Here is an 866,732-nt window from a genome sequence, read left to right as displayed (position 1 = left end):
CGGCAATCCCAATATGACGCCATATTGGGGGGCTCGGATGATGTTAAAATCGATTTGTTCCAAATGGTTCCTCCCACATCTCATCGGAAGGACCCCCGTGTGCTGCCCGATGGGCCCCGTCACCAATCGCCTTCCGTCTACAGCATAGACGTCTTCGGGTACAGCTTTGGGAAGAAGCACTAGCCCTAGCCTGCATGCCTCGTTGTGGTCCATAAACATGCCAGTGGCCCCTGAATCCACCATGGCCACAACGGGTATCCACTGGTCATGCACTCCCACGTGCACCGTGAGAAACAGGTGTCGTTGTCCCTTAGTGACCGAGTTGGAAAGTGAAGGCATGGATGAGTGACTCCGAGATGCCCCTTCTTTGGTCTGGGAGTCCTCTAGTTTTCCGCCGGTACGTCCACCACGGCTGTTACCGACCGGTTGGCCCGATAACGTGACGTCTTCGGTTTGGCAGGGCATTCACGTACGTAGTGGCCTTTTTTGCCACAATATAGGCACAATCCTTGTTTACGGCGTGACTCTTTCTCCGTGGCTGTGAGGCTCGCTCGTATTGCGCCGATGTCCATGGGTTCTCCCTTGGATGCGGTGGAAGTTTCAGGACTTCCCACTGTCACATAGGATGGAAGGGAGTTTCCTTTTCTCCCATGATCCCCCTTTCTTTCACTTAGCCTATGTTCCAGCCGTAATACCAGGTTGATAAGGCCCTCACATGTCTTGGGTTGTGGGTCAATATGAGCCACGGCGTCCTTGAGCTCATCGCACAGCCCGTGATGGAAGAGCGCCGTCTGTTTAGCAACAGGCCACTTGGTTTCCGCAAACAGCCTTCGGAACGCGTTGAGATACTGCACCAGGTCGTTGGATCCCTGTCTCAACTCAAGCATTTCACGGTCCGCCGTGTACGAGTCAGCCCTTCTGTCGAAGACTTTCAGGAATTCCTCGCGAAAAGCACCCCAATCACATAAGATGGGGTCGTCCCTGCTCACCAGAGGTACGGCCCATTGTGCCGCGTTTCCAGCCAAATAGGATATAAGGAAAGCCACACGAGCCTGACTCGTGGGGAACGCCCTTGGTTTGCACAATAAATGTAGCGCCACTTGTGTGAGGAATACCTGCACTGTGTTAGGATCCCCACTGTACCTCTCTGGTGTTGCCAAGGGGACGGTTACCGGCATTTCCACTACTACCGCAGGGGTCTGGTTCGTGAGGGAGGTGCTGGGCGTGAGCGGGTCCAAGTGGATAGCATCCAGTCTGGCTTTTACATCGGCTGTTTCTTGCCTGGAGGCAGCCAATTCAATTTGCACGGTCGCTAAAGCAGCCAGCACATCATCAAGTGTTGCCATGTCTGTTATCGACCGGGAGACAGTTAGTGTTATTAAGGTCGGATATTTTGTAACGCCCTGAACGTCTCAGGATCGTTTCACAGACACGATAATGAGAACGCAACCACTTGTGAAGGTTTAGTTATTTTAATGAAGGCAAAAATAATACAAGGAATAAACAAAGGTTATAGTCACTGGAATCCTCCAGGCTAAGTACGTTACCAGCCCACAGCACGGATGGTCCTAACCGTCCTCTGCATATACGCCGATCCCGGCGTAAGCCAACAGAGGGCAGAAATGAAATGGCCGACAATGCCAATCGGTAGGCTGCGAGGGGCACGAAGAGTGTTGGGGAGAATCGAGGAGTCAGGGAAACACCCAGCCGGGGTCTCTACCTGAAGGGAGCAGCCGCTCAACCTCTTCCTCAGACTGCACCGGGACGCGGAGTCACCTCCTGGTGATGCGTCACCGATACCCCAATCACAAGCAAAGAAGACTGAACCGAGAGCAGCCGCTCGATCGATCCTGTGGACTTCCGAGTCTGTAACGCGGCAAACACCTCCTGGTGTGCGTTACAGCTGGCAGTCCCTGTATCTCTGGTCGGGCTGGGAGTTACGACTCCAACCAGCAAAAGCGCCACTGCGCTTTGACTCAGCCGAGTCAAAAGCAAGCTCAATGGTTATCCGGTAGAGCTTCCGGGTCCTTCACAGGTGACAATGGGGCAAGACACGGCCCAGGGAGTAACGACTCGACCTACCTCCGTTCTTGCCTTACTGGAGCACCACTCCAGAACACTGCTCTTCACTAAGCAGGTACGTCGGTGTAAACACAATATCCGACAGCGTTGTACCTCCCAGTTCCTCCCTTTATAGGGCGTGTTTTCCTTGAGTTATGTAACAGCTCTCCTGTTTACATAAGGGCGTGTTTTCCTTGAGTTATGTAACAGCTCTCCTGTTTACATAAGGGCGTGTTTTCCTTGAGTTATGTAACAGCTCTCCTGTTTACATAAGGGCGTGTTTTCCTTGAGTTATGTAACAGCTCTCCTGTTTACATAACCTCTCAACCGCTAAGCATCCTGGGAGATGTAGTCCGTTTTCGCTGGTTACCGTTTTCCTCCCCTCGCATGACAGGAATTCTTGACACCTACTCCCAACATTCCATCTAGCATCATTCTGTCAGCATTCCACTGGCACATCTTAAACCATACCAGACCACGATACTACAAGATGCTAGATAATTACCCACACATCTTTGATGTAGATGACTATTTGGTTTACTCTCTTGGTAAGGGTGAATGCAGTCATCTCAGCCAATGGTACATATCACAAATAGTGTCACCTTCAGTTACCATCAAACTTGTCAAATCCATGCCACCCCTTCTCCCATCCAAACCTCCTCTGATTCCAGAATCCTGCATGCCTCACTGTGCATCCCTTTTATTCCATCAGCACTTCAAAAATCCTGCCACCCAGACACCCTTTAGAAGGCCAACATTCTGTCGCTATATCATGGGGATCTATCAACAACTGACTATTTCCATGCTACCAAGGACTATGTCACTCACATACTCCCTCTCTCATTCCCTCCACACACTATAATAAAGGACTAATGGTGGAACTCAACCCACACCTCACTTGAAAATCATCCACCCCCTCTAACTAGTAAACTCCCCCACTATCTAACCTGCATCTCTCTACCGGCCCTCCACACACCACACCCTTTATGCCACTACTCTTCAGTAAAATCCTAGCCTTTCAATTGCCCACTGCTCTCTTAGACACATGATGCAATTCCACCAATCTCAACGAGCACCAAAGGTTTCTGTTACCAAATGAGCAGTGTCAGAGCTCTTTTCAGAGGGCCACAGTGCACGCAGGGGTTAGTGGGCCCAACCGTGGAGTTTGAGGCCTTTTACTCCTGATGTCCCGGGGCCCAACCTATTATGATCCTGATCAACTGGGTTAAGTTCCCCTACCGCACTAAAGTCTCAGGAATAGCGCGATACGAGCAGTACAAGACTCTCTCAGGGGCAGGTGGATGCAGGGGAGTAAACAGGGGCTCACAACTCAATATGGGAGCTGAAGCAACAATAAATTATTGTTCAGCCAAATACTGACTTTTATGAAGAAAGAGCAGGATATTATTTCTTCCGCTTTCAACACAAAGGAACTAAGCAACATTCACAAACAACTACACAATCCCCTTGAAGTCTCTAGTGTTTCATTGGGAGTTCCCTATCCCACTTCCTCCTTGCTCTAGCGATAGTGTTTATTCCCCATTCACTATTGGCAATATCCAGGGTTTGACCCACTTGTAGTCCGAGTCGCAAGAGTCTACTTTGACTATGTTCTAAAGTTAAAAGTGTTCCAGTGCTGACACGCTCTCTAGCAAGTAAATTCCCCCAGGGCCAACGGGCCCGAATTCAGCATTACAAGCACCTGCAGGCTCGGAGTGTCCGAGTTCCTGAGTGTACCCCTTCTGCGGTCATCAGAACAGCAGTGGCTAGACTAGGTGAGTTCACTGAATACAGGGCCCCTGCTCTACATGAGCGTCGACTTGATCGGCACGGCTGCCCCTTCTGGCAAACAGGGTTGCTGAGCCTCAGCTGCACACAGTCTCCAACGCGATTGGCACAGCGTTCAACAAAGTTCATGTGCAGCAGCTCCTCTTGGCATATGGGGTTGCCGATTCCTAGCTGCACACTTGCTCTGGCCCAATCTGAAAAGCTTTCAGCAAATTCCACTCTACAGGATTAACCCTGCGCCTTGCGCCTGCCAACGCTCTCCTCTTCCTCACAGGGCACAACGGTCTTGGCAAGCAGGCAGGCAATGTTGCTCCAGGCTCCAGGGCAGGTAGTCTTTGATTCCCAGGGTGATGTCGCCTCACCAAGCAGGCAGACTAGCATGCCTTGGTCTTCGCCCACTTCTGGTCACAGTCAGAAGTCTTGCGGATCTTCTCCTCCTCACACAGCCCGCCTGGCTGCTTGGCAGATGGCACTCTTTGGGGTCTTAAACTCAACTTTATATAGTCCATTTCTAAAATGTGATTCAGAGTTGAAGTATTTCAGGTTTCTTTTGAAGTTCCCACTCCATTGCCCTCTCTTCCTCCTGAAAGCCGTCTATCACAGCAGGAGCGACTCCAAAGCTGATAGTCCAACAACACAGGCCAAGGGAAATTAATAGAGTTCACACCTGGAAATCAGCTACAGTGATATGTGCATAAAAAGGTTAGCCCAGGGTCCTAGCCCTACTTTTTAGGTCTCACCTAGCGATTTAGCGCGTGCGCTGCTCGCCTTGTCGAGATCTATTCTCATCGGTTTTTCGGCCGAAGGGGGACAGGAGATGTGCACGCATAGACAGCAGATGTGCACGCGTACGGCTTGCAGCGTTACCCTCTTGGCTCGCTCCCTCCCTGTCTCCATCAGGATGTGTACGCGTGGACAGCAGATGTGCACGCGTATGGCTTGCAGCGTTACCCTCCTGCTCGCTCCCTCCCTGTCTCCATCAGGATTTGCACGCGTAGGGCTTGTTATAGACTCCGCCAGCCTGCACGTCCCGCTGGCGAAGGGCGGCATGCTGCCTTGCTCAAATTTAGGGCGAGTGGGTCGCACGCATCTCTTAACGGGGCGTACAGTAAACACGGAAACTATATGGGTCGGGTACAATAAATATGAAATTGGAGCAACACTGATCCCCACACCTCGACCGACAAGGTCGTCGCCCAGCCATTTTAAACAGACTCACCGCGTTTGTGTTTTCTCTCCCTCCCCCGAAGCCCTTGGTGCCCCACCCCCGCAGGTGTTGCAGGGAGGCATCCCCGATGAGAAAAAAATATATACCTATACAAGAGGTCGGGCTGTTAGGGCCGCTCTCGCTGCAGTTGCCTTGGAGACCACGGGCCCACTCGTGTCTCCGTTCAATTTTCTCGGCAATGATTGTTGCGGATCATAGTTGGAAGAATTCCTCGAAATAGTGAACACAAAGGAAGGACGTTTCCCTGCGAACTAGCAATCGAGAGGATGCCGCAAAGCTATTGCCGCAGCCATCTTAAAAACAGAATTACATGTTGTGTAAGATTGCCTCCCTGGGGGGAAACAAAATTGTCTTTTTCATTCAGAAATAAAAGGAAATATATAACCTACACAAAAAGCAGTACTAGGAGATTTCCTTTATTCTGCAGCTGGTGTAAGATCACCAAACATGACTAATCCAAGATGGTCCATTGAATACTGTTTTTGTTCAGGCCGTCAGCTTCACGCGTTCATGCCTTCTGTCAATGCCTTAACAAAACCCGGCCCCGGAAGTAAAAGGTGATTTCTCGATTCTTTCTCACTGCAGCTTTCTTTTTTTCACGTTTTAACCTAAGCGATACTGTTGGCTTCTGAATCGAGTTTCCTAGGGAGGTGTCTCCAATGTAGGTGCGGGGAGCACTATTCCTGTGGAATCAGTCGAGTGAGCTTCACAAATGGTACCAGCTCGCCCCGACTTATGTTTTGTGTTTTTTGTTCGAAGCCCACAGACAGCACAGCCTGGTTTGCAAAGATATCTTGGAGATATTATAGTTGTTTACCATTGGCTTTGTGGTTTGGAACACATTTGCTTGCTATCTATTTGCTGGCTTTTAAAAAAAAATTATAGAGTGTCCAGCATGTCTTTGTTCCTCCCATGGTTCTTGTATTCTCCCACGAGTGTTAGCTTTCTGTAAACAGGCCTTCACATTTTGTTCTTATCTTGTCACATCTGCTGTGCATTCAAAGACTGAGGTCAAATGTCAGGCGCTGTCCTCCAGGGAGCATGGTGTTTATTTTTGCTTCTCTGACTTCAAAGTGAGAAAACCAAGTCAGCAGAGCTGCTGTAGAGCCAGAGAACCGGGTCAGGAGAGGTGCTGTAGAGCCAGAGAACCGGGTCAGCAGAGCTGCTGTAGAGCCAAAGAACCAGGTCAGGAGAGGTGCTGTAGAGCCAGAGAACCGGGTCAGCAGAGCTGCTGTAGAGCCAGAGAACCAGGTCAGCAGAGCTGCTGTAGAGCCAAAGAACCATGTCAGGAGAGGTGCTGTAGAGCCAGAGAGCCAGGTCAGCAGAGGTGCTCTAGAGCCATAGAACCAGGTGAGCAGAGCTGCTTTAGAGCCAGAGAATCAGGTCAGCAGAACCGCTCTAGAGCCAGAGAACCAGGTCAGCAGAGCTGCTGTAGAGCCAGAGAACCAGAAGAATATTTGGGCAAATAATAACCTCGAAGTACTGATTCTGTGGTACTGATAAAGTAAGGGTAAAAGTGGAGGCCATGCAAGGTGACTGAAGTCAGGAAGGAATCGGCAGTTCTGAATAGCATTGTCATTCTCCAGGTAGGAATTCCCATGCAGGGCAACGCAAGTAGCTGGAATGAAACAAGCCTTTGCAATGCAATAGGTCTCTCATTTACGCAAGTTGAAGTCATTGGCATTGTAAATGACAATGTGTTTTATTTATGTTTTAAAAACCAAAACATAAATAAAAGGCATTGTCATTTACAATGCCAATAGCTCAAACTTGCGTAAATGCGAGACCTATTGCATTGCAAATGCTTGTCATGATTCTCTTATTATCCCCATCTCCTTCTTGAGATGTGCCCAGGCCCCTTCCTTGTGACCTGTCACTGAATCAAAGTGCACCTTTTGAAGTGTACGGGGGAAACCTCGCCCCCTCTCCAGTGTATGTCCCACCCACCTTACAGGAATGCAGCAATACACAAATCTGTCTGGGGGGATCTCAGAAGCAACATCATACATCTTTTGACTTTTACTTTCACTTACACATACACAAAGTCTCCCACATAAACACACTCTCACCCACAAGCATGCACACAACATACATTTAGAAGCCTTTTTTACTTACCTCAGCTGCCAGGGAGTGTCATATTGCAGCTAATCTTATTACGCTAATAGTCAATAATACTATATTATTACTATTGCTATTAGTGTATGTTAGAAGGCGTTCCCCGGGGAGGCTGCGGAATACGTTCCCAACCACCCGGAGGCCCACCTTCCCCAGAGTTTAGGCCGAGCAAGAGCGGGGAGGCCCTTCCTGGAAGGGTCTCGTGCCTAGGATCGCACACGCTGCACTTACTCTCTTCAGATAGAGGGACACCACACAGGAATTCTTTGCAAGACAATAGGCTTTATCGTTAGTTGTCAGGGATCTTTATGATCCGGAAGGCAGGTGCAGAATTAGTGCCACAAGCGGCAGCGATCTTGTGATAAGGGGTAGCGGGACAGTCTTTGAATCAGTGTCTCTGCGGAGTATCCGGAGCACAGCTCTCAATCCTCGAGCTGAGGGGATGTTACTTCTCTCGGCAATCTCGGCCGATTCCTTTGGAGGAGCGGGCCGCGAGTCACTCAGCAGGCACCGGAGGTTCGTAGTTCGGGGAGCCGCGACGGCGTCAGCAGGGCTCAGATGGTTCAGAGTTCGGGGAGCCGTGACAGCGTCAGCAGGGCTCAGATGGTTCAGAGTTCGGGGAGCCGCGACAGCGTCAGCAGGGCTCAGATGGATCAGAGTTCGGGGAGCCGCGACAGCATCAGCAGGGCTCAGATGGTTCAGAGTTCGGGGAGCCGCGACAGCGTGAGCAGGGCTCAGGTGTTTTCAGAGTTCTTCGGTTCGGGGAGCGATCGAGCCGCGACCAGGTCAGCAGGCTCTCGTCAGTCCAGGTCTTCTCTGCCTCCCGTCCCTTCAGCACCCCTTGTTATACTCCCCCTCCTCTTTGAAGTCCGGAGTCCTCGCCGAGAGGGGTCTTGGTGCCTGGGGGGCGGTGTGTCGGGATTTCCTGTCGCTCGGCCCTTTGATCTGTTCAGGTGGGTCCGGGAGGGACTCCAGACACCCAGCAGGTGAGGCGGCCGCTCACCGGGGGCCTGGTGGTCGATCGAAACCTCTCTTGGGGGAGAGACCAAAGGTGTGACAGGGTCAGCGCCTCTCGGTCTGGTTTGGGGGGTTTCGCTCTCCCTCGGCCGGGCATGCGTGTTGGGGATCTGGCCGGCCCTCGGAATGTTGGGCCACGGGGGCCAGAAGTCTGTGACATCGAGGTTCGGCGCGGTTGCAGGGTAGCTTGCTGGTCGGGAGGGCCCACGCCACGAGGCCGGTCTCACACGTGCCCCCCCCAGCTGAAAGGCGGGGAGAACTACCCATCCACTTGGGGGTTCTCCTCGCTGAAGCAGAAGAATCGGGACAGGCCGTCCGCGTTGGCGTGGTCCGTCCCGGGGCGATGTTCCACAGTGAAATCCATCCCTTGGAGGGAGATGGACCAGCGTAGCAGCTTGGGGTTTTCCCCTCGCATCTGCATCAACCACCGCAGGGGTCGATGATCTGTTTGTGCTTGGAAGTGTGTTCCGAACAGGTAGGGCCGTAGCTTTTTGAGGGCCCAGACTACTGCGAAGGTCTCTCTTTCAATTGTGCTCCACCTCTGTTCTCGGGGCAGCAACCTTCGGCTGATGAAGGCTATGGGCTGATCTATGCCTTTGTCGTCGTACTGTGAGAGGACTGCCCCAATGCCGTGTTCCGAGGCGTCCGTCTGGACCACAAACTCCTGGGCGTAGTCGGGGGCTTTAAGCACCGGAGCCGTACACATAGCGGCTTTTAGGGCGTCGAACGCTTTCTGGCAGGGGGGAGTCCATTGTACTTTCTTGGGGTGTCTTTTGGAGGTTAGCTCTGTGAGGGGGCCTGCGAAGCTGCCATAGTTCTTAATAAACCTCCGGTAGTAACCGGTGAGGCCCAGGAAGGCCCGGACTTCTGTTTGGGTCGTGGGGGGTTCCCAGGACAAGATGGCGTTGATCTTTGGCTGGAGGGGGCGACCCGTCCGCTTCCCACCTGGTGCCCCAGATAGGTTACGGAGTCGTGCCCAATTTGACATTTGCTGGCTTTGATGGTGAGGCCGGCCCGGCGCAGAGCCAGCAGGACTTGTCGGAGGTGCTGGAGGTGCTCGGTCCATTGGGAGCTGAAGACCGCTATATCGTCGAGGTATGCTGCGCTGAACCCCTCTAGTCCGGACAGGACCCTGTTCACCAGCCGCTGAAAGGTGGCCGGGGCATTCTTCATTCCAAACGGCATCACCCTAAAGCGGTAGTGCCCATCCGGGGTGGAGAAGGCGGAGCGCTCCTTGGCTCCCTCGGTGAGGGCAATCTGCCAGTATCCACAAGTTAGGTCGAAGGTGCTGAGGTAGCGAGCGGCCCCGAGGTGGTCAATGAGCTCGTCTGCGTGGGGGATAGGGTGGGCGTCCGCTCGGGTGACCGCATTGAGTCCTCGGTAGTCCACACAGAATCTCAGCTCGGGGGCGACACCAGGGGCAGCCGCTTTCGAGACCAGGACTACCGGGCTGGCCCTGGGGCTGTCGGAGGGTTCAATCACCCCGAGGGCCAGCATCTTCGCTACCTCGGTCTGGATGCAGGTTCGGACCCGATCAGGGACCCGGTAGGCCCGGTGTCTCACTGGCGGGCTGTCGCCGGTGTTCACGTTGTGGACACACCAGTTGGTGACCCCAGGGGTTAGGGAGAAGAGGTCCGCGAACTGCCTTAGTAGCAGGCGGCAGTCGTCGGACTGTTGGGCTGTGAGGGCGGTTGATAGTCTCACCCCCTCCACGGAACCATCGGTCTCTTTCGCCCTCAGGGGGTCTGGAAGGGGCTCGGTGTCTTCTTCGGCCCCATCGTCGGTGGCCAGGAGTAAACTCAACTCCGTCCTTACAAAGTGGGGTTTGAGGCGGTTCACGTGGAGAACCCGGTGGGGGTTCCGCGGGGACTGCACATCGACGAAATAGGTGACTTGGCTCTTCCGCTCAACCACCTTGAAGGGTCCAGTCCATTTATCTTGGAGAGCGCAGGGTTTCACCGGGGCCATGACCCAGACTTGACGGCCCGGCTGAAACTCGACCAGCGTAGCATTCTGGTCATACCAGCGCTTCATCTCTTCCTGGCTAGCCTCGAGGTTCGCCTCTGCGAGTTCTCGGAATTTCCGGGTCTGGTTGCGGAGTGCCAAGATGTATCGGAACACATCTGGAGGGGTCCCACGGGGAGTCGATTCCCAACCCTCCTTGACCAGGCTCAGGGGCCCCCGGACGGGGTGTCCATATAGCAGTTCGAATGGGCTGAACCCCAGGGATTTTTGTGGAACCTCCCGGTAGGCGAACAGGAGGCAGGGGAGGAGAACGTCCCATCTTCGGCATAGAGGTTCTTTGAGGCCCATGATCATTCCTTTCAGGGTCCTGTTAAAGCGCTCGACTAGGCCATTCCCTTGGGGGTGGTACGGGGTGGTGAACTTGTATGATACTCCGCACTGCTGCCAGAGGGACCTCATGTATCTGGAGATAAAGTTCGTACCCCGATCACTCACGACTTCGCGGGGGAACCCCACGCGGGAGAAGATCCCCATCAAGGCCCGGCCCATCACGGGGGCCGTCACGGTGCGGAGGGGGATGGCTTCGGGGTAGCGGGTGGCATGGTCCACGAGGACGAGGATGAACCGGTGGCCCTGGGCGGTCTTGGGGTCCAGTGGTCCCACGATGTCGATGCCTACCCGCTCAAAAGGAGTACTGACGATGGGGAAGGGTTGTAGCGGAGCCTTGCGCTTCCCCCCACTCTTTCCGCTGGCCTGGCACGTGAGGCAGGACTTGCAGTGGGCCTCCACATTCGCTCGCATCTTGGGCCAATAGAAGTGGGTGACGAGTCGCTGGTAGGTCTTATCTTGGCCCAAGTGTCCGGCCAGGGGTACATCATGCGCCAGGCCCAGGAGGAGACTTCGGAAGCGCCGGGGTACCACCAGTACTCGGGCCGATCCGAACTCGGCCGTCTTCTGTTCGCTGTACAGGAGGCCGTTTTCCCAGTATACCCAGTGGGTGCCGGTCCGGTCGCCTGCTGCTTGGGCCTCGGCCTGTTGTCGGGGTCCAATGAGGGAAGGGCAGGTGGATTGTTCTTGACAGAATTCTTCTCGGGAGGGGCCTCCTTCGCCGTGCCACTGGGCCACTTCCGGCAGGTCCCTGAGCTCGGTCAGGGGTTCGGGGTCGGAAGACACGGACCCCTCGTCGGGAACGGTCGCTTCGTCCGGAAGGGGGTCGTTAGCCTCGGGTGTCGCATCCGGGACCTCGGGGATGGTGGCGGTGCTCCGTGGCATGGCCTCCCCCCCTCGGAGGAAGGCACTCTGAGAGTCATTGAGCGCGTGGTGGCGCATACCCATTCGGGTAGGCCCATCATCTCGAGATGGGCTCTTCGTTCCACTTGTCCCCACGGGGAATTCTCAAGGTCGTTGCCCAGGAGGCAGTCCACGGGCTGGGAGGTACGGACCGCCACTTTTAACTTGCCAGTGACTCCCCCCCCCATTCGAAGGGAACTAGGGCCATCCGGCAGAGGCTCTCGGAATTGTCTGATGATATGACGGGACACAAGGCGCCGGGCAGGATTTGATCTTCGGAGACCAGGTGACAATGAACCGCCGTGACACTCGCCCCCGTGTCCCGGAGGCCCTCGACGCGGTGACCGTTGACCGTCACCTGCTGTCGGTACTTCTTCGTGTTGGCGGGTAGGGACGTTCCGGGGACTATCTCCCGGTCCCCCAGGGAGACCAAGGCCATGGCGGCTGGTTCCCATTCTTCGGAGTCTTCCATCTCTTCCCCCAGGGCTACGGATGCCATTTGTCGAGCCGGCGGGGTGGTTGTTGTGGTTCGCTGGTACATGGGACATTGAGGGTCGCTGGCGTAGTGTCCGGTTTGTTGGCAGCGGAAACATGTGATCCTCACTCGGGGCCCCGGCCTCCCCGGTGGCCCGGTGCTGGCCGGAGGTGGAGCTGGAAAGGGCGGAGGTTGTCCTCTGGGGGGGCTGAGCGGGGATCCCCCCGGGAGTTCCCTTGGCCGGCCTTGATTCCCTCCGCCCCTCTGGCGGGGGGGGGGGTCCCTGACTGTGGCGACCGTAGTCTCCCACGGGACCCCGGGAGACTCGGGTGTTTACCCACCGGTCAGCCTCGACGGCCAGTTTTCGTGGGTCTGTGAGTTTGCTGTCCAGGAGGTGCTGGCGCAGTTCTACAAAGCAATTAGCGGACAAGTGTTCCCATGCGATTAGGTCGAACAGCTCCTCAAAGGTGGAGACCTTGCTGCCCTTGATTCACCCGTCCAAGGCCCGGCTGTAAAAGTTCACGTATTCCACCCAGGTGGTACCGGGTATCTTCTTGCAGTCTCTAAACCGTTGTCGGTACATTTCAGGGGTGAGCCCATATCTGGCTACTAGGGCCTCTTTCATGTGACTGTAGGAGTTCATCACCGTGGAGGGCAGGTCCAGCAGGGCATCTCTCCCCTCGCTCAGGAACCTGCCCCACAGCCCAGCCCCCCAGTCTTTCTGCGGGACTCGGTGGGAGGTCATGGTGACTTCGTAGGCTTTGAACCATTGCTGGATGTCGTCGTTCTTGTAGTATTCCTTCACCACATCTTTGGGGATGTGGACCTTTGGTTCCACGGAGGAGGAGAGGGGTTGGGTTTCCGAGGGTCTGGCCTCCGTAGTCTTAGCCTTGAGCTCGATCTCTTTCAGGCTACGTTCGTGCTCTAGTTGGAGTTTTCTTTCTTCGTGTTCTCTTTGTCGTTTCTTTTCCTCAAGTTCTCCTTGCAGGCGTAACTGTTCTACCGCCAGCTTCTTTTCGGTCAGCTTTAGTTCTCCTTCGATTTTTAATTTTGCTAGTTCTAATTCATGGGTGCGACCTCTTTCTCGGTCTGCTAGTTCCTCTGGGGATAGGCCCCCCTCGGGGGCGCCGTTCCTCCCCGGGGTGCTTCGTGGTTCGTTAGGCGGCTCTCCTTCTGTTTGTGTCCGGGGAGTTCCCGCCTCGACCCAGGTTTTTAATGCTTCCTGGAAGTCCTCTTTCGTGCTTAGTCTGGTGGTAGCGATTCCAAGGTCTTTGCAAAATTGTTTCAGTTCTCGGTGCGTATAGGATTCCAACTGTTCCTCTCGGAATGTCGTGCTCGGGTTGGTGCCTGCGGCACCTAGGGAGGTTTCTCCTTCCATTTCTTCTTGGTAGTGCGTTAGCCGTCCACTGCACGATCTCTAGGTGTTGGCTCGGATCCCGTCGCCTGCCACCAAATGTTAGAATGCGTTCCCCGGGGAGGCTGCGGAATACGTTCCCGACCACCCGGAGGCCCACCTTCCCCAGAGTTTAGGCCGAGCAAGAGTGGGGAGGCCCTTCCTGGAAGGGTCTCGTGCCTAGGATCGCACACGCTCCACTTACTCTATTCAGATAGAGGGACACCACACAGGCTTTCTTTGCAAGACAATAGGCTTTATCGTTAGTTGTCAGGGATCTTTATGATCCGGAAGGCAGGTGCAGAATTAGTGCCACAAGTGGCAGCGATCTTGTGATGAGGGGTAAGGGGTAGCGGGACAGTCTTTGAATCAGTGTCTCTGCGGAGTATCCGGCGCACAGCTCTCAATCCTCGAGCTGAGGGGATGTTACTTCTCTCGGCAATCTCGGCCGATTCCCTTGGAGGAGCGGGCCGCGAGTCACTCAGCAGGCACCGGAGGTTCGTAGTTCGGGGAGCCGCGACGGCGTCAGCAGGGCTCAGATGGTTCAGAGTTCGGGGAGCCGTGACAGCGTCAGCAGGGCTCAGATGGTTCAGAGTTCGGGGAGCCGCAACAGCAGGGCTCAGATGGATCAGAGTTCGGGGAGCCGCGACAGCGTCAGCAGGGCTCAGATGGTTCAGAGTTCGGGGAGCCGCGACAGCGTCAGCAGGGCTCAGGTGTTTTCAGAGTTCTTCGGTTCGGGGAGCGATCGAGCCGCGACCAGGTCAGCAGGCTCTCGTCAGTCCAGGTCTTCTCTGCCTCCCGTCCCTTCAGCACCCCTTGTTATACTCCCCCTCCTCTTTGAAGTCCGGAGTCCTCGCCGAGAGTGGTCTTGGTGCCTGGGGGGCGGTGTGTCGGGATTTCCTGTCGCTCGGCCCTTTGATCTGTTCAGGTGGGTCCGGGAGGGACTCCAGACACCCAGCAGGCGAGGCGGCCGCTCACCGGGGGCCTGGTGGTCGATCGAAACCTCCCTTGGGGGAGAGACCAGAGGTGTGACAGGGTCGGCGCCTCTCGGTCTGGTTTGGGGGGTTTCGCTCTCCCTCGGCCGGGCATGCGTGTTGGGGATCTGGCCGGCCCTCAGAATGTTGGGCCACGGGGGCCGGAAGTCTGTGACATCGAGGTTCGGCACGGTTGCAGGGTAGCTTGCTGGTCGGGAGGGCCCACGCCACGAGGCCGGTCTCACAGTGTAATAAAAAAATTGACAGAAACCAAGGAAAGTGGAGCCCCGGGGCGGTTACTGCATTAGGGCTTTCTGCCTACGTCCCTCCAATGTTGTGCCCCATAAAATGTTTCCCTTACTCTTACCTACAAAGAGCTGGCTGTCTCATCTTTCAACCGTTCCGAGCATCATCGAAATGTACAGCCAAGCTTGTGGTTGGTAATCCTTCCCTTAGGGATTATCGTTTTATAGCCCTTGATTGTCGTTGGAAAGGCTCTGCAGGGGTGACGACATCACGTCGAGAAATCATTTCTCGCAGGCTGTGCACGCTCAAGCCCAGCATAATGTAGTCATCAGCTACGTTGCTCGTACAGTCTGAGACATCTATTTTGTAGCAGTCCATCTGCAATGTTTAATGGATGACAGACTGCATATTTTGACTGTGTTGTTGCAAAGCTGATTAAACAGGGCAATCAGAAACCTCCACTAAATGCTGCAGGACCAGACACTTTATGTAGGTATTTACAAAGATCTGTAATGGTACTTCATGCATCTTATGAAAATATGCCATTGTTCCTATTTCACAGTAATTGATGTCAGTGGCGCTTTGAGTGATCTAGATTTTACTGAGTGAAAGCTGTAAAAAGGCTTATTCTTTAGGTCTCGCCTACGAAGCGCGCATGCGCTGCATAGGAGAGAGACCTAATGCCATCGGCACAGCTTTGGGGGCAAAAACGTGCACGCGTTGCATTGCTTGCAATGGCAACGCTTGCACGTCTGGCGATTTCCTTGCGGGAGCGCGTGGCGCCATATGGTGGCAGGCTCCCGCAAGGGAATCTTGCAGGCCCCCTCCCCTGCGCGATTTCAAAAGTAAACAAGCATTGGCATAGCCATTAGGTCTCGCTTTTGGGACCTTATAAGTATGTTTACTTTTGCCATAATCGCGGCACGTAAAGCGCGGGTGCCGCGATTATGGCAAAAGTAAAGGAATAGATGTTTTTTTCTATTTCTTTACTTTTGCTATAATCGCGGCACCCGCGCTTTCCGTGCCGTGATTATACCAAAAGTAAATATACTTATAAGGTCCCAAAAGCGAGGCCTATTGGCTATGCCAATGCTTGTTATTACTATATTTTAAATTCCTAAATTTCTTGCCTTTTATGTGAGACATTGCAAAACTGTTCTGAAGTAGTGTAATCAAACAACGCCACCTTCTGGTCTGTTGTATATGATGTTTATTGTATTAGAATTTAATGAAACTAATGCATGTTTGACATCAGCGCTTCACCAAATTATGAAGCGAGGTAAAGTGGTTTTCCATTACATTTACATACCAAGGTGGGCAAACACAAGAAAAGTAGTCCTGAGTCTTTCTTTTTAGAGTTGGGGTATGCTTCATGTACTCATTGCATTTCAGTAAATTCTATGTGTGTTCTTTCAGCTCTCTATTTTCAAATTTCGCCAGCCTTCAATCAATGTACATAATGACGAGTTGTCCCTGGCACTGATTTTTCCAGCTCTAAGGTCAGAGGTTGCAAAGGCAGTGGCTGCAAAGGGCAAGACAGGGCTGGGCCTGCTTTAGCGCTGGTGGCGCCCGGTGGGACAATCATTTTTGGCCCCCCCACCCCCATGACCTTCTCCTCAGATTCTCTCACTACCACCGGGCAAAAGTGCCCCTCATCTCTCTTATCATAAGATATTGCTAAACACAGCGCCCCCCTCCGCAGGTCAGGGTCCACTGCCGCCGCACAAGTCGCACTGCCCAAGAGTCAGGGTATCACTTGCGACCCCTGAATGACCTCCATGTGTGACTTGAAGTGATACACTTGATCCCAGCTGACTTAATAAGCGTCATCTCAGCTGAATATATAAAACCATGAATTTTAGTTCAAGAAAAAGTTTCATGTGAATATAGTTGTAAAGCGAATAAAGAACTAGAATAAGTAGCCAACTATGAACAAATTATTTCCCATCTGAGCTTTTCCCCATTCCAAAGCCGTTTACATTTATTTTTCTGCAATTCAAATATATAGTTTAATTCAATTATAAAATACCGTCTAAATCAACATCCACTTTTAAAACATCAATTATGATTCATTTTCCCATTAAGTCGTGCGCCTGTGCATTTTCTTTTAAGCATATGTGTAATATTTCTTACAATCCTAATGCGAAAATGTGTCTTCCGGTGCCGAAAATCTCCTTTCTTGCTTAGGGGTGGGGCCCGCGCGTGTACAACGCCGTTCCGCCTCCTCCGAGTTTCAAGGAGGCTGCGAGTAAGTTAAATGCCACCGGCTCCCTTTCCGCACAAAAGAGGAGTCATGCTTTCTGTGACCTTTAAAGAGCTAATTACGACTGGAGAGGCAAATTGAGCAAAAGAGGCGAACTGAAAGCCATCTACGCAGAAGAGTTCAGAAACAGGTAAGCAACCATTGGATTTTTTGGAAGTAGAACTTGACTCAGAAAATGTGTTTTTTTTTGGTTTCGTGGAAGTCTGTTTAGTTGTTTGAGATATTATTTTTTAACAACAATGTCAGGTAGGATTAGCAATGGCTATTTCTATCGATCACATTTGATTTTTTTGATTGACTAATTGAAGGGGATCACATTTATTTTCCATCACATTGGAAATCGTGTTTTTGTACGGAATCGTGCTGTGAAAAGATTCCACGTATTATCCTAACATAAAGTCCCGTGGGACTCATTCAGACAGGGGGACCTCGTTTGTGTGTTTAAAGGAACCCACAACTTGCTTAATAACATGATTTAATTTCAATTTAACTTTTCAGATTTCTTTTTTTTTTTTTAAGAACAGCCCAGGGCAAACTTAGTTTCAGTCAAGAATGTATTAAGTCAATGCATATGCATTACAATGTGATATAAGTGAGCATAGTCCAGACGACGCACAGCTCAAATCGTGTATTTAGAACATATAATACAGAAGACACTGTACAATTTCCAATGGTTGTATCAATTAATCAAAGCGGATGAAGTAAGGGAAGTTCAAGCGAATTCACAGTCCTTTCCTGGTTATTGCCAGTGCCGAACTGTTAGAAGGTGGTTCTGACACTATGGGCCGCCCGGATTTTTCGCTTTTTGAGCACCTAATTGTTGAGCTTTTACTGTGGGGGAGCCTCATAAGTTGGGACTCACCCACAGTGAACTGAGGATGGAAGAGACATGCCAGGGAAAGTCAGTGTGTTTTATTGTGTTTTCACTTCCTTATTCCCCTATGGGAATGTGGAGCCAGGGGCTAGATTAACTTCAATTAGGCCTACAGATTCCAGACGCGCACTTAAGTCCAATGTAGCAAATGTGAAAAGAAGTATTCTGCAGAGTCCAAAGTCATATTTGTACTGCTTTTGGGTCATCCAGAACTGTCATATTTCTCTGAGCCAGCCATGACCAGACCCAGGCTGAGGGCTGACCTCAGCTGGAGGGATTGATAACCTTTCTTCCACAAGCTAGGGCCTACTCTTCACGAAGAGAAAATGGGTGGGGCTGCAGGCCAATCCATCAACTGCTGTCGCTGGGTGCCAGGCACCAGGCTGCACCAAGGAGGGAAGGAGTTGGGTTTCAGAGGCCATGTGGCCAGAGACACTGGACAACACCATTTTGAACAAACCCAGAGGCTGGACAAGGAGGGAGCAGGGGCAGGAAAGTGATGTGTCGCTGTTTGATAGGACCAACAGGGACTTCCTGCCAGCCCCCTACTCAACTTTTAAAAAGTGCTTGCACAGGAAGAGAAGCTCTCTCTGGGGTGTGGTCGGCTGAGGCTGAAGGTGCTGGAGCCTGGCGCAATGGGCAGTTGGAAGGAGAGACCTCCTGACTGCCTCCAGGACCCTAACAGCACCAGAAGAAGAGCCCAGGACCGGTGCGCAGGAGCAGTGGCCTCTGCGCAGGGAGAAGAGAGGCCCAGAACAAGAGCCAGGCGAAAGGCTGGCGCATGGAGCCAGTGAAGACCGTTCCCTGCAGAAGGCAGCCTCTTGAAGACCTGAAGGGTGAAGGAGAGTGCTCCCAGTGGGTGGGGGGCGCCACCAGGAGCGAGAAGACGCGAAAATGGAGGAGATCGGACCCCTGGGGGCTGAGATATTCCCCCAAGAAGATACACGACCTTTGACCTTTGCTGGGACCGACGACTAAGCACGTGGGGCTCCGCCGCCGGTCTTGAAACTGCCCCCGGGTCAGGTCCCGGGGGCTGCCCCCCAAGGAACGAAAGTCGGGGTGCGCCGTCACGCACCCCGTGAAGGTACCCCTAGGCAGGGGGCCAGGAGCCCACCCTGGCCCCCACCGATGCGGAGCGAGGGGCAGCGCCGTCGCGTCCCCCCGAAGATGTTCAGGGGCCCGGGACCCATCCCCAGGCCCCGAGTGTGGAGAAGGTGGGGGAAAGTGCCGTCGCACTCCCCCCGAAGAACCGCTCCCGGGAGGATGCTGAGTCGTGCTGGCTCCCGCGGCAGCACGCGAGGGTGCTGGCCGGGCGGGGAGCCAGCGGGGGCAGCCGGGGGTGGGCTCCCCAGGTTGCCCTCCATCACAGAAGCATGCGGGTTCCCGGGTGGGACCGGGACCCCGAACACGAAGAGAGAAGGCGCGAGGGGCCCGGGTGGGACCGGGCCCCAGAAACCAGAAGGAGCGGCCGGGGGTGGGCTCCCCAAGTCGCTAGCAGCACCTGGGGGTCCGGGTGGGACTGGGCCCCCCACCGAGGGAGGAAGATGCGGCGAAGCCGCCGGCACCACCAGCGCGGCTCTCCCCGGAACAGCGGGAGAGCCGCTCATCTATTATGCATAGAAAGGAGCTCGAAGCGCCCCATAATGCCTTGCAAGGCATGGGGAGAACATCGTTTTTGGCGCCTGGTGGCCCCCAGAGGAGGGGGTCACCCTCATGTGTGAAAGGAAGTGCATGGGGGCTGCAGGAGCACTGCAGCCTCCCCCAGCATAAAGGAGAACAGTCCCCCCATAAGTTTCATGGGGCATCTGAAAGAATAACCCCTCAAGGGTTCAGCCAGCATTTATCACCTTCTGGGCTGGAACTTATGTTCTACAGCTGAGAGTGTATTACAAAGTGCATCATGGAGTGAAGGGCTGAGTTGGGGATGTCTGGAGAAGGGCATTCCCTGGAGGTGAAGTGGTGTAACTGCACCGAAATGCATTTACTAATGGTTATTTCTTTCAGATGGACTGAAATTCATTTTTTTAATGTGATGTGCTGGTGTAAAGTGATGTCATAAGCCAAGTGGGGTTATGTTGCCAGACCGTCCTGCTAGGGTGTCTGGCTGTATATGCGTAATCCTGTGATGTCATATGTGAAGCCTTTAGGGGCTGTGATTGCAATGCCTTCAAATGATCAACCAAGGTGATGAGTACTGTCATTCTAAAGTGTAAGTAAACATGGATTCTTGCTGCGGCGCTAAGGTGAAGACCCCAGACTGCTAGCCCTTAAGATATAGAGGTGCAGACTTTATGGTCTTTAGGAGATGCTCAGTCAGGGTCATGTGTCATCAAGGCAGGTTTACCCCTTTTTAATGCTTGTTGAGGTAATGGGGTGGGTCTCCACTGGGATGGTGCCAGTGCGCAGGGCCCTCGCTCCAGGTTATGTTCAACTATCTGCATTGGGGGCAAGTTGATGTGCATACATGGGAGTGGTGGTACTAGACCCCACCCCCCCCCCTTTTGCAGGAGGGGTGGAGATGTTATGCAATGTCACAAAGTAATTCCAACAGCTTATGCATATTTGTAAATTGGTACATAGTATTCAGTAGTGTGTGTGTTTAATAAATGTACTCTTACTTTTATAAAGCAAAGTACAGACTGGACAATCAATTATTGATTGTTATTTTTGTGCACCTGCAAATGGCGATTACTAGCCCACACCACCTCCCTTGAGTAAGCCTCAGACTGCTCTGCAACGCTACCCTCTGAGAGTCAGGCGCTACAATTGGGTGTTTGGTTCCCAGTGAAGGACAAATGTAGTCATGTTATTTGTGCAGGCCTCACAGATGCTGCCTCTTTTTCCAACACAACCAAATAGGAGGGTTTGTCTGTTTCAACCCGTAATTATTGGAAGGGTCTTCACAGGACATAGTCATTCGACTACCACACCACCTTAGTAGGGAATGTAGGTTACATCATGTGTGAGTCTCCAAATAATGGCTCAACGAATCCATTAAATAAACATCGTGCGTCCATACTAAGCGTCCTCAATGTCTCAGCCTTCAGAATAATCTCAGCCTGTGATGTCTCCTAAAGTGCGGTACATGAGCGGGAGAATTCGCCGCTCATGCCTCACTACACAGCCTTTTTTATTCTACAAGATAGATTATAGAGCAATTGGGTAGTCACACTAAGAGTGCCTGCCCCATAGGAAGTAGGGCCACTGAATGTGGAAAACAGGAACAAATGAAATGGATCTGTTCGAGGAGGAGCCTAGCGCGCAACCAAGATGGCCACGTAGGTGCGAGGCTCCCGAGGACCTCCGCGACCTCCTACGTTTATCCTGTCTTCATCCTGCATCGGTTGAGGGGACTGTGTCGGTGAGCCTGAGCCGAGGTAGTACCCGTTTCCCGTTTTCGAATCGGACCTCGGGTGCCGGAGTGAGCACCGATTGAAGTTTGCGGCCTGCTTGGCTCCTGACCCCGGACTCGCGTTTGGGGGCGACCCGGTGGCAAAGTGAACAACAACGGCGGGCTGGGCCTGGCGAGTCGCGTACCCCGCACTTTCACTTTCACTTTCGCGCACCTTGCCGTCTCTGCAAGTGGGATCGCGGCGCTCTTTGTGTTGGGGTGGCCTCGCTGGGTGACCCAGCCTGCCTGCCTGCTGTGGCCCGCTCCGCCGTCCTGGGTTGACCCCCCGGAGCCCGTGGCCTTGATTGCTTGCCTTTTACTGCGTGGTTGGTGAGGGTGTGAGACCCGCGACGATGGCCACGAAACAGGATGGCGATCGGTTGAAGGCCAAGTCGACCCGGCGTGGCACCGCACATCAGGCCAACATCATGGACCGCTACACCCTCCCGAAGGGATCTCCCGGTGGACCGCACAAGTCCTCTGAGTGCCCCCCGGATGCCCCGGATTTGCCCACAGAGCTGACTCTGCAAGACGTCATGGGCGCCATTGCTGAGATGAAGGCCTCGGTGGGCCAGCGGTTTGACACCTTAGCCCATAAAATCGACGCGGTCCTAGTTGATGTCAACCTGGTGAGGGCTGATCTCTCCAAGACCAACGACCGGGTCGATTCTTTGGCCCACACCGCGTCGGGCCTCACGACTGAGGTGGCGGCCCTCCAAACGGAGGTGCACCAATTTCGTCAGGCGAGTGCGCTCATGGATCGGCGCCTGGAGGACTCCGAGAGTCGGGCCCGGAGGAATAACATCCGCATCATCGGAGTACCCGAGGGACGGGAGGAGGCGGATCTCTTTGTGGAGGACCTGATCACTACCCATCTCCAGCCTCGGGGACTGAGTAAATTCTTTGCCGTGGAGAGGGCTCATAGAGTTCCCGGGGGAAAGCCGAAGGTCGGAGCCCCTCCGCGGCCTCTCATTGCCCGTATTTTTAACTTTCGGGACAGAGACGCGATTCTGCAAGCCTCCAGACTGCAAGGGCCGATTAAGCTGGAGAACATGGAGGTGAACTTTTATCCTGACTTCACCCAAGCGGTCCAGAAGCAGAGACTGAGTTTCCTGGGCGTCAAGCGGCGGCTTCGGGACATGAACTTAAAATACGCCATGCTCTTCCCGGCCAGGCTGCGGATAGAGGTGGATGGTCGCACGCACTTTTTTGAGCGTCCTGAAGTGGCCGGGGACTGGCTGGACACTCTGTCTGGGGGTCGTGATCGGGATGGCGGGGGGGGGCGGCGGGAGGAGACGGCCCACTGGACCGGGACTGAGGTGTTGATACTGGGCCTCACTCTGGACGGATATGATGCCACTTTCGGCCAAGCTTAGGGTTTTTAGTTCTTCTGTATTCGTTTTTCCCTCCTTTGGAGGTGGTGCGGGGTCTAGAAGGGGTACTCTTTTCTCCTCTAGGGGGTCTAGCTAGTTTCATTATATAGGGGCGACAGGCACACTGCAAGTTGGGGGGGCTGTCTGGGCTCATGCAGGGGTGCAGGGAGGGGGGAGTTTTGTTGGGGCGGTTGGGTTGGGGTGGGGTGTTGTTCGTTTACACCACAAGGCAAAAGTATCGGTGTGCTATTTCTACAGTGCTCTCTGGGGGACGAGTGATTGCTTTCGTTTATGATGGGGGGTAGGGGACTGAGTCTTTTGTCCTGGAATGTTAATGGACTGGGGGACAGGATAAAACGAGGTGTGGTCCTGCAGTTCCTGAAACAAATTTCACCCGATATAGTTTTTCTGCAGGAGACACACCTCATTGGCAACTCCTTTTGTGCTATGAATCGACGGGGCTACCGCCTTGTGGCCCATTCGGGCTTCACGTCTGGTTCAAGGGGTGTGGGCATCATGGCCAAGAACTCGCTCCCGTTGGAAATTGATGAGGTGCTCCATGATGACAGGGGACGTTACACGGTTCTGGTGGGTAGAATGGAGGGCAGAGTGGTCGTTTTTGTGTCTGTCTATGTCCCGCCAGGGTTGCAGACGACCACCTTTGCGGATCTGGGACGCCTCCTCCTTGGCCTTCCGGAGGGGATTCTAGTGGTTGGGGGGGATTTTAACGCTGTGGTTTCCGGAACGGAGGATCGTCACCCCCCTAGGGATCTCCCCCGTGCCCAAGCGTGGTTGTCTGGCCTCTTGGATACCTTGGGGCTGGTGGATTGTTGGCGTTTGAAACATCCCACACAGCTAAAGTACACCTTTCATTCTGGAGCCCATGGTAGTCTCTCAAGGCTAGATTATGTCCTGGTGCCGGCGGCGCATGCGGGGAGGATAGGGGAGGTGCGCCATTTGGCGCGGGGTATTTCAGACCACTCCCCGCTCTTGTTGCACTTTGATATTCTCCCGAGGGGAGAGGGTAGGGTGGTCCCGATTAATCCTTGGTACCTGCGTGACCCCACCATTCGCGCAGAGTTGGTTAAATCCCTTAAGCGATACTTTGACGATAATGTGGGGTCTGTGTCATCGGCGGTCTCTCTGTGGGAGGCGTTCAAGACGGTACTCCGGGGGGAGGCCCTGTCCCTTATTTGCCATTCCCGGAGGCGCGAGCGGGAGGAGGTGACCCGTATTGAAACTGAGATAACCGAGTTGGAGGGTGATCTAGAATGTGGGGTGACGGATGACAAATTACATGTTCTCCGACTCAAGCAAGCGGCCTATAAGGCCCTCGTCACGGAGGCGGCCAGGGGCCTCAGTAGAGAGCAACAGGGGAGACTGTATGATGTGGGTGATAAGGCTGGTAAATTGATTGCGTGGCTGGACAAACAGGAGAGAGCGAGTCGAGTTGTCCCAACGATTGAGAAACAGGATGGTGTGTGTGTCACTGAACCGGAAGAAATTGTTGACTGCTTTGCAGAATATTCGGTCGCTTCCGGCAAGGCCATGGGTCCTAATGGTCTTCCCATCGAGTTGTACAAGCTGCGACCGGATACGCTGGCGCCGCATCTCCGTGCTATGTTCCTCGCGGCCCACTCGGCGGGTTCCCTCCCGCTAGACCAGCGTCTGGCTACTATTGTGGTCATTCATAAGGAGGGGAGGCCGCGGGACCGGGTCACATCCTATCGGCCTATCTCGCTGTTGAATGCGGAGCCCAAAATTCTCGGCAAGGTGTTGGCTACTCGGCTGGTTGGCGTGGTGTGCGACTTGATTCACCAGGATCAGTCCGGCTTAATCCCTCATCGCAACACTGCGCTTAACCTGCGGCGCTTGCATGGGGTGCTCGCACGTGTCCCGTTCATACGGGAGCCGGCCATTTTGGCGTCCTTGGACGCCACTATGGCGTTTGACACACTTGAGTGGCCATATATTTGGGCGACACTCGCGAAGTTTGGGTTTGGCCCAGGATTCATCGGTTGGGTAAAATTGTTGTACTCGGGACCGCTGGCACAGGTGGTTGTGAACGGTAGAGTGTCGGCTCCGTTCGAGCTGGGCAGGGGCACGCGGCAGGGCTGCCCGTTATCACCGCTCCTTTTCGCGCTTGCCTTGGAGCCCCTGGCGGAGTGGCTGCGGTGGCATCCTTCTATCCGTGGTCTCCGTTGGACCCCTGAGTATGAGGACCGCGTATCTCTATACGCTGATGATATTCTTCTGTACCTGGCTTCCCCACGTAAATCACTGATAGTACTGGTTGATGTATTGCGCTCATTTGGCCTCAACTCCGGCCTTGTCATCAACTGGGCTAAATCGTGTGTGTATGTTCTCTCTGGGGAGGATCCTATCCTTCCGCGGGGTTGTCCTATCCAGATCGCCCCGCGGGGATTTAGGTACCTGGGTGTCTTCATTACCCTGGACGCGGAGGCCCGATATAGTCAGAATTTGCTTCCCCCCCTCCAGCGCCTGAAGGAGGACGTCGCGCGTTGGAGGCGCTTGCCGCTCTCGCCGCTCGGCCGGGCGGCATTGTTTAAGATGATGTCGCTGCCACGTTTCCTGTACGCTTTACAGAACACAATGGACGTCGTCCCGGCGCGCTACTTTCGCGAGGTGGAGAGTCTGCAGCGCCGACTGTTTTGGGAGGGTAGACCGCGTATCGCCCTGGCGAAGCTGACGCTCCCGTGGTACGACGGGGGGGTCGCCTTCCCGGATATCAAGCGATATTATTGGGCCTCCCAGCTGGCTGCGATCACTCACGGCCTGTACGGGCCCGCTCTAAACCCTCCCTTTGAAATGGATAAGATGTTACTGCCGGGTGGTGATTATAATGGGGCGCTTTACTCTAGCTCGCTCGACGCACGTCTGACGGGCCCCACACGGGTCATGGTACGAGTGTGGCACGCGGCTAACGTGGCGATGGGGTGGAGGGACCGCTTGACCCGGGCGACGCCACTATACGCATCTGAGCGGCTGGGCTCCCTGTGGACCTCGAAGGGCTTTGAGAAGTGGGACATGATAGGCATCAGCAGGGTGGGCGATCTCTGGACAAGGGGGGGATTCAAGACGTTCGATGTGCTGCAGACAGAATTCCAGCTGCAGGACAGGGAGTATTTTCGATATCTGCAGATTCGTCATGCGTTGTGCTCCGTCTTTCCGGACGTCGCCTCCATCCCGGAGTACTCCCCGCTGGAAGATAGAGTGCTGGATGGGCATGTACCGGACGGCACGATTTTATTAATTTATAAAAAACTTATCAATGACCGTTCGGGACTGCTGACTAGCCTTCGTGAGGCATGGGTTGCCGATGGACTGGAGCTGGATGACGAGGACTGGGTGTCTGCGGTGGCCTCCCCGAAAGAGGTGGCCATACCGGCCCGCCTTCGCTTCGTCCAGCTCAAGATACTCCATAGGGTCTATGTTACGGGGCCGAGGCTGATGCGTATGGGCTATGCTGTGGACGGGTTGTGTAAGCGTGGGTGTGGCTCTTTGGGGACCTTTCTCCATATTTTGTGGGAATGCCCGGATGTGGCGCGATTCTGGCGTGGTGTGCATGAGGTTTTGCGGGTAGTTACGCGTGTGCCGCTGCTGCCCGAGGCGAGGAGATGTCTTCTGAATGTGTGGGAGCCAACCGACTACTCGGTGCCGCAGACGTGGTGGGTGACTCTGGGATATATGGTGGCCAAACGTGACATTGCTCAACTGTGGGGTTCCCAGAGGTCGCCGACTGTCTCGGCGTGGAAGGATAACATGGATTGGTGCATGTTTCGGGAAAAGGTGGTGTATGTTGCGAGAGGTAAGCCTGGGACATGGGTGAAGGTATGGGGCCCCTGGAACGCCTACCGTGGGGGAATCTGTACCCCGCCGTTATTGCCCGATCTGTCACCGGCCCCGTCTCCTTAGCCAGTTTGTCTTCCCGGTTCTGGGCAATGAGTCTACTTAGTCCCCGTCCTGACCTTTTCCCCCCCGCGATACTCCTATGGACTAGTGGGGTTCCCCTCCTCGGGGAGCACATGCTGCTGTTTCCGATTGTGGGTTGCCTTGTGGATTTGTTTTTTGTTGTTATTTATATTAAAAAGAAACCGTTATGTGGGGTCCGGATGGTGTGGCTGCCAACGCTTCTTCCAACTCCTGTGACTTTCCCTCTGCCGCAGCATGCGTGCTATTGTCTGTATCACATGCTCCTTCTGCTTGCTAGCGGCCGGCCTGAAGGTTGTAGGCCCATCTTTGTATATTTTTTGGATTCTGTAATAAACGGTTTAAAAAAAAATATATATTAAAAAAAAAAAAAATGGATCTGTTATTGTAAGATGTTGATTTTCATGAAAATTTGAATCACGTGTCCACCATTTTGTAGCTGAAATAAAATGACACCATTTTATAAAAATAAATGCAGTTTTCATTTTGTTTAAATCTTTTTATTGTCATTTGTAATTTTATAAATGTTGCATTACAACAACAGATCAACGACACCGTACACAAAGAGTAAACACATTAGCATGTTGACTGTTGTTGATACAACGGTGATAGTATGTGTTTAATGTGTCATGAAGGAGGGGTTAAAGGAGTCCATATCAGTAGGTCACCTGAATGTTGGAGGAACCGTGTAGATTGCCTGTGCGATATGTGGATCATTGATGATCTGTGTATGGTATAAGGCATCTCTGAACAGTGTGCGTAGGGTTCAACAAAATGAGGACAAAATAACTCAACAAAGGGGTGGTGATAACCGCCCGTGACCTACAGCTGCAAGGTACTAAATCAGGTGTTTATCTGCATGTAGTATGTGTTAAGCAACTATGTTATGCCTGGCTGAGTAGAGATTGAGGGACACTGCCATAGCGACAGCGATTTGTGGCCTTGGAGCTGCTTAGACTTCCATCTCTTCTTGTATGTCTTCAGTGGGTGCATCTAGCTCCTGTAGGTCATTCACAATTGTCCCCCAACCACTCGCTAGGGAAAGCTGGCGAAGTCCCAGCAGGTCTTCCCTTTGCAAGGCCACACCCTCCAGCCTGGCCCAGTTGAGCAATGAGCGGTTCCAGGCCAGTGCATGAGATGCCTTGGATCTCTTAGTGATCAGGAGTTTTGCTGTGACTAGGCCCGGGTCCAAGAATCGTGAGGTGAACCTGTCTTTCTTGCTCCTTTTGAAGAGGTGTAAAAATGTACACCTCCCATCGAAAAGGGATGTCGCGCTCTGTGCAGCAGGTTAAAGTGGTAGCTATGTCGGTCCAGTACTCTCCCAGGGCTGGGCAATGCCAAAGCATGTGCAGGTGGTCTGCATTGGGCAAACGGCATCTGGGGCAGTCTGAGTCAGTGCGGCGGAAATACTTATTTTTCTAGGCAGGGGTGAGGTATACTCGGTGCAGAATAAAGTATTGAATCTGCCAAAAGTTTTGGTTGCAAGGGAAACGTGTCGGGCCCTCCACCACTGCCATCCATTCCTTCTCTTAAAGGGCATGCCCCCGTTCGTCCTTCCATTGTTGTTTTAGGGGGGCGAGTGAGATCGCCGTATGCTGACGGAGGGACGATGCAAACCAGCGTATCAAATGGCCCCTTCCCCCATTATATGTAAGTACTGAATCAAATGGTTTGTGGGAGGCTCTGTTGTGAAGTTACCCCACCAAGATGAGAGTGGAGTTATGAGTGCGTAGTACAGTAGGAAATGTCCCGGGGGTAGACCCTCCTCTGAAATGAGTTCCGCATATCGGATTAAAGTGCCATCTCTAAAGAGGTCTCCACGAATGTCCAACGCTCCAGGGCACTGCCCCCGCTTGTCCTACGGTTTCAGGGAGCCTACCGCTGGGTGCCGCGAATGTCTGCTCACGCTGTCCATGCCTGAAATGTTGAAATTGCCAGCTAGATGCAGTGACGCTCAGGAAAATCGGGTATACGGTTTGGAGCGCGATCAAAACACGTCTGCCATCTTAGGTACTTGGCCACGCCCCTCAAGCAAAAGCAGTTTTCATTCGTAGGTAATCTGCTTTTCGCATGGTTCCTGTCCATTTTAGATCAAAGCTGCGCTGTCTGCTTTGTTACCGGCATCTTGAGGACAATTGGATATCTTTCCTGGGAATGCATTACACCCATCATTAACCATTGGCTTTGTGGTTTGTAACTCACATTTCTTTGCTTTCTATGTGCTGGCTGTTCTTGCTTTAGGTTGTCCAGCTTGAGTTCCACCCTTCCCTGCCCAAACCCTTACCGTATTCTTCCACCAGTACAGGCCTTTAAATCTTGTTCTCATTTGGTGTACATTCAAAGATAGAGGCCAAACGTCAGTCTCTCTCTCTCCCTGGGAGCTTTATGTTTATTTTTCTTTGTCTGATTTCAAAGCGAGAGGATGTTTGTGACAATCATCCTGGCTCTGGGGGAGTGCTTGAGAAAGGCTGTACATTGTTATTTTTCTAGCACACAACTAAATTTAAAAGCCTGTAAATGAACCTTGATGATATTTCAGAATTGGAAAATCCCAAATAAAGCACATTTTTGATAGTTCTGAAGTGTGATTAAACGAATCACAACAGTAGGTGATGGCAATGCCACACATTATCCTTGGTGTGCTGTATAGTTTTATCAGTGAAACTGTATGTCTGGAAATGTAATGGTGATTTATCAATTGAAGAGGTGTTGTCTGTAATGGAAGTGTGCTACCATACCATGCATATTTCACTGTACAACACTCCACTGCACTCTACTCTGCACCACTCCGCTTTACACTACTGCACTCTGCACCACCGCACTCCACTCTGCACTACTCCACTCTACACCACTCTACTCTATGCCAAAGCATTCCACATCACCCTACTCTACAGCACTGCACTCTAAAATGTAATCCACTCTCGTCTAGGCCACTCCACTCTACTAGGCACAACGCCACTTTAAGCCACTGCACTCTACCCATTATGCTACGCCACTGCACTCCGCCCTCCACCACTCCACTCTACGTCGCTTCACTCTGCTCTGAAACAATCTACTCTCCGCCACTGCACTCTACACTATGCACCACTGTAGTCTATGCCACTCTGCTCTACAACAAGGCATTCTATGACACTAAACTCTACTGCACTCTACTCTACTGCACTCTGCGCCACTAAATTCTACGTCACTATACTCTACTCCGCACCACTCTACTCTACACAACTGCACTCTATGCCACTCTACTCTGCACCACTGCACTCTGTGCCACTCTACTCTGCACCACTGCACTCTACCCCACTGCACTCAGTGCCACTCTACTCTGCACCACTGCACTCTACTATGCACCGTTAATCTATGTGAAGCTGAATTCTATGCCACTGCACTCTACACCACAACACTCTACGCCAATGTACTCTACACCAGTCCACTCCTATTCCACTCCACCCCACTGTTACCCCTATGCCATTGCACTCTACACTGCACCACTCTACTCTATGCCACTGCACTCTACTACTCACTACTCTGCACTACTGCATTCTTTCCCACTGCACTCTACGGAACATCACTCCACTCTGCACCACTTCACTCTGCAATACTCCACTCTATGCCACTGCACTATATGCCACTGGTCACTACAACACTATTCTGTGCAACACTGCACTCTACCCCACCCTACTCTGCACCGCTGCATTCTTTGCCACTGCACTCTACGCCACTCTACTCTGCATCACCCCACTCCATGCCATTCAATGCCGAAAAGTATTACTTAGGAACAACAGCCTGTCATGTCAGTATAGTACTCATGTATAGGATAAAAATGATGACCCAAACATTATGCACTCAAAAACCAATAGGAGCAGATTCTGCAATTTGTTTTGCTTGTTGTTGATTTTGGGTAAGCCAACTAACTACATGGTCTGTAAGTTTCAATAATATTCCCTTCAACTCTGTACCAAGATTCAAAAAAATATCAACGTTTTGTTCTAGGAGTTTCCGGAATGCTCCTTTCAAAATCAGGAAGATCTACAAATAATTCAGTGGCAAATTCTAGCAATTTCTGGAATTTTCCCCTTCAACATTACTGCAAAATTCAGGCAAAAATCTCTTCAGAACTATTTTAACACCGCAGTCTAGTACTTTATAGTATATGTGCAAGGACCCACCTTTTAAGTATGTAGAGTCTTGCCACCTCTGGAGTTTCTGTATTAGTAGGTACCGGCACATGGGAGGCACAGGGTGTGTACCTCGCACAGGGTCTGATGGCCACAAGAGTCCCTTAAAGCTCCAGTGAAGCCCTCAAGCCAAAGGACGATCAGTAACAAAGCCACGATGGTGCACAAAGCAGAATCTAGCTGGTGATGACCAACTGTAATGCAAGCCAGGCTCTGGTCTCAATACTAAATAGCATACATTTGCTGTGGCATTTTTATATGGGCACTGTCAGAACAACTTGGCCACCATGGCGCGAGTCCTGGGACATGTAGTTCCGAGTCCAAAATAACGCAAGAGTGCTGACTGTTGTCTAGCATGACACTGCAGAAGGAAACGTGTTCCATTGGTGGTCCCAAACATGCACCTGCCCACATATCAGCAGAGGGGAGACTGAATTCCTGGAAGAGGGCAATGACCTAACAGATACCAGCAAGTTCATGTGTGACCGGCAAGTTTGTGTGTGTTCATGTGAGACAGCTGCTTCTGACATACAAACTGGAAATGTCCTTCCTTCCTTGGTGCATTCTTCAAGATGAACTCAAATATCTGATCCAGAAATGCTCTGCAGCCATCAGTAGAGACCAGCAGGATGATTTTCGAGATTCCCAGTTTGAAATGTAGGCCCTTAGAACCCAACTTCAAGCTCTTGAGGAGCAACCGTCCTCTTTCCTCCGGAGGGAGGGGAGCTACGCGTTCTTGGTCCGACGACTGCAGGTTTCTTCCGCAGAATCTGATCCTTTCATGTTCACCAGAACCCCTAATTCCAAAGGAAGGGAAGGCAATTCTATCGATCAGTGGTGTATGCTACACAATCCTCAAGAAACAAAGCAGGGAGCTTACAGTTGACAATCCTCGCCTATCCATGGTATAGTATTTATTTTATCTTTGCAGTTTTATACCAATGCTGGCAAATCCAAAGAAAAAATGGCGTCAGAGCTCCTTATATTATATGTTAATGTACAATATGATTAGCAATAGCAGGAACAATGGCTACATTTTGGTAATTATGGTCAGATCAAAATGTGTGTAAAGAAACCAAGTTCTACAGCATGAATTAATAATCCTTTGCTTATATTGAAAATATTCATGATGACATAGATTGAGACAAGGAGTTGGTTGGAGAGCCAAAGGAAGCATGTTTACATCCTTGTCGCAGGTTGGAGGGCAAGCAGACTATAGGGCATATAGTTGGAGCGGTTATTGTTCCGGATGACCCTAGGTGTTTGAGCTAGAGGTGGTCTTTCAGCGAGTGTTTAAAGTGGTTGAATGAGTTGATCTTTAGGTCATATGAATCCTGGTGAGTGGCCAATCAGTTACAGTCTGTAACAATTACACATTACAAATTTGAAAACATACTGGCTACTCAAAGTTGCTGGTTGCAGAGCCTGTGCCAATAAAAAAAAAAAATGGTAAACAAAGTATACAAGTCGAAAAAAATGATTGAACATCCTGGGTTCAACTGACCATTTGTAAATGCTTTCCCTTGTGATTGGCTGGATCTTCAAAGTGGGGGATTTGAGTGTCATCTTTTTTTAAAAAAAAATCCTTACCAAAAATCTTCACACTAGAAGCCAATGGTGTAGCGGGTAAGCAGTTCATACATTATGGAATTATACAAGCACTGGAATCGTGTCTCATGCTTAGGTGATAATCATTCGGTGGTAGTGGGCGTATAGAGGCTGGAATCGGTGTATAATTGCCTTATAAACCAAGATATTAACAAGAGGCACACTTCCACTGGGATCACAGTCCTCAACCTGCAAAATTTTAATATGAATGCAGGGGTGTATGCAGGGGTGTATGCAGGGGTGTATGCAGGGGTGAATGCAGGGGTGTATGCAGGGGTGTATGCAGGGGTGTATGCCCAGCATAACATTTAAGTTTAGTAGCATTGAAGCATCTTCTGGTCTAGGAGGACCATGCAACATAATTATGCATGATTAGCGATATTGTCCAATACATACTAGACAGCATTATTGGTCATAACACACCTGAAGTGTAGGCGGCGGAATCTAAGAGTAGTCTACAGGAGAAGTGGCATTCGGTGGTGTCTATTGTCTTAAACAGGGTTTTAGTTGAGTGGAGGCGTGGGAAGTCAGATTCAGTGGATCTTGAAGGGATTGAGAGGGGCCACAGTGGTGGTCGATGTAATGAGTGGGGAGTGATATACTGTGCTGTCAATGTGGACTGGAAAGAGGGGGGTGTGCTGTTGTGTGGGGAGATGGCTTACGCTAATCAGTTGATGAGAGAAAATTAATCATTGCGTTTTTTTCGCTCGGTAGAAAGAACATCAGCAGAGGTTCATACAGTGTGGAGGTGGGAACGCAGCCAGTGATGTGAATCAGAGTAGAAAGGTTGAGGCAAGAGAAAGAAAAAAACATTTGGGTGTCAATAGCAGGGAAATAGGAGGAAGAGGTGGAGTATGAATGACAAAAGAAAAGGCAAACATGTCACTTTACCATATCCAGTAAAATCGGCCAAAGAGAAAAGAACAAGAGCTGTGTTTATCCAGCCAGAGAGAAACCAGGACAGGAAGAGAATAAATATGCCTAAATGAACCACAGAGCACAGCGGGATATCAAACAGCAGAGGAGAGATTAAGCATGGCGAGGGAAGAGGAGTGATGGATTTTATAAGCAGTGATAAACAAACCGGAGACATGGATGACGCTGTATCAGTGAAATGCATTTTCCAACCCCATTAATGACTTCAGGTGGATGCACGCGTTATTGGAGGAGACGGCTAGTCATATGAACAAGCCTTGCGAGTCTTAGAAACAGCTGTGAGGAGGAGCTGGATTTACCGGAAAGAAGAGCTCTGCTGAGGACTCTTAGTGCTGTTCGAGTTGTTACAGCCACCTGGGAGTAATGAAGACATGTGCCGTAGAGTTTGGATCAGTTAATGCATCTCCAAGGTGAGGCTGTGAATGGTTCAGACTTGAATTTTCACAGTGAGGGTGACAGACTTATCTAACCCTCTGTTAAACATATGTGTTTACCTGCTTACCTCTACCCAGCAGAAACATGCTAAGGAAGGGGTTTCTCGCTATTTCATCATCAGCCAAAAAATAAATAATACAATTGCATCTACAGCTTGAGTCATTAATTAAATTGGGATTTCGACTTGTGTCATTCGGTCTGTGATGTGTATGCCCTTAAAGGCTTTGCACAGTGCTACCAGGTAACATCAAGCCTTCCTTTAACCGTGCATGTCTATCACCTACCACTTACACAAAACTCAGTGATATGCAAGTTCTACTGATATTTTCCAATTCAGTGACAGACGGGCTCCCTACGGATCAGGAGTTCCATGCAATGATATTTCTTGTCTTAGCTGTGTGGTTTACAGAAGAAGTGTTCATTAAACTGTAAGAAGTTTCGTTTTTGATTTGGTGGTGAAGATTCTTCTCAAGCAACAACCACAATCCTTCCTTTGGGTGGACCTCAAAAGTCACTAAACTAATATGTGCTTAACTCTCTGTGGTAACTTGGCACAAAAGCAGTTAGGCTTAACTTAGAGGCAACGAGTTTATTATTTTTGCGGCACACAAACAGTGATAAAGTGAAAACGCATCACACACACAAAAAAAAACCAATTTCGAAAAATGGAGGGAAATGTAATTATTAAAAACAAATTAAATCCAATCAATAGAACCGGTGTTAAGAATTCCTAAAGTTTTAAGTGAAAAATAGACCCTAAAAGATAAAAGTGCCAACCACAAGAGTCAAGTCACGCAAGGCAGGGGCACAGTCAAAAGTTCTAGTCGTCTGAGATGGAGTGCCGTTTGGAGACACGAGGTGGATTTGTCCCAGTTTTGGCTCACCTTCAGACTTAGAAGAAATTTTGAGGAAAAGTTCCTGATAAGGTAAACGTTCCGCGGGGCGAGGCCGCTGGCTTTGTCCAAGGAGTAGGAGGCATCGTCATTGGGGAGCCACTTGACCAAGTCGTGGTGAAGATTTCTATGTTCAGACAGTCACCTTAAACCAGCTTTATTCGGTGCAATACATGTCACCATAAAAGCAAAACAATTATTATAAAAAGCATGCATACCACATCATTTACACAATTTAAAAAATACATTTGTAATGTCTATACAGCTCATAAAGTGCATATTTACAAGTACAGTGACCAGAGCGTACTATCCTGCAGAAATAATTTTTAACAAATAAAACTATGTGACAGCCCCCAAGAGTGCTGGTGTCATGTCTTTAAAAAATATAGTTAAAATGCCACACATATACCAATATAACAAGGTATTCCACATACAGATCAGTGCATTAAAATCTGAAACATTACAATACAGTGCCTTCAACCATTAGTTAATCCTGGTTGCCCTCTAGTATTTCTTATTTTCAGTGCAGCTTTCAGAAAACTTGTTATACATGCCAGGGTCAAAGGGTCTTCAGCCCTTTGTAAATATAATAGTGCGGCCCTGGCTTGTCTAAACTTGCCATTTTTTAAAATTCTTACTAAGTAATAACGCCTGGGAAAGGAATAAAAAGGGCATAACAATACAAAATGAAGGGAATCCTGCGGGGATTTACTATCGCAGCCGCAGGGTCCTTTCTGCTCAACCGTGGCGGTATAACCCGCGGGATCCGCCAACAAATGATGTATAAGGTTGAGCCTAAAACGAGTAAATAAAAACCTAATTTCTGCATTATGTATCAGACTGAGATATGGTTCCATGCCACCTACTGTTTTGGTGGTGCTGTGCGCACAAGCTAAAATCTTCCTACCCTCAGAATCAAATCTACAATCTGCGGCTTTCCTCAGGAGCAACCTCTTAATTCTATCCTTATCTTGGGGTATGATTGTGGTTGGATGCACATCCCTTTATCCCTACTGATGCAATCTCTAATAATTTGTCTACCCAGTTCTGCATCAGGATTGGACCAGATCCTCAGCCAAGCCATAACGGGCCTGGCCTTGATCAGGTCCTCGATGTATGGCCTCCCTAATTCGGCATGGGTGATGTAGGCTGGGGAGCTCTGGGGCGTTTTGAGTATTCTCCGCAGAAATTTATTTTCCTCAACTTGTATTTGCCGTGCCCCTGCGAAGCCCCAAACTTCTGCACCGTACATGACTTTCGAGCAGCAAATGGCGCCATAGAGGTGCATGACCTGCTCCGGTGACCACCGGCCCAGCCTACGGCCATAATTCATTATTGCTCCTGTAGATGAAATCAATTTTATACACCGTTCTTCGATTAAAAATTTAAAATTTAAAAGCCCATCAAATAAAAGACCCAGGTACGAAAAGGTTTTTACTTGTTCAAGTGTGTGTGTGCCTATACGATATGTGAATTTTTTACACGGTTTCGTACCGGCTATTAAGACATAGGACTTAGTTAAATTGGCTGCCAAGTCTAGAGTGTTCATAAAATCAACAAAGCCGTCTATTAAGCATTGTAGACCTCTTGGAGTGCGTGCCAGAAGGACCGCATCGTCTGCGTATAACAGCACTGGGATTGGGCGAGACCCTACCCTTGGGGTATCAGCGTTCAATTTACACAATGCCTGTTCCAGTTCGTTTATATACAGAGAGAATAAGAACGGGGCCAAAATGCAGCCCTGTCTTACTCCACTCGTGCAATTAAACGGTGCAGTTGTGTTTCCCGCCAGATTGAATCGTACTTTGGCGGAGGTGTTCCAATGGAGTGCTCTCATAATATTTACAAGACCCGGCTCTACTCCTAGTCTAATCAAAAGACTCCATAATTTTTCCCTGTTCACGCGGTCGAATGCGGCCGAGAGATCCATAAATCCCAGATATATTGATTGATCACTGGCTATAGTATATTTTGACACCAGTAGATAGAGATTCAGGCATTGATCCGTAGTTGATCTGCCAGTCCTGAAACCGTATTGTAAATCCGAAATAATATGGTGCTCCTCAGCCCAATCCAATAGGCGGTTTAGTACCACTCTGCCTAAGATTTTTGCGGTTACGTCGATTAAAGAGATTGGGCGATAACACTGCGGGTCGTCCTTTTTGCCTTTTTTAAATATAGGTACTATAGTAGCTGTTGACCAAGAACGTGGCATACCAGTGGCAACAGCTGCATTGATCACGCGTGTCAGTATTGGGACCCAAAATTCTGTGTTGGATAAAAAGAGGTCTGGTGGTATCCCATCAGGGCCTGGTGCCTTATTATGTGACAGTCCCAGGATGCCCGCTTTAGTTTCACCAGAAGTGAATTCAATCACTGTCCTCCACGGGCAAGTTTTCTCTTCAGCCTCCGGATATTCATCTAAAAAGTTATATAATTTTTTTAAATGATTAAACCAGCGCTCTGGGAGAATAGTTGTATCAATTGCTGGTGCTGCAGAATCCTGAAAGCATGGGCTATTTATGGTTCTCCAGAAAGTACTTAAATCCCTCCTCTCCGCGGCTTCCCTTAAAGTTTCCCAAGTTTGGGACTGTAAGGCAAGTCTCCTACATTTGATGGCCTTTTTATAGACAGTCCTACAATGTGCTATTTGTGGTTTGTCTCTGGGTCTCAGTTTCAAACTTTCCTTGAGATCTTTCTGTGCTCGTGAGCAATCTGCATTAAACCATCTTGGCGCATTATTTTGTTTCGGGGGCCGGGAGGTTTTTAATAGACTCTCTATGCGGGTGGCCATTGATTCAAAAGCTTTAGTCACGGCCAAACCTTCAGCCAGGGGATCAGAGCAAATTTCAAACTCTTTGCCCCCTTCCTTAATTAAGGTCTTGTAAAAGGCGTCTCCATCAATACGGGACCACTTTAAGCGCCTCCCCTGATCTGTAACCCTCTCAAGACTGCCTTCCGGTGTACTTCTTATTTCTTTGTTGGAAGACCAATTTTTAATCCATAGTACAAGTGGGTTATGGTCACTGAATATACTCCAGTCGACTGTGGCCTCTTTTATACATTCCCAAAATAAGTTAGAAACTAGTATAAAATCTATTGTGGAGCTACACCCCCTCCCTTTAAAGGTTGTTGGAGGACCGGAGCCTTCATCTACACTCACTAGGTCGAGTGTGTGTTTTAGTGAGTGAGTTTTCATCACTTTCTCTAGCTCCCTCCCCTCTTTCGTGTGTTCAAAGTGCAGACCTTTTATCAGGGTACATCCAGACCAACCCCCCGTGCAGTATTTTAGGTTTTGACACAACTGGCAGTTTAGGTCACCCGCCAGGATTATATAGGGGGCCACTGTGGACTTACTCTGCTCTATAACAGCAGTCAAGTGAGTCTGCAAGTCATGTAATATAGAACCTTCCTTGCTTGATGCTATGGCGTTATAAAAACTAACAAGGATAAAACTCATTTTATTTCTTTGAAACCTTAAACCGAGGAAGTAGTTAGATTTCCAGTTCAAGCTGGACCACACTCCTGCCAATTGCAAGTCCACATAGATAATTAATCCACCAGTAGGCCTACCTGGTGCTAGTTTTTGTGCGGGAACAGCAAAGCTACCATATCCTTCTAGCTGGAAAGGGTTATGGTCCACCACCCACGTTTCCTGGAGACAAATGACATGAAACCTGGTTACATATTCCCTCCATTCATTGTTGTCAAATTTGGAGGACAGGCCAGCTATATTCCAGGATACTAGACCAATGTCACCCAACCTTGGCTTTTCCATGGGAATAAAATTACTGGGAGGTGGTATATGTAGTCAGTCAACCCCCTCCAGTCCAGAAAGTGAAGCAAAACGGTTGGAAGTGGGGATATTGAAAGTGGGGCCTGCCATCAGCTGGGCACTCCGATTTGTTGAGCTCACATAATTTCCTATCTGTCAGGAATCCCCTCCCGCACATGGATTCCCTCCCACAATGCCACTTCCGTGAACCTGGTGCGCATGGAGGAGAGCGGACTACAACTCCCAGAATGCCCTCCGGCAACAATTGCCTTATGCCACTCAAGAATTCTGGTTACATAACACCAAGGGAAACGCCTAGTTTTCATGTTATGCAACTCAAGAGTTCTGGTTACATAACACCAAGGGTAACGCCTAGTTTTCATGTTATGCAACTCAAGAGTTCAGGTTGCATAACACCAAGGGGAACGCCTAGTTTTCATGTTATGCAACTCAAGAGTCATGGTTATACAACGCCGAGAGTACTACTTAAGGAGAAGATCACTGGGACTCGGCGTCGGATATTCTGATCTTTGCCGGAGTACCTGGTTGAGGTACACGGACCCGTTGGTGAGTTGAGCGGCGGAAGGAACATTCTAAGGAGCGGAGGAGAGGTGCTGGCGTGTGCTTCCTGCCCGTGTCCTGTCCCGTTCTGAGAGCCGTATTCAACGTCATTGGGCACAAGTCCCGTTGGTAGAGCCGAAGCTCCCAACGGCCTGACAATTTGGAGAAAACGAGGTTGGTGCGAGCCGAAGCTCCCAACCCTCGTTCCTTGGGTAAACACACGCTCAGAGCTAAGACGCTATCCCGGAGGTGTTTCCGCGTCTTAGCCATCGACACTCGTAGGAGAACTGGGATAGGTAGAGCGGCTGCTCCCCTCCATTCTCTGCGCCACCTTGGGTATCATCACTTAAACCCGGATACAAGAGACGCACACTAGGAGGTGTTCCCAGCGTCTTTGTGTTGTGGCAGTACTCTGGGGGATACTGGTAGAGCGGCTGTTCCCAGGTGGTAGAGAGCCCGGCCGGGTGACTCCCACGTGCCCCCCCGTAGATTCCACAACCTTGGAACTACCCTTCACAGCGGTCGAGTGGCATTGTCGGCCACTGCTTAGCACTGTGCCCTCCGTTGGAGCATACCGGGTCCGGTGTGCATGCGGAGGACGGTTAGACAAGCTGTGAATGGGTATCGTACTTTAACTGGTGATTCCAGTACCGGTATTCTTTGTTGTCTGTAGTTGTTTATCTGTTTATTAAATCATCCTTAAACCTCCATTTCTCTGGTCCGTCGTCTGTTTGTCCCAACCCCGAGAAAGCCAGGACGTTACATAATATCCGACCTCTTCCATAACTATCTCCTGGTTGGGTGAACGACATGGCCACGATTGAGGATGTGTTGGCCGTCTTAGCCGCGATGCAAATCGAGCTCACCGCTTCCAGACAGGAAACAGCAGACGTTAAGGCTAGAATGGACGCTCTGCAGAACGATCCGCTACAGGCGGGTGCCTCTCACACGGCCACGGCTCCTGCGGTTGTGGTAGAGATGCCCGTAGCCATTCCTTTGGCGACACCAGAGAGGTACAGCGGAGACCCCAACACAGTGCAGGTATTCCTCACTCAAGTAGCACTGCATCTGTCCTGCAAACCAAAGGCCTTTCCTACCAGCCAAGCCAGAGTGGCCTTTCTGATCTCGTATCTTGCTGGGAACGCGGCGCAATGGGCAGTCCCACTGGTGAGCAGGGACGACCCTATCCTATGTGATTGGGGAGCCTTCCGCGAGGAATTCTTGAAGGTGTTTGATCGAAGGGCGGACTCGTATACTGCCGACCGAGAGATGTTGGAGCTGAGGCAAGGCAACAATGATCTGGTGCAGTACCTTAATGCTTTTCGAAGGTTAGTGGCCAAAACCAAGTGGCCCATAGCCAAACAAACCGCGCTGTTTCACCAGGGCTTGAGCGAAGAGCTCAAAGATGTGGTAGCACAAATCGACCCCCAACCCAAGACATGTGAAGGCTTGATCAACCTGGTGCTACGGCTGGACCATAGATTGAACGAAAGAAAGGGCGATCACAAGAGGAAAGGGAAAGCGCTGCCATCGTATGTTTCGATAGGTGGCCCTGAGACCAACTCCTCCACCAGGACGGAACCCATGGACATAGGAGCTATAAGGGCGAGCCTTACAGCCACTGAAAAAGAATCACGCCGCAAGCAAGGCCTTTGCCTTTACTGCGGGAAAAAGGAGCACTATGTACGCGAGTGTCCAGCCAAGCCAAAAACCTCACGATACCGAGCGAACAAAACGGTGACAGCAGTGGTGGAAGCACCGGCGGAAAACTGAGGGACTCCGGGTCTAGGGAAGGGGCATCTTGGAGTCACACCCACATCCCTTCCATGTTGAGCCCGAATCAAAAAGGGCGAAGACATTTGTTTATTACCTTACACGTAGGAGTGCAGGACCAGTGGATACCTGTGGTAGCCATGATTGATTCAGGAGCCACGGGCATGTTCATGGACTACAATGAAGCACGGAGACTGGTTCTCACTCTCCTTCCCAAACAGATACCAGAGGAGGTGTATGCAGTGGATGGGAGAAGTCTGGTGACCGGACCTATCGGACAGCACACAGGAGAAATACCGGTGAGGTTCGGAAAACTGCATAACGAACGTATCGACTTTAGCATAATCAGAGCCCCGCAGTACGGGGTCATATTGGGTCTACCCTGGCTCCAAAAACATAACCCAACGGTGGATTGGCCTACGCATCACATTGAGATGACTTCCCCGTTTTGTGAACAATGGTGCGGCATGCGGCAGGACCCCCACGAAGGTGAGGTAGGTGAAGGTCACACGGTCGCCACGGCAGCAGAAAAGGACGTAAAGCTGCCCAGAGTGTATCACAGTTTCGGGGACGTCTTCGATGAAATCCAAGCGGAGGTGCTCCCTCCACATAGACCGTTCGACTGCCAAATCGACCTGGTTCCGGGGGCTAGCGTTCCCAGCGGCAGACTGTATGCGCTCACAGAACCCGAAAACGTACATCTACGGGGATATTTGGATAAGTTACTAGGGCTGGGGTTCATCAGGCCGTCGAAATCCCCTGCCGCATCGCCTCTCTTTTTCATTCCGAAAGCGAATGGCGAATTGAGGGCCTGCGTGGACTTTAGGGCCTTGAACGCGATAACCATAAAAAACCGGTACCCCCTGCCTCTCATAAGCGTTCTCCTGGAACAGGTAAAAAAGGCCCAAATATACACAAAGCTTGATCTCAAGGGGGCATACCATCTTGTGCGCATGAGGGACGGCGACGAATGGAAAACCGCCTTTAAGACCAGGTTCGGGCTCTTTGAGTACCTCGTCATGCCGTTCGGTCTATGCAATGCCCCTGCCGCCTTCCAATACTTCCTCAATGAGGTGTTCCGGGAGGTATTGGATATCTACGTGGTCGTTTACATAGACAACATACTCATCTACTCCAACTCAGAGGAAGAACACGTACAGCACGTATCCGCAGTTCTCAAAAAACTGGGGGAAAACATGCTATACTGCAAACTCAGCAAATGTGACTTCCACGTCACATCAGTGGAATTCCTTGGGGTGATGCTGAGCCCCAACGGACAGGAGATGGCGGAACGCAAGATCAGAGCGGTGGAGGAGTGGCCGGTGCCCCGAGGAGTAAAGGAAGTCCAGAGCTTCATAGGCTTCGCCAACTTTTATAGGCGTTTTATTGAGGGGTTTTCAGGCTTGGTTGCCCCGATCACGCAACTACTAAGGAAGTCTCAGGAGTTCGTGTGGGGACCGGAAGCACAAAAAGCATTTGTGGCCCTCAAGAAGGCCTTCAGCACCGCCCCGGTGCTAGCTCACTCGAATCCGGAATTACCCTATGTGGTAGAAACGGACGCCTCTGATGTGGCGCTGGGTGCCATTCTATCTCAGAGGAATGAGATGTCGGGTTTGCTCCATCCTGTGGCGTACATGTCTCGTAAATTGAACGACGCGGAACGCAATTACCATATTGCGGAGAAGGAACTACTCGCAATAAAGGACGCATTTGCTGAGTGGAGGCATTTGTTAATGGGGGCCAGACACGTGGTTACAGTGTATACGGACCACAGAAACCTCCAGTTTCTGACGGCGGCCCGGCATTTGTCTCCCCGTCAAATGAGGTGGATGATCTTTTTCTCCGGTTTCAATTTCCACATCACATACCGACCCGGTACGGAGAACAGGAAAGCGGACGCGCTTTCGAGGCAATCGAATGCCAGGGATCCGCAGCCGGTTGCCGAACATTCCATCATCCCTCCAGGAGTTGTGATAGGGGTGATTCAACCACAGACGTTCCTCAGGGGGGTCCATAAGGGGACCCATACCGTCATGTGGCGGAGGTGGCTTCACAGTCACAAGGAGTGGCAGATGAAGGACGGGATTCCGGTGAAAGGACGATGTATGTTGTTACCCACGCCTAGGCTTCGAAAACAGGCCTTCACCTGGTGCCACGTGTCTCCCTGTGCCGGCCATCTGGGTGTCGAAAAGACGGTAGCGAGCCTAGGACGGCAGTTCTGGTGGCCTGCCATGAGAACAGACGTCCGGAATTGGTGTTCATCATGTACCGTTTGCGCATCCATGAAATCGGACCACAGAAGATCACAAGGACTCCTCCAACCCCTTCCTACACCGACCAAACCCTGGGAAAACATATCCTTAGACTTCATTGTCGGGCTACCAAAGGATCAAGGAAAGACGGCCATACTGGTGGTGGTGGACTATCTCACGAAGATGGGGCACTTCCTCGCTTGCAAACAGGTACCTTCGGCAGGAGAGCTGGCGTCGCTGTTATTGAAGAATGTAGTGAGACTACATGGCCTACCCAACGTGATCGTGTCGGACAGGGGGTCTCAGTTCACGTCGCACTTCTGGAAAACTTGGTGTTCGGCGTTACATGTCAAGTCTGCCATGTCCACGAGTTATCACCCGCAGACGGACGGCCAGACGGAGCGCCTGAACCAGTCGCTCAAACAATATCTACGTTGTTTTGTAGAGCAAGGGAAGGATGAGTGGGTGGACCTACTTTGGATCGCGGAAATCGCGTACAACAACGCCACACATTGTTCCACCAAGGCCTCCCCTTTTTATAGTAACTACGGCCATCATCCCCGGTTCTTGCCGTTTCTGCACCCGGTCAGGGAAGACAGATTGCCGACAACAGCCAAGAGGGTGGCCCGCATCAAGGAGGCCTTGATGAGTTCTCGAGTTGCCCTGGAGGGGGCTAAGGCCACGTATAAAGCCTTTTCTGATAGGAGGAGAAGGCCTGGACCGGTCTACAAACCTGGAGATTACGTCTGGGTCTCTACTCGGCACATGAGATTCAAGAAAAGTAGCATGTTCCATCCCCGCTTCATGGGCCCATATAGGATCCTTCGATGCATCAGCCCGGTGAACGTGAAAGTGTGCCTGCCCCAGTCCCTGCGGATCCATCCCGTGTTCCACGTTTCTCTCTTGAAACCCGCGAACGCGGTGAGGCCTCGTACGCCGGTGTCGGTGACTGTGGATTCGGAGGTGGAGTATGAGGTGGCTGGTATCTTGGATTCCAAGTGGCGCAGGGACAAACTATGGTATCTGGTGGCATGGAAGGGGTACGGACCCGAAAGCAGTCATGGGAACCTGCGGCGTGGGTTCACGCTCCTCGTCTGGTATCGTCATTCCATCGTCGATATCCTTCCTGTGCTGGCGCTGATGGGAGGGGGATGTACTGTCAGGAATCCCCTCCCGCACATGGATTCCCTCCCACAATGCCACTTCCGTGAACCTGGTGCGCATGGAGGAGAGCGGACTACAACTCCCAGAATGCCCTCCGGCAACAATTGCCTTATGCCACTCAAGAGTTCTGGTTACATAACACCAAGGGAAACGCCTAGTTTTCATGTTATGCAACTCAAGAGTTCTGGTTACATAACACCAAGGGTAACGCCTAGTTTTCATGTTATGCAACTCAAGAGTTCAGGTTGCATAACACCAAGTTTATGTTTAGTTTTCATGTTATGCAACTCAAGAGTCATGGTTATACAACGCCGAGAGTACTACTTAAGGAGAAGATCACTGGGACTCGGCGTCGGATATTCTGATCTTTGCCGGAGTACCTGGTTGAGGTACACGGACCCGTTGGTGAGTTGAGCGGCGGAAGGAACATTCTAAGGAGCGGAGGAGAGGTGCTGGCGTGTGCTTCCTGCCCGTGTCCTGTCCCGTTCTGAGAGCCGTATTCAACGTCATTGGGCACAAGTCCCGTTGGTAGAGCCGAAGCTCCCAACGGCCTGACAATTTGGAGAAAACGAGGTTGGTGCGAGCCGAAGCTCCCAACCCTCGTTCCTTGGGTAAACACACGCTCAGAGCTAAGACGCTATCCCGGAGGTGTTTCCGCGTCTTAGCCATCGACACTCGTAGGAGAACTGGGATAGGTAGAGCGGCTGCTCCCCTCCATTCTCTGCGCCACCTTGGGTATCATCACTTAAACCCGGATACAAGAGACGCACACTAGGAGGTGTTCCCAGCGTCTTTGTGTTGTGGCAGTACTCTGGGGGATACTGGTAGAGCGGCTGTTCCCAGGTGGTAGAGAGCCCGGCCGGGTGACTCCCACGTGCCCCCCCGTAGATTCCACAACCTTGGAACTATCCTTCACAGCGGTCGAGTGGCATTGTCGGCCACTGCTTAGCACTGTGCCCTCCGTTGGAGCATACCGGGTCCGGTGTGCATGCGGAGGACGGTTAGACGAGCTGTGAATGGGTATCGTACTTTAACTGGTGATTCCAGTACCGGTATTCTTTGTTGTCTGTAGTTGTTTAACTGTTTATTAAATCATCCTTAAACCTCCATTTCTCTGGTCCGTCGTCTGTTTGTCCCAACCCCGCGAAAGCCAGGACGTTACACTATCAGAGATATTGGGTAAAAGTAACTTAAGTCGTGGGTGGATATACCACCCTCATAACCCTCTGATAGCCAGTCTCTAATATAGTTCACCACTCTATGATCTCTAAAATTGACAATTATAACATCCCCTTGTACATTTTTAGGTCTTTGTCCCACCCAGCTCAGCCTTCTCACATGAAGAATCTCTCAATCTAAGTTGGGGGGTAATGGCCTATTCACTCTTAACCAGTGCATTACTTTGTTCTTAAGAGTTTGGTACCCTTCAAATTTCTCACATTCTAGCTCTGGAACCCCAGTAAGTGCAATAACATATGGAGCTGCCTCTGGAGGGAGATCAATGTGTGCAGAAGAGCCCCTAGGATTTTTATCTACGTGGGCTCTCTCATCACATTTACTGGGTTCATGGTTCTGCTTGTTTGGGACTCCGCTACCCCTTAGCTTCTTTATATCTATGTACTCATTCTGTGAGGCAGTGCTATTCTTGTTAGAGGGAGAAAGCGTCTTAGCGCCTTTTACAGGGATTGTAATATTCATTGTTGATTCGGGTGTTGGGCCTGGAGGGTTCAAAGAGCACGTTTTCAATGATAGTTCCCTCAACAGATTTGTGTTAACTATGCCAGTATCTTGCAAAGACTCCAGCTGCTCTGTTATTCTCTTTACCCTTTCCGCCAGAGGAGATAATAGGGACTTAACTAGTTGTTCTATGTCCCTCATTAGATCTTTATATGGATGCACTGACGTATTACCTGAACCAGTATTACGTTCTGGTGAATCAATTATATTCACAGGACTTGTGGCAATATTTGAGGGTTTGGCGTGGCCTCCTTTTTGCTTATTTATGCCACGTTAGCCCAGGTCCTGGATCTTTTGTTTTAATTGTACTGTTCTTTTTAGTGAGATGTTTGTTTGCTGGGGTCGCTAACTGCTCCTCAAGGGAAAGTTCGATTTGTGAGCCTATGCTGTTATCTAGGGTGACTGGTCCCCTAGATCTTGGCTGTGATTCTGTAGTGTCTTGTAGTTGCGGGGGGATACCTATATCAGTGTTTAGTTCTAAGTCATCAGTATGTGTAATATGATGTGAGGGGGTAGTTGCTAGCTGGATAGCCCCCAGCGAGGAGCGTTTCCTCAATACCTCAGATGATAATCGACGTTCTGTGTGCACAATTTCTCGTTCAAGCAAAGAGGCAGCCCTTGTAATGAACTGATCTAGGGTGCCTCGAACGGATCCCCCCACCGACGATTTTCTTCTCGTACTAGGCCTGGTATTCATGATAAGCAATATACTAGTAAGCCTTTTTTAGCAGGCAACTCCAGTGCGGGTTAACAGATAGTAAACTTAATTGGCCCACAAATAAATTCAGTGTCCCACAGAGAGATAAGCCTAATTCTCCTCCTTTTGCTCTCACGACACAAATGCCTTAGATTCCTCTTATTGTACAAGAACCACAATTAGCAGGGCGTTAAGTCTCAACCTGCGTGGTGATTTCGAAGCGACACCACTCCACCCAGCTCCTGGCAAAGTTAGGTCCACAAACAGACAGTCTCAGGTAAAATTTACATCCACACAATGAGACGCCAGTACTTACTAATTGAAGTCCTGCCACAGATCTTAGCGGGTGTGCCCAGCCCAGCCTTATCCGGCCTTTGACGGGCAAGGACGGGCCCGCCCTTGGCCCGGGCTTCGCCCGGGCGCTGCCCGAGCGCGTCCCGCGCTGCGGTCTGCGTCCCGCCCTTATGAGGGATTCCCCTCAGCTGTCGGTGATGCGCTGAGAGCGCTAGGCCTTCTGGGGGGTGTAGTTCGTGTCTGCCAGCAGGCGGGTGCCGTTCCCCTCACGGCCCTTGAGTCTCTGCTACAGGCGAGGCAGGGAATAGATCAGGAATAGATCAGGAACACTGCGAAACAACCGTTCCCCTCACGGTAGGCAGAATGATCTTTTTAGCGCGTCCCGCGCTGCGGTCTGCGTCCCGCCCTTATGAGGGATTCCCCTCAGCTGTCGGTGATGCGCTGAGAGCGCTAGGCCTTCTGGGGGGTGTAGTTCGTGTCTGCCAGCAGGCGGGTGCCGTTCCCCTCACGGCCCTTGAGTCTCTGCTACAGGCGAGGCAGGGAATAGATCAGGAATAGATCAGGAACACTGCGAAACAACCGTTCCCCTCACGGTAGGCAGAATGATCTTTTTAGCGCGTCCCGCGCTGCGGTCTGCGTCCCGCCCTTATGAGGGATTCCCCTCAGCTGTCGGTGATGCGCTGAGAGCGCTAGGCCTTCTGGGGGGTGTAGTTCGTGTCTGCCAGCAGGCGGGTGCCGTTCCCCTCACGGCCCTTGAGTCTCTGCTACAGGCGAGGCAGGGAATAGATCAGGAATAGATCAGGAACATTGCGAAACAACCGTTCCCCTCACGGTAGGCAGAATGATCTTTTTAGCGCGTCCCGCGCTGCGGTCTGCGTCCCGCCCTTATGAGGGATTCCCCTCAGCTGTCGGTGATGCGCTGAGAGCGCTAGGCCTTCTGGGGGGTGTAGTTCGTGTCTGCCAGCAGGCGGGTGCCGTTCCCCTCACGGCCCTTGAGTCTCTGCTACAGGCGAGGCAGGGAATAGATCAGGAATAGATCAGGAACACTGCGAAACAACCGTTCCCCTCACGGTAGGCAGAATGATCTTTTTAGCGCGTCCCGCGCTGCGGTCTGCGTCCCGCCCTTATGAGGGATTCCCCTCAGCTGTCGGTGATGCGCTGAGAGCGCTAGGCCTTCTGGGGGGTGTAGTTCGTGTCTGCCAGCAGGCGGGTGCCGTTCCCCTCACGGCCCCTGAGTCTCTGCTACAGGCTAGGCAGGGAATAGATCAGGAACACTGCGAAACAACCGTTCCCCTCACGGTAGGCAGAATGATCTTTTTAGCGCGTCCCCGTCAGACAGTCTCTTTTATGGAAGTAAAAAATGTCCAATAGGACGAAGCTGCAAGATGTAGCCGACAATGACTCCACAAGGCCAGACACCCTTTCTGAGAGGACCTGCTAAATAGGATTTGGTGCTTCGGAGAACAAAATAGCAGGAGCTATGGAGAAGTCAGGCCAACCGGCGATGCACCTCAGGTGGATCGGCGAGCAGCTAAGGACCGATCTCCTGTTGATTCTCAGGCTACGTTTTGGTGAAAATTTTGTTTTTCAGTCCCAACTTTCAGGTTTTCTCTGGATAAGTGCCTTTAGCATCACTTCCAAGGCAGTGGCCAAGTGCAGGGCTTAAGGTTTCTGGAGCTTGTTATTTCTCTGTAGCTCAAATAGGAGAGCAGCCAACTAGCCCTTGGGGTCACCTTGATAGTCTGGGGATCAAGCAAAAAAGCAGGCCTCCAGCAGCAGGACAGCCCTTTGAGGGGACAAGGCAAGCTTTAAGCACCAGGGCAGTCCTGTGGTAGCAGCAGGTCAGTCCTCTGAGGTACAAAGCAGGTCTCAAACAGCAGAAAAGTCCTCTGAAGTACAAGGCAGTCCTTCTGTGGGTCCTCCGCAGGTCCAGCAGTATATTGTAGAGTTGCTTTGAGGGTCCAATATTTATACCTGGTGCTAGTTTTTGAAGTTCTGGAAATGTCCTTCCTTCCCCTGCCTAGGCTTCAAGTAGTCTAGGGTGACAATGGAGGGTGTCAAGTTTTTGTGAGTGTGCTGGAAGCAGCCCTTTGAAATGTATGTGCAGCAGAGAACAGCTCTGCTCCGTCCATCCTACAAACACCTAGTCCTCATCGGTCTCACTGTCTGGGAGGTATACACAAAGGCAAACTGCCAACTATTCACAGTCATGTGACTCAGATCACAGGCTGCAGGCACCAAATGGTTAGGACAAGAAAATATCAATTTTCTAAAGGTGGCATTTTAAGAATTGTGACTTAAAATCCTACTTTACCATTAAAGAGGATTTTAAATTACAATTATTTTAAGATAAAACAGAACATATCTATCTGTTCCCAATCTAAGGTTAGCACTTAATATATGTAATAAGGTAATCCAATGTTTTACTGTGGGAGTGACAGGCCTCACGGTAATGAAAAACGTATATGGGATTTTTTCACTACCAGGACATGTAAAACTTAAAAACACATGTCCTACCTTTTAAATAAAATGCACCCTGCACTATGGGATGTTTAGGGCCTATCTTATCGGTGACTTGTATTTACTAAAAAATGGGGTTTCGGCCTGGAAAAAGTTTATTTTGAAAGGTAAATTGACATTATAAAACTGCACACAGGCAGGACATTAGTTCAACCACCAATTCAAATTAACACCACATTCTTTAATTAGCTGCAGTAAAATAACCATATTACTGCTTATGATATTTGTTTCATAACTATCCGTATTTCTCATGAAACACAATAAAAACATCCTAAACCCTTAATTTCTTCGGAACAAATGCACACTGGTTAAAAATATCAATTTACATGAAAACAAATGAATTAGGAATCACTTAAAACATTAATTCATGACAATCCATTTTTCTCAAAGATTGTAAAATGTACCCCAAGCCTATAATCACATCTAAAAAGCAGATACTCACTAAAACATCGCAAGGAGGCGAGACTATGCACCATATTTTAAAAACAATGGTATTGAAAATTTCTGATGCCTGGATAACAGAAGATGACAATCAATTAATATGTGAATGATAGTAAATTTTCTTTGTAAAGTGCCTATACAATATACCTTAGTTCCTCTATTTTTTCCAGTCAAACAGGGATATAGCCTTAAAATGATTTAGGTCTATTCTAATTTTTTTAATTTCTAAACTAAGTAATGATCCGGCAGCTAAATAGAGATATGGATATAAATCTGTCCTACCCAAGGAAGATACTCTCATTTGGATTGATAGTTTCTGAGACAGATACTCCTTCTCTTTCCAATTAGTCAAAATGGAGGCAGCTTCCCGAAGTAACTTCTTTATGTGGGAAGGTCTCCCAGCTAGAAAAAACCTCTGCATATAAAATATGGTCTTTAAGTTTTTGTACATTTCTCTTGAGAGCCTAAGCCCATTTTAACTCACTCCATTGGGCTTCAATCCAACATACCTGAGCTATCCTTTTGGAGCTACCCAACTGAGTGAGATTTGTTTTTTAAAAAACAGGTTTTATAGGGTTACTTAACTGAGTGGCACAGTAAGTGCTGCAGGCCCACTAGTAGCATTTAATTTACAGGCCCTGGGTACATGAACTACCACTTTACTAGAAATGTACAAGTAAATTAAACATGCCAATTGAGTGTAAGGCAGTTCCATCATCTTTTAAGGAGTGAACACAGGCACTTTAGCACCGGTAAGCAGCAGTAAGGTGCACAGAGTCCTAAAGGCAACAAAAATGAATTTCAGCATACTGGAGGGGAGCACGGACGTCAGGGAGCATGGACGTCAATTCGCCAAAATGGTGGCAGAGACGTCATATGCCCCTTGACCTTTGCGGAATCATGTTTTTATGTCATGCATAGAATCCATTTCGTCCTGCTGAGTCCTGTAATATTCAGTGATGATAAGGCCTGCAGCTGCGGTCCGTGCAGGTAACAGCAGTGGGACCGGGTAAGGGGGTATTTCAAGGGACGATGCAGAGGGAATATGAATTCAATAATTAATTTCCCCTCTGCGTCAACCTTGGAAAGTCCCCCGTTACCCCGCCGCTGTTACCTGCACGGACCGTGCCTGAAGCCCTGTAGAATGTGCATAGCTTATATTTTGAACTTTTGTGAGCTGATGCACTCTACTGGAAGTAAGCTGGCATCGCAAGGCTTGTTCATGGACATCATCCTCACAGCACATGCTGCTAGATTAGCAACAGGCATTTGGCCACACCATATTTATAAGTGGCAAAGCTTATATGTCCGTGATTGAACAAGTATTACAAATATTTCAGACAGCATTTACCATTACTAGTGCATGGCTTAAGTGTGGAAGAAACCCTAATGTCCCAATCTGGACATGTGGGAAGGAAGTGAACACCACGGCCTTGTGGCATGCAGGTAGCACGCAATATTGGCTCCTTCTGATTGGCTCTTTACCTGATAATTGTGTAACCTGAACTGCCTGTAGCATGTACACGTGATGGATTCGTCCATAGCTGCTGAGAAACTCCCTTTTTCTTGTGACATATAATGAAACGCTTTTTGTGGTTTGGGGGCATAAAAGACTGAACTTCTGCAATTCGGACATTTGTTTTTTCCGTGCCATCTGTTCCCGCACATACGAATAAAGCTGCCTTTCAAATTCACCTGTCTGTGACTATTGTATTTATCTTCCACACCTTCACTTTCACACACACGCATATCCTAACACATGCACACCCTTTGCTTACACATACATATACATTCATGCATACACACACTCTCACATAAACACACTCAAACCTGCTAGCATGCACACAACATACATTTAAAAGCATTTTTTTTGTACTTACCTCAGTTGCCAGGGAGGGTCACGAGGCAGCTACATCTACTCTATTTGTTATTACATTAATAGCGAGTAAGATATTGTTCACTATTGGTATGGAAAAATAAATAGACAAAAAACAGGGACAGTTGAGTCCTAACGAATGTCCATTAAGACGAGGTGCCCCTGTGTTTCTGGCACTGACTTTTCCATCTCCATGGCGAGGGGTTGCAGAGGCAGTGCCAGTCTCAGGGGCAACACAGGGGTCGCATCTGGCAATCCCTGGTGACCCCTAAATGACGTCCATGGATCGGAGAAGGTAAAATGTAAAGGAAAGACCCCATCAAAGTCTGTCAGGTCTAACATAAACCAAACGTGGCTATGCCCAACTCCAATGTACAGAAGGTGCTGCTTCACGCAGTGACGCTACAGTCACGTTTGTGAATCCAGCATCAACAGACGCACGCCATAGGATGCTGTTCAATCTTAGGTGAAATGATCTTCCCTGACCAGTGGCTGAGGGGCAGAGCTGCCCCAGATTCACTGTTTGCAATCAAAGCCACGAGACTGCCCGGGCTGTTGTAAAGACGGCAGAGCAGTGGGAGCACCCTCTGACCGGCCGACTGACCCAGATGTGGATCTGCAGGCTATCTGCATCTGCATCTGCATGTGTTTAAAAGGCGCACTGCCCTGAGGGTGATACAAGAGGTTTACAGAGGTGTAAACAGAGGCCCACCGAGCGCCGTCTCTGGGTCTGTGTGGACCAAGGGAGTGTTCGGCAGCCTCGGTTTTACTGTAGAAGATCAGCTGTTCTGCAAGGTATGCAAATAAAAACAAGCAGTGCCTGCGCTTGGTACGCGTGAGGAACGAGACTGCACGTCACTTGAAGGCAGAAGTACTTTTCAATGTGTACTATCACAAGTAGCATAAAGATTCTTCGAAGGCTCTGGCAGTGTGTCTACAGCTTTGAGATAAAGCTGCAGTTTCTGCAACCCTTGTCGTCCGCCGTGGCGTTTACTTCCGGGCACCACCTGCGCGTCATCCAACCGTAGCGGCAATTCGTGTCAAGGAGCAGAATAGACTTCGAATATTTTGAAAAGAAACTTGTTGAACAATTAATTTGATGGAGAAAAGGCTGGAGGGTAGCAGATTGTGAGCGCCCACTGCACAAGCACACAGAAACACAAGGGTTCAAAGGTACATACGACGAATTCACAGTCAGCAAGTGCAGTGCAACGTCGCGCAATAATCAGTCCACGCAAGGTACTTTAGCGTAAAAGGCCATTTTATTAGGACAGGGTTGGACAATCATAACCAGAAACATAACACAAATCCCCAACAATCCCCAACAACAACATTTCCCACTATCCCATACTCTCCAAGACTCCAACTACTCCATCCCCACTTCACACCGCAACCTTCTCACTTCCATTCGCTTCCTCACTTCTCTTCCCAAAACTCCACCATCATCTCCATTCGTCGTACACTGGTCTGGCGCACCCCCACGTTTCCCCAGTATCCCCCTCCCCGGAAGGGTGAGTATGCCCGTCATGGACTCCTCCCCCCTCCCCAATCCGCCAACCAGGGAACCCCCAGAGGGCGGTTACCTGCCCCACTCCACACAAGTGCACCTTTCGCCCTCACCCCCTCAGACACCAAATCGACTCATTCCACAACCCACTAATCAGATCCCTCATCTCCATCATATAGTAGGCGTTTCCCATGTGTGAAAGGTGCACGCCATCAGCCCTAAAAAGCAAGGGCTCTTCGAGCCGCAGACCAGGATGCGCCAGCACCTTGATCCCACAGTCCTCACAAAAAAACCTCATCGCCCTATTCAATTTCCTGCGAGCGCGCTCCACCGCAGCGGGCTTCAACGCCCCCCTCCAAACCCTTCGGGGAATGAACTCTGTCCACACAATACAAGCGCCAGCCAGATTGCGTTTTATCGCTTCCAAGTCCCGCTGCATCAAATAAATCAACGACACCGCTGATTGCCGCACCAGATCATTCTCTCCCAGGTGTATAACAAGCAGATCCGGACATCCTTGCTGCGAGACTTTCTTCGTGAGCCAAGGCAAAAGTTCCCCCCAGCGCATCCCACTCCTACCCCACCAGAACACCTCATGACTGCTGCTTCTCAGGCCCAGGCTACGCCCGTACACCTGCCTGTCAGAAAACTTGGCAGCCCAATGCACAAATGAATGTCCCACTATCCAGGTAACCGTCTTGGCTCCAGGACCCCCAAAACAACCTACGAAGAAAAGAGGAGCGTTAGAAACGAGAACATTCGCACAAAACGCTCACACAGCCGCCGCGCACCCCTCCGCCCTACTTCCTAACGTACAGCTCGCAGCAGCGCGAACGCCATCTACGAATCTTCCTGATCTTATCCCAGGACCAACCCAGCCGTGCCGCCGCCGTCGCCGCGCCGATCCGAAAGGAATGAGTCCCATACCCCGCTGGGTCCCTACCTAAGCGCCGCAACGCCATGCGCAGCACCGCCAACAGTTGGTAAGCCGTGGCCCTTTTTCCAGAAGCATGACAGAAAATCTCCCCCACCAATCGGCCGCACTGCCCGCAAAAACTGCTCCACTCCCGCACCGGGCACACTCCCAACTCCCCTGACTCACTCAACCACACCCACGAGCCTCTTCCAGCCTGATCCGTCTTGGAACGCCCCAACCAAAGCCCCAGGCGCCCCCCATCCAAGCGAACATCCTCAAACCTCATCCCCATCCCCCCCTTACCCCCCAGCAACTCCGAAACCCGGAAAGCCCCAAAGAACATCCACGTCATACATAGGCGGAACAACGCCAACTCGTACAGATCGTAACACAGAGAACCCAACACCCCCAACACATCCACCAACAGTTCAAAAGTGATCGCCTCGCACAAAGGCGCTCCCCCCCGCCCTCCCCGCTCCCTGGACCAGCCCTTCAGCATCCTGCTCAGCAACTCACCCCTGGCTGGATCAAAACCCAGATAGATCTTCCCATAGAAAGAAATCCCCGCCAATTTACCTGCAATCGTCACTGACGACAATCCTCTATCCATGCAGTGCAACACATAACGCACGACACCTGCCTCACACTCTCGCTGAGACATCCGCCACTCACCCCGCGACCAACCCAAGAACACACCCAACTCCACCCATGCCATACGATACGTCCGCCGCGTGGACTCGGCAACAGACTGCTCCACCAGATTCACCACTCTCACTCCCCCCAGCTCCAGATACCCTCCGGCACCTTGGTCTTGGCAAAGTCCGCTCCGGGCGCCAACCTCCGGAAACGCTGCCACTGCGAACGAGACAATGCATCCGCGATGTCATTGCTAGCGCCCGGCACATGTTTCGCGCGAAACAGCACATTGAAGCGCGGGCACAGCAGCATGAAACTTCGCAGCAAGTGCAGCACCCGCAGGTCCCTCGCCCTCTGATGGTTCACCAAATCCACCACCGTCCGGTTGTCCACATGAAAGAGCACCGACCGGTTCCGGAATTCCTGTCCCCACACCTGCAGCGCCACCAACAGCGGAAAGAACTCCAAAAACGCAATGCTTCTGCCCTGTGTCAACCAGCGCGCCGGCCACTGCTCCGCACACCACCGGCCATCCCAAAACACACCAAAGCCGCGCGCCCCGGCCGCATCCGAAAAAATCTGCACCTGCCACACCATGTTCTCATCAGCAAAATCCAAGGAGACCCCATTGAAATCACTCAAGAACCCCTGCCACACTCGCAGATCCGCCCGGACACCCACCGAAATCTGCACCCTGTGATGAGGCAACACCGCCCCCGACATGGCCAGCCCCAGTCTCCTGCAAAACGTCCTGCCCGCCCGCACCACTCGGCACGCAAAGTTCAGCAAGCCCAACAAACGCTGGACGGACCTCAAATCGATCTTCCGTTGCAACACCACGCTGCTCAAACAGTCCTGTATCTCCGACACCTTCTGCTGGGGAAGGCGCGCCATCCACTCCACTGAATCCAACTCAATTCCCAGAAACGCCAGACAACAACTGGGCCCAGCCGTCTTCTCAGGCGCCAACGGCACCCCAAACTCCCCCGCCATCCTCTGAAAGTGGAGCAAAGCCGCCCCGCACTCCCCCGATCGACCACGGCCTACGAACAAGAAATCATCCAAATAGTGGGACACCAGCCGGTGCCCCGCCCTGTCAGTGAAGGCCCATTGCAAAAAGGAACTGAAAGTCTCAAACAGAGCGCAGGAGATCGCGCACCCCATGGGCAAAACCTTGTCCACAAAGATGGCCCCCCCAAACTGCATGCCCAACAACGAGAAATCCGCCGGGTGAATGGGCAGAAGGCGGAACGCCGACTTGATGTCACACTTGGCCAGCTCAGCCCCCCGCCCACACAATCTCACCAACTCAATCGCATCATCCACCGACGCATACAACACCCGAGAATCCTCCTACGCGATGAAATCATTCACCGACCGTCCCTCAGGCCATGACAAATGGTGAATCAAGCGAAACTCACCCGGCTCCTTTTTTGGAACCACCCCCAACGGGGATATGATGAGCGCAGGTAGCGGCCACGTGTCAAACGGGCCGGCCACTCGCCCTTCGAGCACCTCCTTGCGCAATTTTGCCTCCACCACCCCCGGCAACTCCTTCGCCGACCGCAAATTCTCCGCCCATCTGCACTCCCAAGGCCCCTGGTACCCCACTCGAAACCCCTCCGTGAATCCCCAGAACAGCCTCAATGCCGCCGCCCGATCCGGGTAGCGGGAGAGCCACGGACCCATGGCCTCCACACTAACTGGTGTAGGAGCCCTTTGGCCCAGTCTGCCCCCTGCCTTTTGTGACCCGCCACTGCTCGGACGGGGTGGCCAATGTGAAACATTGTGTGACCGGGTGCTTGCCCCCACACTTAGAACACTCATGTTTAAATCTGCAGGGGTGTCGGGTGTAGAACCCCTTGTTGAAATTCCAACAAGCCCCTGTGGTGGCTCCCCCACCCTTAGCAGGCTGTCCTGTTGCGCCTGCAGTGGCAGCCTGCCCGCCCGCTCCCCCCGCTCCCCCGGCTCCCCCTCCCGCCCCCCGAGGCGGGACGTGACTGAAAAGGCCGATAAGCCACCGGAAGGCCACTTGCCGTGTGGGTGGACGCAGAAGACTGCGTGGAGGCCATCCACTGCACCCACAGCTCCTGATCTACCTCTCCCCAGGGCTTGTCAGGGTTGACGCTGACCCGCGCCTGAAATTCCTCATCGTAACTGAGCCAGGCGAAACCCCCAAAGTGCATCTGCGCTTTCCTGATAATATCCATGAATTTAAATAACGCAATCGCCCTATCCTCATGCTTTTGCCAGTAAATACTGGCATAAATCAAGAAAGCCGACGTCCAATTTTCCATATTTACCGGCACACGTGGCCACCTCGTCAACTCCCACTCCTCCTCTTTAGACCCCTCTTTCGCCTGAATCTCCCGATGCAACAATTTAAAGACGTCCACATACTCGTGTTTTCAAATCCTGCCCCTCGTCTTTTCGGACAGATGGGACCCCAATGGCATCGCCAAACCCATATAAGGCAACTTCTTCTTATGTTTCTCTCCCCCCTCCTCTTTCCCCTCTTTCTCCCCCTCCTTATCCGTCTGAACGCCGGCCCCCACCATCCGCTTCTCATCCCCCTCCGGGGCCGCCGCCTTAGCCGGCACCTTCGGCTGCGCCGACTCTCCCACCGCCCTCACCAACCCGTCCCCCACCCCCACAGACCTGCAAGACTTCCGGCGCCCCCGCCCGGTCCCTTCATCCCACACCCCCCACCCCCCACCCCCCACCATGTGCTCTCACCTGTCAAAGTGCGTGGCACCTCCTGCGCCCGTCCGCCGGGACCCGGGATTGACACCCTCACCACTGGCGCCTTGCTGCAGCTGGCTTTGGCCTGGAAAACACCAAACTTCCGCGTTGCCTCCGGCCCCGTCACCTCACGCACTTCACCTTCCTCCAACTCCTCACTCTCCGACTCGTAATCCAGCTCTTCAACCACCACAGGCTCGCTGGTCTCCACCCGCACCTCACGCACTACACGCTTCACTCCTTTGCCTTTCTCTCCTTGAACAAATTCATACTCCGGCGCCGATGATGCGCGCTCCCTCGGTGGAGGGCAGGCCGCCGCGGACCCCCCTACTACTTCGTCCCGGCGTCTGGAGGCCGTCATGCGCCCCGCCGGCCCTCCCCGGCCTCTACCAGCAATCTGCGCTGGCTTGGATCCCCCCCCCCCTCGGGACCGGCATAGTCCGAGGGGGCCCCAGCGCCACCAGGTCTCTGCGACGGAAAGTCCGTCCCTGACTCATCCAGCCACACCCAGCGCCCGCGCCCCCGCCACCTGGTCCCCCGCCCGCTCCCCCTCCCTAGCCGCACACAACTCCTCCCAACGCCGCTCCGTCTCGATCAACCGCCGCTGTTCCCGGATACGCTCCTCCAGAGACATCTCCGCCCAACGATCATCCCACCGCCCCTCCCCCGTGGCCCGTGCCCCACGACCGCGGCCCGCACCCCCTGAGGGGGCAGGCGTCCCCCGCCCCGATCCCCGTCCCCCCACAGCCTTAGCCGGACCTTTACCCTTGCCCCCCCGCCCCCCACCTTTCCCCTTGCCCCCACCCACCGAGTCCAGAGCCTGGTCCCCCCACCCACCGCCCTCACCCCCCGCCGACTCACTCCCCGAAAGATACAGGGCGAAATCATCCCCCACCCTATCTTCTGCCTCCTCAACCAGGTCGCTATCCCAACTGTAATCCACCAAAAACGAGGCCCCCCCGCTGCCCCCAGCCCGGCCGCGCCCCCACAGCACCACCCGCGTCACTACGCGCCCCCCCACCCCGCCCCCCCCCTACAGGCACCTCCGCCGTCGTCCCCAAGGCCGGGAGGCTCAGACGCCTATCTCCGGGTTTCCCCACAGGCCCCGCCTTCCTTCCTCCCCCTCGCGCCCCCGCCGCGTGCTTCTTCGGAGGCGGTTCCTCCATGCAGGCCGCAACGGCCGCCGCCACCCCCGCGGACGCAGAACACGGTGTCCTCGACATCCCCACCCACGCCTGCTCTAAGACGCCCGGCCGCAGCAAATCAGCCCTCCCCGCGCGACCTAACAACTGAAGCGCTGCCCGAACCGCCGCATCGTCCGGCACCTGAGCGCCCCCCCCCCTCTCCCTCCCTCTATAACTGCTCGCGCTCCGCCGCACAACCGCCCCCGCCCTCACAGACCCGCAAAAACGCCACACACAGGCCGCCCACCGTCGCCAGACGAGGCCGCCACAGAAACGCTCCACACCAACAACCGCCGCTCACCGTTCGAAATTCCCGCCGATACCACGACCACCAATGCAAATTCCAACGAAGCTCGCCACAAAACCGACGATCCCCCGACTCCAACGATCCACTAGCTGACCCACCCTGAGGCGCTGGGGAAAGGAAGAGGAAGGACTCCCTCTTCCTCCCCCCTTTATCCCCTACCTGACGACCCCGCCCCTTATCCCACCCCTTCCTTCCCTGTCCTTTCCATTGCGCGAATTCCCCGGGGGAAGACTAGACCGCTGGTCTTACTTCCCCCGGGGGCCGCATTTTCATGCTGCGCTTGCTGAGCTGAGACCTACACAATTTTAAGTGAATCTACACGTCCCATAATGCAAAGCTGTGTTGGCTAAAAGGACAGGACTGGCTGGTGGTATCCTCAAGGCGAAACAAGGGTTTTCTTCATTCAATTCTGACTTTTTAGGCTGCCACACTTTCACTGGAACTCGCACCCAGGACAGAGGTGCATTGGTGAAAATGTAGGGTAGCTCTCGCGACATGAGTCCCACTCCTGCTGGCAGTCAAAACTGAGTTTGTCTCAACTTCCAAAAACACGACGTTACCGCTATGTTACGTCTAGTCTGTGCCTTGGCTCTGCTCTGTTAATGGGCGGGTGGCGGGAGAATGGAGAGAAAGCCGTGGATGACGTAGACCGAGAGTTCACAGGTGCGAACCAAACAATTGCGTCACGGGCGCTTTCTAGTCACGTGGCGTTAATTAGTGATAGGTCTGAAAAGGTTGGGTTGCAAATTTAGGAACAGTTTGTTGATCCTGGTTCACCATGTACTCTGAAAGATCCAGGTAATTCACTACGTGCGCGCGAAAAGAAACAGCGACAATGAATGCTGTCTAGTAACTTGTTGTCCAACTTTGTATGCGGTCCATCAAACAGCAGACATCCTTCCTTCGGTCCCAATTACGTCCTGTATCTTTTAACATGTCCAAGCAGTCCAAAATAATATTTTGTAGTTATTTCGGATTGCACTTTCTAAAAGAGGTAATTTAACGTGAGTTTTCCCCTACTATTTCGTCTATACACCTCTAACTTTATTGGATGTTTTAACGAATAACGAAACATATCATACATTTCCCAAGTTGTCTATTGAAAAGTTAATAATCTAGGTGGTTAAAACAAAATATTTTTAAAAAAGAAAATTGGTGACTGCTCATTCTAACACGAGGGTCTGTTGAGAACGCAGCGTTTGTTTGCGATGTCTGCATTTAGGTTTGTGTCTGCTTTGACGTTGAGAGTTATTTGTCCGAAACACTTGTTTAGGAATAAAGGTTATCTGGTGTGGCTTGTTTTATTCATGGCATCCATTATTGGGTTACTCTGTGGTGACCTCGTGCAAATAATTTGTTTGGTCGGGGTAAGAATTTGATACGTTCATGTTGTTCAGCATTTCCTGTTTTTCCGGCATAAAGTTATGTAAAATCAGAAGTAGTCTGGAAGTGGCGGTAGTTGTTTGCAGGCTCGGATTGGTAAAGCGGGCACTCGGGCAATGGGCCGGTGTTCGAGTTGCAGCTGCGGGTCGCTGTTTTGACCCGAGTGATGGCCGATTTGGGCTGCGTCTGTGCCGGTAAGATGCGGCCCAGCGCCCCCTCTTTGTTTTCATAATACTAAAACACTGAAGCAGCGCTTTGCGAAAAAGGAGCAATCTGCAAATATGGGCCACTTTTTTAGGGTGCCGGGCCAATTTTTTATCCCAATCCACCCCTGGTGCTTGGGACATTTTTTAACCCGTTTTCCTTTCAAATAACGTTTTTCATTCACAAGATCGATTTGAAACTATTTGTATACAGTTCAGCATATGTGCATTTCCATGGAGGTGGGCGAGCCGCTGGGAGCTCACGCCAGACATGAGCCTGAGGTCTGGCTCTAGTACAGCTCGCTGTCTCGTTGAAACCTCAAGCCTGTAACAACTGAGGCTTCTGCCGGCCTCTCTCGCGCTACCCTTGTGTACAAAAAGGTAGACACAAAGCATAAACACGTAGTAAAAGAAACGACCAATGGGTATTATTTAGTGGTTTATTTGCACACAGTGAATCCAGAAAACCTGGATTAATCACGATTTCCTTGCTTAAATGAATTGTGTGATTTTAGGCAAATTTTTGGTTTACCGATCTTCCTTTTTCTCGCGATCACACACGAAAGCACCTTCAAATGTGTGAGGTCAGAATACCAGTTGTTCAAAAACCCTTTGCGTTTGATTCAATAGACACAGACAATATCGCTCTATCTGTAAATTCGTGTTTAGAAACTACCACTTTTAAAAAGTACAGTGCTATAATGTGATGTATGAATGTCAGAGCATCCACGTGTTAAAGAAATGCACTTTTTTTACGTTTTGAATAGACGTTATCATATTTTATGCGATGTTTATTGTATGATTTCCATGGCAAACATTTTCAGGGCTAAATTCGTGCTGGAGACCCTTGGCTCGGCTCGCCCTGTTAATTGGTTGCAACACCCTCTTCTACTTTTGTGATTGTAGGGGCTGGTAAATTGTGCTTTCTGTCATAGGCATTTTTATTTCACCCAGACAGTTTTGACAAATGCTTTGTGACCAACGCTTTTTGCAGTGACCTAATAAGGGTACAATGGGGCCTAATTAAACCAAAGACAATGCTCCAGTTTGGTAGAAAAAGCCCATTCCAATTGAAGTGCTTGGGCCCTTCACATCTCTGGTCCCTGGTGACCCTGCACATGCTGCACTACGGATATCTATGCTCTAGCCATTGTTTTGTTGGGAGTGATAATTTAAATTGAGTTTATAAGCGTTAGGGTTCTCGTGTGATTTACTAATCTACGGGTGTTTTCGTAAACCACTTTCGACCGATCCTGTGGACTTAAAAACTGCTGGTTTGCACGTACTAGGAATTAATGCCGCATAATCTAAGTCACTGGAATTATGTGATTGTGTGGCTGCTGCGTTTTTCGCATAATTGGATATTTACCCCATTTCCACATAATCCACGATCTGGTGGATAGTCTGAAGATTTTAACAAAAAAGAAATAGTTTCTAGCCCAAGCGGTTCAAATGTTACTAAAGGCGCAGCAACATGTGTGCACAGACAAGAAAGTTCAGGGGAAGGGGCCTCACAACAGACCGCACAGGGCAGGCAGGAGGAGCAGTGATTTCATGAGTGATGTCACTGACTATGTCATGAGTGATGTAATATGTGACGTCATCAGCAGTGCATTGCGGGCGCGCGAGTTATAGTTAGCTGAACTAACTAGTACGGGGGAATTTCAATGGTTTTGTACAAGTGAAAAGTCCAGCTAACTATAACGCCCCTGAAACCTATGGTTTTTTCAGTGAATTGCTGAGGTTTTTTAAATGCTAATTCCTAACTATAACGTGCCTGAAACCTATGTTTTTTTCTGTGAATATATATATATATATATACGGACTGTGTACTTGCATACCGAATAATGACCCAATTATGAACGTCTAGTCACAGTACTCCTTTAAACTCCCACCCAAGACATCCCGCCCCCCAAACTGAACTAGTGAACCATTTGCCGCTACAGTGACAATACACACAGCTGATGCTCTCAGAACTGGTGATTGTCAGGTCTGAGATCCTCTGGGAAGGGTGCACAAGGAGGAGGGGCGGGGGGGGGAAGAGGAGGGGATGAAAAGAGGTCCAGAATGGGAGGAAGGCCGAAAAGGCCAGAGGGTACGGAGCAGGAGGGAAGGGAATGGGAGGCAGGAGGGTAGTGTGAGCATTGGCATCATACCCTTAGTAGTCAAACTTCTGTATCATTGTCATGCATCGCAATCTGTGATTCTTCCAGGTCATCCTCCCCGGCAGTCTTAAATAGTTCTACTAGGTGCGCCCAATCCAGAGAAATCGTCCTTGTCCGCAGTCCCCTGCATTCCTCGCGGTGTAAAGCCTCCCTCTCAGCAATGGCCCATCTGACCACCTCCTCACGCCAAGCGCCCGCACGGGGCGCTGAAGTAGACTTCCAGCTCTGCGTAATCATACGCTTAGGTAGCATCAAAGCCAAGCCTGCAAAGCGGCGTAGCAATTTCGCCTTCCTAGGAAGGGGGAAAAGTCCCAAGAGACAGGCCTCAACTGTGTCCCATGGTGTACGCTCTGTCAGCACCCCCCAAACCCTGGACAACCTCTGACCAAAACCCCAGCAGCACTGGACAATACCATATCATATGGAGAAAATCACTTTCAGGCGCCCCACATCGCGAACATGCCGAGGACGCAGAAGGAAACATCTTTCGTATCGTTGCCGGGGCAAGGTATGCATTATGTAATATAAATAATTGAATCATCTTTAGGCGACAATTACGAGAAACTCGCCGGGGGTGCTCTAACATTTGAGCCCATTCCCTGTCCTCCAGTTTCCGCCCCAGTATCAAGTCCTACTTCTGCCTAAGATGCAGTAACGGAATATGTGAATGTTCCCTCTACCCTCGATAGAGCCAGCGCACCAAGTGTCGGCCGTGCCCCATAATGTGTAGCGATTTTAGCAGTTGAAAAGTTGGGGGTTCTCTTTGATCTATGCTACGCACCAATAAGTCTGAATGAAGCGCATAACCGCAGCATGAGTGAGAAACAAGGTTTCCGGCACTGAATAAGTACGTGCAAACTCATCATGGGGCATCAAGTGGCAAAGAGATCTCCGACTGTCCCCACCCCCTCCCGCGTCCACCCCTGAATTTGATTCATCGAAATTATTCCACGCCTAGTATGTAGCCCACAGATCGGGATGTTTGGGGCGTACCGAAATGGCAACTTTGCCTGTCGTCTAGCCTGCTTCCAATAATGTAGTGCAACTTGCAGCAAATAAGGAGGATCACTGAGCTTTTGTACACCCAGGCATAACTGAGATTGAAGGGTTCCACGTCTCAAATAGTCCAGGGAGTACCCAATTTCAAATAAGTTCTTACCCGCTAACCAATATGCCATCCACTGTAATTGTCCCACTATACAATAAGTTTTAAAATCAGGCGCCCCCATGCCCCCTGCAGCACTAGGGAGTTGCAACTTAGTCAGCGCCAATCTACGTCTACCCGTCCCCCATATTAAGGAAGATAAGTGTGTCAAGTGTTTTAAAAATCCAGGCTGGGAGGACAACCGGCAAATTCACAAAATAGTAAAGGAGGCGGGGCAACATAACCATTTTCGACACCACCAAGCGGCCCGCCGTCGTAAAAGGCAATGTATTCCATAAGGCGATCTGAGAGCGCGGCGAATTAATGGGGCGCACTACATTACCATCTATGGTATCTGCATTGGATTTATATATATGAATTCCCAAATATTTAAAAGTGACAGGTTTAACTCTAAATTGCATCCGACCAAATTGCAAAAGGGGATATGGATAAGTATTATAGAAGGAGAAGGCGACCGATTTAGAGACGTTAAGACACCGGCCAGAAATTTCCCCCAAACTAGAAAATACAGCAGCTATCTTGCGCTTATCGGCATCTAAATCCCGGAAATACAACAGCATATCATCTGCGTATAATGATACAGCGTGTATCACCCCGTGCAAGGGGAGGCCACACGGGACCATGACCTGCCGCAGATATTGCGCACGAGGTTCGAGGGCTAATACGAAGAGCATCGGGGATAAGGGCCAACCTTGGCGCGTACCCCGGGAGATTGCATAAGAGGGGGAGATGGTCAAACCCGGTTTAGCGCGCGATGTAGAGCTAGTATACAACAATTTAATCCATGTACAATAAGATTGAGGGAAGCCAAATTTAGATAATACTGCCAGCATGTACGGACAGCTTAGGGTATCAAAGGCTTGACGCACGTCTAAAGATAAGCAACCGGCAAGCGGTGAAGTGTCGGACGCTGCGAGCATTAGGGCATGGAGCCGGCGGATATTCAAAGAGGTGCTGCATTGGGGTATGTATCCACATTAATCCGTATGGATCAACCGAGGAAGATGAGGGAGGAGCCGCAACGCCAAAATCTTACTAAGTATCTTGTATTCGGTGTTAAGAATAGAAAGCGGCATATAAGCGAGAAGGTCAGTTGGTGCCTTATCCAGTTTTAATAAGGATGTGACTATTGCCTCCCTAGCAGTGGGGGGCAGGACACAGTCTTCCAAGGAGGAAGTGTAAAGTTGCAACAGCCTAGGGATCAGCACAACAGCAAAAGTTATATAAAACACCACAGGTAGGCCGTCGGAGCCCGGTGTTTTGTTACGGGCCAATGTCTTTATCACCACCCAGGTCTCTGCACTTGTAATCGGAGCCACCAATTCCTTAGCGATCGAATCAGAAACTGTGGGAAGTTGGACCCTGGTCAAAAAGGAGAGTGTGGGAGCCGAGACATCCAAGCTTGGGGTGGTATATAATTGAGCATAATAGTCCCGAAACGCAGCATTGATCTCAGACTGGGAGGTTACTAACGTGGTATGGATTGTATTGATAGCTAAAATGGGAGTAGGACTCACCGTAGGTTGGATCAGTCTCACCAATAATGTACCTGCCCTATCTGCCTCGGAATGTGTGTGCAGCGTATAGGCACTAAAATCTATCACACGTAAGCGCTCTAGCAATTCAGCATACTTAATTCTAGCGGACTGTAGTGGCTCCACGCCATCGGCGCTCCTCTGAGCCGCTACTTCCAAAGCCTGCAAGTCCCCCCTCTAGGGCCGTTATGTCCCTGATCGTCTCCCTACGCAACCCCGCCAAAGTCCCCATGGCGACCCCCCCCGGACCGTCACTTTGAAGGCCTCCCACTCAATAGATCTGGACGAGGCAGTGCCCTCATTCTCCACAAAATATGTTTCAATAGCTGTTGACAATGCGGCCCGATACACCTGGTCCTCTAACTGCGGAGGTTGCATTCTCCAAGTCGGAATAGGAGCCGGAGGACGGCCCCAAGTCAACAATAACTCTATGGGATTATGGTCAGATATAGTCTTGCCCAGGTACTCCCAGTGTGTAATAGAAGAGGATAAATCCGGGGAGCAAAGAAAGTAATCCAAACGTGTGTGTAACTTGTGAGGGTAAGAGTAAAAGGAATATTCCCTCATGTTCGCATGCAAGGCCCTCCACACGTCCAATAGATCCCAGCCTTGTGCCCAACGTGTTAAGGCCACGGCCTGCGCCCTCACCGTAGTGTTAAATAAAGGGGGATGGGAACGATCCAGACATTGTCAAACACCGCATTCAAGTCTCCACCCAAGAGCCATGGGAAATGGGACCAGCCAGCAAGCGCTCGGGAGACCCGTGTTAAAAACGCCTCTTGATCTGTGTTCACAGCATAGAGGGACCCCAACACCACCTGCCTACCATCCTATGTGCCCAGCAGGAGGACAAACCGGCCCCGGTGGTCAATTTTGCTCTCAGTAAGGGAAAAGGGGATTCCCTCCCGCATACAGATGGCAGCCTCCCTAGAAAAGGCAGAGTATGCATTGGCATAGAATTGACCCCGCCATCGCCTGTGTAGTTTCATAGTTTCGGAGGGAACCAGATGCGTCTCTTGAAAGCATATTATGTGTGCTTTACAACGATGTAATTGCGTAGCTATTCTGTGCCGTTTAGCAATAGACCCCATACCCCGAACGTTCCGTGAGACCAAAGTATAAGAATTAACAGCAGGCATCACCAAAAATAATAGAAAATCCCCCTGGATCCCAACCCCACCCATTTCCCCCCCCCCCCCCCCACAACCCACAGACCTGCAGCATAGTTACAAAAAACTCAACAGTGTCCCAATACTGGGTCCAACGCCCAAACTTTGTTCGACCAAACCGTGAAAACAAGGGTAACATGCTTCACATTCAACAAATGTTAACGCCTACGGGGAAAAAGTCGCCAACACTATCAATAGTCACGCAAGAGCTACAATCAACATATGAAAGCGCCCAGAACGCGGTCCGGGCCAGGGAGACTCATTAAACCGTCCCCACCTGTCATACAGACGGACAAGTTTCATGGCATACTACCATTCGAGTAAATGAGCATATGTAATACAACAGTACTTCAGACTGGACAGAGAGACAACAAAAGACTGAGCGTGCCTTACGATGGCACATGTCAGAGAACTAAGAACCAGCGGAGGCTAGAGTCTCATTGCTAAGTTGTGTGGTCACCGAAGGAAACAGTGCAACGCTGCCATCAGAATCAGTATCTGTATCCAATCCTTCAGATGGGCTGGAGCTGATTGGCGTGCGAGTGGTGCGGAAGGTCGAGGCAGTATGGAGTGCCCTTCGCCTGCCCTCCATCACCTGTTGACGAATCAGGGGACTGGAGGCAGAACTTTGAGTAAGAAGCCCCTTCTTACGCCTCAGAGGGGGGTGCTGTGTCTTTGGCAGCGAGTAGTCCATTTGTCTCATTGGTTGGACATCGGGGAACGTCTTGTCGAGCCAGTCCCACGCACTGTCAGGAGTATCAAAAAACAGGGAGCGTTGATTGTAAAGGATTTTCAGTTTTGCCAGAAACAATAAGGCAAACGACAGACCCGCTGCCCAAGCTTGTGCCTTCACCTCCATAAAGGAAAATCGCCTGCGCTGCACTGCCAGGGTGTAATCCGGGAATATGGAAATCTTCGCGTTATCAATCTGCAGCGGACCATTGTCCCTCGCCGCCTACAGTAGATGATCCCGGTCCTAAAAATTCAAAATCCTGGCAAAGATGGGGCGTGGGTTAGCGCCTGGAATTGTTCGACGTGTAGGGACACGATGTGCCCGTTCGACTGTGAAATGAGCTGATAATCCGACCGGGGCCACGCTAGACTTTAACCAGTTTTCTATGTATTCCGTGGGTGTGGAACCTTCCGTTCCCTCTGGCAGGCCTACTATTCGGAGATTATTCCGATGGGCCTGGCCTTCCGTGTCATCAGCCCGGGCCTGGAGGGAGTCGATCTGTTGGCGCATATGGGTTAGTTGTTCCTCATGGGCTTGCACTTGAGGCACCACACTGTCCAACCTCTGCTCAGCTTTTTTAACCTTCTCAACAAGCTTCTGGTCATCTTTCAATAAGTTTAGATCCACTGAGATTATGCCCCGTTGCGCTTCCATCACAGAGCGAGAATCGCGGCTCTCCCGCAAGACCATGTCCAGTTTGTCCTCCGGAGCGTTAGTGCCTACATGGCCCTCCGTTTGATGAGAAAGGGCGGAGAAATGGCCCGAAGGTGGAGAGAGAGAACCCGCTCTCCCCGACCGTGTAGACGCCCTGGGCTTTCCCCTGCCCATGACCGGCGGTGTTGTGGAGCAATGCAGCAAACACTTGGCTACAGCAATTGAATCTCAGAGACTCTGGCACATCTGCAGCCAGGGAGGCAGTCGGAGAAGAGCCACGTCAGATAGCAAGTACCCACCACTTACTGGTGGCACAAGTCAGCTGCCCGGATGCCACACAACCAAGCACAGTAGCAATCTGGAGCACCCAGGTGGAACAAGGCAGCCGATACCCAGTGCAGCAGTGGGCTCCCCCAACTCAATGGGAAAGGATCGGCGGAAAGGGCTGTGATATAGCGTCCCGCGGCTCCAGGGGTGCAAGGCCCCAGTAGTCCAAGCAGTCCACCGTGCAGTCCGGCACTCCACCTGCGACCACAACAAGATGGGCCATGAGATGTAGCAGTGCACTCGCCTCAACGTGGCAGCAACCCCAGCACAGTGCCGACCAGCACAGGACCAGCCAGAAATCCACCACCGACACGTGGCACGAAAGGGCCCCCACAAGCAAGAGCAGGCCGCCCCACCCCAGCCAGCTAAGTGGAAGGCAGCAGGAGCACACCAAACAGACCCTGTATCCCTGGTCTAGCCAGTCCACCAAACAGCCCGGAGATCCCAAGGTGTCACTAGGTGCAGAGGGCGGCGCACATAGGCCCGTGTCCAATATCGGCGCTCACCTTGATGTTGCAGGGGAATCAGGGAGCACCAGTCCAGCTCCCCAGCCTTCTCACATTCCAATAAGGCAATGCGGGCACATTAGGGGACCCGCCAACGAGTCGTGGCGCGAAGTGGTCCCGCGTCTAATAGGGCCCCCGCTACGGCGGGTAGCTATTCACCAGCTGACCGGTGCGCCGCACTCACCCCCCGACGGCAGCAGCGATCCGGAGTGTACCATCAAACCCAGGCAGTGTGCAGGCAGAATCAAGCACCAGCAGTGAGGGTGCGGAGGCCCCGGGGACCAAAGTTGTCACCGCGGCCGGGATCGGGCGCTCATAGCCCAGCCAGCTCCCAGGGCAGTCCACGGCTTCAATTCCCCAGTAGGCCTCTGGAAAGGCCGGGAAGCGCCACCGTCCGTAAACCCACTCTGCAAGGGTCACAGGCTTCCGCTGTGCAGCGTCGAGGCAGCCCGACAGTGAAGACAGTTCAGCAGCGCTAAAAGTACCCTTAGACAGGTAGGGAATATCGGATAAGGAAATGGATTCAAGGCCCCGGCCCGGAGCTCATCGCTTTAACGACCACCATCTTGGGCTGCAGACCACGCCCCCCATTAAAACAATCAGTCATGACTTAAAAAAAAATAATATATTTTTATTAAACAAACAGAAAAGGAAACAAGAACAGTTCCAGTCAGATACACAACGTACATCATATTGACATGTAAAATACAGATTACATTCCGAAGCGGGGCACTGTCGTGAACAGATCAATAATGTTTGTACATCCTAAGCAGGTCAACTTCTCCCTCAAAAGCCACTGTATTACTTTATCGCTTCCCCCATCCGATGACGTTATTCTTAAGCTCTATATTTCCCCCAGGTGTTCCATATTTTTCGCACTTCTTAGGGCAGCCTCTGCTCTCATACATCACCCTCTCCGCAAGGCGACACCAGTCCATATCTGCCTTCCAGTCTGATAATTTGGGAGGTGTTCCTGCACCCCACAGCCATGCAATGTTGCGCTTAGCAACCCCAGCTAGCATCAGCCAGATGTTCGTGTATATTGGCCATCTATCCTCCCCTGTAACGCCCATCAAGAGCCAGCATACCTTTGGTTGTATGTGTATGCCCACTATCCCCGTCATCACACCGGCTACCCTTGTCCAGTATCGCTGTATCACCGGACATTCCTATAGAGTGTGGAAGAACGTGCTGGGTAAGCCACTCCCCGTATGTGTAGCTCTGAGTCTACACACCCAATTCTATGTAAAAGTGTGCAGGAGTAGTAAGTCCTGTGCAAAACTCGCAATTGGATTAATCGAAATTTGGCCCGTATTGCTATTTCTCTGGGGCTCTGCATTGCCTTCTGCCAGTCGCTGTCCTCCAACAGACCAATATCTAGTTCCCAGCTCGCCCAGAGCACCCCGAGAGGGTCAGGTAAGTTGTTCATTATTTTATTGTATGTAAGGGAGATTGTTTTGTCAGGGATTGGGTCTAATAGCAGTCGGTTTTCTAACGGGGCATATTCTGCTATAGTTTCCCCATCTTTGATGTGAACATCTAAGCGCATGCTTCAGTTGGATAAAGCTGTATTGTTCCGTCTCTACAAATTGATAGTCTTTGTGTAGCTCGCTGAATGTGAGCATTCGATCCCACGTCCATATGTTCCCTAGAGTGTCTTTGCCTATGCAGCTTCAGGAGCATGAGTCTTTTTAAAAAAAATATTTTGTTAAAGGACAATTTATAGTACTATAATCCCATTACAGGCCTACCTTGGCTTTCCAAAATTCTGGAGAAGGTAGTTACTTCACAGCTACAGGTCTTTTTGTAATGTGAGTTTGCAATCCTTTGCCAGGATTTGGACAGACAGTACCGGTAAATTTACTTGATTGCATGCTTGCTGCTGCAGAATAAGGCAACACGACTCTCCAGGTAGTTTTGTGCCGACTGTCCGCACTCAACATTGTGGATAAGACATCCCAATTTAAAGGTTTCTGTCAAAGGCCACTGTGTTGGAGGAGGCAGCAGGACAGTTGAAGTCCTTTCTCTGCCATCGTACACTCTTGTTTAGCCCATATTTGGTTACCGAAAATGAGGTGAAATGCCGCGTTCCCCATATTTCATTACCATCTCCCCTGCTATGTAACACTTACATTAAACTATTGTTTTCTGTTATGAGGGCTAGAGGGCTGAAGTTCAACCCTGAACTAATGATATTCAGATCTCTGTCAAGGGTCCTGATCAATATTTCCCTAGTCTAAAAAAGGATCGATGATATAGACCAGAGAATCAATCTCCTTAGGCGAAAAGTGAATGGTGCTGGAACTGAATTCCTCATATAGAACTATTTAGCTTTTTTGCCATTATGCTAAACCAGCGAGAAACCCGAGTTTGGCTTGGGATTTCAACCTCCTCTTCAAATCACACACAGTTAATGGTTTGGTTACCATTTTTCTGCCTCCGGCAACTAAATCCATTTGCCTTTCATAGAATGAACCCATTCACAAACTAGTTGTAGGATTCTGTTGTAATGTCAAACACCTTGATGCCTTTGGCATTCTGGGTTCGGGCTACCCATGGGCCAGATTAGGCAGCTCCAAATAGTCCAGAATGCCGCAACTAGGATGGTGCTCAAGTTTAAGTTCAACAGCATTCGAGAGGGCTGTCAACCCTACTTTGGCTGCCTCTATGTTGTATGTCATATCCTGCTGTTTCTCTGTTTATCTCGTGCTTGCATGCACGAGATCATGTTATTGTATAAACCCTTGGTTCATGGCACGATCACAGTGTTCTAGAATAGAGCATGTGATCGGTCCCATGAACCAAGAGGCGACAGTTGTTGGAGTGCTGCTGGAGCTGGAAGCTGTGTAACCAGCGGTGCTTCCTTTATTCTTACCTATGGATTAAATCTCGTTTTAAATCCTCTCTCGACTATTGGATTTACTCAACAAAACTGGCGACGACCTAAGGAAGCACTTTTATTCGAACCCTCGAGCTGGAATATTTTTCAAGAATTTCATCGTTTTTTTTTAAATACCTTCTTTCCAGTTAATTGACTATCTCGTTTGGATTTACATAGTTCCTGGCCACTTCGTGGGAATTGAGCGGATCGAGTGTTCATTTCTCGAGTTCATTTTCCTCTAATGCTGTATCCAGGTCTGAACGGATTTTGACGCGGAGCGGGGAAATACATTTAAAAAAAAGGTGGACGAGCTTTTCGTACTTTACAGAGTTGTGAAACCTACAATGTCAGCATCGTTAGTTAAGACATGCGGAACATTTGTAGCTAGCATCTGTGTATTTGTTATGTTTTAAAAACATAACCAACGCTCCACTCACCGAATTCACTCCAGAAGCTCCATCGTCGTTCTTCCGTCCAGAGTTCTTTTCTTCTTCCAGCGCTGACTACGTAACCACGGTGATGGCGTATGCGTCGTGAGTCACGTGCCACGCTACTCGTAGATCGGCAGAACTTCAACAGCCCACGGATTTCCTCTTTCTGACTGCCTGATTCATTATTGTTCGTTTATTTAAAAAAAAAAAGAATACACCATCATTAAGGAGACTGATTCACCCTTACGAAAGGATTACCATCGTACACTTTTCGAATTCAGTCTGTTCCAGTTTGGTTCGTATTTTGTGAAACAGAATTTTACATATGTTATTTTCTGTTTGATTTTCGTTTAACCATTTATGCCATCTAGTGGTTTAAAATGGTAATTTTTTTGTATGTAAGATTTCCTTCTTCTTTGCATTTCAAAGTCTTCAGGGTGATTCCTTCAATTTTCTTGTTCCCCTTAAATGATTTCCTTGACAATTTGAAGTGTGTTTTAGACATAAGAACGTTATCTGTTTTGCTTTTGTGCTTTTACAATTATTTATTCGGTACTTATAGCTTACACTTACTGTTTTTCTTTCTGTAAAATATTGACATGTGTGCACAAGGTTATACTCTTGCTCCTCCCCAACCTTATTGGTCAGCTGGTAGCTCTCCATGTATGCCTTGGGTAGAATGGAAAGCGTATTTCATAAACTATATTGATACGCTAGATTCCAATGGTAAAATGAAACCTCCAGAAAAAAAAGGCATTTTCTTGCATTCTTTGGGTCCTGAAGGACTCAAAGCGTTTAATCAATTACCCAGAGTGGAAAGCAGTGGTGATGGTAATGTCTTTGAAAAAGCTATTTCAGATTTTGATCGCTACTGTTCCCCTAAAGTTTGTGTTGGCATTTCAAGGTACAAATTCTTTCAAAGGAAACAGCTTACAGATGAATCTGTGGACAGTTACGTTTCCATTTTGAAAACTTTGTCTTTGGATTGTAAGTTTGGCGATTTACAAGAGGAATTCATTAGAGACCAGGTAGTAATGCATGCTAACAATGATACTATTCAAGAAAGGTTATGGGTCAATGGGGATTCGGATCTTGAGAATATTCTAGCCATCGTAAGAAAATCTGAAATGTCATGCAGAAGCGCAAAACAGGTCAAGGGGGAATCTAGCAATGCCAATAAAGATACTATCGCTAAAGTTAATGCTAAAACTCGCTTCAAAGAACAGGACGTTAAATCTAATAAAACCTCTAGTTCTTTTAAGAGTAAGAATGAGGAAAAAAAAGATAATTTGAGGTGTTATAGATGTGGAAGTAAGACCCATTTAGCTAATTTCAAACTTTGTCCAGCTATCAAGCAAAAATGTTCAAATTGTGGTTTAATTGGTCATTTTTCTAAAGCTTGCAACAAAAAGAAGGTTAACAACAAAGTAAAGTGTATTGATCAAACTGATGATAGTGAGGGCGAAGAACCTAGCTCTGATTACAGTGAGGTATGTTCTTACCTTCTCAATATTAAAGACTCTGATAATCCTATTCTGAATATTGACAACTCAGTCATCAGGAAAAAACCTTTGTGTGATATGGTCATTGGGGGTGTTGATACCAAGATGTATGCAGATTCAGGTTCCCCTTACTCCATAGTGAATGAGAATGTATGGAAATCGCAATTCGCGCCAAAACTAGGTAGCACGTTGGAGTTGACGGACATCAGTCCAGAGGGTTATTCAGGTGAAAGAATTGACATTCTAGGTTATAGAACGCTCATCTTCAGGTTCAAAAATAGGGAGTGCACCACCAAGTTATACGTGTCTAAAAAAGGACCTTCTGTCTTGAGCTGGTTCGATCAGGGCAGGCTAGATATTATTCTTAACCCCAATAGTTCTGAACCAGTCATGGTAATTGATGAGTCTAATGGCCTTAGTGCACTTTTATTACAAAAATTTCCCAGTGTTTTCAGCACGGATATTGGCAAATTAAATAATTTTAAACACGAGATCCGTTTAAAAAAAGATTCATGTCCAAGAATTCATAAAGCACGCAACATTCCTCTAGCAGTCCGTGAGGAAGTTAAAGTAGAGCTAGAATCTTTAGTGAGGGATGGCATTATTGAGCGAATTGAGTCTTCTGAGTGGGTTTCGCCCATCGTCGTTGCTAAACGTGCCAATGGGAAAATTAGGTTATGTATTGATTTACGCCATTTGAACAATAACATCATTATTGATCAGTTTCCTCTACCACGCATTTCTGAAATGCTGAGTAGCGTTGGGGGAGCAAAGTTTTTTTCTACAATTGACCTATCGGCAGCGTACCACCAAATTGAGTTAAATGAGAATAGCAAAGACTACACAGCTTTTATTACTCCTTTTGGATGTTTCAGGTACAACAGAATGCCTTTTGGTTTGGCGTCTGCCGCTGCCATTTTCCAACGTGTAATGCAGGATATTCTCAAAAATTGCAAAAATGCAATTTGTTTTCAAGATGACATTCTTGTTTTTGGTAGTACTTTCCAGTTGCATTTGTCAGCACTGGAGAATGTACTCAAAGTTCTGTCTGACCATGGTTTGACCATTAGATATTCCAAATGTAAATTTGGAGTGAAATCGGTGACTTACCTAGGTCATGAATTGTGTGAGGAAGGAGTCAAACCTAAAAATGATTTGGTTGAGGCTATTAGATCTGCTCCTCATCCCAAATCCAAGGATGATGTTAGATCTTTTTTAGGTCTTACCGAATTTTATTCAAAATATGTGCCAAATTTTTCTTGTCGTACATTTAACATAAGACAATTAATAAAAAACAAAAGCAAATTTCTGTGGTGTAAAGATTGCGAGACTGAATTTAATGATGTCAAGAAAGCCATTTGTACGGCTACTGCGCTTTCTGGTTTTGATCCTTCGCTCCTTAGTATTATCACTACAGACGCTAGTTCGAAGGGTTTAGGTGCGGTGCTGTCCCAGAAATCAAAAAATGGGAATGAACACATCATTGCGCATGCATCCAGGGCACTCACACCTGCTGAAGAGAAATATTCTACTATCGAAAGAGAAACTTTAGCGTGTGTCTGGGCGCTTGAACATTTCAGGGTGTTTGTGTGGGGCAAGGAGTGTTTACTGAGAAGTGACCATAAACCTTTAGTACGCCTCTTAACCACTGAAGGCATGTTGAAAGCTTCAGCACGCATAGCTCGGATGTCTATGCGTCTTCAGGATTTTATTTACACCATTGTGTATGTTCCTGGAAAAGATAATGTTACGGCTGACTTTCTATCAAGAATGCCTTTGCCTTTGAAAGAAAGCACATACAATGAGTGGGATGATTATCATATTGCTTTAGTGCATGATGAAGACCTTTCACCAATTGACCGAAAGGTTTGGTTTAAGGAAATTGAAAGTGATCCCATTTTTAAAAAAGTGGAGGGGTACATTTTATCAGGTTGGCCGAATAAAAAGAACATCGATTCCGACCTTAAAGGTTTTTGGGAGATCAAGGATGAACTTTCTTTAGTGGATGGCGTGTTAAAAAGAGGTGATCGCGCCATTCCTCCATGCAAGTTAAGACATAATATTGTTTCTCATGGTCACGAGGGTCATTGTGGCATTGTCCGGACCAACCAAAAGTGAAGAACAATTTTTGGTGGCCAGGCATGGATGTTTTTATTGAACGTATTATCAGGAATTGCATTATTTGTGCGAATGCTGACAAGACTTTGGTTACTCTCAAACCTAATTTAGGTGAACACAACATTCCGGATTTTCCGTGGCATACTATTGCCATGGATATTATGGGTCCTGTTGGTCCTTGCTCTAAATTTGTTCTTGCTACCATTGATGTTTTTTCTAAATGGCCTGTGGTCAAAATTGTAGATAAGGTAGACACTGATGCGGTTTTATTGTTTCTGGACAAAATTTTCACAGAGGAGGGGTTACCAGTACGGTTAATTACAGATAATGGTGTCCAATTTCTGTCTAATAAAGCTAAAGCGTATTTCAATAGAGTAGGCATAATTCATTGTACCACTTCTCTGTACAACCCTAGTGGTAATGGTGTCATTGAAAGGTTTAATAGGGTTCTCAAAAGTGCTATCCAAGTTACGGGAATTGGAAATGATAAATGGGAACTTCAAATTTTAAAAACTGTATGGATGTACAGAACCTCCATTAATGCTATGACGGGTTACTCCCCGTTTGAAATAATGAGGGGTAGACTTCCAAGAACCAAATGCAATCCTGATTGGTAAGCTCCGTCTACCATGTCTAATTTTGATTTTCAGATTGTAAAGGATAATCTCATCAAAAATCATGCTGTTAATAAAGAACGGTATGACAAGAAAAGAGGGTCTGTACATGATCCAATTGTTAATGTAGGGATGCTTGTTAAAGTAAAAAAACCCTGGAGGGTCAAAAAAGGTGAGAGCCAATTTATGGGTCCTTTTGAAATAAAGGAGGTACTTAAGAACTCTGTCAAACTTACTAATAATAAAGTTTGGAATTTGAGTAGAATTGCTGTTCTCAAAGGGGACAGAAGTATTTATTCCAATTCTGTGGATGAAACAAAGTCAGTTGACAATTTCGAAGATGAAGATCTTGTCAATTGTCCTATCAGCAATGCCGAATTTGTGAATGTTTCCAATGATGAGGAAAGTGATGCAGATTCTAGAAAACGACAGCGGAAAAAACCAGGGTGGATGGCTGATTTTGTTTCATTTATCAGAAACAGATTTGTGTATTAAATGTTTTAATTTTTGTTTATTTTACTTTAGGGGGGAAGATGTGTTGTATGTCATATCCTGCTGTTTCTCTGTTTATCTCGTGCTTGCATGCACGAGATCATGTTATTGTATAAACCCTTGGTTCATGGCACGATCACAGTGTTCTAGAATAGAGCATGTGATCGGTCCCATGAACCAAGAGGCGACAGTTGTTGGAGTGCTGCTGGAGCTGGAAGCTGTGTAACCAGCGGTGCTTCCTTTATTCTTACCTATGGATTAAATCTCGTTTTAAATCCTCTCTCGACTATTGGATTTACTCAACACTCTAGCTAAACGCATCACTTTTAAGCTTTCATGTTTAGTATATAGATGCTGGTTGTGCAGTGTTCCCTCATACTTGAGGCATAAAATTGCTCAGAATCATTAAATGAGGCCTTTGAGGTTCCAAGAACCAAGTTGTGATTTGAAGGGTTACTCCGCATCCTCCATTCTGGGGCCACAAATGGAAATTTCCATGCCTGAATTAAGGATAAACCCTCTTTACTAAGGTTCAGAAAAACTGGAAAACATTTCTGTTTACCAAATAATTTTGTAAGGATGGTCTTGATCAGTGTGGCCCCCATAAGTTAAATTTTGGATCCAGGCACCTAGGACCGTATTTTTTGGGGGGAATCAGCTTGGTAAAATAAATATTCATCCTAAACTGGGCCCTATATTTTTGGCTTCCATGTAGAAAGATTGGGGCCCCTGAATGTCCCGCTTCCATATGAATGCGTCACTTTGGTTTTAGAGATTTTAATTCCTGCTAACCTGCATTCCCTGTTTCGCCTGTGCTGTTTGCCCTCCTTTTTTCTGTCTTTCACCAGGCATTACTTGCAAGTTTAACCTTTTACAAAAAGAAAAAAGCAAATCATACTTGTGGGAATACATAACTGACAAAAGAAAATCAAGTGAAATAGGATTGTGCAGAATCCTAGGCACTGCAGGTAGGGTAGCAATGTCATAGTACAGGGTTAAAGCACTAGCAGCGAGATGTAAGTTCAATATATATAGCTTAACATGAGATCGATGTACATTTCCATGAGAGAATATTTTAAGATAATATTTGAAGGCAAATACTCATTTTTTTTCTTGTAACGTTGCAGTTCACTGGGGGGGGGTGTGGGAGCAAAATATAGGCATGAGCGCACTGTGTGAATTGTATTGCAAGAGGCTAATTTGTTAATGATTGACTAACATGATATAGGAGGGTAGAATGTATATTAAGTGTGGGGCCTCGTGGGGGTTTACTGTTAGCAAAATAGGAGTCAAGTGTTCCCCACAAGGGTCTTTGCAGGGGTTTCCATGGGGTGTGTTTCAGTGCGGTGTTGTCTACACCTCTCACAAGTGCGATCCAGTTCAACCATGACTTAAAAGAAGTGGAAGCAGTTTTATTCCAATTGGTATGTACGGAACTGCATGCAGTAGTTTGTGGAATGTCTAGAATTAACGCTTTATTGGGAGAACTTAGTTGACAGTCTAAAAACCGCATAATGATGGAGTGAAACTAGTGTTTCATCTGAAAGCCAAGTGGCGTCCAGAGAAATGTAAATATTCTGTCCTAAAATGCAGTAACAGTGGTGCAATGAAAGATCAGGTGTGGTAAGTCACCAATTTCTGTATTACAGTTCCAGCAAGTTTGGTTGTCTTTGAAGTGAATATTGTGGAAACGTGAGGGTGTCCAAAAATTCTTTGTAGGCGCCAAAATTTGGTCTGGGAACGGGCTGGTATCATTGTGTGGGAGAGGACTTGTTTGCATATCAGACTCCAGTTCTATTGGGAGATGGAATTATGTCACATCTCACTTATCCTGTATGACTAAGTTTAGTCATGTGGAGAGCAGTTGTAAGAGTATGTATAATCTTGAGACCTGGTGTCCAGATCTGTTGGTGATGCTAATCAGCCTAGGAAGGGAGGGGTCTTGGAAAGATGGTTTGGCTTTAGATATGCAGGATTTAAGTTTAAGGAAATCCTAGAATTCCATGTTTTCTAGATTGTATTGGTTCTGAAGATCTTTGAAAGTGAGTAGGTAGTTTTTTTAGGCTTATTTGCATCAAAAAGTGGAAGCCTTTTAGAGATTCATGAGTTACAACGGAGTGGGATATCATCAATCTTAAATTTTGTGTTATTGCAAAGAGAAATCAGGTTGGAGGACTTTATCTTGCAATCAAGGCATTTATCTAGTCTGAGTAAGGCCATTTTTTTGTCTTGAAATATTTGTATGGCTGGTCGGGAAGGCTTAATTTTGGTGGACAGTAGCATGATTGGGTGAGAGTGTTCCAGGATTGCTCGTTCAACTATGAGCCAGGCTTGCATGTAATCAAGTCGTAGAGATAACCACATGGAACCCTGTTTCGCAAGGAAAGCAGATTAATACCTTCAAAAAATTTGGCAAGTTTACCCCACCAATGCTTAGAGGGAGTCGAAGTTTCTTGATTGAGATCCTAGGGTGTTTAGTTTGCCAAATAAAATTGCATAGTAGTTTGTCTAGTTTGTGGTGGAAGTCATCTGTGAGATTGAGTTTGAGCATGCATATGAGATAATTTACAATAGATGTGACCATCATCTTTATTGTCTAAAAGTTTTCCCAGCTGGTAATGAATTTGGGGTTCCAGTTGTCCAAAAGATTATGTACTTTCTATAGTGTCTTTTTTTCGGTATGGTTTAAGGTGTCTATTGGGTCTGATTCAAAATCTATTCCTAAATATTGAAGGTAGCCAGTTTGCCATGCTAGTCCAGCGTCTTCTAGTAGGTCTTTAGAGCAGATGTATGTTAGGCCTTTGACTTAAGATTTATCTCTAGTGAGGCTGTAGCCAGCAACCAGAGCATAGTTATCTATAGTGCTAATCAGCGCTTTAATAGAGGGGTGTTTTTTTTTTTTCTGACACAATCAGGATATCGTCTGCGTATGCGCTACTTTTATAATGATATCATTGTAATTAACACCAGAGATTACATTGTTGTTCTGGATACTGTAGAGAAGTTGATCGAAGGCAAGCATGAACAGGGAGGGGGAGAGATGACACGCATTTCTCATTTCCTTCTCTAACTTAAAAGTTGAAGAAATAAGGCCTCCTGCTCTCACCCTAGCTCTGGGGTTAATGTAGAGGGCCATCCCATTTTGATAAAGTCTTCTCCAAGATTGAATTTTGTCAGGGCTTCTTTGAGGAAAATCCACAAGGCTTTATCAAATGCCTTTTCGGCATCCAACGTGATGGCCACAATTTTGGAGGATGTATTCTTGGCTTTTTCTAGTACCTGGCATAGCAATCAAGTGTTATTGTTGGACATGCGGCCTTTCATGAAGCCTACTTGTGATCCACTAAGTAGTTTAGGCAGAAGTAGTTCAAATCGTTTGGTTAAGATCTTGGCATATCTCTTAGCATCCAAATTAAATGGGGAAATAGGCCTGTAGATTTTTGCTAAGGTTCGGTGTTTGCATCCTTGGGAATAACTAATGTGATGGCGTCACTTGTCGGTCCGGTAACAGTCTCTGCAAAGTGTTGGAATAGGTTTACCGTTATAGGGATTAGTGAGGGTACAAATGTTTTATAAATTTAGCTGTAAAGCCATCAGGTCCTGGGGCTTTATGTGACTTGAGACATATATTTGCTATCTCTATTTCTTCTGTGCTAAGGGCAGAGTTGAGTCTCTGTTTATCTCCTTGGGATAGCTGTGGTAGGTTCAGTTTAACTAGGTAGGCTTTACAGGAAAAAGCAGAGAGTCCGCAATCGTCCTGGTATAATGACTCATAAACTCTTCGAACACGTCTAGAATCTTGTGAGTGTTCATTTGTATGCGGTTCAGTTTATCTTTTATTTAATTAAAATCATTTCGTTTTTGCTTGTGTTTCAGATAGGACATGAATATTTTCCCTGCTCTGTTCACCTCACCGAGTTACAGGCATTTGAATTTGCTGATCCAGTTCCCTGCCTTCTCAGCAATTTATTGTATTTATATTTTTCCTTCTTTAAGAGGGTGAGGGTTGTGGAGTCCAGGTTCGAGAGTTGAAGTGCTTTGAGTATCTTAATTTCAGCTACTAATGCACACATATTACTCTGTTCTTTGTTTGCTTTTGCCTGAATATCTATTCAGGTGTCCCTGGTTGTTGCTTTTAATGCATCCCTAAAGGTGGGTGCTGAGATATCAGGTGACTTATTTTCATTGATGTAATTAAGGATAGTTGATTCTATGCATGATCTGGATATATCGTCTTTTATCGATTGGTCAATAAAGCACCATAGTTTGTTTTTAGGTTTAGTATTAGTACCTGCAATTGTTTAGGATATGCATGAATGGTCGGATATTAGTTGAAGAAGAATGTCTGTTTTGGAAATAAGGTGGGTAAAGGCACTGATATGAGAAGATAGTCAATTCTCGAGTATGAGGATAATGCTGCCAATATAAGAAGATGGTCCATTCTCAAGTATGAGGAAGGGGAATATGAACAAAAGTTGTAATCTTTTGGTGTCAGGGTGTTGTAACCTACAACAATCCTTAAAGTTAAATCTAGTGCAGATATTAAGTAAGGCCTTGTGAGACTTTGGAGAGTGGAGGCAGGATTTCCATAGTCTGCCCAGAGTTTGGTCAAGGGGGAGATTGAAATCTCCACCCACTATCGTCCATTCATCTACAGGGATGTTTTTTAGGTTGTCGCTCAGGGATTTCCAAAAGTTGAGAACTTCAGCGTTTGGGCCATATAGGTTTAGGTGACTATAGTTTCCATTCTGACAAAGTTTTGTGATTGCTAGCCTATCCTTGTCATCAGTGGTGTGAGACATTAGACTGAGTTTGGATTTATTTGAGATTATCGTTATGACTCCGTTCTTCTTATTCACAGCAGGGCAACAGATGACTTTGCTTGTCCGTCTGTTGCTAAGGGAAGCAGCTTCTTTCTGGCCAATTGAGGTTTCTTGGAGTATAATCAGGTCAGCCTTATTTTAAACGGGTAGTTCTCCATTTCTGTACGCTTGACAGGGTGGCTGAGCCCCTTAATGGTCAGTGAGACTATTTTCAGACAATTTGCAGAGAATGGGTTTGCCATCTTGCGAGAGTAGATGATCTGTCAAATCTAGTGTATTGGGATTACCGTACTGTAGGGAGAAGGAAACAGTGTGTCCGTAATAAAGAATGGTATACTGTGGGGTATCCAAGATCTATAAAGATCCGGTGGATGTTAAAACGGGACATCAGGGGAGTGTTCTGGTGGGTAAGAGGACATGAGATGAGCTATAAGTCAATGTTCACACAATTCTTAGTGCAATGTGAAGAAATTAAAAACCAAATTCCACACATCAACCGACTGCTGCGAGATCAATGAGTAAGTAACAACTTGTGAGTTGATCAAGGTGAAAAACGTAAGTGATCTATGTATGAACAACGCTCTTAAATATGAACACAGGTTTAAGGCCATGTGGGTAAATGGATGGGTAGGTTTACAGCAATAATTCTTCCAACTAGCAGGAGGAATGAGTGGGCAAACTGCAACATTGCATATGCTTGATTTAAGGCATAATGGTGTGAAGTAACATCAGTGATATAGGTGCAAGGCTCAATATTTTAGTTAAGTAGTCGTAAACATGTACAGGTTACAACAGCAGTTACATATTATCTTAAATCCTAAGTATGTATTAGGAAGTAACAGTGGGAAACATTATCGGGTATGGGCAGACAGAGTTGGTAATTACTACCGTATCAGCCAATCGAATGGTTGCAAAAACAGACATGCTAAACTGATCTGGGATTATGATCAGGGAATCTGGTAAAAGTGTAGCAGAACCATTATTCGCTTAAGTACAAGATGTGTACTGGATCAATTGGAGAGTTAGTGATTACTTTTGTTAGAATTGGAAAATTGGGTTTCCATTTTATGGTCCTCTAGGAAAGTTGTAAGGTCTTTAGCATCAACGAAAATATGGTGCTTGCCATTGACGAGAACTCTGAATTTTGCTCATCCAGGGAATGAGAATTTGCAGATTAAGTTTTTTGATTCGGGGTCGAAGGGCCAGGAAACCTTTTCTTGTGTCAACTGTTGACTTTGAGTGGTCCTGCGAAATGTATATTTTGTGGGTCATTCTAGAGGATGCGATTATGCTTGCACATATAGTTGAGGATCAGCTCAGTGTGTTGAAAGCGGAGAGGTTTGCAGAGTGTGGAAATGAGCCTTTTTAGGGGCCCACTGGTGCAGGGGTTCACCCTTCTCTGTCCACGGGTCTTTAAAACAACAAAGAAGAGATTGGCACTGAAGCTTGAATTCAAAATAAAGTTTATTCACTCATGAGTGAGACCACTTCCATACAACACCCTCAAGTGTTCCAGGAGGTAGTGACTTGAATATACAGACCATGGGCCTTTTATACTGAGTTTTCTGCACTGGTCAGCATGTGGTTACAAATAGAAGGTACACGCCTGCACAAGAATAACTACCGACAAACATGGTCAAATGGGAAATCACTTAGTCAGCAAAGTGGGAGGGGGAGCAGGAGTGCTTATGGTAGCACTAAGAGATTGACAATTGGGTCTGAGCCCATGTGTTCTGGCAGCTACAAACTCTTTAGCATGCATATTGCTTTTAGCTGAGTCAGGAAGTTAACTAAAATAGACAACACAGGCAGGGAAAAAAGACGAGCAGCAGAGGATGGAAGAATTACATAGCTGACAAAATGGATGCCACAAACAAGATGGCTTCAGCCTTTGCTAATCGATTATCTGCGATTTCCACAGACGGCCCTTTTAGCATTAGCTGAAGACCTCGCTATGCATTAGAAAAAACATGAAAGTTATCACCTATATCTATTAACATCAGTTTTTTGTTATTTCTTGGTCAGTTACTAGTCGGGCATTTACATTCTGAACATTTCATTTAGCTGGTATGGGAGGTACAGGTAGAAGCACAAAGGGAACAAAGCATCGGGCCACATTGTATACATAAACAGCAGGAAAAAAAGGATTGCAACAAATATACATAGAGCTGACAATAGTGTTCAGCCCCATACAGTAAATATTGTCCATAGCCATCCAGTCAAAGTCCATGTTCCTGAATCCTGATGGATTTCAGTGGCTATTTTGTGCAGCTTGGAAATTGCCTCAAAAACGGAAGGGGCGTGGTAGGGATATAGACGCAGCAACTGCTCCCAATGAGGCAGCATGCTCCACCACGGTCCGCAAGGACCACGTCGAGGACCATCCTGTTTTGGAGCGCCACAACCCTCGCAATTTGTAGTTCTTCCGTGAGATTTCCAAGGGCCATAGCTGTCTGATTGGTTACAGCCTCTACAACACGTGTCAAGCGTCTGAACTTTCTGCTGTTAAAGGCCGCACCAACGAAGAAGAACAGTCCCAAATTAAAGTCAACATATTGCTGCAGTGCAGTATCAGTCTGATCCACCTTATAATTTATTGTTCTATTTGATCGGCTCTTAGAAATGTCATTGTACAGTTTATAGACTTTGTGGTAGGATGCAGGAGCCAAAAACAGGTGGTAGCAAAAAGGACACATAACAGATTCCAGACCACCCAATAGGTAGGTGGTAATACCCTTTACTCCCACAAATGAAATAGGTGATATATGATGACAAAAAACTGCTATTTATTCCAATAATGTCCAGTGTAAGAATACAGTTACTTTTTCCCACTGGGATGCTACCAATACTGCTTACACAAAGACCTGCTCGAGCTCTAGTAACAGCAATAACAGGAGGCCATTGCCTTTGACTGTCCGTGTGTTGGAGAAAACATAGCGTGTGGAGGCATTTCCTCTGTGATATTCCTCCATTTCCCATTTAGTTCCTATAGCTTGCGGATCTCCTTCCTCCTCAGGATAGCACACTTTATTTAGCTGAGTAATGAATCCTCCTACACCAGCATCAGTGATATTAGCAATTTGAGAAGCCCATAACAGTGCGAACCAGGCTCTGCAGGAGCCATTATGTGAAAATGGCAAGGGAATGAAAGGCGTTCCTCCCTTTTTCTGATGAGCTGGCATCATTTCACACACCCAACAGTTAGTGATGTTCATAGCATTGTGGGTGTGATGCAACATTTGATTGAACGTATTGTTGAGGTAGGACATCCTGTGCTGCTGCTCATGATAGGGAAGAGTGAAATAGTGATGCTCGATGGGGACAGGAGTATTCACAGTCAATAGGTTTCGAACAGGAGTTACTCCCTCTACAACCCATGTGATTGTAGCAATCAGAACAATAATTGAAGTGAGTCCAATAATGAACATACTCTTTCGATCACAGACTCTTGCGGCAGTCGATTTCTTCTCAGTAGGCATGTTCATCTCGATGTTGAACAACAAAACCGATAACACACTAAGGTCCTGGGCAGATGTTGGTTTTGTCACTGAGGTTGAGATGAGTAATTCCTACTAGAAGACCCCCTTTGCTACTCAGTCTTTCACTACCCAGGACAGTGACTCAATCAGTCTCTTTCAGTAACAAAGTGTCTCTTTTCCGGGGTCACAGCTGATATCGCGATGTACCAGGGATCGTGTGGTCCAGAAAGACTTACTCAGGTTCTTCAGGTGACGTGGCTTGTCCCATTTCTGTATCCAGGATGCCGCGATTATCCGCCAACACAGCTGGGCTCACTAGGTCATGCGGAACCCGCCGACAGTGGGTGGCATGGACCCAGTTCTTCCGGTTGGTTACTCGCACCGCAGTTCTGGTAGCCAAGAGCACCTGCTCAGGGCCGCGCTACCTTGGGGCTAGGGAGCTGGCTCTCTGGAAGGACTTCGTCACCACGTAGTCTCCAGGTCGTAGATCACGGCCCTCACCCTGCGACCTGTCTGGAAGCGTTTCCCGAACCTGTTGATAAATAGAAGCCAAACTGTCAGTCAACTGAGACAAATTGTCGTTCATCAATACACAAGGTAAATCATGTATAGGGCGTGGCTTAGGAATCCCCCAAATATTCATTGGCCTCCCGAAAACCACCTCATACGGTGTGAGGCCAGATCGTGTATGTGGTATCGATCTAATAGATAGCAATGCCAAGGGCAGTGCATCAGGCCATTTCAGAGATGTCGAAGCTTGTATTTTGGTCAACTTAAGTTTGAGGGTAGAATTGTATCGTTCCACTAGCCCTGTTAATTGTGGGTGAAAAGCATCATGGAACTTCTGCTTGATTCCCAATCCTTTCATGAGGTAATCAACAACTTGCCCAATGAAATGGGGTCCGTTGTCATTCCACAAAACTCGGCAAATCCCAAATCTTTTAGGAGCACCTTTGCTGTAGTAAGAGCTGTATTATCTTTCATAGCGTATGCCTCTATCCATTTACTGAAGGCACATACCACCACTAAGACATACTTTAGATTATGACAGCGTTCAAGCTGGATATAATCAATTTGTAGAACCTCAAAAGGTACAGTAGGTATGGCAAACCCTCCAGTTGGAGTTTGTGTTCCCTTTCCAGGATTGTACTGGAGACAAATCAGACGAGACTGGACTATCTTTTTAGCTGTGCCAGCAATATCTGGATGATCCCAAACTTGCATAAGTAGCTTTGCTATTGAGGATGCTCCAACATGCGCCAGCCCATGTGCCATGTGAATCATGGGATGTAAATAGGCTGTGGGCAATTTCCACTTGGTCATTTCTTTATTCCTCCAACAGCCCTCATCATCCAATGTTCCCTCCTTAGACCATTGGTCTAATTCTTCAGCAGAGGCAGATCGTTGCATGTCCAGCACCTCTTGCCTGGCATCATGCCAATGTTCAGCTTGTGACTTGACCACGTACATAGATGTAGTAGTTCGCTGCATTGCAGTCTCACGGGCTGTGTGATCCGCAAAGGCATTGCCTTGCCCTATTTTATCAGTCACTTTCTTATGTGCGCTACATTTAACAATCACTACTTTCTTAGGATATGTCAAGGCAGTAAGGAGATTATGTACTAATTCCCCATGCACTATTTGTGTTCCATGTGAAGTAAGAAAGCCTCTTTCCTTCCAGAGTTGCCCAAAATCGTGAGCCACTCCAAAAGCATATCGACTCTCAGTGTAGATGTTAACAAACTGATCTGTGCTAAGCTCACATGCTCTTGTTAGCGCTATCAACTCAGCTGCCTGAGCTGACTTCTATGGGATGTGAGCTGTTCAACTACTGTCTGAAGTGTTGTAATAGCATACGCAGCAGATGTCGTGCCATCGGGCAACTTCAAGCAGGACCCGTCAACCCACAATTCCCCATCAAAACTAGAAAGGGGCGTATCTTGTAGGTCAACACGACCCTTTGTTTGTTCTTCAGTAAGGGATATACAATCATGTGACTCTTGTGACTGTGACTGAGTAGCTGGAAATGGCAATAGTGTAGAAGGATTCAAAATCGAACATCTTTTCAGTGTGATATGAGGGGCCAAAAGTGTTAATTCATAGCTTGTCAAGTGAGCACTAGTCAAATGTTGTGTTTTTCGTTTGATTTAAAAGGGCATCAACTGAATGGGACACTAGCACAAGCAATCTATGTGACAAGACTATTCCCTCACTTTGACGTATGGACACAGCTGTCGCTGCCACCACTCGAAAACACCCAGCCAACGCACGAGCGACTGGATCAAGGACCGCTGAAAAATAGGCACAAGGACTCTGCTTATCACCGTGTATCTGGGTTAAAACCGAGAGAGCGCAACTGTCCCTCTCATGTACATAGAGTGTGAAGGCCTTAGTGTAGTCTGGTGTTCTTAATACTGGTGCAGAACAAAGAGCTTGACGTAACTGTTGGAAAGCATTCTGGCATTCAGTAGTCCATGGGAGAGGCATCGGAGTGTCTTTAGTCAAAAGGGCCAACAAGGGCTTAACAATGTAGGAAAAGCTAGGGATCCACTGCCTACAGAAAGAAGTAAGACCAATCAGTGCACGAACATCCTTCTGAGTACGGGCACAGGCGTGTCTAAAATAGCTTGAATGCGGTCTGGTGTGAGTGCACGTCCCTCCTTAGACAGGAGGTGACCTAAGTAGGTAACCTGCTGTCTACAATACTGCAATTTCTTCCGAGAGACTTTGTGATGATGAGATGCAAGAAATGATAGTAATAACAGTGTTTCTTCTTCACACTGTTCAGGGGCATCAGCAGCCAACAAGATGTCATCGACATATTGAATAAGAGCCATCCCTTTCGGTACAGGGAAAGAATCAAGCTGTCTTTTCAGTGCCTGGCCATAAATGCTAGGACTCTGTAAACCCTTGTGGAGCTCTACAAAATCTGAATGAGCGATTATTCAAAGTGAAGCCGAACAAATAAGAGCTGTCAGGATGAATAGGTATCGAGAAGAAAGCATTCTTCAAATCGATCACGCTGAAAGTAGTTGCAGTAGGAGGAACCATAGTAAGAAGTGTTGTGATGTCAGAGACTACTGGATATTGGGGCACTACTATCTTGTTGACCTCTCTCAAGTCAATAATAAATCTATAAACCTTAGTATCAGTCTTTTTTTTCAAAAAGGGAAGAATAGGGCTATTACCGATATTATAAGGAACTTCTTCCATAACCCCCACTCTGATCAAATCCTGAACAATATGTATCGATGCTTTTTCACCTTCTGGAGAGATTTTATATTTGGGCAATCGAGGCAACGAAGCACCTTCCTTCACTTGAATATGTACTGGTGGGATAACCATTTGACCCACATCGGTGTCTGATGTAGCCCACAAGGTACTAGGTAGTGATGCCAAAGCAATATCCTCTTTATTAATACAAGATCTCTCAACCATTGGATAGTTGTCGTTTAAAATAACACGCACACCTTCTGGGAAACAACGTTTTGTAGCACGAAAATGTTTAAGCATATCGATACCCACAATGTTATCCGGCGTGTTAGGGGAAAGCAGAAATGGACATGTTACAGTGAATTTATCAAGACTAAATGCAAGTGGTTGTGACAGTGGACTAAGGGAAGGTGTCCCATCGAATCCTATCGATGATATCGTTGTGCCAGACAGGGGAGCCCTAGGAACCAATTGTTTAGACAGAGCACTACGAGTAGCTCCTGTATCAACCAGAAAGCGATCAGTAGAACCCAAGACGTTTGCATCGAAATAGGGACCCCTCTGATCTACTGGTACCTCAACCGGTTCCTTACCCCATTCTAGGCATTCCTATGCATAATAAAAATCCTTAGGACCATCAGCCGAATAATCAGACATTTGGTATTGGTTTAGCTTATCAAAGGTATTAAAGGAATTAGGATTGTGTTCAACTGTCTCAATTCTGGTACAATTATCCATGCCTCCCCAATTTACTGTGTTCCCTGGGCTGCCTCGCATACTTCCTCTACCCCGCTGATACTGCTGACCTCGCAAATGGGGGCACTCGGAATGCCAATGTCCAATCTCTTTACAATACGCACACTGATCAGAAGCCAGAGTTGCTCGAGGGGGTACACCAGGGCGATACATCGCAAGTCCACCTCTACCACCGCCTCTAAATGATGAACCATAGACTTGAGCCAACATAACTTTCGTTTTTAAATCCTTAACCTTTTTATCCTCCTTGCCTTTTGCTTCCAATTCTTGACGCTCAAAATACTGGGCCATAGTCAAAAGGGAGACAGCGGAAGACATAGTCCATGAACTCTCGCTGGCCTTTAGGCGACTAGCTGTTTCTGGCAACATGTTGGCAACAAATCTGTCTACGAACAGATGCTTACCCGTTTCATCTGTCAACGACTGCCCACTAAAGTCATGGAATGTCTCTTCGAATCGTGTAAAGAAATCAGAAACTGACTCATCCGCTTTCTGCTTACAAGACGCTAATGTAGTCCAATCTATTTTCTTAGGGAGTATAGGAGTTTTCAACTTAGTTACAATGGCTTTGGAAAGATCTAATATCACCTGTTGCGGTTTCTGCGCAGGCTCTCTATCAGCATCTATTTCCTCTAAATGCACCCAAGTATCACCATAAGCTACATTATCATCTACCTTCCGAATTGATCTCCACATATCGGGGGGTAAAATAAGGCCCAAAAAAATGTCAATATTGGGCAACGTCATAGTGCAGGAGATAATAGCTCCTTCTACTTCTTCATAAAAAGCGGCTGGATTTTTGCGTGGATCAGGCAAAGCAGCTTTAAGAGCCATAACGTCTGCTCTACTCCAAGGGGTATAGACCCTATTATAAATAAAATATCCCTTCGCATTATATGTAGTTTTATCGTCACTTGTGCACGCTCCCTTTGGAGGAATATACACAAAGGCGCAGCTTCAAGCATCGGCTTCACAGTAACTACAGGATTACTAGTGTCTTTATCTGTCCCTGTAGCTTCTTCTTGTCGCGCTGGTATCTGAACTGTTTGCTCAGCTGTAGCTTTACCAACTGCTTTTTTCTCTCCTCGTAGACGGAATGTGTCAACTCGCAATTTAACCACTCGCCTAATTAGATCGGACACCTGTGAAAAAAGAAAGGTGCCATCACTTAACTGTTTATAATCAGAATTTATATCAGAGGGCTCTAGAGCACCAGAATGTTTTCTATAGCTGGTTATTACTTCACAAGTGAACGTCTCTAAAAAATATAACTGCTCTAAATCGGACCATTGCTAGAATGTCTGGCGTGGAGGCATCCCCATAAGCTGCTTTACGAGCAGCATCCCGAAGAGTGGCCTTATGTTCAGTAGTTAAAGTAGAGCGAGTTGGTTGCCCGACTTCCTTATCTTCATTTTCTTCATCAGAACCTTCATTCTCAGGGGCACTAGGGAATTTATATGGGGGCGGAGGTCTGTCTAACAAAATAGAATCATCTTGAGGTTTATTAAGTATGGGATAAGTGGGGTGCGACTAACAGGGTACTGGCTAGTTACCTCTAAATGACTCTCCCTATCTTCTTTCTCTTTTATTTCTTTCATTGCCTTATTTTTTAATTCCAAAGCTTTTTCATAAATCGATTTGCGCTGTTCTTTTTCTGCAATAGCTTCTTCTCTCCTCACTCTCTCATTCACTTCTTTCTCCCACACTCATACACAATCAAACATATCTTGTCGACTCTTTCTCTGAAACAGACACTGCTGAACATACTGAATCTTCTTAAAATCAAATGACCCATTTACTGGCCATCGTAGACCAGGATCCTTTTTCGAATATTTGATCCACAGTGTACTATACATTATGGAAGAAATAGACATATTTAATCTACATAAGGGGAGCTGGCTGACTACTTTCTAGATCCATATTGGTACCACCAAGACAGCAACACATTCTACGAAGTGTGCTAGGAGCAGGCATGCCAAAAATATAACATAATCAAATAGTATTTATCCCAAGTATATCAAAAGTAGAGACAAAAATCTCCTCATTACCTGCCTTTGTTTATTGCAACAAACAAACAAAACCAGAATCTTGGCCGAGCAAATCCAAAACAAGAGTGTTGCTCCAGCGACCTTACCAAACCAAAGTCTCCAACCTCCACCTGCCAAGCTGTGGGTCGAACTAATGGTCACTGCAAAACCTACGCCAAAGGAGATGTCAGTCGACACCGGCCACCACCTGGAGGGTCAGATCGGGAAAACCGGAAAAAAGGTCAGTCTGCAAAGACAAAGGGTCTCCTCGTGCAGGGTACCTCCTCAGTAGATTCCTGTCCTCCGTCAAGACCACTCCTTCAGACAGCGGCGTCTCCCATGAGCCCCACGAGTCGGACGCCAAACTGTGGAAATGAGCCTTTTTAGGGGCCCACCTGTGCAGGGTTTCACCCTTCTCTGTCCATGGGTCCTTAAAGCCACAAAGAAGAGATTGGCACTGAAGCTTGAATTCAAAATAAAGTTTATTCACTTTTATGAGTGAGACCACGTCCATACAACACCCTCAAGTGTTCCAGGAGGTAGTGACTTGGGGCCTTTTATACTGAGTTTTCTGCACTGGTAAGCATGCGGTTACAAATAGAAGATACAGGCCTACATAAGAATAACTACCGACAAACGTGGTCAAATGGGAAATCACTTAGTCAGTAAAGTGGGAGGGGGAACAGGAGTGCTTATGGTAGCACTAAGCGATTGACAGTTGAGTCTGAGACCACGTGTTCTGGCATCTACAAACTCTTTTGCATGCATATTGCTTATATCCTCTTGTGGAAATCGCAGATAATCTGTTAGCATAGGCTGAAGCCATCTTGTTTGTGGCATCCATTTTGTCAGCTATGTATTTCTTCCATCCTCTGCTGCTCGTCTTTTTTCCCTGCTTGTGCTATCTATTTTAGTTAACTTCCTTTGGCAAAGAATTTGCCGATGGTTGTGAGAGCCATTTTTCCTAGAAGGTGAATCATGAGTCAGCAGAGTCTTCTAATTTCTCCCCCCGGAATGCCAAATATTACCTCTCCAGTTTCTGTCCTCTAAGTCTGATACTTCTTAATGAAGGGATTTTGTAGATGATTAGAGCGTTCGGAGTTTGTTCTCTGTTTTGTATCCAAGATCTTCCACGTTGCTGATTTGTTGCTCTGCATCAGAGAGCTTGTTACTAATGTTGTTGATGTCTGCTCTTATATCAGGGAAAGGTGCCTACAAGGGATTCAATTTCTTGGATAGATTCAGAAATGAATTTTAATAGGCCCTAATAAGTAGCTTATTATGAATGTAATTCCTTATTTTAACATGAATCAATCTTGAAAAAAACTTTAACATAAAAGAACAATGCAAGACGTGTATACTAATTCAAGCACAAATGTATGTGAATAAAACTGTGTATCAGATAGGGTACATTATCCAATTCACATAAAACAAAAGTGACCGAGATTTAACAATTTTTTGCTATGTTTCTTATCTTATCTCACTGACACTTTTGTTATCACCCATTTCATATGTTACAAAAGCAAAGATATTGTCGTCTGGTACATTAAAAACAGTTCCTGAAATGAAAAGAATCGCAAAGAAAATGGGTGCAGTTGTCGACGTTTCGGTCTTTGGTGTGAAGACATCTGTAAGACCATCTTCAGGATGATTTAGTCATATGTGGACTGAAAACCCTTTAGAAAGACTGGGTAGGTGATTATATGTTCGAAACCGAGAGGCTGTACTAAGCAGTGTCTTGGTTTGAAGGAATTTCCAGTTTCTAAAGATACAAGATGGTAACTATTATTTATGCAAACACTCATTTGAGAATTCTCATTATTTATGGCAACCTCAATCGTCCAGTGAGGATTGCGATACAGCCAGCCAATATTTATTATAGAACGGCCTGGGTCCTGCTGGGTTAACGTTGTTAAGGTTTTTTCAAGATTGATTCACGATAAAAATAGGAATTGTTTTGAATTGCATTCAAAATAAGCTACTGATTAGGGCTTATTAAAATTAATTTCTGAATCTATCCAAGACATTATGAAAATGAATCCCTTGTAGGCACTTTTAACTGATATTGTACTATATTGCCCAAGCCTCCAAGGGTCTATTGGGTTTCCCATTTTTTCTGTTTAACAGAGGTCTGCTCTTATGGAACTCCATTGTAGCTGTATTGTGTCTGTGTTGCTCTTGGTTCATTTGATGATTGTGAACCTCAGCTAATTTTTTTAATCGTGCCCATAGCAGCATTGTCAGTTTTCCCTTCGATCGACGAGTCTAGAGTTGGAGGAATAGCCTTGGAGCACTTAAGAAATGTTTTAGGTTCTTTTTCTGCCATGGTCCAAGCAACAACAGTGTCACAAGTGGTGAAAAGTTTCCAATTTGTTCAGGTAGAGGCTTGAAGGCCAAGCAATGGGGCAGGAGAACAAGGGTGTGCAAAGGGGACCGACCATAGGCCAGATGTCCTGGTATCTTAGTGTCACCTTGGTATGTTTGAAATGGTGTAGTGAGATTGTACTGTCACTGTCTCATCTAGTGGTAGTAGTAAGATATCCTTTGGGGGCCCTGTGCAGCCGATTGACCTGCTAGAAATTAAACAGAGTTTGCGACGTGTGTACCCTTTGTCCAGTAGATATACAAGCTTAGGTAGTTTATTGAGGGTATGAGAGAATTGCTTTGGCAGTAGTGCTCCTCCAGCACATAGAACCCCCACAGCACACAGGGAGAGAGATGTTAAAAACAGGAGCTTAGGAGCCACGCTGGCAGATATTCAATCAGCGGGGTAATTCATGGAGTAAACTTAGTGGAGTCCAGTATGGTAATCGCTGTGGACTAGACCCTAACGCTGGTGTCAGGTAAGCGGAGGAAACACAGCCACCTGGATCATGCAGGGAGTAAACACAGTGGGGCAGGCTCAGTGGGAGCAAGCTTGGTGGTGTTCAGCTCAATTCTTGCTGTATTCTGGCCCCTTGGGCTGATGTCTGGTGAGCCAGGGGCGGCAGTCTCTTTGAGGTTGAATCGGGCTAAAATGTCGTTAGGCTACCACATTCCTTGACACCATCTTCGGGTCAGGCACAATGTATTTTAAGGAAACTAGTGCGGGAGACGGTGCTGTGACAAGGGTGGAAACAGTGTATACCTGATTTGGGCTCGCTGTGCCGTTGCAAGTTTTTTTTAAAATTTATTTTTTATATCTCTTTATTCAGTTTTTGCATAGAAGAAACAAACACAACAAATTCCCCCCAACTTGCGATGGCATGTGAGCAATCCTAGAGGAGCGGTCATTGCATAGAGCCTCCAGGAATAAGTAGCATTCCTTGAATGCCGCCGGGTCCGGAACGATAAAAGGGGCGGCAGCCGTTTTACGAGGCAACTAGGCCCCTCTCAGAAGATTGGAAGTGGCAGGGGACTCTCAAAAAATGCGATCTGTTGGAAACATGGAGCATCGCTGGAATCTAGCTTTCTTACCCTCTCATGTGGAGTCACCTGTGAGCATTTTAATGCCGTTCAAGTCACTGGAATCACTGTTTTCGGTCCACGCCACCGGATCATACTGCCATTCGCCTCGCTGTCCAAGCCTCGCCCCGTAGCATGATTCATAACCTTTGGTGCTTCCTCAGATATGTACAATTTGTATCGTTTATGCATTCTTGATTAAAAAAAACTAATCTGTAAGACCATGTTGATTCAATCCTGTAGAAATACAGCCTCTGTTTGTTATCGAGGACTTGTGGACTTTCATGGCATGGGGTCACAGTTCAAGGTGACCAGAGTACCTCCAAGCTCAGCACACACCACTGTTCCTCAGTGATGATTAGTAGCCAGGAAGTGATAGGTTTACCTCGAACAGAAGTAATCTTTCAAGGGTTAGGTTGGCAGTCTTCCACGGTCCTAACTCCCTCCATAGACTAACATAAAACACAGCACTTTGGAAAAGCCTGAAAGTCTAAGCTGCATTTAATGCAGAAATAGCCAATATCCAAGCAAACTGTCGTTTCAATGAACTAGACTTGAGCTTCCTCCCAAGCTCCAGTTGGAGCATCTAATAATAAAATCCATATATTTTTAGCACACTTTTATACAGTTTGTTCTCCATACAAGTCAATAGAATCATGAGGATTTGATTGAAAAAGTTATTTGAATGAAGCTAGCTAATGAGCAGATGGCAGAATCTTCTTACTTAAAGAATGTGGAAAGTCCTTTAAGACCAGATACTGAAATATAAACAAGGACTGACACTACTACCACTTACTACAACTGAGACTTCTTCAAAACTAGGCTAAGCTTACTAAATAGTGCAAAAAATGTGCAACACTGAGAAAAAAATGGCTTCAGGATTACAGAGTTGTATGAAACTTTGCAGACATGGTACAGATAAATTGCACTTCGGGTTAATATAAAACACAATTGCAAATCAGACATGAAATGTATTCAGTAGATGTTATGGCATAAATTAGTTTTGACGATTCTTAATAAAATACTTGCATTAAGGCACATAAATGATTTTGCTTTCTCGCCCCCCTCACCCCCTTTGTTTTTTTGCAGAGAGGCAAAAAGCCCTTACCAGTAATTACATTTAATATAAACGTATTATTTCGGCGTTTACATCGTCCTTATCACCACCTTAATGATTGAAACCAGTATCAAGCATATTCTTGTTGACGCAGCCTTTACTAGCACAAGTGTATAAGATGGTGCACATCATTAATGTTAAGCCACACAAAATGACCACAATTAGAATGACATGACTGCAATAACTATATGAAATCTATTCATCCCACAATTCCTGAATATCTCTGACAGCAAAGGCTAGATGCCACTTACGTTGAAAGTTTATTTGTTCTGAGTCTCATGTAGTTTCTTAACACTGTCCTTAATGTGGTCTTTTTGTCTTGCATACTACATCCCTGCTATAGGGCCGATTCCACTCTTTGATGCCAGGAGCTAATCTTTAGTAGTATGGCTTTCTGGGTAACCAGCAGTCTGAGTGCAGTTGCATTTGGTACTCCAGTATTTCAGCATTGTGTCCGGTTTTGCGAATAGCCTTTCCTACTCTACACATGAGAGATTATGGAACAGAATCTTTCTGTTTCAGAAGTTTCATGTCGACTGTCGTTTCTGGAGAGGGTGAACAGCAGAATATGTGGTGGACGGTACAACGTAATCGGATTAACAGACCCCAGTCTACTTTAGCAACAGCCATGAATAGCCTCTAGTTTCACAAATGAAATGAGCATGTCCTTGATGGGACAGTTTGTGAAACACCCATCAGTGTGGAGTCTGTATTCATACACAGGAGACTCAGGATGAAGGTTTCTGAAACCGTGTCCCATTCACTCTGACCCACAATGACACTTCAGGTGCTTGCTTTGCAGCGCTCGCGGACTCTGCCCCTCACATAGTAAGATAAGTAACGTTGGATCAGTATCTGCAAAGGGTATTCTTTTATTTTTGAAGTCCTTGGTGAGATTGAGAAAAGATGCTGGCACATTCTCCAGTCACTAGCAAGTACATAGGATAAACCTGGCACCTCTGCCACCACCTCAGAACATTTCTGGACCTGCGAAATCTTCATATGAATAAAATGACTACGCTGGAAGACTACTCACAGAAGAAGAGGACTCACTGAAGAGCGCAAAGGCTTCCGAACCCTGCTGGAAATCAAGTACTGACACCCCTCCCAAATGATCACGTGGTCAGTTTCCTCCGTGCTTACTTAGGAGACCCAAAAACCAGGACGCGTGATCCTAAGAGGACTCAGCTGACCACAGATGATTGGACCCTGCGGGAGTCCTAGCTGGAGAGACGTTTGTACTTGAAAAGTGCTCTCTGAGGACCTAAGGACCACAGGGCTGACGAGGAGACACCCTTCAGCATTTGGCAAAAATGATTAGGACCTACATTTTCAATCTCCGGAGGAATGGGACAAGATTTCGAGCCCTGCTCAGGGATGTCACACCCGAGTGGGCAAGAAACCCTGGTTAGTCCAACTCTGAGCTTTTTACTGCTCTAAAAAGCTTGTACAGGGATTGAGCATAGATTCGCCCTAAACTGTGTTTTGACCTAACCACAGTGGATTTATTAAGTTGGTAGGGGTACCCCCTCTCAAGTCAATCCCATTCCTGACACTCATTGTAAAGTGAAGCTGCTAAATGCCATCCATTCTTATTTTATATGTAATAAAGTAGAACATGCTTCTAAAAGAGCACATTGTTATGCCTTTAAAAAAATTATAATTGGTACAATTCTATCCAAAAAGGCACATGAAAGTAAACTAAACTGGAGAAAAAAATAGCTGACCGTATGGTAAATCCTAGCGCACAGGTTGTCATCGGTCATAATATCAATTATCGATCCTGACCAAGTTGGTGTTATAAAAAAAAAATAGATACTCTAATGAGAATACAAGACTGCTTTGCCATGATCTATCATCGTTAACTCAACCTCATCACCTCTATGCTTTTTGACATTTGGGGCCTGATAACAATGCTGCTCGGACTAGCGTCTGACTGGCACTGTGGCAGAAGCAGGACCGCTCGACTAGCAGTGGGCTGTTCCGCTGCCCGCAATACAATGCAACCGCCTTTACGGCGGTCGCAATTTGTATGCTTTGTATTGTGGCTTGTCCTGTGGGCTGCAGGACAAAATATACACATCTTACATATCCCTGCACCATACTGCCACATGGTGCAGGGATATATAGGGGACCACCATAGGTGCCCCCCAGGACCCAATGCGGAGACCCAGGGCGGAAGGGGGCCCTGCTAGGAACCCCCTAGTCACTTTCCGCCTGCTTTTTCATGGCAGGTTACCGGCCATGAAAAGGCCGGTGGAAAGGGGCATCCTAATCCAATTGTAGAGAATAGTAGTCCAACCGCCTCACTGACTGGATCCTTGCTCCTGTCGGATGAGCGGTCTTTCCCCCGCTAGACGTGATCCAACCACCTGCATCATAATGAGATGGTCGGATCAGATGGGCTGGGTGGCGGTGGGACCGACGGCCTGATGGTGGCAGTCCCACCACCTTCGTAATCAGGCCCTATATACTGAATAAACATTTGAAAAAGTAAATTGTGAATTTCTATACAAATCTGTGCAATGTTTTTCATTTAGTTACCATTCAAGCATGGTTAAAGCTTTATACGTTGAATACGGACCAAAATGTCTGTTAATGGGATAATTTCAAACGTTTTTAACCTTATTATAGGATCTAGAGAGTGCTGTCAGCTAGCCCCCTTTTTAGGTCTCGCTGAGACAGAGAAAGCTGTCTCTTTGAGACATTTTGTAAGTGGGCTTTCAAAAGTGCTACCCACATGGTTTTGCTGGCCTAGGGCTTGAGTGCACGATGGCGTGCACGTGCACAGCTGTTCCTCTGCTCCTTGCATTCCCCCCTCCCTTCTCACCCAGCCCTTTGATGCTCTGCTCGATTACTTTCACTTTCGCCGCTTTGACCCGTGCATTCCCCCCTCCCTTCTCACCCAGCCCTTTGATGCTCTGCTCGATTACTTTCACTTTCGCCGCTTTGATGTTTGATCGCAAACGCGATCACTTCCGCTTGGCATAGCCTGTACTTGTTCTCTTTGTCCTCACATATGCTCTTCCTTCTACGTTTTTCTCTCTGGTCTCACATGTGCTATTCCCTCTGTATTTTCACTCTGCCCTCACATGTGCTTTTCCCTCTCCATTTTTCTCTTTCCTCACACATGCTATTCCCTCTGTATTTGTCTCTCTTCCCTCACATGTACTCTTCCCTCTGCATTTTTTCTCTATGCTCTCACATGTGCTCTTCGCTCTGTATTTTTTTCGCTGCCCTCGCATGTGTTCTTCTCTCTATATTTTTCTCTCTGCTCTCACATGCTCTCTTCCCTCTGTTTTTATCTCCGGTCTAACATGCGCCCTACCCTCTGTATTTTTCGCTTTGCTCTCACATGAGCTCTTCCCTCTCTATTTTTCTCTCCTCCCTCACATGGACTCTTCCCTCTGTATTTTTCTCTCTGCCCTCACGTGCTTTTCCCTCTGTACTTTTCTCTCTGCCCTCACATACTCTTCCCTGTATGTTTTCCTCTTTGCCCTCAAGTGCACTCTTCCCTCTGATCACATGCATACACAACTATGCACACATACAAACACACACATACATTTACACACACATATGAACATATACAAACCACACATGCATAAACATATGCATATACATGCACACCAACACACCAACCCCACATACACATATAAACAAGCACGCACACCAACATACTCAAACACATATACATACACACAAACATGCATACACAGACATAGGTATACACACAAACATATGTGTACACATCCATGAAGACAAATGAACACAATGACACACCCATACTTGCACACCAACACACACATGCATACACAAACATATACACATACACACACACATGCATACACACACAGATGTATACATATAGACACACACACTATGCACACGCACGCATCTCCCGTACTGTCTCAGGAGAAGAGTCGGTGTCCGCTGTCTCCTAGAGGGAGATCTCGCATGAGACAGTAAGACTCAGAGACATGTGGCGGTGGGGAGAGACAGACATGCCTCCCTTTAATTGTGTTGTTGCAAGATGGTGACTATCTTCTGCCACTGGTGCATTCAGATAAGCGGCAGGAAGTTCGTCGGACACATGCACTGGTTTCAATTTCGAGAAAGTGGGGTGAACGTTTCACAGATCGGGAGTGTGTGTCAACACGTGTTTCTCCTTCACGGCAATGCCAATCAGTACGTTTTGTTTAACCGTGTGGTCATGAATCCTTTAATTGCATAAATGAGCGGGTATGGATGTAAACAAAAATGTAACACTAATACCACATTTTCTGTCACTCTTGTGAACAGGTTTGCTGTGAATGTATGAATGAGAATGGCGTTTTAGAATACGTTGCATGGAAAAGGGTCAACATGGTGCATACGTGTTTTTTGGTGTTTTTTTTAATTTATTTTTTATTGCATGGTTAACGTCATGATATACCGGATTTGGATGCTTCATTCCAGATCAGCTGTTTGGCCCGTGGTTATTTACGAGTTTGGAAAATACTTTTGTATTGTTTCGATTCTTTTTGTCTCTGCCCTATCTCTTGGCTGCGTCCTTACTCTCTCCCATCTTCTCTCTCCACCTCTTTGCTACATGTTCTCTCGTAATGTTTTCATTTTCCCCAACTCTCCTCTTTACTCTCTCTAATTCTTTTTTTGCTCCTTTTCTGTCTCTGTCCTTTCTCTCCTCTTTCTCACCCCACCTGTCCCTTCTCTAACCCCACTCCTCTTCCTCTGCCCGCCCCCCCATCCCTCTCTCTCGCAGTACTGCAGCATAGGCAGCACCAGGTCTCTGATGTCTTCTCAGTGTTGGCCCTGGGGGTGGAGGAGGTTAGTCAGCCCCCCAAGTGAATCCCATTATCAACAGATAGTGAACCTCTATTTACCAACAAGTACGGAGCGGTCTCGGGTGACGGCTGATGTGAACAGTGATCTGCTCTCGGCCCCGGCAGGACCTGTGGGGTGGGGGTGTTACCTTACACTAGGAGAGGAAGTAAAAGTGATATCCTCCCCTCCCCCCCACTCCACCACTGTCTCTCCTCACCCTCCACCTCTCTCTCTCCTCCACTTCTGATTCCCTTCCACCTCGGTCTCTCCTTACCCTCTACCTCGGTCTCTCCTTACCCTCCACCTCGGTCTCTCCTCACCCTCCGTCTCTCCTCACTCTCCACCTCGGTATCTCCTCATCCTCCACCTCGGTCTCTCCTCACCCTCCACCTCGGTCTCTCCTCACCCTCCACCTCGGTCTCTCCTCACCCTCCACCTCGGTCTCTCCTCACCCTCCACCTCGGTCTCTCCTCACCCTCCACCTCGGTCTCTCCTCACCCTCCACCTCGGTCTCTCCTCACCCTCCACCTCGGTCTCTCCTCACCCTCCACCTCGGTCTCTCCTCACCCTCCACCTCGGTCTCTCCTCACCCTCCACCTCGGTCTCTCCTCACCCTCCACCTCGGTCTCTCCTCACCCTCCACCTCACCCTCCACGTGTCTCTCCTCACCCTCCACGTGTCTCTCCTCACCCTCCACGTGTCTCTCCTCACCCTCCACGTGTCTCTCCTCACCCTCCACACGTGTCTCTCCTCACCCTCCACACGTGTCTCTCCTCACCCTCCACACGTGTCTCTCCTCACCCTCCACACGTGTCTCTCCTCACCCTCCACACGTGTCTCTCCTCACCCTCCACACGTGTCTCTCCTCACCCTCCACACGTGTCTCTCCTCACCCTCCACACGTCTCTCCTCACCCTCCACACGTGTCTCTCCTCACCCTCCACACGTGTCTCTCCTCACCCTCCACACGTGTCTCTCCTCACCCTCCACACGTGTCTCTCCTCACCCTCCACACGTGTCTCTCCTCACCCTCCACACGTCTCTCCTCACCCTCCACACGTCTCTCCTCACCCTCCACACGTCTCTCCTCACGTCTCTCTCCTCACCCTCCACACGTCTCTCCTCACCCTCCACGTGTCTCTCCTCACCCTCCACGTGTCTCTCCTCACCCTCCACGTGTCTCTCCTCACCCTCCACGTGTCTCTCCTCACCCTCCACGTGTCTCTCCTCACCCTCCACGTGTCTCTCCTCACCCTCCACGTGTCTCTCCTCACCCTCCACGTGTCTCTCCTCACCCTCCACGTCTCTCCTCACCCTCCACGTGTCTCTCCTCACCCTCCACGTGTCTCTCCTCACCCTCCACGTGTCTCTCCTCACCCTCCACGTGTCTCTCCTCACCCTCCACGTGTCTCTCCTCACCCTCCACGTGTCTCTCCTCACCCTCCACGTGTCTCTCCTCACCCTCCACGTGTCTCTCCTCACCCTCCACGTGTCTCTCCTCACCCTCCACGTGTCTCTCCTCACCCTCCACGTGTCTCTCCTCACCCTCCACGTGTCTCTCCTCACCCTCCACGTGTCTCTCCTCACCCTCCACGTGTCTCTCCTCACACCCTCCACATGTGTCTCCGCTCACCCTCCACATGTGTCTCCGCTCACCCTCCACGTGTCTCTCCTCACCCGTCTCTCCTCACCCTCCACACGTCTCTCCTCACCCTCCACACGTGTCTCTCCTCACCCTCCACACGTGTCTCTCCTCACCCTCCACACGTGTCTCTCCTCACCCTCCACGTCTCTCCTCACCCTCCACGTGTCTCTCCTGCACGCCTCACACTGCTGCACGCCTCACACGGCTGCATGCCGCTGCACGCCTCACACTGCTGCACACCACACACTGCCACACACTGCCGCACGCCTCACACTGCTGCACGCCTCACACTGCTGCACACCACACACTGCCACACACTGCCGCACGCCGCACACTGCTGCACGCCGCACACTGCTGCACACCGCACACTGCTGCACCCCACACACTGCTGCACCCCACACACTGCTGCACGACACACACTGCTGCACGACACACACTGCTGCACGACACACACTGCTGCACGACACACACTGCTGCACGACACACACTGCTGCACGACACACACTGCTGCACGACACACACTGCTGCACGACACACACTGCTGCACGACACACACTGCTACACGCCACACACTGCTGCACGGCACACACTGCTGCAACCGGCACACTGCTGCACGCCACACACTGCTGCACGCCGCTGCACGCCACAGTGCTGCATGCCTCACACTGCTACACGAAACACTGCTGCACGCCGCACACTGCTGCACGCCGCACACTGCTGCACGCCGCACACTGCTGCACGCCGCACACTGCTGCACTCCACACACTGCTTTTATGCGAGTTTATGCTACTGACATTGTAAATGACAATGCCTTTTATTTGTTTTAAAACCAAAACATAAATAAAAGGCATTGTAATTTTACAATGCCAATAGCTCAAACTCTTATAAATGCGAGACCTATTGCATTGCAAATGCTTGTTACTTTTGCTAGCTATCGGACCATTGAAATGGGTACTCACTAGTAATGGAGTAGTTATTCAAGATGCCATTTTGAAAATCCCTACTTATGCAAAAGATGTACTATATTTTAATAGCCCAATTGCTACTTTTGACAGCTATCCTTTCTGTTACACCGTGATGCACTTGCGTACCTGTATATGTTGTAAATGTAAACCAGTCTGAATGTTTCCTGCTTAATATTCAAAGTACCTTTGATAGTCTTTGGTGCAATACTACCCTCAAATCTGGGTATTTTTTTCTATTTGTATGATCAGCACAATTTAACTAAATTGTAATTCAATGGTCTTAAAAAAATAGGACTGAATTGAGACCTGGCCCTGACTTTTTAAAAATGTGTTGGGTCGATTTGAAGCAGTTGGGACATTAGTGTCTGCATTATGATGTCAGGCGGATGTTGCTGTCTTTGGACCGACCTCTGCTCGGCGGTCCTGACACCGCTATTGCAATGCAACCACACATGGTGCGGTCACATGCTCCCATTTTTCTATGGGAGCATGTGCTGTGGCCGTAAACCGGACGCAGCACAAGCTCCCATAGAGAAATGGGAGTTTTTGTTAATCCCTACCCAGCTTGGCAGGCACCACACCGTGCCTGTCACTCGGTGCAGGGATTGACACGGAGCCCCATATATGCCCCCCAGGACCCAATTCGGGTGCCGCTTTTGCAAGGGGTCCCTCGGGGCCCCCTAAGTCTCTTTCCGACATGAAAAGCCTGTGGGAAACCGGCATCGTAATCCTGACAGCGGAAACGTCATCCTTGAGGGATTAGGTGCCTGTTTCGAATAGCAGATGGGCTTCTTGAGCCTGTCTGAAGCCTGCCGGAATGACCTGGCGGTTTTACTTCCGACCGCCCTCATTGTAATACGGCGGTCAAAAGTGAAACTGAATAAGTTGGTCGGAAAGCCTCCAACCGACATAAAAATAGGGCCTAATGTCTTCAAATATGTTATATTGGTTATCTATGCTACTAGTATAAATTCCTTCTACATTTTATTTAAAATGTTTTATTACCAACTTTATTTGGAACAGTAAGTAGCCTAGAATCTCCGGCCTCCTGCATAAAGCATGTAATGAATAAGGTGATTTTTACAAAAGTCAATTTGCTTTTTTAAAATCAGCAAGGATCATTTTGATTCAAAACTATTGATCCTCCTAAATCCCCTAAATAGATGTTAGTTGAGGAAAGTCTAGAAAAAAGTACCCGTTGGCTACTATTTTATCTCGGTCTAATACTAAAATTGGTCTTTTTTTCAGCTACAAAAATATTAAATGTTATATAAATTTATTTTGCATAATCCACATATGAACTTACTAATGTTATGTTTTGGAAAAGTTGTTTAAATGTTTTTTTTCCTTTTTTTCCAAGTCTTCTGCAAAGCATAACAACATACTATCTTAACTACATAAGAAATTCAGTTCTTAAGTCCAAATACGAAATTAGAGCGCAACTCGCTTCTAAATAGTTTTTTATATATATATACTATCTACTGGCGGTCGCCAGTAGATAGTTATAGTTAGGACCGTGTTTCCATAGGAAATCCGCAACATTCTATTTGGAATAACTTTGGCGCCGGTTGACGAATCCTCGCAAAATTTTCAAAATAGGCGGGGCGCTCTGCTCCGCTCCTACCCCTGAAAGTCTCGGGGGGGGGGGGGGGGGGATTCGTCAAGCGGGGACTGAGAAAAAAGGGGGTTCCCAAAACGCGTTTTCCCCATGCAATTTTCCATAGGGACCTTTAGTCCAAGGTACAGCCCGAACGGCTGAACAGAATTACTTGAAATTTGGCAGAGAGGTAGTCCTCAGGTCAGGGATGTGCCTTTTGCAGGTCTGGTGTCAATCTGTTCAGTAGTTCCTGAGAAAATCTAAAGTAAAATCATATACATATGTGGGCGGAGCCTAACCACACATCTCATCCTGAGATCTGATTGGCTGTCAGCACTTCATCCAGGAAGTGTTGGCAGCCATCTTGGAACCAATATACATGATAGCACCTCATTAAAAAGCATTGCAGTTAATAGAAGGTTTTAAGACTTTAGTTACATTATAAATCATTTGTTGATGGTACCATACTCATTTTAGGAATTGTGGTATGTTCTAAGGTGATTTCACCATGTGAAAAAGCCGCCTGCTGGGATATCATGATTGAGAGAAAAATATTTTCTCATGCTTTTCCCACAGAGGTTTGGAAGGTGATCTATAAGCTAAACTGAGAGCTTATTTTCTGTAAATTCACATTATCTTTCTCAGTCATGTGAGAATGAAGTCTGACATTCTCAGTAAAACATGTACATCCAACAAGGGCAGAGACTGTCAATTGATTCCTTTGTGTTCTACTGCAGCTTCCCAGAGTGTCCAAAGAACAACTAGAGCGCTAACAGTCCTACTTATGATAAACGTATGGAACACCTGAAGCCATCTTGCTTGGATTAAAGTGGTAACTCTTAAAACATTTAATTTAAAAAGGAACACAATGAGGGGGTTCATTTTTCCTTAAAGTATGATTAGTGCTGCAGAAAGAAAAATTAGGGCACATTTTGAGTGACTTCTAAAATCCTCTTCTATTTCATAAAAAATTCTGACATGCAGACTGAAACATGCACTTTCAATACCAGCAGCAGTTTTCCCTGGTGAGCAGTAGCTTTACTACAGTGATCTAATGAGCAAAAAGAGTGCTAACATTCTGAATTTATGGCAAATGTGTGACACATCTGAATGCCTTCTTGATGGAATCAAAGTAAAAAACTGAAAGTATTTCCTACTGAGGAGACTGCAGTAAATGAGGAAATTAGGAAACTTCATAACAAATAAATCTCCCAAGATGGCCACCCGAGACAAGAGCCCAAATGTAGCCCAAATATCACCCAGATGTAGCCCAAGTATAGCCCAATGACAGAATGTCCCAGAGTGTTCTTAAAAACAACTAGAGCGCTTACTGTCTTCATTATGACAAAAGAAAGGCACACCTGAAGCCATCTTGATTGGAATAAACTGGTAACACTTAAAACAATTAATTTAAAAAGGAACACAATGAGGGGGTTCATTTTGCCATAGAAATTATGATTAGTTCTGAAGAAAGAAAAATTAGGGCACATTTTGAGTGACTTCTCAAATCCTCTTCTATTTCATTAAAAAATTCTGACATGCAGACTGAAACATGCACTTTTAATACCAGGAGCAGACTTCCATGGTGAACAGTAGTTTTACTACAGTGATCTAATGAGCAACTAGAGTGCTAACATTCAGAATTTATGGCAAATGTGTGACATATCTGAATACCTTCATGATGGAATCAAAGTACAAAACTGAAAGCATTTCCTACTGAGGAGACTGCAGTACATGAGGAAATTAGGAAACTTCATAACAAATAAATCTCCCAAGATGGCCACCGGAGACAAAGGAGCCCAAATGTAGCCCAAAATCACCCAGATGTAGCCCAAATATAGTCCAATGACAGAAGTGTGCAAAACACTTATTATTTTGTGTTTTTTCAGTGTTATATAGTGCAGACTTGTCAGGTATTGGAGTGCTTTACATGAGCATTGGTTACATCACACAAGAACAAATTCATTTTGGTTGTAGACATGGGGAGACTAAGTGATTTGACCAGAATCACAGAATGTCGAGCTGAAGCAGAAACTCCAACCTGGTTCCCCAGTTGCAAAGTCTGCAGTTCTGGAAGTAACACCACATCCTCTCCCCTAAGTGCAACATTTAATCAAGTGGTCAACTGGATAAAAAAACATAAAGGTAACAAATAATTTCAAAGTGCTTTGTCGCTATTTGAAAACTCAGAAAATATGTCCTTATTTTAGTCTTTTACAGCACTAACCATAATTTTGATGCCAATAAGACCCTCTCATATATGTAATTTCTAAAGGAAATGCTCTAGGTATTACAGTTTTGATTACATCAAGATGACATCAGGCGTTCCACACTTTTGTAATAAATATAGAATGTTAGCAATCTAGTTGTTCATTAGGATACTGTTGAGAGGCAGAGGCCAGGGGCACGGACTCTGAAAATTGAAGGCAGGTAGGAGGGTGCAAAGGCAACAATTTAGCCACACTGAGCAGGCAGGAAGGGCCGTGGCAGCACAACAGACTATGGAGGGCAGTGGAAAGGGGGGCAGGGGCAACAAACCAACAATACAGGACTTGCAAGAGAGGCTGTGGCAATGTAATAGACCATTGTGGGCAGAAGGAAGAGGCAATGGTAGTACAACCATACATGCCAACAGACCCGATTCAGCCAGGAAACGTCCAATGTTTTTAAGCTCAAATGGGCTTTATTTGATCTGTCTCCTGTCTACAATCTCCTCTTTTTCAATGTAACTCAAAGGGGAAAATCAATACCCCAGTTTTTTTTCAAAATCTCCCACTTACCAAGTTCAAAATGTTCGCAAGTATGGTACATTGGATCATGGAAGGAAATGGGGTAGGGACATGGACTTGGATAACAGAGGACAGGAGGGACATGGAGAGGTGCACCAAACTGACCCTGCAGGGCAGGCATCAGGGTTTGCAGAAGCACAATACACCACACCGGGCGTGCGGGACGGGAGTGCAGCACAACAATCCATAGAAAGCAAGAGGGAGGGGACAGGACCATGCACATGGACAACAGAGAACAGAGGGGCAAGAGGCAATGGTAGCTAGCTGACCATAATGGACAGACCGGAGAGAAAGCTGCAGCATAACAGACCATAAAGGGCAGGAGGGACGGATCAGGGGCATTACAATGGAACAGACAAGCCAGGAGGGAGGGAGTAGGGGTCTGCACATGTAAACAGAGGGCTGGGGGCAAGGGGGCAGGGCAGGAGCAGCAAGATAGCCATGGAGGTCAGGCAGGATGGGCACTAGAAGCAAGACACACCATGAAGAGCAACAGTGAGACTGTGATGGCATACACACAGACCATGGAGGGAAGGTAGGAGGGGTTCAGGGGCAGCTAACTGACCACACAGGGAAGGTGGGAGGGGCCATGGCAGCACAGAAGACCATGCATGGCAAGTGGGAGGGTTAGTGGCAGCACAATGGCTATGATGGGCAGGAAGGAGGGTGCAGGGGAATGCACAAAGGACGATGGAGGATAGAAGGGAGGGTCAGGACCTGTGCACAGACAAAGTTCAGGGGAAGGGGCCTCACAACAGACCGCACGGGGCAGGCAGGAGGAGCAGTTGCAGCACAACAGACCAGGGAGGGCAGAAGGGTGTGGCAGTACAATGGACCATGTAGGACATGAGGAAGAGGATAGGGGCATGGCATGTGGACAGGCAGGGTGGAGGTGGCAGGGACAGGTTACAGTCATCTGACAATGCTAGGTAGGTGGGAAGGGAGTGGCAGCTCAACAGAACACTCAGAGTAGATAGGAGTGGCAGGTCCATGGAACATGGTGGGCAAAAAGGATGGAGCAGGGGCATGCACAAAGACATCGGAGGGCAGGGGGAAGGAGAATAGGGGCAGCAAGCTAAGCACAGAGTTTAAGCAGGAGGTCAATGATGGGGCATAGAATTGGGCAATGGAGGGCAGGAGGAGTGGACTGGTACATCATACTAAATTGAGGGCAGTGGCAGCACATCAGACCATGCATGGCAGGAGGGAGGAGGCTAGTCCATGGATTCACACAACAGAGGATAGGGAGGAGGGGGATGAGGTAGCAAGCTAACTGTTCAGAGAAGGCGAGTATTAGGAACTTTATTGTTTTTAAAACGTGTGTCTGTGCGAACTACTTAAAATATGAACAAGTATGCAGCATAATCTCACTTTTATTCAGGAAGAAGAGAACGTTTGTGACTGTGACTCCGGGCTCACTTGGCAGAAAAAACCCCTGACCCTCCACCCCCTATCGCAAAATGTAATGCCCGTGAAAAGGGTAGGTGAACACAGTGTTATATAGAACATAGTCCTGAGAGCACAATTGAAAATGAAAACTAGATATAGTGTATGGTATAAACTATGCACCAAAAAGTGTGATATAAGATGAACCGGGCGTGAAATATAATATGCAATACATTGTGCGCAATGACCGATTCATTGGAGAGCGCGAGATAGCACTGGCACTAGCGCGTGCTATGCGATATGCGCCTTGGAGTGTAATATGCACAGGGCAGTGTTGTGTAACCTAACTAGGCTCTAAAGTTGTAATATAACATATGTGCTGGGGAGTGTAACGTTGCATATGCACTGTGACAAAGATATGGATCCCAGATTGTAATATGTATGGCATAGCACTGTACGTTATAACATAGGCATCGAGGAAGGCACGTTAGATGGGGCAATATAACCCGTGCGACAAGTGTGGCATGACATTCACGGGGTGGTGTTACAGTGCACATGGGCTAGAGAGTGTCATAGCATATGCACTAGCTAGTGGAATACAACACAGAGGTGTGTGGCACTCAGCAGGCAATGGTGGGTGTAACACAGCATTGGGCTCTGCCAGGAGCGCGCTGTGACTCTCAAGTGATGTTCGTCCCCTTTACAGAGAGTAAAATAAAAAGTATTACACATCCGGCAGTGGATGTGTGTTTTATTAACCGTGAGGGGGTTTCTTCCATAATTTTGGTCGAATTTTTGTCGAATCCCCTTTGAATGGCTTGGTGTGCATGTGTATTAAATGTGCCCGTCAATAGCTACCCATGTTTGTATAAATAAACGACAAGGGTGTCTACCGGGATTAGGCACGGTAGGCCATCAGACATGTCAGAGCTTCACTAGTGGTGTAAATACATTCCACGTGGATTCATTGTATGCATAGTCGCCTTTTAATGAATATCACGCAAATCGTCATGGTGATAGGTACATATGGTTTGTCCAGCATGTCCTAGGTGGGTCTATAAATATATATTTTTTAAAAATAATAAAAAACAGTGGCCGGCCCTGGGGATTGGGGTAAAAAATATATATAATTAGGAGACAGGCCCTGGGGGATGGGGTCATCAGGGCCAATAAATTAGAATAAGAAGGGGAACCACACAGCCCCCCTTCTTAAAAAATTAAAATAAATAAAAGACTGGCATCGTGCCGGAGGCCACGCCCCCTCCTTGCAGCACTCTGCAAACACGCCCCCTGGCGAGTTGTAAGTTGGGGAATTAATTCCTCTTCAATACTGAGGGTCCCTGAGGGCCAACTAGCCCAACAGGCATCTCCAGTATGCGCCAGGGAGCTGCGCTGCAGACAGGTGTTCTGAGGCCAAGCCCCTTTTTACACCTCTCTGCAACGCAGCTCTGTGGCGCTTACTGGAGGTACCTAGTGGTCTAGTTTGACCCTAGGGACCCTTAGGATTCAAGGGGACTTAATCTCTCAACTTAGAACAGCCACAGGGCGCGTTTACACAGTGGTGAAGGGAGGGGACGGGGCCTGAGGTGACGTGTGCAAACACGCACTATGGCACGTTTTAAATTGGGGATATAATTTTCCTTCAATACTGAGGGCCCCTGGGGGCTAACTAGCCCACCAAGTGTTTCCAGTAAGCACCACTGAGCTGCATTGCAGAGAGGTGGTCCAGGCCATGCCACTTTTTACACCTCTCTGCAACGCAGCTCTGTGGCACTTACTTGGAGGTACCTAGCGGGCTAGTTGGACCCTAGGGACCCTCAGGATTCAAATGAACTTAATCTCCCAACTATAAACGGACACAGGGCGTGTTTACACAGTGGTCAAGGGAGGGGACAGGGCCTGAGTTAACGTGTGCAAAAACGCCCTGTGGCCTGTTTTAAGAGGTAGTTTTAATCCCCCTGCCCTATTATATACTAGGGGCTTACAGAGGAGGTCATGCTAATCACAGGGGACCCCAACGCATAATGTTCCCTAGTGTATGTAGGTGTTTTCACTGTATTCTAAGCGTCTTTTAACATAGCACTGGCTCTAGGACTGGTTAGTCAGACTCAGTTACCACCAGTATCCGTCTGAAAAGTTAGGGTACAGGATGATTTTGCAACAAGGCTTCTTTCTGCTCTTCTGTTTGTTCTTTCTGCAGGTTATCCTTCTTCCTGCACTTTTCTTCGTCTTTGAGGACTTCTGTTGCTTCTTTCTGCACTTCTTTTTTTTCTTTCTGTGCATTTTTTCTTCTTTCTTCACATGACCTATCTCTGTAGGCATAGTTAGAAATTAGCATTTAAAAAACCTTTGAAATTCACAGAAAGAACCATAGGTTTCAGGCACGTTATAGTTAGGAATTAGCATTTAAAAAACCTCAGAAATTCACTGAAAAAACCATAGGTTTCAGGGGTGTTACAGTTAGCTGGACTTTTCACTTGTACAAAACCATTGAAATTCCCCCGTTATAGTTCGTTCAGCTAACTATAACTCGCGCGCCCGCAATGCACTGCTGATGACGTCACATATTACATCACTCATGACATGGTCAGTGACATCACTCATGATATCACTCATGACATCTCAAATGACATCACTGATGACATCATCCTTGTGATAGAGTGGCAGACCTCCTCTCACCCTAATATAACCTTTGATACACACATTCAAAAATAGAGACTAAACTTTTCAAAACAATGGACATACCAATACCAGTTACAACAACCTCTTCAGTAATTCTAAGATCCACATACACATCCACTCATTCACCAACAGTCCTATACAGTCACTCATACATGTACTCACTCATCATATGTACTCATACACTTATACATCCTGTTACACAATGCCACTCATCCATAGAGCTACTCACACACATAGTCACTCATGCTAATAAAGAATCAAACATAAATTTACTTGCATATACAGTTATACACACACCACCACATTTACTTCTACGGAAACTTACACATACTTAGTCTTTTAAACAATCACTTATAGAAACACATACTCATTCATACAGGAACTCTTTCAATCTCTCACTCTCACATATACTCACTTATATACACCAATAGTCACATATACTAGTTTAAAACATATGTAGTTACTCATAAAGACACTATTGAGACAGTCATTCACTCACTAACACACCCATACACACACTCATCCACCCATACAGTCCGGCACACATGCTGTCTTCAACACATACAAACTGTGAGTCACTCATTCCTGCACCTATGCACTACGTAATACCCCCCACCGAACCATGCAGACACTCAGACTGATACTCAAAAAACCAACTAATAACCTATATAGACACCCATGTAGCTACTCACCAACCCATGCAGCCACTTATACACAAAGTGAGAGACTGATACAGATATTTACATATTTAAACATTACTCACTAAGCCATGTATTCACTATGATACACTTAATCAGTCAGTTACACAATCAATTTTTCAAAAACAAATCATCCATTTAGACACTTATATACCCATTTATTCTTCCATCGACCTTGAGATATACATATATAAAACATATTTAATTTTCAGAAAAACACACATTCACTGGATGATGTCATCAGTGATGTCATTTGAGATGTCATCAGTGATGTCATGAGTGATGTCACTGACCATGTCATGAGTGATGTAATATGTGACGTCATCAGCAGTGCATTGCGGGCGCGCGAGTTATAGTTAGCTGAACTAAATATAACGGGGAATTTCAATGGTTTTGTACAAGTGAAAAGTCCAGCTAACTATAACACCCCTGAAACCTATGGTTTTTTCAGTGAATTTCTGAGGTTTTTTAAATGCTAATTCCGAACTATAACGTGCCTGAAACCTATGGTTTTTTCTGTGAAAATATATATATTCACAGAAAAAACATAGGTTTCAGGGGTGTTATAGTTAGCTAGCCATTTCACTCGTGCAAAACCATAGAAATTCCTCCGTTATAGTTAGTTCTGCTAACTATAACTCGCGCGCCCGCAATGCACTGCTGATGATGTCACATATTGCATCATTCATGACATGGTCAGTGACATCACTGATGACATCACTGATGACATCTCAAATGACATCACTGATGACATCATCCAGTGAATGTGGTTTAGTTTGAAATTTAAATATGTATTGTATACCAATCTGTATTGAAGATTGAGTGGATATATAACTGTCTGGATGGAGGATTTAGAAGCTGTCTGACTGTCTGTTTAAGTGAGTAATTAAGTGTCTCACTTAATACATGGATTAGTAACTAAACTATGTGAATGTGTGCAGCACTGTCTCTGTTGTTGTATAACATGCTGCATCAGTTGGTCACAAACTACATGAGTGTGTATATTAGTTATTGATTAGTTGGGTGAGTATTTGTATGGGACACTAAATTTGTGTGTGGTTGGATGCGGTGTGTGTAACTCTATGCATAGATGTGTGAATGGTTGATTGACTAGGTGTATGGGTTTAAGAGTGCATGTGGAAACAGTTGTTTGGGTGACTGATTGAATTTATTTGTGTGTTGGTGAGCGAATATATGTTTTAGCTGTATATCTTCAACAAAGTAAAAAAAATAAAAGGCATTCTATGTGAGAGTTGGGGTATATAAATAAGTATGTGTAAGAGTTAGTGATTGTGAGTAACTATATGAATGTGTATAATTGTAATGGTGATTTTTTAACATATTAACTATGAGTTACTATGTGTTTGAATAAATGAGGTGTTGTTGGATAATTTGTAAGTGAGTAAATGTAAGTGTGATTAATTTTTTTCATGAGTGAGTAGGATGACTGCATAACCGACTAAGATGACTGCTGATGTGTCAATATCTATATATGTGTATAAGTGCATTTGATAGTGTTCTATTAATTAGTGACTGCATGTATAAATGATTCTGTTGTTGAATGGGTAGTTGTGTGTGTGTGTGTGTGGGTGTAGACTTAGGAATCAGTGAGTGGGTATGTAGTAACTGGTATTGGTGTGTCAATGGTTTCAAATATGGTACTCTGTATTTTACAGTGAGTGATGAAAGGTTATACTAGTGTCTGATGAGGTGTATCAGATTTTCACATGGATGATGTCATCAGTGATGTCATTTGAGATGTCATCAGTGATGTCACTGACCATGTCATGAATGATGCAATATGTGACATCAGCAGCAGTGCATTGCGGGCGCGCGAGTTATAGTTAGCAGAACTAACTAAACCGGATGAATTTCTATGGTTTTGTAAGAGTGAAATGGCCAGCTAACTATAACACCCCTGAAACCTATGTTTTTTTCTGTGAATTTCTAAGGTTTTTTTAAATGCTAATTTCTAACTATAACTTCTCTGAAACCTATGGTTTTTTCAATGAATTTCAAAGCTTTTTTAAATGCTAATTTTTAAGTGTGATAGTAGTTATACCTATTTTTTTTGTACTGATTTTCTACAGTTTAACTGTTTATTTATAAATATTTCATTCATTAAATAACATCTATTCTGAAAATTGCAAAAAAAATTAAAAAATTCTAACTGAAATATTGATTATTTTCTTGTTTTCATTTTGTATTTTAATATATTTATATTTTCTTTAAAAAAAAAAATCCATTTTTTTTCGGAGTCGCGCACTCAAAGCGTACACATCACGGTGGGTGCACGCATTCCAGCCGCCATTTTAGAAAAGTCATGAAGGATCCGCGTACAGTGTGCGACGGCTGTGTGTTTTTCAGTTACATCATATACATTTAATATTACGTGATGTGTGCTATTAGTATGCGACCAGTCCATGACTTCTGCTCCCGCGCATTTACGACACATGCACATTATGGTACGAGATGCTTGCTCGGTTGTGGGTAATGTGTGACGTCCTATACGTGCTGGGGCACGCTGGGTGCGCGACTCCCGCCAAAAAAATGTATGTTCCAAAATGATATGTATGTGTTTTTAATATACATATTAGGGCAAGAGATTATCTAAGATAATCATAAAAATAATATATTTGTACTTACAATAAACTTATATTATTTTTAAATATATTTTCGCGGAGTTGGGTGTGTGCATTGTGAGTGCAGAGAACCAGGTCAGCAGAGCTGCTGTAGAGCCAGAGAAACAAGGCCAGCAGAGCCATTGTAGAGCCAGAGAACCAGGTCAGCAGAGCTGCTCTAGAGCCTAAGAACCAGGTCAGCAGAGCTGCTCTAGAGCCTAAGAACCAGGTCAGCAGAGCTGCTTTAGAGCCAGAGAACCAGGTCAGCAGAGCTGCTTTAGAGCCAGAGAACCAGGTCAGCAGAGCTGCTTTAGAGCCAGAGAACCAGGTCAGCAGAGCTGCTTTAGAGCCATTAGAACCAGAGAACCAGGTCAGCAGAGCTGCTTTAGAGCCATTAGAACCAAAGAACCAGGTCAGCAGAGCTGCTCTACAGACAGAGAACCAGGTCAGCAGAGCTGCTCTAGAGCCTAAGAACCAGGTCAGCAGCAGAGCTGCTCTAGAGCCAGAGAACCAGGTCAGCAGAGCTGCTTTAGAGCCATTAGAACCAGAGACCCAGGTCAGCAGAGCTGCTCTAGAGGCAGAGAACCAGGTCTGCAGAGCTGCTTTAGAGGGAGAGAACCACGTCACCAGAGCTGCTTTAGAGGGAGAGAGCCAGGTCAGCAGAGCTGCTTTGGAGCCAAGATACCAGGTCAGCAGAGCTGCTTTAGAGCCAGAGAACCAGGTCAGCAGAGCTGCTCTAGAGCCAGAGAAACCAGGTCAGCAGAGCTGCTCTAGAGCCAGAGAAACCAGGTCAGCAGAGCTGCTTTAGATGGAGAGAACCAGGTCAGCAGAGCTGCTTTAGATGGAGAGAACCAGGTCAGCAGAGCTGCTTTAGAGGGAGAGAGCCAGGTCAGCAGAGCTGCTTTGGAGCCAAGAGACCAGGTCAGCAGAGCTGCTCTAGAGCCAGAGAACCAGGTCAGGAGAGCTGCTTTAGAGGGAGAGAACCAGGTCAGCAGAGCTACTTTAGAGCCAGAGAACCAGGTCAGCAGAGCTGGTTTAGAGCCAGAGAACCAGGTCAGCAGAGCTGTTGTAGAGCCAGGGAACCAGGTCAGCAGAGCTGCTCTAGAGCCTAAGAACTAGGTCAGTAGAGCTGCTCTAGAGCCAGAGATCCAGGTCAGCAGAGCTGCTGTAGAGCCAGAGAAACCAGGTCAGCAGAGCTCGTTAGAGGGAGAGAACCAGGTCGCCAGAGCTGCTCTATAGGCAGAGAACCAGGTCAGCAGAGCTGCTCTATAGGCAGAGAACCAAGTCAGCAGGGCTGCTTTAGAGGGAGAGAACCAGGTCAGCAGAGCTGCTCTAGAGCCCGAGAACCAGGTCAGCAGAGCTGCTCTAGAACCAGAGAACCAGATCAGCAGAGCTGCTCTATAGCCAGAGAAACCAGGTCAGCAGAGCTGCTTTAGATGGAGAACCAGGTCAGCAGAGCTGCTTTAGAGGGAGAGAACCAGGTCACCAGAACTGCTTTGGAGCCAAGGGACCAGGTCAGCAGAGCTGCTCTAGAGGGAGAGAACCAGGTCAGCAGAACTGCTTTAGAGCCATAGAACAGGGTCAGCAGAGCTGCTTTAGGGCCAGAGAACCAGGTCAGCAGAGCTGCTCTGTAGCCTAAGAACTAGGTCAGCAGACCTGCTGTAGAGCCACAGAAACCAGGTCAGCAGAGCTGCTTTAGAGGGAGAGAACCAGGTCAGCAGAGCTGCTCTAGCTGACACTGACTGACTGACACTGACTGATTGACACTGACTGACACTGATGGACTGACACTGATGGACTGACTACTCTCTACTACTCACTCTCTACTACTCACTCTCTACTACTCACTCTCTACTACTCACTCTCTACTACTCACACTCTACTACTCACACTCTACTACTCACACTCTACTACTCACACTCTACTACTCACACTCTACTACTCACACTCTACTACTCACACTCTACTACTCACACTCTACTACTCACACTCTACTACTCACTCTCTACTACTCACTCTCTACTACTCACTCTCTACTACTCATTCTCTACTACTCTCTCCAATATTCACTCTCTCCTACTCACTCTCTGCTACTCACTCTCTGCTACTCACTCTCTGCTACTCACTCTCTGCTACTCACTCTCTGCTACTCACTCTCTGCTACTCACTCTCTGCTACTCACTCTCTGCTACTCACTCTCTGCTACTCACTCTCTGCTACTCACTACTGCTCTCTCTCTACTGCTCTCTCTCTACTGCTCTCTCTCTACTGCTCTCTCTCTACTGCTCTCTCTCTACTACTCTCTCTACTACTCTCTCTACTACTCTCTCTCTACTACTCTCTCTCTCTACTACTCTCTCTACTATTTTCTCTACTACTCTCTCTCTGCTACTCACTCTCTGCTACTCACTCTCTGCTACTCACTACTGCTCTCTCTCTACTGCTCTCTCTCTACTGCTCTCTCTCTACTGCTCTCTCTCTACTGCTCTCTCTCTACTACTCTCTCTACTACTCTCTCTACTACTCTCTCTCTACTACTCTCTCTCTCTACTACTCTCTCTACTATTTTCTCTACTACTCTCTCTCTGCTACTCACTCTCTGCTACTCACTCTCTGCTACTCACTCTCTGCTACTCACTCTCTGCTACTCACTACTGCTCTCTCTCTACTGCTCTCTCTCTACTGCTCTCTCTCTACTGCTCTCTCTCTACTACTCTCTCTACTACTCTCTCTACTACTCTCTCTACTACTCTCTCTACTACTCTCTCTACTACTCTCTCTACTACTCTCTCTACTACTCTCTCTCTACTACTCTCTCTCTACTACTCTCTCTCTACTACTCTCTCTCTACTACTCTCTCTCTACTACTCTCTCTCTACTACTCTCTCTCTACTACTCTCTCTACTATTTTCTCTACTACTCTCTCTCTGCTACTCACTCTCTGCTACTCACTCTCTGCTACTCACTCTCTGCTACTCACTCTCTGCTACTCACTCTCTGCTACTCACTCTCTGCTACTCACTCTCTGCTACTCACTCTCTGCTACTCACTCTCTGCTACTCACTACTGCTCTCTCTCTACTGCTCTCTCTCTACTGCTCTCTCTCTACTGCTCTCTCTCTACTACTCTCTCTACTACTCTCTCTCTACTACTCTCTCTCTACTACTCTCTCTACTATTTTCTCTACTACTCTCTCTCTGCTACTCACTCTCTGCTACTCACTCTCTGCTACTCACTCTCTGCTACTCACTACTGCTCTCTCTCTACTGCTCTCTCTCTACTGCTCTCTCTCTACTGCTCTCTCTCTACTACTCTCTCTACTACTCTCTCTACTACTCTCTCTACTACTCTCTCTCTACTACTCTCTCTCTACTACTCTCTCTACTATTTTCTCTACTACTCTCTCTCTGCTACTCACTCTCTGCTACTCACTCTCTGCTACTCACTCTCTGCTACTCTCTACTACTCACTCTCTACTACTCACTCTCTACTACTCACTCTCTACTACTCTCTCTCTACTACTCTCTCTACTACTCTCTCTACTACTCTCTCTCTACTACTCTCTCTCTACTACTCTCTCTCTACTACTCTCTCTCTACTACTTTCTCTGCTACTCACTCTCTGCTACTCACTCTCTGCTACTCACTCTCTGCTACTCACTCTCTGCTACTCACGCTCTGCTACTCACGCTCTGCTACTCACGCTCTGCTACTCACGCTCTGCTACTCACGCTCTGCTACTCACTCTCTGCTACTCTCTCTCTACTACTCTCTCTCTACTACTCTCTCTCCACCACTCTCTCTGCTACTCTCTCTCTACTACTCTCTCTACCACTCGGTCTCCACCACTCGGTCTCCACCACTCGGTCTCCACCACTCGGTCTCCACCACTCGGTCTCCACCACTCGGTCTCCACCACTCGGTCTCCACCACTCGGTCTCCACCACTCGGTCTCCACCACTCGGTCTCCACCACTCGGTCTCTAGCACTCTCTAGCACTCTCTAGCACTCTCTAGCACTCTCTACCACTCTCTACCACTCTCTACCACTCTCTACCACTCTCTACGCACACATATGCACATATATATGAATATGCATTTATATATATGTATGTATATATATATATATATACTTACATATTACCTACTGGCGGTCGCCAGTAGGTAGTTATAGTTAGGACCACGTTTCCATAGGAAATCCGCAACATTCTATTTCGAATAACTTTGGCGCCGGTCGACGAATCCTCGCGAATTTTTCAAAATAGGTGGGGCGCTACGCTACGCTCCGCTCCTACCCTGAAAGTCTCGGGGGGGATTCGTCAAGCGGGGGCTGAGATAAAAGGGGGGTCCCAAAACGCGTTTTTCCCATGCATTTTTCCATAGTACCTTTAGACAGGGCTACAGCCCGAACGGCTGAACAGAATTACTTGAAATTTGGCAGAGAGGTAGTCCTCAGGTCAAGGAAGTGCCTTTTGTAGGTTTGGTGTAAATCTGTTCAGTAGATTCTGAGAAAATAGCCTTTAAATCAATATATATATCTGAGCCAGCTTACGGTGCGCTTACGGTACGCTTACCGTACGCGTACGGTGGCGTGCGCGAGCGCGATTCTGATTGGCTCTTAGATCTTAGTAAACATTCGAATCGGCCGAAACCAGGAAGCGGCGGCCGCCATTTTCTCTCTCGCACTGAGAGTGATGATGAAAATACAAAGCACAAAAACATGTAAAGGGGCTGTTTAGACAGCTCCCACACACATAGCCATGTTGAGGGAGTCCCCAAAGATCCCCCAAGGCCAAAAACGGATTTTTTTTTTTTTCGCTAATTTCGCCGATTACGCTTTTGAGATAAACTATAATATTTAAAAAAAAAAAAAATTATCCACTCTGTCCACCCCGTGTGCAAATGGTGCCCGAAGGGCACCATTTGTGCATGGCTTATAAAAATTACGAAAAATTAAAATATTACCTTTCAAAACGAAGTGCATCATATGTCCTCCATGTGCGCGAAGCGCATCGTGCGTACATGGCCCATCTAGCGTAACGTGGGCACGCGGTGCACGTAGCGCACCGCGTGCCCACCGTGCGTGCACGGCACTAACTGCGTTAAGTGGGCGCGCACGCCACGAATGGCGTAAAGTAACTTAGCATTTAAAAAACCGTACAAATTCACTGAAAAAACCATAGGTTTCACACACGTTATAGTTAGGAATTAGCATTTAAAAAACCTTGCAAATTCACTGAAAAAACCATAGGTTTCACACATGTTATAGTTAGCGGAAATTTTACTGATAAAAAACCAATGAAATTCCCCCGTTCTAGTTAGTGCAGGCAACTATAACTCACGCGACCGCAATCTTCTGCTGATGACATATGTGTCTTTATGAAAAAAAAAATATTTGTAATATATGTATAGCTAAAAATTTATGGAAGAAGACATGGGCAAATAAGTGTCTAAATACAGTATTAGCATCAGCAGAGCATTGCGGTCGCGTGAGTTATAGTTGCCTGCACTAACTATAACGGGGGAATTTCATTGGTTTTTTTTATCAGTAAAATTTCCGCTAACTATAACATGTGTGAAACCTATGGTTTTTTAAGTGAATATAAACATATATATAATCTGCATATCTATATAAATACAAATATAAATGCATGCATACATATAAGTTTGAAAAACACTAATACAAGCAAAGCTAAAAAGCCACCTAATTACAAACAGAATTGCTTTAACTTAAACGAGGGCGAGACCTATTGCATTTTCAATGCTTGTTTACTTTGGTTCCATCAAGAAGGCATTCAGATGTGTCACACATTTGCCATAAATTCTGAATGGTTGCACTCTAGTGGCTCATTAGATCACTGTAATAAAGCTACTGCTCACCAGGGAAGTCTGCTGCTGGTATTCAAAGTGCATGTTTCAGTCTGCATGTCAGAATTTTTTAATGAAATAGAAGAGGATTTGAGAAGTCAAAATGTGCCCTAAGTTTTCTTTCTGCAGCACTAATCCTAATTTCTATGGCAAAATGAGCCCCCTTATTTTGTTCCTTTTTGAATTAAATGTTTTAAGAGTTACCACTTTATTCCAATCTAGATGGCTTCAGGTGTGCAATATGTTTGTCATAAGTAGGAGTGTTAGCGCTCTAGTTGTTCTTTGGAACACTCTGGGAAGCTGCAGTAGAACACAAAGGAATCAACTGACAGTCTCTGCCCTTGTTGGATGTACATGTTTTACTGAGAATGTTAGACTTCATTGTCACATGACTAAGAAAGATAATGTGAATTTACAGAAAATATGCTCTCCGTTTAGATTATAGCGCACCTTCCAAACCTCTGTGGGAAAAGCATGAGAAAATAGTTTTCTCTCAAACATGATTCATGATATCCTAGTAGAAGGCTTTTTCACATGGTAAAATCACCTTAGAACATACCACAATTCCTAAAATGAATATGGTACCATCAACAAATGATTTATAATGTAACTAAAGTCTTAAAACCTTTTATTAACTGCAATGCTTTTTTAATGAGGTTCTATCATGTATATTGGTCCCAAGATGGCTGCCAACACTTTTTGGATGAAGTGCTGACAGCCAATCAGATCTCACAATGAGAGGTGTGGTTAGGCTCCGCCCAGATATATATGTGATTTTACTTTTGATTTTCTCAGGAAATACTGAACTGATTTACACCATTTAAGCAAAAGGCATAACTCTGAACCAAGGTCAACCTTTCTGCCAAATTTGGCATAATTCCGTTAAGCAGCTCGGGCTGTAGCTGCGGCTAAAGGTCCTTTGGGGAATTGCATGGGGAAAAAACGTTTTGGGACCCCCCTTTTTTCTCGGCCCCCACTACATGAATCATCCCAAGACTTTCAGGATAGGAGCGGACCGGAGCTGGCCAAAAGTTTTGAAAATTTCGTGAAGATTCGTCAGTCGGCACCAAAGTTATTGGGAATAGAATGTTGCGGATTTCCTATGGAAAATAGGTCCTAACTATAACTACCTACTGGCGACCGCCAGTAGGTAATCTATATTTTCGCCCAGACTGGTTTGTTCTTCAGTTTAAACAACTCAAACAGGCTTGTTGCTTCTAAACTTTATAATGAAGCATCTCCCCAAATATTAAACATGTATGCTTTAATTGTGAAATTTGGAATAATAAATTGCATGTAAAGTTTTCTTTATAGCAAAGGAAACAAATATGACTTTTTAGCATTTCTGGGTGGTCACGTAGATCTGTCAGACAAATTTGTTTATTGTGTACAATTTCTGAGCTCCTCCTTGTAAACGTTTTAAGGCTTTATTAATTGAGTCTTCAATGTGCTGGCATTGTACAACTAAAGACGGATATTTGTAACAATGTTGGGATGGAAAAATCCTCTGCATGGTGAAGGACGTGTCCAACTGTACTGATGTCTGGATTCCTAATGCCGATTATTTATTATTATTTTTTTTTGTCAGTGACCAGCAAGGATAATGCATGGGCGCTGTGTCATAGGCCTCTCTCACAGATTTTGGTGTTTTTGGACCGGGAGGGGTGTCCAAAGTGCCACCTTCATAGTGGTGAAAGACCACTACTTCACCAGTTAAGCAGCACAAGCACAGTGGTGGCAGCATACTGTGTAGAGATCAGTAGAAGTAAATAGGTCCTTTCTAACCCATGTCACCCAAGTGAGGCCTACAGGCTCACTCATTTTTAAAGTTCTGCTGTGTGCTAAATGCACCCTTGGCCCACATCAGTTTGGTGTGAAGTGCTGCGCAGCACATAGATGGTGTATCTGCGCTTGTGTGATCTATGCCTATCAACTTACAGAAATATCTCAATCATGGAGCATCCCAGAATGGAACTAATGGGGCTTTAATCCCATGTAATTTGCATTCTGATGTAGGTAGCCGAAGGGCTTTGTGTAACCTCTCTGCTCCTCCCGTGGCTAAGGACCTTGTTCCTTTCTCGCTTGGCATGCTCCAAGATTGAAGATATTTCTGTAAGTTGATGGGCATATCCCCTTATGAATAACCTTTGGGGTCATTTATGAGATTCTCTTGGGGTGCACTCAAATTCAGATGCATGATTTTCAACACTTTTTCACTGTCGGTGTGTGTGTACTCTCTTTTTTATTTTTTTTTATTTTAAATTTTTATTCTATTTTGTAACTGAAAGCACATGATGACATACACAGCAGTGCGCCTACAACCCTGAGGCCGGCCGCATTCACTCTGAAAGGCACGTCCCTTCACAGCTTATCTCACATCCTGGAGGCCGGACATCGCTGTGTCCGACATTTGTAGCGCCGTACGTTATCCAAATAATACTTTGTTGTATGTCAAATCACATATATGTTTCCCATATGGGAATGCAAAGTTTTCTCTTTAATTCAAGAAAGAAACCAACACCCTCCCCTCACCTTTCAACTTTGAGGCGTCCGGCCATTCGTTGTCCTTAAAGCTATCCTCTTACACCCTGCACAGAGTTGTTAAATCCCGATTCAGAGGTAACTACACTCCATCTTCCCCATATAAGACTGGTGACTCTCGATCAGTGGCCATTATGTCCCCTCGTTTCCAGTCCCACTCACCTCCTGTACCCCTCCAACCTCTCTGTCTGGGAAGCCCGTCCATCCCCAAACACTGTCCCCCAATCTCCTCAGGGAGCCATCGTGTCAGGATCTGTCCTGTCATTTGTCCCCGTCCCTGTCCCCTCTCCACCCTCTCTAAGATAATCAGTGTATAGTCCCCAGAAGTTCTTTGGCCTGCTCCGCGGCGGGAGTAGTTCACTAAAATTCTCAGATTGCGTGCAGCAGTAGAGCACGTCGCGAGTCCATTGCGCCACTGTGGGTAATGGCCCCCGCATCCAGCACAGTGCTACTCTGCGCTTTGCTGTCAACAATCCCATATCCACCAGCTTGCGCACAGCCCTCTGAAGTTTTCTAGAATAGCCCAGCAGCGCCACTACTGGGTCTGGGGGCAGATCTAGCTCCACCACCGCTCCTATCTTCCGAAAGATGGCTTCCCAGAATTTGTAAACTCTAGGGCAATCCCATGCCAAGTGGATAAAATCTGCCGTTGGATAGCCGCATCTATCACAAGTCGACCCTTCCCGTAAGCCATACCTATGCAATCGTTCTGGCGTATAATAGACTCTATTTATATAATTGAAATGAATCAGTCTGTGTTTGCCATGCAGTGATATGCGACGCGTACCCGCACAGCAATATGCCCACATGGCATCATCTATTACAGTGTCCAGATCCCTCTGCCAGGCCAGCCTGGCCTTAGTGTACCGGTCTACTCTCTGTGACATTGCAATGTTGTTAGACTTGGGGGGGTCTCTGGTTGGCGCAAGGATGCCCTTGTGTCAAGCAGGGACCCTCTCCTCCAGGTCAGGGCGCAGGATAACCCCTTTGGAATGACCCTTGCTCACCCTCTAGGTGCGTGGCGTGAGCAGCCAAGGCTATTCTCCAGGCGTTAGTTAGCTAAGCATTTGTAACCATACACACAGTAAACACATCAATCCCCCCACAAATGGACACCAGGCTTGGATATGGAAAAATACGCTTCTTTATGGAAAAATATAGGTATATATATATATATCAGCAGACTTATCACAAGACCAATAACGTTTTCTCTATGCCACCAGACTGTAAAGCAGGCAAATGTTCTTTGTTGTAGCTTCAAATGGATATTCTTTAGTCTCTTAGAAATGTTACTTGGGGTTCCAGTTACTTTTTAGGTGATTTAGGCCAGTCCTAGCCCTTCGGTGCGCTTCGTCGCGCTTCCCTCTCTCCCCTGTCGAAAATCGTCCCGGACCCTACCGCGGCTCACGCATCGGGCGTGAGCACACCTGCGCCGCGTACGGCTCTTCCCAGCAGCTCGGAGGCAGGACGGGAGGCGAGACGGGCTTGCGGTGCAGTGGGGGCTACGGGGAGCAGGGCGCCTGTCAGAGGGTTCGAGGTCCCAGGGGTGGAGACTGAGGTATGCGCTCGCTCTCACTCACCCGGGAGGACTCTGGAGAAAGCACAGCCCTCTGGCACGATCGGCTCCTGATGACGGGGAAATAAGGCGTTGCGGGCCCCGAGCCCGATACTGGAACCTTGAGGAACTTAGCAAGTTCTTTGGGAGTCGGCACGGGTCAGTGCGACTCGGTGATTAGGGGGAGCACCTTTGGATCCTATGTCAGCGGGTGCATACGCTCAGGCAGGCGCGGCCCACGACCCTCAGCACGGCAGTGCGGGGGCTCCACAACGGGGGCGGCGCGGCCTGATCCTAGTCCGGGATAGCGAAGCGGGGTCACAGGGCACGGTCCGTGCAGCTGTTGACCCGGCGGGGATCACGATCGTCGGAGAGGAATTCCGGCGGGAGGGGCGATAGCGCTTCAGCGCGCTCCAGTAGCAGACGGTGGCAGAGGAGCAGGTAGCCTAGCCCGGGGGCAGAGAGCGACTCCGGTCGGAGCGAGGCTCTCACGGGAACAAAGGCAGGCAAGCTCCCGAGTGTCACGGCCCTAGGAGGGGGCGATGAGGGGCGCAGTCTTTCTCCAGCTGGATGCACACACGGCTCGAGTTTCAGGACGAGCAAAGGCACAAAGAACCCACTTGTCCTGGGGTTCACTTCAGGGGGCAAGCTCAGATCAAGCGCTTGGAGAATGTTTAAAGAACAAAGCAGCAAAGTCTTTTCCGCAAGTCTCTTCCTCTCCTTTCTCAGCAAGGCAAGCAGAAGGCCAGTCCTTCCAGCGTCGTCTTCTCCTAGTCGGGCAGAGGTTCTTTGTGGTAAAACAGGATTCTGATTCTCAAGGAGCAGGGCTCCTACTTTTATACCACATTTCTTTTGTTCTTCCAGGCCAGGGGGGCCTTTGCATAACTGCTCTCAGTCCTGAGCACTTTGTTGGGGGTACTCTGACTTCTGCTTTCAGTGTGAGGGGCAGGCACATCAGCTGCTCCACAGGAGGTGGAGCCAGCATTCAGGGGACAAGTACAGCCAGGAGCACTTTGTTGACAGTGCTTCGCCCTTCCTGGGCCAGGTGCAGGCTGAGTCATCAGTCGCTCCCCAGGGGGCGGAGCCAGCATTGTGGTGGTGGAGCATTGCCCTATTCAGAGTCCAAGGGGCACTCCCACCTCCCACCAAGGTGTCCTCCTGCCATTCACCACCTGTCATCCCCCAGCCCTGTCACTCACAAAGCCCAAACAGTCAGATACACACACCGCAGAGGCGGGCTGAAATGGTTAGGCAAGTAAATACTAACTTTCTAAAAGTAGTATTTACAAACCCAGGATATTAAAATAAACTTGACTACAAGAAGTATTTTATTATTCTGAGTTCAGGCATACTAAACATATCTCTCTACCATGTTCCCTGAGCCTGCTGGGATTATAGGGTGTAATAATTCAAGCAGCTCATCTGGCCTAATGAAAACAGGTAGCCTTGCAATAGTGAAAAACGAAAATGGCTGTAATTCACTATTAGGACATGCCACACACTCAGGGCTTGTCCTACCTTACGCCTACAATGCACCCTGCCCGTGGGCCTACCATAGGGGTGACTAACATGAGGCAAAGGGAAGGTTTGGAGGCTGGCAAGTGTGTGCACTTGCCCAGCCAGCATGACAGTACCAGACTGCACGCAGGTTCTGCAGTGGCAGACCCTAGACAAGGCCGCTTCTGTGGGTGGCGCAACCAGCGCTGCAGGCCCACTAGCAGCATTGGCATTCACAAGCCCTGGCACTCCTGGTGCACTTTACTGGGGACTGACAGTAAATCCAATAAACCAATCATGAATATCAATTCACATAATAAATTTTACCATAGGGAGAGCATATGCACCTTAGCACTGGACAGCAGTGGTAAGGTGCCCAGAGTCATAAAACAGCCAACACCAGGTCAGAAAAAATACAGGAGGAAGGCAAAAAGTTTAGGGATGACCCTGCAAAAAGGGCCAAGTCCAACAAATGTTATATAATTTGGATATTAACTTACGGGGAGATTTAGTTTTGATGAGGTACAATAATTCCATAACCTCAGGGGGTTCGGCCATGTCTTCCCCTAGGTGTTGCCTCAATGCCCCACTCACCCTGTAGAATTGAAAACGCTTCAGCAGAGTAGGAGCTTCCACCGCGGTCGCAACTTCATCCCATGTTTTAGCGACACCGTCTGAAAACAGTTCCCCCATCGTGTGTATTCCCAATGCTCGGAGGGCACGCACCACTCCCCGGTCTTTACAAGGGAACAGCCAGACCACCCAATCTAAGGCCCCCCCCCCCACCGTTTGCTGCAGTATGTTATTCCATGCATGCCTAGTTGAGTTGAGGGAGTCCAAAAACCCCATTCTTCGATCAACCAGCTCAAAGATGACTGCCGGAAGTGGGAGAGGATCGGCAAACAATCTCTAGTTTAAGATATGGAACTGATTCCGCACCGTGAATCCAACTATGCGCCTGAGCTCCCTGCGCCACCCTATAATACAACTCCAAATCAGGCGCACCCAGGCCTCCCATATGATAAGGCAATGTCAACACTCACCAGCTGACGCGCGCCTGCCTGCCCATGCCAGCCGTACCAAAGATTTAGTGAGCCTAGCAAAAAAGGCACGCGACAACACTATAGGGACATTAGTAAACAAAAATAGAAACCTAGGTAGCACCACCATCTTCATAATTGATATCCTACCAACCAGCGACAGAGGGAGCCCAATCCAAGTTTCTACATCATCTTCCAATTTATCCACCGCCCTCCCATAATTCTCTCTAAGAACTGTTTCAGAGTCCATATGTAACCTTATCCCAAGATATCTGACCGTGTCGTCTGACCACTGCAACGGGTATTCCATCTCAAATGGTGTGGTGGACGGGGTGAGCGGAAAAGCAATGGACTTGGACCAATTGACCTGGAGTCCGGAAAGCGCCCCAAAGTGCACCACCTCCGCAATACTGGAGACAGGTTATTCTCAGGGTCACGGACGTAGAGCAGGGTGTCATCTGTGTATGTGGAGACCACTATCTTGTAGGTAGGAAAACTCACTCCCCTAAAACTATGATATTCCCAGAGTGCACACACCAAAGGCTCAGCTATCAGGGCATATAGTATAGGCGATAAGGGGCATCCTTGACGTGTTCCTCTAGTGATAGGGATGGAGTTTGTGACCAGGTCACCCAGTCGTATCCTCGCAATGGGTGCATGGTATAGCACCCCAATCATTTGCAAAAAGACTGGACCGAGTCCCATTCTAGTCAAAATCTGTCTCATGAAAGACCATTCCACCGAGTCAAATGCCTTCTCTATGTCCAGAAAGACAGCAAGCGCCTTAGAATCCCGCCGGACATGTTGCATTGTGCCAAACACCGTACGCAATTTATAAGTGGGGTTTCTACCGGGTACAAACCCTGCCTGCTCCGGAGCGGCCAGCTCCGGGGTTAGCAGAGCCAGGCGCGTTGTCAAGACTTTCCCAAACATCTTAGTGTCCACGTTGATCAAGGAGAGTGGGCGGTAAGAGCTACATTCCTCCGGGGGCTTACCCAGTTTGGGGATAGCCACCAGAATAGCCTCACGCAGTGACTGTGGCATTTGGCCTGTTACACTCATATCATCAAACAACTCCGATATATATGGGAGCAAGAGGTCTATGAAGTTTTATAGAAAGTCACGGTGAGGCCATCCGAACCCGGGACACTGTTCGCCTTCATTCCAGCCAGTGCCTCTAAGATCTCATCTCTTTCTATAGGAAGGGCCAGGAATTCCCTATGCGAATTAGTTAGGAAGGGGAACTGAATGTGCTCCAAGTAGTTCAGTATTTCCATATCGGTCTGACGTGAGGCGTACAGAGTCGAATAATACAATTTGAAGCAATTAGCAATGTCCACCTCCTCCATAAATAACTCCCCACCTTCCGATCTAACCTTTGTGATGGAGGTTTTACCCTGCCGGGCCTTGAATATTAGCTAGCACTGCACCAGGCCTGTCGCCTTCACCATACACTTGTGCTGTGGCGTATTTCCCCAGATGTTGCACTTCATTATCTGCCGCCTCATGATATTCTTCTAACAGTTTTTTTTAGCTCTTCTGCAGTGTCCTCTTCCTTCCCTGACTGCTGCCTAACTTCCAATTTCCCCCAATTTGCGCTCCAGATTCGACAATCTCTTTCGGATGTCTCGAAGCACCCAGGAGTGTTTGGTAAGGGCAATCCCTCTGATATACACCTTAAACGCTTCCCAAACCGTTTGAAAACTGTCCACTGAACCAACATTGGTGTCAAAAAACATCACTATCACATCCGCCATCTCTTCCTTAAAGAGGGGATCCAGTAGAGAGTATGGGGGTTATCGCCATGTGAATGGAGGTATGGACTTCTTAGGAGTGGACAAATCTAACAATATAGGAGAATGATCCGATAGGGTACGCGGCTGAACCTGACACCTACGAACCTGTGACATAAGGGATGTTGACACTAGCCAGTAATCAATACGTGTGTGTAGGTTATAGTAAGCGGAGTAGTGCGTAAAACCCCCCTCCGTAGGGTTGAGCGTTCTCCACACATCCGCAAGTGCCATACTAATCATTGCCCTATCTAGCGGTTTAACCGCCGTTGCCGGCTTTCTGATCGGACCCCCTGATCTGTTGAGGCACGGGTTCCTAACCATATTGAAATCTCCTCCCCACTGAATATGAGGCGCCCCGCTGTCTCCGACTATGTTGGCTAACGTGGTGAAAAACTCCGGGCAGTCATAGTTGGGGCCGTAAACCTTAACCAATAGTAAGTCTAGACCCCTACCCTGGCAGTGTGAGATCACAAACCTACTGCCGCAATCAGCCTTCAACAGTTGTAGCTTGTAATCCGACCTGGGATTGACCCAAGTCATTCCCCCCCCTGGCGTGTGTTGTGAAACCAGCCGCCTTGACATTCCCCATCAAACCCCTAGTTCGCATCATGGGGCTCTGATTCGGGAGGTGCGTCTCCTGTAGGAGGGCAACGTCAATGTTGTGCCGCGTGAGGTAGTGTAGTACTTTACGTAGTTTCCAGTAATCATTCAGGCCTCTTACATTCCAGGTCACCGCTCCTATGGAGTCCACCAGTCTCTGGGATTTAGCCTCGCTAGTCATTACCGTCCTGTCTGTTACACATTATGTATCGTCCTGAGTCTTGCAGGTGACATATGCAGTGGGAAATTAGCGACAATTTGTCCAGCCAGACTAACCTCCGAATATAGAACTGTGACACACCCCTCCCTCCCCCCCCCACAGCAGACCACCCCCAACTCGGCCACGCTGCATCCCTTATAGGGACTTCCCACACCTCCCTCTACCCACCCCAAACAAATTAGACCAGAAGTGGTGTTTTGCACTCGTGGGCGGAGGTCGCTCCGTGCTCAACCTATATAGAAATTTCACTTTGGAGTTAGTCTCGACCTCCGAGCGCAGAATACAAGTCTAAGCTCCACAGCTAAGTCAGAAGCAAATACGTTGTATATCAGTGTGTGACCCGAAGCACCGTGTTGTGTGCCCTCTTAGGTTGCACGCTATGTCGAATGCATCCTGTGGCCTCACAAAGGCTGAAACTAGTCTGTCTGCCTACGCTCTTTTGGCCGCTACCCATATAATAGCTTGCCTACTGACCGGGAATCTGTATATCAATAAATTCCTGCTTCATAACCGCATTATACATCATACCTTCGTACTCCCATCTAACCCCCCACTCCCACGACCCCCAAGTAGATGGAAACATTCGACACATGCTTGCCGTCTAGCTAGACTCAGTCTTGTTCCTCCAGCGATCCCCCAGCGGCTTCTTCCCGTAACTGTCTCTCCAGACTCCGCTTCTGCTCTTTGTTCCAGTCTTTTAGCGCCTTCTGCAATGCCTTAGGGTCAATGAAGATATGGGACTTCCCCTGCCTATTCACTCTCAACTTGGCCGGATACAGCATCGCGTAGTCCAGTCCCAGCTCCCGCAGCTGCTTCTTTAGTGGGATAAACTGCCGACGAGCCTCCTGCACTCGGGCAGTAAAATCCGGGTAGAGGGAGATGTTCGACCCCCTCATATGGCAGCGTCTGCTTGTCCCTCGCCGCGTGTAGAGCCGCATCCCTATCCCGGTAGTTCAATAGTTTTGCTATAATTGGATGCGGTGGCACGCCCGGCGGAGGCCGGGGGCCCAAGGATCTGTGCGCTCTCTCCACCACAAACATGTTTTAGAACACTTCAGCCCCAAGTAGTTCGACCAGCAGTTTCTCCACGAAGCGCTCCATGTTCCCGGTTGGCGTCGTCTCCGGCAGGCCCGTGATCCGCAAGTTGCAGCGTCGTGAACTAGCCTCAAGGTCCTCAGTTTTATCCTGCAGCACCTGCATGATACGTCCCAGCTTTTTGTGATCCATATCCAGCTGTCGCTCGGACATGTCCAGTCTCTCCGCCTGCTTGTCTAGCCTCTCCCCCATCCGATCCATCCTGTAGGAGAGGGCTTCAATCTTTATGCCCAAGGAGGTGATGCCACTCTGCAATTCCTTCTCCATGGAGAGCAACAAACTACGGATATCCTGTCCTTCATCCATCGGGGGAGTTGTTCTGCTTACTTCCCCCTCAGACGGGTCCTGGGTTTTGGAGTGCTTCTGCTCAAACGTCAGTTTTGACTGGGTCCTATCCGACTTGCCCATCGTGTATACTGCAGCAACCAGGCAATTCACACAGCGATGCCGAATGCCCCCACCGGGGCTAGGTGATAAAAGTGTACGAGAAGACTCCTCACCTGAAACAGTCTTCCCAGGCCAACAATCCTATACCGCTGCTTGGTATGTAATTGCAACTTGGTCGACTGGACTCTTCATATGTAGTTTTGCCTATTACTGCCCGCCTCACGTCCAGACCTCGCACCTCTTCAACCCATGGCCCGTCTGGGACCAATTCCCAATGTGCGGTTGCGTATCTAGGCTAGTAGAGGTATGCCATATTGAGCTCCCCGTCACGTCGGCCACCTGCTCACCTCTCTGCTGGGACCCGGTGAATAGACCCCTCCGCAGCAAGGCACCACCTTGTCGCAGTGATAATCCGGCAGCAGCAATGCGGCACACCACGCCTCCACTTCAATCCGGCTCTGCTGTTTCCTTCTCGCTACCTCCTATAAAGGTCGCCTTATCTGAGTAACCACCTCCTGTACAAGGCTCCCGCCTGTACTCCGTCTGCGATATTCTTGTGCGGCACGTCTTCTCGCCGCGTCTGCTGCCTCATCTCTTTCCCGGTGCTGAGTAGTGCTCTGGGCCCCCTCACCAGTACACCTGCTATTCGCTGCCTTCGGTGCCCTCCTGCTATACCATGTCATTGTGTCCCAATCATTGTGGCAGAGGTGTAGGGAGGTACTGGAGCCACCGCTGCAATGTCTCTTACAGCACCACACCTTCAATATGGGTCGACCGCTCAGGCCCACCAGGCACCTGCTCCAATATTTATCGCCTCATCCCCACCTCACCGCCAGCACCTGCTTTCCTGGTGCCACTCACGCCGCTCCTACTGCGGGGCTACTCGTGGTGGCTGGCGATGATATTCCTCCTATTCTCAGGCAGCTCAGCGGCTCCGAGCACCGCCCCAGCCACCAAAAGACTATCGCGGCGCCGTCTAAATCTCTTTCACGTTACTTCAGCACTCCTGCTATGCTGCGTGGCAGCGCTCCTTCACGCTGAACCCGACCCCAGCCATCATACATGCGCCGGGTGGGTGGAGGGGGCGCCAGCGTGTTGATGCGCTCTCCACGCTGGCTGCGTATCCTAATGAGGGCGCCCAGCCCTCACGAAGGCAGCCCCCCGCTCTCTGGTACTCCTCGGCGGTGCCTCCGCCAGCGCCTGTGCCGCGCTCACTGCTCTGCTCTGGTACGGGCCAGCACCGGCAAAGGGACCCAGCGACCCCCGTCTGCCAAGCCGCACGCACGACGACGACGTCGCTCCACCTTAGCCTGTACAAGCGCTTGGGGATCATAGGCCTCTCGCACCTCCGTCTACCACAGCAGATCTCCCGGCTCTAACTGCGTCTACAGGCTCCGAATCACCAGCCGCAGGCAGCGTACCAATTCCGGTACTCGGGTCGCAACCACCGGTAAAGTCACATGCGCTGTGTGGCAGGATTATTGCAGGATAGGTGTTCTATGCTCCGGAGCTCGAGGCTCAAGCAGCCATTTTCGCCGTGAGCCAAGCTCTGCCCCCACGTGTGTACTCTTTCACGTCTGCTTTACTGCTTGACTCACCTGGAATTTCACTCAACTATTTGTCTACCCATTCCAGTGGTGTAATAATTATGTAAAATCTTTTACTTTTGAACACTGGTTGGACTCACTCCTGCAACCTTGATATTTGTGGAATTTTTTATATAGTCACTTGACAGTTGGTTCCACACAAGTGACCATTTTAGTTTGTATGTACCATAATGTGGTCCATTTTGTAAATTATGTACATATTTTAGTATACACTTTTTGTATAAGCACCCCGTCTTTTATTACGTCCTGAAGAGGCCGATAAGTGAAGTACCGAAACGCGTTGACACCGCACTATCGAAGTCTCTGGAAGGCCTGGAGTATTGAATGTATTAAATACACTGTGTGTTGCATTAAGATCTACTACTTTCTGCTCTGCAAATACACACAGACCCCAGAGACTATTGTGCAGGAATCGGATGCACAGCCTCATACAAGTAGGTGTATGGAAGATAGGAGTCTTCCTTATAGGGACCATATTTTGCGTTGTATTGAGTTTTATAACGTTTTGTATTATTTTGTTTTATTTCTGTATATAGTAAAATTTGTATGTTTGTACTATAATTAGCAACAACCCTATTTCAAACTGGATAAAATATGAATACTTGGAAAGATCTAATAAAAAAAGATCTCGCAATGTTCGAGCTGTGTCTATGATTAATTGATGTAATCAATAGAATTAATAATAGCTGTATCTTTCCCTACTTCTCAGTATTTTTCTGTTTTTCGCATAGCACTAGCCCTCGAGGTAGGGTTATTAGAGCTATCCCCATTTCCTTGTTAGATACTACACAGATTGAGTCATTGCTTGAGTGCAGGACAGAGTCTGCCACCCATGTATGCCAGAAGTAGTCCGCTGTGAATTGTGCCATGCTGCGCCAATCATGCTAAAGCCTGTGCGTAGTGCATAGACAGCGACCCCCGCATGCCAGGAGGGGCCGCCATGGAAAAGACTGCTGTGTGGTAAGAGCCGTAGCCTTGTGCAGTTGTGGGCACCCACCCTGTATGCCAGGAGGGGCCACCGTGAAGAATTTCACCATGCCTTTTGTTTGGCAGGAGCCCGTGTACTGTTAGTTGCGGTGACCCTGTATGCCAGAGAGGGGGTCACTTTGAGCACCAAGGACTGCTACTTGTTCTGCCCCTCTACACCCCTTCTCCCAAAGAACTTAGGATGCCATTGGAGCACCAGCGCACCTTCACCCAGGCGAGGGCCCCAAGGCAGTCTTCTTTGCAGCCAACTCCCCTCCACCCAGCCACCATGGGGAGACAAACTGAACACTTACCCCGCATGAGGAGCTACAGAGAGCCTCCGGTTGCTTTAGGAATGCAACAGTGAGTGAAAGACTTTGCACCCACTGGCCGCCTAGGCCACGTGTGGCCGGCTCACCTGAACTCCGCTGCAGCCACTGCAAGCACCTGCGGACGGGGTGCACTCAGGAACTCCGAATGCTTCTCGCCTACCACTGCGGGTCTGACTAGTTTTAGACATTTTGACCCCGGGAGAAGTCGATGCTAAATTAGTGCAGTAGCGCTTGGAACACTATTGACTTTAGAATCATACTGGACTCTAGAGAGACTGAACACATGGGGGCATACCCTGGATGTTACCAATAGTGAATGGCAAATAACCATGATCGCTAATGCGAGGAGTGAGTGGGAACTGCCAAAGAAACAATAGAGCCCCGACATTAGGACTGTTTGTGTAAGTCATAATTTTATTTTGTGCTGATGTGCAGTAAAAAGAAAATACCTCTTTTTTCAAAAACATTATTTGGCTGAGTAATGTTCTATCGCTGCTGCTGTGCGCAGATTGAATTATGTGCCTGTTTTCACTATCCTTCACCCCCTCTCTCCCCCCTATCCCCCCCACCCTCTGATGGACTGCTCTGACCATGACACCCTGAGAGTCAAGTCCATAAGGGTTGCTTGGCCCAGTTGCTCAGAATCCATAGAAAGTAGGCCCATGGGACATCGGGAATAGAAGGCCTCAACACCCACGGTTGGGCCCAGTAATCCCTGGTTCTGAAAAACATTATTTGTTTGATTTATACTCCTGTATTCAATTTTGATCTATTATTTGGGATACCATTGCAAATATCCTTACTACCTCTAAACCTATATCATATAATTTGCTTATTTGTAAATCTTATGTTTATTTATCGTTAGCCACTAGAGATAACAGTATGTGATTTCCTTATATCTTTGCTATCCAATCTGTTAATTCCAATTGGAAAAATTTTAATTTATTAATTCATACATGGTTGACTTGGATTATCTTTACTCGAAGAGGCACTGATTTATCTCTTGCTCGCATTTCCAGAATCTTGTAATTTTACCCATTGGTTAAGATTGTCTTAGTAGCTCACACTTTATTTAAGATTTTGTTTTTAAATATATATATATATATATATATCTATCTCTCTATCTATACACACTCCTATCAGTAGTTCAATTTATACATTATCTATAGCTTAAGCTATATTTTGCTATAGGGTTATGGTTCATGTATTTGTTCTGTGTAGTCTTGCATATTAGATATATACTAAAATAATTTGAACATTAATGTTTGGTTTTACAGTTGCATAATCTTATTGACGTCTTTGTTAAAATAGGCAATAAATTAAGAACCCTATTTATCTACATTGATAAACATCCAGAATGTATCTTGTATTGTCAAAATATAGTGCTAGGAGTCCAGTTTTTCGGCACCCTTTATTACATTCAGCCTCTAGAAGCTTTGAATAGATGGTAGGTTGCGTGCTAGAATCATTTTTTATTATTCAAGGGTGCTGTAGCAGACCTACATGTGAAAACGTTAGCATAGTATAGGTTTCTCCTACACTAAGTATTTACGTCATTGTCATTTTATTTCTACGCAGATGCCATGAGCCACATAACCATACTCCACTGGCTGCTTAACTGTATGGCGTTGTATTATGATAAACACCGCTTTCTGTTAATTGCTCGGAGTGTAGAATTATAATATCTGGTAGGTTTGCTAACATATTGATGCACATTAAAGTGCGACTAGTTAGATTGTTGCAACTGTAATTCATTTGTGCTTCTAATTATTGAGTTGCTGCAATGGCATTAATCATTAAATGTGAAAAATAAAAGCTTAGGGCAATATCGGTCATGGATGAGATTTAACATGCATTATAGTACTAAAGTGGTTTCCATGTTAGACTCTAGTTACCCTGTCTCTTTCATATGAAAAGTACTGGTTTGATAAAGTAGAAGGGGAACATTAATTTGCAAAAATCTATCCTCCTCCAAGCTCTAAAGTTAGAACTATGATCCCACGTTATTAAAGCAAACCTCTTCCATTCAACAATCTGCTGCTTATGTGGGACATTTTAAGGGCTCAGCCTGGTAACCTTCCACTCCCACACAGAAAACATCCAACTAAAATACTGGGGTTGACTGGTTGACACATTAAGCTTAATCACTGGGGTTGTGTGGTCTATTTAAAAACCCATTTGTCACAGCCAGCTTAAAATAGCACTCGATCAAAGGTCGACACAAGAAGTGAGCTGTGTACAGTTGAAGATTGCCCTACCGTAGGATGTTTGAGTTACTAGATTGAATTTCTCTTCCTAAGTATTGTGTAGATTGAGTGGACTTTGATCATTTAGTACTGATGCTTTTCTCTCTGAACCACTTAACTTTTTTGGACCCGTTTGGTAACTGACATCAGACTTCTCTTGAGTAATGTCTTTATTAGTTCTGTGGTAATTACTTAGATTGAGCCTATACTTCTCAATTGCTCCATGTGAGGAAATGCCCCTTTCTGCGTGGTCACCCCGATATTTTGGTGAAATTTATGTTTGGTTTGTAGACTCTGCACACCAGGACACTTCTGCCCAGTGCACAATGTATGTGCTCCGACCCCCAAAACCATGTAGACATTGGCTAATCCCTGACAGGCTTATTTAACTCCCCTGTATGGTGTAGAAAAAATGACAAGCATGGCGAGGACAGAGGAGGAGGAGCTTCGCGCGCATCCAAGATGGTCGCGTGAGCACAGGGCTCCCCGGACCCTTGCCGCTCCTCGCAACTTATCCTGACATAATCCTGGATTTGTGGACGGATTCTGGAAGATGAACCTTGGCTGAACTCATAACTCTTCTCAGAACGAAAATCGGACCGGGGAGACCTGAAATACAGCGTCCTGCATTTTGGAGGCCCACCTGGGAGCTGTGCCCGGTGCTTTGGTGAACCGTGGGGCCGGGGAGTAGTTGAACAACAACGGCATCGGCGCCTTGCCAATGACCGTGCCCCCACTTTCAGTTTCGCTTTTGCACTTCTGCCTGTCCTGATCGAGGAGCGGCTTTGCACGGCTGGTGGCGTCCTCCGGCCTTGGCACCGGACTGATTTCTTTCTTTCCCTCAACTCTCCCGAGCGGGCTCTCGGACAGTCTGTGTCTGATCTGCTGGTGCCCCTTTGCTATCAGTCCGGGCGGACCCCACCAGTGAGCATCGCCCAACATGGGGGGCAAGGGGGATCCCGAGAAACGGAAGACCAAGACATCCCTGCGTGGAGGACCGGTCCAGAGTAACATCATGGATCGCTATACTCAGGGTAAAGGGACCCCCGGGCCGGCGGGTGCCGTCATGGAGGACTCCAGTGGGGGCCCGTCCGTCCCCACGGAATTGTCGCTACAGGACGTTATGGGCGCCATCAACGGCATAAGGGAGACCATCGCCCAGCAGTACGAGGCTCTGGCCCGTAAAATTGACACTGTTGCCATTGATGTTACGTTAATCCGGGCGGATCTCTCCAAGACTAACGAGAGGGTTCAATCGCTGGACTTGAGGACATCCACTCTTGTCACGGATGTATCAGACCTCCAGGCAACTCTTGGCGATCTAAAGTCTGCTAACGACGCGATGTCCCGGCGGCTGGAGGATTCCGAAGGTCGGGCACGACGCAATAATATCCGTGTCATAGGTGTACCGGAGACTTCCAACAATCGTCCGGTGGACCTTATGGTCGAGGATCTCATCCTCAATCATCTTGCTCCTTCAGGCCTGAGCAAGTTCTTCGCCGTGGAGCGTGCCCATCGTGTCCCGGGCGGTAGGCCTCGACCAGGCGCTCCCCCGAGGCCTATCATTGCAAGACTTTTTCATTACAGAGACCGGGATGCGATCTTGCAGGCCTCGAGGGTGCACGGCCCAGTTAAATATGAGAATTCCTCCGTCAACCTCTTTCCGGACTTCACCCAACTCGTGCAGAAACAGAGGATGAACTTTCAGGGGGTGAAGCGCCGTCTTCGAGAACTGGACATTAAATACTCTATGCTGTTCCCTGCCCGGCTTCGTGTGGAATATGAAGATCGGACTCTCTTCTTTGAACGCCCCGACACAGTGAGTGACTGGTTGGATTCCCTGCCGGAACCGGGAGACCGAACTGGGCGTACTGGCGGTGCCGAGGGCGGTGGGCCTCTGCAGGAATGATTCTTGGTCCTCCACTTTGACATTTCCTTCTGTGCTCAGCCAGGTTCTACTTCACTTGTATATTTGGTCTATTAATGTTTCGTCTGGGTGCGGGCGGGGACGGGTCCCTTTCCTCCTCTAGGGTCTTTTTGTAACATGGGATTGTTAGGGCGACAGGCACACTGCAAGTTGGGGGGGCTGTATAGTCCGCATGGGTGCAGGGTGGGGGGGTGGCAATGGTGTGGGGGTGGGAGGGTGGCAGTGGTGGTTGGGTTGTGTGTTTTTTCTTTTCAAGGCGGTGTTATTGTTTTCTTTCAGTTTCAGGTGTCTGGCTGCGTGCCCGGGGACTCCAGCTTCTTGTGTTGGGATGGGGGGGGACGGGTTGAAACTGATGTCTTGGAACGTCAACGGATTGTGGGACCGTATCAAACGTGGGGTGGTGTTGCAATATTTGCGTCGATTGGCCCCTGATGTGGTATTTCTTCAAGAGACGCACTTGGTGGGAAATGTATGTCATGCTATGAACAGGGGTGGCTACCGACTGGTCGCACACTCTGGCTTCACCACTGGCTCCAGAGGGGTGGGCATCTTACTGCGCTCTTCCCTCCCGCTTGAGATTGACAAAGTTACTCTTGATGATAGAGGGCGCTATGCGTCTTTGACTGGGCGGTGGGAGGGGCAAACTCTTTCATTGGTTTCGGTCTATGTTCCCCCGGGCCTCCAGACCTCCACTTTCTCTGATGTGGGTCGTATGTTACTTGAACTTCCTGACAGTCTCCTGATTGTGGGTGGGGATTTTAATTCCGTGATTTCTGGCGAGTTAGATCGCTACCCTCCCAGGGCCCTCCCTGCCGCCCAGGCGTGGCTCAGCGGGTTCTTGGACACTTTCGGTCTGGTGGACTGCTGGAGGTTGATACATCCGACACAGAGTCAGTACACATTCCACTCCGGGGCCCACGGGAGTCTTTCCAGACTAGATTATTTTCTAATGCCCGCGGCCCAGACCACCCGGGTCCGGGAGGTTAAACACCTGGCCCGGGGCATTTCCGATCATTCCCCACTGTGGCTCCTCTTCGACACTGGGATGCGATCAGCCGGGCGGATCGCCCCCATTAACCCCTGGTACTTGCGTGACCCCAAGATTCGCACGGGTCTGATTAAGTCGCTTGATCAGTATTTTCTGGAGAATGAGGGGTCCGTCGTGTCCTCGGTGTCCCTGTGGGAGGCCTTCAAAACGGTCCTCCGGGGACACGCCCTATCCCTGATTGTGGAGGCCAAGAAAGCTAAGAGCGGGGAGGTGGTGGCATTGGAGGCCGAGATATCTGGGTTGGACGCTGCCTTGGAGACGGGTGTCACTCAGGACGGGCTTCATGCCCTCAACCTGAAGCAGTTCGAATAAAAGTCCCTTGTCACGGATGCTGCTCGGACAATGTATAGGGAACAGCAGGGTAGACTGTATGATGCTGGGGATAAGGCGGGTAAATTGATTGCTTGGCTTGATAAGAAAGAGAGAGTGAATCGAGTGGTCCCCATGCTTCAGACGTCGGAGGGAGTGAGTGTGACTGACCCTGGTGAGATTGTGGAGTGTTTTGCGGACTACTTCTGTGCTGTGTACTCCCCGGTGTCTACTAGAGATGAGGCTGACTCTCGTCACTTGTTGAAGGACATTGCTTTGCCCTGCTTGTCGGTGGAGGAGCGTGAGCTTATGGATGCCCCACTTTCGGTTGACGAGATTGCCACCGCGATTCGTTCCCTTCGCTCAGGCAAGGCTATGGGCCCCAACGGACTCCCGATTGAACTCTATAAACTGCAACCGGACAAACTTGCGCCATTTCTCCGTCGTATGTTCTCGGAGTCGCTTGAACTCGGCTCTCTCCCTGATGACCAATGCCTGGCCACTATAGTCGTGATTCCCAAGGACGGTAAGCCTCGAGACCGTTGCGCCTCGTATAGGCCTATTTCTCTGCTGAACGCAGAGCCGAAAATCCTTGCCAAGGTTCTTGCGAACCGCCTGCTTACTGTTGTTTGCGATCTGGTGCATCCGGACCAATCCGGTTTCATCCCGCACCGGAATACGGCCCTTAACTTGCGGCGCCTGCATGGCGTACTTGCGAGGGCGGAATATCTTTCAGAGCCGGCCATCTTGGTTTCCTTGGACGCCACGATGGCCTTTGATACGATAGAATGGCCGTATCTTTGGGCCGCCCTGGCAAAGTTTGGCTTCGGGGCGGGATTTATTAATTGGGTCAAACTTTTATACGCTGCCCCGCTGGCACAGGTGGTCGTTAATGGGAGGGTTTCCCGGCCCTTCGTTCTTGGGAGGGGCACTAGGCAGGGGTGTCCGTTGTCTCCCCTGCTCTTCGCGTTAGCTTTGGAGCCGCTCGCTGCTTGGCTCCGTTGGGAACCATCGATAAGAGGTATTCAGTGGGCCCCTGGCTTCGAGGATAGTGTTTCGTTGTATGCGGACGACATTCTCTTGTACCTTACCTCACCACGTAAGTCACTCAATGTGCTCTTTGACATCCTCACTTCCTTTGGCACGAACTCTGGTTTGATCATTAACTGGTCCAAATCTTGTGTCTATGCTATATCCGGTGGCTCTCCTCTCTTGCCTTCTCGTTTTCCCATTAAGGCGTCCAGCTCCGGCTTTACGTACCTGGGGGTGTACGTCTCATTGGATCCTGCTGTCCGCTACGAGCATAATCTCCTCTCTCCACTTCGGAGATTGAGGCTAGACGTGGCCCGTTGGCATAAGCTTCCCTTGTCTCCCCTCGGTCGTGCGGCACTTTTTACAATGATGTCTCTTCCCCGATTTCTTTACGCACTTCAGAACTCCTTTGATGTTATTCCGGCGGCCTACTTCCGGGAAGTGGAGAGCTTACAAAGGAGACTTGTTTGGGGCGGTCGTGCACGTATTGCTCTTGCAAAACCGACTCTCCCCTGGTGCGACGGGGGCATCGCGCTCCCGGACATCAGGAGGTACTATTGGGCTTCCCAGCTATCTGCTATCAACCATGCCACATACTCACCTGGTCCGAATCCGGCTTTCGAAATGGATAGATTTTTGTTGCCTGGCGGCAACTTTAACAGAGCGCTTTGCTCACGATCGGCTGGGAGGACCTTAACCGGTCCCACTAAGATTGCAGTACGCTTGTGGAAGGCCGCGAATGTGGCCATGGGCTGGAATGATCGCTTGACGGGCGCGACCCCCTTGTTCGCGTCTGAAAGATTGGGAAGCCTTTGGACGACGAAGGGATTCGAGCGTTGGGACCTTTGGGTGAAGGGTGCGGTTAAATCCTTCACTGCGCTGCAGAGTGAGTACGAATTGAGTGAGAGGGAGTTCTTTGGGTACGCTCAGGTTCGCCACGCTTTGCTCTCGGCCATCGGGGCGGGGACTGCAGTCCCTGTGTCTTCGCCACTCGAGGACCGTATACTCGACGGTCACTTGCCCGACAGTACTATTTCCCTCATCTATAAAAAACTGATAAACACTCGGGCGGATCTCCTCGTGCGTCTGCGGGAGGCGTGGATCGGGGATGGGGTGGAACTGGACGACGAGGACTGGCAGTCTGCGCTGTCCTCCCCTAAGGAGGTGGCCATACCCGCGCGTCTCCGTCTTGTCCAACTTAAAATTCTCCACCGTGTCTACGTGACGGGCCCTCGTTTAGTTCTGATGGGTTTCTCTGAAGACGGGCTCTGTAGACGCGGCTGTGGGCTCAGCGCCACTTTTCTCTATGTTCTCTGGGAGTGCCGTGAGGTTGCGGAGTTTTGGCGCCGGGTGCATGCTGTCATGGAGTGTGTCACTGAGGTCGCCCTGTTGCCTGAGGTGCGCCGATGTGTGCTGAACGTGTGGGAGCCTAACGATTATAATGCGGCTCAGACTCGGTGGGCGGCCCTTGGGAACATGGTTGCTAAGAGGGACATCGCACAGCTTTGGGGTTCCCGGCGGCCTCCCACTGTGTCAGTATGGAAGGAGAACATGGACTGGTGCATGTGCAGAGAGAAGACTGTGTATGTGGCCCGGGGTAAGCCGGGGGCATGGGGTAGAATTTGGGGCCAGTGGAACGCGTATCGTGGGAACATCTGCACACACCCCCTCGTGGATTCATCTGATGTTGCCTTGTCCCCCTGACCCTGGGGTTCCCGGACTATTGCATTTCACCTGTAGATGGTTGTGGCTCTCCCGTCGCCCCCACCTCCCCCTTGATCATCCTCATTGACCACCCGAGGGTGGAGTTGGTACTGTGTGGTCCCTTAGCCGTGGTTCGACGCCTCTTTCTCGATGGTTTCCGCCTTGTTTTTTGGTGTTATTTATTTTTCCTTTTCGTTTGTATTTCTAAAATTTATGTATCCGGATAACTTCTGAGGTGCACTCAGTACTTTGTCAATTCGGCTGAGCCCCAGGGGGCCCACTACTTCCTTGATGTTGTGGAACATGTATATATTAGCGGCCGGCCCTGGTGGTTGTAGGCCCATGTTTGTATTGATTTTTGTGTGCAATAAAGGTTTTTCAAAAAAAAAAAAAAAAAGCATGGCGAGGAAAGTTAAGTCGCCTGTGGACTGCATTGTCTTTTGTCCCATCCACAAAAGTGGCAGTAAAAACATGGCTTCAGGCCTACCCCATGTATCCTGACAGCAGCAGTTTGAACCCTTCTGCGCAGACGTGTCATAATCACCCTTTCGAGACGTAGGAACACTGATTTTTTTAAGTATTTAGTCACCCCTAAGTGCACATTCCTGCCCACAAGATGCGCTGCGTATTATTGAAGAGTGGCAAATGTGAAATTCGAAAAGGCATGTTCCCTCATTGTCTAAGTCAAAAAACAACATTGTCATTGGTCAGGCAGTAGCTGTCACGTAGGGAAAATCAAAGTATAGATTATACTCTTTATAACATACAAGCAACATACTCTATTGACAGGCTTATTTTTATATTTCATAAAAATAAATCCAGTGGTAAGGTCAGATTTTTATTAAACATATTGTAGATGAAACTTTTAGAAAGTTACCTTTACCCTGCCTGAAGCTGGTGAGGTTGATTGGCATTAAATCTCCAGCAACTACCCAGGCTGTGCTTGGCCTGATTGAGGTGTGATAGAGGTATGAAATATGATCCCAAAGCAGAGACAATTGCTTGAGTATGGAGAGGTGATTTTCTTCCCCTTGCAGGAAGACCAATTATGGTGCACCCAGGAGATTAATTCATTTGAAAGAGATCTGCGCGTTCACAAGTAAATATAAGTGGAGTTCTGAAGGAAGCGGCGTTTTGTCTCCTTAGTCAGGTTGGCAACAAATCAGTGGGAGGAAGGTTACCCCGTAACTGGTTTTGAGTGACTATGTAGTAGGTGACTGCCCATTACTTTGGCCATTCCTCTGGGTGGGCACACGAGTTCTGCATACGTAAAGAATGGAGTTTGGGATTAAGATTCACTGTGGGATTGTTTGTAGTAGGACAAACGTGAACTGCTGCTGAAGTTGGTTGGTTTGCCCTTAGGAACTCCTACCCCATTGGTTTGGGAAGAGCCAGGAGTCACCCTGCCACCCTAAAACACTTCCTCAGAAGACTTTCTCGACCTGTGGAAGAACAGCAACACTGCAACCCACGAGAAGACACAAAGAGCTGAACCGGCTCCCACTTGCACCCTGTACCTCCTAAGTGGCCACAGAGACACAAGCTGCAAGAGACCTTTACCCTGAAAGGCCTAGCTGGCCAGTGGCAACTTGACCTGAACTGGACCATGCTATTTGCCTCTGCATGACACCCTGCCAGTCTCCAAGTGCCTCACCTAAGGTTCTGGGGGTATTAGAAGTGTACTACTACTCTGGTTGGGTTGGCACCAGAAGAAGGGTTTTGGCAAACTTTTAAAACATTTCCTGCAGTGCTTCAGCAGGACCTGCCGGGATAAGAATCTGACTGGCAGTTCCACAGTGTTGGATTGAATTTCAGCTCATCCTGCACAGAGATATCAGGGCCTCAGGGGGAGCAGGTGTAACCATGACAGCCCCATTCTTCATTAGGACTTAAAAGAAATTCAGAGAAATCTTCAAAGCTCCAACGGGACCACAGCAGCAGCTAGAGTGTTAGTTGCGACCAGTACTGAGAGGATTTTTCCTCACAAACATACAGTCTCTTTCTGAAGTGGGGCTTTAATACATTTTTTACTTTTTGACTTCCAGACACAATTTGGGCAAGTTATTTCTCTAGGAACTTTTTCTACTTAAATCTAAAAAATATCTCCCGTTCTTTCTATTGGAGTTTTAGCCAACTTCTAAATGCTTTACACATTTTTGCTTAGTTAAGCCTGCCTGCTAGGAGCCATAGCTACCAGGGGCTTAGCTCCGGTTTAAATTGTTACTACCAGTTCCCTTTGAATGATTAAACGAGGAACATTGGGGTCCACTGTTACGGAAAATAGGAATGTTCCTGAATAATGAGACTTTGTATTATTGGGTAAACTGCATAAGCATAAAACAATGGTTTTTTTTGTTTCAATCAAATGAACTATTCAAAGCGAGGATAGATAGTCTGTCTTGGATGCATGTCCAAGCATGTCTTGGAACTACACACTCACACTGAAATATACAGTGATCTGCAAGTCACAAGTTTGAATCCTGAAAAGAATGCCTGAGCCTTCTACTTGTAAATGTGAGTAACATTAAATTTGGTCACAGGTACGCCTGTTACATCACCTAAAAGTGGTAGCCAAGTAGTATGAACGTGTATAAACGCAGTCAAGTATTGATTAAAATGGTCTGTGTGTAAAAAATGACTGTTGATTCTAGTTTTGGTCTGTATTTGTTGACTTTGTACAAATTTACTGTTACTCCATTCTTTGACCATACGTTTAGGCAGTCACTTAAACCGGTCTTAAATATTTGCATGAACCATAGCAAAAGGTTTCTGCCTTTGGGTAGTCAGAGATATATATGTAAATGTTCCCTCATTGTTACTTCCCTTTTCTCATGCTTATTAACCTTTGTTTGTGCTTTGTCTTTTGATTTGTTTTAGTATGCTTTTAAAACTACAACAAATGCTTAAGTTTTTTAAATTCAACTAAGGAACATGTAATAACACTACGCATACTATATTGTATCTGTAGATATATGATCTATTTTCTCTGTACTCGCTTAGTACTTGTATGTTGAGCCAAAATATATTTGACACCCAAGTCCAGAGCCTTCATTGCATGCCATGAAATTTGTTTCGATTTAGACATGCAACTGTAAATGTTGTGAGGATTAATTTTTTTTTCCCTTTACATCTTTAAGGGATGGGCAAAGAAGACCAGCTTTTTCATCAATACTCTATTCCTTGGTTGAAGTTGGTAAAGCTCAAGCGAGGAAAGATGATGTTTTTTTCACAAAGGTATTGCATTCACTTTTTCATCATTCTTGTTTAAATTGGTTACTGGTAGTGCAATGGAAGAGGGGTATGTGGGAGATTTTTCCTTTTTATTTTTAAGACCAAGAGGGATGGTAGCGCTAAGTATTCTTCAATCCTAACCTAGATTGAAATCCCTTTTAGTTCACACTCCAGCAAAAGTTAAAGTATGGTACAAAACATGGACTTGCCAAATTAATTTACCGAACCATGGCCCAGTCCCCAGCATCTTGTAGGCTCTGACAAATCGACTTTGGCTCCCCAAAGGCTCTCAGTTGGTCTCTAGCATTAAAAGAAAACATTTTCTTCGAGGGGTTATCTCATGTACTGCAAGACAAACATCTCGATCGTAGTGGATGGGCATCTAATATTTGAAGGATGCAATTTTAATCACACACTGGTTTAATGAGGGCTACTCCATCATTCTATTGCCAAGTTCAGACTTAAGAGCAAAGTTGGTGCTACAGTAACCCATGAAACTACAAGTTCACTTTCATGGTAAGACCTCTTAACTGTCTCGCTCAAATAGTAGCCTGAGAGAAGCTCACTGCAATATAAACTGCTTTGTGTTAATACATCTTCATTCATTTTAATACATAGGGAACACCAGTACATCTTGTAGTTGCACTCTTTCATCACCAGCTAGAAGTCTATAGGGCAGAGCCAACCTTTAACCCTCCCCCTCCATGTATCTCAGTTCAGGTTGGCATTGCTGTCTCTTTCGCCTCCCTCCAATGTAGCCCACCGTTCCTCTAACCTCTTAACAACATTCTCTCCCCTCTTATATTCACAATTTTAAGACCTTTCAGAAATACTGGAGGACCCATGACTGTCTTCTGATGAGTTCCTGCCCCCTCCCCCCAATCCAGTCTAAGAATCACATACGTAAGGTGTTAGGGGTGAAGAACTGCTTCGAAGTCCGAATCATTTATTATTGTCCTCCTGACTTAGTGAGTTTCTTCTTTTGCAACCCCCAGAGCTGGACAATGATATCCTTGGTCTTTCTTGAACCGTCTGTTGCTCTCTGCCTAATTCCCGTCTGCCTTATTGTTGCTTATCTTTGTATCTGGTTTCCTCTCTTTGGGTACTCCGTCAGGACTTTCCTCTTCTGGTTGTGAATCGTCTATTAAGAATTTTTGTCTTCCCTTCCGGTGATTTTTGCATGGTGCGATTCACACTACCACTAAAGGATCAAATGGAAAGGTGGCCCCATCTATACAGCACTGTGTGAGGTCACAGGAGTTCCATTACCTGTTGGAAGGTCTTTTACTTCTGCAGTTCATTGCCGATATTTCTTGTGTGAGCCTCAAAGCAAAATACTTTTTGTTTCCGTGCTGCATCCATGAACAATTCTTCTTCTGTAAGCAATTGTCTTTTGTCGGTATATTGGGGAGGGGGAGGTGGGGGTTGGCTCGAATGGTTGCTGTGATACAGTGCCTTTTGTCAGTGTATTGGGGAGGGGGAGGTGGGGGTTGGCTGGAATGGTTGCTGTGATACAGTGCCTTTTGTCAGTGTATTGGGGAGGGGGAGGTGGGGGTTGGTTGGAATGGTTGCTGTCATACAGTGAGTTCCACTTGAAGTGCCATGAGCAGTTTTTCTCCATATCTTTTCCTTCAGCCTCCCAAAGGGACGTCTTGTAACCTGATATTGTTGTGTCTTGAGCAGTGTTCTAAGAGGCACTGCAGCACAATATTTTGTTCCTTTAGGACAATCTGTCGCTGTCTTGTAGAATCCTTCAAATGCATTTCTTTATTGCAGCGGTTCTCAACCTTTTGACTTCACTGGGCCCCCAATGAATCTCTTCTGGGCGCAGGTGTTCCCAGCCTAAGTGATTTGTACAGTTTGAACCGATAAAGAGAAATGCACAAATCATGATTGATTTCAGAATTTCTTTTTTATTTTTTTAAATTTCAATCCATAGCAACATGAATAAATTCATAAACATTTTGTACCACATCTCATTACGGAGTTTATAGAGGGGAAAAAGCAATTCATAAAGCGGTTTAAAAATGAAAATAAAAAAAACACTAATACCTTTTCAATCTTTCATATGGGCAATCATGGGATGGATATGGAGATGGATATATATATATATATATATATATATATTCACTGAAAAAACCATAGGTTTCACACATGTTATAGTTAGCTGGACATTTTACTGATAAAAAACCAATGAAATTCCCCCGTTATAGTTACTGTAGGCAACTATAACTCACGCGACCGCAATCCTCTGCTGATGCTAATACTGTATTTAGACACTTATTTGCCCATGTCTTCTTCCATTAAATTTTAGCTATACATACATTACAAATATTTTTTTTTCATAAAGACACATATGTCATCAGCAGAGGATTACGGTCGCGTGAGTTATAGTTGCCTACAGTAACTATAACGGGGGAATTTCATTGGTTTTTTATCAGTAAAATGTCCAGCTAACTATAACATGTGTGAAACCTATGGTTTTTTCAGTGAATTTGTACGGTTTTTTAAATGCTAAGTTACTTTACGCCATTTGTGGCGTGCGCGCCCACTTAACGCAGTTCGTTCCATGCGCGCACGGTGCGCTTCGCGCACCGTGCGCGCACAGTGAGCACGCGGTGCCCACATTACGCTAGATGGGCCATGAACGCACGATGCGCTTCGCGCACCGTGCGCACATGGAGGACATATGATGAGCAAACTCTTAAATCTGCTTTTCAATTTTTTTTTTTTTTTTTTTTTTACCGTACGCTTACCGTAAGCTTACGGTACGCGTACCCCGTGATTTTTTTTAAAATCAATAAATGTTTTTTTTGTACTTTTCTGTCCTTCTTTGACCCCCTTACAAATGTTAGGGGGTCTGTAACTCTCCTCATTGCCCCCTTTCCTTGTTTTCTCTGTTTTTTTTCTGAGTGAAACACACAAAATGGCGGCCGCCGCTTCCTGGTTTCGGCCGATTCGAATGTTTACTAAGATCTATGGGCCAATCAGAATCTCCTTCGCGCACGCCATGTTTCTTCCGTACCCTTACCGTAAGCTTACCGTACGCGTACCCCGTGATTTTTTTTAAAAATCAATAAATGTTTGTTTTGTACTCTACAGTCCTTCTTTGACCCCCTCACAAATGTAAGGGGGTCTGTAACTCTCCTCATTGCCCCCTTTTCTTGTTTTCACTCTTTTTTTTTTCAGAGTGAAACACAGAAAATGGCGGCCGCCGCTTCCTGGTTTCGGCCGATTCGAATGTTTACTAAGATCTAAGAGCCAATCAGAATCGCGCTCGCGCACGCCACCGTATGCTTACCGTAAGCGTACGGTAAGCGTACCGTAAGCGGGCTCAGATATATATATTGATTTAAAGGCTATTTTCTCAGAATCTACTGAACAGATTTACACCAAACCTACAAAAGGCACTTCCTTGACCTAGGGACTACCTCTCTGCCAAATTTTGAGTAATTCTGTTCAGCCGTTCGGGCTGTAGCTCGTTCTAAAGGTCCTATGGAAAAATGCATGGGAAAAACGCGTTTTGGGACCCCCCTTTTATCTCAGCCCCCGCTTGACGGATCCCCCCGAGACTTTCAGGGTAGGAGCGGAGCGTAGCGCCCCACCTATTTTGAGAAATTCGCGAGGATTCGTCGACCGGCGCCAAAGTTATTCAAAATAGAATGTTGAGGTTTTCCTATGGAAACGTGGTCCTAACTATAACTACCTACTGGCGACCGCCAGTAGGTAATATATATATATATATCTATCTATCTATATATCAAGTTTGCGCCTTCTTACCCCTTTGACTGAGGAGAGGCTATACTCCAAATTGAACATACTATAGAACCTGGCCCTCCACATCTCAAAGGATGGTGCTTCCTGATGCAGCCCCATAGACGATATGCACAACCGAGCCCCCGCCGTGGCTATGAAAACTAAATAACAGAATTTAAACACAGGTAGGCCTTGCCGCAACTCTTCCCCAATTCCTAAGAGCATCATGGAGGTTGAAATCTTTATCCCGGCTCCTGTTATTTCTGACACAAACCTTTCAATATGTCCAAAAAGATGTATCAATTTTTCACATGAATAAAAAATGTGTACAATATCAGCGGTATCTGCTCCACAGCGAAAGCATTTCCTGTCATTAACTCCGCCCCACTTCAACATCTTTGCAGGGGTATGGTACAAATTGAACACTGTCTTAAAGTGCTGTGCTTTTAAATTGGCTGAAATCAAAATTTTCCCTGCTGTATCTCTCGATTGCTCCACAGACACACCCTGCTCTCCTAGACGATTTTCCCATTTGAAGTTTTGTCTATCAAGATCGTCCCTCCTAGTCTTTCACAGCACATTATACAGTACCCCTATTTTACCACAGTGCCTGATAGCTTCTACTAATTTATGTGGTTCGCTCATGATCTCACTTTTGCCCAAGAAATCACGAATTTGTAAGAACTTAAAATATTGATTCTTAGGCAGATGAAACTTATCCAACAATATTGAGAAGGAGGAGCACAGATCTCCTTCATCAGAAAAAGCCCCAATTTGCGTAAGGCCTTTAAGTCTCCAGTTATCGACCGTCTGATCCCTAAAAAACTTCAGGCAGTATTGGTGTTGTAGAGGTGGGCATATAATACGACAACCCTTCAATCTGGAGGCTTTTCCGTACTACCTTCCACACCTTAAAGGCCGTCACCATGATCTTAAAACAAGTTTTTATGTAGTAGCTGCCTTTTAAACAAACAGTTCTTAACTTCAGTCCCAAGACCATCTGGTATATAGATGGGGCCTCAGCAGTATTACCCACCTCTTCTCCTGTTAAAAGTATTCGCATGTTCTGTAATTTGCAGGCAATATAGTAGAATGTGAAATCTGGGACTGACCACCCTCCTTTCTCCCGAGGGAGTCCTAAAACGCATCGCTCTATGCGGTTTCCCCTGGGTCCATAAGAAACTAGCACACATTGACTGTAATTGTTGTAGCTGATCTTGAGAGAGTTCCAGTGGAACTGACGTAGTACAGAATCTTGGGCAAAATGTTCATTTTGAGAATATTACCTCTTCCAACCAGTGAGAGATGTAAGCATTCCCACCTCTCCAAAAGGTGGCTCCCATTAGCCATAATGGCCCCCAATTGACCTCAACCAATTCCTTTAGACACTCTCTAATCTGGATTCCTAAATATGTTGCTTCTTGAACTATTCTGGGATCGTTGTCCATAGTTTGATTCATGCAGATGCTCTGAGTTTTGACAGCATTCAATTTATAACCTGAGACGGAACCAAACATATATGCTAGATGTTCAATTTCTTGCATACCTGCAACAGGATCAGGTGTTGCGACCGCTATGTCATCAGCATATGCGAGAACACAAAAGTGATCTTGCCCTCCAATAATCCCAGAGCTTCTCCAACATATTTAAAAAAGGATTAATGTATTAGGCAAATAAAAGTGGAGAACAGGGACCTCCCTGCCTCGTCCCTCTGGAGATACGCACTGGGTCTGATTCGAGCCCCATTGTATATATCTTGGCCATGGGAGATAGATATAAAACCCAAATAGTTTTAATGAACCCAGGGTCAAACACCCATCTGCTGTAAAACACTCCCAATAGAAAATCCCACGTGATGCGATCAAAGCGCTTTTCGGCGTCTAAACAAAATCAGCCCAAAATCACTACCATGAACCTTTGCCATGTCCAAGAGGGTAATGGCCCTATTGATATGATTAACGGTCCCCCTGCTAGGTATGGACCCATGTTGTCTTTGAGAAACTAACGAGGAAATAACTTTGGCCAGTCGATTTGCTAAAATTGTAGCATATATTTTCCAATCGCAATTGACTAGGGATATTGGTCGATAAGACCTGAGGAGATCTGGTGTTTTAGCTTTCTTTTTAAATACAACTATATTCCCCTGATCCCAGGATCCCAGCACCAACCCACTTTGTGCTGCTTGAAATACAGCCAACATATCCAATTTTAGGTCTTGAAAGAAGATCTTCTAAACCTCCGAGGGAAGCCTATCGGGCCCAGCCGCCTTACCGCTAGTCGTTCTATTTATGGCCTCTCCTAATTCCTTGATAGTGATTGGTCTATCTAAGAACCCTGCCTCCTTCTGCCCCAGCAGCTCATAGACTAGATTTTGTAGCCCTATATCAATAGTCTGTCCCACTGCCGTTTTTTCTGCATATAGCTCTTCATAGAAGTTATGAAAGATTTTTAGGATCTCCTGGGGATTATGTACCAAGTTACCCTGTGTGTTTTTCATACCATCGATTCTTTGCGAAACTTCTTTTGAGCGAAGTCTTTGCGCTAGACCGCACCCCATGGCCTCACCGCATTCATAGCAGTCCTCCATCTATAGCTGGCATTTAATAGATTTATCCTTGCTCGACTGCCAGTTAACATTGACTTTACATCTGTCAACATTGGTTTGCAATTCCATGATATATCTACCTGTCAAGATCCCCTGGGCTCAATTTTCTTCAGCTGCTTTGAGATTCATATAGAATTCCTGAACTGCTAGCTTCCCCTTCCTCTGTTTATACAATCCATAGCTCAAGACTCCCTCAAACCGCCCCCCCTCTCAAAAAAAACCCAGCCTTTAGGGCGTCAGAGGCAAACCAACCTGAGGTAGAATTACGGTTGTTCTCGAAAAAGTCCTTAATCATCCCTTCATATGGTCAATAAACATAGTGTCCAGTAGGAGCTTCCTGTCGAATGTAAAAACTCTCGGAACCGTATGGCTACCTAGAGCAGGAATATCCATCACTACTGAACCATGGTCGGAGGTGATCCTAGAAAAGACTTGTATCTTGGCTCCTGTTAGTAATACTGGTGACACGAAAAAGTGATCAAGTCTCACTAGCTTTCTATGCGGATGGTAGTAGAATGTATATCCCAGGTCCAACTCCTGCAGTGTTGCCCATACATCGATCAAACCGTGATCAGTCAATGTAGTTTTGTGTGCCCGGTTGTAATTCCCTACCATCCAAATGTATATTAAAATCCTCGCAGAGTAAAAGTGGGGTAGGCCTTAATGCCAGTTCCACATTTAACCCCTCCAGGACTGAGCCCTCATCAAGTTAGACCCATATACCGTGCATGCCGTAAACTTAGCTGCCCCCGCAATGCATTCCAAAATAGCCCAGCGACCTCGTTTGTCCACTAACACTCGTCCTGATTGCTGGATTTCTTGTTTGGCTAATACTGGAACCCCTGAGTCATTATGGATTGTTGTGAACATGCCAAAACCGCATAGCCTAATTCCATTAGACTTTTCCGCTTACCCCAGGGTATGTGCGTTTCCTGTAACACACTAGGTTAGGATGAATCACCCACAGCTCTGCAGCTACGTTTTGTCTTATATTATTATTATTTAGCCTGCAAACATTCAGAGAGCAAATACGTAATCCTAATTTAACCATCTTATCACCTAATTAAATGTGGCTGCGTTCCCTCTATCAATACTCCTGTTGTGTAGTTCTTGCTCATTCGTCCTCATCACGCTTATCATGCTGTGGATTGCTTTTCCTTCTTTTTTACCCCCTCTCACACACCCTGCAAGCCCCCCCACTAACTCCCTCCACCCCCCCCCATCCAACCCCGACACCCCCCCAGCCCTGTAGTAAGGCGTTGGGTCTAGTGGTCCCTGCTAGGACAAGCTCCCCCCACCTGGTTGCTCCGGCCCACCTGCACACCACCCTGTGTTAAAACATTGAACACCAAACACCACAGCCTACATAATACACACAATCTAACTCCATGCAGATGATGTTTGTATAAAAAAAAGATAAACATAGGACATAAGACATAGAAAAATGCCCCCCACTGGCAAAAGAGAGAGGGTGGACAGAAGAAGGCTAAGAGCCCTTAAAGTCAAAAACACCTGGTAGTTAGAACAGATATGCATAACTAAGCATATCATACATTATCCTACAAAGTCAGCCGCCTGCCCTTGCCTCAGATAGATTGCAAATACTCCTTTGCTTGTACCTCAGAGGTAAAGAAAGGAGTATGCTCCTTATATAGCACCTTTAGCTTAGCTGGATTTAGCAAAAAGGCTTGCGCCCCTTTAGCTTGAAATGGTGCAATAAGCCGACGTAGATGCCAGCGCCTCTCTACAGTTTGATGGCAAAAATCTGACCTAACAAAAAACTCTGCCCCTTTCCCTGCCCTCTTTCTATCAGGGCGCGCCGGCTACGATACAGCTTCGTGGACCAAAAGGTTATTAAATGATATTAATATCGCTCTCGGTCTGGGTGCTGCTTGTCCTGGTCTTGCTCGAGGAGAGAACGGGAATCGGTGTGCTCTTTGGATCTCTCTCTGCCAGTCCCACTGTGTCAGTTCCAGAAAAGCTTCTGAGAATAGTTTGATGACATATTTTCTGGGATCCTGGCTTTCCCCACCCTCTGGAATTTGCAGGACTCTGAGGTTGTTCCTTCGGAGACGGTTTTCCAGATCAGTCAACTTCCATTGTGTATCATCCTTAAGTGACCACATGGCCTCCGTTGTCGCGTTCTGAGCTGCCAGTTGATACTCCAGGCACGAAATCAGAGTTCCGCTTCATTGAACCTTTTCGGTAAATTCGGAGCACGATTTTGCGATGCTTAAGACAGAATTCTGCAATTTACTACAAGCACTCTGTGTCTGCTGGCTCTCTGTGCATGTCTCTTCCCTGTGAGTCATAATAGTTTGGTATATCAGGGCTAGTGAGATCTCCTCAGGTCTGTCTGCTGTATTCTCTTTATTGGGCTCTAGGATGCACCCGCTGCCAGCGCCCATCTCTGCTGAGAAGGAGTAGTCCCATTGCAAAGTATCGCTGCCATCCACCAGCGTAACCCCTTCTCTCAAGTCCTTCCTCTTACGGATCGTCCGTGAGCTGGCTTCCGGGGTATCCCCACCCATGTCATTGGGGTGCATGCTACTTAGATCACTGTCACCACTGCCATGCGAGTGTCCCCTAACTTGAAACGTCAGGATTGACTCCAGCTCATCAATTGGAAGAGTCTGAATGATCTGACAGGCAGTAAACATTATCCCCAGAGTATATCTCCTTTGTTGTGGTCTGGGAACTGCCCTTACTCTTAGCACCTGAAATCTCTGGTTTTGTAGAGGCCATTCTCCCAGATCCAGATATTAACTTTAGCCCGTGCTAGGTACACCCAATGGCACGGTATCTTGGTGTTTATCCCCTTCTGCTCCTTCCAGCATCGGATTTGCACCCTCTAGAATTTGCATCATAATGTCAGCATCTGCTACATTCGACTTTTCAACAGCAAGGTCCCCCTCCACAGAGCCGTGTACCACAGCAAGATCTGGGGTTTTACCTCTCTACCATCTGTCAAATACCTTTAATCTGAGGGGTATATGATAAAGCGTTCTGTGCTTTTTTTTTTTTTTTCTTTTCCCACAGAAAACAGAGGGGGAATGATGCGCTTACTAATGCTTTCTTTTGGTGTGCCGTCCCACTTTTCTCCCAAAGCATATCCAGCGGTGCCATTGTTGCCTGCTGTAGACGATGTAACTGTGTTGACAGAGCTCTTGACGGGTCCGGCTCCAGCCCCTGCGATGTCAGTCAGGGGGCGAGACCTCCCTCTCCCAGCCTTGTGAAGCATCGTCGACTCAGCTCCGCCCTTTCCCCTCATGCTTCTGTCTGGCATCATGGCCGCAGTACACCACCAGCGCCGATTCCGCTACGCAGCCCGGCGAGCTGTTGTACCCTGATTATCAGCGCCGCAGCCCTAGTTCTGAGCATGCAGGACGGACCGTCCTTTGGATTCCAGTACGTTTTCACGCGCTTGCTCATATTTTAGGGGACTTTTTCTACCCCCTACTGCTTCACCCTTTGTGCAGGTGGGGAGACCGGGAGCGCCAGCCCGCACGTCCGACCCGGCGGATGCCATTTTGCCTGCTCATAATTTATTATTTTAGAAATAAAACTACATTTTAAAAATCTCCAACCTACCCATTAAAATAAAATTTAGATTTTGGTATATTTTTGCTTGAGAATTGCATTAAAAAGAAATCTTAATTTCTTTTTAATGTAATCCTCAAGCAAAAGTATACAAAAATCTTAATTTTAATGGGTAGGTTGGAGCTTTTTAAAATGTAGTTTTATTTCTAAAAGACAAAGTGGTATGCTGGACTTTTGGTTATCACTTTATCTGTTTTTAATCCTAATGCATGCAAATATTGTGGGTATACACCAGGGATTGAATTGAGGCCAGCAATCGCTTATACGAGATTCTTACTTGCACTGCACCCACGAATCCGACTATGTATGCCAACTTCATTTTTTGCCTCTAACTTCAAGCTCCTTAACATTTACAAAGCATTTTAAAATGTTCAATTTAAAATTTTACACTTTTTGGGTACATACTTTATGAATCCACTAATATTGAATTTTGTAAACATCAACCCTGAGGTGGTGTTGTGGACTCCCAGTATTTCGCAGACCACAAGTTCAGAACTGCCGTTTAAAAAAAAAATATATGCTATCCAAAACTATGTATTCTAATCCATAGATACCTACACACATGCAATATTTCGTATGAATTGCAGTAAATTCAGTTCTGAAATACTGCACACATTTCGTTAACTGATGGACCCTTCATCACAAGAATTACATTACATATATTAATCTGTAAAAAATAAATAAATTCCTACTCGAGTAATTTTGGTAAACACAAACTTATATAGAATTATGTAATCAACAGAAAACCTACTTGCTTTGTTGCATTTAAGTAACGCATAAAGTATCTGCGTTCAGTGCTTTTTAATTTAGTCTCATCACTTTTGTGTCCACAACGTGTTGAAAATGTGGCAGACTGCTAACCTCATGTATTCTTTGTGGTTAGATCACCAACCTCTTGTAATATGTGGCTTTCAGTTAGCTTGACCATCCTATAAGAATAAACTACAATCTTGTTTTTCGTTTAACCCACATGGGATTTTAGGGTTGAAAAAAATATATCTGGATGCTGACCCAATGGAACTTTCCCGCAGCTCAGTGCAATCCTCTCTTGTGGCTCTTGCTATGGAAGCTGATCTGCCGGAGCTTTCCTGCTTCATGGAAAAGTTTCTATTCCTGAAGATCACGATCAGGAGTTGACCAGTACCTCTTCAGTGATGTTAAAAGAGAAGTTCATCCCAACCAATGCATCACTGTATCTTCAGGAGGAGAGCATTTAGAGCATGTACAGGAAATCCTTTAGGGTAATCAAAGTTTTCTGGGCTTTTGGTCAAGCCTTCTCAAGGATCTTGGATTGCTTCCCAATCTGAAAAATATGAGCGACATTTAGAGTTTTGATATTCTCCTAAAACAGGATGTTTTAAGTCTGTTTTTATGACTGGTCTGTTTTTGGTCCTCTTCCTTATCGCTGACTGGCCAGCATGGTAACTAATTTCTGTAAAATAAAACAACCTACATGCCCTTGTTACAGTTTTCAAACGGTGTGAAATGTATGGCCCCTGTTACAATGTCAATTTATAATAAATGGCAGCCTGCTATCTCTTTAATAAAGGCAGTCCCTAATTTATTTATTACACGTGACTTGTGATGCACCTAGTCAACTGTAATAATGGAATGAAGGAGCTCCTCAACTGTAACAACATATTACAGTTACTTTATGATGGCACAGTGGCTGCTGTCAGAGTCAGCAGCCAAGGAGAAAGACAAGTCACAGAGCATAATTAAAGCTGCAATTTAAACAAGCATTATCAAAGCCAATAGGCCTCGCCTATGTAGCAGCTATTGGCTTTACCAATGTGTTTTTGAAATGTTGTACACCGTGTGGCTGCTGTTCAGCATGGCTCAAAGTTAGTGGCATAAAGGAGAGTGACATGGAGTAGATTGTTGTATTGTAGATTGGTGAAAAGTGGAGTAGAGTGGCGTAGAGTGGAGTTGAGTGAGAGGTGTGGCGTAACAGCCAGAGCGGCTGACTCTAACACGCGGGGCTCATGGTTCGATCCCCAGTACCGGCGGCAGCTCAGCATCATGTGACACTGGGCAATAGCTCACTTATCTCCCCAATGGCCCCAAGTGCCTTGAAACCCTTAAGGGGGTGAAATGTTGATGCTGTACAAATATGGATTATTGTAGAGTGGCAAAGTAGGGGGAAGTGTGTGGTGGGATGGAGTGCAGGGACATACAGTGGAGAGGAGTAGAGTGGAAGGGTGTACAGTGGAGAGGCATTGAGTGACGTAAAGTACTGTTGTGGAGTGGCATAAAGCTTAGAGTGGAGTATGCATGGTGTGCTGGTGCACTGCCATTATTGACAGCATACTTTCAATTGAAATGACCATTACATTTGCACATACAGTTTTACTGATAAAACTATTCAGCGCACTAACAAGAATGTGTGATAATGGCATCACCAAGTGTACTGATTTGTTAGGATCATATTAAAATATGTTTCCTCCTTACTTCAGAATTGCAAAAAAAGGGCTTTATTTGTGCTTTACAAATTCTGATATATTCTGATATATTTGCACAGTTCATTTACAGACATTTACATTTATTTTGTGTGCTAGAAAAAACCTTTTCTTTCCCAGTACCCAGTGAGATTGTCCGATAAATCCTCTAATTTTAAAGTCCGAGAAAGAAAAGTAAACACCAAGCTCCCTCGGAAGACAGAAACTGACATTTGAGCTCTGTCTTTGAACGCACAGCAAATGTGACAAGATAAGGGCAAGATTCAAGGGTATGTTTACATAAAATGAGCACTCGTGGAAGAATACAGTATACATGTGATGCTCCATGGGAGGGACAAAGACATACAGGACAGCCTAAAACAAATGAAGCCAGCAAATAAGAAAGCCAGATAATGTGAGTTACAAACCACAAAGTAATCCCAGGGAAGCGTTCAGAATGCCCACAAGAAGTCTTTTCACAGCCAGACAGCTGTGCTATCTGGTAGGCTTCACCCTAAAAATGTTTCTGACTTCAACATGGAGAGTGGAATTTCTTATGATTGAGACATCTGAGAATAATTTTCTTTCTGAAAGGAACTGCAAACCACACACACTATGACCAGAGTATCCAACACAGGCTTAGAAGGTCCCTATTTTTACCAGATTTTCATGATTTCCACATGAAATACATTTACATATCTTAAGTTTAAATAAAAATAATTTACATAGTTAGGGGTTATCCATTGATTCTTTTGGGAATTTGGCAGTCCTGGATCAATGATAGGCACCCAAGCACTAGGATAATCAAAAGGAAATACTGTCATTTTGTAAACTGCTTTATCAACACATAGTTTTCATGAGGTGGAAGTATAAATAGGCCCTGATTACGAGTGGTGATATTCCACGCATAATTGGGATATTGCTAGGTAGAGAATTTACATCATCAGTCAGTTACTCAGCAGCCTAGTACAGCCATTGTAAGTTTATTTCTTGAAATGTGTAATAATTGCTCGGATCCAAATTTACTGGGTGCTTTGCCAGGCAGGATACAATATTTTGGTGAAACAAACACAGACGTTTATTACCTTCTCTAAACCTTTGCAAAGCATCTGCAAGACTGCCAATGTTGCGTGATGGAGTGGGGTTAATGGTATGGTGAATTGCACACAATTGTGCCTGTCTGGGGGCAGCATCATTTGTTGCCCCAGAGTGCTGGTGGGGGGGACAGGGAGGTGGGCTAGAGCCGGGCAATGCTGCTGCCCACAGCAAGTCTTACAGGCTGGTTGTCTTGGGGAATATAATTATTGGGTACAGTGTGTTCTGACCATATAATTCTGTATGCAGACACACTTGTAATGGGGCTTGTGGTATTTCACCTGTCTTAGGATCTGTAATAGCAGGGTGTGAAAATTGTAGGCTCCTTTATCCTGGTTCTGAAAACTCCAGGCCTGATAATTGTAAGCCAAGTGGCACTGGGACCTCTCTCACTTTCTACAGATGTGCACCCGGTGAAACTGCTATGGGAGGGCAAGGGCTGAGGGCAGGAACATAACTCAGACCACTGTCTGACGAGACTGGAACTTCTCTTGCCAACTTTGGTGTGCTGGGATGGTTCCCGATTTCAGTTCTTGAAGGTTCTGGTCTGTACAAGGTAAGGCAACCCTTTCCGGACAGCATAACGCCAGAGGAGACTGTGCCTTCCAGAAGGAGTCCCAAAGAGGAAAATCCCTAAAGGGAAAAAACCTCTAACTGCAGACGGAGAGTCCAGGAAAGGAAAGGAGGCAAAAGGAGAAGGCCAGGGAAGAGGCCAGAATATATCAGCAAGAAGGAATCAGACCAGAAGACAGGAAGCTCCAGACAAGAGCAGAAGTCTCCAAAGGATTCCAAACAGGAACAGGAAGCACCAACAGGAAACTAAGATTCACCAGACAGGAGCAAAATGCACCAAAAGGAGCGAGGACAGACCAGCAAGAGCAAGGAGTGTTGCAACGCAGAGAAATAAAAGATTCAGCACCTTAGATACCCAGAACCAGGAAGTGATGCGACAGGAAGTGAACAACCACCATCTTGGATAGGGAAGTGGAAATGGAAAAGAATAGAGAAGTCACCATCTTAGAATGGTGTAAGAAAACCATTCCCAAGGAATGTTCGGAACAATGCTGAAGGATTATGGAATGAAGCCTGCAGGAAAATGGCTCATAAACACATGTTGACTGCTAAGGTTTGGAAACTTTATCTCCCAAGCTTGAGGAAAGCGCTGCACAAGAGACCGCAGCTCCAAAACCAGGAGCACAGATTCCAAAACCAGGAGCACAGATTCCTTGGTACATTGAAGGAAAAGCAACGGGTTGCTGCATTAATCCGTGGTGTGCCTGATAGATGGAGAGACGAGCTGCGTGCTGAACTGCGGCTCGCAGCTGATTGTGTGAGCGTTGCGAGACACACCGGCCACACCAAAACAGCAACAGCAGGCCGCCGCGTAGGACCATGGCGTGCCCAAGAGAAGGAGGGAGGGACCATGGACTGAACCTCAGCCCGCGGTGGTAAAGATAGATGCGTCGTGGGCCACGGTATGGCCCGTGATGTAACACTGTGTGGGACTTCCCTGAGTTTGAGGCAGCACCCAGCCACGTTCAGAGCCAGAAGCCAGAGATGATCAGAGAGGGGACCCACTCATCCCAACATCTGCATGGGGAGAGCAGACTACTCTTCCTTCAAGCAAGCCCCTGAAGTACAGCCCTGGGACAGTGGCAGAGCCTGGGGGTGTATTACCCCCTCCCCCTCGCCCAAAGCACATGGGCCTGGGGAGTAATCAACGCTCTTCCAGCTTACTTTGCATTGCCGGGGACACAGACCCTTGCCCCTGACAAGGCACTGACCTCCCCCCCCCCCCCCCCCCCCTGCTGACATTTTTAACCTCCCTGGACAGGCGGGGAAAATCAGAGGATTTGGCCCCGAAATCAGGGATAAATACACAGAAAAGAACCTGGTAAGCCCTTGTCCGTGTGGTTGTTCCACCCTCCAGAGACAAGTCTTGCAAATGCCAGTTTTTGATACTGGGATACCAGCCGGAAGTGAAGACTCCAGCGTCTCAGTATCCTCGCCCCAAAATCTGCGATAAGCCTCTCCAGACCCATAGTCTTACGCAGAGTTTGTTTTCTTCAAACACAATGCACAGTTCTAAGAATACACTCCATGCCAACATTATTTAAATGATGTTAAACTCATTTACATATTTCCAGCTTCGCAAAATGAATGTGTCTCTTGGCACCGGCCATCCTTTCTCATCTGTGAATCATTTCTGAAGCGAAGATGTTGCAGATTCAGAGTCCAAGAAAAGCATTTAACAAAGTAAGAGACAGTTCTCACAGTGGACCCCGAGCAGGATACCCCTTTGCAGCATCCTGTCTGTGTATAGAATTTAAAGACCACCTACAATCTGACGCAATTTAAGAGGATCATTCGAAACACTAAAAATACGGAAGTTTGTAGGAGTAGATGGTAATGGTTTATTTTGCGATGCCAGAGCCCCTCTGACATGCTGTGTTATTAACATTTGATTACACGCATTTGCAATGCAATAGGTCTCGTATTTACGCGAGTTTGAGCTAATGACATTGCAAATGACAGTGGCTTTTTATTTGTTTTCGTTTTTAAAACATAAATAAAAGGCATTGTCATTTGCAATGTCAATAGCTCAAATTCGCATAAATGCGAGACCTATTGCATTGCAAATATTTGTTCTCTCTTTTGCTGAGGGTCAAACAATGAGGATGTGGAAAATATGCGCCGTGGCCCCAAAGTGCCACTGGTGCCCGAGTGTTAGATCTGGGGGTCTCTAGTTGGCAGGGTAGGTACCACTGTCCAAGTAGGGACCCTTGCTTCTAGTCAGGGAAAGGGGGATACACTGTTAAGATAACCCCTGCTCACCCTCTAGGTAGCTTGGCCTGAGCAGTCTAGGCTATCAAAGGCAATGTGTAAAGTATTTGCACCAACACTCACAGTAACACAGTGAAAACACCACAGATTTACTCCACACCAGTTTTAGAAAAATAATGTATCTTTACTAAAAACTTCACAAGACCAAATACTACAGAAAAACCAACATACGATTAAAAGGTTACTTTAAAGATAGTTCAAGAGTTTGCAGAAAAGTACTCCAGGATGTAAAAGTCAGTGTCCTGCACAATGCGACTCTCAATGCACAAAATGCGACACTCTCGTGCCCAACAGTACCTGTAGTTGCGATAAGGTTTCCAAAAGCTATAACAAGGAAGATGGCAAAGGCGATGCGATACTCCTGAGATCCTGGGGAGGCTTTGCAGCAGCCCTGCTTCATGCAGCAGAGGTGGATGCGCCGGCTCCGATCTGTAAGGGGAGGATGCGATACCTTTGGCTTTTGTTGCGTAGGTTTCTTGGGGGGAAGCTTCACACACAGGTTCGATGCGACACTCTTCGATGTGGTGCGATGCGTGGCGCAGCGTTGCCTTCCGGCGCCGCAACTCTCGATGCGCCACGGAACGGGACTCTGCGTCGACGCACCCGATGACTGGAGACTTTTCACGCACCGGCAGTGGTGCGGCTCGCAAACTGGTTCTGCGACAACCCTCGCAAGGGCAGGAATCTTCACGCTTTGGGACGATGCTCGACGCACTCGGCGATGCGGGGACCCTGCGTGTTGCGATGGTGCCGTGATGAAATTTTGCTCGCACTCTCGTTCTTGCGAAACGCAATTGGATGATGCGTTGGGTACCAGTCACTCTTGTTCACGCTTCTGCTTCCCAGCTCCCAAACACAGCGAAACGACCTCCTCAGGCCCCAAGACTGGGCAAGCACTCCAAGGCAGGTCAGAACTCTCTCAGCAGAGTTCCAGGGGAGCTGGTGGTGAAGTCCTTTTGTTCCTGGGACTTCTTAACAGGGAGCCAGCTCTTCTCAGGCCCTTGGAGATCAGAATCAAAAGAAGGGGACACAGCAAAGTCCTTCCCCTCTCCTTGGCAGCAAAGCAAAACAGCAAGCAGGCAGTCTTTTCCTCTTCAGTCCTTTTCAGCTTTCTCCTTGGCAGAGGTTTCTTCTTAGTTCCAAAGTGATCTAAAGTTTAGGTGTCTGGGGTCCTCTTCTTATACCCCTCCAAGTCTTTGTCTCTCTTTGTTCCAGTGGGGGGATTCCCCTGCTCAAACCGGTTCCTGGGTGTGCTCTGCTCTGGAGCACCTGGTTCCTTTCAGAGTGAGGGGCAGGGTCGTTAGACGCTCAGCAGGAGGTGGAGCCTTCTTTGTTCCAGCAGAGGCAGAGTCCTCAGCCTGGCCAGCAGGGGGTGGAGCCAGCTTTGTGTTGGCAGAGGCAGCCCTATTCAAACCCAGGGACTACTCCTCCCACCCATCTAAAGCAGATCTCCCTATTCACCCTGCTGCTGACTCATCCAGGCTCCTGGAGCCACCCAGCCCATCACATGACACCAGTCAGCCAACCAGCACACAGGCACACAGGAAGGTTAAACAGGAGAATAGCTACTTTCTAAAAAGTGCTATTCCCACACAGTGAATTTAAAAACCATCTTGCTAAAAAGATGTATAATTAAATTCTGAACACAGAGATACCAAACTTGGATTTTCTATCTTGCCCTTATGGGAAGATAGGCATGTAAACAGCCTTCCCCATTCTATCCTATGGGCAAGATAGCCTCTCAGCAGTGAAAAACGGAAATGGCTGTAATTCACTACCAGGGCATGTTACACACCTCAGTACATGCCCTACCTTTCAGATACACTGCACCCAGCCCAGGGGGGTACCTAGGGCCACCATAGGGATGCCTGACATGTACAAAAAGGGAAGGATAAGGCCTGGTCAGTGGGTGCACTGGCCAGGTCGACATGGCAGTCCTGGACTGCACATAGGCACTGCAAGCAGGCCTAAGACATCATTTCAGCGCTACTCCTGTGGGTGGCACAATCAGTGCTGCAGCCCACTAGTAGCATTTGAATCACCAGCCCTGGCACACGCAGTGCACTTTACTAGGGGCTAACAGGTGAAACAAATATACCAATCATGGATAACCAATCAATATAACAATTTACCAAGGGAGTACTTGCACTTTGACACTGATCAGCAGTGGCAAAGTGCCCAAAGCATCTAAACCAGCAAAAACGAAATCCAGCATAGCATCAAAAATACAGGAGGTAGAGGCAAAAAGTCAGGGGTAACCACGCCAAAGATGCCAGGTCTAACACCGAGAGGGGTCGGGCAGAGAGCAGGGAGGAAAGGAAGCAGAAACCTATCAACAATGAGGCAAAGGTAAAAGAAGCATAGGGTGGTGGGAGAAGGACATGCGGTGAAATCAATACTAGCTGCATTGGTACTTGGCAGCGCCCGGGGCGGGCTCTGCAGAAAAGCTTTAGACCTCTGCACTGATTTGTTTATGCATAAATTAAGACCACATCTACAGTAGCTTATCAATAGTATACCCAAGATAAAAGGACCTTTTTGGTCCTGTGCGAGATTCTTTACTCTGCACCAGTGGCATGAGTTCACTGAAGAGTAATATTAACAGGAGTAGTATTAATGATGATTTCTTATTATATACAACGCTATTACAGTTACTAAGCGCTATAAATAATAGCTGCCGCCTCTGACCCAAGTTAAAGATACTCAATACCACATAGAACTCTAAAAGGTAAGTCCTTCACTGCAGCTAGCGTTTTTCTGGCAGCCTGCTAGCACACATCAACTTTGCTCAAGAAGGAGCACAGCATAGACTAAGTGCTCATTCATTTCTTGGCCTCTCGCTGACACTTAGCTGATCAACTCAACAGAGCGGGCTCGACTCTGGGATTGAGTCCGATGTTGACAAGAGAGCAGTGATTAACTCTAAATGAAATGATACTGCGTCCGCCGCAGATCTGTGAGCTCGCTTTCCTATGAAGGTTAATCAAAGACTTGTTACTTAAAGGCTGTCAGACAGGTCTGTTTATGATGAGGGAGTGCTAAGAGACTGTCGGTTTGCCTGGGGAGCGCTTCAGTCTCCTCGGTCGCAGTTACTGAAATTAACTGCTAAACGCCACTTACGATGACTGAAGTGCTGTGCACTAACTAGTCAGTAAGAGATGCTAAGGCTGATTATGGGGAGATGGGGAGCAGTGTTCATAAGTGATGAGAAAGGGGGTGCATATCTAATCAGGTAGTGGTGGAAGTCGCTGATAGAGTACAGTGTACATGAAATGAGTGTACAACTCCTGCTGATTTGCTATAGAGAGACTACTAACAAAAGCAAATTTTAGCAGAGGGCACAGTGTCCTACTAATATATAATAAATGCAAATCCATAAGTGGCTACATATGTTGTGGTCTTTGTGTCCAGTACCACACGAGCATTTGCGCGGGGGCCACCGTAGCACATTAATGAGCTAGTGCTCAGAAGGCATTGCAACGGTCATTAGCGGAAAAATAAATCAGATTAAAAGAAAAGAAAGTAAATGTTTCATCTGATCTATTAGTGTAGATGAAAAAAAATAGAAAAGCACATTTTTATTAAAAAAAGCTGGAGATGCTGGGGATTGAACCCGGGGCCTCATACATGAGAAGTATGCGCTCTACCACTGAGCTACATACCCAGATAGATGACTGTCCTTCTACTAAATCCTTGAAGACAGAGGGCATACATGCTTGTCAGTGTTTGACGTAGTATGTATCAAAAGCGAATTCTAACGTAAAATTTGTATGATAGTACCAACCGCTACATTTTTATGTTGTCTCACTGCATGTTCTCACAGTTTGTTTTTGACTGTATTTTTATGCACTGCCTCTCAATTTCCATATTTTTGGGGTTTCTATATTTTTATAGATTTTGGATTTTTTTAAGAGTATAGAAACTGAGTTGTCTAACATTATTGTGCTGGTGATTGAGAAACTGTGAAACCAGACTTGGTAGTGTCTTTCTATCCGACCAGCGATCGTTATTCAATTCTACTAATTTCTCTAGCCATTATCAGCTCCAATTCAGCTGTATGGATATCGGTTTCGGTCTATACATCTATGAATATTATTATCAATAATGCATTTAGTAATAATAATACATGGCTATGGGCTATGTAGACGGTCACCCAGAAATATACATAAATCATAATCCATTTTACGTAGCAAAAGAAGCGGAGATGCCGGGGAATCTAACGCGGGGCCTCATGCATGAACAGCATGCACTCTACCACTGAGCTACAGCCTCTCAGATAAATAGCTGCTGTACAGGAAGAAGATCATCTGTCTCACCCACATCTTCCGCTGTGAGTGGTGTGAAATATTGTAAGTGATCGTCATCGTGCCCTCGCATAGGCCCCTCACTGCCAACAGCATTTCCACCGCACTTTATCTCTTTTTTATTGTAACACAAACACGTATTTAGCAAAGAGCATGCAGTGTGTTGGGCCATTTTGGGAAACATAACAAAATATTTTAAATGTGAAGGCACTGTCCATCTCTTACCAATTTCAACGCCTCATCAGGGGTAGTAAGCGCAATATAAATGCAATTACAAATGCATCATTATAGTCTACCCCCACTCACACTTCGGTTTTCTACAAAAGCCAGACCTACTGAGTTTGTCAGTACTTGTTTCCGAATCTACACAGCAACGCGAGGTTGAGACCAACTTGTTGATGGCGGGCTAATTCCTCCACTCTCATTTACCATTCACTCCCACTCCCACTCTCATTTGAATGCGACTTCTGGGCATCTCATTGTAGGGTGTAAACACACAAGTGACCAGCTCTGCTCCTTCGTCCTGCAGCGCGCAGCCTGCTTTCAGTGCATCTGTCATGCTCAGGACCGAACAAACTAGCACTGAAAGCGCGCTGTGAATTTCCGCCAAGTTTATGTGCGTTGGAGGTGGGAAAGTTGAAGGGTCAGGATGCTGATAGTCATCAGCCGAACCACTGACTGAGATATATGTAATAAGGTCAGGTGACGGCCATGAATAGTCCTTTGGACTGCAAGGTGTTGTAATCCTCGGGCTCTCCCTATTCAAATGGAGAGGCGGACTTGGGGAGGGCCCTGATTGCCAGCAGTAATCTTGCTGCAGATCAAAGCTTATAAATTCTCCCTACTTCCACGGACAAAATAATTTCACAGTCATGCGCACATACACTCATCATACGCTGGTGGGGCCCATTACACCAACATCCATTCTATTACCCTATCCGTACTGAATATAAGGAGAACTCCTTTAATCAATCTGCACCTAATTTGAGGTCAATGCAACCAAAATTGAATTGTCTTGAGTCTTGATAAAACTGTTAAACACATCTGAGATCTCAATAACATGACAAAGAAATAACCACCCGACACTGTAATTCAAACAAGAATTATTTTATCTAAATTAATTCATATGGGAATCATTCAATTTGCAAGATCATTTTTCTCATATTTACCTATTCTGGCTAAATGTCGTTCTCTAGGTCAGGTCAGGTCTCTCAGCAAAGAATTAAAGTCTCTCAAGCTGTCATGTAGAGTCACCGTCCTCTCAGTCAGCATCGATCCTCTTGAGCATAAGTTCAGGAAGAAGTGCCCTAGACCCTCTCTAGTCTAGTAATATTTATACTAAAATTTACATACTAAAAGTTACAAACAAAGCTCTAAAACGTCTGTTGAGCAGGAAAGGATGTCAGCTTGCAACATTAGAAAAATCTCCGCTCTTGGATATCTCAAAATTCAAAACAAAGAAATAGGAAGTCCAAAACTAATTCGTAACATTCACGGATGCCCTTCTCCGGAATTGTATCACTCGCAGTGAAGCCACCACAAGTTTATCAAATGTTCATTTGTGACAACTGTTCTCCTCCAAGGATAACTGGCGGACATCCCAGAGTTGTCATCTTTTTCATAACTTTTAGTTCAGGCAGAGGCCGAGGTCACAATCAGCGAAGCCTCTCTTCATATTTCATCTACTCAAATGCAGGCTGTAGATGTCGGCCATTTTCTTAACAGGCCACAATGGACAACTTAATTAAAAAGAAACAAAAAACAACGTTACTACATTGTATTGATTATACAGTGTTAAATACATACACATAAGGGTATTAGTGGGAAATTATCTGGCCATTTGCAACATAAAAAGCATTAAAGCATTTTATTTTAAAGCGCAATCACATAACAAATATCACATAAGCCACACTTCTTTAATTAATTTGCTCGCCATCTTAGTTCACTTATTAATTAAGCCATGCAGTTGCGTTCCCACGTGTAATTCCTTCCATTAGTAAAGTTGGTTAATAAAACTCAACAAAACTTAGTACTTAATAATTAATCATTAGTAATTTTAATTATGACATACAAAAATATAAACTGGTGTTTGGGTTTAAATAGAAAACCCTGCTCCAGCAATCTCTCCTCCCCCCACACACACTACTCGTCTCCCCTGGCAGTCACTTCTATAGCTTTCTATTAACATGTGAATCCCGGCGCCCTGCTTAGAAAGACCGGGCCTGGCCTACTTAAAGAAGGTCTCAGAGTTTTCCAATCATTTGATTCTACATAACAGCTAAATAATGCCACTCTGCCGAGAAGAAAGGGCAATTGGCACGTGCTCTCAAGGGTGCTGCTGCTGCCGAAAGCCACATCGCTGACATAAGCCACATCGCTGACATTTCCAAATTCCAGAACAAATGTGCGCATGAACTTGTAAATATATGGAAATATCCCCACATTATGACACGCACCAGACTTTGTAAGAGAGCCTTGCTAGGAGCAGACCAGGCTTGAAAGTAGAATGCTGGGCTGGAGGAATGCCGCCGTTCTATTGCGAACACGGGGAGCGCGTCTTAAATAAATAAAACAAACGCGGCGTGAGAAACAGATGGCACACTGCAGTTAATTAAACCAAGTGCGAGTTGCGGACGAAAACTGTACTTGGGCGCTGCTGCTTTGGAACTACACGGAAGTAACTGGAGGATCAACAGCCAACAGAAAGCACGAACACAACACAATGCCTCAGTAAGCTAATCACAAGCAGAAAAACAAATTAGACAAAATTTCAGCCAACATACAGATTACTTTAGGTCTCGCTGAGACAGCGCATGCGCTGCCAAACACGAGACCTAAAAAGGAAAGTGGCTTTCCATTCTCCTGTTTTTCTAGATGAACAGTAATAAGCAGAAACAAGATATTTATGGCAGCATGTTTATTTTACCATGCTTCAGGTAACTAGAGGAAAAATAGAATCGTTCTGCGTGTTTCTGCTAATTCTGAGCAACAGTTTATTTTAATCTGACTTGTATTAAACTGATTCTAATATCTTTTTGCAACAAATATCGAATTGCTTTTGTGTTTGTTTAATTTTGCGTGGTAGAAAATAGAGAATTTTATTATTTTGCAAATGCAACCCAGCGTTGGTCATGTAAAGTAAACGTTACTTATAGATTAGTGTTTAGACATTAGCATGTCAAATAAACCAATGCACATCATGACATTAAAGAAGTGTGTGACTGATAGCTTATTCTGATTGTATTCTTCATGTTTACAAACATTCTATGTCTTTCACATGAAAGAGTGACACACCAAGGATATAAGTATTTTGTGGAAAGGGTGATTGTGTGGTCATGTATTATAAAGAATAAAGTACTCCCTGCCACACTTTATAAGGACATTGCAAGTCACCTCTGAGTTCAATGACCTTATAAAGGAACTCCTGCCTTTGGCCTTGTTCCTCCATATGGTTGCGGATCTCCATGATGATCTGCAAAATACTTAATGATGTACAGCAGGTTGTACTTTGTCACGTATATTTTAGTGATGTACAGACTCTGCTCCCACTCCACCCCCATTGCTAACCAACGTTAGTTGAAAATAATCACTTCGTTTTAGGATGTCCTTTTAGCAGAATGTAATACCATCCCAACTGTAGGTGAGCTTCGGATATCGGTAGAGAATACGAGTGTACAGTTTCTTCCGGGTCATTTGGGAGCCTTGATTCCTCCAATAAGTAGTATATAAAACACATTGCAGAAGCATGCATCCACTGGATAATAAAAAGTCACATAAAGAGAAACTGACCTTACCCGGCATCGACTGTTCTGTTGTGCCTCAGAATACTGTTTTATATTATTATTTTTGCTTAGGTAATGAAGAAGAATCGGTGGGAACCTGCAGATCAGTACAGAAGACCCCAGACTTCTCGACAGGAAGAACCCATCCTAGCCCCACCAACTGATGGCGGTCAAACATATTCAAGGGGTCAAGCAAAAAAGTATATTCAGTGGTTCAAGAACAACAGGTATTTTACTGCGGAGTATTAAAAGTGTTTTATACTTAGACTGTAGAACAATGTTGCTTAGACATAGTCATACCTCAGCCTTCAAGATGTCTCGACAGAGTGTTTTGTGGAATAGTAAAATATTGCTCTGCTGTGCTAGGAGGAGAGTTAAATCCCTGAGAGAGTGGTGCGGGTGTTTCCCCTCAAGTGACTTAAAGTTAGTAGAGCCAAGGTCGTTTCCCTTTTTAGCATCTATGGCTTTTCATCAACGGATGGTAATAGGGCATCATTCCCATAGAGAACTTATGCATTCCTGTGTATGCATGATGGTCTCTATTTTGTTAATGGAGCACTGTGTTTTGCACATTTAGGGCAGGTTTACAGTCACCACGGAAGACGGATGAACATAAACATCGCAGGTCTGGGCGTTCTTAGCTGTTATTCTGTTAAAGGCAGCTTGAGAATTTGCTAATTCTTTGGACCATAGTCTATATATGACATTCACATAAAAGTGTTAAAGTAGCACTACTTCAGCTAGTTTAAATATCCATAATATTGAATAACACGTCACACATTAATGTTTCTATTCATTGTTTTGATGATCGGTAATCCAGTGTATATCACTGCGTTCAAGAGGAGCCCAAAAGCAACCAAATAAAATACATAAGCCTCCAGCACTAAGGTCTGAAATTCCCTGAATGTCGCCATGGATGCATCTGTTTAAAGGATGGAAATGCTGACCATATAATTTCTTCTCAGGTCGGAGTTTATCAGTGGGAAAAAAGGGATCCATATTTACTCAGCACATGACCTTACAAATGGAAGGATTCGATTTCCTCTTACCCAAGATGAGCCTAAAACAATCGTCATCTGTATTGAAAATAAGGGTGATGAGGAGGTGACGTTCAGGCAGTACAAAGTTCTGCGAAGACTGCAGGTATTTGGCTTTGAAAATGAAAAGAAAGTGTCTGCGAGCAGCCCCCTCATTCTGGCACCAGGTATTCAGCTTTGATAAAAAATTGACAAAATGTATTATTTTTATAAAGCAGCTGAATAAAGGTACCTATGAGCAGTATGTAGTCATGTACCATAAGTCTGATTTGATCTTCCTGGGGTTACCATTTGTGTGTGTGTATATGTATGTGTATATATATATCTATATCGACAAAGAACCTGAGTCGAGGATACCACCCCAGGAAGACTCTCACTCCAAGATTCAAACTCCACCAGTGTTAATTCTGCTATGCGTTTCACCCACACAGGGTCTTCGTCACAGCCTGATCAAACCATAATGTGCCCAATCACCCCTTTAAAACAAGCTTACTAGATCAATAGACATAGAAAACATTTTAAAAAGTGCAAGCAGTCATCCAGCATTTCAGAAGTTTTCAGCTGTGGCACACATTATTTGTAATTCACATGAGCATCATATTGAGGATATAAAATAAAATTAAAATAAATATATATATTATCTACTGGCGGTCGCCAGTAGATAGTTATAGTTAGGTCCGTGTTTCCATAGAAAATCTCAGCATTCTATTTTGAATAACTTTGGCGCCGGTTGACGAATCCTCGCAAAATTTTCAAAACTAATGGGGCGCTCCGCTCAGCTCCTACCCTGAAAGTCTCGGAAGGATTCGTCAAGCGGGGGCCGAGAAAAAAGGGGGGTCCCAAAACGCGTTTTCCCCATGCATTTTCCCATAGGACCTTTAGTCGAAGGTACAGCCCGAACGGCTGAACAGAATTACTTCAAATTTGGCAAAGAGGTAGTCCTCAGGTCAGGGATGTGCCTTTTGCATATATGGAGTCAATCTGTTCAGTAGTTCCTGAGAAAATTGCAGTTAAAGTACATAAATATCTATAGGCGCGCATCGTGTGCGCACGGTGCGCGCACCTTAACGTGCGCGAGCGTAATTCTGATTGGTGGTTACATGTCAGTCAACGTTCGAATCGGTCGAATTCGGGAAATGTCGGCCGCCATTTTTTTTGTTTCGAGTGCGAGAGTGAAAAAGGAAGGTGGCGAACGTGAAAAGGGGGCAGGATAGAGAGTTCCTGACCCCCTAGCCTTTGTCAGGGGGTCCCTGAAGGACCCCAAAGGCAGAAAAAAAACATTTTAATTTTTTCTAAAAAAATCGCGGGGTGCGCGCACGGTGCGCACATGGTGAAAAACCATTAAAAAAAAAAAGATTTTAATACGTAGTTTATTGTAAAATAAATATATAAAAAATATAATAATAAATACATAACTTAGCATTTAAAAAACCGTACAAATTCACTGAAAAAACCATAGGTTTCACACACGTTATAGTTAGGAATTAGCATTTAAAAAACCTTGCAAATTCACTTAAAAAACCATAGGTTTCACACATGTTATAGTTAGGTGGACATATTACTCGTAAAAAACCAATGAAATTCCCCCGTTAGTTGAGATAACTATAACTCGCGCGACCGCCACTCTATCACAAGGATGATGTCATCAGTGATGTCATGAGTGATGTAATATGTGACGTCTTGAGCAGAGGATTGCGGGCGCGTGAGTTATAGTTATCTCAACTAACTATAACGGGGGAATTTCATTGGTTTTTTACGAGTGAAATGTCCACCCAACTATAACATGTGTGAAACCTATGGTTTTTTAAGTGACTATATATATATATATATATATATATATATATATATATATATATATATATATATATAACCTACTGGCGGTCGCCAGTAGGTAGTTATAGTTAGGACCCTGTTTCCATTGGAAAACAGCAACATTCTATTTTGAATAACTTTGGCGCCGGTCGACGAATCCTCGCGAAATTTTCAAAATAGGTGGGGCGCTACGCTCCGCTCCTACCCTGAAAGTCTCGGGGGGGGATTCGTCAAGCGGGGGCTGAGATAAAAGGGGGGTCCCAAAACGCGTTTTTCCCATGCATTTTTCCATAGGACCTTTAGCCACAGCTACAGCCCGAACGGCTGAACAGAGTTCCTTGAAATTTGGCAGAGAGGTAGTCTACAGGTCAAGGAAGTGCCTTTTGTAGGTCTGGTGTAAATCTGTTCAGTAGTTCCTGAGAAAATAGCATTTAAATCAATATATATATCTGTGGCAGCTTACGGTGCGCTTACGGTGCGCTTACCGTACGCGCACGCCGCCGTGCGCGAGCGCGATTCTGATTGGCTGTTAGATCTTAGTAAGCATTCGAATCGGTCGAAACCAGGAAGCGGCGGCCGCCATGTTCTCTCTCGCAGTCTGAGGGGGTGTAAAACAAAGGTGGATAACGTGAAAAGGGGGCAGGCTGGACAGTTCCTGACCCCCTAGCCTTTGTCAGGGGGTCTCAGAAGGACCCCCAAGGGCAAAAAATTAATTTAAATTTTTTTTTTAAAAATCGCCGAATGCGCGCAGCGTACGCGCACGGCGCAAACTGAGAAATTTCGCGAAATTCGCGGAATTACGCGTACCGTGCGCGCACGGTTAAAAAGTTTTTACAAAAAGGAAAGCTTAAAAAAAAAATAAAAAATTGTGAGGTAAGGTTGGCTCTTAAAAGAGCCGTTGGGTTCATAGAGGGATGGAGGAAAGAAAGAATGGGAATATTATGAGCGTCTACAAACGTGCTGGTCTATCTTATTGTTAATAAGGGGAACACTGGTCTCCCCAAAAACAATAAGACCAGAACACGTTATACACCTCATTACAACCCTCCCAAATCGAGGGTTGACGTCCAGAGGAGCAGAAGAAGGTGATGCTCCCACCTCAGAGGAAGGGCTCAGCTGAGCTGCCGATGATGTACTCTGCTGAGCTTCTGAGGCTGGGCTCTGGTGACTTACTGAAGAGTTTTCTCCAGTATGTCTAGCAAAGGTCCTGGGATGTCTATCCTGAAGGTGTCTCATCATAGAGTGATTTCCAAAGGAATATTTCTTCCTTGGATTCCCTCTAGATAAAACACGGTCACAAAGTGTGCAAGTGACCAGTGGAGCATTGACCTTTTTCTCCCCCTCTGGAAAAGTAAAATACTCCCATACAAAAGAAGTCTTCTGTTTCCTCCTTCTCTGGATGATGGTGGTGCTGCTAGCCTCACTCTCAGAAGAGGTCTGCTGTTCTGCCATTGTATCCCAAAGACAATTCAGCTCCTGCTCCTAGAGAATCACAAGCAGTAATGAGGGGAATGGGTGTGGTGTGGGAAGTTTCTGGAACTGAAAGTAGTTTCAACCAATGAATAGTGTTCTTTCAAGCAGTAATGAGGGGAATGGGTGTGGTGTGGGAAGTTTCTGGAACTGAAAGTAATTTCAACCAATGAAAAGTGTTCTTTGTGGATCACATGACCTACCGTGCGCGCTCCGTAAGCTCACGGTACGCGCTCGTAAACAAGTACGCATGCGCAAACGTGACGCTTACGGAGCGCTTACGGAGCGCGTACGTAAGATGCACTCGCGCATGCGCATTACACGCCCCTGCGTAACCACGACGTTGCTTCCGCGTGTACGCGTACGTCGCGCACGTATCACGTAGGCGCGCTGTACTTATGACGTGCTGAGCACGTAGCGTCAGCTTACGGTACGCGTATCCTATTACGTACGCGCACCGTACTTATGACGTACGGAGCGCGTACCGTCAGCTTACCGTACGCGCACGGAAAAAAATGCATAAAAAAAAAAAACCTTTCCATAATGCAGGATATAGTACATATATTATTTTATACATAGGTTTACAAAAAATGTCAAAAAAAAATTTGCATTTAAAAAACCGTACAAATTCACTGAAAAAACCATGGGTTTCACACACGTTATAGTTAGGAATTAGCATTTAAAAAACCTTGCAAATTCACTGAAAAAACCATAGGTTTCACACATGTTATAGTTAGCTGGAAATTTTACTGATAAAAAACCAATGAAATTCCCACGTTATAGTTAGTGCAGGCAACTATAACTCACGCGACCGCAATCGTCTGCTGATGCTAATACTGTATTTAGACACTTATTTGCCCATGTCTTCTTCCATAAATTTTTAGCTATACATATATTACAAATATTTTTTTTTCATAAAGACACATATGTCATCAGCAGAGGATTGCGGTCGCGTGAGTTATAGTTGCCTGCACTAACTATAACGGGGGAATTTCATTGGTTTTTTATCAGTAAAATTTCCAGCTAACTATAACATGTGTGAAACCTATGGTTTTTTCAGTGATATATATATATATTTCACTGTAAAAACCATAGGTTTCACACACGTTCTAGTTAGGAATTAGCATTTAAAAAACCTTGCAAATTCACTGAAAAAACCATAGGTTTCACACACGTTATAGTTAGCTGGACATTTCACTCGAAAAAAACCATTGAAATTCCCCCGTTATAGTTAGTTCAGCTAACTATAACTCGCGCGCCCGCAATCCACTGCTGATGACGTCACATATTACATCACTCATGACATGGTCAGTGACATCTCAAATGACATCACTGATGACATCACTGATGACATCATCCAGTGACTGTGTGTTTCTGTAAAATTTAAATATGTTTTATATATTTATAGTGAAAGGCCTGTGGAAGAATGAGTGGCTGTACAAGTGTGTGAATGGATGATTTTCTAAGTGCGTAATTGACTGGAAAAGCGAGTCATTAAATGTATCTTACTGCAGACTAGTGACTAAACTGTGTGAATGTCTTCATGTTTCTGTCTGTTGGTGTACAAGTGGCTGCATGGTTTTGTGAATAGCTATATGAGTGTCTATATGGATTATCGATTGGTTGTCTGAGTATCTGTATGGGTGCTTGAGTGTTTGTGTGGGTAGGCTGTGTGTGACTCTGTGCATAGATGTGTGAGTGGGTGATTCCATGGGTGCACGGTTTTAACAGTGCATCTGTGATGGACTGTATGGTTGAGTGAGTGTATGTATGGGTGTGTTAGGGATTGAATGTACATTTGTGACTAACTACATATGTGAAAGGCAGTATATATGTGTGTAAGAGTATATAAGTGGGTATATGTGAGAGTGTGTGATTGTGAGAGTGGCTGTATGGATGAGTGTGTGCTTGTATCAATGATTGTATAAGAGCGTAAGAATGTGGTACTATTTTTATGAGTAAGTGAACTTGTGTGTGTATAACTGCATAGGTGAGTAAATGGGAGTGTGATTAATTATTTGCATGACTGACTAGGTGTGACAGTACCTCTATGGATGATTGGTGGTGTGCGAGTGTCTATGCAGGTGCATAAATGCATATGATAGTCTTGTACGGAGTGACTGTCAGTATGAGTGACTATACATATGAATGAATGGAGGTGTATGTAAACCTAAGAGTTAATAAGTGGGTATGTAGTTATTGGTATTGGAGTATCTATGGTTTTGAGAATGGACGTCTGAAATTTTGAGTTTGTGTATCATCGGTTAAATTAGGGTGTGAGAAGATGCAGTAATTTATCACATTGATGATCTCATGAGTGATGTCATTTGAGATATCATCAGTGATGTCATCAGTGATGTCACTGACCATGTCATGAGTGATGTAATATGTGACGTCATCAGCAGTGGATTGCGGGCGCGCAAGTTATAGTTAGCTGAACTAACTATAACGGGGGAATTTCAATGGTTTTTTTCGAGTGAAATGTCCAGCTAACTATAACGTGTGTGAAACCTATGGTTTTTTCAGTGAATTTGCAAGGTTTTTTAAATGCTAATTCCTAACTATAACGTGTGTGAAACCTATGGTTTTTTCAGTGAATATATATATATATATATATATATATATATATATATATATATATATATATATTACCTACTGGCGGTCGCCAGTAGGTAGTTATAGTTAGGACCACGTTTCCATAGGAAATCCGCAACATTCTATTTTGAATAACTTTGGCGCCGGTGGACGAATCCTCGCGAATTTTTCAAAATAGGCGGGGCGCTACGCTCTGCTCCTTCCTTGAAAGTCTCGGGGGGATTCGTCAAGCGGGGGCTGAGAAAAAAGGGGGGTCCCAAAACGCGTTTTTCCCATGCATTTTTCCATAGGACCTTTAGACAGGGCTACAGCCCGAACGGCTGAACAGAATTACTTGAAATTTGGCAGAGAGGTAGTCCCTAGGTCAAGGAAGTGCCTTTTGTAGGTTTGGTGTAAATCTGTTCAGTAGAATCTGAGAAAATAGCCTTTTAATCAATATATATATCTGTGGCAGCTTACCGTGCGCTTACGGTGCGCTTACCGTACGCGTACGGTGGCGTGCGCGAGCGCGATTCTGATTGGCCCTTAGATCTTAGTAAACATTCGAATCGGTCGAAACCAGGAAGCGGCGGCCGCCATTTCGTGTTTTTCACTCAGGAAAAAAAAGAGTGATATCTTGAAAAGGGGGCAAGGTGGAGAGTTACAGACCCCCTAACATTTGTAAGGGGGTCAAAGGACAGAAAAGTTCAAAGAAAACATTTATTATTTATTTTTTTTTAAATCGCGGGGTACGCTTACGGTAAGCTTACCGTACGCGTACGGTAGAAAAAATAAATAAAAAGAGAAATAAAATTCAGATTTAAGTGTTTAGATATTAGGGGGCTCTAAAAAGAGCCGTTGTGTTTATGAAGTGATTTTTTAGTGGTACCTACAAGTAAGTACCGATGCAGAGTCTAAGGTTCAAGAGGAAGACTCTGTTCCCTTCATCATTGAAGTGTACACCATCTCCTCTATAAATGTCTTGCATGTCGTAACGCAAGTTGTTGTGGTAAATGGAACCCATACCATAGTCACGGAGGAAAGCAGAAACAGATTTGTTGACGTGCTTTCTTGCTTTGTCAATCTGCGGACAGAAATGATTGGACCAGTTCCATTTTTGCCTTTGGCATATGTTAGAAAACACAAAGGCAGTTTTAGGGAAAAGTGAAAACAGTTGTGCAAAGGTGTCCTTCATAAGCATTTCCAGACCTACCCCAGTCAAAGTGCCTAGGTCATTGCCACCACAGTGCACTATTATGAGGTCAGGGTGTTGGATTTGCATGAAGGATTTCACCAATGGCATCAATTGGTGCCACTTTAACCCTCTCTCACCAATCCATTTAATGTCTACATTTGGCAAAGCAAGGTCTCTCACCATACCTGTTTTCTCTGCATACTTTTCACTCCAGAAGACATAGCTGTGCCCTACAATCCACACTGTGAACATCTTCCAAGGAGATCTGGATGCACTCAGGAGGTGTAATTCAGTAGAATGGGAAAATGAAATGAAAGACAGTTTGGAAATGGAGGCATACATATTTTTTTCATAAAAAAAAGAACTGATTGGCTGTTTCATACCATTCTAGAATAAAAACTAGGCTGCATGTGTAAATTAATAGAAGCATGTTTTGTATTGGTACAGAAAAATGTGTTACCAAAGAACAGTACTTTGGATTTGCTGTTAGGTTTGAAAAGTCAAGCACTCTTGCTCTGTGGAATTGAAACATTGTTTGGCGAACTTCTGACCTAACTCCACACAGCAGTGTTCCATGAGCTGTTGCTATGGTAGCAGGCAGAAGTCAAGTTGGGGGAAGGGTACTAGGCAGAAGTCAAGTTGGGGGAAGGGTACTTTTGGAAAAGGGTTGGTTTTCAACCAATAGAAAGAGAATAGGAGAGAGGTGTAAAGAACAGAGATCCTGGCTCTGATAATCTGCTGTTTGAGTGCCACATTTCTTTCACAGCTAACTAATTTTAAAGGTGAGTTTAGAGTTTGAGAGGGGATGTATATGGTAAATTAAGAAATGAATAATAGAAATGGAATACCTTTTGTTGAAGTTGTGTTTATCATTTTCTGTTTTGGGAGAAATTTAAATGTGAGGAACATGTAAAATAATATGGACTATGTTTTCACGATAAATTAAGGTGTACTGGTATAAAAAAAGAATAGTTTAAGGGTTTGAGGTTGGACTCAGTAATGCAAATACATTCAGCATCACATTCCATGCCCTTGCTGGAATGTAGGCAGTCACCCAGGTTACACATGGTGGTGGTCTGAAAAAGCAGTTTGGACATGTGCAATTAAAAAAATCTGAAAAGTGGATTCATAATGTGTCAGTCTGTAAAAGTGATTATCACTTGTCAAAAAAAAGAGCAGTAAGTGTGCTTTCAAATTGGCAAAGAAATTTCGTTTTGTGACTAATGTGAAAACATGACTCTGTGTGCAAAGAGGAATTATAGGCAGAGATTTATTGCGTATTGCTCTGGTGATTTCACAGTTGCATTACATGGAAAGGGGGAGCCATTTTTTGGTGCAGAAGCAGACTCTTAGCACACACCCAGCTGCTTACCATGTTGAATCATGCACAGTATTTACAAGCGAGTGGGGTTTGAGGTTTCAGTCAGTAATGCAAATACATTCAGCATCACTAAGGCTGGTTGCCCTTGCTGGAATGTAGGCAGTCACCCAGGTTACACATGGTGGTGGTCTGAAAAAGCAGTTTGGACATGTGCTTTTAAAAAAATCTGAAAAGTGGATTCATAATGTGTCAGTCTGTAAAAGTGATTATCACTTGTCAAATAAAAGAGCAGTAAGTGTGCTTTCAAATTGGCAAAGAAATTTCGTTTTGTGACTAATGTGAAAATATGACTGTGTGCATACAGGAATTACAGGCAGAGATTTATTGTGTACTGCTCTGGTGATTTCATAGTTGCATTAGTAGTAAAAAGGGGGGAGTCATTTTTTGGTGCAGAAGCAGACTCTTAGCACACACCCAGCTGCTTTCCATGTGGAATCATGCACAGTATTTACAAGCGAGTGGGGTTTGAGGTTTCAGTCTGTAATGCAAATACATTCAGCATCACTAAGGCTGGTTGCCCTTGCTGGTATGTAGGCAGTCACCCAGGATACACATGGTGGTGGTCTGAAAAAGCAGTTTGGACATGTGCTGTTTTCAGAATCTGAAAAGTGGATTCATAATGTATTTTTCTTTTCCAGAGGGGGAGAAAAAGGTGAATGCTCAATTGGTCACTTGCATACTTTGTGGTCTGGTCCACTTTATCTCTAAAAGATTTTAAAAAATTAGTTATTAATTTCTCAAGGATCTTGAGATGTGGTAATTGATTTTTAGTGTTTAAAAAAAAAAAAAAAAAAAAATACCCTTACCATACGCGTACGGTAAAAAAAAATAAAAAAAAAGTTTCAAAGAAAAAATAAAAAAAAGTTGAGAGGTAAGGTTGGCTCTTATAAGAGCCGTTGGGTTCATACAGGGATGGAGGAAAGAAAGAATGGGAGTATTATGAGCGTCTACAAACATGCTGGTCTATCTTATTGTTAATAAGGGGAAGACTGATCTCCCCAAAAACAATAAGACCACCACATCTTGTACACCTCATTTCAACCCTCCCAAATTGAGGGTTGATGTCCACAGGAAAAGAAGGTGATGCTCCCACATCAGAGGAAGGGCTCAGCTGAGCTGCCGATGATGTACTCGGCTGAGCATCTGAGGCTGGGCTCTGGTGACTTACTGAAGGGTTTTCTTCAGCATGTTGAGCAAAGGTCCTTGGGTGTCTGTCCTGGAGGTGTCTCTTCATAGAGTGATTTCCAAAGGAGTATTTCCTCCTTGGATTTCCTCTTGATAAAACACGACCACAAAGTTTGCAAGTGACCAATGGAGCATTCACCTTTTTCTCCCCCTCTGGAAAAGTGAAATACTCCCATACAAAAGAAGTCTTTTGTTTCCTCCTTCTCTGGATCATGGTGGTGCTGCTGGCCTCACTCTCAGAAGAGGTCTGCTGTTCTGCCATTGTATCCCAATGTCAATCCAGCTCCTGCTCCTAGAGAATCACAAGCAGAAATGAGGGGAATGGGTGTGGTGTGGGAAGAATCTGGAACTGAAAGTAGTTTCAACCAATGAAAAGTGTTCTTTCAAGCAGTAATGAGGGGAATGGGTGTGGTGTGGGAAGTTTCTGGAAGTGAAAGTAATTTCAACCAATAAAAAGTGTTCTTTGTAAGTCACATGACCTGCCGTGCGCGCACGTGACGCTTACGGTGCGCTTACGCAGCGCGTATGTCACACTCGCGCATTACACGCCCCTGCGTAACCGCGACGTTGCTTCCGGGTGTACGCGTACGTCACGCACGTATTGCGTATCGCGCATGCGCATTACACGCCCCTGCGTAACCGCGACGTTGCTTCCGGGTGTACGCGTACGTCACGCACGTATTGCGTATCGCGCATGCGCATTACACGCCCCTGCGTACCCGCGACGTTGCTTCCGGGTGTACGCGTACGTCACTCACGTACGCGCACCGTACTTATGACGTACGAAGCGCGTACCGTCAGGTTACCGTACGCGCACGGAAAAAAATGCATAAATAAAAAAAAAAAAACCTTTCCATAATGCAGGATATAGTACATATATTATTTTATACAAAGGGTTACAAAAAATGACAAAAAAAAATTTGCATTTAAAAAACCGTACAAATTCACTGAAAAAAACATGGGTATCACACACGTTGTAGTTAGAAATTAGCATTTTAAAAACCTTGCAAATTCACTGAAAAAACCATGGGTTTCACACATGTTATAGTTAGGGATTAGCATTTAAAAAACCTTGCAAATTCACTGAAAAAACCATAGGTTTCACACACGTTATAGTTAGGAATTAGCATTTAAAAAACCTTAGAAATTCAATGAAAAAACCAAAGGTTTCACACATGTTATAGTTAGCTGGACATTTCACTCGTAAAAAACCAATGAAATTTCCCCGTTATAGTTAGTTCAGCTAACTATAACTCGCGCGCCCGCAATGCACTACTGATGACGTCACATATTACATCACTCATGACATGGTCACTGACATCACTCATGACATCACTGATGACATCTCAAATGACATCACTGATGACATCACTGATGACATCATCCTTGTGAAATAGTAGCAGACCTCTTCTTCCCCTAATATAACCTTTAATACACACATTTAAAAAAATGAAACTAAAATGTTCGAAATAATGAACATATCAATATCAGTTACAACAACCTATTCAGTAATTCTAAGAACCACATACACATCCACTCATTCACCAACAGTCCTATACAGTCACTCATACATGTAGTCACTCATCATATGTATTCATACACCTATACATCCTGTTACACAACGCCACTCATCCATAGAGTTACTCACACACAAAGTCACTCATGCTAATAAAGAATCAAACATCCATTTACTTGCATATACAGTTATACACACACCACCACACCTACTTCTACAGAAACTTACACATACTTAGTCTTTTAAACAATCACTTATAGAAACACATACTTCCTGCAAAGAAGCGCTGCTCCTGTGTTGTTGCTGTCTGGCCACTTCGCCACGCCTCGCGGCCCCCGCTTCGCGGGTGCCGCTCGTAGGCTTAGACTCTCTCTGGGGAACATCCTTTCTGCCTCCCTTCACGTGCTTTGAGCACCAACGCGCCCCTTGCAAGCTGTCATCTGGTCAACAGGGGTAGAGGCGGGACTGCGAGGACCAGCATTCCTAGCGGCGTGGATCGGCCGCAGCTGGTCCTCTTCCCGCCCCCTCCTCCTCCTCTTTAAAATCTGTGTGGAGTGAGTGAGCCTTGGGTCCCTTCCTGCAAAGAAGCGCTGCTCCTGTGTTGTTGCTGTCTGGCCACTTCGCCACGCCTCGCGGCCCCCGCTTCGCGGGAGCCGCTCGTAGGCTTAGACTCTCTCTGGGGAACATCCTTTCTGCCTCCCTTCACGTGCTTTGAGCACCAACGCGCCCCTTGCAAGCTGTCATCTGGTCAACAGGGGTAGAGGCGGGACTGCGAGGACCAGCATTCCTAGCGGCGTGGATCGGCCGCAGCTGGTCCTCTTCCCGCCCCCTCCTCCTCCTCTTTAAAATCTGTGTGGAGTGAGTGAGCCTTGGGACCCTTCCTGCAAAGAAGCGCTGCTCCTGTGTTGTTGCTGTCTGGCCACTTCGCCACGCCTCGCGGCCCCCGCTTCGCGGGAGCCGCTCGTAGGCTTAGACTCTCTCTGGGGAACATCCTTTCTGCCTCCCTTCACGTGCTTTGAGCACCAACGCGCCCCTTGCAAGCTGTCATCTGGTCAACAGGGGTAGAGGCGGGACTGCGAGGACCAGCATTCCTAGCGGCGTGGATCGGCCGCAGCTGGTCCTCTTCCCGCCCATTCCTCTTGTTTTTCCTTCATAGCTTGTGTGGACAACGCGCACGCGGGACGCGCGCGGGGCAGTGGCCGGGGCGAAGACCGGGCTAAGAGCGGGCCGTTTGAGGCCGTTCGAGGACGGCAGAGGACGGCCCAGGCCCACCCCCCTTATTGCTCCTAACCTGCTTGTTATTGTATCATCGTGCTGAGACAGGTTAGCTTAAACTGAAGCTCCCTAGTTAGTAAGTCGAATGACGACCCTGATCTCATCGTAAGCACCATGAGTACTAGGATGACACGTAGCAAAGCCTCCAAAGGTGGTTCACAAATCTGTGGCCCTATGGACGACTTCATCACCCGCACAAATATAGCCATCGATGAAGAAATATCTAAACTTCAAACCCGGGTATCCCTAGAATTGGTAGCTGCACGTAGGCTGTCCGAGGTAATTGCCCTCTCGAAAAAATCATCCCTAGGACATATAGCCTCTGCTGTCACTCCAGCACGCCCTGCCTGCCCAAATAGTATTACCACCCAGGTTGATTTACACCAGCCCCCGATTACTTCCACCCTCACTCCGCCCTTAGAACAATCACGCATTACAGAAGAGCTAAGTTTCGCTGCACCTTCTCACGCCCAGACCCCCACCCTTAATCCCCTTTCCCAAGCATTCCCAACTACTTCCCGTGTTAGTGGTGCACAACCCAAAAGAAAACGCCAATTACGCTCAGCCTACTCTCGTAAAAAGGCAAAGGTCGCAGTCTCCCACCAGCTCACAATGACCAACACTCAGGCACGTAATGCTTTACCTGAGGGTTCCTTGAGCACACAGTCAGTATGCCAAAGTATGGGAGAGGGTCCAGCCAACACCACCCCAGTAGACGAGGGGGCGCAGGTACAAGACCAGGGAAGGAATGATAAGGAATTTATAGATCAAGTCTGGGAAACATTAAAAAAACTTCTCTCACCACTCGACTTAAGATTGTCTAGGATAGAAAACAATCTACTCGAGATGAAGAGCATTATTGCTCTGGCCACTCTTGGCCTAAGAAGTCTCAAACCAGGGCGTGTCCTTATCTGACCCACTTTCGCCAGCCCCTGTTTTGCAAGCTGAGCAGCACCCCCCACCAGTACCTGTTGCTGTAAGGCCTGTTCCTAAGTCGAGAACTGCGGCTGTGGATCAAGTTTCCATAACCGCTAAACCTCAGGCAACCAAACCGCAGATTCCCACACGGAACTCTAAGCCTGGAAAAGTAAATCCAAACCTGGTAGCATCCGCCAGACCCCAGCCTGCCGAAACCCAGGGTCCTCGTCCAAAAGAAAATTTTAGAGGAGGCTATATAGACCTTCCACCAGAGGCCAATGACTATGTGGTCGTGTTGACAGGCGTCCCTGTGATTGGCACTGACCAACACGAAAACCACTGGTCATTGAAAAATAAAACTATGCACTGGCTTAACGTCAACAGACCGATTCCCAATGGCAAAAGAAGCCGAGTATTGATGGTCCGTAGAATACCCTGGGTGGGCCCAACCAAGAAATCTAAGCAAGGGGACTGTGTAGTTGTAACTTTTGAAGACCCACATACGGCGCACCATATCTGTTCCTGGCCAACTAGTGAAGATTCTTTAGTCATACCAAGGCCGCTATCCTATTTTTACCCCCCACGCCAATTGCATACCCAAGCGGATAACTGGTCCTTGGTGCAGCACCACCCATGGAACACCCATCCCATGAGGCAAAAGAATACTCTTTTACACTGGAATGGCCTTTCAACCTACAATAGATTTGGAGGCCTGGAGGAGGTCGATTGACTTTCTATGTTCCCAGCATGCCCACAACTAGAAAAAGCATTGTCTCCACATGTTATAGACAAAATTGGAAATCCAACCAACGGCCCTCCAACTAGCCAAGCCGGGCTTCTGACTCTCTTGCCCCGGGCCATGGAACCGATCAAAATGGCCATTTTAGATTGCAAAAGAGTGGAAACGAGGCCAGACAGCCCCTGTTCGATCCCCCCTCCTCCAGTACAATCTAATCCAATGGAGATCGACCTGCCTGAAAGAGTTGCCTCCCCAGGCGATTCTTCACTGAGGGTCTTAAGCTGGAATGTGGCTGGCCTTGCACGTAACTTTGACAACCCGGAATGGAACACCTTCCTGGCACCCTATGACATTTGCTTGCTACAGGAAACATGGTGCCAGGAACCTAGACATAGAGTGGGGTTTTCGACCTTCTATGTTCCGGCTGTATGTCACCAAGGTTCTAAAGGACGCCCATCCGGTGGTCTTCTCATCTGGATCAACATAGCACTAGACCTCAGTGTTTCTCAAAGGACCACCGAAACACCTGACCTTCAATGGCTAACAGTGCACTACAAAGGGGGAAGGAAACTAGAACTATTTAATCTCTACTTAAGGGGCAATAGGAATGGAGGATCTCTAAACTCTTTAGGCTTAAGTAACTACCTGTCTGCCTGTGACGCCGACTCTCTCGTCCTGCTGGCAGGCGATTTTAATTGCTGTTTTGAGCCTTTAGCCAAAGAAGATATTCTGGATACCAACGAGGAGGATAACAGGAGGGGCATCCCTATTTTGAACCTCGAACCGATCCCTAAATGGACACAAAAGGCGATCGATATAAATGCTCTTTGCATGGAGCATAATTTGAGAGCAACGAATGGGCGTTCTAAATCAGATCCCATGGGTGCCCATACATACAATAGGACGGGCCACTCATCCAGAATTGACTTTGTTATGCTCAACTATAACCTCTGGCCATATCATCAAGACATGGAGGTTATAGAGACCTGTGACAGCGACCACAACCCTCTCGCTTTAACCATTTCTGTCCCCTGGCAAACTGGGTCTCAAGAAGCTACTAATCAGTTATGGAAAGCTTCACATGAGATTCTTCCCTCAAACTGTGGCAGACGTCTTAAATGGGCAAGAGTCTCAGCGGATGAGGCTAGGATGTCACAAGCTGAAACCATCTTACTAGAGGCTGAATCTAGGCTTGATAGCACGAATAGCGATAGCAAGATGTTTTTATCGTTATTTACGGAGACTGTAACGGCACTAAGTGGGCTGGTCATCATTCCCAAACCCAGCTCCAGAACTGCTTCAAAGGGGGCCCTGGGAACAAGTGAAAAGTGGTTCACAGCCAAGTGTCGACTTGCTAAGGGTGATCTTGTTGCTGCAGTAAAAGGAAAAGACCAAGCTACCATCAGGTCTGCAAGGAAACTTTATAGGAAAACTGTGACTGAGGCCAAGCGGACATATGATTTCAACTTTTGGCGTGACCTAACGGAGGCGAGCACAAGGAAAGATGCTAAGGGGTTCTGGGACTTGCTAAGATCAAGAGACAAGCCCATTGATCAACAACTGACTTGTAATATCCCTGGTGTTGCCTGGTTTGCCCACTTTTCGAAATTGTATTCGGCTCAGACAGGGCCTCCGCAACCAGACCCGCTCCCAAGGCTCAGTTCCACAGATCTCCCACCAAATGAAGTCCTATTTACCACCTTGGAAGTAGAGAAGGCAATCAGGTGTATTGTTTCTAACAAAGCGGCAGGACCTGATGGGATTCCGGGCGACTTGATAAAAAATAATCCCCCATTTTGGAGCAGATTAATTGCTGTTCTTCTTAATGAGGTTATGTTGGGGGGGTCTTTCCCTGACTCTTGGAGGGGCGCTGAAGTAGTCCCCATTTTCAAGAAGGGTAGCAGGGAAGACCCAGCCAATTACCGCCCCATCAGTTTGCTGGATTCGACGCAAAAGGTAGCGGGGAAAGTGGTATTGGGCAGGATTCTGGAGTGGGTGGATGAAAATCAGATATTGTCTGATTTCCAAGCGGGTTTTAGATCAGGGACAGGCACCGTCGAGCAGACATTCCGCCTTTTAATGCTCTATTGGAAGGTAGTGGTGCTAGGAGGGGGCAGCTTATACTTAGTCTTCATAGACTTAAAAACAGCCTTCGACCTGGTTCCAAGAGCATTATTGTGGAAGGTCCTTGACGAGTTAGGTCTACCTCCCTATTTGTTGGCCTTGCTGATAAAATTCCATGAAAACAACTTTGCCCAAATCAGATGGGGTGCCCAGGGAGAAAAAACCCCGTGTATTCCAGTAGACAGGGGCGTCCGCCAGGGGTGTGTGCTTGCCCCCACTCTGTTTTCGCTTTACGTCAATGGAGTGGTGGAGCACCTTCTTCAACATCCTGCAGATGCACCATCCCTGGCTGGAAGGAAAATCCCGACGCTCCTGTTTGCGGACGACACCCTTCTGATTTCGAAATCACCTGCAGGCATACAGTCACTACTTTCCAGCTTCAAGGCCTTCTGTGACACCAAGGGACTGGCCATAAATATTGGCAAGACCAAATTTCTTGTCCTCAACCCCCCTAAGAAATCTGTTAAACCCCCCACTCTAGACTCTGTCACATTAGAACGGGTCAAAGAATTTGACTATCTAGGCATACGTCTTTGTGATAGTATGAGCTGGAAGGCCCATCACCAAAAAGTGTTTCTAACCCATAAGAGGGTTGTTGGTGCTTTACTTAAAGAGCAGCGTGCTTCCTTCATAAAACCTATTGGGGCACTTCTTGATATTTATAGGGGTAGGGTTGTGAGTGCAGCACTGTATGGCGCAGAACTTTGGGGTACCCAGAGAGTGGATACTTTGGCCCACCTAGAAAATAAATTTCACAAAGATCTGATGAGGCTACCCCAGAGCACCCCCACAATCCCCCTCTTGCTGGACGCAGGTACCCGTCCAATCTGCGAGCAAGCTAAATTACGCCCCTTACTACTATGGTCTAGAATTTGGAACGTCCCCGAACTTCACAGCTATGCAGACGCCCTAAAAGATGTACTGTCCTTACCTGGCTGGCATAAGATCGCCTGGCTCAGAGAGGTCAAGAGGGCATTATACAAGCTCGGTCTGGGAGCTGCGTGGGAAAATAAAACAGCACCTCCTAAACAAGAACTGAAGAAGGCTTACTGGTCTTGGGTGGATAACGAGAGACTTGGTAAATCAAATCACCCAAGATCTGTTGCCAACTTCTTGATGGTTAAAGATATCCCCTCCAGAGAACCATATTTGGACTTGATTCACAGTTCACATGATAGGGCATTATATTTTAAATTCAGGGTTGGGGTCTTACCTTTATGTCAGTTTACCTCTACCTGGAAACCACCACTGCAAACTGTACCCTATTGCCCATTCTGCGAGCTAAAAATCGAATCTGTCGCACACTTTCTATTTGAGTGTCGAGTCTATATGGCCCCTAGACGGAGGTGGTTGAAGCCTCTTTGTAGGAGCCTGGGAACTCGCTCACATCTGGAAGCTATAAGAATACTGCTCTCAGATACAAGACCCTTTTTTGCCATTTGTTTGGCTAAATTCCTAGGCTGGGCTTGGCGCATAAGATCTGCTAAACAACTGACGATACAGTAAAGTGTCCCTTTTTCATTTTTCATAAATTTTAAGATTATCCCGTGTAAATATGAAATGTTTTTAATGGTAATATGAATTGTAAATTGCTTTGTTTCGACCATTGTTTTTATGCTGCCATGTTTTGCTTTTATGATATGTTTCTATATCGAAATAAAGCTTTACTACTACTACTACTTACTACTTACATACTTATTCATACAGGAACTCTTTCAATCTCTTACTCTCACATATACTCAGTTATATACACCAAAAGACACATATAACAGTTAAAAACATATGTAGTTACTCATGGAGACACTATTGAGACAGTCTTTCACTCACTAACACACCTTTACACATACTCATCCACCCATATAGTCATGCACACATGCTGTCTTCAACACATACAGTGAGTCACTCATTCATGCACCTATGCACTACGTAATACCCCCCACCGAACCATGCAGACACTCAGACTGATACTCAAAAAACCAACTAATAACCTATATTGACTCCCATGTAGCTACTCACCAACCCATGCAGCCACTTATACACAAAGTGAGAGACTGATACAGATATTTACATATTAAACATTACTCACTAAGCCATGTATTCACTATGATACATTTTAACAATCAATACATTTTTCAAAAAAAATCATCCATTTAGACACTTATATACCCATTTAATCTTCCATCGAGCTTGAGATATACTTATATAAAACCTATTTAATTTTCAGAAAAACACACATTCACTGGATGATGTCATCAGTGATGTCATCAGTGATGTCATTTGAGATGTCATCAGTGATGTCATGAGTGATGTCAGTGACCATGTCATGAGTGATGTAATATGTGACGTCATCAGTAGTGCATTGCGGGCGCGCGAGTTATAGTTAGCTGAACTAACTATAACGGGGAAATTTCATTGGTTTTTTATGAGTGAAATGTCCAGCTAACTATAACATGTGTGAAACCTTTGGTTTTTTCATTGAATTTCTAAGGTTTTTTAAATGCTAATTCCTAACTATAACGTGTGTGAAACCTATGGTTTTTTCAGTGAATATATATATATATATATATATATATATATATAATTTTTTTTAATGTCTGTATTTTATCAAAGTTTTTTATATCTTGCACATTTATTGCGCATTTGCACATAGGATCAATTTGCACTTTTGCACAATTCGCACTTTAGTAAAATGTACATATTTGCACTATTTGCACTTTAAATTAAGAGGACCATATAATCTATACACATATAAAAATAAATAAAAAATAAGAAAACGAGAAATATTATTACACAAACATACAGTTTAAATAGTTAAATTACAATACGCACCGATCTAATGTCACGTTATACATTTTCACTGATTGGACAAATTTACAGTGACATCTATGACATGAGGTACTTGCAAACCGGATTTTATCCAGATGACAATGTGTTTGTTTGTTTTCTGACGAGTTGAATTGCAATGTATCATTGGACACAATATGTTTTTTAACTCGGTTCGTTTTGGTCCGGAGAAAATATGTAAATGGCTTATTCTCTCCACACGATCTAACTTGGGAATCATTTTGATGTCATGTGTTTGAATTTTCAAGTAAGCACAGTATTTAGACTGGGAATGTAACATATGACTCGAACAAGATGGATCGTCAACAATGTATTTAATGTATTTAATTATGTTGTTATAAGCACATTTACGTATACAATTAAGTATTTATTTTACAAACTCGTCACGTTGTTGTTATGCGCAAAGTACTGATTTTTTGATGTAATAGTATTTCTTTCATTTCTGTCCATCATGTGATGTGGGTGTTAGCATTTTTAAACGCCGTCATACGCAAAGTTTGTCTCATGTGATCAAGGCCGTTCGTCGGCCGAAACGCGTCATGACATAAGGGAGGTCTGACAACTGAATAAAATAACAGTATCTACCGACGAAGAGGAGTTCGTGCATTCTTTCTTTTCCTGGAGAAAACTGGTGAATGCTTTGTTTCCATATATATATATATATATATATATATATATATATATATATATATATATATATATATATATATATATATATATATTCACTGAAAAAACCATAGGTTTCACACATGTTATAGTTAGCTGGACATTTCACTCGTGAAAAACCATTGAAATTCCCCCGTTATAGTTAGTGCTGGCAACTATAACTCACGCGACCGCAATCCTCTGCTGATGACGTCAGATATTACATCACTGTATTTAGACACTTATTTACCCATGTCTTCTTCCATTAATTTTTAGCTATACATATATTACAAATATTTTTTTTTCAGAAAGACACATATGTCATCAGTGATGTAATATCTGACGTCATCAGCAGAGGATTGCGGTCGCGTGAGTTATAGTTGCCTGCACTAACTATAACGGGGGAATTTCAATGGTTTTTCACGAGTGAAATGTCCAGCTAACTATAACATGTGTGAAACCTATGGTTTTTTAAGTGAATTTGCAAGGTTTTTTAAATGCTAATTCCTAACTATAACGTGTGTGAAACCTATGGTTTTTTCAGTGAATTTGTACGTTTTTTTAAATGCTAAGTTATGTATTTTTTTTTTTTAAGGTTTTTCACCGTGCGCGCACCGTACGCGCCATGTTACGCAGTTCGCGGAATTTTTCCGTTTCTACCGTACGCGCACGCTACGCGCACTCCGCGATTTTTCGAAACAAAATTAAAAGAAATTTTGGCCCTTGGGGGTCCTTCTGGGACCCCCTGACAAAGGCTAGGGGGTCAGGAATTGTCCACCCTGCCCCCTTTTCACGTTCTCCACCTTTGTTTTTCACCCCCTCAGACTGCGAGAGACAAAATGGCGGCCAACACTTCCTGGTTTCGACCGATTCGAATGTTTACTAAGATCTAACAACCAATCAGAATCGCGCTCGCGCACGGCAGCGTGCGCGTACGGTAAGTTTTACCGTACGCGCACGGTGCGCGCTTATAGATATATATATGCTTTTAAATGCTATTTTCTCAGGAAATACTGAACAGATTTACACCAGACCTGCAAAAGACACAACCCTGACCTAAGGACTACCTCTCTGCCAAATTTAAAGTAATTCTGTTCAGCCGTTCGGGCTGTAGCTTGGACTAAAGGTCCTATGGAAAAATGCATGGGGAAAACGCGTTTTGGGACCCCCCCCTTTTTCTCAGCCCCCGCTTGACGAATCCCCCCGAGACTTTCAGGGAAGGAGCGGAGCACCCCATCTATTTTGAAAATTTCGCTAAGAGTCGTCAATCGGCGCCAAAGTTATTCCAAATAGAATGTTGCGGATTTCCTATGGAAACACGATCCTAACTACAACTATCTACTGGCGACTGCCAGTAGATTATTTATTTATATATATATATATATATATATATATATTTGTGTGTATATCTGTATTGTAAGATACCACCTCTCTGTACAGTGTACTACAAGGAAGTACACTATGAAGAGCGTGCTAGATATCCCCAGAGGAAGATGGAGGCAACAAGAAGATCATACTAACTCTTTTTGTGGTAGTGTGCGCGAGCAGTTAGGCTTATCAGAAGACATTGTTGAGCATTTGTTGTGCTCACAGAGGCAATAAATGAGAGCCACTCAAGAATAAACCTGAGACCAATTTTGTATAAAAATAACAAGTTTCTTTATATATGTTTTGAGACGCAAGTCATCAAATCGGGGATCTACTTTGTACAGTTTCAAAATTCTTAAATAAATACTGTGTAGACTCTAGTAGTTAGAATAAAAAGGCAATACAGTTCAAAGTATGCAGTACTCTCAGTATCTAGGAACACAACAGTTATTACCGTCAAATATTTACCATCGCGGCCAGCAGAGGAAGCCCAGTATGCGTATAACTTTAATGGAGTTCAGTAGACCGTAAACACAGTTACCGACGCGGTCGACGGCAGCAGGTCACTGTAGTTCTATAGAAACACCACCAGCCCAGTGGTCGTGGTTGAGTTTGCTGGGATGAAGGTGTAGTCTTCAATGATGGAGTACAGCTGACGCAGTTACCCTAGCAGTCGTTGGAAAGAGGACTTCGCCGAGGAGTTTCGGAGGACCACACTACCTTGGACGGTCGGAGGTTTCTTCACCGGCTGGGTGAAGGTCTTTGGAGCCCCAGGACCCTGGTACAACAGGAGTTGGAGTGTACTTGGAGCAGGAGTACCAGAAGTTGTGGGTGCTGGCTATCGGAATTCACTGGCTGGGTTTGGGCCGCTGATGGACTGCAGGGCAGTCCCTCACTGAGGAGATGCATTTGTGGCAAAGTTGCTGCTTCTGCCATCTGGGCCACTAGCAGGAGGGTAGGGGCTCGCAGGAGCTGGGCTGTTTCCAGCGTCGATCGATGTGCTGAGAGGATCCCGGGAGGTAATAGAGGCCTGCTGCAAAGGTTGTTTTACAGTGGTGAGTCGCGTTGACACAAGTGCCGGTCAATTTGCAGAAGGCTTGTGGGCTCTGGGGTTTTGTGGAGGCCTCACAGTTGTCAGGAAGGACAGCAGGTTGCAGAGGTAGATTCTTGAGCACTGGTGGGTGTTTGCGCCAGTTTTTTCTGCATCGGATCTCCATTCTTGAACCACAGCAGTCTTCTGTCATCTTCTTGTGTCGGTCGAATCTGAAGTCCGGTTTCTGGGGAGCCACCTAAATACTAGATTTTGAATCATTACAGGGGAGTGACCGGTAGGGACACAGAAAAATGTGCTTCATTTCCAGCAATTGAGGGGTGTAGTTGCCGTAGGGGGTGGGACACCCTTCTGTTCTCACTTAGGTTTTCCCGTCTGTTCTCCCGCCAAAAGTGGGTTTGAACTGGGGGTTGCCATCTGCTGCTAGCAGCAGAGGCTGGGGTCACATTACAAAGGCGGCAAGGTCTTTGAAGCTTCCCTCTTGAGCACTATGCTCATCCTGGGGTAAGAGGTGTGGCCCCTCCACCCAGGATAGGCTTTGTTTCTGGCTCCGAGAGCAGCGGCTCTCAACCTAGGGGTTTAGAATTATGTCTGGTGCCTAAAGCCAGTCAGAAACCACAACAGGGTTGATAGGTTTTCAGGGTGCAACTCCGAGGTGGCTCTTGAGTACAGGTTTAATAAATGCAACACTGGCATCAGTGTGGGTTTATTAGGAGGGGTTGTTTGGTACCAAACACTCCTGGGTTCAGTGAAGCCATCATGGTGCTGGGGAACTCGAGCTGTCGCGTTTCCAGCCCATGTACTCTATGGCTTCCCTGTCACTTATATAATATTAAGAATAGAATTAAATGTTGTAGGGCCATATTTGCTCATGCATATATGCCTACACCGATGATATAGTGCACCTTGCCTCAGGGATTGTATGGCCTGCTAGAGAGTTGACTTACTTATACCTTAGGTAGTTCTAATTTGACATGCTACACAGGCAGTGTGCCATGTCGACTTTGTCGATTTGTCTGCACCAAGGCATGCAGACTGCTGTGGCCTTTAACATGGCCCTGGTGAGGGGTCCCTAGGCCCTGGTGAGTGGTCCCTAGGCCCTGGTGAGTGGTCCCTTGGGGCCCCTCTTCAGTCCCCATGCCCTAGGTAGGTACTATTTACTAGTGACTTACAGGGGGGTCTGAAGTAGCCAATTGTGGTACAGTTTTTAGGCAAAGAACACTGGTACTTGAAACCTGGACAGCAGGGTCCCAGTACACTTCAAGCAAAGTTGCATCAAAAGCCAGGTAAAAGGTGTGTGGGGGGACTGCAACAGAAACCCACTTTCTCACATATATCATGAGTAAAACAGATCTTGAATTTATGCTGAGCTTCAAGTGCCTCTTGCCGCTTTTGAAGTGATATAAAAGTACATGTGTATTAACTCATCATTATAGGTCATTTCATGCTTCTCAAATGCAAAGAATACATGTATAATGCCGCAAGTGGCTCATAGTACAACTGATACTTGCCCTGTGTCGGCCTTAAAGTTCACCAAACTAAATAAATTGGATAAAGTATAGGCAAATTGAACAACATACTCTTAATGTGACACTGATAGAACCCGTGACGGGTGCATGTCCTGAATTTATACTAAGAAATTTATGCAGGCCAACCAGTTTAACACTCGTTATGGCAATAGAGGTAACTATCACTAGTCCATCTTGTCAGTCTTCATTAAAGATTTAATAAAAAGGGAAGCAAGAACATGTACAACCAAATGGTTAGACTGTACATCACATTGCCAGATCTCTTGTCCCCTCATATATGAAAAATCAAAATAGCAAACACTCTTTCAGACCGCATATTACTCGCATGTGATGTAAAAAAAAAAAAATATATCACACACAAACCATAACCTCCTCAACAGCACACTAGGAAAATGTGTTGCTACAGGAAATTTACAAGGTACTAAAAGTCTCCTAAAATAAAATAAGGTAGAGTGTTGCTTGACAAAGGAGATCTGGGAAAGGGAGAGCAGTCCTAAATGCATTCTGTTTCACTGGAGAGGGCAACATTATCCTAGCACAATTCTCATACAAATCAAAGTTCCAAAATTAGAAATTCTAAGCCAAATCAGACATCACGGTCACTCCAGGACTTCACAGGTCTGCAATGGAATAGACCATACTACCAGATCAGCTTATGTGAACATCCTCATTGAGATCTTCTGGGGACTTGCTCCCAAGCAGAAAAATATATTCAGTAATTCAAAAGTCTGAGCCTCTTCTCCCTGTCTCCTCCTCGTGCACTCTTCATGATCCTGTCAATTCCCAAAAATTATATCAAATATCAAGGACATACACCATAATCACTTCCACATGTGATGAGCTTATTGATGACGCATGTCTTGCCCATGTGTAGTTTGTACGTTTTTTGATTGCTGCTGCTCCCTTTACAGGCTTTGCACCAGCTGCATTTGTATAAACCTTGCTGTTCATGTAACCAACCTCCTGTACTGTCAGGTGTGTCTGTGTAGGTGTGTACTACAATATCCCGCAGTGATTTAGATTTGCGATATGTGACCAAAGGATGTGGAGGTGGCATTCTGTTCCCTCTAACAGGGATGGCTCTAACTGAATGCCAGTGCCTATTAAGCATCTTTTTGACAACAGTTGATTCCCTATTATAGGTAGTGATGAGTCTAACTATATGTGGGCCCTGCTCCTCTTTCTTTTAACAAGTAGGCTTTCCCTTGTCACTAGCGCTAGTGACGACTGAAGAAAGAAAAAGAGAAGAGTAGGACCCACATGTAATCAGACTCATCACTACGTGTAATAGTGAATCCACTGGTGTCAAAAAGACGCTTAGTGCAGTTTTTTTTAAATGGGGAAAGAATCTCACCCAGCTACTGTCATCCAACTTCTTTACTTGATTCCTCCACCAAAATCATGGGTAGTGTTGCTGACAAGATTGGAGTCCTGGGTAGAGGAAAATAATGCTCTTTTTGAGATTCAATACTGGAACCGTAGACCAATCTTTACATCCATATCTCTTAATCGGGAAAGATGTCAAAGCTGGAGAAGATCTATCCATTTGGTACTTGCGGACCTCATCTGTGCATTTGCCACCCTAAACTGCTCAAAACTGCGGTTGATCATGGAGACTACAGTAGAGGAAACTATTGGTTACCCTACTTCGATGCTTGCATTGGGGCAATGCCTGCAAGTGTTCACTATGAGTGAGATGGCAAATGTTCAGACCCAATTAAAGCAAATAGAAGTGTTCACCAGGAATGTGTATTGGACCTATTCTTGTTAACCATCTACAATAATGGGTAAGGGAGATGTTAGAAATGGGTCTCTAGTTGGCAGAGGTAGATACCTTTGTCCAAATAGGGGCCCTTGCTTCTAGTCAGAGTAAGGGGGATACACACTTTAGATAACCCCTGCTCACCCCCTTGGTAGCTTGGCACGAGCAGACAGGCTTATCCCAAAGGCAATGTGTAAAGTATTTGTACCAACACTAACAGTAATATAGTAAAAACACCACAAATGGACACCACACCAGTTTAGAAAAATAAAATATCTTTAAACTTAAAAAGAGTAAAACGACAAAAATCCAAAATACACAGATAAAAATATGACTTTCAAGATGTTTCAAGAACTAATGCCATAGAAACCTATGGATGCGTGACTTTTACACAAAGTACCTCTAGCTGCGTAAAAATTCACAAGGTCAAACAGCCGCAGAGTGCAGAGGCGTCAAACAAAGAGATGTCAGTTCCTGAGACCTTGGGGATGCAATGCAACAGTTCTGCTGCACGCAGGGGAAGTGATGCGTCGAATCCGGTCTGTAAGGGGAAGTGTTGTGTAGATTCCTCCAGACTGTTCTGTTCTGCAGGTGATGCGTCGGGAAAACTTTTCGCACAGGTGCAATGTATGGAAATCCGGGATGCGTTGGTAATCAATGCGGTGGCGGCGAGCGGTGCTGTTTCGGTTTTCTCCAACCGCAACCCCTCGATGCGTCTATTCTTGCAGGAGCGACGGACGCTGCGTTGGTTTTCATAGCAGCACAGCGATGCGTGGAAATTCTTCTCGCACCGTGGATAGCGTCAGAAAAACAGCCTCAAGAAGAGCAATGCGTCGTTTTTGTAGTTCCTAAAGTTCCTTCTCTCTTCCAGCTCCCAAACAGCAGCAACAACCTCCAGTGGTCCAGTACTGGCACAGGCACCCCCTGGCAGGTCAGAACTCACAGCAGCAGTGTTCAGTGGAACTCAGGGTGAAGTCTTTGTGTCCCTGAGACTTCAGAACTGGAGGCCAGCACACATAGGCCCTTTGAGATCTCCTTCAAGCAGGGAACACAGCAAAGTCCTTCTCCTTTCCTTGGCAGGAAACACAACTGCAGGCCAACCTCGCACAGCAAATGAGCAGTACTTCTCCTCATTCTCTCCAGCTCTTCTCCTTGGCAAAGGGTCCTCTTGTATTCCAGGGATGATCTAAAGTTCAGGGGTTTTAGATCTAATACTCATAACCTAAAATGTATTTGTTCTTTGTGCAGGGGGCTCTGATTCCAGTTCAAACCAGTTCTGCCTTCACTGGTGCAGCATGACCACAGGAGGTGGAGACAGCATTGTTCAAGGGAGACAGGCTCCATTCAGGTGCAAGGGAAATCTCCTCCCACTACTCTATATGCAGACAAGGTCTATTCAGCTCAGGGCTGAGTCATCCAGGAAGGGCCAGGCACACTTCAACCCCACCAGAGGCGGTCTACAGGGAATGCACATCCTCTGTCACACTGAAACCAGACAGTCAGTCCACAAACAGGCAGAGGCTCACAGGATGGTTGAACAAGTAAATGGCCACTTTCTAAAAGTGGTATTTTCAAACACACAATTTAAAAATCATCTTTACTAAAAGATGTGTTAGTAAATCCTGTGTTCAGGGATACTACACTCCATTTGTCTATCTTATCCCTATGGGAAGATATGCTTGTAAAATGTTACAAAGCATTCCTCATTCTGTCCTATGGGACAAGATAGCGCACCGCAGTGGCAGACCTGAGACTTGTTTTCAGGGCTGCTCATGTGGGTGGCACAATCAGCGCTACAAGCCCACTAGTAGCATTTGATTTACCAGCCTTGGCACACTAGGTGCACTTTACTAGGGACCTACTGGTAAAACAAATATGCCAATCGGGAAGAACTAATCACAATATCAATTTACACAGGGAGCACTTCCACTTTGATACTGATCAGCAGTGGCAAAGTGCCCAAATCATCTAAGCCTGCAAAAACGAAATCCAGCACAGCATCAAAAACATAGGAGGTAGGGGTAAAAGGTCAGGGAAAACCATGCCAAGGATGCCAGGTCTAACACGTGTCTCCTCCAGCTGAAAAGTGGGGAGAACTACCCACCCTCTTGGGAGTTCTCATCACTAAGTCGGAAGAATCTGGACAGATCATCAGTATTGGCGTGTTCTGTACCAGGGCGGTGTTCCACCGTAAAGTTCATTCCCTGCACTCCACCTCTGTTCCCTGGGAAGTAGCCTCCTACTGATGAAAGCTACAGGTCGGTCCAAGCCCTTGTTGTTTAATTGTGAGTACTGCTCCCACACCATGCTCTGAAGCATCTGTCTGTAGAACAATTCTTTGGAGAAGTCAGGTGCCTTAAGCCCGGGCGCCGTGCACTTGGCAGATTTCAGGGCATCAAAAGTAGTCTGGCAGGCATCAGTCCAGATCAACTTCCTGGGCTGCTTCCTTGAAGTCAGCTCTGTCAAGGGGGCACAAATGGTGCCATACCCCTTGACAAACCGTCTGTAGTACCCGGTGAGACCTGAAAAGGCTCTCGCCTCTGTCTGGGTCTTTGGAGGGGCTCCCAAGCCAGAATGGGGTCATTCTTCACTTGTAGGGGTGCCACCTGGCTGTTCCCTACCTGGTGTCCCAAGTACACCACAGATCCCTGCTCTATCTGGCACTTACTCGCCTTGATAGTGTGGCCTGCCCTTTGCAGAGCCTTCAACACTTCGCAGAAATTTGCAAATTTTCCTCCCAACTGAAGCTGAACACAGCAATGTCATCCAGGTAGGCGGCGCTGAATTCCTCCAGCCTGAACCGTACCTGGTTGACCAGTCTCTGGAAGGTGGCAGGGGCGTTCCTCAACCCAAAGGGCATAACCCGGAACTAGTTGCTACACCCATTCGAATAACATGGTCTGATCATTTCATCATCCCTATGGAGGTAGAAATTGCCCAACAGAAAGGTAGGACGACCAAGCCCGTGCCTCAAAAACGCAGAGATTGGAGGAAGTTCACGCAGGAAGATTTTAAATCCGCTCTTCTTAAAGATCCTGCTCCGTTTAATGATACTCTGCTGAAGGCATGGAATGACTATGAAACATGGATATCTAGAGCTTTAGACACTGTAGCACCTTGGACACTCAAGCCATCTGCCAGAAAAACCAAAACTGCCCCCTGGTTTTCCAAAGAACTTAAAGTAGTTAAAGTCAAATGTAAAAACTTAGAACGGGCCTGGAGGAAAAACTACACTCCGGAAGACATGTTGAATTATAAAAAAGAACTAAAAATATATCATAAAATCATAGGAGCAGCCAAAAGCGCTCATATTAAGGAACGCATTGAACTTGCAAAGAACCCCACTGAAGAGCTTTTTTCTATTTACAAAGAACTCACTGTTCCTTTTAGATTGGAGGCCCAAGACACTTACTCTAATAAGCTATGTGAGGATATTGCGGACTTTTTTGTGAAGAAAGTAGACGTAATACATGCCACATTTGTTGATAACATGCCGACTAAACTTCCGATGGTGAGAAATGACTATGCCACTAAACCCCATATGACATGTTTCAAAGTCCCTGAGAGGCAAGACCTGCTCACCATCATAAACGGCATTCAGTCCGGCTCCCCCTATGATGTGATTTCTCCTATTCGTTGTAAGGAAGTTCTAGAAGATATGATTGATCAGTTTCAACACCTGATCACCCTATCTTTTCAGGAGTGCTATGTGCCAGATGCATGGAAAACGGCACAAGTAATACCCCTGAAGAAAAAAGCTACCATACATATTTCCCAGCTACAAAATCTCCGCCCTATCGCCCTTCTCCCTTTTTGCGGGAAAGTGGTAGAGAAGGTAGTAAATATACAACTCATGAAATATGTTGAGGAGAATTTCCTTCTCCATTCAACACAATCAGGGTTCAGAGCGGGCCACTCTACTGAGTCGGCGGTTCTCTTCTCCACTGAATGTCTGAGACAACTAGCAGATGAGGGGCAGACGGCAGCGTTGGTTCTACTAGGCCTAAGTGCAGCCTTTGACACCGTGCTGCACTCAACGCTGCTGTCTCGCCTCTCAGATATGGGAGTTGAGGGATCCGCACTGGAATGGATAAAATCCTTTTTAGAAAACAGGAGCTTCCAGGTGCATTGACCCCCTTACAAATCCTCCCTTCGAAAACTCAGACAAGGAGTTCCTCAGGGCTCAAGTTTAAGTCCCACGTTATTCAATTTATATATGGAGCCTCTAGCGCATATTGTGGAAGCTTTTGGAGTGGATATGGTCACATACGCTGACGATACCCAACTTATTATTAAACTTACTCACAATCAGGCAGAGGATGCTACTAACTTTTCCAACTGCATGCTTTCTGTGGCAGGGTGGATGAACAACAACTGCTTGCGCCTTAATGGCAACAAAACGGAATTGCTTGTGGTTGGTAAATCCCCCTCCGACTGGTCGCAGGCCTGGTGGCCTACAGAATTAGGGGCAATTCCCCATCCAGCGGAGTCTGTCAGAAATCTAGGGATCATGGTGGACGCGGAGCTTTCCTTTAAGCACCAGATTAGTAAGATCACGGGAAAATGCTTTGGAATGCTCAAAACACTCCGAAAAATTCTCGATCTACTCCCTATCAGTGCCAGGAAAACTCTTATTCATGCCTTAGTCACGCCTCATTTAGACTATGGCAATGCTCTTCTCCTAGGCCTTAGCAAAAAAGGTATCCATCAACTGCAGTGCGTTCAAAATGCTGCTGCACGCCTGGTGTTAAACCTCCCACGGAGAGCATCAGGTAAAATGGCATTATTTGAACTTCATTGGCTCCCTATTGAGGAGCGAATTAGGTTTAAGGCTCTTTGTTTTGCCCATCGCATCGCCCAAGGAAAAGGCCCAGGCTATTTGCGTTATCTTCTTACCATCCATCGTCCCATCCGTAATTTAAGATCTGCCGGAGCGATGCTGTTCCAACTTCCTCGCGTTCGCAAGACCAGGATGGGAGGTAGTTCCTTTAGGCTTCTAGCCAGCAAACACTGGAACAAGCTTCCTCTTGATTTACGTATGGAGCCCTCCGAAACAAGATTTAGACAAAAAATGAAAACTCATCTCTTCCCACGTAAACAATAACTTTTGGATCCTCTGATTCAGGTGAGCCCCGGACATTGGCCTCCAGGGGAGTAGCGGCATCTTTTAGCGTGGGGACACACTGGATAAATGTAACCATGCGCTTTAGAAATGGTTTTATTATTATTATTAGTGCCCCTCTGGTGTTGAAAACGCTGACCTCTCTTTGGCCCAATCAGTTAGGACAATCAGCCAGTACCCAGATGTTAAATCAAATGTACTGCGGTAACGGGCAGCTCCTAACCAATAAACGAGCTCATCAGTTAAATCAATCAATCTGGGGTTTATATAGCGCACTACTCACCTGTGAGGGTCTTAAGGCGATGGGGGGGTGGGGGCCCGGATCAGTCGAAGATTCAGGTCTTGAGGTCCTTCCTGAATGTGTGCAGGGTTGGGGAGCATCTGATATTCACGGGGAGCTCCTTCCAGGTCTTGGCTGCGATGTGGGAGAAGGCTCTCCTGCCTGGCTGGTCTGTTCCTGTGGATCCGGGGGACCTCTGCCAGGAAGAGGTCGGCGGAGTGGAGGTTTCTCTTGGGTACGTGGAAGGATAGTCTCTCGTTGAGGTATTTTGGGTCCGATGTTGAGGGATTTTTAGGCGTGGGTGAGGAATTTGAAGTGACCCTCTTCTCGACAGGCAGCCAGTGGAGGTCTCGTAGGTGTTGGGTCATGTGTTCGTGGCATGGAGTCCCGAGGACGAGTCTGGCGGTGGCATTCTGCATGGTCTGGAGTCCGTGTAGGAGAGATCTGTTGATTCCAGCATATAGGGCGTTGCCGTAGTCCAGTGTGCTGGTTATGAGCACGTGGGTGATGGTCTTTCTGCAGTTGGGGGGGATCCATTTGAAGGTCTTGTGGAGGATGCGCAGGCAGTTGAAGCTAGTGGAGGTGACGGCGTTGACCTGCCGGTTCATGGAGAGGGAAGATTCGAGTATGATGCCGAGGTTGCATGCTTGGTCTGTAGGAGTGGGTGGGTTCCTGAGGGCAGAGGGCCAACAGGAGTTGTCCCAGGCGGAGTTGCAGGGTCTGTTTTCTCTGAGTTGAGCTTAAGGCAGCTGTCTTTCATCCAGGTTGCCACGTTCTTCATTCCCTCCTGGAAGCAGAGTCTGGTGTCTTCGGGATTCTTCGTGAGTGAGCGGATGAGCTGGGTGTCGTTGGCGTGGGATACGATGCTGAGCCCATGCTGTCTGACGATGGCGGCGAGGGGGGCCATATAGATGTTGAAGAGCGTGGGGCTGAGTGATGAGCCTTGGGGCACTCCGCAGTTGATGTCGGTGGGTTCGGAGAGGAATGGAGGGAGTCTGATCCTCTGGGTTCTGCTGGAGAGAAAGGATCAGATCCAGTCAAGGGCGGCTCATTGTATCCCTGTGTCGTTAAGTCTGGCTGCAAGGGTCTGATGAGAGACTGTGTCGAAGGCTGCAGAAAGGTCTAGAAGGATGAGGGACGCGGGGTGTTCCTGGTCGAGTAGCATATGGGTGTCGTCTGTGGCAGCGAGGAGAGTGATCTTGTGCTGTGGTTACTGTGGAATCTGGACTGGGAGGCATCTAGGATGGAGTTCTCTTCGATGAAGGTGGTCAGCTGAGCATTCACAAGTCTCTCGGTGACTTTGGCTGCGAAAGGGAGGAGAGAGATGGGCCGGTAGTTTTTCAGGTTCGTTGGGTCGGCCGTGGGCTTCTTGAGGACGGGTTTAACCTCCGCCCGCTTCCAGTCATCTGGGAAGATGCCAGACGTGCAGGAGGCATTGATGGTCCGTCCAAGTTCTGGTGCAATGGCTGTAGCGGCCCTGTGGAATATGCGGTGGGCAGGGGTCTGTGGGGGCTCCTGAAAGGGTTTTATGCATGGTCGTGGAGATGTGTTCGGTCGTGGGCATCCAGGTCGAGATCGTTGGCTGATCGGCCGCGATGGGGTGTGTGTGGGGGGGGGGGGGGGGTGATGTCCCACGTCGGTTCGCTGAAATTGTCATAGAGGTCCTTGATCTTATGGTGGAAGTATGAGCTGAGCTTGTCGCAGAGTTGTTGGGAAGGTGTGACGTCCGTGGCTTCGCTGGGTGGGTTTGTGAGCTGTTTTATGATGCTGAACAGTTCCTTGGCGTTGGTCGCGTTGGCCTGGATTATGAAGGTCCTTTTGGTGTCCTTATGCACTGGTGGTATTCCTTCAGGGCGCTCCTGTGGTTGTTCCGTGCTTCCATGGTTTTCTGGTTTCACCAGGTTTTCTCTAGGTGTCTGCATGAGCGTCTGGCTTCCTGTAGTTCTTTGGTGAACCAGACAGCCTTCAGCAGGCGTTGCTTGGCTGGGTGCCGGAGGGGTGCGAGAATGTCAGCGCAGTGGGTGATCCAGCGGTGGAGTTCTGTGGCTGCGGAGTTGGTGTCAGTCGTGGCGCTGGGGGGGTCTTGGCATAGGGTGGTGTTGAGGAGTTCCTCTGTGACCTTGCTCCAGTTTTTGTAGCTGTCGCGGTGCGGGCTTGGGTGCGGTGGTGGTCTTGAAGGTAAAATGGACACAGTGGTGGTCCGTCCAGGGCAGCTGGGTGGTGTGGCTGAACCGGATGTTTGTTCCTCCCGTGAAGATAGGGTCCAGAGTGTGTCCAGCTCTGTGTGGGTGGGTGTGTTGACCAGCTGCTTCAGTCCGTGGTTGGCGAGGCTGTTGAGGAGAGTGATGGAGTGGGGGTCGTTGCAGTTGTCGAGGTGGAAATTCAGGTCCCCGAGGAGGATGTAGTCCGTGGAGGTGATTGCGTGGGGTGCGTCTAGCTCGGCGATTGCGGACTGGGTGCGAGGGCCCGGTGGTCTGTAGATGAGGGTGCCGTGTAGCGTGGTCCTGGGGCTGGTCTGGAAGTCGAGGTGTTCTGTGTCAGAGTGGGGCACACATGCTGGATGTGGAGAGTCGGAGGGGGTCTTGTCTGCGCTGGCGAATCCTCCTCCTGGGTGGTGGGGGCAGTCTTTTCTCTGGACCTTGTAGCAGTCCGGGATGGCAGTGGTGATGTCGGGGCCGGAGGTGGCGTTGGCCCAGTTCTGGGGATGGGGTGCGTGTCAATCTTGGTGACCGCATTGAGCCCACAGTAGTCCACACAGAACCACAGTGGCACCGGGTGCAGCAGCTTTTGGCACTAAGACAACTGGGCTAGCCCAGGGGCTGATTGAGGGCTCCTTCACCCCTAGGGCCAACATCTTGGAAACTTCTTTCTTGATGCTGGCCCACACTTTGTCCGCTACCCGTTAAAATTTCTGCTTCACATGTAGACTGTCCCCAGTATCCACATCATGGACTCACCAACAGGAAGACAAACTGTCCCAGCACCTGGCGACAGTCCCTCTGCTGCTCTGGGGTACCCCATCCAATGACCCATCATGTTCCTTTGCTGACAGGAGGTCAGGAAGAGACTCGCTCTCCTCTTCCATTCCATCATCTATACAAGGATCATAGCTATTTCAGACCTCTCAAAGTGTGGCTTGAGGCAGTTTACATGCAGGACCCTCAAAGGGTTCCCAGGAGTCTGCAAGTCAACCAGATGGGTCACCTCACTCTTGCGCTCCACCACCTCATATGGACCAGTCCACTTATCTTGACGGTCCTCAGACAGTCAACATCACTCCCCATCTTCACGAGAAACCTCAAAACTTGGCTCTTCGACAGACCCCCTCCTTGATGGACTAGAACACTCACCTCACCTCCCCTCCCTTCCTCCCCAGCTCCTTGAGACCCTTACGGGTGAGTAGTCACGCTTAACAAACACATGATTGATTGATTGATCTAGGAGCGCACAAGGCTCCACTGGTGCCATCACCCACTCTTTCTGGCCTTGGTGAAATTCGACCTGAGTTTCATTCTGGTCATACCATCTTTTCATTTCTTCCTGGCTAGCTTACAGGTTTGCCTGAGTGAGTTTCCTTAAGCATTGAGTCTAGTTTCTGAAGGCCAGCACATAGCTGAACACATCTTGTGGGGTCTTACCAGGAGTTCTCTCCCAACCCTCCTTCACCAGACTCGGAGGTCCTCTCACAGGGTGACCATACAGTAGTTCAAAGGGACTGAACCATAAGGACTTCTCTGGTGCCTCCCTGTATGGAAACGGCAGACATGGCAAAAAGACTTCCTACTTCCGTCTCATGGGTTCTGCAAGACCCTTGATCATGCCCTTCAGGGTTCGGTTGAATCTCTCAACCAACCCATTCCCTTGAGGATGGTAAGGAGTGGTGTACTTGTATGCCACACACAGTCCTCCCACAAAGATGTCATGTACTTTGAAATGAAGGTTGTATCACGGTCAGAGAGCACCTCTCTGGGGAACCCCACACAGGAAAAGATCCCCATCAATGCACGGCCCACCATGGGGGCTGTGATTGTCCAGAGAGGGACAGCTTCTGGGTACCGGTTGGCATGATCCACCAAAACGAAGGTAAACTTGTTGCCTAAAGCTGTCTTGTGTTTCAGTGGCCCCACAATGTCAATGCCCCCGGGCTCAAAAGGGGTGCACACCACAGGAAAGGGTTGGAGGGGAGCCTTACACTTCACTCCACTCTTGCCACTTGCCTGGCAAGTTGGGCAAGAACTACAGTGTGTGCCAACGTGCCTTCTCATTTGGGGCTGGTAAAAGTGGGTGACAAGCCTCTGAAGGGTCTTGTCGCACCCCAAATCTCCTGTGAGAGGCACGTCATGAGCCAGACCCAGTAGGAAGGTCCTGAAGCACTCTGGTACCACCAGCACATGGGCTGCACCAGGCTCAGCGACCTTAGGCTCACCATACAAAAATCCATCTTCCCAGTAAATCGGATGTGATCCGGACTGATCACCTGTTGCCTGGTTTGCAGTCCATTGCCCCAAACCAATAAGAGTAGGGCACTCCATCTGTGTCATGCAGAACTCCTCCCTGGGGAACCCCCCTCCTGCTTCCAATGGGTCAGCTCTGGTAGGTCTCCCAGTTCGGCTATCTGCTCCCCTGTGGGTTCCAGCGCATCCCCCTCAGGGTTTGCCTCTTCCTGTACCGTGTTAACTTCTGGGGCTGGTTGCCCACGCCCCCAACCCCTCCTCTTCCTGGCAGGCACCTGGGACACTGTTTCAGGCTCCAGGTCCTCTTGATTACCCCTACTGGCTGCCATTGGCAAGTGGTCACACAGACACACTCAGGCAGACCCAACCTCTCCAAATGAGCCTGGCGTTCCACTTCCTTCCATGGGGAACTCTCCAGGTCATTTCCAAGCAGACAGTCTACAGGCATGGACTGACTAGCAATGACCTTCAAGGATCCTGAGACTTACCCCCCAAAGGGAACTAGCGCCATCTTACATAAGCGCTCAGAGTGGTCTTCTGCAACTACCGGGTGAAGTACATTGGGAATAACCTGCTCTTCAGACCCCTTTTGACACCTGACAGATGCCACACTGGCTCCTGTATCTCTCAGCGCCTCTACCCTCCTCACAATGATGGTCACCCACTGCCTGTATTTCTTAGTGGCAGATAGGATCCCTGGACCATCTCTCTGTCTCCTAATGAGACAAGGGTCATAACTGCTTGCTCACCGTCTTCACTATGAACCAATTCCTTCCCCAGTGCTACACTCACTTACCCCGGTGACGGTGCACTAGTGGGTGCTGGGCGTGTGTTGGGGCACTCAGGATCTCTTGCAATGTGGCCCACCTGATTACATGAATAACACCTTGGAGGGACCCCGGTTGTCGTGCCTGCCCTTAGGGGGTCAGGACACTTTAAGCTTGCGGTTCTGGGACTCCTTACCCTGGGAACTGTTTTGGGGCCCTTTAGAGAACTCGTTTTTGTTACCCTTGTCCCCCCCACTCTTCTGCTGGGGATTTATGAAAAAAGAGAACGGTCCAGAGATCCTGCGTCTGGATATGAATCCCTAGAGTTTTGGAGGAATTTTGCTCAAGGCTCTGGACCTTTTCTGACTCAAAAGGAACAAGTGAAGAGAGGGTTGTGAGCATGTGTTCCTCCTTTCCAGATGCATATATGCACACCTGTCAGTAGGTTAATTACTTTTTTGAAGGTAGCACAATACAAGTACGTTGGAGTGAAAGTAATTCTTTTTATTTTTCACTTAATTGAGTCCATTTCACTAATTTATCATTTTTTCATTGTGAGCATTATAAAGGACAGTGAGAGAGAACAGCTGACACGTGTTTTGCCCCGTGTGGCGAGTAAGGCCAGGGCTTTTTCAAGGCGATTTATATTCTTCTAATAGAAAAAGGTATCGGCGTCAATTTCATACATTTTCACGAATTGTAGCGCAACTTTGTTAAAAACATCCAAATTTGGAGAACGGTTTAATAAAGTATCACATCTCGGCACCGGGTAAATCTGCTACTCTTCTGCTGGGGACCCTGCTCACCCTTGGCTGGGTTACCCACAGTCCCCTTGTGGACCCTGGTGCTAGTCCAGCGGCCCGCCTCCTTAGCAAGCTCCCTGGGATCAGTTAGCTTACTATCCAATAGATGCTGGCGCAACTCTGGAACACCCAGACTACTCAAGTGCTCCCAACCACTTAAGTTGTACAACCCCTGGTAATCAGTTACCTTGCTGCCCTTCACCCAACCTTCCAGTGCACGGTTATACATGTTCACACATTCAACCCAAGTATGCAAATCAAGCTTCTTAAAGTTCATGAACTTCTCTCTGTAGTGCTCTGGGATGAGCTCATACCTGAGGTATAAAGCCTCCTTCATATGGGCAGAGTTCAAGGTACCCGCCTGCTCTAAAGGTGGTAGCGTGTTCCTCCCAGAGGCCTCCGTGTTTCCACAGTCCGCCCCCCAAATGCTTCTCAGGAACCTCATTCATTCTCAAGGCTATCTCATACACCGTAAACCATGCATAAATATCATCACCCCTCTGGTTATTCTGCACTAGGTCCTTGGGTATGTAAACCTTACGCCCTTGCACTGGCTGCGCGCTGTCACCATTGGAACTGGACTCCACTTGCTTGGCCTTAATGTTCAGTTCCCTCATGCTCAACTCATGAGCCAAAAGCAATTTATCGCACAATTCATGAAGGACATGGTAAGATTTGTATTTAGGGCCAAGTCATTTATTATGAAAAGTGGACCCAAAAGCATGAAGGTCCGGTCCCATTTTATAGGGGGAAGCTCCTGGCTGCAAAATTAAGTTTCCTGTATCTAGGAATAACATTTGGTACTAAATGAAGCTGCTCCATCTTTTTGACTCTGATGGTGATCAGAGTTTGCCATCGCTTTATGACGATGATGTTGACGATTTACTCACATTACTATTAACACAGTGTGTACAAGGATTTGCAGGAGGCCAGTGAGCTTGATAATTCTCAGGACACTGGGTCGATTTCCCCCCTTGGAACTCCAATGGAAGAGAACTCTGCTACACTCCGCTACACATAACTCAATGGTCTGACTTGACTATTGCTACTATTACTTGGGTATCAAACAGAGACTTCTTAATAAGCTCCAGATGCTGCAGAATTCAGCTTGCCGTCTGCTCAAGAAAACCCCAAATTCAAGTCTGTGTCTTCTGTACTTGTGGAGCTTCACAAGCTCCCGGTCAGAAAAAGGATTGCCTTGAAGGTGTTAGGCTTGGCACATAGTGTTTCATGGAGTCGGACCCCAGTATTTGAGAAGTAAATTCTGATGATACACTCCAAAAATACATAGATCACCTACAACTAGATCTGGGATTGTCTCAAAAATTAAGAAAGTGACCGGGGGTGGTTGTAGTTTTGTATACTCTACATGCATTTTATGGAATGCTCTGCCCTTTTCTCCTAAAAGTCAGGACAATTTTCTTTGCTTTCGCAAAGAATTAAAAACCTGACTTTTCATTACACCTATAGCTATGGCTACCCTTGTGGAATTAAAAAATCTGGTTTGAGGTGGAAGGACCAGATGCGAGATGCCTGCGGGCAATTCGCGCTTTATATTTTTTGTAATTAAATCAAATGTGTCATAGTGATTAGATGTGCAGGTGAGGCCCTGGACCTACAGCTACCTTCAGTTGAAGTCGAGACAAATGTCCTTACTGAGGTTTGATACCCTGGGTCAGCCTCATCTGAGCTGAATACTTCCATTTAACTAAGACCTGACTGGCACCCTGAGGGGCACTTAGGCTAAGCCTTGCTTTTATTAACCAGTGACCAGGCAAGTAGTCAGACGCAACTGACTGGCTCCTGGTGACCCAGAATTTCTGCAGTATCCTACTCATGATAGTTTGGTGGTTCAGGCCTTTACTTGCAAAGTTAATCTGAATAGGTTTCCTACAACTCCTGTAGACAGGAATTCAAAAAGAGCTGAGGCATTCAAGAAGTGAATGTTCTCTTCTGGCAGCTTGGCATTGAGGTCTGTTATTGCGGTCTCCATGTTACACCCTCATATGCGTGCCCTCTAGGACACTACCAGCGCGATCTTGCCAGTGGTCCCAGAGGCTTTTCAGGCCTCTTTGGCTCAAATCATTCAGGACAACAAGGATACCACCAACTATGTAATTCGTGCTGGCTGTGACACTACAGATTGCTTGGGGTGAGCGGGTAGTACTAGTGGTCCTTTGCCAATGTGCTTACTTTTTACAATTTATTTTTTATTTTAGAAATGTGACCGCATCTCTTGTAGATGTATTTTGATGGGTCTTGCCTATTTGGCTAGAAATCTCTCTGCCCTCAAATTCTGTAAGGAAAGCCAAGCTATGTCACGTTCCTTGGGCCTTTCCACCCCTGCCTACCAGTTTCCCCATCAATATTTTCTCCTTCTGAGATTAGTCTAGGTGACTGGTGTATAAACAGCCAGTCCCCACCACTCCCGCAGCAGCCATCCCAGTGCTTTTGTGACTGAGGACTGTGATCAAGCAGCCATTGCACAGGTCACCAGGGATAATGCTCATCTCAGTCTCCCCCCGCCCCCCCCACCCCTGTGGCATCAGCTTCCAGACTGCTTTAGTTTTCCCTTAGCAGTGCACAACCACATTCTAGGAGGCAGAATCAGAAGTTTTCTTCCAGGGTGGCAATCCATCACATCTGGCAGGTGTATCTTCTAAATAGTTTAGCAGGGTTAGGCCCTTCTGTTTCTCTCTGACCCACCACACCTTCCTTCCACATCAAAGCATTTCTCAGATGAGCACTTCTCAAACCTATGGGCAAAAGGGGCCATTGAAACAGTGCCAGCCTTTGAATAGGAGGCAGGTTGTTACTCCCGCTATATCTTCGTGCCAAAGGAGGACAGAGGCCTTAATCCTATTTTAAATATACAGCCTATTTTAGATCTTCACCATCTGAATGCTGTCCTGCTGAAGGACAAATTCAAAATGCTCACACGGGCCCAAGTTCTGCCTGCGCTGGATAATGGCAGCTGGATGAGAGCTTTTGACTTACAGAACTAACCCTATCATGTGCCCATCATGCATTTACCTGCAGTTCATGCTAGGCCAGAAGAATTTCAATTTGCTGTACTTCTCGTCAGCCTTGTCCGTGAGAAATCACTGAAGTGATGGCAGTGGTCTACTGCCCATCTTCAGATGGGGGAAGACCAGTTTTCCCCTTCTTCAATGACTGGCTTTTGAGGGTGGATTCACCACAGGCAGTCATGAACCCCTTCAGACGCTGGTGAACCTTTGGATCTGTTTAGGGTTCTCTAGCCCAAATCACATGTGACTCCTTCACATAATCTTCCTCTTATCACAGCTTTTTTGGCCACAGTCTTGTTCCGGTCCTTTCCTCCCTCACAATGAGTCCAAGGCATTCGGAATATGATCTGATGTTTCAGCCTTCGACCTATATCTCAGTGAGAGCAGCCTTGAGGCTTCTTCACCTGCTGGCTTTATGCATCCTATTTGTTCACTTTGCTAGTTGGTATATGCGTACTCTGCACTGGGATCGATCTGAAGTCTCAGTGGACCCAGCTCCAAGAAAACCTGTCGGGAATCACCCAGGTTTCAGAGGAGAATGCACAAGAGCTGCAATGGTGACTGCTTGACTGCCACCGGGCCAGTGGCAGAATCTTTTTCCTTCCCCCATCAAGAGCTGACTTTGGTGATGGATGCTTCCCTGCTGGACTGGAAAGGTCACCGTGGATAGGTTGGAGATCCACTGGAGAAGTAAAGATTCAGCAAGAAACTCTGCGACCAAGCTTCTCACAAATGCCTTGGAGCTGCGTGCCATCTGCCTGGTGTAAAAGGCCTTCCAGCCGTCCATCACATGAAGGTTGTTGCAGGCTCCCATGAACATCAAGCAAAAAGGAGGGTGGAGTGGGACATGGGTCCTTACCAAGAGGTGCTGCGCCTCTGGAGTTGGCAGGGGCGTTGGGGCATCTCCCTGATCATGAACCACCTGGTGGGATCTTTACGTACCAGGATGGAAGTGCTCAGTCAGCGATGCCTGGCTGATCATGAATGGTGGTTGCATCCAGAGGCGGCACAGGGCATCTTCCAACAGTGGAGCGAGCCCGGGCTGGATCTCTTTATTACTGCCAAGAACACGCAGTGTCAAAGTGTCAGAATTCTCTCTAGGAGACTCATTTAGGCTAGAGAGGAGCACAGAACTTGTGTGTGCCTTTCCGCACCTGCAGCTCCTTTCCCTTGTTCTGAAGATCAGGAACTATTAGACCCAAGCCATCCTTGTGACTTCAGATTAGGTTAGGAGAGTGTGGCATCTATAACTTCTGGGCATGAATAGCTGCTCCTACCATCAGGCTACTGCTTCAGGAGGATTCTCTGTCACAGCAGCAGGGCAAAGTTTTTCACTCGAACCTGCACAATCTACATCTTAATGTGTGAAGATTGAGCAGCTGCAGTTGACTGTATTCAATAAACCTGAGGTTGGAGATGTCCTCTTCGTGGGCAGGGGCCCCTCTACAAAATCTATTTATGCAGAGAGCTGGGACAAATTTGTGGCGTGGTCTGGAATCCAGAACCAAGACCCCGTACAAGCTAAACTGTCATATGTTTTGTTAAATTTATTTTTTGCAAAAACCAAAGGAAATGATGGCCGGAGTGTTGAACATTGCAAGCACTCACCCCCAGTCAACTGATCTGGGTTTAATCCATCCCCGTTCTTTAGCCCACTCTGCCACCCCAGTTCAGAAGGCTTGCTTGAATCCAGTGTCGAAGTGAGCAAGGCCATGTCTGAACTGGGGTGGCAGAGTGGGCTAAAAAACGGTGATGGATTAAACCCAGATCAGTTGACTGGGGGTGAGTGCTTGCAATGTTCAACACTCCGGCCATTTCCTTTGGTTTTTAATTTTATTTTTTGCCCAGCAAGGTTTTACAGGGGGCACCTTAAAAGGTTATTTGTTGGCTTTTTTGCATTTACAGGACCAGTCATTTATGGTTAAATCACCTGTTGTGATGTGGATTGTTAAAGATGACGCACACCTCCTCTCCTAAACCCTTTGTGATGCAACAGTTGGATCTTAATTTGGTCCTGATATTCCTCATGTGTACCCCCTTCGAACTGATCCCTACTTCTTGTTGCTCCTACTGAATCTTGGAACCCTTTTCACGATTGTGATTGCTTCAGCTTGTTGTGTGAGTAAGCTCCAAGCTGTCTCAACGCAGCCTCTGTACACAAACTTTTCCAGACAATCCTGTGCAAGGGACCCGGCAGCTGTATGCCTAAAGTTGGGACGCTTTTTGATGTTGGGCAGTCCATTACCCTCCCAAAGTTATTTGCCCCGCTTCATCCCTCGAAAGAAAAGGAGACACTCCATCAGCTGGACCCCAAAAGAGCTTCCGTTACATCCATTGCACCAAAGACTTGATAGCCGAGCAGCGTTTTGTGGGGTTGTTTGGGGCAAAGAGCAGTAAAGCTGGGCAGAAAAGGGCTTTTCAGAAAAGGACTTTGTGAAGGTACTGGGAATCAGTCTCTGGAGGGACTGAGGGTTCATTCCAAAAGGGATAAAGCTGCTACCACTGCATTGTCACATGAAGTATCTGTTCCTGACATCTGCCAGGCTATGACATGGGAATCCGTGCACACATTGATGAAGTGCCACTGTCTTGTTAGCCAGCTCTGAGTGAAAGGGTATTTTGTGTATTTGGTCCTGCAGTACTCTGGTCTGAGCTCACTTCACATACCCTCCACCTTGGGAAGGCACTGCTTTGGTATCTAGTCTAAAGGTGAGAAATATGCGGTTAGAAGTATGCAGCAGGTGAACACTCTGTAACACTCTGTCTGGAGGATACTGCAAAATACTCACTGTCCTCCCACCTCATTCTGTGAAATTATCTCTTTTTGCCATCTAATAAGGTCCCAAACTAGAGATCTGTACCCTAGTAACTCCAATTGTTTTGTGATCTGCACCTGAGGGTGCAGAAAGAGTCAAGCAAACGGACTTTGGTGCTACAGCCTGCTTTGTCACTTCCAGGGCAGAACAAAGTCAACAAAATCATTACCAAAGGTAAGTGACTTGTTTAACCCCTTCCTGACGCACCGGTGCTCATGTGTGTAGGTGTCCTTGCACATGGCACAGGGAATCCCTCTGGTGCAGGCACCAGAGGGATTCCCTTTACCCTCCAACAGCCTCGGGAGCTGGGGGAAGAGCTTCCCCAGCTCCCGAGGCTGCCTGCATGGTTTCCCTGAAATGACAATCAGCGTGCACTTTGCGCTGACTTCATTTCAGTGAAACTGAAAGTAAAATGAGCCAAGAGGATTATTGGTTAATTCAGGACTACCTGTACAATGTAATTGGACACAAGCTTTATGATGTTACAACTAAGATTGTTACTCATATTAAGGATTGATAGATATGCAGGTACAGGGGTTGGAAATGAGATGCGAGAGGTAGCACGTTGTGCAAACATACTCTTGTTTGAGCACACTGTAAATCTTGCCGGGGTACTGCATATCCTGTGTTAGGCACATTATGTAACGGGCAATTGTTTGCATCCATTGTCATGAAACTGGAGCTGGAACGATGTTTTGTTTTTGCATCTTGAAACTGATCAATAAAGTTGGGGGGGAAAAAAAAATGAGCCAAGAGGCTCATTTCAGTTCATCTTTCTACGTGCTTAGGGGGCTATCTCAGCCCTTTGAGCACGTAGAAAGTCAGGAGAGGTATCGTTTGAAAGGGGAGAACCTGGTGAGAGCCAGACAAGTCACTCCATCCTGGATTCCCCTGGGTGTCTAGTTTTCAACAATGTATAGGTTGTTTAGGTTTCCCTAGTTGCTGTCAGAGCTAGGGTTCAAAATCTACAGCTAGGCACTTTGCAAAAAAAGGGTCAGTTTTCACTGTGAAAATGTGGTGTCCACGTTGCGTTATGGGCCGTTTCCTGTCGCAGCCACTACACCTACCCACACAAGTGAGGTATCATTTTTATCTGGAGGCTTAGGGGAACAAAAAATTGTGGAGCAACTTTTATTAGCTATTGACTTTCAATGCATTTCTGCCCTCCAAATGTAAGACAATGTGTAAAAAAGAAATCACTTTGACAAATGACCTATAATTCACATGCTGGTATGGGTACCCTCAATTTCGGAGATGTGCAAATAGCTACTGTTTCTAAACTCTATATTTTGTTCTCATTTCAGAAACACATAGGTGACTTTCAGACCGATTTTTTTTTTTTTTTTTTTTTTTTTTTTTTCCTCCCCCCCCCCCCCCTCCCCCACCCCTGTTTATATTTTTCCAAATTAATTGCTATATACCCGGTACACAATAATAAACCATTGCAAGACGCTGCTCAGTTATTGGCTCTGGGTTCCTATATATCCCCACAACCAGAAGGGTCCATCGAATGTAACCGTATATTGTTTTCAAACATCTGTCATACTTGGTAGATGTTACAGGTGAAAACGTTGGCACAAATGGCTGTTTTTTAAACTCATTTTCCATTTTTTCTATTTTCAACTGTTCGTTCCTATACGAAAACCTTGAAGGATCTACACACATGACCCCTTGATGATTCAAAATGTTGTCTACTTATCAGAAATGTATAGCTTTCCAGGATCCATCATTGCTTTCATACCCATTATTAGGTCTCGCTTGGCGAGATTTAATGTTTTCTAGTATGGGGCTTGAACCCGCCCCTCTACTCCATTGTCTGGCTTCCTAAACTGAGGCCAGCCATTGGAGGAGAGGGGCGTCTGTCCATTTAAGCCTCGTCTTTTTCGGATTTGGGACGTGTTTTTTACTTTCTTTCCCTCCTCTGGAATGTAAACATTCCAGCCAATGGCAAGAGGAGAGAAAGAAAAACACGCCCCGAATCCGAAAACGACGCTGCGTTTCTCCGAGGCATTTCTGCTTGACTTCGGAGAAAGATGGTGGTGCTCGCTCCCTCTCCTCGGGCGTTTGGGTCACATCGGCTCAGATTTTCCAGTAAGGATTGCAGCATTTCCCGAAGTTTCCTGGCATGGGCACTGGCGGACCCCCTTAGCACTTGTGATTTGATTTTTTTTTTTTTACTTTTCCATGGAAGCCTGTGAGGCAATATCCAGCTGCCAAGGATGACCCAGTCCTGCCTGCGCCCCCCCCGCACCCACCACGGAGAGGGCCCTCGTCTGGTGCTCCCTGTGAATGCATCTGCAAGGGCCCCACACGGTAACCGCTGCAGCCGGTGGAGGTGGAATGGCACAGAGGGGGGCAGGCGATGGTGGGGGCTGGTGCAGTGTGTCTGTTGTGTGTTATCCTCCTGTGCTTTGGAACTGCTGTGTTTTGTAGCTTCCTCCATCATAGCCTGGTATTCCAGACAGGCTTCTTTTTCTCTGCTCCGGGGATTCCCGGGCAGCAGCAGCATGGAAAGGGGCCCATGCCTCCCCCAGCGTGAAACTCAGTTACGCACCACCGAAAAGGCTACAAATGCACGTAGTTTGGCGCGTAATGTGATTAAATGTGTCTTGCTGCGGTGAGCCCAGAAGCCAGTTCTCCAGGGCATGGCGACTTACGAGGAGTCCAAACAAGCACCTCGAGTGTTCACTTTTTGTGTTCTTATTTATTTATTTTTGGGAGGGCCTCCTTTGGAGCACTTCGGTTTACTTTTGGGAGCGCAGAGACAGCAGGGGGGGTGGGGGGGGGAGTTTGTGTCGCAGCTGATGAAAACTTTCCCCCAGCAGCACATTCTGTCTGGCACGCAGGGGCCGCTGCCAGATGTCACTCAGGTGGAGAGAGGCCCCGGCTGCTGCTCCTCCTTAGCCAGCAGCGGAATCCGGAGCCCGCGGCTATCCGCGGAGACGTCCTCCACGTCTGGATCCAGGGGCCACTTTGGAAAGATTCAGACGCCTCGGGCCACCGGGCACCAGCTTTGCCCGACTCCTCTCACCCCTCGCGGAGCAGCTGTTAGACACCCCATAAAAGGCCCGGACTCCCAGACACGTTTTATTTCTGAAACACCTCAAGACGTGTAGCTTTGTTGTGGGAGTCGGAAGGCAACAAGCCGCCTCGTTCCCAGGTCGAGCTCACACGCCCCTCCCTGTTGGAATTTAGGATGGCCTTTCTGTGCTAAAACAAAATGAATCTTACTTACCTTCTGTAATGTAACTAGTGCTCATGTAATGCGTTCCAGTGCGCTACATAGAACTGCAAAAAGAAAGAAAAAAACTCTTGGTTTTATTCCCAGCCTCAGTGGGCCACCCCTAACTTTTGCCTCTACCCTGGAAAAGGGACTATCAGCCAGTAAGGGCGGGGGGGGGGGGGGGATTAGGCTGCCGTGCACAAACGCGGCTGTCTAAACTCACGTGTAAAGGAAGTAGGCGGCAAACATGCACGTCTCCCACCTGCACGTGCATTGTAATCAAATGCTGCTGTGAAGTTCTAAGCAAGAGTGTAACCGGGTGCTGTTATCAGAGTTGTATTTGCAGGAAGGTCAGGCTATAATTCTTCACCTCCTACTATGCTATGCACCAGGACTAAATTGGTTAAGAGGTGGTCTCAAAACACCAGTACATACAGTGAATGTCTAACGCAGTGATGAGAAGTCATTATGGGACTGTTGGCTCAATTAATCTGTTTTCAGTGCAGAATCAAATTAAGCCGGGGACAGAGCTCCTACTGTAATCTACAACGCCAAAAAACACAGTGCTCTGAACTGTCAACTGCATTGTTTGTGCTGCGACGTTCTAACCAATCAGCTGTGCACCGCCGACCATGCACAGAAACCGCTCCTCTGCTAGGGTTATCGGAGTCCCGTGCTAAATGATATTTTGCTGTTTGGGCACTCCTTCTAATCGTGCTACACGGACATTAGTATCCATCTGGTGAGTTCATGATAGCGCCATAAGGCAGCTGCCTACAATGGCCCTAACTTAGCACCGGCCACGGCCAGCAATCACAAACCCTTCACCAGTGCTTTACCTCCCCGCACCAGCCCCCCCCCACCAACACACACCCTTTCGGACCTGTACATGTTTATTTAACTAGCTTGGCAAGCCTCAGTTGGATTACTGGCAGCTGGCGTGCCTTTTGGTTGTTAGTTGCTTGTTTACGAGAGGCAGAGGAGCGCCAGCAAGCGAAGAAAGCAGCCAAGCCTCGCCTGAAGTTACAGAACAATGAAACATTACCCTATAACTGATGCAGCTCATGTACACATACATTCGTATATATATTATTTGAAAGGTTGTTTCTGTAATATTAGGGACTCCACAGTGCGCCCACTCGTGGGCCATCGCTTGATCTAAACAGATCTTCAGAGCACATGCTCTGGGCGGGGGGGGGGGGGGTTTCTGGGGTCTGATGGTGCACAACAGACCAGACCATGCTCTCGTTGAGGGAGGAGGCTTTTCATGGGGTCTGAGGGTGCACAACAGACCAGAGCATGCCAAAAACATTGCCATTTACAATACCAACAACTTTAAACTTTGCAAATGCGAGACCTATTGCATTGCAAATGCTGTGTGTGTGTGTGTGTGGGAGGCTCTGTGTGTGTGGCTCTGTGTGGATGGCTTTTTTTGTAGGCGGCTCTATGCGTGGTGGCTCTCTGTGTGTGGGTAACTGTGTGTAGGTGGCTCTGTGGGTGGCTCTATTTGTGTGTGGGTTGCTCTATGTGAGTGGCTCTGTGTGTGTGGGTGGCTTTGTGTGTGTGGGTGGCTTTGTGTGTGTGGCTGGCTTTGTGTGTGTGGCTCTGTGTGTGGGTGCAAATGCAATAGGTCTCGCATTTGAGAGTGATTAAGCTATTGACATTGTAAATAACAATGGCGTTTCTTTAAATGATTTAAAAACAAAAACATAAACAAAAATAATGTCATGAGCAATGCCAATAGCTCTAACTTTAACAATGCCGAGACCATTGCATTGTAAATGCTTGTTACCATCAACTGGAAGGAGGTTGAAAGCACAAAAAATAGCAAAAATAGGGTATGTCCCAGAAAAAAGCCAAAACTGTGAAAGAACTCTCATAACAAACAGCCACCCTTTGGTGTTTTCCAAGGATATGCTCTGCGTCATTCCAAATACACGGCATGCAGATATATATGATGTTTTAGCCTACTAAATTAGCATGAGGTTTACAAATAGCAATATGGTCTACAATACCATCTGAACTCGCAAAATAATATTTGAAATGTTCTTATTGTTTTCATTAATGACAATCGTAACTGCAATCATGTTTTCCTGTGTTTTGCCATGCATTTTATCTGCACAAGATTAAGGCTTTTAAAATAAAGTTTTTAAAACTACAAGTCCCAATTACTTAGTGCAAAGTTTGTGTATTTTCTGCAAGACGAAATCCACCGTGTCCCTGAACCTGTTTAACGCAACAGCTCGTATGTAACCTGAAAACACTGCCTGCAAATAATAGCTAGGTGGGTTTTTGCTGTGCTGCGGTCCACTGGGCTGCTCGAACTCCGCACGTGCCCTGAACGGAGTCCTTGCACTGTGGGTCTGTGCATTCACGCTCTAGTTCTGAAGGAACTCTCCAGATACGTATCCATATCTGGCCCACACTTAAAGGCCTCTCTCTGACTTATTAATTAGTGCTTGTTGTGGCATCTGTGAGCATTTTTTGCATGGTTATGGCATCTAAAATCTCATAGTTCAACAACACGGTCTTTTTAAATTTCTCAAAGTGAGAATCTTGGTTTATAAGATTTGTGGCCCAGACCTTTTAAAGCTTCATGTCGAAGTCCATGCTTTATTAGAGAGGTTACAAGATTTGAAAGCGGGTATCGCTAAGGTATGCCCCTTTTTAACGTCGCTTGACTCAATTGAGCTATTCACACTGGCGTTTCAGTCGATTGGGCCATTCTCTTTTTAGGTCTCGCTGAGCCCAGCGCATGCGCTGGCTCGGAGAGACATTTTATAGTTGGGACTTTTCAGAGTGCTACCGCTGGCATAGAGCTACAGTGCACGAGGCGTGCACGCGCGCAAAGCAGCCATATGGCTTTCCTTCGCCGCCATGCGCTAGGCCAGCCAGCAGCACTAGCGCGTCATCGCGATCACTTTCGCTTTCACAGCGATAGTGATCGGGATGACCTTCGTGGCCAATGCTTGTTTTCATTCCCGCTAGGTGGCAGCAGTGTCAAGCTAATGGAAGTATCGTCCCTCTAATTTTACTCGGATTTCACCGTTGAGGTTGTTTGGTAATTCCGTATGCTGGGGCTGAAGTCGCCTTTGTAAAACAATGATCGCAGGTGTTTATCTCGGCTATTACAAACACAAGTCTAGCTTGATTAGCACCGGTACAAACTCCACCATAAATGGTAAATAGATGTGCACTTTTGCAATATGCGATCTCTCCTGGGTTTTACTGACATTTTTAAACGATTATCAATATGCTAAAGCCAAAATATTGTCATCTTCAACCCCGATAGTTCTTGTGGAGATTTTATGTGCTCCCTCTGTCCTTACAGCGAGACCTTAATCTGCCTCGCAAGAGCTTTGTGTTTCAAGTGGCAAGGTTGTGAGAAGCCCCATGTTTTACTTGCTCCTCTCTGGGGTGCATTTTAAGTATGTCTGTCGCAGTTAGTACTTTACTTGTTTATGATTGAAGACAGCAGCGGTTTCCTTCTTCTGTTGGTTTCCTTTGTGTGTGCTTGACACCTGTTGACTGATTGACTCCAGCGTCGAGAAAAAGACGTTTCCTAGATTTAAAAACTGCAGATGACGTTTTTGTATGTCTGAGTTTATAGCACCTATTTGCTTTAGTAGCCTGGTATTGTTACATGTCCTTATTAAGAAACTAGGGCATGGGGCATGTATGGACCGCGACAGTCAACAAAATAAAAGTATTTTACTGACAGGTGTTCTAATGTAGCTTTATAGATGTCAAGTGAGTTGCCTTAGAAACCAAGATGTACATAGTGCAGCTGACTTAAGAGTTAATAGAAATTTTACTCCAGCAACACGCTTTCCATTACTCGCCTGTTTACCCCCTTCTGTTCTACTTATTCCTGTCCTGGATATATGGCATTATGTTTTTTCAAGAGAGCAGTGGGTGGTGAGATTTTATTTGTAGTTTTATTTACTGACGCTGGGAGAAGGAATTTGTTAGACTGAAAAATGTCATCATTTTCTATCATTTTCGCTGAGAGTATGTTTAAAAGGCGATGCAGTAAGAACATGTAATGATTGCCACTACTACATCCTCTCGATCATTTATCAAAACCTGACTATTACAATGCCCTGTTCATGAATATCCAGAAAAGATTTCTGAAGAAGTTAGACTATTTAGAATGAGGCTGCCTGGCACCCCCAAATACAAATCAGTATCACAATCCCTAAAACAGCTGCACTGGCTACCCATCAGGAGGTCCATTGATTTCAAGGCACTATGTATTGCATTAAAGTACTTGTACAAAATTGACCCCAAATACCTTTAAAATTCCTTTCCTACACCCCAGCTAGGCCTCTGCGATCTGCATACTCACATAACCTAGTGTTTCCCAGGTTAAAAAAAAACTTCTTGGGGTGGAGGAGCTTTGTAGTCTACTGGCCTTCAGGAAAGCTTTAAAAGCCTAACTTTTTAACCAATAAAATCTGAACTTTTATTTACAAGCTCTTACTACGTAGTCTGCCTTTCTTCACTTGGCCAGCGCCTAGACACCTCGGGGTTGTAGATCGCTTTAAAATACCTTTTTTCACTTCATAGTTCTATGGTGAAGGTCAGAACTAAAGGATCGTGATTATTTTAATTGCATCTTTTTACAAGCATTCCATCCAGTAGGTTCCAGTGATTTAAATGCAAAGGATGTAGTCAATCATCGGCTGAGCTTTAGAAGAGTTGTAGAAAAAAAGTGATCACTGCTTCCAAGTGACTATATTCAGGGCTGATACCATGGCTTTCTCAAACAAGAAATTGTTCTGCCTTTGATATCTCTTATTGAAACCATGCAAACCAGGCGCCCCATTCTATTCTTACTCCATGATATCCTCCCCTTCACCACCCCATGTCCTCAGTTTCACATTCAGATCTTTATACATGAAAGTGCAGAGGCTGTGTTCCCAAGGTTGGGATTTACTGTTTCTAACTCCTGTGCTAGCTTCTCCTGGAATAACTCAACTGTTTCAGGGGGCACTTATAGATCATGAACGAGGACGTCCTGATCAATGTAGATTGTTAATCTGGCTTGCATAAACCTTTGTCTGCTTTCAGTATTATGCATCTCTGCATAGGCCACTTCTACTGTTTAGCTGTAGACCTCCACAGTTTATTCCTGAGTGGCTGGTTGAGATGTTTATGGTTAGGGTAACAAACCCCTCTGTATCCCATATCGAAATAGTTTAGTTTGCTTGCAAATCTGAGACTGTCAAGAATGATACTAGATCCATTATTAATATTATTAAACTAAAAGGAATGATCAAGATTTGGAAGTGTTCCCTCAGTGATTTGATGTTGTTGGCTCTAATAAGATGGGGACTCATTTTTTTTTAAAATCAGTATTCATTTACCTGTTGATGGTGGGGACTCTGAGCCAGTACTCAAGATCTTCCCTGGAAGAAAAGCGGATTTGTTAAATTGCGTTGATAATGTTTACTTGGGGCCATTTTGTGATGGGTTTCCTTCTGTTTTTTTGTCTTACACCTCTGTGATCCTCATATCATTACTGCTGTTGATTTTAGTTCCACCCCTTTTGGCCCTGAATCTCTGCTCTAATAAGGCAAGATAGAGCATTTGAGACATTGCCCAGGAATTCATGGCATGTTTTTGCAGAACTGATGATGCGCTATATTTTGATGAGATTTTTTTACTTCTGTATTGTGACTCTTCATTGGAGTCTAGTAAATGCTTTCCTTACACTTACACTGAGAAAGCATTTTAAGCATTGCAGCTTTATCACAGTAGTTTTAAGTATGACAATCTTGCTTGCCGAATGTGGATTTGAAAAGGGCTTCACATTCCACATATAACTTATCAATGAACTTAAGACAATCCTTTTTTGAAGTGCTGGTTAGTGTCCTACCCGTTCTGGATACTTGATATCTTTTTTTTTTTGTTCTTCAAAATTCTCAAGTCCTTTCTCCATACTATGCTTTCTCTGAGCTTCCTGTACAACCCCTCGTATGTTTTTCATGGGAGTTTATTTGGATTCCTGTGCTTAAGTTTTTGGGACTAATGATTTCAAGGCTCCCTGGAGCCCTAAAATGTTAAAGTCTGGTGTTCTCTTTGCTTATAATGGTTTCTCTTAGAGGTTTTACATAGGTTAGACAGACTCAGTTTTGAAATTCTTGATCACCTTTCCTGTGATGTCATTATGATGTGCTTAGTGAAGGCGGGCCTAACTGGGTCCCTGTAGCCAGCCCGCGCTCCATTGCGGCCGGCTTGAACTTGTGCCTTTTTCTCAGTCTGGCGCAACCAGACATCCACAGTTGGTGCTTTGTGCTTTTTGGCGCTATTTTGATCCAAACCTTTAACAGTGAATAGCTCCAGATCTTCTAATTGGATTTTTGCGGTTAATTTTGGGTTTGCTTGTGCTTGACCCTGACAAGAATTGTGTTAGCTGCCTGACCACAGCTCCCACCCCAGTCAACCAGTAGCCCAGTTTGTTGCAGATCTGAACACTGGTTTGAGTCTTCATACAGGTATAGACAAGGCCACTAGAATTACGCAATATTGTGGCTGTGGTGTTTTCTGCATAATTATGAATTTGACACATAATCCATCATCTGCTGCATAATTCGCAGATTATTACAAAAAAAATGTTCTAGCTCAATTGGGTCAAAAGTTATTAAAATGTGACAACACATGATGCTGCACATTGAGGGCCGTTTGCAAAGGTTCGACTGGTCTCCTTTCTGTTTCTGTATTTGTGTGTCAGATTAGCACTAATGACATGAAGCCTTTGCCTAGACAGTTTTAACTTGTAAAAATGACAACATAACAAAGTCTCAAAATGTGCCCCATATGCAGCATAATTCCCTTTTTTTGCTACATAATTCAGCTAACCCTGCCGCATAATTTGGTCCTTCCTTGCAGAATATTTCCATTGGCCCTGGATGTAGGTGTCGAAGTGCCACAAATAATTAGGATGTTTACATGCAAATTACAGTGTAAGTTTTATGAGTTGCCTATGTGCCTCTTTGCCACCTGTCCTTTTTAGGTCGAGCATTGAAGACCTCTTGTATATACTTATATATTAGTATATACTTATTTGTGTATGTACTTTGTGGGCTCTGGAGATCAGCCCTAGGTCTTCTGCTTCCGCTTAGGGACTTTTTTTTGTTCAACTGTCTCTATTTAACTGTCTTAATAAATTTGTGGGATCTGGAGATCATCCCTAGGACTTGTCTGATTCCGTTTAGGGACTTTTTTTTGTTCAATTGCCTGTATTTAACTGTCTTAATAAAAAAGGACCAGTAGAGGTCAGTAAAATGCCAGAATTGCTTTCTGCTGAGGGACTTTCTTTTTTAAATTTTTCTGGCAACTTCCTCTATTTAACTTTCTTGATAGAAAACGACCAGCAGAGGTCAGTAAAATACCAGAATCACTTTAGCATTCTCTGGATTCCAGTCCATAGAAATTGTCTTCCACGAGCACCCCTAGACAATAATATTTTTTTAAAATCTTGTATTTTCAGTGATATGACCACCGAAGGCCCTGATTTTATATTAAAAAAAGAGCTTTGGACTATACTGTTTCCCGCTGATTGGCAATATTTCTCACCATGTGTTGTCATCCCTTGTGTGTCATGCAGCTTGGTGCTTACTTTCCCTCCATGTTAAAGAACAGTAGATGTTTCAACATTCAGGCTAATGTGCTGCATAGCTAAATACGTATAAAGTCCCAAAGGCGAGACCTATTGCATTGCAAATGCTTGTTTAAAAAGCGTTCTGTATTCTGTTTCTGTTTTAACAATGCCGCATAGCATGCGGAACATAAGTGTTGAGTATGTGTACAGGATCACACTCTAGCGCATCTCTCCAACCTGTCCCGGAGATACAATGCCGCTTGTTACTTTTATGTTTAGTAATCGCTGGTCAACGACCCACCCATCCCCAACCTCCGCTGTTCCCAACCAGCATCTTATTGGTTCGTGCCACTTGGAAACCTCCACTATTAATTGTCATGTTAGGAGTATCTTCACGGAGTCCAGACCTTCGATTCATGGTCGGCTTTAGCACTCGCAGCGCCCTGTGCGACAATGTTTGTTGGTGGTTCTATTTAATAATAAGAATTGTTTTCTGCCCTAATAAACCCTTTTGGGAAGATTAGGATAATGAAAGACTATGCAAAAAAAAAAACATGTAGCTCTAACATGTACCTTGTTGTTTGCATACAGCTCTTTGATGACAGTTAATAGCTCTATGTTCTGTATTAGGATTTTGACTTATAAACTACAAGTAACAAAAAGAGCTCTTTCACAGAAGCAGTAACCCACTGACCTCTTTACATTATATGTACTTTGTGATCTGCATGGTACATGTTCTTAGCAACAGGCATTTTAACCCTCTGCGCTACCTTACGATAAATTAAAAATTTCACTAGACAAACCTCCGTTCTCTTTCCAGGATCATGATTAATCACCGGAGTTATCTTGACATTTTAATTGATGCCTGAAAATTGCTGGAGGCCAGGAACGCAGCAGCAGGTCCTTTTAAAAAAATGTGAATATACTTGCAAAAATGACGCCCCCACCCCAAGTCAGCTCCGGTGCGGTGGCACCGATCGTACCGCTCTAGAGCCGGCCCTGCTTCGATTATTACTTGGGACAACCGCTTACCTCTTTACTCGACCTCTCATGCCCCAAACAGTTCCCTCTCCAAGTATCCACATTCGTGGTCAAGAGGTTGCCCCAGCTTTGTGTGATCTTTCTGTGCTAACGTCAGGCCCATTGCTACAGTGTCTGTGTTTTGAGAAGTAGTCTTCGCAGCATCCGAAGACTCTTTTTAGGCGAGTCGAGACTTCTCTGGGTCTGGGGAAAAGTCGCCTGTTATGAATGTGTACAATTCCAGAATTCTTTAATGGCTTTGGAGCCCCATATGGTGTGGTAGAATGATCCATATCTCTTCTAGGCATTTTATGGAGAACGAATGATCACAATTTTTACTTAAATTATATTTCTAAGGTTGACTGTTTATTTTTATTCTATATATTTAACAATGTAAGCATTAAAATACCATTCTAGACAACCATACATTTATGGAAAATTAACATGTTGGTTACCTTCATTGATTACAGTGGCAAACAGTTTTTCTGCAAAAAGTTACATCAAACCTAGTATTATTTGCTGCTCTTTGGTCGTTTTGCAGGAGATACCTATGAGGTCCGAGTATATTGCCTGACAAAATACTGTGGCTATTTCCCCATCACTGTGGTGTTTGAGTTTTCATGCACAGGCTTTGGGAACTTTTGTATTGGTCGGTTTTTGTCAGCTGTGTCCAATGGCAGCCTTGCTGAAGAACTGGGCCCTACTGCTCCATATAAGCCCTACCAAGCGACCATCCAAAGGCCAATAACATATCTGGACGATGAAGGAGTTCCACCAGAGAAGTAAGCTTTTTGTCGCCATGTTTTCAAGAATGATGCAGATGATGGCTTAGATGATGTACAGATGGAGTTTATTATGGGTTCTGTGTGATATATACCTGCCAAACCAGATCACTGAGAAAATGTTTGATTTCACTCACTAAGAACACTCTTTCAGTTTTTTTCCAACGTAAAGTCTCTTTTGGGATGGTGAGGAGGGTAAAGCAGTTGGCCAGATAAATTAAAAACCAGCAGTACATCCACTGTTGGGGCGATTTGGAGGTAGTAACGAAGTGTGCAACACGGCCTTTCATTCAGGTAGCTAAGTGACCGATAATAGTGTTATTTACATGTTTATAAATGGAAAAATGTTGCAAAAGTATAATAACCATTTTGGTTGTGGTTGAGCATGGTGGTCCAGTTATTGGGGTCATTTAAAAAAGAATTCACAATGTAGCCTTTGGTCTCTGTAGACGGGTACATAAATGGGACGTGTTGGACAGTGCTCCTGTGGCCTGGGATTTTCATCCTTTCCCCGACTAAATCCTTTTTAGAGGAAAGAAATGTGACTTATGGTAATGTCTTGCAGATTTCTAGTTTCTACTGTAAAAACCTCAGGAATTAGTATGTACTCGACCAAATGGCCGATAAAGGCTCTGGTGACCAGAAAAATGTATGTAAAATATCAAACTGGAGTGGGTTTAGATAGTTCACTTTGATGACCAACACGAACTTGACCAACATTTTGGTACCAAAACGCTGTACAACCTAATAAACGGCATCAAATATACAAGGAGCAAAATATAGACTATACGGCATGACAAGATAATACAAAGAGACATAGAGAAAACACCAGCAATGAAATCAAATTGGCATGGATAATCACCTCAGATAGGAAGGAAACGGGCTTTGTGAACACTTGGACATCCCCAAAAATTCTAGGTTCTGCAGATTGTGTGTTGAGGGCCAAGGTGCCTGTGAATCAGAATACTGTACTCTTGACCTATTCCATGTGATACATTTTTGAATGAGAGACGTCTCTAACTCCCTTGATTGCTTAATGTTTTAGAATAGATGTGTGTGTGTTCGCCATGTATGGCCATGTGTACAGGTATACTATTATCCTGGGTACAGATGTACACTTTTATGGACCTAACCAGGTAAGCTGGCTGGGGCCAGGCTACTTTTTCAGAGCACTTTACATAGACTTTTTATCTTAATATGAGACCATAGGGATTCAATTCAACTGCTGTAGACAAGTCACTTATGGAAACAAATTGCAAAACGTTCACAGATAGAAATAGCAAGGGTCACCTGTGGTTCTATGGGCAGCAAATTCTCAAGCAATAGTCCCAGACTCCAGGTCACCTGTGTAAGGTTAACACATTCACGAAGGTTGAGAGCGAGACAGAAGTATGATAACTGAGGACAAGGCAATTATCGGCCACTTTCATTCGTTTCCATTTGTTTTGACTTATGCTGATAACTTGATGGTCTTTGTGTGATCTTAACAAAGACACTGATCAAGACCTGTGCCAACTGATGTAATCCATAATTATGTTGAGAAGCCTGGTTTGAAATCTGAGCAGGGTTTCCTATGGGTTTGTGGGCTATAAGTGTAATGTGTTGCAAGTTTTACTTCTAGGTTTTGAGAACATTAAAACCCTTAACTTTATTTTTTGTGGTGAAATTCAGGGTATGTGTGTGCACCTCATTAAAAGTATGACCATAATACATCTCCATGGCATGATGGAGCTATTATAAAAATACCCATGTGTTTTTACATGATCACTGTAAAATTTGAATGAAAAGATGAACAAAACAGGAGCATTGAAGGTGTTTGGATGGAGGCCATATCATGTGTCAATAGGGTATCCCAATGTGTTTTTACCAAATACAATCATTGAAATGTTATGTAGAAACCATCTGCAGATTCTGTCAAGGCTGACAATGCACTTGGATATTTGAATCATAACACAATTTCTTTGCCATTTGTCTTTACAGTTTCTTGGATTATGAACTTGAGCGGTCCATTTCTCTTGGTCAGTACAAGTATCCCATGAAGTTGAAGGACATTGTCCAAGAACTTATTCAGTTGGGATTAGACAGACCCAACCCTCGCAGTCCTGTTATGGAGGACACCAGGCAAGTTATGTAAGTAACTGTGACGTTCATCTGTAGTTTAAGTCCTGCGCTCATGATTTCTTATGGAACAAAGCTCTCCCAATGAAAGGATCAGAAAAGGTAAGGAAAAGCTGATACAACAGAATTACATGTTCGAGGCATATGAGCTGTAGATCATATGCTACGCACAGATCGCCATCTAGTGTTGGGTCCGGATGGTTGCACTTTGTTTTTTTTCCGAAGAAGTCTTTCCAGTCACAAGGTAGGTAGTGACTCCTTTCAGTGATAGTGCGCATGGGTATCGACTCCATTGTTAGATTGTGTTTTTCCGCCATCGGGTTCGGATGTTAGTCGATGCACTCCGGTTTGACATCGTACTTTCGGTTTCCCTTGGTGCGCAAGACATTCTACCTCAACTGTATTATTTCTGATCGCGTATTTCATTCTTCGCGTGTCATGTTTACTGTAAAAAAATAAACCTGTTTCGATCGGAGAGCTTGTGGTAGGCTGTCGGGCCTACCCGCGTCGGTTCGATTCGCAGTCGATGGAACAAACTCCATTTAAGTTCTGCCCTTGGTGCCACTCAAAATACCTGTGAACCGACTCACACAAAGTGTGTAACCTGTGCTTGTCTGCTGAGCACAGTGAACAGGACTGCGAAGCGTGCAAAGCTTTCCGCTCCAAGAAGACGCTTCAGGACCGTCGGGCTCGACGTCTCGACATGCAGAGCCAGCACACAGGCTCCATTCTGGATCTCTTTGGAACTGAATCGAAGGAAGAACCCGGCGATGCTATTGGGGCCGAGGAGGAACAGGAACCGATCTCAGTTTCAGAGTACGGCTCCGACCAGGATGAAGAAATCCCACATGGACAGCGTACTGTAAGTACAGATCCTCCCTCGCCCGAAATCCACCTCAACCCAAAAAGAAGGCTACGGACCAACCTGTGCCCATGGGTTCCGGTCGGCACCGAGACCACGCTTCCGACACCCTGCCTTCTGGCTCGGCACTGAAGCCTACAAAAAACCACACGCTAAATCTGACATCAAGCTGAAATCTTCGGGATCGAAATCGAAGTTCGGCTCTGACCCACAACACTCGGCACTGAAACATGCTTCGTTTCCAAAAACTCCAGCCCCTAAAACCCTCGGTGCCGAAACACGGCAGGCACCGAAATTACCAAAAAAACACTGTTTCGATGATCCGCTCAATAAACCCGGCCCTAAACAGAAAGTGCTGTACATTCAACCAAAAACTGGGCATATCACCACCACAGTGACTCTAAAAAGAGTAACTGAGGCTGAAGAGGAATTTCACACTCCTTTGAAGAAGGGAACTGTTGGAACTAACCCTTCCCCTCCTCCTATCCCATCTCCTCCTTCTCCACAGTCTATACCTGTGCCTACTTCGCCTCAGCATTCACCATATACACCTGACAACCAGGATGATGGGGATGATAATCAGCCAATACCTGCAGACCCATGGGACGACTATAACATTAACTCGCCCACAGGCAATGATCCTGACTTATATCCTACCAAACCGTCCCCACCAGCCGACAGTGTAGGTTGCATTGAATTGCTGGGTAGGGCTGCCAATTACCATGGGGTGCAACTCCACAAAGATTCCCTCGAAGAGGATTTTTTTTTCGATACCCTGAGCACTACTCAAAGGTCATCACACTCTACCAATGCTCAAGAGTAATATCAGACATGTGGATGATATCTTTAGTGATGCTGTCAGGGCACGTATCATTACCCCTAGGGTAGACAAAAAATATAAGTTAACACCATTGGACCAAGCGTACATTAGGGGACAATTACCATTGGACTCGCTAGTAGTGTCTAACGCACGCAAAAGGGCTAACTCTCAAACCACAGGAGATGCTCCACCCCTAGATAAGGAATCTAAGCTTCTTAATGCTTTGGGGAAAAGAGTCGCATCTCAAGCAGCAAACATCTGGAGCATATCCAACACACAACCGTTGCTAGCTAGATACGACTGTGCGCATTGGGACGAGATGGAACAATTTATCCAATATCTACCCCAAGAACATAAATCTAAAGCGGAAGACCTGAAAAGGGAGGTACAGCTTATTTTCAACCATCAAATCAGGTGCTCCCTTGAGCAGTAAATACCAGTGTCCTTTTAAGAAGGCACGCCTGCCTACGTATCTCTGGATTCAAATCTGAGGTTTAAACCTCTATCTTAAACACACCTTTTGATAAGGAACACCTTTTTGGTCCAGTGGTAGACTCTTCAGTGGAAAAGATTAAGAAAGACACTGAGGTGGCCAAATCCATAGGGGCGCTTCAGTTACCACAAGGCCGTGGTTCCTTTCGACGCTCTTTCTATCGAGCGGGGTCCAACAATTCTTCCTCAGAAAATACTTCCACCTACAAGGATAAAAACCAACGCTCTGGTTTTAAGAACTACTTCAGAGGGGGTTACAGAGGAAATAATGGTAAGGGAAGAGGTAGAGGTTCAAACACAAGCACCTCTTCCTCCAATACAAAACAGTGACTCACCTCTTCACCACCCCCCCTGACCATCTAACACCTGTCAGGGGAAGAAGGTCAAATTTCCTACCAGTTTGGCAGTCAATAACAGACAAGAGGGTTCTACAAATTATTTGTTCTGGTTACTGCCTGGAGTTTATCAACACTCCTCCAAACATTCCCCCAAAGTCACACAAACTCTCACCAGATCATCTACACCTCCTCAAACAAGAGGTACAGTCTCTACTTTTACAAGAGCTATAGAGCCCGTACCACTTCAACACCAAGGGTCAGGCGTGTACTCCTTTTACTTCCTAATACCAAAAAATGACGGGTCTCTCATACCAATCTTAGATCTCAGAGAACTCAATTTTTAGATACAGTCAGACCATTTTCACTTGGTAACACTTCAACAGGTACTACCTCTTTTTCAAAAAGTCGACTTCCTGTCCCCTCCAGATGTAAAGGACGCATACTTTCATATTCCAATCCACCCTGCTCATCGAAAACTTCTCAGGTTTGTGCTAGGAGGCCAACATATACTCCCATTCGGAGTCACCACTGCCCCCAGAGTCTTCACAAAATGCCTGGCAGTAGTAGCTGCTCATCTAAGGAGACCAAGCATCCATGTCTTCCCATACTTAAACGACTGGCTCATCAAAGCCAGCACGTACCAACAGTGTCTCAAATACACTTTCATAACAATCAAGTTACTACTGACTAATATCCACCACTCAAATTACTTTCATATTTCACCATACTAATTCACCACTAATACTTTATGGGTTTCCGGGAAACGTGCTACTTGCCAAAAAAAAGCGCTTCAACACCCCATCAGGGGTAACAAGCGCTATATAAATACAAACCTTTTTTCCTCCTCTATCCGGCTGCTAACGTTCCGAACCCAAATAACTGACTAACTTATCCACCACTTAGAATTACTTTCATATTTCACTATACTAATTCAACACTAATGCTCTATGGGTCCTGGAGTAGCGTGCTACTCGCCGAAAAAGCACTTCGATGCCTCGTCGGGGGTAGTAAGCACTATAAAAATGCAATTACAATACAATACATCGACAAGGGTTCACAGTCAATGTGCCAAAGTCACATCTTCAGCCAGCCAATATTCAGAACTATCTAGGAGCCATTTTAGATACTCAAAAAGCTCTGTCAAAAGGACGGCCCTTCATAGACCCGGTTCCACTGACAGTACTAACAGTGGACGCGTCTCTAACTGGCTGGGGTGCTCATCTACAGCAACACACAATACAAGGCCTGTGGAGTCACCAACAAAAGTTGCTCCACACCAACCATTTAGAGCTTATGGCCATATTTCTAGCCCTCCAGGCTTTTCTAACCCATCTAGTGGGCAAAGCTGTCCTGGTTCGTACAAACATGACAGCTATGTATTACATACCAAGACGGGGGGGGGGGGACACACTCCCTCCAACTGTTCCACCCTAGCCCCAGGAAATCTGGAGGTGGGCTGGTGATCACAAAATCTATCTCCTAGTAGAACACCACCCAGGAGTAGACAATCAGATGGCAGATCTGCTAAGTCGTCAGACACAGCAAATCCATGAATGGGAATTACACCCTCAAGTTCTCCTCCCATTCTTTCAAATGGGGGGCTTTCCAGACGTAGACCTGTTCGCCACGCACTTAAACGCAAAATGCTCAAACTTCGCGTCCAGGTATCCACATCCATTGTCCAAAGGCAAAGCACTATTCATGAACTGGTCAGGGATATTTGCTTACGCTTTTCTGCCTCTCCCACTCATTCCATGAGTGGTTCGGGATCTCAGACAAGCGTCCCTGACACTAATCCTAGTTGCTCCCACATGGGCATGTCAACCATGGTTCACAACCTCATTGGAACTCTCTGTAGTTCCTCATAAAAAAACTATGTCTTACACCCAATCTCCTCACTCAGAGCCATGGAGACATAAGACACCCAGAACCCAGTCAACTCAATCTGGCAATCTGGTACCTGAAGTCTTAGTGTTTGGCCATCTTAATCTACTGCCAGACTGTATGAATATTATCAAGGAAGCTAGACGTCCTACCACAAGAGCTTGCTATGCAGCAAAGTGGAAGCGGTTTGTAATTTACTGTAATAACAACCACATCAACCCGCTTGATGCTTCTGTCCAAAACATTATATGCTATTTGTTACATCTACAACAATCCAATTTAACATACACGTCAATACGTTTACACCTGGCTGCAATAGCTGCATACCTCTGGAATTGGCAACATCTATCTCTTTTTAGAGTGCCTGTTATCAAAGCATTTGTGGAGGGACTCCAGAGTAATTCCCCGAGACGTCCACCTGCTCCAGTATGAAATCTCAACATTGTTCTCCTCAGACTAATGGGTCCACCCTTTGAGCCATTGCACAAATGTGAACTGCAATTTCTCACATGGAAAACTGCTTTCCTTGTGGCTATCCCATCGCTCAGAAGGATGGGTGAGCTTCAGACATTAACTATAGCAGAACCGTTTTTACAAATGCACCAAAATAAAGTGGTTCTTAGGACTAATCATAAATTCCTTCCTAAAGTCATTTCTGCTTTTCACATCAATCCGATCGGTTGAGTTACCCGTGTTCTTCCCTCAACCAGATTCAGTGGCAGAACGTGTCCTACACACATTAGATGTAAAGAGAGCATTGCTGTATTACATGGAAAGGACAAAACCTTTCCGTAACACAAGTCAACTTTTTGTCGCTTTTGCTCCACCACACAAAGGCAATCCCATATCAAAATCAGGAATTGCAAGGTGGATAGTCAAATGCATTCAAATATGCTATGCAAAAGCAAAACCAACGCTAACAGTTCCCCCTAGAGCACACTCTACACACAAACTGGGGGCTTCTATGGCATTCTTAAGAAATATACCCATAGATGACGTATGCAAAGCTGCAACATGGTCTACCCCACACACATTCACCAAACACTATTGTGTGGATGTGTTAGCAAGACAACAAGCTTGAGAGGGCCAAGCAGTTTTACGTACACTATTTCAGACCACTGCAACAGACACAGGTTAGCCACCGCTTTGGGAGATAACTGCTTTAATCATATGCATGTTAGCAAACAAGTTCAGTTTGTTCCCCCAAACGTATGGTAATTGAAGAAATCAATATTTTGGCTGGGGAAATATTTATTGAACAATCGGCTGCTGGTTGTTGATCTGTGTTTTTCCAGCAACTTGCCATTTGGCAGTAAACAGGCCTTGTATATTAAATTTCCAAACTTTTCCATGTCCGTGATGGTTTCCAAGCTATATAAGCAGTGTAGAGCCTCTTTGGCCGATCGAGTGCCCTGGTGTACAAAAAGATTGGCCTCAGGAAGGGTAGACGGGGCATGCTGAAGTGCCGTGTAGCAAAGTAACATGTGAGCCAGTGATTTCCCTTTTGTAATTGCACAGCATGCAGCATGTGATGATTTCAATTATTTTCCAGGCTGGATTCAGTTCTCTAATTGGGAGTGGCACCAGCCTTGCCCATAATATTTGATTTAGAGCGCGTTTTCCCAAAACCTGTTTAAGAGGAGGTTTGTGTGGGGAAAAGTTAGTGGCGTACTCCAAGTAGAAAAATAACAGGAAAAAGAATGATGTTGAGAGAAGAGTTTAATCCATCTTCATAAGATAGGAGTCAGTTACATAATGCCAAAACCGCAATCCTTAACCGCCCCTACCGAGAATCACATAATTGAAAGCAAATACTCTGCGTGATCTCCACGAGCGAGGAAAAGAAGGCGCTCGTGGAAACCACACTCACATAGATGAAAACAAACACTCTGCGTGATCTCCACGAGCGTGGAAAGAGAAACGCTCGCGGAAACCACGCAAAGCATATGCAACACATCTTCCCCCTTTTATTTATTTATTTATTTATTTATTTATTTATAATTATTATTTTCCCCTTTAACAGGTATACTAATCTATAATATAATCTTTGAACCTTTCAGGACAATGATGTTCACGTTTCTTCCTGGAAGAGTCACTGTCCCAATTGGAGCAACCAGGATGCTGTTTAGGAGAGACATCATTGTGTACATCATCCAAACATGTATTTATGCTAAGATCCCTAGGTGAATGGGAAACCAGTTAGAGATATGTTGTTATTATATGTGTTAATATAAGAGAAGGGGTCTATATTACCCTGGAGTTTTACCTTTCACTATGCCATTCTGCTAGCAACCCTGTCATATATACAATTACAGAACGCAAGGAACTCCTTGCGTCTCCTACCAGGAACTGCAGCGCGCTAACCTATGAATCCGATAGGGTAAGTGCACACAGCACGTTCTTGTTATGTTTTAGAAGATTATTTGGAACCCAATGACACATTGTGGAGTGTTCACATCACCTGGCTTTAATGTGTGTTTTTATCACCACGCTTGGCGTGCACCGTCACTATAGTTGCACATTCTTGGCTTACGAGACGCACCTTATAAACGCAATATTCTGTGTTTAGCATTCTTTAATCACCTTGGTCTTCTTTCCCACAGGTAGACCGAGTTGCAGGTAATCTCCATAAGAATGCTGTTTATAAACTTGTCGTACAGCTCATATGTAGATAGAATACAATAGGTCCTGATGAATCGCCAGAGTAATTCTCAGACAGGGCGAGAAACATGTTGACCATAGATGAGGCAGTGTTGACAACCTAGCACATAATTCTAGGCATCCACACTCCACCTCACACAATTTTAATTAGGTAAGGAGGCCTCAGAATAAACTGATTGAGATGGCACTTCCCTACCTATTTTAACATTTTCATACTACACAAATATTTTTTCATCTACATCACAATAGAGCCCTCTACCCTCAATCACCTAACGGCTGTCCGGATAAAAAGATCTCCATAAGAGCGCTCCTTAAAAGAGCCCGTTGAGCATTGCACCAGCCGGCTCAACGTAGGAGCAGCCCGATGATGACGCTTCACATCCCGATGGGTGCGTGATTCACGACACCAAGACGGTTGTATGAGGGCTCCTATATCCGACTTAGTGCTACTCACATCGGTCACCTGTACACTTTTTGGTCCGTCTCATTAGCTTTAAGGAACAGCTTTGGTACCTTTCTTGTTTGTGCTGTTTAGGAGAGACATCATTGTGTACATCATCCAAACCTGTATTTATGCTAAGATCCCTAGGTGAATGGGAAACCCCTTTGAACAAAGAGATCCTGTTCAAATTCCAAACACTTCCTCCCTCTATTCTCACCGCGTTGTTGAACACTTCTATAATTCTTTTTGGATCTGACCAACATTGGGAACCTTTAGGAACATTTTCTTTTCTTCTCAGACGAACAAAGTCACCAATAACAATTTTTTGTTTGCTTACCGAACCTCTCTGCTTATCCATAACCTGTTTCATTTGTTTTTGTACTCATTGACCCTTTGTTTAACAACATCATAATCGATAGCAATCAACTTGTTGTCATCCAAACCTTTTTTTAACCACCACGGAACTAAGCTAGTACTAGGTTTTCGTCCCCTCAAAAGTTCAAATGGACTAGTTAAGGTAACTGAATTGGGAGATGTCCTATATGCTAGTAACATGGATTGTAACGCATTACCCCAATTAAGACCCCCCCCTTAGTGGATAGTTGGATCGCTTCCTTCACCACACGGTTAAAACGTTCTACTTGACCATTAGCCTCTGGATGGAACACAGATATTCTCCTATTCTCCTATGACTTGTACTACATTTTCCAAAAAATGACTCCATCTCCTTACTAATGAATTGAGGTCCATTATCCGTAACAATTTCTTGCGGGATTCCTTCTCTGCAAAAAATACTATCTAAAAACTCAATCACACTTTGTGAAGTGACCTCTTTGACCATCTTAACCTCAGGCCACTTTAAAAAAGAGTCAATTAAAACAATGCCAAAACATTTATCTTTGGGTAGGACATGAAATGGACCAATGATATCAAGCCCTAATTTCCTCCATGGACCAACAGGACAGTCAACAGGGTGAGATTCAACACGCAAAGGAACAGCTGATTTGTCACTACCCGAACATTTACTACACTTGCGTACAAAATGCTCGACAGAGGAATCTATTCCAGTCCACCAAAATGCCTCCCTAATCCGCCTTCTAGTAAATGAAACCCCAAGGTGTCCATGACCAATCTCCATGATGGTGTTTCTAAGGCCAAAAGGCGGAATTATTTTGTCCACTCTCATGACTAACCCATTTTCGATAGCTAATTCATCATGAATCTTTGAGAAACTCATCATGTCGCCAGATAACCTCCTTGATTCTGGCCAACCTTGCACAATATATTTTTTGACAGTATTTAATTCAACATCCTTTCCCATTTCAGCAATCCAGATATCCTCACACAGACTTGGTTTCCCACCATGTATTAAGTTCATATCATGTGTGGTGAAAGCGACTTCACAATCATCATCCTAATAGTTCTTGTCGCTAGCCATAGGTAACCTGGACATACAGTCAGCGTGCATATTCGCCTTCCCTTGAACATACTCAATACAAAAGCGAAAGGATTGTAATCTTGATGATAATCTGGCTAACCGCGCAGACATAGACCTACCTCCACCAGGGGACATTAAAAATACGAGTGGTTTATGATCGGTTTTGATAAGAAAATCAGTGCCCCACAAAAAACTTCTAAAGTGTTCTGCCCCCATACACAAGCAAGTAATTCTCTTTCGATAACCGAATAATTTTTCTCTGCATCTCTTAAAGCCCTAGAAGCGTAAGCTACAATCCATTCATTGCAATTATCTTTTTGTAGTAAGACACCTCCAAGGCCTAAATTGCTGGCATCTACCATAACTATACATTTTTTTCCAGGGACAAATGGTTTTAAACATGGTGCATTAACAATGAATCTCTTCAATTTTTCAAATGCTTCAGTCATGTCATTCGACCACATGAACTTGGCATTTTTCTCAAGCAAACACCTGAAAGGGTCAACTTTAGCAGAATAATTTGGAATAAACTTTGCATAAAATTCAGTTAACCCAAGAAACGCAACTAACTGTTCTTTCGAGGTAGGTAAGGGAGCGTTAATACTCTCAATGTGTTTTTGTTTTGGTTTAATTCCCTTCCCACTGATTGTGTGCCCTAAGTATTCCACTTCCCTTGCTTTTATTTTGCATTTATCCAAACGAAGGGTGAGGCCCTTCTCAGCCAAAGCCGCTATGACATTATATAAATTGCGGTCATGCTCCTCATCATTCTTTCCGTAAACCAGAATGTCATCCTGGAACGCAATGGCACCAGACAACCCTTCCAGAGTCTCTTTAATCAATCTCTGGAAAACTGATGCGGCACTGGCTAAGCCAAACGGCATGCGGCAATATCTGAAAAGACCCTCTGGTGTAATGAATGCTGTAAAATCTTTAGAGTTTTCAGAAAGAACTACTTGGTGGTACGCACTTGCTAAATCAATGCAGGAAAATACTTGCGCATCAGCTAAAGTGGAAACCATTTCATGCAAGTTGGGAAGAGGGTGTGCATCTACCCAAATGGCACGATTTAAACTGCGTAAGTCAACACACAGCCTAAGTTTCCCTAAGGATTTTACCGAAATAACTATGGGAGAAACCCACGGGGAGGACTCTATGGGTTCTATAATGCCTTCACTGCAAAGATTCTTTAGCATATCTTTCAATTTGTCCCTATATGACAGTGGAACATTTCTTACTTTGTGACGAATGGGGATGGAATTTTCGTGAAGTTTAATAACCTGCTCAAAGCCTTTATATTTCCCTAGTTTTCCACTGAAAACGCTTGGAAATTCTCTGATTAATTTATCAACTGAAATGGGCCCATAATGAGCATCGGATTCAACAGCAAAAACAGGACGATTGGCTCTGGGATCAAGTTTAATGCCCAATTCATGCTGGTGTGGCCACCCTAGAAGGGATTGCCCTGATTTTGCCACATAAATCTTGCTGAAGGTATGGCATCCAGAAAATTTTAGATCTGCGTAAAAATAACCTATTAGGTCAATCTTTTGCCTAGTGTAACCCCCAGGAGATACATCGGGATGAATACGATGTCTGTTTGGCCAACTCTCATAAAAAACGTTTGAGGAGATGATGGAATACCAAGCGCAAGAGTCTACCAAAATTCTCAAACTGATTCCGTGAACGGTGATGAAACAGGAAGGACATTTTGAAACTCCATCACTGCATACATTAATTACAGTATTGATTTCATTTTCATCATTATCTATAGGAAATGTTATCGTCATCTGAACACTGTATGTAATTTACCTTCCTAGGAGTAGTTTTACAACACTTACTAAAATGGCCCTTCTTATTACATTTAGAACAAACTCCATCGGTAGCAGGGCAACCCTTAAAGTTTACTAAATGGCTGTTGCTTCCACATCTAAAACAGAGTAAAGGTGGATTGCGTCTTTCAACTCTTGCGTTTGAATTCTTGTATTTGCTCTCACTTTTGATGGAGTTGTCAATCCTTTGATTACATTTTTTTTTTGTTTGTCAAGATCTTTGAGCTCTTTGTTGACACTAAAAACATCTCCTTTTTCATTGCCTCTAATTACTTTTACAAATTCCTCAGAATGTTCAATGGATTTGGCAATGTCAATAGCCGCATTTAATGATAGATCAGAAGTGGACCACAATCTTTCCTGAACTTTTTTGCTATTGGTACGCATTAGGATTTGGTCTCTCAGTACCTGTTCATATGAGATGCGTTCAAAATCACAAGACGCTGCAAGAGACCTGAGTGCTGAAACATAGTCTTCAATTGATTCATCAGGACGTTGTTTGCGTGAGTTAAAGATGAATCTTTCCATAACCACATTTTTTTTTTTCCAAAACGTAAATTGAGTTGTGAGGAAGCATACTGGTATACGTTAATTCTCCCAGGATTAACTAAAGCAGTTAAAGTTTTAATTTTCTTTCAGGTTCACAGTCGTCTCCTTCCAGGACCTCAACATATGCCAGAAAAACAGGTTCCCACACTTCCCATGGCATAGGAGGGTCACCTGATGACGTGAGGCAGGAAGGGGGTGGAACGATACCTGACATGTCACACAACAATAACGATGAGTAAACTTACACATTTTCAAAATGTGCTTAATGTGCATATGAATAAGGCAAAAGAGAGAAATAAAATAAAAAGAAATATGTGATAACACTTGCCAATCAATAATGTACCTCACAACGCGCAGTATGCGTATTGCTAAATCTTTCTTTCCTCTGTAATAAGATAAAGTGCTCCACCACACGCGATGATCGTGCGGAAACAGGTGTCTTATCCTACGATGAGATGTGAATGCTGCCTTGTATTCCAACCTCCGTGATGAAATGATACCATTAAGTAAGGAGACACGTTAATCTCCGTGACGAGGTACAACAAGTCAATACGGAAGCACGTAGGATGAAGATGCGGCGTAACGTGGTGAGGTAATAGCGTGCATGCGTGTTCAAAACTTACGGAAAACGCGAATGAGGGAGACCAGGTCCAAGAATTCTACATCAAAGTGGTGAGTGAACCGCAATGCGATTTCAAAACAAAACGCACAAAAGCGTTCTGAACTCACCTAGATGATCGAAGTGTAAAATCCTCTGCTATTTTCAATTCCCTCTCTCGGGTTGCAAACAACGGTCGTGCGCCCGAGATCCTCTCCCAATCCGTCAACTTCGCACTTATACAAATGCAATTCTCTTGTGGAATTAGCGCAGAGAACAATGATGAAATGTTGAATTACACTCCGTGGTGCAAAATATACATCCAAGTAAGCCTCAGCAGTAACAAGTAGGATATGATGAGTAGGTCTCTGGAGTCTTTCTTTTCTTCTAAAAAAAACCAACAATTTTTTATTTTTTTTTGTAATCCTTAAATATGCATGGGCAAATCCATGCCTGCTCGTCGCCAATGTGGAAAAAAGTTGGTGGCGTACTCAAAGTAGAAAAATAACAGGAAAAAGAATGATGTTGAGAGAAGAGTTTAATCCATCTTCATAAGATAGGAGTCCGTTACATAATGCCAAAACCGCAATCCTTAACCACCCCTACCGAGAATCACATAATTGAAAACAAATACTCTGCGTGATCTCCACTAGCGTGGAAAGAGAAACGCTCGCGGAAACCACGCAAAGCATATGCAACAGTTTGCATGACTAATTTGTGATGTTATTAGGAAATCCTGAAGGGCTCTTGCATTGGGGGGCGTGGCATAGCCAGCAATGAAGCCGGTCGTGTCGCTGTAGAGGTCCGCCATCGGCTCTGGCCGAAATACTCTTGTCGGCAACAGACTTAAGGGGGCTGCTGCCAGACGAGACTGCTCCTATGACCACCCTGATGCCTCGGTGACAAAAGCAAGTGGATGGCTACTGAGCAGCACAGTGTTTAAAACCCCCCTCCCCCCGGCCTATAGCCTCATCGAGCGCGCCTCGACGGCGCTGAATGCGGCAAGGCACGCGAGGCCGGGAGTTGGATCCACCCTCTAGGCCCTGCCGGATGCAACAGATCTGACCGGCCCTGCGTGCTGCCCATAATCGTCACTGACAGTATCCAGCGGAGAGGGCTGGTGGCTAACTTCATTGCCCGTAGAGCTGCAGGCAGAGAGAGACGTAGGCGCCGGCTGCAGGCCTCCATGCAAGGCAGGGGATCGGCCCCGTCTGCTGGGCCGAACTGAGCGGAGCTGGTGCACTGTGGAGACTGTGATCGGCTGCTGAATCCCTGGGCCCATCTGAAGGACTAGGCGGTGAGGACGTGGGGTTGGTGGCTGACCTGATCCCCCGCTGCGAGTTGGGTAGTGACACAGCGGCCGATGATTCGCCTGAGGCGCTTTGCGGGTGGAAGCAGGTGAGCGGCTGCCCCGGGCTGTAGAGGTGATTCCCCCTGCTTGCAACCTTCCTGGACACAATGTTCGGGGGCCGGGCATGGAAGTCTATGCGAGGCTGGGGATTGACTCCTCCCCCTAGGCCTCGACTGAAGCTGTGGCCCGTCTTGCCTTGCACACTGCCTGCAGCTGGTAACTGCCCACGACTGGTCCAGTTGACACAGAGGGGCAGGGTCCGATGAAGTACCCCTCCACACACAAGGCTGTTGGGTGTGAGATGGCGACACCTGATGTGAGATTTCAAGTATTGGGCCTGACTGGTAGGTACGAGACCGGAGGAGTGTGTCAACTGCAACCCACGGTTGAGGCCTCAAGATCACCGGTGGGTCCCTGTGGTGACAGCGAAGGGTGTCTATGTCCAAGAGCTGACCCGCCGCCCTGCCACAGAGTGAGATACAGCGCCGGGCCTGGTGACTCGCCCGAAACCGGTGACTGCCCCTCCCCCCCCCTAGTAATTGAGAGACCGAGACCATCCGTCCAGGCCGTGCTGTCCGGAATAAGGCTGAGATGAGGCATCTCTGCACACATAAGGGCAGTCTGCGCGCGGCTTGTTAGTGCTGGTGGATGCGACCTGGGGCACTGCATGACTCACTACTGCCCGAACGCTACTTACACAACAGGGGTTGGCTCTGCTGGGGTGGCTTGCCAGGTACAGTCTGTTAGGAATAGCAGGAACTGGGGGACACTACACAGCCATTTGAGGCCTGCCATAACGGCCGCACCTCGCTGATACACTTCTTGTCTTGGCGTGAATTGCCGCAACATGTGTTCATTCCCCCACTGTCTTAATCGGTTGGGGTGCTGCGTAATCAAGTATGGCTGTCCATAAGGGTCTGTTAAGCACTACACCCCTGGCTCTGTTGAGGCTGCGACACCGAATTCAGAGCCGGAAGGACCCAGCTGACACAACTCACGACGATTGTTGCTGTGCAGTGGAGGGTGGCTCTGGTAGACCCCTGCTGCCCAGCCCAGTTAATTTATTAACTCGATTACCACGGTTGGCGAGTGTGAACTTCAAAGCTTCCTTTAGAGGCGACTGACGCTCACTAACCGCCATTCCATGTCACGAGGGGGCCGAACGAAGGTTGGCACTGGGAGTGCGATGGCCTCTCACCCACAGACTCGGGCGCACGCAGACAAGATGGCAGGAGCGGAGACACAGGACCCCATGGCGCACAAGCTCGACGCGGTGTTGGCAGCTGTTGAGAAGCTGGGAGAGACAATGAATCAAATTCGCACCTCCTTAGAAGGCAAGATAGACAAGGTGGCATTAGATCTCACGTTATTACATGCAGACCATCGAAAACTCGCAGATCGCACAGCCGCCACAAAAGGGGATGCTGCAGAGGTTTCGCCACGAGTAGCCACGGCTGAAAAGAACATCCGTGACTTATTGAATCGGGTGGAATTCTTGGAAGACAGAGCTGAAGATGCCGAAGTTGGGCCCGCCGCAATAACGTGCGCGTCGTAGGTCTGCCAAAAGGAGTGGAGGGGAGAAATGAAGTGACGTATGCAGAGGACTGGATCCGATCGTTGGTTCCGGCCAAGGCCCCATCTCCACAATTTGTTGTTGAAAGAGCAGATAGGGTGCCTGCCAAACCTCCACCTCCAGGTTCGAACCCAAGGCCGTTTCTAATACGTTTATTGAACTACAGAGATCGGTATACCATTCTCCAAAAGACACGGAAACTGCAGGACCTTCAAGTTGACAATCATAAAGTCATGAACTACCCAGACTACATGTTCCAAGTCCAGAAGCAGAGACACTCCTATCTAGCGGTGAAAAGGCGCTTGTGACAATGTGATCTCAAATACTCTGTTGTTTCTGGCGAAGTTGAGTTGTTGCGAAATGGTAAGACCCACTTCTTCAATACCCCAGACAGCGCTGAAGAATAGTTAGAATCCTATAATTCAACCCCAATAGGACGGAGAGAGTCTCTTCCGGAGGCTGCACCGCGGCGGCGTAGGGGAAGAAGGAAATATCAATCTTCGGTGTCTCAAACCTTTGGCCCCACACCAGAGTTGATGTTGAGTGGTCAACTTGAAGCGGTGCAAGCCGTGGCAAGCATCAGCAGATCACTGGGAAGGGAATCCGATTCGGATTCTGATCGGCAAGGTCCGCAAAGTGATGAGGAACTCTCGGACAGTCTTCCTGGCTCCCAGGACTCCTGCGCGCTACCACATGTTACTCTGCAGACCTCCGATAATGTTGTTTGAACATTTGCCCGAACTGTATTCAATTCTCCCTCCACTTGTAGACGGAAAGCTGTGCGCCCTCGCCGGACATGCAAGTATAAAAGACTCTAAGTGCTGTTAATTTATTGTGTCGATTGTATTTAGTATATAAGAATTTTTTTTTACCTATGCCTCTGGTGACTTCAACACTTATTCGTATGCAGTAAGATAAACGAAAATTAATACGTTTATCCAAGCAATGATTTATGCTTTTTATTTATTTTATTTTTTAAATTAATATCTTTGATCACAAAAAGAACACATAATAAACTACACGAAATACCACATTGATATTTACACAATAAAAGTGAACAACGTGAAAAATGTGTTTTGACATACAATTATAAATAAACTCATAATAGTCAAACATTGAAACCATCAAATGCAATGTCACAAAAAACAATCATTATATAAACAATACGAAATGCAAAGTTGTCAAACAAATTGATAGATTGGACAACTAACACCCTTATATTTGGAATCAATCAAATCCCCTAAATATCAGGGACACAAGGGAGTATATTTGTGATATTTAACCAAGAAGTTAGATTCCTTTGTCTGCCTTGTAATATTTAACCAAGGAGTTGAATTCCTTTATCTGCCGACGCGTTTCGAGTGCCGGTTAAATCAATTGCCGCACTCTCATCAGGGCTGGATTAATCTTTCTCACGAACAGACTGATTGTGACAAAGGGAGGGATGAAAAAAAAAAAAGAATTTGAATCTTTATTAAAAAAAAAAAGGCGCTTCCCAAAGCCCTAATTGTTTTTCTATCTGTACAAGTTGGTGGTCACATACCTGCATTATGCCGGTTGCATGTAACCATCAGCAATGTATAACACACAGTGGTTGCCAAACTGATTTTCAATATTGCGGGGCCAAGACGATTTTTAAACCGCAGATCTTTAATTCTGCAAGAGACATGTTACACGCACATTCGCGGTGTCTGTTTAAATGAGTTTAAAACGTGACAACTAAGCACAAGTTATTTACTCACTCAAGAAGGGGGGCCAAAAACGTGGTCCCACAGAGGAAGTGTTGTAACAAATAACGATCCTTCACTCTCTTGTTCACTTTTATTGTGTAAATATCAATGTGGTATTTCGTGTAGTTTATTATGTGTTCTTTTTGTGATCAAAGATATTAATTTAAAAAATAAAATAAATAAAAGGCATAAATCATTGCTTGGATAAACGTATTAATTTTCGTTTATCTTACTTCATACGAATAAGTGTTGAAGTCACCAGAGGCATAGGTAAAAAATGTTTTCTTATATAGTATAACTAGCCCTACCTACCCTCTAATCCTTTGGGCTAAACCCCTCCTTTTTTGACGTTTGTATTTAGTAGTCATGCCGAAGTTGGGATTGTGCAGGGCTGGGTTTATAATCATTGCCATGTTTCTCTTTTCAAGCTTTTCAATGTATGGGAATTTCATATATAACAAACAGACAGCGGCCACAGTTCACAGGTGACTGGCCAGAGCCGGGTATAGCCACATTTGGCGGTCCCTTCCTTTTCTTTATTTAATTTTTAGATTGCTGTGCACAATAGTCTCCCCGGACATTAGTTGTGTGCCATTGCATTTTAAGTTTGGGCAATTGCCTGTTGCAGATTTGCTCTTATGGAATTTTTGATTGTGTGTTTTTGTTTATTATGCCATCTTTTATCAACAAGGGTATGAGTGGAGGGGCGTGGCTAACCGCCTAAAATGGCGGACGTGTCCTGGTGAGGCTCCGGATTCCCGGTGGTGGGGGGGGAGAAATTAATCTGAACCACCCAAAATGAACTCCCACCAGTCATACCTATCGGCATGTACCTGCGAGTGCCTCCGACTCAGCCTGTGGTGACAGCAGAGCCTGTAATTGCCGGCAATGCGGAAATACGGCTGTCTGCTGGTGGAGGCGGCCTGGTGCGGTGGTGCTGCCGAGACCAGGAGGTAGATTTCTACTCGAGCCTCACAGGACACAGCGCCCTGGGACCTGTGAAGCGGACTGAGCGCCCACGGACCTGGCGGCTGCATGACGCATTGAGAGCGTGGCTACACGGCGGGCGGCCCCCAGTCGACTCTGGATAGGAGCGGCACAGCACCGCGGCACAACGGGTGGTGGGTGCGGCGCTTGGGACTGGGCCTGCCTGGAATGTGAACCTGCCCCTTCACCGAGGTGCATTAATAATACCTCGCGTGCGGCCGACATCGGCCAGTGGCTGCGCGGGGGGGCACAGATTGAAAGACTGCCACATCACGTCAGTGCTTGAAAAGGGGCCCGCCCCCCCCGACTTTAGCCGGAAAAATCCCTATTCTGGCCAGTGGAAAAGACACCACCGCAGCGGCGGACCGTGGGGGATCTGCTTGCTCCTGACTCACGATGGTGCTTGTGCTGTGAGTATTGCCGCGGTCGCCCAGACTTCCTTGCCCCTACTGGGCCTGACTGAGCTTGGGGAGTGGCTCGGGGGTGCACTGGGCACAGGCTCGCTGATTGCCTTCCTCCTTCCGTATAAAGACAGTATGTGATTGTTATTAGGAGAGGAGTCGAATTAAGCCCGCCGACTGTGCATTACAACTCTGAGGCGAGTGGTGCCTATACTCAGGGAGGGCTGGATATGCTGAGTACCACCGGCCTGGCCCTTAGCAACTGACTGTGTTTGGTACACAAAGGAGTCTAATCACTACACACCACTTAGGGGTCTGACTTGGAGGTGTGGTGCTGGACATTGGGCTTGGTGCAGTCAACGTGTGGGCGGGATGGGGGAAACATCCCCCCCCCCCTCTCCCATTGTGTGTTAGAGATCAGCACCACTATCGGGCAGTACCGGTGTCCACCATGGGCAGGCTTAAGGGGCAGGTTCTGGATGGCTACTTGGTCGTGGGTGGCAACTCTAACCCACCTGGGACCTCTAGTAGGCCCCCATCGCCGGGAGCGGCGGAGAGCACTCCTGACAAGCTAGATCTAATCCTGAAGGGAATCCCCTTATCCCAGACAGCTCTCGAGCAGCAAATAGGGACCCTCACCTCTGGCCTTACGCTGCTTAAAGCTGATCATGGGAAGCTAGCTGGAACGGTTACAGAAGATGACCGAGCTCTGAAAGATTTGGAACCACAAATCGCGACACACACGACGCACTTGCAACAGTTGCAACAGTTGCAACAGGTCACCAGTCTTCAGGATCGCGTGGAGGGTGCAGAGGGCAGAAACGGACGCAATAACATACGCGTAATTGGCCTTCCGGAGCGCAGCGAAGGCTCCAGGGCGGCGGACTTCATGGAAACCTGGTTTATGGAACATGTGGCTCAAGACTGACTTTCACCGTACTTCTGTGTAGAGAGAGCCCATCGGATACCAACAGGGGCGCCAAAGGTGGGCGCACCCCCGAGACCACTGATTGTAAGAATTTTAAACTACAGGGATCGCGATGTTCTCCTACAAAGAGCCAGAGAAAAAGCACAGATCCGCTACGAGAATCACCGAATTTCATTGTACCCAGATTACACTATCCTAGTGCAACGGCAAAGATCCTCCTACCAAGCTGTAAAGAAAACACTACGGGCAGCACAACTCAAATAAACATTACTGTTTCCGGCCAGGCTTAAGGTTATTTATGACAGAAAAACCTATTTCTTTGACAGTCCGAGTGATGCCGAGGAATGGCTGGAAGTTATGAACCTCGAGCCGAGTCAGAGTGGTCAATCTGAATCGCAGCCCAGGAGCCACTAAGGATCGCAGAGACAGGAGCATCGCCGCACACTGTTGCAGACTCGGGGCGGAGGCATTACTGGCCCGACCCGAGAACAACAGCAGCTGGATAGGGTGGAGGCTCTGAATGCGGCCGGGTCATTCAGGGATGGCAGCCACAAGATCTCCACAGACTCTGACGACAGCACACTCCACTCGGACTCTGAGCACAGTATCACCCTGTTCCGCTCAGTTACACCTCAGACAGTAGATGATCTAGTTGATACTTGAAGCTATGCAACCTCTGTGAAATGATTGGCCTTGCATGAGGACACCAATGTATGAAGGGATTCCTAATTACTGCGATCGCCACTGACCTGTCGGTCTCAACTGTATTGTCTGGTATCACGATTGACCAATAGCAGTTAAAAGGCCTGTAATCGTAGGAATGTTACTTTTTACTGTATTCAAGTATGGCTATATCTAGCTATGTGATTTTATCCATCTCCCAGCAGTACTGCCTGATTTATAGAGGTTCACATGTACCCAGGTGGTGGTAGTCAAATGACACTTATATTGTGTACATACTTCCCCCCCCCCCCCCCAACCCCCCCTCCCGGGCTCCGTCGAGCCTCCAGGACCCCGCGTTCACACAAAGTGCAGTATGGACGGTGACAGCGCACCCCACAGAGCGTATGCACCATTATATGTAATTTGTATGTTGGAATTAGTTGTTGGGCCCAGCACAGTTTAGAAGCTGAGCCAAGTTTTGTTAGTTTTCAAGAAATGGGGTACTCCTGGTCTGCACCAATTCACAGACTCCATAATATATGGAGCTTCACCTACTATAGAGCCTTATGTCTAGAGGTCGCACCACCGTAGGCTCCTATAATATACTAACTTGGAATGTGCGGGGTCTAGGCGCAATACAGAAAAGGCACCGTGTACACGCATATCTCCTTAGGCGTAAGGCCCACATAGTCTTCCTCCAAGAGTCGCATCTCACCGACACCGAGGTCCAGAAAACACGCAAAAAATGGTGGGGTCATGTTTACTCCACTAACTATTCAGCGTTCGCTAGAGGGGCTACCATCTGGATTCGACACAGGGTCCCATTCACGGTACTAGATCGTCGCATGGACGACCAAGGGAGGTATATTCTACTGAAGGGCACACTGGATGGCGTAGATGTGGTTCTGGGAAGTATATATGCCCTGAACTTCGACCGGGAAAAATTCTATCAACGGTTGGGCACAGCATTAGTTGGATGGCATACCATTCCATGGATTTTGGGCGGGGACTGCAATGCAGTGCTAGATGTGGCCTTGGATAGGTCTCACCCACCATTACACGGCACTAGCGTAGGCAAATTAGCAGAGATGCTGAACATCTGGCTAGAGGGTTGTGCATTATCGGACTTTGGCGCTGTCTACACCCCACACATAAGGAATACTCCTTTTACTCACCAGTCCACCAACTCCACACACGGATAGACGGATTCCTCAGCTCCAAAGCCATAGCCACACAGGTCCACCAGTCCACTTATTTAGCTAACACCCTTTCGGATCACAACCCTCTCGAGATTACACTTGCCTGGGGTAGACTGTCGACCCCTGTGCCCACCTGGAGACTGGGACCACAGTTATTGGAGGAAACCCCGTTACGCACTACTATATCTGACACCATTGTGAATTATTTCTCAGAAAACTGGAACACAGCTTCCTCTCACCTGATTGAATGGGACGCACTTAAAGTGGTGGTGAGAGGGGCTGCAATTGGACAGATAGTGGGGGCTAGACAGGAAATACAACAGAAGTTAATGAGAGTAGAAGAGATGATGACCACCTTAGAGCAGGAAGCAGCGACGGACCCCGGTAAAAGGGACGCACTGCAGAGTGCTCGTATAGATCATGCTGAAACACTTGAAACATTGCGGGTCATAGACCACAGGGCTTTTATACAGCGGAAACATTTGGAAGCAGATAGAGCTGGGACATTATTAGCCCGAATAGTACAGGACAGACCGGAGCCGCACATTATTACGCATATTTACACACCATCCGGTACCTCAGCCCACACGCAACAAGAAATAAATGAAGCCTTTTGCACCTATCTCAGTAGTCTTTACGCAGCCCCAGCACATGACACCGGCACTTCTATTGATGATTTTCTGCAAGATCTAACACTCCCCTCCCTGACGGCAGACATACAAGAAGAACTGGCGGGCCCTATCACCCAACAAGAAATACGTATTGCAATTAAAGGTCTAAACTGAAATAAGGCACCTGGCCTAGACGGTTTGCCAATAGAATTTTATCAAACCTATTCAGACACCTGGTCCGCAAACTTGAAGAGGTATATAAGACCACTTTAGAGGCTGGTCATTTACCACACTCCACCATGCAGGCCCTGGTCACCTCCATACTCCAGCCAGGCCGTGATGGCACGGACATTACTAATTACAGACCCCTATCTCTCCTGGCATCCGAATATAACATTTTAAGTAAAGCTCTTGCGAACCGCATACAGCCCTATCTTCACACCCTCATACATGGTGACCAATGTGGATTCCTACCGAATCATAGAATGTCCCTTAATACTAGACGGCTCCACTATGTCATGACTGCTACCCCGACCGCCTATCCAGCTGCAGGTTGCATAGCGTTAGACCTACGACAGGCCTTTGACTCTATAACCTGGTACTACATGTTCACTACCCTACATCGTTTTGGCTTCCCGGATGACTATCTTAAATGGGTGTGCCTACTTTACACCTCCCCCACGGTGAGGGCTCGTACAGGACAGCATATTTCCCGGGAGTACACGATTCACAGGGGAACACGGCAGGGATGCCCTCTGTCCCCCCTGTTTGTACTCGCCCTGGAACCCCTGGTGATAGCTTTGAGGCAATCAGCCGAACAGCTGGGAATACCTATCGATGGCACGGCCCACCTTATTTCTATATATGCAGATGATATCCTTTTATATCTCCGTGATTTGGCTGCCGATGCTACGCCCCTCCCCACTATTCTCTTAGACTTTGGGAAGATATTGGGCCTTGTTATTAAATCAAGAAAATCACATGCCTTTTTCTTTCAGGAAGGGCCACACCCAGCTGAACTACAATTTGGTACTGACACTCTACCAGTAGCCCACAACACCTTCAAATACCTGGGAATCCAGGTATATAGATCACAGGCGGATATGCTGGAGGGTAACCTTTTGAAGGCCATAGTGGCCCTGCACTCCAGTGTGGCCTTTGGTCGTCTTTACCCCTCTCGGTGATGGAATGAATCACCATCTCCAAGATGATAGTACTCCCCCGGTTATTATATTATTTTGTTAACTTGCCCATAGTAGTTCCCCAATCCATATTCCGCACCTTGAACACGATCTTAGTGGAACTTATATGGGGGGCGGGTCGCCGGAGAGTAAGTCTTCAAAAACTTCAACTGGAAACCTGCAAGGGAGGACTGGGGATCCCGGACTTTAGGGCATATTATTATGCTTGTCAAATCCAATGGCTGTCTTGCTGGACTGCGGGGAGGAACCTACATGAAATCGAATTCACGTTGGGAGATATTGACTGGGGTAGGCTGCATTCCCTGATTCTGCTCAAAGCTAAAATTTCCCCAGAGGGACCCACGTTACTGAAGACCGTGCTACTATGCTGGAGGAAAGCGCTGCTGAATACCTCAGGAGTGACCCCATACGCTACAAATATGCCATTACTGGGTAGTCCCGTCCACGGGGGTAAGCTCACGAGGGCTAGACTATGCACCTGGGCAGAGGCAGGGGTGGAGGAGGTCGGTGCTTTTTTTGGTGATGGTAACCTCCTGGATCAAGACACCTTTGTGCAGGTTACTGGAGCGCCGGGCCATCAGTACCTACTACATGCAATCGTTTCACACTACATCAGGATCACTTGGGCACCACAGCGCAGGGAACCCCCACAACACGACCTGGTTCATTTACTGTATTATATGGGGGCAGGGGGCATCTTATCAATTGGTTGTATACCGGTATCAGGGCGCATCCTAGCATAACACTAATAACACTTAGGACGAAATGGAATGAGGACGCCGGTCTAGAACTTACTGATAAAGCATGGGCAAGTATGCTAGAACACCCCAAGAAGGTGTCCCGCAATGTTATATTGAAATTTATCCAAACAATGATACTACATAGGGACTATCTCACTCTGCAAAGGATACACTGGATGTTCCCAGAGGCCCAACACAGCTGCCCCCGCTGCAAAGGTGACGAGGCAGACTTTATTCATATGCTATGGTCCTGCCCGTGCATATTAGATTACTGGAATGGAGTTCGGCATTATCTGGGTGTGATCACTCAAATGACAATTCGAGACAATGCCCTAGAATGCCTTGTGGGGCTCCGAAGGCATAAAAAAACACAAAAGGTTCAACAGCGTTTCCTGGATCTTGCCCTTCTGTTGGCGGTTCGGGCCCTCACCATGAGATGGAAATACCCTAGATGCCCGACATTATCCAGCTGGCAAGAGGACATGACACAGTGGGGTGGCGCAGAGAGTGCGGTGCTGCGTAGGGAGGAGGCAAGGGGATAACGTAAACTGCCTATCTCGCTGGAATGAGACGTTATGTTGGAGGCCTTTAAATAACTAGATTTAACCCCTACACAACACACTTTAACACGATAAGCTACTTTCCTTTTTCTTGGAAATATAGATAGACCCGCGCAGACCCCAGACCACTTCTTAAGGGCCTCAGACAGGGAAAAGATACTTAGCACCACGGCGGTAATCTAGTGAATGGCCCTATGACTAAAGAATGGCAGACCAGGAAGGGGGGCGGGGAGGGAGTGGGGGATGGGACCAGTTTAGTTAGACAGAGTTAATTCATAAGTTAACATGCTTGGTTTTATTGATTTCGATATCAAGTTCTTTACCACAAATGTGAAAAATACCTGTAAGGCCGCATTATTGGTTGATCTGTATTATGTATAAGATGAGAACAAAAACAAAATGCCTTATGTGTTGTAAGTGATCCTACCTTTACGCTGAGTCGTGCGCTCTTGGATGATCAATATAAGCCTGCTGCTCCCCCCTCCTGACCTCTGCCGGGCGGAACCATTTGTACCCCTGACACATACTGGTCATGGCTCCCATTAGGATAGGCACATGGAACGTGCGAGGTATACATAGCCCAGCGCGCCGCTATCTTATATACTCCTACCTTAAACCTCTTCGCATATAAATAGCGCTTATTCAAGAGACGCATTTGGCTAAAGCAGAAATCACACGCCCCCATAGGCGCTGGAGAGGGCAATTATATGCAACAGGATATTCTACATATGCACGGGGGGGGTCCTAGTGTGGGTAAGACCAGGTACACCATTTCAAATGGTGGACACAATAATAAATGGGGAGGGCAGGTATGTTCTAGTTAAGGGGATACTAGACGGTAAGCCGATAGTATTGGCATCACTTTATGCACCCAATATTGAGCAGGTTGCCTTTTTAGATTAGATGTCGCAGAAACTGTCCACATGGCATGACACTCCTATGATCTTGGGTGGGGGATTATAATTGTGTACTGGATGTCTCTTTAGATTGATCCTACCCCCCCTTGACAGGCACCATCACATACACGGCAGCGAAAGCATTGGCGAATTCACGGATGTATGGCGGCACAGAAATCCGCTAGACAGGGTGTACTCCTAATACTCTGGGGCCCATCAACTACATGTACGCCTAGACCGCTTACATGTCAGATGGTCTCTTACCATGCATTTCAGACTCTTTGTACATGGGACGCACACACTCTGATCATAACCCTCATGTTTTGGAGTTCCAATGGGAGGTTGAACTGCCACCAATTCCGGTATGGCGCCTCCAACCGGATGTTCTCCTTGATGCGCCATTTCGGGACTCGCTGGCCTCCGCTGTAGCACAATACTTTGAAGACAATGAGTATATAGCAACTTCGGCACTGGTGGAATGGGACGCCCTTAAGGTGGTGATCAGAGGGCATTGCCTGGGGACGCAGGCCGGCATGTGTAGGCAACTAGAAAAAGACCTCACTAGTTTGGAACGGAGACTGGCCGTCAGTGAACAGACTGCCATAGATGGTGCTCTGGAACGGTTGGACCGTCACAGAGAGGAACATACGCGGTTTCTAGAACGGCTGCGTTGTCTCAATTACGCTGCACACTCGGCAATGACGCATCACAAGGGCGACAAAGCTGGCAGGCTACTCACATGGCTTATCCGCCAAAGCGAGTCATCAACACCGATGGCATCGGTGAAACTGGCTACAGGAGAAATCGCGTATACTCAACGGAGCATTCATAGTGCGTTTGTAACGCACTACCGATACCTGTATAGTTCGCGCGTGCGGGTTACATCTCTAGAGCTGTAAGCTTACCTGGAAGACACAGTTCTGCCAAAGCTCACACGCACTCAAAGTGATGAACTAAACGTTTCCCTTAACCCTGAGGAAAGCCGAGACCGCATTTTCTCATTGTCTAATGGGAAGTCGCCGGGACCGGATGGTCTGCTGGCCGAATTTTACAAGGCATATGCGCACATCTTGGTACCGCAATTGTTAAAGGTGTACGAGACGGCACTGGATGACTCCACCCTCCCTACTACTCAAAATGAAGCCCTGCTGGTATCGCTCCTCAAGCCTGATAAAAACCCGGAGCTTTTGGGCTCTTATCGGCCGCTTGCGCTCCTTAACACAGACTACAAGATATTTGCATCATTATTGGCCAGACGCCTCTTGCCATTAGTGAAAACATTGGTGCACCCCGACCAGAATGGCTTTGTCCCCGAGCGGTGCACTTCTCAATATACAGAGGTTCTTTAGAGGTCAACAATATGCAGCGCATAGCTGACTCCAAACAGGCTACCTGGTATTAGATTTAGAAAAAGCCTTCGACTCTTTAGAATGGCCCTACCTGGCAGCTGTGCTAGACAAATATGAATTAGGGGAACAATATTAGAATATGGTTCGTCTATTGTATCAGCGACCTACTGTCAGGGTCCGCACCGGAAATCTGGTCTCCGATTGCATTAGAGTGAGACGCGGGACGCGCCAAGGCTGCCCGCTGTCTCCGTTGTTGTTCTCCCTAGCTATGGAGCCCCTGGCGATGCTGCTCAGGAGAGATGGTGAGGATTGGGGTATACAGTTGGGGAATGGGCTACATGCCGTTTCCCTGTATGCAGACTATTTATTGTTATATCTTCGGGATGTTACAGCGATCCCGGCATCCATTGCGGATATACTTCAGACATTTGAGGAGAAATCGGGTCTCCGGGTCAATTGGGCCAAATCAGGGATCTATTCATTCAATGCTGACATAGAGGAGGATATAATTCTGAATGGATCGCTTCTTGCGTGGTATCCCACCACTTTCAAGTACCTTGGCATTTTTTTATATCGATCACCTGGCAATTTATTGGAGGGTAATCTGTTCCGGGCTATTTCAGCCCAGGTGCAATTTTGTAAAACACTTCCACTGAATGCACCGAGCCACATTGCCTTACTGAAAATGATTGTACTTCCCAAATTGCTCTATTATTTTTCAAATCTCCCTCTTTATGTCCAACCTAGGATCTTTCGGGAGCTGGAACGATTGTTTCGAGATTTAATATGGAATAAGGGCAGACCACGAGTTGCTTTATGAAAGATGTATGTTCCTATTGGCCAAGGTGGATGAGCAGTCCCCAATATGGAATTGTATTATCTGGCTGCCCAGCTCCAGTGGGTGACTAAATGGTTGGACGGTAGATATTTGGAGGATACCGCAACTATGCAGCAGTCCTGGACACACTCTCAACTTTACCATTTGTTCCACCCCATTGCTAAACCCCCACGGCCAGTACAATTATATTTAGGACTGACCCATAAATGCAAACAGTGCCTATATCTTACCCGCACGACACTCCCTTATGCCCCGATCTTGCCACTATTGGGGACGCCAAGAGGAAGGTTAGGCACATCAGAGACAGCATTGACAACCTGGCATGCAGCAGACTTGCACACTCTGGGCGATTTATATAGAGACGGTGCAATGTTATCATTTGAGGCGTTGGTCGAAGAGTCTGGGTTGCCAGCGGGCCAATTCCTTTTGCATACCTCCCATTTGAAGGCTCTGTCAACCGCCTGGGGAGATTTGGCAACCGAACCACCGACGCATCTGGTGTTGCAATATCTGCATGTGTTGGAGGCGGGATCGCACATAGTACACTGGCTAGTGGAGGCGTTGCTTGCACACACATTGAGGCCGATGCAGCACCTTCGCGTTGGATGGGAGACGGATATGGGCAGTCCCTGGACAGATGAGAACTGGGACGACCTATCAGCAGGAGCCAGGAACATACCGAGAAACTCTAGGTTTAAACTCATACAAACCTATATCATACAAAGGGCATACTTCTCACCGGACGTGATAAACAGATACTTTAACACTGCCGCCTCTGCATGTGCACGTTGTCAACAACTAGGCGCAGACCTGCTTCACATGCTGTGGGCTTGCACATCTCTTCAGCATTACTGGTGAGATGTAAAGACACCTCAGCTGCCAATGTCATGGGAAGCCTGCCTCCTAGGGCTCTATGCCAGATCTAAAAAAACACAAAGTCGCCCAGAGGTTTCACGATCTAGGCCTAATTACTGCAAAGCGACTCATAACCAAGAATTGGAAAAGCACGCATCCTCCAGTAACAACTAACTGGCAGTGCTCATTTCTAACATGGGCACAAGCGGAAAGTATGCCATTGCACTGAGAAGAGCGGGGCTCCGTAAATTCCCTATTGCGCAAGATTGGGACGCACTCCTCACTACATTGCGTGCCGCTACCACCATAACTGTAGATGACACGTTGGCCACTGATTCGTGAATACACCACACGACATGGGAAGGTACACACACCCAAGCTGCCTCACTAGACACGGGGGTCCCCTCTGCTAGTTGGTAATCACACCTAGCTGCACGCACCTCCCCATAGTATTGTGAGAAATGGATCCAACAATATCTCCTCGTACCCTGCCAAGAGAAAATGATTTCGTTAGTATTTTGTTGATGGCAAACTTTCTCCCCCCCTCTTTTTTAATTTTTTTTCTTTTTAATTGTATATAATGTAGGTCTCCGTTTGTTTTGTATAGTTTTAGATGATGAGATTTATTGGTAATTTTCAATGATCTCTTTTCGTAAATTGTCACTGGACGGAAACTCTATTCTTTTTCTGTAATGACGTGATGTTCGGTTCCGAAAAGCAGCATATGTATGTTCATGTTATATATGCATAAGCATATATCAGTATGTTCTTAGTCCAATGTGTCGGAAGCTAGATGTGGCTAGGAATGATTATAATTTCTAAACCAAGCTGTTGTAGAAATATGAGCGATGGCGCACTGGAATCCCAGAGTGCATACCTACCGAAGATGTAACCCATGTCATTAGCAAATGCAATGTTGTCACTAACAATAATTTGTAGAAATGCAGGAAATATTCCGCTGTTTTTGTACTGTATGCACTATATATACATTTGGAAATGTACATTAAATATGATGACAATTTTATGCAGCAAATACCAATAAAGAAATAAAAAATAAAAAAAATTAAGGGCCCTTGCATGGAGAGCTTTCTTAGCCTGAACACGAGTGGAGGTACAGTTTTTTTTTTAATTGCAGTTTTAATGACTGTGTAGTTAATGGCATTTTTATCCCAGCTCTCGAGGGGGAGTTGCAGGGTTTTCCTCACGACTAAGATTAACCACTTGTGTGTGCATGACTGAATGGTTTCATCAGGCGCCACTGTGCTCTTGTGCTGAGGGCAGAACTATTTTGTTCTCTGCACACAACCACCAAATCCCTCTGCTGTAAACAGCAGAGTGATTTCCTTCTCTTTTTTCTGCTTCAGGAGCAGGGGAAGATATTCTTCAATCTCCTGAGGCATTTTTTTTCCCAGTATAATGATGAAAGGCATGCATGGCGTGCCAACGTCAGTACACTGAAAGTGAAATAAGGTGATCGTCTTATTTCACCTTTACTGCCTACATGCTCATGGGGACTATCTAACCTCCCCGAGCACCTAGGCAAATGGAAGAGTTACCATTTGAAAGGTGAGAGTCTCCGCTTTCCAATGGTGCCTTTTCCTAGTGGATCCCTGCTTGGGGAGCACTGCAGCAGTGCGATCCCCAAACAGGGATCCACTCCATTAAGCACCAAGGAGGGGGGAGCGGCCCCTTGGGCAATGACTTTTTCCCCCACCCCCATATTTTAGGGCCAGATCAGTCTTTCTGCCCCCCCTGCCCACTCTGGGGCACATGGGGGCAATAGCCCCTGATCTCCTCCAGGGGACAGAAAGCCCACTAGGCCGCAGGGATTGTTTGTTTTGTAAACATAGGGGAAGGGATGCCCCAAATGGGCAAGCCAATGCCCCCCCAATAATACAAAAAGGACAAGCTTTCCCTCTTTCCCCCCCCCCCGGGGGGGGGCAGTTGGAGGTTATTACCCCAGATCTGCCCCCCCATGTGGTGCAGAAAGCCTATTAGACACCATGGATTTTATTTTTAAATAAGAGGGGTGGGGGCTGCCCAGAATGGGCATGCCAATGCCCCCACTCCCCCAGACATTAATAAGTCTTTGTGCCCCCAGGGGGGGCAAAAAGCCCTCTGGGAACCAGGTATCCAGGACCCACTAGACAGCATGGATTTTGTTTTTATATACGAGGGGTGGGCACTGGGCAGAATGGGTATGCCAATGCCCCCACCCCCTCAAAAAATAGGCAGTGTTTTTCTGCCCCCTAGGGGGCAGATATAGGACACAGCCCCTGGTCTGCCCCCACCGGGGGGGGCAAAGCCCACTAGACACCAGGGACTATTTTTACTTTGTGTAGGGGTGGGAATACCCAGAATGGGAATGCCGATACACCCCCCCACCGGAGAACAAAATGGCCAGTCTTTCTACCCCCTGACCCCCCTCCCCCCCAGGGGACCAGTGGTGGTTATTACACCCAAACTGCCCCAGGGTGGGGGCAGAAAGCCCTTTAGGCACCAGGAATATGTTTACGAGCATGTTAGTGAGCGGTCCCACAGTCAAGGGTCGCTCCCCATTTCTAACCCCCTTGGTGGCAGATCAGCAATATCTTTAGGCTCACCTGCCCCAACCGGGGCAGATAACCACTAGATACCAGGGAAATTTTGTGTGTGTATTCTAGTACGGCTGACTGTCTGCATGTACTGCCGTTTGGCTGGCAGTGTGTGTACTGGCATTTTGCTGGCAGTATGTGTGGACTACTGCTTGGCTGGCGGACTGTGTGGACTAGTGCTTTGTAGCGTAGCAGTGTGTGTGGACTTGCTCTTGCCTGGTGATGTGTGTGTGGACTGGTGTTTTACTGGCAGTGTGTGTGGATGGCGCTTGGCTGGCGGTGTGCGTGGACTGGCGCTTGGCTGGCGTTGTGCGTGGACTGGCATTTGGCTGGCAATGTGGGCTGTCACTTTGCTGGCGGTGTTGCTTGAATTGATCCTCCAGTGTTTTCTCAGCCAGAATCCACTGCAAACCTCAATTTTAGCCAAAATGTCAAATTTTCATCACAGGTTTGTGTGGGAAAGGTGAGGATCACTGCACCAACAAAAACATCCTCCCACCCAGCGTTCCTGTCGATCTCCTGATACAAATTATACCTCACTTGTGTGGGTGCCCAAAGCAAAGTCAGCCTATATATAGAAAGAACTGCCCTTCAATCAATCAATCACTGCATTTGTAAAGCGCGCTACATACCCGAGAGGGTCTCAAGGCGCTGGGGAGGGGGGGGGGGGGGTGCTACTGGTCGAAGAGCCAGGTCTTGAGTCAAGTCAAGTCAAGTCATAGAATTTATACAGCGCACTACATACCCAGAGGGTTTCAAGGCGCTTAGGAAGGGGAGGAGGATTACTTGTCAAATATCCACGTTTTAAGTTGCTTTCTGAATGCTAGGTGGTTCTGGGTAAGGCGAAGGTAAGCGGGGAGTGAGTTCCATGTTCTAGCAGCTAGGTAAGAAAAGGATCTGCCTCCCATGGTGGTCTTGTTGATGCGAGGTACAGTGGCGAGGGCTTGGCTGGAGGAACGTAGTTGGCGGGAGGGGGTGTAGAAGGACAGTCGTGAGTTGAGGCATTCTGGTCCGATGTCGTAGAGTGATTTGTGTGCGTGGGTAAGCAGTCGGAAAGTGATCCTCTTATTGACGGGTAGCCAGTGGAGGTCTTTAAGGTGACCAGAGATGTGTTCGTTGCGTGGGATGTCTAATATGAGCCTGGCTGAGGCGTTTTGGATTCGTTGGAGTTTCTTCTGGAGTTTTGCGGTAGCACCTGCGTAGAGGGTGTTTCCGTAGTCCAGTCGGCTCGTGACCAGAGCATGGGTGACTGTTTTCCTTGTTTCGGAGGGGATCCAGCGAAATGTTTTTCTGAGCATGCGAAGAATGTTGAAGCAGGAAGAGGATACGGCGCTGACTTGTCTGTTCATTGAGAGTGAAGAATCCAGGATGACGCCTAGGTTCCGTGCGTGGTCTGTCGGGATGGGTGCTTTTCCGAGGGCTTCCGGCCACCAGGAGTCGTCCCATGCAAAGGGGGATGTACCTAAGATGAGGACTTCTGTTTTGTCTGAGTTCAGTTTCAGACGGCTTTGTTTCATCCATTCGGCAACTTCTTTCATTCCTTCGTGTAGGTTGGTTTTGGCGGTGCTGGGGTCATTGGTGAGAGAAAGGATCAGTTGAGTGTCATCCGCGTAAGAGATGATGTTGAGGTTGTGTTGGCGTGCGATGGCCGCGAGGGGGCTCATGTATACGTTGAAGAGGGTGGGACTGAGTGAGGATCCTTGTGGTACGCCGCAGATGACTTCAGAGGCCTCGGACTTGAATGGTGGAAGGCGGACTCTCTGGGTTCTTCCGGTGAGGAACGAGGTGATCCATTCAAGTGCTTTTCCTTGGATTCCGATGTTATTGAGGCGTTGTAAAAGGGTGCTGTGGCAGACTGTGTCGAATGCTGCAGAGAGGTCAAGGAGGATGAGAGCGACTGTGTCCCCATTGTCCAGTAGAGTTCGAATGTCGTCTGTTGCTGCGATGAGGGCGGTCTCAGTGCTGTGTTTTGCTCGGAAGCCAGATTGTGAGGGGTCGAGGGATTTGTTGGCTTCGAGGAAGGCGGCGAGCTGGTTGTTGACAGCTTTCTCGATGACTTTGGCCGGGAATGGAAGAAGCGAGATGGGGCGGTAATTTTTGAGTTCGGTGGGGTCCGCTGTGGGTTTTTTCAGAAGGGCGGTGAGTTCAGCGTGTTTCCAGTCTTCCGGGAAGGTGGCGGAGTTGAAGGAGCAGTTGATGACGTCTCGGAGGTGCGGTGCTATGACGGAGTCTGCTTTGTTGAAGATGTGGTGAGGACATGGGTCTGTGGGTGATCCTGAGTGGATGGAGTTCATCAGGCGGATGGTGTCCTCAGTGGAGATTGGGTTCCAGTCGTTAAGGGTGTTCACGGGGGGAAGATGATCAGCAAATGGTAGGGTGGGTTGGTTTCCGGGTTGGTTGTCAAAGCTGTTGTGGATGTCAGCAATCTTGTTGTGGAAAAATGAGGCTAGGGAGTCGCAGAGGGTTTGAGAGGGGGTGATGTCGTTGGAGTTGGCCGAGGGATTGGAAAATTCCTTGACGATGTTGAAAAGTTCCTTGCTGTTGTGGGCGTTGTTGTCAAGTCGATCCTTGAATGCTGTTTTCTTGGCTTTTCGGATTAGTTGGTGGTGAGTGCGGGTGGCGTTTTTGAAGGCGTCCTTGGTGCTAGTGGTTGGGTCTTTTTTCCAGGCCTTTTCAAGGGAGCGGCAGAGTTTCTTGGACTTCTTGAGATCATCGTTGAACCATGAGGCCTTCTTGCTGCCAGGTTTGTTTTGACGTTTTTTCAGTGGTGCTAAGGTGTCAGCGGTGTTGGATAACCATAGGGTGAGGTTGGCGGCGGCTTCGTTAGCGTTAGAAGAGAGGGCTGGGGTGTTTCGAAGGAGCGATGCGGAGATTTGGTCCGTGGTGATTTTGTTCCAGTTTCTTTGCAGGGTAGGTTGGAGGTGGATGCTGGGTTTTGGTTTGTTGTAGGTGAAGTGAACGCAGCTGTGGTCAGTCCAGAGGAGATCCGTGGTGTGGCTGAAGGAGACATGATTGCTGGATGTGAAGATGGGGTCGAGTGTGTGACCTGCGATGTGGGTGGGGGAAGTGACTAGTTGTTTAAGTCCGAGGTTGGCGAAGTTGTCCACGAGGGTGGCGGTGTTGCGGTCATTGATCTTTTCAAGGTGAAAGTTGAGGTCTCCCAGAAGGATGTAGTCTTTGGAGGGGAGCGCGTGTGGGGTGATGAAGTCCGTGATGTCTTCACTGAATTTTGCGCGGGGTCCTGGTGGTCTGTAGAGGAGGGTGCCTCTGAGTGTGGTTTTGGGGTCGATGTGGATCTGGAAGTGAAGGTGTTCGGAGTTAGCGAGGTTGGTGTCAGAGCTGGTTGAGATGCGGATAGATTTCTTATGGACGATGGCGATTCCTCCTCCTGTGTGGCTGGTACGGTCTTTGCGAGTGATCTTATAGTCTTCAGGGATGGCAATGGTGATGTCTGGTGCGGAGGTAGCATTCATCCATGTTTCCGTAAGGAAGGCGATGTCCGGAGAAATGGTGTCTAGTAGATTCCATAGGTCAATGGCGTGCCTGTGGACCGATCGGGTGTTGAGAAGGATGCATTGTAGGTGGTTGGGGTCGGGAGTCTGTGGTGTGGTCGTAGCGGAGATGTTGTCGGTGCCGCTGAATTTGCAGGAGAAGCAGGAGAAAGGTCCATGGGTTTGTCCAGGGGCGGCTTGGACGCAGTTGGGGGCTCGACCGGGGTTAAGGGCTAGGAGGGTGGCGGCATCGTAGGTAATGCGGGGGGGCTGGGAGGGACGGGGGCCAGGGGGTCTGGCGCTGGGCGCGGTCCAGGCGCGGACGGGCGTAGACGGGCTTACCTTTGGCGCACCTTCGGCGCGGCTGGGGCGCGGTCGCTGCGTGTAAACGCTGCGCGCGGGAACTCCTGTCATATATGGATAGTGGAGGGGGAGGGGCGAGGGCGTCTCAGCTGGGAGGCGGGGCGGGCTGACGAGGACAACAACATAAACAAAATGGCAGCGGAGGGGAGGGCAGAGCACAGCGCCGGGGGTAAACTCGCTCTGAATATCAATAACAAGTCAAGGCAGTGGAGGCGATGCAAAGCGCTAGCAGCAACAGAGGCAGGCAACACGTGGGCGCGAGGCGAAGCGCTACAATATAAACAACAACAGTGCAGGCAACACACGAAGAAAGCAATTTGAAATGCAGGCAACAAACGATACCAGGTCTCTCAGGAGAGACTAGGGGAGCGACCTCTCAGTGCGCAGCAGCGAGGGGATCACGGCGCTTCCTGCTACGGGAGAGCTGTATAAGCTTAGTGGGAGGGCGTCTCAGCTGGGAGGCGGGGCGGGCTGACGAGGACAACAACATAAACAAAATGGCAGCGGAGGGGAGGGCAGAGCACAGCGCCGGGGGTAAACTCGCTCTGAATATCAATAACAAGTCAAGGCAGTGGAGGCGATGCAAAGCGCTAGCAGCAACAGAGGCAGGCAACACGTGGGCGCGAGGCGAAGCGCTACAATATAAACAACAACAGTGCAGGCAACACACGAAGAAAGCAATTTGAAATGCAGGCAACAAACGATACCAGGTCTCTCAGGAGAGACTAGGGGAGCGACGCAGGTCCTGGGTCTGTCGTAGGATGGTGGGGAGAGTGTTCCAGGTCTTGGCGGCGAGGTAGGAGAAGGATCTGCCGCCGGCTGTGGTTTTTCGGATGCGAGGGACTGTGGCGAGGGCGAGATTGGCTGAGCGGAGGCTTCGGGTGGGGTTGTGGAAGCTGAGTCGGTTGTTGAGGTAGTTGGGTCCGGTGTTGTACAGTGCTTTGTGTGCATGGATCAGGAGCTTGAAGGTGATCCTTTTGTTGACGGGGAGCCAGTGCAGGCCTCTCAGGTGAAGTGTGATGTGGCTGCGGCGGGGTACGTCGAGGATGAGTCGGGCCGAGGCGTTCTGGATGCGTTGGAGTCGTCTCAGGAGCTTGATTGTAGTTCCTGAGTAGAGGGCGTTCCCGTAGTCGAGTCTGTTGGTGATGAGGGCCTGGATAATGGTTTTTCTCGTGTCGAGGGGGATCCATTTGAAGATCCTGCGGAGCATACGGAGGGTGTTAAAGAAGGACGCGGAGACGGCATTGACTTGCCTGGTCATGGAGAGAGTGGAGTCGAGGATGACCCCCAGGTTGCGTGCGTGGTCCGTGGGTTCCGGGGCTGTGCCAAGTGACGTGGGCCACCAAGAGTCGTCCCAGGCTGATGGGGTGGGTCAGAGAATGAGGACCTCTGTCTTGTCTGAGTTCAGCTTCAGTCTGCTGTCCTTCATCCAGTCGGCTACGGCCTTCATTCCTCTGTGGAGGTTAGCTTTGGCGGTGTGGGGATCTTCGGTGAGGGATATGATCAGCTGGGTGTCGTCGGCGTAGGAGATGATGTTGAGGTTGTGTTGTCGTGCGACGTGGGCGAGGGGGGCCATGTAGATATTGAACAGCGTCGGGCTGAGGGAGGATCCCTCCGGGACGCCGCAGATGATCTCGGTGGTTTTGGAGCAGAAGGGTGGGAGGCGGACGCTCTGGGTTCTGCCGGAGAGGAAGGATGTGGTCCAGGCCAGGGCCTTCTCTTGGATACCGGCGTCATGGAGGCGTGCTGATAGGGTGCGGTGGCAGACCGTGTCAAAGGCTGCTGATAGGTCCAGGAGGATGAGGGCGGCTGTTTCTCCTTTGTCCATCAGGGTCTGGATGTCGTCCGTGGCGGCGATGAGGGCGGTCTCGGTGCTGTGGTTGCTGCGAAAACCGGATTGGGTGGGGTCCAGGATGTTGTCAACTTCGAGTTAGCGGGTCAGCTGTTTGTTGACAATCTTCTCGGTCAATTTTGCCGGGAAAGGGAGCAGGGAGATGGGCCGGAAGTTCTTGAGGTCCTTGGGGTCCGCCTTGGGCTTCTTCTGAAGGGCGTTGATCTCGGCGTGCTTCCAGCTTTCTGGGAAGGTTGCTGTCTCGAAGGAACAGTTGATTGTTTTCCGGAGGTGGGGCGCGATGGTTGCGCTGGCTTTGTTGAAGACATGGTGAGGGCAGGGGTCCGATGGGGATCCGGAGTGGATGGAGTTCATGGTTTTGATGGTGTCTTTGTCGCGGACGCTGGACCAGACGGTCATGCGACTGGTGCGAGTGGTAGTCGCAGGGGTGGTGGACTCGGTGGTGGGTGCGGGGGGGTCGGAGTTGAAGCTGTTGTGGATGCCGGTGATCTTGCGGTGGAAGAAGGTGGCCAGGGAGATGCACAGGACTTGAGATGGCGGGATGTCGTTGGTGTTGGAGCTGGGGTTGGAGAGTTCTTTCACGATGCTGAAGAGCCCTTATGGACACTCTTTGGTTCCCCCTCAGTTTTTCATTCTACATGTGTGTAAGCGGACTCTACTTTGAGCCCCCACAAAAGTAAGGTATCCTTTTTTATCAAGAAATAGTGGGGAACGCTGGGTAGTAGGAAATTTGTGCTGGTATGCTGAAACCACACAGAAATGTGTGGAAAATGTGTTTTTTTTTTCTCTTTGTTTTAAGCTAAATTTGAGGTTTGCAGGGGATTTTGGGTTAGAAAACGTCGGGGCATCCATGCACGGGACATCTCCCGGTCTAGTTTTAGAAATGACTGGGTTTGGTAGGTTTACCTAGGTGATTGCCACGCCTGAAAACAAAAAGCCAGGTGCCTCCCTATCTATCCCCAAATTACCTGTTTTCAAAGGAGGTTACTGCTTTTTAGTCTGGGTCTCGGCAGCCATGTAGGGAAACTTGCCATACCCGGACAGATTTTCTGGTAACCGAGCCGGATGAGAGCCACACAAGTCACCTCATACTGGATTCCCCTGGGTGTCTAGTTTAAAAAAAATATACAAGTTTGCTAGGTTTCCCTAGGTGCTAGCTGAACTAGGGTCCAAAATCCACAGCTAGGCACATAGCGAAAAAAGGGTCCTTGTTCACTAGAAAATGTGCTGTGTCCATGTTGCGTTTTGTGTTATTTCCTGCCATGGGCACTAGGCCTACCCACGCAAATGAGGCTCTGTTTTTATCGGGAGACGTAGAGGAACACAAAATAGTAGAACAAGTGTTAGGACCAATTGATTTTCTATGCATTTCTGCCTTCCAAATGTAAGACAATGTGTAAAAAAGAAGACATTTTGAAAGATGCCTTCTGATTCACATGCTATTATGGGTACCCACAAATTCAGATATGATGAAATAACCTCTGCTTCTAAACTCCATTTTTTGTTCACATTTCAGAAATATATATGTTTCCTTGATACCTACTTTACACTATTTTACCAAATGAATTACTGTATACCCAATGCACAATGAAAAACCATTGCATGGCACAGCTCAGTTATTGGCTCTGGGTACCTCAGGTTCTTGGTAAACCCACAAGTCCTATATATCCCGCAACCAGATAGGTCCTGTGGACGTAACAATATATTGCTTTCAAAAGACTGCTATATTTGGGAGAAGTTACAGGTGTAAATGAAGGCACAAATGGCGGATTATTTTAGCTCAATTTTATTTTATTTCAACTGTTGGTTTCTATAGAAAAACCTTGAAGGAGCTACACAAATGACCCATTGTTGAATGTAGAATGTTGTCTACTTTTCAGAAATGTATAGCTTTCCATGATTGGTTTTTACACCAATTTCTAACACTAACTGGAAGGAGGTTGAAAGCACAAAAAATAGGAAATATAGGCTATTTTCCAGTAAAATGCAAACCATTTGTTGATAACATTTTCAGGGGGAAAAACAGACACTTTCTTCTACAGCACGTTTTTCCCATAAATGACAGAATGTTGCTGTATTTTGGCTAATTTCTCACTCCCGCCAGGGGAATCCACAAACCTTGGATTTCTTTAGAATCCTCGGGATGTTGGACGAAAAGGACGCAAATTTAGCGTGGATAGCTTATGTGGACAAAAAGTTGAAGGGGCCCAAGCGTGAACTACCCCAAATAGCCACAAAAAAGGCTTAGCATAGGGGGAAAAGGCCTAGCAGCTAAAGGGTTAATGAACCAGGAATTATTTTCGTTTGTGAAGATTTTTTTTACAACTGCCTTCATAGTATTTTCATGTGCGACAGTAGTCTAGTAAAAGAATTTCGCTAGACCCGCCATACGTTAAAGTTTTTGATTAACAAGGGCGAATTCAAGTCTAATCAATGTGTTCCTTGTGTAAGAGGGAAGTTGTCACAGTTTCTTACAGTCCGTACAATGGAGCTTTTTAAGTTTGTCACCCAGCATGCCTGGGAATGCCTGCGGAGCGTAATTAACCGAGGGCATAAGTTTTACCCGAAGCATCCTCCTTTTAGCCATGGTCATTGGATTGTCGAGGGTTCCACCTCTCCAGTTTCTGCCAGAGTGTGTTCCGGACTACTCAGTTGAAAGCTGCAGAGTAGTCAAGCAGGCAAAAATGGGGAGAGTTGTGTGAGTTACAGCTTGATGGGCTTAGTACGAGGGGGCAACAATGTTGTGCACTGTTGATCCTCCCGCTCGAAACCCTGTTTGATTAAAGGGTAGAAGTCCCTCGGCAGAAGCCCAGTCAGCTAGCTCCTGCAATAGTATAGTGGCATAGGCTTTGCCTGCAATATCCAGCAGTGCTATATTAGGTGGTAATTTTTGGGATCGGTATTGTCACCCTTCTTGAAAATAGGCTGCAGTAGAGAACCCCTCCATGAGTCCAGAGCGTCTTCATGGAGTCTGCTTTCAATTCAGCATACAAAGGGGCGGCGCTGACAAAACACGGCGTCTTCTCGGGGCAGTCTGAGTTGGGACCGTATATGGCACAGATTGTAGCAGTGTGACCCGCTATCTGCAGCTGAACGATAGCCCATCTCCCCCTGCTGTCTGACAATGTACTCATTATAGTGGTGGCTAGGCTCCTTGATTTCAATATAGCAACCCCCCGAATAGAGACTGTCTGCGATGTACATACTAGTGTGTCATAGCCAAGCTGTCCCAGTCTTTGCATGCTAAATGGGTCTCAGTTAGACCTAATGGATGTGGTTTCAGGATAAGATGTTCCTCCCTGATTAAGTGCTGTTTGCGAGATTGGTTCAACCCATCGACATTCCAGCACATAAGTTTTAAATCAGACATTGGATAGTTTAAATTTCTCGGACTTCTGACGTCTTAGTTTTAGCATCTACACTTCTGTTAAATGGCTATTTAACCCCCACATCTGCCCTCCCCCTGCCCCACCCTCGTCACCCAGTGAAAAAACAAATATCCAACACGTGAACCCCCCCCATCCCAGAGGGACTCCCATCCCCAAGCCCCCTCCATTGCCTACTGAAAGGAATCATCCCACCCGAGCTGTCGGTGTATGTCCACCCAGCCCCCCATGGCACGGCAGCCCCACACCCTCCCATTCAGACAGAAGAAAAGAGCCTGGGCTGTTTGACACCCATTAATGGCCGTTCCCCCCCCTCCCCCGCCCCACTCCCTGCCCCTAATGGAGTTTATACGTTTTAAATCTGGAAAAGGGACGAAATAGAAAAAAGGGCGTGGAGGGCTGGAGAAGTGGAAGGGGGAGGATAAGAGAACGTAAGAGAGCAGCCAGGCACATTGTGCTCAATTTCTATCTTTCTGGATCTGTGCGCTTAACACGTCTCAACCTGCCATTTCGACAGAGCCTGTCTGGTCTCCTGTTCCATGCTGAAAAAATGTGAACATCAGTTTCTTATGATCTTCAAGCGTGCTGGCTCTTGTAAATAAACTTGCGAACACACCGATTCAAAGGGGTCGATTGACTGCTGCATCCTCCATCGTCAGTCCATTGTTGACTTGCACAGATCCGAGCGCACTAACATAGTAATAGTGTCCAATTTGACAGGAGTAGAGGGGCGCGCTATGGTATATATTGCTTGGCGTAGCAAGAAGTTGCCCAAGAATACCAAGACCGGACGTGGACGGGTTGAATTGCCATGATTTCCTTGTGGGATAGTAAAAGGTATACAGTGCGACCTTTGAACTTGTGAGTCTATGTCCCAGTCTGATAGTTCAGGAAATGCTTGTTGAAACAGATGAACAATATACGCCCGTGGATATGAGCCTTCTCTCCCCTCTGGTATGCCGAAGACTAGTAGGTTGTGCCACCGTTGACGGTTCTCAAGATCCTCCACCTTAGATTGTAGAAAAGCCACCTGGGTTTTGCATGCTTTAGCAATGCTTGCAGAATGAGTGTTAGCTTCTTCAACTACTGCCACATGTTCTTCTAGTTCAGTAATGTCTGTGGACAAAGAGGCAACCTTACTAGTAACTTCGGCAAGAGCTAGCTTGATATCTTGGCTGTCTACCTTTGCTTGAGTGTAGTGTTTCAGAGCCTCGGCCTTCTGAAGAGACAAAGCCTGCAGAGTTGTAGACAAGGAGGGTATGTCCTGCTTGGAAGGCTCAAAGTGACCAATTACAGGCCTTGTCATGTGTGTCAGTACTTGCTACTGGCGTTGCGGGGCAGATGTTGTCCTGGTCTCGGCCTGTTCATCGCCCCTGTCCCTTCAGAGCTACACTGTTGACTGAGGACCACTGGCGATGCCATACGGACCATACCAGAGATAGAAGATGGATGTAAGTCACTGCCCTCGGCAGCTGCAGCCCCCACCAATGCATTAGAGACAGTGCTGCCAGTGTTGGAGAGCCTTGAGACAATGGCTTTGACCTCTCCCTTTGATGCCACCCACTTTTGAAGAGGACTAAAGCCAGAGTCAGACTTCGTATCACTTGAGGCATGGTCTTTAAGTCGCCCCACAATAGTAGTAGGGAGAGGTTTAGCCCCACCATGACCTTTTCCGCTCTTGCCACCTTTGGCCCCTCTGACAGTTTTAGGACCTTTTCCCTGTAGGCACTTCACCTCCACAGCCACTGGCATACATGCAGCAGATAATTCAGTAACCTCGATTTCACCATCACCCCCAGCACCACCAGCCACTTTTGCTGGCTGTATCGATGCTCCCGGCAAGACACCGGTCCGCACATCCTGGAGGGCCTGATCGAGGTGAGCAAGCATAGAGCCATTCGGCAACACTAGCCTGCCATTGCAGCTGGATAAGGATGGTGGCGTTGAACTATCCTAGTCTGATGACGTGCAAACTTGGAGGTTGGGGTCCAAATTATGGAGTGTGCCAGTGTTAGTATTGTTATCGTCGTTATCATTAATGATGCGGAGGGTAAGACTGCTCCTGAGCTAATTGTATTGCAAAAGTAGTTTGAGCGCTTGGGACAGTGATCACCAGCTCTGAAAGTACCCAATGCAGGATGGCTCTCACTTTCGCCATCCCTGCCGCTCTCATCCGGGACTCCGGGAGCATTGGCTTCATCAGGCACTATTGTGAGGGGACCATTCCTCCGTGACACCAGAAACGTTGATGCTGAAGTGCCAGTCAGAGGATGGTCCTTTTCCTCCAGGCCATCCTGCACTGCTGCAATGAGGGCTTCAGCCTTCTCCAGCCAGGAATGGAGCTTGCTGATCCACAGGATCGGAGCAGCCCTGCCAGATGCAAGTAGCTGGAGAATTGGTCGCCCGAGCTGGTCTGCTTTGGTGTCCTGGCCCTCGTTCCTGCCTATACCAGTTTCTTCAGTAAGGGGACTGTTGCCTGATGCCTGAGTATCCGCTGTGCGTCCCTGCCCTTTGGGGGTTGTAGTGTGAGGGAGGGCCATTGCTGTGCAGGATACCACGGATGTCCACTCACCTTTACTGATGGTTGTCTAAGCTCAAGATACAGCTTCTGGAGCAGTTGCCGTGGTGTAGCGAAGGAGCTGCCCAGTATGGGACCAGGGCAAACGCAAGGAGATGATAGACGGAGTGCTGAAACTTTTCAAACACTCACCCAGAGTCACAGATCTGGGTTGAATCCATCATCATTCTTTAGCTCACTTTGCCACCCCAGTTCAGACATGGCCATATGCAAATCAGTCTTGACCCTGTGCCGCATGGGAACAGTCCAGCCCGAACTGCCAAGCCATGTCTTCCCTGGACCGGAAACCAGCGTCCTGGGACCGGTTTCTGGTTAACAGCCCTCTTCAGCCAGGCTAGCTTGAATCCAGTGGCAAAGTAAGCAAGGGACTCACGTCTGGGTATACCCTGCCAACTTAGGGCGAACAAAGCAAACAAGGACATGATGGACGAAGTGCTAAAACTTTTCAAAAACACACCCCCAGTCCGTATGGGACCAGAGCTATGCTGGGCTTGCATGTACCAGACTGTGCGTGACAGCTGAGCCAAGCCTTCACATCGATCGCTTGGTGCCTGCTATCGAGCTATCCGCTCTGCTGTGCTGTGAAGCTGCAAAGCCGTCCGTTTGAGCAGACCGGTAAATGGGTGAGAGGCTGGACTGCTGTCTGAGGGGCTTTAGAGTGCTCCTCCCCATGCTCTCATCGTGTCATCCCGTGCCAAGCCTTTGCCCTTAGGCGCGGGAGTAAGGGGAGCCTCGTAGCCGATGGGGAGGTCACTGAACAGCATCTACCATAGCGGTCTCACTCTGCCATCTTCCTTTCGTTTAGTCTTTTAATCCCAGAGGAATTATTTCTTTGGCAGCCTCAAACCTCCTATTGTTGTTCACAGTTACTGAATTGATCAAGGGAGTTTTCAGCTTGAGCTTGGAAAATATTGTTTGCATTGTAGTTTCTCCGTATTCGCATTTGGATGTTTTGGCTCATTCACCTTGCAGGGGAAGATATTTTGGGGAAGCCACGCCCACTCAAAATTGTACATGGCTAGACATCAACAAATTTGTGTTTTCACCTCTAGGCTCCAAGGAATACAATGGACAATTTAGGCTTCCCTCTCATGGTCTATCTGATGTCACTTCAAACTCCTCGGTATAAAACAACCCTGTTACTGACAGATATCCATCTCTAATTGCATGCGTTCATCACTTTGAAGATATTCACATACCTCTTCTGGATTGTGCTAATACTGGTCATTTAAACTGAGTCTTGAGGGAAAATTGAGAGCGATGTATGAAAAATTATACCAGACAATTGTTTTCTAGGTCTTGTGGTGAGGTTACATAGGCCATGTGCACAAACACATGCATTTTACATGTCCACATTTAAAGTTGGCATCTTTTTAAACAATGACTTTTAGCACAGATTTGCTTGCGCGCTGGTATGAGATGGTGTACTCAGAAAAGGTTTGCTTACAATTACTTTTCCTGGTAGGCACATTATTAGACCTTAAAGCATTCTGTTAAAGGACCCGGTACACTGCCCACACTGGCCTTGTTTGTTGTTGTCTGTTCGGTGACATCTGGGTGGGTAGAATCAACAATCAAAGGCAGACCCGAGCTCTGGCATGGTACGAATAGGGACAGTTTTCATTATGTAAACCGAACCAAACCTTTGTTTGGGAGAGTAGCATAGCATTGCTATAGATTGCCCTGGTCACCTCGTGCCTGAGCTCCAGCCCAGCTGACTCTTGACCCTACCCAGATAGGGATGGCAGACTGCTCTATGCCAGACTGGCTACCAAATGGCACACAGCATGCAGGTAAATGGGGAGTTAGACCACTCTAAGGTATTTGACAGAATTGCTCTCTAGGCTAGGCAATGCTAGGTAGGAGTACAATTATGTGTATTTAAATATTCGCTGCATTAACTAAAATGTTGTAGTATTCCTCTTCATTTCCATTCCCGTAGTGCTGGTTACTATTCTTTTTCGTTCTACTAATCATTGCAGCACACGCATTTTACACCGGAATCCAATTGCTTCAATGAATGTTTGAAATGCCAATATGGTTATTTCTTGTGTTTCCTTTAGGGCATGCCTGAGATTACAATGAAAGGGTCGATCTCTTTCCACTATTTCCTTGGGAGAATCAGGACAGTAATTTTCTGAGGTTGCAGACACCATCAAGTACCTTGAAAGGTTTAAGGGTCCAGATGGTGCACTGTGAGCTATCCATGAACTAGGTCATTCCGATGGTATGAGTAGACACAGTCCCCCCTAGTTTTTACGCTGGTGTTGCCCAAACGCACAGTCTAACTGAATTAGTGAGAACCATACGACAGTCTGATGTAGTGGGATGTGCAGGTTTTCAGGGGTTCAGGGCAGTCTCCACCATGCTATACTCCTTTGCACAGCTTGAGCTCAGCAGGGGCTTATCGCCCGGAGTTGTGAAGAATGGAAGAGAGACCAGTACCTCCTGTGGAATTTGTGCAGTTCTCAATCAGGATGTTGGATGCACAAGGAGTGCGGTCCTACTAACTGACGAAGGTTCCTCAAGAGAGCTGAACTACCTGGGGCCAATTGACTCGACATATAGTTGAAAAGGAAAACACATGTGAAATAACCTCACTGAAGAATGCATTAGAAGTCCAATTGCGTGGACAAAAGATCGAGGGAATAAACTGCATTTCTCTCAACCTGTGGGGAGGCACATTTTAGTCCGACAGTGCAGTACGCACTATACAAACCCACTACTTGAACCAAGTATGTGGTTCTATTACTAGGAGGGTACTAAGTATTTGGTTCCAGAGATTGTCTACTTTGTGTTTCAAACTGCAATTCCCATACTGGTCAGCCTGGTGGCTGTCAAATGAGGTGTGGAAATATGGATTTTTCTGGTCAGTTATGTCCCCTATCTTGGACCCCAACGGTTCTATGTGCATGTTACAAGTACATGTATGTTCCCTCCAGTTCCAGTTATGAAGACGCAAATACATGTGCGTCCACCGTTAACATGTCCTCTGTTGATCCGCCATGAATGGGCCGGATATTCCATTCCTAAGTACGAAAGGCCACCGCCTTTATATGGTTCACTTATGCCATTTTACAGTCCAGGCAAGTAGGCCCTGATTCTGTCATCAAGCTTTTCTTGCCTTCTGCCTCTGAAAGCTCCAGTCCGAGCCTGCATCTGTGACCATGAACTTTGCCTCATTCTCTGCGCGGCTCACGAAGCCTGACATCAGCTTGCTGCCTGCCAAGAACTGTATTTCACCTTCGAAATTATCTGCTCCGTTCCCTGCCCGATGCATTCCTGTCTAGTAGTTTAAGTAAACATTCTTCCAGCTACCGAGCAAAGGCTCGGCTTCTCTGTCTTTATGCAAGTAATTCATAGCCCTGTTACTATGGAAAATTCCTGCCCTCGCATCTAGTGAAGACACTTAGACGCTTGTGCACGCACACACAGTCAGTATAGAATAGATTTTGTCCAAGAGTCCTTCCTTTGTGGATAACATAGTTCTTTAAACATAGGATGTTAGATATGATTTGGGATTAGGTTGACTTGACCCCCCAGACTTCTTGTCTCCACATGTAGAGCTAAATGTCAAGTCCCCCTCACCCCCTAGTTGCACGTCAATCACATGTCATACTGCTGCGCGCGCATCTATGCCAAGTATAATCTTATGGATCCACCTATATATGACATCATAACCAATTATGTTCCTTTTTACTCCTCATTACACCCATTTTCGGTTACGCATGTGAATCGTCACCTTCCTTATCAATTGTTACGCCTCCCGCATCTATTTCATTGTAATGTATGTTCTATAAAAGTCATTTCTTGTCAATAATGTATGTACTTCACTTCCTGAACCTTCGTGGTGACGGAACTTGGAGCAACCGATTATAATCGTTCATTGGAATAAAGCCCATTCCGAACCTCTAATACCACGGATTCTGCCTCTTATTTACTGAGCTGTTTTATTATGTTTCCGTACCAAATTAAGTCCCGGTAATTAAATTATTTACCACAGAGGGCCCAATGCTTTAGAGGAAGAATGGCTTGCAAAGGCTGACTTTATGGACCTTATGGAAGCCTATGAAGTCTTATTACTTTTTTCTTTTTATTAGAAAGGTGAATATTATTGAAAAGTGGATTACTTCACTGGTATGGGCCACAGTTAAAAGTCTAGTATCTCTGAGATAGGATATTTGAGGTGGGTTGCACAGATTTGTTTAACAGTAATGGTTAAGTCCCCATGAAATGCAATGAGGGTTTAGAGGAACAGCCTGGTGCCATGCAAGAAAATTATAACAGCAGGCATGGAGTATGAAGGGTTGGAGAGGGGGGCATCAACATAGTAGATGGGAATTAAGGTAAGCTCCAGGACTCAAAAATGAGAAAAGGCTTCAGTAGCCAACTAGAGGTGTGGGAGGTGAGTTAGACACATCAGGGTACTTTTAGCAGAGGCCTGAGATGGACATAGTGCAGTTTCTAAAGTGGCAGTTGTCTTTAATACCATTTGAGTTATTTGGTGCTGCATGATCAGGCTCGGGGACTGGGACACACGTTTGAAAGTCTCTGTCGGACTCTGTGTCTCTGGGCAATATCACTCAAGTGGATAACAAAGTAGATGGTGGTTGGATGAAAAGCAGAATGGTATTACTTGTGCAATAGGCTGCATCAATGCACCTCTGCTGAGTTGATGCAGGATTTGGGAGCCTGGATGGCACATAAAGCAAGGGATAACCAAAGGGCTCTGGTTTCCTGACACCGAGTGGGGGTAGTCATGTTATGTTCTGCAGATTTGTGGAGTGTGCCTTCATCCATGAGGATATACTGCCGCTGAGCAGGTGAGAGTTTAGCCACACCGAGGGCCTAGTGGGACTAATCGAAAACCCAGGTCTTCAGCTTCTTGCGGAATTCAAGAAGTGAGGAGCAGGCTCTTCTGTCCAGCAGCAGATCGTTGCGCCATTTAGGAGCGATGTGGGAGAAGGCTTGACCGTCGGATCTAGTTTTCTTTATGCTTGTGATTTCTGCAACTAGAAGTCTGTATGAGCCGAGGTGTCTGTAAGGGTTGCGAAAGCTGATCCAATTGTTGAGGTATGCTGGGCCAGTGTTTTGTAGTGCCTTGAAAGTGTGGCTTAGGAGTTTTAATTGTGCTAGTTTGTGAATGGGAAGGAGCCAGTGGAGATCCTTCAGGTGTGGTGTGATGTGAGTGCGGCATGGGAGGTTGAGAGTGCTTCTGGATTCTAAATAGTCTGCAGCCTTCTGGGAATATTCTTGTTGATCCTGGCTTAGAAAATGTTCTTAGTCCAGTTTGCTTGTGACCAGGGCGTGCGTTTTCGGGTGCTGATTGGGAGCCATTAGAAAATCTTCTGCAGCATCTTCAGGATGTGGAAGCATGAGGCGGTGACTGCATTAACTAGGGCTGTCATGTTGAGTTTGTGATCGATGATGATCCTGAGGTTTTTGGTGTGGGTGGTTGGGATGTGTGTTCGTCCTATCTGTGTTAGTCACCAGCTGGAGTTCGACAGTGATCTACTCATCCTGAAAATCATGATTTTGGTCTCGTCGATGTTCAGTTTTAGACAGTTGGTCTTCATCCAGTGGGCAAATTCAGTCGTGCAGGCATTGAACTTGATCTGGGTACTGGGCATCTTGCCCGTGAAGGAGAGAATGAGTTATGTATCATCGGCGTAAGAGAGGACGTTGAGGTTGAGAGAGCAGATGATGCTGGCTACAGGATCATGTATCCGTTGAATAGAGTCTGGCTCATAGACGATTCTTGCGGAACTCCACAAATGAGGTTGAGGGAGTCTGAGGTGTACGGTGCCAGGCTGATTTACTGCATCCTTCTAGTCAGGAAGGAGCAGATCCTTTGAAGTGCTTGTCCTTGGATTCTGATGATGTAGGCTTTGGATGAGGGGTGGGAGACTGAGTCAAATCCTGCAGAGAGGTCCAGGAGGGATGAGGGCCCCTCATTCTCCTCTGTCCATAGTCATTCGGATGTCATCTGTGGAGGGGATGAGGGCAGTTTTGGTGCTGTGGTAGGGTCTGAAACCAGACAGAGTGGTGTTGAGGAGTTGGTGGTTGTTGTGGTATTAGATGAGGTTGTCTGTTTATGATTTTCTCTAAGACCTTGGCTGGGAACGGTAGCAAGGAGATCGGTCTAAAGTTGGTGAGTGTTGAGGGGTCTGCAGAGGGTTTCTTCAGCAATGAGAGGGCAGATGCCTGTTTCCAACCATCTGGGAAGGTGGCGGAAGAGATGGAAGCATTCAGAATGTGTGTGAGCATGGCTCTAATGGGTTGCAGTCCTCTGGAGTAGGCGTGGTGGAGGGAGGGGTCCGATGGGGTTCCAGAGTATCCACTCATGGTGAGACTTCATGGTGGGAGCGGTCTCTTATAGGATGATCATTGGCCATGTAGTTAGCAAGGTTTTTTGGATAAGGCCTGAGGGTGTTTGGTGAGGTCTGTCTGATTCGGCTACTGGCTGAAGTTGCTGCAAATGGGAGTGATTTTGCTGAAGAATTGAGGGAAGATTGTTGCAAAGGTCCTTCAAGTGGGTGATCAAGTTGGAGGCGTCTGATGGTGAAGTGATATCTTTCACAATGGCGAAGATTTCTTTGTCTCGTTTTGTGCTGGCATCAATGTAGTCTGCCAGAGCGGTGCATTTGGTGATCCGGAGCATTTGGTGGTAGAATTTTAGGGCGGAATTGAACGTACTCATGTCTGCATTGTGCTAGCTTATTCTCGATTTGCTGTCCGATAGTTACCAGAGGTGTTTCTTCAGTTTAAGTTGCTCCATATACTAAATAGCCTGGGGTCCGGATCTTGTATTGCTGTGTTTGAGGGCTGCCAGGGAGTCTGCGCAGGAGATGATGCAATTGTTGAAATTCTTGATGACTTTGGGGAGGCTGTTGATGAGTTTGGGTTGGTGGGTGTTGAGAACGGTGTCCCAGTCCTTTTCAGTGATGCTGTTCCAGTTTCAGCAAAGCTGGTCTGGTGGTGGTGCATGTGCGTTAGACCGGGACGGGGATGCTGAACTTCGTATGGGAGTGGTCTTTCCAACAGACTGGTGTGGGGTCGTCGACTCCGATGTTGTCGAAGTTGGTGAAAATAGGGTCTAGGAGGTGTCTGCCGACATACTTGTTGGGCTAGGCCCATGATTCCAGGGTCTTCAATCAGTGCTCTTGAGTTGGGGCAGGTGTTGTCTTCAAGGTGGAAGTTCAGGTCTCCGAATAAGATGCAATTGCTAGCATCAAGGGCGAATGGTGCAACAAAGTCCTTGATGGTGTCAGTGAAGTTAGTGCGTGGTCAGGGTGGCCTGTATATAAGTGTTGCTTAGAGTCCAGTTGGCTGTGACGTGGAGTTTGAACGACGTGTTCCATGTTGGAGAATATCATATCTGTGGATGTGGTATAGTTCATGGTGTTCTTGTGGATGATGGCTATTCCGCCTCCAGCCTTGAGAAGTATAACTTGCCTGGAAATTGTGCAGCTAGTGATGGCTGTTGATGTCATGTGCCTATGAAGGGATCCGCCAGGTTTCCGTGAGGAAATGTAGGTCAGAGACATTGCCGTGCAGCAGGTCCCAGATCTCTGTGGTATATGGTGAGTGACCAGGTGTTGAGGAGCATGCATGTGAGAGTGGAGTGTTGTGTGGATGATTGCAGGACTGTGTGAGAGTGAAGTGTTTGGTGCTGTTGATGTGGTGAGGGTTGGGTGTGGGTAGGGGAATGAAAAGTGCAGGAGGATGCTTCTTCAGTGTTGTGTGGTGTGGCAGCAGCGTGTGGAGCACTGATTGGGGTTGTGGGTGGGGAGGGTCGCAGTGTGGTAGCGGTGTGAGGGGGGGCAGGACCAGGATCCCTGGCGCGGTCCAGGCATGGACGGGTGCAGATGGGTATGCCTTTGGCACGCCTGATGAGCATGTCCACATTGTGGCAGCCTTGGTCCTGGGAGGGGATGGGATAGGATAGGAGAGATGTGGTCATGTGGAGAAACGTACAGCTCCAATCCCGAGGTCCTACCTCCCTGAGCTATTGCTTGGGTTTAGCCAGGCGTTGCAAACACAGCAACAGCTGAAAACTCTTTTAGTCTTCACTCCAGGTACACCAGCGAAAGAATAGAGACCTTTGGCAGCAATGTCCTCTTGTACCTTTCTCTACCAAGGGGTGGCTATTTGCAGAAACAGCCACCCTCCGGGAATTCCAGACCACGTGTATCCTCCAGTGAACAAGATTAGTGATGCCCTACCACCTAGCTCCAATGCGTTATGCTTGTATGCTGTGGGATAATGTATCCAAATCTCAATCCGCGTAATGCAGCCAATCTTGATCTCTATGCCTGATTCCTGGAGAGGCCTAGCAGGTCTAGTGAGATTCATAAAGCTTTGACCTCCCTTGATCTGGGTTTGATCTCCTCTGCAAACGATTGTGCGCTCATCTTCGCGGACTGAGATTGGTGCAGTATATATATATATATATAAAATACTTTATTTCGGTTCTTTTACAAACCATAAAAGTGCATATACAATTTAAAATGCATGTCACAAGAAAAAAGTAAACACATTTCAGGTAAAGTGCCAAGAGTAAATAACTATACTTTCTTCCCCAAAATAGAGTCATTACTAAAGATGAGGACATAGATAGTGCAAAATACACAGTGAATCATTACTGGTCCAGACAGTTCCTCAATTTGACAGTTAATTTTAAAAATTCCTTCATATGTAGGATACTGTCACTATGCAGGAGTTGTTAGTACATTAGTGCCGGTCTGATTTGTGTAAAATCAAGTTTTTTTAAAAGAGTTACCAAATGGCGCTTGCGTGGGAATTCATAAAACTTATATAAAAATATAAAATGCAGCATGTCCTGCGGAGACTTTCCATCGCAGCCGCAGGGTGCTGCCGCTTTATTAAAAATGTCTGTTTTTGGTCTGATCAACAGATGATGGAAGAGATTTAACCTGAACCTCGTCAGCAAAAATTTTTCATGGGAGGTCAGTGAGCCGGTCAGGTACGGTTCTATAGTTTCACAGGTTTTCAACATGGCAAATTTCCTCACACTTTGTTTCTGGAGCTCCACACCTTCCCTCCGGGTCCTCCTATCCATAAGGAAGGCCCGTTTAATGAGCTCCAAGTCCCCTTTTACAATTTTACTCTGGTATTCAAACAGTTCTGGACGGCCAAGCCTAGCAAAGTTGGATTTCAGATATTTTATCCAAGGGGTACACGTTACCTTATCCTGACCCAGAAAATCCCTCACAATCAAATGCGTTCGTGGTATATCCTGATTCAACCATAATTTAAGCCAACAGGTCAAGGGACGTAAAGAGAACATGTCACTTAAATACTGCGTCCCTAGCTCTTCATGTACGACAAGGTTAGACGTGCCTGCAGGGACACATAGAAGACGCTTCAAAAAAGAGTTATCAGCAATCTGCAGTTGCTCGCCACCAACACACCCCCAAATTTCACTGCCATAAATTGCAGTTGCCACTGACTTTGCATTATACAGTTTTAACATGGCACAAATGGGTTTTTCCCCCAATTTGGCAGCAAAATTAAAAATAGAAGCATTAACCCTCACAAATTCTCCTTTCTATTTTGAAAGGTGAGGGGCCCAATTAAGTTTGGTATCAAAGAGGACCCCAAGGTAAGAGAACGTTTTTGTTAAGGGGATTATAGCTTCATCGATTTTTTTTTTTTTTTTTTTTTTTTTTTTTTTTTTTTTGAAACCGTTTATTGCAGTTTATAGAAGTTACAGGTATGGGCCTACAACCACACGGCCGGCCGCTAGAGCATCAAAAGCATATTACATACATACAGCAAAAAGCTTTCTCAGCGGTGCACAGTAGGAAGACAGGAGTGATCAATGGTGCAGGCCTCACAGCTCCATGCCCACAGTACGGTTCCATTTTCTTAACGCAAAACAACGTAAACAAACCACAACCGCAAGGCAACCCTCGATCCAAAGTGACAACACGTGCTCCATAAGTGGGGGATCCAAACCAGCAGCAAAATTCTGAAGAGGGGGACGGGAGTAGATGAGGGACTGGGGGACCGCGCGCCCGCGGCCAAGGGAGGGGCGCCATCTAGGGAGACGGAGCCGGCGAGGCCGCCGGTAGCAGCGGCGGCTCACAAATACCCCCGCGGTAGGCGTTCCAGGGGCCCCAGAGTTTCATCCACGCCCCAGGCTTACCCCTCGCCACATACACCACCTTTTCACGAAACATACACCAATCCATATGCTCTTTCCAGGCCGACACCGCAGGGGGCCTCTGGGATCCCCACAATTGGGCAATATCACGCTTGGCTATCATGTATCCCAGAGTCACCCACCGTGCCTGCGGGACCGAGTAGTCATTTGGTTCCCAGACATTCAGCAAGCATCTCCTCGCTTCAGGCAGCAGCGCGACACGCGTAACCATTCGTAGAACCTCATGCACACCACGCCAGAATCGCTCCACCTTCGGGCACTCCCACAGTATATGCATGAAAGTCGCCAACGCACCACAGCCACGCTTACACATTCCATCACCGGCAAAACCCATACGTAAAAGCCTTGGCCCCGTCACGTAGACCCGGTGAAGGATCTTGAGCTGGACGAAACGAAGGCGAGCCGGGATGGCCACCTCTTTCGGAGAGGCCACCGCGGAGATCCAATCCTCGTCGTCCAGCTCCAGCCCGTCGGCAACCCAAGCCTCGCGGAGACTAGTCAGCAGACACGATCTATCGTTAATCAATTTTTTGTATATGAGGGAGATCGTGCTGTCCGGGACATGGCCATCTAGCACTCTGTCCTCCAGGGGGGAAGACTCCGGAATGGATGCAACATCCGGGAAGACGGAGCCCAGCGCATGGCGGACCTGTAGGTACCGAAAGTACTCACTGCCCTGCAGCTGAAACTCCGCCTGCAGCGTCTCAAAAGTTTTGAATCCCCCCCTCGTCCAGAGATCTCCCACCGTGCTGATTCCGATCGTGTCCCACTTCTCGAAGCCCTTCGACGTCCACAGGGAGCCCAACCTCTCAGATGCATACAGCGGAGACGCTCGGGTCAAACGGTCCTTCCACCCCATAGCTGCATTAGCCGCGTGCCAGACACGCACCATGACACGCGTCGGTCCCGTCAAACGGGAGTCGGGCGCGCCAGAGTAGAGCGCTCGATTATAATCGCCACCGGGCAGAAGCGTCCTGTCCATCTCAAATGCCGGGTTCAAGGCGGGCCCGTAAAGGCCATGATTAATTGCAGCTAGTTGGGAGGCCCAGTAATACCGTTTGATGTCCGGGAGGGCGACCCCTCCATCGTACCACGGGAGCGTCAATTTAGCCAGAGCAATACGCGGCCTCCCGTCCCAGAACAGGCGCCGCTGGAGGCCCTCCACCTCGCGAAAGTAGCGTGCCGGGACCAGGTCCATGGTATTCTGGAGGGCGTAGAGGAAGCGCGGCAGGGACATCATTTTAAATAAGGCCGCTCGGCCGACCGGCGAGAGCGGCAGACGCCGCCAGCGCACCACGTCCTCCCTCAGACGCTGGAGGGGGGGCAACAAGTTCTGCTCATAGCGGGCCTCCGGGTCAAGAGTGATATATATACCCAGGTACCGGAAACCCTGGGAGGCAATCTGGATCGGACAGTCCCGTGGCAAGACCGGGGCCTCCCCGGAAAGCACATAGACACAGGATTTCGCCCAGTTGATGACCAGGCCTGAGTTGCGACCGAAGGAGCGCAAAACATCAACCAGGACGATCAGTGACTTGCGCGGGGAGGCGAGATACAAAAGGATATCGTCAGCATAGAGGGACACGCGGTCCTCATGCTCGGGGGTCCAGCGGAGACCACGGATAGAAGGGTGCCACCGCAACCACTCCGCCAGGGGCTCCATGGCCAGGGCGAACAGGAGAGGCGACAGGGGACAACCCTGTCGCGTGCCCCGCCCCAGCGCGAATGGGGCAGATACTCGCCCATTCACCACCACCTGCGCCAACGGGCCCGAATATAGCAATTTGACCCAGCTGACGAAACCCGGGCCGAACCCAAACTTCGCCAGCATCGCCCAAATATATGGCCATTCGAGCGTATCAAACGCCATGGTGGCGTCCAAGGACGCCAGGATGGCCGGCTCCCGCACAAATGGGACACGCGCGAGCACCCCGTGTAAGCGCCGCAGATTAAGCGCCGTGTTGCGGTGTGGTATAAAGCCCGATTGGTCTTGGTGGACCAAATCGCCCACCACGCCAACCAACCGGTTGGCCAACACCTTGGCGAGGATTTTGGGCTCCGCGTTCAGAAGCGAAATCGGCCTATAGGATGTGACCCGCACACGGGGCTTCCCCTCCTTATGGATCACCACAATTGTAGCCAGACGCTGGTCCGGCGGGAGGGAGCCCTGCGAGTGGGCCGCAAGGAACATCGCGCGCAGGTGGGGCGCCAACACATCCGGGCGTAGCTTGTATAGCTCAATGGGAATACCATTGGGGCCCATGGCCTTGCCGGATGCAACCGAGCGAATAGCCGAGGCAATTTCGTCCGAGGTGGGCGGGGCATCCAGCGAATCCCTGTCCTCCACCGTAAGGGAGGGCAGTGCGATGTCCCGAAGCAAGGCATGGGAATCTTCCTCCGAGCAGGGAGAAACCGGGGAGTAGACTTCGCGGAAATAATCCGCGAAGCAGGAGACAATGGCTTCCGGCTCAGTGACGCACACACCATCCACGCTCTCAATCAGAGGCACCACGCGGCTCGCTCTTTCCCTCTTGTCCAACCACGCAATCAATTTGCCAGCCTTGTCACCCACATCATACAATCGCCCCTGCTGCTCTCTACTGAGGCCCCTGGCCGCCTCCGTGACGAGGGCCCGATAGGCCGCCTGCTTTAAGTGCAAAGCATGCAACTTGGCGTCTGTTACCCCGCTCCCCAGGTCACCCTCCAGTTCTGCAATCTCGGCCTCAACCCGGGTCACCTCCTCCCGCTCGCGCCGCCGGGCATTGGAAATAAAGGAGAGGGCCTCCCCTCTAAGAACCACCTTGAAAGCCTCCCACAGGGAGATGGCAGACGGGACCGACCCCACATTCTCATCGAAATAGCGCTGTAAGGATTTGATCAAGTCGGCACGAATGGTGGGGTCGCGCAAATACCATGCATTGATCGGGGCCACTCTGCCATCCCCCCTCGGGAAGCTTCATCGATTTTTAAATGTGAAAGTCCTCCTTGGTTGCTGACCTACTTGCATGACAAATGATTTGGAATTGTTAACCAAAAGATCTCTATCTGTCATGAACAATTTAAAAGCATCTAGGAGAGATTAAAGTCCCTTCTCAGTTCTCGAAATTAAAACCGCATCATCTGCGTACAGAAGTATAGGGATTCCCCGCTTACCGACTCTAGGACAGTCAGCCGGGACATTCTGTAGCACGCTATCTAGCTCATTAATATAAAAATTAAAAAGGAAGGGGGCCAAGATACATTCCTGACTAACGCCCTTTCTAATACTTAAGTTATTTGTTACACTCAGATCTTGGGAGTATCTCACGTTAGCTCTGGTGTTATGTAAATCAGCCAAAAAATCAACCACACCACTGTCTACCCCCTTCTCCCTCATGGACTGCCACAGCTTTCCCCTGTTTACACAGTCGAAAGCTGAGGACAAATCCATGAAGGCGAGATGGATGGTACCCCTTTGAACTACAGTGTACTTACTTAATATTAAAAAGAGGTTAAGGCATTGAGTTATTGTAGAGGGACCTCTACAAAATCCATACTGAGAAATGGACATGATGTTTTTTGCGTCTGCCCAGTCAGAGAGTCGCTGCAATAGAATTCTTCCTACAATTTTAACCATAGAGTCTATTAGTGAAATGGGTCTATAACAACGTGGACTACCTTTGCCCCCCTTCTTAAAAACCGGGACAATTGTAGAAACACCCCATGATTGCGGGCACCCATCTTTCACAGCAGCATTAAAATCAGACTCTAATATGGGTGCCCAAAAGTTAGGCTCGGACTTATACAAGTCCGGAGGGATCCCATCAGGCCCTGGTGCTTTACCAGCGGTTAGACCCACAATGCCCTCAATAACTTCACCTCTATTAAAGCTAATATTTTCACCACTGACAGAGAAGGCAGAGCTAAGAGACTCATCCATCAAGCAACAGTACAATTTCTTACAGTGTGCTTCCCAGTCCTCCTTAGGAATATGGCATTCTAAGCCGTCACCAAGCTCCTGGACCAAAAAAGGCTTCCTCATCACTGCCCAGAATCTAGTGCTACACTGCAGGGTAGAGGAATCAAGAATCTCACTCCATGCCTCTTCCCTAAGGAATTCCTTGTGTCGGGCGATAGAAGTTTTATATATCTTGCGACATAGCTGAACTTCTGCCTTTATCCTTGGTTTGGCTGCCAGTACTATTCTTAAATTTTTAGCAGCTTTTGAGCAATCATGATTAAACCATTTAGGTCCCTTGATCTCCAACTTCTTTGCTGGAGTTGACAGCAGCTTTGAAACCTTATCCGCTAAACTTTGGAAAGCATTAAGGACATTGTGTGGCTGTGCACCTTCTTGCGTACAAACCGTAATCTCATCTGCACAGGCGACTTTAATCTCTTTGTACAGCAAATCTGGGGTGATCTTGGACCATCTTAAACGACGTCTCCCATCTGTCGTACTCCCCCCTACCTAAAGAGAGATTCATTCCTTCTTTGTCTAACCACGGGCCCCTCAAGTGTACAGCGAGTGGGTTGTGATCACTGAACTCACTGACTTCAATAGTAAAGAAACCCACAAAGGACTGCATTGATGATGTTAATAATACATAATCAATAAAGGTTCCCCTCCCATGACCCTTAAAGGTCGGTATCTCAAAACGCATAGTAGGTTCAGTCAATGCCATTGTCGCCGTTAAGTCCAGATCATTAAGCATATCATTTAAGTGTTCCCCCTCAGTTATATGTTCAAAATGAAAATCCGCGGATCGTGGACAGTTCAGATCTGTGATACTTTTAAAGAGAGGGTCCCCGCAGGGATGAACATTAAAATCTCCCATAATCAGAAGATTATGGGCACAGTCCTTCATAGAACTACTGATGAAAACATTCAATGCTGCTATCTGGCTAGGAGCTGAGTAGAAATTAATAGCATTATAAAAATTAACCACACCGGCCATACAGTTTTCCCCCGTTAAAACTAGACCGATAATTCCAGTATTGCTTGTTGAGACTCTACGTACTTTACAGGATAATGCAACCGAGATGAATGTAACCAATCCCCCTTTGGGCCTGCCCCTAATAGTTGCTATTGCAGGGACATAATAAGCCTTGTACCCTTCGAGAAAATGGTTACAGTCAATAGACCAAGTCTCCTGCAAGCAGATGATTTGGTACTGCTTAATGTACCTAATCCAATTGCAATCCTCCATCTTAGTGCCCAGACCCGCAATGTTCCATGAGATTACATTATTCTGACTCATTTTTGCCCGGATTGTCTCTGCGCATCCCACTTCCTCCAATCTCCCATTATCCTGTCCCACAAATTCCTCACGTCAATCGCATGACTCTAGACCTGAGAGAGTATCAAATCTATTCTGCGTTACAATATTGAGCCCTTTCCCACACTGATTACCAACATTGTACAAATATGCTCCATTAGGGGTCGGTGGCTGAAGAGGAGTGAATGGTCGAAATGACCCAGAATTCAGTGTGTCTTTAATCAGATGGGTATAGAAGTAACCAAGTGGGCGTACACATATACTATTCACATTATAAACTAAGGATGCCGCTCTTAATAAAACTGTGGCAACATGTTGGATGCTTAAAATTAACAATAATACAGTCTCCATTTGTTGATTTTCTGGATGTTCCAATCCAGTTCACCCTCCTTGTTGACAATATTTGGTCAGCAACTGTGACTGGAAACCCACAGTTTTTATTCAACCATGATACTGTTCTATTTTTTAATGAATCATGGGGTTCCTCATGGGCCTGATGAGGATGACACTCAATGGGGGGGACATTTGTAAGAACAACCACATAAGGTGCGCAATCAGGAGGGAGGTTAGCTTAGCGGTTTTTCCTTGCATACCTGGGAGCTGGCGTTCCCTCAAGATCTACTGTGGCCTTTTTATTCTGAGTGGTTGGAGGGATAGACTCAAGTGGGGCTGGCTCAATTACAGATGTTGGTTGGATGGTTTGCTGTAAGTTTGCTCTACCAGCTCCCTGCCCCTCAGCAACTGATCTCTTGTCCACCACCTGAGATCTTCCTGCCGCTGCTGAGGCCAGGTGTGTTGCTAGCAGCCCACCCAATCTCTCAACTTCTAGTGCCACTGTATCTATTTTAGATATCAGGGGTTTCATCAGCTCTATGATTTTTGCCTCTATCTTTGCTTCTATGGAATGAGTTAAAAGGGCAAGTTGCTCCGTATTTGTTTAGATTTGTGCCAACCACACTTATACCTTCCTGTCGATCAGTTATAGTCACAGCGCTAATCGAGACAGAATGGCCTTTTTCAGCTCTTTTTTTGCTATTCTTCCCCCCACGTTTAGTTTGTGCCTTTCTGCATAGTCTCACTGGCCTAGGGGAGGGTGGTAGCTCTTCTTCTTCTTCTGCTGATTCGTTAATTATTTCAGGTAGGACATCATTTAAATCAGCATGGACCTGTGCTTCAGCCGTAATGGTGCCCCTATTGCCCCCCTCCAGGATATCAATTACAGCCTGGTCCATCGGTGGGAAAGGCACCTCTTCGTGTGGAACAGGATGATCTCCTCGACCTAATGAGGCCCTACGCTCATTATTAATTTGGATCACCTTTTTAACCAGGTAGTTGTCCATGGTTCCTAGCCCAGATACAGTTTTGTCGGTCTTGGACTTAGACATGGTCCACCTTGCCTATATGCCACAATACAACGCGAATAACCAAAATAGGTAAACGCAGGCACTTTACTCTAGTGACAAAATATAAGAGACTCACTTAGTTTATAAATTCTTTGAGACGGAGCCAAGGTCCATGGCCCAGCCCAGCCACCTCTGGCCTCTGAGGGCCACAGAGGGCCCGCCCTTTGCCCGGGCTTCGCCCGGTGTCCTGCTCGCGTCCCGCGACGCGGGGGCCGCACGGTTTAAATGCGCCACCTGGTGCTCTTCTGGTGTCACAGGGGCGCGCCGTCGCTTAGCCTACCGGTAAGTGTAGTCCCGGGGCAACGGCGTGAGTAGTTCGGGCACTGGTGACTCTTGGCGATGTCTGCCTTCACTTGTGCTGCCCCCGAGATACTGCCGCTGACCCGGACTCTCCCGCGTCCTGCAATGTCCAGGTAAAAGCACCCCCGCTCCTGCCGGGGGCCGCTCTGTTTAAATGTGCCACCTGGCGCTCTTCTGGTGTCACAGGGGCGCGCCGCCGCTTAGCCTACCGGTAAGTGTAGTCCCGGGGCAGCAGCGCGAGTAGTTCGGGCACTGGTGACTCTTGGCGATGTCGGCCTTCACTTGTGCTGCCCCCGAGATACTGCCGCTGACCCGGACTCTCCCGCGTCCTGCAATGTCCAGGTAAAAGCACCCCCACCACAGTGCATAGATCCTCCTTTGGAAATGAACAGACCCCTTTGCTCTGTTTCAGTTGGCAGGAGAAGGGGTGGGAAAGAATCACAAGTTGATGGTGAGAGCAGTAGCCTTTGTTCTTCTGGTCTGACCCAGTTAGGGGTATGATGCAGGGCCAGACTGGGGAACCAAAAGCAGCCCTGACAAAAATGCTCAAAACAACCCGCTCCCTTTGTCTCCTCAGACAATTTCTCATTCCATCCACTCATTATTTCTATCTCCTTTTTTCCCCTCTCCTCCTTCTCTGGTCGCTTTCTCTTTACCCTCCCCCTTCATGTCTCTCTCTTTTGAAGCCTCTGTATGCCTTCAGTAGATAACCTGGGGGAGTTGGGGAAAGTGACAAATGCACCCAGTGACTTTCAAAACCGGCCTCCAAGGGCTGCAGCCCACTGAGGAAAGGCCCGGTGGAGTAAAAAGCCTGTCTGCCCTAGTATGCCATTTTCACCTCGTGGTTAGTGGGTGCTAGAGAAACAAGCATTTGCAATGCATTTGGTCTCGCCTTTGGGACCTTATATGTATTTAGCTATGCAGCACGATGCTGAAACATCTACTATTCTTTAAGATGGAGGGAATGTAAGCACCAAACGGCGTGACACGCCAGGTATGCGAACACATGGAGAGAAATATTGCCTTTCAGCGGGAAATGGTATAGTCCAAAGCTCTGTCAGGGCCTTCGGTGGTCATATCACTGAAAATACAAGATTTGAAAAAAATATTATTGTCTACGGGTGCTCGTGGAAGATGATTTCTGTGGACTGGAATCTAGAGAATGCTAACGTGATTCTAGTATTTTACTAACCTCTGCTGGTCGTTTTCTATCAAGAAAGTTAAAAAGAGGCAGTTGCCAGAAAAATTAAAAAAAGAAAGTCCCTCAGCCAGACCCCCCCCAGGATATAGCGGCATGGATTAGCAAATTTAGCAGCCCAAATATGGAAATTTAGCGGCACAAATATGGAAATTTAGCGGCATTTTTGCGGCGCTTTATTTTACTCCTAATCATTCATTTTCAGCCTGAAGCCAATGGAGACTGTGTTAGCAGAGTATTCCACTTGTAATAGGCATGTTTAAAGTATCTGCCGCTCTACGGAAGCACAGCTCCAGTCCTAACCTTGTGGGCGTGTGCTGTATTTCTCCCTGGGATGTTCTAGTGCTCATGTATGCATCGTGTCGGGGCACCGCTGCCTCTGGACCCGAGAGGCAGTACACCTCTTCCTCAGGCACCCTCTTTTGCAAATGTTTTAACTAGTGCTATGGGGGCCCTCAACCATGAGATCAGTAATGTTGAGGAAAGCCTAGGTGTCACCAAACAGGTTTTGCTGGAAGATAAGCAGGCTCTACCAGCATCAGACGTCGCCGGCCCCAGTACTGAATCAAGCAACCCGAGTTGATTAAATACATCTGGGTCCTCCTGATGGAGGAGAGTTAATCCTTGTATTACACATGAACTTGTAACTATTAATTCAGATCCAGCTAATTCTGTGAAGCCTTTGACTGAATTTTCTCAGCTCACACCCAGGGAAAAGTAACAAAGGACTCTTTGCGTACTGTTCACCGTAAGGATAAAGTGCTTCCCAATCCACTTGGCAGTTCAGTGTATACCACTGCTGCTGTAGTGAATTTGGAGATTAGGTCAATTTCAGCATCACAAACTCTGTACATTCCCAGCACTCAAGAGACTATTTGACTAATTCACGGGTAAACTAAAAGCAATTGAGTGTGCCATTTTGACTTGCCCACCTCTGATCACCTACCCACGTCAATTTGAAGAATTGAGGGTGCCACTGATGCCCCCCAATCTTGTGGGACCATACAGCACCTTGATTCAGATAGCTGTATTTCCAAGGAAACTAATACTGTAACATTTGTCCCTCAAGCTAATTCTGCTAGTCTTCCTGTAATGTCTTTCTGACTCTGGATGTACAGACTGCACTGTCACTGTGGGCTGTTCCCATCTGAAATGGCTGCTGCAGATTTGGAACCATGTTAGGCAGCGATTACGTGTTATTAATTCATATATACAGAAAGAAGGGAGAGGCAATGCTATAATGACCAAAGAGTTCATCTCTGAGCATGTCATAAAAAGCAACATTAATTTCGAATATATCCTACCCCAAGATCCACAAGTACTTGCTAACACAAGCCTGCGCTGCAATGTAACGCAGCTCCGTGTTTACGCTTCCTGCTTCGAATGCTCGATGGCTTAATGGCTTTTGAATGAATCACAGCTCACAACCCCCTCCGCTGAGACTCGTCTGGCCGGCCCTCTTGAAAGTGGTGTAAAGGACTCAACCATATCACGGATGCCTTTTTGCAGACACATGCCATAAATAACCGTGGCAAATGCAAGCACCAATGATGTGCAAAACAAGAGTACGTGTCCGTGGGCATGCTGCACACCAGGCCTGTAGTAATCTAATGTTTGCATGCAAGCCTGGTGTGCTTGAAACCGGCTATTAAAAGATTCCTTCAATGTTGCATTCACCAGGGCAGCAATGGTTTTATTGTGCCAGTCAGCAAGAATAAGTGTATTTCGGACCTATCAATCCACTGAACGTGGAGTGTGCGTGCAAATGAAGGATTTTATGCCTGCTTCGGTGTGTGCGTACAACTGTGCAGAGACGCAACTAGAGCCAAATTGTTTTTGGGGGGGGGCGCTAATTCCTACACCAATAGGCAGAGTGGAGGTGCAGGGGGCTGTAAGAAGGGGTGAAAACAGAACAAAGCCTAGTTAACAAGAGAATGGTCTTTTAAAGACCTGTAAAGAATTCGGGTGCGGCTGCCTTAAGACGGTCGCCAGCCCGGAAAGCTGTCTCAGCCCGGACTGACACACGACGGGGGAGGGAAGGGGCTGAAGCCCTTTGAATCTGTCACTGTGGGTAAAATATACATACCTGCCCCCGCATCCATGTATCGACGGCTTTTCAATTTCCCTCTGGATTCACAAATCTACATCTTTAAGATGAAATTCGTATGGACCTTCAGCGTTTTGGCGCATTTTCTAATTTTCGCTGGCAGTTTTGTAAAAATCGCTTCATTTTTACAAAACTGCCAATTTCGCGTTTTTTTTGCAAATCGCAAAATCCTGGAGCGTCTGCTCAGCAGAAAGCAATTCTGGTATTTTACTGACCTCTGCTGGTTATTTTCTTTCAAGACAGTTAAATAGAGGCAGTTGAACAAAAAAGAAAGTCCCTAAGCGGAAGCAGAAAAGTCCTAGGGCTGATCTACAGAGCCCACAAAGAACATACACATATAAGTTATACTAAAGTATATATACTAAAGTATATACTGAAGTATATACAAGAGGTCTTGAATGCTCGACCTAAAAACTGGGCCATGTCTGTTTTGTTAGAAACTGTCGGGAAGTTTGAACAGTCTTTAAAACCTGGGAGTGTACGAGCAAAACCGGCACGTCTAGTCACCCCACTTCAAAATGCAAAACACATATCAAAATAGAAAACATAAAGAACATTTATTCATAAAAAAAACCTGTTACAGCACCTTAGGATAAATACAAAGTTGTTCGTCTATCAGCTAATTATTTAAACTGGTGGTTAAGTCCTCAGCAGTACATCAGTGACAAATCACCACTACGCATTCCCCATTTGGCATTTCTTTGTACAAAAATCCTAATGCGAAAATACTTGGATTATTTAGCATAATTTTTTTTAAAACACCGGATAAGCAATTGTTATACTGAGCTTCCTACCACACTCCTGCCATGGCGAAGCCTTATAATTAATGTTAATCAATAAAATGATTGTCAGCCAAGTCGGACTGGCTGGATTGGTACCTCAATAGCTCCTTAAACTACAAGTAATAATAAAAGGAACATTTATCATTTTCAGATTCTAAGATATGGGACCAATTTATACCCACAAAGTATCTGGTCAAGGAATACTATTTTAGTAGACCTACTTTTTCTCTTCAAATAGTTATTTACTACTCATATTGGTTACTAACCATCTTCCTAGCTAGTGTGCACTTGTTTAGGTGACTTGGCAAGAAACCCCTTCAAGAATTTTTACTTTCATATCCGATCAACATCACCTCAACGTTTCTTGTAAGGGAACTGAATTAATTTATCAGTGGTCAACAATGCACTCTGTTGGTAATCCGGCTGTCCTTCTAAAATAAATAAATACATCATCTAGACCGAAGACCTTCAGAAGACCTGGCTCTTCCAACAGTAGCAGCTTCCCTCTCCCCCCTAGCGCCTTGAGACCCTCGCGGGTTTGTAGTGCGCTTTACAAATGCCATGATTGATTGATCCATAGCTTTTTGCCCTCATTGGCGTCCTGAGAGCAGTACCTGCCGACTTTGCTAAATTTCAACATTTTAACTCCGTTTTAAAATATTTGCAGAATGTTTAACTTTCCTAAAAATATTCCAGGTGGTGAGTTGGATTATAAATAAGCCCTCCAAACTTGCACTTTCCCACAAATCTGCGGACTGCAAGTAGAATAGTAAACTTGGCTTTAGCACCTGAAAGATTCCAGGTTGATGGAATCCTGGATCGTAACTGACTACTGATGCTTCAGGGTGTTTATCTCCCCTTTTTGCACCCACCTTGTCCTAAGGTGTGAGACCTGAAGGCTCACTGCTCCGGGGAGAAACAGTGGTACTCCAGTACAACTCCATCTTAAACCATTCCAGCCCTATGCAATCTGCTTTGTGCTCAGCCTCAAAGGCGATGGTCTAGCCAGCGGCAACTGTTCCTGTTAACGCTGGACTCCACTCACATGCACACACTCAACATGTCAATCAGAGCAACCAATCAGGACGCCCTGACGCCGCTCAACCTATTATGTGACTGAAAGTGTCCTGTATGAGACACAGGACAAGATGTCAGCTGTGCACGCACCTTGACTGCAAGTCTAATATGCTAGGAATTGACACAACATTGCTGTTGTGAATTGTTTTGCTACTTTTCAGCGCAAAATATGTTCAGTGCAAAAAACCTCATGTCAATTTGCTGTTCTATACTGCTTGTTGCCAGCCTTACATTATTTTTACCCAACCTAACGGTATTGAAATTGTTAGCCTCATACGGACAAAGGTTGGGGAAGAGTGGGGTATGGAAAGGACACATAGGTGTAGTATACTGACTCGTCCACCTCAGATAAATGAAAGGATGAGGCAGAACGAAACATCACTTGCAAGTTCTCCACAGACCCACGTGGCAAGGTCCTCAGACCCACTGGCTATCTCACCAGTGAAATTTACAGGTGAATATGCACAATTCATTCATTTTGTATGTAACTATGTGGATTTATATAACGTCAAGGTTTCGCAAGCAATACAACGATGTACAAGTGAAGGCAAGAGTTGAAAACATTGTTTTTAAATGAATCTCCGGAGACGTTGTTCATCTTGTATAGCACGCAGCAAACTATGATCCAAAGATTTTTTCAAGAGTTTTATATAGCGCGAACTTGACCCGAAGATATCAGGTATCAGAGCGCTCATGAGCACCGGTTTTGTTACAGATGGACAGATTCATTTTTGTTGGGCACGGGGAGATTAAGCAATTTGCCCAGAATCACAGGATGTTGAGCGTCGTTGCCGAGACTCGAACCCGGTTCCCCAGCTTGAAGTCCACCGCTCTAGCCCAGGTAACGTTGCAAAATCTGGTTTAAAATGATTACACCACGTCAAAGCTGTGCAAATATACAAATCTTTGTATATTTTTCTAAAGGCAGCCTTCCGTTATACCAATTAAACATTTGCAACATGTTGAACTTAAGTCCGAAGGGATAAATAAATAATGCATTCAAACAGATGTCAGGTTTATTTTGGCCTTGTTTATGGATTCATGAATCAGTTTTTGAAGTTCTGTTGAGCACCGCTGAAAAACAGATCCCTCTCTAGCCATTTGCACCTTACACAGGTAAAGCAGGGACTAGAGACACAGAGAAAGAGGATATCCCACTGTTTTTTAAGACCAGGCTGCACACAAAAGAGACATATAAAAGAGTTTTGTTTCTAAAAATCAAACACAGATATAATGTTGTTGTGATTAATGCCCGTCTAAACACCGCGGTGTATGCATGTGTTAAGGTGTCACACTCCTGAAGGGGTGTGCGTGAAGCAGTCTTCTGCAGATCCGGAGTGTGCGTGCGCTCAGCCGTCGCACCCAGAAGAGGTATCCATGAAATCCTCGTCGGCAGACGCAGGGTGTGCATGCGTTCAGGCACGACACTCAAAGACTGTGCATGAAGACCTCTGCTGCAGGCATGGAGTATGCGCGCACAAAGAAGGGAACGGGCCGCATGTGGCAAATAAATAGACCACTTATAAAAAGCCAATTTGAGTATGGCGCCGACGCACCGATTAAAGATTATTTACGCTCTCTTTAATGCTCGGAAGCCGAAACATCTGCGGGCTACAATTAAAACCACGTATATATATTTAAAAACAGCCTTGCCGCCTCCTGTGCCTTCTTGCAATTCTGGAGTTTCCGGACTGACTCCTATATTCTGGCCTCATTTTTCACTGTCTTTCTTCACCTGTCGGAAGGAGGCGTCGGAGCCAGGAGAGCCGCGCGCAATGACTCTAATAAACCAGCGAGACGCAAGTGCAAACAGAGGCATTCCGGTATAGCCAATCCGCCTCCCACGTCACAGAAAGGACTTGATAAGCAAGCATTGAAAATGCAATAGGACTCGCATTTACGGGAGACCTATTGCATTAGAATCCGAAGTGCGGGTGGGAAGAAGGCAGGAACGGGAGCAGGGAGGGGGGCTGGTGTGGTCTGAAGTCACGGACTGTGGGAGGGGAGGGGGAACGCAGGGAAAGAAAAATGCTGTTGGAAGTAAAGGGGCTGATAGCCGCAAAAGGATACAAATGACGAATGAGGAGGGACTAACAAGCCTCAAACCAATCGGAAGGCAGCATTTAACACAAAAGCCAATGGGCAGAGAGTGGGCGGAGCTTCCACACTGCAGTATATACTGTATGCCTCGCAAAGCGATGGCAGCGCATTCGCGCTGCTACGCTAAGCGAGACCTAAAAAGTAAAGGATGAGGTCAGCCTATGATTTCACCAAGATGGGTAGACATTCTTTTTCATAATATTTCATCATTATTTTTGTTTGTTGCTTGCCATTTCATTATTGGCCCTTTGCTCAGTCACCATTTCATCTTTGGCGAGTACTTAGCATATCCTGATTCACTTTAATGTTGGTCTATTATGTCCAAATATTAAACGAAGCAGGATACAAATAATAAAATATGTATGATATTGCATTCAATTAAAAGTAAATATTTAAAGAAAACGATTTCAAAACTTAAATACAGAGGAATTCGGCAGGCCCTTATCCGCTACCCACACTAAGTTCATAGATAATTAAGAACCGTGAGTGGCATTCATTTATTTGAAAAGAGCAACAATAGAAAAAGCTAATTTGTATACAGTAACGGAATTAAAAGGAATATACTTAAGTGACATCGTTTCAAAGGCAATTAATTTGGGGAGAGCAAGGGACCTAAAACACAATATAAAACTACATTAAAATATTCTACAAATACACAAAATAATGGGTTGCATTTAGCAGAAAAGAGTAAGAAAGGGAACATTAGGTAACTTACAGTGGGGAAAAATAAAATGAAAGGTTAGTCATTAGTTTCCAGGAAATAGCAAGAACGAGGAGATGGGGATTAGAAAAAAGCACCACTGAGGTGGCTGGAGAGAAGAAAAAGCAGTGAAAGAGTTGGCGTGTGTCCGCTGAATGTCTTGGGCTGGTACGCGAGGAGATCCAATGATCTTCAAACGAGATTGGGTTTTGCCAGTAAGGAATGTTCCCAGAATGTGTGTGGTGCTCTTCTGTTATTGTATGGCACCATGTCTAGGCTCCATTAAATGCATCTCTGGAAATTCATCCTCAGTGGCCACGTTGTCTGGTGCCATTGTTTGGCCTGTGTTTATTTATGAAAATAATATATAGGACTACTTAGATCTGCCACAAGATGAATGGACTAATCCGTCTCTGAAAACGGACCCATTTTATGTCTTGCTTCGTGCAATAATTCAGTTGGATGCTCATGCGCAATGCGAAAGGTACAACCTGTAAAGGGAAGTTGATGTTTGTCCAAATCGGCTTGAAAACTGTGTAATCCTGTTTTGGTGTAAGGACCAGTGGGAGAAATTGAGAGAGGTAATGTAAAATTGGAGTTTATTCTAGCCAATGGCGACTTTTTCAGGGTTGCCATTGTAGGCTTCCATAAAAACATGTTGAAAGACATTTAGGCTGGGCATGGCTAGTGTAAAAATAGCAAAGGCATGCATGACTTACACATGCAAGGAAATTCTTGAAGTGAGGTTCACTTACTGTACTTTTGTTAATTTACTGACATTGTAGCAGATGCAAAGAAAATGTGCCCAGCTCCTGGAAATAAAGAGTTGCTACCTTTGCTAAGTATAAATGCATCTGTACCTTGGGGAGCAGAAATTCAGGAAATCATGAATGCGGTCATAGGAGTTTTGGTGTTGTAATAGGTCTGACATAAAGGGACTAGCCAGAACATTTAAATACCCCCATTTGAACCACATCTTCAATCACACTAATAAAGGTAAAGCAAGCAAACCCGGCCCTCCTTTGAAGAACTTGCTTTGCCCTTTCACCCTCCTCCATCCAATCATCCATTCATCATTTCACCCTTTTATCAATCCGTTCATCCATCAATATATACACCAATCCTTTCTTCCATCTGTCCATTCTTCATACTTCACTTTCACATCCACACCCTTCCGTCATTGTATTCCCCATTGGTATTATTGATCAGCAGATCTGCAGACAGAAGGCTCGAATGAATCATGTTTTAGTGGGACTCGCTTCACCAGCCCAACTGGCCCAGTGGGAGCCCCTGCTTAAGCTGCCTAAGCCTGGACCAGGAGAGGCGTTCTCTTGTGCACTTTATTTGAGCCATGCCATCAAAGACACTGTCCCATGAGTGCTGACCGCTTGACCCAATCTGCATTCCCCGCTGTGCTTCCAGGTCATTGCTTGCGGCAGATCTGCAGTTTTCAAATTACAAGGGCCGCTTCCAGCTCCTGCTGCAGCTGGAGGAGATCCAGATGGAGGTGGACATCAGAAGATATGATCAAACGGACATGAGCATGGTCCAGGATTCGAGCAGCAGAAGGCTTCTCATTTTGTCTGTAAGAATGTTTTTGCCTCTAGTGGGTGACGTTTTAAATATTCCCATCAGTTTGAATGTCACATTGGTATTGTCTTGAGGTCAAGCACATATTGAAGTCTTATTTTGTTGAATTCATATTCTGGGTATAGAAATAACCTACCTTGTTATGACGCGTCTCTGGAATAAATACGTTTGAAGCCTTTGGGATATCGAGTTCTAAGGGGAAGCCTCTGTTCAGGTGAAGGAAGGCATTAAGCCAGCCTTACTTGCAAGACTTGGTTATAATATGATGCCCCCTTTGCTCCATTTTATAGGTGTGTTTGAATTTCATGGGGGGAGAGGGTGGGAATGTTTACTTTGTACCATTTATTATATTTTAAGGTGGAACGCTTGCTGGTATTTACACAAACTAGCTGTGTGCCAAGAAAGGCAGGTGCACACAATTCTGTGTTTGTGCATCAGAGATAGTTGTGCAAACTCCGCTTTTAATCCTTCTGGCTCCATCAAAAGTAGTTCTGTTCATTTGGTGAATAGAGAGACCTATTTACCTAAGCGTGGGTCTATTTGTTTTTGTATACTTAATATACACGCCCACAACTACTACTATACAAGGAAAAGCCAAACATCCTTTGAGTATGTGAACATTGGCCATTGGTATTGCTGGAACAAATGCTGGTGCGGGTGTGCTGCTGGCACTGTCTTGGGCTCTTTGTTATGAGCTGTCAGATGCGCCTGCTGAGGTGCAGCAATCCTTGGGGAATAATCATTCGCAAGCAGCCAGCCATGGGCACCTAACCATTGATCATGGGCTCCTTATTGGCCATTTGTACATTGCAGTGGCTACAGTGTTTCGCAGTAAAGTGGTACTAAGTGTAATATTAGATATAGGATTTAGGTTCTGTTTTCTGTTCTTGATTCTAGCAAGAGTTGGGGAAGATGGATAGAAGCCATTTTAGCCCAGCTACATGTTTTTGCGTCTTTGCCTAATATTCCTCTTGTACCACAGGTTCCTGGTGTTGCTGAAAATAGACCGTCAGTGCTCCGAGGAGATCACCTCTTTGTAACCCCTGCCAACCACCTCGGAGGGCGAAATATCATCCGGTACAAAGGCTACGTGTACGCGGTGGAACTGGAACAAGTCAAGCTGGGGTTCTCCCAAAAGTGAGACTGCTGGTCCTCGTTTTCTCAAGCATGCCTCATTGTACTTTGTAGCGGGTTTGTCACTGAAGCCATGTCGGGTTTGAGGGGAGGGATGCGGGTAAACTGGCATGGTTCTACTTTCTGTCATAGTCGCTTCTTCTGATTGTCTTCAGCTGATTTTCTTTTTATTGCATGGCTATTACCCGTTTGCTTTGTTTGTGCTCCTCTGTAGTTTGTTGGTGTCCACCTACCTCTCGTCTATTGCAGCGTGCACCAAGTTGAGGAAATAAGTGCCCAAAGCATTTAACTGTTACATGACTGAATAAAAGCGCAAAAGCAAAACGTAAAGCCAGCTACTTGACGAAAATAAAGCCAGGAGCCATTCACTAGGACAGTGCTCCATCTCTACTCATAAAATACAGCACTTTTTGGATACCCTATAGCCCCATCGTTGACACATGCTTGCTCTTTCTTAAATTACATTCTGACAGATTGTTCAAAGGAAATCTGCCAGGCTAGACCCCTCGTAGAACAGTGTAGGGCTTTACTTGATCATCACTTCTCGTTAATACATTCTCCTTTCTGTTCATTATACGTCAGCTGAAGAACTGAAACCTTTCACTGTTCCCTTCTTCGAAGTAAAGACGCAAGATTTTAATGAAATGTCTCCTGGTTGGGCGTGGTGGCAAGTAAAAGATAATTTTTGACTAACGCCAAAGACTGGTTTGTCATGGCCATGCCCAGATCATTACTCTAACAAATCAACCATGGTTGATATGGGTGCACTTCAGTGGGTAGAGATGTGAAGGATTTAGATAAGGTAAATACTTATATCTTCACCGAAAGGTGAGCAAGGAAAGTCTTCCTTTTTGTTTATTTACCCTCACACACCCTAGGGGTGTCATGCTTCATCATCGGGTCACCCCAACGCCTAAAAGTCGGGGTGGGCTCAACCACAGTGTTGGGAGCTCTTGTTAGAAGTTTTTGACCTGGGGGGCTGAATAAGTTAAAATACCTCAGATAGATCCCCGGTATCCCTTTATTCTTGGGTCTATCTGGGTAACTAAAAAACAAATATTGGGTCTTATTGGGAGTCTTATGGTCCTAAGACCCTAGTGCCAACATGTTTCAGTCCTCTAGTGGCCGTAAAGGTCCTGGACTTTCTTCAGGGCAAGGTTGGGCCTCCCTAGGAGACAGGAAAGATGGGAGTTCCCTATCCTGTACGTGGTGTAAGGGCAGAGTAGCTGCTCCTTGTTTAAGTCATTGATTATTTATCAATAATGTGTTAAACTCCATCTGTGAAGAGAAGAACAAACAACGAAGAAAAACAGAACAAAAACAAAACAACATACATTTGTATGGTAATGTCATAGTATTTCTGTAATACTGTATCCCACATTGCGTGCTGTGGAAGTGATTAAAGAACCACACGTGCCAAATTGTGTCTATGACATAGTGGTTATCAATTTCTTCCAAACATGTGCCACTCACGTCCATATCTTCACATAAAACTATTACGTGATAGATGATTGGTGGGGTGGCAATTGCACTCAAAAGACTGACAATTTCCTGTCAGTAAGTCTATATATTCACTAGTAACACACTCCATGCCTCACACTCGCTCCACACTCATACCGTGTTTGTGAGAATAACGGTAATCTTAGTCATGTTCATATATCATTAACCCTCCTCATCAAGGTTTGTGCATTAAAATTCAACGAAAATTCCCTTACCCAATTCTTGAATGGTTTCTGTATCTCAGGGGACCGTAAAGCATCTAGGGGTAGCTCTATAGTCAAACCCTAAAGTTATGACCCCAGGAGGTTAAGGGAAATGTGGGTAAACAGGGTAAGTGGTTTTTACCAAAAGACGCGCATCTTAACCCACGTATTCCCCAAATGGAGGAACACGGAATGAAAACGATGGCAATGGATCTCAAAATGCCTATCCGTCACTTACTTCGTCAAGAGTCCTGCCCCGTGTGCACACCTACTTGGCTTCGGTTCCCGGCTTTTGCGATAGTAATACGAAGGAGCCGCGTTTTTGTACCTTCATGTTGTCAGAGGCACTGATTGGTAGGCGGCAGTCGGCGCGGTCAGAATGACGTTATGGCGCACATGACGTAAAAGGAATCATGGGAGTAATAGTTTCTCATGATATTAGTGAGACACAACGGAAAATAAGTGTATATCTTCCGACAATTTGTCATAGTCTCTTAAAGAACAGGACAAAGGTCAAAATAACGCGTAACACTCAAGCGTTAGATTCAATCTATTGTACTTTAAGAGTGAATTATCGGAGGCACAGTGTTTTTTTTATTTATTACGCTTCTCCGACAGATGACTACGTAATTTTAAACGCAACTGTTTATTTCATTACAACACTCACAGATTCAAACTTTTGAAAAATGAATCGGTACTAATGGTAATTAGTTGGCTCACACTATACGTGAACCTAAGTGGATGTATCGAACCGGGACTCTTGCTAGTATTATGTTCCAAGGATTGTGGGAATTGTAGTTACCCAATTTTTGAACTATTGGACTGTATGAGTAAGTTGTGGGAGGCACAGTGTGTTTTTATTATTATGCTTCTCCGACAGATGACAATCATATTTTGAGCACAACTGTTTATTTCATTGGAACACACGCAGGTTCGAAATTTTGAAAATGAGGCTATAATAGTGGTACTTAGTAGGTTCACACTGTAGGTGAACCTAAGTAGATATATCAACCGGGACTATTACTAATATTATGTTCCAAGGATAGTGGGAATTGTAATTACCCAATTTTTGAAAAACCTTTTGATACACCAAGTTCATTGATATTTATTATCACTCCTCACTTGTCCCATAGGGATAGCCCTTAGGGGGGTGTTGTAGCAACTGTTTGGGTCGTAGTTTTCAATGGCAGTTATTTTCCTCATATCGGGACTGACACGACGCCATAGGATATACGGTGGTCGTATTCATATTCCCTTCATACAGGACAGATGTTGAAGCCAAAAAAAGGGGTGTATTCTAGTACTGCTATTTTAGAGGTGAATCAACACTAGTATGGCCATCCTGTTTAAGGTGCCTAAGTTGGATCTATAATTTTAGGGGGCATCTTAACACACAGACATAGGGCCTAGTCGTAATTGGACCCATTATCTTCATCTATTTAGTTGGTTCCAAGGTATGCAGTCATTTAGGCCCCTTTCATAAGTTTTTAAACGGTGAACCCAACGTTGTTCACGCTCCAGAAGTTTGCGTTGAAGGTTATTTACATGTTTGATTTTTTCTATAATGGTCCACCTGATCTCTGTGTCCTTGTGTTTTTTTTCATTGTAGTGTGCAGTCAGTTTCGTTGCTGTTATTGCACGTCTTATTGTACTCCTGTGTTCACTGATGCGCACTTTTACTTTTCGACTTGTCATTCCAATATACATTAGGTCGCATCGGCACTTGATCATATAGACCACTGCTTCAGAGTTACAATTAGTATGTGATCTCTGTTCCCATGGAGAGTGTAATCCTAATTCTATTGTTTTGGTATGTTCAGTAAATGGACATGCTACACATGAGCCACATGGGTAGTGTCCAGTCACCTGAGGCGTTCTCCAAAGAGTTAGTTGATTGGTAGTTTTTGGTGTGTATGTGTCAGTATGTACCAGTACATCTCTCAGACTTGTGTTCTTTTTGAATGAGAACATAGGTTTCTCAAAAGATATTGTATTAGAGGTCAAAATGGACCACTTTTTGTTTTTATCTTCTTTAGATCATTGGAAGATGTATTATATGTTGTAACACATATCAATTGGTCAGAGTGTTTTTTTACATGTGTCTCCAACAGGGCCTCTCTTGGTGTATTACGGGCTCTCTTGTTTGCTCTATCTATGATCTTAATCGGGTACTTTTTTTGTTTGAGTTTGTTAGTGAGGATAGCTGCTTCCTTTTTGTATGTGTCAAGATCCGAACAGTTTCTACGAACCCTTAAAAACTGACCTACAGGTTGATTTTCCCTAAGCGAGCGTGGATGTGCGCTATCAAACCTAAGTAGGCTGTTCTTATCTGTAGATTTAGTAAACAGAGAGTTCTTAAGAGTACCTTCACTAGCTGTGAAGATTACATCTAGAAAGGATATTCTTTCTTTGTTCATTGTCATTGTGAAGTGGAGGTGGGGATTCAAACTGTTGATATGAGGAAAATAACTGCCATTGAAAACTACGACCCAAACAGTTGCTACAACACCCCCCTAAGGGCTATCCCTATGGGACAAGTGAGGAGTGATAATAAATATCAATGAACTTGGTGTATCAAAAGGTTTTTCAAAAATTGGGTAATTACAATTCCCACTATCCTTGGAACATAATATTAGTAATAGTCCCGGTTCGATACATCTACTTAGGTTCACCTACAGTGTGAACCTACTAAGTACCACTATTATAGCCTCATTTTCAAAATTTCGAACCTGCGTGTGTTCCAATGAAATAAACAGTTGTGCTCAAAATATGATTGTCATCTGTCGGAGAAGCATAATAATAAAAACACACTGTGCCTCCCACAACTTACTCATACAGTACAATAGTTCAAAAATTGGGTAACTACAATTCCCACAATCCTTGGAACATAATACTAGCAAGAGTCCCGGTTCGATACATCCACTTAGGTTCACGTATAGTGTGAGCCAACTAATTACCATTAGTACCGATTCATTTTTCAAAAGTTCGAATCTGTGAGTGTTGTAATGAAATAAACAGTTGCGTTTAAAATTACGTAGTCATCTGTCGGAGAAGCGTAATAAATAAAAAAAACACTGTGCCTCCGATAATTCACTCTTAAAGTACAATAGATTGAATCTAACGCTTGAGTGTTACGCGTTATTTTGACCTTTGTCCTGTTCTTTAAGAGACTATGACAAATTGTCGGAAGATATACACTTATTTTCCGTTGTGTCTCACTAATATCATGAGAAACTATTACTCCCATGATTCCTTTTACGTCATATGCGCCATAACGTCATTCTGACCGCGCCGACTGCCGCCTACCAATCAGTGCCTCTGACACCATGAAGGTACAAAAACGCGGCTCCTTCGTATTACTATCGCAAAAGCCGGGAACCGAAGCCAAGTAGGTGTGCACACGGGGCAGGACTCTTGACGAAGTAAGTGACGGATAGGCATTTTGAGATCCATTGCCATCGTTTTCATTCCGTGTTCCTCCATTTGGGGAATACGTGGGTTAAGATACGCGTCTTTTGGTAAAAACCACTTACCCTGTGTACCCACATTTCCCTTAACCTCCTGGGGTCATAACTTTAGGGTTTGACTATAGAGCTACCCCTAGATGCTTTACGGTCCCCTGAGATACAGAAACCATTCAAGAATTGGGTAAGGGAATTTTCGTTGAATTTTAATGCACAAACCTTGATGAGGAGGGTTAATGATATATGAACATGACTAAGATTACCGTTATTCTCACAAACACGGTATGAGTGTGGAGCGAGTGTGAGGCATGGAGTGTGTTACTAGTGAATACTTACTGACAGGAAATTTTGTCAGTCTTTTGAGTGCAATTGCCACCCCACCAATCATCTATCACGTAATAGTTTTATGTGAAGATATGGACGTGAGTGGCACATGTTTGGAAGAAATTGATAACCACTATGTCATAGACACAATTTGGCACGTGTGGTTCTTTAATCACTTCCACAGCACGCAATGTGGGATACAGTATTACAGAAATACTATGACATTACCATACAAATGTATGTTGTTTTGTTTTTGTTCTGTTTTTCTTCGTTGTTTGTTCTTCTCTTCACAGATGGAGTTTAACACATTATTGATAAATAATCAATGACTTAAACAAGGAGCAGCTACTCTGCCCTTACACCACGTACAGGATAGGGAACTCCCATCTTTCCTGTCTCCTAGGGAGGCCCAACCTTGCCCTGAAGAAAGTCCAGGACCTTTACGGCCACTAGAGGACTGAAACATGTTGGCACTAGGGTCTTAGGACCATAAGACTCCCAATAAGACCCAATATTTGTTTTTTAGTTACCCAGATAGACCCAAGAATAAAGGGATACCGGGGATCTATCTGAGGTATTTTAACTTATTCAGCCCCCCAGGTCAAAAACTTCTAACAAGAGCTCCCAACACTGTGGTTGAGCCCACCCCGACTTTTAGGCGTTGGGGTGACCCGATGATGAAGCATGACACCCCTAGGGTGTGTGAGGGTAAATAAACAAAAAGGAAGACTTTCCTTGCTCACCTTTCGGTGAAGATATAAGTATTTACCTTATCTAAATCCTTCACATCTCTACCCACTGAAGTGCACCCATATCAACCATGGTTGATTTGTTAGAGTAATTTAAGTGATTAATTGACTATAAATAGGAGGAGTTACTCTAACTCTGTAACCTCTCTACCCTTCCAGGTATTGAAAAAAAAGTTTTTTTCATCTAACCGTTAATGTGTACACGTGCCCAGATCATGCCTGCCAGCTACTAGAGCCTCATGACTTTGACAAACACTCAGGAGGTTTTGCACCTCTGAGCTATCTCTCAGGTTCCTCAATTCTGCACTTTGGCGTTGAATTCTCCAAAATGGCTTTTTTTCCTCTCTGAAACATTCCTGGTTCTGTTGATCTGTCTTTGTCATTGTTGGACTTGGCCCTTTTGGCAGGTTCACCCCGAAACTTTTCGCGTTCTCCTAGCCTTTTTCTGTAACCTGGTGTTGGTGATTTTAGGCCTTAGAGCACTTTAGCACTGGGGTCCAGTGTAAAGTGCGTGCGCTCTCTGTGTATGTGTGGTGAGTCGGGCCTGCCTTTCCATAGGAATGCATGGGGGATGTTAGAATCCGGGGTCTCTGGTTGGCGCAGGTATGCACTTGCGACAAGCAGGGACCCTTTCCTCTAAGTCAGGGCATAGGATTACCTCTTTAAAAATAACTCCTGCTCACCCTCTAGGTAACGTGGCGCGAGCAGTCAGGCTAGATTTCCAGAGGGCATTAGGTTAAGCGTTCAAGATATCTCACACGATAATCACCACCCCACCACACAAAGACACAAGGCTGGATTTATATCAAAATAAAGTTCTTTATATAAAAGATTTCTGTAGGCAGGTTGTCAAAATACAGCTCTCTTGTATAAATGTTCCAGTTACTTTCAAATGCTTTCAGGCAGTCCACAGTTCTCAAAATGGCAAAATTGTACTTAAAATAGCTTCCTTAGGGTGTCTGTGCGCTTCGTAGCGCCTTGCGTATGCTTCGTACAAGGTTTTGGACGTCACTTGCCGTTTCTCACGCTTCTCGCGTGAGCACGCGTACTCGGGACGTGAACCGTACGGACCGTACCTTCGTTGGTACGCGTCGTACACGTCCGGTACGCGTCTTGCCAAAGCTCACGCTTCCCGCGTGAGCGCCGTCAATGTATCTAATGCTGGACGAACCGTACCTTCGTTGGGACGCCTCGAACAGCTGATTTCGACCCTACAAAAGCTCACACTTCACGCATTAGTCGCGTAGCGGGTCTACAGCGCTAGTACGGCCCGAGCAGCAGACGGGTCATACTTTAGCGCGCTCGCACACAGTCCCTTATTTCTTGCCCAAAGATGATCACAGCAGCTTCAGGGGTCCCTGCAGGAGCGTCCCACGTCGCGTTGTCGTCCCTCTTTGGCAGTGGGCGGCGGTGCCTCGTGGGGTGCTCCAGGACGGTCTCGGCCACACGATCACAGGCAGGAGAAGGAGGGGCAACTCGGGGGCAATCTTCAGCGCGTCGCGCTGGCAGCTTCGCTCAGGGGGTAAACAGGGCATCACAGGTCCTTACAATGCTCTCCACTTCCAGGGGTCGCAGAGGCTCGGCGCTTGGAGCCTGGTCAGGTTCTTCTTAACTGCCCCCCGAGCCGTAGCTCGCAAAGTAGCTTGCTGTGCTCGGGCCAGGCAGGCCTTTACTGTGCTCACAGCAGCCCCGGTGGCAGAAGTCGCGGTGCTCAGAGAGAGGGGGACGCACAGGTTCTCTGGGGTCAGCGTTCAAGGATTGTCTCCAGCAGTTTCTCTTCTCCTTGGGGAAGGTAGCGCCCACTGTTCCTGGGGCGCAGGCCAGGGGGCAAGTTCACAAGCAAGCCCTTGGAGATTGTTTAAAAGCACAAGTTGAATCATAGTCTTTTCCTTTAGTCTTTTCCTCTCCTTCCAGCAGACAGGCACCCACTGCAGGCCAGTCTCTCAGGCAGAGAGACAGTATTCCTCCTTCAGCTTCTCCAGGTCCTTCTCCTTCAGGCAGAGGTTCGTCTTGGCGCAAACAGGATCTGATTTCTTAGGAGCAGGGCTCCTTCTTTTATAGCACAATTCTTTTGTTCTTTGTCGCCAGGGGGCCTGGGCCTGGCTCAGTCCAGTTCTGGAGCACTTTGTTGTGGTGACTCTTTCCTTTCAGCAGCAGGGCAGAGACATCAGCCGCTCCACAGGAGGCAGAGCCGGCATTGTGGTGACAGAGCACAGGTCTATTCAGAGTCAAAGGTGTACTCCTCCCACCCATCCTGGTGTAATTTCTCTACCCACCACCTGGCAGCCAGCCTGTCTCCTGGAATTCCCCAGCCCTGCTCCTTTCTGTTGCTAGGCAGAACACACACACACAGCAGAGGCGGACTGAAATGACCAGGTCAGTAAATACTAACTTTCTAAAAGTAGTATTTACAAACACAGGATATTAAAATAAACTTTACTAAAAGAAGTATTTTATTATTCTGAGTTCAGACATACTAAACTTGACTTTCTACCATGCTCTGAGTCCACTGGGATTACAGCGTGTAGTAATTCCAGCAGCCCATTCTGGCCTATGGAGAGCAGGTAGCCTTCAATAGTGAAAAACGAAAATGGCTGTAATTCACTATTAAGACATGCCACACACATCAGGGCATGTCCTACCTTATGCCTACAATGCACCCTGCCCTTGGGCCTACCAGAGGGGTGACTAATATGTAGTTAAGGGAAGGTTTAGGGACTGGCAAGTTGGTGCACTTGCGCAGTCAGCGCGACAGTACCAGACTGCACGCAGGTTCTGCAGTGGCAGACCCTAGACACATTTTACTAGGCCGCTTCTGTGGGTGGCACAACCAGTGCTGCAAGCCAACCAGCAGCAATAGTGTGCGCAGATTTATGGTGACTGGATGAGAAGTGCCACTTCTAGAAGTTGGCATTTCTGTGTACTGTGTGTCTCCCTGCATGATATGAATTGCATATCTGGCTTGTGATTGACAGGAGCTGAGAGGGCTGGGGAATTCCAGGAGCCAGGATGAGTCTGCCCGGTGGTGAATGGAAAGATCTGCATGTAGATGGGAGGGAGGAGTTGCACCTGGGACCTGAATAGGGCTGTGCCTTCCCTCCACAATGCTGGCTCCACCTCCTGTGGTGCGTCTGATGTCCATGGCCTGTCCTGTGAAAAGGAGAGGAGCTGAGCAAAACAAAGTGCTCCAAAAATCCCCTGTACCAGTTCTGACTGGTATCCCCCCAGCCCTGTGCTGTTACACAAAGGATTTAATAGTATAAATATAGGGGCTGTGACCCCATGTAAAGGTTCAGTGTTCCTGTTCTGTTCCTGACGGAGGGAGCTTGCTGCTGCTGGGGCCCAGGAGGGACCGCCATGGGGGCTGCCTCCCTGCTGGAGGGCCCTGTGTGCTGGCCCCTGGGCCCAGCTATGCCCCTTCCTCTCTAAGGACTTACTCTCTTTACTCCTGGACTTTTGCCTCATCTAGCGCCTGGGAGCGCTTTAGTTCCCTTTTGCTGAACCTCTGCCAGGAGCGTGGGCTGCGCAGCGCTGTGCTGCCGCCCCTTTTTCAAGGGAATCCCAGTGTGAGGGATTCCCCCAGTGATGCTGTTGGAGCGGGTGCCCACCCCGCGTTCTTGTTAATGGTGGCCGTGTTATGGCCGCACGCTGTAATTAATGGAAAGCGGGTGCCCACCCCGCTGTATATGCTGCAAATTGATTTTATCTAAAAGCGGGTGCCCACCCCACACTTTACAGAGTGAAGGATCACCGCCGCTGGCCTGGGCCAGAAGTCAGGCAGCATCATGCCTGTCGTGGAATTGCTGAGAAGAAGAGTGCGGCCGGTAGCTGTGCTGCGTGCTGGGGGAGGACGGGAGCCTACCCCGCTTCTACAAGTACTGGTGACGAGTCCCGGGTCCCAGGAGGGGGCCCGGGTGAAGAGAGGAATGCCGCTACCCCGGTATACTCCAGGCGGGACTCCCGGAGTGAAGAGGGAGTCCCGCGGGCCGCCGCAGAACAACCGGGAGAGGAGCAGAGTCCCCACCCAAAGTCCCGGTGAGTGCTCAATTGGCGAGCGGCCCCATCTGGCAGCAGGCCGCTCCACCGTTGAAGGAGCAGTTCAGTTCCTTTGTGGGGCATGTTTTGTTTTAGGAGCCAGCGCGCTCCAACTTGGGGCAAGTTATTTGCAAGCCCCGTAGGGGCCAGAGGGCACCGAGGTGCCGTGCCCGTATTCTTTGTTTCCTGCTGCCCCGATGGCTAGAGGGCAGCTGTCACGTGGGGCATAATTTGTTTCAGGGGCCAGTGGTTGCTCCAACAGGGCCATGTTTTACTTTTCAGAGCCTATGTGGCTCCAACGATTGCCCCCGGTATCTCAGAGCCAGATGGCTCCAACAAAGAGGACATAGCTGTTTACAGAGACCCGTGAGGCTCCAAGGCTTTGTATTTGCTTCAGAGCCCCATGTGGCTCCAACGAAGGGGGCACATTTGTTTTAAGGGCCATTGAGAGCCCAGCCTCATTTTGCTATTCCCAGCTGCCCAGCAAGTAGTGGGCAGCTGCAACGTTTAGGTCTTTCTTTTCTTCAGGGGCATGTTGGTAGTTCGGAGTGAGATGCACTCCTTTGCCCATCCTTCCACAGCTGTGCAGCACTTAGTGCCAACTGCAACGTTTAGGTTTGCGCAATTGCGCACCCCTGACTCCTGCTGCTAGGCAGCGCGCCCTGACATTCTGGACACAGGGCATTTGAGCCCCTTTGGGATGGCCAGTTGGCCAGGGGGATTGTTAGGTTTATAGGGCGCCAGGCCCTACAGTGATTTTGGGTGCTAGGAAATGTGATTCATGTAGAATGATTTACGCATCCTGTGTTCTACCTCTAAATGTGTTTTATGATTCTGAGGTTGTTTTGCATATCATGGTTTATGCTAGTGAGATTATGTTCCACTGTGTGAGTTATGCCCCTAATGTAGTTCTACTTAGGAGGTTATTGTCTAATGCATTTAGACTTGAGGGAATTGCATAATGTGTTTATGCTGGTGAGGTTGGCGCAGAATGTAATTTGCGCCTGATGTGATGCTGTGCATAATGTAGTTTGTTACAGGCCGATGCTAAGTACAGTGATTACCAGTAGTTACTGGTTGTGTTCTATGTTTATGATAAGTTCTACATTTACTAAGTTCACTTTGTGATGGTACTGACAGTGGTCCAGTTGGCCCTGTCAGGAGTAAATAATTCCCTTGTAGATATGACCTAGTGCCATATGGCACCATGTATATTATGTGTTTACTATTCTAATGTGTTTTGAGAATACAAAGGCTATTTTTGATATAACCTTGTGTGGAGTTCCTTTTGTAGTGTGCCTGGGATGTTGTTGCTGTGTGCCTGCGCAAATGCTTTACACATGGCCACCGGGATAAGCCTGACTGCTCGTGCCAAGCTACCGAGGGGGTGAGCAGGGGTTATCTTTGGCGTGTAACTCCCTTGCCCTGACTAGAGTGGTGGTCTCTGCCTGGATTTGGCGCAAGCCTTAGCCAACCAGAGATCCCATTTCTAACAGTCATCCTACTTGTCTTGGTTCGCAACCCATTGGAGTTTGTTGGTTATAAGATTTGGCTTACATTTTTAAGTGTAGTGAGGAGGCAAATCAATTTGACATGTTAAGCAACCAAAATATTAAAGCAAGCCATAAAACCCAGGTTAGTCACACTCAGAGCTTTTGGTGCCAAAACCAACGGATTCAGCAGGAGTTCAATAACTACATATCTAACTTTGTGGGGGCCCTCTCCGGCCACCGCCTTGGAACTTGCCCTACTGGAGGATTTTTGACCTTCATAAAAAATAGGTTTGAAGGTTAAAAAAATTAAACCAGGGCAATTCACTTGGTGTGTTCAACCTCTGCTCTATTGCAGAGGACCTGAAATTGCACCTCCACAGAGAACAGTGACTTTTGATTGGTGCTTTAGTTTTTCTTGGTGCTATTTGACCTAAACATTTAAAAATATACCTCTTTTTCCCCCGAACTAATTTTATATGCTCATGTTTTTACTCCATTTTTCCTCCATTTCTTAATCAGTTGGAGATATTGTGTTCTTTTCTTTAAAATGGTTGGTACTGCTTGAACTTACTGCATACTTGTCTTGCAATTGCCTACTACTTGTGCCATAATTTCCAGGGGTTGAGCAGAGATTCCCCCAGAACTGTGTTTTGACTTAATCAAAGGGTTTGATTTGGTATGGGTACCACCCTCCCAAATTAATAGCCCCATTTCTGACAATGATAATGCATACTTGGAGGCGCAGGGCACAGCGCAGAGGCAAGATGGCGTCATTGTGATTGGAGCGCGAACCGGCACAGGCTGACCTGAGAGCTCCACTCTCCTGTGTGTTGATGGCGGCATGGTTTGAAAACCGAACGAGCTCATGAACCCTCATGAATCTTCGTGAACCCCCAGTGAGCCTTTTGCGTCAAACTGACTAAATACTTAACAAGGATTAGCTGTTATGCATCCAGTCAGACAGCGGGCATTTACAGTGATTTCAGCGATTACAGCGATTACAGGGGGAGACAGCGTTGAGCGTTGGAACCTGTTCAAGCCTACGATAATCGCAATGTGAACCCAAGAGATGTGCTATCTATGGTTATCTAATATTTAATACTGAACATCGAACACCGGCGAGATCAGTGAGATCAGCGAAGGCACCGGAATGCAATCTCCTTCGAGTTACCGATAAAGATAGAGCTGTGTCTGTGGGGAAAAAAAAACCCCGGAGTCTAACCTGGCGGTTGTGACCTGTTTCGCAGCTCGTTCGTCGGATCTGTCCGTGGCAGGGACGGCTCTGGCGGTCATGTCAGCTTCTGCTACGTTCGGTCTTCGGTAATCCTACGGTGACCTGCGCTGCAACGCTAATCCCGCAGTGAGCGCTTCAAGTGATTGGTGGCTGATGCTGGTCGATGCGGTGTTTCGTCTTTCACTTTTCCTGCCTCCTAGGGCACACACTGTTTGTCGGGACAGTGCTGCTCGGCAAGAGGAGGTGGCAGAAATTCAGACGACCAGGTAATTTCTTTGAAGGTGAGAGTGAGGATAAAGGAGAGCAAGAGCAAGAGTGAGGAGCAACGCTTAGGACGGTAATTACTAACTCAAATACAAACCCACCTAGAAACATGGAGCAGGACCAGGAGCAGAGGGCTGACCCAGAGCAGAAAAACGACACCAATATTGATAATGATTTATTGGGGTGTCAAGGTGCCCCGGGTGACCAGCCTACTCAGCTTACTTAGGAGATTCACAGTGGTCATACCCGCCCAGAAACAAGAGGGCTGAAAGTCAAGATGGGGAGAGAAAAGGAGAAAGATAAGGAGAAGGAGAAAGAAAAGGATAAAGAAAGGGAAAAGGAGAAGGCCAAAATCAAAGTCACAACAAAATCGAAAGGCAAGGATAAAGATAAGGAAAAAGATAAGGACAAGGATATGGTCGGTGATGATGAAGAATGTAGAGATATAATTGATTTGATGGAGAAAAAATCGAAGCGGCTCCAAACAATAAAAAACCTAAAGATTGCTGCAAGAAGCAGCGGACAACCAGACACTACCCAACCTCGAATATCAAACATCTTTAACACTGTGGCCAAAATATCTTCCGGCCCTGTAGAGGGATGCAGCCAACCCGGACCTGATTTGAAATCTAGTAACACAACGCTAGGGGTACAGGGAGTTAACCCCCTAACTAGCGTGTGTACTGAGAGTCTGCCAGGTGTGGGAGAAGCGTTGAATACTGCACAAACGGAATCAAACGAAGCATACGAACCAAATGAACTGTATAAGACCACACCTGTACAAACAGGTGCGCAAGGAATAGAAATACCAACAACAGCGGTCATCACAACGTTAAAAAAACCGAGTATCGGCATAAGTCTCCGCTCTGACCGTTCCAACATTAAAGCCACTCAAGGCTTGGAAGACACCAGCTATCTTCAATGCCCTGCTCGGGACCAAGATCAGAACAAAGCCCACTCTGTGCTACAAGAACCCGATCCTGTCTCAAGTTCAGGTTCTGAAATTTATGAAACCGGCGCCTCAACCTCAAGTGAGCAACAGAAATTGGAACAGACAAGTTCCGAATCTATTATGTCAGACCCTGAATTATCAGAGCTCGATGCAAAGAAACAGAAAACCTCCTTAAGAGGTAGCTCTACAAAGAAGAAACAGGAAAGAAAAAGGGAAAGGCAAAAGAGACAAAATAGACTAATGTTTGAAGACACCACGGATCAAGGGAGTAACAACGAACAAACAAACTATAAACCCAGGAATATTTTACCACAAGAATCTGATGTAAACCTAAGTCCCATGGGGAAGGCTTTGAGGAAACCGAATATATCTAAAAACCTGCAAATTGAGATAGGTGACGATAATCAAGATCAATCAGAACTCTCCCTGTGCGATATCCTCAAATCAATTAAGAACTTTCATGAAGATGTCAAACATGATAATAAGAAAAACCACGTAGCTATCCAGAAGCTTCAAGGAGCAATACAAAAGGTGGGACAAACCTGTCTAGAGATTTCGGACAGAATGGCCTCTGTGGAAATACGCACGGAAAATTTGGAGAAAGATGTCTGTGATCTACAAACACTTGGGAAAGAACAGGATGGCATAATCAAAGACTTAATGGTGAAGGTTGAAGATCAAGAAAATAGAGCCAGACGAAACAACCTACGTTTTCTTGGGGTTCCTGAGAACGCTGAGGGAAATGATCCATGGGGTTTTATAATCACACTACTGAAAGAATCATTTCCACATCTACAAAAGTGGGACTTTAACAAGGAAATACATCGGGCCCATCGCTTTCCCTTGATACTCCCTAAGCGAACCAAGACATCAACACAATATCCCCGGGCGTTCCTTGTTAACTTTGGCAATTTTGTGCTACGTGAAACTATTTTTGATCTCGCACGACCTACAAAAAAAAGAGAATTTAAAGACTTTGCGTTCTTTTGCAGACCAGATTGGGCCCATGCTACTGTCGAAAGAAGGTGGAGGATGAGACAACTATTCACCCCGTTTGAACGCATTGGCGCCACTGTTTACTTACAGAATCCTGCACGGTTAAAGATGATCTTTAACGGCAATACAAGAAGCTTTACTAGTGAGATTCAAGCTGAAGCGTATTTAAGAGAAATCACAATCTCAGACAAAAACAAACCCAAAAAATAACCGTAATTCTCTAAAAATAACCTAATCTGAATTTAGTTAGATATAACAGGAATGTTAAAACAAGCAAGTCATAAATGGCAAAGAGGGAGGGGAGCACAAAAAAATAAAAAACACACAGGGATGTTAAGAAAATGGGAAATAAAGATATATGTCAGGTCAGCCGCCGCTTGCTGCCCTCTGACTGCAATGATGCCCACAACCTGGTTCAACCTGAATCAGGTAGCCTCTCTTAGGGGAATTGGGGGGTGGGGATGGGTGGCGGGGAAGGGGGCACTAGATTTTCTTTCTATATTTACACATTCAGTCTCAATTTGTTTTAAGGGGCTTGGGGGGGGGAAGTGAGATGGGGAGGGCTTACAGGCGTAACGATCAGGCTAGGAAAATTGGTATTCCTAAAGCTTCAAAATGAGTAAAATTAAAATTTTAACTATTCACATATGTGGCCTAAACGATCCAAATAAAAGACAGAGAACAGCTGTTGGTCTTAACTCAATTGGGGCAGACATTGTCTGCCTCCAGGAAACTCATGTTGAAAGGTCCCAAATTGTAGTCTTAAAAACTCTCGGATATAAGGTGATTACGGCAACAACTCAGAGCAATAAAACACGGGGAGTTGCAATTTTAGCTCGTAGCCGGGGTCTTCAATTCGGTAAATCAGCTGCAGATAAATCTGGTCAATGGGCAATCACCGAATGCCATTATGGTGTGGGGAAGAAATTAACTATCTGTTCGGTATACGGGTGTGTTGACGATGACCCAGGTCTTTTAGAATTTTTATCCAACGAACTGGTTCATTGGCCACTACCATTGATAGTATGTGGTGATTTTAACTTAAATCTTCCTTCAAACTGGGCACTGGGGCACAATAAACTTAAGTATCAAGGTCGAAACCCGAAAGTTTTCAGAGCCCTTGAAGAATTATGCAACACACATGGGTTATCCGACTGTTGGCAATTGAAGTGCCCAAACAATCCAGGATACACTTTTTTTTCAAACCCACATCTTAAGTTCGCAAGGCTGGACTATATATTTGCATCACACAATATAGCCACACATAGCTCCATAGATCGACTACCCAAGGTATTGTCCGACCATAACCCTCTAACCATATGTCTTGATACTGGTAAAATAGAATCTAAACACAATAGGTGGACGTTCGAAAGGGCTCTTCTGCTGAATGAAGAATATTGTAAGGTTCTAGAGAACTGGATCCCCGAATTTTTAGAAAATAACCTTGGCAGTGCACCGCTGGAAATTGTCTGGGATTCCCCTAAGGCGGGAATCAGAGGAGAAACCCTGAGATTCTCAATTAAAAACAATCAAGAGGAAAAATTTTAATTAAAAAACCTACAAAATGAATTAGCTAAAAAAGAGGAAGAGGTCATAATGGCAATCCGGGGAAATATCAATATTGAAGAGGCAATTAGAGACGTTGCCATTACAAAAAATCTAATTGTAGATGTGTTCTCAAATAAAGCAATCCGTAAAGCCACCCAAAATAAAGAAAAAATCTATGAGCTCGGGGAAAGTATCGGCCATCATCTTGCAATTCGAGCTAGACAGTAACATACGGATAGTACAATTAAAGACCCCATTAAAGGCCTCACCCAAGATCCCAAAGAAATTGGAGATTGTTTTAAAAGATATTATTCGGAACTTTATACAGAGACTTATAAAAAACAATCTCAAATTGATGACTATTTGGAGACGGTTATATGGACTCAGCTTTCCCAAACAGACAGATAGCTTGGCAGAGGCGCCGCAATGGATCGAAATATTACTATCAATTAACAGTCTTCCCTCGGGTAAAGCAAGTGGGCTTGATGGAATTCCCTCTGAATTTTATGCCAGATTCAGTAAACAGCTAAAAGAGATACTTATAATGTTGATGACCCAGGTCTTTAATGGTGGACAACCACCAGGATCTTGGGCACAAGCAAAAATAATTGTATTTCCTAAGAAAAACAAAGATCCAACCGAGTTAGGGGCTTATCGTCCAATCACCCTAATCAATAACGATTCCAAAATCTATTCCAAAATACTTGCCAGTCGGATCGCCCCACTCATACACAAAATTATATTGGTCAGGCAACAAGGATATGTTCCCGGCAGATCTACCATCGATCACATACAGAGAGTCATCACACTCTGACGTGACCGAGGTGGCAGGAGACCCTATGGCACTGATATTACTAGATGCCGAAAAAGCGTGCGATAGGGTCTCCTGGCAATACCTATGGACAGCCAGGTCAAAGAGTGGAATTGGGGAAAATTTCATCAAAGCAACCCGTATGATGAATCTTAACCCAGAAGCAGCAGTTGTGATAAATGGGGATATATCCGAAAACTTTAAAGTGACGAGAGGAACGAGGCAGGGTTGTCCCTGCTCCCCATTGCTTTTTGCTATCTTCATAGATCCTTTCATTCGGAGGCTAGAATCAAATCTAGCAATTATACCAGTGAGGACCCCTAATGGAGACACCAAAACATTAGCCTACAATGATATTGCCAACCATAACCAACCCTAGTGATGCTATAAGACTAATTGAAACAGAGGCTAATCATTTTGGTGAAGTTTCAGGCTATAAACTAAACCAACATAAAACTCAAATTGTCATTAATAATCAAATTAGCTGAGCTGATAAAAGGATTGTTGAAAATGCGACCTACCTAGGGGTAAATATCACTTCTAATCTTAACAATCTAGTCAGGTTAAATATGAATCCACTTTTGAAACAAACGGACTTATCACTGAAGAGATTACATAATTTACATTTAACAATTTTTGGCAGGAGCAATTTAATAAAAATTGTATTTTTTCCTAAATTCTTATATTTTTTTTTAGAAGCATTGGTTTAATTTTTGATCAACATATCTTTACAGAACTGGATCGTATCCTCTCTCGTTTTATCTGGGGGTACAGTAGATCGCGTAGAGCCATGAAGTTTATTAATTTACCCAAAGATAGAGGTGGACTTGCCCTACCCAATTCTAAAGCATACTGGTGGGCTAGTACACTTAATCATAGTAGAATGCTTCTAATTCCAAATCCCGCTTTAAATCCTGCAGGAAGGGTTCCAACCCCACAAGAACTTATTCTCGGGGCAGCAACGGGAGATCATCTCTGGCGCTTGACCTATGACTGTCATTTCAAAAAGGTCCGGTTTAAAACCCTTAAAGGAATCTATTACGTCTGGGGTAATGTACGCAAAATACTGGGGATTGGTAGATTTTCATACTACACAACTATCCACTGCAATCAAAATCTCCCCGCAATTTTTTCAGATTCATGTATGAAATGCTGGGTTATGTCAGGAATCACAAAACTTGGTGTATTTTTCAATCAAAATGGGTTTAATACATTTGAATCACTAAAGAATAAATTTGCACTAGAACATCGTGACTTTTACAAGTATTTGCAAGTAAGAGACTTTATGTTGAAAAAAGGGGGTGGTAACGTAGCTTTTCAGAAAATACAGATAATAGATATGATTATAAAGGATAATACAATTAAAATTGGTGAAATCTACAATAATTTAATTACTAATCTACCCGACGACCTTGACAAACACATTCAGATATGGCAGGATAAATTAGAAATTTCCGAAAACTCCATTCAAATTGCATTCAACCTCTTGCAATCAATCTTAATATCAACCAAATTACAAGCACAATTTTACAAGACCTTTTTTCAGTTATACTACACTCCTAAAAAGATAGCAAAATGGAGCAATGGCAAGGGGACAAGATGTTCAAGATGCGCACTTCCCGAAGTGGATTTAATACATATGTTTGCTACTTGCAAGGAACTTTATACCATTAGACGGGATATTTCTATTTTTCTTTCTAAAATCCTCAAAACTGATATTGTAATAACAGCAGAAATAGTTTTGGGGGTAGAAGGGGATTCTCGATCAACTCAAATAAGGGGATTAATATTTGTTGCAATGGCAATATTTAGAATTTGTTTAGCGTCGGCCTGGTTAGATCTACATCCACCTTCATTTCAACAATGGCGAGCACGCTTACCTGCAACTTATAGTTTTGAAATAGCCATGTACAGATGTAACGGCTTGAATAAGAAAAAGAAAGGCCTAGCTATCTGGGATCCACTGAGAGTATGGATAGAAGATATTGACTAACCCAAAAAAAAAAAGTAGTAATTGCTAATCTGTCTAAATTAAAAGTGGCTATGTCATAATTTTTTCTGTTAAATGTATATATATACAAATAAACTGTAATGCCTGTAAGCTGGTGGCTGTTGGGGGTGGGGGGGTCGGGTAATGCAAAATAAGCCAAAAACTCAATAAAGATTTGTTTAAAAAAAAAAAAAGATAATGCATACTTGTATGTACATTTCTAGGTGCACTCATTATTACATTTAATGCATAAAAATCTTTTTTATTGTGTAGCAATAAGTCAGTCTAGTTATTTGACGTAACATAAACTGGATTCATTTGAAATAGTTGAGGGTTGTGATTTAGACCAGTGTATGCAATAATTTCAGAAACGATGTGGGGGAATGCGGAAAATGTACAGTCTTGTATAGTTAACATTGTACACATGAAAGTTTTTAAAATTAGTTCAGAACAGCACTCCTCTCTTCATAAAACAATTTGTATATTTACAGAAGTTATATTCTTATTTTATAGTTTGGGTCTCTCCATTAACCCTCCCACTTATCTAATTTTTAGATTTATGTGATAGCTGCTTATTTGATTGCGTTAGCTATTCCTTTGTGCAGCTGCTACTATGTCCAGAGAGATGCCAACCCTGGATCGTTTCTGTGTGATATAAACCACCAAATATATAATAAAATAACAAAACGCATACCATACTGTGGACTGCAACAAGACCCCATAGTCTGCTTCCACTTGCACATTCCTCAATCCAGGAAGTACATCTATCAATCCTTCAAATGGCACGTGCCCAAATTGGTTAAGATCTCCAGCTACAAACACTGGCCATGAGAAAACAACCAAAACCCAGCTTCAAAAATGACTGCATTCACTCTGCTGATCATCCTGCTCAAACAAGACTGCTTTCTGTGACTGGATCTTAGGCTAGAATTCATACCGTTTAGGACTGGAAGGGGTATCCTGTAGAAGCAATAAAACCTATTTGTTTGTGAAGGTGGTAGTGAGGGGGAAACTAGAGAGTGCAGTCCAGAATGTGTGGTCTTCTCGTAAACGTCGGGAGTTTGATCATGCAGGCTGATCGTTTTAAATCTTTTTGTGTTTTGCAGCCTTTTAGGCACGTTTGTTGACCACTTGAAGTTCGATGTCACCTTCACCTTTAATCGTCTGCCTCTCAGAGTGCAGCATAGAGCAGTGGAGCTCGCGGCACAGAAGCACCTGAAAGATGTTCTCTTTCCCTCCGCGTCCTACGGGAAGTGCATCTTACCTCCTGGAACAAAACTGCGGTAAGGTCCGAATGGGAGAGGGCCAGCAGCTTTACGTTCGAGTTGTGGGGCTACAGCAAAACGAAATGGTGCTGAGTGCACTTTCAAGTGCGTTATATGTGGGTTACATGTTTTTACCTGGAGAGTGGTGCACTGAAAAACAAATGTTTGCGTTCTTCCATGGTATGGGGTCCAGTAGTTACATTTACTCTAAAGCAGTTGGTGGCAATTTAAGCATGCTTTCTCAGCTACAAATGGGCTGCAAATTAATTGAAGAAAGCCGTGCGATCACATCGTTTCTAGTTTATAAACTAGCAGGGTATAGTTTTATGAGCACTACTTTCTTGTAAGAAAGAGGTCACCAATCTGTTAACAGTGGGGATACACCCCTTATCACCTCTGCCTCGTGTGCTTTTGGATGGGAGATGTTGGAAACTTCTTGAAACCATTGGCATCTTTCAGTTCACCCTGTTTTCTTCTCTGATGTGTTAGAGGCCTGAGAGGGGAGGGCCTGTGGTAGTGTTTTCATTTTTATAATTGAGATTTCCACAATGAAATCCTCAGCAGCTTGCCTTTTTTTCTTGCGTTTGATTGCGTTTTAAGGCTAACCGCAAGAGTCATTGGGACGTTTTCACTGTCAGATCTATGAATTTGTTTCGTTCTTTCACAATTTATTCAGTTTGTTGCTTCTTAACAAGATTTGAGGGAATCCCTTACCGACCATTTAAAGTAGTCGACAGAAGGAGTGTAGCAGTGTGAGGTAAGTGTGACCCTATCTGTTGTGGATGCAGCTTCAATAGGCTGGAATACAAACTCCACTTTCTTAGCGAGGATGTAAAAAGCATCATCACTAACTTGAATGCGACCTCACTAGCCGTACTGGAGGTAAAAACGTATGCATTAGTGGCATTCACACACCTAAGAAGGTTACCCCCACACACTCTTACGATACCACACAACCGGCCATACCACTAGCTAAACAGGTATTTGTAATACAATAGGTCTCGCATTTACACAAGTTTAAGCTATTGGCATTGTAAATGATACTGCATTTTATTTATGTTTTAAAAACCAAAGCATAAATAAAAGGCATTGCCATTTACAATGCCAATAGCTCAATCACGTGCGCGTAAATGCGAGACCTATTGGTAGGCATCACGGACAACAGGAGGGAGGGCTGGGGGGGGGAGGGGAAGAAGGCACGGACAATGGGAGGGACGGCGGGGGATAAAGATGACACGGACAACACGGGAGGGAAGGGTTGTAAAGTAGGCACCAAAGCTCGTTGTTTCTGCAGTAAGAGAAATTGGATAAAGAAAATAGTGTAACAACCGAAGTAAACAGGCCAGTCGCCATGGGAGGTGACAAATGAAGAGGAGGCGGTACTAAGGAGGGACTACCTATCCCATTTATGAATCAGAAGCCAACATTTAGGACAGACAATGACACAAGCCAATGGCAAATAGGGGCGGAGAGTGGGCGGGGCTTCTACTCCCTACTCCACTACAGCATGCGCACTGGCTCAGGCTCAACCTAAAAACCGCACGTCCAACTAAATCTCTAAGGCGGACACTATATAGACCCATTACAATCCTAGCAAGATGCAGCTCAGACACTCACTTCACCAACCTACGAGATACCGATCATTTCAATCAGCAATGCACCAATATCATGCTGCAAGGTGTAGACGCCCAACCCCAATACCTTGATCTTGAAACTGCTTATCAAGGACCACAAGAACAATCACTAGAAGTCAGAGCCAACAATAAAGTGTTTGTTATTCAATTGCAGGTCAGTGGATAAATCTGGCACAGGCATTGCCAAATCGATCTGGTTTCATGAGATTGACATGATATTTCGAACCCAGACTTTGGTAAATCAGTCGTCCAATCCCTTGATGGATATCTTTGCACCTCCTAATTTTACCATCAAACAACTCGATCATACGCAACGACTGGTTGGTTGGATTGCAGTTATGTACTGAAACTCTCTGCACATTAAGCCATTCATGGTGGATAATTCATCTTCTTGCAAATACATGGGAGTTGAAATACACACAGAAGGCAGTTCAACTTCTCTACCAGCCGGCAGGGAACAACCTATTGTTCCTCGAACAACTAATGGAAACAACTGTGGTACACTCCCTACTACACTCAAACTCCATCTTTCTCAGAGGCTTCAGTCTCCACTGGAACAATGAGGAAGACATACAGGTCACTACTCTGAAAAACATACTTGGCAATCATAAACTGGTACAGGTGTGACGCACACCAAAGTGACTGTGCTTGATCTAATCATAATGAAGAGGTGCCATTACCACAGACTCCATCATCCCAACTGACTGGTCACTTAATCACCAAATCATATTCTATGTTGACACCCACACCAAAATGTCAAGAGATCAAACAAAAGCACTGTATGAGAGACACTAGAAACATGAGCTGAAATGACCTGACTTCCCTATCCTAGAGAAACCTTCCACCACTAAACAAACTAAGGAGCATACATGAGCTTACTGAGCACTACAAACCAATGTCAGATATATTAGAGGTGGTAGCTCTGGTTTGCCACAAAAGACACCAAACAAATTCTCCCATCCTTGGTTCAACAAAGAAGCAAGCAGTGGCAAAGTCAATAGGCCTTGCCTGTGTGAGAGCTATTGACATTGCCAACGTCATATAGCCATATTGTACAGCAGTGTGGCTGTTGTTCAGAATGGCTAAAGGTTAGTGACATGGTATAGAGGAGGGTGTAGTAGCGTGGAGTGGTGTGGAGTAGAATAGATTGGTGTGGAGTTGGGCGCAGCAGCCTTAACCCCGCATATGCCTTAACCCCGTATATGCCTTAACCACGCATATGCCTTAACCCCGCATATGCCTTAACCCCGTACATGCGTGGTTAAGGTAGTGTGCGGTCTAGATGCGCGGCTGGCCGGGCACAGGAAGAGGAAGGATTGGGAGAGGAGGCAGTCTGGTAAGTGGCGCTGGGTTTTGGGGGGTGGGGGTAGTTTCTGGGGGTGGGGTCTTTTTTAGGGCTCGGTGAGGTGGGGTCAGGGTTGTTTATAGGGCAGGGTTCCGGGCTTTAGGGCTCAGAGAAGGGGGTGGTTGGGGTAATTTTCTGGGGTGGGGTCAATATATAGGGCTCATGGTGGAGGAGCTGGGTTCGGGGTAGTTTTTACGATGTGGGAGTCAGCTTTTAGGGCTTGGGGCAGGGGGGAGGACAGTTTTCAGGGGTGGGGGCAGTTTAAGGGTTCGGCAGAGGGGCAGAGTCGGAAGTTATTAAGAAGGGGTGAGTTTTCGGGCTGATGGCGGCAGGAGGAAGGGACAGTATTTAGGGCTGGGGACATTTTTAGGGCTCAAGGGCAGGTCTGGGGTCGGGGTAGTTTTTAGTACATGGGGCTTGGTTTTAGGGCTCAGGGCAGGGGGGCTGGGGTATGATCTTTACAACTAATATCCCTTCACCAATCATGCATTTGCCTCGAAATTGCGTGGTAAAGGAATTCGTTAAGACGCAGTCTTTGTTGGGGCTGCTTGGTATAGGCACGTGTGGTTTAGCCATGCGCGCTTCTGTCATACAAGCGTGGAGTGGCATAGAGTAGAATGGCAAAGAGTTGGGTGGTTTGGAGTTGCGCTGTGTAGAGTGGAGGGGCAAAGAATAGAGTGGCGTAGAGTGGTACAGTTGTGGGTGTAAGTAATTAAATTGTCAAAAGAGACGGCTGATAGGTTGAAAGCAACAAAAAAATGAAGCCATATGTCTGTGTTAAAAGTAGGCAACATTGCATGGCCAAGAATAACACAGGAAAACTCTAAAGCCTTCTAACCTTCAAGGAGGAAATACTGAAAATTGAACAAACAGCCACATCGGATAACAATATACTCCACGATCAGTGAGAAATCACATTAGTGGACAAACCCTGAACCCACATTCAGCCCACTGAGACCTAGAATGAGGCCGCATGGAGCAAGTTCAAAACCATCACTGAAGATGAGATGAACAAGCATCTATAAACCAATATCTGATTTCTATCATTCAATCCCCCCCACAATCATAAGACATCATTCAATTTGTTTCCACTCAGGACGAAAATAGTAAATTCCTCATTAAATCAAGGAACCATACTAGAATGTTTGAAGATAGCGAAAGTGACACCTCTCCTAAAAAATGTCAGATACTACAGATCTAAATAATTTCCATCCAATGTCTAACAGCCCCTTCCTCGCAAAGCTGCTAAAGAAATGTATACTTAACCAGTTATGTCAACATATTAAACAGTACAGTCTACTAGACAAGTTCAAGTCTGGTTTCAGACCAGGTCACAGCACTGAATCGGCCATCGTAATCATCATGGATGCCACTTAACATGCTGGACCAGATTGACTCCTGCCATTCTCCTACTCTACCCATCTGTGGCATTCCACACAGTTGACCACAACTGCCTTCTAGAGTTACTTGAATGCAGAATGGGGCTATCTGGAAGCGTGCAAAAATGAAATCCCTTGAGATAACCCTGGATAAAAATCTCAACATGCGGGCGTACATCAGAGCATCCACACGTAGTGCATTTCTCCAACTTAACCTCAAGAAGGTGAAACTTTTAATCCCACCACAAGAGCTCAGGTTCGCGGTCCAATCCTTAGTTGTATCCAGACTGGAATATGGGTGTGCAACACTAAGAGGTTTACCGAGATCAAGCACAGCATCACTCAAGGGGTCTGTGAATGCCACAGTGAGACTAATAACTGATACTAGAGACGCTTTGAACATATTACACCTGCTGTAAAGTCTCTCAACAGGCTACTAGTCGAAGCAAGGATCCAGATGAAGATAGTGTGGCTGATGCATAAAGCCCTACACCATGATACACCGGAGTACCTTAAAAAACAAGCTCAAGATTTCAGGGGGTACTTAATCTCTACAAAGTGCCAACTCCCTCTTGCTGGAACCACAGATTCAGAAAAAAGAAAACCTAGGCCCACACTCCACTGGATCCACGCCAATAATATGGAGCTCTCTCCCGTCGGAGGATTGGTTGAATTCATCAACTAACTGTTTCAAGAAAGCGGTTAAAAGGATTTTTCTAGACAGATTCTTAACATAATGCAAGGTTCTAACCAACCTCAACTCCGAGACCCTTACAGCAGGGTCATTGTGCTCACATAAATGCACATGTACTTGGAACTACTGGCACCACACAAGAAGCCCTATCTTGAACCACAAACTCTCTTGTGATTATTATGGTTTGTGTATATGAGCTACTAGGTTATGTAACACATTGTGGGGGTTGCTTTGCTCAGCACTCAAACCTTTGGATCACGTTTTCACGTTATAAAACTATATAAATAAAATATATATATATATTTAAGACTCTTCTAGGAAGCTCACTAGTGTATCATACGGACCAACAGCATACTGACATCACACTGGACTTTACAAATGATTTGTCTGTTTTCTCTGTATAAATAACCTTAAAAAATGTTACCGTATTCAACATTGGGATGGCTGGTGATATTGGCTGGTCCAGGAATTTATTAAAAAAAAAAAAAACGTCTACAGCGCACAAACTCATTTTTTGGTTTATGGGAAAATCTCAAAACTTAGTGGCAGCTTCACCCTTGTGTTGCGATTAATGTTATTTCCAGTGAATCGGATCTTCAGTTTTGTCTCCTGCAAACTGGAGTGTGGAATTCTCACCCTGGATACTAATCTTGGATATAAATTTGGTTGGGTGTTAGCATGACCTGTGATGTCTATTGATTGATGGTTGGGATACCCGTGTCATTCCGCTTCAAATTTACTTTGCAAACCTGAATATATGATTGTGTTTATACAAGTTATGTTTTTAAAATATGCAGAGCTATAGCTTAACACTGGGCGACAGACAGCATGTATAAAAGGGACCCTTATGTTTGCATGTGAGGATCTAAGGCACGGACAGTGATTTGCTTCCGATTGCACTTTTTGATTGTTTGGGGAATGTAAGATTATTCGGTGTCCACATTAAAGAAAGTTAACCTCTAGTTCATGTTTACTTCTATTGATTGGTACTGCTAGCTAGTGGATCCCATTCAGGATATTACCTTTCCTGTCTCTGTTCTTAATTTATTTAGACTCTTCGATAGCAACCTGGAGAGTAACCAGGAACAGTTCAATGCTGTTCATCAGATAGTGACTGGATCCTCCAGGCCTGCTCCATACCTGATTTTTGGGCCACCTGGAACTGGGAAAACAGTAACCTTTGTTGAGTCAATCAAACAGGTAACTACAGTTCTTACATTCTCTTGCACTTTGTGTTCTTGCAGTTAAATTGTTAGTTTAGAAATGACTCGTCTTCTGAAGGATTGTCATCGTTGCTACGCATTTGCACTAGTGGTAAGAGACCTATTTGTGTTATTGCATCGGGATTTTAATGTTTGAAAGCTTTATTCAAGAAAACGTTAATACAGAGACATCAGCTGAGCTGAAGAAATAAGTAAATAATACAAAAAATAAATAACATTAACCAAGCTAATATCATATAAAAAGAAACGAGCAAAAGCATTTTATACATTTTGAGGGAAAATTGGAAAAAGGGGAGGAAAGGAAGGGAAGGGAAGAAAGGGGAAATACAATAACCTGTTATAAAAATATAAAATTATACGTTAAAGAGCGTTAAAGAGCAGGTGCTGCAGGCAGAACAACAATCAAAGTGCAACATAGCAAATCAAGTAGAACCATAAATAAATCCTGTATCGTTAAAATAGAAGAAGAAGGAGCAAATCCCTCAAGGTGGTTCAAATTTTCCGAAGCAATGATCGAGACATTCTTCGGGACTATCTGATCTAAATATGTGGTAAGAGGCACCCAGAAGAGATCCCTATTTTGTGTAGTAGTGCAGGAGGAGGCAAAGGCAGTATCAAGCCTGTGAAAGTGACATAACGAGTTCCACCAGTGACGGATGGAAAGCTTTGTGAGGGATTTCCAATTCGAGGAGATGTGTTGAAAGGCTAGAGCAAGCATGAGATCACAAGAGTGTATAGGAAGATCTAAAGAGTCAGATAAACTACCTAGAAAAAGAAGAGAAATTGAGTACTGAGAAGAGTGTGAAAATACGAGAAATGTAAAGCCAAACAGAATTCCAGAATTGAGAAACAGAGGGGCACAAGAATAAAAGATGAAAAAGGTTAGCATTAGGGGCAGAAGAAGTCCACCAGTTAGACTCAGAAGAGGAAGAAAAACGGGTTAGAGAGAGTGGAGAGAGATATAGTCTATGATATAGGTAGAATAAAGATTGAGTGAGAGAGGCAGAACGAGAAATTTTCAGAGATCTGGACCAAAACTTATCCCACAGGGCAACGGTCCAAGCGCAGCCCAAATCCGCCTCCCAGGAGAGTTCCAGTTTAGATTTAAGGCGATCTGGATTAGGAGATGAAAAGAATTTATAAATGAGAGAGGCCTTGGGAAGGGTTGAGAGAATTTTAAGAAGAGGAGCGTGGGAAACAGGGGAAGGAGAGGAAGGAAGAGCGTAAAAAATATCAAGAATAAGTGTCATCAGGATAACAAACTTTTGCAAAAAGGAACGAGGACAGTGAAAGGACATTTGAAAATGGGGAAAGGAGCAGGGAGACGCTCCGTCAAAAAACTGGTGCACCCATATGATACCCCGAGACCTCCAAGACTTCCAGAAGATGGGCCTATTTTTTATGAGGATGAGGGAGTTATACCAATCAGTGGAGTCCAAAAAAGATTCCCTAGTAATAGGAGTGTGATTGAAAAGAGGCCTTAAAAGAGAAGATGTATGTTTAAACAAAGGCAATAACGAGTGCGGAGCCTTGGCCGAGAAGCGTATGACCTCTCCAAACGAAAAGGGCAACAAAAATATTTGCTCGATGTGAAGCCAAAGAGGAGCGAGAGGAGAAGGAACTGCAGCAAGCCATCTAGATGCCTGACGAAAAGAAAAAGATTTATGGTAAAGACGAAAGTCTGGAAAATTGACACCCCCATTGGATTTCGATTTACGAAGCCGGACCAAAGAGATTCTAGATCTTTTTTTGTTCCAAAGAAAACTGGACAAACAAGAATCAATACGTTTAAAATAAATTGCAGGGATGTGAACGGGTAACATAGATAAAATGTAAATTAAAATGGGGGAAATCATCATCTTGATTGAGTCCAATCTCCCCCACCAGGAAAGAAAGAGGGGATTCCAGGAGGAAACTAATCGTTCAATGCGAGACAAGACCGACGACATGTTAAGGGCAATTGAAGAGGAGATAGAATTAGAAAACCAGACTCCTAAATATTTAATTTTGGAGCTATTCCAAGCAAAGCCAGTCGGGGAGAAGGCGAGAGGGGTGCAAAATTTTGTGAGGGGAAGAATTTCAGTTTTATCCGAATTAATTTTATAACCGGAAACCTGAGAGAAAGATTCGAACTCGGACAACAGAGGGGGAATGCAGGTGTCTGGGCTAGAAATGAAAAGAAGAATATCATCCGCGTATGCGGAGAGCTTCAATTGGTGATCACCATAAGGAAATCCCGAGATGGAATCATTGTTACGGATAGAGGACAGGAAGGGCTCGAGGGCTAGAACAAAGAGTAAGGGAGATAAGGGGCAACCCTGACGAACCCCCCGCTGAAGAGAAAAATATGAAGAAACTTGACCATTGACCAGAACCGAAGCTTTAGGAGATGAGTACAACAAAGAAATAAGAGAAATGAAACGGGGACCGAAACCATGCCAACGCAATGAAGCAAATAAGAAAGACCAGTCAACTCTATCAAAAGCTTTCTCTGCATCAACAGAAATAGCCGCTAAAGGAATAGAAAGAGATGAAACCTTATTTAGAACATTAAGGAAGAGGCGAGAATTATCCGAGGTCAGCCGACCTTTCACAAAGCCACATTGCTCCTTACCAATGAGATGGGGCATTAGGGGATCTATACGCAAAGCCAGTACTTTAGCAAATAGCTTATAATCTACATTTACTAAAGAAATCGGGCGATAGTTCTTACAGAATTTGGGGTCGCGACCTTCCTTAGGAATAAGACAAACGGTGGCTTCTTGAAATGTGCCTTCTGCTTTACCCGATAAGTAAAATGAATGAAAGAGAGATAGGAGCTTGGGAAGTAAAAGATCGGAAAAATGTAAATAAAATTCAACTGAAAAACCATCAGGACCTGGAGTTTTACCCTTGGTGAGAGTATTCAAAGCCACGGAAAGTTCATGTAGAGAGAGATCAATTTCCAGATCTGGAAAATTAAGATGAGAAGTCGACGGTTTAGGAAGTTTGTCCAAATAAGCTTGGACAAGAGAGGGGGGGGAGAAGACTCGGGTGTATAAAGAGTACGATAAAATAACTGAAACTGGTCAAGAATATCCTGAGCTTTATGGAGTAAAGTATTATCAGAAGAGTAAATAGAATCAATAAAGGAGCGTTCTTTGCGCGATTTAAGGTAATTAGCCAAAAGCTTCCCTGCTCTATTACGACCACCATAGTATCGGGCACTGCTACGAAGAAGCATCGACGAAGCATTGTCAGTAGTAGATTTATTAAAATCCAGCTTGGCACGAATAAGCTCCGGAGAGAAGGAGTTATTAGGGGAAGAATAGAACTTATGCTCCAAAGATTTAATATGGGCTAATATATTTTTCTGTTTCTGGAGAAAATGTTTCTTTTTCTTGGAAACAAAGTCTATAACAAATCCGCGAGCCGTGGCTTTGAAAGAGTCCCAGAGAAGATGGGGGGGAAATGTTAGAAACATCGTTTAACAGAAAGAATTCAGTAGCAAAGGAGCGAAAAGAAGAGGAGAAAAAAGGGTCTGAAAGAAGAGAATTGTTAAATCGCCAACGAGAAGACTTGGGATGCGGAGGAAGGAAGTCAAGATCTTGTCACAATAGGAGCATGGTCCGAGATAAGTATGGGTTCGATAGAAGAAGATAGCAGATTTTGCGACAAGGAGAAGGAAAGAAATATATAATCAATGCGAGAGAAAGATGAATGAGGAGGAGAAAAAAAGGAAAAGTCAAGGGTGTCAGGGTGTGAAAGTCTCCAAGAGTCAGTGAGACATGCTTGAGAAATAGTGTCTAGAAATTGTTTGTGGGGTATGAATCGAACCGATGACTTACGATCAAGAAAGGGATCTACAACCTGGTTACAGTCACCACCTAAAATGAAAAGATCATCTTTATATTGGGTACATTTGCTCGTGATTGAGGGCCAGAAAAGCAAATCAGGTTGTGTAGGGCCATAAACATTAAACACAGTCAGAGGAATAGAATTGATTGATAGCTTAGCTAATATCCATCTACCATCAGAGTCCGTTTCTTGCAGTAAAACTTTACAATTTAACTTTTTATGACACAGAATAACAACACCATTCTTCTTGTTGATAGAAGGAGAAAATAGGACCGTATCCACCCAACCACGCTTTAATTTGAGAGACTCCGCCTCCGAAAGGTGAGTCTCTTGTAAAAGAACTATATCAGGGTTATAAGAGGCAAGGTGGGAAAGAATTCTCTGACGCTTAACAGGATTAATGAAACCTTTAACATTCCAGGAGATTACTCTGAATTAAAACTCTGGATAACATTGGCAAAAACAATACCTACAGCAACAGATAAAAAATAAGAAAATTGCAAAAAGTAGAAGAAACTAGAAGCGAGAAAAGAAGGCTGGAGTAAAATAAGGGAAACAGAGAATAAAGAGTACAAAGCTGATGCAGGAAGAAGAAAAAGACAGGCTAATGATAGAAACAAAGGAAGATTGAGAGAAAATAAAAAGAGGAACCAAGGTAGTAGGAAAAGAGGGGGAGGATAAACAGAGAAAAATGCAAGGAATGACAGTACAAATCCAAAAAGGACGACTGAGAACAACATACCTGAAGGGAACGTGAAGAGGGTATCGGGACAATGGGAAGACGCAACAAGAATGACCTCCCGAACCAGGAGACCAATCCGGACCGCACCAGGACAGGATATGAAGATTATGAATCACAAAAAGGGAGAGGGGAGCACCATAACAGATCTGGGTAAGGAAACCAAAACACAAGAATAAGAAACGCCAATAAAGAAAGAGGCACAAAGAGAAATGCATAAAAAATGGAAATGTAATCATCCAACAGTTAAAGCAATAGTAATAGTGGGCTATAAAAGGGACGCTTAAAAGAAAGGGAACAAGCAAGTATTAATAACAGACCATGAGAAACATCATATAGAAACTGTCAAGAATGAATCAAAAAGGAGAGATCCAACGATATAATATAATAATGCTTGTGCAGTACTTTGATTTATCAGAAAAAAAAAAAAAAAAACCTGGGAGAAAAGGTAGAGGGAACACTCAGCCACAAGCAGAATTGGAAGTATCCATGCCAGCACTGGACTGGATATGAATAAAGTTTTTAAGCTCCGCAGGATCTTGAAAAGTCCAAGTTTTATTCTGATGAGTAACCTTGAAGGTGCAGGGGTGAAATAAACCATATCTGGCGCCTAGAGAGCGCAGAGGGGCACGAAGACTCAAATTCTTTCCTTCTTGCTGCTGTAGCATTGGAAACATCCTGAGTAAGAAAGACCCTCTGGCCCAACCAGGAAACTTGGCGCTTGGACCTAGCCGCAGAAAGGACTAGAAGCAGATCTGTGAATTTCAGAAAAAGAATGATGACTCCTCGAGGTTTAGTTGAAGTTGATAAGCGAGGACCAAGTCTGTGAGCCCTTTGGATGCTAAGAGAGGTGGTAGAAGGCATATCCAAAAGTTTCAGGAGGAAGGAGGAGAAAAACGTAACGGGGTCACCAGTTTCCAAAGATTCAGGTAGTCCATAAATGTGCAGGTTATTCCTCCTATTTCTATTTTCTAAATCCTCAGTATGTTGCTGGAGGGCAAGAACGGATTTTTCCAAAGAGGTGATACGTTGAGAGTGCACTTGGACCTCTGAGATCTGCTGCTCCACCAATGACACTCTGGTGTCCATCGTTGACCATCTCTCTTCAAAAAGCTGCATCTTATTGTTGGTTTCCTCAACGAACGGACGCAAAGCCCGTATCTCCTCCAGAATTAACTCCATGGAGATGGGAGAGGATGGCTGCTCCGGAGGAGGGGAGTCGTGTTTCAAGCATTTGGTTGAGGTAGTAGAAGAAGAGGATTTACTTGAAGTTGGCTGTGGCAAGGAGGGACGACCAGAGGCTGCTGCCGCCATTGGGTCTGTGGCAGAGGAAGAAGAACCAGCTGTTGAGGAGGAGGAAGACGGAGCTGCAGAAGAACTCTTTGAGGGCACAAAAACAAACTTTGGGTTGCGTAGCTTGCCCATAGATACCTTCCACACAGTTCCTCACAAGTATTGCGCCTCAGAGGAACGCACAGTAATGTGACGGACAACTTAATAGGCACGCAACAAGATCATACAGCGCCCCTCAGCGTCTCCTCAGCCACCACCGATGAAGAGCCAGAAAACTCCAAGCAACTAAGGCAATGAAACGTACAGCATCAAACAGCAGATCCCCATGAAGCGTCTGCACAATGTACACTGGGTGAAAGTATAAAAACTGCACAAAAGAGGGAGCGGACTCCTTGTGAAATTTATTTGCTGAGAGTTAAAAAGTTATAGGCATTGGCACAGCGTCCTCACCCGACTATAATGCGAGGAAACAAGTAGTAGAAGTTACCTCCTAGCAAGACACCATGTGAATAACCATCTTGGACCACCTCACAAAAGCCTTGAAGTTGATGGGGAATCATCAATAAATCGATGAGCAGCCCTGAGAGGATGTCAGATATGCGCGCACTTCATTGCGCTGGCATCGTTCATTATTCAAAATGGCGGCCGCTGTGTGACGCGAACAGAAACAGGATAAAAACGAAGCGTTTTAAAAGTGCTGAAACGCTCGTTTTGGTCTCACCAGGTGCCCCTGTTACTCCGACAAGCGGAACCGGCAGAAAACGCTTCAAGGAAGCGGGAACAACATCGGAAGGTAGAAAAGTCCCTCACGGCACGGCGGAGCCCCGGACTCAGGCGGCCATCTCAGGTGACGTCCAAGCCACGCCCCCATTGCATCAGGATTTTAATACACCACCAAACATAAGACATTTGCAAAATCATTTTTGGCCTATTGGCTTTGCCGGAACTGTGCAGCCTCAGCAAAACGTTTTTTGCCAATGCTATACCAAAAAAAAAAGCCATGACCTGGATACATCCATGCACCTCAGAATGCCGCTAGCTGCTACATCCTTCTCTAATCATGTGCCTTTGAAATGGCATGGGTGCCATTTTTTTCTTTTTATTGATTTGAAAATGCCACATAGAGCAGTAAAATAGAATAAAAACTGGTTTTTTTAACACTGGGCAGCCTGGAAGAAATGGGAGACACTAGACACACAAATTGAAAAAAAAATATTTAAAGGACAATGAGGGTTGAGGGAGCAACAAAGAGGGTGGGGGAAGCAGTAGGAGTAGACAGAAGAGAAATAAATGAACCTGAGGCTGAAGGAGGTAATAAAGAAATGTAAAAACAAATACAGGTTGGGGGGAAGAATTGGTTGGGTGGGGTCGAAGAGAGTGATGCAGAGCATGCCGAGGCAGGTATTGGGGTGGCCATGCAGGGACAGTCTTTGGGATGCTATCAAAGAAACATGCGCGCCCTCACATAGTACTTAAAAAGGAAAAAAGTAGCCTGCGTGTGTGCAGTGGAAGGGATAATAGTCATACAGTCAAAAGAATGGCAAAGAAACTGTGCTCCAGGGTACTGACAATCAAAACAAACATTGGGAAGGCCAGGAGTTCTTGCCTTTGGGACCTATTGGCTTTAGCAACGCCTTTCTAGTGATGGTGTACAGATTCAGCAAGATACTGTGCATTACATCACCAAAAGCAAAAAATAAAATATGCACTACTTTTATTTACTGATATGGATGAATCTGCACATATAATAAAAAATGAATGAAAAAGCTTTTTTGTTGCTTTTTGTTTTGTTTTTGAGGTGGATGAGTTGGCAGTCATTGTCTGTCCTAAAAGACAGTGGCTATTTGGGCAAATAGAGGAATGGATGGAGGGAAGCCACAGGGAGTGGCGGTAGAAGGGAAAAACAGTACACAAAAGAGCAAAATAGAGTGGGGGAGTGCTCTTGTGGAGTGCTCAAGTGAAAAGAAAAAGTAACTTCCTAATAGTGGGCAGTGGAAATACAGAAGCCAGCCTATCGGAGATTGTATACAGGCTGTAGGAAGGTGAAATCTGACTATATGGTTGCCCCCACTTTTTGTCGTGGTGTTTTGCTGGTTTATGACTTAGTTGGACTGGGACCCTGCTATTCAGGGCCCCAGTCTATCTGCTTTCTCTGTAAAATGGTTTGCATGTACATTAGGTACATATCTAATTGGATTCTGGAGTGCCTTATACGCCCCTAGTATATGGTATACTATGTACCTAGGGCATAGGTACCTCAGAGGCCTACCAGGGGCTGAAGCCTGTATTATGCCACCCCTGGGAAGCACTCCAAAATGGCACCACAGGTCTGCTACTGCAGCCTGGGTAAGGGTGTTCTTACACCCCTTACAGTGGTAGAGGCTACCTATATCACTACCATTACACACACATATAAAACCTATAAGTAACTCCTATGGCAGGCCTTAACAATCCTGAAGGCAGAGTGCTTGGTTTTTATGTGAGAGGGTGCCCCTGCATGAGCAGAGCCCCTCTGCAGCGTTCGGAGGAGCTCCTCTGATGCGGTTTGTGGTGCAGCCTGACCATATGCTCTTAAGTGCATTATATCCTCGCGGTAAATGCTAACTTTGGGATGGCGGTACAAAAGGGGGTGGTGATGGACGGAGCATCAGAACCAATCAAACACTCACACCCAGTCAACAGATCTGGGTTTGATCCATCACCGTTCTTTAGCCCACTCTGCCACCCCAGTTCAGACACAGCTATATGTAAATCAGTCTGACCCTGTGCCTCATGGGAACAGACCAGCCCGAAATGCCAAGCCATGCCTTCCCTGGACCGGAAACAAGCTTCCTAGGACCGGTTTCTGGCATTTCAGCCGTCTTCAGCCAGGCTTGCTTGAATCCAGTGGCAAAGTGAGCAAGGGACTCACGTCTGAGCATACCCTGCCAACTTATGGCGAACAAAGCGGTACAAATCGATTTTATCCACACTCAGTGTGGGAGGGTATGCTCAGACGTGAGTCCCTTGCTCATTGCACCATCAGGATTCAGGCAAGCCGGGCCGACGAAGGCTGTGATGCCAGAAACCGGTCCCCGGAAGCTTGTTTCCTTCCCAGTATAAGAATTGGCTTGGTAGTTTGGTTTGCCCTGTTCCCATCATGCACTGGGACAGGTACAGACTAATTTGCTTGTAGCCAGGTTCTGAGCTGGGATGGTGCAGTGAGCTAAAAAACGGTGGTGGATTAAAACCATGATCTCTTGACTTGGTAAGAGTATTCTGCATCATTCAGAAACTCTGTCCATCACCACCCCCTTTTTCCCAAATCGATTTTATCCACACTCAGTGTGGGAGGGTATGCTCAGACGTGAGTCCCTTGCTCATTGCACCATCAGGATTCAGGCAAGCCGGGCCGACGAAGGCTGTGATGCCAGAAACCGGTCCCCGGAAGCTTGTTTCCTTCCCAGTATAAGAATTGGCTTGGTAGTTTGGTTTGCCCTGTTCCCATCATGCACTGGGACAGGTACAGACTAATTTGCTTGTAGCCAGGTTCTGAGCTGGGATGGTGCAGTGAGCTAAAAAACGGTGGTGGATTAAAACCATGATCTCTTGACTTGGTAAGAGTATTCTGCATCATTCAGAAACTCTGTCCATCACCACCCCCTTTTTCCCAAATCAACTTTGGGATGGCTGCACGGAAACATGTCGTGTTTGGTGTCAAACGCTTTGGAATACTACCCCCGCCAGTTCTGGCGGCGGGGGTAGCATTCCACCCTTCTAGAGGGAGAGACATGTTCACACGGGTCTAACCCGTTAGGACTTTCCTGAGCCCTGGCATCACAAAATGGATGCCTCTGCCACAGACACGGGTCTGGCCTCCTGCTGCTGACCGAAACTCCGGCAGGGGAGGCCTGGACAATAGGTTTCCTGTTGAAGGGAGGTGTAACCACCTCCCCAGACAGGCAGAGGTGTATTGGGGCTGGGCGGGAGCACTCTCTGGTGCTTTGAAGTCCTGCACTGGGGCACACATGGTGTCCCTGTGCATAGTCCAGTTCAATCCGGTTGCAGGGGCTACCTGCCCCTGCTCTGGTGCGAAACTGGACAAAGGAAATGGGTGTAACCACCCCTCTTTCCAAACCCTCCCATAGGTGGGTCCCTAGATTATGTCCAACCCCCTAACTTAGTATAAGTATGGGAACCCAGTCCTTGTGACTTTAGATTACCCTGGACGAAACTCTGCAGCATATATCCTGGACCTTCGACTTTCTATCTCGACTAGAAGACGGAAGAAATCTCCCTTGGGGTCAAGGAGTGACTCCCCTGCTTGGCAGGCACCAAAGAAGCAACTGACCGGTCTGCAATTCTGAAGCTCCCGCCGGACGCCGAAGTCCCAGAGGTGGATTTCCAGACTTCCCCGAGGCTACCCTGAGTCCACAGCAAAGCTGAGGCCCGTGCCTATCGTGGGTGACGTGGAACCGTGACCCCTGAACACTGTGAACTTTTGCAGCAACACAATCTGAGGTTCTGTAATTCTCGAGTCTGACTCAATTTTGTTCTGTGCCACCATGTTGTGTTGCCCTCACGTAGGCCTGTGAAGGTAGCCTGTCGAATAAAGTGGCCTGGCCTTCTTAGTTCATGTATACATTAACTAGGTTTCTTTTTGACTCTGAAATGAACTGTAAGAAACTGACCTCTGCACCTGAAACTGACCCCGCAAAGCCAATTTCCCTGATCGATCTTTGTCTGAGATTGCCAATCAATGTTCAGGACAGCGTTAATTTTTAGTTTCCTTGAACATTCCTTATCTTGTTCAGCATCTGTTACCGTTTCTTTTTTTTATGTTTCTTCATTACATGGGTTATGCTTTCAATTATAGGTTTGTCCGGCTTGTGGAGATTGAATTTGGGACATTCCTAATAATTAACTTTTGGGTTGGGATACTGTAAATTGAGTTTTTGTTATGTGACACTTTGTTTGAAAATGTACCTTATTGGCTAGAATTTTGTGCAGTGGGTGTACATTTATAATGTGAATATTGGGTATAAAAGGAGACGTCTCGCCTTAGTAAAATGAGCAGTCTCCTGAGAATTTACACCGTGATGTATTTCTAGGATCACTGTTACTAGCTGCAGCTAATAAACTTGGTCTCTGATGCCATCCAGAAGTATTCCGTGTCTCTGTATACCAAGACAGGTGAACTCGAAGATTTTAGGCGTGCCCCTGACGCCGCTGGGTTAAACCCCGGTTCTTCAACTGGCGCCCAACGTGCGGCGACTTCAGCAGTACTGGTCCAAGCCCGAGGATTGTGAGGAGCCCCGTGAGGAAATTCTGGAGGATAGCCGCCACTTCATCGACCCCTGCATGTCTACGTGGACCGAAGGTTTTTTTTCTGCGAGGCTTCCCCTTTCCGACGGCTGCGAAGGACTGCTGCCCTGACTGTCGCCCTGTCTTGTCCCTCTTGTGATGATTTGTAAGGCGAGACGTTAGACGGTCTTCTGGTGGTGTGACAGACATTTTGGTTAAGTATAAGTGGGTCGCTCCCACGACTTTGTTTTGTTTCTTGGTTTTGATTCGGCCATTGTAATAGTCGAAGCCGGGGGGTTCGTATATTTGCGAGCGTATCATTTTTGATAACCCCTTGAAGTTTGAAGCAAGACTAGTGAGCTAAAAGATGCCTGGTTTTAACAAATTTAGGAAATGGTTTTGTTGTAGTTTTAATAGGGATTCCCGATTGGAGGACTCGTGTCCGATACCTCCGGTTGGAACTCCAACTTATGAGCTCTATTCAAAGCATGGTGTAGGTCCCATTACCTTTAATGAAGTATGGGTCCGTTATACAAGAAAAGATGGTGTTTTACGATGGCCCCAACATGGTAGTTTTGAATCAGATGTTTTAGATAACCTAGAAGTTGCGCTATTTAAGAAGAAAGCCCGGCCGGTGATGTTTGGCTCTTTCCGCCTTTGGCGTAAGGAAGCCAAACAGCGAGAAATTAAGCAAGCTAAGAAAGATAGGAAGGAAAGGAATATATCGGTAATGCAAGCTGCTAGGCAGTTTAAGGAAGATGAAGAAGATTGTGCGATTGAAGTGTCAGATAGACAACATTGCATGGCCATTGACAAATGTTACCCGGCTTTGCCATCTCCCCTTTCAAATGTGACTGTAGACCCTGAAAAGGATCCTTTGATGTCACATTTACTGAGATTACCACCTGTTGTTGTTCAGCCACCCGTTGCTTCACAGGTGGTTCTTCCTCCCCCGGCGCAGCCCCCTTCAGGGCCGCCAGCCTTGCCACCAGCATTGCCTCACTCCTTTGCCTTACACTCCTTTATCTTCGACTTCTCTTATTTCTGTCCCTACGTCTGTCACCTCAAAACACTTTGTCTCCTGTCCTCATGTCAACTTCTTCTCCTTCTGCTCGGCAACGAATGACTGAGACTGTCACTAGTCTTTTGTTTCCTTTCTTTGGGTCACTGAATATGACCCCTGTTTCTGAACGTAAGCAGAGACTTAGTCAGCTCCCTGGTCCTGAAGAGTGGGCAGTGTTAGATCTCCTTGCTCGTAGATGGGTTTCAAATACCTCCAAGTACAGCCCACAAGTGGTTATGGATATCTTCCTACAGTGGGAGGCACCAAAACAAAGGTATGTTTTTGATGTCATGTGTACCTTCCTTCGTCAGGAGTGGGAAGATAATGAGTTGGGTTCAATTCCACTGGAATTGCTTAATGTTCAGTCTGAATTTGCTAAAGGGACGATGTTGAGGAAGCGGTAGAGACACTACTCACTTTTAGGTCTAGACTTCCACCTCAGTCATTGTTCGAACCTGACCCTTCTATTAGCAGAAAAGTGAAGCAGTATCCTATGAGAGAGGTTACCCCTGTATGGAGAAAGGCAGTTGTGGCTGATGCCGCTCATGGTATTGCGGCTGCACCGGCTCATTTTCAGCGAGTGTGGGTGCATGTCCCTTGGAAGAGAGCTGAGGTCCTGTCTCTTAAGCAGACTTTGCCTGAACCCCATAAAAATCCTGCTGGTTATTATAAGGAGTTGTCTCAGACAGTTGATGCGTGTGTTATGAATTTAGCTGACATAGATATGTTGATGGGTAATGTAGTTCCTCAACCCTTGTGGGCGAAGATCCGTCACGAGGATCACGCGCCAGAGTTAGGAGATACGTGGGTTAATATTACTGCTGCAGATGGGCGGCAGGTAGGAGGTGCCAAACCTGAACCCTTAGTTGCAGAACTACCTGGTAGGATTATTAATTTAATGAAAACTATGATGCCTCCTCTGCGGGTGAATTGGGACAAGTTAGCAGCATGCAAACAAAAGAAAGACGAGAGTGTGTCTGATTTCTTCACTAGGTTTGAGGAAACATTCATTGATCATAGTGGTCAGGATATGAGTACAGAAGGTGGTCAGAGGTTGTTTGTAGATAAGTTTGTTTTTAATGTACTTCCTGAACTTTCTAATAAGTTAAAGGACTCTGAGAGTTCATGGGCTGTTTCTTCTTCGGCTCAGATATTGGCTACTGCACAGTACTATGAGAATAGAGATAAAGATTAGAAGGATAAAGTAGAGAAGAAGACTAGAGAATTAAAAACGAAAGTTCTTCTGCAGCAGGCTTATCCGCCTTGCTCTAATCAGCATCAGTTTCAGCAACCTTCCCAGTTTCAGCAACCCCCACAGTTTCAGAAACTGTTGCAGAAGCCTGAGTCTTTTGCTTCGCTACTCCCGCTAGGCCCTAATCAGTGTGCTTATTGTAAAGAAGAAGGTCTCTTCAAGAATAGTTGCCGATCTTGCTACAGCGTGCGAATGGTAAGTCTGGTCTGAGAGGTCGTGGAGGTTTCCAAAAAGTACCTAGGGGTAGGGGACGTGGTACGTTTCCCCAGAATGAACGTTCCTTTTCCCCTCAGAATTCTATGAATTATTTTGACCAACAGAATGTTCCGACCATCCAGTCCGCTCAGTACTACACTGATGATTATTATGTTGGAAGTGAGAGTGCTGGTTTTAATGATAGTTAGGACAGCCATGGACAAAGGGAGGGATTAGTGTCAGTTCCAGTAGACCAGAGAGGACCTTATGTTGAAGTGATTACATCAGGTGTGGCAGAACCTTTTCTTTTGGATACTGGTGCAGCAAAGAGTTCTATCATGCACTCTAAACTCCCCGGCGCACCTTTGTCTGACTTGACCAATGTTTCAGTTGGATTTTCTGGCGCCCCAGTTCGTAATCCGGTTTCTTGTCCTTTGCCCCTTTCTATTGGTCCCTGTGAATTGGAGGCTCCCCTTATTCTAACGACAGACTGTGGTGAGAATCTGTTGGGTTTGGACTTGTTGAGAAGATTGCATGCGACATTACATTGTTCTCCTTCGGGAGTACATCTTACGGTGGGTAAGAAAGTGATTTCCCCGATGTATCTGTCTAAGGATCGCCTTCCACTGGAACTGCGTTCTCTCCCTGATACACTTTGGGCTACAGGTCCCAATGATGTTGGTCTCTTGCAGATTCCACCCTACGTTGTTACCCTAAAGTTGAATGCTAAATTACCTCGCATTCCCCAGTACAAAATTTCCAGTGATGGCGAAAGAGCTCTTTTAGCGATTATCTATGATTTGGTTGAGAAAGGTGTGGTTGAAGAAACGAGAGGTAATGTGTGTAACAGTCCTGTTCTGCCTGTCCTTAAGCGTACTGACTCTTCTCAGCCACCTGTGTATTGGTTTGTGATCGACCTTCGAGAGGTCAATAAGATCGTTGTGCCACAGTTTCCTGTTGTCCCGGACATTACTGCTTTGACTATGATCCCTGCCTCAGCTGCTTGATTTTCTGTTATTGATCTGAAGAACGCTTTCTTCAGTTTTCCGATTGCTGAGGAAAGTAGGGATATTTTTGGCTTCTCTTTAGGAGGCCGCAGTTTCCGGTTTAAGCGCGCTCCTCAAGGTTATTGTGAGTCCCTCCATTTACAATCAGGTTTTGAAAACTCAGCTTGATACTCTTGCATTGCCTTCTGGTGTTACTCTTATCCAGTATGTTGATGATCTGTTGGTTGCTGCTGATGATGAAGAGATTTGTAAAGAAGTTACTCTTTCTTTGTTGCGACACCTGTCTGACCTTCATCATAAAGTGTCACCTTCGAAGTTGCAGTATTGCTGCCAAGAAGTGACCTACTTAGGTCATCTCTTGTCGAAGGAGGGAAGGCGATTGACCCCAGAGCGTATTCAAGCGATTGCCCAAATGACTGTGCCATGCACAGAGAGAGAGGTGCGTGCCTTCTTAGGTATCACCTCGTATTGTAGACAGTGGATTGCAAATTTTTCTTTGCTAGCGAAACCTTTGTTGGCACTTACTCTTAAGGACACCCCACACCCTCTTCCTTGGTCTGACGAATGTCAGAAGAGTTTTTCCGAGTTGCGTGATGCATTGTGTTCTGCTCCGGTGTTGGGTACCCCCGACTACAGTAAACCTTTTACACTTTATGTACACGAGAGAGAAGGTTGTGCATTGTCAGTGTTGACGCAACAATTTGGAGACAAGCAGCGCCCATGTGCGTATTTGTCAGCTACTTTAGATCCGGTAGCTAGGGCGTTGCCTAGTTGTCTAAGAGCTACAGCGGCAGTGGCTGTTTCTATCCGAAAGTCTGCTGGTTTGGTATTGGATAATACATTGATTGTGATGGTCCCACATGCAGTGGATACCCTATTGAATAGAACGAAGACTCAACATCTTACCAGTGCGTGTTTGTCAGGTTATGAGTTGATGCTTTTGGCTAGCCATGTGCACATCAAGCGGTGCAACACATTGAATCCAGCTACATTGTTGCCGATTTTTGTAGAGACAGATGCTCAGGAACAGCATGACTGTTTTCTCCGGACAGAGGAGGAAACGAAGGGTAGAGTTGATCTGAAAGATACTCCTCTTTCGAATCCTGATGGTACCCCATGGGTAGATGGTTCGTGCTTTAAGCTTCCGAATGGAGAGACGACTGCAGCATATGCTGTCACAACTTTGCACACGATTGTTGAAACAGCACGTATTGCACAGAATTCAGCGCAAGCAGCGGAGTTGATAGCATTGACTAGAGCGTGTGTGTTGTCAAAAGGAAAGAGTGAATGTTTATACTGATAGCCAATACGCATTTGGCGTGGCTCACAGTTTTGGTCGCTTGTGGAAAGAGAGAGGATTTCTTACTTCCCATGGTACGAAAATTCAGCATGGACAATTAGTGAGTGAACTTCTTGAATCACTTACTTTGCCGACCCAAATTGCGATAGTGAAGTGTAGTACGTATAAGAAGGTTACGGATGATGTGGGTCAAGGGAATGCATTTGCAGATGAAGTAGCGAGAGAACCGGCGAAAGATGTGACGAGTCGGATGTATGTTGCAGGTCCTGCCAGATGGGTTGTGGAAGGAGGAAAGTGTGAAGATGATTCAGGCAGAAGCTACTGAGAAAGAATTGAGTATGTGGAGAGAGAGTATGGGAATGTTGGATTCAACAGGCTGTTGGGTTGAGTTGTCAGAGCACCAGCGATGGTTGTTGCCGGATGCATATGTGCTTCCGGTGGTTACTATGGCTCATGGGTTGGCTCAAATTAGTTCAAAAGGGATATGTAAGTTGTTGGCTCCGGTATGGCAGAATGGTGGAATTCCTAAGTGTGCTGAGAATTTGGTTAAACACTGCATGATTTGCTTGATGCATAATCCTGGAAAGGGAACCCCAACTCCAGCGGGTCATTTTGCTCCTCCAACGTATCCGTTCGAGTATAAGGAGAGCCAGGAAAGTTCTGCAGGAGCGTCAGGAACCCGGAGAAAATGCCTCAGTCTTCCCCAACGGTCTTCCGACTCTATCAGGCTCTAGAGTATCGGATGACACGCCAGGGGAAAACAGGGAAACAAAACAAGGGAAGGTGGGCTTAAACTTCTGTAGCGTGACTGGCGTCTGGTCAGGAATAAGGGTGGCAACACCCCGCTGTAAAACAAAGATTGCGTTAATTTCTGCTTTCTCAGAACAACCCTCTTGAATAACTAGACTCTCGACTTCACCTACCACTATATGGTTACTTCTAATTGTGTAGAGGGGAGGCGTCAGTGGTTCAAACGTAACATCCTACACAATAGAGAGCACAGGGTTAGAAGGGAGTTGGCACTGTATACTAGAGCTTAACCTATAAATGTGTGCAGCTCACCCCCACTCGTTCTGTTGGAGGACTACCGGCACACCGGATTGTACTTCACCTTGAGTCCACTACGGATAATAGTGTAGTTGTTCACCTGAGACCTATAGTACAATCGTGATTCTGTTGTAAGGAGAGCCAGCACACTGATCCACGCAAGTGTCCCAAGGGAACCACAGGACACCTTCTTCATGGGATAGGTGAGGTAGCACCCACGCTAGTATGTAAAGCCAAACAGAAGTCCACCAGACTGGACACACACAGACAACGCTTGGCCGATGGAAAGGGCAGAGTCAGCCCCTGGTTGGAGCACCAAAAGTAGGGAAAGGGGGGAATAAGAAGATAAACAATGAAACCCTGTTGGGGCTGAAAATGCGGACACAGGCACTCCCTAGGATACAAGGAGTGAAGTGGCAATGCCCGGCCTGGCAGTGAAAAAAAGATCAGCGTGCTTGAGCCAGCGCCGAGGTGAGCGGCACACGCGGGGAAATGCAGCAGATGCTGAGAGATACCGGGAGGCCAGGAACAATGAAGAAAACCTCTCTCTCAGCAATAAGGGGAGAGAGGCAATATCCGACCCGCAGGCGAAGGTGGAGATGGCCGCGGGGCGGAACGCCGCATACGGTGGAGTCAGCGGCAACTACACGGCAAGTAGTCTTCCCTCACGGGATTGAAAGCGGAAACAGGAAACAGAACAACGGAAGTCAGGCACCAAGGATTAGGACGGAAGTGAAGCTCGAAGCAAGAACGCTAAGCGCGTTTGCATGAGTTGAGATTCCTTAAATACTGGAGCGTCTGAGGGCTTGGACCACAGGGCATGACAGCACACTCCCCCCCCCCCCCCCACAACGTCCCCCCAACCCTTTGGGCCTATCCGGATATCTCTGGTGGAAAAGACGAATTAACCGAGGAGCGTGCACGTCACAAGCCGGTTCCCACGTACGTTCTTCCACCCCATACCCTTTCCAATGCAGTAGGTATTGGAGAGAGTTCCCCACTATACGAGAGTCCACTATGGTCTCGACTTCGTACTCCTCGGTATCCTGAATGATAACAGGAGCGGGCCGTCTCGGGACTGGGGTACCCGGCTCAACAGGTTTCACCAACGAGACGTGGAAAACAGGGTGAATCCTGAAGGAAGCAGGCAATTCCAGTTTCAGGGCCACCGGGTTAATCACTGTCGGGACTCGGTAGGGTCCTATGAATTTGGGATTGAGCTTGCGTGAACCACTGAGAGTCAAATGTTTGGTGGAAAGCCACACCTTATCCCCTGGTTTATAGATGGGTTCTAATCTCCTATGCAGGTCCGCCCCCTCCTTGTACTTTACTTTGGCCATGTCGAGATTCTCCAAGGTCTCTTTGTGTAGGTTCAGCAATTTCTGCACTAGATGATCAGCGGCCGGGATAGGGCTATCTGGGGAAACCCCGGATGACAATAACTTGGGATGGAACCCAGAAGAACAAAAGAAAGGTGAGTGGTTGATGGAGGAATGGGGACTGTTGTTGTATGCTATCTCAGCTACCCACACCCACTCATCCCAGTCCAAGAGGGTAAGTAAGACCTGATTTCTGACGTACTGTTCGAAACATTGGTTAACTCTCTGTTTGCCCATCTGACTGAGGATGATGGCTAGAAGACAACCTGACGTCTATCTGAAGTAAGGAGCACAAACCCCTCCAAAACCGAGACACGAATTGGGCCCCCCTATCCAAAACCAAGACAGAAGGGAAACCATGAAGACGCACCACCTGATGCAAAAATACAGAGGCCAACTCAACAGCAGTGGGCAAGCCACCCAAAGGGACAAAGTGAGCGGTCTTCGTGAATAGATCTACTATAACTAATACGGTATTGTTCTTTTGCTTGGTAACAGGTAATTCCACTATGAAATCAAGTGATACTGTATGCCAGGGACCCGGTGGAGAAACCAATGGCAGGAGTAGGCCTACCGGATTTTGGTGGGAAACCTTGGTTTGAGCGCACACAGGACAGGTTTTTACATATGTTTCTATGTCTTTCGACATGTTAGGCCACCATAAACGATCACGTAGTGTCTTAGTTGTTTTCTTAATCCCTGGATGACCTGCCAAGGGATGTGAGTGATACCACTTCAACACTTGTTCTTGTAAGTCTCGTGTAGGCAATACCACTCCTCCTTGGATGCAAATATACCCGTCGTTGACAACAGTCTCGTGAGAGCCTACCACATCCCGCATCTTCACTGAAGATTGGGCTTGCCGAATCAGTTTACGAAACTCTTCTTCCGTGAGCACCCCACCTATGATGGCCTCTTGGGGAATGATGTTAGGTGACCCTACAGGTTCGTCTGAATGTATAAAACCCAAGCGGGATAAGGCATCAGCCTTGCCATTCCGTCTCCCTGGCCTGTATTGTATGGCGAAGTCATACTCCCCAAAGAATTGAGACCAGCGTAATTGTCTCATAGACAAGGCTTTGGCTGATTTCAGGTACTGAAGATTACGGTGGTCTGTGTATACAGTAGCCGGATAACGAGCGCCCAAGAGATACTGCCTCCACTCCTCAAAGGCCTTCTTTATTGCAAGGAGCTCCTTATCCCCCACTGCATAATTGTATTCTGCGGGGGTAAACTTGTGCGAGAAATAGGCCACAGGGTGACCGTGTCCTAAGACAGGATCCTTTTGACTAAGAACACCTCCCACTGCCACCTGAGAGGCGTCCACCTCCACCACGAAGGGCAAGGCGGGATCCGGATGTCGTAAGACAGGAGCTCTAGTGAAGGCCAGTCGCAGCTGTCGAAAGGAATCCTCGGCCTCCCTGGTCCAAGCAAAAAAAACACCCTTCCGCAACAGCGCCGTGAGGGGATTTGCCAATTCCGAAAAGTCCCGTATAAAACGTCTATAGAAATTTGCAAAGCCCAAGAAGCTGTGTAATTCCTTAACCGTGCAGGGCGCCGGCCATGAGAGAACCGCCTTGACTTTACCGGGGTCCATAGCTAGACCCCAAGGGGACACAACAAAACCCAAAAAAGGCACCTCTTGGGTGTGGAAGGTGCACTTCTCCAACTTACAATACAACTGATTATCGCGGAGGCGCTCCAACACCTTTCGCACGTGGAGTATGTGTTCTGACATGGAAGGCGAGAAAATCAAAAGATCGTCAATGTAGGCAATCACATAATCGTCAAGCATGTCCCTGAGCACCTCGTTTATAAAAAACTGAAATGCTGCAGGAGCATTACAAAGCCCAAAGGGCATCACGAGATATTCAAATAAACCATATTTGGTGCAAAATGCGGTCTTCCACTTGTCTCCTTCCTTGACACGCACCAGATGGTAGGCGCCACGCAGGTCCAGTTTCGTGAAGAAATGGGCACCACGTACTCTGTCAAGGAGGGAGGCGATAAGGGGCAGAGGGTACCGGTTCTTAATAGTAACAAGATTCAGTTTCCTGTAATCAATACAACAGCGAAGACCCCCTTCACGTTTGGGTATGAAAAATAACGAAGAAGAGGCAGGAGAGCGTGGGGGTTGAATGAACCCCTTTTCCAACATGGTGTCTAGGTATTCCCTTAGATAAGTCTTCTCCTTTTCAGTGAGTGAATACACCCTGCTGCATGGGATTCTGGCTCCTGTCTCAAGATCAATACGACAGTCGTATGCCCGATGTGGGGGAAGGACCTCTGCCTCTTTGGGGTCAAACACTGCTGTTAAATCCCGGTAGCAGGAGGGTAACTCAGGAATAGGTACTATCTCGTCCGACTCAACGTTGACCTGTGTACCTGCGATCACTGCTTCTTGTTCGGTAGCAGGGCGAAACGCCAGAGTGGATTCTTTCCAGTCGATTATAGGATTGTAGGTCTTCAACCACGGAATGCCTAATAGCACTGGGATTTGAGGAGAACAAATTAAATCGAACGCAATATCCTCATGATGGTTGGGGTCTATATGCAAGTGTAGCATGACCGTTTGATGGGTTACCAGTCCTGAAATAAGGGGACGACCGTCAATAGTGGTGACCTTGTTTGCTTCTCCTTTCCTTATACATGGTATCAAGTTTTCTCTAGCCCACTCGGAGTCCATGTAATTCCCAGAAGCACCGGAATCTATCATTATGGCCACCTGAAGACCGTGTTGTTCGAATGCTATGTGTGCTGATACGTAGAGATGTGTAGTGGGGGTTTTGTCAAAGTGAGCAGAGGAGACAGTACTTCCTGAACCACCCGGGATTCTTGCCTCACAGGACCCCGGGCTTTCTAGTTTCCCGACCTGTCTGACTGAAGTTGGTTTAATCGGACAAGACCTCAAGAAATGACCAGCTTTCCCACAATACAAACAAAGTCTGTTGGTTCGTCTTCTTTGCCTTTCTTCAGGTGTCAAGGGACCCCTCAATACCCCTATTTGCATGGGCTCGCTCTCTTCGCTGCCTTTGGGAGGTTCATTCTTCTTTTCCCTAGGGGACGTATAACAAGGTTCCAATTGACCTTTCTCCTGCTTTCTCTCTTGTAGCCGATGTTCTATTTTGACTACCAAATCAATGAGATCAACACAAGACTCGGGCAATTCCACTATTTGAGAGAGAGCATCCTTCAAATAATCACGTAGTCCTCTGTAGAAGAGGGTGCTACGCTTTTCTTCTGGCCAATTAGATTCTACCACTAATCTGCGAAATGTAGTAATGTATTGTACTAAGTCATGGTTGCCATGTTTTAGTGCCAACAACTCGGTATCAGCTGAGTGAGTGTACGTGTGTCTGTCAAATAATTTGCGGAACTCTCTTTTAAAGGCTGAATGACTGTGCAACAATGGGTCCTTTCTGTCGACCAAGGGAATGGCCCAATCTGCTGCGGGACCACTCAGATACGAAATCATAAAGGCAACCCGGGATTGATCAGAGGGAAAGCAATTGCTCTTACAAGAAAAGTGTAGCTGACATTGGCTAAGGAATGCTGCACACCGAGCAGCATCCCCTGAGAACCTCTCTGGAGGCGCTAAAGGGATGGAAGGAGGTGTAGTGACCTGTATAATAGGTTGTGTGACATCAGATCCCCCTCCTTGAGCTGCTCCAGCGTGATGACGTTGAAGGGCGTCTACTCTAGCTGCTAAGGCCTGGGTCTCCACCTGCAAGTTACCTATCATGCCGGCGAAGTCGGCTAGGGAGACTGCTCCCAAGTCCATGACGCTCGGGCAGAACACACCACTAGGGCTTAGCGTTCTGTAAGGAGAGCCAGGAAAGTTCTGCAGGAGCGTCAGGAACCCGGAGAAAATGCCTCAGTCGTCCCCAATGGTCTTCCGACTCTATCAGGCTCTAGAGTATCGGATGACACGCCAGGGGAAAACAGGGAAACAAAACAAGGGAAGGTGGGCTTAAACTTCTGTAGCGTGACTGGCGTCCGGAATAAGGGAGGCAACACCCCGCTGTAAAACAAAGATTGCGTTAATTTCTGCTTTCTCAGAACAACCCTCTTGAATAACTAGACTCTCGACTTCACCTACCACTATATGGTTACTTCTAATTGTGTAGAGGGGAGGTGTCAGTGGTTCAAACGTAACATCCTACACAATGGAGAGCACAGGGTTAGAAGGGAGTTGGCACTGTATACTAGAGCTTAACCTATTAATGTGTGCAGCTCACCCCCACTCGTTCTGTTGGAGGACTACCGGCACACCGGATTGTACTTCACCTTGAGTTCACTACGGATAATAGTGTAGTTGTTCACCTGAGACATATAGTACAATCGTGATTCTGTTGTAAGGAGAGCCAGCACAGTGATCCACGCAAGTATCCCAAGGAAACCACAGGACACCTTCTTCATGGGATAGGTGAGGTCACACCCACGCTAGTATGTAAAGCCAAACAGAAGTCCACCAGACTGGACACACAGTGGCCGATGGAAAGGGCAGAGTCAGCCCTTGGTTGGAGCACCAAAAGTAGGGAAAGGGGGAAATAAGAAGATAAACAATGAAACCCTGTTGGGGCTGAAATGCGGACTCAGGCACTCCCTAGGATACAAGGAGTGAAGTGCCGTGGCGCCAAGACGCCACGGCATTCGCGCGCTTTACAAATAACAATTCAGATCACATCAAATCAAATCAAATGCCCGGCCTGGCAGTGAAAAAAAGATCAGCGTGCTTGACCCAGCGCCGAGGTGAGCGGCACACGCGGGGAAATGCAGCAGGTGCTGAGAGATACGGGGAGGCCAGGAACAATGAAGAAAACCTCTCTCTCAGCAATAAGGGGAGATAGGCAATGTCCGACTCGCAGGCGAAGGTGGAGATGGCCGCGGGGCGGAATGCCGCGTATGGTGGAGTCAGCGGCAACTGCACGGCAAGTAGTCTTCCCTCACGGGATTGAAAGCGGAAACAGGAAACAGAACAACGGAAGTCAGGCACCAAGGATTAGGACGGAAGTGATGCTCAAAGCAAGAACGCTAAGCGCGTTTGCATGCGTCGAGGTTCCTTAAATACTGGAGCGTCTGAGGGCTTGGACCGCGGGGCATGACATCGAGGTGCTGCAGATAGACTCTATTCATATGGAAAGATGCAATAACTTGAAGTATGTCCTTGTGGTTGTTTGTGCCTTTTCCAGATGGATAGAGGCCTACCCCCTAAAGGATAATACTGCCTTGTCTACAGCCAAGGTTTTGCTCAAAGAATTCTTTCCCAGATATGGCTTGCCGAGGATGGTATGAAGTGATAATGGAAGTGAATTCGTGGGTCAGATTATGAAGAAAGTATGTGCGGGTCTGGGTATCAAACAGAAGTTTCACGCTGCGAATCACCCCCAGTCAGCAGGCCTGGTTGAGTGCTATAATGGCACTCTGAAGCTGAAGTTGGCCAAGGTACAAGCGAGCTCTGGTCTTACATTGCCCGATGCCTTACCATTGGCACTTTTGTCCACGAGAACGACAGTACATTCTCGCGTGGGACTTAGCCCATACGAGATTGTTTTTGGACGCCCGGCGAATGTCTGGGGTGTGCCGAGGCCTAAGAAGTACAGTGATATCGAGTACCCTATGTTGGTTGACTACTTACATGATTTGACTGCTAAATTGCGTGTTCTTCACCAACAGGTCCATGACACTTTGCCTTCAGTTTCTGTAGACGCAGGCCACACGATTCAACCTGGCGACTGAGTTCTAATCAAGAATTTCCAGAGGTCAAAGAACTTGGAACCAAGATGGACCGGTCCATACCAAGTCCTGTTATCAACGCGGACTGCTATTACGGTGTTCGGCAAGAAAAACTGGGTACATGGTACCCATTGTAAGAAGATACCTTTGCCCTTACCGTACGATAAGTGGGTCCGGGAAGGTGTTGCCGATTCCGAGAGTGAAAGGGTTCCGAGATTTGTACCTTTTAGCAATGCACATCTGGAATGGACTCAGTCAGAACGTGCGGATGATAAAGTCTTGCAAGAAGCTGTGCCGCCGTGTTTGAGACTTGATACTACGCACCCAGAGACACTCTTTCAGGATCAAACTGTACCTGGTAAAGAACGCTACAACTTAGGGTCTAAAAAGGACAAATAAAATTTGAATGTTTTTGTGAATTACACTCTTTCAGACAAGAGACTATTTTTCTTTTTCTTTTTCGAACCACCATCCGGGTTCAGCTGCAGGGTCGCGGTATAAGAACTTAAGGGGTGGCCCGCGTATTGACGAAAGGTCTGCGGTTCTAGGGACGTCTAAGATCCCTGGACGCACACTTGAGTGAAGAAGGAAAATTGCCGAGAGCAGCACGTTAGAGGATGGAGTCTGTTGTAACTGAAAGAGATGTTGAGAGAATAGATCTTAAGACAAGATTTTGTACATTGATACATAGCAAATGTTTTATAATATTGTGCTTTTTGATGTTTTTAAGTATCACATTAGCTTGTGTGGGTTGGACTGTCTATGCTACACAAAAGACATCTGCACCCACCTCCCAACCTATGCTTTCTTTCACTACTGTTCCTTTGCACCAGTTTTATACGTTGCCTGAACATGAACTGACAAGGAGATCAGAATTTGTCAACTCGTTTATACAGTTGTTGCATCAGCATCAGTTAGTTGTAAATACCACTAATTGTTGGGTTTGTGGTCTTATGCCTCATACGACAGATAAAGGTATGCCATATTTGGTTTTGCCTTTTTCTTTTAATGGGTCTGTGTGGGCTTTTCAGACCATGTTTATCTATGCAAATGAGGTACGCCCCTTACGTTCCCTTAAAGATAACTCGAGCAATAGTGCCTTAATAAGGGGAATAGTAGCTATGATCCGAGATATTGATGCATATAATGCTATCCCTAAGGATGAGGTGCAGGCTTACGTTGGTTGGAATGTGACTGGATATAGTACCAGTTTGACAGAGAAGGAGAGACGAAAAAGGTCTCCCCCTATTTGGATTGTGCCCCACCGAGGCCACTTTTGTTTTCAAGGTAATGGTCGGAATCCGAAAGCTCAGCTAGGTAAGAGTGTGTGTGCTCAAACCTATGTCTATTCATCTCGGACTTCTCCACCGTTTGTGCCAGCTAAAGGCACATATTTTGTTTGTCATGACAGAGCCTACACATGGTTGCCACCTGATTTTTCAGGAACGTGTTATGTGGCGTTTCTACTTCCCCCTACATACACTACTGCTTCAGACTATCATAGAACGAGATATGGTAGAGGTGTCTTCAATAAGGAAGATACCGCAGCACACGAAGTAGGAGATTTCTTCAAGGGCTTCTTGCCCTTTTGGGGTCCTATGATCAATAGTAGGCATATTCAACAGCTTGTCCGCGTTGTTGAAGCTACTATTAATGAGACCGCAGGTGCTCTTAGTAATGTTACAGCTGAGCTTCAAGCGGACCGCCTTATGACTTTGCAGAACCGTATGGCATTAGACATCATACTTGCAGATCGAGGAGGAGTATGTAAATTGATTGGATCCAGTTGCTGTGTTTGCATACCAGATAATGCCCCTACAGTGTACCAAGCCATCTCTAGGTTGTATAAAATCTCTGAGTCTATCCATGTAGACGAAGGAGACTGGTCATTGACGGGATGCTTTTGGGGACTGCTGTCCAAATGGGGATGGAAGATTTTGACATTTCTTGGGATGGTTTTAACCATCCTTTTCTCTTGTTGTCTTTGCATCGAGTGTGGTCCCGCTATTTGTAGTCTTTGTGCTACTATGTGTGTTCGGAGACCTGTTCCGAGAGAGGTAGAGAATAATAAGATGATGCTACAGCAACACCTTGATGACCTAATGAATATCGACATAGACCTAGATTCAGATTAACATGAGTCTTAGGTTATTGCCTACGTAATGGCAAAAGAAGGGTCTGAGGTTCTGTAATTCTCGAGTCTGACTCCATTTTGTTCTGTGCCACCATTTTGTGTTGCCCTCAGGTAGGCCTGTGAAGGTAGCCTGGCGAATAAAGTGGCCTGGCCTTCTTAGTTCATGTATACATTAACTAGGTTTCTTTTTGACTCAGAAATGAACTGTAAGAAACTGACCTCTGCACCTGAAACTGACCCCGCAAAGCCAATTTCCCTGATTGATCTTTGTCTGAGATTGCCAATCAATGTTCAGGACATCGTTAACTTTTAGTTTCCTTGCACATGCCTTATCTTGTTCAACATCTGTTACTGTTTCTTTTTTTTATGTTTCTTCATTACATGGGTTATGCTTTCAATTATAGGTTTGTCCGGCTTGTGGAGATTGAATTTGGGACATTCCTAATTATTAACTTTTGGGTTGGGATACTGTAAATTGAGTTTTTGTTATGTGACACTTTGTTTGAAAATGTACCTTATTGGCTAGAATTTTGTGCAGTGGGTGTACATTTATAATGTGAATATTGGGTATAAAAGGAGACGTCTCGCCTTAGTAAAATGAGCAGTCTCCTGAGAATTTACACCGTGATGTATTTCTAGGATCACTGTTACTAGCTGCAGCTTATAAACTTGGTCTCTGATGCCATCCAGAAGTATTCTGTGTCTCTGTATACCAAGACAGGTGAACTCGAAGATTTTAGGCTTGCCCCTGACGCCGCTGGGTTAAACCCCGGTTCTTCAAATCTTCCTGGTCCTCCTCGAAGTTGTGCTTTGGGCTCCGAGTAGCCCAAGCCTTGAGCACCTCCTGCACCGAAGATTACTGGCCTCCACTCCACAAGTGACCCGTGGGCCAGTTTCAAGTGCGACTGCTCGAGGCTCTTTCGCAATCGCTAGCCCGTTGGCTAGTAGGTCCCCACGAAGGCAACTCCTCTTCTACTTGGGCTTTCCTGGTTGCTCCAGACGTGCCCTGACTAACCCTCGCTGGGTGAATCCCTCAGACCATGCTGGTCTGCACCGCAGACCTTTCTCTGAATTCCAGTGACTAGCCGTTGCCAAGGCTTGTTGGGTCCAATCTGGTTGCCGATACCGCAGCACTCAACAGACTTCGTGGGACAGTTCGAATCCGGCTCGTGGACTTTGTCAACACCTCCTGGACCTCATGGCTGAAGAGTCAAGACACCCGTCAACTCACCTGAAGCATCCGACATCTGTGGGCATTGGTCCATCCTGCCCTCTGTCACTGGCTAGTGACCCAGACTCTGTCCCCTCTGCTTTCAGGTTCCTTCCATCCTAGATCCAGGCTTGGATCTCTTCGGACACTTCTCCTCTTCACGGCAGCAGCAGTTCTTTGCAGGCTTCCATTGCAATCAACGACGCGACACGACACCAAAAGACACCTATGCACCCGGCTTCCCTGGGTGTACTCCGGTGGGTGCTAGCCCTAGAACTTCTTAAGTCCAAAAGGGTTTGGTCTTGACTCGATTCTAAGTGTCCCTAATCTTTAAATTTCCAACCGTGACATTGCCCATAGAAGATAACGGGAACCCGCGGTTGTGTTTACACACTGCACACGGCCCCCGTGGGTCCCCTGTGTCACTACCTTGGGTGGTTCCTTGGGGTCCCAGCGATTCTAAAGGCTCTAGGCCTTGTGTCTAGTTCAGTCGTGGTTCTTATACCACTTTATTGGTATATGGTTTGGTACGCCCCTAGGGCCCAAACGTGTATTTGTGCTATTACTGTTGATTGCTAACCTGTAAATTAAGTACTTCGAACTCCAGTCTCATAAAGAGACTAGAGGGGTGTGTTTTAACCTAAATACATATATTTAAAATATATACCTGGTGTGGTTGTCCTTTCATTTCATCACTCAAGAGATTATAGACTGGTAAAACAAGCTGCTTTACATTCCTTCAAGACTTAGCCTGAAGGCTGCTCTCCATAGCTACCACTAGGATATCTTTCAATAAAGGTTTTCTTTAACCAATTCACCATAAGGGGTTGTTTGGACTGATACAAGGTGCCCACTAGAACTAGTGGACAGCATATATCAGGCCACCTTCTCACACAGGCTATGCTCCAGAGGGGGGCAAACACAAGATGTACAATCTAAGATAAGAAAAGCCTTTGAATAAAAAGAAGGCAACTGGGAAACCAAAGGAAAGCAATGGTCCGGCTGTAAGCCCCTGTACGTTCTTGGTAAGCCCACATTGTGTCTTTTACAAAAGACAGTTTGTGCTGTTAAGTAGGCTCAATATAGAGGAAGAAAAGTAATGAAATGAGAAGCAAGCAAATGAGTGACAATAAAGCTAGCTAATGATAAAATATGAGTTGGCTGTAAGCCCACTGTTTAGTGGTTTTGTATGATCCATAAGGTCTTTGTTGCTTGCCATGACTAAGAAATGCTTTGTATTGGTCCTCGACAACTTGTAAGGCAAAAGCAAGGTAATTATATTTGGAGTTTTTTTAAGATATATAGAGACTGGCTTGCAGGGAAATCATCCTTGTGCACAAATGTCGTTCACACCAAATGAAATTTTTTCGCACCTGGATTTTCTATGATAACATTACTAGCCCTGGGACAGCAGACATGTAAGACTGGGGAGACATGTGACGGGTCTACCATCTGGGGATGAAAAAACCTAATGGCATGATTTTGATTTTTCTTTTTAACCAATGCAATATGTTAGCATTACTATTTTTGAGGTCACTTATTTTTTTAGTTTAATCTCTTCTTACCATCATACGAGGCTTAGGAGCCTTGAAACTAGAGAATGCCAGATATGAGCCATCTCTACCCATTGGCACGAACTACTTTGTCAGTGTGCCAAACCGAGACAGAAAGGTAGTTGGGCAGTGTTGGAAAGTGGTTTATTGGTAGGGGCAAATGTAGGTCTGCCACTGGCAATAAGGCCACTAACACATAATAGGACCCAGCATAGGTCTTAGAAAATTATTCCTATGCTCAACCCTTGGTAACGTGGCTGCGAGCAGACAGTCTTAACTTCAAAGACAGGTGTGTAAAGCATTTAAAAACACCATTTCAGTAAATAATTGAGACACAACACACAATAAAAATCCAACACCAATTTATAAAAATAGGTAATATTTTTATCGTTTAAATTACACCAAAACTAAAAAAAATCCACTGTAGGGAACCAGAGATATGAATTTTTAAAGATTAGTCACTTTCTAGGGCTTAGAAACCAACAGTGCCCCTTTTAGTCATTTTGTTTTCTCTGACAGGGACACACCTTTAGAAACGGTTCTGGAGAATATCTCACCACTGTGTAGCCTTCTCCAGCAGGCTGGGTCCAGTTAGAACTCCTTCCTGAAGTTCTGCTTGCGGGTCCCAAAGTATTCAACACACAGTCCAAGGTTCTGGAATCTCCAACAGGGTCCTTGAAAGTGTGAAACTTCAATTCCGCAATCCACTTGAACAAAGCCCTTTCAAATCCACCGGTTCTCCAGGCTGGGGATTCTTTGTGGGGATGTCCAGGTGAGCTCTGTTAACCTGTAGCTTGCAGGGAGTCTACTTCTTAGTCCTTTTGTAGCAAGGTAATCCACAGGGCTGCAGTGTTCAGATGGTGCAGTTTTCAGAGGTCAGGCCTTAGAAGTCTTTGCACAGCAGAACTTCGCAGCAGGGCACGTCTTGCTTCAGTAATTTTCAAGCAGCAGATCTGGAGGGCTCTGCCCCTCTCAGATACTTATTCAAAATTCTCTGGGTCAAGCCACAGGTCACCTCTGACCAATGAAAGCAGGGTAACTCCTCATAGTGATGACCACATCCTGCAGAGTGTGGCATTTTGTTGTCCCAGAGTGCATCATTCTTCCAAATCCATGATTTTCCAGCAAGGAGGTAAGAGCTGGCTAAACACACCCCCTGGGATGGCTTATTTCCATGGACTCTTCCCCTACCATCTGCACATACCTTCCTTAAGCCTAGCCCTGACTCCTGGTCAAGAGTGTCAGAGTGAAACTGAAACCCAGGCCTCCCCTCTGCCTTTGAAGAGCATAGTTTACGACTCCACCTCCTGGCCTGGCATACCTATAGACCAGCACACTGCCCTCCCAGCAGAGTGGTTCTTTATCACCTCTTCAAAGCAGCCTGGCCCAATCCACTTAACTCTGACCAATCAGGGCAGACCACTGGAAGGCTGAATTTGGACTTACAAAGTCTTATATCTTCTTGCATGTACGCTTTAGGAGAAATTCAACAACATAATATTGTTGGATTTATTACTACCATTCTGGGAAGTCTTTGAATGGTCCGGCTAGTCCTCTCCTATCAATGTTTATTAATCATTAACTTCCTACCATGTTAACCTATGGGCCATGGGGTTTGCAATGGGGAAAATGACTTGGGCCAGTCTTCTAGCACCAGGGCTTATAAAAACATATTTTATAAGTATTTCCCTAATTTCTACAGGACCCCCACCCCCTGTGCAACTAGGGAAGACTTTAGGGATTCTGAATCTGTAGAAATATTGCAGATTCTCCTTTTACTGTGTTTCTAGTATCAAAGTCGAATTTGACCAGCAATGTACTGTTTCAAAGCAGTCCTGGCACCCAGTGCTGCTTTTAAACTGACCTCAGGCTTCAGCAGTGCACACATGCTACTGCAGAAAAAGCTGCTGGCCTCTAAACTGCCATACCCCAGGGTACTGGGGACTTCTAGGTAGGTTCAATCCCCTGCCCTATTAGATACTAGAGGCTTATGGGGTAGGTCATACCAATTACAGGGGTACCCCACCATACCATAGTGTACCCTAGTGTATGTTGGGTGTTTTAACTGTATTCTAATGTGTTCCTTTCAGCTTGGCATTGGCCCTGTGCCTGGTTAGGCAGAGCCCAGGGTGAGTCAGAGTCAGTTACCACCAGTTCCAGTGGGCAAAAAGTTGGGGGGTGCCCAGGGCACAGGATGACTTTGCAACAGGCAGCAACCTCCCCGCAAAACAATGATCAGTATCTGAGTGAGATGTGTTTCTGTTAATGATTAGTTCTGGGTGATATCAAAGGGCTGAGTAGTGGACTCTATGCCTGCATTTATAACAGAAAGGCACCTAGGAAGCAATAGATATATTTTAAATATTTATTTTAAAAACAAAATCCTGTCCTAGTGCACACAATGTGAATAGTAACTACAGAAAAAAAAACTGAATAGTGGCTGCAATGCTTATGAGCAAAATGAACAGCAAACAATATTGCAACATATTAGTTCATGCTTAAACCTTTGTTTATGTTGATATTTGCAGTCCTATTGCTAGCATAAAATGTCAAACACCTTTTGTTTATCCAGATTAGATACACATTTATGACCATCAGTTTGCCCATGTATCCAACAGTGTAAATAGTCACCTTAGGTTAGCCATAATATTCCTGCTTGTATAACGTCGTCCTGGCCTGAATTGGGCAGCTTCTGCATCAGTGGGGCCAAATGGGAAGCAGTTACCTTTTCAAGAAGCAAACACTGCTTAATATCTGTTGTCTTTACTATCTACAATCTTCAGGGTCCTCATCTGGTTTGTGCTTCAATACTATCAATGTGTCTTTCATTGTGTCTTAGATAGACCCTTCTACCTTTGGGGGAAGAGTACTTCCCGGGCTTAGGAGCCAGAAAATCAATGCGTAATGTAGAATTCAATATGCAAATAATAAATAGCCACTGTCTTACTGCTGGCCATTGATTTCAAAATGATTGTCGCATAACTTGTCATTTTTAAGTTATAATGCAGAACAAGACCTTTTTTCGGACTGAAATCAACACATAGCTGGTTCAAGTCACTATGTAGTGAAACAATTAAAGTACCCTGAAGCAGTAAAGCACAAGCAATTAAGATTTTAGAATTGACTTACCAGAAGATGCCAGCATAGAAGCTTTGCTCATCTCTCAGGGACCAACTTCCGCTTTCATACCAGTTGGGATTTCGTTTTACTCTGCTTATCTACCTACACCTAAATCATGTCAAGTTATCAGGTAAAACCATTCTGAAAATCATAAATGAGAATTATAACCCAGTGCTCTCAGAAGCTGGTCTTACAGGCATTCCGTAATGAAAATGCATTTCAATTTATTTATACTGCTGTTTTATGAAACACTGACCACAACAGAAGACATCTATAATTTTCTGTGCACGTATCGGGTAATCAACACTACCTCCTGAATCCTAAAACTGGGCCAGTGGATAGGAAGCCTGCCTGTTGTTGGAGCAAACTACAAAACCAAGGAAACCCTTCCAAACTTAACACGAGTGCCTCTGGATTCAAGTTTAAATGATCATGTTTAGTGTGCGAGCCTCCACCACAAGATTGCCATTGCTATTGGGGGGGCATTGTGAGGGGGCTGTGAAGTGATGGATCAACAGCCCCCCCCGTGCTCTACATCACTCTGTGGTTCAGCATCATTCTTTGAACAAGCAGCCATATCGCACCTTTCCCTCCAAGTCTCTTGTCCCACTCCTTCCGTCCTGTGGTGTGCGGTGTGAGCAAGGACTCCTGCTCTCACTCAGCTGATACTGAGTCCTTGCTGTTTTCCCATCCCCGAATAATTTGTCTGTTAGGTGGTTCTTACACTATGGGCCGCCTGGATTTTTCACTTTTTGAGCACCTAATTGTTGAGCTTTTACTGTAGGTGAGCCTCATAAGTTGGGACTTACCCACAGTGAACTCAGGATGTAAGAGGCTGCATGGGGATTTTACTGGTGTTCCCCTGGCTTGACCAGGCCACTGCGCAGCAGCTGGAGTAAGGGACACCGGGCTGGTTACATTCAGACACATGTGGACATGCGTGTGCACAGGTGTACGGGCGGCGAAGGGGAGATTCCTAGCGTGCGCAGTCCAGGAGCAGCTACAAAGTGAATGGTGTGGCAGGACTTATGCAGTATTGGGTGGTGACATGGAATAGGCTTTATACACGGGGGGAAAAAAACATGCCAGGGAAAGTCAGTGTGTCTTACTGTTTTTTTACTTCATTATTCCCCTATGGGAATGTGGAGCCATGGGCTAGATTAACTTCCATTAGGCCTACAGATTCCAGACACGCGCTTCAGTCCACGGTAGAGGATGTGAAAATAAGTATTCTGCAGAGTCCAAAGTCATATTTTTACTGCTTTTGGGTCATCCAGAACTGTCATATTTCTCTGAGCCAGCCATGACCAGACCCAGGCTGAGGGCTGACCTCAGCTGGATGGATCGATAACCTTTCTTCCACAAGCGAGGGCCTCCTCTCTATGAAGAGATGATGGGTGGGGCTACAGGCTCATCCATTAGCAGCGGTCACTGGGTGCCAGGCACCAGGCTGCACCAAGGAGGGAAGGCAGCGTGGGGGAAGAGGCTTCAGAGACATGTGGCCAGAGACCCTGGACAATGCCATTTTGAACAAGCCCAGAGGCTGGACAAGGAGGAGGGAGCAGGGGCAGGGACGTGAGGTGTCGCTGTTTGATAGGACCAACAGAGACTTCCTGCCAGCCCCCTACTCAACTTTTAAAAAGTGCTTGCACAGGAAGAGAAGCTCTCTGGGGTGTGGTCTGCTGAGGCTGAAAGTTCTGGAGCCTGGCGCAATGGGCAGTTGGAAGGAGAGGCCCCCTGACTGCCTCCAGGACCCTAACAGCACCAGAAGAAGAGCCCAGGACCGGTGCGCAGGAACAGTGGCCTCTGCGCAGGGAGAAGAGAGGCCAAGGAGGAGAGCCAGGCGAAAGGCTGGTGCAGGGAGCCAGTGAAGACAGCTCCCTGCTGAATCCACCCTCTCAGAGACCCCGAGGGCGGAGGAGAGTGTTCCCAGTGGCTGGGGCTGGTAAAGAGGAGCCTGAAGCGCCCCATAATGCCTTGCCAGGCATTTGGAAATCTGCCGTTTTGGTGCTTTGTGGCCCCGAGAGGAGAAGGGTCACCCTCACTTGTGAAAAGGTGCTGGGGGGAGCTGCTGGAGAAGCACAGACTCCCCCCCCCCCCCCCCCCTCCCCCTCCGTAGCACAAAGAAAAGTCCCACCCTCAGTGCCATGGGGACCTAAAGGAAACTACCCCTCAAGGGCTCAGCTAGCATTTAAACACCTTCTAGGCTAGAACTTTTGTTCTACAGCTGAGGGTGTGTGGAGAAGTGTATCATGAAGTGAAGGGCTGAGTTGGGATGTTTGGAGAAGTGCATCCCCTGGAGGTGAAGTGGTGTAATTGCACCGAAATGCATTTACTAGTGGTTATTTCTTTTTAGGTGGACTGACAGTCACATGTGTAAAGTGAAGTACCTGTGTAAGGTGATGTTAAGCTAAATGGAGTTATGTTGCTGGACCTTCCTGCTAGGGGGCCTGGCTGTATTTACATAATCCCATGCTTTTACCTGTGATTCCTTTTAAAGTGAAGAGGTGCACTGCAGGAGAAGTGTAGTTGCCAGGAGTACTTCTTTTGAAGGGACTGTAAGTCACATGTGTAAGGAGATGTCATAAGTCAAGTGGGGTTATGTTGCCAGACAGTCCTGCTAGGGTGTCTGGCTGTATATGCGCAATCCTGTGATTTCATCTGTGATGCCTTTAGGGGCTGTAATTGCAATGCATTCAAATGATCAACCAAGGTGATGAGTACTCTCATTCTAAAGTGTGCGTAAACATGGATTCTTGTTGCTGCGCTTAGGTGAAGACCCCAGACTGCTAGCCCTTCGGATATAGAGGTGCATACTTTGTCAGTAGGAGATGCTCAGTCAGGGTCATGTGTCACCAAGGCAGGTGTACCCCTTTTTAATGCTTGTTGAGGTAATGGGGTGGGTCGCCACTGGGATGGTGCCAGTGCGCAGGGCCCTCGCTCCAGGTTATGTTCAACCATCTGCATTGGGGGCAAGTTGATGTGCAGACATGGGAGTGGTGGTACTAGACCCCGCCCATCCTGCATGAGGGGTGGAGATGTTATGCAATGTCACAAAGTAATTCCAACAGCTTATGCATATTTGTAAATTGGTGAATAGTATAGAGTAGTGTGTGTGTTTAATAAATGTACTCTTACTTTTATAAAGCAAAGTACAGACTGGACAATCAATTATTGAGTGTTATTTTTGTGCACCTGCAAATGGCGATTACTAGCCCACACCACCTCCCTTGAGTAAGCCTCAGACTGCTCTGCAACGCTACCCTCTGAGAGTCAGGCGCTTCAATTGGGTGTTTGGTTCCCAGTGAAGGACAAATGTAGTCATGTTATTTGTGCAGGCCTCACAGATGCTGCCTCGTTTTCCAACACTGTCTTTCCGGTTATTTTTTTCCTTTCTAGCTTTTTATAAAGTTGCTTTCCTTGCTTGATTGTAAGTTTGATGGTATGGTCCACAGTTTTGTACATGAACTTGTGGTGTTCCAACTTGCCCTTTTTCATTTTATGGCATTAGTAGTTATATCACAGCTTTGGCATGTATTGTGAACTATGGTTTTGAGAATGTTAGTTAAACTTAGAATGGATTGTAGAGGCCGCCTGTAGCCCAGTGTTAGTTCAGCATTTGAAGGACTGCTCTAGTCTGGCAACTATTGGTGAACAACTTTTTCTTACAAACCTTGAGCTGACCGCAGCGCTAGGGTCGCCTTTGAGAGCAGTTACATGTGTGTGTGCTCGTATGTTGCCAAGCGAAGATACGAATGTGCACGATTGTGCATCCCTAAAGCATTACATCACGCCACAGTAAGGTCACATGATGTGAACCGCTGCGATGGCTAACTTGAATCGCTTAACAAACTATTTAACACACAAGGCTTACGGCTACGCAGTATAATATATCTGCAGTTTATATTAGCACTTGTTTACTTGGGGAAAATCGACTGTCTTTTTTCACCACTTCAACTGCCATGCATTGAGGAATTACCAAGTAAACAATGTGGCTCATATTTTCCGCAAACGTTACTTCACACTATCCCAAGTTCTGGATTTTCAACAAATTTCACTCACTTTGGATAAAATGTTGGATTATTAAACGAATACTGCAAAAAATACCCAATGTGTGCTTCTCAGATTTTACCACTAACACCAGCACAACCATGTCTGGCTACATCAGGAAACCCTCCACTAAAGCGTCAAGAGTGGAGGGAATCTTATGTGCATTACATTGACTCCTTAAAGGATGAGGAGTTGGCTCTAGAAAGAAAACAAATGTCTACTCTCCTTGGGACCCTAGGGTCTCAAAGTGTACAGTATTGAAAGGAAACCCAGGCCACCTGCTGAAGGGGACTTTTTTTCTAAATGCATTAGAATACTACTATGCACCATCCGTATGCATCGCCAATCACTAATGTATTTTCTTCTCAGAAAACAAAGGAGAACAGAGCCTAGAGATGTGTTGAAAACAAAGGAGAACAGAGCCTATAGATGTGTTGAAAACAAAGGAGAACAGAGCCTATAGATGTGTTGATAAAAAAGGAGAACAGAGCCTAGAGATGCGTTGAAAACAAAGGAGAACAGAGCCTAGAGATGCGTTGAAAACAAAGGAGAACAGAGCCTAGAGATGTGTTGAAAACAAAGGAGAACAGAGCCTAGAGATGTGTTGAAAACAAAGGAGAACAGAGCCTAGAGATGTGTTGAAAACAAAGGAGAACAGAGCCTAGAGATGTGTTGATAAAAAAGGAGAACAGAGCCTAGAGATGCGTTGAAAACAAAGGAGAACAGAGCCTAGAGATGTGTTGATAAAAAAGGTCACAGATCTGTAGATTTGGCCTGTTAAATGATGAGCTTCGAAGGGACCAAGTCATTATGCAGGTTACCAATAAATATATTCTGGGAAAGGTATGGACTCGTGGTGATGCCCCTCTAGCGGTTGTAATGGTGACGAAAGCTGAGATTTCAAAAAAATGTGCTAGAGCACCATTTAGAATTGTCAGGATTAGGCAAAACGTTACTGTGCATGATCAGGGGTAAACAAAGTAAACAGACCAACTCATTTAAAAGCAAACCGGGTTGGACGGATACTGGAAAAAGTGACATTAAGAGATGTTATAGGTGTGGCAAATTGGAGCATTTAGCTATTACCAACCATTGTCCAGCAATAAATCCAGGATGCCAAGCATGTGGAATTAAAGGATGCTTTCCAAAGATTTGTAGGACAAATAGTAGGGAAAAGAAGATGCATATATTCGGGGTGCCCTTTTTTAACATGGAATCTTGATTATGAAGACTGGTATTTAGTAGAGCTGCAGGTAACACCAGTTCTTCAAGGCTAGTGAGCAGTCTTAACAAAACATGCAGAAATAAATCAGTGTGTGAATGTAGATTGGGTTCAAAGGATTGGTTAAACACATGGCCTCCTGAACGTGCTTTTTAGCCCCGATGTCCAGTTGACTCAGATTCAAAGAGCTTAAACAGTTTTGAGTTGTTTTCTAAAGCTGCGTAGGTTGTCGTTCTGTCTAAGGGTTACTGTTATATCCTACTTAATTGAATAACATTGTAGTCCAGCCCTGCTGCCACTAGCTGCTCAGCCAGAGCGTGAGATGGTCATGGAATGTTGGTGTGCCTGTGATGCATGGAATGCCTGGGTGTCTGAGTGGAGGAGTGTTGGCAGTTGAAGATGTGCTGAGCAGCTAGGCAGGCTGCTCCTGGTGGGGCTGGTACCACACTAGGCTGGCTGGAGTAGAGACAGATGTAACCTGAACTGGAGACTGAATAAAGATGGCTTAAGAATACCTCCTGGCTCCAGGTGTCTTTCTACAGAGATCACAACAGTTACCGTTAAAGTATTCCTGAGTTTGAGGGCAAGAGGCAAAAGAACGCCCCTGCATCTGGCTCTTTCTACTCTGGGAATGAAAAGGAGACTCGGATTACATCATCGTGGCTTTCAGTTGGCACAATATGGGCTAATCCAGTGATGTAAGATGCATAGACCTACTTTGTGCCTCGCCTGGTGTGTTATGCAGAGTGCTTTAAAATAAATCCTCTTGTTTATTGGCAGCGAGCACCTGGGTGGCCAATTGAAATTTGGGAACGTTCAATAGTATTCGGGCAGCTGCGTTCTGTATAAGCTTAAAGTTTATTTGTGATAGAGAGCAGACTTCCCGGATAGGTTTCCCTTAGTCCAGGCTGAACAGTATTAAAGTTTGAGCCACTATTCTACGGACTGTAGCTGGTAGCCATGTATGCATCTTCCCAAGAGCTCTTAGGAGGCCAAAGCAGCTGGAGGCCAAGTTTACTGTCCAGTGTGACACCCCGACTCTTCACATTTTGCTTGGGGGACGGTCTGTCACCCAAGTAAGAAGGACAGCTTAGCTGCTCTCAAAGTGGTTGTTGCCGACCTCCAAAACCTAAGTTTTGTCACCATTTAACTTGAGAAAACTGGAAGCCATTAAGTTGGTGGCCTGTTTTAAACCGAAGTTTAATTTTTGTGAGATTGAACCCGTTTTGGCCATGATGGAGACTAAGATCTATGTTATCAGTGTAAGACATCATAGTGAAGCCTAAGGAGCAGATTGTTTGACGGTGGACGAAAGTACATATTGAAAAGTGTGGGGCTAATGCAAGAGCCCTGGGTCACCCCACAATTTAAGTGGTGGATCGCAGAAAGAAATGGCCCCGTTCTTGCTTCAACTTCTATCGTTTCGAACAGAAGAGAGTCATTATAATGCTCTACCTTTTATACCGATCTTTTCCAGTCTACACAGTAGTGTAGGAGACTGTGTTGAATGCTCCACTCAAGTCTAGCAGAATGGTCACAGCTAATCCACCTTGGTTGAGAACACTTTTAAGCTCCTCCGTGACAACCAGGAGCACTGTTTCAGTGCTACAACCTGGCCAACACGCTCTTTGACTAGGCTGTAGTATATTATTGGATTCCAGAAGTACAGAGAGATGGCTATTTATAGCCTTTTCCAGAATTTTACTGACTCCCGGGAGGAGGGAGATAGGCCAGTATTTTCGACCAGCTCAGGGTCCAAAGAAGGTTTCTTTAACAAGGTTCTGATGATAGCGTGTTTCCATGCATTTGGCATACTGAAGCTATCCAAGGATGAATTGTATAAGTCAGTTAGTGCTGAGAGAATGATGTCCCCAGCTTTTAGAAGGATTTTTAGGGGTACAGGGTCAAGTGGGGAGCCTGATTCAACCATTTTTGCTACAGTTAAAATGTCCTCCTTTCTTGTTGGCCCTAGTTTTGTAATCTGACGTCACTACAAGCACGTTTTAAATGAGCCTTGCTTTCCCAAAGAAATGATTGGCTAATAGCTCACCGCAGATCTCCGAGGGAGGAGCGCCTGCTTCTGAGGTGACAGGTTTTTAAAAAGGAATTAACAATAATATAAAGATACTTTGAGAATTTAGAGGAGTTATCAATCATTTCCAAAAAATCATCCATCCAGGCTTTCCGGATGGCATGTTGATTCTTTTCCTAGTTTTGTTTGTAGATAAGTTTACTGGTGTCATCATAGATTACCCTCCACCTGCTTTAATTCCATAATTCTGTAGAAATCTACTGGACGTTTGCCTGCGGCAAGGGGTTCTTGCTAGATCTTAGTGAGATTAATTTATCTTGGGAAACATATACCCATTCCTTGAATTCTGAATGTGATGAGGAGGCCTCTCCAGGTAGTTCAGGTACTGAATTGTGTAAGGCCATGCCCCACCTTATTGTATCCAGTACTGACCGCTCCCTGGTAATCCTTGATTGCAATGCTTTGGGGGCTTTATTTTATGTCATTGGAAAGGAGAAATGGATTGGAATATTAGTAAAATATGGATCAAGCAGATTACCTTTGTGTGCGGATGAGGAGACCATTTGAGAGATCTTTATTGCTGAGGGGTCCTATATGAAGTTTGCGGCTTGTGTGCATACTTATCGTCAAGGTGCATGTTTAAGTCACCTAACACCTTAGAGTTTGCGGTCTGCAAGCTAAGTTAGACTGAAACGCCCCACCCTGAAATCATGACGGAGAAGAATTTAGTAATCGGGTGATTCATATATCTTTTTATATCGCTGCTACCCCCCCAGGTTCAGCCCCCGTAGCCGATCTTATGTGCTCGATCACATCTTGTGATGGAATCTCCATGGGGCAGCGATACTGCAATGTCAGACAATCCTATTTTAGGCAGGTTTCTGTCCGAAATAAAACTTCTAGCTAGTTGTCTTCTAGAAAGATAAAGATTTCTAGTTTATTTTTTGGGAGGGACTTGCGGTTAATTAAGAGCATATGCCACAGATGCTCAGTTCTGCTCTGTAAGTTCTGATCACTCATATTTTGGTGTGTGGATGAGTCTGTTGTTGCATCTGATTCTACATGCCCCAGTTATTGTCTACAATCGAAGCACTTGCTGGGCTGGTTAATGAGGTTCATAGAGTGGTGGCAGGGCCCATCCACTGAGCAATGAAGGGGTTTCAGTGCATCCGAGGTGTACGCAATACTGCCTGTGATTAACCTGGCCGGGGTTCTATCCCCTAGCCCCTGCCAGACTTGGACGGACGCAGACAAGCGTGCCTTGGGTGCACCAGCAGCAAACCGGCTACGCGCATCTGTACCTCGGACCTCATTAGATAATGAGGCTGGAATGAAATACTAGACCGCCAACCAAGATGGCACCCACGAATGGTTTGAGGGCCTGCTGGCTCTTACCATGGCCAGTGAAATGAAAATATGCTACACAAAGTCCCCTGTAATATGCCCACAAGCACCGTCCTGTTTTAACATTAAATGTGTAACTATTGCAAATCAATTTTTAAAAACGGAGCACCTTCAAGTTTTGAGTATAATGTGCAAATACCGCAGGCCATAAAAAATACTCAAACACATCTGTGCAGAACAATTGGAATACCATGAGCCCACTGCTTCAAATCTTGAGAGTTTCTCATTAGGGGTCACGGTGGAAGATTACTGATTAGACATTTGCTGAGGTATCGGCTGCTCATGTTTTACAACTCAATGTAGCTCCAGACACCTTTACTGGTTATCCCATACTCATGGTGGGTTATAGGACAGTTAGCTTTGAGTTTAAAAACCGAAGTCAATAGGGAAAACAGCCGCAGAATCTGGTCTGTCATTCCCATGGTGGATCCATCCAAGAGCTCTCACTATAATTTCGGACCCGACTAGTCCTAAACAGGTGTTGGTCATAAGAACTAGTGAAGCAATGGGGCAAGAATATCTGATAACATTTATTTCCACAGGTATTTTCAGGGAAAGTTGGCACCTCAGAAGGCTTTTCAGGTAGGAATATATTTTTAAACAAAAATGGAAAACCGAAGTACATAAAGTAAGGAATATTCCTTGAACTGTAAGAGAAGTCCATTTGGAAACTGAAAAGCTATTGAAGGCTCCGATAATGGGGCATGTGGAGGCGTCGTGATGGGTGGCTTTCTTTATTGTAGACCTCAGACAATTCAATTATATTCTAGTAATTCAAAGATTTCCCCTACCTTCAATTAATTAAATACTATAACCAAGGGGATGCAATGGTTCTCTTACATGGGCCAATCATGTGGTCCGTTTACTCTCAGCCTGTAAGAGACTTAGCAATTTCATGACTCCCATGAGGTGGATGCCGTTTGGGTTGGTTCTGGCTGTCATAGTATTCCAAAAGTAGATTTTCTAGTTGTTTAGAGGATTTTTCGTCACCATGTACTTCTAGGGCGAAATTCTAGTCCTGGTAAGGGACAAGAAACAACACAATTGTGGCTTGGAGAAAGTATTAATTTCCAGAAATATGTCTTATCTGTAGATCTTTCCATGTGCAAGTTTGGAGTTTCAAATTTTAAATGATCTAAATCACAAAGTATGCAAAGAAGGGATTAAACCGAAAGATGAACTGATGCAGGCCATATGTAATGCAGCAGCACCTTCTACTAAAGAAAACTTGCGATCATTCTAAGCACTAGTGAAATTTATGCTAAGCCTGTACCTAATTTTCACAGAAAAAATATGATAAGAGACTGCTAAAAAAGTAAGGCTAAGTTTTTATGGGATACCAAATTGCAAGCAGATTTCAAAAGTAGGCAGTGCTTAATTTGTGAAAGAGTTCCAGTGCCCAATGCGCAGTGCGCAGAAGCCAAGGCCGCTAGTCTTTAATCTACTACCAGACACTTCCTACCCCTTCTTCCGGCCACTAGCACGATTCTGCACTTGCAGGTTTCTGCTTACTGGTTATGAGGGTTTTGTTGTCTTTTTCTTCCCCTCTTACACTCTGTAAATATCTGAAGCGCAAAAAATAAGTGCATGTCCCCACAAATAGGTGCTGGTGACCCCTACTGGCAACCACCGACTCAAAATGAGCTCTGCAATGAGGATATTAATTCAGCTAAAGCTTTGCAAGGTTTTGACCCAGCAAACGAATACATCATAACCACAGATGCAAGTAACAAAGGTATGTGTGCGGTGTTGTCGCATAGAGACTACAATTGGTAAAGAGTGAACTGTGGCATTTGCTTCTAGAGCATTGTCACCTGTGGAAGAACTTTACTCTATGGCAGAGTGCGAGGAAATGTTAGCCATTGTGTGAGGCCTTGAACTTTTTAGAAACTTTGTGGTTTGATGTTCTTATAAGATGTGATCACAACCTTCTGGTAAGACTGTTGTCCCCTGAAAGGTTAATTACTGCAACCCTGAAAATTCCCAGATTATACATACAATTGATGGATTATAATGACAGGATCCAGTATGTTCCTGGAATAAAAAACAGAGTGGTTAAGTTGCTTTCTGCTACCATTTAATGAAGTACCATAGACAGAATTAAGTGTAGCTTGAGAAGGAAAAGAATGCATGGATACCATACCAAAAGATGAGTAAAACTGAAGTGAAAGATGAAGTGCCTACTCATGTGGAATAATTTGTGATCGAAGGTAGGATGAAGAAACAATGATTGGCACGGTTTGTCACAAATTTTGTGAAGTGCGTGAGCAATTGTCTAGTTGTGTTCTAAATTTGAGAGGTGAAAGAGTGGTACCACCAAAAGAAATGTGGAAGATTGTAGAATTGTGACATTTAGGGAATGTAAAGCCCAAAAGGTGAGTAAAAAGATATATTTATTGCCGGGTGTGGATGTGGGGATTGAATATATTGTGAGAGAATGTTCTGAATATGGATGCGCAGACAAATCTCCATTATGTCAGACATAGCCTGGGAAACAGTTTGGGTAGCTATAACAGGTCCTGTGGTTGAGAATGGTGAAAATACCAGTCGTCTTGTGGCCATGTGTTATTTTTCGAAATGGCTGGAACTAGACCTTGTGGAGTGTGAATATGCTGTAGATATAGTGAAATTTCTGGATGAGGTTTTCCAAAAAGAAGCTGAGGAATTGAAATAATTTTGAGGTGTAATGGCATTGACCAAAAATGTATCTCTGTATATTAACGGGGAAGTGGAAAGATTTAGTTCCTTACTATGAGTACGGTGGTCCTAGGACAGCCATACTCCCAGTGGCAGTTCAACCACTGCCCGCCGTATTTAGAGTGTGGCAGTCGGACTGACACAGGATCCCGTGTCTGCCGGGATCCAGGATTCTGTGGCAGTGGCTCAGCGTTAAAGGGCAGGAATATGCTGGTGGTGCTGCTGTGGTACCGCCGAGCATTTTCCGATTTGCTTTACCACGGTCCATTTGATGACGGTGAGCCCACCATGAAAAGGGTAGCGGAGATGCAACTATGGTAGCCCTAATGGGGCCCCCTGCTGCTTCTGTGCCTAGGGGTGCATGCGGGGGAGGACATGTTGTGCCCCCCTGAAGATGCACCCCTGTTCCTGCACAGTGTGGCAGGTCTGCCACACCGTGCAGGAACATGATGCAGGCGCGGTCACCATGGTGGCCTGCTGTTAAGGCTCTCCTATCAGCCTGATGCAGCTGCTACTGTGAGACCACTGCACCATTGCCAGCCTTCGATTAAACTCATAATCCGGTGGGTGCACCACAGGCCTGGCGGTCCTCCTTCCAGCTCAGCTGTGGCGGTGCTGCAGGAGTACTGCCAAACCCGTAATAAGGCCCTTAATCAAATACGGGTGTTCTCCTCATGGCTATGGGTAAGAACAAAACGTAAATGGTTGAGCGCAAGAAGATGATTTGGATGTATTGCCCCACCTCCACCATTATAGTCCATCCAGCATCACGCAGTATAGGGATGCATTCAGCAAAGAGAGTTGAGGTTGAATGAAGGAGTCCAAACAAGCTTAACTGGTCGTTGGAGGTATTTAAACATGACATTGAGAATGCACAGAAGAATTACACATGATAAAGCCAGCAAAAGTGGTACAGTTGGAGGAAGGAGAGATGGTTTGTGCCCTAAAAAAACCGGGAAAGTACATTTTCCAGGCCCCTAAGAGTGCAGAAGCGCTGTCTGAATACAGCTAAATTAAGTGATAAAAGCGTTTGCACATGAACAGGGTGGCTAAGTGCATTGTAAGGGAGTAAGGTGTTGAAGAAGAAAAGAACCATTGTAATTGGTCGCATGAGTTGGATGTGGAATGTTACGTCACGATGGCAAATAAGGAGGAAGGATGGAATATTTTCGAGGATACAGTTAAAAATAACTGAGTAAAGTGAGATAATTCAGAGCAAATCAGGTCATATAATCTTAAACCCTTTTTATTGAGAAGACTTACTTGATTCTGTAAAAATAAATGATATTTGTTTTATTACCTTTTTGTAAATATATCTTTAATATAATTTTCTTTTTAGGTTATTAGTGATGGTCTAATTTGTATTTTATTTTTCATTTTATGGCATTCGTGTTAGTAGGTATATCACAGCTTTACAATATATTCTTATGAATAATGGTACTGAGATCATGGGCAGTTAAGTTGAGTGGATTGGAGAGGCTGCCTGGAGGAGCTGTATGGCGACTGTCCTGGACTAAAACGCTTACCTAAGGTGTCATCGATACCTTAACTTTCAGAGCTCTCGTGAGCTTGGGACTAATTGTCCTTCTACTGATTCAGGATGGGTGTGAAGTTGCAGCCCCGGTGCCCCTTCCTGGTGTGGTAGGATTACTGTCTCCACTCTGCTTTCTAGGTCACACTAAGTTTACCTAAGCATCCCTTGGTTGGTTCTGCCTTCTCACCACCTTGCTTTCAGCCTGTTCCCTGTCGCCATGGTTCATGCCAGAGACTGGCCACCCTGCAGGGCTCGATCAACGTGAACCGACTGACTGCTCTGACTCAGGGTCTGGAGTGTAGCTGAGTGGATGACGGGGTGGGTTCAACTGATGTTGTGGCTTCTGTTATCTGGGCCCTGCTTTTTGGAGAACTTGAGGGAAGTGACTCCTATTACACACTTTGTTTCCTTGTCTCAGTATGGTTGGGAAGTAAAAAGTCTTCAACTGTCTTCCCTAGATAGAAACTAATGCTCCTAATGGGGATCAGAAGGGTTTTAAACAATCTTTGCCTTCACATTAGAAAGACTTTTCACTAGCCAAAGTTTTGAAAACCATCACTCTTCTTCTGAATGAAAAAACTCTGTTTTAAAGATAATAGCCTGGTAAATTTCATATACTCAATAAAGATGTATTGATGCTCACTGTTTTGACTTTACAATTTCAATTAAGTGAAGCAGTATTCTCAACCTGCCATTCAGAAATCTCCCTTTAAGGTCGCCCCTCAAGCCTGACAACATTTTGCAACTTTGTATGTGCTACAGAACATATATTTGGCCAGTGTCGCCAGACTCTCTTCAATAAGTCCTGAATCCATTGGCAATCATATTGCAGAGAAGTTTGTCAAGGATCGAGAATGTTTTAGGAAAAATAAGCATTTCTGTGCGAAGACCACATAAAGCACTTCTAAGAGGTGACACAGAGAAAATATTTGACAATCTAACTTCACCTTTCCTTTTTGTGTGGGTCTTTATTGACCTATTCTGCGGTGTAGTACATGAACTAGGTGCAGAAGATGCAGAGCTGCCTGAGTTTGGTATGAGTATTTGGGAGTTGTTTTCAGTGTAACTATGTTCCATGCTTGTATGTCCTGTGGCACTTTTGGTAGCACTTTATCAGAAAATGGTACAATGCTGCAAAGCTAACTTTGTGAAGAGCTTCAATATCCTGTGCCTGCAGGAAATCTGGGCTGCCAGCCAATGATTTTACTTCTGGATTATTCTGCCTATATTGAAACTGACAAAAGACACAGACATCTGGGGGCTTAGCATTATTTTTATCAAATGGTTCTATCTTACTTTTTCCATTTACTTGGGACGAGTACAGCTGTGATATTTTTGCTTTGGGCCATAAACGACCGAGTGAATCAAAATCTTGATGTTGTTCATAAATTACACTTGGCATACACGGACACCTCACTGAATAGAATTGGTGTCTTTAAACAGCATATCATTTTTTTTTTACTTTGATGACCATCGTTTATCTGAGGAACTACTCAGTACTTCACCTTTCTAAATAAAGGAGATACTGGATTTGTAATTGCTTGGAATCCTTCACAGTTTTCTGGAAGCCCTAAATTGAAGACCTAGAACTGATTACCCAATTAAATGAGCACATCTCTGGCGCCTGCAAAGATTCTTTAGTGTCACTAAGATTATTCTGTTCTATAGAGAAAACTTCCAGTCATCAAAGGCTAGTAGAGAGTGATCGCTTTTCTCAAAGTTTTATATTAAATTCTGATAGCCAAACGTTATCGACCCAGGCACTACAGGTCGAAGTATCGACTGGTCTCAGAAGAAACGAAATAAGTGGTCTACCTCTATAAGTAATAATTTTGAAGCATGGAAACTCTCAGTCAAAACGAAATCAATGGTCTCTTCGCTTATCGAGGCAATAGATATACCATCTAATTTGATTTGGACATCATTAAGTAAAACCTTTTCTAGAAATTCAGTCCTCCCAAGAGAACCCAGAGATGTTTGTTGAGCAGTGATGAAATCTTAAGACATAATACCTGGTTCAGTAAAATCTTAAGGCAGGAGAAAAATGCCAGAAATGTCATGCAATCATGCTAAATTAATAATAGCTTTGAATTATAAAACTTTTTTAAAAACATCCAAACCGACATTTGGGCAGCTAAGTGGTAAGAGGCTAGAAGTTATCCCCAATCATAAAGCCGTTTTTATATAAAGTCTGGCAACTTTATATAAAAAAATTAGATTTCACTATAGATAAAGACGAACTGCATTATCATGCAGGTTACAAGAAAATATCAGTGTTTAAGTTGAAAGGTAAGAATGTGAGTGAGGTCATTATGAAGCTGCGCTTAGATAGAACGCTGGGCCCAAATGTGCTGCCTTATTTAAATTACATGTTTGAGGCATATGAGCTGCAGATCGCACACTTTGCATTAGATCGCCATCTGGTGTTGGGCTCGGATGCTTGCACCTTGTTGTTGTCTTGGAAGAAGGCTTTGTAGTCATGAGATAGGTGACTCCTCCCTTGGACGATAGTGCGCATGGGCATCGACTCCATCCTCATATTGTTTTTTTCCGCCATTGGGTTTGGATGCAACTTTTGCACACCAGTTCGAAACTTCATTTTAAACATTTTCGATACGCAAAACTTTTCTCTAACTCTTCGGAATTGGCTTCGAACGTCTAAATCTTCGACGCGCCAATCATCGATTCCAGTCAACGACGCGGGACGCTGGGCCGATCAACGCCGTAAAGGCCTATGGCTCATGGAAAGGATGCCGTTAAAAAAATGCCCCCAGTGTGGAGCGAAGTTCCCACACACTGACCATCACAAGGTCTGTAACCTGTGCCTCTCGCCAGAACACGACGAGTCCAACTGCCAAGCCTGCTCCTCTTTTTGATCGAAAAAGACTATCTGAGATCGTAGGGCCCGACGACACATCATGGCGCAGAGATCCACTCCGGAACCAGTGGACATCTTCGACGAAGGCCCAGATGTCCCAGAGGAAGATTCTGAAGACCTGGAAATCGTGTCAGAGGCAGAAGACTCAGACGACCCCATCACTCCTGGTCAACGAGTGGGTACAACTGCCCCAGCCCCATCACCTAAACAGAAGGCACTGGTCAAGACTTCGCCTGTTGGCCCCAGTCTTGACCGAAAACACACTTCAGAAGCCCCGGGCCCGGCTCCAAGGAAAAAAAAACAGCCTTCCGGTAGCTTGGGACCAAGCAAACCGCATGTAATAGTCCCACAGGCGCTTTCGGTACCAAAGCCAAAAGAACACTCTGCTCCAAAATCGGCTCTGAACGCTTCGATGCCAAAAGACAAACCGGCCCGAACACCCTGAGGCCGATAGACAAACCGGCTCCGGACACTTCCAAGCCTAAAGACCACCCTTCGGCTCCAAGACCAAAACCCTCGGAACTGAAAACCAAGCCAAAGGATTCTACCACACCTCCTAAGGCCAAGGAGCAGAAACCTCAGCTTCGCTCTGAACCGAACAAATCGGCGCCGAAACAGCCAAGAGAAATTTTTCATCCGGATCCTGTCGATCCCAAACAGAAAAAGATCTACATTCATCCCAAAACAGGACATGTCACAACTGTGCCATGCAAGAAGAGGAAGCTAGACACAGCACACACCCCACCAGTGCCTGTGAAGGACTGTGCCACTTCACCCATACCACCTTCTTCTCCTGTCCTTCCTTCTAATCCCATTTCTCCCCATAAACCTGTTACACCACCTCTGCCTGTAACCTCTCCACCACATACACCACCACCACACGATGATGAGGATGATGACTTAGGGGGAGACCCTAATGACCCGTTCACGGATCCACAGGACACACCACAAGACGATTAGGGTGATTACAATGACCCAATAGATCCATCAGACCTCCCAAGCCCCCAACCATACCCAACAAAACCATCTCCCCCAGACGACAACATTGGTTTTGGACAACTTATCAATAAGGCTGCTGTTTTTCACGGTGTGCACATGCACTCGGACACAACAGAGGAGGATTTTCTTCTAGATACCTTTGAAGAGTCCCATAAAACTGTACAAATCTTACCAATGATTAAAGGGATCATTAAACATGCCCCATACATATTCAAAGACCCTGTACAAGCCAGGATTCTTAATCCTAGAATCGATAAAAAATATAGACATGCTCCTGAAGACCCTGCGTACATCAAAGGACAGCTGCCTTTAGATTCACTAGTAGTTTCCAACGCTAGGAAACGTGCCAATTCACAAATATCCGGGGATGCACCACCCCCCGATAAAGAATCTAAATTGCTAGATGCATCTGGCAAAAGAGTAGATGCACAAGCGGCCAATCACAGGCGCATAGCCAACACTCAAGCACTGCTGGCTAGATATGATAGGGCCCACTATGACCAGCTGGAAACCCTATTACAGCATTTGCCTGACCAACACAAAACTCAGGCAAATGATCTAATACAAGAGGGCAAATGAATAACAAACGCCTCAATTAAATGTGCCCTTGATGCAGCAAACACTGCCTCTAGGTCCATCAATACTAGTGTACTGCTCAGACGACATGCCTGGCTACGCATTTCAGGCTTTAAGCAAGAGGTCCAGACAACCATTCTCAACCAGCCGTTCAATCAAGAACAACTTTTTGGACCAGCTGTGGACATTGCTCTTCAAAAAATGAAAAAGGATACACAGACTAAGTCCATGGGAGCATTGCAGTCTCCACACACACGTGGCTCCTTTTGGCACTCCTTTTATAGAGGAGCCTCCAAAAATGTTGTGTAGATACCTCATCTTCATTCAAAAATACCACTTAAACATACCCCAACAGAGGCTATTTTAGAGGAGGATACCGGGGGAATAACAACAAAGGGCGAAGCCGAGGTAACAATAGCACTCGCACCTCCCCTGCTAATAAAAACTGACTTCCCTTCACTCCCCCCAGACCATTCCACTCTGGTTGGAGAGAGACTCTCACAGTTCCTACCTGTCTGGAACTCCATCACAACAGACAAGTGGGTAAGACAGATTATCCAGTATGGTTACTGCCTGGAACTTACAGATAACCCCCAAACATACCACCCAAGCAGCGTCCAATGTCCACAGAACATCTTACACTTTTAAAACAAGAAGTTCTCTCACAGCTTCAGAGGCAAGCCATAGAGCCAGTCCCCTTACCACATCAGGGAACAGGGGTTTACTCGCTGTATTTCCTGATCCCCAAAAAGGACGGGACTCTTAAGGCCAATACTCGACCTTAGACCCCTCAATCTGTATATACACTCAGATCATTTTCACATGATCACTCTACAACAAGTGCTTCCACTGCTGCAACGAGGAGACTTTCTTGCCACACTAGATCTCAAGGACGCCTACTTCCACATTCCCATACATCCTGCTCACAGGAAGTATCTGAGGTTCATAGTGAATGGACAACACTATCAGTTCACAGTCCTTCCATTCGGAGTCACCGCCGCACCCAGAGTATTCACCAAATGCCTTGCAGTGGTAGCAGTACACTTAAGGAGACAACAAATCCTTGTCTTTCCATATCTGGACGATTGGCTGATAAAAGCCAAGTTATTCAACCAGTGTGCAACACACTCATCAAACCATCCAAACATTGGGGTTCACAGTCAACTACACCATGTCCCATCTCCAGCCCTCTCATGTACATCAATATCTAGGGGCCACAATAAACACTTCCACAGCTCTAGCATATTCCAGTCCAGCCAGGATAGCCAGTATACAAGCTCTTGTCACCAAATTTTAAACCCAACACTCTCTCCCAGCCAGAGTGTTCATGCAACTCATAGGCATGATGGCATCTTGCATATTTATTGTACCTTATGCAAGACTTCAAATGCGTCCCTTATAAGAATGTTTAGCACATCAGTGGAATCCGGCTCAAGGACTACTTGCACATCTGGTGTTGGTGAACAGCCGCACTCATCGCTCTCTGCAGTGGTGGAACACAACAAACTTATGCAAAGGGCGGCCGTTCCTCGAACCTGTTCCACAGATAGTACTTACAACAGACGCATCACTCACAGGATGGGGAGCCCATCTCCTCAATCACACAACCCAAGGCAAATGGCTCACTCAACAAAAAGTGCTCCATATCAATCATCTAGAACTACTAGCAATATTCCTAGCACTAAAATAATTCCAACAACATGTACAGAACAAGGCTGTTCTGATCCGGACGAACAACATGACAGCCATGTATTACATACAAAAACAAGGAGGCACACATTCTCTGCAGCTGTCCCAGCTTGCACAGAACATTTGGAGATGGGCCATCCCACAAAACATATACCTGCTTGCACAACACCTTCGAGGAGTTCACAGTCAGATTGCAGATCTGTTAAGTCGACAAACACAGCAGATTCACAAATGGGAGCTACATCCCCAAGTTCTTCTCCCATTTTTCCAGATTTAGGGCCAACCAGACATAGATCCGTTTGTCACGCTCAAGCGCAAAATGCCCAAAATTCGACTCCAGGTTTCCACACCCGTTGTCCAAGGGCAATACGATATGGATGAACTGGTCAGGCAGATTTGCCTACGCTTTTCCGCCACTCCCACTGATTCCCCTAGTGGTACGCAAGCTCTGACAACAGTCTCTCAAATTGATCCTGGTAGCTCCCACATGGGCACGCCAACCGTGGTTCACAACACTGCTAGAACTCTCTAGTTCCACACCAAAAACTACACCTCTCCCCATCACTGCTAACGCAGAACCATGGAGAGATAAGGCACCCCGATCCTGGTCAGCTGAATCTGGCAATCTGGCTCCTGAAGTCCTAGAATTCGTTTATCTTAACCTTCTACCAGACTGTATGAACATCATTAAAGAAGCCAGGCACCCTACCACTAGAGCTTGCTATGCGGCAAAATGGAACAGGTTTGTCATTTACTGCACTAAAAATATTGATCCACTGGATGCATCCATTCAGGACATCATTTGCTACTTACTACATTTGCAAAGATGTAATTTAGCATATTCAGCCATACATTTACATCTAGCAGCACATGCTGCTTATTTACAAAACAGACAACACTTGTCACTTTTCAGGGTCCCAGCAATTAAAGCCTTTATGGAGGGCCTTAAAAGAATCATTCCTCCCAGATTACCACCCTCTCCAGTGTGGAATCTAAACCTCGTATTTACTAGGCTCATGGAACCCCCCATTTGAACCTCTACATAAATGTGAACTTCAGTTCCTTACATGGAAAGTAGCTTTCCTTATTGCAATCATCACCTCTCTCAGAAGAGTAAGTGAGATCCAGGCTTTAACCATACAAGAACCTTTCTTACAAATACATCGTAACAAAGTGGTTCTCAGAACAAATCCAAAATTCCTTCCTAAAGTCATCTCGGCATTTCACCTTAACCAATCGGTGGAGTTAGCGTTATTTTTTCCAAACCCAGACTCCGTAGCAGAGAGAGCTCTTCACACACTAGACGTCAAAAGAGCACTACTTTATTACATTGACAGGACTAAATCCTTTCGGAAAACAGAACAATTGTTTGTAGCCTTCTCTCCACCTCATAAAGGTAACCCCATCTCCAAAGCTGGGATTGCAAGGTGGATTGTTAAATGTATCCAAATATGCTACCACAAGGCTAAACGCACGTTAACTATTCCCCCTAGAGCGCATTCCACACGCAAACTAGGGGCTTCCATGGCATTCTTAGACAACATACCCCTAGAAGACATTTGTAAGGCAGCAACATGGTCTATCACACACACACCTTCACTAAACACTATTGTGTTGACGTGCAGGCCCTGCAACAAGCTTCTGTAGGCCAAACTGTTCTTAACACTCTTTCAAACTACTGCAACTGATACAGGTGACCACCGCTAGGGGAGACACTGCTGTACAGTCTATACAAAGTGTGCAATCTGCTGCTCATATGCCTCGAACGGAAAATGCTACTTACCAGTATGCATCTGTTCTTGGCATGTAGAGCTGCAGATCCGCACACACCCACCCACCTCCCCGGGACCTGTATCTGTTCCAGTACTATCTTATTTGGAGATACACACATGGACATCTTTTTCTTTTCTACTAACTCCATCATTTCCTATCATGGCGAAAAACAATCTGAGGATGGAGTCCATGCCCATGCGCACTATATTCCAAGGGAGGAGTCACCTATCTACTACAAACTTCTTTCAAGACAACAACAAGGTGCAAGTATACGAGCTCAACACCAGATGGCGATCTAATGCAAAGTGTGCGGATCTGCAGCTCTACATGCCAAGAACAGATGCATACTGGTAAGTAGCATTTTCCTTCTTATTGGTCTAGATGGCTCAGTCGACTATTTGTTTCACTATTGCTATATTACTGGCTTCATGGAAGGGGTCACTGCTGCATCCTCTATGAAAAAAGGGTATTTTACAGATACTTCACATAAGAGAATTATGAGATCAATCAAAGTTGATGTGAAATATTAAGCGAACATCTTACGAGATGTAATAGAAATGTGTTGCACTACTTCCTGAATCTGCCCAATTAGCAAAAATCTGAAATAAGGCAGAATGAAAGAACTGCACTGCAAAATCTCATGGAAAACCACAAGGTGTCCCCGTTGCCAAATCCCAAACGTCAGCACTTGTAGTAACTAGGAAACGTTTCTGTAAGGAATCTCGTACATGAAGGAGACTTAATCTACAAGATGAAGACTAGTCAGTGCTGAATAAATCAATCCTAAACATTAGAGCTGGAAAAATCCTTCAAACAGGCAAAAACCCTTGATAGTTACCTGAAAAGTGCAGTATGGGCAGCAGCCATAAGGAACTCCAAACACGAGCCATCCAGCAGCTATACACTAAAGCCTGGGTGCAAATATAGATTATTTGCTCATGACATTATCCTCTAAGACCTATACAAAGAGGCCTGAAAGGAGACTGTATGTTTGTCTTGCAGTTCAACCTCTGTGTTGCGTATCTAGCTGTTGATTTGCCCAACCCGAGAGCTTTCAACAGGGATTGGTAAAAATCTAATTTCCAATTTTACACTATGATAGAACTATATAGGTCTGCAACATCATCATGATGCTCTTCTTGTGTACTAAAAAATTAACAAGATGTTAGAAATCATTACAAAAATAAATTTTTTGTGGGATAAGGAAGATCAAGAAAACGGGCAATGGTTTATGAACTAACAGCCAAAAGCAAGAGCACAAACCTCCAATTCCTCCAGGTGTGGTTTAACAAAAAACACAGCTATCTTGATCAGTTAGTGTAGGAGAGTAGGATCTGCACTTATGTTGCCCTCACTTTTTTTCTGATGTTAACACTGGTTTCTGGCTATAGTCTGGCTTGGTCCCTGCTAATCAGGGCCCCAGTCTCTCTGTTCTCTCTAAACGACTTGGAGTGCATATTAGATGCACTAGTGATTGGTTACTGTGGTGCCGTATGAGCCCCTAGTATATGGTACCTTAGGTACCAAGGGCATAGGTACTTCACAAGCCTACCATGGGCTGAAGCATGTATTATGCCACCCCTGGGAAGCAGACTAAATCTGACACCTCAGGCCTGCTACTGCAGCCTGGGTGAGGTAGTGTTAGCACTCCTCACAGAGGTATAGGTTCCTCTATCTCACCATACACACACATAAACCTATCAGTCACCCCTTTGGCAGGCCCTATCAATCCTGAGGGCAGGGTGCTTGGTTTACAATGTGAGGGGGTGCCTCTGCCTGAGCAGGGCCCCTCTGCAGCTGGCAGGGTCTATTCCCTGTGGCTGTTTGAGGATGTGGTTAAACCATATACTCTTAAGTGCATTATAACCTCCTGGTTAATGTTAACTTTGGAATGACTGCATCAAAACATGTCGTGTTTGGTGTCAAACATCTTCGAATCATACCCCCACACCAGTAACTGGTGTGGGAGTATGATCCCACCCTTCTAGAGGGGATGACATGTACCTACTGTGGTAACACGGTAGAAATCTGAAAGAGCCCTGGCATCACAAAATGGATGCCACCAGCACAGACACTGGGCTTCCCTCCTGCTGCTGACTGAAACTCGCAGTAGAGGTGGCCCAACAATAGGCATCCTGTCACAGGGAGGTGTCACCACCTTCCAGACAGGATTTAGTGTATTGGAGCTGGATGGGTGCACTCTTAGAGTGCTTTGAAGTCCTGCACTGGGGGAGCAGTAGGCTCCTCTGTGCATATGCCAGCTAAAAAGGGGCTACCAGCCCCTGCTCTGGCACGAAACTGGACAAAGGGAAGTGGGTGTAACCACCCACCCCCATGACCCTCCTAGAGGAGTGGTCATAGAGCTAGTCCCTCCCTTTCTTTTACTACAAGATAGGAACACCTTGCCATTGCAAGTTAGATAACGTGGACGACGCTTTACAAGAAGAATCCTGGCCCTTCGACGTTTCACTACCTTTGGAAGACAGAAGAATCTCCCTTGGAGTCAAGGAGTGACTCCCCTGCTTGGCAGGCACCTGAAATTCTAATCAACAGTCGCAAACTTTCCCGCCGGAGCCCGAAGTCCCTGCAGCCCCGGAAGTGGATTTCCTGACTTCTCGACGGCCATTGTGAGTCCCCAGCAGAGCTGAGGCGAGTGGACCCCACGAGTGACGAGGAACCACAATACCTGGGGACCGTGCACTATTGTTGAGTGCAACCCCTTCACGATGTTCTACGAACTTGTGCTTTGGACCATCTGTGGCCCAAGCCTCCAGCAGGTTTTGCAGCAAAAATCAGCGGCCTACCCCGTCCCGAGTCACCGTGGGCTCCTGTGAAGCATTTCCTCAAGAGGCGTCTTTGCGATCCCTTGCCTGTTGGCTTGTGGGTCCCCCGAAGACTTTATCAACTAAAAGGGCTCCCCTGGTTGCTCCAGGCCTGCCCTCACTCACCCTCGCTGGGTGAGTCCCTCAGACCTTGCTGGTCTGCACCATCGACTTTCTTCACACCACACGAGACTTGCTGTTGCCAAGGCTTGTTGGCTACAATCCGGTTGCCGACACCGCAGTCAGCTGCAGACGTCGTGGAACACTCCGAATCTAGCTGCTGGTCATCGTCGATCCCTCCTGGACCTCGTGAGCGAAGAGTCAAAACACCCTTGATCACCTGAAATCACCAGACATCCGTGGGCATCCATTTTCCTGGCCCCGGGTCACTGGCAAGTGACTCTGAACACTGTCCCTTCAATTTTCAGGTCTTCTACATCTTGAATCCAACCTTGGATTCCACCAGATACTTCTTCAGTCGCCGCCAGCAGCAAGTCTTCTTTGGTCTCCATAGAAAACAGCGACGCGACCCGACACCAAAAGACACCTATGCACCCGGCTTCCCTGGGTGAGGTAACTCGTGCACTCAAGTGCCCTAGTGTGTGTTGGCCCTCGAATTACTTACCTTGTAAGTGGCTTGCTTGTAGACTTCCTTGAAGTACCCTAAAACTTTAAAAATCAAACCGCGACTTGCTCCATTGTAATCAATAGGGAACCCGCGGCTGTGTTCTCACACTGCATGCGTCTCCCGTGGGTCTGTTACTTACCTGCTATCACTGCAGTCATGACGCCCCAGCGATTCTACAGGCCCTAGGCCTTGTCATTCTGCAAGTCGACTTTCCAAAACCTCTTTTTAGGTCTCGGCTAGCGAAGGCTGCGCTTGTGCAGTCTCGCTCGTGAGATTTAATGACTTGGAGAAGAGGGGCTTGAACCCGCCCCTCTTCTCCCCTCTTCTCCATTGGCTGGCCTCTTGTAAGCTGGCCAGCCATTGGAGAAGAGGTTTGTCTCTCCGAACAGGCCCCGTCCTTTTCGGATTCGGGGGCGTGTTTTTTTCTACTTTTCTCATTATCTCCTCCAGCCAATGGCAAGAGGAGAGAAAAGAAAAACACGCCCCTGAATCCGGAAACGCCGCTGCCTTTCTCCGAGGCATTTCTGCTTCGCCTCGGAGAAAGGCGGTGGTGTTCATGGCATCATCCCCTGCTCCTCGGTCTAAACACGGTCCCTCCAGGGGCCCTTCAGATGCCCTTGTTAATGCTTGTACACAGACACACCCGTAGCACGTTACTTTGAGAAAACAAAACCGAGACAATATTTTAACGCTGGGACCTGTGTTGGTTAATGAAGCCTCAGGTAAACCGCAACAATACAGTCTAGACTACGCAGTCCACTAAACAGCAAACTCTACGAAGCCAGCAAGTATGAAACGAAGACGTGCTTCTGTTTCTATTTTTTTAGGCACTATCTCTTTGATCTCCGCTTCCTCATTCTTCGCTCCCTCAGATTTCTGGTGTGTATCGGCGGCATCTCGTATAATTACCCCGAGCCCTACAAGGCCTCTGTGATTACGGGAGCTGTGCCCTGAAGACAGCCTGGAGCCAGGGGCGCTCCGGCGCGCTTCCCCTCCCGCCCGAACAATGGGCGGCATCTCGGCCCGTCAGCACCCGTCAGAGGAGATAATGATACAGCGCGCCGGCCCGGAGAAGCGTGCGCAGGCATGTCACTCAATGAGCCCAGGGTGAACCTGTAAGCGGACTCTGCGACCTGCAGCCAGATCGGCTGACCCAAATCCCCGTAAGATTGCTGTGGAGGAAGTAGGAAAGGAAAATTATAAGGGCAACGAAGAGCCCAGCAGGCTGCCTCCTGGGCAATAATACCCAGACAAAAACAGTGTGTACGTTTCATTACAGATCAGACGGTTTACCAAGTGCTCAGCCAGCATTAATGTACAGTAACATGAACAGGAGAAAGTAAGGGCAAGAGGGTGAAAAAAAAACAGTCAAGGAGGTGCAAGGCTAAAATAAACTATGTAAATGCTCAGTATAAATTCATTCATTCAAAATGCACCTTCAAAACGTTACAGCACTGTTTTAAATAAATTTAAAAAAATACTTTTCGAAATACTGGAGGAGAAACATGCATGTAAAGACGACGTTGAGGATGAGAATTGAGGATTACGCAGGGTATATGACGCGATAAGTTTAGACGGGCAGTTCTGTTTGTCTTGTCAGTTTCCCCGATGCCCCAGTGTACTTTGTTCTCCAGTCTTTATTTTTGCAGTTTTTTTTAACGCGAACTTGACTCCAAGGTACTGGAGCGCTTTTGCATCATCACAGTTACACTACACAAGGACACATTCATTTTTGTAGGCACGGGGCGATTAAGTGATTTTCCCAGAATCACAGAATGGTGGACCGACGCCGAGCCTCGAGCCTGGTTACCCAGTTTTAAGGTCGGCTGCTCTGGCCGTTACGCCAGTCTTATTCTTCTCAGAGCTCAGGTACTCTTAGTTTGTCCAAGTAGTATTTAAACACAAGCTCTGTTTTGTCTAATTAGGTATGCTGCTTCTGGCATTCAACGTTTGTTTGAACACATATTTTCTACAGTTACTCCCGTGCCATCCCTCAAATTCGCTCCCTCTGGTTCGTATCGTGCCTTCCACTTCTAGGATCACTCCTCCACTCTGTATTGCTTTCAGGATTCTACTATCTCAGCAGCAATGCTGGTGGCCAACAACGGAGTTGTTCACAAACCTAAAATATGTGATCACCTAAAATCACGGTGGAACACGGCCAGCGTCCGCGCGACAGTGTTTTGGTTCCTGTTTTCACCTCATTGTTTAAATTCTGCTTAGTTATCTTGCCCTATAGTACCATGTGGTCTATATAGTTTGCCCGTCTGTTTACGAAAAGCGGCGCACCAGCACCAAAAGGAATACATATAACTGCTTGTTTGCCACTTTTATTTAACTCTCTAAGCGCCGTCGCCGGAATAGTGTTTATTTTTTACTCATCTAATTTACTTCCTCCTCAGAGCCATTGTGTACCGACGTCTTCCAAGGCCTTTTTACAGTTGCGTGTGACGCACGCGTCCTTTCGAAGGTTTTGGGCTGAGGAAGACGGCGTTGCTACGAAAATTACCGTCTGCCCTACATACGCTAGTATCTCTGTAAATGTGGGAGGGGTTAACTTGAAGGAACTGAAAACCCCCATTACTCCCCAGGGCTGTAATGAAATGCTCAAAAAAGGAACCACATGAAAACATTTATTGTATAGAAAATGGAACCGAACGCGACGTGACTAGGACACTGCTTCTACCCCAGTTCACTCTTTGCCACCCCTCGGGGCTCGGTTCTGGTTATGCCCTGGTACCACTTTGGTACCGTAGACTCAGGACAGAGTTAAAACAACAAAAACAAGGACCCCCATCTCCTCTCCCTCCATAGGAACAGCATACCTCCTCTTTTCTTCAGAATTAAAGCAACCACATAATTCAGCCCCAGTTGTCAATAGCTTGAAATGAACCAGAATAGATAAAACCTATTGAAGCCTCAAGATTATTCACTTTGCGTCACCTATGGTACAATATATTCTGCAGATGGCTAAATTGGCTCAGTAGGTCAATGTGTCTTCTGCCCGCACTAACGTCTATGCCCTCTGCATACCACAGGCGTAAAACACCACAGCTTGTTTCTGGCTTTTGTTTTAGGCCATAAAACAAGGACCTTAGGAACAAACATAGGGTAATCCTAAAGTATGTTATTAAAGTTGGTGCAAAAACTAAAAGCTGTATGGCACGCACTGTATGAAGAAAATAGTATTCCTCTCAGGACATCTTAGCTGGGCGAGCTACACGGGTACAGTTAAACTTGCCTTGACTGCGGCCACCCAAATATAGACACCAAACTGGCTTGCTGTCTAACTACAGATTCCCTCACCCAGTACTCCAGGCCCACCAAGGTAATGAATCACCGACGCCTGTGAAATGCTGCCGGTATAGGGCATTAAGCACACAATGACCTTTCTTCACTGCCTCCCCAGCTCCCAACCACACACGGGTCACAACCGCTAGGGGAATAAGAAAAAATCCTCTAAAGCTCACATCTCGCCAAATCTTAACAAGTGATATCTGAAATGTGGCGTCATAATGCTTGGAAGTTAGGTTAGTGGTCAAATGCACACTTAGTATATGTGTCTGCAGTGGATGAAGTGGCTGTTCGTGTGTTCATCACATTGCAGTTCAACGATACACATCTTCCCGACTGTAGCAAGGTATTAACATCAGCACCACATCCAGGCGCACAGCAGCCTCAAATGCAGCAATAATTCACCTCGTATTATTTTTGGCGGAAAAAGAGAATTTACTGTAAAGTGTGGGTTGTAGTTGAAGGCAGTGTGAGTTTTTCTCAGTGGGACAGTATGGTGTTCAGTGGGGAAGACGATGTGGCACTATGGCCAGAGCTGCTGAATTTGGAACTGGGGAACCAGGTTCAGCCTTAATAACCAGTCCACCAGACGACTCTCCAGTGAGAGCACAATCCCATGCTAGACCTTAGAAGCCTTCGCAAGACCTTAGAAGCGCTGGTGTCTAAGCACCAGCAGGTGAACCCTAGCACTGGCAAGTCTGGGTTAACCTTCAAGGTTTGTCCACCACAATCCATACTGAAGTTCACCTCCAGTCTTGCTAGCAGGCCTATGAAGCAGCACAGCAAAGAACAACAGTGACTCTGTCACTGAGGTCACAGGACCCTTGAGAAGGGCCAGCTCTAGGGCAGTGCAACCAGTGTGACCGGGCGCTGACTTTGGGTGGAGACATTATGTTTGCAAGTAAATTAAGCTTTTAAAAGCGCTTGCTGCCTCCTTCCTGGCCTCCAGCAATTTTCAGCAACAATAAAAATGTCATGATGACTCGGGGGTTTAATGTTCTTCCTAGAGAGAGATCAGAGTTTTGTCTAGTGGAAGTTTTGACTCCTGGAAAGGTAGCACATAGGGTTAATGTGCCTGCAGCAAAGAACATGTACCATGCAGATCACAAAGTGCACATAATGTAAATAGGTCAGTGGGCTTCTGCATGTGTGTGTGTAGGTGGCTCTGTGGGTGGCTCTATTTGTGTGTGGGTTGGTCTATGTGAGTGGCTCTGTTTGTGTGGGTGGCTCTGTGTGTGTGGGTGGCTTTGTGTGTGTGGCTCTGTGTGTGGCTGCAAATGCAATAGGTCTCGCATTTGAGAGTGATTAAGCGATTGACATTGTAAATAACAATGCCGTTTCTTTGAATGTTTTAAAAACAAAAACATAAAAAAAATAATGTCATGAGCAATGCCAATAGCTCTAACTTTAACAATGCCGAGACCGTTGCATTGTAAATGCTTGTTTAGTATATGGTCTGGTACGCCCCTAGGGCCCCAGCCATATTTGTGCTTAACTTATTGTGAAACGTTGATATTTGAATGTGTTCCTGGCTTCTAATCTCATAAAGAGATTAGTAGAGTGTGTCTAGAAATAAATACATATATATTTGATATATATACCTGTGTTGTGTCCTTTCATTTGGTTATTCAAGAGATTATAAGGTAAAACAAGCTGCTTTACATTCCTCTGAGACTTAGCCTGAAGACTGCTCTCCACAGCTACCACTAGGATAGCTTTCTTTAACCCCTTCAGTGCCCGCCCCTTTCCCCGCCCTGTGCCGGCCGTTTCATTAGCGGGCGGGGTTTGTGACGAGCTGGTCTCGTCATGGGCACAGCGCAACCGCGGCCCATGACGAGACCAGCTCGTCACGGGCATTGAAGAGGTTAAAAGGTTGTCTTAAACCTATCTACCATAAGAGTCGAATTGGACTGGTGCAAGGTGGCCACTATAACTAGTGACCAGCATATGCCAGGCCAACTTCTCACAGTTAGTATCACTAAAAGCAGCCTTTGACAGTCTTGCACTCAATCCTCATCCAAAGACCCTGAGGCTGGAACTGTGGCCCTGCCCTTCACCGGGCCTGCTCATTCATTTCTGCATGTGCTCCAATGGTCAGCCTTGCCCCTTTCCAGTCTGACGCCACCAAGCTGATCTGTGGATTTAAACAAGATTCTTCCCTGAGCCGCCCTACCTCTTTATTGTCTACAAGACTCCACTTGCTTCCATTATTCAATCCCACGGACTCCACATCATCTCTTAAGCAGATAACACAACTTCTACTCCTCCTCTAGGAAGACATGCCTACCTCGCAATCAAACTTCGTAGCATGCATGTCTGACATAGCAAACTGCATGAAAAGAAGCTGCCTCAAGCTCAGTGATTGCAAATCAGAAGTGGTGCTTCCAAGCACACCTCTCTATGGACCCCTGCCCGGTGGCCCTATTCCTGTGGACCACCAGCTATCCCCACCAATGCTGCTAGGAACCTGGGTATCATAAATGGCAGTCACATCTGCATGGCCAGCCAAGTCAACATGATAGCAGTAGCATGCTTCCCTAAACTCAAAATGCTCAGAAAAATCCCTAAAAGGCTCCCACTTGATACTTTCAGGACAGTAACTCAGGCTCTCATCACCAACAGACTACACTACAGCAACGCCCTTTATGTTGGCCTCTCTGTCAAGCACTCCAACCGACCGAGTAGCTCAAAGCGTGGCTGCTAGACTCATTCTCAACCTTCCTTCATGAGCCCAAATCTCCAAACACCTTAAGGACCTCCACTGGCTCCCCATCAAGAAATGCACCACCATCAAACTACTCTCGTTCTTCTACAAGTTACTCCATAACATAGGCCCTGCCTAGTTCAACTACCACTTCAACTTCCACACCAAGCAACTCAAATTGGCTGGCCAGCTCCTCACACACATCTGACAAACTAAAATGGGAGAACGCACCTTCTTTCCCATCGCCCCCAAGACCTAGAACATGCTCCCCTTCAGAACAGCCAGCTTCTTACCCCCCAAACCCAACTTAAATTCAGAAGCAAGCTGAAAACCTGGCTTTTCAACTAGTCTACTCTTGTCTCAGGTCTTCCCTTCCAGGGCACGTATATACCCTCCTTAGTCACTAGCACGTGATACAAGTCGGTAGAACATAAGCAGCGATTAGAAACTTATTGTAGACTCCGTGGTATTGCAAACTATGATTTTAAATATCTATTTGATGCATGTTATAAATATGATCTATATTGACTTAGCAGTTAAGTTGTGCTTTTTCAATGGCTGTCCATTTCTTTTGATGTGTGGAGTAAAGTTTAAAGAATTATTTTAGTGTTGAAATTGAAAGTTGAACCACAGTCATTATATGCTCAATAAAATGGCTGAATTATCAAACAGCATTGTCATGCAACGTGACCAGTGCTGTGCAGCTTAAAAAGCATGTAAAATTTGAAAATGGTGTACTAGAATTCTGAACTTAAATTAGCATCCTTAGAGTAAGTGGTGTTCTCTTGTGGTAAGAGGTCTTTAATTTGGTCTTCACACATTACTGGAAATTGATGATTAATTTTCTTTCAGTATTGTGCTCTGTCATTTGCTTTATTTAGTTTTAATTCTCTGCATTATATTTAAAATTCTTTAAAAATCCCCTAGATTTGTATGGTATTTTGTAATGAGCAGTCTGTTCTGGATCTTTCATGGCCTCAACAAATATTCCATGTGTGCTGGATATTTCCACCAACCTTCCCAGTATACCAGTCCGGTCATCTTCAGCCCTAATGCAAGGAATATATCGGTTAAGGAAGCTGCCTGAATACAATAATGGGCAATGCCCATGTTTATGACTGTTTTGATTATCTGTGGAGTTCTCTGCCACACACCATGCCAGATCGGCATATCCTTGATATCTTCTTTGAAGCTTAACCGTGACCAAGCAACCAGTTTAGATATTTATTCTCAACCTGGCCTGCTCAGTGTTAGCACATTTATTATAAAGCACTATACACAAGTCCTGCGAAAGATGAATCCATGTGTCCATATTATTTTCAGAAGTGTGGAGTATGTAATCCTATGGCTGTCTTGGCTAAAGTGTTTTTCCGTTTTGGCTTTTGATCCCCATTGATCTTTTATCCAGGTTTTGGAACGCATTCCTACATCACATGTCCTTGCGTGTGCACCCTCTAACAGTGCAGCTGACCTGCTGTGTGAGCGCCTTTTGAAACACCGAGACAAGAGGGAATTGTACAGGATAAATGCGAGCAGCAGAGACTTCCGCCTTATCCCAGAGGTGATTAAGGTACGCATCAGAAAATAGTGTTCGAGGCATATGAGCTGCAGATTACACTCTGTGCATAGATCGCCATCTGGTGTTGGGCCCGAATGTCTGCACTTGTTTTTGTCTTGGAAAGTCTTTGGAAGTCACGAGGTATGTGACGCCTCCTTTGGATCATAGTGCGCATGGGCATCAGCTCCATCCTCAGATTGTTTTTTTCCGCCATCGGGCTCGGATGTGTTCTTGTGTTCCAGTTCGGAACTGTAAACGTTTTTTTTCGACGCGCAATCCTTCCCTTCTCGACGGTATTGTTTCGATCGCGTTTTCCAACCACACGCGACCCTTCAACTTCGAAGTCTTCGATTCCGGTCGTCGAAAAAAGGCCTTCGGGCCTACCTGGGCCTCATCTCCGGCTCATGGAAAGCGCACCATTTAAAAAGTGTCCTTGATGTGGGTCGAAGTTTCCCCACACCGACCTACATGAGTTGTGCAATCTCTGCCCCTCACCGGAGCACGAGGCTGGAGACTGTCCAGCTTGTGCCTCCTTCCGCTCCAAAAAGACCATCCGGGACCGACTAGCTCGAAGAACAATGGCACGCTCGTCATCTTCGATCCCCGATGACATCTTTCAAGAGGGCGTCTATGTTCCGGAGCAGGGTCGAGTCGAGGAAGCAATCATCAGCGCTTCCGAAGCAGACAATTCCGACGTCGAAGACATCACTCCAGCTCAATGGGCCGTGAGTACAGACATCGACCCCGACCCACCCCCCCCCTCGACACTGTCGAAAAAGGCTTCGGTACCCCCTCCACCTTCAGGCCCAGGTGCACGCTGAGACACTGCTTCCCATGCCCCGCCTTTGGGCCCGATAAAGAAGCCTACTAAGCCTTTAGGCGACTTGGGCTCTAGTCCGCCTACCCTCGGTACCGACAAGCCAACTCCGGCACCGAAGAAAAAGGCGTCTTTGACCTCATCCACGCCGACCGCTGCTCCCACATCGAAGCACTCGGCGTTGAAGCCTAGCACCAGTTCCTTGGCACCGACCACACCCTCGGAGCAGACTAAAAAACGCCCACCAAAAGGCTCCGATTCTTCCAAACCAAAGACCTCGGAACCAAAAAAACAGCAACCGGTTCCAAGTGATAAAGACACTTCAAAACTACATGGTTCCAAGCCTCGAACTGCTACCGAGTCGATGCCCAAAAAACTAACGGCACCAAAGCCCTCTACTCCGAAGGATCTGTCTTCCACAGATGAACTGTTTCATCCAGATCCTACCCAAAAGACTTTAATGAAGGATCCTAAGACTGGTCATTTAATGCTCAGCATCAAGAAAAGACCACTAGAAATGCCTGCGCCTGCACCGCCACCAAAGAAGAGAGACTTCTCTTCCTCCTCCTCCTCCTCCTCCTCCACCACATCACTCTCCCACACCATCACCAACCCCAGTAGATGATGATAACACCTCAGATAGTGCAGGGGGGGGTGCGGACTATCAACCCCTTGGGGTCCCTACCCCTACTGGCTCCCCTGACCCATGGGATGATTACAGTGTCCCAGATGTCCCTTACACCCCACAGGATGACATTTATCCCTCCAGGCCTACATAACTCTCCCCCCCCCCCCCACCCCCCCCTACAAGAGGACAATATCGGATTCAACCAGATCCTCCACAGAGCTGCCCAATACCATGGGGTGGCCCTGCATACAAACCCAGTAGAGGAGGATTTTCCTATGGACACCTTTGATACCACACAAAGGTCCACCTCAACACTACCCATGCTTAAAGGGGTCATTAAGCATGCATCAGATCTTTAAAGACCCCGTCAGGGCTCGTGTCATCAACACACGCATAGAAAAGAAATATAAAGCTGACCCAGTATACATTAAGGGCCCCGCACCACTAGATTCCCTAGTTGTCTCTAATGACCGAAAGAGAGCAAATTGCCAAACTTCAGGTGACGCACCACCACCATACAAGGAATCAAAACTCCTAGACGCCTCTGTTAAACGCACAGCATCACAGGCTGCAAATATTTGGCGCATTGCTAATACACAAGCGCTCCTAGCCAGGTATGACAGGGCACATTATGACTAACTTGAGTCCATAATGCAGCACCTCCCTGACGAATATAAAAACCGGGCCAATGAACTCATCCAGGAGGGTAAAACCATCATCAACACCTCCATCCGATGTGCCCTAGATGTAGCTGATACCGCCTCAAGGGCAATAAACACCAGTGTCCTTTTGCGCAGGCCTGCCTGGTTACGTATATCAGGTTTTAAACCCGAAGTACAGAATTCTATACTCAATCAGCCTTTTGATGAGCAACACCTATTTGATCCCAATGTAGACGTATCCCTTGAGAAAATGAAGAAGGATACAGACACCGCCAAATCTATGGGAGCCTTGCAATCGCAAGCTACCGGACGGTCCTTTCGTCGCTCATCATTCAGAAGCACACATCGAGGCTACTCCTCTGATAGCTCCTCCACCTCTTACAAAGCTCCCGCACAATCCACCTTTACCAGAGGTTACCAAAAGGGTGGTTACAGGGGGAATAAAAGCAAAGGCAGAGGCAAAAACAACTCCCGCTCTGCCTCTACACCTACCCCATGACTTCCCTCCACTTCCCCCCCGACCATTCCACTCCAGTCGGGGGAAGACTCCACCAATTTCTCCCTGCCTGGATAAACATCACTTCAGACAAATGGGTCCACCAAATCATTCAATCAGGCTACTGTCTCGAACTAACATCTACCCCCCAACCATACCACTCAAACACTGTCCAATGTCACAAGAACATTTGTTACTGTTAAAGCAGGAGGTAATCTCCCTCCTACAAAAAAGTGCAATAGAACCAGTTCCCCTGCACCAACAAAACACGGGAGTTTACTCTCTCTATTTTCTCATACCATAGAAGGACGGATCTCTAAGGCCTATTTTAGACCTCAGACCCCTAAACCTATACATACACTCAGACCACTTCAATATGGTCACACTCCAGCAGGACCTCCCTCTGCTTTCCCAGGGCGATTTCCTTGCTACTCTAGACCTCAAGGACGCCTATTTCCACATTCCCATTCACAGCGCTCACAGAAAATATCTAAGATCCGTAGTGGACGGTCAGCACGATCAATTCAAAGTACTCCCATTCGGAGTCACCACAGCACCAAGAGTGTTTACCAAGTGCCTAGCGGTGATGGCAGCACACCTAAGAAGACAACACATCCATGTCTTCCCATATCTGGACGACTGGCTCATAAAAGCCAGCTCATACAAGCAGTGTGTACGACACACTTACGCCACTATTCAACAACTTCACGACCTGGGGTTCACAATAAACAACGCCAAGTCCCAGCTGCAAACGTCCCACACGCAACAATACCTCGGTGCCACAATAGACACCTCAAGGGCGCTGGCCTATCCCAGTCCCGCCAGGATAACCAGCATACAAGCTCTTCTCACCAAATTCCAACCCCAACACTCTCTTCCAGCTCGAGTGTTCATGCAACTCATCGGGATAATGGCCCTTGCATATCCATAGTGCCTCATGCAAGACTCCAGATGCGTCCTCTCCAAGAGTGCTTAGCACGCCAATGGAACCAGGCTCAAGGTCTGCTAACAGATCTGGTGTTGGTAGACGGTCATACCCATCGCTCTCTGCAGTGGTGGAACACCAAGAACCTTTCCAAAGGGCGACCGTTCCTCGAGCCGGTTCCTCAAATAGTCATGACAGCGGACGCATCGCTCTCCGGCTGCGGAGCTCCCCTACTACATCACACCATGCAGGGCAGGTGGACACCTCAACAAAAGTTACTCCACATCAACCACCTGGAGTTATTAGCCATATTCCTAGCCTTAAAAGCATTTCGAAAACAAATATCGGGCAAGACTGTCTTAGTCCGCACCGACAACATGACAGCCATGTTTTATATCCAAAAACAAGGCGGGACACACTCTCTGCAGCTCCCAGCTCGCACAGAGCATATGGAGGTGGGCTATACCTCAGAACATTTTTCTCCTAGCCCAACATGTCCCAGGAGTCCAAAACACAATAGCCGATCTCTTGAGCCGTCCAACACAACAAATCCACGAGTGGGAACTTCATCCACAAGTTCATCAACCGTTTTTTCAGATGTGGGGGCAACCACAGATGGACCTCTTCGCCACCCAACAAAACGCCAAATGCCCAAACTTCGCCGCCAGGTATCCTCACCCATTGTCCAAAGGCAATGCGATATGGATGAATTGGTCAGGCAGATTTGCGTATGCTTTTCTGCCTCTCCTACACATTACACTGGTGGTGCACAAACTACAGCAACACTCTTTAACGCTCATCCTAGTTGCTCCAACTTGGGCCAGACAGCCATGGTACACCACACTGCTGGAACTCTCAGTAGTTCCGCACCAAAAACGACACCTCTCCACGCCTCTTAACCCAGAACCATGGAGAGATCCAACACCCTGACCCAACTCAGCTCAACCTAGCGGTCTGGCTCCTGAAGTCCTAGAATTCGGTTACCTTAACCTTCCTCCTGACTGTATGAACGTCATCAAAGAAGCTAGACGGCCTACCACTAGAGCATGCTATGCAGCCAAGTGGAAAAGGTTTGTCATATACTGCCATATCAATAACCCTAATCCCCTAGATGTGTCTATCCAACACATCATAGGCTACTTACTACACCTCCAAAGATGCAACCTAGCCTATACATCTATCAGACTGCATCTTGCTGCTATTGCAGCCTATCTACAAAATAGACAGCATCTCTCACTTTTCAGAGTACCTGCCATAAAAACCTTTATGGAAGGACTCAAAAGAATAATTCCCCTCAGAGTACCACCTTCCCCTGTGTGGAATTTAAAGATCGTTCTAACAAGACTAATGGAGCCTCCATTTGAACCTCTACGTAAATGTGAGCTACAATTCTTAACATGGAAAACTGCTTTCCTTGTAGCCATTACTTCTCTACGAAGAGTTAGTGAACTACGAGCACTAACCATTCAAGAACGCTTTCTGCAGATATATCTTAATAAAGTTGTTCTCCGCACTAATCCAAAATTCCTCCCTAAAGTCATTTCTCCCTTCCACCTCAATCAATCTGTAGAGCTGCCTGTGTTCTTCTCACAGCCACAAACAGTCGCAGAAAGAGCTCTTCACACCTTAGATGTCAAAAGAGCACTACTATACTACAGAGGGAGAGTAAAACCTTTTCGTAAGACCAAACAACTATTCGTGTCTTTCTCACTACCACACAAAGGCAACCCCATATCTCAATCTGGGATAGCTAGGTGGATTGTCAAATGCATACAGATTTGTTACCACAAAGCAAAACATACATTATCTGTTCCTCCTAAAGCCCACTCTACATGAAAGATAGGGGCTTCATTGGCATTTTTAGGGAACATTCCTTTAGGTGATATCTGCAGAGCAGCTACATGTTCTACACCGAACACATTCACAAAACACTATTGTGTTGATGTGCAAACTAAACAGGCTAGTGTGGGCCAGGCTGTACTCAAAACAAAATGTCAAACTACTGCAACAGATACTGGTGGTCGCCGCTAGGACGGGATACTGCTTTACAATCTATGCACAGTGTGTAATCTGCAGCTCATATGCCTCGAGCGGAATATGCTACTTACCAGTATGCATCTGTTCTTGGGATGTAGAGCTGCAAATCTACACACGCCCACCCGCCTCCCTGGCTACCTATCTCTGTTCCAGTATTATCTTACTTAGATACACCACACATGGGCATGTTTCCTGTTTTATTACTAAGCTCCATCATTTCCCTGCTGGCGAAAAACAATCTGAGGATGGAGCTGATGCCCATGCGCTCTATGATCCAAAGGAGGAGTCCAATACCTCGTGACTTCCAAAGACTTTCCAAGACAAAAACAAGTGCAGACACTCCGGGCCCAACACCAGATGGCTATCTATGCACAGTGTGTAGATCTGCAGCTCTACATGCCAAGAACAGATGCATACTGGTAAGGAGCATATTCCTTTTTTAATTCTCGGACACTTAAAGTGCTCTATTGTTTTCTTTGAAACTGTGTAGATCGGAAATCCACAACTAGCATGAGGAAGACAATTGTGCTAAAATGACTTTCCCCCCTTACAAAAGTACGCCAAGTTACACAGAAGAGTCACAGTGTAAAACTTAATCTCAGTGCCTGTATGTGAACCTCTGTACAGAATGGAGTGAGCAAATCTGTTTCAGATGGAAGTGGGTGGATATTTTTGCCTCTGTCGTATGCCAAACTGAATTGGTCTCTAGGTACTCTTAGTTTAGGGAGGTCAGGAAATTGATACAAAGGGAGATGCTACTTTATTTTTTTATTTTTAACGTTCCATAGTCTACTTTGTAGCCACGCTAGAGCTCTGTGTTTTTCCTTATGCCTGTAGATGGGATCCTCCTTGCCCTAAATTGTGTTTTGAAAATGACTTTTTTAAATGACTGGCCTTCCTGGAAATGTATGTATGTGGCTAGTGAAATGGAAGAAGTACTTGGTCTTGACAAGCCATGTTTGAACGTTACGTTTGATTTGAACATACACACATTAACTGCCTCCAGCCAACTATCCTGCACAAATCCCCATGTTGGACCTGGCATTCTTGGTGTGGTTTTTCTCCTGTTTTTTGCCTTCCATTCTCATGTTTTTGCTGCCCTTGGGACTCTGCTAACCAGTGTGAAAGTGCTTGAGCTATCTCCTTTTAACATGGTAAAGTTGGCTTACACCCAACTGGCATATTTAATTTACTTGTAAGTCCCTGGTAAAGTGGTACTACACAAGGGCATAGCTCCAGGTGGAGGTGTTGGGGTGTTATCACCTCACAAATAAATGTATTTTCTGAGAAGTAATTGTGTAAAGGTGCTTTCAGTCGGGTATGGTGAGGTGTCTGTCAAAATTCACCTGGAAGTTTTACATTCACACAGCCAAAAATGCACACACAATCTCTCCATCTAGTTAAAAAGTCCTTAAAAATGTTGGATATTTTACAGAACATTGTGTTTTCTCTCACATTGTATGCCTACCAATTGCATTCATCTCCCTTTCCTCTGCCTCTTGAGCTTCTCTCATGTATCCTGCTTGTCATATAATGTATTTCAATATTATATGCCAGCATGATTGTTGGAAAATCTGAAGCTCTCCCCCTCCACCCCATATCTCACTGACCAAGCTACGCCCCTGGTAGTACATGTACCCGGGTCCTGTAAATTAAATCCTACTAATAGGCCTGCATCACTTATTTTGGCACACACTTAAGTAGACCTTTAAATATGTCTCAGGGCTGCCACTGTAGCCTGTGTGCAGTTTTAAACTGCCATTTCAACCTGGCAAGGTAAACCTCTTGCCAGGCCAAAACCTTCCTTTTTAATACAGTGAAGTCACCCCTAAGATGAGCCCTAAATAGCCCATAGGGCTGGGTGCAGTGATTTAAAAAAAAGTTAGACATGTTGTGGTAAATATTCTTTTTCTACCGTGACTGAATTTCATACGGAATCTAAAGTAAAGTAAAATAGCTCAAAATAACAAGAGGCAGAATCCGTGGTATAAGAGATTTTCTGAATGGTCTTTATTCCAAAATGGCCGACTCGAGTGGCGGCCTTCAGGTTCCGTCACCACGAGGGTTCAGGAAGTGAAGTACAATACTTTATTGACAAGCAGTAACTTTTATAATACATACATCACAATGAAGTGAATACAGTAGGCGTAACAATTGATAAGGACATTGACGTTTGGTGTGCGTAGCCGAAAATGGGTGTAATAATGAGTAAAAAGGAACATGATTGGCTATGATGTAATACATAGGTGGATCTATAAGATAATACTTAACATAGATGCGCGCGCAGCAGCATGACGTGTGATTGACGTGCAACTAGGGGGTGAAGGGGACTTGACATTTAGCTCTACATGTGGAGACGAGAAGTCTGGGGGGTCAAGTCAACCTAATCCCAAATCATATCTAACATCCTATGTTTAGAGAACTATGTTATCCACAAGAAGAGACTCTCGGACAGAATCTATTCTATACTGACTGTGTGCGTGTACAAGCGTCTAAGTGTCTATATGAGATGCGAGGGGCAGAAAACTTTCCATGGAAACAGGGCTATGAATTACTTGCAGGAGGACGGAAAGGCCGAGTCCTTTTGCTTGAGAGCTAAAGGAAATGTTTACCTAAATCACTGGACAGGAATGCATCGGCTGAGGAGCAAAGTAGATAATTCGAAGGTGAAATACAGCTTCTTGGCAGGCAGTCAAAACTGGCCGGGGCAGGCACCGTTAGCTGCACAGGGAGTAGGACAAAGTTCATGGATACAGATGCGAGCTCAAGCTGAAGCTGTCAGAGACAGAGAGCAGGGAAGGCTTTGAGGACAGAATCGGGCCTACTTGCCTGAACTGTAAAAATAGAGTAACTTAGCCATATAAAGTCGGTGGCCTTTCATACTTAAGAATCGAATATCCAGCCCATTGATGGCGGATCTGACAGAGAACATGTTGACGGTGGACGCACATATGTTTGCGTTTTGGAAACTGGAACTGGAGAGAACATACATGTACTTGTGACATGCACATAGAACCGTTGGGGTCCAAGATAGGGGACATAACTGACCAGAAAAATCCATATTTCCACATTCCCTCCTTGTCCCCTTCTTGCCCTTCACGAGATATCAATCTTCATCAATCCATTGATCTGTTCATATAGCATCATTTGTTCTTCTTTCTTCTTCCGGGATCTTGAACGAGAACCTTGATATGGAATGCATGATGTGGCACACAGACCACAAATCGCTGGTCCACATTGCAGGCATAAACAACAACTGAAGAGCATAAGAAGGCCAATACCTAGGAAGGATAGAACTCTCCATCCCCAGGCTGATATCACACTCCAAAACCACCCGGACCACGTCCAAGTGCCTGGATTTTCGTGTATCTGGCTCACAATCTTATGAAGGCGTGTTATAGCTTTATATACAGATGGCGAATTTTCTGGTATGAATATGCAGCAGCTGGATCCGATGACCCTGCAAGCTCCGCCCCTATCGGCCAGGATGACGTCAAGGACAAGACGATTCTGGAGAACAACAATTCTCATCACTGATTGTTCCTCTGTCAGATTGCCTAGGGCGGCTATAGTCTCGTTTACTACAGCTTCGAGAGTCTTGGTTAGTCTGCGTATCAGCTTACTATTTGATATTGTACCTATATAGGGAAAGATACCTTTATTGAAATCTACATACTTGTCCCATGCCGTCTCAGTATAATCGACAACTGGGAGATCTCTTTGCTCTCTATTGTGTACTAAATGAACATTCCGATAATAATCAGGGGGAGCTAGGAAAACAGGTGGTAAAAGGAATGCTATGTAACAGGTACCATCCCAATCTAGAGGCAGACGCATATATGCCGTCTGACCACATATAAAGTAAGAATGGCGAGAAGCTCTAAATGACGATTTACCTTGATCACTATATTCTATTGTAGTAACGCATTGGCTATGGCCCATATGTATGGAACCAACTTTTCTTACACATAATTCACCCTTAACTGGAAATACTGACATAGTGGGCAGAATTAGTTCAACTTCGGATTTTACATTCAGAATCATAAGATTAGGTGTAAAATTACCTAATTTATACACTTCATTTTCTAGATCAGTTCCTGTTCTACTGGGGCGACCCTCCTTATTAGGATGACAGACTTTGAATAAAACTAGATTCAGATTTCCCCATATCCAATGTTGTTGATAAACTGCTGTGTCTGGGTCTATGGAATTTAGTAAACTAAACCATGCTCCACAGGAGCCATTGTGTGTGAACGGATGTGGAAAGAAAGGCAGAACTCCTTTGTTATTCTGATAGGGAGGGAGTCGGCCACACACCCAACAATTGGTGGCATTACTAGTCTGATGGGAATGATGTAACATGCTAATGAAGGTGTTATTGCGCAGCGCAAGTCTATAAGATAATTCATGTGGCGGTAGGTCACTAAAAGAATGTTCTGCAGCAACATTATAAACATGTCTAGAGATAGGATGATATATGTGCAAAATCACACTCGTAATAATTACTAAAACACTCAATAAAAACAAAATTAATAATGTCCTCATACAGTAGCTACGCAGTGATTTACAATACGCCTGTCGTTTCAACATTTCTCGGGTATTTTCTCTACTCAGGTCCAAGGGATACATGTCGGAGACAATTCAACCGCTTCACCTTGGAGAGGACTTAAACAATCAAATTGCTCGACTGTTTGGGCCTAAGCTTTAATTTATAGCACTGAGAGTCATTCTGTTCAACAAAAGGAAGTTTTGAATCAGTCTGTGAGGGAGTGCAGGGCACAGTGTCTATATCCGAGGATAGTCCATGAAATTTTTTAACGTGACTGGAATGTATCCATCCTTTGCGGCCCTCCACTTTCACGGCTGTTCTTGTGGTCAGCAGGACTAGCTTCGGTGTTTTCCACCTGGGCTCCAATTGGGTTTTCCGATCGAAATTCCTCACAAACACCAGATCCCCCGGAGCAACATCATGGGGTTTCACCTCAGTGTTGTCAGGAAAAGCTGCAGCTACCTGTGAACGACAAGATTGTAGTGCAGACATCAAGGAAGCCAAGTAATCTGTCAGCATATTACAATTAACATCAGTTATTTTACGTGGTATAGGCGTCCCCCACATATTTGGTGGTCTTCCGAAGATCACCTCATACGGGGATAGCCCTGTTCGAGAGTGTGCTACCATCCTTATGTAAAATAGTGCAACTGGTAATGCTACTATCCAGTCAACACCTTTCTCCTTACATATTTTAGACAATCTGATTTTCAAAATTTGGTTATGTCGTTCCACGAGACCTGCTGCCTCGGGGTGTCGGACACAGTGGAATTTCCACTGATATCCCAACAAGAGTGAGACATGTTTCATTAATTCGGATGAGAAAGGCTGGCCGTTATCTGAATATACAACACGTGGTAAACCGTACCGCGGGAAGAATTCTCGAACTAACTGTTTGGCAGTAGTCGGGGCCGTGTAATCTGATACTGGGTACGCCTCAGTCCATCGGGAGAGAGCGCAGACAACTACCAGAACATATTTGAATCCTCGACATCGTTCCATCTGGATATAATCCATTTGGAGCACTTCAAAAGGATGGTCAGGAGTCTGGAATCCACCCTGTTCTACGGGAACACTTTTTCCTGGGTTGAACTGACAACATATCATACAGGTACGGACTTTTTGTTTAGCTGCCGCTCGTAAATGTTTGTTGAACCAAATGTGTTGAATGCTATCTAGCATAGCTTTCTCTCCTAAATGCGCTGGGCTGTGAATTGTAGCTATAATGGCTTGGACCATAGAGTCAGGAAGAAACCATACAGATTTCTCCTTCGTCATCCATCCCTGATCTGTCTGGATCCCTCCTAGTTCAGTCCATTTCTTTAATTCTTCTGCAGTAGCATGTGTCTGTATGTCAATCACGTCAAGTGCGGGATCCTTAATTGTCATACACTGTGTTGGTGTCTGAACTATTGGCTTTGTCATGTCTAATGTGCGATTCTGAGCAGTCTGTTTAGCTGTTCTGTCAGCTAAATCATTGCCTTGAGAAATGATATCAGTAACCTTCGTGTGTGCTTTACATTTCATAATCGATATGGCAGTTGGTAGATGTATTGCGTCTAACAAGGCATGAATGAGGGTTCCGTGCTGAATGTGGGCACCATGGGAGGTTAAATAACCTCTCTCTCGCCACAGCACGCCGAAGTCGTGTACAACTCCGAATGCATAACGTGAATCAGTGTATATGTTGACTTTTTTATTCGTGGCTTGAATACAGGCTTGTGTTAGAGCAATAAGTTCTGCTGCTTGGGCTGACAAAGTATCTATACAATTTGTCTCAATAACTTCAGTGTCTGTTGTGACTGCATACGCGGCCACTAAGTCTCCTGTACTTGCTCTCATGCATGATCCGTCTACATACAACGTCAGGTCTGGATCTAACAATGGAACGTCTGTCAAGTCTTGTCTAGGTTTCGTCTTTATTTCAATAATTTCAACACAATTATGAGCTAGTGGGTCTGTTCCAATTACAGGTAATAGTGTAGCAGGATTCAATGTATTACACCGTCGGATCTCTATGTGTGGCTGAAACAATGTTAGTTCATAACCGGTAAGTCTTGCTATGGTCAAGTGTTGTGTCTGTGTTCGGTTCACAAGAACTTCTACTGCATGTGGTACTTGTACTGTCAATGGATGTCCTAACACTATGGCATCGCTTTGTCTGATTGCTAAAGCTGTTGCTGCCACTGATTTCAGGCACGCGGGCAAAGCCTGAGCTACGGGATCTAATGTACTGGAAAAATAAGCACATGGCTTGCGTGATCCTGCTTGATCCTGAGTGAGTACTGACAAAGCAGTACCTTCGCGTTCTGTAACGAAGAGTGTAAAATGTTTGCTATAACATGGTGTTGCTAAAACAGGTGCTTGGCATAAAGCTTCCTTTAGGCTTTCAAAAGCTTGTGTATGTTCCTGAGTCCAAGGGAGAACAGTCGATGTGGCTGCCTCCTGTGTGGTTAACTGAATGAGAGGTTTTGCTAGAAATGCGTACTGAGGGATCCACTGCCTACAATATGAAGTGAGGCCTATGAAAGCCCGCACCTCCTTTTGTGTCTGGGGTATTGACATGTTAGCAATTAACTGGATGCGATCTGGTGTAAGCTGCCTTCCCTCCTTGGACAGCGAGTGACCAAGATAAATAACTCGCTGGACACAGAATTGCAGCTTAGAAGGAGACACTTTGTGCCCCTTGTCGGCTAGAAAATGTAAAACTGTCAGAGAAGCCTTTTCACATTCAGGTTCGCTTCTCGCGGTGATCAGCAGATCATCGACATATTGAAACAGTGCAGTGTTGACTGGCATGTGGATACTGTCAAGTTCTCGTTTCAGTGCTTGGCTGTAGATGCTGGGGCTTTCTGTAAATCCTTGGGGAGCGCGTGAGAATTTAAAGCTGCGCCCATTTAAACTGAATCCGAACAAATATTGGCTTTCCGGATCTATTGGGACGCTGAAGAAGGCATTCTTGAGATCAATTACAGTAAAGAATGTTGCTTCGGAATCAATTGCTGTCAATAATGATGATATATCGGGAACCACAGGAAATTGTGGCACAATGCACTTGTTTAGTTCACGCAAATCAATAACCAATCGGTATACTGGCGGAGCAGTAGGGTCAGTTCGTTTAAGAATCGGAATTATCGGCGAATTACATACATTGGAGTCTGTTTCTACAACTACTCCTTGGGCAATTAGCTCATCAATGATTTTCAACAAAGCCACTACAGCATCTTGCGGTAACTTGTATTGTCGCATTCGTGGTAATACCACTCCTGCCTTGAGTGTAACTCGGTATGGTGTAATGTTCATGCAACCAACATCAGTAGGGCCTTGTGCCCATAGATGTGCTGGTAAAGTCTGTAGTCGGGGATCCATGTCTCTAGATACATAGTGACCTTTAAAATCACGTAAAAACAATCTTACTCCTTCCGGAGAACAACATATTATGGCTCCTAGGGCTTTCAGAGTTTTAATTCCTAACAGATTTTCTGGGCATGATTTAGTAAGCAATAAATCTGTGGTTCGTGTCAAAGGTCCTATCGTAAGTGGAAGAGGCTGTGATACTTCATTAACAATAGGTTTTCCTGAAAAACCAAGGGAAACATTTTGAGAGCCTGAGAGGGGTGCCCCTGGAACTTCACTACGTTTTATAGTTGTTCGACTTGCCCCTGTATCGAGTAAGAATTTTCTATCTTGACCTAATAATTCACTATGTACATAAGGTCCTTCTTGATCTACAGGAATCTCGATAAGCGGTAAGTCAACTTCCCTCTCTAGGCTGGTTCATGCGTAACGCTGATACTCAGGATATTCATACTGTGCAGTCTGATACATTTGTCGTGTTGTGGTTTGTGTGGCAGTAACAGGCAACGGTGGTGCAGCTGGCACAAACTGTATTGGCTGTTGTGCGGCTGGCATGGCCTGGGAATGCGGCATAGCTCCTTGTTCATTCTGATCTTGTCTATGTGGCCGTGATCTTTCTTGTGTTTTACCTATGGCGATATTATGTTTTAGAACTGGACAATCGTGTACGTAATGACCTGGCTTTTTGCAATAATTGCATGTTCCTTTTACCGGTCCTGCTGAATCGGACTGTGTCGTACCCTTTCTATGTCCTTCAGCCGGTACTGTCTGAGACACTAGCATTTTCATTTTTGTATCTTTCATACGTCTTTGTTCGTGTTCTTGTTCATCTCTAATTCTATTGTGATGATACTGTAACATTTGTAGCATTTGTGACGGAGTGTTACTTTGCCAGGTACTCTCGAATTTCAATATTCTATTCTTTACTGGAGGTAAAGCATTTTCTACTAATTTTGTCACAAATAAATGTGGATACGACTCACTACTTGTTTTTATACCACTATTTATTCCAAAACATTTTTCAAATCGGGCATAATAGTCACTTGTGTCTTCATCGTGCTTTTGTTTACAGGCCGTGATTGCACCCCAATCTTCCTTTTTCGTAGTTAATAAACGTGGCAGTACTTGTACTAGTAAACCTGGTAATGCTTTGACTTTATCCCCGAGCCCTGAACCTGCAGCTCGGGCCTTTTCTTCCGTTTCTAATGCTGTCCAATCTATCTTTTGGTCTCCCACTTCCCACTCTTTTTCTTTCAGTTTTTCATAAATGCCAGCAGGTAAGAGCACCTTTAATATCGTCATAATATCAGGATAGGTATACTCTCCCATCAGCAACATGTCCTTAATTTCTCGGTGGAAACCCGCTGGGTCTTTGTCATGACTTGGTACTACTTTCTTCATTTCTAACAATTCAATTTTTGATATGGGTGTGTATACAAATACACGGTGAAACTCATTGTCTTCGCCTTTTATTGGGTGCACTTCTCGTAAGGGATTTTGTCTATCCATATAATACGGCGTTCTTTCTCTGCGGGGCAGCGAGAAAGAATCCGGACTTACAAAAAGGACATACTGTTTACGTGACACTAATATTTCTTTAATTAACTTGTTACTAGAACCTCTCCATCTGTTCGTGAGTAGTTCCGTTAATATATCAGGTAAAGGACCAGGGTCAGCATGTTGGCTCTTATATAGTATAAGAAGCTGCTGAATCATATAGATTCCAGCTAAACGTTGTTCATCTGTACTAAGGTTAAAAAACGTGTGTGCTACGGTCTCATCACCGTATTTTTCAGGACTGTCAATCCAGTGAACGGCTGATCTGGCTAATTCTTGCTCATCCAGGGAATCGAGGAGATGGTAACCCCTTCGTCCTCGTAGTATTTTATCTGCGGCTTGGAACAAATGTTCAGGAGACTTTAAATTTATTACAGACGTCGGATACGTTCTGCTATTATTTGGACATTCTGAGTGTATGGGATCAGAAAAGTATCTAGTATTATCACAGGGTCTTCCTCTGCCTACGTATGCTATGGTTTCTGACTGTCTTGCGGAATTCCCTGATTCGGATACTTCATCTTGCTCGAACTCGTCTGTTTCCAATCTTTCTTCGTGAATACGTTCTATTTCTCTACGGATTTTTCGGCACATGGCTATTATACAGTTTTTCTTATCGTGTCTCCCTTCTGATATATTCTGGCTCCATCTTGTAAGAGTAAGCATTGTATTCGGGTCTACCCCCGGTCGGTCTTGATTTCTGATCACACAGTTTATGAGGAAACGTAACAGTTCCCCCTGTATCTCTACTTTCTGGAATTCCATAGCTCTGTTAATACATTCTGGGTCTCGCCCTGTTTGGACAAAATGATATATTTTATCTAGATGCGTAATCATTCCTGGTAACCTTGCTAAATACTCTGCAGCTCGTCTGATACGTAAGGATGCCAGGACCATTTCGTCCTCTTTACCGACCACCGGGTCATATCTACAATCTATAAGGAGTTCCTTAAGCGTACGTTCACTTACGAACTTGGGTGTACGTGAATGCGCTGATTCTTGAAAAACAAGTTTATTTATTCTAGGTGGCGTAAAAGTATTGCTTGCACCTCCCGTGGCTCCTTCAGGGGCGTCGGGTGTGAATGGATTCGTCGAACGTGATACAGCAACTATAGGTGTCGATACCACTGTAGAATCGATTGCGGGGGCAGATGCGGAAACAGATGTGCTTGCCGGAGCTCGTGTCGGGACTTGTTGTTGCACGGGGACAGATACCTGATCCTGACGTTGAACCCCTCCGCCAGACGGTCTATGTGGTGTGGGGTTAGCATACTCGGGAGCTGCGTCGTCTAGATATGAGGAAAGAAAAACATCTTCTGCGGTTCTGGGATGCCCTTTTGGATGTACCCTAATTGGAAATAATGGGGGTGGCAAGTCTTTTGGCATCTCTGGAACAGCCTTAGGTAGTCCTTCGGCTAGGAGGGGGTACATACCACTCATAAGAGCGTTTCTTTGTCTATCTACTTGTTCTGATTTCACTCGGATACCTTCCTCAATTAATATATTTTCTTGAACTTCCTTTGAACTCTCTTTACTCCTCCTTTTGTCTACGTGCTTTTTCTGTACGTCTATGAGATTCTTTACGCCATAATTCAACGGCGTCTTTCTGTGACTGTCTGACTTTTCTTTTCCATAACTCTTCTTCCACTTTCATGATGCACTCTGCATCCCAGGTTCCCGCTGCGGGCCACCTTTGACTTTCCGGCAATCCCTTGGTATAATCTACCCATAGATCAAGAAACAATATGGCATCTAAGCCATGCTTGTGATACATAAAATGCCCTGGGGTGTCCCTAGGAGGAATAGGAACTGCTTCTTCGAGCACCCCTTTTCTGGTAGTAATCTGTCTTAACTTCGAGAAGAGCGGCATTTCGACAACTGATCTGATACTTACTCTTGAATTCACTTAATACGGAAAACACAATAATGAACGGTGAACAATGAACAATCATTCATACCACAATATGCAAGACATTTGAACACTTTAAACATTAAACATTAAACATTTTAAAAATGACCGACGATGATGACAGTCTGCATAACTAATCACCAAGCTGAATTCTTGACAAAAACTGAATACTTCGGAATACTTGATATACTGCTAAACAGTACATATACACTGCTAAACAGTGCAGACCGGATTTGTGTACCCAAATCCGTCTTGACCGGCACAACCTATGTGCGCGTCAACACGCCTCCCCGGCGATGGTACTCACCGAGTAGCTCCTTGAAACGGAAGGCCTCAGAGAATGAACGGGACTCGATGACTGCGGACAGCGGACCTTTTGGACATCGGGATTTCGAAAACCTGGTGGGCCTCTGTATACCTCGGATCTTGCTCTCTCAGCTAGGCTCTGGTCGGGATACTTCGCACTTCTCACGGCCTCGTCTGGGTTGATCGCAGCCTCAGTCGCCCCCGCTTGACCGGAGGGAGCTTACAGGAAATCCTGCTGGTACGCGTTTATGGTCCGTCCAGCTGTGGCAGGAGACCGGGCCTGCAACGCACCGCCGGCGCGTGAGATGAGAAAGTGTCCCTGTTCGGGCGCCATTATGTGGTAAATATTCTTTTTCTACCGTGACTGAATTTCATACGGAATCTAAAGTAAAGTAAAATAGCTCAAAATAACAAGAGGCAGAATCCGTGGTATAAGAGATTTTCTGAATGGTCTTTATTCCAAAATGGCCGACTCGAGTGGCGGCCTTCAGGTTCCGTCACCACGAGGGTTCAGGAAGTGAAGTACAATACTTTATTGACAAGCAGTAACTTTTATAATACATACATCACAATGAAGTGAATACAGTAGGCGTAACAATTGATAAGGACATTGACGTTTGGTGTGCGTAGCCGAAAATGGGTGTAATAATGAGTAAAAAGGAACATGATTGGCTATGATGTAATACATAGGTGGATCTATAAGATAATACTTAACATAGATGCGCGCGCAGCAGCATGACGTGTGATTGACGTGCAACTAGGGGGTGAAGGGGACTTGACATTTAGCTCTACATGTGGAGACGAGAAGTCTGGGGGGTCAAGTCAACCTAATCCCAAATCATATCTAACATCCTATGTTTAGAGAACTATGTTATCCACAAGAAGAGACTCTCGGACAGAATCTATTCTATACTGACTGTGTGCGTGTACAAGCGTCTAAGTGTCTATATGAGATGCGAGGGGCAGAAAACTTTCCATGGAAACAGGGCTATGAATTACTTGCAGGAGGACGGAAAGGCCGAGTCCTTTTGCTTGAGAGCTAAAGGAAATGTTTACCTAAATCACTGGACAGGAATGCATCGGCTGAGGAGCAAAGTAGATAATTCGAAGGTGAAATACAGCTTCTTGGCAGGCAGTCAAAACTGGCCGGGGCAGGCACCGTTAGCTGCACAGGGAGTAGGACAAAGTTCATGGATACAGATGCGAGCTCAAGCTGAAGCTGTCAGAGACAGAGAGCAGGGAAGGCTTTGAGGACAGAATCGGGCCTACTTGCCTGAACTGTAAAAATAGAGTAACTTAGCCATATAAAGTCGGTGGCCTTTCATACTTAAGAATCGAATATCCAGCCCATTGATGGCGGATCTGACAGAGAACATGTTGACGGTGGACGCACATATGTTTGCGTTTTGGAAACTGGAACTGGAGAGAACATACATGTACTTGTGACATGCACATAGAACCGTTGGGGTCCAAGATAGGGGACATAACTGACCAGAAAAATCCATATTTCCACAATGTACTTATAAGTTTTACATGCCCTGGCAGTAAAATACTCCTAAATGATTCTTCCAATACCCTGTGGCCTACCTGTCCCATAGGATAACATTGGGTTAACTCATTACATTTAACACTTTAATACATAACTTTCAGTTGGGAGCAGATGGGAGTGTAGAGTTTGTCTATGGAATTGTAATTTAAAACCCTTTTTTATGGGAAATTAACATTGCGGCAAGATGGCGGCTGTCTAATCGCGGCTGTTGGGAGCCCTCCAGCTCGACCACCCCGTATCGTGTTTTCCAGTCCACCTACAGTATGCTCTGGGGAGAAGTGGTTGCTGCAGTAGGCTGCGCAAAACGCTTCGTGAGGATTGTAGGTGTCCTTTCGCTTCGGACGGTTCTCATTTCATGGATTCCGACCTGCACTGCTTGGCCGGTGCTGCTTTTTGTCACCGGAGCTGCCCTGACTGGGAGCAGCATTAATCAGGCTCCAGTTCAGGCAATGTCTCCAGTAAAAACCAAAAATCAGTGGCGAGGCAGGAGCGCTAGCCAAGAAGCCCATATTAAAAGCAGACCAGGGGTCCTCAGCGAAAAGACCCCCCACCAGGCGAAACAGAAGGCATCTGGCTGAAATTTTTCAAGAACCCCCCCCCTCGCACCAGTGTGAAGGATTTAGACAAAGTCTCTAATAAAAAAATTGCACAGATGCAAGACCAGCCGTCCCCCACAAGCTTAGCTCCACATTCGCAAGGCACTGGACCCAGCAGTCTACACCAAATGGAAGACGCTTTGCCCAGGATACAATCACCTTTGGCCTGTGAGGTGAGCCAAACCTTAATTTCTCCTAGTGGAGAGGGGCAGGTCTCAGAGTGCCTTGATGGTAAAGGGGAAATACCTGAGCAAAAGAATGATGACGAACTGGCAATGGCAGGCAATGAAACATCTCAATTAGCTGGTCCTAGTGCTATACAGGAGGGGCCAAAGGAAGAGACTGCTAACGATCGTGGAGAGGAGGTGGAAGCTGCGGATACGTTTTTCTCCCAATCGTTATCACAGACTGGTCTAACTCAGACAGCCAGGGTCAGTTATCGGATTCCAGTGAGTCCAACAAGGGGCAAGGGGAAACCCCAGCTGACGCTGGCACAGTTAAAAAGGGAAGGAATCTTTACAACAGAGGCAGTAAAAAGGAAAAGAAAACTTGAGGCCTTCTATGGGACTACTGTCTCCCCAGAATTAGAAGGAACACCCACCTAGCTGGAAGCAAGTCAGGTGAAGCCGAGCCTGCCTCCCTTGACTCCATATACCAAAGTATCATGGTGCATAAAGACGAAACGCACATTGAGAGTCGGAGGGTACAGACAGCGTGCAGGAAGATGCAAGGGGCAATCCAGAAGATATCAAAGACCAGCTCTGATTTTCTGGGGAGAAATGAGGAAGTAGAAAGCAGAGTTAATGCGTTGGAAAACGAAGCCTCAACCCATAAGGAGATGACCGTGTCACTGGAGAATCAAATGTCGGACACTCGCTGGAAATTGGAGGAATTCGAGAATCGGGTGAGACTCAATAACTTGAGCGTCCTTGGCATCCCAGAGGGGATTGAGGGGGGTGACGCTCTAAAGTTTATGGTCGATCTTTTAAAAGGAGCATTGCCTGAGCTGGGGAATTGGAACTGGGTGCAAGAGATACAACGTGCTCATAGATTTCAATTTAAACAGAGGAAATCCTCCGCATCAGCAGGGAATAAACCTCGAGCTATTTTGTTTTTTGTGGGGAATTTTCTTCTCCACCAGGCAATATATGATCTTGCCCGCCCAGATCGACAGTGATCCTTTAATGGTCAAACTTTTGTTGTAAGGCCCGATTATTGCCATACAACAGTAGAACGCCGCTGCCGAGTTCGTCAGCTAATACAGCCATTCCAGAATAAGGGAGCGCATGTGTTTCTACTGAATCCGGCCAAACAAAGTAATTTGGAGGGAAATCCCCCATTTTTTTTCATCAGAAATTCAGGCTAAGGAATTTTTACAATCCCTTGAGTAAACCCTTTTACATGGGGAAAAGAGATACATTTACTGTTTGGCAATTTCTGGAGAGGAGGCATCGGTGGGCTTTTTTTGACTTTGGGTGTTTTTTTCTGTTTTCCTAAATGGAGCGGGTACGAGGGAGGGCTCCCTTTTCATCACAGGACCTGGTTAGTCTAGCCGTTAGTGAAGAGAGGTGGGACACAAGGGGGGGGTGATAGTGGGGGGGCAGGGAAGGGAGGTTCAGGGGCAGGGGGATGGAGGGGGTTGGGGGGGAAGCAAAGGTTAAGACAATGTTTGATTGTTACATGTCATAATATGTACATATGCTTAAGGAAGACTGAAATAATTTGTATACATTTTCATAATTTAATGTTACTTTTGGAGAGTCAGGATCTGAGTCTTTTCACTATAAGGATAATGGGTAAAATCCGAATTTGTTCTTTAAATGTCTGTGGCCTTAATGATAGGGGTAAAAAGAGGTATACTGGCTAAATACCTATGATTTATGCAGATTGAAGTAGCTTGCCTGCAAGAAACTCATATACCTTGGAACAAGCGTGGGTGGCTACGAGACTTTGGGTTTAACATCTTAGCATGCTCTCGGTAGGGAACAACAACAATGGGGGTAACAATCCTTGCAAAATACAGCGTGGGTATCTGTAAGAGAGTTAAGGAAGATAAGATGGGACGGTGGGCTATAGTGGAATATGAACGAATAGCTGGCAGTGACCCTATTGCAGTATGTTCCATTTATGAATCTAATCTAGATGATCCTGACATATTACATTTCTTAAGAATAGAACTTGCCCTATGGCCACACCCCTTGATCCTCTGCGGTGATTTTATCATTCACTTGGCTAGTAACTTTAACACTGACTTGCCATATCAGGGCAGGAAAGTAAAAGTTTATAAAGCTCTGCAAAGTTTAGTAAGGGAACAAGGCCTGATAGACATCTGGTTTGAGCATAGGTCAATGGATCCAGGATTTACCTTCTACTCTGCTCCCCATAATAAGTTAGTCCAATTGGATTATTTTTTTTATCTCTGACCAATCAGTTAAAATAATTAAATTGGAAATCTACCCAAGAACAACGTCCGATCACAACACTTGGTAGTTGAAGTTCTTCTGTCTGGGCATACTAGGATTCAAAGGCCCTGAAATTTTGATAGAAAACTTTTGTGCAATCCACTTTACAAAGACCACATGACTAAATGGATTGTTGAATTCTTTAATATAAACAGAGATTAATCTGCCGATACTACAGTATGGGATACATTCAAGGCAGGGATCAGAGGCGAGATCTTAAGCTTCTCCATTTCCCGACAGAAAGCTCTGCAGAATCAAATGGGGAAATGGTTCAAACAGTTAGAAGTGGCGGAAATTGAGCGCACGAGAAGTGTTAGCAAAGGGCTTAATAAGGAGGAGTGCCAGCAGGAAATTTCAATTATCAAGGCTAAAATACATCAGCACTTTGGCTCAGAGGTAGCGGCTAAATATGTACAATATAGGGATGACCAGTATGAATTAGGGGAGAACACTGGCCGGATCTTAGCAAAACGCCTGCAGCAACGTGAGGTAGCGAGTAGAATGATCAAAATCAAAGATCAATCAGGACAGACTCAAGAATCCCCAACAGAAATATTAAATGTTTTTAAAGACTACTATGAACAATTATATACTGAGAGGGACGAACTTTAGTAGATGGAGAACCCGAGGCAGCCTTTCTTAAAGATCTAGAAACAAAGAGGGTTACAGATACACAAAATGAAACTCTTGCATCACCAATTACTTTGCAAGAATTAAAAACTTCTCTAAATTCTCTAGCCTTTGGTAAGACCACTGGCCCGATGGTATTCCCCTTGAGTTTTATAGGACATTCTTTAAATCTTGTCAGCAGGAGATTCTGCAGATATTCCGAAATGCTCAAGGGGGATATGCTCCGGATTCATGGCAAAAGACGGCTATAATAGTATTTAAAAAAATCTGATCTAATACCAGCATCATATCGGCCTATCTCACTCATAAACTGCGATAGCAAAATCTATTCTAAGAGACTTGCAACTAGATTAGGTAAGGTTATTACCCCTCTAGTATCGTCTCATCAGCATGGATTTATCCCTGGAAGGGATACAACAGATCATGTGCGCCGAGTTATAGCTCTATTAGATCGAGCGCAGGCCACGGAATCACCGCTGGGGTTAGCCCTGTTGGACGCCGAGAAAGCGTTCAACAGGGTTTCCTGGCGATATCTGTGGTATGCCTTACAATGGAAGGAATTCTGTGGAGAGTTTATTCAGGCGATAAGAACACTATATATCTCTCTCCAAAGGCTGCAATCCGTATATCAGGCCAAAACCCAAGGGACTTTAATATTGGCAGAGGGACAAGGCAGGGCTATCCATGCTCACCTCTGCTTTTTGCCCTCTATTTGGATCCTTTTTTTACAAAAATTGGAGCTGGACATTGCAGCTGGACATCAATATTAAGGCGGTTAAGATTGATGATATTCATTATAGGGCACTTGCGTATGCTGATGACATCGCGGTTCTTACAACAGATGTTATTTCGGCAATTGCAGAGGTAAAGCTACTGGCAGAACAGTTTGGAACCTTCTCAGGTTATAAATTAAATATCGAGAAAACGCAAATTTTATGTTCTGGACCTGTTCAAACGCTGGATCTCCCGGTTGTCCAGGAGGCAATTTACCTAGGGGTAAGAATTACAGCTACAATAGAAAAAATACCTGATATAAATATTACTCCACAATAATAGATAATAGGAGTAAAAAATTGGAGAAGTTAGATCATCTCCACCTCTTTGTGCAGTCACAGCAATGTCATCAAAATGTCGGTCCTCCCAAAGTCTTTATACATTTTTAGAACAGTTCCGCTACAATTCCCCTCATCTACCTTAGCAAACTAAGATTGATAGGATTTGTCAGAGATTCTTATTGGGGTACCGCACACCAAGGAGAGCGGCTAAATGGATGACCCTCCCAAAACAAGCAGGAGAGGATGGGCGTTTTCCTTTATTATTAGGCGGCAATTTTGCAACATATGGGCATTCTTTTAGTGGGGGATAAAGCACAAATTTCAGGGGAAGCCAGACCGACAATATATGAAATAGGACTCGGGCGGGAGTTAAAGGGTGCCTGGTCAAGATTCTTGAACCGAGTTATTATAAAAAACTAAATTTAAAATCTTAAGAGCTGCTTATGTGGTATGGAGACAAGTGCAACGGAAGCTAAAGATCCCAAAATTGATATATACTCCATTTTCTGTGCCGGGCTTACTCCCAACGTTTTTTCAGGATCAAATCACTTTCAGATGGAGGGAAAAAGGAATTAGTGACGTGGTGATCTATGCAGGGAAGGTCAGCTTATGTCATTCATGGATCTGCAGGAAAGGTTTGGGGTGGATAAAATGGATTTTTTTAAATTCCTACAGATGAGAAGCTTTCTAAGCAGTAACGAGAACAGGATAAAGGGAATATCAGAAAGCATTCCCTATGTGGAGTTATTGAGGAATAAGTCCAGGATAGGGAAGATCTATCAAAATGTAATTCAATCTGTCCCGGATGATTTGGAAGTGCAGAATAGGAATTGGGAAAATATGTTGGGGGAGGATTCAATAAATACTGCGAGGATTCCTTGAAGCTAGCAAATCAAGTGTTATTAACAGGGAGTCTTAGAAGTCAAGCCAACACTGTATGTCAGCTTTTGATCTATATTATTCTCCAGCAAAAGTAGCTAAATGGGCGAAAGGGCGAAGAGGAGGAACATTCAATAGATGTGATCTAGCTGCAGCTGATTCTTTACACATGTTCTTCATATGCCCAAAAATGTAAATTTTCGTGCAGGAACTAGAGATCTTTTTAACTAAGGTCTTAGATTTCCCGGTTTTAATCACTCCCATGTTATTCATTTTAGGGCTATTAGACAGCATAGAAGCGAATAAAAGAAATAGAGCAGAGATAGGGCTCCTGTTTATTGCTTTGGCTATTGCTCGCTCCAGTGGTGTAACGAAACTTGAGGGGGCCCCCCCTGCAGGATACTTGGAAGGGGCCCCTCCGGTTGACTTCTTCATGTAGGACTTCCACAGGGTACATGTCTTTGGGGGTAGGAAAAAGGTCTGCCTACTCCACTCTCCACAGGTCTGCTTCCGAGGTTGTCTGTGCTTCTTCTAGGGTTGTGGTCTGTGGGTTATGCCCTTCGAGTCTCTCTACATCATTTCCTCTCTATCACTCACTCTCTTCTGTTTGTATCTCCATCGCACAATATCCTGTCTCTCTCCTTCACTCATTCTCTCACTCACTCTCCTCTGTTTTCGTCTCAATCATATAATATTGTTGTTGTCTTTATTCATCACTCCCTCTCCCCCCTGCGTCTCAATAATATAATGTCCTCTTTGTCTCCCTCATCACTCATTCTCTATCACTCACTCTCCTCCCTGTGTGTCTCAATCACACAATAACCTGTCTCTCTCCCTCCTTCACTCTGTTGCTCTATCACTCACTCTCCTCCCTGCGTGTCTCCATCAGACCATCTCATCTGTGTGTATCTCCAACTCTTCCTCTCTATCACTCACTCGCTTCACTCACCTCCCTGTCTTCATCATATAATATCTACTTTGTATCTCTCATCACTCATTCTCTATCACTCACTCTCCTCCCTGTGTCTCCATCAGATTATCTTCAAGTCTCTCTCCATCTCTTCCTCTCTAACACTCACTCTCTGTGTGTCTCCATCACACAATATTGTCTCCTCCCTGCGTGTCTCCAGACATTCTCCTGTGTCTGTCTCCATCACTACCTCTCACTCACTCTCCTCCCTGTGTCTCCATCATATAATATCCTATTTGTCTTGCTCATCACTCATTCTCTATCACACTATCCTTTGTGTGTGTCTCCATCATATAATATTGACCTTATCTCTATTCACCACTCCCTCTCTTCACTCAGTCTCCACCCTGTGTCTCCATCCTATAATATCCTCTGTCTCCCTCATCACTCATTCTCGATCACTCTCTCCTCCCTGCGTGACCCCATCAGACAATCTCCTATGTCTGTCTCCATCACTTCCTCTCTATCACTCACTGTCTTCACTCTCTCTCCTCCCTGTATCTCCATCATATATTATCCTCTTTGTCTCTCTCATCGCTCACTCTTTATCACTCACTCTCCTCCCTGTGTGTCTCCATCAGATCATCTCCTTCAAGTCTCTCCATCACTTCCTTTTTATCACTCACTCACTCTCTTCCTGGTTTCTTTCTTTGTCGTTTCCTTCCCCTTTTATCTTTCTCTCGCACTCTTTCCTTCCGTTCTCGACCACACAAAGGTCTCTTCTCCATCACTTATGTCCACTCCTGTCCCCATCATTCTCTTTCTCTGTTGCTGCCTCTCTCTGTTCATCGCTCCCTCTAGTCCGTCTCCTCCACCCACCCTGTACTCACTCGTCTTTTTCTCGATCACTTCCTCTCACACTCCCTGTTTTTCCCCATCCATCCCTCTGCGTCTCTCTTTCTGAGTCCCTCACTTCTCCTTGTTCTCTCCCCTTCCCGATTCTTCAGTGCCATCGCTCCTGCAGTCTTATGTCATTCCCTCTATCTGTAGTCTTATTTCCCCATCTCTTTCTTCGTCCTGTACACTCTCTCATCAGTGCCATCTCTTCTATCGGTTTCTCCTTTATCCTCTCTCGGGTGTCGACCTTTATTTCTCTCTCTGTCCTTCTCTCTGTCCTTTCTACAACACTCTCTTCACTTTCTCTGCACATCTTTCCTAAGTATCTATTTTTATTCTCTCTCCCCCGATCTCCTTCTTCGGCGCCTCGTCAGGGGTAGTAAGCGCTATATAAATACTATTGCGGTGACTTCTGTAATGGGTGGCCGCTCCCTCTCTCTCTCTGCGTTGTGGTCTCCTCTCCACCTCTCTCTCCTCGCCTCTCTTTCCCTTCTCGTTCTACGTCAATCAACTCCTTCATGCTCTTCGGGTCCTCTCTTACTTGCCTTCTGTCCACTGATCACCCTCCCCAGTCTCTCTTTCACCATCACCTCCTCTCCCCACTCAGACTTTCCCATACTTTTCTCCCTCTCCAAGGCTTCACCCCCGATCTGTCTCTGCCTCTTGTCCTCTCCACCAGGGTAATTTCAGGACGTGTCTTCCTGCTCTACCCTCCTCACAGCCCCCTGCTCGAGCTCTCGGACGAGAGTACTGTGCTGAGGGGGCCCCCTGCAGCTCGGGCCCCCGCACCGCGGAGGATGCGTGGGGCCTGTGTTACGCCCCTGGCTCACTCTTGCATAACTTCACCATGGATTAATACAGATCCTCCTACATTTTCTAATTGGAGATCTAGGTTACTGGCTATCCACAACATAGAATCTGCAGTGTATCCATTAAAGGGTAAACAAAATTAGAGAGTTTGGGCAGAAATTATGGGCCCCAATCAGCAATTTGGTGAAGTAGCAAACTTGTAATTAGTAAGTTATTTATGGCACAGTCACTTTATCTATGATATACTATCAAAGGAAAGTTATCGGGTAATCCAAGCTGCTATGTGGATATTCTCACTGTATATTTATGCATGAATTTTGATATGTTTTTATTGTCTTTCCAAATATCTGAGAGGGTCTTCTTTTTATTATGTATGCAGGAAATGTCATGGCATGTAATAATAAGCGGTTTTTTTCTTGTGGCTAAATAAAAAAAAAATATTTTAAAAAAAAAAAAAAAAACCCTCTTTAATGGTAGGTGTGGATTTTAAGTCCCAATACTGAAAGTGTCACTTTCAGAAAGTTGGCCCTTGTCCTAACAGTTTGATGCCTGCAGCCTGCATCTTGTTCCAAATGACTAAATGTAGCTGGTAGTTGGTCTTTGTGTATTGCTCCCAGACAGTGAGACAAAGGGGAAATAGGTGTTGGTAGGATGGGTCCTCTCTAATTTGATGAAGGGGATGAGCTGTCACCTACCACACCTGCACATCACAAAGTCTCTGCCTCAGCACACACAAAGTGTTGAACTCAAGTCATTTGTGACTCCAGACAAGCTGGGGCCAGGGCAGGGCGTTAGGAAATTGCTAGCACCTCTGGGGTTGGAAACCTCCAGAACCTTCTCCTTCTTCAAAGTGAGCACCAGGTATAAATATTGGACCCTCTGTTCCAACTCTTCAATACGCCTCTGGACCTGTAGAAGACTCGGAAGGACTGCTGTGCTGCTCTGCAAGGAGGACTGCTGCTCTGCTGCCCGGCTGCCGGCGAAGGACTGGACCTGCATCTTGATCCTAGGGCCACCAGAGTAACTCCAATGGCTAGTTGTCTGGTCTCTTGCTCAGAGCCTTGGGGAAAGATACGGCTCCAACCACCTTGAGTCCGCCTCCTGGCCTCTGCCTGCTGCGACCCCTAAGTGGTGACTTCCCAGTCCTGGACCTTTGGAAGTGGGCCTCCTGGTGCTCTGCCCGCCCAACTGTGATTCTGTGGGCAGAACCAATGCAGCATGAACGCATCCCAGATTATGAACCTTGCATCACAGTACCCTAGGAACCAGGCCTGCGTATGCCTTTGCAGAGCAAGCACCTTATCAACAGATTCCTCGATGATAAAAGAACTCTGCATCGTGCCGTGTAGCTTCTTCAGAACTGCCCCTGCATGACGCATCCTCGACTCAGGATCTCGCAATGATCCACAAACCAGGATTTAAGGTACTTGGGCCCTGTAAGAAATTGGGTTAATGATTGAGGGGGCTGAAACCCATCTCAAGCAGCCACCCCAATCCTGGTCAGGGTCACAAGCAAACCCAAATTAACCTGTGTTAAACCTTCTGGTAGCTTGGCATTCAGGCTTACTTTAGAGGCAATGTGTGAAGTATTTATGCACCACTTCAAGCAGAAATAAAGTGAAAACACAACACGAGAAAAATCCCCCACAAAATTGGAAAAGTGTAGTAAGATCTAATAATAATAATACCAAGACAACAAAAATCCTAGCAATAGAACTGGAGATGTGCAATGTTTAAGATTTCAGTGAATATAGCTCCAAAAAGCAGAAAATGCCAACTATGGTTATCTTGTCATGGCGAATCAGGACAAAGTCTCAAATTCTGGGCCAACTGCTATGACGCGCACGCCTGCTACAGTGACCCTGCTGAACAAGAGTACCTAAATTCCGGTTTCAGAGAGCTGCAAGGACCCATGTCGTGGATGCATTGAGCAGGCGATGGGAGGTCCAGGCCAGAGATGCATCACATAGCTGCTGTTCAGGGAAGTTGCAAGGCTGCAATGTTAGATCTTGCTTCTGTTCAAGGAAGCCTTCAAAGCAGGGGCTTTCGATGTAAAGTCCTGTGTCGAGGTTGCATCATGTACAGACTGGTTTTGAGGAAGCTGGGGGACTTGTAATGTGGAGTCCTGCATCATCGTTGAGGCGGTCGTCTATGAGGGGCTTGCGATGTGAGGAGTCGTCGTGCAGCAGTAGTTCTTATGAGGCTGCAAGGGGGATGCAAAGTACTAGTGCCGGGGAAGTCCACACAGCAGAGACTATCAGTCGGTTCTACTCAGGGTTGCGCTGTGCAGCAGAGTAGATGTGTCCGTTCTGCTGCGTCCACAGATGGGCTGACCGAGCACCTTTTAGCTCATTTCCAAGGGTCTGGGTTGGGGGTGGCACACCGTGGCAGGCTAAGACTCACAGTTGCAGAGTCAAGGTGCTGTTTACTAGAAACTAGCCCTTGGAGTCACTCTGATGGTCCTGAGTACAGGTTGTAGGTTCCAGTCCTTCTCACCAAGGCAAGAGGGCAGCAGGTCAGTCTAGCAGTCCAACAAAGTGGCAGTCCTTTCAGCAGCACCTCAATCCTTCCTGTCAGTCTTCCACTGGTGCAGAAGTGTACTGAAGATTTGGTCTAAGGTCCAATAATTATACCTCTTGCCATCTTTGAAGTTGGAGAAACTTCTAGAGAATTCCCTTTTAGGTTCTCTGGTTTCTTGCCTCCACTGCTCGGGCTCAAGACTAACTACAGGGGGTATGCAATATTTTTAATAAATGTAATAAGGCAACCCCAATGTTATCCTATGGGAGAGGTGGCTCTTGCATTAGAGAAAAACTATTTAGGCGTTTTCACTATCTGGACATGTAAATATTAAAAGAACATGGCCTACTTTTTAAATACACTGCACCATACCCGGTGGGCTGTTTAGGGTCCACCCTAGGAGTGACTTGCATGTATTAACAAGCATTTGCAGTGCAATAGGTCTCGCATTTGCAAGAGTCTGAGCTATTGCCATTGTAAACGACAATGCCTTTTATTTATGTGTTTGGAAAAGCTGTATGCCCTGCATAAACACGCCCTTTGTACTTATAGTCCTTGCTTACGAAAAGGAAGGCTGACCGTAAAAGAGGCATACAACGACTGCAAGTACACAGTGCATGTTTACGCACCGCTTGCAGGTTTTTAAAATACAGAAATAAAAGGCATTGGTATTTACAATGCCAATTGCTCAAACTCTCGCAAATGCGAGACCTATTGCATAGCAAATGCTCGTTTTCTTACTGCGTAGTAGAACCACCCTTTGTGGAAAACAACAATCCTGACATGCCAGGTAGCCTTGCAGGCATTCACAGATGGACAAACCTACAATAGGTTTCCTATATTGAGGTTTTGGAATGTTCCGTTTTTTAAAAGCACAATAAAGATGGGGGGCTGTTGGTGGGGGTTGCTAGTTATAGATGACTGGCGAGCTTCCTTTACCAATGTATATCTAAATGTTCCCTCCACCGCCTCATATCTCAAACCGTTGGCTCATGCAGCTAACCTCCACCTCCCTGACTGAAGGACTCTGGCAGAGCCTTGTCCTGAGCAGACTAAGCATGGAATGGCTTTCTGAAACAGGCAAAGCAAGCACAAGATGATGACCCAAACAGGCGACCCAAACAGGCGACCCAACAGACAACCATAATCACATTTCAGACAAAGAACTTATTGGCAAACTTGTATTAAAGAGTGAGGACGAAGGAAGAGGGTATGGCCAGACGTTGCCTAAATATGAAGACAAAGGAGGTCCACAATAGTATTAAAAAAAAAAAAAAGGCCAAGGAGCGGTAACTCCCACCTTTAACTTGTGAGGGCCTGAGCCAGGTGAGGTGGCCTGTCTGCTTTGTTTCACTGTTCTACCGAGGTTTTAGGAACTGTAAAACTCCTATCAACAGCAGCGAGTGATGGATGATCTTTGGCCCAAAACGTAATCCCAAGTAGTAATTGTAGTAATTCATTATTAATATTTAGACCAGACTAAATATTGATAATGAATCATTACAATTACTATTTGGGATTATGCTTTGGTTTGCCCGCAGATGAGTGCAAACAGCCTTTTGTGTGAATATTAATCCAAAATGAGGGATGAATGCTATCCACTAAAAAACAAGTGTCTGTCCATCTCCTATTTCTCCTTGCTATTTTTCCAGATGTGGTCTGGAAGATATGCCTATAGATTCGACCGAGCATGCGCGAGTGTACATCTGTTTGGTGGCATGTCCCTAAATTAATCTCTGTGCATGTTTGAAACACAACAACCAATACCTACTCCCTATAAGCATACATAAATCCAGCCACAACAGACTGGATTGGATCTCAAACTCTAAAAGGCTCTTATTCAACTGTCATACTTTTAAATGTTCGCTCTTTACATAGGAATAAGTATCAGATCGCTGATCTGGTAGAAAGCCGCTCCCCTGATATAATCTTTCTAACCGAAACCTTGACCGACAATACATCGGGCCCAGGCTGGAACATCGCCTTACCCAGCGGTTATGTGGTCTCCTCTCAAGATAGGAGAGGCAAGAGGGGCGGGGGGATAGCGGTGGCTCATCAAGCACATTTAAACCTGCGAGTGGAAACATATCTTGATCTCCCAGCAGAAGCACTTTATTTTACTATATATTTGGGAAATGTTTTCAAACTGCAAGGCCTATTAATCTATCGACCGCCTGGGCCTAAATCCACTTTCCCCTCAAAGCTTATGAGCCATTTGGAATCCCGAATGGATCCTCACCCTTTTATCCTTCTGGGCGATTTCAACTACCACTTAGAACTTAGTAATCAACCAGAGGTAGCTTTACTACTGGATAATCTAACAGCCCTAGGCTTTAACCAAGTGGTCAAGGGTCCGACTCATACAATGGGTCACACCCAAGATGGTATTTTGACGAGCAATATGGATCTGGAAATTATTAACATTAAAGCTCTTCCTTGGTCCGACCACAGCGTAGTGGATTTTGCTATCAGAGCGGAAATAGTAGCAGCGTCCTCCCGCTCTAAAGCGCCGAAGGTAATAACTAGACTTTGGTCTCAGACGAAGGCCGATAATCTAATTACTGCGCTGGGTCAATCACGCCCCCTTCATAGTAGAGACAACTCCGAGGCAGCACTGCTCTTTGACAAATGGCTGGCGGATGCGGCTGATGAAGTAGTGCCTGTTAAACGGCTTGGTACAAGTAGGACTAAGCCATCTGCCCCCTGGTACAATAGGGAGCTTAAGGTCTTGAAGAGTACTTGTAGAAGGGCTGAGCGCCTTTGGAGAGTCGACTATAGTATTGACCGAAAGGCCAGATATAACCATACTCTATCAGCTTATAGAGAGGCAATTATATCAGCCAAAAGGACATTCTATGAGACTAAGATTAAGGATGCAGGGAATTCAGCCAAGGAGCTTTTTAAAACTATCACGGCCCTTTCCAAGCCCCTTTCGGATCACATTTATCGGCCAAACCTGGAAATGTGCCAGAAACTTGCCCGGTTTTTTCAAGACAAGGTGCAGGTAATATATAGGGATCTTCTTAATCTGCACCCTAGTCCAGATAGTCATAGCCAGCTATTGACAACTGGTGGGGAGGACAGTTCTGGCCTTAGCCCCTTCCCTCTCATTACAATAGAGGAAACTTGTAGATTGATTACTCTGACGAAATCAGGCTCAGCTAAAGATCCCTGCCCCCCCCCCCCCCCCCTTGTTATGCACCTTGCGCCAGACCTGATTGCTGGAGAGCTATGCGCTTTAATCAACCAGGTAATAGAGTCCGGCACCTACCCTAGAAGCTGGAGGAGTGCAATCATCAGACCGCTATTACAAAAAACCTCATTAGACCCTCTTACACTAAAGAACTATCGCCCAATCGCCGCTCTGCCTTTTGCAGCTAAAATTATGGAAAGGGAGCTAAATAGATCCCTGACAGAATATTTAACTGCCCACAACCGACTTGATTCGAGCCAACATGGTTTTCGGACACAGCATTCTACTGAGTCAGCCCTTCTGGTGGCAGCAGAGGAGATCCGCAATATTGTGGACAAGGGAGGTAAGGCAGTCCTAGTGATGCTAGATTTATCAGCAGCCTTCGACACCGTAAATCATACGGTGTTGACTCAGAGGCTTCAGGAGGTTGGCATTCGGGGGACGGCACTGTCCCTTCTCTCCTCTTTTCTGGAGGGGAGGGAGCAAAATTTACTTTGGGACGGGCTACAGTAGGACAGTTTTCAGCTGCCGTGTGGTGTTCCTCAGGGCTCAGCATTGTCACCCACGCTGTTCAACATCTATGTGACTCCCTTGGTGAAACTTATCAGGAAGCATGGGTTCCAGATAGTCTCCTACGCTGATGACTCTCAGCTCATAATTTCCGCGGCTAAACATTCTACTGACTTGACCCTTAAATTCCATAGCTGTCTGTCAGAAATTATGATTTGGATGCAGGAAAGCTTCCTGAAGATTAATACTGAGAAAACCGAGATTATTGAGTTTGGTCATGGAAGTCCCTTGTGGAACAGATCTTGGTGGCCGGCAAGGGCTGGGCAGTGTCCCTGCCCCGTGCCCAAAGTGAGAAATCTGAGCATGCTGTTTGACAATCAGCTGAATTTTTCAGCCCATGTCAACAGCCTTGCATCATCCTGCTCCTTCCTTATAAGGACGCTGCGTAAGATTTTTCCTATCATCAGCGCCGAAATGCGCAAAGCGGTGGTAGTGGGACTTGTCCTATCCAGACTAGACTACTGCAACGCTTTATTGCTAGGGATAAACAAGACACAGATAGGAAGGTTGCAGACTCTCCAAAACGCAGCGGCGAGGTTATTATTGGACGTCCCAAGAGATCAATCGATCTCAGAGGGAATCATTGCATTACACTGGCTTCCTGTCCATCTGCGTATAGATTTTAAAGCTATCTGCCTGGTACACAAAGCTGTCTTCGGATGTGGTGCTAGGGACGTTCAGAAGCTGTTTATTCCTTATACCGCCGGCCGTGTGCTAAGATCGAGCACTCAGTCTCATCAAGATTAATCGGATTAGGAAAGCTAGATGGGGCGGCAGAGCCTTTTCGGTTCGTGCCGCCGGACTCTGGAATAGGCTTCCCCACTCTTTAAAATCTATACATAACCATCAGACCTTCAGAAAAATGTTAAAGAGACAGCTCTTTCAAGAGGCTTGTATTTGAGGATTTCGTTTCCCCCTTTGTGTTGTATGAGCGCCAAGACGCTTCGGCATTCGCTGCGCTATATAAATACGTATCCCATCCTACCCTATACTGGCAAAATAAGGCGAAGCTCCACTCAAGCCTGTGGAAGAGCAACATTGTGACGAGACCGAAGTGAGTCCTGACTTGGTGCTTCCTGAACGCTTGCAGATGCGCAGTGGCCATTTCCTCAATGCTGGTGCTAAACCTTGAAGCTGTCCACATGGCCTGCTGCCAGTTCTGCTGCTGTAGAGTCTGTGTGCATTGCTCTCGCAGGTTGGTGCACCAGGAAATGGTGATGTGCATTTATTTTGCTACGAGATCCCAGCTTGCTGAAAGCACTGTAAATATGAAAATCATTGTTTTAATATTCTTTTACACACAGTATTAGATAGGTTGCCACAAAATGTGTGAAGAGATTTTTGGCCGGATGTACAAAGCCATTTAGCACTGTCGACCAAGGCACAAAACGCCCTACTTATCGGATGGAAAGCAACCAACAAGTATTGAAGCGAAAGTGCCAGTACGTCTTCCTGGAAACCTAGAGACGCTGGCCCCTCCAACAAGTTTGTTTTCTTTATGTGGACACCCCCAACTAGCCCAATCTTCAGCACCCATCACTCAACCTTTTTTTGCAGTTTTACAAAGCGCGAACTCGACCTGAAGTTATTGGAGCACTTTACATAAGCACCAATTATGTTACACAAGGATATGTTTTTTTGGTAGGCACCGGGAGATTAAATGATTTGCCCAGAATCACAGGGTTCCCCGGCTCCAGAGTCGGGAGCTCTGGCCTTTACGCCACTTTGCTGCTGTGATGAGAGAGCACACCTGTCCCCACACACGTGGCTTGCTGCTAGAAGTAGCGTCACTGGGCCACAATTACTGGTCATGCACATGAACAGTGGTTCCCTTACTTGGTTTTTGTCCCCAAGGGTTCACACCTAAAGTTACCAGAGTTTAAAAATGGAAATCTGGGACAACTTAAAGTCTCCTGACATCATTTACTTTTTTGTGTTAAATCAGGCGGTACAGCTTTGTGGCACAATGTCAACTGTGCTGAGTTTTAACACAACATTTAGGGTCTCCTTTTAAAATGACCACAATTGCGTGCACTAATTTCGTACTCAGTAAAATTACACATGGTAAATACTGGCTCAGTGTGTGAGGTATTTACCAGATGAGGTATAACTTCATCAGATTGAATTTGGCACCACTGAGTGTTAGATAATACAGTAATATTGTGAGATCTCCCCCCCCCCCCTCTCCTCCTCCCCCGCCTCAAGGACAAAAGCATGAATAACGCATTTTTACCATTGCCATGGTATTCTAGATTTACAAATTGCTCCATCCATCTCACTGAGACACTATATAGCAGACCTTGAATGAATAACCAAGTGCCTTCTGGGAGCTGTAGTCCCGATCCGCCTCAATTAATAAAACTGCACCGAAGTTCGACGTTACAATTATTTGTATATGGAAACCCCAAGGGCGGTCCAGGTAGCATTAAGTCAGCTGGTATTAGTCTGTTCATATTTGGTGATCGTGTGAGGGCATGTGTTTAAAGAATGTTCAACTAAGTCAGTTTTTCCTTTAGCTTGCATCAGAAGTGCAGAGGAGATTAATATTACAGGCCTTTGTTTCAATCGTTTAGAGGCATTAGCCCTGCTTTTCTCATGGCAGCCTCTTCACGTGGAGTGTCCCAACCCTGTATTCAGATAACATCAGGTATTTAGAGTAAAACAAGGAATCGTCTGAAAATGTGCAACTCGCATCTAAATACTTGCAAGATCTACGTGTGCCTTGTTCGTTATAGTATATTGCCGCAAAATGAAAGGAAATCATCTGGGACTCGCTGAAAAGCGGGAATAAGCGCTATATAAATCAAATTACAATTGCATTGAGTGACGGGGGTAGAGGGGCTCACAGACCTTGCGGGAGCTAACCTTGGATTATGGCAGGGCCTAGTTTACACCCCTGAATCCCATGGTTAAAGGGTTCGCTGCAGCCCTCAGCCTGCCATGGTAACGTCTGTGGCCAATTAACAGCTTCAATGTGAGAGACTGACTAGAAGTGGGGTGCACAAACAGAAGGCTCCGGGTTGCTGCCGGGGCTGGCAAGGACAGCATTTAGAAGGCAGCGCGTGTTTACCAGTGCAGGCAGAGTTAATTCAGGCATCTCCCTTAAAAACAGTCAAGAAAGGGTCAGTGAGAGAAGGTAGGAGGCGAAGATGGTGCATGAGGAACACCAGAGTATACATGTGAAAGGAAAAACAGAGAAGCAGCCGACAATAATGATGAAAGCGGGCGCAGCGCTAAACTATAAAGCGCAGCGCCCGTGCATATTTAAGGGCACCATGCTGATAGATAAAAAAAAAAAGAAAATAACAGGAAACCGGGTGCAGTGCTTGGCGCTGCTGTGATGAAATATCCCTAGCACAAAACAGACAAAATAGTCCCAAATGAAAGAGCTAAACACTTTACTCCGTAACAAAACTGTAGTTGGTTGGTGCTGCTTCCGATACATCGGAAGTGATGTATTGGAAGAGCCAACCAATACAGAGTCAAAAGAGAAGAGCAACGGAGGAATTAGCCAAAGGCAAGCGGCAGGCGGGATTACATGCCAGTATACTGCTTACTCTAGGTCTTGCAGACCGCGCATGTGCTGTCTAGGCTCGACCTAAAAAGGCAGGTATAGGCATGCAAAAGGTTGATTTGCCAGGTCGAAATGGCAGTTTAAAACTGCACACCCAGGCTGCAATGGCAGGCCTGAGAAAGGTTTGCAAGGCTACTTAAGTGGGCGGTGCAACAAGTGCTGCAGACCTACTATTAGAATTTAATCTACAGGCCCTGGGTAAATGTAGTACCACTTCACTAGGTAATTATAAGTAAAGTAAATAAGCCAATGATACCATGTTCTAAGGAGTGAGCACACACAATTTGGCATTGGTTAGAAGTGGCAAAGTTCATAGAGTTCTAAGGCCAAAAGAAACGAGATCAGAAAAATATGAAGGAGTGAGGCAAAATGTTTGGGGGAAGACCACCCTAAGGCTGATGGGTCTAACTGTCCATGTATCCGGCCCATGCCTCATTGCAGTCGACCTCAACTTGTGACTTTGTCCCAGTCTGTTGTGACCAGATAACCAAAGCTGGTGCTAGCCACTATTTTTACTTTAAACTTTGAGATTGCGTATCTCCGGTTCTACTTTTTGGATTTATGTTGTTTTGATCTCAATTTATTAACTTTTACTCTATTTTTCTAAATTGGTTTGGGATCATTCTTGCATTGTTTTCACTTTGAAACTGCTTGAAGTACTGCATAAATACTTTACACGTTGTCTCCGAGTTAGGCCTTACTGCTTTGGGGTTAAGGGTTAACCACAGTTAAATTTGGAGTTTGCTTGTGTTTTCACCCTGACGGACATTTTGGTTGCTGCTTGAGTACGGTTTCACCCCCCTCAACCAGTAACCCAATTTCTTAGAAGGAGCAAGTTTGGCCCACTGAACAAAGTAGTTTAAATCCTTGTTAGTGGATCATTGCAAGATACCGGGTCAAGGATGCGTCATGCAACTGTGGTTCTGAAGTAGCTACAGGGCTGCGATGCGGAGTCCTGTCTCATCACCAAGGAACCCAGTTTCTTACACCCCACAATACATTAGGTCAGTGGTCGCTCTTGGAGTACATATCCCATATATTTCACTAACTGTAGGCATTTGCTCGTGGGGTCTATTGCTTTATTTACCACTCTGTGATCTATAGCAGGTGCATGGTTGCTGATGGTCTCCCAGCTCGCTCCACTTAAATTAGTTTTAGTAGTAAAGACTTAAAGCAAACAGTATCCTGAAATTTACATTTGAAGAATAGACGGCATTCAAATGTATGCTTCAGAAAGCCATGTTGCATAGTCTGATCAGTAAACCTTAGATTTTGACATAATGTAAAAAAAGACAGGTTTGTGATTTAGCCTAGGACAGTTGTGTGCCACCTACATTAAACATAATGCCCATCCCACGTGCCAGCCTGCACCCCTGGCAGTGAGTGACACGTGGGCTAATACAGGCGTTGGTGGACATTCATAACTCAAGAGGCTCTGGGTTTTAAGTATTATGTCAATCCGCAAGATATGCCTCCTTTTAATGCTTTTTTAACTACCTGAAGTAATAAAAATATTTTAGGGAGTACACCATCATGGAGGATGTAAAATTGCAAAAAAGGGGGACTTGTGTTTTCATTCAATCAAAGGAAGAAAATACCCCTGTCTTAGGTAGAGCTACCACTTTGCAGAACAACATATTTTTCTTTCTGAACAAACTGAAATCAAGCACTTGCCTTAGAAGTTTGCACCCCTCACTTGGAAGTATAATAATCCTGTGCAAAATCTAACACTTTCAAATTGAATCTGAGTGGTGTTTGTTTATATTTCTATTGAATCTAGCCATGCTGCAATTGGGACGAAAATAAGCTGTGCCATGTGTTCCCTGGGAAGGAGAAGCTGGAGACCTACAGGGTTATCATTACAACCCTGGTGACAGCTGGAAGGTAAGGGTGCGCACTCAGCAATGTTTGTTTCTTGGTTTATACCTTGTCGCTTCTGTATTCTGATGCGGCGATGAAGCTGTGCCATGTGTTCCCTGGGAAGGAGAAGCTGGAGACCTACAGGGTTATCATTACAACCCTGGTGACAGCTGGAAGGTAAGGGTGTGCACTCAGCAATGTTTGTTTCTTGGTTTATACCTGGTCGCTTCTGTATTCTGATGCGGCGATGAAGCTGTGCCATGTGTTCCCTGGGAAGGAGAAGCTGGAGACCTACAGGGTTATCATTACAACCCTGGTGACAGCTGGAAGGTAAGGGTGTGCACTCAGCAATGTTTGTTTCTTGGTTTATACCTTGTCGCTTCTGTATTCTGATGCGGCGATGAAGCTGTGCCATGTGTTCCCTGGGAAGGAGAAGCTGGAGACCTACAGGGTTATCATTACAACCCTGGTGACAGCTGGAAGGTAAGGGTGTGCACTCAGCAATGTTTGTTTCTTGGTTTATACCTTGTCGCTTCTGTATTCTGATGCGGCGATGAAGCTGTGCCATGTGTTCCCTGGGAAGGAGAAGCTGGAGACCTACAGGGTTATCATTACAACCCTGGTGACAGCTGCAAGGTAAGGGTGTACACTCAGCAATGTTTGTTTCTTGGTTTATACCTTGTCGCTTCTGTATTCTGATGCGGCGATGAAGCTGTGCCATGTGTTCCCTGGGAAGGAGAAGCTGGAGACCTACAGGGTTATCATTACAACCCTGGTGACAGCTGGAAGGTAAGGGTGCGCACTCAGCAATGTTTGTTTCTTGCTTTATACCTGGTCGCTTCTGCATTCTGATGCGGTGATGAAGCTGTGCCATGTGTTCCCTGGGAAGGAGAAGCTGGAGACCTACAGGGTTATCATTACAACCCTGGTGACAGCTGGAAGGTAAGGGTGTGCACTCAGCAATGTTTGTTTCTTGGTTTATACCTTGTCGCTTCTGTATTCTGATGCGGCGATGAAGCTGTGCCATGTGTTCCCTGGGAAGGAGAAGCTGGAGACCTACAGGGTTATCATTACAACCCTGGTGACAGCTGGAAGGTAAGGGTGTGCACTCAGCAATGTTTGTTTCTTGGTTTATACCTTGTCGCTTCTGTATTCTGATGCGGCGATGAAGCTGTGCCATGTGTTCCCTGGGAAGGAGAAGCTGGAGACCTACAGGGTTATCATTACAACCCTGGTGACAGCTGGAAGGTAAGGGTGCGCACTCAGCAATGTTTGTTTCTTGGTTTATACCTTGTCGCTTCTGTATTCTGATGCGGCGATGAAGCTGTGCCATGTGTTCCCTGGGAAGGAGAAGCTGGAGACCTACAGGGTTATCATTACAACCCTGGTGACAGCTGGAAGGTAAGGGTGTGCACTCAGCAATGTTTGTTTCTTGGTTTATACCTTGTCGCTTCTGTATTCTGATGCGGCGATGAAGCTGTGCCATGTGTTTTCTGGGAAGGAGAAGCTGGAGACCTACAGGGTTATCATTACAACCCTGGTGACAGCTGGAAGGTAAGGGTGCGCACTCAGCAATGTTTGTTTCTTGGTTTATACCTGGTCGCTTCTGTATTCTGATGCGGCGATGAAGGTGTGCGCACACTGCATTCCGCAGACTGAAGTTAGGCGGCAGTCCTAGTAGGATAAGTCAAGCGCGTAGTATGGTTTTTTTGTTGTTGTTTTTTTTATAACTTTAAAGTTTTAGACAATGACATAATACTGGTGTGCAACCAATGCCAGCAAAAAGAATCATGTAGTACTAAATCATGGTGGTGCAGTTCCAGAAATTGGTCCAACCGCTGATTCGCCTCCCCACCCCCCCTTCCGCAAGCATTAGCCAAGTATAACAGACATTTAATCCCCCCCCCCCCCTTCCGTTTCTGCCTAGCTGCTCACTTCCTGTGCACTTTGGTGTTATTGTCTGATGGCAGTGGTTCTCAGTCATCGACTCCTTTGAAGGTGGGAAGCTAGGTCCACAATATTGAAGCCAAACAAGACTTTAACAAAAGAAAAAAAAAAAGAAAAATCTGTTTCTAGGCCAAACATGGACTACTGCAAAAAACACAAGATATATTGAAAAAAAGCTTTTAATTTAGATCCCAGGAAATCTTTTTAACCACTGATTGATGGTGTCCATGTCTTACTGAGACGGGCTAAGAAATGTGCGTGAGTAATGTGCAAAACGTGTTCATGTGCTATCCCCAATGTTTCTGTTCGTTGGGTTGTTTTGGGCAGAGAAAACGCAGCCTGCACTTGAGGGTCTGCGCGTGAGTTCTGAACTGCAAAACAAGAATGGACTGTGAGATCCTCGGATGTACTCGGAGAAATCACATCCTTGAGCCGTGATGGTTCTTCACAGCCCAAACCTAGGAACAGGAATGCACAGCTCTAGGTGTCCTTGCCTTGATCTTCTCAAGGCTTATAAGCAAACTCGTCTGTTCCGCGCGGCCGAGTGAAGGATCCTTGTGACTTGGGGGGGGTGGGTTGGGAAGTCTTAGGCGTTGCATTAAGGCCACAAGAAACATTTGACAGAATTGCACGTTATGAAAAAAGCCAAACCCACTTTTTGAATCTATTATGGTAACTTTCCTTTTTATATAGGACAATTTTCGAAGGGAGTAACTTCACTGCATTTGTTGCAGAGGAGAAATGAAAGGGGGCAGCGAAAATGGGGTCTGGATACGGTGTCTGGGACGTTAATGTCACTTACTCCATTTAATTACCTCTGCCTACTGACATTTGGGGTGATTAAATAGGAAATGCAAAATTAATGGAGGAAGCAAACAGAATATGTTGCAGAGAAGTAAAAAAACAAAGTGCGGTTTTAGGGGAAAAGTGTAGCATCAGGAAAGGATCTACTTAAAATAGAAAAGAGGAATTGGTTGGGCAAACGTTAGCATAATTTGGGTGTGCGGCAGTGAGAAAGGCAGAGAATAATAAAAGACAAAAAAAACGGAACATACAAGAATGAAAGCAGAATATTAATTTAAGGGACTAATCCACGGGGGAGAAGGGGGTTGTGCTCCTGAAAATTAAATCATTTACTCCATTTCCATCAGAATTTTTAAGAAAAACTGAAAAAATGAAACAAATCTCTGTTATAAATCACCAGTAATAAAGCTGATGGAACTGCCTGGGAATGCAGGCATTTGAGGTAGTCTCGCTAGATGCCGTTTTAGATTTCAGTTCTCAGGATACATGCAACAGAAACAATGATGGTTGGGCTTGCCAGCCTTTGATCAGAGGTAGCATGTCCTTTAGGAGTATTTCCAGAATTAAAAACTTTAACCAAGATTCTCTAACCTAAACAGATGGTTTTTTTGTATGTTTGACTGATGCAGGGGAGAGAATATAAAGAAACTCCTTTATTCTTTATTTGGCATTTTACACCTTACTGTGGCTGCTGCATATGCAGGAATTTATATTTTCTTACACCTTCTGCATTTCTGCCTTAGGTCTTTAGTTCATTAATATGGGTAGCTAAAGCCATGTTGATAATTGTCTTATTTGACTCTATTTTCCTTTTAGACTTGTTTCTGCAAACTTCCCTCATGGTCACTTTTCTCATGTATTCATTGATGAATCCGGGCATGCCGTGGAGCCTGAATGTGTCATTGCAATAGCAGGTATGGGTATTGTGTTTTGAAAACATTCGTTTTGCTTTTGGTATCTTTGTCTCACATCATTTGCTGATGTGCAACATTTCTACATCTTTAACTCCTAGCCTTGTCAATTGTGAAGTTTCCTCTCATTTTGGATGAGATGATGAGTCAGTGGTCTTAGAGCGCCACTGCGAGGAAGTAGCAGAAAATACTCTTCCTTGGTGTGCATATTTTATTCTGCACAAACCCTGAATGAGCCTTCTGGAAGGTCTTTACACTTTGAGAGGGTTTTGTCAACTCCGTGCACCTATAACAATATTCGCTTTGAAGAGGTTCACCCTATGGATGACCTTTTAACAGGGGAGTGACTATGTCAATGCAATAACCTTTTGCAGCGTCACATGAAGCGCCTCGAGACTTTGGTAATGCTTCTCAGTTTGGCAGTATTGATAATGGTCCAAGAGGAGCAGCCAGCATAAACCTTTAGTTCAACCGTTTCAGGAATAATGGATGCAATGGACACCCTGACCAACAAAGATGGAGGACAGCTGGTTCTAGCAGGTGACCCGAAGCAGCTAGGGCCAATCTTGAGGTCCCCTGTCGCCATCAAACATGGTTTAGGTGAGTCCAAAGGTGCTTGACGTATACATTTGGGTTTACAAGAAACCTTTGAACTGTAAAATTTTGGGGATTAAAATTTGGTAAAACTTAAAATGAAGATGAAGGGCCCATACAAATACAGCTTAATAGAGTGTATACTTAAAACCGTCTCTTTACTCCTGGATTCCTGTAGCTGAGATGGACAGACTCTTAAGTTGTGAGATAGTGTTGACATAGTGAAAGAATAATCGCTAAATGAGTGCCTTTGAAACTGCTGCCACCCTTGCTTAGGCCATTGATATTGTTCATTTGGCATCTTGGTGGCACTTGGTTTCGCATTCGAATTCCAATGCTACAAAACAATCTGATCTGTGGGTAAAAACAATGCATTTATTGAATGGGATTATAAATCCAGTTGCTCAGAGCAATTATGTAGGAGTATGGAAGTGAGACCAATTTTGGTGTAAAAGTGTGACCTATGTGGAGGTGAAAAAAGGTCATTCTCACTTGAGGGTGGTGAGACCTGTAAGTTCAGCATGAAACAAAAGAACATTGGTGAGGATTCCTGTTCACTGAGTTGAAACTATGAAGTACAAAATGTACTTGTACAAATCTTCACTCACCCTTCAAGCATTGTCACGAGTAGGGATAGAACCACATGGAGAATGACCTGAGGTGAAGCGTCAGTCTTGTGAGGATGACTAACACATGCCGCCAGCTGAGGATCAGGACCCTGTTCAATCACTGGTGCTCAGCTGAGCCTTTTACCCTTCAATGCAGTGAAAAGGAGGGCTCGCCTATATTCTTTTGTTTCATGCAGCGCTATGTGACGTCTATTTGCTTACCTACTAGGAACCTTCACTTAGCTTCTCCTTTTCTGATCCTTCATTGAACCTGTAAGAGGAAGGATCACTGAGGCAAGTCCCTGCAAGTTAAAGGATGTAATTGATGAAACGCCCTCCATCATAATTTGTTGACTATGAACACAGTAACTTGTATTTCAGGAAATTCCTGAAAACTGGAATATTTAGAGTAGATATTTCTTGAAAGCCTTTACAAAAGTGTGCCCTTTGTTAAGTGGGATATTTGCTTCTGATTCATGTGGAGTTTATGTTGCTGTCTGTAAATAGAGACCAGAATTGGAAGCAGGTAGGCCATTATGCGGAAGGTTGTACAGGAGGTTTGTCTTGATTATCCCCACACAGTGGCCTCTGATCTTGAATTGATGAGGCAGGGGTGCTTTAAGCATTCTGTTTTGACAACTTTGTGGGTATAAAATATTTTCTGAGGCTTTATCTTCTTGAACCTTTTGCTTGAAGTTGGGTTTTTTGTTTGAACTAAGTAGTGAAGTCCAGGCTTTATGGGTGTACAGTACTCTGCAGGGGATTACAAATGTTCTCCACCCACACTGTGTGTGAGATCATCATTCTGATTGTTCTTTTCAATTCTTCATCTACTGGATGTACGTCTTGTTTTGCATTAGATTGTCTAGAAGCCTGGACACCCCCATTGGCTCACAAGTCTTGCCACCACCTGGGCCTGATTAAAATAAATAAATATATATATAGGTGAATGTATGACGATACTACGCGATCATGTTGATCGCGGTATCTTACAACGCGGATTTTACAACGCAAGTCGTTTCAACGACTTGCGCTGGAGGGCACTGGATTTAGGGATAGTGCGATTTACTATTCCAACACCAGTCTACGTACAGTAGGGAAGGTATTGGATAGTAAATTGTACTATTCCTTAGCTTACAGCGCCCTCCAGTGCAAGTCATTGAAACGACTTGCGTTGTAAAGCCCGCGTTGTAAACCTACCGCGGTGAAATGCCCGCGTAGTAAAGGTAGTCTCCCATATATATGGTGTGTATATATGTACTACTAAGTGTTTAACTCAAACAAAACCTTAAATCTGTGCTACTAGATGCATTAAAATGGACTCTGCCACCACTTTTCACCCATAACTCAGACTTAATTGACTATGTTCTGTACAGAAGATCTAAAGCAACTTTAAGATGGTGCCATACTGCGAAAGACAGGAATGTAAGAGGAAGAGATTTACTACATATTTTGAAAGGGTTCCCAAGGTACTGCAACCATAAGGAAGTGTTGCAGCGTATTTATGAAAAGGCTAGCCATTTGTTCTAGTAAACGAATTAAGGTAAAGTCTTCTTCCTATTTGACTTTAATAGTAAGGTGAACTTCTTCTTTCCTCTCTTTCAGACATGTCCTTACTGGAAAGACTCATGACCCAGAACTCCCTTTATCAAAAGACTGACAGAGGTTTTAATTCAGTGTTTGTAACTAAGTTACTGAAAAACTACAGGTTGGTCTTTAGAAGATTGTATGCATTTAGTTTGTAAACCAAGGCGTGATGGTACACTAGCCACTTTACGTTATTTGCAATTATGTGTAGTATAGGCTCTTTCAAAAGAAGCCATACAAGTTTATTGAAACCTGATGGTGGGGCTTTTCAGGTTGTATTTCTTTGAAGAAATTGGTATTTATGCTGCAAGAGATTGAGCGTCAGGGAACAGTATGATTAACAATGGTTACATATGGCAAGCTAGCAAAATATGAAGTTGTACTAGATCAGACTTCTCCAATGAGTAGCTTGAGAGCTACTGATAACTCTCCAGCTACATACACGTTGCTCTCCTGTAAGCAGCCCACCCTATTAAATTAGAAGATGTTGTTTGGTTGAATTAATATATGTATACCAAAATCGAAATGTGTATATTTGAGAAGAAAATGTGTGTATTCTCATTATTGCCATGATATACGTAAATATATTTGAGTGATGAGCCATGCGGCGTAGGTCAGACTTACTCCTATTACCCTGGTGTATTCAAGCTGTGGCTTTTATGTATTGCCTCTGTAGAGACTTTCCAAATCGGCAAAGCCTGGTTTACTTTACTGCCTGCATCCCTGCACACTCTTGCTATCACTGCTGGTAATGTTGCGTAGGGTAGTCACGAACGTAATCTTGTTTCATGTAGTCACTATTACACCAGTACTATTTGTTAGCTTGGGATACATTTAAATGAAGATAAATGGCTCTGGTTACTGAAAAGGTTGGAGACCCCTGTACTATATCATTAGTCATATGTGTTAAATCACCAGGTGTTTTCAACCGTCTGCAAAGGTTGGAAGCAGCAACATACTGGGCTGTGTTTTACTGTCTATGTTCTCTTAAAAGATCGCCCTCTAGTCTATACCATCCATCTGGCCATTTTTCAGCTAGTGTGAGAGATCCATCTCTGTCCCACACCACTTTAAAGTTTGTGTTTCTAAGAATATCTTTTGTGTTTTTGTTGAGAGGGAGGTTTCTCCTTGTTTTTGTTTGAGGAGGCAATCCATGTTTCATTTGTGGCAGGCGGCTTCAATCCAGGAAGGGGTTCTGTATCATTTAAGTACATGCCTGAAAACTGCATAACATTTAAGTCTCCCTTTCCTATTCTTTGGTAATTATGTTTTAGATTGTGTGTTTAGATATAGTGAGTGTGCATCCAGGAGGTAGTTTCAAAGTGTCAGTTGGGTCTAATGATGAAAAGCGTAGGTAATCCAAGTACAATGGAAAGATTAAGATTAATTTGCAGAAGAACAGTGTGTCCCCATGGTTCTAAACTTCAGACAAATAGGTTCCAGGCCATGTTGTGATTCAAGGGTGCTAAAGCAAGATCCCTTGATTATAAAGCTATTGTGATGAATGGAATTACTTTAGATGGTAGATGCAGCAATAGGTTTTAGAAGATTTACTTTGTGGCTGCTGGTAGCACAGGAGTGCTCTGTAGAAGTGCCCAAACTCGGTTATGGGGGCTAGCAAACAGTTTTGAAGTCAATAGGTTATTTGCTCCTCAGGCAGCCTAATGTTTTCCTGGCTCAGATTCGCTCTCTTAAAGCCATAGATGAAGCCAGTTACAAAGATGTGGACCAACTTAAACTCGTTAAATGCTACAGCTGAGTGCCTGGTGTCGAAACGTTTACAGAAATTAAGCTTTAACTTGACAATTGAAACTACGAGCATTCTCATTTTAACATGATTAGGATGGGGTGGAACTTGAGCAATAAGATAAAGACCCAGAGAGGACATTCAAATTGTGACGCAAAGTAAGCAGGAAATATAACTTGCAGGTGGGGGGGGTGGGGTTGGTGTCTAGGACCACATTAATGGAGGTCAGTATTAAGGTGGTTTGGTCCCCCCCCCCCAGAAAAATAATTTTGGATTTAACATTTTGATTCATCCAACCCTAAATGTGTTAGTCCTTGGACCCTTTTGATGACCACCATCCTTCTCACGTCTAAGACCTATATGGGTGTTGTCAACGTACATATGTAAGCCAATCACTTAGCAACTGGAACCTGTGCTGGAGGGGTGAATATAGGCATTCAACATAAATTTTGATTGGGCAGAGCCCTGTGGCACCCAGAAGGAAATCTTGATGGTTGAGGACATGAAAGAATACAAATTTACTGGGTGGATGCAGTCAGGGAGTATGTGGGGCAAACCCCCTGAGGAGCTCTCCCCTCAAACCCTACCCAGCACTTTAAGTATCCAAGTAGCTTTGAGTGGACATCCAATTGCCACTGGCTAGATGGAGGCCGTTCATGTTAAGCTGGGCCACTTAATATTCTGAGCACCCATCCGGCAACTGGTACCTATCCGACCTGCTGGGGTCCCCCCTGGTGCTTGCCTTTTCCCCCCCGGGTACCTTATGGGGTCAAATCCAGGGCTCTACCCCCCACCCCTCCGTCTGTCAGTGCTGGGCCAACTGTTGTTCCCTTGCCTTCGGGCTGAGCTTGCCACCCGAGTAGCATCCACCGTGGCTGGAGCTGGGGATGCGGTTGACTTCAGCCCGGTAGGGGCGGAGTCCTGTGATCACCGCCGAGCGCCAACTAAGCTGTCTCAACCCCCTGAGGAGAAGAGAGCACCAGCTGGGGCAGTGGGGTACCTTGATGTGCTAGGGCCCCAGAGATCTGCAAAACACCACCTTCATGGCCTGGGAGGCTGGCGCTGATGAAGTAAAGAGAGCAACACAATACTACTGGCCAGACTCCATGTGGACAGTGCACCTTCAGCTGCATGTCCCATTGGACACACATTTGCCCAATTGGTACCAGAACCTACGCATAATGCCGGTCACACCCTTGACCTTCTTTTTACCATTTTGTCTGAAATCACTGTAAAATCCCCAGTTCAATTATTATGGACTGATCACTATCTTTTAAAATTTTCGATTCCAATCACTTTGATAAAAAACCATGATTCTACATTACGTAGCTCTTGGCGTAAAATCACCTTGCCTCTTTCTTTAGAGCATTTCCGCCCTGACCAAATTAGCTCTGACATGGGTGTAAACCAAGTATTACATATCCTAGACGAGGCAATCTTAGCCACACTAGATAAAATTGCTCCTCTTACACAGGTGAAGACCAAGATCAGAATCGCCCCCTGGTTCACAGATCAACTAAAAACTACAAAGTTCGTGTGTCGTACGGCGGAGCGAAAATGGCGCAAGAGCAAAAATTCGGCTGACCGCGATATATATAAAAAAAATACATCATGGCTATATGAATGAAAGAAAAGTGGCAAAGAAATCTTTTCTTATTGATAGGATTAATAAGGCTGAAAATTCCTCCAAGGAACTCTACCAAATCCTGAAGGAATTTACAACTCCCAGAAATCATCCATCAATACCTGACTCTCAACTCTGGGCTGACTCACTTTCCAATTTTTTAGAAGAAATTTTTTTAGCCATCCGTCTATCTTTTTCATCACAAAGCAATAATTTTCATCCAGATGACGAGCCTTGTACCTCCTTTGACCATCCTTGTATACTGAACGAATTTGCCAAATGTGACACTAAACAAGTCTCAAGTGCCATGCGAAAGATAAAATCCGTCTCTCCCACAGATTCTGTACCTCCTAAATTCTTTTCCATTATTGCTCCTGCTTTAATGGATAATATAACTGATCTATTCAACAAGTCAATTTTGGATGCAGTTTTCCCTTCGACCTGGAAGGTAGCCCGAGTGAGACCAATTTTGAAGAAACCTACGGCCGATTCCAAACTTCTTCCAAATTACCGTCCAATTTCTCTGCTCCCCTACCTAGGGAAAATGCTGGAATCCCTTATCAACCAACAGCTTGTTGACCATCTTGAGAGCTACAGTCTTCTGGACCCTTCACAGTCCGGTTTCAGGGCAGCACACAGTACTGAGACAGCTCTGGTCGAGGTTACTGATGACATCAGACGGGCATTAGATAAACATCAGTCAGTTATCCTTGTCCTCCTCGACCTGTCGTCTGCATTTGACACCATCTCCCACAGTATTTTAGAACAACGGCTTTGGGAGATTGGTGTCAGAGGTAACACCGTGAAATGGTTCAAAAGTTATCTATCAGGCCGTAAAACTATTGTTCAGATGGGCAAAAGCATTTCCTGCGCTAGATCTGTTATGATGGGAGTGCCTCAAGGCTCTATTTTGAGTCCTACACTCTTTAATCTGTACATGACTCCACTGGCCCTGGTGATCAGAAAATATGGATTTGATGTCATATCGTATGCTGACGACACACAAATCCTGATCACTCTGGGTCCAGATATTATTGAAACTAAGTCACGTTATAAAAATTGCATGTCCCACATTGATAGGTGGATGAGAAGTAACCATCTCCAATTGAACGGCACTAAGTCAGAGATTATGCTCTTTGGAAAAGCGCCCGAACATTGGTCACCCGATTGGTGGCCATCCGATCTGGGCACCTGCCCAACTCCCAAAGAGGTGGTCCGCAATCTTGGCTTTTACATGGACAATCAACTGTCCATGAAAAGCCAAAGAAATCACATTATCAGCACGTGTTTTGGAATAATGTGTACTATGCGTAAAGTTTTCAAATGGATTCCCACCTCCCTTGGCACAAAGGACCCCACATCTGCTGAGGAGTGCTATGGTTGGTGCTGTGGTGTGTCCCTTTGCACCACGGGAATGCAGAGTGCTACCTTCTCGGCCTGAATGGCCGAGGAAGGAGGGACAGAGGTTGATGCCACACAGCCGGCCCGCCACTTCCAACCACGCCCTGCGTGGACACTGCACCTTCAGCTGCATGCCTCATTGGACAGACCAGCTTGGAGCTGCTGAGGGTAGCGCAGATAGTTCTCACTCCCACCTTCCTTTTCAGCATCCCTCCTCCCACCCATCTGTGTGAAGCAACCCATGGACCGGTGGGATGCAAGGGGCCAGTTGGCCACTGTGATGGACCTAGGACAGTCTCCCCTTCCTTAAACTTAGAAGCACCTCTAGCCCTGAGATTGTGGCTTAAGGATATGACCCCCACATGGATGCCTTTTGATTCTGGCAGTGCAACCAGAGGAGCTGCTGCTGATTCCCTCCTCCCCAATTCTTCCCTTAGTCCTCCTTGGGTTGCACAGCCCTGTCCCCATGGTTAAGGGCAAGCATGCAGACAGTGGCCAGTGGGCAAAAAATGACAAGTTCACCACGCCCGGTGGGCCGACTTGTGGACCCTGGAAGGCAATGGAGCTTGGGCCCAACCAAGTCTCCCCAGAAATGATCCTTCAAGCAATCGAGACAATCCGGGCCGCACTGGAGGATTGAATTGGGGGAGTAATGGTGGTCGTATCCTTGCTGTGACAAGATCTGCGCATCCTTTCAGACCGCACCAACGAAGCCAAGGACTGTATTTCTTCAGCAGAGGACCAGCTCTGCTCTATCAAGGCCGACCACACTAAACTCAAATCAACAACAGAGCGGCTGCAACTGTGTGCAGAGGATGCCTAAGCCAGATCACGCCCAAACAACCTCTGACTGGTGGGGTTGACCAAGGGCCAGAAGGGCCCACATCCGGAGAAATTCCTGACTGACTTGTTTAGATCCTGGATGGCCCCTAAAGCCTTCTCTCCCTGCTTTATACTGCAACATGCCTATTGGGCCTTAGTATCCACGCCCCCACCTGGCACCCCTCCACGCCTTCTCAACTACGCAGACCGAGATTCTGTACTTTGTGAGGTTTGGGATAGAGGTTTTTTAGAGTGCCTTCAAAATCCTACTCTTTCTGGGCAATAAGGCCACGATTCAGCAGTAGGTCCTTCATAGAAGTCAATCAAAAGATGAGAGCCATGCAACTACAATATTCACTACTGTACTTTGAAAAACTGAAAGTCATGCACCTGAGGATATCACACTTTTTTTTTTTTAGACACCTGAGCGTGCATGTGAGTGGGTGGAGGAGCAGCATGACTTCCGAGGACAGCATGGAAGAACCCCCTTGGTTATTGTAGTGGCTCACCAGAGGAGCACCAGGAGGCCTCGGGCCGCTCCCAACCTGCGAGTAAAAGCCGCTGAATCATTATTCTTGTTGTTTACACTTATAAAGTGTACCTTTTAAAGGCATTCTGGTGCTTAGACAACCTTCCCAAAAACTAGATCAACCCCAGAAAAACATTTTCCAGTCTATCTTGAAGGTACATCCTTTAGTTCTATCTTCTAGTGCACAACTGGGTAATTGGGAAAGAGTCAGGTTTACAGATCCTTCTTAACTTGAATCAGGCTCTTAAAGGGAATGGCAGCTTGTTTCACAGCTGGGCAGCCCTCACTGAGAATGCTTGGCCTCCATATCTCTTTTTCCGATATTGCAGAATACATAATAGATTGGCTTAGGAGGAGTGCAGGTTCCTTGCTGGAATGTAGTATTTGAATTTTCTTTGTAGCAGCCTAGGTCCTGTTTCTTATATTGCCTTCTGCACAAACATTTAAATGTGATCCTCTCTTTCACTTGAAGCCAGTAGAGTTCCTTACTGGTGCCAGAAGAAGAGGCATGTCTAGGTTTTTCTAAGGCAAGTTTTTCTGCTGCTGCATGTATTCCATATAACCTGTGTATTAGGGAGCCTGGAGCTCCAAGTAGCAGCGCCTTACAATAATCATCTCTGCTTAGAACTGTGCTTTGCACCACTAGCTTCTTGCTGGCTGTGGCAGTAGTGACTGGAGTTTCCCAAGGTTTCGGTGTAGTCCAAAACATGTAGCTGCTGTCATATTGAAATGTCTACATAGAGAGCTTGTCATCAATATATACTCCCAAATTACACACTGACTTTGATGTTTCCAAGTTGCCTTTGCTTGTCAAAGGCCAGAAATTGTTTGGGAGTAAATGAGGGTTATTAGAGGGTGAACAACATAGACCTGCAGTTTTCTCACCATTGAATTTTAGCGAGTTGCTGTTCTCCACTCTTCCACCTCTCTTAGACAGTTATGGCATGCTTCTAGTAAAGTGTGCCTATCACTATCTAACGAAAGTATCAGCTGCACATCATAAGCATAGATCACAAAGCTAATGCCCTGTGATTGGATAATTGTCAACAGTGGGCATTTAAAAGATTGGTAGAGAAGGGTAGAGCCCTGAGGTACCCCGTGTTCTACTTTTAAAAATTCTGACTAGAAAGGGGGATTTAAGATCGCTTGTGTTGTATTTAAGAGATAGAATTCAATCCACTTTAATTGTGTACCGTCCTCGCCTATATCTTCTAATCTAGATAGAAGTATTTGATGAATGACCGTGTCAAACGAGGCGGACAAGTCAATCAAGATCAGGACCGCTGGTTGAACTCTGTCAACCATCATCTGGACCTTATCCAGGGGCGGCTTCTCCATGTGGGTGGAGGAGCGTCGCCCCACTGCTTTCTCGCAGTGCGAGAAGCAGTAACATAAAATGGTATAAATACCATTTTATGTTACTGCTTCTCGCACTGCGAGAAATCAGAAGGGTTGGTTGGGGGTGGGCAATCCTGCAACAGGCCAGGGGAGGAGTCGCTAGCCCAATTTTAGGGATTTGTGGCTTCTCCATAGGCGCCTGGCTAGGCGCGTCCCCACCAATCAAAACGCTGCCATTGCAGCGTCGTGATTGGCTTAGGGGAGGGGAGGGAGGCTGCCTGGTTCCTGCGAGGAGCAGAGAAGCAGAGATGATGTGGGACCGGATCGGGCCGGCTAAGTTAAGTTTTTTTTTTTAGTTTTTTTTTATAATTAAAATTAAACCTCCATACCTCCCCCCCCCACGTGATCCCCCTCTGCCCCTCTGACCCCCTCACACCTCCTCCGCGAGACATGCCGGCCACGACTGAGCTCATCCATAGCAAGTCCTAGTGTTGTCTACATGCTATGTGCAGGTCTAAAACTAGTCTGTTTTCTAAGAGGTTATGATCTAGATAGTTTGATGGTTTCATACTGAGATATCTTTCCAGGACTTTTACCATGTAGGTGAGTTGTGTCATGGTGCAGCGGGGAACCAGGATTCAAGACGGCACGCACATGCGCAGCAGAAGGATTCAGACGGCACGCGCATGCGCAGCAGAACTGAGCGAGTCAGCGTTCTAGCTGTCCGCTCGTCCGCACAACCCGGAAGTGCCTCACTCGCCTGGGAAGCGCTGCCGGTTGAGACCGCATTTAACCGCGGTATTCAACCAAAGCAGTGCTTCCAGTACAGAACCGGAGAGCGAGCCTTCCGCTTGCCGCCTGACCGCCGCTCCAGCCTTGACATCCAGAGACTAGGTTTTTGCCGACCCGCCTTGCGTCAACCTTGCTTGGCTGCCTTCCTGACTCCTGCCTTCCCAGCGCAGGAGCGCCTCAGCCCATATTCCCTTGGCCCTCGTCTTGACTCCTGCCGTCCCTTGCCTCTGCCTTTCCGGTGCAGGAGCACCTCTGCCCCCATAAACTCGTACAGCACCACGCCGCAAGTGCTCACTGCTGTACTAGGGGAACGCCACACCGGGGCGCCCAGAAGTCCCGTGACACGCACAGGGTAGCGTGTTCACGGCATCGTGTGCCCTCCATAGACCTCAAGAACGTCACTGCGACACACACAGGGAAGTGTGTTCGCAGTAGTACCCTGATTTCACCGCGCCGGAGCGCTTTACGCTGAGACATACTGCGACACGCACAGGGAAGCGTGAATCGCAGCACCTTTAATTTCACCGCGCCGGAGCGCTTTACGTGGAGACATACTGCAACACGCACAGGGAAGCGTGAATCGCAGCACCTTTAATTTCACCGCGCCGGAGCGCTTTATGTGGAGACATACTGCGATACGCACAGGGAAGCATGAATCGCAGCTGTTAGACCTGGCATCATTGGCATGAGTCTCTCCTCCATTTTTTTCTGTTTGCCTCCTCTGTTTAAGATGTTTTTACTGGATTATTGCTTTGGGCACTGTGCCACTGCTGATCAGTGCCACAGTGCCAGTGCTCCCTATGTTAAATTGTTACATTGATTGGTGTTACCATGATTGGCTTGGTTGACTTACTGTTCAGACCCTAGTCTAGTGCACTGCGTGTGCCAAGGGCGTGTAAGTTAACTGCTGCTGGTGGGCTTGCAGCACTGGTTGTGCCACCCACAGAAGCAGCGTGTAAAATGTGTCTCAGGCCTGCCACCGCAGCGCCTGCGTGCAGTCCCTGACTGCCATGTCGACTTGGTAAGGAAACCTACTTGCCAGTCTCTAAACCTTCACTTTGCCACATTTCAGACACCTCTATGGTAGGCCCTAGGGCAGGGTGCATTGTTGGTAAAAGGTAGGTCATGCCCTGATGTGTGTGGCATGACCTAATAGTGAATTACAGCCATTTTCGTTTTTCACTATTGAAGGGCTACCTGCCTCCAATAGGCCAGACTGGGCAGACTGATTATTAACTCCATTATAATCTATCTGACTCAGGGAGCATGGTAGCAAGTCGAGTTTAGTATCCCTGAACTCAGAATTTAATAACACACCCTTTAGGATGGATGGTTTTTAAATTCTATGTTTGAAAATAGCACTTTTAGAAAGTGGCTATTTTCTTGTCCAACTATCCACCGGTCTCTGCTGGTTTGGTGTGTGTGTCAGGGGCTGGGTGGCTCCAGAGGTCTGAATGAGTCAGTGTGGGGTGAATGAGGCATTTACACATAGAGTGAGGGAAGAGTAGCCTGCCCTGCCTGACACAATACTGGCTCCGCCTCCTGCTGGGCGGCTGAGGACTCTGCCCTGCTCAGTGAATAGGCCAGGTGCCTCTGCCTGGCAACACCCACAACAAACCTGAGATGGTGGGAATTTCCCTGTTTGGACAAAGGGAACAAAGGAGAAATGGGGTATAAGAGAAGGACCCCTGAACCCAGAACTCAGATCACTTCTGACAAGGAAACCTGTACCAAGGACAAGAAGCCTGCTGATCTAAGGACTTGCCTCCCCTTTCTGCCAGAGTGCTGTTTTGTTGTGGAGGAACCTGAAAGCTGCTTCTTTATTTTTGCCAAGGAACAAGGAGAGAGGAACTTGGTGTGTACTCTCTGAACACTTGCTAGGAAATCTCCAAGGGCTGGAAGAGTGCCAGTCTCCTGTTGAAGTCACAGGGCCAAAGGACTTCACCATCTGCTGAATTACTGGAAAGTGTTGTTTCCAGTACACAAGGGAAAATCTGCAGTCTTGACGCCGCCGCCGCCGCCGAATCCAGCTCGACATCGTGAGTAACGGCTCCAGTGTCCCGAGCCTTCGACGCCGGCCGCCGGGCCCGATCGACGCCAGCAGCAACGCCAGTGAGCAGTGGGTATCGGTCCCGGCTCCAAGTGACCCCGTCTCGACGCCGGTATCGACGCCAGTGAGGAGTGAGTATCGGCTCCACCTCCAAGCGACCCCGTCCCGACGCCGCTGCTGAGCGTATCGACTAGACGCCCTTCTCGACGCCGTGAGCGCTGCTCCGGCCCGACATCCCTCGACGCCGCTGCGGATTGACCCGACTCCGAGGCATGATCGACGCCGACCTCGACGCCGACATCTCGACGCCGTGGATCATCATTTTCTTCGTTTCTCAAGGTACTGTACTTGTGGGGTCTGTTGCAACTCCAGGCTCGACGTAGCGCTCCTCGCGGTCGACGCCGAACCTTGGGAATCTTGTAGACTCGACGTCGTGTGACTCCTGTGGGGGTTACATTGTTGCCAAAGAACTGTGCTCAGAAGAATACTTTGCTAAAAGAACTATTTGCCAAGAAGAAACCTTACTTGAACTAATATTTTTCCTTCCAAAGAGTATTTATTAAGACTGTGGTATATTTTTGTCGTTATTTGGTCTTGTGCTAAGCCTTATATAAAAATACTATTTTTATAATAACTTCGGAGTCGTGTCCATCTGTAGTGTATTCACTTTATTACTGTGTGTGGTCATAAATGCTTAACACACTGCCTCTGAGATAAGCCTGTCTGCTCTGCCAAGCTACCAAGGGGGTAGCAGGGGTTATCTGAGTGTGTAATCCCCTTTCCCTGACTAGAGTTGGTTGGTCCCTATTTGTCAGAAGTGTATACCTCTGCCAACTAGAGACTGCCGGTTCTAACAGCAGCACCTTTAATTTCACCGCGCCGGAGCGCTTTATGTTGTGACATTTTGTGACATTTCATTTCGTTCCTTGGAAGCACCTCCTCCTTGCACGTCCGCAACATACTCCTTGCTGGCAGAAGAAAAGCCTGGATCCACTTGCCTTTCAGGTGACTATGTTTTGAAACCTGGTGCTAGATGAATGCATAGCATGAGCAAGTAGGTTAGAAGCTGAACCCGTTTATTAATCCACGGGTCCTTTTCTCTTCTAGTTGGCGATCCTCCAACACACCCTCAGACAACTTAGCTCCTGCCATTTCCCCTGTCCTTGTCTCCTTCCCCTGGTTCCATCCTCAACTCGGTCAGTGTATCCACCTGCCGAGGTGTGGAGGGGAGCGGTGGAGGTTGTTCGTGTCGTCTCTGCGAGATAACCTCACGAGTATACCAGGTAAGCCTTGTGGGGCCTTGACAAGTTGCAATATTGACCAATAGTTACTAAGCACTGATGGGTATGCTGTAAGTTTTTCAATAGAGGGGTTATTAGTGCTTTCTTCCATGTGTGTGACCAGTCATGGCTTGCAATAGGGCTGACCAAACAGTCGGGGTACTCAGAGTGGTGCAAGCCACTCCTTCCCGAACCCACCAACCGCCCACCCCCAACCAGGCATACCCCTACCTTCTGTTTTGCGCAGCATGAAAATTCAATTTTATGTTTCTGCTTCTGGCACTGCAAGAAAACAGTGGGGCGGCGCTTCTCCGCCCAAATGGAGGAGCCGCCCTTGTGTGTAACTCTGCTTGTAGTTAAGGACTGATTACCTATTCCCATTTCTACTAAAAATATGCAATCTGACCATTTCTTCCAGATTCTGGGTGGCACTGGATTTAGTAGTGATCACGAAGAGATGGTCATAGCTAAAGTTCTAAAATCATTCTGATTCCATCCTGGTTCCATATTTTCTAATTTAGTGACACCTTGGTTTATCTCGTCTGTGGTGGTTCTGTCTATTGGAATCTGGCTCTCCTGGATGGGTCTGCATTTATCAGTGTATAAATAGGGATCCTCTGTAAACACACCCAATAGATGATTACTCTACATGGGCCAAAAGACTGACTTAAAATTGAAATGTTTTTATTACTTAATCATTATATTTTTTTAAATTCTGGCATGCAGAATATATTAATGTGTGAATCACAACAAAAGATATGACAAACAATTATCCACACATTCCCACAATCATACTACAGTACATCATCAAAGTGCAATAATTGTAATAGTCCAAAATTGATTTATGCTCCATTTAACATCATGATTATCATGATTAACAATGATTCTCATGGCGTGTCCAAGATGGCGATGTGAGCAGTCGAGTTTTGAGCTCGCTCCATCACGACCACCAACCATCCTGAGTTTGGCCGCCAAGGACCAGCCAAAGTCCTCCGAACCTGCTACGGGGCGCATCGTGGGCATCCCGCGACTTTGTCAAAAGCTATTTACAGCAATTTGGACCACGGGGAAGCTGTGCACTGAGTCGGAGACTTTAGCTCACGCTTGCTGCCCTTCCCCTACCAGACCCTCGCTAAAGGCGCACCTGCCCGCGGAGGCCTGATTCACCCCCGGCGGCCTCCCCCTCGACTGAGTACAACACCCGCGAGCCCCGCAGCTGAGGCAGGGGCTCATCAGGTCGGAGTGCAGCCAAATCGAGCCCCCCCTGTGTGACAGTCAACGCCGGGGGAGCACCGCTGCATCACGTTGGAGATGGGCCCGGCCACGGATGAAGGTAGGCCACCCGTGCTCCATTCCCCTTGAGCTTGCCTCAAGGCTTGCATCACCAAGGTCGGGCTGGGGCCCCATATTCCTCCGTGCGCCCCACCCCCTCCATATCCAAGGACCCATCAGGCTGCAACAGGGAGACCCGGGACTTATTCACTGGGGTATTGTGACCGGACGGAATGCTGCTTAGCCCAGCACCCTGCATATCACCCGTCGCCGAAGGAGCGCTACTGCACCATACTGGAACCGGGCCCGGCAAGAGAGACAGGTAGGCCGCCTGTGCTCTACATCCCGTGGGCATATCCCGAGCCTAAACTTTCCCCTCCCACCGCATGCACGTATTCATCAGTCAGCGCTACAGGGGCCTGAGACTCAGACCTCCTCACTAATATCGTGTACCCTGCAGGCGCAGCGAGGTTCACAAGACCTGCCATACCTGGGTGCTCTCTAGCCCTGCTTCATTTGGTTCCCCAAGATTCACGGTTAGGCCGCGCACCTACCTACTGCTTTGCCACTGGCGCCCCCTTGCTCATCGGAAAGTGGGGCCTGATAACTTTTTCCTCTTGCCCGGCCTCGCACCTGAGCAGGGGTGAAGATCGACTACCCCTTCTTGCTTGGGGGTGCCTCCAGTAGTGGGGCATGAGCATTGGCTCCAACACACCTCTACCCCTCCTCTCCCTGGAATCTACGGAGCACTACCACCATCAGGATGGGCAAGACAAAACTGGAGAAGCAGCAGCCACTGACCACTGATCCACAGGGCCCAATGTTTGTTGCCGTGGGGTCTGACCAGTCATCAATGACCCAAACCATGCCACAGGCTGATCTCTCGCACTGCCTCGATGAACTCATTGCGGCGGTGATGGACATAAAATCCACCGTGGTCCCAATCAAGACACTGCAAGAGGAGGTGAACTACCTCAGCGATCATGTCGAAGGTAGATCGTGCCGGAACAACGTGCGGCTGGTGGGCATGCCGGAACGCGTTGAGGGACAGAGCATGGAGCTATATGTGGAAACTTGGTGTTCGAGGCATATGAGCTGCAGAATTCACACTCTGTGCATAGATCGCCATCGGATGCTTTCACCTTGTTGTTGTCCTGGAAGAAGTCTTTTGTAGTCACGAGATAGGTGACTCCTCCCTTAGACGATAGTGCGCATGGGCATCGACTCCATCCTCAGATTGTTTTTTTCCACCATCGGGTTCGGATGTAACTTCAGCGCTCTGGTTCGGTGCCGTGTTATCCAAACCTTTTCGATGCGCAAAGCATATCAAACTAGACAGGTAATGTTTTCAATCAATTGCTTTTCGACGCGCTACTCAAATACTCGATTCCGGTCATCGACGTGGGCCCCTGGGCCTGTCGGTGCCATTCGGGCCTACGGCTAATGGAAAGGACTCCATTCAAAAAATGCCCCCAGTGTGGCGCTAAATTTCAACACAGCGACCAACACAAGGTCTGCAACCTCTGTCTCTCGCCCGAGGAGAAAAACTGCCAAGCCTGCGCCTCCTTCCGCTCCAAGAAGGCCATCCGTGATCGCCGGGCCCGACGACATGTTATGGCGCAACAAGCTGCACCGCTGCCAGAAGTCATCATCGATGAAGGCCCCGATGTTCCTGAGGCACAGGATTCTGAGGATCTGGACATCGTTTCTGGGGCAGACTACTCTGACTCCGATGACCTCATCACTCCGGGTCAACGAGTGAGTACAAGTGCCCCTGCCCGAGAAAAAGAAGGCACCGGTCAAAACTTCGCCCAGTCAAAGCTTCAGAAGCCCCGCCCTCAGGCTCGGCTCCGAAGACAAAAGAAAAGCCTTCCGGCAGCTCAGGACCGAGCAAGCCGCATATCAGTGTCTCCCAGACACCAACAGCACCGAAGCCGGGTGCTCATCCTACTCCTGCAAATCCCAAAAAGACATCTGCACCGAACACCCCTGCACCGAAGCAGCAAAAGGCCTCGGATCCGAAACATCAGGAACCGACTAAGATTCCCGACTCGTAGCCGTAGGATCCAAAAACCCCTGCAAAGGCTCCAGAGCAGAAAGCGGTTACCGAAGAGGAAGAACTTTTTGGGCCGGATCCCATTGATCCAAAACAGAATACTCTCAAAGTGGACCCCAAGATGGGACATATTGTCAATGTTCCACCCAGGAAGAGGAAATTAAACACCGCACACATCCCTCAAGTGCCTGTAAAGAAGAGACTGTGCCACTTCACCTTTAAGACCCTCTTCCTACTAAGTCTTTCTCTCCTCCAAAGTCACCCATACTTCCTCCATACTCACCACCACCACAGGATGATGATGATGATGATTTAGGGGGTGGGGGAAGGACTAATGACCCTTTCACTGACCCTGATGACGACACAGACATGCCACAGGATCCATATGATGACCCAGTAGGTCCTCCAGACCTTCCTGATCCCGATGCATACCCGACAAAGCCATTTCCCCCAGATGATAACATTGGCTTTAGTAAGCTCACTCATAGGGCTGCCCAGTACCATGGTGTTCAATCAATCAATCAATCAATCAATCAATAAATTTATAAAGCGCGCTACTCACCCGCAGGGTCTCAAGGCGCTGGGCGGGGGGGTCCGCTACTGCTCGAAGAGCCAGGTCTTGAGCTGTTTCCTGAAGGAGAGATGGTTCTGGGTCAGACGTAGGTGGGTGGGGAGGGAGTTCCATGTCTTCGCTGCCAGGTAGGAGAAGGATCTTCCTCCAGCAGTGGTCTTGTGGATGCTTGGGACAGTGGCGATGGCGAGGCTAGCGGAGCGGAGCTGGCGGGTGGGCGTGTAGAATGTGAGGCGGTTGTTGAGGTATGTGGGGCCCATGTCGTGGAGGGCCTTGCGTGCGTGGGTGAGGCGCCTGAACGTGATCCTCTTGCTGATGGGGAGCCAGTGCAGGTCTCTCAGCTGGGAAGAGATGTGGCTGAGGCGGGGGGTGTCCAGGATGAGTCGTGCAGAGGCGTTCTGTATGCGCTGATGTCTTTTCTGTAGTTTGGCTGTGGTTCCGGCGTAGAGGGTGTTGCCGTAGTCCAGTCGGCTGGTGACGAGGGCCTGGGTGACCGTCTTCTTGGTGTCGGCGGGGATCCACCGGAAGATCTTTCGGAGCATGCGCAGGGTGTTGAAGCAGGATGATGAGATGGCGTTGACTTGCTTGGTCATCGTGAGGGAGGAGTCCAGGATGAAGCCCAGGTTGCGTGCATAGTCCGTGGGCTTTGGAGCGGGACCCAGGGCGGGGGGCCACCAGGAGTCGTCCCAGGCGGAGGGGGATGTTCCCAGGATGAGGACTTCCGTCCTATCGGAGTTTAGTTTCAGCCGGCTGAGCTTCATCCACTCTGCGACGTCTTTCATTCCTTCCTGGAGGTTGGCTCTGGCGGTGGCGGGGTCTTTGGTGAGGGAGAGGATCAGCTGGGTGTCGTCGGCGTAGGAGATGATGTTAAGGCTGTGTTGGCGTGCGGTGGCTGCGAGGGGGCTCAGGTAGATGTTGAAGAGGGTGGGGCTGAGCGAGGATCCTTGTGGGATGCCGCAGGTGACTTCGGTGGCCGAGGATCGGAACGGGGGAAGACGGACTCTCTGGGTTCTCCCGGCGAGGAACGAGGTGATCCACTCTAAGGCTTTACCTCTGATTCCGATGTTGCTGAGGCGCTGTATCAGGGTGGGATGACATACGGTGTCGAAGGCTGCCGAGATGTCCAGGAGGATGAGGGCGGCTGTTTCCCCGTTGGCGAGCAGGGACCTGATGTCGTCGGTGGCTGCGATGAGGGCGGTCTCGGTGCTGTGGTTGGCTCGGAAGCCGGATTGCGAGGGGTCGAGAGATCCGTTAGTCTCGAGGAAGGCGGAGAGTTGCTTGTTGACGATCTTCTCGATGACTTTAGCCGGAAACGGGAGGAGCGAGATGGGTCGGAAGTTCTTGAGGTCCGTGGGGTCCGCGGTGGGTTTCTTAAGGAGGGCGCTGAGCTCGGCGTGTTTCCAGCTCTCTGGGAAGGTGGCGGATGCGAAGGAGTTGTTGTTGATGATGATGTCCCGGAGTTGGGGTGCGATGACGGAGTCGGCTTTGTTGAAGATGTGGTGTGGGCAGGGGTCAGTAGGGGAGCCGGAGTGGATGGTGTTCATCGTGCGGGTGGTATCTTCGGTGCTGACCGTCGTCCAGGTGCGGAGGGTGGGTGTTCAAATGCATTCGGATCCCACAGAGGAAGACTTCCTACTAGACACGTTTGCGCAGTCACAAAGGACACTGGAGGATAGCCAATGCACAGGCATTACTTGCCAGGTATGATACGGCTCATTACGACGAGCTTGAATCCCTAATGAAGCATTTGCCTGATCAATACAAAACCAAAGCCAATGCTTTGATTCAAGACGGCAAATTAATAACAAATGCATCAATTAAATGTGCCCTCGATGCGGCAGATACCGCATCTAGATCCGTCAACACTTGTGTGTTACTGAGAAGACATGCTTGGCTGCGCATTTCTGGTTTCAAACAGGAGGTACAAATGACTATCCTCAATCAGCCGTTCAATCAGGAACAGCTTTTTGGTCCAGCTGCAGATACAGAGTCTGCTAAATCCATGGGAGCATTACAGTCTCCATCCACACGAGGTTCCTTTTGATGCCCCTTCTTTAGAGAAGCATCCAAAAACATCAGTACAGACACGGGTGCTTCCTCATACAAAAACACCACACAAACATCCCCCAATAAGGGACATTTTGGAGGTGGGTACAGAGGAAATAACAAGGGTAGAGGCCGAGGTAACAACAACACTCGGGCCTCTCCCGCTAATAAACAGTGACTTCCCTCCACTCCCTCCAGACCATTCCACTCTGGTTGGAGAGAGACTCTCACAGTTCCTACCTGTCTGGAATTCCATCACTACAGACAAGTGGGTAAGACAAATTATCCAGTATGGTTACTGCCTGGAACTTACTGCAAATCCCCCCACCCTACCACCCAAACAACGTCCGATATCCACAGAACATCTGACACGCCTCGAACAGGAAGTTCTCTCACTGCTTCAAAAGCATGCTCCCTGTATTTCCTAATCCCCAAAAAGGAAGGTACTCTACGGCCAATACTGGACCTTAGACCTCTCAATCTCTACATACAATCAAATCATTATCACATGATCACTCATCAACAAGTCCTTCCACTGCTTCAACAAGGTGACTTCCTTGCCACACTAGATCTCAAGGACGGCTACTTCCATATTCCCATACACCCTGCTCACAGGAAATATTGGAGGTTCACAGTGGACGGCCAACACTATCAATTCAAAGTTCTGCCATTCGGGGTGACCACAGCACCCAGGGTATTCACAAAGTGCCTTGCGGTAATAGCGGCACACTTGCGAAGGCAGCAAATCAGTTGTATTTCCATACCTGGGCGACTGGCTGATAAAAGCTGAGTCACACAACCAATATGTTCGCCATACTTATCAAACCATTCAACTGCTACACAACTTGGGGTTTACAGTAAACTATACCAAGTCACACCTTCAGCCCTCCTACCTACATCAGTATCTAGGAGCCACAATAGACACTTCCAAAGCCCTAGCATACCCCAATCCAGCCAGGATAGCCAGTATGCAAACTCATCACCAAGTTTCAACCCCAACACTCTCTTCCGGGCGTAACACAGGCCACCGCAGCCCCTGCGGTGCGGTGGGGCCCCAAACTCCAGGGGGCCCCCCTCAGCACATTACTCTGGCCGGAGAGGTCTTGATTGAGCCTGGAGGGGGCCCCTTCACGTTCCTTGCAGGGAGACCCCCTCAATTTTCATTACGCCAGTGACTGTCTTCCAGCACGAGTGTTTATGCAGCTCATAGGGATGATGGCCTCTTGCATTTTCATTGTACCTCACGCAAGACTCCAGATGCCCCCTTTACAAGAATGCTTAGCACATCAGTGGAACCAGGCTCATGGTCAACTTACAGATCTGGTGTTGGTGGACAGCTGCACCTATCGCTCTCTGCAGTGATGGAACACAAAAAATCTTTCCAGAAGGCGGCCGTTCCTAGAGCCAGTTCCACAGATAGTGCCAGACGCATCACTCACCAGCTGGGGAGTCCATCTCCTAAACCACACAATTCAGGGCAGGTGGACCACCTAACAAAGAGTGCTCCACATCAATCAACTAGAACTACTGGCAATATTTCTAGCGTTAAAGTCATTCCGAACACATCTCCTCAACAAGATTGTCCTAGTCCGCACCGACAATATGACAGCCATGTATTACATACAAAAACAAGGAGGGACACACTCTTTGCAGTTGTCTCACCTAGCGCAAAGCATATGGAGATGGGCCATTCCACAAAACATCTATCTTCTGGCGGAACATCTGCCAGGAGTGAACAATCAGATTGCGGATCTGTTAAGTCGTCAAACTCCACAGATACACACATGGGAACTTCATCCGGAAGTTCTTCAATGTTTTTTCCAAATGTGGGGACAACCAGACATAGATCTGTTCCCCGCGAACACAAAATGCCCACCCTTCGCCGCCAGGTTCCCACACCCGTTGTCCAAGGGCAATGCAATATGGATCAACTGGTCAGGCAGATTTGCGGATGCTTTTCCGCCACTCCCGCTCATTCCGCTAGTAGTACGCAAGCTCAAACAGTCTCTCAAGATTAACCTGGTTGCTCCCACATGGGCACGGCAACCGTGGTTGACAACACTACTCGAGCTCTCAATAGTTCCACATAAAAAATTACAGCTCTCCCCAAAGCTGCTCACGCAGAACTATGGAGAGATAAGGCACCCAGATCCAGCACAACTGAATCTAGCGATCTGGCTCCTGAAGATGCAAGCTGGCATATTCATCTATAAGATTACATCTGGCTGCCCTTGTCGCCTACCTACAAAACTGACAACATTTGTCATTGTTTAGAGTACCTGCTATCAAAGCTTTTATGGAAGGCCTTAAAGAATAATTCGACCCAGACTGCCACCCTCTCCAGTGTGGAACCTAAACATTGTTCTTACTAGACTCATGGGTCCCCCATTTGAGCCTTTACACAAATGCAAATTACAATTCCTTACATGGAAAGTAGCTTTCCTTGTCTCAATCACCTCTCTCAGAAGAGTAAGTGAGATCCAGGCTTTAACCATACAAGAACCATTCTTACAAATACATCGTAACAAAGTGGTTCTTGCGACATCCAAAATTCCTTCCCAAAGTAATCTCTGCTTTCACCTTAATAAATAGTTACCAGTGTTTTTCCAAAACCCTGATTCCGTATCGGAAAGAGCTCTTCACACGCTCAACGTCAAAAGAGCCTTACTTTATTGCATAGACAGGACTAAAGCTTTTAGAAAGACAAAACAACTGTTTGCAGCTTTCTCTCAGCCTCATAAAGGCAACCCCATCTCCAAAGCTGGAATTGCCAGGTGGATAGTCAAATGCATTCAGATATGCTACCAAAAAGCAAAACGCACATTAACAAATCCCCCTAGAGCGCATTCAACACACAAATTAGGGGCTTTCATGGCATTCTTAGGGAACATTGCCCTAGAAGACATTTGTAAGGCAGCGACATGGTCTACCACACACACCTTCACCAAACACTATTGTGTAGATGTGCAGGCAAAGTGTTAGAAAACCCCGGGCAACCGGGGTTAGCAGTCACCCGGTTTTTCCCAGCACAAGGGGTAGCTTGGCTCGAGCGGTCGGGGGTCAGGCACCGTGTTAAGCGTACGTCACACCCTCACAATAACCATGCGTTCATCCGTTCCAAAAACGACTCTACACCGTAAAAATTTATGAAAATATATCTGTGTTTATCTTGTTTTCTCTTAGTTGCAGGTTAAATATATAATAACACACTTACAGTACACAAAGCTTCTTCTGTAGAAAGGGTAGGTCAAATAAATAAGCTCAGATCATAAATAATCAATGAATAAATAGATGTGCATAAAATACATAGGCAAATAAATACTGTGAGGGAATAAATACTGTGAGACAATAAATACTGTGAGACAATAAATACTGTGAGACAATAAATAGGATAATACAAAGAATACAATACTCTCAATAAATATAAGCCATCAATACACTTTCAAATCAGGTCACATTTGTGAGGTACTATGGGTTGATTTGGCCCAATCACAGCTTGTGGTTATGTGGATGGCCTGAGGGTGTCTCACCTAGCTTGGATAAGGCTGAGGCTAAAACTGAGGTAGATCAAGGGTAATCTAGGAATCTGGCTCTCCCAAACTACACAACCCCTCACACAGGTCACTGTATCAGTCTCAGTCCACCCCTGGCACTCCCAGGCTGGTCCTAACACCTCTCTAGCCCCTAGGATGGTCTCTTAGGGCTCCACAGGGCCTTAGGCGCCCTCTATTCCACTTACTGCCCTCTTTATGAACTTCCGACTCCGCCGGAGTCGTGTCGACTCCGTGAGGCGGTTCCGGTTCGATGTCGCTAGCCGGCCTCGGCTCGATGTCAGTTCTTGTCGACGCCGTGAGGCGGTTCCGGATCGTTGTCGGCGGACGGCCTCGGCTCGATGTCAGTTCCTGTCGACGCCGTGAGGTGGTTCCGGATCGATGTCGGCGGGCGGCCTCGGCTCGATGTCGCTGGGCAGCCTCGATTCGATGTCGGTCTCCGGCGTCACAGGGACTCGATCTCCCTACTTCCGGGTGTCTCCGGAGTGCAACCTCCACTCCCGACCTCCGGTGCTCTTCCCTTCAGGTTCCGGCGACTCCGGAGTGCGATCTCCACTCCCGACCTCCGGCACGATTCACCTCGGTCTCCGGCGACTCCGGAGGGCGGACTTCACTCCCCCGTTGACGCCGCACACTCGGCCTCGGGTGACTTCCTCCTCGACCTCTGGTGTCTCCACGACCTCCGTCGGCGCCCTCTCTCGACCTCTGGCGGCTCCGGGTACGACGTCTGCTTTCCAGTCAGCGCCGCTTCTTCACCTCCGGCCCCAGGTCTCTAGGCTTCTCGGCGTCGGACTCCAGGAAGATACCAATAGACAGGTCAGGAACTTGCTGTTCTTTACTTTCAAGGCCTGTTCCGGCTGTTCAGGTCCTTGAATTGGTTCTTCTTGACTTCATCCCACACAGGGCTCTAGGCTGGGCTCAGTCAGTAGGGACTAGTATCAAGGGTGGGTTTCTGAACCCCACTCCAGGCACAAGTTTCCACCCCTGCTGCCTCACTCCTTCCTCCTTCAGTGTTGTGCTGCTCTCCCTTCACCAGTCAGGTGCCAACTGCCTACTCCAACTGCCAGCTCTGAGCTGGCTTCCCAACATTCTAAACCTGCCTCACACTGTCACAGGGTTCTAGAATGTTCTGGAAGGTACTAGTAGGTTCCAGTGATGTCACAGGTGACAATGGGTGGCCACCATTTTGTGTTTCAGGCCCTCAGACAAAAGTTCCAGGGGTAGGGAAAATGGCTCCCTGACCCTGCATCAACACTAAAGTCTGGTGGTTCCCAAAAAGGAAAAATACTAACAGGGTTTGAGGCAAAAGTGGGACAAAATAAATAATGATGAGGAGGGACCACCCAAAGGGCTGACAGGTCTAACACAAAGCAACAAGCTTCTGTAGGCCAGGCTGTTCTTAAGACACTTTTTCAAACCACTGCAACTGATACAGGTGACCACCGCTAGGGAAGACACTGCTGTACAGTCTATGCACAGAGTGTGAATTCTGCAGCTCATATGTCTCGAACGGAAAATGCTACTTACCAGTATGCATCTGTTCTTGGCATGTAGAGCTGCAGAGATTCACACGCCCACCAACCTCCCTGGAACCTGTATCTGTTCCAATGTTATCTTACTTAGATACATTCACATGAACATCTTTTCTGTTTCTACAAACTGCATCATTTCCCATCATGGCGAAAAACAATCTGAGGATGGAGTCGATGCCCATGCGCACTATCTTCTAAGAGAGGAGTCGCCTATCTTGTGACTACAAAAGACTTCTTCCAGGACAACAACAAGGTGCAAGCATCCGATGGTGATCTATGCACAGTGTGATTCTCTGCCGCTCTACATGCCAAGAACAGATGCATACTGGTAAGTAGCATTTTCCTTTCAGACACCATACTTCAGGGCAAGCACTCTAAGTTCTTCTCCGTGGGGCGAGCACATAGTTCCGGGAGGCCCTCATCGACCAGACGCTCCTTCCAGGCCAGTAGTCGTACGCCTCTTCAACTACCGCAATAGGGACCACATCCTACAGGTCACAAGGCCCCGTGGGTAATTGAGAATGCGGAAGTGCACATATACCCGGACTACACATTAGTACAGCATCGCAGGGCATCCTTTATGGACGTTAAACGCTGCCTCCACGAGCATGAGATAAAATACGCACTACAATACTGGCCACTCTGCGCATACACAATAAAGGTAGCGCAATCTTCTGTCAGCCTCCTGAAGATGCCTGGAACTAGGTGGAACAGAATGGAGTGGCGACGTGGGGGCCTATGCCAACAATGGAAGAAAGTTACACACCGTGGACGCCACAGCTAGCTTTGCGGGCCATGCCCCACCAAGGCCCAAGCAGTGCAGGAAAGGGAACAAGCTCTCAAACACGCCGAACAGCACGGAGCTGCAACATCACCTCCCCATCTAGACTCGGAAACGCAGGCCTCTCCAGAACAGGAATACTCCTCATCGGACTCACAGCAACAATTGATGCTGGGCGACGGCCCCAGCATGAAGCCACAGACTTCCGATGAACTGGGTTAGCTACTTATGGCATTACGACTCACCGGAACTGTGTAAAACAAACAAATGTAATATTATACACAAGCAGATGGCGACTGCTGATTGCAAGTATGTCATTCCTGGAGCGGCTCTCTCATGAACATACTACTAGGGTGATCAGAAGACGGCGGCGAGACCGAGCGAGTATCCACACATCCCACACATGATAAGCAACTGTTACAGAGTTGTGCAAGTTACTGTTTTTCTTTGCTTCTTTAATTTACTATGTTTGCATGTAAGTGCATATGGCCTCTTGCAATTTGGCCTGGGGTGGTGGGATTGGTTTATAGTATACCACAAAATGTCAGTTAACAGTATATGCCTGCTTGCCTTGCTAAAATGCAGGATTGCCTTGTGTGGGTTATTGAGCTGTCTCCTGCATGTGGGGTATGCACATCGACCGTACTTAGCTCTTATCGATGTACATGCATGGGAATAATTACTTATTGTTGACTTGGAATGTGTGCTGTCTGGCTGGTTGTTTCAAGAGACACAAAGTGTACCAGTATTTACGTAGGTACAAGATTGCCATAGCTCTACTTCAGTAGACTCATTTAACGCAACAAACATTGCAGTTGCTTAGTAAAAGATGGAGGGGCACAGTAATGGGCATGACTTACTCAGGCTACACTAGGGGGTCCATGATCTGAGTGCACCAGGTATTCCAATACAGATAATGCACATGCGCTTTGACACTGGAGGCCGTTATGCGGTTCTGGAAGGCTCTCTAGATGGTCGCCAGCTGTCTGTGTTATCACTTTATGTGCCCAACTCAGGACAATCCGCATTCCACCAGACATTAAACCTGGCACTCCTCAGTGATCCATCGGCTTCCACTTACTGGGGGGGGGGGCACGACTTAACTCTTGAATGCTCCTGCCCTCCCCGGAGCACAGGCTGTTGGGCTTGCACACACAATGACCGCTTGGGCCATGCAGATGCGATTGCTTGATGGTTGGCGCGCAAAACATCCTGTCGATTGGGTATACTGACACTACTCCACTCCCCATGACCTGTACACGCGTATTGACACCATTTACTGTACGGAAACGGCGCTAACTCATGTAGCTCACGCTGAGTACTTAGCTCACACAATATCGGACCGTAGCCCCCTGCAGGTCCAATTGACTTGAGGTGCATCCAGACCCAGCGTAAAGACTTGGCAACTCCCTCTAGAAGCACTTTGTGACCCGGCTTTGAATGCCACCATCTCGCAGTCCATAACCACTTACTTCCAGACTAATGAAGGGGTGGCCACAAATGCTGGTATTGAATGGGACGCCCTGAAGGTCATCCTACAACGGGCAGGTCATACAGGCAGTGTACGGTACCCGCATGACACTAACTAGGGAAATCCAAGGGCTAGATGCCGACGTACTAAACCAGGAATGCACAGCCCCCACGGACCCGCACATACTACCAGTACTCTCCAAAACGAGATTGGCACATAAGGAAGCACTGGATACAAAATTCTGGGGAAATTGCTGCCCAATAGATTGCTGGAGGTTGTCCTCCTGTTGGTCCATACGGACCAAAACGGGTTTGTCCCGGGCGGGAGCACGGGACTGAACCTTCGTCCCCTGTTTAGAATCCTAGAGTGGGCCCAAACGGCTCCCGGGCAACACTGGATAGCAGCCCTAGACATAGAAATGGCCTTCGATACCCTGGGGTGGGATTACCTACATGTTGTGCTGGCTCGATTTTGGTATAGGTCCTAAGTTCCTTCTCTGGGTGAAAATGTTATACACCAACCCACGTGCCGAGCTGAAAACAGGCAGAGTTATCTCACCACCCTTTTATATTGAGCGCGGTACCAGGCAGGAAAGCCCACTCTCACCCATGCTGTTAGCTTTGGCCATGGAGACCCTGGCCTGTGCGCTCCGCAGCCATGTTATCGACTGGGGCATTAGAGTGCACACGCAGTTGCACATAGTGTCCCTCTACGCGGACGATGCCCTGATTTATCTATGCATCCAGGGCAAGGCGCTCTGAGGTCTAGTTGAACTCTTAAAAACCAATGCGCGGTTGTCTGGTCTGAAAGTTAATTGGGATAAATCCGTCTTATTCCTGATGTCACCTATCCAAGTTGAGTAAAGGCAGCGGCCCCATGCCCCACTTACCAGAGTGTATGACTCCTATAAATACTTGGGCGTCCAGGTCAACCACTCCCCCGTCTGATCTGATTGACTGCAATCTGGGGAAGGCGATCGCCAGTGCTAGGGCGAGTCTCCCGTTCTGGACTGCTCTCCCATTATCCCCTCTGGGCCGGATTGCCATATCCAAAATGCTGCTCCTCCCTAGGCTCCTATACTATTTTGCAGTTCTCCCCTACAGACCTCCTCAGAAATTGTTCCATGATCTACGCTCACTCTTAGTTTCTCTGATATGGGTCAACTCGAGGGTAGCACTCTCAAAGCTTCTTCTCCCTATATCTGAGGGAGGACTGGGGGCGCCCAATTATGAGTTATACTATGCTTCCGCCCAGCTCTAGTGGCCCATGCGCTGGCTTGCAAAGAAGAACCTAGCTGAACTAGACACCTGGGCAATATCGTGAACGGGAGCAGACCTGCTTGAATGGCTATCGGGTACTAGAACCCAGCTTAAGAGGACCTAGGGTTGTACTCTGCTATGGGCAGCCCGTAGTGCCTGGTCGCATTACGTGATATCCAAATGCTGCCCTATGATCATCAAATGAACACAGTACAAATTTACAGCGTTTCATTTGATATGGCGTTGTCAGGAGTCTGTGGTGGTATAGATTATGGTTAACCGGATATCACTGCTGTTAGAGAGGGACTTGCTAACTGGACGCCCGGGGACACAGGGCATTGTCTGTATCATGGGTTCTGTGTTGATCTGCGGTGTTTGAGTTGGGGTACTCCGCTTATTGTGCTTTTAGCGAGAAACGTAACTTCTTCATCTAGGGTAACTATAACTGTATGCGTGATACCGCATTATTATAGGGGCCGGTTGGCTGATTTGTCGGCTTTGATTTCAGCGTTGTGTGGACCTCGATGTGGAGGGGAAATGTCGTGGCAGAGTGTGCTGGTTGTTGTTTGTGTTTGGCATTGGGCCACGCTCTACTGTATGTCAATTTCTACAGGAGAGGTGCGCTGGGTCTCTCCGTGACGTATCCGTCCCGCGGGAGGCGGGGTGACTTGCGTCAGTGGTTCGCCTGCCCATCCTGCTTATAGGAGTGGAGTAGTGTCTCCCATTGCATGGATATGTGGTTTTTGCAAATGCCTTTAATTTATTCTGACCTTAGCGCCTCTTCCTCCAAGGCTCCCCACTTACTAAACCGCCCCCCCCCCATCTCCAGGCCGCCAACGGAGGTCCCTCCGGCCTTTGGTGACACTGTTGAGGGTTCAATACTAAATTAGCACCGCAAATCATGCCACGGTATATTGCATTCAGCTCTATTGTTTATTAAAAGGCAAGGAAGAGGGTGTGTGTATGTTTGCTTGTGGAAAGGGGACAGTGTGATGAGGGCTGCAGTCAATAGTAGAGAGCAAAAAAAACAGTTTGCAGACAAAATACGTATACAAGTTATATTGGTATCCATCTAAAGATGGCTATTTTACTTTAAATTAAGAGGAAACATTAAGTCACATACATCTTTGTCTAGAGGATTAAAGGTTGACGGCCATTAGCGTGCTGATAAGCAGGCACATTGAATGTCAATAGGAGCAGAAAAAAAACTGGAAGATACATTATGCCACTTATGTTATGTTATGTTATTGATATTTGTCGAGCGCGGCAATTACCCGGAGGTGTCCTGGCGGGAGAGCTAAGAAATAGATCACCGGGGTTATTCATTAAGGAACAACCAGGTCTTGAGTTCCTTTCTAAATGACAGAAGATCTGTCATGGTCCTGAGATAGAAAGGGAGGTCATTCCAAGCCTTAGCGGCCCCATAGATAAAACTCCTACCACCCCAGCGGGCTTTCCTAATGCGCGGGACATGGGCCAGATTAGCTTCTTTTGACCGCAGGCTTCTACCAGGCACATACCAGTGTAGTCGGTCCTTTAGGAATTCTGGGCCTAGGCCATGCAATGCCTTGAAAGTCATAGTCAGTGCCTTGAACCGAATTCGGCTTTTGACAGGAAGCCAGTGCAAGGCTTTTCTTCCCAAAGAGGCCGAAGAAAATCTTGAGGAGCCCATAAGTAGACGTACTGCAGCATTCTGCAGAATCTGTAGTTTACTCAGTGCTCTGTGTTGCACGTTTAAATAGTCCATTACAGTAATCCAGTCTAGCCAAAACCAGCCCCCTGACCACCATGTGTACTATCCTGGGGCAACAGAGGTAGCGCTTTCCTCAGCATCCTGATGGTGTACATAGTTTTGGAAGTCACCTCCTTAATGTGATACTCTAGCGTCAGTCTGTCGTCGAGTATTGTGCCGAGGTTTTTGGCTTTTACAACTGGAACCGGAAGCGTACCCATAGAATCAGGCCAGAAGGCCGGGGTCCAGAAATTGGAGGTGTTTCCGAACAGAATAACCTCAGTTTTGTCAGAGTTCAATTTGAGACAGTTCTTAGCCATCCAGCTCCCTACTGCTAGCATACACTCCCTTAGACGCCCTTCCGTATCAACCTCCCCCCCTGGAGTCAGAGATACCACGATTTGAGTATCATCTCTGTAGGAGGTGATGCCAAATCCATATGCGCTAATAATGGATGCCAGTGCGCTCACATAAATATTAAAAAGGGTGGGGCTGAGTGATGACCCCTGAGGGACACCACAAGGTGTGGAAAAAGGTTTAGACTGGAACTCCCCCAGAGTTACCACTTGTTTTCTATCTGTTAGAAAGGATCTGATAAGGTCCCATGCTTTACCACTGATACCACACATTTTTAAGTGATTAAGGAGTATTGAGTGGTGGACCGTATCAAATGCTGTGGACAGATCGAGCAGGATCAGTGCCGCCTTACCTCCCCGATCCACTGCCTCCCTAATCTCTTCCGTGGCTTTAACCAAAGCGGAATCCGTACTATGACCTGGCCTAAAGCCATATTGAGTAGGGTCAGGCGCCTGTGTATCAACCAAGAAGAGACTGAGTTGTCTGTTCAAGAATTTTTCGACCAGCTTGGCCGGTAGAGGAAGTCTGGCGATCGGGCGAAAGCTATTAGGATCATTGGTTGGAAGGTTTTTTTTTTTTTTTAGTAATGGTAAAATCGATGCTAGTTTCCACTGCCTTGGAAAGAGACCGGTTTCAAACATAAGATTAAATATACTTGTAAGCCTCTTTGCAATCAGACCCGAAGCCAGTTTAGCCACCCTGCTGGGGCAGGGTCAAAAGAGGAGCCTGAGTTAATTTCCATCAAGCCTTGTTGTGTATCCAGTGTAGAAACTGTCCGGAATTTGTCAAAGGTTGGGCCGGAAGCATGCTCTGACCTCGGGCCTTCCCTGCTCACGTCCATAATGCCAGTACTTCCCTCACTGAAAACCCCGAAAATAACTTCCACCTTGGCCAGAAAAAATTCGGCCAGGTCTTCACATAGTTGTTGGCTCGGTTGAACCGGCCCAGCATCGCCACCGTCTTGAACAGTTCTTTTGCTGCGTTTTTAGACTCTAAAATCTGAGCGGCAAAGTATCTTGTTTGGCTGACACAATTACTTGTTTATAGGTCTGCAAGCTGATTTTGTACGCTTTTCATCTTGGTTTCTTTATAATTGCTCCTCCAAGCGCGTTCAAGCTGCTTACAGTTGAGCTTTTGGGTCTTGAGCTCCTGCGAGTACCATGGGGCGGAGGGCTGTGCTCTCTTTGGCCGTAGTACTTTAATCGGGGCTAGTCTGTCGCAGGCCTGCTGCAGCCAGCCCGTATAATTTTGACAAGCGCTCTCCACTTCATCTGACATACAGGCTGCTGAGGAGGATAGCAGCTTATTAAGAGAAACTTCTTCCACCTTATTCCAGGCTCGGATTTTTATACTGTTCTTTCGACCAATGGTTTCCTTACCAGGATTGCCTAGTCGTATCTCAAACTGAACTGCAGCATGGTCGGACCAAGCCAGAGGGAGAAGGACCTGGAAATGAAGATTAGTTTGGTTAGAGAAAATCCCATCCAGGGTATGCCCTCCCCTGTGCGTAGGTCCTTCAACCCGCTGCCTGAGATCTACTGACAGCATTAAATCATGCAAAGCCATAGTGTCCCCATCTTCCCGTAATTCTAGGTGGAAGTTAAAATCTCCCAGGACTGTAAAGGCCCTGGAAAGCAGCCCCTCCTCCAATAACGTTCCAACGGAGGCCAGGAAGGAGTTCCGGATCCCAGGTGGCCTGTACACAAGACAGCCCTTAAAAGATTGGTGATGGGTTAACATGAGATTAAAAAATAGGGCTTCGCAGGTGTCCATGGGGATGGGCTGGAAGGATGCTTTGATGGAATAGTGATATATCACCGCCAAACCTCCGCCTTTCCTTAAAGGCCTATCCATAGTATAAGAAAAGGAAGTCCGGGGGGGTGGCCTTCACCATGTCTGGCCCTGCAGATGGATCGGTCCATGTTTCCGTTATGAAGGCAACCTTAACCTCCAGTTCCTCCATAAGTCTAGCACACTCAAGGCTATGCTTGACTAGAGACCTTGCATTTAACAAAATGCAAGCTAATGAGCGATCCTTCTTGATCTCGGCCTCTCCCCTCTTCCCTTCCTTAATGGAAATGGGGATGTTAAGAATCCTCGGAATACTGGAGGCACAGCCTGAACAGTAATCGGGGGGGAATTAAGGGCAGATCCTTCGGTACCAGGCAAGGGCAATTTAAGGTAGTCCCCTTTGAGGTTCTGCAAGGTTAGGGTGTCATATCTGAGGATTGGCTCAGTAATCGAGCCGAAATCGGCAGAGTCCCTGGCGCTAGGCGCTGACCTGGCACGGACGGGCGCAGACGGGCTTGCCTTCAGCGCGCCAACGGCGCGCGCGCTCGCGCCAGGTCGTCAATTTATACGCAGTCAGGGAGCCTATCCCGCATACCTGCGTACATCCAAAATGGCGGCCCAAAATCTAGAGCTCCGCCTCTATCCCAGACGTGCCCCCAGTTCGACTAAAATACTAAAACACAGGATAAAAGCAAGTAGCAGCAATATATCAGATAAAATGATTTGTGCAAAATAAGCAATGAAACGCTCACGAGTCACTCGATAATACTCCCGGCTCAGGCCTCAGGAGTTCTAGACTTACATAGCTCTTTGCTGCTCTGAAAGTAATCGCATCATATCCTATGCCCCAGACCTCCCCATTGAGACGCTACCAGGATCATACACCTACCTAAAGCATCAGGAACTGGTTGATTGGAAAGCAGGCTGGACTGACAGCATGGGGGGGATTTATTCATAGATTCTGCCTTGTGTGGTTTTGATACTCTGAGGGACAACTACGGGGTGGCTCCCGTAACATTCCTTCTCTACGCAACACTGACACAACAGGCAACACATATCTGGTGGGACATAAGCACGGTACCACCGACTTCTGAAGCCTTGCAGACACTACTGACCCACAGGTCGGGTAGGAAAGCCATCACGGCCATATATTATTTGTGAGAAGTTGGCCTGGCATATGCTGGTCACTAGTTATAGTGGCCACCTTGCACCAGTCCTATTCGACTCTTATGGTAGATAGGTTTAGACCACCTTTTAAAGAAAGCTATCCTAGTGGTAGCTGTGGAGAGCAGCCTTCAGGCTAAGTCTCAGAGGAATGTAAAGCAGCTTGTTTTACCTTATAATCTCTTGAATTACCAAACGAAAGGACACCACACAGGTATATATATCAAATATATATGTATTTATTTCTAGACACACTCTACTAATCTCTTTATGAGATTAGTAGCCAGGAACACATTCAAATATAAACGTTTCACAATAAGTTAAGCAAAAATATGGCTGGGGCCCTAGGGGCGTACCAGACCATATACTAAAAAAGAGGTTTATGAAAGTCGACTTGCAGACTGACCAGGGCTAGGGCCTGTAGAATCACTGGGGCTTCACGACTGCAGTGATAGCAGGTAAGTAACGGGAGACGCATGCAGTGTGAGAACACAGCCGCGGGTTCCCTATTGATTACAATGGAGCAAGTCGCGGTTTGATTTTTAAAGTTTTAGGGTACTTCGAGGAAGTCTACAAGCAAGCCACTTACAAGGTAAGTAATTCGAGGGCCAACACACACTAGGGCACCGGAGTGCACGAGTTACCTCACCCAGGGAAGCCGGGTGGATAGGTGTCTTTTGGTGTCGGGTCGCGTCGCTGTTTTCTATGGAGACCAAAGAAGACTTGCTGCTTGCGGCGACTGAAGAAGTGTCCAGTGGAATCAAAGACTGGATTCAAGATGTAGAAGACCTGAAAAATGAAGGGACAGTGTTCACAGTCACTTGCCAATGACCCGGGGCCAGGAAGATGGATGCCCACGGATGTCGGGTGATTTCAGGTGATCAAGGGTGTTTTGACTCTTCGCTCACGAGGTCCAGGAAGGATCGACGATGACCAGCAGCTGGATTCGGAGTGTTCCACGATGTCTGCAGCTGACTGCGGTGTCGGCAACCATATTGGAGCCAACAAGCCTTGGCAACAGCAAGTCTCATGTGGAGTGAAGAAAGTCGATGGTGCAGACCAGCAAGGTCTGAGGGACTCACCCAGGGAGAGTGAGTGAGGGCAGGCCTGGAGCAACCAGGGGAGCCCTTTGAGTCGATAAAGTCTTCGGGGGACCCACAAGCCAACGGGCAAAGGATCGCGAAGACGCCTCTTGAAGAAAATGCTTCACAGGAGCCCACAGTCACTCGGGACGGGGTAGGCCACTGATTTTTGCTGCAAAACCTGCTGGAGGCTTGGGCCACAAATGGTCCAAAGCACAAGTTCGTAGAATGTCGTGAAGGGGTTGCACTCGACAATAGTGCATGGTTCCCAGGTATTGCGGTTCCTCGTCACTCGTGGGGTCCACTCGCCTCAGCTCTGCTGGGTACTCACAATGGCCGTCGAGGTCAGGAAATCCACTTCCGGGGCTGCAGGGACTTCGGACTCCGGCGGGAGCGGGAAAGTTTGCGACAGTTGATTAGTGTTTCAGGTGCCTGCTAAGCAGGGGAGTCACTCCTTGACTCCAAGGGAGATTCTTCTGTCTTCCAAAGGTAGTGGAACGTCGATGGGGCCAGGATTCTTCTTGTAAAGCGTCGTCCAGGTTTTATCTAATTTGCAATGACGAGGTGTTCCTATCTTATAGTAAAAGAAAGGGAGGGACTAGCTCTATGACCACTCCTCTAGGAGGGTGAGGGGAGGGGGTGGTTACACCCACTTCCCTTTGTCCAGTTTCGCGCCAGAGCAGGGACAGGTAGCCCCTGAAACGGTTTGAGCTGGCATATGCACAGAGGAGCCTACTGCTCACCCAGTGCAGGACTTCAAAGCACTCTAGGAGTGCACCCACCCAGCTCCAATACACTAAATCCTGTCTGGAAGGTGGTGCCACCTCCCTGTGACATGATGCCTATTGTTGGGCCTCCTCCACTGCGAGTTTCAGTCAGCAGCAGGAGGGCAGCCCAGTGTCTGTGCTGGTGGCATCCATTTTGTGATTCCAGGGCTCTTTCAGATTTCTACCGTGTTACCACAGTAGGTACACGTCATCCCCTCTAGAAGGGTGGGATCATACTCCCACACCAGTTACTGGTGTGGGGGTATGATTCCAAGATGGTTGACACCAAACACAACATGTTTTGATGCAGTTATTCCAAAGTTTAGAAAAAAAACCACAGGAGTGTAACCCGTAGACCAAACTGAGATCAGGGTAATAACAATGTAATTGCAACAATATCTCAGCAGGAATTATTGAATTATTTGCAATCGTATGTACAAAACATTACAAACGCACAGAGAGAAAAAGAGGATGCAAATACTTTGATTAATGCGCCCATAGGCGTCATATATTTAGAGAAGATTAACGAAAGAGTCAACAAATTATAACAGCACTGTTTGGTCTAAATACCAAAACAACCCTAAGAAAAAAGTGTACAATGTGCTCGTGACATAAGTGTGACGGCGCAAGTGACAACGTGAAGAAAACCATAGCAAGGGGCGCAATACGGTATATACAGAGTATGTACAAATTAAAGGTTCCAAGCAACGATTTCAATTGTTCATCTGAAAGTTTTCAAAGAGTTTTTTTCTGAGGGAACCAAAAGATCAAAAGAGCGCCAAAAGGATTTGGAGCTGAAGGGCACAGGTCGACGACGTTTCGATCCTTAATTATTTAGGATCATCCTCAGGACCAGGGTCGCAATTTTCAGGGAGTGCTGTATAAAATAAAGGTCAATATCAGAGCGGAGGTCAACAGGACATTGAGAAGGTAAAGGAAACAGGGGAATCTCGACTCGCGCCTACCTGTGGCCCGGGGGAGGGGGACTCTGTCAAGGAGGGTTCGGGGTAGATAGACGAGAAAGTCACGATGTGTCCAGGTGAGACATCAGGATGGGACTCAAGTGAATTAAGAGTCTCTGGGGAACAAGAGGGTAAAATAAGCGGGGGAGGTGGGAAGAAGGGTAAAGGAGCAGGGGAAGAGGAGCAATGGTAACGCATTGTCAACTTACCGCTGGCAGGAGCGGAGCTGCGGAACCGGAGGGGGAGCGCACAAGGGCGCTTCAGTGTATTCTGTGAACGTGAATAGAGAAATCAAGGAATAAGGATCTAATCGAGTACCGAATGATCAGCAGGATACGGAAAAGGGAGTCGGGGGAGGGAGGGGGGTGTGTGGACTTACAGGTTAGCAGGTCAGGGGAGTCGTGGTCCAAATTTCCGAAGGTACATCAAGCCGCCACGGACGTGTGCGGAGCTCAACCGAAGCCTGTGAAGAGAAGCCGAGATCCCTTCTACATAAGGGAAATATCAGCGTCATGGTAACGGGCACAGATTGGACAGTGAAGAAGAGGGTGGGACGGTAACTACGGACGCGGGGATTGCAGCCAATGCGGGAGCAAAGGGGAGTAGTAGGAGAAGGTGATAGGGTCCTGAGCTGGTGACCCGGGCTGGTAACCAAGGACGCCTGGGGATCGTGTATTCAAGGGAAAGAGAAGAGTTCCGTGGCTGCCGAGGGAATCGGTCAGAGTGTGAATTGTATTAAGCTGACGAGCGAGGACTGGTCAAGTAGAGACAGTGAGAGATTGTGTCTATGGGGGGTTTGGAGGCACAATCAATTATAGTGCATCGATCGTTGTAATAGTCATGGTCATTGTACACAATGTAGGTACGAAACTGAATTTAAGGAGTGATACATACATTTCAAAGGGGATGTGCTTCACATGGAATCAGGGGAAAGGAAAACAGGGAAGGATAGTAGTCTTCTTGTTGAGGTGCCTGGTCAATGTTGTGTATCGGCGGTGAACCAATAAAAATCACATATGTAAAACAATGAATACCATACATTTCGAGAGGGTCTGCTTTATGTCAAAATAAAAGATCATCATGTTAAGGTTTCTGGTCAGGGAATGTTAAGCATGACCAATTCGGATATACAGGAAGGAGGGGGGGGGGGGGCGGTTTGCTGATGGGTGGAGCCACTGGATGATCATGGTGGAAGATAAATCGTGCTGTTCCACTCATCAATAGTGTTCAACCCTTGGTTCACAGAATTACAACGTGTAATCCATTTACATTCACATTTGTTCAAGAGTTGTTGTAGATTGCCACCTCTCGGTGGAAGCCGCGGTTGGTCAATAACCTGCCACTTAATGTCAAGTACATCATGGTTTTTCTCCAGATAGTGTGATACCAAAGGGGCTGTGATGACCTTGCAGTGTATCCTGCTTTTATGCTGGATAATCCTTTGCTTAACCATTTGAGTTGTCTGTCCGATGTAGAGAAGATGACACGGGCATTCAATGGCGTATATCACATTTTGTGACCGACAGTTGGTCAGCGTGTTTAAGGAGTGTGTTTGATTGTCAAATTTGAACTCCTTTGTGTTGATGGTGAGATCGCAAACACTGCATGACTGGCATTTGTAGTGACCTAGTAAGGGCGGTAGTCCCCATGTGGTGGTGATGGTATTAGAGTGAGCAGATTTGATGGGCCAGGTGATGGCATGAACCAAATGGTTAGATAGATTGTTGCCTCGTTTGAATGAGAAAAGAGGTGGCTCTTGGAAAGATTTATTGGTTCTCAGAATTGTCCAATTTTTTGAAATAATCTTTTTAACTTTGTTGCTGCTGGGGCTGAATTTAGAAACAAAGGGAATGCGGGAGTTTGTCTTTTTGGGCTGAGGTGTGAGACGAATGTCCCGATGGCAGTACCACGCTCTTTTACGAGCGCGTGAGGTCAATCTGCGAGGATAACCTCTGTCTATAAGTTTTTTAAGTAAGACATCGGATTCCCTGAAATAGTCCTTGCGCCAGCTACAATTTCTCCGGATGCGGAGGAATTGGCCATAGGGTAAGCCATCTTTGAGTCCACGTGGATGGTAGCTCGAATAATGTAATAGTGTGTTCCTTTCTGTCGGTTTGCGATAGAGCGATGTTCCAATTACTCCTTCTTCCGCATGTATGTTAAGATCTAGGAAAGGAAGGTCATTGTTTTTGTATTCAAAAGTGAACTTCAAGTGTGGTTGGGAGTTGTTCAGCCATTCCACAAAAGATGTTAACGTTTCGGCATCACCATTCTAAAATGGAAGGACATCATCTATATAACGTCGCCATAAGGAAATTTGAGGTCTGAATGGATTGTTTGAACGGAGTATGAGACATGTTTCAAGTTTGTGAACAAACAAGATGGCAAAGTTGGGGGCAAAACAAGCTCCCATTGAAACACCTTTGATCTGAAGGTAGAAATCAAAGTTAGCATTAACTAGGAGGTTATAATGCACTTAAGAGTATATGGTTTAACCGCATCCACAAACAGCCACAGGGAATAGACCCTGCTAGCTGCAGAGGGACCCTGCTCCTGGCAGAGGCACCCCCTCACATTGTAAACCAAGCACCCTGCCCTCAGGATTGATAGGCAGTGGCGTAGCTAGAGCTTGTGGCGCCCGGGGCTATCCCTCAGATTGCCGCCCCCCCCCCCGGGGGGGGGGGGGGAGGCGGGCATGCACTTCAAAGAGGTCCGAGAGACACGTAGTATAGCCGCTAATAGTTACCTTGATCATGCAAGTTACATGCACATACATGACACGGTCCAAGGCTACACAGTTGAAAACACCGGTGACTGGCAGTACAAAAGAGAACACACAGACTGCATGATCTATCTGGGGACTCAGAAAAACTGCATGTGACATCCATCAGAGAGCTGCGTGAACAATTACCTGGTAATCCCCTCAACACAATGCAAACGTGCACATTCATGACACTGTTCATGTAACCTTCATCTACAGCTGACATTAAATGACCATTCATCATGGTCCCCCCCCATTAAAGCAGTGGGGACCTGCACAAACGTGATGTGCTCTGTGGACCCAAAACCAACTTAATAGTGCCGAAGCCTGTGATTCTTTATCTTTCAAAAACAGCAAATTAATTATTCACAGGGAATGACTCACTGTGTGCCCTTAAAACTAAACGCAGCACAAAGGGGTCAGTCAGCTCCACCTTGCCAACACAGACCGGATACAAAGCCCACTCTGGTGGCCCAAAGGCAACAACCAGGGGTCGCTCCCTGTCATTACTTCCAAGCAGCAGCAACCAACTCCCTGGGAATGAAAAGACATGTGCTCTTGGTACCCAAAACCAGCTTGTAATAGTGCATCTCTTCTTCACAGCAGCCTCAGCACACACATGGTGCACAGCCTGCCTGGGGGCCCAAAGCTAAAATACAGGGAGGGGCGACACATTATGATCATAATCCTTAAACACAGTTGTGGGGGCCATGGGAACTTGTTCAACTCTATCCAAGACCCGGGACAAACTGTTCCGGCGCTGCGGCACTCCTTGAATATTCAGAAGAAACCAGAAAAATAGGACCAGTAAAACTCACTCTTTTCCAAATCTCTTTCTAAATATTATCACTTTCCATGTAATGTTCCTTTGATGGGAAGAGGAGGTTTCTGAGGTGGGAGTATCAGTCAAGTGATACTACTCAGGCTCCATCTGTTCGAGCCTTCATGGAGGATCCCTCTTCATTACTACCTCCACCTGACCACGGACTCTGCAACGCACTCCCTTACAGGCTCCCTCTGTGCGAGCCTTCAGGGAGAATCCCTCTTCATTACTACCTCCACCTGACCCCGGACTCGGCAACGCTCTCCCTTACAGGCTTGATTATCCACTACTCCTCTCTCCAGTGCACCTTATCTCACAGCTGACCTTGGGCCCCCAGCCCCATATCAGGCCCCATCGGGCTCCACTTTGCTTTTTCCCGGTAAAAACATTAGTAAAATCACCTTCAAACTTAAAACATTGAATATAGCAGTAAATATAATTAGCGTGCACTTTAAAGTATGTTCCACAGTAGCCCTTATGACCCGACTGCTAATTAAATAAACAAAAACAGAAAGGCCATAACAGGGCCGGCTTTAGCGCTGATGCGAAAGTCTTTTTTGGCGCCACACTAATAACCTCTTTTACCATAAATACCTATACTACCACCTTCCAACAGTGCCCCTCATCCCTCCATGGCCCCCCTAGTGATCTCCTCTTCAGATTCCCTCACTGCCTCACGCCACAAGTGCCCCTCTTCTCCCCATAGCCCCTCCCCCTCATGACCTCCTCCTTGGACTCCCTCACTGCCACCATCCACCAGTGCCCCTTATCTCTCTGTAGCCTCTCCCCCTCATGACCTCCTCCTTGGACTCCCTCACTACCACCCTCCACCAGTGCTCCTCATCTCACCCTAGCTCCCCCTCCACACCATGACCTCTTCCTCGGATTCCCTCACTGTCACCCAGGGCACAAGTCCTAAAAACAGAAGTGGGGGGACGCTGACGTCACAACAGCAAGTGATGTCACGAAAGGTGGCTTGCACCATCAGACTCATTGCCTCCCCTCGCTCACCCCTTAGATGCCATTGCATCAGAGAAGCCAGCGCGTGAGCAGCGTTCTGAATGAGCTCCGATCTCGCCCCAGAGAGGCCAAAGAGTAAATGTGTGGCTCCAGTAATCGAGCTCCCGTGAAAATAAGTGAGGGGACGCCATCCACCCGCCTGGTACCCCGACTCGAGCCCTGCAGTCACCCTCCACCAGTGCCTCTCATCGCTGCACAGCCCCTCCAACTACCTCCTCCTCAGATTACCTCACTGCCACCCTTCACCTGTGCCCCTCATCGCTCCGTAGCCCCTCTCTCAAATGCATTTGTTGTTTAGCGCTACTCATATCAGTGTAGTGTGTCTGCACTTTACACCACGAACACATTATACAGAGACAATGAATCATACAAGTATGTAAATCAGTCTACAGGGAATGTCACATAAGCCAATGAGGATTACAAGGTGTAGGAATCTGCTGCATACGTAGAAAGAGGACACAACAACCATAAATAAAGATATTTCTCCCCGTTGTGCCTCTGGTGGGGAGGCGTACAATTCTGATACATTCCCAGATTCACCAACATTAGTAGAACTGGGAATGTGTCAGAATCCATGGTTAAATGTGCTGGAACACCTACACTCCACCTGAGGCATGCCTCCCTGCTGCAGATTAACGCAAGGCAGCGATTGCGCTGCCTTGTGTTACTCTAGATTCCTCAAACCAAGGTGGCCTTGTGGGACTAGATAAATCTCATTTAGGTTTTGTGATGCCGTTTTGTGCCCTTGCGATGACGCAAAACCTTGATAAATATGCCCCTGTTTGTCTTTTCTTGTCTCTGCAAAGCGCTCACATTTCAATTCATCCACACCCTCTTTCATCTTGTTTCATTGCTACAGATACAATGATTTCGTTGTAATGTTAGCAAAATGGAATTAAACATGCCGAGGAGGGAAGCAAAAGTGTGATTTGTTATGAAAGGTCTCTAAAAACCTCCCCAATAAAAGATTATTCGCAGCAAAACACTCCAAGTGTTGCTTTATGTGTATGCTATTTCAACTGCACACACTCCTGCTTGCTGCAAAAACCTAATAGCATTACCGGTAGCCTTTGCTGGACTGTATTCAAAGTAGGTCCGTGTCATCCATACTGGTGGGCAGTATATTTTGAGAGGGTTTGGTCTGGGGAAACACAACCTTAGGATTTAAAAGAGTATTCCATGGGGGTCAGCTTTACTGATAAAAATGTATCTCTGCCCAAACATACTCATTTTAGCAACATTAGAATGATGAAAGACTGAGGAAGTTCTAACTATATCACAAAACAAATCTATACCATTCACGTTTGTATGCAGCTCTTTGGTGACAGACTCAGTTCATTGGTCACTGTCCTATGTTAGGATTGTAACTTCTGAACTGCAAGTAACACAAGGATCTCTGTGGCAAAGGCAGCAACCCACTGAACTTCCACACAAAATACAGTTCATCTGCATTTAAAAACTACTAACAGACAAATAATTGCTCTCAAGCGAATCATTAATCACCAGCGTTATTGGGGCATCTTTTATTGTCTTATTGTTGTCCTGCATCGGCCATGACAATGATAAAAACTTCAGTATCAACTATATGACTTGTTGCCCCCCTCTTTTCGCTCCATGAGATGGTATCCATTCTTTGTTCACAAGGAGTATAAAATAAACAGTACACCCCCCCCTCCCCCCCTGATAGAGAATGGAGATTCCCAGCCAAACAGGCATATAAGGATAAAGTGGTCAACTGTGTCTTTCATGTGAAATGTGATGCGAGACACAAGCTGCTCATCAAGATGCTGAAAGCGCCTAGAGGCAGCCATCCCATCTGAGGCAGGTGTTTGCAGGGTCGTCCTACAAAAACATATAATTACCTGACGCCTCCTTTTCTCATGGCCTTCAGCCGATCATGCATCCCGGCCGCTTTTCCAGTACCAGGTCAATGACAGCAGGTCTTTGTGACACTGCACACTGGCATCCTGGAAATAGTAATGTGGCTGGACACAGAGCTTTATACTAAACCTAGAACTGGCAGGAACCCCGCAGGAAAAATTCAGACATGACATGACGTACATCTGCAACCTCATTGACAGGGTTCGAGGTTCAGAGTGCATAGACCCAGGCACCACGTCATTGCCACGGTAAAGTTTGAACCCTTGCCTTGTTTACTCTGTAACACACAAAAGTATTTTAATACCAGGGCATGCTGAGCCAGGTAATCACTGCTTGAAAGAAGGACTATAGGGAACAACACATCCTACCCAAGAGTAGGCTCGAGCGAGATTTCAGTTATGGTCAATTTCACTTTATACACGGAATCCTTCACAATCCTTAAGGAAACCTTCTGAACTGCAAGTAACACAAGGATCTCTGTGGCAAAGGCAGCAACCCACTGAGCATCCACACAAAATACAGTTCATCTGCATGTAAAAACTACTGACAGACAAATAATTGCTCTCAAGCGAATCATTAATCACCAGCGTTATTGGGGCATATTTTATTGTCTTATTGTTGTCCTGCATCGGCCATGATAATGATTAAAAACTGTTTAAATGAAGCGCACACGAAGTACGTGTCCTGCTGGACCTGCGCATACTTTAAAAAAGAAAAGAAACACACTCTCTTACCTACTACTGCAGTCTGCACTAAAACGAATTATCCACGCAGCAGGCAGACTGCCCCAGGCCACAAGGTCCTCACGAGAGTGCGTAGTGGTGAAGCGCGTGACGCGTCACCGCTACATTCTCATCGCGAGGGCCGGGCAAAAATGTAGCCCAGGGCCGTCATTGGTAGCGCTGGCGCGCGCTCTCCAAGATTGATGGCCCTGGAGCAGGCTGTGATGGGCGGCGCCGCGGGCAGAGAGATTAACGGTCATCATGGTGGCGCACTCATAGCACTACAGGTTAGTGCGCGCTGCTTGCCCGGCCGCGGCGGACTTTATAATTTATTTAGTGACACTGTGTCCCTAAATAAATTAAAAGGCCGCCGCCGCCCTAAATATAGTGCCGCCTGGGGCGGTCCGCCCCCACCGCCCCCCCCTAGCTACGCGCCTGTTGATAGGGCCTGCCATAGGGGTGACTGATAGGTTTATATGTGTGTGTATGGTGAGATATAGGAACCTATACCTCTGTGAGGAGTGCCAACACTACCTCACCCAGGCTTCAGTAGCAGGCCTGAGGTGTCAGATTTAGACTGCTTCCCAGGGGTGGCATAATACATGCTTCAGCCCCTGGTAGGCCTGTGAAGTACCTCTGCCCTTTGTACCGAAGGTACCATATACTAGGGGCTCATAAGGTACCACAGTATCCAATCACTAGTGTATCTAATATGCACTCCAAGTCGTTTAGAGAGAACGGAGAGACTGGGGCCCTGATTAGCAGGGACCCAGCCTGACTATAGCCAGAAACCAGTGTATACATCAGAAAAAAAGTGGGGGCAACATAAGTGCAGATCCTACTCTCCTACATTATTCACTTAGAACAGACACAGCCCCCTCACTGTCCCCACTGCGTGAATACTGGACAGCGTCGCTCTCCACCGAAATCACAGATAAGCAGTGGCAACAATGCGTAGGAAACCCCAAGACAATCTCAATGAGCACTATACTTTTTATGCAGGGTTTAACTAGACCCATGCGTTTTTCAAGGAAAATGTCCTTGGGATAAAAACTGGCAGCCTGGTGGTATATCTAGTTAGGTTGATTGATGCGATTTACTTTCAGAGCAGCAAAGAGCTATGTAAGTGGCATAATGTATCTTCAAGTTTTTTTCTGCTCCTATTGAAATTCACTGTGCCTGCTTATCAGCACACTAATGGTTGGCAACCTTTAATCCTCTAGACAAAGATGTATGTGACTTAATGTTTCCTTTTAATTTAAATTAAAATAGCCATCTTTAGATGGATACCAGTATAACTTGTATACATATTTTGTCTGCAAACTCTTATTTTTTTGCGCTCAGTACTTGATACAGACAATGCCCCGTACCCACGGTACCTGATACAGACAATGCCCCGTGTCCTCGGGCGTCCAGTTAGCAAGTTCTTCTCCAACAGCAGTGATATCCAGTTAACCATAATCTATACCACCACAGACTGCTGACACAATGCTATATCAAATGAAACGCTGTAAATTTGTACTGTGTTCATTTAACGATCATATGCAATGTATTCTGCGTAATAATGAAATGCCAATAAAAATGAATATACAAAAAAAAAAAGATTCACCAAAGGCTGGCAGGCTTGCACAGGTAAAAATCAAAGGCAGCTAAATTGTTTTTCTTCTTACAGTGAAGATGATGTAAACTATGCCTTTAAAGAAATACTTCACCTTCTCTACTTTTTTGATAGAAAGGGCTTCTTTTTTAGGTTTTGGCAAATATAAACATAAAAGCCATGGTGAAATACATTGCAAGATCTACCCATCCATTGAGGGATAAATCAGCATACATTGGTTATACTTGCAAGCATGTCCAAACATTGACAACATTATTTTAGGCACTGCATTAACAGGAGGGTTTATCCAGGCAGTATATAGTAGCAATAGTGATATCCACATATAATCATATGGCATCTCCCACTCAGTCCCCAGTGACTACTCCACAGTAGCAAACTTTAAGGCCAACATTGTCTAGTGTATAAACAATTGTTTGTTCATTCACAAGTCAATTTTAAGATGCTGTCTCCAGTGGAGAAATTGAGCTACTTCATAATCTGCGCAACCATATGCATTTGCCATGCAAATATTGCATAACTATTTATTGCATTTTGGTGGGGCTCAATTGCCCCAAACTCCCAGAGACCGCCTTGGCCATAAACTCCGCTTGAGCCCCAGAACAGTGTTCTGCCTTTTTAATACAAAATCTTTTGGGTACTGTGGCATTGCGATAATGTACAGCAGTGCCAACCATTCCAGTCTCTCAAGCATGTATTGTCATCCACCTTCCTAAACAGTAATTGAATCTGTGTGTCGTAAACCATATAGAATTTTAGAATCCCTCTATGAGGCCAAGTTATGCATCTTCCCCATCCTTGTCATCTGAAGGCCCAGTTGATTTCCCATTTAGTTTACAAGCATACCAACCTTAAGTATCAAAAATGGAAAGTTCAGCGTGCACAAACTTGTTATTTGGGTGCTCAAGTGATCTTTGAGCCACCAGACGTTGTATAGTTTAGTAATCCCAATTAGTTCCCAATTCTAGAAACACTATAGGGTTTTGATGTTGTACTTGTCCAAAGGGAAGTCTCCTTAGACAACACCTTCCCAACTTGGCTGCAGCATACTTCAATGCATGCCCTTGAGGATCCCATGAGGCGGTTGGACAACCTACCCCAATTAAAGCATTATGATATCCTTTGCTGCCCAATATATGCATGTGTGCATATGGTATTTCTATAGCAGTACCCTAAGCGGAAGGCAGTGGAGGAAAGTACATGGTCAAAGACCAGCATAAAGTTACTGCTTAAGAGGAGAGAAAGCTGGAAGCCCATAGAGTTCCATTCCATCAGGATGGGGGTGATGTGATCTTATGACTTCAGGCCCTGAATAAAATGTGCTGCAGCATGCGGGGTGCCCCTAAATGGTGCCAGTGTGGCACATAGGAGGCCATGGAGTAGGGTATTATTACCATCCTGATGCAAGATTAGGACAGCTTAAAATGCAGTTCTGAAGTCCATTTCTGGAAGAAATGGTTTCTCTTTTTTTGTACAGGAGAGAGCTGGTACAAGGCCATCTTTGTTTTTTGGCTATTGAAGAACCAGGGCCTTATGGGCCTAGCAGCGCAGGGCACGCCTTAATCTCCTGAGTTCACCTGCTTTGTTGAACAGAGACACAGGACATTCTGTTGAGCGTAGAAGATCAGGTTTATTAGCTGCAGCTAAGTACAGTTGTCCCAGAAGTACACTCAGTATGTTCTTAGGAGACTGCCACTTTACTCCATGGCGCACAATCTTTTATAGCGCATAGATTCACCAACTCCCAATGCATACATGGTTATCCAATGAGAAGGATTTGAAAACAAGATATAACCAATGAGAAAAGTTTGGTAACAAGATATCAAGTAACCCAAATAAACCTCTCTTCCAACTGTTTTTGTCACCCCTCCCCACAAGTTAATCAGTGGTAGTGTCTACAACTCAACTTGCAGGTGGCAGGACATATTTGTATGCTTTGGAGGACAGTTGTGAAATGAGAGAGTACAAGTAGAGAATAGCGAAGGCCAGAAGATAAGATAAAGTCAGGAAAGAATGGTGTGAACCGACAGACAGTTGAGACAGGGTTTAGTCAAACCAGACGAGGATTAGTGGACTCAGCCAGTCCCTGACATCAGTCTCGTAAACAGAGGCAGAAGGTTATTTGACAAGTCGCAGTAAGATCAGCAGAAAAACTTCGTTCATTGTGCTGCCTGAGTGAGGGCAACACAAAATGGCGGTGGAACACAAAGAAATGGTGGATGAATACAAGCGAGATCGAAAATCGAATTTCCTCACTATGTGTTCCTTCGAGGTGAAGTTAGTGTCCATGGTGAATCCAAGTGACTTGGCATTTGATGAAAGTGGAGGTTCCCAGCAGTAAAAGTTCATGTTGTTGAGCCAGATTTGAATATTATCTTGTTTATTGTTCTTGGCAAATGACAGGAATTCTATCTTGGTTGGGTTGAGCTTCAGGTAGGTGCTTGATATCCAGGTCTGGAGGATGTGCACGCTGTTTGAGGCATTGCATGTCTGAAGCAGAGGAGGTTTTCGAGTAGAGTTGTGCATCATCGACATATTGCTGAATCTTGATGCTGTTATTGAATTCGAGTACCAAGCAGTTCAATGTATAGATTGATGTTTGACACAAGAGAGTATGGAGCCCTAGGAGACTCCGCAGGTGATGGGGATCTTTTGTGTTCTTGGTGTGCCTATGTTAACAAACTGGTATTGATTGGAAAGGTAGCAAACCAGCCAGTGAAGGGCATTGCATGTGAATCCCATTGAAGATCCAAGGATGCATATAAGGGTGGGTTGGTTGACTGTTTAAGGTAACGGAGAAGTTCATCAATGTTTGAGGGCAGGGGTTATCTTCAACTGTGGTCAAGAGGACATCGGCTATGGTTTTTGTTTTTTAGTGAAGGTTACTGTTGTGGTGAGCATGCCCACTCTTTCACTCCTTTAACATTGCAAGTTGGGACAACCGATAGTCTTTTTGCATAGTTGCATATCTATGCCCCAATCATGCACACTCCTACACAGTGTTTGGTCAACACCCGATAGAGTATGCCACCTACCGCAGAAAGGTATCATTTCTAAATGTTGAGTCTTTTGTGTAACAGAAAATGATTAGTGCCAGGCTTTAGGGCGTACAAATTGTTGGAAGAAAGATTAAATTAACTGATATTTAGGAGTTGGCGACCTTTTGCCGTAATCAGGTTAACAGTGCTGTTTTGTCTCATTAAGGTCCCATCCAGATATCCTCAAGATACCAAATGAGCTTTTTTATGATGGAGAACTTCAGGAGTGTGCAGATCAGATTCTGAGCCATTCGTACTGCAATTGGGAGCATCTACCAAAGCAGGTAAGCACTTGCTTCCACATGAGGTTGCATTCATGATGCGAGTGTGCTGTTTCATGATTGTGTCATGTCTCTAATATTTACAAGGCCAAGTTTGTTCAGTAGCAATGTTCTCGAGGGGTTTGTTTCGGGAGGTACAATCTGCATAAAAGCATTTTTCATTATTTTTTTACATTATTTTGTACGTGATCTTGCGGTAATCTGAAAGTATTCTTGTTCCTGACTACGTTTCGCTCTGCCATTTCATTTGTGGTTTCTTCAGACACTGAATTGTTAAGTGTAACTTGGCTGAATTCGTTAGTGAATGGGGCATTAAGGTTGTCAAAATTTCAAAGTATTGTGTGTTGCGGAACCTAACCTCGTACCAAGCCTCCGTACCATGTAAAGGCCACAATAGATTATTTTTTCAGTTTGGAAATATTTATACATCTGTCCAACTCTGAAGTCCATATCATTGAGTACTCAAAACTAAATTTGTTATTTTAACTAATAAAAAGCAACCTGCAAGGAGAAATGCTAGAGTGCATAGTAATCCAAGCTTCTGGTCTACCGATGCTGCTTTTGCCTTTTGCTGATTTAAATTTGTTGATTTCTTTATTTTTTACTCACTTTTTTTTTTATTATTGCACTTCACCTTTCTGTCCGTCTGTTCTCGAGCTGTGATCCTCTTTCTCGTGCCTACTCATGGCTACTCTTCTGCATCTGCTAGTGAAAGTTAATCCTCTCTTGCCTATAGTTTCTGGTATGTGATCCCATCCACACCCATCATATGAACAGCACCTCCCAAGGATCCTTTTTGTTCAGGGTCCATGTCTTTGTGCTGCTTACATCTCCGCTCACTGTTTCTCTGCTGCTTCTGTCCTTGGGATTCACTTCCTACTCGTTCTCTGCTTAAGACGTTTCTTGCCCTTCCTCCAGGCGCCTTTACGCTGTTGTGCTTCTGTCTGGTCTACAACTTCTTTGCTCCTTCGCACCTTCCGCCCTTGCATGCTGTCACCCTTCCAACCTTTGCAGCGACATTAAAGATGTCTGCATCCCTAGTCATTTTTGTCTAATCGTAGGAAATTTTTTTTTTATTTTATTTGATTTTAATGCAAGATAATTTTTTGTCTACTCCTTTCCTGTTGTATTCGACCAGTCTTATTAGAGGTGTTATATCGTCAAGATTCACTAATTCACATACTGCAAGCATAGTAGTAGGGGAATTGTTCTCCAGTAAATAATTGTGTATACTTGAATGCATTTTCCTTGAATGGAAGATTTTAAAGTTAGTCCGGTTTTCACTTTTAGGGATTTCCAATCATTTTTAATGGGGTACTAGGAGAAGACCAGCGTGAAGGCAACAGCCCTTCATTCTTCAATGTGACTGAGGTTGATGCTGTGGTATCTTACCTCAAGAAACTGCTGGTTGCCCAGGGAAAGAAGGGGACGCCCAAACTCTCTCCTAAGGAAATTGGCATTATTTCTCCTTATCGGAAACAGGTAAGGCGTTGGTATAATTGCAAACTATGATCTTGGTTCAACATTTGTGCCACGTTGTATAGTGCTTTATGTGGCATTAAAATCTAGAATGTTACACTGATTAATGGAGAGTATCATCTTTTGTAAGGTAGTGTTGCTCAAGCCAGTGTAATTCATTTTGTGAGAAGACATTTGCCAGCAATAAATAGAAGCCTGTTCATAATGCTGCCCCATTGTTCTGGTAAGGGAGATTGGCCTCTAGAGAACACACTGTTTTAGTCTCACTTTCTCTTAACCCGCTGCATTGGGATAGGGTTGGATATAAGTTAATTTCTATAGGAATACTCCAACCCAAGATACTTGTCTTTAGATGTTTTCCAGCATTGGAGAGAGAGAACATTTTTAGATAAGCCGCTGTAATCCGTATCATTTGTTGCTTATTGTGTTTAATTCTGCATCTGAAAATGTCTTTCTTAAATGATTCATGCAGCAGCACAGTCTGCCATCATGACTGATCTAATAAGCTACATTTGTGTAGTCTTAACCTATTTGCACTGTTGAATCTTTCCAGGTTGAAAAGATCAGGAAAGCCATAACTAAGTTGGATCCAGTGCTCAAAGGCATGAATGATATCAAGGATTTGAAGGTAAACCGTAGCTTGTTGTTTACATGGTAAATCATCTAGTATATGTTAACATATTTCATATCATTCGACCAGAGGGTGGATGCAGACTTGGCGTTCATCACTGAGGTCACTTGATAAAACCTGCACTTTTGCTGTATTCAAGTGATAAATAACAAATTTCACCTAATTTATTGGTGTTCAGTTACCCAACGTAGCCAGAATGGAAGGATAAATTGGCAAATTGTGACATTCAGAGCAAAGCAGTTCTCAGCAGTGGTTGCTTTACTTTACACAATCCAGAATTCTAGATAGGATTTTATACAAAAGCAGGTCAACGAGGAGATACAGCCTTGCTGTTGGAGAGATTCACGAATATTCCTACATATCATCCATCTTTAAAAGCATGCAACTGAAATCCTATGTGCTTCATTTTACACTTGCATGAGCAATTAGAGTTGTATGGTGCTTCTGAAATTCTCAGTAAAATAGCTTTCTCTGTCTTACAATTTATGAGATATTTACAGTGGAAATGGTACAATACATCTTTTTACAGGGCTATTTTGTACTTTTTGTTTCAGAATACCTTCTTTGGTCCTTTATACCAAGGTTTGATTTCCATCTACTGTCACTGTTTGACTATATGTCAAACATTGTTAAATTAAATAAGTTCTGTACACTGTTGACATGTCTCCTTCTGGCTACCTCCCAGTGCATGGTTACTACTGGTGCTGTCTTGCTATGGTTACAGTTGTCTCCATGATCAAATGTAAATAGAAACTGATGTATTTCAGTTTCTTGCTGTGATTCCTCTTGATGTTACATGGACGGTGTGTGTGTGGTGTGTGTGAGTGGCAGGGTTTGTGTGTGACAGTAGTGCATGTTACATGCAGGACAGGCCTGATTGCATGTCAACATGGTTGTGCTTAATATTACAGAATACATATAACCGGAATAGAGCCTTTAAAGGACAACAATTTGAAAGGTAATGCTAACCGATACATGCATGTTTTCAGTGTAGAAACTCCACATGTTCTGACACCATTCAAATGATTATGGCAGAGAAGGGAACTTTCCAGTGTTGCAGCGTGAATCTTTTCTGGATCCACTATGCTGTGCATTATTTCGCCATCTAGTGGTTGAGTCCGGAATTGTAGTCTTTTTTTTTTTTTTTTGTGACTGATGGGTGTAGACATACCACTATTTGGTGGCCTTCAGTGACATCAACGTGCTTCCTCCGGAAGCCCCCTTTGGTCGCCATCTTCAGATTCTTTTTTTCTGCCGTTGGGTCTGGATCGATATGGAAGGAGCTCCAGAAGTTTGGAGAGAAGAATCTACGAAAAATAACAAAAACAGCAAGAAAATAACTTTATCAACATACTGGCCTTCGAGTCAGTGAACCGGGACACAGCAAAGAGAAAAAAGACCAAAGCTTCGACGTCCTACGGAGAATGTGCATACTGGGGGCTCCCTGTGCACGGTAATGGACAAGACACCATTCTGCGACAATAGTCACCACAAGTACACACTGAAGGATCAGCATCCGGTCTGTAACCTTTACCTGCCGCTGGACCACTGAAGCGAAGATTGCGACGCATGCTCAGCATTCACCCCGAAGACTTTAAGGGTGAGAGAGAGGCACAGAAAAGCAAATTACAACATGCAGGGTCAAGGACCACTTGCGTCGCTTCGAGACTTGGTCCTCTCCAGTGAAGAAGAGGACAACGTCGCCGAAGGGCCTGGCGGCGAAGAGGACGCGCACGTCCCAGTCGTCGGTCGAAAAGAAAACTCCAAAGGAGGTAAGAGAAGCATCGACCCCCAAATAGTCAGCCGATCCACGAAAGAGTGACTCCAAGTCCTCGAAGGGAGCCTTGGCGTTGAAACATTTGATGACTGCAAGTGCGTCCAAGGACAAACAGTCTGTCGGTTCCTTTGACAAGGACTCCCAGACACGAAGACCCTAGAAAAAACAGTTGTCGGAAGAGCAGTCACAAAAAGGACTATTCAACATCGAAAAAAGAAAGGGTTAAACAAGCTTCAACGTAGACAAGCTACAAAAGAAAGGCAGAAAATCTCGACGCCGAAACGCATGCGTCTGAGTTGTAAAAGAAAAAAAAAAAAGGCTTGAAGCCGAAATGGCGAGTATCTTGCAACGCAAGAAGGATTTCGACGAGAAAATGAAACAATTCAAAATTCCGCAGAAAATTTCGACCGAAGGTGAAAGACGTCCAAGAACTAGATCTTCTGACGACGCCAGAACCGGTCGAGGAAGAAGAGTACTACTTCAAAGCCAAAGTAGAGGAAGAGGACCGAACATATCACGGTTCGGCGACCTCGGAGGCGCAAGACATGCAGTGGCAAGATCTTGACGCCGAATCACCAGAAGAAGGGTTGGACTCATACCCCTTGAGGCCCTGACCACCAGATGACATTGGGATGTACAATCGGGTGATAAAGAAGGCTGCAGACACTTATGGAGTGCAGTTAGAGGAGGAAAAACCTCAATACTGTTTTCTCCTAGAGTCCTTGCTGCCTACACAAACAAGGACTCAATTCCTTCCCATGCTACCTAGTGTGCTGGACCAGGGTAAGGAAGCCTGTAAAGAACCGGCTGTAACACCAAGGGGTGAGAGAAAATACAAACATTCCTCAAAGGATCCTATGTATATCGGCGGTTCAGTGCCAGCTGATTCTATGATAACCTCCACAGCTAGGAAGAGAGCTAATATACCCACTAATGTGGGGCCACCACCAGACGACAGAAAGGAAAAGGATGGATCTCTTGGGGAGAAAGGTGGAACGAAGTGCGGCAATTTAGTGGCATATCGCAAATTCAAATGCATTAATCAATAGACATGCATATCAAAACTGGGAGGAAGTAGTGACCTACTAAAACATCTGCCAGACCAATTCCAAAGAAGGGCAAGCCACTTAGTGGAAGAAGGGAAGAACATGGCGAACACATGTTTAAAATCAGCCCTAGATGCAGAAGAAACATCTAGCAGACAGATGATCATAGGGGTAACTGAGAGAAGGCACGCCTGGCTAAGAATTTCAGGTTTCAAACCAGAGTTACAAAATAACATATTAAACACCGCGTTCAATGGTGAAAAACTATTCGGAACAGCTGTGGACGAGAAATTAAATCAATTAAAGAAAGAGAATGAGACTGCAAGGTCCATGGGGGCACTATAATCCAGAGGCATGCATAGGGGAGCACCATTACGGAGACCAGCAGGCAGAGGTAACCACCAGTCTGTAGCCTTACACCAAACATTTCAACAAGATTATCAAGGAGGAAGCCAGGGCCAGCAGCAGGGCCAACAACAACAACAAAGTTGGCAATACCAACACTGAAGACAATCCTTTCAAGGGTGCCCTCGGGCAAGAGACTAACAACAAAGAGGGGGACAGCAACCCACCTTCAAGTGACTTCCCTGCAAGAATTACGCACACTCAAATAAAATCTCAGAGGGTGCAACAACAGACAAACATAACAAAAGAACGTGTCCCAAAAATCAAACAATCCCTCCAACATATAACATCAGTGGGAGGCAGAATAAGAAACTTTTTCCAGGAGATCAACAAAACACACTACCAATTTACGGTGCTAGCATTTGGACTGAAATCAGCATCAAGAGTCTTCACAAAATGCCTAGCAGCAGTAGCGGCCCACCTAAGAAGGCAAGGGATTCATGTTTACCCATACCTAGATGACTTGTTAGTAAGAGCAAGCTTGTACAATCTTTGCAAAGAACACATACAGAAAGTCATAGAGACATTGCTCAACACTGTTTCTCAATACACTGGGAAGCAATCGTCAATAGAACTAGAACAAGTAAAAATATTCTTAGGGGCAGAAATCAACACAATACTAGGAAAGGTATTTCCAAGCACAAAGAGAACATTAGCGATACTGAAGGAGACAAATCTATACCACAAGGGGCAAGCTCTGACAGTAAAGACAGTGGGCATACTGCTAGGGATGATTACTTCATGCATTCATCTAGTCCCAAACATTCGACTACACATGAGACCATTCCAGGAATGGATTCAACAGCAATGGTCACAAGCAACAGGGAGTTGGGAGGATCTAGTGGTTGTCACGCAAACAGTTCATCAAGAGATGAACAGAAAGAACATAGCACAGTGGAGACTTCTCACACAACCAACTCCAACCGTGACCATCACAACAGAGGCTTCCCAGCTAGGGTGGGGATCGCACATGAACAACCTAAGAGTAAGGGGATGGTGGACACAACAGGATGCAATAAAACACATCAACTTCCTGAAGTTAAAGTCCGTGTTCCTAGCCTTAAAGGCCTTTCAGAAAGAGCTTTACGGGAAGAGGGTGTTAATCCAAATGGACAATACAACTACCATGTTTTACATCAACAAAAAAGGAAGAACACAATAACACTATCAACCTTAGCCCAAGAACTATGGCGATGGGCAATCCCAAGGAAAATAGACTTGCTGGCAATGCATCTTCCAGGGAAGGAACATGTAGAAGCAGACAGGCTGAGCAGGCAAGCATCAGCATCCCACAAATGGGAAATTAATCCATTTGAAATCCTAAAGATATTCAAAAAATGGGGAACTCCGCAAATCGACCTATTTGCAACACCCCACAATGCCAGCACTTCGCTTCCAGGCAACCGTGCAAACTGTCCCTAGGGAATGCGCTATGGATAGACTGGTCAGGGACATTTGCTTACCCTTTTACCCCGATACCACTGCGACACAGGGTACTCAAAGAATGCAGGATCAGCCACATGACATTAATACTCTTAGCTCCTCAGTGGGCCGGTGAAACCTGGTTCTCCTAGATAATGGAGAGGACTCAAGGGGCAATGCATAAGTTCCCCAACAGAAAGGACCTCTTAACAATGCAGAACCGGAAGGGTGCTACACCCAGAACCAGAGAGCCTAAGCCTAGCAGCATGGCTCCTGAGGACTTAGAATTTGCTCACCTCAGACTACCAGAGACCACAATGGCAGTACTCCGAGAAGCGAGAGAACCTACAACAAGGAAGTGCTACACAGCTACACAGCCAGATTCTCTCAATGGTGCCTTAAAGAAACTTTCAAGAAGGATCACAAGAGAATCAACAGTACTAAAATACTTAACATATTTACTACAGAATAAACTGAGCTACACATCTATAAGGGTACACTAAGCAGCAATCGTAGCGTACACAAGGGGAGAAACAGGGAAGAGTTTTATTCACATCCCAGGTGGTCAAAAGATTCCTAGAAGAAGTCAATAGAATAGCACCTCCAAGAAAGATGCCACCACCTGCATGAAATCTCAATGTAGTACTAGCTCAAATGATAAAGGCACCATTCGAACCAATCCACAAAGCAACGCAACAAATTCTCACACTAAAACCAGCGTTTTTAATTGCAATTACATCACTACGTAGAGTAAGTGCATTGCAAGCTCTAACACTGCAAGAGCCCTACTTCCAAATACATAATGACCGAATCGTCATGAGAGCTGATCCACAATTTATGCCAAAGGTGGTATCCAAGCAATACAAATACCAAGTTTTTTCCAAAAACAAAAGACACAATCAGAAAGGGCATTACACGCCCTGGACACCAGAAGAGCAGTCATGTACTAAATAGAAAGAACCAAAGAATACAGGAAAACAAAACAATTCTTTGTATCATTCACCAACAGTTTTCTTGGAAGACCAATCACAAAGAATACCATTGCAAGATGGATTACACAAGCCATACAGTTGTGCCACAACCAGGCAGGTCAGACATTACAAGGAGCACTGCACGCTCACTCAACAAGGAAGAAAGGAGCAACAGTAGCTTTTTTTTAGCAAATACGCCTATTCAAGAAATTGGGCAAGCAGCAACATGGTCTACAGTGCACACCTTCACAAAGCACTACTGCATGGATATTCAAAAGAAAAAAGAAGCACAAGTAGGACAAAAGGTCTTACAACGTATTTTCACAAACCAACACTCAGCTTGCACCCAACCACCACAAGACTAGAAAACCGCTACAAAGTCTATGCACAGCATAGTGAATCCAGAAAAGATTCATGCTGCAAAACGTATAGTTTCTTACCTGTCGGTGTAGTTTTGCAGCTTGAAGAATTTTTCGGATTCACAAGCGAACCCACCCTCCTCCGCCAGAAAGATGAGACAAGAGGAAGAAATAAATAAAACAAGAACGAACATTAAAAAAAAAAAAGAATCCGAAGATGGCGACCGAAGGTGGGAGCTTCCGGAGGAAGCACAGAAGGACACTAAATGGTGGTATGTTGACGCCCACCGGCCACGAAAAAAAAAAACCACGAAAACAGAGACCCTACAATTCCAGACCCAGCCACTAGATGCACAGCATAGTAAATCCAGAAAATTCTTCAAGCTGCAAAACTGCACCGACAGGTAAGAAACTATACGTTCTCTGCTCGCATAGTAATGGTAGCTGCAAGAGAAGATGACCTGTGTGCGTGCCAGGAGCTTGCTGCTTTCCTTGCTGCCATGGACCTGTGTGCTTGCCAGGAGCTCGCCGCTTTCCTTGCTGCCCTGGACCTGTGTGTGCGCGCCAGGAGCTCGCTGCTTTCCTTGCTGCCATGGACCTGTGTGCTTGCCAGGAGCTCGCTGCTTTCCTTGCTGCCCTGGACCTGTGTGCGCGCGCCAGGAGCTCGCTGCTTTCCAGGCTGCCCTGGACCTGTGTGCTTGCCAGGAGCTTGCTGCTTTCCTTGCTGCCATGGACCTGTGTGCTTGCCAGGAGCTCGCTGCTTTCCTTGCTGCCATGGACCTGTGTGCTTGCCAGGAGCTCGCCGCTTTCCTTGCTGCCCTGGACCTATGTGCGCGCGCCAGGAGCTCGCTGCTTTCCAGGCTGCCCTGGACCTGTGTGCTTGCCAGGAGCTCGCTGCTTTCCTTGCTGCCATGGACCTGTGTGCTTGCCAGGAGCTCGCTGCTTTCCTTGCTGCCATGGACCTGTGTGCGTGCCAGGAGCTCGCTGCTTTCCCTGCTGCCATGGACCTGTGTGCGTGCCAGGAGCTTGCTGCTTTCCAGGCTGCCCTGGACCTGTGTGCGTGCCAGGAGCTCGGTGCTTTCCAGGCTGCCCTGGACCTGTGTGCTTGCCAGGAGCTTGCTGCTTTCCTTGCTGCCCTGGACCTGTGTGCGCGCGCCAGGAGCTCGCTGCTTTCCAGGCTGCCCTGGACCTGTGTGCGCGCCAGGAGCTCGGTGCTTTCCAGGCTGCCCTGGACCTGTGTGCTTGCCAGGAGCTCGCTGCTTTCCTTGCTGCCATGGACCTGTGTGTGCGCCAGGAGCTTGCTGCTTTCCTTGCTGCCATGGACCTGTGTGTGCGCCAGGATCTTGCTGCTTTCCTTGCTGCCCTGGACCTGTGTGCGTGCCAGGAGCTTGCTGGTTTCCAGGCTGCCCTGGACCTGTGTGCTTGCCAGGAGCTCGCTGCTTTCCTTGCTGCCATGGACCTGTGTGCTTGCCAGGAGCTCGCTGCTTTCCTTGCTGCGCTGGACCTGTGTGCGCGCCAGGAGCTTGCTGCTTTCCAGGCTGCCCTGGACCTGTGTGCGCGCCAGGAGCTCGGTGCTTTCCAGGCTGCCCTGGACCTGTCTGCTTGCCAGGAGCTCGCTGCCCTGGACCTGTGTGCGCGCCAGGAGCTTGCTGCTTTCCTTGCTGCCATGGACCTGTGTGCGTGCCAGGAGCTTGCTGCTTTCCTTGCTGCCATGGACCTGTGTGCTTGCCAGGAGCTCGCTGCTTTCCTTGCTGCCCTGGACCTGTGTGCGCGCGCCAGGAGCTCGCTGCTTTCCAGGCTGCCCTGGACCTGTGTGCTTGCCAGGAGCTCGCTGCTTTCCAGGCTGCCCTGGACCTGTGTGCTTGCCAGGAGCTCGCTGCTTTCCAGGCTGCCCTGGACCTGTGTGCTTGCCAGGAGCTCGCTGCTTTCCAGGCTGCCCTGGACCTGTGTGCTTGCCAGGAGCTCGCTGCTTTCCTTGCTGCCATGGACCTGTGTGCGCCAGGAGCTCGCTGCTTTCCTTGCTGCCATGGACCTGTGTGCGTGCCAGGAGCTTGCTGCTTTCCTTGCTGCCATGGACCTGTGTGCTTGCCAGGAGCTCGCTGCTTTCCTTGCTGCCCTGGACCTGTGTGCGCGCGCCAGGAGCTCGCTGCTTTCCAGGCTGCCCTGGACCTGTGTGCTTGCCAGGAGCTCGCTGCTTTCCAGGCTGCCCTGGACCTGTGTGCGCGCCAGGAGCTCGCTGCTTTCCAGGCTGCCCTGGACCTGTGTGCTTGCCAGGAGCTCGCTGCTTTCCTTGCTGCCATGGACCTGTGTGCGTGCCAGGAGCTTGCTGCTTTCCAGGCTGCCCTGGACCTGTGTGCTTGCCAGGAGCTCGCTGCTTTCCTTGCTGCCCTGGACCTGTGTGCGCGCCAGGAGCTTGCTGCTTTCCAGGCTGCCCTGGACCTGTGTGCTTGCCAGGAGCTCGCTGCTTACCTTGCTGCCCTGGACCTGTGTGCTTGCCAGGAGCTCGCTGCTTTCCTTGCTGCCCTGGACCTGTGTGCGCGCCAGGAGCTCACTGCTTTCCTTGCTGCCCTGGACCTGTGTGCGTGCCAGGAGCTCGCTGCTTTCCTTGCTGCCCTGGACCTGTGTGCGCGCCAGGAGCTCACTGCTTTCCTTGCTGCCCTGGACCTGTGTGCGCGCCAGGAGCTCGCTGCTTTCCAGGCTGCCCTGGACCTGTGTGCTTGCCAGGAGCTCGCTGCTTTCCTTGCTGCTCTGGACATGTGTGCGCGCCAGGAGCTTGCTGCTTTCCAGGCTGCCCTGGACCTGTGTGCGCGCCAGGAGCTCGCTGCTTTCCAGGCTGCCCTGGACCTGTGTGCTTGCCAGGAGCTCGCTGCTTTCCTTGCTGCCATGGACCTGTGTGCGTGCCAGGAGCTCGCTGCTTTCCTTGCTGCCATGGACCTGTGTGCGCGCCAAGAGCTCGCTGCTTTCCTTGCTGCCCTGGACCTGTGTGCGCGCGCCAGGAGCTCGCTGCTTTCCAGGCTGCCCTGGACCTGTGTGCGTGCCAGGAGCTTGCTGCTTTCCAGGCTGCCCTGGACCTGTGTGCTTGCCAGGAGCTCGCTGCTTTCCTTGCTGCCCTGGACCTGTGTGCGCGCCAGGAGCTCACTGCTTTCCTTGCTGCCCTGGACCTGTGTGCGCGCCAGGAGCTTGCTGCTTTCCAGGCTGCCCTGGACCTGTGTGCTTGCCAGGAGCTCACTGCTTTCCTTGCTGCCATGGACCTGTGTGCGCGCCAGGAGCTTGCTGCTTTCCAGGCTGCCCTGGACCTGTGTGCTTGCCAGGAGCTCGCTGCTTTCCTTGCTGCCATGGACCTGTGTGCGCGCCAGGAGCTCGCTGCTTTCCAGGCTGCCCTGGACCTGTGTGCGCGCCAGGAGCTCGCTGCTTTCCATGTTGAAGCTGAGCCTGAGTGAATCTTGCTCTGTTGATGCCCATGGGGGAGGGGGTGTGCATGTGTGTGCGTACGGATGTATGGCTTACGCTCAGGCTGTGCCTGTTTCGAGAGAATTTTGCAGTTGGTGATCATGAGTGGAGGGGTGGGGTGACATATGGGAGCGTAAGAGTGTGTGTGTTCGTGCGTGTGTGAAAGGAAGAATGTTTTGGCTTTCACTGCCCCTGTCCATCATATATTTTTGTGTATTACAGGTAGGTCAGGTAAAATCATAATTTCAATAAAAGTCAAAAAGACTCAAGGTTTTTTAGCGATTTCCTTCAATACAGAGCAGTATTTAAAGATAGAGGGCACATGCCAGTGACCCACAGCTACATGCATCCCACCCCCTAGTGCCAGACCCGGATCTAGAGGGTGGGCAAGGTGGGCCAGGTCCACCCAAGGAATACCCTGGTCCACCCAAGGCCATTCAGAACTGAAAAACAAGTGTTTTTCACCCTAATGTTGGGGGTCTCCCTTCTTGTTTTTTCAACCATTAACACCATTGACATAGGCTAATGTCAGGCCTGAGAAGAGATGTCAAGTCAGCAGAGTTTATTAGCTGCTATGATGCACAAATGACCAGCAGGGATATCTTGAAAACTGAATTCTGATTCTGGGCTTATTGCATCATATGTTTAAACTTCAATGCTTTGCAAATAAAAAAACTGCCTCCGTTTTTTTAAAGCATGACAAGCTGTAAAGGGGCTCTGCATGGCAGCAGACACAACTCTGCTGCTGCACGTGACCAAGAAGGAGCATGCTGCAGTTTTAAAGGTCCGCAGCTTAAAGATGTGACAAGCAGCCTCCCTTCCCCAAAGCCAGAAGCGCATCAAAGAAAGCAAAGTATGAGGCTCTTTGGTTACTTATTGTGTTAAAAATGTCAGATGCGGACAGATGCCAATACCTAATATACAAGATCGATTAAATGCGTTGTTGTTTTTTTGGTCTGCACCCACTCACCTTCATGGCTTACCCATGCTTCTTTATGGCCCTCCAACGAAAGAATGCCCGGGCCGGGCCTGCCAGCAGCTCGGCTACAGGACCGGATAACATTTTTATACAGCGGAATCCGTGCTCTTATTTTGAGATCAAAAGCTGCCGCTGTTGGGGTAACTGCTCCCCTATAGCAGGACTACGTAAAATAAGCTGTTCCACATCCGTGAGTGCAACGCTGCAGTATTGAAAGTGAAAATGCTCAGTGCATCAATTACTTGCTGGTTAAGATCTGTGGGCAACTTGCAAATAAGGGGCTAACCTTTACCCTTTGGCTTTGTGAAATTGACAAATTACGTGCACTTGAGTTAACAGTATTAAAACACTTGCTTAAGCCCCCCGAATTGCAAATCTGTTGGGGTGAGTCTTGTATAAATGTGATTCTGTTTTATAAGAGACTGGAATGTGGTATTTGACTCCCGCAACCTTGAAGCCTGGAGTTCTATCGGGCATCACCAATTAAACTGTCATTCTTGGCAAACACGTTCTCTAATACCTGAGCGAGGGCCCTAAGCTTCCAATACTGGGTGTGCTAAGAAACCTTGTAACGTCAGTGAGAGGAGCTATATGCAAAAAAAACAGCGAGTATACGTAATATAAATCGCCTAAAGTGGAACGGTGAGGAGTGAATGGTGTGCGTAGCAAAACAGATGAACGCTTAGTGGCAACCCAGGCCCCCTGACAGACTATGAATGTGATGTAAAAATATATGTAAAAGACGGGAAAATCAAAACGGAGAGCCGCAATAACCACTCGCATTGATGGAAGGGGTTAACTTTATTTTTGTTGGTTTCTCTGCCACCTTGGAGCTTTTTAAGGATCGGTCGTCAGGGTGTACTGCATAGTCATCTTTCATTTAATGTCAACGCCTCGCCATGGGTAGTAAGCGATATATCGATGAAATTACCATTGTAAGCACCATACACAACTACTCTACAATAAGAAAAAGAATAGTTATACAATGGTGACACCTGGCGGGTAACGCAGGGCTCTGCAGCCACTGCGTCGCAGGCTCCCCATCCCTTCTGTAGCATGTCACCATATTCTGTTGGGGTGGGAGAGGGTGGGGGGAAATCTTTTTGCATTACTCGCTGTATTGCTCTAACAATACAACACTAACAATTGAAGGTCCTTCACAACGAGTCGCCATTTAAAACTGAGCATTAAAGATAGGAAACTCCTGATTTGATACCGGGCGAAATAAAATCGTATGACAGGGACCTTTTATAAAGTATGCACGACAAATGGAATTATGTTTCAAAAAAATTGTACTATTCTTACTCAGTTCAGCAATTCTCATATTCAGGGTGGGCGAATAAACTTGAGTCAGCCGTGACGGCATGTCCCTCAACTCAGACATACCCTTTATACGCCACGCATTATTACTATCACCATGTCCGTGTCATAGTCATTCGGTCACGAGTTTTAGTCCAGTGCCCACCCCTTAGAAACAGGAATAGAAGAAAACACCATGCACAGAAAGATGAAAAAAACAAGCATTTGAAATTGAATAGGTTTCTAATTTACACAAGACCTAAAGCATTGCAAATGGTTGGCAACTTGGCATCACCAACTACGGGAGAGATGGCGAGCGGAGGGATAGAAGGCACGGACATCGGGAGGGAGGGCGGGGGAAGGAGGAGAAGGCACTGACAACGGGAGGGCAGGTGGGGTAGAGAAGGCACAGACAACGGGAAGGAGGGCGGGGGGGGGAAAGAAGGCATGGACAACAGGAGGGAGGGTGAAGGGGCGCAGAAGGCACCACAACACTGCCTGCAGTAGGAGAACCTCATTAAAGGAAATAGTGCTGTGAGACTAAAGATGTACCGTGTAACAACCGAAGTAAAGGAGCCTGTTGCCATGGGAGGTGACCAATGAAGAGGAGGTGGTACCAAGGAGGGATTAACAAGCCTGTTGACAAATCAGAAGCCAGCATTTAGGACAGACAATGACACAAGCAAATGGCAAATATGGGTGGAGAGTGGGCAGGGCTTCTATTCGCTACTTCACCACAACAAGTTTTGCAGATCAACGCATGCGCGCTGGCTGTAGGCTCGACCTAAAAAAGACTTGGGCAAGTACACATCCTTGGCATGCTCCTTGTTAAATTAATGGAAGCCAGGAGATCCTGGTGAAGGAGTCTAAGGAAAGAGACCAAGCCCTCATTAAAGCCCAGGGACACGCGGGTAGCCGATAATTTGAATCTGTTAATGAACTCAAATGAGCTCAATAGGTCCATAAATGCAGGATAAATAGGGGCACCCTTTGCAGTTTTGTATTTAGCCACAATAAGATGTAGATTGAGGCACTGTTCAATCGTCCCAAGGCCCTCCTGAAACCGTATTGTCATTGAGAGGGGACATTGTTCTCTTTTGCCCAAGAAAGGAGATGATCCAGGATTACTCTACCAATTATCTTAGTTGTAGAATCGAGCAACGTGATCGGGTGGTAACACCTGGGATCATGGGCATTACCCCTTCTAAAAATAGGAACAATAATAGACGTACACCAGGATCGTGGAGCCCGCACCCGACAGACAGAATTAAAAACACTAGTTCGCACAGGAGACCAGAACCCAGGGTCTTCTTTAAACAAATCAAGAGGGACTCCGTCTGGGCCTGGAGCCTTCTTGCATGGACTGTTGTGAATATCTTTGGCAACTTCGTCAACACAAAAAGAAAGGCTACCAAAAAATGTCGCACTGTTGCTCATCGTATAACACATCGTCATTAGTAGAATAAATGGCAGAAAAATAATCTATCACGGCATCGGCAGTAACATGAGCAGTAGCGTTATCTGAGGATAAGTGGTCAGCCAAGGGATAAGGCAGCTCACACCACCTTCCAGAATACCGGAGGATCTTTTTCCTGGCAAGAAACAATAGCCTCCCATTTATCATCCTTAACGGCTGCCTTCCTCTTTACGGATGTCATTCTATCAACATTCTTTGGACAAACTGGGAAGCAGCCTCTTAGTACCCTTAGTTTGGATACAAGCAGCAATCCTTTTCTTTGTGCTTGTCCTATCCTGATGATGACCTGTTAAAGTTTGGAAGGTTGAAACGCAGTCGACATTCATATGGCTGAAAAAGGCTATTTATTTTGCAATGATATTATATTAATATTTTGGACTTTATCTATATTCATGCGCAATATTAAATTACTTGTTTATTTTCACTGCTCTTTTGTTCTTGTCTCATTTTGTACCGTCCACTTGATTCTCATGAGCACTGTGTGTTCACTTTATACATTGAGCACTTTCTTCACCCATATTTGATGCTGCTTCTAACTATGTACAAGTTCTATTGAATACATTTTGATTCTAGATTTTGTTTGGCTATATCTTATTTTTTCTTTCTTCCTTTGTGTTTTAATTAAGTTGTACATACAGTACATGCTTTACAGTATTGTAAAAATAACTAGATTAGATCTTCTAAAAACTGATGCCATTTGGAATATTGTTGCTTGATACAAACTTTCTAAAAGTGGCATTTTCAAAGTTGTAATTTAAAATCGAACTTTGCCACAGGAGGATTTTTCTTTACAATTCCAAAGACACCAAATATGACCTGATTACCTGTTTCATTTGAAAGTTACATCTTATGAAATATATTGAGGTAACTCTAATGTCCTGCTATGGGAGGGATAGGCTTTGCAGTAGTGAAAAACCAATGTAAGTTTTTTGCTACCAGGACATGTAAAAGTTAAATGTACATGTCCAACGTCTTAAATACACTGCATCCTGCCCTCTGGGCTGTCTAGGGCCTATCTTAGAGGTGACTTGTATATATTTTTAAAAAATGTTTGGGCGTGGCAAAATATTTATTTTGCGAGGTCGAAATTGCAACTTAAAACTGCACACACAGGTTACAATGGCAGATCTGAGACATGTAAGTAAGTAAAATGGGAGGGTTGAAGGCAAAATGTTAGGGGAAAACCACGCCAATGGTGCAAAGTCTAACATCATCTGTGTGCTGTTCTTATGCCTTGTTGCAACACTGCTCACATGAGGAGAACACTGTTCATCTGAAACACCTTTCTAAAGTCTTTAGAAAAGACCGGCTGATTAACAGAGTGCAGTAATTCTTTTATAGGACATTTGGTTTGCATACGCTAAGAGGAGCTAAACACTTAAAATGCAGACAAACCATGTAAGTTTGTTTCTGATTGCTTCACTTAATGTTATATAATGTTACATAAAGAAGCCGAAATCTTGGAATCTCTCCCTAAATGGTCAAATTTTTTGCTTTGCAACCAACAGTTCACGCTCACACTGCCCTGACTTCGAAATCTGTTCTTTGCCAGTTAAATCTCCTAAGCAAAGTAAAATGACTCCTGGTAGCAGAGGACAAATGTATCCATCTCGAATTGAAGGAGGCAACAACATTCTTGCCAGCCTTCCCTGGTATTCTAGCACTTGCCAAGTCCATAATTAGTTGTTAGAGCCAAGAAATTAGCCTACATTCCACCAATCTTTTACACCTAATGGATCAGATTTCATTCAAGATAGGATCCATCACACTCTGTACTTCATCCCAAACATCACTTCATCCATTCCCGTATTTGGGGGGGCATTGCTCTGACTTTGATACGAGTAGAATTTCTGCCTTATCTTGGTTAAGTTTTAGGTGGTTGCGAGTTAGCCAGTGTTGGACTTCTTTGAGAGTGGCGTTTTGTCTGTGCATGTAGTCTAGTGACGAGATTTCCAAATAGAGCTGTGTGTCATTTGTGTATAGGTGAAAGGGTATGTTTGCTTGGTTGAGAATGATGGTGAGGGGCTCCATGTAGATACTGAATAGTGTAGGCGAGAGGACAGAGCCTTGGGCGACACCCTGGGTGATTTGCATTGTGTCAGAGGTCGGATTGCTTGTTTTTATTTGTTGGGAGCAGCTTTGTAGAAAAGATGTGAACCAGCTAAGGAGCACCCCTTCCGCTCCAATCCCCTTTTGGAGGAAATCCAAGAGTAGCTTGTGATTGACCATGTCGAAGGCCATCGATAGATCTAGGAGTATGTCGGAGCAGACAGCATCAGTCTGCGTCCAGGGATTTTTGCAGGTCATCCACTATGTTCAGAATGGCTGTTTCTGTGCTGCAGCCCTTTCTGAAGCCTGACTGATGAGGGTCTAGGAGTTTGTAATAGTTGAAGTGTTGGTTTAGTTGTGATACGACACATCTTTCTAGGGCTTTGGCTAGGAAGGGAAGGTTAGAGACTGCTCTGAAGTTGTTGTCATTCAGGTCAGCTCCCGGTTTTTTAAGGAGTTGCTGACTTGGCCAAGTTTTAGACGGTGTGGCATCTCTCCAGTCATCAGGGAGCTGTTCATGATCCTAGTGTAGAGTTGTTGATAAAAATGTACAAATGCTTTGTTTTCCCTCTTCATCTTTCCTAATGTCCCCTTGCTGTTGTGGATTTCTATTCATCTCTTTTTAAAAAGTCTTAACTAGTCCTTTTTTCTTTTTTTCAGGTTGGGTCAGTGGAAGAGTATCAAGGTCAAGAACGGAGGGTGATCATTATATCCACAGTGCGGAGCTGCACAGACTATGTCAAGCTCGATGCAGATTTTAATCTAGGATTTCTGAAAAACCTCAAAGTAAGTCTGGCTCTCATGGTTGTGCAGTGGAGGACTTGTATTCAGCTGTGTTTTCTCAAAGGAAAAGTAGAGTAAAGAACATTTTTTAAAAGGCATTCATGCTACTTCTCAATCACAAAGTTGTTAGCTTATTTTAAAATTCTGCTAAGGACGTGGCTGCAAATGCTTTATAAGGAGTGGGAGGTAGTGTATTTGAGGATTAGACAGGAAAAAAAATCTAAAGTAACTAATGTTGGAGGGAAATTTTACTAGAACTGGTGGAATAAGTGACCCGCATTGTCAAAGCCAATATGTCCTCCCTTTGAAAGGCATTGGCTAACCGTGTGCCCTTACCAATGTTTGTTATCCGTGCTGAACAGCATTGGCAAAAACAAAGTAAAAAAAGCTAGCTCTGGCATAATAACCTTTGTGCACACATGCATCATGTACTCTTCAGAATGCCTATCTTTGGGCAGTAAACTAAAAAGTGTGCAGCTGTGAAAGGGCATTGTAGAGAGAGGAGCCGCCTAGTAGTATACTTCATCTGCTGGTCCTCCAGGAAAATAAATGTTGTGCAGGGGAGCGACCAGAGCTGGAATGAGATGAGCAATTTAGAAGAGAGTGCCCAGCAATGCAAGGCAGAGAGGCGCAACAGAGGAGATTGGGGGGCCGTGGTGGGCTGTGGTGTGTTGTAGGGCAAGATAGAATTTTTTTTCAAAATGTGGAGTAGGACAGGGAGAGTATGGGGAGGCAAAAGACGAGTTGGGGGAGCAACATGGAGCTCATTGTGGCCCTGACATGTGAGGAGAAAGTAGCAAATGGAAAAGAGCACAAACAAAACTTGTAGTCCCATGGAGTGCTGAAAGACAAATGTAGCTCCCTTAATGTAAGCAGGGGAAGCATACAATGTATCCAATTAGGAACACTGTACCATAGATATTCTTCAAGGGAGAGACAGACACCAGAAGCAAACAAATGGGATTGACAAAGCCAACCATTCACGAGCAATGGGCTGACCCATGGTCTGCTATACGTTTTGCTACTGGACACAATAGGTCTAAATGTGTCTGTAGGCAAGACCTAAAAAAATAGCAAATTGGGAGAAAACATCCAACAATTGTTCTTCGAAAAAAAACTGTGGGTGGTCATTAACAGTGTGGGATTAGGGAAAATAGAGCAAGGGAGCGTAATAAGCAGGCATGAGATGGATTGCAGAACAGTGATGGCTACAACATTGGTGTCTGAAAGTGGGATGGAGCGGCACTTTTATGTAGTTAAAAATGAGGTTAAGGCAGCATGTCTGACTTGGAGTGGTGTGGTATATGGTACTGTTGGGGGATCATGGTGTTGGTCATTGTACAGTTCATACTGGTGTCCATGCTAATCAGTAACTGCCATTTATGTATAGCTAAATATTTAGCTGATCTCTTTTGTGTTTAATTGTGTGATCTTGAAACATTTGTGAATAATGCTGGTAAGGCACAAGGTGACTCAAACTGGTTTAGTAATGATGTGGCACAAGACATTCCATCTGGCTTTCATTTCAATGAGTGCAGCTATGACCTGCCCATTGGGCTGACTGTTTGCTAAAGGTTTCTGCTGCAGATTTTCTATTTTCCTTTTTTCAAAAAACAAATAAGTCCAGCGTTGGAATGGCTTATTTGGAAGTTCTGATTATGGCACTACCTTGGTTTGGTTTGTGATGGTGGTGGATGAAGGCGCGTTTTTTGAAGTTATCAAATGAATACATAGCGAGATGAGGACCACTGGCAGAACTACTGCCGAAGCACTGCACGCCACTATTCTGAGGTGTGGATGCAATGTACTCAACACTTATTTAAAAAAAAGCTGCTACAAACAATGCCAGAAGGAATGAAAAAAGTTAATGTACGAGGACATCTGTGTTTGCTCATTTTACTAGATTTCCTAGGAGAGACTAGGCCTTGCATCTTAAATAAGTTGCAGCTTTTTGCAGTACTATCCCCATTCCTAATTTTCCATTCATGGAAAGTTGTCTAATGCAGAAATAAAATCTGGAGTTCAGTGGTATTAATGGTAAGTCTTTGGAAAGTTGCATTGCATGGCCCTGCAAGGTACTCGAATGGAGAAAAGATGTTCACACTACGCAGTAAATTGCAATGAGCCCCAGTTTGTTTCTGTTCCAAGCTTTACCCAGCAAGCGAAGTTGACCAGAGGTCTAGAAGTTGAAATAGATACACGCTGGAACAGCTGAGGAACAACATTTTGGTAATCTCATGGTTCAGTTTCTGACCAAAGTTTGCTGAGATGATGATGAATCCCAGAATGGCTTGCTGGTGTTGGCTTATTGGATTAGGTGGTCTGAGCTTCGTTCAGTGATGGTGTCCGCCGGTCTGTTACCACCAAACCGACCAGACCTAGACCATGAGTTTTAAGGAACGTATGATATTGCAAAAAACGCACTAGATTCTTGTTAAGGGTGAAATACGTGCAGACAGGAAGAGTGGTTCTAGAGCTGCTATTTGTGGAAAATAGTCTATTTCACCAATCAAGAACCTAATGGCTTGGTCTTTTTGTATCCTTCTCTTTCTGCAGAGGTTTAACGTCGCAATAACCAGAGCAAAGGCCCTCTTGATAGTGGTGGGAAATCCCATTATACTCGACAAGGATCCCAACTGGTCCAGGTAAATACCAATAATCATTTTTTCCAACTTCTTAATGTGTGGATAATCTACACCTTTTCATTTAAGTGTGTGTCAACAATAGCAATAGGGTTTGCCCTGGCAGCATTAGCAGACTAACCTCAAACCCTTGACCTCAGGTAAGTCTTACTTACTGTACTTGACACAGTGATTTTTCGTGACCTTTTATGATCACTCCATCTTTAACAAACATACCTGCTGCTTCATCAGTGCCTTTATCCCAAACTCTCTCAGAAATATGTATGCGTATATGGCAAAACACTGCGTAGCCTGAAGAATTCAGGGTGTGTGCTTGAAGCGCAATTGGAAGGCAATAGTGTGGTGCTTGAGTGTTTAGTATATTGGATTGTTCCCCCTACAACACTGGCCACCTTCGCATTTCATTCACACCTGTGTGTAACTTTCCACATTTTAATTATATCTGTACATTTACATGGAACTATTACAATTTGAAAGGAAATCTTTAGGGTGTGTTTCAATGTGTTTTCTGGCCAAGTCTAATCTAGGACTCAGTTAGGCCTCGAATTCATTTTTGTAAACCAGGCTGCTGACTTTAAACATTGTGTGTTTTATTTATTTTGCTATTGACACCGAACACACCAAGATATGCACTGTTTGTTTTGAATGACATGTTCTCAAAGAACTCTCTGGAGGAAGTTTTTGCTACTTTTCAAATCTCTTCCTGCTAGCAGACTATATTGCATTCAATCACCCCTCCCAAATGACAGCCCCCCCCCCCCATGACAGTCTGTTATAATTGGCGATCAATAGTCATTGAGTGTGATAGTGTTGACATGGTAGGTTTATATGACTGTTTTGTGATTTTCTGCAAAAATAATATTTTTGCTCCCCCCATGCTGACGTAGCAGTTTCTGTAATTTTCTATCTTGAAATTGAGCATATAAACCCTTGGATTTGGAGGTGAGATGTACGGCTTGCAGTTTTGACTAGGGATGCCGTCCCTTTTGCTATTGATTTGCTGCACATATAAACCTAGTCTTATTTTCCTGATTTTGCTCATTATTGCAGAGTCCTGTGACGGATTGCCTTCATCGCAATGCTTTTCATTGTACTTTGGTTGATTTAATGAGACTACTACTACTGCATTCGTATTTCTTCAGTATTCTGTTTTGTACTGACATTTTAACAAATTTACATGTTTTTCTTAACTTGTGATCACTAACTCCCTTTATGGGGAGAAGTCTCGCAGACCTGTGGTGGGGCTGTGTCGATGGTGTGCGGTGTGGCGTGGACCTGATAGCCTGCCTTCCCTCGCTGTGCCCGTTCTGTTGAGCCCGGAAAACTACATTTCCCTACTGCCCTAGCGGCGGACCCGGAAGCTGCCGGACGAACTTTCGCGCCTGGAGGCGCTTAAATTTCATCAGCGCCCCTGTCAGAGTGGGAGAAGTCTCGCAGACCTGTGGTGGGGCTGTGTCGATGGTGTGCGGTGTGGCGTGGACCTGATAGCCTGCCTTCCCTCGCTGTGCCCGTTCTGTTGAGCCCGGAAAACTACATTTCCCTACTGCCCTAGCGGCAGACCCGGAAGCTGCCGGACGATCTTTCGCGCCTGGAGGCGCTTAAATTTCATCAGCGCCCCCGCATCGCGGGACCGCGCGCGGGTCGGCGCCGGGAGAAGCCCGGGACAAGCCCGGGACAAGGGTGGGACAAGGGTGGGACAAGGGTGGGACAGTCTGTGACAGTCTGTGACAGTCTGTGACAGTCTGTGACAGTCTGTGACAGTCTGTGACAGTCTGTGACAGTCTGTGACAGTCTGTGACAGTCTGTGACAGTCTGTGACAGTCTGTGACAGTCTGTGACAGTCTGTGACAGTCTGTGACAGTCCGGGACTGGTCCGGGCTGGGCTGAGCGATACCTTTTGTATTGTATATTGGAAGATCAGGACTGAGAAGTTACCTCCTCCGGTACACTGTTCCCCTGTTACACTGTCAAGTAGTGTTATTAGGCCTCTGCATATTTCACCGCTGTCGATAACTATTACCTTTTCCCACCGTCACAATGCCTATTGGTCTAAGGGACTTATCTATATCGGGGACAGGCCCTCTCGACAATTATTTAGTGAAAAAGGTTACTAAAATAAATAGCGACCGAAGGGCCTCTCTGGGTATGGATAGCCCCCAAGTTAGTCCCCAAGTCGGTACTTCTGATCCCTTAACATCTGTAGTGAGTCCGTTGGTAATTGATACTTGCGAGTCACCCTCCACAGTTGCTGCTACAGTTACAGCTGAGGCTCACATGGATTCTTCTGATCTAGATTTATATATAGCGAGTGAAGTTACTGACGAGGTCACCCCCGACGCTAGACCCGTTAGGAACTGTAGAAAGCAGCCAAGTAAAAGGGGGGGTGGGGGGGGGCATATAAAGAAAAATAAAAGGGCTGCAAATACGGAACAAGTACAGGCCGATCTAGATGCGGCCTTAAATGCTCGTATCGGCAAGAATGCTGTACACAGCCCATTACACTCTGATCAATTTTCACAATTACTTACCTCCGTAGAGGTTTTACTTGAAGCTAAACTAGAACAACTTATGCAACCTTTAGTCCGGAAACTTGACATGGTCGCAGATGAGGTTAAGAGGCTAGGTGGTTTGCTAACAAAACACTTAAACTGGGTAGACAGTAACAAAAAGAAGGGGCAGTGTGTACCTGGGCAAGAGTGCGTAGCTAGAGTAGAACAACAACAGCTACCTTCTCAGCTCTCTAATACTAATGCTTTAGCCATACCAACCCCCCAGTGTCCACTGTATCCTCAAGTATAGTTACTCCAGTAGTAAATGAGTCGGTCCCGGCTTATAAAGGCGGGGTGGAAATGAAAAGTAGATCTATAAATTTACCCCCGGCATGCTCCCCTTACGTTGTGGTCTTAACTAACGTACCGCCACAGGACAGTCACTCAGTCTTATTGCATAAGGAATCTCATGATTCCCTTAAGCACAAAACTGTCTCTTGGTTACATAGGAAGTGTGGGTTCCCATTTAATCTTGCTGATGATATTTTAAGCACGAGAAGAGTGAATTGGATTGGGTCTTCCAAAAAATCCTGCACAGGTGAATGTGTTATAGTTAATTTTAGACACACACAACATGTGGCTACGGTTTTATTGAGGGCCGCCTCCCTGGTACAAGATGTTAATAGTATCCAGGCGCGTCCCCTTAGTTTCTTTTATAATCACCACCCCCCTCGAGAACTCCTCTACCCCACAAACTTGAGAAATCACATACCAGTGACGGCACCCATGTTGTTCGCCCATCAGGGGGTAGGAGCTGATAATCAGTCTGTGTATGGGTCTAATATCCCCACGAGCAATCGTTTTGAGGTATTCTCTTTACTGGATATGTGCGATTGACAAGAGGTTAGCAACCGAGTGGGGGACGAGTCGTCACCCGATCAGGTTCCCCAGGAAGAAAACCAAATGCCCGCGCCCCCCGTAGGTATTAACCCTAGTCATTTGACTGAGGGTAACCGTAAGGGGGAAATAGTTAAAATGTTAACGTGGAATGTTGCGGGCCTACGCTCTAAGAGAGACAATACTTCTTGGTTAAGCTTCTTGAAAGATTATGATATTTTGGCATTTCAAGAGACCTGGGAGATTGCTTGTGATTTCTGGTTGGACGGTTTTACGTCCTATTTTGTTCCAGCACTAAAACCGGTATCTGGGAGGGCAATAGGGGGACTATTAGTTTTGCTCTCGGTGAAACTAAAAGGGTCAGTTAGCAGGATAACTTGTTCTTGTAATAATTTTCTTATCCTGGAATTTAAATTTACCGACAACACGAAATTATTATTAGTAAACTGTTATAACTCTCAGTATGGGGATTCGCCGAATGCTTATTTGCTATGGCTGGCGGATTTTTTAAATACTTATTCTTTGAAGCAAACCACTTTTTGCCATTATATTTTGCTAGGCGATTTTAATGTGCATTTATGTAGTCAAAATTGTTGTTTAACTGACATTGATGGGCCAGATTTGACATCCCCGCAACACTTTGAACATTCAAGTAAGGGGGAAGCACTGGAAAAACTTTTATCTGAAAATCAGCTGTATGATCCAGGCTTCTACGATCAAAGATCACGGGTTCCCACATTTATTGGTAGGGATAGTAATACAATAATTGACTACATATTTCTTTCTCCTGGTCTTTTAAAATATGTACTTTCTTATAATGCTATACAATCAATTTTTAGTGATCATAACCCAGTGGCAATCGAACTGTTAGATGGCCTCTCCTTTTTAAATATCTCAACCTCCCAAATGGTGGACCACGAAGTTAAGGCAAAGGATCAAGGGAGGAGGCTAAACTGGAGTAAGGTAATTCCAGAGGAATTTTTCAAATCCATTAGGCTAGAGGCGGCCTCGGATTTGGAAATCTGTGGAGATAATCACTTCACAGGGAATCAAGTAATAACCTCGTTTGAAGCTATCTGCTCCAAAGTGGCAAAAGACTTAACTAGAAAAAGTAGACCACCTACTAAGAGCTTAGCCATTGGTTGGTTTGACCACAATTGTATTGAATCTTATAATAGTCTCAAAAAAGCGCTTCAGGCTTGCCCGAGGAATAAAACCTTGGTGTCGCAGTTAAGAAGCGATTACAAAAAAGCGCTGCTGGTCCAGAAAAAAGAAATTAAACACAATGCTTGGGCCGAACTTATGGACAAAGCAACTCTAAAAGACAGCGCGAAATGTTGGTCCATCATTAATACTCCCCTTTTTTCCAATGTTAAAAATAGTGTGCTGGAATCCAATATGGCAGAGGAGGACTGGCTGTGCCATTTTAAAAATATTTATGGCAGTGATCTTGACTTAGAAACCTTTGTTGGACAACCTTTGGAACCCTCCTCCACTTCAGTTAGGTTTAGTATAGGAGAGGTTACCAAAGCTATTGAAGACTCTGCAGGAAAGAAGGCTCCTGGACCTGACGGAGTTCCTACCGATTTGTACAAGGCCAACTCATTGTTTTGGGCCAACATATTGACAAATGTATTTAACAACTCGGTTAGTGTGGGTTTCCCTAAATCTTGGTCTCGTTCCATTATAATACCGGTGTTCAAGAAAGGTCAAAGGGCTGATCCTAGATGCTATAGGCCCATATCCCTGTTAGATTCCTCCATAAAAATCTTGGGGAAGGTTATACTTGCCAGGATAACGGGGTGGCCCACTGATAATAACATTCTATCAGATGCCCAATACGGCTTTAGAGCCGGGCGGAGCACGGAGGATCAATGTTTGAAATTCCTTTTAATAACAGCAAAATACACTAGGGCGGCTGGGGGTTCCATTTATCTGGGTTTTATGGATTTGTCCACAGCCTTTGACCTGGTAAATAGGGCAAGGCTGTGGACAATGCTCCTGGAGATGGGACTTGACCGCTCCCTTGTGTATTTTCTTGCAGAGCTCCTTAAAGACCTGAATGCCTCGATAAGGATGACGACAGAGTGGAAGTGCACGTCTAGTTTTAAGTCTAGCAGAGGGGTTCGGCAGGGATGCATACTAGCACCCATGTTGTTCACCTTATACATAAATGCCTTGGAGCAAAATCTGTTGGCAGTAACGCAGGACATTCCGCGGATGGGAGGTACCCCGATTCCGGTCCTCCTATACGCGGATGCTGCTGTCCTGCTGGCCAGAACCCCCTTGGCCCTGCAGAGATTGCTGGATTCGTTTGGGGACTTCATGCATAGTCTGGACCTGGTGGTTAACAACGGCAAATCACATGTTATGTCGTTGGGACAAGCAAAAAACAATGTAAAGCCATTTTTCTGTGGGGGAGTCGAAGTCTCAAGAGTGAAGGTATTCACTTACTTGGGAGTAGTTCTTGATGACAAACGTTCTTGGACCCCCCCAACTCTCAATAAAAGCAAATTCTGCGAGAAACTCCTCTGCGGCAGTACTCGGTTTTGCAAAAAGGCTGGGAGGAAAGCCTATAGAGGCAATATTAACAATTTACAAAGCTAAAACTATTTCTATTGTAAGGTATGGGGCATCAATCTGGGGTTATATTAAACATGACGTGATTCAAACGGAGGAAAATAAATTTCTGCGTTCTCTCCTCGGCCTTCCCCATTCAACTGCTTCTTATTCAGTCCATTTGGAACTTGGGATTGGTTACATAGCAGACACGATTAAATTAGCTCCCTTGCTGCTATGGATTAAAATATGGTTAAACCCGAACCTTACTTTAAATCACAAAATCCTAAAGGACTGTATTCGACTTGACAACAGGAATAAAATCCAGTGGCTGTCTAACATAGAGTCGTTATCTACATACATTGGGAGACCTGATATTTTCTCTAACCCAGAAAGTTTATGTAAGGCAGATCTTGAGTGGGTTAAATCTAATTTCATGAAATTAAGGGAGGCCGAGCGTGAGGGAGATGAACTTCGCAAACCCTCTGTCAGGGCTCACGTCCTGGTATCCCAGTCCCCAGGGCTGTCATTATACCTTACAATAGTTTCCAACCCTTTCCATAGATGGTTGTTGACCAAATTGCGGTTCAACCAATTACATATGGTTTTATGGGATGTGGAGGGCTGGAATAGACTAGAAGATGTTGCCCCTTGTAAGTGTGATGACTTTTCTCCACAAGACACTATGCACTTTATGTTCTTCTGTCCTTTTTTTAAACCAGCCAGGAAAAGGTTTATCACTCCTCTGTTAAAAAGCATGAATTTTACACAGTGTAAGCCAGCCATATTGTTTTTTATACTTGCTTGAGTGTCCATTAACTATGTTTAGTGTTGCTAGTTTTTTAGTAGCAGCTGTTAGAGAAAGGAGGGTTAGACTAAAATTATTATAAGACGTTGATTCCTTCTATCACTTGGAAATTGATTCTGTATTAGCTACTTAAGTTGCTTATGATCAATCATGGAATTTTAATTGGAATATTTTTACCTGTATATTTATTATTATTAAGATTTTAAATATTATATTTGTATAGCATACTTTTATGATTTTAATTAATCGAATAAAGTGGTTTTGACTGACTGACTGACAACTCCCTTTATGGGGCAAGTCCTTTCTTACTGACTGTATTTTTAAATGCCATATTGAATCTCGTCTCCATGATCATATTGTCTCGAGATTAACACCACCCCCTCCCTGCAGTCTGGCTGCCTCGGTCATGTTGATCTAAGACAATGGCGCACTCACACCTGCCACCTTCATTTGTGGTGTTTCTGCATTGGTATTGCACAATTTAGCACTCTGAGCCTGGGTGATCTTTAAGGAACTAGGAACAACGGGCACTAGGCTGCTTGCGGGCTTGAAAGCCATGCGCAAGGTTTAAGGTATGTAGGCTTTCTGGTAAAATATGGATAGATCAAGAGCTTTTTGTTTGCTCGGTTTCAAAGTTGCATATTATTGTTATACCTGGATGATTAAACTGGGCAGTTTAATTTTACCCTCCCCCTCTGCTTTACTTTATTTCAAATTCTTGGAAGTTCACTCTTTTCTAGCCGGCCCTCACTCACTCACCCATATATACTTGTGGATCGATTATTCTCCCAGTTGTAATTTTTCCCACCCCTCTTTGTGTACTTTTTAATCTAGGATTGGTCAGGTTTATACTCCAGTTTAGAGCTGCCCATTCATTTCTAAACCAAGATTGGTGAAGCTAGGGGTCTTCAAACATCTACTGGGGTTTTAAACCAATTCATTTACATATCGAAGTTACCTCACAGTGCGCACACCTTCTTCAGCTTGGCACTTTTTTCGGTGCTACCGGAGAAGAATACCCGACCCATCTCAAAATGGATTCTGAATTATTCTCAGTTAAAAGTGAAATTTTACAATTCTACCACACTGAAATGCGCAACTTTGCTCTATTCCTCTTCATGCCTCTGTCACATAAAGAAAACCATGATCAATATCCTATGCAGTGAACTTAAACAGTACATTTGCATCCAAATTTAGCAATTTAAACCAGCGATAAAATCACGGGCCTTGAATTGAATGTAGGTTTTATTGTGCTAACTTCTGCCATGTTGAACCACTATGTAAACTACCAACGCAGCTCCGGTCATTTGTAATACATTGACACAATGTGCGCTCTGTTTTAAAAACGAGAGAGTGCACACAAAGCACTCCCTTAAAAACTCGAGAATGATACTAAGAATTCTTAATCTCTTCTCTACTCCTGTTTAACAAAACAAACTTTGCCAGCACAATCAGGATTCTAAATATAACTCTTTCAGTCAGTAAAATCCTGTTTATCTAGAAACGTCTATTCTCAACATTCTTCTACGTGGGAATGCACAGCTCACTAACGACATTTAGGAGGCAGGAAAAAGCGCTGTGCTTACGAGCGTTAAGCTAGTTGGCAGCGTGCGTGGGACCAATGTGCATCATTTATATAAGGACAGAGAGACACCCCAAGGTTCATGAAAAGGAACTGGCCAGGTTCTGTTTGGGACAGTGACGGTAGGAATGTCTGCTACACCCATGGGTAAACTTTACATTCTTGGGTCTCGCCTAGCGTTGCAGCACACATGCGCTGCTCACTCTGCGAGGCATATTGCAGCAGGGTATGTTTTAGAAGTAGAGTGGAAGCCCCGACCATATTTTTCATTGGCTGGCGTCATCGTCCATGGTAAACGCTGGCTTCCGATTGAAAATGAGGCTTCTTAGTCCCTCCTTGTTACCGCCCGTCTCCTTTTGGGACTGCCCATCAGGACTGGATCTTTTACTTGCGGCATTATACTGTGTCCTTCATTTAGTCTGTAAGCACTATTTATTTTTTTATTCTGCTTTGGTGCGCGCCCAGATTTATGGTTTGTTATCTCAGCTGTGCCTCTCCCCGGGTCAGCTGATTCCCTGCCACTGAGCTGTGTGTGCAGAGTTTAGTTCACGAGGACTGGTTCAATGGACAAACTTCCGTGAGGGCGTAGTTTATGGACCGTGGCACATAAATGGAACTGGAGGGGTGTTTCACGTCATGCAGTATTGCACGTGAAGAAAACGAACTGTGGGTCTTTTGCGCTGCCGGTTTCTTTATGATTTACATTTCAGCTTCCCAATGCAACACCAAAAGTTGTCTTATCCATGTTCCTATCGGTTGTCACCCTAAAAGACGTGAGAATGGTTTTGTCCAAACTAAGCAGGTCAACTTGGAACTCAGCCCCATCTCTCATCTGTGAAAACAATAACACGGCAATTGCTCAGTCACGGCACGCGTGAGACAGTTTTCATCACAGAACACACGAGACACAGGCCCCGCTCGAGAGACTCGTCGCTAGACAGTGCGCGAGGCCGTCTGCTCCCCCCCGCAAGGCATCACTCGGTGCTGCACGAGGCCCCACTCTCCTCCCTCGTGTGCCCCACAGGGAAGCATGAAACACTTCTGAGCCATAGAGAGGTGCAGGGAGACTGCGAGAGCCCCCGCGAGGTCCCTGGCACGGCGCAGGCACCGCCGGCCCCTCCCCTTGCCGGATCCCACCATGGACTAGTGGGTGACGGTGGAGCGGGAGCTGGAGAAGGTGCTGCACAAGTTTTCGGGCCACGGACAGCACAGCTAGCGGAGCCTGGAGGAGCTCATCGACTACACGAGCGGTCTGTGAGATCTGCCTGTGCGCCACCGCGTCCCTCACACCTTTTATCCATCCCTATACCCCTTCCCAGAACATAGAGCACTGAAAGTCCGGAGGCCTTAAGGCCCAAGACTCCAGCGCAGGGTTTTTGCTGCTAAGAACCTCCAGTCTTTAGGCATGCGATGTTTTGTGCCTTACAATCATTAATCGTATGCCTAAACCAGTGCTTCAAATTGGCTGGTACTGTCCGGTACCAAGTACCTGCACTTTTTTAATTTGAAAGGGAGAATACCTGCACTTTACAGCACTACTGCAGTATATCTAATGGTAGAGTATCGGCACTTCACTTAATAGTGAGTACCTGCACTTCTGTATTTCCCTTGAAAGCACTAGCCAAAACGTAAGTGAGACAGGAGTACATAAGTCGATGAGACATCCAAGTTTTAAGATTCGACCTAAGATTGTTTCTAAAGCTGTTGGCCTGCCGAGTTCTAGTGATATTAAGCCCATTTGAAGCTCCGGACTCAAAAACAGAATCTTTTGACTAAGGTTAAAACTGTGAAACTAAAGTCCCATAAAAAGAAGAGGCCATCGTCTGTTATTTAAAAGTCGACCGCGAGTTCTGTGACTGCATGGTCTAAGACCCGCAATATCTTGTCCTGACAAGCCTGAAATTTATAGTAATAAATCATATGGTTAACTCTAAGACCTGACAACCACGGATCACCAAAGCTTTTTAGGCAAATGTGCTTTCAAGCTATTAGATCCTTGTCCCTTTAGACGCATTGGGCTTCTGAGAAATGAAATACTTGCACTTTGATACTTAAGATCATTTAAGCCGACATACCAGCCAGACGACCAAACTATGTTGAGTGAGGTCTTTGAGAGTCTGGACCATTTAAGCCCCAAAATGCCCTAGGAAAGTGTGTGACTTGCGCTATAAATCAATACACTTTGAGAGACCCTGTGGTCATCAAGTTAGTCTGATCCGATTAATCTAAAGCCAAGAGCCTCAAGGACAGAAACATTGGTATACTTGGTATACACCTTAACGCTCGTTTCGCTCTAGCCATCAGGAGCTTGCATAATTCCCAAAATCAACAGAACCCGTCGTGGTGGTCGGGCATTTGCATATCTGGGACCCAAGTTTTGAAACAGTCTGCAAATCACTTACAGCTTTCGGCGAATTGCTCAAAACATGGATGTTAACACGTCTTTAACAATCATGCTTGGCTTTTGGAAATGCTGGTTGTTTTTTTAGGTAGCCATGCTCTCTACAAGTCAGTTAAATAAATAGACTATATGTGCTTCAGGAAACTACTAAAAACCTAAACTATCCTTTGACTAAGACTTGATGGCGTCATGAGCACGATATCGGATAGTAGTCATGCCTTGTAGACGTAGACTCCTTCTAGTCCCTAATTTTGAACTTGTGGACTAGTCCTGATGGCACGTACAGTGCTGTATGAAACTAAATAAATGAAATGTATAGCACTGAGACTACTCAGCCTTCATATCATATGGTTTTCATCTTAAATGCCATTCAACTCCTATCCTGTAAAACTAGCAATCCATTGGTGGATCTTTTGCTTTTAAGCTCTGATACACTAGAAGTTGAATTGTTGGGCTGCGATAGCATTTAGATTTCTAAACGCATAGCCTCAAACTCTAATAATAATAATAATGAAGCCATTAGTCCCTAAAACTGTGTAATTTAAGCCATGTTTTCTTTAAGCATTGATGTGCAAAACTACTATGCTGATAACTCAAATGTTCATTCATTGCTTATATTGAGCTAGAGAATCACATTTGTAGCCTCAGCTCCCAAAAAAACTCTATAGTAATAGTTTTAGCATTCCTAAGGAACATATTTTTAATGCGTAGCACACACGTCTTGACATTTGTATCACTTTGACTTAATCTCACTCTGAGACATCAGCTGTACTAACACCCTACAGGTTTAATGACACCCTCCAGCCCCCTACACCCGGGTCTGTCCTACAGCCCCACTTACCATGCCAGCATCTTGCCATCGACACTCACCTCAGTTCTCACCTGCAGCGCCCCCCGCTGTTTCGGAGCGGAGGGTCAGTATGTACCTGCCAAAGTGCGATTATGTCTGGCCTGAAGCCCCGCCCTGCGGTTGCAGGGCCGAGACCAGTCCTGACTTGAAGCACCTCCTTCAATTCCAGAGCCCGCGCACACTGTGTGCACTCATCTCAGTCACTGCATCTCAGCCACACCTTGCAGCAGCCCCTGTTAGTTCAGCACTGCATCCACACGCAGCCCTTCCGGTGTGCTTCAATCCTGTGTTGGGTACCTGCCAGCTTGCAGTTGTAAAAGACCAATGCATAAGAACAACTTTCTGCAATTCGCATTTGCTTTCGTGTCACCGGGCATGCAGAAAAAAACCTTACAATGCACAGCGCTCTACCCTTCGAAAGAAAGTGCAGTGTGCCATCCAGAATGCTGTAATAAAAGTAAAGCAAACATGTGAACAGGTTCTGCGCTTCATATTTCAATTTCTTTCCGCCAATCAGCATGCAGTGATAACAGAACAATGCCTAGGTATATACGTCTGCAATGTAGGTCTGTGATGTTGGTATACTAGTCGACCTGCAGTAACCGGGCAATGCGCGCCGTTCTGCTCTTCACACGTCCCCTTGTACCGGTCACTATGCAGTAATCTGGGTAGACTGCACACACGATATACCCACGTTTTGCATGCCACATGTTCGTTTTGTGTATCAGTCAGCATGCAGACACGGCAAAAGGGATGTGGCCTAGTGGTAAGCGCTGCTGACTTTGAAGCGGGACAACATCCTGGCTTCTGCTCAAAGTCGTGTGATTCTGGGCAAATCACTTAATCTCCCTGTGCCCAAAAAAGTTTGAAAATGTGTATGTTTTGTCTCGGTATGTCAGTTTCTGTTAAGCGCTCTAATGTCCTTAGGCCGAGTGTGAGCTATAAAACTATACCAAACAAGCATTTGTAATGCAATAGGTCTCGCATTCATGCGAGTGTAAGCTATTGGCATTGTAAATGACAATGCCTTTTTATTTATGTTTTAAAAACGAAAACAAAAATGCAAGGCTTTATTTCAATGTCAATAGCTCAAACTCGCGTAAATGCGAGACCTATTGCATTGCAAATGCTTGTTCTTTGTGCCTTTGATGAATTTTTCAAGAATGGAAGTGACACTCTCAAACTTCACTTTCTTGTGTTCTATCTTTTGAATTTGCCACACTTTCATGGATGGCTTTCTAAATCAATTAAAATGGCATTTCGTTTTCTCACATTGTGGGCCTCATTTTAAAGTTTTTATTTTTTTTTATTTTTGCATTTAATAGGTCATACATTACAATAAAAACAGGTTTTGCTTCCAAAGGGTGGTTCATAGCAAATACAACCATTACAAGATGCACCAACTTGAAGCATGGACTTGTGAGCCTACTAAAAGAAAAAGTAATGCAAACTATTTTCTAACTAAATGGAGCCATAGAGGAGTCGTTCAGTGGACATAGCACCACAGTCCGATCACACCCAGAGTACATTTACAACAACAGGAAGGTTAAGCAGGTTTGTTACATACGTCAGTATCACATTTATCAAATAACAGTAACATTTACCCCAAGGTGTTCTTCGCGCGGGGCGTAGCGTCTATGGTCGAGAGGGACTTCCCAGCAAGATATGTTTGGTATAATCCCGAGAAGTTCTTAGGACGACTGTGGGGGGGGGAAGCAACTTACTGTACAGTTCCGTCTGCGTATTACAATACAGCATATCCCGTGACCATTCCTGTATTGTGGGAGGCGGGCCGCGCGACCAGTGCATGGCTAATCTGCGTTTTGCTGTTAACACCCCCATTTCAATCAAGCGTCTGATACGCTTTTTTATCTTCTTAGTATAGCCTAGCAAAGCAACTAATGGATCTGGGAGCATAGGGACCTCTGTAATGTCACTTAGTGTTTGGAATACCTTTTCCCAGAACTTGGTGATTATCAGACATTGCCAAGCTATGTGCATGAAATCCGCCGGGCACTTCTTGCATCTCTCACATTCGACAGTCTCCCGCAACCCATAGCAAAATAGCCTTTCTGGGGTATAGTAAACTCTTTGTAAATATTTGAAATGGATTAGTCAGTGACGGCCGTTTAGAGACACCCGTCGAGTTGCCTCACCACTAATTTTCCAAATATCATCATCTATATTCATGCCCAAGTCCCTTTGCCACTCCAGCCTAGATTTTGTGTAGGAGTTTGTACGATATGCCTAAATAACACTATAGAAACTGGATACTAGTTTAGCAGGGGTTTCCGCTTTTAGTATGAGAGTAAATGGGGTCACCTCCGGGGGCTCCGCCATGTTGTCTCCTAGTATCTCGTGTAGAGCTTGTCTCACCCTATGGTATTGGAACTGCACTAATGGGGTGACCACTATGCCTTCCGGAGCTGCATACTCCCACGTTCGAACTTTCCCTTCCAGGAAGCGGTCTCCCACCTCCTTGATGCTCAAAGTCTGCAGTGCCTTGAGCACTGTGTGATCCCTGCATATAGGGAGCCAGGCACACCGTTCCTGTGGAGCCAATGGAGAATATAGCACATAACAGTCTTGTCTCTTGACCAAGTCATGTCACGCATGTACCGTGGAATTGATGGAATCAAGATTTCCTGTATGACGATCTGGGGACCGAAATAGACTGGAAGGGAGGTCCAGTGGAGTGACCCCCACCTTTTCGATATGCAGATGCGGCGGTTCTAGAGTCTGATGTATCCAATGAAAGGCATGTGTGCTCTTTGCTACCCTTAATACAGATCCAAGTCAGGTGCTCCCAACCCCCCCAGATAGCAAGGTATAGTGAGGACATCCCATTGCACCCTTGGCTGCTTTCCAACCCACACAAGTTTAGTCAGTGTAGAGGTGATGGTTTTAAGGAAATAAGCTGGTAAGACCATAGGAATGTTTAAAAACAAGAAAAAAAACCGCAGTAATACCACCATTTTCATCAGCGATATCCGCCCGAACAGCGAGATAGGCAGAGATACCCACTGCTCAACGTCTTCCTCTAGTTTGGTAACTGCCCTCCCATAGTTTTCCCTAAAAACTATCTCCGGGTCTGTATGAATTTGTATTCTCAAATAGCGGACTGGCTCAGTAGTTCAGGTCAATGGGAACTCTAGTTCAAAAGGTGTAGTGGAAGGGGTCAATGAGAAAATTATGGATTTAGTCCAGTTAATTCTTAAGCCCGATAACATGCCAAACCGAACAACCTCCCTCAGCACCGGGGACAGATTGACCTCCGGGTCCCTGATGTAGAGCAACGTATCATCAGCATAGAATGATACAATTAAGTTGTATTTAGGGAAGCGTATCCCGCGGAATCCATGATATTCTCCCAGGGCGCATGCAAGGGGTTCTGCAACTATGGCATATAGGAAGGGCGACAGTGGGCAGCCCCGTCTAGTGCCCCTTGAAATTCTTACTGGGGCAGTGACCATATCTCCAATGCGTATTCTTGCAGTAGGCGAATTGTATAATACAGCGACTAAGTTCAAGAAAACTCCACCCACACCCATCCTTTTCAGGACTGCTCTTAAAACAGCCATTCTATAGAGTCAAATGCTTTTTCAGCGTCCAGGAATATCACGGTGGCCTTTACATCAGGGTTAACATGTTGAAGAGTACCAAAGAATGTGCGCAGGTTGTATGAGAGTTTGCGACCCGGGACAAATCCCGCCTGTTCTGTACTGGCCAGACTTGGGACTAGAGGAGCAAGACGATATGCCAATATTTTGGCATAGATTTTAGTGTCCACATTCAATAGTGACAATGGGCGGTAAGAAGAGCACTCCTCTGGTGATTTACCGGGCTCGAGAATGGTAACTATCATAGCCTCCCTCATTGTTGGAGGCAGTTCCCCCAGACTCGTACAGCTCCTTGAAAAGCGTAGCCAAGTGCGGAATGAGAAGATCTGCAAATTCTTTATAAAAGGCCACCAGCAGGCCGTCCTGTCCCGGTGCACTGCCAGATCTCATATGTCGTAATGCCTCTTGTATTTCCCAGACTTCAAGCGGACGCATCAGGTACTCGCGGTGTTCATTAGTGAGCCAGGGTAATTTCATGTGCTCCAAATAATCCCGGATCGCGCTGTCCTCTGCCAGGGGGCGGGAGGGATATAGGAAGTCAAAGTACTGCTTAAATTGGTTGGCAATGCCTTCAACTAACATCTCACTCTCATCTGATCGTATAGCTGTTATGGACGACGCCTCTCTTCTGTTCCTTAGTAGTGCCGCAAGGGTGGCACCCGGTCGCTCCCCCTCACCATAGCTTTTCGCAACTGTGTATTTCCCCATATGCTGAACTTCATTATCTGCGGTCTCATGATATTCCGCAAGTGTTTTTTGCAATTTATCGTCTCCCTCTTCTACCCCACCGCGACCCATAGCGGTTTCCAGCTCAGCAAGTCGTTCCTTTAGCTGCTCTAACCTATTCCTGATTGTACGGAGCACCCCAGAGTATTTAGATATAACTACCCCTCTAATATAGACTTTAAATATTCCCAGACCGTGGAAAAGTGTCACTGAGTCTATATTCGTAAAGAAGTCCTCAGTCATCTCAGCCCTGAATGCCATGTCTAATAGTTAATATGGGGTAACCTCCAGGTAAACTGGGCAGGTCGTCCCTGCAGGCTGCGCAGAACCAAGAGCACAGGGGAGTGTTCCAAAAGGGTCCGAGGGTGGATTTTATAGTCCCTGATTTCAGAGTACACTTTGCGCGACAAAAGCCAGAATTCTATTCTCGTATGAAGTCTGTGTGGAGCAGAGTAGTGTGTGTACCCCCCTTGCTCCGGGAATCTCGCCCTCCAAACATCTACCATGTCTAATCGTAATGTTGTGTCTGTGATAAATTTTGCTGAGGCAGACGTGCGACGCTCAGGACCCCAGAACGCTCTAGAGTTGGGTCGAGTACACAATTAAAATCCCCTCCCACTAATAGTGGAAGCGCTGCGTCTACACTGGGAGAAGCAAATAGGGACCTGTAAAAGAGGGGGTTGTCGTAATTTGGATCATACACATTAATAACCCGTATATCTAACCCCTTTACCCTACACCTGGAAAAAGTGTACCTCCCTTCACCATCCGTCACCTCTGGGACAATTTTGAATCCTGATTTCGGGTTTACCCATGTGAGGACCCCTCTGGCGTGAGAAGTAAAACCCGAGGCATGAAACGAACCCTGCAGTGCTTTTTGTGTTAACAGTGCGCTGTCCGTAGGCAAATGAGTTTTTGGAGTAAGTCAACTGCGTGTCCTTTAAGGTACGCAATCACATTCCGCACCTTGCGATAATTAAGGCCTCGGATATCCCATGTTAAGAATCTGCTTAGTAGACCTTCTTGCTGTGTCATTGTTAAGGATTACAGGTAGCTGTTGTTAACAATGTGTGTACCTCTATGTCAACCTCCAACAAATGTGGCAAATGTCTAGAAAGTATGTCATGGTCCCATCTCAGCAATGACTCCAACAAAGAGTACCCCTTAATCACCTCCCCACCCACGTTGCATCAACCCCAACTGGACACAATCGGTGAACCCTCCCTCCCCCCAAATTCAAATAAGTGGCCTAGTGCAATCAAGTGGTTCACACACAGGGGCGGATGTTGCCACTCCACCCTCTCACCACTGGAATCCGCCAGTAGTGATTATCCGCCATTCCAATACTATTATGGCAGATTACCTGCCTAGTGTCAACACATTGTATAATCTCTCAGACCATCCAGGGTCGGAGGCCCTATCTGCCTGAAGCCTATTACACATTCTACATTCGGTGGCTGCAGTATCTAGGACCTGTCTATCTTAAAGAGTAGTGCTGCAGTTATCCCCTAATTTCAGGGTGGTAAAGGAAAGGGGCTTCCTAAATTAATTGACACACTCTCTCCGTGGGAGATCTCGTAGTCTGGCTCCGCTGGCCCCACACTCCCTCAACTAAAGTCCCTGTGTAACTATACTAGGGTAGTCCCAAATACAATACATCTCTGCTTGGGTGTAGAGACAGTGATACTGCTTATCTAGGAAACTGCCAACTCTACAACCATACACCTAGGACGCACTGAAGACTCTCCTAAACTGCTAATTAAGTACCATCGTGACCCAAGCAGTTTTAGTATACCGGTAAATTCGCCGCACTCCCTCCTTCCCGCAGCTGTCATTCCCGCTGTAAGCAATACTTGCGGTGCAGTTCTAATCATTTTCATCCATAATGCCTCCCTCAGCTCCCTGCGACAGTTCCAATGTAGGTGCTCGTTGTTGCTCCTTGGTGTAGTCCTTGAGCGCTTTCTGTAGGGGCTTGAGATCCGTGAAGATCTTCGATACACCCTTCATAGTGACTCGCCGACGCACTGAGTAGAGCATTGCATAATCCAGTTCCTGAGCACGTCTTTAGTGGGGCAAACTGTCTCCAGTCTTCCTGAACTTTGGCCATGAAGTCAGGGTATAGCGATAGTGTAGAGCCCTCATACAGCAAAGACCCCAAGTCTCTGGCCTTCCTCAGGGCCGCATCCATATCCCTTTAATTTAAAAACTTTGCAATAAACGGGGGAGGTGGAACGCCTGGGGGAGGGCGCGGGCCCAATGAGCGGTGCAAGCGTTCAATTACAAAAATGGCGGAGAAAGTGCTCCCGGCCCAGAAGTGAGACTAGCAGGGTTTCAATGAACAGTTCCATGCTTACGGTAGAAGTTGTTTCGGGTAGTGCCGTAAGGTGTATGTTGCTCCTTCGAGACCTGGCTTCGAGGTCTTCTGCTTTATCTTGTAGCTGCATGAGCATCTTGCCCATCTGCCTTCATGTGGGCCTCCTCAACCTCAGTGATACACCTTTCCACCATATCAAGCCTTTCGGTGTGCTTATATAGGTGTTCAGACATTCTGTCAACGAGCTAGACTAGCGAGTCTATCTTGCGATCTATTGAGTTGAGGCTGGACTGAATTGTAGCCAGGATGTGCTGAAATGCTGCAGGGGACTCTTCGCTCATATCAATCGGTTCTACAATGTGTGGAGCGTCCCCTGTCTCTCTGGTCCTAGTTTTGCGCTGCTCAAATGGGAGTTTGGATTCCCCAAACGTCGCTAGTTTGCGTCCCAATGGAGGCACTGTAGAGATCTACCTTCACATGTTTGCAGCGCAGCTTAAGGAGCAAATCCGAGTTTTTCTAGGAGCACCCCCTTGGTCCCTCCAGCGCCGATAGTCGTGCGAGAGAGGGAGAGGGAGCGGGAGGATATAAAACAGTCCCAGGTCCACTCCACAATAGGTCCCCAGTGTCTATCAGGTTAGGATTGTAGCTGTGGGTTTACCACGTTGTGCCTCTGGGGATTCCCAATGCTCAGTGCTTTTGCGCCGAGGATAAAGCCCTTGGGCCACCCCTGACGCTCTTTCACCACCACTGCCAGTGCCAGGTCGGTCTAGTGATGCACCGTGATTCAGGTGCCCCCCAACTGCTCACAATCTCACTATCTAATCTTCAAATTACCGGCAGCTATATGGCCTGACCAGGCGTCTGGATCACGGCCTAGTACTGCACCGCTACTAGTGCCCCGCGCCCAACAGGCTCATGACTCATGGAGCTCTGGCAGGGCCTGGACGTGATTCAATCTCTATTGCCAGAGGCAGTCTCGTGTGGGGCCGTTCAAGGACAGTTCCAGGCCTCCTGCGACTCACTGTCCCAGTTAGGGGTGCTTCAAGTCGTCTTTAGTAAGGTTCGCCCCAGTGCGATCCCAGTCGCCGCTCCCCGCAGTAGTTCACTAGGCCGGGACCTCTGCTCCCGGCCTTCTGGCACTTTTGCGTCCCAACGCAGGCCCTCCAGGCCTCAGCGCAGAGCAAGAGGGATCTGTGGGGGCTGGTAGACTGCGCACGTTCTCCGATTGCAGGCGATGTGCAGCCAAGGTATAGGTGCTCTCAGCGGGTCAGGTGCTCCTTAACGGGTCGGGTCGCTCCTCGGGGGGGGGGGGGGATCGTCTCGTACCACAGCGGGGCTCAGGGCCACACTTAACTCGTGTCACCTTCCGGCACTCGTAGCTCCGCAGTTACACCACAGACCCGCCTCAAACTCGGTCGATTCAGCACCAGTTGGCTTCCGACACACAGAACGTCCTCGTTAGCCCTCGTTAAACCGAAAAGAACTGCCAGAATAGTGATAATAGTGAAGATTGTCTCATATCGTAGCGGAGCTCAACTAGCTCCAGGCCATCTTGTCGCGCCGGCAAGCTCCACCTAAAGTTACCTAAATCTGTGTTTGACACAAGACCAAAACCCCACATCTGGTAAGGGCTTGAAAGTCTCTCTTGGGTAATTCGGGCCCGTACAGTCAGCCACCAGCTACTCAATGTAATGGTGCCTATGTAACAGGGCATAATGACCAAACAGGTCAGGCACTAGGACCGGCCTGAGTGGGGACCAGGGCGGGCGGAAAGGGAGGAGCGGAGGGCTAGGAACGGCAGTTAGCCGTTAGCCCGGGGACGAGGAAGGAACTAATAAAGGAGCTGAGCAGTCAGAACCCTGTGTCCGTGTCTCTTCTTTCTACGGGGACTCGACAACTGGCGACGAAGGGCTTCGAGCTTGCGCGACGACAGAAGTGCCTACCGGGAGTCCACCCAGGCGGCAACAAATCCGGAGCTCGCCCCTCGTGTGGAGGCTAGAGCGTGAAGTCCAAAGAGCCAACCGGGAGTCCACCCCGGAGGCGACTGGCCCGGAGCTGCTCGCCCTGCGTGTGGGGCTGGGAGCGCGATGACAGAGGTGCCCACCGGGAGTCCACCCCGGCGGCAACAAATCCGGAGCTCGCTTCGCCTTTGGAGGCTAGAGCGTGACGTCCAAAGAGCATACCGGGAGCCCACCCCAGCGGCAATGGTGAAAAGTGCCCAAGAAAGAAGAAAATAACCTCACCTGGCGTGGTAGCGGTGCCCAAAGGCGGAGCCCCGGTGAGTGAAATCAAGCGCTGATGATCGCGGTGTCTCCGGTAATTCAAAAGACAAAATCTCGTTGCACACGAGATTCTTGCGGCAACCATTTTGAGGTCAGGTGCGAGATTTGCCCAATCCCCCTGTCAGGGACTATCGGCGGCCATCTTTAAGTCAGGCAGATGTGCCAAACAGCAAACAAACATTGGTAAATGAAACGGAAGTAACAAACAAGCATTGGTAAATACAATAGAAGCAACAAACCAGCATTGGTAAATGCAACAGAAGTAACGAATAAGCATTGGCAAAGGAACCAGAAGTAGCAAACAAGCATTGGCAAGTGCAACAGAAGTAACAAACAAGCACTGGCGAGCGTAACGGAGAGCAAACAAAGTCTGTAAAAGCAATCAACAACAACAGTTGAACAATGCCCGACCCAGCTCCCACAAGCATGTTTGGAGCCTCATTCCTGCGCCGCCCCGAGCCCCTCATTCTTGAATCTGGTGGGGGCATGGGTCCGCGATGGCAAGAATGGATAGAAGATTTTGAGGACTTCATGAAAGCGTCCAAGGTGACGGACCTTGAAGAACAACTGTTTGCTCTCAAGAACCTGATTGGCAAGGAAGTTGGACGAATCATAAAAGAACTGCCTGCTGAGTCCTCTGGTGCCTATGACAAAGTCTACGAAGCACTAAATTGCAAGTTCCTACACAAAAGGAACGTTGACTACGAGCGGTACACATTCAATCTGGCCGCGCAAGAGAAAGGTGAGCAAATGGGGGTGTTCGTCACACGTCTGAGACGACTGGCGAGATACTGTGATTTTGACAAGTTTTCAACTGAAGACGCCCTTCGGCTGAGAGTCATAGAAGGTTGCCTCTCGAACCACTGAGACGCAAATTGCTCAAGAGAAGCTACTCGCTGGAAGAGATTGAAGAGATGACGAGAGCAGATGAACAAGCCGATGAACATGCAAAGAAAATAGAAGCAGGGAAAGGTGAGAGATGGGAACAAGCATTCAGGATGCAGTCTCAGCAAATGCATGGAAGATCCCCACCACAGGTGAGCTCCTCCAGATCCAAGAAACATCCCCACCAGTCAAGCAAAGGACACAAAGGCAGAACCCACACCAGGGAACGATCAGACAGACAACTCAAATGTTACAGATGCGGCTACGACTTCCCACATGCCGACGCATACCCAGCACTAGGACAACAATGCCGGAAGTGTGGTAAAGACAACCACTTTGAAAGCATGTGCGGGGCGGTAACCAAAGGAGATCAAAAGGGAAGGTACCGGCAACATCAGCCTTCAAGCAGTCGTCACCATGTCAGAGCAGTCCAGGATAGACGAGACTCATCCACTGGGTCGTCCCAATCCAGCTGCCACTCTTGCAGGACATCTCAATCTCGACGGTCGTCATCAAGAGAATCACGATCCACATCACCCATCTATCAAGAGAGAAAGGAATATATTTATTGTGTAGCCGACCCTGATCGGCTGAAAGAATACCCGCGATTGGAATCAGAATTGGTGCTCACCCCACCAAGTTCATGCTAGACAGTGGAGCATCACTAAACTACCTGCCCGTAACGGAATACCAACTAATGAAATCACCTCCCAAGCTGGATAACGCACATGTACGAGTATACACGTGGATGTCCAAAAAGCCACTGACGTGTCTTGAAAAATTTGCAACCGAACTGTTGTACCAAGATCGCTCAATATCAGCCTACATCCATGTCATCGAGGGGCCTGAGGCCGACTGCCTCCTGAGCCTGGCCACCGCAGAACTACTGAAACTGGTTGACATCCTATACCGAGTGGCTGACAAATCAGTTATCATCCAAAAGTTCCCCAAGCTCTTTCAAGGCCAAAAATGAAGGACTGCCAAATAAGACTGCACATAAATGAACAAATCACACCGGTAGCACAGCATCACCGGAAGATCCCGTTTCACCTGCAAGAAGCCGTGGAGAAGGAGCTCCAAGATCTACTGGAAGCAGATATCATAGAAAGAACAGATGGACCAACCCCATGGGTCTTCCCGGTGGTGGTAGTCCTGAAGAAAGGGGAAACCAGCCGAGTCCGCCTATGTGTGGACATGAGGGCACCCAACATGGCGATAGAGAGAGAGAGACATCCAGGCCCTCACATCAGTGACATGATCACTTCACTCAACGGAGCCAAGATATTTTCAAAACTAGATCTCAACAAAGGATACCACCAGCTAGAATTGCATGAAAGGTCAAGATATATCACGACATTCTCGACACACCTCGGGCTATTCAGATATAAAAGACTAAGTTTCGGAGTGTCATCAGCAGCGGAAATATTCCAAGAGGCAATCAGGAGAACAATACATCACATTCCACGTGTCCTAAACTACAGCGATAACATCCTCGTATATGGAGCAACGACTAAAGAACACGACAAAGCACTAGATCAGGTCTGTCATGCACTCATGGAAGCCAACCTCACACTCAACCAAGACAAGTGTGAATTTCACAAACCAACACTGAAATTTTTCAGCCACATATTCTCTGGAAGTGGCATGAAACCAGACCCAGAAAAGGTAGCAGCGCTAAACGACACACCAAGCCCAGATGACGTGGGCGATGTACGATCATTCCTAGGTATGGCCAGCTACTGTTCCAGATATATACCTGACTACGCCACGTTAAGTTACCCTCTGAGGATGCTCACCAAGCAAGGACAACCTTTTCAGTGGTCCACCCAATGTGAAGGGGCGTTCAGAGAGATCAAAAGAACTGTTGAGTCGGCCAAAAATTTAGCTTACTTCAATCCCAAAAAAAAAAACGAGATAACAGTGGACGCCAGCCCCGTAGGACTAGGAGCCATCCTAGCACAATATGAGAGAGAAGAAGATCAGCGACACATAGTAGCATACGCCAGCAGAAGTCTAACAGACACGGAGAGAGCGTATTCACAGCCAGAAAAAGAAAGCCTGGCCGTTGTCTGGGCGTGTGAACACTTCCACATCTTCATCTTTGGGAAACACTTTACACTAGTGACTGACCATCACGCCTTGATCACAATTTTTGGAAACCCACGAGCAAAAATGCCACCAAGAATAGAGCGATGGGGCCTCCGGCTCCAGGAATACACCTACACCATCATTCACAAGCCAGGAAAAGCTGCAAACCCCGCAGACTACATGTCCCGACACCCCATCAGATCCAGCAAATCAGAACAATCAATTGCGGACGAATACATTCACTTCGTAGTAGACCAAGCGAGACCTCCGGCTGTTCCAATGGAAGCCATTTGTGAAGCGACGCAGACAGATGCCACCCTGCAAGAGGTGAAACGTCTGATTCAAACCAACAGCTGGAGACACACGCAAAGCAGTGAACAAAACGACCAAGAAATGGCAGCATTCAAACATGTCCACGACGAACTGTCAATAGCAGCAAATGGCCTCGTCCTACGAGACACCAGAATAGTGATCCCACGACAACTCAGACAAGGGGCCATCAATTTAGCACATGAAGGGCACCGGGGCATAGTAGCCACAAAAAGAGCACTCCGTGAAAGAGTCTGGTTTCCAACACTAGACCTGATGGTAGAGACAACCCTGAAAGACTGCCCGCAGTGTCAACTGGTGAGCCGTCCGGATCCTCCTGCACCACTACAAATGTCTCCACTACCGGAGGGTGTCTGGCAACACATTGCCATTGATTTCTTTGGGCCAATAAAATCGGGCTAATATGTCCTGGTCATCATGGACGAGTACTCCAGATTCCCCATCGCACAACTGTGCTCATCCACAAAAGCATCGAGTACCATACCGATACTAGAGGAGGTCTTTGCCGCATGGGGCATTCCCCTAGTGGTGAAGTCAGATAACGGGCCTCCATTCAATAGCCATGACTTTGCTGATTTTGCTCAACACCTCAACTTCAATCACAGCAAGATCACACCATTATGGCCTCAGGCCAACGGAATGGTTGAACGCTTCATGTCCACGATCAAGAAAGCCATTCAGCAAGCAGAACTCACCGGAAAGAGCCTTCAGATGGCACACAACGAGGTACTGCGAGCGTACCGAAACACGCCTCATTCCACCACAGGCAAATGTCCTGCCACTCTCATGCTGGGAAACCCAGTGCGCACCAGACTACCAATGATGACTATGGCAGCGAACGAACAGTATCCCGACTCTGACCATGAGGAGATGGCAGCCAGAGACAAGATAAAGAAAGAAAAGATGGACTATGCTGATGAACGACGACGTGCTACGTCCCCTCAAATACAAGAAGGAGACTGGGTGCTTGCACGACAAGAGCAGCCCCGGAAGACTGATAGCAAGTACCATGAGGTTCAGCTGAAGGTGATACAACAAAAAGGAACTATGATCACTGCATAGACCGACGGAAGAAGACTTACCAGGAACGTGACGCACTTTAAAAAGTGCGGACCCAACGTTAAGGAAATACTGACTGAACTGAAAATGGAGAAGAGAGAACCAGAGACACTGCCCCACCGCAGTCAGGCATTGATGGAAACGGCCGACGAGAACGAGCGTGACCATGCTGAACTCCAGTCACGCCCCAGAAGGGTCATCACAAAACCGTCTCGCCTTATTGAGGAACTTTAAAAAAAAAAAAGGGACAGTTGCTGTGTTTATATTTTGCTTTCATTTACAGAGGGGGGAGATGTAATGGTGCCGATGTAACAGGGCATAATGACCAAACAGGTCAGGCACTAGGACCGGCCTGAGTGGGGACCAGGGAGGGTGGAAAGGGAGGAGCGGAGGGCTAGGAACGGCAGTTAGCCGTTAGCCCGGGGACGAGGAAGGAACTAATAAAGGAGCTGAGCAGTAAGAACCCTGTGTCCGTGTCTCTTCTTTCTACGGGGACTCGACACTCAAGGCTTCCTTTTTTGGTTTTTCTGTCGCAACTGCAATCCAGTGTAGCTCCTGGTTTCGCACTCGTCTCCAATCTCCAAATGTCGAACTCCTTGACTAACACTTAAAAACTCCAGTGGTACCGGACCCTATTTCGTCTGGTGGCCTAATAGACAGTAGCGGCTGGTGTTGTCGAAGAGTGGTGAGCCATTTGGTGGGGGAAGGGGTCACTGGACAACAAATGACAAAATCATTTTTGAAAAAATTGACTTACCTGCAGCCGACCGCGGAGGAGCCACTGCTGCATATAGAACTATCCCCAACCTGCCCTCCAGGCTCAATGCTGTATTGAAATCTGGATTTATTCAGCTACGAGTGGCAGTGTTGGTATAGAAATCTTTCTACACACTATGCCACTTGCTCAGTTCCAGCCTGGCCTGAAAACCTTTTGGCAACATTGGGGAATGTCTCCCCTGCCCTTGGCTCCCATTGGAGTATCCTCTCTCGAGGCTGAGAATCTCAAGCCTGTTTATCTAAAGGAGAAGATGGCTCGTGCAAGAAACCATAGCCACTGCGTACTGCAAATAAATTGAGGGGCTTCATCATTTATTAAAACCAAAGAGGCCTGTGTCTTTCTGTTGAATTTCTGTTCCTTAAATGTCACATCATTATGGTACTAGAAAAGGAATGTTCCAGTCCACCTCCTCTGTGTAGAAAACTGTATAACACAAAGAAGGACTTGCAAACCTATGGAAACTGACCTCAAAGGCCTAGTTCCTCCCGGCTCCGGTTTATTTGAAGCTGAGAAAATATTTAAGGAAAGGTTCTCTCACTGTTGGTGTCCTAATGTACAAGCAGGGCTTATGTTTAACGTTTTTCATCCGAGCACACTACATTTGCTTAGCTATAAGGCATATATATGGGTTTACATGCCATCCAGGAATCTGTTTTAAATAAGCCACTGGGCCTGTAAGAAAAACATTTGTCACACTTTCCTGGACCTTTGCTTGGCACTTGCTGAACTACCCGTAGTTCAACATATTGCTCAATGATCTTGAAAGTCGCTACAAGATGTTCATACTCTGGATCCTTATGTATTAAGGCAAAGCTCAGATGGACTGTGACCTTCGACTACTAGCTGTAAATGAAATTGTTGAACTGACAATCCTCTATTAAGGCACTTGATGTAGTTAAACATATTGCAAGCTGGAGGATTTGGAGAGGATGGGGCCTAACTGCTAGGGAGGTCGACCTTGAAGCTGGGGAACCAGGTTCAAGTCTCGGCAGGGACGCTCAACATCCTGGGATTCTAGGCAAAGCACCTAATCTTCCTGTGCCTAACAAAATATATATATATAGATATATATATATGAATGTGTCTGAATTTTTGCAACTGGTGCTCATGTAATTTACTCTGATACCTTTGGGTCCAGTCCGCGCTCTATAAAACAAAATGTAAAAAAAGAAATTGGAGTGTACTCTCCAAAGCTGACAAAGCTTGAAAAACTCTCTATGAACTGTCCAGTTTACCTGGGATGTGCATATCAAATATGCATCTCACTTTGACCCCCCCCCCCCCCCCCCCCTCTAGCAACAGTAATCTATAGGGAAAACATTGTAGGTGGAATTTGGCATGATAGCAAATGAAATAGTTGGGAAAGTAAAAGTGGTGTAGCATCAAATTTGTTAGCATTTGGTTTAAGCCACTCTTTCCACGACCTGCCACCATATGCACCATAACAGATGTGTGGGTCTTTGGCAAATTAGTGGAACCCAAGACTGGTTTCATGGACAGTTCATGAGGAACCTTCAATGGATATTAAAAAGAGAAAGGTACAACGGGGAGCCCTGTTGAACTCTAAATTTGATGGCGACTAGGGAAGAGTTGCAGTTCTTCAGTGTAACACTAAACAATCTTCTAGTATAGATCTAAACTACCTCAAGGGTGCCTTTGAAGTATTGATCTCTCACACACATACTGTAACTGGAAGGCATTGCGTGCAGTACCACAGACATGAGTGGCTGCTGTCAAGGAGTTTGGACTTTGACCCTCAAAAGCGTTTCAGAATAATATGGGGTTTAGGCTCAATAACTGAGGAACTAAACCTGTGATTTGTCCAGTAAAATAATACATTTACAGCCAGTGTGGCACACAGAAATACCACTTCACTTGCAAGCAAGCCAAAGCCTAGGAGTTGTTCTAGACCTAGGCTAATGTAGCCTGGTCCACTTCCAAAAAGTCCTCGACTGTGTTAATGTCATGTTACATGACAAAAGTTGGTTAACTACCTTTGAAAACAAAGTGATACTTCATTGTAGATTATATGTTCTTCACAGCCCTCAAGTCTCAAGGTAGATTTAATCAGGAAGACAGTTTTAGAAATAGCAGTATATAGAGAACAGACACCAAGCATCCGACTCTGAAGGCAGAGCATTTGGGTCTTTCGAAGCTTTTAACTCCCTGTGATTGAGGATGTAATAAGGCTGTGAAACATAGTGCTTCTCGAGTTGTGGTGGAGCATACAATAAAGAGACTTATTCAATGCTTGATTAAAATTCAGCCATTGCTAATTACTCCTGCAGCATCCCTGTCTGTTATTTTGCACACCATGCCACCTCAGTTTGGGCCCAGTGTGGGAGAAGAACCCCAGTAATCTCTTGAACCTCAATATCATGTGAACATCTCATGAGTCAAATGAGTTATGTTAGTAATAAATTAATCAATCACTTCTAATCCAGTATGTAAGTAAAACACCTCTGTGTCTTATTTACATTGCAAACGTTGCCCTCTTTCACCAAAAAGATTATCCAAGGTTAGACTGTTCTGCATGACCATTGCTTTAATTGTTTTAATGTACTAATCTAAAGACCCTTCTGTAGCTACAGCAAGTCTGTATACTACTGTAACTAATATTCACATCATTCTTGGCTGCACCCATTGTAGGAGTAATTGCTCTTAAAATATTTAAAATCTCTCTCCAGAACTTCGTTTTACTCTCCACATTCTATGTTCTTCATCCACCTCCTCTATATGATGCATTCTAGGAAAAACTAAAGCTAAAAAACATGAACCCACCTAATTTCCCAGCACGTTAAAATAAACAGTCTTTCCACAAACATAGAAGTTTCCTCTCATAACAGGTTCTCCTCCAGACAAAAGACCTCCTGTAGGAGAGTAGGATCTGCACTTATGTTGCCCTCACTTTTTTTCTGATATATACACTGGTTTCTGGCTATAGTCTGGCTGGGTCCCTGCTAATCAGGGCCCCAGTCTCTGTTCTCTCTAAACGACTTGGAGTGCATATTAGATGCACTAGTGATTGGTTACTGTGGTACCTTATGAGCCCCTAGTATACGGTTCCTTAGGTACCAAGGGCATAGGTACTTCACAGGCCTACCAGGGGCTGAAGCATGTATTAAGCCACCCCTGGGAAGCAGACTAAATCCGACACCTCAGGCCTGCTACTGCAGCCTGGGTGAGGTAGTGTTAGCACTCCTCACAGAGGTATAGGTTCCTATATCTCATCATACACACACACATAAACCTATCAGTCACCCCTATGGCAGGCCATATCAATCCTGATGGCAGGGTGCTTGGTTTACAATGTGAGGGGGTGCCTCTGCCTGAGCAGGGCCCCTCTGCAGCTGGCAGGGTCTATTCCCTGTGGCTGTTTGTGGATGCGGTTAAACCATATACTCTTAAGTGCATTATAACCTCCCGGTTAATGCTAACTTTGGAATGACTGCATCAAAACATGTCGTGTTTGGTGTCAAACATCTTGGAATCATACCCCCACACCAGTAACTGGTGAGGGAGTATGATCCCACCCTTCTAGAGGGGATGACATGTACCTACTGTGGTAACACGGTAGAAATCTGAAAGAGCCCTGGCATCACAAAATGGATGCCACCAGCACAGACACCGGGCTGCCCTCCTGCTGCTGACCGAAACTCACAGTGGAGGAAGCCCAACAATAGGCATCCTGTCACAGGGAGGTGTCACCACCTTCCAGTCAGGATTTAGTGTATTGGAGCTGGGTGGGTGCACTCTTAGAGTGCTTTGAAGTCCTGCACTGGGGGAGCAGTAGGCTCCTCTGTGCATTTGCCAGCTCAAACCGGTTCAGGGGCTACCAGCCCCTGCTCTGGCGCAAAACTGGACAAAGGGAAGTTGGTGTAACCACCCACCCCCCTGGCCCTCTTAGAGGAGTGGTCATAGAGCTAGTCCCTCCCTTTCTTTTACTATAAGATAGGTACACCTTGCCATTACAAGTTAGATAACCCTGAATGACGCTTTACAAGAAGAATCCTGGCCCTTTGACGTTCCACTACCTTTGGAAGATGGAAGAATCTCCCTTGGAGTCAAGCACTGACTCCCCTGCTTGGCAGGCACCAAAACTTGAAACAACGGTTGCCAACTTTCCCGCTCCCGCCGGAGTCCGAAGTCCCTGCAACCCCAGAAGCAGATTTCCTGACCCCTCATCAGCCATTTTGAGTCCCCAGCGAAGCTGTGGTGTCTGGACCCCACGAGTGACGAGGAACTGCAATACCTGGGAACCGTGCACTATTGTCGAGTGCAACCCCTTCACGACGTTCAACGAACTTGTGCTTTGGAACATTTGTGGCCCAAGCCTCCAGTAGGTTTTGCAGCGAAAATCGGAGGCCTACCCCGTCCTGAGTGACCGTGTGCTCCTGTGAAGCATTTCCTCAAGAGGCGTCTTTGCGATCTCTTGCCCGTTGGCTTGTGGGTCCCCTGAAGACTTTCTTATCGACTAAAAGAGCTCCCCTGGTTGCTCCAGGCCTGCCCTCACTTACCCTCGCTGGGTGAGTCCCTCAGACCTTGCTGGTCTGCACCATCGACTTTCTTCACTCCACACAAGACTTGCTGTTGCCAAGGCTTGTTGGCTCCAATGCGGTTACCAACACCGCAGTCAGCTGCAGACATTATGGGACACTCCGAATCCAGCTGCTGGTTATCGTCGATCTCTCCTGGACCTCGTGAGGGAAGAGTCAAAACACCATCGACGACCTGAAATCACCCGTCATCCGTGGGCATCCATCTTCCTGGCCCCGAGTCACTGGCAAGTGACTGTGAACACTGTCCCTTCAATTTTCAGGTCTTCTACATCTTGAATCCAGGCTTGGATTCCACCGGACACTTCTTCAGTCGCCACAAGCAGCAAGTCTTCTTTGGTCTCCATAGAAAACAGCGACGCGACCCGACACCAAAAGGCACCTATGCACCCGGCTTCCCTGGGTGAGGTAACTCGTGCACTCCGGTGCCCTAGTGAGTGTTGGCCCTCGAATTACTTACCTTGTAAGTGGCTTGCTTGTAGACTTCCTCGAAGTACCCTAAAACTTTAAAAATCAAACCGCGACTTGCTCCATTGTAATCAATAGGGAACCCGCGGCTGTGTTCTCACACTGCAGGCGTCTCCCGTGGGTCTGTTACTTACCTGCTATCACTGCAGTCGTGAAGCCCCAGCGATTCTACAGGCCCTAGGCCTTGTCATTCTGCAAGTCGACTTACATAAACCTCTTTTTTAGTATATGGTCTGGTACGCCCCTAGGGCCCCAGCCATATTTTTGCTTAATTTATTGTGAAACGTTGATATTTGAATGTGTTCCTGGCTTCTAATCTCATAAAGAGATTAGTAGAGTGTGTCTAGAAATAAATACATATATATTTGATATATATACCTGTGTGGTGTCCTTTCATTTGGTAATTCAAGAGATTATAAGGTAAAACAAGCTGCTTTACATTCCTCTGAGACTTAGCCTGAAGGCTGCTCTCCACAGCTACCACTAGGATAGCTTTCTTTAAAAGGTTGTCTTAAACCTATCTACCATAAGAGTCGAATTGGACTGGTGCAAGGTGGCCACTATAACTAGTGACCAGCATATGGCTGGCCAACTTCTCACACCTCCACATCTAAGATTTTTCACACATACAAATTCCACTTTCTCTTCTTCCCTAGGGTTACGCCTTTCCATACACATCTCCTTTTTCTTTCCTGATCCACCTCCAACATAGGATGTAAGCCTGAGCATCTAAATTCCTTTATTTCTTCCAAGCAATCTTCTTCCCTTCTAGATTTCTCACTATTACTCCTTTCTCACTATATTCTCTGATATAGTCATTCTCTTTATTACCCAATGGACACAAATAGTCTCTATTTAAATTAGTATTTTCTGTTTTGTGCAATCACACTCAAATACTAACTATATTTACCCCTTCCGTTATTCTAATCAGTAAATAAGTTCTCTAAAGACATGTTGAAATCAGTCTGTCAACGAGAAATACATTCTTTATTAAAAATTGGTATGAAATATTACAAGAAAATGAGTATGAAATCTCTAATTATATGTATGTCGAACCCTCCCTAGCTGATGTGGGACGGTAAGTACATATGTAGCACTTGCTCATTTTCATGGTCTGCATACCCCCTAATCATTTTAGAATACATATTAGCCTTAAAACCACTAATAAATGCTCTTCATGTATTGGGATCATTTGTTTCAACTCTTTATGATTAGTTTTAACTTCAACATTTCTAAATATATATATATATATATATATATATATATATATATATATATATATATATATATATATATAACAAACTGGGGGTGCGCAGCTTCAAGATGTCCACTGAATCAATGAAAGTAGGAAAATAACTTCTTTATTCAAAACATTTTCTCATAAAAAGCCGATTGGTGAGGAGGGCGGACAGTCACTTTCGTTCTCAATAGAGGAACCCCTTCCCTTTTGACCTATCAACCTGTGTGGTCGTGGTGCAATTCACTTTGTCACAAGAGGATTTATTCAAAATGAATCCCTGTACGGCTGGATCCCCTCCCCTTTTTGCAACCAGAATTGGATTTGAAGTCGTTGACGGGCATATTTAGCCTACATTCAGTCGCTGATTTGTCGTGGCGGAGGCTTTCCACCACTAACAGACCTCGTCTTCACATATACCTGATGGACGTTGCTTCTTTTCCATCCAGGTTCAGACAGGAGCTTACTGTTCACTGGAAAGGGTCACCGATTTCAACAGCTGCATACTTTACCTATGGTTGCGGATATATCTGCACTACAAGTGTACTCAGATTTGTGACACTTTTTGCTTGCCCTGAAGAAGTTCCCGCTATGGGGATGAAACACGTTGGCTGGATTGTGTAAAAATCAATTCACTTTTTATGAGAATTTTTTTTGAATAAAGAAGTTATTTTCCTACTTTTATTGATTCAGTGAACTTCTTGAAGCTGCGCACCCCCAATTTGTTATATGACTATTTGATCTGGAGCACAGTGACGCCACTAAACTGCTGGCATAGGGGTAGTTTGAACCTGGTGGTACCTAATTGGGACAGAACCAATCTGCCATTCATGAAATAACCATATTCTGGGCTGTTTCAGATGATGATGCAGATACATCACAGTTATAGATACACTTACTGAGAACTCAACAGATCTATTCAGATAACCCCCGTCCACTCTTTTTGTGTTATATATCTAAATCTGTATTTGGTCCTGATGAAGGTGGTATAACTTCCCACCGAAATGTGCGTAGACCATTTCCAGACATTTGGGAATCCTACCAGAGACACAGATAAAAGAAGAGTTGATGAGATGGATAATGAAATTATCAAGTGTCTTTGTAGAAGTCAAACCCATACAGGATCCCACATATGCTTTGTATTCTATTGTCACTTTTGTGTTGTATGTATGTATGATAGTATGGTTGAACAGGTTGATGGGTAAGAATGTAGGTATGATGGTTGTTTGTGGGGTTATTTATGATTTTGTGATTTGTACTTCAAATGTGCATAATTTATATGAATTTGTAATATGTATGTTTTTATATGATGATTTGATGACATTATGAGCACAAAAAAAGAGAACAAAAATATACATAAAAGAGAAAAAATACATCTTTAATAAACAAAATAATGTATCAAATAAGCACATGTGATAAGATTTTGTATATGGGGAACATGTCTTGCGTATGAGCTTTTGGCGAATATTGTAATTAGATAGGTCAGTATAGAGGTTTTTCTTTCAATTTTGTGTTACTGGCTGTCTGTCGTACATGATTTGTCTAAGAAAATCTAGCTTTTTAATATTTAAGGTGCCTTCCAGTGGAAATTGTAAAACCTCATTATGTGCTGTATATATATTCCACTCAGAGATCCAGATGCATGTGTAGTACCCGACCTCCACCAAAATGTCATATGCTGCCATTGCTTCGCTCTGCAATTTCTGACTCTCTTTAGATATATCGCCTTGTGATTTAGGTTTTGGAAATACACCACCAATGTTTCACACTAAATAAACAAAAAACAAACTCAAAACGACAATAAATCACTGTAAACAAACTTAGCGGACAACAGCAAATAACAGCTCAGCTCTGTCAAAGGTCCACCTATCGCAACCTGACTCTATCAGCAACCAACCAATTAGAATGTGGCTTTGTGATTGTCTCACCAGTACCAGAGTGGCTCCCTGGCTGAACAACTAGTCACAGCATGACTTCTTTTTGAATATTAAAAGAATTATGCAATACTTTAAACAATTTAAAAATCAATTAATCGTTTGTTTACCCTACAAAGGAATAAAAGTAATTATTTTAAGTAAAAGAACTCGATCACCAACCATAGAAGTTCAAATACGAACAATAGGAAACAACCAACTGAAGTTCTCACCATGCAAACCCTGACCAGCAGAAATATGCCTCTGAGTCTATATTCCTCCCCTGTGCACCCACGGTTAGCGCATTAATTCAAAATACATTTTCAATCCTTAAAAGAAAAAAAACTAAATTGTTCGTTCACAAACCCTATTGATGTGCAATCGGTGCATCGCTCTACACACTATGGTACAGACAAATCAATATCTCAGTCTTGAATTTTTGACTAATCCGACAACCAACTCCAATCTTCAAATCGGTTTACAAATGTGAATAATATTGTAATCAGTCCAAAGTTGAGCCCAAGATCATCATCACATATCCAAATAGTTCAACACAGAAATCCATAATCACAACTCATACTTCAAAATACATTCAGAAACCTAGTTTGTCCCTATTTATATTTACACTCAAAATGTGTTCAGCAACACACAGCCAACACAGCTAGTCACTTCCCAGGACGGTCCGACACCCGAAAACTAGCATATTTCCAAAATGTATTTTCTTATTTGATCTGTGGATTAAAGGCACACAACTTCAAAAATCTTTCAGGGGACCCCTTAAAGAGGAGCTGCTCTTAAGATAACCATCCTCTGCTAGCACATTTGTGAGAGTTGAACCCCAATAATCTCCTGAACCCCAATATCATGTTAACCCCTAAATTTACCTTGCGCTGTGCAGAGATGTGAATCTTTTCCATGATCTAACAGTAAGAGACTACCCTCCCCATCGATGACACAAATTTAGCAGAGTACAGTCAAATTAGAAACTGGGACCACTCAAGAACTGAGTTTGAGATCAAAATTAAGTTTTAAAAGATTTCATGCAAAATTGTTAATACATACATTACAGAGAAAATTCATAATTTACCATGAAGACTCGGATAGAGAAAACAATTATAAATTATAGTAGAATCCCTAGTTAGGCAATTAAATCCCCCTAAACTCATAGAGTCCTGACTGTATCCTAAGTGATAAAAGGCTCAAAATAAGCGGAAACTGCAAATTCAGCATGGTATCATCATGGTTGCATCACATTGGCAAATCAAAAACAACTTTGTAATTGTAAGATTTTTAGCACTAACTAATTTCTTCAGGTAAGAGAAATTGTCTGCCTGTGTCCTTAGCAATAGCACTCTGGAGATGTAAAACATAATATGAAAGATTTTTAAAACAATAGCTCATAGGCTTATGATGTTCTGCATGCTAATTTTAAGCAGCAATCCTTGAAAAAGTTTCATTCACAATACATGCTTTCTAATACCACAGCTTTTTTACTTCATCTATGTTTCCACTGACACTGTGAGGAGCTAATACTCACAGCGGATCACTGATGGGAAGCGGGGAAGGATCAGGTGGAGGATTAGGGGAACTCCTGAAACTGCATCCATTTAAAATTAATGGATGGTGTTGCACACAAAAAGGTAAAAGACACACAATTGATGGACGGAATACAGAACAAATCAAAACATTCACCCCCAGTCAAGAGACCTGGGTTTATTCCATCATTCTTTTGCTCACCATGCTACCCCAGTTTAGAGCTGGCTATATGCAAATCAGTCTTGACCCTGTGCCTCATGGGAACAGTCCAGCCCGAACGGCCAAGTCAGGTCCTGCCTGGACCGGAAACAAGCATCCTAGGACCGGTTACGGGGTTTCACCCCTCTTCAGCCAGGATAGCTTGATTCCAGTGGCACAGTGAGCCCAGGACCCACGTCTGGGCATACCTGGCGCACTTGGGACGAGAAAGCAAAAGACATACAATTGATGGACGGAATGCAGAACAAATCAAAACATTCAACCCCAGTCAAGAGATGTGGTTTAAATCCATCATTATTTTGCTCACCATGCCACCCCAGATTAGACCTGGCCATATGCAATGAGTCTGGACCCTGCGCCTCATGGGAACAGTCCAGCCCGAACTGCCAAGCCAGGTCCTCCCTGGACCGGAAGCAAGCATCCTAGGACCGGGTTCGGGGTTTCACCCATCTTCTGCGGAAATGTGCCTAAAAGTGGTCACTCTCTTGTCCACGGGTCCAGAGACCAACAACATGGAGATTGGCACTGGATTTGGAATAAATAACAAGTTTATTACTCACTCATAAGTGGGACCACATCCACACAGCACTCAAGTGCTGCAGGAGGTAGTACACTAAATGCACAAACCATGTCCCTTTTATACCAGTTTTCTGCAATGTAAGCATGTGAACAGAAATAGGAAAAACAAGTTTTAGAAATAGTTATCAGCAAACAAGGGCAGATGAACTACGTGGTCAGCAAAGTGGGAGGGGGAGCAGGAATTCTTATGGCAGCAGTAAATGGTCGACAGTTAACATCTGAGACCAGGTGCACTGGCAGCTACAAACCCTCAGCACGTACATTGCTTTAGCTGAGTCAGGAAGTCAACTAAAATAGATAACACAAGCAGAGTTAAAAGACGAGCTGCAGAGGATGGGAGAATTATGAAGGAAACTAAATGGACACCACAGCCAAAATGGCTGTCACTTACGCTAAGTAAAATATTACACATTTCCACAGATGACCCTTTTAGCATAAGCTAAGACATTTTCTTATGCTTTTAAAGGGGTACAATAAACATCATGTAAATCAATTATCATAGCGCTGAATTCTCGGTCTATTGCTAAACCGGCATTTACATTTTGGACTTTCCTTTTAGATGGTAGACAAGTAGTACAAGTGGAAATACAGAGGGAACAAAGCATTGCCCCGCATTGGATACAGAAGAGAATTGCAATAATTATGAACAAGGCCAATAATATTTTCAAACCCCACACAGAAAATACGCTCCAGAACCATCCAGCCCAAGTCCATGTTCCTGAGTCTTGATGCATCTCAGTAGCTATTTTGTGTAGTTTGGAGATGACGCCTATACAGAAGGTGATTTGTCCGGTATGAAGACACAACAGCTGGATCTGATGATACAGCATGCTTCAACTCGATCAGCCAGAATAGCATCTAGAACAAGTCTATTCTGCAAAGCAACCATACGGATCAATGCTTGTTCTTCTGTCATGCTCCCTAAGGCCGCAGTTGTCTGATTGATCACTGCTTCCATTGTACGGGTGAGGCGACGGACCAGCTTACTGTTCTGTACTGGGCCAACAAAGAAGACGAATCCTCTATTAAAGTCTATATTGTTCCCATGTGGTCTCTGTCTGTTCGACTACAGAGACATCGATTGCACGTTTTCCCTTACCACCAGCATGGTGATCGAACAATTGCAACTCTTGATGGTAGGTTGGGGGAGCCAAAAACACAGGTGGTATGAGGAAGGCTATGTAACAGCTACCAGACCAGCCTGAAGGTCGGAAGTTGTATGCCTTAATTCCACAAACAAAATAAAAGTGTGACGTGATGCAAGCAGGCTGCTTCGGCCTCTCGTAGACATCTGCAACACTATAGTACAGTTACTGTGGCCCTCTGCCACATCGCCTGTACTTTGTTGCCATGACCACTGGCCGCCTTTGTGTACAGAGAAAACAAGGGGTCCATTTCCTTTAGCCGACCTTGAATTTGGATACACATAGTTTGTTGCTGCACTTCCTTTACTATATTCTTTTATTTCTAAAGCAGTACCTTTTGCTTGTGTGTCCCCATCTTTGTTGGGGTAACAGACTTTGTTCATTAGAGGCATATAGAAGTTTGAACCAAGCTGGGCAAGAGCCATTGTGAGAGAAAGGAGGCTGTGACAACGGGATTACTTTTATGTTGTGATGAGGAAGAATCTTGCCACAAACCCAACAGTTAGTAGCATTGCTTAGCTGGTGTTTCTGATGCAACATTTGAAGAAATGACTTGTTTCTCAGATTTTGCTGGTATCCCTGTTCATGTTGCAGCAAATCAAAATGATGGTGCTCTTTTGCAGCAAGTGATGTAACAGTGATGTTAGGTAAGGAGGCTCCAGGCATTACTTCCTTCACTACCCACATTACAGTGGCGATGATGGCAGCAGTCAAAGTCAGACCAAAGATGCAGATTGTACACCCGTTGCACGTTGTCGCAGCGATCTCCTTCTTCTTAGGCGAGGTCATTTTCATCCGCAAACAACAAAATAGGTGATGCCCTAAGGTCCTGGGCAGGCTTTGGTTTCTTCACTAACGTTGAGACAAGTAGTCACAAAAAGGCATACCCCCCCTTTGCAGTCAGTCTTTAACCACCCAGGACAGTGGCTCAAACAGTCTCTTTTTGCGATGAAATGTCTTTCTTCCTGGATCGAAGCAGATATCTAGATGTACCAGGGATCATGTGGTCCGGGAAGACTTCCTCAGGTCTTTTAGGTGACACAGCTCGTCCTCTCTCGGTGACCAAAATGTCGCAATGATCTGTCAGCACAGCAGGGCTCACAAAGGGAGAGCTTCCCGCACCTGCTGATAAATAGAAGACAAGCTGTCAGTTAACTGGGACAGATAGTCACTCATCAACATGTCTGGGGTACCTAATACTGGTGCATAACAAAGGGCGTGGCGTAACTGTTTTAAGGTGCTCTGGCACTCATTAGTCCATGGTAGGGGCATCGGAGTGTCTTTAATCAAAAGGGCCCACAAAGTTTTAATAATGTGCGAAAAACTGCCTACAAAAAGAAGTGAGGCCAATCAGTGCACGAACATCCTTCTGAGTGCGGGGTACAGGAGTGTCTAGAATGGTTTGAATACGGTCTGGTGTGAGTGCACGTCGCTCCTTAGACAGGAGGTGATCTAAATAGGTAACCTGCTGTCTACAATATTGCAATTTCTTTCGTGAGACTTTGTGATGATGGGAGGCAAGAAATAACAATATCAGTGCTCCTTCTTCACACTAGGTAAGGACGCCAGAGCTGCATCCTCATTGATAAGACAGGCTCTCTCAACCATTGGATAATTGTTATTTAAAATAACACGCACACCTTCCGGAGAACAACGTTTTGTAGCACGAAAATATTTAAGCATATCGATACCCACAATGTTGTCCGGCGTGTTAGGGGAAAGCAAAAATGGACATGCTGCAGTGAATTTGTCAAGTCCGAATTCAAGTGGCTGTGAAAACGGGCTAGGTGTAGGTGTCCCATTGAATCCTATCGATGTTATCATTGTGCCGGACAGGGGAGCCCTAGGAACCAATTTTTTAGACAGAGCACTACGGGTAGCCCCTGTATTAACCAGAAACCGATCAGTAGATCCCAAGACGTTTGCATCAACATAAGCACCCATTTGATCTACTGGCCCCTCAACCGGTTCCTTACCCCATCCTAGGCATCCCGATGCATAATCGGAATCTGCAAGGGCATCAGCAGAATAATCAGACATTTGATATTGATTTCGTCTATCAAAAGTATTAGAGTAATTTGGTCCTTGTTCAACTGCTTCAAATCTGGGGCAAGCTCCTGTACCTCCCCTGCTTCCTGAATTCCCTGGGTGTCCTCTCATACTTCCCTTTCCCCGCTGGTACTGCTGACCTCGCAGAAGAGGGCCCTCAGAACACCAATGCCCAGTCTCTTTACAATAAGCACACTGATCAGGGGACAAATTTGCTCAAGGGAGAGGGGGCACCCCAGGTGGATACATTGCACGTCCGCCTCTTCCACCTCCCCTAAATGGTGGACCATATACTTGAGCCAACATAACTTTTGTCTTTAATTCCTTAACCTTCTTATCCTCCCTGCCTGTCGCTTCCTGTTCCTGTCGTTCATAATATTGGGCCATAGTCAAAAGGGAAACTGGGGAAGATGTAGTCCAAGAACTCTTGCTGGCCTTTAAGCGACTAGCTATTACCGGGCAACATACTGGCGACAAATTTGTCAACAAACAAATGCTTACCCGTATCATCGGCCAATGACTGACCACTAAAATCATGGTGGACTTCCTTTAAGTTGAATGTTAAAAAAGCTCACCTGGACCATTACCACCAAGAATCCCCAGCCTACAGTACTACCAGTGGAGTTTTAAGGGTTTGTCCAAGTGGATTGTGAGAATTGAAGTGCCAAACTTCCAGGACCATCTTTGTGCTTCCAGATCCTTGGACTACGTTTTGGGAACTATGGGACTCTCAAAGAAACTTTAGAAAGATGTTCCAGAAGTTTGAAAACGTTTGGAGCAACTTTGAAAAAAAGCTCCATAAGTGGACCAACTTTACCTGGCCAGCCAAGCCGTCGACCCTCAATCGCAAGCCGGCCTGCCCACGAGGTTCGTCCTGCTGAAAAGCTCCGTAGGTCCGACTTCCAGAGTTTGAGCAGGAGTTGGTAGAAACCTAAGCTGGCAAACTGTCACTGAATCCGGCCTGGTAAAGAGCATCGAGGGACCCCAGGACAAAAAGCTCAGTGAAAATGTATAAATCTGAACGTAGAAAGGTGACCAGGACCAACCGCAAGAGTCAAGCCACCCACCTTCAACTGTGAGCTGGCCTGGATCTCTGGTTTGTCCGGCTGGAAGGCTCCGTAGGTCTGACTTCCATAAGTTTGGCCGGGAGCTCATTGCAAGGCAAGCCAGCGGGCGAACCCTCACCGAATCCGCACTGGCTGAGAGCTTCGAGGGACCCCAAGGAGAAAAGCTTCAGAAAAGTTTCTAAGTCAGAAGGTTAAAACTTTGACTGAGGCCTACCGCGAGGGCTAGCCGTGCAGGGCTCCATCGCGGTTGGCCTGAAACTTTGACCTTGTCTCGGTCCAGCACGACTAGATGTCCCAATCGGCGCTATATGTTTCTATATGCTATACAGTTCGAAATCTTTAAAAATTCCTATCTCCATTTCCCTACATTGTATTTTGTCATGTTTGGTGTCATTTTGAAGACTACAATATTACCTATTTTTATAAATTGGTTTTGGATTTTTATTGTGTGTTGTCTTAATTGTTTACTGAATTGGTGTTTTTAAATGCTTTACATTCCTGTCTTTGAAGTTCAGCCTCCCTGCTCGCAGTCAAGCTACCAAGGGTTGAACATGGGAATCATTTTCTGAGACCTATTTTGAGCCCTTTATTGTTTCAGTGGCATTAATAATTCACTTTCTAATAGCGGTTCTACAGCGGATGGTGCATTGCACCGTCCCCTGTAGGACCGCTAAAGTCGTAATAAGGCCCTTAATCTTTAAACACAACTACTATATCACCCCGATGAACACCATGCAGCATGGAAATGGTCTTTGAGAGACATAGATCTTTGATTCTTCAAGTAACATTCAAATTGACTAGGTCTTTTGTTGATGATGATCAGACTTTTTATGAAATCACTGAGTATAAAACGTTGGTGCTCTAACATGTTTGCTTACAGACTACATAAGTCAAAACCTACATATTGGTATGAAAGCTTAACATGAAGCGTGGTTTTTATTGTTGATTATAGGCAATGCATATATTCTACTTGCAGTTGAGCAAAACAGAGCTTTTCTGGTGTATGATGGCTCTCATAAGTGTGGTTGTATTATGTAGACAGTTTTTTTGCATGTTCCTGGCAGCGATCAGAGTACTGTAAATGAGTGGACTTCCCTTGTGTAGCAATGCCTGGAACTTGTGTTGGTTGTATCACATATTTTGAATCTTTTCTTCAACAGATTTCTTAAGTACTGTAGCGATAAAGGAGGTTACACTGGGTTCCCATACCAGGAAGATGACATGGCAGAGGATGATCTTGCAGAACGATTGAGTGCTCTCAATTTAAATACAGAGCCACCAGGTAAAACCTAGTACGTTGTAACATAGTAAACATGCCATCATGTTATTTAATACTGAAGTATTGACTCTTGGTTAACTAACCTCGTTACCTGCCCAGTATCAATAGAGGAGAATTTCACATTGAATTTAAATGGGAGCTGTTTCCATTTTCGGTGTGTACCTAAACTAATAGAGAGTAACCCTTCAAACGAACAAAGGGAACTGGGTTCAAATAACCGGAAAAAAAACTATTGTCCCTCATGTGCTTATTCATTCAATATTGTGGAACACCCATATAGTTCTTCTATTATCACATTCATGCATACATACTCAATATGCATAAAACCTGTTTTTTGCAAAAGATGTCTCCTCCTTTATTAAAAAATGTTCCTTTTATATTCATGTAACGCTGAATCACAATAATTGATATGTTCGAGGCATATGAGCTGCAGATTACACACTTGTGCATAGATCACCATCTGGTGTTGGGCCCGGATGTTTGCAGTTTGTTTTTCCTCTTGGAAAGTCTTTGGAAGTCATGAGGTCGGTGACTCCTCCTTTGGATCGTATTGCGCATGGGCTTCGGCTCCATCCTCATATTGTTTTTTTCCGCCATCGGGCTCGGATGTAATCTTCGCGCTCCGGTTCCGAACAGCTTCCAGTTCGACGATCGACGCGCAATCCACACCCCAAACCGCGGTATTGTTTCGATCGCGATCTCCCCCACTCGACGCGCCTTCTCATCGGCACAGACCTTCGGTTCCGGTCGTCAACGGCGGCCTTCGGACCTCTCCAAGCTCCGGTTCTGGCTAATGGAAAGGACTCCATTTAAAAAGTGCCCTCGATGTGGGTCCAAATTTCCCCACACCGATCTCCACGAGGTATGCAACCTCTGCCTCTCCCCTGAACACGAGGCTCGAGACTGTCTGACGTGTAAGTCCTTCCGGTCCAAAAAGACTATTCGGGACCGAAGAGCCAGAAGAACTATGGCGCACTCCTCGACGACGATTCCGGACGTCATCTTCGGAGAAGGCAGCGACGCTCCAGAGCATTACACCGACGAGGGCCTCGTCAGCGCTTCCGAAGCCGACGACTCAGATGTGGAGGACATCACCCCGGCCAGAGGGTCGTGAGTACTGATCCCCCTCCCCCCCCCCCCACACCCCTGCCGGCACCGAAAAAGGCTCCGGTCACACCTTCGCCTCCGGGCCTAGGCAAGACCAAGGACACTGCTTCCAACACTGCACCTTCGGGCCCGGTAAAGAAGCCAAGCAAGCCTTCCGGCGGCACGGGCTCGAGCCAGCCTATCGTCGGTGCCGATAACACGCTTCGGCACCGAAAAAGAAGCCGACTTCCATATCGACACCGAGCCCCGCACCGAAGCACCCGGGGTCGAAACCCAGCTCTTCGGCACCGACACCACCTTCGGTGCCGACCAAAGCACACAAGGCCACCGGCACCGACACTTCGAGGCCGAAACCCATCTCGGCGCCGACCAAGCGTCCGGATGTTCCCAAACCGGTTTCCAAACAACAAACCGGCACAGAAAAGCCTAAAAAGCTAACGGCCCTGACGCCTCCGGCACCGACGGACCGACCAGCCTCACCGGACTTATTTACACCGGATCCCTTGCAAAAAACACTCACCAAGGATCCAAAAACTGGACATTTGACACTCTCTACCAAAAAGAGACATTTGGAGAAGCATGCTCCACCTCCAAAGAGGAAGGACTCTGCTACCTCTCCGTTCAGAATACCTTCCCCACCTCTTCCACCTCCTCCACCTTCCCCACCTCCGCCTTCTCCACCCCAACCTCATCGTTCTCCCACCCCTTCTCCACACGATGATGATCATGGGGACCCATATGATAACATAGGGGGATGTGCCCCAGGACCTACCCACAGGGGACCCCACCCCTACAGGATCCCCAGACCCATGGGACGATTACAATATCCCGGATATCCCTAACGTCCCACAAGATGATCTTTACCCCTCCAGACCATCTCCACCGGAAGACTCATTGGGGTTCCACCATCTACTGCAAAGGCCGGCACACTATCACGGGGTAGACTTGCATACCGACCCTGTGGAGGAAGATTTCCTCCTCGACACATTCAGCACCACACATAGGTCTACCTCCATATTACATATGCTCAAAGGAGTGGTAAAGCATGCGCCAGAAGTTTTTAAGGACCCAGTTAGGGCCAGGGTCATTAACCGGCGCATCGAGAAAAAATACAAAGCTGCCCCCACAAATCCCTCCTACATCAGAGGGCAAGCGGCACTAGATTCTCTAGTGGTATCCACTGCCCGTAAACGGGCAAATTCCCAGCGTCAGGCGAAGCACCACCACCTGACAAAGAGTCAAAACTACTGGACGCATCAAGGAAGCTTACTGCGTCACAAGCAGCCAATATGTGGCGTATCGCCAATACTCAAGCGCTATTGGCCAGATATGGCAGGGCACATTATGACGAGTAAGAAAGCATATTGCACCACCTCCCTGAAAAATATAAAGCTAGGGCCAACGAACTAATTCAAGAGGGTAAGACTATTACTAACACCTCTATACGTTGTGCCCTAGATGCAGCAGACCGCTTCCAGGGCCATCAATACCAGCGTCCTCCTCCGTCGCCATGCTTGGCCAAGAATATCAGGTACAAGCCTCCATCCTTAACCATCCCTTTGACCAGGAACATCTATTTGGCCCAAAAGTGGATGTGGCCCTAGAAACAATGAAGAAGGATACGGATACGGTGAAATCCATGGGAGCCTTACAGTCACACCCTCCTAGACGCTCCTTTCGCCGCTCTTCCTTTCGAAGTACATCTAGAGGCTACTCCTCAGACACTGTGTTCACTTCATACAAATCCCCTACTCAGTCCACCTTCACAAGGGGTTATCAAAGAGGCGGCTATAGGGGTAACAATAATAAAGGCAGAGGCAAAACAAACAACGCCCGCTCTGCCACACCGCCTACACAATGACTCCCCCCCCCCGCTCCCCCCCAGACCATTCAACTCCGGTCAGGGGCAGACTCCAACATTTCCTTCCTGTCTGGGCTACCATCACCTCAGACAAATGGGTAACACAGATAATTTGGTCAGGCTACTGCCTAGAACTAATATCTACCCCCCCAAACATTCCACCCAGGCAGCACCCAATGTTACAAGAACATCTAAGCAGGAGGTAATCTCCCTCCTACAGAAACAGGCAATAGAACCCGTTCCTACCAACCAACAAAATATGGGAGTCTACTCCCTATATTTCCTCATACCAAAAAGGGACGAGACTCTGCGACCCATCCTAGATCTCCGGCCCCTAAACACATACATATACTCAGACCATTTTCATATGGTGACGCTTCAGCAGGTACTTCCGCTCCTCTCCCAAAACAACTTTTTGACCACTTTAGACCTAAAAGACGCTTATTTCCACATTCCAGTGCACAAAGCTCACCGGAAGTACCTCAGATTTGTAGTGGACGGACAACACTACCAATTCAAAGTGCTCCCGTTCGGAGTCACAACAGCGCCAAGGGTATTCTCCAAGTGCCTAGCAGTGGTGGCAGCACATTTGCGAAGACAGCACATCCACGTCTTCCCATACTTAGACGACTGGCTGATAAAAGCCAGGTCATACAATCAGTGTGTACAACACACGTCCACCACCATTCAACTACTCCACCAAGTGGGCTTCACAGTAAACCACCAGAAGTCCCATCTACAACCATCCCACATAAAACAATACCTCGGTGCCACCATAGACACCTCAAGAGCGCTAGCCTACCCCAATCCTGCCAGGATTGCAAGCATTCAAGCTCTACGCACAAAATTCATAGCACAACACTCCCTTCCAGCTCGAGTGTTTATGCAACTAATAGGGATGATGGCCTCTTGCATCTTCATAGTACCTCACGCAAGACTCCAGATGCGTCCTCTCCAAGAGTGCTTAGGGCACCAATGGAACCAGGCCCAGGGTCAATTAACAGATCTGGTGTTGGTAGACGGTCGCACCCATCGCTCTCTGCAGTGGTGGAACACCACAAACATTTCCAAAGGTCGACCGTTCCTGGACCCGGTTCCTCAAATAGTACTGACAACGGACGCATCGCTCTCCGGCTGGGGAGCTCATCTACTACATCTCACCACACAGGGCAAGTGGACACCTCAACAAAAGTTACTCCATATCAACCATCTGGAGTTACTAGCAATCTTCTTAGCCCTAAAATCTTTTCAAACCCAAATTTCAAGCAAGGCAGTCCTGATCCGCACATACAACATGACAGCCATGTATTCTATTCAAAAACAAGGCGGCACACACACTCCACAGCTCTCTCAACTAGCACAGAGCATATGGAGATGGGCAATACCCCAGAAAATCTTTCTCCTAGCTCAGCATGTCCCAGGAGTCCAAAACACAGTGGCAGATCTGCTCAGCAGGCAGACACAACAAATCCACGAGTGGGAGCTTCACCCGCAAGTTCTTCACCCGTACTTTCAAATGTCGTGGCATCCACAGATAGACCTCTTCGCCACCCACGAAGACGCCAAATGCCCTAGCTTCGCCGCCAGATACCCACACCCATTGTCCAAAGGAAATGCGATATAGATGAACTGGTCAGGCAGATTTGCGTACGCTTTTCTGCCTCTCCCACTCATTCCACTAGTGGTGCGCAAACTACAACAACACTCCCTCACACTAATCTTAGTAGCTCCAACGTGGTCCAGACAACCATGGTATACCACACTGCTGGAACTATCTGTAGTACCGCACCAAAAACTACACCTCTCTCCACACCTCTTAACCCAGAACCATGGAGAAATCAAACACCCGGACCCAGCGCAGCTCAACCTTGCGATCTGGCTTCTGAAATCCTAGAATTCGGGTACCTAAATCTTCCCCCTGACTGTATGAACATCATCAGAGAAGCTAGAAGACCTACCACTAGAGCGTGCTACGCCGCCAAGTGGAAACGTTTTGTTGTTTATTGCCATAACACCATCAATCCACTGGACGTGTCCATTCAACACATCATAGGCTACTTACTCCACCTACAAAGGTGCAATCTAGCCTATACGTCCATTCGACTACACCTCGCAGCTATTGCAGCTTACCTACAAAACAGGCAACATCTATCACTCTTTAGAGTACCTGCCATTAAAGCCTTCATGGAAGGCCTTAAAAGAATAATTCCCCCCAGAGTATCACCCTCACCTGTGTGGAACTTAAATATCGTTCTCACAAGGCTAATGGGGCCTCCCTTCGAACCTCTGCACAAATGCGAACTACAATTCCTAACATGGAAAACCGCTTTTCTTGTAGCCATCACTTCCCTTAGAAGGGTCAGTGAGATACAAGCACTTACCATTCAAGAACCTTTTCTCCAAATGCACCACAACAAGGTTGTTCTCCGTACCAACCCAAAATTCCTCCCTAAAGTCATTTCTCCTTTTCATCTAAACCAAACAGTAGAACTACCAGTATTTTTCCCGCAACCACAGACCGTTGCAGAAAGGGCTCTTCACACACTGGATGTCAAACGAGCATTACTCTACTACATTCAAAGAACACAACCTTTCCGTAAGACCAAACAACTGTTTGTTTGTTTCTCTCCGCCACACAAAGGCAACCCCATCTCAAAATCAGGGATAGCTAGGTGGATTGTAAAATGCATTCAAATCTGCTACCATAAAGCAAAGCGAACGCTATCCATTCCCCCTAAAGCCCATTCTACACGAAAAATAGGGGCTTCCATGGCATTCTTAGGGAACATCCCATTAGATGATATCTGCAAAGCAGCTACATGGTCAACACCGCACACTTTCACCAAACACTATTGTGTAGATGTGCAAACTAAGCAACAAGCTAGTGTGGGCCTGGCAGTACTCCAAAACATTATTTCCAACCACTGCAACAGATACGGGTGGTCGCCACTAACGGTGGGTACTGCTATATAATCTATGTACAAGTGTGTAATCTGCAGCTCATATGCCTCAAACGGAATATGCTACTTACCAGTATGCATCTGTTCTTGGCATGTAGAGCTGCAGATCTACACACGCCCACCCGCCTCCCCGGCTACCCTTATCTGTCCCAGTTTATCTTATTTAGATAGCACACACATGGGCATCTTTACTGTTATTACTACGCTCCATCTTTCCCTGGTGGCGAAAACCAATCTGAGGATGGAGCCGAAGCCCATGCGCAATACGATCCAAAGGAGGAGTCACCTACCTCGTGACTTCCAAAGACTTTCCAAGAGGAAAAACAAACTGCAAACATCTGGGCCCAACACCAGATGGCGATCTATGCACAAGTGTGAAGATCTGCAGCTCTACATGCCAAGAACAGATGCATACTGGTAAGTAGCATATTCCTTATATACAGAACCACAGACTCCATATCAATATTTCATAAAAAATGTTAATCGATCAATCTTGTACTGAGATGTAAATCAAAAACTTAAGGTATCCTTTGTCATTCCTCCTACTTGTTGATGAAAAATCAGAATATTCCTACACTGATTTTTTTTTTTTTAAACAGTAATCAAACCAATGCTCATACAAATATAGTAAAGCAAAGTGCTTTTACTATATTTGCATGAGCATTGGTTTGATTGACTGTTTTTTTTTTAATTGCTTGTATGAGATTTTGATAATATGTGAAATGTTTATTTAGAGTTATCCATGTGCAGAGATTCACAGATAAAAATCATTGTACGAATATTGTTTAAAAATCACAAGTGTAAATAGGAGGAACATTTTTTTTGCCCAAAAGATATTTGAATCCGTTTAATGTATGTCAGATAAAGAAAAAGCTGTAGTTTGAAATGTGTACAAACATGCAGAGATATTCTTTCTAGTAATAACTGCGTGCATGCAAAAAATATATACTGCTACAAATATTTCTTTTCTGAAGATCAGTGTTCATTTCAGAAAAACCTATCAGAAGCGGAAAATACCAGTGCTCGTTTTTTTAGGTTTCGCCTGCACAGCTCTTGGGTTGTGCTTGTGAAATCCATTATTTTAATATATCTTTAAAGGGACTTTTGGTCTGTATGCTTGTCTGATTACTTTCCTCCGTTTCTAATGGTTGTAGCCTGTTCTCCCTTCTGTTTCTCTCATTAGTGTCCTGTGGCCTAGTTACTCATTTCCAACCTTGTTGGTGGTTTGAACTTAATTTCTTTTTGTTAAAGCTGCACACTGTTTACTTTTTAGACACTTAATATTACTATATCTGACTCCTAAACAGGCAGTCAGAGATACATTGCAGTTAAAAGGGGCTTCATTTAAATGCTTTAGCCAGTGCATGGGCACTGTGGCCAAAATCTCTAGGGACCCCACTAAACACAGATTATTCTAAATGTTACTACCAAATTGGCAGTGAAATGTGCAGTTACTTTGCAGGTATTAGGGCCATGATTTCAATGGTGCAACAGGTGCAGTTACATCTGGGACCAAAGCTCTAGGAACTCCTCTAAACACCAAATATTGCTATATTTTACTACTGAACAGGCAGTCATAAATGCAATTATCTTGCAGTTAAAAGGGGCATGATTTTAATGGTGCAGTAGGTACAGTGGCACCATGGTCAAAAGTTCTAGAGACCACACTAAACACAGATTATTACTAAATGTTACCACTAAACAGGCAGTCATAAGTGCAGTTATCTAGCAGGCATTACGGTCATGATTTGAATTGTGCATCAGGTGCTGTGGCACTGGGACCAAAAGCTCTAGGCACCCCGATAAACACTGATTATTGCTATATTTTACAACTGAACAGGCAGTCACAATTGGTAATCTTGCAGGCTCTAGGGGTCATGATTTAAATAGTGCAGCAGGTGCAGTGGCACTGGGGCCAAAAGTCGTCAGAACTCCTGTGATCACCAAATATTGCTGTATTTAACTAAGCAGGCAGTCACGTGCAGTTAGCTTGCAGGCAGTAGGGGTCATGATTTGAATGGTGCAGCAGGTGCAATTACACTGGGCCCCAAAGCTCTATTCCCGAAATTTTACTACTAAATGGTCAGCCACAAGTGGAGTTACATTGCAGGCAATAGGGTAATGTTTTGAATGGTGCAGCAGGTGTAGTGGCACCAGCCCTAGAAACTGTCAGAACTTCACTAAACACAGAATATTGCTATATTTTACTACTAAACAGGCCGTCACAAATGCAGTTATCTTGCAGGCACTATGGCCATGATTTAAATGGCTCAGCAGGTGGAGTGGCACCAGGACCACATGTTGTCCCCTGGCTGCACGCATTCAAAACATGCTTGTTTAACTCTGTTTCAGTTGGTGGAACTTTTAACACATTTTCACATTCTTTGTAATATTGTTCCACTATCAAAATTGCATTTTTTTTTCTCTGTCATGTTTGTTGTTGGCACATTATGTAGCATAAGCCCGAATTAAGTGATTGCAGTGCTTAACATGAGCACCCTCTGTGGTGCTCTGAAGGGATGTTTTAACTGCCTTTATCTGTTGGGAAAGTTCTGTATAACATTAGAGCGCCAGACAACTGCAGCAGAGTCTTGGATTGTAAGCATTGTCATCTGCCTGTAAAAGTATTCCTCGAGTTGGGGGGGCGGCGCTTGCTCGTGATCAAGATGACCACTTGAGCTGCGAGCTCCGATACACCGTGGAACTACCATTCAATTATCCGACTACTACACACATTAAATTGAGCCTCAAAGCGCGTCCCGGTTACCGGAAGAGATCCGGAAAGTACAGTGCCGATCCCAGTCCTGGTGCGATCGTTCATTGCGGAGCTGCTGAAGACTGCATGTGACGGCCTAGCCGGGCCGAGATCCCCGGCCTCTGGTGGTGCGGCGCGGTGACCCGCACTCCGGTGCTTGGGAGTGCAACGCTTCTGGACCTGATTTGAGGTGACGGCGCTGGTGACAAACCCCCGCCCCGAGGCGTGTGGAGCAGTTCTCGGACCGAGAATTTACCTGGAGAGCAGGGCCTCCCTCTGTGGCGGAAGAGCGCCGTAGCAGCACAAATACAGGGCGCTCGCTGAGCTGCAACAAAGTAGCGGAGACCAGGTGAGAAGACTGGCGAAATAACGGCCGCCCGGTGTTGCATGTCTGGGCGCCTGGTGCCTTACCGTAACCGGAGTCAACTGAGTGGGACAGAATTAGATTCCCGGCTACCCCGCGGGGCTGCGACTTAATAACTTGAAGCGACCTGCTCCGCCATTACGATCCTGAGCGTTGGGGCTACCTCTGTGCGGCCGCATCACCAGCGAGCGCTTAGGCCAGTGAGTGGCACATCTCGAGTGGGTGCTCCCCGCAGTCGAGGGGGTGACACCCAGAAGGGTTGGCCTGCGTCTGTGCGGCGAGGGATCGTCACGCATCCACCTCGGGCAGTCCCTAAAGCCTGGAAAGCTGGGGCGGGCCTCCCCCCGGCGCTGCCTGCCCGGTCCCGCGCTGTAGTGGCGGGTGAACGCCGCCTCGCTGGGGTTATCTGCTAGGAGCACAGCTATGGGTTGCTGCCAGATGGTTTCCCCCCCACCCCCATGGTTCACTAGTAGGATCGGCCACACGGAGACAACCAGGTACCCACCTTACCACTGGAGTCGAAGGGTGGTGAGGGTGCTGAGGAGGTGTTGGCGCTTGACTGTGGGGGCCGGTGGTTCGACGTTGAGGAGTCCGCATCCTTATACACGCTTGTGCCGAGATTGCCCCACGGAGCAGGCCTGATGAAACGACGCGGGCTTGAGACATAACTCACAGGTGCGAGGATATATCCGGTCTGCTGAGTAATACCACGGCAACCTTATAGAGTCCTGAGGAGGCTATATCTGGACACGCGGACCACTATAACTGTGCCTCAAGCCTGACTTGCGCCCTGCAGCTTGCGTAGCGGTGCTTGGAAACAACTAGAATGGGAAGAACAGACAGGTCTCAGCCGAAGCTCTTGTTCCATCAAAAGCCATCGAAGTCTCATGACACCACCACTGAAGACGAGGCCAGCATGCATGGACACTCTGCAGAGGAGACACACCAGGACATTCGGGGCATGCTGATCGCAATGGAGAAGAGTTTGCAGAGTGGTATCACCTCGTTGGGCACTAAGATGGATGCCCTGTCCTATAGAATGGATCGCATGGTGGAAAGAGTAGATGAGCACGTTGAGCGTCTCGATGTGTCCGAGCGCAGGATTACTGAGATGGAATGGTCGCAAACCACCCTGGACGCCGAGCATAAGCAACTAGGCAGAGGGAGGAGGGTCCTGCAAGATAAAACAGAGGATTTAGAAGCGCGCTCACCACGCTGTAATCTCAGAATCACAGGACTTCCGAAAAATACCCCCACAGGCAACATGGAACTATTCATAGAAAAACTCCTCATATCTCTACTAGTTGACGATGTCTTCTCATCCATGTTTGTGGTGGAAAGGGCACATTGGTCCCTGGGTCCGCGCCCGCCTCTGGGGACTCACGCCAGAGTACCGCCTGCAGACAATGAGTATCATGCTAGGACTGGGCTGGGTATCGGGATTGTTGTGATTCGTGTCCTGTAATTCAGAGATGCAGACCGTAACAAGTAGTTGGGCAGTTGGGGGCATAGGAGAGAAGTTTGGGAACTAGTATAGGTGGTAACATGTTGTCACTGCGGTGTCCCCCCTCTCCACGAGGGCTATTGGGGGGGTGGAGGGCCACCCACATGATCTAGTTGGGCGTCTGCATTTGAGGATCCCTTATGGGGAATCTTGGACTGATTTAGCATATCCTAGCCCCTACCTGCTTGTTGGGTGCCCAGGCATATACGATATGGACCCCCTGCCATTTGAGGACTCGGTGGTTCATCCAGACATGTAGTTGTACACTATGGTTTAGACGGTGTGTGGGGCGAGGCTCTACATGGGCTTGGCAGTTTTTTCCTATAAGCTAGCGAGCAACATCCGCCCATGCATGAATCACACCAGGGGAAAGTTTAGTCACGTAAACTAGTTGGGGGGAGGTGGGCAGCATGCCATTGGGGTAACTGCATTGAGTTTGTTGTGTGGTGGAATGGGTTGTTTGGGGAGTGTTGGGGGTGCTTTCCATCAGGCCACAGTTGGGGGGGACCTGATGTGGGTGGGGGGAGGGACGTTTTTGAGACTCAGACTATGGGATATTCAATCATGGTTGTTCACATGTGATATGTTCTTGGAATGTGATACTTCACATTGCGACATGGCAACACACACTGACAACATGACGCACTCTCCTGTAGGTAATAGGGCTACCGGGACGGATACTATTAGAACATTAACATGGAATGTTAGGGAGCTTAACGATCACAGAAAGGTTTGTAAAGTCCTTTAGTTTCTGACACGACATGTGAAAGACATCGCATTACTACAGGAGACCCATGTCCCACCCAACTTAACTATGTTACGTAGCAGAGGGTTACATGGCAACATACACAATGCAGGATTCACCACACACGCACGTGGAGTCCTCACTTGGGTCAATCCAAAATCCTCGCTCACGCTTATCCCTGTGTTTTTTTATACTAATGTGGGCTCTGTAGAGGATTACCAAGTGGTCTGGGAGACCTTTAAGGTCTACATTAGAGGGTTCACGATATCAAAGCACTCTGGTGTACTTCGCTCCCTGCGTAAACGGCTGTCTGACCTTGAAGGGAAAATCAGCACGTTAGAGAGGTGACTATTGATAGATTCAAGGGACTCCGTCAAGATGGAACTTTCGGAACTGCTGGAGTCATACCACACAACAGCGGATGACGAAATTAAGCATATGGGCAAATACGCCACAGCTCGCAGGTACAGTGAGAGCAAAAGACCGGGGTCTGTCCTGGCCCAATTGATTAGGGAAAAAAAGGGATAAGATAATAGTGGCTGAGGTTAGATCTGCGGAAGGAGAGCTCTTAACGGAGGTCTCTGATGTGGCGGACAGATTCCACCAATATTATACTGACTTGTATTCCACACGTAGTGCGAATTCAGATGATGAGATACTAGACTACTTATCACACATACGACTTCCGTGGCTTACCAACATGCACAGGGAGTTCCTCATGAGACCAATAGAACGTGACGAAATCCTACTGGCTCTTTCTGGTATGCGAGCGGGTAGTGCTCCTGGGTCTGATGGGCTTACAGTCTCTTTCTACAGGGCTTTTCTCGACCAACTATTGCCGCAGCTGACCACCCTGTTCGACGATGTGTGTCACGGGCACAATGCCACCCTCAATGACCCAGGCGGTTATAGTTGCGTTACTCAAACCTGGCAAACCTCCGGAGGAATGTGCCTCTTACCGCCCGCTGTCATTGCTAAATGTTGACACGAAAATCTTCGCCAAAATTTTAGCAAATCGACTGGTCCCCTTGGTCCCGCTGTTGGTCGCGCCAGAGCAAGCCGGATTCGTCCCAGGCAGGAACTTGACATACAACCTGCACATGGTTTTAGGGGCATTACAGCACACTAGGCCGGAAACGTCAGCAATAGCAGTCTTTCTTTTTTTTTTTTGTGAAATATTTTTATTTGCATTTTCAACCAAACAACCAACGTGTTACAGATGGTCACTCTCGCACCCAAATACCCTCCCCCTCCCCCGCCCGCCTCCCATAGCATCTTGTCCATAACATAAACCCACCAAAGAATCAGCTCTGGAGCCGGTGACCTATTTGGGAGTCTACTCCCCTCTCCGCCTGTCCTCCCCCATAGTCTATTACACACGTCCCATAGCACTCCGTGTTCGACCGCAGTAAGTTTCGAAGAGGCCCACCCTTCGCTATTCAGGGTCCAAACCCCCATCCAGACCATGATACTTCATGATACTTCCTCCATTTCCCCCGTACCTTATGGAACTTCTGGGGGCACCCTCTCGCTGTATATGTAACCCTTTCTGCCGCCATGTAGAGGTCCATTCCCCGTCTCCATTCATCCAGCTGTGGGGGAAGCGCTGCCCCCATGCACAAGCCACATCCCCTTTCACCACCACTAATGCTAATAATGCAAAGATAAGTTGTCAGCAGTCTTTCTTGATATAGAGAAGGCATTCGACTCTGTTGAATGGCCCTTCATGACGCAGGTTTGGACTAGGATGGGTGTCAGCCCTACCTTTTTACAATTGCTAGGCACGCTTTATAACCTATGACCAGGATTAAGATAGGAAATATAGTCACCGAGCCCATACGTATCACGAGAGGCACACAACAAGGTTGTCCCTTATCTCCGTTGCTATATGCACTGGTAGCGGAGCCGCTTGCGTCCGCGCTCCGAGAGTACCATCAGCACCCGAGGTCTTAACTATCCAGACTATAACATTATACTTTTTACCTACGCAGATGACACCCTTCTGTATGTTAGAAACCTGGCTACAGTCTTGCGAGATGTGGTCCGTTTAGGCGCTTTGTCTGGTCTCCAAGTAAATTGGCCCAAATCCATTATCTTCCCGCTTACTACTAACACCCCCCCCGCATAGTCCCAGAGTACCCTCTGCATTGTACTACAGAGGCGGTGAGGTACTTGGGCGTTAGAGTACACACAGATCCTGACATATTGTTCAGAGAGAACTACGGTGTTACTTATAGTAAGCTTGAAGATGATGTTGAACGGTGGATAAAACTTCCACTATCCCTACTGGGAAGGATATCCATAATTAAAATGGTGGTGCTGCCGTGCCTTCTGTTTCTGTTTACTAATATCCCAATGGTCCTACCAAGGGTTTTCTAGTCGCTTCACTACGTTAATGCTTAAGCTAGCTTGGGCGGGTAAGCAGCCGCGGGTTAATTGGCAGATATTAGTTTTACCGTACCATTTGGGTGGACTGGGTGCACCGGACTTTGAGTTATACTACAGGGCCGCACAGAGTGCTCATGCATACTATTGGATGCACGGCTCTCCGGACATCCCCTACCTCTGTATAGAGAGGGGAAGTAGCTTCACCACTTCCACTGTCCGCATTACTGTTTAAGGATGTGGACAGACTGACAGGAATATTAGACTCTATCAACTCCACGGCGCATGCTTGGCATCACCTTCTACAACGACAAGCATGCGTAATACTATATTTGCCGCAGACCCCATTAGATTGGTGCATATGGCTCACGCCCTATTTATTTATTTATTTGTAAAGCGCCAGAATCGACCCCCCGAAGGGATATCTCTGTGCTCGGACGGGCAGCGTGTAGAGAACTGTCTGCAAAGATAAAGGGGTTTTATTGGCATTCAACTCCCTGGGCTTAAAGACGGTGGGCAATTTATTTATAGATGGAACAGCGAAAGCTTGGGAAGATATTCCCCCCACTGAGACGGTACCCACTCTACTGACTAGGTTCCAATTTCATAGAGTGCGCAGGGCGTTGAGGACGGTTTTAGGAGACGACTACTTGGAACCACCGGAATTGTTGGCCTTAACGCAAATTATACGTGCTAAATCCCCAAAACGTATAGTGTCCACGATTTACAACACGTCAATGGCATATAGAGCTAATCACTACACTAAAGCGCGTCTGGCTTGGCAGTGCGATCTTAACATAGATATAACAGATGAAATGTGGGCCTACTGCTGTACCAGCACCAAACGTATTACACTTAATGGGGGACATAGGCATGTCCACTTCAAATACCTTAACCGGTTATATTACACCCCTGAGAGGCTACATCGGTATGGCCTCCGGGAAGACCCAAGATGCGACCGTTGTAAAGCACAGCCGGTGGACTTCCTTCACTTGGCCAGGACATGCCCGGGAATCTCTGCCTTTTGGGGGGAGGTCTTTAAAGAGCTAGGGTAAATCACCAAGCTACCTTTGGTACCGGACCCAGGGTTGGCCCTCCTAGGATACTCTAGGCCTATTGCGAAGGGGGTCAGACGTTTGGTGGATATGGGTCTACTGATGGCCAGGCGTAGGGCCACCCTTAACTGGTTCCGTGGCCCAGTACCAACGAACACACAATGGTCCCGTGATATGACACACAAACCGAACTCTACAGTGATTTACTCCCTCCGCGTAACAGACCCAAAAATTTCTGGGAGTTGTACAAAACGTACTCATGGGTAGCATCCACTGACGAGGCCACGACACAGGACTGAACACAGTATCAGGGGACCGTGCTACTTACCCAAGCCAGAGTCCCAGATGCCTTTGATGTAACCCACACTACAGCTTACCGGGGCGATGAGTTGCAACTGTTGGCGTGGTGTTGGAGGGAGAGTTGTGTTAGCCAAAGCTGGTATCTGACTAGAAGTATGTGTGGTTAGCCGATTTTCACAGGAACGTACGAATTATACGCTGTCAACTTTATTCTTGGATTTGTATGCTTCACGAACGCACCATATACTCCAGTTCTTCTGAGTCTCGCTTTTGATTGTATTATAAAAAAACAATAAAATAATAATATAAAAAAAGTCAAAAAAGTATTCCTCGAGTTTTGTGATTGCTGCCTGTTCCTTCTACTGGACGGTAAGGGAGGCTGTGAATTTGAAAACTCCAGCTGCTGGGCATTGTTGTCGCACTGTTTCAAAGCTTATCTTTGTGAGCAAGTGTGTTTGGTGACTGTATGGGATTTGTGCTGCTGTTCTTTTTATCGGAAGGTATCTATTTTGGAATATTTTTACATTTTAAAAAAAAAAAAAAAAAAAAGTTTGTTTCTTCTTTGGTGTGAGTTCACCTTTTTAACACCGAGTGTATAGCTTACTAGGCAGGTATGTGGTAAGACTGACTTTTTATATTGTCCCAGCACCACAAACATGTTGTATTGTTTGCCGTATTTTCCAATGGCCATATGAATAAAGAACGTGATAATTGGGCGATACTCTGTCAACTGAAGCAGGAGTAATTTCCTAAAAGTGAGAATTTTTTCCGTGGATGTATTTGCATTCTTTCAAAATGTGGTATTTTAGCATAATAATTGATAAAAAGGGTTTGAGTTGTTCTAAGAAATGTAAACAACCTCCTGTATTTTCATTTTTATATAACATAAGGACACCAACTGCAAAGTGCAGTAATCTAGTAGGCATTAGGGTATAGTGCAGCAGATGCAGTGACACAGGGACAAATGCCTTGGGGAAAAAAACAGTATTTGTTACAATATCCAAACTTTATAGTTTATTGCACAGTGTGAAAATGTTAGTGTACGGTTCAAATAAAGAAAAAATGTGAACCCTAAGTAAAACAATATCTGAAAGAGACACGTTAGTGATAGATTCCTTACCTTAGAATATCCCCAGGTATCAGACTGGATCCGGATTTCGTAGCAGCACCCCTGCACGTCAGTAGGTGGTGTTGTGCGGCTCCGTGTCCGTCACTGGTGTCGTATGCGCCGATGACGTCACGGAGCCTACTTAGGCGCCACCCATGCGCGCTGACGTCAGTTCTTTTTTTCCCCGCCAGCAAGCGAAGATCCGGTTAGAGCACGTACCTTAGTCACTTTTTGACTACACTTTAGAGACTTTTGTCTCCCTTTTTCTCCTTGGTGCACGCAGGGATGCCTAGATTTAAGTCTTGTGTGGCCTGCCGTCGCAATATGTCGGTGGCGTCCCCCGCGATTTTTGCCTCTACTGCCTGGAGAGCGACCACCACTCCCGGTCCTGCCGGGACTGTCGGGCCATGGCCCCGAAGGCCTTGAGGGGGCGGCGCCGGAAGCTGCTGGAGGTCTGGCACTCGTCCCAATGCCGTTCCAGGTCCAGGGACCATTCCCGGGAACGCTCGCGGGGCCGCAGTCGTCTCTCCTCGGGCTCCAAGTCTTCGCCCTTGGATTCCATTAAGCGATGACATAAAAAGAAGTCGAAGAAGCATGTTCGCTCTCCGACGTCCCTCTGTCGGTCCTCGGATGTGGACAAGGGGGACAGGGGTTCTGACCCTGTGGCTCCTTTGAAGCCTGGGAGTAGCACGGCCTACCCGCCTTACCCGGGTCCGTCGGCGACTCCTGAACCGGTGCAAGAATTTCTTGCCACCATGGACTGCCTTTTTAGGCCTCTGGCTCCCCGCGGTCCCATGTCCAGATCCTGTTGGGCCGTTGGCACCGCCGGTGGATCCAGCTTTGGTGCCACAGGATCCTGGGCCGTTGGCTCCAACCCCGGCACCACGAGGTCCAGCGCTGCCGGCTCCGGCCACAGCGCCACCCTCGGCTCCGGCGCCGCAGTGGGTGCCGTTTGTACGGCCCTTGCCCCGGTTCCAGGACCATTTCGTTCCTACCTGGGATCGCATCCCATGGGATGCAGCGCCGGCTCAGCCCCGGCCGGCGCCGTTCACAGCGCCGTATGTTCCTTCTCCGGCTCCAGCTCTGCCGCCGCGGTCTGTTCCCCATGGGTGGATGACTTGGAGGACGCCGGCGACCTCGATGTCTTTTCTGACCCGGGGTTTGCCTCTCCCGCCTACCATGGAGGAGGGCGCCTCCTACACGATGGTGCTCCGTCGGGAAGCTGAGGTCCTCAACCTCGATCTTCCTACGGTGGTCCTCAAGACTAATCATCTCACTGAGGTGCTCCAGATGGTCCACTTAGTCGGAGCCCCTGCTTCCCTTTAATGACGCCATCACTGACGTCTTGTTGGGCACTTGGTCGAGACCGGCCACAGGGGACCCTGTGGATAAGAATGTCGCCAGGCGGCACTGCCCAGCACCTGGTGACCCCGCGTTTCTGACCACTCATCCTACGCCTGAGAGCCTGGTCATCCAAGCCTCGACGTCGCAGAGTGCCTTTCCCACGGCTCCGCCGGATAAAGACTCGTAAGAAGCTGGAACAGTTCGGAAAGCGTTTGTTCTCTTCGGCCAGCTTGGGGCTGCGGTTGGTGAACACCGCCTGCTTATTGGGCCACTATTCCCACGCGGTGTGGGATATGGTTGCTCAGGTGTTGCCTCAGTGTCCTGAGGAGGCCCACGCTGTGCTGTCCCAAGCAGTTGCAGAGGGTAAGGATGCGGCTAAGTTCGCCATTAGGTGTGTTATGGACACCGCTGACTCACTGGGCAGGGGGATTTCTACGACTGTGGTGCTTCGTCGCCACGCCTGGCTGAGATCCACCGGGTTCTCGCCTGATGTCCAGAGCTCACTCATGGACATGCCCTTTGATGGCACTCGCCTGTTTGGTGATAAGGCCGACAGTGCACTGGAGTGTTTTAAGGACTCGCGCGGCCCCGGCCAAGTCCTTGGGTCTTTCCGCAAAAAGCCCGTCAACTCCTGGGTTTCGTTCCTTTCGTGGCCACGGCAGAGGCACCCAGGCGCGTTCCTTCAGCAAGTCTGTGCAGAACCAGCCTCAGCGCAGCCGCGGACGTGGCTTCCGCAGGGGCGGGTCTGGGAATCAGCGTGGGGGTCAGTCAACCTCCGCCCCGCTGCTTCTACCTCCAAACCTTCCTAATCCGAGCTTTGTGGAGCACCCCACGCCAGTGGATGGCAGGATCCACCACCACCTCACCCACTGGCACAATATCACATCTGACAAGTGGGTGTTGCAGATCATCCGCAGAGGTTACTCTTCGCTTTCATTCCTCACCTCCAGCCATGCCACCTCGGTGCCACCGCATGTCGGGGGCTCACTTGGTACTTCTCCAGCAGGAAGTCACAGCCCTCTTGGCCAAGGGGGCCATCGAGTGCGTTCCTGGGCCGGAAGTAGGGAGTGGTTGTTATTCCCACTACTTTTTGGTCCCCAAGAAGGACAAAGGGGGCCTGCACCCCATCTTGGACCTCCGGAACGTCAATCGCTTCCTCCGGAAAGAGAAGTTCAAAATGCTGACTCTGGAGACTGGATGGTAGTGTTGGACTTGCAGGACGCATAATTTCACATCCCCGTCCTGCCGGCCCACCGGCGTTACCTGCGGTTCACGGTAGGCCAGGAGCATTTTCAGTTTGCCATACTCCCCTTCGGCCTTACCAGTGCCCCTCGGGTGTTCACGAAGGTGATGGCGGTGGTTGCAGCTCATCTGCGCAGGTCGGGGGTGTCAGTCTTCCCTTACCTCAACGACTGGTTGTTGAAGGCGGGCTCGCCCCAGGCAGTCGTCAACCACCTTCGGACTACGGCCGATCTGTATATAGCATTTGCTGTAGTTCTCCATCAACATGCCAAAGTCGCACTTTAGTCCCTCTCAGAAGCTCCCCTTCATCGGAGCGGTTCTGGATTCAACGCCGTTTCGGGTTTTTCCTCCCGAGCAGCGAGTCCAGGATATTAAGGCTATGATTCCGAACTTTCAGCCTCTGTCCCGGGTTTCAGTCAGGATGACCCTCCGGCTCCTGGGCCCGATGGCCTCCTGCATCCTGCTAGTGCACCATGCCAGATGGCATATGCGGGCTCTGCAGTGGGACCTGAAGTTCCAGTGGGCGCAGCATCAGGGCAACCTGTCCAATCATGTCCAGATCTCGGAGGGCACTGCACGACAATTGCAGTGGTGGCTCACGAATCACGATTGGGTCAGTGGCAGATCCCTCTCCCTTCCCCAACCGGAGCACACAGTGGTGACTGATGCGTCCCTCCTGGGATGGGGAGGCCACTTGGGAGAGGCGGAGATCAGAGGACTCTGGTCTCCGGCGGAGTCCCGGCTCCATATCAAACTTTTTGGAGCTTCGGGCGATCCGGCTTGCACTGAAAGCATTCCTTCCCTCTGTCCGGGGAAGTGTGGTGCAGGTGTTCACGGACAACACCACCGCCATGTGGTATTGCAACAAACGGAGCGGGGTGGGGTCCTGGATCCTATGTCAGGAGGCTCTGTGTCTCTGGACATGGCTGGAACATCAAGGCATTAACTTGGTGGTTCAACACCTGACAGGTTCTCTGAACGCCAGGGCGGACGAACTCAGCCGCCGCTGCTTGATGGATCACGAATGGCGTCTGCACTCGAATGTGGTGCAAGGTCTCTTTCAGCAGTGGGGAGAGCCTTGGTTAGATCTAGTCGCTACCGAAGAGAAAGCGCAATGTCATCAGTTCTGCGCGTTGGAATTTCCCCCGCTCCGACTGCCTCTTCAGGAGGATCATCTGTCGCAGCATCAGGGGACGGTCCTCCACCCGAATCTGTCCAGCCTCCACCTCCATGCGTGGAGATTGAGTGGCGACAGTTGACAGCTTTTGATCTTCCTCCCGAAGTCTGTGATGTCATTCTGTCAGCCAGGCGTCCCTCCACTAAAATGGTATACGCCTGCAGATGGAACAAGTTTGTGGCATGGTGCACAGCTAAGACTGTGGGTCCCCTTTCTGCCCCTCTTTCCGAAGTCCTTCTGTTCCTCTCTTTGGCCCAGCAGGGCTCTGCTCTGGGCACTATCAAAGGCTATCTTTCGGCCATCTCCGCCTTTTTGCGGCTTCCTGATCAGCCTTCTCTTTTTAAGTCCCCGGTTGTTAACCGTTTCCTGAAAGGCATTACGCACACGTTTCCTCCCGTACTGTTTATAATGCCTCAATGGGACTTAAACCTTATCTTGACATATCTGATGTGTGCTCCCTTCGAGCCCCTTCATAGCTGTCCTTTGCGTCTTCTCACTCTCAAGACGGCTTTCCTGGTAGCTATCACCTCTGCCAGAAGAGTGAGTGAGCTCCAGGCTCTTTCTTCTAAACCTCCTTTCCTTTCTGTTCATCCGGACAAGGTGGTTTTACGGACCTGTCCTTCTTTCTTGCCAAAGGTTGTCACGCCCTTCCACATCGGGCAGACCATCACTTGGCCTACCTTCTTTCCGCATCCTTCTAAAGAGGAAGAGAGGCTCCACCGTCTGGACCCAAAACGTGCGCTCTCGTTCTACCTGACGCGCACGTAACAGTTCCGGGTGGATGACCAGCTCTTTGTTGGCTACGTGGGCGCAAAAAGAGGTCGGGCTGTGCACAACGGACCATCTCTCGGTGGGTCGTTCTCTGCATCAAGGCCTGTTACTCGTTGGCCGTGAAGAAGCCTCCTGTGGGGCTGCGTGCCCATTCTACCGGGGCAACGGCAGCCACTACTGCCTTGGGACGCGGCGTCCCCTTGCAGGACATTTGTCAGGCAGTTACGTGGGCCTCGCACACGTTTACCAAGCATTACTGCCTTGACACTATGGTCCGGAGAGACTGCTTCTTTGGCCGTTCTGTTCTTCGTGACTTTCTGGTGTAATCTGTTCGCAGACCCACCACCAGGGTTGGTATTGCTGGGGTATCTATTCTAAGGTAAGGAATCTATCACTAACGTGTCTCTTTCAGATGCACAAGTTACTACTAGTAAGAGACATTAGTTAGTGATAGATTCCTTACCGCCCGCCCATCCTCCCCGTTCTGCGAACTGATTTCTAGGGTTAAGGTCATCCCTTTCAGGGCCCTAGTTTCATGGCACCAGTGGTCAGTTTCTTGCATGGCTCTGCGTTCCTGGCGCGGAAAGTCTTGTACAGAACTGACATTGGCGCACATGGGCGGCGCCTAAGTAGTCTCCGTGACGTCACCTCGGCGCATATGACGCCAGTGACGGACGCTGAGCCGCACAACGCCACTTATTGATGCGGAGGGGTACTGCTACGAAAAGACTTTACGGATCCAGTCTAACGCCTGGGGATATTCTAAGGTAAGGAATATATCACTAACTAATGTCTCTTACAGATATATCGTTACACAAGTAGTAACTTGTGCGACAATACAAGTACCAATATTTACTGGAGGCTCAATATTTATCAGAGTTTGTTAATGTTTAAGTTTTTTCGCAATAATATAATAAAATGTGCAGTGCATAATAAAACAAACTTTGCAAGAGAAATCTGTAATAAAAAAAATACAGAATTTCCCATCTCAATAAAATAATCTCACTTTCAGTGTGTTTCTTTCACTTATGTGAACGTTTTAACTGTCATTTTCATTTGTTTATCCTAACAATGGACAATAACTAAACATCACCTTTTCATCTGGTTTTTGTAATCTTATTTTTGGGATTTGCAAAAATAGCTCTTACGCAGTACTTGTATTTTTTTTTTAATCCACCCTCTTACTATTCTCCCCATAGCTGCACCATTTTCAACCCTAGAGGTACCTGTTTTTATCTTGGTCCTCCACCATTTACCTAATCTCCCCACTTTATTATAGTACTAGTAACAGCACAATATATTGACTTTTTGTAACCAAGTCATAACATTTTAACGTAATTCTGTTACTTATATTGTACAGCTACTCAGCAAGCTACAAATTACAACAAAAAAATCACATAGGTGAAACCTAATGCATTTACTAATGCTTGTTTTTTTTTGTAGTAGGTCTGCTCTTTGACCTGCCATTCAGCTTGGTTGCTGGCTCTGATAGTAGGTTTCATGACCTCACAAATCAACTGTAAACTCATTACAGTTGAGCAGCTATTTCATTTCATTATTAAAGGTGACTGAAGATGTCCCAACTTGGAGATTGACTTTAAACCAAGGATTGCAGGCTCCCATATATTCTATTGTCATACATACTATATTTTGTCTGAGTTGATAATACGGTAGATTTACCTAGGGGACAATTAACATTTTATTTACTCTTTCAAGTGAGCTTTTTCTTTGACATTCACAAAAGGGATTTGCTGCACATTAAGGCTGTAAGCTGTGGGTCGCACAAGTATGACTGTAGGGTGGCAAATGCAGTCTCTATTTCTGACCACTCGTAAACCAGTTAATGTTGCCATTAACTGTATAAATACTAAAAGCAATACACTTAGAACAGCCAAGCACTTGACTTGAGCTCCCCCTCAAGCGCTAGTACTTGCACACTCCAGAAAAACCAAATATCATTAGTTGATGAAAATGGCCTTTAAATGTACTCACGTTCTCCTCTCACCTTTGTTTTCGGAATGTCACTTTGAATCGTTTTTAAGTTCAATTATCCATTTGTGTTGAGAAAAAATACTTTAAAGTATTCTTGTCAGGTTTCTTTATTTAATATCAATATTTTTCCATGATCATCCATTTGAATCCGTTTTCCCTTCCATTTTCATCATTTTTTTTTTTGCTCTCTGACTGTTTTTTAGGTCTCGCCTAGGCAGCGCTTGCGCTGTCTCGTTGAGACATGCAGTATACACTATAGTGTATATAAGCTCCGCCCACTCTCCACTAATCTCCACCCATCATTGTCATTGGCTGGTGTCTTAAATAGTGGCTTCTGATTGGTTGTAGGTTTGTTAGTCCCTCCTTATGATGGACATGTCTTCATTTGTGTCCTTCCACGGCTATTGGCCCCTTTACTGCACAGACTACTTTCTTCCGATGCCTTCTCACAACCCCATTGCCAATGCTTGTTTAGTTTCTCCCTACAATGCTTGTTTTATTTGTTTCTCCACACTCTGAGATCTCTGTTTAATTATTTAGGAATAACACAGCCCAAGTCTCGCTTTAATTATTTATTATTTGTATTTTATGATTAATACAGCCCACACTGAGGACCTTGTTTTAATTATTTATAATTAATACACCCCAAGCCAGGATTGAACTCTGTCTCTCCAGCTTCAAAGTCGGCAGCCTTATATGCTGCGCCACCGCTCCTCCCTTAAAGGGATTTATCTTTGTTTTCATTGCGTGTATTTCACAGTGCCCCGGGGGCACAAGCAGGAACCTAATAGAGTGCTTCTCTGTCACAATGCACTTTTTGGTCCCCCCGGGGCACAAGCAGGCATCCACTTCAGCATGCCTAAGCAAGCGTGTGAGGAGTGGATGCGTGCGTGCGTGTGTGTGCGTGCACACGCGAGGCTGTATGAGTGGAGAGATGGCGAATTTCGCGACCTCATCTCTGGCTGCGTCACTGAGTGCTGCAGCGCTAAATTGTTACAATTGCGGTCTCACTCAGCCGCCTGCCAGTATTAATTAATTATTTACCGGGCCGCCCGTGGCGCCGTGCGCCAGGCTGTCTGAGTCAGTCAGTGACTGACACAGCCCACACTCTGCCGATAAAACATAGGAGGTGCAGGGGCCTGCCCTTTAAATCCGGATGTGACCTCACGTGGTCCTGCACTGCAGGAAGTGAGGTCGCCAGAGAGTGACATTAAAAAATATATCTTATTGGAGTAACAGAGACGGCGGGCGGGATTTTTGTTTTTCCTTGATGCACTGCTTGGGACACTGAGCAGGTCAACAAGGAAAAACAAAGCTCCCGCCCGCCGTCGATAGGATGTAATTAGCGCAAGTCAGCCTTTGTGACAGTGCTTCTGGTGGTGATCTAGTTCAGGAGGTCGGCATGCCTGACTTGCACCAGGCAGAGGATGTTTTTTTTAAAGTTCTGTCGGGCCTCCAGGAAGACATTGTGTGGCCCAGACAGGGCTCCGAATCAGATCAGCTCATCACAGTGAGTCATCCCTCGACAGTAATACCACACGTCATATTAGTCTACATGCTTCTGTACATGTGTTTTTTCCTATGCTGTTCTTTCATGCGCAATTGTTATAACAACATGTATTTAGGCAGAATCAGAGGACAATCTCTACAGGCCAAATGTGCGAGGTAGTGACCAGCAGGTAGATGAGGACCCAGGAGGAACTCCCTGTCAAGCCATAAAAACATGGATTTTGAACTATGCTCTGTTTTAATAAATGACAAATCTGCATTTATGTAGATTTGCAAATACTCTTGCTCCAAATGACGTGTTTTAATAAATACATTTACTTTTCACCGGCACTGCAGATATGTATAGAAGGCCGCTACAGAGATATGGACCCATAATCCGTATTGCACTGTTTCTGAGTTTGGAGGCAGACAGAATCTGTTAGGGTATGTTAGGCCAATATGGGGCCTAACCACAGTCTGCCTGTCAAAAGTTGGACACACAATAATATACATCCTTGTTGTGCTTCTTATTCCATATTTGACGCCTTGGACTGGGAAATAGGGGGCTGATAACACATCAAAAAAGCACATATACGCTTAGGGCTCTAAGGGGCTTATTTACAAGCCCCTTGCGTCGCCTGTACGTCACGGTTTCCCACATTAAAAGTGACCTACAGGCGGCGCAAGGGGCTTGTAAATAAGCCCCTAAGTATGTGCGTGCTCATTACAGCTCGTGTTTGGGCGAAGAGGTGAATGTGTGCCCAATATTACATTACCGATTGTGATCGAGGCCTCTAAGGCAATGTGTTTGTGTATCGAGAGTCATTATTGTAAAATGTATGCATTTAATTATTGTCCTCAACAGTTTGCCTGTAAAAATGCTTACATTCTGAATATCTCCCACCGTATTTTATGTAATTGCAATTTTTTTTAAAAATCAAAAGCAAATATTAGTTCAACAATTGTCTTTTTTTTTGCAGTAGACATATTGATCTGGTAAAGAACCGCAATAAAAAACGCTGGATCACAACAAAATACAAAGAGCATGTCAATCAAATCAGTTTTTTTTCAATGGACATTCTAAATACATGCAGCTACATGACTTATAATTGTGAAATAATATGGAGGATTGCCCACATAAAAATCAATCCGGCAACAGTGTATATTCTGTATTTTATGGTTTTTCGAAAATGTTATGTCATATTTCCTAGGGGGAAGCACTATGAGCAAAATGAAATGTTCATTATGAAGTTAAATTAACCTCAGTTTGCGATTTGCATTATTAATGAAGCAGAATTATGATACTGTTAGTCTGCACGCGTCCACATTTCCATTCCCATTTTCTCTAATAATCAGATATTTAAAAAGCAGTTGAGAAAAAGAGATGGCATTTATTTAATTGTATATTACAGATAATGCCTTTTCGCTAAATGATAAAAATAAGCGCCCATGATGTTAAAGGCCAAACGCTTTCTGATCAAATGTATGCCTAATTACATCAAATGTCACAGCATTATTTATTTAGCACTCTTTGCAAAGGTTACTTCAGAAGAAATCAAACACTGACATCGAGTATGCTCTATTTACCAATTAGCTTTTGCTAGCCAGTCACTGGAGCCACTCCTCTGTGCTGCAAACACTGCAATCAAATTCTAGCACCTTTATCTTGCGGGACCACAAGGGGGGCAATGGGGGCGCTACAGAGCCTGCGCACCACTCTTTGGGCCTGATAGCCAGTGCAGCCAGTCTTCGTTGACAGCAAAGAACATAACATAACAGCCAGGGCCGGCTTTAGGGCGGTGCGACTGGTGAGACCGCACCGGGTGCTGGCTTCCTGGGGGCGCTGTGCTTGAAAGTTTATAAAGCTTTTGAAGCACCTGCTGCAGCGTTTCTTTCCCCCAGCAATTACCAGGCCTCACATAAAAGTCAAGATAACTCCTGTGATTAATTATCTTCCTGGAGAGAGATCAGTGTTTTGTATAGTTGAGGTTTTGACTTCGGTGAAGTTAGTGCAGAGGGTTAATGTGCCTGCTGCAAAGAACGTGTACCAAGTAGATTACAGAGTGGGTCTGATGTAAACAGATCAGCAGATTACTGCTTTCAAAAGAGACATCCTTTTGTTACTTGCGATTTATAACTTAAAGTCCTAATATAGAATAGTGAGCTATTAACTTTCATCCCAGAACTGCATACACACTGCAAAGTATACATTATTAGAACATTGATTAATGTTGCAAAAAGGGTTAATTTGGCTAGAAATCGATTCTTATTATTAAAGAAAACGCCCAACTATGCTGTTTCTTTTTCGACTCTGCGTTTGTGCTTCTCCACACCAAGCACTCTTAAACTATACTGCCTACCAGTATGGATGACATGGGACTCCTACACTTTCAGTTCTTTGGCTTATGTAACATTTCCTATACACTGATTTACACACGTATGATTGATTGTCTCTGTGCAATGTGTGTGTGATGCAAAGTGCTCGGACACCCTACCCTGTTATGAGTGGCGCTATATAACTAATTCAATGCAGCTTGAGAGAGTGTGGTTATGGTGACTTGGTCACTGTTAAAGGGTGCTAGTGAGAGAATCCGTGGTGCAGGTGGTCATTGGGGGGGGGGCGCCAACAAACATTGTCGCACAGGGCACCACCAGCACTAAAGCCAGCCCTGATAACAGCAGTAACATAACAGAAGAATAGGCAGCCGGCACGAATGCGCATCCGCGCATAACTTCCCGAGACAGATCAGCGCATGTACAACCCCCACACTGTATAACTAATCCTGCCGTGAAATTTAACGCATGCGCACCACCCATAAACAACAATTCTCCCTCTAGTGTCTTAATCTTGTTTTTAATGCACTTCCACCGCTCGCTGCATCCAACCATTTATCTGTTGCTCTGCTCCGTTTTCAGAAGCAGAGCCATGAACCGGGGACAAACTCCTTGATAAAACACACTTTACTATGTAAGAATTGAAAGCCTGCCCTGTGCGCTTGAATTTTCGGATATATCCCAAACACATTTGCGCCCGCCTCCGGCCAGACATGCTATGGCCATCACGAGTAGGTTATTGTGCACTTCCATGCGCCTTCTGCTTAATCCTCCGTCTGCTCTTCCACTGGGGTTGCAGCTAGGAGCCTGCGGTGTCCGTGATGTTAGCGTGTACCCCAGCAAACGCAGGTAAGTGCCGATGGGAACAGAAATTAGGATGTAGCACATGCTCAGTTAAAGCCGGCAAACAATAGCACTGCTTTGTGAGCCCGTAAAATCTACCCATCTCTGCTGCCTGAGATAGTGAGATTTGTGGTGCCGTTTTGTAATGTGGTAAAGAGCACCTGCCCCTGGCACTCCTGGTCTGGATCCGAACCTGTAATGTGCAGGATGCACACACAGCTCCTGACAGCAAGTGTTTAACACACTGAGCTACCTTATCCACTTGCATCATGGCGGCTTCATTTCATGACATGTTGCTCCGTCTTAGCATTTGCCTCTGCACTCCTACCAAGCTTGTGCCCTCTTATTCACAATAGGGCCCCTCCTATGCCCCCCTCACAGATTGGTTTCCATCTCCTCACGTTCTCCTGCCTCTTTTAGAGTATTGGACCCCGCCAGCCCGGTGGTATCGCTGCTGGCCTTTAGCTGCAAACAATGTGCTGTATGGTAAATGCTTATAAGGCCTCAAAGGCGAGACAGATTGCATTGCAAATGTTTGTTTTCATTGGCACGTAGTGAGGCCTTGTAGAACAATTTGACGCTTTAGTATAATACAGACTGGTCACCCGACCTCTGTGCTTAATTTCTAGAAAAGTGCCAGGGCCCTTATCAGGAAGCCACTGCAGGGTGTAGCACCCATTGCCCAGCCGGTATGAGTGCCACTACTAGCCATTGCACTCCTGCAAGTCTAGCAATTAAGACTATTCCAAGCCACCCAAAGCTATAAGAATGTCGTGGAATAGTTTGAATTGTCATATGTAATGTATGACGAATTATTACGCACAGTTATGTTTATCTCAAGATTAGACGGAAAGAGCCACCAAGTGGTAGACTATCATTAGTGCCGGTGTTGAGAATTAAGCGCTGGTGCCGAACACCCTTAAACCATTGGCTCAAATTAAGCACTTCCTGACGTAGGTGCAACACCCCTTCCTTTCAGGAGCTGACTGAGCTGAGGCTAAATGCTACTAGTTGTAAGCTCAGAAAAGAAAAAAATTATTTAAATTTGTGCTCGCAGCCACACATCGTCCAACATTAAAACTAATTTCTCAGTATGCTCATTTGTAGCTGTCCAGATGGTCCTAGGGCAGTTGGAGTTTGTGGGACCCAGAGACAAAAACTAGTTGATGGCCCTGACCCACAGTCCTGGTTTCAGTCCTGGCTACCCAGCTTGACCAAACTGGGTGACCCTATTAAACCACTTTTCCCTCACTGCCTTATTTTACTCAATCTCTTTTGCGTGCAGAAGAAAACCAACTTTTTGCTTGAATCGTTAATACATTTGTTAGGGCAGAAGGGGTGTGGTTCATTAATTATAAGTACATGCTACTCAGCGTAGTGATTTAATTAATGTGCTAAAGTGAAACCATACAAAATACTTAAATTCAGGGAGTCAGCGATAGTAGCAAAGCAGAAGTGGAGAAAATTGCTAGTCTGCCCCCAACCTTCTGACAGTGGTGGTCAGTCTCCTGGCCAAACACCAGGCCTGTTCAGTAGCACACCTGAAAAAGATTTCCACTTTCTTACATTAATTAATTTAATAAAGTACACCTAGGACTCCTCTTAGGCTAACCATGGGGTGGTTGCAAAAGGTAGGAAATAAACTATTCCTGAGAAAATGAATTCAGAATATCATCTGATAAGACAACCCATCCTATCATCTGGGTGAAAGTCTCACAGAGTACGACAACCTCCAGCAATTTTCACTTTCTGTGACAAGAAAACCGGAACCAGCCACTACCTTCTATTATGAAATTCGATGCACTGGACTGCGTGAAGTGGTCACATGATCTGCATTGAACTAAAGCGCTAAACGAGCAAGTTTCTTACCTTCAGTAACGCATTTTCTGGTGGATACAGTAACTGGCTATGGATTCCTCGCCTTTACTCCATGCACAGTATTCCACTGAAAGTTTTCTCCTTAGCTCTCCCATGTCGAAGTCACAATGGAACGACTCCGCGTGACATCATTGGAGCCATAAGAAGACCTCGTTGGCGTGCTGACGTCAGTTTTATCCATTTTTTCCGTGCCTTCAAGATGAACGGGCAAACCGACAACATTTTCACAAGTATACATAGTACACAAAACAGAACTAAAACTGGAAATTCTAAATCATAGGTATTTCCTTATGTCAAGTATCACATTATTTCAACAATAAAATACATGAAATGCATACCAATAATTTTTTGGTGTAAACAGGCAGACAACGGGGAGGCGGGTGGGTCAGTGAGGAATCCACATGCGGATCCTTTATCTGCCTTTTGAAATGACTCCCCCAAACAGTCCTGCTCCTATCGGAGGGTGCTTGCCTACCTATACCAAAAAAATCTTGCAGCACTGAACATGCAAAATGGCCATCCCTCCTTACCTCCGAGTCCAAGGAATAGTGTTTCACAAAAGTTTGGAGTGAGGTCCAAGTTGCCACCTTGCAGATGTCTACAACAGGGACACCTCTAACCAAAGACGAAGAAGACGACTTAGCTCTGGTAGAATGAGCTTGAATACCTTCAGGAGGCTCCTTCTTGGCCAGGGCGAAGTAGATTTTGATACAGAGTATAATCCACCTGGACAGCGTTTTTTTGTAGACAGCCTTGCCGGTCATCTTGAACACATATCCGATGAAGAGTTGGTCGTCCAACATGAAGTCCTTAGTCCTATCCAGGTAGAAGCTGACTGCCCTCTTAGGGTCTAGGCGGTGAAGTCTCTCCTCCCGCTTAGAAGGGTGAGGGGAAGGATAGAAAGTAGACAAAGGCATGGATTGCTCTACGTGGAAAGGAGTGATCATCTTCGGCAGGGAAGCAGCTCTGGTCCTAAGAACCATCTTATCCGCATGGAATGAAGTAAATGGAGGCTTGGAACTAAGAGCTTGCAACTCACTCGCCCTCCTAGCAGAAGTGATTGCAACCAGAAATATTGTCTTAAACTCCAAGAACCTTAAGGGACAACTATGTAAAGGTTCAAAGGGGGAACCCATCTTGAAAGAGAACTAAATTTAAATCCCACTGAGGCATGATCAAGGGAGTGGGAGGAAACCTATCAGTGAGACCATTAATAAATATCATAACTATGGGAGATTTGAACGACGAGGGTTGATCTGGTAAACAGAGAAAAGCCAACAAGGCTGACAAGTAGCCTTGAACGGTATCTACTGCACAACCCTATTGAGCAAGAAAAAGAGCACTCAGAATATCAGACAAATGGGCCTGCAAAAGATCAATAGATCTCTTTCCACACCACTTAACAAACCTGGCCTACCTACCAGAATAGACAGATTTGGTGGAGTGTCTCCTGGCCGATAAAATAACATCCGCCACATCCAGTGGGAAAGAGAAAGAACTCAGTTTGCCCCGTTGAATCTCCAGGCATGAAGGTGCAGGCTCTGGAGGAGGGATTGTAGAACCTGCCCCTGCGATTGCAAGAGGAGGTCTGCCCTGAGAGGGAGACTGAGCAGAGGGTGCAATGAGAGGTAAAGAAGGTCTGTGTACCATACCTTTCTTGGCTAGTCCGGGGCGATCAATATGACTTGGGCCCGGATTTGGCGAACCTTCCTCTGAACTCCAGGAATCAAGGGTATGGGAGGAAATGCGTAAAGAAGATGTTTGCCCCAATCTAACAAACTCGTCCCGTAGTGCCCCTGGAACAGATACTGGAGACGGCAGAATGACATGCAGTGCGTGTTCTAGTCAGTGGCAAATAGGTCCAACCGAAAAGAAGAAAAACGCATCCTGAAAATATGATGGACCACCTCTAGATGGACACGCCACTTGTGATCGGCCGAGTACTGCCGACAGAGACTGTCCGCACGCACATTCAGCTCTTCGGCCAGATGATTTGCAATAATGCAACCCTGATAGTTCTGAGCCTTGGACCAAAGTCGCAGAACCTCTGCAGAGACGATACGAGCCTACTCTTCCCTGCTTGTTGTTGTCTGTCAGAACCTGAACCGACTGACCGCGAAAAGAGGGAAGAAAGGCCTTGAGAGCCAAACGTATTGCCTGCATTTCCAGAAGACTGATGTTAAACAATCTTTCCTCTGGAGACCAAGGCCTTTGACCTCCAGATCCCCAGTTGAGCTCCCCACCCCAGAGTGGAGGCAGCCATTATCCCTGTGGTCACCGGAGAGGGAGGTTGAAATGGCTTCCCTTAAGACAGGTTGCCTGAAACACTCCACCATAACAGATCCACTGCAGTGTATCGATCCTGACCACCTCTTTGAGATCTCTGTTGAAACCACTGCCTACGGAGGCACCACTGGAGGGCCTCATGTGCCGGCATGCAGGGTTGACCAACAGCATGCAGGAAGTGAACAGACTGAGCAGGCGCAAGACCTTCAGGACCTTAACAACCGCTCCATTCTGAAAAAGTGGAATCATAGCCTGGATGTTTTGAATCCTCTGCAGAGGTGGAAAGGCACGGCTCACAGTAGTGTCCAGTACTGCCCCTATGAACAGGTTGCGCTCAGGGGGCTCCAGGTGAGATTTGGGTACATTTATCCAAACAGCCGTGTTTCTTGCAAATGATGCAGCACCATCTCTGGTGACTTTGCGTTTAGCAGCCAGTCGTCCAAATAGGGCAAACAGGAACGCCCAATCTTTTGAAATGTGCTGCTACGGTTGACATCAGCTTTGTGAAGACCCGAGGTGCGGAAGTAAGACCGAACATAAGGACCGCAAAGTGGTAATTTTGAGACCCCACCGTAAAACAGAGATGCTTCCGATGCGACTTAAGGGTGGGAATGTGAAAATACGCATCCTGCAAATCGATCGACACCATACAATCTTCCTGCTGCAATGCCAGAAGAACCTGAGCCGGGGTCAACATCTTGCACTTATCCTGCTTGAGGTAAAAATTGAAGACCCTGAGGTCTAGGATCAGCCTCAAGCGACTGTCCTTTTTAGGAATCAGGAAGTACTGACCCCTTTTCTGATATGGAACCACCTTTATCACACCTTTTTGTAGTAAAGATAGAACCTCCGACAGGAGAATCAGGAGGTGCTCTTCTGTTACCCTGATGGGGGTGGGGGGAGAAAGGAGGGAGGGAATTCCTGGAAGGGTGGGGCGTACCCATTTTCTACATGGTTCAACATCCCAGAAATCTGAAATAACAGACCTCCAATTCTGTAGAAAATGGGAATCCAGTCCTCCCAATGAACAAGCGTGCTCTAGGATGGAGGAGCTAGAGCTGCTTCCCTGCAGTACCAGTTGGAGGGGCAGAAGAGGAGGACGAGGAGACTTGCTGTTGTGCTGAACCTTGCAGACCTGTACTGTACCCCCTGCATGACCTGTAAAGGGAGTTCGTCTGCTGCTGCTGTTGTGGCTGCTGTTTGTCTCGAAATGATAAAGTCCTGCCAAAACCACGAAACCTGCGGTAACCGAAGCCAATGGGCTGTGACTGGAGACCCAATGATCTTACCGTGGCTCTGCTGTCTTCGAAGCGCTGCAGCGGCGAGTCGGCCTTGCCTCCAAATAGACAAGAACCGTCAAAAGGCAAGTCCAATAGGGTTGCTTGGATGACCGGTGAGAATCCAGACCCACGCAGCTAAGCGTACCTCCTGGTTGAAACAGAGTGACCTATTACCCTGGCCACAGAGTCCACAGTGTCCAGATCTGATTGTATGACCTGGCGGGCTGCAGATTGAGTATCAGAAAGTAACTCCGAAAAATGGCCCTGAACATCTTCAGGAAGCTTCGGGAGCACTTCCATCACCTAAACCATCAGAGCATGGATATAGGGGCCCAACAGGCATGTCACATTTATCAACTTCAGAGCCATACTACCCAAAGTGAATACTTTCTTTGTGGATTGCTCCACAAGTTTGGATTTTTTCTATCTGCAGGTGTAGACTGGAATGGCCCAGCTGACTGCCTAGAGGAGCACAATAACAGTAGGTAATGGTAAATCCAGCGGATCAGCTGCCTTCCTAATGACAGAGTGATACAAAGTCGACTCTTGTGTTGGATGACCTTTTGGTGAGTAGAGCTTCCATTCAGGAGATGTATCCAGGCCACTAGCCTTCTGCAGGCCCTCAAATTCTTGATCAGAGTCAACAATCTCACCCTCCTCAGCCTCCTCATGCTGTTTTTTATACTACTACTCTTCTATCAACCTTTGCGCTTCCCTTCTAGACCTCATTCTTGGGGCTGCCAGATGCAGTGCCGGTGACTTTAGGATCGGCGTCGAAGGGAGGTCCACCGGGATAGTAGACTGCGTCGGACAAGGTCGCGCCGGACTGGAGCCACACAGCGTCGGAGAAGATCCGTCCATTGCCTCTCTCCCCTCGAGACTGCACGGGCATCCAGAACCTCGTGTTGAAAGAGGCCAACTCCCCAGAGCCATTGGCATAAAAGGCATGAGAGGTGCCTGAGGAAAGTGAGGTGGCGAGCCTCCCAGGGAGTATGCCAGCGGGCCCATAAGGCCAACTGGTGCGCCAGCAGGGTTAGCCGCTCTGACAAACAAGCCAAAGATCGCATTGAGGTAATGAGATGGATCCGTACCGGGAGTTGGGAAGGCAGGATACCCTGGATACGGTACTGCGCGTTCTGAGCCAGCTCAAGGAGGCAGCACAATCTACTCCGGTTGTGGTGCCGGAGACCCTGGAGCCGGGAATGGAGTAGCCGGCAGAAAAGGCATCATTTCTCTCTGCACTGGTGAAGTCACCACTCTCTGAGCCGAAGACAGTGCTGGAGTCACCTCAGGAGAAGGAGAGACTTCATCCTTGCAATGATGTTGGGGAGCAGGAGACACTGACTTCAGTGTCCATCCTTTGACGAATGACATCGAGAACCATGGCATTGCTTCTTTTTATGCTTCCTCGACGACTTCGAGGTATGCGGAGTCAGTGACTTGGTCCCGGACCTCGACCTCCTTCGACCTCTTTTCTGCTTTTTTGCCTTAGCCATAAACAGCTTGGCCTTGCTCTCCTTTAAAGCCTTGGGGTTCATGCGCGTGCATGACTAACACTCACCGACGGTGTGGTCGGACAAGAGACAGCACAAACAATCTTCATGGGGGTCAGTAATCGACATCTGACCCCCACGTTCCCTGCATGTCTTGAATCCAGACTTCCTCTGGGTAGCCATGGTCGCTGCTACAAAGACCCGAAGACTTGCAACAAAGAAACTCTCAGAAATGAAAAGCCCTGAAAAACAAATGTTACGCATTAATGGCGCGGAAAAAAAGTAACTGACGTCAGCACGCCGACGAGGTCTTCTTATGGCTCTGATGACATCACGCGGAGTAGCATGTGGAGCCGTTCCATTACGACTTCCTCATGGACGTGGGAGAGCTAAGGAGAAATGTTTCTGTGGAATGCAGCGCATGGGTTAATTCAAAAGGTGAGGAATCTACAGGCAGATGTATCCATCAGAATGTAGAATATTCATACAGTCGCTCGACCACAATGAAAAACGAGGATATTGTGTTGAATGTATAGGAGCCCTTCTCCCTTAGAGCGAGATCCACCAGTGGGAGGAGATAATACCCAATCCCATTCACCATTGCTTAACATTGGTGGATGACCAAGTAACATTTATTAGCACTGAAATAGCCTGTAAATTAGTCTTTTCCCATTGTGTCGTTGCCTTTGGTATATACCCATAATTGCTGTGCGGGCAGTTACCGTTCAGTATTCTCCAGCTAGGGCAATAACACTTAATTGTGAGATTAGCTCCTGTGTGCCTTAATGGCCCGCTCGTTCACTAACTATATCCATCTTATCAACAATCAGGTTTCCTGCAGAGATTTATATGCATTCATATCAACAAGCTGGGTATCAGTATGGAAAAAGTGTTCTCAAAGAAAGCTTTGCGATATTCCATATTGTTGTAAAGGTGACTTTTTAAAAAGAAATTCCACCATAACAAGCTGTGGGCTAGACTAGTTGATGTAAAACCAGCTTTTGGGTAGTTCGAATAGCTACCCAGAGCCTTGCTTGCGGTCGCCATTCGGTAGTTATTAGGTCTGCTTTTCCATAGAAAGAGTGTTTTTTTAGGTTGGTAATAACTTTGGCCTTGTTTGACAAATCTTCACAGAACTTTCCAAAAATAAGTCCCCCTGGGTCACCTGCCCTGGATGCAATACTCAAGCTAGTGTTCCCTACCCCCCACGTGACCAGGAAGACCTGTGCTCCGGCATTTATACCCTACGCGCTGCGCAACCGGTGTGGACGTTTTGCTCGTCCTCCTGGATTAATTCCCGTATCCTGTCTGATTTATGCTTTTGACACGCACGCCGCTACCCAGCATCCCGACCGACTTAGCAGATTGCTATTTCCAGCCTCTACAATTCGGGCAGCAATTACTTAACGCCCAGGTAAGAATTCATAATTCCCGACCCGATCGGACCTCGTCCATGGCCACTTCCCCTTTCCTTAATTCTAATTCGTGCTTCGCATGTCCCCCCTCTTTTCATCCCTTAGGGTCTGTTTCATCTGCCGAGCCAATTTGGATCCAGCAAGGTGTTCCCCGTACGCTTTCAACAGGTACTGTTTGTCATGCCCCAATCCCGTTTTTTCCCACTTCGCCTTTTCCTACTTAGGCCTTGCGACCTATAATCCATGACCCTGTGTACTCTTCCTTCCCCCAGCGACCCTTCAAGCTGTTTTCCCTCGCCAAAATATCCAACCTTGATTGAATCAACCTTGCGCCACCAGGTAAATTCTAATTGACTCACCTGGTGCCATTCCTTTCTATACATGTATCTGGGGCCTTTTCATTCTTATCCTTATTTACCTTTCTCTTCTCACACAGCACTATATAAGAAATTAGTAACCATCGTCCTGATGATGACCACAATTTAAATTGGTCGAAACGCCGTCAAATTCACAGCATCATTTGTGGCCTCTGCGGGGTCATTCGAGGTTAACTTAAAATTGTATTTATATTTATCCAAACTGTACTTGTTGACCCCGAATACCTCTATTTTTTACTGTTTCCCGCCATTCCACGCTGTTTTTACCACTTGTGTCACTGCGCCGTTCACTCTCACAAGCCCGTTCAGTGCACATTTTGTTGTTATGGTTACTCCAATCCAATTGTAATGTAGTGCTGTATAACTACCTGCAAATAACAACCCTTATTTTCTATTTCTTGGTCTTCCCTCCTCCCTTTGTGCCCCCTCCTCAAGTGATTAACGCACTTTGTGTAACGGTCTTTATTAATGATTACTGGTTGAGACATTGTTGTTTTTGATACATAACTTACCCGGTCTCAACTGGGTGAAAGGGTTTACTCCTGTATTCTGTTCCTTATGACCTCACATATGACATCACTCATGACAAGGATATAAACTCAAGTTTTAGCTTCCAATTTCAAATTCCTTATTTACTAAACCTTTAGAAATCTTCAGTTTTACACTTTGCTTGTTCTTGTGTATGTACTTTATTGATCTGGTATTTCATTTTTGATGGGCTCTCACCCCGCCACAACAAGGTGTTGTGGACTCCTAGGGGTCCGTGGACCGCTGATTAAGAACCGCAAACCTAGAACATACTTTGTGTTGTTGACCTGGAGGTTTTTTGATAATGGGTCTTTTAAATGCATAAAAGGCGAACTAATCTTTACAAAGTCGTTATTTTGTACCATTTTTATTTGGTTTAAAATGTGTTTTCAAAAATATTCAAACACGTAAAATATCTACATTACCATTTAGACAATAGCTTAGCTGGTGAGCAGTGCAGATGTAAACTCAATAGTATTGTGTAATTTCAAACATTTAGAAGGGTTGTCCACATAAAAAGCAAGCATATTACATGCGTAATTACTTCCACATATTCGCTATGTCATCTGATCTGTTAAAGGTATCTTCGGTTGCAAAATGTATATGGGAAACGCCTTTTTACTCTTATTGTCCATGTCCTTTATAGGGGCGTCTAGCGGAGAGAGCGTTGTCCAGCAGCAAGAGGAACCAGAATGGAGGAATGACCTTTGATGCCCTTGACATGCCTCCTACAGACACATGAATGGGACCGGCCTCTGTCATGTGTTCGTCAGTTGCCTCTTCCTTCATCCATCAAAGCTCCATACATGGTCCACCTCTCCACTAACCTGTGCAGATGGACTTTACTAAAGGTTTACATGGAAATGGCCTAAATACATGCAGGATCTGACGCTAGACGTTCTCTTCTACCTCCATACGTGTTTGTCCCGAAGTTGTCTGTCTTTTATTCATGTTCATTGTCTTCCCACGTGCTCTTTCTTGGTGTGAAATCGCAAAATGGTACTTTGTTGTAGCAAACCGCATCCAGAATCATTTTAATCGTTTACCAGTCAGATAAACTCGCACAATCCTATAAGTGCCTTGTAAAAACGAGAAAGAAAAATGGAATCTATGCAGCTAATTACGAAACACTAAAGACAGTCAACAGTGGTTTTCACATCCTGTTTCAGTACTTGGCCTGCAGTCACTTGATTAAACTAGCAGCATCTGAACATTCGGACTCTGGTTCTTCAGTCCTTCGGCTGCTCCTTTGTTATGCCCCATTGCAGCGATGCTTCTGAAGAGGCAATGAAGGTTTGAGTGCAGGTTTCAGGACATGGCCCCTTTTGCAGCAGCCCAACTTACTCTGATCTCGAGTTCTCGGGTGCCAAGACCCTGATCACAGACAGCCCCGAGTGTCTCAAACAAGGGGCCTACATTCACATGATCGAAGCATGTGGGTGGCGCTCTCTTGCAATCACAATGACATTACTGCTCTGCACCTTTAACTGCAGAGCTCTCCGTTATGACAAGCTATTGGGAATTGAAACCTACCTGAGGGAGCAGGAAGGGACTATTGGAGTTTGGCACCATGGATGTCTTGGAAGAAACGATTTCCTATTTTCGGTGGAGAAGTGTTTGAGATTTGCTTGACTTCCTTTTCATTTTGGGTGCAAATCTTACAGAACACCTCCACCTTGTACCGCGGCGTGCCCCTCTCCTGCCTCCATGTTTAGAATGTTCTTTCTTTTGCCACAGTCATTCATACTCACAAGTACACACACTTTGTAGGTGTCCTTAATGGAGCCAATATTCATGAATATGGGTCTGTGTTGACTAACTTGGATATAGTGCACCGATAGCATTCTGCGTTTGTACTGCAGCGATTGTTGGCCAGGTGCCAGAGTCCTGGTTACAAGCACCAGATATGAGCCAACAATCGCAGGCTTCAAGTAGAGTGCGCCAGCGGGTACAGCAGCTCCCGCGGGTCCAGCGACATGATCATTCCTTCTGAGTATTGGGGATCCCAATCTCAATTGTAAATGGTCCATACTATTCAGAACCGATCCGTTGTGGGGGTTCAGACATTATCCAATGATGCCACACTTGGTGCTTATGCTCCGAAGATTCAGGGGTATGAAGTTTATCCATCATGGTGTGTGTATAGCGAAGCCTCTAGAAACATGCTGTAGTATAAAGAATTGCAGACATCCAAGTGCCCTCGAGAGGCCACGGGGGGCTGAACAATGTAATCTACTTGTCTGGCTTTTGGGACCAGCTGACGGCCCCAGCGGAGTATGTATAGGGGACTGCGTCCATAAGGTGCCTGATTAGTACTTCAATCATTCCAAAAAGTGTTATCTTTCCTCTAAATGCAGGTCTCTTTCCTACTGTTTTTCCAGTGTAGAGAGGGCAGTCCTGTTTTTTACTAAATGTTCTCATCTGGTAATTGTTGCATGTATTGGATTGTAGTGCCCTACATTCTGAACCCTCGTGCCTTTTTAGCTCTTGTTGCACACTAGTACATTTAAAACTAACATTTATGTGCAAACCGTGTTGGTGCGTCAAATCCCCATCCTGGAAAACAATATGCACTTGGACAGAAATCCCAAATTCTGCTGGGATTTTCCTGGCCCAATGCCACATAAGCTCTTGAAATAACAAGTCAAACCCTTTCACACAAATAGCAGTCAAAGTTTTTTTGTCTTCAAAATGGTCCACAAAGCATCAAAGGAGCGGAAACCATTCACCCTCTTCTGATAGTTTTACTGGACCCTATGAACATCCATGAATGGAGAGAACACTTCTTGTACACGTACCACAATTTGTGGATTCGCTAAACCTAGTGCTTGAAATTATTTGTAAATAATTGTAGTCTTTTATTTGGAGGAGGTGAGAGTTAATTTGAAGCAAATAAAATACAGCTATTTAGGAACTAAGCGTATTCTTAAAATATCAAGTTGACGTTTGGGGCCAGTATGGTTGCATTACTATAAATTATTTAAAGCTGATATTTTTGTGATAATTCGATCTCACTTAACACTGGACACTTATTTTAATGGCTATTATTCCACTAGTCATGTAGAGGCGATTTATATACATGGCATAAAGTATCCCCGGCCGTATAAATAAGGATATTGTAAGCCACCCAGGAGTGGCACTCACAAGAAGCACCACTCTGCTTAAGGGGGTACTGATGCAGTTACTTAATTGCTGGACATGCAAAGTTTAGGGAGTTAAAAAATCACATGTATCCAAAACACCGACTATCATTCCCTTGGTGCACAATGGGGTGTTTCTATAGAAACATCAGATTTTTGTTTTTGTTTAAGCAATTTGTGTCAACGCTTAAACAAAGACCCCACTAATGAAAGAAATCTAAAATGATCCATCTTTTCGGCTATCTAGGAGGTAAGAATCGAAATCCTTCTAGAGTCTTCGGGCTTGTCAACATGGGTAAAAGTTCAGTCTGTTGCTGCCACTGACACTGGGAGCCATGGCTGCTAGATTCTGCTGCCTTTTCAGAACCACACGTGTTGGCAAGGAGCCCCTCGGTGGCAGCGGAGGTGACTCGCAGGCCGCCCCGATGATGCCAGGCAGCTCTTCCTGGGGTCCATCAGCAAGGTCATCTCCGGCTCCGAGTATTCTGTGATGAGTACAGTCAGACTGGACAAGTTCGGAATAAAACTGTAAAGTCCAGTCTGCACTTCAGAGGTGACCAGGGTCGTTTCTAGGTGTTTTGCCGCCGTCGGCGAGAATTGAAAAATGCCGCCCCCTCCTGTGTGTGATTAGTGTCGGCATGAGGATGTTCTATGATCGGTTCTGTGAGATTGGCATGACAATTACGCTGAAAAGTCCAATAAAAATGCATTTATTTATAACATTTACTGCACCCACATATATCTATATATATATTATTTAAAGTGCCCTATTTTAATTACCTGGAAATAAAGACCTATTTTTCTTCGAAATGCCAGTTAGGACTGAATATTGAGACTTCATTATTTGCTGTGTCATGCGCTATATGAGTTTCTAGCCCCTTCCACCATCTAAAGTAAGCCTTGATTACTCGACTTCTCTTTGTCACATTCCCTAAAGAGCCAAGTAACCAGACCAATTAACTTGATTGTCCAATTCGAATGCAGTGGTTATGGAGGCCCCGGGAAGCCAATGGTAGCAGATGGCACCCCGAGATCTTGAGACACAAAGCCACTGAACCATAAGGAAAAGCCTGCCATCTGTCTGAACATGTCATCTATGTTATGCTTGTCTCTCTCTTATTTATTGCTCAGCAGCCTTAATAAACAAGCATTTGCAATGCATTAGGCCTCGCAATTGCGAGATTTTGAGCTATTGGCTTTGTAAATGACAATACCTTTTATTTATGTGTTTAAAAAACCTGCAATGATAAAAGGCAATGCCATTTATAATATAAGTAGGTCAAAGTTCCTAAAATGCGAGACCCATTGCATTGCAAATGCTTGTTAAGGATTATAAATGTGATGGGTGGTTTGCCCTGTGGGAGGGGCTGATCGGTGTAAAAAAAGAAAATATAAATAAATATATATATCTATATCTATCTATCTATCTATATATATATATATATATATATATATATATATATATATATATAAAACCAACACTTGTTCCCTGAAGAAAAGCACGACACACTCCGGAATCCTTTGAGGGCTTTATTTTCGATCAAATATCGCAGTGCTGGCAGTCCATGAGATACAGGCATATCACAGTGCTGGCAGTCCATGAAACAATGGCATACGCGTTTCAGCGGTAAGTCACCTTCATCAGTGCCGGTTTCACAAAGTCCATCGGGAGTCAGCACACAGTACAGCTGCTGTAAATACCGTTCCTGTTTAAATGTTCTTCATGCCCCTCCTCCACATCATGTGCACTTGCAACGCGCTGACACTCCCACAGGCAGTAGCATGCTGGTACCTGAAGTCCGGGTGGGCGGCTGAAAAGTTTCAGAAGCGCTCCAAACATATTGTGATGCTCCCAAATTAATGAGCACGGGCCACACACCAGCTCGAGTGCCCACGGGGGTGTAAAACGAAGTCCTCAACGATTCCTTCCTCAGGCACACCATGTTGCCTCCTCTCTCCCCATTGCAGCCCATATAGCCAAAGGGCAATATATCTGCTGGGGGGGCGCCTTGTTTTGCCACCACTGCAAGTATACCACAATGCTGGTCTCCCAAGGCGCTCCAAACCGAAAGGGTGTGCCGTTATATATACACACACACACAGACGTGCTAGACTTAGTTCATCTATCTATCTATCTATCTATCTATCTATCTATCTATCTATCTATCTATCTATCTATCTATCTATCTATCTATCTATCTATCTATCTATCTATCTATCTATCTATCTATCTATCTATCTATCTATCTATCTATCTATCTATCTATCTATCTATCTATCTATCTCTCTATCTCTCTATCTCTCTATCTCTCTATCTCTCTATCTCTCTATCTCTCTATCTCTCTATCTCTCTCTATCTCTCTCTATCTCTCTCTATCTCTCTCTATCTCTCTCTATCTCTCTCTATCTCTCTCTATCTCTCTCTATCTCTCTCTATCTCTCTCTATCTCTCTCTATCTCTCTCTATCTCTCTCTATCTCTCTCTATCTCTCTCTATCTATCTAATTGTCTTTCTATATATGAAACGTTCTGTAAAATTTAGTTTTGACTAAAAGCACAAGTCAGGCAGCCGTATGGATGTGAAATCATTTCATATATGTGTATGTGAACTCCCACAAGCTCAAACGCCTGAGCTAAAAACATAGTCACCCTACAGCCAGACCCCAGCATTGCAAGTCACCAGCCATTAAACAAACATGGCCTGTACTGCGTGGGTGAAAGGCATGGCCCTCAGTGGCCCTGAGTCGCGCCCGCTAGCCCGGGACATAGCAGGCCACATGCAATTGCTCTGTTCTCTCCCTGGACAGCTGATTGTGGAATGCCTGGAAAAGATAACCTTTGGAGGCATTGGGGATTTTTTTTAAATCATTGTAATGACTAAATTCTGGCTTGTACATTTTAGCAAGCAATTTTGCACTAGAGGGTTTATGACTGCCCCTTTTAAGTTTGCCTCAATAAATTGATATTTTGCTTCTAGTGTGATATTACTATGTCCTGTTTAACCCGTTTTAACTATAGTGTGACTTCCGTGTTTAAGAAATTATTATGTTAATTAAGGAGGCTATCTTAATAAGTAAGTAAGTAAAAGAAGTAATTGTTTTACCGAACTAGTGAATAATTGCTTTATTGGCACGATTTTGCCGATGGTCGTGCATCGAGTTTGATCGTGGCAATGGTTTTAATTAATTGTGCTCAATAACATTTACTTTACTGAAGGGCTTGGGGGAGGACCTGCATGTTATCTGCCTAGGAGAGTCTAGGGGGAGAGACTACACAGGAAACATCAGGCATTTGCAATGCAATAGGTCTTGCAATTGAAAAATGTTCAGCTATTGGCACTGTAAATGACAATGCCTTTTTATGTTTAAAAACCTGCTATAATAAAAGGCATTGTCAGTTACAATATCAATAGGTCATTGTTTCTAAAATGCGAGACGTATTGCATTGCATGTGCTTGTTTAACATGGGTCTTGGGTTTACAAACTCCTCACACTTCGCAGTCAAAGAAAGAACAGTAAAGTGAACTATGTGACAATCTCCCAGCAGGACAGAGTGTGAAAGGAACGGCTGCGGGATGGTATTTTTTCTATAAAACACAGCAGACTGTAAAGACCTGCAAATGAACTGTACACATTCAGCAGTTTGGAAAGCAACAATGAAGCACACATTTTGTTGGTAATTCTGAAGTGTGATTGAAACAAATAAGAGGATTTAAACAAATAAAGTCACTTTTTCTTGGTGATACACAAATGATAAATATTCACTGAAACCCAGTTTCCATACATATCATTTGCGTGCAATTTAGTTTTATCATTAAAACTGCATGTCTGCAAATTTAGTGCCAATTTCAATGCAAAATATGCTATCTGTAAATGACAGCGTCATGTCCATTGAAACTAGGCGGATCGTGAATATTTGTCATGTAAAAGAGTGGGTGGATATTCTAAAACCTTTTGAAAGCACTGGTCTAGAGCACAATCGCTGCTAGGGAATCCAGCCCCCCACACGTGCAGCATCCTCTCAGCCTGCACTGCTCTACCGGGAACTGGGAAGAGAAGCAGAACTATTCTGGCCTCACCGCCATCTTCTGTGGGCTCCCAACAGCAGGCACGGAGCAGACACACAGGCTCAGGAAAGTACATGCAAGTACAGGGCATAAACAAAGTGGTCACCACAGGCGCCTAAAAAAACGACTGGCAGCTAACAGACTGATAGGAGGGGTAAGAAGAAAATAGAGAGCCATGCATAAACCGGTGGCACGTCCTATATAGCAGCACTAGCTTGAGGCCACATCCCCTTTCTCTGGCCCAAGTCCAGCACTAGGCCTGGGAGCAATGTGCTATCATTCGGTTAGGGTACAGTGGGGAATGTGTTGCATGCAGACACAAACAGCGCTGCTGTGGTCAGGGGTGGTTTTAGCGTGGGGAGTTGGGTGTTATACCCCCTAATACATTTCTTTTCTTGTAAATGGTTGGGTACAAGTGCTTTCAGTCTTGTATGGTGAGGTGTAAGTCGGATTTCACCACAACTTTTCCCATATGCAAAAACGCACACACACTCCCTTTGTCTGTTGTCAAAGTCTTTAAATTGCGGGTAAGTTTACAAAATACTGTGTTTTCCCTCACTTAGTACCCTTACCAATCTATATTCCTCGCCCTTTCCACTGCCCCTTAAGCCTCCTCATGCGCCCTGCCCCCGTAAAAAGTACTTTTATGTTATATCCCAGCGTGAGTGTTGGAAAATCTGAAGCTCATTCTCCCCTCCCCCCATCCCCAATCTTAATGACCTGGTTGTGGCTGACTAAGCATCGGGAGTGGTTGGGGCGAGGGTCTTCGGTGAGGAGAAATCAAGCGCCTTTTTTAGGTCTCACCTTGCTATCGTGTAAGCGATCGCAAAGCGTGACTATTGTAAGCGGGTTTTAAAAGTGCTCCCAAAAAGCGGATTGCATGGCTAGCACGCGCACAATCACGTGCATCGTGCCGCCATGCAATCTGCTTTTTGGGAGCACTTCAAAGGGTCCGCTCCCCTGCCTGGAATGCGCTCCCCCGCCAAGCGCGCTCGCCACGCTCCGCCGGGCTTGTCTTCAATTTGGTGTGTGGGAGACGTGTTATTAAAAGCTCACTGGAAACAGCCGCTTGATGTTGCGTGCTAGTTAGCTGTGCTTTCAGTTTCATGGCGAACGTGCGCCTTTGTTTACATATGGCTAACCGTATTTACTTTATTTATTTTCTTGTTCTTAGTTGTTTTTAAGATGAGGCTTTTATATTTCACTGAACCTGCGCATTTCCCTGCAGTAGTTGTTGATGACATGTCTCAGATAGACGATGACTTGACGGTTATGTGCCTGTTTAATTAGCTCTTCCATTGTGTTTGCGGTCCTTGCGCATTCCAGTTACTGACACTGGCGCTAAATCTTTTGCTGAGCACTCATCTTTGTCGCGCAACAGCTGGTGGCAGCAATTAAAGGCCTCTTAATTATGAGGCATCACGTTTTGTTGTTTCTCTTTTCTCAACACACGCCGCTGGCCCGCACCCTGGGTGTCGTCTCCCTCCGAGTGAATGGCAGGGACGGCTGCCACAGCCCCTTCCCTTCTCATCCCGTTTGTTGGTGGTTGTTTCTTTTTTTGTCATCTTTCCCTTGCAAGTCAGACAGAAAAGAAAATCACTGGAGCAGTCAAACTACAAAGAGGGAACAGACTGGCGCTGTCATCTTCACATCGAAGAGTCGCTCGGCGAGGCTGACGTACTGAGAGGAAAAGCACCACCAGGGAGGCGGGATTCACTCCTGTTTACGGCAAACAAACAACACCCTCGCGCTCAGGCAAACCAAGCAAAGAGCGCCACCCATCTGGACGGGTGTCACTAAGTGTGGTCAGTCCTTCCTGGCTAGACATGGCTCCTAGATGACTGTCTAACCATGGGCGACATGTTTGATCCTCGACTTTTTGTTCAACAATCCATCTCATGTTGGGAGTCATTATCTTTAAGCTAGGACCAGCAGGACTGCTTATTTTAAAGACAAGCTCACCATCTCTGGTGGCTCTCGGCACAGGCACAGCAGCCGTGACACCATCAGACTGCAGATAAAGACGTGCAAAATAAACAAGCATTGGCATAGCCAATACGTCTCGCCTTTGGGACCTTATAAGTGTTTAGCCATGCAACAGTTGCATAACTAAACACTTATAGGGTCCCAAAAGCGAGACCTATTGGCTATGCCAATGCCTGTTGCAAGTTTGACAGCGGGTGACTAGATAGGAGCTGCCCACGCCTTGTGTAAATAAGGATAAGAAAGTGGGTGAGATGGTAATGTTTAATCCTTGAGGCCATGCAATCAAAAGCTACCTCTTGCCGTCTCAGATCTGAAAAAAACATTGGCAAAGTCAATAGGTCAGAGAATAACAAGTTAACAAATGCGTGTTTGCAGAGTGGAAAGATACTAGACAGGGAGCCAATAGGAGCAAACAGAGAAGGTGGTACTGTCAAAACCTAGACCTAAAAATGAAGAAAAGAATATACTGCTACGTTCAGCCTTCAAAGGCATTGGTGTTGCTAAGCTACAAATGGCACTACGTCTATTTGTCGCTCTACTTTAAAATCTATATGTGGCCCAGTGATTTTCTGGACTATAAAACGCCCTGGTAAGCACAAGCATATTTCTGACGGTCCTAGTGCGCTTGAAAAATAAATGAGAAACACGTAATAATTGTGCAGTGGTGCAAATGATATCTGGGGAAATTGGAAATATAACAAATTCAGGTTTAACGCTGTATTATTTTTATCTTTATTAAACATATATTGCATAAAAGTTCGCAAAACCTCGAATGAACTTGTGCGGAAAAACGTGAGTCATCGGATAAGCCTCATTCCGCTGTTCAGCTCTGACTGTTCTTCAACAGAACATAAGAAGGGACTGTGGTGGGAGTTTGTTATTGTTTGTTTATGATTTTTTACACGGTTTGGAGATTCTTAGGTCTACCCTTTGCGCCAAGGAATCGGGCACTGGGGTCATGAGAATAACTTCAAATGCCCCCCGGAAGAAATGTTTAGAAAAACACACAGCTTACAAACTTACCTTCAGCAATGACAGAATTTGCCGTTTCCCACAAGAAGTTTTTTGTAAATAAGTAACCCGCCTTGCTTGCGATTTACAGTACAGTACGTGTCTATTTTTCACACACAGAAATAGTTTTGCAAATGTGGTGACCGGACCCACTTTGCTAGTGTTTATTTTATAGTATGTGTATATTTTTCTCACAGAGAGATGTTTCAGTTTACGAGGTGACCCGCCTTCCTCTAGTTTTACGTTTCAGAGAATACATATGTTTGTCGACATAGAAAATGGTGCATACATTTCTGCAAAGATGTATTAATAACGCAGACAATCCAGATAGACGTGTACACAGCAGACAACCAGGTACATTGACAGACTTACACCGCACACTTCGAGATATGCGCGCATAAATATCGACACGCAAATATAACTTTCACGAGTAAACACACGCATATGGAGACAAACCGATCACAAATGCACACCAGAGTCCACAGTGTCATAAATACAGAGCACTGTCACACGTTCAGATTTACACCCACAGCCTAGTGCTTCTATCAGCAAGTGTTTTTCGAGTGTTTCTGTAAGTAAGTTTGGTAAGCACAAGGGGGTGTAAATTGCAAACCCACTAAGCAGTAAGTGAAAGAGCACCTGTTCTACGAGCAACGCTGCCCTTAGAGTGAAGAGCGTTCATATGAACGCACAACCGATCTTACCGCTATTAGTTTTTACGAGGGTGGGTTTGGCCCTTAGCCCCCCGGTGACCTGCGGGCACAGTGCTGTCATCGCCCGGGGCAGCGGGTGTGGGGGCGGGAAGGAGGCACCTAGGAGATTCTGCCTGGGTGTCTGCTCAGGTCCTGCGCGTGCGCCTCCGTTTTAGAGTGTGGATGTTGTGAGGGCTGGAAGGGAGGGGCCCCAGAAGAGAGACTCTGGATGCGAGGCTCTGCAAGTTTGGTGCTAAGAGAAAAACAAGCATTGGCCACGCACGTCATCGCGATCGCTGTGAAAGCGAAAGTGATCGCGATGACGCAGAAAGGTGTTCATGAGTGCTGCTGGTTGGCCTAACGCATGGCGGCTGCACGCTTGCACGCTCACGTGAACGCAAGCGCTAGGCCAGCCAGCAGCACTTAAAAAATCTCACATACAAAATGTCTCTCCGAGTCAGCGCATGCGCTGGGCTCAGCGAGACCTAAAACACCAACAAAAGACTACAAATCCCATGAGTCTTTTGACAGTTCACAACAACCATAGAGGCAGTCCCATATAAACAACATCAAGGAACAGCACTTCCTCTTTCTTCGTTGCTCAGCAGCCAGATAAGTGTTTTTCCTTGATCTTGTTTGTGTGTGTGGACTTTGTTCCCTTATGTACTCATTGAGGGCATGATTGTGCTCATTGAGAGTTGTTTGTACTTTATTTACTTCGAGGTCGGCGCTAACCTTTCTCTCGGCGAATGCCTCGTCAGCTGCGGTAGAACCCTATTGCTGGTGGGGGGGGGGGGGACTTCCAGAGAGGTCGATACTGCGCTGTTTGTGTTCGCGGGTCCTTACTTGCTTCTGCCTTCCCGGTGTGCGATAATGCGTTGAGCACCTCGTTCATGCTCTGACCGGACTGCTATTCAGACCGCGGTGGGGGATTTTCCCCTGCGGCGCGCTCCCTTCTCCTCACATCGCAGACGCAGTGCACCGTCAGACCCGATAGAGGGCGCGTTGCGCATGCATGCGTACGAGGAGGGCGGGGGCATTCCTCCACATATTTGGCATTCCTTGGCTTCTTTCGGCTCTTCTGACAGCTTCCGTCGAGCGGGCTGTCAGTTTCTTCATGCTCAGGGTGAAATCAGACGGACAGCGCTCGTATCTTTTGTTTAGTGGCTCCAGCATTGCGGTGCTTCCGCGGAGCAGCAAATGACTGCCTTGGTTGAGCAACAAGCCAATCGCCTCCTGGGCCTGTGCTGATGCAGTTCTAAGGCACCTACTTATATTTTGGTCAACACACTCTAGGTTTTTTCCTACTCCTCTTATAATGGCGGGTGAGTTCATCTCTTGGGAACCCGAAGAGGAGGATAATACACTTCTCCCCATTCACTTGGGGTTGATGGATGCAATAGATGCATCCAGGGCCATATCTAGGTGTTTTGCCGCTCTAGGCGAGAATTGAAAAATGCCGGCCTCTCCATTTTACTACCATCACTCTCTTCCCCCTGCCATCCAGGCTAGAGAGGCACACCCTCTACTGCCGAACCCTTCTATGTTACTCTCATTTACTATCAGGAAACACAACAGTCAGTCTTGCAAACAACCTCAACGAAAGGCCCAGACCAGACCGTTACAGTAGCCATACACTCACAGATTTATGTACATGGATGCCCAATAGAGCCTTGTCTTTAAATACCACCAAGGCATCAAGTGCACCTCATTTTCAAAACCATAAACAACAAAAATGGTAACTTGCATTGCCCACTCACCCAGTACCTGTCCTCAGTACCCCTCAGTGAACACAGACATCGGGGCTCACTTGGTCGTACCTGTCCTCAGTACCCATCAGTGAACACAGTCTTCTGTGCTCACTCGGCCAGTACCTGTCCTCAATACCCCTCAGTGAACACAGTTTTCAATGCTCACTCGGCCAGTACCTGTCCTCAATACCCCTCAGTGAACACAGTTTTCAATGCTCACTCGGCCAGTACCTGTCCTCAATACCCCTCAGTGAACACAGTTTTCAATGCTCACTCGGCCAGTACCTGTCCTCAATACCCCTCAGTGAACACAGTTTTCAATGCTCACTCGGTCAGTGCTTGTCTTCAGCATCCCTCAGTGAACACAGTTGTCATTGCTCACTGTCAGTACCTTTCTTCAGTACCCCTCAGTGAACACCGTTTTCAATGCTCACTCTGCCAGTACCTGTCCTCAATACCCCTCAGTGAACACAGTTTTCAATGCTCACTCGGCCAGTACCTGTCCTCAATACCCCTCAGTGAACACAGTTTTCAATGCTCACTCTGCCAGTGCTTGTCTTCAGCATCCCTCAGTGAACACAGTTGTCATTGCTCACAGTCAGTACCTTTCTTCAGTACCCCTCAGTGAACACAGTTGTCAATGCTCCCTCTGTAGGTACCTGTCTTCAGTACCCCTCAGTGAACACAGTCTTCAATGCTCACTCGGTCACTACCTGCTCTCAGTACCCCAGAGTGAACACAGTCATCAATGCTCCCTCGGTAGGTACCTGTCTTCAGTACCCATCAATGAACACAGTTTTCAATGCTCACTCGGCCAGTACCTGTCCTCAATACCCCTCAGTGAACACAGTTTTCAATGCTCACTCGGCCAGTACCTGTCCTCAATACCCCTCAGTGAACACAGTTTTCAATGCTCACTCTGTCAGTGCTTGTCTTCAGCATCCCTCAGTGAACACAGTTGTCATTGCTCACAGTCAGTACCTTTCTTCAGTACCCCTCAGTGAACACAGTTGTCAATGCTCCCTCTGTAGGTACCTGTCTTCAGTACCCATCAATGAACACAGTCTTCATGCTCACTCGGTCACAACCTGCCCTCAGTACCCCTTAGTGAACACATTCTTCAGGGCTCACTCGTTCAGTACCTGCCCTCCGTACTCCACAGTGAACACAGTCTTCAGGGACACTTGGCCAGTACCTGTCCTCTGTACCCCTCACTCAACACAGTCTTCAATGCTCAATTGGTCCGTATCAGTCCTGAGATACCCTCGGTGAGTACCAATTCTCAGTGCCAGTCCTTAATACCCCTCCCTATTGTGCCAGCCCTCAGAGCTCCTCGCTCAATGCCAGTCTCAGTTCCACTCAGTGCCAGACCTCAAAGACCTTCACAAATACTAGTCCTCGGAGCCCCTTTCCCCTCCCCTCATTAATAGCAGTCTTCCGTACTTCTTGTTCAGGGTCAGTCCTCTTTAAGCGCCAGTCCTCAGTACTGCTCACTCAGTACCAGTCCGCAGTGGCCCTGCGTGAGTACCAGTCCTCAGTGCCCTTCGCTCAGTGCCAGTCCGCATAATCCCTCTCCAGTGACAGTCCTCAGTGCCCCTCTGTTAGTAGCAGTCCTCGGCACCAGTCTTCGATACACCTCGCTCAGTACCAGTCCCCAGTGTCCCTCTGTGAGTACCAATCCTCAAGACAGTCTGTGAGTATCAATGCTCGGTGCCAGTCCTCATACCCTTCACTATCATTTAATCAATGCCAGTCCTCAGTGCCTCTCCGTGGGTAGCACCACTCCGCACCTCTCGCTCAGTGACAGTCCTCAGTGCCCCTCTGTGAGTACCAATCCACAGGACAGTCTGTGAGTACCAATCCTCGGTGCCAGTCCTTAGTGCCCTTCACTATCATTCAATCAGTGCCAGTCCTCAGTGCCTCTCCGTGGATAGCACCCTACAGCATCTCTCGCTCAGTGACAATCCTCAGTAGTATCCTTGCTCTCGTGTCACTGATGCACCTTCCCTCTTGCATGGATCATTGAACTCTCTGTCCTCGTGCCCTTCTCATCCCACATGCCGATGCCGGCACTCCCATCTTCACCCGACAGCTCTTGCTTCTCCCATGGCGCCTACCTCTTACCCTGGACGGCTCCCTGCTTCCTCCTTCTACCTTTCACTTCTTCTCCTATGCTCCCTTCTTATCCCCACAACCTCGGTGTTCGGCGCCTCTCTACCAGGAAGCCTCCTTCCGGATCCCCTCTCTCCTCTGCAGGGCTCTCTGCACCAGTCACTGCCCCTCGTGCACGGCTCCCTCTGACTCTCCCCCCCGTGCGACTCTCCTCTCGCGGGTCTTTCTCTTCACCCCTTGTGCCTCCTTCTGCACATTTCCTTCAGCTCTTCTCATGACTCAGTTTGCAGTTGTTCCTGTGCACCTCTCCCCTCTCTCTTCCTTTGGTCCTCCTCTGCACCTCTAGTCTCTGAACTCCCCAGTCTTATCACCTCCTCTCCCGGTTCCTCTCTCCTCATTAAACTCTGCAGTGAGTTGTTGCAGGACCGGGACGAGCGGTCTGGTGGGGATCAACAAAGTGCAGCACTGATCTGCAGGACAGAAAAAAATCATACAGAGCACACAGGACACGACGTAGGAAGCCTTCATGCAGAAAAATCTACAGGCCAGTCAAAAACGCATAAAGAGGAAAGACAGCACCATAGCCTGTCCCTGGGGATATAAACGGTGAAAACGAGAGCTGTTCGCTGCAGCTCACCCACTTCTTCATGGAAACATTACAGACCAGACACTTCCAGGAAATCTATCCACACGTTGACCGCACCTGGTGGCTGGTCTCTCAACCCCTTATTTGTGTTCCTTCTTACAGAGCGTTAGTCCTTCTGGTGCAGTGAAAGGACGCTTCTCTAGGTCAGGCGTGGAATCAACTGCATTGGTGAGTCAGTCGTGGTGCGCATATACACCCTAAGCCCTTAAGACTGGATGGAAATTCATAGTTTTGAGGGTTCTGGCGAAGCAACAGCTTCTTCTTTTTAATTTAGGAAGAGGAGGGGTTATTTTTGTTCAAAAGTCGGCGTATTTGAGTACATATCCACTTTGCAGTTGGATTACCGAAATACATTTTGTTTAGATGCAAAATGTGCGTGTTTGTGAGATGTCTTGTATCACCAGTACTTTTTTCGAGTTTATCAATTGAGCGTGCTAAAGCACACTTCCTCTACTGACGCATTAGGTAGTGGTAGTCAGCAGCGTGCATGCAGGGCTGTCTCTACCATTCCCCGCTTTTGCCGCCCTAGCCATTTTGCCTCCCTAGGCGGCCGCCTATTCTTGCCTAATGGTAGAAACGGCCCTGGAGGTGACGGTGCTCGCAGCAGAGGCTCTGTTAGAAGGTGGTTCTGACACTATGGGCCGCCCGGATTTTTCGCTTTTTGAGCACCTAATTGTTGAGCTTCTACTGTGGGGGAGCCTCATAAGTTGGGACTCACCCACAGTGAACTCAGGATGTAAGAGACTGCATGGGGATTTTACTGGTGTTCCCCTGGCCTGACCAGGCCACTGCGCAGCAGCTGGAGTAAGGGACACCAGGCTGGTTACATGAAGACACATGTGTACACGCGTGTGCACACGTTTACGTGCTGCGCAGGAGAGATTCCTAGCGTGCGCAGTCCAGGAGCAGCTACAAAGTGAATGGTGTGGCAGGACTTATGCAGTATTGGGTGGTGACATGGAATAGGCTTTATACCCTGGAAAGAAACATGCCAGGGAAAGTCAGTGTGTTTTCACTTCATTATTCCCCTATGGGAATGTGGGGTCCATGGCTAGATTAACTTCCATTAGGCCTAAAGATTCCAGACACTCACTTAAGTCCAATGTAGCAAATGTGAAAATAAGTATTCTGCAGAGTCCAAAGTCATATTTGACCTGCTTTTCGGTCATCCAGAACTGTCATATTTCTCTGAACCAGCCAGGACCAGACCCAGGCTGAGGGCTGACACAGCTGGATGGATTGATAACCTTTCTTCCACAAGCTAGGGCCTCCTCTCCACGAAGAGAAGATGGGAGGGGCTACAGGCTCATCAATTAGCAGCTGTCACTGGGTGCCAGGCACCAGGCTGCACCAAGGATGGAAGGCAGCGTGGGCGAAAGGGGCTTCAGAGACATGTGGCCAGAAACCCTGGACGACGCCATTTTGAACAAGCTCAGAGGCTGGACAAGAAGGAGGGAGCAGGGGCAGGGACGTGATGTGTCGCTGTTTGATAGGACCAACAGAGACTTCCTGCCAGCCCCCTACTCAACTTTTAAAAAGTGCTTGCACAGGAAGAGAAGGTCTCTCTGGGGTGTGGTCTGCTGAGGCTGAAGGTGCTGGAAACTGGCACAATGGGCAGTTGGAAGGAGAGACCCCCTGACTGCCCCCAGGACTCTAACAGCACCAGAAGAAGAGTTCAGGACCGGTGCGCAGGAGCAGTGTCCTCTGCGCAGGGAGAAGAGAGGCCCAGAAGAAGAGCTAGGCGAAAGGCTGCGCAGTGAGCCAGTGAAGACCGTTCCCTGCAGAAGGCACCCTCTTGGAGACCCGGAGGGCGAAGGAGAGTGCTCCCAGTGGCTGGGGGGCGCCACCAGGAGCAAGAGGACGTGAAAATGGAGGAGATCGGACCCCTGGGGGCTGAGATATGCCCCCCAGAAGGTACACGACCTTTGACGGGACCGACGACGAAGCACGTGGGGCCCCGCCGCCGGTCTGGAAACTGCCCCCAGGGTGGGTCAGGTCCCGGGGGCTGCCCCCCAAGGAAGGAAAGTCAGGGTGCACCGTCGCGCTGAGGTTCTGTGAATTTTGACTCCATTTTGTATTTCAGCGCCATTTTGTGTTGCCTTCACGTAGGCTCACAAAGGTATCTTGGCGAACGGAATGTCCTTGTCCTTTCGACCTGTGTATACATTAACTAGGTCCTTCTCCGGCAGTGAAATTAATTTTAGGAAACCAATCTCGCCAATTGATCCTTGTCTGAACTCGTTAATCCATGTTTGACCTATTGGTTAACCTCAAGTATTCTTTTTCTGCTTTATCTTGTTCATCAGCCTTCACTGTTCCTTTCTTACACTATTTTCATTACACGGATACTATTCCCAATTATGAAGTTTGTCATGCTTCTGGAGATTGAATTTGGGACTCACCTATTGATTAACTTTTGGGTTTGGGCTGCTGTAAATTGCATTTTTGCTATATGATACTTGTTTTTAAACGTTTGCTATTGGCTAGAATTTGGTGCAGTAGGCGTATCCCTCTTAATGTGAATATTGTGTATAAAAGATGGGGACCCACGGAGTAAAGTGGGCAGTCTCCTGAGAACCTACTTCTGTGTACTTCTAGGACCACTGTGCGAGCTGCAGCTCATAAATTTGGTCTTTGACGCCATCCAGAAGTGTTCCGTGTCTCTGTATAACAAGGCAGGTGAACTCGGAGATTTCAGGCGTACCCCGACGCCGCCAGGCCTAAGAGTCCGGTTCTTCAACTGGTGCCCAACGTGGAGCCACATCAGCGGTACCGGTCCAGCCCGAAGATTGCGAGGAGCCCTGCGAGGAAATTCTGGAGGAGGGCCCCCACATCATCGACCCCTGCATGTCGAGGTGGACCGAAGGTTTTTGCTGCACGGCTTCCCCTTTCCGACGGCTGCTGATGACTGCTACCCTGACTGTCGCCCTGCCTTGGTCCCTTTGGTGACGATTTGTAAAGCGAGACGTAAGACGGACTTCTGGTTGGCGTGCGAAGACATTTTGGTTAAGTATAAGTGGGTCGCTCCCACGTTTTGTTTGTTTCTTGGGTTTTGATTCGGCCATTGCAATTGTCAAAGCCGAGGGGTACGTATATTTGCGATTGAAGTCATTTGAATACCCCCTCGAAGTTTGTAATGAGACCAGTGAGTTACGATGCCTGGCCTCAGTAAGTTTAGGAAATGGTGCTGTTTTTGTTGTGATAGGGATTCCCGATTGGAGGATTCGTGTCCGATACCTCCGGTTGGAACTCCGACTTATGAGCTCTACTCAAAGCATGGCGTGGGTCCCATTACCTTTAATGAAGTATGGGTTCGCTACACGAAGAAAGATGGTGTTCTACAGTGGCCACAAAATGGTAGTTTTGAATCAGATATTTTAGACAACCTAGAGGTAGCATTGTTTAAAAAGAAAGCCCAGCCGGCTATGTTTGACTCCTTTCGCCTTTGGCGCAAGGAGGCTAAACAGAGAGAAATTAAACAGACAAAGAAAGATAGAAGGGAAAAAGGGATGACTGTTTTACAAGCTGCTCGACAGTTTAAAGATGATGAAACTGATCGTTCAATTGAGGTGTCTGACAGACAACATCGCATGGCAATTGACAAATGTTATCCAGCATTGCCACCTCCCCCTTCGAATGCTGATGTTGACCCCGAAAAGGATCCCTTAATTTCGCATTTGTTAAGATTGCCTCCACCTTATGTTCATGGTGCTACTGCACCTCCGTTATTCCCTGTTGTTCCACTCGTTGTTCCACCCCCTGTTGCTCCACCCCCTGTTTTCCAGCCACCCGTTGTTCCACAGATGGTTCCTGCTCCCCCACTACAGCCCCTTCCAGGGCCATCAGTCTTGCCTCAGACTCCTTTGCCTCCAACTCCTTCCTCTCTGACTTCTCTTATCTCTGCTCCTTTCCCCTCTGTTTCACAGAATACTTTATCTCCTGTTCTTATGTTAACCTCCCCTTCTGTTCGTAAACGAATGGTTGATACTGTCTCTAGTCTTTTTTCTCCTTTCCTTGGGTCACTGAATCTGACCCCTGTTCTTCCTCGTAAACAAACACGTAGTCGGCTTCCAAGTCCCGAAGAACGGGAAGTGTTAGATCTTCTCGCTCGTAGGTGGATTTCGAATGCCTCCAAGTATAGTTTACAAGATATTCTGGATACTTTCCTACAGTGGGAGGCGCCCAAACAAAGGTATGTTTTTGATGTCATGTGTGCCTTCCTTCGTCAGGAATGGGTGGACATGGAGTTGGGTCCAGTTCCGTTGGGTTTACTTGATGTTCAGCAGGAGTTTGCTAAAGGGACAATTGTGGGTCCCGGTGTTGGGGAAGCTGTAGAGACGCTTCTCACTTTTAGGTCTAAGTTAGCTTTTCAGTCTTTGTCTGAACCTGACCCTTCTGTTAGAAGAAGAGTGAAGCATTATCCGATGAGAGAGGTTCCTCCGGTATGGAGAGAGGAAGTTGCAGCTGGTGCCGGTGGTAATCCACCAGCTATACCTGCGCATTTCCAGCGAGTGTGGGTACATGTGCCTTGGAAAAGATTTGAGATTTTGGCTCTTAAGCAGACCTTGCCTGATCCTCGTAAAAACCCTGCTGGCTATTATAAGGAGTTGTCTCAGACTGTTGATGCATGTATTATGAATCTGGCTGATATAGATATGCTGATGGGAAATGTGGTTCCTCAGCCATTGTGGGCTAAAATTCGTAATGAGAATCATGCAGCGGAGTTAGGAGATACGTGGGCTAATATTGTTGCTACGGATGGTCGGCAGATAGGAGGATCTAAACCTGAACCTTTAATAGCAGAACTCCCTAATAGGGTTATTGCTTTAATGAAAACGATGATGCCTCCTTTGCGAGTTAATTGGGATAAGCTAGCGGCTTGCAAGCAGAAGAAGGACGAGAGTGTGTCTGATTTCTTTACTAGGTTCGAGGAGACCTTCATCGATCATAGTGGCCAGGATATGAGTACAGAAGGTGGCCAACGCTTGTTTGTGGATAAATTTGTGTTTAATTTGCTTCCCGAACTTTCTAATAAGCTGAAGGACTCTGAGAGTTCATGGGCTATTTCTTCCTCAGCCCAGATTTTGGCTACTGCCCAATATTACGAAAACAGAGATAAGGAAGAAAAGGATAAAGTAGAGAAGAAGACTAGGGAATTGAAGACGAAAGTTCTTTTGCAGCAGGCTTACCCGCTGCGCCCTAATCAGCGTCAGTTTTCACAACCCCCACAGTTTCAGAAGCTGTTGCAGAAGCCTGAGCCTTTTGTTCAGCGACCGCCACTGGGTCCGAATCAATGTGCATATTGTAGAGAGGAAGGTCAGTTCGTACAGCGTACGAGTGAAATGCCTGGTTTACGTGGACGTGGTGGTTTTCAGCAAGCGCCTAGGGGTAGGGGACGTGGTACGTTTTCCCAGAATGAGCGTTCTTTTCCCCCTCAAAATGCAGTGAATTATTTTGATCAGCAAAATGTGCCGTCTACTCAGTATTATAGTGATGATTATTATGTTGAGAATGCAGGTTTTAGTACTAGTTAGGACAGCCTTGGACAAAGCGAGGGAGTAGTACCAGTTCCAGTAGACCAAAATGGGCCTTATGTTGAAGTGACTACACTAATTGTTACAGAACCTTTTCTTTTGGATACTGGTGCAGCGAAGAGTTCTATTATTCACTCTAAACTCCCTGGCGCACCTTTGTCTGGCTTAACGAATGTTTCTGTAGGATTTTCTGGTGCCCCAGTTCGTAACCCAGTTTCTTGTCCTTTGCCCATTTCAATTGGCCCTTGTGATTTGGAAGCTCCGCTCATTTTGACAACTGGCTGTGGTGAAAACTTGTTGGGTCTGGATTTGTTGAAGAGATTGCATGCAACATTGTATTGTTCTCCTTCGGGTGTACATCTAACGCTGGGTAAGAGATTGATTTCTCCAGTGTATTTGTCTAGAGACCAGCTCCCACCTGCATTATGTTCTCTTCCTGAAACGCTTTGGGCTACAGGCCCCAATGATGTTGGTCTCTTACAGATTCCATCTTATGTTGTTACTCTCAAGCCGAATGCTAAGTTACCCCGCATTCCCCAGTGCAAGATCTCCAGTGATGGTGAACAAGCTCTTTTTGAGATAATCTATGATTTGGTTCCGAAAGGTGTAATTGAAGAGACGAGAGGTAATGTGTGTAACAGTCCTGTTTTGCCTGTTCTTAAACATACTGATTCTTCCCAGTCACCTGTTTATCGGTTTGTGATTGACCTTCGAGAGGTCAACAAGATTGTTGTGCCCCAGTTTCCTGTTGTTCCGGACATCACTGCCCTATTGACTATGATTCCTGCCTCGGCTGCTTGGTTTTCCGTTATCGACCAGAAGAATGCCTTTTTCAGCATTCCTATTGCTGAAGAGAGTAGGGATATTTTTGGCTTCTCTTTAGGAGGCCGAAGCTTTCGGTTTAAACGAGCTCCTCAAGGTTATTGTGAAAGTCCTTCCATCTATAGTCAGGCTTTGAAAACGCAGCTTGATACCTTTCCTTTGCCTCCTGGTGCTACTCTTATCCAGTATGTTGATGATCTTTTGGTTGCTGCTGACTCTGAGGACATTTGTAAAGAAGTTACTCTTTCTTTGTTACGCCATTTGTCTGACCTTCATCACAAGGTTTCACCTTCTAAGTTGCAGTATTGCCGCCAAGAAGTGACCTACTTAGGTCATCTCTTGTCGAAGGAGGGAAGACGATTGACCCCAGAACGTATTCAAGCAATTGCTCAAATGTCTGTACCACGTACACAAAGAGAGGTACGTGCATTTTTAGGCATTACATTGTATTGGAGACAGTGGATCCCAAATTTTTCTCTGTTAGCGAAACCTCTGTTGGCACTTACTCTTAAGGATACACCACACCCTCTTCCCTGGACAGAAGAGTGTCAGAAGAGTTTTATGCATTTACGAACTGCACTGTGTTCTGCTCCTGTGTTAGGTACTCCTGACTATAGTAAGCCTTTTACACTCTATGTGCATGAGAGAGAAGGTTGTGCGTTGTCAGTGTTGGCACAACAATTTGGGGACAAGCAGCGCCCATGTGCGTATTTTTCGGCTACTTTAGACCCAGTAGCTAGGGCATTGCCTAGTTGTTTGAAAGCTACGGCAGCAGCAGCTGTTTCCATTCGGCAATCTGCTGGATTAGTATTGGATAACACTCTGATTGTGATGGTGCCACATGCAGTGGATACCCTTCTGAATAGGACGAAAACTCAGCACCTTACGAGTGCACGTTTGTCAGGTTATTTGTTGACGCTCTTGGCTAGTCATGTGCATATTAAGAGATGCAACACTCTGAACCCGGCTACATTGTTGCCGATTCCTGTAGAGAAAGATGCTCAGGAACAACACAATTGATCTGAAAGAAACACGTTAGTTAGATTCCTCACCTTAGAATATCCCCAGGCGTCAGACTGGATCCGGAAGATTTTTCGTCAGCAATACCCCTTGCGCGTCGCTAGGCGTCGTCTGCGGCTCCACGTCCATCGTCGGCGTCGTGCGCCGGGATGACGTCGTCGGAGTACTTAGACGCCACCCTCGCGCGCTGACGTCAGTTCTTCTTTTTTCCGCGCCAGTAAGCGCAGATCCGGGAGAGCTACCCCTTTAGTCAATTTTTTACTAACTTTTTGATCCTTTTTGATCCTGTCAATCGACACCGGTGCCGGTAGGATGCCTGGGTTTAACGCCTGTACGGACTGTAACCGATTGATGTCGGTTACGGACCATCACCGCCAGTGCCTGTACTGCTTGGGCCTCGACCACGACGCGGAGTCGTGCTCGGACTGTAAGGCCCTGACCTCGAAGGCTAGACGGGAGCGGTCCCGTAAGCTTCTCGAGATTCGCCACTCGGCTCCGCGCGCCTCTCGATCCCGGTCCAGGAGGAGGTCCAAGGATCGGTCGCGGAGCCGCAGCCGACGTCACCATCGGTCGTCGGGATCCAAGTCTTCGGGTAAGTCGAAGCATTCCAAGAAGTCCACAAGGCGACATCGCTCTTCGGACTCCCCTCGCCGGTCGCGCGACTCAGCCGAGGGTCAGGGTGGTTCCACCCCCGCGGCTCCGGCGGAGCCGCAGGCGCCGCGCCTGTCCCCATACCCTCCGGTCCCTGGGACTAACGCGACGCCGGCGGAAGTCAGTGCTTTCCTCTCGGCCATGAGGAACCTGGCTCCGCCGTCGGCGCCCGCTGGTGCGCCTTCGGGCCCCGCGGACCCGACTGGGCTGCCTTGCCTGCCGGTGGCTCCGGCCCGTTGACGGCTCCGGCCTCGACGCCGCAAGCGCCCGAGGGACCCGTTCTCGAGTCCCCGTCGACGCCGGTCGACCTCGTCACGCCTCCTCCGCCGGCGTCGACACCGGTACCACCCCCGACGTCGACTCCGCTCGACGTCGAGCCCCGGTTCAGTCCCACTCCGGGCCCGGCGCCGGTCCGGCGTCGATGGACGCCGAGATCGACGCCGCTAGAGACACATTATGTCTACCGCCCGGCTCCGTTACTTTCTCCTCTATACCAGGAGTCGGATGATGGGGACAACTGGGAGGGATCTGAGGATCCTATGGCCGTTCAGGCTCAACTGTCCCAGGACTGGGCAGATGAACTGGGGGAGGCCAGTGGCCTGCATACCTCTCCAGACACTGGATTTGTCTCTCCTCCGACTGTGGCTTCGGAGGAGGGCGCTGCTTTCTCTGTGGTGCTGCGCAAGGCGGCCGCAGCCCTTGGGCTCGAGCTGCCTGCCGTGGCTGTGAGGACTAACGTCCTTACTGAGGTGCTTCAGTCTGCAGCAAGCTCCACTGAGCCTCTGCTGCAATTCAATGAGGCCCTCATTGACGTTCTGCAGGGCACCTGGTCCAAGTCCTCCACAGTTCCTCCTGTGGACCGGAACGTCGCCAGGCGCCACCGCCCTGCTCCGGGCGACCCCAGTTTCCTGTCCCAACACCCTACCCCTGAGAGCCTGGTTATCCAGGCCTCCACCTCCCAATCCTCTTTCCCGACCGCCCCGCCGGACCGGGATTCCAAGAGACTAGAACAGTTTGGCAAGAAGCTGTTCTCTTCCCTTAGTTTGGGCCTGCGGTCTTTGAACACCGCTTGTCTCTTGGACCGTTATTCCCACTCTCTGTGGGATGCGGTGGAGGACGCGCTGCCCCTGTGTCCGGAGGAGGTCCGGACACGACTTACCCAGGCTCTGGCCGATGGGAGGGATGCCGCGCGACATGTTGTGGGCTTGACACCACGGACTCGCTGGGTAGGGCCATTTCTACCACAGTGGCGCTTAGACGTCACGCCTGGCTGCGGTCCACGTCATTTTCGGGCGATGTCCAGAGCACCCTCATGGACATGCCGTTTGATGGCACTCGCCTGTTTGGCGAGAAAGCGGACAGTGCGCTGAACCGCTTTAAGGACTCCCGGGCTACGGCCAAGTCCTTGGGCCTCTCGGCCCCGCGGTCGCAATCTTCCGCTTTTCGCCCCTTTCGTGGCCAAGGAAGGGGTGCCTCCTCACGTGCGCCTAGCCACCAGCCGCAGAACCAACCTGCGCGCGGTCGCGGACGTGGTTTCCGCCGAGGCGGCTCTGGAGGTCGACGAGGTCAGCCCACATCCACCCCGGCAGCATCCGCCTCAAAGCCTTCCTAGTCCGAGCTTTCAGGCCCATTCCACGCCAGTGGGCGGCAGAGTTAGCCATCACCTGCTCCACTGGCGGTCCATCACATCGGACAGGTGGGTGCTGCAAATCGTCCGAAGGGGCTACTCCCTCCCCTTCGAGACGACCCCTCCAGCCATGCCACCGCAGCACCACCGTGTCTCGGGGGATCATTTGAATCTTCTCCACGAGGAAGTTTCGGCCCTCTTGGCCAAGGGTGCCGTCGAGCGCGTTCCGAGTCAAGAAGTGGGTCGTGGTTGTTATTCCCACTACTTTCTGGTTCCCAAGAAGGGCAAAGGGGGCCTACGCCCTATCTTGGACCTTCGGAACGTCAATGCCTTCCTCCGGAAGGAAAGGTTCAAGATGTTGACTTTGGCTCAGGTTCTAGCTGCCCTAGACCCCGGAGACTGGATGGTAGCGTCGGACTTGCAGGACGCATATTTCCACATCCCCGTCCTGCCGGCCCACCGGCGCTACCTGCGGTTCACGGTGGGCCAAGAGCACTTTCAGTTTACCGTGCTCCCCTTCGGCCTCACCAGTGCCCCTCTGGTGTTCACGAAAGTGATGGCGGTGGTCGCAGCTCATCTGCGCAGATCAGGGGTTCCAGTCTTCCCCTATCTCGACGACTGGTTGTTGAAGGCGGGCTCGCCCCAGGCAGTCGTCTCCCACTTTCAGACTACGGCGGATCTCCTGCATTTGCTGGGGTTTTCCATCAACGTGCCGAAGTCACACCTGAGGCCCTCTCAGAAGCTCCTTTTCATCGGAGCAGTTCTCGATTCGGCGCAGTTCCGGGTCTATCCACCGGAACAGCGGGTCCGGGATATACAGGCCCTGATTCCCATCTTTCGGCCTCTATCCTGGGTTTCGGTCAGGCTAGTGTTGCGGCTTCTGGGGCTGATGGCCTCCTGCATCCTACTAGTGCATCACGCCAGGCGGCGCATGCGGGCTCTGCAGTGGGACCTGAAGTTTCAGTGGGCCCAGCATCACGGCAACCTGTCCGACCATGTCTTGATCTCGGAGAGCACTGCACAGCAGTTGCAGTGGTGGCTCACGGATTGCGATTGGGTCATGGGCAGAAGCCTCTCCCTTCCCCAATCGGAGCATGTCGTAGTGACGGATGCGTCCCTCCTGGGATGGGGTGGCCATATGGGAGAGGCGGAGATCAGAGGCCTCTGGTCTCCGGCAGAGTCTCGTCTCCACATCAACCTGTTGGAGTTGAGAGCGATCCGGCTTGCACTGAAAGCCTTCCTTCCCTCTGTCAGGGGCAGTGTCGTGCAGGTGTTCACGGACAACACCACCGCCATGTGGTATTGCAACAAACAGGGCGGGGTGGGGTCGTGGACCCTTTGTCAGGAGGCTCTGCGCCTCTGGACGTGGCTGGAACACCAGGGCGTCACCCTAGTGGTTCAACATCTGGCGGGCTCTCTGAACGCCAGAGCAGACGAACTCAGCCGCCGGTGCATGATGGATCACGAATGGCGTCTGAACTCCGAGGTGGCGCAAGGTCTCTTTCAGCAGTGGGGAGAGCCTTGGTTAGATCTATTCGCCACCGACGAGAACGCGCAATGTCAGCAGTTCTGCGTGTTGGAATTTCCAAGGCGGCACTCGCTCGGCGACGCTTTTCGTCGCGAGTGGAGTTGCGGTCTGTTGTATGCCTTTCCGCCTATACCGCTTCTGCCCAGAGTGCTGAAGAAGATCAGGCACGACCGGGCCCAAGTCATCTTGGTGGCTCCGGATTGGGCACGAAGGTACTGGTATCCCGAGCTACTCAGTGTGTTGACCGATCCTCCGATACGTCTGCCCCTTCGGGAGGATCTTCTGTCGCAGCAGCAGGGGACGGTCCTCCACCCGAACCTGTCCAGCCTCCACCTCCATGCGTGGAGATTGAGCGGCGGCAGTTGATGCCATTTGACTTGCCTCCTGAAGTCTGTGATATCATTCTGGCAGCCAGGCGTCCCTCCACAAAGACGGTATACGCCTGCCGGTGGAACAAATTTGTGGCATGGTGCACAGCAAAGGCTGTGGATCCCCTTTCCGCCCCTCTTTCTGAGGTTCTCCTCTTTCTTCTTTCTTTGGCCCGGCAGGGCTCTGCCCTGGGCACCCTGAAAGGTTATCTTGCTGCCATCTCTGCCTTCTTACGGCTTCCTGATCAGCCTTCTCTTTTCAAGTCCCCTGTAGTTACACGCTTTCTAAAAGGCATTACTCACACGTTCCCTCCTGTCCCTTTTGTAATGCCTCAGTGGGACTTGAATCTTGTCTTGACATTCCTGATGTGCGCTCCCTTCGAGCCTCTTCACAATTGTCCTCTTCGTCTTCTGACTCTTAAGACTGCTTTTCTGGTAGCCATCACCTCGGCTAGACGGGTGAGTGAGCTCCAGGCTTTATCTTCAAAGCCTCCTTTTCTGTCTGTTCATCCGGACAAGGTTGTCCTTCGGCCTCGTCCCTCCTTTCTTCCGAAAGTGGTGACTCCATTTCATCTTGGGCAGTCTGTCACCTTGCCCACCTTCTTTCCGCCTCCGCATCCTTCCAAAGAGGAAGAGAGGCTCCACCGTCTGGACCCAAAACGTGCGCTCTCCTTTTATTTGGACCGCACTAAGCAGTTCCGGGTGGACGACCAACTTTTCGTTGGATACGTGTGTGCTAAGAAGGGGAAAGCTGTGCACAAACGGACCATCTCTCGGTGGGTCGTTTTGTGCATCAAAATTTGTTACTCTTTGGCGAAAAAGGACCCTCCTGTTGGGCTGCGCGCCCATTCTACTCGGGCCACAGCGGCTACTACTGCTTTGGGACGGGGTGTCCCTTTGCAGGACATCTGTCAGGCGGCGACGTGGGCTTCGCTACACACGTTTGCCAGGCATTATTGCCTTGACAGCCAAGTCCGGAGGGATGGCTTCTTTGGCCGTTCTGTCCTCCAGGACTTTCTGGTGTGATCTTGGTTCGCAGACCCACCACCGGGGATGGTATTGCTTGGGTATCTATTCTAAGGTGAGGAATCTAACTAACGTGTTTCTTTCAGATGAACAAGTTACTTACCTTCGGTAACGATGTATCTGTAAGAAACATTAGTTAGTTAGATTCCTCACCGACCCACCCATCCTCCCCGTTCTGCGAACTGACATCTAGGGTTAAGGTTGTCCTTTCAGGCCCCTAGATTTTATTTTTGGCACCAGTGTCGGTCTTTGCATGGCTCTGCGTTCCTGGCGCGGAAGGCTATGTACAAGAACTGACGTCAGCACGCGAGGGCGGCGTCTAAGTACTCCGACGACGTCATCCCGGCGCACGACGCCGACGACGGACGCGGAGCCGCAGACGACGCCTAGCGACGCGCAAGGGGTATTGCTGACGAAAAATCTTCCGGATCCAGTCTGACGCCTGGGGATATTCTAAGGTGAGGAATCTAACTAACTAATGTTTCTTACAGATACATCGTTACCGAAGGTAAGTAACTTGTTCTTTTCTCCGGACAGAGGAGGAAACAAAAGGCAGAATTGATTTGAAAGATACTCCACTTTCGCATCCCGATGGTACCCTATGGGTGGATGGCTCTTGTTTTAAGCTTCCGAATGGTGAGACGACTGCGGCATATGCTGTTACCACCTTGTGTACGATAGTGGAGACCGCACGTATTGGACAAAATTCAGCGCAGGCGGCTGAATTAGTGGCCTTGACGAGAGCGTGTGTGTTGTCAAAAGGAAAGAGAGTGAATGTTTATACGGACAGCCAATGCGCGTTTGGCGTGGCTCACAGTTTTGGACGATTGTGGAGAGAGAGAGGATTTCTTACCTCCCATGGTACTAAAATACAGCATGGTCAGTTGGTGAGTGAGCTTATGGAATCGCTCACTTTACCTACCCAAATAGCGATAGTGAAGTGTAGCGCCCATAAGAAGATTACGGATGATGTGGGTCGAGGGAATGCGTTTGCCGACCAGGTAGCGAAAGAGACAGCGAGAGATGTTGCGAGTCGCATATATGTTGCAGGCCCTGCTAGATGGATCGGAGAAGGAAAAATGTGTGAGGATACGATAGAAAGCTTGAAAATGATTCAGGCAGAAGCTACTGAGAAGGAATTGAGTATGTGGAGAGAGAGTACGGGAATGTTAGATTCGACAGGCTGTTGGATAGAGTTGTCAGAACATCAACGATGGTTGTTGCCAGATGCGTATGTGCTTCCGGTGGTTACTATGGCGCATGGTCCAGCTCACATTAGTGCAAAGGGAATTTGTAAGCTTTTGGCTCCTGTGTGGCAGAATGGAGGGATTCCCAAATATGCAGAGAATCTGGTTAAACATTGTATAGTTTGCTTAATGCATAATCCGGGAAAGGGAACACCAACTCCGGCAGGTCATTTTGCTCCTCCAACGTATCCGTTTGAGGTGCTGCAAATAGACTACATTCATATGGAACGATGTAACAACCTGAAGTATGTCCTTGTGGTTGTCTGTGCCTTTTCCAGATGGATAGAGGCCTACCCCCTAAAGGATAATACTGCTTTGTCTACAGCCAAGGTTTTGCTCAAAGACTACTTCCCGAGGTATGGATTGCCTCGAATTGTCTGGAGTGACAATGGAAGTGAATTTGTAGGCCACATAATGCAGAAAGTGTGTGCAGGTCTGGGTATCAGACAAAAGTTTCATGCTGCGAACCACCCTCAGTCAGCAGGTCTAGTTGAGTGTTATAATGACACTCTGAAACTGAAGCTTGCGAAGATTCAGGCCAGCTCTGGTCTTGCTTGGCCTGACGCCTTACCTTTGGCACTTCTGTCTACGAGAACGACTGTCCATTCTCGTGTGGGACTTAGCCCATATGAGATAGTTTTTGGGCACCCGGCTAATGTCTGGGGAGTTCCTAGACCTAAGAAGTACAGCGATATAGAATACCCAATGTTGATTGATTACTTACATGATTTGACTGCTAAATTGCGTGTTCTTCACCAACAGGTCCACGATGCTCTACCTTCGGCTTCTACAGATCCGGGTCACACCATTCAACCCCGGCGATTTTGTTTTGATCCGAAATTTTCAGAGGTCGAAGAATTTGGAGCCTCGCTGGTCCAAACCGTGTCAAGTTCTGTTGACAACACGTACGGCACTGAAGGTCTTTGGGAAAAAACACTGGATCCATGGTGTGCATTGTAAAAAGGTACCTTTGCCTTTACCTTATGACCAGTGGGTCCGTGAAGGCATTGGTGATTCGGAAGGTGAGAAAGTTCCCCGATTCGTATCTTTTAGCAGTGCGCACCTGGATTGGACTCGATCTGATAGAGACGATGATGAAGTTCTGCATGAAGCTGTACCACTGCATTTGAGATTAGACATGAGTCACCCAGAGACACTTTTTCAGGACCAGACTGTTTCAAATAAAGTCCGCTACAATTTGAGGTCCAGAGCAATAATTGAATGAACCTTTTTTTCGAAATTGCACTTTTCCTTCTAAGAGACTATTTTTCTTTTTTTCCTTTTTCGAACTATCATCCGGTTCAGTTGTGTGTTCCGTGGTAGAGTCTTGGGTGTGACATGAGTAGTGGCAATAGGTCTGCAGGCTAGTGTGTCATAGGACGCTAGATATCACACCTAAGTGAAGAAGGAAGATTGCCACGGGCACCCCCTTTAGAGGATGGAGTCTACAATTGTTGAGAAGAGTGCTAAGAAAGCGGATTTGAAGAAGAAATTTTGGAAATTATTGCATAACAGATGTTTCATAATATTGTGTGTTTTAATGTTTTCAAGTATCATATTAGCTTGTGTGGGTTGGATTGTTTATGCCATACAACAGATACCTGCACCTACCTTCCAACATATGCTTTCTTTTACTACTGTTTCCCTGCATCAATTTTATACACTACCCGAACATGAACAGACAAGGAGAGCAGAGTTTGTCAACAACTCGTTTATACAGTTGTTGCACCAGCACCAGTTAGTAGTTAACACAACTAATTGTTGGGTTTGTGGTCTCATGCCTCATACGACAGACAAAGGAATGCCATATTTTGTTTTGCCTTTTTCTTTTAATGGGTCCGTTTGGGCTTATCAGACCATGTTCATTTATGCGAATGAGGTCCAACCCCAGCGTTCTCCTAAGGCAAATCCGAGTAATGATGCCCTGATAAGAGGAATAGTGGCCATGATCAGAGACATTGATGCCTATAATAATATACCTGCAGATGAGATGCGAGCCTACGTTGGTTGGAACATGACTGGATACGTTGCTAGCCTGACGGAAAAGGAGAGACGAAAAAGATCTCCTCCTATTTGGATAGTACCTTATCGAGGCCATTTGTGTTTACAGGGTAATGGTCAGAACCCGAAAGCTCAGTTAGGCAAGAGTGTGTGTGCCCAAACCTATGTTTATTCATCTCGAACTTCCCCATTGTTTGTGCCAGCTAAGGGCACATATTTTGTTTGTCATGACAGAGCCTATACCTGGTTGCCACCTGATTTTTCAGGAACCTGTTATGTAGCTTTTCTGCTTCCCCCTACATACACTACTTCTTCAGACTACCACAGAACTAGATACAGTAGAGGTGTCCTCGATCAGGAAGATACCGTAGCACAAGAAGCAGGAGACTTTCTCAAAGGTTTCCTTCCGTTTTGGGGTCCTATGGTCAATAGCAGACATATAAGACGACTTGCCCGCGTTGTTGAAGCTACTATTGATGAGGCGGCAGGAGCTCTTAGTAATATTACGGCTGAGCTTCAAGCGGACCGCCTTATGACTTTGCAGAACCGGATTGTGCTAGATATCATACTTGCAGACCGTGGTGGAGTGTGCAAATTGATTGGATCTAGTTGCTGTATTTACATACCTGATAATTCCCCTACAGTATACCAAGCCATATCTAAGTTGCACCTGATTTCTGAGTCTATCCACCAGGACAAAGGAGAATGGTCTTTGATGGGATGGTTTTGGGGACTACTGTCCACGTGGGGATGGAAGATTGTAAGGTTCCTTGGTATGATCTTAGCTATTATTTTCTCTTGTTGTCTTTGTGTGCAATGTGGTCCCGCCATTTGTGGTCTATGTGCCACTTTGTGCGTTCGGACACCTGTTCCCCAAGAAGCGGAGAATATAAAAATGATGTTACAGCAACACCTTGATGACCTCATGAATATCGATGCAGACTTAGACTCAGACTAACATGAGTTTAGGTTATTGCCTACGTGAAGGCAAAAGGAGGGTCTGAGGTTCTGTGAATTTTGACTCCATTTTGTATTTCAGCGCCATTTTGTGTTGCCTTCACGTAGGCTCACAAAGGTATCTTGGCGAACGGAATGTCCTTGTCCTTTTGACCTGTGTATACATTAACTAGGTCCTTCTCCGGCAGTGAAATTAGTTTTAGGAAACCAATCTCCCCAATTGATCCTTGTCTGAACTCGTTAATCCATATTTGACCTATTGGTTAACCTCAAGTATTCTTTTTCTGCTTTATCTTGTTCATCAGCCTTCACTGTTCCTTTCTTACACTATTTTCATTACACGGATACTATTCCCAATTATGAAGTTTGTCATGCTTCTGGAGATTGAATTTGGGACTCACCTATTGATTAACTTTTGGGTTTGGGCTGCTGTAAATTGCATTTTTGTTATATGATACTTGTTTTTAAACGTTTGCTATTGGCTAGAATTTGGTGCAGTAGGCGTAGCCCTCTTAATGTGAATATTGTGTATAAAAGATGGGGACCCACGGAGTAAAGTGGGCAGTCTCCTGAGAACCTACTTCTGTGTACTTCTAGGACCACTGTGCGAGCTGCAGCTAATAAATTTGGTCTTTGACGTCATCCAGAAGTGTTCCGTGTCTCTGTATAACAAGGCAGGTGAACTCGGAGATTTCAGGCGTGCCCTGACGCCGCCAGGCCTAAGAGCCCGGTTCTTCAGCGCACCCCATGAAGGTACCCCCGCGGGGTGCCAGGAGCCCACCCTGGCCCCCGCCGAAAAAGGAGGATGGGGAGCGCCATCGCGCTCCCCGTGAAGGTGGCCCTAGGCAGGGGGCCAGGAGCCCACCCTGGCCCCCACCGATGCGGACGGCCGTCGCGCCCCCCGAAGATGTTCGGGGGCCCGGGACCCCATCCCCCTAGTGTGGAGAAGGTGGGGGGAAGTGCTGTCGCACTCCCCCCGAAGAACCGCTCCATGGAGGAGGCTGCGTGTCTGCCCGCTGGAGCGGGCAGACGAGAAGAGTTGTGCCGGCTCCCGCGGCAGCACGCGAGGGTGCTGGCCGGGCGGGGAGCCGGCGGGGGCAGACGGGGGTGGGTTCCCCGGGCTGCCCTCCATCACGGAGGCAGGCGGGGGACCCGGGTGGGACCGGGACCCTGAACAGGAAGGCGGAAGGTGCGAGGGGCCCGGATGGGACCGGGCCCCTGAAACGGGAAGGAGCGGCCGGGGGTGGGCTCCCCGAGCCGCCGAACATCACCTGGGGGTCCGGGTGGGACCGGGCCCCCCACCGGAGGGAGAAGAAGCGGCGAAGCCGCCAGCACCACCAGCGCGGCTCTCCCCGGCACAGCGGGAGAGCCGCTCATCTATTATGCATATGAAGGAGCTCGAAGCGCCCCATAATGCCTTGCAAGGAATGGGGAGAACATCGTTTTTGGCGCCTGGTGGCCCCCAGAGGAGGGGGTCACCCTCATGTGTGGAAAGAAGCGCAGGGGGGCTGCCGGAGCACCGCAGCCCCCCCCAGCATAAAGGAGAACAGTCCCCCCATAAGTTTCATGGGGCATCTGAAAGAATAACCCCTCAAGGGCTCAGCCAGCATTTATCACCTTCTGGGCTGGAACTTATGTGCTACAGCTGAGGGTGTACTACGAAGTGCATCATGGAGTGAAGGGCTGAGTTGGGGATGTCTGGAGAAGGGCATTCCATGGAGGTGAAGTGGTGTAACTGCAGCGAAATGCATTTACTAATGGTTATTTCTTTCAGAGGGACTGAAATTCATTTGTTTAATGTGATGTGCTGGTGTAAGGTGATGTCATAAACCAAGTGGGGTTATGTTGCCAGACAGTCCTGCTAGGGTGTCTGGCTGTATATGTGTAATCCTGTGATTTCATATGTGAAGCCTTTAGGGGCTGTAATTGCAATGCATTCAAATGATCAACTAAGGTGATGAGTACTGTCATTCTAAAGTATGCGCAAACATGGATTCTTGCTGCTGCGCTTAGGTGAAGACCCCAGACTGCTAGCCCTTAAGATATAGAGCTGCCTACTTCATGGTCAGTAGGAGATGCTCAGTCAGGGTCATGTGTCACCAAGGCAGGTTTACCCCTTTTTAATGCTTGTTGAGGTAATGGGGTGGGTCGCCACTGGGATGGTGCCAGTGCGCAGGGCCCTTGCTCCAGGTTATGTTCAACTAACTGCATTGGGGGCAAGTTGATGTGCATACATGGGAGTGGTGGTATTAGACCCCACCCCCCCTGCGGGAGGGGTGGAGATGTTATGCACTGTCACAAAGTAATTCCAACAGCTTATGTATATTTGTAAATTGGTGCATAGTATTGAGTAGTGTGTGTGTTTAATAAATATACTCTTACTTTTATAAAGCAAAGTACAGACTGGACAATCAATTATTGAGTGTTATTTCTGCGCACCTGCAAATGGCGATTACTAGCCCACACCACCTCCCTTGAGTAAGCCTCAGACTGCTCTGCAACGCTACCCTCTGAGAGTCAGGCGCTACAATTGGGTGTTTGTTTCCCAGTGAAGGACAAATGTAGTCATGTTATTTGTGCAGGCCTCACAGATGCTGCCTCGTTTTCCAACAGGCTCCAAATGTTGCAAACAAGGGGGTGGTACAGTGACATCCTCACTGTCTGGTACAAACAGAGAGGTAGCTCTAAAAGCAGGAACATGCGCAGTATGAGTTTCCCACCCAAAACAGATGCCCGCTGCTGCACTGGGCAGAAACTTTACTGAAAACTTTTGAAATTCCAAATGTATTCATATATTTAAACAGTTTCCTTTTTCGCGAACATGGCCGAAGACTTTGGACCACTTTACAGGAAACGAGAGTTGGCTACAGAATTTACAGCAAATAAATAAGTGAAAACCATGCAGAAAAGCAGTGCTCTAAAAATGTGGTCGGACATATGCACAGTCCGGTGTAGGAAGTTTTGTTGGGGGAAGCCAGGGAGAATAAGTGAAGCGGAAACCGCACTGGGCACTAAGACGATGAGAGGGCAGAAAGGAAAACAACATGCTGAAAAGCAGCGCTCTTAAAATGCGGTCGGGGAAATCCATAGCTATGGTGCCTGCAACAGCATGTACGAAACAAGCGAAAATGAAAGAACGGTAACCTGACCCACGAGGAATGCAGTTGCACCCTGAGCACCGCTGCTCGCTCCTGGGAGCAAAACGCAGTGGGAGTGACATATTGGAAAGGAGAAAGGAGGTGGGACATGCACCCGCCTTTGGCCATTTGCGTGCTTTCATTATTGAAAGATGCACGCAAAGGCCAATCCAATGTGTGGGAGGAGTCAGACCCACACGGAGAAGTTTTGAGTGCTCACAACAAGCCTTCCATAGAGCAGCACATGCGCTCTGTGCTAGGCTCGACCTAAAAAACAGGGCTGGTTTGAATATTTTTCAATTTCGCCTACCAGATAGCACAACTCTATGTAGGCATAAAGATCTATTGTCAGCTTACAATGAGCTTAGAGCCCATCCATTACTCATCATTGGATGACTTTATTGTCACTCATTTGTTTGCTTCTTATTTGCGTACTTCTCCCCTCTATACTGTGCTGGTGTGCTCTCTCTCTCTTTTGTATTCTTCTTTCTCACCTCCCTCCATGATGCACTTGCCCATATGTGCTTCTTCCCTCCTCCCAGTGTTTGCTTTCCTGGCCTTATGCTTCTCCTCTCAACTTCAGTTCATTCTCTCTCTCTCTTGCCTGTTTGCCTTTCTCCCCTGTTCCACATTTCTGTATCCGAGTTACTGCCATCCTCGTGCCTTCTCTTTTGCTTCCCCCAACCCACACCCATGTTGTTTCCCAGGCACTCTTGTTGCACCTCTGCCTCTGTGATTCTATAACCACCAACCTCCATATTCCACTTCCACTCACCCTGTTGTTTTCACCAAACCACGCAATTTTTTTTCTTTTTATATTTCAGGAGAATTTTATTTAGCAGATTTTTTGTATACAAATGAATAGAGAGAAAGGAGCAATCAGAGAATACAAGCGTCCAGTTTAAAATATACAGATCAAATGCATAGAGTCCTGGAGGATTGATCGGGTCCTGAGGGTCTAGATTTACAAAGCAAAATCCAGGAAACAGATGCTAATTAAGAGAAAAACAGCAAATGGAGATTCAAATAAACCCAAAGAGCTGTGTTATGGCGTGAAAATAAGAGATAGAAGTAAAGTAAATTGAGTAAGATGAGATGAAAGGGGGGAAGAGGGGGCACTAGAAGGCATAGAGACCAAACATATAAAGAATTGTGTAAAATCCAAGGAGATCTTAGCGGGTTTATGAGCAGGCGTATTCCAGATCATGTGCTCCATTCCGTTTAAGGGTTCATCCTAGGGTTTTGAGAGGTGGTGTTAATAAATTTAAAAGATCTCTCATAATTCTACCCATGTGATAGAGGAAAGTTTTATGAGAGTATAGTGGTTGGACAAAAGAGGATCACTGTGATTTTAGGGTGGTGAAATAGTTGTCGAGGGAGTTCCAGATAGATGTGTTGCGTTTAATCCATGGAGAATTTTGTAATGAGATATTATCTGCACCTCTCAGAAAGGCGATCCAGTTTAGCCAAGTCCGGAAGGAGGTGGCGGCTGTGTTTTTCCAATTCGTTAGAATAGATTTGTAGGTGGCCATGAGAAGGATATCAATTAGTAGGCTGTCATTGTGGGATCTGATGTTTGGGTCTAAAAATACCTTGAGTAGTGTTAAGAAAGGTTGTTCCAGAGGGACCGCATAAATAGAGTGAATAAAGCTGAACAATGAGTCCCAGAATGGGCCGACCGCTCTACAGTAAAAGAGAAGGTGAGGGAGATCCCCCATAGGGTCATTGCAGTTACAGCAACCTGGATTCTCTTTGAGATTTTTGTGCAGGCGTGCCGGGGTTCCGAAGGCCCTGTGTAATAACTATAATTTTGTCTGTGCAAGGGAGGGAGATATTTTATATGAGACCACTGATCTCCAAATCTGATGCCAAGATTGTGGCATATTCGTGCTGTTAGGATCCCATTTAATTTGCATTTTAGAGGCTGTGGTGGAAGACTTCGGTTATAAAAGATGGTAGAACTTGGAGGCCTGGTGGCCAGATTAATTAAAAGATATGATGATCTTGATGTGGGAAGGGTCGTTGTTATAGGGCTTTAGTTTAGATACAGCAACCTTAAGTTTCAGAAAATCATAGAAATCTATGTTTTGCAGGTTGACGCGCTTTTACATTTCTCTAAAGGATAGCGGTTTTGGGAAGTTTCTAGGTCTTTCAGTAAGTGAATGCCCTTAGAAGCCCAGTGAGACCAGCAGGCTGGGGAGCCATGGATTCTAATTTTGGAGTTGTTTCAAATGGAAGTCATATTCGAGCTACAGATCGGAAGTTCTAGGATTTTATCTATCTTCAAGTCAGCCCTTTTTATGTTGTAGAGGATGTATTTACCCGAGGACGGGGTGTCGGGGTTACTGGATAGGAAAGAGATCGGGTGGAATTCGCCTAGGATCTCTTTTTCTACCACTAACCACATGGGAGTATAGTCCGGAGATTGAGTGAACCAAAGTGAGCCCTGTCTGGCCAAGAAGACGGTTTGGTAGTTCTTGACGTCTGCAAGATTAACACCGCCAAGATGAACAGGGAGGTGTAATTTTTTTAACAAGATTCTAGGTTTTTTGTTTTGCCAAAGGAATTTATTTAACAGTTTGTCAATCTTTTGTATACATTTTTCAGATATAGTCAAAGGAAGCATGTTTGTAAGATAGTTGACTATGGGGGTGATCATCATCTTGATGGTCTCAACTCGGCCCCACCATGTCAGGAATTTAGGGTTCCATCCCTCACAAAGAGATTCTACCTTTCTTAAATTAAGTGTCTCATTATGTTTCAGGGATTCCAATATATCGGAGTTGAATTCCAAACCCAAATATTTTGCAAATTTCGGTTGCCAGGTGTGCCCAGTGTTAGTGAAAAGGGCCCTAGAGCAGAGACTATTCGGAGCAAGGATTTCGGATTTATCATTATTACGTTTGTAGTTAAAGACTTGGGCATATTCTTCAATGGTTTGGAGGAGAGTGGGGATAGATTGTGTGGCCAATTCAGAAATTATTAGGATGTCGTCAGCGTAAGCCGTGACTTTCACATTGAGGTTGTTGAAGGCGATACCATGAATGAGGGGATTGGATCTCATTTTGTGTAGTAATGGCTCAAAGCTTAGGATAAATAATGAGGGGGATAGAGGGCAGCCTTGCCTCGTTCCTCTTTGTGGGTTAAATGCAGAGGAAAGTAAACCCCCCGGACCTGACTTTAGTTGATGGACCACTCTATAGATCCATGATCACTTTAGTGAAGGTATCTCCTAAATTACATTTCTTAAGCGATTCATTGAGAAAAGTCCAAGAGACCCTGTCGAATGCTTTTTCAGCATCAAAGGTAACCGCTACTGTTTCAGAGGGGGGCCAACTTAGCTTTTTCAATAATAAGACAGAGTTATAATTGGAGAGTCTATGTTTCATGAAGCCCACTTGTGAATTCCCAATCAGACGAGGAAGAAGAGGTTCCAGTCTCTGACAGAGAATTTTAGCGTAAATCTTTGCATCCAGATTAATTAGGGAGATTGGTCTGTAATTTTTGACTTGAGTCGTGTCTTTCCCTTCTTTGGGGATTACAATGATAGTGGCTTCACTGGTGGTGCCGGATATGGTACCAGAGTCTGCAAAATATTGAAAAAGGGACAAGAGAGTTGGTTTAAGTACATGGGCAAAGGTTTTAAAAAAATTGGCTGTGAAGCCATCTGGGCCGGGTGCTTTGTTAATTTTTAGCGCTTGAATTGCTAGGTCTACCTACTCCAGAGGAAAAGGGGAGCTTAGGCAAGCTTTTTCTTGGTCTGTGAGGACGGAAGCGTGATGTCCGTAAGATAATCTGCACAGGCGGAAGCGTTTATCGCGGAGTCGTTTGTGTAAAGAGACTGGTAAAAATCTTTTAGTATTTCTAATATTTTCTGGGTACTGGTATGTGTGATGTTAGATTTATCTGTGAGGAAATCAATTCCCTTGTAGTTTTGTTTATGTTTTAGGTAGGAGGACAGAATTTTCCCAGCTCTGTTTGCATCACACAGACCTAAGCTTTTTTATTTGTTGACCCAAATGCCCGCTCTCTCACTTAGGATTCTATTGAGCTTGTATTTCTTGTTAGTGAGTTTAGAGAGGGTTTGCGGATCCAAGTTAGATTTGTGTGCAGTCTCCAAAGATTTAATGTATTGTTTCATGGATAGGAGATCTTTGTTATGTTCTTTGCTAATCTTAGATTGTATATTAATAAGGGTGCCCCTTACCGTGGTATCAGAGCAGATATTGTCTTCCAGGTAGTTTAAGATGGTTTTCTCGATCCTCTCTTTTGAGGCAGTGTCTCTGATTGATTCATCATTGAATCTGCAGCTCTTACTCAGGGTATCAGCGTTGGTACCAGTAAGGGAGAGAGTTATCGCTGAGTGATCCGATACTAACCTCGTTAGTATATCTGTTTGATCGATTAGGTGTATATGAGGTTTAATATTATTAGGTAGTCAATTCTGGAGTAGGATTTATGGGGGCTGAAAAGAAGGTGTAGTCTCTAGTATCCTGGTGCTGGAGCCTCCAGGAGTCGTTTAAGTTAAATCTTTCGCATAGTTTGTGTAGTGACCTGTGTGCCCCAGAGGGGTTAATTTTGGATCCGGATTGTCTATCTAGTGTTATATCCATGGGGAGGTTAAAATCGCCTCCTAAGATAATGAGGTCATTGCTGGGGATTTTACTTAGGGGTAAGGATAATGAATCCCAGAATTCTGGGTTGTCCGTATTTGGGCCATATATATTAAGGACATGGTATAGTCTTGCGTGTTTTTTCGTGGTCCCCAAAATTCATCACCTGGTGGGGCAGAATAGAAACGATTAAAATGATGATCACCCCGCTGATTAACTACCTCACCAGCATGCTACCACTTCTCTTGACAGACGACTTCCACCGCAAATTAGACTTCCTTATAACCAAGTTTTTATGGCGAGAGAAGAAAGCTAGGATCAGTATTAAAAAACTTAGACTAAACAAAACACTAGGAGGGGTAAACTTAGCAGACTTTAGAATATACCAGCTGACCTTCCTGGCAAAGCAGGGCTCATATTGGATTTCTCCACCTATCGGATACACCCCAGTGTGGCTAGAGGTGGAGAGGGCCATCCTCAATAACCTAAACCCGTTGGCACTCTTAACAACGGACAAACTATACTCTCACATGTCCAGGTCTATCTTTAGGAACACAAAAATAGCCCTACTAAAAGTAGATAAGAGCCTAGAGAATAGCATCAAAGGCTCAAGGACAGAGTCACTCTGGGCCAATAGGAAGATACTGTACAAGGGCAAAAGCCTAACTTTCAACACATGGATCCAAAAAGGCATACATTGTCCCTGGCAACTAGAGAACACATCATACCCAGTAACCTTCTCAGACCTTAAAACTAAATTTAACTTAGAAGATATCAAATTTTATAACTTCCTAAAAATCAGAGCGGCACTCTCAAAAACCAAACTGTCCAGTGCCCAAAAACCACTAAACTTAACGATAAGACTATAGCTTACTGGGAGCAACAATCACCAGACCTACCTAATACACAGCTATGGGCAACAATATGGGGATCAGTATCACAGAACAAGATCTCCCCGGTCCTCTCACAGACGAAATACTGGCTACTACACAAGGCTTTCTGGACCCCAGCCCGACTGTTTTCACTAGGTCTCAAGGTGGACGCAAAATGCTGGAACTGCAACCAGCATAACGGGGACCTCGCCCACCTTATCTTCCAGTTTGGAAGAACATTTTTGCTTTCTTAAAGGACCTGTTTGGGTGTGAGGCAGCCAAAGACTTCTCAGCATTACATAGGGCATTTACGAACGCAAACCTGAACTCCGACTCTGACAAAGACCTACTTGACCTACTAATCACGTCGTCAGTTAAAATGGTTCTAGCAAACTGGAAGGATACAAGCAAAACGTCCTTCAAGGGCTGGTTGAATTGGATTATACACCGAAGAGGGGCGGACAACATCTCACTTCACAACTCCCCCTGGAAACCTTCGTCAAGGAGGATGTGAGACTCTTTGGACAAATTTCTGGTTGATTATGACCCTCCCTGACCTCCTTGGCCTTTTGGGTCCACAGAATGTCAATAGCAGGTCCCCCCCGGGTTGTATTTGTGTAATAACAGGTTCACCCAGGTTGCCGGCATTTTGGGTACCGCATGCAGACCTACCAAGCTGTAACTGCACTCTTGCCAACTAATCCTCAGTATATCAGAACTGATCAATACAGCCAGACTACTCGTCGCTGTTGCAAAGTCATCCTGTGCCCTGGGCACCCCCCAACTTTTAGCTGACTGGAACTGGTGGTACCTGACTCTGACTGACCCTGGGCTCTGCCTAACCAGGCCCAGGGCCAGTGCCAAGCTGAAAGAAACACATTAGATGTATATAATATGGCAGGGGATTGAAACTACCTAGAGGTCCCCAGTATCCTGGGGCATGGCAGTTTAGAGGCCAGCAGCTTTTCTGCACTTGCATGTGTGCTCTGCTGAAGCCTGGGGTCAGTTTTAAACCAGCCCTGGCGGCCAGGACTGCTTTTAAAAAGTAAAGAGCTGCTCAAATTCGACTTTGATGCTAGAAAACCTGGTTAAGGAGGATCTGCAATATTTCTGCAGATTCAGAACCCCTAAAGTCTCCCTTAGTTGCACAGGGGGTGGGGGTCCTGTATTTTAGGGAAATACTTATAAAATATGTTTTTATAAGCCCTGGTGCTAGAAAACTGACCCAAGTCATTTACCCCATTGCAAACCCCATGGCCCATAGGTTAACATCGTAGGAAGTTATTGATTAATAAATATTGAGAGGAGAGAACTAGCCGGACCATTCAAAGACTTCCCAGAAGGGTAGTAGTAAATCCAACAATATTATATTGTTGAATGTGTCCTAAAGTGTACATACAAGAAGTTATAAGACTTTCTTGTTTGTAAGTCCAAATTCAGCATTCCAGTGGTCTGCCCTGATTGGTCAGAGTTAAGTGGATTAGCCAGGCTGCTTTGAAGAGGTGATAAAGGGCCACTCTGCTGGGAGGGCAGTGTGCTGGTCTATAGGTATGCCAGGCCAGGAGGTGGAGTCGTAAACTATGCTCTTCAAAGGCAGAGGGGAGGCCTGGGTTTCAGTTTCTCTCTGACACTCTTGACCGGGAGTCAGGGCTAGGCTTAAGGAAGGTATGTGCAGATGGCAAGGGAAGAGTCCATGGAAATAGGCCATCCCAGGGGGTGTGTTTAGCCAGCTCTTACCTCCTTGCTGGAAAATCAGCCATTATGGATTTGGAAGAATGATGCACTCTGGGACCACAAAATGCCACACTCTGCAGGATGTGGTCATCACTATGAGGAGTTACCCTGCTTTCATTGGTCAGAGGTGACCTGTGACTTGACCCAGAAAATTTTGAATAAGTATCTGAGAGGGGCAGAGCCCTCCAGATGTGCTGCTTGAAACTTACTGAAGCAAGACGTGCCCTGCTGTGAAGTTCTGCTGTGCAAAGACTTCTAAGGCCTGACCTCTGAAAACTGCACCATCTGAAAACTGCAGCCCTGTGGATTACCTTGCTACAAAAGGACTAAGAAGTCGACTTCCTGCAAGCTACAGGTTAACAGAGCTCACCTGGACATCCCCACAAAGAATCCCCAGCCTGGAGTACCAGTGGATTTGAAAGGGTTTTGTTCAAGTGGACTGCGGAATTGAAGTTTCACACTTTCAAGGGCCCTCTTGGAGATTCCAGAACCTTGGACTGTGTGTTGGATAATTTGGGACCCGCAAGCAGAACTTCAGGAAGGAGTTCTAACTGGACCCAGCCTGCTGGAGAAGGCTGCACAGTGGTGAGATATTCTCCAGAACCGTTTCTAAAGGTGTGTCCCTGTCAGAGAAAACAAAATGACTAAAAGGAGCACTGTTGGTTTCTAAGCACTAGAAAGTGACTAATCTTTAAAAATTCATATCTCTGGTTCCCTACAGTGGATTTTTTTCGTTTTGGTGTCATTTAAAAGATAAATTGGTGTTGGATTTTTATTTTGTGTTGTGTCTTAATTATTTACTGAAATGGTGTTTTTAAATGCTTTACATACCTGTCTTTGAAGTTAAGCCTGTCTGATCGCAGCCACGTTACCAAGGGTTGAGCATAGGAATAATTTTCTAAGACCTATGCTGGGTCCTGTTATGTGTTAGTGGCCTTATTGCCAGTGGCAGGCCGACATTTGCCCCTACCAATAACCCACTTTCCAACAGTCGCGCTCTCTTTTCTGCTTCTATCTCTGTCCTTCTCTTTTCTCTAACCACTCTTCTCCACAGTATACAGGGAGTGATCTTCTTGACAACCAGAAATGCTTTTCCCTTATGGTTCATTATAAATGTATAACCTTGCCTTCTAACAACTCAAGATAGTTATGATAACCCTGTTACTGTCTCTTTGTATGCTCTATATAAAATCAATAAAGAATTTTGAAGAAAAAAAAAAAAGAAAGGACCCATATTCCGCTCTTGTCAGCCAAATATGAATCAATGGAGAAACCTGCATTCTTGGAGATTAAGGTGGCAACCTTGCCTTTCTTGCCTTACCTGGGCGAGCTAGCAATGTCAGCGATCCGGCTCTTGCCAAAGTTCCTACGCCCATCTTGAGACATCATTCTTTCCTGTAACAGGATAACATCCTGCTTTAGCTTGAAAAGGTAATTTTCTATTTTTTTCCGTTTGATCGGGTGGTTAAGGCCCTTCACGTTTAGAGATATAATCTTTAAGATACTATCCAATGGAGAGTTATTCATGTGTTAGTGGAGGAATATGGTTAATCAAGATAACCAAGTGTGAGGCTAGCCTGTGGATTGAATTAAGAGAGAGCCCCTGGGAAACATTGGAGAAAAGATGTGAGAGAGGTATATAGGGCCTAAACCCAGCTGCAATGAGAGCGATCGATACCGAGTGAGGTAAATGATTTATTTCGCGAGTGACCCTGGAGTGTGAATAAACACCTGTGGTGGCGGCATACCTACTGTGGGAAGAGAATAGAATAAAAAAGGAGGAACTGAAAATGAGAAAAAAAACAAGAGAAAAAAAGAAGCCCCAATCTTCCAATCCCTTTCATCCCCCAACCCGCCACCCCACCCACCCCATAAACCCTCGCACCCAACCCGATCCTAGTAGTAGAGGGAGATGACAGCGGGTGAGAACCGCCATCATTGGCAACAACAAGTTGCAAGTGAATAAGAATAACAATTACATGTAAACTTGCTAACGGTTAATGATAACAAGTCATATAACCTATTTAAGGCTAGTACATAGGTGGATCAGTAGCCAGGTGACTGCTAAAATAGCAGCATTAACACCTCACCTTAAGGGGATCACTAGTACAGCAACTACTTAAGTATAGGGAGGGAGCCTAGTGGGTTACCTGCTTATGTGGTCATGTGTTCATGTTGTGTGATGTGGTCATGTGTTCAAGTGGGAGTTATGTGATATCATGGTGTGGTCTGAAATGATGTGTTCTGATGTGATGTGGTGACATATGATGTATTGGTCAATTGATATTCAGAACCACAAAGGAGTGGTGAAATGATAATATGTGACGTGTTAAGGCATTTTGTATGATTAAGGTAAAGTGAGGTTATGTCAAATATTAATAGAGGTAACAAAGAGAATATCAGAATAAAGAGCTGCGTCTGAGGATCTCTTTGGAGCTCTGACATCCTAAGGCTTCTGTAAAACAGAAAATACAACAATAACATCTTGCAGTCATACAGTAGTACACGTTCTCCGAAATCTAAATGAGAGCACATTAGATGCCGGCTATGGAATTAGAAAAGGATATATATCGAATAGCTCTATAGTGACATAGGTTTTTCTTTTTAATTACCAATTCAACTAGGATCGATAAACAAAAAGGAAAAAAAGGTGCTTGTGTCATTTTGTAGGTGTGTGTATGCTTGGTGCATGCACCTACAAAATGGCGCAGCAGGACACATCATAAGCTTTTTTTCTCTTTCAGCCATGCTGCACAGCATTGGGGATACTATACAGCATGGCTAAAAGCCATGGGCAAAGCCAAAACTTCTCAAAGACAAGACCTATTGACTTTGTCAGGGCTTATTCCCAGGGCTTCCTTTAATAATTGGCTTTTTCAAAACTGACCAATAAACCCATAAGCGAGAGAAGCAGCATCAGTGGACCAAGGGGAACTCTTCTGAGGATGCCGACAAGTATACAGCGCAGTAGAATGTGACGAGCATTTGCAATGCAATCGGTCTAGCATTTGTGAAAGTTAGACCTATTGGCGTTATAAAAGACAATGTTTTAAAAAAAAAAACAATTGTTCGTACGTATTTAACACTGCTGGTCAGTAACCTGATCAATGAAAGTAATTTTATAGAAGACGCATATAGGTGTGCTCTGATGACCTTCTTGCACTGATAAGCACTTTCCCTGACCACTTCTACATACTTCCCATGCGCCTCAATAGCCGGCGGCGCAGTGCTGCACTTACTATTTTAAGGCAATGAAGTTATAGTCCTTAGTTCGGCAAACGTTTAATTTACATGCACATAAGCTACACCACTAGAAAAAAAAATAGCTCAGTGAGTTGAATGCATCGGGTTGCCGTCCTTGGTTCGGCAACAGTTTTATTTACTGACAGCTATGTCAGTTCTGGTGGGTACTGCGCATTTCTATGTATAGTAAGTAATATACAGCCGTAACTCACCCGTGCCCGACCACCACACACTTGATGGCCTGCATGGGAGCTGTAGGGGGCTCCTCTCTAGAGGACTGCACTGACACTGGTGCTCGAGCGGGTTAGCAGCCCTCCTTATCCGGCCTCTGTGCGGGCCCTACGAGAGACAGATCGCAGCTCGAAGCAGCCAACACCCTAAACCAGGACTACGCTTCAGGGAAGCAATAAGTGCCTAGCAGGTGCACACCCGGCCGCCCCTCTCGGCGCATGCGCGTACTCACTACAGCACCATGAAAATAAAAAAGGGACAAAACTCTACACCAGGGGTCTTCAAACTGTGGGGCGCGCATTCCCAGTCACACTTCTGCCCAGGCCCATGGAACTACAAGGGCTTCAGCACCCCTCCTTCCGTCGTGTGTCTCAGCCCGGGCTGCTGCAGCTGTGGGTTCGGCTGGGCAGTGTCTGGAGTCTTATCTCTGACACACCCGAGTTTTTGACAGGTCGTTAAAGACCATTTGCATATTTTCATGCCTTTGTAAACTGCTTACCAAGGCTTAGTTTTTTTTCTGGTTCCAGTACCCCCTGGACTCCCACTCTGCCTATTCCTTACATTTAAACAGTTCTAGGAAACTCAGCTGTGAATAATACTCCAGGAAGTTAAGAATGTCACAGTTCAACAACAAATGAAATTAGCCAAGAACAAAAAATCGTTTAACGCCCTAGCGCTCAGAAGTGACAGAAGGGTGGAATAGCGCTGTACAAATAAGTGAATAAATGTTCATACAGACTTCAAGTTTCATGAGCAAATCACGGAGGGATTGCACAAACTTTCCTTTATCTGAGGTCATTAAAGAGAGGGCCATTTTAGCAGGGATCGTGTGCAGTAACACTTATTTTACATGGTGTTTATTGATGATTGCTTGTCTGAAAACAGCACATAAGCAAGTTGTCCCTTAATGAAACAATTTATCTGTGTATTTGTAAAGCACCAATATCCCACCTTTCATCTAATTCTCAGGGCTTCATATATCTTAAAAGGTTTTTTTCTGTACACAAAGTGTTTTCCACTTTGGCCAATTTCTATTATAAGAATAATGTATCTTATAAAAACATTATATACAAGTCCCATTGCATCTCGGCACTCCAACTCGTGAGAATTTGGTCCTGTGGATGTGCTGAAGTTGTACAAATTTTAAAGCACTGAGTATGTAGGCTTAGGGAACCGTTTTTTGACCTGCGGCATAGGCAGAGCCAAGAATCCAGGCTTTTTGCCCACTCCTGCTCTGGGACCAAAACTTGTTGTGCTGCCTGGACCAGAGCTGGAGTTTGATGAATATGCAGATTTAGATGTAGATTCTTGGTGGAGCGAAGCAAAGGAGGATGCAAGTTCCGTAACTACGCGGCCTGCACCAAAACAGTGAGACAGACAATTCATGCCTTCCTGAATTAGGGAACAATAAGCAGAGTGGCACAGGCCGAGAGGAGCATACCGGTCTGACCCGTATGCTCCGTGAGGAGAGATGAGAGGATGAGACAGGACGCCAAAGGAGTGAGAGAATTCGATTGAAGAGGTCAGGTATGAGGAAAAATGTGAAGTGCCGAAGGGAAGTGCGGACACGCAAGAAGTGAGTGTGAGCAAAAGGTGAGGGCTACTGTTAAACCGTGAGAGAAGGTAGCTGAGAGATGATCTGTGACCTTAAAAGATAATTTGATGCGACATGGATGAGGGACAGCAGTGATAGGGGAAGAGAGGGAGTACTGGGGTGGGTGCTGAGCAGTGATTAATTTGTAATAAAACATGTGCCAGGGCCCTCACCAGTAGGTCACTGTAACTTTAACCACCCACCCATTGCCTGGCCTGCGCGGCCAATGACAATACCTATGCAACTTGTACAAGTGTGACTATTCAGACAATTTCAAGCCCCCAAAGCTATAAGAATGGCATGGGTGTCAGGAGTTTATCGTTTTTAATGTGTATTGAATTAATAAACAGCTGTTCTGCTCGTCTCTAAATTACACAGACAGAGCCACCATGTGGAAGTCTGTCATAGTGCCAGTGCGCACAGTTAGGTGCCAGTGCGGAGCACCGGAAACCACCTGCTCAAATTAGGCACTGGTGCTGAGGTAACAGGGGAGAGGGACGTTGGTTCAAAAAGGTGTGGAAGAACAAAGGGGAGATGTGAAAGATGAATGGGGGACTGGAGAGTTGTAAGATACAAATAGACACAAATTTGAATGGAGAGACTTGAGGTGAATGAGAAGTGCTGACGGGCACGAGAGGTGATGGGGCCAGAGAGGCGCTGAGAAAAATGCGGGAGTCTGTTAGAGATGAGGACAGTGAAAATACAGAATGGCAAGGGGTGATTAAAGGTAAAGTGAGAGGTTGCATGGGGAGAGTTCATAAGTTGTAAAAAGGGGTGAAAGAAAATGGCCTGCAAAGTGAGAGAGGGATCCAGGGTTGGGAGACGAGAGAAGAGAGGGATGAAAGGGAGGGGGTGAGAGGAAACCAGCATGGGTAAACTGCTTAACTCTGCACAAGACCGCCAGGATTTTAAGGGACCCCTGCTGCTCATGGCCAGGGCCAGGTGAGCTTCTAATGTGGCAGCACGTACTCCTGCGGAGTGGAAGGCCCTTCACAAATGTTGACTAGACATCTTTCTGATGTTAATTGCTGTGTTTTGGTTATAAACTGGTACTGATGTGGTGAAAACTTTTCTCAGTGTTACTGTGTGTAAAAAAATTCAAAATAATGAAGTAATGCTATCCCAAAATACGCGGAATAACATATTATTTACATTTTCTTCCCACACAATTTAGTCAAACCTGTCGCGTAATTTGGTCCTCATCTGCCTCATAATTCCAGTAGCCCTGCCTACAGGTTTAGACATTTTTGTCAGGAGGGGGTCCTCACACCTGAAAATGTTGACAGGGGGGTCTCGGCATCCAAAAGTTTGAAGACCTCTGCTCTACACTCTGATATTCAGGCCATCATTCGCCTAGCGTGAGCGTGACGGTCATCACTGGGTGATACTTTTTTGCTATTTATGAACAATTGATCTCACCAACAAACAAATAAAAGATACGTTTCTTCGTGAACTAAATTGAACAGAAGGGCAACCACTCTTCAAAATAATAAGTCTACTAATAAATAATGTGTAGCATCTATTTTATAATATTTAAAACATGCTCTTTTTACTATAGAGTTCCTTATGTGTCATACAAATGTGGCCTTCGCAAGCAGGAAAACTATTGCCATCAAAGAAACTCGCTTGTGGTGGACCTGCATGATGGTGGAATTTTCTTTTAATAAGTTGTAACAAGGGATTCCTCATGCTCTACATGAAATGCGGCTACCGACGCAATAAAGCATGGTGAGAGTCATGCTGATTATCATAATAATGTACTTGTTGGGAAATGTCAACACGCAGTCCGTGAAGTGGGCGCCGTGCTGATAAACAAGCCAGAGACCGACCGAAAACAAAAGTGCACACGAAGGAACGTAAATTAAAAAAAGAGTAAGACCACATGTAGCAGGAGGGTCCGAAACACCAAAAGGCACTTATGAAGGGCACGAACAGGAACAAATGGAAAAGCTGAGAGGTGCTTCAAGCCACAGTCTGGATTACAAAAGATCACACAAATGATGGACGGAAGGCAGAACAAATCAAAATATTCACCCCCAGTCAAGAGATCTGGGTTAAATCCATTGTTCTTTTGCTCACCATGCCACCCCAGTTTAGACCCAGCCATATGCAAATCAGTCTTGACCCTGTGCCTCATGGGAACAGTCCAGCCCGAACTGCCGAGTCAGGTCCTCCCGGGACTGGAAACAAGAAGTTTGATCTGTGTCTGGGGGTGAATGTTTGATTAATTCAGCATTCAGTCGATCATTTGTTCTTTTTTCATTTGTCGCCCTAAGTGGGAAGGCTATGCCCAGACGTGGGTCCCATGCTCGCTAAGCCACCAGATTCAAGCTAGCCTGGCTGATGAGGGGGTGTTACCCCAAAACGGGACCCAGTGTTTGATTAATTCAGCATTCCGACCATCATTTGTTCTTTTCGCACAGTCTAGATAACAGCATGCTTCGCAGAGCAGCATATACGCTACCTAGACTCGACCTAAAAAGGTTTCAAGGCACATGAGACGCCCACTTACTAAACACCATGATTCAAAGCCAAGTAGAGAAATTACTGAAGATATAACAATTTAAGGTTGCTTTACATTTGAGTAAAGATGTTTCTCTCTGGGCTGTATATTACAGCATCATAATAAAAACTATTAGCTGATATAAATATCATGTTCAAACTATTATTTAAAAAAATATATACAATGATATTTAGGATACTATATTTATGTCAAAGGATAGTCTTGGATAAACACTCTGGTACCATACCTTCCAGCTGTGTTACATGTGGATAAAAGGGTCTCTAGCAACTTTGTATTTGGGTAGACTTCTACCAGTATTAAAGAAAGATAAAGATAGTTCTAGTTATTATAGTTATGTAAGAAGACAGATCAGTCCGAATTAAAATTGGATAAAGATGGTACAAACTGAATGAAATGTGGGCTAAACAGGTATCTGACAGAATTAAATTTGGGTAGATTTGCAGCAGCATTAAATTTGGATAAAGAGAGTTCTAGCTGCATTATATAGCTGTGAAGAAAGATTTGTCTAAGTTAAATGTGGGTAAAGATGGTCGCAAGAATGGGCCTGCCTGAAAGCACATTTCTGCAGTAGAAAGAGGCCCTTAAAGCCAGGGACCAATGTTCTTTCATTGCTGAGCATGTGTCTATGCACCCTGCCTTCTGCTCCAACTGTGCTGTACAGTCTAGAACCCCAAAATCAGCTCTGTTTTAGGATTATAGATGCAGGGATTTGTCATAATCCAGCCTCAAATTCAACAAAGATGTTATGGAGCAGGAATAATGCAGATCAAACTCCTAGTAAATGTGAAGCAGAAAACAATATGTTTGGTTGTGTAATATACTTTGACTCACCATCAGCATCAGGGAGATGTTTTGAGCAAGCCAAGGGCTCCTCTCAGGTCAGCATTCTCTAGTTTCATCCATCAGCATTACACACTGGAAAAGGTTTAGGGGCTTGTAGAAGAAACTGAGCCTTGGTTTTCTGCAGCCTGTTCTCGTTTATGCAGCAGTTTTCATCAGGTGATTCGGGGTGGAAGTTTTCTAGTTTCTGAATCGCCAAATACCTTGTCTGGCTCGACAGAAAAATATTGGACTAGAACTTGTGAACTGTCAAACATGTTCATTTATCATGGGCTGATTCCAGCTTGTAAATTTCTTGGAGTTTTACCTGCCACCGAGCCTTCCATCCTTCACTAGCCGAGCCCCTCCTGTCGGCTCACTTTTCTAAGGGTTGTATTTCTTTTTATAAATGTTTTTCTAATGTCCAGTTTATCAATTTGAAAACTCCATCACGTTTGTAAATTGAGTTTGAATTATGTTTATCATGTTTGTAAACTCAGTTTGAGTTCATTTTCCTTAACGAATAATTATCATGCTTGTGAGGGAAGCCTACGCCTGTGCTGTCTACAACCATGGGAGGCGAGTCCTGCCTGTGCCTTGAATGTGTAAAAATCTGCATGAACTGGAGGTAATTCCAGCTTTCTCTGGGTGTGGGGTTCAGAACTGAAGGCTAAATTATTTACTCATCTAAAGCCATAGATAAAAGCCAACATCCTCATTGTAGGTGGCCGAGCAAAGTTTGAAGTTGTGGAGCACAGAAGTTTCAGTGAGATGGTGAGACTATGGCAGACAAAGATGCGAAATCAAGGCAGTCACAGCGCATGGCAAGATGCTGAGGGAGTGAAACAAGGGAACAAGAAGCTATGGCAATGTCAAAGATTGAGAGGGTAGAAGACAATATTGGAGAGGAAAATGGGTGTGACTCAAACGCAACATGATGAATACCCCTGCGCCCAGCTCATCTTGGACTACATAATGTACACAAATCTACTTGTTTCCCATGCTTTTTCAGCTTGAATTTCAGTCCTGTTGTATTAATTGTCTGTTGATTTTTTTACTTTACTCTGTATATCCATGTTACTGTTGTATTGTGATTCATATCATTATGTATGTCTTACAATCATTTGTCTGTATTTGAAATAATTTGCTGATGTGAGAAGCTGGGGTCGCAATTTCAGCATTTTCAGACTAGAAGCTCTTCATAAAATCCAGTGGCATTTTTCGAGCATGAGACATCCCAACATTTGGAAACTTCTGACCATAGTTAGAGAAACTCTTGGCAAGGAACACTGGACCTGAGCGAAAGTCATTTCAAATCTTCCAACAGTGAGTCTCCAACTTGAATGAGAGAGAAAGAGGAAAGGAAAACTACAGAAGGAAAATAAAAACAGGAGCCACAGTGAGGTAAGGTCTGAAACCCTTGGACTGTCTGAGCTGCTGTGCTAGGAAAGCTGACCAAGGCCAGGAACAAACAACAGAACAAGACTCTTTCCAGCAGCACCTCATTAAACAAGGGTCTTGGAAGCAGGCGTGGAACAAGCTGACCACACGAAAAACATGGGAGGCGCAAACTAGATGGCATCTTACCTGCGGGCTGTAGCTGGTCACGCAAGGAACTAAGGGGGTGAAGAACAAACGGGATAACTAATAAAATAGATTCTGATCTGTGGGTAAGAGCAAGCTGGTCATGCATGGAAATGGTGAGCAGCCAAAATATCGAAACTAAAATATCTACCTACACTAATATCGAGTTTTAAATTTCGAAGGGACAGAATATCGATGTCAATAATATCTATGGACAGAATATCGATCCTAAGGTAATTATTTTAATATCGATGTTAGTAATATCGAAGTTAGTAATATCGACATCAAATATATCGATTTTACTAATATTGATGTTACTAATATCGATATTTATATTATTGTTATGTATTTTATTATGTATTTAATATGTATGTGTTATATGTTTTTAGTTAAGTGTTCTACTGGTTTTAACATATATGTATACAATTTTTATATGTTAACAATGTTTTTTTAAGTCAATTTTGTGTTTTAGTACCGTAGCGGGTTGTGGGTTTATAGGGGAATAGGGTGGGAAGTAATTTAATTATATGGAATTAATTATACATTTTTAGGAATTATAAATTGATTTTAATAAATTTTGGCGTTTAAGTTCTGTAGCGGGTTGTGGGTTTATAGGGGAATAGGGTGGGAAGTAATTTAATTGTAATTAATTAATAATTTATTTTCATTTATTGGTATTGATAATTATATTATTGTTAATTAAGTATTAATTGGTAATTAATTTTTATTAATTGGCAATTAGTTTTAATTAGTTGATTAATTGATAATTATGTTAAGTATATTATTTTATTAGTGGAATGTGTTGTGCGTTTATAGGGGAATAGTGTTGGAAGTAATTGAAATCTAATTACGTAATTATTAAATTAGTTGTTGGGTATTGATAATTAATTAATTGGACGATAATTATTAATTGGTAAATATTTTAAATTATAATATTTTGGTTATGAAAAATAATTAATTGTTGATTAATCATTAATTGTGAATTAAATATAATTATATATTATGCATTGATATTTCTAATAAATATATTAATAAGTAATTATTAATTGGTAATTAATGTGTAATATTTATTTTTTTGGCGTATGAAAAATATTTAATAGTTCAATATTTTTTAATTGGTAATTAATGTTTCATAATTATTATTTTGCGGTATATATTTTTTTAAATGGTTAAATATATTTTAATTGGTATTTACTTTTTAATAATTCATGTGTTTTTGGTTATGAAAAATATTTTATCGTTTAATATTTATTATTTGGTAATTAATATTTATTAATTATTATTTATTGGTATTTATTATTAATGTATTGTTAATTATTCTTTGGTAGTTATGTTTGTAATAATTATTTATTGGTATTCGTAAATAATTTTGAGTTATTTAATAATTAAATCACTAATTATTTTAAATAATGATTTTATTTATAACTATGTTATTTTTAACTTCTACGCTATCCAACACTTTCCCTACTGTTGCACCCTCTGGAGTTGGAATAGTAAATTTTATCCCTACGCTATCCAACACTTTCCGTACTGTTGCATTCTCTGGAGTTGGAATAGTAATTTTTACCCCTACGCTATCCAACACTTTCCCTACTGTTGCACTCTCTGGAGTGGGAATAGTAATTTTTACCCCTACGCTATCCAACACTTTCCCTACTGTTGCATTCTGTGGAGTTGGAATAGTAATTTTTACCCCTACACTATCCAACACTTTCCCTACTGTTGCACTCTCTGGAGTGGGAATAGTAATTTTTACCCCTACACTATCCAACACTTTCCCTACTGTTGCACTCTCTGGAGTTGGAATAGTAATTTTTACCCCTACGCTATCCAACGCTTTCCCTACTGCTGCACTCTCTGGAGTTGGAAGAGTAATTTTTACCCCTACGCTTTCCAACACTTTCCCTACTGTTGCACTCTCTGGAGTTGGAATAGTAATTTTTACCCTTACGCTATCCAACACTTTCCCTACTGTTGCACTCTCTGGAGTTGGAATAGTAATTTGTACCCCTACGCTATCCAACACTTTCCCTACTGTTGCACTCTCTGGAGTGGGAATAGTCATTTTTACCCCTACGCTATCCAACACTTTCCCTACTGTTGCACTCTTTGCAGTTGGAATAGTCATTTTTACCCCTACGCTATCCAACACTTTCCTTACTGTTGCACTCCCTGCAGTGGGTATAGTAATTTATACCTGTACGTTATCCAACACTTTCCCTATTGTTACACTCCCTGGAGTGGAAATAGTAATTTTTAGCTCTACGCTATCCAACATTTTCTTTACTGTTTTTTTTTGGAGCTGGAGTAGTGGTTTTATTGTCGGTGCTATTTAATATTTTTTGTATTATTTTAGCTAATGTAATATATAATTAATTTTAACAATATTCAAATAAAATGTAATTTTTTAAATGTGTTATATATAATTATTTAATTTGTATTCATGTTATTGTTTTATGTGTATGATGTATTTGTAATTTATAATAATTTTTAACAAGTTATAAGTTATTAAAACAATTATTAAAATGTATTATTAAGTATATATATTATATGTATATGTTTAATGTTTTATTACATTATATATATTAATTATTAATTTTAAACATTATAGCATATATTTAATTATGTTTATTTTGTTTATAAGTATTATTTGGTTTATTTTACATTTTTTTTTTTACTAAAAAATACTCTATATTTTTAATAACGATATTTTTGACATTCTATATTTTATTTTCGATATTTTGTACTTACCATGTTGTAGATAGGATCTCGATATTCTTGTCATCGATATTTTTGTGTCGATATTTTTGTAGGTCGATTTTCTGTCCGTCGATATTCTGTCAGACATTCCATGGAAATAGGGGGTTGAAGAACAAGCAGGAGAATAACAAAATAAGGTCTGACCTGAGGACCCAAACATGTCACAGGATGAACAAGAGGGAGTCTGACCTGAAGAGACAGGTTTAGCACAGAATGAAAAAATGTATCACACTAATTGAACAAAGGGGTAAAAACAAAACAGTTGCTGAGCAGCAGGCACAAGCCTATTAAACGAAGAACATGGGGGTAGAGAAGTAAAGGGCTTCTGACCTGAAGGTATAAGCTAATCACACAGACAATAAGGGTGAGAAGAGCAAGGCATGAACCGAGGGTAGTACATGCATATCACATGAAGATTACCAGAGTGAGGAACAAATGCGCATGTTCCAGATGGTTCAAGCTGAGAAACATGAAGAACGGGGAGATGAAGTACAGAAGGGCATTGGACTAAAGCGACACGCTGACCACATGCAGAGGGTATAGAACACGAGGGTCTCTGACTAAAGAAACAAACTAACCGCACGAAGAACAAAGGAGTGAAGAACAAGAGATTGGCATATGTGAGTTTGTGAAGAATAAGACGACATCAGACCTAAGTACACAAACTGACAACACAGAGAATGAGAGGTTATAAAACAAAAGGCTGTCTGACTTCAGATGACACAGAACAAGAAGGTAGCAGACGTGAAAGGATAAGCTGGCCCACAAAGTGAAAGAGTGTCTGTGATTCAAGCAGAAATCTGATCACGCAATGAATTAAGTAATGCACAGTTTGAAGGAAAAAACTGACCACATGAATACTGTATATTTGGCAAGAGGCAACAGGCTGACCACAAGCAGAACAAAATGGTTTCTGATCAAACTGAACAAACTATCCCAACTTGACCAACCAAATACAGAAAAAAGACCAGATGACAAGCCATGCCTGTCTATGCACCCACGTTCTGGAACAAATGGCCAACCACAGATCAGAATCTCACCTTCGGAAATTAGCTGCAAATGTGTCTCTTCAAGATGCACCTTCTGGACGTCTATCAAGCAAAAAGTCAAAAAGAAGCTAATGTTGCATCAAAGACCCTTGAACCCTAAATAAAATCAGAGGCTTGACCCCTTGTTCCATCCTTAACTCATCAACAGCCTTCACACAGCCCAACTTCATCCTTTCACTGTCCGAAGAGCCCTCCCTCACCAAAGCCAACTTCACTAGATGCACGATGAACGTCATGGACTGGATGAAGAACAACTGTCCCAAACTCAACCCAGACAAGACAGAAGTTCTCATCTTCGGGAATTACACATCGTCATGGAACGGAGCATGGTGGCCCAGGGGACTCAGCCCACCCCCCACCCCAACAGACCATGCTCACAACCTCGGCATCATCCTGGATAGCAAGCTATCCATGAAAAAACAAGTCAACGCAGTCTCATCCGCCTCCTTCCACACCATTTGCATGCTGCTCAAGATCCTCAGGTGGCTCTCAGTCAACACCAGAAGGACCATCATGCAGGCCCTTATCACCAGCAGACTGGACTATGGAAACGCACTCTATCTAGGAATCCCTGGACGCCTCCTGAAGAGACTCCAGACAATACAAAACTCAGCGGCAAGACTCATACTCGACCCCATCAGAAGGAACCACATCACACCCCATCTCAAGAAACTGCACTGGCTCCCGATTCAGAAGAGATGCCAGTTCAAACTGCTGTCTCACTCTTACAAGGCCTTGTACAACGAAGGACCAGCATACATCAACAAAGGCCTGACCTTCCACCAACTGACCAGACACCTTCGATCCGCTTCCCTCTCCTTCGCAGACACCCCACAATCCGCCGAACCAACAGCGGAGGATGCTCCTTGCACCTGCCAGCCGAAACATGGAACAACCTCCCTTTGCACCTCAGGAACACACTGTTACTCCAGCAATTCAGGAAAGAACTAAAGGCCTGGATGCTTTTTTATTTGCTTTCCAACAACATTGAATCGGTACACATTATACATCTTAACCATATTAGCATTTCCCACACCTGGTTCCGGTAACTTTACATCCACATATAAGGTGAGCGAGGAGTGTTGCAATTCACTGTCCCTGTGCAGAGCCAGGCCAATTACAAGATAGATCGCTAACGAAAAGACATGTCCTGACATAATGAACGACATAGATCTGGCGTCAGTACATCTGCTAATTGGAATGAGGAGGAGACATCACCTCTGCTGTCAACTGGGCCATCAAAGTTTGCCGTTCTCTCCATAGCTCTACCGTAGGAAGACCTGGATGTTTGAATGATCATACCACCCTGCAGGAGCAGCATCTCCAGTGCCTCAAGAACCCCACGGGTGATTTGCCACGCTTTATAAATGTTTGATTGATTGACTGATTGATTGGACAGTCTTCACTTTACAATATAATACCAGGTAAGAAAAAAGGGTCTGAGGGAAGTTTACAGACCTGCGCGGATCAATCCCCTAACCATACATCTATAACAACATAGAATCCGCGGGTCCAAAAGGAGAGGATATATACAGACGAGTGTGAAGTTGTACTGTTTACTCGTCTGTATAAATACTCTCCTTTAGGACCCGGAGTCTTCACTTTACTCCAAGCGGCTAAAGGAAGGGAAGGAGTGAAACATTCAAAAAGTAAACTGGAATTACTGCCAAACTAGACTGTCTGCTCGCTATGTGGTGCCAAGACTGTGCAAGTCGACTTTCGTACACATGTCGTTTTATGCTCTACTTCCTCTGTGTGGGGTATGCCAAGAACTGACAAAACACTGAACTGTCTTACCTGGAATGTTCGGGGGCTCAACGATCACAGGAAGGCCCGGTTGGTGCATGCTTATTTGGTGCGGCACTGTGTGGATGTCTGCCTGCTACAGGTAACTCATTTGAATGCCACTCCTGCCCCTAGGCTGCGTCACACCAGATGGGGACACGTTTATTCTGCTATCTATTCGAACTATGCCTGGGGGGTGGCAATCCTGCTTCGCCGAGGATTGGACTGGAGGCAGGGGTCTGTGCAGTGTGACCCGGACGGCAGATATGTTCTAGTACATGGACAGGTGTGTGGTATCGCGGTGGTGTTTCTAGCTGTGTACGGGCCCAATGTTGACTCTCCTGGGTTCTTCCACAGATTTGGGGGCAGGTGAAGGCCACTGGCTGCGACACCATTATCTGGGGGGGGGGGGGGGGGGAGATTTTAATGCTGTGCTTGATGACAGAGCAGACAGGCAGGGGGTGGCTCGCACGCTGAATCCGATGGCGAGCTCCGCGCTGCGCAAAATTGTGATGGATGGTGCGCTGGTGGATGTGTGGCGCGGTCGTCATGGGGACCTCCGGGAGGGCACCTGCATATCAGCCCATGGGGGTGCGTGGTCCCGCTTGGACTTCTGGCTGGTGTCGCGAGACGTCGCATTGTGGACATCGCAGGTAGAGCACATGCCCCGCTCGCTATCTGATCATGCGCCTTGCATGCTGAGGCTGCGGCTGCCGGGCGACCCTCCCCCGGCGTTCTCGTGGAGGCTCCCGCCCCACGCGCTACTCGATGATGCCTTCAAGGAGGAGATAAGGTCGGATATCACCGACTATTTCGATCGAAATGTGGGTTCTGTGGACTCGGTGGCGACTCTCTGGAAGGCATTTAAGGTCGTCATCAGGGGCCAGTGCATAGCCCGGCAGGCAGGGGTGCTGAGGGCGATACGGGGCACCTAAGCCACACTGGAGGGTGATATCAAGGGACTCGAACGCACATTCTTTGAGGGCGGAGGCGCGGAGGTGGCTGGGCTGCTGAAGGCTAAATTACTGGCCTATGACGAGGAGGCGATGCAGGAAGTTAAATTCCTAGGGAAATATGCGGAGGCTCGGCGCTACGGCGAGGGCGGAAGGCTGGGGAAGGTACTGGCGAACATGACAAGGCCGCCGCGGCCTGCTACATATATCCACAAACTGCAAACGTCAGCGGGTGAACTGCTTCACACTAGGGGGGAGATAGTGGGTGCCTTCTCCGAGTTCTACTCCCGGTTATATACTAACACCCAGGATGCGTGCCCGGAGGGACTCACGCCCTTCCTGGATTCCATTGCGCTAGCATGGTTTAACAACAACCATAGGGAATATATGGATCTTCCGATAGACGCAGGGGATGTAGCGCTGGTCATCCGGAGCCTGCCTCCTGATAAGGCGCCGGGACCTGATGGCCTCACGACGGCCTTCTATAAGGCATATGCAGAGGAACTGTCGCCCAAGTTGTTGGCGGTATACGAGGAGGCTTTAGAAACGGGAATTCTGCCTCCCACCATGCGCGAGGCACTGATTATCACGTTACTAAAACCGGATAAGCCCGCAGATGACCTCAACTCGTATCGGCCCCTCTCTTTGATAAATGTGGATGTGAAGATCCTCGCCAAGATTCTCGCGAACCGGGTGCAGCCGATGCTGCCGTTGATTGCCCTTCCAGATCAATCGGGGTTTATACCGGAGAGAGCGACCTCGCACAATTTGCGCACCATATTTGCGGTGCTGCATTATTTACACCCTGAGATCAAGGCCGTGGTGGTGTTTTTGGATGCCACGAAGGCCACCCTTGAATGGCCCTATCTGTTCCAAGTATTGGAAAGGATGGGGTTCAGTGCGTTATTGCTCCGGAAAATTCGATTGCTCTACACTCTGCCTACTGCACGGGTGCGGGTGAATGGCCTAGTGTCTGACCCGTTCAACATCTCGCGAGGCACTAGACAGGGGTGCCCCCTCTCCCCGCTGCTGTTCGCCATAGCTATGGAGCCGCTTGCGGCCAGAATTAGGCAGCATCACACGGCGAGGGGTATCGGTTTTAGCTCCAGAAGCCTTCTGGTCTCCCTTTATGCGGACGACGTGACCCTTTATCTTACCAATCCCGCGGACAACATTGATCCCATTTTGCGGGAGTTCGTCCGCTTTGAGGGTCTCGCTGGCATTTCCATAAATTGGGCCAAGTCGGTGCTCTTTCCCCTCACGGACAGCACCACGGAAGTGTGCTCCGAGTACCCCCTGCGCTGAGAGGCCGGAGAGGTCAAATATTTGGGAATTTGGATTAGCCGCGACACTCAGGAGATCTGGAATCTCAACTTTGGTAGGGCAATGATGTGGCTACGCGCAAAAGTGAAGCTTTGGGCTTCCTTACCCCTGACGCTGACTGGGCGGATTGCGCTGGCAAAAATGATAGTGCTGCCCAAGTTCCTCTACCTGTTTGCCAATATACCTGTGCCACTCACGTCGCATTTCTTTGCCTTCTTGCGCTCCTGCTTGGTGGAGTTGGTCTGGGCGGGCGGGCAGGCCAGGGTGGCGTGGGACACGTTGCCGTTGCGCGGGGAGGTCTGGGTGCCCCGGATATGAAGCTGTATGCTCTCTGTACTCAGGCACAATTCCTGCACTTCTGGTCTCACCCTACCCCCTTTCAGCCTCATGTGGCGGTGGAGAGAGCAGTGGTGGCGCCCCTTCCACTGGGGGTGGCAATTTGCGCCAAGGCCTGGGGCGGACGTCGATACAGCGGGGCTGTTGCAGTGGGTGTGGGAGCGGCTACGCCGGAGGGCACAGGTTCCGTTATTATATGCCCCCTCGCTCCCTTTGATGCATAACCCGTTGCTGCCTTGTGTGGCGGATGGGATAGCCGGACACCTTGTTGAGAAGCTGCGGCTTTGTACACTGGCTGACCTATTCCCCGATGGCAAGTTCATGCCGCCCCCGTCACCCGGGGATGGGGGTGCAGTGCCATTCTCCGAATTATTCCTGTACCATCGGCTACGGGAGGCATGCCGGGCGCTGTCAAGGGAGTTCCCTATCGCGCCGCCTGTCTTTTCAGCCTTGGAGGCGGTGGTGGGCTCCCCGTCCCCCCGTAAATTGGTTACTCGCATCTATCGCCATATGCAGAGCGTGGACCAGGTGGAGGTGCCCACGGCCTTGTTGCTTTGGAATGGTGAGCTCCACCCTGAGATTACGGAGGAGCAGTGGGAATTCTGCTGCGGGCAACTTACCGAGCTATCGCCGAACTATAATCTACGGCTAATACATTTTAAGTTTCTACATCGCTTCTATAGAACCCCCGTCAGCCTCAAACGGATGGGCCTTAGGGAGGCGGATGACTGTTGGTGGTGTGGATCGGCCGCGGCCTCCTTTCTACATATAGCGTGGTCCTGCCCCAAACTTGACAGCTATTGGTCTCAGGTTTTTGTGTTGGTAAACCAGATTGTGGGCCTAGCGGTTGTCCCTTCCCCTCTAGTCGGGCTGCTGGGCTATGTCAGAGACACTCCACCACCGTCGCGTAAGTTGCATGCACTGCTTCTGCTGTTTGCCAAGAGGCAGGTGGCCATCCATTGGGGTCGGAGGAGGGTGCCCACAGTGAAGGGTTGGCTGGCGGCTGTCACGTATGGTTGCACGCAGCTGGCGACGTTCTGGGAGCTGATGCCAGTCGCATCCCGGCCCAGGGACATTTGGGACCCGTTTGTGTGCTGGGCCCGGGAGCATCAGCGCAGGGACTCAGAGGCTGGTGGCCTGAGTGAGTGATACGAGTGTGGTGGGGGAGATGGGAGGGCGGCGGGTGGGCGGGTCGTTTCCTTTTCCTCACTGTGGCCGCGGCGGTGCCGCTGGCGGCACTCGCTTGGCCTCGTTGGCAATTTGTACTCCCTTGCAGGGTTGCTCCGCTTCATTGCCGCAGCCGTATCCGGCGGGCTCGTGGGCCCCTGGACGGGGTCTACTGTTCTGTGGTCCCTATCACTGTACTGCTGAGACGACGATTGCAATATTTCATCTACTGTCTGGTACCGATTGGCGAGCTGTATGCTTCCCACCAATGATGCTTACTGGCAGGGTTGTTGTTTGTTTGTTTGGCGCTGCAGAATGCTTCATCAGTCTCCTCTAAACAGTGTACGGCAATGATCCGCGCTATTGGCGCGTCAATATGTCTACAAGCTGCCTGCCTCCGGGTTGTTGGCTGAATAGCTGTGTACACTTTGCTTGCGCAATAAAGGTTTTTGAAAATAAAAAAAAGTAAACTGGGATGTAAGAACTGTTTTTTGCTTTCTGATTTTACACTTGCCTTGATAAGGCCCAAGACCAGGGGTAGTGAGGACTGTGCCTGTGGTAGCAGAGGGCAAGCAATGCATTGCAAATGCTCCTCCTCTTGACACCTAATTGGAATCCATGGTGCACCTATCTCCTGTGCATAATGAAAATTCATAGAGCCTTCTGCTCACAACAATGAACTATACAGACAGCACCCAAACCTCCCACTCTATATCTGCTTTTTGTACTCATCTTGTATCATTCCCTACCCAAACTATTACATTCAGAGCACCACAGCATTCTAGCTAGATTTGCACTATATGTTGCAAAACATGTGTAGGAGGGTGGAATCTGACTATATGGTTGCCCCCACTTTTTGCCTGGTGTTTTACTGGTTTATGACTTAGTCGGACTCGGATCCTGCTATTCAGGGCCCCAGTCTATCTGCTTTCTCTGTAAAATTGTTTCCATGTACATTAGGTACATTTCTAATTGGATTCTGGAGTGCCTTATAAGCCCCTAGTATATGGTATACTATGTGCCTAGGGCATAGGTACCTCGGAGGCCTACCAGGGGCTGAAGCATGTATTATGCCACCCCTGGGAAGCACTCCAAAATGACACCACAGGTCTGCTACTGCAGCCTGGGTAAGGTGGTGCTTGCACCCCTTACTGTAGTATAGGCTACCTATATCACTACCATTGCACACACATATAAAACCTATAAGTCACTCCTATGGCAGGCCTTAACAACCCTGAAGGCAGAGTGCTTGGTTTCTATGTGAGAGGGTGCCCCTGCATGAGCAGAGCCCCTCTGCAGCATTCGGAGTATCTCCTCTGATGCTGTTTGTGGTGCAGCCTGACCATGTACTCTTATGTGCATTATAACCTCGCGGTAAATGCTAACTTTTGGACTGGCTGCACGGAAACATGTCGTGTTTGATGTCAAACGCTTTGGAATACTACCCCGCCGCCAGTTCTGGCGGCGAGGGTAGCATTCCACCCTAATAGAGAGAAATGTTCACACCACTGAATCCTGGATCTTCGACAATCTACATTGAACTAGATAAGTAAAGAATCTCCCTTGGAGTAAAGGAGTTACTCTCCTGCAAGGCATGCACCAAAGACAGATCTGACCGGTTTGCAGCTCCGAAGCTCCCGCCAGACTCCAAAGAATTTTGCAACACAGGAGGTGGGTTTCCGTGGTCTTAGAGGTCGAACAGTGCCCACAGCAAGTCTGAGGCCCGTATCCCTTGTGGCGACCGTGCAAACCGAACCCCTGGACACCACGTCACTTTGCAGAAGCATCAGCTTTCCAACAACTCCTGCAGCTAAGCTTTGGATTACTTATAGCCCTGACCCCGAGCAGCATTTGCACTGAAGATTGCCCGCCTACACTCCACGAGTGTTCCGTGAGCTGGCCCTTTGTGTTTTCTCTCGAGGTCCCTTTGCGATCCCTAGTCTGTCGACTGGTGGGTCCCTGTGAAGGCAACTTTACCTCTAATTAGGCTTACCTGATTGCTCCAGACGTGTCCTGACTCTCCATTGCTTGGGGAGTCCCCAGGACCTTGTTGGTCCGCACCAAAGCATCTTTTCTCTTCCTGCGTGGGTGCTGTTGCCAAGGCTTGTTGTGTTCAATACGAGGACCGACACCCCAGCACTCGACATCCTTTGTGGGACAGCTCAAATCCAGCTTCTGGTTGTCGTCGACGCCTCCTGGTCCTCGTGGCTGCAGAGTAAAGCTTTGCCTCTTCGCACTTGAATCACCCAACATCGGTGGGCTTTCGTCTACCGTGCCCCTGGTCACTGGCAAGTGACCCAGACTCTGTACCCTCTGCTTTCAGGTTCTTCTGATCTTTGATCCAGGCTTGGATCACACCGAACACTTTTCTCCTTCCCAGCAGCAACACTTTGCAGTAGAACGCCATTGAAATCAACGACGATCCCCGACACCATTTGACACCTATATATAACTTGTGTGGATCTCCTTTCATTTAGTAATTCAAGAGTTTATAATCTGGTAAACCAAGCTGGTTTACACTCCTTCAAGACTTAGCCTGAAGGCTGCTCTCCATAGCTACCACTAGGATAGCTTTCAATAAAGGTTGTCTTTAAACCTATCATCAATAAGGGTTGTTTGGACTGTTACAAGGTGCCCACTATAACTAGTGGACAGCATATACCAGGCCAACTTCTCATAATCTGTATGGTACATGTTCTTTGCAGCAGGCACATTAACCCTCTGAGCTACCTTTCCATGAATCAGAACTTCCACTAGACAAAATGTTTTCTCTCTAGGAAGAACATTAAACACCAGAGTCATCATGACATTTTTATTGTTGCCGAAAATTGCTGGAGGCCAGGAAGGAGGCAGCAAGCACTTTTAAAACCTTAATATACTTGCAAACATAATGCCTCCACCCAAAGTCAGCACCCGGTGCGGTCACACCGATTGCACTGCCCTAGAGCTGGCCCTTCTCAAGTGTCCTGTGACCTCAGTGACAGAGTCACTGTCGCTCTAGGGTATGCTGCTTCATAGGCCTATCTGCAAGACTGAAGGTGAACTTCAATATGGATTGTGGTGGACAAACCTTGAAGGTTAACCCACACTTGCCACTGCTAGGGTCCACCTGCTGGTGCTAAGACACCAGGGCTTCTAAGGTCTTGCGCAGCTTTCTAAGGTCTAGCATGGGATTGTGATCTCTCAGGAGAGTGGTCTAGTGGACTATTATTAAGGCTGAACCTGGTTCCCCAGTTACAAATTCAGTAGCTCTGGCCATAGTGCCACATCCTCTCCCCCACTGAACACCATACTGCCCCACTGAGAAAAACTCACACTGCCTTCAACTACAACCCAATTGCTGCCGGCTATAAACACCTGGATGCGGCTCAATTTAAATGACGCAGAGCAATATGCAGCCTACAAAAAAAAAGTGACAACATTGTGGAAAAACCAAACACTCATAGGGAATGCAAAATTTAGCAAACCATGTGAATTGTAAGCAGGAACAACATGGTTACCTTAATGCGTTTACACTCACTATTCAGAAATCAATGAGTGCTCTTGCCTGAAAAGTTAAGGACATGACTACAGGGCCCTGAATGGACCCATTTCAATGCCCATTGCTTATATCCTTACAAAACGTAAGCAGTATGGTAAAAAGACCACATCCCTGTACGCAGAGCCGCAGTACATATTTTGTTTTCCAATCCACACTTTGCAGTACCTCCAGGATTGGTGCACTAGTTGCAAGCCCAGGGAAAACAAAGACAAGAAAACAAAAATAGCGCTTCACTGGCAAACTCTGTAAAAGTGCCGCTAATGTGTTTCGGTGTGAATAAAATCAATCTGGTCAGTTTGCTATCAGCAGGCGCGCAACACCAATTGGACTCAAAGGGCTTGAGACAGCTTCCGGGGCACACACACAGCCGCACCGAGCACTTCACAGGTCTTTTAAAGACCATTTGCATGTTAATGAGGCCTTGCTGTTGTTTCACCCCTCCGAAGAGCCCCTGCAGCTCCACTCTGCCTATTGCTTAAAGATTAAGCCCCCCCCCCGAAAACAAATTTGCCCCCCCCCCCCGAAATTTGGCTCTAGTAGCGCCTCTGGCTACCAGTCTGTCTTACTTTACTTAGTTATTTTTCCTATTTTTAACCTTTTATTCCAGATGCTGCACTTTGGAATTAAAATACGACATTTCCAGCAAAAATTATTTTCTTTTTTGGATCCATTTCACAGGGGAGGAAATAAAATAAAGGAGAGGAAAGAGTGTAAAAACCCCGCCTTGAATTCTCGGTTTCCTGTAAGAGACGAACTGCTAGACAGAAAGAGAGGGAAGAGGGAAAGAGTTGGGGGGAGGGAGGAAGGCAGCTGAAGCGGCAGAGCAGAAGCGGACACTGTATTTTTCTTCTCTGGGTAAGAAGGAAAAGACAGAGTCCTGTTACTTCTCTGCCGCCCGTCCTCGAACGCCAGGAACGCCGAGCTTTATAGGCAATGGTGAATTCTTGCGTCCTGGGACGCATTTTCAAAATAGAAAATAGGGGAAATGAAGAAGTAGGGGCACACCGTGCCCTGCCGTTCCCCCCCACTTCGACCACTGGGTAGTGGTGAGCGAGCCAACAAATTAACAGGGAGAGCCCCAGAGCCGAGTTAAGGCTCTGGCTTGGCTCTTAGAGCCCATGCACGAGCCGAGCCCTGAAAATGTTTCTTATATATAACACACAACAAATATTATTTAAAATATGGTACAGTCTCTTCAAAGTTCAAAAAAGTGTATTTCTTTAACATACGGAAGCTTTGACAATAATATGTCACTATATAGCGCTGCAGTGAGAAGTACTTATTAAAAGTGATATCTTTGAAACAAGAGTCATTCCTGCCTCTGACAGACTATTGTCTCATGGACCCTTTATGTGGCCAAAATTATTATAGAGCAACATTAGTCTATTAAATCAAACACAACAGATTTTTATATAGTTGGTTTTCTGATTCATATATTTGAACATGCTATAATGCACAAATATGAAGAAAAATTAGTTTTGGTGAAGTAAAATATTTGCCAAAGATCACACAATTTAAGTGGGGAAGCTGCAATTTATCCAGCTTTTATGTTTTCACTTTGTACAAATCAGCCTCTTCTTTTTATGTTAATGTTTTGTTTTCACCTCTTTGTACAGTTTTCTGCAGTTTTTATTTAGTGTTAACTCAAGGGTCTCCAACCTTTTCTGTAGTGAGAGCTACTTCTGCTCAAGGAAAGTCCTCACGAGCTACTAGCATATTTTATTACTGTAAAATAGTGACCAGATATGGCACAACCTAAGCAGGATTATCAGTAGTGACCACCCCAGCAATACAGGAGAGGTTGCCACATGATACACCAGGATAAATGTTATCAGTATTAAATGTCTCTACCTGACTAATGAAATAACAGCCAAAGCATCACATGACCTCCAGCGCGAAGGACATAACCACAGCAGTACATCTCCCCAACTCCGCTTGAATTATCATCAAACTATCAACTCTCCGGCATTGCCACCATCGTCAGAGATGGCTGCAATGTGGCTGGTCACGCTCTTAAGACATCAATGATGGCTTCAAAATGCCAAACTAGACCACAAATGCCCACACTAGTCCTGGATGAACATTCCTATGCCATTCCCACTATTATGACACAGTTGTGCCAGAAATGAACCAGTTATGATTGGGGGGGCGGGCGAGAGGAAAATTATACTTCTGCTTGTCCTTGACACCAGGAAAAGCTTTCAGGGAGCGACACTGTTTATTATGTAAGGGAGACACAATGTCACACACACAGACACACATAAATGTGCACATATGCGTACACCCACCCAGATGGGACTCTTAATTGTCTCAACTCTTAGTCCATACCCTGTTCTCCTCTGCTCTTTGACTGATCATGCACCCAAATAACACATTAGTTACACCCTTGCTCCTGTAGTCCGACATTTCAGTGGGTCAGCACGGGTTACCGCTCAGGCTACTGCTGGCACTCTTCTTTCATGGCCCATTCTTCACACACACTATGCGACTGATAGAGCAGGGCCTACAACATATCCAGTCTCCTTGGGACTCCGCTAGATTGAGATTGGAGAAAGATGGTGATGTTGCAGACCCAATAGGCTGGCTTAGTGTGTATTTGATTGTCATGATTTGATTTGACAGATGCTTACTCTACTGCGCACTTGCTGTTGCTAGCGCTGCTGCTGGCGCTTTGCTTTTTAAAAATCCCGTTTTTTGTCTATTTGTTTTAATTTACCTTGCTGCACTTCTCCCTTGTTTTTAGCTGGGTCTTGCCCCCTCCTCATTCCGCACATAATTGGCTCCCTCACTGCCGTTTTGGCGGGCCTGGATCTCGGGGGTGGTTCACTGTGGGTGCTATTTTGGGTAGGGCTGTAATTGCAACTTTGGGCGCCATCTTGGAGCGTCCTCGCGCTCGCGCTGGGATTGGTGAGCCTACTTAAGGCGGACTCAGTTCTGAGCCGGCCTTGACAGATGCTTACTCTACTGCGCACTTGCTGTTGCTAGCGCTGCTGCTGGCGCTTTGCTTTTTAAAAATCCTGTTTTTTGTCTATTTGTTTTAATTTACCTTGCTGCACTTCTCCCTTGTTTTTAGCTGGGTCTTGCCCCCTCCTCATTCCGCACATAATTGGCTCCCTCACTGCCGTTTTGGCGGGCCTGGATCTCGGGGGTGGTTCACTGTGGGTGCCATTTTGGGTAGGGCTGTAATTGCAACTTTGGGCGCCATCTTGGAGCGTCCTCGCGCTCGCGCTGGGATTGGTGAGCCTACTTAAGGCGGACTCAGTTCTGAGCCGGCCTTGACAGATGCTTACTCTACTGCGCACTTGCTGTTGCTAGCGCTGCTGCTGGCGCTTTGCTTTTTAAAAATCCCGTTTTTTGTCTATTTGTTTTAATTTACCTTGCTGCACTTCTCCCTTGTTTTTAGCTGGGTCTTGCCCCCTCCTCATTCCGCACATAATTGGCTCCCTCACTGCCGTTTTGGCGGGCCTGGATCTCGGGGGTGGTTCACTGTGGGTGCCATTTTGGGTAGGGCTGTAATTGCAACTTTGGGCGCCATCTTGGAGCGTCCTCGCGCTCGCGCTGGGATTGGTGAGCCTACTTAAGGCGGACTCAGTTCTGAGCCGGCCTTGACAGATGCTTACTCTACTGCGCACTTGCTGTTGCTAGCGCTGCTGCTGGCGCTTTGCTTTTTAAAAATCCCGTTTTTTGTCTATTTGTTTTAATTTACCTTGCTGCACTTCTCCCTTGTTTTTAGCTGGGTCTTGCCCCCTCCTCATTCCGCACATAATTGGCTCCCTCACTGCCGTTTTGGCGGGCCTGGATCTCGGGGGTGGTTCACTGTGGGTGCCATTTTGGGTAGGGCTGTAATTGCAACTTTGGGCGCCATCTTGGAGCGTCCTCGCGCTCGCGCTGGGATTGGTGAGCCTACTTAAAGCTCCCCTCTCCCGCGCAGCGGGACGCGCAGGTGTGGACGCCGTCGCTTAGCCGGAGTCGTGCCAGAGTCCTGCCCGTCTGCGCTCGTCCGCGTCGAGGCAGCGCAAGGCTGGGCAGGCTCGGTTTCTCGTCGTGGTGTTGTATCGCCGATTCCGGTAGGTATGGTGTTTTACACACGGTCCGAGCTGCTGTCCATAAGGCGATTGTCCAGAGGAAGTGCCTGCAAGCCTGTGGACCCTCTAGTCGGCCCTTATAGCTGTGCCTGCAAAGGCTGGTCTCTTAAGAGCCCTACTAAAATCCGTTCCCTGGAAGATGCTATTCCTGTCACGCGACCGTGTGTTGCATCTCGAGATCTTCGTATTTGGTGCTTAAACATTAGGTCGCTGGTAAAACATCACCTGTCCATTTATGATCTGCTAGAGAAAGAGGACCCCGATGTCTTTCTAATGACAGAAACCTGGCTGCAGGATTCGGATTCTGCCATATTGAATCTTGCATTCCCTCAGAACTATACCGTCTTCACTTCCAATAGAACCACAAGAGGAGGTGGTATTGCCATGGCAGTCAAATCCTGTTTTCCAGCTGATTGGAAACCGTCGGGGCTACCTGCATGTGAAAGTGCTATTTTTAAAGTTGCTTTTTCCCACCAATTCACTTTCAGTGGTATGCTTATTTATCGTCCTCCGGGCAATGATTCTGTCTTCAGGTCCGCACTGGCCGATATGATCGGTCCTATAGCACTTGATTGTGCCAATTTCAACATCGTGGGGGACCTTAACATCCATTTTGATAATGGGTCATCCACTACGGTGAGCACTCTGCTGGCGAACCTCGAAGCTCTTCAACTCACTCAGCTCGTCACCCTTCCAACCCTCTCAGGGGGCCATATTTTGGACCCCTTTTTTTCCACACTTGAGGGGGTAAGGTTGTCAGATCCGAAGCTGATGGGGTGGACTGATCATCTGCTTATAGAAGCCTTTTGTCCGGTTCACGATAAGCCTTTTAAAGCTGTTGACAGACCTATTCTAAAAAGGCCTTGGCATAAGCTTAGGCTTGAGGAGTTTTATAGCATACTGGAACAGAAACCTCTGAGCATCTTTTTTAATGTGGAACAAGGTTACCAACAGTTCTGCGCCTGGATCACCGATGCCTTGGACTCTCTCATACCTTTACGGTGGTCGAAAGGCCGGACAAAAACACCTAGTCCTTGGTATAATGACTCACTCACAGAACTAAAAAAAGCCTGCCGAAAAACAGAGAGGGAATGGAGAAGATCCTACAGCCCTGCTCTGAAAACTCGGTATTTTACTGAGCTGAAGCTCTATCATAGAGCTATTTGCAGAACACGAGCCGCATTTTACGCTCAAGAATTTGCCACCAGCCCTAACCCTTCAAAACTGATTTTTAAGATACTGAAGGATCTTATGAAAAACAGATCCACCTCAGAGGTGATTTGCACAGATTCCCACTGTGATAAGCTGGCCTCCTTTTTTGTGGAGAAAGTGGAAACAATCTACCAAAGCTTTGACACACTCCACCAGAACCGAGAGGTTACTGTCCCCGATACGTTGGGATATGAGACTCTTGCAATGCTACCTGAACTGACTACTGAGACCTTTGATAGGCTTAGCCTCAGGGTCAAGTCAGGTTCTCCCTCGGACCCGTTAAAGCCAGCCTTAATTAACACACTTTCCCCACTCTGCCGTGACCCCATATTGAATCTTATCAATATGTCATTGTCCAGCGGAATGGTACCCACGGCTTGGAAACAGGCAGTGGTTACTCCTATACTAAAAAAAGCCAACTCTGACCCCCGGCTGCCAGAGAATTATCGACCCATATCCCTGCTGCCTTGGATTGCCAAAGTAACAGAAGCCCATGTCAACTCTGTTCTGTCTGAGCATCTGGCTCGCAACCAGATATTGGATTCCAGTCAGAACGGCTTCCGGTCGGGACACAGTACCGAGACGGCATTACTTTACATCACGGAACATCTACGCCAGGTTCTGGATTCAGGTCGCACTGCAGCGCTTTTACTATTAGATCTAAGCGCTGCCTTCGATACTGTGTCCCACCATATACTGATCCAACGCTTACAGGAGGCGGGAGTGACTGATCTCGCTCTCCAGTGGTTTCGGTCTTTTCTATCAGATCGTTCTTTTAAAGTGGCCATACCACCTGGCCAATCTGCCACTTATCCCCTGGAGCTGGGGGTACCACAGGGATCCTCGTTGAGCCCTACTATGTTCAACCTCTATGTGAAACCGTTGGCTGGTGTCGTTAAACAGTGGGGTCTTACGATGGCCTCATATGCGGACGACACACAGCTAGCGGTGACACTTAGTGGAGACCCTGAGGTGGAGGCCCCCAAATTTCGAGCGGGTTTGTTGGCAGTAGCAAGCTGGCTTCGCACCAACTGCCTTCAGTTAAATGCCACCAAAACAGAGGTGTTGGTATTAGGGAAGCATGCTGAGCTATGGGGTAACCAGTGGTGGCCATCAGAGTTGGGGGTCACTCCCATTCCAGCTTCTGGAGTGAGAAATTTAGGCATCTGGTTGGACTCTGCGCTCACCTTCAAGGACCACACTAAGAAGGTGGCTGCCACGTGCTATGGCATTCTGCGGGGAATAAGGCCGGTCTTAAAGTATTTTGATCCCCCCACCAGACAGCTTGTGGTCCAGGCCTCTATACTATCTCGGCTGGACTACGGCAGTTCACTGCTGTTAGGGGTGAATCAAGAGGAGGCCTCTAGGCTCCAAAGGGTGCAAAATGCCGCGGCTCGGGCCATTGTGGGCCTCCCTAGACATTGCTCAGTGTCTGGTACCATCGCGGCCTTACATTGGCTCCCGGTCAGACAGCGAATTCAGTTCAAAGCGCTATGCCTGACCTTTAAAATTTTGAAATCTTCTTCGCCCCCGGCACTTGCTAACCTACTCACGCCCTATGTTCCTTTGAGATCCTTGAGATCGGAGAGGCTTCACCTGGCGGTCTGTCCGCGCTTTAAATTGAGTAGAATGGGTGGCCGCTCCTTTAGGGTGCTCGCGGCAGGTTTGTGGAACTCGCTCCCGGTACACATCCGAGCTCTTGAAGACCTGCTCGCCTTCAGGCAGGCGATTAAAACTTTACTGTTTCCCGTGTCTGGTTAATTTCCTTTTCTTTTATTGTGTGTTATGTTGTAGCATCTGTCACAGCGCCAGGACGCCCCTTTGCTGGGGCAGCTGTGCGCTATAAAAATATAAATAACATAACATAACATAACATGAGGTGTGTCATTGGTTTGCCTGGCTGTCTAAGTGTCTTGAGATTAGCAGTATTGCCTTCTTTAATCTGCACAGACTCTGAATGAAATGCATGGCTATAACTCTGAGAGCTGCTTTGAGGGTGCTAGTGATCTACCAGTAGTTCCAGAGCCACTCGTTGGAGACGCCTAGAGGTATTGAAGGGCCCTTACATAAAAACCAGTTACATTATACTAGGTCACATTAATTTATTTTAGGCACTGGAGATTTACCCAATATCACAGGATGCTGAGCCGAAACTCGAACCTAGCTTGTTCAGTTCCATAATTGGAAGTTTTCACGTTAATGCCACATCTTGGGTAGATTGAGGGTGGCAGGCATAAGGTCTATGAAAGCTCGGCTCATTAAGAGCTCGAAGTTCCAAGAGCACCTCAAGCTGAGCTACAGTCAAACTTCAGGCACAAGCCAACCCCATTTTAAGCATTCAGAGGGTCCCCCATCTCTAACTGGGGGAGTGGGAACAGAGGTTTCCTTGCCAATGAAGCAGCAGGTTCATGAATACCAGGGCCAAGGCCTGTGAATAGCTTTTTGCACCTCGGTTATGGTCTGTGTGGGGGTTCTGAGAGTGTTTCTGTAATTTAGCTTGCGTAAGATGCATGCAGTATTATACTGTAGGATGGGGCATGCATTATACTATTCAGATAGTTGCAGTGCATGCCTCATTGGATGAGCAGCCACCGGGGCAAGGGAATCATAAATGTCCCCCCAAGAATTAATGTGGAATTGAAATGTCTAATAGAGTAAGGGCCTGATTCACAAAGGTAACGGTACACTTTTGTGTAAGTTTACAAAAAATGTTATATTCACAAACTACAAGTTTATTTTTACTAACTGTAATCTTCTATCTCAGGAGATGCTGCAGTAGGGGTGGAGAGCTCTGCACATAAAAAGATAGGACAGGCCTAACTTTTTATGTTCAGAGTATCTGCCATGAGTGTGGAGTCTTCAGAGTCGTAAAATTGCTGTTCGTAAAAATAAACTTGTAGTTTATGAATAGCAAAAAATAGTAAACTTATACAAAAGTTTAAGTTTACTTTTGAATCGGGCGTTAAGCATGTTGTTTGTTTACTGCCAGATGCTGAGGTGAAGTAAATAACAGTGTTATCTCAAGTAAGATATTGTGTTGGGCTGAATTTGTTCTCACCAGGTATGGCAGAGTTACAAATGTGAGCATTTCTTATTCTGATATCTCGTTACAGTACATTGCACATTCTCAGGTTATAGTCAACCCCACTGGAATTACGCAATTTTATGGCTGTGGTGTTTTCCGCAAAATTATGTGTTTGCCGCATTTTACGTATAATCTATCATCTTCTGAATAATCTGCAGATTTTTTTAAAAAATCATAGCTCGAAGGGATCAAAAGATACTAAAAAAAATGCTGCAGTACATGTTTTAGTACAGTTGAAGACCCTTTGCAAAAGTTGACTGTTCACCTTTCAAATGCTTATTGCTATACTTGTGGTAAGGTGCACCCCCGGACCAGACAGTGTTAATAACTGTAAAAATAACAAAATAATGAAGTAATACTACCACAAAATGTCACCGCATTCCAACACATAATTTGCCATTTCTTGCTGCATAATTTGGTCCCCTCCTACCACATAAATCCAGTGGCCATGGTGATACTCTTTATATAACCACACCTCCACGAACTGGGACTGATCATAAGTTAGTTTCATAAAGGGCAAATTTGGGTTATGAAATGTGGGATGATAGACACACGGTGGCATTAATGTTAATTATCTAGACTTACCTCAGAACTAAATAACCCTAGCAAGAACCTTCAGCTTATCCTTGACTGCATACTCAACATAACAGTCCAAGTCAATGGCATCTGTGCCTTATGCTTCCACGTACTGGAGATGCTGAGGAAAACTTTCAAATGGCTCCCAGTAAACAAGAGGAAAATCATCATCCCCACTCTTGCCACCAGCAACCTAGACTACAAGAACACCCTCAACGCTGGGATTAAGAAGCATCTCATCAGGAGGCCACAGAACATCCAGAACTCGACAGCCACAATAACTCCCAACCTCCCACGACACTTACACATCTCACCTCACCTCAAGGAACTACACTGGCTATCCATACCCCAACGAGCCCATTTCAAACTCCTCCACCAAACTTTTAAGGCACTCTAGCCCAGCAACCTTCCATACACCTCGGCTCAGTAAGAATCCTACTTGCTCACAACCCATGCATATGGAAAACCAATCTGGCGGTGGAGCCTTCTCCGACATCGCTCCTAAAGCATGAAGCGACAGGCTGTCACACATCCAAGCCTCCTCTTTTTTTCTTTAATTCCACAAGAAGCTGAAGGTCTGGCTTTTCGAGTAACCACGTCAGGCCCTAGGCTTGTCTAATTTTACACCTGCTCAGCGCCAGGATACCCTCCTGGGTCAGAATGTGTTTTACAAACCAATATAACATGATGGCCCGAGAGAGGCAACTGCACTTTATGGAGCGTTCAGTTCAAACTGCTGCAAAACCCAACCGTGGCTGGAGTATTCTGCTAGTCTGGATGATTGCTTTGTTTCCCATGCTGTGAGTCTGCTTGCCTCTGTGCCCACATCCATATATTGGAAGGATAAAGAGGCAATATGAATCCCTTGTTTGTGTGGGGTCACAACCTATGCAAATGAGGAAATGTCCTTTCAATATAGCACTGGCTTTACATGTGAGCAAGCTCTTCACTATTACAGAAGGGGCGGCACAAGCATCTGTGTCCCCTTCTGTAACCAGGGCACCTGTTTGACTGCAGTCAATGGTTTTACACTTCTCAGGCATGAAAATTACTCTTAGTTGTTAAGAACACTGCTTTCCTTTTTCCAAATGTGTTGCTTTTTTAAAAACTGTTTCATTAATGGAAGTACACCACACAAGAATGACATGAAAATAAACAGTTCCAAAGTTCACAATATGCACAGAAATAGGTGAAAGCGAGAGTCCTATGCACACGTAATATTAACTCAATGAAAGTTCATCCAGTAATTTGAGTGCAAATGTCAATGAAAGTCCAAATGAATCCGATTCTTGTCTTTAATTCAAACAAAAAACAAAGAGCATCCAGCCAACGCGTGTTTCGTCTTATCGGGAAATATCCCTCGGCTTCTTCAGGGCTGGGAAGGATTCAATAATCATTGTATAATCACGTTGCATCACATTGCTGTAGCATTGTTAAATTACTCACATCTAATAAAAGATCAAAGTATCACCTTAATGTGGAAACCCTAAACTCATTGTAAATTAAAATGTGACAATTTACTCGCTCCTCAGAGCGTGTGAATATGAAAAAAGGGAATTATCTCTCTCCAATCTATACATGAAAGTGATGTGATAGGTGCCAGTCCAGCGTCGCTTGAACAACCGTATAGCCCGCAGCAGAAGAAATCACAAAATGTACATTAAACACGATGGAAGGCAGTATGTAGGTACAGTAGAAACTACATGTATTATCTAGCTATGGGAGCACAATCAAGCCTCAAAAAGAGTGGTACCTGTACTTCTTTGCCAAGTCTTTTCAACGATCTATAACACAAAAATGATAGAAAGTGCCAAAGTAAGGGGAAACTGTATTATTGGAAAAGGGCCAGGAAAATTAGTGGTAGATCGAATGTCATGAGTTAATGACGGATCCTCACCCCTCCGTCGGTTATATTTACAGCCCGGCTGGCCAATAAATGAGAGTATTCTCAGAGTTCTCACAAGCGCTCATGTAGTGTTCTCCAATATTAAAACTTAAATGATTAATAAGGTATTTTAATATCCAACCAACTGCTGCATTACTGGGTTACAACATAAGCTGATTGCAAACAACAACTCTTACCTATATTAGGATATGAGTCACAGGACCGATATGAGATGTGCGGGAAAAGATTCCATTCCACACGTGGTAATTAGTAGAGACCTGCAAAGTGTATTGTACCCCATTAGAGTCCGAGAAACAGCCTGCTAATGTCATTGCATGTGTAGTTCACAAAAACAAACCCAAAGGGAATGGGTCTTACCTTGAGGAGTGCGCTACAGGGATATGTGTGCATCGGTCGAGTGCTCTGCTCCGGTTCAGGACAGATGCACGACCCGAAAGTGCTGTTTTATACCAAAAGACAAGCTCAGAACGACTAGAGCGTAAACTGCCAAGTTGGCATATTCAATCATGAAAACTTTATAATGCGTTTTGTTCCTGTCTCTTGAAGATGTGTTTATGCTAGTAACTTGAAACCAATAATGAGAAAAGATATTTTATGCTGGAGGGAAATAAAATCTAGGACCAGCGTGATTCAAAAGGATAATTCGTCCAATGTCGGATCGTGTGGCGAAATGACCCGGTGCTGAATATTACAAAGTGTTTACAGGCCGTACTTGTTGGCACAAGAAAAAGTTACAAAGTTGGGAAGTGATTCGAGCCAAGTTGGATTTGGTGATTATATTTTTGCTTATCGTTCTAGAGCTCCTAAGGTGTATGTGACTAGTCATTGTAACACGCAAGTATAGTGTACACTCATATGAGATGCGCGCTTATAGTTTTCGGATGTGTATCACAGGGTCGTCATTCATTCTGTCAGAGACCTAGAGTGATCATGTCAGAGGCAACTAAGTCTTAATGAACCCCAGTGTGGTGTGGTATATCCAGCATTGTAACTAAGGTTTAAATGTCAAGGTCATTATTACCCTAAGAAAAGGACATTAGATTACGAACCTGATTGTAAGTTAGGTTTTACAGGCAATGCCAATCGTTGTGACGAGCTTCAGTGTAAGTACCTGTTGCAAAGTCATCCTGTGCCCTAGGCACCCCCTGACATTTTGCTAACTGATACTGGTGGTAACTGACTCTGACTGACCCTGACTGACCCTGGGCTCTGCTTAACCAGGCCCAGGGCCAGTGCTATGCTGGAAGAAACACATTAGAATACAGTTAAAACACCTACATACACTAGGGTACACAATGGTATGGTGGGGTACCCCTGTGATTGGCATGATAGCCGCTAGTATATAATAGGGCAGGGGGAATGAAACTACCTAGAAGTCCTTAGTACCCAATGGCATGGCAGTTTAGAGGCCAGAAACTCTTCTTGCACTTGCATGTGTGCACTGCTGAAGCCTGAGGTCAGTTTAAAAACAGCCCTGGGTGCCAGGACTGCTTCTAAAAAGTAAATTGTGCCCAAACTCGACTTGGTGTTTGGGGCACTTACAAATGGATAATGTAGTACACTCTTTGTATTTCTAGTAGTGGTGGAATGTGATCTAGTGGATGTTCTATGTTGTAATATGATTCTGAGTTCTCTTCCAAGGCAGTTGCGTGTTGCTCCTGTCGTGGAGAGTCCGCTCTTGTGCTTCCTCTGAACTTGGAATAAACCCTATACATTAAGAACCAGCATTTGGACCATTCATTTACAACAATTCTTGGCGACGATTTCTGCTTTACCTTAACCCACGCTGGTCACCCAAGCTATTTTGGTTCGACTTATTTTGGTGAGCTATTTTGGTTTCACATCACAAGAGCGGAAGCCCTCTCCACTCCTCCACGTCCCGTTCGCGTTTACGTGAGGCCAGCCTTCATCAGCCAAGGGCGGCGCTGGCAAGAGCTCGTAACCTAGCCCATTTATACTGGATTATCTCAAATGATTGGACTGTTCGCTTATAGCGAGTAAGGGATGTGCGAGGCTATGTCGTGCTATGAAGGAGCAAACTGTTGAACCAGCGCGTTATGAAAAGACAGCAACTCACTTCTCTTCGGCGTATCTGAAGCGATCTCTGGCCGTGGCAGTTATTCCGTGAGGAGCTCTGTTGCCTGCGATCTCTCGTCCTATTCTGGTGACATCATTGAATGTTCACTGGTAACAGCGGTGCCTCGCAAGTACTGCATTCGATGTTCTTCCCTGTCCCCGTTTCGTCAGACGTCTAAGCGTCATCCACGTCTTCACGCACACGTTTTCTGCGCCATTTTGGAGGTTACTATGGCAACTACCTGCAACTACTTCCTGCAACTGTGCGTTACCTCACCATCGTAACAACGATTTCTGGAGATTACTGGAGTTTACGAACTACGTGGATTCTTGTTGTGGATCTTGGTGCTTGTGGTCAGCACGCATACAGCGATTCACACGCTTTCCGATTTCACGTTGACTCAAGGTACTTTTGTGCATGCTGCACACGCCAGACATTGTTTTTTTTTCAAGTGCATTTTCGGTGATACGCACGCCTCTTTGGGTTCGCTAATTTGAATACTCTTTTTTTTTTTTGCTTAATTTTTTTGGTTTTTTTCATATTCTTTTCGACATCATAAAAGGGGGGACAGTGAGGAAAAGAGGAAAACACCTTTTAGTTTTAGGAGTGTTGGGCAAACGATTGTTTTGTTTTGGGCTAGTGCATTTCAAGTGTGTTTTAAAGTACAGTCATGTCCAATGAAAATCATTCCGTGGTACTCCCTCCAAGTTTCTTACCTCTTCCTGGCCAACCTAGCATCTCATAGGTTGATTGGTTTCCCATGTTTGAAAATTATTTAGATGCTTTAGATGCACAAGAGTTTTCGCGAAAAGAAAGAAAGCTTTACTGTTAGGCTCATTGGGCAAGGAGGGTCAACGCGTTTTTCGCTACCTACCTCAAGCTTTACAAGCCAATGGTCAACTCCTCCCAGATGAGTACAAAGAGGCTATTTGCAGGTTAGAAGTAAGGTATGCCAAGGAAGAGAACTTAGTTATTAACAGGTATAGGTTTTACACTAAGGGTCAAAAGATAGGTGAGTCAATTGATGACTTCGTAGCAAGGTTAAGAGAAATGTCTGTCAAGTGTAGGTTTGGCAACATGACTGATGAGCTAATAAGAGACCAACTTATTGTCCAGTGTAATAACATAAAAATTCAAGAACGTCTGTGAGCAGCGAAAAATCCTAATTTACAGTCTGCTATAGATTTAGCTAAGATTGTCGAAGAGTCAGAGGGCTGCATGAAAGAATTAGAGAAGAAGAGTTCTTCTAGTGAAGTAAATGAAATTTCTGGTCAAGAAGTTTTAGAACAAACTGGTGTTTATTCAGAGTATAATGAGGTGGCTGCTGTTAAGAACAAGAAAATGTCGAAGAAAATTCTTCCAACTAAGGCTGTCAGTACACAAAAACCGTCTTTTGCCCGTACATGTAACAGGTGTGGTAGTACAGTCCATTCCTCGGACTCTAAATTTTGTTTTGCTGCCAAACAGGAATGTTTGAAATGTGGTCGCATGGGCCACTATGCCAGAGTCTGCCGTAGCAAATCTCGTTCTTCTATTACAACTGTGGTAGAGAATTCGGATGTGTTTGAGGAAGAGGGTGATAAGATTTTGATGATTGAGTGTGACTCTAATGTTAAATTGGATGAGAAGCGCAAAGTCAGGCCAAAGGCGCTTTTCGTTATTGATGACAAAGAAGTGCATTTGATGGTGGATACCGGCTCAAAATATACCATCATTCCAAATGAACTTTTCCAGAACAATTGGGGCATGCGAGGTCTTTTGCCCAAACATATCTCCCCGGGGGGTTACCAGGGTGAGACTATTGACATCTTGGGATATTTTACAGCTCACATTACTTTCTCCCATAGGAACATCCAGGGTAAGGTATATGTATCTAGAGCAGGTCCGGCAATATTAGGTTGGGTCCACCAGTACGATCTTGGGAGAATTGTTAATCCTCGTGCTTCTCCACAAGTCATGATCATTGAGGATAATGGCTTAGACAAAATCTTGGCTAATGCTGACGTTGTGTTTAGGGAGAGTTTAGGCCAACTCAAGGGGTACTCTCATCGCATTGTTTTAAAAAAGCATTCTGTGCCTGTACAGCACAAAGTCAGGCGTATCCCGATAGTAGTTAGGCAAGAGGTGAAAAAAATGATTGATGATATGCTTCTCTCACGGGTCATTGAACCGGTGGAAGCTTCACCGTGGATTTCCCCCATAGTCGTCACTAAGAAATCGAATGGCAAGCTCCGGTTCTGTGTGGACTTGAGGTCTTTGAATGATTGTGTGGTTGCCGACACTTTTCCGCTCCCTAATATCACTGAATTGGTCACCACTCTACAAGGTGCTAAGTTCTTCTCCAAGTTGGACCTTAGGAGTGCCTACCACCAGATCAATCTACACAAAGATTCTAAGCACATGACGGCGTTTATCACGCCATTTGGCACTTTTCAGTTTACTCGTCTTCCCTTTGGGTTGAATTCAGCGGCTAGTGTTTTCCAGAGAATGGTGACTGATATTTTTGATGGAGTAGGTAATCCGGTCTATTTCCAAGATGATATTTTGTTTTTTGGCCAGTCTGTTGAACAACATAACACTACACTTAAAGTAGTTCTTGATAGACTTGCATCTGCTGGTCTAACCTTGCGTAAGGATAAATGTAAGTTTTTTTCTGAACAGATCGATTATTTGGGGTACACCATCAGTGCCAAGGGAGTACAACCAAAGAAAGATTTGTGTCGTGCAATCCATTCTGCTCCCCAACCCAAGGATAAAGATCAATTACGTTCCTTTATGGGACTCATTGAGTACTATTCAAAATTTGTGAAGAATTTTTCTGATAAAACCCACAGTATGAGGGCCCTTTTAAAGAAGGGTACGAGTTTTGTCTGGTCTGCTCAATTACAAGAATCTTTTGACGCTATTAAAAAGGAGATTTGGGGCGTGGCCTGAGCAAGATGGCCGATCGGACCTAATCCGAGTCGGCTCCCGCAACACCCCGGGCTTACCCCAGCTACAGGGCTGTTCCTGGGTCCCTGGGCGGGACAAACGCTCTCTGTATGCGTAGGCGAGCTGATGGGCAACGGTAATCCGGGCCGAATCCCGCTAGGAGGCTGCCGGAGCGCCTGAGACCCGCGTCGGCAGCGGCGCCTCCGTTGAACAAGATGGCGGCTCCCATAGAGCGATCGGCGCTCCGCGCCAGGCGCGACTGACGGGCTGGCGCGCCCGGGCTGAGGACGAGTGCGGCTGCGGCTCCCTGGGTGCCTTCGTGGAGGCACGGGCCCGGAGGGGGAGAGGAGCGGACCCCCGAGGCTGCGGTCTACGCGGAGATTCGGACCCGCGATCGTGCAACCCTCGATATAACGGCCGCATTGAGCAGGGAGCGGAGCGTGAGCGCCAGAGGCACGGTGAGGAGCGGGAGGAGAACTGCCCAGGGGGCCCCAAGAGTGTGCGCGAGCCTGGAATGAGCGAGAGGAGGGGTGGCAGGTGAGCCGCCCTCCGTGTCCCAGCTACCCTGAGGCGCTAGTGGGGGGCCGTCCCCTCGTGGTTGCACTGGGGGCCCTCGGCTGCACCGCATCTGCAACGCGCCTCCCCCTCGGGGGATGGCAGAGAGAGCCTTTGCAAGGGGACATGCTAACAATGGACGGGGGGGCCGGAAGAGGCTCCGCATCGCACTAACACCGACTGGCGGGTCCCTGGAGCTCCAACAGAGACCGTGGTGAGAGGGGCCGGGAGCGACGGAGGAGTGCTGTCGGAGCGGGCTGAGGCCCCGGGTGCCGCTCCGGGGGGCCCTGCACGTGCGAACCGCGGGCGGAGCTGGTCAGGGGCGGCCATATGCCTGCTAAGAAGAATCAGGCAAAACGCAACGCCTCCGTCACAGCTTTCTTCGGTCCAGCGGATAGGGGGCCATCGGGGACCCCGGCAGAAGCGCCGGGCACGATGGCGTTCACTAAGGAGCACCTCCTGGCCTCACTACGGGACTTCAAAGCGGAGCTGCGGGAGGAGATAGGCCAGGATGTCCAGCGCTTGATTGACCAGCTGCGCTCGGACCTGCGCGACCAGCTATCCGGCCTCAGGCAAGACGTCGACGCGGTGGGCACGCGAGTGGTGGAGTTGGAGGCCCGCCATCAGGATTTGGACAGCAGGACCACGGATCACTCGCGCCGGATTCAAGCCCTCCAAGATCAATTGACGCTAACGCAGCTCAAGGCGGAAGACCTGGAGAATCGCGCTTGCCGCGATAACATCCGCGTGCGCCACCTGGAAGAGCAGGCGGAGGGTCCAGACCTAGAGGCATTCCTGGAGGGCCTCTTCGCTGAGGTGGTGAAGCCGCAGACCCTCAAGATCAAGCTTGACCGGGCACACAGGGTGGGCTTCTTGGCGCCGGGAGATAAGCGGAGGCCGAGAGACATACTGGCTAAATTTCACTCCTACAAAATCAAGGAGGCTGTCCTAGCGGCGGCCCGAGCGTCTGCGGAGGTGTCGTTCCAGGGATTTACATGTGCGCTGTACCAAGACCTATCCCCGGCGACGTTGGCGAGGCGCCAGTCCTTTCGGCCTCTGACTACCAAATTGAGAGCGGAGCACATTAGGTAGCGTTGGACTTTCCCCTTTGGCCTCTCATTTGAGTACCAGAACAAGCAACGAACTGTGACAGACTTGGCGGCCGGCAGGGCCATTCTGGGACTTTCCCCATCAGAAGGAGAGCAGGAAGAGGGGGGGACTTCAACATCTGACGGAGCCAGGGCGAGGGCCGGAGAGTGGGCCACGGTGGGGCGGGCACCGCCCAGGTGACTCTGCGGGTGCCGCCATCTGGAGAATGCTTTAACAAGCGGAGGGGGTCGTGAACTCCTGCGGCCTCGCCTGCTCACTGCTTCATCAAGTCAGGTGGCCATTACGGGAGCGGGAGTATCGCTGGACACTGGACTACCGGTATGGGCCTGTCGGGGGACCTGGGAACAACAGTTGAGGATGCTTTCCTCATTTCTTTTCTATGCATAGAGATATATTTGCTGCCGGGGTGGGGGTGGGCGGGTTGCCATGACCCTCCGAGTATTTCACACTTGGATTTTGTGTAGAGTTGGGGTATCTTGGTTATTTTTCTTCCTTTTTTTTCTTTCCCTTTCTTCTTTTTCTTCCTTTCTTCTCTTGACATGGTGGGCGGGGGGGTTTTCCGGGGGGGGGGGGGGGGGTGGAGGAGCGGTGGGGCACACTCTGGGCTTGACTGCTGACGGATACTCTCATTCACCTACACGATGGCTTTATCCATAGGCTCCTGGAATGTTCAAGGGCTTAATTACCCCCAGAAGCGACAGAGGGTGATGAAGTACATATCGGACCACCACCTAGACATAGTTGCACTACAGGAAACACATCTGCGTAGAGGGGAGGACACCAGGCTGAGGCATAGGTCATACCCACTCATGTACAGATCTTCCGCCACCACCAAACAAAGGGGGGTAACATTGCTGTTTCATGAAGTTCCAACCATTGGAGGTATGCTCGGATAAGACTGGGAGATGGGTAATGGTGAAGGGGGTTCTGAGAGGACAGACCTGCACTTTCATTTCCCTCTATGCGCCCAATACGGGTCAGGCGGGATTCCTGTCCACTTTTTGCTCGAAATTGGAACAGTTTGCGGAGGGCTCGGTGGTCCTGATGGGGGACTTTAATCTGGTTTGGCAAACAGCGTTGGATAGCTCGCACTTCCAGAGGGCGTAGTCGGGTGCTTTCTCCACGGCTTCTAGACAACGCTTCTCCGATCTGGGCCTTTGCGACGCATGGCGCACCCTTCATCCCTCCACGAAGGATTACACCCATTTCTCGCATGTCCATCAGTCGTATTCGCGGTTGGACTATATTTTTATTAACCGCTCTCTGTCGGGGGCTCTACGAGATGCTCGGATTCTCCCGCTCTCCATTTCTGACCATAGTATGGTCACGATCACACTGCACTGGACAGGCTCCCAGGATCGGCCGCGGAAGTGGTACTTCCCTGCCTCCCTCACTAGGGACATAGTGCTGCGCGCATCCTTGAGGGAGGCTATCGACGACTACTTTACCCTCAACGGCGCGGATGAGACCTTGGAGCTGATCCGGTGGGACGCATTTAAGGCAGTGCTCAGGGGTAAGTGCATCGCACTCAACTCCGCGCTCAACCGGCAGAGAGCAGCGGAACGGGAACGCCTGGAGGTAGAGCTGGGAGCGGGGGAGCAGGCCCATAAGGCCAAGCCTTCTCGCCTCACCTTGCGGCCTCTTACGGCTCTGAGGGGCAAACTGAAGTCTATCTACGCCAACAGGGCTGAGCTTACTCTCTTGCGTCTCCGTCACACCTCGTATACGCAGGGGAACAAGATCGGGAGACACCTGGCCCGACAACTCCGAGTTAAAAGGGATAGGGAATATATTGAGGGGATACGAGATCCCACGGATGTGGTGATTCGCTCCGACGCGGGGAAGGCGGACTGCTTCCACTCCTTCTATAACAAGTTATACTCGTCGGATTCCTTGGACAGCCCAGCGCAAGAAGATTATTTGCAGGGGTTACAGCTTCCCCAGGTTGCCGCTGCCGCCAATGCAGACCTCTGCGCCCCCATCTCGCTGGAGGAAGTCACCAGGGCCATCATGGCGCTTAAATTAAATAAAGCCCCTGGTCTCGATGGCCTTACAGCCCTCTTTTACCGCACCTTCGCGCCGGATCTGGCTCCACGCCTGCAAGCTCTTTTTAACGCCGTCATCGTCCAGTGGGTGGTCTCTCCGTCCATGGCGGAGGCGGTTATTACGGTCCTCCCAAAGCCGGGGAAATCCAGGGACCACTGTTCCTCTTATCGCCCAATTGCGTTTCTAAACCTGGACGCTAAACTGTATTCCTCTATCCTGGCCGCTAGGCTCGATCCTCTTATGACAGCGCTGATACATCCCGACCAATCAGGTTTCATTCCAGGGAGGCAAATGCATGATAACACACGACGTATTGTACATCTCATAGAAAAAGCCTCTAGGAGACACTTGCCGGCCATCCTGGTTGGTTTGGATGCCGAGAAGGCGTTCGAGCGGGTGGACTGGGGCTTTCTCCACCATGCGCCGGATGGGCTTTGCGGACGCCTTTATCGCTATGATTCAGGCCAACTACCGGATCCCAACATCGCGTGTCCAGGTCAATGGGACATGTTCAGCTCCGTTCCCCCTCTATAGGGGCACCAGGCAGGGTTGCCCTCTATCCCCCCTCCTGTTTGCCTTGAGCATTGAGCCCCTGGCGATGGCCATTCGACACAACACGCAGATAACGGGGATTCCATTCGTGGGAGAGGACCATAAGATCTCCCTATTTGCAGATGACGTACTCCTCTCCCTCACGCACCCCTCCGCGCCGCTCCCGTCTCTCCACGCAGAACTGCGTCGTTATGAACAGATGGCGGGGTTCAAGATTAACCAGGACAAGTCGTACATCCTTAATCTTACGCTTCAGGGCGATGATCTCTCGCGCATCCAGCAGATCACGCCTTTCCGTTGGGCGACTACATCGCTCCAGTATCTGGGAGTTCAGCTCACCCCTTCGTAGACGACCTATATAAGGCCAACTTCCCCCCCCTGCTTACGCACATTAAGGCCGACCTAGCGCGCTAGAAGCCATTGTTTATCTCTTGGATGGGGCGTATCCATTTGCTTAAAATGACAATATTGCCGAAACTGCTCCATCTGTTTCAAGCCCTCCCCATTGATGTCCCCCTCTCTTTTTTCTCGACTATGCGCTCCCTCTGCTCTCGCTACATCTGGCAGGGGGGGAAGAGCCCACCTGTCATTTTCCATGCTGCGGAGGCCTCGCTCTGCGGGCGGGGCGGGCCTCCCCGACTTCCACCTCTACTATAAGGCGGCTCAACTGCGCGTATTGATAGAATGGTCGAAGAGAGAATCGGATAAACATTGGCTACATATGGACAGGTCGGTGGCGGGTCGGACTATATGGGATATAGCGTGGCGCCCGAAACGCGAGAGACCGGACAACGCGTACATCAGCACGCCCACCAGAACGACGTTGCGGGTTTGGGACACCTTGGCGACGGACGAGCGGTGGACCACTTTCCCTTCCCCCCACACCCCTATTCATGGGTTGGCTGCCTTCCCACCGGCGTTCACTAGGGGACCTTTCGCAGCATGGGAGGAGGGGGGTTGTTTAATGATGGGGCATCTCTTTAGGGGGTCACGGTTGATGACTTTTTCCGAATGCAGGACTGACTTTAGCCTTCCGCAAACTGAACACTTTAGATACCTCCAGCTCAAGCACTGGCTTCAATCACAGGAGGTCCAGGCAGCAATCCACAGGCCCCAGACACCATTTGAAAGATTTGTACGCACTACCACCACCATGAGGGGGGCCATCTCATTTCTCTATGGGCACCTTTTGGCCACTGTGGTCTCCCCATCCCCGCGATTTAAGGCTAAATGGGAAGAGGTGCTACCTAGACCAATTGAGGAACGGGTGTGGGAGGCTCTGTGGTCGGACATATCTAAGCACAAGCATTCGATTGAATTGCGTGAGGTCCACATGAAGGTAATGGTGGATTGGTACCTATATCCAGCTAAATTGCGGCGTATTTTCCCTGGTACCTCTGACCGCTGCTGGAGGGGTTGTGGGTTGCTGGGGGACTTTCAGCACATCTGGTGGACCTGCCCTACAATCCGCCCCTTCTGGGAGGAGATCCTGGCGCAAATTAAATCTATGTTGGGCTACCCGATCCCCACCTCCATGGCGACAACACTGTTGGGCCTCCGAGATCCCTCTCTGCGCTACCAAACCAGAGCAGATAAGGCCGTGATGTGGTTATGCCTGGGGGCGGCGAAGGTGGCTATCGTGGCCAATTGGAAGAAGCAGGCGGCTCCCATGGCCTCGATGTGGCATGCCCGCCTCTGGAGGCTCTTGAGCCTGGAAAGAATGGCGGACATCTTCAGGGATGACTATGCCGCCTTTGAACTTAAATGGGGCCCCCTGGTGAATTTCCTTTCTAGCGGTTTGCCGGCGGCGGTATGTCCGCCCCAGCTTAGGGGCCTGCAGCTGTTTCAGCTGTAGGCGGACGCAGCGGCTGTGGGTGGCACCCCCTGAGGGTGTGGTTCGCTGTTGCAGGGTCCCTGGGGGAGCCTTTGGCCTGTGCCCGCTCTGGATGGACCTCGCCCCTCCCTTGCCCCGGCACCGGACCTTTGGGCCCTCTACCGGAGCCCTGCCAATCTCTTTCTCTACTCCCTCTCTTTCTCTTCCTTCTTTTCTCTTATATTTTGTGGGGTGGGGCGGGCGGGGCGGGAGGGATTGTGGGGAGTTGGGGGGGGGGTTATAAACTGGTTTTGCAGCTCCATGACACAGTGTCAGATAGTGGTTTGGCCTGAGCCTTTTTGAGTACTTGCCGGCGTAGGACTGTTAGAACCCGATTGACGCCCACTGGGGGTCTCCGGGGTATAATTCCCGGGCTTGCATCCTCTCCCTATGTTAGCTACTCTGTACCCCTCCATTAGCGTGAGTTTTTATGGGGGAGGCTCGCCTCTTCTGGGTTTGTTTAGGGTCGGTACTCTGATGTTGTATCCACTATTGCTTGCCGGTCCACTCGGCTACGAGACACATGTCCTGGGCTGTAATGTTTGTTATGCCTTTTTTTTTAAGCTAATAAAAACAATTTTGACAATAAAAAAAAGGAGATTTGTAGTGCGAAAGTTCTTACTCCTTTTGATATAAAAAAAAAATCGGTGGTAACTGTGGATGCTAGTGCTACGGGTTTAGGAGCTGTCCTTTCTCAGATATCTGGCCAATTTGAGAATACTATTGCCTTTGCCTCCAGAACATTGACTGAGGCTGAAAATAATTATTCTGTCATTGAAAGGGAGGCTCTAGCTGCCTCCTGGGCGGTGGAGCACTTTAGAACGTATCTCTGGGGTATGAAATTTGTCTTAAGAACAGACCATAAGCCTCTGATTAAGATTCTTTCTCCGGGTGGCACAGGTAAAGGGTCGGCTAGGCTAGTCAGACTTGCTTCCAAGCTTCAAGAGTTTCAGTACTCTGTTCAGTATATTCAAGGTTGGAAGAATATTCAAGCAGACTGTCTCTCACGTTTGTCCTTGGATTGGCACACAGTGGAAGATAAATCTCTCTCTGATCCTAGGGAGGACATTGCTGTAGCCTCTGTGGAAGATGCGGTGTTCGTCGGTGAAGGTGTTTTTCAAGCGAGTGATTGGGAGCGAGAAATGATTTCTGATGTTACGTTACAAGAAGTTCTCAAATTAACTACTTTGGGTTCTAGAAGGGAGAGTGCGGTCTCTATTTCTGGGTGCCCTTTTCTTAAAGTTTTGTATGATCTCTCTCTTATCAACAACAATCTTAACATAAAAGGGGAAAAGTTCGTACCTCCTCTTGGTTTGAGAGGTAAGCTTCTAGCTTTAGCACACAAAGGCCATTTAGGTCAAACTCTTACCCAACGTCGTTTGAAAGATCATTTTTGGTGGCCAGGTATGGACTCACAGGTGGTAGAATGGGTGGAGAACTGCTCAGCCTGTCGGGATGGTGAGAAGAGGCTTAAGGTTGGTCCTAGTTCATCTCAAGGGCATTTACAAAATCCAGGTTTACCTTGGCACACTATTTGCCTAGATTTCATTGGTCCCATGGGTGAATTACATGAGAGGGATAGGTTTGCTATTGTTGTAGTTGACATTTTCTCTAAATGGTTGGTAGTTGAATTTACCAATACTATCACCACTGAGAGCACGATTAAGTTCTTGGGGAATTTGTTTAAGGATGAGGGTCTTCCCTCTATTGTTATCACCGACAATGGCACTCAACTCACCTCCTTGGAGATGCAGTCTTTTCTCAAAGGTTGCGGTGTTTCTCATCACCGTACTTCTCTTTATAACCCAACAGGGTTGTGAAAGGTATCATACAGATGGCTTCTTCTGGTGGTTGCGTTGTAAGAAAGATGGTCAACGAGATGTTGTGGGCTTATCGTACTACCTCCTCGGCTGATGGGCAGCCTTCGCCTTTCCATCTCATGGGAGGGCGAGCCCCTGGCTCAAAATTAATTCCTGCTTGGATGAAGCGTGTGGTGTCGGTTCAGGGTTCTTCTTCAACACCTTCTTCTTCTCTTCTTCGCCCTTTTAACGTTGGCGATTTGGTCAAAGTTAAGACGGGAAGGGTAGTTAAAGGTTTGCCCAAATTCAAGGGACCTTTTACGGTCAAGAAGGTTCTTGACCATTGCGTTATACTCAATAATGGTGAGTGTTGTAATTTCAGACGTGTTGCGTTATATAAAAGAGGGGTGCCTGATTCTTGTTTGAGTGGGTCAATAAACAATAGTGGGTATCTATTGGCTCCATCACCACCAGTGTCTAACTCTTTGATTTCTTCATCTCAAGCGGTAGGTGGGGGGGGGGGGTGATTCATGCACATCTGTTAGCCCTGCTACTCCAAATGTTTCTGCGTTACCAATGTCTTTGGTTTCTAATCACACTCCTAGATTTAGGAGAACACCAGCTTATTTGCAGGATTTTATATGTTGATTTTGTTTTCTTTTTGTTTTGTTTTGCATTTGTTTATTAGAAAGAAAGAAGATGTGTAGTACACTCTTTGTATTTCTAGTAGTGGTGGAATGTGATCTAATGGATGTTCTATGTTGTAATATGATTCTGAGTTCTCTTCCACGGCAGTTGCTTGTTGCTCCTGTTGTGGAGAGTCCGCTCTTGTGCTTCCTCTGAACTTGGAATAAACCCTATACATTAAGAACCAGCATTTGGACCATTCATTTACAACAGATAAGCTACAATGTTTTGACATATTAGGGACACCCAGGGTCTCCCCTAGGTATCCGGGGGGGGGGGGGGGGTCAGATATGTATAAGGAACACCCTTATAAAATGGGTTTTTATATGCCTGGGTAAAGTGAAATTTCACATTTCACTCCCCACATTGTGGTAAAGTGCTGCACAAATTCAACTTTGATGCTAGGAGCATTGTGAAGGGAGGATCTACAATATTTCTACAGATTCAGAACCCCTAAAATCTCCCCTAGTTGCACATGGGGTGGAGTTCCTGTAGATATAAGGCTAGTACTTATAAAATATATTTTTGTAAGTCCTGGTGCTGGAAAAATGGCCCAAGTCATTTTTCCCATTGCAAATGCCCTGGTACATAGGCTAATATGGTAGGGAAATATTGATTAATAACTCTTGATAGGAGAGGGCTAGAAATGCCATTCAAAGACTTCCCAGAGTGGGATTATTAAATCCAGCAATATCATATTGTTGAATTTCTCCTAAAGTGTACATACAAGAAGTTATAAGACTTTCTTGTTTGTAAGTCCAAATTCAGCCTTCCAGTGGTCTGCCCTGATTGGTCAGAGTTAAGTGGATTACCCAGGCTGCCTTGTAAAGGTGCTAAAGAGCCCCTGGGGTTGACCAGCTCTGCTGGGAGGGCGGTGTGCTGCTCCATAGGAATGCCAGGCCAGGGGAAGGAGTTGTAAACCATAGTCTTCAAAGAGGAGAGCAGAGACCAGTGTCATTTACGGCTCTGAACTTACCACCTCAGGCAGATGGTAGGATTAAAGAAGGTATGAGCAGATGCAGGGGGAGAGTCTAAGTAAATTAGCCTCCCTAGGGGTGTGTTTAGCCAGCTCTTACCTCCTTGCTGGAAAATAAGCCATTATGGATTTGGAAGATTTGATGCACTCTGGAACAAATAATGCTACACTCTACAGGATGTGGTCATATCTTTGAGGAGTTAGCCTGCTCCCATTGGGCAGAAGTGACCTCCTGCAGGACCCAGAGAACTTGGAATAAGTATCTGAGAGGGGTAGAGCCTCTCAGATCTGCTGCTTTAAACAGAAGAGAATCAGAAGGGTCTTTCTGCGCTGAAGATTTTGAAGTGCATTTCCAAAGGCCAGGACTCTGAGTTTGCGCCTTTTTGCACAATTGGAAACTACAGCCCTGTGGATCAAACCTGCTTCAAAAGGACTAAACAGTGGACTTCCTGCAAGCTACAGGTTAACAGAGATCACCGGGACATCCCCACAAGGAATTTCCAGCCTAGAGTACAGTGGATTTGTAAGGGTTTTGTTCCAAGTGGATTGTGGAATTGAAGTTTCACACTTTCACGGACCCTCTTGGAGATTCCAGAACCTTGGACTGTGTGTTGAATACTTTTGGACCTGCAAGCAGAACTTCAGGAAGGAGTTCTAACTGCACCATGCCTGCTGAAGAAGGCCGCACAACACAGTGGTGAGAAATTCTCCAGAACAATTTCTAAAGGTGTGTCCCTGTCAGAGAAAACAAAATGACTAAAAGGGGCACTGTTGGTTTCAAAGCACTAGAAACTGACTAATCTTTAAAAAAAACTCATATCTCTGGTTCCCTACAGTTGATTCTTTTCGTTTTGGTGTCATTTAAAAGATACAAATATTACCTATTTTTATAAATTGGTGTTGGATTTTTATTTTGTTTTGTGTCTTAATTATTTACTGAATTGGTGTTTTTGAATGCTTTACATACCCGTCTTTGAGTTAAGCCTGCCTGCTCGCAGCCACGTTACCAAGGGTTGAGCATGGGAATAATATTCTAAGACCTATGCTGGGTCCTATCATGTGTTAGTGCCTTATTGCCAGTGGCAGACCGACATTTGCCCCTACCAATAACCCACCTTCCAACATTTGGTGCTCAGCGGCGTGGATGAGGACTTGTGTTAGGTACACCTTTCAGTAAAGTGAATTAAGATTATAAAAATCCTCTAAATTGCCTTAGAACAAATCATTTGAGTTTGATTTTTGGAATTTGGACTAAACTGTTTTTAATCCATTGTTTTGATTTTTCCAAATTGTTCTAAGTCTGTTGTGCCTATTGCCAAAAATAGGGAACCATGGAGCTGGAACACAAAAAGATGATGGACGGAATGTTGAACATTGTCAAACATTCACCCCAGTCACAGATCTGGGTTTAATCCATTGTTTTTTGCTCACCACGCCACCCCCGTTCAGACATAGCCATATGCAAATCAGTCTTGACCCTGTGCCTTATGGGAACAGTCCAGACCGAACTGCCAAGCCATGTCTTTCTTGGACAGGAACCAAGCATCCTAGGACCAGTTTCGGGCTTTCAGCCCTCATCAGCCAGGATAGCTTGACTCCAGGGGCGTAGTGAGCACGGGACCCACATCTGGGCATACCCTTCCCACTTAGGGTGAAAATGCAACACAAAAAGATGATGGACGGAATGTTGAACATTGTCAAACATTCACCCCCAGTCACAGATCTGTGTTTAATCCATCGTTATTTTGCTCACCACGCCACCCCAGTTCAGACATAGCCATATGCAAATCAGTCTTGACCCTGTGCCTCATGGGAACAGTACAGACCGAACTGCCAGGCCATGTCTTCCCTGGACAGGAACCAAGCATCCTAGGACCGGTTATGAGGCTATCAGAAACACTGGGGCTAGTGTAACTATGGTCCTGGATGAGCTGGTTCCTCCAGGGAGGTTGCTACCTGGTGAGTTTCACCAGGTGACTTATGCAGACAGCACTACCAAACTCCATCCTATGGCTGTGGTGGATTTGGAATGTGGAGGTGTGACAGGCCCTATGAAGGTAGCTGTGTCAAAGGTTCTCCCAGTCCAGTGTTTACTGGGCAATGATCTTGAAGCCTCTGTGTGGTCAGAGGTGGAGAGAGGACTTCATATGAAAATATTGGAGCTCCCTGAGTGGGTATGTGCTGTGACTAGGTCACAGACTAGCCAGAAGAGAAGGGCTGGACACTTGGGCCCTGGAACAAAGGGCCAAGCATCCAAGGACAAGGGCACTGGGTCTGGTGAGCCAGCCCAGCAAACTCCAGAGGTGCAGGAAGAATCTAACCCTGATGGGGAGGATCTGGCCTCTGAGGGAGGGACTCCATTCCTGCCAGAGCTGTCAGATTTGGCAGAACTGAAAAGAGCAGGTGGACCCTCCATAGAGGAGTTCATTAAGGGTCAGCGTGACTGTTCCACCCTTGAGAGCTTGAGGCAGATTGCTTCTAAGCAAGAGGAGGGGGATGACAATGGGTTTCACAAACTCTGCTGGGAAGATGGACTGCTTTATACTGACGCCAGAAACCTCAAGGAGGGGGCCATCAGGAGGAAGTTGGTGATGCCCCAGAAGTACAGAGAGTTCATCCTGACTTTGGGTCATGATATCCCCTTGGCAGGACATTTGGGACAGACAAAGACATGGAACCGGTTGGTGAACCATTTCTACTGGCCACATATGTCTGAAAAGGTCAAGGAGTTTTTCAGCTCCTGTGTCACCTGTCAGGTCACTGGCAAGGCAGGGGGCAAGACAAAGGCTCCCCTAATACCACTGCCAGTGGTTGGGGTTCCTTTTCAAAGGGTGGGGATGGACATTGTTGGTCCCCTGGACCCACCTACAGCATCAGGGAATAGGTATATCTTAGTGGTAGTTGACCATGCCACTAGATACCCTGAAGCCATACCTCTTAGAACCATTGATGCTTCTGCGGCAGCTAGAGCACTGCTTGGTGTGTTCACCAGAGTGGGTTTTTCAAAAGAGGTGGTGTCAGATAGGGGCACAAACCTCCTGTCCAGTTATCTGACTGCTATGTGGGATGAGTGTGATGTTAACTACAGGTTCACCAACCCCTATCACCCACAAGCAAATGGTCTTGTTGAGAGATTCAATAAAACCCTGAATGGCATGATAAATGGGTTGTCAGAGAAACTCGGGAGGAGATGGGATGTTCTCCTCCCTTGCTTACTGTTTGCCTACAGGGATGTGCCACAGAAAGGGGTTGGTTTCAGTCTCTTTGAGTTGTTGTTAGGACACCCTGTGAGGGGGGCCATTGAGCCTGCCAAGAGGGTCTTTAGAGAAGCCTCTTAAAGAAGCTAAGGACAAGGTGCTTGATTATGTGCTAGGCCTGAGATCTAGAATGGCAGAGTACATGTACAAGGCAAACAGGAAACTGGAGGCCAGCCAGGAGCTCATGAAGCACTGGTATGATCAACAGGCTACTATGCCTGAGTATACTCCAGGACAATTGGTGTGGGTGTTAGAGCCTGTGGCTCTCAGGGCCCTCCATGACAAGTGGAGTGGGCCCTATCCAATCTTAGAAAAGAAGGGTGAGGTTACCTATTTGGTTGACCTTGGCACCCCCAGGAACCCTCATAGGGTCCTGCATGTGAATAGATTGAAACCCCAGCATGACAGGGCAGACATGACCATGTTACTGGTCACTGATGAGGGTGTGGAGGAGGAAACTGAGCCTGTGGCCGCCCTGCTCTCCACTAATGTGCAAGATGAGTCAGTAGAGGGAGTTGTGCTCTCTCCCAAGTTGACAGACCAGCAGCACAGAGACTATAAGCAAGTGCTGGAGCAGTTTACTGGCCTGTTCTCTTTGACCCCAGGCATCACTGAGTAGTGTGTGCACCACATTGACACTGGTGACAGCCTACCTGTCAAAAATAAACTGTACAGGTTGTCTGACCATGTCGGAGCCAGCATTAAAACTGAGGTTGCTGAGATGCTGGAACGGGGGGTAATTGAACCATCTGAGAGTCCATGGGCCAGTCTAGTGCTGCTGGTACCCAAACCTAATCCTCGGGGGGGGGGGGCCAAGGAGTTAAGGTTCTGTGTGGAGTGCAGAGGATTGAATGCAGACACAAAGACTGACGCTCACCCTATACCTAGAGCTGATGAGCTTATTGAGAGGTTAGGGGCTGCTAAGTAACTGAGTACATTTGATTTGACTTCAGGTTAGATTGCCCTCACTGATGGAGCAAAGGAGAGGTCAGCATTCTCCACACCAGAGGGACATTATCAGTTCAAGGTAATGCCCTTTGGCTTAAAGAATGCACCTGCCACCTTCCAGAGGTTGGTGAACTGGGTCTTGTCTGGGCTGGAACCGTTCAGTGCAGCTTACCTGGATGATATAGCTGTATACAGTTCTACCTGGGGGGATCACTTAAGCCACCTAAGGGAAGTGCTTCAGGCCATGCAGCAGGCAGGCCTGACTATTAAGGCAAGCAAGTGCTAAATAGGGCAGAGTTCTGTGGTGTACCTGGGCCACCTGGTAGGTGGGGGCAATGTACAGCCTATCCAAGCGAAAATCCAAACTATTTTGGATTGGACAGCTCCTGTTACCCAAACTCAGGTCAGGGCATTCCTTGGACTGACAGGGTACTATAGAAGGTTTGTTCAAAATTATGGGACCATTGTGGGGCCCCTTACAGAACTCACTTCTAAAAAGAGACCCAAGAAGGTCATTTGGACCCCAGATTGTCAGAAGGCTTTTGACACTCTGAAAGCTGCCATGTGTTCAGCACCAGTGCTACTGGCCCCTGACTGCACAAAATAATTTGTGGTTCAGACAGATGCTTCAGAGCAAGGGATTGGGACAGTGTTGTCACAGCTAAATGAGGGAGGCCTTGATCAGCCAGTTGCCTTTATTAGCAGGAGGCTTCTTCCCAGAGAGCAGAGGTGAAGTGCCATTGAGAGAGAGGCTTTTTCTGTGGTGTGGTCCATGAAAAAGCTGAGACCATATTAGCTTGGGACTCACTTTCGTGTTCAAACTGACCACAGGGGGCTATGTTGCAAAGTCATCCTGTGCCCTGGGCACCCCCTGACTTTTTGCTGACTGATACTGGTGGTAACTGACTCTGACTGACCCTGGGCTCTGCTTAACCAGGCCCAGGGCCTGTGCTATGCTGAAAGAAACACATTAGAATACAGTTAAAACACCTACATACACTAGGGTACACAATGGTATGGTGGGGTACCCCTGTGATTGGTATGACCTACCCTATAAGCCCCTAGTATATAATATGGCCGAGGGATTGAATCTACCTAGAAGTCCTTAGTACCCTAGGGCATGGCAGTTTAGAGGCGAGCAGCTCTTTTTGCACTTGCATGTGTGCACTGCTGAAGCCTGAGGTCAGTTTACAAACAGCCCTGGGTGCCAGGACTGCTTTTAAGAAGTAAATTGTGCCCAAACCCGGCTTTGGTGTTTGGGGGACTTAAAAATGGATAACCTACAATGTTTTGGCATATTGGGGGCCCCCAGGGCCTCCCCAAGGTATCCCAGGGATGGGGGATCAGATACGTATAAGGTACACCCTTATAAAATGAGTTTTTATATGCCTGGGTAAAGTGAAATTTCACATTTCACTCCCCAAATTGTGGTAAAATGCTGCTCAAATTCGACTTTGATGCTAGGAGCACTGTGGAGGGAGGATCTGCAATATTTCTACAGATTCAGAACCCCTAAAGTCTCCCCTATTGCACATGGGGTGGGGTTCCTGTAGATATAAGTTAAGTACTTATAACATATGTTTTTGTAAGTCCTGGTGCTGGAAAAATGGCCCAAGTCATTTTTCACATTGCAAATCCCCTGGCACATAGGTTAACATGGTAGGACGATGTTGATTCATAATTCTTGATAGGAGAGGGCTAGAAAAGCCATTCAAAGACTTCCCAGAGTGGGATTATTAAATCCAGCAATATCATATTGTTGAATTTCTCCTAAAGTGTACATACAAGAAGTTATAAGACTTTCTTGTTTGTAAGTCCAAATTCAGCCTTCCAGTGGTCTGCCCTGATTGGTCAGAGTTAAGTGGATTACCCAGGCTGCCTTGTAAAGGTGATAAAGAGCCCCTGGGGTTGACCAGCTCTGCTGGGAGGGCAGTGTGCTGCTCCATAGGAATGCCAGGCCATTGGGAGGAGTTGTAAACCATAGTCTTCAAAGAGGAGAGCAGAGGCCAGTGTCATTTACGGCTCTGAACTTACCACCTCAGGCAGATGTAGGATTAAGGAAAGTATGAGCAGATGCAGGGGGGAGAGTCTAAGTAAATTAGCCTCCCTCGGGGTGTGTTTAGCCAGCTCTTACCTCCTTGCTGGAAAATCAGCCATTATGGATTTGGAAGATTTGATGCACTCTGGGACAAAATAATGCCACACTCTACAGGATGTGGTCATATCTTTGAGGAGTTATCCTGCTCCCATTGGGCAGAAGTGACGTCCTGCATGACCCAGAGAACTTGGAATACGTATCTGAGAGGTGCAGAGCCTCTTAGATCTGCTGCTTGAAACTGAAAAGAATAAGAAGGGTCTGTCTACGCTGAAGATTTTGAAGTGCATTTCCAAAGGCCAGGACTCTGAGTTTGTGCCTTTTTGCACCATTGGAAACTACAGCCCTGTGGATCAGACCTGCTTCAAAAGGACCAAAGAGTGGACTCCCTGCAAGCTACAGGTTAACAGAGCTCACCTGGACATCCCCACAAAGAATTCCCAGCCTGGAGTACCAGTGGATTTGTAAGGGTTTTGTTCATGTGGATTGCGGAATTGAAGTTTCACACTTTCAAGGACCCTCTTGGAGATTCCAGAACCTTGGATTGTGTGTTGGATACTTTGGGACCCGCAAGCAGAACTTCAGGAAGGAGTTCTAACTGGACCCCGCCTGCTGGAGAAGGCGGCACAACACAGTGGTGAGAAATTCTTCAGAACAATTTTAAAGTTGTGTCCCTGTCAGAGAAAACGAAATGACTAAAAGGGGCACTGTTGGTTTCTAAGCACTAGAAAGTGTCTAATCTTTAAAAACTCATATCTCTGATTCCCTAAAGTGGATTTTTTTCATTTTGGCGTCATGTAAAAGATAACAATATTACATATTTTTATAAATTGGTGTTGGATTTTTATTTTGTGTTGTGTCTTAATTATTTACTGAATTGGTGTTTTTGAATGCTTTACATACCTGTCTTTGAAGTTAAGCCTGCCTGCTCGCAGCCACGTTACCCAGGGTTGAGCATGGGAATAATATTCTAAGACCTATGCTGGGTCCTATTATGTGTTAGTGGCCTTATTGCCAGTGACAGACCTACATTTGCCCCTACCAATAATCCACTTTCTAACAGTACCCCAGCCATATAATACCATATGGAAGACATGAGTTTCTAAGTTTGAAAAGGGGTGTGTTTTTGACAATTAGGTTATTATGATAAGCAAGGAGACACCTTCTGCTTTGTAAAGTACGTAGGCAATATTCGAAATAGAACGACAAAACAATTGGGTGACATGTCCTGGGTAATTCAAAACGTTAACACTTTGGCAAAATATAAAAATAGATGGTGCTTAACAGTGACAGTGATTACGTAACAGTAACGTTTGCTGGTATTGGCAACTTTTGATCAAACCTGTGATAATATGAAGGCTGAAAATATAGAGTAGGATTTTGTTGTCCTGATTCTTAATCCCCCAAGAAATACTGCATCGCATGGTCACTGCTGAGGCTGTGTTCGACGGTGCGGAGGCGCATGATCCAGAATGCCTCCGTGTGTCTGAGTTCTCTGTTGCCACCACGTGGGCTGGGTTCCACGATATCAATGCCACAGAAAGTAAAGCGTTTGTGTTGTCCTTGAGAAGGACAGACGGCGGCATGGAGTGCCATTGGGTATCTAGCGTCTTGTTAGTGTAGGGCCCTGGCATGTTCCCCAATCCTATCTCCAAGGGGTCTGATGGTTCTACCTACATATTGGCCCTGGCACGCGCATACAATGACGTATGCTACATATCTTGTGTTACAGTTGATAATATATCTTATGTTATATGTTCAGTAAATTCTTTGGTGTTGTGTTTGGCCCATCTGCAAACACCACAGGAACTACATTTATAAAAACCTATGGACCGAGGTGTGAATCATGTGGAGTCACCACGAGTCCGTGGGATCGAGGGGCTAAGTCGATTTCTGAGTGTCCTGCCCCGTCTGTAGGTGATTTGAGGATGAGAAGCAATATGATTAATTTTCAGTGAATTATCTGCTGTCAGGATCCTCTGGTGCTTGGCCAGGCTTTTCTTTAGGATGAAGCTGGTCTCATTGGAATCAGTTATCAATCTCTCTGGTTGATTGCGTTGTGGTTTCCGAACCTTGTCCTTTAGAGAGTCATCCCTTGACTTGACATTTAAACCTTAGTTACAATGCCAGATATCCCACACCACACTGGGGTTCATTGAGACTTAGTTGCCTCTGACATGATCACTCTAGGTCTCTGACAGAATGAATGACGACCCTGTGATACACATCTGAAAACTATAAGCGCGCATCTCATATGAGTGTACACTATACTTGCGTGTTACAATGACTAGTCACATACACCTTAGGAGCTCTAGAACGACGAGCAAAAATATAATCACCAAAACCAACTTGGCTCGAATCACCTCCCTACTTTGTAACTTTTTCTTGGGCCGACAAGTACGGCCTGTAAACACTTTGTAATATTCAGCACCAGGTCATTTCATCACACGATCCGACATTGGACGAATTATCCTTTTGAATCACGCTGGTCCTAGATTTTATTTCCCTCGGACATAAAATATCTTTTCTCATTATTGGTTTCAAGTTACTAGCATAAACACATCTTCAAGAGACAGGAACAAAACGCATTATAAAGTTTTCATGATTGAATATGCCAACTTGGCAGTTTACGCTCTAGTCGTTCTGAGCTTGTCTTTTGGTATAAAACAGCACTTTCGGGTCGTGCATCTGTCCTCAACCGGAGCAGAGCACTCGACCAATGCACACATATCCCTATAGCGCACTCCTCAAGGTAAGACCCATTCCCTTTGGGTTTGTTTTTGTGAACTACACATGCAATGACATTAGCAGGCTGTTTCTCGGACTCTAATGGGGTACAATACACTTTGCAGGTCTCTACTAATTACCACGTGTGGAATGGAATCTTTTCCCGCACATCTCATATCGGTCCGTGACTCATATCCTAATATAGGTAAGAGTTGTTGTTTGCAATCAGCTTATGTTGTAACCCAGTAATGCAGCAGTTGGTTGGATATTAAAATACCTTATTAATCACTTGTTTTAATATTGTAGAACACTACATGAGCGCTTGTGAGAACTCTGAGAATACTCTCATTTATTGGCCAGCCGGGCCGTAAATATAACCGATGGAGGGGTGAGGATCCGTCACTAACTCATGACATTCTATCTACCACTAATTTTCCTGGCCCTTTTCCAATAATACAGTTTCCCCGTACTTTGGCACTTTCTATCATTTGTGTGTTATAGATCGTGGAAAAGACTTGGCAAAGAAGTACAGGTACCACTCTTTTTGAGGCTTGATTGTGCTCCCATAGCTAGATAATACATGTAGTTTCTACTGTACCTACATACTGCCTTCCATCGTGTTTAATGTACATTTTGTGATTTCTTCTGCTGCAGGCTATACGGTTGTTCAAGCGACGCTGGACTGGCACCTATCACATCACTTTCATGTATAGATTGGAGAGAGAGAATTCCCTTTTTTCATATTCACACGCTCTGAGGAGCGAGTAAATTGTCACATTTTAATTTACAATGAGTTTAGGGTTTCCACATTAAGGTGATACTTTGATCTTTTATTAGATGTGAGTAATTTAACAATGCTACAGCAATGTGATGCAACGTGATTATACAATGATTATTGAATCCTTCCCAGCCCTGAAGAAGTCGAGGGATATTTCCCGATAAGACGAAACACGCGTTGGCTGGATGCTCTTTGCTTTCTGTTTGAATTAAAGACAAGAATCGGATTCATTTGGACTTTCATTGACATTTGCACTCAAATTACTGGATGAACTTTCATTGAGTTAATATGACGTGTGCATAGGACTTTCGCTTTCAGTTTTGTGCAGGATTCTTCCTCCATACATTTGGGGGTTTGAGGGTGTTTCCCCCACCTACTGCACCGCACCAATAAGGAGATGAACACACTACACGCATAATCAGCTAGGCACCACCACTTCCTTTACCCTTTACACCGTCCAGCGAAGTAATCTGCAAAGAAATAGGTGTTGGACATATTCCAAGGAGTAAGTAGTCAGTCTTCCGAGTGCATACTGTGAAGGCTTAGGTGTGGGAACAGGGACCTCCTTAACCTTGAGCTATTAGCATCTGCTTGGACTCCAGGTGGTTCCGTTGAAGCTTTGCCTGCCGGTCATTATAAGGGCGGGGCTTTTGAGTATAGGCATCAGCTCTTACTCTCAATGAACTGTACTGTGGGCCTGTTTGGAAGAAGATATGATGTAATCTTGGGCTTGTAGGCTTCCTCCAGAATTGACAAATATTGGGCCCACATTGGCCCACCCAAACATACCTGTGGCTCATCCAGAGGAAAATTCCTGGAACCGGGCCTGGTTACAAGCCTCAGTGTGTGTTGCCCACCATGCCACCAGTGTAGAATGTCACACTAGGCCGCGCAGGAGACCGCTGGCCGATGAGAGAACACGCACAAACACTCCGTTCCTGGTGTGGGAGTGGCCCCTAGAGCAGTGGCATAACACAAAATTATGGCCCCCCTGCAGAATCAGACGAGGGGGTCACTAGGTATCCCATATCTCTCCAATATCCATTAGCCTTGGGCTGAATGGGGGCCCCATGAAGTGGTTGGGGTCCGCTGAAGAGTTGTGGGACCCCCTGATCTGCGGGAGCTGCAGGGGCTGTAGGGGCTTGAGTTACGCCCCTGGCCTTGAGCCGTCCACCTCCTGTTTATTTCCTCCCTCAGGCCAGGCCGGGCCACAGGTCCGTGTGATGCAGTAGCCAGTGGCGCAGGGCCAGGTGGTACACTACAGTTTCCAGGGCTTGTTCTGAGATCCATAATACCGTAAGGTGTTATCCTACTGCACACATGGTGGTGAAAGGTCTTATGTGAGCCATGTACAGACTGGGGAGGGCGAAGAGTCGTCATTGCATGTAAGCCATGCACAGAGGAGGCTGGAGGGTTTTAAACATGTTAGCCATGTTCAGAGGAAGGTAAAGGGTCTTATCTGCATTTGTTGTGTGCAGAGGAGGGCAAAGGGTCTTGTGCACAGATTAGTTTTATGCAGAAGAGGAAGAAAGCTTTACTAATGTAGTATAATGTTGTCTGTTAATCTCTTTACGTGTCGTTCCTGCACGGCCCTCTCTCTCGCCGAGCCCTGCAGAAGGGAATGTTATTAGTGTTCCGCTGTGTGGAACACATCTTGAGAACTTTGGCTGGCAGATAAAACACTCTTTGTCCTGCCAGGCCCCTCTCCCCTCTCTCCCTCTCCCCGTCTTCCCTCCCTCCATCCCAGATGGAATCTCCGGAGGCAGTGCAGGCAGTGAGCTCAGCATACTGGCAGTGCAGAGACTGAGCGCTGAGCTGGACTCAGGAGGAGAGGGAGAGAGACAGCGCCCTGGGAAGAGAGTGCCCCTCAGGTAAGAGACCTCATTCGGACATTACTAACCTTCGAGCAAAGTTCCAGGGCCCACGAGGTGCGAGACAGCGCCCTGCCAATATTATGCATGCAGGTGAGAGTCAGCACCCTGAGGGAACCGCAGCCTCTAGACTAAAGACAGCATCCTGCCAAAAGCGATTATAGCTGGCGTGTGGGAGAGAGAACCCTCTGCTAAGAGAAAGACAGCACCACGTGGAAAGAGCAAGTAAGAGCGAGCATTCAGACAGAGCGCCTCTGGATAAAACACAGCACCCTGAGGATAGCGCTATTCCAGACGAGAGACCGCAGCCTTATGGTAGAGAGCATGGAAGGCGAGAGACAGCACCCTGAGGATAGAGCTATTCCAGACGAGAGACCGCAGCCTTAAGGTAGAGAGCATGGAAGGCGAGAGACAGCACCCTGAGGATAGAGCTGTTCCAGAAGAGAGACCGCAGCCTTAGGGTAGAGAGCAAGGAAGTCGAGAGACAGCATCCTGAGGATAGAGCTGTTCCAGATGAGAGACCGCAGCCTTATGGTAGAGAGCATGGAAGGCGAGAGACAGCACCCTGAGGATAGAGCTGTTTCACAACAGAGATCGCAGCCTTAGGGTAGAGAGCAAGGAAGTCGAGAGACAGCACCCAGAGGATAGAGCTGTTCCAGAGGAGAGACCGCAGCCTTATGGTAGAGAGCATAGAAGGCGAGAGACAGCACCCTGAGGATAGAGCTGTTTCAGAACAGAGACCGCAGCCTTAGGGTAGAGAGCAAGGAAGTCGAGAGACAGCACCCGGAGGATAGAGCTGTTCCAGAGGAGAGACCGCAGCCTTATGGTGGAGAGCATAGAAGGCGAGAGACAGCGCCCTGAGGATAGAGCTGTTCCAGAAGAGAGACCACAGCCTTAGGGTAAAGAGCAAGGAAGGCGAGAGACAGCATCCTGAGGATAGAGCTGTTCCAGACGAGAGACCGCAGCCTTATGGTAGAGAGCATGGAAGGCGAGAGACAGCACCCTGAGGATAGAGCTGTCCCAGAAGAGAGACCGCAGCCTTAGGGTAGAGAGCAAGGAAGTCGAGAGACAGCATCCTGAGGATAGAGCTGTTCCAGACGAGAGACCGCAGCCTTATGGTAGAGTGCATGGAAGGCGAGAGACAGCACCCTGAGGATAGAGCTGTTCCAGAGGAGAGACCGCAGCCATATGGTAGAGAGCATAGAAGGCGAGAGACAGCACCCTGAGGATAGAGCTGTTCCAGAAGAGAGACCGCAGCCTTAGAGTAGAGAGCAAGGAAGTCGAGAGACAGCATCCTGAGGATAGAGCTGTTCCAGAGGAGAGACCGTGCAGCCTTATGGTAGAGAGCATGGAAGGCGAGAGACAGCACCCTGAGGATAGAGCTGTTTCAGAACAGAGACCGCAGCCTTAGGGTAGAGAGCAAGGAAGTCGAGAGACAGCACCCAGAGGATAGAGCTGTTCCAGCGGAGAGACTGCAGCCTTATGGTAGAGAGCATAGAAGGCGAGAGACAGCACCCTGAGGATAGAGCTGTTTCAGAACAGAGACCGCAGCCTTAGGGTAGAGAGCAAGGACGTCGAGAGACAGCACCCGGAGGATAGAGCTGTTCCAGAGGAGAGACCGCAGCCTTATGGTAGAGAGCATAGAAGGCAAGAGACAGCACCCTGAGGATAGAGCTGTTCCAGAAGAGAGACCGCAGCCTTAGGGTAAAGAGCAAGGAAGGCGAGAGACAGCACCCTGAGGACAGAACACTTCAAACTCCCCACCTTGTTGTGACCTGCCTCTCTCTCGGCTAGCGCTAGGGCGCCTTCGGGTAGCCATGCGCTCCACAAATATCCATAACGTAACATAACACTTCCAAGTAAGAAACAACACAATGAGAGTGGAGTGCCTGCACTATATGTGAGAGACAGCACCCCGAGGATAAAGGATATTCAGATAAGAGACACGACCCTGAGGAGAGAGTGCAAGGTAAAAGTCAGGCAGCACCCGAAGTGCTCTAACACTTCCAGGTAAGAGCACCTTGAGGGTGTAGCGTAGGGTAGGTGAGAGACCGCACCATATAGACAGGTAAGAGACATCACCCTGAGGATAGAGTGCAGGATAGTTCAGACAAGAACCTTGAGGAAAGAACATTTCCAGGTAAGAGGCCGCACCCTGGAGGTAAAGTGCCCCAGAGGTTAAATAATGGATTCTGAGGGGAGAGCACTCCCAGGTAAGAGACAGCACCCCAAGCACAGAGTGCCCCATGATAAGAGACAGCGCCCTGGGACGAAACGCACCTATGCGTCAGACAGGTCCCGGGGAGATTCTAGGAGTGCTCAGTGGATACAAGGTTCCAAGTTGAGAGACTGCACCCGGTGGGTAGAGTGCTTCCAAAAGCCCCTGTAGGTGGAGCGCTTCTATGTGAGAACGTCGGGTGGATCGAGAGCTTTAAGGAAAGACACAGCACCCGGTCGATAGAGTCGGAGCTCTAAGAAACAACGCCCGGTCGATGCAGAGCTCTGATTAAGAGTAGAGACAACGCCCGGTCGAGGCAGAGCTCTGATTAAGAGTAGAGACAACGCCCGGTCGATGCAGAGCTCTGGTACAGCACCCGGTCGATAGAGAACTCTGATTAAGAGACAACGGCAGGTAGACTGAGGGTTCCAAGGTGATAGCGCCCGGGTGATGAAGAGTGTTCCATACGCACCAGGTGGATAGTTTTACGGTAGGAGATAGAATCAGGAGGAGGTACTACTCCCAGGCAAGGGACAACACCTGGTCGATAGAGTGTTCCCAGGTAAGAGACTGTACCTCGGTGGATGGAAAGCGTTAAGGTAAGGCGCTGCACCGTTAGAGCTCAGTCAGGGCGCAGGTGCCACCCCGCCCGGTGGGTAAGGAGCCCCCCTGCATCACACGTGATGGGGCGAGGTGCAGGAGGTGAAGGTGCTGCGGTCCGTGGATGTGAGCACGAGGCGCTCTAGTAAACATTGGGGGAAACCAGCGCTTCTGCAGGAGATGGTTTCAGCGAGAGATTGAAACATTGGACTCTTCTGTGTAAGTGCCCAACGCCCGTTTGCACTACTCTGATCACATCTTCAGTACATTGTTTTCATTGCGTTTTCTTCTCTATTCCTATTTCCTATCTTCTAATTTGACCTCTCCTCGCTTAGCGTGTGTTCATCTCTTGTTCTTCCTCTGGTTTCCTCACTGCCTGGCCCTCGTTCGCTTACTGCCGTGTATCATATATGCTGCAAGCGGTGACGTGACTGCGCTGTGATCACACACCTGTCTCGGCCACGACGTCAGCTACTCGCCCTTTCTCTCCCTTCACGTACTGTCCATACCCTCCCAAACCTAAAGTTTTTAGGTTTGCTAAACACATCTTGGGGACATTTAGAAAGCTGCCATAGGAATGATTCCGCCCGTTGTTCACCACTGGCTTTGTGGTTCGTAAATCACATTTTCTGGCTTTCTATTTGCTAGCATTATTTGCTCTAGGCTGTCCAACTTGAGTTTGCCCCTCCCCTTGCCCAAACCTTGCTTACTGAACTTTTCCACAAACTTGCTTTCTGTAAACAGGCCTTTAAATCGTGTTCTTATCTTGTCACATTTGCGGTGTGCATTCAAAAACTTGAATGTCAAGCTCTCTCTACAGAGGGACCTTGGTGTTTACTTGTGTTTCTCTGTCTTCAAAGTGAGAACATTTATGTGACAATCCTGCTGAGTATCCATGTAAGAGGAGAGGGTGCAGGTTTTTTTGTTTCTAGCAAACACACAAAAACAAAAAAATTTACTGTGATAAGGCTTCAGAATATATCAGAATTAATACAAGTGAATGATTTTTTTAAATTCTGAATTGTGGTGGAAACAAATATTTGAATGGGATCAAAACACATCAATGCACTGTATGATGACATTTGCACACATTATTGTTTTTGTACAGTAAAACCATATTTCAGTCCAAATGTAATGGTCATTTCAATTGAAAATGTGTTGTCTGTAATGTCAGTGTGGTACCACACCATGCATGATCCACACTACCCCACTCCACTCTATTCTATTTCCTTTCACTCTATGCCACACCGCTCCATTCTACGACACAACACTCTACCTATGACAACCCACTCCACTCTACGCCCCTCCACACCAATGTACCCCAATCCACCCCACTCCATGTACCTCAATCCACTCCACAGAGTCTACCCCACTCCATTCTACTTCGCTCCACTCCACTCTACCCCTGTCCAATTTACCCCACTCCATTTCAATTTAACCCATTCCACTCCAAACTCCACTTCAAGCTATCCAACTCATCTCCACTTTAATCTATCCCACTCCCCTCAAATCTACCCCACTCCACCACAATCTAACCCACTCCAATCTGCCCCATTCAAGTCTACCACAATCTACCTCACTCCTCTCCAATCTACCACACTCCAATCTGCTCAATCTACTTCAGTCCACTCCACTCTAATCTTTCTCATTCCACCATACCACACTCCACTCCAAAAATCTACCCTACTCCATTTCACTCCAATCTACCCCACTCCACTCTAACCCATTTCCCACTTCACCCCTACCCACCCTAACCCCAATCCACCGCACCTCACTCCAATCTACCCTACTCCAATGTACCCCTCCCCAATCTACCCTGTCCCAATCTACCTCACTACTACTGACTCCACTCCGCTCCAATCTACACCACTCCAAACAACCCCACTCCAATCATCCCTCTTCAATGCACCCCACTCAAATCTGCCTCACTCCATTCCAATTTACCCTTTTCTAATCCACCCAATCTACCTCACTCCAATCCCCTAATATACCCCACTACAATGTACTCCAATCTATTTCACTCCACTCTAATCACAACTCCACTCCAAACTATCCAACTCCACTCCACCCTACTCCACTCCAACCTATCCCAATCCACTCTACCCCTATCTAACCCACTACAATCTACCCCAGTCCACTCTACCCCAATCTACTACACTCTATCCAATCTACCCCACTCCACTTTACTCCAGTCTATCACATGCTACCCAACTCTACCCCACTCCATCACAATCTAACCCACTCCACCCCAATCCATCACACTCCAATCTCTCCTACCACACTCCACCTCAAATCTACACCATCCAATCAGCCCTATTCAAATCTGACCCACTAAAATCTACTCCATTCCAATCTACTCCACTCCACTCCAATCTATCCCATCCTATCCTAATCTACCCCACTCAAGTCTACCCCACTCCACCCCACTCCATCCCAATCTACCCCATACCACTCTATTGAATCCACTCCAATGTACCCCAATCCACCCCACTCCAATGTACCCCAATTCAATCCACCCCACCCCACTCTGTTTTACTCCACTCCAATCCACTACAATCGACCCCGGTACAATGTACCCCACTCCATTCCAATTTACCCCACTTCACTCCAAAGTCCACTGCAATCTATCCAACTCCTCTCCACTCTAGTCTACCCCACTCCACTCAAATCTACCCCACTTCACCACAATCTACCCCACTCCAATCTACCACAACCTGCCCCACTCAAATCTACCTCAATCTACCCCATGCCACTCCAATCTACCACAATCTGCCCCACTCAAATCTACCACAATTTACCCCATGCCACCCCAATCTACCACACTCCAATCCACCCAATCTGCCCCACTCCACTTTAATCTACTCCACTATACCACACTCCACTCTGCCCAAATATACCCCAGTCCATTTCACCCCAATCTACCCCACTCCACTCAAATCAACCTCATTCCACTCCAATCTAACCAATTTTACCCGTAACTATCCCACCCCAAACCTCCCCACCCCACTCCAATCTACTCCACCCCGCTCCACCCCTATCTACCCAACTCCAGTCTACCCCTCCCCAATCTACCTCATCCCAATCTATTCCAATACAATTGACCCCACTCCACTCCAATCTAACGCACTTCAAATTACTCCACTCCAATCCTCCCTTTCAATCTACCTCACTCCATCCCAATTTAGCCTATTCTAATCCACACAATCTACCACACTCCAATCTGCCCAATCTACTTCAGTCCACCCCACTCTAATCTTTCTCATTCCACTACACCACACTCCACTCCAAAAATATACCCTACTCCATTTCACTCCAATCTACCCCACACCACTCAAATCTAACCCCATTCCACTCCAATCTAACCCACTTCACCCAATCTACCCTACTCCAATGTACCCCTCCCCAATCTACCCTATCCCAATCTAATGCAATCCGATTGACCCCACTCCACTGCAATCTAACGCACATCAAACTACTTCACTCCAATCATCCCTCTTCAATGTAGTCCACTCAAATCTACCTCACTCCATCCCAATCTAGCATATTTTAATCCACTCAATCTACCTCATTCCTCTCACCCCAATCAACCCCACTACACTTTACTCCAATATGTCTCACTCCACTCCAAACTCAAGTCCACTCCAAACTATCTAACGCCACTCCACCCCACTCCAATCTACCCCACTCCAATCTACCACAATCTGCCCTATTCAAATCTACCTCAATCTACCCCACTCCTCTCCAAACTCCCACACTCTAATCTGCCCAATCTACTTCGCTCCACTCCACTCTAATCTTTCCCACTCTACTATACCACAATCCACTCCAACATCTACCCTACTCAATTTCACTCCAATCTACCGCACTCCACTCAACTCTACCCCATTCCACTCCACTCTAACCCACTTTACCCCTACCCATCCCACCCCAATCCACTGTACCCCACTCCAATCTACCCCACTCCACCCCAATCTACTCTTCTCCAATCTACCCCTCCCCAATATACCCCATCCCAATATACCTCACTCCTACTGACCACACTCCACTCCAATCTACCGCACTCCAAACAACCCAACTCCAATCATCCCTCTTCAATGTACCCCACTCAAATTTGTCTCACTCCATTCCAATTTACCATATTTTAATCCACCCAATCTACCTCACCCCACTCCCCCAATCTACCACCTACACTGTACTCCAACCTATTTCACTCCACTCTAATCACAACTCCACTCCAAATTATCTAACTCCACTCCACCCTACTCCACGCCAACCTACCTCAATCCACTCTACACCTATCTAACCCATTCTAATCTACCCAATCTTCCCCACTCCACTCTACCCCAATCTACCACACTCTATTCCACTCTATCCAATCTACCCCACTCCACTTTACTCCAGTCTATCACATGCTACCCAATTCTATCCCACTCCAGCACAATCTAACCCACTCCACCCCAATCCATCACACTCCAATCTCTCCTACCACACTCCACCTCAAAGCCACCCTACTCAAATCCACACCATCCAATCAGCCCCATACCAATCTGCCCCACTCTAATCTACTCCATTCCAATCTACTCCACTCCATTCCAATCTACCCCATCCTACCCTAATCTACCCCACTCCAGCCTACCCCACTCTACCCCACTCCATCCCAATCTACCCCATACCACTCTATTGAATCCACTCCAATGTACCCTAATCCACCCCACTCCAATGTACCCCAATCCAATCCACCCCACTCTGTTCTACTCCACTCCAAACGACCCCTGTCCAATATACCCCACTACATTCCAATTTACCCCACTTCACTCTAAAGTCCACCACAATCTATCCCACTCCTCTCCACTGTAGTCTACCCACTCCACTAAAATCTACCCCACTCCACCACAATCTACTCCACTCTACCACAATCTGCCCTACTCAAATCTACCACAATCTACCCCACTCTACTCCAATCTACCACACTCCAATCCGCCCAATCTTCCCCACTCCACTTTAATCTACTCCACTATACCACACTCCACTCTGCCCAAATATACCCCAGTCTGTTTCACTCCAATCTACCCCACTCCACTCAAATTGACCCCATTCCACTCCAATCTAACCCATTTCACCCCTATCTACCCCACCCCAATCCTCCCCACCCCACTCCAATCAACTCCACCCTGCTCCACCCCATCTACCCAACTCCAGTCCACACCTCCCCAATCTACCCCATCCAAATCTATTCCACTTCAATTGACCCCACTCCACTCCAATCTAACACACTCCAAACTACTCCACTCTAATCATTCCTCTCAATCTACCTCACTCCATCCCAATTTAACCTAATCTAATCAACACAATCTACCTCATTCCACTCACCCCAATCCACTTGACTCCATCTCACTCCAATCTATCCTACCACGCTCCACCCCAAACCACCCTATTCCAAACTATCCCATCCAATCAGCCGCACTCCAATCTATCTCACGCTAATCTACCCCAATCTACTCCACTCCAATCTACCCCACCCTATCCTAATCTACCCCATTCCAGTCTACCTCACCCCATCCAAATCTACCCCACACCACCCTATCCAACTCCACTCCAATCTACGCCACTCTAATATACCCCACTCCACTTTGAAATACCCCACTCCAAACAAACCCACTCCTATCTATCTCACTCCAATCTGCACCACTCCACTTCAATCCACTCCACTTTAAACTACCCTACCTGAATCCACATGATCTTTCTCACTTCATTCTACTCCTCTCCCATCTACCCAACTCCACTCCAATCTACCTTGTTCTAATCTACCCCACTCCACTCTTGTCTTCCCCAATCCACTTCACTCTATTCTTACACAATCTACCCAACTCCACTCCAATCTACCCCAATATATCCCACTCCACTCTACCAAGATTTACCACACTCCAGCCTTCCCCACCCCACTCCAATCTGCTCATTTTTACCCCAGTCTACCCCAATTCAATCTATCCCACTCCCCCACTCCAATCTACCTCAATCTTCTCCACTCTAGTCGACTCAACTTCACTCCAATCTATCTCACTCTAACCCAATCTATCCCACTCCAAACTACCCCACCCTATACCACTCTACCCCACTACACTCTAATCTACCTCACTCACCCAATCTACCCCAAATCCATTCCATTCTTCCCAACTATAATCCGCCCAAACTACCCCACTCCACTGCACTTTTTCCAACTCCATTCCTGTCTACACTACCACACTCCACTCTAATCTGCCCCAATCCACCCCACTCCACTTCAATCTACCTCAATTTATCGAACTCCACTGTACCCCAATCTACCGCAATCTACCCTACTACTATCTACCCCAATCTACTCCCCATCAATCTACCCAACTCCACCCCAATCTACCCCAATTCAATCTACCCAACACCAATCTACCACACTAATCTAACCAACTCCCCCACTCCAATCTACCCTATCTAGCCCATTCCACCCCACTTCAATCTACCCCAATCAGCACCCATTACACTCTAGGCCAATCTACCCTACTCCACTCTACCCTAATCTACCCCATTCCACTGTACTCCAATTTACCCCTCTCCAATCTACCATACTCCACTCTATGCCACAAATTTTTAGCCATGCTGAACAGCAGTCACACTGGTTTACATAATGGTTAAAACACATTGCCATAACCAATAGCTCTTGAGTAGGTGGGACCTATTAGCTTTGCCAGTGCTTGTTTCTCTCTCTGTTTCCCTGTTATGTCTCCCTTCTTTTTCTGGGCTGGTCTTCTGCCTTCATTGTCTCTCCTTTTCCTTCGTTATCTCTCACATCCTGTTATTTTCTTTCCCCAATCCTCAATTCTTCCCACATCTCAGCTCTTCCCTCTCTTTCTACCCCCTCTGTATCTCATATTCGCCCTTACATCATTGTATTATTTTATGTCAGTCCTCACCTTTATTGTCTTCTTTCACTTTCTCTGTATCTCCTTCCGGTCTCCTCACATCTTGATGTTCTTGATCTCTCTCTCTCTTAAGTGCCCTCTTTGTTCTCCTCCGCCCTTTCTAATATCTCTTGTCTCCTTTACTATGCTTCTATCTCCCTCTACTTTATTTTTATATCATGGGTACTTACTACATTTTCCCAGGGGCCAAAAAGTTCAGCCTGTGATGTGACAGAGGATCGCATTGATGCCAACGGGGTGGCAGTCAGGCAGGTGGGATTTGGGGGGATTGGCGGTAAAGTGGTGTAGGGTAAGGAAAGCATATACATCTAGTGGCTGAACTGAACAATGTGAAACCAGAAAACCTGAGATTAGTCCCGGCTTCACCACTTTACCAAATTGTGTGATCCTAGGAAATTATTTTATATCGTCTTCTATCCTTTTTCTTTATTATCTCATATTTGGGACCCTCAAAATACACGTCTTCAGGTTGTTCGCTGTACAAAACCTTCTCCTGTGTTTAATTTAATACACTATAATGTTGTTCATGTATAATAGCAACCCCGGACACCAAACAACTGACTTGCCTGTTTAGTTCACTATTGGCATTGTTGCCAGGATGGGGGGAAAAATGACAATTCCTCAATTAACATATAGAGAGAATCAGGATTTTATTAAAGACAACGGATGCTAACATTATGTAATAATCCTTTTATTGCTGCCCACATGCAGCCCTTTAAAGAACATGTTACATCATAAATTAAGCATTCCATAAGAACATAGCACATTATATAACATTGTGGTAACTAAGCATCATCCTCTTAGAGCTGCGACGAAAATATGGAATCTGTTTATTTGATGTCCTCCTCTCTAATTGCATTTGATAAGGAGGAGATTTTCACAGAGACAAAGTGTCTGGAAAGAATGGAAAGAAATCAGGAAACAAAAGTGGATGCATTCGACTAATCTGCTGCTTTTACAATATCAGGGTGCCGATTCCGATCCAATAAAAATTTTCCCCATACGACTCGTAATCGTATTTTTTTCCGTACGAATCGTACAAGGACCGTCCATTCGGTGAAGTACGATTCGTATGTGAAAAATACATACGAATCGTATCTGGAAAATTCCCCGACACGTCCTCGTATCGGGAAAAGTCCCCGACACGTCCCCGGACATTTTTATGTACAGTTCGTAAAAAATAAGTCCGAGCGCGCAAGTACGATCCGTCCCGTCCGTCCGAATGTACAACCGTATGGAAAAAGCCCCGTACAGAGCGAACGCTATACCACTCATGTACACGTTTAAACATGTGCCCGAATACGAGTCTCACAGCCCCCCATGCCCCCGCATATGTTAGCACCGTACCCCCGTATGTCAGCACCGTACCCCTTATGTCCGGACTGTACCCCAGCCCCCTACGTGTACGTGCCATACCCCAGCCCCGTCCCACAGCCCCGTGCCTGTACACACCGTACCCCAGGCCCGTACACCAGCCTCGTGCCTGTATGCACCGTACCCCAACACCGTACCCCAGCCCCGTGCCTGTACGCACCGTACCCCAGGCCCGTACACCAGCCCCATGGCTGTACGCACCGTACCCCAACACCGTACCTCCGCCCCGTGCCTGTACGCACCGTACCCCAGGCCCGTACACCAGCCCCATGCCTGTACACACCATACTCCAGGGCTGTACCCCAGCCCCGTGCCTCTACGCACCGTACCCCAACACCGTACACCAGCCCCGTGCCTGTATGCACCGTACCCCAGGCCTGTACCCCAGCCACGTGCCTGTACGCACCGTATCCCAACACCGTACACCAGCCCCGTGCCTGTACGCACCGTACCCCAGGCCCGTACCCCAGCCACGTGCCTGTATGCACCGTATCCCAATACCGTACACCAGCCCCGTGCCTGTACGCACCGTACCCCAGGCCCGTACCCCAGCCCCGTGCCTGTACGCACCGTACCCCAGGCCCGTACATCAGCCCCGTGCCTGTACACACTGTACCCCAGGCCCGTACCCCAGCCCCGTGCCTCTACGCACCGTACCCCAACACCGTATACCAGCACCATGCCTGTACGCACCATACACCAACACCATACACCAGCCACGTTCCTGTACGCACCGTACCCCAACACCGTACCACAGCACCTTCAACCAGCATCGCGCATGTACGCACCTTACCTACGCGAAAAAGACTCGTACCGAACCCGGACACTGTAAAACAGCACAAGGAGGCTCAATTCGACTTGCACAACAACACGTCTACATGACAAAATACAGCTAAATGACTGACCTTGCACATCCAAACAGGCAAACAGAGGCCCAACCCCACAACCACCTCTCATAACACACCCACCAAAAATTCAAACACAGCCACACCCAAAAATGGACCAATAAAAAGGGCCCACACACACAAATCATGAGCCTTTGCAACAGACCCACTGCTGCCAGACCCCACAGACAAACAACTGCACCTTACCAACACCTTAACTACACCTCAACTTACACACCTTCACACAACCTCCTTCACAAACACCCCCTCTCCACATTCACCCACACACCGTCACATTCACACCCACACACCCACAACCATCTACACCCACACCCCACACCATGCCCACAGACAAGAATCCAAAGTTCACAAGGGAGGAGCTAGACATCCTTGTCAACAAAATCATCAGAGTCGAGCCACAGCTCTTTGGAACATTGGTCAGACAGACCAGCATAGCTGCAAAATCAGCCATGTGGCAGAGGATCGTCGATCGGTTGAATGCTGTTGCACCCATCAGAAGGACCAGGCATGAATGCCAAGCCAGGTGGTACGATCTGCGGAGGTCAGTCCGGCGCAAAATGAGTGACGAATATGCCCAGAGTAACATCACTGGAGGTGGGCTGCCCCGCAGACTGGTACACTACCATCCCTGGGAGGAGAAGGTGATGCGCACGCTGCCGCCGGTGGGAGTACAGAGTCGAAGGAGTCGCAGAGCCTGGTGAGTACACAAACCACTGAGCTAACATGGGGGAAACGGCATCCACACCCCAACTACAACAAATGCACGCAACTACCCCCAAGCCCTCACCGGACACAACCACACTAAAAAACCACGCAACTGCCACTAACGTCTAAATGCCCCATTCACAAAGCAAGGCCATGCCATGTCCCAGGCTACACAAAACACAAAACAAAGACTGGCTGTCTGCAATGCTTGGCGGGTGGTGCTCACAAAACACATTGTGCAACTCAGAAGCAGACACCAATGCCCTCAGCCCATATGGCCTAGGTACATACCCATGCACCATGCTCAATGCACAGGGACTGGCCAAGTACTGAAAAGGTAGCTGACACTTGGCTCTGCTGTAGCCAGCACAAGGCCCCTCCTGTGACCACTGTACACCCAAACACCAACTCCACAAGGTCAGATACCTAGCACAGGAACTCACACTCACTGTCATGCCAGCATGCACCATGAGGGGACAGACACATCACCTGGGAGACCCAATGCCAACTCACACTACACCCAACAGCAGGCCCGGCCACACCCCCCCCTTACACAAGCACACACCCCCGGGGCAGCCAACGGATTTACCTACTCTCACAATGGACATGTGACACAACAAGAACAATCCATAGCCAAATAAGCATCCTAGGCAAAATTCCACTGGTCAAACACTCAGGAGAAAATATCAATCTGTCCCACGCAACATACCCATCCCCAAGTGTCCATTGAGAGGAATGCCAGGCACATCCAACTACCTTGAGGAACTGTGCCAACTTGAATATGTATGAAACATGGATGTCACATGAAACAGCATTTACATTGTCTCTCTCTCACACACAGGGCAACGTCATGGATCTCCCCCAACACTGGGGGGGAACAATCACAGTCCCAGGCTCGGCGTGAAGATGATCCCACCGGCAGCGTCGACTCTCACCACTCCGTGGATGACCCCAGCCAACCTGGCCCCTCTGGTGCCCAAGCCCCTGCAGCACCTGCTTCAGGTACATCTGGGCCAACCATCACCCCCATTCCTGCCACATCCCTGGAAACACCCAGGAGCCCTGATCGCACTAAACAACACAGCCAGTCTGACCAGGAGGGACAAGGTCTCCGGGCACCCAGGAGGAGGCAGCCAACCCTGCAAATGCCATCCCTCAGGGGTCCCGTAGACCCGATGTGCCCACAACGGCAGGCCCGGCTCGTGTGGTCAGGGGTGGTGGGAGTGGAGGCAGGCGGAGGCGAGAACCTGAGCAGCCAGCTGAGGGAACCGGTATGTCACACATAAGCCACATACTGGACGCATACCGGCGTGACACCAGGGGCATCAGCCAGGTAGTGGAAAACCTCACAGACATCAAGGGGACCCTCGATGAGATGAAGAACATGCAGGCCGAGCAACATGCCAGTCAACAGCAACACCAAGGACGGATGGAGGCAAGACTGGCTGAGCTCCTGGAGGTGCAAACGGACATGAGCCGTTCACTCCGTCAGATCGCCGACAACATGGGCAACCCTCTCTGTGCCACCAGGCGATGAACAACACCAGCCACAGGGAGGGAGGAGGAGGAGGATTGCTCCGATGAAGCATCACAAGCATTGTCAAGGCCTGCATCTGAGGGTCCCCCAGGGAAGGTGGGTCGTCCACGGAAAAGACCGTGAGAGGCAGCGTACCATCCACATCTCCCAGGTCACCTGGCCTGGCACCTGGACCTCTGGCGCAACAGCAGCACCTCATCCAATGACATTCTCTGCCACATGGACTTGCTGGTCACAGTCTGACCAATGATGACCAACACTGTGGTCTGGACTCTGATGACTTCCAATGACAAGGATCCCATCTCCCCCTGTGAACTTTGGATTCTATGGACACTGTATAGCACCAACTTGTCCCCACTAAACACGCCCCCCACTGACAATAAATCTTAAACTCTCTACCTATATGTTGCAGTTATTTAGCATGTGTCCACAACCTACATGTAGGGAAATGTCAAACTATGCCTGAGTGTTTAACTAACTCCAGCCATCCATACCCTGGGAGCTGAGTCTGGTACAGGACACACCTGGGTCACAATGTATCATCCTAAACAGACATGGAGCACAATACTCACCCGTGATGGCCCCATGCTGCTGAGGGGGGGATTCAAATGCTGTGCGGACAGACAAATTGGGAAGAGGAACAATTAATGCATAGAGGACATGGCTCATGTGGATGTTGCCAGGGAGGGAGTAGCAGGTACGTCTTGGCAGGTGTGCAAAACATGTCCTGCATGCTGTAGTATGGTGGATGTGAAGAATGGTGGCCAGGGCAAGGTTGGATGCAGGGAGATGGCCCAACGGGGTCTCGGCTGATAGACGTACAAGGTTGGTTTGGGGTCTGGGGTTGGGGCCTGCCTCATGAGTGTTTGCGGGGAGTGTGAAGGTCATCCGGCAGCACCCAGTGATCCATTGCAGCTATCTCTGGTGGACGGTGATGTGGCTGGGGCACAGGATGTTGAAGCAGAGGTGTGCAGATGCCCCCTGGATGTGGACAAGTTTCCTGTGAATTTGGATGTACTTGCTCCGTATAGGGAAGGGCAGTATTTGACACGGATGTTGTTGTGGACCTGGGGGATGGCCTGTCTGTCCGTGGAGTGGATCTATCTGTGGATCATGTGCATAATGCCGAGTGAGTTTCGGCCTGAGGTACAGATGCTTGAGATTAGCATGGCAAATGTGAGCCAGCAATACATGATGCACACCATCTTGTGTGCGTGGCCACTGTGTGCTTGTGCAGGTGTCTTGCGTGTGGGACACAACCAGTTGACCCAGCTGTAAGGGGACAATCCTCAGATTATTACCTCAGTCCTGTACCATTCCAGCCTCAGCTTGCTGCTGTACAGCCATTCATCAATGGATGACATGCATTCTTGAATATTGGAACTGGCAATGTTGGCGTCTTTGGTGAGGGTGAGTAGCACTTGGCTGTCAATGGCATACGAGCTGATGAGGAGTTGCTGTGCGCATGCCATGGGGGATAGGGTAGTCCTGGACACAGGTAGATTGACACGCTCAGAGATGATACTTGGGCCATGTGCCATATGATGACACCATACTACATGCTGAAGGCTTGACTCCCACTCCCATGTACTTGCTGTGGTAGAGCGCCGGTGGGGAGTAGGTGGGACATGACCTGGTTGGTGTGACAGGGCCTGGCATGCGTGGCAGTGCTGTGTAGGCAGTTGGAGTGGCACACTCATCATGCAAAGCTGCTGTGTGTGTACTTAGGGTATGCCTGAGAGCATGCGGCAGATTTGCGGATGGACATTGCTTGGAGTGTGGCTGCAACATCAGACTGTAGTGTGATGTGGGTCATGCAAGGACATGAAGGTCACGCAATGTGCACGTTGCATGCGCTGACGGTCCATCCTTTGGCACCGTGTGACCGCAACAGTGGCACAGACAAGATGATGACAGGCCAAATGAATGGGTGGAGGGAGGAAGGGAGGATCATCTTGGAGGCATGTGTGTTGCCGAATCCGGATACTTTCTGTGCCCTTGCTGCTGGGGCTGCATCAGCATGCGGCATGTCCTTGAAAATATGCCACAAGTTGCACCAAAACACAAAGATGTCAGAAAGGACAACTGCAACAGGCGTATGTACATGAAGGAGTGTGTGCTTTTCCATGGCACACACAGACACAATGGATGCACAATAACCTAAGATGACTGACACAGGACCATGAAATCGAAGGCCGAGATGTGCACAGGAGACACACCCTCAGCAGGCGTTGATTGCCCCTTGTGGGGACCGACAAGCCCAAATACATACACAAACATGGACTTCATGCACAATAGACAATTGAATCCATGAGTAACTGCATGCATGTTGCAAAACTACACATAGACTCATATTCCCAATCTTTGACAACTATGCCAGAGATGCCGCATGCAAAGTGGCAAGAGACCTGCATTGAGTGAGATGAGGCACCTTGGAGGGTGAGGAACACCTTTATTACATAGGCTCACACCACGGGACTTGCATCAATCTGAACAGACTCACAGATCTTTTGCCTGAACATGTGGGAGCTAAACTGGGCACCCGCTTCACAACACAGAGGCTGTAAATCCATTGAACTGGCACACAAGTGAAGTGTGTGAGCCAAACACCCCCTGCTGCACACAGAGAGGCTGCAATTCCCCATTGAGCCTGTCATGGGGATGTCCCACACTTTGTCCACCTGTAGCATCCTGTATGTTGCCAGGGTAGTTTTACACACATTGATGCCTTCATCAGAATCCACAGTCCCATTACAGATGACTGTCACGAAGTGTGACTATCAAGTCATGTGAGTCATGCTACATGTCATGTGCCCCATGGTGAGTCGACATGTATGCATAGTGACCCTACATGCATAGGAGCAGGGCACACACATTACAAACACCTACCACACCCAAAAGGGCTTGTAGCAATCCTCACACAAAATGACTACTCACCATGTCCGTGCATGGAACGCTGATTCAGCACACGTTGCAATACCCATGAGCAATAGCAGGAGGACAACCATGACACAAGCAGACAGCATGCACAAGTACCTGGGGAAGACAGACACACAAGAAGTCAGCCAAAACATTCTCATCCGCATGCATGGTCATTTACCCTACAGGAATAAGTGTGTCACCATGCTACTTGAAAATTGAGTGTCTCAGCTACAATGCGTTGAATGACATCATCACCCGAGGGACACATCTGAACACACCTCTAAGGCACTTAGCAGACAGTCAGCTGGACACACACATAGCAACACATGCCACACAAGGCTCCAAGCGTGCACACTCAGACACAGGGACTCACCATTATGAGAAGAAGTTGCGGATGAGCTGACTTCGGATGTCCTTCTCCTCCTCCTCGTCACTTGCCTCGTGACCAAGCCCTTCATCCTCCACGGGTGGATGTTCCTGCTCATCCGGATCCAGGATGAGTGGCACAGCTTTCTCCACTGCCATGTTGTGCAGCATGCAGCACACGAGGAAGATTTTGCAGACCTTCACCGGTGCATATGGGAGAGACCGCCTGTCTTGTGAAGGCAGCGAAATCGGCTCTTCAGGAGTCCAAACATTCTCTCAATCACTCGCCTGGTCTGCCCATAACGGTGATCTGCAGCAGTTCTGGGGTTGCGGAGAGGCGTCATCAGCCATGGCATGTTGGGATAGCCAGAGTCCCCTACATGGAAACATCATGTGAAGAAGTGGGTCAGGAGATGACGTAGGATACAAAGATAGCACTAAACACAGGACAAACAGAGGATACCCACCAACAAGACATGCTCGTTCGTTGTGCAGCCGCTGCATCATTTCTGGCACCCTGCTACGCCTCATGATGTAGGCATCGTGTGCTGACCCTGGAAAACGTGCACAGACATGGGAATAAGCATGTTAGCAAGACACACCACAAGGGCATTAATAGAGTGATAATGTTTACGGTTGCGAAAGGCTACCTCCTGTGCCTGTGGTGTACAAAAGCCACATGTGTCCCATCAATGGCCCCAATGACATGGGGCATCCCTCCCAGGGCATAGAACTCACCCTTGACACCTGTCAACAGCTCACGAGTCGGGAAATGGATGAATTCATCCATGTGCTGCAACATGGCTTCTAAAACATCATGCAGGACACGGCTGAACATGGTTTGTGACATGCCACCAACATCAGCTATGGTGAATTGAAACGTACCCGTGGCAAAAAAATGTAGGGCTGCCATCACCTTCATCTTGGGGGTCAGCGCAGTAGGATACCTGTGTCGCGGTTGGAGGTGTGGTTCCAGCCTCGCGGTTAAGTTCTTAATCAACTGTTGCGAGAAGCGGTAGCATCTGATGCAGTCACGTTCCCTCATGGCACCCAAATCTGGCATTGGTCTGGGTAGGGGCGGTGCCCTGCATTAAATCAGAAGGAATGATGAAGGGTGAGTACATGATGACATCTAGGTCAATGAACTGAGCACTTGCTACGCTGCTACTACACATCAGCTAAATTCAGAGTATGGTCTGTGCAATACCTCCCAGACACATCTGCTATCCAGGTGATACCCCTACGAAGACACAGCTACACCCATTGATTGTCAAATTCTACATTACATGCCCTGGAACTAGCTATGTGCCAGTGTAAGTGAACAGCCAGACACATCACAGGAGTAACATACATCCACATATCTGCATTCCAAGGATGACATCTCATACAGACAGCTGGCGGCCAGCTAGACGCACAGGTCACATGTCATCATTAATGTACAGATCACACACATTACAATGAAGGGGTACACGTGAGTAATGGAAACACAGACATGGAGACATCGCAGATATGTCCTCATTTAAAACAACCATCATGTTCGGAGCATCCAGACACACGTTACGTGTGATGCCACATGTGGCATGTTGTGCGTATATGTGCGACATGCACATATACACACAGACACATGTTGGATGCAGAAACAGCAGATGCAGTTGACGGACCAGCAACAGCAAGCTCATGGGAACACATGACACACATGACATAGTCACATCGGGGCATGCTGGCAGTTAGATGTCAGGTGGTAGTGTCACAGTCCCTGGCACCATAGGACAGTTGTGGGTGTTGTTGACTGTGCCATTCCAGTGATGCAGTGCTTGACATGTTTGTACTACATGCACACATGTGCAAAGTGGGAAGGAGAAGTGTGTACATAGTGCCCCATCACACATGACATTGGGACACAGGTCCTCACACATCTATTGTGATAACACATGATGAGACATGTGAGATATCATATCACTGCCTGACACGCATTGTCCCTGCACATGAAGGACTGCACTGACAATCACTTGATGTACAGCCTTGTGCGAGTCTGAGACCTCCATTTTTGTGAGCACCTACTATCCCCATTGTAAGCTGTGAAACGCACCGGACACACGCTCTGAGGGCTTGTGTGCGGTTGTGTCACTATATTGGGGACAGTCGTAAGAATACGCGTGTGTGTACGGACGGTACACACACGCGTACACACTCATCGGACACACACGCAGGCGCGGTGCGTCCATTGTGGCATGGAGGCGTTGCCCCCCCGCCCCTGCCGGCGCATACAGCTCCCTCGGCGTCTATAAACGCCGAGGGTGAACTGACAATGCATGTCAGTCAGCATGAGGTCGGACCGTGGGCGGTCCGGCGTCATGTTGACTGACATGCATTGTCAGACAAGCCAGGGTAAGCCAGCACAAGTGCGCATGAGTGGGCATGGTAAACTCACATTTGGCCGTGCCCAGTCATGCGTACTTGTGTTTTTACTGCCTTGTGCATGCCCATTATGAGCCCCTCGGTCTCCTAATGTGCAGGGGTTGGGCGAAGCGTAAGCATTGCCCTCAGCCAATCCTGGGGCTGCAGCAGCGCCATGATTGGCTGAGGGGTTGCCACTCCAGTGTGCTGATGACGGTGTTCCTGTTTGAAGGCGACAGAGACACCAACGCGGACCAGGAGCAGAGGCGGTTGGCTCATGTAAGTTTGTGTCATATTTATAATCTTATTCTCCCTCGGACCACCACAACGCGCAAACTGCTTTTGTTTTTACATGATATAAGCTATGGCCATTAGGTCTCAGTAGGCGCTATTGATGTTCAATCAATTGTGTGATGTGCTCTGTTGTCGTAAGTCACAGCTTGAGTCCAGATCTCCCGCTGCTGCCAGCTGCCTCCCCCCTCCTTTATTCCCCCTCTTCCCTCTCTGTCTCGCTCCTCCTCATTTAGTAGAGACTTTCGTGTATTTGCTTCCTTGTGAAATGATATACACTTGCTGGAAAGGTACTCTTTTGCTGAAATATTCAAATTTGACAAGGGCAGACTCAGGGTAGAGAGAAATGAAACATTCGACAAATGAAAAACAAATAACTAACTGAAACAAGGTGACCATATTGATTTATTCGCACCTAAACACATTTGTGCCACATTAGTGTTTGCCTGTGAAGCCCTACTTTTGTCGCCTCCTCGCTCTTTGCACAACCATGTTTTCCCTGGGCCGGAAAGCACACTATTCCCGGAGGTACTGAAATGCCTGCTTGTTGGGTCCGTGCATTGGGTTACAAAATGCATACTGCGGCTCTGTATACACAAACGTGGTCTTTTGAAACCATTCAGCTTACGTTTTGTAATCATAAAAGCTATGGGCATTAGGTCAGCTCAGTTACTCTCACACATTCCTTTCTGCACCCTCGTTCCCTTATGTCACTGTTTTCTTCTCGTTGTATTCCCTGGTTAACGGACTTTTCTCTCTTGCTCTGGGGGTGAAGGCCGATGATGAGAAATACACACCATGCCGGACGCCGGACCTTAACACAGTGGCAGCGCTAAGTGCCCACCACCTGCAATCAACGGTACATATTTGGCACTATAGTAGAGTCTACAGATACTTCATCCGATTATTGTTGGAGATGTACGTTCCGTACACGCACGCGTACAGGCTGGTCGTACACGTACGTGTACTACCGTAGTGTAGGTACGTGTACGACCAGTGTGTACGCGTGCGTGTACGATCAGTATGTACGCATGTGTGTAGGGTTCGTACACACGCACGCGTACACACTGATCGTACACACACACGTACACACTGATCGTACATGCACACATACACACTGGTCGTACACGTACGTGTACTACCGTAGTACAGGTATGTGTACGACCAGTGTGTATGCGTGCATGTACGATCAGTGTGTACGCATGTGTGTAGGGTCTGTACACACGCACGTGTACACACTGATCTTACACACACGCGTACACACTGATCGTACACACACGCGTACACACTGATCGTACACGCACGCGTACACACTGGTCGTACACGTACGTGTACTACCGTAGTACAGGTACGTGTACGACCAGTGTGTACGTGTGCGTGTACGATCAGTGTGTACGTGTGTGTGTAGGGTCCGTACACATGCACGCGTACACACTGATCGTACACACACGCGTACACAATGATTGTACACGCACACGTACACACTGGTCGTACACGTACGTGTACTACCGTAGTACAGGTATGTGTACGACCAGTGTGTACGCGTGTGCGTGTACGATCAGTGTGTACGCGTGTGTGTAGGGTCCGTACACACGCACGCATACACACTGATCGTACACACACGCGTACACAATGATCGTTCACGCACGCGTGCACACTGGTCGTACACATACCTGTACTACGGTAGTACACGTACGTGTACGACCAGTGCATACACGTACGCGTGTGCAACTGGTGCCGTAGGGGTACGTGTAAAACGCACCATACCTGTGTGTTTAACTTAAAATTACATAGGGGACACATGGGGGACAAGTATTCGGGCCTAAATGCATGCTTGTTGTCATGGATACCGAGGTCCCAGTTCAAATTTTTCCATCAGGTGGCCTGCAAGAGTCGGTTGGCCACTATATACAATGTTGCAAAGTGGTTGTTGACTTGACATGATGCTCTGATTTTCAAACCATCAAAACTCCCTCACTGGTGCATGTTTAAAGCGATTGGTGGAAACGTAGGATGCAAATGTGCCTGACCAATCACTTGTTACTCCTGTAAATGAAACTGCACAGCAAGGCAGATATAAGTTAGGCAGGACCCATGAGAGGGTACTTGCCTGCACAACCTTTTATTACACACCACTGCTGCTGTTTGTGCTTCCCCTGGAACCATGTCAAGGTCTGTGGAGAGGGCCCAGCCCTTCACCCATGATGAGAATGAGGCGCTGCTGGACGTCATCCTCCCACAGTACCCCAGCCTGTATGGGAGACCGGGGAGCAGGTGAGTGCTGACTCCACTACCTTTGACTGTGGCCCTTGTTTGTGACTGTCACTCCTGGCATTGTGTCCCGGTGTGACAGACATGCAATGTTGTTTAGAGGGGGTCCCCGGGGTGTGATTGACTTATGTCTCTCATGCAGAGCATGATGTAGCTCATGTGTGCACTCATCACTTGCATTGTGCATACTCTTACATTCACTGCGTAGTGCATTGCACATTCTGCAACTTTCATCCTTTTTGCAATTTAATTTCTATGTGCCTGAGTTGATTCAGTGGTCCCCCCGTTGTGTTAGGTGACTGTACCCACAGATGTGTGTGAGTTGAGTGGAGCTGTGTTGACACAGTCCAAATGATGTGTACGCCCCCTGGACATTGATGTGTGTGAATGTTCCTTGTCATGTGTGTGAGTGTGTATGTGGAGTGTTGCACCACAGCTGCATGGAGGAGGCAACAGCTCTAACCATCTGATGTGAGAAGTAAGCCGTGCTGTGCGTCTGACTTGCTGAGCTAGCACCACACCTGTGACACCCCACAGGCAAGTGGCACATGTGCAGAGTGAGGTTTGTAGTCGCTGTTGCCTATGGCAGGTGATTGTTCTGTGCCTGTGTGTGTCTGTGTACTCTGCTGAGGATACGTCAGTGGCCAGGGGCATGTGACTGCTTTGAGGTGCTGTCCATCAGCCTGGTGTTGCTTGGGATGACCAGTGTGTGCCATGATCAGGGAGTGTGTCGCACCCCTCATGCCACCTGTGTACTTTCAATGCCATGTAGTGCATTGGGGCTTCCACAGAGGCTAATCTCCCTATTACAAAGGTGCTATTGGTTGGCACAATCCTATGCCCTGTTCAACATAGCAAAGATGTTAAAATGTGTGTCTCTGTGACATGTAGCAGGTGTAGTGATGTTGTCTCACTTTGTCATCCTCACAGGTAACCGCCTACGCCAAGGGGGAGATATGGAAGCAGGCCGTCAGGGCCGTGAGATCGGTGGAGGGTTGCAGTCGGCGCCTGCCACATGTGCGGAAACGCTGGCAGGATATCCGGTGCTGGACCAGGAGGATCGCCCGGGTCCTGCTGAAGGACTCACCTCCACGCAAGCACGGCGGGGGCTGACGCCTGACCCACCAGATGAAGCGTGTCCTGGCGGTGGTCTTCCCTGAAATGGATAGGCGGTTACAGGAGAAACAGCAGCAAGGAGGGGGTAGGTACATGTGTGTTTGTTGTGTGTCCCAAGATCTTGGTAGTGCTCAGATACACTGGCAGGGTTCATAAGTGCAGGGCATATCCTGTTGCTCAAAGTCAACCGGTGCTGTTCTTCCTCCCTTTCCCCTCCTTGACATGTTTTCCCTGGTCTGTGTGCAATCACTCTTGCACATGGTCATCTATTCTGCCAGGTAATCCAAGTGCACACAGCTTTCTGCATCATGTGTGGGGGTGGTCTGTGACATGTGTTGGTACCTTGCCTGTGCCCTGTCCTGTTCAGTCAGATGGGGGTCCATGTATCTTTGCACTGATGATGAGTCTCAACCTAGGAGTGTGAGGTTTCAAATGCACAGACTTGCACCATGCATGAACGATGTTGTGGCCTCAGACATGATGTGCATGGTTGGGAGATATGTATAGTGCCGGGAGGGTTGCTCATGTACAGTCAGATCATTCCAGGGCCATGGAGCAGTGTGCCCACTACAGTCCCCTTAGACACCCTTGCCTCATAATCATGTGTCTCATCCAACACTGTGCCCATTTTCTGTGTGTTCAGCATAGTTTGGCCTCTGTGGCATTGTTCAATGGCATCATTAGTATTCATGTAATATGTACTACATGTGTCCACTGTACAGGCCGAGCCCATTTTGATTGTGCATCCTCACACTGGCCAGTGCCTGTGTGTATATTCAAAATGATCTGTTGATGGTTCTTTCTCACAAATATGTGTTGCAAGCCTCACGAGGTGTGGTGGAGTACTTTTGGGAATTATTGCTGCACATTTGTGTTAACCCTGATTAAGAGTTGTCACTTCTTGAACTGTCTCAATCACATTGTCTCAGGTTTGTGGGGGTTGTTCAGCCAAGGACTACATGTCCAGACCTTATGTCTCCTTGCAAGCTCTGACCTGTGTGTGATAATTGACAGGACAGCCACTCAACGTGTAGGGACACAGTCATGTTGTGCAGGGTTCAATGGTTGTGCCTTGCAGCATGTTTCAAGAGTTAAAATACATGTTTCCTGCTCATCCATATTTGGCACCTGTGTGTGATCGAGATGCTACGTAGTTTTTTCTGTGTGTGCTGACATCTGTGTGGACATTCTTTGTTCACATGAGGGTGTCTCCTCAGTGCAGGTGCTCCTTATTCCAACACAAATGCAGGCCCATTCTCTCATGCATTGTCCTGTATTTGGACATGTGTGGCACTCCACATGACAGGCAGTGGGTCAGATGTGTTTCCAAATGTGTCATCATGTTACGGATGTCCATGTGACAGGTGGCATGATTCAATTTGTTACTCAAGAAGTGTGGTACCTTGCCACTCACTACACCTGTCAACATCTCCCAATTGTAGCAAGCCTTTACTTTTCAGTTTTGTTGTGCAGGACAATGATGTGCCTGCATGACAGATGTCTCCCAGGGAAGTGCACAAGACACCACCACGACACTTGCCGGGGACACACTGGCACTTTTAACTGAAAGGCACATTTGGATTGACACTTGTTTAGCGATTATGCATAGACATGTTGCCACAGTGTTGTTGCATTTGGGTAATTCCTTGGTTGTTGCTGATTACTACTTACGAGTGTCAAGCCATCCAGACCACCGTTGTGCCATGTATATGTACTTACTGATACCCCATCTCTTCTTAACAGCGGCTTTTGTGATTTAGGCTGGCAGCTCATACAACGACTGTGGAAATGTCGTTTAGTGTGCACCTCCTTTTGTGACTTCTGTTATACAGACACATGTGTGTTCTGGTCAGAAAGTGTCACATTCACACTTTCTAAACATGTAGATTTTGACAATTATTGTGATTCACAATGGATCCCAATGTATTCTTTTTGTTGTTTCTAATGTACTCACAGGTCTCTGAGGGTGGGGACACCTTCAGCATTGGTGTCTGTTATTTTCCCTTGTGGGAACCAATACTGTTTAGTTCACAGTGAATAAGAGGTGGCATGCCTTCATAGTCTTGCTGTGCTCAACAGTTCCCAGACACTGGCATCTCAGTATAATTCGATATCAAGTTATTTGCTGTTGTGTCCTAATTGTCATTGTTACCGAGTAGCATGGTGGGTCAACCAACTGGGGAGTGCAGGCCTTACATATGTGCAGAGTATTTTCGATGTTACTCATGATGCATTTCCTGATGTGCACTGTGACCTATTTAGTTTGGACTCATGTGTCAGATGTATACAAGTGACTGATTATTTTCTGTTTCTTCACCTTGCCCACAGCATCATCGGAGGACAACGAGGGAGACACATGCACGGAGCCGGAGGAGGGATCCAGCACCGGTGCCACCACTTCTGGGGAATCTGCGGAAGCAAGTGGCACGGAGGGCGAGGGGAGTCAGGCGGAGGACCTGTCCACTACCAACGACGAATACGACGCTGACGGGTCCGAGGCTGAACTCCCTGAGGGGGCGGAGGCTGCTACAACAGCTGGCAGCAGCACTACATCTGTCACCGCCCCCTCCATTCCCATTCCCGCCCTCCCAGTTGCTGGGGTCCCTTCTGGCCATGCAGGCAGACACCGTGTCTCCTTCGTTCCAGGCACCGCTCCCCCTGCCCCTGTCCCCCCTGCTGCCCTCACTGCAGAGTCTGTGGACTTTCAGGTTGGCCAGACATCGATGCTGAATGTCCTCCATGGCCACACCAGACTGCTGACACAGATGGTGTCGTACATGGAGGGCATGTCATCAGCGATGTCTGACCAACGGATGTTGCTGAGGTCCATGGACTCTTCACTGACGGCAGCAGTGAGTGTCATGCAGCGCTTCTTCACCCCCCTACCCCTGCACCATCCACCCTTCCCACGCCTGTCCCAAGCACACCCAGACATTCCAAGGCAAGCACCACACCAGACACAGGCAGCACACCAACACACAAGGGCAAACGCACACCCCCTCGCACGCACACTCAGGGGGAGAAAGGCACACCCACTGGGTCTAGGACACACAACCATACACGCAGCCACAGTCCGAGTCCGCATGCCTCACCACCCAGTACCTCCCATTGCACTCCCCTCGGCTCCCCTGCCCCACAAGCTGAGAAGGAGAGCTACTTGGCTGTGCTGGGCCTCAGCCCCACTGGATCACCATCCCGCAAACGGGCAAGGCACTCCACGGGTAGGGGAGTTGAGTCTCCCACCCTGTCCACCCCCTCCCCCAGTGGCGCTGCACCCCATCCCTCCGACCCCCCCCCTCCTTGGTGCCTGTGGTATCTTTGGGTGCAGGGGAGACACTGGACGACCTGGCAGTGGTGTGCAGCGCCGTGCTAGAATCCACCTTTGGCGCTGCCCCACCCCCCTGTGGTGGAGTCGTCCGTCCCTGCACCCACCCCACCTACCCTTCCCCCTCCTGTTCCTGCGGTGCCTGGTCCTTCCCCACATGATGCCCCCCCACCAGTCGAGACACCTGATAGTTCTGATGTGCAGGCAAGCTAGGGGAGACATGTGCCCCAGTGTCCCCCCAAAGGACTTCTCGTATGGACTGGCCATGTGCCTTTGTACATAGTGTCCTTTTCTATTTTTTGTTATTCGTGCTGAATAAAGCATTTTCTTTTCACTTTCAACAAGATTGCATTTGAGGTATTGATGTGGGTGCTGATGCTCCAGGAGTTGGGGTTGTGTTAATGTGTTCTGTTTCAGGGTAATGTTGTGGTCTGCTGCTCATGGGGTGGATCATGGTATCTGCCTGCCATCACAAGGTCTCCTCTAAAAATCTTTGGTCATATGTGCTAATTGTGTTTTGAGACATTGTCCCAAGGAGTGTTCCTTCCTCTGTGCCACCTGACATCTTCCATGCACGGAGTTGCCCAATTGTTGTGCTGACCTGTGTCTACATTTCCTCTGTTGGTGACGGATCCCTTCCACTATGGCCATGCCTGCTCATCAATGTCTCCGGCTGCATCGTCTGTGCCATCCTTGCTAGTCACTGTACCTGTGTATTGAGTATGTTGCAATGCCTTGATGTCGAAATTGACACTTTTCCGTACACTGCATGTGTGTAATCCCAGCCTAGCACACATATGTTACTTGTTCTGTTGGGTATTTGGGCACCTGACTCACATTTATGGTCATTGTATCTGTGGGAACTCCGCCCTATTCCAGCCATGAGAGACACCATCTTGGTGGCTGTCCCAGCACCTGTACATCCCTATCAGTCCGGGGATGTGCGTGACAGTGTGTGTTCCCTTAGGCTTTCTTGTTTTCTTGGGCATAGACATGACTATACAGTCTTGTGGCATGGTCTGTGTGTGTGTATTGTGCTGCATCAGCCAGGGGTGGGTATGCAGGTGTCATTTGTACGCACACCCACATGTGGTGTGTCATGCAGTGGGCGAAAAACATCCATCCTCATGGGAGTGGGACACTGCTGTCTGTGATGTGTTGTTATGGCACTATCAACATAGTCCATTTTCAGGGATGCGTACATACACCCATGAAGTTGTGGCCATCTGATTAGGATGCACACACCCCTCACATGTCTGTATCCACTGCTGGGAGTCCTGGGCACACACCCGTCACTTGTCTCTGTCCACTGCTGGTATTCCTCTGCACCCACAACCATATCTATGTCCACTGCTGGTAGTCATATGCACCCACCCCTCATATGGCTGGACACTTGTGGGAGTCCTCTGCAACCACCCCCATGTCTCTGTCCACTGCTGGTATTCCTCTGCACCCACCACTCATATGTCAGGCCACTGCTGGGAGTCCTGGGCACCCACCCCCATATCTCTGTCCACTGCTGGGAGTCCTGTGCACATATCCATCACGTGTCTCTGTCCACTGCTGGGAGTCCTCTGCACCCAGCCCTCATATGTCTGGACACTGCTGGGAGTCCTCTGCACCCAGCCCTCATATGTCTGGACACTGCTGGGAGTCCTCTGCACCCACCACTCATATGTCAGGCCACTGCTGGGAGTCCTGGGCACCCACACCCATGTCTCTGTCCACTGCTGATCGGAATCGGCACCACTACAATAGTGGTACGGGCCGTACACACGCTCTGAGTGCGTGGGTACGGGCCGTACCAACATTGTAGTGGTGATGGGTACGCGTGGTACGGCCCATACACCCGCATTCATAGCGTGGGTACGGTCCGTCCCACCATTGTAGTGGTGACGAAGGGGTACGCGCGGTACGGGCCGTACCCATGCTCTGGGGGGCGTGTGTACGGCTTGTAACACCATTGTAGTGGTGATGTAGGGGTGCGCGCCGTACCAACACCCTCAGAGCGTGGGTACGGCCCGTACCACCATTGTAGTGGTGATGTAGGGGTACATGCCGTACCCACGCCCTCAGAGCGTGGGTACAGCCCGTACCACGCGTACCCCTACATCACCACTACAATGGTGGTACGGGCCGTACCCACGCCCTGAGGGCGTGGGTACGGCGCGTACCCCTACATCACCACTACAATGGTGGTACGGGCCGTACCTACGCCCTCAGAGCGGGGGTACGGCCCATACCTCCATTATAGTGGTGACGTAGGGGTACGTGTGGTACGGGCCGTACCTACGCTCTGAGGGCGTGGGTATGGCCCGTATCACCATTGTAGTGGTAATGTAGGGGTACGCGCCGTACCCACGCCCTCAGAGCGTGGGTACGGCCCGTACCACCATTGTAGTGGTGACGTAGGAGTCCGCGTGTTACGGGCCGTACCCACGCTCTGAGGGTGTGGGTAGGGTCCGTACCAAGCGTACCCGAACGTCACCACTACAATGGTGGTACGGGCCGTACCCACGCTCTGAGGGCATGGGTACGGACCGTACCAACATTGTAGTGGTGACGGGTACGCATGCGCGGGTATTAGTGGACATGCCCCCCGAAGTGACCAGACCCTGGAGGTCAGGTATGTACAGTATATGGTATATTTTTAATTATGTAGAGGTTATGTTTCCTGCCCCTCGCACCCCCTATGCCCCTGGGTGTTGTTCTGACCTTCTGCGGCGTGCGCGGCGGTTTCGGTGCACCAGGTCGTAGGCTATGAAGGCCAGGATGACACGTAGAATGGGTTCCATGGCTGTCCGTCGCGTCCCGCTGCTCCTTGTTCGCGTCGTCTTCAGTTTCGCGAGAGTTTTTGGCTGCCGTAAAAATGTATCCGTGCGGAGTGACGTAGGCACGAATCGTACTTGCTGGTCCGTAGAACGCTGCCTGACTCCGTCCGGACCTCACGTACAAGATGTCCCGGATCGGAATTGTGGGTATGTTTTCCACGCTCGTAAATGTTTACGAATCGTACGGAAATGGGATATCGGGATGAATCGTACTTGCTGGTTTGTAATGTGGATTTCCCGGGTACGAGTCGTATGGAGAAAACGCTCCGAACGACGATTCGTACCCGGGTTTTCCATGATCGGAATCGACACCCAGGTAGGGAACCTCCGCCCCTAAACACTTAATTGGCCATTGTACCACGGGATGAGTGTGCGCCAAACTTGGATAAATCTATTCCTGCTTCTAGCATGACTGTTCTTACCCATCTCGAAACTGTAGCTGAAGTGACTGCCTTAAAAGGTTTACGAAGGATATTAGTCATTGATTTTCACCATTTAGTCTAACATCAACCATTTTTTGTACATAAACTTTCATGCAGCTTACAACACACAGTTTTGGGCAATCAGTAAAGTAAGGATAAAAAATATTTTCAGACATAGTTTTGGTTCTTTTCTATGTTTCAAAAAGTACTCCATCTGGGGAATAGTATCTGTTACAGATCTCTAACGCCTTAACATCTGACACTCCTCTAAAGGATATTAGACAAAGTATTGTTGCTAATTTATGGATAGTTGTTTTCTGGAAAGATGTGGGTTATCAGGCCAATAGACGAATAGGTCAAAAATATTCCATAGTGAGTCATATTTGGCCTTGGTAGGACGTCTAAGTCTTATTTCCTTCATTACTCCACGTATTAAAGGGTCGGTACCAATAAAATAATCGTTTATTAGTAAGTGGCCTGCTGAAATCCCTGATCTGTAACAGTTAACTGTTCTATAACATAAACCCAATTTAAATAAATCTGCTAGGTAGCTTGCTACATTCACTAAAGGGTCGTCCACGTGATCCAGATCCCATTCCAGGCACCAACTACACCTTTTCCTTCACACACCTGTGTATCCTCTCCTTGTTTCTGGTGCCCATGATTCATCCAGTAGGTTTGTAGCCTCTCCTGAAAGGCCAGAGTATCTTTTGGATCCCCTGAAATCCTCCAAGCAAGAAGGTTCATGTTTCCCTATAGAAGAAGAGGATGTACCTCCCTCTCTTGTCTCGCTGGACAAGGTCTAAACTCCCTGGGATAAAACGTGGGACCTCCAGTGTCAATTCCATCACATCTGGAAACCATATTTGAGTATTCCAAAATGGTGTAATTAAGACGATGCTGCATTGCTCCGTTTGAACTTTCAGTAAAACCCTCTGAATCAGTGCAAAGGGAGGGAACACATAGCAGTTCTTTGTTCCACGATTGGACCAGAGCGTCTACTACTGCGTCTTGGGAATCTGGTCTACAACTGTAATACAGATCTATTTGAAACATTAACCTGCTGGCAAACAGGACCACAAAAGAGCATGGTGTGCAGGTCAAACGTCAGAAAGACCGCCTGGTCGGACCACTGCCTAATTAGTTTTAGGGTACCCAGCACTTGGACTGACTGCCGGACTCTCCAGAGTAGGGCTGAAAATAATGTTATAGCACTGCACAGGATTTCACCATCAGCTCTGGAGGAAGCTCTTGAATCTTCTGTCCCCTCGTTATCAGGTAACCCTGATGGGGAAACACTACAACTGGAATCCTGGATAAGGCAGAACACACATGAATTAGCCCCTCTGATGATATGCACTTCCAAGAAGGCCAGGCCCTCAGCCCCCTGGTTCAATGATCTTCTTTGAACTAGCAAAAGCGTATGTAAACGCTTGGAAAAGAAATGGCGGAAAAACTATAATCTTGAGGATAAATTGGAATATAAGGCTGCATTGAAATCTTACTATACTAATGTCAAGGGTGCCAAAAAGAGCTATCTGGATAACAAAACCGAGACTTCCAACAAAAAGGTAAAGGACATTTTTAATATTGTGAAATTGTTCACAGCCCCTAAGGCTGCCATTAAGGAGCTCCCGCATTCCGCAGACTGGACAAACCATCTGGCAACGTTCTTCCATTAGAAGATCGTGACTATTCAGAAATCTTTTTCAGGGGGGCCTCTAGATGAGCACTCACATTTGCGAGTTCCTGCTAGGGAAACCCCCGCTTTATTACAGATACCTTTTCTGCAGCCTGAGATATCTCTATATATTTTGAAGGGTATCAAGTCTGGCATGCCCGTAGACTCATGTCCAGTGAAATTGCTGGCCTCGGTCATAAACCCAGAGGTCAATAAGGTTCTGAATTCTTGTCTCTCAATGGGCCATATGCCTTCCGTTTGGAAGCATGCAAACATTCTTCTGCTCCTGAGGAAACCATCAGCTGACTCGAATGTGCTTGCTAATTACAGGCTCATATCTCTTCTACTGTCTCTCTCTAAGGTGTTGGAGAAATATATGACTAGAGTCATTTCTGACTATGCAGAAAATAATAATCTTCTGCACATCAGTCAATCTGGCTTCACGGCTAATTTTAGCACTGAAACGGCTCTGTTGGAGGTGACTGAACACATCAAAGAAAAGCTTGATCAAGGCGGCAGAGCTATCCTTATTTTATTGGACCTGTCAGAGGCCTTCGATAAGGTCACAAATGATAGGCTCCTGGATAGGGTTAGAGAGCTTGGAATAGGCGGATCTGCGCTGGAATGGTAGTCTTCCTTTCTTGAGGACAGAAGCCAGGAAATTTGGACTCCTCCTTTTGCTTCCTCCATTCCCAGCTTGAAATTGGAGGTCCCTCAGGGATCGGCTTTGATCCCCACTCTTTTTAATCTATATATGTCACCCCTCGTATCCCTGGCAGAAGCTTGGGGGGGGGCTAAAATAATATCATATGCCTATGATAAGATCGGATCGTGCCTCACTATGGTGTTCAATTGGCTTAGGGGGAAAATCATCATATTGGCACTCCATGCGCATAAGAATGGAGACGCTGGTGGCCTGAGGAGATATCGATGCCTCTCTCAGCTCAAACCATGTTAAAAAATCTGTGCATCTATATTGACAGTGCTCCCTCGATAAGATCTCTGGTGCAATCTGTAGTGGGCATCTGCTTTGGCCTTCTACGTATGTTGAGAAAATGTCTTCCACTTCTCTCATTGGACACCAGGAAAACCATGGTCCAGGCACTGGTTACTTCCAGGATGGACTTTGTCAATATTTTGTACTTAGGCCTTCCTGAATATCTCCTCCAGGGCCTTCAGTTGTGGACAGACTGGTTCTTATGCTCAAGACAAGAACTCGCATGTCCCCGCCCATGAAGGCATTGCACTGGCTCCCTATGAGTAAAAGGATCAAATTCAAGGCCCTGGTACTGTTCTTCAAAGCCCTTCATGGAATGGGCGCTGGATATTTCAGGATAAGAGTTAGCCACTACTTGCCAGCCAGAACTCTTAGGTCATCCTCCATGGAACTGGCCTGCGTCCCCAGAATATGTCTAGCCTAGCCCGGTCAGGGGGAAGATCCTTCAAGCTCCTGGGAGGTCAAGCTTGCAACAGACTCCCAGCTACTCTCAGCTCTACGGCTGACCTGGCGGTTTTTAAGAAACTTCTTAAATCCTGTTTTTTTCCATGGCTTGGTATGTTAGACGGAGACTGTTAGCTCCGGGACACTCTTGCTGAGTAGCCGTGCGCTCTACAAATGTGCATCATTCATTCATTCAACAGGTCTACCTGCAAAGGACCCCAGAGGCACTGAACCTTCTTGAAGACCATTGGATTCAGTTTCCAATTGCTTGAATCTCTTAGAAACCTCGAGTTCCAATCTGCTCTTGTGTTTTGATGGCCAGGGATCAACTCTGCCTTCAGTACCATTTTTTGATTTCAACAGAAATACCAATTTTTTTTGGCAAGGTCTGCAAGTATTTTTGACCTTGCGCCTCCTACGCGGTTGATGTAGGAGACAGTTGTAAAATTGTTTAGGTTGATAAGAATGACACTGTTTTTCAGTACGGATTTGAAGCTCATTAAAGCATTCAAACTTGCCATAATTCCTAAGCAATTTAAGTGGAGTGGGAGTTCCTCTTGGGACCATTTCCACCATGATTCTATTCCTCCCAATTTGCACCCCAATCCAGTTTGCTTGCATCTGACTCAACAGTGTGATACGGGGTGTTCCCAAATATTGCTTTTCCATTCCAGCTGTCTAAATTGTTCCGCCACCATAGGAGGTCCTCTTGAGCTTCCAGTGATAGGGGAATTCTCTCTGAGTACCATAGGCCCCTTTTTAACCCCGAAGATTTTAAGTCTCTGTAAGGATCTGTAGTGAAGTGGAACTGTGGAAACTGCTTGAATGGAAAAGGATAGAAGTCCAACTACTCTTGCTAGTTTGCGTAAGCTCACTACATTTTTTGATAACACATAAGTTACCTCCTTCTTTATTTTGGACAATTTCTTTAGTGGAAGTTGTAGCTGGGCCGTAATGGTGCCTACGTGGAACCCTAGGAATTCTAGATTTTGTGTTGGGGTTATTACGAATTTCTCTATGTTGATAATAAATCCTAATCCTTCCAAAAGATCCCCTCACCATTTCATGTGTCTTAGTAATTCTTCTTGACTTTGAGGCATCAGTAGTATATTGTCTAGATAGAGTACTAGCCATACTCCTCTGCTCCTCAGAGAGGTGACCACTGGCGTCACAATGTTGGTGAAACACCATGGTGCTGTGGAGAGGCCGAAGGGAAGACAACAAAATTGGTAAGTTATTCCTTTCCAAATAAACCTTAAGTTTTTTTGAGAGTCCCTGTCCATAAGGATTGTGAAATAATCGTTGTTGAGATCCAATTTCACAAGCTACTCTTTCTCTTGTAGGTTGTCTCTTAGAAGGGGGATACCTTCCATTTTGAAATGTCTGTATACTAGACAAATATTTAGTTCTCTCAAATTTATTACAGGGCACAAACCTCTGTCTTTTTTCTTTACCAGGAATATCATGCTCACGAGTCCTTGCCTGTGTATGTCACTTTGCATATAGCCCCTTTTAATAGCATTTGATTCACTTCTGTATCTACCAGAGTTCATTGTTCCTGGTCTAGGTTAAGTTCTCTGGGTTGGTGTATCTGGTAAGGTGTCATATTGAAATCTATTTTGAATTCCTTTATGGTATCTAGTACCCAACAGTCATTTATTATTAATGACCTATGTTGGGTGAAAAGCCGTATCCTTCTCTCTATCTTTCGATGGGAAGAAACAATGGGATGTAACACTCTTACCTTGTTATCCCTGGCCTTGGAATCTGCCTCTACCATCACTCTGTGTGCGGGTGCTGCGGCCTCTTTGCGGAGAGGAGGGCCGGGGAAATAACTAAATACAAACAACAAACCTCCCCCTATTAAATTCTTAATAGGTAATATATCTAAAAGTAATTAAAAACATCATTGTCCCACTGAAAATATTTTCATTTTGATTTATTTTATGAAAAAAATAATGTTGAGACAAAATTATTAAATTTGATATACATTCAGTTTAGACAATTCCAAGCGTTTCTGCATATAAATATCACCTGAGCAACCCCTTCAAGAAAAAATATATACTGAGTACAAAAAATCACAAACTCAAGATACACATACACACAACATACATACCAACAATACATAAATAGAAAAGAAAGAAAGGCAAAACTGCATCAAATAGACAATAATCACAAAAATCACAATTGAGATCTATTAACAAACTTAGGACTACAGATAGCAAATAGGAACCTTCTATTTCAAATGATTAACAAACAAAGCGCCAACGCGTGTTTCGGAGTGGACCTAAAGTCCAACAGTTCCTTCGTCAGGGCGCAGAAGGTAGAGATCATCAGGTGGTCAAAAGTCCCATCCAAGGTTTCTTTTTATTTGTGTATATACATGTAGCGAAGTGAGGGGGCTCCTTAATAACACAGTATATAGCCATATATAATTTTTTGAAAAGACAGGTCAAAGTAAGTCAGCAGTTAGAGAAGGATCAAATCAGACATAGAGTGTCGAGAAGCGTGGGCCCCTATGATTCTATGGGTCATCAGCATGAACCAATATCCGAGAATATGATCTTAAAGTGATAGTCCTCGACTTGAAATATAGGGGTGCCTTCATAAGAGTATACTATTTAGGCGTGCCGAACAAAGTCCACATTTGATTCGTAGTCATACGTTATGGGGACATCTTGGACCCAATACAAAATGGAGGCTGATAAGTCTTGATAGCATCCGACACGCAAGATCCCAACGTCCGTCAAGGCATCCATGAAGTATCTCCTGTAACCACGCTGACTTTGTTTGTGGAATGGCTGACAGCCAGTTCCATCCTGTCAGCCCTTCCAAACATTATACCCCCGAACATGCGTCTTATGTTTGATTGGGCTTTACTAAAGGCTGAGAAGGTGGAATCATACTTTCCTAATATTTTGGTAAAGTTTTCCCCGAAGAGTAAGCCATTCGAGTTACCCTGGATATCTTTATTTGCAAGGTCTCCCAATTTGGTGTTTATGCTCATTAGTATAGCTCTTCTTCTTTCAGAGGTTAGCCCTGTGTTGGCATTACCAAGAATGCAAAGGGCATGTTGGCTCCATCCCCGGAGTAATTCTACATCCACAGGAGTGCCCTGAAGGGAGACTTCTTCCGCTAAGTCTAGGATTCTAGCCATTGGTCCTAGACTACCTAGTAGTTTATCTTGGCACTGTTTGAGGCAGCGCTCAAGCACTTTTCTAGGATCTCTTCCTGTTTTAAAATAGGAAAGTCAGTAGTTCGGGGTTTAGGTTTGGTATCATCCCGATTTATTGCCTAAAAAGGGTCTAGGGCATTCTGCCCTCATTAGTATTCGTGTGTCCTTTTCAAAGGGTTTCCGGTTCCAGAATTTAATTAATTTTGCTATGTGGTCCAAGGGTCACCAAACAGATCCCCAAGGGTGTGTGATGCAGGTGGGGTTAAACATCGCCACTCCCGCTGGGTCTTTGATAATTTTAGAATTGCTGGGTTGATATAAATGCTCATTAAGGAGGTCATTATCAAGAGGATCAAATAGATACTCGTCAGCCTCATCATCAATATTTACTGGGAATAAGTATTCATCATCATTGTCAGTTGGTAAACTGAGGTCTTTGTGCCATGAAGGTCTCTTGGTCTTCTTGTGCCACGAGGGACACCTGTACTTATTGCGCCAATATGGTCGCTCTTTCTCATTATGCCGCTAGGGGCACCCAGTTCACCTGTAGCGCACAGGCTACCTAGGGATAGTTCCCAGTCATTTGTAGCGCACAAGCTACCATGAGGTTCAAAGTGTTTGGTCTTTTTTAAGGCCTTACCTCCTTTCTTTCGTAAAGGGTTTACGTCCTCAGAGAGGTCAACTGAGTCTTTCTCAGTAACATGATATCTTTTTATTTGTTAACAGCTGCCTCCAGTGCCTCTTTTAAGGGGGACTTGAGGTGTTTCTCAAAGAAACTCATTAGCATATTTTCAGTAAGGGGTAGGTCTTCATTATCTTGTATTTCATTCTCTGACATCTTTGAGGTCAGATCCCTTTCTTAATTCTTTAAAAAATCTTATATTTAATTCTATACCCTTTTAGTTAATACATAATCTTTTTTATTTTTTTTGGTTAGGCAGTATCTGGCAATATGTCTACCCGTCTGAGTTGCCTCAGCTTCTGCCCTCGCCCAAGATGCCATCATCGTAGCACAGTTTAACTCCCAGAAATCGCATGCCGATCTCTTGCAAGATCAGTAAAACACAGAAAATAAGTGCACTCTCCCAATGGTCTAGGAAAAGCTCACATGCCTGCTAATTTTGCTTTGTAACCGAGGTTTCCCCCTTATCCCCGCACCAAGTCGAGCCCCCCCTATAAAGGGGACCCCAACCCTATGGAAGGGCAACACTCATCCGGTGGTGCAGCACTTAGGGGGGTAATGAAAGAGTGAGAAATGGACGGCAGGTGTAGTGAAGGTAACTGGGGGATGTATGGATATTGGAGGTCTTGTACTGTGCCGTGCCTTCCTAAAACTAACATTAGATTCACGATATCGAAACAAGGAGCTCTGCCCCTGGAACTAATTTGAGACCTGGGCAGGAAGGCACGCGACCCGCCCCAATCTCTATAACCCACATCGGCCCAGCTGTGCCCCAAAGACCTCACAGATTCCGCACGTGCAGTGCTTAACCTGTACAAAACCATCTGCCAGGCCTGCATCCGACAGCCACTTCTGTTGCACCACACATCGCTCCTGCCGTGCTGTCCAAACATATTAACATCGCAACTACTGACCCTGGCACTGTGCAACTATCTGCCAGGACTGCAGTCGGGCAGCCCCTTCAGTTTGCCCCACACATTGCTCCTGCTGTGTTGCCACTCCTGGTAACCTCACAACTCCTACCCTGACAATAGTCCAATTGTGACAATACAGACTCTTCCAGGCTTCAACGGCTAAAAGAATGGCAGGGGCAGCGCGCACTAGTAATTTCAATGTGATTGAATTACTCAATGCCTGTTGTAGTAAACTTAGACAGCCAGCGCCAACTGGTGGCAGACTGTCACCAGCTCCAGAGGTGATCAATAACTGACGGGGGCGCGCACCAGGAACCCCCGCTCACATTTAGCTCCGGTGGACTGGATCCGGAGGATTAGCATTGGTAGGTCATTGGGCACTTACGGGTTCAAAATTGTAAAGGGGGTATCCCTGTGCTTATATTGGCAGGGGTGAGCGTGATTGAGTCCCTCCCCCTGCAGTAACATAATCAATTGTATATCCTGAGGTGATCTGTGGATGAGTGGTCCATGGTATACGAAATACAACACGGCATACATAGTTCCAGAGACCCGACTTTGAGAAACCGCCTCCCGGGTGAATTGACGCAAGCAGTGCCAGGTACGACCGCCTCTCAATTAAAATTAACTGACGACACAACGACATGCCCATCATGTGACAAATGCAAAGCTGATGGATTGCCCGTGGAGCAGGGGTCTCTTGGTGGTATACCGGTGTTACCCACTAGGCCTCCATCGGCACTGCATCATGGTCATTAACAAATGTGCTTTTCTGTTCAAATTCCGTGCATGCCAGTGCACGGGGATGTGGAGCCGCAACTGGGGTGTGGACCCGGTAAAACTCAACACAACCAGCAGCCCGAATGGGGGCCAACTCACCCACGTGCTCCCCGCATGCCTCTGCCCGGCACCCTAGCATTGTCCGCCCCACCTACCAGACAAGCAACAGCGCCATGGCATGACAGGGGAGCACGAGGCCCGCACAAGACTGTGAGGTGGGTAAGTCCCAAAGCAGTGGATTAATCCTGCCGTAAACCCTGACCGCAACCAGGTACGATAGCAGGTAGGACAAAACAGGGGGGGATAAACTTGTCTGGAAATAGTGACGCCAGGGATTACCTGCTGCTCCATCACCTGCAGGCACCCATCCGACTGCCCCACCGGTACCCGCGGCTCCCTCACCACAGACAGGACCCCCTCCATTCAGATCAGAAGAAGAAAAGCCAAGAGCCCGGTAGGATTCTGATTCACTGGCTATTTTTGGTGCACCAGAGAACACAACACACTTTATTTAGACGAACCTTGTGCCTGGGAAACCTAGCTGTTCTTTGGCTGAGGGGGCGTGCTAGAGCATTCGCAAATCTGCCCGACCACAGTTTCGCCCTCCAGAAGCCCCGGTGCTGAGATCCTCTGCCCACCCCCTAGAACACCAAAGGGAAAGTAATCCGGCCCGCCGTATAGTGTCAAGTCTTGTCCCCCACGTGAGGATCTCGGTGCTATGGGGTTCTGCTGCGGAATTCCTCTGCCTAGTCCTATTGGATGAACATCCAGGTCTTCAAGTCCTTCCTGAACTGTTGGAGAGACAGAGCTACCCTAGGTGTAGGGGGTTCCTGATCCTAACCGCCAGGTGGGAGAAGCAGCAGCTTCCATAGTTCTCACGACGGATGCACTGGGTGCTGCTAAAGAGAGGGAACTGGAACAGAGTTTCCTGGTTTGGTAGGTAGAAGTTCACTCGTTTGCTGAGGTACGCCGGACCTCCGTTGTGTAGTGCCTTGTAAGTGAGCAGCTTCAACTGACATCTCTTCACGACTGGTAGCCAATGGAGTTTCTTGAGATGTGGGATGATGTGTGTCTGGTAATGCCAGTGTTGATAAGTGACAAAACTTCTTCATAACGCACCATAACAAAGCTTGTGAAAGGTCAGATGTGCCCAGCGACACACTGTTCTGATATGGGATTAGGAAATGCTAGAGCAGAGAAATGTCAGACTATAAGAGATGGTAGGAGGGACTGAGGGCAGTAGAGGTCCAAGACTCCCCATGGGAAGGGAATTATAAGGTACAAAGGGAACTGTTTGCTGTGAAAACACCATTAAAAGTAGCAGCATGTATTTGGGTTGTTTTAGTTGTCATATTTCTGTCACCATGTTCAACAGATTTTTTTAGTTCAGCTGGGGAGTATAACACTGGTTTGGACCATGTCTAACAAGCCTCTTCTGCACTTTTTGTGTTCCAGCTGCTGGGGACCTGGACCATGAAGTCCTTTTTTATTCTGTTGCTCCCTCTGATCCTGCTACTGTTGTCTGAGGTTGATGGGCAACGCAGACCAAAGCCAACGAAGGCCAAGCCACCCAAGCTACCCAAGAAGCCCACCCGACCTCCTCCGGAACCAGTGGAGCCGACGGACCTGCCTCCACCGCTTCCTTTTGGTCCACCATCAGTTTTCCCAGACTGCCCACGGGAATGCTTTTGCCCACCAGATTTCCCATCAGCACTTTACTGTGACAGCCGAAACCTGAGAAAGGTCCCAATCATCCCAGCCCGCACCCGGTACCTTTATTTGCAGAACAACTTCATTGATGACCTGCAGGAAGAATCCTTCAGGAATGCAACTGGGATCAAATGGATCAACCTCGACAACAACCGCATTAAGAAGGTGGGCAAGGGCATCCTAGAGAAGATGGACAACCTCACCTTCTTGTACATGGAGAGGAATCAGCTGAAGGAACTGCCTGCCTTCCTACCTGCCCACTTGGAACAGTTGAGGTTGAGCAGGAACCAAATTTCCAAAATTCCTGCCGGTGTATTCAATAAGTTGGAGCACCTGCTGCTTTTGGACCTTCACCACAACAAGCTGAGCGATGGGATCTTTAATAAGAACACATTCAGGGGCTTAAAGAACCTCATGCAGCTGAACCTTGCCCATAACATCCTCCGAAAGATGCCATCAGGTGTCCCCAACAGCATCCACCAGCTGTTTCTGGACAGGAATAATATTGAGGAAATACCTGATGACTACTTTAAAGACTTCCCTAACCTGGCCTTCATCAGATTAAACTACAACCAATTGTCTGACAAAGGCACGCCCAAGAACATTTTCAACGTCTCGAATTTGTTGGTTCTGCAGTTGTCCCATAACAGACTGACCACTGTGCCGCGGATCAGCCCCACACTGGAGCACTTGTACTTGAATGACAATGTCATTGAAAGTGAGTATTAAGCTTTTCAAAGAGGATGGTAATGGTGGGCCTTTTAATCTTGGTATAAGAATGCATGCTGCCCAAAGTCTATGAGGTTCCTTTGTTAGGCCTTCGAGTCCTCTCTGATCAAAAGCTAGTTTTCACTTATGACACAGATTCCCTTGGCAATCATTGGTTGACACTGTTCTAGTTTTTTATATATCCTCGGAGTCAGGGAGCTCAATTTTTAAGTGAAACGAGCTCTTTGTTTTTTTTTGTTGCAGCAGATTATTATTATCCATACACAAACTCATTCTGCCTCTTCACTGGTGTATATGTCAGCTCTATCTCACAGACCACATTCAATCAATGAATCATAATTTGTAGAGCGTAGCTACTCACCCATGAGGGTCTCATGGCGATGTGGATGGGGGGCTGAAGGTCTGTCTGGGCACTGAGGTTAGTTGAAGAGCCAGTCTTGAGATCCTTCCTGAATTGCATCAGCAATTGCCTGAGGTGGAGATACAGGGCGTACTAGGTCTTGGCTGTTATCTGGTTAAAGGATCTTTCCCCAGTCCTGGTCTAGCAGATCCGTGGGACGGTGGCAAAAGCCTGTTGGGTGGAGCAGAGGTGTCTGGTGGGTACGTGGTGTGAGAGGTGGTGGTTCAGTTATGCTGGTCGGGCATTATGGAGTGCTTATAGGTGTGTGTGAGGAACTTGAAGGTGACTCTTTTGTTGACTGGGAGCCAGTAGAGTTCTTGCAGGTGAACGGTAATGTGGCCACGGCGAGGGATGTTGAGAACCAGCCTGGATGCACCGTTTTGAATGTTCTGTAGTTTCCTGAGATGTTTCTGGGAGACGCCTGCGTAGACTACTTTGCCGTAGTTGTGTCTGCTGCTGATGAGCGTGAGGGCGACCGTCTGTCTGGACCCAGTGGGGATACATCTGAAGGTCTTTCAAAGCAGGTGGAAAATGTGGAAGCATGATGAGGAGATGGTGTCTATCTATCGGTTCATAGTGAGAGAGCAGTCCTGTATGATGCAGAGGTTTTGTGCATGGTCTGTGGGTGTGGGGAGGTGTTCCTAGCGCGGCGGGCCACCAAGAGTCATCGTGTGGAGGTGGTGGACCTCAGGATGACGACTTCAGTCTTTTCTGAGTTGAGCTTGAGGCAACTGTCTCTCATCTAGGTAGCTGCTGCTTTTATCCTGGTGCGGGTGTTGTTTCTGATGATTGTGGCGCTGGTTGGTGAGGATCACCTGGGTGTCATTGGTGTAGGAGACGATGCTGGGTCTGTGGTTCCTGACGATGGCTGCGAGTGGGGCCATGTAGTCGTTGAAGAGGGTGGGGCTCAGGTAGGTGCCCTGGGGGACTTCACAGCCGACCTTCATGGGTTCTGAGAGGAACGGTGGTAGTCTGACTCACTGTTCTACCGTTGAGGCTGGAGCAGATGCAGTCCAGGGCTTTGTCATGGATGTCGGCGTTGTGGAGTCTCATGCTTGGGGTGTGGTGGGAAACAGTGTTGAAGGTGGCTGAGAGGTCCAAGCGGATGAGGGCTGCTGTTTCGCCCCGGTCGAAGAGGGAGCGGATGTCATCGGTGGCGGTGAGGAGGGCGGTATATGTGCTGTGGTTGCTTCGAAAGCCGGATTGGGAGATGTCAAGGACATGGTTGGCCTTCTCAATGACCTTGGCTAGGAAGGGGAGCAGGGAGATGGGTCTGAAGTTCTTGAGGTCCATCGGGTCGGCGGATGTCTTCTTCAGCAGGGGGTTGATCTCATTGTGTTTCCAGTCATCCAGGAAGGTGGCAATCTCGATGGACCAGTTGATGGTGCAGTGTAGCTTGGGGGCGATGGAGATTGAGGCTCAGTGGAAGATGTGGAGCGGGCAGGGGCCCATGGAGGGTTCCAGAGTGGATGCCCTTCATGGTCTTCAGAGTGTCATTCGTGGTGAGCGATGTCCAGTTGAGCAGAATCTTTTGGGGGGTGGCATTGTTGGGTGCGGTGGTGGCGGGAGTGATGAGAGGGTTCTGCTTGATCTTGTCGCGGAAGTAGGTGCCGAGTTTGTTGAAGAGGGCATTGAAGGGTGGGTCTTCTGTTGCCTTGCTGTTGGGCGAAGAGTTCTTTGCTGTTGTGTGCATTGGTAATGATTCTGTCTTGAAGGGCCGTTTTCTTTGTAGTTTTGAGGAGGAGGTCGGGTGCGGTGACGGCGGCTTTGAAGGCTGCGTGGGCTTCCAGGGTTCTGTTGTTCCTTCATCTTTTCTCGAGCTGTCTACAGGTACGCCTGGACTCATGGAGGAGGTGAGTGACCTAGCTGGCTTTCTTGGAGTGTTGCTTGCTGGGTGCTTTCTTGAGGGGCGCCAGAGTGGCAGAGTGGCAGAGAAGACGGGGTCGAGCATATGTCCTGCTGAGTGTGTGGGAGAGATGACTAGCTGCTTGAGTCCTACATTTGTGAGGTTCTCCGGGAGGAATTTGGTGTTCTTGTCATTGGGGTTGTCCAGGTGAAAGTTGAGGTCGCTGAGTAGGATTAAATTGGTGGATGTGAGAGTCTGTGGTGCGATGAAGTCGATTATGGTGTCGGTGAAGGGCAGGCGGGGGCCAGGACGTCTGTAGACGAGGGTGGTGTTGGGGTTGGTCTGGACGTGAAAGTGGAGATGTTCCATGGTTGTCGTTGGGTCATCTGAGTGGGTGGTCAGGGTGAGGGTGTTTTTGTGGATGGTGGCGATGCCTCCTCCTGGTTGGTTTGTGCGGTCCTTGCGGGTGATCTTGTAGCCATAGGTGATGGCAGTGGCGATATCTATGGCTGGGCTGGGGTTCATCCAGGTTTCTATAAGGAAGGCTTTGTTGGGCGAGACAGAGTAGAAGAGTCCCAGATTTCTGTGGCATGTATGTGGATGGAGCGCATGTTGAGGAGGATGCTGCTCAGCTGGTCAGGTATGCAGTGGGTCGGCCGGGTGGCGGGAGGAGCTTGAGTGCGGAGGTGGGTGAGGGTGCAGCTGCAGTTTCGGCAGGAGAAAGGTGGCAGGCAGTGTTGTGTCCGGTGTTAAGTGCGTGGTGGTGGTGTCTCCTCTCCTTAATTACTTGCCACTGTTACCAAAATGGCTGCATCTCAAATGCAGGATGTTTTGGAGTTGTTAAACTGCCTTGACAATTATCATGCATGGATATTATTTAAGAGTAGCAGGAGGCAGAAATTGCTACCCCTAGTTGTTCTGTGGGGCCTCTGGCGCTGTACTTCCTACTGCTGGTCTCAAAGGGCTTAAACATATCTGCCTGAACAGTAAGTAAGCAGGCTCTTAAAGGCATGCTTATTTTCAATACCATTCACTCCTTAACCTTTCCACAGTTTCTCAAGAGCAGATGGATGAGTTGGGGTCTAATAGTGTGACAAGGGGACTAGCTTGTGACATCTTAGAAAGTAGAAGACAGTATGACGCCATTTTCACTGCCCCTGGAATTTTGGTGCAATGGCATCAGTGTTTTCAGATTGGGTTTAGTCCACACTCAGGGGACAGAATCTGTTCTCCCATTGATCATGCTATATGGTAAGTCTGTCTACCACGGAGATGTCTCAGCATGGGCTCTTTTGGACCCATCAGCTTTTTTGACACAGTCAGAGGTCGATACGGGTGCTCCTAGTCTATCCAGGATACAGCTCTCTCTGCACAAGCACCATCAGGGGGTGTTCTCACACTTTTCACCTCCTTATTTCTAACCACTGAGAATCTCCACAGGGATGTTTAACTTGTACTTTGATCTGGTTGCGAAGCTCTTCCACCCTTGGACTGTCACCTGTACAGGTTCTCAAACTCTTGTCTGTCTTAGGAGATGAGTCGAAAGACTGAAGATAATCCTTTTCATGAGAGCACAGTGGCAGCTCTAAACTGGACGCGCTGCAGTTGCCTCAATTTGATGACAAAGTGACAGAGATAATGGGGAATACAGATCTTTGGGATCCTGTGGATTGTCCTGTAAGCAGCCGTGAGCCTGAGTCAGTTTAACTGGTAAAGACTCTGGGTTGTAAACTACACAGAGATTGACAGGGTCACTTCTGAATCTTTTTTCCAAATTCAGGTCCTCCCCAGGATTATTCTCTGTAGAGCCATGAAAGACCTGCCAACACACGCGCCCATACATGAACTTTCCTCCCGATCGCACCAGCACCGGATCGGGAGCGGTGTAGACCCTGCCGGACGTTGGTGCTTCCCGCTGGACCTGTCTCTCTTGGTGAGCTCGGTAGGAAATGTACAGAAGGCAAGAATAAAGCATTTCTGCTACAGAGTGACAGACAAAGCGCTCTGTTTTAAGGTTTACTCAATTAATTAAAGTACAGACATGCAGAGGCTGTGCCATGAATGTGAGATCAATAAGCATTTAATTCATAGGAATGACAGCAATACTCAGGAGCGTTCCGACTCCAGCATAGATTCGACTTCAAAGGATTGGGGAGAGGGACTCTCTTAGCATGAAGAAATCACACCCTTTTATGGGCTTTAGACAAAAGCTTCACACATTTACTACATTAGCACATGCTTCACCTGCTCACAATGAATAGAAATAAAGCAAAGAGCAGCCGCTGCAACAGAATACATTCAAAGGTTTCCTCCCTGTTCTAATACGTGGAGTTCTAGTGTTCACAGCATCTGCTTTCAGTGCATGAAATGTGACATAATATGCTGTTCAGCCTGGGCGGTGGCTCTGTCTGTCGGCCTTTGAAGATGTGTGGAGCTTAATTCACGAAGTATTCAAAGTTCAGAAGCCCAAAAGGAAATATGTCTGTGCCCCCCCCCTTTCTTTTCTGAATTCACAGGTTCTATGTCTCAGGACAGGTTGTTGATATATCGCGCGCGTGGCCAATCAAGCCTCGTCCCTGAAGCGCTCCGTCTTTCTAAGGCATCTCTTTACGCTTCCTGGCACAGAACCACCAAGCGAGACCTGCAGCTTCTTCTTCCTCAGACGGGGGCTATGGGGGGGCTTTTATGTGTTTTGCTTCAATTTGTAACAGTTTGCAGGTTCCATTGCGACCTACATGGAACTTCTTGAAGTTCTACAAACCCCAGCTGAATTTACAGGGAGTCCACTTGTCTGTCCTCTAGAGGTTTACGGCCTTTGTCCCAAACCAGGGATTTGACATCACCACCTGACACTTGATCAGTCCTTTCGCATTCCATGCTCAGATCACAGATTGAAGAAGAAGACGGCATCTGAGAGAATGAGATGGGATTGTTGTCCCATCACCCGTTCCACATGGTTGGTACAAACATTCAACTTCTCTTGAATGTTCTCAACATTGAATGCATCCTTAATGAGCAGGACAGCATTGCAACCCTTGTAGACACATTTTCAGTCTCTACCCCATGAAAATGTTTCTAAGGAACTTACAGGGTGTGTGGGTTTTCCGTGGTCTGTCCCTCAGAAAGTTTGTAGAGATCTGGACTTCCAACTGGTCTCTCTTTCGGTCACAGAAAAGGTGATACTTTATAAACACTTCCGGGGTGAACCACGCACACGTCTACAAGGCTTGTGTGATGGCACCTCCAGAGACGGTGAGGACGAAGATTTAGGGGGCCTGCAGAGACAGGTTTAGGGGACCCTGCGGGGACAGTTCCAGCGTAAGCCAGAGGAGGCAGATGCAGCTGGAATAGCCATTGCCTGTGTTTCCTTGGCGACCCTAAAGACACAAAGCCAGGGGCAGATGGAGGAGAGGCAACTCTCAAAGACGGAGGCAGGGTGAGTTTGAGGGGGACACAGCCGGGATCAGTTGGTGGGGGCAGAGGAAAGTGAAGTATCCAGGGCCAGGAGTGACCTGTGGACAGGACTCCAGCATTGCAGACAGGCGACACATGGATGGAAGTGGACCGGGTATAGAGATTCGGGGGCGGTCTGAGGAGCCACAGGTGGCCTGGGGAGACTGTGCCAGGAGCAGCCAGTGGAAACACTGAAGAGATGGCCTCAGGAAGGTCTCTCAGCCTCACCGACCACGGGACGTGGCAGCAGCCAATGCGAGATTACAAGATTATTTTTGTCTATGTTCATTCAAAGAGGAGGTGCAGTCTGACAAGAGATGTGCAGCTGGGCAGGAGACATACAACCAGACACACAGCTAGACAGGGATGTTCAGCTGGACAGGAGACATACAACCAGACGCAAGACACACAGCTAGACAGGGATGTGCAGCTGCACAGCAGACATACAACCAGACGTGAGACACACAGCTAAATAGGGATGTGCAGGTGGACAGGAGACATACAAACAGACGCGAGACACACAGCTAGACAGGGATGTGCAGCTGGACAGGAGATATACAATGAGACACACAGCCAGACAGGGATGTGCAGGTGGACAGGAGACATACAACCAGACAAGGGATGTGCAGGTGGACAGGAGACATACAACCAGACGTGAGACACACAGACAGACAGGGATGTGCAGGTGGATAGGAGATGTACAACCAGAGAAGGGATGTGCAGGTGGACAGGAGACATACAATCAGACGCGAGACACACAGCCAGACAGGGATGTGCAGGTGGATGGGAGACATACAACCAGATGCAAGACACACTACCAGACAGGGATGTGCAGGTGGATAGGAGATATACAACCAGACGCGAGACACACAGCCAGACAGGGATGTGCAGCTGGACAGGAGACATGCCACCAGACCAGGGATGTTCAGATAAACTGGACCCGTACAGTCAGACAGGAGAACTGTAGCCAGGCAATGGACACACCGCGGGATGAGATGTTGACGCTGGAGGCGCGGAAGGCTGTCCGCGGTGATGAGTGAGGGAGATCTTTGATGGCACTCTTCAAATTAAACTATCTCTGGTTCATGGTGCAGTGAGGGCGTGTGTGCTATGCAGGTTGCTGTAGCCAACTCCAATGGGAGCGATGCCGCATGAACCAGATCCACCCAGCGATGCAATGACGGGCGCTGTTAGATCTGGGGGTCTCTAGTTGGCAGAGGTATCCACCTTAGACCAAATAGGGACCCTTGCTTCTAGTCAGGGTACAGGGACACACACGGTAGATAACCCCTGCTCACCCTCTAGGTAGCTTGGCTCGAGCAGACAGGCTTATCCCCAAGGCAATGTGTAAGGTATTTGCACGTAGACACCACAATGATCCCCCCTCCGCACACCACAAACTTAGACCACACAGGTGAGTTATATCAAAAATAATATATCTTTATCTAGTTCCCGCAGTTGAAATCAAGCATCACAGGTTTACACAATATTCGCTTTCTTGGTTGGTCGGGATCGTGAGATGATAGTCTCTAGTTTCTTGAGTGATTCGATACTCACTGAGAATGAATCAGTTTGTAGGCTCTCGATGTTTAGGCAGCTACGTTGCTCCGGCGGTGTTGCTGCACTCGTTGTACAAGCGCTCCTCGGGCTGTTCGGTGCAAGGATTCCACAACTCCCTCGACGAGCCCCCAGTGACGATGTCGACGTCACCGGAGTCAGCCACTCACAGCGCGGCTTCGTAGAGCAGGGAAATAAGACTCTCGATCTGCTTCAGGCCTCCAGGTCGCGGCAAGGCACGTGCCGATGAGCACGTCGATCTTCTTGATGCGGCAACCGGTGTCAGGCCCGGATCGGTGTGGTACTCTCCAGCAAGACAGAGAGCAGCCAGCCCACCTCACAGGCAGATGTTGAGAAGCTTGGTAGAACAGTCCACGGTCCCTGCGGCACACAGCAGCGCAGGTGGGACACAGCAGAGTCTTGAGTTCTTGGCAACCTTTCTATCCCTGGGTTGCGAAACAGGAGGCCAGCTCTTCTCAGGCCCTTGGAGATTCAGTTGAAGACACAGCACACAGCAAAGTCTTGTTTGGTCAAGTGGATAGGGTCAGCACACAGCAAGACCCCTTCTCCTCCTCAGCTTCAGTTGTACAGCAGAACAGGTCAGCCTTTAAAGCACACAGCACGGCAATCTTCCTTTAGTTCTTCAGCGGTCCGTCTTTCAGCAGAGGTTCCTCTCGATGGTCGAATCTAAAAATCTGTTGTCAGGGGTCGTGTACTTATACCCCTAGAAGTCTTTGAAGTCTTTGTGCAAGCGGGTCCTGAGCCCGGTCTGATCCAGTTCTGGGTGTTGCTGGAGCACTTTGTTTTCCTGGCCTCTACATTCTTTTCAGAGTGAGGGGCAGAGTCGTCAGCCGCCCAGCAGGAGGTGGAGCCAGCAGAGTGGCAGGCAGGCACAGCCCTATTCAATCCCAGGTGCTATCTCCTCCCTCCACTCTCCTTGCAAATGTCGCCATTCAGCAGAGGGCTGACTCAGCCAACCTCCCGGGGGATCCCTAGCCCCTGTCACTCTCAAACCAGACAGTCAATCCACAAGCGCGCCCAGGCACACAGAAAGGTCAGACAAGAGAACAGCTACTCTCTAAAAAGTACTATTCTCCAACTCAGGATTTAAAAACAACCTCTCCTAAAAGATGTGTTATTAAATGCTGAGCTCAGGGATATCAAACACTCATGTCTTATCTTGTTCCTATGGGAAGATAGGCGGATAGCCATTGGCACCCGCCTCCCCCATGTTAGCCTACGGAACAAGATAACCTTGCAGTAGTGAACACACAAAATGGCCGGTGTTCACTACCAGAACATGTTACCTGCACTAGTACATGCTCTACCTTCTACATACACTGCACCCTGCCCAGGGGGGTACCTTGGGCCTTCCATAGGGATGACTGACGTGTACGAAAAGGGAAGGGTTAGGCCCGGCCAGTGTGGACACTGGCCAGGAGGACATGGCAGTCCGGGGACTGCAGGCAGGCCTGCGGCGGCAGGCCTGAGACACTGTATTAGGGCTACACAGGTGGGTGGCGCAATCAGCGCTGCAGACCCACTAGTAGCATCTGTCATCACCAGCCCTGGCACACACAGTGCACTTTACTAGGGACTTCATGGTGATACAGATATGCCAATCAGGTATATCCAATCAATATGATATTTTACACAGGGAGCACTTACACTCTGGCACTGGTTAGCAGTGGCAGAGTGTCCAAAGCATCTAAACCAGCAAAAACGAAATCCAGCACAGCATCAAAATCCAGGTAGCAGAGGCAAAAGATAGGGGAAAAACCCACGCCAAGGATGTCAGGTCTAACAGGCGCCTAGTAGAGTTGGCTCTGACGGCTCGCATAAGACCACGGAAATCAAAAGTCGATTTTATGAACACGGAGCCGGCTGTGGTCCCGCCGGAGTAGCTTTCATGGTAACCCTGAATAATACAATATGAAGCTTTCTCCAGACCTGCACACAGTGTAGGTCCCAGGGGATCTCTGGGCTCAGCTTATTCTAGCAAAGACCTCGCACGGTTAGCTGTACCCTGGGGCAGGTGGAGGGCTGCAGGAATGTACTGGGAAAAACCATGAGCCACTTCCACTCTTGGGCCCTGCCCACGTGGTGGTGTCTGTGGTGCACCCTCAAAACAGTCTATCCTGAGCTGAGGAGCAAGGTCTGAACACCGCACCTCCCCTGCACCTCAATGTCCAGCTCCTTTCATTATTGGGTGTGTATAGCGCAGGACCAGACTGAGTGGGGGACAGAGCATCTTACATGGAAATATTTTCGTCCTAGCACAAAAGTCAAAGCACCGTCCAGCGGTGTAAATTAAGCACCTTGAATACTATTTAGAACGAAGAACGTTTGCATTTTTTGCATTTTTTTACAAATAAAGTGTTTCAGAAAAAATGATAATATAAGATAATAGCCTATAGCATAAGCTTAATATAAACAGTTACATAGGTTTAATGTAATGCAGACAGACAGACTGAATACGCTTTATTCGATTTAAGACATATTAAACAATAAAAGCACAATGCACTTAAAACTTAAATTACATCAGAACAACTTAAATAAAAGAAGCAAGAATCACAAGCGATTTAGAGGAAAGAGGGGCCATCCATTGACTTCCTATATCTAACCGCCCCTTTCAAATATTTAGCTATGTGATCAGTCACAGGTCCATCTTTTAAAAGTTGCAACTTTAAAAAAGCAGGTTGGCATTGTCTCAAGCCATACACTATTAAAATAGGTAAAATCCATATTTTCCTATGCAGAGTATAAAACTTACAAAAAAACATAACATGAATTGTGGACTGTACAGACGTATTATCACCGGGGCATAAGCATAAGGAACGAGACCAGTCGTTGATATTTGGAAAAATGACCCTAATGTGAAGATTTCCTAGGAGTAAACGGGTCAATAGCAACCACTCATAAATTCCTAAGGTGTTTATCAGATAGGGCTGCGTTCCTGATTGGGTCAAAACCAATTGATTTTCTCTAACTGAAGGCTTCATTATATTTGTGGACAATCTAGTATTCTCCATATGATCAATGCGTAACAACTTTAATTCATTCCTGGTGACATGATTCAAACTGTCAGGATTAACAAATCATTTACGAATTTCTTAACATATGTGATCCAGGGAATACGGTCTACCCCATGAAGAGACAGACAGTCGTTAATCACGTCCCGATTTAAGGTAGTTGAAATGCCTGTTCAAACCTTATGCCATAATAGGATAGGCTGCATTTTAATCAAGTCGGACAAGTATGGCAGCCCCAACTCAGCATGACAGATAAACATAGCAGTGCTACTCTGTACCGCTAAAAGGTATCTTAGGAATCTATTTTCTACCAACTGTAAAGACGCAAAATTGCAATAGCCCCAGATGCCAGCTCCATACATGGCAATAGGTATGCATTTGGCTTTATAGATTGTTAATAGATCAGCACTTGGACGCTTTCCTACCTTTCCAGAAAAATTTATCAATGCACCTATGGCTTTGCAAAATATCAATTTTCTGGAGTCAGAAGCTTTTGCCCATAGGCCCCTTCTTTCGATTACAACGCCCAAGTAAGAAAAGTGATTAGTGAAGCCGAGTTTCCTATTATCAATATAGAAATCGCGGCACTTAACATTGGACTTACAACATTTCATTGTGAATGTTTTATTAATGTTTACTTTAAGATCAAGATCTAACATATAGGCAGGAAAGCTAGAGACAACTTTCTGTAGGCCAAGGGGGGTACGGGCCAAGAGGACATCGTCATCCGCATACAGCAATGCTCCAATTGGCCGATTACCAATACCTGGTAGGTCCTGGCATTAACTTCTCAAAGTTGCTCCCAACCTGTTAATATAGAGTGTAAACAGAAGGGGGGGGCTCACACACACCCCTGCCGCACCCCCGTCTTAACATGGAAACTGTGGCTGAGTTTGCCACTTCTCCCGTATCGAACCTGGGCCCTAGCGACTAAGTAAGACTGCTTTAAAAAATTTAGAATCGGCAAATCCATCCCCATGGTCTCTAATATACACCATAGCTTCTGGTGATTGACGCAATCAAAAGCTGAGCTCAGATCGACAAAACACAAATATAAACTCCCCCTTTTGGCTTATATATATTTTCTCATCAGGAGATTCAAGTTCAGGCTCTGTTCAACAGTACCCAGTCCTTGACGAAATCCATACTGTAATTCTGAAATTATATCGTTTTCCTCCACCCAAAGCTGCAATCGATTTAAGACAACACGCCCGGCCACCTTTACAAGAGAATCCAAGTTGCTGTAAATCCCTGGGTACAGCAAGCTCTTAGGACCATAGTTAATAGTGGGCCCGAAGCGCAGGGCAAGATTTAAATAGATCTACGGGTATACAATCCGGGCCCAGGGCTTTGCCTCCCTTACTCACATCTATAGCTAAAATCACCTCATTAACATTGAAGTCAATATCAATTGGCAGATAGCTTGGGAGGTTTAGTCTCAGGACCCCTTCATTTTGGGGCTCTACCAGATTGCAATAGAGACTAGAGAAATGAGTCACCCATTGATCCTCCCCCAGTGTGATTTCAATACTAGGTAATTTCCTAGAGGCAAGAAATGGTGCATTCACCGCCTTCCAAAAGCCTTTCGTATCTTTCAGTTCTGAGGCTTGCTTAAGATTTTGCCATAATTCCGATCTTATGGCAATTTTACATTCTTTAAGGGATACCTTATATGCTACTCTTGCCATTTTTATTGCTCCTGCGTCTCTCATGGGCTTATGCAAGGCGGTTAGCAAGGCTGCATGTGCTTTTGAGCATTTGGAGTCGAACCAACCGTTCTTACTATCTGCCCGGTCTTTGCCTTGATAATAATTTGTTTTGTATGAACGGGGATACATTTCTAAAAGAACTAAGAACATCAGACTTGCTGGCAGTTTCATTGAGACAAACCAAGCAGTCATCTTTACAGCTACTTAAAAGTGACTTACATAGTTGTAACGAGTCAAAGCCCACCCACTTAAATGTATAACAATTCAGTCTGTTGATAACGATGTCTTCCGCAGGTTGCATAGTCCAGCGGTGTAAATAAAGCACCTTTAATACTATTTAAAACGAAGAACATTTGCATTTTTTGTTTTTTTTACAAATGAAGTGTTTCAGAAAAAATGATAATATAAGATAATATCCTATAGCATAAGCTTAATATAAACAGTTACATTGGTTTAATGTAATGCACAAATATTCTCACATAAAGTGCTTGTTTACAAAGTTACAGCAAAGAAAACAAGCATTGGAATGTTAAAGAACATTCACAAAAATATTGCTTTGTGTATACAAAAGATGGATGAGATTACAAAAAATGAAATGTGTGACAACGAAGTGTATTCTTCACATGTAAATAGTTCCTCGTACATTGTAATAGGGTGGAAGGATAAATCCATACAGCCAATAGAAAGAGGTTGAGGGTCAAATACTTGTGTAGGTTATTCCAAAAAGTCACTGACAATGTATTAACCCAATGGCTGAATTCTCCCGAGCTAAAAAACAAAACAAAAGCCAGTCGCTGAAGGAGGGTGAACCAAAGCCCCTTACAGTAGGCATACTTATGTTTGCCAGCATTACACGCCAAACCCAAAAATCACAGGTGTAAGAAAGTGGCTCCGTATATACTGTTCCCAAATAGGTACAGGGTGTACAGAGTCCACAGTCCCCAGAGGTTTGGCAGAGGCTAAGTTAGATATAACCTTACTCTCTAAATTGGTAGCTTGGTCGAGCAGTAAGGCAGTATCAGAGGACAGTGTAAAGCATTTGTTGTACACACTCAGTCAGCAAATGGTCTCACACACTCAAGAACTGAACTCTAGGCCAATGGTTTGTATATAAAAATATATGCTTGTTTTATTTTAGAACCAACAATAGATATCAAAATACACTTTCTCAGAATGAGATGCTTTAAATAAATACTTTTCATTAGGCAATAGACTTTTGAATGCAATGTTACAGTTGTTGCAATAGGCAACACAATTTCAAACACAATTATACATTGAGCTCAATGGGAATTTCTAGTTAAATGCAATAGATTACTTTTTGGATTACTTTTCTTACCACAGGACTGGATCCTAGATTCAGTCCTGGGACAGTTCCTGTAAACAGTTGAGTAATGGTTACTTTTTCTAACTCAGTGTTGGATCCTGGACCCAGCACTGGGGCATCTCCAGTAAACAGTTGAAAGAATGTGATTTTGTTATACAGGCGATTTTTAACGAATATTTGTAAGTTTGCAAGATCGACAGAAGAAATTATGGTGAAAACCAGGCAATGTTATCCTATGGCAGGAAAATCAAGTTTAGGTAAGTACGGTTGTAATTACTTTTCAGGGTCAGTGCTGGGCACCAAGATCCAGCACTGGGATCTCTCCTGATAACAGGTGAGTACATTTGTTTTCGTAATTCAGATGATTTTAGATGAATATTTAAAAGTTTCAAAACTCGACACTTAGAAGAATTTCCAAGTGAAACCAGTCAATGTTACCCTAAGGAAGAAAAGTTAGTTATCGGCTTTTGGGTAAGTACTCGACTGGCAGAGTTAAGGTTCTGGGCGTAGACTCAGGGGTCTCCCAGGGTCAGGTAAGTACAGCTGTTACACCCTCAGCGGCACAGGGGCAGCCGGGTGCAGAGTGACTTAGGCCCAATGTTATCCTATGGGGGGCAGGGGGCCTGTGGTTGGTGGCTGCTGGCTAGCAGGCCACATGGCTGTGGGAGCTGGGCTCCTGGTCACTTGCTCAGGGCAAATGGGGAAGTAGATTAGAGTACAAGTTGCACTGCCAGGGGCACTCGGGCGGCTGGGTGCAGGGTGCTTTTGAGCCGTCAGGCGCTCAATGGATTGCAATGGGGAAGCTCAAGAACGAACAAAGGCTGCAGGCTCGGGGACGAAGATTCTTCAGGTGCGACCACCACTTCGAGAGGTAAGTTCGGTAGTTGGAGGATAGGCAGGCACCCAGGAGTTGGGCACAGGGAGCCGCAGGGCGCCGGGTGCAGGGGTGCCTTTTGGTGTCGGGAAATCTTAACCTCTGCTGGTCACGGTTGGAGGGGTCCCTGGTTCCGAGGCGGCAGGCGTCGTCAGGAGCGTCGAGGTGGGTCCTTGGGTGCTGGATTCGGGGTCACAGTCGCCGGGGGGACGTCTTCATGGTCTTTGTCCACTCTGGCACAGGCCAGGCTTGGCGGGTGCAAAGTGTGCAGGGTTCGCGGTTCCTGGCTGATACCAGGGGTCAGTTACTTGCTTTGAGCAGTACCACTGCTCGTGGGAGTCCCAGGTAGTCAGAGTCACAAGACAGTCAGGTCCTCCGGGGTTTTTGAGGTTGCTGACCACTGGAGATGCCGGGGTTTAGCAGGAGCAGGTTCGACGGTCGACAGGCCAGTAGGGCTGGGGCCAAAGCAGTTGGTGTCTTCCTCTTGTTAGCAGCTGCACGGCAGGTCTTCTTGTTCCTTGTTCGTCTTTCTTGTTTCGGAATCTGGATCTGAGGAAGGAAGGTTCAGGCTTCCCCTAAATACTAAATTTAGAGGTGTTACAGGTAGGTAAAGGGCAGGGACCAACGGGTCCCCTCCTGGGGTGGGTACACCCCCTATCCTGCCACTCTCCTGTGGGAGGGGGGCAGTAGCCTAGTCCTGATTGGGCAGGGTTTCCCATCTTCAATATGGCGAGAGCCCAGAGATGTGCTTCACCTCGCCTCCCCCACCTGAGGGGTGTGGTTGGCAGAGGCTTGCACACCCCCTTTCCTTCCTTGGGGTTTCCAGCCAGTCTTCCTGCCAGAGTGGGGGTCAGAACCGGTAGGGGCCAGTTGCTGAGTACAGCAAGTGGCCTGGAGAAGCTCACAAAAGGCGGCATGCCTTTGAAGTTTCCCCTGCCCAACCTGGGGGAGGAGACCTAGCACCTCGCACAGTATGTGCATTGTTGCAGGCCCAGGAGAGCAGATGGCTCTCTACCCAGGGTCCAGCAACAAGTCTGCTGGGTGGAATCCTAGGCAGCCCCTCAGACAAGACGTGGATTGTAGGTTAGGTTCAGGGGGCATCTCTAAAATGCCCTCTGTCATGCATTGTACATTAAATCCCACACTGGCATCAGTGCGGGTTTAATGTGCTGAGAAGTTTGATACCAAACTTCTCAGTCTTCAGTGTTGCCATCATGGTGCTGTGGAGTTCGTGTTGACGATCTCCCAGCACCATATACTCTTAAATGGCAGCACTGCACTTACAGTGCCCAGGAATGGACCTGGGTACTGTAGGGGCACAGGGCTCATGCACCTGTACCCACACCACTGGCATAGGGCAACCAGCTAGAGGGGTGGCTGATGTATGCCAGGGCAGTGTGTGTTGTGGGCATGGCACACAGGGATGTGTACCATGTCGACTCTCTGTTTTGTTCTGCACCCAGGTACTCAGCCTGCAAGGGCAGTGTGTGTGTGTCAGGGTACATGGCCTCTAAGGCTGGCACAATAAGTGCTGCAGCCCTTAGGGGCCTTCTCTGGTCACAAGGCTCTGGATACCTAGTGTACCATTTACCAGTGGTTGACATGTGGCCAGAGATGCCAATTGGGTTTAGGCTTTAACACAGTTTTAGGGAAGGAACATAGGCCCTGGGTACCAGATAGGCAGGAGCCCAGGGCACACCCAGTCAAAGTACATCAGCAATTCAGCAAAAAGTGGGGGCATACCATACAAGAAAGATGGCACTTTCTCACACAACACCCCCCCCCCAAACGAAAGGTGATGAGACTAACCTTGCCCTATGGAGTCTTCATTGTGTAAGTGGAAGAACCTGGAAAGTCCATATGCGTTGGCATGGGCAGTCCCTGGTCTGTGTTCCACTTCAAAGTCCATTCCTTGTACGGAGATAGACCACCTCAGTAGTTTTGGATTTTCCCCTTTCATCTACATTAGCCATCTGAGAGGTCTGTGGTCAGTTTGAACTAGGAAGTGAGTACCAAACAAGTATGGCCTCAACTTCTTCAGGGACTAAACCACAGCAAAGGCCTCCCTCTCAATGGCACTCCAACGCTGCTCTCTGGGGAGTAGCCTCCTGCTTATAAAAGCAACAGGTTGGTCTTGGCCTTCATCATTGGTCTGGGATAGGACCGCTCCTATCCCTAGATCAGAGGCATCCTTCTCCCAACACGCCGCCAAGGCCTGGAACACCCTCCCCCTCAACCTACGACAAACCAAACACCTTCTAACCTTCAGGAGATGACTCAAGACCTGGCTGTTCAGCCAGTAGCGACACCACCCCCCTACTCCCCACCCTCAGCGCCTTGAAAACCTTGTGGGTATGTAGTCCGCTTTACAAATTATTTGATTGATTGATTGATTGATTGATTGATTGATTGATTGATCAGTCTGCACTATGAACTGCTTGGCATAATCTGGAGCTTTTAGAATTGGTGCTGAGCACAGTGCTTCTTTCAGGGTGTCAAAAGCCTTTTGGCAAATAACTGTCCAGTTAACCGTCTTGGGCATCTTCTTGGAGGTGAGTTCTGCGAGGGGAGTCACAATGGACCCATATCCCTTCACAAACCTCCTGTAGTACCCAGTCAAGCCAAGGAATGCCCTGACTTGGGTCTGGGTTGTTGGAGCTACCCAATCCAGGATGGCCTGGATCTTGGGTTGTAAGGGTTGCACCTGGCCTCCACCAACAAGGTGGCCCAAGTACACCACAGTGCCCTGCCCTATTTGGCATTTGGATGCCTTGATAGTGAGGCCTGCATTTTGCAGAGCCTCTAAAGCCTTCCCAAGGTGGATCAGGTGATCCTGCCAGGTGGAGCTTAAGACAGCAATATCATCAAGATAAGCTGCACTAAAGGACTCAAACCCAGCCAGGACATGGTTCACCAACCTGGAAGGTGGCAGGCTCTTTATTTAACCCAAAAGGCATCACCGTGAACTGAGAATGCCCATCAGGTGTGGAGAATGCTGTTTTCTCTTTTGCTCCTGGGGCCATGCCAATCTGCCCGTACCCTGCAGTTAAGTCAAATGTACTGAGAAATTTTGCTGCTCCAAATTTATCTATCAATTAATCTGCTCTTGGAATAAGGTGAGCATCTGTCTTGGTGACAGAGTCTGCCCTCTATAGTCCTCTATAGTCCACACAGAACCTCATCTCTCTCTTTCCACCCTGTGGATGAGGTTTGGGGACCAGAAACACTGGGCTAGCCCAGTGGCTCTCAGAGGGTTCAATAACCCCTAACTCCAGCATCTTGCTGACTTCAACTTTGATGTTTTCCTTGACTTGGTCTGACTGACGATAGATTTTGTTTTTGACAGGTGCACTGTCACCAGTGTCCACATCATGGGTACACCTGTTTGTCAGACCGAAGGTCAAGGAAAAGAGCTAGCATACTGCTGCAAGACCTGCTTGCAGTCAGTCTGCTGTTGGGCAGAGAGGGTGTCTGAAAAGACTACACCATCTACTGACCCATCTTGTGGGCTGTAGGAGACGAGATCAGTGAGAGGTTCACTCTGCTTCCTGCTCCTCATCAGTCACTATCAGCATGGTGATGTCAGCCCTATCATTGTAGAGTTTAAGGCGGTTCACATGGATAACCCTTTTGGGTTTCCTGCTAGTGCCCAGGTCAACTAAGTAGGTGACCTCACTATTCTTTTCTAGGATAGGGTAAGGGCCACTCTATCTATATTAGAGTGCCCTTGGTGCCACTGGCTCCAAAACCCACACCTGTTGCCCAGGTTGAAATTCAACCAGTGCAGCTTCTTGGTCATACCAGTGCTCCTGACTGGCCTCAAGATTCTTGGATGCCTTTTCCATGTACTCAGCCATTCTGGACCTTAGGCCAAGCACATAGTCCACTATGTCTTGTTTGGGCTCTTGGAGAGGCCTCTCCCAGCCCTCTTTTACAAGACAAAGTGGTCCCCTCACAGGATGACCAAACAGAAGTTCAAAGGGTGAGAAACCTACTCCCTTCTGTGGCACTTCCCTGTAAGCGAAAAGCAGACATGGCAACAGGACATCCCATCTCCTTTTAAGTTTTTCAGGGAGCCCCATGATCATGCCTTTCAATGTCTTGTTGAATCTCTCAACAAGGCCATTGGTTTGTGGATGGTAGAGTGTAGTAAACTTGTACTGCACTCCACACTCCTTCCACATGTGTTTCAGGTAAGCAGACATGAAGTTGGAACCTCTGTCTGAAACCACCTCCTTAGGAAACCCTATCCTGGTGAAGACACCCAGGAGGGCCTTGGCTACTGCTGGAACTGTAGTAGTCCTAAGTGGAATTGCTTCAGGGTACCTAGTAGCACGATCCACTACTACTAGAATGAATTTGTTCCCTGAGGCTGTGGGAGGTTCAAGTGGACCCACAATGTCCACACCTACCCTTTCAAAGGGCACCCCCACCACTGGCAGTGGGATTAGGGGGGCCTTTGGGTGGCCACCTGTCTTGCCACTGGCTTGACAGGTAACACAGGAGCTGACAAACTCCTTCACCTTTTGGTGCATCTGGGGCCAGTAAAAGTGACTAACTAGCCTTTCCCAAGTTTTGGTTTGCCCCAGATGTCCAGCTAGGGGGATGTCATGAGCCAAAGTTAGGAGGAACTCCCTGTACTTCTGTGGCGCTACCATCCTCCTGGTGGTTCCAGGGGTGGGGTTTCTTGCCTCAGCATACAGTAATCCCTCTTCCCAATAAGCTCTGTGGGTACCACTGACATCTCCCTTTGCTTCTGAAACAGCTTGCTGCCTCAGGCTTTCAAGAGTGGGACAGTCTTGCTGACCCTGGCACAGCCCTTCCCTAGTGGGTCCCCCTGGGCCCAAGAGTTCAGCCTGGTAAGGGTCTAACTCCATGGGCTCAGTTCCCTCTGGGGTGTCCAAGTCCTCTCCCTGTGGAGAGGGGTCCTGAGTGGTTTGTTGTACAGAAGCTGGTCCCCGAGTCTTCGTGCCTTTTCTCTTGGTTGGTTGGGCCATACTTTCAGGCTCCAAACCTACTTTTTCACCCTTCCTCTAGCTCTGTGCTCTGGTTTGCACACACACCAATTCAGGGATACCCAGCATGGCTGCATGGGTTTTCAACTCAACTTCAGCCCAGGCTGAGGTTTCCAGTTAATTTCCTAGCAGACATGCAGCTGGTAACTTTTGAGAGACCACTACCTGTTTCAGGCCAGTAACCCCCCCACCCCCCCCCCAGCCTAATGTCACCATAGCCATTGGATGATTAGTGGTAACACTGTCAGCATTGGTAACTGGGTAGGTTTTCCCAATCAAGTATTGTTCAGGGGAAACCAGTGTGTCTCTCACCATAGTGACACTGGCACCTGTATCTGTAGGTGAGTAGGATCTGCTTCATATGGGTACCCCCACTTTTTTGCTGGTGTTTCACTGTTTTTCGACCTTAGTCTGGCTGTGGCCCTGCTAATCAGGACCCCAGCCTAGCTGCTCCCTCTCTAAAATGGTTTTCATGTACATTAGGTACATTTCTAATTGGATTCGTGAGTGCCTTATAAGCCCCTAGTATATGGTATACTATGTACCTAGGGCATAGGTACCTCAGAGGCCTACCAGGGGCTGAAGCATGTATTATGTCACCCCTGGGAAGCACTCCAAAATGACACCACAGGTCTGCTACTGCAGCCTGGATACGGTGGTGCCTGCACCTCTTACTGTGGTATAGGCTACCTATATCACTACCATTGCACACACATAAAACCTATAAGTCACTCCTATTGCAGGCCTTAACAATTCTGAAGGCAGAGTGCTTGGTTTTATGTGAGAGGGTGCCCCTGCACGAGCAGAGCCCCTCTGCAGCATTCAGAGTACCTCCTCTGATGATGTTTGTGGTGCAGCCTGACCATCTACTCTTAAGTGCATTATAACCTCGCGGTAAATGCTAACTTTGGACTGGCTGCACGGAAACATGTCGTGTTTGGTGTCAAACACTTTGGAATACTACCACCCCGCCAGTTCTGGCAGCGGGGGTAGCATTCCACCCTTCTAGAGGGAGAGACATGTTCACACTGGTCTACCCAGTAAAGACTTTCTAAAGCCCTGGCATCACAAAATCGATGCCAGTGCCACAGACAGGGGTCTGGCCACCTACTGCTGACCGAAACTCCGGCAGGGGAGGCCTGGACAATATGTGTATTGGGCGGGAGCACTCTCTGGCGCTTTGAAGTCCTGCACTGGGGGCACACTTGGTGTCCCTGTGCATAGTCCAGTTCAAACCAGTTGCAGGGGCTGCCTTCCCCTGCACTGGCGCGAAACTGGACAAAGGAAATAGGTGTAACCACCCCTCTTTCCAAACCCTCCCATAGGTGGGTCCCTAGAGTATGTCCAACCCCCAAACTTTGGATAAGTATGGGAACCCAGTCCTTGAGACTTTAGATTACCCCGGACGAAACTCTGCAACATATGTCCTGGACCTTCGACGTTCTATTTCAACTAGAAGACTGAAGAAATCTCCCTTGGGCCAAGGAGTGACTCCTCTGCTTGGCAGGCACCAAAGAAGCAACTCTCTGGTCTGCAATTCTGAAGGTCACGCTGGACGCTAAAGTCTCTGCATCCCCAGATATGGATTTCTGGACTTCCTAGAGGCTACCCTGAGTCCACAGCAAAGCTAAGGCCCATGGCTATCGTGGGTGACGTGGAACTGTGACCCCCTGGACACCGTGTTCTTTCACTGATCTATCATCTTCCTGGTCTTCCTCGAAGTTGTGCTTTGGGCTCCAAGTAGCCCCAGCCTTGAGCACCTCCTGCAGTGAAGATCTCTGGCCTCTACTCCACGAGCGGCCCGTGGGCCGGTTTCAAGTGCGACCGCTCAAGGCTCCTTCACGATCGCTAGCCCGTTGGCTAGTGGGTCCCCACGAAGGCGACTCCTCTTCTGATTGGGCTTTCCTGGTTGCTCCAGATGTGCCCCGACTTACCCTCGCTGGGTGAGTCCCCCGGACCTTGTTGGTCTGCACCGACGTCCTTTTTCTATTTCCAAGTGACTTGCCGTTGCCAAGGTTTGTTGGGTCCATCCTGGTCGCCGACACCACAGCACTCAACAGACTTCGTGGGTCAGCTCGAATCCAGCTGCTGGTTGTCGTCGACGCCTCCTGGACCTCGTGGCTGAAGAGTCAAGACACCCGTCAACTCACCTGAAGCACCTGACATCTGTGGGCATTGGACTATCGTGCCCCTGGTCACTGGTAAGTGACCCAGACTCTGTCCACTCTGCTTTCAGGTCCCTTCCATCCTAGATCCAGGCTTGGATCTCTCCGGACACTTCTCCTCTTCACAGCAGCAGCACTTCTTTGCCAGCTTCCATTGAAAACAGCGACGCGACCCGACACCAAAAAACACCTATGGGTGAGGTAATTCGAGTACTCCGGTGCTCCCGTGGGTGTTGGCCCTAGACACCTCTAAGTCCAAAAGTGTTCGCTCGTATTCATCCTCTAAGTATTCTTAAACTCTTAATTTCCAAACACGACTTTCCCCATAGAAGTTAACGGCGATTTGCGGCTGTGTTCTCACACTGCACGCGTCCTCCGTGGGTCCCCTGTGTCACTACTTTGGGTGGTTCCTTGTGCTCCAAGCACTTCTACAGGCTCTAGGCCTTGTGTCTAGTTCAGTCGTGGTTCTTATACCACTTTATTGGTATATGGTTTGGTACGCCCCTAGGGCCCAAACGTGTATTTGTGCTTTTACTGTTGAATACTGACTTGTAACTTAAGTACTTTGAACTCTAGCCTCATAAAGAGGCTAGAGGGGTGTGTTTTATCTTAAATACATATATTTTAAATATATACCTGGTGTGGTTGTCCTTTCATTTGGTCATTCAAGAGATTATAGACTGGTAAAACAAGCTGCTTTACATTCCTTCAAGACTTAGCCTGAAGGCTGCTCTCCATAGCTACCACTAGGATATCTTTCACAAAAGGTTGTCTTTAACCTATCACCAAAGGGGCTGGTTGGACTGATACAAGGTGCCCACTATAACTAGTGGACAGCATATATCAAGCCAACTTCTCACATTGGTGGCAGCGGTGGGATTCCAGCTTGCTATTGTTTTACCAGATAATCGCAATTGAATTAATCAACTGAAAACCACTAAAGGTACCTTAGGTACATATAATATCAAGTTTAGTATACAGTAAGTTCTACTGAAATGTGTGTCAAGGGCTTAACACACTGTGGTGTTTTGCTGAATCTAGAATCTGGAACACCGTGTGTGTGCCAGATTCTAGAGGAGACGGTTAGACCCAGGTTTACCGATAAGGCTGATTTCTATGAAGCTCAATATTAATAAAGCTTCCTACTTCAAATAAGGCGTGCTGTGAGACATCATTATTGCATTGGCGACGATTGGAGAACAAGCGGAAATAAAAGAAAAGTAAACCTGGAGTCCTGCAAGCTGCAGATCAAGTGACCGTCATCGTTTGAAGTGAGTGAGCCGGTATCGAGTCAGATGCAAGAGCGGGATAGCAGAAGGCATTTGACGAAAATCCGATGTTTACAAGACCTTCGGTGAGACGCATAGTCATTTTTAACTAATTGGCTCGATTTCATGACTGTAGTGAATCACTGCGCAAGCACGCGTTATGGCGTGATGATGTCATGAAGTTGGCGGCCATACTTTGGGATATCTGCACGCAACGTGACGGCCATTTTAAGTGCATATCACGAGTTTAATGTTATGTGTACATCGCTGATGTGCACAGCAACTGTATTTGGGCTACTATTTTGAGAAAAATACGAGCGTAACGCTACGTGTACATCGCTGATGTGCACAGCAACTGCATTTGGGTTAAAATTTTGTGCAGAACACAGTTAGTGCGCACAATTTCAACATGTGTTGTCATTAGTGATAGTGACACATATACACATAAAAAAAAAATAATAAAAAAAAATATAGTAGCATAAACGAAGCACCAGTGAATACTTGGCTACATTAAATTCATTATTATACATGGAGGGTTTTAATGCTCCCACTCCATTTTTACCATCTCCTGGTGAACCGGTGTTGGAATGGAAACGCTGGAAAGAAGGTTTTGAGGCATATATTGAAGCCATAGGTGGTGAAGCCTATACTGATAAAAGGAAACTGGCCATATTAAAACATTGTTTGGGTGCAGAGGGAAGATATGTTTTAAGCCATCTTCCACCGTGTTCTAATCGGATTTCATCATCAGAAGAGGATGTTGATGTATATGAAGAAGCTATTACGAAATTGGATAAACGTTACATAAAAAAAGTCAATGAAGTGGTGTCACGTCATAAATTTCTCAGCAGAGGTCAACTAGTAAATGAATCCATAGACACATTTGTAAATGATTTAAGAATTTTGGCATCCAAATGTAACTATTCTTCATTTCATGATCAAATGCTGCGTGATCAAATGGTGCATAAAGTTGCAAATGTAAAATTTCAAGAAAAATTACTTGCTGCTGAAGACTTGACTTTGGATAAGGCTATGGATATTGCTCATCGTTTCGAAGATATGGAGTTGGGTTTAAAAGAGCTTGCTGAGCAAAAAGCATCACAAATCAATGCGGTCAAGGTTTCGAATGCTGCAGAATCGACATCTAGCAAAGATAAATTTAAAACTCAAGTTATGCAAGAAAAAAAAGAATATATATGTTTTAAATGTGGTATTCCAGGTCATTTGGCTAACGACAAAAGGTGTCCTGCTATTGGCCAAGTGTGCAGATATTGTAAACTAAAAGGTCATTATACTAGGATGTGCAGAAACAAAAATAAGATAAGAAATAAAAGTATTGAACAAAAGATGCAAAAGGATGAGCATATAAAAGAAGTTGATGATGTCATCAACGAGGATGAATTTATGTTAGCGGTTTATGAAATTAATAGCAATTTGAAAGATGCTCCATTATGCACTGTGACCATTGGTGACAAAAATGTGAGGGTAATGGCTGACTCTGGTGCCAGACACACACTTATAGTGGATGAATGGCTTAAACAATTTCCTGATGTGTGTTTATTCCGGATATCAAATTGGTTGGTTATGGTAGGAAACCCATTGATGTAATTGGTTATTTTACATCTACTCTTACATTCAAAGGTAAAACCATTACTTCAAAAATTTATGTTGCCAAAGAAGGTTCATGTCTTTTGGGGTGGCCTCAACAAAGAGATCTGATGATCACTTTGGACCCTAATCATCCGGATCAGGTTCGAGGTTATTCGGATTTGATTGGTCAGATCGACATTGATCCTGCGTCTGAGTGGGAGAAAAGATTTCCTAGTGTATTTTCAACAACAAACTTGGGTCTTTAAAAAAATTTTGTGCACAAAATAATGTTAAAACATGATGCTATACCAAAGGTTCATAAAGTTAGGAATGTTCCGTTACATTTGAGAGAGGCGGTTAAGGTGGAGCTTAAAAGGCTCTGTGACTTGGATATCATAGAGGAAATAGAATCATCTTTGTGGTTAAGTCCGGTTGTAGTCGTGCACAAACCTAACGGGAAAGTCAGATTATGTGTGGACTTGAGGGATCTAAATGACAGTGTGTGGGTGGATAGACATCCGTTACCAAATATAGGTGAGATGTTCACCAAATTGAAGGGTGCAGCGATATTCTCTACTCTTGATTTGTCTAATGCTTATCATCAGATTGCTTTACACGAGGAAAGTAAACATCTTACGTCCTTCATTACATCTGAAGGTGCGTTTAGGTATAAGAGAATGCCTTTCGGACTAATTTCTGCATCCTCTGTATTTCAAAGATTGATGCATAAGTTATTGAAAGACCTTGATAATGTGCTGTATTTTCAAGACGATATTTTAATTTTTGCTGCCAATCCCACTGAACATACGAATATCTTACATCAAGTTTTGTGCATTCTCCAAGATAATGGGTTAACTTTGACTAAAGATAAATGTAAATTTGGTGTAAAGTCAGTTGATTATTTAGGGCACTCAATTGACAAACATGGAGTGTCGCCCAAGCAAAATTTTATCAGGGCTATTGAACAAGCTCCTGATCCACAAAACAAAGATCAGTTAAGATCCTTTTTAGGGTTAGCTGAATACTATGCTAAATTTATACCTTTGTTTGCTGACAAAACTGTGGATATGAGAAATTTATTTAAAAAAAATGTTTTTTTTGTATGGGATGACAATTGTAAAAATGAATTTAAGCTGTTAAAAAAGGATATTTCATCTGCGCCTGCTCTAGCCACGTTCAACACTGCGTATGATTCAATAATTGTTTCCGATGCTAGCAATGTTGGGTTGGGTGCAGTGTTGATGCAAAATCAGAATGGTCATTTAGTCAACATTGGTTTTGCATCAAGACCATTGAAGGGTGCAGAATGCAAGTATTCAACATTGGAAAAAGAAACTCTTGCTTGTTGGTGGGGGATAGAATATTTTCGGAAGTATGTGTATGGTACTACATTTAAGGTCAGATCTGATCATCGTCCGTTGGTAGATCTCTTTACAACAAAAGGTTGTGGTAGAGCCACTTCAAGGATCGCCAGATGGCAATATAAATTACAAGATTTTCATTTTCATGTGGAATATATTCCAGGTGTGAGAAGTATTCTGGCAGATTGCCTGTCAAGGTTGCCAGTTGTGGACGACAATGTTGTAGAAGAAGATAGTGATCTGGAGAAGGTGATTTCCATTTGTGAGGTGTCTAATGGTTGTATTCAAGAGAAGGAATGGAAATTTGCTTGTGAGAAGGATGTCATACTTGGGGAAGTGATTAAGTACGTCAAATCTATGTGGCCAAAGAAGGCTGAGGTGTCGGAATTGGTGCGTCCATTTTGGCAAGTTTCTCATGAGTTGTCTCTTAAGGAGGATATTTTAATGAGGGGTCTACAGCTAGTGGTCCCGGTTGAGTTACAACAAACAATTTTAGACATGGCTCATGAAGGTCATCCGGGCATGACAAGCATGAAACGCAGAATTAGGAGTGAATTTTGGTGGCCAGCCATGGACAAAGCTATTGACCGCAAGGTCAGGGATTGTGTAGAATGTGGTGTAAGTGATAAATCACAAAAAGGTTTTACATATGATCATCTACCGGTGTCTAGACCATCTAGAGTTTGGCAGTGTGTTTCTTTGGATATTGCTGGTCCTATTTGTCTTGGTCAGAAACCGGTGTATGCAATTGTACTCATTGATCAATTATCTCAATGGCCAGAAATTAAAATTGTGCCTCATGTGACTTCTAGTGTGGTTATTAAATTTTTGAATGAGGTATTTGAAAGGGAGAGTTTTCCTGAATCCCTGGTGACGGATAATGGGGTACAGTTGATTTCAATTGAAATGAAAAGTTTTCTAGAAAGACATGGAATTAGTCACAAACGTGCTTCTGTATATTATCCTCAAAGTAATGGGATTGTGGAGAGGTGGATTAAAGTTTTTAAGGAAGGGTTACAATTGGCAATTTCTAATGGGAAAAATTGTAGTCAAGCTATTAGCGAAGTCTTGTGGAGTTACAGGAATACCCCTAGGAGCACTGGGGATATGTCGCCTTTTGAGAAGATGAGGGGGAGGAAGTGTATATCTAACTTGAGTCAAGGGTGGATGAGAGATATAGGTACCTGCAAGGATGACAGGGATGTGTTGGATAAAAGTGGTTTGAATAAAGATGTTATTTCTCCAGTTAGAGTCAATGATTGGGTTCGTGTGAAGAAAGGGAGGTTGGTTAAAGCTGGTGAATCGCGTTATTCTCATCCATTAAGAGTAGTTCGGGTTGGTCGTCAGGTGGTTGAATTATCTGATGGAAATGTTTGGAGTTTATCCAAAGTGATTAAAGTACCACAATTCTTGTGGCCTGATAAAGAGGCATCTCGATCAGATGATATAGTGTTACCCAAAATGTCTAACAATAAAACTAATTGGAGAAGGTTTGTTTCTCCAAAAGTCAGTAGTTTGGTTAAGGACCATGTGCACAGGTCACGACAAATGCCTGTTAGGTATAAAGATTATTATGTAACTAAGTGATAATTATTTTTTATTTGAATGTGTTAATTGATGTATGTTATTTTGGTGTAATGTAAATAATGATCAATTTGTTTGTATAAAGGTTATGTAGTAGTGTTCATGTATTTAAAAATGTTTTTGTTTTAATTTTGTTTTGTATTTCTAAAGGAGGGAAATGTGTGGGGTTTTGCTGAATCTAGAATCTGGAACACCGTGTGTGTGCCAGATTCTAGAGGAGACGGTTAGACCCAGGTTTACCGATAAGGCTGATTTCTATGAAGCTCAATATTAATAAAGCTTCCTACTTCAAATAAGGCGTGCTCTGAGACATCATTATTGCACACACCCTTTCTACAACTCAAGAGAGTTTAGTAGGCCACACTAGTGTGGGTAGTGCAATACACCACACCACACTAGTAATGCCTAATCAGCCAGGAACCAGTGGGTCCCTGCCAGAAGCTAGTGGGCTTCTCCCCTATAAATATGAGGATCTCACCTTTGCTCAGCTTAGGGCCTTATGTTCCATTAGGAAGCTGTAAGACAGGCAAAAGCCCAAACATCCAGCATCTTTTACAGATACTCAGGCTGGATGATCTCTCAGGGCCTAGTGGGCCTGAAGGGGTAGGCAGAGTGGGTGGGGCAGCAGTTGAGGGTGGATCTGGGGGTGGAACTCCCCCTGGCCCAAACTCTGCTGCTGACCAGACTGATGACAATGATCAGGATCTGGTGAACACAGCTCAACTGAATGAGGATGAGCACAATGCTCCCCTCTTTGTCCCTCCAGGAAGAGTTGAAAGTAGGGTTAGAAGAAATAAATCTCTCTCAAGGGAGTCTGTCCAGTCTACCTCATCTGTAGGGACCTCTGTTTCTTCTCACAGAGGGAGGGAAACCTCCCAGGACAGGAGAGAGAGACTACTGAAGTATGAGCAAGATAAGTTTAACCTCAGAAAGCAGCAGATGGCCCTAGATAGGGAAGCCCTAGAGCTCTACAGAGCCAGCAAAAAGGAGGGACTAGAGTCCCTTGGTGGCAGCAATTTCTCTAGAGATAGGGAGAGGTCTTATGACCATAGAAACCTAAGTAAGATTGTCCCTCCCTACCAGAGTGGGGATGACATCCACTAATAGATAACTGCCTTGGAGAGGGCCTGTAAAGCACAGAGGGTCCCCCAAGGGCAGTGGGCAGCAATCTTATGGCTCTCCTTTGCAGACAAAGGTAGAGATCTGCTCCTCACTGTAATAGAAGAGGATGCTGATGATTACCAGGTCTTGAAAAGTGCACTGATAGATGGGTTTGGCCTAACCACTGAACAATACAGGTTAAAGTTCAGGGATACCCAAAAGACACCAAATCAAGACTGGGTGGACTTTGTTGACTGTGCTGCTAAGGCTCTGGAAGGTTGCATATTGGGCAGTAAAGTCTGTGACTTCATAGGATTGTACAATTTGATAATGAGGGAGCAGATTCTAAATAACTGTCAAAATCAGCTGTTGCACCAGTACCTGGTAGACTCTGATCTGACCTCTCCCCAAGAATTGGGAAAGAAGGCAGACAAATGGGTCAGAACCAGGGTGAGGCAGAAGGTACAGAACCAAGGTGGTGACCCAAAGAAGCAAGATTCTAAGAACTCTGACAAGGGTGGGGAGAAGGGTAAAGACCAGAAGTCTTCACAAGGTCCCCAAAAATCTTCTTCAGGTGGGGATTCACAGTCCCACAAAGGGAAAGGCCAAACAAAACCATGGTGCAAAGTCTGTACGCAAAAGACACACTGGACCAGTGATTGCACCAAGTCCAAAGAGAATGCTTCAGCCCCCTCCAATGCCCCTAAGGCACCTGCTCCTCCTAGTGCAGTTACAATTGGTGGTGGGAATACACAAGCCAAGGGTTGACCCTGGGCACTTAGTTGGGTTCTGGCCTAGTCAGAGAAACCACTCAGGCTGTTCTTGTCTGTGGTGGGGGCATGGATATGACCCCCTCTTTGAGTCCCAGTAACTTGGGCAAGTACAGACAACAGCCTTTAATCAATGGAGTACAGGCTTTGGCATTCAGGGACACAGGAGCAAGTTTCACTATAGTGACAAAAGATCTTGTGGACCCTGGGCAGATTATACTTGGTGAAATGTACCAAGTGACCAATGCTAGCAATGTCAGAACAGACCATTCTCTGGCAGTTGTTTACTTCTCCTGGGGAGGGGTAACTGGCCTTAAGAAGGTTGTGGTGAGTGCAGACCTAGCAGTCGAATGCTTGCTTGACAATGATCTAGAGACTTCAGCTTGGGCAGAAGTAGAGCTCAGGACTCATGCAGAAATGCTCGGCATCCCTGCAGATGTGTTTGCTGTGATCAGGTCACAGGTCACAGGCCAAAATGTCTGAAACTGAACAGGCCTTGGATTCTGGAATAACGGACCAAGTGCCATCCAAGAGGAGGAGCAGAAGGGTTAAGGCAGAGCCTTCCCCCCTGACTCAGAAGGAGGATCAGTCTCTTGAGGGAGATGATCACAGTCCTGAAGAAGGAACTGTCCCAGAGGAGCTTGAGCCTGATCAGGTTGAGTTCTTGGGGACAGGGGGACCTTCTAGGGCAGATCTGAGCCAGGAGCAGCAGAGCTGCCCCTCTCTTGAACCCCACAGACAGCAAGCTGTTGCTGAGGCTGCTGGGAGTGCTAGTGGTACCCTTAAGGTGTATTGGGATGATGGACTTCTGTGCTCAGAGTGTAGAGACCCCAAGCCTGGTGCCACAAGGAGGTTGGTTATACCTCTGAAGTTCAGGGGCTTCCTATTGACCTTAGTCCATGATATCCCTTTAGCAAGTCACCTGGGCCAGAACAAGACTTGGGACAGACTTGTCCCTCACTTTCACTGGCCCCACATGTCTGAAGGCAGAAAGGAGTTTTGTCGCTCCTGTGTAACCTTCCAAGCCAGTGGCAAAGCAGGTGGCACTACAAAGGCCCCCCTTATATCACTACCAGTGGTGGGGGTGCCCTTTGAAAGGATAGGGATTGACATTGTTGGTCCCATGGATCCCCAAACAGCATCTGGGAACAGATTTATCCTGGTAGTAGTGGATCATGCTACCAGGTACCCAGAAACTATTCCCCTTAGGACCACTACAGCACCTGTGGTGACAAGAGCCCTGTTGGGAGTTTTCTCAAGAGTGGGTTTTCCTAAGGAGGTGGTATCAGACAGAGGTTCCAACTTCATGTCTGGTTACTTAAGGGCAATGTGGAAGGAGTGTGGAGTGACTTACAAATCAACCACACCCTATCACCCACAATGGAATGGTTTGGTTGAAAGGTTCACCAAAGAATTAAAGGGCATGATTAAAGGGCTCCCAGAAAAGCTTAGGCGAAGATGGGACATTCTCTTGCCCTGCCTTTTGTTTGCATACAGGGAGGTGCCACAAAAGGGGGTTGGCTACAGCCCCTTTGAACTTTTGTTTGGTCACCCTGTCAGGGGTCCATTGTGTTTGGTGAAGGAAGGATGGGAGTTGCCTCTCAAGCCCCAAAGCAAGACATAGTGGACTATGTACTTGGTCTCCGCTCCAGGATGGCTGAGTATATGAAAAAGGTAACTAAAAACCTTGAGGCTAGCCAGGAACTGCAAAAAGCCTGGCATGATCAAAAGGCTGTACTGACTGTCTACCAGCCAGGACAGAAAGTGTGGGTGTTGGTGCCTGTAGCCCCAGCAGCTCTCCGAGACAAATGGAGTGGACCCCACACTATTGTTGAACAGAAGGGAGAGGTTACCTACTTAGTAGACCTAGGAACTCCCAGGGTTCTCCATGTCAACAGGCTAAAGCCATATGTAGACAGGGCTGACATGGGTTTGCTCAAGGCTACTGATGAGGGACAGGAGGAAGAGAGTGACCCACTCCCTGACCTCCTCTCACAGAACCCTGATGATGGGTCAGTTGATGGTGTGGCCTTGGCAGGCAGCCTCACTGCCCAGCAGCAAACTGATTGCAGACAGGTGCTCAATCAGTCCGGAAACATGTTCTCTCTGACTCTAAGTCAGACTACCTGGTGCACTCATGAAGTGGACACTGGGGACAGTCTGCCTATTAAAAATAAGATTTATAGGCAATCTGACCATGTCAGGGACAGTATCAGGACAGAAGTCCAGAAAATGTTGGATTTGGGAGTTATTGACCCCTCAGATAGCCCTTGGGCTAGTCCAGTGGTCCTTGTGCCAAAACCTCACACCAGTGGTGGGAAAAGAGAGATGAGGTTTTGTGTCGACTACAGGGGTCTCAATGCAGTCACTAGGACTGATGCTCATCCAATTCCAAGGGCAGATGAGCTTATAGATACTTTGGCCTCAGGCAAGTACCTTAGCACATTTGACTTGACAGGTGGCTACTGGCAGATCAGACTAGCTGATGATGCAAAGCCAAAAACAACATTTTTGACCCCAAGTGGGCACTACCAATTTGTGGTGATGCCCTTTGGTTTGAAGAATGCACCTGCCACTTTCCAAAGGTTGGTGAATACAGTTCTCACAGGCCTGGAAGCCTACAGTGCAGCTTATCTAGATGATATTGCTGTCTTTAGCGCAACCTGGGAGGATCATCTAAGGAATGTTTTGGAGGCCCTGCAAAAAGGCCTCACTATCAAGGCCACCAAGTGCCAGATAGGGCAAAGTCAGGTTGTGTACCTGGGCCACCTTGTAGGTGGGGGCCAGGTTCAACCACTGCAGAGCACAATTCAGACCATCATGGACTGGGTTGCTCCAACCACCCAGACTCAGGTGAGAGCCTTCTTAGGCCTGACTGGGTACTATAGGAGATTTGTCAAGGGGTATGGATTACTAGTGACACCCCTGAATGACTTAACTTCTAAGAAAATGCCTAAAAAGGTTCAGTGGACAGCTAGCTGTCATAAGGCATTTGATGATCTGAAGCAGGCCATGTGCACTGCTCCCATTCTACAGAGTCCTGATTACTCCAAGAAGTTCATTGTGCAAACAGATGCATCTGAATTGGGGGTAGGGGCTATACTGTCACAATTGAATGGTGAAGGCCAGGATCAGGCAGTACCTTTCATAAGCAAAAGGCTGACCCCTAGAGAGAAACGTTGGTCAGCCATTGAGAGGGAGGCCTTTGCTGTGGTTTGGGCTCTGAAGAAGTTGAGGCCATACTTGTTTGGTACTCACTTCCTTGTTCAGACATACCATAAGCCCCTCTTATGGCTAAAACAAATGAAGGGTGAAAACCCCAAACTGCTTAGGTGGTCCATTTCCCTACCGGGGATGGACTTTACAGTGCAAAATAGACCTGGGAGTAACCATGCCAATGCAGATGGACTCTCTAGGTATTTCCACTTAGAACATGAAGACTCAACTGGTCAAAGTTAGTTTAATGTCCCTGCGTTTGGGGGGAGTTGTGTAGGAGAGTAGGATCTGCTTCACATTGGTACCCCCACTTTTTATTATTATTATTATTATGTAATTTTGTAAAGCGCATGGTTACGCGCCCCGGCGTGTCCCCGCGCTGAGTGAGAAGTATGAAGTGGCCAGAACAGGGAGGTTACATTAGTACTGAGCGAAAGAGGTGTGTTTTTAGAGCTCTGTGGAACTTGGCCTCAGAAGGTTCGAGGCGCAGCTCCATCGGAAGCATATTCCAGCTCTTGGCTGCAACAAGCCTGAAAGATCTGCCCCCCATTCGAGCTTTATGAATTTTGGGGACGACTACCAGTCCGGTGCCAGAGGATCTGAGCATCCGCTCCGGTCTGTAGGGGGTGATGAGGCTGTGTAGGGGAACGGGCGCCCTGCCCCCGATAATGCGGTGACACATGTATAGTGCTTTGAAGGTAATCCTTTCTCTGATCGGAAGCCAGTGTAGGGACTTCAAAGCAGCTTTAGAGGACGTTCTCCTAGGAAGCCTCAGCACCAGCCGGGCTGTGGCATTTTGAAGTACCTGGAGACGATTGAGGCTTCTAGCTGTTATTCCCAGATAGAGGAGGTTAGAGTAATCGAGTCTAGATGTGACCAAGGCATGCACCAGAGTCTGCCTGGCACTAACAGGAAGTAGGTCCTGGATCTTCCTTAGACTCTTGAGTATACCGAAGCACATTCCGACAACCCGATTAATCTGGGGATCAAATGACAGGTCGGAGTCAAACATCACCCCAAGATTTTTGGCCTGTTGACAAGGCACTGGAGTGGAGCCCAGGCATGCTGGCCACCATGCCGAGGACCACACATTCGGACCACCTCCCACCACGAGCACTTCAGTTTTGGACCCATTCAGCTTCAGGCAGTTGTTAGACATCCAGGATGCAAGCTCCTGCATGCAAGCACTGAAGCTGGATGCCGCAACATCAGGTGCCCATGACAGCGTGATGACCAGCTGTGTGTCATCGGCATATGACACTAGTTGGATGCCATGACTTTCCACAATGGTGGCTACAGGGGAAGCATATAGGTTAAACAGGGTGGGGCTCAGGGCGGAGCCCTGGGGAACCCCTTGATCAAGATTGAACACACAAGAGTAGTGTTCTCCCTGTCTGACCTGAAAACCCCTATCGGTCAGGAAAGATTGGATCCACTTCAGCGCTGACCCAGTGACTCCACCTTTGTTAAGACACTGTAGCAAGGTGAAATGTGCTACAGTCCTACTTGATGTGCTACTTGACCTAAGCTGCACTTAGGTCAAGTAGAATGAGGGCCATAGTATGCCCCTCATCTACCCCTTGCCTGATGGTCTCAGTGGCCATGAGCAGCGCAGACTCCGTGGAGTGGCGTGCACGAAAGCCAAACTGAGTTGGATGGAGCAGGTTGGCTTTCTCCACAAATGCCATAAGTTGAAGATTTGCCACCTTTTCTGCTACTTTGGCCAGGTAGGGGAGGAGTGAGATAGGACGGAGATTGTCCAGCCTGTCCCAGCTAAGATTCGTTTTTAGGTCTCGCCTGGCGAACGCAGCGCGAAGCGCTGCTATCGCCAGCGAGATCTATTGTTGCTGACTTGCCTCGGAAGTGGGACAGGAGATAGGCACGCGCAGGCTTTGGCGGATTTGAGTTGGTGTACGCGCACGTACACCAACTCGCACGTGTGCACATCTCCAGTCCCCCTTCCGTCCACGCAAGCCAGCTGCATGCAGTAACTGCGCCACCAAACACAACCAGCCAGTGCACGCGTACTAGATCACTGAACAACAAACACACACACCAGCCCCCACGTTACAACTGAGCCCCACTCACCGGGCTCTTTTGTGGCTGCTACAGGCTCCGTCTCAGGACTCCCCTAGTCTAATCTCCTCCGCCTCACATGACCTGGAACACGCGGGGCTTCCCTCACTCATGGGAGCCCCGCACTTGCATCGGCGGCCTCTGCTGCCACTTCTTACCCAGGGCTTCTCATTACTTCTTCCGCCACCGCGGGGCTCTCCCTCAGGCATGGGAGCCCCGCGTCACCACTTCTCCTCTCGGACAGCCACTCCGTGCGCGCGGGCTTCCCGCGGAAGGCGGAAGTCCCGCCCCACGACAGGCATGACGCTGCCTGACTTCCGGTTTTCGCGCCGAATCGGGCCGGCGGCGGTGATACCTTCACTCCAGATTCAGCCAGCAGGGTTGGAGCACTGGCGCAGAGAAAGCTTGGCACCCGTCGCTGCGTACAGATGCTAGGCAGAGGCTAGAGCCTATGCTGGGGTAGAGATCGCTGTGGCAGACTGTCGGAGCCTGATACTTTGTTTATGGTATCGGCATCATGAGGATGTGAGGCCGGACTCTCTGTGCCATGTGCATTCAGCGTGAAACTGACAACACCGAGAAGCGGGCCCAGCTTCACTTGGATCCCGTGTTTGGCAGGCAGCAGTAGTATTACTCTTCTCCTCTGTCCCCACACCCGATAAGACAAGGTGCCGCCACGGCACAGCTGCCTGTGTGTGCTTCTCTGTAGGAGGCACTATGGGTGCTGCTGTGCAGGCTGTTTTGGTGGCACAAGTTAGCAGGAAGAGCAGAAACCTATGGCACTCCCTTTGCTCCCGACCCTCTAGCACTCATGGACATGTGTGTGTGCAATGGAGTTGGAGTCTTGTCTAAGCGCAGTGCAGGCTTAAAAGGGCCAGCCTGACCTGCCGCACCGCCATTCAGTCTTAGGAGTTGAAATGCTGCGGAGTTCATCAGAGGGTTCAATGCGATAAATGAGCTACTGCCATATGACGTAGGAGACAGCCAGTGTGAAACTGGCTGGATAATTAGTGTTGGATTATTGGCAAATCAATTAAAACATTATTTTTCATGTTTCGGCGCGCACAGCAGGCAGAGAGAGTGTGGGGCTGGTATCCTGTTGTCCACGCTGTGCCTCATTGGTTCTGCACTCTCTGTATGCTACCAGCCATTAAAAGGGTTTTCAGCGCCCATGACTGATACCAGGCAGCATGCTTTTTAATTTTCCAAAAATCCTGCCGGAAAACAACATGCGGAGGGTTTCCAAACCTTTGAAACTGCTGCCAACCATAGCGAGAATCCTTAGGAGAGGGGACTTGCCTCGGACTCTCCATCCCGACGACCCAAGAAACGTGGCATCTGAAGATGTGTAAACAAAGCTTGGCCGAAGCGCTCATCTTGGAGACCCCAAGGCACTTGTGAAATGGGAACAGGCAGGTTAGTCACGCTGTGCACTGTGTTTATTTGATATTAGCAGCATGGGCCTAACTGTATTAGGTTAACACAAATGTAATGGCATGGATGTGTAAGACGTGCTCAATTAATATTTCCTTACCTTTACATTTTTGGGCACATTTTTAGACTGTCCATGGCATATTGTATTCTACTAAAAATAGATTGAAAGGGAATGCCTGCTTGTACAACATTTTCTTCTTCTGCAGCTATGGTTCTATCTCAAACATTTCATTTGGTCTTTGCAATGGAGCATTGGAAACATTTTGAAAAATTGTACATGCAGCCATGTATTTGCTTGCAGAAACAGGAAAGTGTCACTTATACTCGTTGAATGTTACTCATAATTATACTGAAATTATATAAATGTCACACGTAGCAATCTGAAACTTTGGGAGCTATGTTGCATACACATGGTAGCAGGTGCAGCGTTACCCCTCCAGAGCTTTCTTTAAATCTAAACAAGCATTACGTGTGCATGTGTATTTACATGGTGGGGTAATGTACTGTAGCTGCTCCGCTGTGACGGTGAGCTATAACTCAGTATTCATTTAAAAATCTATGTTTTGTTGGAAAACAGTGACCAGCACTTTCTGGGTTCCAAACAAGCATTTGCAATGCAATAGGTCTTGCATTCGCGAGAATTAGAGCTATTGGCATTGTAATGACAATACCTTTTATTTATGTGTTCAGAAAAGCTGCAAGCTGTGCATAAACACGCACTTATAGTCCCTGCTTACGAAAAGAAAGACTGGCAGTAAAAGAGGTGTAGTAACTGCCAGCGTTGCTTTTCGTAAGCAATGACCACAAAGTGCCTGTTGACGCACCACTTGCAGATTTTTTAAATATATAATTAAAAGGCATTGATATTTACAATGCCAATAGCACAAACTCTTGTAAATGCGAGACCTATTGCATTGCAAATGCTTGTTTTTTTAAGTGGGAGTACTACAGCCTGCTTCCAACTTTTGGGTACGGTGCTGGATCTGAAGGAAAGATCCAGAACATCCCTAATATAGGGTTCAAGGATCTCGATACTCTCTCCAAGAAGTTTCGGTGATGCCAGATCACGGGGGGATCCTGACTTAATGGAGCGGCATATCTGCTGGAGCCCGTCAGGGGATGGGGTGAAAAAGTTGTCCAGGCTATTAACATCCACATCCACCAACATACTCTCACTGAACTCTGTTCCCTTTTTCTTTCCTCCTGAAAAAGTGGAGTAGATGGTGGCCACTTTATCAGAAAAGAAAGCGGCAATGCGGTTACAGGATTCCTCTGAGACCGAGGACGGGTCAACAGATGAGCCACAGAGAGAGATTTCCTTATAAATTTTGAATAGCTCCTTGGTAGAGTTTTTAGCTTCTCCTATCCTACCTGAAAAGTAAGTTGTTTTGGCACGCCTGATCAAGCTATGATATTCTCTGCGTTTGTCTATATACCTCTGTTTTGCTTGATCGAGGTAAGCCACCCTCCACTGTCTTTCTAGTTGTTTGCATTCCGCTTTAGCTAGGCGAAGTTCATCGCTGTACCAGGGGGCGGAACTCTGGGGTCTACTACAGGGATTTTTATGACAGAGAGGGGCTATGTCATCTAAAGCATAATTAATGCGGCCGTCTAGTCTATCCGATGCAGTATCAGCATCCTCACCTCCTGGTCTGCCGCCTTTAGTCAGAGCAGTATCGAACTTGGCTTTGGAAAAAACAGTCCATTTACGGCTCATATATTTAGAGTTGGTACGCTTTTGGATATTGCTAGCAGGGATATTTATTATAAAAGGCACTAAGAAGTGGTCGGACCAAGGGACTGGGACGGGGGCCTTAACTTCAATGTCTTCCCAGTTGACAAAGATAGGGTCCAATAAGTGGCCCTTTTGGTGGGTCGGGCCTTAGATCTGATGTGTAATTGGAGGGAATGTAGTTGCTGACAGAAGTCAGTGGCTCCTTTGTCCTGTTGGTCATCCAAATGGATGTTAAGGTCACCTAAGAGCATAAACTTGTCCCTACGCAAAGCGGCTTCCGTTATACCTTCGGTTAGGCTGGTAGTAAAGTGGGTAAAAGGACCAGGAGCGCGATAGACCAAGAAGCCCTTCACCGTGTTACCAGCGTTAACCTTAATGAAAAAGGCTCCTGTCTCACTGTCAGCGATAGCGAGAGGTTCAAGTTGACAACATAGTAGCTGCTTAGATATTATAGCTATCCCACCACCTCTGCCCACAGTTCTGTCCAGTTGTACCATGGTATAGCCAGCTGGGAGAGAAGCAACTATATCCGGTTCTGAGTTGGAGTCAAGCCAAGTCTCAGTAAGGAATAGGAGGTCGAGTTTCATATCTGTGAGCAGATCGTATATATCAAGATTATGCTTCCGCATAGATCTGGTATTAAGTAGTCCGCATGTAAGCCTAATGTTCTCAGCCTTAAGCGTAGATCTATTGTGCCAGTTATACTGACACTCTTTACAGTTGTTAGTGTCTTCTGCATTAAGACTATGGAGACAGGCTTTAGCAAATGCAGGACAGAGGGTTGTTGCGCGCTCCAGCATATTACTGACCTATTTCGGCCAGGGGTCGTGGCCCCTGTCCCTGGCCGGCCGCGGACGGGCGCAGACGGGCTTGCCTTAGGTGTGCCTTCGGCGCGCCGTCGGCGCGCCCGCTGCGCGGTCGAGTGGTCATTACCAAATATAGAAGGGTAGAGGAAGTGACGCAGCAAGGTGCTGGTGTTTCACTGTTTTACGACCTTAGTCTGGCTGTGGCCCTGCTAATCAGGACCCCAGCCTAGCTAGTCCCTCTCTAAAATGGTTTCCATGTACATTAGGCACATTTCTAATTGGATTCTGGAGTGCCTTATAAGCCCCTAGTACATGGTATACTATGTACCTAGGGCATAGGTACCTCAGAGGCATACCAGGGGCTGAAGCATGTATTATGCCACCCCTGGGAAGCACTCCAAAATTACACCACAGGTCTGCTACTGCAGCCTGGGTAAGGTGGTGCCTGCACCCCTTACTGTGATATAGGCTACCTATATCACTACCATTGCACACACATAAAACCTATAAGTCACTCCTATGGCAGGCCTTAACAATTCTGAAGGCAGAGTGCTTGGTTTTTATGTGAGAAGGTGCCCCTGCATGAGCAGAGCCCCTCTGCAGTGTTCGGAGTACCTCCTCTGATGCTGTTTGTGGTGCAGCCTGACCATATACTCTTAAGTGCATTATAACCTTGCGGTAAATGCTAACTTTGGACTGGCTGCACGGAAACATGTTGTGTTTGGTGTCAAACACTTTGGAATACTACCCCCCTGCCAGTTCTGGCGGCGGGGGTAGCATTCCACTCTTCTAGAGGGAGAGACATGTTCACACTGGTCTACCCAGTAAAGACTTTCTAAAGCCCTGGCATCACAAAATGGATGCCACTGCCACAGACACGGGTCTGGCCTCCTGCAGCTGACCGAAACTCCAGCAGGGGAGGCCTGGACAATAGGTTTCCTGTCCCAGGGAGGTGTAACCACCTCCCCAGACAGGCAGATGTGTATTGGGGCTGGGCGGGAACTCTCTGGTGCTTTGAAGTCCTGCACTGGGGGCACACTTGGTGTCCCTGTGCATAGTCCAGTTCAAACCGGTTGCAGGGGCTACCTGCCCCTGCTCTGGCATGAAAGTGGACAAAGGAAATAGGTGTAACCACCCCTCTTTCCAAACCCTCCCATAGGTGGATCCCTAGAGTATGTCCAACCCCCAAACTTTGCATAAGAATGGGAACCCAGTCCTTGAGACTTTAGATTACCCTGGACGAAACTCTGCAACATATATCCTGGACCTTCAACGTTCTATTTCAACTAGAAGACTGAAGAAATCTCCCTTGGGGTCAAGGTGTGACTCCCCTGCTTGGCAGGTACCAAACAAGCAGCTGTCCGGTCTGCAATTCTGAAGCTCCCGCCAGACGCCAAAGTCTCTGCATCCCCAGATGTGGATTTCCAGACTTTCCCGAGGCTACCCTGAGTCCAGTCAGTGGCTATCGTGGGTGACGTGGAACCGTGACCCCTGGACACCGTGATCTTTTGCTGATCCATCATCTTCCTGGTCTTCCTCGAAGTTGTGCTTTGGGCTCCGAGTAGCCCCAGCCTTGAGCACCTCCTGCACCGAAGATCTCTGACCTCCACTCCACGAGTGACCCGTGGGCTGGTTTCAAGTGCGACCGCTCGAGGCTCCTTCGTGATCGCTAGCCCGTTGGCTAGTGGGTCCCCACGAAGGCGACTCCTCTTCTGATTGGGCTTTCCTGGTTGCTCCAGACGTGCCCCGACTTACCCTCGCTGGGTGAGTCCCCCAGACCTTGCTGGTCTGCACCGCAGTCCTTTCTCTGATTTCCTGTGACTTGCCGTTGCCAAGGCTTGTTGGGTCCAATCTGGTCGCCGACACCGCAGCACTCGACAGACTTCATGGGACAGCTCGAATCCAGCTCCTTGTCATCGTCGACGCCTCCTGGACCTCGTGGCTGAAGAGTCAAGACACCCGTCAACTCACCTGAAGCACCCGACATCTGTGGGCATTGGACTATCGTGCCCCTGGTCACTGGTAAGTGACCCAGACCCTGTCCCCTCTGCTTTCAGGTTCCTTCCATCCTAGATCTAGGCTTGGATCTCCCCGGACACTTCTCCTCTTCACGCAGCAGCACTTCTTTGCCAGCTTCCATTGAAAACAGCGACGCAACCCGACAAAAGACACCTATGCACCCGGCTTCCTTGGGTGAGGTAACTCGAGTACTCCGGTGCTCCTGTGGGTGTTGGCCCTAGACACCTCTAAGTCCAAAAGGGTTTGCTCGTAGTCATCCTCTAAGTGTCCTTAAACTCTTAATTTCCAACCGTGACTTTCCCCATAGAAGTTAACGGCTATTCGCGCCTGTGTTCTCACACTGCACGCGTCCCCCGTGGGTCCCCTGTGTCTCTACCCTGTGTGGTTCCTTGTGGTCCAAGCACTTCTACAGGCTCTAGGCCTTGTGTCTAGTTCAGTCGAGGTTCCTATACCACTTTATTCGTATATGGTTTGGTATGCCCCTAGGGCCCAAACGTGTATTTGTGCTTTTACTGTTGAACTCTGACTTGTAACTTAAATACTTCGAACTTTAGCCTCATAAAGAGACTCGAGGGGTGTGTTTTATCTTAAATACATATATTTTAAATATATACCTGGTGTGGTTGTCCTTTCATTTGGTCATTCAAGAGATTATAGACTGGTAAAACAAGCTGCTTTACATTCCTTCAAGACTTAGCCTGAAGGCTGCTCTCCATAGCTACCACTAGGATAGCTTTCATAAAAGGTTGTCTTTAACCTATCACCATAAGGGGTTGTTTGGACTGATACAAGGAGCCCACTATAACTAGTGGACAGCATATATCAGGCCAACTTCTCACAGTATCCCTCAGAGCTTCTATCCTAGTTCCATTCACCCAGGGGTATTGCAAATAATTCTTTAAGTTGAGTGGCCTCATAGCTACAGTGGCAAACTCAACTTCCCCTTCTGAAATTAGAACTGCTTCAGTGTGCATTCTGATTTGCTCTGGGGACACTGTTGATCCCATCTGTAGATTTGCCACCCTAGGTGTAGCTGTACTGGGTGCCTTAGGGGCCTTGTTGTGGTGGCAAGATTTATCTACAGTTAAGTGTCCCAACTTCTTACAGTTGTTACACCGGGCCTTTGAGGGATCATAGTTCTTCCCCCTATATGTTTGAGGCACATAGGGAGTAGTTTGGGACCCACCTCTCTGAACAGGTTTTTGGGGCCCTTTAGAAGACTCAGACTTTTTCTCTTGGGGATTCTCACCATCTTTCCCCTGGGGAGGGTTTGTAACCACCTTCTTCTGGTCACCCCCAGTGGCTGTCCTTGTCACCCTAGTCTTGACCCAGTGGTCTGCCTTCTTTCCCAATTCTTGGAGAGAAATTAGACCTAGGTCTACCAAATGCTGATGCAACTTTTCATTTGTGCAATTACTTAAGATATGTTCCTTCATAAACAAATTGTAAAGTCCAGTAAAATCATGCACATTATGTCCAGTTAACCAACCATCCAGTGTCTTTACTGAGTAGTCTACAAAGTCAATCACGGACTGGGTCTGGGTTTTGTGAGCCCCCTGAATCTAATTCTATATTCCTCAGTGGTGAGCCCAAATCCCTCAATCAGAGTCTTCTTCATGAGGTCATAGGACCCTGCATCTGGCCCAGAGAAGGTCAGAAGCCTGTCTCTGCAGTTACCAGAGAACAGTTCCCACAGGAGTGCCCCCCAGAGAGGTTTCTTTACTCTTCTCATTTCACAAGCCCTCTCAAAGGCTGTGAACCACTTGGTGATGTCATCACCTTCCTCAAATTTAGGGACAATCCCTTTGGGGATTTTAGGACCAGAAGTTTCCTCCCTATCCTTAGTTTTAGTATTGCTGCCACCATTGATGGGTGCTAAATACATCTCCTTTCTTTCTTTCTCTAGAGCCAGGAGCCTGGACTCTAGATCCCATCTTTTGGCCAGCTTCACTTGAGGGTCCCCCAGTGAGTTCCCTGGTACCTGGTCCACAAAAGTGGTCTCAAGGTTCCCAGAGGTTGATTCTTGGAGTCAAGGGTATGGTAGCCCTTTCCTCCCTAGGGATTGCTGGAGGGGGGTCATTATCCTCCTCCTCGTCCTCCCTGTCCTCATCTGACTGGTCATCACCATGTTCAGATGGGTGGTCCTTAGCATTCTCAGCCAAGAGCTCCTGGAGCCCTAGTTTGGTTGGATGCAGGCCCATTGGTAAATTTTTAAGTTTGCATAGGGACCTCAATTCCTTGAAAGACAAATGTAAGTAAGGTGTGAGGTCGAGCTCAGAGTAAGTTAGGCCCAATGTTATCCTATTGGAGGCAGGGGCCTGTGGTTGGTGGCTGCTGGCTAGAAGGCCACGCGGCTGTGGGAGCTTGACTCGATAAGGGCAAATGGGGAAGTAGATTAGAGAAGAAGTTGCTCTGCCAGGGGCACTCGGGAGGCTGGATGCAGGGTGCTTTTGAGCGCTCAATGGATTGCAATGGAGAAGCCCAAGAACGAACAAAGGCTGCAAGCTCGGGAACCACGATTCTTCAGGTGCGACCACCACTTCGAGAGGTAAGTTGGGTAGTTGGAGGATAGGTAGGTACCCCGGGATTGGGCACAGGGAGCCGCAGGGCGCCGGGTGCCGGGGTGCCTTTTGGTGTCGGGAAATCTTACCCGCTGCTGGTCGTGGATGGAGGGGTCCCTGGTTCTGAGGCTGCAGGCGTCATCAGAAGCATCGAGGTGGGACCTTGGGTGCTGGATTCGGGGTCACAGTCACCGGGGGGACGTCCTTGTGATCTTTTTCCACTCCGGCACAGGCCAGGCTTGGCGGGTGCAGAGTGTGCAGGGTTCGCGGTTCCTGGCTGATGCCAGGAGTCAGTTACTTGCTTTGAGCAGTACCACTGCTCGTGGGAGTCCCAGGTAGTCAGAGTCACAAGGCAGTCAGGTCCTCCGGGGTTTTTGAGGTTGCTGACCACAGGAGATGCCGGGGTTTAGCAGGAGCAGGTTCGAGAGTCGACAGGCCGGTAGGGCTGGGGCCAAAGCAGTTGGTGTCTTCCTATTGTTAGCAGCTGCACGGCAGGTCTTCTTGTTCCTTGTTCTTCTTTCTTGTTTCGGAATCTGGATCCGAGGAAGGAAGGTTCAGGGTGCCCCTTAATACTAAATTTAGGGGCGTTACAGGTAGGTAAAGGGCAGGGACCAATGGGTCCCCTCCCTGGGGTGGGTAAACCCCCTATCCTGCCACTCTCCTGTGGGAGGGGGGCTGTAGCCTAGTCCTGATTGGGCAGGGCTTCCCATCTTAAAGATGGCGAGAGCCCGGAGATCTGCCTCACCTCTCCTCCCCCACCTGAGAGGTGGGGTTGGCAGAGGCTGGCCCACCCCCTTTCCTTCCTTGGTGTTTCCAGCCAGTCTTCCCGCCAGAGTGGGAGTCAGAACCGGTAGGGACCAGTTGCGGAGTACAACAAGTGGACTGGAGAAGCTCCCAAAAGGCAGCATGCCTTTGAAGCTTCCCCTGCCCATTCTGGGGGAGGAAACCTAGCACTTCGCCCAGGATGTGCATTGTTGCAGGCCCAGGAGAGCGGATGGCTCTCTACCCAGGGGTCCAGCAACATGTCTGCTGGGTGGCAGCCTAGGCAGCCCCTCAGACAAGACATGGATTGTAGGTTAGGTTCAGAGAGCATCTCTAAGATGCCCTCTGTCGTGCATTGTACATTAAATACCACACTGGCATCAGTGCAGGTTTAATGTGCTGAGACATTTGATACCAAACTTCTCAGTCTTCAGTGTTGCCATCATGGTGCTGTGGTGTTCGTGTTGACGATCTCCCAGCACCATATACTCTTAAATGGCAGCACTGAACTTACAGTGCCCAGAAATGGACTTGGGTACTGTAGGGGCACAGGGCTACTGCACCTGTACCCACACCACTGGCATAGGGAACCCAGCTAGAGGGGTGGCTGATGTATGCCAGGGCAGTGTGTGTTGTGGGCATGGCACACAGGGATGTGTGAATCCAATTGGAATGTGGAAACGTACGCACTCCTAGGTGTGTATATGTCATTAAATTTGATCGTGGTTCATCAGGATATTGGGTGCAGAGTTGGTAACCCTTCTGAGCGCAAGGTTGATTATAATACTGAAATGTGCGTTATTTCCCTTGGGAGTAACTTCCCCAACTTTGCACTCCTTGGGTATGCTTCAAATACATTTTATACAATTGTTTTCAATAAAGTTTCATACAAATGTTTTCAATAGTTTCTTCGTTTTATTTCATGTGATTAATCTTTTTTACTTGATTTTAAATAGTTTCATACTATTGCATTCATAGTGTAACGTTAAATTCCGCCCAATGCATTTCGGGCTGAGCCCTTCTTCAGGAGTCTTATATTCTGAAAGTACAAGAAAAATAAAGTTTTGCACAAAGAGCAATACTCTGAAAAGACAATTCACAATTGCTGTTTAAACATGTATCAGAGAGCATCAAAAAACATCAAAAAGTACATGAACAGATGTCCGTCTTAAATTGATCGACCTGACATTGAATGCTAAACATATCTTACGCTTTGGTACGTTTAACTATAAAACATGATACTTCAAACGGTTAAATAACGCACATTTCAGTACCAAGCTGTATGTTCCCAAGAGAGCGTTAAGATCTGCCTCATCCGCATCCCTATGCATTCAACGAGTGAGAACAGTCACTTGGGGAGACAGATGTTTCTTGGTAGCTGCCTCGAGGCTCTGGAACTCCTTGCCCCATCACATAAAAAACAGCTCTTCACTGCTGCTCTTCAGAAAGCAAGTGAAGACTTGGTTATTCACTCAATAATGCACAGGAAGTGCCTCTCTGTCTGCCCAGCGCCGAGACACCATTCGTGGTATTTGTTCGCGCTCTAAAAGTTTAGAAAATAAATAAAATAAAATAAACATTTCAGTACCAGGGATGTGTGCCATGTCGACTCTCTTTTTTGTTCTGCACCCAGACACTCAGCCTGCAAGGGCAGTGTGTGTGTGTCAGGGTATAGGGCCTCTAAGGGTGGCACAATAAGTGCTGCAGCCCTTAGGGGCCTTCGCTGGTCACAAGGCCCTGGGTACCTAGTGTACCATTTACCAGGGGCTGACATGTGGCCAGAGATGCCAATTGGGTTTAGGCTTCAACACAGTTTTAGGGAAGGAACATAGGCTCTGGGTACCTGATTGGCAGGAGCCCAGGGCACACTCAGTCAAAGTACATCAGCAATTCAGCAAAAAGTGGGGGCATACCATGCAAGAAAGAGGGCACTTTCTCACAACAGGCGCTTAAACTACAAGCTTTCAGGTGTTTGAAAAAGTAATGCAATATAATTGTCCCACATCCTAGGAGCATTTCCTAAAGCTTGTCTTAGAGTTTTTCCTTTTTAAATCCGTGTGTTTCAACACAATCAATCATGGTGCAGAACAATTGCTGCTACTACTCATAATTGTGACAGACCAATACCTTCGTATGCCAATACAGATATAGGTCTCGAGGAAGGCAAGGCTAGGCAGCTGGTTGGAATGCAACCAGGTGTGGTGCAGGGAGGTGAGATGCCGCTAAATTGCACATCCAAGTATCAAGGGCTTCTGGAGTGAAATGTTATTAGTCACTGGAATCTGGAATTAAGCCGGAGAAGGGAGCCAAATTAGGTGGCAGGTCTGACTAAATTACGCAATACAAAATGGCAAATTATGCAGCGTAATGCACCACATTTTGTGATAATATTATGTCATTATTTTGTAATTTTTACGTTTATTAACACTGTCTGGGCATTGGTTGCACCTCATTAGTAGCAGTTTAACATTAAAATGTAGCCATAAGCAACAGACAGGTGACAGTCAACCTTTGCAAAGGGCCTTCCACTGCACGAAAATAGGGGTTGCTGTGTTTTCAGTAGCTTGTTAACCGTCTCAGCTAGAAACAACATTTTTTTTTTTTTTTAAACTTTGTTTATTGAAAGTTTTATGTCATGACAATACATACATACAAAATCAAAAGGACATCCATAAGCAGGGTCAGGTGACAGTGCAAGTCTCATATCGCATTAACGTCAGATCCATTGTAGTCGCAGGGAACAATTGAGCAATCGTGTACCATAGAGTAAGTTTTGACAACCTGTATACAGAGCACACATTATAAACACCTGGCAGGGGCGTAAGGGTCCCTTCAAGCAGAGGCAAGCCATGCGCTACCCAACCCCCGCAGTGCGCCCTCGGTCAAACGGGCTCGTATAACATACACTCACAGACAGTACTCGCACCCTGGAGCATCTTGATGGAAAGGCCCTGAGGGGCCGCCAGAGCCGCAACCCACCTCCCACATGTCCACAGTAGCACACAGCCTCCACTATGTGGGATTTCCATCAGTGAGGGTAGGGTCCGGGCCAGCATCGGTCAGGGAAGGGGCGTCTGTTGTCAGAGCCTCCGGATACTGCAATAAGTAATTTTGTAATGGTCCCCAGATATCGGCGGGGCGGGACCGGTCAGGGAGCAGTTCGGAGTATGTCAGTACTTGCTCCTGGCAGTACACCAGGTCCCTGAGCCATTCCTTAAATTTCGGAGCCCGTCCCCGTCCCCACCGACAAGCTACGCGTCGCTTCGCCAGCAGTAACGCCGTCGTAACGAATTTGCGACTCGCCCGTGGGATAGGCTTGGTGTATCCCAGTAGCGCCTGTATGGGGTCCGGTGCGAAGGGCAGCTCTATCATTTGTGAAATGGCGGAGCACACCTGCGTCCAGTAGTTCTGGATAGTGGGGCATATCCAGGACAGATGCAGGAAGTCTGCCTGGGGGGCATGGCATCTCTCACAGTTGTCCGAGTCCTGGAGCTGAAATCTGTATTTGGTGGCCGGGGTGCAGTAGAGACGGTTCAGGAATTTAAAATGTATAATGCGGTGTGTACTGCTCGCCGAGATCTGTGCCGTCTGCAAACAGCAGTAGGTCCACCTGTCATCCCCGAGGTCCAGCCCCAGCTCTCGCTCCCATTCCCCACGTGCCCGGGATACGTCAGGTGTAGCATCAGAGCGGACTGCATGATATAGTATCGAAACTAAATGAGAGGGCGAAGTGGCCTGAAGGACCCCGTGCAAGGGAGCCATGGTGTCAGGCTCAGACGGGAAATCTGGCAAGATGGTCTTCATGCCGTGCCGCAGTCTAAGGTAGGTGAAAAGCTCCAGGGGGGTTGGCGTGTGACCATCAAAGAAGCTACCCTGGTCACGAAAGGTCCCGTCCGAAAACAGATCTCCCCATCTATGGAAGCCCAGCTTGCGGAGCAAATCCTGAAACAGTTTCTCTTGGAGAAGAGGAAGCTGTGAGTGATAAGAAAGCGGGAGAAGAGGGGAGTACAGGAGCGGACTTCCCACTCGCTTCGACAGTTCCAGCCAAGCCCTCACCGTGCCCTGCAGAGCGTTATAGTTGGCAGTGGAGTACGGGAGCACACTGTGCAGTAGGCCAGACAGGGGCAGGGGCGCCGCTAGCCAGTCCTCCGCTGCGAGCTGGGGCATAAAAGCGATCGGGTGGAACCAGTAGTAAGCATAGTGCGCTTGAGCGCAGAGATAGTACAGTTCCAGGTCCGGTATATCGAATCCGCCGCACGAGTATGGAGAAGTCATCATAGCCCACCTCAAGCGGGGCCTCTTCCCACCCCATACCAAACGTATCAATTCAGATCTCAAACGAGTAAAAAAGTGCCTGCTCGGGGGAAAAGGAATATTCATGAACAAGTATAAGAGCCGAGGAAGCACCACCATCTTAATCAGGGCTGCTCGTCCAGCCATCGACAGGGGGAGCGCAATCCAGCGGTCGACACAAGAGGAGATGTGCAGCAACGTCGTGCCGTAGTTCATCCGCATAAGCTCCTCCCTGTCTCGGGAGATCCTAATGCCTAGGTACTTGACATCGGACTCACTCCATTCTATGGGGTAGTCGAGCGGGAAGGTCTGGGAACCATCAGTAAGATGGAAAATCTGAGACTTCGACCAATTGATTTGTACTCCCGACATTTCCCCATATCTCAAGAATTCCCGGAGGAGAGGGTTCAAGTTATTTTGTGGGTCCCGCACGTACAGAGTGATATCGTCTGCATACATCGACAGCAATATCTGTCTCTGCTCACAGAACAGCGCGCGGTCTTGATGGTGCTGTCGGAGTCGCGAGGCTAGAGGCTCGAGCGCCAGTGCGAATAAGAGTGGGGAGAGTGGACACCCCTGTCTGGTCCCTCGTGCAATTCCGAAGGGTGCGGACACCCTGCCATTGACCAGGACCCTGGCGCACGGACCTCCATAGAGAATAGCTATCCAGCCCAGGAACACCAGGGGGAAACCCATGTGAGTCAGTGCAGCCACCAGATAATCCCATTCCAAGGAATCAAACGCTTTCGTAGCATCCAAGAATACCGCCACCATCTGTAGGCTGGGATCCACATTCTGCAAGGTCGCAAACAGTGTACGCAAGTTATGCGACGTCGCCCTTCCGGGTATGAAGCCCGATTGATCCGGGAGCACCAGTCCCGCCATGAGGAGCGACAAGCGATTAGCCAGGGTCTTAGCAAGGATCTTTGCATCGCAGTTAAGGAGGGACAGGGGCCGATACGAGTCTGGGGACGTCGCCGGCTTGCCCGGCTTCAAGAGGGAGGTAATCAGTGCCTCTCTCATGGAGGGGGGGAGCTTCCCCAGGGTGTGAGCCTCGTCAAACACCTCTTTCAAAATCGGGGCAAGGATATCAATGTAGGACTTGTAGAACTCTATCGGGAGGCCATCAAGGCCCGGGGCCTTCCCCGAGGCCATCTGCATTATGGCCTCCCGAATTTCGTCAACCCCCAGAGGAGCCATGAGGAACCGGCGCTGTCTATCAGAAAGCCATCCTAGTGTGATGTCCTCAAAATATCTGTCCAGTTCCGGCTTGTGCGCATGGGTAGAGGAGTACAATGCAGTGTAGTGGGCAACAAACGTTTGCAATATAGACTGGGTGTCCCTGTGGAGCGCCCCCGAAGATCCATGGATCTCCAGTACGTGGTTGTTGAAACGGGGCGGTCGTATCGCCCATGCTAGGAATTTACCCGGCCGTTCTCCCTCACCGTACCTACGCGCTTGGAAGTGTTTCCCCCTAAACCGAACCTCCCTGTCCGCGGTGGCTTTATAGTCAGACAGGAGATCACGGAACTTGGCTTGCGCCTCCGCATCAGTGGGAAACCCAGGGGCGGTCTCCAAGGCCCGGAGAGCGATCTCCAGTTTGCTAAGGCTCTTACGGAGGTCCCTGAGGACTCCCACCCCCTTCGAAATGCACAGTCCCCTGATGGTAGCCTTAAAGGCCTCCCAGACTACAGCGACACTATCCACCGTCCCACCATTGCGCTGAAAGAAACTCTCGGTTTCCTGTGCAATCTCCGAGCGAAAGACCTCATCCAACAGGGCAGTAGGTTGCAATCTCCAGGACATCGGAGAGCCAGCAAGATCAACCAGCTCCATACCCATCAGTACCGGGGCATGGTCGGAATACGTGCGTGCCAGGTGTTCCACCCTACAGACCGTGGGAGCAAGGCCTGGGGAGATCAAGAAATAATCCAATCTTGCCCATGTGGCGTGTGCGGCCGACCAGTGCGTGCCCTCCATTGTCGCCGGGTGCCTAGAGCGCCATGCATCCAACAGATGGCGCTCAGTAAGAAGGTCATGAACATATGCCTGTGAGCGAGAGTAGTGTTGAGGGCTGGGGTTTGCCCTGTCCCTCATGGGATCAATAGCAACATTGAAGTCTCCTCCCCAAATCAGGTGAGTGGAGCCTATGTCCAGGATCTCCCCCCAGAGCGCCCGAAGGCACTGCGGATCATCCGAGTTGGGGCCATAATAACACGCCAGTGTGAGCGTGTCCATACCAATGCGACCCCAGATAATACAATACCTGCCCTCCCTATCAGTCAGTTCACCCAGGCACACAAAGGGGGTGTGTTTCTTAATAAGAATTGCGACTCCCCGAGAGTAGGTGGAATAAGAGGAGAAGGAACGGTGCATGGCCCACCTAGATGCAAACAGTGACGGCCTGGACGGGTCCAGGTGCGTCTCCTGTAGGAAGGCCACATTAATGTGATGTCTATCTAGGTACGCCAGGATCTGTCTACGCTTTCTGGGGTCCCCCAACCCCCGCACATTCCAGGTCAGAAAATTAAGCTGCCCAGTAAAGTCCCTGCGTGTCTGTGGATCACCCATAAGGATGAACAGTGCTCAGAATCAGTAAGCCAATGTCACCACCGCCCCTAAAAGGATGCAGAAGAAATAATGCAAACACTTCAACACTCCAATTAACACTAACAAACCGCAAAGAAAAGTTCCCACCCCCCCCTCCGCCCTCCACCCACAGCAGCATCCCAATCATGCCATCTGGACAGTCCCCATCCTCCCCACCCCAAAACCAACCCTTTCTATGGCCAACACCATTAGGGATTAACATTTAAACAGGAAAACAATGGGGTAATACCCTTCGGAGGTCAGTCTAGGTGGATACACCGTGTCTCCACGATCCACAGGACTGCGCCCGGCCAGGGACCGAGCCCATTCCAGGGACAGGGAGTGCCCAGCGAGGTGATATGTCCTGAGAGTCAGGTGCGCGGTAAAAGGAGGTAGGGCCCCGGTGACATCCCCCCACCCACAGCGCAGCCAGGTCTTTAAGTCCCCATATCATGGTCCGTGGCAGCATACATCTGCATCAGCTTACCAACTGTCAATCATCCGCCACAGAAGCATCAGGTCAACGATCCTGCGTTGTCACTCCGCGGCCGGCGAGGCCGGGCCATCCATATCTCGCCTCTTGACCCGCTTCAAAAATTCCTCAGCTTGCTGGGGTTTAGTGCAGAAAATTTGCTTCCCCTGGTGGGTGATGCGTAGTCGAGCAGGGTAGAGCAACGCATAGTCAATTTGAGCAGCTCGCAATTTTTGTTTAACCTGGATGAATTTTTTCCGCTCCTCCTGGACCACTGGAGTGAAGTCTGGGAATATAGTAAAGGTAACGCCGTCATACGAGAGGGACTTCTTCTCCCTCGCCACTCGGAGCGCCGCATCCCGGTCCCGGAAATTTAACAAACGGGCGATGATAGGGCGGGGGGGGGCCCCCGGCGGTGGCCTCGGAGCCAGCGATCTGTGCGCCCTTTCAACAATGAACTGCTGGGAGAGGGAGTCAGTCCCCACCACCGCGCGCAGTAGGCCCTCCACATAGTCCTCCATCTTGCCTGTGTGGGTCGACTCCGGTATGCCAAGTAGGCGAACATTGTTCCTCCTGCTGCGCGCCTCTAATTCCTCATTCTTGGCCGCTATCACGAGAAGGACTTTGTCCATGCGCGCTACGGTGTCCGATAGTTGTGTCGTGCGGTCTTCGGTATCTGAGACACGCCGCTCCGTTTCTGAGATTCGCTCTCCATGACTGTCCACCTTGTGCACTATTGAGTCCATACGGGACTGCATGGAGTCCATTTTGTCCACTATGGTCGCCAGGCTCTGCCGCATATCCAGCAGGATGGATTTGACGTCGTCGCCCGCCTGGGCGTCCACTGGTGCCGGGCCCCCCGCGCCGGCCTCCGGCTGGGACCGGGTGGTCTTTTTCGACTCGAAGGTGAGGCGAGGTTGGCGGCTGTCCGGTTTCCCCATGCCGACACCGACGGACAGACCCCAGTAAAGGTAAGGATATAGTCGGGATGGCCGGGTCACGAGGGAACCAAGGGGGGAACGTAGCTCCGCAGAGGCAGAAGCGCCCCAGCTATCCGGGCTCACGCGCCCCGTGATCTCCTCACGAGCACCTGTCAACCCCCTCCAACGGGGGTGAGACCACGCGGCAGGGACGGGTCCAGTGCCCAGTGCTGCGCTCGATCACCCGGGGCCACAACTCCCTCCGACAGTAGGCAGCAGGATCTCCTTCACTCCGGGCCACCAATCGTCTCGAGCCAGACAGGGGGGGGCAGAGGGGCCCGAACCGGGACCCCCAGGTACTCACTCGTAGCAGCCTTAGCTCCCCAAAGGAATCCAGGTCGATGAGGGAAGCAGGATCCAGCTCCTCCAGGCCAATGGCGAGCTCTGCAGGTTCGCTGTTGCCTCGGCGCGCTCCCAGACGTAGGCCTCCCGGTTTGGAACGCCGAGCCGGTCTTAGGCTCCCGCCTCCAGCGAAGCCGGTCTCACCGGGCCCCAAACTCTCTCATCCAGCGGGGGAGCAGAGGGGCCACAGCGGGGGTGGATGGGTCCCCACAGCGCCCAGGCAGGCTGTGCAGCGCCGCGCTTCCGCAGCGCCCAGGAACGGCCGGGGGGGGTGATCGCCGTGGTCGCCGCGGTCGTCTGCAGCACTCCCCGTCAAGGCATGCGCCCTCCACCAGCTCCCAGCGCAACCGCCGCCGCGGTAGAAGGGTCAGGCCAGGGCGAAGGCAGCAGAAGGTCCTCCGCAGCCGTAGTGCAGTGAGGCCCTCTGACCGCGTGTGCAGCACCGCCCTCGCGTGGCGGCCGTCCCCCAGTCACTGTACCAGGCGATAGCGCACGCCAGCCGGCGCGGTCAGCAGCAGCTCTTCAGTCCGGTCTCGCCGCGGTACTCAGGGCAAGGCAAAGCCCCGGCAGCGGCAGCGGAGTGCGGGACTCCACCAGGGCTCGTTTTGGCAGCGATTCGCCACTCTCAGGCAGGATTTTTAACAGGATTTTGCCGCTGGGCTGCGGGAGCTTCACCCACAGGCAGCCATTCCGCTGTGCGCCACCTAGCGCCCCCCCTAGAAACAACATTTATTTTGTTAAAATTTGCAGATTAGGCAGCAGGTGATGGATTATGTGGCAAACATAGCAAGTTCATATTTATGCTTAAAACGCTGTGGCTGCACAATCGCATAATTCTAGTGGTTCTGGTTTCTATCCCCATAACTGAAAAAATCATTGCATATGAATATTTAGCTATTTTTAAGGCACAAATAGATATAGTGTCAAAAGGAAACGCTAAATTCTCTAAAATGCTGTCATATTCTAACATTATTTTCTAGAGCTGAGAAAAATCGCATTATTCCTGTGAATATCAGATACCAACCGATGGGAAGCCTAGACAGTCCGTGTCTGATTTTCTTCTCATATCAAATACTCTTGGTTGTGAAATGCCTGACAGTCCCTTTGAATAATCACAGGTTGAGGGAGTTGTAGCTGTGCCCAATGAAAGCTAATTTTTACAGGGTTGAAGAAGCCATTATGGTTGCTTGATGGGAATTTACAGGTGGTCACCTTAAAGTTCTAGGTTTTCATCCTGACCATGACTAATCACTATCCCGGAGGGAGGGCTCGATGGATCCCTACTCAGGATGGCTTCGTGCTACCAGTATTGTCTGGCATATTTGTGAACAGGATTGACTTGAAGAAGTTGCCTGTTTTGGATGGGGGGGGGGGGGGTAGTACTACTGCCCCTTTAATGTTGATTTGAGCAGTCAGGAAACTGTTAAACGTCCACACTCTTGGCTTTAAGAGAACTATGAACATTGATAAGATAGGCCTTCAAGACAGTATGGTGTCTCCCTCTGCTGAAAAGTTCCCTCAACTCCTACTGTTAACTGTACCTTTCCTGGGCACAGTGTGTAATCCTCTGCTTTCCTTTCCAGAGGTCAACGGCACAGAGATCTGCCCTGCTACGGTGTCCTTCGAGGTCTTCTCCTCTGAGCCAGAGAAGATCCCCCGGTTGCGGTACCTGCGACTAGACGGGAACCAGCTCAAGCCCCCTATCCCTCTGGACCTCATGCTGTGCTTCCGGCTCCTGCAGTCTGTCATCACCTAAACCCTGTGACCCTGGCCTGATTCGAGGCGGGATGCAGAGACTCCTCAATGCTCTCGAGTCACACTTATGCTCGAAATCTCCTGCCGGCGAGGTTTCACGCATTCAAACGTCAGCTCCTGCTCAAGGCATCGATGAAGGAAAGGGACTTTATCAGCAGTTGGCACATAGAGGGTGGCATGTCTCACAGCACGACCACCAAGGCAAACTTCCAATGATTCCGCCTCTTACTGTGACAAGCGCATGCTGATGTTCACTTGTAACTGTGCACACTCAAGCTGATGATGTACATTCACACCAGTCTGCACTCAGGATGCAACCGACCTTGATGCATACTGGTAATGATGCACACACACACACGAATGCATGCTTTGATGTAGCCCACACGGAAGCGCACATGTAATGACCTCCACACCCGCTTGTAGAGAGGCACATCCACTCTAATGGGCCATCCGGATGCAAGCCACAGTGATGCATGCAGGAATGATGCACGCGCTCACTGATCTGCACTTGTAATGATGCACACTCCCTCTGATCTGCACTTGTAATGATGCACACTTCCACCAATGCACACTTGTAATGGTGCACTTGTAATCACACTTAAGCACAACCTCCCACTGATGCACACTGGCAAAGATCCACCGTCGCACTGATGCACCCTCCAATCAATGCACATTTGACGAGGCACACATGCATTGGTTTACATTCAGAGTCCATACTATGGCCAGTGCACACAGTGCTGATGTGTATGCACATCTGTGAACGGACACAATAACAGTTGTCTGCAAGTATTCATACATACATTCGGCTATAAGCACATTTTGCACATGCCTCACCTCAGTATGTACATGACTGCATGCACAATGCTCTGGTACAGAAATACAAGCGGTCACATGTAGATACTGTCTCTTAATCAGAAATGCACAATGCACAAAACGTGCAGTGATATGCGTGTATGTACATACATGTACGTTGTTAGGCTGGTGCACACCACACATTTACACATGGACACATGGACGCTTTTGTCAGGGATGTGTAATGCTGGTCCCAAAAGTTCCAAACTGTGCCTGATGTTCAAAGCATCCTTGTAAAATAATGTGAATACAGCGACGCACAACTGAGCTAAGTTACACAGCCATTAGTTATCTGAAAGTGTGGCGCGGATCAGGGCGTTCAAGACCTAAAATGGACACTGTGTCACACACATATGTCTGCATGCAAGCACTCACATTGACCGACCTACAAGCAGGACCACACAAGGCAACATAGGGTTCCTAATGCACAGAAAGGCACATTCACAAATCTGCTCCATGGGTACTCCTTAGCTGGTAGATTAACGCACAAACACATATAGTGATCTGTATACATTCAGGGAAGTATGTTTCAACTCGCAATAATGTACTTTTGACACTTAGACGAGTCTCGCGCTTCACTTACATGTTAACATTATCTGATTCACACCTTCCTAAATCGAGGTAAGGGCACAAAACACTATTCTTAAACACAGATCCATGCCATGCTTACGACATGTGCATTGCCACTGAAACACATTACGCTCCACACACAACTGCACATTGTCATACATTTCAAACCGCTCTGCCCCTGAATGGAGCCATGTTTATCTTTATAGACGTATCATGTGCTCATGTGTGCACCTGCACACAGACATTCACGTGTGTATTTTTACACCCATTCACATACTAACCAAAAGACACATTCCAACAAGCATATGTGTACTTTCACTAACATATCAATTTGGAGGTGCACAATTCCTCACACAACCCCACGTGTCACCCTGTACAATGCCACAGTGGTGCCTTTGAAGGCCAAGGAGGTGCATGCCAATCCCTCCCAAGTGACTTGCCCATTGTGGGCACTTTGAGACCCTGACGGACGCCTGGGGCGGCCTCCCACTTGCAGAGCCAGCGCCCCCGGCTGGAGGGCATGATTTACACAGACTATTGGTTGTCCAGCCTGGATCTCTAGGGGGTGGGGAGAGGGAGGTCCCTGAAGTCTTCTGAGGTGCTGGTCACTAGAGATGGATGTGGCACCTGGAGGGATGGGGGGGTTAGGATATTACCTACACTGCAGTTTTTACTTGGGTCATAGGGGGAGCTCGCTGTACCATGCAGTATTACTGACAGTTCCTTTACTTGAACTGCCTGCCATGTGTTTGTATGCAGCCTCTCGCTTCATTCTTCACTCTACCTGACTAACTCATTGCACCTCTCCTGGAGAAGGACCAGCCTCCTGGGGTATGGAGGAGCCCCTGTCTGTCTGGTGCCTGACATCTTCCTCTGTCTCACTCAGTATCTCTTCAGCTGTCATGTGTTTTAATCACCTGCACTCTTCGCATGGTGGCCCTGTGCAGGGAGCGCAGGTAGGGGGCCCCGGAAGAGGGGGTCCGGGCGGGGCAGAGCTCAGGAAGGTGTTTTAATAAAACGTCCAGAAAAGGCGTTAGATGACCAGTAACATGGTAACAGAAAAACGACGTTTACTTTTTGAGTGCTCATCACTTGGATACTTTGTTTTAGAATCTGGGTCTCTGGAGGGACCCCTTTCAACAAGAAAAACACGTTGCGCGTCCGTAAGAGAGTTCGGCCACAAAGCAGGATCCCTCCAATCACATAAATCATATTCAGAACACGGGTCTGTAACATGGTCTTGCTCTTTGGCTTCCTTTTCAATACCAGCATCATCCGTCTGTAAACTCTGAACCTCCTTCAGAATGCCAGATGTTGATGGACCGATGAATGATGTTTCAGTTTCTCTGTCTGAGGGTCTTTTGTAATAATCCTCATCCTGAGTTGGTAATTGCTGCATGTTTGTATCAATTTCAGAGTCACCTCGTTCATTTTCATTGGTCTGCTCATGAGTATCATTCTGCTCATGGATATCATCATTGTTTTGTTCTTCTTTATGGTCGTCAGCGCCTGTTTTACCGAGTGCATCAGCAGTACTCTGGCCAGAGGATTCTCCATCTTTAGGTTTACCTTGGGTGATAAAGTTCAGGATTGCTCCTTCCTGTGACACTACGAAAGCCTGCTGAGCCACCTTTCTCTTTCGTTTCGAATAACCAGATTTGTGTACTCGAATTCTCTTCATTTTGCTTGCAATGCAGCGGGCGAGGCTAGCAGTGGGTAGGGAAAAAAAGAAGACAATCAGCAGTGGCGGCTGCTGAAAGATTTTGATGTGTCATTTTTATTTTCTTGCAAAAACAACAGTTGATGGACAGAATGCAGAACAATGTCATACATTCACCCCAGTACAGAGATCTGGGCCTAAATCCATCGTATTTTTGCTCACCACACCACCCCAGTTCAGACATGGCCATATGCAAATCAGCCTTGACCCTGTGCCTCATGGGAACAGTCCAGCCCAAACTGCCAAGCCATGTCTTCCCTGGACTACACAATGAAGGACCAGCATACCTTAATGAACTGGTGAATTTCCACCAACCTACCAGGAAAATATGTTCCAGAACCATCTCCCTAGCAGCCACCCAATGCAGCCGCTGATAAAACAGTGGAGGCCGCTACTTCTCCCACATGGCAGTGAAGACCTGAAAACCCTCCCCCTGCACCTCAGAGCCTCACCATCGCTCCAGCAGTTCAGGAAGGACCACAAGACCTCGCTGTTCAACCAACAAGCAGCATGATCCAGCAGCATGAATCCCACACCGCCTCGAGACCCTTATGTGTGAAGCAGCTGAGCTTTACAAACCCTGACTGATTGATAGTAATTACCCTTCCCACTACATGTATGACACATTATGAGGACTAGCCACATATGGAAGGTTTATTTGAAGAGTGTTATAAAACTATAGGGTAGATCATGTGACTTGGCATACAAGGTCTGTTTTCTCAGTCCACTGAGAACAGTAGAGCCTGGAGAATAGTTCATGATCTATTTGGAAAGTGACCTTAGCAGGAAGAGAGTAAGCTACCTTGAAATCATGGCACACAGAGACCTGTCTCAGTACGTCACTAACTGATCCTGAAGACAGCCTACAGGTAACCAAAGACTCGTCCACTTTACCACATTGTCAAAAGACAAAATACAATATATTTAATTAAGGTTTCTTGTATAGTGCCATATTCCAGCAACCAGTTCTGCTTGCTTTCAGAGCACCTATTAAACAAGGATTAATTACAGTGAGTTCTAAGGCTATGAAAAGGCACTAGAGGTTCACTGAAGCAAAATTAATGTGCAAGGAACATCCAGTCAGGAGACAACTTTCAAGCAGACGTACGAATCACTAGCACAGCGTACCAACGACCCCATGGGCCGTGGCATAAGCAAGGAAAATGGCCCCTTTGGCTGCTGCTCAGGAAGTAAAATATAGCAATTATCAGGGTTCAATGGGCCCCTGAGGGTTTTGGGTCTCAGTACCACTGTACTTGCTGAACCAATGGTAACTATGCCCCTAGTATGGACAGAGAAGGCTGCTTCACCAATTGCAAACTGAGGACTAGTTAAACTAGTTTTCTCTGCTAGTCACATGACAAGCACTGGAATGTAATTAAAGAAATGATCAAGAAGCCAGTCTCCTACCAAGGTCTCTGCAAAAGGGCATTAGATTGAGTTAACATGGGTAGGCACTGCCATCCTATTCCAGGCGTCCATCCATAGGTGCTTGCATTTCATGTCTGCCTCAACACCATATCAACAGACATAACCAAATGCCAAGTACATTCGAACACTCGATGTTTTAAGCGATTAGTGCAGGCAGATCCACTCATTAGATCACAAGTATCAGCTTCATACTCTGTTTTCATGATTGTTGATAAGTAATTGTAATCATTTTAATGAATCCTTAACATTACGTCTAACACCTCGTACCCTGCTCTCCTCTTCCCCCCAATACGACCGTGCCTCCCAAGTTACACCTCCAAAAGTCACCATGCCTCCCCTCAGCCACAAGTAAACACCGCCCCTGCACTCCTGACTCACTCTTCCCTCTACATACAGCGCCGATCTGTACCACTCCCTACCCCTGGCGCACGGTGACCACCTCTCCGACCTGCGCCCTCTCAGAGATGAATCGTGAGAGAGAGGCTCTCTCTCACGATTCATCATGCCCTCCCTTCCCATGACCACCAGAATACCCCCAGCTCGCCACCTCACATGGCTTACCTCCACCCAGACCCAAAGCACACACCATCTACAATAACATCCTCACCCAACCTTCCCCACGCCCCCGGCTCCTCACCCCCACGGGCTGTGATACATTCCTACGCATGATCTGCCCTCCTCCTCAGGGCTCCCCACACCCTCGTCCAATGGCTCACCTTCCCTCGGGTTCACTCTGCAGTGGCACACGCTGACCTCCTCACTCCCCCTCCCCATGCCCGGACCCTCGGGCTGCTCACCTCGCAGCTGGCACCAAAGGTTGCACACTGGCATGCTATCTCTGCAAGGCGGCCTTTCTTGCCCAGGGTCTCTAGGCGCGCCGGTGCATGGCCTCGGCCAGTCTCGGTGCTGCTCGCTGCACGCCGGGCACAGGTGCTGCCACCCCTCCTGCCGCCAGTGATGCATGGTGCTTCTGTAACCCCTTCGCTGCAGGACTCGCGGGCACTGCGCATGCGCGCGCATGCGAGCCTCCGGAGGTGCCAGATCTGGACTATTAAAACAAGCTCGATTCTCCTGGAAAAAAAGTTCTAATCAAGCACAAGACCTACCAGAAGAGCCCGAAACAAGGCCGACCCCACACAAAGACGAGACTGGGTTAGAAAGGAAAAGAGTATAAGAACAACCATTCAGCGTGCATCACATTGGATTTAGCACGCCTCAGTCGTTCATGCGCCAAATCCCTGCCAGGGGCCGCCACGAATATGTATTGTATCTGATTACTCGTGGTGGCCCCTGGGGTTTGGTGGCCCTGTGCAGGTGCACAGCTTGCACATGCCTAAGGCCGCCCCTGGCATCTGTAAGGCTTCCTTGGTATTCTAAGTCTATCTCTTGCTAGATGCTAGATAGGTCTTCCCCTCTGCACCTTCCTTGTGTTCCAGATCTCGCTTCCATTGCATGCAGGTACTTCTTGCTCAGTTTTTGAAGCATGGCTCTGGCAGGACAGGCACACCAATAAAGAGCCAGGTTGCATGCACATGTACTTCATAACTAGGCAGAAGGCCCAAAATGTGACTAGTGATGCCTCTGGCTGTGTATCTGGTCGACCTGCCTCTAGAGTCATGATAGCAGAAAAACAACTTCCTGGGTCACGGTGGCAGGAAAACAGCTTCCAGGGTCATGGCACCAGGAAAATACCTGTATGTTTTCAGAACTGACTCAAATGGAGTTAATCCTGAAACTCGGTACCCATGGCTTTCTCGTTGTTACTCCCTCTATCCTCCAGAATTATTTTCTATTACTATTTAGCTCTGTGTTGAACTCTGTATTTTAGGTGTGTTTTTCTGCTGTGCAGTAGTCGTATGCCTTGTCTTTGTTCTAAGTCCTTCTTCTTCTGTGCTTTGAGTCTTTGCCTCTCCCCATTTGCATGTTTGGTTCTCCCCTTTCGAGTTGTAAGTTTCTTTTTCTCTCACAGATTTAGGCTCCTTTGTTTCGCTAGTAGGGCCCCCACGCCTCTCTGTACTCTGTCAGGGTTCCATCAAGTCCATCTGTGCTCAAGATCTCTGTGCCTCTATGTATTTTCCCATTTTCGAGACCTCCCTGCACTTTGTACAACTCGCTTCCTCTCTCATGCACTATGCCTTCTCATTTCCAAGTTCATCTCTCTGCCCGTCTTTGTTTATTCTCTCGCTTCTTGATCTCCTCCCCTCCCCCGACCTCTCACAGTTAGCCTATGGCTATAGTAATTCTCCTTCTTCAGGTATCTTCTTTCACAAGCACTTCCCTCTTGTCCCTTCACCCTCAATCCTACAAACCCCCTCCAGCCATTACCACAGACAAACGCTCTGTCTGTACTGGTCCATCTTTTCCCACACCGTGGAAATTGCTGCATTTATTCATTAATCTACTGCAGTCTACATCTAGCCCCTATGGCTATTAATACAAACGCAGCGTCCTACAGTGCAGACTAAACCCGATTGTGTCAGCCCTATGGACCCCTGAGCCCAGATTTACATGGAAGCTGTGCAACCCCGGGCGGGCAGCAAGTAAAGTTACTGAAGTGCGCTGCGTGAACTGAGAGAGCGGAACAGCGCCACGCCTATTAAGATGCGGCTCGGTTCTGCTCTCTGCCTGCACTGGTGCACTTTTGACTGTCATGAGCTTATGCAGACACCCATGCACCAAGGTCAAGGTCGCTGGAATCAGGTGCCAGGAAAAAGTCAAATGATGCAACGGCGTTAACTAAATTATGCTGCAAGAAAAGGCAAATGATGCGGCATAATGCGTCACATTTTGTGATTGTATTACTTCATTGATTTCTTATTTTTACACTTGTTAGCATTGTCTGGGCATAGGTTGCATCTCTTTAGAACTGGTTTAACACCCAAATATACCAATAAGCAACAGAAAGGTGACCAGTCAACCTTTGCAAAGGGCGTTCCTCTGAGCGGCAACATGAGTTGCTGCATTTTTAGTAACTTTTTGTTAAAATCTACAGATTATGCAGCAGATGAAGGAGTATGTAGCAAATGTGTCAAATCCATAATTTAACGAAAAATGCCGCAGCAGAACAATTGCGTAATTCCAGTCGCCCTGGCTGTAGTGTCGCCGTGAATGAATTTACGACACCAACACAATTATGTGGTGAGGAGCTTTATTTGCATACGTCTTACTCATTTCTTTTCCTGCACCGAACTGCTCCCCTGACTCCTCCTGTTCCCACTCCCATTCTCCTCCCACCTCTAGACCTCCCGTGCTGGTCCTAGCGCCCAGCACGTCTTAAAATATTACATCTCCCCCCTTCTTAAACAACTTGAAAATACCTCAGAAGTGTCCGTGCATATAGATTAACCAATAAACTAAAACAGCATAGTTACAGTTCTTCAATCAGGCGAACAGGTGAATTTGCTGCGGCCGTAGAACTGCCTCCTGAGTCGCCTGCTCCCCTTCATCAGGAGATGGGGACGGCCGATGATCACTTACTAACTCAGGTGCGGCCCCTTTTGACGCACTGCTGGGTGAGGTCAACGCTTCTCTGACATTGGGCGTGCATTTCTGAAAGTGCGTCACATTCCTTGTGATCCTCTTGTCCTCTGACGTGGCTGTGATCATGGTCCCTTTTTGATTTGTCACCAGCAGGGGGCATGCACGATATCGACAGTCTGCTTTTCTCTGTTGTTCTTGCCGCACTAGTACCCAGTCTCCCTCCTGGATAGATGGCTGTGCAGCTTTTCTCCGTCTGTCTGCATATTCCTTCATCTTCTCCTTCTTCAGTCTGTCTCTTGTGGCTTATTTTTCGTGATCAGAGTCTTGATGAATACCACTAGCTACATCTTCCCAAGCCGGTATTCTTGTGCGCACTGTGCGACCCAGCATTAAAGTTGCAGGGCATCTCTCTGTGGTAGTATCTGGTGGGGTTTGATAGGCTTGTAATACCTCATTTAAAGCCACTTGCACATCACACTTTGAAAGTTCTGCTTGCTGGATGTTTTTTTTTTTAGAGTGGCCATGATTCTTTCTACCATCCCATTGGCCTGCGGCCACAAGGGGGTAATCTTCCAGTGTCTGAAATTCAAGTGGTTGGCAAATGCGGCAAATTCTTGCCCATTGAATGGTTGGCCATTATCTGTTTTTACTATCTTCGGTATGCCCCATGCTGCGAAAACCTCATCCAGTACAGGTATAGTGGTGGCAGCTTTGGTTGACGCAATTGGGAAACGTGAGTATTCGTCCATGATGACCAGAATATACTTGCCAGATTGCAATGGGCCAAAGAAGTCTACTGCAACATGATGCCAGACACCATCTGGCAATTCCGACATTTGTAGAGGCGCAGGGGGATCTTCTCGACTTACTAGCTGACATTGCAGGCAGTCTTTCAGTGTAAGTTCTACCATCTGATCAAGAATAGAGAACCAGACTCGCACCCGCAGCGCCCTCTTCGTAGCTACGATACCTCTGTGCCCTTCATGTGCTAAGTTAATGACTCCTTGGCGCAGCTGTTTTGGAATGATGATCCGTTTGTCTCTTAGTAAAAGACCATCCGAGGTGATGGACAGTTCATCCTTGACATGTCTAAAAGAGGACAGTTCATGACTGTCAATTTGTTAACTCTGTCCGGATTCCTATAGATGCCTCCAGCTGTTTGTCTGGACGCAATGTTTTACATTTTGTTGGGTGACATCTTTATTGGTGGCTTCAAGGATGGCCTCCAACAGGACTGCTGGTGGTTTGGCTTGATCCCAATACAAAATGGATATATTCCTCCGCTAACGATGGATTGGATTTGGACGTTGCCTTAAGATGTCTCGACATGTAGTCAGCTGGATTTGCAGCTTTTCCTGGTTTGTGGATGATGGTGTAAGTATACTCTTGAAGGCGAATGCCCCAATGCTCTATTCTGGGTGGCATTTTGGCTCAGGGATTTCCAAAGATGGTTATCAGAGCCTGGTGGTCCGTGATAAGCGTGATGTGTTTTCCGTAGATAAAAATGTGAAAATGTTCACAGGCCCAGACTACCGCCAAGCTTTTCTTTTCGGGCTGAGAATACGCTCTCTCTGTGTCTGTGAGACTCCGACTGGCATATGCTACAATGTATCGTTGATCACCCTCCTTGTCATATTGAGCTAATAAAGCTCCAAGTCCCACGGGACTCGCATCCACGGTGATTTCAGTTTTTCGTCGAGGATTGAAATCCGCACGGTTGTTGGCAGATTCAACAGAAGCTTTAATCGTGTGGAAAGCTTGATTACATCTCGTGGTCCAGTGGAAGGGGTGGCCCTGTTTGGTCAGCTTTCTCAGAGGGTAACTGATAGTGGCATAATCCTTGATATAGCGTGCACAATAGCTTGCCATGCCTAAAAACGAACGCACATCCGCAGCGTCTCGCGGCCTGGGGGTATCGTTAAAAGCTGCGATCTTTTCAGGATCAGGTCTCATACCTGATAAGATATGTCCAAAGAACTTTAGTGTGGATTTGTGAAATTCAAATTTGTCTTTATTTAATGTGAGGTTGGCATCCAACAGAGCATGACAGACTCGGTCCAGCACTGTATCGTGTTCTTACATTGTTGCTCCATAGACGAGAATGTCATTACTGTAGTATAGGGTGTTGGGAATGTGATGGATTACTTTCCTGATGGCCTCTTGAAAAATCTCAGTGGCAGATGAAACCCCAAAACTGAGTCTTTTGTATCTGAATAAGCCTTGGTGAGTCGAGAATGTGGTAATATATCTCGATTTTTCGTTGAGTTCCAGCTGGTGATAGCCCTTGTTGAGGTCTAGTTTGGAGAATATTTGCACACCATTGAGTGACGCAATCATGTCACTGATGTGAGGTCCTGGGTGTCTCTCTCTTTCAATGGCGGTGTTGGGTGCTCTCATATCCACACAGAGACGCACTTTGTCAGGCGAGCCCTTTTTTGGTACTATAACCACTGGAGAGACCCAAGGGGTGGGTCCTGATGTTCTCTCAATGATGTCAGGCCGGAGAAGATCCTGCAGTTCCTCCTCTACAGACTGTTGAAGATGAAATGGAATTTTCCTGTGATGTTGTGCTATGGGGGGTCACACATTCATTTATATGCAATCAAACTTGACAATAAGCCATCTTTCCGATTCCGGTGAATAATTTTGGAAACTTGTGAACTATGTCAGGTTTGTTATCAACTTTGTACAATATTTCCACTAGTCAAAACCGTTCCGTCGTGGGCAAGCTGAGAAGACAATCTGCTTCAGGGCCATCAATGACATGAATACGGGCTGGAATAGTCCTGTCCTTGTATGTGAGATTAGTCTGAAATTGTCCTAGACAAGGAAGAGGTTCCTTTGACATCCATGTGTATACCGGCACGGCAGCTTTATGCAGGTGTGGTTGCGGATTCATTTTATTGTATTAAGCAACGGAAATATAGTTGAGAGATGCCCCACTGTCCAAAACAAACTTGGCCATGTGTGTGTCCATTTGAAGATGTAGTCGCGGATATTTCTTCAGCCTGTCAGGATCCGCGACCATGCAGACATATTCATCACTGTCTTGCGATATTGGTGATAGCAACCTTGACTCACGAGATTGTGATCGACGTGATTTGTATGTGCCATGAGAATGATGGCTGGACTTTGAAGAGCCAGTGGAAGAATCTCTGCGGTCCCACACTGCTTTGGCACGATGCGAGTGTTGGATTGTCTGGATTGTCTGTAACTGTCTCTGTGGGTGTCTTTGCGAGGTGCTCCGCAGACGTTCTCAAAGTGCTTGTCCCTGCCACACTTCCTGCATTTTTGGCCTAGTGCAGGGCAAGTTTCCCTGTGAGGGAAGTCTTATCCACAGCGATAGCATTTAAGTTGGCACTCCTGTCGTTTATCAGATCGACTGGTACTGCGACGATGACGACCTGTATAGTGAGACTGAACTTTGGGTCTGGATGATCGTTGCTTTGCAGGGGAAGACCTAGTGGTGTTGCGAGATTGGAGCCGGAATGCCTGTTATCATTTTTCGCCTCTTCCAGCTTCCATTCGCTTAGCATGTTCTTCTGCTTGATCATGTACTCGCGTCATTTCTTCAATCTCATCCAGAGAGTAACTTTTCTTTAATAGACGTCTGCGTAATGACTCAGACTGGCATCCTTCTATGATTCACAGGCAAAGGGCTTCTTCCGTCGTGAAAGAGTCAAAGTCACAGTAGCGGGCCAAGCGTCTAAGTCTCGTGATGAATGTACCCATGGGCTCATCTTTTTCTTCAGATGCCAGATTGAATGTGTATCTTTCATAATCAATGTTCTGTTTGTGAAGACATTTTCTGTTTAGTGAGTCACGCATGTTTGCATAAGACGAAGCAGCATCAGCCGGAAGTTCCTTTATAATCTGACCAACATCTTTCCCGTTGAGATTGCGCAGTGCAATCAGTTGCTGATCCTCCTCAGTCACATGGGAACCTTTCATGAAGTCTTCAAAGTCTTCTAGCCATTCCTGCCAGTGAAGGCCCATGCCTCCCCCCGAAATAAGGACTAGGGGTTCCAGCGGGCATAAAAAAGGGCCTCCAAGCATGCCAAGTCTGTGGCCTCCAATTTGCGATGTGGACGTAGGGGACTCCAGCCTGGCGCTGGCGTTAGCAGAGGTATGAAGCTGTCATGACGTTGGGGACCTAGACATGATAGATTGAACTGCAAAATACAGGTGAGCAATGGATTGGTATCGAAGAGTTTAGACACAGGAAGTCTCACAGAGCCTGTCACCTGGCGCAGATGCAGTAGCGTTGACACTATCAGTAGGCAAGGTACGGTGCGGGCTCAGCAGCAGGGAGCCTAGGGAATGTCGCAGTCCCACCAGCCACGCGACGTATGGTTACTACCACGAGCAGTAATAGAGATCAAGATTGTGCAACAGAAGAGAAAAACGTGTGGTCCACTCCTCACGCTGATATCAGTCTGTAATGGTGCGAAAACACATATGGAAACCCATTTGCTACTGGTTTGAGGTGATTTCCAGCACTTGCCAGACCTCAACATGGCCGTCGGCAATTCTCGCAGGGGATTGGATGAGGCGCCTGACCTCAAGATGGCCGCCGATGAAATCTCGCTCCTTGCGAGAGTATAGTCCAAAAGCAGGTGGTGTTAGCAGCGAGGAAAACAGGCAAGCACCGGTACCTTCGGGCGAGACGAATGCAATTCCCGGGTCAAGGACGAGACCCTACACGCCCTCGAGGACACTTTCAGACAACAGCAGCACGGGCACTCACAGCCCGGATCCTGCGCGACTGGGGTGGGCTCCCGGGTCGCGATGAGACGAGTGGACGGCAAAAGGCACACACGACTGGGGTGGGCTCCCGGGTCACGGTAAAGAGAGTGCACGGCAGGGGTACAAACGACTGGGGTGGGCTCCCAGGTCGCGGCACAGCCCCACAGCTCCGAGGCAGCGGAGCGGACAGCAGACACAGCAGGGGCACAACGCGACCGGAGAAAGCTCCCGGTGCACGACACAGCACAGCAGCTCCGAGGCAGCGGAGCGCTCGACGGGACACAGGTAAGACAGCCAAGGTCCACAACCACCTTCGTCGCCAGTTGTAGTGTCGCCGTGAATGAATGTACGACACCGACACATTTATGTGGTGAGGAGCTTTGTTTGCATACGTCTTACTCCTTTCTTTCCCTGCACTGAACTACTCCCCTGACTCCTCCTGTTCTGCCTCCCATTCTCCTCCCACCTCTAGAACTCCTGTGCTGGTCCTAGCACCCAGCACGTCTTACAATATTACACTGGCCATAGGGCAAGGGTGTCTGCATAGTGGAAAGCATAGGCTTTGTGCTGGAAGGGTCCTTTCAAGTACAAAACTAGGCTTTTAGGTATTTCACACTTTATGTGTGCTGTACAATGCAGCCCACATGCAAAGTGGGAAAAACAAGGAGAAATGAAAACATTTCTCCTCGTTACATCTGCCTTGAAGAGGCGCAAGATTTTGGTATAAATCCCTGTCTGTAATTCTTCGTAGATAGAGATTTACGTCAAACCCATGGGTGTTTCATGGGCACGCCCAAGCACCACCCATGAAACAACCCTTGGTACAAAGTGGCACAAGGGAACGCATTGATATACCCTTGGTGTAGAGCAGTGTTCGGTAAACCTAAGCTTGAGCTTGCTGCACCTTTGCTGAAGAGCAGGACCCAGCTACACCCAACACTTAAGCTTGTTCAGCCATGATGTAGGTCAGGGCCTAGCTACTTCAATTCTTGTGCTGCCACACCCTTGGTGATGAGCAGGGCCCAGCTACACCCAACACTTCTGCTTACTACATCCTTGTTAAAGAACTGAGCCCTGCTAGACCCAACCCTATGCATGCTGCACACTTGGTGAAGAGCACGCCCCTGGTAAAACCTATGCTGGTGCTTGCTGCAGCCGTGGTGCTGTGCAGAGTCCAGGTACATGCAACGCTATGCTCACTGCACCCTTGGTGTAAAGTTGGACCTGGCTAAACCCATGCTGCAGCTTGCATCACCCTTCGAGCCGGCTGCTCTCTACTGTTTCACTAGCACATGGCCCTGCTGCCTCCACATCTGCTGCACCTGCTCTTCCTGTGACTGGCCTTTGAGCACCTTAGTGCTTTACCCATTGGATTCTGAATGTAAGTAATCAGTCCAGCACTACATTTCAACTTCTACACCATGGTCCAGGGCCCAGATTTACGAATGCTTGGCACCACGTTTGCATCACTTTAGTCGCGCAAAGTGTGAGGGTTAAATCTACTATCCAACACAAGTCAGGATTTTGGTTGGCTAGTTTACCAAAGTAACGTAAAGTTGTGCAATGCACTGCTTGCGTTACTTTGCACCAAGGGGAGGTCTCATGAGGGGCACCTGGGTGTTGCAATGCAGCCACCCATAGTAAATCTTTGACGCAAGGCAACACTGCACCAAAGTTGCTGCACTGTCTGGCGTCAAAGGGAGAGACAAAAAATGTGTCATATCTAGTAATATATGGTGCATTTTTTCTCTCTCCAGCTCTGGGGCACTTTTAACAGCCATGTACCAACGCACACATCCATGCACCATGGGGTAAGAGTGCGTGTGTTCTATGAAGCATAGGTTTGGTACTGGAAGGGGTCCCTTCCAGTACAAAAACTAAGCTTTAAGGTTTTTCCCACTTTGTAGGTATGTTGTACAATGCTCTAAATCACAATAAGTACTCCTTGGATGCGTGGATGATGACCCCGTCTCTTCTATAACAGACCCTGATACAGTACTAATGGGAAGTCCTAAGATGAAGAGACCCACTAAGGAGTGGGGAAGGAAACCATTCCTTTTGTTATAATTACCCTCACACACCCTAGTGGACTCATGCTTCATCATCAGGTCACCCTGATGCCCAAAAGTCAGGGTGGGCTCGACCGTATTTCAGGGATAATGTGACCAGGGGGAATTAAAGATTAAAAAACCGCAAGCAAATCCTCGTATCCCTTTATTTTTATTTTTGCATCTACTAGGGTTATAAAAATTTGTAAAAAGGGGGGGTAAAATAGAAGTATTTATGGTCCTATGACCATAAAGCCAATATATTTCAGTCCTGCAAGGACCTTAAAGGTCCAGGACTTTCTTCAGGGCAACCACTAGGGAGAGTGAGGGTAATTAAAACAAAAGGAATTGTTTCTTTCCCCACTCCTTAGTGGGTCTCTTCATCTTAGGACTTCCCATTAGTACCGTATCAGGGTATATTATAGAAGAGACGTGGTCATCAGCCACCCATCCACGGAGTACTTATTGTGATTTAGTGGTTTGCATACGGGAGGGTGTACTCCCTCGTGAGATTTTCCTTGTTTGCCACAGTTGTGTTAAGGTACAATGCAGCACAAATGCGAAATTGGAAAAACAAGGAGAAATTAAAAATTTCTCCTCGTTACGCCTGCCTGGAGGAAGTGTACATTTTGATGCAAATCCCTGTCTAACACTGTCTGTAGATAGACATTTGCATCACAAACATGGGTGGTTTCATGGGAACACCAATGCACCACTCATTGAACGCCCACCTGACACAAAGTAACACAAAGCAGCATATAGAGCAATTTTATGGCAAGGCACGGAGGCCAATATTATGCATGTTTCTTTAATTGCAACTCACAGCAGCAACACCAAACAATGTAAAGAATTTAGAACATTCATTTAACATTCCAAAGTCCATATAATCCTGTGACAGCCAGCCATATTCCTTCTTTGTTGCTGCTCACAGATAAGATAAGGTCGCTCTCATTTTGGTCTTCATTTATATTGTTGGGGATAATTTTAATCTACTTTGTGATTGTAGTGATTTACATACTGTGATTTTTTCTTGCCTTGTTTTAATGATTCATTTCTTGTTTTGTCTGACAAATCTTGATTTTGGGGCATATGTATCAAAAACCGAATTTGCGATTCTCAAATAGCGATTTTTTGAGAATCGCTATTTGAGAATTGCAAAACGGGATGTATTTAAAAATTCGCAAATATTTTGCGATTTCTTAATATTCCTTAATTGCGATTAGCAAATTGCGAAATCGCAATTAAGGAATACCTTCCCATTCATTCCTATGGGCCAGGAGACCCATAAGAATGAATGGGAAGTATTTCTCAAATTGCGAATCGCAATTTGCTAATCGCAAATTGAGAATAATTTCAAAGGTGCAAGGGTGTCATGATGACACCCTGATGCACCCCTGAAATGAGCATGTGTGCGCATATGGTGCACATACATGCCCTAAGGGTATGTATGTGCGCCACGTGGCACTTTGAAAAATGCCAAAAAGTGCATTTTTCAAAGAAATCGCAAATTACCACCAACTAGAAGTTGGTGGTAATTTGCGATTTCTTAAGGATAAATCGTACAACTTGGGTGCGTGTTACATAGCATTTAAGGAATCGCAATTTGCGATTTCTTAAATGCTTACGCAAAATTAAGAAATCGTAAAATTAGCGATTCCTTAATTATGCGATGCGAAAATGGCTCATACATACCGTTTTGCGATTTTGTATTCGCAAACGCTGTTTTTTTGCGATTCGCAGCGTTTGCGAATACAAAATCGTTTGATACATATGCCCCTTAATGTTTTAAATGAATCTTTGCGGCTGAATAATTCGTAATTTCCTTTTAGGGTGCTGGCTTTTATTATTGTTCAATCTCGGTACCTCCCTTGTTCTTCTTTTAGTGTTATTAAGGAACTCGTTTAATGTATTTCACAGACGAGCGCGAGGGAGACTGTTTGCTCGACTCGCGCTCGCGCTTCCTTTCTTCGTTTCACCGTTGCGCACCCAATGCGGAAGATCTTAAAAAACGGAGCAAGAGCTTCCGTTTGAAAGTTTAGTGAACAATGAATATTTTGAATGCCGAGAGCGTGCCGAGGACACAGATTCATCCACTTTTTAGGCTTTCAGTGCCTCGCGCATGGCCATAATCACGCAGTGACCGCATGAATCACCCATCGAATCATTTAGTTATTTATTTATTTACAGCGCGTGTTTCAAATCGTAACAGTGTAAATGATTCATGCCTCAATACCACAACTAAAACTGCTTTCTTACGTTTTAAAATAAGAGTATATACAATATCAAACAGGCAGAATGATTTACCTCATCACCTCCTTCACTTTGGAAAGATTTTGATCCTCATAGGCTACCGTACTTGCATCACATGATGCAGCAGCCATTTTGGATTGGTCTTTTCTACTTTTAATCTATTACTTTGTGGCAGCCATCTTTTGGACAAGCAAAAGTGGCAGAACCCAATTGTTTATTCCTTGTCAGACAAGGATCAGTCTAACTGTCAGCTTGGCTTCACCTGAGAACACTGTGAGGAAAACGACTCAATTTATTCTTACTGACCTTTTTTTGCGCAAATGTATATTTTAAGTGGGATTCTATTTATTTGGGTTTTGATTTTAACTATTATAGGGAATTTCATTTTAGTTTTAAAGATGGAAAATAACAATGATAAACATGATGCCCTGGATTTAAAAGTTAAGGGTTGTGTAGATCAGGCTATGTCTGCTCTAGCTTTACAACTTGACAAAAAACTAGATGAATGTGTAAATAAATTGGAGGACAGGTTTGCCAAAAGTATTCCTAATGAGGAACAATTTTGGTCTGTGGAGGAAATTTGCGAAGAACCTCATGCAAGTGGTTCGGGCAGGAAAGTGCCCCATAAAAGAAAACATATGTCCTCAAAAAAGGATAATTTAAACGAGGCTGCCTTTAACTTGACAGGCATTAAGGGTAAAGCTCAAAGAGGCTATAAAAGGCCAGTATGACTGAGGCTATAAATGCCAAAAAGGGTGATCACAGGGCGATCGTTGTGACGAATCTTCGAGTAGCGGGGATATTATCATCTCATGTTCTTCAGATTTTGGATCCTCAGATGAGGATGACCCCCTTACACAAAGGTTAAGAAAGATATAGACACAAATTCTCAAGGTCAAGTTATCGATCCATTTGGTGAGCTCATGTTTGACCCCAATACAATCCAACACCCACTCTCACCACAATGGGTGCCGGCTAAACATGTGGCTCAATACATAGAGTATTGGATTCGCAAAGAAATGCCTAAAGAGGTCAGGACACGTTTGAGATCAGAGTGTCCTAGACCATCACTAGCCAACAAGGTCGCGTTCACACCCGAATTAGACCCTAAGATACTCACCTTTTTAAATAAAATGGGTAGAGATCCAAGAAGGGTCCTTGATAAGGGTTTAAAAGGGTGCCAAGACCGGCTCCTTGATGTCTTTGGCCCCTTGACTAAATTTTTTGATATCTGCGAGGAGGCATATACTCAACAGGGCATAATTAATGTAGAGGACTTACGTCAAAGGGTGCAAAGGGCAATCTGCTTATTGGGAAATGCTAATGCTTCCCTCTGTATCGAAAGGAGAAAGAGTCTTCTAATGAAAATAGACCCAAAAATGGCAGACCTTGCTGGAAAAGAGTCTGGACATTCAGCAAATGGCTTACTCTTTGGTGAAGAGTTTGTAAAAGAAATGGCAAAATACGCAGGAGCCTTTAACTCTATCCAAAAGGTTCAGAAGGATATTAGGAGAGTTTTTGGCACGGATCTGGTATTTCGAGAGGCTCCTTCCCAAGAGGTGGCTTTAGGGGTGGAAGTTACCAATCAAGCTCAAATTTCCCAGGATTTTTTCCTCAGAGACAGAGAGGAAGTAGAGGTCGCTTTAGAGGTGAAAGAAGATCAAGATACCAAGGTATGTTTTCAAAACAACCATTTATCTTCCCTTGTAAAGGTGGGTGGAAGACTTGCTCTGTTCTTGGACAGATGGAAAGAAATTACCTCGGACCCTTGGGTATTACAAACGGTGTCAGGTTATCAAATAGATTTTGTCGCCAAACCGATTAAGGTACGGAGACTTCCTCTTCTAAGATTCGCAAAAGAACAAGAAGAATTGGTATGTCAGGAGGTATTAGAATTGGAAAACAAAGGTGCCATAGAAAAGGCGGAGAATTCATGTGTTGGGTTTGTAAGCAATCTCTTTTTGGTAGAGAAAAAAGACAAAACAATGAGGCCTGTAATAAACCTGAAGGATGTGAACGAATGGGTAGAATACAACCATTTCAAAATGGAAGGTATTCACATGCTGAGAGATGTATTAAGGAAAGGAGATTGGTTGACCCGCCTGGATCTGAAAGATGCTTATCTGACTATTCCTGTTTGTGTACATCAAAGAGATTTCTTGAAATTCCTTTGGAAAGGGACCATGTGGAGGTTCAAGAGCCTTCCCTTTGGCTTGACTTCTGCCCCTTGGTGCTTCACCAAAGTGATGCGACACATAGCTGCTTGGTTATGGTCAAGGGGAATAAGACTAATAATTTACCTGGACGACATTCTCATAATGTCAGTAGACAAGGTTCAAGCTCAGGAACACACGGCTCTTGCAGTCAGGGTTATAGAAGATCTGGGTTTTATAGGAAATATAAAGAAATCTTGTCTAGTACCCAGTCAGGAGACTGTATTTCTTGTTTTTCAGATCTCGACCTTGGATTGTGTCTTGAAATTACCGATGGAAAAAGTCAGGAAGATTCGCAGAGAGGTGCGAAGATTACTAGAATGTGTTTGGGTTCCACTGAGACAGGTTGCGAGGGTTATAAGACCTCTTACGGCCTCTATTCAGGCGATCTTCCCAGCTCCCCTTCACTACCGTGCTCTACAGAGAATGAGAACCTTATACCTGAACAGGGGAGTGAGCTATTCTCACAAAATACTATTAGACTCAGAGTCCAAAGAGGAACTAACTTGGTGGTTAGAGAATCTTGTGGCTTGGAACGGCAAGGCAATCTTTGGACCGAGCCCCGATATGTTCATAGAATCAGACGCGAGCCTTTTGGGATGGGGAGAGAGCTGCGGATCTTTGACAACCGGGGGGAAATGGACAGGGAAAGAGAGCCAAATGCATATCAATTATCTGGAGCTGCTGGCAGGCTCATTTGCAGTAAAGAGTTTTGCAAAGGACAAAGTGAAATGTTGCATTCTTTTAAAGATGGACAACATTTCAGCAGTAAGATATGTGAACAAACTAGGAGGCCCTCGTTCGAAGGCTTTAGCAGATCTGGCAAAAGAATTTTGGCATTTCTGCCTAAGCAAAAACATCATGGTCTTAGCTCAGTACTTGCCGGGGAAAAACAATTCCATTGCGGATTGGAATTCTCGGCAACTAAAGGACTTCCGTGATTGGAGACTAAAGAGTCAAGTATTCTTATCATTGAATCAAAAGTGGGGTCCCTTCAAGATCGATCTTTTTGCCAATCGAATCAATGCACAGGTTCAGAGGTTCTACAGTTGGAGACCAGATCCAGCTGCGGAGGCAGTGGAAGCTCTCTCCCAAGTTTGGAGCGAGTCTCCTTGTTATGCTTTTCCCCCTTTTGCTCTCATTCAGAGAGTCCTATTAAAAGTAAAAAAAATAGCCCCCTTTTGGACGTCTCAAGTCTGGTACCCAGATGTTATGGAGATGTTGATTGCAGACCCAGTACTTCTGCCGAATGTTCCGGATCTGCTAACCAACGCTGTAGGAGATTTTCACGACTTAGTTCTTCAGGGACATTTAAACCTAATGGCTTGGTTGATTTCGGGAGAGCTTGGCAAATGTCAGGCTTATCTCCGGAAGCTTCAAAACTCATTAAAGAATCATGGGCCCCAGGGACCTCTAAGGCATACAGGTTGGCATGCGGGAGATGGATTCATTGGTGTTCTTCGAGGAATTTGGATCCAGTATCGGCTCCTTTAGTTGAAGTTGGTAACTATTTGTCAGAGATCTTCCTTAAAGGAAAATCTTATAGTACCGTTAATATTGGTAGGTCAGCAATTTCGGCTGGTCATGATCTGGTAGATAGCTTTCCTATCGGTCAGCACAATGTAGTTAGGAGACTCTTAAGAAGCGTAAGAATCAAAGCCCCTCCTGGGGCAAAGTATTCATCTCTTTGGGACGTTGACATCGTATTGAAGGAATTGACAAGTTGGTACGAAAATGAATTTTTAAGTCTCAGAGATCTTTCCTTGAAACTGGTTATGTTACTGTGTTTAGTTTCCTTCAGGAGAGTTTCAGACGTGAAAGCTTTAGAGATCACTGAACATCGTTTTGTTCCTGAAGGGGTTTATTTCTCTATTTCTAAAAGAACCAAGACTATGTCTCGATCAATTTTCTATCCGAGTTTTGATGATTGTATAAAGCTGTGTGTTGTGAGATGTATACGTGAGTATGAAAGAAGGACTGAATCCCTCAGAAATGTTTCGGAAACACAACCAATCATTTCCTTCAAGTTTCCACATAAAGCTGTATCTACCCCTACCTTGTCTCGTTGGGTCAAAGAGGTCATGAATAGGGCGGGGATCGATTTTAAATAAATTTGACGCTCATTCTGCTAGAGGGGCAATGGCCTCTAAGGCCTTCATCTTGGGTGGTGGTTTATCAGCCATTTTAGCAGCGGCAGACTGGTCTTCTGACTCTGTTTTTAAGAAGTTTTATTTTAAGACTGTGGATTGTCCAGTAAGGAATATTATGGCAAGGCTTTAAACATGCATAATATTGGCCTCCGTGCCTTGCCATAAAATTCAGATTTTCCACAGCTTGGGTGGGTAGAAAATCGTGATTTTATTAAAGACACGGAGGCTGATATTATCCCTCCCTGTGTTTTTTTCTCTCCCATTGATATAATTTTTGTTCTTGAATTTCAGGTGGTGATGTGAAGAAGTAATCTACGGATGAGATTCTTTTCGTTCTCTGGACTTCTTCTCTTACGTTATAAAGATTTGGATATCGAGTAAATCTTTTGACTTGTTCGCAGCTTAAAGAAGGAATATGGCTGGCTGTCACAGGATTATATGGACTTTGGAATGTTAAACAAATGTTCTAAATTCTTTACATTGTTTGGTGTTTCTGCTGTGAGTTGCAATTAAAGAAACATGCGTAATATCAGTCTCCGTGTCTTTAATAAAATCATGATTTTCTACCCACCCAAGCTGTGGAAAATCTGAATTTTGCTTTACTTTGGAATACTATCCAACGCAAATCATAATTTCGTTAGATAGTAAATCCCACCCCAACACTGTGCTTGGTATGCATCACAAAAGTGGTGCACACCCGGCGCAAAGCATTAGGAAATCTGGGCCGATGTTTTATGGATTTAGTCAATATTTTTGGGGATGTTTTGCCAAGCAGGAGAAGTCGCTGTTCACCTCTCTACATTTGTGATCTTTCTGAAAAGTGCTTTTGTTCTGTGTACTCTCCCGGCTGCATATATATTGAATGTATCCAGGTCAGTTATCTATACATAGGTATGCAATATATGTTATTAGAGCAGATCTTAATTTCCTATTGACTCAGCTGTGTTGGTCTTGACAATAAAATGTTAAAAGGTCTTTTGTGATTAAGGGATCATGATTACAAACCAGCAATATGCATAATCAACCCCACTGTTCTTTTCACTGACAAAACCACTGCCCTCTTCACAAAAAACAGCGCTGTCTCCAGAGCCCAAAAGATAACTGTATCCTGAGCAGGGAAGACTGCTGTCTCCCGACCTGCGACCTGACAACTGCGCTACCAACTGAATTGACAAGATCACTGCTGGCGGTATATCCGAAAAGGATGTGGGAATTATCAATGTGGCAAAGTATTGTAGTTTAAATATCAATGACCAAGATGTTGAGAAGGTAGTTATATATAGGTAAGAATAGATTTACTATACTGAGCTTTGCTTCTCCGTAGCGTGAGGATAGCTTGTGGATTTCGTAGTAGTCCATGCAATGCCCAAAAGTAGGGGGGGGGCGTCGGGGATTTCTTCAACTTGCCTAAATATGGCTTCATCCTGCGAGAGGGGCCGCACAGCTTCAACCAACGAATAAAGTGCGTGCTCAGGTGCTGCAAGGGAAGGGTTCCCGTTAAGGGGTTCCTACCGCCCTTCTGTGCACCAATCCTCGAAACACTATCACTTCTAGGCTCTACTAGTTATCGCAGTCATCCACTGACTCAATAGACCAAAATACTAGGGATAGCAGAAGTGACATTACACAGTTTTTGAGCCACGATGATGTAACAAGGTTTATTTGTTGCACCCTTTTCCCAACAACCTCCTATTGGCTATGAGGGGCTAACCTCCTAGGACTCCAAAAACACCTAGGGAGTTGAGAATACGGAAAGTAAAATGGATCTCATAGATCCCTGTTAAGAGTTAGGTTTTGACGCTCCCTGGTGGCAGATGTACCAAAGGGAGAGCCAGGGTCGTAGCAATTAATGGATGTTACTGCATGGACACCCCTCATTGGCATAGATACACCTTGCTAGAAGTAAGTGGGAGGTGGTCAAAATGACTCAATGCTCACTGCTGTTTGAGACATGATATAAAGGCTGGATTACCAAAGGCTCCCGGTAGTAAACTCATCCCTGGTAGGGAAATTGAGGAATTGTGACCATCACCATAACCTGACGGACCAGATCAGCAGATGTGGTGCCAGATCAAAGGTTTACGCCAGTGGGACCAGCTGCACTCTGCAATGTAACCAAATTGCTTCCCCTGACTCTAAATAGAGAGCTTGGGGCACCAGCAACTCATGGCTGTGCTCCCTGTTTGCCAAACTTTAAATAACTTCCCCAGTCTTGCAGAGAAAGATTAACAGCTAGGTCCAGGTTCAAGTTGGCTACTGAAATACTTGTAAAGAACTACTTTATCTAAAGTGGAAACCTCTATAGCATGGCAAGTCTACATCCAGGAGCAGGCATCTGAAGCTGTTCTGGTGAAGTTCCCTGGATGTCTGCAGGTTGACGGGTGCAGACAACAGGGTAGGACAATGCCAGAAATGCATGCAGTCTACAAGGTGAGGAAATGTCCTCCTAAGAAAGAATATTCCCACTGTCCTGTTTTCAGTGCCAGCAGCATACATGATGTCCTAGGATCATAATCTAAGAAGGGACAATAACCAATTATTTTCAGGACCCTCCCCTTCCAGAGGAGGGAGTCTTGTATGTGTCTGTCCCCAAAACATTTGAATCTCTCAAGATGGGGAGAGAATCTATTTCGGATGGCTAATCTCAAGCATCTGGCCAGCTGCTATGATGTCACCTTGATGAAAAGGTACTGCATGAAGCAAATATTTTATGTGTTCCTTGCTCAAGGGCCAGTAGCTTGTCATCAATGCAGGGCATTTATGGCCTATTAGCTTTAAGGCAGGAATGGGGCTCACTGCATGATTCTGACCTCGTAGAAACAGGATCATCGTCTTTGCCAATCGATTCCATTGCAGTAGTCAATCCAAGAACTTAACACCGCAGAACAAAGTTAATCCTTGCAGCAGATGCAGCAGATGCAGCAAATGTAGGATTCTTCAGAGGATGTGCAGGCAGTTAAAGGAATTTTGTTGATGCTGACCTGTGGAATCAGTGATATGTTTGCATTCATGTTGACTCCCAAGTGCTAGCCATTTGGAGAGTGAGACAACGAAGAGCCCAAAGAAGGTAGCCAGTCAAATAGTTATAAAACTAAAAGCAGTACTTCAGTCGTTAAGAAGTTTAGGCTTAACCAAGTTCTGATCCGTCCAATTATGGACATGTGTTTAGCAGTCCCTCATTTTCCAGTCAGTCCTAGATCTATTAGATTATTTGATGTGAATCTGAGTATCATCTGTATACATTACCAGCCAATGTTGAAGCTCAGAAAGACTCTAGCCAAGGAAATGACCTGGTTGATGCGGATGTTTGTTGTGCAGTTCTATTGGTTGGTTAAGATGCCAGATGTACATGGTGAGAGCAACTGAACAAGGAGGTGACCCGCTAAAGGACTGCTTCTCAAACATTGTCCCTCTAACATCGCATTAAGATGAGCAAGGATTTTTTAGTACTTTGTAGTTATTGGAGTTTAATGCCTCTGGAAGACTACGAAGAAGGACAATGTGCAAGCCTCACCCTAACCACAGTGAAGTCATCAGCAATTCTATGTCAGGACCGGAGGCTCCGATTATGCTTCTCATTTCTCTGCTTTTTATTACTCAGCAGCCAATCAAAACACTTATGTATAAAAAACTACAAATCCCATGACTCATCAGCGCTCCTGACAACCATAGAGTATAACATATAAATGTCCCAACTGAGGCAACTACTTCCTCTTTCTTTGCTGCTCCGCAGCCAGTTAGGTGCCTCTTACTTTACCTTTTTACATTGTGTAGTGTGCGGTCGTTCTGTGCTTTGATTCATTGCTGGATCGTATGCTAGTGTATATTTGCTCATACCTGTGTTTTTTGCTTAGCGCAATCGTGTGTCCGCTGTGGGGAGCATTTGTCAGCTCCTTCTGTAGGGGAAGCGCGGCGGCCAAATCCAGTTTTGCCTCGCGCTCTTGTTCGCGAGGCCTCCCGCGCCGGGCGCGACGTGCCTTTTGCAGTTTTTCCTGTGGATAGGGAGTGAGGGGGCGAGGACTGCGCGTCGCTCGACCGCGCAGTCCTCTTTTGGTTTTCACGGGCAGCAGCTCCCGCGCATGCGCGGCAGCCATTTTAGGTCAATTTCCCCACAAAGTCCAGAGCGATCAGTTTCTGAGCGGGAACGACCCAAATTTCAAAGTGTTTTCGCCCGTTTCAGCCCCCACCTACGCCAGCTGTTTAGCGAAGGCAGTTGGCTGTACAATCTGTGCATAGGCATTGCCTAGAGAGGCTTTTGGCAAGCCCCTCCCTCCACTTATATCACAAAAGGTTTAGTAGATCTTGGCTTGCCTGGGGTAGTGCCTCTCCCCCTGACTGTCCAACACTGGAAGTTGGTTTGAGGATTTATCCTCCACTGTTCGCTTAACCAATAGCGTAGCTACTTGACTGGGCTCTATCATGGTGGACTATATGTACAAGGAAGATTATTATTATGAATCTGAACCTGCTGGTTCTTTAGAGCAGGACCTTGCAGAAGCATTAGATGCTGGGGTCCAGAAGTCAGTCAATTCAGCTTTGGTAAGGGCTATCGCCCCATTGAAGAGACACCTTAATAAATACGCATTGCAGCAGGCATGGATTCCCGCCAAGCCCAACCCTCCTAAGCCTAGCGCTGCAGAAGTTGTTAACCCACATAATGAGGATTTTGCAAAGTTGGCCGATTCTTTGGCAAAGGATCAAGCTTCATCCACTCAGGATGATCCCTCGGAATCTCTCTACGGAGATCCTGATGATGCATCCTCCGATCAGCAGTCGGATGACCAGGAGACGGCTGAGCCGGCCAAGAAAAAGAGGAAGGAGCACCATTTGGAGACCCCCGTCCAACCTAAGGTACTTACTTTTGAGCCGGCTGATTTTATCCATCCCAATTCGACGGCGTGGCTCCCGTCGCCAGAGGTGGCAGACTATGTACAGTCACACCTCCGTCGGCCTTACGATAAGAACGTCGGGGCCCGACTACGCTCTGAATGTCCTAGGTCGGATTTGGCGGGGAAGGTGGCGGATACCCCCAAGGTGGACCCCACCATGTCACGTACTTGAAGAAGTATGCAAAGGACTCGAAAAAAGGCATTGACCGCGCCTGGCGGTCATGCCAGGATAAGCTTCTCGACTTGTCGGGCCCCACCACAAAAATTTTAGAGTTAGGATACAAGGCCAAGGAATCCAGAGCACCCATCGATCCCGATGAACTGATTGGCTGGGCACAGCGTCTCGTATGCCAGCTGGGAAATGCTAATTGGGCCATGTCTAGCGAAAGGGGGCGGTCCATTCTGTTTAAATTAGACCCCAAGCTAGCAGAATTTTCCACATCAGAGGCAGGGCCCATCGCGGAAGGCCTCCTCTTTGGTCAGCCGTTCCTAAAGGAATGCACAAAGTTTGTGGCGACCTTCAGTGGCCTGGATAAGGCACAAGAGTCCTTGAAACTGGCTTTCCGCCTGGTTTTCACTCGGGCCGGGCGATATAGAGGGCGGTCGTTCAGCCGAGGAAATCAAGGCGCCCCAAGGGGCCAGTTCCATCAACAGCGTGGAGGCCATCAGGACTTCAATTACTCCAACTCTTCCAATTCCTCCTTCTACCCCACCAGACGAGCTCGGAATAGGTTCCGCAGGGGCAGATACAACAGCAACCAGGCCACCCAGCACGACACCGGGAATTCAGGTGACACTGGTTTTATGTTCAGAGGTAATTTTGGGAGGACGCATTTAATCTTTTCTTCCAGTTTGGCGCACGATTTCGCAAGATGCCAGGGTTTTGGAGACCATTCAGGGCTACAAGCTAGAGATGTACAACAGCCCCAGTCAGGGCTCCTTACACCCTCCAATATATTTTTCCCAACACGACCAGAATTTTATCACAGACGAGATCAATTCTCTAGTGCGGAAAGGAACCATCGCCCCGTCACGTCTCCACCCGAGGGGTTTTGTCAGCAATGTGTTTCAGGTAGAGAAAAACTGGATTGTTTATCGCCACTTCAAGATGGAGGCCATCCATCTGTTGCGCGATCTTTTACGAGAAGGGGATTGGATGGTGTGTCTAGATCTCAAAGATGCCTACCTCTCCATTTCTATTTCCGCCCCGCATCGTCGCTTCCTCCAATTCATCTGGCAAGGCATGTGTTACGAGTACAAAGTTCTCCCTTTCGGGTTTACTTCTGCACCATGGTGCTTCACAAAGCTGCTTCGCCCGGTTGTAGAATCCTTGAGAGCACGCGGGGTAAGGTTAATCGTCAATTTAGACGACATCATTCTCATGGCAAGTTGTCCCCGAGTAGTAGTCACTCATCTGGAATGGTCTATCTCTCTCCTTCAGAGTCTGGGCTTTGTAGTGAACCCTCAGAAAGCTATTTTGTCTCCCATGCAGTCCATAGAATTTCTGAGGTTTCAGATAGATTCACGGAGCTGCCAGCTACTGCTGCCCTCTCAAAAGATCAGAACGATCAAAAAGGAATTGCGAATCGTATTGAGCAAACATGTGGTCTCCTTGCGGTCAGTGGCGCGGATTGTAGGACTGTTAGCCTCCTCGATACAAGCCATTTTTCCAGGCCCTCTTCATTATCGGGCACTCCAGCGTTTAAAGATCCAACATCTCCGCAAAGGCCTCGGATATACAGAGAAGATCCCTCTTTCCGAAGAGGCGAGGTGGGAGATGCTGTGGTGGCTTGAACACATGGAGTCATGGAACGGCAGAGCCATATTCCGATCAACCCCGAGATCATGATAGAATTGGATGCCAGCCGCTGGGGCTGGGGAGCGCATTGCGGCTCAATATCCACTGGGGGACGGTGGTCCCAACAGGAACTCTCCTTGCACATAAACTGATTGGAACTGCTGGCAGGCTCTTTCGCGATCCGCAGTCTCTCACCCCACAAGACAGATTGTTGCATTCTTTTGTGAATGGACAATGTCTCAGCGGTCCGCTATGTCAACAAACTGGGGTGAACGAAATCGAGAGATAGCCAAGGATTTTTGGCATTATTGCCTACTCCACAGGATTTCAGTAGTGGCAGAGTACCTCCCGGGTCGAAGCAACGAGGTAACCGATTGGCACTCTCACTACCTTCAAGACTTCAGCGACTGGAGAATCCATCCTCGAGTCTTCCGGGCTCTGAATCTCCTATGGGGTCCGTGTCATTTGGACCTTTTTGCCTCCTGTCTCAACAGGCAGTTACCGGCGTTTTACAGTTGGCGTCCAGATCCGGAGGCGTTAGCCTCAGATGCGTTTCTCCAGACATGGCCCCAGACTCTGAATTATGCTTTCCCTCCATTCTCGATGATTCCCAGATTCTTGGCCCAAACCAGGCGCCAACAAGCGGAGATAATACTCATCACCCCGCTATGAAGGGCTCAGGCTTGGTTCCCGACCCTTCTGAAAATGTCTTGTGCTGTACCTCCTCTCCTTCCTCAGAAATGGAATCTATTGCTAGATCCTCAGAAGGCTCCTCATCCCTTGATAGAGTTGGGACAGCTTCCGCTGGTGGCTTGGCGAGTTTCAGGGATCGCTGGGAAATCCCAGGACTTTCGAGTGAAGCTCACAAGTTCATTAATGAGGCATGGTCATCCAACACTCATAAACGATATTCATCTGTTTGGAGCAGATGGTGTAGCTAGTGTTCTCAACAGAACACAGATCCCGATACAGCATCTGTCTCCATGGTAGTGAACTTCTTGGCCTCCCTGGCGTCCTCTGGGCTAGCGTACCAGACCGTGAACAATTTTTGGTCCACCATATCGGCAGGCCACGTTCCAATAGATGGCAAATCAATTGGAGAACATCCCTTAGTTTGTAAACTGCTTCGGGGTATTAGGATGGTGAAACCTCCGTGCCCCAGATACTCAGTCCTTTGGGACATATCCGTGGTCCTACGGTTTATGGAATCATGGCCGGCCAACAGATACCTATCTCGAAAACAGCTTTCAGCGAAATTAGCCATGCTGTTATGTCTGGTTTCCAGCAAAAGGGTTTCAGATATCCGCGCCCTTGATCTCGCGGGCCATCGGTTCACTCCTGAAGGGGTAACTTTTCTTATCTCCAGACGAACTAAAGGACATTCCACCTCGGTTTCTTATCCGGCGTTCCCGGATAATTATAAACTATGTGTAGTCCAATGCTTGAAAGCGTACAAGGTAAGTACGGCTGAATTCAGGTCTGATATGAGGGGTCAATTGTTCATTGCTTTGCAAAAGCCTTTTCGACCAGTGACACCCGCCACCTTATCTAGATGGGTGCGGGGGCTCATGGAAGAAGCGGGCATTGATGTCTCAAAATTTGGCGCACATTCGGTCCGAGGGGCGATGGCATCCAAATCTTTTTCTATGGGTGTAAGTTTTGCTGATATAATGAGTGCAGCTGATTGGTCTGCTGAATCTACATTCAAGACATTTTACTATAAGCCTATATTGGATGTGGCGTCTGTAGTGGTGGCTCAGCTTTGAACAAGCATAATCGGAGCCTCCGGTCCTGACATAGAATTAAACATTTGCGAACATACGTGACAAGAATTTTCTATTCTATTAAGGACAACGGAGGAGAGGATTATCCCACCCAAGGATACAATACTGTTGTTCTGTATTATGCTGAACTAATATGCCTTTAGAGTGGTTCCATTGTATAAGTTTTCTCTTCCCTCCCTTGTTGTATAATGTCATAACTATGTTTTCCGTGGACTTTTACCTCGTATTACGAAGATTTATTTCTGTTTCAGGGTCAGATGGCAAGTGAAACGTACAACTCTTCTACCTTGATTCAGTCAAAAGGTTATTCCTTCTCGAGTTATGTAGCGCTTGTTCACCGAGTGCTGGAAGTTTATGGAATCATCTTCACGTTCTGCGGATTGAAGTTCATTCGTCCAGGGTCGGGGCCGTGAAGGACTCTAACATCGGGGACATCGTTTCAAGATAGTGTTTGGACAAGGTTCATTTTAAATATGCTGTGATCAAACAAAGAAAGAGGAAGTAGTTGCCTCAGTTCGCACATTTATATGTTATAATCTATGGTTGTCATGAGCGCTGATGACTCATGGGATTTGTAGTTTTTTACACATAAGTGTTTTTATTGGCTGCTGAGTAATAAAAACAGAGAAATAAGAAGCATAATCCTCGCCTCCATTGTCCATAATAGAATTGAAAATTCTTGTCACGCATATTCGCAAATTTTGAATTGTTCTTTGATGTGCAACTAAGCAATAACCTTGCTTCACTTTGGATATAACAAAGCTGAATGACACTAAGAAGGTAGTTCTGCTCCTTGTGAGCAGAGGGGGGTTTACCACTGCCTCGTAAGTTTGAAAGTGACCTGTCATTGTCCGGTTGAGCATATATTGAGTCCACTTTGGAGGAGGAGGCACATAGTGCAGTCAGGTGGATGTTTTGATGCCTCCAATGCCTTCCACTGGTAGTCTCTGGTGTTTTAAGAGGCAAGAGCCCACGCTGGGTCCTTCCTTGGCCAGAATGGAGTCAAGAGACACCACCACAATAACACCACCCTATCCAAGTGCTCTATTTTCCAATAGGATGTCACAGCCAGCAATGAGAAGATCTTGAATAACGGGTGCCAACAAGTCAATGTGGCACCTTTCTGTTACAGTGCTGAGATGAGGGATCAGCATTGGTTTTGTGGATGTTCAGGGCCTCATAATTGCTGACCTAATGAGTGCTACTCCCCTGAAGATTGCAAGCCACTGGAAGCACCCTAGGCAGGTTTAGTGGAAGAGGAATAGTGATGAGCATCAGCTGTTCTCCTTGAGGGTGTGCTAGGAGTGTTGGTTGAGAAGAAGCCTCTGGTTGGTGTGGTATGTCTCTGGTCTTTTATGGTTTACAGTGTATTGGTGTGGCTGGTAAGGCATTCGCTTATTTGTGAGGAGGTAGAGGGTAGATTGGTAGAAGTTAAGTGGTTCAGTAGAACAGGCCATTGAGTCTGTGAAAGGGGTGAAGGGATGTAGGGAAGAAATTGAGGCTGGGCTACATTGGGCACTTGGGATCAGTTATGGCGTCCTTGCTAGGGGCAGTATGACTTCCTCTTCGAGAAAGGGGGAAATCTGTTTCCCAGCAGCTGTTGAAGTTTGGTTTTTGGGTGTTGGCAAGCTTGAGCAATGCTGTTGAGGTGGTACAAGGATTGGTCAAAGGCCTTGAGGTTGCTTTTTGAACCTGGTGCTAAGTCCTTAATGTTGTTGTGTAGATTTAAAGTCAGACTAGGAAATTCAACTAGCACAGTAAGGCCAGTTTAATAGGTAAAATAGAAAGGGTTGATGTAGAGTTGTCCTTGGCAGGGCACCAGATACTGGTCAGCTTTGGTCATTACCGTATTATGGGTGAGGCTGTCATTTTTAAATTCTTCCTCCTCCTTTTGGTATTTATAACTGTGTGGAGGCAATATTGAAGAAGGACTTACCTATTTGATTGATGCTCTGTCCTGGGACGGAGTGCGGCCGTACTTTGTGTATAGCGACCGGTGCAAACTACAAGGACTGTTCAGATGAAACCCTTCAGATTATAGCATGGACAAGCGCCAGCTGAAACCTTTTTGTAAAACTTTTGTAATTTCACTGGTAAACATAACTTTCAGCCTGTTTAACAATGTTTTATTGACTTTTAAATGTTTCTTTCTTCCTCACTCTTGTCAATTTCTAGAGTGGTGCATAACTACGACTTGAGCTTTTTGTGTACCTGGCTTCTCTGCAGCTCAGTTTGTTCAATCATGCTAGTTACATCGACAAGCTCCTACCCCTCTGACTGATCACGGCGGCTACACCTGTGCACACCTGACCTACCTGAGCTCCTACTATTCCTGGCACCAAGAAAGAACCTATTCCCTCTGAACCAACGTGACCCACAGCCCAGTGGGCTTACAATGTCCCTAATCCCTCCACTAGCAAGACCTCGGCCCACTCTAAATAGAGCCCTATTCGCCTGCACCAAGATTCCTAGCCCTGTACACCATTAATGCCCCCACAGCTGTCCGTAAGATGCTCACTACAGTTGCTACATCAGTGAAGGCCCTAGACACCTACATCAATATTTGCCAACAATGTCGCCACTTCCTTCACCAGGATGAGCCTTACAACACCTCCCTGAACCAATCCATTGCTTATTACACGGTAACAAGGTTCTGAATCCCTTGCACCGATACTACTCTGTCTGCCTTTCTCGTCGCATCACATGGGGAGTGTCAAGGAATCTTGGAGACAATAAGGGTAAAGACAGCAAAAGGATTCCATGGACACACAGCAAGTAATAGCTGGAAAATCAGGTCAGTCGCATGGACAAAGACTCATACCTACAAGAAGGTCAGAACTAGGGCTGACGAGTGTGCAGAATTGTAACTCAGGGCACATGAGGACAGATTATTGGATTGATATTGATGGACATGAACGACAGACATGATCTAGCACTGACGGTCAGTTTCCCAGAGGGTCCGAATGCTAAAGGCGCATCCGACCGAGGTGCATTATAGAACCCCTCATCCAATCAAATAGGATAAGAGACAGAATACCAAGTGGGAGATCCAAATTATTGATAGACATTAGTAGCTACAAGAAAATGTCTATTGTGAAACATTTATAGCAACCATCATACACATGGCTGCCTCATTTAGAGAACTAAAAGCAAGCCCAATACCCATCGGAGAGCTTCAGAACCACAGCTAACACTCTAACTTACCTAAAAGATTTATGATTTACACTACACTATATAACAATCCTTTGAAACACAAAACTAAATGGTCTTTCTGTGAAGCACAGACAATAAGGCTCAGAAGCAGAGCCGGAATAGCCTCTCTGTGTTTTCGAGCTGTGCGGTCTGCAGTTCATGCATTAACTCGTAGGTTTTCCAAGCTGATGTCAATTATACACTGCAGGCAAAACATTTTCCGAGAAAACAAATGCCTGTTCTGTGCCTCCACAACATTAAACCCGAGAACAAGTTACAGCTGTAGATGTGCTTTCCAAAGCAAAACACCTGAAATCTGTCCCAAGTCAGTGGAAACAGCTCATTCAGCGTTTCCTCTTTTTCTTTGTATTTTTTACTATTAGGCCTGCATGTACAATGGTAAAAGCAAAACTGAACCACTGGAGAAGGAATATCCAAGATAGGTAAACTACTCACACCTAACATGGGATATATTTATTCAGATCTTTTCATAATTCCCATCTCCTAAACACTCGTCGGGTGAAAATTGGAGACATAGTATAATATGTATGGAAACAGAGACATCGTTTAATATGAAGTTTACTAATAACAAATGATTATGTTTGAAAATCAAAAAATTCTATTGGGTGTACTTACTGAGGGCCCTATTATGATGTCACTCGGACAAGTGTCTGACCGACACCGTAGTGGGATGGAACCACCTGAATATTAGTCAGCAGTTCCACCTGCAGTATTAGGATGCAACCACACTATGGGCGGTCGGAAACATCAATGTTTCTATTGGAGCTTTGCAGCGGCCAGAGAAGGGCTGCAGCACAAGCTGCAATGGAAAAATTGATGTTTTCAAACATCCCTGCACTGTGTGGTAAGCACCGAATGTCTGACGGTGCAGGGATGTTTAGGGGGGTGCCCCCCAGGCCCTATAACGGAGGGCCAGGAGGAAGGGGCCCTGCTAGGGGCCCCCAAAGTCACTTTCCACCTGCCTTTTCGTGGCAGGCGGTCCACCATGAAAGGGCAGGTGGAAAGCGACATTATAATCCCGACAGTGGAGCCGAGGCTGGCTCCGCTCCCACTTTGGGATTACAATTACGCACGTCAGAAGCAGAGTGGAATTCCCTCGCAGGTTTTTCTCCAACCGCCAGTATCATAATACAGCGGTCAGATGGAAACCTATGTTGTCAAGCGAAACGCCTCCAGCGAGATGTCAGATGGCTTTCCACCCGACATCATAATGAGGGTCAAAGTGATTTACTAATAATACTAATAGGGTACGTGCAGACACAGGAAATCAGAATTTAAGTTGTAAATATCACAAGAAAGCAGTAACCAGGAAAGCTTCTACAATGTCCATAAAGTCAATAAATATTATGATCTATTTTTGATGAAACTATTATACAACAAGTATTAGCAAAGCCATTAGTTCTTGCCTTTTGGACTTATTGGCTAGGCCAGGGTAGACTTCTGATGCTGTGTAGCCTCTGCAAAAAAAATTAAGAAAAAAAGGCATGATGGGGTGATCACTGATGCTGCTTGTGCCATTCTGTAGATGTGCGCATCACGTCATGTGAGCACTGACAGAATGACACAGGTGCCATTTTTAGGTCTCGCCTGAGCCAGCGCATGCGCTGCTCTATGAGACATTTAGTAGTGTGCTGTTAAAAGTGCTACCACAGGCTTCTGTTGGCCTAGCGCTTGCGGTCACGCGCGCAGCGCCAGCTTTCAAAGCCCGATCGGGCAGCATCTGGCTTTCCTCTTGCTTGCTCTCTCAACGCTCCTCGGCCCTTCCCCCGCCGCGGCTCGCGTTAATTATAAACATATGTGCAAACGTGCTGCTTTCACATTCGCTCACGCTTGCACCACGTTTGAAGACGGGCTTGTTACCATAGTAGCTATGCCATGGAGTCTACAATTGTTGTGACACACTTCCTCCCCTGCATAAGTTTTGCATCTACACAAAATACACGGGTGTACCCAAAACACACGTCAGTGACAGGCACGCCAGATATCGAGATGCGTCGTTCGCTCATAATTCCTGCTCAGAGTCAAAGAATTGTAAAACGGTTCGTCCTTCTTGCGGGAAGCCCTACCACAAGGAAACTGTGAGTTTGCGAAAATCATGTGATTCGGTTTCCTTTTTGCAAACGGCCTATAGATACGCGGTCACACAAACAGACTTCGCAATTGTAATCTCGACGCATTCCGGCAAATGGAATTCGCTGCATTGGTCGTTTTAAATGCATCAACGTGACAAACCTCGAGAAAGTTGCCTTATTATTAAGAAACAATCCGATCGGTTGTAGAATGAGTGGAAAAAATACGTTGGTGCGGGTTTCTCAGGTTACAGAGTCTCTCGCTCTCAGTTAGCCAGATGCGTTATTGCGCTCAGAGATAAGCAGCCCTTTGAACAATAAACCTTTGTTTCCTGATAATCTTTGTATATCATGTTGTCATGAGTGGTCGGGCTCAGGGCTGATGGCTACAGAAGGTGCAGCTCGGAAAGCCGCTTCTGCTTTTGTGTGTCCCACCATTGAGGCTGGAACCAAGCGGGCCTGGTGTGAAAGGTACTCTTTATCGCGCAACTACACAATCCTTGACAACCTAGCCTTATCTCTTGTGACAAGCACCTTGTAGTAATGGTCAGAGAAAAATAACTGTAAGATCTGCTGCATCCTGGTAGCAGAGGGGTCGGGAAATGTAATGGCTGCTGTAGGGTCGAAGGTCTCTTGGTGCAGCATCACCTGACACCAGCTCCTCCTTTTAACATTCTTTAGGCCTGGTATATGTTCTGATGTGAGAAACCCATGTCACGAATCTCTTGCCCAGCGCTCAATGTGACTGTGGAGTGCTGCTCTATAGAATGCTAGGCTCTATTGGGGTATGATAGAAGTATTTTGTGAATGAGCTTAAATGTATTACATTATTATTATTACTTTAATTGAGCCCTTCACTAGCCACAAACCACCTGAACCGAGACTCTGGCCAGGAAGTAAGACCAGAGTGCTGTTAAGCCACCCATGTCACGCACACCACAGCTATGACGTCATACAAACTGCAGATGTGCATCATACAAATAAGAGAAGATAATTTAAAGTATCACTGCATGTAAACGTCTCAAGTGACTCACAGCGTTGGACACAGGGAGAGCCCTGTGTTAATACGTATTCCTTAACTCTAGCATAGGTTGCTCTAATCGTGAAATCTAACTGGATGAAAAGCAATCTGAAAGTCGGAGAAAAAAGTAGGCTGCCATGGTTACAGGCATTACTCAGCACTGGGCTAGGCAGAAGTCACTGGTGCCCCGTGCATCTAGTTCCTTGCCTTATGTCTGAGTTGGAACAGTCTCAAGTAAGTTACCGAAAGATCACTGCTATCACCAGCATAAAAAGTACCTTACATTGGTATCGTGATACTGGAAAAAAACCGAAAACAACAGCACACAAAGGGGAAGAACATACAGGATTGGAAAACAGGAGCCAAACAGACATGAAAAACCTGCCAGCACCCGTTTCTTCTTCAGCAACGAGCTGTATGAGGAACAAGCATTTACAATGCAACGGTCTCGGCATTGTTAAAGTTAGAGCTATTGGCATTGCTCATGATATTATTTTTGTTTATGTTTTTGTTTTTAAAACATTTAAAGAAACGGCATTGTTATTTACACTTTTCTCATCAGTACTTTTCTCTATATGATCACCCGCCATGCACCTGTAGATACAAAACATAAACTCATTGTAACCTTTAAAATTGGATCATTAAAAACAAGCAGAGGTACAATGTAATTACCAATCAAAGATGAATGTGCATCTCCTAATCAATATTGAAGCTCCAGAGTTCCTTGGAATCTAATCTCTGAATATACTGAGATTCCAATCGCTGCTGGCCCTCCTTTCTATATCCACCTCTTATTTTCTCAGAAACTCTCAATTGCAGTGTAACTTAAAAGGCTTGCAGTCCCCTGATGTTCCTTTGCAAAATGGCTCGCTACTGGGTACATAGCATCCGAATTTTTGATAGCCTGCAAATGCTGTAGTATCCGCTTTTGCACCCGTTTTATGGTACTCCACTAAGTAAACTAATTTTATTCTCTCACTGTAGGAAAGCCTGTGTGCACCTTCCTATTGCATCCAGTGGGATGCAGGATCCCCTCAGGTTCTACCCTGGCCTGGGGAGTTAGAGAGGTATCTGGTGAAGGTCTCCTGGAACTGTTGACTACATCTAAATCTGTCAAGAGTGCCAGAAATATTCTCATTTCAGGTGTCACATTGTGAACTCGTCCGTGTTATGGGAACTTTTACTCTCGCCTTTCATACCCCAAACAAGATGAACGTATTCACGGAAATGATTACATAATAGAAACAAATGGTAACGCTGTGTGATCTGCATTTACTGGAACAAAACCACAAGTGACATGGCGTGAAATAGTCTCACGATAATATGTGAATCTCTGAGACCGCGCAATCACTTGAGAAGCACGTTACTGTTCCTTAACGCAGCAATCGTTATATTTTATGCACAGTATCGTGCGTTATGTTGAACTTGGGGGTAAGACAGCAAAGCAGCTGCGTCTCGAGCAAAACAAAACGTCCGATGTGCAACATGTATTTAGCTTTCTACTTATTTATTGTGACTCACTTTTTCGACGGCTTTTCTTCAAAATGTTACATGGAGTGACCTCGAATTCACTGCCACCGCCTGGCACACAATTTGTTAGGTTTCCTTTCTCCAGGTTAACGAAGCGTGGCACAGACGTAAGCAGTGAGCCGCGCAACCAAAGCATCTTATAACCAGCACCTCAAACGAGGAACATAGGACTAAGATTTAAGGACACAAACCTCCCATTAAAATGTAGTGGCGGCACTGAAGCATTTCCTGTAACCAATCTGTAAAGACAACGAAACTATGATGGAATGACACTTAAAAAAAACACAGAAGTGTATTCAAACAATAACAGAACGGCTACACAAGCCAACAACAAAGGTGTGTACAGAACAAATAGCGGTTTCTTTTAACTTAGTGGAGGATAAACCTTGATAACGTGCACGAGTGAACCTCGAGGAGCAAAGACAAGTTAGGGCTTTCTCGGTTACATCATGCAGTGGGCTAGTACAGCCAAGAAAGTGAGCCAAACTTGATCTAACGTTAATGCCGGTGATCTCGCTCCTCCCAGGAAAATCGCTTAAAAAAAATCTCAATTGGATAGGAAAGTTAGTTGAGCACACAGCATCACAGCTCGCCACACGCAGTTTTCAGAAGCGCCTGCGGTCCTTGACAAAGGTGATAATAATAAGCTGTCTATTTTTTCAGAAATAATTTTGGAGCGGCTAGCAGCAATCGCCTGCCTAACTATACAGAAAAATAGCTCATCGTGGTGTAAGTGCGCAAGCGATATGGTTTAAAGCACAGTATGCCCATAAAAACCAGGATATTTAATAAGGGAGGAAAGTACCCGTCATTTATTAAAGTTATCCATGTCACTTTTTTTTTTAAATCAGTTTTACCTTCAATGCTGGCGACTAGCGCCTTTCGTAGTTTATTATGTGTGTGCAACTTAGACAATAATTTAAGAAAAGTTACTTGCCTGACTGTAGTTATTTTAACACTTATTGAAACGTATGTAGAATTCTATGTCAGGACCGGAGGCTCCGATTATGCTTCTCATTTCTTTACTGAAATTTGCTCAGCAGCCAATCATATTACAATATAAGAAAAAACTACAATACCCATGAACCCAATGGGTATGACGAAATAACCATAGAGTATGCACATATAAATAGTCAGCAAGAGAATACCACATCCTCTTTCTTTGCTGCTCCGCAGCCAGTTAAGTGCATTTTGCTTTCTCTTTTCATACTCTAATCTGTTTTTTACTTATGGCAATGGTATTATTATATCTGCTTTGTATGTATTGCTAGCGCTGTGCGCGTTCCTTTTGAATTCATTTTCGCGAGTGTTGCTTATTTTGTATTGCCTGCGTATACGCGTTGCAGGGAGCATGTGTCTGCCTCCCCGGTTCGGGCGCTGTGCGCCCGCGCCTCATTATTCGTGGAGAGGGAGAAAACGGGGCTGAAAGGCTACGCGCGTGTCGCGTAGTTCTTTCTTTAATTACATTCAGGCGGTCGTTACCGCGCATGCGCGGCGGCCATTTTTCCTGTTGATAAACATCGTTTTCTCTTCAGGAATGCAGCGCGAGAGCAGCGCTTCTTTGCTCATATGCCCACAGCCTGTTTTTATGCCCCTGTTGACGTCCTGCTGTTTTCAGACACAGTTGGGGCTGGATAATTTTGCATAGGCTCTGCCTAGAGTGGCTTATTATTATTATTATGCTTGGCAAGCCCTCCTTCCACATTTAAATATTTTACATAATTTCAGGTCATTAAACCTGTTGTTTGGTCTTGCCTACGGGGTTCTGCCGCTCCCCCTTTATTGTGCTTTGGCATAAGTGATTCTTTGTTGATATCCTTCCTCTTGTGGGCTTTATTTACACCAGGCACTGCCATGGCTGAATATTTTGAGGAGGATGATTACTATTATTATGATGATGAGGAAGCCTCTGGCTCTATGGAGCAGGATTTGGTAGAGGCTCTTGACATGGGTGTTCAAACGTCCGTGAATAAGGCGCTGGTTCGCGCTATTACACCATTGAAACGTCATTTGTCCCAATATGCAGTGCAGCAGAGTTGGCTACCTCACTCTAAGTCTTCTAAATCTTCTAAATCTTCAAAATCTTCACAGTCCTCCAGGTCTGCTAAATCTTCCAAACTATCCAATCCACATAAATCTGATTTTGTTAAACTGGCCAAGGCCCTTTCTTCTGAACATTCCTATGGCCAGCCTCCCATTGAGCCTTCGTCCCCTCCAAATCGTCAGACAGACGATGACAGTACTTCTACTTCTTCCTCCTCAGATCATGGGGTCGCTTCTCCTCCTCCTCGTAAGAAGGCCCGGAAGGAACATTTTGTTGATGCGCCATCGCATCCCCAGGTTCTAACTTTTGATCCTTCCGACATCATGCACCCTAATTCATCCTCTTGGCTCCCGTCTCAGGAGGTGGCGGAGTACGTCCAGGCACACATTCGTCAACCTTTTGACAAAGATGTGCGTACCCGTCTCCGTTCTGAATGTCCACGGCTTGATTTAGCAGACAAATTAGCAGACACTCCGGAGGTGGATCCAACTATGGTGACATATCTTAAGAAATATGCCAAGGACCCAAAAAGAGGCATTGATAGAGCTTGGCGCTCTTGTCAAGATAAGTTATTGGACTTATTGGGACCTCTCACCAAAATTTTGGATTTAGGTTATCAGGCCAAAGAGTCTTCCTCCGCCATTGACCCTGACGACCTCATTGGTTGGGCTGAAAGAGCTGTTTGTCACTTGGGAAATGCCAATTGTGCCATGTCTTCTGAACGCAGACGTTCCATTTTATTAAAATTGGACCCAAAATTGGCTGAGCTTTCCTCCTCTGAATCCGGTCCTTTGGCGCAGGGTTTATTGTTTGGGCATCCTTTTCTCAAGGAACTCACAAAATTTGTCGCCACTTTCAGTGGTCTGGACAAGGCTCAGGCTTCTATTAGACGGGCTTTTCGCCCGGTTTTTGGGAGGGCCGGACGATATAGGGGACGATCGTTCGGCCGCGGCTTTAACCAATCTAACCAGCGTGGTTTCCAGTCCCACCGTGGTGGAGGTCAGCACCCCAACGCCGCCACCAACAAGCCTTCCTTCTACCCCTCCCGTAGAGGTCGATACCAATTCCGCAAAGGACGTGCCGGCGGTCATCAAGGAGGACATCACGATTCCTCAGCTTCAGGTGAGCTTGATCTCTGTTACAGAAGTCATGTTGGGGGGCAGGATTCAGTTTTCCTTCCCAATTGGCTCTTGATCTCCAACGATGCATGGGTGTTGGAGACTGTCAAAGGTTTCAGAATAGAGTTTTTCAGTTGCCCAAGTCAACCTTTCCCTCCTTCTCCCTTGATGTTTTCTCTTCACGATCAGGCGATTATTTCCGCAGAAATAGACTCCCTCCTGAGGAAAGGGGCTATTGTCCGGTCTTTTCCTCACCCTCAGGGTTTTTCAAGCAACGTCTTTCTGGTTCAGAAAAAAGGAGGCGGTTCCAGGTTAGTTCTCAACCTGAAAGAGTTCAACGGCTGGATTGTCTATCGCCACTTCAAGATGGAGGGCATCCATCTTTTGAGGGATCTTCTTCAGGAAGGGGACTGGATGGTCCGCCTCGATCTGAAGGATGCGTATTTGTCGATTCCCATTTACGGACCTCATCGCCGGTTTCATCAATTCCAGTGGCAGGGTGTCTGGTACGAGTTCAAGGTTCTCCCGTTCGGCCTCTCGTCAGCACCCTGGTGCTTCACGAAACTTCTGAGGCCTGTGGTGGAGTCACTGCGAGCTCGGGGAGTTCGTCTGATAATTTATCTGGACGACATTCTTATCATGGCTCACTGTCCCCGTCTGTTAATGCTCCATTTGCAATGGTCAATAGATCTCTTACAGTCTCTCGGATTTCTAGTGAATCCTCAGAAATCTGTTTTTCACCCCTCGCAGTCGATAGAATTTCTGGGTTTCCTGATCAATTCTCTCTCTTGCCAACTGCTATTGCCCCTTCAGAAGATCAGGACAATCAAACGGGAGTTGAGATTGATTTTACACAAACAGCTTGTGTCGTTGAGATCTATAGCTCGGATTGTCAGTCTGTTAGCTTCATCAATTCAGGCCATCTTCCCGGGTCCTCTCCATTATCGGGCGCTCCAGCGACTCAAAATCCGCCATCTCCAGAAAGGCCTCAAGTATTCGGATCAGATTCCTCTGTCAGAGGAAGCGAGGTGGGAGATGTTGTGGTGGTTGGAACATATGGAGTCCTGGAATGGCCGAGCCCTGTTCGGAGTGTCCCCGGAGGTGGTGATAGAATCCGACGCCAGTCAGTGGGGTTGGGGAGCCCGTTGCGGTCCAATGTCCACGGGAGGCCGGTGGTCTTCGGAGGAATTATCTCTCCATATCAATTGTCTGGAACTTCTGGCGGGGTCCTTTGCGATCCGTTGTCTATCTCCTCACATGACGAATTGTTGCATTCTCCTACGCATGGACAATGTCTCAGCGGTCCGTTATGTCAACAAGCTAGGGGGGACACGTTCCAAGATTCTAGCAGAGATAGCCAAAGATTTTTGGCACTTTTGTCTTCAGAGAAACATCACGGTGATTGCAGAGTACCTGCCGGGTCACAGCAATCTGGTGGCAGACTGGAATTCTCGTCATCTTCGAGATTTCAGCGACTGGAGACTTCACCCTCGGGTGTTCAGATAACTGTCTCGTGTGTGGGGCCCCTGCCAGATCGATCTTTTTGCCTCTCGCCTCAACACTCAACTTCCTCAGTTTTTCAGTTGGCGTCCGGATCCGGAGGCTCTTGCCACGCATGCATTTCTACAGACATGGCCGTCTCACCTGTGTTACGCCTTTCCCCCGTTTGTCATGATCTCCAGGGTTCTGGCACGCATGAAATTTTATCAGACGGAGTTGATTCTGATCACCCCTCTCTGGAGGGCTCAGGCTTGGTTCCCGGTTCTTCTGCAGATGTCTTGTGCAGTGCCATTTCTGCTTCCCCAGCTGTGGAATCTGTTATTGGATCCCCTCGGCAATCCTCATCCTCTAATAGAGTCGGGTCAACTCTTTCTAGTGGCATGGCGGGTTTCGGAGATCGCTGGCAAGTCTCAGGCCTTTCGGGAGACGCTTCCAGATTTATCAACGAAGCTTGGTCTCCCAACACACACAAACGTTATGCAGCCGCATGGAAACGTTGGTGTGATTGGTGCGCTCAACGGGAAGTGGATCCCTCTAATACAGATGTCACTTTGATTGTGAATTTTTTAGCTTCCCTTGCTTCCTCAGGCCTTGCATATCGGACTGTCAACAATTTCCGTTCGGCCATCTCGGCGGGGCATATTCCTATTAATAGTAAACCTGCAGGTGAACATCCTTTGATTTCCAAGTTACTCAGAGGTATCAGATTGGTAAAACCTCCTTGTCCTAAGTATGTTGCATTGTGGGATGTGTCTATTGTCTTACGTTTTTTGGAGGCTTGGCCTTCCAACGATTCTTTATCCCGCAAACAATTATCAGCTAAGTTAACTATGCTTTTATGTCTAGTCTCTTGCAAACGTGTGTCTGATGTTCGCTCGCTAGACCTTGCAGGTTGTACTTTTTCTCCTGAAGGGGTTACTTTTTCCATTTCCAGACGTACTAAGTGTAATACTGCCTCAGTCACTTACCCAAGTTTTCCCAATAATCCAAAACTCTGTGTAGTGCAATGTATTAAGGATTATGAGGTAAGTACTGCTCGTTTTCGTCAAGATTTACATGGTCAATTGTTGATTGCGTTGCAAAAACCCTTTCGCCCTGTGACCCCGGCTACTTTAGCCAGATGGGTCAGATGGCTCATGGGTGAAGCTGGTATTGATGTTACTACTTTTGGTGCACACTAAACTCGTGGAGCTATGGCTTCCAAGGCCTTTTCTATGGGTGTGACCTTAATAGATATTATGAAAGCAGCTGATTGGTCAACGGATTCTATGTTTAAGACTTTTTATTATAAACCTATTCTGAATATTGCTTCTGTTGTGGTGGCTCAGCTTTGAACAAGCATAATCGGAGCCTCCGGTCCTGACATAGAATTAAAAATTTGCGAACATACGTGACAAGAATTTTCAATTCTATTAAGGACACGGAGGCGAGGATTATCCCACCCATTTTTTCTGTTATATATTTTGCATATGATAAATTTTCAACTATATATTTCTGGTATACTGTTATGATGTATTTGGATACAATCCTTGTTTTTTCTCTTCCCTCCCTACGGATTCTATGCTTTCTTTTCACTTCGGAATGGTATATTACCACTTTATATCTTTTTTCAGGTTCTGATCCGAAGTGAGCTGCGCTTCTTCTTTACCTTGGATTATTTTTTCTGGACGTCTGCTGGTTCCTGTTTTGGGGGATGTTGTTTCACGCATCAAATCAGCTGTTTCTATCCTGTTGGTCTTCAGTTGAAGTGTTCGAGCTACGATTTTATCTTCCACGCCTTTTTTCCAGTTATTGCACTTTTTTCTTCTTCTGACTGTTGCTAATTTCCAAAGAAAGAGGATGTGGTATTCTCTTGCTGACTATTTATATGTGCATACTCTATGGTTATTTCGTCATACCCATTGGGTTCATGGGTATTGTAGTTTTTTCTTATATTGTAATATGATTGGCTGCTGAGCAAATTTCAGTAAAGAAATGAGAAGCATAATCCTCGCCTCCGTGTCCTTAATAGAATTGAAAACTCTTGTCACGTATGTTCGCAAATTTTTAATTGTACATTTACATAAGTTGTAATTGTTGGATTCACTTTTTAACCCACATAAAAATATTATATTTAGTGTGAACGGTAACTTAGTCAGGTAGATGGGCAGTGCTGATCCCGAGCGCCAGCATCAAGCACGAATACCATTGTCAATAGTCATTTTCTTACTTCCCTATACGACAATATCATTCGCAGTTAGTCATGTTCCCACCTAATGCAATGCACAAGGCAACCGCCAAGTAGGTTATATCCACTGTAACTGGACACAACCCTGTCCCCTGCTCAGCTCCAGGGTTAGAACACACAGTCAGCCCTTGTCAGATGGGCAGACAACCATAACCTCATTCCCAAAGTGAATTACATTACAACATACTTGACAATTAAGAATACAGCCATCCTCACAAAAGTAAGAACCTAATAAATTCACCTTCCGGTTGAGAGCACAACAACCCTTCCTCGAGAGAACCATACCTACGATGCCATTGTAGAGATAAGCTCGGGAGAAACACAACAGCATCTCTTTCCTGTCTGGGAGCTCAATGCTCCCTCCAGCTGTATGCTGCGCACAAGATACAGTTTTCTTAAGGTAGCACGAAAATCTGCTTTGGAATTAACACAATACTCCACCACACACTTCATTTTCATGCACATACATTCGGTTCCCTCCGCGGTATGGAAGCTCATCGCATAAACACCGGGGACCATTAAATATTATGAAACATTAGACATCAATCCCAGTCGAACTTAAACCATGGTGCGTTCACTGTTGGTAGAACACGCATCGTGTAACAGTTAAAATATCTCACCTGCTTCTTTTCTGAACTTTTTCCCTGCTAAAAGTTGTTGACTTTCACGTTGCTGGCTCAACCTCGCATGTGTAATGACAGGGCAGGACGGGGGCGGGGAAGGGACAAGACGGGGAAGGGACAAGACAGGGAAGGGTCACAGCATGTTACACATGCCTCGGAGATCAGCGCTCAGGCTCAAGCTACGCGCAGTGCTTCGCTTGAACCAGTTCTGAGCAGCGCAAGACCCCCATTGTCCTGAACAGCCACATGGCTGCCGCAGCAATTGGACCTACGCAACAGACTTGAGTTACAGCGAAACACGGGAACGAACACGCGGATTTAAAAGATTAGCGCGCGCACCTCTGCCGCACCGATTGCAAGTACACCAGGCGGGAGTACATTGAAATGGAAAAAGGACGTGCCAAATGTTTGACGTCACACTCACGGCCATTTTAGATCGCACAGTTTACAGATGAACACATTCATTTTTGTCGGGCACGGGGAGATTACGCGATCTGCCCAAAATCCCAGGATGCTGAGCGCCGTTACCCAGGCTCGAACCTGGCTCCCCAGCGTGGAAGTCCACCGCTCTATCCGCAACGCTACCTCCTTACACCTCAGGCGGCCAGTATTCTCTCGTAGCCCGCTACCGCTGCCTGCACCCAGAGTGTGGCGTGGAACCAAATGACATTGTGACATTCCCAGCCCCCAAACAACAAAGTGGCAAAACCGTAGTAGGACATGAGCAGAGGCTCCCGTAGATCCACCCCTAGATCTAACCTTTTCAGGGCTGCGAAACAGAGGGAGCCAGACAGTACAAGTCAGCCATGGCTGGGCAGCACCTCCCCGCAGAGGCTTGGGGGAGGGGGGGGGGGGGGCCGACTCACCCCTCACTTGGTGGGAGACTAATGCCAGTGCTCCCGCCCATGACCATGCCGCACACCCGGTCACAGGCACTGTGACCCATACGGCCCCCAGGCGGACCGAAACCATCGGTCCAGGGGCCAGTCTGTGACGGGGCGACTCGCCTCGCGATAAAACAAACACCGGCTGAATAATTTACGCTCCTGGAGCAACCGTATAGACAAATCTCGTCACACATGCATGCTGCAGGGGCACAAGGACCCCTGCCACAGTCTCTGAGCCACGGCTTCCTGTAAGCCCGACACAACAGCCCGCCACACGTGAGCGCAGGGAACACACACCACCCGCCTGCAGCGACCCCTTCACCGCTCCAGGCCGCGCCGCTTACGCTGTTACCCAATGCCGAGCCGGCCCAGGCATGCCCCAAACCGACCGGGCAGAACTATAAGCCCAAATGGCGCCGCACAATCACCACGCCTAGGAGCTGCATCTCCTGGCCCGTGCTGCTCACTGTGTCCTCAAACAATTATCACTGGGTTAAACAACACTTTTCCAGCCAAGAGTGCCCCCAAAACGCTCGGAGCAGGACAATTTGTAAAAATAGCGCTACCGAAGCACAGCCGCTCCGAACCTCCCACATCGCTGTCTACCACCGGAATTGAGATGGCCGCAGGATGCCCCGGACTCACCATCGAGAAATCCCTGACAAACGGCGCAACGCGCCCCAGCGAAATCCAACACCATGGACACTCGTGACCAGCGTGACTGTGTTCCTGGACGTTTTATCAGAGGCCAGTTTACAACTGGACTTTTTCAAAGCGATTCCAATTCGGGAGGGAACACGGCAAATACCTAGGGCTTTCCTTTTATTTTCTTTATAACATCCCAAGAATGAAACAAGCACACCACTGCTTTTCTCCGAGGTGAAGCAGAAATGCCTCGGAGAAAGGCAGCGGCGTTTTTCGGATTCGGGGGCGTGTTCCTGCTGTTCTAAAAAGGGCGTGGCTAAAAAGTGGAAAGAACAGCACGGAACACGCCCCCGAATCTGAAAAAGACGGAGCCTATTTGGTGGGACGGCTCTCTCCTCCAATGGCTGGCCTCCGTTTAGGAAGCCAGCCAATGGAGGAGAGGCAAAAAGAGAGGCGGGCTAAATAGCCACTCTAAGCATCATAAGATCTCCGGACTTCCGGTTCTGCCTTCGGCAGACCGGACGGTCCCTCGACCTAAAAAGGGTCTCCTTGGCCACAAGTCAGGGGCACTCGCACCAGAGGCCAGGTACTGATGCTTGGAACAGCCGCTCAACATCCTGTTATTCTGGGAAATCACTTCATCTCCTCGTGCCTTCCACAAATGAATATGTCCTTATGTAATGTAACTGGTGCTCATGTAAAGTGCTCCAATACCTTCGAGTCGAGTTCGCGCTATATAAAACTACAAAAAAATGAAATTATTCGAGGCATTCCCAAATAGAATAAGTAAACGAATACATGCAGAACCACCAAGAGAAAACCTGGATGAAATACTCGAAGGCACAGAAGCACCTTTAAATGTAAAGTTTGCCTGTAACGCAATTGGAATTCTGCAGCCAATCACAGACCAGAAACTTTTTTTATCTCATGGGGCTGCATATATGCGAGTACATTAATGGATACTTGCTATTTGGCTGGAGCCAACAAAGGCTGTTTATTGACTGGTTCTCTGGATTGTCGGGAGGCGAGGAAGGCTCTTTCTGATTGTCCTCCAGTGCCTCATTGTCTGCGATTGTTAAACCAGGACACAGCAAATGCTTCTTGTTTTCTGCTATGCTATCTCATCTCCACTCGGAGAGAAGATGCTGCCTTTGATCAATCTCAGATTGTTGGCTTTTCAATGGTGGACACAAGCACTGCCCTCCCCTCCCCAACACTTCAGAGCTGCTAGATGCACAGAGCTGTCTCTTCCCAGCGCTATCTAGGCTCCAACAAATGACCTGGCACAGAAGTATAAAGGACCACTGTACATGTTCATGTATCATTGCCACTGCAGCTCTAGAATCTGGATCTGGAGAAGATCTGGACTATTTCCTGTCAACTTTAGCCTTTTTGATCTACCAACAATGCTTTGGTTGGTCAGTGCCATGGAGCTGGTGCAGAGAATTCTGTAAGTCTTCCCGAAGAGACCTCCTGAAAGGCATGCTCTTCCAAGAAGAGATCTCAGACATCTTAAAGAATCTACCCTGGGAAAGCATATTTACACGGACACTTAAACCACTCCAAGTCCTGGAGCTGGGATATTTGCATTCCCAGAAATGAGTCTGCAATTAGTGTCTGTTCCTTCTGAGTAGTTTCTAAGTATGTGGTGAGATAAGAGAACACAAGCATTGGCACAGCCAATAGGTCTTGCATTTGGGACCGTATAAGGGTTTAGCCATGCAACAGCTGATGTTGTTGCACCAAGGATATTGTGCTGCATAACTAAATACTTATAAGGTCCCAAAAGCAAGACCTATTGGCTATGCCAATGCTTGTTCTTTTTACGTTTAGCGATCCAAGATACCAGATGCAACTTGGATCAGTAAATACCAATTTTTTTTTTCAGCACAATAGCACTACATAAAAATAGTAAAGGGGCGTTGTGTGAAGGGCAGTTGAGGAGTTGGCGGGGAGAGCAGGAGAGGGGAGGAGAGGAAAAGCAGCATAGAGGTAGAGAGCAACACAGGGTTTAGGAGGAGAAGAACACAATGGAGAAAAGAACATGGAGCATGGGGGTAGGGGGTAGGGGAGTATAGCAGAGAGAAGCACACAAGTGGGCGATAGAAAGCATCATATGTGGAATAGGAAAAAAAAGGGCCAGTGGAGAAGCACACAAGGGAGAGAGCAGAATGATGCGCAGGGGCCAGGGGAGCATAGGGGAGAACACAGGAGATTGAGTGAGCAGCACACTAGGGAACAGCAACACAGGGCATTGGGGCGGGTATATGGTGGGAGGAAAAGCACACAAGTAAGAGAACTTCAAAACACATGCACTCTGATAGAGTGATTAGCCAAAAAAAAGTAGTCCCCTAAAACTGAGCACTGGAAGGATACAATTCAGCCAGTCAAAAAGATGGTAAAGAAGTAATGCTCCAGGGGAGGGACAAATTCAAGAAGATGAATGCAAACCATTGAATGAGAAGCAAGCAAATGAGTGTGACAATAATGGCAAGTGACGGGCATGAGTTGCGTAATAGGCGAGACATAAAAACCTACCTGACTTTCGTTGGTGCAGTTTCCCACAATGCACTCTGCTTTCTCTCTACGCCATAATCACGAGAGGCCCTGTGAGATAAATGACATGCCAGAGATACTCTCTGAATATATTATGAAATGCCTGATTTTAATGGAAGTTCTATTTGTTCTGGATCAAGTGTAAATTCGGAGTGGATATGATGGTGGAGCACATGGCTTCAGCTGACTCTCTTCCAGATTAATCACTTACTCTAGAGAAGCACACCGGGTTTTCAGATAGTGAAAATTTCAGAAGTTTAGTGGTGAGCATCCCCACCCCCCACAATTTCTAATACTCGTCTGAAATTCAAATGAATATGCGGGGATGAGGGCCTACGGGTGCCAAAGATCTTTATCAGTAATGTATGTTTGGTGAAAGATCGAGTCTGGCGTTTGCCTGTCACGTAGACCATGGTAATTTCAGGTTAAATATCAATAGTCACTGGCGATGGAGTGAAGGAACAGCTTAGCATTATCTCTAGTATCCCAGCCCTCTGCCTATACAAATGTGCATTCAGTTCCTCTGCCTATACAAATGTGCATTCAGTTCCTCTGCCTATACATATGTGCATTCAGTTCCTCTGCCTATACAAATGTGCATTCCATTCCTTGGCCTATACAAATGTGCATTCAATCAATACAAACTTTATTCGGCATTTACTAACGCCATAAAAAGTACAGAATAAAAAACATCATATATTTACAATCTTCCTTCTCATATGTTAGGCCAGTTAATCTTTTTACATCCTAAATTACTTAAGCACACTCCCCTATTTTTGCCCACTTATATCTTAGGGCAGCCTTACTCTTGCCTGGTAAATCTCTAATAAGGGCATCCATATGATAAACAATGATATGTAGGTCTTCCTTAATCCTAACTAATTGTACCCTCAGCCAATCGCTCTTGTTTCTCTTAACTTAAAAGCACATCTTAAAAAACGTATTATACAGAATAGAACCCTGGGGTCTTTAGTCATTTGTAAATAAAGAAGGGCCACCTTTGCATGTTTAAATTTGTTCTCCTTCAACAGGTCAATTAAAAAATGGCGCTTTGGCAATGAATAAAATGGGCACAGTAATACAAAATGAAGGGCATCCTGCGGAGATCGTTGATCGCAGCCGCAGGGGCCCTTTGGCTCAGAAACTTTATTAAAACCCGCCGGTACGGCTAATAAGTAATGTAAAAAATTGAACCTAAAACGTGTTAATAAAAATCTGTCATGAGGGTTATATATGAGGGACAAATATGGTTCTATTCCATCAGTGGTCCTCACCAGCCCATATGCTTTCACTGACTTTTTCCTCCAATCCATATCTTCTCTTCCGGTGACTTTGTGCATAAAAAATCCCTTTTTTACTATCTCCTTATCTTTCCCCGTTATTCTGCCTGGGTTGGAGAAAAGATCTTCGAGGCCTATTGCTTTAAAGGTGGCTCTCAAATATTTTAGCCAAGGGATATTCATCCCCCTGTCCCTTTCTAGGCAGTCTTTAATTATCCGTCTGGAGAGTTCCGCTTCCGGATTAATCCAAATTTTTAGCCAGGCTAAAAGTGGTCTGACCTGTACCTTGTCCTCTATACATGCTCGCACCCAGTTCTTCATGAATGATGCTTGCGGGAACACATTGTGGTAGCTTGAGCAAGCATCTCATAAATTTATTCTCCTGCAACTGCAGCTTCTCTACCCCCGCGAATCCCCACAATTCTGCTCAATATGTCGCTTTAGTGAAGCAGATAGAGTTATATAACTTCGTCATTTGTTCTGGGGCCCAGCGTCCAATCCTTCTGGCACAATTCATGATTGCCCCTACGCTGGCCGCGAGCTTATTGCCCCTTTCTTCTGTCAGTTCTTTAAAATTTAGGTGCCCATCGAATAGAATGCCTAAATACGAGAAGGTCGCGGCCTTCTCTATTTTATGGGCGCCTATTCTATAATTGTAGCGTTTGTGGACCCTCCTGCCTGCTTCTAGTACGTAAGATTTCGCTAGATTGGCACTTAGATCCAGGTTGCTCATAAAATTGACAAACCCATTGATCAGTTTTTGTAAGCCCAAAGGCGTGCGTGCCAATAAGACCGCATCATCTGCGTAAAGCAGGACACGAATTGGTCTAGTCCCTACTCTTGATGAGTCTATTTTTAAATCCAATAGAGCTTTTTCCAGACCATTTATATATACGGAAAACAAAAATGGGGCCAAAATACACCCCTGCCGTACGCCACTGGTACAAGCAAAGGGTTCTGTACATCCCCCCTCTGTGTTGTACCTTACTTTGGCCAAGGTGTTCCAGTGGAGTGCTTTCATGATCTCTATTAGTTCTTGATCTGCCCCTAGTGCACTTAATAGATTCCATAGCTTCTCCCTGTTAACACAGTCAAAAGCGGCTGTAAGATCCATAAAGGCACGATAAACCGCCTCAGTACTAGCAATGGTATATTTTGTCACCAACAAGTACAAATTTAAACATTGGTCTGTGGTGGATCTACTTGACCTAAATCCATACTGAACGTCCGTAATGACGCTCTTCTCCTCTGCCCAAATTGTCAACCGATTTAAAATAAAACGCCCTAAAATTTTAGCGGTGACATCAATTAGTGAAATTGGGCGATAGGTTGCGGGCTATCCCGATTGTCTTTTTTAAAAATAGGCACTATTGTGGTGCCCATAGATCAACGTTACTTAAAAAGAGGTCTGGGGGTATCCCATCCGGGCCCGGTGCTTTATTCCTGGTAAGTCCACAGATTCCTACTCTTATCTCTTCTAGAGTAAATTCAGCTTTAGCTGCCCTCGTTGGTCTCCCTTCGTCTAACTGGGGATTTATTATATCATACCGATGCTCATTAGTAACCCGATTATACAGCCCACTGAAGTGTTCCACCCACTGCTCTGCGAGCATATTAGAAGAGATCCGATCCCCAGATCCCTCATTAAAACAGGGATTATTTATTATTTTCCAAAAACTAGACGAGTCTTTTTTCTCCGAGGCCTCTCTAAGATCCTCCCAAGTTTGGTTGCGTAGAGCAGACTTCCTGTGTTTAACTGCCTGCTTATAATTAAGTCTGCATTGTGCAATCCTTTGTTTATCTCTAGGGGTCACTTTTAGGGCATTTCTCAGTTTCTTTTGTGCCAGGGAACATGCCTTATCAAACCATTTAGGATCGTTATTTGGCCTGCCCTGTCCTTTAGATATTAATAGGCCGTCAATTAAACGGCCCAATCCTTCAAAAAGTTGTACCAGTTTTTTGCCATTTACTGCTAAATCTAGGCGATCGTCCATTAACTGTTTGCCCCCTATTATGAGTGATCTGTAGAACTCCTCGCTATCTATGCAAGTCCATTTTAAGCGTCTACCCTGATCAGTGGCCGTCTCTACAATTGTCTCCCTTCCCTTTTTCTTAATTTTAGATAAGTTTGAGTCTTCCAAAATCAGTGTTAAGGGGTTATGATCACTAAAACCACTGATTTCAATAGAGAAATCTCTTATTCTTGGCTTCAATTGTTTTGACACCACAATAAAATCAATAAACGAGGAGCACCCTCTTCCTTTAAATGTTGGCGGTATCAATTTGTTTAGTCTTAACTCTAATAGATCTATGGTGTGCTCTAAATTGAGTGTATTTATCACCCGAGCTAACACCTTACCTTCGGGGGTATGTTCAAGATGTGGGCCCTCCTCATAATTGCAGGTGGTCCAATCCTCCTTGATCGGCAATAGATTAGGGCATAAGTGACAATTAAAGTCCCCCACAATTAGAAACATGGGTGCAAGGGGCCCTAATGTCTTCTCATTCAGATCATTTAGCCTTCCTTCAAGTTCCCTTGCACATTGACCACCCACATTATAAAAGTTAGCTAGAATGATATGGAGTCCCCTCATTCTTAGACTTAAGCCGAACATGTTTTCAGTACCCCATTTCAAGTCTGTCCAGGTTCCCACAATGGTTAAATCTACAAATATTAAAAGCCCGCCCCTTGCTCTCCCTGATGTAGATTTGCTCGCTGGGGTCCCGAATTGTTTATACCCTTCTAAATGAAAATGTAAGTATTCTGTCTCCCACATTTCCTGGATGCAAATGATATTAAAATTTTTGATGTATGCTATCCATTCCTGGTTTGTGAATTTGGTCACTAGCCCTGCCACATTCCAAGATACCATATTCAATGTTCTTCCTGCACTAACAACCTCCCCTCCACGGACATCTTCCAGGTTTATGTGAGATATCTTCTCTTGAACTGTTTCATTTACTCCCACCTTCCTAACCAGGACATTTTCCACCTCATTTACTGTTACATTTTTTAGAGCCCCCCTTTTGGCTAATTCTTGTCTCTGCCTGGTTTTTATGTCGCAGGGTCAATCTATTTCGCTAAGGCGCCTACCCCACTGGGGTCTTGCTTGTCTGCTGTACTGATTCATGCCCCCCCCCCACTCACCTCTCCCTAATGTCTGCTGTGTACAAAACCTACCCTCTCCTTCTTGCTGCGTAGACTCCCATGTTCGCCCAAATTCTCGCCCGCTCCCTCTTATTCTTCCTATCTGGCCACTACATTCCTCCGCAAGCCGCAGATTTGAGCGAGTGCCTCCAAAATATGCAGACCTATAGAAGTAACCCAACTCGTGAACCTGGATTTGTGTCTCCTGATGTGACCATGTTCCCCTACAAATGTGATCTACTACTCTAGGATCGCTAAAGTTGATGACAATACAGTCCACCCCTTTTTTTTTTTTTCCCCCTCCTATCCAGTCCACTCTCCTTACATGAAGGATTTTGCATCTTAGCCCTCTGGGTAATGGTTTGTGGATATTTAACCAGTGGATTACCTTGTTTTTCAGCTGGTCATAAGCTTTGATTTCATCACTCTCCCATGGTGGGACCCCAGTGAGAACCACCACATACGGGGTACATTCCGGTGGTAAATTTAAAATTGAATGCAATTCCAGATCAGTACCTCTGCCCCCCCCCTTTCATTAGCACTTATGGCTCCTCCCCCAGCTAGTGGGAACTTCCCGCTCGTCCCATTCCCCCCCCCACGGAAACCACTGGACATTCCTGTGGTATTGGGGGCACCGTAGAAATTGTGCTTGTTGGGGTAATAATAACTGGAATAGGGCGAGCCAACAGTTCCTTCCCCGCCTCTCTCCCACCCGCACTAGGCAAACCTCCACACACTATTTTATTTTCTGTCCCCCCTGTTAAATGGTAACGGCAGTTTCAGTCGATAACCCTTCAAGTATTGCCCGGCGGTAATCGCCTCTCATACCATTCGATAATTTACCAATGAAAGAGGCAGGCGCCGGAGACTGGAAGGCAGGAAACAAACTTTTTATTCCGTCGGAGCAGAACACATCAGATCAGACAGCAAGGTATCGTCACGAGGTGCTCTAACTGCATCTCTGAGACCTGGTCTCTTATACACACGTTTATGACTTTATTGCAGGTTTATCATACATGGCACATTCTTGAGATCGCTTGGAACATGAAAGAACATCCTCGGAATCCCCACTTCGAGCTCGTTCCCACACATATCTACAGTGGAAGTCCCCACCCCATCCACAGTAGGAGATGGCTATCACACAGCTGGACATTCCGCCAATTCCCGGGGGTGGGTGCGACCGGCCGGGTCTCAGGGGGTAGGGGCTTTGATCTACTGTAATCCCTTTGATGTGGGGTGTTTCCCTTACAGTAGGGGTAATAAACTGCATCCGTAGGGCTAGGTGATGGCCTGGGATCGGTTCGGACAATGGGGCGCAGAGGAAGGGGGTTATCAAAGAGATGCATGACCATGTATGGGATGTCGGTCAGGCGTGGAATGTGGTTCTATGGCAGGGTCGCGCAGAAGGAGAGGGTTTATGGCCCGTGTATGAGAGAGCGGGGGTGGCCAGCGCGCGGGGGATGCTTGCAGCGCCAGGGGGACGCGCTGGCGATCGATAATGAGCGGGGGGGAGAGAGTGGGGTGCCTAAAATGGCTGCCGTGTGCTCGCTGTGCGTGGCGCTGGGGAGAGGCAAGATGGCGCAGATAATGTTCAGTTTGCAAGCTAAATTTCCACAGTCCTCCCTTTTAACATATCTCGCCAGCTTGCCTGGCCGACGTTTACCTTCGTTAACCTTCAGCTATAATATCGTTAATGTTTTTCGTACATTCCTTAAAGATACAGAGTTTTTAGGGCAGGCAGGAGTAATCTGACACATTTGTACATAGTTACATACAGGTGATAAAGTAGGCGAGGAGGTAGTACATACAAAGTTACATCAGCTGCGCCGCATGTCAGGCCCAGGGGTAGGAAGAGGGGAGCTTGTTTGAGCACAAATAGGATACTGTAAAGCAAAAAAATGTTTCTGGCAAAGCAAGGGATATTTCGTACATTACATAAGGCCCAGACTTCGTGTGGATCAAAAAGATAGTCAGTATAGTCGTGTGCATGGCTGGTGTTGTATGAATGTCATTATACAAAGTTAGATTTTCTAAACTTCTCAGTGTGCAGTCGGAAGTGACTGATGCAACATCATGAAAACTCGATAGGAAGATAGTTAATATAAAAAGGTGGTTGGGAGAGGATTTTTCAACTTTAACATGGGTTCTTCTTTCCAGTGTCCTATTACGAAGAGCCATCACTGGTAAGCTCTTATTGTTGTTGTTAGACCTGGCATCATTGGCATGAGTCTCTCCCCCATTTTTTTTCTGTTTGCCTCCTCTGTTTACGATGTTTTTGCTGGATTATTGCTTTGGGCACTGTGCCACTGCTGATCAGTGCCACAGTGCAAGTGCTCCCTATGTTAAATTGTTACATTGATTGGTGTTACCATGATTGGCTTGGTTGACTTACTGTTCAGACCCTAGTCTAGTGCACTGCGTGTGCCAAGGGCGTGTAAGTTAACTGCTGCTGGTGGGCTTGCAGCACTGGTTGTGCCACCCACAGAAGCAGCGTGTAAAATGTGTCTCAGGCCTGCCACCGCGGCGCCTGCGTGCAGTCCCTGACTGCCATGTCGACTTGGTAAGGAAACCTACTTACCCGTCTCTAAACCTTCACTTTGCCACATTTCAGACACCTCTATGGTAGGCCCTAGGGCAGGGTGCATTGTTGGTAATTGGTAGGTCATGCCCTGATGTGTGTGGCATGACCTAATAGTGAATTACAGCCATTTTCGTTTTTCACTATTGAAGGGCTACCTGCCTCCAATAGGCCAGACTGGGCAGACTGATTATTAACTCCATTATAATCTATCTGACTCAGGGAGAATGGTAGCAAGTCGAGTTTAGTATCCCTGAGCTCAGAATTTAATAACACACCCTTTAGGATGGATGGTTTTTAAATTCTATGTTTGAAAATAGCACTTTTAGAAAGTGGCTATTTTCTTGTCCAACTATCTACCGGTCTCTGCTGGTTTGGTGTGTGTGTCAGGGGCTGGGTGGCTCCAGAGGTCTGAGTGAGTCAGTGTGGGGTGAATGGGGCGTTTACACGTAGAGTGAGGGAAGAGTAGCCTGCCCTGCCTGACACAATACTGGCTCCGCCTCCTGCTGGGCGACTGATAGCCCTGCTCCTGCCAGTGACAATACTGGCTCCGCCTCCTGCTGGGCGGCTGAGGACTCTGCCCTGCTCAGTGAATAGGCCAGGTGCCTCTGCCTGGCAACACCCACAACAAACCTGAGATGGTGGGAATCGCCCTGCTTGGACAAAGGGAACAAAGGGAAAAAGGGGTATAAGAGAAGGACCCCTGAACCAAGAACTCAGATCACTTCTGACAAGGAAACCTGTACCAAGGACAAGAAGCCTGCTGATCTAAGGACTTGCCTCCCCTTTCTGCCAGAGTGCTGTTTTGCTGCGGAGGAACCTGAAAGCTGCTTCTTTATTTTTGCCAAGGAACAAGGAGAGAGGAACTTGGTGTGTACTCTCTGAACACTTGCTAGGAAATCTCCAAGGGCTGGAAGAGTGCCAGTCTCCTGCTGAAGTCACAGGGCCAAAGGACTTCACCATTTGCTAAATTGCTGGAAAGTGTTGTTTCCAGCACACAAGGGAAAATCTGCAGTCTCGACGCCAGCAGCAACGCCAGTGAGCAGTGGGTATCGGCCCCGGCTCCAAGTGACCCCGTCTCGACGCCGGTATCGACGCCAGTGAGGAGTGAGTATCGGCTCTACCTCCAAGCGACCCCGTCCCGACACCGCTGCTGATCGCATCGACTCGACGCCCTTCTCGACGCCGTGAGCGCTGCTCCGGCCCGACATCCCTCGACGCCGCTGCGGATTGACCCGACTCCGAGGCACGACCTCGACGCCGACATCTCGACGCCGTGGATCCTCGTTTTCGTCGTTTCTCAAGGTACTGTACTTGTGGGGTCTGTTGCGACTCCAGGCTCGACGTAGCGCTCCTCGCGGTCGACGCCGAACCTTGGGAATCTTGTAGACTCGACGTCGTGTGACTCCTGTGGGGGTTACATTGTTGCCAAAGAACTGTGCTCAGAAGAATACTTTGCTAAAGAACTATTTGCCAAGAAGAAACCTTACTTGAACTATTATTTTTCCTTCCAAAGAGTACTTATTAAGACTGTGGTATATTTTTGTCGTTATTTGGTCTTGTGCTAAGCCTTATATAAAAATACTATTTTTATAATAACTTCTGTGTCGTGTCCATCTGTAGTGTATTCACTTTATTACTGTATGTGGTCCTAAATGCTTAACACACTGCCTCTGAGATAAGCCTGTCTGCTCTGCCAAGCTACCAAGGGGGTAGCAGGGGTTATCTGAGTGTGTAATCCCCTTTCCCTGACTAGAGTTGGTTGGTCCCTATTTGTCAGAAGTGTATACCTCTGCCAACTAGAGACCGCCGGTTCTAACATTGGTGGTCAGCGGTGAGGATTTGAACTTTGCATTTATGACTCATGTGCAGTGATTAGTGTACGCTACATAGTGAAAGCAGACCATAACGCGGCCACAGTCTGTTTGGTAGGATATTCTATTTTTGTTCTCCGCTTTCCTGGAGCTTATTTTTTTAAACCCTGCCAGTTTTGACCATGGAGAATGCCGGAGCTGCTACACCTGTGGAGAATGTTGTGGGGGAATTTGATAAGGAGAAGATAGATTCCTACACGCTAAAAGATCTAAAAGGATTTTGCAAGCAGTTTAAAGTTCCTACCACAGGTGTCTCAAAGAAAGAGGGCTTCCTCAAAGCGCTGAAGGCCTGGTTAGAGGCCAGGAATCCCTCTGATCCGGTGGTGGTACCGGAAGAGGAAGAAGAAGAGGAAGAGGAAGAGCCCACAGGTGGGCCAGTGTCATCTCCAGGCAGTAGTGCGTCCTCTAGGAGCCTTTCCCCCGAAGAATTAGAAGACAGGGAGAAGGAGAGGGAATACAAGTTGGAAATGGCAAAACTTAAATTAGGAGGGCAGTTGGAATTAGAGAATGCAAGAAGCAAGAGAGAAGCTGAAATGGAGAGCAAAAGATTAGATTTTGAGAGAGAGAAATTAGCGTTTGAACGTGAGAAGATGGTGAGGGAGATGGAGCTTAAAACTAAGAGTTTAGAGTTGAATCCCTCTGGTGGCAGCACTCCATCTGTGCCTGCAGAAAGTAGGTTTTATTTTCCTAAAGATGTGATCAAAGATTACAGTAAGAATGAAGATATTAGCCAATGGTTTAAAGCGTATGAGTTAGCATTGTTGGCCCACCGGGTCCCTGAGAAGGATTGGGGAACGGGGTTGTGGAGCCGCTTTACAAACGAGGGGAGAGATACCTTGTTGAGCCTTCCTGCTGAGGATAGGATGTCTTATACTCATATGAAAGATGCTTTAATGCTGAGATATGGCTTAACTCCAGAAAAGTACAGACAAACCTTTAGAGAATGTAAGAAGTTGCCTGGTACTACGTGGGTTGAATATGTGTCTTTTTTCTGCAGAACCATGGATGGTTGGATAAAGGGTAGCAAGGTTGATAGTTATGATGCTCTTTATGATTTGTTTGCTTGGGAGCACTTGTCTAATAACTGTTTTCCAGAGCTACGCCAGCACCTTGTTGATAGCAAGCTATCTAACCCTAGAAAACTTGCTGAGGAGGCGGACCGCTGGGTCAGTACCAGGGTCCACAAGGGTCCAGTGGGAGACTCAGCCAAGGGTGGGCAGGGTCCCCAGCAGAAGAGTGGGGGGGACAGGGGTAAACAGAGGGAGTTTCAGAAAGGGCCCCAAAGTAGTCCCCAAGGGAACCAAGGGAAGGGTTCCCAGCCTCCCCCTGTAAAGAAGCCAGAGGCCCCGACAGGTAAACCTGTTCACAGGGGCCCCATGACCTGCTATGCCTGTAAGCAGGTGGGACACCGTTATTATGATCCCCAGTGTCCCATGAAGGATTCGAATGCACCGCCGCGTGCACCCCCTCGTCAGGTAGCGAGTGTAGCCCTGGGAGGGGAGGAGATGGGTGCCCCCGGTGGGTGGGGTCCCGCAGAAATGTCCCTGGTCTCTTTAGGAGACGTGGAAATGGTCCCTCCAACCCCTCTGCCTAGTAACACTAAGAAATATAGGCAGTGGGTGACCATTAATGGCCATAGGGTGGAAGCTCTCAGAGACACCGGAGCGAGTGTGACAGCTGTCAAGTGTCACTTGGTGTCCAGAGAGCAGGTGGTCCCTCATGCATTCTACCCCGTTGTAGCTGCTGACAACTCACAGAGTCAGTGTGAGGTAGCTCAAGTTCCCTTTGAGTGGGGGGGGAGTCTCAGGTACTCTTCAGGTTGCTGTGAGGCCCGCCATGCCTGTTGATTGTCTCTTGGGCAATGATTTGGAGGACTCCCCTTGGGCTAAGGTGGAGAGAAAAGCGCATCTGGAAATGTTGGGTCTGCCTGAGTGGGTGTGTGCGACCACCCGGTCCATGTCAGTTAGTAAGGGTGTTGATGGGGGCCCGGAGCCTGAAAGTATGGCCCAGGTCCCAACCATGAAGAGAAGAGGCAGGGGGCGCGGGAAACCGTCCCCCATCGTTCCCGCGGTCCAGGAGGGAGCAGACCCTGAGGGGGATGCCCTGGAACCGACAGGAGAACAAGTGGCCGAACTGGGAGACCTGCCCGAGCTGACCCATTGGCAGCAGGATGGTGGTCCCTCCAGGGAGGAATTTTGTGCTGAACAGAAAGTGTGCCCTTCTCTTGTGGGTATGAGGCAGCAGGCCTCAGCCCAAACGACAGGTGATCAGTCAGGATCACATTGGGTCTACTGGGAGAACGACCTCCTGTATAGCGAGCCTAAGGCTGCTGAACCTGGGTCAGCCCGTGTGCTGGTGGTACCCCAGCGCTTCAGAGCCTTCCTACTGGGGTTGGCTCATGACGTTCCGTTAGCTGGACATCTGGGGCAGGACAAGACCTATGACAGGCTTGTCACCCATTTTTATTGGCCCCAGATGAGAAAGGATTCAGATATCCATTGTAGGACCTGTCAGACTTGCCAGGCAAGTGGGAAAAGTGGGCGGAAGCAGAAGGCTCCCCTCCAACCTTTTCCTGTCGTCAGTACCCCCTTTGAGCGAGTGGGAATTGACATTGTGGGGCCACTGGACCCCAAGACAGCCATGGGCAACAGGTTTATCCTGGTCTTGGTGGACCATGCCACCCGGTACCCGGAAGCCATCCCTCTCCGCACAGTGACGGCCCCCGTGGTGGGACGGGCACTGATGGGTGTTTTCTCCCGCATGGGGTTCCCCAGAGAGGTGGTGTCAGACCGGGGCACCAACTTCATTTCGAATTATATGAAGTCTCTGTGGAAGGAGTGTGGGGTAACCTACAAGTTTACCACTCCTTACCACCCTCAAGGTAATGGGCTGGTTGAGAGATTCAACCGGACCCTAAAAGGCATGATCATGGGTCTTGAAGAACCAATGAGGCGTAAATGGGACGTCCTCTTGCCATGCCTGCTGTTTGCTTACCGTGAGGTGCCACAAAAGTCTCTAGGGTTCAGCCCCTTTGAGCTTTTGTATGGTCACCCGGTAAGAGGACCTTTGAGTCTGGTCAAAGAAGGCTGGGAGCAATCTCCCAGGAAACCTCCCCAGGATGTATATAGTTACATGCTGGCCTTTAGGAACCAGACTCGGCGCTTCAGAGATCTTGCTCAGGCAAATCTGGAGGCCAGCCAGGAAGAGATGAAGCGGTGGTACGATCAGAATGCCACTCTGGTTGAGCTTCAACCTGGTCAGAAAGTTTGGGTCATGGCCCCTGTGGAACCTTGTGCGCTCAAGGACAGGTGGACTGGACCATTTGAGGTTGTGGAGAAAAAGAGCGATGTCACCTACTTGGTGGACTTGAAATCTCCCAGGAACCCCTTAAGGGTCCTGCATGTCAACCGGTTAAAGCCCCACTTAGAAAGGTCCGAAGTGGGCATGCTCCTTGCCACAGATGCTGGGATGGAGGAGGAGAGTGAGCCTCTTCCTGACCTCCTGTGTGCAAAAGAAAAAGATGGGTCAGTGGATGGTGTTGTCCTCTCTGACACACTGACCCCCGAGCAGCAGCAAGATTGTCGCCATCTGTTGGTACAATTCCCTGATCTGTTCTCCTTAATCCCTGGTGTCACTCAGTGGTGTGTCCATGATGTGGACACTGGGGACCGCACTCCTGTGAGGCACAAGGCCTACAGGGTGACTGAAAAGGTCAGAGCATATATCAAGGAGGAGGTCTCCAAGATGTTTGCCTTAGGGGTGGTTGAGTCCTCTAGCAGTCCTTGGGCCAGCCCAGTGGTCTTGGTCCCAAAGGCTGCAGCGCCTGGTGCTTCACCAGAACTTCGGTTCTGTGTGGATTACCGAGGACTCAATTCGGTCACCAAGACTGACGCGCACCCCATCCCCAGAGCTGATGAGCTCATCGATCGGTTGGGGGCTGCCCGGTACCTTAGTACGTTTGATCTAACGTCTGGGTACTGGCAGATCGCCTTGACTGATGGGGCAAAAGAGAGGTCTGCATTCTCCACACCAGATGGGCACTACCAGTTCCGTGTGATGCCCTTTGGGATGAAGAATGCCCCTGCCACATTCCAGAGGTTGGTTAACCAGGTATTGGCCGGGCTGGAAGATTTCAGCGCCGCCTACCTGGACGATATAGCAGTGTTCAGCGCCAGCTGGGAGGAACACTTGCGCCACCTCCAGGAAGTGTTGTTGGCCCTGCGCAGAGCAGGCCTCACAATCAAGGCTAGTAAGTGCCAGATTGGGCAGGGTTCAGTGGTGTACTTGGGGCACCAAGTAGGGAGCGGCAAGGTGGCCCCCCTGCAACCCAAGATAGATACCATCCTGGCTTGGGAACCGCCCAAAACCCAGACTCAGGTGAGAGCCTTCTTGGGTCTCACGGGTTACTACAGGAGGTTTGTCAAGGGGTATGGCAACATTGTGCACCCCTTGACCTCGCTGACTTCCCGGAAGCAGCCGAGACTTGTGATCTGGACTGACGCCTGTCAGAAGGCCTTTGACACCCTGAAAACTGCAATGTGTACAGCACCGGTCCTCCAGGCACCCGACTTTTCAAAAGAATTCATTGTCCAGACAGACGCTTCAGAGCATGGTGTGGGGGCTGTTCTAGCACAGATGAATGAGGAGGGCCGAGACTTACCTGTAGCCTTCATCAGCCGGAGGTTACTTCCCAGGGAACAAAGGTGGAGTGCGATAGAGCGTGAGGCATTTGCTGTGGTCTGGGCGCTGAAGAAGCTAAGACCCTACCTGTTTGGGACTCACTTCCGGGTTCAGACAGACCACAGGCCCCTCAGATGGTTAATGCAGATGAGGGGTGAGAACCCAAAGCTGTTGAGGTGGTCCATTTCCCTACAGGGGATGGACTTTACGGTGGAACACCGCCCTGCTACAGATCACGCCAATGCTGATGGTCTGTCCAGATTTTTCCGCCTTAGTGATGAGGACTCCCTGGGTGAAGGGTAGTTCTCCCCACATTTCAGCTGGAGGGGACACGTGTTAGACCTGGCATCATTGGCATGAGTCTCTCCCCCATTTTTTTTCTGTTTGCCTCCTCTGTTTACGATGTTTTTGCTGGATTATTGCTTTGGGCACTGTGCCACTGCTGATCAGTGCCACAGTGCAAGTGCTCCCTATGTTAAATTGTTACATTGATTGGTGTTACCATGATTGGCTTGGTTGACTTACTGTTCAGACCCTAGTCTAGTGCACTGCGTGTGCCAAGGGCGTGTAAGTTAACTGCTCCTGGTGGGCTTGCAGCACTGGTTGTGCCACCCACAGAAGCAGCGTGTAAAATGTGTCTCAGGCCTGCCACCGCGGCGCCTGCGTGCAGTCCCTGACTGCCATGTCGACTTGGTAAGGAAACCTACTTACCCGTCTCTAAACCTTCACTTTGCCACATTTCAGACACCTCTATGGTAGGCCCTAGGGCAGGGTGCATTGTTGGTAATTGGTAGGTTATGCCCTGATGTGTGTGGCATGACCTAATAGTGAATTACAGCCATTTTCGTTTTTCACTATTGAAGGGCTACCTGCCTCCAATAGGCCAGACTGGGCAGACTGATTATTAACTCCATTATAATCTATCTGACTCAGGGAGAATGGTAGCAAGTCTAGTTTAGTATCCCTGAGCTCAGAATTTAATAACACACCCTTTAGGATGGATGGTTTTTAAATTCTATGTTTGAAAATAGCACTTTTAGAAAGTGGCTATTTTCTTGTCCAACTATCTACCGGTCTCTGCTGGTTTGGTGTGTGTGTCAGGGGCTGGGTGGCTCCAGAGGTCTGAGTGAGTCAGTGTGGGGTGAATGGGGCGTTTACACGTAGAGTGAGGGAAGAGTAGCCTGCCCTGCCTGACACAATACTGGCTCCGCCTCCTGCTGGGCGACTGATAGCCCTGCTCCTGCCAGTGACAATACTGGCTCCGCCTCCTGCTGGGCGGCTGAGGACTCTGCCCTGCTCAGTGAATAGGCCAGGTGCCTCTGCCTGGCAACACCCACAACAAACCTGAGATGGTGGGAATCGCCCTGCTTGGACAAAGGGAACAAAGGGAAAAAGGGGTATAAGAGAAGGACCCCTGAACCAAGAACTCAGATCACTTCTGACAAGGAAACCTGTACCAAGGACAAGAAGCCTGCTGATCTAAGGACTTGCCTCCCCTTTCTGCCAGAGTGCTGTTTTGCTGCGGAGGAACCTGAAAGCTGCTTCTTTATTTTTGCCAAGGAACAAGGAGAGAGGAACTTGGTGTGTACTCTCTGAACACTTGCTAGGAAATCTCCAAGGGCTGGAAGAGTGCCAGTCTCCTGCTGAAGTCACAGGGCCAAAGGACTTCACCATTTGCTAAATTGCTGGAAAGTGTTGTTTCCAGCACACAAGGGAAAATCTGCAGTCTCGACGCCAGCAGCAACGCCAGTGAGCAGTGGGTATCGGCCCCGGCTCCAAGTGACCCCGTCTCGACGCCGGTATCGACGCCAGTGAGGAGTGAGTATCGGCTCTACCTCCAAGCGACCCCGTCCCGACACCGCTGCTGATCGCATCGACTCGACGCCCTTCTCGACGCCGTGAGCGCTGCTCCGGCCCGACATCCCTCGACGCCGCTGCGGATTGACCCGACTCCGAGGCACGACCTCGACGCCGACATCTCGACGCCGTGGATCCTCGTTTTCGTCGTTTCTCAAGGTACTGTACTTGTGGGGTCTGTTGCGACTCCAGGCTCGACGTAGCGCTCCTCGCGGTCGACTCCGAACCTTGGGAATCTTGTAGACTCGACGTCGTGTGACTCCTGTGGGGGTTACATTGTTGCCAAAGAACTGTGCTCAGAAGAATACTTTGCTAAAGAACTATTTGCCAAGAAGAAACCTTACTTGAACTATTATTTTTCCTTCCAAAGAGTACTTATTAAGACTGTGGTATATTTTTGTCGTTATTTGGTCTTGTGCTAAGCCTTATATAAAAATACTATTTTTATAATAACTTCTGTGTCGTGTCCATCTGTAGTGTATTCACTTTATTACTGTATGTGGTCATAAATGCTTAACACACTGCCTCTGAGATAAGCCTGTCTGCTCTGCCAAGCTACCAAGGGGGTAGCAGGGGTTATCTGAGTGTGTAATCCCCTTTCCCTGACTAGAGTTGGTTGGTCCCTATTTGTCAGAAGTGTATACCTCTGCCAACTAGAGACCGCCGGTTCTAACAGTTGTTCTTCTTTCGTTGGCACTGTTGAGCACCGGCGGTGGAGCTAAGGTCCAGCTCAAATCCAATTTCTCACGTGGCAGGGTGTGATCATTCGCTGTTCTCCGATCACAGTCCTGTTCCTTAACACAGTTCATCATAGATACTTTGAGACAGGGTACCTGCTTTTCGTTCTTCTGTAGTTAAGTCAAATTCATAATCCATATAATAGAGAGAGAGAGAGAGAGAGAAGGGTGTGACGTGCTTCGGGATGCCGAGGGAAGAGGGGGTGGAGTGGGATCGGATCAAAATGCGGACCAAGGAGAGCAGAATCTTCCAGTACTGGGCCCATCAATCGGGCCCGACGGGTTGAGACTTCAGGCACGATGGTCAGTGAGCAGGGGGCCTTGATATAGCCCTTCGTTCTATCGCTTATCATCCTGATAATGGTGCCTCGTCTCACGCCCTTTTTGCTTCGATGCTTCCCCCTTGGTCGATGCCATAGATGTTCCATGGTCCGCAGCCAGGCTGTGCGTCACGTCCGACCCCTCTCCTCCGATGGCCGCAGGTTATCTTCGAATGGGTACAAGAAACAAAAATCTTAGAGAGTTGGCAGGGAAGACATTTACATACTTCATCCTCTCTCCCAACCACCGAGTAGTTGCGGAAATGCTTGTATCGGTTGCTGTATGAATGGTGTCTATTAACTCTGATGTTAGTGTGCGTGCTACTAATCTATTAATCATTGCTGTGGTGCAGGTTTCTGTGGGTGTCCCTGTCCATTGTCTGGCCTTCTAGGTGTCGATTCCTGCGCCCTATAATCGTTGCAGGAAGCCTGACATCGGTCAACCTTCTGGTCTAGTAAAAAATTCGAACCGGCTTCTCCGGTAGAGACTCGTTCATCTTAACACAAGTTTTGTTAATACACATTTTCCTCCGAGGACTGCTAAGTTTAAAAAAAAGTGCGAGGTGCTACTGTCACGTGTTCACGAGTATCCATTTCGGGGAGGAACATAAGCTAAGCATTATTTTTGCTGGAGACAATAGGTAACCCTTTATCAGTTTAGGCGATGTATTATTAGAGAATAAGTTGTAGAGAATGTGGTGGGGAGTGTCACCTTCCCACTGGAACAAGTGCGCTCTTTAAACAATGAAACACTACGGTTTCTTCTCACAGTTCGACAAATTTATTAAAGCAAAGAGATTTGATCAATGAATTTTGTTTCAAATCCTCGTTGAACACTTCAACATCGTGTCCATAATCCACTTCTTATAGAACAAGCATAGTATTCAAAATGATATATCCACCCAATGCATTTCGGGTCACATAACTGACCCTTCTTCAGGGGTCTAAAATGAAATGAAAGAGGGACCATTAAGTTCACAACACTCAATAAGCTTTCAATAAGCTTGAATTGCCAATAAACATGCAAGTGTGATACAAGCTCAAAAATCATCAAAGAAAGAATGCTAAACAGATACATAAATCGCATAATGTGTGAAAATACAGTTCATGCACATTTTTAGTTGAAGTGAATGGGAGACAATACCAAAAATTGCTGTAACGGAATCGAAAAGGCATGACAATGTTAGGCAGTACAAGATAGCGTGTGGGGGAAACCATCTTGGATAACAGATAGCAAGCAGCGTAAAAATGAGCGCGAGGAAATGCATAATGTAAACTGTGAAAGATAAATAGATATCGTGCGCTTATAACCCTAAAGTTACACTTACTGTGGACCGGCGGGTCTCGATTGCCGTAGAGATACTGTGGTCAAAGTTGAATTTCGCGCTAGCGTTTCTTACGAAGAATATAATAAGTCTAATAGTTTCGTGAAATCATGATCACCTGATGTGGGAGGAGGAACGTAATCATGACGTGTGGATGAAGGGCCAATGAAAGTATATCCTATGTGAACGTGAATGTCACATGATCGCGAGGGGATGAGCTGCGGGAAATGTCGCCGTAGTGGATTAAATAAAGAGTGAAAAAAATGTGTTGAGAGAATGAAGGATAGGAAAAAAATAGGAAAAAATGAGAAAGTTAAATTGTGCATGCTGTGGTGCAAAGTCAAGGCAAAAAACAAATCATTATGCTGACAACAGGTTAAATTAAAATGTGCAGGCCAGAATCTTCCTCATTACCAATGCCATATTATAAAAAACATGATAGTTCTATGCGATCATTCATCCCATACGGATGGGAACTATTCAGTTTTTTGATCCAAAAATATTCTGCTCGCAGTCTTTGTTTATGTGGATCCAGGTCTCGGCGTTGTGTGATCGTTTCAATGATGGTGAAGCGAAGTTGGGAAATTTGATGTTTGGCCTCAATCCAGTGGTTAGCTACAGAAGACTTCAAATTCATGAGTCGGATGTTACTCTTATGTTCTGTGATACGGATTTTAATTTTTCTTTCTGTTTGACCCACATATATTTTGCCACATGGGCATTTGATGATGTAAATACAATTGGCCGTGTCACAAGTACTGGTGTGATTGAGAGTTATAGGGTAACCTTTGGTTGGATGATTGAGTTTATTCCCGACGATGACATTACTGCAGTGTGTACAGTTATGGCACTGTAACATCCCATGCCATTTCTTCATGATTTTTTGTGGAGAATTCAATATTTCTTTCAAGTTTTTGGATCTTTGAAATGCGAAGGTAACACTCTCTTGGTAAAGATCTTTCAGATCAGGTTCCAATTGTATCATCCGCCAGTGCTTGTTAATTACTTTTTTGATCTTGGATGACTCAGTTGAGTATTTCAGAACACATACAGTTTTGTTCTTAGGATTGGTCGTTTTTTCTTTTAGTAAATCATCCCGTGCAAGTTTTGACACTTTGTCTAGAGAAGTCTTTAATACATTCTCAGGGTAGCCTCTTTGGCGATACTTCTCAGTTTGTTCATCAAGAGTTCGCTGTAAGTCTTCTTGTTTTGATGAGATGCGTTTCATTCTGATATATTGAGACGTTGGTAGATGTTTCTTCAGAGCCTCAGGATGAAAACTTTGGAATAACAGACAAGAATTTTTATCAGTTTGTTTAGTGTGGACTTGAGTGATGATTTGATTCTGATCGAATTTCACTTTCACATCTAGAAAAGCAATGGATTTCTCTTCAATAGTATGAGTGAATTTTATGCGGTCATTATAAGTGTTTAAAGTGTCGATGTTATTTTCCAGTTCTTGGCGAGAACCTTTCCATATTACGAATAGATCATCAATGTATCTTTTGTACATCACAATTCCCTTTGTCCATATAGGATTCTCAAGGATATGGTCCATCTCAAATTTGTTCATAAAAACATTAGCGTATGAAGGAGCTCCTCCGAATCCCATGGATGTACCACTAGCTTGGTTGTAAAACTTTCCTTGCCACTCAAAGTAACTGTGGTATAATGCGAATTGCATAAGTTCCATGATGAGTATTTTTTGTGACTCCTCCAGGTCGCTTTTCAGTAGGGTCCATTCAAGTGCTTCGAACCCCTCGTTATGGGGGATCGATGTATATAACGCTGTTACATCAATAGTGCACAGCGTGCAAGTCTCATCCGTTTTAAGTTCAATCGATTTCAATAAGTTCAGAAATGCAGTTGTATCTATGATGTATGTTACGGTTTGTTGAACAATGGGTTGTAAAAATTTATCCACGAATTGTCCGATAGGTTCAGAAATCGACCCACAGGCCGAGACGATGGGTCTGAATGGAGGGTTGGTAATATTTTTGTGAATTTTTGGCAGCATGTATAGCTGCGGTCTTCTGGGAAATTTAGTAACGAAAAACTGTTTGGTTTTATCATCAATCCAATTTCATTTCAAATGCGTGTTCAATGATCTTGTGTAGAATTTCTTGATATGCATGAGTCGGGTCAGAATCCAAAGGAAGATAGATATCTTGGTTTAAAACGTGATCATTCACACACTTTACATAGAATTCAGTATCCATCACAATGAGAGCTCCACCTTTGTCTGCTTTTTGAAAGGTGAGTTGTTTGTTGTGGCTTAAATTTTTCAAAGTGTGCCATTCTTTCACTGATAAGTTCATCTTCTTTGGTTTAATGAACGGAATTTCATGGACATCAGCTAGCACTGATCTTTCGAAGGCTTCAATGGTCTTATGTGAAAATGGCGCGCAAAAGGTGCTCTTCGGTGTCAGATGCCCCACAATGCTTACCTCTGCCTGTGGAGCAAGTCCGCAGAGACGACAGGAGCGCCCACCCCTGTACCAACCTGACCCGTGTGGACAGTAGAACCCAGCAAGGATGAGATGGACACAGGGAAGGGAGCCAGAATGAAAGCAGGGGGTTGAGGTGAAGGGTGTCTCGGAACCAACTGAAAGACAAAGAGACCCAGATCAGTGAAGGACCCAACTCCCCGTTGCAAGATACGCCAAACACACACAGAAAAGCCCTGTTCCTCAACCTAGAACTCACCAGTGGCTGCAACTAATGAACCCTGAATACAGCTTCAAGGAAGGTTCAGTTGTGACGAGATGGCAGCGTTAGGCTCTCAAGAACTAAAGGAATAGCGCTCCTGCGCGTCAGTTCCACGTGTCTGGGTGTAACAAAATACTGGCATCCCTGGAAAGCAAATTAGTGGAAACCCAAGGTGGACTAACAAGTACAAAATAACCCTAAGCGCTCCTGCGCTGATCTAACAAAATCATCAAAAGGCGCTCTTGCGCGGTCAAAACCAATAACTCTAAGCGCTCCTGCGCGGATCTAACAAAATCATCAAAGGCGCTCTTGCGCGGTCAAAATCAATACCTCTAAGCGCTCCTGCGCGGATCTAACAAAATCATCAAAGGCGCTCTTGCGCGGTCAAAATCTATACTCTAAGCGCTCCTGCGCGGATCTACTTCTGATCACCCATAACGCAGCCGCGATACGGTGACTCCAGCAGAAATGAACGAAAGTACCTTTTTGTTTTCCCAGAGGGATTACGAAGACCACAGCGGGGCTCCAGTCCGGAAGGCACAGCCCGCTTCCAAGGTCTTCCGTGCAGCAGAAACAGCGTCTCGTGTCGTTCAGCACATCTAGCGAAATCCGAAGCACAGAGCCGGCGGGAAACGCGGTGTTTAAGCGTTTCCCCCGGAAGTGCTTCCGTGAACTGCTTTGTTTGTCTAAAGACTAGACCGTGACTCATCTCCAGCCGGAAGTGAGTCTCTCGGCCGTTTCTGTGTGTGGTAGCGGGAAAGCGGAGGAGCGGGGAAAACGGCAGGCGCCGTGAACATGACATTCGGTTTGAAAACTTTATCCCAAGTTTCCTCGCAATGAGGTTTTTGTATGTCCTTAAAGAAGAATTTGAGTTTCAACGATCTGAAAAATTTAAAGAGCGCAATCTCAGTTTCGGCCAAGTTCGAGTGATAAGTCGGGACAAAGGTAGTACCTTTGCTTAGTAAGTTGATTTCGGATTTGGTAAGAGTCTTAGATGAAATATTAACTATGAGGTCACTTTCGACAGTTGGCTCCTGGTCCTTACCGCTATGTTTTGGTCGGTTTCTTTTGCCCCTTCTTGTTGCTCTGTTGCGCTCGGTGGAGAGTTTGCTGCCGGACTGATATCTAAAAAAGCCGATTGTTGAGTAGTGCTTGTAGATGGTTTAGAGGTAGGTATGGTGGTCTTGCTTATAGGGCCTCTTGATGCGGAAATGTCCGAATCAGATACAACGCTTTCTTGAGATGAAGATGACGGTGCCTTTTGTGACTGTTGTTGTGGTTGCCATTTTCTTTGGTTATAAACTTCTGCCCAAGAGTATACTTCTTCCAATTTGTAATCCAATGTGTCTCTTCGATATTTACGGACTTTTCTCTCATTGACTTCTTTGGCGTATTTTTCTAGTTTTAAATTGATATCTTCCAAGGTTTTTGTGAGGTCTGGATTTTTGTTGATTTCAGTTTGTAAAGTTTTTATTTCTTCTTCCAACTCAATCAGTACTTTGGATAGTTCTTCCACAATCAGTAAGATTAAATCAAGTGAACACTTGTTTAAAATCTGGTACCATTTTTCTACGAATTTTTTGCTGTTTTTACATAACATTGGCTTGAGGGCAATTCGAAGGCCCCTAGGAATACGTTTGTTTTTATGGTAATGAATCAATGTGGTGGCATGCATCCTTTGGTTGATTTCTTTTTTGCTCATATATTCAAATTGTCTCAATAACTGTGCTGTAGTTGTTTTATGTGTGGTGAAATTTCTGGTCTCCTGAATCAGATCATAAATTTCCAAAGCGGCTTCTGGCGTGAAGCCCAGGGTTTCAGCCTTGTTGGTTGTGAGAGACGCTATATCATCAAGTTGCATGATTGCTTTACGGTGCAAACGGGGATGAGGAGGACTGACGTGTCAAATGCAAAGTCAATATATCCCTGTGCACACAATATAGACAATGTTTCAAACATTCATTTCGGCGCCCCTTGTGACACACGGAGTCCGACCGTGGCGAGAAATTGTAGAGAATGTGGTGGGGAGTGTCACCTTCCCACTGGGACCAGGAGCCAACTGTCGAAAGTGACCTCATAGTTAATATTTCATCTAAGACTCTTACCAAATCCGAAATCAACTTACTAAGCAAAGGTACTACCTTTGTCCCGACTTATCACTCGAACTTGGCCGAAACTGAGATTGCGCTCTTTAAATTTTTCAGATCGTTGAAACTCAAATTCTTCTTTAAGGACATACAAAAACCTCATTGCGAGGAAACTTGGGATAAAGTTTTCAAACCGAAGAGCACCTTTTGCGCGCCATTTTCACATAAGACCATTGAAGCCTTCGAAAGATCAGTGCTAGCTGATGTCCATGAAATTCCGTTCATTAAACCAAAGAAGATGAACTTATCAGTGAAAGAATGGCACACTTTGAAAAATTTAAGCCACAACAAACAACTCACCTTTCAAAAAGCAGACAAAGGTGGAGCTCTCATTGTGATGGATACTGAATTCTATGTAAAGTGTGTGAATGATCACGTTTTAAACCAAGATATCTATCTTCCTTTGGATTCTGACCCGACTCATGCATATCAAGAAATTCTACACAAGATCATTGAACACGCATTTGAAATGAACTGGATTGATGATAAAACCAAACAGTTTTTCGTTACTAAATTTCCCAGAAGACCGCAGCTATACATGCTGCCAAAAATTCACAAAAATATTACCAACCCTCCATTCAGACCCATCGTCTCGGCCTGTGGGTCGATTTCTGAACCTATCGGACAATTCGTGGATAAATTTTTACAACCCATTGTTCAACAAACCGTAACATACATCAAAGATACAACTGCATTTCTGAACTTATTGAAATCGATTGAACTTAAAACGGATGAGACTTACACGCTGTGCACTATTGATGTAACAGCGTTATATACATCGATCCCCCATAACGAGGGGTTGGAAGCACTTGAATGGACCCTACTGAAAAGCGACCTGGAGGAGTCACAAAAAATACTCATCATGGAACTTATGCAATTCGCATTATACCACAGTTACTTTGAGTGGCAAGGAAAGTTTTACAACCAAGCTAGTGGTACATCCATGGGATTCGGAGGAGCTCCTTCGTACGCTAATATTTTTATGAACAAATTTGAGATGGACCATATCCTTGAGAATCCTATATGGACAAAGGGAATTGTGATGTACAAAAGATACATTGATGATCTATTCGTAATATGGAAAGGTTCTCGCCAAGAACTGGAAAATAACATCGACACTTTAAACACTTATAATGACCGCATAAAATTCACTCATACTATTGAAGAGAAATCCATTGCTTTTCTAGATGTGAAAGTGAAATTCGATCAGAATCAAATCATCACTCAAGTCCACACTAAACAAACTGATAAAAATTCTTGTCTGTTATTCCAAAGTTTTCATCCTGAGGCTCTGAAGAAACATCTACCAACGTCTCAATATATCAGAATGAAACGCATCTCATCAAAACAAGAAGACTTACAGCGAACTCTTGATGAACAAACTGAGAAGTATCGCCAAAGAGGCTACCCTGAGAATGTATTAAAGACTTCTCTAGACAAAGTGTCAAAACTTGCACGGGATGATTTACTAAAAGAAAAAACGACCAATCCTAAGAACAAAACTGTATGTGTTCTGAAATACTCAACTGAGTCATCCAAGATCAAAAAAGTAATTAACAAGCACTGGCGGATGATACAATTGGAACCTGATCTGAAAGATCTTGACCAAGAGAGTGTTACCTTCGCATTTCAAAGATCCAAAAACTTGAAAGAAATATTGAATTCTCCACAAAAAATCATGAAGAAATGGCATGGGATGTTACAGTGCCATAACTGTACACACTGCAGTAATGTCATCGTCGGGAATAAACTCAATCATCCAACCAAAGGTTACCCTATAACTCTCAATCACACCAGTACTTGTGACACGGCCAATTGTATTTACATCATCAAATGCCCATGTGGCAAAATATATGTGGGTCAAACAGAAAGAAAAATTAAAATCCGTATCACAGAACATAAGAGTAACATCCGACTCATGAATTTGAAGTCTTCTGTAGCTAACCACTGGATTGAGGCCAAACATCAAATTTCCCAACTTCGCTTCACCATCATTGAAACGATCACACAACGCCGAGACCTGGATCCACATAAACAAAGACTGCGAGCAGAATATTTTTGGATCAAAAAACTGAATAGTTCCCATCCGTATGGGATGAATGATCGCATAGAACTATCATGTTTTTTATAATATGGCATTGGTAATGAGGAAGATTCTGGCCTGCACATTTTAATTTAACCTGTTGTCAGCATAATGATTTGTTTTTTGCCTTGACTTTGCACCACAGCATGCACAATTTAACTTTCTCATTTTTTCCTATTTTTTTCCTATCCTTCATTCTCTCAACACATTTTTTTCACTCTTTATTTAATCCACTACGGCGACATTTCCCGCAGCTCATCCCCTCGCGATCATGTGACATTCACGTTCACATAGGATATACTTTCATTGGCCCTTCATCCACACGTCATGATTACGTTCCTCCTCCCACATCAGGTGATCATGATTTCACGAAACTATTAGACCTATTATATTCTTCGTAAGAAACGCTAGCGCGAAATTCAACTTTGACCACAGTATCTCTACGGCAATCGAGACCCGCCGGTCCACAGTAAGTGTAACTTTAGGGTTATAAGCGCACGATATCTATTTATCTTTCACAGTTTACATTATGCATTTCCTCGCGCTCATTTTTACGCTGCTTGCTTTCTGTTATCCAAGATGGTTTCCCCCACACGCTATCTTGTACTGCCTAACATTGTCATGCCTTTTCGATTCTGTTACAGCAATTTTTGGTATTGTCTCCCATTCACTTCAACTAAAAATGTGCATGAACTGTATTTTCACACATTATGCGATTTATGTATCTGTTTAGCATTCTTTCTTTGATGATTTTTGAGCTTGTATCACACTTGCATGTTTATTGGCAATTCAAGCTTATTGAAAGCTTATTGAGTGTTGTGAACTTAATGGTCCCTCTTTCATTTCATTTGAGACCCCTGAAGAAGGGTCAGTTATGTGACCCGAAATGCATTGGGTGGATATATCATTTTGAATACTATGCTTGTTCTATAAGAAGTGGATTATGGACACGATGTTGAAGTGTTCAACGAGGATTTGAAACAAAATTCATTGATCAAATCTCTTTGCTTTAATAAATTTGTCGAACTGTGAGAAGAAACCGTAGTGTTTCATTGTTTAAAGAGCGCACTTGTTCCAGTGGGAAGGTGACACTCCCCACCACATTCTCTACAATTTCTCGCCACGGTCGGACTCCGTGTGTCACAAGGGGCGCCGAAATAAATGTTTGAAACATTGTCTATATTGTGTGCACAGGGATATATTGACTTTGTTATTAGAGAATAAGGTCATCAGCTGTTTCGTTCGAAATACTCTGAGGCGGCTAGTATAGGGCTGGGGTTATTTTGGGAGAACGGGGTGCTTTAGACATTCTATTTCGGGGTAATTGGGCGGGGGCAATTCTGGGCGGTGGAGGTGTTGTTGTTAAAGCTCTAAAGACAAAACCAATGACATATAGTCCCCGTGATGAGGGCCAGATTGGGAGACATCAGTCGTCTTACCTGTCCTTTCTTTTTCAGCCAATTAAGCTCAACATTTGCAGAAAGGAGAGGTAGTAACGTGGTAAAGTATGGTCGTTTTGTTTCTGTCAATTTGTTCGAACACCACCGTGTTTTAGGCCAATTATACACTTACCGAAGAGGTATGTGTCATTAATTTATTTCAAAAAGAAAGAGGGCAAGAAAGCCTTTAGAGAGGGGGGAGAGAGAGAGAGTGAGAGAAAGAGAGAGAGAGAGAGAGAGAGAGAGAGAGAGAGAGAGAGAGAGAGAGAGAGAGAGAGAGAGAGAGAGAGAGAGAGGGAGAGAGTGAGAGAGAGAGAGAGAGAGGGAGAGAGTGAGAGTGAGACGTGTGCATCAAGTAGGCTATTTGGCATATGTACGACACAAAACGAGAGAGAGAGAGACATGGGTACGATAATAGGCCACTTGGTGCGCACACAACATGGAGTAGCATGGGTCGGTTCTATGTAAGAAAACACAAGCGGGAAAAAGACATAAATTCGGTGATCACGTACACACAAATACCGGATAGGGTGTGACAGTACATGCATCAAGCGCAGAAACTTAAGACGGAGACTCAGGGCTACGCTGAGTATGGGGACCTCTCCTTTCCTGTCCTCTTTCCTAAGCATGCTGCGTATTTTGTAGTTTATCTTGGGGGGGGTGTTGGACCTTTTACTCTCCTCCCTTTGATCGATGGACGAGCACTTCAATCATACGGTGACGCTCTCTTCAAGTGACCCAAGCATGAAATGCATACACAGTCATACCGTATAATCGTAGCACACACGCACAATCATATCATACAGTTTTTCATGTTCCCAATGGCGGTCTGCACTTTACGCACTATCCCACAACGTTTGTCTATGTTTTTCCTGATATCGAACACGGTGCGGTCCATGTCCACTCCATTCTTCAGTCGGAACTTCGTCGTGACCTATAGAGGGGAGAAAAGAGGGGAGGGGATGTGCAGTTTTCAAAGTACCTTAGCGCGCGTAGACACGAAAAAGTTCTACTTACCACGTACCAGGCTAGCCGCAGGAGTGGGTAATACCACAGACCTATTATTCTTTTTGTCCGAGACAAAGATGCTCTATTTCATTCATCTCCTAAATTCGGGTTCCCTGGTCGTGCATGCCTTTCTCAATCGGTCGTGTATTATGGTGCAAGATACCATACCTTGCGTTCGGCCTACACCTTAAGCTATGGTTGACCATCGATTTGACAACTCTTGGAAAAGGACAGGTGTGATGGGTACAAATTCCGTTAATCAAAAAGATTCAGGCAAATGGGGTCTGCATTATCTGTATTCTTTTGCTTGGGAGTAACAATCATTTATTCAAAAGAAAAACCTTTGCCAACTTAGGTGATTTGTCATGACATTGATTCCGTAATTCCTTTTAAGAAGCCCTTTATTTAAAACAATGTCAGTATACAAATACGGGCCTACAACCGCTATAGGCCGGCCACGGCGTGAGAGGCGTCGAGTATCATGAGCAACACTATTTTAGCATAAAATCGGTTGCCCCCCCCCCCCGACCATCATGTGTGGAAGCATCGCATACATATCTCTTTTTAACACAAAATGCCACGTGACTGGAACGCCACAAGGAGTTGTAGGCCTCTCCTACATCGGCGCCATTTTGGGGCGAGGTCGGGCCAGTGTACAGTCTAAGTCTTTCCATGAATTAGCTGTTGGACCAGAATTCCTTTCGGTAGTTCGAGAACTTTCGTTAGCGTCAGCTTGCGTCAGCTTGGCGTCAGCATGGAGTCACCGCGATTTTGTAGCAATGCCGTGGTCCGTTCTTGGGGCGGGGCAGCAGGCGGGTTCTTCCGCCAACGTCTTGAATCAGTCTTTCTCACTGCACCAAGCGGAGGCAAGGTGGCTGCTGCCCGGGGCAAAGAACAATGGCGGCGGTTTGTCCTTACCGGAAGTCCGCGGGAGTCGAGTGTCAATGACTCCCACAAACCCTGCAAAGCTGAGGGGGCGTTTTGTCAAGGGTGGGGCCCACGCCCAAGCAGACAAGCTTTCGAGTCCAGAATCGCCTCACGGAGGGCTAGGCCTGGATCCGAAGAACCGACCGCCGAAGTCCAAAGGCAGCAGCAGTAGCAGCTCTTCGGTACAGCCACCGGGTGGGCCCAGTAGCAGCGACAGCAGAAGTTCGGATGGTATCGCCACCGGGGTGATTCCAGTAGCAGCAACAACAGCAGTTTGGATGGTATCGCCACCGGGGTGGGTCCCCGATTACTTGGCTGCGGGGGCCCACTCCTCGCGTCTTGCGCTAGTGGCGATCCTGGTGAACCCGTGCTTGGGTGGCCGTCCGGCGGTCGAGCGCAGGGGGCGCCAACTTGGCTGGCCGGTGAAAAGAGACGGTTGGGGTGCCCTCATCTGCTGGCGAGCCTCCACCTGGGGAGGTGGGGGAGGCCTGTCGGCGGCGCTTCCCCCGGCCAGGACACCCTCCGTTATTGAAGAAAGAAGAAGAGAATGGGAAGATTCGCCCAGCATGGCAGACCCCGCCTTGGCGCTGCCAGAGCTTCGGCGCTTCGTGCAGCCTCCGGCCTATTCGCATAGTCGTCCGCCACTGATGTCAATGGATTTTTGCATGGCTTTTATAGCCCAAAACCGACTAAAAGGACCGCCCAAAACAGGCCAATGTTGCAACTTCGAGGAAGGAGAGGCGAGGACGGTGTCACGTGGACGTGGATGCTTTGGGATGCAGGTCGCAGCAGACTCATGTAAATAGTTGTTTAAAACGTGTTTTAACCTGTTTACCCTGTTGGTGTGTTTGTTATACCTATAAGTTATTAAAATGTTATAACTATACTACTTCGTTGGAGTGTTTGTACATATTTGCAATCTGGCGACGAGCACAAGGATGTTACTGCGTAATCGGAAAAATAACATAGCCCAATTGTGCGCGATCTAGCCCTAGTTCGGTGACGTCGATGGTGGGTATCAGCAGGCTTCCGTTTGTGCAGGATTTGGTCATGCTTATTGGGCGGGGTGGGTAGTAGGGCAGACATGTTTAGGTAGCGAGAGCGATGGAGTCGGGCTACCTCGTGGCCGTCTCGACCGTGAGCTTGGCTCCTTCCCTTAGTTCCATATATCCCACAAAGGGCTATTTCCTAGCGTTACTTTAGTTTTGTAGGGTCAAAAAGGATCCCACCAGTGTCTTTACTATTTTGTCGATTCCTGTTCGTTCATCCTTCGTTAGTCGATTCATTCTGGTGGAATCTTTCTTTCTCATCTCAGGGTCATCCAACGTTACTGCCGACGAGGCCCCTGTACTGCTTTCGCTCGTGTTTAGGGATTGTTTGTGTTGCACTATCGATTGGGAGGGTGCGTATGGAGGGTGCATGTAAATGATCGGGGGACCTAATAGTAATTCGTCATTCGTTCGTTGCTTAGAGGACAACTCAGGGTAGAGCATAGAGGGGGTCCTAACAGCGTACTGGCCTGATGTTTCGGGCTCCTGTCTTAGTTTAGTTTCCCTTCTCTCCTTTATTTCTTCTTCTAACTTTCTAGCGGCAAGGTGAGCTGCCTTTCGTAATTCCTTTTCTGCTTTTACTTCTTCCCTCTTTTTCCGTTGCGTTGCTTCTTTGCGCCACATGCCGATACTGTCGAGCATAGTAAGCGTCGTTTTATTACTACGCAGAGCTATTTCTAGCATTTCTATCTTATGGTCGTCGAAGGATCCCATCAGTGGCCACTGACTCTCGGGGTCCTTCCTTGTATATTTATGCCATAGCTTGCTATAAGCTACGGCGCCTAGTCCATATTTAGTGAACATGTCCTTATTAGGGGTGCCTTCCAGTGGGGCCGGATAGTCCACCTCTAATAAGCGGTCCGGGCAGAACCAACTACCAATCAGTGGGGAGAAGATAGGCATGACGGGTTTCAACGGGGACAAAAGTCAGCACTACCTATCTTTTCACTGCTTGCAAAGACTAGACAGAATATCTCTATTCCTCGTTATTTGTAAGCAGAGAATACCTCCAAAGAACCAATATCGAACAACTAGTGTTCGGACAATCAATCAATCAATCAATCAATGGGGAGATAAAGATAGGCACGACGGGTTACAACGGGGACAAAAGTCTGCGTTACCTACCCTTCACTATTTGCAAAGACTAGACAGAATATTTCTATTCTACGTTATTTGCAAACAGAGAATATCTCAAAGAGCACTATTCTTCAAAACAATCAATGTTCGGACAATCAATCAGTGGGGAGATAAAGATAGGCACGACGGGTTTCAACGGGGACAAAAGTCTGCGTTACCTACCCTTCACTATCTGCAAAGGGAGAGAGAGAGAGTATTTCTACTCCTCCCCGTTTGTAGACAGCGAATATCTCAAAGAGAACAATCAATGAGCAATACTAGTATTTCAAAACTTCAAACAATCAATCAATTATTTCGCAATTTGTCGTGTATCACGACCTTACCCGGACCGCGTGGACAGTTTCTCGTCTTCCGCCTCCAGCGCCCGATCGTCCTCTACTCTCCGTATTTGCCGCGGCACTCCTGATGGTTCCCAGTCAGGACCGTAGATCACTCGAGAGAGGTCTGCTCGGAACCAGTGAAGTTCGGATGATCGGCTGCCAGACGAGGGTCTATTGGGCAGGAGCTCTCCCGATCGTTGCAGTCGTTCACTCTGTCGTCAGGACCTCTCCCACTGGATCCACTTGTCTCTGATGGGCCCCACGCTTGGGACGCCAATTGTTAAATGGTAGCGGCAGTTTCAGTCGATAACCCTTCAAGTATTGCCCGGCGGTAATCGCCTCTCATACCATTCGATAATTTACCAATGAAAGAGGCAGGCGCCGGAGACTGGAAGGCAGGAAACAAAGTTTTTATTCCGTCGGAGCAGAACACATCAGATCAGACAGCAAGGTATCGTCACGAGGTGCTCTAACTGCATCTCTGAGACCTGGTCTCTTATACACACGTTTATGACTTTATTGCAGGTTTATCATACATGGCACATTCTTGAGATAGCTTGGAACATGAAAGAACATCCTCGGAATCCCCACTTCGAGCTCGTTCCCACACATATCTACAGTGGAAGTCCCCACCCCATCCACAGTAGGAGATGGCTATCACACAGCTGGACATTCCGCCAATTCCCGGGGCTGGGTGCGACCGGCCGGGTCTCAGGGGGTAGGGGCTTTGATCTACTGTAATCCCTTTGATGTGGGGTGTTTCCCTTACAGTAGGGGTAATAAACTGCATCCGTAGGGCTAGGTGATGGCCTGGGATCGGTTCGGACAATGGGGCGCAGAGGAAGGGGGTTATCAAAGAGATGCATGACCATGTATGGGATGTCGGTCAGGCGTGGGATGTGGTTCTATGGCAGGGTCACGCAGAAGGAGAGGGTTTATGGCCTGTGTATGAGAGAGCGGGGGTGGCCAGCGCGCGGGGGATGCTTGCAGCGCCAGGGGGACGCGCTGGCGATCGATAATGAGCGGGGGGGAGAGAGTGGGGTGCCTAAAATGGCTGCCGTGTGCTCGCTGTGCGTGGCGCTGGGGAGAGGCAAGATGGCGCAGATAATGTTCAGTTTGCAAGCTAAATTTCCACACCCCCAAAGCGGCTAACACCAGTTTTTCTGTTTCAGCAAGCCTATTTTCAATGTCTAAAAGTCTTGTTGTTAATGGCTCCAATGCGGCAGTTATCAGTGCCCCTAATTTCTGCCAATATGAGTCCTCCATTGTCAGTGTGCGCCTGCTACAATTATCTTCATTTGTGGGGGTTAGTGTGACAGCCAGTGTAACCGCTGGCCCAGGCGGCTCTTCCGCCCCATGATGTTCTCCTTGTGTTATTCCCTGTTTTCCTCTCTGTGCAGCAGTTTCGGACATCTTCCCCTTTTGGTGATGGACTCCTCGCGGGCCCCCTTGTTTCTTCCTCATAACCCCTCCTTGTGTGGGAGTATGTAGATCGGGGGGGTCGATGGGATCAGTGGGCACCATGTGAATGTCTGCTCGGGTCTCACCCGTATCCTTCCAAGGATGTGACTGTTTAGTAGCTTGTGGCCTATCTACTGCTGGACAGTCAACCATGTCCGGAACTGTTGGTGGGGCTAGGGGTGCCATTTCAATCATTTGCTTAACATCCGTGGCCAGAATTGGGTGACTCATTCTTTCCGGTGTACGTACATTAGAAATGCCCCACATTGACGACCTTTTCCTAAACTGCGGCTCTAGTGATAGGCGTCTCTCTATGGCGGCGATCTCATTAGCCAGTACAGATGATGCCCTTGTGATAAACTGGTCCACTGTTCCCGCCACATAATCCACACCCGTTAACAATATCACACTTCTGTGATGGCTCACCCTCTAGCACACTTCCTCAGACCGGTAGCTGGTAGCTTGTCTTACATCTCAGGGGGGTGGCCCAGCCCAGCCTCTCCTGTCTCGAACGGGCTCAAACGGGCCCGCCCTTGGCACGGGCTTCGCCCGGCGCGCGTCCCGCGGGACCAAAGGGAGAGTCTGGGTAAATACACCTAGGCAGGGGCGTGTCAAGTGGGCGGGTCCTAGCCCCGCGGTCTTCTGGTTCGCGTAGTTCTCCGAATCAGAACTCTCAGCCCCCAGCAGCTCCTTCTCACAACTTGCACCTTTGCTTTCAGCGAGTGTTTCCCGCAAAGCGGGAAACGCGAGAGGTAAAGTATGCCTGGGCTGAGGCAGGGCGTGTCAAGTGGGCGGCTCCTAACCCCACGGTCTTCTGGTCCGCGTAGTTCTCTGAATCAGAACTCTCAGCCCCCAGCAGCTCCTTCTCACAACTTGCACCTTTGCTTTCAATTGGCTAAAAAGAGGCTAAAAAAAAGAACTAAACAAGAACATATGAGAATAAACCTAACAAATACAAAGAAAGACAAAAATTGTTGATATCTGTAATTTATGTAATACAGGTTGACATTAGCGTGTGCTAGGGAAAACAATTTTTTTTGTATAAGACAAGAGTGCTTCAGGGTACATGACGCAGACACAAGCAGCAGGCGCAATAACCCGTTGGGGCACTGACTGTAATGTGGCCCGTGGTGTACCAAAATGCATTGTGGATACCGAATGAAGAAACTCTAATATTATATCATTAAGAAGAATTCATGAAGAACAAGTAAAGTAAGCAGTTAATCACATTGATCTACTCGTGGAAGAAAATCCTTCAAGCACTTTTTTTCTTGAGCAGTGCAGCAGTGACCCGCTCTTTGCTCCTGGAATCACTGTGGATTCTGACCAGGAGAGGCGCAGCCATAGCAGATTATCTATCTGTAGAGACCAACCAGGAATGACAGATGAGGAGGGCCAGACTGGGGAACCAAAAGCAGCCCCGGCAAAAATGCGCAAACCAGCCCTGCTCCTTTTCTCTCCTCGCACAATCTGTATTTCTATCATCCATTCTCTTTCTCTCTCCTCCTCTCGTCTCTCCTCCCTCTCTGATGGCTCTCTTCCTACCTTCCCCTCCCTCCCTTCCTCTCCCTTGAAGCCCCTGAAACATGCTGCATTGAGCCTGGGGAAACTGATAGAGACTCCAGGAGAGTCCTCCAAGTGCTCCAGCCCACCGCAGAAATGCCTGGTGAAATGAAAGGCTCATCCGGCCCAGCAGATGAGCAATCCCCGGGCATGCTCTGTTACCAGGAGAGAGGGCTGCACCTATAGAAAACTGAGGCCATATCCCTCCGTAGGAGAGGCCGTTATGATACCCGGAAATTCCAACCTTGCCGCTACAAGTTCCAGTGTGCCAGGTAACTGCGGGTACTGTACTCATGGAAAGGTGAGGAAAAAAAGAATTCACAGCATTTCCTGCACATTCTCCACCCAAAGTTTGCAACCCCGCGAATGCCAGTGTTGCTCTGGAAATTAACATAACAATCCGTTAGCCACCGTAATCTGTGCCAGTTTCCACATAAACTGAAACAGCGGCGTCACTATGGGGGTGCGGACCGCACCAGGTGACACCCTCACATGGGGTGGCACCAACAGGGCCGGTGTGTGCAGAGCAACCTAACCTTTCAGGAGGAGGAGTGCGCACAGTCTCCTCCTCTGCCGAGTCTGCGCGCCTCTCTTGGCCCGCGTGCAGGCGGTTGATGTCATTCCCGCATGCGCATTGGGCCCTAAAAGTGCGTGTGACTGGTCTGCAGCAGCATAACGAGTAGCAGAGGCACCAACACAGCAGGTGAGTCTCTCCGGCACCAATTGATTAATAATCATGGGTGGTCAAGCGGTTATGCTGCCTGTGCTGTGTGAATTGTGAGTGAGTGACTTTTGTGACTTCTTGAGCAGGGAGCAGGGCGGAGGGCGGAGGCAGTGCGGAGCGAGGTTGCCTGCCTCTGATCACTGATCACCGAGTTGTGGGCCCATCTTTTGAGCTGGCCGGAGGCCTGCGAAGACGACTTTCAGGCACAGCAGCTCTGTGTACATGCTGAGGCCTCTCGCCTGCTAGCACGGCAGTGCTTCTCTTACTGAAAATAGTGGCTGCAAGACGGGGTTCTCACTCTCTTTCCTCTGCTTTTTTTTTTATTTTCCTCCCTGTGAAATGGATCCAGAAAAGAAAATCCCTTTTGCTGGAAATCAATGTTGTATTTTTCTGACATTTAATTTCAGAGTGCAGCATCGGGAATAAAATTTTAAAAATATGAAACATAAATAACTAAATAAAGTAAGACAGAGTGGTAGCAAACTGGCCGGATTGATTTTATTCACACCCAAACACATTAGCGCCACTTTTACAGAGTTTGCCAGTGAAGCGCTATTTTTGTTGTCTTGGCTTTGTTTTCCCAGGGCTTGGAACTAGTGCACCAATCCTGGAGGTACTGCAATGTGAGGATTGAAAAACAAAATTTGTACTGCTGCTCTGCATCTAGGGATGTTGTCTTTCTTTACCATACTGCTTACGTTTTGTAAGGATATGAGCAATGGTCATTGAAATGGGTCCATTCAGGGCCCTGTTGTCATGTCCTTAACTTTTCAGGCAAAAGCACTCACTGATTTCTGAACAGTGAGTGTAAAAGCGTTAAGGTAAGCATGTTGTTCCTGCTTACATTTCACATGGTTTGCACAATTTTGCATTCCCTATGATTGTTTGCTTTTTCCAGGATGCTGTCACTTTTTACTTGTAGGCCACATATTGCTCTTGCCCAGTGCGTAATTTAAATTGAGCCGCATCCAGGTGTTTATAGCTGGCAACAATTGGGTTGTAGTTGAAGGCAGTCTGAGTTTTTCTCAGTGGGGCAGTATGGTGTTCAGTGGGTGAGAGGATGTGGCACTATGGACAGAGCTGCTGAATTTGGAACTGGGGAACCAGGTTCAGCCTTATAACCAGTCCGCCAGACCACTCTCCTGAGAGAGCACTATCTCATGCTAGACCTTAGAAGGCTTCGCAAGACATTAGAAGCCCCGGTGTCGTAGCACCAGCAGGTGGACCCTAGCATGACAAGTGTAGGTTAACCTTCAAGGCTTGTCCACCACTATACAAACTGAAGTTCACCTCCAGTCTTGTGGGCAGGCCTATGAAGCATCACACCCTAGAACAAGAGTGACCCTGTCCCTGAGATCACAGGACCCTTGAGAAGGGCCAGCTCTAGGGCGGTGCAACCGGTGTGACCACACCAGGTGCTGACTTTAGGTGGAGGCATCATTTTTGCAAGTATATTATGGTTTTAAAAGCGCTTGCTGCCTCCTTCCTGGCCTCCAGCTATTTTCGGTAACAATAAAAATATCATGATGACTCCTAGAGAGAGATCGGAATTTTGTCTAATGGAAGATTTGACTTATGGAAAGGTAGCTCAGAGGGTTAATGTACCTGGTGCTGCAAATAACATGTACCATGCAGATCACAAAGTGCACATAATGTAAATAGGCCAGTGGGCTACTGCTTTTGTCAGAGAGATCCTTTTGTTACTTGCAGTTTATAAGTTACAATCCTAACATAGAACAGTGCGCTATTAACTGTCATCTACTCCGCAGCAACAAAAGTCACTTTTTTTTTTACTTTTGATACGTTAAAGCTACAAACAATTTATTAGTTTAAATGGTCAGATCATGCTGCAGATCTTGCATTATGAAGCAAATATGGCGGAGCCATTATTTTTTTTTTTTTTTTTTTTTTTTGTAAACCTTTATTGGTACATAAAGCAGTTACAAACCCGGGCCTGAAACCAGCACAGCCGGCCAGTAGTACAGAGTCGGTCAAAGCAAATCAATCAAGCCATAAGAGTGCAACAACCCGCCTCCCAAATGCCCCGTCGTAACTCAGGATATTATCGGTACCATATCGGCACCAGGATGAAAGAGGTTTCTTTTAGAATTTTAGGAAGGAACAGGATCTGACGCCATACAATCCAATAATACAAAAGCAAGGGGTTACCATAGCTCAGGATATTCACAGGCAGGACTACTGCAGGCGGGACGTTGGCATTGACGCACCTTAAGGAGGGTAAACAATGAGCAATACAATTCGCCCCCCAATACAGATTTATGCCCGCTGCAACATAAAAACGTTATAGAAACATCCACCCCTGTAATCTGTACCACCAGGACGTATAGAGAGGAACCTATTAAACAATTCCCAAAAGAAGTAAAAAAGAGGAGAAATGAAAAAAAAAAAAGGCCAAGAGACACAAAGAATAAGAAAGAGGCCCTAGGAACATAAAAGGAAAGAACAATAGTACCCCTCCCCTAACCCCCCACCCTGCACCTCTGCCAATGGCTACGGCCTCCCCCTTAACAGCGTGCCTGTCGCCCGGTGTACGGAACCCGAAATATAGAAGAAAGGGGAAATATAAAAGAAGGAAATATAAAAGAAAAAAACATATTGGGGGGTCCCCCAGTACAGGCTCCCGGCCCCCCCCGTAGCTTACAAGTATATCAGCGCTGTTGCAAAATATCCGAGGAACCCATCGAATCAGAACAGTAGTCGCCCCGCCAGCCCACCCAGTCACCCCCCTTTCAGCATCTGAGGAAAACAATCACCATTTTGTAACCCAGCCCCACCCGGCCTTTATCAGAAACGTGTCCCAGTCCGCACAAAGCGTAGCCAACAAAACACCAAGAGTACAATAGACAAGGATTTCCAAAGAAGAGTAGGAGTTCTTGCAATACACCAAGACACGACACATTTCACAGCCGTTCACAGCCCACGACCGCCTCCCACGCAGCAAGACATAGTCTGGTTCAGGAAGAGTAGGCAGTTCAATTTATCTAGGTTGCGCGACGATGTCAGCCACAAGGGAGAGGGCAATAAAGGAGTCCCCACAAGCCTCACATCCGATGGAATCCCCGAACACTCCATGTGTCCATGGACCAAGTTCCATTCCGACGATGCCCTTTGCAACGATCGAGGAGACCCCACGCACCAACGTCCATTCATCAGCAACGTGTAGGGTCCCGTAAAGACACCCATCCGGGCCATACCACAGATTGTAGAGGGAGTCACTGGACAAAGGCACACGGTGAAAATATCGCATCAGGCTCTCTCATACTTCCACTCATGCCGGGGTCTAATCGCCACGCGAACCAAACCCACACGCTGTGCTGCCAAAACACGGGAAGGGGCTTCCGAACTCCGCACTCCTTTTGAAATGCGCATCGCCATCGCCTCGGGTGGGCAGGGTTCCGTGAGGGTATCACTACCAAATGGGGCGCACAGCATAAATGCCACCGGAGTTCACACCAGAGCCGCCATCATTTGTGCCATCCGGACGTCTCCCCGGTTGCACACGTTGTGATAGCCATCTCAAACTGCCCCCCGGAAGGTCTCATCTGCGCCACCCCGTGCGTCCGAACGACTCCAAATCGCCATGCAGCAATCGGCCCCGATCAGCCGAATCGCGGGATACAGACAGCAGCAAGCGGGTCGTACCAATCTCCAGCAGAGAGACAAAGAGCTGCGTCACACGTCCACATTTAGCAAGGCAGCATTCGGGTGGGTGGGGGGGGGGCCCCGTCCGGCATGAGGGGACGGCACTCAGCAACGGACGCTAGGTTGTTGTTCAGGGTGGGTTCGAGCGCCCCCGCGGGTTACCGTTTTTTCCCGGCCGTTGTTGTTCCACTCACAGCCGGCTGCAGTATCACGTGAGGTCCCGGCTCCGGGACCCGCGCAGGCCACACCGACCGGGAAGCATATCTCCGTCCCTGAAGCTCGGAGAGCCTCCGGAGTAACTCTCGGTGGGACAGGTCCTTCTCCGACATCCAGGAAAGTGTCAGCAGAGCTGCCCCGACAGCTAGATCCAGTAGCAAGGGGAGAGGGTCGACGGAGCCGGGAGCCCGGGCGGCCATCTTGGCCGCCGGCCTGGCTCCACCCCCCGGCGGAGCCATTATTAATTAGAAAACATTTGCAAACTAGGATTTCTAACCATTCATGTTTGAACTGCTGTTTTGGAAAAGGGAGAAGTGCTGATGACAGAAACTCCATGGCTCGGAGTCAAATGGCTTGTGCTTCCACATTATATCGTATTTGGGAACATTCTGTGACTAGAAGTATATCCCACTTTGTGAATACATTTATTAATCATGTGTATCCATTGATTGATAAAATTGGGATGTTTGCGCATTCTGGCCACACCTCTGGCTCCGGCCACTGATCCAATCCTTGGGTTATTCCCGCCCTCTGATTCTCCGCCCACAGTTTCCCTACTTTTTTCCCCCCCACTTCGACCACTGATATATCGTGTTGCTGGATAGTGGGAACACCACACCAGTACAAAGTACCATACCTATGAAATTATAAATTCCAATAAACTGTTGACTAGCAGGTAGCCCACTGTATGACCTGATTAATGAGTCATTATCACACTGTTGTTAACAGGCACATTTTGTAAATATAGGACCTACATTTACAAACGTTACTAAGGATTCTGTATGGTCCCGTTATTTGCCAACTGTGTCCACTGGCGGACTCGGAGCGGAGGAGGTCCATGCGGTAAGTCGTGAGGGGGTGACACCATGAGTTACCCGCACCGGGTGACACCAACCCTAGTGACGCCACTGTAGTCAACGCTGCCCGCGACCGCGTCATATCACTTTTGACGTTTCACTTTAAGCCATGTTACACCGCAGCTTTCACTGCTGTGCAACGTGTAATAAAAAACATTGACAAAGGCATTAGATCTGGTGTAGGCAAA

The 866,732-nt window shown here is 46.8% G+C and overlaps 2 protein-coding genes and 1 pseudogene across 9 annotated transcripts; all 3 read left to right on the top strand.

Moving 5' to 3' along the window:
- The first annotated feature begins 59,109 nt into the window (after positions 1–59,109).
- Positions 59,110–584,003, top strand: LOC146869312 (RNA helicase MOV-10-like). 5 transcript variants are annotated; one of them, XM_085647618.1, is made up of 22 exons: positions 59,110–59,628; positions 145,680–145,776; positions 170,270–170,424; positions 171,163–171,401; positions 226,284–226,524; positions 228,505–228,654; positions 297,242–297,404; positions 298,392–298,546; positions 319,213–319,389; positions 325,476–325,623; positions 389,505–389,666; positions 428,323–428,426; positions 431,970–432,067; positions 432,545–432,664; positions 434,872–434,974; positions 480,857–480,974; positions 482,262–482,453; positions 483,004–483,078; positions 498,976–499,101; positions 501,655–501,743; positions 543,338–543,459; positions 580,695–584,003. In XM_085647618.1, exons 1-22 carry the CDS (start codon positions 59,609–59,611, stop codon positions 580,757–580,759), a joined length of 2,919 nt encoding a protein of 972 aa, XP_085503744.1. In that variant the 5' UTR covers positions 59,110–59,608; the 3' UTR covers positions 580,760–584,003. The 5 variants fall into 5 exon arrangements, with proteins under 5 accessions (XP_085503744.1, XP_085503661.1, XP_085503893.1 ...); XM_085647535.1 differs by lacking the exon at positions 580,695–584,003 and adding an exon at positions 565,578–565,668; XM_085647688.1 differs by lacking the exons at positions 59,110–59,628; positions 580,695–584,003 and adding exons at positions 59,670–59,824; positions 565,578–565,668.
- On the top strand, positions 391,442–395,756 carry LOC146869313 (uncharacterized; annotated as a pseudogene).
- A 98,516-nt stretch (positions 584,004–682,519) lies between the features above and the next one.
- On the top strand, positions 682,520–822,388 carry LOC146869311 (prolargin-like). Of its 4 annotated transcripts, XR_014979820.1 has the most exons (4): positions 682,520–682,644; positions 723,006–723,978; positions 777,907–778,414; positions 799,830–800,513. XR_014979820.1 is itself a non-coding variant. In XM_085647420.1 (3 exons), exons 2-3 carry the CDS (start codon positions 723,024–723,026, stop codon positions 822,132–822,134), a joined length of 972 nt encoding a protein of 323 aa, XP_085503546.1. In that variant the 5' UTR covers positions 682,520–682,644; positions 723,006–723,023; the 3' UTR covers positions 822,135–822,388. The 4 variants fall into 4 exon arrangements, 3 of the variants coding, with proteins under 3 accessions (XP_085503546.1, XP_085503465.1, XP_085503348.1); XM_085647420.1 differs by lacking the exons at positions 777,907–778,414; positions 799,830–800,513 and adding an exon at positions 822,118–822,388; XM_085647339.1 differs by lacking the exon at positions 777,907–778,414.
- The last annotated feature ends 44,344 nt before the right edge of the window (positions 822,389–866,732 follow it).

This window comes from Triturus cristatus, chromosome 1_1, assembly GCF_964204655.1.
Source record: "Triturus cristatus chromosome 1_1, aTriCri1.1, whole genome shotgun sequence".
Taxonomy (NCBI): Eukaryota; Metazoa; Chordata; class Amphibia; order Caudata; family Salamandridae; genus Triturus; species Triturus cristatus.
The sequence above is the reverse complement of the archived record's forward strand: the minus strand, read 5'-3'. Positions and strand labels throughout refer to the sequence as shown.

What these genes read in the sequence shown, in the direction of transcription:
- LOC146869311 (XM_085647222.1), top strand. Translation starts at nt 723,024, where the DNA reads ATGAAGTCCTTTTTTATTCTGTTGCTCCCTCTGATCCTGCTACTGTTG. An exon ending in GAATGACAATGTCATTGAAA is followed by an intron (nt 723,979 to 777,906) that starts GTGAGTATTAAG and finishes TTTCCTTTCCAG; the next exon opens with AGGTCAACGGCACAGAGATC.
- LOC146869312 (XM_085647535.1), top strand. Translation starts at nt 59,609, where the DNA reads ATGTACTCTGAAAGATCCAG. An exon ending in ATGTACTCTGAAAGATCCAG is followed by an intron (nt 59,629 to 145,679) that starts GTAATTCACTAC and finishes TACATCTTTAAG; the next exon opens with GGATGGGCAAAGAAGACCAG. An exon ending in TTTAAATACAGAGCCACCAG is followed by an intron (nt 543,460 to 565,577) that starts GTAAAACCTAGT and finishes TTTTTTTTGTAG; the next exon opens with TAGGTCTGCTCTTTGACCTG.